Source organism: Ambystoma mexicanum, chromosome 5q (genome assembly GCF_040938575.1).
Source record: "Ambystoma mexicanum isolate Mex_15411 chromosome 5q, UKY_AmexF1_1, whole genome shotgun sequence".
NCBI classification, from domain to species: domain Eukaryota; kingdom Metazoa; phylum Chordata; class Amphibia; order Caudata; family Ambystomatidae; genus Ambystoma; species Ambystoma mexicanum.
In genome coordinates this window covers 50,407,354-51,544,356 of record NC_090933.1, presented here as the reverse complement: position 1 = coordinate 51,544,356, position 1,137,003 = coordinate 50,407,354, and the positions used below count along the sequence as shown (strand labels likewise).

Sequence of the window (1,137,003 nt, the reverse complement as noted above, 5' to 3'; positions counted from 1 at the left end):
GCGCTAAGTGTTTTTGAACAAAAATGGATAAACTGAAGTTGTCACATAAGGAACAATTATAGCTAGTTGTTCTTACCTATTTATAATAGGCCAAAAAAGATGGAGTGTCTTGTATGGCCATAGATGAAAGTGTTCCTGAGATTATTTCGCAAAGTTTGTTCTTGACCTGTCGTGAGATCTGGTCTAAGAAGCAATATTCAGATAAGGAGAAAAGACGCTGTCTTAATGACAAGAATATAGGTATCTGATTGTCGTGTTTATGCATAAGTGAAAACACACTTACAAGTCTTTGGTTGAACAACTGGTCCAATGGTAGAGCTGACCAGTCAAAGGTCACTGGGTATCTTAATCTGGTAAACGGTTAATCAATGAAAACTAATCCAAATGAACTGTTTCCAAGAAGAGTAACCTAAAAAACCAAGGTGGTAGAGGTAAGTAAAGGGGAAACGGGGTATTTTTTAGAAAAGCTGTCACGGACCAAGTAAAGGCTATGTGGCCAGAATGGAAATGGTTAGTCTCTTATTATGATTCTGCATAAAAGTGTTTGGCAGAAGAAAAGCTTTATTCCCCAAAGTACCTGGCATAGAACAAGTTAAGGCTATGTGGCCAGATTGGAAATAGTAACTATCTTATTTCGATTCCACATAACTAAGTGATACCAAAAAAGTGATAAAGTCCAAGTCAACTTACTTCTCTTCCTTTTTTACAGGTCCCAAAATGGAGCAACATCCAGACCGGCGAAGGCTGTGGAGTCGTCTGCCATTTTGTGATGGGACTCGTCTTTATGTACCTTTTCGACAAGCTGACGTCATTCGCGCATGCGCGAGTGACGTCACTGTTGTTTATATATTGAGTGAGTGATGTTGTTCGCGCGTGCAACGTGTAAATAAAGGTGTAGGTAATCAACATGGAATATTAGGCGATCAGGTGCTCCAAGGGGCATGTCGTCTTGTTACAGCTAGAAAATAAGTGGGAAACGATTCCAATGAAGGTGGAAAAGGTGCATGTCACATTACAGGTAATGACTCCAACTTAGTGACGTCAATCGCACATACGCGTTGTACGTCCACCAAGTTAAATCTCTATATGTGTGTTACAAACACTTAGAGGGGAGAATGAAGAAGATAAGCCAGTGATAGGTTTGGTGCAAATGGCTGTATTTTGACTAACGTCCCTTGGAGCACCTGATTGCCTAATATTCCATGTTGATTACATAGACACCTTTATTTACACGTTGCACGCGTGAACAACGTCACTCACTCAATATATAAACAGTGACGTCACTCGCGCATGCGCGGATGACGTCAGCTTGTCCGAAAGGTACATAAAGACGAGTTCCATCACAAAATGGCAGACGACTCCACAGCCTTCGCCGGTCTGGATGTTGCTCCATTTTGGGACCTGTAAAAAAGGAAGAGAAGTAAGTTGGCTTGGACTTTATCACTTTTTTGGTATCACTTAGTTATGTAGAATCGAAATAAGATAGTTACTATTTCCAATCTGGCCACATAGCCTTAACTTGTTCTATGCCAGGTACTTTGGGGAATAAAGCTTTTCTTCTGCCAAACACTTTTATGTAGAATCATAATAAGAGACTAACCATTTCCATTCTGGCCACATAGCCTTTACTTGGTCCGTGACAGCTTTTCCAAAAAATACCCTGTTTCCCCTTTACTTACCTCTACCACCTTGGTTTTTTAGGTTAATCTTTTTGGAAACAGTTGATTTGGATTAGTTTTCATCGATTAACCGTTAACCAGATTAAGATACCCAGTGACCTTTGACTGGTCAGCTCTACCATTGGACCAGTTGTTCAACCAAAGACTTGTAAGTGTGTTTTCACTTATGCATAAACATGACAACCAGATACCTATATTCTTGTCATTAAGACAGCGTCTTTCTCCTTATCTGAATATTGCTTCTTAGACCAGATCTCATGACAGGTCAAGAACAAACTTTGCGAAATCATCTCAGGAACACTTTCATCTATGGCCATACAAGACACTCCATCTTTTTTGGCCTATTATAAATAGGTAAGAACAACTAGCTATAATTGTTCCTTATGTGACAACTTCAGTTTATCCATTTTTGTTCAAAAACACTTAGAGCATTGAATTATTCTCTCCGCGAATAGCATATACAGGCATTTAGCACCAGTAATAACCTGGTTGTACGAAAAAATGTATCTGTTTTGATTCAAATTAAGAGTTTTAAGTTTTTGTCAATTTTTGATAACGGTTTCACTCTAAAGGCTGTTAGACACTCTAAAACAATTAAGTCCATTTGAATTATGCACTGTACACTTTAAGTCCAGGATGTGTGTTGACATGTATCTCAGAGATGTCCTTGAATTGAGGTTGTTTTGAAATTGTTGCTTTCGAAATTGCTTATTGACTAAAAATATTATATTGTTTAAATTTAAAATGTTTCTTTTCTTTATAGAAATGTTATTCTTAAAGAAAAAATGCCCCTGATGAAGAGTTGTTGGCTACTCGAAATGCGTTGGGCCTACCATCTTGTATGAATAATAAATCGTCTTGCTTATGAATTTATCCTTCAAGTTGTCAAAATGTAATTATTTAGTGAAATTTTGAATATATATCTGAAATGCCTTTAAAATACTTTCCATCTTTAACGATTCTCTAATCACCATTAGGCTTTGGCCTTTTAGATAGTGTGCAGGGGGCGAAGCTTTCCTAATAGGAAAACACTCTTTTGTCCTCTATCTCCAGCCTAGGTACCAAGGCTGAGCACCTCTCCCCCGCACCTTTACTTTGTTTAATATCTCTAGATATATATATAAAAATATACAACCTATATGTAATAAGATCGTCCAAATCAAGGTGTGCACAGTGTGTTGTCCACGTTTCTACTGTGCACTATCCACACTGGAGGGGTCCCCAGGCAGATCTGAAAAGAAAAAGGGTAGGTTAAGTTAGTAAGACTGAGTGGGGAAAAGAGCAAGAGAGCTGTTGTGCTATTGGCAGCTTCAGTTCAGTTTACATTGTTTGCTCAGCGTATGTGTGATATATATATATATAATTTTTTCTGGTCGGTAGTTATGTGCTGTTGTCTTTTCCTTCATTGTTGCGGTGTAAGGAGGTGTTTGTGGTTTGTTGTGCAATATACATACCAGCCCTCCTTTAGACGGGAGAGTCCTGCTTTTTTTTTTTAAATTGGAAAATCAGGCTATTTTTATACTGTCGCATGTCTAAAATAATTATAAACCCAATGCACTCCCATGGGGGGGAAAAATAAATTCTTAAGATTGCTGGGGTGAAATCTCCCTTGCAGGAACTCCCAAATGTTGGCATGTTGGAATTATAGGTATAGTTGTGTTTATGATTAGAATTTGAGGTATAAGCAGAGGGTTGATATTTTCAGTGGGTTGTTGGTGGTGATCCATCGTACCTTCTCAGTTTTGGTTTCCTGTGCACTGGTGTAACCCCACACCACATGTCCTGGGAGGGGGCCCCCTTGGACTAATTACCACCCTGCCTTCATAAAGAAATTATTTCCATTATGGTTCCGTCCTTAACGGAATTAATTACTTTAAAGTCGGAGTGATTTCAACATTTCTTTGTGAAGGAATAGGGCTCCCCTGAACCCCATGATGTGTGTAAGGGTGCACACTTAAATGGAATGGGTGTGAATGGACTCAACAAAACTTACGTTTCGCGGGAGGGAGCTAACCCTTCAAATGTTGGAGGAGGTGCTAACTTCACGGGTGATGGGGGAGGGGCACACTTATTTGTGTGGGCATTTATCTTCTTTATGCATTCTAATGAGGCTGTTCTAGTGGAGCTTCAATGTTAAAAGCAGTTTACTCTTTCCTTGAGTCTGAAAGCAACCACTTATGGACTGTTGTGAGAATAAGCCGTCTCCTGTCCCCCTCTCCACCCTTCCAATCACTTCCCTGGCATGCAAGTACTCAACCCACATCAAGATTTCAATTGCCTAAAGAAATATGCATTTGAATGCAGGTACCAACAGTGAAATGTTTTACGTTAGTAATTGCTGAGCTTTTTATTTTTTTATTTTAACAAACCACCAAGTGGACAGGTACTCAGTTCTGTGGGCATATTTAATATGCATTATTGTGTGTTGTGGTTTTTCATGGTTTTGTTCCCTTCCACCTTTACAGTTCGGCTGCACATTATTTCCCAGCCCTCACCTGCACTGCACATCAGCTGTCAGTGCCCGTGGGGGTGTCTCACTGTGTTCATCCCTGCTGGACACGCCCTTATCGGAGGTGAGCATACCCTGTCTTAATGTATTCCAGGTAGAGACCCCCACATTGCGAATGTGTTCCTCTCCTGAGGGCTCTGTGCCACACTGCAGTTTCTGCCAGTGACCATATCTGCAGGTCTGCGCACCAGGCCACCACCCTCGGGCCTTCCACTGCCATTGCTTTCATACGTTTTGTGAGTATGCAAATGAAGTCTTTCATCTAGGCAATGTGTGCATGTTCACCCCTGACCCTTGGGAATAGCCCCAACAGGCAGTGGTCCGGGAAGGGGGTGGGGGGGGCGTACGAGTTTGTTTGGATGCCTCCCATCTCTGCTTTCTCCATCACTGCCCCACAAAATTTCAGAACACGTGCATCATGTGTGCTCACGTCGGGCAGACCTGGGCTCATGTGCAAGGTCATATGCGCTCTGTTATGCACAGTTGGGTAGTTCTAAATCTGGTATTCCTAGAGGCCCGTTTGATTTTATGCAAGCACCCTTCCCTATTCTGCATGTGAATGCCATTCCCATGTCTGTTTGCCATTTAACCCACGCTTTCAGCCTAGTCACGCTCAAGCCTCCCAGGAGCACTTCATACAATCTGGAGACCATGTGCTGCCTCCCCTCTGACACCTCATACATTGTATCAAGTATGTCGTTACCCACACTCTGTGCCTGTGGGTTCTCCCATTTCCCCCTGATCCTTTGGGTCATTCCAGGTACAGCAGGAATTGACCCTTGTAAAAGTCGTGTTCGCTAACTAGGGTGTGGAAGTCAATTTAGTCTTCTTGCAGTAGGTCTCCCACTGTAGCCATCACTTTGTCCTCCCACTGTTGCCTGTCCTGTCCCACCATTCCCTGCCACCCTTCTGTGACTCCTTTCGGGGGGATGTGCACCGAGCAGGGTTCTGGTATTCCTAGGAGCTTCCATACCCTGCACCATATTTCCTTTCCCAGTTTCAGGAGCCCAGAGGGTCTCGTCAAGTGTAAGTCCACCACCCATATCATTTCTTTCAGAAAGTGTTGCTTCTGCATTGGCTGCAGCAACATGGTGTCCTGGGAGGCCTCATCCCCCAGCCAGGTCACTGCAAATTGCAGATGTCCTTCCTACCAGGTAGTAGGGAGATGCAAGGGGTGGGGGGGTTGGGGAACGAGACAGAAATGGGAAGAACTGCAGAGTTTTCCCATGCTTAGACAAAGATGAGAACCTCCCTGTGGGGGGTAGGGGGAATGGAAGCAGGGGGCAATCGGGCAAACAGCATGGAAGTACAGTATTGAGGAGGCTTGGTTTCCAGGACAATATGGACAGTACTGAGGGGGGCATGCAATCTGATGACAATTTTTTTGGGGAGCGAGGATGTCGAAGGGGAGTAGCCCTCACCACTCGTGAGGGCTAAGCCCAGATAGAGGCACAGTGCGGGGAGATAGTAAAGATATTGGGCGGACTGAGAGGAGATCGAGGGGGGGAATGGCTACTGTGTTCTAGAGACTTATCATTCAGCGCAGACAATATCACCCCGTATAGACAGGCTTTGACATCTGTGGCAAAGGAAGAGAGAGATAACTGAGCATTTACCGCCGCAAAGTGGGACTGACCCGGTGCCCATTATTAGAGAAAGGAGGAGGGCGACCTCAATACATACCATGGCAGCAGGAGGACAATTTGAGGTGTAAGCTACCGGCGACTGCTGAAGCTGAGGAGTGGATATATGAGTTGGAGAGACTGACCGCCAGGATGACATTAGCAGTGGGTGATATAAAGAGCTTGCAGCAATTCTTGGGAATGTGGTTATTTTATCATATGGTTATTTATCATATATTGTCAGAGGCTACCTGAACAGGTGCAAAAGCAACCTAAGAAACTGATTGGGATGGAGGCCAAACTGTTGTCTGAGATTCAGCTTACCATAGAACACTATTGTAGGCTAATGCAAGAGAACGTGAACGCGTGAAGACAGTAACAGGAGGAAGCAGAAGTTATCAAAATATACAATGGCAGGGGTGTTGTTGACCAGAGCAGAAGGGAAAGGTGTGCCGCATGCACAGTACAGATCACCACCACCAGTGGGAGGAGGCTTTGCGGGGTGGGGTGAAGTGCACCACAGGTTTAAAGGGAGAGTAGGCGCACCCAGGCGAAGAGGGTATCAGACGAAGCAAGGACCAGAGGGGTATCGGAGACTGATTTGGGGTGGGGGGGGGGGGAACCACCACAGTGTTGGGTGTGCAGGCAGAGGGGGCGCATCTCTCGACTGTGCAGATGCAGGGGGAGGGTGCGATAGAATAGGGGAGTGCAGTACCAATTCACATATCAGAATGAAAAGATCAAACACAGTGGCAGGTGCAAACCCAAGACATGTACACGCAAGCATACCAGCCTAAACGCAGGGGCCTGTACAACCATACTTGCAGCCACCACCTGCACATCCGATGCAAAGCCACATGCAGGCAGCACAACAGAATGTTGGGACACTGACCCATGTAGATTCTGTGGGATCGGCTCCCATTTGTAAGTTGGGAGGCAATCCATTCACAGGGAATGGGATGCCATTATGGCCACAGATAGACCTGACGTGTTCCTTCGATTACGCCCGGCAACGGAACCATGTATAGTTGAGACAATAGTAGACACTATTTCCTCCCTCACGGACACGGTTAACTACATCCTGTATCAGGGAGGGAAGATGCACAATGCCATTAATGTGCAGGGATTCTCTGGGGCGTCAGATTTGGTTCCTTTTACAGATGAACTTGTACTTTCCAGTGGACATTGAATTATTTCAATATGGAGTGGAAGAAATGATAACATGACTTCCAGGGATTCAGGGAAAACGAACATCTTCCCAATGAGTACATATTCGACCAGAAATGACATTGGATGAGCCCAAGGTGAAAGTGATTTCACTAGAGGCAGTGATGGTGGGAGAGGACAGAATAACATTGTATGGTACAGGTGACTTGTCCCAGGAGGATAGCTCAGCAGCAACGTGTTCGCCTTGGAAACAAGATGACACGAAGCAACACAGGTTCGGTCCGCACTTAGAAACCTCTGGGTATTAAACACGTTATAAATACGCAACTAAGACCTATTCCGGTAACAGCGCCCTGATGCCCCGGGGTTGTGTGAGCGCTTTAAAAATGCTAAATAAATAAATGACACAGGACAAGCCTGGAGAACAATAATTGCAGTAGGGGAGTGATGCAGGTTGGTGGATGTAACTGACCAGGTACTGTTTGAGGACTATCGGTCAGATCACAAAATGGTGTTTGAAATTAGCATTACGTATTGCGTAAGAATGTACTACAGAGCATGGTGATGTTGCAGAAAGCACCACCGCCATTTCTCGAGGATTATTTGGCATGGGTACCCGGTGTCTTATGGTTCACATGTCCCTATGATGTAGGACTACTGAAGGGGATTGGGGGCAGTGAAGATAAAATTAAATCGGGAACAATTTTACCACGGGCAAAACAATATCCCTTATCGAGAGAAGCAGCGGAAGGCATCTGTGAGACAATTGCAGCCTTAGTGAAATGGAAGATCCCACATTGATTGTTTTCCCTTTTTGACCTACAAATTGATTACCTTCAAATTTGACCTATTTAACTGAACATGAGGAGTGGGGTGTCCCTTGCTGCTCATGTTCAGGTAAGTAGGTCAAAGGGGGCTTGTGGGGGTGTCCTCTGAATCCTTAACAGAAGCGGGGGACAAACATTGCTTGGACCCTCGTTTTCAATGAACGATCAACATGGGGGGGCCTGTGCAATTTTAGGGGCAGTCTGCCTCGTCAACAAAATGTTTGAGGGCAGAATGTATACATCCAGTGAAACAGGGCATTCTAGTGCCATCAGAATCCCATGTTAATACTATGGTGTACCCTGTCAAAAGGAAGGACGGGGAGTTGTGCTTTTTATATGTGATTTGTGCCATTTAAACCAGATTTTAGAGGTAGAATTTCCTTTTGTTCCAAATCCTGCAAACATTTTGTGTAGCTCTCCCACAGAAGCTACCCACTTCATGGTGATCTATTTGAAGAATGGCTTTTCCATACCACTACACCCAGAGTCACGGAACTTGACTCTGTTTCTATATAGAAATAAAAGGTGGAAACTTACTTGGCTCCCACAGGGGTATTGTGAGTGCCCTTCCATATTCAATAGGGTCCTCCAAATGTACTTTAGGCCGTGTACAATTAGAAAGTGCTATTATACAGTATGTGGATGATATTTTAATATGCAGGAAATCAGAAATGCAGTGCAGAAATGACTCGGTATACATGTTGATAGTATTGGCAGAGAAGGGATACAAGGTAGCCAAGATAAGCTACAATATTGCCAGAAGGAGGTGCTATACATTGGACAGTTTCACAGGAGGAGTCGGAGGGTGACACCGGAGAGGGCAGAGACAATCCACAAGACAGTAAAACCCAAGACAGACAAATGCAACCGTTCTTAGGTTTCAGTAACTATTGCAGAGCTTGGGTATAAACATACACAAAGCCCTTTTAAATGCACTGAAGGAAGTGCAAAGGGGGGGCACACTACAATGGACAGAAGAAATGACAAGTGCATTTGAGGAGCTGAAGATGGCAATATGCATAGATCCTGTGTTCGGGATCCCAACTATCAAGACACATTTTATTTCTCTCACTCCAATGGAGTGGTGATGACTTGCAGTGCTCACACAAAAGACCATGTAAGGATACAAACCCATAGTATACTGTAGTGGGAAATTAGATCCAGTAATGAGGGCAAGTACCCCTGTGAGCACTGGCTGCTGTCGAAGTCAGCAAGTATTATCATGGGTTGCACCAGCACTCTTTTAGCGAAGCATGCTCTCGTTGCATGCTCCTTTGCAATACTCGGAACAGCCCAAGAATACACTGACCACACAGAAGGCCTCTGGGTAGGAGGGGATATTATCGACACCAGCTATAAAGGTAGTGAGATGCAGGACTGTGAACCTGGCGACATTCGTTGCCGAACCGGTAGAGGAAGGAGACTGTCGCTGAACCGGTAAATGAAGGAGACTATGTGCAAGATTACGCTATAAATGTGGAACTGTAGGACTATATTCCAAGCATGAGGGAAAAGCCACATGAGGGGGGAAGAAGTGCTTTACATTGATGGTTCATCAACAATAGACCAGACCACGGGTGAAAGAGCAGAGTTTATGGGTCTTGTATTGGCATTCGAGCAGAGCAGAAACGGGGAGGTGACTGTTTTCAGATTTGACCTACTTGACATCTACAGTCCACTCTGGATTGTCACGCTGGCTAAGGAGGGGATTCCGACTGGCTTATGGCAAGCCAGTACAGCCTGCGTGCCAATTGGGCAGACTCATAGAGGTGCTTCGCCTCCCAATAGGCCTAGCGGTTGTAAAGTGCCAAGCCCACACGAGGGGGGCAGAGCCTGTCTCCAGGGGGAATAAGGAAGCAGTAGCAGAAGCGTACATCATATTTTGTTAACCTTTTAGATTATGGAGTTACAGGAGGGCGCACTGAGGGAAGAAAAACTATGGGTGAAAGGGGGATTTTCGATATCTCCATTAGACGCCTTATGGAAACACGAGAGTACAGGCAAGCTAGTGATGCCATTATCATTATTACAGACCGCACTCGCACAACTTAACTATCTATCAATGGGGGAAGGATGTACTTGCTGCTCACATGGGAGAAGACTGGTTCTGTCCCAATCTAGCGGAACATGGCAGAATTTATGATGCAGTGTATTAAAGTTTTACTGCTGGGCATACATTGGGAGGAGCCATACATTGCCCACTGGGTCCATACCAACACTTTTATGTTGACATGCTCCAAGTATGCCAGGGCTATCGCTACATGACAGTGGTGTGTCCATTTTCTCGATGGATCGAAGCTGGTCATTGTTCGCACCCCGATGCCCTTAGAACGGCACAATTCCTGCTTATGGAGGTTTTCTCACGTTGGGGCGTGTGAGGTCCTGCATTCTGAAAATGGCCCTCACTTCATCATTGAAATCTTTCAAAACATCGCAACCTTATTGGGGATTCAGTACACATTTTTCTGTGCTTATCCACAAGTGAATGGGGTGTGCAAGGACCTCAACAGGTTACTTGAAGAAGAAACTGCAAAAATAAAAACAACCCTGAACATGAGTTGGCTCCATTGTCTGCTCCTAACATTGTTCGTATTACGCAATCATTCTGGGTTCGACCACCACTTAACGCCACATGTTGGTAACTGGATGGTGCATGTGACTTCCCCTGTCTCCTCCTACTGGGTGCATTAACGGATGCAGTGTCTGTGTCTAATGTATTGGGGAAAGAGATGTATGATTTTACCGCTTCCTTGATGGCTAGTGTGTCTTTTATTTTGTGCCAATTGCAGGCACGATGGGAGAGGTCTAAAAGGAACGAAGAGGACAGTGTTACAGGGGCCAATTAAGACTGTCACTGATTTATCCAGGTGACATGGATCTGCGTCAAAATTTTGTCCACACATGGTAAAAACCCAGGTTCACGGGCCCTCATTCTGTAGAGCAGAGGTATTCAAACTGTGGGGTGCAGGCATTGCCCTATTGGCAGTCTAAGGTGGCTCATCCATAATGGGTGACGGGGGCGTCTACCCAGTGGCCCCCTCACCCATTATGGAGGAGCCTGCCCAGTGATAGCTGCTTTTTCCACCGTTTCCCTTTGACAGTTCAGTTCCCCAGCTGTACATGCTCACTGAGCCATGCAAGGCTGGGATGTTTTGCTTTGCCAACCTTCCATAGCTAATTAGAAATGCTGGGGCACTGCTGCATGTCTGTATGTGCGAGGGGGAGCTCCATATGGACAAAGCAACCTGGAGTGGGGCACTTCAGCACCCACGCTCAGGCCCATGCAGAAGGTACGATCATGTTCATTTTTTTTTTAAATTTAAATGTGTATGATGTGTGTATGTTGATGGGTGCTTGTATGAATGATAGAGTGATTGCTGTGGGAGCGTGTGTTTGTTTTTGTCTGTTTGAGCTGATTTTGGCGAGTGGGGGGTGGGGAGGAGGGTTGTACAACAAAGGCATTTTAAAAATGCCCTCGTTGCACAATCCCTCCCCCCTGCCAAACTCAGCTCTCTTGAGGTGCTGTGGAGCCCAAGGGACAGGGTTTTTTTTTTTTTAATCTATCTAAACTGTTTGGCTTTTTATTCCATTTTTTTAAAGTATGCTCTAAAAGGCAACCTTTTAGCCCATTATTCAAACACATTTACAGGGGAAACCAACCCCCCCCCCTCTCCTTATTGATTGGTTGCTATGGCATTTTTGTGGGAAATATTTATGCCCCTCTAATTAAAAAAAATTACCAGCTCCCACTGGCCTTCGGACTGTGTTGGGACTGTGGTGGGAGCAGGATGGACAGGAGCACTGGAATAGTGGTGCGAGCAGGGGGGGGAGAGCCCCAGGGTCTGTGAATGGGAGAGCCCAGGGACTGGATAGGTGTGGGATGAGGGAGCCCAGTGACTGTGATGGGAGCAGGTAGGGGAGCCCAAGCACTATACTGGGAGTAGGATGCTGTGACGGCATGCAGTAGTTCATATATACTGTCCATTTGGCATTTTTTGGGGGGGGGGCAGGCCAGCCCAAATTTCGTTCAGGGGGGCCCATGCCAAAAAGGTTTGAAGACTACTGCTGTAGATGAAGTGACTGACCGAGCTGTGGAAATTTGCACCTTGCCAAGACAACCACAAGCACGTGATTCTCAACCAAGGATTGCATGTTCAAGAGCAAGGGAGATGGGGCATGGACTTCCTACACATCCAGTTTGAGGCACACTGTCTTTTTTACACATAGCTGTTAATTGTGAAAGTGGCAACTGTTATTTCCATGTCCTATGATTTCCCAGGGACCTATGCTTCACACTTTTCAGGGACAATTTTCAATTTGCCAGATGGTCTTGACCAGAGAGAAGACAACCTTGTTTATATTTTCAGGAATTTTTGATTCACTTGGCCCAAACATATTTATGACTTCGGCAAGTAAGTCCTTCTGTCATTGAGCTCCTTGCGACCCTAGAATCCATATTTTTGGGAATTACTATTTTTCATCGCACTCGCAAAATACTATATCCGCGGAGCTTAAGCTAACATATACTAACCACGTAATAACGCAGTTTTGAAGAGTTTCAGGTGTGCTTCTCACACTTGCAGCTACACAAGAGTCTGAAGCGGAGTAAGTGATGGGTACCATTATTAAAAGTGTAATTGTGATGGTTTGTGTTTTCTTTTCTATCTACCCTCATTTTTGTAGGAGATTACTTTTTGTAGATGTACAGGCTATGGCCCCTAATGTAACCCCAGTTCCAGGAGGTACGTCTACCATGTTGGGTTAGGCGATAAGCACTGCCAAACCAGTAAACGGAAGTAGGTGCAGTGCCTAGATTTAGGTGGGGTTGATTCATATAAAACTGGTTCAGCGCAGGTATCTAATAACGTGGTATAAACACATGAACAAAGTAAGTGAGCAAACCATGGGAGAGAGCTGTTATGCCGGCTCTCTCGTCCCCTATGCCATGAGTGCCTCAAGAACATTTGTGGCAACTGCAATGATATGATATTATAACGCACCTGTACACCAGTGTTTAAGACCAGGGGAATTCAGATAGGACAAAATAATGCTCTTACTAGGCCATGTCATTCAGATTGCTCAAGTGTGGGGAAGGAAAGTGGTGGGGATGGGAGGCTGCAGTTAACTCACAAGTGTAGCCAGTGGGTGGCTCATAAGTGCAGAGTGAATGGACTATAGGGTTGCAGATACAGATCCTTTAGTGCTGGGGAGCCTGTAGGCAGTGAGGGCAATCCCAGCAGCAATAGTGCAATGCCTTATGTACCTATCAATGTGCACCATTGGGAAGGGGAAGAGAACGGAAAAGGGCAACCCTGAGATGGATGTCCAAAAAGACGTTTCCTTATGAGGCCAATTATATGAAGCCCTTAGATATGATGGATGATTACTGGAAAAAGATCAGGCCATGGAATACGTAACTGAAGGTCCACAAAAGGGAGAAACAAACAAGGGACATTTAAAGATTCACCCTGTCCCAAAAGGGGGCCAGAAGAGATACGAGAATCAGGATGCTGGGAAAGGCCACACATGCCGCTGTATGTCAAGTATACAAAGCCGATGGCTGGAAAGGAGTGGTGGGAAGCAAGGCACGTGGGCTCCTAACTCAGTCCAAATAGTAAAAGAAGAAAATGACAAATGTTTAAAAGAATGGGAAGCAAGTGGGGAGTTACTAACCTGGGTAGGGAATGCAGCTGGACCAATGCCCATAATTCCAAACAAGGGAGCATTGTGTTTCCAGAATGATGGTCCAGTAAAGGTTGGAGACTACCAAGATTGTAAGCAGACCGTAAAGGTTCCAGGTAGGAAGGTTGGACCAGCAGTATTGATGGATCGTTATTGGGCCTGTGGATCCAAAGCGTACATGAAGCTACCGCCTTGTTGGGGAGGGACATGCTCACTGGTGCATCTAAAATCTGAACACACCAGCCTGGGTAGTACCCCTAAGGACATCAAAGTAGACTGATTCCCCCAAAATGTACTCTAATTGCTTTTTATTTTTTATAACGCACCTAATACTGCACCAGAGTTCGGTTTCTAAACCCGGATCCACGGTTCGAACCTCTGTTGCTTTGCATGGTCTTACTTCCAAGACCAGTGTGTTGCCCCTGTGCTATCCTCTGTTCACTAATGAGAGAAAGGAGAGATCCGTGGAGCTGACCAGAGTAAAGAAGGGCAACTAGGACTCCCTGGACGCAATGCCTCCACAGCATAGACTTTTTAGCAGAACGGAACTATTCTTTGCATCCATCTTTCCAGCAGTACAGGCAAGCACAAATGCAAAATGGCTCCAGATGCATACAATAAATTCAACAGTGAAGGGGTTCAATGCAATCAAAGAAGAGCTCTGAGCAGTGAGGTTGATGGCGCCTCAGAATAGGTATGTTGTGGACCTCCTGATAGCCATGAAGGGAGGAGTTTGTGCCAAAATCGGGTCTTCTTTTTGTACAGTGATTTCATTAAATGACTAAGCACAATGGGTCTGATTCTTCATAGCAGTATTGGAGACAGGTATTCTGTGTAGACTAGCAGCCGATTAAAGATCTGTGGACGACTTCGGAAGGGGCCCGGCATCCCCTTCCTGCATTTGGCCCAGTGAAGCCTTGCTGGACTACCTGATCTGCAAAGTCCCTGAGTGGTGCTTCAAACGTTGGACTGGTGGGACCAACCGTTCTCGATGCATTCACGAGGATTCAGCTGTCCTAAGCCTTTGGACCACCTGGTGGACTGACCAGCTCTCCAGTGGGATACCTTGATGGAATCATCACAGTTCTGTGTTCGTCGCAGGAACTTTGATGTTTACCATTTCGTGCCACAAGTCGCCTTCCTGCCAAGTTTGAGCTTCCCAGCTTCAAGGTATCCTACTCTGGAAGACCTTCTACAACCGTGACTGGAGAGACACCTGCCATTGCCGCTTTCCTGTGGCCTGTGAGGTGTTCAGAAGAGACCTGCATAAATTAATCCTGCTTGTCTGCTTCGTCAGGGGTTGCATTCAGTCCCAGCAGCCGACCGTAGAACTACTCTGACCTGCAACCCTTAGACATCCTGCAGTGGAACAAACAGCAGGAAAACCTACCCCAGGTGACCCGCAGTCAACCCATCTAGTCACCTAGGAAAATCAGAGTCCGCGGGGTAAGTAACTACAGCATTCACCTCCCCCTGTTCTCCTTAGAATAAACCTTGGTTATTCCATTCCATCACTTTTTGATCATCAGATCTAAAAGGTTGTATCTTGTACTGACCTGTAATGTTGTTGAGTATCTTCATCACTGCAAGAGCTCTTCCTACATCAGTCCCCTCTCCTAAGAAGCTTTGTGACTTTTGGCCACAAAACCCCATACATCATTGGGTTTGGATTTATAAGCTACCCATGGGCTCTATGGCAGACAATCCTTCCACAAAGCCGGATGGTGTTCTGGGTACTGTCGTTTTCCACTCTGAATTGGAGGAGTACATTGTGAAGGTGCTCCTGATATCAATCTGGGTGTCCCTGCTGATGTCCAAGTTTCATCTTGTGATAACTTGACACCCAAGAAGATGCTTAAATGTGTACTTTTAAATACCCTTTCTTTGATTAAACATGCAACAGAGGTTGCTAATTACATTGTGGTCAGGGTGGAGGAGTGGCTTTCATATAGGAGGCCTCATTGGTGTTACATGAAGTTAAAGTGATAGGACCTTTGGGCTATCCCTGTGGGTTAAATAGCCCGAATACCACCTTTTTAATTTTATATCCACCGCTCCCTCTACAATGCTAGATTTCCATTCCCAATTATGCAATATGTTAATGCCCTAAATTTCATCAAACTAATTTAGTGGGATTTTAATCTTGGTTTCTCTGATGGTTCAGACCGTATGGCAAGAGTCTGCATTAAACTAATGGGGGCTTTGTTCACCATGTTACTGATCCGACCCATCAAAAAGGTAGGACTCTTGTTTGGATCAGCAGTCATGTTTCCATCAGTAGTATAGATGAGACCCCTTGTCCGTGGTTCAATCACTCTGATCTTTTTTTAAAAATTGTTCATGCTTCACAGTGTAGGAAGTTTAAGTCTGAAAGGTTTCTTATTACTTCCAGAAACGTGCGTGGCCTCTCGGCGGAATTGCTAGCACCCCATTTGCAAACTACTTTTGAATAGGTTGAATACCTATGTGTTTGCATCTGATCTTGCTGAGGTTTATGAGAAGATGTTGCTTGATGCAATGAATGTAGTGGCTCCAGTAAAAACCCGGTCTGTTAAGACAAAGAACACATAAAAATAGCTACATGTAAATATTTTCTGTTGCTGACTAAAACCAATTCAGTAGAAAACAGAAACAAACATAACCTTGCGGCCAAAGCATATAAATCTGCTATTACTCTGGTTAAAAAACTGATGTATGATCAGAGGATTGAAAATGCCAGCTCTGATACTAACGTGTGCTTTAAAATTCTTAGGGAGCTTGAAGATCACGGTCCAGTTACCTCACCTGTCATCAAAGATAAAGGATGGTGTAGCTCCTTCCAGGGTGCAATGATGGACAAAATTAATTGTGTGAGGGGTTGCAACCAAATATTGCCTCTTTGAGCTCTGAGAGTATTGTTCCGGTATTTGAGTTTAGGATGGTTACGGAATCGGAGGTCCTAGTTATCTTGCAACAGCTTAAGCACACTTATTGTAAGGGTGATGGCTGTCCTGGTATTTGTTAAGAGCTGTGCTTCACAACCTATTCCTTTGATTGCGAAAATCATTAATACCTCCTTTAGGGAAGGCTCTGTTCCACCATGTACTAAGCAGGCATGGATATAACCCGTACTTAAAAAACCAACACTTGATCCGAACATCCGTTTGAATTATAGACCCATTACTAACACTGTTTCGGTCAAAAATTCTGGATAGGGTGGCCTATATTCAAATACAGGATTGTCTGTCCAGCAATAAGATCTTGGGCTGATGACAGTCTGGTTTCCGCAGTGCTCATAGTACTGAATCGGCTCTGTTGGATTTGAAGGTGAATATGCTTCAGATATATGAGAGAGCTGGCACTGCACTTCTCATGCTCACTATGCTGCTTTCTGATCTGCTTGATGCTTATGAGGTGTGCTATACTAATTATGCAGATGATGTTCAGTGTCTTATACCATTGACTGGTGATTACCAGTCATCAACTCTATTTTCTCACTCATCCAGAATTGTATGTTTGAAAGTGGCTTAGCCCTCAACAATACCAAACCGAGCTTATGATTACAGGTACAGGAGCCCAACTTCGAAAGCTTGGTCCGGAGTTTGGTGAATTTAAACTGGCTGGTTGTATGATTGCTACACTTCCTAGGGTTACAATCTGGATCAGGAACTTAATTTGAGGGTACATGTGAGCACTCTTGTCTCATTGTCCTCCTATTACCTCAAAACTACTAGCACAGTTGCGACCGTACTTGAGCCGTTATTAATGGGCTACTGTTACTAGAGCTATAGTGGGAGCTAAACTAGATTGTTTAGTCTCCTGAATGGCAGTGGTAAAGGGGAAATTGCTTGACTGCCGACCGTGCCAAATAATGTGGTGCAGGCTGTTGAGGTCCTTCATAGCAGGGATTGCATATCTGAGTTCAGCAAAGCCTTGCATTGGCTTCTGGTAGCCTCAAGAATTACCTTTTGCCTACTTTCTATAATACACAGGTGCTCATATAGCATAAGCACAGCGTACCTGTCTGACAGACTTTGCTGCTACCTGCTGTGAGGGCACTTTAATCTAACAACTCTTCGCTTTTGTCTGTGCCCAAGTTATATTGACTGGTCTCTCAGAGGTTCTTTCCTTATGCTGTGCTAAGGTGTTGGAATGCACTCCTGCTTGATCTGAGAGCATGTTGCTCTTTGGATTACTTAAACGTGGTCTAAAAACTGCTTTGTTTTGTAGACTCTCCCTAGTCTTCTTCGCTGTTCTGGCAATATGAATGGATGTGTTTGTCTTTTCTGTTTTTACCCCTCACATGCATGTGGGCCTATCTTCAGTTCTAGATGAATAAATAAATTAAAAGTCAAGGCATAATTCTTGTGACTGGTTTCCATCGACTGCATCACTACTTACCTTCTTTTAGTTGTCTAAGTTATTGTATGCATTCATACTAACCTAAAGGTGACTCTATATGTGTTTGATAATTGAGTATTGTGGGATATTACTTGGAGCCGGGAAGGCCCGGCTGGGAGGATGACGAATCGCTGAACCACTAACATACAAAACAGCCGGTAGTGGAGTGACACAGACAGCCAACTGGCCAGACCTGCCCAATGTGGAGCAGCATGAATATGTTGCAGAAGTGGAATGATGGGGACCAAACTCCCTGATTCTCTTGAGGACCACCGTCAAGTAAGTAAAGGTATGCGGTTGATCTGGGGAACTGGGAGAGGGGAAGCAAGGGGACGGGGGCCTGAATCAGACCCCAAGATGGGGGGTAAGAGAACACAGACCGTAAGATAGGGTAAGAGGAGGAGGAGGAATCCAAAGTGGGGTGAGAGAATCCAGACTCCAAGGCAGGGTGAGTGAGACAAGACCACAAGATGGGTTGAGAGAAGTTGGCCCCAAGGCAGGGTGAGAGAAATAGACTCCAAAGCAGGTTAAGAGATGAAGATCCCAGCTGGGGTGAGAGAGACAGAAGCCCACAGCAATAGAGCGACACCAGAATCCAAGGTACCATGGTAATCCTTGGACACTGCGTCGGAGGCGGCTGTTGCTCTGTAGCATCCGCGCTACAAAGAAGAAGACAGCTGTCATCAGCATGCAGCAGCGCTGAGAGCGTGCTGGAGCGTGCTGTAAGAAGAAGGGACCATATCGAATGTGGAACGCTGTTCGATCAGTAACAGCTCCTGCTGTTGATGCGCACTGTCTCCCTCCTCCTCCTAATATATATATATATATATATATATATATATATATATATATATATATATATATATACACACTTGATAATTATACTTTAAATAAAGTTACTTACCTTATGCCCAATTGTAACTGTCATCCTTTCATCAGCGGACACTTCATTTGGCGACGAGGAACTGTGTAATCCGCCACCTCCCATACCAGCTGACGGTTACGTGGCCGCTCCTCTCATGCCCGAGCATTGCAGCGGCCCGATACATCAAACGGTACGTTATTTTAGCATTGATACATACACAGGGCATTGTTTTCCATGTGTTTTCGTGAAGTGAGCCGTAACTGATCACAGCATTTCCCCATCGGCTGTCACTTCCCCACTTCCCAGCTCAATTATAACGCATGCATGCTGAAGACGTACTCATCCAGGCTATTTAAAGTGACACACACCATATTTTCATGGACTGCCATTAAAGCTGATACGGTGCTTTGAAAAGTTAAAGTGGCACTCACGCATAATTCTTTTAACTGCCCATCACACACTGAAGGATCAGACATACAAAAGAGGCTGCAACAGTCATTGTAAGACTGATTTAAAGTGACTCATTTGCACATTTGTCCATGAACTGCCTTCTTACATAAAAGGATATAAAGAGGTTGCAGCAGCTATAGTAGTGTATCCAAACACTTCCATGAGCACCTATGGCTGAAATTATATACAAGCAGATGACATAATCCACGTTCAGAGACACCCGTATTAAATATTCTCTAACTGTGGTTTGCTTATTTGCATACCGCCTGGATATTATTGAATTTTCCTTCCAGTTGTGCTGTGATGGCATTCAGCAGTGTTCCTCCTCCAGCATTGTTTATGCCTGATGCAGATGAACCTATTATTCCTTGGAAGAGGTGGATACGGTCCTTTGAACACTATGCGGGAGTTGTATGCGGCCCAAATTGCAGTGCAGACAAGAGGAAGTCATTGTTATTACACTGTTTGGGGCCTGCTGGCCAAGAAAAATATGAATCTTTACCTGAACTTCCACATGATGAAGATATAGATATGAATGAATATGAACGCACTATAAAAAAATGAACAAACATTATGAGAAGAAAGTGAGTATCATCCTTGAGAGATATAAGTTTGGCAAGAGAACTCAAGAGGAGGGAGAGAGTGTTGAAAAATATGTGACCGCTTTACGGAAACTCGCTAAAACATGTAACTTTAATGAACAACTAGATGAAAGATTAAGAGACCAATTTATGTTGGAATGTAGGAGTGCAAAAGTCAGAGAAAAGTTATGGTCTGAAAATGATCCTTCGTTGGACATAGTGCTTAGAGTGGCAAAAGAAGTGGAACACACTGAGGAATGTTTGAAAGAACTTGAGAACAAGATGAAGTCTGTTCAAATAGAGTCACATAATATGAAAACAACGAAGGTGACAGGTGACAACGCTGAAGAAAAAGAATCTATTGCCATGGTGAATAACACCAAAGTCAAGAAGAAAATATTCAGTAAGTCGTATCAATCACCACCAGACAGGGAAGAACAAGTCTAATCAGAAGAATATTTTGGGTAATTACTACAAGAGAGAAACTGCCTTTCCCAACTCAAGAAAGAATCGCCAGGGCAGATGTTACAGATGCGACAGTGTCAATCATTGGGTGGATGATCCTGAATGCCCAGCATTGAAGATTATATGTAGTAAATGTAAAGGAAAAGGACACTATTCAGAGTGCTGCAGATTTCGTAGTATGTCCACCAACTGGATAGGAGGAAATTCAAGTAGTGATCGCAGCGATCAGGATGAAGGTGAAGAATGTGTATTTGTTGTAATGGATGATGAAGATGAAAAAGTATTGGATAGCCCCAAAGCCAAAGTTGAGATTGATGGAGTAGAAATAGACATGATGATTGATACAAGTGCTAAATATACACTTGTGCCACAACAACTATGGGACAGGAAGAAGCATGAATATCTGCATGAGACAGACATCAAACCCAGAGCGTATGGTGGTGTGAGAATAGATACCATTGGTTGGTTCTGGGGCAGTTTGAAGTTTAAAGGAAGAAAAGCCAATGGAAAAATTTACATCACCGACTCTGGTCAAACTCCTCTGTTAAGCTGGACTCATCAAAGCAAACTACAGGTGAAAATAGATTCAATTGCTGAGGAATCTGTGTTTACTGTTTGTGATGGATCTAATAAACAGAAGAATGATCTCAAAGTGGACAGTTGCACTTCTGAGGATGTTATGACAGGAGTGTTTCGTGATGGGATCGGATGTCTTTGTGGGTATGTGCATGAAATAAGACCGAAATCTAATCATACGCCTGTAGCTCAGAAGTTAAGGAGTGTCCCATTATCTATGAGAGATGAAGTCAGGAGAGAGATCAAACTCATGGAAAGTCGAGGCATAATTGAAGGCATAGACGCCAGTGAGTGGGTGTCGCCATTAGTAGTTCTCAGGAAGAAATCAGGCAAGCTACGAATATGCATTGACATGCGAGAATTGAATAAATGTGTTGTACCGGACAGGCATCCTCTTCCTAACATACAAGAGCTGATATCTACTATTGGACCTTCAAGTCATTTTTCCACTCTCGACTTAACATCAGCCTACCATAAAGTCAAATTACACGAGAAGTCGAAACATCTTACTGCCTTTATAACACCAGATGGATTATACCAGTTCAAGAGGATGCCTTTTGGACTGGTGTCGGCAGCATCTGTTTTTCAAAAAAGTATGCATAATCTGTTTGAGAGAGTGCCAGGAGTGATATGTTTCCAAGATGATATATTGATATATGCGGATAGTAAGAGACTTCATCATGAAAGACTGAAATTTGTGTGTGGAAAACTGTATAACGCAGGAATTACCTTAAGCAAAGAGAAATGCAAAATTGATTGTGCGGAAATTGAGTATTTAGGGCATAAGATTTCAGCTGATGCAATATCTCCAAAAGAACAACTGGTTAATGCTATAAAGAAAATGCCCAGGCCATGTACTAAAGAAGAGGTATGCACGTTTTTAGGCATGGCAGAGTATTATTCAAAATTTGTTCGTGATTTTGCCGTACATGCTGTTCCTCTACGTGAAGCCATAAAAAAGAAGAATTTTGCGTGGAATGATGAATGTGAGGAAGAGTTTGAGTTCATAAAAACTGCAATTGATTAAGCTCCTGCTTTAAAGAACTTCACTGGTGACAAGAAAGTCATCATCACCACAGATGCCAGTAATATTGGATTAGGGGCTGTTATCACACAGGAACATAATGGCCGAGAAGTAGTGATTGCATTTGCTTCAAGACTTCTGAAAGTAGCTGAAAAATCTTATGCAGCCATAGAAAAGGAAGCTTTAGCAATAAAGTGGTTGGCAGAAAAGTTCAGAAGTTTTATTTGGGGTGGTGAAGTAGAGTTTCGGACAGACCACAAGCCACTGGTCCATGTTATCATGTCCAAGGGATTGGACAAAGTATCCAATCGGATCAGAAGATGGGTGATACTCCTTCAGGAATACAATTGTACTGTGCAATATGTACCAGGAACTAAGAACATTACTGCCGATTGTTTGTCACGTTTGACTAACATTTCAGAAACTATAGATGAAGATGATAATGCAGAGAATGTTCTCAACATTGAATCCACATCTATTTCAAAGATGGAATGGAGTGATGCTGTAAAAAATGACAGTACAATGAACAGTCTTAAAGAATTGATCCGCAGTCAATGTCCTTGGAATAAAGCTACGTTTGAGAAAGCCAATCTTTCAGAATATTGGCTTATTGCTGATGAATTGCATATACATAATGACATAGTCATGAGAGGTGACAAGATTATTCCACCAAATGGCCTATGACGAAAAGTGATAGAACTAGGTCATGAGGGTCACCAAGGGATGGTGAAAACCAAACAATGCATAAGAAATGACTTCTGGTGGCCAGGATGCGACTTGCAAATAGAAAGACATATCAGAGATTGTATCCTTTGCAACAATAATGATAAGAGTTGTATGGGAGTAAAGCAAACCATGTTTGTGACTGAAATTCCTGATAAAGCATGGAAAGATTTGGGTATGGATGTGTTAGGCCCAGTGTGCAGTGCAGGAATACAAAAATATTGTCTAGTGGTAATTGATCTTCTCACGAGATGGGTCGAAGTACTCATTGCACCTAACATCACAGGTAATATTGTAGTTAAATTTCTATTAGAGATATGTGAGAGAGAAGGTTATCCGGGTAGCATCATGACAGACAATGGTACTCAATTTAGGTCCAAGGAAATGAGGGAATTTTGCAAAAATTATTCCATTGTACACAAAAAGAGTGCCATTTACCACCCACAAACTAATGGTACTGTGGAGCGCTTTAACAAAGTGTTGAAGCAGACCATTAGGTTGGCATGGTCCAACGGCATGGATTGGGAAGCGGCAGTTAAGGAAAGAATTGTGGCACATCGGTTCACACCTCACTCAACTACGGGCCTTCCCCTTTTGAGTTGAGCAGGGGAAGGAAAGCGTGTACCAAATTGGCGCCATTATGGTTAGACAATAAGAACAATGGTGTAAATAAGGACTTTGAGGTGGTGTGTAACAATATCAGAAGTACGCAGTTGAGAAATAAATCTGTATATGATGAGAAGAGACCCATGGGGAGATTTGATAAAGAGACTTTAGTGGGAAAGATGGTAAGAGTCAATTTACCCCCTGTCCTCAGAGAAGGTCCCTGTAAATGGTCCAAACCCATCAGAGTGCTGGAGGCATTTAAACACTCTGTCAGAACGGAGGATGGTAGGATCTGGAATGTTGAAAGAGTGTGGATATGTGGTAATAGTAGACATTCTACTGTCAACAGCGACAGTGAGATGGGGAGACGAGAGAATGAGAGAAAGGAAGGCCAAAGCAAGGTGGATAGTAGGAATGATCAGAGTGGTGTGTGTGGAAGGAAGAACATACGAGAAATAAGATCCATCAAATCTGATGTAATTTCCTTGCCAAATCACATCAGCGAGATGTCTCGCAGTTCCAGATGCGGAAGAGTATATCGCAAGCCAAGAAAGATGGAGGACTTTGTGTGAATATGTAGATAGACATTTGAGTTTTTGTGTGTGTAAATAAAGGAAGGGAGATGTGTAGCATCCGCGCTACAAAGAAGAAGACAGCTGTCATCAGCATGCAGCAGCGCTGAGAGCGTGCTGGAGCGTGCTGTAAGAAGAAGGGACCATATCGAATGTGGAACGCTGTTCGATCAGTAAAACAGCTTCCAGCTCCTGCTGTTGATGCGCACTGTCTCCCTCCTCCTCCTAATATATATATATATATATATACACTTGATAATTATACTTTAAATAAAGTTACTTACCTTATGCCCAATTGTAACTGTCATCCTTTCATCAGCGGACACTTCATGCTCTAGGCACCACTGACGTTCCTTCCAGTTTCTCCTGTTCTAGGTCCTTTCCTCTAACCCCATACGAGGTACGCTGGCTGTTGGAGTTGGCCGCTGGAGCTGCCCTGGTGAGGACTGAAGCCGTGTTTACAGTTGCAGTTACACTGTTGGGCGATACAAGTTCCTCGTCCCTTCCACTGTGAAGCAACGGGGGACAATTCTGTGAGCCTGACTGGATGGCCTTCCACCTTGTCCGTCCTCCCTGAGTTACAGCTGAGTATTGCTCTGTGTGAGTATTGAGTGAGAGAGTGTCCTATTGTCTTTCTCCCTGAGACTTGCCTCCTGCCTTGTCTGTCGGATGCTGAGGGGAATGAAAATCTGCCTAAAACATCTGGGGGAAGCTCCATTACCTGATAAAGGCTTATTGGCCCCTCCGAGACAGGTCCTGGGAAGCTCCCACTAATTAATCCTCTGTCGATCACTTCCCCTGCTGTGGTTGATGCCTGACTATCTGATGCCTCGACAGCTTTACCTAAAGTGATCTATCTTGCACCTTTTGGGGGGGTCGTATCGCAGAGGTTCAGGCTCTAAGCTAACGCAGGTACAACAAAAGCTGCACATGGAGAGGGACCATCTGTCCCCTTATGCAGATGACACTACCCCGCCAAACAAAGGATTTAATGGGGCGACTGTGGTATATTGGACAACCAAAGAGAATCTTAATATTGGAGAACCTCCTCCCTTTATAAGGGTTTCCTGTTCGTCCCCACTGCGCACATTACCTCAAGTGGATTTGGATAGCTCCAGGGTTAAGTCCAAGCCCCTCTGGACTTGAAACCTTCCCTGGGGTTAACTGCTCTGCCCGACGTGGATACAGACTCCCAGATTATTCCAGAAAAATGGGATCTGGTTAAAGCTAAAATTATTGAAGACCTGACTTGTGTAAAAATGTTAGAAATTTCTGCGCCTGGATGGACTCCCTTGACAATTGTGTTGTGAATTACCACCTCATTAAAATGGATAATTCATCCCAAATGAGTCTCTAACGCCTTTAAAGTTGCAGCATTTGTCTGTTTCTGTAAACGCCCTCACTCAGCGGGCTCCTTTATTAACTAGCTCATGCCAAACTGAGCCGGTAACTTTTTCAATGCTGCAGAAACCTCTCGCCGTTGTAAATACCAGTTCCCAGTTGACTCCCCTATTGTAGTAAAGACAGTTCCTGCTAGCAGATTCATAAGGAGATTGATAATCCCCTCTCGGAAGGACATGATGAGCCTGGTCCTTCCTATTCTGTACCTTTTGGACACAGTTAAGCCTAATCAAGGCCCTATTGTGGTTGGTCACCCTGGAGCTGCCATCTATTCCAAAACATTTCCGAGTTATGAAAACACAACCCCCAGTTCCCAAGGATAAACATTTATGTGACTTAGTTGTGGACAAAAGACATTTTGTCATCACTAATATAGAGAAACCGACTGAGCATGAACCTAGAGATGCATCGAGGAACCAAGTCCTGGCTTGGGTCCGCCAGAGAACTGGGCCAGGAGCAGTTGGGAGCTGAGACTTGAAATTGGTTCGAAGATTGCAGGTAGATGAATGGTGCAACCAGGACAACAGGAACTGTGTGCTGGTGGGTTGCGGTACCAGTAATCTCCCCCTCTATTAGAGCAATTGTAAATACTTCCCCAAGGACCTATTGAACCTGAAACTTGTAGTGTAATGGCCTGGATAAGTAATGTCTCTATTTCAAGATGCTATGGCTGTTGTCTTAGGTGATTCTGTGAAAAGACTGTTTTATTGTCCTTGTTCAGATGGCGTTATCTTATGTTTTATGTTGTAAATTGTATTTTGTAGCGCTCTGATGGCTGCAGTCTTTTAGCACTATACAAATATATAAGGGCGGGTGCAAGAAAACAAAATCCAAGACAGGGTATTGTAAGGAACTCATGGTGGCAACAGTAAAGACATACACAAGTGATCACAGTTCAAGGGTGTTTATTAAACATTATAAAGGGTGACATGAACGCTTAATGTAAACCTAAATCTAAGATGAGAGCAGGCTACGCCCATCAAATAATAACCTAGTGGCATCCTGTCAAAATAAAAAGGGCAATACTAAAAAAATAAACTATTGCCAATCCTTACTACTAGTTACAAAAAGAGTGTGGGATAATGTTCACCAGAAAAGAAAAGTGTTCACAACATGATAGGTCAGGATGGTATGGCTGGGTCTCCCTTCCCCACTTTTGAGGCATGGGACCGGATGGGATTCTCGAGCACAGCACGCTCCTGGGCCTCGACAGCACGAGGTTCACAGTTCAGTTCCATGACATCAAAACTCTCTTGCCTTATAAGGTTTACTGATTCAAAGTAACAAACAAAAGTTCTCTCTGTGATCTTGTACCTTGGGCAATTGTTCTTCGCCCGGAATTCACAATGACAAACAAACAAAAGTTCTTTGGGTGATTGCTCTTCGCCCCTGGGATCTCCTTCTGCCAGGCTCTGATCCTCCGTACAAAAACGGGCCTCCCTCTGTCGGGTTCACTACAGCATTTCTTCAACACAGTTCATGAATTGCTCAATTTTATCATAAAGCAGAGTTTCTTTCTCTTCAGCTTTCTTTCGGCATCCCTATGTCGGATTCACACTTGCCAATTATCAAAGTTCACAATCGTAGTGGAAACCGGGGTTCCCTTCGCTTTGCTTTCCTATGTATAAGGGATTTGATGTGACCCATATAGGACCACTCTTATGCCACCCTTTCCTAGGGCCTTCTGGTTGCTGTAGTTTTCAAAAACAGGTCCTGGTCAGAGCCTTTCGAATGAGCGCCGGAAGCCTCTGCACCTGGGCCTAAACTGGGCTTTCTTTAAAGTTCAAACATACACACAAGTCCTTTGTTCTTGCATTCAAAATGTTGCTGCTTGCAACCTTGGACTTAACACAGTTCGGTTTGATATCAGCTTCCTCCACCTCACCGGCTGTGCTGAACCCGTTGGCTTCTTTGTTCTCTGGAGTCAAGGATAGTATCACGGTAGCCAGCTTGCCTCCCTGCCTGCGTTATCAAAGTGGAAGGCACCTCTGTACCATTGACTTCTGTTGCTCCACATGCCAGCTGTAACTCCCGGTCTTACGATTGGTATCACTACATATTATCCCCACCAAAAATATTGCCTTATGTATGGTTGTTTGGAACGCCATAGGCGATAGTTTTGGGGGGGATAACCTTTGGGATTTTTGGGACCGGGAGTTGTGGGGGTGTCCCTTGTTCCTTCAAAAATAATGCAGGGGTTGCAGGGGTGTCCCCCGCAGGTTCCATACCTTAATATCGCTGCAAAAATATGGCAATATTTTTGCGGGAATATTAACATATGGAACCCTTACGATTTCCCTTCTGGAGGCTTCGCGGGTCTGAGCCTTTGCTCTGCCGGGTTGGTGTAGCTGTCTCCTCGTGCGATTGCTGCTGCACGAAGGGTGCTTTCGTGCTGTGCCTTTTATCCCTGTGGGGAAGGTAAAGGGCCGTCGGGTGTGCGTGGATATTGTCAATTTCCTGACCAGAGTTTTGGGACATGTCTGGTAAACGGCTCTTGTGTTAGTCCGTTGTCTGTTACCTTGTAAGAAAGTGTTTGTGCGGGAAAAGGGGGTGGGGGTAGATCTTCTAAATATTTTACAGGGTAGAATGGGGAATAGGTGTTACAGGGAAGGGGATACCCTGTTTCAACCCTCTGTGTTCCACGTCCACTCCCTGAAGACCCCTCACCCAGGTGATCCACCCCCCACTGGTCCACCCCCAGGAACTTGATCCAATAGTGATGGCTGTGTCCTGGTCACCTGGACGACAGATCTCCAGGGACCAGCGGTTGAGACACATTCAGGTTTCTCACCGTACCAGTTAAAAACTGCGCTGGGGGCAGGAACGCTCGGAACCTTCCTGGTAGATAATACCCAAAACGCTCTCCCAGAAAGGGGCTCAGGGGAGGACTAGAATCACATAAAAGCACTCATGGAACTTGACTTACCTGTGCTGGAGAGAGAGCACTTGAAAATACATTCTGATCACTGCATTAACTGTACATCACGGGCAGAGAGACCTATGAAGGACAACATGCCTGAGTGGGGTGTCCGAAACCAGCCACCATTCACGTGCAAGGGCTGAGGCCCTCAGTGTATCTTTGGTTGAGTTAAGTTTCGTTGGAAGTGGTGGGGACAGAATCTAGGTTGACATAGGCTTTCGGACAAAGGACTTTATTGTTTGTAACAACCTCACTGACGAGCACCATTGGACAGTTTATTTTGTAGCATAGGGCAAGATCCTAGTTTTTAGACTCTAATAAAAGAAATGTTGTCACAATGCCACCTTGTCCATCTCCTGATTCTGACCTACCACACTCCCCCTTGGGGAGTGGTGACAAACTCTGTGGATTTGTCACAGTTCTCTTTGGTCGTTTTCAGAATTGCAACTCCAAGAATGCACCTGGGCACAACGAAGAAAACCCAGACTGGAATGAGTAGAGTGGAATTGAAACCAGACATGGAATGATGGACTAGGATTTTACATGGCAAAAAAGGGGTCAAAACAACCAACACCAACCCTCCAATACAAAACCCAGTGGGAATGGTGGGCCAAGAGAAAATGAATTGGGAGGAAGAAGGGATTGCAGAGGAGATGCAGAAATCGTCCCCAAACCCAACTGAAAACAAAACTCTCCAGCATATGAAGAAAACCACAAGGTAAAAGAGCAGGCTGAGCACATGGCTGCCACCCCACAAATAGAGATTGAAAAGGGGCAGGTTTAAATTACTACTTAAAGCCATCCCAGGATAGCTTTGCCAGAGATTGGCCAAGGGGAGCATGTGACCAGGGACAGCAATTGGAGCCAGGAGGAGTCTACACTCCCTTCCTTTAGAAGAGGATAGACAGGACTATAAAAGCATACCCAGCACAGAGGAGATTGAAAGGTGTTTCTGCCCTTACACTCTAACTGAACTAAAGAAAGGGCAGGTCTTCCAACCGTTCTGACTTCCCACTAATGGCCTTCTTTCTCACACGAATAAAATAAGCAGTTCCAAGTCGGTTCTGAGCAGACATTTCACTGATGCTTCAGTATTTCTTGTCCACCCCTAGTTGCCCCACTAGGGTGGCCTGTCAGACTTCAGATTTTCCTTTGGTTGACCAAGGAATGACTCACTCCCCTCTGGTCATTGGTTTACACCGTTGGGGGGGATGTCTCCCTCCCCCCTAACCTTTTCCCCGGTTTCTCTTCACACAGTTCTGACATTTTATTGTACCTTTCCCGAGGTTTAAGATTGTAGTGCAAAATCGGGTGGACTATCCTACCGGACTTGGCTGTATAAGTCAGAATTCCAGGAAATGTCTCTTCCTTTGGCAATGGCATCTCTGCCCCTGGTTTTTGTCCCTTGCACTTTTCCTTCTCTTTCACCTGGTTTACAGATTCCTCTGGGCTGTCTCCAATTCACTATGGGCCCAGGCCGCTGATCTAGATGTTCCCTTGCTCTTGTAGGGGTCTCTGACCTGTATGTCTGGCTGTTGTGAGCCTCGCCCAACTTCATATGTGTCCCAAACCCTGGGACATTGTCTTCGCAGGTTTCCTATGCTTGCTTCAGCTAAGGTCCACCTGAATAGACCTGGCATACTCTCATGCCAGGTACTGTTCCACACAGGATCTCTTATACAGTTTGTTTAAACTTTTATGGTTTCTCGGTATTGACTCCTGCCAAATATAGTTTTGACTTTCTTCTCTTTGGACAATCTCGGGGTCCATGTCCCCCTTAAATCAATTTTGCCTCTATGATTCACTTGGGTGTCAGACCCCTTCGATCTTGTCTTCCAGGATGCTTGGTTCACTCGCCTGCCAAATGTCTGTGGATATGGTAGAGTGATGTGTCCTTATATTTCCATGAGGGTCCTTGACCCATGTCTTAGCTTCCGTTTGAATTGTGTGCCCAACCCTTTCTATTCCTCCTTTGCTCGGTTCCTAGCCCCTCTCATGGACCCAAGCAACACCCGTTCTTTGTGTCTGGGATCCCGCTCCATAGTGTCGGCTTAGACTCTTGGGGCGACCTCTCAATCTTCCTCGCTCCGCTCCCTCTGTCGCGTCTCTGCTTCGGCTTCAGCGAGTCGGGCGGCACGGCTCTCCTTCGGGGGGCGTCCCAAGGCTTCCACGTACTTGGCGTCCCTTCGGCTTCTCATGGTCTGCTGGTTCTTGGCCGTCCCCGACGGGACGGCCAAGAACTGCCACCCCAGTCTGCAGCTTACCTGCGTCTCTCTCTGTCTGCGGCATTTAAACTTTGTTCTCCTTCCTCCAGGACAGGTTTGACCAATAATCTAGTCCTTCTTCTCATTTGTATTGTGAGTAACAAATTGTCATGGTCATGAAGTCAGGGGCACAGTCATGCAGGGGTCGCATGCACAGGAGACCTTGGTGGACACTGTACTGGCGCCTTTGTCGCCATGCTCATGATCAAGAGTAAACAAGAACATCCATTTAACACCAAAAAGCTTTTATTATGGACATAGCACATCAGATGCATTAACCTTGAACATTCCATCCATTAAGCAGGATGCATTAACCTTGAACATCCCATCCATTAAGCAGGGTGTGGCTGGTAAGCCGGCCCTAATGAGCGTGCCCACGATCTCAGCTATATAAGCTGCCCCGATCCTCAAGACAGACGCTTCGCGTTATTCTGCACTTGCAAGCAGCGTAACGCTCACCGTCACCTGAGGTCAGACTTACCTTTTGAAGATCCTGCTTCCTGGACATCCTGCTTCTTGCCAGCATACTTACCAACTGGGGAAGCTGTTCTTACCTGTATATCTCTTCGGCGAACCAAGTATTCATCTTTACACTTTCCAGGAACACCGAAATCTTCATCTTGACACCGCAGCACGACACGCTCCATCGTCGACAGCAGTCCCTTCAAGGAAAAACAGAAGACAAGGTTAGACATAGAAAAAACAGTCAGTTTAAGGTTGCGCTTCGCCATACTTCGTGCTTTTCCCTAAACCATCACTTACCTGCTGTCGAACATTGCGGTAGCATCCATCTTCCATCCGGCCACGTCTCGCGTCTCACAGCTGCATTAAGGGAAGAAAACAGAAGAGAGACATTATTGCGGGCTTAATAGGAGCAACATATAAAGGCATTAAACAGAACAACAGCATCACAAGAGCTCAAGAAAGACTTACCAATCATAAGGAGAAGCATAGTCGCAGCTGGACTGGATCATTAGGGATCAGTGAAGGAACTAGATCCCATTCGACGCACCCCTGCCAGAAGTAGCAGGACGGAGACCTTATCTTCCATAATTCGCAGGTGAGCTTTATGGGCCGGCGTATGCTCACAGAAACCGTACTTTGGGGTGAAGGGTTTGAGAGGTACAACAATCACAGATTGGCGCACTCACACACTGTTATCTCCATGCAGGAGCGGTATCACCACTTACCACCGCTCACAGCTTTTCTACTGAGGGAGAGGCCTGAAGGGGGTGATTCAAGTTCAGGGAGGGTTGCAACTGTGCCCCAATGCCTCCGCAGAGACCAGGTGAGTGTAACACCAATAGGTGGTCTCCGGCCACTAGACTGCGTATTATGGTTCCCATAGACATTCTGTGTTGCTCTATCCTTCCTCCCCGTCAGAGCACTGTACTGATGACCATTATAGATTCTAGTAGTAGTCTTTGTCTCAGCATTTTTTTGGGACGTTGGTTCCCCAACTGTGCACAAATAAACAGAGGTGTGGGGGACCACACTGTCCTGAGTGGTGTGAAATGAGGAATGTGAAGACAGAAATGAAGGAGGGGAATATTACGTTCTCCCAAAGTGATTGTCACTGGCCCCATGAAGGGTTTCCTTCCCCAATGGGATCCACCCGCAGAGTATTACCCCCAGGGGGACTATCGAGTAGAGGCTTCACCTCCCGGGCCTCATGGAAAGGATCATCCTCCATGGACGCAGTGACAATACCCCCAGATTTGTCACATACCCTTCCTTCATGCAGCTTGCTTCTCCATTGGGTAAATGAAATTGAGACAAGAAATCCACATTGCCCTGTTCCTTACCTGTGCGATGTTCACACTAAAACAAAAAAGGTTGCAAATCAATAAACCAGCGCATGATGTGAGGATTCATATTTTGTCTCAAATTATGCCACATAAGGGGCGAGTGGTCTGTGATTAAGGTAAACTTCCTCCAAGTGAGGTAATATTTAAGATGCCCCACTGCCCACTTTTATCGGCAGGGCCTCGAGCTCTATGGTTGCATAGTTTAGTTTCCTGGGAAACCATTTTCTACTAATATACATCACAGGATGCTCTATTTCCTCTTATGTCTCTGAGAGCACTGCTCCTAAGCGCTCCTGAGATGGGTCAGTTTGGAGTATAACTTCTTTATTAAAGTTAGAAACCTTAAGAACGGGCTCACTACACAGTTTGTTTTTAAGACTTCTCAAAACAGCTATGTTCTTCCGTACCCCACTTTCCCTTCTGAGGTTCAGCATTTCTCAATGTATTGGTCAAACAGGATGTGGTGGATGAGAAATTGGTAATAAAGCATATCGTACCAGCCCGAAGAAAGCCCTTAAACAACCCATTGCCTACAAAGAAGCCCAGATACTTCACAGTGGATTGAGCTATGTGACACTTCTTTGGGCTGGCGGTCAAGTTGTAGGGCTTTGGTGATTTTATCCAAGTGTGTTATATGGTCCTCCCAGGTTTTAGTGTGGATGATGATATCATCTATATATATATATGCCCATACAAACTAGAATATGGTCTTCGTACACAGTCCATGAGCCTTTGAAAGACTGCTGGTGCGCATTGTAGGCCAAACAAAGTACCTTGAATTTAAATAATCCCACAGGTGTAGGGAATGCGGTCTTTTCCTTGTCTTCAGGGTTCAGAGGGATGTGCCAATAGCTTTTGGTGAGATCAATTGTGGAAATATAAACGGCTGCGGCCAATCGATAAATCAGATCATCTATCCTGGGCATGGGATAGTTATCGAACTGGGACACAGTGTTAGGTATTTGAAAATCAATACAGAATCTCCATGATTGATCAGGCTTAGCTACCAAGACTATTGGTGAGGACCATGGACTCTGAGATGGCTCTATAATGTCGGCTGCTAATATCCTCTGCACTTCCTTCACGATTACTTCTTTTCTAGCTTCTGAGATCATGTATGGTTTTAGATTCACCATTTTTCCAAGGTGGTTGAAGGGTCAGAAATATGAGGTGGGCAACCTTTAGATGATTTATCAGTAAATGCAATTTTATTAAGTTATAAATGTCAATACACGCTCCCTATTCCTAACTTGGCGAGGATTTCCTGATTGAAATAAACTAAAGGAAACACTTTAACAAAGGATATCGGGCCCTCAGACTTGCACATAAAATACACAAGAACATATATGGCAATTCACAGCAACAATTGTATTTGTAATGTTATCATAGTTATTCTTTATAACGTGGGTGAATTCTCCTTCCCCAGGTTTTAAGTTGGATTTGTTTCCACTGTTCAACGAAAAGAAACATGGACATCTGGGTTTGTAACAAAGTTCCAACAGAGTTCTTTGCACCTTCAACTTGTCAAACGAAAGTTCCAATAATCAACAAAGTAAAGAATCCTCTTCTTCCTTAAATAGATATTTTTAGTCCATTAAATGATATTCTTAGTCAGGATGATTTGCCACAACTTATAAGATTCAATAAAACACAACTTCTTGAGATCAGCTTCTATCAGCTCTCCCTTTAACACCACAAATGAGTTTGTATACCTGTCAGGATAACTTCACAGCACTTCAACTTCCAACTGGTTTACTCTCACACCAGGTCTACTTCTACAAAGATCCACTGCACAGGAAGATCCACTGCACGGGTGTCCAACAGTTTTCCACAACCAACAGTGCTTCTGAAATTCTAGTTCTACTGCCACCAAAAGTTCACAATGGCTTCAGCAGTTTTATGACTTTCAACAACTTTTCAGAAAAGACAAGATTCACATCATTGCTCTTCAACATTTTCATACAAGCAAGGTGCTCTTCTTCTGAACATTCACCTTCCAGAAGGGCAGCCTCTTTGCATCTTCCTGCAATACCAGTAACCATCTACCATTAAGGATATGACTTTGACTGTCCTTCCTTTGGTTTTGGCAATGTGAGTTTTTATGTTAAATGTTAAAGGTATTTATATTGTGCACCGTCGGCAACTGAGTTGGTCCCCAGGCGCTCTGGCAGATCTGTAAACAAGAAGGGGGTGGGGGATTTGGTTAGTCTGGAGAAGAGGAAGTAGGCGAGTGAGAGAGGTGGTCTGCTGTTGGCAGCTTCAGCTCGGTGTACACCGTGCACTGCGCTTTGGTGGTGGTATTGGACCGGGGCGCGACCACGTGTGCTGTTGGTGTTGTTTACGCGTTGTAAGTTTGTTGTTGATACAGTGTGGTTTGCTGGGCGAGAGTAGGTTGTGTGAATTTTTCGGGTGAGTTAGATATGCAGAGATTAGAAGGTAGGGTTAGTGCGTTGATCGTCCTGGTTGTGGCACATCTTGTTCTGTTTAAATTATATTACTACCGGTGGGATTAGTTGTTACTATCCTTTCTTGACCGTCTGGTTGTAGAGGGTTTTAGCGCTGCACACTCCCTATTGTATTCTAATGAACAATGTATAGTGAGATTAGTGTGTCTATTTTTCTCCTAGGGTGTCTGAGCAGGAGTTGTGGTGTCCTCTTTCTCTGTCTATTTGAATTGTCTCCTGGAGCTTTGGATGTGGTACAGGGCCAGGGTGCTATGGAAGAGTCGTCTAAGTGCTCCTGTCTTGGTCTGTTTATGTGTTCAGTCTTTAGTGTCCTCCTCTTGTGGCTATCTCTCATTATGTCTTATGGTGTGTCGTGGAATGCGTTCCTTGGATTCTGTTCGTGTTCGGTTACTTGGTGGGCAGCGGGATCGGTATCTTCCTTCATAGTTGTTTTAGCAGTGTGGGTTTTCCTGGTGGTGGTCTTCTAGTTATGCAGTGAAAAGCCAGGATTTGAGCAGTTTCCTGAATACTAGGTGGTTTCTTGTGTTCCGTATATTCTTTGGTAAGTCATTCCAAGTTTTCAGTGCCTGGTGCAAGAAAGAGGATCCTCTGAGTTTTCTTCTGCTGTAGGGTTTCGGTTCCAGGCGGATGCCGTTGCTTGATCTGGGTGTTCTTGTCGGCTGGTGTAGGTGTAGTTTATCTTTCAGGAATTCTGCACCTTGGTTTTGTATTGCTCTGTGCGTGAGGAACATTGATTTGTATTTTATTTGTTGTTTTATTGGTAGCCAATGTAGTATTTTTAGCGCGGGTGTGATGTGTTCTCTTCGGGGTAGTTTGAGAAGGAGTCTGGCTGCCGCGTTTTGTATGCGTTGTAGTTTTTTTTAGAAGTCGTTCAGGCATACCCAGGTATAGGCTATTGGCATAATCTACTCTGGACATGACCAGAGCGATGATGGTAAGTGTTTTGTTGGTGAATGAATGAAAGGAATGGTAGGATCCTTTTTGCCGCTCGCAGGAGAAAGAAGCATTTCTTGAGTAGAGTGTTTACTTGTGGCTCTAGAGGGAGATTGTTGTCCATCAGGGCCCCCAGGTTTTTATATCAACTTTAATTGTATGGAACATTCATAAATCAACCAGCTTCACCTTTGGAAACATTACATTCGCCCCTTTTCTTCATGTTGGCTATACTCATTTTAATTATATGCCTTGATGTTAGTCTCTTTTTGCTTTGGACAATTCTTGTATCGCACTTGGCTTTGGGCAATGCTTCTATGTTCACTGAAACTCGTCTTCAAATCGGTCAGTTCAGTTTAACTGCTACAATGCTTCTGCTGATTCTAAAGGATTCTGCTTTCACTTTAGAATCACTTTTACGTATGCGCGATAGTATTTAGGCTGTTCGGTATTCAAATAACATCAGGAAAGCAGTTTCACTCATACGCAAGTGTTACTTTTGTTGCACTCTATTGTCTGACAATCAACGGTCAGGTTAACAGCAATTTCACTTGCACGTGAGTGATTCTCTCTTGGTACTGTCCTCTGGGGAATTGGAACGCTCTGTAACACTCACTGGCTTCTTCCTGCGCAGTCTCTGCAATTTGGTTCAGATGAGGGAAAGCCTTCCTTCAGCATGCCTCCTGCTGTGCCACCTCTGTACTTTAGATGTAGTGGGAAAAAAGGACCCTCTCAGAACCGGCAGCTGGACTCTGCCCCTCAGTCATCCCGGCACCCTCTCAATCATCCAACTTCTGCTTGGACTGCCAACACTGTGCCTCCTTCAGCTCCCTTCTGCTGCTGCTGCTAAAGCTACTGCTGCTATTCCTGCAGATGCTTGTGCCAATGGCCCACACCTGAGGGGGCATTTAAGACTCTCTGCCTCCCACAGGTGTGGGTTGTTTGCCTTACAAGCTGACCACTCCTGCAAGATTGCTCTGGAGCCCTCTTCCTCCTCCCAGTACCTGGGAAGAATTATGGGACTTGTAGTCCCCAACAAAAAAATTAGGTTTTCTTGTCATCTTTCTACTTTTGAACTTGAGTTAATTTCTGTTAAGTGTAATTAATGAAACATCACAAGAATTTACTTGGAAATGGGAAGGCAGTTCATTGAAACCATTATTTACAGATTTCCTTTCACTGTACCTCTGGGAGTTAGGATGATTTCTAACTTTGTAAGTCCCAGGTGGGCTTTAATTTCTTAAGATGTTTGGAGATTTCACATTAGCTTTATCCACGTTAAGATGTTTAATTTGTGGATCAAACAAATCACAATGACTATAAGCCATTACATGCTTTGGCATTTGTAAAAGGTTCTTCCCATCGGGAGACAAATACTGTGTCTCATCCCATGGAATCTACTCACCACCCTGAGACTTGTCTCCTCTCAGGTGATCCTCCTGCAGAGCACCACCCCCAAGGTCAGGATCAGGAGGTGTCTGCCTTTCCCAGGCCACCTGGGAGGATACTTTAGGCAGGGGTTTAGTGAAGGATCCATATGATTCATCACATACCCTTCCCATAAAGACCTAACCTCCTGGTCCAGGTTCTTTTTCCTCCCATCAGCCTCCCCCACATTCACAATAGGTTTACATGTTTTCCAGTCCCAGACTGGGTCATCTATGAAAATGTCTTCTTGAGTCCATGAGGGGAATATAAAAGATATTTCTTCCTTTTTCGACTATTGAGACATGTGATAGATTTCAATTTTATCTGTGACACTTGAAAAATCCATTCATCCTTCTAGAGAACCTCACTACCGAAGATTATAGATGTAGGAAGATCAGGCATTACTGCCACTAATACCAATACTTTCTTCCCTAGTTACATCAAGTGTGGTCAAGGGATGTCCTTCTGTGTGACCATGGACACAACGTATTTCCTTTTTACCCATGGGTTCCCAATTGGGTGGAAGAATGTTAGCTTGTATAGCAGATCCTCTACTTCCAGTATCCAACTGAACCCAAATTGTTTTTCCTTGAAATACTACATGGACCCGATAACTATTCTTTTTTCCAGTACAAAACATCACTGGTTGTTTTTCTACCCCTTTTTTAGAATAATTTGTGGAGGTTCTACTTTCCTCAGATGCTTCCTGTTTTTCCTCTTCCCACTCATTTCCTTATTACACCATGGGGAAGTTGTGACACATGTCTATATTGGATGATCAAAACTCTCACACCTTAAACAACCCAATTCAGGAGGAACATTATTTTCTGAAAAATCTAGATCCCTAAAACATGAGGTATTTCTCTGGTGAGCATCTAATGGACATTTGAGATGTATGTTAACCTGGAGATAACACGTTATAGTAATCATCAGATGAAAACATTTTCCTGTCAAGGGAGAGAGATTGAAGATCATGACTTATTATGTCACCAGATCTTTTTTGTTTGCATATTAGGTTTAAGATCTTGATCATCCTCTGAACTCTATGAATTATCCAAGTGTTCTTTGACAATAGGTTTAAGGTTGTGACAAGAACCTTCCCTTTCAAAGCAATATAGCATGTTTTCCCTGATCCCTGTCTACTCAGTCAATTTACAATGACTGTATAGTGTACTCAATTAGAGGATTTAAGGGTTTACCTTTCTCCACATTCCCAGATTCCCAAGCAACAATATGCATTAACCTCCCCACTCTATCTCCTCTATGGATTTCATGAGGGGTGGGTGAAAGATTGAGAATCATGAACTTCAATTCCTTACCTTTCAGAGAAGGGGATATATTTAAGTCTAGGTCCTTGACCTGGTATAATATGGGCAGATGTATATGGGGAAACTTTACTTCTAACATCAAAGAAACCAGAAGTGTATATATCCCAGGTATAGTGTAGTTCTGGGTAAAATGCACATGGTATTTATTCCCTTCTACTGGTTGTCCTTTTGGTATAATAGCTTGTCCCGAGATTGTAAACAATGTTATTCCAACGTTCATCTTAAGAGGCCACTGATTGCAAAGACTCTCTTATTCTCCCGGTTCCTTTGATGGAAAAAGAGTTAGAATTAATTTCCTGCTGTCGCACTCACCTACCCAAGACCAGACATTTGGAACCAGCGTAAAGTGAACTCTGACTGTTTCTCACCATGTCACGTTCAAAATCCAAGGAGGGTCTCCTCAATTGGGGGCAACCTTTCTTTTGAGAGACCGTGCTATACGTAGTATCGACGGGTAGCACAGTGGTTCGAATGAAAGTGCGGGTAGCACATGCCAAGCTAGGAAGAAAGGAAAAATAAGGGGATATAAGGATAAATCGGATGGAAACAGAGTGAGAAAAGTGGTTGAATCACTAACCTTTTATGAATGAGAGTAGGACTCAGGCGTGTAATGACTCCTTTACCAGGGATCCTGAGAAGAAGGTGAAAGTCAACACCGGAAGGGGTCTAGAACGTTAGTGGGGCCTATCCTGAATGGAACGAGGACGCATTAAAGTTCTGTGGATAGCGTCCAAATCCATGGAAAAAGGTCTCTGGCAATGTAATCCAAGTTAATGGGTCTCCAAGTGTGGTAGATGCACCTTCATTGTCACAGATAAGGAACAGGAAATAGGAAATCTAGGGACGTGCTGAGGTCGTAAGGTAAGCAGGGAGCGTTGGAACAGACAAGAAGCAGGCAATTGGGAAGCCGGGGGCATGCTGAAGTCGTAAGGTAATAAGGCAATGTCTAAGCAGACCAGGAGCAGGCAATGGTAATCCGAGGACATCCTGAGGTAGTTAGGCAGGAATTGTAACCATTGAGCAACTGAATACTGGCTGCTCCGTAGGTTTCCGTGGTAAAACATAGGAAAGAATAAAGCGTCTGACCAGAAGAAACGGGAACTCCGGGAATGTTCCAAGAGCAAAGAAGTGAACCAAGGAATATCTAACGTCGATAACACGTGAAACTACTACAATCAGAAGCGCTGTGGTAGAAGTCAGCAAAACAGATATACGCTGAAAAGCGGTCAGGTGACCATGCAGTCCCACATCATTGCCTAGGCAATGGGATGCTCAGCGAGCAAAATACACGCATGTGCCACTTTCAATGCACTCCCATGTCATTGTCTGGACAGGGGGACGCTAGGTGGTCGTCAGCGGCGTACACAGGATTGAAATAAACGCCATGGCAGTTTCCAAGTATGCAGCCGTAACAAGTTCCTACTGAGTGTTCTGTGTCCTGGGGAACGTGACACCTTGCAGACCATGACAGTATCCTCCTGCAAAGGCGAACCAATCCCCCAGAGGCGTGAAAACAGGCAACGAGCCGAGCAGCATGAATGTTCTCACTAGGTTCCCAAGATCTGTCCTCAGTACCGTAACCTTTCCAATCCACCAGGTAATAACGCCTGCCTCTTTGCAGTTTGGTGGCAAGGATAGCGCCCACTTCATATTCATCAGATCCCTGTATGGGGATCGGAACTGAACATGCTGGCAAGCGAGTAGCAGAGGGACAAGGTTTTAGAAGGGACACATGAAATACCGGATGAATACGCCAGTGTGCCAGAAGGTCTAGACTGACGGCCACAGGATTTATGACATGTATGATGTAATAGTGGCTGACATATCGCAGTAGCAATTTCGTTTTCCCAGAATATTTGCAGGTTTTTTGTGGCCAACCACACATTGGCACCAATCTGATAAGGGGGAACAAGAAGACGATGTTGATCAGCAAACTTCTTGGTCCTGTCCCAGGCCTTTAGTAGATGATCCTGGGCATTATATATGGCTGTTAAATCATGGATACAAGCGCTGACTGCTGGAGTATCATCCGGCAACAACTGGTCTAAGGGAATTGATCTAGGATGCTGACCATATAGAGCAAAAACAGGAAAGAGCCAGTGGAGGAATGAATTCGAGTTGTAGATGAATTTGGCCGTTGTCAGGACCGAGAGCCAATCGGTCTGGTACTGCAAACGGGAACAACAAAGGTATTATTCACAGTTGAATTCAGTCTTTCCGTCTGCGCGTCGGTTTGGGGGGTGATAGGCACTTGAGTATCTGCCTTCTATACTGAAGGACGAGGTTAGGGTTTTCCAGAAATGTGAAGTAAATTGAGGACCCCTGTCCGATATAATAATGGTGGGCAAACTAAAGAAACAGGAGATGTTCTTGAGATATAAATCAGCCAGCATCGGTGCTGAAGGGAGATCAGCGCATGGTACAAATATTGCCAGCTTAGTAAAGTAGTCTATAACTACCCAGATGGTGTCAAAGGAAAAAGGCTGTTGGTAGTTCCACAATGAAATCCATTGAGATCATATGCCATGGTTTATGTGGTATAGGAAGAGAACGTAAAACACCCACAGGCCTACCAGGCTGACCTTTACACGGGGCACATACCAAGCAGGTTTTAACGTAGTCTACTACGTCTCGTGACATGTTTGGCCACCAACACCATCTACATAGCAATTCCAAGGTTTTTTGTCTTCCAGGATGTGCAGTGACAAGGGAATCATGACGCCATTGAAGGGCGGACAAACGTGTGTCTTCATTAGGCATATATATATATATACGCTGATGGATATAAGGAATGCCATGGGCTATAGTGAGTTCCAAGTCCTCCAAGAGCTCAGGGTTCCAACTAAACCATTCTTGTAACTTTTCCTTGTGTGATTTGAGGGGTACATGCGTAGACCACCTGCTGTGGCAACAAAACAGTGGTATCATCCGTACTGGAAGGTGCATCGTCACCTAGTCGGGATAGGGCATCAGCTTTCGTGTGTAATATGGCCGGTATATAGGTGAGGGAAAAGTTGAACATAGAGAAAAAGTTGTGCCAACGGGCTTGTCTAGCATTGAGACACTAAAGGGATTTCAAGGCCAGTAAGTTACGGTGGTCGGTGTATACCGTAACCAGATGAAGGGCACCCATTAAGTGGTGTCTCCATTCTAAGAATGCATCTTTAATCGGTAAAAGTTCCCGGTCTGTCACAGAGTAGTTCCTCTCGGCAGGGGTGAGCTTACGTGAGTAATAAGCTACGGGATTCCTCTTGCCCGTGCTAGGGCAATGTTGGGACAAAACAACCCCTAATGCTAAACTAGAGACATTGGCCTCTACCAGAAAGGGTCGCTGAGAGTCAGGATGTTGCAAGACTGGCTCGGTGGTAAAGGCCAGTTTAATGGCATCAAAGGCCTTCTGGGCAGCTTCATTCCAGGCGAACAAGACCTTGGGGCTGGTAAGAGCAGTGAGGGGCGCCACAATGGATAAAAAGGCATGGATAAATCGCTTGTAAAAGGTAGCAAAGCCGATAAAGGACTGCAATGCCTTGACAGAGGTGGGAACCAGGCAATCCAGGACAGCCTTGACCTTAGAGAGGCTCATTTGTATCCCTTTTTTGGTTATGTCATGGCCCAATAACTCCACTCTATTAGCGTGAAACAGCATATTTCTGCTGTAGCATAAAGGTGGTTCTCCCGTAATCTTTGTAGAACCGAACTGACATGTTTTACATGGGATTCGTATGCGTCGGAGTAGATCAATATGTCATCCAAGTATACTACCATATATTGATCAACATGTCTTTGAATATGTCATTCATAAAATGTTGAAAGGTTGCCGGGGCATTACAATGCCCAAAACCCATGACCCTATACTCAAACAAACCATACCTTAGGGGTCATTCCGAGGTTGGAGGTAAATGAAAAATGATGCCAGTAAAGGATTACCGGCATCGCTTACCGCTACGGGCTATTCTGACCAACCAGACCACTATTTACGGCACTGTAAAGTACGATACCGTAAATAGCGGTCTAGGGTCGCGCGCGCGACACGTCATGCCGATATTCGTGGCATGCCGTAAACCGGAGCTCATCCAAGTAATGCGGACATGCAAATAACGGCCCTCTGAAGCCGAAAAGTACCCTACCGGCATGGAGTAAGTACCGGCATCTCCGAGAAGGTGTTAAGAACCCGGAGCAGTGTTTCCAAGAGCCGCAGGTGCACACAATCAGCACAGGTGGAGGCAATGGAGTCTGGGCCAGCACAAAAGGAGCACCCTCCCACACCAAGATGATACCAATAGTAGTAGCATTACTGGAGTTGGAGGCCCTGCTTGCAAGGCAGCAACAACAACAACCACAGCCCCCACCACGGAGGATACACAGGAGGAGAAGGAGAGTGAGACAGGCACAGCATGCCCCACCAGTGAAGCCACCATTACCACGCCGGCAGCCCCCAATCCCTCGCATCAGAGCCACCCCCTTCAACCTAACACCAGAGCAGATCCACACCCTGTACCGGCTTTAATGTGACACCATCACCACCATAGTGGACCTGATGCATGAAGACATAGTGAGCCTCATAGAAATATGCACCGCCATCCCCCCTCTACTGAAGGTAGTGTCTGTGCTCCACTTCCTCGCTACAGGCACCTACCAGCACACAGTGGGGCACATGCATGGCATATCACAACCCTTATTTTCAAGGATACTGAACCAAGTGCTGGATGCCCTCCTCAAGCACACAAGGGACTACGTATCCCTACCACGTACTCCCCAGGAGATATTCAATAGAAAAGTTGACTTCCATGCACTGGCAGGCATGCCAAATGGTATAGTTGCCCTCGACTGCACCCACGTGGAGTTGGTGGTCCTGCATGCCATGAATGTGGCGTATCGCAACCGCAAGCAATACCACTCCATCAACGTGTAGATAGTATGCAACGCCAGCAAGATCATCACACATTGCTGTGCCCGATATCCAGGATGAACTGATGACTCTTTGGTCCAGCGGAACTCCACGCTACCACGCTATATGGAGCGACATGCTGGACGACGTGCCTGACTGCTTGGTGAGTTGGCTGACTGGGCCATGGCAGTGCATCGGGGTTGTGAGGTGGGTGGCTGCATACTCCACCTAGGTGGGAGGGGGGGAGAGCTACATACTCCACCTGGGTGGGAATGTTGACGCCAGTGCACGATGTGCACCTCACCGAATACTGTGCCCCAGAGCAAGTGAAACGGCACATGACTACCAAATCTCACAGAACACAACACATCAATGTTTTCACTCCAACACTGCTGCATGCATGTACGATGCACGTGCAACAAGATGTGAGTGCACACCATAACCCATCTTGAAGAAGCTACCCCCTCCATCATTCCATTGCGCAGGACACATAGCGGGGCCAGGAATGGGGTCACTGCATCCAGGGACATGTGTGTATGGGCAGAAATCAGCTGCTGCCATGTAAGACTAGTACAGATGTCCAACATGAATGTACGGACACTTACCTTCATTCCCCTCTCATGCAGGTGATGGTGGCTATCCTTAGAAGCCGTGGCTCATGACCCCTGTCAGAAACCCACAGAACAGGCACGAGGAGGACTACAATCGTTCCCATACCCGTACACGTGTGGTGATTGAGCAGACCTTTGGCCTGTTGTAGGCACAATTTCGTTGCCTCAGCCGGTCGGGTGGGACACTCATCTACAGCCATGAGAAGGTGTCCAAGATCGCCATGGCATGTGTAATGCTGCACAATATGTGCATCCGTCGGAACGTGCCGCTGCCCCCTAACATGGAACTGCTACCACCTGATGATGATTAAGGGGAGGAGAAGGAAGAAGTGGCAAGACAGCATCACGGTGCAGATGCACAGGAGGGACGTGCCATGCGGCAAACATTGATTGGACAATATTTCTGACACACAAGTCAGCATAGCGTGTGAGGATGTCAGGACATCGGCACTGGGTGTGGGGATACATGTACACTATGCACTGTGCAATATTAAATGACACATGCGCAATGATGAATGTCCACTCTGATTTTTTTAGATGAACAACCGGTGTATTTAAATTGAAAGTTTAAACGTGAATAACAAACCCTCCACAACCTCCCTCCCCCTCCCACCAAAACTCCCAAACACACCCCCACCCCCCACCCCCTCCCACCACAACAACCCCACACTAGTCCCATGAGGACCACATAGGCCACATGTGGATGGCAGTTTTGTCACTGTGCGTTCCCGGAGCCAGGGGGAGGCATGTCCTGGCGGTGCATCGTACGGAGGGACCGACGGAGCGGGCTGGTTTGGGTGGAGGAGCATGCAAAAGGTGTTTCCTCATGCTGGGGCTGTTGTGCAGGATGTCCAGCCTCCAGAGCATCTGCTATCCGGCCAAGGACCTCACAGAGCCGGTTGGTGCTGTCCGTAATGACCTGGCCCAGTGCCCTCAGTTCATCCCACCACTCCTCCCTGGCCTGCCAATTGTCCTGCATGAAGTCACTGATCAGGCCTGTGAGCTGCTCAGCCCGCTCTGCATCAATGGCTTATGTTGTGGCCCTGCTGGGGATTGGGCTCACATGTGTTTCCGGCGCTGACGAAAGGGAACTGGCCACAGGACTGGCATGTCCCTGTGTTGCTCCTTGCCCAGTAAGCTCAGATGTGTCGGTCTCACCCGAGTCACTATGGGAGACCTGGGGGTTGGTTTGGGCATCGGGGGTGAGGACTACTTTGAAGGTGTCCTCCTCAGTCGCTCCGCAGATAGATATGGTTCTGTCGGCAACATCGAGGGGGGCCATGGCTGCCACCTCCCCAGCCACACTCGAATCCTCAGAGCGGAGCGTAGGGCATGTGTCTACCGCCAGTGCAGGGTGGGGTGGGTGAGGTGCACCCTCCATGGGCCTTGCTGGAGCCGGTGGTGTGCCTCCAGGTGTTCTCTTCCTCGCAGGGAGACGGCGGCCCCTGCCTTGCCCCCTGGAGGTGCTGGGCCGTTTGCTCTCCTGCTCCTCGTTGTCATGCTCACTGCCTGTGGGGGTGGAAGAGAGGGACGGCATGAGTGATGATTTGAGAGCCAGCATTTGGACATGGCTACAATAGCACATTCAGATATTTGTGGGCTATCAGCATTTGGGTGGAGAACAGCACAATATTCAATACTTGGGTGGTATATGCATGCATATGTCTGTGTCACTCATGTTGGCCGGGTACTGTGCTGGCTCACATGCTGCACACTGTTTACATCAACTGCTCTGTGCGCTTCACGTGATGGGCCACTTTATGTGGTATGTGTCATATAGGTTACTGCCTCGCACCTGGCTCTAGCCTGGCTCACACTTGCTTCAACATGATTTAAAGGGGGGGGTGTGGCCGACCATGCCACAGCTCTTTGGCCAGACCTTAGCATTGGCATTGGCAGTATTGACTTTGTACACTCACCTCCATCAGCGGATGACGTTGCCCCGCACTCCATTTCTCCAACCCCTTCGATGGCTTCGGGGCCTATCATGGCCACAAATGTCTCCTCCTACGGCATTAATTTCACGGGCGAACCTGGGCCTCCTCCTGTCTCCAAGGCCTGGCTTCTGTTAGCAGAGAGGATGCTCCGCACCCTCAGCCGCAGGTCGTCCAACCTTTTTCTGCAATCCTTTGTGGTGCGGGGGGTGTTGCCCACGGCGCTCACCTTCTGTGCCACTAGAGCCCATATCTCTTTTTTTCGGATCACCGCCAGCCTCTGCATGTCATTGCTGAAAACGGTGTCAGCATGCTCGTGGAGGGTATCCACCAGCATTTGGAGTTCATCAGGGCTGATCTGTTCCTTTCGGAGGCAGGCAGCTCCCTTTTTTGGCTCTTTGGACATTCCTCCTTGATGATGGATTCTTTCCGGTATGTCGGAAGTGTGCCAGGGGTCCTGTCTGTTGAGGATGGCAATGGATTGTGTTTTTAAAGATGGCCGCTGTGCTCCTTCCAGTTCCTGTGCAATGACGCTGTTTCCGGTTCCGCTATTTAACAGTGACTGTAAATAACGGTGATCGCTATTTACGGTCACCGCTAATGCCGTATTGCTCTATGGCGGTAGTGTTCGCTACGGTGTGGTCCATGCTGGTAGGGGATTTTTTCAGCACTTTTGCGGCATGCCGCTATGTTCATTACCGGCATGGTGCAAAGCTTGTGCCCGCGAACTCGTAATGGTGCGCTTTTAGCGGTCTATTACCAGCACAGACACGCTATTTACGCCATGCCGGTAATGGACGGTACTAACCTCCTAACTCGGAATGAGGGCTTGTCTTTAAAACGGTTTTCCACTTGTCCCACTTGCGGATGTGCACTAAGTTGTAAGTGCCTCTTAAATCCAACTTCGTGAAGATAGTGGAGGATCCGAGTTGGTCTAATAGCACTGAAATGAGTGGAAGGGGATATTGGTTCTTAACTGTCACAGCGTTCAGCGCTCTGTAGTCTATACAAGCCCTTAGGTCCCTTTCCTTTTTTGGCACGAAAAACAAAGGTTCAGAGGCCGGCGAGTTAAAGGACTGTATAAAGCTACAAGCTAGAGACTTCTCCAGGTATTCTTTCAGGATCTGGTCCTCTTTCACCGTAAGTGAATATAAACGAGTCGTGGGGATTTGGGACCCAGGAAGTAGGTCAATGGGGCAAGCACCTCTTAAATCCAACTTTGTGAAGATAGTGGAGGATCCGAGTTGGTCTAATAGCACTGAAATGAGTGGAAGGGGATATTGGTTCTTAACTGTCACGGCGTTCAGCGCTCTGTAGTCTATACAAGCCCTTAGATCCCTTTCCTTTTTTGGCACGAAAAACAAAGGTTCAGAGGCCGGCGAGTTAAAGGACTGTATAAAGCTAGAAGCTAGAGACTTCTCCAGGTATTCTTTCAGGATCTGGTCCTCTTTCACCGTAAGTGAATATAAACGAGTCGTGGGGATTTGGGAACCAGGAAGTAGGTCAATGGGGCAGTCGTAGCTGCGGTGTGAGGGTAACTGTTCGGCCTGTTTCTTGTTGAAGACATTGGAAAAGACCAAGGGCCTCATTACAAGTAGCCCGGTAAAAATGGGGTAATTACCGGCATGGCGGAACGAGCGGGTCCGTGCTCGTATGACCCCGCTAATAGCAGGTGATTACGAGTGCGCGAGCATGCACGAACCCCCATGCCGATAATGGCCATACCGGCATTCCCCTAAAGGCCCTCCAACCCCCAGATAGCGGCATCACGGGACCCGCCGATACCGCCACTGCCTAGGAGGAACCCCTAAATACCAACCCGGTATTACCAACATGCTAATACCGGGCCCGGAAAACCGGACCTGGAAATAACGTCATTGCGTCGGAACAGGAAATTGGCCAGCAGTCATCTTTAAAAACACAACCCATTGCAATCCTCCCAAACCACCAGTCGAATCCTGTTGTGCTCTGTGGAAATACCCTGAGGATGTCCAAGGCTACCTGGAAGACCACCTCCCAGCAGCGGAAACAGCGTTTCTCGGACACAGAGCTGAACATGTTGGCAGACACTCTTGCTGCACATGCAGACATCATTAAAGCAAATGACATGAAGCGTGAGGCCCAGCTCAATAAAAAGGAAATCTGGCAGGAGGTTGCCCGTAGGGAGTTGGCGGTGGGCACCACCCCACGCACTGTCCGTGACTGCCGTAAGTGGTGGGACAACCTCCGCTTGATGGTGAGAAACATCATGTCAAGCAACAGGAGGGCAGCCATGGCGACAGGCGGGGGACCCCACTCACCTGCAAAGATGATGCCCTGGGAGGAGACAGCAAGCAGCTTCATTGATCCTGAGTCGATAAAAGGATTCAGGGAGATGGAGATGGGTGCGGCATCATCCCCAGAAGGAGGTAAGTGACCCTGCACATCCCAGTAGGGGAAACCATGACGTAGCACAAGTGATGTGGAGGAGAGACTAGGCAAGGCAATGCATGTCCCTACATCCACATCAACATATCCAAGTCCAGATTGTGGGCCAAACCCTGCGACACAGAAATGAATGCTGAGTGACAATCCCATAACCAACACACAGCCAACACACCTGGACCGTGCCCATGTAACACATCACACAAACCCCAAATCAACGGCATGCCACCTGCCATGCATTGAATGCCAATATGCCCCCTCAGAACACCAAGTGTGGCACACCTGTAAGACATGGATGCATGTATGTATGAATATTGAACAGCACAATTGTATGCCTCTGGCATGTGACACCATCACTGATGATCTGCATCTCTTCTACCCCCCCAGGCACTGGTGAGGAAGATGCCAGTCAGGAGAAGACCGCAAGGGCATCCACATCACAACATAAGAAAAGGGCCACCACCACCACCCAGCCAGATAAGCAGTGTGCCTGACCGGGTAGAAAGACAGCCACCAACACCTGCTGGCAGTGTTCCGGACACAGATCAGGACCAGCAGCACACACCCACACCAGTTGGAGGGGGGGTCCCTTCCTGCGCCACCCACCACCGAGGACATCTTGGGTGCCAATGTGGACCTTGAGGGGGTCACAGTAGTGACTTATACACCCGGAGCCCTCAACCACCTACAGCAGTGATGATCTCTGCCTCCATGACTCTGACCTGAGGGATTCGGACCTGTGCCCCTTCGAGGAGGACAGCACCCAGGATGTAGGCCCTGTGCATGCACCACCCACCACTCCAGCTCCCACCAACACCCTGGAGTCACGCCTGTCGAGGGTGGAGGCCCGACAGGAGGCCATGTTGGATCTCCTGCGGCAGTATATTGCCGATGGTGAGGACACAAGGAGGGGTATTGCAACTGCTATTGCGGGGACCACAGCGGCCATCGCAGCGAACACAGCCGCCGTGAATGCGTCGGCTGTGCTCATGAGGGACTGTCTGGGGCATTAACCCAAGTCCTCACTTCCACCCTGCTCTATATGCAGCAGCCACGCCTTGGAGCAGGCGTGGAACCTGCCTCGGACTCATCCACAGCCACCACACCTGCAACCTCAGTCCCCGTAAGCCCTGTGCGGCCGACCTGGAGGAGTGCACGGCGCTTGGAGATGCCACCCCCGGACAACAAAAAGTCCCGGAAGTAGAGTGCCCACACAATGGGAGTGGGACACATGGTTGTGGGTGAAGGGGACAATTTCATGTAGTACATTTGGGGACTTTTGGGAGTTTGCTGGATGGGTTTGGGAGTGCACTGGGGTTTTTTGGGGTTTGTTCGGTGGGTTTGGGAGTTCACTGAGGGTTGGGGGGGAGTGGTCACATTTTTCTCTGTTAGTACAAATACACCCGTTGTGTGCTAGAAAATTCAATGGCTGGACATTGTTCATTTTGTGTATTTCCATTTAATGTGTGACGGTGTTCAGTGGCCAACTCCCGACAATCCCAGTGTGCATGTCCACATGGACCCAATGTGTCAGTGACACATGTCTATCATAGTCCCTGTGGTTCAGAAGTATTTGTGAATCAGTGCTTGGCGTACTGCATGGCCATCCCGTGCATCACGTACTGGCAGGGGGGCTAGTTCACCTCTGTCTCCATCCTCATCATCCTCACCCGGTGCATGCATGTCAATGTCAGGTGGCAGTGGTACATTTCTCCGGACGCACATGTTGTGCAGCATGACACATGCCATGGTGATCTTTGCCACCTTCTCAGGACTATATAGGAGTGCCCCACCAGACCTGCTTAGGCAGCGGAAACGCGCCTTCAACAGGCCAAAGGTCGGCTCAATCACAACATGGGAACTCCTCTTCATGGCTGTTCTGCGGGTTCCTCACAGGGGTAAGTAGCCACGGCCTCAAGGGATATCTTCCATTACCTGCAAGCAAATACAAATAGGTGTGTATCACTCTGAGCTGCCACCTTTAGGAAGCACAGTCATGGCCGCAGCTATTTGGTGTGGACATGCACATGTCCCTGTACGTATGCAAGATTGTTACGTTGATGCATAATATACTGTTATGAGGTGTGGTAGTCTGGATGGCGTGCAATAGAGGAAGCAGGGTGTAATATGCATGTTGATGTGGATGTACTGTGGTTGTACGACAATGTTGAGCCCCCCGTTCATGCTGTGTATTCTGCACTGTGCATGGTCACACTAGCCACATTGGCACAGTTGAAATCCTGTTCAGTCATGCATTGCTTGTCATACCCATGGTGGCCTGGTCTTGCCTCTTACTTGTTGTCTACGATATACATTAATGGTAAAATGTGTGCCAGTGATGCGTCATGTTCTGTTTGGGAGGTCCAGGTCAGGAGTGTTTAGCTCGTCATGCATTCTACAATCACCGACATATGCCACCCAGGTGGAGTATGCATCCACCCCCTTTCCCACCCACGTGGAGTATGCATCCACCCCCTTTCCCACCCACGTGGAGTATGCATCCACCCCCTTTCCCACCCAGGTGGAGTATGCATCCACCCCCTTTCCCACCCAAGCGGAGTATGCATCCACCCCCTTTCCCACCCAGGTGGAGTATGCATCCCCCCTTTCCCACCCAGGTGGAGTAGGCATCCCCCCCTTTCCCACCCAGGTGGAGTATGCACCTCGCCCCTTTCCTACCCAGGTGGTGTATGCACCCCCCCCCTTTCCCACCTAGGTTAAGTATGCATCCCTACACATCAGTGCCCCAAAGCACTGCCATGGGGCAGTTGGGCAACTCACCAAGCAGCCAGGCACGTGGTCCAGCATGTCGCTCCATGTGACGGGGTAGCGTGGAGTTGCGCAGCACCATGGCATCATGTGTTGATCGGGGAAATCGGGCGCAGCAATGTGTGATGATCTTGCTGGAGTCACATACCATTTGCACACTGATGGAGTGGTATTGCTTGCGATTGCGGTACAACGCCTCTTTGGCATGGGGGACTACCAATTCCACATGGGTGCAGTCCAGGGCACCAACACAATTGGGCATGCCTGCCAGTGCATGGAAGCCTACTTTGGTGTCGGCTATCTCCTGGGCAGTCCGTGGTAGGGATATGTGTGTGCTTGCGTGCTTCAGGAGGGCATCTAGCACTTGGTTCAACATGCGTGAAAAAAGTGGTTGTGAAATGCCATGCAGATGCCCCACTGTGTGTTGATAGGTGCCTGTGGCCAGGAAGTGGAGCACAGACACCACCTTTAGTATCGGGGGGATGGCAGTGCGTATTTCTATGAGGCTGGCAATGTCGTTGTGTATCATGTCCACTATGGTGGTGATGGTGTCCCGGTCCAACCGGTACAGGGTGTGGATCTGCTCAGGGGTTAGGTTGAATGGCCTGGGTCTGATGCGAGGGATTGGTGGCTGCCTACGAGGCACTGCTGGCTGCGCTGGTGGTAATTGCTGGGCCTGTCTCACCCTCCTTCTCCTCCTGCGTCTCCTCTGTGCTGCCTGTTGTTGCTGCTGTAGTTGTTGTAGTAGTTGGTGTTGTTGCTGTAGTTGTAGCAGTATAAGCATGTCCTCCAGCGCCATGATTCTAACAGCTAGTGGTAGCATTTTGGTGTTGGAAGGGGGTGGTGTGTGGGTATGCTCCTTTTATACTGGCCCAGCCTCCATTGACTCCACCTGTGGTGATTGTGTGCACATGTGGCAGTTGGCTTGATTGCTGATTGCTGATTGCTGTTTGCGGGTGGTCCGCGATACCTGTATGGCCGGCATCGTGCAGCCCATGATTTCCAGCTGCTGGATGCCGGTTTTTGCATGTCCGTGTGGGTTGGGATGTCCTCCTATTACTGGCATGCTGGTATTTGCTCCCCGAGGGGGCGCGTGTACGTGCCCATGCTGCTATTAGAGGCACTGTTATTTATGGTGCCGCTAATAGCGGGTTGCCGGGTCATAATACACCGGAGCGGTAAGGATTTTCCATTACCTCCAACCTCGTAATGAGGCCCCAAGTATTCTACAGGGAGTGAGTCCTACAGCAGAATTACTGAAGACTGCCCCAATACTTGGGATTGAATCCAGAATGGCGATGCTAGGAGTCCTAGTAGAACCAGATGCCAGATCGAAGCTGTTGGAATTACAACAGTCAGACATGAAAGTAACCGCCTGGATTATCCAGTCAATATGCGGATTGTGTGTCTTCAACCAGGGTATACCCAATAATAGTTTGTACTGTGGGCCAGAGATTAGATCGAAAGATATCGACTCCGAATGACCGGAGCCAGTGGGCATAGGAACGGACGGTGTCTGTTCCGTTACAAGGCCTGAGAGTAACTCAGTCCCATCAATGGCATTCACTATTTCAGGTTGAGACTTGGGTATGACAGGGGTGCCGATTTGACGGGCATACCCTATGTCCAAGCAGTAACCCGTGGCTCCTGAATCAACCACAGCATTGATCTGTAGCAGGGTATGGGCTGACAGTTGAAGCGAGACCGAGACACGGACTAGAGTATGAGTAACAGCATGGGAATCCAATATTTCATCACTCGACTGTAGGACTCCCTTTACGGTCGAGTTTTGGCATTTCCCTGCTTCCTAATGGGTTTCACTGGGCTATCCCTAAGAAAGTGATCTGGAGAAGCACAATACATACATAGATTGTTTTTCCATCAGTGTTCTCTCTCAGTGCTGGACAAAGGTCCCCTGAGAGCCCCAGTTTGCATAGGCTCTGTACCTGTTATGCTCACCTGGTCTCTGCGGAGGCGTTGGGGCATGGTTGCAGCCCTCCCTCAACTTGAATCACCCCCTTCAGGCCTCTCCCTCAGTAGAAAAGCTGTGAGCAGTGGTACGTGGTGATACTGCTCCTGCGTGGAGATAAGAGTGTGTGAGTGCGCCAATCTGTGATTGTTGTACCTCTCGAACCCTTCACCCCAAAATACGGTTTCTGTGAGCATACGCCGGCCCATAAAGCTCACCTGTGAATTATGGAAGATAAGCTCTCCGTCCTGCTACTTCTGGCAGGGGCGTGTTGAATGGGATCTAGTTCCTTCACTAATCCCCGATAAGGATTAGTCCAGTCTAGCTGCGACTATGCTTCTCCTTATGATTGGTAAGTCTTTCTTGAGCTCTTGTGATGCTGTTCGTTCTGTTTAATGTCTTTATATGTTGCTCCTATTTATGCCCGAAATTACGTCTCTTTTATGTTTTCTTCCCTTAGATGGAAATGCGGCCTCAGTGCAGCTGTGAGACGCAGCCGGATGGAAGATGGATGCTACCACAATGTTCGACAGCAGGTAAGTGATGGTTTAAGGAAAACGCGAAGTATGGCAAAGCGCAACCTTAAACTGACTGTTTTTTCGATGTTTAACCTTGTCTTCTGTTTTTCCTTGCAGGTGCTACTGTCGACGATGGAGCGTGTCATGCTGCGGTGTCAGAGGAAGATTTCGGCGTTCTGGAAAGCGTAAAGATGAATACTTGGTTCGACGAAGAGATGTACAGTAAGCAGGATGTCCAGGAAGTAGGATCTTCAAAGGTAAGTCTGACCTCAGGCGACGGTGAGCGTTACACTGCTTGCAAGTGCAGAATAACGCGAAGCGTCTGTCTTGAGGATCGGGGCAGCTTATATAGCTGAGATCGTGGGCACGCCCATTAGGCCGGCTTACCAGCCACACCTTGCCACTCCTAGAGAGTGAGCACGTCCAAAGGCAATACATTAGCAGCCACACCAAACAATACACTTGGGGCTGCTTAATGGATGGAATGTTCAAGGTTAATGCATCCTGCTTAATGGATGGAATGTCCAAGGTTAATGCATCTGAAGTGCTATGTCCATAATTAAAGCTTTTTGGTGTTAAATGGATGTTCTTGTTTACTTGAGCCTGGCGCCAAAGATGCCAGGACAGTGTCCACCCAGGTCTCCTGTGCATGCGACCCCTGCATGCCTGTGCCCCTGACTTCATGACCATGACAGCACTCCCCCTCAAGGCCCCTCAAGAGTGGTTCTCCTCCCGGTCCTGGTTTGGTGGGATTATTGCGATGTAACTGTCTGATTAAATGCAGAGCATGGACGTGTTCACTGGGTTCCCAAGTTCGGTCTTGAGGTCCGTAACCTTTCCAGTCAATTATGTAATACAATTTTGATCGAACCACCTTGGAGTCCAGGATGGATTTGACTTCATATTCTGGTTCTCCATCTATTACTTTGGCCTCTGGCGGAGAACTAAGCCGTGTGTTGGACTTCATTGGTTTGAGGAGAGAGACATGAAATACGAGGTGAATTTTCATGTGAGATGGTAACTCCAATTTCGTGGTGACAGGATTGATAATGGACTTTATAGTATAGGGGCCCAGGTATCTTGGGCGGAAAGCTCTTGGCCCCTTCAGGGGAATATATTTGGATGCTAACCACACCTTTTCTTCAATCTGGTAGGCGGGAGCTTCCTTCCGATGTCGATCAGCAAACAGTTTTTGTCTTTCCTTAGCCTTGGTCAGATGCTGTGTCACCTCCTTAAGAACCTGAGTGATGGTTTTATGCAAGTTTTCTATGGCTGGCATTTCCAGGGTATCAGGTGGATCAAATACTAATGTCCTTGGATGTCTTCCGTGCACAGTGTAGAATGAAGTTTGCCCTGTGCTTGTGTGAACTGAGTTGTTGTATGCATACTCAGCTATCCAGAGTATATTTTTCCAAGAATCATCGGACTGTTGCAACATACACCTGAGATATTGCTCTAAAGTTTGGTTGGTTTGTTCAGTTTGCCCATCAGTTTGAGGGTGATGGCTTGTGGATAACTGGAGATCGATTTTGGCAATCGTACAACACTTTCTCCAAAAGGCAGAAACAAATTGCGTTCCGCGATCAGATACTAATATTGATGGAAGTCCCTTCAGAGGGATGAAATGGGCCATTTTGGAGAATAAATCCACAACGACTAATATGATGTTGTATCCATTGCAGGGTGGAAGATCCGTGGTGAAGTTCATCGACAGGGTATGCCAAGGTTCTGGCGGTACTGTTAGGGGATGTAGTAAGCCAGCAGGGTTCTGTTTATAAGACTTGTGTAATGCACAGACACCGCAGGTTTCAATAAAGTGGGCAATGTCTTTTTGCCAGGTTGGCCACCAGTAGTTTTGTTTTACCTTAGCCCGAGTTTTGCCTATACCTGGGTATCCTTCCACTAATGAATCGTAGTAATTTGTGATGATTTGCTTTTGCAGTTCTTGGTCTTGGACATTTAATCGTCCTTGGAAATACGGTAGATTGTCTTCGATGGTGTACTGGTCACCTTTTAACAGTCATTCCTGTTGTGTTTAATGATCCATCGGGGATTGCAAACTGGTTCTTTGGTCATCCACACACATGGTGGCAGCTATTCTGGTTTGAATCCTTTCCTCAGGAATTATGGCCACAGGGTGGGATGCTATAAAAGCCTCTTTTTCCTCACTCATGTGTGATAGAGCGTCTGTTTTCCCATTGCATACTCCAGGTCTATAAGTGATAATAAAATCATATTCCGTGAAAAAGAGAGCCCAACGAAGTTGACGCGAGGATTGTGATTTGGCGGTTTTCAAGTATTGCAAGTTACAGTGGACCATGATGACAGTTACCGTATGTCTCGCCCCAAGAAGGTAATGTCTCCAGGCCTTGAATCCTGCTTAATCGCCAGTAATTCCTTATCTGTGATTGCGTAGTTCAACTCGGGGGCTGAAAATCTGCAGGACCAGAATGCAACGGGGTGTAGTTGTCCTGTTTCAAGGTCTCGTTGTGACAATACTGCTCCCATGGCTATTTTTGAAGCATCTGTCTCAACTATGTAAGGTAGGTCTGGTCGTGGGTGTCGAAGGACTGGTGCTGTAGTGAATGCCATTTTCGACTTCTGGAAGGCTTCTTCAGCTTCTGTCGACCAATGGAACTTTGGATTTTTCTTTATTAAGGAGGTAAATGGATGTACAATTTGTGAAAACCCAGGTATAAACCGACAGTAAAAGTTGGTGAATCTGAGCACGCTTTGCACTCCTTTCGTGGATGATGGTGAGGGCCATTGGAGGATTGCATCCACCTTTCGTGTATCCATATGTAAGCCTTGTGGTGTGAGCATGAAACCAAGAAACTCGACCTCGGTTACATGGAAAACATTTTTTTCCAATTTAGCATACAATTGGTGTTGTCGAAGCTTCTCTAAGACTGCCCGGACATGGCCTACATGTTCTTCCATGGAATTTGAGTAGAGAAGAATGTCGTCAATGTAAACAAGAGCGCAAAAGTCCAGTAGTTCACAGAGTACATCATTCATAAAGAATTGGAACGCCACAGGAGCATTGCATAGCTCGAAGGGCATGTCCTTGTATTCAAAGAGGCCGTACTTCGTGCGGAAGGCCGTTTTCCACTCGTCTCCCTCTTTTACTCTTACAAGATGGTATGCTCCTCTTAAATCCAGTTTTGTGTAGATTTGAGCATGTTTCACTTGGTCCAGGAGCTCTGGTATAAGTGGTAAAGGATATCGATTTTTTTTTACTGTGATCTGATTGATGGCTCTATAGTCGATGCAAGTTCTTAAGTCCCCCTCCTTTTTAGGCACGAAGAATAAGGGCGAGGAGGCAGGTGATTTGGACGGGCGAATGAAACCGTTTGCCAGGTACTGATCCAGGTAAGTTCTAAGATGCTGATTTTCCTGTTCTGTCAGAGCGTAAATTCGGCTGCAAGGGATTTGGGCTCCAGGTACAAGATCTATTTGACAATCGTACGGTCTGTGCAGGGGCAGAACGTTGGCTTGCTCTTTTTTGAAGACATCCTGGTAATCTTGGTATTCAAGCGGTAAGGAGCTGATGAGGCCCAACACGATTCCTTTCTTTGGTTTCAGACTGGTGTCATCTTTTTTGTAACATGTGTCGGCACAATTATGGGGAAATGTCAGAACTCGTTTTCGCCAGTCGATCGTAGGATTGTGGGTCTCTAGCCAGGGCATTCCCAATATCATCTGGAACTGAAGAGCACCGATGAGATCGAAAGTAATGTCCTCTTGAAACCCGCCCTGACACAAAAGCTTGACTTTCTCAGTGTATTGTGTCACCGGGCCGGATGATAGCTGAGAACATCCGCAGCAGTGCCTTTTTCCGATTTCTGCTTCTGTTGGAGAGGAAGGCCTATTCGGAGAGCCACATCCTGGTCAATGTAGTTACCCACAGCTCCACAATCAATATATGCCTCCAAGGCATGTATTTTTGATGGTTGCTTGTGATTCACCAAAAGCACAGGAAGGACTAGATATGAGGTCTGTACGGATTTCTTTTTCATGCTCGACAAGCGGACCCCTACACTTGCCGGGCATTGGCATTTCCCGAGTTCTGTTCTTCTTTTCATCAGTTTTGTCTGTTGCCCCAACCGTTTTCTTGGGTGCTTTTTTACTGGGCAGTCACGGAGGAAGTGACCTGCTTGTCCACAATATAAGCAAAGCTGTTGTCTTCTTTTTTCCCTTTCTGCTTTGGTAAGGGGACTTCGTAATCCACCAATTTGCATGGGCTCAGACTGTTCATATGTTTTAGTCTGATTCTCACGAGGTCGTACGTAAACTGACCGTCCCTCTGATCTAGCTCAATCTATATTCCGATTCTGCAACCTATGATCGAGTTGCACCGTCAAGTCTACGTAGTCCGCACACCTCTCAGGGGGATTCACCACTTGCGCCAACACATCCTTAAGTTCTCCACGTAACCCTCGGTTAAAGAGTGTAGTCCTCTTCTCTTCTGGCCAGTTGGTCTGGGCTATGAGACAATTGAAGTTTGCAATATGGGTTAATAGATCTTGACTCCCTTGTCTGAGTGACAACAACTAGTTGTCCAGAGCTTGTCCTTGAGTATGACGGGCAAACAATTTCTCCATCTCATGTTGGAAATTCCCAAAGTTCCGGAGTAAAGGGTCATCTTGATTTACCAAAGGTATAGACCAGTCCGCCGCACTACCTCCTAAATACGAGAGTACAAATGCCACTTTGGCTTGGTCATTAGGAAAGGCTCCTGGTCTGCACAAGAAATGAAGGCGACATTGGTTCATAAATACAGCAAAATTGTTTGGATCGCAGATGAATCATTCGGGAGGGCCTTTCTCTCCCCAGGCCACCCTGTTTCAGCGGCCAACTGGTTTAATTTGGTGAGGAACGTCAAAAGCAGCAGAGAACCCTGCTTTAAACTCAGGAATTCAAGGTCAGAGGCTGCAGGGGAACCCGCAAAATCAGCAGCCCCATGAGGGGGATTCTCATACAAAGTGTCAATCCTATGATGAAGGGCTGTATGATCCTCTGTCATATCGGTCGTGAGATATATTACCAATTGTAGCAGATTGGATAACATGTCGGCGGTGTCCATGGCTTCTGATTCTGTCGTACTTGGAACCAGCGGAGGGTGAACTCTGACTGTTTCCCACCAAGACACGTTCAAAACCCAGAGAGGATCTGCTCAACTGCGGGCGACCTTTCTTTCGAGAGACCGTGCTACACGTAGTATCAACGGGTAGCACATTGGTTCAAATAAAAGATAAAGTGCAGATAGAACATGCCAAGCTAGGAACAAAGAAAAATAAGGGGATATTAGATCAGGATAAATCAGATGGAAACAGAATGAGAAAATGAGAGTAGGACTCGGACATGTAATGACTCCTTTACCAGGGATCCTGAGAGGAAGGTAAAATCCAACACCGGAAGGGGGCTAGAAAGTTAGTAGGTTAGTGGGGCCTATCCCAAAGGGAACAGGGACGTACTAAAGTTCTGTGGAAAAAGGTCCATCCAAAGGCAAGTACTGTATAGCATCCAAATCAGTGGAAAAAGGTCTCTAGCAATCCAATCCGGTAGGTAAGTAGAAATATTCTTCAGGGAGACCTTGGGTAAGGAATTAAAGCACAGTTTAGGTAAGGAAGTGAGGATGTGGTAGGGTCAGGCTGGGAGAGAGAGGAGGAACAGCAAAAGAACAGGTAATGGGTCTCCAAGTGTGGAAGACACACCTTCGTTGTCACAGATAAGGAACAGTCAATAGGAAATCCAGGAACGTGCTGAGGTCGTAAGGTAAGCAGGCAGCGTCGGAACAGTCAAGGAGCAGGCAATTGGGAAGCCGGTTGTGCTGAGGTCACAAGGCAATGTCTAAGCAGACATGGGGCAGCCAACGGGTGATCTGAGGGCATGCCGAGGTCGTTAGGCAGGAATTGTAACAGTCGAGAAACTGGATACTGGCTGCTCCGTAGGTTTCCGTGGTAGAACGTAGGAAAGACTAAAGCATCTGACCAGAAGAAATAGGAACTCTGGGAACGTTCCAAGAGCAAAGACAAGTGAACCGAGGAATATCTAACGTAGATAACACACGGAGCAACTTCAATCAGAAGTGCTGTGGTAGAAGTCAGCACAACAGATATGTTGAAAAGCGGTCAGGTGACCACGCAGTCCCATGTCATTGCCTAGGCAACGGGACGCTTGGCCGCCGACAACAGCGTACACAGGATTGAAATAAACACCATGGTAGCTTCCAAGTATGCAGCTGTAACAAGTTCCTACTGAGCTTTGTATTTCCCGGGGACCGTGACACCTTGCAGACCGTGACACCAGCCAAGTAAGGGAGGTGTCAGGGTGCCATTAGACGTCTCTTTGTCTGATCATAGATCGGTCTCACACAGGAACAAACATTCCCAAATCCCCAGTGGATTGAAGAGTTTACATTCCAAATCGGGATTACCTTTAGCACCACAGAACCATGGTTTGTCTTTGTTTACACGCCCCTTCAGAGAACACTATGGGTTGCCTTGGAGACGCTGGCGCCCTTTGCATTCATGTAGGTGTTCAGGCCTACGGCGCTGTAGTGTGCGTGCGGTGAGCTGACCTGTATTTAAGCCCCGCCCCCGCGGTGCTTCTGAATTTGTAATTTTCAAAGCTGCGCATCTTGTTACCTTGTTTTCTGGCTCCTTGAACCCCTGGTCTGCCTTGTGACTTCCCTTGCCTCGTTCTTGTCAATTGCTTTTGTATTACCTGCTCATTGTCAAACCCGGAACGGCCACAGACTGCTTTTGTCACATCCGCTCCCGCTAGGGGTCAAAGGACGTGGTCCCTATGGCACAAGTGGAGACACGTTACTCGTATTGCTTCTACTAAGTCCAACATGGAGGTCGCAAGGAAAAGCAGTGCTCCAGGCTTCCGAATCAGGAAGTGCCAGGTGACTCCGCCCCCAGCCTCGGAGATGGGATTTCCTTCGGCGGCGTCTTCGAAGCAGCCCGTTGCTACTGCTCATAGAGGCCACGCATAGTAAGTCCGCGAATTTAGACTTGCTCCTTTTTACCTTTAGGGAAAGCTTTCTTGTCAACCCTCTTTCTTACTTCTCCCCTTTTCTATAGCGACAATCCTCATTCCTCATACATCCGCAGAGCCATCATTCTACACTTATCCACAAGAAGCACTAGCTTAACCCAGATCAGTACGTATAGTTCTTCTGCTCCCCGTATCACGTATTCCTTCATTCATTAGCATACTAACTGTTCCCTCCTCCTTTAGCCTCTCCTGCATAGTCTGGGAATCACTTTTTCCAACACACAGTGCAAGCGCAACGGACTACCAACACCGTGCCGTTCGACTTCTATCCCGGCTGCAGACCTTCAGAATTAAAGGTATATTGCACCTTAGGAAACTGCTCTCGCTATCTTCCCAGCCCGTATACTCAATCTGTTCTCCTCCTTTAGGATAGTTCCTGATAGCGAGCAGTCAACTCCAGAAGTTACTCCTTGGGAACAGAAGCAAACAACCCGTGGATCCCGACTTCCCGGCTCACCAGGGTTTTATTCCCCACGAGGGGTTCCCTGCCTTCTTCTCTTTGAGCCGGGTTTCTCAGGCGCAGGGAGAGGAGGGTAGGTGAGTCTTCTATTCTACATTAAGAAATTCTACAGGACCAGGTTAGTGTTGTTTTTGTTGTTGATCTGAGTTCTGCTTTGGTGACTGTGAAAACGTTTAACTTTGGAACTGATTTAAACATAAAATTGTTACAGATAGCAACGCCAAAATTGGGCCAGAAAAGACTCTGGTCTCGCAGTCCTTAATATTAGACTCAGTGGATTCCAATATTATGGAACAACAAATCCAACAATTGGTGGCAGCTGTTCAATCCCTGTCCACCGAGGTCCAACAATTAAAACAAGAGAACGCCAATTTAAGGCAACAGGTAGGACAAGCAGCCCATAGCTCTGAAGTACCTCCAGGCCCATTACCGTCAGGCCGTTTTGATGGTAATCCCCATGCGGTGAAGGAGTTTCTTGAATCCTGCTCAGTGCAATTTGGCTTTAAGGCACCCTTTTTTCCGACAGATCGGGACAAGGTGGGCCATATGATTGCTCAGATGTCGGGAGCTGCATTAGCTTGGGCGACTCCCTTAGTGACCAACAACAATCCCATCCTTGATTCTTACCCTGCCTTTTGTAACAGTGTAAAGAGTATGTTTGGGAGACAGGAGATTACCATAGCCTCTCAGGAAAGGTTATTGGATTATAAACAGGGTAGTCAGGATCTCCTTACGTACATAACCCGCTTTAAACAATTAGATTCTGATACAGCTTGGGCTGACAAAGCTTTGATGACCATATTCAGAAGAGGACTTTCAGAGGATTTAAAAGACGAAGTGTCCAGAGTCCCACGACCACACAACATGGCTGAGTATATTGCTTTGGTCATGCAGTTAGACTATAGATGGCAGGAAAGACAGAAAGAAAGAAGAAAAGGAAAGCGAACCAGACAGACCCCTGAAGGAACAATATCTCCCGCTAGACCTGCTCCTACCGATGAACCGATGCAAATTGGTAGCACTAGAGGTCCTTTATTTATACAAGAACGTACCAGAAGGCGTACTCAGGGACTTTGTATGTACTGTGGGGATAGCTCTCATTCGGTCAAGGAATGTCCACTGACTCTGTTGGAAGGCGGGAAACGCCAGAAACCGGCCGTAAGGGGAACAACGGTGCAGGGTTCCAAGATTATTAGTTCCCTTCAGAACAATCCTAAGGTCCAACAAGGCCAGTCCTCAGAAAACCTGATGATAGTTCTCGGGTCACTATAGCCTGGGGTAATACGAGATTGGTGAATGTGCCTGCACGTATTGATAGCAGAGCAGCAGGCAATTTTCTAGATGACACCTGGGCTACAAGACAGGGGATCCCAAGAGTGCCCAAAACCTTAATGATTCCGGTCAAAAGTATAGATGGCAGCCCTCTTACTTCAGGTCCCATAAAAGACCACACTTCTCCTCTCACTATTACAATAGCAGCACATCAAGAGATCCTGGAATTAGATTTGATCAAAACTGCACATTATCCTGTAATTTTAGGGTTACCATGGTTAAGATTACATAACCCTTATATTAACTGGACAGCAGGAACTCTCTTTCTGGGGTCAGAGCATTGTGTTCACAACTGCCATGAGTTGGCAGTCCCTACACTTAGGAACAATCCTTCTCAAGATTCACGTTGTACCACAAACAGGATGCTTAATGAAGTCACCACTTTTCCTCTAGAATATCAAGAATTCCCCAATGACTTTGCTAAAACAGAATACACTGAATTACCGCCTCATCGTAGGGATGACTGTAGGATTGATCTAATACCGAATAGTCCTCTTCCCTTTGGACGGATGTACATTTTGTCCGCCAAGGAAAAAGAAGCACTGAAAGAATACCTGAAGACAAATCTTGAAAATGGCTTAATAACCGAATCCACATCCCCTGCAGTGGCTTCACTCTTCTTGATTCCAAAGAAGAACACTTCTGAGTTACGTCCTTGCATTGACTTCAGAGGACTAAATAAGATCACAGTCCTGGACAAGTACCCCATGCCGCTTATTCTGGATATCTTGGAGGCACTTAGAGGAGCAAAGATCTATACAAAACTGGACCTACGTGGTGCGTATCATCTCATCCGCATTAGAGAGGAGGATGAATGGAAGACCGGTTTCCGGACACCATTCGGTCACTTCCAGTACAGTGTAATGCCCTTCGGACTAGCCAATGCACCGGCAATATTCCAAAGGTTTATGGACCACATCTTTGCAGATATTGTGCTGCATTTTGTCATTATATATTTAGATGACATTTTGGTGTTTTCATCCACCCATTCGGATCATGTCATCCATGTTAAAGAAGTCTTACGCAGACCACAGAAGAACCATCTCTATTGCAAACTAGAGAAATGCGAGTTTCATAAAGAACGAGTGGCATATCTAGGGTATATCCTTTCCGCTCAGGGTATCTCCATGGATCTATCGAAAGTGTCAGCTATTCTCGCAAGGCCATCACCCAAGTCAGTCAAGGAAATACAGCGGTTTCTTGGCTTCGCAAATTTCTTCAGACGATTTATTCCTCACTTCTCTACTCTTACTCAACCAATCACTCATCTCCTAAAGAAAGGAGTCACCTTTCGATGGACAAATGAAACTCAAAACTCCTTCCAAGAATTAAAAACTCTATTCACTAGAGCCCCTATTTTGGCCATGCCTGACCAACACCGCAGGTTCATTGTGGAATCAGATGCTTCAGACAATTGTATCGGAGCTGTTCTTTTACAACCGGACGAAGATAGTTATGAAAGACCCATCGCTTACCTCTCTAAGACACTGTCTCCGGCGGAAGTCAATTACATAGTTTTGGAAAAAGAATTGTTAGCGATAAAAAGAGCCTTCGAAGAATGGCGCCATTTACTTTTGGGAGCATTGTTTCCCATTGAAATTAGAACCGATCACCACAATCTCGGAGCACTTCAATACCCCCAAACCAACAACAGCAGACAGGCCAGAGGGGCTCACTTCTTTTCACCATTCTGAATTCCGTTTACCTTCATTTCAGGCAAATCCAATCTCAAGGCTGATGCTTTATCCCGCAGTAATCCACGAGAAGGTGCTCCATTTCAGCCAGAACCCATGTTTCCTCACTTGGTCACAGTGCCTGTTATCCACTAATTTCTTCAAAAAATCGCAAATAGAACAAAGATTCTGGAATCTACATAACCCGAGTCCCTTCACAAATTAGACCTTACTCCGAGCCAGGGCCTTCTTTTTAAGGAAGATAAGATGTACATTCCCGATCAAGACCTACAATGAGAGGTTCTTCGGATGTGTCATGACTCCAAGGCAGCTGGGCATAGAGGGAGTTTCAATACCGCAGAACAGATCCAAAGACACTTCTGGTGGCCAACGCTTTGCAAAGATGTACAGGACTATGTTGCTTCTTGTCCAGTTTGTTTACAAACCAAGACTCCTAGAACCCCTCCTATTGGGAAACTAGTTTTGACACAAATTCCTATGAAACCTTGGCAAATAATATCAACGGACTTTATCGTTGATCTACCAAGATCCGAGGGATGTAATACCATAATGGTAACAATAGATTCTTTGACTAAATTGGCACATTTCCTCCCTCTACCTTCTGTTCCATCTGCACCTAGTATGGTAAGAGTTTTCGTGGATCGCATCTTTTCACTCCACAGACTCCTGGAAGTCATTAACTCTGATAGAGGGCCACAATATACTACCTTCTAGGGATCTCAAGAGCACTCAGTTCAGGATATCACCCTCAGACCAATGGTCAGACTGAATGTTTGAATCAAACATTAGAAGCCTATCTAAGATGTTACGTATCAGCTGTACAATACAACTGGAAGACTTTGCTACCAATCACAGAATTTGCATATAATAATGCTGTTCATTCCACCATACGAGTGAGTCCTTTTTTTTGGTACATATGGCTTTCATCTTGCGGTGTATCCATCCGCAGTCCCCACAGCTACTCCTTACTCAGATCTGGACGGGTTAATAGCTTCCATCCAACAAGGGCATCGTAATGCACAGGAAGCTTTGAAGGATGCACATAAGCGCTATAAAGTACAAGCGGACAACCACTGGAGTCTTATACCTTCCATACAGGTGGGAGACAAAGTATGGTTGGCTAGCAAATTTCTTCCTAAGAGTCTGATGCCTTCCAAATTATCTCCAAGATACTTTGGGCCCTTTTTGGTCATGGAAAGTAAGGGACTAGCAGCATTCAAATTACAGCTTCCTTTTTCTTGGAGACGTATACACCCTACCTTCCATGTTTCTCAGTTGAATCCAGATGTACATTCTCGATTTCATCCTCTGAAGAAGGGGACTCCCCCTCCAGTCTTAACTGAAGAGGGGCCAGATTACAAAGTTTCCTCGATCTGCGATTCACGTTATCGGAGAGGTGTATTACAGTTCCTTATTGATTGGAAAGGTTTTTCCCAGGCTGAACGTTCTTGGGAGCCCGCCTCTGCATTTCATGCTCCCCGTTTGATTCACAGGTTCTATCGACTACACCCGGGTAAGCCGGGCTTTGCCGCCCTTCGGAGGGGGCATACCGTCACATCCGCTCCAGCTAGGGGTCGAAGGACGTGGTCTCTATGGCACAAGTGGAGACACGTTACTCGTATTGCTTCTACTACCTCCAACATGGAGGTCGCAAGGAAGCGCAGCACTCCAGGCTTCCGAATCAGGAAGTGCCAGGTGACTCCGCCCCCAGCCTCGGAGATGGGATTTCCTTCGGCGGCGTTTTCGAAGCAGCGTGTTGCTACTGCTCTCAGAGGCCACGCATAGTAAGTCCGCGAATTTAGACTTGCTCCTTTTTACCTTTAGGGAAAGCTTTCTTGTCATCCCTCTTTCTTACTGCTCCCCTTTTCTATAGCGACAGTCCTCTCTTTCCTCATACATCCGCAGAGCCATCAGTCTACACTTATCCACAAGACGCACTAGCTCAACCCAGCTCAGTACGTATAGTTCTTCTGCTCCCCCGTATCACGTATTCCTTCATTCATTAGCATACTAACTGTTCCCTCCTCCTTTAGCCTCTCCTGCATAGTCTGGGAATCACTTTTTCCAACACCCAGTGCGAACGCAACGGACTACCAACACTGTGCCGTTCGACTTCCATCCCGGCTGCAGACCTTCAGAATTAAAGGCATATCGCACCTTAGGAAACTGCTCTCACTATCTTTCCAGCCCGTATACTCAATCTGTTCTCCTCCTTTAGGATAGTTTGTGATAGCGAGCAGTCAACTCCAGAAGTCACTCCTCGGGAACAGAAGTGAACAACCCGTGGATCCCGACTTCCCGGCTCGCCAGGGTTTTATTCCCCACAAGGGTTTCCCTGCCTTCTTCTCTTTGAGCCGGGTTTCTCAGGCGCAGGGAGAGGAGGGTAGGTGAGTCTTCTATTCTACATTAAGAAATTCTACAGGAACAGGTTATTGTTGTTTTTGTTGTTGATCTGAGTTCTGCTTTGGTGACTGTGAAAACATTTAACTTTGGAACTGATTTAAACATAAAATTGTTACAGCTTTCGCCTCATCCCTGCACGTCTTACCTGCTCATTGACAAACCCGGAACGGCCACGGACTGCATTCGCCTCATCCCTGCTCGTCTTACCTGCTCATTGTCAAACTCGGAATGGCCACGGACTGCATTCTCCTCATCCCCCACATCTTACCTGCTTATTGCCATCCTCAGAACGTCCACAGACTGCATTTGTCTCATTCCTCACGTCTTACCTGCTTAATGCCAACTTGGAACGTTGTTGAGACTTGAATGTCGTGTAGGTAGGAGAGTCCTCTGTCCCCAAATGCCACACAGAGAGAACTCAAAGTCACTCCCTGTGCGACCATTGAGGCCACAGGTGGAGATGGTCAACTCCGGAACCGCGACCCTATGGGACCCCAATCTGCTGCAAGAAAATACTGATTAAGTACCAAGCAAATGACAGTAAATGACAGTGCCAAAATAACTTGAAAAGGTCTAACCAGAGGGATCAGGAGAAAGGCAATGAACCTACGAGGTAGGGATCCGGGACTCACATGGGCAGATAGACTGTAGTCCCAAGAATGGCGTGAGCACCACCTGATGACAAGAGTAACTGTGGAGCTTGAAGCAAGAAGTTCCAAAGAAAGCCAGATGCAAAAGGGTAATCTGTGTTGCAGTCCAAAGAGCAGTCCAAGTTCAAACCACAGGGAAATCCAATGTAACAAAGCCAGTAAGATAATCCAAACGAAGTCCAAGTAAACAAGCCGAGGTCAAAAATCCGAAAGAGTCAAGAAATCCAAATGAACGTGTAACGCCAAATAGGTTGCAATGAACAGCTGTGAAGCAGCGAGTACACGGAAAGCCGTGTTTAAATACTTGCAGTTCTGGCATTACTTCCCATCACATGACGTGCTGCCGCATCACGTGAGCATACAGCGCTGGTCACGCGACGCGGAAGCATAGTAGCGTTCCGCCGATAACCTAGGCGCCAAGGAAGCTGCCAATGCAAGAAAGGACGCAACCTGGAGAGCGTTCTGTTGCAGGTGAGGCGTGCATGTGCACGCAAGTCATCAGGGGGCCCACGTGAGTGCCGGAGTGTGAAGGGGGAATGAGATGGGACAGAGGGAGCGGGGTGAGCTATAGTGATTCTAGAGTTTTGGGCATGGTGGGCACGGGCAGGAGTGGCAGTATTGTCAGGTGTGTGTACAAGGGAGTGTGTGACAAATGTCCACGGACTGCATTCGTCTCATTCCTCACGTCTTACCTGTTTTTTGCCAAGACAGAAGTCTATTGGACTACTTCAACTACAACCAGTGTCACGTCTTCACTCTCGTACCGCTCAAAGACTCTCAGGAACTGAAAGGACATCAGCACATCAGCACATCAGCACAAGGATCAAAGGATATTAGCGCAACGGCGCATGGATCAAAAGACACCTTAGGCGTCCTCGTGCCGGTGGGAATAGGAAACAAGACATTCTGCGTTTCCAGTACTACCACTCCATTTCCGTAATTTCATCTTCAGCATCTATCCAGATCACTCATTTGGTAAGCACAAACTGTTTGGTTCTTCCTTTCTCTTCCTATCCTGTACTCCTGGTAATAGATAACTTTCTTGTTTCAGGATACTCACCAATCTAGCTTGGAACTACTCAGTCCCAGTCTGATTTTCTTGCCTGTGAGTATCGGATCATCACATTGTTTTGAGATTTCATTGCCTTAAAGTCCTTTGTTAATACGTGCTTAATTTCTCTTGCAGCCAGCTCTCTGGGTACCAGGGTGTACCATTATTTTCGGGCAATACTCACCTCAATCTGTCCTTTTGTAATCTTGAGGGGTATATTGTCAGAAAGATTCAATTGCATCACGACGTGTCAAGCCACCACGATTGGATTTAGCCCTTGGGCCCTAACAGGAGGCAATAGAACCAGGGGCACTAGGGGAAGTATAGGCTTCACGAAAAGGAGGAGTATGACCATGCCAATCCTCTCCTGACCTAATCTCTGTTTGATCAGAATCTGCCATATACAAAGTGGATCCCCAGTTTGCATCAACTAATTCCGATCCAACTTATGACACCATATGTGAGGGGTCAGAAATGTGAGGTGGACAACCTTTAGATGATTTATCAAAAAATGCCTTTTTAAATTTTTTTATAAATGTCAATAAACGCCTCACTATCCATACTTTGACAAGGATTTCCCTTCCTGAAATAAACTAAAGGAAACCTTAACAAAGGATACCTGGCCCTCACACTTGTACATAAAATACACACAATATATGGCAATTCACAACAACAACAATTGTATTTGTAATGTAATCAGTCTCTCTTTATAACCTGGGTGAATTCCCCTTCCCTAGTTTTTAAGTTGGATTCAGTTCCACAGTTCAACAAAAAGAAACCAGGAACTGTGGGTTTGTAACAAGTTCCGACACAGTTCTTTGCACCTACAACTTGTCAAAAGAAAGTTCCAACAATCCAATGTTCAACAAAGTAAAGATTCCTTTTCTTCCGTCCATCAGATAGCATCAATGATATTCTTGGTCGGGATTATTTGCCACAGTTTATAATATTTAAAGAAACACAGATTCTTAATATCAGCTTCTCTCACAGTTTTCCATCACCAACAGTGCTTCTGAAGTTCTAGATCTACTGACGAGTTAACAGCAGTTTCAGCAGTTTGCAGTTTTATGACTTTCAACAACATTTCAGAAAATACAACATCACATGAGTGATCTTCACCACTTTCATGCAAGCAAGGTACTGTTCTTCTGAACATTCACCTTCCAGAAGGGCAGCTCTTTGCCACTCTTGTCTTCCTGCAACACCAGTAACCAAGTACCATTAAGGATATGACTTTGACTTTCCTCCTTTTGGCTTTAGCAATGTGAGTTTATTAACTTGCATTTTCTGGCACTTTCATAAATGAACAAGCTTCACCTTTGGAAACATTACATTTGCCCCTTTTCTTCCTATTGGTTATACTCATTTAATTATATTCCTTGATGTTGGTCTCTTTTGGCACTGGGCAATGCTTGAATGTTCACGGAATCTCACAATCTTAAAATTCGGTCAACTTGGTTTAACTGTTATGTTTCTGCTGCCTATAAAGGATTCTGCTTTCACTTTAGAATCACTTTAAGGTATGCGCAATTAGTATTAGTACTCAAATAACATCAGCAAAGCAGTTTCACTCCTACACAAGTGTTATTTTTGTTGCACTCCGTTGTCCGACACTCAATCAGTTAACAGCAATTTCACTTGCATGTGAGCGATTCCCTCGTGCTACTGTTGCTTGCCCTTATTACGTGAAAGGGATTGAAACACTCGGTAACGCTCACTGGCTTCTTCCTTCTCTATTCATCGCTTTGCGTGCTGCAGGACTTGCATTGCTCTGACTTCTCCAGAACGGACACACATCCTTCTTGAATTTCCCTTCCTTCTCTCCACGCAGACATGGAGCTTGGCTTGCTCCTGAGACCCCCTGGTGCATACAAGCCATCAGCAGTAGTCTCCTGCACACATCCTGCTGCGCAGTCTCTGCAATTCATTTCACATTATGGAAAGCCATCCTTCTGCACGCTTCCTGCTGCACAACATCTGCACTTCACATTTAGGGGGAAAAGGACCCTCTCAGGACCAGCAGTTGGACTCTGCCCCACAATTGTCCCGGTACCCTCTTTCCTCCAACCTCTGCTTGGACTGCCAACAACCTGCCTCCTTCAGCTTCCTTCTGCTGTTGCTGCCGCAGACTCTTCTGCTCGTGCTAATGGCCTGCACCTGATGAGGCTTTTAAGCCTCTCTGCCTCCCTCAGGTGTGATCGTTTGCTTTACCGAGCTGACCACTCCTGCAACATTGCTCTGGAGCCCTCTTCCTCCTCCCAGTACTTTGGGAATAATGGGATTTGAAGTCCCCAACAACAAAATGAGGCTTTTTGTCAGCTTTCACCTTTTGAACTTAAGTTCCTTTCTGTTAAGTGTATTTAAGGAAACTTCACAAGAATTTACTTCGAAAGGGGCAGGCAGTTCATTTAAGCCATTATTTGCAGATTTTCTTTCACTGTACCTCTGGGAGTTAGGATGATTTTTAACTTTATAAATCTCAGACAGGCTCAAGATGTTTAGGGATTTCACACTAGCTTTATCCACATTAAAATGTTTAATTTGTGGGTCAGACAAAAACAACAATAGGCCATTACATGCCTTGGTATTTGTAAGGTTAATCCCATTGGGAGACAAATACTGTGTCTTATCCCATGAAATCGCTGCACACCCCTAAGCCTTGTCCCCTCCCAAGTGATCCTCCCGCAGAGCACCGGTTTATAGTGATAATGTAGAAAGACAAAATGTAGAAAGTCAAAATGTCGAAAAATAAATGTAGAAAAAAAAAATGTCGAATTTTATTTTATGACGTTTTTTATTCGAAATGGGGGGTTCCCCCCCAACCCCCCTTTTTTTCTTTTTTTTTTTTTTACCTATTTTTTTTTATTCCCGGACCCCAAAATAAATATATAATTTTAAAAAAGGGAATTCGACATTTTTTTTTCTACATTTTTTTTTCGACATTATTGTCATTGTACATTTTATTTTCGACATTTTGACTGACCACCCAGAGCACCACCCCCAAGGTCAGGATCAGACAGTGTCTGCCTTTCCCTGCCTTTTTCTGGGGGTACAGATGCAGTGAAAAAACACAACCCTTCCTGGTTCCTCATTGAAAACATCTGGGAATTGGTTCAAGAGGTCTAGAATGTTATGCTGTTGGGCTACAGGAAGGTCAGATGGTATTAGATTATGTTTCTCCCCTTCCTCGGTTAACAGACGGGCCATCACCACCAAAGAAAACTCTACCAGATCTTCCTTCGATTCTTTTAAGAGGTAAATATGGTAGATTTGGGACTTGAGTCTTCGACTGAGATACTATATAATTTCATGGGCCAGTCTCTTCTAAGACCTTGTATGGACCATACCACCAGGACAAGATTTTATTTTCAGATGTAACGACCAACACTAATATTTTCTGTCCTATGGAAAGAGAGGGCGTAGCCGTTTTCTAGTCATGCACACCCTTTTGATTTTCTTGTTTAAGTGAGAATGGACTAGATCTCTAACAATTTTCATATGTTCCTTTATTTTCTGTTCTGTGCATCTTCCTCCCTCTCTTCCCAGGTCTCTTTAAGCATATCCAGTACGCCCCTTGGTTCACGTCCATATAGAAGTTCAAATAGTTAGAAAACTAGGTACTGGGGAGCTTTTCTTACTGCAAACAGATCCCAAGGGATCATTATATCCCAGTCCCTTTCATCAGTTTACACAAGCTTTCTGAGGACCAGTTTGAGGGTCTTATTAAAACGATCAACTAGTCCCTCCGTCTATGGATGATATACTGACATAAAAATTAGGTTTAAGCCCCACACACTTTAGCCACATGGAGCCACCATGGTTAGCCCATAACAGGTCTGTGAGCTTGGTGCCCAAGTCTGTATCAGGGTTTCCATGGCTGCCATTCTCCCTGATAACCTCTGGAAGATATCGGGCCCCTCTTTCATGTCCCTGGTGGTCTAAGATTGAACACAACTGTCTGTTAGAGCACCCACCTCTAATTAGTGTATGCCCATGTGGGTCCTGCAATGCCGCTCTCTCGTTCCCAGGCCTTTGCTGTCATATTTTCCTACCATGTCAAATTTTCCTACCTCCTGTATTTTGACTTTTTCCAGCAGGTAAGATTTTCTGATAGGTAGTAGAAAACAGCCTGACCCTTGCTGTCAGAATTTCCTACCCTGCCAAATGTTCAATCCTATATTGTTCCCATATTCCTGCAAGTAGGAATTTTTGGATGGGTGTGAAAAAATGACAAGACTTTTGCTGTCAGATTGTTCTTCCCTGTCAAATATTCCTACATCTTATTTTGTACATTACCCAGCAGGTAGGAATTTCTGACGGGTAGAAAAAAATGACAAGACATTTACTGTTAGTTTTCCCCACCCTGTCAAATGTTCCTATCTGTAGGATTTTTGGACAGATGGGAAAATGTGACATTACCAATGCTGTCAGATTTTCCCACCGATAGGAATTTCTGAGAGAACAACGATGTATCTGTGCCCAATGGGTGAGATTGTGAGGGGGAATGCTTGGGTTTGTTAGGCAGAATTGCAGGCAGCACCCTCTGGGAACACCACACACAATTAGGACTACAGGTGTAAGCAAAAAACAACCTTTGGTATAAGTCTATACAACACACATATGGTAGCGAGCTGAGCAGCCAGGCTTATCTCAAGAGGGAATGTGAGCAGTAGAAGAAGTTACACGAAAGTATCACAATCACAGTGGTTCAAGTAGACACTTACACTCAAGGTTTCTTGGTGAAAAATACTTAAACATTTATTCACAGTCATTTAGAAAACCTTCACTAGTAGAAATCAACTCAATATTAAACACCAATATACTACAGTATCAAACTCTAAGTTATAAAGACAGTTTGAGCTCCCCCGAAAAAGGAGCCAAATGGCACTTCGGTACTTTTAAATAGGAATAAAAAGCATAGGTTTGTACAAAGGGTTAGAAAACACTTCTTTTAGATAATGCAAAGGTTCAACGTACCAGAAGGGTCAGTTCAATTCAATAGGCCAGGCCAAAGTCAATAGTCTAGTGTTCTTCGATAGGACAGCACAGTTCTGGTACAAATGGAGAAGTCTTTGTAAAGGTTTTAAGAAGTAGTTCAGATGATAAAGAAAGATATGCTGGGTCACAAGCTGATTAGGCCTGCGAGTTGGGAAAGTTTCACAAACTTTCACCGCGAGAGTTAGGGTCTCTCAACCGGATGGCACAATACCTTAAAGTGGAGCGAAAAGATGCATCTGAAGATGTTGGTTCCTGGCAGGTCCTGCAGGTCTCGCTGTTCCTGAGCCTCAGTCGTGGGAACAAGAGGGAGGACGTCGGGGGACTCCTGCACTGCACGGGATCGTCGTCGGAGCAAACAAAATGGCGTCGCTTCAGCTCAAGTAGCTGTGGCTTCCAAACACAAACGGGTGTTCTTCTCCCTGGTTGACCTTAACCAGCTCCGAGAATGGGGCCGTTTGCTGAGTTGATTGGTCCCACCAACTCAAAGGGAGACGCCATCCTTGAAGGAGCTTCTCTATCGATTGGAGATCTGGCAATTCGGGGTTGCAGCAGGGCTTCACCGGGCAAACCAATGGTCCAGTGGTTGCAGCAGCCGTCCTCTTCCAGCTCCTCTTCGGTTCTTTTGTTCCAGTGGTTGACTCTGCCTTCCAGTCCTGGAGGCTCGCCTTTTAAACTGTTTTCTCCCGTTCATTCCAGCCTAGCTGTCACTCACCCAACAGGGTGGCTGTCTTTGCCAGACAGTCAGCCAGCCAATCATGCCAGAGTGCATTTGAGTCTCCTATGAGACCAAGCACAGGGAGTTTCGGGCATCTCCCTCACTTCCTGCCCACCCCAGACACTCGGACGCCATGGGCGGATTTCAATCCTGAAGCCCGCCAAAGGCTCACGAACAAAGGGACCAAACTTGGTTTGGCACGCAGAGTTGAACACCAGAAGGACCTTTCCACAAAGAAATGGCGAAAAAAGAGGACCGGAGTCTGTTTTTACAGAGGTGTCTTGGGCGCCGTTATGAAAAACATGGCGGCTCCGATTTTTAGCTACCAGTGTTCGCGGTCGGGAAAAATCATGGTAGTTCATTATAAAACCACTTCCACCAGCCATTTCAATAGGAAAGGGTAGCTTTTGACAGCTACAAGAGTGTTTAGACATAGGAGATACTAAGTAACCCCTCCAGCACTCTATAGGAAGATAGTTTGGGCTGGATCTATGGATTTAAAAGACTAGTAAAGTCAATTTAACTTTACATTCTCTGGGGAACAGTAGTTCATCCCAGAGAAGGTATTTACACCTTGGGGAGTCCAAAGAACACACCTGTGCCACTGCACTAAAGGTGCTGTGTGACACAAAAATAAAAAGATGATGCCTATGGGTTATCTAAAACTCCATAACCAAAGAAATAAACACAGAAAACAAACAGAATTGAAAAGTTCAAAGGCCCAAAATATAGCAAAAGAGCTGGAGGGCTCTAAGGTAGAGGGAATTTAGCACTTGGGGGAGAATTCTCCAGGGTTTCAACAACGTTTGTGAAAACATTGCTCCCCTTGTCTAAGGCTCTGAAAACCCAAAAGCCGCCCTTCAGCAACTCATCCACCCATATCCGCAGACACCAGGTGACGCTTCTGCCTGCTGATATCCATCGGCGCAGGCCTGGCTGCTGTTCAAGAAGATGCTGCAGGTTTCTGCAGATTGATGTCTCGGGGGTCATCATGGGGGTTTCTTTCCACATGGTGTGTGGCACCTCTCAAAACTGTGATGCTTTTCTCATCACTTTTTCATGGTCTCGAGTCGCTGTCACCATTCCATGTTCGTTTTCAGTTATGGTCCATGGCTGTGATTTACATGACAGAGCCATCCTCTTTGGCAGGGATCTGTTTTTCACCAACACTGTGTCACCTGATGTAAGGTCACTGGGGTGTGCTCTTCTTGTCAGGCTCTTTCTCGTTTCTGGTTTGCCTGAACCACTCAACTTGCTCATGATTTATGTCCGGAGCTACCCAGTCGAGGTGTACTGGGAGCCACACTTGTATCGGCACCCTGAACATGAGAGCTGCCAGGCTCACTTGTGTCCACGAGTGCAGTGTTTGCTGGTATGTTCAGAGGAACCAGTATATTTCCAGCAACCATGGGACATGTTGGTCCTTTGCGATCTGCACCACTTCATTTAGCAAGGCCATAACTCTCTCTTGGCTTCGGGCCTGCATGGGGTGATCCTTTGGTGGTGTATGTTTAGATTGTGGAGAAATCTGTGTAGATCTCTCCCCTTGAACAGTGCCCCGTTGTCACTTTTGATTTTGTTAGGAAGTCCATGTACAGCAAACATCTTTTCTAGCGATGTTATTACTGACGTCGTGTCAGTGGATTTCACAGGCTCAATGTGACGAATAAACTTCTGGGGCACCAGTGGTCCAGGGATGAATATCGGTTTCTAAACCATCAATCAGCCCCAAAGTTCTAGTACACCAGAAGGGATCCAAAAAGATTGGAAACACAAGCAAATTATAAACCTCCCTGTCCAATTTTGGTAACATGGATGGAACGGCAGGCTTATCTCCGAAAGGTCGTGGATCGTTGGTTAGTTGTAACAAAGCGAAAATCCAGTTATTACCCAATGATAAAAGGGACTGTCCAGTCAAGGTGGTATAAAAATATATACTTTATTATTATAAAAACAGAGTTCTAGCACACTACAAAATACAACCCACCCTGTAAAGGAATGCAGGAGACCGACAGTTTCAAAGAAGGAAAAGGGATGCACTTTGGATACTGACAGGAGGGTAGTCGGTATAGTAAATAACCACATCAGTTCAAGGATAATTGGTTGCAGCACAAAGGGAGCAATGGGTCATAAAATGTCACTAGGGGCCTTCTGGGACGGACCAGAGGGACAGAACCACAATATACCATGTGCTGTAGGAGTTCTTGGTGCTCAAAAGGGTTGAGTTGATTTCAGAGTGCTTTGCAGCCTCTGTGACAGAGTTCAAGAGGGGAGACAGCTGTGGGGTATCAGGCCGCAGTCAGTTCGGCAAGCAAAGCTGCAGGCTGGCCTCTATGGCGGCTCGGGGTCAGGAATCGTTGTCTCAGTGCTGGTCGGTGGTTCTGAAGCACTGGTCGAGGTGTCTCGGACGGCTTAGTAACTGCGCTGTAACAACAGTCAGCGGTGCAGTCGGTTGCAGCTGGCGGAGCGAGGGATTCACAATCGGCTCAGGTGGTTTTTGGTGTTGGGAGGACCTGCACGCTGTGCATGACCCTGCTAATGCCATCACTTTTTGTTGGGTGTTCGGCACCCATACTCTTGATTTCAGGAAGGCTTGCATTTTTGTTATGCCTTTATGGTGTCGGTGGGCTAGCCGGAGCGTACGTTCAAGTCTCGTTGGCAGGAGACTACGACGTCCCTTTAGTATTACTCCTTAAGGGGAGACAGCCAGCTCATGGCGTATTCCAAACAGGCCTTGTAGCAGCTCTTGGGCTGCTGCTGTGCGGTGCATTGTTGCTGTGAGAACATTCTTCCAGTCTCCCGAAGTTATTGATTCTTTCAGCAAGTTGTAGGCACATGTTGTTTCTTTCACTATTCCTTCCAGTTTCATTATTTTTGGTTGCGCGCATGCTATCATGACTTAGATGTGTTCATTCATCTCTTGTGTTGCTTCCTGTTCTGTCGGTGTCACCAGCCGGGGTTGCCCGGACAGACAGATAGATAATCTGCTGGGTTGTCTCCCCCTGCTGCTCTGAATAGTATCTCAATGTCAAATGGCTGCAGCTGTTACATCCATCGTTCCAGTCTTGCTGGGGGATGTGGGCCGACCATCTGAAGATATGTACGAGAGGTTTATGATCAGTGTATGCACGATGTCCAAGGAGGTATATCTGGAAATGTTGGCATCCCCAAAGGGTGGCTAGTGCCACACGTGGTTAATGCCCGACTGGTGAAAGCGATTGGGTGTGTAACACCTTCCTGGTCTGTCTGGGTGAGGACTGCTCCAAACCCGACCGGACTGGCATCCACAAATAGCTGAATCTGCTATGCAGTGGTGAGAAATGCCATTCTTGCGTTCATCGTGAGCGAGTCCTTGATCCTCTGGAATGCCGTGACTTGTTCTTCGCTCCACGTTCATGGCGCCTGCTTCCGGGTGAGCTCCCTTAAGGGTGATGTTACCATGGCTAGGTCTCGTATGAACCAGCCACAATACTTGGCCATGCCTAGGAAGCTCTGGACCTCAGACACCGTTGTGGGGGGCTTTGTGCTCTTTACATCCTCTTACTTGGGTTGCGTCAGGGGATACTCTGCTTGCATTAAAGACATAGCCGAAAAACATCAGCTTGTTCTTTCCAAATTTGCATTTTTTGTCATGTATGGTTAGGCCCGACTCTTCTAATCATTGCAGGACTGCCGCCAGCCATGTGTTGTGTTCTTCCTCCGACATATACTAGGATGTAATCGCTGACATTAGTGGCACCAGGCAGGTCTTGCAGGACCTTGAGCACTTCATTTTGAAACACTTTTGACACCGATGAGATGCCAAAGTTGAGTCTGTAGTATCTTGAGGGCCCCAGGTGAGTTGAAACAGTGGTGATATACCGGACTCTTTGGCCAGCTTGATCTGGTGGTAGCCCGACCGGAGACAGTTGTCCCTGTCAGATATATGATGAGCTTATCAATTGTTGGGGTTATGTGTCACTTTCGACAGATGGCCAGGTTGGGGAGCCACATGTCTATGCATATGCGCACAGCGTTCTGTTGGTTAGGTTTTTTCATGAGGACCATCGGGGACACCCATGAAGTCTGCCCAGGTTTTTTTTCAAGTCTTCAAGTTTTCATAATTCGGCTTCCATTGCAGCTCGCATTTGAAATGGAACTCGTCAGTGGTGTACTGCCTTCAGTTCCACTGTGGTGTCTATGTGAAGTGACGGTCCTGTTCTTCAAGCAGCTGATTCCTCTGAATAACTTGGCATGTTTCTCCAGCAGCTTGTCGATCACTGGCATTTGGACGCTAAACACAAATTGGATGAGTTTCAGCCTCTTACCCATTATGCAGCTTAGCAGTGTTTCTATGCCAGCGTCCATGACGTATATCCGGGTACAACATGTCTCCCCAGTGTAGTATACATCAGCTTTGAAGGACCCTTTTACAGGGAGGGGCCTCTTGCTACCATATGCATAGCCGGTCTGTTTTGTGTTGCAGTCGTGGTCCTGCTTTTATCTTCTGAAATGTATTCAGTAGCATCATGTTCACTGTAGCTCCGGTGTCGATTACCATTTCATTTGGCATGTGGTCTATGAGCATAGTGCATGTTGGCTGGGACTTGTGTTTGGTGCTCCTCTTGGTCTTTGTTGGTTCTATCGCTAAGATAATATACACTCTTTCGCTCCGTCTCTTTCGGTGCCTTGTTCACGCTCTCAGGACGACTCTTCCTCAGACTGTTCGTCTTCACTGTCACTCTTGCTCTGATTATGTTAATGACCAATCGTTCTTGCTTTTCCTTTTCCACTCTTCTGGAGGCTTGTTCTTGTCATTCTGGTCACCTTCGAGTTCGATCTGTGGGGTTCTTGGCAGAACCTGGAGCTCAGGTAGATGGAGGCAAAATGGTTTACTTTGCCACCCTTGCGGCATGTCACTGCTAGGGCTTGGCATGGTTCTTCTTTGTGCTATACTCATCCACATCACTTACATGATTCTTGCGTTCATGCTGTGCACCTGGGTATGTTAGTGTTTTCCTTTCATGTCTCATGGTGGGTTTCTCTGCATCCATCAGCATACGGCTCATGGCTGCCACCTGGGGGGGGAGTCTGTTCTTTCTCTGTGTTGCCCCATCTCCAGGATTCTCTACAGAGGTAGGTTTCTCTCCGATAAAATGGCCCTCTGAAGCTTGTCGGACGAGATGCCATATATTATCTGTTGCCTTACTGCAAACTCCTCGTCAGGGATTTCGCACCTCACGGCCATCTCCCGTATTCTTGAATGGTAATAATCAACTTCCTGAGGGCTGTTGTCTTGCCAGGCTTAGTTGAAACGCTCATGGATTCAGCTGGGGCTTGAACTTATTGTTGTGTGCTATCTTGGCTGCTTAGTAGTCATCTTCCTGGCCCTGATTTGGCAGGACATTGAACAAGGCTAGTGTTCGAAGATTTAGCATGAGGAAGGTGTGTTGCGATCTTCCTAGACTTAATGTGTAGCTCAAATTATCGCTCCCACTGGAGGGCGGCACCTTCGACGTACTGTTCAAATGGCTTCATGAATGAGCCTTGCCCACCCGATGACTCTCCCACAGGCCTGTGTGCTCCTTCACTGGTCGTTTGACATGTTGCCTTATAGGGTAGCGTGCTTTGGGGTGCCCCCTCCACTGCTTGTCGGCAGTGGCTGGTATATGGTGTCCTTTTCTATGATGTTCAGCGCACTTATTGCATGCTGCTGTTGTCCCCAGGGGTGTTGTCTGTCATTCTGTGCTGTGACTTATGACTTTCTTGGGGCAGCGTGACTAAACCCACCTCAGCTGCTGCTCATGGTGCTAAAATAAGCTGCAGCACTTGTTGACCTTGCTGCTTGTCTGCTGAAAATGTCTTGGGTCCCCTGTGCTCTCCAGAAGCCTTCCGGCTTTGTTTTGATGCAGGGGGAGGGGGGACTAACAATCATTTTTTGTGTCCGGCATGCCACGCAGTGACGCTGCTAGTGCAATGTCGCTACAATATCCCCTTTTGTTAACGGGCGTGGATTTAGTCCATAACATAGTCTTTCTACTTGTGATCTTCTCACCATACTGCTTCTCAGGGACCTCCTGTCTTCGCCTCCTCCTCTTGTCTTCTCTGATGTTCTTTTTCTCCCTCCCATTCCACTTCAGCATTGTCTTCTATAGGGTCTTCCTGCATGAATGGTTGTTAACCTACTTGCCCTTGATACTCTCTGGTGGCTCTCCCCTGGTCTCTCAGATCCTGCTCTTTGCTGGTCCTTTCATCAATCGCTTATTTATTAATTTATTTTAAAGCTTGTATTGGGCACCACACACTCCTAGGCCTCAGGGCACAACCAAGAGACTCCCAACAGACTAGAACGGACCAAGAAGCAGCTTAAAACAACCTACATTAATCAATTCATTTATTGAAGAGATACGTCTTCGGATCTTTTTTAAATCTGAGTGGGGAATTAAGATCACAAAGTGATGAAGGAAGCTTGTTCCCGGTCCTAGGTGCCCAGGTATCAAAACTCGTACCCCCAAATTTGTATAGTTTAAAGCGGGGTTGCTAGAGCAGAATACTATTGTTCGAGCTTTATGTTCTCACAGATGTTTTGATTTGCAGGCGATCGATCAAATAACATGGAGCGGAACCCAGGATACTTTTTTTTGGCAAGGACAATACCTTGTGTTGAATCCAATGTTTCACAGGAAGTTAAGGTAGTGAGCGCGCAGTGTGGTTACATGATCAGATTGGCCCAATCCATGGATGACACTAACGGCCACATTCTGCAGGATCTGCAGGTTATCGATATCCTCTTTGGATGTGCCTGCTAACAAGCTATTACATTAGTTAAGCTTTGAATTAATCAAGGCTGTGGCAAGCAATGCTCCATTTTCCATGGTAAGGCAGGGGAGAATCTGGCGCAATAGTTTATTAATGTATGCACAAGAAGAGCTCAAATGGTGCACGTTTTATTTCTCGAGAGACAGTTGAGAGTCAAAATAGACTTGCAAGGTTTTTACAAAAGGGGCAACATTAATAGCACACCCAGTGATAATAAATTGCACATATCTAGATTCCATTTTCTTCAGCCTTGACCAGATCCAACAACAAGTAAATGCCTTATTGTCGTTTAGGGACAATGAACCTCATTACGCGGTAGGAGGTAGCCATGGTGCTATTAGCACCATGGCTACCCTCTTACTGCATTCTGGATCCGGGTCCGGGTTTCCGAAATAGGGATTTACCGGGTCATTCCAACCTTGGAGGACCCAGTAAATCCCCATTCCGGGAACCATTCCCCATTCCCATTTGAGCCCCTATAGGGCTCAATGGGAATGGGGATAGAGCTAATAACTGTACCGCAATTTGCGGTACCGTTATTAGCTCTGAAGTCCCTTAACGGGTCCCGTCCCTAACACCTGGTCAGACCAGGTGTTAAGAAGGGACGCGCTAAGGAACCTCGGAATAGGGTGGTAAGGGATTACCGGTGCCGGTAATCCCTTACCACCTACCGTGTAATGAGGCCCAATGAGTTGGTCGCCATCCATGATTGAACCAGAGAAAATATCTTCTTGATTGCATGAGAGTCATGATCTGTAGTATCATTTATTGTGTTTTGAAGTATAGCGCTTCACTGAATGTGATAGCATTCTATTTTTAATGTGGCACACATATAGCCAGCCCTATGTTGCTAGCATAACATATGGGTATGCAGATGGAGACAGGCTGCAGGTTTAAATGTGCACCAATTTTTTTTATTTTTTTCTTACTTGAAATGCCTCATTCATAGGAGACTACATTAGCTATCTAATTGACTGACTTAATTAACAAATACTAATCACTAGTACTAACTCAGTAACATTATAATGTAATCTCTATGTGAAAATGAGGTGGAAATACATGTTTTGAAATTCGATTTTAAACGTGCATTTTTCTCTGATTTTCTCTGGCTGCGCTAAATGTGAAGGACATGAAGGCAACAGGAAATCACATAGAAACAGTTATTACAGTATGAAGATCCCATTGTTTGTGACACAGGGGTGTCAACCTAATACACTTTCTGCTAATATGATTGGAGGGAAGTATATCTGCAGATAGGCTGCGTAAGAAGCAGAGTTCTGCTGGAAAAAGTCTGACAGAAAAAAGTGGAGATCGCTTTGGCTGAGCTGCCGAGACGGAGGATCTGAGACTGGGCTGTGAGGCATGTCCAGTCTCACTTAGCACCGGCTTGAGAATTCAATGTTCTCGCTGTGCACTTCAAGCTTTCAAGTTTACAAAGACAATCTGGGCCCATTCTGCGGAGGCGAGCAAAGGGAGGTTGCGTGGGGGACAGATAATTGGTAAATATCCAAAGTGAATTGAGGTTACTGCATGCTGCTCTACGAATGACCTAAAGATATCAGGCAGGCAGATTGGAAAAAGGGAATCCCCTGCGTTTAATTGCCACGCTGTAATGTTGCAAAGTCAATGTTGCTCTGTCGCTGTATTTTTTCATTTTTTTTTTGGTTACAAACAATGCCGTAACCCCAATGTACAAAAGGGTAAGAGCTTTACTTTGAAATGCAACTGTTATAATACAAATTATATATGCAGATCGTGTACAGTGTTTTTATTTTTGTCTTTTCTTGGTTCATTTAGAATAATATCTCGGGAAAGGGGGAAGATTTTTAGGTAATACATGTGTCATGTTTCCCATGTAGATGGAATAGATAGAACTAGCAGTGATAAATAGCTGTGCGCGTGTGTTCACTCAGTGCATGGTGTCTGAGTGGAATTTAATACAAAATATAGATTACAGGGGGTCCATGAACCAGTAATACATTTGTAATGAGGCCTATGGAAGCATAGTTCACTGATGTATATACATTAGTGATAATAACACAGGTTATTGAGAATGCTATATGTGAAATTTTAGTGTTTCTGAATGTAGGTCCAAGGCCTCTATAGATCACAAGAACGTTATAAGAATAAGGAAGGTATTGTGTATGTTGGGCCATAAATAAAACAGAAAAATCATTCTGAGCACTAAATTACCAGCAAAAATGTATACCACTAAATGATCCCATATAATGTGATAAGTAATGGTCACTGAAAAGAAATAAGGCCAAACCCAATCTAACTGCAAGGAGTAGTCATCACCAAATTATCATTATTTTTGGCGGTCAGACAATACCGCCAGACCCCAAATGTACACAAAATATCCTACATATTTATGGTGCGTTGCAGGCCGGAAAGTGATCATAGAGCACCTACTCGGCGTGGCAAGTGTTTCTCACACTACCATCTGTACATTTGAGGGAACTCACTTCATAATAGCAGTGTGTCACTAAAAAACGAATTTCAGAATGTCTCAAATAGAGGCCACATTTTCAGAACTAGTGCAATATCTGGTGGCAAAGTTATATGCACATGGGACATGGTCTTCAAATAATGCCACAGAATGGCACAATCGCATTTATGGTGAAGTGCAGAGCGAACCACTAGACAACTATTTTGCAGAAGGCAGCAGGATTCAGGTCTGCCTTCTGAGATTATTAAATGCAGCTGATAAACACGCAGAGAAAGATTGTCTGATACGGCTATGCGCCAAGACCTGGTTTATTTTAAATAGGTCCCTGCGAATGCAAGAAAATGATACTAAGCTGATTAACAGGTTAAAAGCCGACCTAGATGGGGCAAGTAAAAAGGAGGAAATGTTAAGAGCAGAATTAGAAGGATATCAAAAAGACATGCAGTTAAAATGTAGAGATCTTGATATTCAATTGTCCAAAAGCAAAAAACAGTTTGAGGACAGTGAACAAGAATTGGTACATTTAAAAGCGTTGGTAGACCACATTAGACAAGATAAAGGTGAGATTGTTTCTGAAATGCAGATTTTACAAAAAGAACATTATGAAAAAGAAAGTGACCTCCAAAATGCAGAACAGGAAATGGTTAAAATGTTTCAAGAAAGAGACAAGAAAAACAAAGAATTCAATGAATGCCAAATGCAAATGTGCGATATGCAGAAGGTAATTAATAAAATGAGTGATGAAAACAACTATTTGCAAAATGAGGCAGACAGGCTCCTTAAGAAGTGTAAGGATTTGGAACAGCAAATATGCATTCCCAGGTCCCAGGATAGACGGCATGGCACCACATTCAATGGAGTTGAGGTGAATCCTATTTCTAGCCAAAGAGCTAGTGCCCCAGTGATTGGGCCGGTGACTGAACTTGGTTGCAGCGCCCTTGGGGGATTTGATACACCCATTCGGGGCCGCCACCAATCCCATACACCTGGAACCAGGGTTGAATCACCAAGTAGTGCAATTCCATGCATTGCAACAAGTTGCCCCATAAAGATAATGAAATCCATCAAAGCCCTGATCAAACCATTTAAAAAGGGAGGGGACTGCTGCATAGAGGATCACTTAGAAGCGGTTCATGACATTTGTAAAGCCCTCCAGATACCTAAGGAACAGTACAGGTAGTATATTCATTTAACTTTAGATGCTCCGACGGCCAGTATCATAAGAGGATTGAATGAACAGCAGAATATGACATGGGCAGAGTTTGAAAAAGAGATTAGGTGTCATTTTTCTCCTTTCCAGTCATTGCAGGAGGCGAAGAAAGTTGCTTACACAATCACTGCTGGGCCTAATACAAATACATCCCCTCGTCAGTTTTTACAAGACTTAAAAAGAGTGCTTTCCCGCTTTGATGTATCTTTTGACCCCAAGTCTAATGAATTTAAAACTGCCTGCTGTCATGGTGCATGCACCCAAAACCCTGAAACTGGTGAGCCCAACCCTGACTTTGGCTTCCTTGGGGGCTAATCAGGCCCCAGCTAGGCTCACCTGGACTCAGTTCTGGCGCCGCTGGCACCAGGCTCATGGAGGTGTTAGGTACATGGTCCATTAACTTGGCATTGAGAGGCTGAGCCATTCAGTATAGGGTGTGGCTTGGGACTACTTTACCTGAGAGACAGGATACGGTTAAGGGAACTATTTCCCTACTTGCAAGGCTATTTAATCCGCACCCAGCAAACTGAACATGCTTCGCGTTATTCTGCACTCCTGCAGCGTAACGCTCACCGTGTCAGATCAGCTCTTGCTTCCTTCTGCCACGCCAGTCCAGAGTCTTCCATCCATGGGCACCTGCGAACAGAGAAGAACAAGAGTTATTTAAGCATCGAAGGCCTTACCTGCAGTACATCCAGCTCTCGTCTCCTGCTTTTCCACGGATCGCTGCATTTACAGAACAGAACGGAAGGTACCCTCTCGGGTAGCTACTCACCTCGACTGTCTCCAGGAACTCCATCGGGTAGTTCTTCATCATTCTGCAGCGCGCCGAAGCTCTACACCGTCATACGGTTCTTCCATTCTTCTTCCTGGAAATGCGCCGCACCTGCTGAACAGAAAAAGACAAGCAGGTTAGTTGCACATAGCAAAGGAAGGGTAAAAAGCGAACATTTGCGCGCCCTGCACAGCGCTATACGTACCGGCAGGAATCCTGCGCATCATTGTCAGGAGAGTCATCCATCATCCGAAAGTCGCTTAATGCTTCACCTGAAAGACAATAACGAACATTAGTTACCTTGAACAGAAAGACTTAAAGGCAGTTATTCCAAGGAGTTATTGGAATAGAGACTTACCTGCTTACTCCCGGTCCTTCTACTTCAGCAACCTCCATCGGATCAGTGACGTAACTTGATCCAGGAAAGACTGTGTAACCGCGCCCCTGCCAGAGTGCGCAGGACGGAGAGCTCGCCCATTAAAAAACCAAGGTGAGCCAGAAGAGGAGAGAGAAAATCGGAAAGAGGTGAAAACCAATGACCAGCTCCTTTCAGTGGCTAATATCTCGTTTCGACTTGCAGGCGAACATCTCATGAGGCAAGAACTAAGGGAAGATGCGAGCTAGCATCCCCAGTCAAGCAGAGCAGCACCAGTGCAGTCATCATCCTTCGCACACGAGCACGCCCCCGTGGAGACCAGGTGAACGTGACAGAACGCAAAGTCTTACACAAATTCTCTACCTGGGCGTCATGGAAACCTCAGAGACTGATCAGCTAGCTCAGCTTTTGAGGGAACTTAGGGCTGAGGTACATTCGGCTAGACAGGAAACCAATGCCTTACGAAGAGAACTGATTGTAGCCAAGGACTGCACCGACGATCTCGCCAGACAGTTGCTCCAGTCACAGGCGGGGCAGATGCCGGTACCTGGGGTGGGGTCAACGGTACCCACCGCATCAAGCAATCCAGTTCAGGCGGTCCTCCCAAGAGCTGTACCCTTGGTACCCCCAGAACGATTCGCTGGGGATCCGAAAAGGTATGCTGTGTTTATGAACCAGTGCTGTTTACATTTTCTATGCAGGCCAGGAGCCTTTCCAAACGACCAGTCCAAGGTGGCTTTTGTACTTTCATATCTTAGTGGCAGTGCTGCTGACTGGTCGGTACCGCTGGTCAGTCGGGATGATCCCATTTTGTGAGACTTCCAAAGATTCCAATTGGGTATGGAGAAGCTGTTTGCCCGGCGCTGCCAAGGTCAGGCATTGGATAATGAGCTTTTGTCTTTATGTCAGGGCAATCAGGATCTGTTAACATACATTGCGACCTTCAACAGACTGGTTGTGGAAACTGATTGGCCGGACGAGAAGAGAACAATGCTGTTTTACCTTGGTCTGGGAAGGGATTTAAAGGACATTTTAGCTCAAGTGGTTAACCCGCCCAGAGACTGTGCTGAGTACATAGACTTGGTGGTCCAGCTGGATCACAGACTGCAGAACCGTAAGGCAGACCGTGCTAGAATTGATTCTACAGTATTTGTACGCCCCAAGGAAAATGCCTCCAGGACCATCGATGTGTCAAAACCCATGCAAATCGGAGGATTACGAGGGCCGTTAACCAAGGCCGAAAGGGATAGGAGAAGACAACAATAGTTATGTTTATATTGTGGATCAGCCAGCCATTTCCTTCGAGAATGCCCAGTGAAACCACCCAAAAAGGCAGTAGGAGTCGCTGATAAGGCTGAAAAAGAGTCTGAGCCGGAAAACTTCTCTGCCCGGCAGGCGTAGAGGTCCGCTTGCAGAGCGAAAAGAAGGACTCCCAGACCATGCACCTAGTTTTGCCTATGGTCCTTATAAACCACCAGCAACCGTCTCGCATGCATGCAGTCAGAGCATACATCGACAGTGGTGCCATTGGAAATTATATGGATCAAGAATTGGCTTTGAGGATGAACCTTTCCCTTTGTGAAAAGGCAACAACAGACTTAGTTACCACAGTCGACAGAACTGAAATCGCTTCGGGTCCTGTAACACACTCTACGACTGAGATGACTCTTTTGTGCCAAGACGGTCATCGGGAAACCATAGTGTTTGATATAATCAAGGCTCCACAATTTCAGATAATTCTGGGAATGCTATGGTTAGAATCACACAATCCTTGCATAGACTGGCGTGCCAAGAGGCTGACCTTCTCAGTCGACTGTGCTCAAACTTGTTATCCAACTAAAGGACCTTTGGTCACCGGAGCAACAATGATCATGAAACCAACTAACTCTCTACACCTGGTATATCAAGACTGTCAGGATGTATTCCAAAAGGATTAAGCCAACACACTGCCCCCTCACAGGTCGTATGACTGCCAGATCGACCTAGTACCAGGAGCACAGATTCTGTGCGGTCGGATCTATGCTCTCACGGAACCCGAGAACCTGCATTTGAGAAAATATTTAGACCAGTATCTGGCTAACGGTTTCATCCACCGATCTAAGTCCCCGGTGGCTTCACCGCTATTCTTCATGCTTAAAAAAGAAGGTGACCATAGGACTTGCATCGACTACCGCGCATTGAATCAGGTCACTGTTAAAAACTGTTACCCATTGCCTCTGATTCCTGACTTATTGGATCAAGTTAAAGACGCCCATATTTACACCAAGTTAGCCCTCCCCGGAGCGTACCACCTGGTACGGATCAGGAAAGGGGACGAATGGAAGACCGCTTTCCGCACCAAATACGGGCTATTTGAATACCAGGTGATGCCTTTTGGCCTTTGCAACGCCCCAGCGGCGTTCCAATATTTCATGAACGATGTTTTGCGAGAAATTATTGATGTGTGTGTCGTAGTATACATCGACGACTTTCTGATATACTCCCGTTCAGAGCAATAACACGTGAAACATGTCTGAGCAGTTTTGGACAAACTTCGACAACACAAACTATTTGCAAAGTTGGAAAAATGTTTTTTCCATGTTACTAAGGTTGAGTTCCTCGGATTTGTCCTAACCCATCATGGTGTGTGCATGGATTCACGAAAGGTTGATGCCATTCTGAACTGGCCGTCGCCAACCTCGATTAAAGGAATTCAGAGTATGCTTGGATTTGCGAACTTCTATCGTCGCTTCATTCCAGGTTTCTCGCAACTAGTGCACCCCATCACCACTCTGCTGCGCAAAAACAAGCGTTTTCAATGGTCTGAAGAAGCTGAGAGAGCCTTCCAGGAACTAAAACAAAGATTCATCTCAGCCCCGATCCTGAAACACCCTCATCCAGATCTGCCGTATGTGGTCAAAACGGATGCTTCCAGTCTGGCAATGGGAGCAGTCCTTTCACAAAGGGACGCTGAAACGGGTCAACTGCACCCGGTAGCCTTTTGGTCACGGAGGGAATGTACAGCTCCCGAGTTGAACTATGCTATTATGGACAAGGAACTGTTAGCCATCAAGACGGCCTTCAAAGCCTGGCGGCATTACCTCTTAGGAGCAAGGCACACCATCACAGTAATTACCGACCATCGCAATTTACAGTACCTAAAGGTGGCAAAGCCCAATCATCTCGCCAACTCCGATGGGCATTATTTTTGCTGAGTTTGACTTTGTAATTACCTACCGACCTGGCTGTCGAAATGGCAAGGCAGACACACTGTCCCGTATAGGAGTAGACAAGGAAAACGTCACTCCCGACCCAGTGCCCATCATTCCTGGTGAAAAGATTCTTGGAATTACTACGTCTCTAACGTTAGAAGACATTCAAGAGAGTATCTCTCATCTCATGGATTCTAACACCCTAAAGAGTTGGCCGACCAAAAGTCCTCACCATTCAGTCACAAACCAACTACCCTATTTTCGAGGACGTCTCTACCTACCCAGCAGAGAACTTCAGGAAAAGGTTGTGTCACATTACCATGACTCATTAGTAGAAGGTCATCTTGGTATCACAAAAACTGAGGCCAAGGTCAAACAGCATTTTTGGTGGCCGACATAGCGTAAGGACATCAAGCAGTTTGTGCTATCCTGTGGAGTTTGCGCTCAAAACAAGGCCCAAAAAAAAATCACCAGGCCTGCTTCAGCCTTTAGACATCCCGCCAACACCTTGGCATACATTATCTCTTGATTTTATAACAGACCTTCCTCCTTGTAACGGATTCAACACAATTTTAGTAGTGGTGGATTTGTTTTAAAAAATGGCCCATTTCATCCCGTTAAAAGGATTGCCCTCAGCTTCAATTCTGGCTAAAGAATTTCTGGAACAGATTGTCCGAAATTCACAGATTCCCTTCCATCCTGATCTCAGACCGTGGCAGCCAGTTTATCTCACGCTTCTGGAAGATGTGTTGCGAGTTAGCCCAAATCGACGTAAGACTTTCCACCAGTCACCATCCCCAAACCGATGGTCAGACAGAGAGGACAAACCAGACCTTGGAGCAATATATCAGGTGCATGTTACATCAAACTGAAGGCAGCTGGAAGGATGTTTTATGGATCACTGAGTATGCCTATAACAACTCCCTACATTCCAGCACAGGTCAAAGCCCCTTCTATACAATCTACGGGTTACACCCACAAACTTCCAATCTCGACCCACCACAACATTTGGAAATGCCAGCTGTGAAAAGTTTGCACTCTACCATCTCCCAAGCCTTCAAACAAGTGACAGATCATTTAAAGCAGGCTAAGGAAAGGTACAAGAAATCAGCTGACGTGCATAGAAATAAAGCTCCAAGATATCGGGTTGGGGATGAAGTCTGGTTGGCGTCAAAGCACATACCGGTGAAAGGGCCTCGTACCTTCAACCCCAGATATTTAGGTCCGTATACCATTAAGGCCATAATCAATCCAGTAGCTATGAAATTGGATTTACCCCCGCACATGAAAATACATCCAGTGTTCCACGTCTCACTTTTGAAACCGGTGCAACCTGGAACAAGAGTTGTGAAACTACCGAAATCGGTCACAGTCAACGGAGAACCTGAGTTCAAGGTTAAAGAAATTCTGGACTCAAAAATCACCAATAATAGACTGGAAAGGGTACGGACCACATGAAAGATCATGGGAACCTAGCGAGAATGTGCATGCTCCACGGTTATTGAAAAGGTTCCACCGCAATCACCCAAACAAACCAGGACCAATGGGTGAGTCTGCCATTAGGGGGGTCTTGGGGGGAGTGCTGTCATGGTACATGCACCCAAAACTCTGAAACTGGTGAGCCCACCCCTGACTTTGGCTTCCTTGGGGGCTAATCAGGCCCCAGCTAGGCTCACCTGGACTTAGTCCTGGCGCCGCTGGCGCCAGGCTCTTGGAGGTGTTAGCTATATGGTCCATTAACTTGGCTCCGAGAGGCCGAGCCATTCAGTATAGGGTGTGGCTTGGGACTACTTTACCTGAGAGACAGGATACGGTTAAGGGAACTATTTTCCTGGAACTACTTGCAAGGCTATTTAAACCGCGCCCAGCAAACTGAACACGCTTCGCGTTATTCTGCATTCCTGCAGCGTAACGCTCACCGTGTCAGATCAGCTCTTGCTTCCTTCTGCCACTCTCGTCCAGAGTCTTCCATCCATCGGCACCTGCGAACAGAGAAGAACAAGAGTTATTTAAGCATCGAAGGCCTTACCTGCAGTACATCCAGATCTCGTCTCCTGCTTTTCCATGGATCGCCGCATCTGTAGAACAGAACGGAAGGTACCCTCTCGGTAGCTTCTCACCTCGGCCGTCTCCAGGAACTCCATTGAGTAGTTCTTCATCATTCTGCAGCGCGCCGCAGCTCGACACCGTCATAGTCATACGGTTCTTCCATTCTTCTTCCTGGAAATGCGCCACACCTGCTGAACAGAAAAAGACAAGCAGGTTAGTCGCACATGGCAAAAGAAGGTTAAGAAAGCGAACATTTGCACGCCCTGCCCAGAGATATACTTACCGGCAGGAATCCTGCGCATCATTGTCAGGAGAGTCATCCATCATCCGAAAGTCGCTTAATGCTGCACCTGAAAGACAATAACGAACATTAGTTACCTTGAACAGAAAGACTTAAAGGCAGTTATTCCAAGGAGTTATTGGAATAGAGACTTACCTGCTTACTCCCGGTCCTTCTACTTCAGCAAACTCCATCGGATCAGTGACTTAACTTGATCCAGGAAAGACTGTGTAACCGCGCCCCTGCCAGAGTGCGCAGGACGGAGAGCTTGCCCATTAAAAAACCAAGGTGAGCCAGAAGAGGAGAAGGAAAATCGGAAGGAGGTGAAAACTAATGACCAGCTCCTTTCAGTGGCTAATATCTCGTTTTGACTTGCAGGCGAACATCTCATGAGGCAAGAAATAAGGGAAGACGCGAGCAAGCATCCCCAGTCAAGCAGAGCAGCACAAGTGCAGTCATCATCCTTCGCACACGAGCACGCCCCCGTGGAGACCAGGTGAGTGTGACACCTACTTCTATGGGCTACAGAAAGACATCATATCACAGTTGGTCGGTGAATTTGATCGTGACAAGTCCCTTGAATGGATTGTTCTCCAAAGCACAAAACTATCTGAAGTACTCTATTGTCAGGGTAGAGAAAGTGATAAAATGAAAGACGCTAGACCAAAAGCTAAAGAACCCTCAGCAACAGTGATGAAAATCAGGTCATCCAAAATGTCCCTTGAGTCTGCTCAAAGTCCAGGTAAAAATAATTTGACACCTGATGAAAGCGGTAATCAACAAAGTTTGTCACTTCCTGCACCATTGTTTCAATCACATGATCCTAGTAATAGGGAGAGCTACATCAGCCCTAGGTACTTAGGAGATAGGAACTGCAGGCTATCTGCCTGATATGTCAGGTATGAACAATAACCTGAGACAAAATCAGGATCAAAGAAATAATGGTCCCTACCAGACATTGGGGACACAGAGCAGATTTGATCCCAACACCATGATATATGGTAATCAGGATAGACCCCGATATGTGGATCGATTTACTGATAATGGGAATCAACATAGGGGTCAGTACCCACAACATGAGAGACAGGATATGAGACAGAATGTGAATTACGCTCCCCGTCAGTACAATGATTTCCCACCAGGGGACTACAACCAAGGGATTGGTGTGCCCCGCTCTCCTCCATATAAGAATCAAGAGTTCAGGAACAATCCCAATAGAAATCATTCCCCCGAGAGGTATCAGGATAGATCCAATCAGGGGGAAAACAACCAATATTGATCTAGCCCACAGAGAGAGGATTCTAGAGAGATGGAAAAATTCCAGTGTCTCGAGGCCCAAGTGAAAATGTTAGCTGAGCAAATAGGAAAGCTCTGTACAGCACAAAAACATTCATCAAAGGAGGGGGCAGAAGGCCATAGCAATGACCGGGTGGTTTCTGAAAAGTGACAATATATACAACTTATAATACCTGCAGTGCCAAGAAAACAGATTGCTCTGATGTGATTTTCCATAATGACTCTGAGATGTATAAAGATTCAAAAATAAAGATACCGGTAAGGGAACATGTGACAGAAGGTGCAAATACCCTTATGAAAGAAGTTCGGTTTAACCTAGAGCTAAATCAAACATTGGAGATTTGTACAAATGAAAAAGGAATACCTGAAATTCCAAAGGAACAAAGACAGATTTAAGAAAAATGACTCATGCATGGGGAATACCAGTGAACAGGGAGTAAGTGGGGATGCTATAACTCCTTCCTTGGGCAATCAGAGCAATAACCAAACATAGGCAGAAAAAAGAAATACTTAAAAGGAGGTTACATGTCAATCACCTGAAGAATTCTTTGAGCCACATATTTTTGAAGAAGTTAACAAGACTGGTACCATACTAAGTAATTACAAATGCACAGAATTAGACAATGACAAATTGCCAAGTGATGTTGTTATACATGTTCATTTGGAGGATTGTAATGTGACCTCTGATGATACCTGGATGGATGGGCGAACGGTGGCCACACTCCAAAAAACCTCTGAACATGGAGAAATAAATAAAGTCTCTCACACAGAAATGGGCAAAAAGGAGGGAAAAATATCTTTTCATTTACCAATGTGCTTAGCCAAAAGTGAAAAAGGACTGAGAAAGGTGAACCCTGAAATCAGTAGGAATTCACACTTCTTATGTGTGTTAGAAGAAGTTGAAGACAGGTATTATGCCCCCATCACTGTAGAAGAGAAATGCAATACATTTGCAATGATTGACACTGGCGCACAGGCTACAATTATGTCTAAAGAATTGGTAAAGAATATCAATGAAGGGAGATCCCCACAGAATCAGATCACAGTGAAGAAAAATGAAGGTATGGTGCATAATTTTAACGGGAAGGAGGTGCCTATTATAGGTGTTACCGAGGTTGACATAAAGATAGGAAAACAAAGAATGAAACAGGAGGTATTGATCACATCTATTTGTGAAATTCCATTTCTGATGGGAATAGATTGCCTGAAAAGATTGTCTCCGCTCATAGATGGGGTGAATGGAGTACTGTGGTCCTTAACCAAAAAACCATTGAGACCTAAGAAACCAAAATCACAAAACAGCAACATAAATGAATGTCACATCGTTGCCAAAACAAATGATGCAGTAGAAGTTTATCTCCAGAATAGCTGTATACCTAGTGTCACTGTTATCTTGATGTGTCAAGATAAAATGCAGAGTGAAAATGAGAGACAATCTGTACAAATATATTTAGACCCAATGAAAAAATGGCACACTTCCATTGATGAGCACATATTATGTTTTTATTTAAAAGAAAAGACATGCAAACAGAATACTTCTCCTAAAACAGATACAGAAAAACACATCACCACTCTTGCTGAAATACACATGGGAGATGAGCAACCATGGGTTCACATTGGTATAAATGACTATTCTAAAACAATAAAAGCCACTTTAGCGCTTGAACAGGAAAGGAGCTTTATTAATGAGAAATTGTTGCAAAAAATAATGGAAAGGGAGGAGATCCCGACATTTAAAATTAAAAACCAATATGTCTCTGGTTTGGACAGTCCAGACTTTGAAAACCGAATTGCAGGCAGATGCATGCTGAAGATTAGTATTGGACAAAAACAATTCACCATAATGTTTGGATAGTGAGTGGGCCACAAAATGACTTTTACATAGGCAATGATATCATGCACAGAATGTGTATGGTGTTAGATTTCCTTAATCAAAAAATATGGTGACACCTAGGTGGGCCGGCACCTGAATTTGAAGACAAAAGAAGGGCTTATCATTGCGCACAACTGGTCCCATATGCAACTGAATTACAGCTGAGGAAGGATACTATTATCCCTGCATTCATTAAGCAGTTTGCAATAACGCTAAAGTGCAAAAATGGACAGCAGATGAAGGATTCTGATGCATTTCCGTGCTTCAATGAGTCCATAAAACAACAAGGCCTGGATTGTGAACACATTCCATTGATAGATGTTGGTGAAGGGTCTGTAAAAATTATGGTGAATAATAAAAGGTGTAAAGATATTAATTTGGAGGAAAATTCTTCATTAGGAATGGCCATACAAAAATCACATTATACTGCAGATCTAAGTAACATGGTGATTGGAAATATCCCATAAAGGTATGTGGATACCAGGGGTGAGTTGCCAGAATACCTGGATTCTCAGCCCAAAGGAATCTTTAAAATTCATTCTGTGTACCCTTATGATTCAAATGAGAAAGTGTGCTGTCATCAAGAGGATTGTATAACATTTGACTTAAATGAAAATGAAACAGATAATCAGCCCATTGAAGTGGAAGCTGATATACCAAAATATTTAAGTGGCAGCATTACAGAGAGACACAGCCATACAGTTAGAAAAAAGCAGAGATTCCTCCACTGTAAGATTTCCCAGAATTTTCTAAAATGGTAGAGCAGCAGATTTTATCAGCAGATGCATGCGACAGCGATGAGGATAGAAATGAATTGAGAAGAATATTTATGGAGTTTAAAGATGTCTTTGCTAAAGATGCTTATGATGGCGGTCAAACTAATTTACATGTGGCCACGCTACCGGAAGGGTGTAGTAGAAGCCCAGTATTTGTGCACCAATATAGATTACCACTGGCATGTTCAGAGTCATTGGCAGACATAATTAAACATTTGGAGTCTCAGGGAATCATCAGGCCTATTCATAGCACATCCAACACACCTATTTTAGGTGTGTTAAAGACAAATGGTCAATGGCGGCTATGTGCAGATTTGAGGGAATTAAATAAAAGAGTGTCAGTATCCAGATGGCCACTGCCATTCATTGATCAAGGCTTGGCTCAGGTGCATGGCTCAAAAGTGTTCACTACGTTAGATCTCACATCTGGATATTGGTGCATGCCATTGGCAGAGGAGATTCAGAATTTATTTTCATTTTCATTTGATAAGACCCAATACGCATGGGTTAGAGCTCCATTTGCATATGTCAATAGTGGGAGTGAATTTGGAATATTTTTGAGAAAGGCCATGCCTGATGCAGCGGAAAGAGGAACCATAGTTTATGTGGATGATGTCCTGATAAAAAATTAAAGCTTGAAAAGCCATTTTGATGAAATAAGACATGTTCTTGGCCAATTGCAAAAAGCAGGCACCACAGTATCTTTACAAAAAGCACAGTGGTGCAAGAAAAAAGTGAATTTTCTAGGTCATGAAGTGACTGAACATGGACTAAACTCACAAAAGAAGAAAGTAGAGGCCATACAAAAACTAAAAGACCCTAAAAGTGTGAAAGGGGTAAAGAGTTTATTAGGAATGACGGGCTATAACAGGAAGTTCATTGAAAAGTATGCTGAAATTACTCAACCATTGACTAAACTGTTAAAGCTGAATACACCCTGGAAATGGGAAAAAGAGCAGTCTGAGGCAGTGGCTAAATTAAAGGAATGTCTTGTAAAGGCACCATGTTTAGCATACCCCATAAAGGATAGAGATTTCTTTATAGAAATAGGTTTCTCTGAACATTGTATGTCGGCAGTATTATCACAAAAACATGATTTGAATCACAAAACCATTGCCTATGCAAGTAAGGCATTTTCCCAATTTGAAATTAAATTCAATGAATGTGAAAAGGCCCTTTTGACCACTGTGTGGGCGCTACAACATTTCTGCCCCATTGTTCAGGGAGAAAAGGTGATTATTGAGACAAATCATCAACCTTTGCAGTTTTTAGACAGTAAAAGAATTAGGTCAGGTAACCTAGCACAGTCCAGAATCACTTCATGGACGCTGGCATTGCAAGGTTTTCCTGTAGAAGTGAGATATGGCCAAAATAAAAAGAGCCCAGTTGCTCAAGGTTTAGCAGATCTACATGACTGTGCAGCTGAATATGAATCAAACGAAGTAGACGTGGAATCTAGTTTACCGGAATTTGGGCAATCACCACACAAAGCTTTTGATGAAAAGACATGCAAGGATTTGCCAACTGTATATGTTGATGGTTGTGCTTTTCACATTGAAAATGACAGTAATAAACAATTGGTGTCAGGAATAGGAAATGTCTGGTTGAAATGTGAAGGCATCCCCAGTATAGGGATGCGAATTGGGGCTAGGAGCAGTCAAGTAGCGGAATTGGCAGCCATTTATAAAGCAATTACTACTGCAGTTGATAATACATTTAGTGAAATTGTCCTGGTGACTGATTCTGATGATGCACGAAATAGCTTTGTGGAATATTTGCAAGGCTGGAAAGCAAGAGGCATGATTACATACAACAAAAAGCCCCTTAAACATGCAAAAATGATACAAGCCATAGAGAAATTGGTGTCAGAGAATGACAGTATACTGGAGAAAAAAGTGTGGACATTTGAAAACTCCAGGAGAGGATAAGGAGGGAAATGATAAGGCTGATCATGTAGCTAAAATTGGGGCTGTGATGGGAGAGTTGCTACCTATTGAACATTTACTTGGTGAAATACAAATTGATGCAGTAACACACTCTAAAGCGCCAAAAGAGGTGGATCAACCAGTAGTACAATGGAGTTATGATACACCAGATCAATGTCTGATTAAGGCACAAAAGGATGATCCAATTTTGGGAATCTATTATAATTATTTGATAGTTCCTGAACAAAACCCTTTAACAGAAAATGATTGTGTGGGAAAAGAAGAGTTGACGGTGCTATTAAAGAATAAGAAACGAATTAGACTACAGGATGGGCTCATGATTAGAGAGTCCATAACAGGACAAATACAGTGGGTGGTACCCCTTTCATTCAGAGGGCTGATGCTACACCATGCACATGATGCAATAACTGCAGGCCACAGAGGTTCACAAAAAACATTGGAGATACTGGAAGATTATGCTTACTGGCCACATATGTTCCAAGATGTGGAATTATATACTAGAGGATGTCTAGTATGTGCCCAATTTAAACCTGCTTCACCGATGCATAGAGCCCCATTAATGAAAAGAGGCTTAACTCTTCCATGTCAGATTTGCAAATAGACTATGTAGGGGCTGTAAAGAGATCGAGCAGAGAGAACCGGTATATTTTGAGTGTGGTCTGTTTAATGTCAAAATGGATAGAGTGTATTCCTCCACCAGATTGTAGTGCGCAAACAGCGGCTACATTACTGGTGAATCATATAGTTTCAAGATTTGGGTTTCCACAAAGAATAGAATCAGACAGAGGAAATCATTTCACAAGCACTCTGGTGAGTAAGGTATGGCAAATACTGGGAGTGAAAAGAAAATTACATATTGCATATAGACCCGCTTCTTCTGGTGAAGTTGAACGCTGTAATAGGTCTGTTGTGTATATATTAAAGAAGTTTGTAGCAGAGGCAGGTTCCAGCTGGGATTTACGTTTACCTTTGGTTTTGATGGCAATCAGATCAACTCCTGCCAAAGCAACAGGTATTAGCCCTCATAAAGTATTGACAGGTAGGAAAATGGTGTTACCGCAACACCTGCTATACAGAACACATGAGCAGACACACATCTACAGTTCATGAATACATGGATGAGCTGAGGAAGCATTTACAACATGCATTTGCTTTTGTGCAGGGGAATCTAGAAAGGGCTGCTGACAATGCAAAGTCATATTACGATAAAAAGACATCGGTGAAAGAGTATTGTGTGGGGGATCAGGTGTATAAATTTCATTTTGGAAAAGGTAAACAGAAAAATTCTAAATTTCTGGCAGCCTGGCAGGGGCCATTTCAAATTATAGATAAGATATCTCCAGTGGTGTACAAAATTTTGAAAACTGAAGGTGAAACAGTAACAGAACAGTTTGTTCACGTAAATCAAATTAAGCCCTGGCACCCCAAACATGAGGTAAAGAGGCTTGAGTATGTAGAAACAGATAAAGCCCCTTAAATACATGAAAGAGGATACATGCATAGGGCAATGACAGAGAAATAAAAATAGAAGTGATTGTTGTAATAGAATAGATGTAAAAGAAAGACTATATGTAATGATCATTAAAAGAGGGTTGAAACTAGTAATATTATTTTTACAAAGTTGAAATATGTTGAATGATCAATGATGCTTTATGTATGTTTGTTTTCTCTCTAACATGTGCTTAATTTCAGGAGGCGAAAGGAAAAGGGTGAAATGTTTTGCAAAGCACATTGATATATATATATATATTTCTTTGGCAAAAGGGTGAAATTAGTATTGTGCTATATACTTAATTTGTTTCTTTTCTATTTGATTTAGAAAACTAACAAATCTTTGGTCGGAGGGCACAGGACCGGAGGACACGGGAGACAATGGAGTCCTGGAGTCCCCTGGATGAAGATCAAGTGATGTCTGCGTCCGGGTGGAGATGAAGACAAAGTAACCGGGATGCCAAAAGAGATGACTCCTATGGAAAAAGCATCCAAGAGTGCCAGGATGAAAAAGTGCCCCAAATGAACCAGATGATGGGATGTTGCTGATCGGGACGTCTCAGAGGCAGACAACAGTAGAAGAACAATGAACTTGCAGCGTTGTTGGTGCATGAATTCCAATTTATCCTGGAGTAATGGAGTTCCACATCTTTATTGTTTTAATTAATTATTTTAATTTATTATGTTAATTCTTTGTTTTAATTATTTATTTTATTTTATTGTTTTATGATTGACTTCAAGTATAAGAACAAGACACTGGACTATAAACACTTCAATTGGGAAGAAATATGTAAAATATTTTATAAGGACTGAAGGACTCAAAGATGAATTTTGATATTACGGTGGTTGAACAGTGATTTATTGTGAAATGTGTGAATATTCATTTTGTTGAATTGATATGATGAAAAAGGAAAAAGGAGCGCAAGTTGGGTTTCATCCAATGTGGCTTGGACCACTGCCAAATTCTCAGAAAAGGAGGGATAATGTAGTATAATTTATTGTGTTTTGAAGTATAGCGCTTCACTGAATGTGATAGCATTCTATTGCCAGTAATGATGTGGCAAACATATAGCCAGCCCTATGTTGCTAGCATAACATATGGGTATGCAGATGGAGACAGGCTGCAGGTTTAAATGTGCACCAATTTTGTTTTATTTTTCTCTTACTTGAAATGCCTCATTCACAGGAGACTACATTAGCTATCTAATTGACTGACTTAATTAACAAATACTAATCACTAGTACTAACTCAGTAACATTATAATGTAATCTCTATGTGGAATTGAGGTGGAAATACATGTTTTGAAATTCGATTTTAAATGTGCATTTTTCTCTGATTTTCTCTGGCTGCACTGAATGTGAAGGACATGAAGGCAACAGGAAATCAAAAAGAAACAGTTATTACAGTATAAAGATCCCATTGTTTGTGTCACAGGGGTGTCAACCTAATACACTTTCTGCTAATATTATTGGAGGGAAGTATATCTGCAGATAGGCTGCGTAAGCAGCAGAGTTCTGCTGGAAAAAGTCTGACAGAAAAAAGTGGAGATCGCTTTGGCTGAGCTGCTGTGACGGAGGATCTGAGACTGAGCTGTGAGGCATGTCCAGTCTCACTTAGCACCGGCTTGAGAATACCATGTTCTCAAAGTGCACTTCAAGCTTTCAAGATTATAAAGACAACTCTGGGCCCATTCTTCGGAGGTGAGCGAAGGGAGGTCATGTGGGGGACAGATAATTGGTAAATATCCAAAGTGAATTGAGGTTATTGCATGCTGCTGTACGAATGACCTTCTAAAAATATCATGCAGGCAGATTAGAAAAAGGGAATCCCCTGGGTTTAATTGCCACACTGTAATGTTGCAAAGTGAATGTTGTTCTGTCGCTGTATTTTTTCTTTTATTTTGTTACACACCATGCCGTAACCCCAATGTACAAAAGGGTAAAAGCTTTACTTTGAAATGCAACTGTTATAATACAAATGATATACGCAGATCGTGTACAGTGTTTTTATTTTTGTATTTTCTTGGTGCATTTACAATAATATCTCGATAAAGGGGGACGATTTTTAGGTAATACATGTGTCATGTTTCCCATGCAGATGGAATAGATAGAACTAGCAGTGATAAATAGCTGTGTGTGTGTGTTCACTCAGTGCATGGTGTCTGAGTGGAATCTAATACAAAATATATATTACTGGGGGTCCATGAACCAGTAATAAATTTGTAATGAGGCCTATGGAAGCATAGTTCACTGATGTATATAAATTAGTGATAATACCACAGGCTATTGAGAATGCTATATGTGAAATTGTGGTGTTTCCGAATGTAGGTCCAAGGCCTCTATAGATCACAAGAACGTTATAAGAATAAGGAAGGTATTGTGTATGTTGGGGCCATAAATAAAACAGAAAAATCATGCTCCCCACTAAATTACCAGCAATAATGTATACCACTAAATGATCCCATATAATGTGATAAGGAATGGTCACTGAAAGAAAATAAGGCCAAACCCAATCTAAATGCAAGGAGTAGTAATCACCAAATGACCATTATTTTTGGCAGTAAGAAAATACTGCCAGACCCCAAATCTACACAAAATATCCTACAGATAATAATTGCTGGATAGTTCCAAAAGGATTTGTTAGTCATCTCTGTAATTGGTGTTAATTATGCCGTCACTGTCCAACAACTCAAAGAGTAGCCTGGTGTAAATGTTAAATAAAGTCGGGTATAGGCATGAACCTTGAGGGACAGAACAGTCAAGGTTTACCGGACAAACATGGCAATCACCTATGGCCAATCTTACAGAACGAGATCCCAGGAAAGACACATGCCGTGTCCACCTTACAGCTTGCTACTTCAACCAGTCTTTTTGCTAATAATGAGTGGTCAACCAGATCAAAAGCTGCCAATAAGTCAAGCAGCATCAATAAGGCAGAATGGCCACCATCAATGATTTGGACCATATTAGATTTTAAATATAATAAAGCTAATTCAGTGCCATGCTTGCCTCTGAAACCAGATTGACGAACCCCCAGTATGTTGTTTTTCTCAATGAACTCATGCAGTTGCAATTATGAAATTGTATCAATGATGTACATAAAAGAGGGCGCATTGGTAATAGGCCTATATTTGCTGGCAACGGTAGGGTCAAAATATCTTTTTCTTCTTGAGGAGGAGGGTCATCCAGTTTCTTTGAGGCAGGCTGGGACACAAAATTCTGCAAAAGATGCATTAACTATCTGCGCAATTGCAGCGAGAACATCCAGGCATTCCTTTATGGTCTGAGCTGGGTAAACATGACCTAGACAAGCGGTAGGTTTCAAATACATTTCGACAATACGTATCTCATCTATGATTGCTTGTGGGAAGGTAAAACCAGGCTGATCTGTTTGTGTTAAGAACACACTGGAGAGCTAAGTAGAATCAGCTAACTGGTTGTTAAGCAACAATCTATGAGAATTAAATGCATGTTGATGTTTGACGACTTTACTCATGAATTCATTTTGAATCTTTTGGCACCAGTCATCAGAAATATCAACAGAACTCTCCTTCCAGCTCCTTGAGGATAACAAACTGTTCCCTGGCACTGGATTTAGCATTATGTATTCACTGATTATAAACATTCTTTTTAGAAGATAGAATAGTCTGCTATTATCCTTGATGGCCTTTCTATAGACACGCTTAGACTTGATAGAAGGGTTCTTACACCAGGCTCGCTCAGATTGTCTTTTCATTTTCCTATAATGAATAATGTCATTGCTAAACCATGTGTTTTTGCTAGTTTCTGATTTTATGGTTTTGGCTTGCACCGGGCAAGTGGATTAATAGCCTCATGCAGGACCTTCTGAATATTCTCTGCAATACAAAATCAAACAGTAATTGACGTGATGTAGTCAAAACGAAGTTTAGCCAGTAATGCCTCACCACTATCAATGAGCACCAATTTTGAAAGATGTACTTTAAGCGAATTCCGATATATAAGGGCAACATTGCCAAGTCTAGAAGATGATCAGTCAGCCCCCAAGATGTTATAGCCAACAGGAGTGGCCAGGGCTTCTGCATGAGCTGCAGAATCATAGAGCCATGTCTCTAGAAGAGCGAACAGATCCAGGGTGGTTACTGTAATAAGATCTGCCTGCTCCACGGCATGCTGGACCAATGACTGCATATTTAATAGAATAGTTTTCAAAGTAGAATTTTTCATAGTTAAAGATGATTTACTAGAGTGGCAATCAGAGTAGTCGCTTATTATTTGGTCCGAAAAGGACAACAAAGTTGTGGGTATGTGGTATCTAATGTATCATGCATTAGGCTGATGCAATAATGGAGTACAATCATCAGAGGGGATAGCATTGGCAGTATCATCTGAAATACCACAATAGATGATAAGGGGTAGTACAGATTCAATGTTAATTACTGGGTTGGAAGAAAGTGAGGTAGAGCTGGCATCTTCCTTTACAGGAATGGAATGCTGGGTCCACAATATTTGTTATAGATACCATGAGAGCAGACGTATGTGATTCTAGGCCCATCTCTATGCCATCAGACATACTGAGACTTCTAAGTGCTATAATTCAAATAAAGAAGAGCATCTGAGATAGCGTTTCAAAAGGGCACGGTAAGATTTATTTTGCGCATATCATACACTCGAGCGGACTTCAGCTCCATCCACGACCAGTATTTCATAGAGAGTGGAGAAGTGAAGTGTGTGAATGGTTCACTGTGGCACTATTTATAGTGTTGTGGGTGTAGCGACCCGCGCCTCAGCTACTCACCTCCTTTGCCAAGCGAACAGGTGAGTGCACTGCTGCTCGTGCCTCTATTTGCCCAAAATTGTAATTCTAAGCGCATTTGACAAACCCCATGCCCCCCGTGTAGTGATTTTTGCCCAAATTGAATTGTAAGTGCATTAGGTAAACCCCAGGCATCTTGTGTATTGCTTTTGTCCAAATTGAATTTAAAAGCATTTTGTAGGCCCCTGGTGCGCTGGCATCTCCCGATTGCATCCCTTCCTTCTTCCTCCACCTCCCGCCCCCAACCCACCCACTGTTCCTGATTGGCTCTCCACCAAGGTCATAAGTGTCTTCCCTAGGGCAGCCCTCTGCCCGTGCAGCCCCTGTGGCTAAGGGCCCCGAGGCAAAGGGCAGCTCCAACTGAGGTGGCTCCATATCGTGTCTGCAGGTGTCAGCAGGGGAAGCCAGTGGCCAACCGTCAACCAGCAGCTACTAGAACTAGCACAGTAGGAGTGGCCTAGCAGCCCGTCCACCTTCAAACTTACCTACATCAGTACAATAATGCACTTAATACCACTGCCTCCATCCTGCCACTTCACAGAACTCTCAAATAAAGCTGTGTCCTATTTTCAAATTGCATTGTGTTGTTTTCAACTTGCGTTGTTGGCTGTGGGCCTCTCTCCCACTATGCAGGACTCTCCAATCTAGCTGTGTCCTATTTTCAAATTGCATTGTGTTGTTTTCAACTTGCGTTGTTGGCTGTGGGCCTCTCTCCCACCATACAGGACTCCCAAACCTAGCTGTGTCCTGTTTTCAGATTGCATTGTGTTGTATTCAACTTGCATTGTTAGGTGTAGGCCTCTCTCCCACTATGTAGGACTCTCCAATCTAGCTGTGTCCTATTTTCAAATTGCATTGTGTTGTATTCAAGTTGCGTTGTTGGCTGTGGGCCTCTCTCCCACTATACAGGACTCTCAAATCTAGCTGTGTCCTATTAACAAACTGCCCTCTACCTTTAGAGATTAGCACTCATTGACCTGATTCACATCTAGAAGGCTCTATTACAGAATAGCACTTTGTTTACTAGCCTGTGCCCTCTAGAACAGTACCGCGATTAGTAGCTTGCACTCCCCAGGATAGTACTGCGATTATTGCCTCTTCCCTAGCATAATAAAGTAATTGATTGTTAGACTGAGCAAAAACCTTAGATGTTAGCACACATCGACCAATTCACATCTAGAAAGCATCACTATAGAATATTACTGTAATTATTAGCTTGTGCCTCATAAAATAGCACTGTGATTATCAGTTTGCGCCCATTAAGATAATTCTGTAGCTACTAGCTATACACTTTTTCACACCACAAAGTTTGCTTACTGCAGTGAGCCTCTTCCAGGGAGACCCCCATTAGGGACAGCCACCGGAATATCCCAGTGCTATATCACTAATAAACCTCCCCAACAGGACAACCCTAACTCAAGATAGCGACTGAACTACCCCAACAATATCACCTGACTAGACCACCCCAACAGACTAAGCCCAAATTCATACTGGACAATCCCCCACACCCAGTCCAACACCACAAGACAGCCAGACCAAAAGGAAAAAAGACAACTCTGCACCAAAAAAAAAAAAGAAAAAAAAACTACGAAAAACACTAGCTCAAAATGCAGCGCAAACAAATTGGACCAAAGGAAAGACAAAAAGCAGAAAGAACAAACACAACTGAACACCACCGAAGACACACAACCTCAGAACACACTCCCACAGACAGGAGCAACAACAGAACCAGCGCAGAGAGAAGAGAATAACCCCTCTACCGCTCAACAGAATGAATGAACAAACCCAACGTACAAATCAACAACAACCGATAACCAAACACAACCACGCAGAAAAAGAATGAACAAATCTAGAAGGAACCTGATGGAAACAAAAACCCAAGACTGAACCTAGAAGAACTTTTTGATGACAGACACAACAGTACCAACACCTCAACTAGAGATCGACCTGGAAGGAAACCTGAACACCAGTCGGAAGACAGCGCTGACACTAAATCCCAACCCAAACTCCACCTTTAAAATCCACTGCAAACTAATAAACGCAAGATCCATGTCAAAACACTAAACAGAGATCTTTGACCTTCTCTGCGACAACGGCATTGACATCCTATTCATCACAGAAACGTGGCTGGATGAAAACTACAAAATCACACTCCAAAGCTGCCTCCCCACCAACTTCTAATGCCTTCATGTAAACAGGAAAAAAAAGGAGGAGGCCTCACAATAGCATTCAAAGAACACCTGAAAGTAAAAACAGACGAACCTCTTAACATCATCAACTGCGAAACCATGGTCATACACCTAACAGCGAACCCGAAAACAAACATCAAATTCATACTGGTTTACAGACCACCAACATATGATGCAACCTTTGTCGACAACTTCATAGAAGCCATCACCAACATAGCCATCGAGCACGAACATCTAATAATCCTGGGGGACTTCAACATTTGTTTTGAAGAAAAACACGGCAACTCTCAACTCCCTAATTTGTCAGCTAACAACCATGAAATTATAACAACTGGTCAAAGGGGCAACACACTCGGCTGGACACACCCTTGATGCAATCTTTGCCAAGAAAAAAAGGATCAGCACGGCACCACTGATACAAATATTGTGGAGCGACCATCTCATCATCCCATTCGTGATCACACTAGCAACTCAAGACCGCATGCAGCCCCCCAAGCTCACAACCATCACAAAAAGAAACTGGAAAACCATCAAAGCAAGCAACCTAATGGAACCACTGGAGATGACCAAACCTTCAACAACAGAACTGTAGCTGGCAGACCTAGACAGGGAAAGCTGAGCTACTCAACACATGGATTGCTGATACAATTGAAAACATTTCCCTGGAAAAACCATTTACCCCCTCAAGAAAAGGAGCCATAGCTAAATGGTTCACCCCACTACTTAGTACCATGAACAAGAACAACAAGAAGCTGGAACTGGAATGAAGGACATAATTCAGCCAAGACAAGAAAACCCAATTCTAGAAACAAATCTGATCAGACAAGGAGGAAATTCAAAAGGCGAAGAGAAGGCATTATGATGACAGAATCACCAATGCCTACAACACACTAAAAGAAATGTTCAACATCATAAAAGAAATGAGAAACCCACCGTGTTGCGACTACACTCCAACCCCTTCAGAGAAACTATGCAACGACTTGGCAGACCATTTCAAGAACAAAATCAGCGACATTTGACAAATCATACAAAACAGACCAACCAACCCGAACACTCAACAAACCGGACCTGATGAGGAGCCACAGCACAAATACCAAAACTTTCCTAAAATATCAGCAGAGGCATTCGCCAAGCTGGTAAGACAGCAAGAAAGCGGGATCACCCATGGATCCCTGTCCACTGACATCTATATATCAAACCTTGCACAAGGAACGCCATCAGAATACTACCGAAACCTCCTAAATATTTCACTTACAACAGGAACTGTACCACGATTCTTCAAATCAGCATATTTTAAACCGCTTTTAAAAAACACAAGCGGCAACGTGGAAGACCTCTCAAACTACAGACCAATTTCAAACATACCCTACCCGGCAAAAACCCTTGAAATATACATATAAAAATGAATCCAAGAACATGTAGAAAAACACCACTTGCACAACTCGGTTTCAGACCTGCAAGAGGAACAGAATCTGCACTACTATCCATCTGAGACGACCTAAAACCAAATGCAGACTCTAACACAACCTCAGCTCTGATTCTGCTCGACCTCTCCACAGCCTTCGACACAGTAAGCCATGACATCCTAACCAAAAGATTGGAAGATATAGGGATAATGGACATGGCACTACTCTGGATTAAATCACTCCTTGCAGACAGAACAGAAACCGTATGGCTAAAACCCTTCAAATCTACTCCATGAGTTAATGACTGTGGAGTACCACACGGATCCTCACTATGAACACTATACTTCAACATCTACTAGACTCCAGTAATCAGGATCTTCAAAAAGTACAAAATTACATGCTACAACTATGCAGACGACACCCAAATCCTCTTCAAAATAGAAGACACTCAAGCTGATGACTCAACCCTAATAGAATGTCTAAAAGAAGTCTTTAACTGGATGAACGCCAACAACTTGAAAGTCAACCCAGGAAAGACAGAAATCATGATTATATCCAAAAACCAAGAGAACACCACCTACATTCCCTGGCCGATGGAAATGTGAACCGAGCCCACACCATCTAAGGTTGTAAAAAATCTGGGAGTCATGATGGACAACACCCTAACCTCAGAACCACAAATAAATACAATAATCAAGAAATGCTTATTCCTCCTTCACACAATAAGAAGAATCCTACCTTTCCGCTCCTTCACCCACAAAACACTCACAATCGACTATGCAAACAGCCTCTACCTCGGGATGCCAGAATACCTCCTGAAGAAACTTTAACGCATCCAAAGTGCAGCAGCCAGACTCCTCCTCAAACTATCCATTAGGAACCACATCACTCCAGCATTAAAAATACTAAATTGGCTCCCAGTCAAACATCGTATCACCTTCAAAACTATGTGCATAACACACAGGGCAATCAGCAGACAGGGAGCTGAATTCCTACAAAAGAAATTAACAATCTACAAGCCAATGAGACTCCTCAGATCAAGCAATGAAATACACTTGGAACCAAAATCATACGTCAAGAAAGAACTAGGAGGTTCCTCTTTCTCCCACCTGGCCGTAAAAACCTTGACCAACATCCCGAAAGAAGTAAAAAACACCAAAGATCACCTTCAATTTAGAAAACAACTAAAACCCTGGCTCTTCAACACCTCAGAAACAAATTGAAACAACTAAACAATGAAACGGGAAACACAAAGAACAGATTGACAGATTTTAGGATGACAGTCAACACCCAGAACCTACTAAGGGAAACTCCCACAAGAACAAGAGTAGCGACGCTAGGTGGATTAGGACACAAACGACAACCCCACGAGGACAGAATTAGCATACCAGCCCAACACCATCCAACAACCTCACTCATCCCATGAACGTTACCAAGTGCCATACTTGGATAGAATTGCGAGTGTTGGCAGGTGCTGCATTGGACGGATTTGTGAACGTTAACCTGACCCAGACAGAATTGTGGATGCTGGCAAGTGCCGCGCCTGGACAGAATTGCAAATGTTGGCATGTGCCGCGCTTGGATGGGATTGTGAACAGTGGCCTGCGTGAATGGTTGATGGGATTGTGGGTGTCGGCCAGCGCTGAATCTGGTTACAGTAGAGATTGTTGGCCAGCTCCACGTCTGGTCTGCACTGGCAATACTGTCGAGGCCAGATCTGGATACAATTGTGAATAGTGGCTTACCTCACATATAGACAGGATCTTTCAAAGTTGGGCCAGTGCCACATTTGGATACATTTGTGGATATTAATAGGCGTCCTATACGGAAGGGATTGTGAATATCAGCCAGTACCGGATCTAGTTAGAAATGCAGAGATATTCACGCGCCACATCTAGAAAGAATGCAGAAATTTAGCACATCACTTCTAGACAGCGATGCCAATAACCAACCCACTAACAATTTCACCCCTCTGCATACACCTCTCAAACTCTAACCAAACACAACCACAACCCTACAGCACAACAAACAGCACAAACTTCACTACACTGTAACAACGAAACACACATAGACTCGCATAACAGCATATGACAGCTACCGACCGAAAAACACCACAAGCCCAGCGAATAGTGTTAAACGGGCTGAGGCTGCCAACAGCACATCACTGCTCTCTTGCACTTTTCTCGCTTGTTCCCACAAACTCACCCCTTCCCTTTTCAGAGCCGCCAGAGCACCAGGGGTCCACTCCGGTAGTGATAGAGCACGGTACAAATATTCTTTAACATTATACAAAAAACGGTGCCTGCAGAAACATAGGTCATTTGTTATTCATTTGCAGAAGATAATAACGTAAATATGGTTAAACTGCATACACAATAATATGCCTAAACCCAGGAGGGCAGGACACATTGCATTTTCAACAGAGTTTATTTGCTATGTTATGTTATGTTACTTTGCATTTATATAGCGCCTTATGTACCATTGGTATGGTCTCAAGGCGCTGGTAGGTTGAACGCCCTCGGGAACCGAAGTTCAAGTCAGTAGAGAGAATAGAGAGAGTCAAAAGGTGCGTGTGAGCACTGTATATGTGTGCAGCTGGTGTGGCATTCAAGTGATAGCTGCTTCATAGTGGTAGGTGTGGTGGTTGAGAGATCAAGCGTATGTGTTCGTTCTGGCCGGTTGTTATCCAGACCAATTATGGCTGCGTTAGGCCTGAGGAAAACGCCTAGGCTGGAGGGTGTGTAACCAGCAGTGTTTAGTTGTGATGGGAGGTATGGGGCAAGTGACAGTTATACCGAATGGTGTCATAGTATCGCTCTGTTCTAGTTGAGTGGTGGTGTAAAGAAGAGAGTAAGCATGGGGTGTGATATGGTGGTTTACCTTAGGTGGTTGAGATCGCGCCCATTCCGATAGTCCCATGTACTCCATCCGTTCCATGTACTCAGACTGTTCCATGCATTACGACCGTTTCAAGCATTCAAAAACCATTCCTTTCAATGCTCTTTCAAATGTTCCATGCACTCCGAACCATTCCATGTATAGTCACGCCATTCTATGCACTCCGAACCTTTCCATGCACCCAATCCGTTCCATGCACCCAATCCGTTCCATGCACTCCAATCCGTTCCATGCACTCCAATCCGTTCCATGCACTCCAATCCGTTCCATGCACTCCGATCCGTTCCATGCACTCCAATCCATTCCATGCACTCCAATCTGTTCCGTGTACTCCAATTTGTTCCGTGCGCTCCAGTCCGTTCCGTGCACACCCAGTCATTTTATGCACTGCAACCATTTTATGCACTCCAACAATTTTATGTACTGCTCCTTTCATTCGTTCTACCCACTTTATCCTTTCTCCATGCATCATCCATCCACATACGTCATCTCCACACGTTCCACCCACTTCACCGGTTACAAACACATGACATGACCCGTTCATCCACCTACTTCATCCGTTCTACCATTTCAACCGTTCTACCCACTTCACCCATTATACACCCGTTTATCCGTTCCATCCCCATACTTCAGCCATTCCATCCACATACTTCAGCCATTCCATCCACATACTTCATACTTGTCCAGAATCTCTGCTTTCCTTCTTGCTTAACCATCTACTTTATCTCCCAGTTCGTGGACAGTGACATATGTTTGAGGTCTTAAACACAGAATCCACCTGCCCTTCGTTCCAACAATGGTCAACCTATTTGCACAACCTTTTAAAAGATACCTTTCGTGTGGTTAACAAAAGTGGAAGGGCTAAACACTGACTCAGTGTGTAACTAACCTCTGCTTAGTGCAGTCAGTCTTTACATAGCATTTAGCTAAGAGAATGGAACCCTATTGGAACAGCTTTTCTTATTTCACTGAATGGGAGGACCTATCGAGGACTGACAAATGTGACCCCTTTTTGAACATTACTAAGAGAACAGGATTTTGATTGCAAAAAGGGATTCACTTAGAGCTAAGAAAGATGCTGTTAGGGATAATTCTCCAGAATGGCTAATTTCCCTTACCTACTGAGTCCCTCAGCAGCTTTGCTGGATTTCTAGGATTCATTTTTTTCACCTAGTAAGAGTCTGAGCCTTTTTTTCCCCACTCTTTCATGTGTTTTCCTGTGTGTGTTTAACATTTTTGTTTTCATAGACTATGGAGCTTCACCTACTCCATAAGCATCATCTTTTTACTGTGTGCTACACAGCACCTTTATTGCAGTGACACAGGGTTGTCTTTTTCAGACTTCCCACTTTAAACTCAATTTTCTGGGACTGAATACTTTCTCCTACAACATGTAAAGTTGCCATTGACTTTATTGGTCTTTTTAAATTCACAGACCCGGTATAAACTATCTTACATAGAGTTCTGGAAAGGGTTAATAGTTCTCCCTTTTTGTCTGTTTCTCATGGAACATTATTTCGTTCCCCTTTCTTTAAGATTTGGATGGTGGCAGTGGTATCTACCCTATTTTTCTTACCCCGGTCTATTTAAATAGCCTTGGTACTGTTTTATGCGAAGTTAGTAGCCTCAAACTTAAATCCGTTGGACCCCATTCACTTTTATTTGGTTCCGGCTGGGTTTATTCGCCATTTCTTTTTGTAAAGTTCTTTCTCGTGTTTTACTCTGCGCACCAAACCAGGTTTGGTTCCTTTGTTCGCCGTCCTTTGGCGTGCTTCTGCACAGAAGCCTTCCTTAGGCACCTGAATGTCTGAGTGGGACAGGATGTGAGGGAGGGGTTTGAGACTCCCTGCACAGGGTCTCCTTGGAGACCCATGTCACACTCTGTATGATTGGCTGTGGTGACTGTCCAGCCAGGTACCTCAAAAAGCATAATGGTACCCCTTGGGCTACCTGGGTATGTGAATGTTTGAAAAACTTAGATGGTTGGGTTAAGGGTTACAGAGTAAACACTTATGAAGGTATGAGAAATCTTGTTATGTTGGAGTCAATTTATGATGCCTGCTCTCCTGAGCTCAGGCAGCACTTGGCTAATTCTAAGGAGATAGGTCCAAAGAAGTTAGCTAAGGCTGCTGACGTGTGGGTTGCCAACAGGGCCACTCACAAGGATTCTGGGGCAACTCAAAAGAAGGATGAGGGAAAGCAGCCAAAAAAGATAACGAGGAGAATTCCAATACCTCTAATCCAAAAGAGAGCCCCAAATGGCAACATAAGGGTAAACCACAAGGGAAACAGAATCAGTCTAGTGTACCATCTGGACCCAAACCAGATAGAGGTCAGAATAAACCCCCACTCATCAAAACCTTTGGGAAATGTTATGTTTGTGGGTCAACTGATCATGTGAAAGGGGATCCCAGATGTAAGGGTAAACCTTCAGGGGTCCACACTGTCTCCTTAGCCTTCTTCCGAGAGGAAGAAGTACCTATGGCAAGTGGAAACTTTCACCTACTGGCTAATTAACCCATGAGAGTCTCAGCTAGTGTTTCTTTAGTGTCCCTGGGTTTGTGGGAACAACAGAATTTAGATGTCTATAATTTCATCCCAGATAATACTAAAGAGTATTATAAAGATAGTGTTCTTGTGAATGGGCAGGAGACTCCTGCCATCAGAGACACTGGAGCCAGCATACCTGTGGTTGATAAATAATTTTTCAAGGTGGAGGATGTTGCTAAGGCACCCAAATGCCTAACCAAGTTAGCTGGAGGCTCTGTGCAAATGCTTTCCCAGTCACCAGCTCTCACCCAGTGTAATGATATGACTGTCAAAATACCTGTTAGTGTGCAAAGTGAAGTGCCTGGGAGAGTCCTGTTGGGTAATGACCTGAAAACTCTTGGAGTTGTGTCTAGTACCCCCAGGCCTCCCAGTAAAAGGAAACAGGAGATCACCCTGCAAGGGAGAGGACCTTGAGAGGCTCTCCAGAGGAGTTGGTAGAGGAAACTATCATTCCCAGTCCACAGGAGTTGCTCACTGCTATTTATTTAAAGAGAGAGATGCAAAGGGGAAACCCAAGACCTCCAAGAAAAAGACAGATAGCACCCCTGTGCTACCAACTAGGATATCCCCACGGTTGTCCACGGTTTTCCAAAGTCACACCTGTGACTCCTCCACCTGCTGAGGCTGAGTGTGAGGTACTACCCTGTGTGGTCGATCCAGTTTCTGAAGAGTCCGATCTGGAAGAAGACATTGTTTTAGTTGGAGATCTGGACCCTGTTGACCATCCTGAGCTGCAATATTTACTGGCAGAAGGTGGACCCAACAGGGCATACTTCAGCAGACGACAAAGAGAGTGTCCTACTCGTGAAGGTCTTTGCCTACAGGCAGCTTCTCAGCTCGATGGACAAGAGCCTAGGAAGCATAGGTTGCACTGGGAAGATGGCCTCTTCTACAGTGAACTGACTGAGTCTTTCCCTGGGGACTGCAAAATACTTGTAGTGCTCCTTGCAAACAGACTCCAGTTCCTACAATTTGCCCATGAGATAACTTTGGCTGGTCATTTGAGTTTCAAAAAGGCCAAGGAAAGGCTCTCCTTATACTTCTACTGGCCTAAGATGGGTTCAGAAGTTGACAAATTCTGTAGGAGCTGTCACACTTGCCAAACCTCTGCCAAGAGTGGAGCCAAGAATGTGGCACCCCTGGTGCCTCTCCCAGTGGTGGGAGTTACTTTTGAGAGGGTAGGCATTTACATTGTTGGTCCCCTTGACCCTCCCACATCTTCAGGGAACAGGTTTACCCTGGTTGTAGTAGACCATGCTACTAGGTACCCTGAAGCAATACCTATGAGGACTGTTACGGCTCAGGCTGTGGCTAAGGCTCTACTTGGTATTTTTACCAGAGTAGAGTTTCCTAAGGAAGTGATATCCGACAGAGGGTCCAAATGTATGTCCCACTACATGCATACCATGTGGAAAAACTGTGGTGTCACTTACAAGTTCTCTACAACCTACCATCCACAGGCAAATGGACTGGTAGAGAGGTTTAATTGTACTATGAAGAGCATGATAGGTGCTTTAGAGGAACCCCTTAAAAGAAAGTGGGACCTTCTACTGCCATGCATTCTCTTTGCTTATAGAGAAGTCCCTCAGGAGGGAGTTGGTTAGAGTCCCTTTGAACTTCTCTATGGACATCCAGTCTGAGGTCCATTGGCCCTGATTAAGGAGGGGTTGGAGAGTGCTCCTTCCCCCAAGCCAGTCCGAGTGACTCACTATGTTATAGGTCTCCAGAGGAGAATGTCACACATGATGGCAGAAGCTAGTGATAACTTAAAAGCAGGTCAGGCTCTGGTCAAACATTGCCATGACCAGAAGGCCAGCATGGTTGAGTTTACTCAAGACAAGCTTGTACTAGTTATGGTGCCAACAAGGCAGAGTACCTTGCAGGACAAATGAATAGGACCCTTCAAGGTTGTGGGCAAACTTGGAGAGGTTAACTATTTGATGGACTTAGGCAGACCTAAGGAGGCTCCCACAGTCTTTCACACCAACCGTTTAAAGGCTTATGTCTCGAGACCAGAATTGGGAGCTTTGCTTCTAGCTTCAGCTCAAGAGGAGGAGGAGAGTGAACCTTTACCTGACCTACTTGGAGGCCAACCTTTGGATGAGAACATAGGAGTCAATCTCTCTTCTAATCTGACATCTGAACAACAGGAGTCGTCCAAGGTTCTGTTAAGTCAGTTTGCCTCCCTGTTTTTGCTTTCACCAGGCTTGACCCCTTTGGGCCAGCATGATATTCTCACTGGTGACCGTTTACCTGTGAAAAGCAGAGGTTACAGAATGTCAGAACATGTGAGATCCCACATCAAAGGAGAGGTCAACAAGATGCTTGACCTCGGGGTTATAGAGCCCTTTACAAGTCCATGGTCTAATCCAGTTGTTCTAGCACCAAAATCAGGATCCAAGGAGTTGATATTCTGTGTGGACTATAGAGCTCTAAATGCAGTCACTAAGACTGATGCCCATCCTTTGCCAAGAACAGATGAACTGGTGGATAAACGTGGTACAGCCAAGTACCTCAGTACATTTCATCTGATGTCAGGCTATTGGCAAATAGTCCTGACAGACCATGGCAAGGAGAAAACTGCATTCTCAACCCCAGCAGGCCTCTACCAGTTTAAGGTCATGCCTTTTGGATTAAAGAATGCACCTGCTACATTCCAAAGGATGGTCAATCAAGTTCTGAATGGGATGGAGGACTTCTGCATGGCATACTTGGATGACATTGCAGTGTTCAGCCCTACTTGGAAACAACATGTTGATCTCTTAGGATATGTTTTGCAGGCTCTTGAGCAGGCCCATCCAACCATAAAGGCAGGCAAATGTCAAATTGGTCAGAGCAAAGTGGTCTACCTTGGTCATGAGGTAGGAGGAGGTGAAATAAGGCCATTGCCTAGCAAAGTACAAGCTGTACAACACTGTGCCACCCCTACTATTCAAACCTAAGTGAGAGCCTTCCTAGGTCTCACTGGGTACTACAGGAACTTCATTGACAACTATGGATCCATAGCATCTCCTCTCCAAAATTCCCTAAAAAGGTTAGATGGAATGAGGAGTGCACTCAAGCCTTTGAAAACCTGAAGAAAGCCCTTTGTCAAGCTCCAGTCCTAAGAGCTCCCGATTACCACCAACCCTTCATTGTGCAGACATATGCATCCAATACAGGCATAGGTGCAGTACTTAGTCAACTGGATGAGAAAGGTAGGGAGCACCCCATTTGCTTCATCAGTAGGAAACTGAAGGAACCAGGAACAAGGTGGGCAACCATAGCGCGTGAGTGTTTTGCCATTGTGCGGTCTCTGAAGAAGTTTAGACCATACTTGTATGAATCTACTTTTGTGATTCAGACAGACCACCAAGCCTTGAGATGGTTAATGCAAATGAAAGGGGAGAACCCAAAACTTCTAAGATGGTCAATCTGCCTGCAAGGGTTTGATTTCACCATTGAGCACAGGTCAGGATGTCACCACCACAATGCTGATGGTCTCTCTATGATGTTTATAACCGACTAGAGTGAAGAGATTCATCAAGGAGTGGATTAAATCCTCCTGTCCCTTAGTCTAGGGGGGGCGAGTGTTAGGGAGAATTCTCCAGAATGGCTAATTTCCCTCACCTACTGTGTCCCTCAGCAGCTTTGCTGGATTTATAGGATTTATTTTTTTCACCTGGTAAGAGTGTGAGCCATTTTTCCCAGTCTTACATGTGTTTTTCTGTGTGTGTTTAACATGTTTATGTTCATAGACTATGGAGCTTCACCTACTCTATAGGCAACATCTTTTTTACACAGCACCTTTGGTGCAGTGACACAGGGTTGTCTTTTTCAGACTTCCCACTTTAAACTCAATTTTCTGGGACTGACTACAGTCTCCCAGAACATGTAAAGTTGCCATTGACTTTATTAGTCTTTTTAAATTCACAGACCTAGTACAAATTATCTTACATAGAGTTCTGGAAAGGGTTAATAGTTATCCCTTTTTGTCTGTTTCTCATGGAACATTATTTTGTTCCCCTTTCTTTAAGATAAGCTGGTGGCAGTGGTATCTACCCTATTCTTCCTACTGCGGTCTATTTAAATAGCCTTGGTACTGTTTTAGGCGAAGTTAGTAGCCTCAAACTTAAATCCGCTGGACCCCATTTACTTTTATTTGGTTCCGGCTGGGTTTATTTGCCATTTCTTTTTGTAAAGGTCTTTCTCGTGTTTCACTCTATGCGCCAAACCAGGTTTGGTTCCTTTGTTCGCCGTCCTTTGGCAGGCTTCTGCAAAGAAGCCCTCCTTAGGCGCCTGAATGTCTGAAGGGGACAGGATGTGAGGGAGGGGTTTGAGACTCCCTGCACAGGGTCTCCTTGGAGACCCATGTCGCACTCTGTATGATTGGCTGTGGTGACTGTCCAGTCAGGACAGCCACCCTGCTGTGTGATTGACAGCCAGGCTGTGCGAAAGGGTACCTGCATAAAAAGCAGGTCTCTGGGACTGAGAAGGCAGAGTCGCCACTGGATCGAGAGAACCGAAGAGAAGCTGACAGAAGAGGACCTCTACCATGACTTAACCTCCCGGTGAAGCCCTGCTGTGGGTCCGAATCTCCAAACTTCGATGACAGGGAAGATCTGCAAGGAATCTTCTCCCTCCTCTTGTCGAATTTGCTGTGCACAGCTACAGTGAACCGGATAGCCAGGAGGACCGGACCTTGCTTGGGTTTTAAGGAGCGCACCTTTTATTTGTTGCTTTGCTCTGCTGCTGGTTTCTTCGCTGGGCAGTGCAGGACCCTCTATTCTTCCTACTTCATGTCAGTCCGACAGTCGCTTCAGGAACTGTGAGTCTGCAGGACCTGTCTGGAATGTCTGCCTCAGCTACAGCCTTCTTCTTAATTTAAGGTACTGGTGGAAGTGTTTAAAATCTTTCGCCAATCTGAGGGCTTATCCTTCTCTATTCTTTAAAGTAACTTTTCTTCTGACCAACTTTGTTCTGAAATCTTGGGAAAGACTTAACCGTGAACTACTCTGAACTGTGTGATCCTCTGCAAAGACTCTGGTCCACTGACTTTGGCTCAGGCCTCTATTTGATTTCCTCACCGTAGTAGCCTTTTCTAGATTGCCCTGCTTACTTAATTGTTGGTGCTGCTCAACTTTTGTCTAACCTTGTCTTTCCTTCCCTGTTAAATTGCCGGAGTGCCATTTTTCTCACACTTCATTTTGAGCTTAACTTGTCCAGAATCTATTGGGTGGTGTGTAGAATATTAAGAGTGTGCTTTTTCTACTGCTTTACTTTAGCGAATTGTTTTACAACTGATGTGTAAATAAATGTATATTCTTTTACTCAGAAACCTTGAGTCAGTGTTTGTTTCTAACCATAGTAATTGCTGTCCTTTGTGTAACTATTGATACTGCTCGCTTTAGTCTTGAGATTGCGGCTCAGCCATCACTACCACTTTACTGTGTAGTACAGGCTTGTACCAAAGGTGAACTTGTACTGTCATTTGTAGTCTTAATTGTGTGTCGTGTTCCCAAAGGGTACTGCATATGATTCTGCCTAGCAGATGCATATTATTATTATATTCTAACAACAAACCCTCCTTTTAGCCTAAGCTAATTCCTTATCACCTAGATCAGTTAGACTCTCAATACCTGTGTCCATTAAATTCTGAATTTGTATTTCTTCCATCATAATATTAATTCTATGACTATCTTTGCGGAGGGACATCACTCTTTTTACTACACTAACACAGCTCTGAGATATAAAAGAACAACTTACAGGACTGCACTGAAGACAACAACCTACTACTAACACAAACACCATTAACGATATAGACAATAATTTCCATCCCTAATCCTTTAGCAAACTTCAAAGCCATTGGGATCAGCTATTCTCCTGTCCAACCTCATAATTTGCAGCTTCTCCCAATACATTTAATCAATCAATAGCATCAAATATATCTCTAGCGCTATCAGGTGTGTAGGTACAGCAAGAGGAGCCTACTAATTTACAGACCCCTCCTTTCGCGGCCGTGAGAATGTCCAGCAACATCCTATCTTGAAGTGCCACCAATCTAATAGTGTTCTGTTCAATTGTTAGATTCACAAATCTATTTGCAGTCTCGTTCAGCATACTTTTTACCACTCTACTTGGTCTGCAAATGCTTCTGAAGTTAAGGGCAACCTCTAACAATGAGATGCCACCTGTGCACCAGTATCAGTCTTGTCCACTTCTGTTTTCCCTCTCTGTAGTTTTAAACGCTGTTATATAATCTGTGGAGGCCACATACACTCCAGGAAATACAACATATGCCTGTTCACCCTTCTTCAACCATTTCTATGCTTTCCTGTCCCCACAAACATAATACCAATTCCCATAAGGAAAAATGGAATTGGTATAATTGGTATAGTCAACAATTCTATCAAAGGATTACCTATTATATTTATCACTTCATACAGCAAACGGGGGCTCTCCTATCCTATGAGTTACCTCGATAAAGGATATGTAACCTTCATATAAGAGGTATAGGCTCTGCATGGAAGGTTAGACACCATATTAAGACTTGAGCAATTGCTATGAAGGGTCTTATTACATATTTCAGAGTTTTTAATAGTAGTTTTAAGCGTTATCCTTCCAGGAGGGGCTAATGCTCTATCTCACTCGTTTATCAAATTAACTATGAGACAAAGAAAGTACAGCACATCATTTTGATCTATTAACTGGGACTGCATAATAGGGTATCCCTACGCCATCTCCACTCTGTGGAACTGGTGAACAAAGACAACAATTTATTCTATTAATAGCTTTGTGGGCTTTATCCAAAACCTGTACATATGAGTTATCTTTGACACACATCCAAGGGATGAGGAGTATGGGTTAAGACATGAGGGGTAAAAGAGAGCTTGGTAGTGGCTTCAGTGTCATTGGAAAGAAGTTTCTTTAAAAGATGCACAGAATCACGTTCAAGAAACCAGAAAAAGGCAGAAAGTCCCACCACTAAAATCATCCAAAATGTCAATATTACTATTCGGTCTTCCGTTGTTCATAGTTTTTGTGAGCGAGTAGGTAAAGTCACTTCATTGTTTTTCATTTGAATTGGATCACCAAGTGGATGCAACTCCATAATGCAGTTTTTCTTCAGTCCTTACATACCCTGTTACCCCCCGGTGTGCACAGGGATCAGGACACATTGATTCCTCGTAGGTGCAAGGTTGACCCCACTATCAAACCTGCACTTGTAGGCTTCCAGTGGGAATAGGCTGACATCAGTACTAGATCTGCCCTTTGTAGGTTTCTACTGGCAATCCTATTCCTTCCTGGGTCTTAAATTATATCGGGTTACTCCTGGGATAGTATGCTCCTCGAACAAAGTGGGATTCTGTATTGAAGACTTTAGATCAGATTTTGACAGACTCACAGGGGTGCAAGAATCCTTTATTTCAGATAAAGGAGGATGATTTCCATCAGAGGGTGAAGCCAAAGTAACCAATTTGATGTGAGCAGCGTGGATTCAATGCCTTTTCACATCTACTTGAACTGCCGCTTGGGTAGCCAACAACACCTGGTATGGTTCTAGTGCAGTGCTTCGCTGAAAGTTTTTGACCATCACCAGGTCGCACAGGCTTCACCCGATGTCCTTCTCGCAAATTTCTGTCCGGCAAATATCCTTTACCTGCTGGTGGATAGGATTCAATTGTTCAGTCAATCATTTACAATAATCAACAAGCAGTGGGTGTTCAATGTCCTTCAATGATTGGGCTCTAGAAGCACCCCAAATGTTAGCTGGTCTGCCCAGAACAATTTCATAAGGGGATTTGGACGCAACTGTAGTGCTCATAGAGAGTAATGCTAAAGGTAAAGCATCTGGCCATTATAAGTCCTGAGTGCGCACATACTTTAGCCATTTGGTTTTGTAAAATTCCATTGTGACGCTTAATTAACCATGCACTTTGTGGATGGTTAGCTGTGTGAAATTTCTTTTTGATCTGCTATCCATTAGACACATTTCGTATTACTTCTGCAATAAAGTGGAGGCCGTTGTCAGACCAGATTAAATTCAAACCTGGATAAATATTCTTTCAACATGGCTTTCTCAGTGGAGATGGCTGTATTATCTTTCAAGGGAAAGGTCTCTACCGATTTGCTAAAGGCAAAGATCACTACTAGCACATATTTTAAATTATTGCATCTTTCTTATTCAATAATGTAAAAATGCAAAACTTCAAATGGGAAGGTAGGAGGATCACAATTTCCTGCGGAGACTGTAGTGCCTCGGGATACATCATGTTCTAGGCATCATGTTCTAGGCATAGTATACAGTTTCTTACCACATACTCAGCTGTGGCTGTAATCAGTTGGAGTTTTCCCAACTTCACTTAAGCGCTCCCTTCTGCACCCTCTGCTCAAGAAACCCTTTGCCGACCCCTCCATTCCGGCAAACTAGGGTCCTATCTTCATCACTCCTTTTTTGGGCAAAGTCCTGGAGAAGTTGGCTATTGCTCAGCTGACCCTCCACACACAATCTATTGGCTGCTTCCATGACCACCAGTCTGGCTTTAGAGCATCCGAAGGCACGGAAACTCCTCTTGTGAACACCCATTAAGACCTGCTCTCAAATCATGACACTAACACTCCCTCTGTACTCATTCTCCTTGACCTCTCCTCAGCCTTTGACAAGGTTAACAACAACATCCTGATCACACTTCTCTGTGACACCCTGGGAATCACAGGTCAGGCCCTGGCATTCTTAATCTCCTTTTTCTCTGACCACCCATCCCAGGTGAAACTCAGAGCCTTTCTCTCGACTGTTGCTCTCTCAACCTGTGGTGTTCCCCAGGGATCTAACCTCTCCCCCGGGTTCTTCAATGTCCATATGGCTGCTTTGGCACATGTGATTGCCACTTCACCTCTAACTTCCAGTGTTACGTGGATGACACACAACTATCTTTCAGGCTACCCTCAGTCGCCTCCTTGTTCATATCTGACTGTCTGTCCGCTTTTAACTCATGGTGTGCTGCAAATGACCTCTGCCTCAATGCCAGCAAGACTGAGATTGTTTGCATTGGGACCCCTGCTCTCACCTTCCCACTTTCCCTCTGGCCGGGCTCCCTTGGCTCTGCGCCTGCACCCACCTGCGAGGCAAATAACCTCAGGGTCATTTTCAACTCCACTCTCTCTTTCTCCTCTGACATCTCTGACATCTCTAAAAAGTCTCAGACCTACTCTACCTTTTCTCACTTTCCCCCAGTGGCTCACTGTCTCCAGAGCCTTAGTTCTCTCTAGGCTGGACTATTGTAACAGCCTCTTCCTCAATGTCCCTTCTTCTGCCTTGTGCCCTCTGCAACTCATCCAGAACAGAATCGTGAGACTTATCCTTGGCCTCAAGCCCAGGGACCACATCTCTCTGGTGCTGAAATCCCTTCACTGGCTCCCTGTGGCTGCAAGGATCAAGTTCAAGAGCCTCCGTATTGTCCACAAGGCTTTCTGGGGCCTGGAACCTCCTTACCGGCAACATTGCCTACCTAAATACTGTCCCTCATGAGCCCTCTGCTCATCTACCTCCAACCTTCTGCGAGTGAGCCGGTTCCCCAAGCAGAGATTTGGAGGGAGATTCTTATCTTCAGCAGGTGCTTCCCTCTTGAATAGCCTCCCTGCCGCCCTCTATCTTGAGCCTGACCTTCTTAAATTACGGAAACTCCTCAACCTTCCTCTTATCCTCTTCCTTCTCTCTCCCTCTACCCTGCTAACCTAGCGCTCTGCTCTCTCCAGCTCTCACCCCTCTTCCTTACAACTTGCTGACTGGCTGCCTGGTATACCTCAGTCTCAATGGTCCCGGACACCCCCGCCAGTCCTCTCTCGCCCCAGGACCCTACACCCAGTCACCTTCACTGCATTTAGAAATAACCCAAGAGAGTGGTTCTCTCTGCACTTTCCCCAGTCTCTGCCGACTGGATGCACTTGGACCTCCCCCACCCTGTGACTGTCTATGCACTTGCATGATCCAATTACAACATGCCTAAAGATACTCGGTCTGTTCTCCATTGTCTTCTCCCCTTAATCGCACTGGTAAAACTGCAGAATCACCGTCAGGCCCATTTGCGGTGTCTCAACTGTTAAATGTATCTTACGCACTTTCTCTGCCTGTGCAGACTATTATTGTCTCCGAATTTCAAGGGCTCTGAGCGACTGTTTTTTTCCCATGTTCCCACCCTCCTTGAGCACTTTGAAACACTTTCCTGTGTATAGGCGCTATATAAATAAACTATACAATACCAAACCAAACATTCACCAATTGTTTACAAATGGCTTTAGTGTGTATGTGGGCGAGTCTGTGGGTCATACACACAACCTGAGGTACATAGGCATTGGGTAACATCCACTGGTTTTTAGACCCTGCCACCCAACACCCTTCTTCATTCTGTATAGCAAAGCTGTCTTCCCACCCCCTTACTTCCTTTTCACAGGCTATTGCTTGTATCTCTTTAATACTAACAGAGGTTTCCTCCACACATCCTAGATCCTGAGCCCTTCTAATATTCTAAGCATTATACATCCCTGATGTACAATCTAACAATTTTTTTTTAGCTATGGAGTCGGCAAAATCATTTCCTTTATGAATTTCAGTCACTATTTCCTGATGGGCAGCACATTAGCTATTGCTAGTTTCTTTGGTAGTGTTAGAGTTGACAACAGTCACAATATGAAGGAATCATGTTGTATCTTAGTTCCATGTGAGGTCAAGAATCCCCTTTCCACCCATAGTTTTCAGTAATTCTGTGCTACTCTGAAAGCATACAGAAAGGTTTTCTGATAATTCACAAGCATGAGTCAAGGCTATGATTTCTGCTGCTTGTGCTGAATTAAAGGGTATTCCTTTAGTCTCTACTATAGTTTTTAAAGTAGTAACCACATGCACTGCGGTTGTAGTTCCATCAGGCATTTTAAAACATGATCCGCCACAATATAATTTTCATTCTGTCTGCGGAAGGGGGTTATCTCGCACATCAATTTGGCCCTTGGTGTCTTCTTCAGTTGTGAAGATACAATCATGGTGGGCTGCCTCATTGTCCCCGATACCCTGATTTGGTGTGGGTAATAGCTCAGCGGAATTGAGTGGGTTGCAGCATTTAATTTCTATATGTGGTGAAAACAATATCAATTCATATCTGGTAAGTCAGGCCGTAGTCATATATTGGGTCTGAACCCTAGTTAAATGGAAATCGACCGAGTGAGGTACCATCCTGGTTAAAGAGTGACCTAAAATAATACCTTCACATTGATACCTCCTGTCTACAATACTGACATTTCTTCAAAGATGCTTTATGACCATGGCAGGCTAGATGTGACAATAAAAATATAGTTGCATGTTTACAGAGTTCCTCCGTGGGAGCTGCTATAAGCAAATCGTCAATATATTGAATCAATGTAACAGATTCAGGCAATGTCAAGGAATCCAACTGTTCCTTAAGTGCCCTTCTGTATATAGGAAAGAATGGATTGCAACTTCACAGATTGCGCCAGAAAAAATGTAATCAAATGTGTGTCCTAGGTTTCCACATGTTTCGGCCCCTGGCCTTTCTTAAAACCGGACATATACTAATTAAGTGTGTGAAGTGGAACCAATGTGTACGAGGACAGAGACATAGGGGTTGGAGATAGGTAGGATTGATAGATAGCATAAACATGTCAAGGTAGTAGCTAACCGTAAGCATTAATATGAAATTGGATGTAGATATTCCCTCATCAAATGGTTTAGATTTATCATTGGTAGCAGTGGGCACATATACATTTCTTTTTTACAATATTTGGCAGCAGAATGTGTCGGTTTTTTATGTAGCATCCCACTGCACAAACCATTGTGAAAAAGGATAAACACTAGCACGCTCTGGATTCCTATTTTAGGTGTTGGTTGATTTAGTATGAAAGGAGAATCTAAATTGAATCTAACATGAAGAAACTTTGAACAAACATTAGTTTGAATGGATTGTGCCCTCCCGCATATTCCTTATCTTTGATATTTCCAATATCCAGCTTTGCTGCTTCGGAAATCTTTTCTCAGCAGGGGGCGCTGTGAGTCGATGCTTGTCGACTCAATGTCCCTCAGAGGCCTCCCTGTTGATGTCACCGAAGGTATATGTAGCACGCGCAAGGCCTGTTGGCTTCATTTCTGTTTTTCTGCTCTTACGCTTCAGATACGATACGCTTCGTTCCTTGTGAGAGAAAACTTTGAGAATAATCTTCAAGTGAATCTTTCATCTTCGAGTGAATATCGATAGCTATGGCTTCATCGTCGGTGTCTTCCACTCCCAAGTCAGGTTTCAATAAATGCTGTGACTGCGGTGTGAAGATGTCAGTTACGGACCGCGATAGGATTTGTCTGTGGTGTTTGGGATCCACTCATCCGTCATTGGAGTGTGAGGACTGCCTGTCCATGATGTTGAAAGCCCTGAGAGAGCGCAGAGGGAGCTTGTGGCAGGTAGGACCCAAACAATGGTTTCAACTCCATCGAAAAAACAAAAAACTTCAGACGAGACAAGAACTGTTTCTCCTCAATGCAAAAGAACAAACTATCTCGATCATATAGTGGTTCACACCACTCGTCATCGTCTAGGCATGGAAAGAAATGGCGCCAAAGATTGCTATCGTCCTCGTCTTTCAGTTCATCACCAGAACGGGTTGTTTGCCCCACTAAATCTGCCTCACTGGCCCAGTGGGAAGAGTTTAAATGGACAATGTTAAAGGTGTTCGAGAATGTCGCCTTGTCCACCTTGACTACACCAAAAAGACATGCTCCCGTCGAAAGACGTCAAAAGCATAAAAGCAGTGCGTCTTCTGACCCGGCGGGCAAGACTCCTCGAGAGCGATCAAAGGATCCCTCGAGTCAAAGTAAAGGACCTTCGAGGACTGAGTCGTTGACGCCCAACGACTCGACAACGACACCATCATGGTCGAAAGGTGAGTCATTGATGCCGAAAACTTATGAGAAGCCATCTATGCTTCGAGCATCGAGTTCCTCAATGCCACAGGTGTCAAGGCTGTCGACAGTCTCAATGATTTCGGCGCCTTTGACCACTAACATTATGACCACATCTACAATGGAGAAAATATACACTCCTTTGCCCAGGACTGAATATTTTAAGTCTCTAATATTTCAAGTCTTTCTCCTCCATTTATGAGGATACAGAGGAATCGTCTGATGAATCTAGACCTTTTGGTCCACAGTATGGTACACCACCAGTGCTTGAGGCATTCATTTCAGAGGATTCTAGAATTGAACTTATAAGAATGCTTGCATGATGCTAGTGGGTTAGACACCTCATCAGAGGTTGAGTTCGGCAGGGCAGACCCCGGTGACCATGCAGACATTACAGTCTTTGAGCAAGACGATTCAACTGACATTTTGGATAGGGCACCCCCATGAGGACCCAATTGTGCCATTCCATGAAGCCTTGAAAAGCCATGTGCCTCACAACTGGGAGGCACCTGAGGTCATTCCGGCTGTTAACTAGAAGTTGACTTCAAAATACAGAGTTTCAAGCTCTGATCCATTTTACTTGTCAGAATATCCAACACCAGAGAGTCTGGTGGTTCAAGCTGCCACCTCAACCAGTAGACAATGCCTACCATACAATCCCTCCGGATAGGGATGATGAGTGTTATGACGCCCTAGTCAAAAAAGTATTTTTGGCTGGGAGTATGGCCTTGAAATCAGCCAATGCTGCGTGCACTTTGGCAAGGTTTACTCACACACTTTGGGAATGCATTTCCATGGTGGCTGACCATATCCCCGAAGGGGAAGAGCGAGACTGTTTTTTTAAACATAGTCAAGGATGGGAAAGATGCCATGTGCGAATCCCTCCAGACTTGTCTCGACTCTGTTGACCATATCAGCAGAGCTATTGCGGCAAGTACAGTTATGCACAGATTTGCCTGGTTGAGAAAGTGAGGATTTGCCCCAAACGTACAATCCAGACTTCTCAACATGTCCTTTGATGGCAAAGGTTTATTCGGAAGCAAAGCTGATGAGAGTTTGGAGAAGCTGCAAACATCTAAGGCAGTTGCCAAATCACTTGGTGCTGCAAATCAGACAACCTCTAAACCGCCCCACGGGTAAATCCTGGAGGGGTCCTTTTGTCACTACTCCACATTTGGAAAGGGCAGAGGACATCCAGCTCAAAGAGGACAAAGAAGTTTCCCCTGTGGTGGACGGGGAAGAAGTACTAAGACCGCAACAGCAGCGGCTGCCTTACCTTCAGCCACTGTGTCAGCCACCCCAAAACCTCCCTGAGGACTTGCTTCACAAGACTGCAGTGGGAGGCAGACTGTCACAGCATGTGACAGAATGACCTGCTATTACTTCAGAAGCATGGGCATTGGAAACAGTTTCCCAGTGTTACTGCCTACCCTTTCTGCAAAAACCTCTGTCATCCACAGAAACTTCTAGGTTCACTCCTTATGCAGGAGATACTAACCCTGCTAGAGAAAGGTGCTATAGAACCAGTACCTGTAGCGGAGAGGAACAAGGGTTGGTACTCCCTGTACTTTCTAATCCCCAAGAAGGATGGAGGATTTAGACCCATCTTGGACTCTTGAACAAGTTCCTCAGGAAGGACAAGTTCAAGATGGTAACCCTTTCTCAAATCCTTCAGGCCTTCCAGCGTCAGGATTGGATGGTATCATTGGACCTTCAGGATGCTTACTTTCATGTGCCGATCCATCACAAGCACACACAGTACCGTAGGTTCGCCGTTGGCAGTTCTCATGATCAGTTTTGGGTTCTGCCATTGGGGCTGACCTTTGCCCCGAGGGTGTTCACCAAACAGATGGCAGTTGTGGCAGCGAGTTTCAGGAGAGGGGGAATTCCTGTTAACCCCTATCTAGACGACTGGCTGATCAGGGCCAGTTCCCCAGAACAGGCCTCAGAACATCGAAGCTATACCTGTCAATCCTTTCACAGACTGGGCTTCTCCCTCAACTTCAAGAAGTCCCAAATAATATCATCTCGTAGACTCCAATTCATCCGAGCAGTCCTGGATGCATTCCTGGGAAAAGCCTCACCACCAGAGATGAGGGCTCAAGATATTCTGCGGATGGTGACCAAATTGCAAAATGCCCAGCCTCTACCTGCCTTTGATTTTCTGAGGTTGCTCAGCCTCATGGCATCTTGCATTTGTCTGTTGCCTGAGAATGAGATCTCTCCAATGGGCACTAAGGACTCAGTGGTCTCAATTCTCAGGAAAAATGTGTGACATCCTTCAAACCCAGAGCAGAGTCTCACAGGACCTTCGGTGGTGGGCCTGTCGGGAGAACATTTTGAAAGGAGAACTGTTTTGGCAACCATTGCCAGAGATAACAGTAATGCCGTACGCCTCACTCACGGGGTGAGGAGCCCACATCAACGACCTGACAATCAGCAGTCGCTGGTCTCCATTGGAGTCCAAACTACATATCAACCTGTTGGAGCTGAGGCAATCAGATTAGCTCTGAAGGCCTTTCGGCCCTCTGTATGAGGAAAGAATGTCCTGATAACTAGCTCAGGAAGTCCTTCAAGAGATCTTCACCCTTTGGGGAACCCCTAAAGTGGACCTGTTCGCGACTGGTGCCAAACCGGAAGTGTCAGATGTACTGCTCAAGGGAATTTCCCCCAAGAGGAGCTCTGGGAAACGTGTTTGTGGTGAACTGGGAATTTCAACTTCTGTGGGCATTTCCTCTAGTTCCCGTCTCTCCTCACGTAATCAGGAGGTTAAGAAAGTTCAGCAAATCCATGGTCCTAGTTTCCCCGTATTGGGCCAGGAGAGCATGGTACCCGGACCTTCTGAAAATGTCCATCTGCCCTCCGATACGTCTTCCACAAAGAGAGGACTTTCTCTTGTGAGAGGAGAGTCAGGTTCTCCATCCAGATATCGGGACGCTCCGCCTTCACGCATGGTTTCTGAGAGGCTGAGATACAAGGATTGGGACCGCCCCCCCGGACGACGTAATGGAGATTTTACTTTCGGCCAGAAGGGCAGCACCTAAATCTTTGTACCGCGGACGTTGGAATAAATGCTGCAGCTGGTGTATAGATAAGAATGTTGACCAATTTACATGTATTTTATCACATATAAAGTCGACGGGTTAGCACATTCTGTCTCACCCTGCTTAAAGTTATAACACATAACAGACAGAACACATTTATTCAACAAGTTATTCCTCAATCTCAGTTTCCTGTTAATTACTAAATGTCCCTACGGAAACAACTATTTATTCCTCGGTGTATGTAGCTAACCCTGGTGATGCGCTGGTGTGTCACCTCTCAAGGTTAGGGGATAGAAGAGAAAGCAAGCTAGCACTATCCTCTCTCACTTCTTTCCTCATCTACTAAGACTAAGAGCACACATGTTTTGGAAGTCAAATCCTTTGACTTTTATTCCTATTGCTTCCAATTTGTGTGACTTCTCAGATTTCTATGTCAAAAAAGGAAAACATATGGACAATCAACTCTTTCCATGTGTATCTCAATATTTACTTGAACTGTGTGTTAAAATATAGATGTAATTCACCCAGGCTCAGTCTTGTTTCTATGAGTCAGGGGGATCCGGTAATCAACCCGATCTACTGTTCGTCGACCGGTTTCAGCGGACTTGGACCCACTCTGCCCTTTCTTCAGGACTGCGACTGTGGCACGTGTGGTCAAAGTATAGTGTTAAAAAAGGCAATCTTCTGATTTATTGTCTTGCACTCCATTTGTCTTTTTTGGGGAGGGCATCTTGATTATGTTCTGGGACGTCTCAGTTTCCTTTTTTGATCCCTAAAGGGGAATACATACAGAGGAGGACTGTGAGAGCGTATCATCTCTCATGTTACTAGTACTACGACTTCTCCATGTTGTGAGGCTTACCTCTCAAGGTTGTCTTGTATTTGAATAAATAGCATTATCTCTGTGTTTTCAGGGGTCCATTGGTTAGTCTTTCTTGCTTTGTATACCCTGTTGATAAATAGTTCCTAGTTACTGAACCATCATCTCATATATACATTGCAAAACAGTCTAGACGGTGGAGTCTTATTATATTTGTTATCTTGTTTCACTAATCATTATTGGTCTGGTTGGTTATACTCAACCCAGGGGTTGTATTCTTTTGGCTATGTAGATCTCCCAGTTTAGACAAACAGGTAGCCCGCTCTGGTGTTCTGGTGGTAGGTTATACTTCATAAGATAGGTAATGTTAATCTCATTGCGGCCCAATCAATCACCTAATCAGGGAGAGATTGTTGGTAGTAAGTTATTCTGTATGACCTTGCATTTATATGTAGTTTGTATATCATACAGTGATACAAGGGATAATTGTTCTCCCTGGGGTAATCACGTCACGCATTTATGCCATGCGTGCATTCAAATATGTGCTTCGTTAGGTTGTAGTCCATATCCGGGGTCTTAAACGGCATTAACCGTTAAGGGGTTCCATTATACAGTGTGACATTTCCCGTTCGTCCCCTTTAAATGTATGTATCCTTCTATAATGCACCTAGAGGCTGTTTTTAACTAAATAACAACAGCGGACAAGTCTGAAGTCTCTTACCTATTCCGTTGTTGTAACGAAATTCGCGGCCAGCCTCACACACGTACAACGGTGCGGCCGCCATGTTGGAGGGGCATGGGTTTTATATCTTAAGACCCGTGATGTCGTTCTAGCGGTTTAACATAGTTCTATTATTATTGTTACTGGAGCTGGTGCTGTAAGGGAGTTTATGTCATACATTCCATGTATCAACTAGGTGATGACTCCGTCTTCCATGCGTTGCGTTCATTAATTTCATATCTGTCACATGTGCTGATTAATTATATCAGTATCGTAGGATGGTACTAACACCGATACTGTAAAAATTGGTGCGGACATTAGATTGTGATATGTTACAATTCTTTCATATGTCCGACTATTACCTTTATGTCGTTTTGCACGAGGTGTAAATTAATTATAATTATGCGACGTAAGCTGTCAAACACTTGTCCATTTATAAACTTTTTCGTTGCATTCTTACAGCAAGAACTATTGAACACCGGTCCCTTTCGAAATCTATGTGCGCCATTTCTTTTTGAGAATTAGCACTAGGAGCACACTTTTCTGTCACATTATCAATTCTGTGCTCCTATGATCCTTCAGGTTGGTACATTCATCTGGCATACTATTGACTGTCCGCACTATTGTTCCACAAGAATATTATTGGTTAGTGTGGACACACGGAATGAATCAACATTATAAACCTGCAAGCATTTGCCAGCATATTTCCTCATTGAGTCCATCCAGGTGACTCCCAAGCCTAAAGATCCATTGTTGTTCTCTCCTCAATAGGATTGTTCCAATGTTTCCTCCTCGCTTCGGTACCACCACCTTTTCTAGTATGGTCCAGGTGATGTTCTCAGAATGGCTATTTAGTATAAAATGCTCTACACGAGGGGCAGTGAGCGTTTTTCTTCTGATGTTGGATCTATGCTTGCAAATCTTTATTCTGACCGCTATAGTGGTCATTCCAACATAGTTCTTGCCACAAGGGCATTTGATCAAGTATACCACATTGGTGGTATTACAATTTGTCAAATTTCTTTGCTCCCACTGTGTTGTGTTTCCTATATCTATAGTAGTGAACGTTTTGTGAAGGGGCACACCGAGCATCTCCCACATGGTGTGTGTCCTGTGGCTTTAGAGAGTTCCAACAGACGCATTTGGTTGTCCATTTCTTTTTTCACTCCTCTCTGTACGTATATACTAAAGCATCGCTGATGTTTCTCCTTCTTTTTATTGTAAAGAGTGGGACACTCAATTTATTCTCCCTGACATTTAGGAGGTACCACAGTTTTCTGATCTCTTTTTTGATACGGTTGACTACTGGAGAGTGACTAAATGCCACCGTTATTTGATTCTCATCTCTTTTCGTCTTTTCAGATGTTGGATTAGAGTCGTTTCCTTTGGTATGTTCTGAGCTCTTTTTCTGGCGTGTCATACCATTCTCTCTGGGTAGTTTCTCTCTCTCAGTTTTTAACTGAGTTTATCTGCCTGGGCATCAAATTCGTTCCTAGTAGTGCAGTTACGACTGAATCTCATGAATTGCCCGAATGGCAGTTTCTCTCATAGTGTCCTTTGATGAAAGCTGGTGTATTCTAAAAGAAAATGTCTCTCCGTGGTTTTTTGGAATACTGTGGTTTCCACATTAGATCCTCTCCTGGTCAGTTTTAGATCTAAGAAAGTCGCTGTGTCCTTGCTGAATTAATGAGTACATTTTAAGAATGGATTTAGACCATTGAGCCAATTTATGAATTCACATAGGTTGTCCTCCATTCCCTCAAAATGCATAAGGATGTCATCTACATAGCGACACCAGCTTAGGATGTTTTGTGTATAGGGGTTTGATGCATGGTAAATATGGCGCTCCTCAAAGTCAGCTACATAGAGGTTAGCTAACACTGGGCAAAAGTTGCCCCCATCGTGGGGCCTGAAATATGTTCAAAATACCTATCACCAACCATGAAGTAATTTTTAGTTAGCGCCATTTCTGCAAATTGCATGATTAGATTGATGGGCATTTTGATAGGAGGTAGTATGGCTCGTAAAGTTTTATCAATCACTTTAAGTGTCTCCCCTTGTGGGATTTTGCAGTAAAGGGATTCAACGTCCATAGTTACTATGTAGATTTTGTCGCCTGGTAAGTTCAGGGTCTCAAGGTGCACCAAGACCGATGTGGTGTCTTTGGTGTAAGATTTCATTGATATTACCTAATTCTTGAGGAAAAAGTCCACAAATTGGGACAGTGGCTCCAATATGGAGCCTATCCCTGAGACTATTGGATGTCCAGGTTGTGGTGTAGTTCACTTGTGTATTTTAGGTAGTAAATAGAACACAGGACATGTTGAAAATTTGGGGCAGAGGAAGTCTGCTTCCTTGGGGCCAATATATCCTTCTGCCAATGCCTCCTCAATTATAGGTTCAATGAGGTTCTTCAAGGTATTGGTAGGGTCTGCGCCTAGTCTCCTATACGTAGTTCTGTCCTCGACAAGTGCATTGACCATTATTTGGTGATCTATCTTATCCATTACCACTATGGCACCTCCCTTATCGGCGGATATAATAACGATGTCATGGTGATTTTGCAGGTCCTTCAATACCGTGTTCTCAATTTTACTCAAATTGAAAAAGGGGCTGTTGTCTTCTGCCTCTATTTCCTCTATTTTCTTTAGCAACGCTTTCTCAAATGTTATCGATTCCTGTGTGATTGAGTTGGGCGGGGGGTAGAACGTGGATTTGTTGTGAAGGCTGGTGACATCACATGTAGCTCTACATGTGGTGTTAGCAAAATGTTGTTTAAGGCGAATTTTGCGCATCAGCTGCGTAAATTCCATTCTAGCCTGGAAAGGGTCATGTTTGGTGGTGGGGTCAAAAGATAGTCCCCTTTGAAGCACCCCAAGTTCAATCGGGGAGAGTGATGTTTTTGACAGATTCACCACCAAAGATTGTTTAGTCTGGGTACTGCCTTTCTCCCTTTCTCTTTTGCTGTTCAGACACCTGGTGCATTCTGTGTGTACCAGCCCCTGCCGCTGTTGCGTGTGATTTTGGCTGATTGGTCCTGCCACCATCCTCTCGGTCTCCCGCGTCCTTGTGGTTGTTGAAAACCCTGTGTGTTGCCATGCCTGTTCTGTTCCTGGTCCTCAAAACTTACGTTTCTTACTGGTCTGGTTGTTTCCTCATCGGAAGTCCCACTGGAGAAATTCCAGTTATTGGGTTTGGGTCTATTTTTATGTTGGTATTGACGTACTGTTGGTTGTCCTCTATTAGAATTTTGGTTGGCATTTTTCTCATCCTCTTCATAATATTCATCAGTGGTATAAGGGTATTTTTTCTCATGTGAGAATGATGCAATGCCTTTTTTTAGATTAATGATTTTTTTATTTAAATTGAATTCCTTGAATTCTTTAATGGTTGCATCCAGTGCTTCCATGTTTTTCAGATAATTACTGATGATAATTTTTGCTGCCAGGGCGTCTTGTTTCAAAATTATTCAGTTCAGTAACTTTACAGAGACCGATTTTGCAGTGTTTATGATGAGGATCAACCAGTCCCTAGTACATTTATTAGCTAGAAAGCTCCAGTCTTTTCTAAACTGGATCTGATCCAGGAAGATGCGTCGTCCGATTTTAATGATTAACCCATTTGGTGCTATATGTGATCTGAGATACTCAGTCATTATAGATCTATGGAGCTCCATCCTAATAATTTTTTTTACGCTGAACTTCGAGTTCATTGCAATCATCACCTTTTTGTTGTAGATCTGTTTGTTGGTCAACCCGTGGTATAGAGGGATTTGCTAAGATTCCCTCTACTAGCTCCTCCGTATACGCTAAATAGGTAGCTTCTGCCATTCTCTGGTCTTCTACAGTTATCCTTGTTGTAGTATTTCTCTCAATGACACGCAGTGTAATCCCCATTCCAGCACTACATTTTAAAGTGTCCTTAAATAGTACACTGACTCACGGCTATTAACCGCTAGAAAGATATTTTATCACAACTAAAGTCGATGGATTAGCACATTCTGTCTCAACTCACTCAAAGATATAACACATCACAGACAGAACACATTTATTCAACAAGTTATTCCTCATTCTCAGTTTCATGTAAATTACTAAATGTCCCTACAGAAACAACTCTTTATCCCTCAGTGTATGTAGCTAACCCTGGTGATGCGCTGGTGTGTCGCTTGTCAAGCTTAGGGGGATAGAAGAAAAAGCAAGCCCTATCCTCTCTCACTACTTTCCTCATCTACTAACACTAAGAGCACAAATGTTTTGGAAGTCAAATCCTTTGACTTTTATTCCTATTGCTTCTAATTTATGTGACTTATCAGATTTCTCTGTTAAAAATGAAAACATATGGACAATCAACTCTTTCCATATGTATCTCAATATTTATTTTAACTGTGTGTTAAAATATAGATGTAATTCACCCAGGCTCAGTCTTGTTTCTATGAGTCAGGGGAATCAGGTAATTAACCCGATCCACTGTTCGTCAACCGGTTTCAGTGGTCTTGGACCCACTCTCTGCTTTCTTTGGGACTGTGGCACTTGTGGTCACAGTATAGTGTCAAAAAAGACAATCTTCTGATTTATTGTCTTGCACTCCATCTGTCTTGTTTGTGGGTGGGGGCATCTTGATTATGTTGTGGGACGTCTCAGTTTCCTTTTTCGATCCCTAAAGGGGAATACATACAGACGGAGACTGTGAGAGCGCATCATCTCTCATGTTACTAGTACCACGACTTCTCCATGTTGTGAGACTTACCTATCAAGGTCGTCTTGTATTTGTATAAGTAGCGTTATCCCTGTGTTTTCAGGGGTCCATTGGTTACTCTTTCTTGCTTTGTATACCCTGTTGATAAATAGTTCCTAGTTACTGAACCATCATCTCATATATACATTGCAAAACAGTCTAGACGGTGGAGTTTTATTGTATTAGTTATCTTGTTTCATTAATCATTATTGGTCTGGCCTTTTGAAGCATTATAGCTCCATGGAGCTCCGTCCTAATATGTTTTTTACGCAGGACTTTGAGTGTAGGTGCATTATTGATGGAGATACATAAATTTAAAGGGGATGAACGGGAAATGTCACACTGTATAATGGAACCCCTTAACGGTTAATGCCGTATAAGACCCCAGATGCGCACTACAACCTAAAGAAGCACATATCTGATGCAAGCATAGCATAAACACATGACGTGATTACCCTGGGGAGAAAAACTATCCTCACAACATGGAGAAGTCGTAGTACTAGTAACATGAGAGAAGATACGCTCTCACAGTCCCCCCTCTGTATGTATTCCCCTTTAGGGATCGAAAAAGGAAACTGAGACGTCCCACAATATAAACAAGATGCCCTCCCCAAACAAGACAGATGGAGTGCAAGACAATAAATCAGAAGATTGTCTTTTTTAACACTATACTGTGACCACAAGTGCCACAGTTCCAGTCTGAAGAAAGCAGAGAGTGGGTCCAAGTCTGCTGAAACCGGTTGACGAACAGTGGATCGGGTTGATTTCCTGATCCCCCTGCCTCTTAGAAACAAGACTGAGCCTGGGTGAATTACATCTATATTTTAACACACAGCTCAAGTAAATAGTCAGATACATATGGAAAGAGTTGATGGTCCATATATTTTCGTTTTTTAACAGAGAAATCTGATAAGTCACGCAAATTGGAAGCAATGGGAATAAAAGTCAAAGGATTTGACTTCCAAAACATGTGTGCTCTTAGTCTTAGTAGATGAGGAAAGTAGTGAGAGAGGATAGGGTTAGCTTTCTCTTCTATCCACTCACCTTGACAGGCGACACACCAGCATATCACCATGGTTAGCTACATACGCCGAGGGATAAAGTGTTGTTTCTGTAGGGCCATTTACATGTAATACAAAGATGGTGTTGTCCTCCAGATTGGTACCATCAAGGGATATTTGGCAGCGCTTTCTATTTTTAAGTGCAATTCAGAAGAAGTTTCTTACTTTATGATACCTCTAGTTGTACAATTTTTAAAAGGACTGACAAATGTTTTCCCTCCAATCGCTTTTCAAGTCCCAATCTGGGATCTCAATTTAGTGTTGAAGTTTATGATGGGGGCTCCTTTCGAGCCATTACACTCCTACCCTTTGAGGCTACTAACCCTAAAAAATATCTTTTTAGTAGTGATTACATCTGCCCGAAGGGTGAGTGAGCTGAAGGCTTTATCCTGCAAGCCTCCTTATACTGTCTTTTACAAGGATAAAGTGGTGCTGAACGTAAAACCCACCATTTACACCCAAAATTGTCTCCGAGTTTCATCTCACGCAAAAGATAACTTTACCATCATTCTACCCTCCTCCCCATCCTGGAAAGAGGAGAGGCTTCACAGGCTTGACCCCAAAAGTGCACTGAGGTTTTATATATCTAGAATGACAAAGTTAAGAACAGATGAGCAATTATTTGTGGGCTATTCAGGTCACAAATTGGGTATGGCTATTACCAAACAAACACTATCCAGATGGATTATATTGGCAACATCAGAATGCTATAGACTGCTGGGAAAAGATCATCCAGAAGGCCTACGGGCTCATTCGACCAGAGGAATGGCAACGTCCCTTGCTTTACATAGGGGAGTACCTATAACAGATATCTGTGCAGCTGCCACATGGTCATCTGTACACACCTTCACTAAACATTATAGTTTAGACTCTTGCTCAGGTCAGGAAACTGTATTTGGCAATGCAGTGTTGCATTCTGTGCACAAACAACCATGAAACTATTTAAGTGTCATATAAAATTCGGACTCCCTCCTCCAAAAACTATAAACTGCTTTGGGAGTGTATCAAAGATAAGGAATACGTGGGAGGACACAATCCATTCGAAGAACAAGTTACATACCCCTGGTAATGCTCTTTCGACTGGATATTCCTCCCTTATATTCCTTTTCACCCCACCCACCCTACCCTGCAGTAGAATTTCCATTGCAATTACTGTCTGCGCTCTCAGATGGAGTAACCGTTGGGTATAAGATAGATCCTTCACACGTTAAAACGGAACTGAAGCCAACGGGCGCTGCGCATGCTACATATACCTCCGGTGACAACATCGAGACAGAGGCATCCGAGGGACATAGTCGACAGGCATCAACGCACAGCGGCCCCTGCTGGAAAAAGTTTTTCCGAAGCAGCAAAGCTGGATATTGGAAATATCAAAGATAAGGGATACGTGGGAGGAAAATCCAGTCGAAAGAACGGTACCAGGGATAAGTAATGTGTTCTTTTCTATCAGGTAAATTCAGGTTGCAAGGGAACACTTGAATGATTACGATTACATTAAAATATTTTGCTAGCAATGAATATGCATATCTTTATAATACTGGGCAGCAGAATGTCTTGTCTCTATGGAGCACACTGCAGCACCACACTTTGTGTAAAAGAATAAATACCGGCACGCTATGGATATATAATTCAGAATGTGTCTGTTAATTTTGGCATGCAAATTCGTATTGTACGTGAACAATCTTTGAACATATATTATTATGCTTTCTCAGCTAAATCCAAGATGTAAGGGTCACCCCTTGACTTGGTCTGACCTGCGAGGGGGCGTGGCCAAAATTTGCTGTGCCTCCATGAAATGTAAAGCAAAATGGTAGGAGCGTTTGTTCACAACAACGCGGCCACGAGGAGATCTTATCTCTATATATACAGGTAGGCAACTTGTTTGGGATTTTGTTTTGTTTAGTGGCTTACCTTTGACGTTCAGCCCTCAACTATTCAACTACTTTGTATACCTACTAATATGGGCATTGATATGCTACTATACATTTTTGCAATACACAGAACAATTGTGGGAGCCACTGGCTTGTAACTGGATAGATGGAATTACATATAACTTTCAAATTGTTTAGTCAATTTTAAGATGGTTGAGTACTACAATAATAAGGCAGCAATTGGCAGCAGTAGGAGCTCCTGTGACAAGAACATCCTAGTATAACCAAGTGCTACACTGTAAAAAAACACTATTTGTCAAATAATTAGAATATAGCCGTTTGACTGTTCTGGTAGAGATACAACAGCAATTAGTCTAAAAATGTGCAATTAATTTGAGGATGCTATACTCTAACGATAGTATTGTGGTGAGCAAAGGGAATAGGACCTCCTGAGACATATTATTATAAATTAACAATGTGTTAACAAACATGGAACCTTCACGCAGAATATATACAGGGTTGAATGTTACCCAATGGAAGCAGAAGTCGTATGCAGATTATATCCAATGGGAGTAACTAATTGGACAAATAATACAAAATTGGCTGTACCTATTACGCAGCAGGTTTCAATACGCAACATTCATATTCTAGGAACAGGTATTATACCGGCATTCCAGTACTCATCAACACTATTTTCTGCAATCACAAGAAACTATTTCATTGACTGTTAAGGTGAGTAATACCCTGCAATTATCAAAATGCATTAACCATTGACTGTGCGCTATTTGCCACAACATCAGATACAGTTGAACTTGTAAAGATGTGCAAGGTTGATTAACTAATTGGATAACAAATAATTGCTTAACATGTGTATACTATGGGCCTCATCACGACTTTGGCGGTAACCCTTAAATCCGGCAGTAGCGCTATTACCGCTGGATTTAAGGGTCTGCCAAATCAGGACTTTGGCGGATTTCGCCCCAGCTCTTAGCTGGGGGGAAATCTGCAGAAAATTCACGCTCATACCGCCGGCGGGAAATCCGCCGGCGGTATTAGCGCGAAATTTCCCCATTGAGCACAATGGGGAATGGGGCATTCCCGAATGGGCTCAATGGGGAATGGGGATTAACATTACCGCCGAACTCGTGATCTGGCGCTATTAGCACCGGGGAGTTCGGCGGTAGGGCAGATAGCGCCGGCGCCAATAGCGCCGGCGTTACCGCCCAAGTCGTGATGAGGCCCTATGCCTGGTAACAACAGAATTTAGCTGATAGGCAGGTTTCAACATTCAATGCTCATATTTTAGGAACCAGGATTATCCCGGTATCCCAGTACTCATCAAAACTATTTTTCGGCAATTATAAGAAACTGTTGCATCAACTCTTCGGATGAGTAATACCCTACAGTTATGAATATGTATCAACCACTGACTGTGTGATATCTGTCTATTGACACATTTTATGTTTTTTCATTGTTCTTTCATCTCTTTTCACTTCCTATTAATCCTACACATCTCCAAACCTTCTATCTCTGTCCTCACATACTTGTTTCATTTCAAACACTGAATTGGTACATGTCCAGTTTTGAGAATGTCCAGGAGCCGAAACAAGTATAAACCTAAGGACACACATTTGATTACATTTTTTCTGGCGAAATCTGTGAAGTGGCAATCCATTTTTTCCTATCTGAAGAGAGTAGTGGGTCTACTAATAGGCCACTTGCAATGCAACAGGACAACTAACTTGGACAATTGCTATACGATACTAAGGGTTCCATGTCGCAGAAAGATTCACCTTAATAGCCCATACTGCATTCTTACCCCTACTGTATATACTTGGGCTTGCTGTATAACCTTGCGGTATTCTAGCGAAAGTATACGCTCTCCCACTGAGGGAGAAAGCAAATAAAAATCTTCTTTCTGGATGTAATGGTATACCACATTTTTTTTTTTTAAGTCGATCACTGAGAAATATTCTGCAAATGATGTTATCATGGTAAGGATGGTGGTAATGTCTGGAACTATTGGAAATTGGGGTACTACAATCGTGTTGATCGCTCTTAAATCAGTGACAAGACGATATGGTAGGTTCAAGTCCCCCTTTTTTAAAAAGGGTAAAATGGGGCTACTGCACACAATCTGAGTTATTTCTTCTACTAACCCTTGTCTTACTAAGTCAGAGACAATTGTTTCAAGGGCTGAATAACCTTAAGGGGATACTTTGTACTGAGGAATACGTGGATAAATTGCTCCCTGTGGTATTTGTATTTTCACTGGGGCAATATCCATAAGAATGTCATTATCAGATACTGCCCATACGGCATCAGGGATGGTCTCAAACTCGGGTGGCAGAGGTTTTGCTAAAAACTGATTCATTTTTTACGGGCATACTGTAATGTGTACTGCGTCTGGTGTACACTAAAAAGTAGCACACAACTTTTTCAAAAAGTGTAACCCCAACACATTTTTTTCCACGCTGTGTAGTTAATAAGAATGGTATCTCACTAGCGGCTGGTCCTAAAAGGACAGGCACTGCGACTCATACTTTTCTAAATACAGGTGTTCCAGCAAACCCTACTGGAATATTATTATGCCCAGTCAAAGGAATATCTGGAACCTTACCATGATATATAGAGCTCTTTAGCGCTTTTGTGTCTACTAGAAATCGATGCTCCTGTCTCCCAAATCTCATGTGAACGTAGGGTCCTGTCTGATCCACAGGAATGGGGGTTGGTTCCATTTTCATTTCAGGGCTGTCCCATTCTGAGAATTTTATATTGATTAGTGACAAAAGACTTGTTAGGATTATCGAAAACAATGAAGTTAATGGGAAGTGTAGTAGTTGCCGCAGAGCCAGCCGCGGACCCAGGTGGTACCCATCCACCTCTACTTCCTACCTGTCCTCCCCGACGTCTTCTTCCCCTTCTTTGATACATTCCACTTCCCCTATTCAACAAGGCTGCACACTGTGACCTCCAGTGGCCCTCCTATCTGCAATTTACACACTGATTTGGCCATGGCAGTGAAAATGGTACGAATAGACCAACACCTATTCCTCTTGAGCCAATAAATGGCCCTCCCATAGTTCCCTGTTGTACTTGCTGTATTAACACTATTGTCTTAAGATGCACCCACTTCTTTTCTGCTTTCTCTTTCTCCACATTTACTCTATTCTCATAATATTGAACCATATGCAAAATATCTGACAGGGTTTTAGTCTGCCAAGTACTCTCTGAATGCATTATAAGAACGCTAATTTCTGGTAACAATTGCCGGACAAATATATCTACAAATAATTGTTCCCCTTCCGGCATAGTCATTTCGTCCGCGTTCTATTAGCGTGAAGCTGGAAAGTGCTTCCCATGTCCTCCCCATAGTCACAGGATCAGTGATATTTCTAATTGGTGTCCAAATATCTGATGGTAAAATTACTGAGAATAGTGTTTCCAAATCCCTACTAGTAAAGATAGAGATATTCAAAACGGCCTCTAATTCTTAATGAAATCCTGTAGAATTTTTCCTAATATCAGGGATTGTTTTTTTTAATGCATTTAATTTTTGCCTGGAAAAGGGTTCGTGAACACATTGGGTATCATATTTAGTGGGCTGCATAATTTAATTCCCTTAACTATCAAGGACAGGGTCTCCCTGAGCATCAAGCATTGCATGCTGTAATATATAAACGGGCGGCACCTCCCACATAGGGAGCTGCCAACTAAGTGGTTTTCATAATTTTAAAAGTGCCGTTAAGTGAATGAGTTGCTGTGGCATATGCATTATGGATGCATTATTTATTATTAGTTTCAAGTGTTTCAACTGCGCAGAAATCTGTAACTCGCCTTCTTCATTTTGTTACATAATTGCATCCAACATTACTTTCATAGCATGCATCTGCATCTGAGCGGCATACTGACAAAAAGTACTGCAAATGACTGAAAGAGGGGGCCAGAGCGGTACGTGTAATTAACTCTTCATCTGACACACAAGATTCTTTACATGCTGTGATGATAACGGGTTGTTGGACATATTCACATGTATTATATTCAGTTTCTAATTCCAATCAAGCTTTCTCTAGTCCTTTTATTTGATCAAATAGCTCCCAAAGTCCTTTACAATGCGAAAAGGTATCCTTCACTGCATGACAAGAGAAGGCAGCTAAATTTAAATGTTCAATTTCCTAGGAACTGCCGAAGGCAATTTTTGTTCCCACTGCATTTGAATCTCATCACCCGAACATTCTAACAAGATTAGTCGCTGGCTGACTCAATACTAGCCGAAAAGCCTGCTCCCTCAAATTCCTTTGTTGGGTAGGCATTAAAGCAGCTCATGTAGTCCTAATAAAAGGTTCTAATTTCCTTGCCTTTTCTTTAGTCAATGAGCCATGTATATATTCACTGGGAGGATCTATGGTGGCATCTGATAAGTCATCTTCTATTAAGGGGGGCACATTTTGGGGATGGGAAGAGTGTGAGGGATTTTAGGGCCTTTGAGCCCTAACACTAATGGGCTCTGTGGTTGACCATACATAGGAGGAGGTGCAGAGGGAAGGAGATGTTGGCAAGGGTTATTAAGAATCTGTTCTATTACGGCATCTTGGGTAGTAGTAGGTATAATGGAGTACATTTTTTGTAACTGACAATCTGTCTGTCCCTCTAGTTTGCTGATTATAAACTAAAGCTTTATCAGCCTGTGACATAAGTCTTCGAACAATTTTCTGTTCACGTTTGATCTTCTGCTTGGCTTCCTTGCGCCACTTGTGGATAACATCAAAGGCGGAGGTCATAGCCTTATTTTTTAATAATACAGATTCCATTTGTAAATAGAGTATATTAGACGCCTGAGAGATTGTTGAAAAGGGGAATGATTGACAGCCCTGAATGCTGGGTGTGTATACATGAGACTGGTACCTTAGAACACATGCTGTGGGATTGTTCGAAGGTAAGAGGTCTGTGGTTTGAATTTGACAAAATTTGTGAAAAAGTTCTGGACGCAAAGATTTGTATGGACTTCAAGACCATTGTACTGGGCAGTGATGACATGTTGGAAAATTTGGCTACATCACAGAAAAAATTGATCTTTCGCGGTGCAATGGTGGGGAAGAAACTGATTTTAAGACATTGGAAATCATCTGATCCTGTTACTATTGAGATGTGGATAGAAGAGAGGTACATGTTGGCAGGGATTGAAAAGGTATTGTATCGGAGGGAGAAGAAAAACATTTTATTCGAAAAGATCTGGTGTAAATTTCCTTTTGTTATATTAGGCTTGAACAATGATGGTGTAGTGACTCCTTGGGAGGTGGGTATTTTATATATTTCAATGGTTGTTAAAATGGATAATATTGTTTGTTCTTGTTTAAGTTGTTGGATGTATTTTTTTTGTGAGTAAAATAAAAATAAAATAAATAAATAAATAAATAATACAGATTCCAAATGCTGAATTATGGATACGTCAAATGAGCCATTTTCTGGCCATCGCAAGCTAAGTCTATCTTTAGTTTATACCATGAACTGTTGAATACTATCGCTCCCTAACCCATTTTGACATACATTTTGTATGCCGGGGTACCTTCTGGGGGTGCAGGCTGACCAATTTTCGAAGTTGTTCGCAGAGTGAACGCAACAAAATCCGGACCAACTTTTATGAAGCTTACTGGGACCAGGCATCATAAAAACATTCAGATTTTTTCCTGGCAAAAGAAGGTATTTGCAAATATCTTTGGTTTAACCCCACCAACCAAGTCTTACCTGCCAAACAGCTATACTTACTGACAAAGTTCTGTCTCAGTTGCTCTGGTCGAAATATCGCATGCATTTCGAAGGGCCCCAGCCACGAGAGGGTGTCTATGGGGAGAAGTCTGCCGATGGAGGCTAGTGTCAGCTGTAAGTATTTAAATCTCCATGATAGCAGGGATCCCCGAAACCAAGCAGTCCATTCGGCAGGTTACTCTCCATCACGTCTAGCCAAGGTGCCCTCCCTCTCATTGGGGCCCAACATTGGGTGCCATTTTGAGACTTCTAAGTGCTATAATTCAAACAAAGTGGAGCATCTGAGACAGAGTTACAAAATTGTAAGGTAAGATTTATTTTGCGCATATCATGCACTCGAGCAGACTTCAGGTTCATCCAATACCAGTATTTCATGGAGAGTGGAGAAGTGAAGTGACTGAATGGTTTACTGTGGCTCTATTTATACAGAAAATGGTGCCTGCATCAACATAGGTAATTTGTTATTAATTTGCAGAAGATAATGTAAATATGGTTGAACTGCATACACAATAATATGCCTAAACCCAAGAGGGTAATACAAATTGCATTTTCAACAGAGTTTATTTGCTATGTCCAGAATCACTGCTTTGATTATAGCTTAACCATCTACTTTATACCCCAGTTCATGGACAGTGACGATGTTTGAGGTCTTAAACACAGAATCTACCTGCCCTTCGTTCCAACAATGGTCACCCTATTTGCACAACCTTTAAAATATACCTTTTGTGTGGTTAACAAAAGTGGAAGGGCTGAACACTATGGCTCAGTGTGTAACTAACCTCTGCTTAGTGCAGTCAGTCTTTACATAGCATTTGGAGAAGAGAATGGAACCATACTGCAACAGCTTTTTTTACTTTGTTGAATGGGTTGACCTGTCCTTAATGCTGTTTAAACGAAGTTTATCAGAGAAGGCCAGGCGGCTAAAACATGCCATCTACACAGACCCAGTCTTTTCTTGTAATGACTGACAGAAAAAGCCACGAACACATTACCATTTTATTTTTACTCGATGCATGACAAATACAACCCCTTTTCGAACATTACTAACGGAACAGGATTTTGATGCAAAAAGGGATTAGCTTAGAGCTAAGAAAGATGCATATTTTTATATTCTAACATTACTATTTATGCCAAAAGTAGATGCCAAGTCCTCACACACAAGTCAGTGCACAGTGGAGTAACCCTATCCCCAGAGGCATCTACCATCAGCGTATCAGGGACGGTGCCAAAAGGATTGACAGCTAAAGAATCACTAAGGTCCATAACAGAGCAGATGCCACTATGCTGCGCCAAGTCCATAGTATTGGGATGTTTATCAAACGTCGTTAAGTTACTGCCAAAATCCATGTCAAGGTAGCAGGCAAGAATTTTAGCCGCTCATGCCTGGACTCTGTTGGGTGAAGGGAGGGATCATTTTAAGTCGCTAGACAGTGTAATTTAAAAAGCGTACGGATCAAACAAAACAGTAAAGTGGATAAGCCCAGACTGAAGACAGAGCGGCTAAAGCTACTGGCATTGGCTGAATTCAAATATGAACAATACCTGATAGTCTGCATGAACGAAAGTGCATTGAGGTGGCGCGGCATGTCCTACACATAACTAGCACCAACCAGCTTGTTCATGTGAATGCGCTTGCGCTAACACTCCACTAGGCAAATAAATACACTTCCTGAGGCAAAGCTTCACGGAACTTGTAGTTGCCAATCACACAGTATTAATCACAATCATTTAAAAATGCAGTAAGGACTGCATGCCTATAAGTAAGTCAAGTTCAGATTAAAACACTATAAAGGAATGGCTTAATAAAAGAAACTTTAAAAGCTGTGCATCCACACAAAACTTCCTAACATATGTCAAAGCAGAGTAGGACTTATAGGGCTACTTCAGCACCAACCAGCTCGTGTATGTTCTTTTCGGGGTCCTCCTTATCTTCTTTTCTACTGTACAGTGCAATTCTGCCTGTGTTGCATTTCTTTCCAACCGCCATCTGAACGTAATGCTCATGTACCTTTCTTGCTTGTATCGGATCACTGTACCTGGACACTGTCTATTTGTCTTCATGCGTCATTTCTTATCTTCACCCAATCCTTTCACCTGATGTCTAGTCTCTTGACTGCTTTCCTCACATTGTGCCCTTCCTTTTTTCACTCTACTTTTCCTTCTCCCAAGTTCGTCTCCATCGTTCTTTCATTTTCCTTTATCCACTGCGGAGATAGCCTCGTATTTGCTACGCTCTTCCTCATGTAACATGGGGAAACTCCCATGTTACTGTTTGGAGTCATCAGATGTGCTGCTATACGTTTACTCACTTCTTCTGGACAATCCAGTCTTCCTCTGTACACTGCTTGTATTAATCCTTTTACATAACGATTCCATCTGTCCATTTCCTTGATGGTGATTTAACGTGGACTTCCTATCTCTCACAGAATTCTTTGGCAGGTACTCTTTAATTTCCTCTGAGACAAACTGAACTCCATTTACCATGACTTTGGTCTTCGTGTAAACATATCTCCTGAATAGCTCCTCAAAACATGTTACAGCTGACCTTGTCATTATTTCTGCCATGACATGACCCTCTGACCATGTGGATGCATACTCCACTATGACTGTAGCACACTTGTACTCGGCTGGGAGGTGTTCCATCGGCGCTATGAAGTTCATCCCGAGTTGCTCCCACACTTCTTTCAGCCATTCTACTGTACCCCACGGGACTACCCTTGTCACCATTCGCTTGTCTCTTTCCTTACAAAGGGGACAGTTCTTCAGAGTTCTCTCAGTTTCCGTGTCCATTTGAGGCCACCAATATTGTTCCCTTATTCTTCTTTTGGTGAGCGTCATCCCAGTGTGTCCTTCATGACCCAGCCATATTATCCTACCCCTGAGGCTGGTAGGAGGTAACTACGCATTGGTGTCGGCTAGCATCTCCTTTTCGATCACAGAATAATGTTGCTCCATAATCGTCAGTGCATTTGATGCAAATGGTACCATGTATATCTTCACTTGTGCCCATTGCATTAGGGCTGCCCCTATTCCATATGCGCCTTCAGCTACAGCTCTGATCGTTCTGTGTATTGCATCAAATGGCTTGAGGTTTGGTGCCTCTATGATGCCCTTCTTTATATGATTGAATGCCAATCTGCATTGGTCTGTCCATTCATAGGTCTTTCCCTTTCTCAGCAGTCTCCTCAATTCCTTTGTTTTATTGGAGAAATTTTTCCCAAACTTTTTGTACTATTCCACTATCCCCCATGAAGGACTTTAGTTCTATTGTCTGAGGTCTCGGGGCTTGTGCGATCCCTTGCAAAGCCACTCCTTTGGTTCCATACTTGCTGCTGATACTGTGTATCCCCGAAAAGTCTAAGTTCTCTTTGTGCAGCTTGCATTTCTGTCTCTTCATTCGGAATCCTTTCACCTCAGTCTTCCCAGTACTTTTTCCAGTGAACTATTATGCTCTTTTTTCATGTTATCATAGATCAAGCTGTCATCCTGAAAGAACTTGATAGTCTCTATGCCCTGCAATGTTGCGGTCATAATTCTCTGGAAAACTGAAGCAGCTGAGCAGAATCCAAGTGGCATGCGTTTGTACTCGTACGTACCATACAGAGTCACAAACTCTGTCAAATGTCTCGACTTTGGTTATAGTTCTTGGTTATAGTTTGACCTGATGATGTGAACTGGTTATGTCTAATTTTGAAAATATGGCAGCTCTTTGCTAGGACTGCATCATATCAGATATATTTGGCAACAGGAAGTTATCCCTCAAAACTTCTTGATTCAGCTCTCTTAAATCTATGCACATCCTGAGCTGGAATTGGACCTGTTCCTTCAGATTATTACCACCAGAATAAGCCACTCTGTAACTTCTACTGTTTCAATGACGTTTTCTTCCAGCAGTCTCATCAACATCTCTTGCCGTTCTTCTCTTGCCATGACTGGCACTGGTCTCACCTTTTGCCTGACTGGAGTGGCTCTTTCTCTTAAATTGATCTGTTACATGTACCCTTTTAGTGTGCCTTTTGTGCCATCAAATATTTCCGAATATCTTCTAGTATATCAGACTTTAGCCGGGCACAGGACACCTAGATAAGGTCAGACTTTAGCCGGGCACAGGAGACCTAGATTCAACCGTCTCCTCATCTTACATTCTCACAGTGTGTTCTCCATTCCCAATGACATGGGATGCTTTGATTTTCAAGCTGTTGGTCATATGCAAAAATGATGAACCCACATCTCATGTCACTGAGTACAGTTTCTTTTTTATATAGTGAATTTTCAACTATGTATGTTATATGTTATTTCATGAATGGACATCATGGACTGTTATGAAAAGAAATAACTTGAATTTTCTGCACTAAAAATTTTAAAAAAGCTTATAATAGAAAGCTAAATGGAAAATTAAAAATTCGTTTTACATATACTTTTTGAGTCATGTGTTTAGCACCAGCAAGCATGTTGCTTTTCTTAATGGTTGCCCAAAATGACATGTGTTCCCATTAGGGTCAAAGCTACCAGTGTACACTGAATTCTCCCCGTACACCTCTCAGATTCATAGAGGGAAGGACAACACCCTTGTTATAGCATCACTTGCATTTGGCAATCAGATCTAGCTTGATGCGCAATTCGGCTTGGTGTAGCCATCCCAGGAGGGCATCTCCTATATCTGTGACATATACCGTTCCTTTAGTCTTTCTGTCTTTGAACTGTATATCTGTCTTGAAGTATCCAAATATCTTTACTTCTTTGCATATGAGGCGCCTGGCTTCGATGTGGGCCCCTTTTGTGTCTTTTCCACCTCTATTCGTACTGTTCTTGCAAAATTATTGTGAGATCAGATCCTGAGTTGGTCATCATCCTTATGGGCTTGCCTCCTCCTCGCACCTCGCAGTGCGGTTTTTCTTTCTTCCTCTTTTTCTTGATAGCGTTGATGTTCAGTATTTTGACTGGTTTGGGTTTGTGCTCTTTCTCTGAGTGCTCACTTTCTCTCGCTTCTCTTTCCACTTGTTTTATGTTTTTGTTCCTGCACATTCTTGCAATCTTGCAAAATGGTCTATCATTTGACATTTGTGCACTTTCCTCCTCGCACAAGACAGTCTATGTTGTGCATCGCTTGTCTGCGTATACCACACTTGTAGCACTCTCTCGGATTCCTGGGTTCTTCTGTTTTCTGAGATTCTCTCTTTTCGGTGTTCTCTACTCTCCTTGATCTGTTGCTCTTCCACTTCACTTCATAGATGTGCATGACTTCTTTCTCAGAAATCTGTTTTGTTACTTTTGTTTATGCAGCATACTTTCTGCCACACTGTGTGGTAGGTCCAGGATTTCATCGGGAGTGGGTGTTTTGCATTGCATCATTTTATCTTGTATCTTTGAACTCCTGCATCCAACCACTAACAAATCTCTCAACATGGTGTCTAATGTGTGCCCAAAATGGCAGTCTGTCACTAACTCTCTCAGCGCTGTTAGGTTGTCATTTACAAGTTAATTCACTCCTTGGGTCCTTTCATAGTAGTTCTACCTGTACGCCAGTTGATTCGTCCTCTTCTCAAAGCTCTTCTTCAATCTTTCAAGAGCTTCTTCGCAAGGACTCTTTGTATTCGACCCGTCATTTTTTCCTTCTCTACTGGGAGTGTCTGGAATATTCTCTGCCCTTCTATCTATCCCCAAAGCATTTGTCAATATGGCTGCTTTTCTTTTTTCAGTCAGTTCTTGGAGCCCTGATGCCTCAGATTCTGTAACCATTGTTGCCAGGGGATGGTTGGCCTACCTGGATTTTGCAGGAATACTGGCAGAATTGCCAGGTGATTTACTTATCACTCTTTGAGCTTCCTGTATACTTCTTTCATTCCTTTTTTTTCTTCTGCTCCCCTCACACTTGCATTCTTCTCTTTCTATCTATGTGGATAGTTCCTTTCTATTCTTCACCTGCATCCCATCCTCATCTTTAATCAAGTAATGTATAGGTACATGTGCTTTCATGCGCAGACAGTGCTTCCTAGAAGCTGGGTGTGGAGCGTCCATTTCCACCGCTCTCTACGTTCTTCTTGCCAGGCTTCATGCTCCCCAGCACGTCACACACTCGCTGCGTGAATGCCTCGGCATGCCGGCGCGCAGCACAGTGACGTGGCTTTTCTGCATCACTACATACCTTCATTTGCCGACACCAGGCTGCTGCGCAATGCTCATAATTTGTTTGGACCCTGCAGAGATATGTGTTCACGTCTGTCCCCAGCTTCCCTCTCTCTCTCTTGATGCTCTCTGTTGCGCCCTTTCGTCTGAGCGGCCTGCTGTGGTGACGCATATCAGAATGCACAGACGCCATAGGGGCATCACTTCATCATCCCCAATTGCAGGGCCATCTTAGGCTAGATTGCACCCCAGGCGGGAAGCATCATTAGAGCCCCCGTCCCCCAAAAATGACAACACAAATTCATGATACTAGCCCAGTGACCATGTTGTGTCTAGTCCCTCTCACGGAGAATCAGTAAACCGCGGCACTTTCATAGACTGCACCCAGATGCCAGATCCTTTCTTCTGTTCCTACTTTCAGCACAACACACTATCCACACGAGCGCCACTAGCTTCACTGCATTGGAAAAAACAGGTGTTACTGTTACTCGCTGAATGGTACTTGTGTCATTGCTTCTTAATGGTTAAAAGCAGGAACTATCGCCCTAAACAGGTGCACAAAACTCTCTGGAAATCTATATATGTACCTGGTCCCATGGGATGAACCCGCCTAAGTGGCAAAAGCAAATGTTTCCACTTCTGCTGAACAACAGTAATCTACACGCTAAGTAAATGCTCTCAATATGAACATCTAGAGCTTACCATAGCTGGCAATGCAGACAAACCGCTGCCCACTTTTCTTATCTTACATCAATATTTTATTCACTCAAAAATATGCGGAAGCCAAGCTCTAAAATACTGTTCTGTAAGTTGTGGCATTTTTAGTGCGACATTTTCCCTCCCGGTACACACTTTAAATGTTGGGCTGCAATCCAGGAATGGGTGATTATTTCACACTTGATATTGGGCAACTTGAGATCTCTGTAAACTGCCCAGCAGGTCATGACTTAAAGACCCCCCAGAAGAGCTTTTGCGATGAACCCATCTTATTGTCAAACAGTGACTACAAAGGCATGCATTTTTTGTCATGGCTAATGTGCACAACCTTTGCACAACAAGCAATCTGCTTTAACCAGAGCTGAGAGTTTCACAAGGGACACCTCTACACTGTTTAGGTTTACTTCTGAAGCCATTAATTAAGCTGCTGTCCCTTAGAGGGGCATTTTTGGTTACAAAGACTGTGTAAATAAAAACAGGGGTCTGCAGGATTAGTGGTCCCATGGCCAGGAAACTTCTGACCACCTGCAGGGCCATCTGTCCTGTGGCCATGACACATTCTGCTACCAGACGGCCAATGGCTATAGAAGCCCCAGAGACTTATCCAAAATGTCCTGTTTCCCTTCACTGTGGAGCATGTGCGGATGAAAGCTACCCCTTGGTGCCCACCTGTCTCTCTTGCTGGTAGTACTCATGGATTACAATATAACGGTACATTCATATTCATCTGTTACCCAAAGCATCGGCAGCGCCATTCGACCAGCACAAGTGCAGCAGGACGGGACACTCGAGTGATAAGTCATTGACAGCTCTCTGACTCTGACACAGGATTGCCTCTTAACTCGAAAAGATAGAAAAGAGACGGCCCTTTTGTGCCTTTGCTACTATTACCAGCTTGCATGCTCATTATGATCTCATACTTGGTGTACCGCAGTCATGCAGTAAGCATTGTCATTATTACCAAATTCCAAGTTATTCATTTTGTGGGCATGAACAGGGTGAGCGTTCGTGCTGGCCCTGCATGATGTCTAACCTGTGATCCTCAGGCTAGATGCAGAAAACGGCAACACACACCATTGTGTCTTCCGATTTCTCTGAGCTATTTCACTGTGCATTAAAGTAGCCCTCTGCAGTCTCTCTACGTCTCTTGCAGTAGAGACATTAACCCACCAAGCTGTCTTATTGGAATTGGATCCTCACAGCTTGAAAAGAGGAACAGACACAAGGGTCTCATTATGAGTCCGGCGGTAGCCGTGCTGGTAAAAACGACACGGCTGCCGCCGGAGGCATTTTTTTCCTGGCGCCCGGCAATGGGGACTTACCGGAGCATTAAAGCCCTGGTGGTCCCGGTAATTCCTCATTGCCGGGCGCCGACAAATATTGCTACCCATTCCCATTCGAGTCCCATTGGACTCAATGGGAATGGGGAGGTCGGATGCACCGGCACCATTCGTGAATGGTGCCGGTCAGGGCTTTAAGTGGGCCGGGGCCTGCCGGGGCCGGGCCCCGGCAGTCTCCAAAAAGTGGGACTGAGCCGGGGCCCTGCCGGGGCCTCCGTCCCACCACACGCAACATTGGCGGAAAGCATTATCCCGTCGCGGCGGCAGCCGCGACGGGAGATGCGCCTGCCATGAAGTCAGGCGATCTGACAGAAGTGGCAGCCAACCACAGCGATGCTGTGCCTGGCTGCCACTTCTGTAAGTCATAGTAACTGCCTCTGGTGACCTCTCGCGCGAGGGGTCACCAGAGGCAGTTACTGTCCCTTTGTTTCCCCAGGTCGCCGAGGCGTCTTTAACCCTCGGCGAACCTGGGGATTCCTTGACATTTTTCGAGGTTTATGAAAGATGGCTTGAAAAGTACACAATTCAAGCCATCTTTTATAAAGCTTTGCCGACGGACAATTTTGTCCGTAGTCAAAGCTTTATAAAAGGTGGCTTGAATTGTGTACTTTCAAAGCCATCTTTTATAAAATCGAAATGTTTAAAAAAAAATGGCCTGAAAAGTAGGCAAACCGTAAGGTATGCACACACACAAATATATGCATGTTATATATCTGTGTGCGTACCTTACTATGGTTTGTGTACTTTACAAGCCATCTTTTCTAAACATAGAAATACATATTTCTATGTTTAGAAAAGATGGCTTGCAAAGTACACAAACCATAGTAAGGTACGCACACAGATATATAACATGCATATATATGTGGGTGTGCATACCTTACGATTTGCGTACGTTGTAGGCCACGCCCCCCACAAGCCACGCCCCCAAATGAGGGCCCCCCCTCGATTTCTTACCCCACTTAAAGCCCTGGTGCCGGTGCATCCGTCAAGGTCTGCGAGCGGGTACCTTTCCGCCCGCCAGGTGAGACCTGACGGGCGGAAAGGCGTCCGCTCGCAGAACTCGTAGTTTGCCGGTCCGGTAACAATGGTAGCTTACCGGCACCATTGTAACCAGACCGGCAACCTGGTAATGACCCCCAATGGATAGAGTAGCGAAACAGACGCACTGAGAAAGAGTGAGGCACGACCTGTCAGATATCGTGAGATGGAGAAGAAACGACTGGGGAAACAAGGAGTAGATGGGTAAGAAAAAAAATCATTCATTATACAACACGCAGAAATGGTAGAGGCCGAGAAACCTAGGCAACTCTCAAAGGGTGGTGAATTGCAAAAAAGAAAACGCCAAGAGAGGCAGTAAGAGAAACCGTGAAAGAGGAAACCTCAACAAACTTTAAAGATCACTACAATGAGCCACACAGTGAGTTTGCATGGGGAGAGGGGGGACAACCGTAGAAGTATAACTCTGCTCCAGACAGAGGAGGCGAGGAATAGTGAAACCTGAGACGCCAGGCTGGGCACGCAAGAGCGAGAAAGACTGTAAAGGAGTGACAAGTCAAGAGAATGAACCCCCAATGTGAGGAAGGGGGAACAACTTCAGAGAGGGTTAAGAGGGTTAAGAGACAGAGGGAAGGAGGGGCAAAGAGAAGTTGCGAGAGAGAGGGAGGAAAAGACAGAGTGCGGGAGAAGACGGGTTGAGAGTAACAGGGACAAAGAAAGCGTGAGTGGAAACCTTGTAGTTGCAGGGAGGCAGTGGGAGACCGATAAAGGAGTGGGATGGAGACTGTGTGTGGGAGATTAGGAAGCAGAGAGAGATAGTGCCAAGAGGAAACAACTGTGAAACAGAAGCAGAGGAGAGCTGTGCGGTACAGATGGTGGCACTGGCAGTGGAAAAGGGGATGGGAGTGATTGTGTGAATTTGCCTACCAAGAAACCGTTTTCTTCAAATGGAAACCTAAACCCTGGACTTGTGTACATGATGTCCTCTTCCCGCATCTCTGCCCTCCTGGGAATTTACAAATTGCATGCCAGTACCAAGATTGTGGAGCACACCATGGTGTGGGTTCCTCTGTGCTGTGTGACCTACTGGCTGTGCTTTGCCCTGCTACTGGCGGTGCTTTGCTCTGCAGCTTGCCATCCCAATTAACTAGGTTATCAGTGTGCATGTAAATCCTTTTTCAAACAACTCTGGTGAGAGATTTTCTGCCATGCTTTGCTTGGGGGCTTTATTTAACCCCATTCTATACAATGCTGCCTATATGAACAGTTGATGAACGCAGAAGATTCACAGTACAAAAACTTTGAATGGTGCATTTAAACTGAATACATTTGAGGCAGTTAAAATAGGTGTTATCAGGTGCCAAACTTATTGGAAGTCATACACACAAGGGTCAAAAAGCCCTGTCCACGTACCTTTGATCAGCTGTTTGGTTGTTCACTGACCTAATCAATGCAGGCAATCTTCAGCAGGTTGGGTCACCCAGCAATCGATCTTCTACTGACAGGCTGCTAGCAACCAGTTCAGTTGCATGCGGTCGTGGGCTTGGTACAGTGGCTGGCCTGCCCTGCAGCCCCTGGCTGGGCCTTGTTGATCCTCCCAGCTTGATGATGAGGCTGAGTGCTGCTATAGGTATTCTTATCTCTTAGTCCCTGTCCAGCTGAAGTCTGAACTATCACCCACAACTAGACTGTACAGCGCATGTGCAGAGTAGGAGGCACTTGTGATCGGGCCAGGCCTGGGCCTGGGAACTGATATGCGACAAATGTTGCTTTTAAGATCAAATGAAATGTAGGCGCCCAGCATCCGGAGCTTGCAGACCACAGGAGGTGCTGGCATGGCTTTGCCCGCACAGCTGCTGGTATTGTGGAAGTTGAACCGGCGCCCCATAGAAACTGGCACATCAGTTTGCACATTCCCTGATGCAAAGACTGGCCCTGCCCAATTGCATAGCTCTGAACCTTATGGGGCATCAGGTTGGGTGAAAGTAGATGAGTTTGTTTTAGGCGGGTGAAAGCCCACTGAATTAAATGGGCGACTAATGGGCCTGATGAGTTATTGAACTATTTCCAATACGGGGGACACCGGCTCAACCAGAATATGTGTTGACGAGACCATCCTATGTTTTGACCAATATATGCTTTGATGAGGCCATTATATGCTTTGATGTAATTCAGCTGGGTCATTGATGTTATTTGGCCTTTTTCATTCACTTTATATATGTGGCTATGTAGGGAACAAGATCAGTAGCACTAGCATTTTGTGTGTGTCTTTTTGTTTACAATTGGAGTATGTCGGCTGCTGGTGCGCTTTGTGGATGAGTGGATGTTCAAATCATATAGATGTAGTATATAGTCAAGCATGTTTGAGAATCTAAATTAAAAATTGTATATGGTGTATTACATGTATTTGTGTATGTTGTTTTTTCCTACCACTTTATAAAAATTTTTGAACAAACAATAACACAACAGTTCAACAAGTACATAAGTTTTGGGTTGTTATAATTTCAATGTAAACAAAAGGCATTTAATCTAACTAATCACATACCATACATTAAGCAACACAGTTAAAATCTATAATTCTGCTAATAACACAAAACCCAAAAAGTTTAATTTAACAAAGATTAATAGACAAACCACATAGACAACAAGAAAAAAATCACAAAACCAAGACACATCCCCCTACACAATCCCCCCGACTAGACTAACAAATACATATTTGTGTATGTTGTAATGTGTTTTTGATTAATTTTGATGGAATACATTATTTATATTTCTACTCCATTGTTCTTGGATTGGCCAATAGTGGGGAGACGGGGGTTGACTGATGGTTCACAAGTTATACATACTAAATTAAGGTGGTTCCATTGGTCCTCGTTTGACACCATACTTGTGATATTGTGTATATGATGACACCCGCTCAAAGGATGTGAGTTGAGAGCTATGTCATTGTCATTAATAAAGTTCATATTGACTGAACCTCTCAGGAACACGTCTTCTTATTTGTTGTCTTTCTTCTACTGACTGGGTGTGCATTTCTCTTCTCTACCCGTCAGTGTTCTATACACTTCTCCTACTTTCTTCTCCTCTGTCCTGTTTGGTTTCTTCTCCTTAGTTGATACGCTGATATGTTTGTTTGTCCCGCAAGGTGAGTCATTGTGAGTTCTCATTGGTGACCCTGGTCACCTGCTTATAGTCTTTTCATTATCTGGTAGATCGCTACCCTGTCCATGTTCCATTTTCTGCCACCTTTGATTGTTATGGTGTCCTTATATACATTTGTGACAGTCACTAGTTGACTGTTTTTGGACATGGTGTTCTTGTCCTTGTGGGGCATTTGTATTTTCACCATGCCCCCTACATGTCACATTGCACACGCGGAAGGCTTCTCTTTAGTGCTGTTGAGCACTCATCACTGCTCTCATGATCCTTGGAATGTCTGTTGACTGATCATTGTTCTTATGGTACAACCATGCGGGATTCAGTTTTGTGTTGGTCTTTCGTCCTCATCAATTGGAACAGGGTGATTCCTGTACCAGAATTCATTGTTACTCTGTGGGCCGATATGGTTTTCTGGACTCCATCAGGGCAATCAGCACTGCACACTTTGGCCTGCTGGATTGCTTATTTAATGATGCAGTTTGCCCGTTCTACCTGGTCATTTCCTCATTGAGTAGTAAAGAGCCACGCAAATGAGCTTTTGTTACTGAAAGTTTACCATTTCAGCTGAGACAAATTGAACCACACTGAACGGTGCTAGTTCTCCAGGACTTCCTTCTCTCTTGAAAACTGTAGTGAGTGCTTGTATGGTCAATCCGGTGGTTATACATTCCATGAATCCCGCTTCTACCCACTTGGGGGTGTAGTCCACCATCACCAGTGCATATTTATGTTCAGTGGGCATGTGCTCTATTGGTCCAATGAAGCCTGTCCCTACCTGTTGCCATGAATTCCAGCACCACTCTACGAACGTCATGGTTTGGGTGTGGGTAATGGGCTGCTTGTCACCTTCCTTGCATGCTGCACATGCAGTTATGTACCTAGCCATATCGCTGCCCATGCCTGGCCACAAGTAGTACCCTCGTAGTCTTAGTTTTGACAGCCTACGCCCTAGATGCCCTTCACGAGAAAGGTATTATCGCTAGCATATGCTTTTATGGTCTTATGTTGTGTAGGAAAACACAATTTTACCTCGTCTCACCTTACATTAGTGAATTCTCATTTGCTACTAATGACGTTTCAAAGATGGACTTCCCATAGAATACGTAATTTCAGATTTCTAATGCGTACACAGTGCATCGCCTTAAAAAGGACAAACACAAACTTGAATCCAGATGGCTGAAACACCAATCAGAGGAAAATAGATCTGCCTGGAAAGAGGCGGATAGATTATATTAACTCGAAATTGTGGATAACAAAAATAACTTTTTCAACACCATGATCAGCCAATCCGCAAACTGCACTGGAAAACTCTTTGACATCCTAAAATCTTCAGAAAATCCAGAGGCACTTCAAACTACCTTCTTGCCCACAAGGCAGGACTGTTTTAACTATCCAGGCCACCACTTTTGAGGCTAAAATCATTATTGCAAGAGTTAAAATTAAAAGCACTTTGAACATCATCCCTATGTCCAACTTCCGATAAAATGCGGATATTGGGGTACACAAACAAGTCACCTTCTCACTATCACCAATTTTAGATATGCACAATATGCTATCGTCCTTGTGTCCCACTTCATGTCCCGAAAACATTCTCACGTCAAAACTTTTTCTGGAACATAAACTCTGTTATTCAGGTAATCAGAGAAATCACCATTGGCATCTGTTGTGCAGAAAAAGGACACGGGCCCTTTAAGTAAAGGAGAGGGACAGAGGGAAGGGGGGCGGGGCAAGAGGGAGGGGAAGCAGGAAAGTTGGGGGACGGCAGTGAGTATTGAATAAAAGAGATGTAAAGACGTACACCCGTGTCGTTGCGTGATTTGTAGGAAAGAGGTCCCACAACAACTGGCGACGAAGACAGCCGGACCACGCGCATGAAGAAGGCAGCCGGAGTTGCGGAGGGACCCGGTGCCGACAGCGGTCCATGCAGAGAGAACGCGAGGCAAGGAGGAGCCAACGCGCCCGAAGAAGGTATCCGGAGTAGCGGAAGGACCCGGTGCCGACAACAGCCCCGAGGACAGAACGCGAGGTGAGGAGGAGCCAACGCACATGAAGAGAGCAGCCGGAGTCGCGGAGGGACCACGAGGTGAGAACGCGCCGAAAAGAGAAGTCAGAAGGCCTGCGCTAACGCAGGAGCCAAGGAGGAGCCCTGCAGCCCGTGGAGGAAAGGAAAGAAGACGCGCACCAGGAGCCCTGCAGCCCGTGGAGGAAAGGAAAGAAGACGCGCACCCACCGAAAGCAAGGAGGAGCCCAGCGAGTCGCCGAGCAACGCCCAGGAGATCGAGACGTGCCAGGCGCACACGCCGGTACCGAACAGACCCCACATGCCCAGGGGAGGGAGTGAAAGGCACGACAACATACAACGAGCCACTTGAAAGCAAGGAACTTTATGCACGTGCGAGTGCTAGCCACAAACCAAGGAACCGGAGAAAGGTGCGACGGCGCGGAACGGCCCACTTGATAGTGTGAAAAGTGAAACACACGCGAGCACCAACCATAAGCCACTTGAAAACGAGGAGTCACTGGCGCACGCCAGTGCCAACCACATACCACGTGACAGCGAGGAACACTACGTGTACACCCGTGCCAAGCCACAACGAAAGAAAGATCCACACGCGCACACAGGGACACACACCGCACGCAAGTGAAGAACCATAAGAACAACCCACAGGCAACGTGACACCCGATATCAGTGATCATGTCACAATCAGGGAGTGGAGGGAACGCTGCAGTAGACACCACGGCACCTGTCACGCCTGGTGTGACTCCCACCAATCCAGTCTCCTTCCTACGCCGCCCAAACCCATTCACGCTAGAACCACAAGAAAACCAAGGGCAAAGGTGGCAAGAATGGGTGGACGAGTTTGAGGAATTCATGAGGGCAGTAGGAAACCAAGACGCCCCGAACAAACTAGACATGTTCACAAACTTAGTGGGGAAAAACATAAAAAGTGTCATCAAGACCATCCCAGCAGCAGAAAGGAATACATACCAAAGACTCATTGAAGCCATCAACGGTCGCCTGATAGTGGTCCCGAACAGAGACTACGAGCGCTACATCTTTAATCAGTGCACCCAGCTACCCCGAGAAACAATTGGCTATTCATATTGCGCCTACAAAGGAAAATAGCGTACTGTGATTTCACCAACTTCAACGACGACGAGGCCATCCGTCTGAGAGTGATAGAGGGATGCCTGTCATCAATATTCTGCAAACATCTACTGAAAAAACCACTTCCTCTGAAAGAAATAGCTGAACTCGCCAGAGTATACGAAAGAGTGGACGCTCAGGCCGCACACATGGAGAACCCGAGAAAGATAGACTCTGTCGCAGCCGTCACTGCCAATCAAACGGGCCGCCAATACAACAACACATACAGACAGGACCAGTGGAACAATGCAAGACGCCCACCACCCGAAAGACAATGCTACAGGTGCGGGTTTGAATTCCCCCATAGAGGCCAGTGCCCCGCGATTGGCCAAATGTGCATGAGGTGCGGACAAGAGAATCACTTTCAAAGCATGTGCCGGGAGAAGACGCCCCCGCTATCAGCGTATAGACCACACAACCAGCAAACGACCACAAGGAGGTTTGAGCCACGGCCCGAGCCACACAGACCTCCTAACCCAAGACCATACCTGGAACGAGAATACGCCAAGCCCGCCGACAACCCCAGAACACCAAACAATCCTGGATTCATCAAAGCGGTAGAAAACCTACAGGTGGACCAAACCGATGCAACATACGCCAACCAAGAACAAGTATATCACATGCAAGCATACCCTGAAGAGGAACACCAAAGGGAAGATAACACCAGAGACCCATACGAAAACCCACCAGTTGAAGAACACACAATAGAACACATACCCTATGCGGAATACGACCGATACAGCAGGGAATATGTTCGACTTATCTCAGAGGCCTCCGATGACAGCACGGCACCCAAAGTGACGGTACACCTGGGAGGAATAGACACACCATTCCTGGTGGACACGGGCACGACCGTGAATGTCATGAGTCACCTGGCATACGAGCATCTAGCAAACAAGTTTCCCCTACAACCGTGTTACGCCCACATATTCCAGTGGGGCGCAACACAGCCACTGACCTCAAAGGGACAATTCACATGTGATCTTATACACAGGGGCAGGAGAACACTGACCGCGATACACGTCATTCACAGCACGGCAATTGGCAGATGCCTTCTGAGCCTCAACTGCCACGGCTCTATCCCTCATCGACATCCACTACGACAAATCGGAAGTGATCCAGGGCGTACCGCCCAACTCCTACTTTCATACAGGCCATCCACCACAGCACCCCAAACATAGAAAACCTGAAATCTACCTACCCGGCCCTGTTTGAAGGTGTGGGCAAGCTAAAAGACAACGTCATCAAGCTACACATCGACCCGAAGATACAGCCAGTACCACAGCACCCCAGGAGAGTAGGGTTCCACCTACAGGCGAAAGTATCCCAGGAGTTGCAGACGCTACTGGACAATGACATCATAGAAAGGGCAACAGGACCCACGCCGTGGGTTTCCCCACTTGTAGTTGTCCCCAAAGCAGATGGACGTCTCCGCCTCTGCGTGGACATGAGGATCCCCAATACCGCCATCCAACGGGAAAGGCACCCCGGCCCGAACATCGAGGACATGTTGATCAGGCTCAACCAAGCCATGAAAATTCTCAAAATTGGATCTCAACCAGGGGTACCATCAGCTAGTCATTGACCCCGCATCAAGGCCCATCACAACATTTACCACCCACGAGGGCCTGTTCTGTTACAAACGACTCAACTTTGGAATCTCGTCCGCCGCCGAGATATTCCAGGAAACGATTCACAGACTAATTTGCTCCGTCACCACCGCATTCAATTACAGTGATGACATCCTCATTTTTGGAGTCACCCAGGATCAACATGACACAGCCCTACACCAAGTGTGCCGCATTCTACAGAACGCCGGACTGACACTTAACAGCCAGAAATGCGAAATCAACACACGCACCCTATGCTTCTTCGGCCACATTTTCTCGGACCAAGGAATCAAGGCAGACCCGGACAAGATCCGTGCCATAACTAACTTGCCCAGCCCACAGGACGCCTCCGAGCTCCGCTCGTTCCTGGGCATGGCGGGATACTGCGCCCGCTTCCTCCCACAATACGCCTCACTTACATGCCCACTGCGGCAGCTACTGAAAAAAGACCAGCCCTTCCAGTGGACGGACCAATGCCAACAGGCCTTCGCCACAATAAAACGAGAGCTAGCTGCCAATCGCCAACTGGCATACTTCAATCCGAAATGGCAAACAGAAATCATCGCGGACGCCAGCCCAGTGGGGCTTGGTGCAATCCTAGCTCAAACGGATCCACAAGAGAACTCCAACACCCATATCGTGGCATACGCCAGCCGCGCGCTCAACCCCACTGAACAAGCATACTCACAGGCAGAGCGGGAGAGCCTAGCGGCAGTATGGGCGTGCGAAAAATTCCATCATTTTGTCATCGGACAAACGTTCACCCTCGTTACGGACCACCAAGCCCTGCTGGCCCTCTTTGACAACCCGAGAATAAAGATGCCTCCACGTATCGAACGATGGGGCATCCGCCTCCAGGGATATGACTATACCATCATTCACAAACCTGGGGGCGACGCAAACCCAGCAGACTATCTGTCACGACACCCGGAAGAAGCACCCGACACCGCAATGCAAGGAGAAGCCGATGGATACATCGCATACCTATCGCACAACGCCCTTCCCCCAGCCATCACTGCCGAACTATTTGCGGAAAAGAGCAGAGCTGACCCCACCATCAAGGCAGCCGTCCATCTCACCAACACCAACAAGTGGCGACAGGCAGCCAACCAACACTTCGAGCCAGGAGAGGGGGGGGGGAGTCGACAGAAGAGACTTGGCCAGAATGGAAAAAATACACAATGAACTGGCCACAACAAGCCAAGGCACACTGCTCAGAGGGAACCACCTGGTAGCACCCAAAAGCCTTAGAAAGCCACTAGTCATGATCGCACACGAAGGCCATCGAGGTGTGGCGAACACAAAAAAGATACTGAGAAACCAGGTGTGGTTCCCCCACATGGACACCATTGTGGACGACATACTAAGACACTGCAACCCTTGCCAAGTAAAGGCAGCTGGCTCACCACCCTGCCCCCTGCGCATAGTTCCGCTCCCTGATGGAACTTGGCAGCGAGTAGCACTTGACTTCTACGGCCCACTCGAAGAGGGAGGTCACCTGCTGGTGGCCATAGACGAGTACTCCCGATTCCCACTGGTAAAGCACGTACAGTCCACGGCCTTCCACCACGTGGTAGGCACAATAGACAAACTATTTAGCGAATGGGGCATCCCCAAAGTAGTGAAAACGGACAATGGATCCCCATTCCAAGGACAAGAGTTTAGGAAATTTGCGGCACACCTCGGATTCCACCACCAGAAGATCACACCACTATGGCCCCAGGCTAATGGGATGGTGGAGCGATTCATAGCGAACATGAAGTGCACACGCCAAAAAGCAGCAACGGACCAAGCCTCGATGCCACAAGCCATCTCACAAATGCTACGAAGCTACCGACACACCCCCCACGAGGCAACTGGGTACACCCCAGCTGAACTTATGATTAAATACAAACCACTGTCCAGGCTTCCCAAACTCGAGGACTACACGCCGGAGGAGGACGACGAAATACGACAACGAGAAGCGGAGAAAAGACAAAAAGCCAAAGAATGGACTGACCGGAAGCGGAAGGCCAAGGAACCCCTGATCCCCGTAGGAGAAACAGTGCTGGTCAGGCAGGCCCAACGCCGGAAAACGGACTCGAAACATTGGCCCGAGCCCATGATAGTGACGGAAGTGAAAGGACCCATGATCACCGCCCTGGGAGACCAGGGTGAAATAACCCGAAATGCGTCATACTTCAGACGAATGTTCCAAGAAGATGGAACTGAAGACATGCCTCTAGAGGAAGAAGACCCCATGGACCCGCCCGAGGCGCCGTTGCCGGCAGGCCAGGAGGACAGAAGGGAAGAGCGAGCCGAACGACCCCACAGGCTGGCCAGACGGCCCACTCGGCTCATCGAAGAAATGTGAAGACAGACTTCGACGATAAGTAAGGGGGGGGGGTGTAAGGACGTACACCCGTGTCGTTGCGTGATTTGTAGGAAAGAGGCCCCACAACAGCATCTTCCATGCAGGGCCTATCCATTTTGTCCTCTATGTTCGTAAGTGTTTCTGAGCCCCAAAGCCTGCAGGCTGTTGGAGCATTAAAAATAAATAAATAAAAATACAGGTTCATTTGATTGGCAGGTTATTTATAATGCACCTATACACAAGAGTTTCAAGGCGCAATCAGCCAGGGAGGGGAAACGGGGGAGAACAAGACAAACTATCTTACTAGGCATAGTATCATTTAGATTGTGCAAGTCCAAAGACAAGAAGTGCAGGGGAGGGGGAGAAGTGCACACAATGGAATAGTGCCCAGGGTTAAGTGTAAGGGAGGCAGGGCCTCCAAGGGGAACATCTCCTGGAAGTGTAAGGAAGGCCAGGTGGCTGTGCAGGAGGGCTCAAAGGCAAGTGCTAGGAACTTCAGGTGTCCTATATTACTCGGAGGAGCACCAGGCAGCGAGTCAACGTAACTGAGCAGGAGGAAGGGGAGTAAAGTAGAGGGAAGGCAGAGAGAAAAGGAGGTGGGGAAAGGTTAGCAGGGGAGAGGCAGAGAGAAGGAAGAGGAGAAAAGGAAGGTCTTGAGGAGCTTCCAGAACTTAAGGAGGTCTGGCTCAAGGTGCAGAGTGGCAGGGAGGCCATTCCAGGGGGAGGCACCTGCAGAGGAAAGATCTACCATGTAGTCTATGCTTGCAGAAGCAACTCAACCGCAGAGCATTGGAAGTAGACGAGCGGAGGGCTCTGAACGCAAGGTACTTAGGAAGAGAGCGTTGGAGATAGTATCGGCTCCGGCCCCAGAAGGCCTTGTGGACAATGCAGAGGGTCTTCAACTTGATCCGTGCAGTCACTGAGAGCCAGTGGAGGGATTTCAGAGCCAGAGAGATATGGTCCCTGCGCCTGAGGCCAAGGATAAGTCTTGCGGTCCTGTTTTGGATGAGTTGCAGAGGGTGGAGGGTAGAGTTGGGTAGATTGAGAAAGAGGCTGTTGCAATAGTCAAACCAAGAGAGAACCAGGGCTCTGGAGAGAGTGTGCTTCAGGGGAAGATGAGAAAAGGTAGAATACCTCAGAGGAGGTGCAGTTGGAAATTGGGCTTTTTGGAGATGTCTGAGATGTGTGGAGAGAAGGAGAGAGTGGAGTTAAAGATGACCCTGAGGTTTTTGCCTCACAAGACGGTGAGGGCACAGGGCCAAGGGAGGCCAGCTAGAGCAAAAGGGGAAAAGCGGGAGCAGGGGTCCCAATGAGAAGGATCTCTGTATTACTGGCATTAAGGCAGAGAACATTAGAGGCGCACCATGCCTGAATAGCGAAAAGACTGTGCAGGATGAGCGAGGAGGAGGAGGAGGCAGAGGGTAGCCTGAAAGAGAGCTGTGTGTCATCCGCATAACACTAAACATTAGAGGAAAAGGTAGAGATCAGGCAGGGCAAGGGGGCCAGATAGACATTGTAAAAATAGGGGGAGAGGATAGATCCCTTTGGTACACCACATGTTGAGAGTGTGAGGGAGGAGAGGAAGGATCAACCTGGGAATGTCGGTCCAAGAGGAATGAGGATAGCCACGCCAGAGCCTGATTTGTGATGCCCAGGGTTTCTCGGAACGGGTGACCAGTATGTTGTGGTTCAACGTGTCAGATTTGGTACTATTCCTACAAAGTGCTTAAATTACAGCATGAATTCAATCAAGTGGATTTTAGGTTTACCGTGCAAAAAAGTTTTATAAACATCTCTAAAAATACATCATTCCATAAAATTCAGCAGTAAAAATACTGTTTCATTCACTATCTCTTCCAGACTTTCATACATTCTCATCTACTTTTATCCCAACATGTTTCATTCCTTCCATTCTTTCTTTAGGGGAGCGCTGTCTGCCGTTCCACATTTCTATCTCTATACACTTATTTTAAGGTTATCTATATCTGGCACTTTATCTCTTTTATTCAACCTTAAGCGCTTTCCCCATTAATGAGGGTTGTCTTTTTTTATTATTAACACTTTTATCTTGTTCTGTGAGTCACATTGATCAGATTCTCTTGGCACTTCTGTTTTGAATCTCATATTCAGGTATTGTCAGCATACTTGTGTTTCCTGCAACAACATGTTTTAAGGGTTTTAATTCCCATATCTTAATATATATCAATTATATCCACATTTTATTCTATTTTAATTATTTAAATATTTGTTTACGGGTTCTTAATTCCCGCTTCACTTTGCATACTGATATATCGGTGTACTCACAAATTCAACGCAAGGGCATCTCACTTTACTGGCTGGAGGTCAATGCTCATGTCGTTATAACCTTTTGTTTCACGCTGGGCTTAAAATCTTTCTCTGCAAAATGTGGACAGAGAATGGAGGAGGGATAAGCATATTAATGAATTTTCTTCTCGCCTCAACAGCTTAATATGTATTGTTCCGCACGTTGTATGTTTTTTGTTTACCTTTGCCGCTCTGCGCTGATAAATAAAGCAAAGAAACAGAATTTTTTATTTGTTAAATCTTATCTGAGGTGGCTCTTCACTGTCTCTGGTTGGAGCAGTGCTGTTAGCATAGAAAAACAAAGGACAAAATGCCAGCTGTTGTAAATGAAATTAGTTGTTACTCTCCGCCAAGGAGTTGGAGCATGCATGTTCGCTTGCATTTACTCCATTTGTAAGCTTACTGTGTCGATATAAATCTGCTGCCTTTTTAGGATCTTTCTCCCGTGGGGCTGTCTTATGCTCAATTATAGCAGCATGTTCATTCTCCATGGGTGCCCTTATTCATCGGTCCACCCAAGCTGTATTGGGTAGAGGAAACAAATATTTTAGCGGCTCCACGTCTGTCCACTTTTCACAAAATAGGGCTCTATTCTCCTGAGTCAATCATAGTTTGCAAAATATTTCTGCATTTAAACTGGGTTTATTTTCTCCTACCGTCTGAGGTATACTGTTGCATGTTTAACTTCTGTTCCTCTACCGCATTTGCCTGCTTGTTGCCGGCAGTTGCTATAGAAACTCTGCTATTAATACACGTTGTTGGGTACTTTTTTCTAACACTCCTGCTCTGCGGCCATTGTTTATACGGGTTGCTATGGATACCCATTATGTATTTTACACTGATTTTCTATATATTCTCACAATATTCCTCAGGATATTCGCTAAAATATAGCAAGTTTTTATGCGTGAGTTTTTATGGTGAAAAGATTCTGCATAATATGTTGCACCCATGTATCTTCTGTCATAGTGTTGAGGATAAGAGTAGTGTCACCAGCTAAATATTTTCTATAATTAGACCACAATTTACGACTATGTATTTGTTTTTAATAATCTAAATATAAAATTTTAATTTGCGCTATCAAGACTGCTTTTATGATTTCTCAACCAATTATTATATTGGGAATGAAGTCGGGTTATGTTATTAACTCTTCTAAAGAGTAGAATTTATCTTTTGGGATGTCACATATAGCTCGACGAAGTTCTCTTTTCTTTTTGGCAATTAAAATATTGCATACTTTCAAAATTTGATTTTTCAAAAATGATTTCCCACTACCAACACGAACTCGCGCAATCGCAGCATCATCAAAATTACCCATATCCCAATCACAATCCTCAAGCTGAGACTTGATCGGTTCTTTTATGGCTATTATGTACTTCTTTAGTTTTGCCACATAAAAATGCACTCAAAATAAGTCTATTTCCCAGGGAATTTTGGTATTAAATGTAGGCAATCTTTTGCCAGTGGGCAATGTGAGCCACCAGGTAAGAGTGGCATGATCACTAATACCACTATGTTTTACCTTTACAGCAGAGGATTTCCCTATAATAGATGGACTAGTGAAGATGTAATCTAATCGCAAGGGCACTTTCCCATTTGTCCAAGTATATACCATCTTTATCTCGTTTTTATTTTCCATCTCTATTATTGCTATAACATAGAAAGCAAAGGGGTCTACCCACCTATAAAACGTATCCTTCTCTTTACCTTTTGAACAATGTATGATATGATATGGCATTTATAATGTGCCTATACACAAGTGTTTCAAGGTGCGACGAGGCAAGGGATGGGGAACATAGGGAAGACAGACAACGATCCTACTAGGCCAGGTGCCATTCAGATCATGCAAGTGCACGGGAAGGGGGAGAGGAAAGTGCAGTACATGGGATAAAAGAATAAATAACAATAAGTAAAAGTACGGCCAGCAGGTGGCAAGTGCAAGGGTAAGTGCAGACACCAGGTGTCAAGTGCTGGTAGTGGGACTGTAGGGATACAGAAAACAGTCCCCAAGTGTGGGGGTTGCCAGGAAGGCAGTGCAGGTGTGCGACTGGTGGCGGAGGATGACCTTGGCCTGAGATCGGAGGGTGGCGAGGTAACCAGTGCAGTTTCAGTTTCCGCCAGGGAGAGGAAGAGAAAAAGCAGAAGCAAATAGAAAGGTTTTGAGGTGCTTCCAGAACCGAAGATGATTGTCCTCCATCTTCAGGGAGGCAGAGAGGCTGTTCCAGAGGGAGGCCCCAGCCGAAGAAAGAGATCTACCACCAAGTCGTTGCTTGGAGAAAGGACGGACCCTGAGGGAGTTGGAGGCGAATGAGCGAAGAGCTCGAGCCGGAAGATATTTAGGAAGAGAGAGTTGAAGCCTTGTGGACAATGCAGAGGGTTTTGAACTTAATCCTTGCAGCCACTGGGAGCCAGTGCAGGGATTTCAGTCCTGGAGAGATGCGATCACTGGGCATGAGGCCAAAAACAAGTCTCGCAGTCCTGTTCTGGATGAGTTGTAGAGGGAGGAGAGTAGAAGCAGGCAGATTTAGAAAGAGGCTGTTGCAATAGTCCAGCCTGGAGAGAACCAGACCTCTGGAGACAGTGAGCTTCTGGAGGAAGGTGAGGAAAGGAAGAATACCTCTAAGGAGGTGCAGCTGGTAGTGTGACTTCTTAGAGATGTCAGAGATGTGAGGAGAGAAGGAAAGTGTGGAGTCAAAGATGACCCCAAGGTTTTTAGCCTCACAAGTGGGAGCAGGGAGAGGGCCAAGAGAGGCATGCCAGAGAGTGACGGGAAAGGAGGGAGCAGGTGTGCCAATGAGGAGAATCTCGGCCTTACTGGCATTAAGGCAAAGACAATTGGCGGCACACCACTCCAACAATAGCCACTAGAGTTAGGGGATAGTGAATTAGAACTCTTCCCGTTTTCCACATACTCCTTTACCTGTTTAATTATGTCATGGTCATTAAAATCACCCATGACTATGGCATTATTAACTTTATTGTTCTCACACCATCCCATCAACAATGTGGCAACCTTAGACTGAATACTCTTAGTATAATTCCCTCCCGGGGGACATCAAACAAGTTAATTAGCATTTCCCCATCAAGGTGGATAAACCCTCAATCACTGTTGCATGGCACCCCTGCAAGGAGCCATGGTACATTCCACGGTGTTGTGTGGTCACATGGTTACCCATGTGACCAGCCTAATAAAAGGTCCGAGCCGCTTCCGGCTCGGCAGTCACGAGTGAACCTGACTCCGCGTGTGTGTGTTGTGTTGGTGCCGGGGGGGTGCCTCGCCACGTGTGCTGGGCCCAAGGTCGGGGCCCAGCTTGAGGACGGTGCCCCTGCCGGGCAACGCCGTCCCTGTGGGTCCCCCAGCCATGTGAGGCGGGTTGGGGAGGCGACCCCGGCCTGGGTGCCCCCAGAGCCGGGGCCGCGGTAAGCCGGTTGCCTGCCGGCCATGTGTGGCGCTCCGGTGTCCCGGAGCGGGTGGGATGAACCCCCAACCTTCATCACGCGGCGTGATCGCCGCACTGCAGCGTGTGGTGTCGGGCGCTACCCGACCCGAGTGTGGGGCTGCCCGGTGGACCGGGACAGCCCCCAACAATGGCGACGAGGAAGTCGTGCCCCGCGTGCCCCTGAAAATGCATGCGGAGGCGGGCCCATCTCCAACTGGGCCCGCAATGGAGGAGAGGTTGTGGCCTGAGGGAGGCGCGGTGGCTGCTCCCCCCTCTCCCCTGTGTGAAGGAGGATCGGCGGCATCGGCCGCGTGTGCTGCTGCTTCCCCCCCATCTGAGGAAGAGGAATGCTCTGCGGCCTCAGCCGCAACGGGTCCCGCAAGAAGGTACAGGGGGCGGGCCCAATTCCAACTGGGCCCGCAAAGGCATCGGGGTGGGGGCCGCTCCCCACCCGCGTGGAGGGGAAGGAATCTGCGGCGTCTCAGCCGCATTGTGAGAGCGGCGGTGGCCGCGTGCGCTGCCCCTCCCGCATCTGACGGGGAGCTGCCCGCGGCCTCGGCCGCCGTACGCGAGAGTGGGGTGGCGGCCGCAGCCACAAGAGGAGATGGACAGCATCCGCCGAAATGGTGAGGGGGGCTGCCCCTCCCCCGCGACCTGGCCGCAGCGCACGCTGATGAGGAGGCCGGAGAGTGAAATGAGGGGCCGCCGAACAGCTGAGGCGGCCCCGAAGGAGGAACGGCATCGGCCGTGGCACAGGGGCCGCCCAACAGCTGAGGCGGCCCCCAACAGGAGGCGGGCCCAAATTCAACCAGGCCCATCTGAAGAGCGGAGGCAAGCGTGGCCTGCATGGGCCCCGAAAATGGGTCAAGGAAGCGGGCCCACTACCACATGGGCCCGTGTGAAAAGAAAAATGTGTAGAACGAGGATGTCGAGGCCTGGACAGGACAAGGCAGAGCGGTGTAGTGGCCCTTCCAACAGCATGGGCAATGATGGCTGCAGGCATGGAGGAGGGTTGCAGCTCTCATGAGTGCCTGTGCGCCCTTGGCTGGGATGAGCAGCAACCTAAGGGCATTGGCCTGCCATCCGGCCACCAGCCCAGCATCCAGTCAGGGTAATACGATAAGCCCGGGCACCCGCAGGAATGGAAGAGAGCAGGAAGAAAGGAAAGGTGATCCACAGCACCCCGCCAAGAAGAGCTGCAGGAGACATGAGTGGCCAAACACAATGCCACCAGCCCCTATGTGAAAGGGGAAGTGTGTGGAGGGGCCTGTCGTCCGTCACCAGTGCCCTGCCGCGGGTTGCTCCCACACAAGTGGACCTAGCCGATGTGGCCCCTGGGCCTCCCCAGGTGCGGCTTTGCCGGCCCTGTGTGACTTTGGTGAAGGTTGGCGGGGGCTCGGACTGTGTGTACTGCAACTCCACAGGTGTGGAAGATGGACACCACCATCGACATCCCCATGAAGATGGGGGGCCTGCAGACATGGACTTGTTTAAAGTGGGCCAGTATCTGGGCAATGTGATGTTGTGCACACTGGCACGCTCGGAAGGCGTCGGGTGGTGCCAGCACCTCGTAGTTATGTTGTCATAGTAAGACCACTCACCCAGGTTAATAAAGGTGTATTAGTAGAGTGGTCATAGGAGAAATAGTGCGTAGTTAGTGACATATGTTTTGTTTTGTTGTTATGGAAAAGGAGGAGTGTTGCATGGCACCCCTGCAAGGAGCCATGGTACATTCCACGGTGTTGTGTGGTCACATGGTTACCCATGTGACCAGCCTAATAAAAGGTCCGAGCCGCTTCCGGCTCGGCAGTCACGAGTGAACCTGACTCTGCGTGTGTGTGTTGTGTTGGTGCCGGGGGGGTGCCTCGCCACGTGTGCTGGGCCCAAGGTCGGGGCCCAGCTTGAGGACGGTGCCCCTGCCGGGCAACGCCGTCCGGACGGTGCCCCTGCCGGGCAACGCCGTCCCTCTGGGTCCCCCAGCCATGTGAGGCGGGTTGGGGAGGCGACCCCGGCCTGGGTGCCCCCAGAGCCGGGGCCGCGGTAAGCCGGTTGCCTGCCGGCCATGTGTGGCGCTCCGGTGTCCCGGAGCGGGTGGGATGAACCCCCACCCTTCATCACGCGGCGTGATCGCCGCACTGCAGCGTGTGGTGTCGGGCGCTACCCGACCCGAGTGTGGGGCTGCCCGGTGGACCGGGACAGCCCAACAATCACCACACTTAAAACAAAGGAACAGGGCTTGCCTAGGGAAAATGTGGTTACTTTCAAATGAGTTTTCACTCCTATACAAAGGCCCAGCACTGATCTAACCTCTAGCTTATACTATCGTTGGCTGTTGTATAATGTTATAACCCGCAATTAGATTTTTCTTTACTGGAAAGCGTTTCCTGTAACGCAACAATATCAGTTTTAGTGATTGCTTTAAATCCATCCTGATTGCACAAAAAGAACGGTATCCCCTAGTGTTCCATGACAAGAATAATACACATCATGGTTCCAGTTCCACTAACAGTTCCGGAATCCACCATTCCTGTGAAACCACTGTAGAATTTGCCGGTTTTGGCTTCAGACATAATAATAAACCTGAGCGTTCGGTTATGTGCCCTGCTTCCATCTCCAAGTCCCTGTTTGTTTTAGGGCATATAATGTCTGTGGGTGTTAGCTCCTTATATTATTTGCAGCATATTATTTAATTATTAAATGTATTTCTTTGTTAATTTATTAAACCTTTGTTATGTATTATTGTGCAATTTGTGCATAGTAACTCAACAACTAATGGAGATACAAACTCTATAAGGGCCCAATTTTCAACACTTTCAAGTTCAGGTAGTTCCACGTGTTCTATATCGGTGCAATTAATAGACTTTAAAGCTGGGACTGATTTCAATAGTCTCAAAAGCAAACCCCATTCATAAATGGGCTTTCCCTAGTAGGTTGGAGCTCGAATAGCTTGACCCATTTTCCCACCGTTTGCATCACAGGTAGGGAATTAAGTGTATGCCCATTTAGTGTATTTGTAGGTTTTCGTAGACTTAATTTACCACCAATGGACCTTATGGTTGCCTGGTATTATTTGGGAAAAAAATATCACTGACATTATCAATGTTGGAATTGTTACTATTAACATGGCCCTCCTTGAAGTGAACATATTTATCAAGGGTGCCCTCTTTGACTGCTCGTGTGGATGGACTTTCCATTGATACTTCATTGCACGCCGGCAGAGGCTTGCTCTTTTGGTTAGCCTTACCTGCCCTAGGATTATGTGGTTCAACTGAGACTTCAGATGTTGATTTGCTCACACCCATTTCCTTCAGCAGTCGGTTGGACATTTGTTTTTGTAGTTTCCTCCATCTACAAGTCCCATTCTCTGCTTTAGCTTATACTGTTTTCCACTGATATGTTTATGACTGATATTTTTTCGGTTTGAGCCACACTCACCATTTCAGTTGATGTCGGATTTTTCTCTACTAGATGTTGGACGCTAGCGATAGAGCAAGACGTGGAGCAGAGTATCGATTCACATAACCAATATGACATCTACAACACCTGCTAAAATGAATTTGAGTTTGTGTTGCTCAGTTGCCATCGTCGACAATAAAGCAAACACGGATCAGTTGTTGCTGCAATTGCTGTAGTCTTAGTGCTATTATGCAGAGGATTATTATCCGAAGTGTTCTCACTCTCGCTATCAGATAGCGTTGTTTCATTCGTGGTCTCTCAGAGTGCTGTCAAATTTGGCGAGACAGATAAGTTTGTGGCAATTATATCATCATAAATCAAGACTGTTTCTGATACTCGGGCTGACATACCGTCCCCTAGTGAGTCTCTTTGAAGATTCAGGCGCACATTTAATAGAGAATTGTTATTATCTAATAAGGGCAAACTAAATCCATTACAATCATTGTTACTTGAAAAATCCGGCATATTATGATTTTCATTTCCATTCAGTGGGCCTCATTACGACCCAGGCGGTAAGTTACCGCCTGGGTCGTACCTTTACCACCATGGCGTAAACTACGTTTACGCCATGGTGGTTGGCGGACTTACCGCCCCATTCCGAGGTTGGCGGGGCGGTAAGTCCCCAATCCCCATTTACCCTTCCCCATTCCCATTTTTGCCCCATAGGGCATAATGGGAGTGGGGAAGGCGTTAATTACGCCACCGTAAATTACGGTGGTGTAATTAACAACAAGGTCCCTTAGCGCCATGGATTTTAACACCTGCTAAAAGCAGGTGTTAAATCCTCCATGGCGCTAAGGGACCTCCGAATCAGGTGGTAAGGGTCGGCGCTGTTTACGCTGCCGTAAACCCCTTACCGCCTGGGTCGTAATGAGGCCCAGTGTCCTTATCATTGGAGCCAGCGCTGAGGGTGCAAAAAAGTTATTTTAGATTGCGGTTCCTTAATACCTTCAGCAGTGTAAGGAACGCATGGTGGCAATAGTAAAACAGACACAAGTGACCACAGTTCAAGAGGGTTTATTGAACCTTTGCAAGGCTGTGATAAATACCTATGTAAACCTAAATCTACAGATGGGAACAAGCTACGACCATTAAATAATAATAATGCAGTCCTAGTGGAGTCTTGTCAAATTGAAAGGGCTTATACTAAAAAAAACCTATTGTCAATCCTTACCACTAAATTACAAAATAATGTGGGGTAATGTTCATGAAAAAGAAAGAAGTGTTCACAAAATAGTATGTCAGGGTGCTCGGCCCGTTAGCCTCCCTTACGAACGTTTTCAGCACGGGACAATGAGGGTCACTCGGGCAAAGCACACACTCTGGATTCTGCGGCACAAGGATACAGTTCCATTTTCCCAGTTCAGGACCTTCTGTTTCCAAGTCTCTTTACTTCTCACAGGTCCCTTGATGCAGAGGGCCAGCTGTACCAGAAACACATAAATGTTCTCTTCAATAAACAACTTGCGTGTTCAACCTGGATCCCCCTCTGCTGGTTTCAGATCCTTTTCATAAGCAAAAAAAAGTTCTTCATTGGCTCCCCTTCTGCCGGGCACAGATCCCTTTCAAACAAAGTTCAATTAGTTTCCCTTAGCCGGGCTCAGACCAATTTGGATTTACTTTAAACTATCGAAGACTTTCGAATATGCATGGGTTTAGCTTGACCTGTTGCATGACCACTTCGATCTCTCTCACACTCAGCATCAGTTGGATACTTAACAGAGACTTTTGAATCAACACCCACATGGTGCCAGACCACTCTATGTATGGTGTCTTTTCTTGGTTTTCCAAAGTTCAGTTACAAAGTTCAACTATTTCTTTTGGCTGTCAATTCTATTTGCGTTGCTTATCCCAAACGCTTCACACACTGTTCTCTTTATACACTGCTGCCGCTTGCAACCTTGGATCAAAACACAAGCTGGTTTGGTATCAGTCTCTCTGACTCACCGGCTGTGCTTTCATTTTGAACGCCGCTTTGTTGTAGGAGCCAAGGACAGTACCACAGCTGCAATCACTCCTCCCAGCCTTGGTTATTGATGCAGTAGAGCTCTGGGTACCTCTGACACACTGCAGGTTTGATCAGCCTTAACTCCTGGTCTCTGGTTTCTTACTTTACAAGGTTCATGAAAGTAACAGTCTTTATAGGTCAAGGGTGCTTCCCTCCTTGCAACCCTCTCCGGTCTCGCCGTCTTTCTCCTTGTATTAAATGGCCATCTTGGAAGTGCTGTTTCCTCGTGTGTTTTGCCTCGCTCAGAGTGTGCTTTCGTGTTCCGCCTCTTATCTGTGAGGGGAAGTGTGATGGAAGCCAGGTGTGTGCAATGATCTGTAATTGCCTGACCTTGCCTGACCATGGTGTTGGGACATGTCAGGAATATGGCTCTGGTGTTAGTCCGTTGTCGCTCACAGTGAATTGTCCGTGAGAAAGTTTTTGTGTCGGGAAAGGGAGGGTTGAGTTCCTAGGTATCCCTGGTAGGATGGTGTTACAAGGAAAGGGAAGGGATACCGCGTCTCATCCTCCGGTGTCCTACTTTCACTCCCCAAAGACCCCTCATCCAGGAGATCCTCCTGCACTGGTCCACCCCCAGGAACTGGATCTAAAAGTGATGGCAGTGTTCTGGCCAACTGGATGGAATACGGTGTCCCGAAAGGGGCCTTCATTATCCCCCTGCGTGTATAATATTTTCATGGCTCTGTTTTTCACATTGCTGGAACAGGAAGGGATTTTGTTTACCAACTATGCTGATGATACACAGTGTGTCGTCCGCCTGGTGGGATCTTATGATTGTGACGAAGAATAACTGAATAAGGTCTATGCTCTTATTAAAAACTGGATGTTATGGAATGGCCTGGCCCTGAATAGGTCTAAGACCGAACTACTGATTGTTGGCTCGCAGCCCATGCTGTCAAACCTGAGTTCTGCCTATGACGTCTTCTAACTGGGGGATGTCAAGATAACCCCCCCCTCAAGAAAGTTAAAACACTGGGTGTCATCTTCGACCAGCGTCTCACTATGAAGGCCCACGTAGGGAGCCTGGTCTCAGTGGCCACGTATTATATTAAACTTCTTGCTCACCTCTACCTCTTATAACACAGGCCAACTCAGAGACTATAGCAAGAGCTATAGTTGGTGCTAAATTAGATTATTGCTGTAGCCTTTTAGCCAGTCTTAGATCGTGACCATGTTTCGGAGGCTAGAAGAGCTTTGCATTGGCTCCCGGTGGAGGCCCAAATACGTTTTCGCCTCCTAGTGATCACGTTTAAATGCACTCTTGGCATTATGCCCAGTTATCTGCAGGATTTTATTGAGGAAAAGGTCGCTAGTAGATATCTTAGATCTAAGAATCATAAATGATTAATTATCCCTAGATGCAGAACGAGGAATACAGAAAATGGAGCTTTCTCTATCGTTGCTCCAAGGCTTGGAATGATCTTTCCCTTGACCTCAGACTCCAAAACAAGGTAGAACCATTCAAGAGAAAGTTAAAAACATGGTTGTTTGTATAATGTTCTTCTTGGCGTCCCTTTCTATGAGTCTCTCCCCACCAACATGTCGCAAAAACTGACCTTTTTGGGATTTTTTGTTTCAGCACCCTCATGCCTATGGGTCCAAGGCCTGCGCCATATAAATAATTAAAGATCCACGGGGACTAGCGGGTGAGACACCTTCACGTTTCTCACAGCAGTCACCCCTAATTCTTTACTGGTGGATGGAGCCATTTTCTCTGCTTTCCACTCCCCTTGGTTAGGGCTTCTAATTGCCTTGGTATTTCGCTTACTTATTCTGAGCGCCAGCGCTTGCTTTCAGGTTTCATATTGGCAGGAAAGTGGAGATAATGAAGAGCTTACTCACCACTCGGGCACAGATCCAGAGAGTGCTCCTTATACAGGAGGCAAAAGAGTTAAAATTCTCAAGTGGCAAATCAGAATACCAATACCTTTCCTGCCTCCCTGCCTTAACTGTCTCAACTGTCCTTCGCAACCGGACAGTGTATTTGAGTTCTCTCGAACCCTCCTCTACCTCGCCGATTTGCCTGGCCGCCAAAGGGAAGGAGGGACAACCAGTTATTCACACAGCAACTTTTTTAGTTTTCCTGTACTGCATTTTTGTGAAACAGAACTGACAAGCTTCCCTTGCAAAATAAGAACTAAACATGCTCTTATCTTCATTCACAATATGCAGAAAGCATCAGGACATACTGAGCCTCGTCCCCAGAGTGTACCACATGCGCCAAGTGTACTTACAGTTACTGCAAATGCATCTTCTTGGTAACTGGAGAGAAGGTTTTTAACTGTTGAGGGTTTAAGCGTGTCTTTCAGCTCCTGCAGTAAGCAAAAAACGAAATGGAAATGGCGGGTCCGGCTGTGCAGCTCATTCTATGCAATTCATCACTCTTGCAGTTCCATGCCACTCCTTCACTCTATCCACCCCTTAAAAACTTGTGTCATCCAAAACACTGAGATACTACGCACCATTTCAATGTTGATTTGTAAATTGCTGCAGGGCAGGCAGTACACTACTGAAAACCTTGCTCCCTTCTCTGCAGGCTGTAGCACGGCCAGATCTGTATACCCTGCAGTGATGCTACAGAGTCTGAGCAAAAAGCTTCGAGAGAGAGAGTGAGAGAGGGAGAGTGAGAGAATATTGAACTGTCTTTGGAAGTTGGTGTGTTATTGAGGCCATCTGTGACAGCCTAAGTGGACATGAACCAAATTGACATTATGGTGACCGATCATCATCACTATTATGGCTCTAACATTTACCCCTACATGGGACAGAGGTAGCACAACTGCATACATTTAAACATGATATTTAGGTCTGAGGCAGAAATGACAGGTCTTGAGGAATAAGGTTTAGAGTCTTTATTACAGAACACAAAGCATTAACACAAAAGTCAATAAAGTCAAAGGAAAGGTCTCAAAAATAAGCTTCTCTCGGGGTGGAAGTTGAAGCCAGGGGTTCTCTCTACCCATCTCTGTACCACAGGGCCTGTCTACACCTTCAGAGACATTTGCCTGATAGTCCTCTCTGTTCTTTTCTACTCCTGCACTGTTCTGCCTATCAGGGTCTTGTATATCCTTCCTACTTCTTGACCTTTCTCCGGCCAACTTGGCCTCCTTTTTCTTTTCTTATCCTTATGAATTCCACAACACCATCTCCAGCAGTTGCCATCACTTCCAATTCTTCTTCAACACCTCCAGTTGCGACCGTATACATATCTTTGCCTTTATAGTTCCAGGGAGATTGTGCCCAGCGGTACCCTGACTTCTTAGTCCGAGGGATACAGCTCCCATCTAATTTCTTGGCAATTTATGGATATATTGCCCAAATCGCTTCTTGGCAACCTCAGCCATGGGGATATCTCACCTTGTCACCTGCTGCCTTCTTGATACGCTTGCCGGCAACTACTTCTCATCCCTGGCGTTGGCTCAGATATTTATCGACCTCTAGCCTCAGTTCCTCCTCCTGGGCCAATAACAATAACTTTGCCAAGTTCAAGGCAATATCATTCTAAAGAAAAGGGTCTTGTGGGCTCTGTCCTAAAGACAGCATTAAGGTTCATCAAGTCTCAGGGTTACCTTTCCCAAGACTCGACTTAGTAACTTGATTTCATGCTTTCAACTTTTAACACAATTTCTAATCCACTTGAAACCCATCCTGGATTGAATTAACAGTTTGCTTAAATTACTCCTTCTTGGTTTATTTCCACAATATTGTCAAGACTGCTGTCAATGTCAGAATCCTCTTCCCTCCCTTCCTCCTCACCTGTATCTTCCTGGTGGTCTTCCTCTAGGGACTTCTTGTGACGCCGGGGGTTCCGGATTTCCTTTCTCACTTTCTTCCCCTTCTTCTGTAGCAAGTAGGGCCTCTCTCCTCGGGAAGCCACCGTGTCGGCTGGAAAACCCCAACAGAGAGGCCTCCCCAGGAGCCAGACCCAAAATTACAGGGAAAAGCCGACCGGCACAAAAACCCTGTAGCGATCCTTAGAGCTTGATCAGCAACCTTCTGTCTATCTCACAGATGGCTGTTCGGCACCGTACCAAGGTGGGAGCGGTCTGCAATCTGAGGATTGCAAAATCCAAGTGACCGGAAGGCACAGCAGCTGGGGTACGGTAAGGAAGGTAGGACAATGGAGTGGAGTAGGACCGGGAGGCAAAGCAGCACAAGCGTAGAGGGGAGCAGATTGATGGCCGCTGAAAGCCACAGGCAGGAGGAAGGCAACAAGCTGAAAGGCAGAACCAGGTAAGCGGAGGCAGGAGCCGAGCAAGGCGGAGCAGAAGAAAACAACAGGTAAGCCACTAAGAAAAGAATAGCGGCCAGCTGACAGGAGGAAAAGGAAAAAAATAACGCTGGGCCGAAACCCAGTGCAGCGCACGCACGAAGGAAAACAAGTGCAATGCGCGGAACTGCAGGGGGAGAGGATTTTTATGCACGGCGGCAGCCATTGTTGAAACAACTAGACCGTTACCAAAACAAACAGTAGAAGGTAACGGGACTAGTAATCGCGCCGCCATCTTCCCCACAGTTTCCAGCCGGGCATGACAAATGTCTTTGGCTTTCACAATTGAGGGTTCTCCGGTCTAGGCACAGTTGTAAGACCACATGGTCCACCAATTACAAGTCGCACAACCAGGAACCCTAGGCTCTTCAGCCCATACAGGTTCTTCTGTATTTGGCACTGTGTACAATTTACCACTCACTTAGTTTCTTCCTTGACTGCCTCTTGGCTTTATATGAAAGTTCACACTCTTTTGACTTCTCCTGGTTCACCTTTTGGATTTGCCCCATGTGTCAAATACCCACTGCTAGTCTTTGGCCTTGCCGCAATGTATTCATGCACAATGTTCATTGTGTGGTGGTTTTATCTCTTCCCCATCTTTCTGTAATGATCGTTAGCAAAATTCCACACATGCTTTCTTATTTTGTACGTTATTTTCAAAAGGGCACTTTCATATTTATCTTTCATCAGATCGTAGCTACACCCATAATGTTTTCATTCAGTTCGATATTCAATATTCACGAGGATCTGTTTTGCTGCTTAATTCTCACTATACCCATGGCTTTGGGTTTATTTCAACTTGCATATGCCATTTGGCATTCCATTTGTTTCATTCAGCACTTCTCACCGACACGCAGCCCCTAGAAGCACCCGGCTTCAACTCACTGGTTCTCTGCGTTCCCTTCGGGGCAGCTGTGTTGCCTCACTTCTGCTCCATTGGCTGGCTTGCCGGTCACCACAAGCTCTGTTTGCACATCGGATGCTTCTCCCCGCTCGCTGCCAGGTCTGCTTCCCTTCTGTGGATGCGGGTGGCGAGTTTGCTTCAGTCTCCCTTGCTCATAGCACGAGCTGCTCCTTTCCGACCATGGAGGCTCCCACACCTGTGGAATTCTGCCGTCCACAGGTCATCTGCTGGCGTCCTGGCTTCCCTTCTGGCCCCACCACGGCGCCCTCCTTACAAAAAAGCTTCCCTGCTGGTCTCCCCAACACAGGCTTCTCTGTTGGTCTCTGTGGTGCCGGTCTCCTCCCATCTTATACAACTGAAACCACTTGACAGGTTGCAGGTGTGAGTTTTCAATTAGCACTGCCTGACTACAATTAGTGGGACATGCTTGACCTTTGTAGTACTTTGCAGGCATCTTCCTCGTCTCAGTACTAGTGTGGTGAAATGACCCATTGGTGTTCACTACTCCTAGTCGCCTCTTCCTTGTCCCAGTACTGTAGTAGGTTGAATGAGGAAAATTGAGGGGATCTGTTTACAGTAGCCCATAAAGTCTGGGGGAGGGTTAGGTTGGTTTTCGCAGGGGATACCCTGTCTTGTCAAAATTGATTACTGTAATGCTCTCTAGCTAGGGACTAGTCAGTCCAACCTCAATAAATTGCAAACTGTACAAAACAATGCCATAAGGGCAGCCTTAAACATCCCGAGACGATCCCAAATCTCCACCGTCAGATCTGACCTACGATGGCTCCCGGTAAAACAAAGAATTGCCCTGAAAACTCTAGCCTTGACCTACAAATGCCTGAATAACAATGCCCCACCTTACCTCTCCTCTCGCCTTACACTCCACACCTCCTCTCGACCTACTAGATCAGCCCAAATTCACAACCTCACCCTGCCTAGATTCAAACTCCAAAAAGCGGGTGGTATGAGCTTCCCTGTCCTAGCCTCCAAACTTTGGAACACTTGATCAGCAACCTTCTGTCTATCTCACAGATGGCTGTTCGGCACCGTACCAAGGTGGGAGCGGTCTGCAATCTGAGGATTGCAAAATCCAAGTGACCGGAAGGCACAGCAGCTGGGGTACGGTAAGGAAGGTAGGACAATGGAGTGGAGTAGGACCGGGAGGCAAAGCAGCACAAGCGTAGAGGGGAGCAGATTGATGGCCGCAGAAAGCCACAGGCAGGAGGAAGGCAACAAGCTGAAAGGCAGAACCAGGTAAGCGGAGGCAGGAGCCGAGCAAGGCTGAGCAGAAGAAAACAACAGGTAAGCCACTAAGAAAAGAATAGCGGCCAGCTGACAGGAGGAAAAGGAAAAAAATAACGCTGGGCCGAAACCCAGTGCAGCGCACGCACGAAGGTAAACAAGTGCAACGCGCGGAACTGCAGGGGGAGAGGATTTTTATGCACGGCGGCAGCCATTGTTGAAACAACTAGACCGTTACCAAAATAAACAGCAGGAAGGTAACGGGACTAGTAATGGCGCCTCCATCTTCCCCACAGTTTCCAGCCGGGCATGACAAATGTCTTTGGCTTTCACAATTGAGGGTTCTCCGGTCTAGGCACAGTTGTAAGACCACATGGTCCACCAATTACAGGTCGCACAACCAGGAACCTTAGGCTCTTCAGCCCATACAGATTCTTCTGTATTTGGCACTGTGTACAATTTCCCACTCACTTAGTTTCTTCCTTGACTGCCTCTTGGCTTTATATGAAAGTTCACACTCTTTTGACTTCTCCTGGTTCACCTTTTGGATTTGCCCCATGTGTCAAATATCCACTGCTAGTCTTTGGCCTTGCCGCAATGTATTCATGCACAAGGTTCATTGTGTGGTGGTTCTATCTCTTCCCCATCTTTCTGTAATGATCGTTAGCAAAATTCCACACATGCTTTCTTATTTTGTACGTTATTTTCAAAAGGGCACTTTCATATTTATCTTTCATCAGATCGTAGCTACACCCATAATGTTTTCATTCAGTTCGGTATTCAATATTCACGAGGATCTGTTTCGCTGCTTAATTCTCACTATACCCATGGCTTTGGGTTTATTTCAACTTGCATATGCCATTTGGCATTCCATTTGTTTCATTCGGCAGATCTCACCGACACGCAGCCCCTAGAAGCACCCGGCTTCAACTCACTGGTTCTCTGCGTTCCCTTCGGGGCAGCTGTGTTGCCTCACTTCTGCTCCATTGGCTGGCTTGCCGGTCACCACAAGCTCTGTTCGCACGTCGGATGCTTCTCCCCGCTCGCTGCCAGGTCTGCTTCCCTTCTGTGGATGCGGGTGGCGAGTTTGCTTCAGTCTCCCTTGCTCATAGCACGAGCTGCTCCTTTCCGACCCTGGAGGCTCCCACACCTGTGGAATTCTGCCGTCCACAGGTCATCTGCTGGCGTCCTGGCTTCCCTTCTGGCCCCACCACGGCGCCCTCCTTACAAAAAGGCTTCCCTGCTGGTCTCCCCAACACAGGCCTCTCTGTTGGTCTCTGTGGTGCCGGTCTCCTCCCTTCTTATACAACTGAAACCACTTGACAGGTTGCAGGTGTGAGTTTTCAATTAGCACTGCCTGACTACAATTAGTGGGACATGCTTGACCTTTGTAGTACTTTGCAGGCATCTTCCTCGTCTCAGTACTAGTGTGGTGAAATGACCCATTGGTGTTCACTACTCCTAGTCGCCTCTTCCTTGTCCCAGTACTGTAGTAGGTTGAATGAGGAAAATTGAGGGGATCTGTTTACAGTAGCCCATAAAGTCTGGGGGAGGGTTAGGTTGGTTTTCGCAGGGGATACCATGTCTTGTCAAAATTGATTACTGTAATGCTCTCTAGCTAGGGACCAGTCAGTCCAACCTCAATAAATTGCAAACTGTACAAAACAATGCCATAAGGGCAGCCTTAAACATCCCGAGATGATCCCAAATCTCCACCGTCAGATCTGACCTACGATGGCTCCCGGTAAAACAAAGAATTGCCCTGAAAACTCTAGCCTTGACCTACAAATGCCTGAATAACAATGCCCCACCTTACCTCTCCTCTCGCCTTACACTCCACACCTCCTCTCGACCTACTAGATCAGCCCAAATTCACAGCCTCACCCTGCCTAGATTCAAACTCCAAAAAGCGGGTGGTATGAGCTTCCCTGTCCTAGCCTCCAAACTTTGGAACACTTTGCCTACCTCCATCAGAACCGAACCATTGTTCCTAACTTTTAAGAACAACGCCAAATCTTGGCTGTTCTCTCATGACTTATGAGGCCCCTCACCCTATCCTGCCTTCCACGTGTTATATAAGTTATGTGTATATACACCCCATAATGTACTTGTATTATAATCTGTAAATGGTATTTTTTGCTGTTTATTGTGTATATTTGAGTACATTTATTATGTATTTACTGTTACTGTAACCTGTTTTCAAGAGTATGCGCCCGGTTGCCCCTGGGCCTGGTTTGCGCTTTACAAATAAACTAAACTTCAAACTTGCCTGTGGTTACCCTTTTCCCAATCCCAAGGATCCTCCACCCAGGTGATCCTACCTCACCTCTCCACCCCCAGGGTCGGGATCCAAAAGCGATGGTGTCAGGACTGGGGGAAGAAGGGGCAGAAAAACACAGAGAACCACACAAAGAAAGTACATTGCAGCCACTTTATGCAGCAAACATTATGGGCAAGAATATGTCATAAAGCCCAGGCGTAAAACAAAGACATATCCCTTTACAAGAAATCCCGCCTTATAGGAGGCTTCCGTGCGCCCATTGCAGGAAAAAGGCCTATAACACCACAATACCCAGTAGGCCTTAGGCCCAGCACATCAGGCATGCGCGGAAACCAGAGCTGAACGGACATGTTCCTGACCTGCTCCAGCCGTCCAAGTGAATTCGAGGGACCATGCCCCACCGGATCACTTGCCGGCCCCTCGCCTGACACAGATAAGTGTTGCAGCATCTCAGAAGCCTACGGGGAGCAGGGGTTTGTGCAAGGGGTCCAGCCCCACCAAATCACTGGCCCCTGCTAAGCTAAATTGGCATACGCAGCATAGCGAAGCGCATTGGCCAGCGCCGCTCTACTGTGCAAGTTCATAGACAGTCTGTGAATCCCCCAAAAACACTAGAAAGCCTAACCCATTGCTAACTGTGGAACGCCTGCATGTTTGTCACTAATCAAGCCACGTGCTGCCCCATAGTGCATGGACGAGCACGCGTGAATCCACGTGCTATTCCTCCTCGCATGACCAGACCCTACAGCCACATGCGGCTTATGGCCACTTGCAGCATACACATGTGAAGCACCATATGCGGTGGTGCAGATCAGTGCACTACTCTAATACTCTTTTGCAGCATTTGAACTGCTCCTGCAACACAGGACGTCCGGAATGTTCATAGGAGAATACAAGGGGACACTCTAGACGAACTACAACCGAAGCTAAGTGTTGCACACTTTTATTGTTTTCCTGCTATTTGCATGCATATAGGTTTATGCGCTTTCTGCACACTAGTGCTCCTGTTCCTTACTGTATCGTTCAAGACGGTCTATGCACACTACTGCACCTGTTTCTAACTGTACTGTTCATCCCTTACCTATAATCATCACAGTGGTAATGTGTGCAGTGTGTGTGTGTGTGTAAGTCAGGAATTGGTTACACGCTGGAAGCGTGCACAGTGGTCAACACCTATCCTAAACCCCCCTACCTATCCATAACATCTACCTAACCCTCTTTCTGGTTACCCTACTTCCCCCTACGTAGCCAACCAACGCTACCCTAGCTCTCCTTCCCTGCTGGTAGTGCGGAACCCTGTGTAAGCTCTGACTTGCAGGGTCCAAAACCCTGGTGGGGGTGGTTGGTTCATGCCACTCGTACGCCTCAGAGCTGTGGATCCTGTCAGATGGCATTTCCCTGGCCACCTGAGCAGAGGATCCAGGGGGAGTAGGAGTGAGGATACCCTCAGGTTTCTCACAAGCAAATATTTCTCTTTCCCTGTTTAGAGAATATGTCAGGCTGTATTATTGTGGTATTCGCTGGGTGCTTCCCAATTTTTTTATTCATGGGGGCCCTGTTTCAAAAGCGAAGAAAACATCTTAGAAACAATAACACAAGGAAACAGGCTACCTCGCCCTTAATCACGTAGGTATGTGGACTTGCGCTGTGGAAAACACTGAAGTATGTCAATTATCAGTCCTCAGGTCAGAGAAATTTAAGAAAAACAGTTTAATATGGTATATTCCAAAACAAAAATTACGTTGTTACACAAACCATGATGCACAGTACATCAACATACATTTAGGACATTATACACTACTAAAGTATGGCCTAAAAAAACACTCAATTAAGAACCATTAAGAACCAACCTGACAGCTATGTCATAAATGTGGGGTTAGTAAATGTGACAGAGATTCCACAAACAGTCATTATTCGCCCTCTGTGGTCAGTCGCTTCAATTGATGAAAGATAATAATGGGGGAGGCCGACTTGTCACCAGATTGGTCAACCCATTGGTCGACACATTCGGGGTCATTTCGAGTTGGGTGGTAAGGGTTTACAGGCACTGTTAAGGATGCCTATGCCGGTAAACCCTTACCGCCCTATTCCGAGGTCCCTTAGCGGGTCCCAGCAGGAACGGCTGGTCTAAGCACCCGTTCTCTGCGGGTCCCGTTATCAGCGCCTTCCCCATTCCCTTTGAGCCCTATGGGGATTTACCGGGTCCTCCAAGGTCGGAATGACCCGGTAAGTCCCCATTCAGTCAGACCGGACCCGGACCCGGGTTTGGAAGCAGCCCGGCTACCTCCAAACTCGGAATGACCCCCATTGTGTTTCTAGCTCCTTGGGTAAGCTGTGACTAACATCATCAGCCACATTCATTCATCCCAAGAAACCTTTATCAGGACAATAAGCCTGAGCATGATGTAAGTGTGATTCCCGTTTTTAAAATATTCATCCAATTTGTCCACTATAACCAAAAACACACTCTGTTAAAACACTCTAACCTACTTGCACAATACTCATACAAGTCAAACATGAACACCAAACTTAATACTAGTACCCCTCCCCGACAGAAGACCATGATCAAGGGGACACCGATTAATGCCAGGTCCCTTACTGCTGTCAGAGGGGTCTACAATGTCTTCCTCCTCTATAGAAGACTCCGACTCTCCCACCTCCCCTTCCACCTCACCTCTGTATTTCCAGCGGAGCGTTGGCTTCTGACTTCCTTTGGGTCTGGTTCTCTCCTTTTTTTTACGAAGATAGGGGCGACCGTGGAAGGACGCCACCGTGTCACCTTGTAGGTAAACGGTGGCTATCCTCCGCGGCCGCCTGAGGATGGGGAAAAAGCCAAAGGCACAAAAAACCCCAATGTAGTGAAACTCCGGATGAAGAAGTAGAGCTTGGTTGTTCTGTAAGAAGATCCGAGAGCTGTGACGAAAATTTGGCAGTCTGTGGACCGGGGAGCGGAGATTGAATGAAGACTACTCCGAAAGGTCAGTTCCCAATGAGTGTAGCAGCTAGGACTGGAAGGATCTGATGAGGGTATAACACGAAGGCAATCCAGGGACAGGCAAGGTCAAATATAGGAAGGCAGTCCAAGAAAAGAGGTAAGGCAACGGCAATCCAAAAGTGAAAGCCAACACTGGCTGAGTGGGAACACAGGAGGTCAATCCGGGAGGAGAGAAGAAGGAAAACTAGGGAGGAAAGCAAACGGGTAAGAAAATGTACTGAAAGAGCAAGAGAAAACGACAGAAGGCGGGCGGGATACAGAGGGTAGGTAAAGAGGAGAGGATCAGCTAAGAGGGGAGGAAGAGCACAGAAAGGCTGGGATAAACAGTGAAAGAAGGAAAAACAGGGCAACGGGAAGGAAAAAATAGCACAAGGAATACGAGCAAGAAGGGAGGACGCCGGCAACCAGCTGACGCGCAGGAAAACTGGAGCGTTGCAACGCGCTCGACGCCGGTAGTGACGGAAGATAAGTACCGGCGTCGGGTGCGCTGCAAGAAAGACTAGACCTGCACACAGTGCTTGGCAGAACGTGATGGAAACTGCAATGGGGAACGCCGTTTCCATCTGTTCCAAAGGCGCCAGGCACCCCTGGGCATGACAACTGCTCACACGCTCGACATGGCCGACCTGATCATAACACATGACCTTGACTTCATCACCATTACAGAAACTTCGCTCCATGCTGCCTCAGGACCAATTCTATCTCTGGCCATTCCCATAGGATATACCATCATCCGAAACAATCGCAACACTAGCCAAACTAAAGGAGGTTGTATTGCCTTCATTCATAAAAACTCGATTAGCCTCCGTATCTCCCCCACTCAACAGACTCCATCAGCAGAGCTACTTTCTGTGACACTAGCCACATCACCTAACCAAACCATCACACTTCACCTTATTTACAGGCCCCCCCGGTCCTATATCTACATTTGCTGAAGACATATCCTACATTCTTGCCGACAACACCAAAACCAAATCGCAAATGATCATATTAGGTGACTTCACCCTCTGTCTACAAGATCCTAATGATGCCACAGCACTCGATATTACTAATGTACTATCGAACCTAGGCTTTACACAACACATCAGAGAACAAACACACATTAAGGGTAGAACCCTTCACTGGTTAGCAGACTTAAACTGCAAAATCAATATTGAGTCTAACCAACCTTGTGCATGGACTGACCATCACCTAATCACCTTTAGCATCCCAGTAAAAAACGTTCTCTCATGTTCTTCTGCTACGCAGGACATCGCTCCAGCAATGTGCACAAGAAATAAGAGAGACATAATGTGAAAAACTGCTCCCACTTCTCCTCCCAACACTCAACGAACACTCCTCCTTTTGCACTGACCGTACTGCCTGGGTAGACACATTCAATCAGACTATGTTAAAAGCCCTTGACATTATTGCACCTATTAAATCTAGGAAACCTAAACCACGTGCTCACCTCATCTCCTGGTTCACACCGCAGCTGAGAGTTCTTTGTAAAGAAAAACGTAACCTAGAAGCCCACTGGAAAAGCAATCCCTCTGAAATGAACAAAGCTAGTCTCGCTTTAGCCACCCTGAACTACAAAGAGGCTATCCTCCAGGCCAGAAAAGACACTTATAACAAGCAAATCTTACAAGCCAAATCCAACACTAAAGAGTTGTTTAAGATCCTAAAAGAATTGGAATCCCCGGTCACCCCACCTGATACGTGTACTAAAGATAGCACTTGGTGTGCCAATATTCAGAAGGTGCTCCTCTGCAAAATAGCTACCCTCCAAGCTAAAATTAACAACAAAAAACTCTCACTCCACATGGACTCGCAAGACAAGCCCCGGTATGATAGATCTAAACCTAGCATTCACACTCATAAGCCATTCAGCTTCTCGCCCCTCTCTACTACTCAAGTTCAAAATATCATCAACAATCTCAAACCTTTCAACTGCCAGGGTGATCTATATCCAGCCCCTATTATCAAGGAGGCTTCACACAACTTAGCCCCATTCATCACTGCCTTTATAAATTCATCATTTAGCATAGGTACTGTCCCAGATAACTTGAAGGATGTGTGGGTCATCCCACTTCTTAAAAAACCTACATTAGATGCCAGCATACCTACAAATTACAGGCCTATCACCACTGCGCTTTTCCTGTTAAAAATCTTGGATCGGGCAGCCTATCTGCAGATCCAAGACTATTTGGAAAATAAAAACTTTTGGTTTTTAGACAATCTGGCTTGCGCCCCGTCTCGGTACGGAAACCACTCTTATTGACCTCAAAACCCAGATTGAAGACCTAAAAGACAAAGGCAAGCTGGCCCCTCTACTACTCCTCGATCTATCAGCAGCGTTTGACTTGGTAAACCACCAAATCCTCTGTCGCCATCTTAAATTATCTGCCTACTTCTCAGACAAAGCCACTGCCTGGATCAGTTCATTCCTAAATAACAGATCCATGAGGGTCTTCTCCCCTATCGCAGCTGCCGAAACATCACCAGTCCCCTGTGGGGTAGCACAAGGATCGTGCGTTTCCCCTACACTTTACAATGTGTTTACGAAACCACTGTTTGATAGCTTGGATTATCTGGGTGTCACCTACACAAACTACACGAATGACAGCCAGATACTCATCCCCATTACCGGTGACCACATAGCCGACACACTAGCCGTAAACACTATCTACCAAGTAATCCAAGCCTGGATGGCTCAACACGAACTTTGTCTCAATGACAAAAAAACAGAGCTTCTCATCCTGGCTCCCCTCAGAGACTCAACAAATGAAACCCTTCTTTCAAATAATTCCTCATTGATGGTAACATCATTAAAGTTACGAATGACACCAAAACATTAGGTATATATCTCGAATCCACACAATCCCTCTCTAGACAAACTAACGCAGTATCCTCGGCCGCAGCCTACACCTGTAAATTCATCACTGCCTGCCGACCCTTCCTCACACCAGCCAACTGTACTACACTAGCCAGGACCTTGGTTATGTCCAAAATCGATTACTGCAATGCCCTCTACCTAGGCACAAACCAATGTAATCTTAACAAATTACAGATTATCCAAAATAATGCCTCAGAGCCGTGTTAAACGTCCCCAGGAACCATCCCATCTCTGACACCAGGCGGAGCCTTCACTGGCTTCCAGTATCACAAAGAGTTTCACTCAAAACACTTGCCTTGACGCATAAATGCCTCGCCAACCAAGCACCCAATTACCTGGCCTGTAGATTTGCTTACCACACTTACAACAGACCCTTCAGATCTGCCAATCCAACTGCCCGTCCATACCTCGCTTTAAACTACAAAGATCAGATGGGATCAGCTTCCCAGTCCTTGCTGCGAGACTATGGAACTCACTCCCTAACCATCTTAGAGCTGAACCTTCATTCCTTGCCTTCAAAAGCAAGGCCAAAGCATGGCTGTCTGCCCAAGCCCTTTCCCGGCACTAACGTGCCCTTAGCCACCACCCTGCTCTCTGTTTCATTGTATAAAGTTGCTTGTGTATATATATTCTGTAAACTCTCTGCCTACATCCCTACTCTTACATTCTTGATGTTTTGTGATTGGCCCTGCCTATCACCGCTGTTATGACTGTAAATTGTGACTATTTTGTCCTTTACTGTACATTACCCTGTACATTACGCTTTGTTATTCTGCCTTTTAACCTGTATATTATGTTTATGTCAATCTGCCATGTAACCTAAGTGAGGCGCCCGGATGCCCTTGGGCCAGGTGCGCTATATGAATAAATAAAATACAAATACAAATGTATTTCCATAGCTTGCCACTAACCACCTATTTCTTCAGCGCATATGGGGCAGTTCACCTCATATACTTCTTTTCACAGACCCAGTGGTGTGTAATCACTAGAACTCTGAAGACAATAAGAGTACAGCACTATCTGTAACATCTTCTTAAGTTAAATGTCTTGTTATTAAGAATCCAAATTGCTTCAGGGTATATATATTACCTTATTGTGGACCTTATCGCAATGAAATGGGTTCCTAGAAGAGCATCAACAGGAAGGATCTCAGTTTTTCCTTATTTCTCGTTTGCTCTTCTGCGTTATCAGACTGAAAGTGTGCACTTTAGTCCCTAGAATATGAGAAAAATTTCTTGTTGTAAAAAAGTAGTGTACAAAAATCCTGTATAACTCAGTGATTAATGTATTGGGTCCTATAGTGACACCTTGCTAGCACAGATCGGTAGAGCATAAAAAACGCCTTATTGTTATATTTCTCAACTAAGAGGTTATAGATCATGTAGATATTCCTTCAAACATTTACTGTATCACGTGTCGCCAAACCAGTAACCGCATAGGAATCGTGCAACGTGCACCCCATTTACATGCTAAGGCTGCCTCAGCGGGCACCACATTCGAGGAGCGGACAAAACCCCATCAGCACTTGCCATTCTCTTTTTTAGATAGATATGTCAAAATATTGGTAAGTAGACCTTGAGTTTTTTCATTATTTGTATGGAGGATAATAATATTATCAGTCGTTAAGAAGCGTTAAAAAAAGGTTCTGCACGACCAGTGCTTTAGGTTGTTCCTTTGTATACAAAAATACACTGTTTTAAGAAAACAACGCATATGCATAGTTTTTAGCAGACCTTTGATGGAGGGATTAAATATCAAAAGTGCTATCCAACCTAGCTATACTATTGCACCTCTTGAGGGACATTTAATTAGTGTTATACAGGGATAAACTGGCGACAGTTGCATGGGTGGGGGGTGGGGTGGTTGGTGGAGAGACAACTTGCACTTTGCCAGTTTTAAAGAGAGTAAGGCAGGGCTGCATGTTGCACCAACTCTATTTTCCCTTTTCATAAAACCCATTTGCAATAGAGCTCACAGGCCTGGCTGCAGATGCGCCAATACTAAATGGTAATCTGAATAGTAGGCTCCTCTTTGCTGATGACGCTGTTCTGGTTTCGAAGACTCCATGGGTATAAAAAAACAATTGAATCCCTTTTTAGAGATGTGCAATGAGAACGATTTGCATATAAATAAGAGATAAACTAAAGCCATGCTGTCTTTGGACAGGAACAAAATCGGGTACACCCTTTTTAGTTAACACATTTTCTGGATTACTTTTGAAGGTTCCATCTCCAGTGCTGGTGAAGATTGACTTAGGTTCAGGAGGGCATACCGTATTTCGAAAGTGTACAATATGACCCTTGCATATTCCAGACATATTTTTATGCAGATTGTATTCGTATATATTCATTTGTGTAGTGTGCGTATAGAGGTGTGTATATATACATTCTGAGCATATTATATCTGTGTATTGGCTTTACATGTATTTTGCGTGTACTGAATGTGCATGCACATATTTTGAGCATTGTTGTTGCTCATCGTGGGTGTGTGAATGTGCATTTGCAATCTGCAAACGTGCATATTCTTAACACACTGGACCTACAACGCTGACCCAAATGATAGATACCTGCTTGCGACATGCACCAGCTCCGGTGAGGCATACGGGCATGTAATCATGTACGCTACATTCTCACTGTTACAGTTAGTTAAATCTTTCATGTGCCACTTTCCCTGTAATCCAATCTCAACTTCAGTCGTTTCTGTAGTACATTTACACATTACACATTGTCCACATGAAAAATGTCAGATAAAGGGGGTAGGACCCCACACAATTGTCTGTTTTACCACCCCCTGGTGATTTATTGTTATATCATTCCTGACTATAATATTCCTCACATTTTGACTTCTCTTCTAGGCTACAAGGGGAGCAGTCTTTTGGTTGGTATATACTTTTCTCATGATCACTGTTTTGATCTTGTGTGACAGATTAGAAAATGTGTTTTGCTGAATCTTTGACCAATTTCCTTGGGTAACCCTTTATTGTTAAGTTTGTTGTTTGACAAGCTTTGACCAGATTAAACCTTAATTGTTCATTTTTAGTGTCTATTGATGAATTAATACCTTAATGTAGCATTGGTGACTGTGTTCCTTTCTTTTTTGTTTCCTTTTTGTTTAGGGTGCAGTGTTAGAAACTCTTCTCCTTGTCTTTTAGTGGAGAGCATCACACCCAGAAACAAGAATCAAAAGTTCTACAACAGATCTTCAGTGGATAGTCCCTGTTGACTGTCCTAGAGAATTGGTGTTAGGGACAGAAACATGTTGGGCTGATACGGCCAAGATACAACACTAGGAACATGGTAATTTTCTATTGAGTCAGGGCTGGAAATCTGCTCTTGTTGGCCCAGTGACTGGATGATGAAAGAGCCTTTGTAATTTGGATATCTGTGGATTTAGGCGTTAGTTTGGTCTCCTCTTGAGACGTTTACAGGCTAGTAGTCCTGCTAAGGGTTACATTGTTCCCTTCAGGTAGACCTGCAAGATGGTTTTGATAGATTAAACTGAACAGGACCACATATTCATCTGAATTTAAATTATGATTTTAAATGTTCACCCCTAACAGACACACTGCGCACGTAATACAATTCAACACTTAAAATTAATGTTGCGGTCTGGTTTGCTTTGCCCGTTTGAAGAGGGATCCGTATCTGAAGTGGGCAGTTTCAAAGAGTTTATCAGCATGGGAGAGGAACTTATCTGTCCTCCCATCCTGTATGCTGGAGTTGGGGGATGTCTTTGTGAGTTGAAAGGATTGCCATATGTCAGATTTCAGTGCTGTTCCTATTTAAAGTTGGTTTCATTCACAATTGCAACTTTGAATGTGCATATTTTAATAAAACATCACAGTTCATATTGCATTGGCTTATGAAACCCCTATCAACAGTCCATATTGTCAACATCTGAAGGTTTCCTAAGCCTGTCTTTTATTTCTATAGAAGAAAATGAACACACACAGCAAGCAAAATGTGAATCAGTTTTCTTTCTTGATCTTCTGTACTCTTTCTCATCAGGTTAAACAATTCCTCATTTAAACAAAATGTGCAGGTTATTTTCAGGCAGTGGCGTTGCCAGGAATCGAATTTAGGAGGGGCGCTGAGGGAGCCAAAGACAAAAGTAGGGGGGGCTCATATAAAAGTAGGGGGGCTGCCTCTGAAAGGTAATGTGTGACGTCACAGGCACTCCTGCAGAGAGGCTTTTGTGCACACCAACTACCCACACCCCACTGTACTTCCCCGCCCATCAGAATGCATGCACAAAACTATTCAGTGACTAATAGCCCATCATTAGCAGTTTCGTGGCTACATTCTGATGGGAGGGGCTGCAAGCTGCTCGATCACTACTAGCTTTGAGACAAAAAAGAGAATTGCCGTGTGATATGCAGACATTTGCCTCAGTGAGTGTCACAAATAACACCACGCTCAGAGAACATGGTCACTGCTCGCCTTAGGTATGGGGGGGATCCCCCCCTAGCGACACCACTGTTTTCAGGTACTTGAAATGTTCATCTCAGGCATTGTCAGTGAGTTTTGGGTGGTTTCAAAACATTGCACATTTCGTTTGCAAGAGTGTTTCCCAACTGCTGTGCGCATGCTTCAGCTTACATACGTTTTTTACAATGAGGCCTTACTCTGCATTGTTTCTCATGAATCAAACATCCCTACATCGGCTACCCTTGCATTGGCGCAGGAATCCCATATAAATCTATAGAGGGAAAGAGAGGGACCTAAATTAAATGGAAAACTTGATAGTCAGCCAGCCATCCATCGCAAAAGGCCTCCACTCTCATACAGTTAACAACACTTTGGCTACAGGAGCACAACCTGGGGGTAAAGGCAGTCTGTAACAACCACAGAGGATCGGTCAAGAGGAGGGACTAGACATCCCTAAATCCAAAATCAGAACTGGAAGCCATCCTCAAGAGTTAGGGCTCACCAGCCAATCCTTAAAGCAGCTGACTGAAGAGACACACCTGAGCTCCCTTACCGGAGAGAGAGGCTGGAAGGCAGGGCCAGGCTTTGGAGGTCAAAATGAATACTGCCCAAGGGTAGGGATGAGCCAGTCCTAAGGCCCACATCAGGGCTGTAAGCCATCCCCAGGAGCAGAGCCAGACAGCCAGTCCCCATCCCAGCTAACACACCGAGTCACCTTTCAACACAGCGACTGGAAGGCAGAGCCCTATAAAGATCCACCAGCTCAGTCTGGGAGTGTGTGTATATGGAGAAGGAGCTAGAGACTGGAGCGTGGAAACAGGAGTTTGTGTGGAGAAGTTTGGAGCGGGAGCAACAGATTGAACAAAACTCAGAAGACTGGGGGAGGGGTGCAGCAGAATAGGCAATAGTAGAACCTGGGGTAAGGAGAGACCCAGGAGACCAGTCCAAAGATTCAAGAGAGCTGGAGCAGGAGGTATGGAGAGCCAACGTTTTGACCAAGTAAGATGACATTACTGAGAATGAATGCCAGAGGGTGAATAAAATGGGGGAGAACTAGAGACCACTGAGCTGAAAAGTTAAGTGTAAAAGAGTTGTGCCAAAAGGTGTGAATAAGGTGGTACAGATCTAGAAATCCCTGAATTCGAAAGTAGTAAGGTAGAGGGTGGTGCTCAGAAGTGGTGCAAAGGGACGAGGAGGGTAAGAGGAACAAGCTTTTTCCATTCTTGGACTTGTAGTTCAGTTGCCCTAGTGTTAAGTATTATGCACCTACAGTGGGTTAATGCATCTATGTAGAGATCTGTGTGTACCCGAAGGTCATGACTTTTTTTTATTGTGTCTCATGCATGCAAGATGTGGAAACAGTGAATTTGGTTGGCTGAAATAATAGTGACACAAGCACTACTCGGCTACATAAAATCTCAATCTTTGTGAAACAACAATGTGTACAGACAGTCTAATTTGGATCTATGTGATCACTGCGACGGCCGAAAATGCAGACTTTTTCTTTTTTAACCCTTTACACCACATATATATGTGGAGAGAGACCCCCCAAAGCCCCCCCATATTAATATCATACTCTAAACCCCCCCCCCATATATATATATGGTGTAAGGGAGGGGTTAAAAAGAAAAAGAAAAATCGGCATTTTCGGCCGTCAGAGTTGCCAGGTCGACATTTTTGTACGATTCCGTCTGATCTAATTTTGGCCGTTAATGGGCTACATTTTAGATACTATACCCTCAAATCTGTTCTTTGCAATGAATTCTGGTTAAAAACAAGCATTAGCAAAGCCAATAGTGCTGGCTCTTTTATGGGCATTAGATTTGACAGGCACTGCCATCATATGCCCAGACACTGACAGATACTTGCAGAATTCGCCAGATGTTGCTAGGTGATGCCATTATGGCAAGCTTTGGTAAATACCTATCCTATGCCAATACAGAGCACTCAAGTTTGTTTATCAGTTTCGTAAAGCCCTCAAAACGTCTCTCTTTAACTAAAGAGCTCATGTGGCCCTATGGTTCTGCATACTGCCTGTTTTCTGAGCTGGTAAAGCACTTGTTACCATTTCATTTGTTTAACCATCTGTGCCTTTATACTGTTAAGTCCGTTCTGTGCGCATAACAAATGAACAAATCAAATAAGAGCCAACATGGTTCCTTCCTTTTGAAAAGCCCAGGCCACACACACACCCTTTTAGGGTGCCAACTCAGCGGCACAGCAAAATGTCCCCTTGGGTGGTCAATATCCACCCGCTACTACTGAGTTAGAAGTCCTATCTGCTCTTGCTTATGCTGCATCAAGAATTCATAATAATGTGCTTCACTGACCCCAAACATCCGTACTTTAACATGTAGTAAATCAGTAACAATCTTTAATTAGCTCGGATATATCGAGGTTATGCTCTCTACTCACCATATCAACACAATTCTGACCTTGTCCACCAGTAGCGCATGCACACGCACGCAACCACGCACGCAACCACGCATACAACCACACACACACACACACACATGCATGCACACACACACATGCATGAGCCCCCACACACATATCCCGTTGTGCATACACTCTGTTTAAAACAGTTAAGGCAATCTTGACATCAATGATAACTTTATAAGAAAACAAAGGAATGTAAGATGGCGTTGATACTTCCATTTTATTTTTGAAACTGAGCCCAGCCTTCGTTGCATGAACGTACCAGCAAAATGTGATCAGAACACAGAAAAATCAGTAAAATATCAAAGTGCTTAATTTATTTTTTTAGTTAAATAGTACATCCTTCGGAATTATTAATGAAAATAATTGTTGGTTAAAGAAATCAATAAAAAGTACATCTCTATATAAACCCTGGTTATATTTGTAATGCAAAAACAGAAATACATTTATTTACAAGCCGCCTACACAGCAGATTATGATAAGTCGTCTTCGATTCCTACATACTTTACTCTTGCCAGCAGTACACATAAAACAACACATTTTTGTTTCTATTTAGATTCCGTTGATCTTGGGACACAACATTAAAGTGCATAAGCCTATTTTTTTTGTTTTTTGTTTTTTTGCCATTTTGTGTTTAACAATGCCAGATGTTCGCAAGGACACGGTACACTTCAGCAACCCAGTTTTTCATTCGACATTGCAACACTGGTTTTCCGGTTGTGAACATGAAGCCACTCTTTCTAGCCCTATGTTTTCAGTTAACTTGGCAAATTAGGTTTTTCCCACACGAGAGTCATACTCATCGACCCAACCTGTGAGCGGAACACAAACAATAAAGCATTTCAACGATTATGGCTAACAAACAGTACACAATAAATGGCGGCCCTGTTTAGCAAATGTCCATGTACATTTTGTACATCACCTTGCCTACGGAATGGGGCCCAGCGCGCAAAACACTCAACGTGAGCAGTAACAAAACCAACTAAACCAACATTTCCCAGAAAGCACTGTTACAGGTGTTTCCCCCTCCATGATATTTGAAAGTTCCCGGAATTGGCAAAATATGCGGAAATGGTACATTTCAAAAAGCTGTTCTAACTCTGCGACCCGGATGTGCTTGGACTGGGATTTGGTTGAAAGCAAAAAGCACTAAACTAATAGAAGGCAGCGCATTCGGTCATTTACATTTCTGTCCAAGGGGCACGCCTTAGATCCAACGGGCCTTTCTCAATTGTCACGCACAAAAGAAGGGAAAGAATCGTTTAGCATCACAACCTTGACTTGTGTATTGTGAAGTGATATCTGTGTGGTGGCGATAATGCAGAGCCGAAACTCACTAACTGGCTTTAACAAACTAAAGGGTTATAGGCCACCACGCTACTGGTTGGCCAGTCAATTGCGATGCTCCCAGGCAATGAACAAACTTCTTGGCAGGCCCCATGACTCCTGCTGAACACACTTATCAGAAGTCGTATAGCGAGGACCAGAATGTGTAAACTGATGTATGATACAAACAGGGTTTATTGCCGAGCCATAGGTCAACATAATTATCCTCCCCATCAATGGTGTTAGTGGGCTCTGGAAGCCAGAATCTGATGCCAAGAACCCCTTTGAGGGCTTGCACCCAGAACTCGGGAAAGGTTACCTTCACTGATCCCCCAAACACATGCAGCAAGCCAAAAAATACCGGGGCAGGGTAATGTTTCTTATGAGCCTACTTAGTGGCTGTCGTATGCTGGGCTGTCTTGCTTAGCCCACAACGCAACATACCCTGGTAGAAAAAGTGTTGAAGATTGTGTGAATTCAGGAAAACACACTTTTGACAGGTTCACTAAAGATTGTTTGTTTTCTGGGTCCGTGTAAAATAATTGTCTTCCCCATTGACCTTGTGTGAAGCCAGCAGGTAACAATGTACAGAATCGTTCACAACCCAAGAGGCATTGGTGAAGTGGTAAACTGAAGGACAGCTCACCAATCCCAAACAGGAACATGTACAGGTCAAGTAGAAGAGATTTGTCTCTTTTACACTGGCCTCTTGAATCAATATAACATTAGTGTTCAATCTGTACTAAAAGTCATTTTTTAGAAGGAGGATTTTGGTTTTAGATATTGTAAAGGCCAATATCCAATGAGTGAATTATTGGAAGCTAGGAACCAGACAAAAGCAGCTAAGATGTAAGTGGGTCAATTTACTTTCTATCTAGCGGAGAAGTACTAGTAGCAGCAGGGAAGAAGGTGACAAGGACCGCAACAAAAAGACAATTAAGGGCATATTGGAGAAAAAAAAGGGAGTTAGAGACGTGTACCTAATGGGGGAAAAAAAGTTATAAAACGCTGTTCCCCAGCACAATATATCCCCTGGCAAAGCGCAAGCCAAGGAAAGCTCGAAGCGGGCCATCACATGTCATAGTGCGTATGTCTTGGAAAGGGCTCTGTGCCTTGGAAGAGCAGAGCAGCAAGGAAATGACAACAGAACCAAACTATGAAAAAGGAAAAAAGGGGCACGGAGAGCAGGGATTGGATAGTGAGGACAGGAAGGAGTGAGGGCCAGAGTAACCCTCCCAACACTTTCAGGAGCAGCAGAATGTCTGTGTTATGAAGATGGGGACTGGGAGAGAAAAGGCAGCAGGGAGAACACCTATGGTACTTTGACCCCGAACTGCTAAAATCACTTAAACAATTGATCTCTCATCTATTATCCATTTTAAGATCGAGTCCGGCCTCTGACCAATGGAAAGGGTATTCCTCAGAGGATTGGTCTGAGCAGGGGGGAATACTTCTGACATTGCCTGGTTACAGGGTGCAAGTCATACAGGTGCAGTCAAGCCTTATGGAGATGATAAACACCTTTTGTAGGAAATGATACGAGAAGAGTGGATGATATTCAGTGCGCCAACATTCAGTGTTTATTTCTTTCGAGTTACTTTCTGTTTTTATTATTTATTTTTTCTGGAGATTCTATCAAATAGTGTGGCTTAGCATCAGAACCCAGCATTGATTGGTATCCACTAGGGTAGCTGGTCAATTCATCGAATACCAAACCATCTAACACCAATCCATCGAATTATATCCAACGAAATACCATTACATCGAATGGCCATTTCGATGTATATAATTCGATGGAACCATCGAAATGTAATTAATGAACTGAGGCTGTTAGTGTTTTTTCACTGTAACTTTTATTAATGTTTAGACTTTATTGTGTTTTCACTGTAATTTTTGTAAATGTTCTAACTTTAACTTAATATAAATATAGTCCTAAAATAATAAAACTTTTTTGACATTTTTATGTTATATTTTTTAACCACTTTATGGTGTTCTTGGATTAAAGATTTCTTTATTTTTCTAAAGTTTTGGCATTCAAATTGACCGTTATGTCATACGTACAACGTGTACATAATACGTACGTGGACTCCATTATTAAAGTCCTGCTGGATACAGCGGTCAGTTCGTAGGGCTGTTCGTATTTTTCCTGGAAATTATACAAAATTGTAATTTTTTTTTTCCTTTGGATTCTTCCTTTTTCGTTGATTGGATTACAGTTTTACAGATTGGAACTTTTTTGGGATTGGTTTTTTAATCTTTTTTTCGGGTCTCTTTTTTTCCTTGGAATGTTTTTTTGCATTGGATTGTTTAATTTTAATGGATTTTGTTTTAGGATTTGTTGTATGTCGTTATTGGATTAATTGGATGGTTCTGCATCGTAGTTCGTAGAATCCATTGGAGAATCGGTGAGTATATTTTTAATATTTAACACTTGAAGTTGTATGTTATACTTCGAAGGTAGCTTAATGCAGCCATGGTTTTGTATTGATGTACACATGTTTGTAGTCGTTCCTCGTACTACCTGTATTTATTTGTGTATGTTCCATGGACAAGGTTTGTGCAGGTTTCACCTCTTGGGTTGACTGTTCGATTTTTAATTGTTTTAAGAAGTGCCACAGGATTTGAGGTGTTAAAGCTTTTGTTGATTTTGTTGTGCCAACCTTCCATCAAATTGTTAGTGCGTACACGTTGTTCTTTTACTGCTTGGTAACAGTTCCACATATTTATGGTGTACCTGGGACGTCTTTGTGTCCCACTTCTTGTGAGTTGACCCATCCAATTACTTTCTATGTAATCCAGCAATTCTGTAAAACACTGTTAGTTTGTTTTATAATAATCTGTATCGATTAACTTTTCATAATACTGCTCTACACTTTCCGGTTTGACTAGGGCCAGTGCAAAAAGTTGTTCAACATTGTGTTGATAATCTGTGTCTTCAATGTACTTTGTATGCCAAGTTTATGGATTTTCCTCCATATTGCCTGACAAAAATATGGAAAAAACATCCTTCCAGTATGGTGGTTGGGTACATTTCGGTGAATGCCTTTATTTGAGACATTTCATAGTCCATCACCATAGGTTTTTTGGCTGAATGGCTTCTTTCACTGTTTGAAATACCGTTTTGTAAATGTCCTCTATCTTACCAGGCATCAAAATGTATGCTAGCGGTATTAGCGTCTGATGTACCATACAATGTATACTGTAAAACTGTGCGAATGGTCGTGGACATACTTTGAAAGTGGCGTCTCCATGCCACATTGCTGAATTTCTTAGATGCGTAATGTTTTCATTTGTAGCATACATTACTATTTTTTTCTTTTTTTACATTCAGTGTCTTCCAATTAAATTGTTCTCCCTTCTCAGTTTTTTTAAATCCTTCAGGTATCTCTATTTCATCATATGAATTCAGTGCGAGGGGCAGGTTTTCTTTTTTTGTTTCATTCTGTTTAATCTTCTTTGGATAAGTTTAGTTTCTGGCATTTGCGCTGCCACACGTTCTACTAATTACTGAACCACTCGGTTCGGCCGGGTTGTCTTGAGCTCTAGTTCTAATTTCCATTAGAGTTTTCTTAATCATTATGGTAGTACTGTCCGGCATGTGATTATGTTCTCCGTTAGTGACAACATTATCCCCATGTGTTATAGCTCTTCCTACAAATTTATTTACATAATATTTGCTACATTTCCAATATTTTTTGTCTTTTCTTTCCCTTGCTCGGTTGTACGTATATCCTTTGTATACTAATTGTTTTTTTCCCATCTGTGTTGTCACAAATTCTACTTCTTCAGTCATTTTATTTCTGTAATTAGAAATAAAATATTTTAACGCTGTTCTCTTAATCTCTATAGATGTGTTCGTGATACTCCCTCCCTGACACGATTAATGAAGATTACCTTTTTTTTGTTGTTTGTTCTTTTCCTCACAGTTTAGTAATATTTTCGTCGCTCCTATTCACTTTCCGCTCATCTGAAAGACTAACGGTTTGTTTCCAACCATCAGCTGCCTTTGCCCGTAAACCTAAGGTCCTTTACTCCTGTGTTTTTCGTCTAGTGTTAACTCTTTCTGGTGCGGTTGTCATCGTTTAGAGGGTGTTGGGAATGTGAGGTGCTTATGGGTAAGGTGGGGACCCCCCCATAACGTTCAAGTTGCCTACATATTAAATGTTTGTTTTTTTGGTAAATAATGATGTGTTTATTGTCGATGCGTTAGTTTCGACTGAATGGTTGTTTCTTTTTTTCTCTATGGGCTGTCAATGCTTTGGCTTTCGATGCATTGTATTAGATGGTTCGGTTTGTCAATGCTTTTTATTCGATGGAAACACTATAAACCATCCACTAGTCAATCAGTAAGTAATATAAATAAGGTGGGTATGTTAGGTTGCTTGCGCCTAGACTTTCCTTTTCAAGTAAAGCAAACATTTTTACAAGAAAGCTTATGAATAAGTGGTTTATTAGTTTTAAACCAAAGTACGTTTTTTTAAACTGGTTAGAAAAAGTGCCAATGTACTCCAGTCGGTTGCACGTGCAATTGTTTCACCCTTGATAATACCTGACGGTGAGCACAGCAGAATTTTCACCCTAATACACTATAAGTATTGGGATCAAGGTCAAATCATCGCTAACCAGCTTCACAAAATTAGGAATACTATAAGATCATGACCACAGAAGGAAGAATAGATTCCGTTCTGATCTCTATCGAGCTATCAAGCACGCTTATATGAATGTTAGTTGCTCTGAATATGATGCACATTTATGTATAAATTATAAATGCTTTACATGATCACTATGAGACAAATGTCCCCTTTACTTGACCTATGCATTGCGATATGATATGGCATTTATAACACGCCTATACACAAGTGTTTCAAGGCGTGACTGTGTGTAGAATATGTGCAGGATTGTACTCATTGATTCACCTACACACCACTGTATCACATTTATAATTGTACCTGTGCCCTGAGAAAGCACGGGAAAGGATGAAACAATGGCACATGCCTCCGACTGGAATATGTTGGCACTTTTTCTCACTGAATAAAAACTTACTTTAGTTTAACACTAATAAACCCCTTATTTATAAACATTCTTGTAAACAATCTTGCTTTACTTAAAAAGCAAAGGCCAGGCGCAAGCAACTTAACATACCCACATTATTTACATTTTGTAGGAAGCCATGGAGCGAAGACACTGATGATATACATAGAAAAGTGACAGACACCCATATCCGAACCACTCCACAGACCGATTTGCAATATAGTGGAAAATGATGCCCGAACTCCAGCCTTCAAATGGTAAAATTGTAGTGGCGTTGAGAATAGCTTACGCACGGTCGTTACAATAAAAGGAAGGCATTTACCTGCTGAGAAGATATTTGATTGTATGGTTTATGTTGAGATTTATGTTGAGATTTGCACCATGTTTATCAGGGCAACAACTGAGCCAATTTTGAAGGACAGTAGAATTCGTATTTTGGTTTATATAGTGCAAACCTGGCTAGCAATCAACAGAGCACTGCAAGTTATTTGGGGTCACAGTTTACAGCAGTTTGGATATCCTATAATATGGGGGTGATACATATATAAGAGTAGCAGGTCCTAAGTGACGCAGAGAAGTACAGATTTAGAATAGCCATAGAAAACGTCTCAAACTGAAGTAAATAATGCTGACTAGTGTAATATTGTTGTCAAAGGAAATATAGCCACCCAAGGCCAATGTCACAATACTAAAGTGCGCGGGTTTGCACCACGCAGCTCTTGGTTCAGTTTTGGTGGCATGAATAAGAAAAATAGTATCAGGTTTTCATATTGCTCCTCATGCAGGATTTCTCCTGCTTCTAAGCGCTGTAACGACAGCTGCTATTACCAAATGCAATGCTTCTCAATTTATCGACTTTGAAAGGATGAAGTGCTGAGTTGGACATAAAAGGGGCAGCCCTCTTGCAGGCTTCAGTTTTTAAACCTGCTCTTGGCTTGAGGGTGCACGGGAAGATGGAATTAAGGCACCTCATTCCGCAGAAGGTTTCTTCACTGCCCGAGCTGAATGTCCTGTGCGTCAGTTTGTCTCAAAGCCACTGCTACTTTTTACTCATCAATGCTTAAAATGGATGCCTGCCAGTGCAGGCACTCAATATCCCAGAGTTGCTGCAGAGAAATGCTGGAGGTCTACCCTCAGTCCTAATAAATGGAGTGCATTGTACGCATTGTCAGTGAAGGAAGAGTGACTCACAAGGAGGACATACATATTGGCCATGGCTGCCCCACTGTAATAGCAGACAAAGACCTTCAACATTGCATTTACCAAAACAACATCTTGCTTCCAAAGGCAATCACGGACACTATATACAAGGGCAATGCGGTCAACACAGCTTAGAAGTTACGGAAGAAATCGCGGTCTCAAAATCTCTATGGGGTGGTGTTGGTCCTGGTGCCTAAGCTCTGTACGGAGTATACAACGTTCACTATCTGTTACAGAAGTGTGCTGCCACGGACAGGTGGTTCCTTATGCACCCCCCATTCTCATGCATAACCACCTACCACCTTTCTGTTTTGGATGGTTGCTCCCCTGCCCTCTACCTGCCCCCCATGACCCCTCCGGAAATAGATGGCACTCCATATCCCCGGTTTTGTAATGAAAGAGTACGAATGTGAACATTTAAGCCCCATCTGCCCAACATTTCAAACACCATGCAACAACAGGCATCCCTCACTATGAGATCGGCGGTAGCCGTGCCGGTATAATTTTTTTTCCAGCGGCCCGGGAATGGTCAATTACCAGGGCATTACGGCCCGCCGGACCCGGTAGTTGCCCATTCCCGGGCGCTGGAAAAAATGACTCTCCATTCCCATTTGAGTCCCATGACATGGTCTGCTCACGGGTGCCGGTCCGTCTGCCAGGTCAGATCTGGCCGGCGTAAAGGCTCCCGCGAGCAGACCTCGTAGTTTGCCGGTACGGTAACAACAGTACCGGCAAGCTTACCGGTGCTATTGTTATTGTACTGGCAAACTTATAATGAGGCTCTCATCCATTGGGAAGAACGTGCCAAACTGGCCTTCCAAGTTAGCAGACTTCAGGTCGCCATGTTTACACCCTAAATACCCTGGCAATGGGTGATCATGACTGACATGTTGCGAAGCAGTTTGCCGAGTTGTTTGGACAGCACCAGATCGTCATCAACATCATGCATTTTCACGTATTGAGTTGTGGCCCAGGACTTGAACTCCCACTTTCTGCTGGCGTGAATGATTATTTTATTTAATATGGCTCTGAACAATGGTACTTTTCAGAATGTTGCATGCTTGGACGCCAAAAGCAATTGGAAACGGTTATTTAGCCGAAGACACCAATCTCACAGTTTGCCAATGTTTTTTTTCGTAAAAAAAAACATCTTCAACACTTACATGTGACAACACAACAGACACAATTAAGTTCTCTGCTACTAAGCCAAGTGAAAAACCACCATAAGACAACAAACCTATCAATACCGACTGATATGTATCCAGATAGTTCACTCTGGGTCAAGGGAACATTTCTGACACATTTTATGTAAAGGTTACAGCTCCTATACATTTTCAAAATTTATACTGCTGCATGATTTTGCTGATTGTTTTTTTCTCGGTTATTGGCCACCCAGCAGGTTTGAGAAGAAGCCCCGCTTTGCCTTTTTTCCCTGCTCTTCTAGTTCTTTCCCCGGCGTGAGTTCCCGCGCCTCCTCAATTTCCTCCAGCTCCGACTGATCTAAGAGTTCAAAATCATCCACCTCCTCTGTGTCCGAGCACTCGCTTGGGCTGGTATTTGGTTGCGCAGTTGCCTGTTGAGCCATCTGAATTTGGCCTGTGATAGCGGCCGACACAGCAGTGGCAATGAAATCTTCAGCAATGCCGCTGATTAGGCCGAACGTTAGATCATTGGTCAGAGGGAGCGAGAGGTCAGTGGGCAAATGCCTCTCTCTGCTTGACCTGACTGGGTGCCGTTCTTTTCTTTTATTTTGCTGGGTTGGAAGGCCAATGCTAGAGTCATCCGTCCCAGAGCCGGTGCCCATTTCCACATTTGGGAATTCAGAAAGATCTTGTATAAAAGCATCCTCCTGATCACTGGTCCGATCAAAATCTGTAATATAGCATAAAACAGCATTTATCAGTAGAGCAAGAAAAACCAAAGTTGATGCAACATTCAAATATTCAAACATATTTTCTGGTGCTCAATGATAAGGTCTCAAAATAATATACATTTAGCTGCAGAACCCTCAGAGTTTCTCTAAGCAGAAAAAATTGTAACTCCTACGGCCCTTCGAGGGATTTGAATAATCAACTGCTTTCAGGGTTCCGACATGCTATGCTACATCAGGCTAGTTGCAGGAATACACTTATTCTTGATTCAGTCGTTGCCTCTAATCTTAGCAACTCACATTTTGTGCTAGGTGTACTTTTACCTATTTGTGGCAGGTGTGCCCTTTTCACTACCAATATATAAGTTATGTTATTGGGTTTTCCACTGTGCACCCATGCCATTTGCAAGGTCTCTTAGTACTATGGTATTTGCAAGAGCCGTAGGTGGGGTTTGGTTCGTAGGGGCGCAGGCGAAACGTGAGATAATGTATCTGTTATGTTGGTGTATGCGGGTAGAAAGACCCTGGGCTCTGTGTGCAGGTGTGTATTTAGGTGATTCACGTCAAGAGCACCTGGGGTATCTCTGGCCAGAAGGGAGCTTCATTTGCCCACAGAGCGAGGATGAGTTGGTTGGGACTGTGCTTTTGAAGTTGGTAGGAGTGATGTAGAGTTATGATGGTTTTAGTGTGTGCTGGGAGTGGGTGTTCAATTGCAGTGTGCGGGCGGCATAGTCGATATGCGTGATATAAGGTGAAAAGGAGAATTTGAGCAGGTTGGTGGAGGGGCGGTTTTTTGATAGCGGACATGTGGGTCTGACAACTGCTATCTTGGGTTACCAAAGTGCAGGCAGGATTCAGATCTAGAACTCAAATGTAGCATCTGTGCACACGGCTAGCCACATTGTGTTCTGTTTATAGGTCATCCTTGATGTTGTTATCATTCTGTCGTCTTGCAGCCCACCACTAAAATATGTGCAGGGAGCAGAGGTGGTTGGTGGTATTCGGTGAAATAAAGGAGCACTAGACAGTCACTACCAGGAAGTGCTTCTTCACATTAAAGCTTCTCTTTCCATAAGGTTCCCTTTTTTTTGGAAAAATATTTGGAATTGAGCAATATTTCCCAGGAAGGGTGGTAATACTGGCCATGAGGTTCCTGGAAAGCCCAAGTTAATGGCCCACAGCAAAGCAAGGGCCGTTAAGAAGAGCTGCGGCTCACCTAATGGATGGTCTACCAGCCCAAAGGGCTGGTAGACCATGAAAGGGACAGGTCGTAACCCTAGATAATCGGGACACATTTGTTTCTCTTGCTTGCAGTCTGCCAGCTGCATCGCAAAGCCATGGGTACTGGGGTGCGAAGTGGGACGCCGAATGCATGGAGGCTGCCAAGAGAAAGTGTGGGGTGCCAGGCAGAGATAATGCACCACAGTGGGACAGCACAGGTAATACTGAGAGCGGGGAGGGCAAATAATTGCCTGGTTCGTCCGGCTGCCTGGATGCACACATTTTGGGCAACTACCACTTAAGATTGCCCAGAATTCATGCAACCTGATTGGCTAGGACGCACTGAGCATTCCAAGAAGGGTGATCAATAATAACAAACATCATTATAATACTATGTTTTATATAGCATGTATTCACACATTCCTTTGTCTTCTAATCACTGAAATAATAGATGATACTATTAAACAATTAAATAGCCCTCAACTTTTTGACCTAAGAGAGATGAAGGGCTGCATCAGCCCTGATGGGATTCAAACCTGAAACGGCAGGTCAGACAAAGATCTCGGAAAGTTTGGAAGACTAGGAAGCAGCCACAAGTAGATAGCTGGATTGATGACCTCCATATATTCTCAGATCATGAGAAAGTTATGTATAGGAGACACGGTGAGGATGATCTATTTCAACACACGTGGACACTGTTTATCAACTTGCGTGGATCGGATAAGACACGTGAAATATTCCTTACAATGTTTGAAGGCCTCCTTGTCTTTCAGACTATTTTAGTGAAAATGCAAAATAGTAAAAGTAATAAGGAAATCTTATCAGAATTGATAAGTAATGTGGATATGCAAGTACAGTTTTTTCTTTAAATGTTGTGCATTAGATAAGTGAGCAAATTTAACTAATGTTGTGATAATACACTATTTGCTATACACTTGGTTATTTTGTAATAGGATTGTTATATTAGTTGTATGCTTTTTGGAACTTTATGATGCACTAAATACATATTGTACTGGGATCAAATAATACTGTACAATATGAGGCTATTACTCTGTACATGGTACTTATCATTTTGAAAATTATAAATAAAATAACATAAACGAGATCTCTGAGGGGGAACCCTTACCTCACTATCTTAACTGATTACCCACAAATTAAATCCTTGCCAATAAAAATCCATTAGGGCATGTGAGCTGAGATGCTTCTACCAAAAAGAGTTATCGGTCTGATTGCATATTTAGTTGCACACATCCTTGAATCTGTTCTTGATGGGGCACGGCGGACCCCTATAGGTGGGGATAATGCCACACCACCACATAGTGGTCCTCAAGCAAGATCAGGACGAAGTTTGTTTGTTGATGAATAAAGCTTCGCCACACAACAAGAAATCCCTCTTAATGATCTGCCCTCTTTTTGCCTTGCTCCTTGTTTCCCTTCAGGCTCCTTCCCTTTACCTACAGTCCCTGCTTCTTTGAACTCACTCTTCATTTTGCTCACAATTCTGTATTTCCTTTCCATTGATTTGGTTGCTTTTAGATGATGTTTGAAAATATATCTTTTTGGTCTGATCTGATGAACTGCATTTTGATCATTATAAATTGCACAACAAAAACTACTTGACGGAAAACAAAAAAATGGCTAAAAATTCTGGCCATAAGCCATGCGTTGATAGCAGGCGAAGAGGATTAGGAGGGTTTTTGGGAGTTTCTGAAATTATACCTCCAAGGATGAAAATAGCAAATTATAAAAGAATGGATGCTGAGTCGAGGTGCGGGTACTACTAAATCCTTTACAAACCACTACTACATTTTTAAAACATGACGTGCTTCCCACTGGCTCTCTATCACAGTGTGGATTGAGTTCAAAACCCTGACTTTTGCTCACCAATGTGTGTACAATGAGGCACCCCAATACCTCAATCCTTGCATCATTACTAAACCCTATGCACGTTCCCTTTGATCCTCATCTAGACTCGCACTGCTCACTCCCATGTAAAAAAGCAAACAAGCAAGTGGAGGAAGCTTCTGTGTCACAGCGACTACCCAATGGAACACACTTCCTCACCCACATCTGTAATAATTCCCCCTATTCAGCCTTCAGGCAATTTGTGAAGACCTGGCTGTTTGACAAATACGACTAACTTAGTCTGTATTCACCAATTACTTTCCTTACACCTACTATTTCCTCATTAACTAATCTATGTACAAATGATGTGATACTCTTGGGTCTGGGTGTTACACAAATGTATACATAAATAAATGACATTTATGTTATTTTATTTTACAATGACGCTGCGTCTATGAATGTCTCATGGTCCGATCACCATCAGACGTCTTTCCAACTTGTACTTCTAAGCCCAGCAAAGCCACTTCACGAAGACAGAGACCTGCAATTCTCTCACAAAGAAACTCTACCCAGTTTATTTTTTCCGAGGTCTTGGCTCCCTTCAACATTTATATACTCTAATTGAAGGCAGAAGGACTCCTGGACAGGCAGCACTTGTCTTTCACTGAAATAATCAGTTGCCTTCCCTCTCCTAAAACACATTCCTAGAACAAGTGGCTCTTAAACGATCTCTTCTGTATCATAAGTGAATGTCAGCAAGCAATTTACAGAGAAAACAAGACCATATTCTATCATACTGTCTACAATGTGGACAACAACATAGCTACTCCCTTGGAGATCCATACAAATCTCCAACTCACTGTTTAACTTACCCCCCTTGCTGGACTAATATAGTCAAGTACAGGATTCTTCACCTCAAAGATCCAACTCCTTACATTTTAAATATCTATTTCTCTTCTTCAATTTCTTTCCTTTGCCGACAGAAGATATGCCGCACAACAGCAAGTCACTCTCGACACCCTTCATGCCCTTGCCCTTCCTCCATTGCCATACTACTCACCAAACCTTTAACATAAAGTTTGGCAGTCACTCCCTAAGAGTCCTTGCATAGTGACTCCGGTCCTCAAGAAGCCATCTCTCGAGTTTATGCTACTTTCTAACTACTGCCTCATCTGAAATCTCCAACATATTGACACATTCTTGAAGACATAAGCTATTAAGCAACTCCAAAACTGCTTTGAGAGCGGTAACCTCCTCAACATTTCCCGATTTGGGTTTAAGTCCTCAACTAGAATCAGGCCAGTCCACAGCTGGACACCAGTCAACGTCTACTTGAGCAATTGGGCACTGGTCAATCTGATCCTTCTGGATCTGTTGGCAGCTTTTGACACTGTTGAGTACACATCCTCCTCAATTGTTTCCAAGAATGGTTCGCCATCGTAGGCTCGGTTCTGGCTTTAATGGAATCCTTCCTCATCAGAAGATCCCAACAGGTGACACTTGCCCCTTCCCTGGCACCTAGAGGTCACCTAGGCTGCAAGGTACCACAAGGATCATCGTTCTGACCCATTCTTTACAATGTTGACATGGCGCCTCTAGTGCAGATCATCAGTGTCTTGCATCAGGTATTAAAAATGTAGTTTGATTTATAAACATGCACTTTGATTGCACTAAGCTTGTAGTGAGAGCCAGGTAAAGTGCCAACAAACATGCAATGATCACTGTTCATTTCCTTCCCCAGGTGTGTCAAGGCTATAGAAGGATGGATGAACTTTAGTAAACTCACTCTCAACCAGGCAAAATCCGAAATCCTTGAGCCCATACCACCACATGCCTCTTCTCTCCCCCTCTTTAATCTGTCTGGAATTGGCCCTTTTCCCTCTTCTTCCAAATGACTGTAATTTAGGTTTCCTCTTTGGTGATCAACTCACTTTATAGAACCAGATAAATCATCTGGACAAATCCTGCAATCTCCAGTTGAAATTGGCTCATTACATCATGCTACATGTATCAACTGCACACATGGCCTATCTCCTCAGGGCCAATATCCCATAATGGATTGACAATGCCCATTCCTTCTACCTGCCTTCATTTCAAAATGTCAAACTATCCAAACTAAAGCTGCGAGGCTACTCTACAACCAAAAACTGCACAACCACACTTCACCAAGATTCAACCAACTTCATTGTTTCTTCAAGAATCCAGCCTAGGGGAATCCCTGACATTTCCTATCCCACATGAAGCAAACTATGACGTCTCGCGAGGAGCCCTCAAGATTCATCTGTTCTCTCTTCTACTACTTAAAGTTTTGTTGCCCTTGCTAATTCTACTGTAACTCCACCCATCCCATCCATATCCTTTGCGACTCAGTTCAATCACTTTTCCAGCTCTGAAGCAATCACCAGATTGCATCAATTCATTAAAAAAAAATACATTACAATTTAGTATTTTGTACTTTTTTTAATGTTAATTATTTGGTTTGTACTGTTTAAATAAAGTACAATGTGAAATTAGTTGTTTTGACATTTTCGGCATTAGTTTGGTTAATTTACCAATGGGTTATTACATACGAGTGAATAAAGCTGGCATTTTAATGTTACATTTTAGATTCTTTTTGCATTTGGAATATTTGGCCTTCATTAAGAGTTTGCTTGTAACAGTAAAAAGAAATACCACCTTTTCAAACTATCGGTTATGTTATTTATTTTTTACTTTATGGAGTATTCCAAACTAATAACCCATGCCGTAAACTCTGCCAGACTATGAGGTGAAATGCCTCATGTGTTAACCCAAAGCAAACCTCCAACCAAGAGGTGGAGGTAAAACATCTAAAGAATCCCCAGAAGCTATTTTCCCATGAAGGGAAACGAAAGTTCTTCCCTACAATGCAGGAAGAACATTTTCTGGATGGGGACAACCAGGGTGGGCGGGAATGCAGGAAACTCTGATGCCCACCATCTCAAACCCCTTTCCAATGTAATGATATGATATGGCATTTGTAACGCGCCTATACACAAGTGTTTCAAGGCGCGACGAGGCGGGGGGGAAACAAGGGGAGACAGACAACAATCCTACTAGGGCAGGTGTCATTCAGATCGCGCAAGTGCAAGGGTAGAGGGGAAAGGGAGAAGTGCAAAGGGAAGGAAAAGGGGAAATACAGTACAGGGTTAATAGCATACAGGAAAATAACAAGGGCCAGCTCGTGGCAAGTGCGAGTAAGTGCAGACAAGTGCTGGGAAGGGGGGCTGTAGGAATACAGACACAGTCCCGTAGTGCAGGGGGTGCCAGGGAGGCAGTGCAGGGGAGAGTGGCTGGGCCAAGGACCGAGAACGGTGAGTGGCCCAGTTGCAGATTCAATACAGTTTCAGTAACTTTAGCAGGGGAGAGGGGGAGAGAAAGCGAAGGCGAAGAGGAAGGTTTTGAGGTGCTTCCGGAACCGGAGATGGTTCTCCTCAAGTTTCAGAGAGGCAGGAAGGCTATTCCAGAGGGAGGCTCCTGCAGCGCAGAGAGATCTCCCACCAACTTGTTGCTTGGAGAAACGGCTGACCCTGAGGGTGTTGGAGGCGGATGAGTGAAGAGCTCGAGAAGGAAGATATTTAGGAAGAGAGAGTTGAAGGTATTTTGGCCTAAGGCCACAGAAGGCCTTGTGGACAATGCAGAGGGTTTTGAACTTGATCCTCGCAATCACTGGGAGCCAGTGTAGTGATTTCAGTCCTGGAGAGATACGGTCCCTGGGCTTGAGGCCAAGGACAAGTCTCGCAGTCCTGTTCTGGATGAGTTGCAAAGGGCGGAGAGTAGAGGCAGGCAGATTTATATAGAGGCTGTTACAGTAGTCCAGCTTCGAGAGAACCAGGGCTCTAGAGACAGTGAGCTTCTGGGGGAAGGAGAGGAAAGGAAGGATACCTCTGAGGAGGTGTAGCTGGTAGTGTGACTTCTTAGAGATGTCGGATATGTGAGAAGAGAAGGAGAGTGTGGAGTCAAAGATGACCCCGAGGTTTTTTGCCGTGTAGGTAGGAACAGGAAGAGGGCCAAGGGAGGCCGGCCAGAGAGCTGCAGGGAAGGAGGGAGTGGGTGTGCCAATGAGTAGAATCTCAGTCTTACTGGCATTAAGGCAGAGGTCATTGGCGGCACACCAGTCCTGGATAGCAGAAAGACAGTCAGAGATGAAGGAAGGAGAAGAGGAGGCCGAGGGTAGCCTGAAAATGAGCTGGGTATCATCCGCATAACACTGAAAGTTGGGGCAGAGAGCGGCGATGCGGTGGGCGAGAAGTGCCAGATACTGGTTGAATAGCCAGGGGGAGAGGTTAGATCCGTGGGGGACACTACAGGTAGAGAAAAAGATGTCAGAGAGGAAAGACCCAGTTGGACCTGGGAGGGTCGATTGTAGAGGAAAGAGGTCAGCCACGCCAGAGCCAGACCATTGATACCCAGGTTATCACGGAGACGGTTGAGCAGGATGGTATGGTTGACAGTATCAAAGGCAGAAGAGAGATCAAGCAGAATGTGAACACATGGAATTTTAGAATCAAGATTCGAGAGCAAGTCCTCGCGGATGTTCAGGAGAGCAGTTTCCGTGCTTCTGGCAGCTCTGAAGCCAGACTGATGGTCATGAAGACTGCCAACAGATTCAGCATGGAGATTTAGCTGGGAGATGGCCAGTTTCTCCAGTAGCTTGCCCAGGAAGGGAGTGATAGAGATTGGGCGATAGTAAGCTGGGCAGGAGGGGTCGGAAGAGGGTTTCTTAAGAAGGGGGTGCACAAGGGAGTGCTTGAGAGGGGATGGGAAGACTCCAGAGGCGAAAGAGTGATTGCAGAAGTCAGCAAGGGCAGGGGCCAATGCGTCAATGTGGTCCTTGATAGTTTTGGAGGAACAGGGGTGGACCTGTTTTGACGAGACTTTCATAGATCGGACTTGTCTCGAAACCTCGTCAGCAGAAAAAAGGGGAAAGGCAGAGAAGGGGAGAGAAGGGGTGGCTGCAGAAGGGCCAGAGGGAGAGCAGGGAATAGAGGGGGGAGGTGAGAGGAGGAGAGTGAGGACAGGACATCCTGAGTTTTTGAAATGAAGTGAGAGGCCAGTGCTGTGCAGATGGTCTGGGAGGGGACAGGAGAGGTAGAGACTGCTTGGCCAGCTCCTTGCAGATTTTAAAGAGTTCGGCCGAATTGTTAGATGCCACAGAGATGCGAGCTTGGCCAAAAGGATTCTAAAGAATGCTATTTTATGGTACATTAGCAATATGAACCTCCACTGCACCCAATCATTTTCCATTTCCAAAATTATGGCGCAAAGGGACAGGGACACACAATGCTTTGTATCTGAAATAGCACAAGAAGGCAAGGACGGGATTCACTAGTACAGATGAAGGGATCTTCAGCAGGGGGTCAACTGTGGATCCACCAACAAATGATTCAAGATTCCGACCCCCTTTCACACCATAACCTGTTTACCCTGCCTGTAAACCTGTGTAGTGTTACAAGTCGAGCAAACTCAACATAAGGCAAACACAGACGGGTTCAAGATTTGTATGGTTTAGTATGGGTAATTACAGAGGTGGTCACAATAAATGCCTTGTAACCACTTCCCAGATTCCTGGTGAAATTCCCTTAAGTAACTAACAATGGCAATCAAAACGGTGCCCTCTCTGGGGGGGAGGTGGGGGGAACCTCAACAACAAAAATCAGGATGCCTTCTCAGTGGGGTTAAAACAGCGAAGTCTCTGCATCTTATAGTCCTCAGTAAGGGGAGGGGCCTTCCCCAGACATGCTATGACTTCTCAGTCACTAACAGTGTTGTGGATTTACATATCTGCATACTTCTTTCCTGTTTCTTTGTGCTGTGGGACCTGGACAGTGGCAGACGTTAGGGCTGGGTTATAGCGGGATAAGCCCCACAGCTTCCACCAAGAGGCTGGCCACCTAAGTATCTATACAGGGTGGGTTAGGGGGCCTTCTCCACCTCCATGGCTCTAGCACCCGGAAACCCTGTCCTCACCTACAGCCTTGAAAAGCCACCATTGTCGTGTGTCAAAGGGGTCCTTTTCTGCACTCCCTGCCATCTCCCTATCCCACTTCTGCCTCCTCGAGGTTCACCACATCCTTCTATCTCCACATCTCCTCTACTCACATCCCTCAGTGTCTATTCTCTCTCATTTCCCTATGTTCCTCTCCTCCACTATGATAGTTCCCTCCTCCACCTCTCCTTCTCTTCCATCTACCCCCTTAGGCCTCTGCTCCAACTCTCCGCTGAAGCCGTCACCAATCTTTTCTATGATATTGCTCTACTCCACTCTTTCCCCAACCTTCTCCTTTACACACTCAACTTCTTCTGTTGTCGCCTCTGACTTCATCTTGCACAAACTCCTCTACGTTTCCCTTGAAGTGTCCTTAAACCTTCTCCTGAAAACACTAATCTCGCTTGACGTCACATCCAACCATGCTCCTGAAAACACACCTCCTCCTACTTGATGTCACCTCCAACCTCCTCCTGAAACCACTCCTCCTCCTACTTGATGTCACCTCCAACCTCCTCCTGAAACCACTCCTCCTCCTATGTTAGTGTCACCTCGTACCTCTTTCAGAATACAATCCTTCTCTCCTCCCTGGATGCCACCTCCAACCTCCTCTATATTTCATTCTCCTTCCTCAACTCTTCCTCTGGCTACCTCCCTCCTTCTGATGTCCTTCTTCACCACCTTCTCGCTGTTCTCCTCATCTCTCCCATGCTGACCACCTATCTTCAGTGTCCTTCCTACAGTTCCACCTTAATAGCATTGTGCCTTCGCCTCCAACTCTCCCCAAGGCTCTTACTCCACTGTCAATTCTCACACTATTGTCAAGAAGTCAGTGGCTTATATAGTGGACTCGACCCTCCCCCGCGATCACCCTTGCTTAATAACACTCAGGTGTTTGTCTTGGTAATGCTTGAAATCAGATTGGTTCAGATTTGTAAAGCGTGTGGCTTCCCTGCCGCTTCCGTTGCTCCACCCCCTCTGTGTGGGGACGTGGGGTGAGTTTTGGCTGAGTCTGGCTGCCATCTTGAAGTTAAACTTTATTAACACTGGGAGCAGGGCTGCTGCTGCCAAGCTCCACGACCCGTATTCACACAGGGTATTGCTGAGTCACATATGTAAGTCAGTCAAATAAAGATTTCCTGTCGTGCGTTTGCCCCCATACGTTTTTTGAATCCAGGGAGCAGTATTCTTTGAGAGCCTTGTGTGTTTTCCATGTTGTAGCACTTATGATATAGTTTTCTCTTTGCTGCAAGACTTTGTAAACCTTCCTCCCCCAAAACCATCTCATGGTTTATGAACGCCATGCAAACGCTCTTGACTACTGTACGTGACAACGTTTGAGAATTGTTATGCCACGAGTGTGCTTATGGTTTAGATGGATTAACCATGCTTGGAGTTTCTCTTAAAAAGGACAGGGGTTTGAATGTGATGAGCCACTGCCAAAAGACTGGGGCATGGTGGAATAGACTGGGGATCATCCCCGCTGAGCCTCCGGCCAGTGGGTGGCAGCATCTGGTCTATGTGGCCACCCCACTCTCTATCCCAAGGGCTAGGCAGGGAAATCGTCACAGAAGTCCCTCTCTTCATGCCCTTCCTAGTATACTGGTGAGGGATCTTATGACCACAAATTCCTTTGCTGTCTCACCCTGGCTGAAATATATGAAATCATTCTTACATAAGCTTGGTTTTGGACACTTTATTGGAAACGAACTGCGAGCAGGCAATACTGACAGAAGAGAGCTAATAGACATAGGGCCTCATTACGAGTCCAGGGGTATCCGCGGCGGTAAAACCGCCTGGTTACCGCCAGACTCGTATTACCATTCCGCCTCCGTGACTCCCGTAAATACCAGGGCGTTACGACCCTGGTGTCCTGGGAATCCAGGAAACTGAATGGTGTAAATCCCCATTCCCATTGAGTCGCATAGGACTCAATGGGAATAGGGAAGTGGAAACACCGGCACCATCTCGTGATGGTGCTGGTGTTTCCACGTCCGCCTGCAGGCGGGAGGTGTTCAACCCGCCAGGTCAGACCTGGCGGGAAGATCACCTCCCGCCTGCAGGACTCGGGATCGGGTCCGGAATTAACAGTGGCGGTGGGTTTACCGCCACTGTTAATTCCGGACCGCCCGACCTGTAATGAGGCCCATAGTCTCTCCTCATAGAGCGAGAATAAGGAGCAAGAGTGAATTTCAGAAGCAAAGCACACAATTTTATTACTGCAACCTTGCCCCTAAAATTGCAAGCCCAGCCTAGGTCCAGTGGTTTGTCACCCCAAGGAAAAGGGCCATGATCATGGCTTTTATACCAAATCTTTTGTTCACTGGGGAAAGGGTGTTTTTGTCATCAACAAATCGCACTGAGCAGACGAGTTGCCTTTGCGGTAAGACTCATAGGAATGGTTTGCTGCACTTCCTGTTTTTCTGTCCTATTTTAGAAAAACTAAAGAAGGAATTTATAATTCCAGTATTAAGAGCGTCCAAGCTTCGGCACGTGCAATTAGCACTCAGATTTGTATTGTCAGTCTCGGACCTGCTGACAGCCCATAATGTATAATCTATACATTGAGCGCGCTCTAACGTTACGCAAACAATTTTTCGAATGAATTTAGCTTATTTTTTGTAGACCGCAAGATTTTGATTGTATCTAAATTAATTTGAGTGTTAATGTATTTCATTGTGTGTTCTTTGATTTGAATTTTTATTTCCAAATATAGATTTTATCTCTCTCTATACTCGTAATAGTTTACCTTTCTTTTTCTTGTATCCATTTGATTGTGCCCTCTTGCTATTGCTCTGCTTGTACAGCGCTCTGTTTCTTCAGAGTTAGGTATGTGCTATACAAGATTAAGCATTTACATACATACTTTTCCACCCTTAAAGTGAGCATGAACATTAAATTGAAGGTCTTTTAAAATAATGCATACACATTTATTGAGATTTCTGTAAATCTGCATCCGTTATTGCCAGCTCGGCTGCTTTCCCATAATGAGGTGGATTCTTGGAATCGCTGTATGCGGTAATGGTGATAACAACAAAAGATTTGCCAGACTCGTAAATGATTACATTTGTTGACAAGGTTTTTTTTTTTAAACAATTTTTTTAACACCACAAACGACCAAATAATAAAACCATGCCATTTCTTACAATGCAACAATACCATGACTTCCGTTTTTCATATCAGGTCCCCCTCCCCACACCCCCTGAGCTTACACCATATCACCAATTCAACATCTACTCTGAGGGTATAGGTTGTACTTCTCCTGTCGAGGAGTCGCTTTCTCCTGCTCCGGTCTGAGCTGGTTCAAACAGCGTTGCCACTAGATGTCTCCAAGCCATCAACATCTCTCCCTAGTCATCACCACTCTGTTGGCTGCCTTGCCCCCACACTGCCGTCTCGGCCTCCACCCATTTTTGTAGGTCGTACCACCACACCTCTACCATCGGCCTTCTGCTGGTTTTCCAACCCACAGCGATCCTGCGCTTAGCAAGGATATAGGCCAGATCCTTGAGCTTGCATACGTGTTTCAGCTTGTGCGGTCTGGGAAAACCACTTATCATGCATTCCCATATGGATTCTATTTCCAGTTTAATATCTTTCTCCAACAGATAATGCGCCACCACCCGCCAAAACCTTGCTATTTCAGGGCATCCCCAGAACATGTGTATCATTCCTGCATTTACTTCTCCACATTTAGGACATGTCTGTATTCCTGCATCTTTAAATCGTGCAATCTTATGTGGTGTCACATACACCCTGTGGGTTGTATACAACTTAATGTGCTGCAACCTCACATTTCTAGATACTTTTTAAATATTTTTGGGCTCTCACCCATGTCCCATCACTCATAGGTTCCCCCGCGTCCTCCTCCCAGTCTCGTCTTAACTGGAGCACTTCTTTGCCAACCCGGGACATAAGCAGCTCATAAATCCGGGAGATCTCATGACCTCCATCTGATACATCATAGATTGTTTCAATGACTGTGTCGGGCTCACCCTCCAGCACTATATCCACCCATGTGTTTTTAACTATCCATACCAGCCTTGTGTACGTGATGTATTGTCCCTGCTGCAGCCCTGTGATTTGCACAAGCACGTCGAATTCCATCACCTTCCCTTTTTGCCACATGTCCCCGACCGTTGCAATACCGTTCGGCTCCCAATGTCTACGGATTATCTTCTGCAGTTGTTCATCCACTCCCCTCAATGTCACGAGTGGTACCTGTGGGGAGCACAGGGCTGGGTTCTCTATAGCCTGACAAGCTCTCTGCCATATTTTCCCTCCCAGTTCCAACATCCCTGTGCATCCCTTCTGTTGTGCTTTTGGCAACCAAATCACGTTCTTTCCGAAAGAATGGGGCGCATTCTGCCTTTAGTACTCTAGATTCTGGTGTCGGGTCATCTGAGAGCCACCTTGCGACATATTGCAGTTGGCTGGCCAGGTAATAAGTCTCAAAGTTTGGCAACCTGATGCCCCCTCTGTCGTATGTGTTTTACAGTTTCCACAATGCTATCCTATGTCTATTGTTGTGCCATATAAATCCCCTACACAGGCTGTGGAGCTTGACAAAGAATCGCTTGGGTATGATATGGGGTATGTTCCCGAAGAAGTGCAACAACCTCGCCAACACCACCATTTGGGGGAGCTTTGCCCAGAATTTCATGCTGCGTTCAATATTAGCCACCGCCCTCTCCGTATTGTGTTTATGTTCAACCTCCGGTGTATGATATATATCGATCCCCAGGTATCTAAAGGTCTCTGTGGCCCATTGTATTTGGAGTGACGGTAGCTCACCCAGTAGTATTCCTTTATATCTGCCCACAGGGAACATACATTCTTGGGGTTCACAGTTATTCCGGAAAACGATGCATATCTATCCATCACTTCCAATATGTATGCTAGGTTTTCTTCCGGGTATCTCAGGTATAACAATACGTCATCAGCATACATAGAGATCAAATGTAGGCCCCCCTTCGTAGGGATCCCCACTTCCTCGTACTGTTGCCTCAAGTATATCGCTAAGGGTTCCAAAGCCAGGATAAACAGCATCGGGGACCACAGGCATCATTGTCTGGTGCCCCTACCAAGTTGCCAGCACTCAGAGGTGATCACGCCCATCTTGACCCGAGCGAGTGGCGCACTATATAACAGATGCACCCACATCAAATATATTGGTCCCATGTCATAGCTTCTTAGAGCCCCCATCAACCAAGGCCATTTGACAGAGTCAAAGGCCTTCACTGTGTCCAATGATATTATTGCCACCTCTTGTGAGTCCTTCCCAGTTTGTTCTATGATATGATGAAGCCTCCTGAGGTTATCAGATATGTTCCTGTGCCGGACATACCCCATCTGATCAGGGTGTACGAGTTTATTAATAACCGGTCTCAACCTGCTCGCCAGCACTGCAGTTAATATTTTGCTATCTTGGTTCAGCACGGACAATGGTCTGTACGACCCACACTCCTCACTGGGCTTGTTGGTTTTAAGGAGTGGGATAAAGATCGCCTCCCTCAGAGATTCTGGCAACACTCCTCTTTCTAGTGCTTCATTCAACATTGCCAGCATCGGGGGAGCAGTTCCGCCCTGTACATTTTATAAAATTCGCTAGGGAGTCCATCTGCCCCCGGGGCCTTGCTAGTGGGTAAGAGCTTGATCACTGCCTCTAGTTCTTCTAAGGTGATCAGGGCCTCCAAGTCCTCCCTTTCCTGTGTCCCCAGTTTGGGAAGGCCAATATCTTCCAATGTGTCTAATATATCCTCGTCTCCCTCCCCTCTCGTGTCAGCGTACAGTTGCTGATAGAACTCTTTAAAGCCATCGTTCAGTTCTTTTTGGGTGTCCAGTGTATGCCCATTTTTGTCTCTAATCGCTGTGATCGGTTGCCTAGGCGTCTCGTCTTTGTACAACCAGACTAGCAGCCTGCCTGGCTTGACACACCCCGCATGCTGTCTTTCTACGTACTTTCTATAATTTAAGTTACACAACCTTCCCCATAGTCCTTCACAATCTTGTTTTAATCTGCCAATACTCTTAATCTCTTCCGTGGAGTGTTCCCCATTGAGCATGATTCCTTCCAGTTTCTCCTCCACTGCGTGTAGCTCTCTAGTGATCTCATCCTGTAGGCCTTTGGATTTGGATATTGCCACTCCCCTCACAACCACCTTAAATGCCTCCCATAGTGTGCCAGCTGATTCCACACTACTCGTATTCAGTTCAAAGTATTCCATTATCTCTTTTCTCATGCCTTCCCTGAACCTTATATCTTTCAAGGCCTCTTCCCTCAGTTTCCATGTCGGTATCCATGCTCTGGGTGGTGAGTACTGCCACTCCATGATCAATAGTGAATGGTCCGATAATACTCTCGCCGTATACTCTGAACCCATGAACTCTCCTGTCAAGCCCGCAGTAGCAAATATGTAGTCCAGCCGCGTGTGTAGGTTCTGTGGTGCTACGTAATGCGAGTATTGTCTGTCCCTCGGGTGGTGCATCCTCCATATATCCGCTAGACCAAAATCCCTCAATAGGACTCCTATGGCCTTGGCTGCAGGGGCAGGCTTGACCATTTTACCATCTGATCTATCCACATTGGGATCTAGTGTACAGTTAAAGTCTCCTCCCCATATAACGTCTCCTCCCATACAAGGGCCAATCTTACTATACAAGGTATTGAAGTACTCCACCGTATCTTGGTTAGGGGCATATGTATTGATGATGCACACCTCTTTATTTTCTACCAGACCTTTAACCAGTACCATCCTCCCATCAGGCTCTATAGTGTTCTGTAACTGCTTAAAGGGGACATGTGGTGCTATCCATGTGATAACCCCTCTGGCGAACACTGAGTACGTCGCTCCTATGGTAAAGCCTCTCCACTTCCTCCCTACAGTGTTAAGTTTCGGCTCCGTGAGGTGGGTTTCCTGTAGTAGGGCATTATCAACTCTCTGCCGTCTGAAGTACATCATTATTTTATTCTGCTTCAAATAGATATTGAGCCCCCTGACGTTCCAAGTGGTATCCTGTTCCTCCCGCCACCCCCCTTGTCTTCCGTTTCATGTGTAATGGTGTATGTGTGTAAGCCGGTTTCGTTAACACCCTATCCAACTCCACCCCCCCTTTTGTCTCCCCCCACCATACCCAACCCCAACTGTTGCCCTCCCCTGTCCCTCATCCGGCCTCCCAAAACTGTTGCCCAGCTCCATCCCTGGATCTCAGGCTACCCCGCATCTAGCCCTTTCTCGGTATACCGATACTCGGTACTCAGCAGGGGGATACCACCCTAAAAGTATCCTGACTAAACTACCTTATCTAAACTACCTATTGGGGGTGAAGTCGTGCTCCTCAGTGTCGCTCCTGTGATATATTGATTCTTGAGTAAAAGTCCACAAATGTTTGTTGTGCCCAACCCAACCAATGTACCCCCTATTATCCTGATTTATATGGCAATATTTCCGACAACCCTCCTACACCTGTCTTATTATGAGAATGATGCTCAGTATCATCCCAACAGTCTCAACGCCAATCAAGGAGGAAACATCGGTTCATTTATCCGTTTCATCCGATGTCCGACCGTCTGCGCCATCTGGGCAGTTCATCCACATCGTGGCATCCTCCGGAGTTTCGAAGAAAAGTGCTTTGGCCCCGTGTAAGATCTTCAGTGTCGCTGGATAGAGCCGTCTGTACTTCAGGCCAGTGTCCCTCAACCGTTTCTTGATTGCCACAAAACTCAGGTGACTCCTCTGTACCAAGAATGTGTAATCCAGATACGCCGTCACTGTCGCCGACGCTCTCCTGATTGTTCCGCCTTTCCGGAAGTGTTCAAGGATCTTCTCCCTATCCTTGTAGCTTAATATTTTGGCTATGATCGGTCGAGGTGGAGCTCCAGGTGGGGGTTTCCTAGTTAGGGCCGTGTGTGCTCTTTCCACTGTGAACCCCTGGGAGAGCGCCCCCGCACCCATTTCCTGCAATATCATGTTTTCAATGTAGTTCGTGGGGTTGGGGTTTTCTTCTCCTTTCGAAGCTCTACGATGCGGATGTTGTTTCTTCTTGCCCTCCCTTTTGCCTCTTCTGTTCTCTTTTCTAGATTGTCCACTTTCTGCCGTAAGATGTGGAACTCCTTGGCGCTCACCGTGCAGGACTCCGTGTTAGCCTTCACTTCCTTCTCCAGCGTTCCCGTTTGTTCAGCTATAGCCCTGACATCTTGTTTTAGGAGATTAACATCCACACTGACCGCGTCGATCTTAGTTTCGAAAGAAGTTTTCAGTGCCGCTATGGTAGCATCGAGTTTGGATTCCCATGCAGACTTCAGCTCAGCTATCGCTTCCAGGATTTGTAGATCTCCTTGCAGTGTTTCCCCCTTCCCGGATGTGGTCTACTCTGATGGGTTAGCCGCTTCCCCGGTTTGGCTTGGTTTAGTAAAAATGTCTAAGGAGGATTGTTTCACCTTTGATTTGACCACTTTGGGGGACATGTTGCCTTTGTAGATTCTTCGCGCGACACCGCTGTGGGCTACCGTCGGTGCGCTTAGTTATGGTTCGCCACACCTGGGTGTGTGGCCACTCGCTTCACCGCTACAGTATCTTAGTAAGGCGTCTCGATGTAGTCTTGTCGCCCCTTAGCCTGCCTGCTTTCATCCACCAAGTCTTGTCACCTGTAGCTTCCTCCTGGTAGGGCCTCCTGGTACTCGTGCGTGTACCTGGGAAGGACCACTCTCTCTAGTCGTATAGCCTCGCACCCATTGGGCTGTGATGTTCCTTTCTGGGACATAGAGTAGTGTTGACTGAGGCTTGATAATATCTTAGCATTGCTTATCCCATCTGCTAGGTGATATTGACATCTGGTAACCTCCACGCTGGCAGTAGCTCTACTGGCACTCTGATTTAGGTTCTCTGATGCTGATGGGCGTCTTATATCTTAACTGGTTGCCGTTAAGCGTTTGTCCGGCTCGCCTTGTGCACTGCCTGGGTCTGACCCTCTGCGTCGGAGCCTGTGTCTATAATATATGTGACCGTTAGCCCTTGACGGTATGTCCTAATGCACTCCGTTGTGGAGTGTTGCCTCTTCAGATCAAGACTGGTGTTGTGTTCTCATCATCTCCGTCAGCTTTTCCAATGTCCTCCGGTGTCGCTGTGTCCCAGACCTCCGTGATTCCTGGTGACTACCCCTTGTGACACCTTGGATCTTATTGTGCTAGGTTGCACAGGTCTGCGTCACTTATGGCTTAATATCCTCGTGGGCCGCTCCTCTGATCGGTTCAGAGCACTCGCCTGGGTTCTGAAGTCTATGTTAGCCCATACAGTCAACGTGTATGCAATGTGTTATCACTGCTTGCATTATCCATGCTGCCTTGTTACTTGGGGAGCAGCCAACGTCTTTAGAAGCAGCATCCGTTGTGTGTTTTCCTGTCATCCATATATTCTCCATTCCACCGAATGCTTTGACAGAGCTGCTAACGTTATGAAAAGCAGCCTCTACTGCATGTTTTGCACGAATCTCCCAACAACCAATCTTCTTTGTTCTTTATAGGGCCATCAACGATTTTATAAGTGGCCTCCAGCATACGGCATCACCAGTACTTTCAGAGCTGCTCCTACAGTGTCACATACTGCCCAGCAGCCCTTCTCGTGTGCAATCTCAGCTCGTCTGCCCCCACCGAAACCAGCACTCGCATCTGAATGTGCAGAGCAACAATGTATCTTCTGCTGCACTTCAGGGTGAGGGCTGTGATTGCTGCGTATGCGATCTGCCTGCCCAGCGATGTAAGACGTATGTGCGGTGCTGTCCTGCACGGCTTACCCTAGTCAGTGTTTATAATTCGGTTCTGGCAGTCAGCCGGGGTATGAACCGCACCAGTCCTCTTCTGATCAGCCTCGCTTCAGGCAATTACTGTCTGTATCACGATCACTCGGCAACGGGTGCTCACTGCATGTAGGGACCGTGGTGGCACTTTCCGCTGGGTGTACCTCGCACAGTTTCGTTTCCCCGCACCATGGGCTTAATTAAAGATGCTTCCTCAGTAGGGCTCCTTTGTTCTCTTCACTTGTACGCCATTTTAGATCCAGACATCACGGAACTCTGCGATTCCAATTATAGCAAGGGCTGTGTCGCCAGCACTTCTCGTGGGCTCCGGACAGTCCTTAGAGAGGCTCCATATTTTAATGTGCATGCACATTTGCTTTCTTGCGCATCAGGCATCTGCATGTGCACCCTTATGACGTATTAATGCAGGATCGTCCGGAGCTCATCTGGGAACACGTCTCTCTACATGGCCCTGTAGCCACGCCCCCCTTTGTTGACAAGGTTAATTCATTTTATACCGTGGACAGCTATCTTGGCGGGTGAACTAGTTTCAGTCGAAAGAATACTATCATATACAGATATTAACAAAAATGGCTCATTGCGCTTAAATTCAAACCTCCATATGGCAGCAAGTAGCACAACATTCAGTCAAGACTGGTCAATAAGTGGCATGCCTTGCCAGCATTTCTAAATACTCATGATCTAGTGCTGCAAACAGGGCAGAGTGATCAGCCGAAGTAGGCCAGGCTACATCGGATGTTTGCTTGTAACATGGCGCTGGCACAGTGGAAATCCTGGCTCCTGTGATTACAACTCTGCAAGGGTTCCCCGGTTATCAAATTCTATTTCCAATGTTACACTGGTTTGTAAGAGCTGAGCATGGGTGTCTTGATTATTCCTGGACTGCTGCATGGGGTTCCTCTCAACCGCCTCATTCCCCCTTCCTCACAGTGATTTACAGACCATACAATGAAATCTTGGCTTATACAGGACAGTGCCAACAATCGATCAATCAATGCTTATTAAACAGCACATATTGAAATATTCGCTACAGCAGGTCAGCTTTAGCTCATCATTCGTGATATGACAGATGTATCCAAAGCTTTTCAGTTATAGATCCTTAATCGCTAACACACAATCCAGCCATAATGTAAGTGCCATAGCACATTTTTTGTCAATTATCAAAGTATTGCCCAAAAAATCTTTACCTGAAGTTTTAAGTGTCTGAGTCCAAAATCTAAACGTTAGCATAAATGGCATGCCGGATAAACATAATGAATTGTGTATTTCATCAATGATTCATACGCCTAAGCTTTGGGGTGATCAACACCATAGTTTGCTGTGAAGTACTGTTTTGCTTGAGGTATTGCCAGAGTAACTGTGTGTCTTCCATGAGAAAAATGTTCTCTCCCACTGTCCTCTTCTACTCCTGGTATGCAACTAGTGTAAATACTACTTTCAGAACTAGTGTTACAATTCTGTGGGTGGAGTGGGTTTAGATGTCCTCTCTTCATAGTTATTGGGGCTAACAGTAACAATTACCTTGTGTCATGAACAAATTGAATTACCTGTGCTGGACTCTGCTGCAGTCCTTTTCCCTGGTTATGGTTCAGTATTTGTGAGTAGGTCTTTTTCCTCTTTCGTTGCTTGCTGTAAAGCTACTGACTTGTGAAATGACTATCTTTTCGTGTAACTCTTTTGCTACTGTATGTTTGTTTTCATATCTAGCCATGTTTAATATTCTCTCAGAGACAGCTGGTAATGGCTTAGTGAGTTAAGCATGTCTTGCAGAGTTCTGTGAGTAACCTGCAGGTCTCGGGTTCAGAACCTGACAGTGTCAGCTTTGGCTTTTACCCTCACAAGGCTGCAATTTAGGTAACCTTAATTTAAGTGGAGTAAATAATGATAGTCACACTGCTACGACACAGCAAAACGGATGACAAGCAATGTATACAAAGGTTATTCTCATTAAGTGTTGCTGGATTGATCAGTTTCAGAAGGGGTTGTTGCTGGGTTGTGGTGGTGCTCTGATTTGTTTTACCCTTAATTTATGTCATACTGCTGATTGTGTGTCACTCCCATAACTATCTACAAGTCTCATAGCAACAGTCTTCACTCTAGGGCCATCCATGGTTGTGTTTGATCCCTTAAATCAGAGGTCTGCAACATTTGGCTCTCCAGATGTTTTGGACTACATCTCCCATCAGCCCCAACCACCATAGTGACTAGTGCAAGATCATGGGCGTTGTAGTCCAATCCATCTGGGGAGCCACAGGTTGCAGACCCCTGCTTTAGAGTGTGCTGCCAGTCAGCTGTTTTGAGCCTATTTTCCTCTAGAGGAACATTTAATTTTCATGAGACACGTCTTGCCTTCCTAATATTATTTGCTGATACACAGACCTGTCACCATGTTGTACTCATTTGTGCCTCAACTAGTCCCTTTGTTGTGTATTTACAGTGCCTAATATAGTCAGACCATGTACAATAAGGTCCAGTCTTGTTGCATGTCATTAAGTGCATTGATTTGCTGGCAGTGCCCCAAGACCAGTTCCGATTCAAATAGTTGCGACCACTGACCTTCATTTGAACTTGGACAGTGCAAGATTAACGTAATATGCCTCTCCAAACTACTATAGTTCAGGTTCCTTGGAACATGCTATTGTCTGTGGTATTTGTCATCGCTGTGAGATCATCAGACAATGGGCCTCATTACAAGTCCAGCGGTAACCCTACTGCTACAACCGGCACATTTTTTGGAACATCTTTTTGGGCAGATTGATGGACTGGGTAAATGAGTACGACGTGTTGGTTCCAACCTAGTTGAGTTTTCAGGAAGGGGTTGGCACAGCACATTGGATCCCAAACTTAAATATGATCTTATCAAAAATCACGGTTCCTAAAGAAAGAAAAGCTTTATGTAGCTTTTATGGACTTGTCACAAGTGTTTGACTCTGTTGATCTATAGTGGCCTGCAGTTCACTAAAGACCCTATTAGAAGAAACTAACTGCCCGTAAATTGTGTAAGATGTCCGCCTCTCTCGTGTTCGGTCTGGTGGGGAAATCGTGGCACAGGACGAGTTTTTGTGTTTGGAATTTCTGATGTCGAGTGTTGCGCGTGAGCCTGTTTGATCTGTTATGTCTGCTCCATGTCTTTCCCGGCCCATCTGTTATGTCTGCTCCATGTCTTTCCCGGCACGGCTCAGGAAACTATGGGAGGGGGAAGTCCTGAAAATGAAAAAAACGAGAGCGATCTGTCCAGAAAGGAGGCTGCCAGGCATTGTGGAGGTGACGGTGTTACCAATGCCTTTATAATGCATAGAACACTTAGGGGATTTAGGGGCAGGGTGCCCTCTTAACGCCCTCGCACTACCTCTGGGAAAGGTTAGGCTGTCTACGCCAGGGTAAGGGGGTGCTTAGTACCACCTGACAGGGTCATGAACCCGAACCTTTCACACACGTTAATTGTTTGCAAAGCAGGGGACAATACTGTCATTAGCAACTGAATGGGGGCGCGTGTACAGTTCAAAGTTACATTCCATGTAGTGGGACATTCCTACACTGTCTGCTCAAGAGGATGGCTTTCATTATCTTTTCAAGAACAAGTAACACTTTCCACCTGCTAACAATTGCAACCTCTCTAAAAACAGAAAGTATTACCAAGTGGAGTTTTTTCAAATCTGAAAACCACCAGTCGAATTTTCTAAATGTATGTTTATATTTTTGTGGGAATTCAACAAGAGCTCGCATCTTACATAACAATAAATTGCTTGACTATAACAAACAATACACAGGTGACTTTATCACAAAAGTATAATCCAGAAGATGAGAGATTAAATATATCTCAAATTGGTCCATGTTCAGTATGATATGCTGTGCCAGTCCTGAATTTTAGGTCCCCATCACAGTGCGTTCTGATGATTGTAGTCCTGTGGCAATAGCGAGAAAATAAAATTACAGATACTGCACTTCATTATAAATTTGTCGGTCCGAAACAACGGTGCGTTTATTCATGTAGCTTCACTGCCCTCTAGTGGTCTTTGGCGTTTACATGCAAACGATAAGTGAATAGTAATCTATTTGATTACAGTATATGCCGAGTAAAGCAAGAGGTTTTGGGGACAAATAAGGAGTTTAATTAAAGGCAGTTGTGGGAGTGGAGTGTTAATTGGGAGGGTGGTAAAAGGGGCAAGGGGGCTTGTCCACCTTTTTACTGTTGCACATGTATATATTGGCTAAGGCCTTTTTTATGTTCAGAGATTTGGGTAAAATTAGGTGTTATGTATTGGAGGTCAGCATTTAGGTAGGAGATCATTTACAGATCATTTCCAGATGTCTTTTAGGTGACATTATAGTAGGTGATTAAAAGACATAGATCGCTTGCTACATATTTTGTAATACTACAGGGTGAATTGTCCCATAGTTTGCTCATGGAACTTGAATTGATGAGCCATGGTCCTCCCCTAACAGAAAAGTGAAATAAATGATTTACTGCAGCATTTGATAGTCAAGGGGCTTGCCTGCATAGGGAGGCAATCCTGCACAATTTATTTCACTATTTCCTTAATTGGCCTAGCCCCTGAAGCCATAGAGAGTCCACCTGCTCCCAGCTGGCGAGTGGGGAGGCGCGGGGATACACTGATCGTGCTTGCCTAGACCCGAGGCTTGCTACCTGGCACATAGCGATTTCGTTCTTCTCCCTTCTCCTTCCCACCAGCCAGGACAAGGGGTGCCACCTGTGCCTGCTGGGGGGACTGGGAAAAGCTCCTGCAGGGCTTAAACCCCCTAGCAGCTTTGTCTGGCACTATGCTCCTCAACCCCACTCGCCGGGCTCTGTTACTCATTTAAGCAGCCTCAGAAGAATGAAAAGGTAGTCATCTGCATAAGTGTGTTTATGTTCTGTGAGGCTGCATGGACTGGCATGATGCATGTGGAACCTAGTGTGCTGAGAGTTCCTAAAGTGACTGCTGGTCCACTGGGAGAGAGACAGGACAGCCTGAAGGATGCTTACTTTCCACTCTCCTACTTCTGAGCTATACCTGTAACCAAGACTTGATAAAGAAGCACTCCTTGGGCACTATCCTGGTCTGGAGTGGTTCCTGCTGCACCCGTCACTTACCTTACGACCAGGGAATACAGCGGAAATGTTTTTCTGGCTCATTTTGATGACATCATTGTGACCTCCACCTTGCACACAGACCACTGTAAGAGGTGTGTTAAGCAACTAAGATTATCCTACAAATTATATCCAAATGAGCTGCGCAGCCGGATTCTCTAATTAAAGATTGGTAAAAAAGGGTTGGTACATAAAAGATGGAATTCCTTTTGGGAAAGCAGAGTGAAATAAAAAGTAAGGCATTTCATTGGGTCTTGTTTCAGCCATGTGTTCCAGAAGTTGGGTTGGACTGCTCACGTGGGGGGGGGGCAAGACCAAGACTGATTTACATATCACGTTGTGGGAAGGCTGCTCAGAGAAATGCTTTTTGGTTTTAGTTTGTCTCCCAAAGTGTGCGAGTATATGCTCAGATTTGGGTCTCATATTTACAACAAGGGGAATCCAGCTCCTTCTCACTGAGGTCAAGGCTGAAACATATGGGGGGGCTACCTGTGTTCCTGTACCGGGACGCATGCGCCCTAACGATTCTGACTAGATTGGTCCCCTGGCGCCGTGTAAAATGACTATTACATTGGTGCTAGGAGCACGACTGCAATGAAAATGGCTGGCCCCCTTCTGTAATGGTGCAGATGGGCTAAAAGCAATTATGGGATGGAAAGTTGCTCAGGGCAATGCTAGTGGTTCTGATTATTTATAAGCTATGACCCATCCCTTTTTAGTTTTGATGGAAGGGGGAGTGTCACGACAAAGGGTAGTCCTAGTCAGAGTTTCACCTGCAGGTACGTACCTAGGATGCCACCATGACATTGCCCGGGTGAACGGTTGAGCCGCAAGGTTCACCTCCAACCCCCTCCCCCCAGTAAATTAAAAAGTTTGCGCCCCTCACTACACCCAATTCTGAATCCAAATCTTTCATCGGAACAAAATAACATACATATTGCACAGCAGTCTGCAACACTCCTCGATTATATGATTTAAGGTTTTGAGCAAGGGGAGGCTGACTCTACACTTTATGCCTCCGATATAACTTTGTTGAATTACTCTCTGGTGTTTCATCTGTTTTATGAGGTAAAAGTACATTAGAGTTATGTTATGTCAGTGTGGCACTTAACAAATAATGTTACGTTTAAGAAAAAGGGTCAATTTAAAAAAAAAACAAAAACGATTTCAATGAGAAAGAGTAGTCTCAGAAACTGTTCCACCCAGACAAATAAGTATTTTTAGTTGATTAGTTTAGTTTACTTTTACATTTTGTTGTACTATCCAAATAATACTTAAAAGCTCATTAGAACATTATAGTCCAAACATATTTGTTTACCGCCTATAGGCCTCTCTCTCTCTGTGCAAGTTTTTGCTAAATTCTGAAACCTGCCGATAGGACTAACACTACCCCCATCCATAGGAATGTTTTGGTTTATACATCCTGCATCATGTGACATAGTAAAGGGCCGCAGAGGAAGACTCTGCAGAAGAGGCAGTCAACTGCTCCAGCGACATGTAAGACTTGCTGAAGGTGGAGACTGGAAAGTGCCTACGTCGCGGTAGGGGCTCTAGAGGTAGCCATGACAACCATCTGTAGAGTATTATACAAACACAACACCCCAAAGGCCTATGCGGGACTCATTGAATTATTATGCAGTGTGATATATAATATGACACACGGTAAGTCTGAGACAAAGAGAATGACTGTACATTTTAATATTGGCCTACCCACCAAGAGGTGGTTGAGGGTGTATACAAAGACATAAGCATAGTTATCTTTCAGAAAGAATTCCCAGAAAATAGACACAAATCACACCCCAAGAAAGAGGGAACATCTACCCCTCAATGTTTCTGGCCACTGACTCAGACATTCCTCAGGGCCACATGTACCTTATAGGTAACAGCATCGTTCAGCGTTTGTACATATTCAGACATACTAACTCTTTCCAACAATCTCTCCCCACAGTATCCAAAACAATCCAATTACCAAGTTCGACGTGAATCAACTTTGGTAAGGGCGTGCCAGGGCTGGCTCTCACCTGCAGAGGGCACACATTATATCTCAGAGGCTTGCATAAGATGTATGCGATGTCCTTACGTCTTAAAGAGTATAGAGTCACTTGCCATAAAATGATAATAACTATTCCAATGTCTGTAGTTTCAAGAAATTAACATATAAAAAAGCTAATTACAACAAACTGCAAATTATTAGGACTACCGTATTGAATGTGTATACCGCAGAAGTAACCACATGAGTAAAATAAAGTAATGATGCTAACTTGGTAGATGACCAACCAATCCCCTACCAGACCTGTACACAATCAAGAGACAGGGTACAACTGGATTGTGGATTGAGGACATTTGAGACCTTCAATGAAGTAATTTGATCATTCAATTGTGTATCCAATATGTTTTGGCCTGAATGTGTAAATCAGGTTGTAAATCTGGGACCCTCTTTCTTTTTTTGCGATGTATGTCCTTTTTCATTCACTCCTTTCTAAAAGATAACTATGGCAATTTTTATGTGTACAGATTTTCGGGGGTTGGACACTATTAAAATGTATAGTTATTCTCTTTCTCTCAAACTTACCCTGTGTCTTATTTTATTATATATCAGATGACATAATAATAATTAAATTAGACAAGCTTATTCTTTTGGGATTTTGTGTTTCTATGATGTTCTTCACCCAGTGATGCCCATATCCTGGTTCCTCGCAATGGCACAGTATACTGTCTGTAGGAGCCAGAGATTATGTAGGTGCTGAGAATATAATACCCACATCGAGCACCAGCATGACCACGCTGATCACCCTCCAATGCACCCAATGGGGAACGGGGAGTAACGGTTGGTGCCCAACCTGTGATCCGGCGGTAATACTGCCGGATGGGTGGGCGCTAATGCAATAAAGTTGGGCGGTATCCCGACTGGGATCTCGGCCAATTTATGATGAGGTCTGTGTCCCGAGTTATTGTTTACAACGGCCCGCCAACATTCCAATATTATAATGGCTAGCAGGAAACCCATACAACTTTAAATCCTAGTTTCTAGCTTTTATTATCTGTGTCTTTCCCTGGCAACTACTAATCAATGGGAAGCTCAGGTTGAGAAAAGCTTGTGGCTTCTCTGGCAGCTGTGCAAGGCCTACTTAAGTTGTGGGGCAGGGAGGTGGTGTCTGAATGAATGCACTGAGATAAAAGTTCCAATCCTGTCCTTGCTGGTACATGGTGGGGCTGCAAAGGGGGCCAGTGCTGCCACAGGCCAGGTGAAGCTTGACCCGGGGGATAGTGTGTGGAGGATTCATTGCCACCCCCATCATGGGAAGCTGGGGCTTGTTACATTGCCACGATTGCTCCTGGCCCTTTAGGGAAATTAAGTGGGAGCAATAATCCCACAGAGCCTGCCATGCCTGTATGCTAGACACCTCTCACGCAGGTGCACAAACAGATGTAAAACCACAGGTTGAAAGAGCATAATCTGAAACAGCGGATTAAGGCGCGCAATCAAACCGTCACCTTCCAAGGACTCCAAACGCATACACCTGAGAATGGATATGTTACTGGAGTCCACCCAGAAGGCAGTGCTTAGGTGTGGCAGGCAGAGAGAGGACTGCCCAAGGGAAGGGACGAGCTAACAGAAAGTCCCACATTAGGCCCGTAAACTATCACCATGGCCGGGAACTTCAGCTAATCCTCTTCACAACTGCCCAACTTTGAAGCTTGCATATGCAACGTGACAGGCACTTGTGGTAGGCCCCAAGTCGACCTCTTCTTTTCCTCTCACTCAGCATTTTGAATATCATGCTGGGCCACGGGCTGGAACTGCTGATCATTAGCAAGGAATACAAGCTCCTGCAGATTTTCTGTGCTTTCTCGTGACAAGTAGAATATATTACACATTAGCACCCGGCAAGAGGGAGCCAGCCAATCAGGTGGCTAGGAATGCGGGCTTAAACCACTGGTGTAAGCCCGCGTTCCAAGCTGCCTGATGGCCTGCTCATCCCGCCACCATCTTCCTCCCAACCCGTCCCCTTTTTTTTATTTTTAATCACCTCCCTGCCCCCAAATTTACCTTATTGCGACGGCACTCGACGCCGCGGCCGCACCTTCCTTTCTGCTCACAATGGCTGCCATGGAAAGGGAGGAGGGGCTCTGTACAAAGCCCCGCCTTCCCTTTCCATGGTGGCCATGTTGTTAAAGGTTTTTCCTTCCTACAAGGGGACGCCGCGGGCATCCCGTTGTATGAAGGAAGAACTTTGTAACCCGGGGTGCTAGTGGCCTGCCATATCGGGTGTTGCTGTCACATTATCACATTACTTTTCTCAGATGCAGAAAGAACAATACTGTAAAAGGGATGTCTGAAAGCACAAATTCACCTTTAAATACAATAGCCAGCGATTACTTAATAGCTGAAATCCAAAGCTACAATACCAATGCGTAGTAGCATTAGAGCCATATCTCGAACCATACCTTACTAGAACGTCCGAACTCGCTTGGAGCGGGGGAAGTAGGATATCATTGCACTGTTGCACCATTCATAATCCTCCCTCTTCCTTCCGCCAAGTGCAATACTCAGGGAAAACAAGGACCACCAAGTCGAGCACCAGAAAGGGATCAGCTCACCCAGCATTCTATAGTGGGTTGTGGACAGATATCCTGGATTTACACTTCATACAGGCTTGCAAGAAAACAAGACAACAAGAAGCAAAAACAGATGGAGGGCTGGTGGCATCATGTAATTCTAGGCAGGTACCTAGCATCATTTCTGCCCTAAAAACACGAAAGCCGAGCCTATTTCAGCCTGGAAGGATATATATACATCGTGGCTCCTACTCTTCCCACAAGTTGAGTGACATTGTTCGCCATTAACATTCCCATTCACACATTCATTTGTTATCATTATTTATTAACAAGGCAGCTGTGTTAACTGCAGCAGAGGGACACAGAACTACACAACGCCCTACACTTTGTCTGCAGGGAGCCAGGCATGCATTCAGTGGATCCGATTGGAGGACTTCCAAGCCCAGAAGCTCTTGCTTTGTATTGCAATGGCGCTCACGTTGCTGTAGCGCTCTAGTCACATAGATATAACGTACCATCAGAGGTGTCCGTCTGCGGAGTGTAGCCCCCTGACAAGTTGAATGTTCCATTGTCCGTCAGAGAGATTTCGGAGGCTTCTGTGTCAGTCACTGACAGCTCCCTTAAAAGACTCGAACAACTGACCTAAGGGGATAAAACAACACATTGGAGAAACAAAATGACACAGACATTTAGAAAAATGATTGAACAGCCCCATCATGCTTGGAAAGTGTGCCACACAAAATTAGGCTACATTTCTCTTCTTGGTTTTTTCTGATGGTCTATTGCCAGCCACCCTTTGTAGTGATGTCGAGACTTTTGCCTTGGGTAGGGCCAGGCATGGATGAAGTGGGTGTAGGGGATGTGGACACTCCAGGGCACCAGTGAAAACTGACATTGTGATGGGCAGGTTTACATGGCTTCAGGTAAAGGCAGGTAAAGAAGGGAATGTAAAGGACATGCGTTGGTTTCCAACATACAGGTGTCATGAATAGCCGTAGGAAGGGCCTTATGCAAGCTAGGGGGAGGTAAAGGGGATGCAAGAGTTAAATTGATAATAACAACAAAGGGAAAAGAAGGAGGAGACTGTGGAGCAGTGAAAGGGAGAGGCGGGAGGTATTGCAGGTTGCAGCGGTAGAGCAAACAGAAAGAAAGGCTACATATAATACAAGGGCAAGCATTGAGACACCAAGAAAGATTAGTACAGGTGAAAGCAAAGAACCCCCACCAGTGTCAAAAACTCAAGATGGACGATAAAATAATAATTATATTAAGCAGAGCTGGGCCGGGGTGTGTGGGGAATCATGGGGGCAATTTGAAAATAACGCTTTGGTGCCCCCTTGCCTGTAGCTGGGAAACCCTGTCTGAAGCAGCGTTGTGGTGCATACTGTAAAAGATTTATGACACGGCACACTCCAGACCAGGACTCTTTCCACTAGCACAGGATGTGGCGGACAATAAAAACGCTTTTCACTTTATTTATTTTGGATTCTACTTTGAGAAGGCACCCAACCCGTCTCACCCCCCGCACCCCTTTACAAACACCCTGGGTCCAACAGACCATGAACCAGGCCGGTGTGTAAAATGAAACATTTATTTATTTTAAAATTCAAATTCAAAATCAAACAAATCAAATTTAGGGCAGCAATCACCAGTGTGGTGATAATATACAGCAAAATGTTATAATACAATTACTTTAACTTTCTGACATCAGATACATCAAGGTAAATATGAATGGAAGCAAGATCACTTTGTCACACTAATAGATAGAAATTATTTTAGGTACTCCCCCTGCAACACTCCCCCAAACCCCTGCTGACTAAATTCTGTGTGGGTGGAAAGGAGTAGCAAGGAGTCACAAGGAAGAGGGACTTTTCTATTCGACCTACCACCCCAGAATGGGAGGCCAAAAACGAAAATGAAAACCTGGAAAAAGGAGCAAAATAGCACACTCGGAGTTCACTGGATAATTAGGGGTCAGTTTACATGTGCAGGAGGACAGATAGGACAATAATTTGTGTGGCTGTACTGAAGAGGCAAGAAAGCTTACAATGTATTGGGCAAGGTACTAAAACTACATGAATACAGATGAGAAAATAGATTTTGTGAAGGAAAGCAATGCAGCAAGGCAAAATTGCAATTTCTTTTTCTACACGGACTTCAAACAAGCAAACAGCTAAGAAAATAGCCAAAACAGTTAAAATCGGAAATCGGTTTTTGTGATGGGGTAAAAAGGCACTGAACAGATAGGATACTGAAGTGAAAGGGGTGACTCTTTATAGGATGGCAGAATGGGTTTCTCTATGGCAATGAAAATCGGATTTTATAATGAAAGCAATCACACGGGCAAAAATCAGTTTTGTTAACAAAATGATTTGTTCTACTGAGACTGTATTTTAGTGCCTAGATTATTAAAGAAAGACAGTGCACGCAAGGACGTTAATTTGCAATTTTAACCAATTTGCGCTGTGTTCCTCTCTATAGGGGAATTAATTAATTTATCTAAAAAATGATACTAAGGACTTACATAGAAGACTGAAATGATTTGAAAAGAATTACGCTAACACAGAGAGACTAACACAGATTCTTCTAAGGACCGGATAAATAGGATTGCTGACAATTTGGGAAATTACTAGGGTTCCTTTGGGATTTTTATAGGATTTGGACAGAATGCAAGGTAACAGAGCAGTGTATGCAGCTTTTGCCACTGGGGAGGGTGATACTTACAAAGTGCACTTGAGTTGGGTAATTTGGTTAGCCAGCCGGGTCTCTGGACAGCGGAGCAAGGATCTGGTCACTGGGCAGCGCCTGGCCTCTCCTTTATGGGAACAGCGGGGCAACAAGGGTCTAGTCACTGTGGACCGCGGGATGCATCAGCTGGGCAGAGGGTCTAGTTGCTGGATTCTTCCAAAGGGATCAGCAGCCTTGCCTCCTTTCTGACTGAATTATTGGGATTAATCTGGTTCTGGGTAGGTGGTTCTGGATAGGAGGTTCTGGATAGGAGGTTCTAGATATGAGGTTCTAGATAGGAGGTTCTAGATAGGTGGTTCTGGATAGGTGGTTCTGCCTGGATCTGGATCAGCTACCTCTGGAGCTGATTTTGGAGTCTTGCAGGGTGAATCTTGAATGTTGAATCCCCTATCCCTCCCTGCCTAGCTCTTGTATAGGCAGAATGACATCAGAGAATTTACAAGGTGGGCGGAAATAATCTGGGCATACCTCTTTGATTAGGATAGGTCAGGCTATTGCTGTTGCCACCTCCTCTGAGCTGATTGGATTGAAGGAAGTGACCTCCCCTTAGGTGTATGCATTTTATGACTCCTTTTGTCCCACAAGCCTAATTTTTCACAAAAGGGAGTTATGGAATACAACTTTATATTTACAATAGTCACCATCATACAAATCAGATAGGCAGATCCCATATTTTACAAGGAATATGCCGGCCCAAACTCCAAGGCTGTGCGATGCTGCTTTGCCCTTTGGGCACCATTTCGCAGTTTTTCCAGGAGAAACATTTTATCTAAAATTCTACAAATGGCTACACATAAGCCTAATAGTGTCTGGCATATTTTCTCTAAATTTAATATCTTTGCCATTTACGCTTTCCCCATAAATGCCTTTTTAATGCCATTCACGTCCACCACATGCCAGGAAGACACACAGTCTTATTTTGCTTGTCCAAAAATTACATTAAAACTGTCATAATCTCACATTACTGCTTATTAAGATTATTGAAATAAATGTCTTAATGTCAAAAGTTATTTAAAGTCTATTGATGGCATTTGTCACTGTATGGGCGGTCCTTCAAATCTCCACAGCCAACCTGCCCCCTCTCTGTCAGTCTGAACAAAAGGGTTACCATGGCGCCCTTTGATCCTGGGCAGTTGAAGCTGAGGAGAGGTGTCAAAGGAATTCACAGTTCTTTGTGACAGTGCTAGTTCTCCCTGGTCCATTGTCCCTTGCTGTAGAAATGCCGGACAGTCTGACGAGGTAGCACATTTCCACACTTTGGCCTTTTCATATTTTGTGGAGGGGATTCCTTTCCCAGCAAGGTTTGGTACCTTTGAAGTGCCTGCCTAGGCCAAACATATTCTGCTTATTTAAAACATTTTTTTTTCTTTTTCTTTTTTTGTTTCACAAAAACCAAGTCTTTTTGGGAAAAAGTATAACACATTTAAACCACCGCAGCCCCACACATAGAACACTATTTCTGTGCGATTATTGGGATAATTTCACATTTAGATTTGAAAAGAGCAGTTTTCTTGCTTTTGCAAAAACTGATTTACACGTGTTCATTTTCTACATGTTGATTTCACAAGATGCAGTTTTCTTTGCATTTGCTTTTTGAAGGCTTTTTATAGCTCTGGTCAGTTTCTGTACACAGGGATACGCTTGAAAAATTGTTTCTTTGTAACTGACGCATAGCAAGAGAGAGAGAACTTTCTTTTGAAGTACTTTGCGTGGGTTAATTTGTTTCTAAAGTGAACGTTAGCCGTGCGGACTGAAAAGAAACTCTCTGCTCTTCACAGACTTTATTTGGTAAAACAATGCTGTTCTGGGAAGGATGGCCTTATTTGATGGTGTTCAAAATGAAATAGATGGGCATGGCTGTGTTTTACTAGAACAAAACTGTGTGATGTTTAAAAAGGAAAGTAGCACCAGTGCAATGTCGTTTTAAATGCAGGACATTACAGAGCAGCTTTGAGTTTTATTTTTCCTTTTTGAATTGAGAGAACAGCAGCACAGAGCCATTCTGCCTTTGAGATATTTTCTTTGGGTTCACATGAAGAAAACAAAATGCAGCCCATTCATGGGGCGGCTATAATCTCCCCCATATGTCCTTAGCAGACAAAAGCACAGCCATTTTTTTGTAACTGCTAAAATGCAGTTTTGTGATGCTGGGGATTTCTGTTGGAGCTGGTAAATATACCCCACAATAGGTTATAAGGGTGATGTTTCCTAATGAAACCCCAATGGGGGATTTCCCTGGTATTATCATGGGGGTTGCATAACATGAGCCCCACGTTTAAATTAATTAATCTCCAAGTATTTTCACTGTCCCCACACCAAACAGCTGAAAGCAGAGTAAAACATGTCTGTGGTAAGGCAACACTTTTGAAGATGTATACCCCACGTTGCTGCTTCATTCTGTGGCAAAAACCTGGGTAAAGCAGCTGAGTGAGGCAGCGAGCAGCTACGGATTATCATGGGTCAGGGTCATTGGCTTCTGCATAGCAGAACAAAGAAAGGCATCCGGCATGGAGCCGGAACCCTAAATGACCACTTAAAATGGTACTGAGATTTAATTGCCACTCAAATGGCCCCCACAACCTGAGAGGTGAAGACCCAATTAAATGATACATTCAAAAGGCCCTGAAAGTGGGCCTGATAATAAGCTTTTATGCAGCGCTTCTAAGATGAGTCATATGTGTTTATTTACCCTAGAATGATGGGGGTTGAGCTGAGCCATTTGAATCATAACTCCGCTATCTTGCCATCTAAGGTGTAATTCACAGACAATAGTTGAGCCTCGGTGGAACTTCCTCGAAATTATCACAATATTGAAGGAGACAACTAGTTAAGCGAAATTAATATTAAAAGCATGTGAGAGGTTGAACCGTATAAGGGGGGAACATGCGAGATGTTGGGAGACAAAATGTTGGCGCCACAAACCGATCCCACAAGAACGGTTCAAAAATCATTCAATAATGTTATTGTGCTTTAGTTAGGGAAGAGGACAGTGTAACGCCTAGGAGTTATCATGGGTGAGATACTCAAACAAAACATTCTAAATAAACTGTGACCAAGTAGTGGACAAAGCAAGTTCTGAGGTTCCCACATCTTTATGTGCAAGGCCCACAGCCCACCCCTTCAATGGCCACTGGTAAATACATTGCTTCTCTGCCATTTATTTGGCTTTAGAGCCCTTCCTTTCCCTCAGGGGGGCCCCTACCATTTGTTTTGCAGAGTAGTCGTTAGCTATGCTGCGGGACGTGAACTACTTGACCTTGTTTTGTTGGCACAACAAGCCCTGTTGTCTGGCAGCGTCATGGTGTTGCCAAGCATCCACATTTATGTGGCAGGTATGTGGCCATGTCCCACCTACGCTGTCGGGGTCTGGCACAGCATAACAACATGCCAGCATTGCCAACATTCAGTGTTCGATCTTTGCCATGCTCCAATACCTGCTTGCCCTCTGGGGTGTACAACACGTTGGGCTCTGCAGATCTCTTGGCTTCTTTCTGGAGTAATCTTTCAGGGCTGCCTCGCACACTCAGTCAGTGTGGACTTTTCTTTCCTAGGTCGTGTGCCAGCCTTTTTTTTCTCTCTTCCTTCCCCCTTGGTTCTCTGAGGCTACTGTCTCTCCTCTCATTCGGGCACCTTTCTCTCTTCCTTGTTGTTCTGTTGACTGCTTCCTCTTCCGGATTTCCTTAACACCAGTTCTCTGTCTCCTGTTGGCGTTATCCTTCTGGACACACCTGCGATTTATCATTCAGCAGTTCCCGATTTCCTGCCTCTACAACGTTTCCTTCCTTCTACTTTTCTTCCTCTATCTTTCTTCAATGCACCTTCCAGTTGCTTCAACTCCCTCTTCCTTTCTTCTTGGCTGACTTTTTTTTCCTCCAAAATTAAACATTATTGCATTTTCATATAAAGGACAATAAAACCACAAACAACATGAATAAACAACGTAGGCCAAATCCTACTAAACAACATTGTCCTGTTTTCTTGACCCCCCCCCATTAACCTCCCCCCTCTAGGGAGAGTGTACGAAAGTAATAAATGTCCGCCATTCAACACAGACGTCCGACGCTAAGCACGTCAAACAATTCGGGTCATCTCCCGTATTTCTCAAAGAAGGGTACCCGCCACTCTTCTATGCTGCTTTTGGATTCGTCAATCAGACAAGTGAGGGATAGCATAGAGTATAAGTCTCTCACCCTGGGAAGGCCCTCCCGTTTTTGACAGCACTCCTGGCCTCTTCCACTGCTGCAGCACACAGCTTCTAGCCGCTATCAATAAAGTATGAGACATGATTCAGAGCCCCCACCTCTTCCTCATCGTCACTGACTCCAAACAAAACAAACAGGGGCAAAGAAACTCTACGAATCCAGCTCACTAATCCATGCCAGCACCCCATTCAAAACTTCTGAATCGCATCACAAGTCCACCACCTATGCCAGAAATTAGCTTTCCTATGTTTTCATTTCCAGCATGTAGAACTAACTCCTGGGTAAAATGTTGCCTGCGTAAGTGGGGTATAATGCCACCTATGCAGCAGCTTAATAGCCTGCCATCTGCAGAGGCATGCCCATGATGGGGCCTGAAGCTGCTGTAGTTGGGCCCACCTCAGTGAGATTAACATCTGTAACGGCCCACACAGAGATGCTGAGTGGGCATTTACAGATTTTGGGTGCACCTTGCACGTTCAATTCCCACCCTGACTACGCCTCTGGCCATCTGTACTGTAAAGACACGTTGGCACAGGAAACCCCATGGCACATCTTGGACCAAAGCACTTTTGAGATTTTGGTGGCTCAGTGATCAACAGTTCTTAATATAAACTAGCATTAAGGCCCTTGTCCGCCCATCCCTCCCAAATCAAAATTGTTTCAAAGGGCGTTGAACCTCTGAAGAGGTTATATACCCATATAGGGTCTGCGAGTGCTCCCTTCAACTGTATAGCGGAATATTGACAAGTTCACAATCTTAAGGCACTCTCTCAATGGTTCCAGGGATATAAATTGGCCCACATCACACATCTGTCCTGCCTTACCCAGGCCGGCCTCATACCACGTCTGAAAACCCAGGGGCTTCTGAATAACATCCCTCAATGGTGGAGTCCATATGCAACTCAACGGGGAAGGCTACAAAGTAAGCCACCATGTATATCCCCTTTGCCTGCACAAACTCCACATTACCTCCAGCACTGGGTGCAGCAACACCTGTCTAGGGGTTCTCACCTGAGGTACCCAAAGTGATTCACCCACAGACACTGGGGCCAAAACCGAGTTCTCCAAGTCAACCCATTGCTTTGATTTCTGTGGATTTAGATGGTCCTTGATTATTCTGAATTGCCTTGGCTTATAATACGGCAAAAGATCTGGAAATCCCACTCCCCCATCCCTCTGTGGAGTATCAACGTCTCATAAGCAATTCTTGGTCTCAACCCCTTCCATAGGAACTTCAACAAGGCGCTCTGAACCGTGTGGAGCAAGACTACCAGCACCAAACTAGGCACCATCTGAAAGAGGAACAAGAACTTAGACAAGATCATCATTTTAGAACAATTCAATATGGCCATCCACGACAGCTGCGAATTCCCCATCTATCCATATCCTTCCTTACCTTCGTCCAGAGGAGGAGATAATCAAACATCAAATAAGTCCCTCAGGGCCTTCAGAACCTGCACCCTAGGTATCAAGATCCTCCTTCCTCAACCGCAAATGGTAGCGTCGCTAAATATCCCAACTCCACTTTATGCAGAGGACCCGCTGGGAAAACCACTGATTTATTATCAAGATTCATTTTAAAACCTGTTATTCTTCCAAAGGCCTCCAATCCCTGAAGAAGGGGCGGTATCAAATCTCTAGGACTGCCACATACAGCAGAGCGTCATCCACAAAGAGACTCAATTTGTATGCTTTATCCTGGACCAGAATACCCATTATGGGCCGTTCCTCCCTCACCCTTGTGGCCCAAGGCTCCATCACCAGTGCATAGCAGCAGAGAGAGGGGACATCCCTGCTTGGTACCCCTACATAGGTGGAAGGGGTCCGACACACCTCCATTAACCACAACCTTGCTCGAAGGAGCGCTCCCAAATGGCACAGTCAAATCTCACCCAAACCCATCTGCCTGAAGACAGCCTCCATGAAACACCAAATCACCCGATCAAACACCTTCTTGGCATCCAAGGATAGTATCAGGGATACTTCTCTAGCTACTGCCTCAGACATGAAGAGATCCAGCGTCTTCCAAAGGTTATCCAACCCTTCCCTATTCCACACAAATCTGGCCTGGTCAGGATGGACCAACTTCGGGGGGGAACGGCCTCCAACCTAGTCGCAAGTATGCACATAAAGAGTTTAGCGTCAACATTACAGAGCGAAATTGGCCTCTAGGTTGAGCACTGTGTCGTATCCTTACCTTCCTTGGGGATCACTGTGATGAGGGCGCCAAGGAAGGAGGAGGATATATACCCATTATTTCTGACACTGCTATAGACCTTGGCCAGGGCAAGCAACTCTACATACTACTTGTAAAAGGCCGCTGTGAAGCATCCTCACCTGGAGCCTTTCCAGGCTTCAGGTTCTGGATAGCCACTACAACTTCCCCCACCGCGATCTCAGCCTCCAACCCATCACTTTCCTGTGGCTTCAGGGCAGGAAGGGCTTGGCCAGTCAAATAACTCTGTATCTCAGGGTCTGATGCTGCTTATACATAACTGTACAGGCTTTTGTAAAACTCTTCAAAGCGCTGTAGGACTTTTCCTGGCTCGCGAGTTAAAATGCCTCCTGCATCCCTTATCTGTTGCACCCCCTATCCTTTCTCATAGACCGTAATCCATTAGCACGCATGGTCCCCACCCTTTCGCCCTTTTCGTAATACCTCTGCTTTGCGAATTTCACCTTCATATGCACTTCACCAAGAAGAAGTGAATGCAAAGCCTGTCTCTTCTCCCTGATTGATTGCAGCGTTAGTGCAGTATCATCCAGGTCATTTGCAAACTAGCCCAAAGACAAGAAATACCCTCCTTCAGCCTGCCTTCTATCATGCCCATCTCTTTCTTTTTTTCTTGTTCTCGCCAGAATGGGGGGCCCTTGAAACATGGCTTTTGCAGCTTCTCACACATGCACCTGCCAGACCTCACCCTTTCCAAAGTTTCTACAATTAACAATACCTTAAATGCTCCACCTGTGATGGTTTCTAATGTGCATTTCGCCTTCCGACCTATTTCCAACATGGCCGCCACTTCTGCACCAGGAAATCGTCCACACCACAGTCTAGTTGAAACTGATTCCAAGATGGCCGCCGCAGCGGTTACCATCGCTAGCGTACAGTTCAGGCTAGTTGTTAATTCCCAGGAAGCCTCTCAACCTTCCACCATCACTTCCTGTTTACTCTCTTATAATCCAGCGACAACAGAAGGAAGATGTGTTGCTACTCTTTCAGGAGCCGGCACACGCTTCGTACGTTCGCCTCGCTAGGATTACGAAGACTTTTTCTCTCAACCATTCTTGTCTACTTTACTCACCTTCTTGTTCTCCATTCCTCCCTTTTATTTCAGAAGGCATTACGAAACCTTTCATTTTTATTTCCGGGATTGATTCTCATTTTTATTTCCGGGATCGATTCTACTTCTAAGCACGCTTAGACCCGGAACCTCCTCCATACCTCCCTCCAGGGAATCTCTAGGTACTAATCTATTTTCCATCTCACCTCTTCGATCGCCCCCGGCGATCGGACTTCTGTTTCTAACTCCTCATCCTTCCTTTGTAGCAATACCTTGTTGGGAACCTCCAGATTCTCCTCATCCACTCAGGCTGGCTCAAAAAGACTTGGAAGTGAAAGGGTAGGCTTTTCTCCTAGTGCATCCTACTCTTATAGGACTAGATACATCCACCCTAAATCTTACAGGTTTTTTCTTTCCCTCATCATAGTGCCATCTTACTTTTGCAATACGACGGAGATTCCTTACCTCTCCGCACTCTTCATGTTTAACACATGGTAAGCTCTTAGCACCTTCTATAGAAACCTCTCCTTTCCTTACTTTCAGGAATAACTGTGTTCATTTTACCCACTATATTTAGCTCAGTTTCAAAGGCCACTCGTTTTAACAGCCAGAAGAATATCCAGACCAGCTTTCTCACCGGGTCTCCGCAGGAAGACAACGCCCACCAGCAGTTCTTCCAGGGTTTTATTCCCCACGAGGGTTTCCCTCAGAGTTTCACGAAGGACAAGCTCTTGCAGGTCCTTTGAGGAGTTCTCAGGGGGATTTCTCTTACTCTTCGAAGGTTCACGCCGAATTCGAAGAAACACCAGGGTTTCTTCAGACACCGGTTCATCTTATATAACCCCAGGTAGGTGGTCTTTTGTTTCTTCCCAGTGTATTTCGGAACAAATTTGTTGTCTATACAAAACAGTTAACAGTTAGCAACGCCAGAGTGTTATATTTTGTTCCTAGTACTCTGGGTAGAAACATAGGAATCACAAATCATGGATCAGCAACAGCAACAACAAATTCAACAGCTGATTGCTGCTGTTCAATCCCTAACTACTGAAGTACAGCAGTTAAAGCATGAGAATGCCTCCTTAAGACAGCTCCAACAGCCAACGGCCCAACAGGCTGCAGCCCCTCGTATCCCACACTGCTCAGACGTTCCTCCAGGACCCTTACCAGGAGGACAGTTTGATGGTAACCCGCATAAGGTTAAGGAGTTCTTGGACTCCTGCTCTGTGCAATTTGCCTTTAAAGCAGCTTATTTTCATACCGATAGAGATCGTGTGGGATATATGGTCTCACAAATGACTGGACCAGCATTGGCTTGGGCCACACCATTAATCACAAACAATAACCCTATTTTAGACTCTCATACAGCATTTTGCAATAGCATCCGTACCATGTTTGGCCGCCAAGAAATTTGTGTGGCTTCACAAGAACACCTCCTAGATCTAAAACAAGGAAGTTTAGACATTTTGGCTAACATAACCAAATTCAAACAGATGGCAAGCGAAACCACTTGGTCAGATGACGCTCAAGTCACACTCTTCAGAAGAGGTTTATCTGAAGACCTCAAAGACGAGGTGTCTCGGGTCCCACGCCCCTCTACACTAACTGAATTCATTGCTTTGGTAATGCAAATAGATTACCGTATGAAGGAAAGAGTAACAGAGAGAAAAAAGGGAAGGAATACACAAACTACGTTCTCTCCTTCTTCTCGTCCACAGTCCAATGATGAACCGATGCAATTGGGTACAACAGCTTGAGGCCCCTTGACTCCCGAAGAGAGAAACCGGAGGAGGACCATGGGTCTTTGTATTTACTGTGGTTCAAATAACCACACGGTACAAGATTGCCCAATTACACCACCTCGGCGTCCGGGAAACGCCAGCTCCCGGCCGTAAGGGGAACCACGGTACGGGAACCAACACCTAAACAGGGTTCCTCACAAACCTCATACTCCTCCTTCTGTACTAGTCAGACCAATTCTCATATGGTGGTACTCATGGTCTCTTTCTCCTTCGGAGATCGTCTGCTACAGAACATACCGGCACTAGTGGACAGTGGAGCGGCCGGAAATTTCATTGATGATCAATGGGCCATTTCACACAGTATTCCCAGGTCCACTAAGGTAGAACCTATTCCAGTGGAACGTGTGGATGGTAGCCCTTTGGTTTCCGGACCCATCAAGGATCAAACCAATCCAATCTTGATGAACATCTCTGGCCATAAAGAGATTCTCACGTTGGATATCATTCGGGCAGCCCATCATCCAGTAATTCTAGGATTACTGTGGTTAAGGAAACACAACCCGTTCATTAACTGGACAGCTGGATCTTTCTTTCTGGGGTCTGAATACTGCATCACCCATTGTGTCAAAGATCAGCAAAAGGTGATGGTTGACTCTGCTCCAGTCCCCTTGAATCACCAGTGGGTAACCTCCCTTAACCATGTATCTGGGCTTCCAGAACTTTATCATAAATTCCAGGAAGTTTTCTCTGTCTCAGAATACACTCAACTTCCCCCTCACCGTAGGGATGACTGCTCTATAGAGCTGGTTCCTGACCAGCCATTACCATTTGGGCGAATGCATATCTTGTCTGATAACGAAAAGGAGGTCCTACGTGAGTATCTTAGAACCCATCTTAACAATGGACTGATCACCGAATCCACTTCACCCGCGGCTGCCTCTTTGTTTTTTGTTTCTAAGAGAAACTCTACGGAACTCCGCCCGTGCATAGATTTCCGTGGGCTGAACAAAATCACAGTTCCAGACAAATACCCTATGCCATTAATACCCGACATCCTTGAAGCGGTCAAAGGGGCCAACATTTATACCAAATTGGATCTCAAGGGAGCTTATCATCTTATTCGAATAAAACCGGGTGACGAATGGAAGACAGCATTTAGAACTCCGTTTGGACATTTTCAATACAGAGTGATGCCTTTTGGATTGTCCAACGCCCCGGCTATTTTCCCGAGGTTTATGGATCACATCTTTGCAGATCTGCTACTTCATAATATGGTCTTCTATTTAGATGATATCTTGATATTCTCTTTCAATATTCAAGAACATCAGAAACATGTTGAAGAGGTGTTATGGCGGCTCCAACAAAACCATTTGTATTGTAAAATAGAGAAATGCTCCTTCCATCAAACTCAGGTTACCTACCTAGGATATGTCCTTTCGGCCGAAGGAATAGCAATGGACCCTGAAAAGGTGTCCGCAGTCCAAAACTGGCCCACTCCCTCTTCCGGCAAGGACATTCAACGCTTTGTTGGATTAGCTAATTTCTATCGAAGGTTTATTCCCCAATTCTCAAGACTTACCCAACCTTTGATGAATCTACTTAAAAAGGGAAAAAAGTTTTTATGGTCCCTGACCACAGACCAAGCATTTAACAAACTCAAGGAGTTGTTTACCTCAGCTCCTATCCTGTTAACACCGGATCAATCCCGCAGGTTTATTGTTGAAACCGATGCCTCACAGTACGCCCTAGGAGCAGTCCTACTTCAACTAGACAATTCTAATCAAGAACGCCCTGTAGCATATTTATCCAAGACACTTGCTCCTGCCAAACTAAACTATACTGTTCTAGAAAAAGAACTCTTAGCCATCAAGCAAGCCTTTGAGGAGTGGCGTCATTTACTCTTAGGGGCCAAACATCCTGTTGAAGTCAGGACAGATCATCACAACCTCCGGATTCTGCAGTACGCACAAACCTGTAATAGCCGCCAGGCTCGCTGGGCTCATTTCTTCTCTCCATACAGGATCACTTTCTCATTTATTCCCGGAAGGGATAATTCGAAAGCAGATGCTCTTTCACGGAAGGAACACCTTCCTAACAAACTTTTCAAGACAGAACCCATCTTTCCCCTGATGGCTTCAGGTTTACAAACCACATCAGATTTTCTGTCACGACTTAAGGTCCAATCAAGGCACATTACCAAGGACCAACTGTCACTTACCGATAAAATGGCTTTGATCAAGGAAGACAATTGTTATTTTCATGGAAATAAGGCATTCATTCCCACTCGACCACTCCAGACAGAAGTCTTGGACATGTGTCACTCTTCACAGATAGCTGGACACTGTGGATTCCTGTCAACTATGGAATTGATCTCACGTTTTTTTCTGGTGGCCTACAGTCCGGAAGGATGCCAAGGAATACGTTAGATCCTGCCCTGTCTGCCGACAAACCAAGGTTCCTCGAAAAGCACCTCTTGGGGAATTGGTAACGATGCCATTACCCTCTCGCCCTTGGCAGATAATATCAACGGATTTTATCGTTGATCTTCCACCTTCAGGGGGTTGTTCCACCATAATGGTAACTATCGATACCCTTACCAAGATGGCTCACTTCACTCCACTGGTAGGAGTACCATCGGCAGCACGAATGGCCCGCATCTTTATCAGTAACATCTTCACCTTACATGGTTTACCCGAGACTATCATCTCTGACAGGGGTTCACAGTATACCTCACGATATTGGAAGCTTGTCTGTTCACACCTCGGTATTTCTCGGGCTCTCAGTTCAGGCTATCACCCTCAATCTAATGGCCAGACTGAGAGACTCAATCAAACATTGGAAGGATATCTCCGGAGCTATGTTTCTGCAGCCCAAGATAACTGGAAGGAACTCCTGCCCATGTCCGAATTCACATACAATAACTCATACCATTCTGACATTAACACAACTCCCTTTCATTGTACATATGGACTCAATCTCACTTCTTTCCCGATAATGAAGAAATCCGAAACCAGATTTCCAGATGTGGACTCTCTAATGCTCCAGATACGTCACGGACATAGTTCAGCCTTGACCGCATTACAAAATTCACAAGTCAAAAGAAAATATTTTGCAGATCGACACAGAACCCCAGCACCAGTGATCAAGAAAGGGGACTGGGTATGGCTATCTTCTAGATTTCTCCCTCACCATTTAGTACCATCTAAGCTTTCTCCTCGAGTCTTTGGACCTTTTCAGATTATTTCGACGATTGATACCGCAGCTTTTAAACTCTGACTCCCGACCTCCTGGTCCCGGATTCATCCTGTTTTTCACATATCACAATTGAAACCAGACAATCGAAGTATTTTTCACCCTGTGGTCTCGGTTCGTCCTCCCCCAGAGATGTGTGAAACCGGACCAGAATACGAAGTCAAAGAAATGTGTGACTCTCGATAACATCGGGGTCGGTTACAGTATCTTGTGGACTGGAAGGGGTATTCTCCCGCCGACAGCACATGGGAACCTGAAACTGAGATTCATGCTCCTCGTCTTGTTAAGAAATTTCACCTCAAACACCCGTCTAAACCGGGAGGAAGCAGGTCTAAAAAGGGGCATACTGTGATGGTTTCTAATGTGCATTTCACCTTCTGACCTATTTCCAACATGGCCGCCACTTCTGCACCAGGAAATCGTCCACACTACAGTCTAGTTGAAACTGATTCCGAGATGGCCGCCGCAGCGGTTACCATCGCTAGCGTCCAGTTCAGGCTAGTTGTTAATTCCCAGGAAGCCTCTCAACCTTCCACTATCACTTCCTGTTCACACGCTTCGTAAGTTCGCCTCGCTAGGATTACAAAGACTTTTTCTCTCAACCATTCTTGTCTACTTTACTCACCTTCTTGTTCTCCATTCCTCCCTTTTATTTCAGAAGACATTACGGAACCTTTCATTTTTATTTCCGGGATTGATTCTACTTCTAAGCACGCTTAGACCCGGAACCTCCTCCATACCTCCCTCTAGGGAATCTCTAGGTACTAATCTATTTTCCAGCTCACCTCTTCAATCGTCCCCGGCGATCGGACTTCTGTTTCTAACTCCTCATCCTTCCTTTGTAGCAATACCTTGTTGGGAACCTCCAGATTCTCCTCATCCACTCAGGCTGGCTCAAAAAGACTTGGAAGTGTAAGGGCAGGTTTTTCTCCTAGTTCATCCTACTCTTATAGGACTAGATACATCCACCCTAAATCTTAAGGGTTTTTTTCTTTCTCTCATCATAGTGCCATCTTACTTTTGCAAGACGACGGAGATTCCTTACCTCTCCGCACTCTTCATGTTTAACACATGGTAAGCTCTTAGAACCTTCTATAGAAACCTCTCCTTTCCTTACTTTCAGGAATAACTGTGTTCATTTTACCCACTATATTTAGCTCAGTTTCAAAGGCCACTCGTCTTAACAGCCAGAAGAATATCCAGGCCAGCTTTCTCACCGGGTCTCCGCAGGAAGACAACGCCCACCAGCAGCTCTTCCAGGGTTTTATTCCCCACGAGGGTTTCCCTCAGAGTTTCACAAGGGACAAGCTCTCGCAGGTCCTTTGAGGAGTTCTCAGGGGGATTTCTCTTACTCTTCGAAGGTTCACGCCGAATTCGAAGAAACACCAGGGTTTCTTCAGACACCAGTTCATCCTTTATAACCCCAGGTAGGTGGTCTTTTGTTTCTTCCCAGTGTATTTCGGAACAAATTTGTTGTCTATACAAAACAGTTAACACCACCACTCTCAAACTGTAAACAATTCACCACAACCCCATCTTCAATACTCGGACACCACCAACCCCCACATCCAGCAAAGTCACCCCAACACAGCATTTTCACCAGGGCTTCTTTGGCAAGGATGCATTCATTTTTTTCGAAACATCCACCCGAGACACTTTTCCAGGCTGGGCGAAGGACTTTTTAAACGTTTCCCTCATCTGCAGCTCACCCTCTACATCAGGTGGACGATGAAGCCCCTGCAATTCCTGCAGAAGTTGCTCAGCCATGTCTCCCTCATTTACATCATACTGATCACCACAGCCCTTAAAAGATAGTGCAAAGGGGAATCTCCAGCCGTATCAAATGTCTTCAGATTGCAACCAGGATGTCAGCAGTCTGCATTTCTGCCTTTGATCCAGTGTGTGCACTTAAAGGTCCTGGAAAAGCTTAACTGAAGCCCCTTCCCATTCAAAAGTCCCCAGATCTCTCACCTGCCTCAAGATGTCATCCTCGTCCTGGAAATAATGGACCCTAACCACCACCGATCTCAGGCCCGCACTGACCCTGCTCCTGTGTGGATTCGGTTGAACACAATCTTCCTTGAGTCATCCGCTCCGAGGATCGCTTTGAATATGTAGCCCACTCATATCTGCAGGTCCCCCAGAGTCTATGCATCTTTCCGAGGAAGGCCCCATAGCCGTATGTTGTTCCTAGGTTATCTGTTTTCAATATCCTCGACCTTGTTCCACACATCCGATTCCCAAGCTTCCAAATCTTTAATACGTAACTCCAATTTCACCTCAAGAACCTCAACAAAGAGTTGTTTGGTCTTCAGGGCCTCCAACCAGTCTGAAACCTTCTCCAATGTTTCCTTAATCAAAGAAATGGAGGATTGAACTACCACCCTGAATGCCTTCATTTTTGGCAATGCACTGTAGATATCTGACTGCAGGGCCTCCAATCCATCACTATGCTATAGGCTTCCAATATTTAAATGAAAAGGAGGTACCCCCACACTGTGACGTTGACATTAATGGACTTCCAGTAGCAGCAACGGGCACCCCGCTCCCAGGTGTGGCTCAAATGGAAGGAATCCAGGGGACACCATCACTGGGAAGAAGGTGTGAAATCAAACTCTCCTTCTGCTTCTGAGACCCAATCCAAAACTCCACACCAGGCCGTCCAGTCACTAGGTGCACTGTGTTGTGTGAGAGACACCACCTCCTGGTTCTCACCAATCAGCACAGCACCTTAATTGGCATAGGGCACACCGCTTCCCATCCCTGCTTGTAACCCCATTTCAAACTTGAAACCCTTCAACCATCAGGGGCATTGGGGTCTGCATCCTCTGTCCTCCAAGGGAACCTCCCCCCTTCTTCGTGGTGGTACTCGATCACACAGGACCAGCACACCTGGGACTCACCAGCCGCAAACTCTCCTGTTGCTTCACGGCCTCTCACAGGCCTTCATCCAGTCCCACACCATTCAGCAGTTGTCCGTGCTCACAGGCATGCTACATGGCTCAGAGCACCAGAGTCTTCTTGGGGGTCGGCCGTGTCCGATCGGAGGCTATTCACCACCTCTGGGACCGTGATGGAGCTCCATTTACAGCACAGAGCCAGGAGGAGGCAGTTCACACAGCCATCTCTCTCCTAGCGGTCTCCGTGGTCAGACTGTTAACATAGTCTTTCTATTCTGTCATAATCTGTCTTCTCCTTCTTTATATAGTCTGCTGGATCCTTGTCTCTTCTGCCCTTTTGAGGGCCTTTCTCCCCTCTACAGTTTCTTTCCCTCTTTCACCCCTCTGTTTTCTTGCAGGACCTTCACTTCTTTACTTTGCAAATCTTTCCTAGCCCTTCTACACTCCCTTTTGGCTCCTCATCGCTTCTCTGCTTTTCTTTGTCTTCTACCTCGCCTCTCTCTCGGATCCACCTCCTCTGCTCTTCTCCGATTCTCTTCTGTCACCACTCCAACATTTTGCATGGTCACCTTCTCCTCCCTTCTCTGCTTCTCTTTTATTACAATTATTTTTGTTATCAGAGTATTTTCATCTATTATTATTACAGGATTTATTGTTCGTGGATGTAGTTTCGGGAAGCAAGAGAGTGCTTTACAGGTGCAAGTACAATGCGAGTGAAGAAGATCGCAAGGGATCAATTCTAGAGAGTGGGCAGATAACATTTACCAACTCCCCTCCCGCTCAAGATTTCTTCTCTTTGCTTTTCAGTTGTCCCTTCCACGCAAGCTTTCAGTTTCTTAACATCCGCTCCTTATCTCCCCTCTACTTTGCCACTTTGTTGATCATCTCTTTCCCTTTTGTCTCCCCTGCTCTGCATTATCTCTCTTTTGTTGTCTCCAACTTCTCTTTTGTTGCTCTTATTGATACTTCCTTCCTCTCTGATCTCCCTTCTCACCCTGGTTCCCCTTTCCTATTTTCCCAGCTTCAGTCAAACTGCAACAACTTTAGCCTCTTCTTTTTTTAAAGAAATGTTTTAGTGTGACATGGTTATGTATTAATACCTCCACACACATTTAAAACAGTACAGTCATATGTATGTACACATAAAAAGAAAACATAGAATAATATATTAACATAAAATACATTCCTAAATCCCATATGTATGATTCATGGATTATGATTTAGCCTGTGAAAGGCATCATGAAGCAAGACACAGGCAACAGATTCAAAGTTCAAAATAGACGGTTTTATTAAAAGAAATGTCAGGATGGTAAAAAGCCTAACTTGCCCTATGCTAAGGTGGTATTTCCCTACCTGACCAAAACTATGGTACGCTGAGTTCAAGAGTTCAACTTAAGAATCTGTCTGTGTCTGTCTGTGTCCAAAACCTGTCCTTGCCCTCACAACTAAGCTAAACAATGTGTAGGATGAGCTTTACAACTCACAGCTTTCTTTCAGCTCCGTTCCCAAAGTATAAACCAGTTCCAGAAAAAGTCTCAAGGTTACCTTTCTTAAGTTCAAGGTTAAATGGTTCTAAACAATATTCAGGGTTCTGTTCCCCAAATTTTAGGCAACACAATCCAAACATCAAAGGGTCTTGAGACTCTGCTCAAGAAAACAAATGAAGCTCCTTAAGTCTCAAGGCTCATTTCCGCAAGTATTTCATCTTTTATCACAAATAGGTGGGCCTCTTGGCTACTTTCTCTATTTCCTTGGCCCATAATTACTCTGTTGTAAAGTTCTGTTAAGGTTTAAGTTACTTACTTGTAACTATTGTTCGCCAGCATGGGTCTGGCCTGGATTCACATGCTCATGAATATTCCCTTTCGTCAGGCTGGGAATCCTCGGTAAAAGAAAAAACTGTTTCACTTTCACTTAAAAACGGTATTTCTGCTCTAAACCAATCGCTGTCCTCTGGGTCATACTTTCGCCATACAATGACAGTCCTCTCCCTAAACCCCTTCTCTGGCAGCCATCTTCATGATTTAGTAAGCACGTACAGTGGCAGCATGTCCAAGACAGTGCTTGATGTAGCCGGAGAGACACCTTGAAATGGAAGCCTTGGACAAAGCATTCCCATGGTTCATAGGACCAAAGTTCACAAACGTTTGTGAAGACTTCCGAAAACTTTGTGCGTGTCACGTAGAACTTCAGGACACATGCAATGTCCAGCGAGTGCAAGGCCCTTTCCGCCAGCGACAAAGGTTTTGGGGGGAAAACAGGTAACACCAAAGGCTTGTTGAGGTGGAATTCCGACTGAACCTTCGGTATGAAATAGGGGTGCGTACTCAGCACCACCCTCAATTTGTGGAAAGTCAGGTACGGTTGCATGCAGGATAGGGCCTGGATCTCACATACCCTTCTGGCAAAGGTGATGGCCACAAGGAAAGCCATTTTCCACGAGAGAAACTTGAGTGGGGCCTGATGCATAGGCTCGAAGGGTGCCCCCATGAGCCTCGTCAGAACCACGTTGAGTTCTCATGCTGGGGCAGGAGCCTTCACCATAGGGAAAGATCGGAAAAGCTCTGAGAAACTCTTTGAAGAGTCAGTGGGACCAAAGTGAAGATCTTCATGGGGACCTGATGTAGCAGGACGTAGCTGCCCGATGTACCTTGATGGCGGCATGTGCCAGTCCGGCCTTGGCCAAGGATAGCAAGTATGGAAGGATCTGTGGGGCCATGACCATCAGAGGGTAATCTTCTGTGACCGGCAACACGCAGCGAAACGCTTCCACTGGTGACCGTAGCACTTCAAGGTTGACGATGCCCTGGCCTTGGTGAGGACCTCCCTGCAGTCGGCTGGCAACTCATACCCTCCAAACTCTAGGGCTGCAGGAGCCACGCCCTAAGGTTCATCGATCCCGGGTCATGATGCAGGATTGCACCGCCTTCTCTGCTGAGAAGATCCGGAACTACTGGCAGCTTGAACGGAGGCGACGCTGAGAAGGTCGGGATACCAAATCTGCCTTGGCTACGCCAGGGCGATGAGTATCATCTTGCATTGACACTGTCTGAGTGTGTTGATGACTCGTAGCAGGAGAGGGAATGGAGAGGGAATGGAGGAAACACGTACAGAAACAGCCCTACCCACGAGAAGAAGAATGTGTCCCCCAGATTCCTCGGCTACACTCCTGTCAACTCTGGAATTGATCTCACGTTTTTTCTGGTGGCCTACAGTCCGGAAGGATGCCAAAGAATAAGTTAGATCCTGCCCTGTCTGCCTAAAACCAAGGTTCCTCGTAAAGCACCTCTTGGGGAATTGGTAAAGATGCCATTACCCTCTCGCCCTTGGCAGATAATATCAACGGATTTTATCGTTGATCTTCCACCTTCAGGGGGTTGTTCCACCATAATGGTAACTATCGATACCCTTACCAAGATGGCTCACTTCACTCCACCGGTAGGAGTACCATCGGCAGCACGAATGGCCCGCATCTTTATCAGTAACATCTTCACCTTACATGGTTTACCCGAGACTATCATCTCTGACAGGGGTTCACAGTATACCTCACGATATTGGAAGCTTGTCTGTTCACACCTCGGTATTTCTCGGGCTTTCAGTTCAGGCTATCACCCTCAATCTAATGGCCAGACTGAGAGACTTAATCAAACATTAGAAGGATATCTCCAGAGCTATGTTTCTGCAGCCCAAGATAACTGGAAGGAACTCCTGCCCATGGCCGAATTCACATACAATAACTCATACCATTCTGCCATTAACACAACTCCCTTTCATTGTACATATGGATTCAATCCCACTTCTTTCCCGATAATGAAGAAATCCGAAACCAGATTTCCAGATGTGGACTCTCTAATGCTCCAGATACGTCACGGACATAGTTCAGCCTTGACCGCATTACAAAATTCACAATTCAAAAGAAAATATTTTGCAGATCGACACAGAACCCCAGCACCAGTGATCAAGAAAGGGGACTGGGTATGGCTATCTTCTAGATTTCTCCCTCGCCATTTAGTACCATCTAAGCTTTCTCCTCGATTCTTTGGACCTTTTCAGGTTATTTTGACGATAGGTACCGCAGCTTTTAAACTCCGACTCCCGACCTCCTGGTCCCGGATTCATCCTGTTTTTCACATATCACAACTGAAACCAGACAATCGAAGTATTTTTCACCCTGTGGTTTCGGTTTGCCCTCCCCCAGAGATGTGTGAAACCGGACAAGAATACGAAGTCAAAGAAATTTGTGACTCTTGATAACATCGGGGTCGGTTACAGTATCTTGTGGACTGGAAGGGGTATTCTCCTGCCGACCGCACATGGGAACCTGAAACTGAGATTCATGCTCCTCGTCTTGTTAAGAAATTTCACCTCAAACACCCGTCTAAACCGGGAGGAAGCAGGTCTAAAAGGGGGCATACTGTGATGGTTTCTAATGTGCATTTCACCTTCCGACCTATTTCCAACATGGCCGCCACTTCTGCACCAGGAAATCGTCCACACCACAGTCTAGTTGAAACTGATTCCAAGATGGACGCCGCAGCGGTTACCATCGCTAGCGTACAGTTCAGGCTAGTTGTTCATTCCCAGGAAGCCTCTCAACCTTCCACCATCACTTCCTGTTCACTCTCTTATAATCCAGCGACAACAGAAGGAAGATGCGTTGCTACTCTTTCAGGAGCCGGCACACGCTTCGTACGTTCGCCTCGCTAGGATTACGAAGACTTTTTCTCTCAACCATTCTTGTCTACTTTACTCACCTTCTTGTTCTCCATTCCTCCCTTTTATTTCAGAAGGCATTAAGGAACCTTTCATTTTTATTTCCGGGATCGATTCTACTTCTAAGCACGCTTAGACCCAGAACCTCCTCCATACCTCCCTCTACGGAATCTCTAGGTACTAATCTATTTTCCATCTCACCTCTTCGATCGCCCCCGGCGATCAGACTTCTGTTTCTAACTCCTCATCCTTCCTTTGCAGCAATACCTTGTTGGGAACCTCCAGATTCTCCTCATCCACTCAGGCTGGCTCAAAAAGACTTGGAAGTGAAAGGGTAGGCTTTTCTCCTAGTTCATCCTACTCTTATAGGACTAGATACATCCACCCTAAATCTTACAGGTTTTTTTCTTTCCCTCATCATAGTGCCATCTTACTTTTGCAATACGACAGAGATTCCTTACCTCTCCGCACTCTTCATGTTTAACACATGGTAAGCTCTTAGAACCTTCTATAGAAACCTCTCCTTTCCTTACTTTCAGGAATAACTGTGTTCATTTTACCCACTATATTTAGCTCAGTTTCAAAGGCCACTCGTCTTAACAGCCAGAAGAATATCCAGAACTGCTTTCTCACCGGGTCTCCGCAGGAAGACAACGCCCACCAGCAGCTCTTCCAGGGTTTTATTCCCCACAAGGGTTTCCCTCAGAGTTTCACGAAGGACAAGCTCTCGCAGGTCCTTTGAGGAGTTCTCAGGGGGATTTCTCTTACTCTTCGAAGGTTCACGCCGAATTCGAAGAAACACCAGGGTTTCTTCAGACACCAGTTCATCCTTTATAACCCCAGGTAGGTGGTCTTTTGTTTCTTCGCAGTGTATTTCGGAACAAATTTGTTGTCTATACAAAACAGTTAACACCACCACTCTCAAACTGTAAACAATTCACCTCAACCCCATCTTCAATACTCGGACACCACCAACCCCCACATCCAGCAAAATCACCCCAACACAGCATTTTCACCAGGGCTTCTTTGGCAAGGATGCATTCATTTTTTTCGAAACATCCACCCGAGACACTTTTCCAGGCTGGGCGAAGGACTTTTTAAACGTTTCCCTCATCTGCAGCTCACCCTCTACATCAGGTGGACGATGAAGCCCCTGCAATTCCTGCAGAAGTTGCTAAGCCATGTCTCCCTCATTTACATCGTACTGTTCACCACAGACCTTAAAAGATAGTGCAAAGGGGAATCTCCAGCCGTATCAAATGTCTTCAGATTGCAACCAGCATGTCAGCAGTCTGCATTTCTGCCTTTGATCCAGTGTGTGCACTGAAAGGTCCTGGAAAAACTTAACTGAAGCCCCTTCCCATTCAAAAGTCCCCAGATCTCTCACCTGCCTCAAGATGTCATCTTTGTCCTGGAAATAATGGACCCTAACCACCACCGATCTCAGGCCCGCACTGACCCTGCTCCTGTGTGGATTCGGTTGAACACAATCTTCCTTGAGTCATCCGCTCCGAGGATCGCTTTGAACATGTAGCCCACTCATATCTGCAGGTCCCCCGGAGTCTATGCATCTTTCCGAGGAAGGCCCCATAGCCGTATGTTGTTCCTAGGTTCTCTGTTTTCAATATCCTCGACCTTGTTCCACACATCCGATTCCCAAGCTTCCAAATCTTTAATACGTAACTCCAATTTCACCTCAAGAACCTCAACAAAGAGTTGTTTGGTCTTCAGGGCCTCCAACCAGTCTGAAACCTTCTTGAACTACCACCCTGAATGCCTTCATTTTTGGCAATGCACTGTAGATATCTGACTGCAGGGCCTCCAATCCATCAATATGCTATAGGCTTCCAATATTTAAATGAAAAGGAAGTCCCCCCACACTGTGACGTTGACACTAATGGACTTTCAGTAGCAGCAACGGGCACCCCGCTCCCAGGTGTGGCTCAAATGGAAGGAATCCAGGGGACACCATCACTGGGAAAAAGGTGTGAAATCAAACTCTCCTTCTGCTTCTGAGACCCAATCCAAAACTCCACACCAGGCCGTCCAGTCACTAGGTGCACTGTGTTGTGTGAGACACGCCACCTCCTGGTTCTCACCAATCAGCACAGCACCTTAATTGGCATAGGGCACACCGCTTCCCATCCCTGCTTGTAACCCCATTTCAAACTTGAAACCCTTCCACCATCAGGGGCATTGGGGTCTGCATCCTCTGTTCTCCAAGGGAACCTCCCTCCTTCTTCGTGGTGGTACTCGATCACACAGGACCAGCACACCTGGGACTCACCAGCCGCAAACTCTCCTGTTGCTTCACGGCCTCTCACAGGCCTTCATCCAGTCCCACACCATTCAGCAGTTGTCCGTGCTCACAGGCATGCTACATGGCTCAGAGCACCAGAGTCTTCTTGGGGGTCGGCCGTGTCCGATCGGAGGCTATTCACCACCTCTGGGACCGTGATGGAGCTCCATTTACAGCACAGAGCCAGGAGGGGGCAGTTCACACAGCCATCTCTCTCCTAGCGGTCTCCGTGGTCAGACTGTTAACATAGTCTTTCTATTCTGTCATAATCTGTCTTCTCCTTCTTTATATAGTCTGCTGGATCCTTGTCTCTTCTGCCCTTTTGAGGCCCTTTCTCCCCTCTACAGTTTCTTTCCCTCTTTCACCCCTCTGTTTTCTTGCAGGACCTTCACTTCTTTACTTTGCAAATCTTTCCTAGCCCTTCTACACTCCCTTTTGGCTCCTCATCGCTTCTCTGCTTTTCTTTGTCTTCTACCTCGCCTCTCTCTCGGATCCACCTCCTCTGCTCTTCTCCGATTCTCTTCTGTCACCACTCCAACATTTTGCATGGTCACCTTCTCCTCCCTTCTCTGCTTCTCTTTTATTACAATTATTTTTGTTATCAGAGTATTTTCATCTATTATTATTACAGGATTTATTGTTCGTGGATGTAGTTTCGGGAAGCAAGAGAGTGCTTTACAGGTGCAAGTACAATGCGAGTGAAGAAGATCGCAAGGGATCAATTCTAGAGAGTGGGCAGATGACATTTACCAACTCCCCTCCCGCTCACAATTTCTTCTCTTTGCTTTTCAGTTGTCCCTTCCACGCAAGCTTTCAGTTTCTTAACATCCACTCCTTATCTCCCCTCTACTTTGCCACTTTGCTGGTCATCTCTTTCCCTTTTGTCTCCCCTGCTCTGCATTATCTCTCTTTTGTTGTCTCCAACTTCTCTTTTGTTGCTCTTATTGATACTTCCTTCCTCCTGATCTCCCTTCTCACCCTGGTTTCCCTTTCCTATTTTCCCAGCTTCAGTCAAACTGCAACAACTTTAGCCTCTTCTTTTTTTAAAGAAATGTTTTAGTGTGACATGGTTATGTATTAATACCTCCACACACATTTAAAACAGTACAGTCATATGTATGTACACATAAAACGAAAACAGAATAATATATTAACATAAAATACATTCCTAAATCCCATATGTATGATTCATGGATTATGATTTAGCCTGTGAAAGGCATCATGAAGCAAGACACAGGCAACAGATTCAAAGTTCAAAATAGACGGTTTTATTAAAATAAATGTCAGGATGGTAAAATGCCTAACTTGCCCTATGCTAAGGTGGTATTTCCCTACCTGACCAAAACTATGGTACGCTGAGTTCAAGAGTTCAACTTAAGAATCTGTCTGTGTCTGTCTGTATCCAAAACCTGTCCTTGCCCTCACAACAAAGCTAAACAATGAGTAGGATGAGCTTTACAACTCACAGCTTTCTTTCAGCTCCGTTCCCAAAGTATAAACCAGTTCCAGAAAAAGTCTCAAGGTTACCTTTCTTAAGTTCAAGGTTAAATGGTTCTAAACAATATTCAGGGTTCTATTCCCCAAATTTTAGGCAACACAATTCAAACATCAAAGGGTCTTGAGACTCTGTGCTCAAGAAAACAAATGAAGCTCCTTAAGTCTCAAGGCTCATTTCCGCAAGTATTTCATCTTTTATCACAAATAGGTGGGCCTCTTGGCTACTTTCTCTATTTCCTTGGCCCATAATTACTCTGTCGTAAAGTTTTGTTAAGGTTTAAGTTACTTACTTGTAACTATTGTTCGCCAGCATGGGTCTGGCCTGGATTCACATGCTCATGAATATTCCCTTTCGTCAGGCTGGGAATCCTCGGTAATAGAAAAAACTGTTTCACTTTCACTTAAAAACGGTATTTCTGCTCTAAACCAATCGCTGTCCTCTGGGTCATACTTTCGCCATACAATGACAGTCCTCTCCCTAAACCCCTTCTCTGGCAGCCATCTTCATGATTTAGTAAGCACGTACAGTGGCAGTATGTCCAAGACAGTGCATGATTTAGCCGGAGAGAGACCTTGAAATGGAAGCCTTGGACAAAGCATTGCCATGGTTCATAGGACCAAAGTTCACAAACGGTTGTGAAGACTTCCGAAAACTTTGTGCGTGTCACGTAGAACTTCAGGGCACATGCAATGTCCAGCGAGTGCAAGGCCCTTTCCGCCAGCGACAAAGGTTTTGGGGGGAAAACAGGTAACACCAAAGGCTTGTTGAGGTGGATTTCCGACTGAACCTTCGGTATGAAATAGGGGTGCGTACTCAGCACCACCCTCAATTTGTGCAAAGTCAGGTACGGTTGCATGCAGGATAGGGCCTGGATCTCACATACCCTTCTGGCAAAGGTGATGGCCACAAGGAAAGCCATTTTCCACGAGAGAAACTTGAGTGGGGCCTGATGCATAGGCTCGAAGGGGGCCCCCATAAGCCTCGTCAGAACCACGTTGAGTTCTCATGCCGGGGCAGGAGCCTTCACCATAGGGAAAGATCGGAAAAGCTCTGAGAAACTCTTTGAAGAGTCAGTGGGACCAAAGTGAAGATCTTCATGGGGACCTGATGTAGCAGGACATAGCTGCCAGATGTACCTTGATGGCGGCATGTGCCAGTCTGGCCTTGCACAAGGATAGCAAGTATGGAAGGATCTGTGGGGCCATGACCATCAGAGGGTAATCTTCTGTGACCGGCAACACGCAGCGAAACGCTTCCACTGGTGACCGTAGCACTTCAAGGTTGACGATGCCCTGGCCTTGGTGAGGACCTCCCTGCAGTCGGCTGGCAACTCATACCCTCCAAACTCTAGGGCTGCAGGAGCCACGCCCTAAGGTTCATCGATCCCGGGTCATGATGCAGGATTGCACCGCCTTCTCTGCTGAGAAGATCCGGAACTACTGGCAGCTTGAACGGAGGCGACGCTGAGAAGGTCGGGATACCAAATCTGCCTTGGCTACGCCAGGGCGATGAGTATCATCTTGCATTGACACTGTCTGAGTGTGTTGATGACTCGTAGCAGGAGAGGGAATGGAGAGGGAATGGAGGAAACACGTACAGAAACAGCCCTACCCACGAGAAGAAGAACGTGTCCCCCAGATTCCTCGGCTACACTCCTGTCAACTCTGGAATTGATCTCATGTTTTTTCTGGTGGCCTACAGTCCGGAAGGATGCCAAGGAATAAGTTAGATCCTGCCCTGTCTGCCTACAAACCAAGGTTCCTCGTAAAGCACCTCTTGGGGGAATTGGTAAAGATGCCATTACCCTCTCGCCCTTGGCAGATAATATCAACGGATTTTATCGTTGATCTTCCACCTTCAGGGGGGTGTTCCACCATAATGGTAACTATCGATACCCTTACCAAGATGGCTCACTTCACTCCACTGGTAGGAGTACCATCGGCAGCACGAATGGCCCGCATCTTTATCAGTAACATCTTCACCTTACATGGTTTACCCGAGACTATCATCTCTGACAGGGGTTCACAGTATACCTCACGATATTGGAAGCTTGTCTGTTCACACCTCGGTATTTCCCGGGCTTTCAGTTCAGGCTATCACCCTCAATCTAATGGCCAGACTGAGAGACTTAATCAAACATTGGAAGGATATCTCCGGAGCTATGTTTCTGCAGCCCAAGATAACTGGAAGGAACTCCTGCCCATGGCCGAATTCACATACAATAACTCATACCATTCTGCCATTAACACAACTCCTTTCATTGTACATATGGATTCAATCCCACTTCTTTCCCGATAATGAAGAAATCCGAAACCAGATTTCCAGATGTGGACTCTCTAATGCTCCAGATACGTCACGGACATAGTTCAGCCTTGACCGCATTACAAAATTCACAAGTCAAAAGAAAATATTTTGCAGATCGACACAGAACCCCAGCACCAGTGATCAAGAAAGGGGACTGGGTATGGCTATCTTCTAGATTTCTCCCTCGCCATTTAGTACCATCTAAGCTTTCTCCTCGATTCTTTGGACCTTTTCAGGTTATTTCGACGATAGGTACCGCAGCTTTTAAACTCCGACTCCCGACCTCCTGGTCCCGGATTCATCCTGTTTTTCACATATCACAACTGAAACCAGACAATCAAAGTATTTTTCACCCTGTGGTCTCGGTTCGTCCTCCCCCAGAGATGTGTGAAACCGGACGAGAATACGAAGTCAAAGAAATTTGTGACTCTCGATAACATCGGGTCGGTTACAGTATCTTGTGGACTGGAAGGGGTATTCTCCTGCCGACCGCACATGGGAACCTGAAACTGTGATTCATGCTCCTCGTCTTGTTAAGAAATTTCACCTCAAACACCCGTCTAAACCGGGAGGAAGCAGGTCTACAAAGGGGCATACTGTGATGGTTTCTAATGTGCATTTCACCTTCCGACCTATTTCCAACATGGCCGCCACTTCTGCACCAGGAAATCGTCCACACCACAGTCTAGTTGATACTGATTCCAAGATGGCCGCCGCAGCGGTTACCATCGCTAGCGTACAGTTCAGGCTAGTTGTTAATTCCCAGGAAGCCTCTCAACCTTCCACCATCACTTCCTGATCACTCTCTTATAATCGAGCGACAACAGAAGGAAGATGCGTTGCTACTCTTTCAGGAGCCGGCACACGCTTCGTAAGTTCACCTCGCTAGGATTACGAAGACTTTTTCTCTCAACCATTCTTGTCTACTTTACTCACCTTCTTGTTCTCCATTCCTCCCTTTTATTTCAGAAGGCATTACGGAACCTTTCATTTTTATTTCCGGGATTGATTCTACTTCTAAGCACGCTTAGACCCAGAACCTCCTCCATTCCTCCCTCTACGGAATCTCTAGGTACTAATCTATTTTCCATCTCACCTCTTCGATCGCCCCCGGCGATCGGACTTCTGTTTCTAACTCCTCATCCTTCCTTTGCAGCAATACCTTGTTGGGAACCTCCAGATTCTCCTCATCCACTCAGGCTGGCTCAAAAAGACTTGGAAGTGAAAAGGTAGGCTTTTCTCCTAGTTCATCCTACTCTTATAGGACTAGATACATCCACCCTAAATCTTACGGGTTTTTTTCTTTCCCTCATCATAGTGCCATCTTACTTTTGCAATACGACGGAGATTCCTTACCTCTGCGCACTCTTCATGTTTAACACATGGTAAGCGCTTAGAACCTTCTATAGAAACCTCTCCTTTCCTTACTTTCAGGAATAACTGTGTTCATTTTACCCACTATATTTAGCTCAGTTTCAAAGGCCACTCGTCTTAACAGCCAGAAGAATATCCAGACCAGCTTTCTCACCGGGTCTCCGCAGGAAGACAACGCCCACCAGCAGCTCTTCCAGGGTTTTATTCCCCACAAGGGTTTCCCTCAGAGTTTCACAAAGGACAAGCTCTCGCAGCTATAGGCTTCCAATATTTAAATGAAAAGGAGGTCCTCCCACACTGTGACGTTGACACTAATGGACTTCCAGTAGCAGCAACGGGCACCCCGCTCCCAGGTGTGGCTCAAATGGAAGGAATCCAGGGGACACCATCACTGGGAAGAAGGTGTGAAATCAAACTCTCCTTCTGCTTCTGAGACCCAATCCAAAACTCCACACCAGGCCGTCCAGTCACTAGGTGCACTGTGTTGTGTGAGACACGCCACCTCCTGGTTCTCACCAATCAGCACAGCACCTTAATTGGCATAGGGCACACCGCTTCCCATCCCTGCTTGTAACCCCATTTCAAACTTGAAACCCTTCCACCATCAGGGGCATTGGGGTCTGCATCCTCTGTTCTCCAAGGGAACCTCCCTCATTCTTCGTGGTGGTACTCGATCACACAGGACCAGCACACCTGGGACTCACCAGCCGCAAACTCTCCTGTTGCTTCACGGCCTCTCACAGGCCTTCATCCAGTCCCACACCATTCAGCAGTTGTCCGTGCTCACAGGCATGCTACATGGCTCAGAGCACCAGAGTCTTCTTGGGGGTCGGCCGTGTCCGATCAGAGGCTATTCACCACCTCTGGGACCGTGATGGAGCTCCATTTACAGCACAGAGCCAGGAGGGGGCAGTTCACACAGCCATCTCTCTCCTAGCGGTCTCCGTGGTCAGACTGTTAACATAGTCTTTCTATTCTGTCATAATCTGTCTTCTCCTTCTTTATATAGTCTGCTGGATCCTTGTCTCTTCTGCCCTTTTGAGGGCCTTTCTCCCCTCTACAGTTTCTTTCCCTCTTTCACCCCTCTGTTCTCTTGCAGGACCTTCACTGCTTTACTTTGCAAATCTTTCCTAGCCCTTCTACACTCCCTTTTGGCTCCTCCTCGCTTCTCTGCTTTTCTTTGTCTTCTACCTCTCCTCTCTCTCGGATTCACCTCCTCTGCTCTTCTCCGATTCTCTTCTGTCACCTCTCCAACATTTTGCATGGTCACCTTCTCCTCCCTTCTCTGCTTCTCTTTTATTACAATTATTTTTGTTATCAGAGTATTTTCATCTATTATTATTACAGGATTTATTGTTCGTGGATGTAGTTTCGGGAAGCAAGAGAGTGCTTTACAGGTGCAAGTACAATGCGAGTGAAGCAGATCGCAAGGGATCAATTCTAGAGAGTGGGCAGATAACATTTACCAACTCCCCTCCCGCTCACGATTTCTTCTCTTTGCTTTTCAGTTGTCCCTTCCACGCAAGCTTTCAGTTTCTTAACATCCGCTCCTTATCTCCCCTCTACTTTGCCACTTTGTTGATCATCTCTTTCCCTTTTGTCTCCCCTGCTCTGCATTATCTCTCTTTTGTTGTCTCCAACTTCTCTTTTGTTGCTCTTATTGATACTTCCTTCCTCTCTGATCTCCCTTCTCACCCTGGTTTCCCTTTCCTAATTTCCTAGCTTCAGTCAAACTGCAACAACTTTAGCCTCTTCTTTTTTTAAAGAAATGTTTTAGTGTGACATGGTTATGTATTAATACCTCCACACACATTTAAAACAGTACAGTCATATGTATGTACACATAAAAAGAAAACATAGAATAATATATTAACATAAAATACATTCCTAAATCCCATATGTATGATTCATGGATTATGATTTAGCCTGTGAAAGGCATCATGAAGCAAGACACAGGCAACAGATTCAAAGTTCAAAATAGACGGTTTTATTAAAAGAAATGTCAGGATGGTAAAATGCCTAACTTGCCCTATGCTAAGGTGGTATTTCCCTACCTTACCAAAACTATGGTACGCTGAGTTCAAGAGTTCAACTTAAGAATCTGTCTGTGTCTGTCTGTGTCCAAAACCTGTCCTTGCCCTCACAACTAAGCTAAACAATGAGTAGGATGAGCTTTACAAATCACAGCTTTCTTTCAGCTCCGTTCCCAAAGTATAAACCAGTTCCAGAAAAAGTCTCAAGGTTACCTTTCTTAAGTTCAAGGTTAAATGGTTCTAAACAATATTCAGGGTTCTGTTCCCCAAATGTTAGGCAACACAATCCAAACATCAAAGGGTCTTGAGACTCTGTGCTCAAGAAAACAAATGAAGCTCCTTAAGTCTCAAGGCTCATTTCCCCAAGTATTTCATCTTTTATCACAAATAGGTGGGCCTCTTGGCTACTTTCTCTATTTCCTTGGCCCATAATTACTCTGTTGTAAAGTTTTGTTATGGTTTAAGTTACTTACTTGTAACTATTGTTCGCCAGCATGGGTCTAGCCTGGATTCACATGCTCATGAATATTCCCTTTCGTCAGGCTGGGAATCCTCGGTAAAAGATAAAACTGTTTCACTTTCACTTAAAAACGGTATTTCTGCTCTTAACCAATCGCTGTCCTCTGGGTCATACTGCTGCCATACAATGACAGTCCTCTCCCTAAATCCCTTCTCTGGCAGCCATCTTCATGATTTAGTAAGCACGTACATGGGCAGTATGTCCAAGAAGAACCGCAGAGGGGTCAGAGGGAGGGTTTGCATGTGGATCCATGCCAGACCCATGCTGGAGAACAATAGTTAAAGCCAAGGAACTTATACCTTCTCCAGCTTGTGGTCTGGCATGGATTCACATGCTCACGAATAACTAATACATAGCAGTACAACATTACACAACCACGGGAGGTGGCAAGGCTCAACAGACGCAATTCACTCTTACCTCTGGAACAGGCTCACCTAAAGCGAACAGGCTGCGTAGCACTGCTTGGCCGACTCTGGACTCCTCCCTGGAATCCCTGTCGATGCAGTAGAAGGTATGCGTGGACCTCCACGTAGCAGCCCTGCAGATGTCCAGCAGGGGCACACCAGACAGTAACGCTGTCGTTGCAGTGATCAGTCTGGTGGAGTGGGCTCTTGAATGGCCGGGCAGCAGCCGGTTTGCCAACCGATGAAGTGCATGATGTAGCCGGAGAGACACCTTGAAATGGAAGCCTTGGACAAAGCATTCCCATGGTTCATAGGACCAAAGTTCACAAACGGTTGTGAAGATTTCCGAAAACTTGGTGCGTGTCACGTAGAACTTCAGGGCACATGCAATGTCCAGCGAGTGCAAGGCACTTTCCGCCAGCGACAAAGGTTTTGGGGGGAAAACAGGTAACACCAAAGGCTTGTTGAGGTGGAATTCCGACTGAACCTTCGGTATGAAATAGGGGTGCGTACTCAGCACCACCCTCAATTTGTGGAAAGTCAGGTACGGTTGCATGCAGGATAGGGCCTGGATCTCACATACCCTTCTGGCAAAGGTGATGGCCACAAGGAAAGCCATTTTCCACGAGAGAAACTTGAGTGGGGCCTGATGCATAGGCTCAAAGGGGGCCCCCATGAGCCTTGTTAGAACCACGTTGAGTTCTCATGCCGCGGCAGGAGCCTTCACCATATGGAAAGATCGGAAAAGCTCTTTGAGAAACTCTTTGAAGAGTCAGTGGGACCAAAGTGAAGATCTTCATGGGAACCTGATGTAGCAGGACATAGCTGCCAGATGTACCTTGATGGCGGCATGTGCCAGTCCGGCCTTGGCCAAGGATAGCAAGTATGGAAGTATCTGTGGGGCCATGACCGTCAGAGGGTAATCTTCTGTGACCGGCAACACGTAGCGAAACACTTCCACTTGTGACCGTAGCACTTCAAGGTTGACAATGCCCTGGCCTTGGTGAGGACCTCCCTGCAGTCGGCTGACAACTCATACCCTCCAAACTCTAGGGCTGCAGGAGCCACGCCCTAAGGTTTATCGATCCCGGGTCATGATGCAGGATTGCACCGCCTTCTCTGCTGAGAAGATCCGGAACTACTGGCAGCTTGAACGGAGGTGACGCTGAGAAGGTCGGGATACCAAATCTGCCTTGGCTACGCCAGGGCGATGAGTATCATCTTGCATTGACACTGAGTGTGTTGATGACTCGTAGCAGGAGAGGGAATGGAGGAAACACGTACAGAAACAGCCCTACCCACGAGAAGAAGAACGTGTCCCCCAGACTCCTCGGCTGGTGGAATCTGCTGGCAAACTTCTGGCATTTGGAGACGAATCTCCCAATCATGGCAGGAGCGCAGTTCCCTGCTCAGGAAGTCTGCGATGGTGTTCTTGACTCCCGTCAGATGTAGAGGGAGGAGAAACACCCCTGTCTGATGGCCCAGCGCCACAAGTCCTGCGCTTCCTTGGAGAGCGCCGGGGATCGAGTGCCCCCCTGTCGCCTGAGTGACCACCTTGCCTTTCAGCTCAGCGGAAGGAGGAACGACTTGAGGGCCCAGAACACTGCCCGTAGCTCCAGGATGTTGATATGAAGATCCTTCTCCTCCGGCAGCGACAGGCCTCGCCGTGCAGATGTCCGGTGTGCGCTCCCCAACCTTCCAGGGAGGCGTCTATGGCGACCGTCTCCTGGTATGTAGGGATTTGGAATCCCCTCCTTTGGGTGATATTGGAGCGGACGCCCCACCATCCTTTCGTCTGACAGAACTCTTTGTTGAGAGAGATCTTGTCCGCAAAGCTTTTGGACACATGTATCCAGTGGGCATCCAGGAATTCCTGTAGGGGTCGCATCTACAGCCTGCTGAGACGGCCGAGGTATATGAAGGACAACATTATGCCTAGTAACGACTTGATGGCCTGCACCATGGGTTACTTTGTCGACGACAGCTGTTGCACCTTTCCTGGAATGGCTGCTAGCCTCTCCTCCAAGGGCAACGCCAGGCAAGACACTGTATTGAGTCTGGCACCTAGGAACAGCGCGTTCTGCATTGATGTTAAGCAGGACTTTGGATAGTTGACGGAGAATCACAGATCTGTTAATAGCCAGACGGCCGTTTCTGTGTGTCCACCGGCCAGCTCCAGCGAGCGGGTGTGTATCAGCCAGTCATCCAGGTACGGGTATACGTGTATGCCCTGTAGACGTAGATGGGCCGCCACTGGTGCAGGCATTTCGTGAACACTCTGGGGGCCGACTTCAAGCCAAAAGGTAGGACCTTGAACTGGTAGTACTGTTCCTGCACCACGAAACGTAGAAACCTCTGATGTTTCCTGTGAATGAGGGCGTGGAAATAGGCGTCCTCCAGGTCCAACAACATCAAGAAGTCTCTTTTTTCCAGTTGGCGGAGCACGTGTTGCAACGTGACCATCCTGAACTTTTGGAACCTTAGGTATTTGTTCAGATGTCATTGGTCTAGGATGGGCCTCCAGCCCTCTGTCTTCTTTCTGACTGTAAAGTATCTGGAATAGGCTCCAAGCCCAGAGCTGTTGGAAAACCAGCTCTATCACCTCTTTTTGCAGCTTGGCTCGTACCTCTTCCAGAAGCTGAGTGATCTGTTGCTCCTGACGGGGAAGCGGAAGGATCCACAGACACCTACATTGGAACTCCAGGGTGTGTCTTCGGGCGAGAGCAGCACCCATCTGTCGGTGGTGATCTTTCTCCACTCGCTGATGAACATAGTCAGCCGGCCTCCCACCAGGGGTCACAAGTGGGGGCCTGACGTCCCGGCCGGTTCAGGCTTGCTTCGGCACCGGCGTCCTGCCCTGTGGGCGATGCTGTCCTCTGCTACCGTAGGCCTACGAACGACCCCTGTAGGCTTCCTGCATTGAGGATCTGGACGGCTGTCGGTACGACATGGAGAACCCTTTTGACGACCTGCTCGACTTTCCCCTGGAGGAGTGAAAAAAAGACGAGCAGTGCTGCTGGAGGGTGACCAGGGAATGGGCCATATCCATATCCGTCTTGATGGCCTGGAGGGATTCATCGACGGCCTCCCCAAACAGATTCTCTCAGTCGAAGGGCATGTCCAGCACCTTCGCTTGGACCTCCTGACGGAAATTAGTGGCTTTCATCCAACCTTGTAGACAAAGGCAGGCACCGTTCCCCATTTGCCAGAACCTCGTGTCGGCGACGTCCAATGCCACTATGATGGTGTGATCTAATGCCACTATCCCTTCCTGGAAGAGAGCGATGGCCTCCATCTTCTTATCGTCTGTGAGGAACTCCAGGATCGGTCCCAGCTTGTACCACAATTCCCTGTCGTACCTGGTCAGGATCGCCAGGGTGTTGGCCGCCTTCATAGTGGACGCTGCAGTGTAAATCACCTTCTTTCCCATAGCTTCCATCCTTTTCCCCTTGCTGTCCGGAGGGACCGAAGACGACGTGGACGGGTTAGCCGACCGTTTCCTCGTGGCCGGCGATGGCTGCAACCTCAGGCACTTGGGTTCGGAGTCCGGCACCCTATATTTCTTCTCCAGCCTATCCCGTTTGGCTGGAGCCGTGCAAGGGTTCTTCATGAGGGCCAAGCCCTCCTCCCAAACCTCATCCAGAAAAGGCACTGCCATGATCGTCTTCCTCTTTGCCTTGCGCCTTTAATACAAGAAGCCCTTTTTCTTGGTTTCCTCGAGCACCAGCTGGAATAGCTTGGAGGCCCTGGTGATCATGAAGTGGAACAATCCCACCTCATCTGGTGGGGACACCCTATGTGTAGCATACAAATGTGGCGATTCACCGTCCGCTGAAACAATGCCTTCATCATCATCTGTCATTGTGGCCGTATCCATTCCAGTGTCTGGGTCTGCTGGGGGAGAAGGGGCTCAACGTGGTGGAGGAGGTTGATATGGGGGCATCGGATACTGCTTCCTCTTCTTCGCTGGAGACTGATCAGGGACCTGGGGGACCACAGGTACCGGAAGCGGAGGCATCCTCATCTGGATGTCTGGTACAAAGGTGTGTAGAGTCAACAGAATATCAGAGGAAATGCACCTCGGCTGAGAAGGCAGAAAAGGAAAACTAGGCCCTGCACCGTCGTGGCCCTCCTCCTCAACATCCTCATGGACCGTATGAAAGGACTCTTGATCTTTGTCGTCCGTGGACGAGACCTCCATGGTTTGGGCGACAGCCCAGGAGGGCTGTTTCAGGCCTCCCGTGGCTCTCCTTTTTCCCCCCTGAGGGTCTTGAACCGGGGCCTGGGCCGGATTCACCCCTTCTGGCGTGCCTGCAGACTTTGCCAAAGTCACTGCGGTGGTGTTGCGCCTTGGGGACAGGGACACTTTCTGAGCCATGGGAGCTAGCCTCGTAGGATCAGCATCCGGAGCTGTCGTGGCAGTAGTAGTCGTCCTGGGCGAGGCATGACCCTGCTCGGAGCACGGGTCAGAGGTCTTGCCGTTAAGCCATGCCGCCAGCCTACTACGCCTGTCCGGCACTTCTCACAGGCATATCTCACACTCTATCTCCTTGTGGTCCAGGTGCAGGCAGTAGAGGCACTGCAGGTGCTTGTCCTCCACAAACACATTCTGTAGCTCGCATTTGGTGCAGGGCCTGAAGAGGGACCTTCGCTCCTTCTACTCTGTCATGGTCGGAGGGCGCAAAGTAGGCCCAAGAGGCCTTGCAGAATCTTTGATGGATCTTTGACCCTTGAGGGGCGTAGAACTTCACCGACAACGGGTCGCTGGTGTCGCCAGATGAAGAAAAGAGCACACAGGCTTCTTTGAAACAAAAATAGAACTTTTTCCATCGAAAACATAAAAAAAGGTAAAAATAGCTCTGAGAGCAAACTCGAGGACTCCCAACACTGAAGCGTGCAGTAAAAATCTGAAGATGGCTGCCAGAGGAGGGGTTTAGGGAGAGGACGGTCATTGGATGCAAGCAGTATGACCCAGAGGACAGTGATTGGTTTAGAGGAGAAATACACATTTTAAGTGAAAGTGAAAATGTTTTTTCTTTTACTGAGGATTCTCAGCCTGAGGACGGGGAATATTCATGAGCCTGTGAATCCATCCCAGAGCCCATGCTGGAGAATTCAATCTTCCTTAAGTTTGAAAGTTCCAATAAATTCAGAATTCAACATGTAATGGTTTTGCTTAGATTTTAAAGTTCCATTTACTTCGACATTCAGCATGTAGTCATTTTGCTTAATTTTAAAGTTCCCTTCACTTCGGGATTCAACATTGTCCCTACGGTTCGGCCATGTGTTTTTAAGCATAACTCGGTAGATCGTAGAAAACTTTCCTATGGACCTTACCCGACTTTTCGTCCATTAACGCACTCGAAATCAGCCGCCATTTTCTGATAATCCTATCACTTGCCGCATCGCCCTGGCTCACCTGCTTTTGCGGCACTAAATCAAATCCCCCGCCCCTGAAACAGACTTTATCAAAACATTCATATTCCCCGCCTCTATCCGTGACGTGACTGTGCTGCGTAGGCAAACGCGCCCAGGCGTCTTCTACGCGACTCCACACAGAACCCGGAAATCAACACAGATCAGCTCACACAACACAGCGCGCCACAATTCGCAATATGAAACTGTACTTTTAAATCAAACCGCAAGATTATAAATTTGGTAAAGTACATTTATTTGACATCAAATGTTTAGAGAATATTCTGCGATTTTCATTTTTATTTGCTCTCGATCCAAAATAGTTCGTCTTGAGGCAAGCGATGTTCGTGTGCAGTAAACAGGGTGTTGGTTTACGATAAAATAAGCTCTTCGGTCGCACTGATAATCGCATGGCTGTTCCAACAACGAGGCACTAGGCCACCACAACGGTCTGTATGTTGCATCTAGCCGTTAGTACCGCGTAAGGGCATACTTGTACTTGGCGATCGTCCCATCAAATGGTCAGGGTGGTAACGTTGTTCACGCGGAGAAGCAACTGGCGGCTGTAGAAGCCGTCCGCCGGTGTCTGGTACTCGTGACACAGACAGTAGTGAATGATGTACCTAAAAACATAAAAAATGAAATTAGTCTCACCATCAGATCTTTATTAAAATTATTCATTTTATATATTCGGTCGGGAAATTATTTCATAACTAGGACAGTGCAACTGGGTTTTAAACGTCAAGGGGGGGCTGTAGGATACTGAGACAGTCCCTCAGTGCAGGGGTTGACAGGGAGTGCAGGTGGAGAGTGGAAGGGCCCAGGACCGAGATCGCAGACAGTGGACCAGTTGTAGCAGGGGAGAGGGAGAGAGAAAGCAGAAGCAAAGGTTTTGAGGTGCTTCCGTAAAAGTAGACGGTTCTCCCCAAGATAGTGCGCGGTACAAAACAATATGCCACATAGAACGAACAAGTACAACTTAACCCGTCTTTAAAGCTACTGTATAGTAATTAAATTGCGGTATAAACTCATCTAAAGAGTTACTTACATTATATTTGCATTTTCCATTGTGTCTGTGCGTAGGGCAGCCCCGAAATACCACTCCTTCTATGCCGACGTTATTTCTTCTAATGAACGAACATTAAATGGCTTTCGTTTCTGAAATTCTATTCATTATCGTTTCTTACGTGGTCCCGGCCTGTCAAGGTCAAAATACAATAGAACCTTATACTGAGTCGTGGGCCATTCTGGCACCCGAGAAAAAATCAAAGCAGCTGACCTTCACTTTGAACGAGCACACATTCCTAGTTAGATACATTCAGTGTAAGGCATTCTCACAGGACTTGAAATTTACACTCCATCTTTGCATTTTGTCTGCGTGCTTTGCAGCCCCACAGAACCATAAATACGGAGACATTCTATATTTTTTGAAAAATGATTTATATTACTGTTTGGTTTAATTTAATGCGCAAATGAACAAGGTTGGATAGATACACATATTCAATGGGCCTGCGACATGAGGAGACTCGAGAGAACAGACAATCAAATTACAATCATTTAAACCGTGATGTGTATTTCTCAATGAGTTCTTCTTTAGGTGGACATGGAACAGAGGCAATGTTGGGTGGCAATGCAGTTGTCCCCTGCACAGGTTCGTTCACAACTCCATTTATGTGCCTATCTAGGACGTCAACAATAAGTTTCTCAATAAACTCATATTGCATATCCTCAAACACTGGTTTGATCACCCATTGTTTACTTCTTTTAGTGAAGGCCTTATTGTAGCGAAGCGTCCCTAAAGTTCCGGTCGTCCTACTTTGTTGACGGCCAACATTATGGTTATGTGCCAAGACCGCTAAAAGAGTCCGATTTATCATGCCTTCCATGCCAAAATGCAATCGTTTTGGCCTGTACTTGAGGCACATATTGTGGAACACCTCCAAATCTCCTGTGTGGCAGAATTCCGTGAGTCCCCTCAAAGCTTTTGTTATAGTTTTATCAAATACAATCTTTTCAATGGCTTTGTGAGTGGGTGATGAAGGAATCAACCACTTCTTCTTCCGTGCCTCCTCTGTGGACAAATGGCCATGTTCACAATTGTGAAAATGTTGGTTCGTGTTCCATCGGTGAACGTTCGTACAGTGTGGCATTACTGACCGCCATTTTTCCAGTAGAATTTCCAACGACCCTCCACATGTTTTTGAGCTCCACCAAAGATGGTTGCTGATTGACTTGGACCACTGTGAAATACCTTGCAATTCTTTTTTTTTACCTGCAGCCGACAATTTTTTATTGATTGATTTTGCAAGATGCCAAACGTCAAATTGGTGATTTATATTTTTGTACTGTTCTCTCATTGTCTTGGCAATTGAAACGTGTCTGTCCGTGGCTATCAGGTCGATCACCATTCCCCGCGATTGTAGTTCTTGCAATGATGCTACAAAGCCAACTTTCTCCATGGCCACTGAGGATGTACTTTGTGACACCTGCACGACCACCGAACTCACAATTTTCTTACTTTCCATGTCCTGAAAGTGGTAGGTGCAGTACTTGGCTGAAAATCCTGGGCTGTCGCACTGTCCATCACCGGCTAGCCTGAACCGTTTGCCCGCGAATGTACTATCAATAGACATTTTTTCCATTCTCCAAGCTTCGCTAATGGCTGGAAATAGATAATCGGTTTGGTATTTGTAGAACTGAGTTTTCGCAATGAAATGGATTCCCACAAACTGAAAGAAAGACTCTAATTTTTTAAAACTTGAACCACTAAAAAGTGCAGCCGCTGCACAAAGTAGATTGCCTGCTGGCAGTTGTCCCAGCATAGGTTGTGCAGACCATGTGAAAGGATGATATTTTGTACAGGTGGCATGTATTTTAAGGTTAGTGCCTCGAATTGCACGAGTCACATTAATCAATGGCTCCCCACATACTTCCCCACCAACCGAATGCCCACATTTCATCCGAATAATAAGATCAATCAAACAACTATCGAATACAATGAATTTGGCCTCTTTCCTTATACTGTCACTCTGCATCCCAGCTGGTTCGGCCTGTAACGTTGAGGACATGTCACTCACATGAAAGGTAGAATCTCTGATATCGTCTTCCGCTATGTTCAGTGATATTGATGGTGTTTCATTGTCGTCCACTTCATTCTCTTCCATTGCAACATCTGTTCCTTCTCTGGCGATGGGTGAATAAAACAATTTCTTCAACTTTCTCGCGGTCTTAGTTTTTGCGGGTGTGGATTCTGTGAATTGATCTCCGACTGCATCCGAACTACCAGGAGGACATTCACTATCAATGGCTGGTGGTGGTATAGCTCCGTTGTCAATCACTTCATATTCTTCCCATTGGCACGATGCATCTCCAGTCTCAAGTCCCTGCCAAAAGGTTTGACAAGCAACATCTCTCGTTCGCTTCACTGTCTGTGTAGATCTAGTTCGTACACCCACTCGCAACTAGAGGACAGATTGGAAAAGGGATGTTCAGTTTAAACACACGTTACAGTATTGAACTATTAACAGTGAAAAACAACATAATATAGTGACCAGGACACTAACCTTCTTTTGCTTTCTTTTCTTTGAAACTTTCTTGCCTCGAACTTCAACATCAGGACGCTGTTGCTCCGACTCGTGTGTGCATGTCTCCACTTCCTCTTGCGCTGCAACGACTATGTTTTCCTGATAAGCACATCCATCACGCACTGACGCTCCATGGACTCCCTGAAACATAGAACTTTCATTAGTATGTATAATAATATCGAAAACACAAAATGTACTTGGGGACCAATACCCACGTACATCTCAATAGCAAAACACGAATGAGCGCTTTGTGTAGAACATTCAAACGACAATTATTCACGCATTGTTGATCTAGTTAGATGGAACTGTCAAGATCCATACCTCGGGCTCCTCATAGACTTCCATTGATGATATTATTGAAGATGATGCTTCAGTGACTCCCTGAAACACAGTAATTGCATTAGTATGGTTTTCTATTTTGATAAAAAGAACAGAAAGTTTGTGCAGGCGTGAACGGCTCATCTAAATAGACCTGCACAAATGATCAGTTGTCTAAAATAAATAATGGATATCTAAATATGATTCGATTTGCTCGATCGTTGGAAGTGTCACCACCCAGAAATCTGCATCAACTACTAGGGGTGATGTTCTTGTAGAAGAAGCTCCGTCATCTCCCTGAAACATAGTACTTGCGTTAATAAAGAAGGAAGTATAGCGGATGTAATCACGTCATATGATTTCGCTTCATCGAACTGTCAGTATCCATACCTCGAAATGCATAAGAACATCAAGGGACGATGTAACTGCGGTGCACACTTCTGCAAGCTGTTGCGCCGACCCGTAACTGCACGCTCCCCCTTCTTCTTGGACTAATGCTCCATCGACTCCCTGAAACATAGGACTTTCATTAGTAATGAACACAACATTGAAAAAAGAAGACACATAGGAGGGCGACGACAGAAGGACATATCAATGGCTAAAAACGAAAGAAACATTGTGTGTAACAATCACGCTACAAGAATGCAAGATCTGATGATCTCCATCGATGGAACTGTCCTGAAACGTACCTCGAGCATCTGAGTGACATCAACGGTAGTCGTCAATACGTTGGACTCCTCAGCATCTCCCTGAAAGACAGTACTTGAATTATTTTGGATAACAATAATTATAACTGAAAACAAAGACTAGAGGACGAGTACAAGGGTGTACCATTAGGTAAAATAATTACACGATAAATTAAAACTATTGATTTACATGCCTAAAACAAGTCAGTGGCAGAATAGCCAAGTAAGATTACCCGATAGGCGCTTGAAGTGGCTGATGACTGCAATAACGACACGGATGGAGAATCTTCCGCCTTCATATTGAGTGGATACATAAATGGGGAAATTATTGTTAGCTAATGCTACACACTACCGCAAGGCCGAGAGATAAATACGTAAACTTGACTCACCAGTGGAGGGATGTGGACGAATAGAGTGGGAATAGCGGTTGAGAGCAATTTTCGCCTCGCTCGCGGTGTGTTCTTCTTTATTAGCAATGATGTGGAGTACATGTCTGAGCTAAAGTGCCTGCTGCAGATGCGGTATCGATCACCCCTCTTGTCCGCAAAGACTTCTAGGACTCTACTTTCAAGCTCAGACGGTGGATATCCGCAATATCGGACCCATTCTCTTATCTGATCTATTGTCTTAGGGAAAACATGCATTATAGTACCTTCAGATTTATTATGGGTCTTCGAAGGGCAACCGCCAATGGAACAGGCAGGCATTGTGGAAAGTTCTGAAAAGTAAAGATCATGTTAAAAAATTAAATGACACATAAAAGGTCCAATGCAAGGTTCGTTTTGGTTCTTGTAACTATACACGTTATTCACATGCAGATAAGTATTTGAATAACTTTAAAAAAATAGAAAAATAATTTGACTAAACTCAGAACATGTGACTAGTTCCTTGCATGTACTGTCTTGAACGAAAAGAAAACATGGATGCAATTTGATGACTACTAGCAAATCGATATAAATTAAAAAATTGGACGCAAAATGATTAGGGTACATGGCCTTACCTTGACGAACAAACAGTTAGATGCAGGGATCAGAGTAGTTTCTTGTCGTAGAATAGGGAGCAGTTCACAGGTTGCAAACTGACGAGTTTGCTCGAAGTGGTCACGGAAGTTCACAGAGACGAAGAGCAGATAACCAGCACCTTCACGGGTTGACTAGCAAAGCGCAAAGAAGTTCTCATTCGAAATATGAAGTGGGTTATAAAGAATTCGAAACAGGGGTGTGTTTGTGAATGAATGACGTGTATATGTCGTGGCATTATGCGGTTTGCAGGGGGCCGTCCAGCGTGAGGGGGGATGCTTGGCAGGAGACACGGGGTCTGGAGGTAGACATGGGAACAACAACCCATGCTCTATAGACCACTTTGAAGTGTACATGGTCTTTGGCACCTCTTGGCCTTTATCGCTCCCTGACAGCTCCACTTGCCAGCGCAAGTACCCCGGTGCGAACTGCCTTTGATAGGGCGGGGGGTGGATTGGGGCGGTGGTCGTGCAGACAAGACTCGTTTGCCGCAGGGCCTCACCAAGGAGAGGCCATCTAACTGCATGTAAGAGGCAGGCTGAAGGATCTAGTACATGGAAGGCAGGGGGGTGAGTTTATAAATACCTCAGCCTCCCAGGAGAATATATGGGTGCAGTTCACCCTGGAGACCCTGGATGCCTAGGCAGTTAGTCAGCAGCAGGCTGGCCTGTGGTGGCAAGGCGGCACGGGCCAGAGGGGGTCATCTCTGTACCCGGTGCCCAAAAGGATGATTTATTATGATCAACCATATTGATTATTTACCTATAACCATGTTTTGTGTCAATAAAATCCAACGGCCTTCCTTTTATTGCCAACGCTTGAACAAAGTGGTGTGGTAAGTATTTTTGGGGGAGGAGGCAAGGCCGGGAGGCTTGATGCCAACCCGCAAAATAACATATGTATGTCTGCTGCATATGGGTTCAACGGTTATGTGGATTGAAGGTGGGCGGCCAGCGTGAGGGAGGATGCTGGCCGGAGACATGTGGTGTGACAAGACAAGGCACAGGAAGACTATTCAATGGAGACACACTAGATTCATTTAAAAAATCAAAACAACCATTGTTAAAATATATGTTGGGTTTTATTTTAGATCTTAATTTCAATTGAACATAAATAATAAACATTACACATTGTAAAGTTGCGGTTGCAGCACATCCATGGAAAATCCGCGGTATTGTCCACTGTCGCTGGGGAAATGTTGTCTAATGGCAAGTACCGCACAGGCAGGTATTACTCTCCGAACGCGGTGTCCGAGCCTCCCGTGAAGCCACCAAGTGAAGCAACGATAGGCCACCAGCCTGTACCACCTGTGAAAATGAAAGATGCAAACTGTATTAAAATGACAAAACTTTCTTATCACTGTCGATTCAGGTAAAAAATGTCATTCTGCTTTGAAAAAAATTCTATCTAGAAAATGCACAACATGGAACCAATTTACATGCATTCGAATGATGAGACGACCATGAAATAGTAGTGGCATCACTGACATCACAACCAGAGTATACTTACTCGTTACTCGGATTATGCGGACGAACAGTGCCGCAAAGTTCGTGCAAGTTCGTGCATAAGCACCATCATCATCCTCAACACTGTCCGTGAGAGGCAGGCTTCCCTGAACTCTGGCAGCTCGGTGATACATTGCGGACTTGGCTCGCCTTCCGAAATGTAGGCCAAGCACCCGGAATTTTCACGGCAGCAGCAGTTCTCCTCCTCAGTTGGCATTAGCTCGCACCGATTGCACGTGCACCAGGTGGAGACGCCGTCCATGCGACATGGTCCAGGCTCTTCATCCGTTGACTGGTCCTCCCAACTGCCGTCCGAATCCCCATCGTTTTCGCGTGCTTGCCTTTCCAGTAGTTCTTCCTCGGTGTACTCGGGCTCGTACATATACGGCATTATTGTAGCCATTGTGTGGTAAAGAAAGTAAAATAATTTATAGCGGTGGTACTGGTATCTGTTCACACGGGCTACAATCAACGAAGGTAGCTGACCAGAGCACAGAAACGAGTCACAGAATACTCAAAGTAACACACAGAGAGTAATGGAATCGAAAATCTGCTGCTGTGTGTTGTGAAACGGTGTGTTTATACTTATAGAGGAAAGAGGCGTCCTGCCATTTCCATGGCGACACTTCATTAGCTGAGGCGCAGCGATTGTTGACACGAAACGTGCTTTGGCGTTGGGAAATGGGCGGTACGCGTCTGCTGATGTCAGGCTCAGGGGCGGGGGATTTGATTTAGTGCCGCAAAAGCAGGTGAGCCAGGGCGATGGGGGGAAATGATAGGATTATCAGAAAATGGCGGCTGATTTCGAGTGCGTTAATGGACGAAAAGTCGGGTAAGGTCCATAGGAAAGTTTTCTACGATCTACCGAGTTATGCTTGAAAACACATGGCAGAACCGTAGGAACAATAAAAAAAAAGTCCCGGAACTATCCTTTAATGGTTACGTTTTTATTCAGTTCGGTATTCAATGGGTATTGCTTTAGCTTAGAGTTCAGTTTCATTCAGCCCGCTTTATAATATTTGTTTCTTTCACTTTAATTGAAATGCCCAGCACTCTGATACTTTCGAAAATGTTCTTTTTAAGATACGCGACCACCCCGATACAACATTTTCCTCACGCTGCAACATTCAACAACGGAATTGAGCCTGGACCGGAGACCTTTGAAAAAGCCCTACTTAAGAAACGTGACGACTCCGATACAAAGTATTCTGTAACAATGGTAAAGTTCAATCATTTTCGCACAGGGTTTCTCATCAGGTAGAAGCTCACCGGTCTCTGCAATAGTTCTTTCAGGAGCGCGAAGGACACAAACTCCTGCTTCTGTTGTCAGGGGTCCAACTCCTGCCCATGAGGCACTCCTGTGTCAGCTCATTGACACAGGGGATTGAGCACTTCTGATGAAAGGGAAAGGGACAGCCTCTCCGCACAGCTTCCTTCTCTAACTTCAGTCCGCAGCATGGAGCCCCAGCTCCCACGCCACGCTTTCTCAGACTACTTCTCCTTGTATTCACCAACATCACGGTATGCTGAACACAACAGACCGTCCCACAGCAGGTCCCTCCAGTGGCTTGCTTCTCTTCCAACATGGTTCCCTGCTGATCACACAGGCTTCTCTGCTGCGCCTCTGTGTTGCTTTTCCCTGCTACTTGTATACACCTGCAGCCCTCTAACAGGTTGCAGCTGTGTTTTCTCAATTAGCTTTGCCTGACCGTGATGAAGGGGACATGCCTGACCTTCACAACACATTGTAGACATCTTCTTTGTCCCAGTACCAAAGTGGGGAAATAGTGTTCATTACTCTCAGTTGCCTCATCTCAGTACTGTCAAGTGTCACAAGAGGGGAAATGAAGGGAGCTGACTAACAATAACCCATAAAGGTCGTGGGAGGGTTAGGTCAGTCGTTAATAGGAAAAGGGGATACCATGTCTCGCCTGAGGGCACTCCACTCCCAATCCACAAGGACCCTCCACCCAGGCGATCCTCCTTCGCTTCTATGACTCCAGGGTCAGTATCCAAAAGCGATGGCCTTTCCCTGGCCACTGCATAGAGGATCCAAGGGGAGTAGGAGTGAGAATACCCTCAGGTTTCTCAAACCTCTTCTTCTTCTCAACACTGCCTTCTTTCCAGATCTACCTTCCTTGGATCCTCCTTTCATGCTTTCTAGCCTCTCCTTCCTCTGTTTACATTCAGATCACCTATCCACACTAAGACCACCAGCGGCCACTCATTTTCTTGAAACGTCCTACCTTTGATTTCCACCTTTTAACATTTTGCATATGCTTAAAATTCGAGTATTTGGAATGTAATCCACGGCACCGGCGGGCAACAGCTCTTCTTGCTTGTCGACTGGTCACCAACCCTTGATTGTCCTCTGCCGCCCAGGGGAAGGATCAGCCCCATCTCTCTGGATGAGGCTCAGCGGCTGAACATTTCAAAGTTCCCGGTGACCAATTTAGGGTCATACAGCCACAACATGATGACCCTTGACTTTCAATTTGGCCCCCAATCTGATCTGGCACAAGGAGGGTCATGTCTTCCCCACATTCCCACAGGACCTCCAGATCAAACCAACAATGGTGTTTCCAGCTTGCAACATCCTCAACCAACGGGCCTCTCCCCCTGAGTGCCTCCACTATCTCTCAGGCCTGCAACTCACAAGCTAGGTAAGCCAACCCTGTCCCTTTACGCCAGCCCCAAATATTTGCCAAGACCCCTTGAACACCCCACATCCCAAGCAGGTAAGGGAACAAGAAGTGAGAATGCCTTGTAAAGGCCTCCTGCTATGTCTATCTACTTGTTTCCCTGCTCATCCTACACTACAGCCCCAAGGCCTCCAGGCATCTTTGCTGCCCCACTCAAGAAAGGGTATGCATATTTGACATACTGAATCGCGGTTGAATGTAGAAAAGAAGCACGGTAAATGAGCTGAGAGTGGACGAATAGTGTATTTGGAATGAGAAATGCAGAGTATGAAGGCAGACAGGCGGAGGAGGGAAGGAAGAGCTGAACAGAGTAGCTTTAAAGACAGAAGGGAACGGCCATTAGGCAGAAAAGAGATGCAATCGTGATGCAGAACAGACTAAAATAGAGAGTATGCAGAACTCAGTGCTCTGAGTCTGAGTTGATGAGGAGGGTAGGAGAGCCGTATTGTGTATTGGAATTTGGGAAAGAAAAGGAGTGACTTTAGACGTGGAGGTCAAGGTAGGTGTTTAAAATGTCCGGTATGACACATGACTAAGGAGCTGGGAAGAGGGAGCCCAGGGTGTGACCTAAATCAGTAAAACAAGAATCCAAGCAGGGGCGTCCAGTCATGAAAGATATTGTCGAAGTGGGATGGAACAGCCAGAGAAGGAAATTCAATAAAAGGCTAGGTGGATCTGAGGGAAAGGAATGAGAGGTTATTCAGGCTTTAAGATGTAGGATCAAGACCGCTTCAGTGTAAACTTTGGGGGTCATAATGTATAAGGACAAAATAAGCTAGCCCATTAGAACGATAGGCAAGAGGGCCAGGGCTTTGAAAGGAACCCTGTGTTTTGTTGCAGTATAGGGATTTACGTGTAAAGCAAATGGGGGCATCTAGGCCGGCTCACTGTAAGGTAAGGAGGCGTTTAAGAGGGCCAAGAACAGAAAAATAATTGGGTGTAGGCAACGCGGCAGCTAAGCAAGACTGCAGTTAAACAGGGTACACTATTTTTGCACGGCAAACAGTGATGATTATGGATGGGGATACATGGTGGAAGGGAGGAGCAAAGGGAATGGTGTGCAGAGGAACACAGAAGATGCATTGTATAATGTTGCAGGCAAAGCCCTGCAGAAGGGGGGTTAACTCTTTTCTGGACATGTGGTCTGGACTGTAGAGGATCGGGTAATGGGTAGGACTATCTCCCATAGCCCAGCTGCAGTTTGGGGCTAGGGGGTGACTCTGAAAGCTCTAAGTGACCCTTAATGAGAGGACAGTTTTAGGACAAGGAGTTTAAGAATTGTGGGCAAACAGTAGAGGAAGTAGCAGCCCACAGGCGAGGCTAGTAGAATTAGTATTTACACGAGGGCTGCCCGAGATGCTGCCTTCCCCCTTTTGCATGAAGGCCCCACCCTTAACTCGTTCCTTACCATGCACATGGAAGGACTAAAATGAATATGGCAGTGGCCATTTCAAGTAGATGTGCCGATTTAATTTTAAAATGATTGTTCCACGTAGTGTATATGGGTAAGTGCCATGCATCTTCATGTTGCTTGGCTTGTGTTTGTTTGTTTGTTTATTCATTTGTTTTGCGCACCAGACTCATGAGTAAACGGGCGCAGCCATATGAAAATGCAAGGCTTACAAAATTGCAAAAAATACACCGGATACAATAATTACATGTTTACAGAATATACAGAATGTACAAATAAGAGAAAAAACTAAGAAGCTAAAAAGGCCTATGTAATTACAAAGGTAAAACAGTAAACAATGTACAATAATACAGGTTGCGATGGTGATGCCCTGTGTATATCATGATATAGTGATTAACAGTGGTCTGCTAATGGCCAGAGGAGGAACACAGTTACTGTTCGTGTTGGCTTATGACAACAAGGGCACGGTCAGAGGTGTAGACAGGGTAGGGCTTGAGCAGGCAAGGCCCACCCACAATCTGTAAATGCCCACTCAGCAGCACTCTGAGGGCATTTACAGATGTTAATGTCACTGCAGTGGTTCCAAAGGCATTAGCTTCAAGCGCTACTTGTTAGACAATTCTGGCTGCGCCTCTGGGCAGGTTCAGTCAAAAAAGAAAACACATTCACTGAGATTGAACAAATGCATCTGGAGGTACACAAATGCAAAGCCTACATAAGATTCCAAGCACTTTAGGGGCGTCATTTTAAATAAATGCAGCCATTCCTGCAATCCCACTCCACCACCACCACATAATACTCGTTGAACCTCCAATGGTCAGGCTTGCAGCCTGCAGCTAGACCGGGGCCCAACTAACTCTCCCAGACACAGGAGCCAAGGGAATGTAGAATGCTTTGTCTTGTGCGGCTCCTTGAAAGAGGCCGAACACCTTTATGTGTTTCAGCAGAAAGAGCGGTATTTCTAATTGGTGCCTCATTCAAGCAGGAAAAAGGAGATAAGCTCTTCCCTCTCTGGAGCGGGAAGGAGGGAGTGTAGTCCACTGAACACCACCAGCGCCTGTCCCTGCGCACTGTATTTTGGCTACAGCCCCTTTCATTGTCTATGACACATAACATCAAAAGTATATTAATGTTATGGCTAAAAACAGAGCAATTGCCTTTTGAGAAATGTCCAACTATGACCAAGGATCGCACTTCTATTCCATGCATGAACCGAATGCATACTGTTTATTTTATTGGCGTGTCCACATGGTCTAATTTGACATTTAACATGTTTGTGGATCTGAGATAGGCCAACTAAAGCTGCATCTGCATTCACGTCCCTTCTTCGTAGCACAATACTAATACACCATCAGTACACACTGCCCCAAAGCAGGAATGTTGCTAGTGTGTAATTCAAAATGAGCCAAGTACACAGCAGATTACTTAACAGGTTCCCTACAGAAGTTCATTTGTACCTGGTCATCTTGTGTGGCCTGGAACAGGCACTTGTCACGTTTAGGTTTGGCCCGCTAGAGCGTTAGCTCTCTGCAGCAGGGTGACGCAGGGCCCTGGTGTCAATCGGCTACTTTGTGATGCAGAAGGGGCACATCATGGCAAACGTTTGGTTATAGTTTCTGCCATTTTCTAGAAGCTGGAGCAACTGTATGCATTGGGGAGAGAGCGGTTATATGCTGCCTTTAAGGACTTCTTTTTACAATTCCATTCTGCTTGGCGCAATCACTTTTGTGCCCCATTACATTTATTGTTGCAATTGTTGCTGTTATTTCTGCTGCTTGGTTTTAGGTTAACAGAACCTACCTTCAATTTTGCCATGGCTGCCACCATTACTGTGGTTAAATGATATAATAACACTTCAAATCCCCGTCAAGCTGTTTCTCCATGCTGCAGAAAGTGGCTATCATGGGAACACTGTACATTAACTAAAGCATCCATTTCACAGCTGAACTAATGGAATAGTGGGAAACGCCTGCAATGTTTTAGTGTACTTGTGCGCGCGAGCTCCCTGATAATGTTTCTATTTATTGTATATTTTCCTTCTGTGCGCTAACTGTCAACTAAGGTGTGCAACTTAACCATACAATACACTGAATGAATATCCGGTTATATTTTAGGAGAACATTTTTGGGTACAGATTAGAGTTTATTAAGCAAATACAATTGTTTCCATGACATTCTAAACAGCTGCATGGGACAGAGGGTTGATTGTTCAATGCTTTTGAGAGAGTAGCTTGTGGTATATTTTGTCAGGAAGAACACAATCAGTGCCCAGTCTAAAAAAAGAGTGCTTCTAGAGTATGCAAACTAGACCTGGCATATTTCTGGACCATGCATGATTGTTAAGCAAAAATAAGGTGGTAATAGGCAGCTTGGCAATCTGGCAGCCATTATGAAGTGGAAGGATTTTATAAGGTCCTGAGATGTGAACAAGGGGTGGGGTGGGTTTGGTTTCTTTGATATCTAGATTTTTGGTGACTTTGTATATATATATATATTTTTTTTTGTTGTAAATATGTTCCTGTATTGTATGGTGATGTTTTTTGTGTTATGAACTGAAAATACATTTTCAAAAAAAATAAATAATAATTCTCTGTAATGGCAACACTCCACCAGCAAACATTGGTAAAGCCAAAAGGCAAATGCAGAGCATACGCCTTTTTTTCTCTGTTTGGGCATTACACTACAATTTTGCCCTACATATTTACAAAGCCAGAGATATTGGGCCTGATTCACAGAGCGTTATCCAATGGGATTGCGCCATTGTAAAATGTGTCTGTGAATTGAGGCCATTGGCTTTTGCACTGCTTGTTAAATTTGAGAATCAAAACCCAGATTGTCGTCTGTATAAACTGGGTTGTGAAACTTGTCTTTTGAGTTCAAATGGGTGTGCCATATACATATGCTGCTGGTTAGATGCTAGGCTGGGTGTGGAGAAGGCAAAGAAAAAACAGAAGCAGAAAGTACCTCAGGATACAGGGTGGCGATGTCTAGTTCGCGGTCATCTTCACATATCCGCGTGCTGGCCTTCTCTGCAAAAGAAAGCAAGACAAATGCATTCAATGCACTGCACACTCTGAGGTCGGTTCTACATCTGTAAGTCACTGTCACCACTGCCAGCACTCCAGAAGCTTACATTATTGCCACCATTAATTTGTGATGCAGAATTTATCTTTAAAATAAAATGTAGATGCTTGAGATGTTATGCAACCCAATTCAAAAAGGTAACAGCCTACTTTAGCTTGAAACCTATGAAGTGCAGAAGCTCTCAGTTGTCAGAAGATATTCTTCAATTGATGGCCAAATGAGTTGTATGGGCGACTGTAAAACTTAGAGTGACAGGCAGGCCAATGTACCTGGATAGCAGGTAAACCTGAGAGCAGGTGCAACTGTGTTGCAAAGTCAAAGTTAGTTAATAATTATGCTAATTCTCTTCATGTATTTTTCAGGGTTGAGGGGGATATCCAGCTCCTCAGTTCTTATTGGCATGTGGAAATGGGAGACCCTTCCCTGACGTGAATGGGCCAGTTGTAGACCTAAGACAGAGGTATGCACAGTGACCAGAGGACTGGACTCCAAACTAGAGGAAAACACTCGGAAGAATAACCCTCCACTTTGCAGAAGTCCTTTAATCCAAAGAATCACAAAGGCAGGTAGGATCAACACAATTATGTTAATGGATCTTGTACCGCGCACTGTCGCCACTTGCGTGGTCTCTAGGTGCTCTGGAGTATCTGCAATGGAAGGAGGGTTGCAGGGTTTGCTATTGGGGTTGAGAGGGAGAAAAGCAAGAGAGCTTTGATGTGCTGTTGGTAGCTTCAGTTCGGAGAAAACGGTCACTGAGCGTAGGTGCGTTTTCGTTTGATAGCCGTCATGTGGTGTTGGTGTGATTGTGTATGGTTTGTCTTCATGTTGGGTGTTGTGAAGTGCGTGCGGTTTGTGGTGCAGTAGAGGTATGGTTGTGTTTAGCTCGGAGTTTGAGGGTGCGTATGCAGAAAGGTGAGTTTTTCCTACGGTTAGTTAGTGGCAATACTTTTTCCTACATCCACCATTCAGTCTAAATGCAATACATTTCCTACCCCCAACCGTTCATTCTAGTGCAATGCATTTACCACTCCAAGGAATTCATCCAGGTGATAATCATTCCCTGTCCCCAGCATTCAATCCGAGAGCAGCACAGTTTCTGCCCCCAACCAATCCCTCTTAGTGCCATGCATTTCTCACCCCCTACAATTGGGTTAAAAGCAAGGTATAGCTACGTTACACAATTAGGCTAAATGCAAAATATGGCTACCTTGCACAATTAGGCTAAATGCATGTTGGCATATGATATTAGGTAGTAAGAGTGGTGGGGTTTTACTGGAGTACAGTAATGGATGTACTCCCCGCCCACACCACAATTACCTTATCAGTTGCTGTAAGTTGTCTGCGTCAGGCGTCCCAGGCAAACACGGAGTGGAGCTGCTTAGTCGGGAAGCTGCCCTTTGCCTTGTGGCCCTTAGCCGGCTGCCCAGAGATATTCGGCAAACAGAGCCTTTCTGGACTTGTGGGTGCCCGTAAAACCAATCAGAAAAGGGTTAGGCAGGCGGAGGGAATGTGGATGGGCGGGACAAGGGGGGTAAGTGAGCGGACAAAAACACATGGCAGGAAGGCTCGGTAAAGCACAGAAATTGCTAAAATACAACAAAAGTAGGCGGAGAGGCCTACCCTCAGCTGCCCCTGCACTAGAATGCAGATGGAGTGGGGTTCAGTGATTCTTGCAGGGTGATTAGTTCCCTGGAGCCTTTCTGGACATGTAGGTGCCCATAAAACCAATCAGAAAAGGGTAGGGGCGGGCAGAGGGAGCGTGGGTGGGCGAGATGAGTGGGGGGAACAGCGATGAATGCTAAAATACACCAAAAGCAGGTGGCGAGGCTTAGCCTCTCCTGCCCGTGCATACGGATACATATCAGGTTAATGTGATCTTTTCTTTTATTCAGACAAGTTGCCAAGTGCATATAACATAAGACTGTAATCACTGATATAAATCCCCTGAACACTATCTCACTCTGAGTACCTTCCCCAAATACATCAGAGTAGAGTAAGGGATCTCAGCCCTAATAGTTCTTCTGGAAATATTCCAGGATTGGGTAATCAAAATATATGTAGAATAAATTCTCTTGGATTCCAATCAAAAGTCTTTGGATTACATTACCCTTAATCCTGGGAGTCACTGGGGTGTCAGAACACATCACCCCTTTTTATCCATTGGATCATAGGGGATTCTTGTCTCAAGGTCCCATGAGCTGCAGCTCATCAAGCTTAAGTAGCTACCAAAGGCAGGGTTTGATGTCTCCATGTTGACCCCAGAGCTCCCAACAGGCAGTGAGCCACCTGACTAGGGATAGAGACTGGTTTGGTTGATATAATCTGTGAGGAACCAGGAATGAGAGGCGGATACAGAGGACTCATAGTGGTTGCTACAAACTTTTATTTAAATAGTAAAAGGGTTGGAAAATGCCTTGCTGTACTCTAGGAGGTATTTGCCAACATCAAACAAAACTAAGGGTCTATCCTGTGTCAAGAGGTCCAAAGAAAAGATGTCCAGCGTCCACAATCCTATCCTAGCCCTCACATTCTAAAAGTACCAAGTAACTCTAAGGTGCTAAGGGTATTATATTTGGCCTTGAAATTGCACAAAAAGAAAAAGGTAAAACTCCAACAAATGTTCAGAATGGATAATGTTCACAGTTCAAGGAAATGACTCCCTTCCCCAGGTTTCTCTCCACCAAAACAACAGTTCAAAAGAATAGCCAAGTTCTTCATAGCCCAAGAGGATAACTTCCTCCTCTTGGTGTTGCAATCCACTCCTCGGGAAATTACTCTTTTCCCACGTTCAATGTAATTCAAAGTCCTAAGGGCATGGGTCTTCCTTAAGAGTCTCCCTTCAAGATACCACAACTTGGGTGCAGTTCCAGACTCGCAGAACACCTGGTATACTTTCCTGCCAGGTTCCTTTTCGTGCAATTCCCTTCACAGACTTGACTCTGCCTGGTATACTCTCCTGCCAGGACTTTCTTTTGTGGTTCACTTCACACACTTGACTTTGCCTGGTATATTCTCCTGCCAGGGCTTTCCTATGCAGTTCACTTTACACACTTATTTCACTTCACACACTTGACTTTGCCTGGCATACTCTCCTCCCACGGCTTTCTTATGCACTTCACTTTACACACTTGGCTTTGCCTGGTTTACTCTCCTGCCAGGGCTTTCTTATTAATGCACAATCTTTGTATGTCTTGCATTCACACCATTCCAGCATTCTGTATTATTCCTTTTGAAACACTGGTTCTCAAACCCACTTTCGTTCACTTTCTTTATCAAATGCCCCAGTGACTCAACCTCTTTGTTTGGGGTCACATCAGTTCTTGCAACTCATTCTGGTCTGTCCTTGATAGAGCTGCTGACGCACCCCGTTTCCCAGCTTCCCTTCTCAGGACTCACTGGCTTTCTTTGGCGTTCTCTGGAACTTTCGCAGCAAATGTGCATTATCACTCCAGTGTCCCGCCGCCACTTGTTTGTGTGTTTGTTTGCTTGTTAGGCGCTTAAACAATAAGAAAATATTGTTTCAACGTGCCCACAGGGCAAGGAGGGAGCAATAGTGGGAAAGCCATTGAAATACATAAAAAAACAATATTTAAGAGCAGTGGGGGGAAAAGGAAAAGAGGACGAACCTACTATGCCGTGTGAGTATTCAGAACGTGCAAGTGCAGCAAGGAAGAGGGCAGGGGTAAGTGCTGGGGAGTCTGAGCTCATGGGTGAGCCACAGAGGAAGTGCTACGAATGTTGGGTGTTACACAGCTTGGACCTGCGAGGGGTGTAAGTGCGAGCCTCCAGGGCGGAGGGTGTAAGTGCAGAGGATAGACAGGAGCTGGGCTGATTGAGTGCGGGAGGTCAGGTCCCTGAGGATGTATAAGGGCCCAGGACAACAATCGCAGCAACTGTGGGATTAGCAGGGGATAGAAGAAGGGAAGGAGGATGTAAAAAGGAGAGTCTTAAGGAGCTTCTGGAATTTAAGAAGATCCTGCTTGAGGCACCGAGGGAGAGGGAGGATGTTCCATAGGAGGGTGCAAGCTGAGGAAAGCGAACGCCCACCTGCCCCATGTTTAGCAAAATGCTTTACCCACAGAGAGTTGGAGCCAGACGAGCGTAGTGGTCTAGAGGGAGAGTATTTAGTAAGGTAAAGGGATTTGAATTTAATCTGTGCAGCAACCGGGAGTCAGTGAAGACTTTTTAGTGCAGGAGAGATGCAGTCCCTGGGCTTAAGGCCAAGGATAAGTATCGCTGCACTATTCTGGATTCGCTGGAGCGGTCGCAGAGTGGAAGATGGTAGATTCAGGAGGAGGCTATTGCAGTAGTCAAGCCTAGAGAGAAACAAGGATTGGGTAACATTGAGCCTCTGGGGGAAAGTGAGAAAAGGGAGAATTCCTTTGATAAGGAAGAGCTGAAACTGGGACTTCTTGGCAATGTCCTGAGTGTGAGGGAGGAAGGAGAGAGAGGAGTCGAAGAGGGTACAGGGGGAGAGCCCAAAGTGGAAGGCCATAGTGAAGGGAATAAGGAGGGAGCAGGGGTCCCGATGGGAAGGTTCTCCATTTTACAGGCACTGAGGCAGAGATTGTTGGCATTGCACAAGGACTGGATGGCAGATAGGCAGTCAGGGATGATAGAGGGTGCAAGAGGGTCGGCAGGGAGTTTGAAAAAGAGCTGTGTGTCGTCTGAGTAACACTGGAAGTTGGAAGAGAACGAGGAGATGAGGCATGCAAGCAGAGCAAGGTAGATGTTAAAGAGCCAGGGGGAGAGCATAGAATCCTGGGGGACACCACAGGTGGCGAGGGAAGTAGGAGAGAAGGTGCCCAGCATAACTTGGGAAGAGCGGTCAGTAAGGAAGGATGCCAGCCAGTGCAGTGTCTGTTCCGAGATACCAAGTGTCAAAGACAGAGGAGAGATTGAGAAGGATAAGGAAAGCTGGGGAGTTGGAGTCCAGAGAATCAAGCAGTTCTTCACATGTGTTCAGAAGAGCAGTTTCCCTGCCTCTGGTTGTTCAGAATCCAGATTGATGGTCGTGGAGAGCACCAACAAGTTCAGTGTGTGAATTGAATTGGGGCAAAATCAACTTCTCCAGCAGGTTCCCCAGGAAGGGGGTGATGGAAATAGGGCTGTAGTTGGCAGGGCAGGTAGAATCTGATGAAGGTTTTTTTAGGAGTGGGCGCACAAGGGAGTGCTTATGGGAGGGAAAGGATCCTGTGACAAAGAAGTGATTTCAGAAATCAGCGAGAGCAGGGGCAAGAGATTCGATGTTATCCTTTGTGGTCCTGGATGAGCCAGGGGAAACCTGCTTAGAAGAGGCCTTCATGGAGCGGACAACTCTGGTAACTTCCTCAGGGGTGAAGGAGGAGAATGAGGACGGAGGAGGGAGGGAGGGAGGGAGGGTGTAGGTGAGGGGCTGTGGGACAGATTGTGAGGGTGTGTAGCAAGGGTGGTAAGGATGTCCTGGGTTTTGGAAGCAAAGTGTGAGGGCAGTGCATTGCAGAGGGCCTGGGAGGGAGATTGGGAGGAGGAGACGGAGTAGGGGTTGGCTAATTCCATGCAGAGCTTGAAAAGTTCAGCCGTGTTATTTGATGCACCGGAAACACGTGCCTGAATGTGGGCTCTTTTCTTGGCACGGATGGAGTGTCTGTATTGTCTTTGGAGCAGACGGCAGGCCAATTTGTCAGAGGATGAGTCTGAGGTTTGCCACTTCTGTTCTGCTGCCCTGGACAAATGTTTCAGGGCTGCAAGTTCGGTGTCATACAAGTTATTACGCTTATAGGCAGGTTTCAAGTGGATCCTCATGACTGGGACAAGAATGTCAAGCGCATTGGTGATGGAAAGGTGGAGATTGCAGAGGGAAGAGTCAGAGGTAGAGTCAGAGGGACGGGATTGAGGGGGGATGAAGGTGGCGGCGAAGGTAGCCACAGACACTCGTTTCATCGGCAGATGTTAGTGAACGAGGTTGGTGAGACTTTCAGGGGGGCGGTCAAGGGACCAAGTAGGAGGAGAGGAGAGAATGTCAGACCAGGAGAGAGGGGCGACTAGTGAGGGGGAGACAGAGAGGTCAGAGTGTATGCGGGCATCCAGAGTGTGTCTAGCTGAGTGAGTTGGCACAGGAGGGAAAATGGAGAGGGAAACCGAGGTGCAGAGGTCAGTGAATAGAAAGGATGCAGAGCCTGGGGAGTCCAGTTAGATGTTGAAGTTGCCCAGTAGGAGAAGGTTGGATGTGGATGAAAGTAAGGAAGAGCAGAAGTCAGCCCATTCAGAGAGGAACAGGGTGGTGGCGCCTTGAAGGCCGGTAGATGGTGGCAATGGTCAGGGTGGAGATGGGATAGATGACCAAGCTTTCAAAGGAAGAGTAGAGCTGGGTAAGATGGAAGCAGGAACCCACTCAGGGAAGATTAAGGCAACACCCCTGCCAGTGCAGTGAGGTTGAGGCTTGGAGATGATCTTGAAGTCATCAGGGAGGAGGGAGTCAAAGCAGTGACTGAGCTGGCATCGAACCATGTCTCGGTAAGAGCGAGAATGTCGAGGTCAATGTCTTCAAGAGGGAGACAGATGTCAGTGGAGTGCTTGTTGGCTGAGCAGGCGTTAAGAGTTTCCAGGTGGAGGAGGTCTGTGCCTTTGAAAGTTTTCTGAGGTGGTGTACAGGAGAGTGGTACATCAGTCAGAGGGGGAGAGAGAGTCGAAGGTGCAGGTGCAGGAGAGGGAAGGAACTTAATGAGAGAAGGCAGGATCCGGTGAAAGAGAAGCAGGTTGGGTTGTGGACCCTGAACCACGAGTGCAAGTGTGATGGACATTAACGCAGCAATGTGAAGATGAGAAGCCAGGGTTACAGGTTTCACCTGGCACCTTCCATGCCCCTCGCAGCCCCTGCTTCACTTTTCAGCCCTTCCGGCACTCCTTCTCGCTTCCTGTGGTCACCAGGAAGAATCCGCTTCTCTCCCTGCCCTAATACCAGCATGGCGAACCAGCTGCTGAGTCCTTCCTCTCTCGCCGTCTGCACCTGAGCCTCCTTGCTCCATGGTATTCTCTGTGGTTTCTTGGTCGGCACATAGAAAACAAAGCTTCCTTGGACATCGTCTCCTGCCTCCATGCTGATCAGGGGTTTTACATGTCCTGCTATCTATCACACGCTCGTAACAAGTTGAGCACGTCCTGGGCTTCTCAGGTTCACCAATCCTCATTACTCCATTCAGCTTCCTTGTCCCAGTGTTTTTATATACATGGGATTGATAGTCAGCCCTTCTCATCCTATTTACAGGATATTGAAAGATGCCATTAGCAGGTTTTGCGGGTTGTTGACAGGAATTATCACAATAGGCCAGCAAGGCCTGAGGAATGGAGGGCATCTCCCTAAATGGAAAAGAGAGATACCATGTCTCATCTGATGATGCTGTGTCATCCCCCTGAAGGTCGCCTCCCCCCAGGTGGTCGTTCCTCATATAGCCACCTCCACGGTCAGGATCAGGTAGCGACTGCTGTCCCCTGGCCACATGGGGAGAGGTTACCTCCGGGAAAGGAGTGATGACATCTTCAGATTCATCACAAACCTTTCTCCCTCTCTGAGGATCATAATTCCGGGTCTTACCAAACCTTCCATACATGTCTACACAATGCTTGACTCTTGTTCCCCACCCTCAATCTTTTCCCCTGTCTCCTCTCTTCCAACTCTCCAAACTCCAGCTTCTTACTCGTTCAGCCCCTTTCCTGGGCCATAAGACACCACTGCCTTGTTTCTGCTCCGTCTCCAAACTCTGATTTCTGCTATGCTCCTGCAGGCTTTTAAAAGTCATTGATCCCTCCACCAGACCTGTTTTTCCCGTTGGCATATCCATGTATGTATCATAATCACTCAGGGTTCATGATCAGTAACTTGCTAATGTTCGGGTTGCTACAGCTGAGTTACTGGCTGGACCGTGGGGCCACAGGGATGCACAATCTGAGCCTTCAAAGGGCTCGAATGTCATCTTGTTTCTGACATGCACAGCGGCAATGTGTGAGGGGCCGACCTTACAAAGTGCTTCCCCGACTATGGCTCATGGTGTCTTCCTTATGCTGTCAGGTCCAGCTCTGAAAAGTATCTGCTTTGGTAATATGGTGGGGCTAGCTCATAGATCACTTGTGTGTATTATTTACTATTGCGGTAAAAACTTTAACAAACAAGCCATGAGTTTGGGAATCCCTAAAAGGGCCATTGGGCCAAAGGGTTCTCTCCTGATTATTCTGCCGGCTACACTTAGGCAAGTTCGTTTGGCCGACAATACTCCTGGACAGTACTTCACATTTGTTGAGCCAATGCTCCCTTCAAATGGCACAGCAAGGTTAGCCAGAGGAGCTTCCCATTGCCACTTCCACACGCATTTGCCCTTCAGTATGGGTATAGAGAAACGTACTATGCACCAGGGCTCAGAGTGGCTGAATGAGAAGTTGATTTGCTTGTATTAGTATTACTAATTTGCACAGGACATTTCTGATTCAGCAGGGGGGCTTGCCCAGCCTCCAGTCAAGGTTTTATCTCTTCACTAAGCAATCTTCTTCAATCCCACACTTTGTCAGCAAAACCATTAAAGGGTCCAATATCCTCATTATACATAGATATATATGTGTGATGATTGTTCCTGCAACATATGCTTCCCAACACCTCCTCTTTATTAGGATTATAATAAGGGCAAATTAAAGCAATTCCCAAGAATGCGTATACAAGTAGCGCAATAGTGATGGTAAGGTTGTGTGCCAAAGTAAATGTAATCTCGGGATGATTAAAAAAGGACAGAAGCTAAAGTTTTTTCTTTCCTTGTGGGAACTTGTGGGAACTGGGTCCTCATCCTTCCTGAGCACTTAATATAAGAAAAAAAACGATTGTGAGAGTATGTGCCAAGTGTCCCAACTCTAGCAGCTTGACTTCCAGTATATAAACTTCTACGTAAACTGTCTTTCATGATGCTGTTGTTTCAGTCTGTAGTACAATCTCGGTCTCTGGTAATCTCTTTGGCAAAGTTCCTGGGCAGCTAGCAGACAGTGGGGAGCCATCCTCCCAGGTCTCAAATCTGTACTAGAGCCTGATGGCTGCTTCTGTAGTTGGCGACCCCCTGGAGCTGGCCTTTAACAAAAGCCTGAGTCTTAGCTAGACACAAGACCATCCTAAGATCTTTGCAGGGTTCTCCCTAGGCTTCTAATCTTCACTCTCACTCAAGGTCTTGGACCTACAACTTCCCAACCCAAATTCTCTTGCCTCCTCGACATCCCACCATAGGTTTGTATGCAGGCGGCCCGCTGTTGATCCTTCCCTCGCCTTATTTTCATCATTGTGCTTCTCCAGCACCTCCATGGCCCTTCACCTCAGTCTTGTTCATTCCTTCCTTCCTTCCTTCCTTCCTTCCTTCCTTCCTTCCTTCCTTCCTTCCTTCCTTCCTTCCTTCCTTCCTTCCTTCCTTCCTTCCTTCCTTCCTTCCTTCCTTCCTTCCTTCCTTCCTTCATTCCTCCAACAGTCTCAGGTTTCCCTTGCCTCTTCTCCCAGTTTCCTCTTTCTCCTCTTGCCCCTCTCGCCCCCCCCCCATTCTTTTTTTTGATCCTCGTCCTTTTCCACTTCACCTCTCTTTTCTGGCCCCCCTTTTCCTTAATTGTCCCTACACTGCTCGCTGCCTTCTCTTTAGGCTCCTCCACCTCCTAAGAAACCTCTGTATTGAGGGCTGGCTTCTTCACACCCTCCTCTGTGGTTGCTCCCACCATCTCACCTTCATCTTCTTTCACCAGCCTCCTAATGCTCTCTCACCCCAACATCCTGGGTGTTCTACTTTTCCCCAGCTTTCTAGGTCTTCCGCTTCTTAGTATCCAGGGTCTGTCTCTCTCTTTCCGCAGGGTCCTCCATCTCTCTCTCTTTCAGCACCTAGGGGATTCTCTTATTCTCTTGCGGTTCTCTTGGCCCCAGCCTCCAAGGCTGATTTCTCCACAACCTCCCAGATCTCTCTCTCTCTCCAACATCTTGAGTCTCCTGGATCTCTCCCTGCCCCCTGCTTCCTGGGTCTTTCTCTCAACCCAGCCCACTGGGTTTCTCCCACCCCATGGGGTCCCTCTTACTCCAACTGCTTAGGTCTCACTCCCAAGCTTCCCGAGTCTCTTTCCCACACCTCCTCGGTCTTTTGCTCATCAGTTTTCTGGATATTTCTCTCCCCCTCCCCTGCCTTCTTGTGTCTCCAGGGTTTTTCATTCCCCAGGCTCATGATTCTTTCTTTACCGGTGCCCTTGGTCTGTCTGTCCTCAGCCCACTGGGTCCTTTCCTCCATAGGCCATTAGGTCATTCCCACATCAGTCTCCTGGGTGAACCCCCCCTCTAGTTTCTTGGGTCCCTCCTCCAGGCTCCTATTTCTTCCTTACCCTCGCCTCCTGGCTCTTCCTCATGCCAGCCACCTTGGACTATCCCCTGGTCTACTGCCTCCTGCTCTAGCTCCATCCACATTCTTTGCTAGCAACCTCAAAATGAGCTCCTTCTCTATAATCCCACTGTTTTCTTGCACAAGACCTTCCTATTACAAGGACTTTACCTCACCTTCCCTCTGAACTCAGGTGTGTCTCCCTATTCAATGGGTATAAAAATTGGTTGATGGGCCTAAGCCTGGAGATGGCTTTCAGTTTTGATGTGCGACTTCAGATTGGCTAGTCCCTTGCCAAGGATGGTCACCATTAAGCTGGCCACACCCTGTCCCTTCCACAACAGGCTTTAGGTATTGCACAAATAAGAGATACCTACCAGGAATATGAGTTAAAACATTTATCTAGCAGTTATTTCATATGAAATCTATTTAATTGTTACTGGCATCTACTACAGAACAATTACATTATTCTGTACGCTAGTGGTGTCTTGAACCAATCAAGCAGAGCGTTACATTTATATTGAGCAGAAGTCTCAATGTTCAAAAGTGCATAATTTCACACATATTCCAGACAAAGTATAGTCAAACCTACACTAAATGAACGTTAATACCAAAAAATGTAAAAACAAAGTGCTGTCAGAAACCTGACGGTATTCTCACACCTAAGCCCCTTGGTTCCGCTGTGGAGGTGGCCATGGAAAGGCCATCACTATTGGATCCCGACCCAGAGGACGAGAAAGGAGGGAGGATCACCTGGGTAGGGGATCCTTGGGAACTGGGTACCCTTGGGCGAGACATGCTATCTCCCGTTCCCTAATGACAACCGACCCAACCCTCTCCAACTTTCATGGATTATTGTGAGTCAGTTCCCCTTATTTCTTCACACATGACCATTGACAGTACTGGGACGAAGAAGAAACAACTAAGAACAAAGAAGACTACATTTCTACTGCTCCTGTACTGGGACGAGGAAGGTGCCTGCTGAGAGCTGTAAGGGTCAGGCATGTCCCTTTAATTGTGGTCAGACTGGGCTAATTGAACATTCACGCATGCAGCCTGTCAAAGGGCTGCAGGTGTATAAAAGGGGCCCAATTCCTTGTGTGAAGAGGAAAGTGGAAGCAGAGGCAGAGTCGAAGAAGCAGCAACAGTGAGCCCAAGAGAAGCAGCTGGGAACCGTTGTGAAGAGGCAGACTGAGGTCTGCCGAGGAAGAGACGATCTGTGGAAGCGCAGTGTGTGAGCTGAAGCCCCGTGGAGCGCAGCGAGTGCTGAAAAGGGAGCTGTGCCGAGAGGTTGTCCCTTTTCGTAGAAGTTGAAGTGCTTGTTCCCCTATGGTCAGAAGGTGACAGAGGAGTGTCTGAGAAGCAGGACTTGGATCCCTGATGTGTAAAGCTGAAGGCTGAGCGATCCGCGCTGCTGGGAGGTTCTGAAACACAACCAGTGAGTTTCTAGCAAAGGAGAAAAACGGTATGCAAGTGTTTGACCTTCCCAAGGAGAATACATTGTATCGGAGTGGTCACATGTGAGATCAAACGCGTTTTCGAAGGTCTCCGAATATTGGGTATTTCCTTTTAAAGTGAATAAAGAACTATTTCACTTTTGAAGAAGAATACAGGTTATCGGTCTGGTCGCGTGCAAGAAATAACACGTTTTCTTAGGTCTCTGAGCATTGGACATTTTTTTTTGATGTAAATAAAGAAATATTAAATAGCAGGATCAAAAGAATAAAAAGATTTGGACTGCAACTCTCGTTCATTGAACACTGAACTTATGTCACAGCTAAAAAGGGGAGATGTCTGCTGAATGCAACCCGTGTCTAGTAAATTCTAAACCGAACGAAACCTTATCCAATACAATTCCACACATATTGAATACCGAACTGAGCAAATTCTTTGTCAAACTGAACGAAACCATAACAAGTACAATTCTACATGTGTTGAATACCGAACAGAATGAAATCTTCACCAAAGTACTTTAAAATTCCAAATGAAGCTGTAAACAATATATCATAAAGAATTACCTTTTGAAGCATAGCTAATTAAGACTTTGAAGTTGTGTTGAGTATATTTCACACTTTATATCAACTATTAAAAAAAAAGAAGACCTACAAGTGGCAAGGACCTTTTTCAGAGACAAAAGATAATACTTGGTGTTGCTGATCCTAAGTCTTGGGGAAGGAACACTGGAACTATTTATATTTCTTGGGCTGAACTTAAATCTTGGGGCAGGGAACCCCTCAAGATTCATTGGTACTTGGATTTGTGTTACTTGTAACTTGTCAAAGGGAACCCCGAGCCATGGTGAAAACTACATTACTCTAAGTTCAAGAAAGTTAACTTAGAGACTTTTTCTAAAACTGTTTTATACTTGGGGGAGGGAGCTGAAAGGAAGCTGCGAGCCGGAAGAGGCCCGGAACTTTGTGTTGGACACTGTTTCTTTTGGTTGCTGACATCCCTACACATTATATAGATTAGTTGGACACAGACAGATTCTTCAGTTGAACTCCTTTGACTCAGACTTTCCTTAGTTTTATTTAGGTAGGGAAATCCCACCTTAGCATAGGGCAAGTTAGCCCTTTTTCTATCCTGACATTTCCATTAATAAAACTATATGTTTTGAATTCTGAATCTGTTGTCTGTGTACTTCTTCATGATGTCTTCACAGAGCATAAAAATCTGCAAGTGATTTGCGAATAGTCCAGGATCGATGCAGAGTAGCTGCTTTCCGGCGAAAATGAATGACCACCTTCTTCAGGACAGCACACCCTGGTAAATAAAGTAAATACCAATTACCTACTAAAAATAACACCCACTAAAAATGGATGCATCCACAAAATAGTCACTACAAACAAACTCACAAAATGTTCTCAAATCCAAACCGGTATACAGTAAGTATAATTTCTAATCGTTGGTTCTCAATCCCATTCAATTTGTTTCAAGAGTCAAATTCTGTAACATTATTAAAAAACAAGACAAATGAACAATAGGGTTGGATCCTGCATCCTTGCTCTAACAATCAAGAGATAAAAATAAAAAGAAGTAATAGACATACCTCTTATTATGAGTGCGAAAAATAATTCTAGTGGTTTGTTGTAATAAACCTGAAGGTGTAACACTCACCTTGTATCCACAGGGACACCTCTGGACTGGACTGGACACCCCTGGGCTCCCTGCAACTTCCCCGGATTTCGTTCGGCTGGGGATCAGTTCTAGGAAATAGGAGGGGTGTTTAGCGATGGTCCTTGTCTTCCCGAGACCCACCTCCCAGTCTTCCCTTGCGTGCTTTCCCCTTGGGAGTTTGTTCACCTTGGTTTTCGTAATGCAGCACTCTCCGTCCTGGCGAGCTGGGCAGGGGCGCGTCTGTGTTGGCTTGGTCCGCCGAGTTACTTCACTGGCGTTAACCTGGAGTCCAGACCGGCTGCGACTCCCCCTTTTCAGGTAAGTCTTTAAAGTTTTTAGAATAAAGTCTATGTTGAAAATTGTTCGAATAACCTTCTTCTTTTGTCTTGCAGAGGCTGACGGAGAAAGCTGAGGACGCCTACTGAGTTCAAGAAGGTAAGGATGCGCTAGTTGCGGGGCTGAGAGTGTCCTTGTAAGTGAGCTGACCTGTGCTTTGTTTCTTCTCAGGTCGCGAAGAATTCCTGGAAGCGACGATGGAGTGAAGGACAGAACGTCCCAAGAGATGTTCGAAGTGGCGGAGGCCTTCCAGGTGGATGGTAAGAAGTGCCTAATGCTTGCCTCTTTCATCCTGAATAAGTTGCAGAGGAGCGATGGAAAAGTCCTCGAAGGCTTCTACAGGATGGAAGAGCTGGAGCTGAGCAGGTAAGAATAGCAATGTTCTTCAGTAGTTCGCCCGAGTAGGCCAGGATACAGAGTAGCCTCGGTGAACGTCACGCTGCAAGCAGAACAACGCGAAGCGCGTGCCCCGGGCCGGGCGTGGTTTAAATACCCGGCAGGTATCCCAGGTGCCTTAGGGGCGGACCCCACCCTGAAGCTAGCCTGCTTGCTGCAGTTCCTTGATAATCCTTGTGGGGGCAGCCATGATCACCCATTGTCCATTGGAACCATGCTTGCGAGGTGCGCCTGGTGCCAACGGCGCCAGGATTGCGACCAAGGCACCCATGGCGGGCTAGTGTGGATCTTTCTGACCTTGGAACAGTACTGAGGTGGGGGCCATGGTGCCGATGACCCATAGCCTCGGTTCGAGGTCATGACAGAAGGTGTCTCACTCACTAGTCCCCGGGGATCTGTCATCCAGGTGGCCAGGACATGGCCATAGCTATTGGATCCAGTTCCTGGGGGTGGACCAGTGAGGGAGGATCACCTGGACGAAGGTTCTTCGGGGAGTTGAAGTGGGACATCGAAGGGTGAGAAGCTGTACCCCCTTCCTTTTGACACCTTTTCTCCATTCTGCCAAGTCAGATATGTAGAAACTCTACCCCCTTTTCTAACACAAACACTTTCTCACACTGTGAACGACAATGGACTAAGACCAGAGCCATTTGTCTGACATGTCCCAACACAAGGGTCAGGCAGAGTAAGGCAATTGTCAACAACTACACACACCTGACCACCCTTTCCCTTCCCCATAGGGATAAAACGCAGAGCACAAGAGCACACTCTGAGCAAGGCCGAACGCACGAGGAAGGAGCTATTCTAGGAAGGCAGTTCAAACTGAGGAGAAAGCGACGAGACCTGAAAGGACATCAAGGAGGGAGTTGCCCTTGCCCTTTTCAACTAAGGCACGCAAAGCCTCTGATAAAGAAACCATGAGACCGGGAATCGCAGTTGGTGAATAGTCTGACGGTTGTGAGCGGTACATGAAACCCTCCCATACTGATAGAAAATGCAGGGAGACATGGTTGCCATCGTGGTACCGTCCTTGACTCCAGCTGCAAAAGAAACGCCAGCGTGTTCAACACAGCCGGTGAATCGGAAGAACCTGATAGGGGACCAGACTGTGTTAAACTCAAGGTTGCAGTGGTAACATTAAGAAGATAAATAGACAGAGGTCTTTTGTTGTGGACAAACTTGTTACCATGGATAGAGTGGTCTGGGGCCCCCTGGGCGCTCATCGGAAGGCCTATAGCTGGTACCCATCTCCTGAATAAAGAGAATGTGAAAATACAAAGTTATTGAAGAACCACAAGTACCCAGAGGCCATAGAGAAGGCTGGCGTGAGGTGGCAAGGTGGTCATACAAGGGTCAAGCCAAACCCCTTGTGCAATCGAAAGTCCTTGACACATTGCTGAACATTTGATGATTGTCAAATAGTGAATGCAACTGAGAGAATTGTGAAATAGGCGTTTGCGCCCGGCTAAGGGGAACGCTTGTTTTGTTTGTTTTTATTAATTTGTAATGCGCACCAGACCTGGGGGTATCAGGGCGCAGAGGGATACATGAATACTTTCAACTTATAGTTACACAGGTTACAAAAAGGCAAGTACAATAGTTACATATATGAATACTTGGTACATGAATACTTTCAACTTATAGTTACACAGATTACAAAATGCACGTAAAACAGTTCACGGGTAATATACAATTGTGGAGCTGAGTACTAGGTATATGCATACACAGTGGAACAAGGGGTACATCATTACATCATTTACAGAGTTAATTTACAGTATATTTAAGAATTAGCAGAGGCTAAATACAGTTGGATCTGGTGGGGGGTAATGCTATGATACTAGGCAAGGAGGACCAGTCAATAATGTGGGTGGGTGGTCATTAGCTCTGAGCCAGTTAATGGTATTACGTCTGAAGTTAAGGAATGTTTGATCAGCCCTCGGGCGGGGGGAGGGAGTTCCATATCTGCTCCCTCCAGCTTTCGTTAATTTACACCTAGGTACAATTAGGCCATCTGAGTTGGCAGTCCTCGTAGGTCGGTTGGATGTTGATTCTCTCCACAAGGTAATGAGGGGCAGCACTGTTCAGGTATTTGTGGGTTAAGGAGACAGTTTTGAGCAATATTTTGTCACGGATGGACAGCCATTTGTTCTGTCTCCTTACTTTTGAGATATGCTCTCTTCTGGAAATGCCCTGTGCCGATCTTAGAGCATTGTTCTGGAGAATTTGGATTTTGTTAATAATCTGCTTGCTGGCACCCAGGTAGAATGAATTGCAATAGTCCAGCTTGGACAAAATTAGGGCTCGGGCCAGAATGGTGCAACTATCCTTGGAAAGAAAGGGGTTGCCGGATCTGATAAGCTTGCATGTGTATGCAGTGACCAAGGCCATGGTATTAACCTGTTTAGCAAAGGTGAGGGAGGAATCTAGATAGAAATATAGAGTTTTTACCTCTTTAGCGACTTTAATAAGGTTGCCATTTATGTTAAAATATGAGTATTTGGGGCCAAGTTTATTGAGGTTAAATGCCGTCCCAAGGATGAGGAGCTCCGATGTGTCATCATTCCGGCATAGACCGTGGTCGGCCATCCATGCCTGGATGATGACATAGATTGTATTTACTAAGGCCAGATCCTTGTCATATTCTCTGGTAAGCGGTATAAGGATCTGGGTCTCATCTGCATAGTTAGTGTAGGTGACACCCAGACAGTCCAGATCATCGAAAAAGGGCTTAGTAAATATATTGTACATTTTCGGTGAGACGGAGGAACGGGGTCTGCCGCCGCAAATGGCGAGAAGACTCTCATGGTCCTGTTGTTCAGAAAGGATTGTATCCAAGCTATGGCATCCTGTGGATAGTGAGCGGCTGAGTTAAGGTGATTGCATAGTACTTTATAGTCCACCAGATCGAAGGTGGCTGAAAGATCATGGAGAAGTAGCAATGCTGTGTTTACTTTATCTTTCAGTTCATCGATCTGGGTTTTAAGATCGATCAGTGCCGTTTCGCCGATCTGGCTTCAGGCCCCCTGTGTTGGGGCCTGAAGCCAGATCGGCGGATTCACAGGAGCTGATTGGACTCCAAGAACTCCTGAATCTGGAGATAGGCCACCTGGTCTACAATTTTAAGTAGAAATGGCACTTTCATGATGGGCCTGTAGTTGGTAGGGATGGAAGGATCTAGTTATTGTTTTTCGAGGAGGGGAGGGCCCAGGACTCCTTTGAATTGTTGGGGATGATGCCAGATGAAAAAGAGGCATTCATTAGCTTGGTTATGAAAGGTGCGAGGTCTCTTGCAGCATCCTTGATAATTTGGGCTCGGCACTTGTCTCCCTGACAATTAGAAGGTTTTAGAGATAGGATAATTTTCTCAACTTCAATGATAGAAACTCTAGAAAAGCTGAAGGGGTGTGAAGGTTTACTGGGGTGCGTGTGGGTGCTAGCTGGCGTGTCTGCGTTAGGTAGGTTTGCTTTTTTCTCAGCAATTTTATTCTGGAGAAGGGTGATTTTATTCGATAAGGCATTCTGTAAATTAGAACACCAAAGTTTGTCCTTCAGTCTGTCGAGGGAATAGGGGCGTCTAGCTGTGTGAAATGTGTTTTTTGTAAAGCCTGCACTTGCCATAGCAAAACAGAGTAACCTGGCGAAACGTGATCACATTTCGGACGTCTCTGTTTAAAATTGGCACAAGAGCACCAAAACTGTACATTGTGAGATTGTTTAAAAAGACATTGAGACTTCTGAATACTACAAATAAGTTGATTAAGATTGAAAGGGGATAGTGAACCCGACCGAGGGACGTCAAAAGAAAAGTAAAGGGAAATGAATCCCTCTCTGTGAAGAAGTTAAGTAAACTACATTGTGACGACAAGTATGAAACCGACTGAGGGATGTCCACAGTGAGTGGTCGATCTGAGCCCGACTGAGCGAGGCTGACAACTGAGAAGAGGATTTGAGCCCGGCTGAGAGGGATCCAAGGGTGAAGAGTAATCACCCAACATGAAGATCGACTGAAGAAACATTTGTTTAGTTGTTTTTACATATAAGGCCCTCTGAAGCTCTTGCTTCACAGGTCGTCTCTTCCTCTGCAGACCTCACTGTGCCTCTTCACCACGGTTCCCAGGTGCTTCTATGCTGCTGCTTCTTCGACTCTGCCTCTGCTTCCACCTTCCTCTTCACACAAGGAATTGGGACCCTTTTATAGACCTGCATCCCTTTAACAGGCTGCAGGTGTGAATGTTCAATTAGCCCTGTTTGACAACAATTAAAGGGACATGTCTGACCCTTACAACTCTCAGCAGGCATCTTCCTCGTCCCAGTACAAGAGGGGTAAACATGCATATTCTTCATTGTTCTTAGTTGCTTCTTCTTCGTCCGAGTACTGTCAATGGCCATGTGTGAAGAAATAAGGGGAACTTACTCACAATTACCCATGAAGGTTGGAGAGGGGTTTGTTTGGTTGTCATTAGGGGATGGGGATACCCTGTCTCACCCGAAGGCACCCCACTCCCAGTTCCCAAGGATCCCCTACCCAGGTGATTGTAAGGAAGGCATGGTATCAAGAGTATGACAGACAAGTGGCCACAGTTCAAGGGTGTTTATTGAATGCAGTCCAAGTGGAGTTTTGTCAAAATAAAAGGGCCTATAATAAAAAACCTATTGCTAATCCTTATTGCTAATTTGCAAATAGTGTGGAGTAGTGTTCATGAAAAAGAAAGAAGGGTTCACAATATATGTCAGGATGTTTGGGCTGTTGGCCTCCCTTCCTGACGTTTTCAGCACGGGGCAAGGTAGTTCACTCAAGCAAAGCACACACTCTGACTTTGCATGAAAGAGAGTTGGACACAGAAGGTCCTGATATTGAGAAAAGGAACTGTAAGCTCGTGCCAGACAAACCCAGGAGTATGCTGTGCTCAGGAGTCCCGCTTTGTCCCGTGCAAGAAAACGTGAGGAAGGGAGACCCCGGCCATAACATCCTGACTTATCATTTTGTGAACACTCTTTTCTTTTCTTGTGAATATTATCCCACACTCTTTTGTAGAACAGCGGTAAGGATTGGAAATAAGTTTTTTTCTTAGTGCATAGGCCCTTTTATATGAATAGACTTCAATAGAACAGTATTATTATGATTCGATTGCCGTAGCTTGCCTCCATCTTAGATTTAGGTTTAGATTAGGCATTCATCGCACCCACTTTACTATTTAATAAACACCCTTGAACTGTGATCACTTGTGTCTGTTTTACTTTGCTACCATTCCTTCCTTACACAGTGCAACCGCTATTTTGCAACTGAAGCACAAAATTCCCCTTAAATTAATTGCAGTATATTTAACAGAATAATTGAGCAAGTGTTTCATCTGTTAGACGGAGAGAAACAAATATATATCCTCATGGGTAGGTTTACTTTCTTACTAACAGAGTAATTCTAAGAGAGCATGCAATGGTACAGTGTTGCCGCGCACTCGGAGAAGGCAGAGACCGACTGTCAGAAGGCCGCAGTATACATAGCGGTAAGCTAGATCATGACATCACTGCGTCCTACTACATGACAACGCTGCGTCATGTAATCACGAGCGGGCATTCCCTTAGACGGAACACAGGGGGGCTTTCGCTCCCCGTGACATTCAAGTAGGGAAGGATAAGTATGCAATCATGTAATAGCACTCACAGTAAAGAGGTATCTTAGTGCTGTCAATATGATAAGGCAGACTTGAATATATTACAGAAGCGAGCCGCTTCGGATACAATTCACAAAGTAGACATATTTCTATATGCTGGGACCATGTGAGAAGGAGGTGCATCAAATAAAATAAACGCCAAAGGAGTTACAGTATAGTTGAAGAAAGGGTACTTATTCCTCAGTGCAGATTAGTACAGCGAACACAGATATATATGTGAATATACCTTAGATGGTATGGTATTTTCTGGTGGACTGTGGACAAACAAATACAGTTTGGATATCAAATCATAATCTCATTTTCGACAATTGTGAGATGAAACCTCACTACTGTTAACAGTCTTTAGCCATACTAAGAGTAATTAACAGGTATAAATCCTTGCTATCCAAAATTGTGTGAACAGCAACAGCTATGTGCTTAGTCATAGACTGGTACTTCTAGTCTGAGTTATACGTCTTTGAATGATGTGGGCATTTTTAAATAACAAATTGCTCACACAATATACCGTTAATATGTGAAACATCCTATGCATTTAATAGTCAAATGCATCATCTCATTTTTAACAGTTGACATTTTACAATTATTCACATTCTCTTTCTTTTCCTTTTTTGCCATGGTCAAAGTCATTCATGAGTTTAAATCCTAACTTCATGATATTACATATGCAACGGCAGCTGTTAGCTCAACCATAGAGTGGTATTGCTGGTCTTAGTCATGTGTTGGATGCTAAACATCTTTATACTACAAACTGTTCATTCAAACCTTTGATATGTGTATTATTTGTACCCATCCTATGGATCCAACAGGACTCCTTTTGGAGTAGCAGCTGCTCCACATTGTTAGAGGACTTCACATTGTCTACCACCCACCACTTGATGTTGTCAGGCGAGTGTCTGAAGAGTGCAAAGTGTTGGACCAGGGGTGCTGAGGTTACCTTGCATCTAATGCGAGATCTGTGTTCTGACGCTCTAATGTTGGCAGATCTAGCCGTTTGTCCAATGCATCTTAAGTGGCAGGGGCATTCAATACAATAGTCTACTTGTTTTGTCATGCAATTGGTGAAATCCAGTAGTTTCCATTCCTTAGTGCCCGCCATAAATTAAAGTGTTTTTGTTGGAAATCTGAGTGGTGGCCTACTAAGGGGGCAGGTTCCATAGCTGTTTTTAGGGATTTCTTTGACAAAAGCCAAATGTACCAATTTATCCTCGGAGCGTTTTAAGCGCAAACATTGGGATGGCTTCATTAGGCAAAATCAAATTCATAATGGGCCAGTCTGTTTTGAGAATGCCTTTGACTGTAGATGTCATTGGGGAATGAGTGATGGCGCATGTCATTACATTGTCATTTCATTGCTTCTCACGTTTTTTCCCAAAGGTATTCCCTCAGAATTCTGGCTCTGTTCTTTGATATCTTAAGACTTTTTTTTTAGGGTAACTTCTATTAGACAGCCTTTTACCCAGAATGTCGGCATGTTGTTTACAATCTTTTAAATCAGAACAGTTCTGTCTAATCCTGAGGTATTGACCAAATGGGAGGTTGTCCTTAAGGCTCCCAGGGTGTAAAGTAGTGCTGTGTTTCTTTCCCACAGATTTCGAAATAGAGAGCACATGAGAGTACCACCTGTGATACATCAGTTCAAGTCAAGAAAGGTCACGCTCATGCCGCTGCCTTCAAGTGTGAACTTAATATTACCAGGTCTTAAGTGCATGTGTGGAGACCTTTTGAGTGTCTGTCTTAGTTCAGGGCTCATGTTCCACCCCTGCAGTTCTGAATATGATTTCTGCACTCTTAAGAGGGTAAGTGAGCATGCAGGCACTAACAGCTCTGCGGTTTAAATCCTCATAACTGGCTCCCTTAAATAGCGTCTTAAGTGGCAATGTGACAAGCCCCTGCCTCCCATACGTGAAATTGTGGGTAGCCAGGGCATCCTTGCAATGCCGTCTCCGAGCCCAACATCACCTGGCTTATGGTGGCAACTGGCCCCCGTGGAGGCCCCACCAGTAAGGTGAGATAGGGAATTGTTACAGATTCTACTGATTTCACAAACAGCCCATGCCACTCCCCTCTTCACCTTCTAGCATTAACACCCGCAACTGGCTATCTTTGTCTTACTCTATCAAGCATATATTTATACATGATCATTTAGCATTATATACAGTTACAAATAATAAACTACAAACAAAACTACTTATTTTGAAGAGAACATTTGACCAGGCACGTGAATTATACAATACTAGTGGAAACGCCTGTGTACATGGGCTACTGTGCGTAAAGGAAGACATTTTCAGAGTGTAAATATATTATGTGGTGTATTTTAATGTAAATTTATGTTAATCGAAAACATTATTTTTTGTATAGGATTTGTACAGAGGATTTGTACGCTTCATACTGGTTTGACTGATTTCTGGATTGGTTGCACATGTTGTTGGAGTGCGTTGGATAAGTTGAGTGCCATTTTATTGAGGGTCACATCAGGCAACCCTCAGGATGTCAATGTTGTTCACCTGACTAAAAGAGCATGGCTGTGCCTCGTGAAAATGGTGGGGTCTGGTATTTCCTTACGCCAATCATTTGCAGAAACGACACCAATTATTTGCAGAAACCCAGGATGCAAAGGCCGGCCATCACTCAGGAGAATTTCTTGATGCAGTGTTGGCCAAAAATATGAATACTATTGTTGGTAGACCGCTTTGTCAATGAAGAATTATCCTGTGCAGGAGTTTAAAGCTCATGGTGGCTCTCGTCCCCTTCGTATTTTCATGTACTTTTGGATAATGAACACGTTTGGTGACTTCTGGCCTAGTTTTCCCTCGCTGCCCTGTACATTCTTACCTCTGCAACTGTGCAAGACTATGCAAGGTAAAGTTATTCTGCTTTTGACTGCATACAATTCAGTATACTGTGGTAAATCGCCTTCCCTGTGTGGTAAAAAGTCTTGAAATGGGATTTCGTTTGTGACCTTATTGCGGATCTCTGGTCCCTTGTGTGTAGGCAAACTAAGAACATTTCCTTAAACTAACTTTACAAGCTTTTACATTTCAAGTTGTTGCATTGGGTATATCACACACCTTAGGCTTGAACCGACTATTCCATGATGTCTCTGGCAGGTGTGCTCAATGTGATATGACGAGAGCAGACTTTTACACGTAGTGTGGCCTTGCCCACACATTGTCCCTTTATGGGAGGGGGCGGGGGAGGCGTTTGAGATGGATAGTTCAGATGATGGGAAAGTCGGAACCTGATACTATTTTAGTTGGTGTCCCGGGATTTTTTGGGGACCTCCATAGTAGTTTTGCGTGCTTGTTTTTATTATTAATATTATTATTATATATTATATAGCAGGGAGCTAACAGGCAAGGGCAGGGAATTGGCAGCAAGGCATCTACAAGCAACTAGAGGAGCAAACAGTCAGGAGCAGCTCACTGAGTCTCAGCTAGGGTAGAGAATGGAGGGTGTGTGGACCTAGGTGTTAGGGAGGAGCCATTCTTTGAAGGGGAAGGTCTTGAGCTCTTTCTTGTACTGTAGAAGTGATGGGGCGTGTCTGATGTTGATGGGGAGGAGGTTCCAGAGTCTTGGGGCAGAGACAGAGAAGGCATGTCTTCGGGTTCTTTCGTTCCTGCACCAACGGAGTTCAAGTCTGTACATGTCCTTACTACTGGGGGACTGCAGGTTTCTGGAGGTAGCTTGAGGACTTCAGGGTGACAGCCTTATAGATGATGCAACCGGATTTGAAAATGATAGGTGCTTGCTGCGGGAGCCAGTGCAGTTCAATGAGGGTCGGGGTGATGTGGTTGAATTTGCAGAGTACTTTCATGAGTTGTGCTGCTGCATGCAGGACACATCTCAGGGGTGACAGGGTAGTCACCGGGAGACCTTCCAAAAGGGCATTGCCACCATCCAGGTGGGGGAGGACCAAGGCTCCGACAGTGGATTTGAAGGTGTCTCTGGCATGAAGGGATTGATTTTCCGCAGGAGAGCAATTTGGTACCAAGCACTTTTTTGTTATGTGCTGTTTGAAGGTAAGGTGCCTGTCGATGTCCAACCAAGGGACTTGGCATAGGTGGCCACTGGGGTGTGAAGCCCTCAAGGTTCAAAGCAGAGAGCCAGGTCTGTATATCAGGGTGTTTGGTGTTGGTTGGTCAGCAGTAGGAGTTCAGCCTTGGAGGAGTTAAGCTAAAAGTAAGCACAGGATATCCACAACTCGATTAATGTGAGGCAGGCTTTGAGCCTGTGCATGTCTTCGATGGAGGATATCTTGAGGTAGATATGCGTGTCTTATATGTATTGGTGGATGTGGTTTTTGTGTGCGGGACTCCACAGGTGATTGGTAGAGTTGGTGATCTGGAGGAATCCATTTCTATGAGCTGTTGGTGTTTAGCAAGGTAGGATTTTAACCAGCTAAGGATGATCATGTTGATCCCCATGCAATTATGTAGATTTGTCAGTGAGTGTCTGGTGGTCTCCTGTATCAGATGCTGCTGGGAGGTCAAGGAGAACGACAGAGTTTAAGGGAATTGTCTATCATTTTGATGGTAGCTGTTTCTGTGCTGCATCTGGGTCTAATGCAAGATTGGTAGGACTTAGGTGGTTATTAGCTTTGATGTGTTAGAGGAGTTGTGTGTCTGCTGCTTTCTCAATGATCTTAGCTACGAAGGGAAGATGGTGATGGGGCAGTATTTGCTGAGGTCGTCAGGGTCAAGTGTTGATTTCTAGAGAAGCAGGAGGATTTGTCTCGTCTTGAGGGTCGAGGGTAAGGTGTCTTGAGTTAGATAGCTGTTGATAATTGTCAGGTAAGGAAGGGTTTTGAGTACAGAGGCAGGGAGGATGCCGCCCACATATGATGTGGCCTGGAACGATGCTAGGGTGGCACTGAGCTCGCCTACAGTTAGTGTCATGAAAGTTGTCCAGTTAGTTGTGGTTTTGTGAGATGGGATGTGTAGTGTGCTGTCAGTTGTGACAATGGTGTCTATGTGTTGGTGGATCATGCTGATCTTGTGGATGAAGGAAGAGTTCATGGTTGTGGATTTTTTTATGGAGTGCGGTACGGGTGTGTCAGGCAGAGGGTTCACGCAGTGCTTGATGGCTTTGAAGAGGGCTCTGCTTTCATTTTTGTCCTTAGCTATGTTGATTTGGTAGCAGGTGGCGTTGGCAGTGGTGATCAGTTATTTGAGTGTAGCACAGAGTTACTTGAGCAGGTCAGATGCGCTGCAGGATTTCACCAATTCTTTTCATGTTTCTGATGGTCAGTTTGTGGAAGTTCAGTTCTTTAGTTTACCATGGTGCAGAAGGTTTAAGCTTGATGGTGCGTTGTTTCACTGGGGCATGGGGGTTGAAGATGTTTCGGGGGGTTTTGAGTTATGGGAGAAGTGAGTTGCAGTCCTGGTTTGTCAGAGGTAGGTCCCCCCGTTGCAGGTGGAGTTTGGTGAGGTTTTCGTGAGAGCTTCCATTGGGAGGTTTTTGAATGATCTGAAGGCTTGTTTGCTGGGTTTCCAATGGGTTTGTTTGAGAGGTTTGTCGTGACTAATATCAAAGGGGATTCCCAGATGGTTGGACAGTCGAGCAGTAGAGGAGGGCTAGGCAGTGGAGATCTTCCTTCATTGATTTTGTTGCTGGGGTGCTAGGGATGTTGAAGTCTTTGAGGAAGATATTGTTGGCATGCATGAGAGACATGTGGTGACCAAGCAAGTGAAGTTGTCGATGAAGGAGGTGTTGGGCTTGGGTGGACTGTAGATGGAGTGAAAGCTGATTGTCTCTGTTGTTGAGAGCAGAAAGTGGCAGGATAGGTTTGCGAAAGAGCCAATAATGGTGACGTCCAGTTGGATGCATGGACGTGATGCTAGGCTGATCGATCTTGTTTGAACAGTCTTGTAGAAGTTTGTAGCCTTTTGGTATGAGGACATCTAGTATGTGGGTAGGGGTTGATATCATCCAGGTCCCAGTAATGAAGATGGTATCCAAGTCATGTGTGGTGTTGAGGTAGGGAATGTTTGCTAAATGGTTGATTGTTGAGTGGACATTGGCAAGTATCAGTTTGCATGTAGTGGTGGATGATGGAGTGCTCATAGAGTGCATGGTGACGTGGGTGAGGTTGCTGGTGAGCTGCATGGTTGTCAATGAGTGAGGATGGGTTGTTGGGAGAGAGCGGAGAAACACATATTGAAAGGTGTGTTTCAATAAGTAGAGATAAAGTGTGCCAAAACAAGAAGGGACCAACAGATTAACAGTAATTGGCAGGTGGGTGGGGCTTAGGTCATGTGACCTAGATCCACTTGCACCTGCTCACCACCTGCAAAGGAAAAGAGGCTGGAGTGCTGCTTAAGTAGGGCAAAAGGGCAGCAAAACAAGAACGATTGGCCTTTTGGTAGCAAAGAGAAGGATTACCTGGATCCGGTTGCATGATCTCATCTTGTGGGGAATTTTGAAACCTAGTGCCATTTCCTAAGTAAACTGAGAATAGAAAGCCTTTCTAAAAAGGTGCGAGAGGCTCCATTCACAATATTATACATCCTGTTGCATTGAGCATCTTGTTTGCTGCCATAATGAAAAGTATTCTCCTGTAAAATGTGAGATAAATACAAGCCCACCCGGGGACATTTTCAACAGAGTAAAAGTGAATGCCATGAACTGCATCCATTGCTAAAGCCTTTTAATTGAATTTAGAAAGTGGCTCATCAATGCTAATGATAGACCGAGAACCAAAAAGCAACTGTGCTACATGTAAAAGAGAGTGTGTTTGCCACATCCCAGACCACTTATTTTCACAGCCTTGAACCTTAAAAAGACCTTGATTTCTCAGCATATTCCTCTAATTTGGATGCCATGTGCAGATGCAAATAACTGTAATTTTAAAATGTGTTCCTTTCCTTTCAATGATGAAATAACTGGAGAATGCAATTTTAAATGTGTATTTGTATTTTATTGAATTTTTAAAGAGCTTGACGACCAATCGCTGAACAGATAACAGTACAATAACAATTACCATGTCAAAGAAACAAAAACCAGCAGGTCAATGAGAGAGAGGTGAGCTTTAAGGCGGGTCTTAAAAAGACAGAAGGAAGATATGGAACGTAGAGGTACCGGGACAGTCAAGAGACCAAAGGGATTTCAAATGGAGCGAACAGGCTGGGGAGTAGAAAAAGATTAAAGAGAGATAGGGAAGAGCGAGGCCATGAGCCCATAGAGACACTTAAAAATAATGCAAACGAAGTTAAAGAGCTAACGAGTTTCAAAGGAGAGCCAGTGTAGAGAGTGCCAAGCGCAAGTAACATGGGGGAAAGAGTTCAAAGTACGCAGATAGATGAATGACAGATTGAACGAAGAAGAGCAAGGCAAGTTGCCGGGAAGACCAAAAAGAAGAGAAGAGCAATAGAATAGTCTGGAGAACACTAAAGAGGAAATGTAAGGAAACTGCAAGCTCTACAAATATTGAACAGCTGATAGCAGCAGGAAAGGGACATAGAAGAGATACGAGTGAAGAAGGAAAGTGAAGAATCAGGAATGACACGATTACGGGCTGACAGAGCTGAAAAGCAAAAAGGGGCAAAAACAGATTGAGGGGGAGGGGAATGGTAGGAGCAGGGAAGCCAAGATCTTCTGTTTTCAAACAAACAGGTACTCTTGGGAATTCTCATATAAAATTATGCGAAATGTAATGCAGACACAGAGAGCACCTTTAAAGATCCATTTTATTCTGCAATGCATATATTTCACTATGGATAACACTGTTGTATTGTACTTGAAATAAGACATGGTTGAACCTATCTGGATGTAGCTTGTTGATTTCAACTGACTGAATATTCACCTTTCTAAAAGTCCATCCCCAGTTCAAGAATTCACATTACAAGGCATAAGGCCACACAGCACTATTGGGTTCACCGTATTGAAACTGGTTCTGAAGATTAGACAAAGCAATGCCAGATGGCACTGGGCCAGTGAACTTGTCACATTCATCAGTCCAGGCTCCTCATATATTACATTAGATGAAGCAATGTAATACTTTATCCAATCTCCATGCAAAAGCCCAACACCCTTGCCTTTACATATATTCATATCAGGAAGGAGAATGTGCAGGGAATGTATCAATAGTGCCATTTGCAGGACGAAATATGCTTTTATTTGAATTGTAGTTCATGTCAAAATGAAAAAATATCCTTTGTGTGACTTTGAAATCAAAAATGTTATCCTTTGAAAAATTATATCTTTAGAAAGAAAGATCCCATAAACTTAAAACAAATTGCACTTTATTGCTACAAATTACAGCTTCCAACCCCATATAAAATGTGTTTGGTGCATAATGGAATAACATCTGGAAATAGAAGAATTGATTATCTCTGTCAATCTGCATTGCATAGGGACAGGGGGTGCATGTACTTGTGCACACTGATATAGAGAATCTGATGATATTGATTTTTTATTAATGTTGCACATCACATTCACTTCCAGAGTTATTGGACACAAACAAAATGCCTCCTCATAGTCTTAGAGTTGCACCCTTCCTTCAGTGGCACGAGACTGGTTGAATCCACACCTCTGCCACACGATCCAGGGAAGAGTCAAATATATATGATAGCATGCACAGAGAGAGGAGGATTAACATATTAATAAGATATGAAGGATTAACACTGAAGAATATTTCTGCATACCACTCGATAGGAATGGCTGAGGAACAGAACAGAAATAATCTTGATGACTGATTCCTAAGCAGAATGGAGGGATGAGCAGGTCAGGGTTCCAACCAGCCAGTTGAAAAGGACCTTGATGAATGCAGCAACTCCAGATTGAGGATCTAAGTGGATTCCCCACACAATGAGAAGCCACATTTGAAATGTAAGTGAAATCCCAATGTAATTCCAAATTGTCCCTATAGACTGTACATGGTACATCAAGTGTACAGAAGGCTGTAATGGGAATGCTAATATGATAAAGACCCAGATCCAGTGGTAGATAGAATTCCCTGTGTCACTGATTTACATTGAATACCTAGCGAGATGTCATTTCCTTAATATCCAATGCATTTTGATATTGAGAGGCAACATTTAAAACAGGCAGCATTTTGTTGCAACATAAATGCAGAATAGATTTTATAAAATTAAGCAACATTACATAGAATTCTTGGATCATGCCAGTGTGGAATCACACAGGCCATAGCGTAAGTATATATTCGATTATGGAAAGGATTGCTTGAGTGAGAACCAGTAGTGAGAGATTCATGTAGGGGAGGGAGAATTTCGTTTGGTTGACTAAGTGTTTATGTATATATAACATTGCAGTGATTTCCTTGGTGTAAAGCGTGAGACCACTTTGGTTTGAAGTTGATGGCATCCTTTTAAATAACTGACGAGTTTTGAGCAATTACTATTTATTGCCCAGAATTGTTGGGTGAGATTGTACATAGGGAATATTAAACTGTTTGTGTTGTCCTAGCTGAACCTTTAAATTAATTCAAAAACAAATATTTCTACAGTTCCCATCTTTAAGCATAGGTTGTGAAACCTTGCAAACTGCAACTCCATGGAGGAACCCTATTGTGAACTGATTGCATTTGCTTCAAGAACTAAACATAAATGCAGCATGTTTCACTATTTTATTGTGCATCATCTTTAAGATGATGGTGTGAGTGCTGGTCACTTTGGAACTGTTGGGTCACTAGCCACAGTGGTAAGGTCTTGGGTTGAACCAATGGTGGGAGGAGCAACACACATGTGGTGCTGCCCTGAGGAGGGTCAGGGCCAGAGGAGTAGTAGAGAGGTGGTGAAGAGGGTAGAAATCAGGACCCTAGGAAAGGGAAGGCATAAGGCCTTCATTGGACACAAAAACCCATTTGGCTCTGTCCCAACATAGGCAAGAAACAACCTGGAGTTGAGAACCCCATAGACGAGTGGTCTGCAACCTGCGGCTCTATGCATGATTTGAACTACAATTCCCATAATCCCTCACCATTCACTATGCTGGAAAGAGCTGATGGAGCAGTAGATACAAAAGTCCGGAAAGCAAAAGGTTTCAGACCCCCCTGCTATAGAATGGCCAGTGGGTTGGTGCCCCAAAATCTGGTGAATCTTACAAGGAAATATTTCAGAGTGAGAACACTTTTATTATGCCAAACAAGCAGGTCCCCTCATTGCTCCGCTGGCTCTGGCGCTGCCTCCTTTTTACCCTCAGACTGAACCTTCCTAATGTCTATTTGCCATCTTGGATTGCCAGATTGCATGCATGCTATAGAAGTCTGCTGCACAGAAGTGCCACCTCCTGTGACTTCCGCTGCTCTCCTGATCTCTGCAAAACAAGTTGTGTCCATTGTTTTCTGCACATGGAGGTTCACGTACGTAGGGTCTCGCTCTCTCTTTCTCCCTCTCCGAGCTTGGTGCTGTAGCAGTTCTTATGCCGCGGGATAGTTGGATTAATCTCATTAGTGTAACTTCAGTTTATACTGTCACTGGGTTTATTTTGCAGAGTGTTGGGTTACAGGGCAAATGCTCTGTATCAAAGACTTATCTCAAGTGCTCCCCAATGTGAAATGGTGGCAAGCCCATGCCACTCTTGTGTGGCACAGTGGGGCTAGACAAGGAATTCTTTCCATGGTGCCCCTGGGCCACATATTGAAGCCGAGTGTGGGGGCCTCAAACCCTCTGCCCCCTAGCATACCACCAAGGTGGCAGAGCCTAATCACTGAAGCAGCCCCACAGACCAAAACTGGATGAGATCACTAAAGTAATCATGAAGAGGCAACCTGGCTGAACACACAACCGTAGATGCATTAGACATGAAGCACATTCATTCCTGCATAAAGCTATGCAGACACTTAGGCCACATTACTCTTAGGCACAAAGAACATACTTATAACTCAGCTAGTTGCACAAGAACACACATGAACTGCTTGCTGATGCCTAAAAGCAACTAACATTAACACCTATATAAATAAAGATGGAAGCCACAGCTGCATTGCAATGAATGGAAGGCACTGGAAAGGCTCAAAACACAGGACGAGGCCTGACACGCTGATTTCCCTGAGAAACGCAGGGCTGGCAATGCAGTTATTGTACCCAACCTTGCCGAGGATCCCGAAAGAGAGTGTTTCGAGTCAACAGAAAAGATAGAACACCTGCAAATGAAAATGTACGGTCCCTACACACGTGATCTGAACCTGGGAAACAAGGCCCATTTCTTCGAGGCAGGCATAGACCGTTGTTCCCACCAAACTGAAGACAGAAGATACAAAAGGTAACACAGCATGATGTTGGAAGCTAGAATGTCCTTGCTCAGGGCCAGGAGTCGTCAGAAGTGGTACCCTTATTGGGAAAAAGGCAGTACTCTGAGGCCATTCTCCCCACCCTTCATTGTGCTCATGTGCTGGTCATTTTCCCAAGCTGAGAAGGCTCATGCTGGCCTCTTGTAGGTGGTACCAGGCAGAGCTACTCGATATGGCCAGGCCAATTAGATCATCTAACCCCTATAGGATGTAGGTCTGTCCATACTGTTCACCCAATCCCGTCTCATCTAAAGGTTCAGGAATGTATCTTTTGCCTGGGATGTCACTGTGTAATAAAACACCATTCCCAGCCTTTAATGAGTTGAGAGTGCATTGGAATCTGCAGATGTCTGTGTTCCTATCCCTGCTTTTGAAATCTATTATTAAAGCAGTAATTTGTCACATTTCTGGACTCCTCCATTTCTTGGGCATGTGGGATTTCCCTTGAGCCGACCTCTGGTTTTTCACTCTGCTTCAGTATCACACAGCTTGTGGTGGAACCAGTCCCCTTGGGCAACCCCACAATCCACTTCTGTGGTTAGGCTGGAGACTTTATCACAAGTGTCTCCTCTTCCTTGGAGCTTAGGTGGGTTTGCAAGATTTGCAAGGAGTTGGTCTTAGTACAAGGTTGACTCAAGAAATCTCAAAGCTACTCCCAACCCCCTCAGATGCTCGAGGAAAAACATGCTCTTTGATTTCATTTCTTCTTTCTGGTATCTCTGACCTCGCTTGGTTATATAGGCCCTCATTACGAGTTGCCCGGTAAAAGCGGGTTCATTACCGGCATGCCGGAATGAGCGGGTCTGGTCTCGTATGAACCCGCTAACAGCGGGTGATTACGAGTGCGCGAGCATGCGCATTCCCCCATGCCGGTAGTGGCAATACCGCCATGCCGGTAAAGGGCCACCAACCTCCCTATACCGGCATTGCGGGGCCCGCCCATGGCGTTACCGCCTCATACCAACCCCTAAATACCGGCACGGTAATACCAGCACAGTATTACCGTGTTCGCAAAAAACGGACCCGGAAATTACATCATCGCGCAGGAACGGGAAATGGGCCGGCGGGCATCTTTAAAAACACAATCCATTGCCATCCTCCACAACCACCAGTTCTTTTGTGTTGTTCTGTGGCAGATTAGAAGCAGGATGTCCAAGGCTACCAGGAAGGCGACCCCCAGGAAGCGAAAACAGCGTTTTTCAGATGCTGAGCTAAGTATGCTCACTGACACCCTGGCCCAGCATGCGGAGACGATCAGGAGCACCGACATGAAGCATGCGGCCCAAACCAAGAAAAAAGAAGTCTGGCAGGAGGTCGCACAGAGGGTGTCGGCAGTGGGAACCACCCCAAGGAGTGTGCACGACTGTCGGAAGCGGTGGGATGACCTGCGCCTCAGGGTGAGGAAGATCCTGGCGGAGAACAGGAGGGCCGCAATGGGGACAGGCGGCGGCCCACACTCCCCAGTGAAGTTGACGGCATGGGAGGAGACCGCCAGTACCTTTATAGATCCTGAATCCATAGAGGGAATCGGAGACCAGGAGGTGGACGCCGCATCATCCACAGAAGAAGGTGAGTGACCCATCACATCCATGTAGGCCAAACCATGATGTGGCACAAGTGATGTGGAAGTGAGACTAGGCAAGGCAATGCATGTCCCAGGCCCACATGAACATATCCAGTCAAGAATGTGTGCCACACCCTGCAACACACGCATGCTGAGTGCCAATCCCAATACCAACACAAGTGCAACATGGCCCAACCGTGCCCATGGAACTCACCACACAGACACCATACCAATGCCATGCCACCAGCCATGCATTGATTGCCCACATGCCCCCTCAGAACACCAAATGCCACACCCCTGAAATAAATTGATGCATGAATGTATGAACATATCACAGCGCAATACGTTATAGCTGCCATGTGACACCATCACTGATGACCTGCATCTCTTCTATCCCCCAGGCACCGATGAGGAAGATGGAATGCAGGACAGGGGTGCAAGTTCATCCACTGCACAGCAAGGGACCAGGGCCACGCCACCCCCCAGCCCAAGAAACTGCCCAGAGCAACAGGCAGTGTGCCACACCAGGCAGAAACCCTGCAGGAAACACCTACAGCCACAGTCCAGCAGCAGCCACCCACAACAGTGGGAGGCATTTACATTCCCGCTCCGCCAGCCACCGCGGACGTTGTGGATACAGAGGTGGAGAATGAGGGTGACATCATGTCCGGCACACCCACCCCAATACTAGCCTACCCCCGCCCTACAGAGGCCGAGAGCATCGACGATCCCTGCCTCCACGACTCGGACCTTGGAGACTCAGACATAGGCCTCTTTGAGGAGGATTGTGCCATGGTCGTGGGCCCCACGCAGGTGCCATCCACCACCCTGCCAACCACCACCCTGCTGACCACCACCACCCTGCCTACCACCACCCCGGTCACCAGCACTTCTGCAGCCAACGACTCCTTCGAGGCTCGCCTGTCAAGGGTTGAGGCACGACAGGAGTCGATGCTCCAACTGATGCAGCAAGAAATATCAGATGGAAATCACTCCATGAGGGCCATTGCCACAGCCATCGCAGCCAACACTGCTGCTGTTGAGGCATCCACAAGTGCCATGAGGGAGTGTCTGGGGGCACTTACGCAGGCCCAGCTTGCAAATCTGCCTCATATGCAGCACCCACATCTTGGGGCAGACATGGGACTGACCATCGACACCTCCACTGCCACAACCCCTTCTACCTCGGCCCAATTGAGCCCCGTGTGGTTGACGCGGAGGAGTGCACGGCGCTTGACCATGGCACCCCCAGATCCCAAAATAGCAAAGAAATAGAGTGGGCAGACAATGACATTTGGAAAATGTACGTTGGTCAAGGGACCAGTGTTTGTTGTACATATGGGGACATTTGGGGTTTGTAGGGTGGGGGAGGGAGTTTACTTGGGTATTTTTGGGGTTTGTAGGGTGGGTGAGGGAGTTTACTTGGATATTATTGGGGTTTCTAGGGTGGGTGAGGGAGTTCACTAGGGGTTGTGAGGGGATTATGTTCACATTATCACGTGTCTGGAAAACACACCGTTGTGTGCAAGAAAATCATTGGCTGGACATACTTCTTTTTGTGCATGTACACATGATGTGTGATGGTGTACAATGGGGCACTTCTGACAAAACAAGTGTGCATGTCCACATGCAGCCAGTGTGTCACAGGCACATTACTTTCATGGTCCCTGCGTTTCAAAAGTATTCGTCAATTAGTGCTTGGCGTACAGCATGGCCATCCTATGCATCACGTACTGGCAGGGGGGCTCCTTCGCCTCCGTCTCCATCCCCTTCATCCTCACCTGGCCCATGCATGTCAATGTCAGGTGGCAGTGGTACATTCCTTTGGACGCACATGTTGTGCAGCATGACAAAGGCCATGGTGATCTTTGCCACCTTCTCAGGCCGATATAGGAGTGCCCCACCAGACCTGCTTAGGCAGCGGAAACGCGCCTTCAATAGGCCAAAGGTCTGCTCATTCACAACACGGGTATGAGTGTGCACACGATTGTACTCCTCTTCATGGCTGTTCTGCGGGTTCTGCACAGGGGTAAGTAGCCACGGCTTCAAGGGATATCCTCCATCACCTGCAAGCAGATACAAATAGGTGTGTGTCACTCTGAACTGCCACCTTCAGGGAGCACAGTCATGGCAGCAGCTATTTGGTGTGGGCATGCACATGTCCCAGTACGTGTACAAAATAGTCACCTATATGCAATGTATACTGTAAAGCGGTGCGGTACACTGGATGGGGTTCAATAGATGATGCAGGGTGTAATCATGCATGCTGAGGCAGATGTGCTGTGGTAGTGCAACAATGTTTAGCCTACAATTCATGCTGTATATTCTTTAGTATGCATGGTCACACTAGCCGCATTGCCACAGTTGCCATCCTATTCAGTCATGCATTGCTTGCCATCACCATGGTGCCCTGGTTGTGCCACTTACTTGTTGTCATCCATATGCATTATTTGTGATATGTGGCCCAGTAATGTGTCATGTACCGTTTGGCTGGTTCAGGTGAGGTGTGTTTAGATCTGCATGCATTCTCCAATCACTGCCTATTGCCACCCAGGTGCACTATCCCCCCCCTTTCCCAACCGGGTACAGTAGGCCCCCCCCCTTCTGCATCCGCACACATCAGTACCCCACAGCATGGCCATGGGCCTGTTGTGCAACTCACCGAGCAGCCAGGCACGTGGTCCAGCGTGCGTGAGAATAGTGGTTGTGAAATGCCATGCAGCTGGCCCACTATGTGTTGGTAGGTGCCTGTGGCCAGGAAGTGTAGCACAGACAGCACCTTTAGTAGTGGGGGGAGTGCGTATTTCTATGTGGCTGGCAATGTTGTTCTGTATCATGTCCACTATGGTGGTGATGGTGTCACGGTCCAACCGGTACAGGGTGTGGATCTGCTCAGGGGTTAGGTTGAATGGGTTGGGTCTGGTGCGAGGGATTGTTGGCTGCCTACGAGGCACTGGTGGCTGCGCTGGTGGTAATTGCTGGGCCTGTCTCACCCTCCTTCTCCTCCTGCGTCTCATCTGTGCTGCCTGTTGTTGCTGCTGTAGTTGTTGTTGCTGTAGTTGTAACAGTATAGGCATGTCCTCCAGCGCCATGATTGCAACTGCTAGTGGTAGCATTTTGGTGTAGGAAGTGGGGTGGTGTGTAGGTGTGCTCCTTTTGTACTGGGCCACTCAACATAGCCTACACCTGTGGGGGGGTTGTGGTGTGTGGGTGTGCTCAGTTTATACTGGCGCAGCCTCCATTGACTCCACCTGTGGGGATTGTGTGCACCTGTGGCAGCTGCCTTGTATCCTGCTTGCTGTTTGCGAGTGGTCCGCGATGCCTGTATGACCGGCATCGTGCAGCCCGTGATTACCGGCTTCGCGATGCGGGTATTTGCATGTATGCGTGGGTTGGAATTACCCCCTATTACCGGCATGCCAGTATTTGCTCCCTGAAGGGGCGCGTGTACGCGCCTATGCCGCTATTAGCGGCACCGTTATTTAGCGTGCCGCTAATACCTGGTTTGCGGGTCGGAATGCGACAGGACGGTAAATGATGCCAGTATTACTATACCGGCATCGTTTTTGCCTTACCGGCAAACCTCGTAATGATGCCCATAATGTTTTCTCATGACTTCTTTTAAACCAGGTGTGAACGTTTTGAAGGTCAGTGGAAAGGATAATTTCCCCTGGGATTGTGGGCATTAATCCTTTTTAGACCTTGAATGTCCAGACACCTCCTTTAGGGTCAATCTCTCTTTACCCATGCACAAAGGACGCCTGGCCCAACAGTTTGGTGTCTACTGGTTAGGGTATACCAGATCTGTATGTACTGCCATCTGTCAAACTCCTCTAATTGTAGAGGGCTCTTGCTGATTGACGTTTCAGCTAGATGGAGAGATTATGGCTCTGTCCTGTACATCATTGGGAGAGCATGTCTTTCATCTGTATCTTCCTCCAGGTCCACACCTTCCTGGTTCATCCACCAGTCACCATCTACCAGATCGTCTTCCGGTGGAACACAATAGGAGATGTCTATCGGCTGAGGCGTTATAGCAGTGGGGGAAAGTAATTGCCATGTTGCTCAACTTTCTGTAGGTGTTGCAGTTGATGAGCGATTCTTCTGGTCTCATAGCCTTTTTTGCAGACTTCACAGAGAACAGTGACATCTTGGAATGTGGATAGTCAGTGCTCCGCCTGAGTCTGGGAACAGAATCTGCCTTGATTAAAGACTTGAATTACCTCAGACTGATTAGTGATAGGGGTGGTGTAACAGGTTTCTATGGATACGAACAGAGTGAGCTCTTCTTTTCTACTCTTTGGTCTCAAGAACATGGGTACCAAAAGTTCAGTTATTACATGGACCAAGTTATTTCTCAGCAAAAGATACATTATCTCCAGGTCCCCATTCTCTTCAGAACCTTCAAGATTCCACTGTGGAGCACGCCAGGGGTTCCCTACTGTCAGTGTTTGTTCAATGTTGATCTGCATCCACTCACTAAGCTGATTAATTCAGCTGTCGTTTCTTCTTCCAATATCAGAGATCGATTCAGGAATTGCATTCTAGTGGTGGACAGCTGAATGAGGATGAATTAATTTCCTTAAACTAAATACAACTAAGATGGGCATTTTAGTGATTGTGCCTCCTTCTTTTGCAAATGATCCTCTACGGCTCCCCTGCTCGACATCCTCCAAGAATGTAAAGAACCTGCAAGTGCTTTTTGACAGTGAACTTTCCATATCTCCGCTAGCATGTCACGAAGACTGAGATTTACCATTTCACAACATCAAGAAGTAATTCTCATACAATGACACAGCCATGTAGAACCCATGTATTCTGGTTAAGGCCTGATCTCCTCCATTGTTGATCCATTGTTCTAGCCATTTTGAGCTCAGCAAAGTCTTTGTTAAACCATTTGTTAGCCATGTGAGAGTCATAGTTTTATAAGCCCATACATGCTTAAGCTTGTGACGTTTCTTTGCACAAGTTGCTTTGCATTTATTGTTTATTTTCGCATTTATTCTTATTATTAAGTACATGCATATTCTGAACTCAAGAATGCTTGACTTTTTCTTTTTACCAATTACCATTTGAAATTGTTTGATACTTTAGGTTTGTTTATCCATTTTTCATTGTAATTTACTAACACTGAATTTTCATTGCAAATGTTCAACATTGATTTTTTGAAGGTTTTTTGTATCACTGTATTTTATACTGACAAACTGAATAAATTGGGGAATACAAACCCCTCCCCACCCCTTTGTCTTCTGTTGACTGTGCTTCAATTATCAAGGGGTATTTAATAAGGATATCTACAATACCAAATATAAATATGAATTTAATTAAATTCACTTTTCAGGCTGAATTATTTCTCACAGCTTTTTGGACTTGTATGTATTTATACTTGAGACCCCCACCATAGCTGTACCACTATTGGGGCAAACCCTTTTTTGTTATTAATACATACATGCCTCAAGCCAGACTAGTTTTATTCTTCGGAATAACGATTCACTTAAACACAAACCTAGGAGTGGCAACAACAAAAAATCTTCCCATGTGCAAGGAAAAAAGAAGCCCTAGCTATGCAGTCAAAATAATTGTGTACTCATGTATTCCACTATGCAGTGGCCGATGGAAAAGAATTAAGCAGTTGGGCGAGCAGGCCCTTCCAGGCCTCACTATTTTGTATTTGCTGCATGTTCTGATACTGGACACAAAGGAACTCATTTTGCTACTATCCATAATTTGAGGAAAGGGTTTAGTTTACAATCAGGCACAGCCAGGTCCCTGCCGCTAGAATTTCGTCACTTGCATGACAGTGCAAATGTGCCCTGCAAAAGGCAGTGCACAAACTCTGTAATGGCAACAGAGTTGCATAGTCTTTGCACATGCAAAGCATCTACACACATGTGGATTCTTTGCAGATAAAAAGCCAGAGGCTCCCTGACACTCTGCACTGTGCTGTTGTGTATGGGCCAGGGGCTGGGTGGGCTGCAGGGGCATTTCAAAACAAAAATACATGAGAAAAGAACTTGTGTCCCAAGCGCTTATTCAAACAACATCATGTCAACAATTGAGTGTACAGATGAATTTCCACACAAATCGCAGCAGGTAAATGACAAGGTTTGTGTTGTGGGGTGTACTGCTCCAACCCTACCAACAATTAGCATCTACAAACAAGAATGCATTCACACTGCGTGGGCAATGTCTCGAAACACGTGTCAGGCTGCCCCAGCTTACAACCATATATATGCAACTCGGCATTAAAACTCTTGACACACGAGCAGTGTGAATGCATTCTTTTTTGTAGGCACTTCAAAACAGCACTGCAACAGATGCATGCGCAACACTGCATAGGGAATCTTGGAAACCAGAGATGCAGGGACAGTGGTGTCCCAGTCTTCATTGTTAATGTTAAAGGAATTTGCACCGCGCACCGTCACCAAGGGAATTGGTCCCCAGGTACTCAGGCGGATCTGCAAACAAGAAGGCGGGTGTAGGAAAGTGAGAAAGGTGATGTCCTGTTGGCAGCTTCAGTTCGGTTTTCACTGTGTGCTGTTGGTGCGAGTTATGTGTTGTTTGTTTGTTGGTGTGGTGAAGTGCATGCGGTTTACCGTGCGACAAGGTGGTTGTGTGGATCTTTGTGTGAGTTAAGTATGCATAAATGTGAGCTTTTGGGTAAGTGAGTTAAAAGTCTCTTAGTCCTTATAATTCTTGTCCTATGTATCCGGTTGTCCTATGGAGTAGGCATATTCTTTCTCTTTTTATTTCCTGTCCATCTAATTGTTAGGAGTGATGGCATGGCAAGTTCCCAGCTGTTTTATTTCCGACCTTTGTGTACAGGCTGAGGCGTGCATTGTCCCCCACTCTAGTATTGTGGCTTTATTTTTACAATCACCCGCTCCCTTCCTATCTATTTCCTGTCTGTGATGCACTGCTGCCTGTGTTTACATTGTAGGTCAAGGTGTTATTGACATATCATCCTTACCCTTCCATCCCGATTTCTCCATGACCGTTCTTTGGTATGATTCTAGTTTCAATTAGTAGGTTGGTATGCCGTAGATTGTTCTTCCCTTTCTCCAGTTGTTGGGCATTAGCTTAGGGAGATACAGACGATCGGTTTCCTCTCTCTGCATTGCTTCAGCTGTGTATGTGCCCCGATAGGCACTTTTTCTAGTTATGGGGTGAAGAACCAAGATTTTAGGAGTTTTCTGAATGCGAGGTTATCTCTTGTGTTACGTATGTTCTTTGGTAGCTTGTTTGAGGTTTTTGGGGTGAGGTGAGAGAAAGAGGATCCTCCGAATTTTCTTTTCTTGTAAGTTTTTTTTTCCAATTAGATGTCGTTGCTGGATCTCAGTGGCTGTTAGGCGATCCTCTGCACACCGATCCTCTGCACACAGATCCACTGCACACCAGAACACTGCTCACATTTCCCCGACACCTCCCTCCAGGGTTCGAGGCTCATGTGATTCGGTTTACCCAAAGGACCGAAAGCTCCGTACCAGGTACGATTTACGGGCTCGATTGCAGCCCTTCCTGCACTGGCAGTTGCCGTGGAGAACATACAGCAGAAGGGGCGGCGTTACACCTCCATGCCGATCGTTCACTTGCTCACGTGATCCAGAGTGACGTTTCCCACGTGTCCTTGGTGGACGTCACATGACACCGTAACGCACAGTATATAAGGCTTGAGGCACGGAACACTCATTGCTTCTCAGCTGTCTTCAGACCCTGTTTGGCGCTACGTTTGGATAACACTACTGGTTTACCTTGATCTTGGAGCTCTCTCTTGGACTCCTTCGGATTACCCCTTTGTACCTTTGCTTGGAACTGTTTACCTGTTGCTTTATTACTGACACGACCTTAACCTCTCTTCTGATCATCCCTTTGTACCTTGCTGAACTTCTACGCCATTTCCCTTTTGGGATTCAAGTCATGCCTTCAGTCCTACTGGTGGCTTATCCTGCATCCACGCTTATCTGCGGTCCTCATGTTCTAGGGACCACCTCATCTGAGTCTCCAACCTCCCTCCTAGGTTTCCTGGGTTGTTCCAAAACACCAGATAGGTAAGGCTATTCAGATCCTTTCGTTCTTGTGATATATTGTAATTGCCTGGTACTTAACCTCGTTCTTTTTGACAGCAGCATCGGTGTTCCAGAGGTTCCGTGGATCCGGGAAGTAACATTTCCCACCTGTGGCCCCAAAGGTCGCACAGCGGTTTTCTTTTAGTTCCCCTGTGCGGCACTTGAGGACGGAGGTTTCAACGGTCTACACGACACTCAAGTCAGAACAGTGGCCTTCTTGGGCGGTATACGTTTATTTTTTCTTTTAGGAACTCCGTGCCTTGGCGTTGATTGCTCTGTGCATTATGCACATTGATTTGAACTTGATTTGCTGTTTTATTGGCCAGTCTAGCGTTCTCAGCGCTGGTGTGATGTGTTCCGTATGAGGTAGTTTAAGGAGCAGTCTGGCTGCCGCATTTTATATGCGTTGGAGTTATTTTAGAAGTCGTTCTGGCATGCCAGATATAGGCTATTGGCATGACGAGAGTGATGACAGTGAGCGTTTTGTTGGGGAATGACAAAAAGGGTATGATACTTTTTACTGCTCGCAGGAGAAATCAGCATTATCAGCGTTTACTTGTGGCTCAACAGTAAGTTTGTTGTCCATCAGGACTCGCAGTTTTTTACAATCGACAATCGGGCTGAGGTTGTACCAAGTTCTGTTAGCCAGGGGATGTAGTGGTTGTCTCCTTTTTTTGTGATGATCATTATTTCTGTTTTGCCTGTGTTGAGTTTGAGGAAGTTCAAGTTCATCCAGTTGCAGATTTCACAAAGGCAGCTCTCTAATGTTGTGTTTTCTTCTTGTGTGTCTTGTATTTTGTAGACTATTTGTGTGTCATCAGCGTAGTTGTAACAGGTGAGGCTGTGTCTTTTAATGATCTTGATAGGTTGAGACAGATAGATGTTGAATAATAGCGGGGAGAAGATGATCATTATGGTACTCTGGATGAGGATTCTCTTGGGTTGGATTTCAAAGGTTTGATCCATATGGTGCCTGTTCTGTTTGTTAGGAAGGATTTGATCCATAGTAAGGCACGGTCAGTGATTCCAATTTCTTCCAATCTCATGATGAGGATTTTGTGGTTAACTGTGATAGTATTGGAGTGTGGTTGCAGCCAGGTGGGTTTTTTTATTTCGTTTATTATTTTAAAGAGTTCTATTTGGGTGTTTGGTGCTTTGAAGATTCTGTTGTCATAGTATTTCCTTTTTGCTTTTTGTATTTCCTTTTTGTATAAGCGGATATGTTGTTGGAATTAGAATTTCTTTTCACAGTCGTTTTTGATCCTCTATTGTAGTTCAAGTTTTCGGTTTTTCATGGGGCTGAGTAGTGGGGTAGACCATTTTGCTGTTGCTCTATTTCGTGATGGTGTAAAAGGTTTTTCTTTGGCGACCTCGTCTATTGTTGTCGTGATCCAGTTGTGAAGTGGTTCTATTCTTTTGTCCAGGTCAGCTTCGTCCATAGTTATTGCTTGTGGTTTGCTGATTTCCAGTAGTTCAGTTAAGTTGCAGTTTTTGATGGTTCTCCAGTTTCTTTTGATTATGATCAGTGGCTTGTCCTGTTGCTTGATTACTGGTGCGGCCAGTGTGATTACAGAGCGAATGATGAGGTGGTCACTCCAGAGGATCTGAATTGGTGGCGCTGTAGTAATGAGTTTTTTGTTGGCAAAGATTGCGTCTAGTGTATGTCCTGCCGTGTGGGTTGCTCCTTTGACTTGTTGATGTAATTTAATTGCTGCCAATTGGCTGGCTAGAGATTTTTGTGTGGTTGTGGTTTCATCATAGAACCAGATGCTGAAGTCGCAGAGGATAATCAGGTGATTGTGCTCAATGGCTAGGTTGGTGATTGCTTCCGTGAAGGCGTCTATAAAGGTCGCATCATAAGTTTGTGGTCTGTATACCAGTTTGAATTTCAGGTTTGTTCTGTGGTTTGTTGATAGGCGAAGGATTAGAAATTCGCAGTTATCGATGTTTAATGGGTCTTCCGGTTTAATTTCCAGGTGTTCGTTGTGGATTGTTGCCAGTCCGCCACCTCTTTTGGTTTTTTCGGTTTGCTTGGATGCACCTGAAGTTATCAGGCAGGCAGTTGTTGAGTGATCTTGTAGTTGTCATCCAGCCATGTTTCAGTTACGAATAGGATGTCGATACTTCCGTCACATAGGAGGTCATAGATTTCAGTGGCATGTTTGGACATTGACCTTGCATTGATTAAATTGCAGTGGATCTTTTTGGTGTGGTTCGCTTTATTTGTTGTTCCCTGTTTTGATTTGTGGTTGTTCAGTTGGGGTGCTTCTGTGTTGACGCCAGTTGGTTGAGGTTCCGTGGAGGCTGCTTCGTCATTGAATTGGTCTGTTAGATGGATAGTTGGGTTGTTGACTTCTACTGCTTCATCATCTCCTGTGGTTTGATGTGGATATGTGCCCTTCTGTTCTTGTGATATATTGACTAAGGGAATTGGTATCATCCCATTCTCTTCTTGGGTACTCCTGGATTTTATTTCCATTTTTCAGGGGAATTCTTTGCCTGTCTGGAGATGTCAATGTCGTTGAAGTATCGAGGTTCTGCGGTTGTTTTTGTGAGGTACGGTGTAAGGTATAAGGATTTTTCTCTTACGATGTTTGTTCTGTTGATTTTATTATTTGGCTGTGTTATTTCTGTATTCAAGGCAGCTTCTACTGGAGGTGGTTGAGTTTGTCTAACCCTATTAATTGTTCCATGTTCCTGCTCTTGTCGGCATCCAATTGTGCGTCAGGGCATTTTGGGTCCTCAGTGGTAAGCGTTGGTCTGGGTATTGAGTTTACAGGAGCAGATGCCCGCTTGTCATCCCTTGTGCTGGGATAATGTTGAGTTTTATCCACTTATGTTGCGATGCCTGGATGCTCTCCAAGGGTGACTGTCTGCTCAGTTGGTTGGGTTAAGGTGTTCGTCTTTCTATGGGAGGACTGTCCAAGGGAGTAAGGGAGTACTAGGCGTTGGACGTGTGGCGCGGTTGGTTATGGGGCTATGTGGTGCAGGTTAACTAGGGTCGAGATTTTGGTTGTAATTACTAGCTTTTAGTGGCCGCTGGGTGTTCTTGGGTGTGAGGGGGGGGGGCTAGGACTCAATTATGGCAGGAACTGATAGAATACCCAGAGGTTTGAGATGACAAGATAGTGGGGAGCCTAGGTTTCACAGGTGGTTTACAATGAGATAGTACTCTTAGCTTTAGTATATCAGAGGGTGAGAGGGGTATCCATGTTTCGGCGAATGCCAAGCAATAATTAAACAGCTCGATTCCTGACCCCTAGATGAAATGAGAAAGCCCTAGGCTTCACAGAATGACAGGCAGTAATTATAACACCTAGAGCTGGCACACCTGGATAGAGGGAGAAAGTGCCTAATATGGGGGGGACAGCAGTAAATACAATAGCAGTAGGAACAGTAACACAAAGGCAGGTAATAATCAGAAAGACTCTGTTTCAAATTCCTGAATAGTGCTAGTTGGCACAGTCGGGCCAATTCTGATAGACGGCTATCTGTCTCAGTCAGGATGTCTGGGACAGTCAGGCTAGATGTGAGAGGGTGCTATCAGGCACTTGAGGATGGGGTACAATCTACTGAAACCAATGTTTGGATTAGGGCTATCTGAGAACAACATATCTCTAGTTTGGATAGTCTGTCTTAGAGCAATATATGGCTAATAGGTACAGGCTAACTAGATGCAGAATATGGCTATTGTGGGCAAACTACATAAGGCACTATTTGGCTAGGGGTCGAATCTAACTATGATGGGACTCGGCAGGTGGGGGTAGAAAGATTTTTGATGGGTTTGGACAATTTACAGAGGAGCATCAAGGGCTGGTCTGCTACCTTGTCGGTGGCTGCTTATTGAAGGCTGCAGGCACCACAGCCTAACACAGGCTAACACAGGCAAACACAGTCTGGAGCTGTTTCTTTGGGAGCTGCCCTTTGCTTTGGGGCCCTCAGCCGAAAGGGGCTGCACAGGCAGAGGGCTGCCTATGGAGTGTGGTTAAGAGCCTGCTTCCTGGAGGGAGACAGCCAATCACAGACAAGGGGCAGGGGCTAGGTCACACAGGTGCGGCAGAGAAATGGAAAAAAGTCCAGAAGGCAAGTGGAAATGGCTGCCAGGAGCAAGGCAGAGCCACACCTGACTATTCTAACCAATTGCAAGGGGGGAGGGTGGGGACTGGGAGAAATACAGAGACAAACAAAGAACTACACCCCATGGACTTCACACTCTAGATGCAGGCCAGTACAGAAAAACAGGGTGAGAAGCCACAGAAACACAAGAGAAACCCACCAGAACAGCACACACTGGTCAAAAAACGATTGAAAAAACCCTCAAATCCCTCTGCAGGAACACATGAAACAGGCCGAAAATCGATTACAATCAATGTTCAACTACTCACTGAGCATCAACCAGCCCCTAAGGCTGTTTCCCAAGTGGTTTCCCTAGGAGATTGTGTTTATTGTGCCAACAAATCATTCTCTTTGGGGCTCAATGAAGATCTTCACCACTCCATGCCTATCTCTGGCTGGGGGTAAGATTAGAATGCGGACCGCACACCCAGTGCAATCACAACAGAACAAGGAAGCTGGGCCCATATTCTGATTGTGCAGTAGTCATTCCAGAAGGCACAGACACATATGCACATAACATGAGATCACAACAATAATCCAATGAAAATAAATCACAAAATCTGCTATATAAAATAGAAGACGTTTCCAAGGTATATTCACATCTATGAAAGAAGCAACAAGTGCCTCTGTAGTTTGTGTGGTCACTTCTTCACTGTGTTTATCCTTGTTGATAATGTTGTGGTTCCTTGAGGGGAGAGGGTAGGCCACTGTTTTCAGGGTCCCTCCTTTCCTTACACGGGCAAGGTATTCCAGGCAGTAGTTGACATATGATGGCAGCATCTGCAAATGTGGGATTATACCTTAGTGTATGGTAACTGTACCAGGCATATGACTGCATTATTAAGGAATCTGGGTCTTAACTTGATCCTTGTCAGATAAACCCTTGCAGATTTGCCGTCCTGAAAGTGCTTTCCTTTCTTACTCAACACTAACATGTATACGATAAAAACTAGTAAGATTAAGATAAAATACAAGAAAGACTAAATAATAAAGTAATGTAAACATATATTAAATTGAGAGCCATCACTAGGGTTGACCTTAGCCCACAAAGTAGAAAAATATGAATGTATGTGAGCACCCTTATAAGAATGTTGACAGCAGCTCATTCAATCAGGAAGGCAGAATGTCTGACCCTAATCTCCGATATTGCTGAGAATGTCACCCTCCCAGGAACCGGCTGCCCCCAATATTATTGCTTTTCCCATGCCACTCTGTAGATTCATTTTCTTGGCCTTGCCGAATCCCTCTGCTACTCGACCTTAGCCCCCAGGCACTTCTTCTTTTGCATACTTCTAATGTCCATGGGACGCTTACCTGTTGCTCTCTGTGCGATGCCGTTGCCATTTCAGCTTCCTCTCACCATACGATGGAAATGGTACCACTGGATTTCCCTCTCCTTTGTAAAACTGCCAGTTTCACGACTACACCTCTTAGCCTGCAGAGGTTGCTAACAGCTGTAGCACCCCACCAGAGGGTGCAATCGTGTGCTTTAGGTGCGCTTAGCCCCTCTGCTTAATTTGTAAGAAAATATGTAAAGGGCCCAAATAATTTCCAGCACCCCTGTTATACATCGGGGTGGGCAACTGTTATACATCGGGGTGACAAGACCCACGACTGCTCCATACTGTTTAAACATATTTGTGGTTAAAGCTGCAACTCCCACCAGTTAATTGAGGGCGATGGATCCACTGTGCGAATTACAGATATCAATCGACACAAAGTATTAGTTGTGTCTTGAAATAAACTAAATGTTTAAGTATTTCTTTAAAACACATCATCACTAACATTGTGCTCTGTTCTATCGGTGGCAAGTGGAACATGTTAACCATCTGTCCGCATAAAAAAAGAGCAAGCATGATTTCCTCCTACGGTAAATTGATGGACAAATGCAGGCAAAGTCATTGCTTAGCTGATGGACTTGCCTATCCAACACTGCAGCAAGATTGCCTTATACAGGTTGTCACTCATGACAGGAACTCCTGTTTGATATTGTCCTTTTCACGGACCTTGCCTCTGTGTTAGGGCTGCTGGTTGGAGACTTTCCTATTGTTCTCAACCCACTCTGGTGGTTATTAAAGTAGAGAAATTGCAGCAAAGTTATGCAGTCTGGGTAGAGCAGTGTGCCAACATGGCCAGCATCAGTAATTCAGGAACATGGATAAATAGCCCTGCCAACCATGGGTCACCAGGTTCATGAATAAGAATGAGCTAGCCCGTGCAGAGACCCAGGCCAGTGCACACTGCAGGGCTCGAAATTAAGGTTCAATGAACAGGAGCTAAAACTAGCTCCTGGGTGTCAGGCATCACCCAGTAAGCAGGAGTTGCAGCTAGGTAACCAGAAGCAGGCACAGCCACCACACATCTAAGTTCCACATGAGACCCTCAGTAACATTTTGGCTATTATGTATGATCCTTATGTTTAGTTGTGTCCTAGATGTGTCATCATTCTTCTTCATTAACCCAAAGTTAATGTTACAAATGCATGTTTGTAAGGCAACACTTGGGACTGGGGAGCCAAAAGTAGTTTCTGGTAGCTGCTGGTTTCAAAGTACCTAGGCTCTCCTAGGGTACAGGTAGGAGCTAAATAGCTTCCAGCAATTTCGAACCTTGCACTGTTGATATATTACTAAGACTGACTGATTGTCAGTTAAAATAAAGGTTGATTAAATGGGCAAGCGAAGGGCAGCCTTGTAAGGAGGGCTAAGCAGTGCTTAAATTGTGCGGGGGGGCTTGCCAGGGCTCTGCGCTGGTACTTATTTGTGAGCCCCTGCACTTATTGCTGATTCCAGCTTTATTATGTTGTGGTGTTTTGCCAACTTTATTATTTTAACTGACAGTCAGTTAGTCCTACTAATATAACAACAACAGTGCAAGGTTCGACATTTCTGGGAGCTATTTTCCTATGGCATCATAGAATACGACCAACTGGCACACAATTGATAGTTGTTTGATACTTACCAGTGTCACGAATACTAAAGTTGTGAATGTGCTTGCTAACCTATCTCTTTGAGGTCAAATGAAAGCATTGCATCTCTAAGAATATATGCTACTATTTCTTCCCAAAGTCACAATGAACTTGTTTGCCTGCTTTTGACAGTGTTAAATATGGCACTTCTATAAGTAGCAGGTACTTGTGTTGTATGCTTAAGTGACAGGCAATGTAAAATATGCCTCTGAACATCATCAAAACAGAGGGTGCGGAAGAGGTCATGTATTGTAAAACATCAATTATGATCAGACTGTAGCTTGGTAGAGAAGATTTTGCAACTATCATAAAATAATTCTCACTCACCAGCTCTTTCTCTTCGCCATTGACAGAGGAAGCTCCAAACACCGAAGTCCAGCTTCTGCAGAACTGGCTTCAGTTTGCTGAATACTTTCTGCCCACATTCATGGCACTTCAATAGCGGACAGAAAAAGGCACACAGTACTGCAACAAAAGGTTAAAACAGGAAAGCGGTGAGTGTAAAGCACATATTCCAAAAGAGATGGATTTTGAAGTAAATCACTCTGGCATTCAACAGTAGATGGGAGAGCAAAGAGGGTCGAGAGGAGCGATGGTGGCGGGGAGAGAGGTAGTGATAGGTTAGTAAAAAACAGGGCTAAAATAAAATAATACTTTGTTTTACTGTGATACTTTGGAACCTGCACAGATCATTAATAAACTAACCTGACAATGTATACATTGTTGGTTCTATGAGGTTTCATAAACCACACATACCTCGTTGACTTTTAGTTCGACTTCTGTTGGTCGTATTTTTCTTTCAATGGACTGTGATGAAGTCCCCTCACCTAACTCTGGGGGCCGACAGAGGGGTGGTTAAAGGTCGAAGGGAGCCACCCTGATCTAATGAATGCTGGAGAAGGTTTACGGGTGACCTCCCTAACCACGCCCATTGGGTCCCCAAACTAAAGGCAGCGGCAGTCAGAGGATCATTCCTAGTCCCAACAACATCAATGATAACCATGGTAAGGTTTGGGGTACAAACCCATTGAGAATAGCCATAATCATAGCACTTGTAGTCCTAGAGAGCTCTCCCAACCCTCTAGCAAGACCCAAAAATACAGCACAGTCTCCCTTAAGGGGACATAATCGCAACAATCTGAATTCACCAGTGATTGTGGAAAAACATTTCTTTCTCAAGACACTGCTACTGAATAAAGCATTCAACAGGGAGTCAGACTGGTGTACAATACAGGAATCCTGCGAATACAAAGTTCCTCTCCACACGCTTGCATGAAATTAAATGTAATATCCTTATCCGTGTGAGGAACAAACACAACACACATTATTTTCTCACTCCCGCTAGAATCGCAGAGATTACAAAGTTGCCATTTCCCCATGAGTAAGCATGACATTGGGGGTCATTCCGAGGTTGGAGGTAAGGGATTACCGGCGCCTGTAAGGGCACCGATGGCGGTAATCCCTTACCTCCGTATTCCGAGTTCCCTTTGCGGGTCCCTCTTTACCTCCTGCTTTTAGCAGGAGTAAATTACGGGACCCACAAAGTGACCTTGGAGTAAATTACGGCACCGTAATTTACGGTGCCGTAATTACCTCCTTCCCCATTCCCATTGAGCCCTATGGGGGCAGAAATGGGGATGGGGAAGGGCTATGGTGAATGGGGAATTACCGGTCCATCCAACCTTGGAATGGACCGGAAATTACTCCATTCACCATGCCGGTATTCCATGGAGTAAATAGCTCCATGGTTGCCAACCATGGAGCTATTTACTCCATGGTGTAGTCCTAACTCGGAATGAGGGCCATTAACACCAAATAGCCTCTCTTGCTTACCAAAGGCATTGTTGAATTTTGATTTACACGCTGGGGTAATAGAGAGTCCCTAAACTTTTTCATGAGTACATCAGCTGCAAGAAAACATGTTGCTAGCCCCTTAAAGCTTCCAGAGGGTATTCCAAGGTAGAGGGGTAGATGTGTCCAGGTTTCCTGCCTAACTTTGGGGAGCAACTTTGCAGTGGTCAAAGTGGCTGGCGCTGCACTGCCCTATTGGATGCTGTACATGGAGGAGGTACACAGGTGGATCCCCAGACCATGCCCATTGGATTCTTGCACTAGGTCAGGGTGGCATTCACAAGAGCATTCTCATACCCACAGGCCATAGGGTAAGGAGCTTGGGTATAAGCCTATTGAGGATAACCATAATATCCCCTACTAGCAAGACCCAAACACCCAACACAAGAATTCACATCTTTCCCCTAAGGGCACAGACTTGCAACAATGTGAATTCACCAGTAAGTATAGAAATATATGTCTTTCTTTGACATCGCTGCAGAAGGAAACATTCAAGAGAAGGAGCCAGTCTAACACGAACCAAAGGAGTTCTGCAGATACAAAAATCCTCTCAACAAACATAAAATGAAATGTGCGTTCTTTATTGTGTCAGGGACATCTAAAACCAACACTGTTTTCCCGCTCTTGCACAGAGACTTCAAAGTTGCCATTTCCCCACGAGGAACGTGTCCCATTCACACTGAACAGCTTCCCTTGCTTACCATAGGTTTTTCTGACTTTTGATTTAGATGCTGAGAAAAGAAAGACACTCACCACTCGGATATGGGTTGTATGACAGAGGTCAATAAATTTGCAGCGCAATTGCCCGTAGTCGATTTTGCCACAAATCTATTTGACCTTTGGCCATCCAAGCCAAATCCCTGGCCAGTCAGCAGCCCTATATCCATCCCGCTCCCCTACTTACCTTATTGCCGTCCGCCAATGCTTGTCTTACACCCCTGCGATGTAAGTTCCGTCCCTGCAACGCGGGTTGGAACTGACGCTGAAGGGTCCCTTTCTCCGTTTTTTCTTTTTTTTAAAGTCCCCCGCTTTCATTGTCCCGGAAGCGAGAGACACCACCGCAACCCAAGTTCCCTGTTTTTGCTATCATGGAACCGTCTGGCCTAGTTGTACGAATTCTTGGTTGTATGATCATTTCGTACAGCCTAAATTCGGTCAACTAGGCCATACAGTAATTTATTTCCAGTCAAATTGGATAATTCCTCACCATTCAGCAGGTAATATCAGTAGGACTCTAAAATGGAGTAAAGGAGACCTCACATGAGCAGGGCAGTTTTCAAAGCCAAGATGGTGGAAGGTCTCGACATGACTGCAGGCTAACCTCTTTGAATCCACATAACCACAAGAACAGGACCCAGTCCAAGACCCGTCCAATTCACATTACATGGGTACAAACCATGTGCCTAAGACCCACCCGAAGGGAAAAGAGACAAGACTATAAAAGCCTGTTTGCTCATTCAAAGTATGTCGGGTATTTGAGAAGAAGCGAAAGGAAGGTGATTGAAGGAGACTGGCTTGGCAGAGGCATATTGAGCAGAGTGATGGGAGGGGAGCATTGGAGGTTGCATGGAGAAATTGTACCATCTTGAAGGAAAGTTAATGTGGAGGTTGGAGAAGTGTTAAGGAGGCTGAAAGGAGAACTGTTACTATCTGAGACAGTAAATGAGGAGGCCGGGGGAAGAATATTTATCATCTGGACGGGGTGTTATTTGGAGTTTGAAAGGTTTGAGAAGGAGAGAGTCATTACTATCTGGAGAGGAAGAAAAAGAAAAGATAGAGCAGGAGATAGATTTGCAAGACCTGATGAGGTGTGCGTGGAGCAGGCACCTCCACTAGCCATGGGGACCATGGAAGTTCTGGCAGACAAGGCCGGTCCGGGCAGACATTAGAGGTGACAAGAAAAGGGAGATGGTGCAATCTCGCTCAGGAACAGGGAGGCTATGAAAGGGTTAGCAAGAAGGGGAGAGTCATGGGGATTGCAAACAAACATACTAGTGGTCAGGTGGCAGTTTCAGGGGAACACTTGGGAAATTTGCTGAGCAAACAGAGCAGAGCTGAGAAACCCCTACCTCAGTCTCAGACTTCTAGAAGAAAATGTAAGACTCTGCCAAGCCATTGAAGTGGGTCCGGTAAACTCAAATACCTCGAACCCAAATACATAGACCACAGTGTTCCACTGGCTATTGGAGTAGGGCCAGGAGAAGCCCTAGCAGGAACTTTGTAAGAGACCTTTCCTTTATTCACAATTCATTATTGAAAACCCTTCTTCAATTTCTGTTGCACAAATAAACATTACCTTCTTGAGAACTACCTTCTTTTGTGCTTCCTACTCACGTTGCACGTGATAAATGGTGTCAAAATTGGAATACTCCACACACAGCCCAGAAGGGAGTATAAATGCTGCAATTAAGCTGCACTGTTTTTGTGTACAATGCACTTTGGGGAGAGGTATAGTGGGGGGGTTGGCAGGGACTTGGTTGTCTACATTCTGATGTTATATAGTTGCAAACTGGAGTGCTACCCTATACTATGTTGTTGGTATGATTTTTGGAGTTATAATAAAAACAGATTAAATAAACAAAAAGCGGGGGGCAAAAAAAGCTGTTGCAGAGGCACACCTATGCCTGTAAGTTGTCTGTAAAACAAGGATGGCCTGTGTACCCACTAGAGCAACCCTTGACCCAGCTATTCTGCACCTGTATAGTATTGATTACCCAGGGATTCCCCAAGAAGGTTGAGCCATAATCTCCACTCGTATAAGGTTTGCTTTTCCCTGAGAGAACCTACGGAACGATGGGGCCTCAAAGTGAAATTCATGATTGATGTTCATGCCGATGTGGTTGGTCGAGACTACCAGGGCATACTAAAAGCCATTTTAATCAACCATGAGACTGAGAGTTTTACGATGAAGAAAGGAGATACCAATGCTTAGCTGATATGCAAGGTCTCCGTCCCCATAGAGGCCGAGGAAGGTCTGGGGCTGGAAAAGACGGAAAGGGGAGATGCTGGTTCAGGTCTTCATGAATGGGGTCTGAGCTTTCTGAGGGACAAAACGAAATGCCACAGGACCTTTGGCACCACACCAAGGGTAGAATTTGGGCATGCTCAGAGGTAGGACCCTGTACAACAAACAGCTTCTAAGCACACAATTTCACAAGAAGAGGCTCTTTGAAACCCCGATAAAAGGGACACTTTACTGGGTCGACATTGATGTCTGGGAAAAGGGTCACCCACAGTACCAACTATTGGCACCAATAAAATACCGAAAGCCTGTGCTAGACGTAGCACATTCCAATCACTCAGCAAGGCATCATGGAGTAACCAAGATACAAGCACATGTTCTCAGCTAGTTCCTTTGGCCGGGAGAACATCAAGAGATCTATGAGTACTGTCTGCACTGCCTCATATGCCAAAAGAGATCCCAAATGGAAGTCGAAACGTTCCCATTACTACCTCTCCACATTATTAACGTGCCAATCTCTTGTACTCGGGTGGATGTCATTGGCACTCCCTGTCCCCTCCTCCCCCGAGGACATTCTTGTAGGGAATAATAGATAATGGTTATCATCGATTATGTAACAGGATATCCAGAGGCCATCCCCATGCGCTCCAGAAAATGTCAACAATATTTTGCACCACCTCACTCCCTACTTCTCCAGGGCAGGCTCACCGATGAGGGAACACCATTCATGTCCCAGATCATGGTAGACTTTAAGGGCACACTGAATATTGTCACACTGAGAACCTACATCTATCAACCCCAAACAGATGTTAACGTTTGAGCACTTTAATCAAACTCTAAAGAGTTAACTGTTCGATGAAGACACACAGAATTGGAACAAGCTGCTAACCTGTGCTTTGTTCACTGCCAGGACACCACCATAGGCCACAACCTGATATTTACCTTTGAATTTGTGTACGAAAGCAAGCTGCATGAGAGGCTACAGCTGAACCAGTCCTAGGCCCAACAACACTTGAAAGCCAGCCAAGAGAGTGTGATGAGGCTGTAAGGTAAGTGAAGATAATTGATATAATGTACTGAGTGTATCTTTATTGTAGTCCTGCTCCACACCACCACAAATAAACGAACCGCTAAGTGGAAAGGACTGCCAAGGTGATATATGGCTTCAGTGACCACAATTACTGCATTCAGCAGGAACACTGGAGTAAGTGTACTCAGGTCAGTTGATACTGCACTCATGGACAACCTACAGATGGATGAACAACTGTATGGTCCCACCAGGAAGGGCTGATTCTGGAAGCCCTACCACCCCAGGAAGCTCAGGATTCGGAAGCCTTCCACCAACAATGTGCTGATGTTTTCATTGAAACTCCAGGAAGGGCATAAGGGTTTGTGCAATACATTGAGACACTTCAAGGAAGGTTGTCTGCCTTCAGCCCTATCACATGCCAGAAGCACCATGCAAAGCTGTAGAGATTTAGGTACAGGAGATGCTAGATTTGAGACTCATCACTCCCTCAAAGAGCCACTGGTCATCCCTGATCATCTTAGTTCTAAAGTCTAATGGGACTTGAAGGGTCTGCATTGACTTCTGCAAAATTAATGAAATGTCGTTCTTTGATGTGTATCCAATGCTGCTCGTTGGCAAACTGAGAGGATTGGGCCAACCACATTTATAAACACACTCAATGTAATCAAGGGCGATTGGGCGATCCAATTGGCGCACGAGGATCAGAAGAAGACTGTCTCCATAGCCCTGACAAGTCTATTCCAATTTATGGTAGTTCTCTTTTGCCTGGATGGAGCACCAGCCACCCTCCAAAGGCTGATGGATACTATTTACAGCCCCCAGAGCATTACAGTGGTATACTTAGATTACATCTTCATTCACAGCAGGAGGCGTAAAGAATACATGACTCCCCTTTGCACTATAGCTTGGAGCCTCAGGAGTACCGGGTTAACTACAAACCTAGCAAGATGTCATCTGGCATTACCTTCAGTCCACTACCTAGGTTCCAAGTGGGAAGAGGAACCACAAATGGCTGACGCTAACCATATCCAGAGTAGCTCTATACTAAAAACCAAGCCATAACTACAAGCGTTGCTGGGCCTGACCATGTACTATTGCCAGTTTAACCCAATCTCTCCACCATCACTGAACCATTCAATGACCAGATGAAAGGGCCGAAGCATTCCAACATTCAGTGGACCTATAGTATAGAGAAGGGCTTTGGAGAATTAAAGAACTCACTATGTAAACCACCACTCATAATAATGCTCGACATCAATGAACCCTACATAGAAATAAATGTCTTTCCCCTTAATGGGATGAAGTTGCGACAATCGGAATTCTCTGGCGAGTATGTAAATGGAATTCTTTCATTGGCATTGCTGCTAAAGAATGCATACAAGAGAAGGAGGCAAACTAGAGCAGACGTCTGATGTTCAGTGGATACAAAGTTGCGCTTTACAAACAACCATGAAATGAAATATATGTGCGTTATTTGTGTGAGGAACAAACAAAACAAAGCTGTTCTCCAGTTAGTGTCACAAAGATTACAAAGTTCCATTTCCGCACAAGGAGAGCATTACATTCACACCAATTAGATTCTCTTGCTTACCAAAAGTTTTCTGACTTTTGATTTATATGCTGGGGAAACATAGGTAGTCAGTTAACATCAGACAATGTCAGCTGGACTGCAAAGGCAAGGGAAGGAGATCTCACTCATGTTCAGAGCAGTTTTAAAATTGAAGATGGTGGCAGGCCTTGAGTTAAAATCAGGGCAACCCTCTTTCAGCCTAAATGACCACAAGCAAATGGCCCAATCACAGACAAACCCAGCCCACACTGCATAGGTGCAATCATGCCCCCAAGCATTACCCACAATGAGGAGGGATCAGACTATAAAAGCGTGCTCAGTCAAAGAGTGTTGGGTGTTTGAGAAGTAGTTGGAGGAAGGTAATTATTGGAAATTAGTGAGCTAGAGTTCTATTGAGAGGAGAGCTGGAGGGACAGCACTGGCGGTTGGAAGGACACATTTTTATCATTTCGAGGGAGAGCAATTGCAGATGTTGGAGGGAGAGTATTGAGGAGGGTTGAAGAAAACGCATAGCCTTCTAGAGAGGCAATTATTGAGGAGGTTGGAAGGGGAGGTTAATTGGAGAAGGAGTTGCTGAGGTTGGAGAAGAAAAGCATTACCACAGCTTGGGGAGGAGAATGGAGAAAAGCTAGAGGGAGAGATTGAGTTGCAAGACCCGAGGAGATCGGAGCAAGCACATCTCTGAAACCCTGAGAGAATGGACCGATGCTGAGAAAAGTTGGAGTGAAGAAATATATACCACTGTCTCAGACTTCTGGAAGAGAACGCAAGACTCTGCCAAGCATGTGATGTGTTGGCCTCGAAGGGCCCTTATCACTGACACTCTGGAAGTGGGTTTGGGAACCCCAAAAACCCCAAAACCCAAAGACAAAGACCAAGGTGTTCTAATGGACCTTGCAGCGAGTCCAGGTTTATCCCTAGCCGGCAACTTTGTAAGAGACCTTTTATTTGCTCACAATTCATTATTGAAGAATTCTTCTCCCACTTTGGGTTTATGAAAAAAACATTACCTACTTGAGGACTACATCCTTGTGTGAGCCTTTTTGTTCATCTCACTTGAAATGCTTGTAGCAGTATTTAAATACAAAATAAAGACAAATGGTAAAAGAGTTCTTCTGAGCATGGAAGTTTGCCTTCAAGTGCCGTGATCAGCTACTTTCAGTAGGTGTAATGTGTGATGGCTCAAGCTGTAGATTGGTGTTACCCAGACTTGGCATCTGGGGAGAACATTTTGTCAATTTCCGAAACCAGGATAATATGGTCCAATCAAAGCACTGCATTCCATAACAAGTCATCCCTAGGCACATGGAGACTCTGGTGAGGAAATGGGGGGAAGTGGGGAACAGTGTTAAGTAGTGAGTTTTCAATGTTCAGAGGAAATGAAGAAGGTTGGCTAATTTTGTTAGGTAAATATGTTGGCCCTTACCAAGTTGACAGCACAAGTCAGTAATCTCGGTCTCTAAAGGAATAAAAGGTTTCCATGTCATTTTGGCGATGGTTATTACTTTGAAGTGTGGCCGCAACAGAGGAATATGTGATTGAGGCCCTAGTGGCGGAGAAGTCAATGACCGCCGGTTTTTCCAGCAGACGGCCAAAGTGACAAAAACGTCTGGCCCCAAAAACAAGACGGTTTCATAAAAACAACCAATAGACAAATGTGGCACCCACTGCGGTCACCTGTGGCATGATGACGCCTTTTCACTGTAGGTTCCTCTCCTCGAGCTCAAGGGAAGTTTCCATCACAAAGGAGCAGGGGGATGGTTCAGTCAGACAGGTGATCCTTCAAGGTGCACGACTTAAGCAGGCCGCTCCTTCTGAAGTAAGCCATTCAAACAAGCAGCATTATTCTGAAGTTCTTCAGAGGGACTCAGAGTTGGACCAGGCACCTGTGGGTCCAGCGTTGCCTTGCCTGAGCCAACCCCTTTGTCCAAAGGGACCCCTAGCCAACTCGTTTCGTTCCAACGATTTTTCATTGCGGTTCAAGGAGCCAACTACAGGAGCTTGTAAAAACTACAGCGAATCGCAGGTTAACCTTTTGCTATCCAGGTCGGTGATAATTAAGGAACTTTCACCAAGACTCGACAGTCCATTCTTGGACCGCTCTGCTCTCCTGGACAGGTCTATTCCCCTGTTATCTTCAATCTGTACCAGTGACATAGCTCGCATTTAACTCCCTAAAGGGAATGGTGCCGATAACTGGGCTTTAATAGAATTTGCTTGACCAGTGACAGTTTCATTACTCTCCATATGCTCAGGAATTCTATATTCTATGGGGTACAAATACCCAGCGTGTCATAAGCAGCCCATAGAGGCCTACTCTTCTTTGTTACGGCACGTCGGCATCAGTAACCAGGAGATGCCATCTGTGGGGCAACAGTACAAGCTTCATGGACCTCAACTCGAGGCATCTCCCACATGTGCGGAAAGAGCAAATGAAAGAGCCAGCGGGCTACTAATCGCTACAAACAGATCACAGTCCTGAATCCATTTAAACCGGAGGCGACTAAATGACTTGGAGAAGGCCCGAACTCTGGGGCAAGCACCTTGGGGATCAGGTTGCTCTTCTGGAACATAGCAGGGGTGAACAGGCAATTGGAAGACTTTGTATGCACCAGTTTTATCAGAGGTTATAATATAATTGCCCTCCAGGAGACTTGGGCCAATATAAAAACATAATTTACACCAAAAAGACAGATCATCTAAAAGGGAAATGGGAGGGCCTCTATAGAGCCACTGATCTAAAGGATAACGTCTTGTTTTGGAAATTGGCTGCAGACTGTGACCATAAGAGGGACCATCAACCAGCCTGTAGCATTGGGGGGGCAGATGCAGGGCCATTTTTGCGACTTGTATGCTGCAGACCCCTCTCTAATTCATGCTATTGCCCCCCATTTTAGAACAAGCAGTAACTGTCTGTGTCTCACCCTTCAGGAGGTAGAGGATGCATTAGCTTCTACAAAAAATGGTAAAGCGGCAGGTCCGGACCTAATCCCGTCGTAACTCTATAAGGACGAGATATCCTTCTGGGCCCTTATATTGTGCCAGGTGTTAAATGCAATTTTGCATCAGGGCAAGATCCCAGACTCTTGGCACAAAGCAGTGATCATCCAGGTATACAAGAAGGGTGGCTGGGATAGACAGACCAACTTCAGACCAATCTCCCTGTTAGACGGGGCTGGGAAGTTGTTTGGAAAAATAATTCTGAAACATCTCCAATTGTGGGATGACCAAAAAAGGCTGATCAGTGTGATCAGTGTACATCAGGCAGGGTTCCAAAAGGGCCGGGGGACTGCGAATCAGTGTTTTATGTTTTTTCTTGTTATCCCAATACTCTATGTTACTGGAAATGCACTTATATGTACTGTTTGTGGACCTTAGGACAGCATTCGACTCAGAGGTCCGTGAGCAGCTATGACAGGTGCTGGCGAAGCATAAGGTCCCAGAGTATCTGATTAGTATCATAGTTTCACTCTACTCGAACACCACGTCCTGACTCCTGTGTACGCTCTAATATGGCCCATGACCAAACATCATTCTTTGAGGTGGCCCAGGATGTTAGGCAGGGCTGTGCCCTGGCACCCCTTTTATTCAACCTTTACCTACAAGTGATCAGAGACGAGTTAACAAGGGGGTGCCAGGACTGCCCCAAGATGGCTCCAACTAAGTTGCTGGCATTATTCTATGCTGATGATACAGTTTCAAAAGCAACATCACTGCAGGGCTTAAAGCAATCCCTTTCAAGGAAACCGAGGGAGCTGGGTCTCCGAATAAATGCAGTGAAACCCAAGACTATGAATTGAACAAGTTGAAAGCTTTGAATATCTAGGTGTGAGATTTCAGGTGAGACCAGGATGGGCCCTTCAGATAAAAAGCGATGCCGTTACGTGGAATAAATTTAGAAGGGCTATTTTATCCTTTTTTACCAGTCATGGGAGTGGGGCAATTTCGCCTGCATTAGAACTCTATCAGAAGCAGGCGGTTTCAGCTGCTCTTTACGGTTCAGAATTATGGGGCTTTGAAGATGTTGAGATGATTGTCAAAAGGGAAAATAACTTCCTGAAGAGAATGTGATTATTACACCCTAGTGCCCCGACTGCTTTAGTTCATATGGAATATGGCACACTCCACCTAAGCACTGACCTTATGTTTCGGGCAGTTTCCTAATGGGTTTGAGTCTGGACCCAGCCAGCCCTGGAACCGTGTAGGGAGACTCTTGTACACATCATGTCCTTTGAAGGAGCAAGAAGCCTGAAATGGCTTTCCCACATAAAAAAAACTATTATTCTTTTTGAATATGGGTGAGTTTTAGAACCCTGGGAGCCTTTGTGCAACGAGTTGGCGCCGAATTAAGCCCCTTATAAGACTAAAAGCACAGTTTGCTCCGCCTTGAGGCTACAAGGCTAAGGTTGGGCCCGGTCTATCTGACCCGTAGGCATAGAGCTGGATTTAAAGCCTACTTGGACCTGATCAAGCCTGCATATGCAAGATCACTTAATCCAAGGCTAAGATTGGGGATTCTGCCAATAGCTGCCTCCACTTTAAATGAAAAAACTCAGATTCAGCTAACTCTCCAATGTGTGGTGCCACCGATGAGCCACTTGCACATTTCTTTTTATTTTGTAAGCCTACTAAGCGGCTACAGCTGTTGTACTTGAGACCCTTATTGCTGGAAGCAGGTATCACAACATGTGGCCATGCATTCAAATTTTTGACACAACACCTAATCCCCTTAGTGGAAGGCTCCATGATAGAATATCTACACAGAGCATGGTTGCTAAGAAGAAAGATCGTTGCTTATTAATTTGGGCTCCAGACTGCGAGTACTTCTTTCCTTGTTTTCTAAATATTTTATGCATGGCAGCGCCTTTATATCCATTGATATTAATATTTTATTTGTATCGTGCTCGTACACAAGTGTGTCAGAGCGCAACAAGGCAAGGGAGGGGAACAAGGGAGAACAAAAACAACAATCTTACTAGGCCCAGTGACATTGAGAACATGCAAATGAATGGGAGAGGAAGAAGGGGGAAGTGCATGGGAGGCGGCGGGAGGAGGAAAAGATCTGAGCAAGGAAAAAATAAATAAAACATAAATAAATAAATAAGAGCAACAATCAATGGTAGTGCAGCCAGCAAGTGGCAAGTGCTAGGTATAGTGCAGCAGACAGGGTTTGCCAGATAAGTGCAGAATAACTGGTGGAAGGGACTGTAGGGTTACAGATACAGATCCCAGTGCAAGGGATTGCCAGGAGGCAGTGTGGGTGGGTAGCAGGTTGAGCAGGTACCTGAGCCCGAAAGTCAGAGGGTGACCAGGTGCACCATGCCGAGACAGAAAAGATCAGGAGAGGAGGAGAGAAGGCAGAAGCAAAGAGGAAGGTCTTGAGGTGCTTCCGGAACCTGAGATGGTTCTCCTCAAGTTTAAAAGTGGCATGGAGGCTGTTCCACAGCGAGGCCCCAGCCGAAGACAGAGATCTACCCTGAGCTCGTTTCTTAGAAAAACGAATGACCTTGAGGGAGTTAGAGGTGAAGGAGCGAAGAGCTTGGCAGGGAAGGTATTTATGGAGGGAGAACTGGAGGTATTTTGGGCACAGGCCCCAGAAAGCCTTGTGGACAATACAATGGGTCTTGGAGAGATTTCAAAGATGGACAGATACGATCCCAGGGCTTGAGGCCAAGGACAAGTCTTGCACTCCTGTTCTGGATAAGTTGCAAAGGGCGGAGAGTAGACGCAGGTAGATTTAGAAAGAGGCTGTTGCAGTAGTCCAATCTAGAGAGAACCAGGGCTCGAGAGACAGTGAGCTTCTGGGGGCAGGAAAGTAAAGATAGAATACCCCTGAGGAGGTGCAGTAGGAAGTTAGATTTTTTTGAGACATCAGAGATGTGGGCAGAGAAGGAAAGCGTGGAGTCAAAGATGACCCTGAGGTTCTTAGCCTCACAGTTGGGGGTAGGAGGAGGGCCATTGGAGGCCGGCCAAAGAGTAACAGGAAAGGAGGGTGAAGGTGTGCCGATGAGGAGGATCTCCGTCTTGCTGGCATTCAGGCAAAGATAATTGGCGGCACACCAATCCTGAATGGCAGATAGGCAATCAGAGATGAGAGAAAGAGAAGAGGTGGCTGAGGGAAGACTGAAAATGAGTTGAGTGTCATCCACATAGCACTGGAAATTGGAGCAGAAAATGTCAATGCGGTAGGCAAGAGTTGCCAGCTATTGATTGAAAAGCCAGAGTGAGAGGTTAGACCCCTGGGGAACACTGCAGGTAGAAAGGGAGATAGATGCCAGGAAGGACCCAAGTTGGATCTAGGAGGGTTGATCAGAGAGGAAACAGGTCAGCTAGGCCAGAGCCTGATCGGTGATACCCAGGTTGTCACAGAGACGGTTGATTTGGATGGTATGGTTGACCGCATCAAAGGCAGAGTTGATACATAACAATTAAAGCCTTATGCTGCTGTAATATCTCTTTCCAGTGGATCACACCTATTTCCTGCATAAAGTCTTTCTTTATCAGGGTTAACTTAAACTGTGAGCTGCTTTGTATTTTATCCATTGAGCATGGCTGCTAAGGAGAAAGATGGCTGCTTATTAACTTGGGCCCCCAGGCTGCGAATATCCTTCTCCTGGTTTACGAATGGCAGTGCCTTCTTAAGAATTTGTACATGATAACTAAAACTTTACACTGCCGTAACAATTGTTTTTAGTGGATTACACTTGTTTTCTTTTTATCCAAAGAACTTTTAGCAGGGTTATTTTAAAAAGTAAGCTGCTTTGTATTGTATCTACTGTGTAATGTACCTAATCCTGATGACTCTATGTTGAATAAAGGTTTTTGAAAGATGAAAAAAAGGTAATTTCTTTGGAAAATCACTTTGAATTTTGTTTTATTTTAAAATTTGGGCCAGCCCCGAGGCCCCACTTTCCCTACACTAGCACACCTACCCTAAGCCCCTCCCTACCCCTTTTTCGAGAATGGAACTTTATTAGTATTTCCAATAGAACAATAACAGAACAATCTTTTGAATGAGCGCTTTTCCATTACACCACCCTACCCACTCTAACTCCAAACTCATAGACTCAAATGGATGACTTGATCACAGTAACAAACCGGTAATTGCAAAACAGGCAACATCCAAAATTCCAACTTGTTCCCACTGACCCTTCCCCCCTACCCTCTCTCCCCCTACTCCCTCAGAACCCCATACCCCCACATGCACGCCATGCACACTACCCTCCACATGCAAACAGTCTTGAGGCCCTTCCACCATCCCTCAGTCAGGCTATGTTTCACCAAGAGTTGCCCCAATCGAGTCATTCTTGAGGGTGATACTGTCCAGGAATCAAGAGCTACCCGCCATGAAGCTCCTTGGCCGCTCTCCTTGCACCCCAGCACCCCCCACCCTCCACTTTTCAGCACCGATATTTTTCAAAAAGGTGTACCCGTAGGCCCTTAATGTTGGATCAGGACTCGTCAAGCAGGTGCGTGAGGAGCTCCATATCATATATGGCTTGTACCTTAGCCACCCAATGTCTTTCAGCTGGCACCCTCCGACTCTTCAACAAATGGCTGAGGCAGCATCTAGCTGCTACCAACATCACCCTTACCATGTGCCCATCCCCTTTCATCCGCCCCCAGCCTCACCCCAATGAGCAGCAGCCATGGAGAGAGTTCCCTATCAATTCCAGCAACCCCTTTATTCGATGACAAAATGTCCTGCCAATATGTTTGTGCCTTTCCACAGCCCCAACACTTGTGGCCATAGTTCCCCTTTGCACTTCCATGCTTCCAACAGCCCGGATCATCTCCCTTACACACCTTTGCTAACACCGCCGGTGGGTAATGCCACCTATGCAGGACTTTTAGGGCCTGGTGCCGATATTGCAGCGATGCTGTCGAACTGGTAACCCTTCTGCACATCAATGCTCATAGGGCATCGTCGATCTCCGTCCCTAAGTTACTTCCCCATCTAATCCTAGCTGGAGGTGGGTCCCTGGGTTCTGCCATTAATATCCCCTTGTAGAGCCGGGCAATTAGGCCTCGTGTGCCCATTGTTGTGAGGAATTTCTCAAAGTCTGTCAACCCCCTCCGCAAGTTCTCCTCCCATCAACCCTCCACTAGGACTCCCTTCAGCTGCAGGTAGCGTAATATGGATAGTGTGCCTATCTGCAGGCATTCAGCTAACCTCTCTCTCATAATGAAGGCCCCCTCTTCCCACATTTGGCCCGTTCTGCACAACCCCGCTTCGTACCTCAACTGGAACTCAGAGGGGATGGCCATGTGGACAGCCCATATGTCCCCCCACCAGAGAGTCCACTGGACTTCCAGAATCGGGTGATGCAGCACCCTCCTCTGGATAAAAGAACGGGGAACCCATAGCTACTCCCGAAGGGGGACACATACCAGGACCTCGTTATCCAGCTGCACCCATTGCTTTTCGAACACCTGATCTGGATGGCCCACCAACACCCAAAGCTGGGTTGCTTTATAGTAGGTCGGGAGATATTAGAAACCCACACTACCCTCCTTTTTTTGGTGGCAAGATCAGCATTTTATATGCAATCCTATGTTTGGCCCCTGCCCATAAGAGTTCCAACAGGACCCCCTTCACCTCCTCAAAAAAGGACTTCGGGACCACCACCAGGAGCATCTGGAACAGAAACAGAAACTTGGGTAATATCACAATTTTTATGCAATTTAGACATGCGGTCCAAGTAAACCTCAGCCTGCCCCATCGCTCCACATCCTTCTGGAGTGTTTCCCATAATGGCAGATAGCTCCCTGCATACAGATCCCCTGCTTGTTTATACACCTGTATTCCCAGGTACCGAAAGTGTTCTTCCTGCACCTGGAACCGGAGCCTGCTAACGTAATCCCTCTCTGTTCCGGACAATCCAACTACCAACAGGGCCATAGACTTATCAAAATGAACTTTGAATCCTTATAGTTTGCCGTATTGCTCCAGGCCATCCAGAATACGCGGCACCGAATGCATCGGGTCCGTAAGGCATCATCCGCGAAGAAACTCATTTTAGATATTCGCTCTCCAATCATCACCCCCTATATAATTACTGTCGGAAAAAACACAGGATACCGACTAAAAGACTATGGGCCTCATTACGACTCAGGCGGTAAGGGGTTTACGGCGGCGTAAACAGCGCCGACCCTTACCGCCTGATTCCGAGGTCCCTTAGTGCCATGGAGGTTTTAACACCTGCTTTTAGCAGGTGTTAAAATCCATGGCGCTAAGGGACCTTGATGTTAATTACGCCACCGTAATTTACGGTGGCGAAATTAACGCCTTCCCCACTCCCATTATGCCCTATGGGGCAAAAATGGGAATGGGGAAGGGTAAATGGGGATTGGGGACTTACCGCCCCGCCAACCTCGGAATGGGGCGGTAAGTCCGCCAACCACCATGGCGTAAACGTAGTTTACGCCATGGTGGTAAAGGTACGACCCAGGCGGTAACTTACCGCCTGGGTCGTAATGAGGCCCAATGATGCCATGGGCTGGGTCAACTTGGTTTATAACAAAGTATTTTCTTGGCAAGATATTTTGGAGCTATACAATGGACGAATGTCCATACCTTGCAGATAACATTAAGGTTAAGTTTGGCTCAAGAGCTTTTTTTAATAACTCATTTTATTGGTATTTCACACAGGTCTGTAAATGTTACATCACTTCCATGTCCTATTCATTACAACCAACAACTGGGCTACCTGTCCGTCATAGAGCATTACCCAGCCCCATCAATTCAGCGTATATAATCTGTTCATGCATTCCTTCACCTATCCCAGATCTCCTGAAATGAATAGGTCTAACCACGAGAATTATAAACACGTCCACCCACCAGCATACATACATCAATAACAGACACCCATTTAGTATATCTCGATAATTCTTCACTCCCTGAGCATTGCAATGTTACGTTTGGTATTCATAATGGCAGTGGCAAGGAAAATCTTCGATTAGGGGAGGAGTCATACCACACCCCCAACAATACCAATTTCGGATTATCCGGTACTTCATTGCCCACTACTGTTGCCACTTTACAGAGAATCTTGTACTAGTATCGCCTTATCTTAGGACATTGCCAGATACTGTGGAAGAAAGTGCCATCAAAAGATTTGCATCTGAGACAGTATCGATTACATACTCGCCCCATTTAAAAAGCATTGTCCGTGCATAGTTGACTATGGGCTAGAGTTGGCCTAATTTTTAGGATATATGAGATTAATCTCCAGGCATGAGTATGAAGGTGTGTTGTGGAAGTCTTTTAAATGCCATTGCATTGCATTGGTACGTTCAAAATAATAATAATTCAGTCTTAAGCCAGTCGTATTTGGATTTAAGGTCTTGAAAAGGAAATAAGTTCTTATTTTCCACTATATCTCCCAATGCAAGAATGTGTTTTGTGATCCACAAAATAGGCATGCATATCTTATATATTTATGGGAGTTCTGTATTCACCAGAGAGGTTGTGAGAGTGTGATTCTAACCACCCACCCCATACGCTTTGTAACTTCTCTCCTAACCTTAATGACTTGTTGTGTAGCTACAGGAAGTGTATACCTCCCTTTCCCAACATCTGCGAATTGGTACAGTGAGGCACCATTTATCCAGGCACATTCAGCCCTTATGTGGGGTAATGGAGGAATGCTGTGCAGCTATTCATTGGCTGTCGCCAATTGGCTCGCACAAGATTAGGCAGTCCTGCCCCGCCCTACCATACCGAGTTCTGTAGCGTTAGTAGGGCAAGCAGGGTTGGGATCCTTGCCAGAAAAGGTCCCTCAAGATAGCATCCACTTTATCAAATTCTTCTTTAGGTATATCGATGGGGGTATTTTGTAGGATGTATACATATCTGGGAAGCACCCACATCTTGTACAACGTAGCCCTCCCTAGGGGCGTTATTGGTAATGATTTCCAGTGTTTAGCATCCTGCCCGAATCGGGAAGTGAAAGGTTCCAGATTATGTTACATAAACAATTGCTGGTTCTTTTTATTTTATTAACTACAACTTCTGGTTCTTGCACATGTTTATTCCCAGGTATAAAATGTGTCGTGGGCTATATGGTAGGTACAATTCGGGTGGAGAGCTAGAGTATTGATTTATGCCAATTCACTGTAAGCACACTGAGTATTTCACACTCTCTAAGATTTTGGGTCACTTTCAGGAAGGAGCGAGCAAGGGCTTCGAGGAAAAATAGGAGGTCATCAGCATATAGCGCTGCTATCCTCGTGCCGAGAGGGCCACACAGAGCCAGTCCACGTAGGGTAAGGTCTCAGCCAGATTGCTAAAGGTTCAATGGCCAGGGTGAACAGGAGCGGGGAGAGGGGACAGCCTTGTCTAGTCCCTCTTTCCAGTTTAGAAGATGTCCCATTCACGCCCACCTCAGCTATAGGTCAGCCTAAGACCTTTTGAAGTTGGTCACCACAGCAGTCCACCGAGTACAGAGTTTAAGTATTCTGCAGCCGCTGGACTCATTTCTTCAATCTGGTCTTCCCTTTAATGCTGCTAAGCTCCCTTTCAATAGCATGTTATGCACATAGTTGTATGATGCTTTGGGTGTAGGCGAATATGTCCACACGTTTGCCCTCATTACAAGTTTGCTGGTATCCCGCTAGTCTTTCTGGCGAGACAACGGCATACTGACCTACCGCTTCTGCCCCTGATATCCTGGAATTACCGGAATATTACAGTTGGCGGAATGGGTGGTAAATCCCCATTCCACAGAGTCCCAAAGGACTCCCTGCAGGGGATTGCCGGCATTTCTGGCACCAGAAATACCAGCTGTTTTTTGGCTGCAAGTAAATCATTGAACCCTCAACGGCAAACCTGTAGTTTGCCGGTCCGGGAAAACTGCTGGTCACGAAATCACCAGTACTTTTCCCGGACCGGCAAACTTGTAATGAGGGCCTTTGTCTTAAATAAAGAAAAAGGATGCTGTCGGCTGCCACTGATAAAGGATACATGATCGTCTGTCATTGGTAATGATACAATTATAAGTATGTCCAACTGGATAGGAACACTGATGAATGAGCATATATTTACTGCTGACAGTGTTTTGGCATTCACGTACACAGGGCAAGAGATGGAGATTTAAAATTTTGCAGTTAACACTGTTTGAATAGGTTAGCCACATCTGTTTTGTATTAGAGGTTGTGAGTATAAATGTAATGTAATTGTTAAATGTAAATGAAAAAAATAGAAGAATTTGGTGGCTCAGATTGTAAAGCAAAACCATTACAGTTGTCTGGAGCCTTTTCGAGATGCTCACATGCAAATAAAATTCACAAAGATGTGTTCAATGGCATCTTGAAGAAGCGTCAGCTATGGCTCTGTAAGTCTGCTCCAGCGTAAACCTTTGTGGGGGGGGGCCCATTGGGGCGTGATACAGAGAAAGAGAGATAGTGGGGCCAGCACAGAAGATCCCTTGAATGCTGGTGAGGCCTGGTTGTTGGTAGAGAGGCAAGCTGGGCGTGATAAGTAGCGCAGCAAAGGAAGATGGCAGCCAGCACCGAGAGTGGGATACACAGCCGGATTCAGGCCGTTTTCCGTGCATCCTGATTGACCTATACAGGAAAATTGGATGCTAACATTCTTTAAACTAAAGACTTGATGATGTATTGTTAGAGTTGCATAGGAACCTGTTTTATAGGGTTTTCCAAAGCCTCATTACAAGCTCGGCGGTAGCCTTGCCCGTAAAACCGGCAGGCTGCCGCCGAACTTGTCAATTATTCTGGCACCTGGCAATGGGGAAATACAGGGGCATTACAGCCCTGGCAGACCCTGTATTTCCCCATTGCTGGGTGCCGGTAATAATGAATCCCCATTCCCATTTGAGCCCAATGGGGCTCAATGGGAATGGGGAGGCCGGATGTACAGGCACCATTCTGAATGGTGCCGGTGCATCCGACATGGTCTGCTCGCGGATGCAGGTCTGCCCGGCAGGACAGTCCTGGCGGGCGGGAAGGCACCCGCGAGCAGAACTCATAGTTTGCCGGTCTGGTAACAACGGTATCGGCAAGCTTACTGGTACCATTGTTACCGGACCGGCAAACTTGTAATGAGGCGCAGTCTTCACTTTGGATATCAAATGTGATCTCCAGCCATCAACTATTACTTTTAAATTAAATGTGCGGTATTTTTCTGTGAGACTTTCCAGGGCACATTTTATTTGGCCCGGCAGTGAGGTATGAAAGGGGAATGCGGATTTAAGCACCATCTCATACCATAAAACATTGTTAATGAATGCAAAGAAAAAATGGTGTCTGCAGTTCTCCTTTAACCTTACCCCTTCCATGAAAAAATTGTGTGCTATGCTGAGCTAGTGCAAATCAATCAACTGGATCCATGGAGCCAGAGAATTCCAATAAAGTCAGTCTTGAATGATTTTTACGGATATAACAAATAGTGTTTTGCACGACAGGAACTAATGTGAAGGTTATCCGTTGTACTGGATGGCACTGGAAAAGAAATACATTCCCATCCAAAAGGTTCTAGATGCCAAAGAAAGGTATGGAAAGAGCTTCGGTAGAACCCAGAACAGCTGATAGTTTTATGAAATAAGGGATTCATGTGAGATATGACCAAAACCCTTTGACATGGAGGGGGTTTGGGGGACAAGACAGACCAATTGAACTGAACCTTCAGTCGTAGCCTATAATCAGTGCATGTTACAAGAAGTTCAAATATAGATCTAATGTTAAAGGATATTTGTACCGTGCACTATCACCACCGGAGTAGTCCCCTGCCGCTCTGGCGGATCTGAAAAGGGAAGGCGGGGGGTGAGTTTGTGGGAACGAGCGGGAAAAGTGCAAGAGAGCAGTGATGTGCTGTTGGCAGCTTCCGTTCGGTTAACACCGTTCGCTGAGCTTGGGGTTCTTTCCGTCCATAGCCGTTGTGTGCTGTTGTGCGAGGCTATGTGTGGTTTGTTTTGTTGTTGCGATGTAGTGAAGTTTGTGCGGTTTGTTATGCTTTAGGGTTGTGGTTGTGTTTGGTTAGAGTTTGAGAGGTGTGTGCAGAGGGTTGAAATTGTTAGTAGGTAGGTTATTGGCGTAGCTGTCTAGAAGTGATGTACTACATTTCTACGTTCTTTCTAGATGTGGCACAGGAATATCTCTGCATTTCTATCTAGGTCCGGCACAATCCTTTCTATGTATGACGCACATCAATATTCACACAACTATATCCAAATGTGACATTGACCCACCTTCAAAAATCCTGCCTATCTGTGAAGCAGGCTAGCATTCACAAGTCTGTCTAAATCTGGCATCAGTAATATTCCCAATGTAGTCTAGATGTGGCAATGGCTAATAATTGCTGTTCTATTTGGATGTGGCACTGGCCGACATTCACAATCCTATCTAGTTGTGACGCAGGCTATTGTTCACAATCTTATCTAAGTGTGCCACATGCTAACATTTGCAATTCTATCCACATGTGGTACTTGCTAATCTACACAATTCTATCTAAATGTGGCAACTGCTATCATTCACAATGCTATCTAACTGTGACCCTTGCTAACATTCACTATTCCATCTAAGTGTCGCACTTGCTAATCTTCAAAATCCTTTCTAGATGCGACGCAGGCTAATGTTCACAATTCCATCCAGGTGTGGCACATGCTAGCATTCACAATTCCATCTAATTGTGGCACATGCTAACCTTCACAAGCCTATCTAGAAGCGACGGAGGCTATTGTTCACAATTCCATTTAAGTGTGGCACATGCTAACATTCACAAATCTATCTAGATGCGACGCAGGCTAATGTTCACGATTCGATCCAAGTGTGGCACCTGCTAACATTCACAATTCTATCTAAGTGTGGCACACTGTCATGCCCCGTTTGGGTAGACGCGTGTGGGATCGCTGGCGGCTGGTCGGCCATTGCTTGTGCCACCACGTTTACCGGCAGCGCGCTGCAGTGGTCTAGTTGTTGCGACGCTGGCCGCCAGGAGGTACTTGTTTCCCATCCTCCCGGCGGGCAGTGCGTTGCAACCCTAGGCTCAGCGTTTTCGCTTGTCCTCTTTGGGCTGTTACGCTATGATTTATTCTTCTTTCTCGTACACACGGTACGCTTTCTTTCCTTTGTTTTTCCTCCGCGCCTGCGGCTTCGCCTTCCCTTCTCCTCCTGCCCGCACTCGGTCTCCTCTTGTTCTTCCTCCTGCTTTATTGTTACTTGTCCTTTCTTTCTTCTCTCCCCTTTCCGCAGCTGACTCCTTTCTGTGCGGCTTGCTTCTTTCTTTCTACCTTCGCTTGCCCTGTGCCTTTCTTATGCCAGATCCTTGCTCCACCCTCTCCGGTTTATACTTTACCTGCTAGAAGTTACTCACCTGGGTCCTTGGGCTTATCTGGAATCCTGGATACATCATACCTGGCATCCTCTCCTGCTGTCCAGAAGGTCACCTGACTGGCCTGATTCCTCTAAAGGGGATTTTTATGCCTCTGGGCTTTTTCCCCTGTACCGGATGATCCGGAAGGGGGTCACCTGGTTGCTGGCAATAAGCATCCACGGTGGCTTCATTCCGTGGCAGGCCATACCTGCTTACAAAAAAAAGGAGTTTATGGAAAAGGAGACTCCAAAGACCACAACAAGAAGACCCTGATACAGGTGAGGAGGAGGGGGAGCTAACCCATACCGAGGAGGAGGTCGTTGATGCTGACACACACGCGAACATTCACAAATCTATCTAGATGCGACGCAGGCTAATGTTCACGATTCCATCTAAGTGTGGCACATGCTAACATTCACAATCCTATCTAGAAGGGACGGAGGCTAGTGTTCACAATTCCATTTAAGTGTGGTGCAGCTAACATTCACAATCCTATCTAGAAGCGACGGAGGATAGTGTTCACAATTCCATTTAAGTGTGGCACATGCTAACATTCACAAATCTATCTAGATGCAACGCAGGCTAATGTTCACGATTCCAACTAAGTGTGGCACTTGCTAGCATTCACAATTCCATCTAAGTGGGGCACTTGCTAACCTTTGCAATCCTAGCTAGATGCGACGCAGGCTAGCATTCACAGAAGGTAAGTTTATGTTAATTTCTTTTTTATTTAAATATGTGTGTGGATGCATGAATGCTTGTGTTGTGAGTGAGTGTATGGATGCATGTATGCTTGTGTTGTGAGTGTATGGTGCTCGTATGAATGATGGAGTGTGTGTGTGCGTGCGTGTGTGTGCGTGCGTGTGTGCGTGCATGTGCGTGTGTGTGTGTGTTTTGGTCCGTTGAGCTGATTTTGGCAAGTGGGTCGTAGAGGGGGAAAGAGGGTTGTACAAAAAAAGGCATTTTAAAAATGCCTTTGTTGCACAATCCCCCTAGCCACCTGCCAAAATCAGCTCTCCTTCTGAGGCGCTGTGGAGCCCAGGGGACAGGGATGATATATTTTTTTTTACTGGATATCTATCATATATGTCCAGTCAAAAATACCATGCTTCCCCCTTGGCCCCACGGCGCCAATGCAAACTGTTAGGATTTTTACCCATTTTTTTTAAAGTATGCTCTAAAATGCAGCATTTTAACACATCATTAAAAAAAATCATTGGGGGATAACACCCCAAGCCCCCCCTTAAATGGTTCGGGCTCCCTCGCTGTGCTCCGTTGCTATGGCATTTTTGTGGGAAATATTTATGCCCCTCCACTTAAAAAATTCCCCAGCTGCCACTGGCCCTCGGACTGTGTTGTGAACGTGGCTGGGGTGAGTCCAGGGACTGTGGTGGGAGTGGGATGAGGGAGCCCAGCGACTGTGATGGCAGAAGGTTGGGGAGCCCAGGGATTATACTGGGAGTAGGGTGTGGAGATTTGTACATACTATCCATTTGGCATTTGGGGGGGGGGGGCCTGCCCAAATTTTGCTCAGGGGGGGCCAAGGCCAAAAAGGTTTGAAGACCACTGCACTGAGAGGATGTTTCAGAGCTATGTGCATCATGCAACTGCCAACACAAGCAGCATGATTGTGTGCACACGCACTGCTGCTGTACAATTCCTCCATGTAGCGTCTAGTAGGAAGGCGTTCCAGTGTTCATTTAATACCTGCAAGCACTGATAAAAACACAACTGGTACTACGCTTTGCTTTTAAGAGTTTATTTTACTTACTTACAAAATGCCTCCAAACGATGCAGCAAAGACATTGGGCCTCATTATAAGTTTGCCGGTCCGGGAACTAGGGTACCGGTAAGCATGCCAGAACCATAGTTCCCGGACCGGCAAACTACGAGTTGTGCTCGCAGGTGCCTTTCTGCTGCGAGCACAGCATGTAAGATGGTGCCGGTGCATCCGACCTCCCCATTCCCATTCAGCCCTACGGGGCCGAATGGGAATGGGGAGTATCTTTTTTCCTGCGCCCACAAATGGGCAATTACCGGTAATTGCCCATTTGCGGGTGCCGGAAAAAATTGCAAGTTTGGCGGCAGCCTGCCAGTTTTACCGGCAAGGCTACCGCCAAACTTGTAATGAGGCCCATTAACCTCTGGCTGAGCTTAGTTAGATTTGCTTCGGTAAGTCTCCAGCTTTCTGCCCATTTTCGGCGCTATTACAGCAGGCGCTATTACCGCCGGCAGTAACAGCGCAGAAAAACCCCATAGAATCCTATGGACTCATAACAAATGCTGACTAAGAGCGTCACTGCAACTCGGAATCCGGCACAGATTTTGCCGGACCGAGTTGCGGTAATACTAATTGCATTGGGCCGTATCCCGGCACAATTGCCGCTGGGATTACGGCCAACTCATGATGAGGCTCAAAGTCTTGGGCTAGATAAAGGCGCGCCTGATGACAATAGCCCAGTTTGCAGCAGGGAGACATCTCGAAAATATATAGTTTGCGGGGTGCGACATGTATTTGTTTTTGTTCAACCATTTTCAGGGAGGGAGTAATCTGAGATCTCAAGTATTTCCATGCTGGTGGTGATGGTTGGTCCAGCCCTGTGCTCTTTTAGGCATTCTGGTCTGCTTTTTAATTATACATGCAGGGCTAAAGGTCTGCAGGTAAGGGGTCAGGACTGGATGGACAGTTACACCAGACATGGGGCAAATCGATATGTTTGGGGCCATCTGACGATGCCCTTATTCTAGAAGCTAAATTTGGTATAATTTAAAACACCACGGCTAAGCAAGCCTCATTCCCATCGGCCAAGCTACTCAGCATTCATCTTATTCTTGCCTGTAATCAAAAATCATCTTACTGCACTTCTCAGATGTTAATGTTCACTGTATTATTGTGACATCATAAAGCGTCATCATGAAAGGAATGTGGCGGTGGGCAAAGGCATTCATTTCCTAGTCCTCTTTCAAATAAAGTTAATATGTAGCAGGATATAATCCCCTTCCTTACATGAGCAAGAAGCAGCTTCAGCAACATTCTAAGTAATCACTAAGCACATCCAAAGGAGCCTGGTATTTCACTGCTCTGGCATCACCCAAAGCACCTCCCAGTTCCAGAACTCTTGCTCCTAGGAGAGCTCTTGAAGATGGTCTGGTAAATTGCATAGCAGTGATTAAAAAGAATTATGCATGTTACACTTGCAGTACTAAAAGTAAAAAAAATGTGTGAGCACTTTAAAAACATTGTTGTCAGCCAATTTTTAAAAGCCACAAACATGAGCACCATTAAACAATTTTGTATTTTGTTTAAAAACACTACCAAGCCATCACCAGATTTATCACCTTGCTCAGATTTGAGGTTATAAGAAGCTTATTGTTTTGTACTTTACGTTGTCTCTGTATTTCTTAGTCTGTGAGCTGCTGCTGGGGAGCAAAGGGTTAATTTTCTCTTCCTTCCTGTGCAAGCAATGACCTGATTGCATCCCATTGGAATGCTGCTGGGCCTGTAGTCACACGTCCTTGCCTTCAAGGGGCTTGGTCCTGTGCTGGTTCAGGTTATCTAACTTGGGAGGATCCACCTTTGACTGACACATTAGGGGACCGATCACAGGTGTGTTTTTGGACAGTTATGCCTGACAGGCGTTTGCTGTCAATGAGTGGGTTGTTGGTAACTGAAGCCGGGTGTGATGAGACGTTCTGGTAAACGGAGTTCAAGCAATGTGCCAGAACTAGCGGTTTTCGCTTTTAAAACTTCTTGTACACAATCCCATTAGCTGGGAGGAAGGGGATTTAGAAGACACAAATACGGCCACACCAAATACTGTAATTGTCTGGCTTCCTTCAACCTGAGAAGCCTTTCGTGAGGGAAGCTACCTTGGGATAACCTAGGTATAGCTAAGGGGCCCAGGGGCGGAACAGCAGGGTGGGCAAACAGGCAACTGCCCCCATGCTGGATGGGCTGTTGCCTCACGGGTCAGAGTTCCAAAATGTAAAAATAGTAATTGAAAAAGACGAAAGCCTTCAGAATCTAGCCTACCACAATGGAACCTAGTGCTACAAAGCTTACTCCGATTCTGTGTAAATGGGGCAAGGCATTTGTCTTGATTTCAGACATGTTGTAGATCTGCCTGGGGGGGCCTCTGCTGTGAGGGAGAGGAGTCTAGGCTGCAGGGGCATGTTCATACCGCCCAGTGGCAATGTATACATTTAAATAACTGATTCTGTGACCCTGGATGGTAATGTTGGCACCACTGCTCCCCATACACCATTGGTCAGCTTATCATGACTCCTACTTGCCAAGGAAGTAAGGGTCCATATGCTATTAGAGTGTGTCCTCGGTTTGATGCTCTACAAATGTTTCCCCCACGTTCTGGTGTATTTTTGCTCACCAGTGTGTTTATACAAAAAGAGTTCAATTGCAGCCTGAATAGCAACCATGGATGTTACTTATATAGTGGTTATACAAATGGCTGTTGGAATGGCTCTGGTGTTTACTTTTGGACACATTTGAAAAACACACATAGAAAGATGTAATATTCAGGTATTAATTATTAGAAGACTAAAAACTAAGGGGGTCATTTAGTGTTGGGTGGATTTTTGAATACCGCTGAAGAAAGTTATCAGCTCTGCTGGTGCTTGTTGCCGGGATCGCGGCACAAAGAAAGGACGCACACACGGAGGCGTAAAGGAAGCTTCTTTATTCTTCTACTAACTACCCAGTAACTGGCGCCCTACGCGCCTTTTCTCACAAACCCCCACTTCCCCGCTCCCACGTCACACTAACACTCCGCCTCCCCAACGGAGGGGGCCAAGTGCCTTTAACTCGTGGAGTGCTGGGTAACACTACCCCCGAACATTATATCCTGACATCAGCTCAACATTCCTCAACAAGTCTCATTGGTTTCTTGATCACTCGTCGGGGCCTCTCATCGTGAGCTATCGCCTCTAGGACAAGTGGATTGTTCACTCCCTGTCTCGTCCCTCCCGGATCCCCGACCGGAGGGGTCCACAGGTCATCTCTCTGCATGCGAGGTTCTGGGGAAACAGACCTCCTCGGCTCTTCCGAGCCCTCTCTCTTGATATAGTGTCTAAATTGTTGACAGTTCCTGGTGACGGCTCTATTTTGATCTTCAGCCGTCACCATAGTACCTTTTACTGCGACTACCCTCATGGGACTTGGGGCAAACCGCGGATCTGTCTTCCTGGTTATTGGTTGTTGCACAAGGATGTCGTCTCCTACCTGGAAATCTTTTGTTTCAGCGTGGCGCCTCGCATCAGTGTCACGTCTTGCCTTCTCCTTTGCTTCAGCATCACGTTGGAGCGTGTCAGTGTCAAGCGGTTCTTCACTTGACGGGTTGCGTGGGATGCGGGTTCGCACCTCATAGCGAAACATTAGTTCAGCAGGAGTCTTGTTCGTTACTTCATGCGGGGTATTCCTGTAAGCTCTCAGGAGGCGGCACAGTGCTTGATGCGGGTGGACTGCCTCCACCTTGGCTCTTTGTATCGCTTTCTTGATGGAGGCCATGAAGCGTTCCGCCATCCCATTCGCTTGCGGGTGTCGAGGGGTTATCTTCATGTGCTTGAAACCCAAATGCATCGCTAGTTCTCCGAACTCGTGCCCGCAGAATGGTGGTCCATTGTCAGACTTGATGGTTTTGGGAACCCCCCACTCGCTGAATACTTCCTCTAGCACCTCTGCCACCTGGGGAAACGCTGTGGTGGAGACCGACTTGACTATGGGGAACCTTGAATGTTCATCTATTAGCAGCAGGAGGTAGTCGCCAGTCTCGGTCGGTCCGTAGAAGTCCACGGCTACTCGTTCCCAGGGGCGATCTGGTATCTGTGTGTGTTGCAGCGGGGGTGGACGTTCCATTGAGGCGGTGCACTGGCACGCGTGACAGTTTTTCACCCATTCATCGACCGCCACATCTAGGAAGGGAAACCAGACGTAGCATCTCAACTGTTTCTTGGTGTTCTCCGCCCCTCGGTGACCTTCGTGGGCCGTGCGGACCACCTCGTTTCGTAGTGTGGCGGGAATAACAATCCTGCAGCCTCGTAGAAGAATGTTGTTGTCCTTCACAGCCAGTTCACCCTGCACTCTGGCCAGTCTCGCGATTTCCTGTTTGTTGACACCCGGATGGGCTAGCATCGCCCTGTGGTGGTCTTTCCATTTGTTGGTTAAAGTCAAACTGATTGCAAGGGCTGTCGTCGGGTCAGCGGCAGATGCGGCGGCCACCCTTTCGAGGGACAACGCCGGTGGTAGCGATCGATCTGCTATATACTGCACATAGGCCACATCTCCTTTCCGCGTCAGCGGGGGCCCCACAGGGTGTCGTGACAGATAATCGGCTGGGTTTAGCTCACCTCCGGGGCGATGGATGATGTCGTAGTTGTACTCTTGAAGCCGGATGCCCCACCGCTCAATCCTTGGTGGCATCTTGGTGTGCGGGTTCCCGAACAGGGATAGGAGTGCCTGGTGGTCGGTAATCAGCGTGAACTTCTTCCCGATGAGGAAATTGTGGAAGTGTTCACATGTCCATACTGCGGCCAAACTCTCCTTCTCGGCTTGCGAATAAGCCAGCTCCGGCGTGGATAGCGCTCTGCTCGCATAAGCGACCACATGTCTCGGGTTGATGTCCGCCCCACTGGTTTGAGCTAGTATGGCCCCGAGGCCGACTGGGCTTGCGTCCACCACCACCTCGGTGTGCCACGCGGGGTTGAAGTAGGCCAGGCGGTGAGCCTCCGTGAGGGCCTGCTTGATGGCAGTGAATGCCTGCTGGCATGCGGGAGTCCACTCGAACACTGTCTCCTTCTGCAGGAGCCTCCTCAACGGGTCGGTGAGGGAGGCAAAGTGGGGAATGTATCTCGCACAGTACCCCGCCATGCCAAGGAAGGAACGGACGTCTGCAACCTGCAGCGGTTCGCCAAGGCCAGTGATTGTGGCAACTTTGTCGGGATCCGGCATCATCCCTTCCCCGGAGAAGATGTGGCCGAAAAATTTAAGTTTCGTCTTGCTGAATCTGCACTTGGAGATGTTGAGCGTGAGACCAGCAGCTTGAAGGGCTTCACACGTGGCGTGCAGCGCTGTGTCGTGGGACTCCTTGGAGGCGCCGAACACAAGTATGTCGTCGCTGTAATTCAGAGCACCCCTAACGGGTCTGATAATTTGACGTATGGCTTCCTGAAAAATCTCAGCAGCGGACGAGATACCGAAATTCAGTCTGCGGTACCGGAATAGGCCATCATGTGTCGCAAATGTTGTGATGACTCGAGAGTCAGGGTGTAGCTCCAGCTGATGATAGCCCTGAACCAGGTCGAGCTTGGAAAACATCTGGGCGTTGTTCAACTGCACGATCATGTCTTCTATGCACGGACCCGGGTGCCTCTCCCGCTGGATAGCCGTGTTGGCCACCCTCATGTCCACACATAGACGGATTTTTCCACCTTCTTTGGGTACGACCACCAGGGGGGAGACCCATGGGGTTGGGCACGTTGCTGGCTCAATAATGCCGTCGGAGAGCAATTGCTGGAGAGCCTCGGACACTGCCTCTTGGAGGTGAAACCCGACCCGTCTGGGGTGTTGCGGCACTGGGCGTACCAGCGGGTCGATGTGTAGCTTGATGGGAGGGGCTATGAGTTTTCCCAATCCGGTACACAGCTTTGGGAATCTTTCCATTATGTCGTCTTGTGTGATTAGGTTCTGGTTTCGAACGCATGCCATTGTGCTAATTAAGTCCTTCGGGTTGTCTGAAGTTGCGGTAATGGTATCACCTGCTTTCACGTGGATCTCGATCAGACCCAGGCGGGATGCTGTGTGGTAGCTGATAAGGCATCTACTCCTGGTGAGCGAGCGAATGACATGGATGGTGGTGTCCACCTGTCGTCCATTCAGGAGAAACCGTCGAGCGAATTGTCCCACCGTCTGCAAAGGGGTAGCAGCGCCCCACTGGAAGATTCTTGAATGTGACGGGGCAAGCTGTGGTGGGTCTGACATCCTGCCGTAGTCCTGCTCGCCCATGATGTTCACAGTGGCGCCAGAGTCGATCATGAACTGGAATTGGTAATTTCCCATCTTGATCGGGATTTTTGGGGCTTCCCGCGCCTCTTCGTTATCAAGAATGAGATTGACAAACTCGTCCTGGTCATATGGATCATGCGGCGCATTGTAGGCCGCCTCGTGATCTTCATGATAGAATGCCTCAGGCCTTTGTTCTATGGGGGGGTTTTCGTACTCATCCACGAAATGCCTGGGCTGGTCCACCTGGTCTGGTTGCACGTAGTATCCCTGCATTTGGTACTCATCAATTGCTCTGACATATCGTCTCTGGTTTTGCCCTTGTTGGTACTGCCTCGGTTGATTGTATTGTGGGGGTGGCGGCCGAAACGGCGTTCTGGCGGGTGCTTGTGGACGCATCAGGGGAAATGGTATGCCCTCCCTACATACAGAGTGGAAGTGCCCCTCTCTTCCGCAGTTCGTGCACCGTTGGGATAATGCTGGGCACGACCCGGAGTGTGGGAAGGACATCCCGCACCGATAGCACTGTCTTTGTTGGCGCGGGGTTGGTGCCCCTGGTGCTCTTTATTGTTGTGGTCCTCTGTCGCCTTGTCGAGGCGGCTGTATGGCGCCTATGAGTTCATTGGTGTCTTGTTTGGGGTTATTTGTGTTGCTCATGGATGAAGCTTGTGCATCAACTCTCTCGTGTATGCGAGCGAGTTCGCTCACTTCGGGGATGGTGAGAGGCTTTTTCAAAAGTTGTTTCTTGAGCGCAGGAGAGAGACAACCTTCTATCACTCTCAGCCGTATTGCTTCTTCCAGGGAGAAAGCGTCGAACTGGCAGTTAGCACCTTTCACTCTTAGGCGAGTTATGAACTCATCAACAGTCTCGTGTGGCAGCTGGGTGCATTTGTTGAATAGATATCTCTCATAGTCTCAGTTGACTTCGATGATAAGTAGCTTGTCCAGGGCCTTAATCAGGTTGGGGAAAGAGTCTTGTTCTGCCGTCGGGATTGTTTTTATTACCGTCTTGATTTCACCCCCCACGAGGTTGAGAAAAATGTCCCTGATGTTGGGGGAATCACCATCGCCGGACCCCCGCACAAAATGGTGGAAGTCTTCCATCCAGTCAGTCCACCTGGGTCCTTTTGTCGCTTGTGGCGTCATGGTGAATGGCGGGGGCAGCCTCAGCTGTATTGATTTTGCTGCGCGCACAGGCTGGGGGGACCCAGGATTGGATCCCTGGACGCTCATGTCGTCAGGAGATGAGACCTCTGCGATCTTCGGGCGGTGTGTGGTTATGGAGACACTGGCGTGCACCCGCGCACTCACCCAAGCGTGCGAAGGCAGGTCCGGCTATGGACCATTAACGGTGAGAGGTGGCTCACAGACGTCGTCGCTGGCGTGGTCCGTGACAGGGGACTGGAGCAACCGCCTTATGAGAGGGCGGGGTTGCCGGCATGCGTGAACAGTAGGGACTGCCTGGAGTGGAGGATGCGGTTTACGCGCGTCGTTTTAAATAAACGAGAAAAAAAAAATTTTTTTTTTTTTTTCAGCTGCAGCCTTGCATGCGGAGGAGGAGGAGGAGGAGGCGCGGCGGGTCAGCGGCCGCCCGCGCGAGCACTGGCGGGTTTCTGGGCCCAGCGCCACGGAAGGAGGAGCAGGAGGAGGAGGCTCCGCGTGATTCCCTGCACGCGAGCCGGGACGCGGCGGACTGCCGCTGGAGGACTCCGGTGTGCGAGGAACAGCCTCGTCGCCAATGTTGCCGGGATCGCGGCACAAAGAAAGGACGCACACACGGAGGCGTAAAGGAAGCTTCTTTATTCTTCTACTAACTACCCAGTAACTGGCGCCCTACGCGCCTTTTCTCACAAACCCCCACTTCCCCGCTCCCACGTCACACTAACACTCCGCCTCCCCAACGGAGGGGGCCAAGTGCCTTTAACTCGTGGAGTGCTGGGTAACAGTGCTATTTCTGAAAATCCACCGTTCTCAAAGTTTACAACAAGCAAAGGTGGTATTTCTGGAATGCCTACAGTGCTATTTCGATAGAGGTAATGTAAAACATTTTTTTGTAAAAAAAATATTCAGCTATTGTCAACATCAATGTGAAGGGAGAAACTGATTATGTACAGTAGTGGCTAATATCAATACTGTTGATTTGTTTTATGCACAAAAGGTTAAATTGTGGCCCCTTTGTAGATGATGTGGGTGAGGTGGTGAGAGGAGGCTTTTTGAAAACATTTTCTGCCAGTTTGGCTTTTTTAGCTCCAGCCTTGAATGGAGGTAAAAATATGGTGATCTTCTGCAAATATTCCACCTAAGACACCACCACCGGTATTCCCATGGAATACCACTGATGGCATTGGATCAAACCATGAATTGGGTGGTCGGTAAAATCAATGGTATTTGCCAAATGCTGACTTTTTACTGCTGCCACCCAACTCTGAATGACACCCTATGCCTATGATCGTTGTTCATTGCTGTGTCCAGAACACTCTTCTTTTATGTGACCAAAAAAAGACACTCATACAAATCCACACCACATTCAGATATATAAATACAAAGTTACATGAACACATTTTACACTATGTTGTTACTTAATAAATCATTATAATTGTAACCACATACTGGTGAGGAGGCAGGATGACAAGTGAGAGTCTTATGTTTTGGTGATGGATACACAGGGTGCTGGTATGGGTTTTGTGTTATGGGCAAGGATGGCAGGAACTCAGGAATGGGTATTTTGCCATGCCAGAGCCCCTGGTTCGGCAATAGCTCTGCTCTACCAGGGAATTCTGTAGCTTTGCCACCTCTTTAAATTGCTATGAAACTAAAGACAGGATGGGAGGGGAGGAGAAGTAGCCACCTGGCACAATTACAAACAGTAAAACATCGGTGCAAATACCAGATTTCCTATTTCACCAATTATATTATTCTGGTGAAATAATTGTACTATGTTTGGTAAGTGGGAGAATTTCCATGGGTTTGGGTCACTAAGAAACCACAAACATAACTGAAAAATATGTTGCATAAAAGGAAAGTAATGTAATGAATGTATACCTGAGAATGTTTGGGAATGGGAGAGGTTGGGATTGAGTTTACTTGATCTGGAAGTTAAGGCCGCTGCACTGTGGGCTTAAGGCCTTACACTATGGGCCAGAAAGTAAACTTGCCCCCCCCCCCAGGGTAAATGTTGGCATTTCTCCCCTGGCGAGCTTGAACATCTGGGGGTAGCCAACTGCTTGACTGAATGCCCGAATAAGTGCTAGTTTACAGGCTGGGGTTTGTGGTCTAGTTGCTGAAGTAGAGTGAGGAGTGTTTTCTTGTTACAGGATTTGGGGTTTCACAAACCTTAAACCATCCCCTCATTTGTTATATCCTTGCTGCTTTGCATTGTGGGCCTCAGCAAACTCAATACTGCATTGCTGCTGTGGCCAAGGCTTACTTATTCATGGTGTGAGCCCAGTGACTATTCATTTGTGCACCGCACAATCACTACTTTGTCATATAGAGTGTCTCCACAGGTGCTCACCACCTAAAATGATGTTTGTGCCTAAAGTACTACACTATCACTGCGTTGGGGTACTTCCACAGCTACTCTATGCTGAATATTGTGATGTTTCTGGAGAGCTACACTAGTGCAGCTTATGAGGTACCTCCACGGGTCCTTCTGACTGAAAAAATTGAGTTTGTGGACAAAGTGCGATATTAGCGCTGCTTTTGGAGAACTTGTAGCGACGGTTAAGGAGTGCCTCCAACGGTGCTGTGAATTCAAAATGGCTCTGTTGCTGAAGCAAAACAAAAATACTCGTTATAGAGAGCCCTCCACAGGTGCACTTGACTGAAAATGGCGTTTGGCTTCGAAGCTCTATCTAAGCTATCTCTCTTTCTGCAGTACCACAACTATTCTAAGTGAATGAAATAATTGCGTATGAGTGGTAGTGTATTAGTTGACAAATCCCAAGAAAGGCTACTATCCCGCAATTGCTGATTACCTGGGAGATCAACAATATGGTGGCTATTTTTAAATTAAGTGCGGGAGTGGGCAGGCTTCCATGATTCCCTAGGAAAGAAAGTCGAAAAGATACACCCTTGACAATTGAGGAGTTAATAAATTTCCCAAAAATCAGGCACTGTCTAATGTAAGAGTCAAGAGAAAAGGCAGGCCCCTTCCCCCGCCCACGTTTATTGTTGTCTCTATGCAGTAGGTTAAACATTAATGTTGAACCTGCATTTTACTAAATACAATTAGTTAAACTTCTTCTAAAGTTCTTGACTTTTGTGTTGAGTTTTCCCTTTATTATCTTAAGGGAATTGGGCGTATGCCAGCCCCATACAGTCTTGTGCTGAATGGTAGGCGGAGACACACATTGATCACCTCAATGGCTATTGTTATTTCACTTGTGGAAGGGAGATTGGATTTACAACTCATAACTTTGTGTGAACCTACCCTGATTGCCAACGGGGCTAGCACCATTATGTCCATCTCTCTTGAGAGCGCTCCGATTTCATCTCTGCCACACTTCCTCAGAAAGAGGGAAGGGGCTTACACAGAGGGGTCACTTTACACTACATGCTCAACGTGTTCAGTGCATCACCAACGCGTGCACTTGGGTGCTGCTGGTCCCCTGTGTGCAATTTTCTACACTCACAAAGCGGCGTGTAATCGTGAACAGTAAATGAAGGCGAAATCGCCTTAGCGCTTCACTTTTACTCTCCGCTTTCAGGGAAATAAAATGTTTACGCAAAATGAACTTTGCTGGCAGCGTTTTATAATTAATTCCTGTTGGAGCTCATTTTCATCGAGCCGTAACGTAAATGGATGGCGTAAAAGCCCTGCATGTGGCTTTACGGCATCCATTTACGTTCCGGCTCATTTTCATTCATTTTTAGGCAGAGAAGCGGGCCGGAACGCAATTTGCGTTTCCACCCACTCCCTTCCTCTCTAGCATAAAAACCCTCCAGCATTTATGGCTGCATGCATTTTCATGCCAGTGCAAATGCTGGGGATTCCTATGGATTCCGCTGGCTTTTTGCACCAGCAAAAGCAAGCAGACGCTATAGTGATCAATTGTAAATGCTGCCTGCCATGCGTACATGGCAGGCAGTCTTTACTCAATTTGCATGGCCGCTGCCTTTTGCCCTCTCCTTTTGCCCTCTGCCATGCAAATGATGAACATTTGGCTCCACTGAGCCATTTACGTTGAAGTGTTAATGTAACGGCTCCCCATCACCAAATTACAGCAGGTGTAAATGCAAGTTGTATCCTATAGGAATCCTTTGGATTTAAGCTTGCATGAAAATCTTATGCAGGCGTAAAACCGGGTGCTCTTCCAATACGGAGGAGAGCAGTAAAGCTGAGATGCAATCCCTGTTCTTCTGCCCTTATATGCCTTGGAAAGGCGCACAAATGACATGGAGCGCAAACTGAAAACATCAAGGAACTTTTATTTGCACCCCAGAGGACCCTCCAGAAAACAAATACTGAAAACAGGAAAATGAAGACCACTCCTAACGTAACAGGATGCAAAATGTGAAACTTCTACTTACACATAAAGTAGGAGAGTACAACTCCAGGAATGTAGCTTCCCAATATAGCGAAAAAGGTACACAAGCTGCATACGAGAAGGCAGAACTAAAAGGAGAAAACAGAAAACACAGTAAACATCCTTGCTGTACAGGGTGGTTCAGCTTCAAGTTTGTTATCAGCCAAAAGCAAACACAGCAGGAACAACATGACCTCCTCTTGTATTAACAGCACACTGTGTACATAAAATACTAATGTTCAGTATCAAGGGGAATGCTTTTAAGCACACGCTATTGTGCTGAACAGCTCTAACACTGGATAATTGATTGCTATCGCACTCAGGCACTTTAAACAACTTACGGCCTGATTTACAGAAAGCTTTCCTATGGGATTGCGCCATTAAAAAACCCTTCTGTGAATCAGTCCCTATAGTGTCATCGTCAAGGGCACAGTTAATGTTGGAACCTATAAGTGCCAAGGACGAGTATACTCGTCCTTTTTACATAGACTTCAATAATAGCCTGGCACTTAAGGGGTTAGGCTCTCCCACTAACCTCCCAAACCAAAAAAAAAAGAAAAAAAACAGAGAAGCTGAACAAGCATAGAAAATAAGATTCATATTAACCAACAAACAATTGGCCTCATTACGAGTCTGGCGGTAGTCTTGCCAGTAAAACCGGAAGGCTGCCGCCGGACCCTTAGTGATGTACCGGCTCCAGACTTGCTGGAATTACTGGGGCATTACATCCCTGGTGATCCGGTAAATCCCCATTCCCGTGGATTCCCAAAGGGAATGGGGAAGTGGAAACACTGGCAACATGTAATGGCGCCGATGTTTCCACGTCCGTCTGCAGGCGTGTGGCGTTACACCCGCCAGGTCAGACCTGGCGGCCGTCACGCCACCCGCCTGCAGGACTCGTAGTTAGCCGATCCAGAAAACAGTGCCGGTACGGTTTTACCTGCACCGTTAAATCCAGACCGGCTAACTCTGAATGAGGCCCAATGTGTCTACTCATTGGGGGCAGGAGTGATTGTGGCCCTGGTAGTTCATGCACTGAATGCTTAGAGCTTTGGAGTCATGTAGTACGGGGCCTCAAGAAGCTCTCTGTTGACACCAACTGCTGCAAAATCTTGAAACGGATTGTCTTTGTCACGTCGCGACGTGGCAATCCCTGCACCCTCCTGCATCGTTATGTGGGTGGCCTATGTTTTGGAGCAAATTGTTGTGGGAAGGACGTTGGGCTAGGGAGGGCTAGGGAGGGCGCGGGATGGGGGATGGCACAGGGTTTCAGTCAGTATTGATGTAGAGGGAAATAAAGACGGTCCCAAATCCTGCAGCGGTGTGAGTGTCTCCGTTATTGGGGTCTGTGCCTACTTTGTAAGCCGAGTCTCGCCTGGTAATGAGCGTAGTCCACTCAGCCTGACAGTCTTCAACAGGATATTATGCTAGATGGCTTTTATAATGCCCAAATTACAAACATCACAGGACTAGCTTTTCTAAGTGTTGGCATATTGTAGCCCCACACCCTGCCAGGGGTGTCCAGACTATGGTGTATAGAGGAAAAGGAAAAGAGAAAAGAAAGTAGGGAGGGGTAATGGGGCACAGGCTTAAATGAACAGAGAAAGAGGCAACAAGTAATGTTTGTGGGACTTTGGATGTATGTTGGTCCAGCAGTTAGATTAAAGTGAGAGTGAAGAAGGAGTGTGAGTTATACTGTGTTAGTACCTATAAGAGATCTTTCATAAATGGAGTGTGTGTGTGAGTGATAATCTTGCAGTAGTAGAAGTGGTGTGGGGCTGTGCGATGAGCTGGAGATGTGCTTATGCAGACCCCTGCAGTGTGGAGGCAAATTTGTTTGGACTTGCAATCCCTGACCTGAAACAAACCTTGGAATACTTATTTGGAGGACTAGCAAGCCTGGCTGACAAGTGTAGCAGAGTCCAGAGTGGATGGTGTGAAACGAAAACGTGGAAGGAAATATTAGGGTTAAGTTGAGAAGGAATGGAATAGGATTCGGTCCATTTATTTGCTGTGCATGCTTTACAGCATACGTTTGATTGAGCAATAAAGAAAGGTGAGAGAATGTCCAGCCCAGAGGAAATCCTGGAGCCACAAGGTGCCACAACTAAATATACTTGTCTAGCTGATAAAATTGTGTGTAAATGTTTGCATGATTTAGACTTCTATGCGGACCCTTAACCAGTATACAGTTCTCTCTGAATTATTTCCTAATCACAGAAAAATTACTAAAATGAGTTGGAGATGGGATTCAGGGAATAGAAGGAATCACAATGGGGAAAACCCCAGGAGCAAAATCCAATGGGGAGCAGAAATACAGTGGGGTACAAACTAGGAGCAAAATCACAATGGAGCACAACTCAGGGGCAAGTGCAGAGAAGTGGTCAGGTGCAAGATCACAATGGTGGCCAACCCAGGAGCAAGATCATTGAGGGCACAACTGAGGATCAGAGTCACAGAAGGGCATGACCAAGGAGCACCCAATGGTGAGCAGAAACACAACGGGGGTCAACCTAGGGGTACAAAATAATGAGGCACAACATAGTAGTAAGATCACAATAAAACATCCACATCATTAGCACTTATAAGGATATCTCCGAAAAATACCATGAATGAAATAAATATGAAATACTGTAACACAGCAGAAACCTGGGTTCAAGAAGGGTGACAAGACCAAGCTACATGCAAAACCTTTATTCGCGTTGTGTACAGAAATACATTGGAAACACTATGAGAGACCTCCGCACGAGAATCAGAGATCATCTTGGACTAATGAAGTGTCATGCATGCTGGACGTGGTCCTACCTCCTACGCTCGTAGAACAGCTAGACCGTTCTATTCCAAATGGCGGTTGTTCGATACGTTGCCGGGAAAACGACGTTTGCACTTTTCACGTCGCTAACTTCACGTGTATTCTGCTTCGTCACGTGAACTACGGCATTACGTATTTAAGCAGCGTGGAAACTTCACTCGCTGCTTCTGATCGAATCATTTGGCGTTGTGTAGCTGAACCTCCGATCTGCATCCTTGCAGGTTACTACAGCTACTTTTTGGGCCTTCTATAGCGTGTTTTCCGCCACACGCGGATTCCTGGAGCTGTTTGGTTGCGTGTAAATCCACACGCGCACGTTGTCTTCAAACGCGGCTGGCCTGGGCTGCGTGAATCCTGTTTGCGTGCAAATCCACACGGGCACGCTATCTTCAAGCGCTGCTGGCCTGGACTGCGTGAATCCTGCTCGCGTGTAAATCCACACGCGCACGCTATCTTCAAGCGCTGCTGGCCTGGACTGCGTGAATCCTGCTCGCGTGTAAATCCACACGCGCACGCTATCTTCAAGCACGGCTGGCCTGGACTGCGTGAATCCTGCTCGCGTGTAAATCCACACGCGCATGTTGTCTTCAAATGCGGCTGTCCTGGGCTGCGTGAATCCTGTTCGCGTGTAAATCCACACGCATACTTTGTCTTTAAGCGCTGCTGGCCTGGACTGCGTGAATCCTGCTCGCGTGTAAAATCCACACGCGCACGTTGTCTTCAAACGCGGCTGTCCTGGGCTGCGTGAATCCTGTTCGCGTGTAAAATCCACACGCGCACGTTGTCTTCAAACACAGCTGTCCTGGGCTGCATGAATCTTGTTCGCGTGTAAATCCACACGCATTTGTTGTCTTCAAGCGCTGCTGGCCTGGACTGCGTGAATCCTGCTCGCGTGTAAATCCACACGCACACTTTGTCTTCAAGCGCTGTTGGCCTGGACTGCGTGAATCCTAATCGCGTGTAAATCCACACGCACACGCTATTTTCTTCGCGGCTGTACAGAACCGCGTGTACTTTGTTTATACCATAAAAAGAGCGCTATTTCCAACTCCTGCACCTGTGATATTAACAGGGGGATTGATTCATTTCTATACATTACTCTACGTGGGAAAGAAGCTTTTCAAGGATTATTGGAAGGTGACAGTGAACAGTACTTTGGACGCTATCCTGTGGTGCATCAACCTGGTATCTAGCGTGAGCCTCGTTCCGTTCGGGATAAGTCTCCCTTACTAATCTTCCCTTCCTTGTCGTTTGTTCTACCTTGGATTTCCTCAAGAGACTCTGCTGGATTCTTCTGCCCTAGACTCAAGGTCAGTGTGTGCATTCATGTCATTTTCTATTCCATCATACTCAGGTTGGGGCAGTTATTCATGATACTTTATTTTGTTCTAGGCTGACTTCCTATACCTTACCCACGCCCTTTCCAGTGATCCATTGCTCTGCCTGTTTTACCAGTCAGAGAGTTGTATCATTTGGAAGGTCCTAACTTGAATTCACAACTATCAAATCGTGTGAACAGGGATCCGGAAGACCCTACCATCTGTATCCTTTTGAGTACCGTATCCTTTTCAGTTAATACTTTGGTGCTCTCTGACAGAATCAGAAGCCATGGAGGGTACGGATCCTTTAGCTTTTTTGACTCAGTTGATCAGCGATTTGAGAAATGAAATGGTTACGGCACAGGACATGTTACGGCACCGTATGGACGTTATGCAAGACGCCATGCACGGTAGTCCTCAGGGAGCACAGGTTCCAATGGCCACTGCATCTGGATCTGGGACTATGACACCCCCACAGGAAACTATTAATGTGGTTATGCCCACTCAGTTTCCCTTGGCCCCTCCGGAACGGTTCACTGGTGATCCCAAAACCTATAGAACCTTCGTTAATCAGTGCCGACTCCATTTTCTTTGCCGTCCTACATCTTTTCCTGACCTAACCACAAAAGCAGCATTCGTGCTTTCCCATTTAGGGGGCACAGCTGCTGCTTGGGCTAACCCTTTGTCGGAAACAAATAGCCCTTTGTTGTACGACTGTGACGATCTCTTGGCTGCTATGAGTAAAGTCTTTGACATGCGTTATGCTACTCAAGCCATGGATCTGGAGTTACTTAATCTACAACAAGGCAATCAACCTCTTTTGCCTTACATTGCCCGGTTCAATCAACTAACAGCCGAAACTCAATGGCCTGACGGCAAGAAAACGGCTGTTTTCTACAAGGGTCTTTCAGAAGAACTGAAAGATGCCTTATCTACAGTTCCGGTGGTTCCTACGGGATTCACAGAGTTGCTCGATTTGGTTCTACAAATCGATGCCCGAAGGAATGCTCGGAAGGGAGAGAAAAAGCCCTTCATGCAAGCCTCGGGGCGTTCAGAGACACCGGCAGTCCTCTCGAACGACCCCGAACCCATGCAGATTGCCACCGTGAGAGGCCGGTTGTCCAATGCAGAAAGAGAGAACCGAAGAAAGAACCATTTATGTATGTATTGCGGTTCATCCGAGCATTTATTGGCGACATGTCCTAAAAAACCCATCAAGCGTTCGGGAAACGCCAAAACTCGACAATAGCAGGAGTCCCTATGTCGAGTGTTTCATCGGACTCCAGTACCATTCCTAAACACGCACCCGTAATTTTTGAGGTGACGTTACGTTGTGATGAACGAGAATTGGTTTCAAAGGCCATGGTTGATTCCGGAGCCACCAACAATTACATAGACATCACATATGCCAAGAACTGTTCCATACCCCTTGTAATCAAAAACAAACCTGAAACGGTTAATACCGTGGACGGATCTGTTTTGACTTCTGGTATGGTAACCCAGGAGACGGTATCTGTTCAGATGACATTATCGAATAATCATTCGGAAGAAATCATCTTTGATGTCATAGCTGCTCCGCAGTACGAAATCATACTTGGTCTTGCATGGTTAACCCTTCATAATCCCGCCGTTGACTGGGTTTCGGGATTGCTCCAGTATCCTTCGATTCATTGCAATGAACATTGCTTTACCAGTCAGGAGGTGTCAAATAAGCAACACATATTGGCCTCTATGGTGGGAGCTTCAACTATCAGCGTGGTACATCAAAGCGACACTACCATACCATGCGAATACGCTGAGTATGCTGATGTCTTTGATAAAGGCCAGGCAGTACGATTTCCTCCCCATCGACAGTACGACTGTCCTATTGAATTGATTCCTGGTGCCAAAATCCCTACAGGTCGTTTATATTCACTAACCCCAAAAGAAGACGTTGTGTTGAAAGAATATATTGACAAAGCTTTAGCGATGGGTTTCATACGGCCATCACAATCACCTGCTGCGTCTCCTCTATTCTTTGTTCCGAAGAAAGAGGGAGATCTAAGGCCTTGCATTGATTACAGGGCACTTAACGACATCACCATAAAAAACCAATATCCCTTACCACTGATAAAAGTTCTATTGGATCAATTAGGTACTTCCAGTTACTTCACCAAATTGGACTTGCGAGGAGCATACAATTTAGTTCGCATTCGTGAAGGCGACGAATGGAAGACCGCTTTCAAGACACGGTATGGTCTTTACGAGTATTTGGTGATGCCTTTTGGTCTGTGCAACGCTCCCGCCACTTTTCAATTCTTCATGAATGATATATTCAGGGACATAATGGACCAGTTTGTGGTGATTTATCTGGATGACATTCTGATCTATTCATCATCTTTTTCGGAACACGTCAAACACGTTTCTACAGTCCTACAAAGACTCAGGGAGAACCTTCTTTATGTGAAAGCCGAGAAATGCGTCTTTCATTCACAGGAAGTGGAACTCCTGGGTTATGACATTACCAATCTAGGTGCTCGAATGAGCCGTTCCAAGGTGAAGGCCATATTGAATTGGCCGATTCCGCACAATGTCAAGTCATTACAGTCTTTCTTAGGCTTTGCGAATTTTTATCGCAGATTTATTCATTCCTTCTCCAAAACAGTAGCTCCTTTGACGGCTTTAACTAGTTCTAAAGTTCCTTTCTGTTGGAACCAAAATGCCCAAGCATCATTCGAAAAGTTGAAGGAAGCATTTACCACTGCACCCGTGCTTCAACATCCGGATCCAGATCGCCAGTTTATCGTTGAAGCGGATGCATCCAGTGTCGCTACTGGAGCGGTACTGTCACAGGTTTGCACAGAAACCAAGGAGGAGCACCCAGTGGCTTTCTTCTCTCGCAAACTTACCCCATATGAACGAAACTACACCGTCACTGAGCGGGAACTGCTGGCTATCAAGGATGCCTTCCGAGAATGGCGTCATCATCTTCTTGGGGCCAAACATCAGGTGTTGGTGTACTCTGACCATAGAAATCTTCAAGCATTCAAATCCATGAAATGCCTTACGGCCCGACAGGCCAGATGGCATGTCTTTTTTGCCCAATACGATTTCCAGGTCACATATCGTCCTGCCCGAGAACACGTTAAGTCGGACGCGTTGTCCCGTATGAGTGAAGAGGCGAAGGAAGAAGCACAAGTACAGAATCAGTTGTTGGCAGATCATGTAATATGTAGTTGTTCTGTTCAACCATCCTTAAAAACCGAAGTACAAGAGTGGGTGAAAAAACATCCACAAGTTATCCAGGATATGAATCTGGACGTACATAACGGTTTACCATTCACACAAGGAGTGCTCTACCTACCGACGTCTTCAACGCGGAATAAAGCCCTCAAGTGGAATCATGATTCCTTGATCGCAGCCCATCCTGGACGAAAGAAAACACTAGAACTGCTCAAAAGATGGTGCTGGTGGCCATCCATGTCAAAAGATGTCATAGATCATGTATCAACTTGTTCTCTATGCATCCAATGTAAAAACACTCCTGGTAAACCAGTGGGCTTACTCCAGTCCCTACCTGTCCCTAACAAACCATGGGACATGATATCTATGGACTTTGTGGTAGAACTCCCACCAAACCAGGAGTACGATACCATATGGGTTGTAGTGGATTATTTCACTAAATTGGCTCTTTATATTCCCTGTATTGGTTTACCAACCGCTGCTGTTCTGGCTGACCTATTCATCCAACATATATTTCGTTTCTTTGGTCTACCGTCAGTAATCATTACGGACAGGGGCTCACAGTTTGCGTCACGCTTTTGGAGAGCACTAACATCTGCATTACTGATTGATGATAGAATGTCCAGTGCTTATCACCCTCAAACTGATGGACAGACCGAAAGAGTCAACTGCACTATGGAACAATATCTGCGGTGTCTGTGTCTGCAGTACCAATCGGATTGGCTCACGGTCCTGCCGGCAGCTGAATTCCCCTATAACAACTCCTATCATAGTGCCATAGGCACTTCACCGTTCTATGCGCTTTATGGACAACACCCCCGATCAATACCTTTGGATTCCAGCTTGTCTTTGGATACTCCTGCCGCAGGCCGTACTTTTCGTGATCTGAAGAAATTACAGAGGAAAGTGAAGCAGCAATTGGAGCAGGCTAAAAGACGCGACAAGTTCTATGCCGATGCTCATAGAGTACCTGCACCTGTCTACAAGGCTGGTATGAAAGTATGGCTGTCCACTAAGAACTTGAGAATTCCAGGCAAAAAGAAATTATTGCCTAAATACATTGGTCCGTATGTAGTGCTCCAAGTAATTAATCCGGCTGCTGTCCGTCTGGCTTTGCCACAACGATGGCGAGTGCATCCCGTATTCCACGTGTCACTCATTAAGCCATGTTCTGAAGCTACTAGATTGCCTGTACGGCCTGTTGCTATTTCTGTGCGGGGTTCAGATGAATACGAGGTACAGGACATACTGGATATGAGACTACGTTCTGGTAGGCCGTTTTATCTGGTGGACTGGAAGGGCTATGGTCCCGAAGATAGGTCCTGGGAACCTCTTTCTAATATTCATGCTCCTGCTTTATTGAAGCGTTTTCACACGAGAAGGGGAGAGGTTGCCCCTTTGGGGGATGGCACTGTCATGCATGCTGGACGTGGTCCTACCTCCTACGCTTGTAGAACAGCTAGACTGTTCTATTCCAAATGGCGGTTGTTCGATACGTTGCCGGGAAAACGACGTTTGCACTTTTCACGTCGCTAACTTCACGTGTATTCTGCTTCGTCACGTGAACTACGGCATTACGTATTTAAGCAGCGTGGAAACTTCACTCGCTGCTTCTGATCGAATCATTTGGCGTTGTGTAGCTGAACCTCCGATCTGCATCCTTGCAGATTACTACAGCTACTTTTTGGGCCTTCTATAGCGTGTTTTCCGCCACACGCTGATTCCTGGAGCTGTTTGGTTGCGTGCAAATCCACACGCGCACGTTGTCTTCAAACGCGGCTGGCCTGGGCTGCGTGAATCCTGTTCGCGTGCAAATCCACACGGGCACGCTATCTTCAAGCGCTGCTAGCCTGGACTGCGTGAATCCTGCTCGCGTGTAAATCCACACGCGCACGCTATCTTCAAGCGCTGCTGGCCTGGACTGCGTGAATCCTGCTCGCGTGTAAATCCACACGCGCACGCTATCTTCAAGCACGGCTGGCCTGGACTGCGTGAATCCTGCTCGCGTGTAAATCCACACGCGCACGTTGTCTTCAAACGCGGCTGTCCTGGGCTGCGTGAATCCTGTTCGCGTGTAAATCCACACGCATACTTTGTCTTTAAGCGCTGCTGGCCTGGACTGAGTGAATCCTGCTCGCGTGTAAAATCCACACGTGCACGTTGTCTTCAAACGCGGCTGTCCTGGGCTGCGTGAATCCTGTTCGCGTGTAAAATCCACACGCGCACGTTGTCTTCAAACACGGCTGTCCTGGGCTGCGTGAATCTTGTTCGCGTGTAAATCCACACGCATTTGTTGTCTTCAAGCGCTGCTGGCCTGGACTGCGTGAATCCTGCTCGCGTGTAAATCCACACGCACACTTTGTCTTCAAGCGCTGTTGGCCTGGACTGCGTGAATCCTAATCGTGTGTAAATCCACACGCACACGCTATTTTCTTCGCGGCTGTACAGAACCGCGTGTACTTTGTTTATACCATAAAAAGAGCGCTATTTCCAACTCCTGCACCTGTGATATTAACAGGGGGATTGATTCATTTCTATACATTACTCTACGTGGGAAAGAAGCTTTTCAAGGATTATTGGAAGGTGACAGTGAACAGTACTTTGGACGCTATCCTGTGGTGCATCAACCCGGTATCTAGCGTGAGCCTCGTTCCGTTCGGGATAAGTCTCCCTTACTAATCTTCCCTTCCTTGTCGTTTGTTCTACCTTGGATTTCCTCAAGAGACTCTGCTGGATTCTTCTGCCCTAGACTCAAGGTCAGTGTGTGCATTCATGTCATTTTCTATTCCATCATACTCAGGTTGGGGCAGTTATTCATGATACTTTATTTTGTTCTAGGCTGACTTCCTATACCTTACCCACGCCCTTTCCAGTGATCCATCGCTCTGCCTGTTTTACCAGTCAGAGAGTTGTATCATTTGGAAGGTCTTAACTTGACTTCACAACTATCAAATCGTGTGAACAGGGATCCGGAAGACCCTACCACCTGTATCCTTTTGAGTACCGTATCCTTTTCAGTTAATACTTTGGTGCTCTCTGACATGAAGTCACAGGATACAAGGTACCCATTGGCCCAGCACTGGCAGGAGAAACACCAGTTGGAAAGAAAAGAGGATATCAAATTCATTGGGCTGGAACTCATCAAATGAGATCCGAGAGGAGGAGACAGAGAGCTTCGACTTAGACAACGCGAGGCATAATTGATTTGCAAATGCAAAATTGATTTGCAAATACAGGAGTGTGAACACAGGCCTCAACACAGACCATGAACTCAAGTTTTTACTATGAACTTTAACCTCTTTTCCTCTAATCATCTTCCTCCTTCTGACAGCGCCAACTGGCCTTTCGCTCTTAGAGGCCCCCCCTGATATGACTATCATTTTCCATGGTATAAATCCTTGACATGACCATTCTATTCCTGTGACCAGGGGTGATGTCAGGGGTGATGTCTGGTATGAGAACGCCAGGCATCCCTCATTTCTTACAACTGTGCCATCACACGCCATGGCTCTGGGCTTCACAGAACGTTAACGTAGTGCCACTCTTATCACCATGGCAAATATAGCTCTGCAATGGCAGTAACACCGACTCCGGTTAATTGCAACCTTGTCTGGCCCACCACAAATATGATCCTGAGGGGCATGGCTCTACGCACACCACCAGACACACGGCCAACAGGTGCAACAGCACACCCTAATCAGGCCTATTCATGAGGCAACCTCACACACATGTACAATGCCGTCATGGTTAGCATCTCAATGATGGCTCATACAGTAATCATTCACAACCAGACGTACCCAGACAAGGGGCTACCTGGCATTATGTCCAATTAACCCATCATGCTTCCACTGCATACAACCCCATGTAGTGTCACCAGAAGCCAACGGTCTCAGCACTTAACCCCTACTTGCTGTGTCTGCACACAGACACCAGCCATGCCACCTATATGCCGCCACTAATAAGACAAGCAATATACCTACCACCACCATAAGCAGCATCTGCCATTAGAAACTCTCACAGATAGTCATGGTTGGCTATCCTACGCAGACCTGAGGGATAGACCACCACCTTGCGCTCCCCACCACCCCAGAGACAAACCTCGTTATTACCACAGCTCACCAAATGCGTGGGCTCTCTCTATTTTTTTTTTTTTTTTTTAAACGTATTTTATTGATTTTGGTGGAAAAAAAACAGCAATACAACGAGAAATCCAACGGTGGTTCAAACGAAGGAGGGGAGGGTGCAAGGGGAACAAGGGAGGGGATGGAACAAACAAATCAACAATAGTCTTCATGTTACGTCGAACTTACAGTGGATGGGTGGGTTAGGGCCTGTGACCCAGAGTTTCGGGAAGCAGGGGAGGTCGCATATGAGGGCTGTCCCTCCAGTGCTGGCATCAGGGGATAGTGTCAGTATGATGCTGCGAGATTTCAGGGGGGTTTGTAGTCGGCGCTGAAGCGTATGTCTCTGAGGAGGGCCTTCCATGATTCCAGGGTGCCGCATTCGGCTTCGCCGCTTGAAGTGATTCCTTCTTGCCAGGCCCTGGTTTCTGCTACTGTCCATCTCTCGAGTTCCTTGAGCCAACGTTCATGCCTGGGGCCCGACGGCGTCTTCCAGGCCATTGCAATTGTTCTCTTAGCCAGAATACATGAGATGTCCATTAGTCTGACAGCATGCTTGGACTTGCCAGGTCTGGGGTAATTCCCCAGGAGGCACTCGCCAGGGGTCCATTCGTACCTCGTCATTCCAGCATCGATGCAAGTCTGTTTGGCTTTGGACCATAGTGTCATCGCCTTAGTGCAAGTCCAGAACATGTGGATCATGTCCGCTTTATCGTTCCCACACCATGGGCATGCAGGGGAGGATGTCTTATTGAAGGAGGCGACCCTATGAGGGGTCATGTATGTCCTGTACAGGACGTTCAGTTGAATCTGACCAAATCTGGTATTCCTGGACACTTTTTTGGGAAATATTAGCGCTCTCTCCCATTCTTTATCCGTGATCGGGGTCTCAAAATCCGCTTCCCATTTCGCTCTCAGATCTTTGCCTTTAGGGTTAGGTTTGTCGCATAGTCTGCTGTAGAGCCTGGAGACTGGTCTCCAGCCATCCGAGAGGTCATGCATTTCTTGAAGTAGAGGGTCGGGGGAGGGTTCCTCCGGCCAGCCGGTCCACTGTTTCTTGGCAGTCTGTTTAAGGCGGTGGTACCAGAGGAACTGGCCCGGGGGTATTCCTTCGGCAGCCTTAAGAGATTCAAAGTCCCTGAATTCCCCTTCCTCGTACATGTCGCCCCACGTGTATATGCCGGCTTCTTCCCACCTCCTTGCCGTGGAGAGGTCTGCATCCGTTCGGCAAGTGTCTGCTAAGATGGGGTTGTCCGGAGAATATGGGTGTTGTACTTTCCTGATGTAGCAGGACCTGGCCCATATCTTCCTTCCCAGGTCAATCAGTTGTGAGGTGACCAGGGATTGCCGTATAGGATGCCACAGGGTCCCCTTGGGGATCACATCGTTCGAGGATTGCCTCAGTAGTTCCGTCTCAGCAGAGGATTCGTCTGAGAGCCATTTCGTTATGTGACTCAGCTGGGCGGCCAGGTAGTATAACTGGAGATCCGGCAGCTTTATTCCACCCTCTTTATGTGGCAGGGAGAGAACAGAAAGTGACAGTTTGTGCCTGTGGGGGCCCCAAAGGAAGTCCCTGATGATAGCCTCCAGCTTCTTGAAGAAGGGCGGTCGAACGTAATGGCAAATGTTCACGAAGAAGTGTAGGAATCGGGGGAGTACGATCATCTTGACTATCGCTGCCCTGCCCACCATGGCCAGTGGGAGCTTAGACCAGAATTTCATGGAGCGTCGAAGACTCATGATGGCGACCTCCGTATTGTGTTTGTGCGTGAGTAGTGGGGTATGGCTTACGTTGATCCCCAGATAACGGAACCTGACCAGTTGCCAACCTATTCCTATCTCTGGAAGTTCACTTTCTGGAATGTTGCGAAGGCCCGCCAGGGAAAAGGCAGAGGACTTCCTCCTGCTAAATCGGATCCCCGAGTACTTCGCGTAATTATCTAGTACCTCCAGTGCTGTCGGTGCGTTAACCTTGGGAGTGCTTAAGTAGAGGAGGACATCGTCTGCGTATAGAGATATAATGTGGTGTACAGTGCCCACCTTAATACCAGCGTCGAAAAGCTGCTGCCTGAAGTACAATGCAATCGGTTCCAGGCCCAGTATGTACAGCATGGGCGATAGCGGACACCCCTGTCTCGTTCCCCTTTGTATTTCCCAGGCCGCTGATACCGTTCTTCCCGTTTTCACTCTCGCCAATGGGGAATTATAGAGGACCTCGATCCACCTGATGAAGCCCCCTCCGAAGCCAAATCTTCTCAGGGCCTCCCTGATCCATTCCCAGTATATGGAGTCGAAGGCCCTGATAGCATCGAGCGACAACACCACCAGGTCCTCGTCCCTCTCGTATGTTGCAGCCATTACATGCTGTAGCCTCCTGAGGTTAGCAGTGGTGTTGCGCCCAGGCACGAATCCGTTCTGGTCTTCATGGACGATGGATCCCACCACTCTGGCCAGCTTGCGAGCCAATATGGATGTGAGGATCTTGGCATCGTAGTTTAGCATGGCCAGAGGACGGTAGGACTCACAATCAGTGGGCGATTTGTGCGGCTTAAGCATAGGGACGATTATGGTCTCTTTCATGGTGTTGGGGAGAATCCCATTCGTGTATGCCTCCTGGTAGACCTCGTGGAGAACTGGGGCGAGGATGGACTCATAAGCCTTGTAAAACTCAGGTGGGAGGCCGTCACTGCCAGGGGCTTTGTTGTTAGAGAGGGACCTGATCGCCCCTTGTACGTCCTCAAGAGTGATCTACATCTCCAGTTCCTCTCTCTGCTCGAGTGAGATGCGGGGAACTTCTATCTCCTCAAGTGTGTCTATAATGTCTTCAGTAGGAATCTGCGTCTTGTGAGCATACAGTTCGGTGTAAAATTTGGCAAAGGCTTCATTGATCCCCAGCTGGGTCGTGTGGGATGTCCCATCGGCGTCCCGTATCTCCACTGGGAGGTGTTTGGGGTGTTCTCGCTTGCAGAGCCAGGCCAGTAGTCTCCCTGGTTTATCCGATTCTTTGTGGGATCGGGTGGTGTGTGTGGTGAAATCAAATTTCTCTAGTCTTTCCCATGCTTGTTGACATTCTGCGCGGGCTTCCTTCAATTTATTCTCGGCCTCTGTGGAGTTGTCGTGAGCAGATTCTAGCCGGGAGATCTCAGCTTCTCGTGCTTCAAGCGTTCTCTGCAATTGCCTGCGAGTACCACCGGCTCTCGATATAATTTCACCTCTGGTCACCACCTTCATAGCTTCCCATAATGTGTCCCAGGAGGATACCGGCCCCATGTTGATTTCCAGGTAATCTTCCAATTTTTCGGCAAGGTCTTCCCTGAACTCGAGATCTTCAAGTGCTGCAGTCGGCATCCTCCACATGGGGATCGGGGGTCTGGGGCCCCTCAACTGCCATAGCATGGTCAGTGGGGAGTGGTCGGAGATCGTTCGCCCCAGGTACTCTGTAGCTGCAGCATGTGGGGCGAGCTCCTTGTTGATGAACAGGTAGTCAATTCTTGTATGGACTCCGTGAGGGGCCTAGTAGTGGGAGTAAATCCTGTCAGCCGGATGATGTTCCCTCCAGATGTCCACTAGATTGAGCTGCTCCAGAGTTTCACGGGAAGCGAGGTTGGTCGGGTGTGAGGGGGGCAGCGATCTGTCCGCGCTTGCATCAGCAACACAATTGAAGTCCCCTCCCCATATGAAGGTGCGGTCCCGGTGCCGAATCAGCTTTGTAATCATTGTGGCGAGGTACGCCGGTATTCCGTGGTGTGGGAAGTAGGAGTTGACCAGGCAAACTGGGGTCTGTTCCAGTGTGCCCCAAACCACTACGTATCTCCCTTCTTTATCTTGTTCACTCCCCTCCATCTGGAAGGGCACATCCGGGCTTATCCATATGAGCACCCCTCTGGCATATTTGGAGTAGGGGGACCCCCTCATAGTCCCAGCCCATCGGTCTGCAATCTTGGACATGGCCTCCATCGTGAGGTGAGTCTCTTGGAGGAGTGCGAACGAAACTTTCTTCCTCTTGAGATAGGATTGTATACGATTGCGTCTGAGGTATGAGCCCATACCCCTCACATTCCACGTCATCACAGTGAACTGTGCCGCCATCGGGTCTGAGTTTCGGATGTAATGCGGGACTCGGTCTCCGGAGTCCGGCTCTGCTTTAGTCCTCCGTAGGTAGGCTGCGGGGGGAACAACATTAAGTTCCAGTCGTCGGGGTCACGTCCTGGACCCATCTCGGTCTTTGTTGGCGAAAGAAGCATGAAGACTATACAACTAATAAAACTAATAACAGAACTCAAACTGGTGCGCCCAGCGACTATAACATTGTCGTGGTGCTCAGGCGCTCTCGAGCCGTCGGAGCCCATCCCGGAGTCGGGCGCGAGCTAGGTCAGGCGGGTGCCTACACCGGGTGAATTCTACGTTGGGGGTGGGGCGAGGGCCTGGCGGCGGAGCCGAGCGAGGCCGTTTCCGAGTGAAAAACTGAAGTTGGATTACCTCCTGTGGTCCAGCGTCATGTGCGATGATTCTTACTGTTACTTGGGTGTCACTTGTGGGATCAGGGGGGGTTAGGCCTCATTCCGTGAATTGTCCTTGCCATCCGCCAGGTTATTATCCTCTAGCCACATGGTGGCTGCCTCTGGATTATCAAGGAATACCAGCCGCTCTTTGTAGACGACCCTGAGGCGTGATGGATATAGCAATCTGTATTTTAGGTTCAGTTGTCGGAGCCTAGCTTTTATCGGGACAAATGAATTCCGCTCTCTCTGAACCTTCTGCGTGTAGTCCGGGTAGATAGAGATTTTGGAGTCCCCTCTTTCGATGGGGCCCCCTTCCCTGGACAGCCGTAAGATAGTTTCTCTGTCCTGAAAGTTCAGTATCTTAGCGATTATAGGTCTGGGGTGCGATCCAGGGGGAGGGCGCCTCTGGAGGGATCTGTGGGCCCTCTCGACTGAGAATCCCTGGGTCAGTTTGCCAGCCCCTATTTCTTGCAGCAGAAGGGTTTCAACGAAGGATATGGTATTTGCCCCCTCGTTCCCCTCCGGGACACCCAGGATCCTGATGTTGCTCCGTCTGGCCCCGCCTTCGGCGTCCTCCGCCTTTTCCTCCACGAAGGCAACTTTCCTCTTCAGGAGGGCAACTTCTGAATTCATGGCTGTAGTGGCTGTGGATGTTTCCTCCATCGACTGTTCGACGGTCGCAACCCTCTCCGCTAAGTTGCGAGCGTCTTGGCGGATCAGTTGAATTTCAACTTTAAATTCGTCGATCTTAGAGTCAATGTGCGTTTTTTTTTTTTAAAAACTTTATTTTTGTTGCACATCACGGCTGTCACATCATGAGTTACATATATACTTTACAAACACGTTATATTCATCCAGATCCGTTTCAATTGTTACCGATTGGCATCGTGATTTAACAGTTAATGGCCTGGGCGTACATCTATAGGAGTATGTATAGAAAGAAATAGGGCGCCATACAGGGTTAAAACACATTAAAGTTCGTTCACACTGTTATCATCAGAGCTTTCTGAATCCGAGGAATTTTCGGTTAGGTACTTCCTGAGCGGCGCCCAGATGTCCTTTGGTTTGCATGGGGTAGGCAACAGTCCCACATACTTTTCCTCGCATTCATTCACATATACCAGTGTGGAGAGAAACTGCTCCAATGTCGGGGGCTGTGTACTTTTCCACTTCTGTAGGATGCATTTCTTAGCGACTGCACAGGCGACATTGAACAGTCTCCTAATTTTTTCGGGCACCTTTCCGATGTCTCCAAACAGGTATTTCGGGGGGTTAAGATTAGCAGGGATTTGTGTAATGCATTCTAGGGTGGTTGCTACTTCCCGCCAGAATTTTGCTATGAAAGGACATTCCCAGTACATATGGTAGGAGTCTGCGCCGGGGGTGTGGCACTTTGGGCAGGTGTCGGGTACATTGGTGTAGCACTTCGCCATCTTTGCCAGGGTGAAGTGTAGTCTGTTCAGGATCTTGAACTGTATTAGTCTTAAGCCCGCATTTAACGATACCTTTTTGGACAGGAGACAGTATCTGGACCATTTTCCCGCCTCGATGACAGTGCCCATATCTTTTTCCCATGCTGACTTGATGGTACTCAAGGCGTCTTTGTGGGTCTGGACCAAGGTATACAGTTTGGACACCCCTATGCCAGACTGGGAGTGTAAGGATTGAAAACATGCGTGCTCTGGAGGTTCGTCTGGAAATGTGGGCCAGTGCTTCTTGAACGCTGCTTTCATTCTGTGGAACTGCAAGATTTTTAGGGGAGTCTCGCCGACCGATTCTGCAAAATCTTCGGGAGTTACAAATTTACCGTTTGGGAACATGGATTTCATTGTGAACTCATATTCTGGAAGCCAACTTCTTTGAATGCCAGTATCGTACGTGGGTGCGATTCCTGGGAAGTTCCAAAGCGGAGCTTGTGAGTCATACGGGACATCTATGTCCAGTCGCTTGCTGATAGCTTTCCATGCTGTGATCGTGCATGTGGTTGGGTCAAATTTGCAGTCATCTCTGTGTCTTTTCGAGTAGATGACTGAGCGCAAGTCTGTTGGGCGGACTGAGCGGCGTTCTATGGATACATGTGGTGTCGTGTCCAGGGGGTTTTGCCAGAATTTCGCGTATTGGGCTTGGGCTACTTGCCAATATAGTTCGAAGTCCGGAGCCGCGAAGCCCCCCTTATCATAAGGTTCGACCAACTTGGCCCAGCTTATCCTGTTCGCCCCCCCATTCCACACAAAGGTTGTAACCATGGATCTAAGGTTATCGAAAAATGATCTGCCCGGCCAGATGGGGACGTTGCAGAAAATGTAAAGGAGCTTGGGCAGAACGGTCATCTTGAGCACCGCAATACGGCCAGCCAGGGATATGGGGAGCTTAGCCCAGATCTGAAGTTTTGAATGTATGTTTTGTAAAATGGTCTCGTGATTATCTATATACAGGGAGGCGCCGTCACGGGAGACCTGTATTCCCAGATAACGAATGTGTACAGGAGCCCATGCTAGTCCATGTGTGTTTGTGGGACAGTTGGTGGTATCGGTTAACGGGAAGATTTCAGATTTGGTGTTGTTGACTTTGTACCCCGAATGTAGGGTGAAGTCGTTTATTACGGCCAGTATGGGACCCAGGTTTTCCTCAGGTTCTCGAACATATAGCAGAGCATCGTCCGCATACAACGAGATGGCCTGGTATTCTCCTGACATATATATGCCTCGATGTTCCTGTTCTGCCCTCACTGCTGCCGCCACTGGTTCGATTGTTAATGCGAATAGTATGGGAGAGAATGGGCATCCCTGTCTTGTCCCTCTGTGTAGTGAGAATTGATTAGAGAGCGTTTGATTAGTCAGTACCCTGGCTTTAGGAGACGAGTACAGGAGCCTAATACAACTGGTTAAATAGGGGCCAAATCCAAATTTATGGAGAACCTCAAACATATACATCCAGGAGACTGAATCGAACGCTTTTTCTGCGTCCAGGGATATCGCTACTGCCTGTGCTTGAGGTTTGATCTGTGCTAGGATGCAGAACAGTCTGCGCAAGTTTAGCGCAGTGGATCTCGTGGGTATAAATCCACATTGGTCGGGGTGTACCAGTGTGGGCATCTTGGGGAGCAGTCTATTTGCAAGAACTTTTGCGTAGACTTTAGCATCCGTGTTTATCAACGACAGGGGGCGATAAGAGGAGCGATCATATGCTGGACGTCTGGGCTTCGGGAGTACTGTTATAACAGCTTCTGTCATTGAGTCCGGGAGCGAGCCAGTGTTAATGGCTTCCTCGCACACACGAGTGAGGACAGGGACAAGGATCGTTGAGAAGGATTTGTATAGCTCGGCACCTAGCCCATCAGGGCCCGGGGTTTTACCTGAAGCTAGTGTTTTGATGGCTTCGGTTATTTCGTCACTGGTAATAGGCTGCTCAAGGATCTGGTGATCTGCCAGGTTTAATTTAGGAAGGTTAATCCTGCTCAGGTATTTGCGAATTCCTTCTTGTGTACTATTATCACGATTGGAGTATAAGTCAGTATAATAGCGCAAAAATACATCATTTATTTCTTTGTCGCCGTTGACAACTACATCTTCCTCTGTCAAGATGCTCGCGATTGGGGTATGAGAGTGTTCGTTGCGGAGCATACGGGCTAAGAGGCGGCCTGCTCTGTTGCCCTCCCCATATCTGCGTGCTCTGATGGGAATGGCCATGTACTGCTGTTCCTTAGTCGCCAGATCATTGAACGTATGGAGCTGTGTGTTGATGTCAGCTAGGGTGTGTCTGTCATGTGTCATGCTATATTCAGTTTCGAGTATTTGCAGGTGTGATTCTATAGTGTCTAGTTCGTTCCTCACGGCTTTGAGGAGACCAGTCGTTTTGGACATCAATACCCCTCTCACCCACACCTTAAACGCCTCCCACACAGTCGCCCATCTGTCTACGGAGCCATAGTTCAGAAGGAAGAATTCCTCTATATCAGTGTGGAGAGTCTCCACGACATTAGGGTCTTTTAATACGTTGGGGGACATTCTCCATCGTCGTGTTGGGCGGTCTATGCCAGGGAGCAGCGTGGTCAAGGTGATCGGGGAATGGTCTGAAAGCGTGCGGGGAAGGATTTCGCATTGTTCCGTATAGTTAACCAAAGGGGACGAGATAAGCCAATAATCAATTCTAGATTCAGTGTCGTGCACTGAGGAGTAAAATGAGTATTTCCTCTCCGTAGGATGAATACCCCTCCAGGCATCAGACAGGGTGAACTCTTCGAGGGCATGTCGTATAACATTCGCCGCTTTGGTGAGGGCTCTAGGTCTACTGGAGGACCTGTCTAATGTAGTGTCGAGAATGGTGTTTAGATCTCCTCCCCAGAGGATCCAGGCGTTAGTTGTGAGGCCTATCATAGCAAGAAGTTGTACATAAAACTGCGGGTCGTCATTATTCGGGCCATACGTGTTTATCAGGACGAGTTTTACCCCGGCCAGGCTACCCCAGACCACTACGTATCTTCCCTGTGGGTCTGTCTTGCATTTGTCGGTGGAGAACCCCAAGGAGGGGTGTATCAGTGTGATGACCCCTCTACTCTGTGAAGAATATTCCGTATAATGTCTATTACCACCCCATTGCCGAAGTATTTTTTCGTGTGTAGACTTCAGCGCGTGGGTTTCCTGGAGCATTACAATATGCGGATGGTGCCTGTTGATGTAAGCGCCTACCTTACTAGCTTTTGCTCTGTTATTTAACCCCCGAATGTTCCACGTGAGCAGTTTCAGGCGGAGCCCCTGGGGTGTCCTAGTGGTTTGTGCCATTTGTGGTCATGATGATAACATGTAAAGGTGTGAATAGTTCTGTAAGGAGGGACAGCGAGTGAGCCAGTGAGTGCACTTTTAACCAAACGTAACCTATAACAACTAATGTAAGCTTTACATTAAGTGCCCAACAGGGGCATCCGGAGGCCTCAACAATGGCCAACAATACCCATTGGCATCCCATATCGCCATAGCCCACCCCCACCCACATCATCGCACCCAACTTGATGATGATCCCTTTACTTAGTACTAACTTGTGGGAGAACCCAAAGATAGGGGTCGTGTGCCGCAGCAAGACCGGCTACATTCCAGGATTAAGAGCAGAGGTGCGTCTCTGCCCCCCGTAGAGTCCATTGCCATACGAAGTTCACATGTCCGCCAGCTTCTCTGGGTACTCAATGTGAGGTGAATGTTCAGGTTACACCGGCTGTTGCAAGTCATCATGTTCAGCGCCCTGTCTTCCAGGCGGTAGAGGAATCGAAGCCTCCATATAGGATAGGGCGGCCGCAGGGGATTCGAAGAAATGTGCTCTTCCGCCATGTTGTATTCGAAGTTTAGCTGGATAGAGGAGTGCATAGGGGACCTGTCGCAGCCGTAGTTGACGTTTAATTGTTTCGTAGGATCGTCTTTGAGTTTGGACCCCTGCTGAAAAGTCTGGGTAGACGTGGATGCGATCATTTCCAATTTTTAGGGGGCCTTTCTCCCTGGCCAGCCGCAGGATGGTATCCCTGTCTCTGTAGTTTAACAATTTCGCTATGACGGTGCGGGGTGGGGCCCCAGGCCTAGGCGGCGGCGCGAGGGAGCGGTGGGCCCTCTCCACCATAAATTGAGACGAGAAGGCCTCTTCCCCAAGGAGAGATTTCAGCAAGTCCTCAATCCGAAGTTCCATTGGCCCCTTGCAAAACGATTCAGAGAGGCCGACAATACGGATATTGTTCCGCCTGGAGCGAGACTCCAAATCGTCGCACTTACTACGGAGCGTGTCCATCTCCCTTTTCAGAAGGGTGATGTCCTGCGCGTTTCGCCGGGTAGAGTCCTCGTTCGAACCAATTCTGCCCTCTGCTTCAGTGATCCTGGCACTTTCCTTGTCCACTCGGGCCTTCAGTGAGCCTATTGTGGATACGATATCGTCTAGTTTGACGTTTATAGCCAGGAATCCGCTCTGGACCGTGGTGAGCAGGTGGTCGAATTTAGAGTCCTCCGACAGCTGAGATGTGGTGGAGGGTGGTGTGTCAGGGCTAACAGGAGGCGTCTGCGAGCTGGTGAACGAATCCATAGGGCCGGTTCTTCTGCACTTATTCGAGTTCTTACCAGGCATGTTGTGGGGCAAACAGGAGTTTGATGTTCACGGCTCAGGACTGGCGACACTGCCCTGGAGCGGCAGAAGGCTGAGCAATGTGCGTTTTTAATGAGGCTATGGCATCAAGTATCTGCGAGTGGTTATCGGCGGCCACCCCCTCGCTCGTCCGTACGGCTTCAGAGGAGCTGGCCCCGGCCAGAGCGGGGGTCTTCACCTTAGCGGAAACAAAGGAGTCCATGGTGGAGGCTCTGGACTTACTCTTGGCGGCCATCTTGAGGTGATGGTTGCGGATGTCCTAGGCCTCGAAGGATAGATCGCTTACGGAGTTGCTAGTGGGGCCCTCTGCTTAGCCGAATTTCGGGCCGTGAGCTGTGTTTTGCCCCCGTGTCTGGAAGTCCGTCGGGGGAGGGATACCCCTCGTAGGCCCCGCTATGCAGTGTGGGGCGCCATCTTGGATCCGACGAGAGCGGGAGGGGGAAGAGCCGTTTCGGGGCCGCAGCCGCTTCTGGGGGTCCCGTTCGGCGAGCCCAATAGTTATTCAGACGCAGAACCGCTTCCCCCAACCGCACATCCCCCTGCAAGGGCTGGGGCCGCACGTGAGCCGGAGAAAAAGGATCAGGAAACGGCATCTCGGCCGGAGCTCGGCAGATCAGCTACCGCTCGCCATCGGCGCCAAGCCACGCCCCCGCGTGGGCTCTCTCTATACCCAACTGTAGCACACTCTTGCAGGATCCTGGCTGTCATGAAGACGGGCACCCCACGCCTACGGACAAACCAGCCTCGAGCATCTGGCTCTCTATTTGGATACATATCTATCTCATTTTGTATCTTGAGACTCTCGCAGATAGTCACGGTTGGCTATCCTACGCAGACCTGAGGGATAGACCACCACCTTGGCCTCCCCACCACCCCACAGACAAACCTCGTTATTACCACAGATCACCACACGCGTGGGCTCTCTCTATACCCAACTGTAGCACACTCTTGCAGGATCCCTGCTGTCATGAAGGTGGGCACCCCATGATGCCTAAGGACATACCAGCCTCGAGCATCTGGCTTTCTATTTGGATAACTATCCATCTCATTTTATACCTTGGGCCTATTTGGACCTAACCGGCACCTGACGCACCAGACTCTGGCTCCGACAACCAATCCACGTGGAGCTTCTATTGAACTTATAAGCTTTTCGGCTATCGGGATCGCTAACTGACGATCGCCGTGAGCCACTTTCATATCACCTCAGCCCCGCCAGTCTTTTTGGTAAATGAACACGCTGCATTTCCCTGCTGAGACGCACTGCCCCTATGGCCTGCACCCCCAATCCAGACTACAATGAGTCAGAGATATGCCCTTTCACCGCCCCATGGCTCCTCCTATGCAGGGACTCGCACTACCTTGTGCAGCCTTACGATGCACACCCCAACTTGCAGCATCAGAGTCGGAGACACGTACCGGCACTAGTTCATTCCCCACACTGTCTGGCCGCGCCCTCAATGTCAACAGCTGCCACACTTGCCGGCTGCTCTCTCAGCCACCCCGAATCCCTGACACAATGCCACCCCGCCCTACCCAGGCCGTGATCGCTTTGTTGATCATCATCCCCACTGACCACCCACACCAGTGGCCATTTCACTGCCATATTAGCATGCCCTTATCATCCCACACCTTTTCCGACAAAGTCCGCACTGTCCAATGAGCAACGCTGTTCGCCTTGAAGCACCTTGCTTGCGATTCCTCTCCATGATATTAAATATGGGAGCCCCCAGTTCCCTTGAAGCTAACTGGTGCAACTAGCCGACACCCCTGACTCTAATGCCCCAACGCATATGCAAGCCCATCCCCTTGGCATCGGGGTTACCCTTTCCCAATCACCGCTCCCTTCACTGGGACGCCTCTAGTACCGACGTTGAACATAATTCAAACATGTATTACCACTTACATCACACACACACCCCATCTATTTCCCAGTAACTGAACTGTTTCCCCCTCTTTACTATGCAGAAGCTTTTCAGCTACCACTACCAGGACCTACCAGGCCTGCTCATCCACGGTAAGCATCACCCCTTACTACCGCTTATACTACTCCCCAGGCGCTTGCCCCATTACTAACCTCCCTTCTCTTCCACTTTCTCCCCTCCTTGTGCAACCTTCTACTCGCTGTATGATGCTAATACTAAATGTTATTATATGTGATCTTGTCACCACACCACCACTGTTCACTACGCACTTGCAACCCACATGATACCATGAAATGCAATATGAATATATGCAAACACTGCTAACCTTTGTGTCTACCTGAATCAGACTAACCTTTGGCCCTTATCATGCACCTGTAAATATGCTATGTAAAAACACTGTTACAATTGTCAACACCAAACCACGTTTCTCACGGCACTCACACACAGCAATTCCACACACTTTCACTCCCACACACCTGCACAGCCTTGACAAAGACCCTATGTCCAAACACGTGTTTGCTTTTCTTGACATGCAAATGTTTCCAAGGTTGTCTGCCAAACCAGGGCAGCTACTGTGCCCACTTGAACAACTATTAAAACCAACCAGCTTTAACATCTAACTGTGTCCAGCAGTGTTTGTGCGCTTACATGGGTATACCCCTAACACATGGCAACTGCCATATCCAGCACCACTTAAGCAAGGCTTCCAACCACAATGTTTTCAACTTGTACAAAATAGTGAGGAACAACATAGTAGTAAGATCACAATGAAACATACACAGCATTAGCACTTTTAAGGATATCTCCGAAAAATACCAAGAATTAAATAAATATGAAATACTGTAACATAGCAGAAGCCTGGGTTCAAGAAGGGTGACAAGACCAAGTTACATGCAAAACCTTTATTCAGGTTATTTACAGGAATGGGTTAAGGAACAAGTTACTTACCTGTAACTATTGTTCTCCAGCATGGGTCTTGCATGGATTCACATGCTCGTGAATATTCACCGTTGTCAGGCTGGGAATCCTTGTTAAAAAAAGAAAAACAGTTTCACTTTCACTTAAAAACTGTATTTCTCCTCTAAACCAATCACTGTTCTCTGGGTCACACTGCCCCCATCCAATGACAGCCCTTTCTTGAAGCCCCTCCTCTGGCAGCCATCTTCAGATTTGGTAATCACGTAAAGTGGCAGTATGACCAAGAAGAGCCGCAGAGGGGAAGGAGGGAGGGTTTGCATGTGAATCCATGTCAGACCCATGCTGCAAAACAATAGTTACAGCTAAGTAATTTGTTCCTTCTCCAGCATGGGGTCTGGCATGGATTCACATGCTCATGAATAACGAATACACAGCAGTACAACATTTCACAGCCACGGGAGGTGGCAAGGCTCAACAGAAGCAATAAACTTACCTCTGGAACAGACTCACCTCAAGCAAACAGATTGCTTAGCACTGTTTGGCCGACTCTGGAATCCTCCCTGGAACCCCTGTCGAAGCAGTCCTGCAGATGTCCAGCAGGGGCCTAACAGCCAGGAACGCTGTTGTCACAGTGATTGCTCTGGTGCAGTGGGCTCTCGGACAGCTGGGCATCGGCCGGTTCGCCACCTGATGACAGTGCATGATGCAGCCAGCGAGCCACCTTGAGATGGAAGCCTTGGACAGGGCCTTCCCATGGTTCACAGGACCAAAGTTCACGAACAGCTCTGAAGTCTTTCGAAAACTCTTTTTGATTGCCACGTAGAACTTCAGGGCACGAGCAACGTCCAGCGAGTGCCCCTTTCAGCCGGTGACTAAGGTTTTGGGAAAAACACGGGAAACATCAAAGGTTCGTTGAGGTGGAATTCCGACAGAACCTTCCGCATGAAAGAGAGGTGCATCTGCAGCACCACCCTAGATTCGTGGAAAGTCAGATATGACTATTTGCAGGATAGTGCCTGTATTTCACCCACCCTACTGGTGGAGGTGATGGCCACAAGGAAAGCCGTTTTCCATGAGAGGAACTTAAGCGGGGCATTATGCACAGGCTCAAAGGGGGCCCCCCATGAGCCTCGTCAGCACCATGTTGAGTTCCAACACCGGGGCCGGAGCTTTCACCAGCGGGAAAGATCGAAAAAGTCCTTTGAGGAATTCCTTGACGAATCGTTGAGACCAAAGTGAAGACCTTCCTTGTGACCTGGTGTAGTGGGAGATAGCCGCCAGACGTACTTCGATCGAGGCGTGCATCAGTCCTGCCTTGGCCAAGGATAGCGAATATGGAAGAATCTGCAGGGCCGTAACCCTCAGAGGGGTAATTTTCTGCGTCCGGCACCGTGCTGCAAAACATTTCCATTTGTGACCGTAGCACTTCAAAGTCAACAATGCTCTGGCCTTGGCAAGGAACTCACTGTAGTCCGCTGGCAACTCAAACTCCAAACCCTACGGCTGCAGGAGCCAGGGCCTCAGGTTGAGCGATCCTGGTTCGTGATGCAGGGTTGCACCTCCTTCTCTGGCTGACAGACTGAGACAGTCCGGATACCAAATCTGCCTCGGCCACACTAGGGCGAGGAGTAGCATCCTGAACTGACACTGTCTGAGTGTATTAATGACTCGTAGCAAGGAGAGGCAACAGAGGAAACACGTACAGAAACATCCCTTCACACAGGAAGGAGAGCGCATCCCCCAGGCTCCTTGGTTGGTGGAATTTGCTGGCAAATGTCTGGCATTTGGAGTTTGCTGTCGTCGCAAACAATCGATCTGGGGCCTGCCCCACTTGGCGAAGATGTGGTCCACCTGGTCCTGCCTAAGTTCCCACTTGTGGCAGGAGTGCAATTCTCTGCTGAGGAAATCTGCGATGGTGTTCTTGACTCCCGCTAGGTGAAGAGGGACAAGGAACATTTCTTGTCTGATGGCCCAGTGCCATATCTCCTGTGCCCACCCGGTACGCGCTGGGGATCGAATGCCCCCTTGTTTCCTGATGTAGAACATCGTGGTGGTGTTGCCAGTGAAGACCTTAAACATCTTGCTCTTCAAAGAGAGAAGGAATGACTTGAGGGCCCAGAACACTGACCGTAGGTCCAGGATGCTGATATGGAGATCCTTCTCCTCCGGCAGCCACAGGCCTCTGGCGTGCAGACGGCTGGTGTGGGCTCCCCAACCTTCCAGGGAAGCGTCTGTGGTGACTGTTTTCTGGAATGGAGGGATCTGAAACCCCATGCCCCGGGTGATGTTGGAGTGGACGCCCCACCACCTTATGACCCGACGGAACTTGTCGTCCAGACTGATCTTGTCTGCAAAGTTTCTGGACACTTTCACCCAGCGAACGTCCAGGAACTCCTTAAGAGGTTGATTCTATAAGCGGCAGAGCCTAATGAGGTAGATGCAGGATGACAATATGCCGAGCAACGACTTGATGGTCTGCACCGTGGCCGTCTTCATCGACAACAGCTGCTACACCTTCCCCTGAGTGGCTGTGAAGTGGGAAAATGGGAAAACACCCTCCCCCCATACACATCAAAGCAATGGCCCAGGAGCTCAAGACACAAGCACCCCCCACGAGAGGAGTTCGACCCCTTCACTTCATCACCAGACAGAGAGGTCCCCTGTGTCCGTGGCCCACACGCCCGGGGAGCCTGCCAACTACCACGTCCGGGAACTGCCGATGTCAGCCTCATGGACCAACTCGACTAGACAACAGCCACAACCACCACCATCGTTAGAGATGCCATGACGACATAGCCTACAGACAAGAACACACGTGCCACCATGCACCCTGGTCACTCACACACCATCCCACACGAAGAACATACTCCGTGCTATGATGTAGAGGACCGACACACCCACAGACACGCATCGTTGTTAGTTTTCACATAGGCTTTCTCCAGCACTGCAGAAACGCAAGACGCCTGAAGAACTTGATATATATATGTATATACATATGCTTGCAGATGCTTCCTCGCTACCTGTTCCTGTGAAGACGTCACCCTATATATCTACTGCTGCTTGTGATGCTCGATCACCCATAACGACTCCCATACTATGGATCTTGTACCGCCACCCAGAAACTAGGCCAAGGTAGGCCTCAAAACAAGAGTCTCCAGGCAGGAGCCGCTCAACCAAAAATCCTCTCAGACGAAAAAGCAAAGCGCAGATCACACAGAACGAGCCCCAACGAGAGCCCACTTCCAAGGCCGCAATGTAGCCATTCACATGCCGCGCTCCCCGCGCCAAGGTTACACCTGCCAACGGCGAATGCTCCTCAGAGACGAAATACAAATCAAATGCTCATAATTCTGCTCCAGACACGGTCTCTCCACACGTGACGAAGCCGAGCTGACAAGATGCCAAGCCAGCGAGACAGAGAGTCGCCGGAGTCCCACGTCTGGGACACGAGTTGCAACAACGAAGTGACAAGTTGGATACCTACAGCGGTGGGAAAAGACATGCACATAAGCCACTAGCCAGACCTGTCCATTGTCCACCACTAACACATAGTTGCACATTGTTGCCAGCACTAGGTACACCGTGAGCTGGGAACAGCGATGGTCCCAGGCTTGGGGGCTCGCGGATGAACCAATCAAAATACAGGGGGCTCATCACTGACGCCATTCTGGGTAGCCAATAACCAAGTGTCCCCTTGTAACCAATTTCATGTAACAAACTGTTAGGGATGACCCAAGTGTACCACCTGACCTGTCCTTATCTAATAATCCACCCTTCTATAGGCTCCTATACTAACCCTAACACTCTGGGAGCCAACCCGAGGTGGCGTTAGGTTTTTGGGGACAGTTTTCCCAGGTGACGCAAGTAGCGCATCATACTACAGTAAAAAGGGCCTGCGAGCCCCACGAAAGGTGAGAGAGTCTCCCTGGAGGCATACGGGCTGAGAACAATCCCTGCCATTACTATAATAAACAGCAGTAACTCCATTGCTCTTGTGTGTGCCTCCTACTCCTTTTGGGACGCGGAAGGAGTTGGGGCCTCCCCAGTCCCGGAGGTTCACAGCAGCTCTTCCGGCCCCCGGGAAATCACCCCGACAGCCGCTACCCTCTCCTCCGAGGGTGATGCTAGGCAGGGCACTGTATTGAATCTGGCCCCCAGGAACAGAGTGTTCTGTGATGGTGTCAAGCAGGACTTTGGATAATTGATGGAGAATCTCAGATCCGATAGCAGCTTGACGGCTGCGTCCGTGTGTCCAACGGCCAACTCAAGCGAGCGGGTCCCGATGAGCCAGTCGTTGAGGTATCTCCTGTAGAAGCAGATGGATCGCCACCGGTGCCAGGCACTTCGTGAACACTCTGGGGGCCAACTTCAAGCCGAAGGGTAAGGCCTTGAACTGGTAGTGCTGTCCCTGCACTATGAGCCGTAGAAACGTCTAGTGTTTCCTGTGAATAGGGACGTGGAAGTAGGCGTCCTCCAGGTCCAGTGATGTCAGGAAATCCTCTCTTTCCACTTGGCCAAGCACGTGCTGCAATGTGACCATCCTGGATTTCAGAGACTTGAGGTACTTGTTCAGCCTTTGTAGATCTTGAATGGGCCTCCAGCCCCCCGTCTTCTTTCTTACATAGAAAGTATCTGGAATAGACTCCAGAGTCCTAGAGTCACTGGGGAACCAGCTCTGTCGCCCCTTTTCGTAGCATGGCCCGTACCTCCTGCAAGAGCTGAGGGATGTGCTGCTCCTGACGGGCCACTGGAGGGATCTGTGGACACCTGTGCTGAAATTCCAGGGTATGTCCTTGGGCGAGAGCATCCAGCACCCATCTGTCAGTGGTGATCTTTTCCCACTCGCTGACAAACATCGTCAGCCGGCCTCCCACCGGGGTGGATGGGTGGGGGCCCGACGTCTTGGCCGGTCCAGGCTTGCTTAGGCACCTGCACCCTGCAGGTGATGGCGACGCTGTCCTCCTCCACCGTAGGCCTGGGAGCAGCCTCTGTGGGCTTGCTGGGTCGTGGATCTGGAAGGCTGACGGTACGAGGAGGAGAAACCTTTCGAAGACCTGCCTGACTTTCCTCTGGAGGAGCGAAAGGAAGAGCGGTGCTGCTGGAGGGTTTCCAGGGAACGGGCTGTTTCTGTATCTGCCTTGATGGCCTATAGAGACTTGTGGTGACATTCCTGAAAAGGTTATCTCTGTCGAAAGGCATGTCCAGTAGCTTCGTTTGGACCTCCTGGTGGAAATTTGTGGCCTTCATCCAGCCTTGGCGACGAAAGCAGACACCATTCACCCATCTGACGGAACATTGTGTCGGCAACATCCAGCGCCGCTGTGATGGCATGATCCGACGCTACCTCTCCCCCTGGAAGAGGGCAATCGCCTCCATCCTCTTGTCATCCGGGAGGAACTCCAAAATTGGACCCAGCTTGTACCACAGCTCCCTGTCGTACCTGGCTAGGATCGCCGGTGTAAATCACTTTCCTCCCGATAGCGTCCATCTTCCTACCCTCGCTGTCCAGAGGCACGGAAGATGACGAGCATGGGTTGGACGACCGTTTCCTTGCGGCTGCCGAAACCATAGAATCCAGTGATGGTTGCGACCTCAGACACTTGGGTGCGGATTCTGGTACCAGCACTTCTTCTCCAACCTATTTCTTCTTGCAGAGCCGTGCAAGGGTTCTTCAAGAGGGTCAGGCCCTCCTCCCACATGTCGTCCAGGAGGGGCACTGCCAGGATTGTCATCCTCCTGGCCTCACGCCTCTGGTCCAGGAAACTCTCCTTCCTGGTTTCTTTGGGCACAAGCTGGAACAGCTCAGAGGCTCTGGCGATCTTGGAATGGAACAACCCCACCTCGTCCCGTGGGGATGCCCTAGGCTGCGGGGACCCGCTGCCTGCTCCAACAATGTCATCGTCGTCGTCCATCGTTGTGGCCATATCCATCCCTGTACCCGTGTCTGGGTGTAAAGTAGTGAGCCAGAGACAAGAAGGTAAGGTAACCAATAGTATTTTATTCTTACAGCACACCAATGGTTAAATGGTTCGGGTGCAATCGGTCTTCTCCTCAGCCAATTAACTTCAAGTAAAGTTCATAAGGCAAAGCAAATAAAGGGCCTCCCAGGCTGCTCGAAAAAAAAACTCAAGGATTGCAATCTTTCTTGTCTGCAAATGAAGTTCGTAAAGTTCAACTCAAAATTGTATTATTGCAACTAAATGCAGTTCAAAACGTGGAAAACATAGGAATGGCAGCCTTTCTTTGTCCACAAACGGCCGTTTGTACCTTGAAAATCCCTTGAGTAAAATCCTCTTCTTAAAGCATCATGTATTCAGGACTCGAGCGCTTTTACTCCACATGCCTGAATGGTTCAGAGCTTTCTTGTCCAAGCTCTGCTGCAGGTTCCCAGAGCCAGCCGTTCCGCACTGGACTCGGGCTGGAATTCAGAAAAAATAAACTTTCCTTTTCACGCTGTTGTGACTCAGGCGTCTTCATCTGCTCTCCAGTCGGATTTGACTACAGGACCGGTATGGGACACTCCGGTGAGATTTCCTTTTCCCTCTAATACGCCCACCGATATGGGGTACTGGCCTCGTTCAATTCCGAGTCCACTCTGTCAGCCTCCTTCCACTCCTGCAAAACGAGGGACAAGTTGAGCTGTTTTCGGATGCTTTTAACCCCGGTGTGCCTCCCCCCCAGCAATTAGCGTTGGGCATTCCCAGCCCCGGGCTCCTTACACCTGAGGATAATTCACCTCCTCCCAGCTTCAACTTCACGGAGTTAGCCTTTTTTTTAACCCCCAACTGCCCGGAACCCCCATTATATGGAAACGTGGTTTTTCATCTTCCTTGTCTGATTTCTATTCCCATTTTCTGGCTTTTGTTTTGATTATGTATCCATTGGGGCATTCTGGGATATGTAGCTTGTGTCTTTTCTTTTTCCCTCGTGTCTCTTAGATTTGTTTTGTCCGGTGTGATAGTTGATTGGTGGGGCATTCTGGGACATGTAGTCTGGGTTTAATTGTTCCCGCGTGTCTCTTAAACTTGTCATTATATGGTCCGGTGTGATATTAGACTCATACCCCTCCCTCCTGTTTTGTTCCGTAGTGGCCGCTACTGTTTCCCCATCACATACTCCCCCCAAAGACCCATGCCGTTCGGGCATGTTAATGGCTCTGGATAGATAATCCGCCACCAATTGATACCTTCTAGGTTTGTGAACTGTTATGAAGTGGTATGGTTGTAGAGTCAAAAACCACCGTAGGACTCTATGGTTGGAGTCTTTCTGGGTCGCCAACCATTTCAGTGGAGCGTGATCAGTAAAGAGGGTGAACCGCCTTCCCAATAGGTAATACCTTAGTGTCTCTACCGCCCACTTAATTGCTAGGCATTCCTTTTCAAGAGTAGAGTACAGGATCTCATGTGGAAGTAGCATCATGTATTCAGGACTCGAGCGCTTTTACTCCACACGTCTGAATGGATCAGGGCTTTCTTGTCCAAGCTCTGCTGCAGGTTCCCGGAGCCAGCCGTTCCGCAATGGACTCGGGTTGGAATTCAGAAAATAAACAAACTTTCCTTTTCACGCTGTTGTGACTCAGGCGTCTTCATCTGCTGTGCAGTCAGATTTGACTACAGGACCGATATGGGACACTCCGGTGAGATTTTCTTTTCCCTCTAATACGCCCACCGATATGGGATACTGGCCTCGTACCATTCCGAGTCCACTCTGTCAGCCTCCTTCCACTCCTGCAAAATGAGAGACAAGTTGAGCTGTTTTCGGATGCTTTTAACCCCGGTGTGCCTCCTCCCCAGCAATTAGCGTTGGGCGTTCCCAGTCTCAGGCTCCTTACACCTGAGGCTAATTCACCTCCTCCCAACTTCAACTTCACGGAGTTAGCCTTTTTTTAACCCCCAATTGCCGGTTTTTCGTCTTCCTTGTCTGATTTCTATTCCCATTTTCTGGCTTTTGTTTTGATTATGTATCCATTGGGGCATTCTGGGATATGTAGCTTGTGTCTTTTCTTTTTCCCTCGTGTCTCTTAGATTTGTTTTGTCCGGTGTGATAGTTGATTGGTGGGGCATTCTGGGACATGTAGTCTGGGTTTTTAATTGTTCACGCGTGTCTCTTAAACTTGTCATTATATGGTCCGGTGGGATATTAGACTCATACCCCTCCCTCCTGTTTTGTTCCGTAGTGGCCGCTACTGTTTCCCCATCACATACTCCCCCCAAAGACCCATGCCGTTCGGGCATGTTAATGGCTCTGGATAGATAGTCCGCCACCAATTGATACCTTCCAGGTTTGTGAACTGTTATGAAGTGGTATGGTTGTAGAGTCAAAAACCACCGTAGGACTCTATGGTTGGAGTCTTTCTGGGTCGCCAACCATTTCAGTGGAGCGTGATCAGTAAAGAGGGTGAACCGCCTTCCCAATAGGTAATACCTTAGTGTCTCTACCGCCCACTTAATTGCTAGGCATTCCTTTTCAAGAGTAGAGTACGGGATCTCATGTGGAAGTAGCATCATGTATTCAGGACTCGAGCGCTTTTACTTCACACGTCTGAATGGTTCAGGGCTTTCTTGTCCAAGCTCTGCTGCAGGTTCCCGGAGCCAGCCGTTCCGCACTGGACTCGGGCTGGAATTCAGAAAATAAACAAACTTTCCTTTTCACGCTGTTGTGACTCAGACGTCTTCATCTGCTGTGCAGTCAGATTTGACTACAGGACCGGTATGGGACACTCTGGTGAGATTTCCTTTTCCCTGTAATACGCCCACCGATATGGGGTACTGGCCTCGTACCATTCCGAGTCCACTCTGTCAGCCTCCTTCCACTCCTGCAAAATGAGAGACAAGTTGAGCTGTTTTCGGATGCTTTTAACCCCGGTGTGCCTCCTCCCCAGCAATTAGCGTCGGGCGTTCCCAGCCTCAGGCTCCTTACACCTGAGGCTAATTCACCTCCTCCCAGCTTCAACTTCACAGAGTTAGCCTTTTTTTTAACCCCCGACTGCCCGGAACTCCCATTATATGGAAACGTGGTTTTTCATCTTCCTTGTCTGATTTCTATTCCCATTTTCTGGCTTTTGTTTTGATTATGTATCCGTTGGGGCATTCTGGGATATGTAGTTTGTGTCTTTTCTTTTTCCCTCGTGTCTCTTAGATTTGTTTTGTCCGGTGTGATAGTTGATTGGTGGGGCATTCTGGGACATGTAATCTGGGTTTTTAATTGTTCACAAGTGTCTCTTAAACTTGTCATTATATGGTCCGGTGTGATATTAGACTCATACCCCTCCCTCCTGTTTTGTTCCGTAGTGGCCGCTACTGTTTCCCCATCACACTGGGTCTGCTGGGAGAGAGGGGGCCAGGCGCGGATGCTGAAATGGGGGCATCGGATGGCGCTTCCTCTTCTTCATCAGTGGTTGGTCAGGGACCTGGGGGACCATTGGAACAGGCCCTTGCGGCATCCTCTTCTGGATTTCCGACACCAAAGTGTGGAGGGTTGATAGGATGTCCAGAGACTTATCCCTCGGTGGAACTGGCATGATCGGAACACTAGGCCATGCGCCGTCATCATCGTCCTCCTCCTCCTCGTGGATTGTCTGTAGGGACTACAGTTCCTCGTCATCCGTGGATGAAATTTCCATGGCTTGGGCCTGGGACTGATCAGGGGCCTCCTTGCCCCCCCCTTTTTTCCACCCTGAGGGGCTGGAATCAGGTTCTGAGACGGTATCCCATTCTGCGGTGTCCTGGCAGACCTTGTCAAGGTCACCACGGCAGCTTCGCACCTCGGAGGGAGGGATACCTTCAGCGCTGTTGGGGCCTCCTTCTCAGGGTCAGCCCCTTTTGCTTTCCAGAGAGCAGCCGCCACCAGCTCTATCGTCGACAAAGACTTATCCTGTGCTGCCTGGGCCTTCTTGGACAGCTCGGCCTTCTTCTCCTCCATTCGCGGCTTCTCTGGCTTCTCCTGCAGCTTAGCCAGGTTCAACGACATTCTCTACGAGGAGGAGCTTTATTGCCTGCTGGCGGCGGAAGGCGATGTCGATCGTGCACTGTCTGCTGTGGGACCCTATTCCGTGGCGACCCAGGTGGACCCGGATTGCGTTACTTGGCCTTATCTTTGGCCCCCACGGATGAGGTTCCCATACAGGGCTTAGGTCACTTGTCGAGGCATGCCCCTGCTCGGAGAATGGGGCAGAGGCCTTGACGTTCAGCCACATCACCAATCTACTGTGCCTGTTCTTTGTTGTCTTCTTGGAGAAGCCACAGCATATCTCGCAATCTCCTTCCTGAGGTAACGGGCGCTGCTTGAGCCCTTTATACAGCGGATGACATTGACGCTCGACGGCGGCTCTCGAGGGACTACAACTCCACGGCCTCGAACACAGCGCCCTCTGGTGAAAAATGTTTCCGAAGCAGCAGAGCAGGGATACGAATATCATAAGATGAAGAATATGTGGGAGGACACAATCCATTCGAAATACAGTTTGTAAGTGAAAGTGAAACTGTTTTTCTTTTAACTGAGGATTCCCAGCCTGACGACGGGGAATGTTCATGAGCATGTGAATCCATGCCAGACCCCATGTTGGAGAACTTAAAAGTACACCTGGTTTCTTCCCAAAATAAATGACAAAACCAGGATGACTTTCAAATGTCTCTACTTCTCTCTGCCCCACTCTCAATGTGAGTGGGGTTACACCTTCAGATCTTGTAATAACAGTCCCAGTATCTAGGTTCCCCACATTTTAAATTCCAACATTAGAGGGGTAATGTCACTCCTCTCTATAGCTTTGAGCTCAAGGGTGACCCAAAATCTTTTCGTCTTGCTCAGAAGAGCCTAGATTGTGTTTTCCTGGTTTTTGAATCTCTTGACTAGCTGATCTTCTGACCTACTGCACTGCTCTCCAACTCGCCTCAAAGATGGTGTAGAGGTCATCCAGGCGAGAGGTCAGCCAGGATGATTGTTCCCTAGCCCACCTTTAGAGCTTGTCGTTCCTTCCCAATCTCACTCTGAGCTATCACTAAGCTCCCTGTCCCTGGCTGAAACCTCGTCCCATCCCTTGGCCCTGCTTGTGTCCTAACGTGGCCCTCCAGAACCTTTCTGCTCCAACTAACTAGGCATTTCACAAGTCTTCGGGTCAATTAGCAACTCTTCAATGATTGCAAAGAAACTCTCCCACCTCTAATGCTTGCTCCTTCTGCTCCACCTCTTGTCAATAAATCACATTTCCTCTATCTCACTTTATTCCTCCTCTTCCCCATATACCTTGCTGTAAATGTCTTCCTTCTTGCTCTGCAATAGTTCTCTCAAGAACCCTTCACCTGGAAAAACACATCTCCAACTTCTTCTTCAACTCGGTCCTCCTACTCTGTGTCTGTAATTGTTTCTGAACTGCCACGTTGGCCTGTTCTTTTCAGTACTACCTCCACTATACCACCTGAACTGATCTTTTCAGACCTGGATCTGTGGTCCAGGTGGCCAGGACACGGCCATCGCTACTGGATCCATTTCCTGGGGGTGGACTGGTGGGGAGGATCACCTGGGTGAGGGGTCTTCGGGGAGTGGAAGTTGAGATGTGGATCCCCTTCTTTGTAACGCCTTCCCCCTTTCCTACCCTGTAGGATATTCTGAAGATTATACCCGCTCCCCTTTCCTCACAAACACTCTCTTACACAGTAACAGTCAACGGACTAACACCAGAGCACAGGTCAGGCAGAGTCAGGCAATTGACAATAACCAGGCACACCTGATGGCCCTTTACCTTCCCCACTGGGATAAAAGGCGGAGCTCGAAAGCACACGTCAAGCAAGGCCAAACGCACAAGGAGACAGCTACACCAAGCTGGCAGTTCAAGCAGAGGAGAAAGGCGACAAGCTTGGAGGGACGACGATGGAGGGAACTGCCCTTGCCCATTTCAATTCAGACCTGCGAAGCCTCCGAAAGGGAAATCATAAGACAGGGAGTTACAGCTTGCATGCGGAGCAGCAGATGTCAACGGTGCACAGGGGCCTCCCGCATTGATAACACAGGTGGGGGGGGGGGCAAGCTGGCTACCATGGCACTTTCCTTCACTCCAGAGATCAGAGAAGCCAACGGGTTCAGCACAGCCGGTGAGTCAGAGGAAGCTGATAGCAAACCGAACTGTGTTGAACCCAAGGTTGCAAGTAGCAACATTTTTGAATGCAAGAACAAAGAACTTGTGTGTTAATTAACTTTAAAGAAAGCCAGTTAAGGTTCAGGTGCAGAGCGGTCCGGTGTCATGTGTGTGCTCATTCGAAAGACTCTGACCGGGACCTGTTTTGGAACTGCAAGTACCAGAAGGCCCTGGGAGACAGTGGTGTGAGGCGTCAGAGTGGTCCTGCAGGGGTCACATCAAATACCCTGCACAATTGAAAGTATCTGACCATTGCCGAAAGAAAGCTAGGGGAAGGGAATCCCCGCTTTCTGAGAAGAGCATTAGAAAAGAATGAATTGTGTTAAAGATGGCTATTTGAGCCCGACAAAGGGATGCCAAAGGGAAAGCTAAGAAGAGTGAATCCTGCATTGTGTTAAAACTAAAGTGATCTGTGAAATTGGCAATTGTGATCCTTCCGGAGGGATGCCTATGAATTGGGGGTGAAGTCTGACAAACCCAAGAACATTATGTTGATACTAAGAGTGAAAGGCCGTAGTGAACCCGACGGAGGGAGGCCCAAGCTCCAAGAAGGATCTGAGCCCGGCAGCGGGAGATCCAAGGGGCAAAGAACAATCGCTCACGGTACAAGACTACCTAAGGAACTTTTGTTTGTTCGTTATTTTTGTGCAGCAGCTCTTCTAAGGCAAGAGACTTCGTAGAAAAGAATCTTGGCCACTGAAGGTCCTGGTATCGTTGAATGGAACTGTAACCTCGTGCTAGCGAGGCCCAGGAGTGTGCTGTGCTCAGAAGTCCCGCCGTGTCCAGTGTCTAAAATGTGTGGAAGGGAGACCCAGCCAAACCATCCTAACTCATCATTTTGCGAACACTTCTTTCTTTTCTGATTAACATTATCCCACACTCTTTTTTGTAAACGTAGTGGTAAGGATTGGCAATCGTTTTTTTTAGTATAGCCTCTTTTTATTTGACAAGACGCCACTAGGATTGCCTTTTTACTATTTGATGGTTGCTGCTTGCTTCCAGCTTTGATTTAGGTTTAGATTAGGCGTTTATATCACTGTCAAGAGGGTCAGTTATACCACGGAGGGGCTCGAGACCCAGAGACCCACTTGGTTGGGGAATGGTGGGGTCAGGAGATATCTAATCCAGGTGAAGCACAGACTGGGAAAGGTAATATGGAACTCCAGGACGGCTACAAAAGAGTCAGAAGGCAGCCTTTCTGCGAAGTAGCAGAGACGCCGACGTTCGACTCTGGCGGCTGTCTGAAAGACATGGAACCTCCGGGCGGACACACAAGAGTCAGAACGCCGGACTCATGCGAATTAGAAGAGACGCCGACGTTCGACTCTGATAGCCGACAGAGAAGTCAAGGAACCGCGAGCAGGGAGAGGCGGGGCTGCCGCGGCATGGGGAACCTGCGGGTACTCGGCAGTTGTAACCCACATGAGAACCGCGGAGCCACGGATTATGAAAGACAGCGTTGTGACAACATAATAGGGCAGGACAAAAACACGAGACTCCCAGAGACCCACAAAAACCCTTGCAATGCCACAAGGGAAAACAGGGCGGGGCTTGGGAGTTTATATAGACTGGAGGAGGAAGTGAACACTGATTGGCCTATTAAACTCCACCTACATAAAGACAACGCTGGAAGGCGAGAGGGTGTTCATTCTTGGGTTTGTTGCAGATTGAACCAGACAGGACATCAGGAGCTGCTGAAGGCTGGTGGGCGTATGAGGACTAGGAGGAGAAGCCTTGCCAGAAGTCCTTACCACATTCCCTGCAAGGATCAGAGAAAAAGCTAAGCACAGAGAAAGGAAATTGCAGCAAATTTTGATTAAAGCTTATTTTTCTTTTTATCCTTTTTGAAATAGTCTGAATAAAGACCCATTTTAATTTCCATCAAGCCGCCTGGCTGTCTCATTGTCACAAATTTGGTGGCAGCGGTGGGATCCTGAAACACGGTATGGAGAGTATCATCAAGGCCTGAGCAGAAGGACAGCAACAGCTTCAGCAACTGGTGCAGGTGCAGGGACATCAAGCCCAGGCAGATCGACAAGCCATACAACAAGCCCTACAGTTGCAAGCTGCCTCCCAGGATGCCCTGAAGAAAGTGACAGAAGCTGTGGTCGCTCATAGAGGCATGACGCCGGCCCCTTCCAACATTCTACAGAAATTCCAGGCCGGCGAGGATCCAGGTTATTTCTTTATGAATTTCGAACGGGTGGCTAGAAACTCCCAGTGGCCGGTGGAGAAATGGGGGAAATTCATAGCTCCTTTGCTAACTCAATGCAAGGGGCTTACCAGGCGGCAAACCCTAACGGAGAAACAAGTTACGCGGACATAAAAAAACCCATCCTAGAAAGGATGGGGGTGGATGAGGAGGCATATCGTCAGAAACAGGAAACCGAACTCCACAGTAGGGGAAACTCAGAGGCAACTGTACTATCGGGTACACGATTTAACCGAAAAATGGTTAAAACCAGCCAATTGCACTATACCTGAAATCATGGACAAAGTGAAGTTGGAGCAGTTTGTGGATGCACTTCCAAGCAATATGCAATGATGGATCCGCGAACACCATCGACCCACTCTCACTGAAGCCATAGACATTGCCACAGCATTCCAAAAAGCAGGTGGAGCCAGGATAAATCCTGTGGAAGGAGGAAACAAACTATTACTTCCTAGACCCACGAATTTGGGAGATGTAAAGCCAACCAAGGTAGATCCCAGAGGTTCGACATGGCCCATCAGCAGATGGCAACCACAGTGCTATGATTGTGGGGAGTGGGGACATATCGCCCGATTTTGCCCAAGGAAGAACAAACCAGAACCTATGGAGATTGGTTGTATACAGAACCGGGAGTTTGGAAGGAGAAGAGAGCCCTATACAATGGAAGTTCGAGTGGACGGTGTACCACAACAAGGCCTGGTCGACAGTGGAAGCGAGCAAACCGCCATCAGACCAGAAGTAAGTGTCTTGGGAAAAAAGGGGAAGCAAAATATTTCGGTGAAATGTGTGCATGGGGATGTAAAGTCCTACCCTTCCAAAGAAGTAAACAATGGAGGTAGCCATCATGCCTCATATACCTGCTCCTGTGTTAATAGGGACTGACCTGCCCAACTTTGATGACTGTGTTAGAGAAAAGGAATGGTTAAGAAGAGCTCCTTTCTCAGAAACTGATATTGAAGGGAATAGTGAGAGAATACCAAGGAAAACCAGAAGAGAGGTGAGGGAAGAGAAACGGAGATGGGTGGAGAGTTTCAGTGGACTCGTAGATTGGATTCCTGAAGATAAAAGAGTCTCCTTTAGAAGCAAAACACTAACTGACCCATCTTTAAGGCATGTCCTCGAGCAAGCAATGAAAGACCCAGAAAGTACAAGCAGTTATCCGAGGTTTAAAGTACAGCGGGGACTTCTATACCGGGTTACCAAAAAGCCAGATGAAAAGGAGATGGAGCACCTTCTGGTACCCCTGAGTTTCAGAAAGTCTATACTGGGGATGGCTCATGATGACCAGACGGGCGGTCACATGGCCAGAGAGAAAACCTTAGAGAAAATCTTGAAGCGGTTTTACTGGCCAGGGGTTTATAGGGAAGTGGCAAAGTACTGTGATGAATGCCCCACATGCCAAAAATCAAACCCAAACAAACCAAGACGTGCCCCATTAGTACCTATGCCATTAATCAAAGAACCATTGTTTAGGATTGGCATGGATATAGTAGGTCCACTGGAACCCAGTAGTCATGGATACCAATATCTATTAGTAGTGGTGGACTATGCCACAAGATATCCAGAAGCTTTTCCTATGAGAGGAACAAGTACCATCCAAGTATGCAACCAATTGATTCTGTTCTTTGCCAGGGTAGGAATACCATCAGAAATAGTAACGGATCAAGGTCGAAATTTTGTATCAGGAGTGATGAGAAGAGTATGCCAACAGCTTCACATAAAGCAAATCCGTACGTCTGTCTACCATCCACAAACCGATTGTTTAGTAGAGCGTTATAACAAGACCATTAAGCTAATGCTTAAGAAGGTAACGGCACCTACCGGAAAGAATTGGGACAGAGCAGTACCCTGGGTCCTAATGGTATTAAGGGATACTCCACAATCTTCAACAGGTTTTTCACCCTTTGAATTATTGTTTGGACACCAACCGAAAACAATACTGGATACTGCCAAAGAAGAGTGGGAAGGTCAATAGGATCCTGCCACCCTAACAGACTATGTGATCGAACTTCAGGATAATTTAACTAGGATGAGGGAGCTGGCACAAACCAACCTGGGAAGATCCCAGTTGACCCAAGAAAAATATTACAATCGGAAAACCAGAGTCCGACAGTTTAAAATAGGTGACCAGGTGTTAGTATTATTGCCCACAAGCCAGAACAAAATGTTGGCCCAATGGAGGGGGCCATATAAAATAAAGGCAATATTAGGTCCAGTAAATTACTTGGTGGATCAACCCGATCGGAAGGAAAAAACACAGAATTACCACGTAAACTTGCTGAAGGAATGGAAGACCACGGACAAAGCCATACAGGTAGTCACAAGAATGACCCAGGAACCTGCATTCAATTCAGTTCAGTGCGGAAAACAGTTCAAAACAGAAGAGAAAAGAGAATTAAAGGAACACCTTGATCCTTTAAGTAATGTGTTTTTCTTCTACCCAGGAAGAACACACTTGACAGAACACAAAATTGAAACAGAACCAGGACAGACCATAAGGATCCGTCCTTACCGATTGCCTGAGTCAAAAAGGAATGCAGTGCAAGCAGAAGTGGAGGAGATGCTGAGGCTGGGGGTAATTGAACCATCATGTAGCCACTGGTCATCCCCTATTGTTCTGGTCCCAAAACCGGATGGGAGTATACGCTTTTGTATGGACTACAGACAATTGAATTCCATCTCTACATACCAAGCCTACCCCATGCCCCGTATTGATGAACTTATTGAACAGTTAGGCACTGCTAAATACATTAGTACCATCGATCTGACAAAAGGGTTATTGGCAGATTCTGTTAAGGACTGAAGATAAAATCAAAACCGCTTTTTCTACCCCTTCCGGTCTATATGAATTTACAGTACTACCATTTGGTTTACATGGAGCCCCAGCAACTTTTCAATCACTGATGAATCAGGTTCTCGCTCCTCATAAGGGATACAGTGCAGCCTACCTGGATGACAAAGTTGTATACAGTAAAAACTGGAAGGATCATCTGAGTCAACTATCATCCGTAATAAAATCATTGCAATCAGCAGGTCCTAACATAAACCCAAAGAAAACTCTACTGGCTGCCAATCAGACTCGATACCTGGGATATCTGGTCGGGGACGGGGTTATACGACCCCAGTTGAACAAAATTGAAGCAATAGGGAAACTGCCTATGCCCAGCAATAAGAAACAGGTCAGAGCCTTTTTAGGCTTCATTGGATATTATCGGTGCTTCATCCCTTTGTTTTCTTCCATTGCCAGCCCGTTTACGGATGCTCTCAAATCATTCTACAAAGGCGACCTGCTTAAAGATGAAGAAGCCTGTAAAGCCTTTACAGAGCTAAAACAGATAATATCAACACAACCTGTTCTATGGTGTCCCAATTTCCAAGAAAGGTTTTTTGTCCAACCAGACGCATCAGGAATAGGAATAGGGGCCGTACTATCACAAGGTAGTGAAACTGATCTACGGCCAGTGGCCTTTATAAGTCGTAAGCTATTACCACATGAGGTGGTGTATTCTACCATTGAGAAAGAGTGTCTAGCTATCAAATGGGCCATTGAGACACTCAGATATTACCTTGCTGGAAGAAAGTTTACAGTTTTTACAGATCATGCTCCCCTCCAATGGTTGGCCACGCACAAGGACTCAAACCAACGAGTATTGAGATGGTTCTTGACCCTACAGGAATTTTGTTTTGAAACAGTGCACCGACCAGCGGCTTTCCAATTAGTTCCGGATTACCTATCCAGAAATCCTGACCAGCCCGATCGGCTGGATGCTTCGGGGGGTGTCTGTAACAGTCAAGAGGGTCAGTTATACCACGGAGGGGCCCAAGACCCAGAGACCCACTCGGTTGGGGAATGGTGGGGTCAGGAGATATCTAATCCAGGCGAAGCACAGACTGGGAAAGGTAATATGGAACTCCAGGACGGCCACAAAAGAGTTGGAACGCAGCCTTTCTGCGAAGTAGCAGAGACGCCCGACTTTCGACTCTGGCGGCTGTCTGAAAGACATGGAACCTCCGGGCGGACACACGAGAGTCAGAAGACCGCACTCATGCGAATTAGAAGAGACGCTGACTTTCGACTCTGATAGCCGACAGAGAAGTCAAGGAACCGCGAGCAGGGAGAGGCGGGGCTACCGCGGCATGGGGAACCTGCGGGTACTCGGCAGTTGTAACCCACATGAGAACGGCGGAGCCGCGGATTATGAAAGACAGAGTTGTGACAACATAATAGGGCAGGACAAAAACACAAAACTCCCAGAGACCCACAAAAACCCTTCTAGGAAGGAACTAAGAACTTACCTGGTCAGAGATGACTGGGATAGGGAGCGGGTGGAGGTCGAGGTCGAAGACAGCTTGCAATGCCTCAAGGGGAAAGGGGGCGGGGCTTGGGAGAGTTTATATAGACTGGAGGAGGAAGTGAACACTGATTGGCCTGTTAAACTCCACCTATATAAAAGACAACACTGGAAGGCGAGAGGGTGTTCATTCTTGGTTTTGTTGCAGATCGAACCAGACAGGACATCAGGAGCTGCTGAAGGCTAGTGGGCGTATGAGGACTAGGAGGAGAAGCCTTGCCAGAAGTCCTTACCACATTCCCTGCAAGGATCAGAGAAAAAGCCTAAGCACAGAGAAAGGACATTGCAGCAAATTTTGATTAAAGTTTATTTTTCTTTTTATCCTTTTTGAAATAGTCTGAATAAAGACCCATTTTAATTTCCATCAAGCCGCCTGGCTGTCTCATTGTCACAATCACCCATTATGAAGTTCAATAAACACCCTTGAACTGTGATTACTTGTGTCTGTCTTTACTGTTGCCACTATGAGTTCCTCACGGCATACCACAACCACCACCTTCTGTCTGTCTTTACTTAACACCTTTTTCTGCTCTGGTTTTACCACCTACCTAATCACCACCCTCTTCTAATGAGGTGTCACCACCACCTCGCCAACATTTTCTGTGTCCTTTACCACCACTTTCAACCCTGAAACTACTACCAGTTTCTCCTCCTAACCTTAACAGCTCCTTCTCTTCTATAGCTGACATCTCCCCTCCCCTGCTGCCATCTCTCTAGTTTCCACACCTCTTGATTTGCCCCCTTCTCCGTCAGTCTCCAATCTCTAGTCTCTAAAGTATTGCCAGCAAATTGTCTCTGCTAGCCTCCAGCCTTCACCAAGGTCAAGCCTCCTACTCCTAGAACCCACCCTGCAGAACTGAGCCTCCTGGCATATAAAGGGCGATACCCTGGCTCAGGATCTGAAACTGTGCCCCTTGTGGGCTTGCAATTGGTTGTACTTTCTGGATTCCTGTAGGTCACAATGAGGTGGAGGGGGGCAGCCTAAATCTATACAAACCACAACAGCCATTTTGGAATTTCTGTGTGTACAGGGTGCGTCAGCGAGAGCTGTCAGTGCATGTAACAAGCCTGCCTTGGAGTTTTGGCTTTGTAAGTACAATGTGGAATGACTAGGAGTGTTTCCTGGGTTATTCCTGAGCACTGTGTGCAGTTTGCACTTGATTTGGGCAGTGGCAGACATTCACGTGGATCAACAAACCAAAACAGGTTTGCGAAGGCGGTGGGAGAACATGCAAAAAGTGTACTTACAGTGTTCTGTGGCAAAGGGGCAGTCCCATGAAGCTAATACTTTCAGTTTTGGGAAGCTGAAGATGGACTGAGGGTCACTATGTTGGGGTGAGGGCTTGGGGGAGTGGTCTGATGACGATGGAGCGACTGACCGCTGCTAAGTGACACAGACCTGGGAGAGTGACTCAGAGATCCTCCATATTCCCTTCCTGGGCACAACATGTAGTAGCTTGTGGTGGCAGCGGACACCTGAACCACTCCGCAATGCCAGGCATGGGACTTTTTCACAGTTTGTATAAGGTATGCAATAAATATGTGCAGGAGGTGCATTTTGCAAAAGGTACATACAATAAATGTGTTACATTCCTATTAGATTATGAATAAAGGTTATGAAAATATAGTATAAATAAAAACTACCTTCACTAAGGTGTTAATTAGACAAGGTCTTCTGTTCAACATTGAGAGCAGGCCTTCAATTCTAAGTAGAGTGTGTCAAGTGCATTCAAATGGATACGTCACTGATTGACTGATACATTTATAACTCTTCATTATCTCTGAGCGGTCTTTGGGTGCTTGTCACCTACATTAACAGGTGCTACCTAAGAAGGGCTTACATTTCAACAGTGACTTTGCCAAACAATTTGGGGAAGGGGTGAGAGAAGGAGAGGCATTTGTGACAAATCGCAGGATTCAGTCATTACTTTCCAGGTGGAGCCTTTCACTGTGAGGCTAGGAAGCTGAGCCCGCTATGCGATACCCTCCCTAGGGGTTGAGGCAGGTGGGGCCTCGCCAGCGCAAGGCCTCCTGTTTCATATAGGTACTCCATACGTTACTCCCTCACTGCCCACCACCAACAACTTCTATCCAAAGAGGACATGAACAACAAGTTAATGTTTTTTACTGTGGTGTAGAAACCTTAAAATCCACATGAGAAGGAATATGAATGCAATACTGAAAAGAAGCTGCCGAAAGCCAAGAGCAGGCAATGATAGCCCAGGGGAAGCTCACTGGTGTTGCTGAAGACCAGAACCCTTGCGGTTGGGACCGGGAATACATATAGGGTCCCCACAGGCTGTGGTTGTGAGGAAGTGCAGAGCCATCTTCCTTGTCACAGTGGGACCGAACAGAGAGACCAAGAGAGGACATACAGGGTGAGAGAACACCCCAGAGAGATGTAAGGAACTAATGGCGGCAACAGTAAAGACAGACACAAGTGATCACAGTTCAAGGGTGTTTATTAAACTGTAAAGATAATTTGGAAAAATGCCTAATCTAAACCTAAATCTAAGATGGGAGAAAGCTTCGACCATCAAACAATAATAAGGCAGTCCTAGTAGTGGCTTGTCAAATAAAAAGGGCCCATACTAAGAAAAACAAATTGCCAATCCTTACGCTAAATACAAAAAAGTGTGGGATAATGTTCATAAGTAAGAAGGAAGTGTTCACAAATAATAAGTCAGGATGTGGCTCTGAGTCTCCCTTCCCCAAGTTTTAAGCACGGGATATGGTGGGATTCTGGAGCACAGCATACGCTCAAGCTTTCCCAGCAAGAGCCAAACGTTCCACTCTCAGCTATCAGGGCCTTCAGTGGTTAAGTCTCTTTTCTACAAAAAGTCTCTTGGCTCTGAGGACCTGACGTGTTCCAAAACAATAAACAAAAGGTTCATTTCCATATACACGGCGGGTGAACCGTTTTTCACCCCTGTATCCTCCTCCTCTGGGCTCAGACCCTTCTCGAATGTTAGCCTCCCTTCGTCGGATTCAGTACGGCTTTCAATTCTCGAATCTTAATGCCTTTTTAAACAGTTCACTGTGGACATCCCTCTATCGGGTTCACTCTTGTCAACACACTGTATATTGGGATTTTAGACTTTGCCCCCCGTTTATTGGCATCCCTCCTTTGGGTTCACTCTTGTCAACTTTTCCAATTTCTCTTTTCTTAAGCAGTTCTTACGATGCAAGATTCACTTCCCTTAACTTCACCTTAATTTGCTGGTCAAAGACTTTCGACTGTACTGCGGATTTTGCTGAACCCCTGTATGACCACTTTGACCCAAGTCTCTTGCACCATTCCCTTGGCCTTCTGGTAACGGGAGTTTCTACCACAGGGTATTGACCCAGAGTTTCTCAAGCAAGTACTTGTGTGGTGCCCGACTCCCCTGAGGCTTTCCCCTCTCGTATGGAAATAACAGTTCATTGCACTTTTCTTCAATTAGCTGGTTTCGCTACTTTTGTTCAAACACAGTTCCGTTTCTTATTGGTTCTCCCCTGGACTCACCGGTTGTGCTGAACCAATTGGCTTTGCTTTTCTCTGGAGTCAAGGCAGTACCACGATGTCAAGAGTCTCCCCTCGGCTTGGTTGTCAGCGGAGGACGGCCTTGTGTAGCATTGACATCTGCTGCAACACACGCTGGCTATTGTTCACAGCCTCACGTTTCCTTCTGTGTAGGTTTCACGGGTCTGGTTTGGAAAGGGCAAGGTTGCTTCTCTCCTTGTCACCCTCTCGGTTTGCGCTGTCTTTCGCCTCTTCTTGAACTGCTGTGCTGAGTTATTTCTCTCGTTGTGTGGTCTGCCTTGTGTATTGTGTTCTCGTGCTCTACCTGTTATCCCTGTGGGGAAGGGAAAGGGCCATCAGGTGTGTGTGATCCTCGTCAATTGCCCTACTTTGCCTAACCCTGGTATTGGGGCATTTCGGGTAAATGGCTCGGGTGTTAGTCCATCGTCCTTCGTGATATGCGAAAGTGTTCGTGTTAGAAAAGGGAGTGGTTGAGTATCCTACATGATAGGTTGGGGAAAAGGTGTTATAAGAAGGGGGATACCGCATCTCACACGTCGGTGTCCCACTTCCACTCCCTGAGGACCTCCCCATCCTGGTGATCCTCTGTCACTGGTCCACCCCCAGGAAAAGGATACAATAGTGATAGCCATGTCCTGGCCACCTAGAAGACAGATCCCCGGGTACTAGTCAGAGAGACAGCTTCAGGTTTCTCACAGAGACCCGAAGAGAGGCCTGGCAGGATAGTGACTCAAGCCTAATTAAGTGACACTATACAACTGAGAAAGTCTGGGACCTGAACATTGAGAAACATGTGAGACAACCGGGCTTAATTGAGAGACATTACAAAGCTGAGAAAGGGGTCTGGGACCTGAGTACCGAGAAACAAAGAGAGTTATACAGGAAGAGAACACCTGGCAGGATAAATAGTGAACCAGGCTTAATTGAGAGTCATTACAGAACTGACTAGGAAGTTTGGGTCCCACATAATGAGAAGAGAAGACTAGGGGGTGAGAGAGATGCGCTGGTGCAAGTATTAATAAAACCTGGGGAATGAAGACCTACCATTTGGCAAGAAGATATACAAAATTGATGCAATTGAAAAAGAGCCTGAGAAAGGCTTATGGAAGGCAGACACCTTCCCAATCTTGTTTTGGAACTATAAACAAATCACAATATGGAAACAATCTAGTGACGGCTAGGGTAAGAAGGCTATTTCCCCATCATTCATGAACTGCCTAAAACATCCAGAAGAAGGAAGTCATCCTGTTGGAGTCGGGGTGTAGTTTACTTGATAGATTTCTTTTGAAGTGTATGGGACGGAAATAGGTTTGGGACACAGGACAGTGGACTATTTGGTTTTGATGGACATTCTGACGCTATGCTTAGTTTTGTTTGAGGCATGGAAACCCATCTTAGTTATGGGCAGGTAGGGGTCGTCCTTATGTTTTGTTAAATAAAGTTTTGTACCAACAAGCATACCTCATTTGTGTCCCGAGTCTACGCCGGCACCCTTACAATACCTAGATACCTAGACTAAAAACATTTTTTAAGTCAGAGTTAAAAGATTAACTGATTCATCACAACGTAACTAAGGCCAGATGGCATAGGAGACAAACATTTGAGGCTAATATTGAAGATATCTAATGTTCGGACGAGGAAGCAGGTGTTCTACGTTTGTAAAAATCACCAATAATGAGACAGCACTTTATAAAATATTAAGATTTCTTGGGAAAGGTTGGGCAATTTGGCAAAAACACTTAGCTTATATTATTTAAATAACACATATATAGTCAAACTGTTTTATAATATTTTCAATCTGTTGATACACTGATGAATGTTTGTAGTCTTGGAGGGCTTTGACTATTTATATTTCTATATGTTATTATCTGATTTGGCTATTTGTGTGATGGTAGTGATACTTTGTCCAAGGATAATGAACTTTATTATTGTAAACACTGTATGTATTACTTTTTTTTTGTTTTACTCTCTTTGTTACTTTATGCTAATTGCCAATATAAAGCTCATTGATAGATTATCGTATAGGCCTTCCGCCCTCATAGGTGTCCCCCAAGACGTCATTGCTGATCTCTGCTGTGATCTTAAGTATGTGCTCATGAATTGATCAATTATGGGGGGTGAGACTCTAAGTGATTGTTGACACTTCCCATAACCACTGTATTTCCTGGGTTTTGCTGCAATGAAACGTCTTGGGAGGATAGCTCAGGGGCAAGTGCTCGCCTTGGAAGCAAGACGACACGGAGCACCACAGGTTCAATCCCTGGGTTCACGCTTAGAAACCTCTGGGTATTAAGCGTGTTACAAATAACATATCATATCCTCTTAACTATCTCTGAACTAAAGATTCTTCACTGAATTTCAAGGGTGTTATTATGTAATATCTTCTCCAGAGCCCTCTGACCATGTTGTACCAATTAGTCAAAAACGCTGTGACCCACTGATCTGTCGACATGGCCCGTATCACCCTGCCATGTAACTAACCTCATCCCACCAGCTGTGGCCACTGTCCAAATTGCATTAATTAGGAACAAGACCATGGCCCACATCCTCCTTCCAAACAGGAAACATGATCCCACTGGTCATTGCCTTTGGCCAAAGCTTGTGGTGACGGCCGGTCCACATTGCCACAATTAGGCTAAAAAAACAGGCTCTGGCCATGGAATATATATCCCTCATTAGTAAATATATGTCACGGCTGCAGTTCACCAGTGGCACCGTGACTTTGCCTTTGGCGGTGCTATTCCAGCTGGTGAATGGAAAGCAGAGTTCCTGCATGGCTGGCACAGCATGCAGCGGTTGAGCGGTCTCTGTTTATGGGGACCACTATGTTTCCTGTGCAGGTTCTGTAGACCAGCAACAGGGTTCCACACTTGCACATGGCGTACGCTGTTGCCCAGGACAACTTGGAAACAGTGCTGGAGCCTTGATGCCTTGGTCTGAGGCCCGGCAACTACAAGAAGGGCCCAGGAGCTATTGCAATTACTCCTGCTCTATGGAGGTGACGATGGCTTGGTTGGTTGTTCCTGTTGTGTCTTTTTGTCTGTTCCTAGGCCTTCTTTACCCAGTGGGATACTCAGGCCTTCGCCTCCCTGTTCTGGCCAGGCTCCTCTCTGCTGCCTGTTTTCCTGTGTCTGGCTGCACTAGCAATCTCCTCATTGGGCCTGAATCTGCCTTCTACTATCCCATTTTCTTGTGCCTGGCACTTAATACCTTTTCTGGCTTACCTTCCTGTGAGCCATACTTCATCTCTGGCTCCTGGGTCGCTGGCGTTCAGTGTTCACACTGTTTGGCACCAATTAAATACTTGAATGGGCCCTTCATGTGGTGTTGGTAGGTACCTCCCTCTTGCTAGCTGGGGTTTACCTCTCAGACTAGTAACTGGTAGTGGTTTTCCATGCTGCTCACTCTTGGTGCCAGACCGGATGCTAGGACCATCACGCTGCACTAGATTGCCAGAAGACTCGGATAACAGGCACGCAGGAACAATGCAGGGGCACACCTTGACAGATTGTGATGCCTAACTGCCAGCTACCTCTTCAGCAGCCCTTACTGAAAAGATCGTAGGCCAGTCTGATACCCTGAAATATGATGGAGTCCCAAGAAAACTCAGAGAATTTTGCAATCACTATACGATCCAATGTAATGCTCAGTCCGACTTATTTCCAGACAGATAAGCCAAGATCGGTACATTATTAGCCACCTTTCAGGCAACGCTCTTGCCTGAGCTAGCCCTAATGTATCCTTTGTAGCCCATTATTTGAAGACATTGCAGGATTTGAAAACAACGTTTTTGATGTGTTCAAGTCCCCTAACCAGGCAGTGACTGCCCAGAATAAGTTACTGGAAATAAGACAAGGATCCCATGATATGTTTGCAAATATCGGCCGATTCAGGAAACTCGCCATCGATTCCTTGTGGCCCGAAGTAATACAGTTAATGTTATTTTGCCAGGGTATACAATGTGAATACAAGAATAAGCTTGTACACATACCAGAGGCAACATCCTTGTGAACCTGATTGACCAACCCACTTGGGTCGCCCACCATCTGACAAAAAGGCGCACAGAACGTTGGCGCTTCAACTGTTCCAGTCCACGTCCATTCCTTAGCTCCCCCAGTGTTGCACCACCCGTAGGTACTGAAGAAAATATTGTGGAACCAATGCAGATTGGTACATTATGAGGGCCATTAATAGAAACGGAGCGGCGTCACCAGCGGATGAACCGTCTCAGTTTGTATTGTGGTGGAACCGGGCATTTCCTCAGTACTTGTTCGGTAGGTCCTGCAAGAACAGCGGAAAACCCAAGGCCCTACTGTCTGAGGGGAAGCGAAGAATAGTCTCCACCATCTCTGATACCGACCTTCCCAGATGGGTTAATTCCCCAATACATCCATCCTTGTTGTTTGTGCTTGAGGTCCGGCTAACGTAGGGCAGGAAAACTGGTGAGCCTGTCAAAATCCCAACCTTACTCGATTGTGGTACCTATTTCTGTGGACCAAAACGTTGTCCAGATCCACTGTATACCTAGAATCAGCAAGAACCAAGTGGCCCATGTCCAGGTCATCAATGGCACCCCATCATCCTCTGGACCCATTATGCAACAAACTAGCTAGGGTCCTGCAGGTCTCCACAAAACAACATAATGAACAACTGGTGTGATATCATACGCACTCGCTCCTACCCGGAGGTACTTGGTTTACCCTGGCTTACGGTACACAACCTGTACATTAACTGTAAGATGCATGCTTTCATTTTCTCTTCTGATTTTTTTACTTCTCACTGTTGCCAAGAGAAATGCGAAACCACCATTATGGAACCAACTAAGATGGAAGGAAGACAGGATCTGGCTCACTTGCTCACCTGCATCACTGACCCACAGCATCACTGACCGGGCACTGGATTGGTTGACGTCTTTCCTCACTAATCACCCCTCCCAGTTTCAACTGGGCCCTTTCTCCACTACCACCACACGTTCTACCTGTGGCGTCCCCCAGGGCTCTATCCTATTGCCGTGGCTCTTCAATATCTATCTCGCCCCTCTGACTCACCTGATCTCCTCCTTCTCTCCCCATTTCTAGTGTAATGCTGATAACACACAGCTTTCTTTCAAATGTCCCTCTACTACCTCCTCTTCCTCCTCTCTCATCCCTGATTGTCTGTCCGCCATTCAGGGATGGTGTGCAGCTAATGATCTCTTTCTTAATGCCAGTAAGACAGAGATACTTCTCATTGGGACACCTGTGCCCTCCTTTCCTCCTACCCTCTGGCCACCCTCTATGGGCCCTTTACCCCCACCATTCTCTGAGGCCATTAACTTTGGGGTCATCTTCGACTCTGCTCTCTACTTCATCCCTCACATCATGGACCTTACCACAAAGGCCCACTGCCAGCTCCACCTCCTCAGAGGAATTCTGCCTTTCCCCACCTTCCCCCAGAAGCTGGTCTCCAGTGCTTTGGTTCTCTCTAGGCTGGACTACTGCAACAGCCTCTTTCTCAATCTCCCTCCTCCTTGGCTCCTCTTGGCACTTCCCTCCTGGGCCCCCTTCCAGCTCTTGTCCATTCCTTGCCCCCCCACCACCCATCCCTATCACTAGCATTTCTCTGCACTGCACTTGCACGTCTGATTGCCACAAGGCCTGGTAGGACCACAACTATATATTTATTGTTTTGCCAGTGTTATACCTTCCCCTTGTTCCCTTTCCATTTAGTCTTGTGGCGCTTTGAAACACAATTCTGTTGTATAGGTGCCTAACAAATGCTCAATAAAATAAAATGTTACACCCGCAATATCACGAGAATCATGTTTTTTGAGAACCAGAGAAGATCCCCTTACCTTCTAACTGTCTCTTCGATTATGAAATCAACCACACACTTGACCATACGCTACCCAACTATCACATTTACTCCCTGACTGAGAAAGAAAGATATCAGTTGAAGAAATACTTGACAGAATGTTTGGATCATGGGTGCATCACTCCTTCAAAGTCCCCAATGGGCTCCCCCGTTTTTCATGTCCAACAAGGAAGGGACCATTCTGCCTTGCTTCGACTATCGACTTCTAAATTAAATCCCTCTAACGTATAGTTATCCCCGCGCAAAGCCAAAATCTATCCCAAACTAGATAATCGCAGAGCCTATCATTTAGTCAAAATTAGACTATGACACAAATGGATGGTAGCCTTCAAAACACCTTTTGAGCATTTTGAGTATAAAGTAATGCCCTTTGGCCTCAGTAACAACCTGGTTGTTTTCCAACGCTTTATGGATACAACTTCTTCTGATAAAATAGGCCAGACAGTATGGGTATACCTTGATGATATCCTGATCTTTTCTCCATCACAAGAGTCGCACGTATCCAATGTACAAGAGTTACTGGAGCAGCTACAATAACATAATTGATATGCCAAACTGGAGAAAACGCCTGGATATGTCATCAGCCCAGAAGGAGTCCAAAAGTATAAGCCATCATTAACTGAAAGTCTCATGACCTCAAATCAGTCCAGCGTTTCTTAGGCTTTGCAAATGACTACAGGAGCTTTATTGCCAACTACTCTTGAATACCGCAAGACCTGACTCGCTTTTTGAGTACCAAAACAAGCCGTTCGATGGGACACTAAAGCGGAACAAGCCTTAACCAAATCCCCAGTGTTGCAACACCTGGACAACTCACTACCCTTTATCTTGGAAACAGATGCATTGGAACAAGGCCTGGGAGCAATCCTGCTCCAGAAAGACAAGACTTTCATCAGTAGAACACTGATGGACTACTATTCCCGGAAAGTCACTGCTTGCAAACAAAATTATTCAATCACTGAAAACAAGTTACTGGCAAATAAAGAGGCTTTCAAGGAATGGCGTCAGCACCTACAGGACTGGCTTCACAAAGTAGAGGTTCACACGGCTCATCAAAATCCCTGGGCTCGAAAATCCCACCCACTGAAAAGTGCTCCTCTTAGCCCCATAATTACACATGAGCAGTGTAAATTATATTTTTATTGAAAAAACGACCTAAAAAGTGCATTTCGAGCGTTTTTTCTGTGCCTCCATTGGAACACATGAGGTGTTCCTGCTTCAACATGGCCGCCAACCTCCTCCTTGCCAAGAAGGCGACTACATGACATCCAGGAGAGCCCCCATTGGCCAACTGCAACTACAGAAGGCCAATCAGGCGCCGGCAGGCAAACGCCGGCCCCCTCATCCAAAAGATCCTCATCACAAGGAACTTTTCCTGTCTGGAGCCTGTACCAGCATTATTTCAGAGGACCACTGAGGTGCACGAGCCTTCAACACTGCAGGATCAGTGGGCTAGCCCTCCACCAGAGTGCATCCACCCTAAGGCTCCCTGCCTATTTTTAGCCCCCTGGGCTCGAAAATCCCACCCACTGAAAAGTGCTCCTCCTAGCTCCATAATTACACATGAGCAGTGTAAATGATATTTTTATTGAAAAAACAACCTAAAAAGCGCATTTCGAGCGTTTTTTCTGTGCCTCCATTTGAACCCATGAGGTGTTCCTGCTTCAACATGGCCACCAACCTCCTCCTTGCCAAGAAGGCGACCACATGACATCCAGGAGAGCCCCCATTGGCCAACTGCAACTACAGAAGGCCAATCAGGCACCGGCAAGCAAACGCTGGCCCTCTCATCCAAAGGATCCTCATCACAAGGAAATGTTCCTGTCTGGAGCCTGTCTGGAGCCTGTCTGGAGCCTGTCCGGAGGCACCTGAGCCCTGGGCTAAGGATTATGCCCATTTTCTGGTAAGCCTGCCCTGACCCTGCAGCTTGCCCACACCTCCTCAGAACCTAACCTTTCCACCTAATCCCTTCATGCAGTACACTTCATGGGTGCCTCTGTTTTTCACTGACTTTGGACAATTGCTTGCTATCACCTGGTCTATTGTTGATATATAATATCTCACTATACTATTTAGCGTATTTACCCGTATTGTTTATTCGCTTGTACTGTATCCTCTTGTGCAGCCCCCTGCTACCTATTATGCCCTGCCACCATTTAGCCTCTGCCTGCCCCACTTAGAAAATCGAATTTAGGCATTGTATTTTGTTGAATTGCTACCTATTATGCCCTGCCACCATTAAGCCTCTGCCTGCCCCACTTAGAAAATCGAATTTAGGCATTGTATTATGATGAACTGCTGCTTATTATGCCCTGCCTCTGAACTACCTAGCACTAGTCGCACGATCCCCCTGCCATATCTGTCACATACCAGCAGCACACACACACATCCACTCTCCACGATCATGATGCCCAAGAATGCACCTCCCAATCATAGCATAGTTTCAATCTCCCGCACTCTCCCTGCCACACTCCGCTCAGCCAGCCTAACAGCCATCCTTATAGCCCTCACTATAATGGCCTCTACGCCTCCCCACATATTGCCAGCACACCTCACCCAGCGCCCGGCACTAAATTCACATGCCGCACCACCGGACTACAACATCACACAGTCTCGGCCACCTAGCCTAGCCACCAGACTCCGCAATCTCAGAAATCGATCACTTCCTAGGTATTTACTCTGCTCACCCACGCTCCCTACCTGCACATGCCCTCGAGATAAATGATCTACTATCCACACTTAATCTGGACTTACTTTGCATCACCGAATCCTGGCTCAATGATACCTCCTGCCCAGCCATCGCACTAGCCCTACCCACAGGCTACACCATCCTTAGGCAAGATAGATGTGATAAGATTGGAGTGGGAGTCGCCCTTATCCACAAAGACTCACTATCCATCATTTTAGCAGACCATAGTACATGGGGTGGTAATGCTGATATGCTATCAGCCAAGCTTACGCTCTCCCCCAATAATCTAATCAGCATCCACATCCTATACAGACCTCCCGGACTCCCAGCTGACTTCCAAGAGCATCTCTCCCATAGACTCAGCAACAAAATTAAAAAGTCCTCCAAAATCCTTCTATTAGGAGACTTAAATTTAGGATACAATGATTCTAAGGATAATTCTGCCGCAACCCTAGCTAAAGAACTCGCAGACTTAGGTTTCTCCCAAAGAGTCCTCACTCCTACTCACTCCAAAGGCCGCACTCTTGACTGGGTCATGGATCACAACTGTGCATCCAACATTACCTCAAACACAACCCTTCCTTGGACAGACAACACATGCATCGAATTCCTCATCCCCACCAACCCTAAAACTAAGACTCTCACCCACGCACCACCTGCCACAATAAGAAGTTCTAAAAAACTCAAAGCAGACAACTTGTGTCCCCACCTTAAAAGCCCCTGCCTAGCACCACCTTTCTCTCAGGACCCAAATATACTATCAGCTATCTTCAATGATATTCTCACCAATGCCATAAACTCTGTAGCCCCACTTGAAAGCAAGAAGGAAAAAAAATAATTTCACTGCAACTCTTGGTTCTCTGAAGAACTCCAAACCCTCCGAGTTCAAAAGTGCCAGTCGCTTAAAAACTGGCAAACGAATCCGAGTGATCTAAATAAGAGCCTCTTCAAACAAATATCCCTCCAATATGAAAAAGCAATTTTAGCAGCAAAACCCAACTCCTTTCATGATAGGATCTCAAAGGCCAACTCCCAAGCTAAAGAACTATTTGCAATCTTTAATGAATTAGTCACTCCTCCGGCTACCGCTGACGAGATAACTAAAGACAAAGCCTGGTGTGCCAGCATTCAGTCCGCCATGCTCAACAAAATAAAACTCCTCCAGAACAAAATCCAAAACCCCTGCAAAGCCGTCCCAAACCAAAAAACCACCCGCCCTACACAAGACAAGCGTAGTAATCTCAATCACGCTCAATTCTCCTTCAGAAACGTCACTGAACCTGAGGTCCTTTATCTCATCAAAAACCTCAAACCATCCCTCTGCAAAGCAGTCATTTGCCCTCCCAAAATCATCAAGGAATGCGCCAATGACCTAGCACCCCTGATTACTGCCTTCATTAACGCATCTTTCCAAACAGGAACTGTCCCAAACAATGTGAAGGAAGCCTGGGTGCGGCCACTTCTAGAAAAAGGCCCCACACTTGACCCAGCGCAACTCAACAACTACAGACCTATAACGACAGTCCCGTTCCTCCTAAAAATCCTGGACAAAGCAGCTCACATCCAGACCCAATCATACCTAGAAGCTAACTCCATACTAGGCAAAACACAATCTGGCTTTCCGTGTCGGGCATGGAACAGAATCCGCCTTATTAGACCTAAAAAATCAAATCTCACAGATCATGGACACAGGCAAACCTGCCTTGCTCCTTCTCCTTGTTCTATCAGCTGCTTCTGACCTGGTAGATCACCAAACACTCACCACCCACCTCACCCATGCAATCCATTTCTCTAATCAAGCAGCATCCCGGATCTCTTCCTTCTTTGAAGGAAGAGACATGAAGGTCTACTCCGACACAGCTAACGCAGATCCTACCACTATAAACTGCGGTGTCCCCCAAGGATCTTGTACAGCCCCCATCCTCTATGACCTCTTCACAAAACCCCTCTTCAACCTACTTGACTCCATGGGTGTTGCATATACAAACTATGCAGACGACACTCAAGTACTTTTACCCCTATCTGGACTCTATCACCAAGACGCCACGGCCCTTCACAACATCTATGCCACTATCCAAGCTTGGATGTCAATCAATGGCCTCTGTCTTAACGGGGAGAAGACTGAAATTCTCATCCTGGGCCAGACAAACACATTATCGAAACTAAGCCCCCAATACAACAACTTCAACATAGGCAACTCAACTATCTCCGTATCATCCTCTGTCAAGACTCTAGGTGTCACATTGATGCAAATCTATCGATGAACAAACAAGTCAGCGCCATAGCCTCTGCATCAGCGTTCAGCACCAAACTCATCAATGCCATTAAACCCTACTTATCAACCCCCAACCGCTTGAGCAACTATAGGAGCCAAACTCGATTATTGCAACGCCCTTCTAGCTGGCACCTCCGCCAAAAACATTCACAGACTGCAAACCACACAAAACAATGCCCTCAGAGCCGCCATGAGCATCCCTAGAAGAGACCATATATCCCACGCCAGACGTGAAGCATGGAAGCTCCAGGTCAAAGACCGTATTACTCTGAAAATCCTCACCATCACTCACAGGTGCATCAACAAAACCGCTCCAGCATACCTATCTGAAGCAATATCAAGGACCACATCCACTCGCCCCACCAGAGCTCAGTACACCAACCAGCTACACATACCACGCATAAAGAGAGCCACAGCGGGAAATCTAGGCTTCTCCTACATTGCACCGGAACTCTGGAACTCACTCTCTGCCACCCTTAGAGCTGAAACTTCCATCTCTGTCTTCCGCAACAACCTCAAGGACACTCTCCTCAACTAGCAAGTGGAGGACTGCCTCCTCTACTTCTGCCATGTATATTGTAATATAACACAAATGTAATATAACTGTATTGTAACCTGTATATATACTGCTAATGACTATGTAACTATATTGCTAATGACCATGTAACTAAGTAACTAAGCTTTGTACTGTAACAAGTGCCACGATGTCCTCGGGCTGTTGTGCGCTATATAAATATGAATAAAACGAAACAAACAGAAACAAAACAAACTCACTGTATCTTTGGATTCAGCAGTGTCCAAACAGTCGACAAGCCTAATGGAACCCAGAACAAGAAAATCAATGTCTTGTCTCGCTCCCTGCAGGAGACAGAGGACCGCGAATCACCTGTGAACTGGATGGACCCAAGCCGGGCCATATGACTGGGGGTCTCCAAACAGCCCTTTAAGATGAGCAGCAGCACCCTAGAGATAGTTGGGGATGCAGATTCGTACTCATGCACCAAATAATAATGAAAACTCAATAGTTTCGCAAAGTAAGTCTGTTTAATGACAAGTACAAAAAACGGGGAGTTCAATGAATATCAGCAATCGCTCAATCTTCCTTCTCCACTTAATTTCAGAAAAAAACATAATATTTATATAAAAAAAACCATCATCACTGACGTGTAATCTTAAAAACCTAACATGCAACGTGATTGGTTATAGGAAGGTAACTTTAATATAGGTACTATAACTGTATGTGGTAACAGGGAGAGGGAATTGGATAATCAATGTCAGGTGGGGCAACTAAGCCCTTCCATAAAAATGGCCACTGTAAACGTCACTAAAAGTACGATGTCTCATTGGTTCTACTTACTATAGGACCCTAGATTACACGGTCCACTATGATTGGGTTGGCATCAACCCCACTCATACTTTTCCACTCACGTCTAGCAGCATGCAGAAAAACCGGCCAGGTGCAGGGAGTTTGTCTGCACCCCAGCTTCCCTCCAATTATGTTACAATCAATCATCACCTCAGTGGTCATGTGTCAATTACTTCTTTGTAGTTTGGCCTTGAGTCTGCTTCTTGGTCTGAGAAAGTTAAGGGGTATGGGTATGGCAGGGATGCATGCATAGGAGTGAAAGTCTCATCCCTTCCTGCCTGCCTTGTCACGTGATTAAGACACAGTGAAATCGACCTCTTCTTCATGCAATTTCGTGTATTTGATTTAATTCTGCCAGTCTTCCACCATCTGTGGCTTATCTTGACCTTTCTGAACAGGATACTCTGTTCTTTTCTCCTTAATTGTATCCACTGTTAGCTTTTTCTAGCCCGATACGACCTTGGCTTCTTGGCATGGTTACCTTCAGCTGGGTTTCTCTCCGTCTTAATTCTCGATTTGTTTGCTGTAACACTCTCCTCTTGAGACCTTTAGTAACCTCTGTTCAATTCTGCTCATGTGCGTAGTGGATTTTCGCTCATCCATAAAGTGCTTTTGAAGGTATATATATGTATAGTTGGCGCTTGCCGCAATCTATTTTACTACTTAGAATATGCAAGCTTCACGATTTCTTTGCTTCTCACCGTTTCCTGCATCTGTACATGTTTAAACTAACTGAATATCTTCATCGTGCATATGGCATAAGTTTCTTCATTTTGACATCAATTGTTTCACCTAAGGCTCAAGATGTCACTTATCCATGGTATTTCGTCTCTTTGTCAGTATTCTTAGGTCATCATCTTCTATATGTGCGTCAGTCCGATTTCTCATGATGTCACCATTGGTCTTCCTTTAGTATCTTCTTTGCTCCTTCGGGTATTACATTCTGACAACCATCATTTTGTCTTGCTTGTATATATGGTTTTCTCAATGGGTACCTTACTGTCCAAGTTTTCTTAGGTATCGGTACTTCAATAGGTGCTGTTACTCTGATAGGTACTAGGCAGAGCCTGACTGCGGCTCTCTGCTGGTTTATCGGTTCTCCATAAGTCACATATTTTGGCGTGAACATACCTACTACTTCAAAGGGGGTGGCTGAGGAGTAGATGGTGCTTGGCACTTCCTCTTCACTCCCCCCTCTGGGCGATTCATCGACCACTCTCACTTCTTTCTTTGCATTCACTTTACTTTCATCCTCTGGATCTAGACATCTAGGTCTGCAGAAATGTTCCTTTGGGGTCCATATCTTTATGCCTCACTTCAAACATCCTGCTGTTCTTACGTGCTCATCTTTGTTCCATATCATTAGTTGACATTCTCCACTTGGATTGCAATAGATCCATTTCCCCACATATTTTCTATGTTTCTTCGGATACCGAAACTTTGTTCCTTCTGGTGCATAAATGCTGGCTTACAGAAAGTCTCTTATTTCTTCGTCAGTCAGGTCCTTAGGCTTCCACCCAATCACGATTTTCATCCCTATGGCCTTTTTTGCAGTTTTCTGGCACTGAGAGATTATTAGCTTGATAACGCACAATCCAAGCAATATCATCACCAATAGGGCTCCTAGGAACTTGAATTCCTATGTAAGGTCTGGGTACCTTTGTAGGTTTTGTGCGTACATCATAAGGTGGGTGCACGGGGACCTGAACGCTTTGTGCACCAGTGAAAAATGCAGTTCTAATCAATAATGACAGTAAGATGATAATGAATACTATGCATGTATAAATGATACATTTGTATGTTAATTTACAGCATTGCTCCTGGGCCAATATGAATGTCTCTCCTCATGAGGGAGGACAACGTTGCTGCTCTGGTTTCCCATTTCCATACTCTAAAGAAGCAAAACTAACTCTTTAATACATGCTAAACATTGCCACTTTATCTGGATTCTGCTGCTTCTGTTTGCAGGTCACAAGTATCCTCTTTGTCCAAATAATAGACTGCCTCTGGAAACAGTTCTTTTTCTATTGACGAAAGTTCCAAATAAGGCATTAAGTTCAGTATGTTTTTAATTTGCCTGTTCCATATAAACCAATTCCCAGTCTATGCCTCCAACCTGTTTCACTTCAGATGACATGTTGGTTTCTTGTCATCATAAACAAAAGTGTAGTCCTTTGGCAACACCTTCACGATCTGTCCCTCGAAGGAAAGTTTACACTCTTCTCCTGTGATTCTGCTGCTGACTAGAAAGTTTGACCTGCATCACGATTCCATGCAGAAGCATACTCAGCTGTGTTGTGTTTGCTGTGTCTCTGATGAAAGTGAGGACGTCGACATTGGCATGTCTCCCCACAAGTTCTGGAAAGTCTTCAATTAAGCGAAAAAATACATTACTGGCTAGTCTGCTATTCTCTTGTGACAGGCACATTTGTCTTGTCCTCGCTGTACTCCGGAAGTAAAAGACTTTTCTGCAATCACAGTGATCAGCCTCGTTATTGTCTTTTCGTTTTCAGGATCTTGAAGAAACTCTGTTATGCTCGTGAGCCTTCCCACCAACGACGGGTATGACCTCAATACTAACTTGAAATAGATCAGAATGTCTTTAGTGAGGTCACTATTGCGTGACACTATAAGTAAGTCCAAATAGGGATTCTGTGTCGAAAGAATCAAGATACTGTATTCTCTTCCAATTTATGTATCCTCGATCAATATTTGGCATAGCTTTCCTTAGCAAGGCTTCAGTGTGCCTCAGTCCAAAGTTCAAAGTCAACAAGCTATTTCGTGGCTTATACATGCAATTCTTCTTCTTCACCCTGCAACTAAGATGCACAGAGTGTCCATGTTTATATGTCCTTCTTCCCTTATTTTGCTCAAATGAAGTGTTCAGAACTAAGCCCCAACTTTGCACAAAAGTTCTTTGTCTTTTACTTGGCTGGTCATGCGTCCTTCCTCCTCGTCATGGACCTTGTCTGCACGTGCTGTGGTTCTTCCCCGTTGTCTGTAGTCTCTTTGCGGTGGGATGCAGACAGAGGGATTTCTCCGATTTATGGCTTGATGTCACCCAAGAAGATCCAAGCTCTTCTTCCCTGTAGCTGTCACGTCCCTAGGAGTTCCCATTGATCCCGATGTCACTCCCCAGAAACCCAAACCCCATACCTCCACTATGCCCTATCCGCAGGCTAGGATCCGGGACCCACCACTGCCTTCTTCCCGTGTTCCGGGGCGGCAGCGCCAACGGCCAACCCAACACCGCGGACGCCCGCTCCATTGGCATATCCCGTGGCGCCTGCGGGATCGGCCGCGTTTCCTGCTTCCACGTCACGTGGCCAATATCTCCCGTTCACGTGTAACAACAATACGATCACGTGATGCGGGTTCGGACCACGTGATGCGGTTTCGGACCACGTGACCGGAAAACAAACGTAGCGCCATTATTTAAACGCTCGAATACTAGTGTTCAGCGCTTCACAGCTGTTCTAGTGACTACTGTTTGGCGTTACGTTCATCTTTTGCTCTCTTGGAATTCGATCTTGGATCGTTTCACGGACTGTGTTTTGGATTGCCCTGTGTTCTGGATCTTGGATATTGGAACTCTGATTACGAATCACGGACTGCCTTTGGTCTTCCATTTTGATACTCGTCTTGGTTTTGTTTTTCTGGACTTCTTGCTGGATTCCATCAACAGGTGGGACCAGTGCTTTCAAAGGACTCCACCTACCTTCTGTGAAGGAACAATCTGCATCAAAGGCAAGACTCTGGTGGGTCCCGGAACTCCTCACTAGGTTCAACTGAACTACGACCATCAGCCATTGGTTAGACCGTTCCTTTCTTGTTGTTTGGTTTGTGATTATTGTTGTGGCTAGTTACTTAACCAGTGTTTATTTTCAGTGGCCCAGGGGTTCCCAGAAGTCCGTGGCTCCGGAAGACCATCTCCCACCTGTGGCCTCAAGGACTGTACAGAGAGTGACATTTGTAGTCTCCCTGTGCGGCACTTGTGGACGGAGGTATCCTCGTTCTACACGACAGTCAAGGCAAGGCACAACAGTAGCTTGACTGCTGAGGGTGTGACGTCCTCAACTCTAAATGGGCCTTTGAACCTTGGCTCGGCCCACTTTTTTCACGTGCGATTTCTCACCAGGACAGTGTCCCCAGGGAACATTGGAGGAACACGTAGTTCTGGAACTTTTTCTGTTGCGGCATCTCCTTCTGTGTTCTGTACTGCCCTACACCCTTCTTGTCGTCGCTGCAGCTGTCCCGAAATTACAGTAAGACAAGATGTCATGCAATTCAAGTAGTTTTTTTCCAATCCTAACACTTCTCCTGTTGACTGAGCATCACATCTAGCTCTATTTTGAGGTGTTAATGGCGTTCGCATCCTTCTGCCCATCACAATTTCGTGTGATGTGAGATGGTGGTCAGAACCAGGCTGGTTTCTGAGTGCATACAGTGCCAGTGGAAGACATTGCAGCCATCCCTTCTTCAGAGTAAGCTTCAACTTGGCTAGCCTTTCTTTTAACAAGCCATTGAGCTTCTCGCATTTCCCATTCACTTGAGGATGATACGCCAAAGAAAACCTGTGCTTTATACCAAGCAACAAGCTAATGCATCACAAGCCGGTCAAGTGGCACAGCGAGTAGAGCGCTCGCTTTGACATCCGTGCAGAGCCTGCTAATGCAGGTTAAAATCCCGGCGGGGCCAAGCTCAGCCTTTCATCCTTCCGAGGTTGATAAATGAGCACCACACAATGTGGGTAATAATAAGCATTGCTCAGATACATGAGGGTTCGTAGCGCTATATGTGCCAAATTATTATTATTATTATTAATATTATTATTATTAACAAAATGACGACCATTGTCTGACCTCATTACTTTACACACTCCCCATCTGGGAAACACCTCCCTCACCAAAATTTTGGCCGGACATGTAGAGTCTGGGTGTGTACATGGACCTGCTTCTATCCATCTAGAGAATGGACACACCACACCAATTAGATACCTGTTCCCGTTACATACTTGAATCATATCGACATAATCGATATGCAAGTGCTGAAAAGGCCCATTAGGCCTTGGGATAACTCCTCTAATCACACGTGGTGTATGCCCAGCCGCGAACTGCTGACAGATTATACAGTTTACCATAAAAAAAGGAACGTATTCTGTCAAGTTCGGTATAAACCAGTCTTCGGCAATTGTTGCTGCTAGATGTGTGCTGGATAGTGTAACTGTTCCAGCGCTATCTTCAATTAAGGCTATAGGCATCACCGGTTTACCAATGCTGTCTTGTCGCCACAAGCTCTCAGAGGGGTTTAAAAAACACCATCTTTGCTTCCATAGATTCTTCTGTTCCTGTGGTGCTTCTCTTGGGAGCTCCATTAACTGAGTTTTTACCATATTGCTATAGCCTTCCGGCTCACTTCGTGCAACAATCATTCTCTCGTGCACATCAATTATTTCCACACTCATGATTATTTCGTCTTTGGCTGCCACACGCTTGGCTTCAGTGTCTGCTGCTTGATTTCCTCGTGAGATAAAATCTGCCCCTTTCGTGTGGGTGGCGCATTTCACAACCGCTATGCCCATGGGGAGTTGTAGTGCCTTAATGAGCCTGTCCAATAAGGCTGGGTGCTGCACTGGCGTGCCGTCCGCTCTGAGGTAGCCCCTCCTTTTCTAGCATGCTAGGCCTGCATGCACTGTTGACGTCACATAGGCGGAATCGCTGTATACCATCACTTCCTGGTCTGTGTGATTCTCGAGCGCGAGTATCAACGCCAATAATTCTGCAGCTTGTGCTGAATAATATGAGCATAATCATGCACTAACAAGTACTCGAAATTCCCCATTTGCCATGCGTTTCACCACAGTGGCATCTGTATATCTCGGTCCATCATTTTGATCGATCCTCGAAGAGCCACCAACAAAGACGATTTCTCCTTCAGCCAATGCATTTTCTTTTACTCTGGGAATCTCATCATAAAATTCTTCATAGTTCGCGCAATCATGTATTGGCTCTCCTTCAGTGACTGGCTCTGCTATAAACATAGCTGGGTTCACTATTTTGCATCAAACTATTTTAATTGTTGGATTTGATATGACCACTTCATAAGCTGAAGCTCTCTGAGATGTCAATGTGCCTTTTGGTTTCTCTAAAATGGCAACTAATGCGTGCTCGACAAATAATGTCATTGGGCATCCCATCACAATGGTTGTAGCCTTCTCTATGGCAAAAGCTGCGGCAGCCAAATTTCAATCACACGGGAAGTGACCCCTCATCACTGGGTCTAAATTCCCACTGTATTATGCAAGGGGCTTGTACCCCAACATGGTTTTCTGTATGAGTATTGCTGTTGTAACACTGCCATTCATGTGTGAAAACAGGTAAAATTCCTCTGCATAATTGGTGATCCCTAAGACTGGTGCCGTGCAAATGGCTATTTTTAGTTCAACAAACACTTCTTCCATGGTCTCGGTCCACACAATATTTTCTTTCGTTGCCTGTGCTTTCTTTAAGGCTTGTAACAAGGGCCTGGTATAAGAACTGTAGTCAAAGACCCACGCCCTGACATAATTACATAATTGTGGGTGCGATTTCTCGCCGTCACCATAACCAGTACAATGAGGGACCCTGCAATAACTCAGACAGAAAAGAGCCAAGTAAACATTACTTTATTAATGCACAAGCATTCGTGAATGGGCTGCAAGTTCAAACGTCTCGCAAAGCAAGTCGTCGAAGTGCCGCCCCTCCCTCTACACATCATGCTCTTTTATACTTTCCTGTTTACATTGCCTTGCACATAGAACATGTCCACCCCAGGGCGGATCTCCAGTTGGAGTTTATCTGAAGTATCCAGTTGGAGTTTAACGAACAACCATTGCACATTTGCTATCGTGGTTTATCGTGGTTTCCTGTTATCCCGGTCTTCACATTCTTTCATGCCCCTTTGTGCCCGTATCTCTGTGCTCAAGGCCATGCTTACTCATTCCTTCCCCACCCGTAATCTGCAGATAGTTTTAGCAGGCTCAGCATGCTTCGACATACAGTGACCAAACACAATTCTTCTGTTAAAAACAAGTTCTTGCCAGGTCAGCAGGTCTTAAACGCCGCTGTATAAAGAGAAGGCCTCTTCTTTTAACAAAGGGTACATTCTTTTAACACATATGGTGATTAGTACAAACTCCAAGTGTGAGCACAACATTACATATGTATGCGTACCTTCATAATCCTAGAAAACTCTGCATTTGTTTTATCGTGTGTCGTTTGGGTGTTTTTGAGATGGCTTCAGCTCTTTCGGGATTAACCCTTTTTCCCTCATGTGAAATCAGCTGGCCTATGTACAGCACTCCTTGTTGACAATATTGTAACTTCTCTTTGTCAACTTTATATCCTTTCTCAGCCAATATAGTCAATAGCTGAATAGAATTGTGTCTGTAGTTTTCCTCTGTCATGCTGCAAATTAGAATGTCATCCACGTATTGCAAGACAACACTCTCTAATGCAATATTGCTTAAGTCCATCTGCAGGACCCTGTTGAAAATCGAAGGAGATTCACAGTGCCCTTGAGGCAGCCTTGTACTTTTCAGACGAACTTGTCTGAACGTAAACAATGTCAGATCTTGCAAATCTTTGTGCAATGGGATTGTGAAAAATGCATTTTTCAAGTCAATCACTGTGAAATACCTTGCTTCAACAGGTATATTACATAGGATCGTGGATGGGTTCGGTGTCACAGATAGGATAGAACACATCAGGTCTCCTAGTGAGCTGTCCTAGTCCATATATAATCTTGTCCCATTCTGAGTGAATGGATTTCCCCCATCACTTATGACATTTCTTATTCCAGAATTCAGTATCTGTCCTGTACCTGTTGTCTGTGACAGTTGCATTGGGGACTGTTGAGACTGTCCCTGTGGAAAATGTGTTACATTCTGCTGCAGCTGCAAGCTTTGCTGTACTCTTGGCGCTTGCTGCTGCACTGTGTGATTCTGCGCCACTCCATTTCCACCCTGCTGAGAGAACGCAGGTGGATTCACCATCCCAACTCTTGTGAATTGGTAGTTTTGCACCATGCCTTGACTTCTGCATGTACGTGCTAGATGCCCTGTCGTCCCACACGTCCAACATATTGGCAGTGGTCTGATTAATTGCCCATTTTGCATCTCCTGCTTTACGCCTTGCATATTTTGAAATCCTCCCCGATTTCTCCGAAAACCTCCCTGATTACTCTGCCATCCTCTTCCTCTTGGGTAAAACCCATTATTGCTTTGATCAAACTGTCTTTGGCTATTGGCCTGCTGCACGTTCGACCCTTCTGTATTGGTTATCATTGCCCCTTCAATGGCATACTTCGATAATTTTTTCTGCACTAATTTAGGCTCTTCACATTTTCGTGCAGCATCCTTTTTGCAATTCTTTTCTGCAATATTTTGCGCGATGGTCAGCTGTATTTCAGACCATGGCTTAGCTTCAATCCCTACCAATTTCTTGAGCTGCTTCTGTACCTGTTCTGGCAGCCCTTGGCATAATATATGGTAAAACACGGGATTAGATTTCCCCCAAGATTCACGAATTTCCAGCACCCAGGCACCTTGGAAATTCTGAATGTAAAGCAGAGGATCATCTGACTCCTTCATCTTGTATGTCATTATGGCTCCCATATCAGAAATGTCCGGGTATAGCACTCGAAGCGCTTTCTATACCACGGTTCTGCAATTGTTAAACGGCGCTCCGTCATGCGCGGTATTAACTATAGTCACTCCAGGGTAACCTGCATGTGTCCACACATTGTCAGCTCTATCGCCAAGTATGGCGATTAAAAGACCCTTATTATCCCCTATAGCTAACGTGTTCCCTTCTGCCATTTTTTCTAACTCATGTATCCATTTTCCAGCTCCCGATGTCAACATTGGGAGCTTATTTTTCAGGTTTTCTCTATACATCTGTGGCCAAGGTATATATTGTGGCCTCGTTCCTCCTTTTTCTAGTAAGGGGAACTGTGACACATGGCACCCCTTTTCCTCTCTCACCATGTTTCTGTCTACCGCAGGGGTAATATTCCTGCAACGTTGTCTACATGGCAATGTCCTTAACCTGCTTACATAGGGTGGTGGAGACAACCCCCTCTGACTGTATGATACTCCTTCATGACGATCTGATTGTATGGCTAACTCCGATACCTTAGGTGCAGACCCACTAGAATCTGACCATCTTATTCCATTTCCCTTAGAGAAGCGTCTTTCGCATCTCCTCATTTCTATTTAGAGGACAGCTCTCTATTTCTGCTACTTCGGGAGGCGTTTTCAGTATCGTACAACTGAGTGCTCTCAAGACGCTCATCCTCTCCTTCTCTTTGGGGTACCGTTTCTAGCCCCATCTCATTGTATATTTTATTGATCGTCTCTCTGATGCTTCTGGTGTCGAAGTCATCTTCTATATTTGCTCTAGATGTGCCTGGTACTAAATCGTACTCAGGAAATAGTTCTTCTATATCTTCCCAGTCTACTACTGGATCGGGTTTTTTAACCTCCCTTTCCAGACATTCGAGATCCCGTGCTCTCTGTCTTTGCTTGCGTTCTATGTCGTCATCAAACTCTCTACGCTTCCTTGCTTCCTCTCTGGCCCAGTCTTCTTCTTGATTCCTCGCGTCTCTTCGTTCATTTGACCTTTGCATTTCCTCATCTCTGTTACACTCACCTGGTTCCCACAGGGGTGTCAAGCGGAACTGGACAGCCACGGTCTCCACCAACGTGATGCGTAGTGCAGAAATGACTGACTGGACTGGCCCACCTAGCTTCGTCTGCTTGACACGTCAAAGTAGTCTCCTAAAGGCGGAGAAAGGGAATTAGCCACCCGTGGATTTGAGTAATAGCCCCTCACTGCGTCCCCATTTATCACCTCTGATATTCCCGTTCACAAAGCTCACCTTATAGTTTTGAATGATGAGCTCTCCATCCTGCGAGGAACGCAGGAGCGCGTTGATGGCCAGTTACTTCACTGGCTTGAGGATATTGAAAGAGTTTTAGACAAATCTTGGCTCCAAACCTCCTGGCGAAGCACCGTAAGTATATAGTTCTTAAGAGTTAAAAAATGTCTGAATAATCACTCTTGTCCAATTCTTTTGTTTACCTTGCAGCTTAGACCCAAAATAAGATCGTCTTGTGGCAGCTAAAAGCGTTCAGGTAAGAGTCTGTGTTATCCCACACTGTCTGTTAAATGATGCCAAGGTTGAACTCGCTGCTTTCTCTTTCTTACAGGTGCGGCGTAAGAAGATTTGGCGTGCTGGTGAATAATACCTCCGGTGGTAAAATCAGGTAAGTATCTGGTGGCAAAGAGATTGTCCTTGTTTGTTCCCTCGGCTCACCTTGTTGTTTTCTTGTCCCCCTTAGGTGCTGGAATGCGGCAAAATATAAATGGAGACAGCGCCGGATCGTAGAGATGCTGCGAGGAACGGCGAGTATGGCGCGGCGCTGCTGCTGGTGATGCGACACGAGTCTGTTTCAGGTTCAAAGGTGCGATGAATCCGGAATCAGGTAATAAACCCAATAATGTTCTTGCTCTAACCTTTTTTCTTTTTTCCTTTCTTTCTAGGCGCTCTGGCCTCGAGGCCGGCGTGGCAAGATGCTGGATGCTGACTGCAGGCACGTGAGCGTTACGCTGCAGGATGCAGAATAACGCGAAGCGCGTGCTGCTCTTCAAGGCATGGTTTAAATAGCCCCCAAAGTAGTCCCAGGTAAGTATTCCTCCACAACCACAACCGAGTAACAAAATAGTCCCTAAGGTAAAGTAGTCCCTTCCAAGCCTCACATGGGCTTGGATCTCTTGCAGCATGGTCTGCATCAGGTAAGTTTTAACATATGAGCCTAGCGCCTATGGCGCCAGGACTGATGCCCCATATGAGCCTGGCGCCATAGACGCCAGGACTGTACCCATATAGCCCCTAACAGGGGTTGCTGGGCTTTCTCTGGGTAACATGATGCCTGCTTCTGGGGTTGATGGACTTGGTCTGGATGCCCGGGGGTAGGCATCATGACAATCTCTTTGTCTTTTTATTCTCTTCTACTGTATTTTTTGTTCTTCTTCTTCTATTCTCCTTTGTTCTTGACTATCCTGATCATCAGTTGTTCTCTGTTTATGATCGCGTTTTCTTTGTTCCTCCGCATTTTCCTGTTTTCTGACCTGCTCATCGCAATAAAACTGCTCTTGTTTCTGCCTATCTTTTATCTAAGCTCTTCGGCTCTCAATCGTTTTTCCTTTTCCTTCTCTTTCCTTTCCAATTCATCTTTTTCTCCCCTTTGTCTCATATCCTCAATGCCTTTACCATCGAGTTTCAATAAAATCTGGCCTCCCACCCATTCGTTCTGTGTGAATGCCATCTCATCAGTCCTATCCTCGTCTCCTTTCCATCTCTTTACCTCTCTTTCTGTACCTCGAGATGTACTTGCTTGTGCTTGATCTCCTTGTCCTTCGGGACTTTGGAGGTAGTATCCCTTTCTCTGTCCTTCTCTGGGCTTTCGCCACTATTTTGCATAGGCGACTCATATGACGGGTTGCTATATCCCGTGGCTGCTTTAAGTTCCCTTAATGGGTACAATCCTTCGTCTTTACTAGCTTCGCTTTTTATTTCAGACGGGGTGGGTGGCGCAAAAGGCTCTTCACCCCCCTCTGTGCATATATTTAGTATCCAATCTAACGGTGGCTCCTCCTCCTTTTCTTGTTGGTACATCTTCCAAATTTCTAAACTAGCTAGACGTTTGTCTAACTTTTTGCCAGTATACGTGGCGTACAAATATGTCATCATGTGCTGCAGAACCATTTTAGATAGCGATTCGCCCTGTGGCCATGGCATATACATTTTGTCTGTGGTTCCTTTAACCCATTCTGCACTGTACTGTTTAAGCTTGGGTGCATGCTTCGGCAGCTGTTAGCACGTGCATCAGTGGGGTAATGTCTTCCATGCTTAACCTGGTTACCTTATCTTTGTATAACACTTTATTATGCTTTACGTTTCACAAACAAGATCAACAATATGAGCGAGCACCAATTGTCGCAAGCTTCAATCCTGTTTTTCGACAATAATTTCACTTTTACTTTTTGTTAACTACAACCATCAATCCATGCCATGCAACATCATATCATTACACACGTCCAATTTTCATGCTATTTAAAAAAAGGTGTTTTACCTGATATCATATATCTATCTAAACACATAAAACAGACAGACAGACTCCGGCCAGCCACACAGAGTTCATGCCATCTGCTTCCTCTGATGCATCCTGCCCCTAATTTGTTTTCTGACATGGAATTTAAGCCCATTTCTTTCAGATCATCTTCAATTGATCTGGACTTCTACGTCATCCTATCACTTCAGGACCTTAAATTAAGGCTTCTTCTAGCGCTCTTTAAAACCTAGGAAAATGTGCCTATACTCTTATCTTGGTCACTCCCGGTATCTCTCTATATTGCTCGGCCACCCTCGAGTCAATATTTTCCCCTTATACATACATTATACTATTACTCTGGTGCTATTTTTGTCCCACCTCCCTCAGTTACCTTCCCTTTACTTGTTTTTAAAGCATGCCATTTTTTACCAAAGCATTCAGTCTTTTTCACTCACTGTACGCATGTTTTTCCTCTCCGGACGCTCGGGATCACTGCCTTCGTTACCACCTTTCCGTGCCTCTCGTTCGATCAGCTGCTCGTAGGCGTGGGAAGGAGTTCATGGGGGGAAAGCAAAGGTCTCTTCACACCTAACCTGCAGGGTTTTTAATTACTCTAACCACTATCTACGGGGAGCTTCCTGTTCTTTCAGCCGGATGGCAAAGGACTTGTGATATTGCAGAGGACCCAAAGTTACTTATGCCGGCGGTCAATGGGTGTTTTATCTAATCTAACCATCTAATCTCTGCTACCAAATGAACTGGATGGACCCCAGCCGGCCCATATGACAGGGGGTCTCCAAACAGCCCTTTAAGATGAGCAGCAGCACCCTCGAGATAGATGGGGATGCAGATTCGTGCTCTTGCACCAAATAATAATGACAACTCAATAGTTTGGCAAAGGGAGCCCGTTTAATGACAAGTACAAAAAACTGGGAGTTCAATGAATATCAGCAACTGCTCGATCTTCCTTCTCACTTAAACTCCACTTAATTTCAGAAAAAACACATTATTTATATCAAAATCTCATCATCACTGACGCGTAATCTTAAAAACCTAATATGCAACGTGATTTGTTATAGGAAGGTAACTTTAATATAGGTACTATAACTGTATGTGGTAATGGGAGAGGGGATTGGATAATCAATGTCAGGTGGGGCAACTAAGCCCTTTCTTAAAAATGGCCACTGTAAATGTCACTAAAAGTACGACCTCTCATTGGTTCTACTTACTATAGGATACTGGATTACATGGTCCACTATGATTGGGTTGGCATCAACCTCACTCATACTTTTCCACTCACGTCTAGCTGCATGCAGAACAACCAGCCATGTGCAGGGAGCTTGTCTGCACCCCAGCTTCCCTCCAATTATGTTACAATCAATCATCACCTCAGTGGTCATGTGTCAATTACTTCTTTGTAGTTTGGCCTCGAGTCTGCTTCTTGGTCTGAGAAAGTTCAGGAGTATGGGTATGTCAGGGATCCATGCGTAGGTGTGAAAGTCTCATCCCTTTCTGCCTGCCTTGTCACATGATTAAGGTGCTGTGAAATCGCCCTCTTCTTTATGCAATTTCGTGTATTTGATTTAATTCTGCCAGTCTTCCACCATCTATGGCTTATTGCGACCTTTCTGAACACGATACTCTGTTCTTTTCTGCTTAATTGTATCCACTGTTAGCCTTTTCCAGCCCGATACGATCTTGGCTTCTTGGCATGGTTACCTTCAACTGGGTTTCTCTCTGTCTTAATTCTTGATTTGTTTACTGCGACACTCTCCTCTTGAGACCTTTAGTAACCTCTGTTCAATTCTGCTCATGTGCGTAGTGGATTTTCGCTCATCCATAAAGGGCTTTTAAGGTATATATATGTATAGTTGGTACTTGCCGCAATCTATTTTAGCTTCATGATTTCTTTGCTTCTTGCGGTTTCCTGCATCTGAACATGTTTAAACTAACTGAATATCTTCATCATGTATATGGCGTACGTTTCTTCATTTTGACATCAACTGTTTCAACTTAGGCTCAAGATGTCACTTATCCATGGTATTTTGTCTCTTTGTCAGTATTCTTAGGTCATCATATCTTCTATATGTGTGTCAGTCCGATTTCTCATGACATCACCATTCGTCTTCCTTTAGTATCTTCTTGGCTTCTTCGGGTATTACATTCTTACAACCATCATTTCGTCTTGTTTGTATATATGGTTTTCTCAATGGGTACCTTACTGTCCAGGTTTTCTTAGGTGTCGGTACTTCAATAGGTGCTGTACTCTGATGGGCACTGGGCAGAGCCCGACTGCGGCTCTCTGCTGGATTATCTGTTCTCCATAAGTCCCATATTTTGGTGTGAACCTATCTGGTACTTCAAAGGGGGTGGCTGGAGTGTGGATGGTGTTTGGCACTTCCTCTTCACCTGCTTATATCCTTTCTCGTACAACACATTTTTTGGCTGCCTTGTGACCTCTTTTAGAACAAGTTCTACACAATATGGCAAGGGATCCCGCCTTACCCAATCTCCTGTGGGCCTCTGAGAACCGAATGTTAAATGATCTACTATTTCATTAGGAGCGGTTGTAAATCCCTATGACAGAACTCCAACAACAGGCCTTTTCCCATATGCACAATTCCAATTCGGTGGGTCTTTGTGGGTTTCAAGCAACCACAGAATTACTTTGACAGTAGGTTTGGTGGCCTGCAATGAGTTTTCACGCCAAAGACTATGGTCCTCATAAATTGGCAGGTGTGGAATTAATGTGCCGGTATTAACATATAACGGCACGGTTCCACACCAAACCAACTACAAGTTTGCTGGTGAGGTGGAGGAATTACCTCTAGCTAAGAGTTGGAGATAATTCCCTAACCCTACCAGCAAAGCAATGCTGGTATTACAGGCATTGGTAATACCGGAAAATCCCCTATGGAGTCCTGTGAAACTGCATGAATGGGGTTAACTCGGTCAACCCGACACTCATGAATTGCTGCCAGGATACCGGCAAACTTGTAATGAAAGCCATATGTCAACTCCTGTCCTATTTGTGCCCAAACGAAAAAGAGCATAAGAAACGCGTGGTCTCTTGCCATGTACCTAGAGACACTGAAAACATTTTTTTAAAATCGAGCAGCTGGCCAATTTTGAGATATTCACGTTTTAAGACCTACTGCTATATCACGCATGTGGACAATGAACATACATTCTTTTACGCCTGTATATAGGTACGTGTACTGTAAGGAAGGCATGTTATCAATAGTAAGACAGACACAAGTGACCACAGTACAAGGGTGTTTATTGAACTTTAAAAAGGGTTTGAAAAAGATGGGAGCAAGCTACGACTATCAAATAATAATAATGCAGTCCTAGTGGTGTCTTGTCAACATAAAAGGGCCTATACTAAAAACAAAACATTGCCAACCCTTTAATTTACAAATAGTGTAGGGAAATGTTCATGAAAAGAAAAGAAGTGTTCACAAAATGATAAGTCAGGATGTTCAGGCAGTTGGCCTCCCTTGCCCTTGTTTTTAGCATGGGATAAGGTGGTTCACTCGAGCATAGCACACTCTTGGGCGTCTTCTGCACGAGGACACAAGTTCTTTTACCAACATCAGGGTCTTCTGTGCCCAAGTCTCTTACGTTCAAACTATCTTGATTCAGAGTGCCTAATGTACCAAAAACAAAGAAAAAAGTTCCTTTCCAAATATTCAAGTCGGGCGATTCCCTTTCCACCCTGCATCCCCTCAGCCGGGCTCAGATCCTACTTTTATACAATTATCCTCCCTCAGCTGGACTCAGACCAATTTTAGTTTGCAGGCATCCCTCAGTCGGGTTAACATTTGCCACGGCAATAACTTTTCGGCTGACTCACATTCACCCAAGTTCCCCCTCTTCCGGGCTCAGATCACCTTTTTATACAATTAGTCTCGCTCAGCCAGGCTCAGACCAATTTCAGTTCGTAAGTTATCGAAGACTTTTGAATGTGCACAGCATTTAGCTTGATCTGCTGCAGGACCACTTCAATTTCACAGTTCAATGATTCTCAGACGCTCAGTTGAATACCCAACAGAGACCTTTGAGTGAGCACCCACGTGGCGCCGCACCACTCTGTATCTGGTACCTATTTCGTTTTCATAAAGTTCATTCACATACGAGTCATTGTTCCTCATACAATGTTGCCGGTTGCAACCTGAGCATTACACAGTCCGGTCTGCTATCAGTCTCTCCGACTCACCGGCTGTACTGAATTCACTGGTGCTTTGTTGTCAGAGCCAAGGACAGTACCACAGCAGCAATTGCTTCTCCCCGCCTTGGCTATCAATGTGGGAGGGCCGTGTGTACCTTCTACATACACTACACTGTCGTTCAGCAGTAATTCCCGGTCTTATGTTTCTTTTCCTCAAGCCCTCTTGAAAGTCATTGTCCTTCTCCGAAAAGGTCATGGGTAGTTCCCTCCTTACACCCTCACTGGTCTTGCTGTGCTGCCTTTCTCCTTGGTTTAAACTGCCATCTCGGAATTGCTGCTTCCACGTGCGTTTTGCCTTGCTCACAGTGTGCTTTAGTGCTCCGCCTTTTATCCGTGTGAGGAAGTGTGATGGAAGTCAGGTGTGTGTAATTATCAGCAATTGCCCGACTCTGCCTGACCCTTGTGTTGGCCACGAAATGTTTACTGGAGGCCCTTTTGTGTTTTGGGGTTATTCCGTTCAGTCGTTTTTTAAATACCCCCTTCTCCAAAATAGAGAAGCTATATCTCGGGTAAATTGGCAAAACTGGGTGCTTTTAGAAATTAAACAGCCGCCATCTTGTTATTCTCCCGACGCGAGAGATAGCTGCGGCTATAGAAGAGGATATGGAAGAATGAAAAGCAGGGAAAAGGCCATTTGCAGGTCAAAAAGCATGCAAATGCCAGCCGGCTATAGGTGGGGGTGGGGGGGGAGGGTGACGAGAGGGCACCATGTGAAATGTGGGAGTTGTAGGGGTCTAGGGACTGAGTTTGCAACACAAAGCTTTTCTGTAAACTCGGCTATATCCGCGAATAGCCGACACCTCAAAGCAAATTGTGTCACAGAAACAGCATGTGCTGCAGGGGGATAGGGCAAAGGCACGGGAGGTGAAGAGGCCATCTGGGGAATGGGGGGAGCTGGCACAGATGAGGGGGGCACTTGGTGAGGATCTGGGTGGGCAAAAAGCATTTATTTTCCCAGACGTTATTTGCGGATTTAATACTACAGATAGCAGCGGCTATCAAACAGGAGTTGTCCTTTTCTTGATCTGCACGTCACTTCAGACATCAGCGTTAAGAAATGAAAGGAAGGTCTTGGGCTGAGCAGGTGGGAGGGGCATAGGTCACGTAACCTAGATCCACTTGCACCAGCTCAAAATAAAAGAGGCTGGAGGGCTTCTTAAGCCGGAAAAAAGAGCTGCAAAACAAGAAGGCACCAAAAGATTAGCAGTGAGTGACAGGTAGGCGGGGCTTAGGTGATCAAGATAGACTTGCTCCAACTCACCAACTCCAAAAGAAAAGATGATTGAGGGGTGTTTAGGTAGAGAAAAAAAGGGACACCAGGTAGACTCCATGAATGAGTTCAACTCCTTCAAACTCTTAATGTTCCCTTGGCTCTAACAAGCTTCCCAGTTCATACCCAATATTCCCATCTTTCTCCAACTTCAGCTCTTCATCAAACTCACTCACCTCCTCTGCTAACCTTCCACCTTCCTTCTTAACTTCAGCAACTATTCCACCTCCTCCACTAACTTTCTGCCAGCCTCAACCCTAAACTCCCCTAGCGATACAGTGCCCTGCTCACTCATCCCCTCCTTAGACAGCCCCAGAGATATAGTGCTCTGCTCACTCACCTCCTTCTTAAACCCCCACAGAGATATAGGGAGGTCACTACAAGTGTGCCGGTCTGGAAATAAAGTGTTGTTTATTCCGTTTACCAGCACTTACTTCGGACCCAGCAACCCATCCCAGGTAACCAAACCCTGCACAGACAGCATGTCCAGCAGTGGCTGTCACAGGGTGCAGTTGGGCACGGTTCCATGTATTAATGTCCTCGCAAAAATGTCACCTGACAAAAGAAGTCACAATTTTTTGCGGCAACATTATTACATTCAACATGCTCGGGACACCCTTGCAACCCCTGTTTTTTTTTTATGGGAGCAGGGGACATCCCCACAACCCGTCCCCATACATAATGTAACCATATATAAATGTCGCCAATGGGTTTTCCCGGCGGACAATATTACCTGATACCATCAGTCACCTGAGGCTCTGCCAGTCCACAATTCCAAATGCATGTATTGGGCACACAGACAGACAGTCATTGTGAATAGCTCTGTCCAGCCACATGCATGTCATGGCTCATCTCGTGTCCTAGCCCTTGCAGGTGATTCTGGATACCCACGATTGCCATGGTTGATGACCCTCTGAGAGAGCCCCAGATGCAACAGGAAGTGGCCTAAAATCGTGCACTGTGCAAACCTGGACAACTATTGTGCAGACATTCAGGCTATTAAAGCCACGTTTCCGATGCCTACACCAGTCTGGATGTGCACTCATGTACTGGCCAGTGAAGGTGGGTAAGAAAGTCCTGTCTTGTGCAATGGTGCACAATATATGCTCAGACGCAACATTCCCCTGCCCCCGGATACAGACATGCCACCACCAGAAGGTGAAGATGATGAAGATGGGGAGGCAGCTCCAGCCATGCACCGCCACATGTGCATGGATGTCAGGGATGGGCGTGTAGCCCATCAGGAAATAATTGATAACCTCTTGTCTCGGGAGGATAGCTCAGGGGCAACACACTTGTCTTGGAAGCAAGACGATGACGAGCAACACAGGTTCAGTCCCCGGGTCCACCATTAGAAACCTCTGGGTATTAAGCATGTTATAAATGACCAATTCTAATGCTAATTCTTTTGACTCCCCATCCGCTGCACAAGACCCATGCCCCTCAGTGCCTGTGACACGCACAACCAATACATCAGACCACACCCATAAGGAATGTCCAGTCATTGATGATAACGAGATTTTTTTTCAGGTGGAACTATGTACAACCAACACCCTGTGCCCCTCACTCTCCCCAAACACTCCATCCCCAAAAACTCCATCCCCAAAAACTCCATCCCCAAATTCTCTCTCCCCAAACACCCCCCTCACCAAACACCCCCAAAAATAAAAGTGTCATTAATGGTGTGGTTCAAAGTCACCTCCTATTTTTTTTTACGTCATGGGCCTTGGCATGTGCCAGTGATCCTGACAGTGGTTGGGAGCGGCATCTTGAGCAGCCCTGGTGGGAGCTTGCTGGTGTGTTGACACTGGACGGGGTGTCTGGTCCCTGGACGCCCATGAGATCCAGGGCCGCCTGCAGGGTGTGAGTGAGACTCGGTGAGAGCAGACACACCCTTGTTCCCCTCCCGGACCATCCGTGCTAAGACCACCAGGGCAGAGGTTGTGCGGCCCAGGGCACGGGCGCAGCGCCGGCTGCTGGCCTGCTCACCTTCTGGCATCATACGGGACTCTTCAAGTTCCAGCCTGACCATGTCCACCATCTCGTGATGCCTGCCCTCAATTCTGCAGATGCATGCATCCATCTCCCAGATGTTGGGCATTGGAGGTGGAGGGGGGCTATGCATGTCTGAGGGACTGAAGCTCGGCCTGTGGTATGGGGTGTGGTCTGGGGAACTGCCCATGCCTTCCCCTGCTTCAAACACTGCATCATTGTCTGTGGATGTGCCAGGATGTGACGGTGGCCGGTGTTGGGTGGGCACTGGATGTGTTAGCGGGTCCTATGGCTGTGCTGCCGGGGCAGGTGGTTGGGGCACAGGGCCTGATGGCTGTGCTGCCGGGGCAGGTGGTTGGGGCACAGGGCCTGATGGCTGTGCTGCCGGGGCAGGTGGTTGGGGCACAGGGCCTGATGGCTGTGCTGCCGGGGCAGGTGGTTAAGCACCAAGCCCGAGGGCTGCACTGCTGCAGCCAGCATCGGTGTAATGTGGTGCCGCGTGGTGGTGTCCCCTTCCTCTGTGTGCCTGCCAAGGCTCTGGAGGATCCAGAATGGTCACTGTCAGAGGATGTGCCTGTCAGGATGAGATGCTCATGCAGTTATTCACCTGTGTGTCACATCAACAGACTTGCAATACCGAGATGCGTCAGTGTGTATGACTTTGCTTGTCCATGGTGTTTGGTTGTCAGGACTGTCTGATTTGTGCGTGCAAGTGTGTGGTATGGATGCACATTGGTGGTAGTCCTGCCACGCTGCCTTGTACTGGTGTGTGCATCATGTATGTGCTACTTGTCATGTTGTGCCTTTGCGCACATGAACGGTACTCATGTGCCCATATGTGCGTCTGCATGCATTTTGGGTGCAATACCCTGGCCCATGACCTTGGCATCTGTCTGTGCATGGCTCATATTCATGTTGTAGTCATGTATCGTTGGCATGCACTTGGACATGGCTCCATGATGTGTGTGTTGCATTTCACAGGCATCTCATGTTTTGTGTTTTGATGTGGCTTGATGTACTCGCCACCCTCTGCTTGCGTCCCAGCTCCAACCTCTGCCGCTCCTACTCCCTCGATCCCCTTCCTTGTGCAGTACTGTGCTGCATGTCTCCTCCCACATCATCAATTTCAGTGGCAAGGCATTACTTTGGTGTGCCGAGAGTAGGTTCCTCACTTGGAGATGAAGGTCGTCCCACCTTTTATTGCAGTTTCTTGGGGTGCGTGGAGACAGGATCCACTGCTGTGACCTTCTGGGCCACCTCCTCCCATATTGCAGTCTTTCTGTGCTTGCTGGTTCTCTGAGCCAAATAGTTTGTTTGCATTGGCCACTATAGTATCAGTCAATGCAGTTAGTTCAGGCTCCAAAAACCACGGCTTCAGTTGACGGACCTCGGGGACACGTGATTTTGCTGTTCCTGCCATGTTGCCAGTGTTTCTGTGACTGGATGGCTACAGGAAGTGCCTGATTTTAACAGGATTTAATTTTTCAAGATGGCCGGCCGCCAAACTTCCAGGGTTTCGTGTCCCCACGAGGTTGTAATGTGCCGGTGATTCCGTCACTGCGGTTGCCGGAAAAGGTGCTACCGGGATGACTGAATCATAGGCGATTTTATGGCTTACTCGTAATGAGGCCCATAGTGCCCAACTCATTCAGGCAAATAGTGTCCTGCTCACACCCCTTCTCCTTAAACTGCCACAGGCATATATATAGTGCCTAACTCACTCAGGATATAGTGCCCTGATAATTCACCTCCTTCTCGCCCTCTATAAACTCACCAACATCCCTCAACACTCTTGTCCTCTCAGCTCTCTTCAGAAGCCTTCAATTCGGCTCTCCTGCCCTCCTCCAAATGAGCCGGGCCTTTTTATACTGCGCTTTCGGGACTAATGAATGACAGGCTCCCAATAACCATGTGCTTGCTGGGAGCGTATTTCACCGAGATGGACCGTTACACTTATATGTTGTGCTTTGTGCTGAAATGGTTTACATTTGCTGCATTATATAAGAGAATTGAAAAATGTGTTTATTCAGAGCAGTTTTGCAGATTTAGGGCGAAGCGGCGCAAGGACTCCCGTGAATTGCGCGCCCGTGTCATATGTCCGGCACATTAGGGGGTCAGCCACAATCGTGGGGGGCATAAGCGATCCGCGGGATCGCTCGGAAATCGAGTCCCGGTTCTCTCCCTCACAGCGAGGTATATGCACGCCGTGTAGCGACCCCCTCCCTCAGGGAGGCGGAGCCAGCAGTGTGGGAGGAATTGAATCCTCACGGCCCCTACCCTTGCTAGGGCAGGGCCAGCGAGTGCCTAGCTTCCATGTTCGCATTCATTAATTCGACACGGAGCGGAGCACGCGTAAGAGCCGGGCCCGCCGGTGATAACATATGATTAGTATTACGGTTGAGCTACGAGGCAACAGCCTCTTTACAAGAAGCATCCCAGGCATAGAAGCGCGAACTGACACGCGCGCACGACCAGGGAAAGGATCCCGAGACAGCAATCAGCTGGGAAAAAGCCTCACAAGGCTCACGGTGACAGTGCATGAGTCACCTTTAACGTTCCTCTAACAGTGAGGAGTTGAGGAAGACAGCCCATCCCAGGCTCATTTATAAGCTATCTTCCATCCGGAGCAGCCACCATAAAAAAATATATATATATATAATATAAAGGTTATAAAGAAGGGTTGCACATATAAGACCCCGAAGCACCTATAGCGAAAGGGCGTGCAGTGACACCCTCACGGGTACAGCAGGCACACAGCACCCACGCAAGATGTCAGAGTTTAAGTGGAGCGAAGAGGAGCAGACATCAGATCTGGCTGCCAGCTTCAAACAGGTGCTGGGAAGTTTGCTTATAGATGCGGTGGCTCAAGGGGTGAGACCCCTGCAAGATAGGCCAGAGTCCCTAGAGGCAATATTACACCAGCCCTTGGACAGTACCGGACGGAAAGAATGCATGCCCGTTGAACCCTCGGAAGTGGGGTCATTGGAGAGTACTAAGGCACGAAAGAGGAAAGCCCCTCTTGACCCCCAGGGCCTTTCGGATGGGACAAAAGAAAAGGCCCTGGAGGTCGTTGACGCCTTCGCAAAGCTACGTCAAGCATTTTTGCAGCGTCAGACTGTGTGGGACCTCACGACCCCCTCTCCAGGGGACGAAGAATATGGAGAAGAGGACCCAGGCTCGGAAGATGAGCTGGAGGAAGGCGAAACTCCCTCTCAAGAGGAGGAGGAGGAGATAGAAATCAAGTGTTTGAGGAGGGAAGAGAATCCGCAAAGAAAAGCACCTCGAAGAGGTGGAAGAGGACATGTTCGATCCGGACAGCATCCGGAATCCGAGATCCTCGGACTGGCAGCCCTCGCCAAGAGTGGCTCAGTATATGACCAAGAGATTGCGAAAAGTGCTGGACAAGGAAGTCCGCCAGAAGCTCCGAGCGGAACGCCCGCAACCAGATCTCCCAGGGAAGGTGGCCGAAACGCCTGAATTAGATCCTAAAATGCTGACTTTCGTTTCGAAGATTAGTAAAGACCCTCAGAAGGGCATCAATAGGTCTTGGAGGAGTTGCCAGGAAAAGGTATTAAACCTGGCCACACCTCTCGCGAAAATAATGGACCTGGCCGAAAGAGCCAGGGATACCGGGGAGAAAGTGGACCCCGACGCCTTAGCAGGCTGGGCACAGAGAGCAGTATGCCTCCTAGGGAATGCAAACTGCACCATTGCATCAGAGCGCCGCAGAGGGCTCTTATTGAAAATAGATTAAAAGCGGAGTGATTTAGCTCCATACGAAGCCGGCGAAGCGGCGCAAGGACTCCTCTTCGGAGAAACCTTCGGCAAAAAAATGGGTCGCTTCGTGGGCACCTACGCGTCTCTGGAGAAGGCGCAGGCTTCCATTCGGAAGATTTTCCCCAATCGAGTTTTTGGAGGGACCAGTCGCCACAGAGGTCGCTCGACTGGTCGCAACCAAGGCGGAAGAAAACCTCAGAATCCCAGAGCCAAAAACTGGGAGAATAGACAACAGGACTCCTTCTTCCCGTCCAGAGGAAGCTTCCAAAGAGGGCGCAGAGGAAGAGGATCAGGTTGTGGACAAGGGTTCACTCAAGGTGAGAGCAGCATATTATCCTCCGGTGGGGGGAGAACAGGCCTGTTCTTGAGAAACTGGGGCAAGCTTTCCAGCGATGCCTGGGTGTTACAAGCAATTGTGGGCATGCGCCTAGAGTTTGTTCAGCCACCCGTGCAAGAGTGCAGGCCCCATCAGCAGCGTTTAGAGCGCACAGAGCAGAGTCTCCTGGACCAGGAGCTGCGTCTGCTAGCAGCAAAGAACGCCATAGAAAGGTGCCCGGGAGACCCCGCGTTCATAAGCAACATGTTCCTGGTGCACAGGAAAGAGAAGGTGCGACCAGTTATAAACTTAAAGGAGCTGAACAGGTGGATAGTGTACCGCCACTTCAAGATGGAGGGCATCCACCAGCTCTGAGACTCGCTCGGGGAGAAGGATTGGTTAATGAGGCTAGACATGAAGGATGCATACCTGACTATCCCGATAGCAGAAGAGTTCAGAACGTTCCTAGCTTTTCGCTGGAAAGGGCAACTTTGGCGATTCAAGACTATGCCCTTCAGGCTTGCTTCAGCGCCATGGGCCTTCACCAAGGTGATGAAGCCGGTAGCTGTGGCTATAAGGGAGAAAGGAATAAGGATGATGATTTATCTGGGCGATCTCCTGCTACTAGCCGAAGAGCGAGAAACTCTCAGGTACCAGACAAGGTGGGTCATGGACCTGTTATCGTCCCTAGGATTTCTGGTGAACAAGGAGAAATCAGACACCGTACCGGCGCAGAGGCTAGACTTTCTGGGTTTCATCCTGGATACCAGCAAAGCGACTCTCGAGCTACCAGTTCGGAAAATCTGCGACATCAAGAGAGAACTCAGAGGATGTCTGCGGAAACAGATGGTATCTCTCCGGACCCTAGCAAGGATTGTAGGGCTGTTAGCAGCTTCTATTCAGGCCATTTTCCCAGGACTGCTACATTATTGAGCACTGCAGAGACTAAAGATAAGGCATCTGCAGCAAGGCCCGAGATACCACCAATCGGTGCCACTAGTTCGGGAATCCAAGATGGAACTAGAATGGTGGTTACAGAATATGGACGTGCCATTTTCGGAGACAGACCGGACCTAGTCATAGAGTCCGACGTCAGCCGGCTGGGCTGGGGCGCAAGGTGCGGAGACCTGCAGACAGGAGGGAAATGGATCGAGAAGGAACTCCATTTACATATAAATTGCCTAGAATTACTAGCAGGATCCTTTGCGATCAAGGCCTTCACGAAGGGGAGAATGAAATCCTGTGTCCTTCTAAAGTTGGACAACATATCGGCAGTGCGATACATAAATCACCTGGGCAGCACCAAATCCAGGATGCTAGACGAACTAGCGAAGGACTTCTGGCACTTCTGCCTGCAGTCAGAGACGTCTGTCACAGCGGAATACATTCCTGGGACGCTGAACATCATAGCAGACTGGAACTTCTCGATACCTCACGGATTCCAGCAGTTGGAGGCTGGATCCAGCAGTGTTTCAGAGGATGACAGAGAGATGGGGACAAGTACACATAGACCTCTTCGCATCGCTATTGAACGCCCATACAGCAGAATACTTCAGCTGGAGGCTGGACCCGGGAGCTCTAGGGACGGATGCATTCCTGCAAGAGTGGATCGGAGGTCCACACTACGCGTTTCCCCCATTTCTGATGCTGAGCAGAGTTCTAGCGAAGTGTCGGGGGGAGACGGCTGAGTTGCTATTAGTAGCACTGTGCTGGAAGTCGCAAGTGTGGTTCCCGACTCTCATGGAGCTAGTAGTGGATTACCCGAGGTTGCTGGGTCGTATCATCCTCTGAGAGTGGGAGGGGCTCTCCTGCTCGTTGCGTGCAGGATATCAGGAGACACTGGGCGTTGCCAGGCATTTCGTCTCAAGCTGCTCAGCTCATCGCAGAATCCTGGGCTCCGTCCACTAGGAGGAGCTACGACGCGGCTTGGGCTAAGTGGACGAGCTGGTGCAGAGGGAGAAGTGTTCTTCCCGTTTCTGCGCCTGTAGTGAAGATTTAGAACTTTTTAGCTCATTTGTTGCAAAACGGGAAAGCGTTCCGTATGAGGTCTTCAGAAAGCCTCATTTTCAGGTGAAGCGGCCATCAGCAGGGGAACTGTCATGGCGTATTAGTAGCTGAACAGTTGCAGATGGACTCCTGTCTGCGGAGGTCTGGAACGAAAGGGACAACAGGGTATGAGCAGAATCCTGGACCTCCCTTCTCTTTTTATTTCCACTGGTGGCTGCGTCCCTTCTTGCGCTTTCTCTCCCCATAGGCGCTGGGAATTAGCGTACACAACTCCACCCTGACCACCAAACTCCGGCCCCTATTGACACAGCATTTCAGGTCCGGAAAAGTAGAGTGCCCGGTATCCGGTGTGTTTTCGGAAAGTAAGTGCACTCAGATGGAGATAGTGTCTTTCTCGTTGTGCAAGGACACTTAGCAGACATTTGCGAGGTGAACTTTCTTTTCAATATGAAGAAAAAGACCATATAGTATCGCAAAAATACATTCCTAACACATGACCCAATAACTTCACATGTGGCAAACATGCACTGCCACAGTAAAATAACCATTAGAAATATACAGATGTATTTTGTGCTTACCATGCCAGGGTGCTGCTGCTTGAAATGGGACATCTCTTGGAGAAATGCACGGTAGTTTGTCCATGATTCAGCCATGCACTGACCAAGCCACGGCCTGCAGTCTGACTTTGCTGTGATCACTTCCCAACTGTGCATGCAAACAAAATGGGAAGCATGATCGATCGTTTGCTATCTAACAACATTAAAAAGTATATATATTCTAAGACCAATACATGCAGCCAATGTAAATGAAATGCAGCTCAGAATCATCAGAAATAAAATCTTTTAGGCTCCTTTCCACTACTTCAACTACTCTGTCACCCTCCATTGTATGAGAACACAAGCAACAATGAAAGAGTGCACAATAAAAACAGAAGGGTGCACCCAAACACACGAAGGGATCCTTATAGTAAAAGAAACAAAATGACATGTATTTAAAATTGAACTTTCCTTGAGACAGATTTGCATTTTAAATAATTTCAAGTTTCGTATATTTTTTAACAACATTGTTGAAAAGTGAACAAATTGCTTCAGTTATATTTTCAGTCTGTCTACACATTATTTCCATTTTGAAAGAATAGCTTTATCTTTTATCAAATCTTCCAGTACCTTTTTTTTCTGATCTTCCACGAAATCAAGAGTCACTTTTTTGCCTCATTCAAGGATACGAATAAGCACTGCTTTCAGCAAAACTGACATTTCCAGTAAGCTGGGCTCAAGATCACGACTTTCTACGAAGATTTCCTCAGAACAGTACTACTCATGAGAAATTCTGCCCTCTTCCGAGTCTACTGCCAATATTGAAAAACTCCAGCGCAATTTCATACGTTTATGCCCTAGGGTTCCAATAGAGGACTGACAGACCCAGCAAATCCCACATCCCTGACCGTCCCAAATGATATAATCTACCTAGAGACAAATACAGCATAAACATAATCCATCGCTTATTACCAAATCTTCTTTACTTCAACAAACTAAATTGCCATGCCCTCCCTCCCAACACTCTTCCTCAGTTGGACCCCCAGTTCATCAGATCAATCCAACCTCTTTTTCCGGTATCCTCACAATCAGGAGTAGTAGGCTTTCCAGGGAAGCTAACAGTGTAACCTTTTAATCTCTCTCCATAGCTCCTCCACAATATCCAGCGCCTGCATACCATTCACTTGTGTCAATAAATAATTGAACGTACCACATCTATTCCTTTCCCACACTCTTAATTCACAGTAATTCTTTAGAACATCAAACTTGGCCAACGAGTAAACCAACCACACATCCCCAATCCCCATTATTCCAACTCTAACCCAACTCCATCAATACAATTGGTGAATGTTAAACAACGAAGAGGGATTACACCAAAGGGACACCTGCAAGATAACAACAATGTACATAGACAATCTTTCATGCATCATTGGTAGGGGCTTTCATTCTGTTGAGTAGTTATTCCCTAAAGTAGACCACTGAGCCAAAGAAAATAGAGCCATTGTCGTACTATTTTAAAATATCATGGCTATTAACTCCACCACCCACACCCCCCACATCGGCTACTCCACCAAAAAATGTTTTCAGAGACCCCGAATGTCCAAGATTTGTTGCAACTAGTCCTTGTCTGGAAATCTTGTGATAAACATGGGTAGGTGTGCTCAGTGGTGTACACAAGGGCTCATAGGTTGATATCGTCAACATATAAACAGCATATAGAAGGACTGAATTCATTACCCTGATAATGAATAACCGGAATACGTGGATGTTGACACACACTTGCAACTAAATGCCCCATTGTCACCAGAAAAGGAGAAAAAATATATCCTTGCCTTTTTCCTTTCTCTAATAGAAAACCTCCCCAGCTTAGCCCGTTCATCACATTTTACAATGTTCTTTTTATCTTGTGGAACCTTTCATGAAAACCGAATTTCAGTATGGTAAGTTCCCAGTAGTTCCAATTGTACCTATCAAACTCTTTCTCAGCATCCATACATATATTACGGCAGTTGATATGAAACACATTTTAATTAATTATCCACCAGTGTCCATATATTGCTAATATATCAACCCCTTTTTAAGCCAATGGATGGATCGATTTCCCAAACAAAGCCCCAGGATCCATTGAAGTGCATTCAATACAATTTCAAATTGACATTTAGAAGTGAAATCATTCTGCAGTTTGCACAGAGAGTGTGGTCTGTATCTGGCTTTGGAACAAAGTGGTATGGTCTCTTTTTATGGTCTAGCAGTCTCCATCCTGCAAATACACATATTTTATAAGCTAGACAAGCTGGGGGAAGTTCCTCCAGCAATTGCCTATTGATTTCTTCCCTCCTCTAATGTTGGTATACCTCATTCCAGAGGTTCTATCCGAAAATGGCTCCAGACAAAAAGTAGTCATGTTGAAAAGTAGTCAGCAAAAAGTTGATTTAAAAAATGTAGTCATTCAACACATGCAATCCATAATGTGAAAATGTTGCCAGTGATAAGGACTCCGAAAAAGCGATTTTGAAATTCTAAAAAGTACAAAGCTGTAACCCTAACAATGAACCCAAACTTCAAATAAATCATTCACAATTACCCTCACTCCATTTACAACCCTTACCATAACTAACTACAACCATTATTCTACTCTGAATCCTTACCCAACAGTAAACCTTCAGTGCGCTGAAATATTTTATTTGCATGTGACCTAATACAAAATACCAAATAAATAGAAAATGAACCTTGAGCCTAACTCCAACCCAATCACCAGCTCACCTCAAATTACATAGCCCTTGCTCTAACACAAACTCTTGCTCTAATCCTAACCCTTGCCTTACCCTAACCGCAGCTCTAACAATTACCCTAATGCTCTCTCTACTCTAACCACTAGATTTATCCTAACCCCTATCTTACACCAACACCACCAGCCCTCTCCAACCTCACTATCCCTTTCTTTAAACATACCCAAATCATTACTCTATGAGCCCTAGCCTTACCAAAACCCCTACCATAGCACTTACCCTGACACTGAATATATCCAAACCATTAACCAAAACACAACATCACCCACCGTCCCACAACCACCCATACCCTGATTCTAACCAGAATCTATACTCTAACCCTAACCCTTACCTTTAACGTCGACCCCTACTACTCTAACCCTAAACTTGGCAATCAGAAGCCCAGTAAACCCTACTTAACCCTAACACGTACACTAGCAGGACTGAATTTCTGGTGCTTTTCACAACTTTTTGTGTGGCGACTTTTTCACTGCATAGGTATTTCCATCAAAATGGTTTCACTAACTACTTTGATTGTTGGAAGTATAAGAATTCTTAGCTAGGTCGGTCAGGTCTAACATGGCGACATTTTAGTTTCACTTCAAATTATATAAAATAGACAAATGTTTGCTTTCCAAGGTTTTTCTGTAAGGTCGCGTCTCAGACGGTTAGTGGTAAAGCCAAGAAGAAAACCACTCAAAAAAGTATTCAAGAAAAGGAAAAAAGACCGAAAAACGAGACTGCGCCCAGTTTTAAGAAAATAATATTTAATGCGTTGAGGTGCCCTTTGTGATGACACGTGTTTCGGTCCCTTAATAGACCTTTCTCAAATCAGGGCTGATTATAGTGAATATACAGTAATTAAGTGCCAAAAAAAACAAAAAGACATTATGTTAGATCACATATTGTACATTAGCAAAAGAATGAACATAGAACAAAGAAACAAGTCACATATCCAATTCAGATGGATGATAAATCAAAAAGCAAAACAATAATGCAAAAATAAGATGACAGACAAAAATAGGTGGGGGATTGGGAGGGACAGGAAGGGTCAAGAGAAGGGCATAAAAGGCTCAGTTAGTTAATGCGTTGTCCATTATCTCATAATACCTTCTTACAGTGTATGGTGAGTAATAGTTGTATTACCTCTTATTCTTTGAACTGCCCCTATTATTTTAGCTTTTGCAGGGAATATCCGCTTCCATTAACGGGTTAGATCCCTTTGAAGAAATGACATAAATTACAATTAACTAAAGCATTCTGCAGATGCCGCTCGGCATTGTTACTCTAATGTAATAGGCAAAGTTTCAGCCAAGGTAATGCGCATCTTAATCCAGTTTCCTAGTTCCCAGTTAGTATACATAATTAGGTTTCCGTAAGAATTAGTAGATGTTGCCAGTGGCTTTTTAAGAGTCCCGTGTTTAATAGTCGTGTGATCACAATAATGTTTCAGTTATATAGATTAAATCTTAGTATTCCGCCAGACTTGAGCCAGCGTGCTATTTAAAGATGCAGCACACACGGTGCTCGCAGGCTTTCATTACATTGAAATCATAAAGGGAGAAAGAGAAAAACCGCCGCACTTCTGAGACGGTCTCTCACCTGAAACTGCATGAATCGCGTATAATCGCGCGCCGAGTGTCCGAAGGGGCCTCCGAAGGCGTCCCCTTCGTTGTTAAACTAAGAGTGAGTCGCCATGACAACGTACTTCAAGAGTAGTCCGTTCTCTAATTTTGAGGCCCTTGTTATAGTATCTAAAGCGGCGGCCATAACTAAATGGAAGAAGTTATGAGCTTCATGTATTACTCGACCTAGTCCATTTAAAGAACTAGGCCATTTAGGTGCTTGTTAGAGAGTGCTAATTGTTTAGATTCAAATCATCTCAAATTCCACGATCATTTATTTGTTTATAAAAACGATCTGTATATTGTAGTAAGTCAAATAGAAAATTATTTTTAAAAAGTAAACAAACAAAATGGCCACCATGGAAAGGAAGAAGAGACTACATGTAGTGCCTTCTCCATTTCCATGGCAGCCGTTGACCAAATAGAAAAAATTAAACAAAAAAATTGCCACAATGGAAAGGAGAGAAGGGACTACGTGTAATTCCCCCATTTTGAATCTCCTCATTGGCTGGCAGGTTGCCAAACCCGCTGCCCCTTGCAGGTACTAATGTCTTTTAACATAGAACATCTTATGTTGTAGTTGACGCATGAATCATATCATATTAAAGAGAGAGAAAAAACAAAAAAGGGAAAAAACTAAAGAAAACAAAGCAGACTGCTGAGGACATTTTTCCATAGATCACACAGTGTCAGTACTATAACAACAAAAAGGACAACATAACATGAGGTCTGTTATCATGCTGACTTATTGGAAGTGGTTTTAACTGCACGAGTATTAAAAAGAGGCTTTAAGGATCCTCTTCTCAAGTCACCATAGTACGGGCAAAACAAGACAAATTGAACCATGTCCTCAATTTCATCAGTGCAAAAAGGGACATGTAGGCATTACATTACGATTCCACCTGTTCTTAACAGCGGCCATGGGAAGGATGCACAATTGGCTGACCAATTTTTCAAATGTCAACTTAACTTCATATTTCCATTGACTAAACTAGTATCATCACCTACTGCCATAAATAAAACCCTAGTTTTCTGATGCTTCTGCAATCTTTATTTCAACAAATTCACTTCCCTGTTGTCCTACCTTAACCCCAAAACATTGACGGGTATGAAACACCTGCTCTGCCTGGTCATCCTACAACAGATTCAATGTTACCATTATTTCCCTAGTATCCTTCTTATTGTTACAGAGCAACTGATCACTTCCCCCAGTATGGCCACCTTCAGGGTGTCCCAGACAGCACCATAGTCTGATTATCCTTCATTTCTTCCAGGAAACAACCAATTCCATTCTACATTTGCAACATGAACTCGTTCACCTTCAGTTGCTGTAATGGCATGGCAAGCTGAACAGTGATGGTCTGGAATGGTGCCAAGAACCTTTACAGCAGTTATGGTTAACTTAGCACCTTACAACCATTAACCGCCTGTTTTGCTAAAGTCACCACAAGTGGTTTGACCAGACATAGGTCCTGTGCTTACTATGCCCCCAGACCCAAGCTACACCTCACTGATGATGCCCATTGAAGCAGAAACATAACTAGGGCTGCTTCTGGTCTTGTGCAGAAGGGATGTCATCTAGCATTTTGGGATGGGCTACTGCTTCCGGGGTGGGGCCGACCCTAACTTGCATTTGTTCTTTCCCCTTTTTTAATGACATAGCAGGCTGAAAAACAATGGTCTGGAAGGTTGCCCAGAACCATTTCTGAGATTATGGATAATTCATTACTTTTCAGTTATCAACCTTCGTTTTGCAAATATTAAGTTGCCATCAGTATTTGTTTTGATGCTCGCTCTAATACCCATTTCCACCTTCACAAATGCATGATCAGTGATCACAAGTTACCTGATCTTAGTATCAATGGCCACACCCATCAATCAATTCGTCCACATTTTATCCATTCAAATAGTGCCCATAGGATCTATATAATGGGTGTGGCTGGGAGTTTGCTTCATGAATTTACTCTCCATGATAAATTATCTTTTCTTTACAATCACAACTAGCATATACCTTTCTTTTTCGTCACTCCCTAGATATGGCACACTGCAAATGCTTCATCGGAATTAGAGCAACTTGAACTGTCAATATTATACCTTTCATAGGTCATGCGCACCTAAAGAAGTAGGACACCTTTCCCACATAGTGGAACATGTGTTAACATCTCCCTTCAATTTAGAAGGGATATTTACACACCTGACATTAAAAGACATAATAGTAGGTTGTCTATCGTTGAAGGCCAACAAACCATAAATGATATCTAGAGTGGTTCAAATCCATCAGGGCCAAATTCGATCCACAAATTGTTAAGAATCGCCGCTGCGTTCCCCGTCTCCAAACATCTCCAGTTTGGCAACGCTGGAGGTTACCATGGAGATATGGCTTTTCCACTGCCCGTGTTTCGGGTAGTCACATGACACGGCGATTACATGCACTATGCGTAAGGTAATGCCTCCTCCTTTAAATACGATTGCCAAAGGTTTAACGCTGCTTCTAATTAGCATTTGTCATACCATTACTTTGATCCAGATTTCTTCCACTTTTTGAACTCGGAACGTTTCTCGACCTGTCTATCGGATTGCTCCCTCTTCGGTTTTATACCAAGGTTGGGCAACGCCCCGACCAGTCCAGCAACTGGTGAGTAACACAAATATACTTTCTCAAAATGACTGCTAGTGAGGACTCAAACTTGATTCCCCTCCCCATGCTTCTTCTCGTGTCACTGATTCTACTCTGGACCCAGAAGACCCTGAACAATTGCAGCAGCTCTAACAGGAACCTAACAGTAAACAATACTCGGGGTCTAATTAGGCATATGTAAAACCTGTCATATTTTAAATGCCTCCTTTTTAGAAATACCACATAATTATGAGTTGGGATCTCATTCAATATATGCGCGACAGGGTAAGCAGAAGAAATTAGCGGAAGGAGTCACAACCCTGTGCAACAATTTCTTTGATGTATTAATAGCCCCCACATGGCTATTAAGGCACTTCACCTGCTGCCCTCAGATCATAGAAAACCAGTGGCTACTTTGGGGATAAGGAAAACAATCATTAGGGTGAAAGAAAATGCAGCATTTTATATAGATTAATAATGTGCCTGTGCTAGAGATTAACGAGGCTGGCAGGTGTCTCCAATATATATGTAGCCATGAATGAATCACATTAAATGAACTCTGTAAGACAGGAGCGATTTTATTACTAGAATTATTTCAATTTAGGAAAGAAAGCTCCGAATGGCTAGAGACTAACACGCATTAATGCTGCAACACAACCCTCCATGTTTTAAACAAAAGGACAAACTGGAGTACTAGGGGTGGGTTTATGTCTTTCTAAAACGCCGGTTTACCTCGGTCGGCGCAGACTGCTTTTTCCAAGTGGACTAAGGTAACCTATCAGAACGAGAAGTGATTCCTACGAGGGAAATCGTGGAATCAAAGCTCAAGGACTCGGTCGTGAAGCATGTATAGACCTGATGATGGTTTAATACACCGAAATGCATTGGCTCTTTGCAACATTTAGACCAAGAAGTCTGTTCTCCCTAAAGATAAAGCCACCTTTGGCTCATTTAATTATTAATATATATTTTTTTAAATAGTAACAAAGAAATGTGGAAAGGAATTGGTCATGCAATAAACAAAAAACAAAAAAGAAAAAGGACAATTGTAAGAAAGTGATATGAACTAATAGCTCAGGTGCTGAACATTTTGAGACCATCTGGCACTGCTAGGGGGTTACACCTAGTGTTACAGATGCAGCCATATATCAACATGGGATTGCTGGCTTCGCAGCTCCAATGCCAATGCCAAGGAACAAACTCAGCGATGCAGCCAAAAGGCTTGAATGGATGAATCCCTCTGATTGGGCTTGGATTCTCCTCCAAAAAAGGCAATTATTGTTTGCTTGACTTCCTTGAAGACCCCCATAGACCTGATTGGATAACTCTCTGCATGAGGAAGAACCAATGACCTGACAGGAGGATAAGAGGATGCCCTGCTGGTAGTTGCACCCTTTCAAGGCTCATCCGAAGGTCCAACGTGACGTTCCTTCCTACCAAACCCATTCTGGCGCTAACTTCCCCTGAACTGGCAGGACCAGCCTTTTCCGAAACACTTTGCCATCAAGGAACTTGCCTAGTAGTTCCCAAGTTTACACATTGGAATACTATGTCGGCCTCACTGTACAGGCTTGGGGTCTTCTTCAGATGGACTGACAAGCATCTTTACTTAAGGATTTACTTGCCTGTTACTGTATGTATAGCTCACTTTAAGTATGGTGTGGACAAACCTATTATTCGTAGTAATAATTTAATTTTATTTAATGTGATATAGTTTATTTATACACTTTTCACATAATTAAAAGCATAACATATTTGTTATAATAAAGATAAGTTAGATAAGTACAAATGTATTCGTAGTATTAAAGCAATATCCAACAACTTGGTCAACCCGTCGCCCCCCCCCCTGCTAATTGACTGGCCTTGTTTGTATACCACTGCTACCCCTAGGAGAGCAAAGCATAGCTCAAGTGAACTGCTGTCCTGCTATGATGTGTGTCCCACTTGACCCCATACACATTGCTCCAGATAAAGCACCTGACACTGAAGCAACAGCAATTTAACTTTGTAAAGATGTAAAGAATAGGATCAATTTGAGACAATCCCATGCAACTTTATATTTTTTATGATTTCACCCGGAATAAAGTGGCTCTTGCACATCTTTTTTCTACTGACAACTATTAGACTATCTTAAGACAACGTCCAGCAAACCTTTTTAAATACTATATCCAATGAAACTGTTTAGTAATGTACAGCACGTGTGCCAAGAGAAGGGTTGGAAAATGTTTCTGGCCACATCCACAATTGCTTCCTTTAAAGCTGATGCTACTTATTGACAAATAAAGCTAACCAATTGGGTGCAAGCACATATCCCTGGCAGACACCTATATTAACACAGAGTTCAGTTCAGTTGTTTCACTTCAGGGAACACAGCTTGCAGTAGCCCCACAGTTCACGTAGAGGCCTAATAATTAGCAGTATTGTTGTTCCATTTGGCAGCTTGACTGAGGCCATCATTTAAACCAATGTATTGAGTAGGAGATGGCTTTCATGTCAACACAGGACAACGATTTTATTTCATGGTAGCCTATTTCATAATGTGACGGGAGAGGCTGAAGCCCTGATAAAGTGCGCTGAAGTTGTGCTGGAATACTGCCTTCACCAGTTAAGAAGTATTTTCTTTTCCCTAAAACATTTCCTAAAATGTACCTAAAGTAAAAACAATGGAAATTAGAGTGGATCATGGCTCCAGGTAAGGAGTTTACCAGACTATTATATTCCCTAGATGCAGGCCAATAATCAGGCCAACAAATAAATATAGGGAGTAAAGGGTACACGTGTGAGTGCTCCTTTATGCCACCTGAACCGCTTAGGTGCGGTCTTCAGAAAGGTGGCATGAACGGAATCTTCCACAAAAAGGACTTCTTCTGAAGTGCTGCCTGGATATAATGACACATTGTATGTATGACAAAAACAATAGTTTCTTTTACAGGAACGGGTAGTAGAAAGCAGGATAGGATTACAAGAATAATGCCTATTTTTGCCATATAAAATATATTTTTACCTCCCAAAAATATGCTAACCGGAAGTACATTTTTTTTTACTCCCGAAAAAGAATTGTAATACTGCTATCTTCCCTAGTAAGCAATTCGACTTGGGGATCCTTTGATTTAATTTAATACATTTTTTTCTGGCCCTGCTACTGCATTGAATCCCTGCCTTTGTTTTAAATCTTGCTCCCCTCTGAGGTTTTGCTACTGTCTAATCCTGCTGCATAGGAAGTCTCCCATTGTTTTAATATCTTGCTGCCCCCTGAGGTTTTGCCACTGCACAGTATCTCTGCCGTTATTTTAAATCTTGCTGCCCTCTAAGGTTTTGCTTCTGTGTTAAATCTTGCCACTTAGGAAGTCTACCATTGTTTTAATATCTTGCTGCGCTCTGAGTTTTCGCTACTGCATTGAGTCCTTGGCATTGCTTTAAATCTTGCTGCCCTCTGTCGGTTTACCATTGTGCTGAGTGCTGCCACATAAGAAATCTGCCACTGTTTTAAATCATGCTGCACTCTAAGACTGTGCTACTGCATTGATTCCCAGCCATTGTTTAAATCTTGCTGCCTCCCAAGGTTTTGCTACTGTGTTGAATTCTGTCACATAGGAAAACTGCCACGGATTTGAATCTCGCTGTGCTCTGAGGTTTGATATTGTGTTGAACCCTCTAACTTCAGGAGCGCTGCCACCGATTTAAAACTTGCTGCGTTCAGAGGTTTTGCCACCGTACTGAACCTACTGCATAGGAACCCTGTCACCGACTTATATCCCGCTGCGCTCATGAGTTAGAAACTGTGTTGTACTCAGGTGCCACCAAAGTTCAATATATGTTGAAACCCTGCTGCGCACAAACATAGAAACTGAGTTCAGTCCAGGTGCCCACTGAAGGCAGATACCCTCTCTAAATCTTCCTATTCTCTGAAACCAGACACTGCGATTGCCACCGCTTCAAATCCTGCTGCACCTCAAAGTCAGGCATTAAGTAGGACCCAGGTGCCCAATATAACCCCGGATTCAAATCTTGCTGCACTTCACAGGGAATCGTACCATAATGTCAACAGTATTATTACTAAAACTGTGCCTGAGCGTGGGACAAAAATACTGACTTCCATTACTATGCCCAAGCAGAGCGTGGGTTCTCCTTGGGCACAGTAACAGGGGTAGGGGTTTGCGGCAGTGTCCCCCACTTACCATTACGGTAAACGAGGTATAAGACTTTTTTAAAAGGACCCTGCAGCGTCAGCACCGCCCCACGCAAGTGGGAGGCGCTGATGCGCAGGGGTACAAGGAATTTGGTGGCACATACAGGAGTGCACCGCAGTCAAGGTAAGTGGGGGGTTGGGTTTTCGGGACTATGGGCCGGGGCAGAAGTGATCTATCCGATCACTGCACCACGCCGTAATGGCAGTCAACATTTTTGTCGGCGGAATTACAGGCGGTGCAGTGATCACAGATTCCTTCAAAGTCAGACACTGATTGCTGTTTCCTTAAACCTTGCCACACTCAGAAGCTAGACATTGTAATACTCACCTACATTTTACTGCACTGTAAAGTTAGACTTTGTGCTGAAGCCAGATAACATCTGGGGCTATCCACCACTCTGGAGCTTGCCACGTGCCCCATCTCCATAAAGCATAGATATAGCTGCCTGCAGTGACACAACGGTAAGTCACCTTTGCCATACAGCTAAGGTTGCATTTTGAATCTAGAGATAACTGTGTTCCTATAAATGCACACTCTCCATCCACAACAATCAGTAAATCGGGACTCGCATTCATCTGACTTTGTTGTGCCCAGATATACAGCATTGTATGTCAACCCACAGTGCAGTTCTGACATAAGGCTGCCTACATTTCACTCACAACTCTTGTATGGGGCCACCACAGGGAGGTTTTCGCCACAGTTTATTTTTTTATTGTTTAAAACATAGGCCTAGCTTGAGAGCAGAAGAGCGCTGTACATCGTGTGGGTAGTCAGCATTTGGGCTGCCATCTTTTAACAGTAGCACAGTACTATAAAGGTCTGTGCGTCGGTATGTGTGCCCATTGGAATGAGTCCTTAGTCCCTATGAACCCGAGACATGCACAAAATCTAACCACCACAGAGAGGGCATCGCCACTGTCAAGCAGTACCAGGCCACCACAGGGAGACTTCCGCTACTGTGAACCCGATACAAACACAAAATCCAACCACATAGAGAGGCCTTCGCCACTGTGAAGTAGATAATGACACAAGCGCTAGAGCAAAACCATCAGGAGAATAAAAAACAGCCTAAGTAGCTCACCAACACAAGAGGGATCAGGGCCCATAATGGAGAGACTCTGAGACAGAAATACAACCCTCACAGAGAGGCTTCGACACTGAAATCCCAGCATCCCAAGGAGCCCAAGCCCCACGATACTACAAGACTGAACTACCTCAGCGAGGAATACTCCACTGCATAAAAGAAACCACACAGGCCCTCATAAGGAAAAACCAACCCAGTGAGAGAACAGACCCTATCTAAGTCACTGTGCATCAGAGCATACCAATTTAAGGAATTCAGAAAAGTGTCGCAATACACCGATCTAACTGGAGACCAGGAAATAACTGACCCAGCAAGACACTCACCCCTGCACATATACTACAACTGTGAGAAACCTGAGGGTATTCCCACTCCTACTCCCCTGGGATCCTAACGCAGGTGGCCAGGGAAAGGCCATCACTTTTGGATCCTGACCCTGGGGGTGGACAAGTGAGGGAAGGTCCTTGGGGATTGAGATTGGGATGCCTTCAGGAGAGACATGGTATCCCCCTTATGTCGATCAATCTAGGCCCCCAACCTTTATGGCTTAACTCCCCTTCTTTCCTCTCTTTGGACACACCGTCCCCACTCTGGTACTGAGACGTGGAAGAAGCAACTAAGAGTAATGAACACCATTCACTTTCACCACTTAGATACTGGGACAAAGAAAATGCATGAAAGGTATGAAGGTCAGGCAGGGCCTCGTAATCAGAGTCAGGCAAAATTGACTAATGGAATACACCTGCAGCCCATTGAAGGACCACAGGTGCATAAAAGGCCAAGACATGCAGGAGTAATAGAGAGAATCCTGGGGAACTTGGCCGGAGATTATAGTGAAACCCAGGGAATCTGGAGGCAGCCGTGGCGGAACTCAAGACGAGACGTCGACAGACATCCTCGAACTAAGGGAAGCCTCCCTTGTGAAGAAGGAGGCCCACTGCACGAAGTGGGAGAAAAAGGAGCTGCAGCAAGGGCCAAATGTCAGGAACACTGCACCCGGCCTTGTAGAGGCACATAGCTCGCCGAAGCCGACCAAATTCCTGTCCCTACGCGGGAAGATCCTGAAGCCGTGGCCAGAAAGAACCAGGGGAGGAAGAAGCTTACAACCGGTGAGTGCTGGGAAAGCTACCCAGAGACCAGGGTGCTACGGGTGGGCTACACAGGTTGCAAACAGCGCCGAGAGAATAAATACTGGCCTTACAAATGGAACAGTGGTGTTAAATAAAGGAGCGAAAGGCAGCTTGTGGCAAAAAAGCATAAACTGCTAATATTGGATGCTGAATAAATGAAACGAGCAAACCTGCTAATATTGAAAACTAAATTGAATGAAAATAAAAATGCTGTTAATATTCATTACCGTAGGGGCGTGGCTAACCGCCATGTAGGAAGGACGTGTTCGGCGCAGCTCCGCTCGATACGATTATGGATCCGCCACCAACTACCGCTTAAACTTGACTGCAGCCACTTGAAAACAGAATATAGGTCGTGTGAAGGAGTGTTCCGCGTGTTGACGAAGTTTGGGAGCCTCACGACCCTCTGAGGGCCCGCACCATCGAAAAGAAACGGAACGTCGTACGAGGACAGAAAATGGCGGCCATGATGATGCCCAGCCTGACGCTGTAGCGGAGCCCTGTGACCGACCGGGAGGAACCCGCAAGGGGCCAGCCTTTATGGGACTCGATCTGAAGTGGCAGAGATTGCCTAAGCTGAGACTTGTGCTCCTGTGTCCCGAAGAAGAGCAGCGAGGAGACGGAGGGGGGAGTGCCTGATGCGGCCTTAACTACACCCTCACCGGGCCCTGCTGAGCGGCCCACTGGCGTAGCCCGGCGGGCGGCCGACGCACAACCCCCCCCACGAAGTATCCCCAGCACGGCGCCATCGGACACAGACTGTGTAGTGCCTGCCGAGGCCTGACGGACCACGAAGATAGGACATGACCACTAAGGGCGCCCGAAGCAGACACCGCCAAACTACCATGGAGTCCTTCGCGGCCGCTGGAGCGATCGGACCCGCGGAGGCTTCTGCCCCTGTGGGGGTGCCGGGCGCCGCGAGACCCGAGCCAGCTAACTCCCAACTGCTAGAGGCCATCAACACACTCCAGAAAACCATGGAGGACAAGATTGATGCGGTTGCGATCGACCTGAATTTACTGAGGCAGGACGTGCGCTCTATCACCGGCAGAACGGACGCTCTCGAGATCCAAGTCCGAGACAATACCGATGCCAAAACTCAACCTTTAAAGGATGTAGACATTTTGGCGCAGAAAGTGAAGAACCTAGAGGACAGGGCTGAGGAGGCCGAAGGAAGGGCCCGCAGAAACAATATCAGAATTATCGGCCTGCCCGAGGGCATCGAGGGCAACGACCCTACCAACTACGTCGAGAACCTGCTCATACAGGAAATTGGGGCCGGGAAACTGTCGCAGGGCTTCGCTATTGAAAGAGCCCATCGCTCCTTAGCCAGGAGGCCCCCACCGGGGACCCCACCAAGACCCATAATAGCCAAAGTCCTCAACTATAGGGACAGGGAATCCATTTTGGCCTTCACCAGGATGGGCGGATCCATACAGAGGGACGCCGCAAAGATAGCAATCTACCCTGACTACACCCTGCAGGTTCAAAGGAGCAGGGCCCAGTTCCACCACACCAAGGCGAGACTCAAGGAAGCAGGCCTGCGCTATCTACTCCTCTACCCGGCTAGACTCAAGGTCCTGCGCAACAACAAGGCCCACTTATTTGATAACCCAGCAGAGGCCTGCGAATGGATGGACAGAGAACAGATCCCGGACATCGAACGGAAGCAGCGCGGGCCCTAGCCGCCCGCAACAAAGGAACTTCTCCACTCATTGACTGCAGTCGCCGATCGTACATTCATATGACAATAGTCGTGGCGACACTGATGGAACCGGAGCCGCGCCGGTCGTGGCGCACCTCCTGACAACACCTTCGGAGGCAGCCCCTTTCCTATCCCCAGGATACTTTGGGTGAGTTCACCCGCCCGTAGGGCACCGGAAGACCCTGGTCTGATGGGGCAGAAACGGGGATGTCAGAGCAAGGGCAACCTCGCTAGACGTGTTATGTTTGAAGTTGTGTTTTTTGTTAAGTTAGACGTTGTTGTTTGTGGGGGTTCGAACCCCAAGTTGGGATCGCAGTTTGAATTGGACACAAACCGGACCGGGACCAAGCGCAGCGGAATTGCAACCAGGACGACCAAGTTCGTCAAACCCCTCAACCTCACGCTTCCCACAGCTGCACGACCACACACAGACCATGGCTGAGAGGATCAGAGTCATGTCCTGGAACGTCAGGGGGCTAAACAGCTATATCAAACAGCGCCGCATCCACGCCTACATGAAACGCCACAGGGTCGGAATCGCCCTCCTTCAGGAGACCCACTTATGTGGCCCTAAGCTTGCAGCGTTGGCCAAGGTCTGGCGGGGCACCCTAGTGGGCTCCCCCTACTCCACCTACGCCAGAGGCGTCTTGATATGGATCGCCCCCTCTGTCCCAGTCAAGCTGACCCACACCAAAACGGACAATGAAGGTAGGATGGCCCTGGTTCAGGGCACCATAGAGGGGCGGGACGTCCGCCTGATTTGCACCTATGCCCCGAATCATGATGCCACTGTTTTCTTTCGCTCGCTGTACGCTCGGCTGACCCCGAGTAATGAATGCATAACGATATGGGGAGGTGACAACAACTGTACCCTGAACCCTCGCATAGACAGGTCGGATGGTAAACATGGGGACCCCTCCCCACCCGCCAAGATATTGAACGCCCTCACGCAGCAATATGCCCTGAAAGACCTGTGGAGAGTGCAAAACCCCGAAACCAGAGGCTACTCCTTTTACTCCCCCCCACATAAGGTCCATACCAGGATAGAATGCCTGTTCATTAGCGAAGAGCACGTGGCGGGATTTGAGGACACGCAGTACCTAGCCAGGGTACTTTCAGACCACTCCCCTTTGATGACCTCGTGGGTGACCACGACGCCCAGGCCCCCCATCCCCACGTGGAAATTGAGAAGCGAAGCGCTGTTGGACAAAGCCTTCAGCGAACAAATCAGGGAGGGTTCCACACATTACTGGCAGACCAACATTGATAGCGTCAGATACTTAGGCACAGCCTGGGAAGCCTACAAGGTGGTAACTAGGGGGGAAATGATAGCTGCGGCTGGAGGGGCCCTAAAATCCGTCACGTCCCTGCTAGCGCACGCTGAGACTGAACTCCAAGATCTCGAAGCCACCCCGTCCCCTGATCCCGCCCACCTGCAAAAGATGATTGATCTTAAACAAACATGCCTAACACACTGGGAGACGCTGGGGAAGTTGAGCTATACAAAATTCACGGAGAGGAATCATGCCCTGGGCGATAAACCCGGGAAGCTTCTTGCATGGCTTTATAAACGAGAAACCCCCAGATACCCCATTTGCTCCATTCGTAATACAGACGGCCTGACCCTCCACACGCAAGTGGGTATCAACGCAGCGTTCAAACAATATTACCAAACCCTTTACTCCGATCCAGCCCCGCCCCCTGACCACGCGATCGAAGACGCCCTAGACGCCATCTGGCTCCCACGCCTGGAGGACCACTTGGCAGATCCCCTCGGAGCCCCCGTCACCCCCGACGAGGTCACAGCCACCATTAGGTCATTGCCCTCGGGTAAAACGCCGGGACCGGACGGTCTCCCGAGCGAATTTTATAAGGCCTATGAGGACATACTGGCCCCCCTGTTGTCCAAAGTATATAACGAGGCGTATGACATAGGCCACCTCCCCGACTCCATGATTGAAGCCACCATCATCCCCCTACTTAAGACCGACAAGGACAGCTCTGACTGCGGCTCATACCGCCCACTATCCATGTTGAATGTAGACAACAAAATCCTCACCGCATTACTGGCCAGAAGGCTTCGTGCAGCCGTCCCGTACCTCATACACCAGGATCAGACGGGCTACATGCAAGGTCGCTCTATGTCCGAGAACCTGCGAAGGCTACACCACGTGATACACAGCACAAACGGCATGCCCGGTAAATATGCAGTTGTGTCCCTCGACGCCTCTAAGGCCTTTGATTCGGTCCGATGGACATGGCTTTATGCCACCTTAGCAAAGATGGGGATCGGAACGGCTTTTTTGAACTGGGTAAAACTCATTTACACCAACCCCACCGCCAGAGTGCGTACCAACAACACCTTTTCTGAAAAATGGAGCCTGGCCAGGGGCACTCGGCAAGGGTGCCCCCTATCCCCTCTACTTTACATCTTAGCGATTGAACCAGTGGCAGCATACCTTAGGCAAGAATACGGTGACGGGGGAATAACGATAAATGGTGTGAACCACCTTGTCTCCATGTATGCGGATGACATGCTCCTCTACCTGAGGGATCCCGAACACCTTCTCCCCTACATCCTGGAAACCCTAGACGGGTTCCACAGATGTACAGGGGTCCAGATTAACCACAGCAAGTCTTGCTTATTCCCCCTGGCTGCACTTAGTGGAACCAAGGAAGAACACCTCCCCCCTCTGGCCCTTAAATGGGAACCCACTACGTTCAAATATCTGGGCGTCGTGATCCACCGGGACCCTGAGACCGAACATGTTCTGAACACGGGCAGGGCTAAGGAGGGACTGGCTAAATCAATCGACCTATGGTGCAAATTGCCCCTTTCGATGGCTGGTAGGGCGGGACTCCTTAAAATGGTAGCACTCCCCCGTCTCCTACATTTCTTCACCAACGTCCCCTACAACATCCCCCAGCGTTTTTTCAAAGACCTGGCCATGCTATGTAGGAAACTCTTATGGCGGGAGGGGAGGCACAGAGTTGCCCTAGACATTACTCAAAGACCGTACGAGAGGGGAGGCCTGAACACCCCTAACTTTGAGCTCTACTACATAGCGGCCCAGCTTAAGCACGTGATCCAGTGGATGGCTGATGATGCCATGACGGATACACGCCTATTGCAGCCCCCAGACGCACCATGGCTGCTCAGGGACCTCCTCTGGATCGGACCAATGCCCAAAACGCTGGACGCGCACCTCATCCGCCTAGGCACTCAAATTTGGAGTCGGGCCTGCAAGTTGGTCAAGCTGTCCGACCCCTACTCCCCACAGATCCCTATAGCCGCCATCATGTTCACTAGGCCGGAAGACCGGAAGGCGATCCGGAACATATGGGAACCCTCCGGCGTCGCCACTCTGAGCGATCTGGTGGACGACCAGGGCATCCACACATTTCCCGAGCTGCACGAATTGACTGGGGTCCCACCGGGTCAGTTCCTTCTATACGGGGCGGTGCTGGACAGACTTAGGAGGCGATGGCCGGATGCAGAATCCCAATGCGCCGGACACGAGGCCATAGAGAACCTGATAGGTGTGGCAGAAGGGGGACACGAAACCTCCAGGCTTTATGAGATCCTAATTGACAACACCACACATAGCGAACTCACATGCAAGAGCAAATGGGAGGCCGAGCTGAACACACTATTCGGCGACACGGAGTGGGAAACAATAACACACTATCACAAAAAGGTTTCTAGGAATGCCCGATTCCAACTTATCCAATTTTACATCATCCATAGGGCCTACCTTACCCCAGCTGTCATCTCGAGATTCAATGGCGCTGGTGTGGTGCGGTGCCCCAAGTGCCAAGAACCTGCGGCCTCCCTGACCCACATGTTTTGGGCCTGCCCGAACATACGAACCTTCTGGTCGCAAATTCAGACCAAGGTAGCAGAGGAGGACATAACGTTAGACGTGCAATCCCCCAAGGCATGTCTATTGGGCTCGTACCCACGAGGGAAAAAAAACAAACCTCTCAACAGGCTCAAAGACTTGATGTACATCCTCGCAAAAAGGCGCATCGCAATGGCCTGGAAGTGTCCCAGGGCCCCTAAACTTGTAACATGGTGGGAGGACCTTCGCAGATGGACTGTGGCTGAAACCGGGGCCTGGGAGCTGGCGCAAAGACAGCAAAAAATAAATGACTCGGAGGACCTCCTGCAGTGGATTGCCCTCACGACGGCCCTGTTCAGTCCTAAGGAAGCCAGCACCTCAGGCGAGGACCCGGACAGCCCGGGCTCACCCTAATGCCAGCAGCAGACTGCGCAACCCCGGTCCGGGTTCACTTGGGGAGGGAGGGAATGGGAAATTATTGTGGATATTTAATTGATTGTCGTGTTGATGATACTGGTTGTATGTTTTCTTGGAAAAAACAATAAAAATATATTTAAAAAAAAAAAAAAAAATATTCATTACCGAGCTGAATGAAAATAGCAACATCGCTAATATTGAACACAAAATTAAATGAAAACAGCAAACTGCTAATTCTGAATAGCAAATTGTTCGAAAGCAGCAAAACTGCTAATCTCACAGAACAAACTGAATGAAAAAGCAAACCTGACAATATTAAGGTGATCCAAGTACTGAATGAAAACAAGAAACTACAAGTGAATGAAGAACTCTTAACTGCAGAGTTGAAATAAAGTCTGAAATGTATTTGTCTTTGAAGCAGCCTTTAAAAAACCACTTATTTATTGAATATTTAAACTGCTCAGAGGGAAATCAAGATTCCTGGTTGCATGACCTGTAATGGGTGGATCGTGTTGTCCAACAACTGCGCCAAGACCAGAGAATCCCTAATTGATCTGCTACAAAGAGAACTGAAGGCTCCTGGTTGCACGACCTGTAATGGGTGGACTGTGTGGTCCAACAACTGCGTCAAGACCAGAAAACCCTTATTTATTTATTTTATTTATTTATAATGCACCAGTAGCTCGCAAGCCTCGGGGCGCAGAGACAGGAACACAAGGACAAATAAAAAGACGAAGAAGGCACAGGACAGTGGGCGAGGTTGAACGGGGTCTAGCTGGGGCCCTGTAGAGAAGGATTATCTGAAAATGTGGGTTTTCACCAGTTTGCGAAATTGCATGTAGTTGGTTTCCAATCTTATGTAGTTGGGAAGTTTCCCTTGTATGCTAACAAGGAAATGTACTTTTGTGTCAAGAGGAAGATTACTACTGATGCATAAAAGGCTTGGGGAAGGGAGCATTGAGCTGTGAAGAATAGTTGGAATTGAGCTCAAGGCCTCAAGATACTTCTTTTTGCAACATCTGTTAACACTGAACTTAGGGAAGAGAACCTTGAGACTTACTACCAGGAAACTGTATTGAACTTGGGGAAGGGTATCCTGACATTTGAAAAGGTATGGAACTGTATAAACTCAAATCCCAGAGAAGGTGACTTGGATATTGTATTTAAAGAGAAGAAGCTGAAGATTAAGCTTGAGCTGGAAATAGCTCAGATTTTTACTTTTGGAACACTGTTTGATTTATGGTTGACATCCCTACACATTGTTTTGATGTTAGTTATGAGGGCAAACATAGGTTTTCAACACAGACAGACTTCTAAGTTGAATTTACTGACATAGACTATCCTTAGATTCGTTCGGTAGAGTAATCCCACCTTAGCATAGGGCAAGTTGGGCCTTACACCATCCTGACATTTAAGTTAATAACATCTGTTGTCTGTGTCGGCTTCCATGATGCCAACCTCACACAACATATCACAATCCGAACCGGTCCCCGAAACGGAGGCTATTACAAACAGCCACAACGATACAGACACCACTGTACACCACAGTAGAAGGTTCTACTTCTTAATCCAAGTAAAGAAAGACACCCAGGAGGGCACACGCCCCTGCAATACAAGGCAAAATCTACTAAAATAATAAACATAGACCACTAACATGTCACAATACAAAAAAGACAAATAAACAAGAAAGGAAAACAGAAATAGAAATGAAATGCACCCCAGGGGAACAGAAACCAGCCACCAGTATTCACCCAAAAATTCATTTGCAAGGCACCACTGAACGGATTAAGGATACGGGTGAAGAAAAGAACAAACAGAGTACATCTCACTCAACCTCTCCGCCTACAATCCTAACTCAACAGAAAGCAAACAACCAACAAACAGCCCACAAGCAAGGAACCAAGCAAACGTGGACCCCAACAATATGCCCAACCAAACACTCCAACACAGCAACTCAAACAACCACTAAGATAAGACAGCAATAAGAATCAGAGCCAAATTTCAAGCCATAGCCATACACACCCCCTACATAACTTAAGACTGGAAAAAGGCCCACAAGTACAAACAACCAATCAACAAACAGGAACCAGAACAAAGAAACCCTTCTGCCAACTTAATTGAACTCTTTAACGAAGAGAAAGCGGCCCCAACCACAATCTTAGCAAAACAACAGCCTCATCCAAGAGAGAACCTCAGGAAATGAAATCCCAACAAACACCACCCTGGCTGAGACACAAAAAAAGATAGTCAACAACATGCAAAGAAAAACACACACACTGTACTGTAGCATACTCAAGATCCTTGACAAAAAACAAAACAGAAACATATGACCTCCTAAGCAAGGGCAGCACTGACGCACTCTTCTTCACAGAAACGTGGCACAAGACAATCACTCACAAAGCCATACCAAATAATTTCAAACTGATACATGCCAATATAGACAACTGAAGTAGGCGGAATGGCACACAAAGACCACATCTGCACCACATCACTCCCTTCAACATACATAGAAGACTGTGAATCCCTCCTCATCATAATCAAGCTCAACGACCAAACCAACATACTGCTCCTTCTGATCTACAGACCACCATCCTACAACCTGAACTTTGTAACAAAGCTCTCTGACTCCATTGCCAAACCCTCCCCATATCATGATAACTTAATCGTCATGGGGGATTTCAACATCTGGTTCAAAAGAGAAAACAATACCACAGCAAACTCACTCAGCACCCTTCTGGAAACACTCCACTTGAGGCAAATAGTCAACGGATCCACGCACAGTGCTGGACACACTTTGGACTCAATCTTCTGCAGAGATGGACTCTCTACCACCGTCCCACGGATATGGTGTGATCACCACCTGATCCCATTCACCATCAAAATCCCAAGCAGCATACTGCCAAGAAACACAATATTGCACGCTACTAACAAAAGAAACTGGAAGAGTCTTGACCAGAATCCTTGATAGAACTGCTGGAGTCAACTAAACCAAACTTCACCAAGCTAAACAAAATGACTCGGCGGAAAAAAAACTTGATGTCTGGATCACAGAGGCCTTAGACCAATTAGCACCAGCAAAACCTTTGAAAGCCACTACAAAAGACATTGCAGCAATATGGTTCACAGAGGAACTGAGGGAACTCAGAAAAACAAACTGGAAACTGGAAAAACTATGGTGAAACCATTACAATCAATCAGACAAAATAAAATACCAACAACAACTCAGAATGTACAAATCAGTAGTCCTTAAAGGAAGAAAAACACACTATGTCACAAGAATTTAAAACAAACCCACAAAAAGAACTTTAAATCAAAAACCCCAAATCCTGCAAAAAGGCTGTAATACCATCACAATCACTACGTGACAACATCACTAACCACTTAAGAACACAAATAGACACATTCCAACAGACCAACGAAGCAAGACACACACCAATAAACACAATTACAAATATGGAACCACCAACAACCAGCGAGCCAACCAACTGCAACAACACTCGACCTATTTGAACCCATAGATGAAGAGGTTCACCCCACACTAATAAATTACACCAACCCTGCTGGATCCGCAAGCGATCCATGCCCCCAGGCATCTAAGAAGAAATCCTCAACCACAGCGCCCAAGAACCTTACCGGTGGTTGATCAGCCTGTTCCCTAAACACAGGATTAGTACCTAAATCCTTCAAATCACTTACGCCAAGCCACTCTTAAAAAATGAAACAGAAATCACAGAAAATGCCACCAACTACAAACCTATATAGAAACTACCTACCATCGAAGCTACTGGAGAACCACGTATACAAAATCCTACTCAAACACATAGAAACAAATGGAATACTTGACCACTTGCAAGTCAGCTTCAGAACCATGAGAGGATCGGAATCAGCACTTCTATCCATATGGGATAACCTGCAAATAAATTCAGACCACAGAACATGATCTGCCCTAATACTACTGGACACAATCAGACACACAACACAAATTGAGAGACTGAAGGAATGCAGCGTAAAAGACTCTGCTTTACAATGGCTAAAATCTTTCCTCACTAACCAAACTGAAAGATCTTACCTACCACCATTTACTTCTAACACCAAAAAACATCTCCTGGGGTGTACCACAAGGCTCCAGCTTCTCCCCACTCCTCTTCAACATTTACATGTCTCCCTTAATGAAAATCATTCAAAACCACGGTCTGAACGCCTACAGCTACGCAGAGAATACCCAACTCATTGTCAAGATAGCCTGAACCCAAGACCCAAACAACACCCTCAACAAATGCTGCACTGACTTATACAGCTGGATGACCACCAACAGCCTCAAGCTAAACCAGACCAAAACAGAAATAATGATCTCACCACGAGAGGATAATGCAACAGACACAGAACTGAACTGGCCACCGGGAATGGGAACCTAACCAGAAGCATCTGCCATGATAAAAAATCAGGGAATACCCATGGACAACAGACTCTCACTAGAACCACAAGTCAACGCTATAGTAAAGACATGCTTCTACCTCCTGTGACTAATTAGAGGGATCATCCCCGTCTCTCCTTGCCACACAGAACCCTTGCAATCATCTCCTTAGTATTATCAAGAATCAACTACATGAACAGCCTCTACCTTGGAATGCCAGAGTGGCTCACTAAAAATCTCCAATTTATCCAAAATACTGCAGCAAGGATACTCCTGAGACTAAATAGAAGAGACAACATCACTATGGCCCTGAGAAGCCTACACTGGCTCCCAGTAAAAAAATGCATTAACTTCAAAGCCCTCTGTGTCACCCACATATCACTACACTGACAAGGAGCCAAATTCCTCCAAGCCAAGATCAACCGCTACCAACTAGGTAGAAACCTAACATCAAGTGACAACCTCCAAATCGAAACAAAAACCTTTACGGAAAAAGGAAATTCAGAGGAACTGCATTCTCACGTCCAATTGCCAATCTATGAAACTCAATCCAAAGGGAAAAAAAGAATGCCAGAAACCACTTCACCTTCAGAAAATGACTGAAACCTGGCTATTCAACTCACTGTGATTAGACTTAAGCGGGGACTGCCAGCAATATCACCGGGGACCCGAGACAACCAAATGACAGTACGGATTCTGGAACCAACCGTAAAACAAACATGCCGTACTAACCGCTAACCATGCCTGCTCCTCGCTCCTCTCCAGCATACCCACACATACCTCACATGAACTAACGGGCCAGTCCCACCTCACACATACACACAACATAAACATCTGCCTTAAGAACCAACTGCCGCAAACAAACAACCCAGTCACTGGACGTTGCTCTTCTGGACACAATAACCCTACTGACCACAAGCCAAACACACTTAGAAAGTTGACACGCACAGATGCCAGTTTCCCCTGGTTCTAGAAGCACCAAAAGAAGAGCACAACCTCTATCCTATCATCTCTTCCCTCACTAACCTACCCAACCCACTTTCTTACAGGGGCACGTGAGCCCCTAGAAACCATGCAAATGGTAACGGTGCGTGGCATTAGTAGACGTAACATAACGTAGAGTAAAATGCTTACATGTGAAATTCTCACCTGGTGCACTGGAGGTGGTGTTTCCACTACCCTTTCAGAGATCCATATACCCGAGTTGACAATCTGGTTCCATGTGATATTAGCAAATAAACAAATAACGAAAACATTTTTAATGAAACATTTTTACTGAAAAAATACTGCATTTTTTAATTTTTATTTATTTGGGTGGGTCTCCTCCAAAGCTCCCGTTTCTCTTTGTCTATAACCCAACCCCATCCCCCTCCCCACCAGTTTTAACACCTTACCCCAACCCCCATATATCTATTTTTTACAAATTATGTATTTTTTTTGGTAAAAATGATTCATTTAAAAAAGTATTGTTATTTTTTATTGGGTAACATCACTGGGTATCTGGAATCCTTCCTGATAAAAAGGGGACTGTGTTCATTATATTAGTGATTAATGGTGACACCACATCCATACAGGTGAACTTGAATGTATCAGGGCCTGGATATTATAAGGATTTCTGTGGCCATATTTAACATAAGGTAGGTGTTTCTTCGCTTTCCTCAGCAGGCTCACTCGTATGGAGCAGCCTCCCCTCTCTGTGCGCCTTGAGCAGGACTTTCTTAAATTCCAGAAGCTCCTTACAACTTTCCTCTTTACCACCTCCTTCCTATCCACTCTTCTCTGCTAATCCCACAGTTGCTGAGATTGGTGTCCGGGGCCTTTATGCATCCTCAGGGCCCCTAACGTCCCACACCCAATCGGCTCAGCTCCTGTCTACTCTCAGCACTTGCATTGGCACACTCTCCGCCCCGGAGATTCGCACTTACACCTAACGTGGCTCTGGCCGAGTAGCACTTCATCTGTGGTTCTCCCATGAACTCGGACTCCCCAGCACTTACCCCCTCTGCCCTCTTCCTTGCTGCACTTGCACGAGTTGAATAGTCACTCACAGGGCATAGTAGGTTTGTCCTTTTTCCTTCCACTGCTCTTACATATTGTGTTTTGTAATGTATTTCACTTCCTTGTTCCCTCCCTTCGCCCTGTGGGTGCTTTGAAACAGTATCTTACTTGCTGTATAAGCGCCTAACAAGCAAACAATAAAATAAAAAAATGACTACAACCATCAGCTCCTTCAAGGAGAAAGGGTCTGATCAAAGAACTGGTAGTGCATGGGCACACCTACTGTCCGAACTCGGAAATTATTTATCAGTTTTATTTATTTGTAAAACAAAACAAAAACAGGTTTTTTACTTTGAAGTTTGTTCGGGATGGGAAAACCACATCTCTGAACCCCAGTACGACCAATTTCTAAATGCGTTTTTTTAGGTTCTCTAGTCCTCGCACACACTGTTGGCAAAGTCTTTTTTAACTTTTCTTTCCGATTGTGACTTGTCTACGGTCTCAATGATAGATGCCTGCAGCAGAACAAAATCAGTCAGCCACAGCTGAGGGTTCATGTGTGATTAGGTAACCTGCGGGGCTTGCGTCACAGTGAAAAGGCTTTCGCTGATCATGTGTGCAGCAACGTCCGCTCGAGTAATATATGCCAATCTTAAAGCACCCAACGTGTCTCCATGCTGCAGCCTTTGCTCTCGGTTGCGGAATGCTGAACACATTAACATCATTAGAAATTGATCGTGAACAGTTTCACTTCTCCGTTCTAAGTTGCATAAATCACCAGTTGCCCAAGCCTGTAAAGGGCTCATCAATAAAGCTGATCTTTTCTTGCCTTGAATGGAATGCATACATGGCACGAGTCTCAAGTAGAAACGTGTGATTATAGGAAGAAAACCGCGGGGTTGTTGAGCAAAGACAAGAATGCACTTTTAATAGCATTACCCTTCCATGCCATGAACACAGCCATACAAATTCTTTTGGGCCTCCATGATATTATTTCATGTCGGGTAAATGAATCCCGCTTGCCCTGCACAGTCCAAGGGGAAAATTGCAAGATTGGGGTCCTTACTGTACTTGCCTGGGAGCGATGTGTTTTTTGAGAAAAAAAAAAAGTACTGGGTAAGCTGCCACATTCCTGGGACGTGATCTCAAATCACTGCCGCCATTTTGCACGGACCAGTGTAAAAATGTAGGAGGATCCTCATCTGGATGGAGCCACGCCCCTCTTAGCAAGGCAAGCACATTCAGGAAAAAATATATCTCTGCATGTCCATCACTGAAGTCCTGTTAAAAAGAAGCATTGGCAAAGCCAACAGTTTTGGCTCTTGTATAAGTATTAAGCATTTGCCAGGCAATGCTATTAGGTGCCCAGGTACTCGCACCATTTTGCACCTGCTACCATCAATGGCCGGTTAAGACAAATACAGCTGTGCCTGGCAAGCACAGCGGACTGGCCTGTAGGGAACTGTGGAGATTTCCCGGTAGGCCTCTGCATCAAGGGCCTCTTTTGTGTGCTAACCTAATGTATTTCCACATTTTTCGCATAGGAAAAGTGTTGGGCTTGCTGAATATGTGTAATATGGGGCCTCTATGAACATTGTTTCATGGGCCTCTTTTGGTTCCCAGTCCACCCGTGCTGGCAAGCGCCTTTCCCATGCCTACACAAAAGACAAAACGGCTGGCATTGCCAAAGGTTGTTTTAATTTTGCATGTAGGTAGTTTGTGGAGTGTAAACTATCTTGAAAACAGCACTGTGCTGTGCAAGTAGAGGAAGTCGTACCAGTAGAGGTTTGAGCAGAATGAGCAAAGGAAGCAGACATCATCCGCAAGCTGTCATCATCAGTCGCTGTAGTAACCCTTGAAGAGCAGGTTTAGCTGTAGAGTGCCTCAGAGCAAGGCTCCATCACCCATCCTGCAAGTGTAGCAGAGTCATGAGAGGAGATCCAGGTTTCTGCGATAGCAAGAAGTGATAGTTGAATATGAGGTGACTGAGCCTAGGTCTGAACCACTCTACACGTAAACTTGACTGGTGAAGATAGATCAGGGCCCAATTTTGACAAGATGGCAGTGCCCAAAAGGAACAATGGCCCTTTTCTGCTAGCGGAATATTGGCAGCATTGAGGACAGCTAGCATCATTCCATCGGCGTTTTGCAGCAGTCCTCAAAGTTGCCAACATTCTGCTGGCAGAAAAAGGCCACTTTTTCCCTTTGTTCTGCCAAAACACTGGTGGACATCCCCGCTGCTGTTGTTGCAATGCAATTTCTATTGCATTTGGGCAGGGGGTTTCCCCCCTCAAACTCCTTTTTTACACTACCCTCAATCCCGACCTTCTCTAGCTCTACCCCTTGGATTTCCCCACATTCCACACACATTGGGCCCCGCTTCTTCAATGACTGCTCATGCATCCCAGCTCAGCTGCGTTCTGTTGGGATTTCCATGAGTGTGGTACGCTGCCATCTTCTCACTGGTGTACAGACACAATATGCAAAATCTATGCTGTTGGTTTTCAAATGACACAGGCGGCACCCAGCTGCACTTTAAATTACAATAAAGATTTGGTGGCGGGCGGCGGGGTGGGGGGTTTGTAGGGTGACGACGGTTTGGAAGTTGCCTCCTTTATAGTCATGGCAGGATATCTGCAAATCGGGGGGTTCCGGGGATGTCCCCAGGACAGTGCAGGGCATTAGGCGGGGAAGAACTCTCGCTGCACAAAGAACCGAGCACGGCGGGAGTTTCAAAATGGATGCATTTCAGAATAGCTAGATACAATCCGCCTTTTCTGAATTCATATCATATTCATTCAAATAACTAGCCCAAATGTTTTCAGTAGCAGCGTAACAAAATAGTTGACTTTTTATTTACTGCTGTCTACTAAATCCTGCTTTGCAAACATTTCAAAGTATGCATTTAGAACCCAAAAAAAACTACAGATAAAATTCTGAATTGTGAGAGTTTACCCTTTATTTGATCACATTCAGGAAAATAATTTATAGGAGGGTAAAAAGTAATTTCTGTGCGTAACGTGGTATTTTTCAAGATGGGTAAACATATGATAACTTTGAAGCATACACAAAATTCAGGCAAAGTAAAAGTTGCATTTCTACAAAGAGGTTCCTCTGCACAGCAGGCAGCAATACATTGAGAGCTCATTTGGCACTGCTCTACTGGCGCGGCTGATCCCAGAATATCGCTGCAGCTGTGTGGGTGGTAGCAGGGGGCAGATGTTTGTTTTTTGGAATGATAATGACCTGCATTTTTTTTAGTGTGGGTATTTGCCTGTTTTAGGGAGTAAGGGCTGACGCACCATATTTGATCGTGTTTGAAGAATCTTTCTATCGTGGCGTATACCACATGTTCTAATCATTTAAGTGTCTGAGAAGAAGAAGAGCTGCTGTGTTTGGCCCTGAATTGGCCCCTCTGGTGTTGTACATAATAACGTTTTTCTTTCCTCCAGCTGCCTGAAACTTGCTGTCAAGGATATAAATACATACAAGTGAAAAAAACATCCCCTGGCCAGTGACCTGGAGCTAGGAGGTAACTCTAATTTGGAACCGGTTCTCAAAAGAAGGAACAAATGACGCAGCATGACAACATTGCACACCCATATCTGGATGCTAAGTGGACTGGAATAGTAATGGCATCAGTAACGGAAAGGCATGCCCATCCAGTACAAGGATACATTGGTTCAGGCAGATTTATTCCACACTTCTGCAAAAAGCAAAAAAGGCGCATGCGCGGCCAAGCCCAAAGGCGATCAGAAGTTAAAGGTGATAGAAACGAAAACACAGGATGTACTTTATAGCAAGCTTTGGCTTGGGGTTGAGCCCAGGCGAAGCAAAGACTCAGGGATTAGTTAGTAGACAGCCCGGTCTGTTATTAAAGTGCTGGTATTAAAATATACCAGCACTTTACCGGACCGGCCGTCTACAGGTCTGCTGGTGGGGCACCTGAGTTACTGCTGGCTAAAAGCTTCAGAAAAGGCAGGCAAGACACAGCTTTTACCAGCACTGGTATTGCCAGTGCCGGTAATTATGGCAAATCGCCCCATTGAGTCCGATGGGAATCCATGAATGGGCATTTACACCGTCACTCCGGCACTCGTAATCCAGCGGTAATGCCACCGGACCGAGTGCCAGAAACGGTAATAGCATTTGCCAGTATCCTAGCAGATTTACAGCTAGGATGCCGGCACGGTCGTAATAAGGCCCATTGTGCGTTCAAAAATAAGCAGACCTAGCTAAAGATGCATTGATTGACAAAAGTTGAAGGTATGGGTGCCAGTGGGTAAACTCTGCCAGTCCCAATTCTGTGCCAAACACAGATACCAGAGACATTTACATTCCAATAATTGGCAATTCTTTATTCCCAGCTACCCTAAATGGTGTTCCAATAATAAATATTGGGCCAATCTAGGAGTTCGGTGGTGTGGGAAAAAATTGTGTGAAATAGCAGCAATTACAATAGCACTACTTTACTGCGCTGCCAAACCACAGGTTTGGAGCTAAAGTGAAAGAGATGCATACCTCCAGCACAGAAATGAGTAGATTTACCACAGGACAAATTCTCACAAAGATAAATCGGCCAACTCCCCAATAGAGTCTGATGGATTCCAAAAATACATAAACCTATCGGTAAATCCACTGGACCTGAGTTGGCCAGTAGTTCTGTGGAAATAGCATAGGCATTGCATATAACTTGTAATGAGGCCTGTTACTTTATAAAGACTGTTCCCTCGTGTGAAGAAGTTCCATGCCTTGCCTTACTGGCACATGGTAAGGTTGCCAAGGAGGCCAGGTGTTGCCTGACGCTTAGTGACTCGGGGCCTGAAGCCAGCATGACGATGATCCCCCAGCTTACCACTACCATTCTGTCCACAGAAGGCATTGCCCCCCCACATTTTCACCGTAGACACTTGTGCCCCTTCAAGAGAATTTAGAAGTAGTGATCCGTAGACCCGCCCACCCCAGCACGCTCGGCTACACTCGCGCGAGCACAAAAAACTGTTATATAGCCACTGCAGCCAAGAGCAGTTTCTGAATCAGAAGAACACAAAAAATGCCACATAAACCCCCTAAAGGTTCCACACTCATACAGCTATCACTGGCTAGGATGAGGGAATCCAACCTAATTACAGGGCTAGGGCCTAGCAGGCATAGAGTTGACCACCTAAGGTGAGGCACGAGCCAACCCCAAGTCTCACATCAGGGCTGTAAGCCATCCACAGTGGTGAGGCCACAACAAGTTAAAGCCCTTGTGAACCAGCCTAGAGTGCAGGGCAGTCTATACCTAATCCTTTACTGGATCCATCATACCTAACCCAATAGGCACTAATATATCCAAGAGGGAGATAGCTATAACATTCAAGATGGTGGATGTGGTTCTTGAAGTTCCAGTTCAGCACACAGCAGAGACTCACCCAAGCACAGGAAACTACAGCCCACAACTCCAGTGGGAACTCTGAGACTCTAGGGCAGTCTCCTGTCTTCCTGTGGGTCTGATCCTTGCTTGAAGACCTGCTCCATCCCAAACACACCTACAGAGCTCCCCCACAGGCTCTAGTTCAGAACGGACACCTAAGAGGAGGCTTCCTACCGTGAAAGACGGAAGATGGGGGTGGGAATCCCTGAAGCAAGAAGGGAGCTAAACACCCCACAGGCCAAGAAATGAGAATGCAAGGGGAGAATCTCAGAGAGATGGAACTGGAGAACGTTTGTTTGAACACTTTTTGTATTAACCCTTGAGACATTATAACTGGAGATCCTTTGTTTGGACACTTTTGCAACTGCCCAAAAGAAACTGCACACACCTCGAAAGATATTAATCCAGACAACGTTAGTTTAGTTAAGCACATATCTGTTTCATTGTTTTGGTCAGCAATGTAAAATCTCCCTGATTAAATCTTTATTTTGTTTCATTTTAAATCTTTGCCTGGTTGGTCTGCTGAGCCCTGTCACCTATGTGACACCCTATATTCTTTAAATGTAGGTCTGTAACCTCTGCTGACGCCCAGCGTTCCAATGGTGACAGAAGCCAGGCCTGCACTCCATCAAAATAACATTATCAGTATCGGCGAACCAACCCACAGTATTGTCCTTTGCCAAATGGGTTGTAAAATACTTTGCATACAACATTTAATGCCATTGACCAAAAGACTATAAATGATGCTCCTCTGCCCAAGATTTTAACAGTGGAAGCTTTTTACAGGGCACTCTACCTACTCTCAAGGCAAAATCACCCTTTTGAGGGCTAGCAGTGCAGTTTCTAGACAGTTCTTTCCTCAACTTAGAAAGGTCAGCATGCTGCTGCTCAAGGCATAAGAGTTCTAGGCATATTAGTGAACAAATGTCACCTGGATTGTATGGGCTTCCAATGGCTGTGGCCCTACTTCAGTAAGTAGATAAATCGGAGCTTTAGTAGACACAATCACAGACTTAGCACTGATTGCTGGTCATTATTTCTTATTTCTTATTATCTATATTTGGTTGATCAAAACCTTCATGCATTAAATAAAACACTTGCATGAAACAATTGAAAATATATAACAAATCAGTTAACATAGTCTAATTAAAATTCATACATGCTCTATCAATGCTATAGCAATATTGGGGGGTACGTTTTCAAGTTGCAAGCGACCAGCCAGCCATGAAAAGTCACTTGCCACCTCAATTCGATACATAGAGACAGCATACAATGATTACCCGCCAATAGTCAGTTATCACTAGCCAATGGCAAGTGCACATTTTGTGCCGTGCTAGAGTTAGTTCATAAATCGCTTCCAGTTCTAGTAATCAGTTGCCAAAACTGTTCGTCACCAGTAACCAAATATACATCCCCTCCCCTCCAAATGCCCGTCTAAAAAATACACCTTATGTCATTCTTCATATGCAAAGCGCATCAAACACTTAACCCGGTGATCACTCAGGCTGTAGCATTCAAGGTATATATGGCGAAGTGTCGCTATACATTTTAAATTGCATCTATAACAAAGACTATATGATACCTCATCTTTACACCAGGTCCCATCCCCAATCAACACCTGGGTGGGGCGGATGTTATGCGTACATTTCATGAAGAATTGCCTTCAATTGATGACGCTGGAAATGATCCTAGGTATTCTGCAGACATTTCTTTTTCTCCAAATACTTACAATTGGTGGCGGAAAACCAAGTAAAGAATTCAGCATGAGTGGCGTCTGTATATTGACGCCTTTCAGGGCATTCATCGCACTGATTTGTGTTTAAGCCATCAAACCCGTCCAACTGACATAACTCTTTTAGTCATTCAGTGGCTAGTAAGTGGATTCACAGAAATAACATTTCCCAACCCAGTCTCAACGATCACGCCAGGAACCTCTTGCTTCCCTTGCCAACCCAACAACAAACTCGCCCTAAATGAACTATACCATCGCATTTAATCAAAACAATCCTTTCATATCCTATCCTAAATCTGTACCACAAGTACCATAGAGCCCCTTCACACTTTGATTTACTAATGATCGTATCTTTATAAATTAAAAGCAAAGTGTCAAGTAACCATAAACGTTGGCCGTGCTGAAATATTCAAACTTATGGAATTACGTGTATTCCTGTAAAAACAATTGACAAAATAGGTAGGTTCAACAAATGTTGATGGAGGTCATAATTAGTTATGCGTTCCACGAATAGGCTTATAGTCAAGCTCGGCTTGGTGTGTCCAAGCCAATTCTTCTGCTAATTTTTCACACAGGTTCACCAGTGGCAATGCTACATAGGCCAAAGCATTGAGAGGGCAACCCTGGCGACCATCTTCACCTAGCGCTTCCTCCTAAGTGTAGAGGTTGCCATACTGTGGTGATCAATTCTCTTAAAGGGTCAGGCTTGTATTTAGGTATGTCTGGGAGCCATGAAGTATCAAAGTGGGCCAGTACAGGATGTGTATATCCTTGCCAAAAGTCTATGTGCCACTTTTCCTGGTGGTTTACTGCCACCATTAGTTCATTACGAGGGACAGAATTGATAATTATTTCACACTCCTTACGGTTGATTGATGCCAATGTCTCCTTGTTACAGCCATCAGATGTAGTGTTCATTATCATTATTGATCACATCATCATTGATTACATCATTTATTATATCATTCATTATTATTTAGCTTAAAACCAGAACAAGCTAGTTGGCCTTCAAGAAGTGATGGACTGATGGCCTCTTTTGGAGTCTCCATATTACAAGAAAATAAGTGATTGCAAGATTCCAGGATACCTGAAGTTTACCAAAGCAGTTAAAGCTTGGCTATGTCATTCTGTTTCTAAAATCAGTTTTTTCGGTTGTTTAATGGATTTTAGGTCACTTCTGTCTTGAAACGATTTTATTTGCCATGTATTGTTTTAGTGTACTCTATATGTGCCTTACTGTACAGCCCTCTCATGCATTTGTGCCTAGTTCGCACTATATTCAATAATAAAAGTAATAAAGTAATCTTCCCATGACTGGACTATCTGTGAGAGGTGCCTTTGCTGAGTATGAGGAATGCATTCTCCATATATTTCCCACCGGTCATTAGAAGTGCCTATATATAATGGCAGATATTCACTGTGCTCATTAATTGTGGGCTTCCTTAACTTGTACACATTTCCAGGCTTCCTTAAGGATGACTATCTTAACTCTGTTATGCCTTCCTGTTTAGACTTTTTATTTGGGCCTGAGTGGAGGGCACTAAAGCACTTTTGGTGGACAAATCTTTACATCAAGCAAATCTCTACTGGCAGTTTCGCACCACCTTAACCCAATCAGGGATTCATGGTCTAATCCTACAGTCCGGCTGTAGACAGTGACATGCTCTGCGGGTATTGCTGGCGTGTCGCTGGTGTGCCGCTTCAGCACTATTTACGGCTATATACCAAATGCCTTAACGTGTGTGGGCAGACATTTTAAGGGACAGGCACGAATCCAATGGAGCGAGCCACTTTGCAGTCACTGCGTCAATAGTGGGCCGCACACTTAGTAAAGTCCACAGACAACAGTGATTCAATGCAAGGTCACTTAAACTGAGGCCAGGTATTAGCAAAGTAATGGGTCTTTACATCAGACCATGCTCACAATACTGGGCATTTCTGCAGGTGGGGGTGCGAAATGTGTCACCTTAGGTGAACTGTCAGTTCTTCGGGCATGGACACCTACTAAGAGAGTTCAAAATGCTGATGTTTCTTCCCTTTATTTATTTCAACTTATTCTGCACACAACATCAATCTAAAAGAGTAAGTGAGTTCCTCATTGCCCCGCAGACAGAATACGAAAGCACCAGCTCCATGTGCATCAAATGTACATAGTGTTTTGGCAGCTAAACCTCTGGACCAGGTGTACACACAGAGCTCAGCCACCTGCACCAGGTTACAGATTTCAGACACCAGCATCAATATTTGCAGTAGGTAAATGCCAGCAAACCTGCCTGCAGCACGTTTATTGAAACCTTGTGAGAGCAGATCTACCTGCACCAGGTGTGTAGTAACCGTATCAGCGAAGCAGCCCCGCCTGAATCAAGGTCATAGGAACAGTATGGTTACTAACTGCACCAGGTGCACAGAAACAGTTGAACAGCTGGGATATTTACTGGCATTATCTGAACAGAAGCAGCACACCATGGAAATTGACACTTGCAAATGGCAGCCCTTACTGAAACGTTGGTACACAAACAATCTGAAAGCAGCAGTATTGAGGATACAAAAGGGCTGATTTTGTAATATCTGCAAACCGCATGGGGACATTGCCAACGTGTGCACTTACATGCATTGTTGTGCCCGCTGTGCAATTTTCTCCATGACGTAATTTGGCGCTGTGGAGCCGTTTCATGTAGACATACACATAGGTGGCTCCCTGCCGCCAAATTTTGTTCATTGGCACGGTGGAGTGCAAATGAGTAAACGCTACAAGTAAACCCTCTTTAATTGTAATTGTAAACACTGCCTGCCATGCGAGCATTGCAGGTAGTGTGTGCAATGTATCCCTACGGAGTAAGCTTGCTTTATGCTGGTGCATAAAGCCAGTTGGCTCCATAGGGATCCCCAGAATTTGGACCAGCATGCATTTTCATGCCGGCAGAAATGATGGGGCATGTGTATGGCGGAAATGAAGGGAGGCGTTGGAAATGCAAGTTCCGTTCCGCCCCTCCTCTCCACCATGGAAATAAAGGAAAATTAGCTTTGGCATCACAAGCCTTTTACGTCTTCCATTGACGTTACGGATCTAATGAATATGAGCCCGCTTGTTCGAACTACAAAGTGCAATAAATTAACTAAAATCCAGGCAGACCCGGTTTTACATTCATTATTTGCACCTTGTAGCGAAAACGATTGTAATTGTGTCTTGTCAATATCCTTTTACAATGGATTACTTCGGAATCCGCCAGCTTTTAGCAGCTGCTAAAACCTGGCGAATTCCGTAGGAATCTGTCCCTTTTCCAACAGGGGCCAGATTATGAACAAGTTACTTACTTGTAACTGTTGTTCTCCAGCATGGGTCTGGCATGTATTCGCATGCTCATGAATATTTCTCGTCGTCGGGCTGGGAATCCTCGATAAAGAAAAAATCAGTTTCAGTTTCATTTCTGAACTGTCTTTCTCCTAATAACCAATCACTGGTCTCTGGGTCATACTGCCCCCAGCCAATGACTGCCCTCTACCTAAGCCCTTCCTCTGGTAGCCATCTTCAGATTTGGTAGCATGTAAAGTGGCAGTAGGACCAAGAGAAGAGCCACAGAGGGGTAGGCTGGAGGGTTTGCATGTGAATCCATGCCAGACCCATGCTTGCTAGAGAACAACAGTTTCAGTTAAGTAACTTGTTCCTTCTCCAGCATGGGGTCTGGCATGGATTCACACACTCAGGAATAAAAGAATACATGCACAACCATGGGAGTTCGCAAGGCTCAATATTAAGCATTTCAACAACTCAGCATTAAGCATCTCCTACCTCCTCACCAGGCTCACCTTCAAGCGAACAGGTTGCGCAGCACTGCTTGGCCGACTCTAACTCCTCCCTGGAATCCCGGTCTACGCAGTAGAATTTCGTGAAGGTGTGCGTCAACCTCCACGTTGCAGCCCTGCAGATGTCCAGCAGGGGCACACCAGAAAGGAATGCTGTAGTTGCAGCGATCGCTCTGGTCGAATGGGCTATCGGACGGCCAGGCAACAGTCAGTTTGCCAACCGGTGACAATGCGTGATGCAGCCAGAGAGCCACCTGGAGATGGAAGCCTTGGAGAGGACCTTCCCTTGGTTCACAGGGCCAAGGTTCACAAACAGCTGTGACGTCTTCCGAAAACTGGATCTCTCCCACTCGTGGTGCGGAGGTAATGGCCACCAGGAACACTGTCTTCCATGATAGGAATTTCAGCGGTGCCGAATGCAGAGGCTCGAATGGAGGACCCATAAGCCTAGTCAGCACCACATTGAGCTCCCACGCCGGGGCCGGTGCCTTCACCGGCGGGAACGAGCGGAAAAGTCCTTTCATGAACTCCTTAACCGGCGATGTGACCACAACGACGATCGCCCCGGAGTTCTGGTGTAGCGGAAGATAGCCGCCAGATGGATCTTGATAGAAGTGTGTGCCAGCCCCGCCTTGGCCAGCGACAGCACGTACGGCAGCACTTGAGGGGCCGTAATCCGTAGAGGGTTTACCTTCTGTGCACGGCACCAGACGGTGAACCTCTTCCACTTATGTCTGTAGCACTTAAGAGTCAAAGAAGCCCTGGTCTTGGCAAGCACCTCCTTGCAGTCCGCCGGGATCTCGTATCCTCCAAATTCTAGCGCTAAAGGAGCCAGGCCTGCAGGTTCAGCGACCCCGGGTCGTGGTGCAGAATCTCGCCTCCTTCCCTGGCGAGAAGATCTGCGTCCGTTGGAAGCTTGACTGGAGGGGACGCTGACATGTCCAGAAAGTCCGGGTACCAAATCTGCCTCGGCCACGCCAGTGCGACGAGGATCATCCTGCACCGAGACCGCCTGAGTTTACTGAGTCGCAGAAGCAACGGCAGTCGTGGGAACGCGTAGAGAAACAGGCCATCCCAGGGGAATGAGAATGCATCAGCCATGCTCCCCGGCTGGGGAAACCTGCTGGCGAACCTCCGGCACTTGTTGCTGGTCGCCGTCGCAATCAGGTCAATCTGGAGATGACCCCATCGTCGAAACATCATGTCCACCTGATCCTGCCGAAGCTCCCACTCGTGACAAGAGCGCAGCTCCCTGCTGAGTAAGTCGGCAACAGTGTTCTTCATTCCTGCAAGATGAAAGGGTACCAGGAACATCCTCTGGGCGACGGCCCAGTGCAATAGATCCTGCGCTTCCTTGGAGAGAGCCGGGGATCTAGTGCCCCCCTGCTTCCGAATGTAGAACATCGTGGTGGTGTTGTCGGTGAAGACCCGCACCATCTTGCCCTTGAGGGACGGAAGGAATGACTTGAGGGCCCACAACACGGCCCGGAGCTGCAGGACTTTGATGTGTAACAACTTCTCCTCCAGGAGCAAAAGGTCTCTTGCGTGGAGATTTCCGGTGTGTGCGCCCCATCCCTCCAGGGAGGCATCTGTTGTCATTATCTCCTGATGTGCTGGGGTCTGAAAGTACGTGCCCGCCGCTAGATGCGCATGGACCCCCCACCATCGAATCGCTCGACCGAATGTCTCGTTGAGGGCAATCTTGTCCTCAAAGCTTCTGACCGCTTGCATCCAACGGGCATCGAGGAACTCCGGCAGCGGCCGCATCAGCAGCCTGCACAGCCAAACGATGTTGATGCAGGTCTACATCATGCCGAGCAGGGACTTGATGGACCTCACCCTGGCAACCTTCATGGTCAACAGCCATTGTACCTTGCCCAATATGGCCTTTATCCTGTCCTCCGACGGTGAAGCTATGCGCACCACTGTGTTGAGTCTGGTCCCCAGGAAATGAGCATCCTGAGATGGCTCCAAGCAGGACTTTGCATAGTTGATCGAGAACCCCAGTTCCGTGAGCAGGCGGATGGTCCTAGCTGTGTGTTCGACGGCAAGTTCCTTTGACTTCGCTCGGATGAGCCAATCGTCCAGATAGGGGTAGACGTGGATCCCCTGCAGGCACAGCCGCGCCGCCACCAGAGCCTGGCACTTGGTGAAGACCCTTGAGGCCGACTTCAAACCGAAGGGAAGGGCCTTGAAATGGTAGTGCCGCCCTTGGACCACGAAGTGCAGAAACATTCGATGTTCCTTGTGAATGGGGATGTGGAAATAGGCATCCTCCAAGTCCAGCGACAACAGAAAATCGCCTTCCTCCATCTGTCCCAGCATGCGCTGAAGGGTGACCATCTAGAACTTCTGGGATTTTATGTATTTGTTGAGGCGGCGAAGATCTAGAATGGGCTGCCAACCGCCGGTCTTCTTTCGGACAAGGAAGTACGGCGAGTATATTCCAGAGCCCCGGAGCCTCTTTAGAGTTCTATTGCACCCTTTTTCAGCATTGCTCGCACCTCCAGCAGAAGTTGCGGAATGTGGTTTTCTTTCCTGGCCACAGGTGGGAAACGGGGACACTTCTCTTGGAACTCCAGAGTGTGTCTGTGGGCCAGGGCATCCAGCACCCAACGGTCGGTGGAGATTGATTTCCACACGCCGATGAAGTTCGCCAGCCGGCCTCCCACTGGGGTGCTCGGGTGAGGGCCTGACGTCACGGCCGGTTCAGTCTTGCTTCACCAAGGCCTTACCACCCTGGGCCTTTTGGCGATGACAACGATGTCCTCCAGCCTTGCTGCAGCCTCTGTAGGCTTCCTGGGATGAAGAACGGGCCGGTTGACGATATGAAGAAGAGCTGCCGCCGAATCCTTTGGAGGCACCTTAAGATTTGCCTCCGGAAGGCCGAAAGGAAGGCTGTTGTTGATGGAGCGTGCCGAAGGCACGGGTCGTCTCGGTGTCTGCCTTGATGGCCTGCAGTGACTCGTCCACTGCCTTCCCGAACAAATTTTTCCCGTCAAAGGGCATGTCCAGTACCCTCGCCTGTACGTCCTGACGGAAGTCGGTGGCCCTGAGCCAACCACGCCGGGGAAGGTAAACGCTGTTACCTATCTGTCGGAAGCCGGTGTCGAGGATGTCCGTGGCCACCGTGATGGTGTGGTCCGAAGCCACCTCGCCTTCTTGCAAGATTTCAAGTGCCTCCGCCCTCTTGTCATCTGGGAGGAAGTCCAGGAGGGGGGGTGATTTTAAATCACAGCTCCCTAACATAGCGGGGCACAATAGCAAGAGTGTTGGCCGTCTTAATGGTCGGCGCCACCAACGAGATGACCCGACGTCCCATGGTGTCCAGCTTCTTCCCCTCGCCGTCCAGCGGGGAAGTGGAAGTCGATGCCGTCGCCCCTGCAGATTTCTTCTTGGCCGCCGTGGAGACCACTGAGTCCGGGGACAACTGCGCTCTGAGGCACATAGGTGCAGAGTCTGGAACTCGGTACTTCTTCTTGTACCGGTCTCTCTTCGCCGGGGCCGAGGATGGGTTCTTCAGGAGGGACAGCCCTTCGTCCCAGATGTCGTCCAACAGCGGGACCGAAAGCACAGTCTTCCTCTTGGCCTCTTGCTGCTGATAAAGGAATCCCTCCTTCTTCTGCTCTTCGGGGCATAGCTGAAAAAGTTCTGAGACCCTAGCGATCGTGGCGTGAAACGAGCCAATTTCGTCGGGAGGAGGAGCCTGGGGTGGGGGCGACGGGAGATCCGCTCTGTCGCCGTCCCTGTCGTCGCCGTCTCAGTCTCTGTCTCGTCCCTCAGCGGAGGGGATGGAGGTGAAGGGTGGGGGTGGATGGACCTGCCTACGCTTGGATGGAGGGCTTTCTGATGGTCCAGGCACCGCTGGATCATCCGTTGGAGGCAAAGGCATCCTTGTCCTTATTTCTGAGCACAGGGTGTGCAGGACTAGTAAGATGTCCTCCGACCTGTCCATCGTAGGTGGCGGTGGTTGCGACGGGAGCATCAGCAGCAGTGTGTTGTCCGCCAGCTCCTCGTCGACCTGCCGTTCCTCATCGTCCCCCTCATCGCTCTCCACATCCGCCTCGTCGGGGTCCTTCCCATTGGATCTGACCTCGACAAACTTCTTATCAAGAACTGACTTGAGGATCGAAAGCTCGTCCTCAGAGGAGATATCTGAGTCGGTAACTATAGTGCCCCCCTTTCTTCTCTGCCAGGGGCTGCACTGGGGTCTTATTGATGGGCAGGAAAGATGAGTCCCTCTGGGTGTGCAGGGAAACTCTTGGCTTGGGGGCTGTCTCCCCTGGGGCCGCCTCTGCGGTCTTTGCCAGGGACGCTACCACTCCCTCAATCGAAACCTTAGCCTGGTGAATCTTTGCCTTCACGACTTTAGGCACATCTGAGGCCTTCACCGTGGGGGGAGGGCCACCGCCTCGCTCCCACTTGGCTTTCTCTGTCAGAACCGACCGGGCCTTCTCCAGAAGCTTACCCGGGTTGTCCGACTTCCTTTTCGTCGAGCCGAGGTGTCGGCACGTGGTTGATGGCGGCAGCGATGCTGCGCCCCGGCCTGGCAGCCGCAGAGCCCGTACCAGCGGCGCTCCGGGTGCCCACAGACTTGCGGTCCTTTGCCTTAGGTTGGGCTCCCCTCACCGGAGCACCCTCAAAGGTCTTAGAAGACCGCTCAGATTTTCTCTTGGGAGAAGTACGTTGCCGGGGTTCACCTGCCGCCGAGCTCTCTGCCTCCAGCCAGTCAGCAAGTCGCTTGTGACGGCCCTTCATGGTATGGGAGGACATGTCCTTGCAGAACGCACAGGCCTCCTCCACGTGCAATTTGTCTTTGTGCAGGCATTAGAGGCAGCGGGAGTCCCCATCCTCCTTGAAGACATTCTGTAGTCCACATCCTGAGCAGATCCTAAACAGAGGCGTCGAGTCTCCTTTGTCTTTGGCCATGACCACGAGGGGTAGGCCTCAAAGATCTTCTGAAATCCTCCAAGAAGTGAAATTCGATGAAAATTCACCTTGAGGGGCGTAGAGATTTCCGAAACGGGTCCCTGTTAATCAGAAGATGAATCGGTGGAGCTTGAGGCTCAATTTGACTGAAAAAATAAGAGCAAACTCTTTGAAAAAACACAATACACAATAAAAGCTTGAGAGCAAAGCATGAGGACTGCCAACACTTGAACACTTGAACGTGCTGCAAAAATCTTCAGTCATTGGCTGGGGGCAGTATGACCCAGAGACCAGTGATTGGTTATTAGGAGAAAGACAGTTCAGAAACGAAACTTAAACTGATTTCTTTTCCCCAGCCTGACGATGGGGAATATTCATGAGCATGTGAATCCATGCCAGATCCCATGCTGGAGAACATAAACTTTGCACTGGTGCAAGTGCAAAGATTGCACGGTATTAGCACTGGGGCAAAGTTTGCCCTATTTTTAAAACACTTGGACATATTAGAAAACTACTGGAGCATGACAAGTGCAGTTTGTCATGACATAAGCACCAGGGTAAAAATTGCCGTTGGGAAAAAAATTTTCAGTCCATTATTGCACCAGGGCAGAGTTTGCCCTAATACGGAATCATATTAGCACTAGGGCAAACTTTGCCCTGGTGAAAAAACACATCAGCAATAGATCTTTTTGCACAGTGGAATTTTTTGCCCTGGTGCTTATACATTGCCAAACTGCACTTGTCATGGTGAAATAGTTTTCTAATATGTGCAAGTGTTTTTAAAAATAGGGCAAACTTTGCCCTAGTGCTAATACCTTGCAGAATTTGCACTTGCACCGGTGCAAAGTTTCTGTAATCGGGCCGTAGAATGGCAAAATTAGATGCTGGCAGAAGGTATTTGTTTTGAACAGGCAGAGCAGATGGGGATGGTGGAAACAAATACCGTTCTGTAACCCCACTCCTGTGAGAAACCTTAAAATCCCCCACAGTGTGACCTAATGCATACCATCATGTGACATTGACAGTGCTTCCTGTGTCAGATGTATTGAAAGTTTGCCATCTGCAGTACTGCCTAGCTAGGGCATAAAGAAAGTCTCAGGAGATTTGCTGTCTGTTTGAGGGGGGTACAGAAACAGTGCAACATGAGCACCGCTACCGGCACTGATTCAGCTTATAAAGGTGGAGGAATTGGCCCATAACAAGGCAATGGGTTCAAGAAGGCTAAGGATGCCTGTAAGCCCAATAATCGACCAGTAAAGCTGATTATTTCATTTGCTTTGATGACTTCAGATGATAGCTTGGATGTGAATTACATTGGGTGCCAGAGAAGTTCCGGCACTATTCAAGATACCTCAATCCTGGAGGTCCACCATGGTGCTTAGTGTCCCACAAGATGTGGATCAACGTTCCCGGGGAGAGGTCTTAGGTTCCTGAAACAGTTTACCTCCAGGAATGATCAAGCACCTTCTTCTCATTGCGCTGGATGTGCTTCCGTGTTCTTGCTCGGAGGATAGACAACGGCCTTCTGTCCGTGGCTATTTGTTTGAGAATTTGATGATCTTCAGTCTAAAACTCAAAGCCCAAACTCTTTTGATCACAAACTGTCCAAACCTCACACCTTTAAGTGGGATCAACTTTAAATATGTGAAATTTTAAAATGCAATTTTCTAAATTGAAATACCTGTAAGTAGTGGCCCGCATTGTGCTTCTGTAAAGTATGTACGGGCTTCAGAAAGTCTGTATTCATAACAAATCTTGCCCAGAACAACTGGTATTGTACCCATTTTATCAACTTTCGGTCGATGGGTCAAAATCGTAAATGGAGACCTGCAACGCACACGCAAACACTGTCAGCAGGTGAAGTCAGACACTGAGCTAGTATATCAATTGTCATTCACTGTAAAAGTCTGTCTTTGCTGTGCATGGGGCAAGAAAGCAATCTAGGTTTCGTTTGAAAGATTAACAGAAGAGCCAGAAAAGCATGTGGTGATGTGGATGCTATCCAGGCAGATAGATTTCAAGGACAACAGATGGGGCCATGGGGGAAAAGCACTGAGGATCTACAAGCAGGCTGGCAGATTTAAATCCTAAATACTATTACAAATTTCCCACCTGTCCAGCTCCATGAAGCATAGTCCATATTGAGACTTTTTATAGGCACTCCTTTAAGTATTTCCCAATTCGGGGAAATTATCGAATGCGTAGAAAGGAAAGTTTGCAATAACAAATTATCAAAAAGGTGCTGCCCTAGCAGAAGTGGCTTACCCTAGTTGCAGGGGGACTCAAAGACCTTTGGCTTGCCACACACATCCATAACTCATCATTGTCCATTTGGGAATTTCTCCTTCCTCTCACAACGGAGGGGGAGGTAAGGAAGCACAACAGCCAGGTCTCCAGCGGAGTGGCTCATGGGGAGGACTCCAGCTCTGCTTTGGCCAACGAGGGTAGCTTCTTCTGCGGTATGGCTCTCTGTTGCAGCGTTTCTTCCAATGGGGAGGCTCTCTGTATCCTCCCCATTCATGGCATCTCTTCCTGCGAGGCTCTAGGTTCACGCTGGCTGCGGTGGCCCCACAATCACCATATTCCTCTTGTCACAGGTATCTTCACCCTCACAGCTCATCCTTTTATCCTGGTCTCCTCCACTATCTCTCTGGGCACACACACTCTTCTGTTGCATAGCCCTGACTGTGCCATGCCCAGGAACAGCTTTTGATGTTGTAAAGGACTAGTAATTGCTTTGTTTAAGCAGTAACATACATGGTTGGTCTCTAGACTTGCTTTCTCATTGCTTTCAGAGTTAGGGATTGGCTCTGCTCCTCTTTTCCTCCCTCGCTGGCAGGTGTTTCTCCTCCCCTCCCCGGGCTTTCCAGGTGCTGGTCGTCACCTTTGCTCTTACTGGGATTTGCTGGCTTGGTTTTGCTTTCTAGTGCAGACCAAGGGTTCAAAACTAATGTCCGCCATATTGAGATCAGACAGAAGATGGTTCAGAAATGGTGCTGTCGCCTCTGGTAACGGTGTGGGTATTGTTCCTTAACGATCAGGAAGGTGTCTGCATAGACCCTGGGGCCACGTGATACAAAGTGAGTTTTTTTGAAAATGCTCCCCCATCTATGAAGTGGCAATCTTGCACTCACCTGCACAGCACTGGTGTCAATTTGCACTAAACTAACCCTACAGCAGGAAGCATTAGTGCAGAGCTGGAATGGGGTGCTGTTTCTATTCCCTATGCACAGTACATCTGAAGTAAGGGTGACAGCGTGACTTGGCGTAAGCTACTTTTCTAGCTTTGCAAGGCCTCTCAGGAGGGTGGACACTTTCCCCTTGACAACACTGTTCTGGATGAAAGTGGAAACAAAATTCACTACACCACGGGGGTAAAGGGTGGGGGCTGGTCTGTGAGGCCTCGAGTGCGCCATAGGCACTGTTTGATGATGGCGGTGTGCACATAGCAACAGGGATACGCCTGAAAAGGAAATGGCTGCGAGCTGCAGTAGTGATTGTGGGTGGCCTCTAGGGCACGGAGCCGGCCAGAAGATAAGAACAGGGCTGGAGGGTGTGGCAGTGATTGCAGACAGTCCCCCAGGGCATGGGACTACCCAGAGGCTAAGAGGGCCACAGGAGTGGTAGTGAGTGTGACAGGCCCCCAGGTACAGGGACTGCCTAAAGACCGTTTGTGTGTGCAGGGCCATGCAGTGCAATCCGGTGGCCTCACATGGTGAACGCGGCTACCCCGGAAGATCAGACTGGTGGGGAAATGGCCCCTATTTTCATCAGGGTGCTGAACCACCCCATTCACTGCCTTAGACAGCACAAAAGAACAAAGGTATTTACTGTAAAGTGGTAAATGTCTGCAGCAGTCAGCCCTTATGTAATGTGTGTTTTATATGTTGTGTGTGTCTATTTAAATTTAAAATCATAATTATTCTTTTATAACGCGCTTAATACCAGCCAGTGGTTTCTAAGCGAGGGATCGGGATTCAAACCTCTGTTGCGCTGCGTTGTCTTGCTTCCAAGACAAACGCATTTACCCTGAGCTATCCTTCCTTCCCAATAGTATAGATAAGGCTATGTTTATAGAAATAGTTATGTAGTAGGGTAGTCGAGAGAGTCAATGGTAATAGTTAAGTAGCTGAATGTGCATAGAGAGGGGGGATGTTTTGAAAAAGGGGGGGAAGAAAGGTTGATGTGTGTAACCTGGTGCGAGACAGACAAGGTAAGTGGTGGCCTGTCAAAGGCTGCGTAGATAGTGGGACAACCCATTGAGGCCATCCTTTGGTCTCCTTCTACATTTGGCCGTGCCAGACTGCCAGGTATAGGCTGGGGTTCTGTTCTGTTAGGCCGACCCTACAGGTCCCACTCTGATCACTCTAAGGAAGGTAGGCTGATAGGGAAGAACCCATTAGAAAGGACTGTAAAGGAGAGGCAGGGGCACTTTTAGCACCTACCCCAATTGCCAGCAAGAGGGTACTTGGAACCCACCAAAATCCCAGCTGTAAGAACAGATGACTCAACCATAGGGCAAAGTTTATTGTCTTTATTATCAATCAAAATGACAAGAATCACACTAAAACAGCATCTCGTTGCAGAAGTTCTCAACCTCTGAACGTGGGTTATACCGTTTCAAAGGCTAGGGACGTCATAAAAGCACGTTACGGCCCAAAAACCTGTCGGGGATGGGGACTAGTTAGTCGAGGAAAAACATATATGTAATCCATATGGATTAGTCTGGTTATTGGATCGCCATATCTGGTGGCTCCTCCTAGCACCAACTCTAAACATTACAATTACAAAGTAACAGGGACATTACTGGCCACTGTAACATAGTATGCTTAAAGGTGAAAGGTAGCTAAGGATTGGACAGAACAGGTCTTCTCAGCCTTGGGACCCTGGACAGCTACCAGGCTGAGTGAAACTGTTCAAGGCAATGGGACGTTCACAAAGGTGCTGTGTGTTCCCAATAAGTTGCCATCTGCAATCGCCTGAGAGGGTACATTCAGCATTGAACCTGTGTAGTTATTGTATCTTTCCACCTCTGGTTCGATAGGAACAGCTGTCCTCCGTCTGCCTCGAATGAATAGGCACTGTCCTATTTGTCCAGGTCACGTGTGTACGGACCAACAAATGGAACTCTCCTGCTTGTAATTATGAGGATTGTAGGCTATATTCCTTGGAGGTGGCTTATCGCCTTGGTAAACTGGGAACTTTCCATCTATGCTTGTCCTTGGCGAGGATGTGCACCATGTCTCCGCTGGAATCTCTGCCTGTCTTCTATAAGCTGAATCAGACTGTCAGCCTTTCCATGTGCTCAAAGTTCATCTTGCTTTCCCCATTCACTTCAAGGCACCCATGGCTTCCATCTATGTTCTTATGGCCACTCATGTTACTTGCAATTATGCATGAGCAAGTTAATTGTATGTATTCTTAGCATCTTGCTGTTTCCACTTGGCAAAGGATATATATGTAGGTGTGTGCATCAGTCCTCTATCTACACGAGTCATATCATACTATCATACTTATGTGTTTCGTGTCTATCTACAATAAACTACAATGGCCCTCATTACGACCCTGGCGGAAAGGGGTTTACGCCGGCGTAAACCATGGCGCCCCTTTCCGCCTGACTACGAGTTCCCGTAGCGCCATGGTGATTTTTACGCCTGCTTTTTGCAGGCGGAAAAATCCATGGCGCTAAGGGACCTTGTTGTTAATTACGCCACCGTAATTTACGGTGGCGTAATTAACGCCTTCCCCACTCCCATTATACCCTATGGGGCAAAAATGGGAATGGGGAAGGGTAAATGGGGATTGGGGACTTACCGCCCCGCCAAGGTCGGAATGGGGCGGTAAGTCCGCCAACCACCATGGCGGAGTTGGCAGCTTAGCGCCAGGGACCATGGTGCAAATAGCACCATGGATCTCCGCCAAGGTCGTAATGAGGGCCAATGTCTTCGTAACTTCATTCATGGATGCCTATATGCTTCATGTCTAATGCATCTATGTCATGAGGTCAGTGGTGACGTCATCAGCTCTTCGAGGTTATAGTCAGTCAACTTGTTCCATCGATGACAGCTGCATCTGCTCCATATTGTCAGTCAGGTACGGTATGAAGGGCTGCCCAAATGAATAGTGTTTCTCACATCTGCGATACATCGCTGATGGACCTCAATGGTCTAGGAATGATGTACATCTCTAATTTCTCTGCCTTCGGGCTGTGAGTTGGGTGTGGGGTTCACGGGGCCATATTTGGGTCTTTCACTTCAGGACTTGCACCAGGGGAGCTTACAAGGTGATTAGTGTCGGAATATTTAGTAAGAGAGTTTATCCGTTTTTATACATTTTCAGTGGTCCACCTTGCTGTGTGTGTCTCATGCAAGAGTAAGGTAAGGACTTTGGACTTATCCCATCTCCTGTTTAACATGGTTTATAGTCATATAATCGAATGTCAAAATGTCGAAAGTCATAATCTCGAGAAAAAAGATGTCGAAAACAAAAAAGTCAAATTTTTTTATTACGTTTTTTATTCGAAATGGGCGGGTTCCCCCTCAACCCCACTTTTTAAATTTTTTTTTTGTTTTACCCATTTATTTTTATTCCCGGACCCCAAAAAAATATATAAATAAAAAAATTAAAATTCGACATTATTGTTTTCGAGATTATGACTTTCGACATTATTGATTCGATATTTTGACTGCACACCGTTTAACATCCATCTTATTTTGCAGGTGCAGCACCACTCCCTATCTAGCTGACCTGGGGGGCGTGGGGTGGTTGGTTCCCTTGGATCTGTCCCTGGCCTGGGGTGACGGGGGGTGGCCCCTTGTACGGGGCAGGGACAAAGAAAATTGGGGCTACATGTTTATCTGCCACCAGGCTTCTGGGGTACACAATTCTGATGTTATGAACCAGAGGTGCAGGTGGTTAAAAAGCCACTTCTGCCTGTTGTCACTTTTAATTCAAGCAGCTGTTTTGAGGAATGAACAGGTGGCCTCTGCAGGGCAGCTGCTGGGGATGTCAGTAGACTGGCACATGGTTGCTTTTAAGCTTTTGACCTGGAGCCTTAAGAAAGTGTGGTTTGATTAGTAGATCCCACATTCAGATACAGAATTACCAGCATCATTTCTGTTTTTTTTGTTTTTATTGGTAACAGGTTTAACCAAAACACTGCTAATAAGAAAAAAGCATGACTGTAGAAATTCCATTGCTGGGTTTCTTACAGTTAAGGAGACGTTATGGGAGTAAGGGGACCATTAACCAGTGGGAAGAATAGCACAGGGTATGGACACACCTACAAACATGGAGTGGTGGGGTTGTGACAGCCCGGAACCAACCCAGGGAAGGAGATGAGACAAGATGACTGAGATGGGGGAGCTTACAGGAGTGCGAGGTGAGGGAGAAGAGTGGGCCCAAATCAGGACAGGGAATGCAGGTGAGGATGTACCCGGAAACAGCCCAGTGTGGGAAGTAGGTGAGGGGAAAACGAGAACCCAGAATCAGACCTGGGTGGGATGGAAGGATAAGGAGAATGATGGAGGGCTTTTCCAGTCATGCATAAATGCACAGATTGGAGGGGTACATAGTGAGGTAAATTTGAGCCAATGCAGCATGACCAACAGGTTTATATAGAATATCTAGATGGCTAGAGCAAAATCACAGCAGGTCCCCCATGGAGAAAAGAGCACACCAACCTCTGACCACATAAGTTGCCGGGAGAAGTGGAAATGCAAACCAAGATGGCGACCTAAGGTTTTGTAACCTCCATGTCTTCCCCCATGCGATCAGAAGCCAGAGACTGAGAATGCTGCGGAATGATGAGGAGGCAGAGACAGTAAACCAATGAAGCTAGTAAGAACGGTTGATAGGACGCCCCCGTAATGGGGTAAAGACTGGAGCGGTACGAAATGGGGAAGCGCCACAGCAGAAAGGATGAAGCTGTGCAGAGGCGAAACAGAGGTGGGAGATAAAGACGTGTGCGACGGACCTGGCCCAGAGAGTGCAGTGAGGTACTCTGATACTGCTAAGACAGCCCTCATGTGGAGGTCTGCACAGGAGAACCCAAGTAAATGGGGAACAGGGGGTGAGATCCGGAGGCCCAGAGGTCATGCTCCGGAAAATGGCATGGAACACAAGAAAAGAGCAGCCACAAGAGTAAGGGTTGCAGTAAATGCTGCCATGAACACTGCGAGAAGTCCTGTGAGAAGTGGAGAGATGCGGATCTTGTCTGAAGAGCAGAGCAGGGGGCTGCAAGCGGACAACGAGGCTCCATTGTTGGTTGTCCTGGGTGAGCCCGAGGCAGCACGAGAAGGGATATGATGTGCAAGTAAAAGAAAGGGAGGTCGCTGAAGGAACAAGCGCTTGACTGTTGCCTGACAGTGCATTCTGGGTAATGCAGTGAAAGTATCAAAGCTTATAAAAGACACTGAGATTTAAACAAAAACTATGAACCTGCATTTTGGGAACCCCAACACTGCATTTCTTGAAACGGAGCAAAGGTACCCAGTGGTCCAAGAGACATTTTGCAATAAGGAGTGTCCTGAAGTTGTATTCTGGGAAACTATAAAAGGCATTGCGAGCTACGGAGAGCCGCACAAGTGCATCCTGAGGAAGGAAGTACATTGCCCAAAGAATCTCCAAAAGAAGATTGATGGCAAGACGAGCCAGCCACACAACAATAAAGAAATTCTATTTTCACAACTTAAAAATAAATCCTGTACATCAAATCCACCCAAATATTTCTGACCTTTTTTCGGCGATTCAACACCCCAATAAACAGCTACTAATGTATTCCTTAAACGTGACAAACACCAATAGACGTCATACGACCATACATACACGAAGTAACCATGATGAACAACGTGTAAATATGCCTACGCCCTAAAAGCACCTTTGATTGTTGCAATGACTTTGTACCAGCCAGTGTGCATTAGCGCCTGGAACAAAGCCATCCCCATGGGGTTGCTTAGCTATCTATTGTTGACCATCACTCTGACTGATAAAGGAGCACTTAGCATTTCATAACATCATGCACTCGACAGCTACCAATGGCGAAACAGCAAGTAAGAGCTCTTGCCGGCCATCGTAGTGCAAGATGTCAGTACAAGTGAAACAAGTTAAACTCACAATGCAACCTTTCCTAAGTGAATTCACCATACCACATTTCGAAATAAAATTTCTAATGACGAATATCCTGGACCTCAAAAAATGCACTAATCTTTACATCACCCTGGCTCTCTTGGTATTGAGCGGGGCTTACCAGCCATTTTCCTTTGCTTGCCTTTTCAACACGGTATAAGGAGGCATACAACAATCAGAGTTTACATCTCTATGCATGGCTCCTCACACATTTCTTTTTCTGACAAGACCATCATATGATTCGGAGGGAATGCTGACGTTCAGGGCAGAGTATTCTGTGCCCCAATCGCCAGATTGGGAGAATCTAGCTACAATTGCACTACGTTTTTTCAGATGGGGCGGTGCTCAGTGCCTTGGGGCAGAGCTCTAGTTACAGGACTACCTGCTCTGCTTGCAGTGCTGCAGATTGGAACCATGCTGCTTCCAAGAGTGGGCTAAACGCTATACAAACCCAACATACAGAGTGTGGCTGTGTCCAGGCACAATTGGCCTCATTGTAAGTTTGCTGGTCCAGAAAAGAAGTGCCGGTAATAACGTTTACCAGCAATTCTACAGAACAGCAAACTACATGTTTGCTGGATGGGATTACATGACTTACCTCCAGCCAAGAGCCGGAGGTAACTCAGGCCCCCATCGGCATGAAACAGCCTGTTTTTCCAGCACCGGTATTACGGGTACCAGGAATAATGGCAATTCCCATCATGAAGTCCTACAGGACTCCATGGATTGGGGAATTACTGTTAGTTCTGTCACTTGTAATATCCTGGAAATACCAGGATATCATGTGCCGGAAACAGTATTACCGGAAGGATACCACCAGACTTGGAATGACCCCGAATGTGCCTAGCTTGCAAACAACCAGCCGAGTTGTGCAGCAGTCGGCAGGAGCAGAGCTAAATTACTTCCAATTCAACGTCATTCAGAATTGTATGCCTAATGTACATTCTTTGCTTCTTGCTTGTATTAGGCAACCTCCGCTGATGAGCTTTCCAGATAGGATCCCTTACTAGTCAGAGTGATCTTCTCTTTAAAGCCAATTTTGCTTCATTATTTGGCACCCTGAAATCAGGAAAGTGCGGACTGCAAGGTGAGAAAAAGGTGACGCGTGGCACAGAGCGGGAAAAGGGAGGGGAAATAGGTGGGTGTGTCTGCACCCGCTAAGCATGCTAATTATTAAATATTGTTGCCTCTTAAAGCGTGCTGAATGTATAATGTTTATTTACATTAAAAAAGATTTGTCAATTGTCTCTGTTGTGTTTAGTTTGGCTGATTTTGTTTTGTGGCCCACATAATCAGTGGAACCAATATTTGATGGTCCAGACCATGTGCACCATTTACTTTCTTTGTGCTGCATGTGGACATTTTCCAATTACTCAAGAAAGAAAGAAAGAGTTTTTGTTCTCTGGGTAATACATAAAACAAAGAAAACAAAGAAGAGTCTTGATATCTAGTGAATCATTTTAGCTGGGCTCACTTACAGGCCTTCATCTGATTCTCAGAGAGCTGCTTTCCAGACTTGCCCCAGATCGCATATTCCCCCCACCTCTGAATGGCGTTCACAGCGAGTGATGAAACACTGCATTAAAAGAAGGATTGCACAGTGGAAGCATTTCATTATCACAAGAAACACCCAGAATGATGTGTATATGATGCGCGTTACAGCTTATTATTTTAAGTGTCATGAGTTGTTACAGTTTGTAATATTTGGGGTGACCAAATTTGAAAAAATAGCCACTGACTTCATTGGGGCTTGGGGTACATTGGCTTGCACAAAGAGGATAAGCTTGAATTATTTAAACGCTCAGTTGTAAGATTAGGAATCTCTGTATCCAACTGATTGCCATGAGGACACACAGCAATATACTGTGTGGGGGATGGGGAAATAAGTTCTGTGCCTCGCCCACTCTACAAGTCCAGGGGAGCCAATGCGCACATTTCATCTCAGGCCCGGCACGCTGGGTCCCTCAGGTGGGCACTCACAAAGAGATCAAACATCACCCTACAAGTCATATTAGAAATCTGTGGCCTCAATCCTGCATTCCTGGAAAGATCCTTTGGGCTTTTTCCAGCTGATATACATGGACTTCACACCTGTTCGGAGACGTACACTTAAGTATGAAGCGTTGTGAAAAATTGCCAAGAAAGAGGTTGCTCACATGGGATCTAGAAATTATTTTTGGGGAGAAATAATGTTCATTCTAATAATAACAGAACCTATGATAGTTGCTTGAGCAATACGCTGGTTAACCAAGCATTCATTGACACCATTAAGCAAACAGTCAAAACGGGTAACATTGGAGGTTTAGGAGGAAATACTAACAGCAAGATACCACATGGCAATTTTGATAGTGTTATTTGGCAGGATCATACAGTTGTTTATATTTGCTTGATATCATAAGCATATTTAGTGGTATTATTAAAATAAGAAATTGAGTGCTTGGCTTCTTTATAGTTTGGTAATTGTCTGTATAGTCAGAGTTTATGTTCCATTCCTCAAAGTCAGGGGTCTGCAACCTGTAGCTCTTCAAATGTTTTGGGCTATAACCCCATGCTCCCCTCACCATTGAATATGCTGACTAGGGCTGAGCAGACTTGTAGTTAAAAACATCTGGAGAGTTAAAAGTTGTAAACCCTTGTTCTAGCCAAAGTGCTTAATACTGCTGTTTTCATTAAAGCCTGATCCACAGGTTCCACACACAGGTTGAATAACAGCAGAATAACCACTGGTGAAATCATGAGATCAGACAGGGTATACACTGTTTATAACAAAATTAAAATGGAGACAAACTTTTTCAGTGAAACATAACGATAACATTGTTGAATTTTTTATAAAAGTATATGTGGGGTGGAGTAAGGGATTAAAAAGAGTGGGGGGCTTTTAGAGGGATTTAGTAAAGCAGGGAAAACGAAGGGCTGGGGAGAAACATTCGAAATGTCAACGAAAAAGTTTGTCACTTTTTCTTGTCGTTATAAAGTAATGTAACCATCAGACAGTTGTTAACTCACCTTTGCATATACAGAACTTTGACCCCTTTACAAAGCCTTCTCCAAATCTCAATGTTTATAGAAATGGCCATAGCAAGAACTGGCAAAGGGGTAAGATATTTCTTTAAAACACCACAGAACTAAAATGGCTATCACTCTACATTACATTTGCAAAGTCTGACTTATTGACTTTGCCAATGCTTATTTTTTTAAATGTTCACTACAAGTGTATTCCTAATGCTTCCACTTCATAATTCCTTCCAGATTACCCCACTCCCTGTTTACTCTGCACCCTTATTGTGTTGTAAATTCTCTGATAAGCAGTTCTAATATATTCTCTACACATGATTAGGGTTTCATTGACATACTGACGAATTCCTGTTGTATGGATTAGACACTGTTGCTTTCTTCCTGTAAATCATGTTATATTTTCACGTGAGATGGAGAACAAGATGTTGGAAGGAGAGAAAAACAAGTATGGATAGACAGTATTGGAAGAATAAACATTAACACCCTACGTTTGACATCTGTCAGAAATGTTGCTATATGTCATGCCTGCGCCATGGGCGCATCCATTTACGCTCAATTTGGACTATATGTTTATCATTTTTTTACAACAGACTCTTGGATCTATCTATATTTACTTTGGAAACTTTATTTCCCTTTTGCGAGACTTTGCTGCTTAATTATTATTTCCAACAAACTACGCATACCATAATGCACCTGGCTACAAGCATTGATTCCTGGCTGTTCCTATTGGTTATCAATGGAACTACACCCCCCAGAAGCCCTAGAGACTTGCCCTGCTTCCACCAGCCCAGGAACAGAAAGGGAGGTGGCCGATTGCCTGCAGGTGTGTTTAGCCAGGTGCAACCAATTAGCCTGCCTCTGTGCTGGGCTAGGCAGTATAAAGGCTGCTGCCTGCAGTGGCTCAGCCTCTTGCATCTGAGAGTCCTTCCTCCACCTTTTGCATCTTCCTACGGATTTTGTATGCTGCTTACCTTCACTCCTGCTTGGACCCTGCCTTGTTGCTTGCTCCACCCTGCTGCCTCCAGCCATAGCCTTCCAGGCTCCCTGCCTCACAGCCTTGCTCCTCTGGGCTCTCCACACTGCAGCTGATCACGCTCTGCTGCCTTCCAGTCTCCGCCCTTGTCCTACCGGGCTCTCCACATTGCAGCCGATCACGCTCTGCTGCCTTCCAGCCTTCGCCCTTGTCCTACCGGGCTCTCCACATTGCAGCCGATCACGCTCTGCTGCCTTCCAGCCTTCGCCCTTGCCCTGCCGGGCTCTCCACATTGCAGCGGATCACGCTCTGCTGCCTTCCAGCCTTCGCCCTTGCCCTGCCGGGCTCTCCACATTGCAGCCGATCACGCTCTGCTGCCTTCCAGCCTCCGCCCTTGTCCTACCGGGCTCTCCACATTGCAGCCGATCACGCTCGGCTGCCTTCCAGCCTCCGCCCTTGCCCTGCCGGGCTCTCCACATTGCAGCCGATCACGCTCTGCTGCCTTCCAGCCTCCGCCCTTGCCGTGCGTACCCTCTACATTGCAGCTGATCACGCTCTGCTGCTGTCCTGCCTCAGCCCTTGTCCTCTGGGCTCCCTGTCCTGCAGCCTGCCTCACTCCGGCTGCCTTCAGCCCTTGTCCTCTGGGGCTCCCTGCTCTGCAGCCTACCTCTCTCTGGCTACCTACAGCCCTTGTCCTCTGGGCCTTCCTACTTTGCAGCTTATCCCGCTTCGCTGCCTACTACCTACCTTTTCCGCTGGGTTCTCGGCCAAGCAGCTCTCTACAGTCCTCTGCTACCTTCTACGTTCAGCGGCCCTGTCCCTCAGGGTTCACTCCTTACTGCCCGGCCCTTATGGGATCCTTGCCGTGCAGTCTGCTTTACTCTGCTGCCCTAAGCCCTTTTCCTCTGGGCTTTCTACCTTACAGTCCTACTCCTGTGGGCTTACTCATTGCTTTCCTGCTCCTCTGAGCTCTCAACCTTGTTCCTTACTGTCCTCTGCTATCCTATCCTGTTACACGACTTTCCCTTCATTTCCTTCTGCTAGTTTGCTATCACCTCCTTTCCTGGATTTGTCTGTAGTATCTTCTCTTGTACTGTTTGTAGACCCTTTTGTACAGAGCTTGTCTGTTGGTCCCCATCAGTCAACCTCTGCCCCTTCCCTTGTCCTGTTTCTACATTACAGACACCCAGAGCTGCTGTTCCAAGTCATGAGCAATCAGCGTGGGCCTCTGTTATAGCAAACTGTGCAGAAGGCTAGAGTATTTCCAAGGTTCGTGGAATACTCTTTTCCTATATCTGCATACACCCCAAGAGGGTATTCATTCTGTATCTTTTCCTTTGCTACTCTTGCTTACTCTTCGTTCTCTTTCCTTTCCGCTGTGTGTGTTCTTATCTGTCCACTTTATTTGGCACAACCACCCAAACCCTTTCTGGGTGTCCTGTGCCACTCTTCATAGAGTGCCATTCCTGACACTATACCTACCAATTTCTTTTGGAGAAATAGCAAAACATTACCTGTATATCTTAAAGAAGAGTAGTTGAGGCCTATGGTCACCAAAAATAAATGGTATTGGTATGTCCAGCCAAGCTAGAATTTGCCACCGGCACATAGCTCTACACTTTCAAAAGCTGTAATTGTCAGCTTAAAGAAGTGGGGAAGTTTGCAGGAATGGGAATGACTAGGGGCAGCGGTTGATAATGTATACGGAGGAAAGAGCGGGGCAGACTATGTGGAAGCATCCTGCCTGTGCCTAGCGTGCAAGACCCTGATCCTTTAGACTGTGCCCACCCAGTAACCATCTTTGAGCCCACGGGGTGGCTGGGCATCAATATGAGGATGCTGGGAAAGGATCAGCAGCAGCGGCCACACAGGAAGAAAGTCTCCTACTCAGCCTTGTGAGTCATATCATATATGGATAAGATCCCAAGGATGCTCTGCAAACATGCATTCACTTTTCAGTGCTGATGGGTTCGACTTCCTTCTGTTGGTTGCTACACAAGCGCTCTGGATTAACTGTTTGCCCAAGATCTCAAGGCTGAACTTGCATTAATCCCTCTGATCCCTATACTGACTGCTGTGGTGAGTGCTGTCTTCCCCAAGGCTAGAAGACAAGAGCTCAGAAAATACCATCCGTCAAATCTCTCTGGTGACGCTGCATTGCACCCGTCACCGCCATGTGCCGAATCATTGTCTTTCCTCCTCATTACAGACAAGACATCACAATATACTGCTTGACCTTATCACAAGGATGTACGGCAGTTCCAAACGGCATTTTTGTTGCAACAATCAATTGTGAAATCTGAGTGCTGATTTCCCATTTATTTCAACTATTAACATCATTGTTTACACTTTTGGTAGGTTTTATGAATTAGGATTGCATTACGTAACAATTTAAATGAACTTTGGTGTCCCTTACAGCCACATTTGTGCACTCTTTCTTTTTACAATGGAATAATCAAAGTTCTGCTTAATTTAAAAAAAGGCTTTGTGCATTTTGGTTTGGGGATTTTATTTCCTCTCCCACATATGGAAATTACATGTAGAGACTAGTGAAGATGTGTCAACCAGTTACACTTCGTCTTGCTTTGTTTGCCCTCTAATACAAAGAGATCAAGCAACCAGAAGCAGGCCACACTTCATTGCAAGCTCCAGTGACTTAGAAGGCCATACATCATGTCCTGAAGCACTGCACCTGGTCCATGGCCATATGTTGTGCACGATTGAATTACACCCTCTAGCAAAAAAAACCTTTAAGAAATATTTTCCATTACAATTTAGTACCCAGCGAGGGGGCGGAGGGGATGGTGGCCTCCAAGCCAATGGGGAGGCTCAGAATGAGGTCATTACCACATGGTAATCCCACTGCCCTGAGCCTCCTCACGGCCGGCGGCCGCCATCTACCCTTGCTGAGGAATCAGGTAAGTCTACTCCCACCCCCATCGACAGAATTCCCTTATCGCCCTCCCACCTCCACTTACCTTCTTTTTTGTCAATTTCTAGAGCGGACACACTGGGAACACTTCAGTCCCCAGTGCGTCTGCTCCTGATCTGCGATAGGCCGTCATGGAAAGGAAGAAGGGACTACCTGTAGTCCCTTCTCCCTTCCCATGGGGTCCATTTTGTTTGTTCACTTTTTCCTATCTTTTTAATTGTCGCCATGCAAAGGGAAAACGGACTTCGTTCCCTTCCATCTCTTCCTCCCGGCACTCCCTCCGCAAGCCCCGCGATTTTTCTTAGCCATTTGCTCCTTCACTGGAAAGCCTTTTACTTTGGGTTCACCCACTTAAACACATCCATTCCTAAAGCTCTGGCTACAAAAGTTTCCTAGTGGCCAATTATAAACAGAATTGATTTTACCTGCCTTGAACATGCATCATTCAACATACAACATACAAGCCTCGCATATTCTGTACTGCTGGGCATTATAAGTGATTAAAACAAACAAACAAACAAACAAATACACCTACCTCTCCATCGGTATCAACAATAAAGTATTTTAGTTGTAAACATTTCTCTTTATATGCTCCAGAAATGTTACGACGGGTACCGAAAAAGGCATCGAAAGACTTACGAAAGGTTTGTATCCAAGATCTCACCTGAAGTAGTGTGGCTTAACTCTAAAGGGTTTGGAAACTATAAAATGCTGCCAAACCAACAGCTTAAGTAACACAAATGCATGTGGCTCGGCCTGAGTGTAAAGCACTCGACAAGTGAACTGAATAACATTCAATATTTTTATGAAATGTGTTCCCACGTGTTTACTGCCCATGGCCATGCTAATCCCTAGGGCCATTCCCACTGATTACCTTCTCCTCCCGACCCAAACTACAACCTCTTGGGGTCTCTTTGGGCTGGCTCTATCACCCACTAACATCAAAATGTGTGTTGTATAGGGCCTGACAGTGCTATTTGTAAGCAGTCTACTAAGAGTTATTAACTTAATTGAAGCTGTAAATTAGCTCCTGGGGTAATCCAAATGTCTTAACCAAGGGCGCCTTCAGCCACTTAATTTATAAGCAATAGAAATCAAGTGTCCTCACGTATGTTTCTTGCACCGAAACCAAGAGCTGGCAAGGCCAACCGTTTTGGCTTGTGTATAGGTACTAGATAGACATATAGATACTCGCACCATCTTCTCGGTGTTGCCATCTTATCCCCAGCCAATACCATTATGGTGATGCCTGGCAAATGCCTATCCCATGAGAAAATGGCTTTTTGGGGACGATACAGAGCGCTGTTTCCAAAACTGCTAGTAGATGTGTAGGTGTATCTTGACTCAGAGCTAATTAATCTTGAATCAGACTCCTATCTGACTAATTTTAAATAATCAGATGAGTATCTGGCCACGATTTGAATTCCAAAATCGTGAGCAAAGAATGGGTATTGACAGCAACATGCTTGAGAAACCTCTTATTTCTCAAATATACAGCTTGAGCTAGCATATCCTCAATGGCTTTTGTAACACCACTGGCCATGAGATCCTAATTTCAAACTACGTGGGGCTGGGCCTTTATACCTGAGGCCCAGCAGAGCGCATCAGGATGATCGTAGTAGAAGCTGTGCGCAGAAGTCAAGCCGGGGCCCCTGTGAGACAAGGCTCTGCATGGCGATGTTGGCGAGAGGGTTACCAGCCATTGTTGGCCACTTCAATAGCAGGTAGCACCAGTGCTTAGCATGCACAGAAATAAGGGCCAGGGCCCAAATATTTTCTAGCACACCTCTCAGCTCGCTATTGCCATCCCCCACAGCTGCATCCCACAGTGTCAGCATGTTCAGGGTTAAAGCTGCAACCCCAACTGCCTATTGTGGGTGATGGTTGTATAGCAGATGTGCAATTTTCAGATACTAATTCACATTAAAAAACATAACAGACTAGTTTTAGGCAAATGTCAGTGCTTCATTATACACATCATCATTGTCAACATGTTGCTCGGATTCTATAGGCGGGAAGTGGAACATGTTGACCATGGTGTCCAATCATTTGGTCGACTGAAAACTGGTCGAATGACATTTGGTCGACGCAATTTGGTCGAAAACCAAATGGTCGAATTTGTTTTTTAATTATATATTTATTTTTCGGGTTTTTGTTTTTTAAAAAAAGGGTTTTTTATAAAAAAAAAGGGGTTTGGGGGGACCCCCCCCCCCCCAAAAAAAGGGGTGAAAATAAAAATTAAAAAAAATTCGACCATTTGGTTTTCGACCAAATTGGTTCGACCATTTGTCCAGTCGACCAATTTTTTCTACCAAATGCCTGGTAACCGTTGACCATCTATCAACAAAAAAAATCAGCAAACTTGCTTTACTCCTGTGGTAAATTGATTGACAAATGCAGGAAAGGTCATTCTTGAACTGATGAACTTGCCTTCCAAACACTGCAGCAAAATCTTTGTGTACAGGTTGGCACTAATCACAGACACTGCTCTTAGGCGGTGCCCCTTTCTCAGGCTTTGCCCCTTTGTGGGTGCTGCTGGTTAGTGACTGTCCTCTTGTTGTCAAACAGTAGTTGATCTACACCAATGTTTTTTCTTCATAACCAGAGCAGTGTGTGGGTATTACCAGCACAAATACCCAGCACTGTCACTTTCCCACTCATTGTTGCCCATGGAAATAGATAAATAGCACTGTCCGGCCCACCTGGGTCATCACATTTATGAATGACAATGAGCCGGCCTAGGATGAAGGGACTGTGCTCAGTTCACATTGTTGTTGCTTGTTGTAAGACAACTACATAATGGGCCTGATCACGACTTTGGCGGTAACGCCGGCGGTATTACCGCTGGCGGTATTAGCCCTACCGCTGAACTCGCCGGCGCTAATAGTGCCGGATCACGAGTTTGGCGGTAATGTAATTCCTCATTCCCCATTGAGCCCATTCGGGAATGCCCCATTCCCCATTGGGCTCAATGGGGAAAATGTGCGCTCTTACCGCCGGCGGATTTCCCGGCGGCGGTAATAGCGCACATTTTCAGCGGATTTCCCCCAGCCAAGAGCTGGGGCAAAATCCACCGAAGTCCTGATTTGGCAGACCTTTAAATCCCGCGGTAATAGCGCGACCGCCGGATTTAAGGGTTACCGCCAAAGTCGTGATGAGGCCCAATGATATTTAAAATAATAAAGTTGAAAAAACACCACTTTATAATCAGACAAGAGCCTGAGAAAATAACGGCCAGGCCTGAGCCCTGGCAAACATCCCCCAAATTAAGCAATGGGCAGCACTCAGCAGGTTAAAACACTGTCTACTGGTCATCAGAAAAATACTAAGAGATCTTAATAAATGTAAAGTCCAATGCAGTGTGACCTCAGATGGGAGCATTCAAGCTTTCAGAGCTAAATGGAGGTCAGAGTGAAGCTTTGAACCCTGTTGTAATCCGAAACTGACATTAACCAAACCTTTAGATTAGTTCGTTTATAATATTGCAATAGTTTGCAGATGCAAAAAGGCTTTTGCCTCTACCTAGGGAGGCAAGTAAATGCATAAGTAAGTTAAGCTTAAGACAAACAAGCACATCACATCCTCTGGCACAGATGTTAAAGGTATACTAGAAGGATGCTGTCCAACCGTGGACTAGATACGTTGCATCACCTTGTCTCCCTGAAGGCCTACTGATCAATAATTGATCAAACACTGCTTCGGGTTAAGAGGCCATAGGAGTTATAGGATCAATCAGGCACCAAAAGGACTACCCAAGACCCTTACATGATGGTTTGGCAAATATGAACAATTTCGGAGCAGAATAAAACAGCAACCTCTGACCAGGAGCCGTTAGACAAGTCAGACTTCGGGGGCAAAGACGCATCACCTGCAGCAATATACTTCTTACTGTAGATAAACGAGACCAAAGCAGACCTGGAGGGCATAGTACACAGGATAGAGAAGGTGGATACCAGGTTCATAAAGTTAGAGGATAAGTAAATTCACAGGAAAGGGAAACTGATCGCAAGCATTAAAGATATGTCAGATCGCCTGCTCGATGCCGAGTTAAGAGCAGGAACGAATAACATTAAAATCTTTCTGGGTCCCGTAGGGTACCGCAATTGTCAATATAAAACAGCCAGTTATGCAACCGTTGGATATGACACTTTAGATACAGATAAAAGCTGTGGCATAAACAGACACGGAGCAGAGTATCAGACCTCTTTCTAATGCACCAGCGAAGGGTCCCTGCTGTGTGTCTAAGCCAGTGCAGAAATTCGCAAGGATCCATTAATAAGCATTCCCAGCTGATCACATGGGGGTTTCACCTCCTAAAATATGCACTGTGACCAGTCCAGCTAGCCTCGTGGCCCATATATAGAGTTCAATGATCAGTAGTGGAAGCTCCTTTTCGGAGCATCAATCGCCGGCCCTTATCTCTATAAGCTGTTTAACCTACACTCAACTGGACTCTTCCCTCACTTCTTCAAATCTGCAACTGTCCTACTCCTTTTGAGGAAACCCTCTGCTGTCCCAAATGTCCCAGAGAACGATTGCCAAGTTTGCTGCCTTCCCCATTATTCAAAGTTCCTTTAGCAGGATATCTTCAGCTGAATCACTAAATACCTAAAGGAGGGCACAAAATCTGCACTTGCCATTAGCCAGTGATACTTGACTCTTGGTGAGTATGAAACGATGATGTACTGTGTGTATGTAGAGAATTGAGGTGGCGATTGACTTTTTTATGGCTGGCTAGTAGATTGCAACTTACATTTTTGACCCCTGCCTTAAGGATATTTGCCTTGGAGATCCCCTTCAATCTGGCTTCCGTATTAAACACTCCACCTTAACATCACTCCAACTTTCTCTCTGCTGCTCACCACTTCAAGCTCTCTCTATACTCATCCTTTTGGACCTCTCTGACATTTATGACGCTGTCAACCACCCCTTCTTTCTTAATCACTCTCTAAGACCTTGGGTTTCATAAATATTCACTTTCCAACACTGCCCTGTACCTGGGTGGTTCTCCTCTAAAATCTCGCAATTCCATCCTTCACCACAGCCATCTTGGAAAGTATCACCAACTGTCTCACTTCAATCCATCAGTGGATGGCCTTCGGCTGCTTCGTGCTTATCTCTTCAAAACGGGAAGCCAACTTTTTCCCAACTTCCGCCACCTTCCCTCCCCTCTCCTATCCTATCCCCCTTCTACCTGACCCTCTTGCTCCCTCGCTCAAGGTTTGCAACATTTGGGTCCTCTTTTGTAGGTATCTCCAACTGCAACAATTAATCACTTTTTTCAACATTCGGAAAATGTGTCTATTTCGTACTCACCAATCTACAAAAACTCTAATCTTCACCCTCGTGCTCAGCATACCCAAACACTGCTCATGCCTACTCCTTGCCATTCTTCTCTACTCCATCCTCCCTCTAAACGCAGTCCTCAACTTCACTATCTGCACACTGTACAACCTACATAGATCCTTCCCCACTTCTGCAAACCAACACCATGCTGGCTTGCTTTCGATGAACAACTGCTCCCTTTTCACGTTCATTCTCCTAGTCTACAAAGCTACTAAGGATCTTGCTCCTCAGTACCCATGTGGCTTTATCCATGTTTACTCACCATCCTGTTCGCTATGTTCTTGCACTGAGTCTCACTGTCTAATACCACCTCTCACCTTCACTCTTCGGCCCTACTCACCCCGCTCCACTGAAAACAGCTGATCATTACAATCACATCCATTGTGGATATCTGAAACGCTTGTCTTAAACTTCACTTACTTGCCAAAGAGGGAGCACCCTGTACCCTCTACCCTATCCTCCCTACCTGACCCCACATCTCCACTCTAGTTCATTGCTATTTTTGTAAGTCACCTACTTCATATATATTTTTTGTTTGTTTTGTTTCTGGTCTATGCCCTATTTTGTTCACACCCTCATAAACTGGGTCACCACTCGTTTTTGTCACGATCGAAATTGACATCCCTGATCTTCAAATAATTAAAAGTACAAATGGTAGTAGTAATAGTACTTCTACTTATAGTGGCATTAACCATACTTCTGTTACTACTAATGGTAGTACTACTAGTACTAGTGCTACTAGTGGTACTACTACATCTACTGGTGGGTAGTAGTGCCACCACAGCTGCTGATAGTAGTGCTGCTCTGACGGTAACTATAATGGTAAAGATTATACTACTCCAAATACCATTACTTCTGCCAGTTAAAGTAGTAGTAGCAGAATTAATCCTACTATCATCATCAGAAGTAATACTATTACTGCCACCATTAAGTAATACGTAGTCCTATTACTAGTATTATTGGTGGTAGTGTGACTAGTAGTACTGATGGAATTAGTAGTGTCCATAAAAACACCACTACTAGCAATAGTGGTAACACTGCAACGGGTAGTGCTAATTCTGCTGCTGGTGGTAATAGTAGTACTTTGGCAGTAGTCCCATGACCGCTGCTTACAATAGCACTACCACTACTGGGGCTGCTAGTGTTGGCGCTGCAGGGTATGTAGGTAAGTTTACTTGTTGGTGAAAGTAAAATAAAATGCACACATCTACTTTGCTGAGTTGCTGCTGTAATGAATGTGCATGCTGGACTTCCCCTCCTTTGATGTCACTTCCCGTTTCAGGGCTTGAGAGCAACTCACAAAATGGAGGACAACCGTATCAAGAAATATGCTTTCAGAAAAGGTTTAACATGACGTGGATGGAATGTCTTTATCACTGCTGGGAAACATACAGAAGATAAAACATGATGGCAGAACTTGGCTTTCATTGTGAATATATGCTCCACATGTGTCATGAGTTTAACCTTGAACTCATTTCACACGCTGTGATCTTAATGCTTGCAGCACTCTGCCTTCAGTAACTAGCACAGCACTGGAGCCCATGCGCAGGGCCCCCACCCTTTCACCAATCCTGGCCTGCCGCCGCCCTGAGCCAAATTGGTGAGGTGCACTCATGTGTATGAGACAGATATGCGCGGGTTATATTACAAATCCTGCCCTGCATGACTTGGCCACAGGAATGCCAGGCTCTCGATCTGCCCCTATCACGGTATGCTGAGCACCGTGCAGCCATGCATGGAAAGGAAATACACAGTGTGAGGGGCTGACATTGACCAGCGCCCTGAGAAAGCAAACATAAGGTATCCAGTGGTATAATATCCCATTGAACAACCATGAGATGCCATGCTGGTATAAACATAGATAACTACTCAATGGCATGTGGTTGAGCAAGAAAACATGTACGGTCCCTTTACACAGTGGTAGCCAAACCTGTAATGCTGAGTCACACCCCTTGAGTAAATTAGTGTTGCCACCCAACACCCAGTGCCACATCTGCTTATAATTCCTATTGAAAGCAATCACTGTGTTCCCTTTTTAAAAAGCCCTTTGCCTCTTGGGGGAGCCAGCCCCTCAGTTTGAAGAACACTGCTTTAGTGTGTAATACTGTAACTATGAAGTAAGGGCTTGGACTCGTCTACGAGGCAACAGGGTAATAATGCCCTGAGGTACGGCACAACAGGAGCGCAAGAATTTGTTTTGGGCCAATGTGCTGGCTTTATGCATTAGGCAGCCCACATGTTTACTAAAGTTACTTACCAAATGTGCTTTAACCACCCGATTTGGTACATATTTTCCCAGAAAGGCACACCTGGTACTTCTCAGTTCATCACAAAAACTCACAAATCATACTCCTCAACTCTGGGCCACTTTTCATGATGCTGTGCCCTACATCTGGTCCCATTAGGATAACACAGGCAGTCAGGCACTGTCCGCCCCCACCCCTCCAATATATTCCCAATTCCTCTGTAGATTTCTTTGTTTTAATAACTGGGGAAAGACCAAGCTCTTCTTTCTGTGGCAAAACAAGGCTGCAGTTTATTATTAAATATTTACAACCATAAACGAACATTAATTTTTCATAACCCAGACGATCGGCAGCACCTTTTTGTTCAGTCTTCTTCATCATCAGCGCCCCCCTTTTTATCTCTTTCTTCATCTCCAGTCAGATCTCTTTTTTTCCTTATCAACTCTTTACCAAGCATACTTAGATCTCACTCCACAAACCTCCCTGAGCCTCCTGCTCACAGAGTAAATGTGATTTAACACAGGTGTGTGAATCAGACAAGCGGTGTGTCAAAGCATTACCATGTGTGCGCATGCAACTAATAAAGTTGAAGCTGTGGACCTGCAAAGGATGACGCTGGCTACAAATACTCCATTTACAGTGAGAGAGTGGAGAGCAAGAAGTGTTGTGGTGTTTGGGGCATTCTCTGCGAGTCATTATCTCATGGAAGTCTTTCTTCTCTGCCTATAGGTGTAGACCTGCAGAGGAGGACACTGGCTACAAATACTCCATTTACAGTGGAGTGAGCGGACTGCGAGGAGTGTTGTGGTGTTTGGGTGTGTGGGCTCGTGGGGGCGGTAAGTGTTCTCTCGCACTCCCCCTGTGGCCCCGCCCCTTCCCTCACTCTCCCTGCGCTTGAGTCCGGCTTTGTGCCCAACGCTGCTAAAGACTTCTCTGGTAAGGAGCATTCTCCTTTCTTACAACCTCGCCATTTCTGCGGACATAAAGAAACTTTGATTCTGATTTTTTGGTATTGCCGCTTCCTATTCCATGAAGAAGAAGAAGTACACTCTGCGTAGCGAAGCCATGAAGTCTGTTAAACGTACACGCAGTCCAACACGAACGCTCAAGGCTTGGAGTCGAGCGCCACAAGAGAAAAAGGGCGAATTAGATAGCACACCTGGTGTGATTGGTTCAACGCAACAAAAGATTATAGGTCTATGTCATCACACGTTATTGACTGGAGGGTCTATGGTGGCAATCACACAACCCCGCAATTTAGCTGCACAACTGACACAGACTGCCCAGTCATCCAACCTTCTTCACCCGATGGCGGGTTTTTTGGTAGATGTCTTTCTCACTGTTTGACGACCATGGATAATAATGGCTCGCTACTAAAACTGTGTCGCAACCTTAAAAGTGTACCGGCAGTACCCAAAGGTGCGATACCTAATTGTGAAGCTGATCAAAACATTTACGCCACTCCTGACCTGGAAGCGCTTGTTTCTCCTCCGCATGCAGTTTATGAGTGCTGCGAGGATGAAGAAATGTCCATCGCCATTGAACACATTTCTTCTGACAGATGGAAGTCCATACACCTTTCTTATAAGGTATTGGAGGCTAAAATGGAATCTGTGCTGGTCTTGTGTGCAAGTATTGCGGAAGAACAAAGAGGACTTAAACTTTTATTGTCCAAAGTGGTGGGGCCACTTGTAAATGAGGGCCCCATGGTTGTTCCGATGGTTAATGATAGGCCTACCAACATCATCCAATCGATAGGAGGCATATTTGGTTACCGCAAAAAGCTGCCCGAGTTGTCAAATTGTGTTATAAACAAAGAAGCAACTATCCATTCTGATACCCATAACATTGTGGCAGCATCAGAGAGTGATGCTTTGGATGCTCTTTGTAATGAACTATCGAAGATTGAAAGCCCTGAGATTTAAGTGGCTGAGAGCCACAGTAAACACATCCATACTAACAAGAGGGAGAGGAATAAGAAAAGAGCAGACTTTCTGAACTCATCTCTAAGCTGCCCAGTTGAACAACTTGACTCTGTTGTACTGTCATCTCCCTCGGGTGGTGCTCGAATAATAACTAAAGCCCAGGGAGATGGTACTAGTCGCCAAATTGTTCTGCACGTCCTATGGACAAATGGGTATGCCATACTTCCACTAAGGCTGCTACCACCATTAACACGACTTTGACTGCACCAAGAAAAGGGCCTGCAAATGTTTAATTATACACAAGGGATATTGACCGGAATAGGCTGCCCAGACTTTTCCTCTCTCATAAGATCTGACCGAATTTGTTCATTTAAAGGACCCCCATCTACAAGCTGATGCTAATGTCTTTGCCTCAATGGGGCCTATGGTTAAACTGCATGAAATTCACCCAGAAAGAGAGTCCTTTCCTGAATCGTACTACCCTTCTTGCAATACTGAAATCAATTCCATGTTTGGCCACTATTACTAATTATGATATGATATTCTGCAAATTGAACTGCCCAAATGGGATAGCTTGCTCAATTGAGTCCTCATTGAATTTCACTCATCAGTGGTAGTTTCTTTGCTATGGACGTACGCAAAAAATGTGAATGCTAGGGGCTTAAAATGTACTATCTGATGTGAAAAAATATCAATGACCCCTGCATGCTCCCGTTATTAACATGTATTTGAGAGATCAGCTTATTTCATTAGACAAAAGGTTGATAAATACTGTGTCACAATGCATGTGTTCTCAGCATGCCAATAATTATGCAGTGAGTCACAAAGAAAGAGATCTTAGTGCCAAGAGCTCTATTTGACTGGAGCAGCATGATGATGTAATGAATTGGAACACATGCGGTTTTCGTTCCTTTCTTGAACACCCTGTTGGTATTGCATGTATTCGAACCAATGACATATTTATATTACTTGAGACATGGGCTAGGGAGGCATTCTTTGTAGACCAACCCACCCTGTTGGCCCGGCTACCTGATGCTGATATCTCGGGCCAAGTATTTGACTGGTTCCACGCCTTCCTGTCAGACCAACCTCAGTCTGTGTCTTTGCCTCCTTACTGTTCTCAACCTGTTCTCAACCTGGGCTGCTTTTGTGTGGGGTCCCTCAGGGCTCTGCACGCTCTACCATTCTATTCAATACGTGTATTCGCCCACTCCTGCTTCTTATTCTGTCACATGGCTTCAGATATTATTCCTATGCCGACAATACCCAGATTCTGGTCCGGCTGGACCTTTTCAGTGCTGAAACTGCGATCCGGCTTGGGAGATGTCTTGAAGATCTAGGCTCATGGATGGCGGCTAATTGGCTGAAACTCAATGGTTCCAAGACTGAGGTGCTGGTTGTAGGCACCTCCAGTCCTCTTTCCTTCTAGACATCTGAGTTTTGGCCCGACTCGCTGGGACCATGTCCTACGCCCTCGGTCTCAGTAAAAGATCTGGGGGTGACACTTTCATCCTCCCTATCCACGGCACCCCAAGTAGGTGCTGTATGTAAGTCTGGTCATTTTAAATAGCACATACTGCGTAAAGTGCTTCCTTTTGTTCCAATAAAATACCATGCTGACTATTGTAACTCCCTCTATTTGGGCCAGCCACACTATCTTATTAATCGACTTTAGCTGCTTCTGTGCTTTGGCCTCCTTTTCGAACTCGTATGACTCCCCACTGAAAAGAGGACTCTCTTTAAGTCAATGTGTATTGTGCACCGCGCTTTTTATAAGCAGGGTGCAAAATATATCCAGGCCAAGTTTCCATGCTATGTTCTGGCCTGCTCTTTGCGCTCTCAGTCTGCTCTCTTGGTCGCTGTCCCTCTCTTTAAACTCTCTCGCACTGGCGGACGCGCCTTTTTGTTGACTGCCTCAAAAGCCTGGAATAATCTTCCTGTGTCTATTTGTGCAATCGCTGATCATTTGACCTTTCGTTGGCTTCTGAAGACTTTTCTGTTCTAGGCTCCTTCACACTGCTACTCCCTCTTCGCTCTATTCAGCACAATGATGCCCCCGAGCGTACGTGCACTTTAGAAATATATATAACATAACATGGCTATAATATACTATATATGGCAGCTAAATGTGAGGAAAAGGGTTCACGGCGTGGGGGTCTAGCAATTGGTGCCTTGGTTAAACATACACTTGAAGAATACCCCATGGTAAGGCCGTCATCTTATGTTATGGCTGCTACTCTTTCAACTTCTGGGCGCCAAATTCTTATTATTAATATATATGATCTCCCTGGAGGGGTGGAGACGAGGGGTATTGTAGATAATATTGAAAAAACGTGGTTGACCTGGCAAGAAGTTTGTCCTAGGAGAGGGATTATTATTGCTGGAGACTTGAATGCACCTAGTTTACTGCAGGAGTTATCCCAAGTCCATGATGGGCATGACGTTAGTTATGTTGGAGACATGAACGCTGTATCACACACCGATGCTAGGTGGTCGAACTTGGTTATAATCCAGGATTTTATCTGTCTGAATACAATAAAACTAATAGTGGGAGTACTAAAGGTACCTGGTCTAATTGCTCCAGCTACACTAGTTTGGATTATGTTTTTGTGGATAGAGTAAATGCTGAATATTGGGCGTCTCTCATTACCATGTTTAACACTGTTAGTGATCATGCAACCCCCGGGGGTGGACTTATAGAATATCACCTATTAGGTGCCCACAACATATCCAGACCTTGGTTTCGGTAAATTATCAGGGCAATTGAATTGTACTGAATAGTAATAATGGTGTGGCTATCAGTACCGGAAATCAACTCACACTTACGAAGTGGCTTTCCGATAATGGGTGGGACGCATCTAATGTTATGCACTTCCTAAATAAACAACTGCACTGTTACACCTACTATACATTCTATTAAGATACTTCGCAATAATGATTATAGGAAGTTCTGGGCACAGATCAACACTTACAAACTGCACTAGCGGCATGGAGAAAAATCCTATTAATGTGGCATGTTGTACCGACGCCATTCTGGCATTATATAACAAACTTGAGGTCAACTACATCTCAATACCCTATATTGTGACACCAAGTTTTGTAAGGGATTCGAGTGGGATGATATTGTGATTGTCATCAAAGCCTTCAAGGGCTATAGAGCTCCGGGCCCTGACAGGATGGCAAATGTAACATTTGGGCTATGGTATTGGCCAATTTATACTCGCACATTTTTTAATCTGGCCAAATTCCATCCAGTTGGCGTAAATCAACTGTCATCCCGGTACCAAAAATGCTGATTGTACCAATATGCAAGATTATAGGTTATTGGGCATACTCAATATAAGATCAAAATGTTTTTGCAATTATTCTTCAAAAATAAATATCTTGCTGGGCTATAACAAAAAATCTGCTTTCCCCATTTCAAACAGGGTTTCGCAAATTGCATGGCACACTACATAACCTAAATATTTTGCACACTATTATTAACGATTGTCAGGATGATGCTTACGGAAACCGATATGTGTGCTTTGTAGATTTCTCCAAAGCATTTAACACAGTGTCCCATACTCGAAAATGGACTAAGCTGGTTAATTGGGGTATCAACCGCATTCTTCTGTAATTCCTCATTGCCTTGTATACCGACGACACCACTGTGTCGCTCTATGTTAATCAGAATGGAGAGGTCACTGAGGACATTCCAACCAATACAGGTTTGAAACAGGGCTGTGGCTTGGCCCCATTTCTATATGATTTATACGTGCCAGATATGGGCATCTCTATTGAATCAGCACATACATTTCCACCGCATTTTGGCAAAGTCCCAGTAGCGTAGATAGGCTATGCCGACGATGCAATAATACTAGATAGAACTCTCATTGGCCTGCAGTGATCCCTAGATGCGCTGTCCGAATATGCAGTTATAAATCATCTCTGCATTAACAGTGTTAAAATCAAGATACTTATGTTTAGTAAGAAAAAGATGAGCCATAATTTCAATTGGTGCTATCAAGGCACACCGTTTGAAATAGTCGACAAATATTTATATTTAGGAGTTCCTATTTGTAACAACCCGACTCTGCATGTTTGGATATCACATCTAAACCAAAACCATGAAGAAATGGCTTGTACTCAGGAGATTTGTAAGGAGGCAATAACATTGATGATTTGGTTGCAATCTATCATAAAAGTGATACGATATGGGTCTGGGATCCATTCAGACCCAATGGTGAAATAGATGGATATATTAGAAGCGAAACTGTTGAGATCTATATTGGCAGTTCCTTCCTCGTTTCCAGTGGAGGTCCTACGCTGTGAACTTGGTGTTCAATCTACCCATTCCCTTTGGTTATTACAGTGGTGTATTTTTAACGATCTATTACTCCCCTATTGAGGTAGAGAATGTACTTAGCTATTTGGCTGGACTCTATAAAGAGGCACCTCTAATACATTTCTTGTCCAGCTTAGGGAGACTGAAATGGAGCTTCTACATAATATGTGCATGAATGGATGGATTCACCCAATGCCTTTAGTATACTAAAATGAAGAATAATAATTTTGATTTTATAACAAATATTTTGCATCTCAGTAATAAGACTATGTATCATGTATACAGCACACAAGGCTTTCGACGGGATCATCTCCTGACGTAGCTAATTAAATTACTGTCAATGAATATACGCAGGTTTATTATTTACCTGAGATTCAACATACTCCCGACCACGGAGCATACCATACAGCAGGGAGATGCATCAAATTGGCCCTAAATGAAAGAAGCTGCAGATTGTGTAAAGTCTATATTGAGCCATCTTCCTACCCAATGTGAGGCTCTCTCACCTTACTACATTGCTAACTATAGCTGCTTGGTACGTAATATTTGTTCTATACAGGGTGATCAATTTTTGAATGCATCATTCTGGGCAGAGAGTATGGTTATGAGGGCTGCAGCCTACTATGCGTGGAAAGTAGCCATATACCAAATTTTATTATTGAATGTTTAGATCATTTACTAACTATTAATGAAATATAAGGACATTTTAAAATGTTAACAAAAGTTTTTAGATTGTAATTGTTTTCTATGCTGATGTGTTTTCATTCTGGCTTTTTATAATATGACTTTGTATGATATATTTATCTACGGTATTAAATTGGCAAACGGTTTGTTTTATAACCATACGCTAAATAAAACATTTTTTTTAAAGAATAAAAATAAAAAAGATTTAACACTGGAGCCAAAAGTAAGAGAGATGTATATTTCGTTCTTGTGCCAATGACTAGGGTAGGGAGGGATTGCTTTGAGCTGGCAATCCCTGCTTTGCATTAAGGTTATAGAACATTGTGTCAACTTATTGCATGTTATGGTGAGATAGCAATTTAATAGTGCGATAGCAACATGGTCTGGGGTCAGGGGTGGACTGGCCTACAGGGACATCTGGAGAATTCCCAGTAGGCCTATGCACCCTGGGCCTCTTTTGTAAGGTAACCTAATTTATTTGCAAATGTTCTCATAGGAAAAGTGTTTGGCTTGCTGAAAATGTGTGATATGGGGCAAGTTGGAAAATTATTTCTAGGGCCTCTTTGGGTTCCCATTCCACCCCTGCCTGGGGTCTGTTTGGCTACAATGGTTAAAGTGTTAGAAACCTGTTTACCTGGTACCCTCAAACATTTTACCTCACCGAGCCTCTGTTGAATCCACTGCGGTTGGGTCTTGCTTGGAACCTGGGTATACAGTTTAGAATCATGACACACACTGCTAGGACACTTACTGTTGCATTCTTTCGTTCTGTGTGGCTTCTACAGGAAGCCATTAGCAGCCATTTCCCCTTCCGAATATTCTATCTTCTCAGTGTAATCAACTGCTGGGACATCAGAGCAGTGCTAGGCAGTATTTTCTTTCGTATATACTTTTATTCTCCTTTTGGGGTTGGTTTGGGGTGAGGGTAGGAGGAACCTCGTCATTTGTATGCTGTATAATGTTACCTCATGCTTCCTTACTAAACCCCCTGCAATGCTGGTCCATGGGGTCCGTACAGGGGATGGGGAAAGCATGCAGGGGGCTGCAAGCATGCAGGGGTCTGCACACAATATAAAAGCATAGCTGGGCAGCGTTCAACTGCAGGGTACGTTCCACCTGGCAGTTCCGAGTGAAGTCAGAAAACTCAAGCTGCACTCTCGCTGTCTGTCCCTCGGGGGGGCGTGGCGTGTCCCCGTCGTTCATAGCTACCGTCTCTAATTATATATGTTATCGTTTCTCCACTGTTGAAACTGCTGCGACCCTAATGAAGCATCGGCGGCAACACGGAAGGCAGTCGCTGATTGACAGCACTATATATAGAAGGTTAAGTATTTTCCTGGCGCATGGGCAAATCCTTAACTGCCGGGTGAGACAGTGTTTCCAAAGCCCCAATTTACGCGCTAAAGCTTTTCACATTTGGCCCATGTAAAACAAAAGGCAGCGTGCCTTAAAGTGGAATGTCACGCGTTGCATTGCCACTGCTTTGGCAAAAAAAAGTACACTCGGCCACAAACTGTTTTATCAACATAAAAAGCACACTTAAGCTTCTGGACACTTGTTTCTGTGTTCTGTGACCCCATATGCCCGTCATTCACCAAACAAAAATGATCATACACTACGAAGCCTGAATTCAGCAGCTGCATAGTAATAAAATCAGCAGGTTAGCCCGAGAAGCCAGGCCCTGCGACCCCGCCCCCCAATCTCCCCAGGGGAATCGACCTTCTTCCTGGCATCACAATGGAACATCTGACAAAATGGCGGGTGTGAGAACAGCAAGCTGAGTTTATCAGAAGCAGGGCTATTGGCCTCTCTCGTATAGGTACACTGGTTTTCTGCTCCTCTTCTCTTCCATATAAAACACCGGTTTCCCTTTCCTCCATCTCTGCTTTTCCTTCCCTTCCATTTGATGTAAACAATTTAAAAGCTTCCAGTATGTTCTGCCTAACTCTTAACAAATCGTATATGTAAGTTTTGTGTTTAGCTTAATCATTATTTAGGAACACATGTGCGTTAAACTTCACCCTTCAGAAACATTGGGGCAAAATGAAAAAAGTGCTCAGAATATTTTTTTGTTCATGGCTGAAATTCTTATCCTCATTCTCAAAGATGACTTGCATATTTCAAGAGTGGCCGCACAATAGCGCAAGGATGTGCTGTCCAGATACATTACTGTCATGATTTGCGCCTGTTTCTAACAGGGGTTGGGGAATGCTCCTCATTTCTGTGCTTTTAGAAATGCATCCCGTTTCTGAATTTGGGACGCGTGCCTAAATGTGCACAAATGCCCCTTATTTGTGCAAAAGCGCTATGGTGTTAAAAAGGACATCCAAAAGGCGCTCATCCAGATGCCCTTTGTGAAATGGCTGCTCCTTTTTCTGGCGCAAGTGATGAGATGCGCTTCCCAAAATGTTCACGAGAGGACTCAGAGGCCACCAATCTAGGGGTTGGGCTTGCTTGCTACATTCGTGGGAACAGTATAATATTGGGCCACTTTGCAAAGCATTTCTAGGGCCACTTTTGCTTCCCAGTCCACCCATGTAAACAAGGGCAACACTTCCCATGTGATTCTGTAAATAGTGATTGGAAGTACATTTTGGTACATCATTCATGCATGGCAGCATATGACGAAAACGGTGAATAAGATATCTGGTGCTTTTGTAAGGGAATTCCATTGTCATACACCCCAATGATCATGAAAGTACATTTTCAGGTGGCTTAATTATAACAATAAAATATCCAGATGGAACTCTTCTAGGTAGGAAGGTGAATGTTAGCATGTGCCACACTTAGATGGAATTCTTAACTTTGGCCTGTGTCACATCTAGATAGGATTATGAATGTTAGCATGTGCCACACCTAGATGGAATCATGGAACTCTGAACTTTAGCCTGCATCGCATCGAAATGTAAATGTAAATGTTAGCATGCGCCACACATGAATGAAAAACTGTGAATGTTACCAAATGCCACACTAGGATGGCACCATGATCTCTAGCCTACCTCACACCTAGATAGGATATTGAAGGTTAGCAACAGCCACACTCAGATGGAATAGTGAATTATAGCAAGCATCACACCTGGACATAACTGCAAGGACAACACTGCCAATTAACCAATCCACTAACAACTTCACCGCTCTACATACACCTCTCAAACTCTAACCAAACACAACCACAACCCTACAACCCCGCAATCCGCACAAACTTCACTACAATGCAACAACAAAACAAACACATAGACTCGCACAACAGCACACGACGACTACCTACTGTAAAACACCCCAAGCCCAGCCAACGGACCCACCGGGCTGAGGCTGCCAACACCACATCACTGCTCTCTTGCACTTTTCCAACTTACTCCCACTAACTCACTGCCCCATCCCCTTTTTCAGAGCCGCCAGAGTGCCAGGGGACCACTCCGGTGGTGATAGTGTGCGGTACAAATATCCTTTAACATTAACTTTAACACCACCACTACGATCCACAAACTCTGTCCCACTGCTGACATCATTACTGAGGACATCCCCATTAATTTGAAATCCGATTGAGTCAATGAAATAAAACAAACCCATATCTCATCTTTGTACAAGGGGTTTCTTTTATTCCCTCTTATTCCTGAGTCGGGGAGGGGTTATGGTCCGTGTAAACCTAAGTATACATAAAACTCAAACTGGAAAGAAAGCCTTAAACTTGGTAGAAATTGGATGGTAGAAATTGAACGTGTGGGTGTGTCTGGATATTCTTCATGGCATGGCTTCCTATCACAACCACCATTTATATGATTGTTTAGATCCATACACTAGGATTCAGACACATCTGGCACAGTGGGTTTTCCTCACTTAAACACCGATTATTCCAGATGTGCTATTACAGGGGCACATCCATGCTATCAAAGATAATATATTAGCACACACGCCTGACCCCCAATGGATGTGTTGCTGGGCAGAGTTGTGGGAACATTTCTCGTACTATTCCCTGTCAAGCCCCTCCTGCCGCTGAAGTTACTCAGGAGAGTTTACATTCAGCCTACATAAAGGACCGGGGTGGGGGTGGGGGAGAAGATCACCTTGTCTGGAGAACATGGCCACTGGACACATCCTGCCTACTGAACTTAATATGCATGGTCTCCTTCCTCGATAGATCAGACATTTGACGGGCGGGTTTAAAAAAAAATCTCTATTGTTTTAACATGCGGTACATGACAAAGTAACAATGTACCAAACCACCCCATGCTACCCCCCAAACACACGGGGTCAGTTCTACTACACAGTCAGCAGCTACTTATGGTGTTTCAAGCGAGGTAATACAAAACATTTTCAGTAAACAGTTGCAAGAAACGCTACAAGGCTCCAGAACATGCCAACAACAGTAATCAATGCATCCTTGGTTTACGAATACTTCTCCACAGGATGTCAGGAGGGTTCTTTTTTTGTACTTAGCATGGACATTTTCCTGTATCTGGATTATCAATGATCACCTTCTCTACCCATCGACTGAGATGAGCACCCTCTATAGAATGCTGATAGTTGCTAACCCAATCAAGAGACCTAGAATGCCTGTATCAAATGATGTGGCTTGCCAGCCATGACATTCCAAATCTTAATGAGTTAAGTGAAAGTGAGCAGGATATGATGCAGGAAGGGATAGTGTCCTATGTGTCTGCATGAGTGGATTGAGGCTTGGGGACGGGTGTGAATAGCCAATTGCCCACATGCTTCAGGGCATTAATGGCTGCTAATTGCACTTCCCGCTCTTTGTGCATTCTCCAAAGGTAAGCATTTCTTCGATTGATGATTAAATGGCACTTCTCCAGTGGTATTGGTGCATCCGGACCACCCCAACAGTGGGGTGATGAGTATGACCCCCTGCACTCTGTTCTTGCAAAGGTGACACTGTTACACTGTTAGTTGTGACTTGCTTTAAAATTCCTACCTCTAATTTGTTCCATAGCAGGACCTCTTCAAGGAGGCAAATATTTTTTCAGGTGCTCAATCTAAGGCAGCTTTGTTTTAAAAGACTTTGATCTATCTATTTGACAGATCCTGCCTTCTTTGCAGCGGTGGGCTGGCCTATTGTAAACTCTGGATATTTCCCAGTGGCCCTCTGCGCAAAGGGCCTCTTTTGTGTGGGTACTCTGCATATAGTTAGTATTTCCTTAGTTACCGTTCAAGAATTCACAACAGTATATTTGTCAAGATGACTTCACAGTGCTGCTGCTTCCACTTCAACAACTTCACTTCTACATAATTCACTATGAGAACAGTCCCCTTGTCTCAAAGTACTCCACATGTTTAAGCTACTACAATGTTGCATCTACTGTCTACCTGATATAACACCACAGCTTTGGTACTTTGGATTACTACCACAGTTTAAGTGATTTGTACTTCTAGACAGGCTTCGACAAGATACATTTTAGAGTGAACTAGAAACAAGATTATGAACTCTGCCATGGTTGGTACAGGTGAAAACCTCACATTTGTAAAAATAATAAAAAAAAACGTGATGTGATCAGTGACCCCACAGATAACCCCAAAGTTAAAGAGCAAGACTTTGCATTCCAACACATAAATACAACAGGACACATGGAAACTATGAAGAGTATGCACCCTACTTCTTGCATTGGAGATCCTCTCCCTTCCAAGATAATTTTGGAAAATTGAAATATATTCGGTCCGTTTCTTACTCGCTTCATAAACTCCTCTTTCAGACATGAAGAGGTGCCTAAAAATATGAAGCGAGTTACAGTTACCCCTCATCAAAAAAGCTGGCAAAGACCATAATGACATGATAACTAACACTCGTTTCTTTTTGAAAATGTTGGATAAAGTAACCACTAAACAATTCCAGGACTTTCTTGAACATACTAATGTCCCCCATAAAAAAACAGTCAGGTTTTAGGCCTGGCGAGAGTACAGCATTTGATTTAATGGATCACAACACTCTTTTAACATATTTGGACAAAACGGGTAAGTGTTCACCAAACGCTATAAAGTGGATTCACCCCTTCCTATCGAATAGGGTCTCAGCCGTTCAGTGAGGTGAGGCGTTTTAAAACTATGCCCCATTTCTTTCGGAGTACCACAGGGGACCATGTTGGTCTCCAGATTTGTTAAATCTGTATATGAAACCTTTTTGTGATTTGCTGGAGGACACAAATATTTGTTTCACCAACTATGCTGATGATACTCCACTTTTGCTGAGATTGGAGGGCAACTATGAACAGTACTCTGGTATATTGAATGGTACTTTTAAAATTGTAAAACAATGGATGGTTGAGAATTGTATGTACCTCAACAATGCAAAATCAGAAATTCTACTTTTTGGCTCCTCATATCAGAGATCAAACTGGTCCTCAGATACAATTACTTCTTGCTAGACGGATGTGTGATTAAAACCGTGATAAAGATGAAAACCCTGGGCACTTTCTTGGACTGGAATGTCAGCCCTGATGCACAAGTAAATAAGATCATACATAAGACACAATACCATCTAAAACTCTTGAGGAAAATCAAACCGCTGATTTCGGAAAAGAACAGTGAAACATTGGCTAGGGCTACTGTCCTATTAAGAATGGATTATTGTAATGCTCTTTTGGGGTTGCGCTTCAAAAAAGAATATGCACGCCCTTCAAGTAGTGAAAAACAACACGGATCATAAAACAAGTACCACGTGGTGAGCACATCACAGCTCATCGAAAGCCCCTCCATTGGCTCCCTAAAGAGCCAGAATTGAATTCAAAATGGCTATCCTTGTTCATAAGGCAGTCTATGGTCAGCTCCCGAATACCTAAAGAAAAGACTAACTACTTATCAGCCTGCTGAAATGTTACATTCAAGTAACTCTATGTTACTACTTTGCCCACGTCCTAAATGGCTGAAAGCTAATGGAAAATCGTATGCTTACACAGCATCTTTTGCCTGGAATGTTCTTCCTCCCAATTTGCATTTGGAAAGAAATGTGCTCTCTTTTCAAAAAGGTCTGAAACCCTACGTATTCGAGTTGGCATAACATAACCTTCTTACAGTTTACTTTATTAGGGCTAGGTCTTATGTCTTGCTCGTAGTGTCTTGTGTATTTTGTGTTCCACACCCTGATGCCTGCTGAGTTTTTGGCATGTAATAAAACAAAATAAAATAAAAATAAGTACTTCAACACCTTCAAGTAGGCAAGGCACTCTTCCTTTGAATATCTCTTTTCAAAAGGTGCAGCCTCTTTGCCTCTCTTGTCTGTCACAATAAAAACCTGGGTTTGCCTTTAAGACTCACATCTCTCTGTCTTCCACAGTCTTTGGCACTACAGGTTGTGTCAACCTCAAAATAATCTTTACAAGCAGTCAGTTCCCTTCCCCAACTTCACTTTTCTGCCAGCTATCAGCCCAAGTAATTATCCAGAAGGCTTGGTGCCACTCTCCTGGCTTTAGGTGCTTGCACACATGCATCTTAGGCCCGTTGAACTGTTATTAAATTCACAGTAACCGTTATATTGCTTTTTAACTCGGAGAAAGGCTGGTATCACTTTTAATATAGGGAGGTTCTTGGCTTAGGCAATGCTTGTTCTCTTCAATAGTAGATACACTTTAACTATTTACGCATGAAAAGGTATGCCATGTTAAAGTAAATAATAGAGTTTGGTCTTTCTTTTGGAATCACAATTAGGCACATGCAACCACTTCTTAAGGTAGTTTTCAAAGGTAAAAAAATGGTATTGAATTGTATACCCATGTGAAAGTAAAGGATAGAGTTCTGTCTTACATTGGGAATCACAATCCGGGACACGCGACCACTTTTTGATAGAGTTTTCACAAGTTAAAGACTTCAGCAACTGTTTTATCAAGGTTAAGTATTCGGTAATGGTCTTCGCAACATCCACTCTTCTTCATTAGTGAAAGGCAACCACTCCTTCCAGTTGATACAGCCTGTTAAGGCTTTATCAATGGGTTTAAGCAGTGTTTGAGTGAATGGGTGAATAGGGAACTTCTACTGCTTCTGGCTTCTTAGGGGTCCACACCGTTCTTCTCTGAAGGTGTCTCCAGTCCGGCCACACCTTTATGGAGCCCTTGAGACTCACAGCTTAACAACTGCTCCTCGCCTCAGTCTCCAAAGAGTTGCAGAGACTTATCCTGCAAAACCAGGCATGGCAACCACAGCAATCAGGCTCACATGGGGAAACATAGCTCTCCCACACGCCTTCAGCTGCTCAGCCTCTGCACTTCAAAGTTTGGGGGAACAGGACCCTCTCAGTACAAGCAGGTGAAATCTGTTGTCTCCACATTCCGGCGTTCCTCTTGTTCTCCCACTTCTGTTTGGTTTGTCAGACTCTTGTTTTCTACTCTAATACTACTGCTATAGTTCGCATTCCAGTCACAATTCCAGCTCCTTCCAATTGCCTGCACCTGAGGGAGAATTGTATGCCTCACAGGTTCCTTCAGGTATGGGATGTTAGGCTTAATTGCCTGACTACTGCAACTGCATGCCTCTTCAGCCCTCTTCCTTGTCCCACTACTCATTGGATATGGGATGTGTAGTCCCCTTCAACAAAGTTGCTTTTTTACGTTCTGCAGTTTGGCAAACAGCTGTCAATTGTGTGGGATTATGGGGAAAGGTAAACAGGGCTTTCCCAGACTCCCTGGTCTGTTCACCCCACATGTGATCCTCCAGCAGTACACCACCTCCAAGGTCAGGATCAAGCAGCGCCTGCATTTCTCAGGCCAAATGTGCAGGGTCCCAGACCTGGTTTCTGTGAGGAATCATCACTGATTCATCACAAGTTGCTACTCCTTCATTGTCCATCTCAATACTTTTGGCTCCTCTTGAAGCATTTGTTTTACTTTGAGATAGTATAAAGCCTTCACTGAAGGACATTTTCAAATTCATTGTAGATCACAGCAGATGCTGGTCTCTCTGATTGTTGTTTATATTCTCATAGAAGCAATTCTCATAGAAGCAATTCTCAGAGAATTCAGCACAAAAGTGAGTGCTGTTAGAATCGCATGACCAAGCATGTGGTTCTGTTAAGGTGCATCGATCATATGCAATGAAAAAAGTGGGGAAGTGTATGGTGACCTGACAAATTACTCTCTTCAGTTTTGGAGTCATAGAATACATTTGGTGACCGTTTGTGAGATGCAGTGCTTGCCTTCAGGAGATGGAGATCATCCTGTTAAGACTCTGGTCAGCATTTTGTGCGGTCTCCGAAATATTGATTAGTGCTTCCACAATCTCGGCATCTAGTATTTCATGAATGGGTGTAGTAGTATCCCACGAGGTTATAATAGGGGGGGTGATGCCCCGACTGAGCCGTATTAATATTGTATAGTGGCCCTCCCATATTCACTTCAGCAGCTGAGTGAGGTTACAATGGTGTTTTAGCACTTGGGGTGATTTCTTTAAAGAAATAATACATTTTTGGATGAGGTGCCAAAGTATATTGATTTCCCAGTGTGAGAAGAGTTAAAGATTCTTCTCCATTTGGGGTAGTATTTCCACAAGAAGCCAGGGAAGGGGAAGCCGCTGGGGATCATGGCAATGAGGGCAAGGAAGGAGCTGGAGCAGCACTTGGACCTGACAATAACCAGCTTTTTAGAGAAGTAATGTCAGTCACTCAGGTCGCAGCAATAGTACTCACTGTGCATGGTCTGTTGTGGATCCGGATGATCTGACTGATCCCTGAGGAACACGCGTCAGTTGATTATTGAGGATGGCCAAACGCTCAGGGTCAGCGCACCAATGTCGACCTTATGGAGCGGTCAGCAGCAGACTACAGTTAACTGTACTTTCGTGCCGCTTTTCCACACAGCGCTTCATGATGGATGCTGTTCTTGAAGGTGCCCCTGGTCCTCCAGTTGCTCTTGCAAAAACGGACCTCCAGCAACAACGTTTCAGAGAGCAAGTGACCGTGCAGTTGACTACACTTTCCTGCTGCACTTCTACCATTTGCACAATCTAATAGGGAGCCATTTTGGGAAAAAAGGCAGGGCCGCTTTTGGTTGCCATTCCATCCCTGCTCCTTTACCAAGGGGTTGGATCAGGATGTAGCATGTTGGCTGATGTACCTGGTTTTGCAGGATAAGTCTCTTCATGTTTGATCATTATTCCATTTACTGTCTGCTTTGTTAGATGATTAGCTTCTTTTCAGAAATACAAAAGAAACCACTGCATATTTTGAAAAGACTGGGCTGTAAAGACTTGGTGGAGTTTTAGATACTGCTACTTTGAAGGCACCATGAAGCAAGACACAGATAACGGATTCAAAGTTCAAAATAAAATGATTTATTGAATCAAATGTCAGGATGGTAGAAGGCCTAACTTGCCCTATGCTAAGAGGGATTTCCCTACCTGAACGAAACTAAGAAAAGTCTGGGTCAAAGAGTTGAAATTAAAAATCTGTCTGTGTCCAAAATGTATCCTTGCCCTCACAACTAAATCTAACCAATGTGAAGGGATGTCAATAATAAAAGAAATGGTGATTAACACAAAGCTCTGAGCTTCTTCCAGCTCTTAGCCTCCTTTTCAGGTCCCCTTCCCCAAGTTCAAAAAAGTTCAAAAAAAGTCTCAAGATGACCCTTCCAAGTTCAAGGCAATACAGTTCCACACATTCCTCGGGGTTCCCTTCCCCAAGTTTGAAGCAACCGAGTACAAAAGAAAAGGTTCTTGAGGCTTCATTCTCAAGACAACATTTGCAATTCCTTAAGTCTCAGGGTTCTCTTCCCCAAGACTAACTCAGCCACTTGTACTTGTTTCAGTTTTTTCAAAAACTTCAACACAACTCGAGGTCAACCAGACCCTCCTGCTGGATTGCATCATCAGTTCACTTACAGTGCTTCTCCTTGGTTTGTTTCACAATGTCTTTGGTTTTCACAATGTAGGGCTTACTGGTCTTCTGTACTTGCCCCTGTGTACAGAGTCGCATTCACTTAGTTTCTCTTTGTCTGCCTCTTGGCTTTATGTGCAGTTGTCCACTCTTCTGGCTTCTCCTGGTTAGCCTCTTGGCTTTGCCATAACATGTCACAAATCTCTTGACAGTTTTTCGCCTTGCTGCATTGCATCAATTTATAAAGTTCATTTTGTGGTGGTCTCTTTCATGCCCCACCTTTCAATGGCACTCTTTCACACTTGCGCTCTTTTCCATAGGTTGCTTTCACATGGGCACTTTCCCTTTGGCTGTTATCTACCATTTGCTTTGCCCATAATATTTTATTCGATTCAGTATTCAATATGCTTAATTTCAAGTTTTCATTCAGTTTGGTATTCAATATGCATAATTCGGTTTAGTTTCAAGTTTTCATACAGTTTGGTATTCAATATGCCTAATTTTGCTTGGTTGCACATTTTCATACAGTTCGGTATTCAATATGTATAATTCAACTTGGTTTCAAGTTTTCATTCAATTCAGTACTTCGTTGTTTATGCGCAGCCTGCTCGGAGCACCCCAGCTTTTGAGTGGCTTTCCCTGACACTCACCGGTCCTCGGTGTTCCTTTCCGGCGGCTCTTGCTGCTTCCTTTCTGCCTCTCAGGCTGGGGGGCTGGCCTCTGTGAGCCCCCTCGCAGGACGGGTGCTGTCATACACACACCGGCAACTCCACTGCCTTTGCACGGAAGCGGACAGCATTCTCTCTTCTTTCATGCTCTCTCGCAGCTCCAGCTGCTCTTTCTCCAACATGAAGGCACAACTCGCCTGGGGCTCCACACATCCCCTGGAATGTCAGCTGGCGTTCTCGCTCCTCCTCAGGTCCCACTGTGCCTGCCTCCTCACAAAAAGGGCCCCCTGCTGGTCTCTCCCACACAGGCCTCCATGTTGCTCTCTCTGATGTTCTCTGGCTCTCCTTTTATACACCTGCAACCACTTGACAGGTTGCAGGTGTGGATTCTCAATTGTGCTTGCCTGACTATAATTAAAAGGGACATGCCTGATCCTCACAGTACTCTGCAGACATCTTCCTCGTCCCAGTATTAGAGTGGTGAAATGGGTTTTAGTGTTCATTACTCTGTCACCTCTTCCTCGTCCCAGTACTGTCAGTGATCAAATGTAGGAACATGAGGGGAGCTGGCTTACAGTAGCCTATAAAGGCCAGGGAGGGTTAGGTTGGTCTTTAATAACATCTCACTCCCATTCCCCAAGGATCCTCCACCCAGGTGATCCTCCCTCGCTTCTCCACCCCCAGGGTCGGGATCCAAGAGCGATGGCCTTTCCCTGGCCACTTAGGAAGAGGACCCAAGGGGAGTAGATGTGAGGATGCGCTCTGGTTTCTCACACTGCCTTGTCGGGAAAGGAGAAATGGCACCTCTACAAATTGATGTTTCTGCTGCCGGACTTATGCTATTAGTAACATGCTAGAAGTGTATCTCCAAGCTTGCTACCTTTTTTTTGGTGATTTGTTTGCAATGGACAAATGGTTTTAGGCAACCTTATTACAAGGTTGGCGGTAACCCCACTGTTACCGCCGCCTGACTTACTGGTGCCACTGACACATTACAAGTCCCGGTCGCCCGGGAAGTCAGGCGGTGGAAAATGTTAGTCCCCATTCCCGTGGTGTCCTGTAGGATTCCACAGGAATGGGGATTCGGAAGCACTGGCACGGTTGCTAATGGTGCCAGTGATTCCGTGACAACTCTGCTTTCTGGGGCCGTCACGCCAGGCAGGCCAGAACTGCCGAGCGCAATGGCCCGGGTATGCAGAGTTGTAGTTTTCTGGTCCGGAAAGGGTGCCAGTAAGTTGCTACCGGCACCCTTATTTCTGGACCGGCAAACTCAGAATGAGGCCCATTGTCTGCCATAGAGTTAGGCTTTTTGAATTGCATTTAACATATCTGTGGATTCATTATTGTTTGCTCACCTCTTTGCAGGATCTGTGAAGTCACAAACACTGCACAGTCCGTACCTTTAGAGTGTGTATTTGGGAGATGATGTTTACCTGTATTAAACTGCTCCCTAGCTTGGCAGCAGCACAATACAATGTTATTATCAATATTCTTTTGGAGTGGTTAGCTGTGTGTTCTTTTCCCCAGAAGCGTAGGACTGCTTACGTTGGGTGTTACAAGAATATCTAAAGTTTCCATACTCTGATCTTGTGGTGTCCTGAACCTAAAGTTCTGATGGACATTTGTGTTTGGTTCAGTGGGCCTTTTTCGTCCCTGCTACCTAATGTTTCTCAGTGCAGGCTACCTATGTCTGCACTGATAGGGCAAGTTAGGTGCTGTCATCGTAAGAGGATTTGTTTGACTCCAGGAAAGTGTAATTGCTCCTACTCTTGGATTGTTCAGGAGAATTGTATACACATGCCTCTGAGGTTGTTTTGAGGCATGTCATTTCTCTTGTATAAGGTGGATGGTTAATTGTGTAATCAACTTTCATGCCCTGCAGATGCTTGGTTTAATGGATTTCTTGACATTAAAATATGTATTTCATGTACCAAAAGCAAACAACAATAAGATTTGACAAAAGTGCTAAATACAGTAAAAACAAAACCAGTAGCAGAAGCATTGCTGGCAAGCAATTGAACAATCAGGTTATAGTAAGCAGGACAATCATGATGTCAAGGTGTGTGAGAAATGAGAAAATAAAACACATCATAAGTCATAAAACCATGCACATAGCATATACAGTAGGACCCCAATATAAGAACAACACTGCAACCAAAATTACATGGATGAGAACGTATCAGGAAACACATCTCAAAAGCATAACAGCCATATACATCAAGGAATAGTCCCCATATGTCAGTAAATGTATCAGTGTCACCAGTCTGCTTGGAAATAGCCCTCTCGTACGTGGACAAGGTCAACAACTCCTCCACCCAATCATCTATACAGAAGGAATTGGATGATTTCCATGTACGTAAGACCATCCCTTTCGCAGGCATGCAGCTCCGAAGCAGCCAGGTTTTCTTTGAAAAGGGCAGGTCCACCAATAAATACACATCTCCAAGAATCAAAAGGGAAGCTTTCCTGGGAATGGTACAGTTCAGCAACAGGCTCAACCTCTCGCAGACCCCTTTCCTAAGTCTCTGGTCTTGCTGCAAAACCAAAGTGTGTCGCTCATTGTACCCCTTGCCTGCTTACATTTCCAGCATCGGTCACTCTCTGAAAGGTGTCTCTTAAACATTTATTCTGGGGTCCAATACGTTGTAAAGAGAATTTTTGTTTGGGATGCCCTCACACCCCAGTCCATGCTGGCCAAACGGACATTGTTACAGCATCTCTGTCAGCAGCCAGGGTCAATCGTCTCACCCAGTTCGTCAGCCAAGACATTGGCAAACTCAGAATCCCTTTTGCGGTTAGACACAAGAACACTGTACACAGTGGCAGTCGGATTGGCTGCTTGGCCACAAAGTTCTAGCATTGGCCAGGCCAAACTATGCATTGTTAACGGCTGAGCAAGAGCAATCTTTGCTGCAATGATCCCCCTTAACTGTGTGTATTGGACAGCAATGCAATCTCTCCAATCAAATTCTCTTCACAGACGTGTAAAGGGAATTCATGTTCCATTCTCAAACTGGTCTTTTATGTAACGAATACCACCAAGAAACCAGGATGGCCAGAAGAAAACCTTCCCCTGTATAGTCAAAGCCGGGTTCAGCCAAATGGATGCTTCATGGAACAGTAATGGTTCGCTGCCCAGATGTTGTAATATGCAGCACCAGCACTCACGAAATAAAGCTGTAAGAGGACTTAACGACCGAGAGGCCCACGAGATCGTTGACAACAAGGCCTTGGGTTCCAGTTGAGATACACTGTTAGAATCCAATTAGAATTCATCCCACCGGTCCGGATTAATCCTCGCCACATGACACAAATGCCTAGTGGTGAATGCAAGATGATAATCGAGGATAATCAGCAAGGGGATACCTGCCTGGTTCAACAATTTCATCTCTGGGCCAATCCAAACACCCAAGTATTTAATCTTCTCAGGACACCACGTAAGCTCCAGCTGGTCAAACATGTATTGCATGCATGTCCTGTGAGATAAGAAGTATCTCAGACTTGTTGCAATTGACCTTGCGTGAAGCCAGATCTTGCTAGGGCATTGCCCTCTTCCACGGTCATGAATATTTTCATCAATCCTCAGCATCACTGCCAACGGCTCCATTGCCAGAATAAACAACAAGGGGGAAAGCAGACATCCTTGCCTTGTCCCCCCTTTCAGCTGGAAGGAATCGGAAACAAGACCATTAGTGAGCACACTATTGGTGGGGTTTGCGTACAATAGCCCCACCCAACGCATGAAACACTGACCAAATCACATTTTCTTTGGACATTCAAACAGGTGAGGCCACTCAATCATATCAAAAGCGTTCTCTACATCTAGAGAGACTGCCGCCACAGCAAACTACAGCTTACTTCCTTTGTCAATTGTTAGGAGCAGCTTCCTCATGTTATCTGCCAGCAACCTTTCTGGGACGAAGCCTAGCTGGTTCTCGTACACTAACGCTACAACTGACTCCACCCTTTTGGCCAGTATTTTCCCAATAGCTTACAATCCGTATTAATCAGGCTAATCGGCCGATAACTCGCACATTGTGTTGGAGACTTGTCTTTCTTCAACAAGCAGTTGAAGTGCACAGTCTGGCAAGATCCGATAGAACTCAGCCGGCAACACGTCAGTACCAGGCGTATTGCCTCCTCTCAGCATAGAAACTGCAGAACGGATGCCTTCCAGTGATATCAGGGTTTCTAACGAAGCAGCAAGGTCATCTGACGGCCGAGGAACTGGAGTCTGATTAAAAAGAATGTAATTGCGTTGTGCCCACATGTTGACTCAGATTCATAGAGAGGTTCATAAAACCCTTTGAACACCCCATTAATGTCTTTACGAGGCAGCATTACATTATCAGATGCATCTCTCACAGCTGTGATGGTCCGTTCACTCTCTGCCACCTTCAACCTGTGAGCAAGCAGTCTTCCAGCCTTCTCATAATTGTCAAAATAATTAAATTCACTCCCGAACAATGCGTAGTTTACCCTGTCAGAAATCATATTGTTCAGTTCATATTTCTTCTTTCTAAGCTTAGATCTCACTTCTAGGTCATGGACTCCCAAACAGAAGAAATGGCAACCTCATTAGTCCTGTTGATTGAAATAAAGTTTTCAATTTAATTCACAACCTCATCCTTTATATGGTCATTTTGTGGTGGTGTCTGATATGCAGCATGTTTATCTGTCAAGTTCTGGATTTTGTTTCCTGTGCCAAGAGACTTGGTGTTAGCCTTTAGGGATGTTGTTTTACTGAGTAGGACTCCTGTCTCGTCCGAGTATCAATTGCATGGACTTTGGTTGGGTCATCTGCTCTTGGTTGTTTTATCATGGTCACATCTTAAGGTCTTCATGCTCCTTCACTTGTTTGATTTTGCATTTGTCTTCCCTTCTTAGTGTCCTTGTTTTATTGCAAGCAGTGATGCCACAGTTATACCTTATCGGTTCATAGTAATAGTTTTTCTATGGCCATTGATTGATGGTTGTCTTATCAATCCTTTAATTTGCTGGTTTGTCTGTGGAATGTGTGTTTCATAACGGGACACTATTTTTACATGGCTAATGCACAGCTCCTGAGGGTTGTCGGTGAAAGGCACTGGGTCAACAAAATGGGTCTGACAAGGTGGGCGGTTTCGGGTTGTAGATCCTTAGAGATAAGAACTGCTATATGGAAGAGGGATTATGTGGTATTGCTCTGATCGTTATTAAGTGTGAGACCTACTTTTCCTTGTTACAGCTCGTTACAGTCGTGGATCCCCTCCCGCCAACCCTGTGGGAATAATTATGTTATTAGGATTTATACCGTACACCGCTGCCATTTGCATTCTCCAAGCGCTCTGGCGAGTCTGAAAGGGAGTGTTGGGGTTGGTGGGAAGAGAGGGACAATGCAAGGTAATATTCAGAGATGTGGATGGCTGTGTGCAATGTAGCACTTAAGTGAGCTTAGACTGAATAATATTTGCATATTTGTTTCTTATTTGTATTATTCATATTTGGTTTTTTTTATTATTCAATAGAAATGCATATTTATTTTGGTGCACATCAATTGGCCCGTTTATTTTACAGTTGCCTGAAATACGAAATAATGATTTTATTAAAACCAACAAAAAAAATGTCCCTTGTTTATTGTAGATCAATCACCTTCTTTGTTACATATTTTACTTCATTGATCATAGCCGTACATTCATTTTTGTGATTGTACATCTCTCTATGGCCTTGCCCCCTATTACCTTGCTTCTCTTCTCTCATTCTATTCTCCTCCCCGGCCTCTCTGCTCTGCCGGACTCTTCGTACTTACTGTTCTTCGTGCCTCTTGTGCACAATCTTGCTTTCGATCTTTCCAACTGCTTGCTCCTCTCCACTGGAATCTCCTTCCTCTATCTCTCCATTCTATAATCTCCTATTCTGTTTCTCTCCTCCTTAAAAAGTCACTTATATCCGTCACCTGTCTGATTGTTACTGGTTGATCTGGAACACAATTGTTTATGCTGATTTTACTGTACTGTTGATTGTTCATTTGTGAAGCACTTTGGTAAAAAGCGCTATATAAAATATAATAAAATACAAATACAAATACAAAAATACAAATACAAAATTGTACATGTCCACATTTTTCTAATTATCATACATGCCAACATTCTCAGGCACCTTGGAGGGAGATCTTGCCACAGAAATCGGGGGAAATAGAATTTTGCCCTGTGACTGTATTGGAGATCTCATTGTTTTAGTCAGGAGAAAGTAAAAAAAATGCAACAATTTTTACTGGAAAATCGTCAGTCTCCCGCCTAAATGGGGAGGGTTGGCATGTATGAATTATTGTCTATAGATATCCATGAATTAATTTGTTAACTACAAATTTACTTCACAGCTGTTTGTTGTACAGACTAACATTGTGTTCATTTAGTCATAACTGAAAGATTTTCAAATCATGCTCCTTTTCCATAGCTTAATTTATTTTGAGATTTAAATCTTGGAGTGAAAATATGTTCCACAGTGAAGTCTTAAATATATTATACTGTCAATTTGCTTATGATCCTTGTATTGTTGTATGTAGTCCTTTAAAGGATAGCTATGGAAAAAGAGGAGGACTTGAAAATATTTCACTTATGAATAAATTACCAAAATGCAAGTCTGTACAAGTAGTAAATTTAAAGGAGAACGGAGAACCAAAATAATTCATGAGCATCTAAAAACAGTAATTGGAAGGAAAATTGGGAAATGTAATATCACAAAAACGAATGTACATCTAGAATCAATTTAAAATATAATTATTTCATTTTTCAGGCAACTATAAAATAAACATGCTAAATAATGTGCACCAAAATAAATATGCATTTTTTTTTATAATAAAGAAATAAATACGCTACAATTATTCAGTCTAAGATGACTTAGGGGCTACACTGGGCACAATAATCCATACATGAATACAATTTTGATTTGGAAATAATAGCAGATAGTTTCCGGTAGAGTCTAGTGCAGCATACAGCCTATATTTAAATAATATATTCATAAAGTAGCGCATTGAAGAGAATGCATATCTGCTTTTTTAACAGAATAATACAAAGCAAGGTGGATTTGCTGCTGTGTTCATGCATGCAGATCATAAATACCCTGTGCTCTATGTACAGGTCTGTTTCCATATGGCATTTGATGGGAGCATAGAGGCATTTGCGTGCAGACGTGCGCCTTGACTGCCCGTGGTAAGCTAGGATGCATTGGCCGGGATTGTGATGTGTACGTTGATTGTAGAGATGTAGGACTCTGTTTTCTGTTGTCTGTTGAGGGGCATCATAGTGATCGAGATTTACAGGTGGCAACTTTATAAATTTCGTATAAACAAATAAATATTATTCAATTGCTGTGTATAGGTGGCTTAGTTGGTATGATTATAATGTGTTTGAAATTAGAGTTTGCGGGCATTGGTGCATGGAGGTTAGTGAAGTGCCCGTTGGGCAGATCGCAGTAGCCATCCGGTGTGGCGATGGTGACATCATAGAAAATGTGCACCATTGGCGATGCCTCCGTTTCATGCGCCCTTTAGGCAAGGTACTTGAGTAGATATCTTCTGATGTACACTTGAGATGGCAGGTATCTCTGGCAGTGGACAGCAGCTGGTCCCAGTATGAGAGTAGGGAGCATGGGGAAGAGTCAAAGACATAAGGAGCAGACAGCACTGGGTATGAAGTAGACAGCAGGCGAGCATAGTTCACAAGTGAGGTTCATAACAGGTATTCCGGAGTGGCAAGAGTACTGGTGAGGTCAAGATCACAGTGGACACCAGGGAGAAAAATCTTTAGGAGGAGGATATTGCAATGGGAGGCACAGGAGCGCAATTACAGTGGGACACATTGGGGAAAATCCCAGCAGGCAGAATCACAATAGGGCACCTGGGAGCAGTAAAGTAGGAGCTACAAATCAGAATGTTGAGCAGGTTAGCAAGGGATGCAAACAATCAAGCCACATGTACCAAGGGATACCATGCCCTAGCAAGGCATGACAGAGGACTGACCATGAATAAAAAAAGGATTGGAAGTTGTGTCAAAGCATGAAAAAGGCCCAACAAGGCAAAGCAGCCTGGTCCCCTCCCCACACTCCTACCACTGGCTTCTGCAGATAGCGGCCATTTCACTATCTCACTATAAGCCTATCAATGTCTCTCTGTCTCTCTCTCTCTCTCTCCCTCTCTCCCTCACACTATCTCCCAGTCACCCTCTCTTATTCCATCTCCTTTGTCTCTCAAATAGATACATTGTGAACTGTGTAGAACAATGATCTGTGAATTGGCAGATGAGGTGAGGGGGCAGTCTGGTGACTCCACTCATTAACATCAGCAGAGTGCTAAGGGTTATGAGAGGTAGAAACGTTAGGCTCAGGGAATGGGCTGTCTGGGATATGGCAACCCACGTCCCTCAGTTAACCTCCATGTGTATTTTGGCTGTCTGCTGTGTGCCTTCTCAAACCTCGCTCTAACTAGTTCAGGTACTGAGCTCAGTGGACCCTGCAGGGTTGTCTGCCAGTCAGACAATGCAAATCGGAAAGGCTAAGCAATAGTGTTGGGGTGGTGAAGCGTCACCCTAGCAACTTAAATGTTGATGATTAGTATATGAATACTATGTTTCTTCGAGCTATATGTAAATGGTGACGAACAGTCAGCAACTCATGGGGGAGAAGGGCTGTAACACCTAAACCAGCCCTAAAGCCACATCAGAAAAATCACTTCCCCCCAATTCAGTGTGCTCAGTTCTATATATTCATCAATGGACACTTCAGACATAAGTATTCTATTTAGACTGTTTATTAAATCTGTGAACGTGCATTCACTTTTCATAAACTACACGCGGAATGCCGTTGTCAGCCTGAAACAAACAATTTTACTGCGATTCAGGTCTTGTAAGAATTGATTTGATAAGCATCAAAGAAATAATTTAACCGCTTCTGTAGGTGGTTCTCTGAAACAAACTTCTATCCTCTTACATAAATGGAAGCATCTTAACGGAACCCACTGAACAGTGGTCAATATCATTAATACATGACACTAGTGATGGATGCCTCGAGTATGAATAACCAAAGATGTGCAGATTAAGAATCATACTATATCCACAACTGTGTTGGAATACCCTGAGCAGCACAGGCCATTGCAATATTGGAAATCATTTCCAGAGAAGGCTGTCAATTAACAATGTGATTACAACAAAGTAGACCAATTTAAACACTTGTGTATAGGCGCGTTATAAATGCCATATCATATCAATTGTTGGACCACAGTATATATGACACACAACCAAAAGGTTGAATATCAATCAGTGCAATTATTGTGTTACTTACCATCAAGAATTTTTTCTTGAATGTATGAATGGGATTTTATAGATTAGTAACCGTATGCATAGCCTAGATAAAGCCTTGTATGGTAAAGCATTGTACCATGCACCAATGGCTAATGTAGGCACAAATACAAGGGCACGGACACACTATGGTTTATGAAAAGTGAACACACATTCACAGATTTAATGAACAGTCCAAATAGAATACTTGTGTCTGAAGTGTCCATTGATAAATATATAGAACTGAGCGCAATGAATTGGGGAGATGTAAGTGTTTTTTTTTCTGATGGAACAATGCACAGTGTTTGGCAAACACTTTTAGGTGAATGGGGTATGGACCACAATCCCTGGTTGTTTCTCCATGGTCTAACCCAGTGACTCAAAAAAGCCTTCCACCCAAACCCACCCTTGTGCCCCCCCCCCCTCACCAGGTTTTGAGTCAGCTCCATAATTTACATTTCAGAATAATGCTACAACTCTGCAGGGGCGTCTTCAGGGGACGCTTGATGAAATGAGGGATGATAAGATTAAAGGCGAAGTGAGGAATCCTGCAAGAGCCCCACGTTTCTGGGCACACCAATTCTTTCACGTAAAAGGAGTGCGGCGTGTCGTAAGAAGGAGTTGGACACACTTTGGACATTTCTATATTCTTTTAAGGAACCTGTCTCTCTCTCTTTATATCGCTATAGGGATATCCATACCTAACTAAAGCAACTAAAGGTGTCGTCTGCAGTCAGGAAGTCCTAAGTAAATTTCCTCAGTCCAAACTTAACTCTAACTGACCCTACCAATAATATGAACTAAAGTAGGCCAAAAGAATGTCTTTGTCTTCTAGTCCTTTCCCTTTTATCCTTCTCTCTTACAGCTTTCTCTCAGGATTTATCTTGGTCCAGATATATCTTCAACATACAAATGACTCTCTTTTGGAATATCTTTCTTATACTGATCTCCTCTGACAATCTCTTGTGGTTTTATCCAGAAGCTCTTGTGGCTCCTCCCAACTGTACTTGGCTCCTGGTTTCTCAACAATATTATACTTATAACAGTTCTCCTTAAGATATTATCTCACACTGTGGCCTTTTATTTTATGCCTGTCATGTTCTTGAGAGGCCTGTTATGTCTTTATCTGAATTAGGGATCCCCCTCTCCTGGGGGTATCTCTACATGAGTCCCTTTCTTGTGATCTGGTTCACTTTGTAGTCTTAATTTACAACACTTTCTTATGAAGAGTTCTCCGTGATCTTGATGACGAACATTTCAGAATTCGTTTGTGACTATGAATTCAGAAACCCCTCTCCGTGGTCTCTTCTACTGGTTTCTTTCTCTCGTTATTTGATTCACTTGGTAGTCCTAATTCAGATCACTTGTTACACTTTCTTAGTGGGTGTTCTTAAACAACTATTTCTTGTGGCTTTTCCCCGTTCCCAGTATATTTGTTTCCTCTTTCTGTCAGTTTCCCTTCAACCTTATTATTCACGTTCTTTACTTGTTCCTCATGTGTTTAGTGACATTGGTCCACTGTTTGAATGTCGCTCTCGTGGTTTTCCCAAATTCTCCTCTGTATAGCACATTGTCCTGGCAGCCTCCCACTTCTCCCGTTCACCCTGGTACCATTGTTCATCAATGGTGACCTTGCGGTACTCGGCCCTTGCTCTGATAACTTGCTTCGTTTTCTGGCCTCCAGGCTTCGGGCTTCGCATTCGTCTCACTCTCGGCGTGTCTGCATGATATTGCGATCGTTGGACGCTGGCGGTGGGAGCTTTCAGCACTCCCGGCTGCACTGGTCTCAGTATCATTATGCAGGCACCTGGCCCACCACGGCGATACTGCAGTGGTCACACCACCACGTTGGACAGTTCTTCTCACCCTGTCCTATTCCCAACGGTTTCTCTGTTGTCTGCCTTGCTGGGCCTCCAGTGTCTCAGACGTGCGTTCTCTGACCTTCTCTCAGCTCCGCCTCACCAAGGCGTAAATACGTCAGAGGGCTTCCCCAGCGCACCATACTCTCTCTTCATCTGTGATCCACTCGTCCCACTTACATGCAAACCTCTTCTTAAAGAGATATTCCCTTTTCCTGCAGCTGGTGTGTTTGATTCAACATTACCTGAAGCCAAGTAGGAAGAGGACACAGGGTTAATTGTGGAAGGCAGTCCCATATATGCAGATAAGGTGGTCGGCCTAGGGAGTTAATTGTGGGAATGAGAGTCCTTGTCTCCTAAGGGGGAGTCACTCCCATTGAGGTCCCACTTGCTGAGACCCCTAGGGAGGGTCTAGCAAAGGGGGCTCACCCCCCTAGTGTCAAAGGGGACGGCACCCGCTTGTGGAGAAGGGACGAATACCCTTGATTTGTCAGAGGCAGAAGCTGCAGAAAGGAGAATAGAAACAAGCTGGCAGCAAAAGAATGCAGGTTATGGCGTGTAGGTCCGGGCTAGGATGGCAAAGCCTCCACACTCAAGTCTTGTATGTGCAGTAAGGGTGGCCCCTTATTAGGGGATATCTGACAGTTCTCATTGGAAATCTCTGTGCACAAGCTAAAGAATGGAGCAATCAAAAGCCACTAGGATAGAGGGTTTCAATCGTAAATGAGAATAAAATTTGTTAGCCGAGCGGCAAAGAATATGAAGGCTGTCGCATCAGGGGTCAGACTATAACCAAGGCTATAGCAAGTGGTTCTTCAATGAGTGCCCCGGATCAGGGTGCATTGTCTCTTGGACTAGGCATGTTCGAGGACTTACCTTGTAGAAGAGGCCGAAACACATGGTGTAGACAGACATTGTACCCTAAATATGGGAATTAGTTAACATCATCAGATGATATTGTAAACGAGGGGATTTACCACACTAGAAATTGTTGGTTATGAAAACAAGAACCACGTATGGAATTAGTGAGTGCCGATGTGTCTATTGTGAAGTGTCCCATTTAATTATTATATTTTTTTAAATTAAGTTTTGATGGAACAAGAGTATGTTTTTATATGCAGACAAATGTTGATGTGTGCACCATTTTTTTATAAAATTACTTTTCATGAATGAATACGATCATTTTTAGTATGCATTACTTTGTGACCCAATTAATCAGTGTAGAGAACTATGTTGGTGGGAATAAATCACTGAAATTATTGATTTTTTGATGTTTTTCATATTGAAAGTTGTACAGTTCTTGACAATATTTGATGTATTCTTTGATTTTGAAAAAAGAGTAAAATGCAGAATCGGTCGCCTCTTTGCTATTACTTAAACTGTATGCCATATGCACACTCCCTAATGGCATTGAACATTTTGAAGGATCAGTTTCTATGTGGAATGTTATAAATGGTTCGATACTTTTCACAGACAAGCATTTATTATGCTTGTCAATAAAAAACTAAAATGCAACCTTCAGCCCTAAAACTGAAAAAGGGCAAAATAAAAAAACACAGAAAGAATTAAAACAGCTGCATTCATGTTCCCATTTGAATAGGTTAACAGGTTAACTCAGGTCTAGCCATACTCACAGATCTTTTACAGTCCAGGACTTTCTTCTTCCAAACCATTGGGATCAGCTGCCCAAGTACGAATAGTTTTATGTACTGTAAAGGCATCATGAAGCAAGACACGTACAAACAGAAATGATTTATTAACTCCAGTGTCAGGATGGCTGAAGGCCTAACTTGCCCCGTACTAAGGTGAGATTTCCCTACCTAAAGAAACTAAGGATAGTCTGAGTCAGAAAGTTCAACTTAAAATCTGTCTGTGTCCAAAACCAATACTTGCCCTCACAACTACAACTAAAGATAAACAATGTTTAGGGATGTCAGCAATAAAAAAATAGGGGTCCAAATCAAGTTCTGATCCTCTTCCAGGCCTACTTTTCAGATTCCCTTGCCCAAGTTCAAGACAGTTCCACAAAGGTCTCCGGGTTCCCTTGCCCAAGTTCTAGGCAGTACCACAACACCTCAGGGTTCCCTTCCCCAAGTTCAAGACAATTCCACAAGGTCTTGGGGTTCCCTTCCCCAAGTTCAAGGCAGTCAACTTATATTTGTTCTTCAATCTTTCAATGGTCAACAAAAACAGCACAAGATGAACTTCATACTCCTTCTGGTTTCTTAACCGTTCAGTCAGATTGCTTTCCCCTGTTTCACTTCAGCAACCTCTTTGGCTTTCATAAATAGGGGTTCCCCAGTTTAGATGCAGTTGTCGGACCACAGGGTCCACCCATTACAGGTCACGCATCCAAGGAACCCTAGGCTCTTTAGTCCACACAGGTTCTTTTGTATCTGTACCGGTGGGATGGTTCACACTCACTTGACCTTTCCTTGCCAGCCTCTTGTCTTTACCACACTGCGTTATTTCCTTTGCCAGTCTCTTGACTTTGCCACAATGTGTTTTGGCACGCAGCTCACTTTGTGATGTTCTTGTTCCTTCACCACCTTGCTTTCATACTTTCTCGCAATGATTCTTACTTGCTTCCACTATATTTCATATGGTTTGTGCTGTACTTTCAATATGCAGTATGTGTATTTCACACAAGCTTATTATCTGGTCATAGCTTTGCCAACAGTCTTCATTTAGTTCAGTGGTCAACTAACTTCAGTCTTTTACTCTGTTGCTTGCAATTTATACTTGCTTTAATATTTCTCTTAACCCATTGCCTTGGGTTCATTTAATCTTGTGCATACTTTTTCATTCACTCAGCATCTAATTTGGCTTCCCTACAGCCCCCAGGAGCACCTCGGTCCAAATGTGTTTCCCTTTTCACTCACCAGTCCCTGGCATCTCCTCTGGGCTTCTGTTCTCTCAGCTTCTGCTTCACTGATGCTCCTTCTTCCAACCATGAGTCCTGTTCGCACTTCTCCTTCTCTCTGTGTACTACCAGCAGCTCTGCTTTCTCCTTGCGGATGCTGTAAATGCTTGTGTTCCTTGCTTCTGTGTCTGCAGTTTTGCCTGCGGACCACCAACCAGTGAGGCTCCCCCTCCTGTGGCCTTCTCGCGGCCCGCCCGGCCCTTGGTTTGACAGCTTCTTGGGGTTGTCTGCCGACGTCCTGCCCCACCTGCAGGACCCACCTCGGCTGCTGCCTGGAATGCAGGATTCTCCCTCCAGGCCTGCAACGATCGGCCTCGGCTCTCTCCTGCTGGTTGGTCTCCACTTGTTGGCTCCACCTCGTTATGCACCTGCAGCCACTTAGTTGCAGGTGCGAGTCTGTAATTTCAATTACTTGGTCGTGATTAGTGGAGCAGTCGGGACATGTCGGATTTTACAGCAGTCTGTATGCCTCTTCCACTTATCAGTGCTAGAGTGGTGAAATGACTTACTAGTGTTCACTACTCCTAGATGCCTCTTCCTCATCCCAGTACTATAGTAGTTTGAATGAGGGGAAATGGATTGCAACAGCACATAAAGGTAGGGTGAGGTTGGTTCTCATAAGGAAAAGGGGATACCATGTCTCGCCTGTGGATCTCCTCTTCTTCACCCTCCTAGTATTCTCATATTTATGATATCTTCTATTGTTTTTCCGGGCGGAGGGAAAAGGGTAGCAATATTCCATAAATGCAGATGGGACTAAGGGTTCATCATGGAAAGGAAATGGGGGATACCATGTCTCATGTCTCACCCAAAGACATCCCCCTGCCACTCCCCAAGTCTCTCCTACCCAGGTGATTATCCCTCGCTTCTCCACCCCCAGGATTGGGATGGAAGAGTGATGGTCCTTCCCTGGCCACCTGAGCAGAGGATGATGGGGAGATAGAAGTGGGGATGCCCTCAGGTTCCTCATAGTACACAACCCAGATTGCAACTACTGAGAAGGCATTTCTTAGTTAACTAAAAAAAAGCCAGAAATGGAAAAGTAGTAGCCCTGAGACATGGAATCATCTGGTCAATCTTACTGAGAAGCCAAGGGCTAGACAAAATAGATGCAGAAGTGACTGCTGCCTCTTGCAGTTTAATTTAAAGAGAAAGCTAAAGCACAGTGGAGTCGGTCTGCTAGGGAAGCAGACACCTTTGGAAGTGGGATTACCATGGTATGACCTAAACGAAAAACCTAATCAGAAAGTACCGCATTTTCTGGGACTCGTTTTTTTAAAATAATGCAGGGGGAAGCTCCTTAGTCCCCCACTTCACCCTCCCTTCACCTATACCCTTACAGCACCCCACATCTATGTATTATTAAAAATGTACAAAAATACCTAACAAATCTCGACCAAATAAATTCGGTCATTTCTCATTAGGTGTTTTTGGATCCGATCATTTCTGCCGATACCTTGGAAGTGTGCCACTACAAAAGGAGCAGGGAGCTCACGGATGCATCGAATGAAAAGAACCAACAAGTCATCATTTAGACAATGCGAAATCTGAAGTATAAATGCTGCACATGGAGTTTAGGACTGCCTCTGCCTAACCACACCTTCAATGAGCCATGCAAAAACGACTGCTCTCTCAGCCTAAAAGCAGGTGCACCATCTGCAGGTCTGGGACTCAGTTGATACTATATCAGGCTGGTTGTGGAAATCTTTGGATCACAGCTCTTTAGTGTTCAATAGCTCAGTGCAGTTAACCGTGGGAGATGTGGTTTCTGACTCTCTTGTGCCCAGCAGAACACTACAGGGGAGGTCTAAACATGCACATTCAATTTGCAGTTCTTTGTGCAGCTCATCACAATGCACTTTGTGTTTCTAGAGTCATGGTAGTCAGACAAGCAGCAACGATAAGATTGACAAGTGTGGATTGCAGTAGGACTTCCAGTTGCTTAGCACAGTGCATCCTGAGAGATGCACCCCTGGTTGCATAGTATCCTGCAGCACTGCTTCAGAGAGGTGGAACTGTGGAGATTGCCATTCCAGGTTGGCCATTTGCCCAGAAAAATGCAACATATGAGATGCTGAATAAAGCTGCACCTTAATCAGCATCACATAACTCGTAACGTTGAAAAGTGCAGATCCCAAATCTGTGTGCGGCAGTATCTCTGTACTGTGCACTTTAGGAGGTGTTGTTTCCAAGTGCATGGTATCCAGCAATACAACATTAGAAATGTTGAACAGTGCAGATTTTGGTTCCATGTTTTTCAGCTTCTAAGAACAATGCATCTTGGGGAATGTCGTTTCTGACTGTGTGGTATCTAGCCTCACAGCAACATGAACACTGAAAGGTGCCTATTCCGGGTCAAGGTTTTTCCATAGCCCAGCAAAAGGCATTTCTAAAGAATTTGTTTTGGTTCCAATGTACTAACCATCAGGAATGCTAAGGTTCTAAATCTTCCAGTAGCACAGCAAAATGCATCTTGGAAGAAGAGGCATGGTTTCTGCAGCACAGCATCAGAAAGGTTGAAAAGTACATATTCTGGCACCAGGTATTCCCGGGCCCCAGAGCAGAGCATCATGGAAGATCTGGATTGCGACTGCGGCATCATATCATCAGGAAGGTTTAATGGTGCATATTTCAGTTTCAAATGTTCCAGTTAGGAAAGTGCATTGTGGAACATGTCGATTTTGGCTGCAATGCTGCAGTGTATACTGCGTCAGGAAAGTTGAAATGGCGCAAGATGGCGATTGCATGAGTGGTCAACTAGGAGCCAACAACAGCCGCTCAGTCCTCAGATAATGCCGCCATGCAAGATTCACGTGCAAAGTTGGAATGCTGTGGAGATACTGTGACACAATGCCTAATAACCCATGTGTTCTAACAAAACAGAGTTAATGACACAAACCATTCATTGTCAGCAACGGTTGCCTCCTCATGCCCTTCATGCGCAGTGGATGATCGACACAGCAGTCAACACACTCACTGTTAGAGAGATGGTAAAGATGTGGCGTGGGAATAACCTCCAACACTGGGCTTTCTGGACGTTTAGTGCTAGAGACTGCTTCCGTATCCTCCCTTTTTCCGTATCCTCCATTTTGTGGAATAACGATAGCTAACAGTCGGGCACTGGCATGATGACAGAACAAAGGAAGTTGAAGGAGCCCTCAGTGGCATCCTCAGCAGATGATGCTGGAAGCCAATAATTGCCAAAAGCAATATCAGATTTTATGGGGTCCACCGGAATGAGGAAGGGTCACAAGCACGTAACAGAATCTCTTTGCCAGACACTTTCTCTTGGGCTTCGAGAAATCTCAGTCTGGGGCTGCGTTTTGCTGAGGACATACAAAAGGTACATAGAGTTAGGAATTATGTGATCTACAATGTGAAAAGCAAGCGTCATTTTCATTTACTTAATGGCATTTTAAACTAAAGAGAGAACATTCCCTACATAAGCATCCCGTAATTATTGAGGAGATATTAACAGGCCAAAGTGCCTGTTGCAGCCTGTAATGGCTCCTAAGCCCGAGTTGGCAAAAACCAGGACTAAGGGACATTACCAATACGGCCCATGGAACCCAACATTATCGTCAGTTAGCACCCACGCACAAAGTACTAATTGTTTCTTTTTTTGTGTCAGAAAAAGGGTTGGTGCAGACCTAGCTAATATTTTTCCCACTAAACAAATGTACGCACAAGATGGCTGACGAGAAAAATAAGAACAGGAGCTCCTTATGCCGCTGGCATGGCAAGGCAGTGGCACAGGTGGTTGCAGTGACTACAAATATTTTTTTTTATTTGGGTGGATTCTACGGGGGTGGGAAAATGCAGAAATTGGGGCAGCATGCGAGCCAGCCAAAAGAAGCTCGCTAGGAAAGTAGGTCTTTATTGTTGACGTCAGTTTGTGCTCTGGGCAAGTTGATTGGTTGCTTTCGGAATGCTGCATGCTAATGATAAATTAGCTTATTACATGCTGCAAAATTTAGCTTCCAATTATATATTGATTGATTTATATACAGGGGGAAAAATGTTCTTTTGGTCAGAAAAGAATACGATATTAAGAAATCAGATCTGACAGGAAGCAGTGAGCTTCTTACAATGGGGTGGATTTGAGGGACATTCTGACCAGGTTGCGGAGAGGAGTAAATGGAACAATCACTGGAGACAATACATGGGTGGACATACATAGATTAAGGACACCCAGCATTAGACATTTTTAAATTTAGGTAGGCCGTGCAGCCAGATGTGTTAGGGATGTGACCATGATGGATGAGGTGCTAGCGTTGAGGTAAAGAAAGTGAGGTTGGTTAGAGGCAGGGATTTTTTTTCCCGCTAGAAGGCAGGTGAGAGTTAGGTTTAGAGGATAACACAGAGGTGAGGAGGTAGAAGTTTAGTTTGGTTTTTAACAAATCCTTGAGAACTTAGGATAGAGGATAGCTTGGAGTGCTTAGCAGAGGCAATGAAGTTGAAGACATGAGAACAGTTTCTGTGGAGTGATAGGAGCGGAAAGCAGCTTGTAAGAGTTCTCAAAGGTTGTGGATGTCTACAAAATTGGAAAAATCAGAAGGAGAGACACAGGGTGAAAATCAGCTGGTAGGTTTGTTCAGCCTCTTGCTTTTTTAGGAGAGGGATGACCATGGATGTTTTGAAAACAGAGAGAAAGCAAGCTGAGTCGAAGGACAGGTTGAAGAATTCAGAGAGGTTTGAGGACACTAAATGGGCAATACGCTTGATTAGCTGAGAAGCAAGAAGGTCTGATGGGGAAAAAGAGGGGAAAGCCTTAATGAGTAGAGCTAGAACTTTTTCGGTATTAGTCTGAGTAAAGTGGGGGATAGAGGCAGAGTAGGTGGTAGAGTAGGCGGAGTGTCGCATGTAGGTGGAGGGAGTTTGAGTAAGGTCGGGAGGGAAATGTTTGAGGCAATGCATTCAGCTAGGGCATTAGGTGTGAGAGTGGAGTTGATGATCATAGGTTTCAGACCCATGCGACCACTCCGATAAAATGTATACTCTAGATAATTCAGACAGAGACTTTTGAAAACGTGTTCCGCTTCTTTCAAACTCACGCGACCACTCTGATACAATGTGTACTTTGACAATCAATGTTTCCCTCACAGCGCACATGGTCAGTTTCACACTGGGCTTCCTGGTCTCTGAAACTCACCAGCTTCCTCTGCAGGCTTCCTGCATATCATGCTGGCCACAATTCTGCTTTACTGCCTCCAGGGCTTCATTCTCTGTCCCTGAGACACTCCCGTGACCTTGCAGTGTCACAGGAGAATAAGCAATCTGCCTCTTCGATAGAAGGCCGGCCCTGTAGCACGCTGCCTTCTCTTGCCTTGTAGGTGCTCCAGGGAATTCCTGTTCCCACACCATAGCAGTCCGGTCTGTCAGCTTATGCAATCCCTGGTATTCCGGTGCTTGTCACATGGCAGCTCTGCATACGATGGCTCCCAGTAGTGTCTCGCCTTTCTCTCCCCTCCCTACCCTTTTGGCTTCCCATCTTTATTCACCTGTGGCTTGTCAGTGAGCTGCAGGTGTAAGTCCTTTCCTTCAATTGCCTGACTATAGTTAGGCTTATTAGTGAGACATGCCTGGTCTTTGCAGTGGTATTCCTCTGAGGAATCATTACCAGAGTGGTGTAGCTGCATGTTGGTGTGCATAACTCCTAGTCCTCTCTTCCCCGCCCCAGAACTAAAAAGGTGTGACTGAGAGAAAATAAGTGAAGCTTGTTTACAATAATCCATAAAGGTTGGAGAAGGGTTGGGTTGGCTGTCATTAGGGAAAGGGGGATACCATGACTCACCCAATGGCACCCCACGCCCTGTTCCCATGGACCCTCCACCCAGACGATCCTCCCTCGCTTTTCTGCCCTCAGGGTCCGAAACCAAGATCTATGGCCTTTCCGTGGCCACCTGTGCTGAGGATCCAAGTGGTTTAGGAGTGAGAACACCCTCCGGTTTGTCACATTACCCGCTCTTAGATGGTAGCCTGGATTGAGATTTGTAAAGTCAAGAACTTTTAAATCCAAGGAGAAGCCATCCTGTTGATATTGTTGAGCCATTTAAGGTAAATTGAATGAGAATCTCTCCTAGAGTTATTGTTGCGTCTTTTAAGTCAAACTCAAGGAGAAGCCAGCCTGATACTTTTGTTTACCATAGTTTTATGTTTTGTTTCACAATTTATTTTGCCCAATCCTGAAAATATCTCTGGTAAACCCTACTTTAATCATATTCCCCTGCCTGCCTTTTGTGGATCCCACTCAGCTTAAGGACAATGCATAGCCTATGAAGCTATGCATTTACACCAGGCCCCATACCTGGACTAGAAGCTTACACCCTGCAGGGGAAGCAGAGTATCTCTCTTCTTAAAATCCATAAGCAAAGAAGTCTAGGCTGAAAAGCAGATTCTTCATTTAGCATTTAGCATTTTTGGAATAGGTCCCCTATCTCGTATAGCGGACTTCTAATTTCCTATTATACCAGCAAAAGTTGAAGACATTGTGTTTCCTAGGTAATTACTTTATATGGTTTACTCTGTTCTGTAGGTGGTTTGTAATCTGTTTGGGTCATTGGATGGGGTAGGTGTCCTTTAGTTGTAAAATGTATCACGTTGCCTTGCTTTACGTTTTACTATATGCACAGCACTCCGTCAACCATGCCTAGGCAGGGTTTCCTTTTAAAAATAATTCAAACAAAAAATAGAAATAACATGGAAGGTCAAAGGTTCTCCGTTACCTGCTCGGGCTCAAAGATCTACCACATTTATGAAGGTTAAGATAACTCAAACCCCAGGGAATTAACAGAGATGCATTTTGCTAGGATACTGGGCCCTTGCCAAACTATTCTCTGTCAGCTCTGTATGCCCCCCAACCCTTTGTTGAGTAGAGACAATTTGATCAAAATGCGGATCTTCCTTACATGTCTTGACCTCTTCTGCACATTGCTTATGTCACTAAATCGAAAACACCCGTATAGATACAATTCAGTGATTATCAAGTTCCTCCATGATGGAGGCAATGCTAGACACACCCAGCAAACGTCAATAATACCTATAATTAAGAGCTAGTTTGTGCTTCCTGACCTTGAATGTTAAAGTAGGGTAACAAGCGTCAGCATGATTAAAGACATCTGGCAGCCCATTTGGAACTGCTCCCAAATGGTGAACTTTATCCTGCAGTAACCTACAAACCTTTGCTTTTTTAAATAAGGAAAAATGTTTGCTTGAAGATCTTACAAAGTTATGCGCTTAATTGGCGTGGCCTAATGCATTGTCTGGAAATATCTAACTTACAGTATTGTACAAAAGCTACTGATAACCCTTATGCATTCATTGATGTTAGTAATAAGGCTGACAAAATCTGGGCTTCTTAAGGGGAGCATTATATGAGAAAATTGTTTTCGAAAAGTGTCCAGGATTCATGTTAAGTAATTTAGAGTAAAAGCACCCTTCCACTAAAATCTTTTTTTTTATGACTACATCTTAGGACCTTTGTTTTTCTCCTACACTCTTTGTGCCATCTGCAATATTAGAATTTGACCTCAAATTGATTCTGGGGAGGGTTTAAACCAGTAAGTATTACTGGATTACTGTGGCACAAATGAACTGATAGAGTGAATGAACAAATAAGGGGGGAGCTTCCTAGTACACTGCTCTGGGGAAAGAGCTGGCCCTCCCCTCTGGGTGCATGCTTCCTGCTTACAGATGCACTGATTTAAGTGCTGTTGAGAATGTACCTACCGTCAGACAGACGGAGGTGGTATCCGGGCAGGTAAGTCTCTTTCCCCTGATACTGTATTCCTGCTATCAATATGAAACATGTATTTGTCCGATGACTGCAAATCATCATGAAAAGGTTGGCATGATAATGCTCCTGGTATCTGAATACACAAGCAAACTTAACGACATTTGAGATCATATTCAGATTCTCTGAGGAATCCTCCTAAAGCGGATTTGCAATTTGTATATTCATGCTTGCATTACGCATGGCTGGAAAAGGAAAAGCCCTGATAGCTGAGCTGATAGTCAATGGCTTATAGATCTTATCGATGTGTCGGGACATAGAACAGTCCCAGGGTAACTGCAAAAGTTAAGAACACACATGGGGTATTTTAGCCGGATATGTGGCAGTAGACCAGCACATAGCTAGTGATGTTATTTTATTTTTATTTGAGACTGATATAATTGGTAAATGATTATGAGTTTTTAGGTCGCTGCTTCATATTTAATGATTGATGTTTCCCTTCATATCGTTTTGAGGAATTTGTATTATGAGACTTTTTACTTGTTTTGTAATTGTGGTTTCCTTTCAGAGTGCCAAAAAACAGTTTAAGGTTGAAAAATGCACATTTTGATTGCAGGTCTTGCATGAATCCAATTAGCAGCCCCCTGAGTGGGGTCATACAGGCTCCAAGCCAATCCGAGGGCTCGGAAAGCGGGCTTTATCTCATGTTATTGCCTGTGTTCTGTGTCCCCTGCACAGTAGGAGGCTGCCATCTTCCCTGGCGAGCAACAAGTAAGTGGGCCTACACCCCATTCTCCTCCCCCCAAATTCCACCTCCTCAACCGCCATTCCTCCCCCCTCACCCATGCCCAATTTACCAGTAAATGCCACGTCCATCGCTGGTGCCTGCAATGGCCAACATGGAAAGGGAGAAGGGACTGCGTGTAGTTCCCTTCTTTCTTGTCCATCGCTGCCATCTTGTTCTGCAATTTTTTTTAAAGTTGAGAAACTGCAAACACACTGTTTAAAAAACGTTTAGCACGCTGGCAAGCATGCCAGGTGATAATAGCAATAAACCTCTTGATTGTGGTTTGGGGGACATTACTGAGTCTGCTAATGTCCCCTTTATCAGGGTTTATTGCTTAATTATAGCTGAATTTAAGCTTGATGTTTCTCTCCCACTATTCAGCTTTATTGCTATATTTTTCTCTAAGCCAAGATTTACCCAGAACAAGGCTCACTGCAAGGTGCCAAGTACCCTCTCTAAGAGTTTTCTTTAATTTTAACACGTTTTTTCCAGATTCAGACATTTTATAATAGCATCACAGCTCTAGCCCACAAGTCTAGTGTGGGACAATAAAACCTGTCAAAGGGCTGGAATGCCTCAATAATATTACACAGGCAATGTATACTCTGGCAGCCTGTGATCGAGCATAGCATAAGACATTTCTTAAAATGCGGATTACAGATTCAGGTCTTTTAACAGCTTAGCACTGTGCCGCTTGGGAGTTGTAGCTTCAAGCTCGTGTTAAACAGCATCTTGAGGTCAGGAAAGTTTAATGGTACAAATTCCGCTTTCGGGAGTTGAAGTAGGTCAGTGCAGTGCACTGTTGGAGATGTAGTGCCTTTATCCTTTGTGTGATACGGATTGGTGAAAAAGGCTGTTGATCTTAATTGCACCAAGTGGTGAACTGAGAAACCCTGATACCAGATTATTGGATCCGATCCCCCGGCTCATGCATATTATTCAACTGTGCAAGGAAGCAGAAACAAGAAAGATTTGAACAATGACAGAAGTTGCTTCTGGTGCAAAACTGAAGCGTGAAGGATGAAAGGTTTTGAATTAATTAAAACCATTGGCTTTGCACTGGGCAACCTTCCAAACAATTGCTTTACATCACTCTATGCCATTACAGAAGGGACCTTCAGCTGTGCATACAAGTCCCACTTGGGGCGACTTAGGCAAAACTGAAGGTTGATGGATGGAAAGTTTTGAACGAATTATAAACAAAGGAATTGTTATTGGCAACTCTCAAAAACGCTGTTTATCAGCCTGCTGCAGCATTACAAAATGTGGAAAACTATGTACCTAGGTTTGGTCCCACCCCATAAGAGGTATTCAAGTCCCGTCTGCTAGGTCACATCCCTTTGACACAATATGTCAAGGAGTTCCCCCCTTCTCACCTGGGTCCGGTGTTTGCCGGTGTCTTCGATCGCTGCCTTCTTGCGAACGCTCCTGGTCTTGAACAGCGCTGCTCGAGTCTCGTCTGGTTCCAGGTTGCGGGAGGGCGGAGTCCAGGAATCCGGGAGTCTGGGAAAAGCTAGTAATGCTCGAAATCAGGAAGGGGGAAAGGGTCAGGAGCGGGTAATAGCACTGGGATAAAGGAAACAATACCGCGAGATACGAAACACACATCTGAGGCTACTCTGCAATAGCATTAAGACGCGCTGAGCCGCGGAAGGCGTGGTCTATAAATAGATCACGCCGCGTTCAGCGCATGGAGCGACCAAGGCCTTCAGCTCTGGACGGCCATGTTGGAAGTAGTACGGAATGTAAGCCCCGTTGAGACAAGGACCAGGAGGTCCAAAACGGGCGTGATCTGAAGTTCATGACAGCATGCCTCCTCCGAAGGCCTTTTCCCCCAGGTTTGCCCGGGTGTATTAGGTGAAATCTTCTGAGAAACCGAGGAGCCTTGATACTTGAAACAGGTTCCCAGGTCCTTTCGCTAGGAGGATATCCTTTCCATTCCGCTAGGTATTGAAGATGGCCCCGCTTATACCTGTAGTCACAAATCCGGGACACCTTATATTCCAGTTGGTTGTCAACCAGTAGAGGACGAGGTCTACTGGATTTTCGAGAGGATTGGATGTAGGGCTTCAATAGGGATGTGTGAAAAACTGGATTGATTCTTTTCCAGGAGTCAGGTAGCTTGATTCGATATGAGACAGGATTGATAATCTCCTTGATGGGAAATGGACCATAGTAGCGGGGAGCCAGCTTGTTTGGTCGCAAGTGTCGGAGGAGTAGTTTTGATGACAACCACACTTGGTCACCGACCGTATAGGAAGGACCTGGTCTTCTCTTGGAATATGCATACCTCTTGGTCTGTAATCTGGCTTTCTCTAAGTGTTCTTTAACCTCCCGGTGAATGTTGATAAGAGTTTCGATCCAGGAGTCAACAGTAGGTACTGGTGTAGGGTAAGGAAGAACCGAGGGTAAAACCGATGTATGGAACCCCTGACTACAATAAAAAGGGCTGGTCTGTACCGCTGAGTGTTCGGAGTTGTTGTAAGCGAATTCCGCAACGGGTATCAGGAGAAACCAGTCAACCTGGACCTTGGTGGCGAAACATCAGAGATATTGTTCCAGGGTCTGATTTGCACGTTCTGTGGCTCCGTTGGTTTGGGGGTGATATCCTGAAGAGAGGGCACGTTCGATTCCTAGTACCCGACAGAGGTGTTTCCAGAATTGTGAAATGTATTGGGGACCCCGGGCAGATATGATCTTGGAAGGAAGCACATGTAGTCGGAATATGTGTTCCAGAAATATTCCAACTAGCTCTGAAGAGGAGGGTAGTTTAATCAGTGGCGTAAAATGGGCCATATGGGTAAACAAATCTATGGTGACCATGATTGTAGTATATCCTCGGGAAGGTGGTAACTCCACTATGAAGTCTGTAGCGATGATTTCCCATGGTTTAGAGGGTAGAGTGGGCTGCAAAAGAAGACCTGCGGGTCTTTTGTTATGTTTATTTTTGGCACAGGTTATACAAGCCTGAATGTATTGCTGTACGTCAGACTTCATTTTAGTCCACCAGAACTGCCTCTGTATAAAACGGAGGGTGTCGGTGATACCTCGGTGCCCGGAATGGAGTGTGTCATGACAAAGGTTTATTATTTTTTGCTGTAACTTCCGTGTAGGAATGAGTAGTGCATTGTCCTTGAATAAGTAGCCTTCCTTGGCTCTTAATTTCCAGTGATTTCTTGTTGAAATGTCCTTCCATATTTCCGAGGATTGGGTTTGCGATCAGACTTCTTCCAGGAGATCAACTGCTTGGGCTACGAAGATCGTGGGAGAAAACATTTTAGGAAATGCCTTATCTTCAGTGGTCACATAGTCAGGACGGCGAGACAAGGTGTCAGCGATCAGGTTCTGTGATCCAGGGACATGAGTAATGTGGAACTGATACTGGGCAAAAAAGTAGGCCCAACGTGCCCGACGACTGTTCCTGCACTCCAGTGACTGTAGAATCTGAAGGTTTCGATGATCAGTACGGACTTGGAAAGGATGTCTGGCTCCCAGAAGTAGGTGTCGCCATTCAGTGAAGGCTTGGCGAATGGCTAAGAGTTCCTTTTACAGGACGGAGTAGTGTGTTTCACTCGGAGTTAAGGTTCTTGAAAGATAAGCAACGGGGTGTTCCAAATCGTCCTCCATTTTCTGCTTCAACACTGCTCCTATAGCGTAATTAGAGGCATCCGTTTCCACTAAAAAGGGTCGACTTGTATCAGGTTGAGCCTAAATGGGAGCTTGTGTGAACTCGGTCTTCAAACGCTGAAATGCAGTTTCTTGTAATGTTGACCAGACAAATGGAATATCCTTCTTTAGCAGAGCCACTATAGGTTGTACAATCTCGGAAAAGGTGGCTATAAACTTTCGGTAGAAATTGGCTAGTCCTAGGAAGGATTGGATCTGTTTCATGGACGTGGGAGTAGGCCAGGCGAGAATGGCCTTTACTTTTGAAGGGTCCATGCCAATCCCCTCTGGAACAAGGATAAATCCCAGATAGTGCACAGAGGTAACGTGAAACAAACATTTTTCAGGCTTGGCTAAGAGGTGATGTTCCCAGAGTCTTTGTGGAACTGCCTTGACATGTCCTTCATGCTTCAGAGGGTCCTTGGAAAAAATCAATATGTCGTCCAGATAGACAATGACGAAGAGAAACAACATATCAAAGAACACCCTATCCATAAAACGTTGGAATAATGCTGGGGCATCGGCTAGACCAAAGGGCATGACCAGGTACTCGTAGTGGCCAAAGGGTGTTCTAAAGGCGGTCTTCCACTCGTCTCCTTCCCAGATACGGATCAAATGGTAGGCACCCCTGAGATCCAGTTTGGTGAATATTATTGCACCCCTCACTGACTCCAGGATATCCGATATCAAGGGTAGTGGGTATCGGTCCTTAAGAGTGCATTCATTTAGGCCACAATAATCGAGGCAAGGTCTAAGTTCCTGGGTGTCTTTTTTAGGAACAAAGAACAATGATGCGCCTGCTGGTGACTTTGAAGGTCTTATGGTACCGTTTTCAAGGTTTGCATCCAGATATTCTTTGAGGGCCTTTTTCTCAGGTTCGGAAAGGATAAACATTTTACCGAAAGGGATCACTGCCGAGGGTTCCGTTTCAATTGCGCAGTCTTCGGGTCTGTGTGGAGGTAAAGCCTGGACTATGGCGGTGGAAAAGACATCGGCAAATCCTTGGTAGGCCTCCGGAACCTGTATTATATTGGAAACCATGAGTGGGGTTTCTTGCTCCTTAGGTGGTTCCTAAGGCGGTGTTAAAGGAAGTTCCAGGGATAGACAATGAGACATACAAAACTCAGAGCCTAGGAATAATGATCCTGCTGTCCAGTTTATATACGGATTGTATTTTTGGAACCAGGGCATACCCAATACCATGGGGTAGTGGGCAGACTTAATGATATCGAATCTGATTAGCTCTTGATGGTGGTTTATTGAGAGCTGGATTTCCTTGGTCTGTAGGCTTATGGGCCCTGAACTGAGGGGTCTTCCATCGATGGCATGGTGCTTCGTGCCTCATATGGGATTTGATGACTGACAACCCATTCCTGATCTATGAAGATTCCCATAGCTCCACAGTCAACCAAGGCCAGAATGGGGCAGATCTTACTCTTCGAGGGTGAAAGAAATGCCTGGAGAACGACCAGTCTGTTTTGTCCAGGAGAGTTCAAAGATGGAATTGATGTGGAGCAAACATCTCTCTCCCGAATCTCTGCTCCATTTAAGATCGGGAGCTGGCATTTCCCGAACGCCGAGGAGGTGCCAGAGGACATTCCCTGACCAAATGTTTGTCTGAAGCACAATACATACACAAACCCGTATGGATCCTTCTCAACCTTTCTTGAGGTGATATGGGTCCACGAAAGGCTCCGATTTGCATGGGTTCAGGGTCTGGGGCTGGACTTGGGTTTGCGTCCGTTCTGGCTGTGCTCTCAAAGGACGTCTTGGGTGGGTTTCCCCTGGATTTCTTCCTTTCAGCCTTCCTTTACTGGATGCGGAAGTCTACTTGCAAGGCCAGGTCCATTAGTGCTTGGAATGAATTTAGTCGGGCCACCCTGGCCAGTTCACCCTTGATCTCATTGTTCAGACCTCTCCTGAACAGGGTAAAACTAGCCTCACAGGACCAGTCTGCTTCCTTAGCCAATTGTTTAAATCTGGTCACATAAGTGAGCATATCTTGGGAGCTCTCTTGTCTTATCTTGTTGAAAGTCCAGCAAGCGTTCTTGGGCAGTATAGACTTGCTCTGGACGGTCAAACAGGCCTTTAAGGGCCTGTATGAACCCATCATAGTCGTCTAGGAGGGCATCTTCGGAGTTAACAAGGGGTGTTGCCCAAGTTAAGGCGTTGCCAGAAAGGTGGGATATGATGAAACCCACCTTAGCCCTAGGAGTCGAAAAATAATAGGGCTTAAAGGTAAAGTGGACCAGGCATGAATCCAGGAATCCGCAAAGTGTTTTTGCCGAACCATCATACTTGTCAACAGTACCGCCCAACAGGGCACCCTCCTTTGTAGCTGAATCCCAGGAAAAGACCAATTGTTTGAGCGCGGCGTTTTCCCCCTTAAGATTTTGGACCTCGGTTGATAATTCTTGCATGCCTCGCATTAAGTCCTGCACGGCGGCTTCCATCTCGTTTTTAGGTTCGATCGGGTGGCATCTCAAACTGTCAAGGAGTTCCCCCCCTTTTCACCTGGGTCCGGTGTTTGCCGGTGTCTTCGATTGCTGCCTTCTTGCGAATGCTCCTGATCTTGAACAGCGCTGCTCGAGTCTCGTCTGGTTCCAGGTTGCGTTTAGTTCCGGGAGCGCAGAGTCTAGGAATCCGGGAGTCTGGGAAAAGCTAGTAATGCTCGGTATCAGGAAGGGGGAAAGGGTCAGGTGCGGGTAATAGCACTGGGACAAATGAAACAATACCGCGAGCTACGAACACACGTCTGAGGCTACTCTGCAATAGCATTGAGACGCGCGGAGCCGCAGAAGGCGTGATCTATAAATAGATCATGCCGCGTTCAGCGCATGGAGCGAGCAAGGGCTTCAGCTCTGGACGGCCATGTTGGAAGTAGTACAGAATGTAAGCCCCGTTGAGACAAGGACCAGGAGGTCCAAAAGGGGCGTGCTCTGAAGTTCATGACACAATACCACAAGCACCCCAGGCAAGCCTTGTTGGGTGTTATTAGTGAAGTCTAGCTTTGGGCTCTAGTATTCTAACAGAAAGGGATTGCTCTCAATGGGACTATGGTTTGGGGTTTTCCAATGGGACAGATGCAAATGAGGAATTCATAGGAATGCACACAATACCCAGACAAATTCGTTTTTCAGTGTCAAGGAGACTAACTCTGTTAAGGCAATACTTTCATGACTATAGTTGTTAAAGAAAGACACTAGGCAGAAGGGGGTTAATTTCGAATTTTAACCAATTTACACTGTGAATTTCCTTATAAGGGAATTAATTGATTTACTTCAAAATAATGCTAAGGATTTATACAGACACCTAAGAGATTTATCAAAGGAATGCGCTACACCATACACAGGCTAATACAGATTCTTCTATGGAAAGGTGAATGTATTATAATGGCAATTTGGGACTTTCAATGGGATTTTCTATGGGATTTATGTTACAACAGAGAAGGATATGCAATTTGGGACTGGGGTTATTTGCTACTTACATATTAAGCCTTGGTTTGGGATTCTGGAAAGTCAGCTGGATCTCAGTACTCTCTGAGCAGCTATGCAAGGATCTAGTCTCTGCACTCTCTTGGGTGGGATCAGCTAGGCAAGGGTCTGGTCTCTGCACTCTCTTGGATGGGATCAGCTGCCTCCTCTCTGTCCTCTTTCTTTTGTCTCCATGGATTCTTCTGTCTGTGTCTCCTTCTCTAGTACAGTCCCCACTTATATAGCCCATCATTTATTTTACAATCTGGGGGAAGTACCCTACAATTACTCCTACCCGGGGATAGGACAACCCACCATTCTTCTCCCCGCCCGCTGGCATCATTGGTTCAAGGGGAGAGAGCATCATCAGTCTGCTTAGCATGTATGACAGCTCTTAGTTTTCTTGGCCAACCTTTTAGCAAAACTGAGTTATGTATCATAACTTCCAACTTATACTAGACACCGCCATAAGAAATAGATAGGTGCTTACAGGGGCTCATGGGGAATTAAGACAAGCCGATTGCAGACTCTGTGCAAGGTAGCATGGCCCCTTGGCACCTTTTGGTCATTTTCATAAAATGTATAATAGTTATCACTCTGCAAATGGTCAAGCATATTCATAATGTACATCTCCATCTTTCAACCAACTGCCATATTTGTCCCATTTAAAAATCAGTCCGAAACGAGTCTTGACTGGCCATTTCAGTTCACAAAGTCCTACAAACATGCACTAAGTCTCAAAACTCTGCCTGGAAATCACATGAAAAACATTATAAAACAAAATTATTTCTTATTCTGAGTGCTGGGGAACAATTCCTAAAATGCATACTTCCTTTAATATCAATTTGGAGGATCTGTCACATCTGGGAGGGCAGTGCTCCATTCCCCTCAGCCAAATGTCTCAGCTTGCAACCAAGGACTTTTATTGTGCCCTTTGAAATGTGTCAGTTTGTCCTTGGGAGTGGGTGCAAACGGAACTTGCACCTCTTGGTCAAGTACCAGCCACACTGGCTTTGTTTGTCTTTTGTGCCTGTACTGCCTTCTAGTCTGGCAGAGCGGAGGATCATCACACCCTCTGCCACTTCACATGTCATTGCAGAATGGTTCACTTATTAATGTGACTTCCAATGGGAGGCCAGGCTTTCAATTGAACCCCAAACTGCTTTTACTGGTATTCTCAGTCTCAAGGTGATTAAAGTCTTGTGGGGGAGAACATACAGTACATGTGTAGCCAACCCCCCACCCACACTGACATTTCTGTGCAAGCAAAAGCTACCGTCTCACATTGGCTTTCAAATGTAATTTTTCCTTATGTTCTTTCACCCGTGTGCAAGCCGTATTTCATTTAATGTTTGAAATGCGGGTCATGGGATTTTCTTTTAGTTTGTCCTTTTGAATGGGTTTGCAATTACTGTTGTTTCGGGACACGGAGGAATACGGCACAGGGTTCTTTGATGTGACATGAAATGAAAAGGAAAAACCAAACCTTTTTTCCCATTTGCAGTGTTTTGAGCGCCACAGTTTACATGAAAGGGAAAACAAAAGTTGTGTCGGGTTGCATTTTGATGAAAACCTTGCCCCTCATGTGAATTAACAGTTGGACAATGCCTTTTTCTTGATGGAGTGCATACTTTTTGACATTCAGATGAAATAAAGCAGATACAGAGCCATTCTTCAGTGCAGTGCATACCTCTTGTTATGCAGATGAAAGATAAGGAAACGCTCAGATGAAATACTGCAAACGCAGGGTCGTTTTTCAATGCAGGGTTCAAGTGCTCGTCACACATGTGCCAGGGAACAAAGCGTAGCCGTTTTTGGTGGCAACGTTTAATGTTGTTTTTCAGGTGACTGGGATTTCTGTTAGGCCTGTAAATGCATCCCACAGTGAAATTCCAATCGCACATGCAGGGAAACGGGGAGGAGAGAAATGCCAGGGGGTGGGAGGATGGACAAGTGCAGGACAAAGGAATCAACAGGAAACAACAAGTAGTGCTGCCAATGGGTGGCGCGGGTGCTCAGAAGTGCAAACAAGTGTCTTATATGTACAGGAGAGGGGACAGTAGGGTTACAGATACAGACCACAAGTGCAGGGGGTGCCAAGAGGCAGTGCTGGTTTGCAGCTGGACAGGCAGGCCTGAATTCAGAGGTTGGCCAGGTGACCAGTCCATGGATCAGACATGAGATCAGCAGGGGAGAGGAAGAGAGAAAGCAGAAGCAAAGAGGAAGGTCTTGGGGTGCTTCCGGAACCGGAAATGGTTCTGCTCAAGTTTCGGAGAGGCAGGTCAGCTGTTCCAGAGGGAGGCACCAGCTGAAGAAAAAGATCTGCCCCCCAACTCGTTACTTGAAGGAGCGACTGACCCCTGAGGAGTTGCAGGTGGAGGAGCGGGGAGCTCGAGTAGGAAGATATTTCGGTAGAGAGAGTTGGAGTCATTGCGGTCCCTAAACCCAAAAGGTTTTGTAGACGATGCAGAGGGTCTTGAACTTGATCCTTGCTGCCACTGGCAGCCAGTGGAGAGATGTCAGTGCTGGAGAGATACGATTCCTGTGCTTGAGGCGAAGGACAAGTCTCGCAATCCTGTTCTGGATGAGTTGTAGAGGACGGAGAGTAGAGGCAGGTAGATTTTGAAAGAGGCTGTTGCAGTAGTCCAGCCTACAGAGAACCACAGCTCTGGAGACAGTGAGCTTCTGGGGGAAAGTGTGGAAAGGAACAATAGCTCTGAGGAGGTGCAGCTGGTAGTTTGACTTGTAAAAGATGTCAGAGATGTGAGGAGAGAAGGAGTGTGGAGTTGAAGATGACCCTGAGGTTCTTAGTCTCAGAGGTAGGAGTAGTAAGTGGGCCCAAGTGGGCGGCCAGGGAGTGAGAGGAAAGGAAGGTGCTGGTGATCCGATGAGGAGGATCTCCGTCTTACTGGCATTAAGGCAGAGATCATTGATGGCAAACCACTCCTGGATTGCAGACAGACAATCTGAGATGAGAGGGTGAAGAGGCGGCTGAGGGGAGCCTGAAAGAGAGCTGAGTATCATCCACATAGCACTGAAAGTTGGAGCAGAGAGCAGCTATGCAGTGGGCAAGAGGTGCCAGATATTGGTTGAACAGCCAAGGAGAAAGATTAGACCCTGGGGAACACCACAGGTAGAGAGAGAGGAGAGGAAGGATACAAGTATGCACACACATGTGATGGATGACACACTGAACTACAAATGAGAGAAATATGTGAAGTCAAGCACCAAGATACATTGTGCTCTCGTCGCTGACATCATTTGACTGCATTTTGCCCCACAAGAGTTTGTTTTTGCTTCCGATTTCTTAGCATTAACTCTGGCTGAGAGTTCATGCTCACTTCAGGTAGGCCTAAAAGAGCACTATTGAAAGTGGCAGGAAATGAAAATCCCTTTACAAAGTGTTGCTTTTAGTAAACATATGTTGTAATGGCACCCTGTGTACTACTCCCTGCCCACACACATCCCTCTCTACTCCCTGCCAGTTCTACCCTCATTGCAGTCCAAACCTTCCACCATAGCATGCTGCTCTACTGGCCCACCCTACCTCACACCTCTACATCTCCCACCCAACACCCCATTCTACCCCACCAAACCCCTCACCGCCAACCCCACTCCACCTCCACCCACCTTACCTCACCTCACCCTTATCTACCTGCACCCACCCACTGTAGCTTACCCCTCCCTGTCAAACAGCACCAATCCATCCACCCTTGCCTACCGCACTCACCCTTGCTTACCACTGGCTACCTCTTCCAATCCCTAGTCCCACACCCCTAGCTTACCCCTAAAGTCATCATGCTTACTTTAAAATATCCAAACATGTCTGCAAATTACTGTTTGCTGACATGTAACGTTGGTAACATAAATAATTAAAAAACGTCCATGCACAGCACCAAAGAGAAGTGTTTCTGTTTATTACTAATTGTGTGTCTGCAAACCCTAAGTTCCAAATATGTTTGAAAATACTTTGTAAGAAGAGATCAATTGTTTACTGCAATCTTACATGTCAATGTAAAATGCAAAAAAACGTCAACAGCGAAAACGATTGTCTTTGCCAATGCTTGTCATTTCGGTAGTGGTCCAACACTTCCAAAATGTTTGTTTACTGCTGGAGAATATCAATCAGTGAATCTATGCCTATAAAACAACAGCTCCCAGGATTACCAATCATTTGTATTTAAAAACAAACTGAAACCCAATGTTGAAAGCCACGAGAAACTGAACTAGGCACAGAGGGCCACTGCCACAAATCCTAATGCTGCCCCACTGTTTCTGTGAAGGGTTTTCATCTTCAACGTGGCTGACTGGAAGTAAAATAATAATGCGAACGATGATGTTTCCATTGGGAAACCCTTGGTTTTATGAAATCGAGACGATAGCAAGTTACACGCCACTGTCACCTGCCACAAACAGATACTAACTCCGCCCCTCACAAGTGTCACATTTCCTGCGCGCGAGGAGACCGTGATCTTGTGTGCTCCTTGTGCTCGGGTGACACCTGTTAAGGCAAGCCCCTGTCGCCCCTTCTATCCTCACGAGTCTCGCCTGGAAAAGGTCACTGCGTTTCACGTTACTGATTTCAAAATTTGTCGCAGCGAGGTTCTAGAATGTTTCTGCCATGTGAGCCAACCGGTCGTAAACACGAGCCAACAACTGCCGTGACAAAGCAGAACGGGATGCACAGAATGTGGTAACCGGGAGATTATGAAAACAAAGCGGAGGTGGCGGCTCCCAATGTATAATCTCTCGCTGGTTTACCACTGCCTGCTTCTTATGCTTGCTGCTTGGGCGTAGGGCAGCGAGAAATACAGTAAACAAGCTCTGCCCCACCCACCGCTATTGATTGCAGTGTGCAGTGTATGCCCCCTCTTAATCCACGCATTTAGGCGGTTGAAAATGGAATGCGCGCTACCATATTTGTCAAAAAATGAAAATGTTTAATTGTGTTTAGAAATGAGGAGTGCCTTCTTATTAGCTGTATGTCACAACACACTGTTTTAGCAGAGGATTAACCAATGTTCTCTCGTGTAGCCCACTGCCATGTGTGACACAACACCATGAACCCGTCGGGACTTTTTCGTCGATGGCAATTAGCTTCCTGTGAAACAACGTTGCTAATGGCCAACAAGCCCACTATGCATAATGCTAGTGGCTAAAAGGTGGGCCCGGGAGCATAAATAACGGAAAGTCTTGTCAGAGCACAGCTGAGCTGATGCTGGTTTCATTTGAGATCCTTCAGGTGAACAGAGCAGGAGGCCCTGCGCGCCCCTCATATTAAACAACAACAGTTTGTTATAGGAGGCCCAAACAGGTTCTGTTTTAGTAGAATGGGCAGGGATCCTGAGGAATTCCAACTAGTTTGGGCATGGCCATGGTGTGCATTCTGTGTTCGTGGTGGTGGGCATCAGTAGGACATAGGCACCCAATAATGGCGGCGCACTTCGGAGGTGTGTCTAGCAATGGGGTTACAGATCTTGCAGCAGGGCCGGCTCCAGGAATTTTCATCTGGGTGGGCCAGGATTGGGATCAGGGGGGCCCACATTCCATTGGGTGTGGGTCTAGGAGTACCCTAAACAAAGTGGTGGCGTTGATCCAGATTTCCCAGATCCGTGAACCAGCAAAAAATGTCTTCCCAGATCTGCAAAAATACATTTGCACCCCTCTATAAAAAAAACTGTATATAGCAAAGAAGAAGCAAAGAAAAGTGTTCCAAAATCATTCTACCTATCTTCCCTTCCCATCTGCTCTCCCCTTTCTGTTGTATATGATCCTCCTTCACCTTTCACCGTCCAGTCACCTTCCTTCAGCTGCCCTAACCACCGTTCCCATTTACCTAACCTCCCACCGATTTACACCAGCACCCAACATGCCTTTCCTGGACTGGATTGGGAGAATTGAGGGTGATGCCTCCTCCTCCTACTCTGAGAGGGCTGAGCAGTTAGGCCCCCAGTCTTTGTACCATCTCAGATGGTGTCTGCCCAACAATACGTTCCTGAGCACTACGGCTACTCCCAGCAGGCCCATGAGGAGATGCTTGTGGTCCCTCCATCTTGTTGTGAAAGATAGACCCCCCACCCAGAATACTGAAGCAAGGAATAGGAGATTTTGTTTCCTACAAAATTACATTTTTTTTAAACTTCTTTAAATTTCAAGAACAGAACATACTATGTCCAATCAATACAGGTAGCCTTGTTGATATTAATATTTCGAGCACAACAACATATCCTCCAATAACATACACATGTATACAATCCTCCCTCAGCCCCCCTTTCCACAACCCCTCTCCTTTCCAAATGAACCCCAGAGTAGTCCCATTCTGAATGTCTCCCTTCAATGGTTCATGTCCAAAATTACATTTTAAACACAAAATGTTATTTTTTATTGCCTTTTTGCAGCACATTTTAATTGAGTCGAGAGTGTAAGGGAGTGCTAGGGCTGTAAGGGTTGCATCAGGAGGCAGACAGTGCTGGTTGAGGGGTTTGCGGCCTCCTAGTATCGCTCCTGATGCGGGGTGCCCATGTACATCATTGTCTGGTACATACTGTCTACATACTGGTTATAATATGCAATTGTCCATGATGACTCTTTGTTTGATGTGTTTACTTTGATTTGCTATTGAATGACACAATTGTGTTGAATAAATGTAGCCCGGATATATTCAAAGTTAGATGTGTGTGTGTCCTTATCCCTATGCTGCCCATCTATTAAACCATGAGTGAGGCTTTTTGGAATAGCTCATAATAAAAACTGAATCCCGTCTAGGGGCACCTAATTTTAACAGGTAAGGCATAGTGAAATGAAAAAATATGCCTAGGAACACACACTTTGGTCGAGTGGTAAAGCCATCATTTGAGCATAGTCTGAAATGTAGATACTTGACCACACATCTTCTGAGCTGAAGTTGGTACAAATATGTGTTGAAGTTTGGCTTTGAATACCCAAAATCATGCTACATGTTATACAGATTACTTTAAAAATGCTCAAGTCACATGGTAAACCAACCTGACAATGTATTCATCATTGTAGAAACATGTTGATCAAAACATTAAGGGGGCATTTTGTTTTGAATCCTAAATTGCACAGATTGGAATTCTCCTGTTTGCACTTTTTTTTGCAAAAGGGGCCATTCATTCATTTTAATTGTTTCCACCAAGTACTGGAAAAGGAAAGAGTAAAACACAAGCGAAAATCGCCTTTGTTCTTTGATTTACCACTACGTGTCTGGAAAAGTGTAAATCACTTCCACAATTAACTATTGTGGGAGCCATCCACAATGGATTCCTTTGGACTGTGCCCGCTTTTTCCAGTTGTAAAAGTCAGGCAGGTCCCATAGGAATCCCTTGGTTTTCCACCAACGTAAAAATACATGCTTGTGGAATACCAATCGGATTTGGCAGGGGTACCTTGTTAAGTCTGATCTGCTCTTCAACTTCACCTGTCAAATCATGCAAAATCCTGCAGCTCATAAAAAGTGGAGCTACATGCATTTAGCGCCATTTCTTCCACTCCGCTTGACCTGGAAAATGATCCCCTATGACTGTAGCTTTATTTTTCCCATCCTGAATGGAAGCCTACACGCTCCAGCATAGCAATTAATGAGAACTTACAAAACATCTCATACAGACATAAAGTGAAATGAAATGCATGACAGGTTATTGTTTCACACAGCTTGTTCTGTATCCCCTTACTTACTAATGACTCAATAATCACACTTAAAAAGCTTCTTAAAAACCTATATATTCTTTTAAAGTGCCACATCAGTGATCACTGCCTTCTTACCTGTTCTCATCTCTAATCACTTCCTGTTGTAAATAATCTGCCTATGAGACAGTTAAAACAGTAAAAAGATACAATCTCACTGACAGGGCCTGTGCAGCCCTGGCTGTTTGTATTTGAAGGGAGAGAGAGAGCAGGGGTGTGGGGGGGGGGGGGCAGAGTGGGAGGGGAGTGACGGGGTTATTGGCATTTGTCCCAGGTCCAAATGTTAAATCCACAGTGAGTGCACTCTTTGGAAAATATTTAAATACTGCTTTTTAGTTATAAAAGATGTACACTTTTATACTTTGCTCGCAAAATTATAGAAAACGCTCTTCTTTTTTGTTATTTTACGGGTGTTCATGTTTCATTTCCGGCACTGCCTAAACACCCAGCACCCAGGATTTACATAATACTTTCCAAACAAATCCCAACACACACATAACATATTCTGTTTGCATGCAAACTCTGTAAAGTTACTCAAATAGAATGAGGTTATCAAGTCACTTTGAATCATGAAACATTCTGTCAGAGTAGACTAGGCTTCCAAACAAAGATACATTCTATTTAGGTCCGATCCCCACTGGTAAGTATGCATGAGGAGATTTGAAACTGGTCAATACTTACCAACCTAGCCTTATCATTTTCAGTTAGGGCCTTGTTGGACCAGCTCAGTGAGGTGCAGCTTGATACCCTAGGCATAGCTAGCAAGACACCCACATCTGGGCATATACACATTCACTTAGGGTGACAAACGGAAGCCAACATGCATTGGCAAAGCCAACAGCTTCGGCTTTTGATTAGGCATGGATAGGCATTTTCCAGGCACTGCCATAAGGGTACCACCTGGGCATAAAATGGGAATATCTGGAAAATGGTGCCAGTAACTGGGCATATGATGGCATTGCCTGACAAATGTCTGCTAATTCCTATACACAAGCCAAAACTGCTCACTTTGTGATTCCTTGTTTAAGACAGGACTTCAGTGCAAGCCACAATTGCATTGACAAATATATTGCTTATAAAATCAACTGGATGAAGACACACATTATGAGAATTGTACTACACCAGGAGCTTATTTACAGAGGCAATTAAGTAATTAAACACTCAAAAGAATTCTTAGGTATAACACTGGCAGGCCCTATAAAGCAAGACGTTTGGTGTTACTTTGTGATAGAGCTTGCTCAAAGACTTCTAGAAAGGTTAGGTTTTGGTGGTGAGGTATTGACATAGCCATGCCTAGTCGTTAGGTGGGTAAATTACCAGACACACACATAGGATGTGTGTTTCTCCTCACATTTTATTGCCATCCTTTCTGTGTTCCACGGCATGCATTCTGGTTGTACCTAATCGGTAAAAAGTCTCTGAATCAATTAGAACCACCGGCATTGCTCTGGCCAGCCTCCCAAACCATTGTTTACATATCCGCCTTGTCCCTGTCACTAATGTCAGAAGCCCTTCCCAAAATGCTAGACCACAAGGCCTAAAAATTCATATGGTTGCTTGTGTTCCAGTGCAGACGGAATGCGGCCTAGCAACTGAGATTGAACTGTACCTTTTGGTGGCAGCACCAAAAGTCATATGCTAATGGCTTGTCCCCTTCTTTAATCACAAAGACATACTACAGAATTATGGCATGGAATGTTGCGCAGAGTAACGGTAGTGGTAATGTTTAATTCAAAGCCTTGCATTTATCACTTTTTGATTTTACTAGACTCTCCCCTCCAGAATAACATTTTTGTTACTACCAACCTTATCTTTTCACTTATTCTCAAGTAGTTAATGCAGCAGAAAATATACTTTGAATGTCATTCGTAAGGGCCCCCAGTCAGTTGATGCACCTTCTGAAGAAATCTGTGTTCAAGCAACTTAACCTGTCATTCATTGTTTGATATAGTTAACCATTTTATTAAGCACGATGTGAAAAACCATTATAGTCCCACAGAAAATAAACATACCTTAAATTACAGAAACCAAAATTGTGATTTTAGGTTTGAGAAAATAGTTGTAGGCAGCCTCCATCTCCCTGGTCATTTGTACTTTTATGGCTGTGGGGCATAAATCATTGCCTAGGGCAAGAAAACAAATCCTGGCCAGTCCTCCTGCAATTCAGCCTTTGAGGTTGCTGCTGAATGTTTAGAGTGACATCCGCGCCCCACTTCCTCGGTTACCACTGGTGTATAACACCACTGACACGGCCTCCTTTCTAGGGGGGGCCAGAGGCTGGCTCTGGGGGGGCCTGGCCCCCCTGCTGAAGCAAGGCCTGTCTTGCAGGCATCGGTGCCTGTTTGCCGAGTGTCGCACCTATTTGTTTAGAGCAGAATATAAGGCCGCTTTTCTTCCGCTCCCACGCTTGCAGACGAGGGGGCCACACTTGAACGGGTCGTTTGGGCATTGCACGTTTGCCCTAATTGTCAGTGTTAGACTCTCTTTGCCAGGGGCTGGGGGCGTCAGTGTTGGCAGGTTTTCCATGGGGTATATGAGTGGAGGGCAACCAGCTGGGAGTTGGGGGGAGGGCTAGAGTAGGTATGGGGAGTGGGTGATGGGGCAGCAAGTGGGGCATGCCAGGGTGGGTGCCACCCGTGAAGGACCACAGGAGTAATAGACAGTACCCCTAACAGTGTTGTCAGAGGGCTCCGTACATCACTCAAATTTGCCAGTAGGGGTGTGGGATGTTGGCGGGGTGCTATCAACCCAGTGAGCAGCAGCACGGGGGAGGGGCAAAGGCAGTCACCCCTCTTACAGCATTGACAGAATGGGAACAGAACGCTCCTTGGGATAGACGTTACGGCAAGGGGAGATGGCCAGAATGCACTCACCCACAGAGTAGTGGGGAGAGAGTGTGGATCGCTCCCCCAGCAACGGTTGCAGCAGCAATGGGGTGTGCGCCCCACGCTACGACAGTGGATAGCAGTTTCTTCATTTGCTTTTTACAGAAGTGAGGTGGGACAGAGAAAGATGGGGGAGGAGGAGCAGAGTGGAGGAAACAGACGGAAGGGCGCTGCAGTGGGCGATGAGGTGAGCAAAGGTTGAACGGAAGGTGTAATGCCGTTTGGGGAAAGGGAATGTTAAGGTTTTTGTTGAGGTGTACTTTGTGGTTTAAAAGAGGCAAAAAAAAAGAAAGAAGATTAGCTCAAGTTGGAACAGGAGTGGATGGGTTAAATGAAAAAAAATGGCCTTTGGGGAGCTTGAGTGCCAAGAAGGTGGATAAAAGGGGATATAAAAGGGGAGGAGAGAGATTAGGGGGTGAGCGGGAGGGCGGGGGGTCTGTTTAGTTTTGGGTTCTATTTTACAATAAAGACTGGAAAGTAGGTGCAAAGGCGAGGGGTAAGCGAGAGCAGCATGCTGAATTTAGGGAGATATCAGGGGAGGCCTGCTCTAGTGTTGGCATGAGGTATTGGGCCCTGGCCCGGCATAGGGAAAGTAGCAGGGGTGTTTTGGATGCATGTCCCCTTTGGCCCTTGTGGTCTAAGCGCTCGTCAGTTACTGCAGGTCCGGCCCGTGCCTTTTTCTGGGCCTGTTAATTGTCGCCCGACCCTGGACAGGGCGTGGGCGCAGGGCAGGGGGTTTGCAGCAGGAGGCGTAGTGGTTATCTTGTGGAAGGGGCACCAACAAAGCAAGAATATTGGGGGCTAGGCTGATATTGGGTCAAGAAGTTGTTGGGTTTGGGTTTAACAATGGCTTTTTATCTTTATGTTATATCTTCTTTAATGCACATACCTTTGCATTTTTTTTGTGGATTAGTTTTAAACTTCCAAATCAACTTAGAGTCTGACATCACCCCTACTTTTGGGTCAGTTATGAGCCACATTAGAGTGCTTACATAAATATCATCAAATTCACTATTTGTTCAGGACAAAATGAATATCAGAGAATGGATCAATAGCATTGATTCCAACTTAGGAATTTCAAGGATGAACCCTATTCGCCATTGTATTTATACATGCAAATGTTTGTTTTTTGCACTATGAACTTGTTGATATATTCTACTCTGACACACATGTCTTAATTTCTTTTGTATTAATAGAATTTTGAACATTGAATGAATTAACAGCCCCTGATGAAGAGAATCTATCCCGAAATGCGTTCGGCATATCTGTATGCATAATAAATCACCTTCAAGAAAAATTGAAAACCTCTTGTGAAGTTTAACTAATGTCATTTGTTCCAAATGCTTTGTTTTCTAAAAAATGTTTAATGTGATGTGTTCACTATACTCTCATAGAAATTCCATTAGGACCCATAACTTATTGGGCTTATCTAGCCATAGATAGCGTGCAGGGGACGGGAGTTCCCAAATTGGGAACTTATTATGTTTCTTTTGGGTTGAACGGCAACAAAGAATATGTTCTTTGTCATATCTTTTGGGAGGTTTGTGTGTCTTAATTGAAATGTTGGGTGGGTGACAGTTAAGATGGGAAAACACAGGTCAACAAAGCAGTTTAAATTAATGGGAAAGTCAGCTTTCAAGGGATATATGATCCAGCATTTATAACGCGCCTGTACACAAGTGTTTCTGCAAAGGATGTCATTTAACTGGGTAATGATTACTAGGGTGAAGGTAAGGTGAATGGGAGCGGGACAAGCATTGCAGAGGAGTACCAAAGGGAGGGCATAGTAGAGTCAACGGAAGAGGTGGGCAGAAGAGCACTCACTGTTGCCATGAGGGTAGGAGAGGGGACAGGATGAAGGGGGCCAGGTTGTGAAGGGAAGTTATCAGTATGGTGGAGGAAATGGAATAAATAAATGGAGAAAAAAAAGCAAAGGAGGCAAAGGGTGTCCAATAGGGCACTGCGTGGAAGAGGATAGACTAGCACATGGCAAAGAGGCCATACTGCAAGGGAGCGTTGGAAAGGGTGAGAGGGATGACACCCAAGAATGCGAAGGTAACTTGGGGACTAGGTAAAGATTGGGAGGGGAAGTGAGATGGAAAAACAGGGTTTTGGGATGCCAAGGAGCACAGAAGGGCAGCTAAGGAGGGATAAAGGGCAGGTTTGGTGGCAACATGGCTGCGTAACAATGAGTTACCTGGAAGTGCAAAGGGAAGTGCATGGACAGAGGGCATGGAACGGCCCCTGGTGCACTGTGGTGGGGGGTGAGGGTGCAGCACTCTGTTAGGGTCCTGCATGTCAGTTCGCGGGGGTCAAGGGCTGAATTAGGTGAGGGGGCACTGCAGTGACATTTGTCAATGACGCCGGGTGTTGTACATTTCTTGACATAGTAATGAAGGTGCTGGCTTCAAAAGGTAAAGGAAAGGGTTTAAGAATCTTTAGCGAGGGAAGTGTGGTCGGTTGCAGAGGGGGCTATTACAGAGGGTGTGCGCTCTGGTGAAGGGGAGGAAACAGAGACATCCTGGGTGGATGAGGGATGCGGTGGTGCTACGTGAAGTAGCAGGGCATGCTGATTGAACTGCATGGACAGAGGGTGTACAATGGCCCATGGTGCAGTGGTAGAATAGTGATAAACTGGAGCATTGGCATTGGTGAGTCTGGGGGAGCATAGGCAGAGGAGGGATTCAGAGTTACTGCGTGCAATGTGCAGAGGGAATAAACTGCATGTACACAGGGCGCAGGTATGGCCCCTGGTGCCGGGGGGGGGGCAACAGGCTGGGGTGCAGGGCAAAGAGCGGGGGAGCAAGCATTTACAAGGGTGGGTCCAGGGCACATTGGCAAAGGAGGACGGTGTGGAGTTACTGCATGAGGGGTGGAGAGGGAATTAATCTGCATGGACGGAGGATGCAGGTACGGCCCCTGGTGCAGTGGGGGAGCAATAATAAGGGGTGCGTGGCAAAGAGCAGGGGAGCAATTGGTATTGATGGGGTGTTGAACCGAGAACAGGGAAGTACCCATGTAGGAGCATGTTGGGTGGCAGATGTCCCCGAGATGCTGTTGAATGTGCTAGCACCAAGCAAATGCAGCTGGAAAAGTATTGGAGATACAGAGAATTGTAGTGCATTGGCAAGGCAGAAGAGTGGAGACAGGTTATAGTTGAAGTGATGAATTGGCAAAGTACAGAGGATGGACACAGCAACATTTTGTGGGCCATTTGGGGGAAAAGCATACTGTCAGTAGGGTAGCCCTGGGGTGATGTCTTCATTCATGCGTGTTACTTTGTCACCACATTACGATGGAGGGCTCTTATTTGTCTAGGAGTGAAAATGAGTGTCAGGAGCATCGAGGGGGACTCGGGATCGGAATGAATTTGGGTTAGTGACAGTAGAGATCTGGCGGGCAGGCTGTCCCGGGGACACAGGAGCAAATGAGCAAGTGGAATCTGAGGACGGGAGGTTATGCAGGGAAGGAAAGGGATTAGGTAAGGGGGGGCATGCTCAGGTAGTAAGGAGGTGTCCAAGGTGCCAGCAAGGGAGCGAATTTGGGTGTTTTCCAGTTACGCTCAGAGGAAGAGTTTATGCAGGGGGCCAAGTGGATTAGATGGATCAAAAGGAAGTGAGAGGATGGTAAAGGGGGGGGATCAGCCAGAAAGGGGGGTGATGTGGGGGTGAATGAGGTTTAGGGACACAGGAACCAGATGGCCTGTGCATCGTAGCGGGTGTTGGTTCAGGTTTACGATTGTTTAATTGTGGGGATTTTCGGAAGGTGAAGTCAGTGTTGGAAACAAAGAAAAAGGGAAAGGGAGGGGCAGTGTTGTGCCCGTTATGAAGAGATACAATGGGCAAAAACGTGGCGACTAGGTGCTGGTTTATCATATCCGGCGTGGGAGAAAGTGACTTCAGGGACATTTTGTGTGGGGTGGGGTTTATGGGAGCATGAGGGGGCACTGGGAAACTGAGGGTGGTGGTGGGGGAGGCATTTTGTGGCATTTCATTATGGGGGGATTGCCAGGGGGGACTTGGTGTGCAGGGTGGGGGACCGGCATTTAAGTACCAGGAAAGAATGGGGGCGAGAGGGAGTGAGACAATTATAGTAAAGAGCGTTAGGTACAGAAGACGAGGAGTAGCAGAGTGCAGTCAGTGGGCCAGGTTCATTTGCATGTGTTTCTTAATTAATTGGTCTTTTCCTTCACAGATGCGACAGAGTGAGGTGTCCTGAAGAAGTGAATAAGGGACTGGTTGCTTGATGGAAGGTGTCTATTAATATGGGGGTATTAATGTTTTAGTATACAGTAGGTGCAGTTTGGGTACGGTCTGTTTTCTTAGGTTAATTTTGTTTTCTTTCGGGGCGGAAGGGGAACGATGGGTATTATGTATGCGTAAATAGTTAGGGTGTCCATGGCAGGCGGAGGTCAGTGGTCAGGTAAGAAGGTAAAAAGGGGTTTTGTGACAGTGGGGGCGTGGCCTTCAAGGATGGGTTGAGTAGGGACGCTATCAATGGGTAGAAAGAAGGGACATAGGAATGTTTACATTGTGTCTGGGTGTCAGGATTTTGGGTGGGGAGTATATAAAAAAAGAAAAGAAAACAGTGATAGGGAATAATTAAACAAATGAGTAAATACGCAGATAATGGCGGGGGCAGAAGAACACCTCCGGGGAGGGCTTTTCTGAGTGCCATGGACACGGTCAGTTAAATGATGGTTGGTTGAAGCTGAAGGATTATTATCACGTTAAGGAGGAAGGTTAGTACTGTTTGGATGGACAGGCTAGCTCAGGGTTACAAGGGAAGGGAATGGGTGTGGAAAGAAGACAGGTGGCGGCTCGGGGAGAGGACATGGATAAAGTTTTGAAAGATGTTGGGGGGCTGAAGGGTGAAGGAATATTTGAAGAGATGGAATGGGGTTGGAGGGCGGAAGTGGATTTACCTACATGTTTAACGTTTTGTTTAGTCTGTATGGCTGAGGGGCCAGGTTAGCGTAGTTTGTAAGCCAAGGCCTGTCACATTAAAGTGACCTTTTCCACTAATGGCGAGTCTGGGTATTTTGTGCTGTTTAGCCCAAAGCAAGGACCGGTTAGTGGTGCCACCCAAGATATGGGGTCCGTTTCCGGCTGTGCATCAAAAATTCCATTGGCATCTTTAGGCTCTGGAACATGGCAAAGAGAAGTGGGTTTGACATTCGTATGCACCGAAGTTCAAGCCAATTTGTAAAATGTTGTCTTTACTCCACTGAGGAAAGCACACACCGCCTTTCTCACAGGTTTAGCCCAGTGGCAGCCACTCTGACCAATTTCTTATTTAGCACACTGTCAAAGAAATGGTGCAACTATTGATATCCTTCTTTTCCACATTTTAAAATCTCCCACAATACGCACGTCCCACCAGCCCACCCCAAACACCTCCTGCCCCCACCGATGAACAGCAGACATTTTTAGTTTTGGCTCGTTTGTTTAATTATTCCCTATCGCTGTTTTCTTTTCTTTTTGGCTCGTTTAGGTAGCACTTTTGCACCACTTTTATGTTAGTGACAATTAACGCTGTAAAAGGTATAGGTCCTGGGTGTAGTTTGGCTTCACTGTTTTAGTTTCTCCCATTTTAAGGTCATACATTTGCCATTATACAAGCCTATGCTTTTTGGAAGCAGGTCATCTAAGTGAGGCTGTTCGCACATCAGCTATGGCCGGCTTTATTCCCATCAGGCATCACAATGTCTTCTGTAATGTTGTCGCACATGGCACGGAAGTGACATGGCAACTAGCTTGTGGAGACAGACTTGTCAGAGATAAAAGTTATTGCAGGTTGCAAGCGAGGGCGCATGCACGATGAGGGGATACCAGTAAAGCCTGAGCAAGGCCTTCCATTGAGGAGAAGAAGGAACTCCTGAAAGCTGCATCTTCCAGGAACCTACCAGCTGTGGACAAGGAGCAGCAGAATTGCAGGATAGCCACAGGAGAGCACAAGAGAATCAAGATTGGGACACCAGTGGTGGGTTGAGATGGATGCGCAGTAACTGGGTTCTAAAGTGATGGCAGAGTGTATGTGGGGCTTTGCAATGTAGAATCCCTTTATGTCTGTAATGAAGGTCCTGAATTATCTATATATTGAATCAACAGCTGAATGAAGTGGAGCCCCCCACCCCAACTTAAACCTAACCAGAGAAATTCAAAGGGACTTATGTGGTGTTGCAATTATGTGAAAATGTTTTTTTATAATGTTACAACATACTAGTATTCAAAGGCATTTTGTTTATAAAGTCGAAAATGGCATTACTGTGATGTAATATGGTGGCGAGGCACAGAATAGACAATACAATATTCTATACACCGACAGAAAATCGCCTGGGCATTTTAACAAAAATGCATGTACTTAAATTGTAACTAAAAGAAGAAAAAGAAACCGAGTAGCTTTCGAGGACACCATGCCTTCAGAAACTTGACTAATGGACAGAAACCAGACTAAATCGGGCCTGGTCGAAACCCTTATCTGAAAGAATCCAGCAGCACACATTATAATTGAACAGTGCACAGAAAGAAGAGTTAGGAATGCATGCTAGAGCGTATTTCATTTTGAAGGTTTTAGTTCAATTAAAATGAATTGCCCAATGAACTAATGCTAACAATGAGGTTGTCTAAGACTGAGCAGGAGCGGTGGGGGCAGATTGCCTCCTCATATTTGGCTATAAAAATGAGCTCTGGGTAATGCTGGGGGGAGTTCTTTCGAGGCAGGGAACTTGACCACAGCAGATAGGGCTGTGCTCTGTCAGCAGGGAAATGGAATAAGTCTTTATGAACTTAACAGTCTCTTTGCCACATTTTTGAGCTGTCCTTATTGAATTGTGTTGGAGTATGTGAATCCTGCACCCCAACCTCCTCAAGGTGCAGCTATCTTGTTTTACAGGTACTAGAGGGGGTGCTCTGACCTATGGGCCCGTCAGAGGACCCCGCGCCCTCCTGTACATTTGGTAGCGAGGAGGATGGTTTTGACCATCAACTATTGATTAAAATAAGACACCTAATGGCCGTTGACACAAAGTAACTCTAGGTCTTCGCAATATCACGAGTTCTTCGCCATTTCGGGCTGAGTAGACTGTGAAGCTCCCCGCAGACAATGGTAGTAATTAAGACTGGAGTCTGGGCCTGAAGGGACCCGGCATATCTCCTCCCATCTCTACGGGCAGCGGATCAGACGAAAACCTGAAGAAGGCAGTGATCGCAAAGGATCGGCAGCGGGAGAACACAAGGTGAGTGAAAACTGCCATAGCCGATAGAGAGAGAGACAGGGACACGGGAAAAAAGAATAATGGCAGTCAACATTTGGGAACAAACCAAAAACATTAACTCCACTTAAAAATCAATAACAAGAGTAGAATATTAATGAGGGACATGCATGCAGGTGGTCGGGGTTTGTGCCTGACTTTGTTACATGTCATGCTATGTATGTGTCTAAATTGGTATGTTGTGGCTGTTCATGTGGCTCGCTTCGTGGCATAACTGTCTGCTTGCGCAGTTAAAACAGTAGAACTTGTATAAAAATGATACTTTAAGCTGATTAAAAAATTGGCGTCAAGCCAAGGTTTTGAAATTGTAAAAAATTGCATCAAAAGATGTGGTCAGATATTATAGTTTAAAGCACACAAATTCGTGGTGATTGCAGCCCAAAAAGAGTTAGATAACCTGTCAAGAGTGCAAAAATGCTGGTACACTTTAAGCGAACACATTGTGTTTCAAGCCAGCAGCTATGGAGGTCAAGTGTATTTCCTTATAGCAGGCAAGATAACTGATAAATTGTGTTGAGAATGATGGATTTTTGCATTGAAATGGCTGAGTTGTAGTGATTTAGGGAAGTACTGTCCTCGTGCGTTAGGAGCGCGACAAGAGAAATAAAAACATGCTTGCTTTATGGCCCACGAAAGTGAGCAGTGATTTGTCAAGGAAGGAATGTGCAAAGACAGTTTTGAGATAAAACACTGCCCGGCAAATTACCCTGCCTTGCAAAGCTGTATGGAAAAAGAGACAGGCTAACAGCCGATGTAATTGTGAGGTTATTTCAGTGATCTATACAATGTTTGAGTGCATGTGTGTTATACATTGCATTTCATTTTTAAAACAGAGTGCATTGCATGCAGAATGAATGTGCCTCACGGCAGAGCAGCCCCAGCAATTGTAGGAAAAGGGCTTGATTGCATATTAATGAGTCCGGCCTGTTATGGAAAGCACTGCAAGATTCTTTCATTTTAGTACTGGTGAGCGGACATTCCATCTCTTGGGAGCCGGATGACTAAAGCTAGGCCCCATTGTGGAATTTCAAGAATAGGCATACATTATTGGGGTGACCTGGAGGATCTGGGGAACTAACAAGAGTGATTCATTTCGATAAGGATGAATGAGCGCGGACGAAAAGACATCTTTTGCTTGGTGCCAATGAGTTTTGGCAAAGAAATGCATTAGTTTTCTGATAGCCTGTGACTATGTGGCCGTGCAGCATTTAAAACAAGCATTTAAAATGCATAAAATATTAAATGAGATACCTAGGATCACTGTGACATCTGCTGGCATAGCCAGGATACAAGCATGAACACTTTTGCTGCATAGTCTCGAATTTGCATACTTGTTTATCGCTTGGACAGATAGTCTATGCATATCTTTTAAGGGATTGCTTAGGTTTTAAGATGCTCAGCTGAGCAAACTAATTTTAACCCCTATCTGGTGCAGGAGCAGTGCTGCTAATCACACCGCTTGTGCTGCAAACCCAAGTAATTGTGCAGGTATATTTGTGAACTTCAGATTTAAAAACGGTTCAGCCAGCCTCGTCGGGATGTGCCCTTCTGATCCTTCACATGAACACATATCCCTACAATAAGTGCTTACCACACTGAGACAACTTCTGAACCTCTGTGGACGAATATGGATTTCAACCTTGGCTAAGGCACCCGATCAGCAACATTCCCACAGAGGGGAAGTAACGCTACAAAGGTCGTGTTACCCAAACTATGTATTCCACAATGAAAACGAAAGGCATTGCATGTTTTAATTGAACAAGGCAGAATGTACTTGTGAAAATCGACAGGCACTGGGTTTGGAACCACAGCAGCATGCAATCAAATTTTCCTGGCATGTGCTACTCAAGCCTAATGTAAACTGGAATCTTGCTTTAAACCAGGCAGCATTATGGGGGGCCCGGGGCAGCCACCCCATGAACCCTCCAATAAAAACGTCTCTGGGGTCTACTGTCGTGTGGCAAGGAATGAGCGATTCCTAGTAGTATGGAGCATGCTGAAGCCCGTAGGCACTATGGTGCTATTAAAAGGAAGGGGCTTGCAGATTACAGTAAAAGGCATACACCAGGGGCTGCGTGATGAAACATCGTCTGTGGTTATAGGACAAATAGATATATTGTAGTTTTTATGAATGAGCTACATGTTAGGCTCACACTGGATAGAGTATATTAAAGTAAAACACAGCATAGTGGGTAATTTAGCAAAAGGGGGATAAGTACAGACACTGCTGGGGGAACTGATAGAGTTAGGTAACCAAGGCAGGGTTGAGAATTTTGCGAGAAATGAAAGGGGATGGTTCTGCGCCAAGTTCACTAGAAAAAAAGCGTTCCATGATTTGGGGTCAAGGCAGGGGAGCTTAGCCCTGTGGCATTAGCCCCTTTGGTTAATGGGGACAGCAGTGGGTAACAAGGAGTCCATGAACAAGAGCACTGGGGGTTAGCGCAGGATTTAAGAAATGCTTGCATCTCGCATTGCATGTTGGAAAAGCTTCTCACCTAGGTAGGCCCTGCAGCGACGCATGTGTATGTGTTTATGTATTGTTAAGTGCTGCATGGAAACAGAATGCTAGCAGTGGTGGTGAATCTTAACACTAAGGTTGCAGGGTGAGCGCGCCTAACTGGCTTGTTAAAATGGGATTTTATTCCTTGCATGAGGAGGGGGAAATTAACAAGGGGGGGTCCTGGGAGTCCCTCTGCCAGACATTAGTCCTGGTTACGAGAGACTTACCCAGAGTAATGTCTGGCAGAGGGACTCCCAGGACCCCCCTTGTTAATTTGCATATTTAAGTAACTTTGGGTCTCACCCTAAGTTACTAGGGGAATCCAGACGTGGACCCCTTGCTCACTGTTCTTAGAGAGGCACAGATCCACCCTACTGATGAGGTCCAACCAGACCGAAACACGTGTCTGGGGTTTCTGTTGGTACTCTTGTTCAGAGGAGAATTGCCTAGCATTTCGGTGCTGGACTGCCCCAGGGCAGGACAAAGACTGATATGTTTGGGATATTTCTTCTCTGTGAAAGATAGTGAGCTAAAGAATCTGGGTAAGTCTCTCGTAACCAGGACTAATGTCTGGCAGAGGGACTCCCAGGACCCCCCTTGTTAATGAGGAGGGGGAATCCAAGACGGTGTATGACCATCCTGCGCACCCAATAGGGAACCAGTGATGACAATGAAACTGATCTTAGCGCCATTTCTATTTCTTTATATTATGTGGTGGCAAGCAGCCTGATGCACGGAGGCAACCTGACCCTGGCTGAACATCACAGAATATATTGGCTGGGTCATTGGGCCAGCTGTCCTAGTGACGCACACACATGTAGGACTGCCAGCAACTTAGGCAAATGGAATATGGCAGTCAGTGTATGAATGTTGCTTTCTATAGCATGCGTGGCTCTGAAGGAGCTAGAGAATGGAGGTCATAGTCTAATTTAGCTGTCTCCTCGCTCTCAACCCCTTTCTGGGCTAGCAGAGATCCTTTAAAGGGCAGAGTCTGTGTCTGTGCATATCTATGAATGCCACCAGCCTCATACATGTCACTCAATGGTGTGCTGTTTGGACATATGTGGCTTTCAGACACCTTGGCTCAGGTATTGCTTTGTATTTCTCATATGTGGACTTCTAGTTATGTCTATTGTGAATGTGCATTGTATGGCAGAGGCACAGTGTTCCCAGTTTGGTGAACGACCCTTGGGGGTGTTGATAGGTACTTTATTTTAGGAAATTGTATTTGTATGCATTATTTGTTATTGCCTTCACATTAGTGCAGTCCAGATGTCCGTGAGCTGGGAAAAAACCATTGCCGACATTTCAGTGGATTCCAGGCTGTTTAGACTCATAATTAGGCCAGGATTTGTGATGTCATATTTATGTGGGCTTGGACAGTAAATTGCACATCGTGGAAGCCATTTTTCCAAAATGCCTTGCAGAGGGAGAAGCCACCGGTACACTGGTTGGTGTGAGGTGGCCTAGCTCGCTCCCAAATTCCCACCAAGATGTGTACGCCTCACCAACTTCCAAAGTCACCAGCTGCCACTGGGCTGAACTGACCCTAGCAGCAGAATCAGTTAAATATACCAGTGCTGTGTAAGACTTACATTTGTGACTTTAAAAAAGTAGCCTTTCCTCCATGGATAGCCAGTGAGCAGCTCAACTGGCGCAAAGTCATGTGTGTTCGTTAAAAGAATACTGAGAGTTGCATACTGCGGCACTCTGCCCTTTTAGAGCCTGTGAGGATTTTTGTGAGATGCCTGCAAGAATGGCATTGTAGTAATACAATTTAACACTGATAAGGACATGATAAATGAATGAGCAGGTGGTGTAATATTGTATATAGGCATTAGCAAATGAGATAGTGAACGGGAAGTAATGACACAGGGACGTCACTCCACCAAAATGATAGAGGTAGCGGAAGTGACATCTCATGACCCTTGACCTATGATGATACCACTATAGGAAAAGGTTTAACATTTTTAAAATTTCTAGGGTAGCAAAGGGGACCGCGGGGCAACACGAGATACCTCTGGGGGTGCAGCCACAACCCCTGGTGACCCCCAAAATGACGTCCCTGCAATGGCACTGTAACGATAAAGTGCAGCAAACAGAGTGTAGCATGTAACCTGGCATGGTATGAGGAAGGGTTATTTTACAGCTACAAAAGTAGTGTTAGAATTAAAAGAGGTAGTGATAAACTTCATAAGATGAGGGGCAAGTGATTTTATTTGGGGTTTTAAAATCAACGTGCCGACAGGGGCAGGCACTGCCCTGTAGCTGAATGGTCCACTGCCATTCGTGCGTTCTGTCACGTTTGACTTAGAATGCCCCCTGAAATTAAAGGAGGTTACTCGATCATCTGTGACCTACTTTTGGGGAATTTTGGGGATAGCACACATGTAGTGAAGGGGGGTTTTGGGGTGCTCCGAAAGGCTTTTTCTAGGAGCTCCACCGTGACTGGTGGGACAGTCTGCATGGAGTCATACCAGGTGATAGTTTACAATTTTGAGGCCTTGTCAACCGGAGTGGAGAACATTTTTATTGAATGGGAAAAAGAACTTTTGGTTTGAGACGGGTGGTTGAGATTCCGGTATCGTAGGAATTAGATGAATGAAGGAAGACTTGAATGACAAAGCGTGAAAGCCTGATGACAGTGTTGAGGTTACCAAGGAAAGCATGATTATTTAGGGCATGCCTTAGTTAAACACAAGCAATTTTGAAGGCATGAACGCAGCAGAAGACCAATGAGATTGGGTGAGTGAGAAGTAAAAGATTTTAGTATTTTTGCAGCATAATGAATATAGCCAGCGGTATGACCTGGCGGAGAAAGAAGGACATTCTTAGAAATTCAGGCGCAGGCTGCGAATTATGAACATTGGCAGACACAAGGTAGAAACAGATGGCCTCCAGGAAAATAAAAGCAGCCATAAAATAGGGAAATATGGCAAATAAATAAAAGAGCGAGCAGATGAAAAACGTAAGAATACCGGGCGGGGCACCCGAGAGAAAACGTAAGAATTCCGAGGGGGGCACCCGAGAGAAAACATAAGAATTCCGAGGGGGGCACTCGAGAGAAAACGTAAGGATTCGCCTTGTTCCTGCACTTTAAAGAGCGGTCAGAAGGAACGTGAACCCATAGCCCACAGTGGGGGGACAATTAGGCTACGATGATGTTTAAAGACGTCATTAAGGGGGTTCGTTCACATCCCATAACAGGGTATTAATTAGAAGGCAGGTATACGTATGAACAGCTGGTGTTTGTCTAGTCTGTCAATTGTCTGTTATACATGTCCTGTTGTATGTCAAATTTAAGGAATTGTGTCTCCTTGTTGGTTGAAATCAAGTAAAAGTATAATGCGATTCTACAGTTGAGAAGGAATCGCACATAGATTGATGTTTTTGGGTAAATTGGCGGTATAAATAATTTGACGGGAAGGGACTGGATTGGAGCTTGCTGCATTTGATGCTCGCTCATTGTAATGGGAGTTTTGGACTCACATAAGGATAACAACAGAAACAGAGTTAAGCCCGGAAAACATTGCTCCAATTAGAGGAGTGGTTTAAAGGTACCACCCACAAGATGCTTATGCCGCGGCCACAAATCGAGTCTTCATCTAAAGCCATCTTAAAAACGCATGGCAACTTACTTGCATGCCGCTTATACAAGCAAAAAAGTTAGAAAAACGCTATGCTGTTCTCAAATTGTAAAAATATAAGAGCAAGGAAAGGAGGAAGAGCCTCCAGCAGCTTGGGTGCAAACAATATGCACTGAGGGGGGGTAAGACACCTGCAGCAATACCTGCCCCGCCTGAAACAGGAACCGAGGGAAGTAAGCCTGAGGGACTTTGCCCATTAAAGAGAGCTAAAAGCAGCCACGGGTTATAGCAACCCCGCTTTTGAGTCGCCTCCACACAGTCGTAGCAAAAATCAAGGGAAGGTTAAGGACAAGAATCTCACATCCTTAGCCAAGGGACAAGGGGAGATGCGATGATGCGTTAATAAAGGAGGGGATCAGGCACAGACACAAGTGCATCTCTCGACAAGGGGAGGGAAAGAAGAGGAAAGAAAGTGAAGACAGAACTGATGAGATAGCATTTACAAAGGACGAATGGATGGGAGGACAAATTTCGTTGAAACCCATTGCGAAAGGCAGTGGTGATGGGAGGCCTAAAGAGAAGTTAGATGAGGCACAGAGGAGGAAGAAAGAAGGATTTAAGTGACGGAAGGATAAGAAGGAAAGTTAGGCTAAGGCGAGAACAGCTTTATCGCGAAGAGCAAGGAAAGCAGCTTGATCGCAAACTAGAGAGCAGCCTATGAACGTGACAGACAGAAACAGCAAAGGTTAGAAGAAAAGCAAAAGGTACGTGAAAGAAGGGATGAGGAAGTTCAAATGGAAAATGAACGTAGAGATAAAGAGAAAAGGAAGAAGATAGGGTCAGAGAAGAGGCGAGGAAGCACAAAAGGATTGGTCACAGAAATAAATAAACACATAAATAAATAAATCAGGAAATACTGAAAATGAGTGGTCATCTTGAATAAAAACTGAATAAAAGGATAGGGGATACACTCAAAAGCATAATGAAAAAAAGAGCAGAAGGTGGAAAACAAATAGCACTTATGAGGTTTCCTGGCTAACAGACAAAAGGAGCATTGGGCAATAAAAAACATCAGCAGACCATGAAGACCAAGAAAAGGAGTATGGCTGATAAAATTGGGTCAATTAAATGAAGGAAACTCGCACAAGCCATTTTAAGTAAATATGGTGAAGTAAGCAAAACAACTTGTGAATGCCAGTAATAATTTTGATTTGTTTTGCAGACAAGCTATGGACCTCTTGCATGAAAGCACAATAAATTGTCTGCAAGGCCTTAAATTAGGGAGAAAAGAGAAAAAGGTAAGTACTGATTCACGCCAAAAGGGTGTGAACACGCAATTGATCAACACTAAAGGTAAGAGGATCCAGGTGAGTAACAGGAAAAGGTAGCAAGAGACACAAGGGGCCTCATTACAACCTTGGTGCTAAGTGCACCAACTTTACCACCATGGTGTAAACTCCGTTTACACCATGGTGGATGGCGGATTTACCGCCCCATTCCAAGGTGAGTGGGGCGGTAAATCCCCATTTCCCATTTTCCCTTCCCCATTCCCATTTTTGCCCCATAGGGCATAATGGGAGTGGGGAAGGCGCTAATTACGCCGCCGTAAATTACGGCGGCGTAATTAGCACCATGGCAGGTTAGCGCCATGGATTTTAACGCCTGCTAAAAGCAGGCGTTAAAATCAGAATCAGGCGTTAAGCGTTAACGGTGGCGTTAACCCTTAACGCCTGAGTTGTAATGAGGCCCAAGGTCTTCACAAGGTAGCTGTTTTCCCAAGATAGGTATAATCAGGTGCGGAAAGAGTAGAGAAATAGATAAACAGCATGGCCATTCCAGACAACCACAGAAAACAGAATTAAAATTGAAGGTGAGTAATTATTTTTATGTTCATAATGTCAAAAGGATTGTTATGATAGAGGTATGCAAGCATTAGAATACGCAAAACATTAATGGGAACAATAAAGATGGAGGCACGTAGTAAGAATTGGTGCCATAGTCTTAGAAGACAGGGGTAGGCTAGATCAAGGTAGACAGGGACGGTGTGCAGCGAAACGCCTCTGTTTTATCTCCTTAGGGTGAACACAAAGCGCAAACAGAGACCATGGTCCAACTAACGAAGAAAAAAGAATAGGAAGAATTTGCTGCTAAACTGAAGAAGTATGTGCAGCTAACCAGGAAGAATTTACTGCTAAGCCGAGGAAGTATGTGCAGCTAACCAGGAAGAGTTTACTGCTAACCTGGAAGAATACAGCTGAGCTGAGCAAAGAATCAAGCTGAAATTAAGTATCCCTGCGGGGTAGTTGGGAATTAGTTGTTTATGTGCACCAACGAAAAGGAGAGAATGACCCAGAGTATTTTTTGATAGCAGAAAGGGAGGAAGGGGGCTAATGTCGGGAAGAAAACCTGACCCCTTGCATAAACCCGAATGACTTCTGCCTTTATCGTGACTTTCTGCAGACCACGGGGATCCCCCAAGGACGTTTCTGTCATCTACTTCAGACGACCAGGAAAGAAGACGACATCTTTCTTTAATTGTTTTGTCTCCTTAGGGTTGCATGTGGCACCCGGAAGGGGAAAATGTGTCCCATGAAGGACATGATGTATTGAGTGTTATTGAAAACAAAAATCATTGCCTAAGCCAGCTGACACAGTGCTAGGAATGGGGGGGATTTTAGTTATGGTGTAAAAATGACCCACAAAAGGGAAATGGTTGAAAAGAAATGTTGTGTAGCTTGTCTAGGAGGCAGGGGTGTCAAATAAGAGAATGTCTCAATTCTAGGGAATAAGCTATAATAGCCAATGCGAAAAGAGGTTTTAAGGAAATGGGTTGGTAGGAAATGTGTTAGATAAATAGAGACCTGTTTATTTTACAAAAGAAACTCATTCCGTTTTATATTACCGGTATACGGCGAGGGACCTGTATGCCTTGGAAAATTAACATTGAACTGCGTGAGGAGAGAGTGAGGTCGTAGAGAAACCCAGTGAGAGCCCGACGTTGAATTATGTCTGCAAAAGACTCCCCCAACCCTGCATCCCGACGCTGAACTGTCCCATCTTATGGACCTATTGGACAATGAACCTTTTCGAAAGAGAAACACTCTGAAAAAAAAAGTGAACTTCTTGTGAAAAGGAAAAGACAATGGACTTCTGGTCTTAGCATCTAAAGAACCTGGGAGACCAACTGTGAAAACAGCACAATGAAAAGGAAAAGGCGACAGGAGGCAGACGGTCCACTAACGCCAAACTCATGACAACTACAACGGAAGATACAGAAAAGGAAAGAGTGTGGACAAGAGGGAAGGACGAAGTGAAATGATATTCATGGGCAGGAGAAGATGCTCAAGGAGAGATTGTACTTTGTTGGGGTGGGAGTTGCAGACAAGGCATGACATACAAAGAGACAATGGGCTAATGGGTTACCTCAAAGCTTGACCAAAACCTCTTGAGTCTCACAATGGCTGTGAATTGGCCAAGGCATACAGTTAGATTAAAGGCACACAATTACAGGAAGTAGGGCTTACATGGAAGGAGATGACACACACATGTTGTTTTAAGAATGACAAGACGTTAGTATATACCAAATTATAAGATGTGTTTAGATGAATATTAAGGATAATGGACATCAAATATGGTTTGAAGTTGTTGTTTTTACAAACAACTGAACTTTTAAAACAGGGGAGTGTAATGAAGGTCCTGAATGATATATATATTGAATCAACAGCTGAATGAAGTGGAGCCCCCTTGCCCCACTTAAACCTAACAAGAGAAATTCAAAGGGACTTATGTGGTGTTGCAATTATGCAAAAATGTTTTTTTATTATGTTACAACATACAAGTATTCAAAGGCATTGTGTTTATAAAGTCAAAAATGGCATACCGTGATGTAATATGGTGGCGAGGCACAGAATAGACAATAAGATATTCTATACACAGACAGAAAATCGCCTGGGCTAAATGCCTTTAACAAAAATGCATGTACTTAAATTGTAACTAAAAGAAGAAGAAATTGAGTAGTGTTCAAAGTGTGTAATGATGAGATCATTTTAAAGTTGAGACGTTCGAGGACACCATCCCTTCAGAAACTTGACTAATGGACAGAAACCAGACTAAATCGGGCCTGGTCGAAACCCTTATCTGAAAGAATCCAGCTGCACAAATTACAATTGAACAGTGCACCGAAAGAAGAGTTAGGAATGCATGCTAGAGCGTATTTCATTTTGAAGGTTTTAGTCCAATTAAAATTAATTGCCCAATGAGTTAATGCTAACAATGAGGTTGTCTAAGACTGAGCAGGAGTGGTGGGGGCGGATTGCCTCCTCACATTTGGCTATAAAAATGAGCTCTGGGTAATGCTGGGGGGAGTTCTTTCGAGGCAGGGAACTTGACCACAGCAGATAGGGCTGTGCTCTGTCAGCAGGGAAATGGAATAAGTCTTTATGAACTTAACAGTCTCTTTGCCACATTTTTGAGCTGTCCTTATTGAATTGTGTTGGAGTATGTGAATCCTGCACCCAACCTCCTCAAGGTGCAGCTATCTTGTTTTACAGGTACTAGAGGGGGTGCTCTGACCTATGGGCCCGTCAGAGGACCCCGCACCCCCCTGTACATGTCCATGATTTTGGGACCGCAGGGAATGCGAGAACTGTTACCCACGTGTTGCATGTATTCTCGCTTGCTCAGTGGTGTGTCAGTGGCTCCTTCCCATTCTATTCAAATATCTCACATGCAGCGTGCGTGGTTGCACCAGGGGCCTGTAACTTGTGGCTCCTAACATGCTCTGCACTAGAGCTTTCATGATCCCTCTTGCCATTGGCTATGCAGGCTAGTACTGATGGAAACTGTAGTCCAAAGCCTCTGGAGAGCCAAAGGTTGAAGACTCCGGGTCCATACGAAACCCAAAACCTGTGACTTTGCTGATGCTTGTTAGAAGCTCTTAAAGATTTTTGGGGGAAATGCCAACATTTCACAGAGGTGACCGTCAAGTATGCCCTTACGAGCACTTTGGTATCCTCCATTCAATTTTCCTCTTTTGCAGTACGACGTGCAAAATACGTCAGACTAGGTGCAAATAGGTTCACGTGTCTTTAAAATAGGTTGACAAGTCTGTTTGCACTTCATAGTATATATCCTTCACAGAGCAGAAAATGTTCCTTTCAAGCCTGCTCTACTGGCAACTCCTGTCAGACTCCCTATGATGCCTCAAAACGTTTCCTCATACTCTCAGCCCTCATTCTCATGGCTGAGGACAACTGTCTGTGGAGGGTTCCACGTGGTTTTGCCAGATAAAATTACTTCGAAGAAATATCACTTAGATGTTTTCTTATTGTAATTTAGTGGGGTCGCCCCATACCTCCCATTCCCTTCACTATTACCTCACCCTAAACTCCATCCCTACTCCCTTTTTACCCCTTACCCCACAGCTACACATATATTTCGAAGTGATTTCAAAGTGAAATGCATCGAAATAATTTCACACGTTGAAACCATGGGTAGTGGTCACTATTGTGACTGTCGGATAGCTCTTTGATGAGCTAATTACACCCATCACTTTTCCCTGTCATCATAACGTGTCTATGCATTCTTCATGATCTGATCCCAGAGTGGCGGGACTCAGCATGGGCCAGACTTTCAGTGACATCCCCTTTGAGGGTCTGTCTGGGCGGGTCATCCCAAAAGGCAGTATTTTAAGGGTTACATGTCTTTATAACTACACATTTTATAACGAATGCACATATAACAAACATTTTATAACGACAAAACATAACACTTTTTTAAAATATTTATGGGCGGGTTTCCCCAACCCCTGTTTCCCACTGCTAAAAAACCACCCCAACCGTTTCCCCACAAGATTTAACCCTTTATCCCACCCCACATACATTTTCGTTATAAAAAGTTCGTTACATGTGCATTCTACATAACATTTTCGTTAGAAAGACTGTATACCCAATTTAAGGCATACTGAGGAATGTCGGGACCTAGGTACGGTAATAGAGCACCAAGAACAGGCAAGTACAGATGGGCTGGGGATTTTATTTGTGTATGATAGCTTTAAATCTACTAAAGGGGGCCATGTCAGCCAATGGGGAACGTGCAGGTGTTGTGCACGACATGTTCTGATGCCGCCACCACTCAAAAGGCATTTGAGTTCCGATTGCAGACTGATAGGGCATCAGTGGCGAGGTGCTGCAAGCAATAGATGCGCCAGGTTGCTAGTAGGGGGGCCTCGTTCTTCTACCTCCATCTTGTTGTGAATGTGTGGTGTATTCTTATCCTGTTGTGGCGGGTGTCCGCCGTGTGACTGTATAATATGCTACATTATAATTGCGTAAATTAGAGTTCTATTAAATTGCGTAATGTTGACAGCTGTTGTTACCGTGTAGACGTGGAAGGAATCCAGCAATAAGCAATGCCTAAAACATGAAATGATTAGTTATTCTTTTTAGGCTTATCTCCTGCTTGTTAGGTAAACAGATTTGGCACAAAATTGTCTTTTTTGTTTAATGTGCTTCTCTCCATTTGAAAAAGGGGCATGCTATTATGGCGCGAAGAGACTGCTTATGCAATACCCATGTATTCAAATCCTATCCTTTGCTCTCTTTTTCCAGAACGTTCAGAAGTAGTTTAGCAAATAATTTGCCTCAAGTAGCCATAATGGTATTAAGACAACTGACCGCCCGCCATGCATTTTATATGGATAACTAATAGTATGCCACGACTAGCAGCCACCATGGACCACCATGTCGTTTCCTTGGTTTCTTTGCGTGCAACAAGCTAATCCATCAACAATGTGTGGCCTTAAAGATTGGATTTCAAAGCACAGATTAAAAAAATACACCCACGTAGCTTGATAGGCAATTGCTAAGCAATCCATTTGAGCCAAGTCACACATGCCTCAACACCACCTACTAGCCATTGCTGGAACTTCACCTCCAGTTCAGAGCCACATCAGCAAGGCATTGTGGGTATGCCACATCAGCAAGGCATTGTGGGTATGCAAATTAGCCCAAATGGAAGCCTTTTGCTTCAGAAAATGTCCTGTGGTTAGGAACAAAAATCCATAAAGAATCAGGAAAGGAAAGCAGACAAGAGCATCTAGTATGGGAAAACAGTAAGTGAAGCAAAAGAATCACCGCGCACAGGAATCAGATTTCCTTCACACGAAACAGCAATCTTACCCTAGGGGCACATTTCTCTATAAAATGGCATTTTAGTCTCGGCCCATCACTCCCAAATAGCAGTCTGTAGGGCATGAGGCAGGTAAGCAGATTGGTCTCTTATCAAATTTTATATAACCTCAAGGCTTTAATTGGGCTGGGACTAGCCAAGGCAGAGTCCCAGCAGTCTCCAAAAACTGTTGCAAAACCAGGGTACCATCTACCCTCCATAACCATCCAATGCAATGTTGCCTGTGTGAGTAGGGTGACTCTGTGTTTCAGGAACCCACAGTAAGCAAAGGGGCTGAACAACTGACATACAACCTCTGTGAAATGCTCGTTGTCCTACACTCAAGCGGTGCAGCCCAAGCCTCACATCCTTAAATGAACACTGTCCAAATGAGTATACATGGCTTGTGGTTTGCAGATATTTTTTCTGTTAGGGTGAGTGTTGTGATAAGTGAAAGGAGCAGGGAGCCCAATGTGAATTACATGCTCTAAAGGGTGTCATACTTGAATCACAAAGACATATTTAAGATATAAAATGTTGTGGTCATTCTGATGTTCCCAAAATGCTTTTTGATTTCATGCAAATTGCCAGGAAACAATATTGGTGCTAATGTTAGGGAGGAAAGGTCTTTTCAGACCCCCCTTAGATTCCCACGTAAAATGGACCTTGTGTTTACCCAGATGGTGGGAGATGTACCCATGTTTGTTTGCCTGTTCTAATGATTCGGCCTAACATAACCACAAAAAAGACGGTAAACAAAGCCATCTGGTGAGACGCAAAGACTCCATTTTGTGCCACCCTAGAACGCCATCTTTTCCTAGGCCTCACCATGATTTCAAAAAAGCCATTTCTCCCTCTGTCCAGCACAGCGCACAGAAAGCCCAGCCTCCCCCCCACCTCCTGCAAGCTCCGCACGAACCCATTTTTCACGGATGCGCTTGGCCATGTATTTTTGCAAATATTCAGTATCCTTTTTCTGTGCCCATCCGTCTCCACAAACCTGCCTGTGCCTTCTCAACCTCCACCTATAGAAGTTACAGTTTACAGAGCTTTTGCCCTCCACTTACTTTGAATGTAACTGCCAGAAGACCCTTCCCCCGGGCCACCCTAAATTGCCCGCCATCTACCGAACCCTGTGTGATCATATAACCTCCTATAACTAACATCTATCCATCTATTTGTCTGAATCGTGAGGCCCCAGGGAGAAAAAATCACAGCTCAAACCCTGCAGATAAGGCACCTGGGAGAAGGGCTAAATGTACCCTTGCCACCATAAAGGCATGGGTTGGAATGTGCATATATCTGTCCACATTTTATAGCAAACTCCTTCCAAGTAATGGTTTTATGTCTGACATTATTCTTTGCACGTCAATAATCATTGTGTAGTTTAGATTGGTTAGGATTGTAACACTTTGTGAAATAAGCCTGACCTCAGCCTGCGAATATGAGCCCAGCTGACCCACGTGCCAACTGACCGCCCTAGCCGCAGCAACCAATTGGAGTCTGACATCACCTATGAAACATACTCTGCCATGTGGGCCAACCAATTGAAACTGTTTTTTTGTACTGTATGTCATTACATCCCTCATGACGCTTTTTGGGTTCATAATGTGCTGCCTGTGTATTGTTTAGCAGAGCGCTCTCAGGGCAGCAGAGTTCTCTGCATGAATATCTTTACCAATATAAAACTTTGTTCAACTTGCAATCCATCGCCTGGTCTCATTCGCTAGCGGGGTGCGTCCTTTTATTTGGTATCATCTTGGGACCAGGCGCCTTCACTATTCCCCCCTTTTTCACATAGGAGATTTATTTACAGAATTAGGGGGATTTACTCACAGACTGAATTGTTTATACACTGAGTGACAGGGTGATTCCTTTACAAACCCCATAGAAATTAATTTACAATATGCAGACTGGAGGCATGGTGTTTTGCTTGGGTCGGGCGGTGCCCCCTGTAGGCCACGCATAACACTAATCAGGCCTTTGCCCAACATGCAGGCCACAGCCCATTAGAACCCCCATCTATTTTGCACCCCACTGAAAGCACAGTATAACCTCAATATGAAAATGAGTTTAGAAGGTACGTACCGTTTTTGCAGAAATTAAATATGTTGTTCCTGAACCTTTTGTTTTATTTTCTACCTATTTTTCACAGAAAAAACTTTCCATCTATTTTGTGATCAACATTTTTGTAGGAATTGTTTATGCTACGGTTGTCCTACATTTTGTGAGCTGCTTTTAATTCAAGTTAAGAGGAAGCGACATCATAGCAGGAGAGGAAGTGCATTCTATAGATCAGTTTAACAGCAAATGAGCAAAATAAAAGGTTGCAGTTTCTTTTGCTTTATACCATCCAGTTTACTTGTCACTAATCCTGGCCCACCAATGGTAGTAGTAGTATTGAAAGTAGTAGTGCTCTCATTAGTGGTTTGCAATAGTACTACTAACAAAAGAATTGCACTATTTCAGGCAGTAGTAGAACCTCTACCAGCAGCTTTAATGATACTTCAGCTACCAATAGCAGTACATTTAGCAACAATAGTATTACTATCAGAACTACTGGTAGTTGTGGTAGCAGTAGAACTACTACCAATATTAGTGGCAGCACTGATATCAGTAGCAAAAGCAGCAGCAGTAGCACTACTACCAACAGTAGTAGTAGTAGGAATGTTAATAATACTGGTAGCATTATAGCATTACTAATACTACAACTACCAGGGCCAGTTTCACTACTACCATTATCAGTAGTAGTACTACTATTAGTACTACTATGACAACAACCACAGTTCTAGTAGAAGCAGTACTAGCAGTATTGTTTGCACTATTACTACTTCCAGATTGAAAGACTCCACAGAGCCGGAGGCCCGGCTGGGAGCCCCAGATTCATCTTGGTACATTTGCACAACTATCCTGATAGGCTTAGAATCCTCGAAAAGGCCAAGACAAAGGGGACATTGATGTTGGGGACGGCACGGATTACCATCTTCCAGGACCTGTCGTCCCTTACCCTTGCTAAGAGGCGCCTATGTCAACCACTGACCAAATGGCTAAGAGAAAAAGTGGTCCATTACAGATGGGGCTACCCGTTCTCACTTACCTTTGAACTAGAAGGACAGAACCGTAAACTCGTGACGGAGTCGGAAATCAAGGATACCTCTAGGGAGCTACTAGGCATTGGGGAAAATGAAACAAAGTCCGCCAGTGGACCATGAAGGCGCAGGTTGGCAAGTCAAAGGGACAAGGAGGAGAAGGATACCTGGATCCAGGAAATTTATGAAACTCAACGCAACCTCACCAAAGGCGCCACAAAGGAGAACGCTGTCATGATTCGCCGTTCCAGCCCCTTCTTGACTACTTGGTCCATAAGGCATTGCTACACCCCTTCTAGGGCACACCCAACATGGCCGACGCTAGTGCGCGAGTACCGCGCTAGCGTTTCCAGGAGTTCGCCAGTTCCTTGAAAAGAGACACGCCCCCGTGGCGCCTCGCGTCTCAACGCTAGTCTTTCCGAACTTCGGCAAGTGCGCTCGTATTTTCCCGTGCTATTACTGCCCTTGTTCAGGACCTTCCCTTCCTAGCCCTTGTGCTCCCCCTTATCCTGGACCTTCGCCCGTTGCACCGCTTCTCCCATTCCTTCTCCTGGTTCCATCCTGGTTCCTTCCTTCCAGGACTTTCACTATTCCACTCCTTCCTGGAAATTGAACGCATACTCGCTCAGACTACTCAACACGCTGGCGATAGAGGATACGCGCCCGAGTCTTTACAAGTCCCGAGCTGTTCGGAAAAAGGAGAAGAACCAGCCCAAGACTTCAAAGGACAAACAGGTGAGATTTCAAGCAAAGTGTGACAAACGGCAAGGTCATTGACACGTCGACACCAGACGACGGGGACACGGACGATGGTGCGGCTGATCTGCTGGTCGCAATTAGGGAAGTATCCCATGAACCATGGGAGCACGATCTGCTCGGTCATCACACCAGAGACCGTGGGATTCAAGGGGGAATCTGGTCAAGTTGAAAAATGTTACAACCTGTTGGAAGTGTTATAGTTATGTGTGGTATGAAGAAAGAGAGGCAACGGGGAGGGGGCACCCAACATAGTGGAGCAAAAGGCAGGGGTCAGGGATAAGGACCACGCTGGTGGCTCAGACTGACCTGGTAATGTTCTCTGGGGGAGACCGGGCGCCTCAGTGGGAGGGAGGGACACAGGGGAGGGCAGGGGGGTTGCTCAAAGGGGAGCCTCATAGAAAACAAGGTTCAAGAAACAATATCCACTCTGAATAACAACACTTAATTTAAGGGACTGATCCGACACAGGAGAAATACTCGAAAATATAAGTCTCATACATGGCGGCGCTAAGAGGATCACACGTAGGTAGCAGACTCCGAATAGGTATATTGAATGTTAAGGGACTGAATTCCCCTACAAAAAGGTCTTTGGTGGCTAGAGAATTCAAAAGGTCCGGAACTGATGTTATGTTCCTACAAGAGACCAGATATCAAAAAGGGGAAGAGCGCAGAATACCAGGTGGCCACATTGGGAGCACATACTGGAGCTGGTGGGTCCTCAAGGAAGCAGGGGTGGGAATTCTAATACGGAAGAGATTGCGATTGGAGGTCAAAAAAATATGGGGGGACAAAGAAGTAAGAGCATTATTAATAACGGACCACGTACAAAACACCATGGTGACCTTTGCAACAGTCTCTGCACCACACCCAGGTCTGAAAAGATTCTTGCAGAGAAACACTGAAAAGATAATTGGTGAAACATAGGGGCACCTTATACTGGGTGGGGATTTTAACACATGGATGGATATATCCGTGGATAGACAGACCAAGGACGCCACGAATTGTGACCCGCAAACCAATTGGGGAACTGAATTTAATACAGCCATGAAGATGCATGGATTAAGGGATAGCTGTAGGTTTCTTCACCCACGGGAAAAGGGCTTTACTTTTTACTCCGCTCCACATGGCACACTCTCTCAAATTGATTACCTATATATCTCGAAGGAATTACTGACAGCGTTAAGTGACTCCCACATCCAACCAGTCTCATGGTCTGACCACGACATGGCGACCACTGACATACTCTGGGAAGGTTTACGCCCCGGGAACTCGAAATGGAGGTGTAATGATTCGCTATGGAGGGACCCTGTTTTTAGAGAGGAAATGGAGAGTGAGATCCAACAGTTCTTCACTTTCAATGACATGGGGGAGGTGGCTAAGTGCACAGTTTGGGACGTGGCTAAAGACACTTGGACAGGGAGTCCTTATAAGGGAAGGGGGCCAGAAGAAGAGGGAACGTGACTAGTCATCCCGTTTACAGACTGCAGACTCACTGCACATCTGCATACACTCTATGCACATGTGCAAAGAATAGTGGTCGATGCATCTCCTCAATGGTTATAAACCAAGACCACACTCGGTCCCCGGCACCCAACCGGACGAGACCGTGAAATCCACCACAGACCGCAAGAACAGGTACGTCATACCTCAGAGGCCGGTGCCACATGATATCGTTCACAACCCCAGGGGCTTCCCTGGAGTCCACAACAGGGACGCCCCCCAAGGGGAAATCCTCACCCCTGGCACTCAATATTTATTATTATCTCCCCCCAACTGTATGGGTCACTGCACCTTTATATGACAACTCACAGGCACCCCCACTGGCTGCAAGGCCCCCCCCACACACAATCTAGATTCAAATTGCACTGTAACAAGACCAAGAGGATGCAATTCAACCCGATCCCACACAAATCGCTGCACAACCAACCACTCGGTCACCGGCCCACAGACCATGCATGCAGTAACCCTCTAGACACTAGAAACACAGAGGGAGCAACCCCCTAGACACCTAGAGCACTGCACTTAACCAGCAGTCCCTCATCACCAGCTCAAATGCCACACAATTTGCACAGACTGAAAAGGCACTAGATTTATAATTGTCTAGCAATGAAGCTCGGAATCTAATCCTCCTGCTACTGCTCTCTCCACTGACTATAGCCCATGCGGGCCACTGCAAATTCTTACAGGCCACAGTCGAACGACCTGGCCTCAAGCTCTTAACACTCTATGTAAGGCAACTTACAGCAAATACTGTTAGAAGGTATAATTTACTCATTAAAGAACCCACTTCAGACAACAATCAAGCTAACTCTTGATCAACTCTTCCTTCTCGTTCCTTCCTCGGGCTTGTCCAACTGCAATGTTACTCCGCTCTGTTTTTAAACAAAATGTTAAGCATCCAAATAATGACTATGCATATTCAAACAAATGTGTATTAATCACGTTCACAGTTATTACATTCAGATGTATGTTACACTATCTCACTCATTCACAAAACACACGTCGGCTGACCACCCAAGAACTGAATAAACCTCACTGTATGAATCAAGTGTGAAAATGTGACATCTATTCATGTCAGCGCAAGGTATCTGGGTACAACCAATAGCAATTCACATGAGAGGTGGGGGCAGCACCTCCACAACCCTGTGACCATGCAGCCTATAAACCAGAGACAAGCAAACAACTGTAAAGAATGAGTGAAGCGCATGTGGAGTCTAATATCTAGTGCCCAAACACACTCACGTGCTGCTATTAATGGTTGGAGTAACACTACAATGGGTAGTGTTACTACTAACGGTAGTACTATTACTATGACTGCTGATGGCAGTAGTACTATTACTACTTGTACCACTTTCCTTAGGAGTTCTGATAACAATACAATTTTATTGAAAGTCCTACTACTGTAGTAGCAGTAACATACCTGCTACTGCTAGAAGTATTCCTACTGCTGGTAACTGTTTGGGGGTGGTACTATTACAAGTAGTAATGGTAGCACAACTGCCTATGTCACTAGTATTCCAGTAGTGGGCCAGGTTTGGCAGGTAAGCAAACTTGTTGGTGTGAAGTAAAAGAAAATGCAAGCACGTGCTGCTGTAATGGTTTCTGCAGACAGAGCGTCCTTCCCAGCCCAATGTGTCTTCCTCCTTAAAGGCTTGAAAACAGCACACACCAAAATGAAGGATAGCCATCGCAAGACAAATGGATACAGAAGGCTGAAAATAAGGTACATGGAGATGATGTTCATTGGAAAATAGGCAGGAGCTAAAACATTAACAGTTGGGGACATTATATAATTTGGTAAAAACGGTATTCCCTGTTCAGCAAGGAATGAGATGTTAGCCATTTATGTTTCCTGAATCATATCAAATGGGAAATATATAGCCAAGCGACTTTCATAGCTATGTTACCAAGTAAAGCTATTTCCACTTTCTATAGTCACCAGACTACCAGCTCTTTTCCCTTTCTCCCCAAAGCGCCTTGATATCATTCTTTGATGATTTTGTAAGAAATATGTGCACCCTGTGTATGGAGCACCTATGTCTTGCCCTCTCTTGTAGTAGGGGCGTGCCTTCGGTTTCAGCACACACACGCAATCGATGACATCAATGATTAATTGCGTCAGTCAGCTCTTCACTCACTCACTCACTCACAATGACAGGAAATCTGAGGTGCACTTAACCTTTTCTCATGTAATCAAACACTAAACTATTGACATATCTTTGCAAATGTGTCAAATATTATTACGGAATGATAATGTAGCCTGCTAATTTAGACGTTTGCATTCTGTTCAGTCGGCCGTGCCTCGTCGGCCAACTATGAGTAAAACCCAGGCAAATTTTCCAAGATATTTACAATGTGCATGAAAATACTTCACAAATAAGGAACTTCAATGGAGAATGTTTGTATATCTGTTGGCTACTTAGAAACCCTGTCCTTAATTTTATTTTACTGTCGCGGGGTTAGAAGATGCCACTAATTCTAGGACCGTACCATGTAATTTTCATCTGAAGGGTTTCCTGCCGGTATGCAGCATTCATTTAGATGGTGGCACCAGGAATCAAAAGCTGAAATATTTTTCTAAATAAGACCAATCGTACCGTCCTTCGTGTCCAGTGCTTGCTGGCCTTCAGGTGCTTTGTGCAAGCTTTGCAGATGACGGTGGGAAGGTCTAGTGATGGGACATATTTTAGAGCGGAGTATAGCCTGCCGGGGTCCTGTGATGTCACTGCACTTCTTGTTTATGAAACCCATATTCAACCATCCATCAATCCTAAGATGCTGCAGTAGCTCACTGAAACCATTATTGTACCCTTCTTGGAGCGCTGGCAACAGCTAAGTCACCCGCTCATACAATCTTTCGGGTTGTTTGCAGGCGTACTGTGACAAAGTGACCTCTAAAGATCACTCCTAGCAAATGGCTTCAGGGAGAGATTTGCCAGTCGAAGAAGAAATTGAGAGTACCCGAAGAGTACGGGGAAGAGTCAGCACCAAGGAATGCTGAGAGGTAGGATAGGGGTACAAGCAACGGGCACATGTCAGATGTCAGATACTGAGCCTTGGACGTTCAGTTACGCTGAGTTATGCTACACCGAGTAAGCTACCAGCACCATTCTTACTGGACTGGCATACTCCGAGTTCTGTGAGCGGTTGCCTTTCCGCCCGCCAGGTCTGACCTGGCAGGCGGAAAGGCACCCGCTCGCAGAGTTTGACGGATGCACCGGCACTGTTGCACACAGTGCTGGTGCATCCGTCCTCCACATTCCCATTGAGTCCTATGGGACTGAATGGGAATGGGGAGTAATTTTTTCCAGGGCCTGGCTATGGGGAATTACCGGGACCACCGAGGCTGTAATGCCCCGGTAATTCCTCATTGCCAGATGCCGGGAAAAAAACGACTCCGGCAGCAGCCATGCACAGTGCTGGTGCATCCGTCCTCCCCATTCCCATTGAGTCCTATGGGACTGAATGGGAATGGGGAGTAATTTTTTCCAGCGCCTGGCTATGGGGAATTACCGGGACCGCCGAGGCTGTAATGCCCTGGTAATTCCTCATTGCCAGGTTCCAGGAAAAAACGACTCCGTCAGCAGCCGTGCCGTTTTTACCAGCACGGCTACCACCAGGATCGTAATGTAGTCTTTTCACCCTTTCCATGGTGGCTATTGGTGCAGCGTAGATGCACCAGGAACACAGAGTGTTCACGGTGATGGTGAGGGAAAAGGGAGTTCAAAGTAAGTGGAGTGGGAGTGGATGTTGAAATTGGAGTTTGGGGTAGGTGGAGGGAGGGAAAGGGGAGCAAGAGTCTGAGGCGCACTGACCTTCATTCTTGGTGGTGAAGGTGGCAGCCTTCGGCTTCCGAGGAGGCGTGGAGTGGGGGCTTTATCATGAGGTAATAACCCCATTCTGAGCCTCCTGATTGGCTGTGAGGCTGCCACCCCTCCGACCCCCGGGTGCTAATAAGATGTATAAGATGTATGTGATTACTGCGACCCCCATAATTGCGACGGCCAAAAATGCTGACTTTTTTAACCCCCTTTACATCACATAGATATGTGGGGGGAGACCCATATTACTATAATATCACATACCCCCCAATATATATGTGTTAGAAGTGGGGTGTTAAAAAAAAAAGTCAGAAATGTCGGCCGTCGCAATTATAAGGGCGACATTTTGGCCCATTACCGTGCTAATATAGTGAATAGTCAGGTATAAGTGGGCTTTCATCCTGTGTGCATTTTCTGTATACTAATATCTTGATGAGCATTTGCTCAATATTTAAAACTCAAGAAATTGAACAAAAAACAAAAAGGTGTGGCAATTAGTGAAGGAGCGCCCTCTGCAGTACTCATTTGAAGGGGTAGTAAAAGAAAGCACGTACAATACACAAAAGGAAATATTACAAAATAGAGCATAATAGCATGAATACAAACCTGAGCAATATGAGTGAATTTAAAATAAACAACCCATAAGAGTAGAGGGAAGGATATTTCTCTAACAGAGGGACAGCAAAGGATTCTAAGCTGTCGTGCTGGAATTGGGATGCAGTCTAACCAGGTGGAACGGGGATCACTGCTTCCAAATATCAAGTCCAGAACCCAATCCAGAAGGAAGATGTAGGTAAACAGGCAAAGGCAATTATATGGGTACCTGCAGAAGAGGGAAAGGAATGAGGAAGGAACCAAGTGGCCATCATCGTTTAAGTGAATCTATAGAGCCTACAGGTCAAGAATATGATAAATGAGGCTAAGATCCAAAAACCAACAACGTTCCACTGAGTCAAGGGAACTCATTGTGGAACAGTGATGGAAAATATCCTGCTATAAAAATATTCTCCATGGCAAAATGGCCACCGTGGATGTGCTGGTCACCAGAGGGTTAATGGGAGTTGTGGTTCAGTCCTAGCAAAATGTGTTCAGGGTGACCCATGCATAGATGGAATGACAGCCCCATTCCGGATGAAGTGAATACCTCAGAGTTAGGGGTCTGGACTGCGAGTACGCTGGTAAGAAAATGGGAGTGGGAACATTGTGGGACCCACAGGACGGAGTAACCACAATTACGGTATTAACAACAGATGGGGACAACACCAGCAGGTACTGAAAATGAGGGATTAATGATACAAAATAATAGAGTCATCCTTGTTTGGCTGAATTTAAACTGCTAGGAACACTGAACTCTCACTCGCAGAAGAAATACTTCTGAACATGTTTACAACCCCACTAAACGCCCCTATGGACACCAGCCTTCTACACAATCCCTCAAAAGTTCTTTAACTTTTTGAGGGCGGAAAGAGGAAATAGAATTTCTACAGTTATTATCTTCGGATGTATGCCTTTACTTTGCCAGCATTCACTTCGCCAGACATTTGCTTTGTCAATGCAGGGGGAATCCCCCTTTTGCCTGCTTGTTTTGTACCCCATATTCTTCCCCTCTGCTATCCCTTGACCCCCGAACCTAACCATGCGCGATTCCGAATCACATACATTACCATCTTCATAATGTGACGTTACAGACAACGTAAATGCATGACAAAGTCAATGACAAATTCAATGTTTGGTGAAGTGAATGTAAGACAAAGTAAGTGTATGTGGCGACGTAAAAGGGGGATACCATTATCTTCCAGGGGGAGATCAACAGTTTGAAGAAATAAATTGTGAAGGGTGCAGGGAGGAGAAAATCATTATAATCGCCAAAAATGTCAGTGAGTTGTCCTCTTGAAGGGAGTATATATTTTCAAGTCCAAGGGCATATTTTTTTTTTTACACAAGTGTTTCAAGGCGCGACAAGGCAATGGAGGGGAACAGAGGGAAGACGAGATAACGATCCTACTAGGCCAGGTGACATTCAGATCGCGCAAGTGCATGGGAAGGGGGGTAAGGGTAAGAGCGGGGGGCAAGGGGTACGGGACAGTGCAGTCAATGGGATAAATAGAATAAATAACAAGAATAAACAACAATAAGTAAAAGTACGGCCGCCGGTGGCAAGTGCAAGGGTAAGTGCAGACATCAAGAGTCAGGTGCTGGTAGTGGGACTGTAGGGATACAGAAAGATTCTGTTAATTTTGCCTCAAAATCACGAATGCAAAACTCGTGATTTAGAACATCAGAACTATCTGAGATAACTACAAAGGTGGGAATAATTCCTATTGTGAGGTACAGGTGCTGTATCCTCCGATGCATGTTTATCAGTTCCATTATAATTATTATTTTCATGAAGATATATGAAATGCACAAAAAGGAATGAAAGTGCACTGCCCTACACTTTGCGGTGCCATCCCACATTAATGTGGGCAACACACTCTGTGCCAGCCTTTCCAATAATGCACACAATCTCCCAATGCGTTCTACATGCGGCTACTTGCTTGGCTTTTTCTCATAAGAAATCCGACCACTTCAGCCATCTGGCATGACTCCAGACAAGGCTACCATCTAGACTAGATGTGCATATGGGAGTGAAGATATGCTGTATCACCAGCCGTACGCTTTAGCGCCAACAACCCTTATTTCTGTCACATAAACTCAAGAGAGTGACAATAGGGTGAAGATCACCATGTTTTCTAACATATCTGCATGGCACCCCATTAATGACTTTCTGGCAAATCTCAAAAAAAAAAACTGTCCCCATAGAACAGGGTTGTCCAACTCTGGGCCTCGAGAGCCAGAATCCTGACAGGTTTTCAGGATATCCCTAATTAATATTCATGAGGAAAAATGTACATACATTTAGAATCATTGTATGCAAATTTATCTCATGAATATTAATGAGGGGTATCCTGAAAACCCAACATGGATCCCGCCCTCAAGGCCCGGAGTTGGACAACCCTGCCATAGAAGCTCACCTCTCAGTTAAGTCTAACACTTTAAGTCTCCAACCTCACTGCGTCTTGACCATCCCCAATCTCCCAGATAAGAATACAGTTTGTGTTGTTCTCTTATCCTATGTATTGTTGGATATGGCCACCCCTGCTCATAGCCAATCATAACACATATGCACAGAGATCACAAGCCGCACCCTCTGGCTTGCCTTCACTGTAATGTATTCAGTACATTAGTTCGTGTGAGCAGCTTCGGCCCATCCAGTGAGGCAACCATACAAGAACCTAACCAACTTCAGATAAGCCGGTGCCATCAGGTCCTTCAACAAGTACAGGTTTTGACCTAGCTTGTTTCAGCAACAACACAGCACACTCACAGATTGTTGCAAGGTAGGTTGATGGGTAACCCAACAGCCTGTCAACGGCCAAAGAGGATCGCCTGGGGCCAGCTGGCTCATAGGTAGGGGATTGGCAGAGGTCCATGACATCACAACAATGAGCAAATATCTGTGTAGCAATGCTGCGATGACAGAAACCTTATCTGGCAGTGTAATGGGAGAGATGCCCATATGGCCTGGTGCCACCTTGCCCTGACAAAGGCCCCAGCAGCCTGCGCCAATGGGTCGTTCTTAGTCTCGTGAAGCGGACCACTACTCTTATGCAGGGCTCAAGTCAAGGGAGCACGCAAGTGGACGGAGTACTCCCACTTTTTTCAAAGGGCACCTTTATATATTAATTTCTGCCAATGCCATATTCAATTGGTATGTTAGTGAGTCCCCCCGCTTTTTTTTAGGACTTGACCCCTGCTCCTGTGTCTAGGTAAGTGCTGTAAAAGAAACCCTTTATTTTGTTATATTGTATGGTTGAAGGTAATTTAGCACCCGACTTGATGATCTGCAAAAAAACCAGGAAGGAATGGGCACTTAATGGTTTACGTAAGGCCCAGAGACTTTCCAACACTGAAGAATAAATGCCCTTGTTTTGCTAGACGCTGTATGATTATGTGTATTGTGCAGATGCTGATCAATGAGAAGGGAGGCAGGTGGAATCGGGGATAATCAAGCCTGCATGAACGTTTGTTTCCTTAGGATGAGGCTGGACAAGAGCCTCGGGTCTAGAGCAAACCACTGATACCAAAAAGGGGACTTCTTCTAAACCGTATCAGAAGTCGGTCAACACTTCATGAGGGCTTTGAGCGGTTCCCTAAAACTTCGAAAGCAATCCCAAAACCAATGGATCCAGAAACCTAATCTTAAGCAGTCCTTGTCCCTCCAGGAGCAGCCTACACCATGCAAAACAAACGAAAAGAATGGTGCGTGAGTCCGGTTTTTTTGCAGGGGGAGGGTGCAGCGAGACCTGGGGTCGAAGGGGGGTCTCTCACCCCCCCCCATGCTCCCTCAAACGAGAGCCTTGGCCAAAGGAAAAAGGAAAGCACACGCATCACGGCAAAGACGTGTGTGCAGGAGACCTGTACACTAAAGATATGGACGCCATCTTGGGCGCAGGGATGAATGGACATGTGAAAGGCCTTGATTGTTACTCCATATGGATGTTAAATAACGTGGGGGACAGGACAGAAACCCAGTGGTGCACCATCCACCACTGGCTGGAAATCTGACCTGGAGAATTCCATCTGAAGATTCCAACCAGTAAGAAAGCAAGTAACCCACTCCAATACATGGAGCCCCCGTTCCCTCAAGGCGTGAGAAGAACGCTCCATAGTGGCGTTGCTAGGGGAGGACCCAGCGGGGCCCGAGCTACTCCTCTGAAATCCTGGCCCACCCCTTGGGGGGGCCCACCGCCACACCCCCCTTAAGTCAGCTGGGCTACTCATTCTGCACTCTCTGCAGTTCTGGGTTCGCCTGCAAGGCACACACACAGGGCCGCAATCAACAATGAAGAGCTGTTAAGTTCCCTCTGCCGTCAAGACCAGCCCCTCCAATCAGAACGTAGCTCACAAAACTGTGAATGATGGGTCATTAGTGACTTAATGGTCTTGTGCCTATATTCTGATGTGAGGGGAGGTGCAGTGGGGTTTGCTAGTTTGGGTGCACAAAAGCTTCTCTGCAGGAGTGCTTGTGACATCACATTCCCTTTCATAGGCGGTACCCCTACTTTTGTCTTTGGTCACCTCTGTGCCCCCGCCTAAATTGTATTCCTGACGATGCCACTGGCTCCGTGGTCAGATGGAGGAGGCAAACAGCCAGCATGCTTGGCCCCACATCAGCATTGGTGACTGGTAGGTGGCTTTGTGGCATAGCAAGAGGGAACCCCAGATTGATAGGTTCACAAAGGGCATTTCCAAGTAAGGCGATGCATAAGTCAATAGCAGCACGATTCGAGAAGGTCGAAAATAAACGTTACAGCCGTAATATGCCCGAAAGAAGACCAAGGCAGTGTTACCGGAAACAACACACGATAGTATAGACATATGATTGTATGGCGACTACTTCTATACAGGAAGTCATGAAAGTGAGAGCCCAAGAATCACAGAATCGATGTATAAATGCATTGTTAACATTCGTACTGTTGTACATTAGTCTAGAAAAGCACATTACCTCCACGTCCACTCTTCCTCGTCCCAGTACTTACTTCATGAGGCCCCTGCCTCCGACACAGGACCTTCTTCTATTTCTTTAAATTCCTATAACTCCTCCCCCACATCCACGTCACTCAGTTTAATTTTTCCTGCCTCCGGCAGGTTGGACTTTTTCTTCCCGGTGCGGGGCACTGGGGAGCACCGATTGCTGGCCCCCTGGGGGGGGGCTGTGTGGCGGGGCCCTCGGCTCCCTCAGGTGCGGCGCTGCTCCTGGGCCACATGCGGGGCTTGGGGTCACAGTTGAGCGGGATTGCCTCGCTCGGTTCTTTGCTGGGCTCCGGACCGCAGCGTGAGCATTGTGTCCCGGGTCCTGCATGGCCCGGGGGAAGGTAAGGAGAGGGGAGGACTGGGCTTGATGTTTTCCCCCCTCCTCCTGTTTTGGCCATCTTGATTCGACAGGCCTTTTCCTCGTGCTCTGTGTACACATCTTTATTGGAAATGATGGCAAGCACTTGGCAGTATGGGCTAGCCTTCCCTTTTGTTGTGTGGCCTCTCTGCTTCTTGTCGTGGGGTGACAGTGGCAGAGAGTCTTTGAAAGTGCGGGGGCTCTGTTCTGTCGCAGGCATGTCACATACCACCCGCTCCTCAGACACACACAGCACAGGATGCACCGGATGTTAGCTGCATTCTCTGGGGGAAGGTAAGGAGAGGGGAGGACTGTGCTTGATATTTTTCCCCTCTCCTGCTGGTATGGCCATCTTGACTCCTTCAACATGCCGTTTCCTCGTGCTTTGTGTACACATCTTTGTTGGAAATGATGGCAAGCACTTGGCAGTATGGGCTAGCCTTCCCTTTTGTTGTGTGGCCTCTCTGCTTCTTGTCATGGGGTGACAGTGGCAGAGAGTCTTTGAAAGTGCGGGGGCTCTGTTCTGTCGCAGGCATGTCACATACCACCCGCTCCTCAGACACACACAGCACAGGATGCACCGGATGTTAGCTGCATTCTCTGGGGGAAGGTAAGGAGAGGGGAGGACTGTGCTTGATATTTTTCCCCTCTCCTGCTGGTATGGCCATCTTGACTCCTTCAACATGCCGTTTCCTCGTGCTCTGTATACACATCTTTATTGGAAATAATGGCAAGCACTTGGCAGTATGGCCTAGCCTTCCCTTTTTGTTGTGAGGCCTCTCTGCTTCTTGTCGTGGGGTGACAGTGGCAGAGAGTTTTTGAAAGTGCTGGGGCTCTGTTCTGTCACAGGCATGTCACATACTACCCGCTCCTCAGACACATGCAGCCCAGGATGCACCGGATGTTGGCTGCATTCTTTGCGTGCAGCCTGTGAAACGGCGCAGATTTGGACGCGTCTGCAACGGCCTGAAGGGTACCGGCCTGGCATAGTCTACACTTTGGGTTCGAGTCTCTGCGGTGCTGACTCAGCATTTCATCCTTCCTAGACGGATGCATTGGAACGATTTAGAGCTTGGGGCTACCAGCTACTGGATACAGGGCTCAAGCCACCTCTCAGTAATGTGGCGAGTTAGTGGTGTGTTTGGGTCTGTGCTAGCTATGGACGCAGACTCCTTGTCCTGTCCTCTTCCTCTGAACTGCACGAGGGAAGGTCAAAGGAGATGATTTTCTTTTCCCTTGTCCGGCATGAAATTATAGAAAATGCATCATGGAAGTAATGGCCATTCAGACGGTTCCCAGTGTCTCTTCTTTTAGGGCCTAGGTCCTCCGGTGCTGACGTGTTGCTTTCACGCCTCCTCTCAGACTTGTGGGAAGTGATATGGCACATGGTGGCACATGTCTGTGCTTAGAGGGGTTCTCAGAGCCCCTGGTGCCGGTGGAGGGGGATGTCACTTCAGTGGGTTTTTCCAGTGTAGGAATACCACAGGTGGGGGGTTGCCTTTGATGTCTGCTATCCGGGATGGATTGCTTTGCCCTGCTTTGTGACAGTACTCTGCCCTTTTGACACCAGCCTGGTGGCTCCTCTGTCGGCTGGAGGGGGCCCTGGTCTGCTGGACTTCTGGGCTGTCCTGTATCTTCCTTTTGATAAGTCGGATCTTTTTGTGGGCTGACAAGCATGCTGTTATATTGTGGCGCAGGCATGCTTCAACGTCCTGTGATTTTCCTCTGGTGCAAGTGCAGTCACTGGCGGTTTTCCCTGGCTCCTCGTCTCTATCTTCTCTGAGGTGTATGGGACCGGTGGGGTTCGGCTTCCTGGGTAATGGGCTCCTTCCGGAGGGGGGAATCGGTTGCAGTTCTTGTCTCCTCCTGTCCAGGTTTGCATGGTTAGGACTTTGGTACCCAGCTCACGGTCCAAGTAGTTACCGTCTTGCCCGTTCCTCTCCCTGTTCAGGGTCAAGTTTTCTACTTGCGGGTGTTCCTGGTCCCTATGCCTTCTAGGATGTGTCAACTGCTTATGGGTCTCAAGACCCTGCACTGCTTGTCCGGACGTCTGGGGAGAGTGTACTCTGGATGTTGTGCAGGGGGGGCGCTTGCTGGCTGGTCTGCGCTGGGTTCTCAGAAGGCAGTGTGTCTCGGCTCGCCTGTTGCTGAAGTTACGGGGCACGTGGCGTCTTGCGTTTTTCGGTTCCTTGAGCCTGTCTTCGGTTATGTCCCCTGGTGTCTTATACTCTCTCCCACTGGTTTCCGACGTCTCGGCTTTCGTAGTTGTGTTTTCGATGTCCCCAGCGCTGCGAGTCTCCCCGCTGTGGTAGCGGGGGGTTTCAGGTCTACAGGCTGAGGTGTGCATGGTCCATCCTCCTGTGGCCTCTCTTACTACCAACGCCAGCAGAAAGGGTCTACATTGGGGGTCCTCTCAGCTCAAGGGTTGTGTGATCTGGGGAGAGCCGGCGATCATCCAATTGGCAAGAGTTGTGCCATTGTCCAAGCTCTGGTGTACTACAAGGAGTTGCTGGACGGTCGGCGGTTTTGATCTGATCGGACAATACGACGGCCTTGGCATATGTCAACTGCAAAAGGGGTTCCAGCTGTTCCTTGCATGCTCTGGCAGCGCTGATAGGCACCTGGGAGAAATCTCATCTGGTGTCTCTGGTGGCCTCACGTATCAGAAGGGTGGACAATGTTCAAGCGGATCTTCTCAGATGCTGGTTTTCACTCCTCAGCGGAACTGGTCCTGTTGGCCCAGGTCTTTGCAGTGACTTGTGTCAGATTAGGGTCCCCGGTTCTAGACCTGTTTGCATCCCCGGCCTCAGCAGAAGTTTGCCTCTTCTGCTCTCGGTTTCAGGCCGGGGGGATTGGGGAATGGACGCCCTCTCTGTACAGTGCCCTTGGGGTTTTCCTTTATGCCTTTCCACCTATTCCCCTTCTGCCCCGCATGGTTTGGCGCATCAGAGTGTCCAGGGTGACTGTGTTGTCGTTAGCTCAGTTCTGGTCCCGCCGGAGTCGGCTCCCCTCTCTGTTGGAGCTTCGGTCCTAGGAACCTTGGCTGATTCTGAGGTGGCCGTGTCCCCTTCAAGGGGATCTGCGGTTGGAATTCCACTGGATGCAATGGGCAGTGTGGCTATTGCTCAGTGTAGGTTGATATCTCGGGGGTTCTCAGATCCTGTAGTTGAGTACATAATGGATGCTCTTAGACCCTCCACTCTGAAGGTGTTCTGATAAAGGGCTTCCCCCTTGGGATCTCCCTCTTGTATTACGGTTCATTCAAGGGCCTTCCGAGATTGATATCAAACATCTTACACTGAAATCTGCTTTTCTTATTGCCTTCGCTTCTGCCCGTAGGCTTGGGGAGATTGGGGCTCTCTTATGTCACCCTCCTTTCCTGAGGGTGCTGCCAGACTCGGTGCTGCTGAGGTGTGGCCCGAAGTTCCTCCCTTAAATTGTATCTTGGTTTTCATACCTCTCAGGATCTGGTTCTCCCTGACTTCTTTCATGATCCGAGAATGCATGAGGAGGTGGCTTGGCTTAACATTATGTCCGGCGGGACGTGTTGGAGTATTTGGCTAGGTTTGCTTTTTCCCACCAATCTGATAGTCTTCCGATTGCTTGTGGTCCGGCTGGGGCTGGGCAAAACGCATCTGTGGTTTTCCATTTTCCGATGGTTCCGGGTTGTGATCCCAGTGCCTATATGGCTTTTGGCCTGCCTGTGCCTGCGCACGATCAGGGGCGGTCCGCCAGCGGTTTGGCGGCTTCCTGGGCCGATGCAAGGAGGGTTTTTCTCTGCAAGAGATTTGTATGGCTGCCGCCTTGGCTGGTCTAGGGATTTCCATCAACCGCTATGGGTTGAGTTCCTCCCACTCGGGGGGGGGGGGGGGTTGGTTCCTTCGTGGTTGGAGTTTTATCTGTGGGGATGTGAATTAAGAGTTATTGTGGGTGTGTTTGCTGCACTGTTTTTAGCTCTGTTTCTCATTGGGACCTTTTCCCCGTTGCTGCTTTGGTATACCTCATGAAGTAAGTACTGGGACGAGGAAGAGTGGACGTGGAGGTAATGCTCTGATTACTTACCGGTAATCTTCATTACTCCTAGTCCTACTCTTCCTCGTCACAGTACTGACGACCCTCCTCACCCTCCCTGCGGGGAAGGTCCCATGCTCTGGCTTGGTAATATGAAACTGAGTGACGTGGATGTGGGGGAGGAGTTATAGGAATTTAAAGAAATAGAAGAAGGTCCTGTGTCGGAGGCAGGGGCCTCATGAAGTAAGTACTGTGACGAGGAAGAGTAGGACTAGGAGTAATGAAGATTACCGGTAAGTAATCAGAGCATGACTATGGATGTGTGAAGTAAAAGGCGGAATATGTTTACGCTATATCCGAAGACACACTGTAGCAGGAGTCTGCATATGTTATCCATTCATTGGCCACTGAGAAATGTTACGTAAATGAGCACTGGCGTATATGCCCCATCATTGACAAGGTCGCGTTTTCCCTTACACGTCACCGCGCAAAGAGATGCAGGTGTGTCTGCCACTCCCTGTCCTCGTGACTCGGCAGGCCCATTGGCGACTGGCTCGCAAGAGGGGTAACGTATGTGGATGCTGCAATTACTCAGGGATGCACTGAATTAAAAGCTGGCAAGAAGAAGAACAGGTTTTAATTACCAGAGAGTCTATTATAATGGGCACCCCCGCGTCTACTCGTCTGTGCCTTTGCAAGGCAGGCTGCCAATTTACGCTTTTCAGGCGGCCAGTCGGGACGGTGTGCACGCAGGCTGGTATGGTCTTAAGCGTGTGCTGTTCGGTCTCTGACGAGGTTCCCTTGGTGGGATACGGGGGTGCCTTGGAGGATGACTGTAAAGCCCCCCAGATCACCTCCGCTGCACCCCCTCCTCAGAGCAGGAAAGTGTCACGTGCCTCCCCTGTCAGTAACCACTCCAACTGGGTGAATCCTCTTCTTAAGTAACTATGGGAAAGTTGGGACAATACCACTACGAATCCCAGAATTCCCCATTCCGTCAAAGGCAGGATCTGGAATAGACTCGGGAAAATGACTGAGAATTTTGAAGGGACATTCCTTGGTGACTACCCAGCTCACTTGCTGGAATACAAGAGAACATGTCCTCGACACAGGACATCCCAGTGATGTCCATAAAACAAAAGCAGGAGGACTACATTTCCCATAATCCCCCTGAGGATTAAAGGAAAACCCAGACCTGACTACAAAACCGCAATCACTGCCATGTGGACAGGAGAGCTGGAGTTGGGGCGACCAGGCCACCACACACAGGCTGCCCTTAAAACTCAGGAAACGCAGCATAGTACAACCCACAACCCATGCCCACAAGATGCGTAAAAGCGCAACTCCTCCCATTTTCAGTGGCATAGAAGAGAAACCAAAATGACAGTATCTCTCTCTCTCTCTCCAATCAAAAAACAAGAATGCTGCAACGATCGTATTTTTAGTCACATTTCTGCAGGATTGTTGCACTTTAAAATAAAGAAAAACAGATGGGTTTTTATCAAAATTCCACTAAAAACATTCGTTGTTTTGGGCTTTGATTTGTATTCGGTAATTTAACGTAGACCTTAGTTTCACATTGGGAGGTAACTGCAGACCACAAAAAGGCAGGGAGATGCACGGCAGCCAAATGAGATCCAAAATGGCCGCCCCACCTCTTATAGCCTCTGTTCCATCAAACACCCACCCCCAAGAGAGCTGCAGGAAGGAATTGGCCACCACCAATCACAGACTAGCCCTCCTCAAAGGCCACAGGTGTAAAACCATCAGCCTGGAAGCCAACCTAGTGCAGGAGCAAAACAACTATAGGAAGACGAACCACTAAAGTCAGTTTGTTGGCTGTTGGAGTGGAGAAAGGACAGTTTGTGGAGCTGGAAGAAGGAATGTGGAGCAGGAGCAAAGACGCAGCTGGAGAGAGGGTCAGGAGAAGTGGGGTGAATAAGAGATAAGATCAGGAGGGGGGGAAATTATATAAATGAGGTGAACGTATAATCTGAAGAAAGGGGGGGAGATAACATTATAGAAGATGGCTCATTGGAGGGGATTGGTGAAGGGAAGAGTTTTAGATTTGATAACAGTGAATTGTACAAAGTGAGGAGGAAGTAACATCTGAGGAGGACGGAGGGGAAACAACCGAGGAAGAGGGGTGAAAGGTTTGAACTACCTGGTCCAGGAGGGAAGGGAAGAGGAAGCTAAAGGGATGATTTGGCAGGAGAGGTATTAAGTTGGCACACTGAATTGGTATATGGGAAACTGACCTGGGTGAACAGGGCCCCATATACCTAGGAGGTGGGCATGGCGCCATATCCATGGGTGAAACAGAAGCAGGGAGAACAAGGTGAGAAGTGAGGACGTGCTGCTTGAACCAACAGGAGTTCAGAGCGAGAAGTGATCAGATGGGGATCAGTACAAAACATTGTTTATGGAGATTGATGGTAATAGTCTCTATTTCCATGTAGTCGTTCTGCAAATCAATTTAATGGAACTCTGTCTATTGACCACAAGAGGGCAACAGTTCAATCAGGGTCAGGAATTCAAACTTGTGACATGCAGCGTGGGTGACATATCACAGCAACTGGTGTTTGATGCCCCCAGCTACACTGCATGCTTTAATGATGGCAGCTGCTGTCAACGAAGCTAAAGATATTTGGTTTGTTGAACTGGGACAGATGAAAGGCTTAAGGATGCCAGCATGCTCTCAACATTGGGACACGTCCAGATCTCTGCAGCATGCCCATTAATTTTATTTTAAGATCGTAGGATCGCAGCAGCCGGCATTATCAAAACATGCTCCTTCATTTTTCCCAAAAAATCACAGGAAAAGCGAACTGCAAAAATACGCGTCACATGGCCCCACCAACACACCCACAGTGTCCTCTCCTGCCATCACCTGCCTCTGCAGTGCTCTCACGCTTCCCCGTTCCTTCATGCAATTACCACGTGTTCACATCTTGTATATCCGATTCAAGTGTTTAAAATCTATATGGTTTTATTCAACTAAATAAAAGTGTTCTTAGACATAGGGGAATAGCACTACAGACCTTTTCCAAATGTGTAAAAATATATGTACCTTTTTCAGATGTGTAAAAATATGATTCAACTGAGGCTTGCCCAAGAGTGGCGAAAGCTTTGCCAGCAGAAGCACAATGAGGAGTGGCAGAGTAGGAAGTGCAGGTTCACCAGCAGCGCGCGAGGCAGGTGGCATCAATGGTAACCACGTCCGTAATGGTTCCAGTTTTAAAATAAGCAGCAAGAAAGAGCAAACACCTGTCTTGCAGTGTGCGTGCGTGCGTGCGTGTGTCACGCCAGCGGGGGTTGAATGCTGATTGTCATTGACATCTTGTTCGAATGCGGTAAACGGGACGCCTACACATTTATAACTTGTGAGAGCATTTCTGATGCGATTGCATATGTCAGTCAGCCTTGATTGCAGACTTGTGTGAACAACATTAGTGAGATTCGGTGCGAAAAGATAGCATTGTCCGGTCCGAAAATGTGTGAGTTATCCTAATTTGCATATGTGGGACCATCACTGCACGTGACATCACAGAAAAGGACCCAATAAGAAGTGGCATTGTACTCTTTGATACTCAGGACATCATGGACATTGACATTACAATCTATCCTTAGATAGCTTCGAGTCTAATTCGGAAAGGTTCACACTTGAGAACATGGGGATATTCTCTTCTGATCCTCTGAGATTTGCACCTGTTACCAGCCTCCCAAACCCTGAAAGTCAAGTCCATTTTGAAATGCCTGGAACATCGCGAAAATGCCCTTGTGCAAATCTTTGTGATTCACATTTGCACACAAGCTCTCAGGCAGCTTCAGATGTTCTCAGGTTTTGGTTTTGTGAATCGTGTCCAATGAAGCGGGTGCAAATCCGAGGTGTTTCTGGGCATATACCCATTTGCTCTGATGGATCTCTTTGTGAATCGGGCCCCCCATGTGTACGTGGCCACATGGAACGAGTCTGCTGTGTCAGAGCAACAAGAACCACGTGACTAAAGAGGAGTGCTTAATCTTAGGTTTACTTCTTCACATATGCTATGGATGCGACAAAGAACTAGCATTCAGCAATTAAGGGTTTGTCCACAACAGAAGAATACCTGGTCTATGCAAACAGTGTCGGAACGGTGCAAAATAAAGTGTCTAGATTCCTAATCTAATAGGGATAATGGTCTGCCTCAAGTTCCTCACTCTATTGCGTACTCTCAACGATATAACGCCCAGCATGCCCAGTCGCGATCTGAAACACTTGTGTACGAGCGCAATACAAATAAAATATCATATCATGCTTCTTGGCTACAGCTCACAGGAAGGAGTTGGGCTAAACGTCTACATGGCAAAGGATCCATCTACAGCAAAAACTGGACTGCCTCTTTGGGATTGGTTGAAATGTGGGAGCCGCAATCACTGGCTTTCCAGGTGCTTTGGACTACAACTCCCATCAGTGCCAGTCAGCATAGTCAATAGGGGAGGATCATGGGAGTCATAGTCTAAACTATTCGGAGGGCCACAGGTTGCAGACTGCTGGTCTAAATCAACACTGTCGGAAATGGCTCAAACCCCAGCTTATTTAACTTTAAGTGGCAAGGACGAGGTATCTCGTCCTTGGGATTACCTCCCCAGTGCCAAGGACGAGATAGCTCGTCCTTGGCACTTAAAGGGTTAATGAAGGAGAAAATGTTAGAAGGCTTTGCATGGTGAAATACTGAAATCACCAAAAAAGGCCTTGGCACTGGGGGAGGGGGGAAACCCACGGCAGTTTAAGTTTTTTTTTACTTAGAGTCTTAGTTTAGCTGCTTCTTGGCTTAATTTGCAGTCCCAGAGATACAGCACCCAGCCACTTCTTTACAAAAGGTACTCTTCAAAGAGAATACCCTATGTGCGCTATCTGTAATCCACATCAGGAGAGTGTCTGGCACATTGCTTCCTGATCCAGGGCAATAGTGCCCCAGTTTACTGCCAGACGAGGAGGTGTCCTTTCCTAGCTTACCATGTGTACTTCTGGATCTCCCATCTTTCCCTCTCTTCAGGCGTCCCGTGTCCTTCCCACTCTCAGGCTTGCATAACCCCTCATTGCTCTAAAGGTTAAAGTGCCCTTCTCATTCAGGAATAATATGCTGCCCTTCACACCGCAAGTGCAGTCGAGGTTTTAGGATGTCAAGGGCCCAGACTCCTCAGGGGTCTCCTCCGATTTCCTCACACTTGCAAAGTTATCCTTCCCAATGACTCCAGGAGCCACCTCCACACCAGCCTCTATGCCTTCTGGATGCTCCAGGCTTCTGCTCCCCTGGCTCCATGTTGTGGCTGTCTCTCCTACTTCCTGCTCTGCCGCTGTCACAACCCCCCCATTTTGAGATGGTCTTCTCCTTTCATGAGTCCTGACCTTAGCCCTTGTTTTCTTTTCTCTTTTCTTTCCTTCTCACAGGGTGTTATGATTTTCCAGCCAACTCTGCCATCTGAACCTGAGGGTTGCCAAAACAACAGCAGACAGGCCCCCAGTCGCATAATGATTGTTCCTCAAGCCCATCCTGTTTTGCTTTGCTTCTTCTCCAGCCTACATGTATGTATTGCGATACAGGAGAAAGAGATGAAGCCACATCCTACATTAAAGTAGAAGTGGTTTACTGTGAACACCAGTGCACTTCCGCAAAAGTTCACGATATGAACCTTGTTGAGTTGTGACCACAAACTAAGTGTGAGATACTGTCCCTAGAAGGAATAACTGGATCCTAAGAGATGTACTTATCACTCCGATCCACCTGGGGCCGGAAGAGGCTGTGCCGCATCCTCCATGAAGCACACAGCACTGTATGCTTTGTCGGTGGCTACCGTGGACTGCACAGTCCCCTTTTGAGTCGATGATGAAGGAGGTGGTGCGACTGTCACACCACTTAATTATCAGCAATACATTTTTTTTCTCCTCTGTTATACAATCTGAAACCCATTAATGGTGGTAATGTAAAGAAACTAAACCAGAGCCCACGTTTGCCACTTAACAGCACTTACTTGTTGACTAACCACAGAAACAGAGCCTTTGAGTTATGATCTGTGATTCATGTCATTTCAATCAGGTCATAGCCATAAATGTGTACTATGTGAAGCACATTCTCCCAGCCATAAATGGAAGGCTACAAGTCCCAGAATGACAAGTGATATGATCGTAAAGAAGCTCTTCGAGTTTAACTACTGTACTTTCAAGACCTGCCACCAAAGAACATGTGTGATGAGGTAACCTGCTTGTTAAAATGATTTGACACTTCATGGAGCTTCTTGTGATGGAAATGTGAAGTTCCACAAAAAAGAAATCCTTGTATTGTTCATGTCTCACAACTTCATGCAGATGAACTTGGTGGTGTTTACTGTGATTCGGTTTGCTGCAGTGGCAGATTTAATATATATAGCCTGGGTCTGTGGGGAAGCTTTGCCATGCAGCTGGACTCAGTATGGTCAGACTCACTAAAACATCAACATGTATTGGGAGGACGATCCGCTCAGAACCAAGATCTGTCCAAAAAAAAGACTTGCCAGCTAGCAGGAGGCGATGCTGGGGGTGCGATGTTCGAGACCTTATCAGGGCTGCAGTAACCAAGGTATGTAGTGGCACAGGGAGTTGCAAGCCCCCATGGGCCTGGACCCAGTTCTGCCGCACAGGCCCCCATGCCATTTCCCAAACCTCAGTATAGTGGTTGGAGTGCCTGCTACAGCGATTGTACTATCGACCACACCGCTTACGGTCTCAGGAGGATAGCTCAGGAGCAACGCACCCACCTTGGAAGCAAGACGACGCTGAGCAACACAGGTTTGATTCCAAGGTCCGCGCTTAGAAACCTACACTTAGACTAATCTAAATTAAAGATGAATAACACGAACATTATTCACTTGAGTTACAATAACAACTAATATTTAAGCACCCGCCGCCAATCATTGTGTAGTATGTGCTACTTACATGATTAAATAAAGTATTAACGGCGCTAAATGAATAGTGTGTGGCTCTTGATGGGTTACACGTGTAACTTGAAGTTTTAGATTTAAAAAAAATGTGTGCTTTGACATAACTTTTCAGGGGCTATCTAGCAAACATGCATGTTTACAGTTCTCTTCGCCCATCCCTGAAACATTAGTCATACGGATTGTAGAGGGCAAGCTGCTTGATGATGAAGGCACAGACAGCAGAGGCTCGCGGGTCGGGGCAGGGACTACAAACAATGCATTAGGGAAATGGGCAGTTGTGGAGTTTAGAAGTCTCCTGCCCACTAAAGGACGGCTCCGCCCTGCTATCCCAAACTCCCCATCTCTAACCCCACCCCATCAAGTTTGACCCTCTCAACCACTCTCCATAAGACACAAGCCATTTCGCTATTGAAAGGCACCTAACTAAGCAGTTGTGTGTGTTTTGTAAGGTTTGTTTTTGATTGTTAATTAATTGCCTGACGTTTATCAGCTGACTTGCACACATGTATGGCAATGATATTCGTTGGCTTAGAATCAATTAAAATGTGTGCAGCAGATGGGTATGCAGTGATACAATCGCGGCAAAAATGTGGCCAGTACAAAAAAAAATCACAGCAAAAATGCTGTGGTCTGACCCGTTAAAGGTGTACCCCATTACACCATTTAAGAGGTGCGGGGGTGTCCCCCACATCCTTTAAATGGATTGCGGCGGCAAAACCACTGCCTTTTCACCACGATATTTTGTGTCCACGGCCATTTCTGCCACAATTTTAACACATGGAACCAGCAGATGGTACCTTTCATTGAGTGAGGGAAAGGATGACGCTAACACACTGCCCTGCCCAGTCAGCATCTTGCATTGTGCATCCAGCAGTGTGCTGGGTGTAGGGCCATAGACACGATTTTAATTTCAGTGACAGACTGACTAGGAAAGTATACAGGCCATATTGTGGTACACCCGCAAAGTCTTTTTGATAGTGGCTGTTTAGCCAATTTAAAGCCTTGGGGAATAGTGCACACAAAACCACAGTGTTAGGTCTGATGTCCCGAAGGCCTTCAACTAATTATACAACACATGCTTTATTTGAATTTAACCCTATTGCTACTTCCGCAAAATTATTTGAACCCATTATAGGCTTTCTATTTTTTTGCTAGTATCGTTTTCATCAGGTTGAAGCACATTACAAATTAACTGTTTCCACTCTAAATTCTGTATGAGCGAAATAGCCCCTCCGCCTAAATCTGTGGTCTTCAAACTGGGAGGCTGGCCCAAAGGGTGTCCAAGGGGAGGCCCCAGACATGGGCGTAATTTTAGGGGGGTGACAGGGGTGTTTGTCCAACTTTCATGGCACACCATTTTGTCCCCATTCATTTGGCTGGGGCACCTTTTTTTTCAGATGTCATGTCCCCCCCCACAACATGTTCAGCAAAGTTACTCCACTGGCCCCAGACTCTTTAAAAGGGATTAAGACGCCGGTTTTGAATATAAAAAAAGGATTAAGGTGACTGATTTTAATGGAAAATATAAGCAGTAGAACATCTGCATATTTTAAAGAGCCTTGGGCCCCTGGACATCCTTTGAGCCGGGGGTTGGGAGGGGATCGGGAGGGCCCGTAGGTGGGGTGCCTAGGAAGAATATTTGTACTCCTGGGGGGGGCTTGAGAAGAAAAAGTTTGAAGACCACTGGTCTAGATTGACTGTACACAGGTGTGCAGAAAGGGGATGTACAGCTTACAGGGCAGCGGGTAGTGCTTAATTTAGTGAAATCTATGATGGACAAAATCTGCAAGAGTGTCATGGTTTGCCTTCAGAGCAAGACGGGCAACCTATTTGTGGGGATTGGCTGTCAATGAATTTCTCTCTGGAAGACCAACTCGGAAGTCGCTGTTATTTTAAGTTTAAAGTAGCCTCGTCCGCCGCAACATTCCAGTTATATAAAGTAGTTTGCTTGGCTTGGCACGCAGCTGGGTTTGATGCAACAGACTTTATATACCGCTTGTTTAGAACTGGGGCAGCCATCTTGAACGTGGAGTTAGGCCTGGCACTCCAGAGTAGCCAAGAGCACCCAGCTGTTAAGAGCGCTATGTCCGTCCTGTAGTGAATTTCTAGTGATTGCCCAAATCTCTTAATTGCAATACTGTAGATGGAAGTCATCTAGCTTTCTTTGTTTTCGTCCATCGTAGGAGCATGGCTTCCCCTCAGATCCGCAGAAAAGTCTGTATTGTAGACATGCGTTCATTAAGAGAGGCTACTCTGGGCCAGTGAAAAGTAATTTTGTGGGTGATGCTGGTGGAGTGGCCTATATTGGTGCATTGCATGAATAGTCCCGCCAAGGCAGTTTTTTTGCTGCTGTAGTGTTCCACATGGATTTCGATTGAGGGGACCAAGTTTTTAATAGCTGAACTTTTAGCATCTGCCAAGATAGTTTTACAGGAGGACACTAGGCATGCGAGGAAGTACCATTAACCAGTCAAAAAGGTAGAGCTGCGTTGGTGGTCCTTGTCAGAATTTTGTATTCACTTTTTTCTGCTCTTAGTTACTGACCGTGGTGTTTAGATGCTGATCTAAGTGTGATTCAGGCCCACACGCAATGGCTCTGGTTCAAGAGGTTTGTGGGGGCCATCTGGCGACCATGGGCTCAAAGAGCAACATTGTTTGTGGGGTTAGAACCGCTCTGTGCGCTTTAACAGATGCAGAAACAAATGGTCTATAGAATCTTGCAGTCATTTTAAAGATTTTGGGTGAATTATTTATCGTTTTTGTTTAAAATATTTGCAATTTTTTGTGTAATTGTCGAATTTTGATTTCCTCTTTTCTGCAAACACTAAGTGCAAGATGGTGATTGAAAATAAATGCTGACAATGACTAAGACATTATTGTTCCTCGCTTCTGGAGAACAACTGCTCTGCATGTACTGTCCTACGTCAAAAACAAAGCCGCCATCTTCCCATCTCACCTCCCATAGGCTCTGTGCACGGATCTTTCTTCTTCTTAATGTACTTTTAGTGAGCATAGACTTTGGGACCTGGGCTTTACACTACTAGAGATGTCATGTATTTCATGAGCCTGCCTTTATGAACGACCTCTACTACATCCAATATTTGGTCCTTAAAATATCGGTCATGTACCTAGTGAGTCTCCACCATGCCTAATCATTCCAAGATTGTTCTGGATTTCTCCCCAAAGGTATCCATTGTTCCCTTAGTCTACGCTATTTTTTTCTTGTAGAAAGCAACTTGAGTTAGAACATTTACAAAAACTCTCCTCCCTTCTTCGTCAATGTCAAACTTCCGGTGTCATAAAGTTACTGAACACGTGCTGTGCTGTTCTCACATATGCTGCCAACTCCTCTGTCCTGTAGAAAACCCTTGGCCATGCCAATAGTCCAAGAGGGCGACCTGTTTCATCGTTCAATTTGAAGTCAACTGTTCCTTCAGCTATTGTAAAGAGAGATGACATCAATGCACCCTAATAAGGCCTATCAGATCGGGGCAGAATCGCTTAAAATGACCACTTCAAAACTCGATCCGTAGAAGGATCTTTCAAGACGTTGGCCCTTCGGCTATGGAATTAAATTCCAGTGTAATTTAGAGAAATGCATCAATTAATTGGCCTTAAAAAGAAACTAAAAAAATATCCATTTATCCTACACTTTGAGCCTGAATCCATTGGACCGAACAATGTGACATTCTGGCTCAGCAGGCAACCAAACTTGTAGTACCAAGAACCCCCTTGACAAATTCCTGTGGATGACTTGATGGATGTATGTTAAAAGAACGCATCCCCAAAGATCGAATTACAAAATTACGGAGCATATTTTGTAATTTAATCTTTTGGGATTTTGCCCGTTTGTCCCCTTGCACTGCCTTTAATGTATGTGGGGGACACTTCCACAAACCCTGCAGCCCATAATACCGAACAGGGTGAGCGGGGGACACCCCTGCAACCTCCACTCCCCTGTTCTATATTATGAGCTTCAATCTCATCTACTATGCCGAATGCACACTAAACGTGCATTCAGCATTTTAGAATCATTATTTTATTCCATTCCCGACATGACATAACAGAATTAGTCCATTTTGTTTCTTTGGCATTTAGTGTCTCTTGTTCTATATTTCGAGGGTATATTTCATAGTATTTTGATGGTTTTATAACAACACAGAGAATGGCCATTAAAGGTCATTTGGACAGACCTTCTGGTGGCTTGATGATTGGAGTGATATCTGATTTCCAACTTAAAGAATATGTACCTCTGTAGCGAGATAATGTGCTTGCTGTAACTATCTAAGGGCTTGGAATGAAACAACAATTTAAGAGGTTATTGATTAATTTGTGTAACCCTCCTGGTGGTTTCAGAATCAAAAATCTGCAAAAATATATAGACACTGTCTTAAGCTATTGGCTTAATAGGAGGCAGTATCATATGATCGCTGGGAACTTTAACTCTGTCATGAGATCGATGGGAATTATTCTGATTAACCTGCAAATGAATTTGATAAGTGGCATTGGTCCATTTTTCTTTATGGATGATGGCATATAACATTTCTGAGTCGAAAAGTGAACTCGAATAAAGCGTATATTTACACTTGGAGAAGGAATAATCAAAAATCACGAATCAATTACATCTTTGTGTCTCATTCTTTTAAGGACATATTGAATTAATATATGCCATTATGTTCAATCATTAGTGATCATGCCATGCTTAGATGTTTGTTCAAGATTTATAAAGAGAACTTTCTATTGGGAGAGGTTGATTTGAATATGCAAATGAATATCTTAGTTGGTCTGGGAAAAACAGAGTTGTTTAAAGGATTACTATACCAATATTTTGAGAGTAACTGCGGGTATGGTAATGATTGGAATAATCAGAATATATGTACTTGGGAAGCTATCATGAAAGAGATGCATGATCTGAAGGGGGTAATGCGTTTTAAATCCACAAGATTTGTCACTCCATGTAACAAGGTTAATGAAGTGTATGATAATGTACAAATAATCAAAAAATGAACTCTCATTGTGCTGCTATGAGAAAAATTAAGACAAATGTTGTACATGATGAACTATCCTTAAGGAAAGCTGCAGCTAATTTCAGAACCAAATATAGAAATCTCCTTGGCACGAGGGATGGACACCAAACTTAATTTTGCCCTTGTGAAATTTATGGAAATCACCCTGAAAAGACTGAGAGACTCAGAAGTTTGGTGCATGAGTTGTCTTTACTACACATTAGTACATATTCTTTTTGTTCCCGCCTTGTGACTTGATCTCAGGTCTTAGTCTACCTCTTTGGATTTTCTCCTGTGTACCTCAGGTCTTCCCTTTTCCTCCTTCTTTCTAAACCTCCTACGTTGCTGTAAATTGGACCCTGTGCACTTTTACGTTTTTACCACTAGACCGGATCTGTTGTTGGGTTGCATGAAACAATTTGACAAAAGTTTAAATTAACTAAATGCCTAATCATTTTTTTTAAAAGATATAAATTGGATGAGAGTTTTTTTTAAAACTGTCTCAATGTAATGCTCATTGGTCGACTATTCATACAGTTTTGACTCTAAAAGATTATAATAAAATGTTGGCATTATGTAAATAAATATATGAAAAATGACCACGATATGATGGTCACCCCTTTTTCTGAGGAAATGTGGGTGTGTTATATCAAGGACCTCTATTATAGGGATGAGCAACATGATGTGAAGCCAACAGATGTAGCGACCACAAGGATTAAAAAACATTCTAATGATTGCAATTGTTTTTCATTTGACATTGAGGATATCCTCATAATAATAATGAAATCTAAATCGTCCAGGGCACATGGGACAGATAATATACCAAATGTTGTAATTAAGGACCAACCTGTTATATGGGCCCAGATGTTGCATAGTCTATTTTTAGACATTGCTAAATCTGGTTCAGTTCCTCCATCTTGGAAAAAGCTAATATAGGGCCTAAGTGCCTATCTTTCAACAAGGTATACGTACAGACCCTGCTAATTAATCGGTTGTTGGCTCTTTCAGATAGTATATCAAAAAAAGAATTGGACGTGCTTACTGGAGCGACTCAGCTTATGGGCTGATTCAAATGAGCTGTTACCTTATCAACAGACAGGATTTCGAAAAGGGATGGGGACTATATATAACATATTTACCTTGTTATATTTGATTACATCTACTATGGAGCTTAAGGGCAGCACATAATATATTTGCTTTATTGATAATAGTAAAGTGTTTGTCTCCATATCTCGCAAATTGTTATGGCAAAAACTGCTGTGACTTTTCAATACTAGAAATGGTTAAGCAATTATGTTTTGGAACTTCCTTCAATATTAGACTAGATGGAAAAGGTGCTATTTCATCTGATACTGTAACTAATCATGTTGTTAAACAGGGGTGTGCTCTTTATTTGTCTCAGACATGCAATTAAGTTAGAAGGAGAGTAACCATTTGCCTCCTAAATTGGGACATAGACCTTTAGCATGGCTTTCCAATGCTCACACCACTTGCTTGTTGTCTAGGACTTTGGTAGGTTTACAGCGAAGTATGCAGGCCCTTCGCAAGATTAAATGGTCTGATTATAAATCTTCATAAAACTGAAATAATGATTATTGATCGGAATAAAAAGATTGAATGTTAATTTATTTGGTGATTAGATGATTCTCGCATTGAGGTTGTCCAGGAATATACTTATTTAGGAATGCCTATGTCTTCCCGACTAAATGCTGTTTTGCAAAAAGTTTGTTGAGACAAAGAATTTTAAGAAAATACATCTGATTAAGTATTTTGTTACATATAAAGGTGTGTACTCAATAACTGGTCTAATTAAACTGTATAACGCTGCATTGCTTTGGGCATTGCATATGGCCTTGAATCCTTTATGAAAAGAGAAGTATCGTGGCTACATGTGCTCAAAGAAAACATTTGCAAATACTTCCTTTGACTACCTAAGTGTGCTCCGATTTAAGTTATTAATTGAGAGTTGGGAGCTAGCCTCTCAACAATTTGGAAATTAAACAGTGGGTATTTTATCTTGAATTGAGTGTTTTCAAATATGTTTGCTTTAAGGCTAAGGGAATGATGACTAAATCAAAAATGTTGAAAGATTTTGCAAATTGAAGTTTGTACGTTTTATAATGAAATTGGTTTTGGATTGGAATATTTATTTATTTTATCTATAGCTATTGGGAAATTTAAAAATAAAACAAAATGATGGGATAGAAGTCAACTTATACGGCATTTGGCATCCAAATAAAAATGTTCATGGTATGTGAAACAAGGGTTTTATTTTCCTCATCCATTTAACTATCTTGTCAAATGTAAAAAATAAAAAGATTGAGAATAAATCAGCTACCTATCAAAGGGATATTGGGAGCTTGGAAGGATATATATCACTGTGCAGCTACACTTTGTAGAGTATGTGGAATTGATGTTGAAACCATTTGTCACATTCTCACTAAGTGCCCCTTACTTTTAGAGAGTGAGTCTGACCAATTTTGGGAAACAGGGTCCTCCCGAGAATCTATGAAAAGGACCACGACAGCATTTTATATTTGGCAATTGTTTCTAAAGAGAATTGAGGGTTCATGATGTAATATTTTTACATATTTAACAGGAATATTTTTCTTTTTCATTATAAGTGTATATGTATTCATTTGTTTTTAAATATGTATGATAATGTTAATGGATATTTATACTGTGCACTATCACCACCAGAGTGGTCCAATGGCACTCTTATGATGGTGGGTCTTTACTGTTAATATTGGTATAATTGTATATCGAATCATATAAGTGGTGTATTTATGTAGTGTAATTTATGTGTTAAAGGATTGTAAGAAACTATAATTACACAATATATATTTCTTTTTAAATCATAGTATCTTCCCTGAGTAGGCTAATCTGACCATCTTCCCTCCAACATAGGTTTCCACACACTCTCACTGCTCCAGCATGACCCCTAGGCCTCCATTCCGTACCCTGTCGACCATGCGTTACCCCTATGTTTACCTGTTTCAGACCAGTAAGATAGGTGAAAACAGAACAAGGTGGAGAGGTGCAAAAGGGGAGCCGGGGGGACGTGAAGCATTTCCCACCGGGGTATTTTTAGGCACTGCACAGGCCAGCGAGCTGACCTACGTGCAGAGCGCATCAGGGAGTATATAGGGGGGCAGGGAAGGTTCGGGAGCAAGCGACAGTTGGGACAAGCATTTGTCGTATGTCCTGGTCGCTGCAGTGGGCCTGTCATTTAGCAGCAGTGCGGTAGGGTGGAACGTAGGGTTATAAGTTAGTGGCCGGGCGGGATTATAGTACATAGAAGCAGCTGGGGGATAGATAACGTCGGGTGGGGGATGGCGGATACACATTTATTTTAAAAACATTCAAAGCTCTGTAGAAAAAGACTATGCATACCTGTGGGCTGTCCGTGGCCTTGTTATAGCCAACTCCGTTTTGCAGGGGGTCCACTGGTGGCGCCTTTATTGTTGTTCCCAGGAGCACTTTTGGGGCGTGTGACGTGAGGGGATCCGTCTGGGGCGGGTAGGGGATTGGGAGAGTTTTTGGGGACGTGGGCAAAAGGGGTTATCTTTCGGGTGCACAGGAGGCCGAGGTAAAGCGTGTTTTGTTTTGGCTGGCCGCATCTCCATTTATGGAGTGCGGTGCCCGCTCTGCTCAGCCAGGGGGCAGTGTGGCCGCATTAAAGGGCCGGCACGCTAGTGAACAGTAGCTGATTAATTTATAATTTAAAAGGGCTAGTGCGGGGGTGGCTACAAGTAATCTCGCAGCTTTAGGCTCGCAGAGATCCCCCCCCCTTTACCCAGACACACTGCGGTGCCGCGGAACACAGCCAGAGGGCGGCAGAGGGGCCTAGTGAGCAGCGCATTGTGCCCTCCGAGTGGCAGGCAGCATATAAGGGACATTTTTTTAAAATAATAGAAATTGATACAGTATAGTATTTAGTTAGATTGTGCATTTTATAGGGTTTCAATTGAGTGTACTGGGGGAATTATTTAGGTTTCAATTAGAAGCCTGGTACCCCCCACCATTTTCTAGGGCAGCCTCGTGGGGAGGCATCTGGCTCGGTGGGCTGTGTATATTTGGGAGAGCAGAAAGGGGCAGTGGCACACAGTGAAGCTGTGCTGGTGCAACAGGATGTCGGGGAAGCGGTCAACGAAAAAGGGTTGTGTTGATGCCCAGGCTCTGAGGGAGGCATTGGATATTATTAGCAGGGCATCCAAAGCCCAGCTTGATGGGGCGGTGGGTGGAGTTACGGGGGAAAAGGTGGCTGGTGGGGGGAGGCCACAGCGGAGAGCGGCGGCAGACGGGGCGCTCGCTGCTGTGGTGGCATGTAGCCCTGCGGCCGGTAGAGAGGAGGTTTGTGATAAAGGGGTTAGGAGGAGCAGGAAGGAGATTCCCAGGAGAGCGGCTAAAGGGGGAATGGAAGTGGGGGAACAGTCGGGTACTGTGGTGGAAGACAATGAGGTCAGGGAGGTCACGGTTGGAAGGTGTTTGCAAGTGGGTGCAAAGAAGTTTGGGGGCAAGGCTAGTGGTACAGGGGACCAGAGAGGGGTGGAGGGGCGTAGGGCAGAGGAGGGAAATACCTGCAAAAGAGTGTAGGCAGGAGGAGAAGGGATTAGTCGCCTAGGAGTACCGAGGAAAGGGAGAGGTGTAGAATGGCCTCCCCAGCTAGGAGGACTTCGGGCAGAGGGTATAGTACGGCCCGCACAGTTCCGGAGGAGCAGTTAGGGGAGGGTTTAAGAACGGCCCCTCTGGAGGATTTACGATGAGACTAGAGGGCACAGCACGGCACATAGCACGGAGGACCAAAGGGTGGAGGAGAGGACCACTCACCCGAGAAGGGACGACCAGGCAGGGGTTTTTACAGCCCCGCCGAGAAGACGCAGACGGAGTGGCGGGGCAGACGAGGAGGAGCTGCTCGGCCTGAGCATGTGCTTGCAACAACCATGGTAATGCATCGGGGATGATGAAGGGGAGGAGGAGTATGTGGGACAGTGGGAGGATGAGGGGTACAGTGGTAGTAAGCAGAGGGAAAGGGTGAGAGGAGGTTTAAGGTGGGAAGGGGAAGGGCAAGAGCGGGAGGGTGCAGGAGGATGGCAGGGAAACTGGGTAGATGAGACTGCTGATATGTTTTGCCCCTGCAACTTGAGCCCGGTGAGGAAGGAGATGAGGAGTGTTGGAGTGGAGTCCAGGTTAGACAGACCCTGAAGGAGAAGGCTGCGGAAGGTACAGGGAAGGGTAAAAGGTTGCCATATATGGGCATTACGAAGACATTGGGCATGCATTTGATGGGGTCAACAAAGGATAAGATATGGGCAGGGGAATTTGTGGACGTTTTTAAGCTCCTGCATAGGGAAGTAAGAGCGAAGGAGGGGTCTAAGGAAGGGGAGAAGGAGTTGGCCTCTTGTCCAAAGGTACCGGTAACAATTGAGAATTAGACGTCAGCTTTCATTATTTACGTGAGCGTTTACTGTGAGAAGTTTCCAGAGAGGTGCGTAGCACTGTTGAAATACATGGATGTGATAAGGAAGGCATTCACAAGTTTTAGGGGCTTCGCGTGGGTACGATATGATGAGGAGTTCAGGGCGAGGATGGTAGAGGACAGGCAGGCGGTGTGGGGGTGAGATCGGCATGGATCTCTGGCTCCAATGGATGGCGTTGACAAGGCCAGTTCCAACGTTACACACAGTGAGCGGTTTACCCGTTCCTTACCAGCCCTTTCTTGGTCGCCTCCCCCTCACCCTGCAAAGGGGGTAGGGGATGGAGGCAGAGGTCAGCCCTCAGCAGCATGTGGGGCCTTCAATAAAGAAGGCTGCACGAGGACGATGTGCAAAGTTAAGCACGAGTGCAGCAGATGCGCGGGTCGGCATCAGATTACGCAATGCTTTCAAGCAGGGGACAGAGGAGAGGGAAAGGGCGAGGAGCAGGGCAAGGTTTTGGGGAGGGAGGCCTGTACGCCAGTTAAAGTTGTGGTTCTGGAGGGTGCATCGGTTTACCAGAAAGGGTGGGGGAGACCAAAGGTTGGGGAAAGGTTTCGTGTGGGTTTTTAAGTAAGTTATCAAGGTACAGGCGCTAGAGGGATGCAGTTCATAGGTCAAAGTTATGTGGACAAAGTGTTCCCTAAGGGCTGGGCATTTATTCCAGGTGCATGGTTGCACATTTTGGCTTTGGGGGTGCAACAAGGTTTTACTGGCAGTTTGGGCTATGTAGGAGGGGGGTCATTAGCGGGACAATCCCAAGGGTGCGGGCGAGAACAGGAATTGGGAAGAGGTTGACAGACATTAAGGCAGGAAGGGGGAGTGCCGTGGCGGGGGATATAACGGAAGAGCTGTTAGGGGGTGTTGGCCGGTACAGGGAGGGAGTTGAAGGCTGTGGCAGGACCGTCGCACTTGCCACACTACAAGGTGAGCAGGCTTGTGGGGATGGCTTGAGAGGGTGTTAGCAGCACAGAAATAATACAGAGAGACTGACCGAGGTTAAGTGGGTATTGCATTTTGAGTGTCCGGTATTGGCCACGGTTCGCATGTGGGTAGAAGACGGGGCGCACGCTATGGTGGGATCTCGGTACACATCACAAGATGAAGTTGGCAGGTGCGGTCAAGGAAATTGCAAGTTTGGCTTGGATTATTTGAAGTATTTGCTGGGGGCAAAACAGGGTTATATCAGAGTTTGTGCTCGAGGTAGGAGCAGAAGAAGAGAGGCACTCAAGGGGATAAATGTGCCTAGAGGCTACGTGAAGGGGCAGGTTATGTGGATTGAACTGCATGGACGGGGGTGCTTGTTTGGCCCCTGGTGCAGTGGGCAGTGGCGAAGAGAAATTAATAATTTTCTTTTTCAGATGGGGGCATGAAGGAGTGGTGAGTTGCCGCAGATATGGAATTTTGGCCATCAAATTGTTAAGGGGCAGGGAATGGGGGGAGAAAACAGGTTGTTGGGACACAACTGGGATGCAGTTACAACAGTGCTTTATGGAGATAGGAGGCTTAGGTGGGTCTAATTGCTGCCCATGTTAGCAGAAGGAAGGGAGCAGCATGGGGTTCCGGAAGGATAATAGGACAGACAGGGGGGAATGGCGTAGTAAATGAAACGGGAGCAGCATTGTTAAAGAAAATAATAGGGGACCTAGCTGGTTTTGGAAGATATGGCTCAAGGTAAGGTGGTTTGGACAAAGTTGTTGCTGAGTAGGGTTTGAAGGGGGGCGGTGAATGAAGGGGCAGTGGGAAAGACTAGGAAGAAGTTTAGCAGGTAGATGGGGAAGTTTTGTAGTGCGGTGGGGGCGCAGCGCTGGAGCACAGGGAAATAACTTTTGAGGATTTTCGGTTTCGAGAGGATGGAGTGCATCTATCGGTATATAGAAACAGTAATTAATTTGCTCTAGGTCTTTGCATCCACTGTGCTAGTACCTAATCATCTGTGCCTCTGCCGATTTCAGCTGCCCGTGCACACACTGCATGATCCAGTTGTCTCTGCTTATTTTATAACTAGCCAGTACCGCTCCCAGTCATCTATGCCTTGCTCACTGCCTGCGCCTCTGTTGATTTCGTTGCTTGTTCAGTACTCTCTTCAGTACCCATGTTCATCCTAATTGCCTATGCATATATTGCACCTAGTTACCACTGCTCCCAGTCATTTATGCCTTGCTGATCTCACTGCCTGCACCTCGGTTGATTTTGCTGCTTGTGCACTGTTAACCAGCACTGCGCCACTCTTCAGTACTTATGTTGATCCTAATGGCCTATGCATACATTGCACCTAGCTACTACTGTTCCTAGTCATTTATGCCTGTTGATCTCACCACCTGTGCCTTTGGTGATCTTGCTGCTTGATCAGTACTCTCTTCCGAACCTATGTTGATCCTAATTGCCTATGCATATACTGTACCTGGCCAGCACTGTTCCTAGTCATTTATGCTTTGCCAATCTTATTTGATGGTGATTACCTAGCCAGTACCACTCCCAGCCTATGTAGATCTCAGTTGCGTAGATCTTAGTTGCCTATGTTTATACTGCAATCAGTCACTACATTTATTCTGAGCCCAACTATACGACTCCCACGACCACTGTGACAGCACTATTTATTCTGAGCCCAGCCTGGTGACCATTGCGCCAGTACTACCTCTAGTCATCTGTGCTCATCCTATTCGTGTCAGTAGCGCATATCCTGAATCTAGCGACCCCATCCAGCCTGACCTTTGTTGACATACCTTAACCAACCTTATATGTCACACATACCAGTAGCTAACCACCCACATACAAACCATGTATATGCCTGCAATTTACACTGTCCTACTGAGGACTATCCTATACTTATTTAATACACTAGACCTCATCATGCTACATACTCCGCTTCCACCAGTGCACGCGACCACCCTTAACGTACCTACCAACCAATACGACTTGGTCACAAGGCCATGCAACCTCTCCCAAAGAAACCTGAAACTTTGTGCCAGACTTCCTAAAATGTACGAATCTCTAGCCAAATCCTTTCATCCCATCTCCAATAACGCTCCCAGAAACTCAAGAGGCCCCCAGCCTATTACCACAACCTCTTTTCGCAAAATAACTAACACCCAGCATCCACTCCAGCTCAACAGCCGACTCACTCGAGACCCTTCTACTCACCCACCCAAGACACCACCATAACTCCTTAGTACCTCCAATGGTGGCTACACAAACTGGTATAAAAGGAGCTTTAATAAATGCCCGCTCCATGGTGGCACACGCTACAGAAATAGCCGACCTATTCCTAACAGAAAGAATTGACCTCCTCGCCATTACCGAATCCTGGCTTCACTCAGCAGGTGGCCCAGCGATTATGCTAGCCATTCCTGAGGACTACACCCTCTTAAGAGCAGACCGCACCACATCCCGAGGCGCCGGCCTTGCCATAATTGCTAAAACCTGCCTAGCATTGAGACTCACGCCTCCATTAAATGTAGACTCTTGCGAAGCCCTGACTGCTAAACTGACCATCTCGGACACCCAGACCATATCTTTCCACCTCATTTACAGACCCTCAGGTCCTCTAGGTTCCTTTGAAGAAGATATCACCAATATCTCATCTAACAACCTTAAAAATGCCACACCATGCCTTCTCCTAGGAGACCTTAACCTAGGCTTCAAAGACCCGTTGGATCCTAACGCCACGCAGATCAACGACTCCCTTGAGGAATTAGGGTAAGGGTTTACCCAAAAGGTAACTGGCGCCACCCACACCAAAGGTAGAACCCTTGACTGTATAGCGGAGCACAACTGCCAGACTTCCATTACCTCTATAATACCCGTGCCTTGGTCTGAACACCATCTGATCTCCTTCTCCTTAGAAGCCACAACCCCCCAACTCGCCGACAGTCTAGCTCCTGCCATTCCCACTAGAGTTTAAAAGAACATTACAGCTGGCAAACTCATTCCATTAATCCTTCCTACCCTTCACTCTCTCCCTGCCCTCACAGACCCATTCATATTGATGGAAGAGTATAACAAAGTAATGCTATCTGCTCTTGACACTATAGCACCTTTGAAAACTAGAAAGTGAAAACAGAAGAAACGTGAATACATGGTTCTCTCCTCACCTAAAAGCTATTAGACTAGAGAAACGCAAATGCGAACAAATTTGGAGACTAGATCCATCCGATTCAAACAAAAATAACCTCATTAAATTAGCCTCAGTCTACAAAAAAGAAGTAATCCTTGCCAAACAAGAATCCTACAACCTACGTATCTCCCAAGCCAACTCTAACACCAAAAAACTGTTTACTATTCTTAAAGAAATAGAAACACCCATCCAAGCTCCTGACACTTGCCTTAAAGACAAAAACTGGTGCACGAGCATTCAGAGCTCCCTAGCCAACAAGATAACGACCCTCCAGGCAAAGGTTAACAATAAAAAAGACTCTCTCCTCCATGCTTCTAATCCTAATATAATCACTGCCTCTATGCCCCTGACCCCTCACCTCCCGCCCCTCCCATGCCATCCACACCCCGCTTCAACTTCAAGAAAGTATCCACTATAGAAGTTGAAAAGGTTATCTTAACTCTTAAACCGTCCAACTGCCATGGCGACCGTTGCCCAGCACAAATCATAAAGGATGCGGCACGGGACCTCTCCCCTTTCATCGCCATGCTTATAAATGCCTCTTTGTCCACTGGCATCATTCCCAACAATCTGAAACAGTCGTGGGTCCTCTCACATCTAAAAAAAAAAACAACACTTGATCCATCCATACCTACTAACTATCGTCCCATTACCACAGTTCCGTTCCTGTTGAAAATTCTAGACAAGGTGGCATATCTACAAATCCAACAATATTTGGAATGTAACCACCTTCTAAGAGTATGCCAATCAGGCTTTAGACCTCAACATGGAACGGAAACTGCACTGATCGATCTCAAAGCACAAATAGACACCCTGAGAGACAATGGTAAAACAGCACTTTTACTGTTACTTGATCTCTCAGCGGCGTTTGACCTGGTCGACCACAAGATTCTCTGCCACCACTTAGACTCTGCCACAAACTTCTCACAAGAAGCTACAGGATGGATTCAATCTTTCCTCAACAACAGAACTATGCGGTCTTCTCACCCTCAGAAGCTGCCGACCCGATACCCATTACTTGCGGTGTGCCCCAGGGTTCCTGCGTCTCGCCCACTCTGTACAACATCTTTACAAAGCCCCTTTTTGATGATTTAGATGGCCTGGGCATCTCCTACACTAATTATGCGGATGATACACAGGTCCTCATCCCGCTGACTGGAGACTACAAGGATTTGGCCTTTGTGAATAGAGTGGATCTCATCATCCAGGCATGGGTGGCATCTCATGGTCTATGCCTGAATGATGACAAAACGGAACTCCTCATTGTCGGCACCACGGCTAACCTTAACAAACTGGGCCAACTCTACTCGAATTTCATAATAGACGATAACAACATCACAGTAGCCACAGAAGTGAAAACCCTTGGATTCTACTTAGATTCTACTCACCTTCAAAAAAACAGGTAAACTCCATGGCATCAGCTACTGCTTATACCTGTATTCTAATTAGAGCAGCCAAGCCCTTCCTTTCACCTAACAACTGTATTACCCTAGCAAGAGCCCTTGTTCTATCTAACTTGGACTATTGCAATGCCCTATATGTAGGGAGCAATCAATACATCACCAATAAGATACAGCTCTTACATAACAATGCCCTGAGAGCAGCCCTAAACACTCCCAAGAAAGCCCACATAGCTGACCTTAGAAGATCCTTCAACTGGCTCTCCATAAAAGACAAAATATTCCTCAAAACAGCTTTCCTGACACACAAATGCCTACACCAGGCCGCCCCACAATACGTTACATCCATATTCTTGAAACAATCCTCCAAACACCCTTCAAGAACAGCCACCGCCAACCTTCTTATAGTGCCCAAATTCAAACGCATAAAAACAGGCAGAAGTAGTTTCGCGGTCAAAGCCGCCCAGAATTGGAACTCACTCCCACCTACCTGAAGGGAAGACTTACCCTACCCACGCTTTAGATCCAACCTCATCCATTGGATCAAGGAAAACGACATCTGACCCTGACCATACCCGGCCCACACCACTTGCCACTGACTGTATGACATGCATTACTTATCGTAAAAGCATTTCTGATGATTGTTTCACATGCTGTGCATATGGTCCGACATCCAGTGGTAACCGCGGAGTATTGCATCTTGTCTTTCGGGGACTGAAAGGGGACGTCGGCATAGGCGTGTCTGAAACACTATCCCTATCGTGACGTGTGTAGTACCCAAAATCCCTCACGTGCCGAGGTCCCTCCGATTGTATTTTTTCTGCCATGAGGGAGCCCAAGGCTATAGTGAGTGAGTACATGAAGAGAGAAAGTAGTAAGAAGTCTATGTTCCTTCCACCCCAAGCAGGGAGGCAGGGAGGGCGCATGTGAATCTAAGCAGATACAATCATCAGAAATGCTTTTACGGTAAGTAATGCATGTCTTCTGATGCTTGTTAATCTGCTTAGAATCACATGCTGTGCATAGACTAGAGAGCAGTACCCGGAGTTGGAGGTGGGTTGTGAGAAGGAACAGTAGAGAAAAGATGTCTTAATACTGCTTGTCCCACCTGGGAATCAGATCTAGAATGGGTATCTAGACAGTAGTGTATTGTAAAGGTGTGTACAGAACGCCAGGTTGCCGCTTTGCCAATGGACTCAAGAGGGCTATTTGCAATGAATACTATGGAAGCCCCAGTGCCTCGAGTAGAATGTGCTCTAGGCTTGAAGGGCAGTTCTCTCTTTGCAAGAGTGTAACATAGTGTGATGCATTTGACAATCCACCTTGATATTGCTGATTTAGAGACCGGGTCCCCTTCTCTACCAGCTGCCACTGAAGCAAAACATTGTTTAGTTTTCCTCAGTGGTTTAGTTCTATCCATGTAGAACATGACTGCCCTGCGCACATCTAGTGTGTGCAGGCTTCTTTCGGCCATGTTAGTAGGTCTCTGGAAGAACGTGGGTAGTTCGATTGATTGGTTCACATGGAACTTCGAAATAAATTTCGGCGCAAATCTGGGATGAGTGCGCAGAACTACTTTATCTTTGTGGACTGTAACAAAGTGGTCCAAGACCGAGAGGGCCTGTAGTTCGCTAACTCTTCTGATAGAAGTGATAGCTACTAGAAAGGCTGTCTTGTAAGTTAGGTCTTTCAGACTGGCTTTATGCATAGGCTCAAAAGGGGGTCCCATGAGCCTAGTTAAAACCACATTTAGATCCCACCCAGGGGCTGGGTGAGTGATGGCGGGGATACATTATTTTAACCCCTTCCATAAAGGCTTTAATCACAGGTATTTTCCACCACAACACCTTCTGCTGTGACGTGGTGTAGGCTGACAATGCCGCAAGGTGAACCTTTAAGGAATTGAAGACTAACCCAGAGTCCAACAGATGGGTTAGATATAACACAATGTGTGAAGGCGAACAATCGGTGGGATTGACGCCTTTGGAACTGCACCAAATGACAAAACGTTTCCATTTGCTGGCATAGCAATAACGTGTATTAGGCTTTCTTGCCTCCCTCAGTATGTCGATGCACCTTTGAGGGAGTTGCAGATGTCCAAACTCTATGACTTCAGGAGCCAGGCTGCTAAGTTCAGAGTTTGTGGGCATGGGTGCAGAGTCTCCCCCCTGTCCTGAGACAACATGTTGTATGGGCAGGGCAGCTTGACTGGTGGGGAGAGGGACATTTCCATCAGGTGCGCGAACCAGGGTTGGCGGGCCCACATGGGAGCCACCAGAATCATGGTGACTGGTTCCTGGTGCATCTTGTGCACTATCTTGTTCAGAAGGGGAGTCGGAGGGGGGGGGGGGGGAGAAAGCGTAAACAAATTTCCCCGACCAAGTTATCCAGAGACCGTTCCCCTTGGATCGGTTCTGGGGGGTACCTGGAGGCGTAATCTGGGCATTGGGCGTTCTCCTGAGTAGCGAACAAGTCGATCTCTGGAAACCCCCATTCTGCGATGACGTTGGATACAATGTCTTCGTGCAGACGCCATTCGTATTCTTCTGGCAGAGGAAAATCTCTGCTGAGTACGTCTGGCAGAAGATTGAGTTCCCCTGGGAACATGTTGGGATATCGGGAACATCTTGTGTTTGAGAGCCCATATCCAGATGTTTTGGGACAGCTTGGATAGCCCTGGAGAGTGAGTGCCCCCCTGCTTGTTCAGATAATACATTGCTGTTGTGCTGTCGGTTAGGACCAGCACTGTCTTCCCTTGCAGTTGCTCCTGAAAGGCCTTCAATAATTTGAACACTGCTAGTAGCTCCAGTAGGTTTATATGGTTGGACGCTACCTGAGGGGACCACACTCCGTGCGCTGTCTGTTGAAGCAGGTGAGCCCCCCACCCTGTGGGTGATGCGTCTGTCATGAGAGTGGCTTCCACTGCAGGGGTGGTGAAGGTTTTCCCTTTCAAGAGGTTCTCCCTCGACCACCACTGCAGAGAGAGAACGAGGGCTGGTGAGACAGCTAACAGATCTTCCCATTGTCCGCTGGCCTGACCCCACTGGCTGTTGAGCAACTCCTGCATGGGACGCATGCGCAGCCGCGCGTGGGGGACCAAGTATATGCATGACGCCATCATCCCTAGCAAACGCATAGCTTTGCGTACCGTCACCTTCTGACTGACTACATACTGAGGAACTTGAGAGAGCATGTTCTGAAACCTCTCGCTGGAAGGGAATACTAGACCGTCTTCCGTGCGAATTAGAGCCCCCAGGAGCTGTTTTACTTGGCTGGGTACTAAGCTGGATTTCTTTTTGTTGATAGAAAATCCCAGGCTGAACAGTAGGTCTACTGTCTTTTGGGTGTTCGAAAAACAAACGTCGAACGAGTCCCCCGTGATGAGCCAATCGTCGAGGTAAGGGTAAACTGGAACTGAAAGTCTGCGCAGGTGTGCTGCTGCCACTGACAGGACCTTGGTAAACACCCGTGGCGCCGAGGCTATGCCGAAGGGGAGTACCTTGAACTGGTAGTGTTTGTCCTGAATCACGAACCTTAGGAATTTTCTGTGCGCTGGCAGCATTGAAATATGAAAGTATGCATCTTTCATATCCAATGTCATGAAGTCCCCTCTTGGGGGATCACCTCTTGAAGTGTTACCATGCGAAACTTCTGGGGCTTTATGAACTTGTTCGCTGGGCGCAGGTCTAGAACAGGACGCATGGTGAGATCCTTTTTGGGTACAAGGAAGTATATTGAATAAATACCCTCGTTTACCTGAAGAATCGGGATGGCTTCTATGGCGTCCTTTCCCAGCAGCGCCTCCACCTCTTGGACCAGGATCTGCAGATGTTCCGGTGAAAGGTGTCGATGTTTCGGCAGTCTGAACTGTGGGGGTCGGGCGAATTCCACGCAATAACCTTGGGCGACCGTCTTTAATACCCACTGGTCTGAAGTTATCCCCTCCCATGCCTTGAGGAAAGATGTTACTCGCCCCCCGACCGGGGAGACATGGGAGGGGACCTGAACTTGGTGGTCATTTCTGACCCGAGGTTGACGCACCTCTGGAATTGGAGCCTCTGCCTCTATTTTTTCCACGCTTCTGACCCCTCTGGGGGTAGTAAGTGGGGCTTGCAGCCGGTTGACTTGCGTTGAAGTTGCCCGTGACGAAATTATTTTGAGCGGCGCAAGCTTGTCCTCGAAAGGACCGCCGAGAATTGCTGCCCCTCTGTGAAGAGGGTTTTTGGGAAATTTGGTGCAGCGACTTAATAATCTCATGCTCCTTCTTGGCTGTCTCCAACGCATCGTCTACCGCCTTCCCGAAGAGGTTGGCCTCTTCTATGGGTTTATTGATGATGGATGCCTGGGTCTCAGGCCTGAAACCCGACGTGCGCAGCCACGCGTGTCTCTTTAGGAGAGTATCCTGTGCGAGAGACCTGCCTGCTGTCTCTGCCGAGTCCAGGCTATTCTTTACAACATTTTGATTGGCAAGTTTACCCTCCGAGATAATGGCGAGAAGCTTGGCTCTGGTTGGTTCCGGAACCTCCTGGAGTAGGTTCAATTGGGCGTCAACGTAGCTTGCCAGTAACGTTGTGTTATTGGAAATCCGGACGGTATAAGCAGTCGCCGACTTGACCCGTTTGCCTAAGGCATACAACCTTTTGGACTCCTTGTCCGGGGGTGACTCTCCCATGGCAAGGGGAACCCCTGCTCTCTTGCGAGTGTTGGTCACCACCAGCGAGTCTGGGATTGCGTGCCCTTTGATGTAAAGCAGGTCGGTGGGGGAGGGCCGGAAGAGTTTTTCGACCCTTGGGTTCACAGCCCTCGTCTGAGCAGGTGTGAGTAAAGAAGGGGCCAGCCGTCTCTTTACAGAGCTTAAGAGAGGGATAGACTGGCTAGCCGGGGGCTTGTCATTAATAATGTTTTCCGCGAAATCCTGTTCAGGCAATGCCTCAATCGTGGCAATTTTAAAGAATTCCGCTGCTTTTTTCAATGTGTTGTTGAAAGTCATTTGATCATCCACTAGGGGAGCCTGCCTAACCAGTGTGGATGGGGGAGAGTCGAGGCAAACGATATCAGAATTGTGATCGTCCTGCTGGGTGTCCTCCCAGTTGTCCGTTGTGCCTTGATCTTCCCCATAATTGTCCAAAAAAGAAGTCTCCTCTTCTTCTGTATAGATGTCTATATACGTGTCCTTCTGGACATCTTCTTGATAATCAACATGGTGTTGAACATCTAGGTGTTGGGCAACTTGTGTATGAGGGTTAGGGTCTACCCGAGCTTTTTTCGGCGGAGGTTGATCAGAAGCACCGAAAATCTGCTGCAGCCGATCCATATACCCCTCAAATTGCTCCGTGGTCCACTTGGATGACCCAAATGGACCCAGCTGAGCAGGAACCGGGTCCTCCGCCCCAAGGCGTTCAGAGGATCTCCTCAGGGTGCTTGAGAGGGATACCTGGCTCTCTTAGTAAGAGTCCTCAGGATCGTCTTCCAAAACCGTGGAAAACCTTTCGGCGGATTGGCCCATAACTGTGGGCGAAACCGGTACTAGGCCCACCGCCGTAGCAATCCTGTTGATGCTCTTACTGATAGTAACCGAATCTTCGGGGGACAACGCCTCCGATGATGGCTACCTGGGTAGACGCCTAGTTAGAGGCATAATCGTAGTTTTTGGGCCTGCACGGGCCTGGGAAACCTTGAAAGTCGTCGAAGTTTCTTGTTCAGAAACTTCGGCGTGTGTAGTTTGGGGATTAGCGCCTCGGTTAAGTTTATTAAGCCCAGTCGTCATGCGGATGCGGGGAAGGCTTCGGATCAGATCGATCCGATGGCGCTTGCGCCTTCTTCGTCGTCGAGGAGGGCGCTTGGGTTGTGTGTTTTGTGTGTTGCGATTATACGCCCCCATCACCGGGTGTGATCCCTGTAGCAAGACCGGAGTCGAGCCTGGAAGAGTCAGGGACGGGCGTGGCGGCTCTAGAATCGTCCGCCTCAAGGTCTACAATGTCCGCGTTGGACGTTTGGTCATCCGATGTACCCCCGTCACTCTCGGCTGGTGTCACGGCAGGGGAGGGAGGCTCCACGCGTGACATACCGTATGCGGCCCACCGCTTCAACCGGCGCTCCTTAAGGGATTAGGTTTAGGAGTTTATACGCCGAACACTGCTTTACTGCTCTAGGGGGAGACAAGCGTACACGAAGTGTGCTCGTCTTTCCACGGATATCTGACCCTTCACAGAGGGCAGAATCTAAATGTAGTCCTTTCCATAGCAGATGGGAAGGGTGACCAGACCAAAAAGGAAAAAAGTGGAAAAGAGGAAAGACCTCATAGCAGTATGGCAAACCCCGAGCCCATTCTCCCTACTGTGTAGGCCGGCCAGAAGGCCCGGCCACGTGGAGGTCCGAACGCTGGATCTTAGGTGCCGGAATCCACAGCCATAGATGGTTCCCCCGTAGTCTTCGTCGAAGATGTTCATGATAGACAAAATGACTCAACGGGGATTAAACCGACAATTCGGTAAGGTAAACAATGTCTCATGAAGAGCTCCGCTATAGGGCAACCAGTTATCTGGGTGGAAAAAAACAATCTGAGGGACCTCGGCGCGTGAGGGATTTTGGGTACTACACACGTCACGATAGGGATAGTGTTTCAGACACGCCTATGCCGACGTCCCCTTTCGGTCCCCCGAAAGACAAGATGCAATACTCTGCAGTTACCACTGGATGTCAGACCATATGCACAGCATGTGATTCTAAGCAGATTAACAAGCATCAGAAATAATGTTCTTGATGCTTTTTGCTTAAATATGTTTAAACTGCATGACGCTACACAGTATTGTATTCTAACGTATTGTAATGTAATGTATTTTAACATATACTTTTACAGCATTGTAACCTAAGCTGAACAACCCTCTTTATGCTTTCTGCGCCCTAATACCTACGGGTCTGGCACGCATTATAAATAAAATAAACAAACAAGTGGATGCAACGTTTGCAGTGCAGGACATAAAAATTGGAAATAGAGGGAAGGTTAGGTTAGGTGGGGCAGAAAGAGCACCTCAGGGGAGGGTTTTCTGGTGCCGTGGACATGGCCCTTTGGAGGAGGGGTTGGCGAAGTACAATGGGGCACTAGCGCGGTAAAGGAAGGGGGTGGTGCTGTTTGCACGAACGGGCTACCCCGGGAGGTACAAAGAGGGGGAACAGGTATTGAAGAAGGAGGTACGTGGCCCTGGGGAGAAAGCGGGAATGAAGGTTGAGAGGATTTTAAGGAGATGGAAGGGAGCAAGGGATAGGAAGGGAGGACTTTGAAATGCGTTAACTATTTAATTGTGGGGGAATGGAAATTGTTTATTGAATTCTTTGGCAATTGTTAAAACGGTTAGTCTGTAAAACCAGGGAGCCAGGGTAGCGTTTCTTTGTGAGCTGTGGCCTGTCACATTAAAGCAACCTTTTCCACTTTAAAGCGAGTCTGGGTATTTTTTTGCAGTAAGCCCAAAAGATGAAGGAAATTATTCGACTACATGGAAAGTGGAACAGAATTAATGTTTATAAAAGATGATCAGTTTATTGCAGAATATTTAGATAGTAAGAGGATCTGTCGAGGTCATAAACCACTCAATACAACACTTGATGCTGAAGTGAAAAATGTCACCAACCCTGGACGGCCTAACACCTTGTTAGTTGCAGTTGTCCAGACAGTAGCTAATTATATACGGCCATTTCATGATCAGGGCTCTCGCAGCAATAAGCCATGCCAGTGAGAAGGCCTCCCTCTATGAGTCAGCACCACGTTCAGTGCCCGCCCCGCTTTTGACAAAAACGGTCTCACCTCCAGAGACAAGTATAGAGTGGAACAAGCATTTGGAAAGGAGCAGCACTACCGTCGTGTTTGTGGCCTGCATCTAGGAACATGGAATATATTTTCTCCAGGGCAAGGCAGTAGCTTTTGCTGATATTGCCAGACCTTACAATTTTTGGCTGTACGCCATATGTACCAACATGTGAAAATGAAAATAGGGAAAGTTTTCTAGAAAGCACTGGTTTGTTAAGAGAACGTCGGGTGCTCAAAACAGGGCGTCCTTGGGGCACGAAGGTATAGAGTTACCCCAACTGTGGGCTATTGATTTGACAGCCTCACAGCGGGCGGTCTCCGCATGGGTTAGATCGAGGGCAAGTAATCTTGTGCAAAAGAATAGGGGAAGCAAGCTTGCTAAACAGAAGGCACGGCAAGAAAATTCTGTGTCACTCCTTGCCTGAGTACTTGCACTCAGCAGCAAGCAGGCCCAGCCTGAACTACGAAGCCCCCCCAGCATCTACCAGCGTACAGCGCCGTGCACACCCAGCAAAAGTGCAAGGAATATTATACAAAAGCAACGCGTGGGGTGCACCCATCGTCATAACGGCGATCATTCACCAAATGTAATAGTAGGATGAGTGTTGAACAGAGCTCATCTACGAGAGAGAGCGAGAGAGAGATTAATGTTCTACAGCAAAACGATAATAAGGGGGTTGCTTGTCCGTAACACAACGGAACCGCGAATTACTGACCCATAACTCAATTCCACAGAACACTAATCAATGAAACCTATACATTATGGCACGCAGCAATAGCAAGTAATACAAGTACTCGCAGGCGATGGCCAGATGACCATTAGTGTCATTATCTCCCCCCTCCCCCCGCCTTTCCCACCGGGCAGTCCCGTTCTTGGCCATGCTGCATGGCCCCAGAGTGACATGACATCTCACACGACTGCGGCTCAGATGGTATTCTGCTACATCTGTGATCGCGGGCACCTGAAACTCCTTCCTACCAGCCCGCATTATTTGTCTGCCACCTCTGGTAACAATGACACACCAGCACTAGTTCCCACGAGAATACAGAGCTATCAAAGAGGCGCCCTACCTTTCTGCCGGTCCAAATTCTTCGCCGTCAGGCATCTCAGCCTCTGTTGGTTAGTATCCCACAGAAGACCCGACAAAGTAGTCCAGGCAGAAGAATCGCTTTGTAAAAGTAATCTTTGGCGAGTGTTTCAAATGCAGGGAGCACCTGGGGCTGTGCACTGTGTGTGGAGTGCCGCCGCTGCACACAGTCTGTGTTTACAAACCTGCGGAGAGCCTTTTCGGCTTGAATGGAGCTCTCACTGCGTTATTTTGATTGGCTGCTGCTAAAAATATAAAAAGGTCACATTTTACTTCAGGCACTCTGACAAGTGCTGCTGGGACAGGCGACTGCATGGAGACTGCCAGGCATTCCGCCGCGGTCACGTGAGCAGGAAACGCCCAGCATCTACCTCTCTGTGTTAGCAAATGGGATCAGGCCCGCCTCACCATACAGATTATTTATTATGTGAGCTGTGAAAGGGAGTCCTCTACACTTATAAGCGACACGCTGTACTTTCAAAGGGACATCACAAACAAAAGCGGGCATCACGAGTCGGCGTGCGCATACACTGCTTCGCCTCCAGCCTACCACAAGCACTGCTAAAAGCCATAGCAACTGCGACACCTAAATAGTAACGGGCCAAGCGTTCCATCGACCGGCGGGCACGGTGGTGTCAGGCGGGGTGAGGAAGCGGCCCTCTACCGCGGCGACGTGGCACCTACTGGACCTATTCTCTGCTTGTCACATTTCAACCATGCTGTTGGGCACAACTAGTTGGGCTGTCACATTTAATGATTCACTTTGAAACCCGGAACAAACTGGCGTGCGTTTATTTTGCTCCCTGTATTCACCTTGCAATGCAGTTTCTGGTGTGCGCGCGCCTATGTGAGCGTTTGTTCCTCTATGTAAAGGGAGGATAGCTCGGCGGCAAAGCGCTCGCCTTGGAAACAAGTCGATACGAAGCAACACAGAACCGATCCCCGGGTCCGCGCTTAGAAACTTCTAGCTATTAACCGCGTTATAACTGCGCAACTAAGGCATATTCCTGTAACAGCGCCTCAATGCCCACAGGCTGGGTGAGCGCGTTAATAAAAAATAAATAAACATGTGTATTATAATTAGTAACATTCTTTCTGCTTCCGCACACAGGGACGCTACCAATTGTGCCTCACTCGCCATGGCAGGCTCAATAATACCCTTCTCCTTCAATTTGCAATTAAGAGTTTGGCGATGGCTGCTTAAGTCTGGGGCGTAAGGATGAGCGAGCGCTTACTTTACATTACACATTTTAGAAAAGTTGGGTAAAGAAAGCCATATAATTAGCTGCGTTGGAGAATCGTATAAAACACAACTAGATAGCAGGTGACCAAGAGCGTAAGCACACGCACAGGGTTTGCTACATGACCTGCTGCTGTACCCAAAGAAAAGTTTGCCTCAACACCACCTGCCAGAATTGCACTATAAAACCTAATTTCCAAAACATATAGGCCAGCGGTGCTCTGCAAAACACATTTTCATGCTGCCAGTGCCTAACAATATATGCCAGCGGTGACAATGTAAAACACATTTTCACGTTGTCAGTGCTCAACAATATATGTCAGCACTTGCACTGGGCCCAAAGCAGTTCATGAGGTCTGTCCGTAGGAGTGGTGCAAGTGTAGAAAAAGAACTAGTTGTAATCTCGCTTCATCTAAATAGGAGAGAGTGGGATGATGGGCGGAGGGGTGAGAGGCAGGGGAGGGGCAGTACGAGGAAAGACAGTGTTTGACCTTTGGTTTGCAATGCTCATTGGCTGTTGTTGCATTGGGACTTGACTGGGCACTGCCAGGATTAATAAAAAACGGAATTAGATTAATCTGCAACAAATATCCATAACATATATTATTATATAGGCATTGCAAATTACATTTTACCAAATGTTTTTAAATTGCGGCAAACTGACAGTGTTTCACGGTTTGCTGCTGTGCCAAAATAGTTCCAACTCAGACACTACATACTTCCAACATTAATTGCACTGTCTATTAGTCTTTCAATATCTCCAATTCCTCAGATTTATGAACATGCCAAAATCATACCTTTGATCATAACCTAAGTTATGTACATCACACACATTTTGTGTTTACATGGTCCCAACTGGCTTAGAATGAACCCGGGGTGGGCTCAATAGGAAACGCAATGCTCTTTTTATTTAGGGAAATGGGTTCAATGTTTAATCAATGGCACTGCATGTTATGAGCAGTAGTTTCATTTCTAGTTCAAGTTTCAATTTCTCCTGAAGCATGTGACCAGCCTTCTGCTCAAACCAATGTTCCTCTTAACCTTTCCCCCTGAGCTTTAAAGGGTCTTTGTTCAGAGCTAATGCACTTTTAATGTGAAATCTGACCTAAAAGGTAATTTCTGCTGGTCATATCTGTCAGTCCCATACTTTCAATCTATCTACTTCTTTGTATATCTTAGCGTTTAAATTGACACCAGACCTGTTTCCTCGGTGGGCCCAGCCCCAAAGGTCTTGGGGTCAAAGTTTCAGCTCAGAGAAAAAACAATTTGAAGTTCGCAATTCTGAAAGGCTAGCATATTGCATCATTTACCCACCGTGTACATGTAACTTTCAATACTGCACCAGGACCTGTTCACAATATAATCTTTCTTTATATACTGTATAAACAGAAATAAGTTCACTTATAAATGTTGTCATTTTTATGTGTTGAATTAAGTCTTTTATTCCTCATGAAGGCAATTTGTCATTCGATTTTCTTTTTCAAAGGTAAGGCATCATTCCTCCTTTTTAGCTTCCAGATGCACATGATTTCAAATGTCTTATTTCCATGTGCACTGTTGCAGTTTTGAATCTGTCAAAGTGGGCATTTACATGACGTCAACATCTGCAATGCCCCATGTACTTGGAATCCATTGGCCGCTTTTAACAATATTCCAGTTCTAAGTCTCACTCTTTTCGGGCTCAATGCCTGTACATTGTAACAAAATGGAGGTAGGCCCATTCTCGCTCATTCACTAGGCCTCATGATGAAATCACTGTTTTGTACTGGCTTTTATATTTCAACTGGAACTCCACACTTAGCGAACTTCAGTCCCAAGTGAAGCAAACTTTACTTCTCAAGTAAGAAAATACATGCAAGACGCGCATTGTGAGCCTTTCAATCAAATCACTATCTTTTATTCATTGCAAGGCATAAGCATCCATCACAATATATACACAAAGACATTGCACTGAAATCAGAACAGTTTCCCATAAAATGAGAAATATACAATAAAAACATCCTTAAAATCAAAATGTCAAAACAAGCATTGGAAAATCAATAAATACAATAACATCCTAAAACTCACTCTGTAAACCTTTCTTCCACACGGTCCCTGACCTCCACACAAAATGTGCTATGGCAAAAGTAACAGAATCTACGTCAGTGCATAATAGGGCCAACCTCACACTCCTTATTCCTTTAGCAATTAATAGAGGTTTAATCCATTTAGCCCCCCAATAACCTATACACATGGCCTAAAAAAGGAAATGAATCAGAGTCTCCTGTGAGGTTCTGTCACAGCTACAAGGCAACTCATTGGGGAGACCTCCCCTCCACTGTTCCGTGATCAAATTCAGCGGCAAGATCTTCAACCTCAGTTTGAGATACTTCCAAAAGTCAATGCTTTCCAATTATAGAATGCCAAACTCTGCGTCTCATTCCGCAGCCATTCCATGAAATTCCGCTCCATGGATCTCAGATTTTCCAGACAGCTATCGTCAGAATTCCAGAGATCTTGTTGTCCAACATAACGAGTTAATCCTTAATGTAACTCCACCTCTGTAAAAGAAAGAATCGCCCCCTGTACTTCCTCCAGACCTATTGGAACCCACCTCTCCAAACAGAAAATCATCCCTACTTTCAAAAGATCTAAAGCGGGTGGTGCCAGCTTCCAATATCTAGCTCCAAAGCATTGGAATGCACTCCCCACAGCATTAAGAAATGAAAAATCCTACACTCTGTTCAGAAAAATGCTTAAAACAAAACTGTTTAATTGAATACTCTGCTTCTGCAAATGTACTTAAGCTGTATTCTGACCGATATCAACTGTCACCTTCTAATTAACCTGTAACTTGCCTCTTACGTCTGCACCACTATGTAAGCAGACTAAGAACACTGTATGCAACCAATTGCCGTAATTATCAAGTACTCTGTAACAAGCGCTACGATGCGCGAGGGCCACTCAGCGCTATACAAAACTAAATAAATAAAGTTCTCAACTATTGCAAATGTTCCTGGTAAATGGAGGGCTCATCCTTTGCCCAGATTCTAAGCCAGAAGCTAAGGATTCGCACAGAGCCTGTGAACATATGGAATGCACCCCTAGCCCTACACCCAAAAGCACAGGTGGGTTCCCTGAGGCAGAGAAAAGATGTACTTGAAGTTATTTTCAGCTACTTCTAGCTGACTCAGATTTGAACAACCACAACACTCACTGCCATACAAAGCGATTGCGGCAGCCATGGCCTGATGCGCAGTGCCGGTGGGTGGATGGAGATCCAGCACCAATCTTTCTGGTAAATCTCTAACGGTCTGAAGACGCAGAGAGCCTGAGGAAGAAACTTCTCCCAGAGATAACCTAATTCGGAGCCCACCTTAACCCTCTCCACAGAGAGAAATACCTGAAGGGTAAGTGGCCTCTCTCTACTCCAGGCCATCACATTTCTTTTCGAGAAGCTATTAATTACTCTTAGTCTTACAGAAACATTTAAAAGCTCCCAGCAGTCCCATGATTAGGGTGACCAGACGTCCCGGTTTTCCCGGGACAGTCCGGGGAAACCACCCTCCGTCCCGGGGTCTTGGAAGTCCGGGTTTTGCTGGGACCCGATTTTGAAATCCCGAAATCTGGTCCTGGCGCAACTCTTCCTGTGCGAATGAGGGCATGCTGCTTTTCACCCCCCATTTACTCCCCCTTCCCCTCCCAGGCTCTCTCCTCCAATGAGAGGAGTGTGCCTGCAAGCACACTCCCTCCCTGCCCCCCCCAACCCCCGCAACATGCCAGCAACATAGAAGTAGGACTAACATTTTATTTGTATTTACTGTAGTCCCACTTCTATGACCTGTCCCATATTTAGTTTTTTTTTTTTTAAATCTGGTCACCCTACACATGATGCAATGCTACTCTTGCCAAGAGAACTCTATCAATTGCAAAAATCTCGACTGGTGCCTCCCTAGAGCCAATCTTTGGGACATCGGCCCCAGCATCCAAAAATCACCCCTCCATATTTTTAATGAAGATGTTGAACAAAGTTGGGTCAAGGACACAACCCTGCTGAATGCCATTCTCAAATCTGGAAGCAGCGAGCCAACTCGCCTGTATGTCCAAACCTTATTCTGCACTTAGTGACAGCTTGAGGTGCCTGACAAAGGTCAATAAAATCTGGTTCTAGCTCCCCATCTTTTATAGCTTTCGACAAGAGACTCCAGTCGACTGTATCTAAAGCGACCAAGGCCATATAAAAACAGCCCCACCTGAGGTCAACATATTTCATGCCCAAAAGCAATAGACTTAAACATTGCTAAATTTTCATTTTAATATTCCCCTGCATCTCAGAAATATCCTTAGCTTCACCCAAAGAAACGACACACCTTTTGTAACATTTTAAAAAAGCTTACATATTATACACATAAGAGAATGCATTTTTTTGGCAGGGAGTCCTTGTTTCTATTCCAATACATTGGGACAAGTTCTGAGAGAAGCCATTGGTTGGGGATCGGACCTCACATCAAAACTGAGTTAAAGTAGCAACATAAAAAAGGTTGGCCAGAAAAACAGCACAGCTAGAAACACCTAAGAATATTGTCCACTGCCAGAGTCTTACCTTACCCCTTTATAAGCTGATAAACAACATTTTAAGCTCCCACAAATCACAAATAACTAAAACTCAACTTCCATTTCAAGGGTTAGCTGGAACGCACTCAGCATCCCTTAGTGAGCCATACAGTACAGTACAACTCTTCCTTCATACTGCACACACGATGTTGCTACTCACTTCAGCGACAAACCCATTTACCCCCGAATTGAACAATGCCCTTGCATCCTTCTGGCCAATTGCCCTCTGGAGGGCCTCTCGGGCATGCTCCTGTGCTTCATGCTTTTTTCAAATGTGATCAGCTGCTTGTAGTTAGCACATTGCTTTCTAAGAGTTGTCCAACCGCCTCTTATGAAGCCCTACTTGCACCACAGGTCAATTGGCGCGTGGATGCAAAGGAAACCTTCAAACAAACCCGAGTGGAGCAACCCACCCACTCTGCTTCCGTCTTTCAGGGACTACTCAATCTTCTTAGAACACAGTCCCTTATTATTAAGCTGTTTGGCAGAAACAATCAGGTCACCAACCACCCTTACCTTCCAAGCAGCCCTAGAATCTCATCCTTAGCTTGCAGGTGTGACTTAGCCAATGCATCTTCCCTAAATATAATCCACAACGGTGGGAGAATGTTCAAATATTTGCTTGTAAGGGATATTTGCATTTACATCTTACACAACTGTAAACATCAGCCATTTCCGCAGTGGTTTATCAACACAAAATCTCAGCTCTGCCTCACATTTATGCTATCAGTCTGCAACAGTATATGTTGGCATTGCGCTGTAAAAATATTTTTAATGCTGCTGGCACTACTCTACGTTTTTCATGCTACCTGTGACCTAATAATATGTTCCAGCATTACTCTGTAAAACAAACTTACATGATGCCAGCACCCACAAATATATGCCAGACTTCCCACTGTAAAGACCCATTTTTCACAAAACATGTACCGAAAGTAGATCTTCAGGATTGCCAATACAATATGCCAGTGCTGCCCACTTCCATGCTGCAAGTACCCAACAATATCAGCCAGCATTTCCCTGTAAAAAATGTTTTCATGTTGCCATTGCCCAGTAATATACAACAGTATTGCCATACAAAACATGTTTCCTGCTGAACATGCCTTAGCAATATATAGGAGCATTGCCGTTGTAAGCACAACTTCATGCTGTCAATGCTAAACAATGCATGATAACATTGCCACTGTAAAAACACATTTTAATATTGCCTGTGCCCAAAGCATATAATGAGACGTGTACAACATTATGCCAGTGCTGCTCCACCTCTATGCTGTCAGTTACCACAAATATATGTTAGCATGCCACAGTAATTTTCTTTCAGGCCCCCAATGTTGAAAAATGTAAACCATCATTGCCATTGTAAACATATTTCAATGCTGCCAGTGACCAAACAATGTATGCCAGGATTGCTCCATAAAACATATTTTCATGCTGCAATTGCTCAAAAATCAATACCACAATTGCCCTGTAAAACATGTTTTCCTGCTATCGGTGCATAAACAATATAAGGCAGCATTGATCTGTAAAACATATTTACACACTGAAAAAGCCCAATAACATTGCTCAAGGTTGCTCTGTGAATAGAGTTTTATGTTGCCAGTGTTCAAACAATATATGCAAGAATTGCCACTCTAATCATTACCATGCTGCCAGTGCCCAAAATACAATGTGTGTTGGCACTGCTCTGTAAACAGCGAGTTCCCAATAGCCTATGCCAGCATTACTCTGAAAACATATTCTCTTGTTGTGTAAGGGCTCAGAAATAAGAGACCTACACAAGGGTGGCATTTTGATAATCATAAACCTTTATTCAACGTAAGAAGGGCTGGAAAATGCCTCACTAGCCCTAAAACTAAGAGGGGTATTCTCTGCCTCAACAAAATGTTCTAATGGGTCAGTCAGGATGTCGGAAGCAAATAAGTCCACTGTTGTGTCAAAACCCCATCTATAACCCTCACTCTCCTAACTGAAACTAAAGTGCAGGAGGTGGTCTTCTTCTTCTTCTTCTTCTTCATAGTTTAAAGTTCCACTTTAGCTCAAAACACAAAGTTTTCAAAAGGTGCAAAACAAGTTCCAAAAGGATAGACAACCTTGGTCCTGAAGGCTGTCAGCTCCTGGTATTGCCAGGAGAGGGTTCCCTTCCTCGTGGCGGGCAACACTATCTACTTTCCTTCAAGGGATTTGGTTCCTTCCCCTTTCCTCTGCTACTCTCACAGTCTATCGGTTCACTAGTCTACCAGACACTGTGGATTTGAAGATTAGGTTAGGCGCAAGCATTCTAGCTAAGCTCACATTCCTCAAGATTGGTTTCAGCATTCTTGATCTTATGTCTCTCACAGTCTCAGCCAACCGGGTACACTAACCTGCCAGGTACTGTGGCTCGGGATATTACTCTGGATGCAATTTTTTGTATGTGGGGTCCCAGACCCTTATTTCTCTTCCGTGCTCCTGTCTGACACTTGGTGCATTCACCTTCCAGATACTGCCACGAGGAAGATTGACTTGGATGAAAGCTTCATATGGGTATGTGTCCCAGACTCGCCTTTCTTCTGTCTCCCACAATATGGGACTGATTCTTTGTCCTTCAGGGTCCAGGTAACCTCTACTACTGCTTCTTGTCTCTCTTTCCTGTACCTGTAGCAGCCCTAGCATCTTCACCTCCCAGGTACTGCCACATTGAAGATTGCCTTAGATGCAATCTTCATGTGGGTGCGTGTCCCAGACTCACCTTTCTTCTGTTTCCCACGCTGCCAGACTTTCTTGTAGTCCACCATGGTCCCTGACCCTGTATTTGCAGTCTCTCCCCATATCAGGTATCTTGTCCTACTGCTGCTTGGGGGCCCTACATCTACCCAATAGCCAGCGTACCTTGTTTCTTTGTCCGCAATGGCTGTGGGTCTCTCGTGACGCCAGCAGTCTGCTATTGGGTCGTTCTGCGTTCGCCGTAATTCAGCGTTACTCTGTGGACCGGCAGTGGTAAATGAGGCTTCAGGGATGTGACTTTGTTTTCTTGCGTCTCCCTGTGACCAGGCACACAAGGCTCTTCTGATTCCTTGGGTCACGAGCAGTCTCTTTCCTTGGGGTCGGCTTCTCTCCTTCTTGCTCCTTTCTCATTGTCCCACTGAGGTTGCCTTCCGAACTTCCTCTAGCACCGCTTGCAACTGTGGTTCAAGTCTTTCCTCTATCTTTATACATTGATTACACTGCGCTGCTGCTGCTTGTGCGGTATTCAGCATTCTTCCACGCTTCTTCCTCATCCATGTTGTTTTGCTCAGATATTAATCTGGCTAGTTCTTCTTCTTTGTCTCAGTACATGGTGTGACCTTCATCTAATATACCCTAAAGCATAGCATGCAGGTGATTACACTACCCTGTGGGGTCCAAAGGGTATGGGGGTTTGGTAAGGGGTATTTATAAACTGCATTCTCCTTCCATGTCATCCCTCGTCAGATAACGGAAATCCCTCCCCATGTGATCCTCCTGCTGCGTTCCACCCCAGGGGGATTATTGGACTGTGGTTGCACCACCCTGGCCACACGATAAGGTTTCTCCCGCATGGAAAGAGGGATGACTTCTAGGGATTCGTCACAGTTGTCAGTGCCCAACAATATATGGCAGCATTGCCACTGTAAACTTGTTTCCATGCTGCCAGTGTCCAGGCAATATGTGCCAGCATTGCCCTGTATAAATGGCACTCATGCTGCAAGTACCCAATAACATGCCAGAATTGCTCTGTGGACACATTTTCATGTTGCCAAAATCTAATGAAGATATGTCAGCATTGCTCTGTAAAACAAGTCTTGATGAATCTGTGTCCAATAATACGTGCCAGGATTGCTTTGTAAAATATAGTATCACACTCTCAGTGCCCAACAATATATGCCCGCATTGCCATGTACAGCTCATCTTAATGCTGTCCCGTGCTATTGCCACTAACTTTGCTGTAAAACTGTGGCCTAATCTTATAATCACCCTCACCATGTCACACACACACGAACACAAACACACTCATAACTACACAAACACACACAAGCTTACACATGCAAGTTCACCCATTCCAACTCATACACACCCACACATATAAACACAAAGATACATTCAAAGACTGCACAGTCTGCAACTCCATTTGCCTTATGCAGCAAGTGAAAGACAATAAATCCATAATGCAGTTTGATTTGTGAGTGACCCAGAGGGCCCTGAAATGAGTAGGGGTGGTATTTAGGCAGCCATAACACACCAGCTACCACTGGCAGAGTTCCACAAAATAGGGGCACTGTGCAATCCTGGTTATCATTGTCTCATTAGTGGCATGCAGGTCAACATATAGTGGCCTACATGACTGAGATGGGTAACAATCTCTCAAATGCAAGTAAAAGACATGTTTTAAAATAAAAGGTAGCCTGGATTACACTCTTCTGCCACTTTTAGCTAGAGATAAGCCTAGCACTGTCTACGTTGGACTGGTCATAAACAGCATGCATAGAGCATGTTTTCTGAGTGGTGGGGGGGTGTGCCTTTTTGTGAACTACTGGCAGCAATCGACTGGAACAAAAAATATTCCAGGCATTAAAAGTCTTCCACATTGGAAGACGGATGTCACTCCATATGATACAATGTTCTATGAACCCTAGAACTGGTCCATTTGGCCGGCACTTCTGCATTACCCTACTGCCATGCACATGGAGATAAGAAGAAAGAAACACAGTACAAAAAAGGAGCTCTGGAAAGTGCGACAGGAATGGCAGTCAGGCAACCTGGGGATAAAGATATGCTAGAATATACAGCACTGCACAAAGGAAACTATCCAAGATGGCTGCCGGAAACTACATGTTACCATAGAACTAGGAAAGAGTAGTGAAGCACTTCTGGGTCAATTATGTACTAACGCTGAAATAGTCGGAGGCACGCAAACTACACTGGTTAGCAGTGAATCACCAAGCTTCATGGTTTCATGTTTGAGATTTCTCCCAGAGTGCAGGAGCTACCAGTGTTTTGAGAAACATTCTGCTCACTTCACATCCCCCTTTACGCAATTCAGAGTTCTTCCCCCTCTTTGTTTTTCTTTCCAGTGCTGTTTTATTTTCTTGATTTTTGATTTTAGAAATCCATCAAGTCAAAGGCTTTTCTGCCCATTCACTACCGTTTTTTTTTTTATATGCCCTTCAGTGCTAAAGATGGCACCACCTACACAGATCCTGGCAAAGTTGCACCTCCCTGAGGTTGGGTAGTGTAGGGTAAAATGAACACTATCATCTTTGAATTTTTTTTTGTTGACAAGCTGAACTGTTCTAGTATAATTCTATCCATTCTAACTGTTGTGTGCAAGCTTCGGTCTTGCCTTTTGTTTCAGATTTTCCCCTTTGTGTGGCTTAATTCAGCTCAGCAATTTCCGTGGGACCTCTTAAGGGAGTCCGACCCTGTGTCTTTCTAGCATTTTGTAAATGAGATCTTCCACAAATACATAGACTGGTCCTCAGATGTTTTGCCTGATGATATCCTGATCTATTCTGAGTCATTTGAACAGCACGACGACCTTGTATTTTTTTGCACGCCAACTGGTTGTATACAAAGCTGGGAAAACTTGCCTTCCACACCACTATCGCATTTTTGGATATGTGATGCTATACAGCCATGGACCCGCACAAGACGAAAGTCATCGCAGAATGGCGCCTACCCACCTGTTGGTAAAGGGAGACTAGGAATGTATTGAATTTATTAACTTCTAAATCGCTGATTAAACCAATATCTGGTTAGTGTAAGCTTGTCGTGGGCTAACGTCCGGCATGGGTAAGTTGCTTATATCTTGATTAAAGAATCTGGAATTTTGACTGTTTTTTATATTATGCTAAGAATCATGTTATACTACTTAAAAATGCTTCTATGTTTTGATAAGCCGATTTTGATTGTATGTATAGTTTTATGAATAAGATGAAGATAATTAATGTCTTTTTTTGTAAAATGGAAAGAAAAGCTAATATTTGAAAGGCTGTTCTAATTCAACCATATCAAATAAAAAGAAATACAAAAAATAACTTATTGCAATGATTTAACAAGGACCATTCACTGATGATCTCCCTGCTGACTTCATTGGCCAAAAAGGGCGTCAGTTTTGAAGGTACAGGAGAAAGCACTTCAGGCTTCAGCTATCTAAAACAGGCTTTTGTTTGGGCCACTTTCTGTAACAAACAAACCCTGACTTGCATTTTATGGTTTAAGCGGATGCCTCCGGGTTCTTTCACTAGTAGTGCACTGCACATGGTGGACTATTAATCCAGACACCTTACGAGTGTAGAAAAGAATGATACCATCAAAGAGAGGGAGTTCCTGGCGATCCACCCTGCCTTTTATATAGGCTAAATTACCTACAAGGCTATTGTAACCGGGTTACCATAGTAACAGACAAGAACGTGTTGATCATAGTTACTCTGAAATTCCTGACTACCTGGCAATCTAGGGGGCATTTATTCTTTTCATCTCTTTTATTTCTTAGTGTCATTTTGGCCCAGATCCAAGCATGGCAAGATGGATGTCTTATCCCATCTTCAATCCAACTTTGAATCAGTGATGCCACCCTCTTCACCAGCATCTGTGCTTCCCAAAACATGTGTTCTGAATGTTTTATCCACACCTGGGGATTCAGTGAGCAGGAACACTAGCTCTCAGGACTACTATTTATAAACACAATAGAAATACGTGAATCAGTTTAAAGATAGACAAGTTATATTTCCATGAAAATTTCAAGGCCAGTGAAGAAATGTAATTATCACACTCTTCACTTAGAGTCTTTTTGTAACACACGTCACCAAAGGTCTATACATCTAATTCACCCTGAGTGCACATGCACAATGGATTGAATATATGAGGGTCCAGGAGGAATCTTTCACTTGTGAAAAACTACAAGTTAGTTGAATGTATCACTACCTATCCAATTCTCTCTGCTTCCCCTTTATGCAAAATACCACCCCCCCCTTTCTCAATAGACATGTCAGAATTTCAAAAGCATTTTAAAAACTCAATTGCAACACACTTCTGGACCTCCCTGTATGCAAATGTCTTCTAGAAAAGACAATGGCCCTCATTTGGCTCCATGGCTGCCTTCCATACCTGTACCGCCTCCGATGTTGTTCAATGGGGACTTACCGGTCCATTCTGACCCTGAAGGGACCGGTAAGTCCCCATTAAACAAACCATTCCCCATTCCCATTTGAGCCCCCGTAGGGCTCAAATGGGAATGGGGAGGGCGCAAATAACGGGCTCGCGAATGGCAAGCCCGTTATTTGCGCCCTGGTCCCCTAACGGGATCCGTAAGGGACGTGTGGTCCGACCACACGTCCCCTACCGCCCGACTCGGTTAGAGGGCCAAAGTATGTTCAACATGCTAGATTGCCTTCTGTGATGTGTGTATTTAATTATTGTGTAAAAGCGCACCTCTCACTTTCAATTGGCACCTTAAATGTAAAAACGCATAGCAAATAATCACCTTCTCTCTCTTATCTTGAGCAACTCAGCATTAATAACAGCATTCTGCTTGATGGCTTATCCAGGACGTGACTTAATCTACTTTATTTGTCTAGGTATGCACACGGCGAGATACCATATGCTCATCTGTGCTTGTGCACTGCCAAAATAGGAGTCAAGGGATCTCCCTGTATACACGCCATTGGATCTTTTTAATCATAATTCCAGATCATATACGCTTATGAAATATTTATTTCCCAGGATGTACAGTTGACTTATGTGCCACCATTCCTCAGTACTTACAAATAACAGTGACCAGGATCTAATCTAATTCCCTTTATAGTATCACTTCCCTCAGGATTATTTCCCCGTTAGATCATACTCACATACACATTTCTTTTGGCTTTATCACAGACAGGTGGGCACCCTCTTAAGGACTGGTTCAATTCTCCCCCTCCTATGGACAGGAGGGCTTCTGTCAGCAAGATGGGATCAGCTTTCCTCCGCAGTCTGTCTGCTGTCCCTCCCTCTGAATAAGGCCTGGGACTTTATCTCCTACTATTACTCACTTTCAGGGCACTCGTAATCATCTAAAATGGGTCCTAAAGGGGAGTAATCTATTCCTTCTGTGAGAAACCTGAAGGCGTCACACCCGCTAGTCTCTGGAGATCTGTCATCCAGGTGGCCAGGACACGGCCATCATTTTTGGATCGAGTTCTTGGGAGTGGGCCAGTGCGGGAGGATAACCTGGATGAGGGGTCCTCGGGGAGTGGAAGTGAGACACTGGAGGGTGAGACCCTTATCAATAACAGCTTTTCCCTCTCCTACAAGGTAGGATACCTAGGAATTCAACCCCACTCCCCTTTTCCGACACAAACACTTTCTCACGGACAGTTCACCGTGAGCGACAACGGACTAACACCAGTGATGTATACCTGACATGTCTCGACATCATGGACAGGCAAGGTCAGGTAACTACGGATTATTACACACACCTGACTTCCATCACACTTCCCCACACGGATAAAAGGCAGAGCACGAAAACACACTCTGTGAGAGGCAAACCACATGAGGAAGCAGCAATTCCAAGATGGCAGTTTAATACTAGGAGAAAGATGGCGAGACCAGAGCGAGTCACAAGGAGGGAAGTACCCGTGACCTCTAAAGACTGTTACTTGGATAGTAAGAATCAGAAGACCAGGAACTAAGGGTGATCAAACCTGCACAGTGTGTCAGAGGTACCCGGGGATCTCCTGCATCGATAACCAAGGCGGCAAGTTCGATTGCCACAATGGTACTGTTCTTACAACAACGCCTCATCAGAAAAGACAGCACAGCCGGTGAGTCTGAGAGACTGATACCAAACCAGCTTGTGTTTTGAAACAAGGTTGCAAGCAGCATTGTACAACGATAACAGTGTATGATGTGTTGCAAAGAGTGACACTGATATAATTGGAAACCAAAAGGAGTAGTTGAAATTTATAATTGAACTAATTCGAAAGTCTTCGATAGTTTAAAGTACAACACAATTGGCCCGAGCCCAGCTGAGGGAGACTAATTTAGTGAAAGAAAGGGATCTGAGCCCGGATGAGGGGGATCCAACATTGAACTTTTTATTTTGAAAAGGATCTGGGCCTGGCTGAGGGGGATACAGGGTGAACACGCAAATTGAGTGTTGGAAAAGGAAAAGATTGTTTTCGTGTTGTTTTTGTATACCAGGCCCTCTGAGTCAAGAGACTTGCAAGAAGTAAAGAGGATTGGACACGGAAGGTCTTGAACTGTGAAAATGGAACTATATCCTTGTGCCGCAGAAGCCAGAGTGTGTTCTTTGCTCGAGTGAACCGCCTTGTCCTGTGCTGAAAATGTGGGCAAGGGAGGCCAACGGCCCGAACATCCTGACTTATCATTTTGTGAACACTTCATTCTTTTTCATGAACATCACTCCACCTTATTTTGTAAATTAGTAGTAACGATTGGCAATAGTTATTTTTAAGTATAGGCCCTTTTAATTTGACAAGACTCCACTAGTACTGCATTGTTATTATTTGATGGTCGTAGCTTGCTCCCATCTGTAGATTTAGGTTCAGATAGGCATTTATCTCACCCTTGTGAAAGTTCAACAAACACCCTTGAACTGTGGTCACTTGTGTTTGTCTTACTGTTGATACCATGCCTTCCTTACACTTCTCCTTCCTGTTGTAATCAATTCTTCTTTCTCTCCTCACCATCAGTGAGTGAGTCTGTCAATGTGTATCCTGAATGAAGTGCGTGTTGAATCTTATTTAGAACAGTAACCCCACCTTTTGAAGTGTGTATACTTTCCCCAAACTAATTGGTCAATGTATGTGATGGGAAAATATTCTAAGAGTGACATCACAGTAGACCCACCCATCCACAGTCATTGGGCATTGTAATGAAGGAGAATTCAGGTGGGAGTACCTTCTAAACTCGGTTTCCCTCCCATCTAATGTGATGTCATTTCAGGAATTTCTTACATTAAATATTGTCACATTCTGAGTTTGTAATTTTCCCCACATATAACAACTTTACTAATCGGCTCACCAGATTTCTAGCGCAACTCAAACAGCACAATTTTCATCAAGATATCACAAATGATTACCAAGTTACACATTTTTCCATTTAACTCGCTTCTATTTTTATATTAACATTATTTTCCCATCTCAAAGCGACAGCTTGTCGCTATGGATGCTATGAGATGTAATTCACTGCTGTGCATCATTTCTGCACCACACAATACAAATGTGCCCAATTTGCATAATTAAAAATCACATTAGAACAATCATTTGTGTACCATTAAATACAGCATCTGAAGCTGCACCCTTTACAAAAAGAATTATTTTCCTGCAACATTCTGTTCCAGAATACTGAATGAAATGTCAAGTCCCTATGTAACTTTAAAAATACATTTTATTTTCTTTATCCATATTCCAGTCAATAACAGCATCTTGTATCTTTACTTCTTTAGCTGCCAGTTCAGGCATAAATGTATTTATGAGCAGCCTGGCAGTGGTGCAGTCTTCGAAGCTTGAAGTCCTCAGGGTTTAGGACTTTTGTTCCTTCCCCCCCTTCGACCAGTTCCTGGATCAATTAGATTTTTAGATAAACTTTGTTTTCCATGTATCAATGTTCCGCCTGGGAGATTGAAATTTCAGATTAGGCAACATAAATCCGCTGGTCAAGCTGAACTCCTATTATCTGTTCATCATCTTAAGCCCACCATACACATGTGAAGCCCATAAAAATGCTGCCTTAGAATTAATTGCTATTCCGGCTTGCTGTGAACTAGTTGCAGGCAGTCATTATGCCCATTGCTGAGCATAAAATGAATTCCAACTCCTTGACAGTGCAAAGCAGATCAGTTATGTTGTTTATTTACTGAGGTGGTGAATTGAACAGAAAAGCAGCTGTCGGAGTTCATACCTATAGCTGCCACTTGATTCTGGTTGGTTTCTCCCAAATGTCACTTTTTAAAGTTACATTTTTCTGTGCCCCTAGATTTTGTATTTTTAGCAAAAACAAAGCAGTTAATCAATTTTAATAAGTGTTGCAAGATATTTTCTTTTAGTTGTGATGTTTATCTCGGGATCTTGTCACTATATTCTGATGTGAGGGGACTTGAAAATATTGCACATGTGTTTTTGCAACTGCTGTGCGCAGGCTGGAGCTTATATGTTTGTTTTGAACACCACCAGCTTGGATTTGATTGTTGAACAACCTCCAGTGAAAGGTTTGGCTACTGTGATGAATCCTGTTGAGTCGTCATTGATCCCCAGCCTAAAGTCTCCTTGCATGTGTCCAGGGGAAGGTAGCTGCTACCTGATCCTGACCCTGGGCGTGGTATTATGAAGGAGGATCAAATGGGAGGAGATGGCTGTCGGGGAGATGTAGTGACCCCATCGGGAGGGATGCAGCATTCTTACCTTCCAGGTGAAGAAGACCCTATCATTCCTAAATTCCTCATGACCTGTTGTCATTATACAAATGCTTCAGTAGTAAAAACCTAAAACTCCTTCTTGCCAAACACCCTAGGCAGGATATAATTACACATAATGCTCACTCAACACCTACTATTTCTGACAGTTTTGATTCAAACAATTATTCAAAGAAATGCAGTGCAAAAAGGTTTAAAACTCCTATGGACTCCAACTCCCATAAAACCTTTAGTACTGGGACATGGAAGAAGAGAAAGGAGTTCAGGTGGAGCAGAAGAAACACCAAGCTCAATGTGCAGACTAGTTGTTATAATGTCAATGAGCTGTGCAGGACATTGAAAAATGGTGTGCCTTTTGAAGTGAAAGGTGAAGAAGCAGAAGGAGAAGAGAGATGCAGAGAGGGTGCAGCGGGAAGCAGAACCAAAGGCAGACACATCGGAGAGGACTGTGTGGAACGAGGGAGGCGCTTCCTACCGGGAAGACAAGAGACCAGGAGGAGCACAGCCAGTGCTGCAGGAGAACAGCCGAGGAGATGGTAGTGTTGTCGAGGCTATCAAGGACGCAGTCATAGTGAAGAGCAGCCGTTCCACCAGCGAAGTAAGGAGAAGCCGGTGGGAGCGCCGCAGGAGGTTCTACAAAGCGGGAAATGGTTTCCCGAGGCACAGACTTCATTGGAGCTATATGCCACGGGTCGGGAATGCAAGCAAACACCGGTGAGTCTACCCAGAAGCTTTGCGAGCCCGAGGGCATGCCGACAGGTATATAAACAATTGGGAACATATTCTGAATATCAACCCAATTGTACAGAAAGAATGAATGTACACAATTCTCCATATATGAGATATCATGAGAAAAACTGGGGTAAATGTTGCCATAAGCAAATTAACTTTAATGAAGCAATTGAAAGACACGATCTGTACAAATCTCCATATATGAGAAGTCGATTTGGGGATGATTGCTACAAGTATTGCCACAAGCCAATGAACACTAACAAACAAAACTTGAACAAGTCTCCAAATATGAGATGCCAATGTGGGGAAAGTTTGAACAAGTATTAGCTGGAGCCAAGAAAAGTATTAACAGTGAAGGAGTACAACTGAATTATACTTAAAGAGAACTGAAAGATAAAGAAAAGATTGTAAGAAGACCTGGTGAAAGAAGGGCATCAGGCAGTAAGCCTTTGGGTAAAAGATCCATGACAGGAGAGTATACCAGGGGATCTACCAAGCCCAGAGGGGGATTCCTGGCAGAGGAGTACACCAGGTAATCCTTTTTCGTATGTGAAACGAAAAGACATTGTAAAACGGTTCCTTGCAGGAGAGTATATCAGAAGACCAATTTGTATAATTGTTTGAAAGAGACACTATGGAAGGGTTTCTGGCAGGAGGGTATACCAGGAGACCTTCCTTATTAAGTTGATATTAGGCTCCAATTTCTGGGGGCCCTACTTGCACTCTACATCCAAAGTTTTGCATATTAGTCTTTGGAGTAGGCTCATGATTGGTACTCATACATCGATCATCTTGACTTTGTCAACGTTTTTGCGTTTTTGGTATTGATTTGTGAGGACCTGCAGGTAGTAATCGAGCATGGCCATTCTCTTCTAGTCTTGTAGAATGTGAAAGTAGGGTGTTTTACTTTTTAATACAAAATGGATTATGTATTTTTATGGTATTATGTGAAATATCTACTTTTGATAACTTGGCAAATTGAAATTTAGATTTTGAATGTTGATTATTTTATTGGAGAATATTATGTCATTGTTGTTTCTTTCTTTTTTATTTACTATTTGTGTATGGTACTCTGTGAACTAAAAATACAACAAAAAAACAAAAATAAAAAATAAGTTGCTATGTGGAAAAGACACTTTTGCCATCCTTAAACACCATTACTTGGAAAAGACCTTTCATCATTTTTAAAGTGTTCTGGGAAAGAGACATTTCTACTCCTAAAGTATTGTGTGAAAGACTATTCTTAAAGAACATTTGTTTGGAAAAGACAATTTTCTCATCCTTAAAATATTAAAACATCAGTACTTAAGTTGTTTAGAGACTATCATTTTTTGGAAAAGCAATTTTTCATCATCTTTAAGAAGTGTTAGACGAAAGAGACATTTCTACTACTCCTAAGGAACCACTGTTTGAACAGAACAATTTCAATATTCTACCTGAAATCGTTCAGGGGAAGTGAATCATCCCCTGGATACAAGGATTGTTTTTGTGGATTTACATACCTAGTTTTTACACACATTTTGTTGAGTTTAAAATGGAGACATTTGCCTTGCACCTTTTGTTGTACATTTTTAGTGTGAGGGTCAGATATGTTTTGGACACAAGGACAGTTCGCCTAATTTTGATGACGAGACATAGATTGATCTTTAGTTTTGATCTCATAGGCAGGGAAACTCTCTTTAGGATAGGGATAGAAAATCCTTTATCCAAACCCTTTTATTTTAATAAAATGTCTAATGTTGAAGACATTAGAACTTTACTTTGAGAGCAATTACAGCCAAATGGAACACTAATCCAAATCTGTCTATTAAGTACTGCTCTGAATGAGAACTTTTATGTCCTGCTTAACACTCAATTAGAAACAACACTATGTCACTGTTTGTGCGAGAAATAAGAATTACCCAATCTTAGCATTATCTATTGATGGTCGGTTCACACGTCGTGGGATTAGCTTTATTATTCTACCTCAGAGTTGTATTGAAAATACGAACTACTATAGCACATACACTTTTTTAAAAAGAAAATGTATTTTTATTTGCATTTCTTAAACATTAACATTGGGACTCGTAATTTTGTCCCACCTCTCTCCCCTCCATCCCCCTCCCTTTTCCCACTGGTTATTGTCTTCGATAAGGATGTTCTTAATCCTTCAGAGTCCTTCATGTGAACATGTCCAATATTCTTATTTTGTGCGGGCACCACTGTAACATGTAGTCACTTTGTAAATATTCTAGCGTCATCCCCCAGTCTGTTATGAAGTTTTGGTGGGCCCCTTGAATATTATAGGTTATAAGCTCCATTGCTATATGTTTCCATACCCTCAGTAGCCATTCTAGGTTGGATGGAGGTGTCTTCTGTTTCCATTTTTTGGCAATGGCTAGCCATGTGGTCGCTAGAAGTCCCATAAAGTTTCTCTTTTGCTTTTTTGTCATCGTTTTATCCCGGGGGTCCCACATGCCGCACATCGAGACCCCTTCTCCTAGGTTTTCTGATCCTTTAAATATTTCCTGCATTTGGGCTTTTACTTCTGACCAGAAGTCCTGAAGTTTTGGGCAGTCCCACCATATGTCTCTCCAGTTGCCTTCTGCATCATAGCCTCTCCAGCATTTGATTTGTGTAGTGTTGAACATTCTGTGCAGTCTTTCCGTTCATTGTATCATTATTTTTATCCATGCTTCTCTTGACTGGATCGCCCGTGTCCATTTGGGTATTTGTCATACACATGTCCATTGTTCTCTCGAGATCTCCCTTCCCAGTGTTTGTCCCATCTCTTCATTTATTGCCATTTTGTCTCTTCCTTCTGGGTATTTAAAAATCTGTACATAGTTGAGACAAATTTCCTATCTCCTGGTTGTGACAAGATGTATGATTCGAATGGGGTTAGCTCTCAAGTTGTTGCCTGTGTTTTTCTTCGGGATGATAGCCAGTGGTGGAGTTGTTTGTACTTATACTTATCTATTTCCGTGAAGCCGAGGAGTTCCTTGCATTCTGCAAACGTTCTGATTTGTTGGTCTTCAAACATGTCTCCTACTTTTGTGCACGCCGCTTTTATCCATTTCTGATATGCCCCTTTTTCTGTGCCCGGTTGAAATTCGAGGTTCTCAAACATCGGCATGAAGGGAGCCGGATCTATTGTTAATGTTCTGTTTTTTTTGTTGCCCTGTTCCCGATTTCTAGTGTTGTGTTCATGATCTCGCTTATGCGTACATTTGGGTGTCTATGTTCCGGTTTTACCCATAGCAGATGTCGTAGGTTTGTCTTCGCCACTGCCCTATCTTGTGCTTCCCATAGCTTCTCGGATCTGTTTGGGATCCATTCTCTTACGACCCACATCTGGGCCGCCTCATAGTATTTTCTAAAGTGTGGTAGTGCCATGCCTCCCGTTGCCTTTGGGGCTGTGAGTGCAATATTGGAGCATCTCAGGGTTTTGTTTTGCCATATGTATTTGGATATCATCTTGGAGAGTGCTTTGAAAAAAGGAGGGTGGGATTCGTATGGGGAGTGCCTGGAAATAGTACAGTAGTCTGGGAAGTATCGTCATTTTTATGACTGTAATTCTGCCTCACCATGTTATTGAAAGTGGGTTCCATCTTTCCAAATATTTTCTCACTTGTTCCAGGAGGATTAGATAGTTCCATGCATACAGCCCGTTAATTGTATCGGTCAGTGTGGCGCCCAGGTATTTCACCCCTTCTTTCGTCACTTGCAGGTTGAGTTCTCTTGCTCGCTTGTGGATTTCTTGTTCATCTCCCTTTAGAGCCATTACCTCTGACTTTTGTTTGTTGATCTTCAATCCGGAAATTGTTCCATATTAGTCTATTGTTTGTATGAGACGAGTCCGTGTTTCCACCGGGTCCGCTAGAACCACCATCATGTCGTCTGCGTATGCAACTGTTTTATGGGAGATCCCACCCATCGTTATGCCTTTGATGTCGGGTGTTTCTCTTATTTTCACCAGTAGTGGTTCTAGAAATATTGCGTAGAGTAACGGGGAGAGAGGGCATCCCTGTTTTGTGCCCCTTCCTATCTTGATCGTATTTGATAGTTCTCCATTCACCGCTACTCTAACCAAGGGTGTGTTGTAGTTGGCGTGTATCATTTTTATATATGTTTCACCCATACCAATTTTCTCTAGGATTTGAAACAATAAGGACCACTCTATTCGGTCGAACGCTTTTTCTGCATCTAGCGCCAGTATTGCTGCTGGAATTTTGGTGATTTCCACTTTCTCTATCAGGTGGATGACCCACCTTATGTTATCATGTGTCGTTCTGTTTGTGAAAAATCTGGATTAGTCCTGGTGTATCAGTTTAGGGAGGAGCAGTGCGAGTCTGTTGGCTAATATTTACGTGTACAGTTTGGCGTCCAAGTTTATCAAGGCTATGGGATGATACAAGCTCGGTTTCTCCTGGTTTTCCCTTTTTTTTTTTTTTTTTTTTTTTTTTTCTTTTTTTTTTTAAGTATTTTTGCTTTTTCATGGTGTTGGTGATGTTAGCTGTATCTTTTGAAGGTGTTATATAGATCTTTTAGGATCGGCGTGAGGACTTCGGCATATGTTTTGTAAAATGCTGCTGTGACGCCGTACTACCCTGGGAGTTCTCCAATTGCATTGGTTACTTCTTCGATCGTGATTGGGTCGTCCAGAAGCTGTTTCTCCTCTGGTGATATTCTTGGGAGCGATAAATCCTTCAGATAGTTTGCTTGGTCCTCTTCTTTTGGTTTATCTGTCGTATACAGACTTTGGTAGTATTCGTTGAATATTTCTTTTATGTCCTTTGACTGCATTTTCCTCTGATTGTTCCCGTCCCTCAAGACCCTCACCATCTGGCTTTGTTGTTTGCCTTTTATTTGTCTTGCCAGGAGTTTATCTTCTTTGTTTGCTTTCATTGCATACCAATGTTTCAGATGTTAAAGTTGGTTCTCTGCTCTTTTCGTTCGTATGGATTCTAGCTGCCTCTGAATATGTCTGTTAGCTCTCTTTAATTTTAGGGTATGGTTGTTTGACATTTCTTCTCTTATTTTCGCTTAAGTTTTCTTCCCGTTTTTTTTCCCATTTCCAGGATTGCCTGTCCTTCTGCACCTTGAGTGTGATCATCTGTCCTCAATGCTTCCCAAATTGTGGATTTTGTCACTTCTGGTGCGTTGTTTTGTTTGAAATAGTCGGTTATTTGTTCTCTGATCATCTCTTGCATTACTGGGTCTTGTATAACTTTCCGTGGTAGCATCCATCGCCATAAGCCTCATTGTTTGCGACATGTGGGAAGTGTTAGCCTCAGAGGTGCATGGTCTGATAATGATATGGGGCCCTTCTCTATATCCTGAATCTCCCCAACCAGGCTCGCCGAGGCCCACATATAGTCGATCCTTGAACTTGTGCCATGTACATGGGAGTGATATGTGAACACCGCCAAGCATCTTCTAGCGCCAGTTTCCCTATAGTGTTCTTCAGTGATGCGTTGGGGTTCCCTGATGTGAGAGTTTTGGGTTTGATCGATCTAGGCTGAGGTGTCATGCTAGATTGAAGTCTCGGCTAGTATAATCTCTCCTTTTGTAAAATGATACAATTTTTTCAGCGTGTCCTTTATGAACCCGTCCTGGCCCATATTTGGAGCGTAGAGTGTTATGAGTATAAGCCGGCGGTTTTAAATCTGGATTTTTGCAAACAAGAATCTTGCCTGTTTGTCCACTTGTGTTTCTTGAATTTGCACGCTGAGAGAGTTTGCAAATGCTATTCGGTCCCCCTTTTTTTTTCTCCCCATCAATAGCTTGTATTATCTGATTGTAGCCATTCAGGTGGAGTTTCCCTTTCTCCTTTTTTTATGTGCGTCTCTTGGAGCATTATTATATCACATTTACTTTATGTAGATAGTGTTCCACTTTTTTCCTCTTTACTGGGGAATTTAATCCTCTAATTTTATATGTTACAATTTTCAGCCCCATCATGCTATGTGTGGTTCCTTTCTCTTTTGGCTTTGTCGGGTAGAATATTCGTAGTGACAATCTGTGCCGGTGGTTTCCCCTGGTCCCTTTTTTAACCGTCCCTTAACTTCCCCTACTTCCCCCCCTGTTCTTAACTCCCCTCCCTGTAATTCCCCAACTTTTCCCCAATTCCCCTCCTATAACTTCCCTGAGGAGGGCTCTGGGCCCTATGATCGCTTGGGCGTGTCACCCTACGCACCATGCCCTCTCTGACTCGGGGGTAAATATGGCGCGGGAAGTCCTAAACCCCACTTAGTCTCTCTTGGGCTTTCCGAACAGTCCCAGCTCGCCACCGCTGAATGACTGCCCGTGGTCACTCCAAGTCTTCAGTGCTTTTGTCGGAGTTAGACGATCGCTATATTCTTGTTCTTCTGACTGAGGTTGACGTACCTTATTTAGTATCTTGAGGTTTCGGGGGGTGTCTGGATTTTGGGTTTGAGTTCCATCCACTTGGGGCCGTTTTCCCTTGTGTATTCTCTCGTACTCTGACTTGTGCTCCGTCCCTTTCTTGTATATTCATGATCCGTTCCCCTTCCTCACACGTAGTCACTCTGTTGTTTGCCCTCCCAGGTGAAAACCAGACCAAAGGGGAATGTCCATTTGTAGTGGATGTGTTTCGCCATTAATTCTTTTGTTATTGGGGACATCTCTCGCCATTTCTGGAGGGTTGATTGTGCTAATTCTTGGTATAGTTGTATGTCTTTTCCATTCACCTTGATATGGTCCATTGTCCGTGCTTTCCGCAGAATCTGCTCTTTTTGTGGGTGCGAGGCCATTGCCACTAGAACATCTCTGGGCCGAGCTCCGGGTTCTCCCGTGCGGCGTGGTCCTACCATGTGTATACTTTCTATCTGTATTTCTGTTGCTTCTTCGTCCTCTATTATGTTGTAGAAGACTTGTTGCACCGCCTGTTTGATATCCTTGTCCTCCACTGATTCCGCCAGATTTTTGATTCATATGTTGGACCGGCGAGATCAGTTTTCCAGATCCTCACATTGGATTTCTAGATTATGGGATATCGTGGCTAACCTCTCCTGTGTTTCCGCATATTGTTGTGTCTCGTCGTCCAGGTTCTGTACTGACTTTTCCAAAGTATCTGTTCTCTCCTCTAGCTTCCCTATGTCTGTTTTCAATTCCTGAACTGCTTGTTTGATTTCTCCCTTCATAGATTCAAATTGGCTGTGCGTGGAGTTCATGAATTGTTCCTGGAACTCTTTAAACCATTCTTTCATGTCCTGCTGGTTAGTCATGTCTGCATTCTCCTCTTCTCCTTGATCGTGCTCCCCCTTTGCTTTATGTGCCGTATTCTTCTGGGGTGCCGGTGTGTTCGATCCCCAAAGTCTATCCAGGTTTTGGTCTTGTTTTGGCTTGACGCTTGTGGCCTTTGTTTGCTTGCCCCTGAATTTGGACATGCGTGCCCCCGCTATCTGTACGTCGTTCAGTCATTTTGTTTCTTTTGTGTCTTCTTGTTGTATCCCTTTTTATTTTGGAGGTGGTGGTGTACCCCCTCTAATTTTGGTTATCTTTCTGGGGGTATGCGGCTTCTCTTCCTTCTGGTGATTTTGCCCTCTCTTGGCCTTGTGCTTCTCTTACGTTCCTTCCCATGTTAACTTGTCCTGCAGCCCCACTTTGTTTCTTCTGGTACGCAATTTTATGTTTGGGGTAGGATCGCCCCATGGGACCCTTTAGCCTTTATGGGTGTTGTACTCAGGGTGGAGGGGGTGGACGGGTCCCCCGGTTTTGATCTACCTATTTCCGGGGCCCCGGATTCCTGATCTGATCTGTGGGGGTCTCCCCATTCTGCATTTGTTTCCTTATGAGTCCCTTTGATACCCCCTCCTCACCTTATTGCTCCTCCCATGCGGGGTCTCTGTGTTGCTGCTTGGTTGCTTCTGTTGCTCCCTCTGTCCTATTCTGTGCTCATCTATTCTCCCATGGCTTACCTGCTGTATGTTCCGGGTCTGCTGGCCTTCCAGTGTCTCTTTTCCAGAGTTGGTGCATGCACTGTGGCTGGGAGGATGTATGCGCTGGTCCTGGTGCCCGACTGACTGGATCCCCCTCTCTCTCGCTGGCTGCCTCTCTTCTCACCGTGTACTGATATCACCTGTCTCTTGGGGTCTTCGCCTCATTGTAGGTTGTGCTCTGGAGGTTCCCCCTTCTTCCGTCTGTCACTGGGTAGCCTCACTGTCTTCCACCTTCACCCGGGTTCGTCAGTTCCTGTCCTCGCCTCTTGCTGGGGTCCTATGGCGACGCTTGTTAGAGGTCTCGTCTCCCGTGCTGCGGGGGCTCTTCCTGCTGCGTGTCACTGCCGGCGAGCTGGTGGTCTCCGTCGCTCTGTGCCCCCGTGCATTGCTTCTTACAGATTCGATGCGCCTTGTCTGTGTTCCGGCTACCCTGCTGCTGGGCGGGCGGACATGCTGTTTGACTCCGCTCCCCCTGGGCAGCTCCTCGTCGTCTCGATAAGCTGTTTCCTGGTAGTTATTCGCTCGGCCTCCGACTCCTCAAGCTTTCGGGGCTGCTGACTACCATTCTTTATTACTGCGGCCTTGAGCTGGAAGACTGAGCACCGCTCACGCACGTCTATCCAGCTCGGCCGCCATCTTGGATCCAGCACATACACTTTAATTGATCTTTTTTAAGATTGATGTGTTTTAATATAAGCATTTACTTCAACCTTCTTAGATGCTATTTTTCCATGATGTTCTTTTTTACATGTTGTGATATGATTAGTTAATGATTTGATTTTGATTTTATTTGTATACATTTGCACAGAATCTGTTTCCTCCTTTGCATGGAATATGTGTTTTTGTGATGGATTTTTCATTTTTCAACAGTTTTATGGAATATGTATTCCGAAATAAACAATTGATGGTGGATATGGTATTTGTGCTAGTAAACTCCCTGTCAAAGATGCCTCATTCCTCCCTTGCCGCCATGCTAGCAGACATGTTTTTACACACCATATTCTGCATTCATGGTCTCTTCAATCCCGAAGAAGCTGTACAAGTTACTTCACATGTTCCTTTGGGCATAACCTCATGAAGCTACAAAACCAAGACATCCATCAGTTACCATGCCAGACTGATGGCCAGATAGAGACTAATAAAACAATGCCCCTGCTGCTTCTGCTTCCGAACTAGGAATCCTGGCTTTTCCTTTTGTATACTGTATAATTGGCCTACCACAACTGGGTGAATGCCTCTACCGGCATTTATCCCTATTTTCCACATTTGTGTACCATCCTCGCATGGTTCCTGAACCCATGCCTGTACTCAACCAGGTCCTGATAGCTAATTTTCACTTGCTTCCTCTCTGGGCTACATATGATGCCATACTCGCTCATCTGCAGGTACCCAATGATGTGTTTTAGCACAGGTAAACCAGCAGGAAAGGCTACCCCGTTGTTGTCCATCACATCTAAAGACTGGGCTATTACCAAGTATTTACACCCTCATAGGCATTGCAAACTACTGCCCCACTGTATGGATCCGTACAAGGTTCTTCAATGCGTGAATCCAGCAGCCTGTCGTATAATTTTTTCCAAGTGGTTGCACATTCATCAAGTATTTCATCATTCCTTGCGGAACCCTTGTCTCTAATATACTAGACTGGTTACTCTTCCTGCCGCTAGAGGGGTATTGGGCGCAAAGGAGTAGGAGGTGCGTAGGATCCTTCACTAGTACATCTCCTGTAGTTTTCTCCAGCCTTGTCAATTGGAAGAGTACAGTCTGGAAAACGCACTTGAAAACCCGCCAACTACATCCACGCACCTAATCTAATGGCCCGTTTCCAGACTTATCACCTTCGCCGCACAGGCAGTGGTGGTATTCTTCTGAGGTGGGAGTAGTGTCAGAAACTCGCTGCTATCGTACCCTCCATGGTGCATTCATCAGTGTCTGTGGGCCTCACTGTCCCCACTGCGCATTTGGCTGTTCTGCTCCTAGTTGCAAAATGCTGGGACCCATAGAGACCCATGTGTGTTTGGGCGATGGAGGTAATACCAGTACAGTAAGTCATCCAGAAACCAGGGAGCACAGTTCTCGACGGACATGCACGGCTGTCATCTTAGGTTTTCATTTGTCTTGTTCTGCCTCATTGAAACAGGGTTCTATGAATTAGGACAATGACTTTTTAGCGCTGCCCGACAACCTTACTCTTAGTCTAGCACCTATCTTGTTGTCTAATCACCAAGTTAATGACTTTGAACAGTCTTAAGTCTTCCTTTGGGTCCTCACATTAATTGGGTATCAGAAAAAGTTGCAAAAGCACTTCTTAGGGAAGGAGACTAAGCTTTCTTAACTATGTGGGTGCCCTGAATAAGAAAATCAGTCAAAGCAATCGGGATAAGCAAAAATAAAAAAGAGGGGAAGCGGTGGATGCTAATGCACAGCACTGAGTTCCTCGTGCTAAGGGCACTATTCTAGAAGGCATAAATGTATGCATATGTGTTGGGATTTATATAGAGTGAACTTAGCCAGGGAGTACTTTATGACAAGGGGAAAAAAGTAGAAGAACACAATAATATGGATACATTTGGAAGAACAGGTTTTCTTTTTTCATTGTGTCACGGTTTACATAAACCTTCAACAAAGGAATCGAAGAAGGAACAAAGGGGGGAAAAAAGAAAAAGCGGAAAGAAAAACATGAATCATATATCGTACAAATAACGTACTTCTAATTTCTTTCTAACATTTAATATAATAATTTATAGCAGAAATAGACAGCGAAGCGTGACTCCCACTTAAAATACAACTCCATAAATTGATTATCGACATATTTCTAAAATTATCTCTAAAACGGGAATAGTGTAGTAAGCGCTTTTCAAATGGTTTAGGACAATTCCTGAATAAATGCTCCAGCGTTTAGAGCTACAATTTATCTTCACAGCATCTACATGTTTTAAGCACGTTTGATTATTAGATCGAATACTCATCCTTTCATGAGTGGGGTGCACATTTCTTAAAGTCTCAATCTCCTACTTGGTGATTTCCTTAAATACAATGCAATGTCGCCCAAACCTCTTTCTGTGATGTGGGAACATTTAAACAGTTTGTAGGTCATTGTTTGATACCTAGTTTCTATTGAGTCCCTTAACTGTAATTTCTTTTTTACTCTGATGGAGTTTTGTAATAGATTGTGTAAGAGATATCTAAATTTTTATCTTTGAACTCCAACTATTTAAGACCAAGGATGAATGCCTCTTCATCATTTCATGCAACTTTTCAAACAATTAACTCTGCAGAGGCTTCAAGATTTGCCCAGGGTGTGACGCGACCTGTGATTTGTTGCTGAGTTGGGGGTGAGGGGGAGGCTGGTGTCCTCAGCGTGGCTCGCAGGCGGGCCCCCAAATTGTGTGTTATGCCACAGCTCCCAGGAGAGGAGAGGCAAGATGTTCAACCCTCCGCGTTGGTAGGTTAAAATGTAGGAAGCCCAACTAGGGGGATAGTTTAGAGATACTATCACCTTGTCTCTTCCTGGTATCCAAATATATTCAGGGCAGAAAAGGTGATAGGCATTGCCCTCTACACTCTTCCTGACTGACAGAATGGCATGGGGTAGAAGGAATCGAAAAAAACTATTTGCATTCTATATTGGGTGTGTGGGAAGGACTCCTCGTTAGTCAAGGAGGTGGTTCTTGGAAAGGTTGCAACACATGGAAGAAGCACTGGGGTTCTTAATTCTTCCTCCTGCTACTTGGATCAGCAAAAACCAAACACTGATTATCCCCCTCTCTGTCCAGAAAAGTTGCAGATATTGATGTCATAAAATAATCTGAAAGGGGTGGTAACAGAGACCTGCTACTAGCAAAAAGTGAACAACGTTGTATTTACAAGTTAAATACAGTTAAGCACGGATTAAATTCCACAGTTGAGTGGAATATTTTGATCTAATAGTGTGGACATGATGCATACTTAGAATGACAAGACCACTCAAAAATGTTTCCAATACATCCTTAAAACATCAAAGTAGTTCCAAACATTCTGCACTGTGTAGATATCCACTGCGTGTGAATTTACAGTACGATGGATATGAGTGTGTCTTTACGGCCCATTACAGCTTGGCTACTCTTAATGCCCAAGGAAAAACTATTTTTTGAAGTAAGAAGGGTACGGTTTTTCCTATTCTCCTAAAAAAATCATATTGTGGTTTAAATGGGTTAAAAAACAAGTTTGGCTCCAAAAACTAAGTGGATCGGCTTAAAGTTGGCACATTGTTTATAAAAAGGTTGTTGGAATTTCCTTTTGCATGCAGAAAGAGTGCACCATTGTTTCACTGATGCATCATTTGATGTGGTGTTTTACCAATATTCCTAACGAGACAGAAGGCCGCCATGTGAATTATATAGCAGGCGGTCCCCTTAGGAGAAGTAGACCCTTTGGGGTCATGCTGCATTATAGTAAGATCTTTTCGACTGCATACAAAAATCATAGAGCAACCACGCAAAGATTGAAGAAACAGAAGCGTAAAACAATGTAAAAAGACAGCACTGCCTCAAGATGGCCATTGGGTATGTTTATACTTTTAGAGAATAACGGAAAAAGGGCTGCGGTAGTATGTCACTACAGGACACTAAGACGATGTAAATCAACTTTGCTGCTTAAAGATGGCCGGAAAAACAAATACGGGTAGAACGAGAATGGTGGAAATCATGCGGTAATTCGATCAATCACACGATGAATGGAACGTTGAAAAAGACTCACCCAAACGAGGTTCGTTTGGTTACCAGAACCTGAGCTTCACAGAAAGGAATCATAGGCGAGAGGGAGAATACACGGTAAGCATATTAATAGGAGAGAACTGCATCTGCCGTGACAAATAGTTCCAAGACACATTGCACACTGGCATCGTTCGGGTGCTTTTAAAGCTATTCTGACTGAACACCTTTAGATGAGCAATAATCGTGTGTTCAGAACTTTAAAATGTACGTATCGCTCTTTTTGCTGTGTAAATTGAGCGCTCGCAAAGGAAAACCCGCTGGGGTTCTTGCGTACAAGAGAAAAACTGCGCAAAATTAAATCGGTGTAATTTACATACCAAAGGCGACCCTCAAGCATCGCGTTTTGGAAGTAAGTTCATACTTAAGGCAGGGATTTTTTTTTACTTTCCCCTTGTTTTTTTTTCCTTTCCCCTGGATTTGTATAGATTTGGGAAAGTAGAGCAAGGTCATGGCTATTCCATCAATGCTATAGACAATGAGGCTAAAGTTCTTTTGCCCACAAGGATTGTATGAGGATGGCAAAGGGCTTTTGAAAGCTAGCCGCTAGAACGTCTATATGTGACATTGGAAAGGACACATTGTGAGTTACATACATCCTGTATTTATATATTTCTTGCAGTGGTCAAAGTCTGTGCAAGGGATTACAAAACACCCCGCACCCCGCCCCTCTGCAAAGCAGCTGGAAGGATAATATCCCCGGGTTCCTGGAATTTTAACAACGTGTTATAAGAAATTGAAAAGGTAAATGCCAAATAAATAAGTGGTTGAAAACATTGCAATAAGCGCTTGATTGAGGTCTAATTGAGCCAATTTGTTATGGAAAATAAGGAACTAGTTTTGAGCTGAATATACAAATAGTGCTAGATCGATGACAGCACAGGACTTTTTCCTTTTGAATAATTAATCCCTCCTGTCCTTGATCTTCTTTTTAAATGCAGAATTTATGTTTGGTACATGACTTGCCCCTAAACAAGGCATGTATGGCAATGATTTAAATAACACATTTTTTTTAAAAACTGTTGAAATGTGGTAACATCAAGTCCCGCCATGAATCGTTAAGGTGTCCGTTTCTGTTTTTTCATGTAGTACGTTTCACCACATACCATGGGGGTATAGAAGATTAATACAAATACTAAAGAAATGTCCTAGCAATCCTACTTATGGCCACCTTTGAGCAGAGGTTTCTGCTCAATCAAACCAACAGGTGGTGGAGTAATATTAAACAATGGCGTCGGTACATAGACAACGTGATATCCCTATGGGAGGGCACAGAGGAATCACTTAAAGATTTCTTTGCGTGGCTGAACACGTGCAGCCCTGACATTCAATTTACCATGGAATACAGCAATTCAACAATTCATTTTCCAGATCTCACAATTGGACACAACCAAGGCAAACTAACTTGCAACACTTTCCGTAAACCCACTGATCGTAACACCTTACTGCACTTTGATAGTGATCACCCTCAACACATCAAAGAGAATTTACCATATGGACAGTTCTTAAGGATCCAAAGAAACTGCACCTCTCTAGATAACTTCTACCATGCCGCGAGTCTTTTAAGCAATAGATTGCGGGAAAGAGGCTATCCTAAGAAACCAGTGTCAAGATCACTGAAGAGAGCACGCTTTACTTACCGTGACTCACTCCTTAACCCCAAAATATCCAACGTAGAGGAAGACATGATCACATGTGTGTTAACACATGGTCAACATGCTTTTAAAATTAAAAAGACCATTCACAAATACTGGCCCATAGTTACACAGCGTCTACCTGATCAACAACAACCCAGATTTGCATTCAAGAGGGCTCCGAATCTTAGAGAACATTTGGTACACTCGATGTATATCAAAAAATCAACCCAGGGCAGCCTTTGGAATCTTCAACCTCTCAAAGGACAATTACCCCTGTGGCTCATGGTCGGTTTGTCAATTCGCCCTCAAAATATAATTCCACTTTGGAGCAAAAACATGGACTCTTAATGATGCCTCTAATTGCAAAACCAGTCAGGTTGTGTACTGCATTGAGTGCCCCTGCGATCTGCGGTATGTTGGACAAACAATGCCAATGTTGGTACACGTATCTCCGAACACAGGTCACGGATCCGCTGTAAGAATATTACATCTCCTCTAGTACAGCACTATACAGAAAACAAACACAGCCCGCAAGACATCAAATGGTGGGTTATTGAACGGGTCCGTAGTGGTCCCAATATCCAAGGACGACTGTTAGACCTGGAATGCAGGTGGATACACAGAAGGGACTCAGTAGCCCATGGGCTTAATGAACGACAACTCTTTCCACATCATTAACTTATGTGGGCAGACTTGTTGCACATAGGGAGGCCTCACAGCTACAAGGCCCCTCATAGGTTCACCTGCACTACACAGATAGCATGTGCGCCCCATGACTTCCCACTCCACTCCACTCTACGTGATCTAAAGTAATACAGCACAGGGAACTCCATCATGGTACATTGAATACACAGTGTACAGCTGCTTTCCCATTCCCTTCTTTATAATCAGAAGGGATACAGTACAAGGAGTCCTATCGTGGCACACTGTATGCACTGTGTACAGTTGTCTTCCATTCCATGGCTCATCTCCCTTCAATCACAGATGTGAGGCACGTGTGGAGCCCTTGAGTATTGTGCAGTACGAGCGGACACCTGCGATCGAGTGGTGCAGTACTGAGGTCACATTGGTACTGCATACGAGAGTATTGCTCACACCAGGAACCCACAGCGGTCACGAGCACATGTAGCCTTGGATGCATGGTTGAACATATCGAAATTATTTTTTTACAAACATTTCTTAAATACCTCATCTTTCCTATACAGGAGGACTCAATAAAGCGAGGGGATGAATGCAGACCAGTGATCCCGATGCAGTTTCACTATTTGCATATTCCTGTGTGCCCAGACCGAGGTAGTATGGACCTACTTCCGGGTCTGGACCGGGCCAGCCAATCGCAGCCGCAGAAGCATAGAACTACCATTGGACGCTGGACCACACACCCCCGTTGGGCCCGTCCAGCGCAGGAGCATTTTCGTCCGTATTCAGCACGTCGGGTCCAATCAGCACAATGGGTTTTTCCAGGATCCTGATTGGACGGCTGACAGACACCCACACACTCGGCCAAGGGTTACCGCACCGCATTTGCCTCTAGCACCGCCGGTGGACGCCGCACAGCCGCGTCGGCATCGCCTCCCTGACCCCAGTTGAGCACAGAGACCCACAAGGCTGACTTTTCATTCAGGACCACCTCGGTGAAGTAAGCGGCTCTCGCGCCAGCCTAGAATCAGGACTGGTAAGACACATTTTTTTTTTCCAGTCACCACACCAGCAAGCTGAGCCCGACATTTCAAGCACGCTCTATCTTTAGCTATGCTCTACCCACTATTGAATCTTCCCTTTTTTACTACTAGGAAGCACAATAAGCCTTCCATGACGAGGGACCCGGCAATTCTTTGCACATGGACATGAGGTGTGCCACAGTCCCAGCCCACCGTAGGAGGACTGCACTGGATACTATATGCACACAGACCTGCTCCAGGTATCTCATTTAGATTTCTATCCATTTTCATGGCTTCTATTCACTGATAGAGGCTAAGATTGGAAGACAAATCAGGCTGAGGGTTCTGCTCATGCCTGGGCTGAACAGGGAGGTTGCAATATGAACTTATAATTCCTCTCTTTCATACATTTCTCCTTAGAGACAGATGGCCTTGGATGCATCGTTCTTTCGCTCTTTTTTTCACTGCCTACAAGCGCACACTTCTTTCACTGGTTTGGGCAAACGGCCCTGCTACCTGCAACTCTCCGGCGAGGAGCGTACCCTACGAAGAGATTTCTAACAAGCTATCTGTGGTGAGACATCCACTATTTATGCTCATCCCAGCATGTTGGAGGCAGAATCAATTTTATATTACCCGAACTTCCCACTAGCCCACTCCGACTAATGCATTGTTTAATTACTCCTTGCTTTTTTGCATTTAATGCACTTTCTTTTTTTCTAAATTTGCCTAGAAATGTCCAGAAAGGAAACACATTTCAACCAAAAGGACACCATACTTTATCTTTTCCTCACTTGGTTTTTCTGTTACAGGGGCCATTTAATCACCCTGATGAAGGCAGCTACTATGGATAAATGGAAATCCCTCTGACTCAATCGCAAGATGGATGTGACCGCCGCCGAAATGTCCATTTTTTACAAGGGGGAACAATAAGCCTATTGTCATGGTTTTTTGGACTGATATTTCATGAGATTCAAGCACATTTGGTGGCTCGTTCACATGTTTAACCCCCTGTGACGATGGCATAAGATTACCAGAATGATCTCCTTTTCTTTTTTTTTTCCTGCACAACTCACCAGGCAGATGTATGATCATTAGAACTTTTCTCGTTATTTGAATAATTCATGATCAAGCATGTAAGTTAAGAGAACTCTACAGACCAGATATTTAGAATCTGGTTATTTCTTACAATTTGAGGTTTTTCGCCCCATTCAGGTGCAAAACCATAGGTGTATTTATTAGATATGCTGTTTTCACATTTCATGTTGTGTTTTAGAAAACATGTCCTTACAATCACAATAATTTCAAGATTCGAATTTGCTTTGTGCTGTTCTGTTTGACACATATATATGTTTTTGTCTCTAGAAATGTGTTGTATATGTAAAGTGTATATAAGAGAATTTATTTTTGTCTCAATACAATCAAGTATATTCATAATGAAGCCCCTCTTGTGTGTTTTTCTTCCTTGACAATTTCATGGGCAATTAACTTTGGGATATATTCCATTAGCAAAAGCAGAAAAGCTCCCCAACACTACTAAATTGCTTTGCTTCTACTAAGAAGGTAGTTGAGTTGAGTGTATCAGTAGCAGTACTAATTCCTTTGTGTTTCTCGTCCTGAAGAAGGCCAGCAGAATAATGTAAAAAGCCACTAGAGATAGTGTCTTATTGCTGAAGTGGTCGAAACATGTCGACTATCTAAAAAGACCATACCAAATATTGCAGGTTTTTGTTTTTGTTTGTGTGTCTAAACAGTAATCGTAGTTTAGCGCTTGTTATACCCTTGGGTGTTGAATAATACTTTTGATGTAATGTTCAGCTGACCAAAGTGTTAGGTCAGTACCAAAGAGTGTCTAAGAGTTTCATCAATCCTCTTATAGCTCCTTTCAGACCGTATGTAGAAGGCTTTGATAATAAGAAGCTATCAAGCAATGGATATCCCATTGTTTCTAGTCTTGCCCCATTTAATGTTTTTTTATCCCCTTTTGCTATGTATATTGTGTGTTCATTTTGTAACACTTGATCAAGATTGTGTCATGTAAGTGTAAGATTTTTTTAATGAGTGTTAATTGACATCAAACTTGCTGTGCGGAAAATAAAATGTTTAAGTGTTTTTGAATAAAATGTAATTATATTGATGAAAACATATGAGCTATGTGATGTTTCATGGCAGTGATCTCTAAAATGATTACGTGGTGAATCGTGTGTGAAGTACCAATATCTGCAACTTTTCTGGACAGAGAGGGGGGTAATCAGTGTTTGTTTTTTGCTGTTGCTTTGAACCTTTCCCGTTTAAATACTGATCCCCGTCAACAAAAATTAGGGAATATACCCAATTTATATCTCGTCCTGTTACTTGGGCCATGAATAATGGGCTTTGAATTTGAAGTAACAAGACCCAGATCGGGGTTAAGAGAGTCAGAATACCACGTAGAGGCTTCTGGGGCTTCTTCTTCCTCTCTTATTATCCCATGGGTTTACTGTGCCGCTCCTTGGGCACCCCATGAATATAACCCCGGACTTCCCTGGCCACCTGAATAGAGGGATCCCGGGATTTACATGGGAGAATACCCCAAGGTTTCTCATACAAGATATACAAATACAACTTGTGCAGAATAGTGGACCATGATTGTTGTATTATCTTTAAATACCGCTAACTGTATACCATCTGGTCCCGCTGCACGAGAAGGGTTGGCTTTCATTATAATCTGATAAATATCATCTTCCTCGAACAGACCAATGAGAGTTTTTAGAAGTATTTAGGGCCGCAGCTTTACAAGTCGGCAATGCATCTAACTTTGGGAAATAAGCATACCATGCAGATTCTGAAATAGGGTTCAACTGTGTTTTAAGCTGAAAGATTTCAGCATTGTTAATCAGGAGCTAGAAACCTTTTATATTTATTGGGGTTTAAAGCCTTTAGCATAAGTTCAGCATCTATCTGATACAAAATATTCTTATGCGATTTAAGCCAGTTCTTCTAAGCTTGTTTTAGACTTTTTCAACTAGCTAAGGAGATTTCATCCTTATGGGCTTGTAATAAACGCATGTTGCACCTCGATTCCTTTTTTTAGCATCAACTTCACGATCGAGTCCTAAAAGGTTTCCCAGAGGGCAACTTCCCATTTTCCTTTAAAATAAGCTCTCTTGTAGAAGTTTAACACTTCAAAAGTCTACCAGTTTCACTATGTTTTTTGAAAATCGTTGTTACATAGATTTCCAAACTTTGAATTAAATTGTGATCCATGAGAGCAAGGAAAAGGCATGGTGCTATCCTAAGGGTTCTTCAAGTATCATGTAGGATTGATGTAATCAATTGCCATTTTTTTGGTGTCACAAAGTTTTTGTGTAGAGGAGCAAACATTCCTAACTGATCTCTTCAGCTCCGGTTGACTTCTATCGAGATGAATTTGTAGGATCTCATTTGTAGTAGATTAATTCTTTGAAGACCTACAAACAGGCAGAATTAAATGAGTATACTGGACATCCTCACAAGGGAACTAAACACTGTAGCCCACAGAAAGGAAGGAGTGAACCTCTTCTAATAATAAGGAAATGGTCAGCCTGGAAAGCAACTTGATGGTTACTGCATTTTTGGTTGATGTAAATTTGACCTGTTTAATGTCACTAGATGCAGGGTTTGAAATTGAGGCAACGTGGGAGCTATTTAGCTGCCGCTTCTAGCATAGCAGAGCCTGGTTAGCTTGAAACAAACAGTTACCAGGAGCTACTTTTGTCTACTAGGGCCAACTGGTGCCTTCGAAACATGCAAATGTGACATTAACTTTGAGTATTTGCGAATGTTAATAAAGAAGAATTAGAACACATTTAAACTCAATGGTTCATACAAAAAGTTAAAGGAGTATCTCTGGTAGCTTCTGGTTCCCCTGCAGTAACTCCCTACCTACAGGGTGATGCCTGACACCCAGGAGCTGGGTTTAGCCCCTGCTCATCAAATCTCAATTTCGCACCCTGCGAAGCTATCATTTGCAATCTGGGAATGTCCTGAAAAAGACATAATATGATTAGTCTTTTTAAGATCACTGGGAAATCAGAATGGTATAAACGTTACAGGCATACACATTGGGAATTGTTTTGAACCCCAAGGTCACTCTCATAGAATGTCCTGCATTTGTTGATTACAGCTTTGGTAATAAAAGAAAAGAAGGCCCCTGATTAATAAGGCCCTCCGAAGTAGATAATCCACGCAAACTTAGGTTAGGCAGAGGGGCATTCAACCCATAACAGAAGGATTCCTTCTGTTGAGTACTTTTCTCAGGAATTGGGGTCAAATAATATTTTTTAGAGGCTTTGGAAGTACCACATTCCTTTTAATGTAATCATTAGAGATAGCACAACGAATGGAATCGCTTGAGTGTTCAACCCTCTATTCCAATAATTGCGCAGATGATTTCCCTCCCCCTTTGAACTTTTTCATAGCTCGGGGACTTTGGTTGCATTTCTTGTATTGAGTTTCTTACTTTCCGAAGACATTTTCTAGATGTAGTGTTTTTCAGAGGTGGTGGAGTCTTCACATTTTTTGATTTTTCTTTGGATTTGTTTCAACAGGTTTAGACTGCCCTCTTCGCTCCTTTATTGTGACGTTCTGCAATTCTGTTGAGGTAGAAACATCATTGGCTAATACAAGGAGTCTCGCAACATGACCAGAGATGCCTTTTTTGAACGTGCGACGAGTCCGAGACCCCTATGGAAGTAATGTGTTGTTCACAGCAAACTTTAAGAGGCACTTCAGAACAAAATGGTGGAGGTTCTTCAGATTTTTAAATGTTTTCGTTGCATTTGTTTCAACAAATTTAGACTGGCCTACCGCCCCTTTTAAGGTGGTGGTCTGCAATTCTGTGGAAGCATCATTTGTTATTACAGTATGCATCTCACGGGTACCAACCGGGATGACTTTGTTTAAGCATATGACAGACCCATGGCCCCTGGAAAAGTAGTGATGTCTTCAAAGCTAGCTTTAGAGGGTAACGCAGAGAAGATTTAGCACAAATAAAGCCATCCAGATAGCAAACATTTGAATTGATGGTGGTCATGATTGTTTTTGTTCTTTCAATTCTTTGGGTATGTTTTCATATACCTTGACTAAGAAATTCAGGCCGAAGTTTAATGCCACCAAAATTGAATGACCCATCATATTCTGTGATTCTGCAGGGCCAATTAGCTGCAGTGAATGTAGCCGTGGTGGAGACGGTTCATAGGAAAATCTAAAAATTGTTCAAAAGACCTGGAGATATTTAAATTATTTTGAACATATTGGGAGAGTGTGAAAGATAAATGGGTGATACAGAATTGTAATCCTTATTCCGCCAAGTTGGAGTTGGGAGCCAATGTCAAAAACTCAGTAGGCAGACTCTCCAGGGCTCGGGAGATGTTATTGCTAGCAGGAGAAGAATCTGACGTCTAGGCACGAATTGGTGGTAAATGAGACAGGTGGAGGGAGCTCTTCTGTCAAAGATTCTAGTATTGATAGGACCCCAACATGAGGAGGGTAAGCTGTTATTTTGCCCTGAATGGTGCGTCCTGTTGGTTTCTTTTTTGCCGCAAGGACCGAGGGTCTAGGTTACAGCCCAACTGGTTGATCTTCTTCTGTACGTAAAGAAGGGTCTAAATTCAACTTTGAAAGCAGGTTAGTGTCAGGAAAAGAAACCCATAACCCCTGGGGCAGGTGTTTTACTGTGGATCATAATCCTTCAACGCCCAACTAAAGTATGAATGGGTATCCGGGAGAAGTAATAAGGTGAAGAAAAGACTTAAACTTGCTTTGGCCTTTATAACATAACAGGAGAATCTGTCAGTAGGCACTGCCTCAGCCCCATACAGGCCGCCAAAACCCACACTCTTCTGGACTGTGTCCTTAACTTTTCTGTTAATGTGGTATAGTCGGCTGTATTAAGCTCCACTACTTTGACTCTTTGTCATGAGCAGTAAAGCATCATGGAGTATAAAAGGGCCTAAGTGAGCAGGGTGTGCAAAAAAGCTGAGGTTAGTCAATTTATCTACTAGACGCAAACCAAACGGGCCAGACTTGCTTCCCCCACGACACCACAATGTTCCAAGGAGACTAGTCTCACTAACTTCTTTTTTTAGTTTTCCTATCTAGCCGCCAAGTGAACGAGGCAGAGCTGGGCAGGGCCACAAAGAGCCACACAGTCTCCTGTTCTCCTGAACCCAGTTGCAGCTGCAGCTAATACTGTGCAGAGCTCTCGTACTAGCTAGAAGAGAGGACCCATCAGTGTATGCACAGGCAGAGACGAGCAGACACTCCAGTGAATGCTGCATCAAGCCGCATTGACAGCGACCTCCCCGTCAGTCGCACACGACGCAAGCAAAAAGCTGGTTATTAAACAGTAATGGGGACAGTGGTCACAAAGTATTACGGCCAGGAAGATGTTAGCATCATGCACCAATTGCCATCAACATTTGTAGTATTGTCTGACACAGAATGTAAAACCTTTCCCAATACGAGACATTTTGTGTCAGACAGTGATTTATGGTGAATTTCTTTTATTTATTTTTCCAATCACCGAAAGTTATGGAAACTAACAGCACCTCTGGACTAAACGGAAACATCGCTGCACATGGGCAAAGCTGTGTCCAAGCTGCTACAGACTAAGAGGTTACAAGGTAGCAGTGCGGCAGTTAGGATGCTCGCCTCCGAAAAATGAGCACTAGTGGAAGCTGGGTTTGAAGCTCCCTTCCTTGATTTGCCGTTATTTTTATTTGATGTTTTTGTTTTCGTTAACCAGATGGCAAACAGTACAAACACATACAGGGACAATAGGGGGTTGAATCAGAAGTATGCTTGGGGCAGCAGTTACAGGATCAGCAGCAGCCTCTGCAACAAAGCTCGAGAACTGGAAGAAATCAGTCCATGCATCAAAGTGCACAGGTTTGGAGCCCCTTGACGTTCAATGTAGTTTTTCAGTTTCTGCAATTAGGTTACACTGACAGTTATATTTCTTTCATTTGAATTCGGTGTTGGGTTTAGATCACAGTAACACTATTACAACTTTCCCAGCACGTTGTTCTTCAGACTATTCTAATGGTGTCTATTGAAGTTTGCAACTGCTGGGGCAGCCTTTTCTAAATGTCTTTTGTTTTAATTTTGGGAAGGGTCGCTGTGGGGTGATGCAGAGAGATGTTAACCTCATATAGAGTACCCAACAGTGCCTCTGGCGTCTTAACATGTTTTTTGCATGGAACATTTCTGAGTACTTGGGATGAAAAATGTCAACAGGCCAAGCACTGATGCTTGTAATTAAGGCAGTACTCTATTAAACAATGAAATGGCAGATTTTGAAAATTCCTTGTGTACTCCCCCCCCGACCCCCCCCAATTCGGCCCCATTTAAAGATACATGACAACTACTCCCAATTTTTGGTTTCTCCTTATTCTTTCCCTCCTAAACATCACTCCACCCACTGCAAGTCAATGATAGTTGCATTTGGTCCACCCTGTTTCCACACTGAAAATCTCCAAAAACGTTTACATGCTTCTTAACACCTACCTTCCTGTACATACATTTTCCGCTGCATTTGTAGGCGTCAGTTTGAGATCATTGACTCCTTGATTAACGAATATGGCAGCAAAGCAAGACTCAGTTCAAATCTCCGCCTTCCTCATCACAGGGTCAAATGTACAGAGTCGCCTACCGTGCTCGGTGACCTCTCAGTTGGACTTCGATGTGAGTGAGACTTTACAGTTGTTCCAGGCTGAGGGATTTGGCAGTGGGATATTTTTTTGACAAGTAATTCTACAGACCACATTCTGTACTGAACTCACCAACACGATGCACACATTCCAATCGGTAGGTGCTTATCCAGTCCTGCTTTTTGCTTTATATTTTGGCATCTATACTCCGGAAGAACTACAAGACCCAGAATGAGAAGAAGAAAAAATGGGACCTAACATTTATAGTACCACCCATCAAAAAGTTGTAACCTGGGTGGATGGGGTTGTGACGTGAGGGGGTAAGAAAAGCAGCTTACATTGCTGCAAATGGTGTGTGTGCAGACTGCAGTAATTGGGTATCGGGCAATAATATCGCGGCAAAAATGTTGCAGTAAACAAATATCGCTGTTTGACCCAAAAAAGTGTGCCCCATTATACCATCTAAGGGGAGCAGGGGTTGCGGGGGTGTCCCCCGCTCCCCTTAAATGGTATAATGGGTCAGGGAGTTGCGGGGGTGTCCCCCGCATGTTTAACATGGATTGCGGTGCAAAAATGGCGGCATTTTTGCCGCGATATTTTGTTACCACAGCATTTTTTGCCACGATTTTATCACATGGAACCAGTAATTGTGGGTTCCTGTTCCGTTCTGGCCTGTCACCGATAATCTGTGACATTAACAACGAGAAGCAGGTGCTAGTGAATGCTGGACACGAAGGAGGGATGCAGGGCATCCCCAGAACACCACTAGTGGCACCCCAAATCAGGGCATTGGCTAGTCACAAGAGCACTCACATCCTTACCACCCCTGCAGATGCAGGGGCAAAAAGGGCAAAAAGAGTAAGTGTCACGCCACTTCGGGGGAGACCGAGGTCCAGGGCGATCGCTCTCCCTTCTCCTTCCTGGCGGCTCTACCCGCGCTTTCGCGTCTGGGGAGCCGCCGGGAGGAGAGCGTCAGGAACCGCTGTTGGTGGGCTACGGCGCATGCGTGGGAGACCACTGTCTCAGTCCGGCGCATGCGCCGTAGATCAGGCGTGTACATCGGGAAGGGCTCGCCTTCCAAGCCTCGTTTTGGGTCCGCCGGCGCTCGGGGGTGAAACGGCTTGCGTTTCAGGCCTCGCGGGCGCCGGCGGCCCATAAAAGGAAGCGGCAACAGAAGCCAATCGCGTCTCAACGCGGAAGCTTCGTTCGTGTTGCCCGCTCCTGGTTTTCCTGTGAAACCAGCTTCCCGCTATCCTGCCCTGCCTACAGCCTGTCTGGGAATCCTCATCTACTTGCCCAGCCTACTACCTGCTGCCAGCCTGGGTACCCTGTCCTACTTGCCCTGCCTGACTACTTGCCCAGCCTACTACCTACTGCCAGCCTGGGTACCCTGTCCTACTTGCCCTGCCTGACTACTTGCCCTGCCTGTCTTACTTGCCCTGCCTGGACTACTTGCCCTGTCTGTCCTACTTGCCCTGCCTACAACCCTCCTGGGTATCCTGTCCTACTTGTCCTGCTGGGTACTCTGTTTCACTTAGGGCCCTGTTGCTTACTTACCCTTTTGTCTGCTTGAGGGGTCCAGTTAGCTCTAGGTCTTTTGGGTCTCTCTGGTCCCTATTTCTGTACCTCGGTTCCTTGTTCTGCCCTGCGTCTTGCAGGTTCAAGGGTTCCCCCTTATTCCCCTGAGACCCTTAGCTCGTTCCCAATCTGGTTCCCCTTTTCCAGTCTGTCTCAGCCTGGTGCTTGGTGCTCCTTCTTCTTACCAGCTATCCGAAGTCAGCCTGCAGCTTGGTGCATCGACCTTCAACTTGGACCTCGCCTTGTTACGACACTTCAGACTGATCGTAGCCTCTCCTGTCTGTGCTTGCACAGTCCCATCGCCACGTTAATCGGGAGAGTGCTTTCCGTGGCGCTGGGAGTCTGCCCATCCTCCACCCTGTGCCATTTGGGTGGTGGAGAGGCGGGTTCCCCGAGTCACACACTCATCGTTCAGAAGACTGCAGTCTGGCGGCCTCAAGATCCACATCAAGGAAAACAGGTACACAATCATCACGAACATCTCAGCTTGACAGATTGAGACGCCTGCCTTCAGACCTTGAGATGGAAGATTCGCAAGAAGTGCGGAATGAGTTACAAGCACTCAGGGCAGAGATGATCGCCTTACGCCAGGAGAACCAGACCCTACGCCAAATGATAACCCAAGGGGTTCCAAGTACCTCACAGGTGGAAGGATCTTTGACACACACAACGCCTATCAAGTTCGACGGAGACCCACGACGAGTAGCAGAATTCTGTAATCATTGTCGAATCCATTTTCTTTTTAGATCGACGCATTTCAATAACGACAAGGCCAAGATCGGTTATATATTGGGTAATTTGACGGGCAATGCTCTGGCCTGGGCAACTCCGTTTGTGGTTACCAATAGCCCAATCCTGAACGACTTTGCAGCTTTCGAAAAAGCATTTCTTGAGGTCTTTCAGACCCCCAACCTGGCCTCCGCTGCGCAGAACCAGTTGATGGATCTAAAACAGGGGAATGTCGACGTAATAACATACATCAGTCGATTCCGTCTGCTGGCAACCGATTCTCAATGGCCGGAAATCACACAAAAGACACTGTTTCGCCGTGGGCTGAGGGAAGAGTTTAAGGACGAGTTACTCCATATACCCGAACCCGAGACTCTTCAACTACTAATTGAGCAGGTGCTCCGTATTGATCAGAGACTGGCGGAACGGAAGGCAGAGAGACGTCGGTTCGAGAGGGGCAGTTCCAGGATAACCGGTTTACCAGCCGGATCCTTCGGGTCTACTGAATCTGGACCAGAACCTATGCAACTAGGGGCTATGAGGGGTCCTTTATCAGAGGAAGAGAGAAGACGGAGAAGAACTTTACGTCTATGTCTCTATTGTGGAGCTGCTGGGCATTTCCTGGGTACATGCCCTCTACGGTCTCAGAAGAAAAAGGCGGAAAACTAGAGGACCTGTCGTGTGTTGGGAAGGCAGCGACAGGTCCCTCTCTCTCTTCAGTCCTTTCCGCGTTTTGTTCGGTTCTACATCCTATGCAACCTGCGGTACTACAGACTCTGAAGATTCGAATCAAGCTACCCGGCAGAAGTGTGGAGGTGTTTGCTCTGCTGGATAGCGGGGCTTCCGGCAATTACATAGATGAAACTTTTGCTTCTGTGAATCAGATTCCACTCCTGTCCAGAGCCACTGCTCTGTCTGTGCAAGTCATCGACGGAAATCCTCTGTCCTCTGGCCCGGTCCTGCAATCCACAGTGGGTCTATCTCTTCGGATCGCCAACCATCTTGAGGAACTCGCTTTGGACGTCATAAAGTCTCCCACCTACAAGGTGGTTTTGGGATTACCTTGGCTACAATACCATAACCCGGTAATCGATTGGAGAAAGCACACTCTGACCTTTTCCTCTGCTGTTTGCACTCAGAAATGCTGTGTGTCTACGCCCACTCGGGCTCCATCGACCCCCTTGAATCCTAACGGAAACGGGGTCCGTGTGTGTTCTGTCTCTCATGTTCCTCAGGACTACGCCGAGTTTGGCCACGTGTTTTCTGAACCAGGCGATATACCCCTACCACCGCATCGCCCGTTTGATTGTTCTATCGAGTTGTTACCTGACTGCGTGGTACCTCATGGGAAACTATACGCTTTAACACGGGAGGAGAAACAAGTGCTACGGGACTACTTATCGGATTGCTTACGAAAAGGGTACATCGTTCCGTCTAAGTCTCCTGCGGGGTTTCCTTTATTTTTTGTGAAGAAGAAAGAAGGTACCTTGAGACCTTGTGTTGATTATCGTGAACTCAACGAAATAACAGCTAAAGATCGGTATCCTCTCCCTTTGATACGCACTATCCTGGATACTTTACATACTGCCCGGATCTTCACTTAACTGGATTTACGCGGAGCGTACCATCTGGTACGTATCAAGAACGGGGACGAATGGAAAACGGCTTTCAAGACGACATTTGGCCATTTCGAGTATAAAGTCATGCCGTTCGGTCTGTGCAACGCCCCGGCCGTTTTTCAACGATTAATGGACAACATCTTTAGTGATCTCATTGGTTTGTCGGTCTGGGTATATCTGGACGATATCTTGGTTTTTTCCAGATCCATTGAAGACCATGTAGGACATGTTCGTGAGGTCCTTCAACGCTTATCTTCCAATCACCTATTCGCAAAGGCTGAGAAATGCAGTTTTCACTTGTCCAGCATTGAGTTTTTGGGATTTGTGATCAATCAGGATGGGATTGAAATGGACCCCAAGAAATTACAAGCCATACAAGAGTGGACTCAACCCCATGATATAAAATCTCTGCAACGCTTTTTGGGATTTGCAAATTTTTACAGGCGCTTTATACCACTGTTCTCTCAAATCTCAGCGCCCCTTACCCGTCTGACCAGCAGTAAGATCACTTTCAGGTGGGATTCTCTCGCTTCCCAGGCATTCGACACCTTGAAGTCGGCCTTTATGGTCGCCCCCATTCTGCGCCATCCTCAGGATGATCTACCTTTCATCGTAGAAGCGGACGCATCGAACTTTGCTGTGGGTGCAGTCCTTCTGCAGAAAGATCCTGAAACCTCAGTTGAACATCCGGTGGCCTACTTCTCGCGCAAGCTAAGTCCCAGTGAAAGAAACTATGCCGTTATCGAGTTAGAACTGTTGGCTATAAAAACCGCGTTCGAGGAATGGAGGCATCATCTGCTCGGAGCCCGTTTTTCGGTGGAAGTACGTACCGATCATCGCAATTTGCAGTATCTACGCTCCCTGCAATGCCGAACACCCCGACAGGCTAGGTGGGCCTTCTTTTTCTCCCCTTTCGTATTTCACGTCACTTACATTCCGGGAACAGCCAATCTGAAAGCGGATGCTCTATCACGATCCCTGGAGAAAGGGGAAGAAACGCCTAGTTTGGATCAGCCTCTGCTTTCCCCCCAACATTTCTTATTGACCTTGTCCTCTCACCTACAAGCCATCGCTGACGCCACCAGGACGGATCCTGAAAGACCGGTCCTTCTTCGGCGCAAGTTCGTATCGGAACATGATGGACTCCTGTTTTTTCGGAAGAGGCTTTACATTCCCGAGGGTTCGGTTCGTGAAGACATATTACATGGGTTACATGGCTCTCCCATTGGTGGGCATCGAGGGGTGAAAGCAACATGTGAACTGATTTCTCGACAATACTGGTGGCCTAGGTGGGCTACCGAGGTTAAGGGATTCATCGAGAGTTGTCCCGTCTGTGCTCAATGTAAAGTCCCAAGGAGACGACCTCTGGGTTTACTGGTACCCACTGAATTGGCACCATACCCGTGGCATACTATCGCCACTGATTTCGTGGTTGAACTACCTCCCTCTGACGGGTACACTTGCATCATGGTTGTGGTCGACAGTTTCACTAAATATGCCCACTTCATTCCATTCCACAAGATCCCTACGGCTGCTCAGATGGCTTCCGTCTTTCTCCACGAAATCTATCGATTACATGGTCTTCCAGAAAAGATAATCTCGGATCGTGGTTCTCAATACCTTTCTGCCTTTTGGAACAAGGTGTGTAATCATCTGGGTGTACGTAGAGCGTTGAGTTCTGGTTATCATCCACAGACCAACGGTCTTACCGAAAGGACTAATCAGACCTTGGAGGAGTACCTCCGTTGTTTTTCCAACGCCACTCAGTCCAACTGGAAGGCATGCTTGGATCTCGCTGAAGTATCCTACAACAACACTATTCATGCTTCCATCGGAATCAGTCCGTTCTTTTGTTCTACTGGTCAACATCCCAAATTGGTGCCGTTCCATCCTGTACCCACTAGTACCGTACCATCTGCTGATGCCTTGGTCTCCAATATACGACGACAACAAGAATTGGCATGTGATATCCTGAAGAGAGCGAAGGAACGGATGAAGGCCCAGGCTGACAGGAAAAGGAGTCCGGAACCAGATTTACTAGTAGGGCATAAGGTGTGGCTGTCCTCCAAAAATCTGCCTTTACGCAATTTACCGGTTAAACTGGCCCCCCGGTATTTTGGTCCATTCACGATAACCGAACGGCTATCCTCTGTGGCCTTCCGTCTTCAGCTACCTCCCTCTTGGCATGTACACCCTGTTTTTCATGTCTCCCTTTTGAAACCCTATGTAGCAGATCCCTATGGTCGGTCCTGTCCTCGCCCTGCCTCTGTCATAGTCCAAGGGATTCCAGAATTTGAGGTACAAGAGATTTGCGATGCCCGCTATTTTAGGGGGGTGCTCCATTTCTTGGTGGATTGGAAGGGGTATCCAGCTTGTGATCGCACTTGGGAGCCTCATCAGCATGTGCATGCCTCCCGCTTGGTGCGGAAGTTCTATGATCGGTTTCCTTGGAAACCCGGGGCTCCGGGTCTTCCTGGGAGGGAACATAGTGTCACGCCACTTTGGGGGAGACCGAGGTCCAGGGCGATCGCTCTCCCTTCTCCTTCCTGGCGGCTCTACCCGCGCTTTCGCGTCTGGGGAGCCGCCGGGAGGAGAGCGTCAGGAACCGCTGTTGGTGGGCTACGGCGCATGCGCGGGAGACCACTGTCTCAGTCCCGCGCATGCGCCGTAGATCAGGCATGTACATCGGGAAGGGCTCGCCTTCCAAGCCTCGTTTTGGGTCCGCCGGCGCTCGGGGGTGAAACGGCTTGCGTTTCAGGCCTCGCGGGCGCCGGCGGCCCATAAAAGGAAGCGGCAACAGAAGCCAATCGCGTCTCAACGCTGAAGCTTCGTTCGTGTTGCCCGCTCCTGGTTTTCCTGTGAAACCAGCTTCCCGCTATCCTGCCCTGCCTACAGCCTGTCTGGGAATCCTCATCTACTTGCCCAGCCTACTACCTGCTGCCAGCCTGGGTACCCTGTCCTACTTGCCCTGCCTGACTACTTGCCCAGCCTACTACCTACTGCCAGCCTGGGTACCCTGTCCTACTTGCCCTGCCTGTCCTACTTGCCCTGCCTGTCTTACTTGCCCTGCCTGTCTTACTTGCCCTGCCTGGACTACTTGCCCTGTCTGTCCTACTTGCCCTGCCTACAACCCTCCTGGGTATCCTGTCCTACTTGTCCTGCTGGGTACTCTGTTTCACTTAGGGCCCTGTTGCTTACTTACCCTTTTGTCTGCTTGAGGGGTCCAGTTAGCTCTAGGTCTTTTGGGTCTCTCTGGTCCCTATTTCTGTACCTCGGTTCCTTGTTCTGCCCTGCGTCTTGCAGGTTCAAGGGTTCCCCCTTATTCCCCTGAGACCCTTAGCTCGTTCCCAATCTGGTTCCCCTTTTCCAGTCTGTCTCAGCCTGGTGCTTGGTGCTCCTTCTTCTTACCAGCTATCCGAAGTCAGCCTGCAGCTTGGTGCATCGACCTTCAACTTGGACCTCGCCTTGTTACGACACTTCAGACTGATCGTAGCCTCTCCTGTCTGTGCTTGCACAGTCCCATCGCCACGTTAATCGGGAGAGTGCTTTCCGTGGCGCTGGGAGTCTGCCCATCCTCCACCCTGTGCCATTTGGGTGGTGGAGAGGCGGGTTCCCCGAGTCACACACTCATCGTTCAGAAGACTGCAGTCTGGCGGCCTCAACAAGATCCACATCAAGGAAAACAGGTACACAATCATCACGAACATCTCAGCTTGACAGTAAGACACAGATAATTAAAGATATCCTCTCCCAAAGGCTAACCTAACTAGAGAGCCATGCCAGCTCCCTGACCAGACCCAAACACAGAGGGCAAAAGTTCCAGTTGCAAGCTACTAGCCAGCCATCAAAAAGTTACTTTCCACCTCAATTCAATAGATACACACATCCCACCATTTCTTACTCGCCAAGGGTAAAATAATACTAACCAATGTCTAGTGGCAAGGGTATTAGACTACTTGTTCAAAAAACATTTGACCTTTTTACTTTTAACTGAATTTTTTTAATCGTTCTTTTGGTCGGAATTCGGTCAAATGTAATTAAATATATATCTGGGGTGGGGTAAGGCAATAGGGAGGTGTTGCAGGGGTCTCCCCTGCATTTTTGAACAAAAAACGAGCAAATTAAAATTTGGTCAAATGTGAAAAGGTCAAATATTTTTGACCAAGTACACCTAAACCGTGGCAAGCGCACATTTTACACCCTGCCAAACACATTACATAGAAAAAACAACCATTGCCTTTAGAGGAAACAGGTGGCGACATTTCAACATAGCTCACAAGCAAAGAAACACATTTCTACCTTCAACACTAACTCTGCAGGAAACCCTCTCTATTGTGACTCAGGCAGAGTCCTGGGACGCGCTCCGAAAACAAACTTGTTGGTAGAGATAGCGACACTGACACGTGTTCTATCCGAGAAGAGGAAAGTAAACAAGGCCCATTCTACTGCTCTGGTGAACATCGCAAGAGTTGTAAAATTGTAAAGATACCGCCATGAAGGATTTACAGACATACTAGACAGCTACACAGGTTTGCAAGAGACATTTCTGACATATAAAGGACATGCCAAGAAGCCAGTGGCAGACAGGATGAAGCAGGCAGAGGGAGCCAAGATCCAAGAAGAAGGGAAGGTGAACTCATGTCCAGAGCAAGTGTGTATTCCAGGGCTTAATGTAAGCTTAGCCCAACTCCCTTGTTGACCTCACAACCATATGAACATTACCCAATCACAGACAGCTCAGCGCACACAAGGTAGGTGCAATCAAAGTTCTTAGGCACAACTGAGGGGAAGGTAAGCTACCCTATAAAAGGCGGCTACTTCAGTCTGGCAGCATGCAGCATTTGCAAAGGAGCTGGTAAAGGGCATTTAGTGGGGAATGGCAAGTGACAGAACTATTGACGTCAAACCAACAGAGACCGAGATGGAGAGTTGGAGGGGGAAGTATTGAGAAGACAGGATGAAGTGGAGAGTTGGAGGTTTAGCGAAAACATTGAGGAGATTGGTAACGACCTACCAAAAAGCAATTCTAGACGCTTTTTGAGCTAGTGCAGTCTCTTTCCATGCCAACTAATTCTGGCCCTTCGATCAAGCCCTCACAAGCTCTGTGTGAATCTCTTTTCTCTTTCTTCCATTCCAAAATCGCAACTATATGTGAAGACATCAAAGTTAACTTGGATGTCACGGCTAATAAGCAATCTTTCCCTGATCTTCCTATTCCTAGTGCCTCATGGGCCTCTTTTCCTGTGGTCTCTGAGCAGAATATTCTGAAAGCCATCCATGGGCTCAAGTCAGCATCTCCTGCTGACGCCATCCCTCTAGACGTGCTCAAAGCTATCTCTCCTGATATGATCACTGAAATTACAACAGCTATTAATGTATCTTTTCAAAAGGGGTTGATACCAGAGTCCCTGAAACACGCTTGGGTGCTTCCACTCTTGAAGAAGCTCTCTCTGGACCCTGCTGTCCTAGCAAACTTCTGTCCCATCTCCCTTCTTCCGTCCCTGATGAAAACTTTGGAGTTGTTGGTTTCTCCCCTTCTGTCATCCTTCAGGGAATCTTCAGGTTATTTTGATATTTTCCAATCGGGAATCCGCCCCGGGAGAGGCAACGAATCAGTTCTCAATTCTGTATTCGATGACCTCACCCGCCTAGTTGATCAGGATGGTGTGGGAGCTTTGCTCTTACTGGACCTCTCAGCCGCGTTCGACACGGTTGATCATTCTACATGGATATCCCGTTTGTCGGACGCGTGCTTGGGGGGCCAGGTGTTGAGCTGGTTCGCAGATTTCTTGACCGATCGGTCTCAATCTGTTTTCCTGCCTCCCTACTCCTTGGAATCAGTCACACTGTTCTGTGGAGTACCACAGGGGTCTGCTCTGTCCCCCATTCTTTTTAATATCTACATCCGTCCTCTGCTCCTTATTCTATCTGACAGTTTTCGATTCTATTCTTACGCAGATGATACGCAGATCCTGGTACACCTGGATCTCACTCGGTCTGACACTGCGGCTCGTTTTAGGAACTGCCTTGAAGACTTAGGTGCCTGGATGACCAGGCGTGAAAAGCGGGACCCGCTGCAGACCTCGTAATCTGGTGGCCCGGAATGAACAGTGCCAGTGCCGTACTGGCACCGTTCATTCCGCGGCCGCCAGCCTTGTAATGAGGTCCCCAGTGTGCGCTACTTCTTCTAGTTCCTCGCTTCAAACGCGCTCGAACTGGCGGCCGCGCTTTCTCGGTAGCAGCAGCCAAAGCTTGGAACCAACTTCCTCTGGCTCTTCATGCTACCGCTAATCATCTGGCCTTCAGACATGCTCTGAAGACTAGTCTCTTCTAGTACTCTTATATCACCTGCTACCCTCTAGCGCCAAGATGCCTTTGGCGTATGCTGCGCTTTATACATTTACATAACATAACAGGAATTCATAACATCTGGAGAGAGAGGCCTTACAGGGATGGAAGGAGAACAGTAAGCTGGTGAAGGAAAGGCATTGAGGTTTAAGGAACATAGACCCAAGGCAGTCTGGGCAGGAGAATGGAAGAAAGCTAAAGGCAGAGGTATACCCATTCATCCTAAGGGGGGATGAGATCAGGTGACCCAAAATAGATAAAAAGCAGGAAGGTTCTGGCAGACCAGGTAGGTCCAGAGAAGATTTCGGAGGCAGAAGGAGGTACGAAATGGTGCACCCTCACCAAGAGAGAGGGTGCTTACAACATGGACCAGCAAGAGAGGAACTTTTTTATTGCACAGCAGGGTTTTATTCTGTAAGATTGGCCATGAAATAAGCTTAGTTGTATATCTTTCATGGCAAAACAAATGCGTCTCTAAATAAAAAGAATTCAAAAAGTACAGTTTACCCTGCATACTTGAAACTTCGAAGGCCTCTTCACTGGTTTCAGTATCTGGATTATAACGGTTGGATTTGTGTGTTTTCACAGTTCTTTTAGTATGACAGCACAATGAAGCTTTATCGCAAGATTTTAATGTTTGTGGGTGTGCAAACTCTGCAGGCACCTTTGGCTAGAACCGGGTACAAGTGAGAGAGAGAGAGATCACATAGTGGTAGTTTCTGTTCCTTTACCTTGGTCAATATTTCAGATAGGTATTATTCACTCAGGAAGATGATCATGTGATGCAACTCAAAGGTATAAGAACAATGGAGGCAATCATTTGGAAGTCTAATGATTAGGCCACAACAAAAACCCTATGGCCCGAATTAACATCATGTACTCTTTGTAAGCGTCCCAAAGCATACAGTAATCAGTGTTGGATTGAGGTGCACGCACACTTTCTGTATCCACAAACATCGAGGTCTTTTTTCAGGCAAAGAGAGCCTGAATAGCGCACGGTGATGATGCCGGCCCATAATACACAATTGCAGCATTAACAAGACACACAAAAGAGGTGATATAGCATCAAGCTGCTTTCAGACAAAAATAACCGCAATGACGAGTCATTCGAAACCTCACATATGCAGGGTAGGCTGAACTTCTATTTGTTCTTTATTTAGTGAGTGCAATACATGTTGGCATGAATAATATAAAACTATCTCATGCTCAGTTTTACAGATTAGAATCCTGCTACACAGTAAAAAGCTGAAAGCGAAGTTAAGAAAGGAAATTGAAATATAGTTAGTCAAAGGAAACAAGTTATGCATTAGGTAAGATATCCATCTATCCTCATTTATGCTACTCCAGCGCTGTGAGTTCAAAGAGGCTGAAAGATGTTTCATTATATATTTACATCCATAATGTCAGCCACACGTTCAATGCAGAAGCTATAATCAAAAGCATGCTACTAAGCAACCTTACAAGAGAGAAGTAAATTAAGGTAATCTTGGCATCTACTTTTTTCTCGCACATATTTTGGTCCAGAGCCTTAAGAATCAAAAGTTACATTTGATCTCGGTTGATACAGTTATAAGAATTAGCAGGCCTTAGACTAAACTAATAAATACATTCACAAATGTCGCTCGTTACAGTTTAGTTGCAATTCTTAATTTAATATCAGTGGGTGGTATAATCCTAATACATTAAAGTGCCCCATCACATCCCGGGGCATCATTCTACGAAAACCCAAGGTATTAGAACAGTGGAATTTCCAAATGAGGAGTGTACAGATAAAGTAAATATTCACTTACACTCAAATGGAGTTAAAACATGTTTACTGGAAACTGCCAACCTTCTTTTGCCTTTGGGGTTCGTGCTACAGGAGGAAGCATGAAAGAGCTTGTTGGATTCAAGCCTACCAATTAAAAGAAAGCATATTTTGCGCAATGGAATGTCGAGGGGCGAGAACGAAACAAAATCAGTTCATCAACAGCGTGTAGCACAAATATCCAGAAGAAAAAAATGCCCAGCAAATCTTTCCAGTCAGGACGATAGGGAAATAGACATGAGACTACTTCAACCACTAAGAATAACTCATTTGTAAAACCAATGAGGCTAGACCAGAGAAAGAATTTGTGAAAATATAAGGTGACGCAAACAAGGGATTTTGGAAGCTACGATCAGTTAAACAAATTGACGAACAGAGCAAATAGCTTACTAACTCAGATGGGAGGGATCTGCTAACAATGATCTCTTGGAACACAAAGGATTTCGGCATCTGTAGAATGCTAACGAAATGAACTTAAAAACACATGATATCTTGTGTCTACAAGAGACTTGGATCACAACTCCCCCAATTCTGCATTGTTACACCGTGTACCAGAAGCCTGCATACAAGGGCAAAAAAGGAGACCCTCATCTGGCCTGCTAACCGTTGTTAAATCAGGAAGTGGCATAGGGATCATTTCAATCCCTTTATACAAGCGACCCTTTTGTTACTATATAAAAACTCAGAAATGCACCAACAAAGAATCCTAATACTCAACTTATATAGGAACTCGGATGCCATACAAGCAAAGACATGTATGGAAAGCATCACAGGTAGCCTGGATGAATATATCGCCCTACCAAACCCCCCACAAATATTAATTTGGAGAGATCTTAACATTTCTTGTTTGGATGAGAGGGTGAATTCCATAATACATTTTGATAGCACAACTAACAATGCTGAGGCAAGAGCAGCATCTTGGTCAAAGGCCATGGAACTTAGGAATCTCCAAATGTTAAATGGACAAACAACTGGGGACTCTCCAGGGAGACCCACGTGGTCAAACAGAACTCTAGACTACCTCTTTGTTTAACAGGACACCATCAATATTTTAAAACAGTGTGAAGTAATTAAAACGACAAAAAGAGATCATTCACTTTTGAAATTGACAATGGATACAAAATTGACACAAACAGTAAAATGTTCCCTTCATGGGGACATAGTAATATCTGAAGTAAGAAATCAAATTTATATTCCTTGAATGATGCTGACAAACGTCTCCCTAAAATATATTATGGAGAGTGAGCAGCAGCGTGGAGTAAACTACCTGCCCTTACTGCTAGATTTTAAGGTTTCATCTGATATATCTGGCAAAATCAAAATAACACATAAGCATATATAGGATGAGGCCATCGCCGAAAAGAAATCTCTATTAAGATCGGATCTGTGGAAAATCCTATCTATAGACTCGGAGTGGAAAAGAGAGGCTTTGAGAAAAAGAAAGCAAAAGTATAAAAATGGGCAAATCGCACAAAAAAAGCTATTAAATCCGACTGATCAGAGTCGATGCTCAGAGCTATGGGTGTCAAGAAATATCAGTGCCTTGCTGTTTTCCCTGACCAAAGTCTCCCATGTAAGTAGATCTCCCAAAGCTATCAATTGTGTGGGGAGCAGACAACAGGCCTCACGCGCCAAGAAACGAACTACTCGGGCACAATGATAATGGCAAAAGAGTCGTATACCTTCGAAGATTGGTGGAGAACCATAGTTATGGGAGAAGATTTTAAATTAATTTACACCTTGACAAACTTCCTGAAGGAGGTCCTTTTAATTGAGGAAAAAAACGAGATTTTGGGGGTATGAGCAATGCAGTATGGAGCTAATAATGGAAACCTGTTCTTAATACCTTGGAAGGCCCTGATGCATTGTCTACTACTGCAGCCCGGACTCTAAATGTGTTGCTTCTTCCCTATCCTTCTTTTACTTGATCTATGTTTGTTTATTTATAAGGAATGACAATTGTGGACAGATGAGGGTTTCTTTTATACAAACCATATTTCTTAATAAAAAACAAAAAAGGGTTGCTCACGTCTGTACATACAGTCAAAGGAAAGCAGGAGCACGGCTATAAGTGGCTTGCAGTCCTTTTAGGGATTAGGCCAGAGGGGATGGGGTTGGCTGCTTCTAGATGGAGTATCGCAATGATTTTACATGGCCCTCTGCGGGTAGTCTAATCTATTAGAAGGCTGGCCCGCCATTTTGAATTCCACTTTCCCAATTTATGGTGTCCCTGTGCCCCCAAAGGTGTCCTGGCATATTGTATTACTGGTTGCAGCATTAATCGGTATGGGGAGGCGAGAAGAAACATCGTCTAGTCTGCCACTTTGTCTGTGTCCAGCGCTCTCACATAGCAAGGGCTGCTGGGAGAGACACGCTGTTCAGGTCTTGTCAGCAGAGTTCCTGTCAGCCCCACAGAGCACTTAATGCCTCTGATGTTCACGTGAACTGACTCAGTGATACATGCCGAAAAAATCAAAAAGCTCCTGATCTGGATGGACTGCTGTTCCACGTGGTTGAAGAATTTAACCACTCCATCAGTGTTTTCTTGATAATTGGGGCTCCGCCCCATTAAAGAGAACAAGTTACTACACTGGTTACTTCTCCAAATGGAGGAAGTGTGTTTGTTAGAAGACAGGAGATATGTGTTAGTGGTGTTTTCTTGCATCTTCAATAGTCCCTTTTCATATTTGTTGTTTCCTTGAAGGAAGAGTTAACAGATCTCTATGTCTTCAACCAAGAGGCAGCCTTCCTCTTTGTGAACATGGAGAGTGTGGGGTACATTTAAAGGCCCCAAACAGAAGTCCCTATCACATGAATAGCAGCCCTTTAAACACTGCAGCCAAAAACGGCTTTGCTTTTGCTTTCCCTGTCACATGAATGGCACGTATTTAAACATTGCAACAAAAACGGCCTGGCTTTTTCTTTTGTTTCATGACCCAAGAAGGAAGAATCAAAGAATCCTGTGACATGGAAAACAGGATTTTTAAACATTGAAGCAAAAAAGGCCTGCACATGTGTTTGCAAATAAAAACGGCTTTAAAAAGCCACAATGGAAAAAGATATCACTGCTCATAGAAAAATGTTTGGAAAGCAAAACATGATGTGTGGGGTGACCAGACCAAATGTATATTATGTTTCAACCTCAAAACCCCAGTGACAATGAAAGAGACACTTACTTCAGGAAAAAGCTGTTTCTGGCTGGGAGCAAAAACCTCACAATGAAAAGCCCCACTTCAGCTGGATGTCGCACCTCCCAGCTAACAACCTCGCAATAAATTTGATGCTGCTGAAGGCGTAAAAATTCCCTATTCTGCAGACTGGCTGGCAGGAAAGCAGGGATTTCAAAGAAAGCCATCCGTGGCTGAAGCATGACAAAAAGGTGTGAGCCCATGTTGCACCCACTTCAAAAGAGCCCACACTCACTTCAAAGAGACTCATAAAAAACTCTGGTTACAGGTGAGCCCAGGGAGATAGATGGCTTTGGGGGATGAAGCAGCCTCCCATTTGTTGAACAGGAGACACTCCCAATGAATTTAAAACACTATTTTCGTTTTAGGCATTTTGAACAGCAATCAGATTTAGGATTCATTTTGTTTTTATGCCATTTTGCATGTAATTTCCAGGCAGTTTTAGGGGTATAAAATGCTTGTCCCTGGGACACTGGGAACTGTAATGGCCAGTTAGATTAGGTTTCTGGCTGATCAGAACATGAGACAATTATGAGAGTTGATGAAAAGATGGAAAATTAAACTAGGAATATGCTTGATAACTTACATATTCATAACTGTTGTACATTTTTATGAAAACGCTACATCGTACAGATTTGGCGGTCGAGTTATCTAATTCCCCATGATCAGCTCAAACAGAATATATGGCAGTTGCTAGTACAATTATGAAGTTATGATACATAACTAGTTTTTGCAAAAAAGTTGTAAGGAGAACAAAGGATGATGACAAATGGATAAAGACAGATGGTGCCCCCCCTGAACCAATCATGACTGGGTGCAGAGAGAGGGATGGTAACTGTCCAATCCTAGCGGCAAGGAAAATTACATGGTACTTCCCCTAGATTGTAAAGGTAGTGATGTCATTTCTGCTATATAAGGGGGACTGTACTGGGACAGGGGGAGACAACAACGGGGGAAGACAGAAAAAGGAGGATGGAGAGAAGGCGGCTGAAACTTACCATCTTTGAGAGTGCAGTGACCAGACCCTTGCCCTATTTTCCAGGGTGTCCTGAGATGCAGTTGGCTTTCCTGTATCTTAAACAAAGGCTTGCTATGTAAGTAGCAATAACCCTAGTCATAAATTACATAAGCCCTTCATTTTTGCAGCAGTGCATCCAATATTTCCCATTGAAAACCCCAATTGCCTGTGTAGTTCAGTCATATCCCCATAGAAGAATCCCTTGTTTGCCTGTGTATGTTGGCATATCCCCATTGAACAACCCTTCATTTGTCTGTGTAAATGCTTAGTATTTTTGTAAGTAAATCAATTAATTCCCCCATTGAATTTCACGGATCGAGATTGTTGAAATTCGAAACCAACAATCTTTGTCCCAGTGTTTTTATAATTGGTATAGTCATTAACGTGTTGCCCCAAAAGAAGTAATCCCCTTGTAAGCAGAAAAACGAATGTGTATGTATATTGTGTACGTTACCAAACAAATTCCTATTTGCATCTGTCAGTATAATCCCCAACTGGTTTCAAAAGTGTGAGCAATCCCTTTGCCCAGAAGTCTACCTGTTATGTGTCTCTGTCATTGTAACTGAAAACCGATTTTCTTATTATAAATTGCCCCTTTCCCAGAGCCTACCTGTTATTATAAGCCTCAGTGTAAACAAATTTCCATTTGCCACTCTATTTTCCCTTTGCATTTTCTTTCTCCCAAAAAATGATTTTCCTTCTCTTTCCATTTCCCCTGGTGTGCTGATTAGTATTAAAAGTTTGCTTATCTCCTAAATGTAAGCAGTACGAATGATCTATTCTATTACATAGCAGTTGTGAGAAATAGTAAAAACTCATTCTTCCACTTTGCTCCAAAAACGGGGTTTCCCTTTCTTTGCTGGCTTCCCATCTTGTGGTGGTGGGCTTCGCCACAAAACAGATTTTCCCTCTATATTCCTACTCCTTGCCACTGCCTTCCTTTCAAAGAAATCAAGACCAAATTGAGGTCTGGGGTGAGTGTTGCAGGGGGGAGTGCTTAACCGTAGGGCTATCATTGTGGTAAATTGTCCTTTTTCTGTTCTGCCATTACAAAACCGGAATTAACTCAAATAGTATATCTTAACCAGGTTGTTTTGTAGAGTTTATTGCAATTTATGTTACCACAACATTGGTGGCTGTGTAGTTGGTTGATTTTCCTTTTTCATTATATAATAAATTAATAAATATCCTATTGATACACACAGGCCTGGTTCGTAGTCCATTGTGGCACAGGGTGTTTGTGGAGGTTGATTGTGAGATGGGTTGGAGGCCTACTCAAAAGAATCCGTAGTATATTTTTTAAAAAAGCGTTTTATTGCGCTCCACATTCAGTGTAGGGGAAGGAGTTCCCTGGTTGGCGTGTGCTGTGTAATAAACCATAACAAGAGCCAGCCGTTGGCTATTAACCAGTGAACTGCCTCTCTCGGTGGGTTGTGTAGCTTGAATACAAGAATATTAGTGTTGCCTGAAGCTACAGTGGATCTACTGTCGGGATCTTTCTGCGACGACTGGGCTTGGTGATAGATTTGTTTGAAAGGACTTTTTTGGGTGAAAGACCCAGGTTTATCTAGGGCCACGCCCAGGGGATAAAGGTTGATGTGGGCAGTCATTGTCCCCTATCCAATGAATGGGTGGTGAGTGAGGGTGACCAGAGGATCCTCCCCATAGCACCCCTTGTGCAATAGCAGACTTCCTGAACTTGAGCTGTAGGAATGCTATAGTTTTGTCACTGCCATTAGTGGGGAAGTTCCAGACTGCGCAGAACATGGCTGGTCGTAGTCTGAGGTGTTTCCATTGCATGAAACCCATTACTACCACACTTTGCAATCTCAGTTTCAGATCCCTCCCACAAATCCTTCTTCACAGTTGTGGGAATGAAAACATCTGCAGGGTGAGTTGCTAAGCACGGGTTCCTTGCCCCAGTCAGCTTTCAAAGGCGGAGACATTCTTCACCTGGCCACACTTAATGCCTGCTCGGCCAACAAACACTCCGCCAACATCTGCCTCCTTCTTGAAGACATTGACCTTGACATTCTCCCTCTCACCGAGACATGGTTTAATGCCAGCTCAGTCACTGCTTTTGACTCCCTGTGTCCCTGATGGCTACAAGATTATTTCCAAGCCACGACCTAAACGTGCTGGCGGTGGGGTTGGCTTAGTCTTCTCTGAGTGGGTTCCTTCCTCCCTCATATCCCACTCTGCTTTACTCTTCCTTTGAGAGCCTGGTGTGACAGTTGGTCATTTTTCCCTCCTCCTCGATGACCATCACCACCATCATCTACAGGCCGCCTGGCACTACCACCCTGTTCCTCTATGAATGGGCTGCTTTCTGCTCCTCTCTCCTCTCAACCACCTCTAAACTCCTTATCTTGGGTGACTTTAACATCCACATGGACTCATCTGTCACAGCATCTACTCTCTTCCTTGACCTCTGTAACTCACTCTACCTCTCCATTCTCCCTTCTGGTCCAACACAATCGGCTGGACACACTCTTGACGCCCTCATCCACTCTGATCTTTCACTCCCCCACCCCCACTAATCAGCCCTCTCTCCTGGTCAGACCCATCTCTCCTCTTCTCTTATCTAGGCCCCCTCGGCTCTCTGACCGCATCTCCTCCAGCCCTGCCAACCTTGTTCACATACATCCGCCTGATGAAACAGGTGTCAGCAGCTGCTTTCACATCCATCATCCATCATCCACCGTCTCCGCCCTCCCCAGACTCTACCTCTGACTCTGCTCTCAGCAACCTCCATCCATTACTAACACTCTCGACATTCTTTCCCCTCTCATGAGGATCCACCTGAAACCTGCTTCTAAGTGCAATACCTGGTACGACTCCGAACCTACAGCCCTGACACTCAAGTACAGAGCTGCGGAACATAAGTGGCAATCCTCAGGCTCACCCTCTGACAAACTGGCCCGCCGCGTGCTCCAAAGGCAATACAGACTCTCCATCCATTCCAGGAAAAGGGCCCACATCCAGGCATGGGTATCTGGTGCATCTAACAACACGGCTGAACTCTTTCAAATCTGTAGGGAACTAGCCAACCCTTCCGCAGTCTCCTCCTCCACTCTTCCATCCCAGGCCTTCTGCAATGCACTGGCCACACACTTCACCACAAAAACTCTGGACATTCTGAGCACCCTTGCTACCCTCTCCCCCACCCCCTTGCCTCCTATGGCCTCACTCCCTCCTCCTTCCTCTCTCTCTCCTCCTTCTCCTCTGTCACACCTGATGAGGTCACCAGAGTTGACCATTCTATGAAGGTCTCCTCCAAACAGGTTTCCCCTTGCTCCTCCAGAACCATCAAGGGCAACATTGTCTCTCTTACCCCCGCTCTTGCTGATTTCTGCAACCACTCTTTTGCTACTGGATCTTTCCCCTCCTCCCTCAAGCACTCACTTGTGCGCCTCCTCCTGAAAAAAACCTTCAGCAGACCCTACTTGTCCAGCTAAATACTGCCCTATTTCTATTACCCTCTTTTTTGGGAAACTCCTGGAGAAGTTGGCCTTACCCAACTTACCACACACTGAACTTGTTGGCATTCTCTGGGACCATAAATCTGGATTCCGAGCATCCAGAGGCACGGAAACTGCTTTTCTGAACATCCGTGAAGAACTGCTTGAATCTCTGGACTCTAACTCTCCAGCTGTCCTCAATTTACTTGATCTCTCCCCACTCCATCCTCATAAAACGGCTCCATGATACCCTGGGTAACTCAAAGCGGGCACCGGACATGCTGACCTCCTTCCTAACTGACCATCCGTCCCAGGTTATTCTGGGCACCTTCTCCTCTCCTACCTCCTTCTCCACCTGTGGTGTCCCCCAGGGCTCCAACCTCTCCCCCTTGTTCTTTCACTTACCTTGCTTTGCTGGCACGCATCATTTCCTCCTTCTCCCTCAACTTCCAGTGCTACACAGATGACACTCAACTCTTCTTCAAACTTCCTGCTGACCCCCTTGCTTCTTCTATCATCCCGGGCTGCCTATCTGCTATCCAGTCCTAGTGCACTTCCAATGATCTCTGCTTCAATGACATCAAGACCGAGATCCTTCCTATTGGTATCCTTCCCCCTCTTTCTTCCCCTAACTTTGGCCATCCTCTTTGGGCTCTCCCTCTTCTCCTTCATTCAAAGCCAAAAACCTTGGAGTCATCTTCGACTCCTCTCTCTCCTTCCTCCCTCACATTCAGGACATTGCCAAGATGTCCAACTTTCAACTCACTTCCCCCAGAAGCTCTGTTACCACAGCTCTGGTTCTCTCTAGGTTTGACTACTGCAATAGTCTGCTCTTGAATCTACCCTCTTCCTCTCTACGACCCCTCCAGCTAATCCAGAATAGGGCAGCAAGACTTATCCTTGTCTCAAGCCCAGGGACCGAATCTCTCCTGACCTAAAACCTCTCCACTGGCTCCTGGTTCCTGCACGGATTAAATTCAAATCCCTCTGCATCACACACAAGGCTGTCTGGGGCTGGGGACCACGCTATCTGAAATGTGCTATCACTAAATATTCTCCTTCTAGACCTCTGTGTTCTTCTGGTACCAACTCTGTGTGTGTGAAGCATTTTGCTAAACAGAGGACCAGAGGCTGATCTCTTGCGGAACAGCCTCCCCCTTCCTCTTGAGCCAGACCTCCTCAAATTCCGGAAGCTCCTCAAGACTTTCCTTTTCAGTTCCTCCTTTACTTCTTCCCTGCTCTGCTAACCTCACAGTCGCTATGATTGGTGACCAGAGCCCTTATGGATCCTCGCGGCCCTGGCCTCCCACGCCCAATCGCCTCAGCTTCTGCCTTCACACAGCACTTGCCTCGGCACCCACTGTGAAAGTTCAATGGGGTACTGAGCAAGTCATCAGCCCCTTGATCGTGGTCATCTTACAGGCTGTCCCCTTCTGTGTTCAGATCCTCTCGCTGGACATCATCAGGGTGTATGTCGTCAGCCCTAGTGTTCTTTGATGGAGATTTCTTTGCCCCACGTGGCCCTTTCTGTTTCTTTTTGCCTGCCTCTAATTGGCATGTCTAGATTACCCGTGGCCTGCATGGTGCTGGGTATCTAGCCATGGAAGTGGCACTATATTTAGTCATGACATGTCATGCCCTTGTATTTGTTCTTTTCCTCACAATCACTTTCGTCATCCTCTTGGTTTCGTTTAGGAAAGTGGACTCTTCCCTTTTCTGGTTGTGTGTTGAGCTACATAGGTCCTGATTCACAGAATGTTTTCCTATGGGAGTGCGCCATTATAAAACACTTCCATGAATCAGGACCTTAGTGTCTACTCGGTCTGTGTGTAGGTCTGTGGTATTTTCTCTAACAAGTGGAAGTGAAAATGAATGGCGCTGATGTATGACCTGAAGAAACCAGTGTAGAAATCGGTGCTGCATGTGCGTCCTTCTCCTTAGGTGCGCATTTTTCGGAGCTGTGAGCCTAGTTGTGGAGGGCACGTGTAAGCAGGTTCTCTGGAATAACACGTTTCTCCAGGCCATACCGGAAGCATGCCTTCTAACGTCCTTACTCTACATTGATGCGTTTTCCTCCATGGAGAGCTCTGGAGCGATGTTCACCAGCACTGGATATTTCGAAGCTTCGTTTGTCGTTCCATGTGTCTTGGGCTTCATACCACACAATCATGACTACACAAAACTTTGGTATGAAATGGAAAAAAGACTGAAATTACTTCTGTTTAAAAGTACATTATTGGTTGGTTTATTGTAAATAAGGCTTTGAAAGGTTGTGAAAGAACGTTGTTAAAGGGGCGTTATGGTTGCAACTCAAATCAACAAAATCCCACAAATTCATCAGTTACGGCTCCTGAAGCAGCCATAACTCGGGATACGTAGTGCAACCATAACTGGGCCAGGGTGATGCACGGCTTATGATGCCACACGCCAAGCGGCCACCAACAGTTTGAACAGAGCATGAGGACCAAAAAGAGTTTAGTAAAAACATGAGTACCCCTACTGGTTAGGATCCCTTACAATTTGATTTGATGGCTAATACAAAATAAAGCCCTAATCAACAAGACCCGGTTTTCTATGTCAATCAGCACAACTAGAATAGTCACAAGAAGTGCATGGCAGCGGCCGAGCAATGGTTGCTACCGTTGCTGTACGATGGTGGTGCTAAAGTTATGGTTGCTTTAGGGACTATAAATGTAGAATTTGGGGGGTTTTGGCATGTAGAGCTTCAACCAAAATGTCTGTTTAAGCACGTTTTTTCCAGTGAATTTCAAAGGTTTTTTAAAGGTAAAATAACCATACCATTCCATTAACAAAGTGTTTTAATCGAAGATGCACACATGCGCGTGTTCGCGCCCACACCACACATGACTTAAGTTTCTTTTTGGGGGTATTTCAAACATTGAAAAGGTTGATTTTATGGAAAATACTACAGTTTAGTTTAGTTTATTATTTGTAGAGTGCACCTAACCCTGAGGTATCTGGGCACTTAAGCATAGGTAGTTATTACAAATACAGAAACATTGAAACAATTGACAAAATGGCTCGTTGATGTGTTACAAATTGGTCAGGTTGCCGACATCAGGAATAAATGCAGAGAGGCTGCAATGGGCAGGGACGTCATTTAGGTTGTTTTTTTATTTTATTTTATTAAATCGAGGGTCCTGGGCTGTGGCCAGCAGCATGAGGCTCTTTGTTTCTGGAGTGGCTGATTTTCTGATAGCTATTACCATTAACATAGCTACGTGGGTTGAGCGCTCGCTGCTGCAGTGTGTGTGTGATCTGCAGGAACGACTCCCAGCAACGTCGACTCAGCCTCATCCTGCTGAGGTTGATAAATAAGTACCAACACAGGTTGGGTGATACTGTATGTATATGTGTTATATATGAAGCGCTTAAGTGTAAGTGCTATATAATAACACATCATTATCGTTTGGCCGTGGACGTCTGCTTGCATTCACAGTAATATTGTAATATGGGCCGATACGCGCTGATATTAATGATACATATGGTGATACATTCTTGTACAAATGTATATCACTTTACAGTGAGATCATAACCATATATTTTGTAGTGTACTTAGAAACAATGCTATGTGATGCCACTGTTTTGTCAGAGGGTGAAAGGTCGTGTTCCATCGATTCCCGTAATGTCCCTTTGTGGTGGGGTCAAAAAACATCACTTCCTGTGATGTCATCAGAGGTCAAAGGTCGTGTGATGTCACTTACGCAACCCCTGGTATTTTGGTGAAATTATGTCCCTGTTCTGAGGCTGCAAATGTGTGCAGGCAATTATGTATATTTGAACCTCTGGAAGGTGCTGTGCATGTGCATTAAAGGATCTGAACATTTTACAGGATACAACATTTTAATGTAATACTCTGCAACAGAACACTGTAGATACATATTCAATTTGTAAGCTCTGGTAAGGTTTAAAAAGCACGTTGAAGGCGCATTCGTCTGAGTGCATCTCCCGCCATTTTACTTTTTAGAGTGGCTCTTATTATGGGGATCAAACCACCTGCTCTGAGGAAGTTTGGGGATGAACCACACAACGTTATGCAGGTAGCAGCATCTCACTGATGCACTGTCAAGCTGCTCTTTAAACCTCCGCCTCGTTGTGAATTTCTTCTGCCTTTAATAAATAATACGACATGTTCTTCTGTAACTGAAATAGTGCAGAACCAACTAACAAGCCGCTTGCAGTCATCTGAAATTAAATACATTCCCGCCCTGACGCCTAAATTGGCGCAGTGGAATGGACATGGTTTAATTAAGGCTCTTCATCGCCCACGTGAGCCTGGCTATGTGCCGGCTGCATCTCGTCCAGAGCCTTGGAGCCTCGTGACTCGTCTCCAGAGGCTTCTGAGTGTTGTCAAAAGACTCTTGGCAGGGAGCACTCTGGCGCGTGGGCAGTGGGCAGTTTTCGCAAGCTCTACCATGTGAAGGCAATCTTGGCAGACCAGCCTGCACATTCTTGTTTACAGTCTGTCATGTGAGAGCGTCTGTCCGTCAAATTTAAGAGTACGGGCCTATCTCAACCAATGGTCATCCTGAGTGTGTGCCACAAACAACTGAATACACCCACAATATATTTGAATATATCACAGCGCCGGAGGGAAGTGAAACAGTGTTTATAATGTACGTCAATGCCAGACGTGTTTTGTGTGGCCTAGCTGCTCTTGTTATGGTTTTGTAGCTCTGTAGCCTTGTCTAAAAGTGCATTTGAATCACAAGTCAGGCGAGCATCAGACCGGAGCCATGATGCACGGCGCCCCGATGTATATCGGCTGCATCTGGGGACTTTGAGGTTTAGGCGATATGGTGAAAGGGGTGCTCTGAAGTGACGCTGCAGGCTTGTCACCAGGGGTGGACTGGGAACCAAATGTGGTCCTGGAAGTGTTTTTCAAAGTGGCCCCATAGCACACCATGCCAGCAAGCTCAAGCCACCTCAGCAGAGTTTGCAGGTTCAAATGTGGAATTTGAGTGCTCCTTTTCCCTTACATATGGATTAAAAAGCAGTAAAACATAACAGAATATGCACATACATTTGTGAAGCATGAAGAATAACATACTGGTATATTTTTTTTTAACAAATTCTGTACTACAGAGCGATGTGGGAAATGAAGAAAGATGGAAGGAGGGGTTGGTGGAAGAGATGGAACTGGGGTACCCACACAAAAGAAGCCCCTGATGCAGAGGTCCACCAGGAAATCCTCTGATTGTCACTGGAGCTAGTTTGTGGCAAGGTAGGATGTTAGCCGAGTAGTGCATGCCGTTAATGTTGCGGTGCTGGTCAGGGCTCCGGTATTAGGATTTTTACACTGTCCCTTGCGATGAATGATTCCACAGATGTGCTAAGCACATTCAGCGTCACAATAGATTTATGCGTTCAAACCATGCACAGTGGCCACTGTTGCAATTGCAGAGAGTCAGGGTTAGTTGGAGTCACCTAATGTTACACGTCAGCGGGCCATAAATATACAATTGCATTGCAAAATTAAGAAACAGCCACATTAATCAATGGATAATAGCGATATGGAATGTGTGGGTTATGGCATGATGCACGTGGCGAGTGTTGTTTGACTGAGAGTTTTGGAATGCTCAAAAGGCACAGTGAGATCAAATGTTGCAGCGCAAGAGAATGAGCCTGGCAGGCAAGAGAACTGGTTGGTTTGCAAATGATGGACTCTGTCTTTCTTTAAATACAGTAAGCACAGTATGCAGTTGTACAGCGGTTGTTATGACATGTTTTTTTATATAGGAGTCACATTGCATGCCAGTTGGAAGAGAAGCTCTGGTTTCCGGTTTGACATATGTGGCATTTCTAATACACATTTTACCACTGAAACAACTGAAATGTGTGGGTATTTAGTGTCTGTCTCTACACCATCCGCACCACGGACAGAAAGGCCACCAATCAGCATCTTGAGCATTGCACCAGGGTGGTGCTTCTAGTCCTCTCTCCCAATCCAGCCATCCGTGGACTCGACCACATCCCCATGTGACAAGCAAGTTTATGCCAACTCCTCCCTTATTCTTTAGTCGACAATTCGATATTCTTATCTCTTTGCTTTTGCAGTAGATATTTTACAGACTATATTTCTGGATACCATTTAATACACTGCATGCATATATGACTAAATATAATGGGGAGAAATATGGCCCCTGAATGCCAGAAATAAAGAGGCCAGAGTGATTTGTGAAATCCCATTGAAGTAAAGGGCCAGCACAGAAATGGTGATGTCAGACATGAGGCCTATTGAACCAACATAGGCCTAAATCCAAAGGAAAGAAAGTGGGCTTAAGTCCCAAAAGTGCAAAGATATGCACAATGCATTTCAGCAAGGAAAAGAAAGACATGTGGCTGACAATGCTGTTTTACTAAATCCATGGAGAGCTACACTTTTTACTTAAAGAGACAGACAGCAGAGTGTACAATATCTTAATGCAAAATGAGACTTTGGTCCCGAAATCTTAGTTGAAACCAAGCTTCTTGCTATTATAAGAAATAAAAGAACTTCCCTTTGCCCTCATCCAAATGACAGTATGCTAAGAGAAGTGCTCACTAGACTTTCAGAGCTTGCAGATGGTTTTCTCATAAAACTGCCCTATACATATTGGCAATCCTGAAGTGATTCTTATGTATTTTGCAACTGTGAGATTAAAGAAGTACATTACATATGGATATAAGGCCCAGGTGCTAATGCATAAAATGTCAGGTGAAATGCATTGTGTGCGAGTTTAAAAGCCATTGTTTGCAGAATCTTACATGCAGCCGGTCATTTCTCCTAAAGATGAAACTTAACCTCCAAGACCTTTACTCTGCTGTCTTGGAGAGGGAGGGCTGGTTGTCAACCCTCAATCGGGGCCATTGCTTAAAAATATAGAAAGAAATACACTACTTAGTTTTAAACCACACCGGAAACAGATAAGGCTATGCCTGTTCTTTCAGCAGAAGTGACCATGAGGTCACAATTCCCATAAAATGTCCATTAGTGTTGCAGCCAGGGCCATTACAAGGCCAAGAAGAGAAGGGCGAGCCAGCCTCTGGTTGATCACATGCTTAGCAACTTAAGCGAACAAAGGAAAAGGCTGGAGTTTAGTTAATAGAAAATACAAATTATTGCATAAAAAGGGCAGCGTGTATGCCACATCTGTCATTCCAGACTTTTATTAAAGGTGACAGTAAACTCATTTGAACCATGCCAAACCGATTTTGGTGTGATAAACATAACTAAAGTTATTAATAAAAATTTGATTTGGGCCTACCCTTGATTCCAAGACATTTGAAAGTTGGTGTGATGGTGAAGGATAAAATTGACGTGGGAACTATGGAGTGGAATATTTTTCACTGATACGACTCCCAAGTAAATGAAGAAAAAATGTATCACTAAATAGGAAGGGTGTGCTGAATTCAAACTAGCATCATCTGATTTCCCTTAAAATGTAGTTCTTAAAAATATATATATACATGTAAAGATTTGAAAAATGAGGGTACTTGGCATGTTGATAGATTTTTAGAGTTGAAACATGCCAAGCCCACGTGTCAGTTTGAGATGACAAAGCTTTCTCCTCCCACGGCTTTCCTAACCCACACCCCGCATCTTCTTGTCCTATTAGCACACAGGTGGGAGGTGGGTAGAGAAACCCAACCAATCCCTTTTGCGGGAATCATGACAAGTGTGTGATGACATTTGCTCTATAAGTATACCAGTTTGCATTAGAACTGGGCTTTTTCACTTATTCCGGGAGGTAACCTGCTGCTGAACTCTTGCGTAAAGCATCCAAGAAGAGAGCCCCCAAATCTTGCATTGGAGACAGGAACCAGGAGACATAGAAGCTGACTTGACCTTGGAGGAGCCAGAGGAGACTATCCTCGACTGACACCCTTGCTGTCCCATAGGTGCCCTGCTGTTCCCTGATGCTCATTACCATGCCTCTCCTGTAAGTAAAACTATCCCCAAAGCCATAGATTGCGTAGGCCCTGTATTTTCAAGTATTGTTTGTTATTTCACCACGGCAAAATATCCTGTTTGTCTGTGTAGATCCTTAGCATATTTAATTAAAGTAAATCAATGAATTCCCCTATAGCAATCACGGGGTGTGTTCTATTGGCATTCAAAACTAAAAAGCTCTTCCTAGTGTGTTTTGAGCCGGTATAGAAATAAAGATTTGCCAAAAGAATAAATCCCAAAACCCTGTTTCCACTTGAGTGTGCAGGGTGCAAAACAAAATTGCCCCTTTGTTCCCTGCTGTGCTCTTACCAAAACCACAAAGCCCTGCCTGTTCTTTTGAGGTGTGGCAAAACAAATGTTCCCAGTGCTTTTCTTTTCCTCATATTGCATCTGTGGTAATAAGTAAAAAAAAAAGAAAACGATTTTGCCCTTTGAAACCCTTTTTCCAAAAAGTGCATTTTATCAAAATCCCAAATTCCCCCTCTCTGCCACTGGCCTTCAACTCAGAGGGGTCAAGTTTAATTGATGTTTGGAGGGTGGGGGTTGCTGGGTGAAAAAGTACTATAACCAAATCAGCAATAACGGTGTGTCTGGAATTGTTCTTTTTCTGTATTGGCGGGTGATTTGAAAAGAAAAGTGCAGGAAATTGTGACTGCATATCTCAGTATTATCTCTGTGTTGGTGCCATTACGGAAGTCAGTTTGGTTCTTGTGTTGCCACAACACTGGTGGTTGATGTTATTCTGTTTGTCAAATTTGGCTTAAAAAATTAATACATCTATATTCTTACTACACACCGGCTTGGTTCCTAGTCCATTCTGGCACCAGGTATTTGTTGGGGTTGGGTAAGAGACGCGTTGAAGGACTTACCAAATAGAATCTGAATCAAAATCATAGTGATTTGTTGTGCATCACATTCATTGGGCGGGAAAGGAACTCCCTGAGTTGAGTGTAACCGCGTAATAAACCACAACAAAACAATGAAGTACCTTGCCTCTTCCCAAGAAGCAATTTTTTTCACTTGCAGTGAACTATTTGTGATCAAAACGGTTACTGCACAGCTTGCATTTTCCTCCTGACGTTCGAAGAAAATAAGGTATGAGATAAGGTATGAGACCAACATTCAGGCAACAGATATAGCACTTTAGCACCAGGCCTGGACTGGCCTATAGGGCAATAGGCCCATGGCCGAACCAAAAACACAAAATGCTGCAGTGGGCCAGTTGTTTTGGTCAAAGTGGGCCACTTTCTTTCCCAATGTGGGCCAGTTTGATGAGTTACTTCACTATGTGGCTAGTAGTTTTGACCACTGCTTCTGAATAAATATTCTCTGAAATGCACAATTTGCATCACATTTTATCAAAAAACTCCCTCTTGGGTACTATTCAAACAGTGTCACAAAAGGAATGAATAGCCATTTTCAACTGTGGCCCACTTTTTCATTGGTGCCCGAGACAATTTTATGGCTGAGTCTGACCCTGTTTAGCAGAACACCATAAAACATCCTGGCATGCTTTGTAAATAATGGGCATTGACTTCTTTAAAGCTGGCAGCCATGTGTGGGCACCCGGGTCATGAGCCCCTTTTGCCCTCGCATAAAGGGGTCCCTGCTTTCCCCACATCTCATTCAGCCACGCCACCTCCCCTGCTGTCACCTGCTTATACTAATCTTCACATCCTGTCCTGAAAAATGTTGTAACTTCTGATTTACCTCCCACGTTTTGAGACTTTGAACAATGTAAGGCACTGGGGTCAGTGGTGGAGAAACATTCAAATGCAATGAATAATAAATAGCATCAAGCACATGGCTGCAATTGGGGCCAGGCGGCCACCTGGTCCTAACTGGAGAAGATCTTGCAGCGCTATTTGGCGGCTTTGTTAAATGGAGAATCTCCTATACTCTTCCATCCCCAATTAGAGATAGATACGGCGTATAAAGAATGCAACAGAAGATCAGTGGATGAGGAGACATCTGCGGCTCCAAAAATGGTATCTCTTACTAACCCCCGGTTAGGGAACATCTATTGAGGGCTAGAGTGAAAGTAAAGCAGAAACAGTCTGAGTGGGAGTGTTACACCTCTCTTCTCAGATTAGAGAAGGCGACCCCTCCATACAGCTGTTGGAAATCAGGATAGCGCTAACAGAGAGGGGAGGTCTGCCTGCGACACTAGGTTGAATAAAGTTCCTAAGAGGGGGAAAAAAAATATTTATATTCACTGAAGTCATAGTTTCAACATTTTTTTAGGAGTGTCTATGAGAGAAATTAAGATGGAATTCATGACTGAAATCAGATAGGTTGGTCCACATGGCAAATGATTGCGCTCCTCTGAATCAGCCCGATGCTCCAGCCAGGGAGCCACAGGTCTACAGAGACTGCTGTGGATGTGGAAAACGTGGCATCTATTCACGTATGTCGGGGTGTAGGCTATTGCCCCGGTTATTCTGCCCCACCCCTCCCCAATTACCTCTCCTCACAGGAGGGGAGGGGTCATGATGTGACTGACTTAGTGTTCACATCTCTCTAGGCGATAAAGCAAAATAGTATGCAGTTATTCTGAGGCGGGAAATGGGAAACTAATGATGCTGGAACGATGTATGTATATTGGTTTAAGTGCATTTGCTCCCTTTCTTCATTCTCAAAATACAACAAAAAAAATAACGCACAAGGCCATGTACTGTAATTTTTGTGTTAAGAACAAATGAAGCTAATCCATTTTGCACAAATTAAGGTACATGGCTCAAAGAAACTTTATTCAAGGACCACACTACCCAGCGATGTTGCATTGTGCTTTCTTGACTAATATTCAGCTTCTATAATAAGGTACCGCACAGACTGATGTTTACCACTGCTAAATCAGATGTCTCAAAATTTGAAAGTGCAGAAAAATTACTTTGCAAATGACATATAAAATGATAAAATGTAGGGTATTTTTTTCTCAAGAGCAAAAAAAGTATGGGGTATGTTTTGGAGCAAAACATATTTGCTACATTCCCATTCATGCCATCATAAAAATGCGCAAAGAGCAGTAGCTCAATTTCTTTAAAAAGTACAAAAGTGATGGGCAGATTACGCCATTACCCCTTTCCTCCAAACTTGTCACAGCCATTATAGATTGAAGGCGATTCACCTTCCTGAGAACCACATCCAATTCCCAAATTCAGAATTTGTATCTAGTCCCTAACTGGGCCTACATGTCATTTCCTCGCCGAAATTCACCTGTTTGATCCTTCGAAGGACAGCCGATACGTGGGACTGGGAAAGGCAGACGGGATGTAAGGACTGTGACGAGTCGGGAGGCCTAGGAGGAATAATGATTACCATAGGTAATCTGGCCATTACCTTCCATCCCCACTTCCTCATCAAAGCCCTTAATGATTGAAGATCTAACAAGCAGAACCATATACCATCGGCTGACCTATGATAGACAAAATGTGCAGGAACACATAAGAAGGCTTGAAGAGATTATTTTGTTTAAAAAATACTATAATTCTAGAGCCAAAGTCTGATGACAAGTCCCCTCCCATGGACAAATAATAGAACCTGACAAAGGGGTGAGGCGAGTACCCTAAACTTTGTTGAAGATTTCCCATAAAGAAACACCCTGGGCATGGGCCCAAGATGCAGCTAGATCTTTGTGGCTTTGTGGGAGGAAAGGCAGAGAGAACACATTATGAGGCTATGCCACCAATACGGCTGACCGGACCAATTTGCTTAACGTGAAGGATGCCTGCTTCAGACCGCTGAAACTGATGCCAAAAAGTGACAAAGCGAGAACCTAGGAATGGCGAATAAGGGCAGTCTTATTACTGTAAAATTCCATGGCAAAGAGACCTATGTGTGAAAGGCTCGGGTGATCCCCAATCAGCCGAGGTTCATGGGAATCCACACAGTACTCGACTGATAATGGGAAACTCCTGCTTAAACACAGGGCTGCAGGTTCTTACTCGCTAGGTAGGTAGCTCAGTGATTCCCCAGGTAAACATCTGCCCAATTAAAGATGCATTGAGGTGTGATGATCTTCTGCTCACTCTGATGATTGAAATATGTCTTGGCAACCTCATTTTTTGTCCTGACCAACATTTGTCAGCCGGCTTGTCTGTCTGACACTGGGATTGAGAGTGACTGCTCGAAGTTCACTGAACCCAGGGACCAGTGTGGGAGAATGCTGCAGACTATTGGTTTCAGATGAAAACAGAACCAAGACACCATGGCTGTGCAGGCTACCATGCCCCCTGTAGCCTCAACCCAGACCCTTGCCGCCAGGATGGTAGGCAGGTGTTACAGATGTTGCTGAAGTTTGGTAGCACTTATCAGAGAAAGAAAATCAGTCTGAAGGTCCATAAGGAAGCACACCCAGATGAGGCACAGGTCCTGTCTAAGGAGTGTGCGTGGCTTCCTTAAGTTGATCCTAAAACCTTGTGGCTGGCGAACGAAGCACTCCCTGGACATGTGCTGAACAAACAATTACTTTGAAGGAACCTGCATCGACCAATCCTCCAGTTAAGTGTGAATGATAATCACCTCCATGTGCAAGAGACCCACAGTAGGTTCCAGGAACTTGGTGCAAGCCTGGGGGGGGGGGGGCTACGACATTCCTTTAAGTACGTGGTGGTAAGCATCCCCTAGATCCATAGCCATACGCCAGTCTCCCTGATGGATGGCTGTGATGACAGGCAGGGTAATCTGCATGCAGAAATAATTCCAAGCAATGAAACAATTCAGTGCCTTGAGGTCTAGGGCTTGAAGATAATCTGGTTTCTTCACTACAAAAAGTATCAAATAAAATCGTGTTTTGACTGTCTCTGTACACTAGCACATAGCGCTCTTCACTAGTATGGCCTTCATCCCATTGAGGAGTGCCAGTTGCCACTACATCTTGCACAGGGGAGTCCTTCTTACACTGGTGCATGGAGGTATCATCCTGAAGTCCAACAAGTATCCCCAACTCGCAGCCTCTTGTCTTGTGCCCAGGCAGCCTCAAGATTCCACCAGGCTTCCCTGAAGGGGAGCAGGTGCTCCCTCTCCCCCACTAGAAATAGGTCGGCCCAGTAGTGCTTTGGGGTGAGCCTGGGTGGCTGGAGTCAAAGAACTTGTTGGTAGTCAACTGTTAGAGGAACCTCTGCTTCGCCCACCAACCTCTGGAGACCAAGGCAGATGGCACGTTTGAGCCTCTGTAAGGGAGGGTGTATTTGTTGTCATTGAAAGATAGCTCTAAAAGGAATCCAATTGTGGACCAAAGAGCAAGAGACCAACAAAGGGAAGCCAGGTCAATGATGCTTTCCTCGCTACGTCCGTCTTCTAATTACAGAGCACAAATGCTATCTCACTGCAATCCATGAGCTTGCTCCAGATACAGCTGACCCCAGAATGTCATAGTTAATGTCTGAAGGGTATTGTACTTGCCCTTGCATGACCCCCAGAAGACATGCAATATATATTCCATCCTAATAGGCCTCATTTAGGGCATAAAAGTCAGTGATTGGGGTGCCTAAACCCCATAAGTGCCTTCTGGTGATAATGAGTGTGATGGCCGAATCGGTCTGGTTGAGGGCTCATCCATCAGATCTATGTCAATATTGCCTCATTTGAAGAGCAAGATAGCGGAAGGCCGCAATCAGAAAACCCCCTCGCCCGTACCAACTGTGTGGGGCCTACTGCTACTCCCTCCTGCCCCCCTCCCTATGTGTCCCCTCCTACTGTACCCACTTACTGGCCCCTGTCTGCAGACCCTGTTTCCACTTTGGAATCCTCTAGACCAAAGCATGATGCATTATTATACGACAGCCCATGGAAAACTATTTTTGTGCCTCGTTATTCTCCTTCGAGATCTGTGGACCACAAGCACATTCATCTTATTTATTTATTTCATTGTTTTTTTATAATGCGCCTAATACCGTACCTGAGTTCGGTTTCTAAGCACGGATCTGGGATTCGAACCTCTGTTGCTCTGCGTGGTCTTACTCCGTTCACCTTATCCACTGGTCTCCTTGAGGTGAAGCTGCTCTGCCGAATGAACCCCACCACCCACAGCCGAACAAATGGCTTGATGTTCCCAGGTTCTTGCTGTCAAAGTCCATCAAGGGGTAAAGTTTAAACTGCGTAGAAAGGAAGACCGCCAAGTGTCCTTCCACTCCTTTTAGGAGGACATTCTCGTTGTCTTAATGAAATGAGAATGAAGCAGATTCTTTAATGGCTTGAAAAGCTTATTCTCAGCGATCTGTGATGTTACAGGGACCTCCAGGTGAACCCTCATGGGTCGCAGATTCCTAAACTCCTCCATCTTAACCACATTCTGTTCAATAACTAGATGTGCTGGACCGACATCGAGTGGAGCCTCCTCAAATACAAGAGAAACTGCTGAATCAGCCACTATTGGGGTGCTGTTGATGCAGAGGCTAACGCGGGCATAGGAGCCGGAGGGAGACTGCTGTGCTACCTAAATGCCTCAGCCACAGAGCCCTTAACCACTTGAATGATCTGCACCTCTGACGCTTGTGGTGCCTTGACCTTTTTCACATAGGCCCTTGAAGGAGAATGAGAGGTGTGCTATCTCAGGTCACCTGCACCCTGACATGGGAGCAACAACACAGACATGCAACCTAATGGCAGCTATGTCACATTTAAATAGGCACAGCTAGCCAATCGCCAAAACATCCAAAAGTGCAAGGGGTTTTGAGGTCTATCCGGAGTGTTGCCATTGGCTTTGGAACTCCAATGGCCCTGCCGCCCCACACCTTTTCAGGTACACTGCCCCTCATTTCAAAGCAGAGAGCCTGCTGGATTCAGAAGCAAAAGCCGAGCACCCACCCTGACCAGCGCTGCCGCGTGCATAATGCAAGCTGATTAGTTTACCTTACAATGGCGGTAGTGTTCCCGGGTTCCACCGCTTCCTTCGCCACTCAAGAACGCTGACAACTTCGACAGCACTCAGTCCCTGGATCTTCACCTGAGCCTGCAACAGCACACACAGCCCAGCAAGATGATGGAGCGCAGGAGGGTTATAAGGCCTGCAACAGCAAGACTTTGACTTCTTTTTTTCATAGGGGGTGGGAGATGAGACCCACAACAGCGCGGCCCCAGGGACCCTTTACCCCACTGACTGGAGGATAGATCTGCCCATCAGGCAGAAAACAATTGGATTTGGGGGCGTGAAAGCACTTCATAGCCCCAGTTAGAAATTAGCCTACAATTCTCAATTGGGGAAATGGAGGTGGCTGTCTGAGAGACGGGTCGCTTTCAATCTATAAGGACGTGACGAGGAAGGGGGACAGGTGGCAATGGGTTATGCAAGCACCCGAAAAAAAAAGCACCTAATGGACAACATCTGTATTACTGCTTCAGATTCCCGCGTCCCCCCGTGCAAAGTTGCACAAGGCAAAGTCCACATCCAGAAACAGGGTGCTCTTTTAAATACGCCAAAGAACAAACACATTCGACTTAGCGCATTTTAGGGACGTTTCTGACCGATTCAGTGGGAAAACGGCACCCCTGCCGCGTCCATCAAAAATCATTTTTGGAGATTTCGTACAAGAATTGCTTTATGATACTGGGAAGCAGGGATGTCTGCGACCCCTGAAGCCTTCCTTGCTACCACTAAAAAAAAGTTACTTTTCTTTTTAAAAAAAATCAATAAACGGAGCCTCTTGGGCTGTGGCCAGCAGCATGCAGCTCTTTGTTTCTGGAGTGGCTGCATTTCTAATAGCTCAGTGGGTTCAGAGCTTGATGTTGCAAAGAGTGTGTTTGATCTTAAAGGTTGCAGGTTCGACTCCCGGCGGGGTCAACTCAGCCTATCATCCTGCTGAGGTTGATAAATTAGTGCCAACACAGGTTGGGTGATATTTTATGTATATTTGTTCTATATGAAGTGCTTAAGCTGAATGCTACACAAAAACACATCATTATCGTTGGGCCTTTGATGTCTGCTTGCACTGACAGTAATTTGGTAATATGAGCCTATATTAATGATACAAATGGTGATCCATTCTGGTATAAATGTATAGCACTTTACTGTAATAACGTAACCATATTTTTCAAAGTGTACTTACAAACATAGATGTGTAATCCCACTTCCTGTTTTGTCAACGGGTGAAAGGTTGTGTTCCATGGCTTCCTCTGATGTCACTTAAGGGTGGGTCAAATGACATCACTTCCTGTGATGTCATCGGAGGTCAAGGATTTGAAGCAACATTTGAACAGAGAAAACGCCAAACAAGTAGGTGTTTGTTTTCTAAGTCCCCACGAGAGTAAAACGTGAGTCTAGAATCAAAGTGTAATAATAATATTCATGCCAAAACGGGCCTAAACGTTTCACTGTACACATGAAAAACGAAGCAAAATGATGTCTGCGTGAAGTGGTTAAATCACGCAGATTAAACGTGCAAATTCAATGCATAGTGTTTAGACTTCTGAAATGTGCCCAGTGGAATAACACAGTGCCATTACACCTGTTTTAGCACCTACCTTTACACATATAGATACCACCAAGAGGCCCAAACCAGCTAAATCCATGCTAGCACCTGAAGCAAGGCACACACGATACAAGCTAGCAGTTAGGAGGTTGGCACAGCATATAAAGCACAGATACAACACAGACTCCCCTTTCCAGCAGCATGGCATGTAAGGAGCAGTACCTGATGCGCTCAGACTGAGGCAGCTACAGCAAATCCTGGCATAGGCACTGTTGGGACAGCAGCAGCACCCCCAGCCGTGAACACATCAGACTGCACCCCAATTCCTTCCAGGCAGACCATCAATATGCCCCCCAAACCCCAGCCAGCCCATCAGCAGGCACTGAGCCCCAGTCCTGCCCCTACCCCACACAGCAGTCCATCAGCCTAAAACCCAGCACCCTCCCCAGCCAGCCCATCAGCATGCACTGAGCCCCAGTCCTGCCCCTACCCCACACAGCAGTCCATCAGCCTAAAACCCAGCACCCTCCCCAGCCAGCTCATCTGCCTGCACCCCGAGGGAGTCCATCAGCCTGCACCCCAGTCTGACCAGGCAGCCCATCACCCTGCCCTGCAGCACCCAGGCGTGCAGGAGTACCAGGACAGGATGATGGGTATGAGAGTTTCAACACCCTACAAACCTAGAGTGTACAGGCCCAGGCTTTCCCGCCAGACCTCACTGACCAGCAGGCTCTTGGCACCTACCGCCTGAACTACTCCCCCACCTTCACCGTCCTGGCAGAAATAGAGTATACAATTGATCCTGTTTTATTTATTTTATTGTACATTTGGTTAATATTAAAAACTTTCACACAGATCACCAGTACAAATCATTTCATATATACACAGTACACATAATATACAATTACACATAATATAGAGAATTAAATTATAATAAAATTCATTTTTAGTTCAAAATTCTTTCTAAAAATTCAAAAATTGCAATGAGTAAACTTGTTTCATTCAGATTTAAAATACGAGTCCACAACTGGTCCTCAGTTGTAGCCACAATGTTAGAAATCCACCTACCCAACTACTCATAATATCGGAGGTGGTCGGTAGAGGGCACTCCACACAAGTGTCTTAATGGCTCCTGTACCTTATGGCAAAAGTGACATACTCTAAGGCTGGGTCCAGACCATCGCACGAACCATGAACCTCCCTTGTTGGATAGAGATTGAATCTGAATCTTAAGGCCTTTGTTCGAAATACCCTAGAGGGATGCTTTTTGTAGTAGAAGGACAAAGTATTAAAGCTTTTTATGTTATATGCGAAATGATCATTAATACATAGATAAGTTCATCGGAGCCGTCCTGTTCTTTAGCCATTTGTTCGTTTGTAGCTTGAGTTTTACTTTGGTCGGATTGCTTACGAGTTCCACTGCTGAGGATCCAATCCTAGGCAATATTTCCTCACAATTGTTCTTCCAGGCCCCAAGGGTTTGCAATTGGATTTGTTGAGTTCTTGGCCCAGTTTGATGTGTATTGATGCATGCATAGGGGCCAAAATTGAAGCATATATTTGCAACACTTTTCATTCTACTAATGAGCCAAGGGGCAACAATCCCAATTCATGCCTTATTATACCTGCCATGGGAAGTGAATTGGGGAGATGAAGAACCCTTCTCCACAGAAGGGCCTCTAGTGATGACCAGTCTATGGTAACTCCCAGGTTTTCAAAACCAGCGACACATTTTGGAAGTATGTTTTGCCACTATCTTTTCAATATGGGCAAAACTCAAAAACGACCAAACTTATTGTCAAACAATGGCAGCTGGGAGGCCGAATCCAGAAAGGAGGATCTATATTTCCTATAAGTTTCCGCTTTACATTTATTAGACGTCATCATACTACCCAGATATTTAAACTCCTCCACCACTCCCAGAGGGTGCCCTTGGATCGACCATTTGAAGGATCTTAATTTAGCTTTTGCTGCAATTAGAATCAGGATCTTTGATTTAATAACATTTCATTTAAGGTCCAGGTTTTCCAAATGGAGATTTAATTTGACTAGTGCCTGTTGTAATCCTCCTATTGGTGTCTTATCAAATATGATATCAGCATAATTTAAATATTGAATCGTGGTCTGGCCTACGGGGGGGGGGGTACGAACGGCATCCCAACATAAATCCATGCCCATTATGTAGAAATTGATCATTACGTGCGCCCTGCCACTGCCCTTTTTGTAAGTTTCACAGTGCTCCACTTCTGCACCACAGGAGCATTTTGCAAACAATAGCATGGAACTAAATTAATGTTTTGACCTACCCCTCCACTTTGTATGTCAAAATCGAATGCATTTACAGCAGTGTGTGTTAGTGCCTGGAGACCATCAAAATGGCAGCAGTGCGCGGTATGAATCAACTTAACATAACATTTATAGTAGAGTGTGATTTCCATGCTGGAGTAAATGCACTGGATGCCTATGGAGTCCACAAGCTTTTAAGCAGCTGCTAAAATGCTGGTGGCACCATGGTAAGCCATGTGGAATTCCTTATGCCATGCGTACATGCCAAGGGCATTTACACTTCTTTGCACTTCGAAGTACCAATGTTGCATGTAAACACGAAGGTAAGAAAGTAACAACAAGAGTTGATTGAATGAAAAGCAATTCATATGAACTGTGGAAATTGCCAAGAGAGCAAAAGTAAAGAGGACATGAACTTTAAACTGCCAAGAAGGCAAAACGAAAACTACAAATAACAAGAGGCGTTGGTGTTGTGTGTGAACGTTGAGAGATGCCATGAGGGCAAAAATAAGACTGTAAGTACCAAGAATTATTGGTGTGGTGTGTGAACTTTAAAATATGCCACAAGGGTACAAGGAAAGAAAATAGTAAAAATACAAGCACCAAGGAGCATTGGTTTTGTGAAGAAAGTTGACTGCATCAATTGTTTGAGAGGAGGTCAAAGTGGTCATGCAGACCAAACTGACTTAAACAAGATCATCTTCAAACAGATAGCTCTCCAAAACAAAAAACAATTATCACAGCTCAAGCTAACTCTTTTAACGATAGGATCTCCAAGTCCAACTCACAAGTCAAAGAGATATTCACAATTTTCAAAGAAATGGTCACACCTCCAGTTAGCACAGACGAGATAATCAAAGACAAAACCTGGTGCGCAGGCATCCAGTTTGCAACGCTTAACAAAATAGAGCTCCTACAAAAAAAAAAATTCTAAACCACTGCAAAGCCCTCCCCAACCAAAATAACAACTGGTTCACACAAGCCAAGCAGAGAGACCCCCACCACGCCCAATTCAGCTTTAGAAACACTACCAAATCTGAGGTCCTTGATCTCATCAAACGCCTCAAACCATCACTCTCCAAAGGAGACATATGCCCCCCTAAAATTATCAAGGAATGTGCCAAGGAACTAGCACCACTGGTAACTGCATTAATTATTGCTTCATTCAAAACAGGCTCTGTACCTGATAGTCTCAAAGAAGCGTGGGTACAGCCCTTCTAAAAAAAAAAATAACTTTAGACCCAGCTCAGCCAAACAACTACTGGCCTATAACGACACTATCGTTTCTTCTAAAAATCTTGGACAAGGCAGCTCACAACCAGATCCAACTATGCATAGAATCCAACTCCATATTGGGAAAAAGACAATCTGGGTTCCGCGCAGGACATGGAACAGAATCTGCTTTATTAGACCAAACAAATATCACAGATCATTGACAAAAGTAAACCGGCCCTGCTCCTCCTTCTCGATCTCTCGGCAGCATTTGATCGGGTCGACCATAAAACCCTAACCACCCATCTCACCCAGGCAGCCCACTTTTCCACGCAAGCAGCTTCATCGATTACATCCTTCCTGGAACGCAGAGCCATGAAGGTATTCTCTAACATAGCAAATGCTGACCACACAACTATACACTGCGGAGTCCCCCAAGGCTCATGTACAGTCCCCACCCTCTATAACCTCTTCACTAAACCCCTCTTCGACCTACTTGATTCCATGTGTATAGCATATACTAACTATGCTGATGATACCCAAGTACTCCTACCACTATCAGGCTCCTACCACCAAGACACCACTGCCTTACATGATATCTATACCACAATCCAAGCATGGATGGCTGTTAATGGCTTGTGTCTTAACAGGGATAAGACTGAAATCCTTATCCTTGGGCAGAAATCCACAATAGCTAAACTAAGTACCCAATACGACAACTTTAACATCGATAATTCTACCATCACGGTTTCTTCCTCAGTCAAGACACTAGGGGGCCGATTCATGGAACAAATGTGCGCCGAAAATCTCAGCGCAGGCAGGCGCAAGGTGGCGCAAGCGTGAAAAAGCAAGCGCATGAGTGCGATTCAAGAAAGGGCCTGCGTGTGTTTTCCCTAGGATGTGCGCCAAATCCGTGCATGGCGCACACAGGCGCACACATCATTGCAACATCCTGAACGCCGTGTGAGACGCGCACAGGGAAAGCACACATTGTCGGCGCACACACCAAAAAGGGGGCGGGAGACGGGGCGTAACACGCGGAATGGGGAACAACGCGTGAAAAAGAAGGCATAACTGGGGAAGTAATGCAGGGAAATACACGGAACGCCCACACGCACGCGAACAACACGTATTCATGGAATCGAACACGGGAAACCCGCGCATGCCAAAAGACGCGCATAGGCGTCAACACGTCCGCCACACGAAGGCAGGTGGAAGTGTCCCCCGCACAGTATAAAAGTGCGTGCAAACAACAAACACGTATATGCCCCATTTGTCGCAGCACTGATCGTGGGACACCACAGGAGAATAGCCAGGGCCCGCATTTTTATTCCCCGGACTAGCCTTTTTGGGATGCCTGACAACCAGGTCTATGGCAGGTATAGGTTTACACCCTCTATCATCCTAGACCTGGCCAAGGAGTGGGAAGATGACCTTACATCACCCACCCTGTGCTCCCAAGCATTGAGCCCCTTGGAGAAGGAGCTCAATGTCCTGCATTTTTTGGCCACTGGGTCATTTCAGCGGACAGCTGCCATAGTGGGGCGGGGTCTCTCAGGCCACGCAGCCACGCTGCCTACACCAGGTGTTGGCAATCATCACTGCGCGCCCCTCAGTTCGCAGGCACATATACATGCCCAGAACACCCGCAGAAAGGCGGGCCATGGTCCAGGAATTTTACAGGGTGGCACACTTCCCCAAAGTGCTTGGTGCCATAGATTGCACCCATGTGGCCCTACGTCCAGCTAGGGCCACTGAGCACATCTATCGAAACCGCAAGCACTGGCATTCCATCAACGTGCAGGTCATATGCGATGCAAAGGGAATCATCATCTCTGTCTATGCAAACTACCCTGGCTCTACCCATGACAGTTTCATATACAGAATTTCCGCCCTGAGCCGGGCCCAGGAAGATGGGCAGAATGGCGACACATGGCTCCTAGGTGAGTACAAATGCCTGTGCACATGCATGCATGTCACACACAGCCAAATACACAACCCCAATAATCACAACCATTATCACCTCTCCAGGCGACAGTGCCTACCCTCTGAGCAACCACATGATGACGCCAATCCGGAACCCCACCACCCCACCCCAGGTAAGATACAACGCTGCCCATATTGCAACCAGGGGCATAGTGGAGCGCACATTCAGAGTGCTCAAGTCACGCTTCCGCTCCCTTGACCGCTCTGGCGGCCAGCTACTATGCTGTCATGATGCCTACCCCCAGGCATCCGGACCAAGTCCATCAGCCCCGGGAGCAGGCATCTAGACATTTAGTAAAACCTCAGCAGCCCCGGCTAGGGGCTATCTGGGTTCAGTCCTGGCGCCTTAGGTGCCAGGCTCATAGTAGGAATCAGGCCTGGTGCCTAAGGCGCCAATCTCATAGTCATTACTTACCTCAGGCAGACCATGCTACAAATGACTCCAATCCAACATGAAGCCTGAAAGGGACTATTTTTCTACAGGGATTCTTTTTTACTCGGGTGTGGTTCTAGGGACTTCTTACCTGCGACTACTTTTGAGGCTATTTAAACCACACCCGACCAGCAACACACGCTTTGCGTTATTCTGCATCCAGCAGCGTTACACTCACCGTGCCTGCAGCCTGCATGCAGTCTTCTGCCACGCCCGCCTCGATTCCAGAGCTCCTGAAACAAAGAGGAAAGAAAGGGACAAGGTTAGAAAACAAACTTATTTCTATTCCACACCTGATTCTGGATCCATCTTGTCTCCGGACCTGTAAAGAACATCATTTCTGCACGCGCCGCACCTCCAGCTGCAGCGCCGCGCCATACTCACCAGTCTTCACAGCATACTTCGGGTCGGCGCTGCCTCCATCATTTCTTCGCCGAACTTCGGCACCTAGGAGACAAAAGAAAACCACAAGATGAGCCGAGGGAACCAACAAATATAATTCTTACCACCATAGACTTACCTGATTTACCACCGGAGGCATCCTTTTGTGACTCTCCATATTTTCACGTGCCGCATCTGTAGAGAGACATAACAACACGTTTTCCTCGTGCAACATTTACCGGACAGCGCCGGGTAATACAGACTCTTACCTGAGTGCCACCAGCTGCCACAAGAGCATCTTTTCACGAGCCAGCTGCAAGACAAGAAAGGAAGGGGGGAACAACAGTGAACATCGGACATATTGAACTCTATGAACTTAATACTTACTGGTCCTCACCAGGAACCTCAGAGTCAATACACTCTGGAACTCTCCCGAGCCTTCAAACCAGTGAAGTAACTGGAATCGACGCGCCCCTGCAAATCCACGCAGGATGGAGAGCTCATCTTTCAAGAATATAAAGTGAGATTGCTGTGAGGGCATTTCGGAGATGATTAGTTGGGGAGCACTGTGGGGGTGCCATCACTTGAATCCACAAGTGGCTAAATCCATCTCTCCACTTGCAGGAGAATATTTCTACGGGTTAAGCAGACAAGATTAGGAGGGCAGATCCAGTCAGTCATCGCTGCACTACGCATCACGTGGGTGGAGACCGCAGCTGTCCGGGTCCTACCGACGCCCCTGTGGGAGCCAGGTGAGCGTAACATATATGCACCCCCAGTAGTGTGCAGGATCATTGTGGCAGCATGTGTCCTGCACAATGTTGCAACACAGCGGGACGTACCGGTGGACATGGTGGTGCCCCCACATCCCCAACCACAGGCGCTGCCAATGGGAGGGGAAAGGGCACGTGGCGAGGCAGCCCGGACCCAGCTTGTGGCCACATTTTTCACCTAAATTCCCACCCCTGCGGAGTGCACACAGGCCTGGCACATACCAGGTGACAATCGATGATGACAAAGAGACAGTCAACTGTCACAACCTTAGCAACCTGAGAATGTTGCCACGGAAGTGCTACATTGTGTGCATCCCTAGCTACTTAAACATAACCAATCCTGTGTGACCAAAAGGAACACATGCAAGGTGTGTATCACCCCCTCTGCCCGCAAAACAGGCCATCACAATCCCTGGTATGTCACCCAAACCCTCCCAACCCACATTACCCTTGTCTGCCACACCATGACATGGCATGCAATAGCAAAAGGCCAACACATGACCAATAAGATACAAAGTGACATGTCATAAATGAAAACAGGCACGAGACAATGATGCCTGACATGGAATCAGATGAAATGACTGACCAACAACCTCCCACACATACAAAGTCAGACACAAATGCTTTCCACCAGTCGTAGCATGAACACAACACTGAATGCCTGTTCACATGCACATTGGGCACGGCAAAATCCCTACTCCCAAACCTGTGTGCTGTGTGTGTCTCCTGCAACACACTGCTCAGCACACAGCACATTGAGCTGCCATTGTGACGCAGATAAACCTTGAGCATCACATGAAAATGACAAATCAAATCAATATCCAAATGACGCATGTACAGGATACCCAACTCCTGTACATGCGTGGTCATAGATCATGTGCAGCAGGGACACAGCGGGCCCGAGAATGCAATCTGTGTGCACCTGTGGCCATGGAAGGGTGGTTGTACGTGTGGTGGATCATTGTGCAACTGTGTGTGTCATTATGGACATGCACTCTATATAAGCATGTGAAATAAAGTGACCCTCGGTGTCCTGTACACATCACATGTGAACATTGCCCATGTGAACACCCAAGCATGTCAAACCACACCAATCCCCTGACACCTGAAAATTAAAGACAACACAGGAACAGGCACTGACCAGCACAACACATCATGTATATAGTACCCCACTATTACAATGTCAGAGTGCCCAAAACACTGTAGCCCAAGCCAACTGTCCAACAACAAAAGGCCCTCCCTCATTCACACATCACTGTGACCTTCTGAACAACAGTGTCGGTGGTATGCAGCCTTCTTCCTTCAACTCTACCTACTTACAGGATCAGCCTACCCATTGGTCTCCATGTTCCAGCTTGCATGTAAATAGGGCCCAGCCCCCTCAGAGGCCACCTTGACTGGTAAAAATACCAAATCGCAGAGAACTCCAAGGAGCCAAACCCACAAACCAGGGAAAAAGCCAGTAGGCACCAAAAAACCCAGGAAGAGTCTCCAGTAGATGACTTGAAGTAGCAGGAAATGTCAAAGCACATGTACAAGCACAATGATAGAACAACCAAGGTAGCACAGTTGAACAATGGTCCTACAGGATGGGTACCACTTACGGTACATAACATACAATGAGGATGCAATAACTGATGGGTAGTGTCACAGCTCAGGAGTGGCACGGACCAACCACCCCCTCCGTGGTCTGGGCGTCTGCAAGGTCAAACTTACAGGCCTCTGGGACCCCGGCGGGGAAGGAGGGTCAGGGATATGTTGTTTGGACAGATATTGGTGTGCAGGATAACCGGAAAGAGAGGCAGGAGAGGGGAGTTGGATTGGCAAGGGAAAGTTGTCAAAATACAAAAAACTACCATTCACAATAACACATACTCAATCTGAGAAAACATGTCATCATGCACATTGTACCAAATGCAAGCCAAAGAGTGACTTATCTCTGGGGTGAGTGCTGGCCTCCTGCGTGCGCACTCTCAGGTCTGGTAACCGGAGCAGTTCAATGCTGCAAAGAGAGCGTGAGTTACTAATCTGAATGTGTGTTTACAACACATACACACAACACCATCCATGCCCCAAAGTAAGTGACTCCTCCACAAGCAAACACTCCTGCCTGCTGCTTTGTACCCATACGTTAGCTTGGCCCCCTCATGGTTCATACACTGTCAATGCAGTAATGCAGGCGAATGTGGGTGCGCGGGAACTGGAAGACCAATGCGTCAAGAATCACACATGATACAAGGTCCCTGGGTGAGCTGCTACACGCGTATAGCGAGGTGCAACTTCAGTTCAAGTTGTGTCCTGGCAGCCGCGGATTACAATAGGTAGTGCAGGTGGTAACTTGCACATGCAAATGAAATGCACTGCACACAAGTCTGTGCCTCGCAGGGTGTCCCTGTGTGCTGTATCAGTTCCTGGCTAGGAACGCTACTGCCCTAATAACTCTGCTTCAATGGAGGAGGGGGTACTCGAGGATATGTTCGATAGCCCCTGCGTGTGCCCCTGACAACTTGTAAAGCCACTTAGCATTTGCCCCTCAACGCATGTCAGCTGTACTGTGTGCTTCTCCAACAATGCCTAGCAAAGCTCCCCAGCACTGGTGATACTTAGCATGCATGTGCAAGTGGCCTGGTGGAAGGTTGGCTGCGGTGTGGGCCCTTGTGCTGCTCACCTTGCCTGGAGCTCCTGGAAACACGTCTGCTTCTGTTGGACGTCTGCGCACAAGCCCTGTGCTTCTGCTCGCACACACATGCACATGTCTGCTCCACCGAACGTGGCCAGTCATCAGGATTACTTGTCCCTGTGTCTGCTGATAAAGGTAGTGTGGAGGCTCCTTTCCCTGCAGAAAGGGCAAAAAAGATATTAATAAGGCTTGAAAGTTCCCTGTGTGGGTCTCCATGCTGGTTGTCACTGGGCCAGGTCCCAGACCTACATCCAAACTCCTCCGACCATCAGTGTGACTTTGGCAGGCCAAGGGTGCAGGCTACTGTCTACAGCATGAAGGGCATCAAGCACATATACAGGCAAGAAAATAACATACATCACAATCCACATCAATTAATGGAGACATCAATCACGTACTCATCCAAATTGATTACAGACATGGGGTGGATATAACGCTACAAATCCCCACTAGGGGGTGTCAGCACAAGTAGTACAGCAGCAGATAGGCCACAGTTATGACGAAAGTCCAAATCCCTTGTGTCAAAGTTTGTTACACCGAACCATCCTAGCAAGCCCATGGATAAGGGAAGCAGGAGTGGCATATGTGAGTCAGGACCCCAAGCTGTAAACACATGCACGAGACAAGCTTGAAGGGCCTAGCTGGAGCAGACAGTGGATGCTTTCAAAAGCCACAGCACCACACCGTCACATGAATGCACAATAGACAAACAATATTAAACTATATTAACTAATTAAACTAGCAATGAACAACCTACATAACCTAATTAAAACAACTATCAAATAGTCAATATTAACTAACTAAACTAAAATCAAAAATGGCCTCATACGACCCGGGGGGGGCACCCAGGAGGGGGGGAGATACAGGGTGCACCTCAACACCCGCATGCGATGTTGTTGAGACAAAAAAAAAATCCTCCATGGGCTCAACACCTGCACAGCCCGATCTGTGTGGGAGATATCTCGTCGTCCGAGTCTGGCTCATCCTGTAAAGGAGGACGTGGCACAGGAGCATGACCATGCCTAGCCGCAGCTTGCCCCTCGTCGGCAGCAAGTCTGCCGGACGGGTGAGCCTGGTTCTGTGCGGTGATGACACGTAGGTCTGCATACAGAACATCCTGTGATACGCGTGCTTCCTCTTGCAAGGTAACACATGTAACGCAGAGTTCTTCCTGCAAGTCTGGCTGGACAACTGATGCACCTCCCGGCAAGCACGTAGCTCAGCCGAGATGGTACGCTGAAGCTGTTCAAACCTCTCCTCTGACTGCGCCCTCTGGGACATCAAGAGGACACCCAGAGTGGATCTGAGGGACTCATACTCAGCCCTCAGGGCTTCCATGTGTGCCTCTGCGTGAGAAGCAATTGCTTGATGCAAAGACAACATTTCAGCCTGGCGTGCCCTGTCTGAGGCTGCCATGCCCAGCCTGAGCGAGCGGGCCGTGGACTGTGCCACCCACTGCTGGAGAAGCACCTGCCTAGCAGGGGTGAGCACGGATTGGGCCACACGCTCCATGCTCACAGCGATGTTTTCCATTGCTGCCCCCTGGCGTTCTGAATTGGCAGTCATGTCTTGTTCCCACTCGGTATACCTCGGAGGCGCGCGGCCACTGCGTTGCTGGGCTTGACACCTGCGGGACCCAAGGACCGGCCGTCCTCGTTAGGTTGGCACCGCCCGCCGCTGCACGACTACATGCCCCCGTCGATGTGATGGCCCAGGCACATCACCGACTGGTGTGGAGGGTGACTCTGCGTCCCGATCCACTCCAGGAGGAGGTCCCACCACTGTCTGGCCCCTCAGTGCAGGGGTCGCGGACAGAGGAGTGTCCACATCAGAATTACTCACCCCTGATGTATGGACCTGATGTACATCCAACTCGACATGGACGTCACAGTGGTCATCTGGGCTGGACTCATTGCCAGCCAAAGACAAGATGGGTGGTCTACCACCCCACGACCCCCACTTGTGCCGGGTTGCTGGTGTGATAGCAACCCTGTGCCTGGCATGACAACACCATCCTCTGGCTCCATTGCATCATCATCTGAAGAGTTGAGAGAAAAAAAAAGATTAGTACACATGTTAGAAGCACACAACACACACATAGACATCACACAGACAACCAACACATGAAGCAGACATGTCACACACAAGAGAACCTGCCATGCATGCCAGGTCAACTTGACATTGCTTCATTGAGTAGGCATGTAGAAGGGTGTTATACGGCTCAGAAGTGGGTCGATGCAGTGCAGAACATGTGTACGTTACTCCCTAGCTACATGTACAAGTACTTCATGATGTGTATCAAAAAACGTGAAGGCAGTGCAAGGTCAAGTTCATGCATCACGTGCAATGTGCATGCAATGGGTTGCGTGGCTACAAGCAAACCACGCCTCCCCCTAAGTGGAAATGCAGGGATGTCTTGTATGGTATCAAAAGGATGACAAGAGACCTGTGTATTGGTAGACAGTGTTGACTAGCATCAATTGCATCATCTGAGTCAACTGACAACACAGCAGATGATGATGATGATGATGGGACAGTAAGCAGGACACATAATGAACCCTCAGTAGTACACCCATGTGTGCAGAAGACACTACACCAGTTGGACAGAGCCAGTGGGCCTGAAACAGGGTGAGGTCTGTGACCCACACAGACTGTCACACCCTAAACCTGTGTGGAAGCAGCACTGAGCCACAGTGGGCATGGGAAGGCTGATGAAATGCCATGAAATGTAGGTCACCCTGGACATGTACTACAATGATCATCCAGTCAAGGACACATAGGGGCATGCATGGAATGCACATGGAGCATGAATGGGCACACATGTCCCTGCGGAGCATCTGCCATCTACACAGTCCAAGTGAGACACCCTGCATCAAGGACAAAGGATGTACCCCACTGCATGTGTCTGGCAGGTTGGCTGGTGGAAGTTGGCATGTACACAGGAGGCATGACAGGCCATTGCATTATGGCAAAATCATGCACACCAGTGCAAAGGTGAAATTGGGGTGCAGGGGGGTGGAGGGGCAAGGGAGCATGCCTACATGGAGTACCTGCATGCAGGCAGAGGACACAAGCACGTCAGTCATGCTATGACATGGTCCCAGTGCTGAGAGGAAGGACACCCCAGGCTACATGCAGAAGGGCCAGTGAACTGGAACATGGACCAGAGGGGCATCCAGGTGACCAGCATGTGAGCAGGGTGCAAATGTGGTGATGAGGACAGTCCCCGTCTGCTCCACATGTCCACCATCCAGCAGAGCAGCCATGCATCAGTGAAGCATTGCATTACTTGCACATCTGAACCATGTACACATGACATGTAGCGCCAGTCATGCACAACATATCATACAAGTAAAACACACATGGCCTCGACAAACACGCAGCAACACTCACTGGACTGGGCATCAAAGTCCTACATCTCTCCCACTCCTTCGACCAATTCTGGTGGTATGAACTCCGCAACGAGTGACTTGTGCGGAGTGAGGTCTTCCTCCTCAGGTGCCGGCCCACTGCCAGTCACCAGAGTCATGTTGTAATTTGAACACGCTTCGCCGTAGCGCTGCGTTTGAGGTCATTCCAACGCTTTTTGCACTCTTGCGCCGTGCGCACCTCATGGCCGAATGCACTCACATGTTCCGCAACTTGCTTCCAGTGGGTATCACGATGGGCAGCCATAGTTTGACAATTAGGCCCCACTAGCATGTCACGGTTGTGGTCCCGCACATAGTCCACGAGGAAGTCCAGTTCCTGCGCACAGAAAGGCTTCTTCCTCGACGTGCAGGACGTCGTGGCTGTGTGTGGGGTCCCAGCCTGTGCTGCAGGTGCAACCTTCCTTCTCTTGGACGCTGGTCCGGACTCTGGCTGGCAGATGCCACCCTGATCAGTATGGGCAGTGGCGCTGGTGGAATGAGCCGAGTGAGTGGCAGGTGGAACATGGAGTGAAGCCCCGACTTGCGTCAGTGGCTGCTGGGTGCCCTGGAATGGACCCTGCGCAGCAACATCCGCTGTGCCAGGGTCATTGACCGCGACTGTCCTGGTTGGTAGGCTCACAACCGGGGTGTTGTTGGCTGCATCTGCCCCTGCACTTGCCGACACCCGGCTTGTCGGGGCATCAGATGACATTACTGCCCCAGGGACACGTGCCTCGGTCAGGGCAGCCCTGTGTGCACCTACGGTGCTCCTACTGACCGCCTGGAAATCATCCATGGACTCCTCATGTGCCAACGCAGCCTGTGCTGGCAGACCCTGAGCCTGGGTGGTGGTGTCCACAGCTGCACCTGCAGCTACCACTACCCTTGGGCCCGTGGCAGTCGAAACGGACTGCCAGGTCACATGGGCACCAGTGCCAGATGCAATAACTGCATCTCCCGGAGCAGCAGGGGGTGGTGGCATGACTGCACCAACACGTGGCACAACATCGCCCTGAGCTGGCACACCCCTGCCTCTTCCCCCTCTGCAGCCACCCTGGACACCCTGGAGTCCCCTTACTCCCTGGTCACCCCGGCCACGTCCCTGACCACACCAAGTATGAGGAGTACGCCCAGCGGAGGCGGTCCTCACCTTACGTGGCTTCCCAACCATGGCACAGATGGAGTAGTGCCAGCACAGATGGAGTAGTGCCAATGGGAGGTGTACACGACAATTGTCCTGGGCAATTGGGGTGAAGGTGGTGGGATACAAGATGTTAAAAGCACCCCTGCACCTGCAAGGCTGTATGTGACCCGGTGATGAAGTGACGGGTCACGCAATGCTCAGGCACCCCAAAACTGCAGTAAAACCGTGCACGCAACCCCCGGTAGCCCACGTGCGTGGAATTAACCTCCCGCAGTACGCGGTGGCACCCATAGACACGAAAAACATGTACACGTGGGACACGCAGGCTACTATGACCTCAAAAATGGGTACGCGATACACAGGGGCACCCGCAGGGGGAAAAATAGTGTGCGCGACTTACCGTCAGACTAGCGTGATAATGAAAAACACGCGTAGCCAATACCCCCGCCAAAAGAAGAGATACGTCCTTGATCTGCTGTGAAGTTGTGATGGTGCGCGAAACAACACGAAGTAGCAACACACACGTCGGTCTCCACGAAAGGCACATACAGCGAACTGCTGGCCCCGCTCACCTTTAACCTGTGCTGAGGGAAACGCCCGCGCGCCTCATGTCACTTACACCCTTAGGCCCTTTCCTCGGATTACAGCCATTAACACACGGCCGTGCTGTTTCTTCACGTGCTGAATCACTATGCACCCGTCATGAGGGAAACGCCCGTGCGTGTAACGTCACAGACGCGCTTACGCGCTAAGGGCCTTTCCTCGAATTACACGCTGACGTGCAGTTTTTTCACGTGCCAAATCACTCCGTATCAAGCTGGCCACGTGACAACACACAGAAGACCATGCTCCTGCCCAAAAGGCCATTTACCTGCACCCCCAGAGCCCCAAGCACGCTCCCACCTGCCATCTGCTGCTGCCTGCCTGCTGCCCACGTGCCTTGCTATTTGGTGCCTGCACGTCAGCCATCTGCAGGGGTCCAATTGCTGTGTCCACCCCTTCTGGAACAGAAGACTCCCGACTGGGATACCATCGCTCCACAGCCCAGCCCCAGGACGCAGTTGCCCACCCACACCTGCCTCTGGGGTTGCCATGTCGGGGCAAACACCATCCGAGACCACTGGCGACTCCCAGGCAGAGGGCTACCAGCTTCACCGATAAGTTGGTATCCTGGTGGAGCAAGTTCTGGGGCATTATGATGCCCTCTTCACACCATCGTGTGCCAACAAGGAAGGACGGGGGAGGATCTGGGAGGACGCAGTGGTTGTCATCAACGAGGAGGGGGTGGCAACCTGTGACATCAAGTACGTCCGGAAGCGCTGGGGAGGACTTCAGGTCCAGGACCCTCAGCAAGGCCCGGCACCTCTTGAAGGCAGAGGATGCAGAGGGGTGCCGGGTCAGCCTGAGCAACATCCAGATGAGGGTCCTGTAGCGCATAAACCCAGTGCTCCACGTCCAGATCCTACAGAGGCAGACCCGTCTGTAGTTGAGCGGTAAGTGGCCATGCATTGCTGTGTGAAAAAGGGCATGTTGCAGTGTGCTGGTAGTCAGCTACTTGCCTGTATGTGTGACATAGGCCATGTATGGTTGTGATGTGTGTGTGCAGGGACATCATGGTAAAGACATGCGTGAGCCACATGGATGGTGCATGTGTTCCAATGCAACATGGGGAGCAGCATGCGGAATGCACACATGAATGCATGCCTGTCTCTGTTCTTGGACATGGATGGGGTGTGAGAGATGGGTGCTGCTCTCATGTACATGTATGGTGTACATGTCTGTGTGTCTGAGTAGCGTGTGTGTCACTTTGAAACGCTATGGATGCATGACACATGACCGTGTAGATGTGTTGACTCACTTTTGCAGTCTAGTCATCCTTGTATCCACTTTGTCTGTGGTGTACGAGCCCTGACGCATGACCCTCCGGTGACTTGTGTTCATGGGATCAGTATGAGCCATGATGCATGTGAGTTTGAAGCCAACATTTATGTAAATAGAGGCCCTTGTACATGCATGCTGATGTTGATTGCATGTGCCGTGCCTGTTTCTGCATGTGTGCTGCCTGCATTGACCCATGTGTTGTAGAGGGACAGGATGGAAGTGACGTTTCCCAGTGCCACACATGTGTTATGCTTCCTGTCTAGGGGACTATTGTACAGTACCCTGATGTTTGTGTTCTATGTCTCCCTCTACGCAGCGTCGAGTGAAGAAGAGGGTGGAGTCGGCGGTGTGGAGCAAAGCGGTGGGAATGCCTCCACCGGGCGGCGACGCAAAGCCCAGCCACCCTCCCAGGAATTGCCATCATTCCGGAGCGAGGGGACTGGTGCCGCGTCTGCCACTACAGCTGCAGCAGAAGGGCCGGATGAGCCCCCACAGGGGCTTGCAATGGCGGAAGACGGTGCAGATCCATCCAGGTTAGTGGTCTCCACAGAGGAGGAGGAGGCTTCTACTGAGCCGCACATGGGGCCTGGTGGGGGTAGTACCACTGGTGCAAGTGGTGCAGTCCAGGGCCAGGGGCAGGAGGCAACACAGGTCGTTGCGGAGGGGCCTGTGCATATCACTGTCCCTGACCCTGTGACTGCACCACCATGCACCAGCAGGGATGCCCCGTCCCAGGCAAGTCCGCAGGTAGGGTGGAGGCCCACGTCATCTGGCACTCCACTACCTGTGGACGAGGAGACCCATGACCATATGAGGTCCGTCCTGATTGGTGTCATGTTGCGCACGCGTGTCATTCATGATGACGTGCGTGCTTCCTAGGGGGACTACGCACGCCATCATGAAGAGCTGCGTGGCAATGTGGCACAGTTGGAAGGGGCCCTGGTCGGAGGGTTCCTACATGTGTTGAGCACTCTGGCGGCCCTCTCCTCCTCTGTGGAGACTATGCGCCAGTCATTCTCCCTGCCGTCTTCCGGCCCAGATTCCACCAGGGCCCCCTGTGGACCTGGCCCGACCAACACAGCCAGCTTGGTGGAGATCACATCCCTGCCACAGTCGGGAGTCGGAGGTCCAGCAGGGGTGGACACCCCACCAACTGGAGACCAGCAGATGGAGGATGTGCCGGCATCATCGGGCAGGGCACATGGACAGCAGCAGCAGGCTCAAGGTGGGAGCGATGATGGCTCGGGGCCATCAACATCAGAGGGGCAGGCATCGGCCGGGGGCAGGAGGACCCTGGAATGGGAGTGTCTTCCACGTGGCAGCGGTTGAGCCAGCAGATAGATGCGGAGCGGCGGCGGGGGGAAGAGGCACGACTCACCATGGTCAGGGCGGAGTTCTCCATGCGCAGGGCGTTGAGGCGGGCTGAGTGCCTCAAGGCAACTCGCAGGGAGTTGGAACAGGCCATGACTGCATCCCTGCGAGACCTCAGGGCCAGGCCAGAGGCCCGCCTCCTGGACATCGACATGGAGTTCAATGATGCCTTGGCCCGGGACATCACAGAGTGAGCCGTAGGACTTGCCCGCCGCCATTGTATATAGTTAGTTAGTGTTAGGTTTCCTTTCTGTTTTTATTTCTGTTGGGGTGCTTGGACAATGCCCCACCTTTTTGTGTATAGTTCTTCATTAGGTAGTGTTTTTTTTGTAGTTTTCATTTCAATGGTTGGGCTCATGGACCCTGGATTTGTACTTTGTAAATAGTTCTTCACTGGATTTAACTTCTTATTTTTTATTTTTCCATGGAGCAATGGTTTTATCTTCTTTTTTCACTTTGGATTTGTTTTGCCGGACTGACACTTTAGACACGTGCTTTTGGATTGATTTGGATTTTGCTTTCCTACATTTTTATTTTATATTTTGGACATGAAGCTTTTCAATCATTATTTGCATTCTTATGTGTTTCATTTCATTCCCTTGCTTTTGTGTTTAATACATTTTTATTTCCTACTTCAATGTGTGGTATTCTCTTTTTGGTTTCATGCATGTCACAATGTGTGTTTTCTCAATCACATGCATCCATTGTGTGGTTGTGACGGAAATGTGTTGATGTGCATACTTGCCATTTGGGATGTATCATGTGATGGGGATTTCATTGTGGGGTGGATGTAATACCTTGTTGTGTGTTTGGACTGGGGTGGCGTGGGGTGTGATTTGGGTGGCCATAAAGCCCATGATTGTGGATCGCCATGAGGTGTTGGGGGGGGGGGGGGGACATGAGTCGGGGCCTGCTGGCAGGTGCCTGTCACTGCTTGGGGGGGGGGGGGGGGGGACAATATTCAGGGCCTGCTGGCAGGTGCCTGTCACTGCTGGGTGCGTGGGTGGGTGAGTCGGTGGGGGGACATGAGTCAGGGCCTGCTGGCAGGTGCCTGTCACTGCTGGGTGGGTGAGTGGGTGGGGGACATGAGTCGGGACCTGCTGGCAGGTGCCTGTCACTGCTGGGTGGGTGAGTGGGTAGGGGGGGGTCATGAGTCCGGGCCTGCTGGCAGGTGCCTGTCACTGCTGGGTGGGTGGGTCCAGGTGGACATGTGTCGGTGCTCACTTGTGCATGGTGACATGTGGGCTGGCTGGGGGGCATGGCCAGGGTGGATGGACTGCCTGCGGGGCATGGCCAGGGGTCCCCTGTGTTGTGGGCTGCCTGCAGGGCCTGGGGAGGGGGAGAGGGCACACCTGGGAGGACACACACTGCCAATTTGCATTGGGGCACACCAGGAATACACGCAACCCTCCCGTGGCAGCGAAAACGCGTGTAAAATTCCCCACGCACCCCCTGAAGTACACGTACCCCACTCGCACAAGGCCTATCGCGAATGATACTTCACGCGCACCCCCGAAATACACGCACCCTGCTCGCACAAGGGCCATCGCGTGTGATGCTCCCCACATACCCCCGAAATACACATACCCCGCTAGCACAAGGCCTATCGTGTGTGATTCTCCCCGCGCACACCCGAAATACACGTACCCCACTCGCACAAGGCCTATTGCGTGTGATTCTCCCCGCGCACCCTGGTAATAGATGTACCCCGCTCGCACAAGGCCTATCACGTGTGATTCTCCCCGCGTACCCCCGAAATACACGTACCCCGCTAGCACAAGGCCTATCGCGTGTGATACTTCACGCGCACCCCCGAAATACACTTACCCCACTTGCACAAGGCCTATCGCGTGTGATTCTACCCGCGCAGCCCTCGGAATACTCGTACCCCGCTCGCACAAGGCCTATCGCGTGTGATTCTCCCCGCCCACCCCTCGGAATACACGTAGCCCAAGCCCTATCGCGTGTGATACTTCACGCGCACCCCCGAAATACACTTACCCCACTTGCACAAGGCCTATCGCGTGTGATTCTACCCGCGCAGCCCTCGGAATACTCGTACCCTGCTCGCACAAGGCCTATCGCGTGTGATTCTCCCTGCACACCCTTCGGAATACACGTACCCCGCTCGCACAAGGCCTATCGCGTGTGATTCTCCCCGCGCACCCCTCGGTATACACGTACCCCGCTTGCACAACGCCTATCGCGTGTGAAACTTCCCGCGCACCCCCCAAATGCACTGTCCCGGCCCTGTGAACTGGTGCAGGGTTAGCGCGGCCCTTTGCGTTGCATGGGGGATTTCAATGCCTTATCCTTGCGCAAGGCGAGTTCTTGGGGGCGTAACTGCTGTTGCGGGATGATCTGTGTGCCAGCGCTCAAAATGGCTTTGATATTCCATGAATACGCGGTGCGCCAGAATGCTGTTTAGCGCACTCGGATGGGCTGGCACACGCTAGCTCTCTGCGCTGCTCGCGTGCGCTAACTCTGCGCTGAAATCTATGAATTACCCTGTTTGTGTCCACATCGATGCTAACCTATCTATGAATAAACAAGTTAGCGCTATAGCCTCTGCGGCAGCATATAGCACCAAACTTATTAATGCCATTAAACCCTACCTATCTGCACCCAACTGCCTTGCAATAGCCAGAGCAACTATAGGAGCCAAACTGTCAAGATGTGCGTCCCGTGGACGCTGCGTACCTGTATTTCCTGAAGGCTTGCGTGCCGGGGTCGCCAGGACGTTGATTGTAGAACGAAAGATGACAGGGTAACGCCAAGAACCGGCCCAGGTCCCGTCCTGATTTGCAGGATTGAAAATGGGTCCGATTCCTGATGCCACGGATGGACACTTCCCTGTATTTACGTGGCGCCAGAACAGTGCAAGCACTGACAGGGAAGGTCGGTAGATGTTAACAGAAAGCTTGAGTGCGTTGCTTGTTGATTCTGCAGAAGACCCTCTCGAAGATGGTGGAAGAAGGCAGCCGAGACGGTAGAAATGGCAGCAACTGCAGGCAGCAGAGAAGGCAGAGTAGAGGCACCGTAGAGGCACTGGCACCCAAGCACAAGGCAGTGAATTAATTCAGGCAAGGAAAGGAGGGCAGGCAGGAGAGGGGTAGGGCGGCAAGGAAGGGACAAGAGGAGACCAGGACCAGACTAAGCCCAACCCAGGGAAGCCAGACCCCCAACCAAAGGAACCAGACCGACAGGACAGGACAGGACAGGACAGGGCAGGGCAGGGCCAACAGGAAGGGAACAAAGGAAGGAAAGCGGAGTCACCAAGAAAGGACAAAGTATTCCAGAAGCGAGCGGGAGGTCAGGACCAAACCGCGTTGAGACGCGGCGAGTACAAGACCAGGAAGCTCTTTATAGTGACTTGGCATGGAAGCGAGGCTTGACCCGCAATCCGAGTTGGCGCATACGCGGAGTCGAGGCATTCATGGAAACGAGGCTTGAACCACAAGCCCGTTCCCTGCCGTTTCCGCGTATGAACGCATGCACCCCGACTCGCCCGGAGCTGGCACGCACCCCAAGTAAGCGAGGACCTCAGAGAATGCACCTTCGGCCAAGACGATACCGCGGGTACAGCCGCCAGGCATCTCCTCGCCCGCGAGGATACGGACGTCCCTGTTCCCGGGTGAGTGTCCTAACACCATGCTCCCTCCCAGAAAGACCCAGGGCCCCCGGTTTACAAGGATGGCGTAAATAGAACTCACGCACTAAACGAGGAGCATGGACATTCCCAAAAGGTTCCCAAGTGCGGTCACAAGCTGAATACCCCTCCCAATCCACCAAGAACTGCAATTGACCTCGATGGAAACGAGAATCACAGATTTCCCGGACCTCATATTCAGGAACCCCCTGCACCTCAATGGCCGCAGGACGGGAGCCCGAGCGCCCATAGGGGTCATCCAGGTAAGGCTTAAACAAGGAGACATGAAAAACGGGATGCATCCGCCAGGATGGGGGCAAATCCAGTTTGAATGCCACTGGGGAAATCCGTCTGGTAATTCGAAAGGGCCCTGGGAAGCGGGGAGCAAGTTTCGTAGGTAAGTTGCGAACAGGTAAGTTCTTGGAGGAAAGCCATACCTTCCCTCCCACGCAAAATGTGGGTTCAGGGGTACGCTTCCTATCTGCCTGTGCCTTCATGTCCTCACGTGCTTTAACCAGGGTACCAGTCGCCTGAGCATGCAGTCTTCGGATCTCTTGAATCAGCTGGTCAGCAGAGGGAACCGTGCTTGGTCGTACAGGAGCAAACAGAAAAAGTCTAGGATTGAATCCAAAGGAACAAAGAAAGGGGCTTAATCCTGTAGCAGAATGGATCGAGTTGTTATAAGCCACCTCAGCTAAGTCCAAATGCAATGCCCAGTTGGTCTGAGAGGCGTTGGAAAAACAGCGCAGATACTGTTCCAACGTCTGATTGGTCCTCTCCATCTGTCCGTTGGATTGTGGATGATGGCCTGAACTAAGCGCCTGTTTTATGCCCAGGTGACGACACAGCTGTTTCCAAAAAGATGATATGAACTGGGAACCACGGTCCGAGATGATCTTATCGGGTAGTCCATGTAACCGGTAAATGTTCTGCAGAAATGCTTGAGCCATAGAACTAGCAGAGGAAACTTTAACAAAGGGGATAAAATGAGCCATCTTGGAAAAACAGTCAACTACTACCATTATACATGTGAAGCCCTCGGAAGGTGGTAGTTCCACTATGAAATCAGTAGCTATGGATATGGCGGTGTCTCGATTGGTTGGAGTAGACCGAGTGGCTTCCTTCTGGGTATCTTTACTTGGGCACACACTGGACAACATTCCACGTATTGTTTAATCTGTTTAGCGAATCCTGGCCACCAAAACTGTCTGGCGACAAGTTCTTGAGTTGCACATATGCCCAGATGGCCCCCAATTTTCGAGTCGTGAAATGCTTACAAAACGACAATCCGAAGGGAGTCGGTAGGTACATACAATCTCCCACTGAAGAAGAGCAACCCCTCGTTCTCACTAACCTGGGGTAATTTCAATAGTTCCGTTCTGTAGGGGTCTGCCAATGTTTCTTGTAAGAATGTGTCCAGACAATGAGACACGGTAAACAAAAAATGTTCTGGGGCTAGCAATAGCTGATTCTGACTGTCTTGCTTGATGTCTTCCAAGGAGCGAGACAATGCATCTGCTTTCAGATTCCGAGCATTGGGTATGTAAGTGATTGTGAAATCGTAATGTGAAAAGAAAAACGCCCAACGGGCCTGGCGGGAAGTGCGACATTGAAGAGATCGTAGGTACTGTAAATTTCTATGGTCGGTACGGACCTCAACAGGGAACCGGCCTCCCCGAAGGTGATGGCGTCATTCTTCAAAAGCTAATTTGATAGCTAAAAGTTCTTTCTCGATCACAGCATAATTCCGTTCGCTTGATGTTAATTTTCGGGAAAAATAAGCCACTGGGAATTCAACATCTGACTGCGGGTCCTTCTGTAGCAGAACAGATCCAACGGCGAAATTCGACGCATCTGCTTCCACAATGAATGGTCTACTCTCGTCGGGATGATGTAGGATTGGAGAAGTGCTGAAGGCTTTCTTGAGATGTTCAAACACATTAGTAGCTTCTTCATTCCACACAAACGACGTCTTACTGCTGGTTAAACTGGTTAAAGGTGCTGTTAGAGTCGAGAAACTTGGTATAAAGCGCCTATAGAAATTGGTGAATCCAAGGAATCGCTGAAGGGCCTTCACATCATTAGGTAGTCGCCATTCCTGAATTGCCCGTAACTTAGTTGGGTCCATCTGTATGCCAGAACGGCCAATCACGTACCCAAGAAACTCAATCTTGTCTTGATTGAGGAGACATTTCTCAGCTTTAGCGTATAAGTGGTTCTGATGTAAACAGCTGAGAACTTCTTTAACATGTAAAATGTGTTCCTTCTTATCTCTTGAAAAAATCAGTACATCATCTAGATATACCCACACAGATATTCCGAATAAATCTGAAAATAAGTCATCCATCAAACGCTGGAAAACGGCTGGGGCATTGCATAGTCCGAAAGGCATTACACGATATTCATAATGCCCCAAGGGTGTCTTAAAAGCCGTTTTCCACTCATCACCAGTCTTAATTCGTACCAGATGATATGCCCCTCTTAAATCCAATTTAGAAAATATACAGGCAGAGTGCAAGGATTCCAGGATGTCACGTATTGGAGGCAACGGATATCTATCCTTCCGAGTAAGATCATTTAACTGCCGATAATCCACACAGGGACGTAAAGTGCCCTCCTTTTTCTTAACGAAAAACAGCGGAAATCCTGGAGGAGACTTGGAAGGGGTGATATACCCTTTCTGGAGACAGTCGTTTAGATATTCTTGTAAGGCTGTTCTTTCTTGTGGGGATAAGGAGTACACTCGTCCATGTGGAATCACAGAATCTGGCAACAGATCTATGGCACAATCAAAACTTCTATGAGGAGGCAAAGGATTGTCCCCTGGTTCCGAAAACACAGAAGAGTAGTCTGCATATTCAGATGGTACAGCAGATATCTGGCATACATGAGATATTCCATTCACCTCTGTCTGTGTGGCAGTTGTGGATATCCCAACGGATAACCTTGAGGAGGAACAATCCAGTAAACAACGATCTGAATGAAATGTCAAAGTACGGGTTACCCAATTAATTTTAGGGTTGTTATACAACAACCAGGTTAAACCCAACACAATCGGATAAGACGGTGACTTAATCACATCCAAAGAAATCTTTTCCTGATGTTCATTGATCCACAACTGCAGAACTCCAGTGTGGTGTTGAATGGGACCAAAAGACAAAGGTGTACCATCAATGACCTCAATCGGTGTAGCTTGATTCTTCTTAAGTAGAGGTATCTGGTTCTTCTTAACAAACTCAACATCGATATAATTACCAGATGCTCCACAATCCAGAAGACCCATGATTTCAGTTGACTTGTCCTGCCACAGTACTTTAATTCGAAGTACCAAGAGGGCTGCGGGTGTCATGGGCTGTAAGAAACCATCGGAATCCGGAAGGGCTGGTTTAAACGATGGGCCTGTCACTGCCTTCCCCATACATGACAGGCCTATTAGTTTTCCGACTTCCTGAGTGGTCGTAACAGACAAGTACCCAAATAGTGCCCGGCGGCACCACAATACAGGCATAAGTGCAAGTCCCTTCTTCGTTTCCTCTCCATCGCGGACAAAGGTCCTCTGAGTGCCCCCAATTGCATGGGTTCCGGACCCGTCTCTGATGTACTTGAAGCACCAGCTGGTAACGGAAAAGACCTGGAGTATGTCTTCTCCAACTGACGTCTTTCTCCCTTCCGTTCAGCCAAACGGTGATCGATTCGAAGAACCTGTTCCTGAAGTACCTGTAAAGTATCCGGTTCTGGTATATGGAGAAGTTCATCCTTGTACTCCTCTCTCAGGCCTCGCCGAAAAAGCGTCTTTTGTGTTACTTCCGGCCATTGAGAATCCGCCGCCAATTGACGGAACCGTCCGATGTATGTGATCAGATCGCTTGAACCCTGCTTTAAATCCATCAATTGATTTTGTGCAGTGGCGGCCAAGTTAGGGGACTGGAACACTTCCAGGAACGCTTTCTCAAAGGCGGCAAAATCACTCAGAATTAGACTGTTTGAGGACACTAAAGGAGCTGCCCATGCCAGAGCATTTCTGGTTAGATTCCTAGAATATACCCAATCTTCGCCTTCTCGTCGGTGAAATGGGAGGCCCGAAACAAAAAATGAATCCTGCAATGATTACAAAATTCGGCAACTCTTCTAGAATCCCCATCAAACTTCATGGGTGTCGTCTGTGCCATGGCAGAATCAGCCTGAGTTGTGGTGCTAGTCCTATGCACCACCATCTGACGTAGTGTCTCATTTTCTAGACGAAGCGCTGTCATTTCAGCCCTTAAAGATCTGATCTCATCTCTGAGATCAGAGGATTCCTCCATCTCTGGGTCCGAATCGGAGGTTAGGCGTCTCAATCTGTCAAGATGTGCGTCCCGTGGACGCTGCGTACCTGTATTTCCTGAAGGCTTGCGTGCCGGGGTCGCCAGGACGTTGATTGTAGAACGAAAGATGACAGGGTAACGCCAAGAACCGGCCCAGGTCCCGTCCTGATTTGCAGGATTGAAAATGGGTCCGATTCCTGACGCCACGGATGGACACTTCCCTGTATTTACGTGGCGCAAGAACAGTGCAAGCACTGACAGGGAAGGTCGGTAGATGTTAACAGAAAGCTTGAGTGCGTTGCTTGTTGATTCTGCAGAAGACCCTCTCGAAGATGGTGGAAGAAGGCAGCCGAGACGGTAGAAATGGCAGCAACTGCAGGCAGCAGAGAAGGCAGAGTAGAGGCACCGTAGAGGCACTGGCACCCAAGCACAAGGCAGTGAATTAATTCAGGCAAGGAAAGGAGGGCAGGCAGGAGAGGGGTAGGGCGGCAAGGAAGGGACAAGAGGAGCCCCGGACCAGACTAAGCCCAACCCAGGGAAGCCAGACCCCCAACCAAAGGAACCAGACCAACAGGACAGGACAGGACAGGATAGGGCAGGGCAGGGCAGGGCCAACAGGAAGGGAACAAAGGAAGGCAAGCGGAGTCACCAAGAAAGGACAAAGTATTCCAGAAGCGAGCGGGAGGTCAGGACCAAACCACGTTGAGACGCGGCGAGTACAAGACCAGGAAGCTCTTTATAGTGACTCGGCATGGAAGCGAGGCTTGACCCGCAATCCGAGTCGGCGCATGCGCGGAGTCAAGGCATTCATGGAAATGAGGCTTGAACCACAAGCCCGTTCCCTGCCGTTTCCACGTATGAATGCATGCACCCCGACTTGCCCGGAGCTGGCACGCACCCCAAGTAAGCGAGGACCTCGAAGAATGCACCTTCGGCCAAGACGATACCGCGGGTACAGCCGCCAGGCATCGCCTCGCCCGCGAGGATACGGACGTCCCTGTTCCCGGGTGAGTGTCCTAACACAAACTCGATTATTGCAATGCACTTATGGCTGGCACATCTTCCAAACACATACACAGACTACAAATTATACAAAACAATGCTCTACGAGCCGCCCTGAGCATTCCCAAGAGAGACCACATATCCCTAGCCAGACAAGCAGTGCGGTGGCTCCAGGTCAAAGACCGCATTACACTCAAAGTCCTCACTATTACACATAGATGCCTCAACAACATAGCTCCCACATACCTTTCAGAAGCTTTATCTAGACCTACCTCAAGACGCCCTACCAGAACTCAGCACACCAACCAGCTACACATCCCCCGCATACGGAGTGCTAAAGCTGGAGGGCTAGGCTTCTCATACATTGCACCTAAACTATGGAACTCACTCCCTGCCCTCCTCAGGGCTGAACCGTCCATTCATGTTTTCCGTAAAAATCTAAAGACCACTTTCCAGAACGAACTCAGTAAGCAACGCACGTCTTCGTAATGTATATTGTATTATAAATGTAATTGAAACACTATGTAACTATGTACATATCTCTCATATCCAACATTCACATGAAAAATGTACATATATGCATCCAATTATGTTCGCTCTATGTAATTAATGCCACGTTATAACCCTGCAACTAAGTATATTTATGTAACAAGTGCCACAATGTCTTTGGGCTGCCGCGCGCTATACAAATATGAATAAATAAATAAATAAATAGAGGTCTATGTAGAATGCTTGCAGTTTCAAAAGTCTTCAACATAAAAAGTAGGAAAAAATAAAACGTGGGTAAGGAGACCCCCAAAAAAAGAAAGGCAGGCTTGAGCCCATGCTTAACATTGGTAAAGTAAAGTATTGAATGAGAAAGGAGAGACAGGCTCGGCCCGGCGGAGGGAAGCCTGTGTTGAATAACGGCAAAGTAAAAGCCAAGAGAAGAACTGTGTATTTGTGGTTAGGCGTACGACACCTGTAGAATTGATTAGATTGTTAAAGCTTGAAGCCCAAACCTGAAACTGTTGAATTGGACCAGCAAGCCAGAGTGTGCAAGACTGACAGAACTGTGGCATCCACATATACTTTCTTTTTAAGAAACTCTCGGACCCTGTGCCTCTGAACGTGCGGAAGGGAGTTGTTACCTTAGCCATTCTGACATTTCTGTTAAGACGCTATTATTTCTTTTATGTATTCCCTTTACACTTTTGTCATTTGAGAAGGAGGACAAGGTTAGGTTTTCTTAGTATAGGCCTTTATTTTGACTAGACTGACTTGGACTTGTTTATTTTATGGTCGAGACTATGCACATTTTAGAGTTAGGGCCCGTTAGGAATTTAACTAACCCCAGTAAACTACAAAATAAAGGTGTTTGAACGTGCCTCTATTGTGTCTGTGTCTACTGTTGATACCATGACTTTCTTACAGTAACAAGTGGTGTGGGCAAAGACGGAGGTAAAATGGTCAGGCGGGGAGTGGGCCAAAAAATCTAGCCAAAAGAACAGGGCATTGGTAGATGGACTGAGGTTTGTGTGGTGGGGGAGACTGAGGATGGGGAGGAAGCAATCCAAGGGGGAAGCCGAGGATGTTATACACCACAGGGGTGGATGGTGGTGCCAGGAGAATGAGGGCAGCATTAGTGAGAGAGCAGGCAAGAGCGAGGAGAAGAGGGCAGGATGCCAAAAAGGGTTCAAGGCAGGGAAAGAGGGCATAGTAGTCAGGAGGTAAAAGAGAAATTGGGGCACTATCTGCCAACAGCTAGGGGGGTGTAAGAACAGTAAGGGGGGGGGAGAGAGTTGCAGAAGTAAGGTTTCTTTTAGCAGGGGGTCGCAGTAATAGAAAGTGGGCACAGGGGCCAGGAGGGGTCTAGGGGCTGGTATAGGAGTTTCAGTATTACAAACCGTGTATTTTGTAGTGTTAGTGGGTGGAGGATTCTCTGGGTGGTTTGGGGGACTCTTGGAGCACAAACGTCCTTCCTACTGACTGTTAGGCAGGAGCAATACGTTTGATCCGCACCAGGCTGGGTTTGTTTTTGTATGCAGCTCTGGAAGAGGAAATGTCTCTATGCTATCCATCCCTGCATTCATTATGCTTAAAGGGCTGCATCATTTTTTGTGCAATGTGGTTTTCTTTGGAATACTATGTTGGGCGTTCATGAATGAAAATCAGGCATATACGCTATTCATAGGACCAGTTGGATACAGTAGCAGTTTCCAGAGCACTTTTAATGCAATCTAGAATATGACCACCATTATGTTAAATGGGAAGGACATATGAGTAGGAGAGAGAGGGTGCTAGATTTGCATGAAATCACCATAAATGAGTTGGCTTGGAAGCACTGCCAATGATGTCACATGTTTTGTTTTCTGGTGCCCCTTTACCCCACTTGTTCCTTATCCTTCCTGCTTACCGTGATCCCTTTTTCCCTCCCTCCCGTCCCCCCCCCCCCCAGCCGCCACAACACTGTGATTGGTCTGTGTGCCATCCCTGCTAGGCTCCAGCAGCCTGCGGCGGTTCCTCGATCGCCATTTCCAGCTGGCGGAGCGGGCGACCGCTGTTACACCTGGTCTTCGGCTGGTGAGAGCCCCTTGGGGCCTGCTTTACCATATTTGGTAAATTGTTTTGTTTTCTGGTGCCCCTTTGCCCCGCTTGTTCCTTTTCCTTCCTGCTTACCATGGTCCCTTTTTCCCTCCCTCCCTCCAGCCTCCCAGCCCGCCCAACAACGTGATTGACCATCCCATTGTTCTCACTGACTCTCTCCGGGCAGCCCTCTTCCCGGCAGCTCCTGCAGCAAAGGGCAGCTCCAACAGAGGCGGCTCCTATTTGTGTCTGCAGGTGTCCGCAGGGGAAGCCAGTCGCCAGCCATCCACCAGGGTTGTCCCGCACGCTACCCTGTATACCCCCTGTCCACCTAGCAGAATCCCAGACTTAGGTGTTTTTTCTTCCTGTTCTTGAAATTGCACTGTGGAATTATTTTAAAAAGTTGCATTGTGGAACCTAGGCTTTTTCCTTCCATTCAGGACTCTCAAACTTGGGTGTTTTTTCTTCCCGTTCTTAAAATTGCATTGTGATATTCTTCTGAGTGTATGACATCTTGTCCAACTGTTCAACTTGTTCTCGCCTCTTTCTGTCTCGTCTGCTTGCCACCTGCCCTGTGTCCTTCCCTAGTGTTCTCCCCTTCTTTCTCCTATCCGCTTCTCACCTCTCCCTACCTACTCTATGGTGCTCTCTGTCTCTCCTATCTTCTCTTAACTGCTTCTCTATTGGCTATCCTGCTCTCCTCACTAAATCTGGTATGAAGAAGTTTAAAAAGGACATCCTGGTCTCCAACCCAGGCCTCCCTATCGCTGATACCTATACCAGTGCCTCCTCTAGGCAAACTTTCACCAACATCCTCTTTATCGTTCCCTCGCCAGAACTATGGATGCTACATATAGTCTCTGTGCTCTCTCCCTTGTATTCCTCTCCCACTAATGGTGGCACCTGGTGGGAGGCCCTCCTGGCTTCCTTCCACTCTTCTAAGATCATCATTAATGTTTACTTGAATGGCACCGTCTTGGTCAAGGCCCTCAGGCCAACCTTCTCATCTTCGATATACGCTTGCTGCACCTCATCAATTTCCTTTCTTCTCCTGCTGTTCCCCATCCCCCTTCCACAGCCTCCTCACCCCGCCCCTGCTGCCTTCCCACGGGCTACCTTGCCCTCCTCTCCTTCCCTTTCTGCCCCCCCCCGGGCACACCCCTGTAGGGTGTAACTCTGATTTGTACCCCTCCTCGGCAGTCTTTCAAGGATGGCAACCTTCTCCATAATGCCACTCTTAACTCTTGCTCAGCTGTCAAACACTCCTCTGACATCTGCCGCCTTCTGGAGGAACTTGACCTCAAAGTCCTCGGTCTCACCGAGACATGGTACACGGCCAGCTCTGTCACAAGCTTTGACACTCTCCTCCCTGACGCCTACAAGATCCTCTCTGCCCCAAGGTCCAACCGTTCTGGAAGGGGTGTAGCCCTGATCTTCCCAGAGTGGATTCCTGCCTCTGTCATCCCCACGCAGGCCTACTCCTCTTTCGAATTCCTTGTCTGCAGGCTCGCTCTCTCTCTCTCCTTGCCATTCCCTTACTGTGGCTACTATCTATCACCCACCTGGTCAGATCTCCTCCTTCCTCTGCGAGTGGGCAGACCTGTCCTCTTCCCTCCTGGTTTCCACCACTCAACTCCTCCTTCTTGGAGACTTCAACATCCACCTGGATGCTTCCTGCCATTTCTCTGGACTCTTTCACGACCTTTGTGACTCTCTCTCACTCTATTCTCCACTCTGGCCTGACTCACTCTGCAGGGCACACTGGATGTTCTGATCTCCTCAGACCTTCCACTTTCTATCCCTCTCACTACTCCCCTCTCCTGGAGTGATCACTTTCTCCTTTCCTCCCAGCTCACCCCCTCAGGCCAAGCCAACTCCACCTCGGTCATCCGACCCATGAAAAGTGTGTCAGTTGAGGCTTTCGCTGCCACTTTCTCACCCCCCAACACCCCCTCTGGCTGACTCGCACCCTGACACAGCCCTTTCCATGCTGTACTTTGCAATTTCTGACACTCTTGATGTTCTTGCCCCTGTCATGAGGATTCGCCTGAGGCCCAAAGCCAAGTGCAACTCCTGGTATGACTCTGACCTCATCACCCTAAAACGCAAGTGCAAGGTGGCTGAGAGGAAATGGTGTGCTTCATGTGCATCCTCTGACAAACTGGCCTGCCGCCTGCTCCAAAGGCAATACCGGCTCTCTGTCCTCACCAAGAAGAGAGCTCACATCGAAGCCTGCAACTCTGAAACTTCTAACAACTCGGCTGAACTCTTTAAAATCTGCAAGGAACTGGCCAATCCAGCTGCAGTCCCAACCTCTCCTGTCCCTTCCCAGGCCCTCTGCACAGCACTGGCTTCTCATTTAATCTCTAAAACCCATGACATCCTGTCCTCTCTTTCCTCCTCTCCCCTTGCCCCCTCTACTCCTGCTCCTCCTCTGGCCCTTCTTCGGCCACCTCTACTCCCTCCTCCTCTTCCTTTCCCCTGTTCACCCCTAACGAGGTTTCTAGACAGGTCTGATCTATGAAAGTCTCGTCAAAACAGGTTCATTCCTGTTCCTCCAAACCCATCAAGGACCACATTGACTCCCTGGCTCCTGCCTTGGCCGATTTCTGCAACCACTCCTTCGCCACTGGAGTCTTCCTCTTCCCCCTGAAGTACTCCCTTGTGCACCGTCTTCTTAAGAAACCCTCTGCCGACCCGTCATGCCCAGCTAACTATCTCCCAATCTCCATCACTCCTTTCCTTGGCAAACTCTTGGAAAAGCTGGCCATTTTACAGCTCAATATTCACACTGAATCTGTTGGTTGTCTCCATGATCATCAGTCTGGCTTCAGAGCCGCCAGAAGCACGGAAATGACTCTATTGAACATCCGTGAAGACCTGCTCTCCAACCTTAACTCCAACACCCCTTGTGTCCTCATTTTACTTGATTTCTCTCCTGCCTTTGACACAGTGTCATGAACCGTCGCACGCGCCCCTTTTGGACTTCCTGGTCCCTGACACATCGGGGCTTACATTCTGCTGTACTTCCAACATGGCCTTTAAACACAGAACGCTGTCTACCAGCTTTCACGTCAGACGTAGCACGTTCTATAAAGAGACTACGCCCCCGCGGCCCCGTGCGTCTCAGCGCTACTGATTGCTGTGGCTAGACGTGTGCTCTGTAGTTCGCGTTCGCTGAACTCTGTTGCTTCCTGGTTCCCGGACCCTGGCTTCCTCCTCTTATCTTCCCTTCCTCCTTATCCTGTATCACGGAATCCGTGTACCCGCCTCCGAGTACTCGTCCTTCGTTCCTGGACTTCCTGGAGTTTCCTATCGGCCCTGGACGAAGAACGCTGAACGAACGCTGGAACCCGAAGATGCGCGTACGGGGTTGTACAAAACTCGAACCGTACGCAAGAAGACTCCTTCCAAGAAATCCAGCTAGCATCAAGCACAGGTGAGAAAGCGGGAAACCTGTGACAGATTGAGACGCCACCGAACTGAAGTCAACACGGACATGGAGGCGGCCGTTCAAGATATTATGCGCGGCATGCAAGAACTAACGACCGAAGTACAAAATCTAAAGGCAGAAAATGCTGCATTAAAACAATTAGTCTTGCCCCGTGACTCCGCTACGAAAGAAAGCATACTATTGGGCGGCATTGTTGACAAATACGATGGGTCTGCAAAAGACCATTGTGGATTCCTTGACTCCTGTTTAGTCCACTTTACTTTCAAGCCCTATTATTTCTCTACTCCCAGGGCTAAGGTGGGCTTTATTATTTCGCACCTCTCTGGGAATGCATTAACCTGGACCACACCTTTAGTTAATGCCGGAGATGCCCTCCTGGATGACTATGACGGATTCATTCAGGCTCTTAAGACCATGTTTGACCACCCAGAACAGGTTTATAGTGCTCAGGAACGTCTCCTCGATTTCCAGCAAGGCTCTCAGGACATGCTTACGTATGTAACTTGCTTTAAACAATTGGCTAAAGAAGCGGATTGGTCCTCAGAAGCCTGATTCACTCTTTTTCGAAGAGGGCTAAATGAAGACATCAAGGATGAACTAGCCAGAGTGGCTCGACGAAGTTCATTCCAAGCCCTTATGGATCTCGCTCTGCAGATCGACTTTCGCATTCAGGAAAAGAAGGCAGGGAAAAGGAAGACCAAGATGCCCATCCAGAAAATCCCTGTAGAGCCCTCCTCAGAGCCCGATTCTATTCCTGCCCCTAGTAACGAACCCAAACCCATGCAACAAGGGGCTTTCCGTGGACCCATATCTCCCCAAGAAAGAATGCGAAGGATCCATACGAGGTTATGTATGTATTGTGCCTCGGACAAACATTTAGTGAGAGAGTGTCCCTTAGCCCCTCCACAGTGTTCGGGAAACACCAGATACCGATCCTAGATGGAGCACAGTTTCGGGAGAGAGAGGTTTGCTCCACATCTATTCCATCCTTGAACTCTCCTGGACAAAACAATCTGGTAATATTACAGGCCTTTCTATCGCCATCCAAGAAGGAAACCTACCCCATTTTGGCATTGGTGGATTGTGGAGCCATGGGGATATTCATAGATCAAGATTGGGTCTTTAAACACCACATTCCATATGAAACCTGAGATGTCATGCAACCCCTAGAAGCAATCGATGGAAGACCCCTTTCTTCAGGACCCATAACCCTTCAAACCAAGGAAATTGAGCTTGCAATAAACTACCATTGAGAGAAGATAAAGTTTGACGTCATAAAGTCCGTCCATTACCCAGTGGTTTTGGGTATGCCCTGGCTACAAAAACACAAACGATACATCAATTGGGCAGCAGGTTCCTTGTTCCTGGGTTCCGAACATTGCATTTCTCATTGCTTACTCCTGGATTCCACCCCAACACCTTCGGAAGGAATCCTCGGCAGACCATCAAGGCCTGCTCACAGTCTCAAATATCATCCAAGTTCCTAAAGTCTATCAGGAATACGCCGATGTGTTCTCTTCTGCCATAGTTCAAGCCTTACCTCCTCATAGACCCAAATACTGTGCTATTGATACTGAACCTTCAGCTGTTATTCCCTTTGGAAGGATGTTCATCTTATCCGAACCTGAGAAAAGGGCCCTCCGTGAATACTTACATGCTAACCTTGAAAATGGCACCATACGACCATCCAAATCTCCAGCCGGAGCCTCGCTGTTTTTTGTTCCGAAAAAGGATACCAATGAGCTCAGACCTTGTCTTGATTATCGTGGCTTAAATCAGTGCACCCTTAAAGATCTCAATCCATTGCCCTTGATCTCAGACATCCTGGAAGCAGTAAGAGGAGACGTAATCTTCACTAAATTGGATCTCAGAGGTGCCTACCATCTGATTCGTATTAGAGAAGGAAACGAATGGAAGACAGCCTTTAGAACACCCTTTGGTCACTTTGAGTACTTGGTCATGCCCTTCGGACTTGCAAATGCCCCAGTGGTCTTCCAACGCTTCATGGATCGGGTGTTTTCCGATATGTTGTTCCTCTTCTTCGTCATAGCGTATCTGGACGATATCTTAATATTCTCTAAGGACCATCTTAAGCATGAGGAGCATGTTAAGGCAGTGTTACAACGGCTACGTGAACACAAGCTCCTGGCTAAACCCGAGAAGTGTCTTTTCCATGTCTCTACTGTTCACTATCTAGGATTTGTCCTTAGCCCAGAAGGTATTGGAATGGATCACTCCAAGGTAAGAGCCAGACTATCCTGGGCTGTTCCGACTACAGTGAAACAAATCCAATCCTTCCTGGGGCTTGCTAACTTTTACCGGAAATTCATACCTTCCTTTTCCGATCATTGCCTTGTTGAAAAAAGATACTCCCTTTCTTTGGACAACAGCCCAAGAGGAGGCATTCCAACGGTTGAAGACAGAGTTTACTCAAGCTCCCATCCTGGCTAAACCTGACATCAATCGACCTTTCCTAGTGGAAACAGACGCCTCTAACTACGCCATTGGAGCAGTTCTAAAACAGGAGTTCGAGGACAGCCTGGAACATCCCATTGCGTATTGTTCACGGACACTGACTCCCAGTGAAACCCATTATTCTGTTTTGGAAAAGGAACAGTTAGCCATCCGTCAAGCCTTCACAGAGTGGCGTCATCTACTTCTAGGAGCAAAACATCCTGTCCAGGTCCGCACGGACCATCGGAATCTTCAAGTTTCACAGGCTCTGGAATGTAGAAATAGCCGTCAAGCCCGTTGGTCCGCCTTCTTTGCCCAGTACCAGTTCCAAATCCATCATGTCCTTGGAACACAGAATATAATTGCTGACGCCTTATCCCGACGTCCCGACTACGAAACTCTTGAAGACCGGTCATTCCCTAATATGTTTCCCCATATGATATTTGTAGCTCAAGCAATCAGCCTCCTTGACGATGTTCGGATACAAACCCAGTCCTCTGAGCTATGGAAGGAATATTCAGGAAAGAATCGATGGAATCTGCAAACAAAGGACGGATATCTCTTCAAGGACAAGAGTCTAGTCTTCCCCTCACAAACTACAGCAAAGGATAATAACCCTCTGCCACGATACCCTTCACTCTGGACATCGTGGCATCACAAACACCCTCCGTCTAATTCAAAGACAATTTTGGGGGCCGAGAATGAAGACTGACTTACGATTGTACATCCAAGCTTGTGCAGTCTGCAGTCAAAACAAACATGATTACAAAAGACCGGCGGGTCTCCTACTTCAGCCCACACTACCAACAAGGCCCTGGGAGATTATTGCCACAGACTTCATTGTGGAATTACCACCTTCCACGGGGTACACGACTATCATGGTCACCATAGATTTGTTCACTCATATGGCTCATTTTACACCATTACATAAACTACCATCTTCCTCAGAACTTGCTGGAATCTTCCTGGAACACATATTCCGACTTCATGGACTCCCTTCCAAGATCATATCAGACAGAGGGCCTCAATACATCTCTCAATTTTGGAAACACCTTTGCCGGATACTGGGAATCCAACGTGCCCTCTCTTCAGGGTATCAACCACAGACTAATGGGGCCACTGAACGTGTGAATCAAACCCTGGAACAATATCTTCGTTGCTTCACTGCCAAGGTCCAGGACGATTGGTCACTTCTAATACCCGTGGCGGAATTTGCCTACAACAATTCTGATCATTCGGCTGTCAAGACCAGCCCCTTTTTTTGCAGCCAAGGATTTCACCCTTCGGTGCTACCTTCCGTCCTCCCACATCCTACACCTGTTCCTACAGTTGATTCCTGGATCGTATCTCTCATCAATGTACAGAAGGAAGCGGAAGAGCACTTAGAAAGGGCCCAAACTCATGCCAAGCATTATGCGGATTCCAAAAGAAGACCAGGTCCCTCGTACGCAGTAGGAGATAAGGTCTGGCTGTCCTCGAAACTACTGCCCCGACATCTACGACCGAATAAACTGGCTCCCCGGTACTATGGGCCCTTTTCCATAAAAGAAATCATTAACCCAGTGGCCTACCGACTCAAATTACCAGACTCCTGGAAGAAAATTCACCCCGTTTTTCATACGTCTCTAATGAAACCATACATCCAGTCCTCCCGGACTACCCTCCGGCCCAATCCTGTACTTGTCAATGACCAACTTGAATATGAAGTTTCCAGAATATGTGACTCCCGATACAAACGTGGTCAGCTTCAGTACCTGGTTGAATGGAAAGGACACCCTCCCAGTGAACGCACTTGGGAGCCAATCTCGAACCTAAACACCCCCAGATTACTCAGAAGGTACCATCTCATTCACCCGGGCAAACCCGGTGGGACAGGTTTTCGGAGGAGGCATGCTGTCATGAACCGTCGGACGCACCCCTTTTGGACTTCCTGGTCCCTGACACATCGGGGCTTACACTCTGCTGTACTTCCATCATGGCCTTTAAACACTGAACGCTGTCTACCAGCTTTCACATCAGACGTAGCACGTTCTATAAAGAGGCCACGCCCCCGCGGCCCCACGCATCTCAACGCTATTGACTGCTATGGCTAGACGTGTGCTCCGTAGTTCGCCTTCGCTGAACTCTGTTGCTTCCTGGTTCCCGGACCCTCGCTTCCTCCTCCTATCTTCCCTTCCTCCTTAGCCTGTATCTCGGAATCCGTGTACCCACCTCCGAGTACCCCTCCTTCGTTCCTGGACTTCCTGGAGTTTCCTATCGGCCCTGGACGAAGGACGCTGAACGAACGCTGAAACCCAAAGACGCGCGTACGGGGTTGTACAAAACCCGAACTGTACGCAAGAAGACTCCTTCCAAGAAATCCAGCAATCATCAAACACAGGTGAGAAAGGGGGAAACCTGTGACACACAGTTAACTATGCAATCCTGCTCAACCGTCTTCGTGATAACCTGGGTTTCACCGGTCAGGCCCTGGCATGGCTGACTTCTTTCCTCTCTGATCGCCCCTCCCAGGTTCAACTTGGGTCCTTCCTCTCCTCTATCTCCATCTCTACCAGTGGTATTACCCAGGGTTCTCACCTCTCTCCCTGGCTGTTCAACCTATACCTGGTACTTCTTGGCCACCGAACTGCCGAGCTCTGCCCCAACTTCCAGTCCTATGCAGATGACACTCAGCTCATTTTCAGGCTACCCTCAGCCACCTCCTCTCCCTCTCTCATCTCGGACTGTCCATCCGCCATCCAGGAGTGGTGTGCCGCCAATGATCTCTGCCTCAATGCCAGTAAGACTGAGATTCTCTTCATCGTCACACCCGCTCCTTCCTTTCCTGTCACTCTCTGGCCGGCCTTCCTTGGACCCCCCCCCCCTGCTCCCACCTGTGAGGCCAAAAACCTCTGGGTCATCTGTGACTCCACACTCTCCTTCACTCCTCACATCTCTGACCTCTCTAAGAAGTCTCACTACCAGCTTCACTTCCTCAGAGGTATTCTTCCCTTCTTCTCCTTCCCCCAGAACCTCACTGTCTCCAGAGCTATGGTTCTCTCTAGGCTTGACTATTGCAACAGCCTCTTTCTAAATCTGCCTCTTCTACTCTCTGCCCTTTGCAACTTATCCAGAACAGGACTGCGAGACTTATCCTTGACCTCAAGCTCAGGGATTGTATCTCTCCAGGACTGAAATCCCTCCATTGGCTTCTCAGTGGCTGCGAGGATTAAGTTCAAAACCCTCTGCATTGTCCAAAAGGCCTTCTGGGGCCTCATTACCTCCAACTCTCTCTTCCTAAATACCTGCCTTCTCGAGCTCTTCGCTCATCCGCCTCCAACTCTCTCAGGGTCAGTAGCATCTCCAAGCAACGACTTGGAGGTATCTCTTTCTTTGGCTGGGGCCACCCTCTGGAACTGTCATGCCGCCGGCATCTAGTCGCCGGTGGGGGCTATGGAACGCCTGGCGTTGGCGGCGCCGTTAGGTCGTCCATTGTTTTTCCTGTCCATTTCCGGGTTTTGTCGCTCTAGTCTTTCTCTGTCTCCCTAGTTTTGCTACTTAAGCACCGCCCACTTCCGGGTTCGGTGCGTTGCAACTTTGTTTCTTTCCCTTGTTGCTTGCTCTGTGTGCTTTTTCCTCCGTGCTTTCCTTGCTTACCCTTGGGCCTCCAGTCGGCGTCTCTTCGCCGTTCTTTCTCTCCTTTTTTCTCGCCCGCGGCGCTCCTTCGCCGCTCTGGTTCTACTGTCTTTCTTTCCTTTTCTCTCTTTGCCACTTGCCCTCTCCGGCTGATTTTTCCACGTCCTCCTCTCCTGGAAACTTCTAAGGACTTACCTCGCCTTCCGACTCTTGCCCAGGATCCTTGCTTCAGTCGTCCTTCTTCTGACATCGGATCTGCAGATTTTCATCACTTCACTCTCCAGACCTGCTGGACTGTTATCTTGTTCACCGAGGGTTTTTTTAAGCATCCGCTTTTTTCCCTCGTCTATTCGGTCCCTGCGGGAAGGAAGCCTCTTGCTTCCCTGCTTGGCAGGGAATCAGGGTGGCTTCCCACCGCGGACGGCCCTACCTCTTCTCAAAGAAGAAGAAGATTGGAAAAAAGGCTAACCGCCGCGACACTTCTCCAGAGGACTCAGGGGAGGAGGTAGTGGATATAACTGATACGCCTTCTAAAGCTGCAGAGGTTGACAGTTTGCAACGCCCACAGTTAAGAACCATGGTCTCTCCTGAGTAGGTGCAAGAACTGCTAACAGCTGTCCATAATCTCACTCAAGAGTTACAGGTAGTAAAGACGGAAAACACTACCCTTAGACAAAGGTTGGACCGCTTCGAGCAGTCCCGCAGTGACCTTACTCCTATGCCATTATCCTGCGGCAAATACGACGGATCACCTAACAAATTTAAGGAATTCATGGAGGCTTGCGTGATTTATTTCACATTTAGACCTCAGTCTTACGCTACAGACCAAGCCCGCATAGGGTTCCTCATCTCTAATTTGACCGGAAATGCCCTGTCTTGGGCAGCCCCTTTGGTAACCAGTGCCAGTCCTCTCCTTCAGGATTATGCTGGGTTCACCGCCCAGTTCAAACTGGCGTTTGAACAACAAGAGACTACATTAGTAGCCAGTGAACAGCTTCTAGATATCCGTCAGGGAAGCATGGACCTTTTGTCCTATATCTCCCGCTTTAAAAGGGTGGCCGCTGATGCGGGTTGGCAAGAGAACGCTCAGTACACTATTTTTCGTCGAGGTCTGAGAGAAGACCTTAAGGATGAACTTGCTAGGGTTAGCCGCCCTTCCACACTCTCGGAGCTCTGGGCTACTGTCCTCCAGCTCGATTTTCGGTTATCCGAAAGACGGTCTGAGCGGCGGAGACAACGTGGGTTCCCCATTTCCGCTAACCCAGCTCCGTCCTGCTCCGTTCCCTCGGGCTCAGCTAAAGACGAGCCCATGCAGATCGGAACCACCAGGGGACCTCTTACCCCCGAAGAACGGAAGCGGCGCAGAGATCTCAATCTATGCATGTACTGCGGTTCCAACACCCATGTCTTAAGGGACTGTCCAGACGTACTTCCCCGCAGGTCGGGAAACGCCATACCTCAGAACTAGTAGGGACCAGTTACCGAGGGGGCTATTCCGGTCCCTACGTCTCTCTGTCTATCACACCTACCATCAACCCCTCCGAAGACCATCGTCTCATGGTTATTGCAGTCCAGTTGAACCACTTACATCAGACATTCGAAGTCCTAGCGCTACTGGACTGCTGGGCAGCTGGATGCTTTATGGACGTCTGGGCTGACAAGACTGGCATTAGTCGTCTGGAGAAGGAGGAAGACCAAAAGGTTGAGGGCGTTGATGGTACACCCCTAAGCTCTGGTTTCATCACTCAGGCTACCTCTCCCATGATCATGAAGGTTCTCCATCATACTGAGACCATCCAATTCGACTTGATCCGAGCAGCTCATTTTCCCGTCATCCTAGGGGTTTCCTGGCTCCGGAAGCATAACCCTACTATTGATTGGACCAAGAACCAACTGTCTTTTTCTTCTAGTTTTTACAAGAAGTTCTGCTCAATACAACCCTTGGCTGCAACGATCCATACCCTTCCGGATCCTCATACCCTGACGGATGTTCTATCCGTGAACAATATTCCTAAGGAGTGTCTTCGTTATCAGGAAGTTTTTCAGGGTGAAGGTCCTCAAGAACTACCTCCACATCGGCCTGAGGATTGCCATATCACCCTGGTGCCCAATGCGGTGGTACCGTTTGGCCGTATGTTTTCTCTTTCCCTCAAGGAGAAGAGAGTTCTCGAGGACTACCTGAACTCCAATTTACAACACGGTCTCATCCAACATTCCCACTCTCCTGCAGGGGCATCTCTGTTTTTTGTTCCGAAAAAAGGTTCGGATGAATTAAGACCGTGCATTGACTACCGGGGCCTCAATCAAGTGACAGTAAGAGACCGTTACCCTATGCCTCTCATGAAGGATATCCTAGAGGCGGTGCAGGGAGCACGTATCTTTTCAAAGATCGACCTTCGAAGAGCCTACCATCTTCTACGCATCCATCCTGGGGACGAATGGAAGACTGCGTTCCGGACTCCGTTCGGTCATTACGAGTACTGCGTAATGCCGTTCGGCTTGGTCAATACACCGTCTATCTTCCAGCGCTTTATGGACAGAACATTCTCTGATCTTCTCTTTCATTGTGTCATAATCTACCTCGACGATATCTTGATATACTCGAAAACTGCACAGATTCATAGTACTCATCTCATCCAAGTTCTCAAAAGGCTACAGGACCACCATCTCAAGGCCAATGTAGAGAAGTGTGTCTTTGGAGTTTCTCAAGTAACCTACCTTGGTTTTATCCTTTCCGCGGAAGGCATCCGCATGGACTCAGATAAGACCGAAGCCATTTTACATTGGCCTACTCCGGAATCAGTTAAGGATATCCAAAGGTTCCTTGGGCTTGCAAATTTTTATCGCAAATTCATTCAGGGATTCTCGGAGACGGTTCTCCCTATCACCAGGCTAATCAAGAAGACTTCCAATCCTTTTCCCTGGACTCAAGAAGCTGATCTAGCCTTCTTACTGTTAAAGAAGAAGTTTTGCTCTGCCCACATCCTCCGGCAACCGGACCAAGGATTAAGATTCATTGTGGAGACCGATGCCTCGTCAGCTGCTTTGGGTGCAGTTCTCTTACAGGAACATGCTGGACTCGAATACCCAATAGCCTATCTTTCCAAGATCTTGAATGTCAGTCAATCACATTACTCCATCATCGAGAAGGAGCTTCTGGCCATGAAGACTGCTTGTGAAGAATGGCGACATCTTCTGCAGGGGGGCATTCACCCATTTGAGATAAGAACGGATCACAAGAACCTCAAGGTCCTGCAGAATATGGAGTGCGTCAATTCACGCCAGGCCCGGTGGGCCCATTTTTTCTCTCAATACGACTTTCTCCTGACCTATCTACCGGGATCTAAGAATATCCTAGCAGATGCCCTTTCTCGAAGGCCATGTTCCGGTGGCGTGACCAGAGAACTTCCCAGTTTGCTTCTAACGGACGTAAAATTCATATACACTGTAGATGCCTTTTTGGAGAGGGTACGTAAAGGCACACAGTCTGAGGGAATTCCCCATACCGTTCTCCACTCAGATGACATCACCATACAGAATGGCCTGGGATTCAAGCAACAACGTCTCTACCTACCCGATTCCCAGACTCGACGCACCGCACTAAGATGGTGTCACGACGATCTTGTGGCTGGTCACAGGGGGGCGAAGAATACTTTGGAACTTCTTCGACAGAGTTTTTGGTGGCCAGAAATGTCTAAAGAGGTGGATTTGTATGTTCGCTCCTGCCCTGTATACTGTAGATCTAAGCATTCTACCCAACGACCCATTGGTTACCTACAGCAGAGTGAGGTACCAAAGAGACCCTGGAGTATTATCTCGATGGACTTCATCGTGGAACTGCCTGCTTCAGAGGGATGTTCCTGTATTATGGTCACGGTTGACTGTTTCTCTAAAATGACCCATTTTTCACACTTGGCTGGGTTACCCACGGCAGCGAAGACGGCAACCGTGTTTGCCAGAGAGATCTTCCGCCTACATGGCACTCCCAGTAGAATAATCTCGGACAGGGGTTCACAATATACGTCACGCTTCTGGAGGGAACTTTGTAAGAGGCTGGGCATTGATTGTGCCTTAGCGTCAGGTTTCCATCCCCAAACCAATGGACAAACAGAAAGGACAAATGCCACTCTTGAGCAATATATACGTTGCTTCATCAACAACCAGCAGGACAATTGGGTTAGCCTTCTCCCGACTGCGGAGGTTGCCTACAATAATTCTGTTCAAAGTGCCACTGGTCTTAGTCCTTTCTACTGCTCTTATGGGTATCATCCCAGCTTTACTCCTTCCTTGTCTCTTGCTCCTTCTACTGTTCCTTCTGTGGACTCTCTTCTCCTCACTTTGCAAGAGGCCCATAAGACTGCCATCGATAGTCTACGGACTAGTAGCCAGCGCTATTGTAATCAGACTAACCCCAAGCGCTTGCCCTCCCCCACTTGGCAGAAGGGGACTAAAGTATGGTTATCCACCAAATACCTCCCGCGTTGGCTTCACCCCTCTAAGTTGTCTCCCAGATTCCTGGGACCTTTTCCCATACTGCGCAGGATCAACCCTGTTGCCTATCGGCTTTCTTTGCCCAAACACATGCACTGCTTGCACCCTGTTTTTGATTCCTCTCTTTTGAGGGAGTTTAGGCCTGATCCCTATCACCGCTCCATTCCGGCTGTACCGCCCCCGGTTGCTTTGCCCCCGGAGGAGTATGAGGTGGCCTCCATTTTGGACTCCCGCTTGCGGGGTGGTCGCCTGGAATATCTTATCCATTGGAAGGGGTACCCTCACTCTGAGGACTCCCGGGAACCTGTCTCCCATGTTCATGCCCTGTCTTTGGTTCAGAGGTTTCATCGTCTCTTTCCGGGCAAGCCGGGGGGGTTCTCCATTGGAAGGGGGCATACTGTCATGCCGCCGGCGTCTAGTCGCTGGTGCGGGCTATGGAACGCCTGGCGTTGGCGGCGCCGTTAGGTCGTCCATTGTTTTTCCTGTCCATTTCCGGGTTTTGCCGCTCTAGTCTTTCTCTGTCTCCCTAGTTTCGCTACTTAAGCACCGCCCACTTCCAGGTTTGGTGCGTTGCAACTTTGTTTCTTTCCCTTGTTGCTTGCTCCGTGTGCTTTTTCCTCCGTGCTTTCCTTGCTTACCCTTGGGCCTTCAGTCGGCGTCTCTTCGCCATTCTTTCTCTCCTTTTTTCTCGCCCGTGGCGCTCCTTCGCCGCTCTGGTTCTCCTGTCTTTCTTTCCTTTTCTCTCTTTGCCACTTGCCCTCTCCGGCTGATTTTTCCACGTCCTCCTCTCCTGGAAACCTCTAAGGACTTACCTCGCCTTCCGACTCCTGCCCAGGATCCTTGCTTCAGTCGTCCTTCTGACATCGGATCTGCAGATTTTCATCACTTCACTCTCCGGACCTGCTGGACTGTTATCTTGTTCACCAAGGGTTTTTTTAAGCATCCACTTTTTTTCCCTCGTCTATTCGGTCCCTTAGGGAAGGAAGCCTCTTACTTTCCTGCTTGGCAGGGAATCAGGGTGGCTTCCCACCGCGGACGGCCCTACCTCTTCTCAAAGAAGAAGAAGATTGGAAAAAAGGCTAACCGCCGCGACACTTCTCCAGAGGACTCAGGTGAGGAGGAAGGGGAGGAGGTAGTGGATATAACTGATACGCCTTCTAAAGCTGCGGAGGTTGACAGGAACAGCCTCCCTGAAACACGAGGAGAACCATCACCGGTTCCGGAAACACCTCAAAACGTTTGTTTGCTTCTGCTTTTTCTCCTCTTCCCTGCTGACTTCCTGGCTGAAATTTCACTGGCTGAAATTGCACTGGTTACCTGGCCACCCTCTGATCTCGGGCCCTGGTTCCCTCCCCCACCAGTTTGCACACCTGCACTGCCTTCCTGGTAACCCCCGCTCATACTGGCTGTTTCTGTATCCCTACAGTCCGACCACCAGCACGCGACACCTGATGTCTGTATTCTATTTATTGCGTATTTATTCGAATATACCATGTACTGCACTGTCTCCTCCCCCTGCCTCACCCATCCGCACGCTCACTTTTTTGTCCCTTGCCATGCACTTGCGCGATCTTAATGACACCTTGCCTAGTAGGATCGTTGTCTGTCTTCCCTCTGATCCCCCTCCCTTGCCTCATCGCGCCCTGAAACACTTGTGTATGGGTGTGGTATAAATGCCTTAACATATCATATCATGTGTTAGTTGAAGCCCAAGGTGTTCAAATAATGTGCACACGATTTCACAATGCTGTTACTTGGGGAAGCTGCTATCCATGGCTACATTTCAGAGATCCAGTCAGGCTCTTACCCGCTAGAGGTTGTCCGAGGGCCGGATCTGTGCCGAGTTTTAAGGATACCCGTCATCAATATTCATGAGATACATTTGCATGCAATGATTCTAAATGTTTGCCAATCTTTCCTCATGAATATTAATGAGGGATATCCTGAAAACCCATGAGGATTCTGGCCTTGACGGCCGGGAGTTGGCCAACCATCTTCTTTTCAGCATTTCCCTCAAAATGCAGATACTCAGATTGACACACACAGGTGCAGCTTCAACCGAGGCACAGAGTCATGCAACTTCCACAAATACACACTCAGACACACGTGTGAACAAATAAGAACAAAATATGCACTGATTGCTTACACACACACACAAATCGCATACAAGCAGGCAGGCATGTATTGTGTTACATAAACGCACACAATCCCTGCTATACAGAAAGCAACATGAACAAAGATACACACAAAGTTCGTTCAAGGTTGTAGCACTGCAGCAGATGGTGAGGCAAGACGAGTGTCTCTCAATTTGCACGGCCCAGAAGGCATAAATATGTTATTCTTCAACTCAGTTCACATGCTGCGATAAGATTACTGCCAGTTGGCACCCCTGGAAACTCGGTAACGAATCAGATGCTCTCCTGAGAAGCACACCCCCGACGTCATCGCAGCCCGCCCGGATGTTTGCTCTCACTGGCCGTCGTTAAATTGTTGCTACACGATATTTTTCTCTGGCACATTTTGTATTTGAACATATGCCTGCAGTGAGCAAATAGTCGAATACACGCAAGGGAATTAATTTCTGTTCTGTCTTTGTTTTATTTTATTTTTTGGAGAAAGCGCTAGACATAGAGCATTTTTACTTAATAGAAATCCTGAGAAATACAATCATTTACAAAACCAATAGCTCTGACTTTTGCTCAGTAAACAATGCTTATGTGAAAGCATGAACGGAATGCTCAAGTAGAGGGGGGGGGAGAGAAGAGGAATAAGGCAAGTATTTCTGGATAATAATGATATGTGGGTATTTAGTAACAGGCCAGTGTCGTCAGTGGTGGGGGCATCTTTTGGGGCTGACATTCTACAATGGTTTAATGGTATGGCGGCTTAACATTTTCAAGGGAGGGGACATTCATATTTTCCCCAAATTACCATGAGCAACCCGCGAGTCCTTATTCAGGTATGGTTTGCGGGAATTTTCCCCCTGAGAATTTTTTTTAAATAATGGGTTGAAATGGTGCATTTATCAGTAATTTGTTTTAGCAAGATGCAGTAAACAAGCCATACAGTTTTTGATTTGATTGGTCCTTCAGGGTACCACATGAAAAAAATACAATAGATGGCAGGTTGCAAACAGTAAACAAAAGCATTTTACAACATCTTCATGATGTTTGTGACCACAATAGATGGCAGCATTGTTACTGTAAATCCCTTTCAAGATGCAGTGACCATAATGTATGCTAACACATGCTACCATTGCCGCTGAAAATAACTTTCATGAAGCTGCACCCACAATATATAACATCGCCACTGTAAATCACGTTCATGATGCTGCACCGACAATATATGCCAGCATTGTTACTGTAAATCCCTTTCAAGATGCAGTGACCATAATGTATGCTAACACATGCTACCATTGCCGCTGAAAATAACTTTCATGAAGCTGCACCCACAATATATAACATCGCCACTGTAAATCACGTTCATGATGCTGCACCGACAATATATGCCAGCATTCATAATGTAAATAAGAGATGTCACAGCCAGAATATCTGCCAGCATTGTCAGTGTAAATCACTTCAATGAAGCTGCGGCCACAATACATGCCAGTATTCATAGTGTAAATCATTTGGATTATGTCACACTCAAAATATGTGCCAGTATAGCCACTGTACATCTCCCCGATTCTTTGATGATGCTGTACCCTCAAAATGCCAGCATCTGAATTATAAATCGCTTTCATAATGTTGCACACATAATACACCCCAGCACTGGCTCTGTAAAATCCCTTTCACATTAGGTACTGCCAAACAAATACAACACATGCACACATCACGCTTGCAGACACACATACACACAGAAAACACACACTCAGACGCATGCATATTCACAGGTTCAATCAGAGGCATGTACACTCCTTCAAACTTGAACACGAACACAGAGCAAAACATTCCAAATATAGGCATGCATGCATTCTACATCTTGTCTGTTTTTAAGCGTACCTTTACACAGCATAGGTTTCTCACTATAGGTAGCAGAGGGAACATGTGGGATATCCTGACTGGGTGCATATCACCTTAGTTGCAGACCAAGCTGCATGCAGCACCAACGGCGCCAATTCCTGACAACGTGGCATTAGCTCAGCTTACTCCTGCCCATAATTATATTATTAAATGAACTGCTAGAGCGCCAGCACATCAAGGGCAAACAATGGGGCATGGAGGAAGCTTTCCTTCGTGCCATTGAAAAGCTGGGGGAATATGCAGTCACGGATGAGGTAGGCTTGTCATTTATCATTCTGAATGTGGTTACATGATTAAAAAGTTAGGTTGATTCAATATTAATGGCACCGCTGAAAATCTGGTTAGGCTGGAGCGTAACCCTTCACAATTTGGATGTGCCTACTCAATCTGTGTTTTGTAATATTAAACTGAGAGAACCATGATACATAGGAACCTCTAGGGAAAAGTCAGCAAATTGTCAGTTGTGCCCGACTTATCATATTAGCCATCCAATAAAGAGTTTAGTTTAAATGCATTATATTACAATGGAGAGGCTTCATATAGGGCTGGGATGTATAAAAGGCTGATGGGGCTCAGACAAAGTCAGATGTGCCTAGCTCAGCCTTTCAACTTCTACATCTTAGGGAGGTGAAATAATAACAGGAGCAGATCATGACAAGCCAAGGCCTTCAAAAGACCATTATGGCTGCACAGTGAGGCTCATGGCAACAGTGTCTGACTTTGCCTTTCAACTATCTGAGCGTGATCAAATGAACAGCACTGACATAAAGAATGCTACAATATGCAGATTTCAGGAAAGCCCAGCAGAACAGGGCCAGTGTCAGTTGTATTTCAAATGTACCTGATTAAACATTCAACTTCTCGGGGCTATAAAACAAATACCACTCGGGCATTATATGAATTAGGAAGACATGATCACAAGCTGGAACTGCTGGTGCATAGCCTGTGACATGGCCTCAGTCAAACTTTCATCATTCTGAGAGTGACAAAATGGGCACCGCTAATGAGCGCTATATGAAATGAGTCATTACCATTACAGACAAGTACATCAGAGAGACTGGCACAGCTGGAGCAGTCATTAATTTATCAGATGTGCGTCAGTCATTCATCCTTCGAAGGGTGATAAAAGGAGTACAACTGAGATGGATAATATGAAACCAGCGGAAATCACAATGGTCTGGGAACCTCAGAGAGGTTAGTAGAGCTGGGGCGAAGCTCATGTTCCATTTTTACATTGTGGCATAATGTGAAAGGAAGGTGTAAAAGTCTGGAGAGTGAGGCTTTAACGCCTTCCATTCCAACCACGCCACATTTACGCTAATTTGTTGGGTGGATAGGAGGGGCAAAATGCAACTTGCATTTCCACCACCTTCTTTCCTCGATGCCATACAAATGCTCCAGCATTTGCTTCGGCATCCATTTTCATGCCGGTGCAAAGGCTGGAGAACCCTATGGGGTCCGCTGGCTTTATCCACCATGATAAAGCAGGCGAACCCCATAGGGACTTGTGTAAGGAAGGATTCCACAGCGAGCTACCTATTGATGTCGCACACCAGGTTGAAGACTTAGCCAAACAGAAGATGGATGTATACAGTCATCTTTTTCAACAAATATAAAAAGATCGAGGGATCGGAATTACAAAACACATCAAATTTTATTTCATAACATATCATAAAAAGTTTTTGGACCCATTGGTCATGTATCTAAAAAAACACATCATCATAAAACCTAATAAAGAAAACTGGTTATATGACAATAGTATCCTGTGTTTCTATCTCAATATATCACAGATATATACCAAAACTAGAGTGATGTTAGTAGCCTAAAGGTGACTTCACATCAATACAGTTCATATTTAATTTTGAAACAGTCCCCATCAATGTTGTGTCAACAGAAATGAGTCTGTTTCCAGCCTTATTCTTGAACACACGTTTTGACTTTCAGTTCTTACAAGGACATTTAGCCATTCGTGTAAGGCTTTCTTCAGGACAAATTAGCCCGGACTAGTAAGGGTAGTGGATGTCCTTTATCTACGTCCTATATCTTACGCGTATCTACGAATAAAAACACAATATATATATATATGTATTACCAACCAAGTCATAGTGTTTCACATTATTATTTCATCAAACAATAGATGAGGCAAGTCTATCAACCTAACCATGAGTCTCAAAGCGCATCATATTTAATTTGTTAAAAGAAAAGGAAGAAGTTTGGGACCAAATTATTTACCCCTGTGATATTGCTGTCTAGTCAAATCACTGCATCTGTTTATATATAATGCATTGTTTAGCCCGGAAACAAAGCCTTGTTATCAGTAAGTTATTTGACTGAGAAAGAAAAAGGAAAAATGGGGGGAGAAGGGAAAGGGAGAGAAAAAAAGAAAATGAAGAAAGGAGTGGGCAATCATTTATTTCATTGACTACCCGCAAATGTATACCTCTCGCAGAATTCGGTGATGAATGCCGATTCTTTTGACACCGACAACAGCTACGTTATGTCTTCTAGTAATGAAGCTGTAACAACAAGGTTAACAGACGTCATATTACTCTGTCGACATTAGGTGTGTCTAAATTACTTAGTGTCTTGTTTAGTGAACGCCTACTTGAGCCAGCACACGGGTTAGCGTAATATGAAATGGCAGGAATCGGGCGTGTTTTTTCTCTGCCTTCTATGTTAGGTCAGTTGTTTCATGATACAAAGATGCTTCCAGATCGCACTCAGCTACGTGGAGCATTGAAAGAATAAACAAAGAAAAGACTTGTTTCATTTACTGTGCACCTATTTAAAATAAGGCAAAAGTGGAATACGTTCAATTTCAACTTACTTGAACTCAGAGGGCTTTCTCCCTGAGCGGTGTGCGGGGGCGTAGTTCTTTAATTTGACTTACTCCGCCTTATTTGTTTGATCAATGACTCTGTGATTCAAACCGATGCCAGACCGCATTTAGCTAAGTTGGGCGCGGAGCAAAGAAAGGAGAAAAAACATATCGGTTTGTTTTTCCGAGCGCATGTTATATATCCAAAAGCAAAACCAAGTGCTGGTTGGATTATGACTTACTTGTGCACGGAAAGTTTTTCTGCTACCGATGTCTGAGTGCAGTGCTCAAATGCTGCTCAGCGACCTACAGACGCTGTATGGTCATGTGGTGTGCCTCGCCTGAGGCTGGACAATGCTGCGTGATGATGTATATGGCAGACTAGTCCGTAAACATGCTTTCAATTGAAATTTATTGTCGTAATGGCGTCACCATATTGAGGCCATGTATACAAATGTCATATTCCTCGAACTCCTGCTATTTGCGCAGGGTTTTGTATTTTTTGTTTATTTCAACAGTGAAATCCCAAATTTATAGATACGAGTCATCGGGTGCTGTTATCAGGTGCAATAGAAGTGTAATGTGCACCAACATAGCTCCTACCGCATATATAGGGGCAAATCAAATATCAAAAATGCGTGTGCTGAGAACAACTAATGGGTGGACAAAATGGAGCTGCACTTTTTACACGAGAATAGATTCCATTCAATATAGAGGTTCAATCCATTTTTTACAGAGTCCAAATTGTATATCCATTTTTGCTCCAGCCTGCAGAGTTTTAGATCTGTCACCTAAGCGTGGATGTGGGTTCAGAGTTTGAAGAACACACCAGAACATATCGTCATGTGAATGCTTCATTTTCTTGTAGTGTTTGACAAGGGGTTTATCTGCAGTCCCATTTTTTAAGCAAGAACGGTGTTCACCAATTCATATCCTAAGGGATCTTTTCGTTTTGCCAATGTATAGGAGCCCACATGGGCACCTAATACAATAGATTGCCCACTTAGTGTTGCAATTAGTGAAAGATTTTAACTGCCAATTCTTTCCTTTCAGATCGATGGATTTTATGTTTTTGTAAAATTACACATGGTGCATTTGCCACACTTGAAATCAACAATACAACATCAACCAGACAAATTGGAAAGGTCCATCATTTAACAAACCTCAAAAGCACAAAAGGCTTGTTACTTTTTCAAACTCGTCCAACAGCAGTGATTCTGACACTACTCTCAATGCTCCCAACACTACCGGGACAATCCCACCCCAGAGGGGCCTTTTTTTTCAACGGCAAGGGAACCGCAGAAAAGACAGACAATGGGGCAACCATGCGATGCGCACCTGACAATGGATTCCCCCCCAAACGTGGTAAACCCAATTTTCAATCGAAGCACACATGTGCTTACGTCAGATGAAGAATCCATTCTTACCAAAGGTCTTTCATTTGTTCCAGTTTGTAAGGCTGACCCCTTCCAGACGGAAATTGAAATGCAAAATTTCTTTAGAATAGTCAGGCTAAAGTATTTCTTCCATCATAAAGATGACACAAATAAGGTGGATGATAATCGATCAGGCAAAACACTGCCTTCAACTTTCACACCTTTACACTCTACGGTATCCCTAAGATTCTGGCCTTCGAAAACAAAATTTTGAGAGATATGAAATTCCTATGTGCCAAGAAAAATAGACAAAGATAACCTCTCTAAATCAGAACGTCTTGCACTAAAAAATCTAGAGAAAAAGCCTCTTTTTGTTATAAAACTGGCCGATAAAGGGGGTGGAATTGTTTTATGGGACTGTTTGTACAAAACAGAAGTGGAAAAACAACTTTCTGACATCTTGGTGTACAAACGAATCCCTTTTGATCCCACCAGCAAAATCATGGAAGAAATAGTTAGTCTTATGATACACGCTGTAGACCAAGGGTGGATCAATGACGATGAAAAAATGTTTTTGATTAACAGAGAACCAGTTACACCGGCATTCTATTGTCTTCCCAAGATACATAAAAATCAAACCTCTCCTCCAGGACGTCCGATTGTGTCAGCAATAGGTTCATTGCTAGAGCCACTGTCAGTTTATGCAGACGTGTTCTTGACACCTTTCGTTAACAAAATGAAGGCATTTATGCAAGATTCTACATCCATGATAAAAATTCTAAATACACTAACGGTAGAGACCCAGGACATCTTTGTCACGCTGGATGTCATATCATTATATACTAATATACCGCAAATGAAATGTATCTCTGTAATGCTTCAACTCTTAGAAACACGTGAGGACAAACGCCCTCCATCTGCTTTTATAGCTGAGTGTATCCACCTAGCACGCACTAAAAATTACTTCATATATGACAGTTCTTTTTTCCAACAACTACACGGCACAAGCATGGGGGCTACTTTTGCCCCCGATTTGGCCAACTTATACATGGACGATTTTGAAAAAAACATGTATACGCTGACACAAACCCATACTCGGGTAGCATCCGAGCCTCGTATCGTTCTATAGACTATATTCTTATGATCTGGCGAGGGAGTAGAGAAGAACTAGACTCTTAATACTTGGCTTAATACGCGGGAAGCTTCCATCAATTTCACTTGTGATGCGAATAAAGAAAAAATTGCCTTTCTGGACCTTCTTATTTACCGTATGCCCAATAACAAAATCGGGACAAGCCTTTTCAAAAAGCCCATCCAAAAAAAACACTCTTACAATTGAAAAGTTTCCATCCTCAATAATTGAGAGAGAATCTACCGTTTGGCCAGTTCTTGCGCATTAGGCACAACTGTACGGATAAACAAGACTTTAAACAATATAGTGAGACATTGAAATACAACCTAAGAGCTAGAGGCTATCCCCCGCATATAATAAGAAGATCCTATAAAAGGGCAGCTAACATTTCTAGGATTGAACGTCTTTCGAAACAAACTAAGACAACACTAGACAAAATTACATGTGTATCATCTTTCACCCCCATAAGTAATGATTTAAGAAAATCAATACTAAAAAACTGGAAGATGATCAATACAGAGGATTTCAAGATCCCTCCCCCGCGTTTTGCGTTTAAATGCCTGCAAAATCTGAGTGATAAATTGGTTCATAATTATCCCCAAAAAATCCCAGTGATCCAAAACAGACCACACTGTGGCAGCTGCCACCTGTCTCGGGGCATTTCAAGTGTGGTAAATGCAGCAGGTGTAATTTTACAAAAAACCTAAAATCCATCGATCTGAAAGGAAAAAATTGGCAGCTAAAATCTTTCACTAATTGCAACACTAAGTGGGCAATCTATTGTATTAGGTGCCCATGTGGGCTCCTATACATTGGCAAAACTAAAAGAGCCATTAGAATACGAATTGGTGAAGACCGTTCTTGCTTAAAAAATGGGACTGCAGATGTCGAACACTACAAGAAAATGAAGCATTCACATGACGATATTTTCTGGTGTGTTCTTCAAACTTTGAACCCACATCCATGCGGAGGTGAAAGAGATCTAAAACTCTGCAGGCTGGAGCAAAAATGGATATACAATTTGGACTCTGTAAAAAATGGTTTGAACCTCTATATTGAATGGAATCTATTCTTGCGTAAATAACACGGCTCCATTATGTCCACCCATTAGTTGTTCTCAGCACACACATTTTTGATATTTGATTTGCCCCTATATATGCGGTAGCAACTATGTTGGTGCACATTACACTTCTATTGCACCTGATAACAGCACCCGATGACTCTTATCTATAAGTCTGGGATTTCACTGTTGAAATAAACAAAAAATACAAAACCCTGTGCAAATAGCAGGAGTTCGAGGAATATTACATCTGCATACTTGGCCTCAATATGGTGACGTCATTTTGACAATAAATTTCGATTGAAAGCATATTTACGGACTAGTTTGCCGTATACGTCAGCAAGCAGCATTGTCGGGCCTCAGGCGAGGCACACCACATGACCATACGGCGTCTGTAGGTCGGTGAGCAGCATTTGGGCACTGCGCTCTGAGACATCGGTTGCAGACAAACTTCTCCTTGCACAAGTAAGTCATAATCCAACCAGCACTTGATTTTGCTTTCGGATATATAACATGCGCTCGGAAAAACAAACGGATATATTTTTTCTCCTTTCTTTTCTCAGCGCCTGACTTAGCTAAATGAGGTCTGGCATCGGTTTGAATCACAAAGCCATTGATCAAACAAATAAGGTGGAGTAAGTCAAATTAAAGAACTACGCCCACGCACACCGCTCAGGAAGAAAGACCTCTGGGTTCAAGTAAGTTGAAATTGAACTTATTCCTCTTTTGCCTTATTTTAAATAGGTGCACCTTAAATGAACCGAGTCTTTTCTTTGTTTATTCTTTCCATGATCCACGTAGCTGAGTGCGATCTGGAAGCATCTTTGTATTATGAAACAACTGACCTAACATAGAAGGCAGAGAAAAAACACGCCTGATTCCTGCCATTTCATATTACGCTAACCTGTGTGCTGGCTCAGGTAGGCATTCACTAAACAAGACACTAAGAATATTAGACACACCTAATGTCGACAGAGTAATATGACGTCTGTTAACCTTGTTGTTACAGCTTAATTACTAGAAGACATAACGTGGCTGTTGTCGCCGGTGTCAAAGGAATCTGTATTCATCACTGAATTCTGCGAGAGGTATACATTTGCCTGGCTCCTTTATGCAAGGAAAAAAAGGGGGGTAGTCAATGAAATAAATGATTGGCCACTCCTTTCTTCCTTTTCTTTTCTTTTCTCCCTTTCCCTTCTCCCCCCATTTTTCCTTTTTCTTTCTCTGTCAAATAACTTACTGATAACAAGACTTTGTTTCCGGGCTAAAACAATGCATTAAATATAAACAGATGCAGTGATTTGACTAGACAGCAATATCACAGGGGTAAAGAATTTGGTCCCAAACATCTTCCTTTTCTTTTAACAAATTACATATGATGCGCTTTGAGACTCATGGTTAGGTTGACTTGTCTCATCTATTGTTTGATGAAATAATAATGTGAAACACTATGACTTGGTTGGTAATACATATATATATATTTTGGGTTTTTATTCGTAGATACGCTGGGAAAGAATGCAATAGGATTTCCTATAAATGACATCCACTACCCTTACTACTCCGGGCTAATGTGTCCTGAAGAAAGCTTACACGAATGGCTAAATGTCCTTGTAAGAACTGACAAAGTCAAAACGTGTGTTCAAGAATAAGGCTGGAAACAGACTAATTTCTGTCGACACAACATTGATGGGGACTCTTTCAAAATTAAATATGAACTGTATTGATTTGAAGTCACCTTTAGGCTACTAACATCACTCTAGTTTTGGTATATATCTGTGATATATTGAGATAGAAACACAGGATACTATTGTCATATAACCAGTTTTCTTTATTATGTTTTATGATGATGTGTTTTTTTTAGATACATGACCAATGGGTCCAAAAACTTTTTATATGTTATGAAATAAAATTTGATGTTTTGTAATTCCTATCCCTTCATCTTTTTATATTTGTTGAAAAAGATGACTGTATAAATCCATCTACTGTTTGGCTAAGTCTTCAACCTGGTGTGCGACATCAATAGGTAGCTCGCTGTGGAATCCTTCCTTACAGAAGTTTCATAGTCCTCTCCCAACAAGCCCCTGTATAAAAAAACGAGGACATCTTAGATTCAGCTCACTGAATATCGAACCCCATAGGGAGCTAAAGCACAAGCTGCCTGCCATACTTAAATTGCAGGCAATGTGTACGATTACAAGTAAACATTGCCGGGCATGTCGAGCAGCGTTTACTTGTAATCAGTGCTTAAAGTGGGCCGGGGCCTGCCGGGGCCAGGCCCCGGCAGTCTCCAAAAAGTGGGACTGAGCTGGGGCCCTGCCGGGGCCCCCGTCCAACCGCAACATTGGCGGAATGCATTATCCCGTCGCGGCCGCAGCCGCGACGGGAGATGCGCCTGCCATGAAGTCAGGCGAGCCGACAGAAGTGGCAGCCAGCCACAGCGACGCTGTGACTGGCTGCCACTTCTGTCAGTCATAGTAACTGCCTTTGGTGACCCCTCGCGCGAGAGGTCACCAGAGGCAGTTACTGTCCCTTTGTTTCCCCAGGTCGCCGAGGCGTCTTTAACCCTCGGCGAACCTCGGGATTCCTCGACGTTTATAAAAGATGGCTTTGAAAGTACACATTTCAAGCCATCTTTTATAAAGCTTTGTCGACCGACAATTTTGTCCGTAGTCAAAGCTTTATAAAAGATGGCTTGAATTGTGTACTTTCAAAGCCATCTTTTATAAACCCAAAATCTTTAAAAAAAAAAGATGGCCTGAAAACTAGGCAAACCGTAGGGTATGCACACAAATATATTTTAATGTTATATATTTGTGTGCGTACCTTACTATGGTTTGTGTACTTTGCAAGCCATCTTTTATAAACGTAGAAATATGTTACATATCTCTGTTTAGAAAAGATGGCTTGCATAGTACACAAACCATAGTAAGGTACGCACACAAATATATAACATTTATATATATTTGTGTGTATACCCTACGATTTGCGTACTTTTTAGGCCACGCCCCTCCCACAAGCCACGCCCCCGAATGAGGGCCCCCCTCGATTTCTTACCCCACTTAAAGCCCTGCTTGTAATTGTACACATCGCCTGACATACAAGCATGGCAAGCAGAGTTCACAAGTAAAATTAAATGCTGTCCGACATGAGAGCTTGTCAGGAAGCATTTAATTGTAATTGAACATGCCGCCTACCATGCAAGCATGGCAAGCAGTGGTCGCAAATAAAATTAAATACTGCCTGACATGTGAACATGGCAAGTAGTGTTTACAAGTAAAATTAAATGCTGCCTGCCATGCGCATTTGACAGCAGGAACTTGGCTATGCCTGAGTGCAAGCATAACTGGTGCCCACTGTCAATTTATGAAAAGGAGCAACATGAGCTCCTATTTGTCCCTGACTAAGCCTTTTATCCATCGGAGTGCAATCTAATAGTATTCAATGGGGAGGACATGTGTGGAATGCTGTGAATTTTGAAAGGCTTGTTGTGCTGGGGCCAACTCAATGTGCCTGATTCAGCCAATTATCTTTCCCAGGGCAATACTATTGCGCTGTCACGTAATGCTTACTGCTGATTGCCATCCAATTCTAAACACAAAAATAATAGATTGTGCTATTACCCAGTGACAAAATAAGGGCCCATGCTTGCCTTAACAGGTTTGAAATCGACCACAAATGTCAGAAACAAGCACTTAACTCACTGAGCTCTCTTACCTGCCATTTATAGTGTATACATGTATAACATTAATAGGACAAAAATGTGCACTTCCCATTAGCCGTTGGCGATTGATAATTGACTCTTGGCAGGTAAGAAATGGTATTGTGCGCATGGGGAGAATTGAGGTGGCGAGTGACTTTTTATGACAGCCTTTTAGCTTGCAACTTGAAATGTTTACCTCTGACATTAAAATGCAGAGACGGTTAGCAATATGAAAGGTGCGCCTGGAACAGCCTTTCACCTTCCTGAGGAGCACAGTTGAGGTGGGTAACATTAAATGGGGAGATTTAGTGCCTGATTCATGGAATTGTTTGTACGGTGTTAAGTGACTTATAACTCGTGCAAAGTGACTTTTCGTTGCAAAAATACACTTCACACTGCTCCATGAATCACAGTTTTCATCTTTCTGCAGGCACACTGGTACCTCTGCTAGGCTGCTTGGGTTGGAAGAGAAACAGTCACACCTTTTAGTGTTTCCTACTTCTGAGGGCAAAGCACTGAGTGCAATTGTCTTTGATAATGATAAATGGGTTATTATGAAATAGATTTGCCCCTGAAAATCTAGTAAATCTGGTTGAGGGTTACATGCCAGTTGTGACCAACTCAGCCTATTCATCCTCTGTACAACTCAATAGGATAGTACCATGTGCAGAGTTCCCCGGAAAGGCTAGTACAGAGGGGCGGCAGCAGGGAGTCATAGTTCAGGTCTCCCTGACTCAGCCAATTATCCTTCTCAGTGAAATGTATGAGCAGTATGTGGTAATGAATATGATTAAGGTATAGCCTATTGAATGGTAAGATTATATAACAGGGTGATATCTATTAAAGGCTGGCCACGATGGAAATGTATCAGTGACACTGTGAAAATGTCTGTCTCAGCCTTTTAATTGTATGATAACATGGGAGAACAGTTCAGGTGGGTGATATTAACAAACCTTATTAAAACCTTTAACATACACTTCTGTTTGTGCCGTGAACCCTTCCTTGTTTTAATTAACTTGAAATGTGTATTTTTAGGTGGCAACATAAATCTCTTGAGACCCTTATGACTTGATGTGACCTCTTTTCATCCCGCGGATGTGGAAACACTGCCTCCCATTGGATTCAAAGGGCAAATCGCAGCTACAGTATGTGCCTGATTAATTAAGCAATAACTACCAGCTGCCTAGGCTGTACCAAGTGGTAACAGCCTGGTGCTCGTAGTTAATAGGCCCAAGATTAGCGTTGGCAGAGTTAGGCAAGGTCCCAACGAGATAGAGGGGTTCATGTTGCATGCACCATATTTGTGACTAGAGTTTCGGCAAAGTTAGCGCATGGGTGCAATTTTATATATGTTTCCAGTGTAGTTCAATGTGAATGGGGTGTGTTACTTTAAGTGTTACTTTGTGTTCAAGTTGATACATATCAGATTTGCACACACTTAGCAAGATAAATGTAAAAATTGCTAAATGAAATATAAACTCGATCCAGAAATAGTGTGCTATGAAGTGCCTAGAAGCCGGGCAACAAGAAGTTTCATAATGCACATGTAAGGAAGGGTACTGGTCATAGAGAACCCACTATGAAGAAAACATAACATTTGCAAGATGAATGTTAAGTGACTTGGACAAACTGGTTTTGCAGAGCTTCAGAGGTCAGAGGAAGGTTACTTGAGTAACTATGACCTTACCAGATGGTCAGCTAAGTTAACAAACCAGCCAGGCTTTTTATGCCCTGGTAGTATGATGAAGGCAGATGTAATCTGTTTTAAGTGCATGGTGGCTTGCAGACAGATCCGGACATTTGCTTTTGACCAACAATAAACGTGGAGTGAAGGGCGCCTGAGGGCAGGGTTGACCGATACTCTGTGTTTTGATTGTTTTCAGGATGTGCCATGCATGTTGAACTGGTCATCGTTAGATTAGAATGTTACAATGAAGCCAGTAAGCAGGGGTGAATGAGATGGTTACCGACAGTTCAAAGGAAACCTGTTTATTCTGCTCTCATGTCATTTGAAGTATCCATGTAAACAATGTGCAAATTACATTTAGGATTTAAAGGTCTCAGACAAGCTGAGACTTGTAATGAATTATGTTTGTATTTGAATTTATAAGTGTATGTTGATGTCATGATCTTCCACTGATGAATCCTAAAAAGAGGTGTGTTCTACACATGACCCTGAAAAGGGTAGGTAAGATAACGGCCATCAATGAGAATGGGGGAATTGGAGAAAGATGGGATTTCTCTGTATAGGTTTTAACCAATCACATGTGGGGGGTGGTTTGTAATAAAATATATGGACATGTTTTAACTATTGCAGAAATGTATATAATGTATCAACTTGTGTGGTTCTGAGAGACTTGTGTTAGTTTGACTCCATAGGATCATCTAGCCTCTCCCAGCCTTTTGTACAATAAACTTGCTTTATGGACAAAACGTGCACTCGCTTCTTAAGAAGTGGGCCTCCTCTGGGTTAAGGTGATTGGAGGCCCCCCAACATTTTTGGGGCCCATAAAGGGAACCCAGGGTTTTTGAGACATTGGGGGTCTCCTGTCCGCGCAACTCAGCTGTGGCACCCAGTCTTCTGTGCACTGTGAAAAAGAGAGGTTTACAGGTGCCATTTTGGTTAAAGGCCTGTGTGCTCCACGGAGGTTTGGTACTGTGGTCCAGCTGTGCAGGATGAATTGACAGGGCACCAAAACAGAGTGCTTCAGGTTCACGTGAGTGCACTTTTGCGGGGTAAAGCAAGAGGGGAAATAGGGGAAAAGGCGGGGTTTTCTTGTATTTAAGGGGTTTGTTAGGGGTAGAATCGGAGCGTGTGTGTGGAGTTAGCCGAGGTTACAGGGAATGAAAGGGTGAATGTTTTTAAGGAGTGAGTGAACTGCTTTACTTTGTAAATCCTTTGTATAGATGTGTACTTAGTTTGTTATTTTAGAGAGGTGAGGTTGTATCTTGCCCGAGAATGTCCATTGTGAGTAGTGTCCTAAAACCCTTCAGTTTGCTTGTCTGGTTGACTAGAGCACTCACCTAGAGCTGAGGTGGCATCTTTTGGTAAGTCCACCCCACCCGTAGATACCACCTTGAAGTATACCTTTGGCACCCTTCATTTTCTATTGACTGTGCGGACGGAGCCCTCAGCTCGCTTTTCTTGGTTAGTCGAAGTAGTGAAGGGAATCTTCCTGTAGTCAGGAAAAGATGGTATTTTGGTAGAGGATACCGTACTAGTGATAAAGAGAATGAGAGCAGCGGTGTTGTAGTGGAAAACATTGCGCTCCTTCTATGCTCGAGTGAAGGAGATATTGGCGGGCGTGTTTTTACTTTGTATAAGATGCTATCCTTTTTGTAAGAGTGAGAAGTATAACTAAAGTAAATAACTAAGTGAGGTGATTGCGGTGAAAGCGCGTAAGGTGACTGATTGAGGGGGAAGACTAAGAAACCCGACAAGGGTTAAAAGGAGTTTCCTTTGTGCCGCAGGTTCGGCTTTGGTGTTATTGTTTGTAAAATGTATTTGAGTAAATTGGGTTGGAGTATGGAGATTCATCTGAAACATTTGTGTCAGGTACCTCCTGGGTATAAGGTGAAGATTTTAAAAATACCATTGGGAATGGGTGTGGGAAACTAAGGGTAAAATGCTCAATTCTAAAAGTAGGTGCAACTCAGTTTCCGTTGCTCCAGAAGGGTCTGGGAAAAACATATTATGTCCTGTGGCCACATGTAGTCTGGAATAATTTGATGAAGACACTTCCTTCGCTCACTGCAGGGTCAAAGAAGTGGATTTATGCATTAAAGAAACAAATCGTCTGTGTCATGTTTGCCATAGGGGATATGAAAAGCTTATTCATGGCTCTGATTGAGGAACGGTCAGACAAGCTTTGGAGGAGCAGAGTACCCATGAGATCAGTTGGATTCAAATGCTCACAATGGAGCAGTTTTAATAATTGCATGGTGCAGGTATGGGGGGCTCTGCGGATTATGTATCCCAATGCACCAGATATAAATTCTATTTTAGCTAAAACTATGAAGTTGGATGATGATCCTGCCACACACATCCAGTTAAATCATTAGATGTAGAGGGCAGAGATGGGAGAAGCGGGGGATAAGAATGTGGTGAGTTTCTTTACCACATGCTAAAGAAGGCACGTCCATCATGATCTAGATAAAGTGGTAGGGATGGAGGCCAAGAGTTGGCCAGAAATTCAGGCACACATTGAACATTTTTGTAAGAGGAGGCAAGAGAAGGGAAAGGAGAGTATAGAACAGGCACAAAAGGCAGAGGGCAAACTTGTTCAGAAAAAGTTAGCGAAAATCTGTTTGAAAGGGGCAATGATTACTAGTTTCATTGAGGGACTGCAGGGGCAATTGGGATAACAGGGACATGGTGAATCAGGTATGACACAAGGGTGGATAGACAGGTATTCTCCCGGTCCAAGGAATGAGAGGGTTTCCAAGGTGTAAGGGAGGATTTTCATGAGGAAGTGCGTCATTTCGTGAGTTCTGAGGAATGGGGCCCCGATTTAACGGGGCAATGGGAAATATATGTAGAGTTGTATAGGATTCAGTTTTGGTCATGCAGAAAGATGGGACATGTGTCACGAGAGTGTTGAGACAGGTTATAGTATTTTAATGTGAGAGCTTAGCAGATGCAACCCCCCGACCATGCCATATCCCCCAGGATCTGTGCAATCGAGCACGGACGGGTTGAAAAGAACCCAGCGACTAGCGCTGCACAGACTCATGGGATCCCACCGACCATGCAAGCACAGCCACTGGTACAGATATGGAAGAAAAATACTTTACCCCAAGGAACGGTAAGTCATCACACTGGAGCAAGTGTTTTGGAGGGAATCTCTTTTTGCCCCCCAGTGCTAATATAGAGTGCCTGAACACTGCCCTTGGCTGGTAGCAGTGTGTGGGATAAATCAACATAGCATAACATAACATAATATGTACCAGGAGTAGGACAGCCCCCAGAGATCTCTGATGTGTCCAGTCCTGTCCGTTAACACCACCCCGGATAGGTGTGTAGGTAGGTGACCGAACGTTTTCATTCATAGTCAATACAGGGTCTACAAAATCTTGCATCAAGGAAAATGAGTTTCCTTTGTCAGGCAAAACAATGGACACATTGGGATTCTCTGGGGCTATTGTAAAGGCATCATGAAGGAGGACAGATAACAGAGTCCAGATTCAAAACAAGCAACTTTATAAACTTAAATGCCAGGATGGAAAAATGCCTAACTTGCCCTATGCTAAGGTCGGATTTCCCTAACTAAATAAAACAAATGAAAGTCTGAATCAAACAGTTCAAATTAGGAATCTGCCTGAGTCCAAAACCAATGCTTGCCCTCACAACTAATCTATAGAATGTGTAGGGATGTCAGCAACCAAAGGAAAACAGTGTTTAACATAAAGCTCTGAGCTTGTTCCAGCTTGCAGCTTCCTTTCATCTCCCTTCCCCAAGTATAAAACAGTTCCACAAAAAAGACTCAAAGTTCCTTTTTTTAACAAATGTAGGATGCAATAGTCTTATTCAAGTGTCTGGGTTTCCTTTCCCCAAGTTCCAAGTCACACAATTCAAACATCCTTGAAATGGAATGTTCCTGATTAGAACTCAGGGTTTCCTTCCGCAAATTTCAAGTGATATAGTTCAAACAACCATGAAATGAAATGCTCCTGCTTAGGACTCAGGGTTCCCTTCCCTAAATTTGAAGTGATACAGTTCATAAGAAACACAAAATATCCTTGTCTCCACAGTTCAGTTAATGTTGGTTTAAAAAGGTGGTCAGAACATTTTTCAGCTTGCATACAGGTTGAAAATTCCACTGTTAATCTGGATTTAAGCAAATTATTGTTTGTTTCGAGTTGTATTCCTTTTAACACTTCAACATATAATGGTTTGTTGGTAATAGTCCTTTGACCCATCAACATATAATGGTTTACTTGGATTTAAAGTTATTTCCCCCTGCCACCTTTGGGTTCCAAAAGTTGTAATTCTGTTTGGTAGCAAGGTTTTAAGGTCATTTCAGTATTCAATAATTGACGTCTTGCTTATGGTCCATTTTTACCTTATTTATAGTTCAGTATTTTTTTGCTTTGCTTTAATTGCATTGTTCAGAGACCTTCAGAAATGTGTGTTCCGTCACATGCGACCACTCAGCTACAAAGTATTCCCATCTCTTTGCTAGTTGATGATGAAAGGGATTGGAGACTTTCGAAAACATACCATTCCGAAGCACGGGACCACTCCAAAACACAGTATTCAAGAAATAAACCGGTCACACACGTGCACCGGGTGTCTCAATCACTAGAAACTCACTGGTCGCTTTTAGGAGTTTGTGCTGCAGCGTGGATCACACAGTCTTCTTCCTTTAGGGTTGGGTTCCAGTTACTGCCCCTCGGACATTCCTGGGTTGGCCCTCCAACACAGGGGAAACAAGCACGTTTGAATAGAAAAGAAAGGGGCAGCCTTCCTGCACGGCTCCCTTCATATTTCCGAGTCTGCTCCAGGGAGTCACAACTCCCACACCACCACCAGCCACACAAATAGACACAGCGCATCACTCCTAGGTAGCCTCCGACAGGCCCACCCCAATTACATGTCAGGAACAACCCGGAATTGAACATCACCATTTCACTTCTCACCGCACCATCAATGGATCAGCAACCACTTTTGAAAGGACTGCATTCACCAAATGCCACTGCATGCATGCTATGAGATGTATTGGCCTTGGCCAAAAGAAAAGCCATTGGAGGCTTAAACTGGTATATATTTTTCTCTTTTTCCTTCTACCCACTAACCCATCCATTTTCTGTTCCCCCTGTATGTTGACTGTAACACATTAACATGTTTAGAATCCCATGTTAGGCCATTAAATGAATATACCTCCTCTGAAACCAGACACCTTGGAGACATCTTCGACTCCTCTTTCTTTCCTTCCTCACATACTGGCCCACTTCCGACTCCACTTCCTCACAGGTATCCTCCATTTCCTCACTTTTCCCTAGAAGCTCACTGTCTCTAGAGCTCTGGTACTCTCCAGGCTGGACTATTGCAACAGCCTCTTTCTTAATCTACCCTCCTCCCTCTACGCCTGCTCCAGCTAATCCAGAATATGGCTGTGAGATATATCCTTGGCCTCAAGCCCAGGGACCATATCTCTCCAGCCCTAAAATCTCTCCATTGGCTACTGGTCGCTGCAAGGATCAAATTCAAGTCCCTCTGCATCATCCATAAGGCTGTCTGCAACTGGCTCTCTGGCACTTCCCCCTCAGTGGAAATTCCAGCACTTACCTGCCCTCCCCTGTCCTTTGTCCTCTCTGCACTTGCACGTTCTTAAGGTTCACAAGGCGTAGTAGCACCGCCTCTGCCTTTTGTTCATCATTGTTAATTCAGTTCATTTTCTTGTTTTGTTCCCTTGTTCCCTCCCCTTTGCCCTCTGGGCGCTTAGAAACATAATTCCTTGATATATAAACGCCTTACAAATGCACAATTAATAAATAAAATGACTCCAAAAAAAATTCCAATTTGATATGTCACTAACTTACCTTGACAAAAACCGGACGGGTGAAAGAGTTGGCCATGCAGTTGGCAATCATTTTCATTTATTGCCAAAAACAGTAGTCAGTAGCAACAGCACATGTTGATATGAAATCTGTGAGAATCTGTTTAAGTCACCTACTAACAAACATCACTGATAACTCTGTAAGTAGTGGCGAAAAATCACATGGAACTGATTTTGGTTTAGGGCTAAAATACAATAAAGACCACAACAAAACGCCTTGCATATATCTCATTTTCTGAAGCGCATGCATAGGGATGAACCTCCTAAAACTCATACCACTGTTAAAATTGTTTCTCTCTGGAGCCTCTATTTCATATGTGATGCTTGGGACAAATCTCAGGAGATCTGTAAAAGGGCTTTGTGTCTGCTACTATCTGAGGATCACTTGGCAAACATGGCTGAATCTTTTGGCCCTGATGCCTTCATTCTGGGAGGGGGTCCTGCCCCACGATCCGTCTTGAAATTTAGGAATGGGTGACGGGAAAGAAGCATGCAGAATTCATTATGGTTTATAGAGCATCCCAGTAATCTAACCGCAATCAAGTAAAGAACAGATAAAGCATCAGACATCTTTGAAAGGCAGCCTTGGGTTCTCTCTGGCTGGAGGGCAGAAAGGCGCCCAATGGGGGAGCAGGCAACCTTGATATAATTGCATGAGTGAAGCTAAATGTTAGGTAAACAAAATGTAGACTATTCAAGAAACTCTAGGCACTTCCTTTGAATAGGTATTGCTCTAGCAGAGGGTCTGTGGGATGCGGAATACATTTTAAATTGTTTAACATAGTGCTTTCAAAGGAGGTGTGTGAGCATTCCACATAACAAATTTGTAATATTAGCAGAGAACAAATATTAAAAAATGTAATCCTGTGTGGAAATAACCACTAAAACAATGAATAGATTCCAACCACTTTCAGGGTTTTTATTATCTTCACACCACGTTCTCCATCCAGGTAATTAACTTTCCCACAAGCCACCTTCGCCATCCTGTCCCTGTGCATCAGTCTCCGTACAAAACAGGCAAAATTGATTGGGTGGCAGGCACACCCGCTATTTTGAGATTAGTAATGTGGTGAGTTGAGTGAATTCCCATGTTACTATTTGATCGGGAGAGCAACTAGGACTGGGTTGGTCTAGGGAGGGGCAACCCGTTGTGCTTCCCAGAATGTGAAAGAGTGGCATCCCTTAGGCTCGCCACCCTCACCACACCATGGGATTCCACCATCAAGGGTGTTTAAGACCCTGCTCCACCAAGCAAGTGACACCCAGAACCCTATCATCAGTATGATTCCACTTTTCAAAAACCCTGTTAGCAGGCACCATGAAAGCCGCATTCTTACAAGCCTGGGAGTATACCACCCACACTATCGAACTCCCAAATAGCACAGGTATATAAAAGAAAACCTCTGAAACCTTGGATTTAGAGAAAATCCTAACAATGTTATTAATCTGTAAGCATAAATCAAAAACAGCCCATGTTTAACAATGCAAATGTGGAGTTTATGGGTGGAAAAGATAAATGTTCCCTAAGTTACTTGCCGTTCGAAGCAAGGGAATAGAGTGACCCAGGCTGTCTGCAGCAGATACTGTGGAACAATCTACGGCAACTGTGAAACCCTGCTAACAGGTGAATATCCCCCGGGATAACTTCAAAAGTGGCAGCGATGTCTCAGGTCTCCTATGAAACTCAGGGTCAAACCGGTTATTAGAGACATTTAAAAATCTGTTAGGAAATACCCAAAACCCCGAAACCAGGAAACAATGCTTTAATGAGCCCAACCAATCAGCAGGGCTGACACAAAAAAGGAAAATTGGTAAATCATATTAAAGTGGCTGGAAAAGCTTACTGACGGCAGCATCTGCAGTAGATTTTTGAAGGAGCAGGGAGAACGCTGCTTGGAGAAGTTTGGTGACTTTGCCAGAGGAATTGGTGACTATCCAAGCCCTGACACAAGGATGTGAAGCCTACCTAAGGTCCAGGAAGAGACCTGCCAAAGTAGCAGCTGATGCGCCAGGTTGCAGCGAGATCTGGCCATGTGCTGCTGATACCTCAGGTAGTGGTGAGACCTGGCAAAGTGCTCCTGGACACCCCAGGTTGTGATGAGACCTGGCCAAGTGCTGCTGAAATCCCAGGATGTGGTGAGAATAGGCCAATTATAGCTGGAGATTCAGGTCATGGGGAGAGCTCTGCAAGTGTTTTTGAGAACCCAGGTTGTGCCAACATCTGCCTAAGTGAATGCTGATAGTCCAGATCAAGCAGAGACCTGCCCAAGCGTTATTGAAAACCCAGGTCATGAAGAAACCTGCCCGAAATGAATGCTGATAGCCAAGGATGAGGTGAGACCTGGACCTTTGGTACTCTGAGGTCTGAGGAGCAGAGGCATGTATGCAATATAAAGGTCTAGAAGAAACATACTTGGTTAAGTGAAATGCCAAAGTTTAAAACCAATACAATAGTACAGCGAGCGATTCTGATCATTTGAGCTAAGAAGACTTACAGGCACAGGTGGAGCCTGAAAAAGAGCCTTGGAACATATGAACATTGAGAGGTTTGAGAAGACAGGAGTGAAAGCACGAAGGCCAAGGAGGGTCAAGACTGGGTAGACCCTGAAAGAGCCTTCGCAGGATATGTTTCTTTCTTTTGTGTTTGAAACTAGGAATTTTAGGCAAGACTTGGAACATTTATGTTTTAGATTAGGCACTAGCCAGGAGGCTGGTGACTTGTTAAAGTATAGGTTTGGAACTTTCATTTGGCCACATCTGACATTGTGCTTTAGAATAAGGAATTCCTGGAGAGGCAAGGACTGCAATCATTTTCTGACACTGGGCCTCAGAACGAGTTTGGCAGTGTGGTAAAAGAGTGGAGGCAATTTCGATTACCACCACATTTTTTGTGGTTGGCAAATGCGGAGGTAAATCGTCCACTTTACCTACAAAATTCTGCAGATTTTCAGTGTGGTATTACTGCTCGCTGTAACCTGCCAAAAATCACCATGAGTCCCAGGGACTTCCAACATGAGAATTGTAAGGGTGCAGAAATGAGGCCTGTACACAATGGTGGCATGTTCTTTGGGTATACACCTTTATTAATCAAGAAAGGCTGGAAAAATGCCTCTCTTTCCTTACAGCTAAGAGATGTTTCCTTCCCTCAAAGAAAACCAGTCAAATTGTCAGGAAGTCCGAAACTAAAAAGTCTGTCACTGTCGTGTCCTAAAACCTACTTCTGTCCCTTACACTGATAATCTAAAGCAACTGTGCAAGGATGATCTCTTCTCCAAGTAACACATTTTCTCTGTGTTTTCAACCAACAGAAACATTTCCAGTCTCTCTGGTAATAAAGCTGATGAAATAAACAATGTTCACTGGACAATACACAGGGATATGTTTCTTAGATTCACATTTCTATATCTTATCAACTTGATATAGTTCGTTATAAAATGTAGGATTACTTTTGATCAATTCCAGGGTACTTCACCCTCTCATTTTCTCACATGGGTGCGGGTCGCAGACTTGCAATATAGCTTAGGTCACTCTCCAGCCAAACTAATATCCTCTCAAGGCTCATGTGAGTGTGGGTCCCAGACTCGCATTATAGCTTCGCTCACTCTGCTGCCAAGCTAGTGTCCTCTCATGGACTGTCTCACTTTCACGTGGGTCCTAGACACTCTTATTCCTGCTTATATTAGGTGCTTGCCTTTCACATAGGTGCAGGTCCCAGACTTGCAGTTCCTTATCATATGTGTTTGGTACACTTTCCTGCCAAACATATGACAACTCTGTCTTGCTTGCTTTTGGGTGAAAAACCTAGTCAACAGGTCCCAAACAAGGGAAAAATGGTCAGACCCAGAAAAAACCCTCGTGTTGGCTTCTCCTGAAGCTTGATGGTGAGTTGTAGAAGTGCACTGGAACCAGCTACTCTGAAATGAAGAGTTTCGGAAAACTTCCAGTTGAAGTAGGACTTCAGAAGAGCAAGGGGAAACAACTGAAGCAACTTCCAGAGTGGAAGGGACTAGGGAGGAGCAAGGAATGACTGCAGAAGGGAATTAAGGTAGGAATGCAGGGGTCAGGAGGATAACTGAGGACAAGACTAGGATTTAAGAAAGTAAGAAGGCAGGAAGGGAAGCAGAAACAAAGCGTCTTAGGATCAGGAATACTTGAGTTGAGACGCGGCGCTCCGAACTTTGCACAATAAATTATACGCTGGAAAACGCTGATGCACAAGATGCCAGCAGCCATCTTGGGAAAGACTAGACCACGCAAAAGCTAGCAGCGAAGCCATAATGGCACAACACCACGTGCTCGGCACCAGCAATCCCAGGGAGTCTGAGTTCTGAAAGCATGCCCCGTCCCAAGGAACACTGGACCAGGTTTCCACAGGTGTAGATGATGAAAGCGTTGGAGGAGAGCAGGAGCCTGGATGTTGGAGACCGGTACCCAAGACCGTTCATAAATGTCATAGCCTTCCCAATCGACCAGGTATTGAAGATGTCACCTAAAACACACAGATGCGATGAACAGCATATTCAGGTGATCCATCCACAATCAAGGGCGGAGGAGCCGGCCTTCTTCTCCTCGGAGTGGATGCAAACAAATACTGTTTCAACAGGGAAGAGTGGAAAACTGGGTGAATCCATTTCCATGAGACCGGTAAGGCCAACTTGACAGCAACCGGGTTGATGACTTGTGAAACACGAAAGGAGCCCAAGTACAATGGAGAGAATTTGGACAGAGACAACCTCTTGGGTAGAAATCTGGAGGGCAACCACACCATATCCCCTTCTGATACGTAGGTTGTTTAGAACGATGTTTATCAGCGTAAGATTTGATCTGTTCTTCGGTATGTTTCAGATATTCCAGGGCACACTGTTGTCCTTCACAAATGTTGGTAAGGTGAAGGGCCACAGATGGAACAGTAGCAGGATGAGGGAGATGTAGCGGAAAGGCAGAAGGATGAAATCTATAGGCACAATGAAATGGTGTAGTGCAGATCGCAGAATGATAAGAGTTGTAGGCAAATTCTGCGGTAGGGAGTCGGGAAGTCCAATCTCCTTGTGGTGAAGTGGAAAAGCACTGTACATACTGCTCCATGGTCCTTTCAGTGAGTCCATTTGTTTGGGGATGATACCCCGAGGAGAGAGAACGTTTGATTCCAAGGTTGGCACAAAGAAGAGACCATAATTTGCGGGTATATGGTGATCCTTTATCTGAGATAATGGATGTGGGTAGCCCATTAAGCCTAAGGATATCCTTTAAAAAGACCAAAGCCATTTCAGCAGCAGAAGGGAGCTTGGGAAGGGGGTTGAAATGTGCTTGCCTACTGAAGGCATCCACAGTTACCATTATGGCAGTACAAGCTTACGCTGATGGTAGGTCGACAACAAAATCTGTGGCAATGGTTTCCCAAAGACAAGAATGCAGAGAGGGCTGTTGTAATTTCCCAAACACAGCTTGACTGACCTTTTAATTTTTCGCTCAGGTGGAACAGGTTTTCACATATAGTTTCACATCTTTTCTAATGGAGTGCCATCAAAACGATCTTTCTATTAAATGGATTGTAGGTAAGATACCACTGTGTCCTGTGTCTCCTTGTGACATAAGGAGAGGATTTGTTCCAGTACAGTAGAATCGGGTATAAAGATTTAATGCTGCTTACATAGTAGACCGTCTTTTAATGACACCTCAGGTTCCGGAATTGTATGAGGGTTTTCCTTTAGAAAAATAGAGGTGCTTTCCTGGAGTCTCTGGATAAGAGTATTGATATGATACAAGAAAATGTTAGATCCCAGAATCTTTTCTCGTAATTGTCGATTGGTCATCGCGCTGCCGTCCTTCCTTGATAAGGCATCAGCTACAAGATTACCTGAACCCGGTATGTAGGTGAGAAAGAAGTCGTATTGAGTAAAGAAATACACCCAGCGGGCCTGCCGACTATTCCTGCACTTGAAATTTTGTAAGGTGCTTAGGTTTTTGTGATCTGTTCTGATATCTACTGGATGCTGGGCCCCTAAAAGAAGATGTCTCCATTCAGTGAATGCTGTTTTGATGACGATGAGTTCCTTTTCAAGGGCTGTGTAATTTTTCTCGTGATGAGGGTATGGGATGAATATGCTAGGGGATGTTCTATGTCATCCGACTGTCCTTGTAGGAGCACTGCTCCTAGGGCATTATCAGAGGTTTCAGCCTCCACAATGAAAGGCTTGGAGGGATCCCGTTGTTTAAGGATGGGAGCTGTGGTGAAGGCAATCTTTAGGTGAACAAAAGCTCTGTCTGCCGCTGAAGACCAGAGAAAGGAGACGTCTTTCTTTAGCAAGTTAGGGAGAACAATAGAGGCATAGTTGTGAATGATTTCCTGGTAGAAATTGGAGGGACCAAGGGACTTCTGAATGTCCTTCACTGAGGTAGGGGTAGGCCAATTCTGAATGGCATGGATTTTACGTTGGTCCATTTGAACTCCTTTGCTGGATAATATGAAACCAAGATAGGGCACACTTGTAACTCCGAACAGACAGTTATCTGGTTTCACCAGGAGATGCTTGTTCCGCAGTCTAGCCAGCACTTCTTTAACATGGAAAGCGTGGTCCTTGGGGTTCCAAGAGTAGATCAAGATATCGCCCAGATATATGATAATAGTATGGAATAAAAGATCTGAGAAGATATGATGAACAAACCGTTGAAATATTGCAGGCGCATTGGTCATGACCTTACACTCGATGTGGCGTGAGGAAGGCGGTCTTCCACTCGTCACCTTCCCTGATTCTCAGTAAATGATAAGCCTGTCTGAGGTCAAGTTTGAGAAAAATGACTGTGCATGGAACTGCCGCCAGAATGTCATGTATGAGGGGGAGAGGATATCTATCCTTAATGGAGACACTGTTAAGGCCCATATAGTCGAAAACATGGGCAAAGTTCTTTACCATCTTTTTTGGGTACAAAGAATAACGATGCTCCGCATGGTGGCTTGGATTTGGTAATGAGACTGTTCTGTAGATGGATGTGTAAGTAGTCCAGGAGGGCTTCCTTTTCAGATTCTGAGAGTACTAACATGCCACCAAACTGAACTATTGATCCCAGAACAAGATCAATGGTGCAGTCGTACTCCCAATGAGGTGATAGGGTCTTCGCAGTTTGTTCTCTAACGATATCAAGAAAATCATGGTATTCCTCTGGTACCAGTTGAATGTTACTGATGGGTGTTATCGCTGAATCTTCTTTTTGGCTCAAGGCAACGGGTTGAGTAGATATAGAGGAAGGGAAGCAGTGTTCCTTACAGAAGGGAGTTGAGAGATGCACTAAATGACCCTTCCAATCTATGGAGGGATTATGAAGCTAGAGCCATGGCATGCCTAAGACTGGAGGGTAGCGTGCGGCTTTGATTAAATAGAACCCAAGGAATTCCTGATGATTGGTGATCTTTAGGAGAGTGGATAGAGTGTGTTTTGTTATCGGTCCAGAACGTAAGGGTTGGCTTTCTATTCCTTCCACTGGTTGTGCTTCGTTCTTTAATTCCCATGGAATGTTGTTCCTCTGTGCCCATTCAATATCCATGAAGCAACCTGCGGCTCCACAGTCTAAGTGCAGATGTTTCTATAGTATGATCATTAATAACCAAAGACACCCGTAACACGATCAAAGATGTGGCATGGTTGGTGGATGAGTATAATGACTTGAAGGGACTTAGTGAGACATTCTCCCATTCAAATGTCGCTATTTTGGACAGGGATATTCATTTCCCGAACGTCTCGCTGGAACCGCGGGACAGTCTTTTAGCAGATGTGATTCAGCTCCACAATACATACATAAACTCATATCTCTACTTCTCTTTCATTCCTTATCTGACAGGGGTCCTCGAGCAGTGCCCAATTGCATAGGTTCAGGTTCCAAGGTTCTCGATTCCGTTGCTGTGGTAGATCTAAGAGAATAACAACCTTTTCTGCTTTCAGTCTTATGCTCTTGCATGCGAAAATCCAACTGCATGACTAATGTCAAAAGCTCAAGAAAGGAATACGGGTGGGGTACCCTTGCTAATTCATTCTTCAATTCCTCATGTAACCCACGCCAGAATAATGCAAATTGTGCTGATTCTGGCCACCTTGTTTCCACAGCAACCTATTTAAAATGGTTAATGTAAGACATCAAATCCCCTGAGCCTTGGGAAATGTCCAACAGTGTCTCTTGAGCAGAATACGTTAATTGAGGATGGTCAAACATTTCTTTCAGTGAGCAAAGAAAGGTAGGATAGTCCCTCATCGCAGGATTGTCTAACGTAACCAGGGTAGTAGCCCAGGCCAATGCATTCTTAGTAAGGTTGGCGACCATGAAGCCATCCTTGCCCTATCAGATGAAAAAGGCAGTGGTCGAAATGAGAAGTACACTGAACATGCATTGACAAACTCAGCTTCTTTGGACTACCATCAAACTTGTCCGTATTAGGTGAGGCTGTGTGGGGTTCAACCCCCAAGGTTTCACGTGTGGCCATCAATGGCCGTAGAGTGGTATTTTCTGCTTTTAAGGATTGAACCTCATGGGATAATGACTGGACAGTGTTCATTAATTCTTGCAACTGTGACATTTATTTTTTTTGTCCGGTGTCTCAAACTGTGAGAATCAAGCTCACTTAACGTCTGAGCAGGGTAACTGGACCGCCTGGAGGTATATGAACCAAGCTGCCTGTTTCCTTCACCTGACCACCCGGACCGTAACAGGCGTGCAGGGAAGAACCCAGTGGACAAGTCCCAAATGAGGGAGAGAGGGTCAGACCCAGAAAAACTCCTGTGTTGGCTTCTCCTGAAGCTTGATTCTGAGTTGAAGAAGTGCACTGGAAACAGCTAATCCGAAATGAAGAGTGTCGGGAGACTTCCAGTTGAAGAAGGACTTCAGAAGAGCAAGGGGAAACAACTGTAGCAACTTCCAGAGTGGAAGGGACTCCAGAGGAGCAAGGAATTACTGCAGCAGGGAATTAGGAGACTTGGGCAATGGCATGGAGGCAGGAGGATAACGGAGGACAAGAAAGTTGAGGAACATACAGGGGGGGAAACGACTTTCTAAACGGAAAAAGGTCTCTTGAAGAGCAGCAGTGACCACTTTGGTTGCAGACTTTTCACCGGACAAAGTTTGGGAAAATACGGACACTCTTATGAGTTTAGACCCTGTTTTGTTATTGCGCGGCACATACAACGCAATGCCAGTGGATGACAACACCCCTTCTTTTCAATGCAGACACTGTGAACCCCTTATGAGTGTGATCAAACACATTGGCATAACTAGCCCGGCAGACAAACCCTGGAGGGATTATTCGGCATCGGCCAGCCAATGCGACGAAAAAAGGGCCCTAACCAATCCTGCGATCCTCCCAGTAACAAAAGCAACAGCCAGCCACCACAATGCACATACTGGAAGGAAACCGGGATGTGACACGGCAGGCAGAACTCCCAACATTCTTTTGCCAGGTCTGACAGTGCCCTGAACTTGTTCCCTCCCTACAGTCGAGTGGGCCCACCCGCAGGTGAATAGTTGCAATGGACTCAACCTTTCAATAAGCTTTGAACTACAAAGGGTCCTGCAACATGTGATGTGCAACTAAGACTCCTGATGAGACCACCTCCAAGCAGCTGGCGAAAAAACGCATTGCGCCCCAAACCAGAAGGCATGCATCTGATTCCGTGGGCACGTCTGGGGCAGATCCAAAAATGGCTTTGCCATTCTTAGCCTTCATAAAGTGGAGCAAGCACATTAACTCTCCCTAAATTACATTTAGCAAAAGTACAACCTAGTCAGCATAATCAGCCCCCACATTTTGAGCCGTTGGTGGGCCATGTAAAGAAGATGCTGTAAAATGCAAAACATCACACAAACAGAAGCAGAGGGGAGGCCTATCGCTCTAATGAGATGACTCAAAGACACCCCTCGGGAGGCTACAATTATTCCTAATTTCTTTTGTATGGCTTTTTCAGTCCACACAATTGAACAGGGATCCTGAAAACTCTATTTTATGACAGGACCGTGGTAACTGTTCTTTGTCTAATGTATGATCACCCCCAAACTCTGCAGCAAGCTTATTGCCATTCCCAGATCCCTATTTGCTTTTTTAGGGTTGGAAGGCCTAAGCAGAATATGCTGATGCCACTTGCGCTCCGGAACCCAGCCACTGGACCAAGGGGCTTCCTAAAGCACCGCAGTGCCCAAGAAAGACAGAAAGATAAGGAAGACAATTGAAAATTCTGATTCTGATGCCACTGAAAACAAATAAAATGACCAGGGGTTGAAACATTGGAGCTGTGAATTAGGCATTCTTAAGAGCCAAGCATACAAACCAATGGCCTCATTAAGGCTTGTAACAGTGCAATCAAAAAATGGTTCAGCTCCCTCACTTGATGGAAGGCCTGGTCCTTTTCTTTGACCATAAAATACTGCAGTAAATGGTTTGTGGAAAACTGTCAGCACCTTCAATCACCTTTTCACTACCATTATCTCCTGAGACACCAAAACCCCTTGCAAAGGAAAAGGATGTGTCATTTAGAATAAGATTTGAGGCAAACTCTTCACAAAAATCCAGAAGTGAGCCTAGACCCAGAAATCCTGATAAAGAATAACACATAATTCCCCTCATTTGATAAGAACCTTGTAGCAAACAGGCCTCTTCTGGTTCCCGGGACCTTTAGTTGCCATCCTCTCTGGAGGAAGAAAAACACCTTTGCTCATGTATGGTATGACATGGGATTCTGTGGATTGTGTTTGTAAAAGGCGCAGAACTTGCTTAGAAAACATTGTATAAATCAGAGTTTCGGGGTGCCTGGCAGAATGACCTTTGCTGCAACCCACCCTGGAGGACTCCCAAAGGGTAAAATGTTTTCTAAGCGAGGTCTGTGCTTTATACAAAGACATACAAGTAGAGATATAGTACCTCGCCTTTTTATCTGTTGGTTTAAATTCCTTTGGTAACACACTCAAATGTGGGTTATTTTAAAAAGAAATACTGTTCCTTCTCTACTGACCACTAAGGGAGGAGTATGCATCTCCCACAAAACGAAGCATGCTGCAGCCACCCACTGAAAACGTCTGGCTATAAAGGTTCATTAGCCTAGGCTTTTTCTGATGCATCCAACATCTTGATTAATGGACCAGTAACATTCAATAGCCTCTCCTCACAGTTGGCCCATCTATCAATTCTGATAGCAATATTGTCCCCATACTGAGAAAAATACTGTAATTTTGAGGTCTTATTCTAGTATGAGATGATTGTTGCTCTGTAAGGAGGGTCTGCGCCTTCACACTATTCCTGGCCACTGAATTCACTCTATTCCTTAAAAAGGGTTTCCTAAGAAACTACTCTCCTGTATTTGTTGTGATAATTGAAAGAAATTAGACATAGGGTTGCCAAATGATCCACTGCCTTGGATGGTCCAAGGCTAGACACATCCAGGTTGACATAAGCACAAATTATTAATGGGTCGAGAGATTTGAGCAAAGGCCTCTCATCTGTGGAACAACCAAAAGAGAATGTGTTCCACCAATCAATTTCTGACAGCAAGCTCAGAGAAATAGATATTCATGCTCCCTTAGCTGAATGCTGGCCCTCTCCTCGGCCTGAGGGTGTATACGGTGCTAAAGAGTCACCTCTCAGTCATGGGGTGCCTGGCCTGCAAATGAAAATCCCTGCACCTTTAGCTAGTGCTTTTTAGTGGTTTATTTTTCTGCTTGTGATTAAAATAGGCATTTGAACACCTCACATTGGGCCTCATCACGTGTTTGGCGGTAACCCTTAAAATCAGCGGTAACGATATATGCGCTGATTTTAAGGGTACTTCGGATCACGAGTCCAAATACCGCCGGCGCCATTACAGCCGGCTCAAGTACAGCCGGATGTACAAGCGTCTGCTGTAAAAGCGCCAGTAAGCATTCGCGCTAAAACATTAGTAATCACGAGTCCGGCGTAGGCGCAATTAGTGCCAGAAAAGCGGCGGATAAACCTCCGAAAGTACCCCCAGCAAAAATCTGGAGGTAAAAGAACACAGGCCACAGCAATAAGGGCTCAGGTGAAACCAATGCTATTCTGAGACCTACAAAGGACTCACCCATGCACAACACACCCTCTCCAACACCATTACACCAGTAGGAGCAGGGAGGAGACAGCAATAAGGGCCCAGGTGAAACCAATGCAATTCAGAGGCCTACAAAGGACCCACCCATGCACAACACACCCTCCCCAACACCATGCTGCCATTTGGAGCCGGGAGCCTTGATGTGGACTTCTACCTGCTGCGCTTTGAGCTACAGAGGCCAGCCAACCAGGCCAGGGCCCTGGGAGCGCAGGGGGTGGTGGAGATGAGGAGAAGGAGGAGGAGAGCAGCACCAGCAAGGCGGCCAGCCATCCCCAGGGTCAGGCCAACACCCTGGGCCCTGACTGATGGCCAGTTGGTGACTGAATATCGGATGGACAGGGCAACCATCACCCAGTTGCTGGACACAATCCAGGCCGACATTGGCAGCCGCATAGCCATCAGCACAGCAGTACCTCCGCTAGTGAAGCTCGTGTCTGTGCTACAATTCCTTGGGACTGGCAGCTACCAACACACCATTGCCATGATGCATGGAATGGTCCAGTCCACATTCAGTGCCATGCTGGGACAGGTGCTGGATGCACTGTTGAATCATGTGAATGAGCACATCGCATTGCCAGCCACACAGACACAGGTGAACCAGCTGAATTGTCAATTCTATGCCATTGCCTAAGTCCCAAATGTAATAGCAGCCCTGGACTGCACACATGTAGCACTCGTACCACCCCAGGCACATGAGGCAGCCTACAGAAACCAGAAACAGTACCAATCCCTTAATGTGCAAATGACATGTGGGCCTGACCTCACCTTCAGCCACTGCTGTGCCCGCTACCCAGGGTCCACCCACGACTCCATGGTCCTGCGCAACAGTACCCTGCCAGCGTACATGGAAAGGCACCGAGGGCAAAACACATGGCTGTTGGGCGAGTAGAAATGTATACCATAATGCATGTTAATCCACAACTGATGGGGCTGGTCACACACAATGAAATCCATGAATCTCAATAGGCAGCACCATTACTGCAGCATTCCCATTCAAGCACCTTGCACAAGAAAACTTGGACATGTCCAACACAGCAGAACACACCCATTCAGGATGTAAAAAACATGTGGCAGCACAGTGACATGTGGAAGGCCTACCACCATAAAGCCTCCTGTGTGAGTAGCACTATGGCTCCCAACACTGACACAGTACAGACATCCCACCCTGCCCACCCGCCAGTCATGCAAATGTAACACATAAGTCGCCACATCCACAAATGCACCACACATAAGCAGACTGAGTAATGGCAATGTACATCCCACAAACACTGTCCCCAGAATGGCCAAGCAAATGCATGGAGAACAGTACAGAATAGTGACAACCAGCAAATGCAACTGCAGCCAAAGGGAATGGCAATGACACATGAGGCAGCCACTTCTCTCATGCAGAAGTAGATGGAAGGGCCCCCTTACCCAGTGACAAGTGAATGAGTACAGTTACATTCTGAAATAGAGGTGTGCCAAGTTGAGAGTACCTCATTGATTCAATTCTGCTCGTAGCACAGCACACTCCACAATGTTGTTGACCTAATGACAAGTATGGCAAAATGACACTGATGACTGAGCTCTGTACACCCACTGGATTTACCTTGTCCCCATACTGGCTTTCTCTCCCTTGCAGGTGATTCTGGATATCCCCAGTACATGTGGCTCATGACCCCTGTGCGTCATCCACACACGGCAGCAGAGCGGGCATACAACCTTGCTCATGCTCGTACACGGATCTGCGTGGAGAGGGCATTTGGACTGCTGAAGGCATGCTTCCGGTGCCTCGACCGCACGGGAGGGGCATTGATGTATGCACCAGAAAAAGTTGGCAAAATTGTACTGCACTGTGCCGTGCTAAAAAAACACATGTTGGACCACAATGGATCATGTGTTTGCCACTTTCTAGATGAATAGAAACAGAATTTTAATGGATTTTCTCTATTAAGCAGGTGCAGAATGTTTATTTAGAGACATGTTGCTCTTTCAAAACTTTTACTCTAACAAAGAAACTGTGTGTTTCTTAGGTGTGAACATTGAACTGGGCAATCCCAAAACGGTCCTCGTTAAATATACGGCAAAATTGTACTGACATGTGCCATGCTGCACAACATCTGCTGTTGCAGAAATGTGCCACTGCCCCCTGATGCTCATGTGCAGCCACCTGAGGATGGGAGTGAGGGTGATGACGTGCCTGAAGGTGTTGTGCACAACGGGTTGGGCTGAGGGAAGGGAGGTTGGCCAGAAAGGGATTGATTGATGTATTTTTCTAACACGGGTGATGGGTAAATTGAACAGATGTCACTTCAACATTAAATATAATTTTTCCACAATCACTACTCTCCATGCTTTGTGATTTTTGAAACGTGGTTTATTCTAAGTGCAACAAACTCCCCTTCCCCAGTGAACACCCAGCACACAATCCCCCCTCCGCCCTGTGAACACCCAGCACAATATCCCACTTCCCCCCAGTGAACTCCCCACAACTGTGCAGATAGGTGCATGTGTTTTATCAGGGCACCAACAACGATGCCATGTATGACTAGGATGGTTGTGGGCGCTTTCCTTGTCCGGGCCCCTCTGGTGTGTCCGACCTCAGGTGTCGCATAGACCGGCGCCTAGGAGATGGCTCAAGGGATCCCTCCGTGGGTGTGGTTGAGGTTGAAGGGACTGACCCGGTTGCCTGCATGTGCTGTCGGATGAGGTTGTTTCCCTCCCTTGTTTGCTCAGCAAGTGCTGACACTGCCTCGCACAACTCCCTCACCCTTTGTCCAAACCCTGTCAGGGCAGCGGTACATTGCTCTACAACTCTGCGTGTGCGCGCATTGTCACGCACTATGTACTTGCATCCATGGCATATGGATGCACTGATAGCCTTGATGTGCACCTTGGCCATTGATTCTACCTTGGCCTGTTTGGCCTCAATCACGTCCAGTCGGCCCATCACTGCTGCCCCTGTGATGAAGGGCACCCCTGGTGTGGCATGTGCCGGCCTGCCACTTGTGCGCTGTTGGGGCGGGGGTGCATGGGGACATGGCGCCTGCTTGGATTGGGCTGCCAGGCTCTGAGTGCCGGTCTTCAGGGCTGCCATATGATGGCGTGTCCTCGTCCGGCTGTGGTGTGCGGACACGACGCACATGCACATGTGGGCTTTGTGCTTGCTGTGTGCCTGGTCTTGGGGTTCCCTGTGGTGTGACCATCCCTTCTGCATCACTGCTTCCGGGTGAATGCAGTCCTCCTGCATGATGGGCAAGTGGAGGTCACTGCCACGTCGGGCTCCGATCCGCAGGTCAGTCCCTCTGCATCAGGGCTGTGTCTGGTGGCTTGGGGCGAGCTGGCGGTGGCCTCCCTCGGTGCTGCAGCGGTCTAGTAGGGCTGCGTTGTGGTGAATTGGGGGGTGGCCTGGGTCGGCTCCCTTCCGTGTGGCCTCTTTGTGGGGTGGTGGTGCTGGTGGAGGCTTGCTGCCATGGGCGCCGTGATGGTGTGGCCTCCTCCCCATCATCTTCGTCCCATTGGGTTTGACGTGTGCCTGTGGGGTACATAGGGTGTGGTTTCAGTTCAGTGCTACCTACATTAGTGTAATGCAGTTCATGCTAACAAGTGGGATTGAAGACAGTATCAATCATGCATTCAACTTGCATTTTGTTCAGTCGCCATGTGGTGCTTGGTGTGAGTGAGTATGGAGGTACACTGCATGGGAATGTTTGAGTGACAAGATTGCATGCGTGGTTGGGGTGCACTGCGCTCAGGGTCTTGGGGGTGTATTCCTGCACACTCAAACTCTACGTAGCTGTCCCATGGATATGGATGTCTATCCCCTGCCCCTAACATTGATACACTGCAAGTGCAGGGTCGTCTAGGCGGCACTACGGTTCAATGGATGTAGGGCTCACTTATGGGTGTCTGCAGTTCCTCACACACATTTCTTCACATTCATTCACTCAGGGTCTGCATGTGTGGTACTTTCAGTTGCATGCATTCGGGGTGGGACTCACCTGCAGTTGGATCGATGCCAGTGCCTGCCTCCGCTCCACCAATTCCCTCGATGGTGCCAATATCAATCAGGGCACTCATCTTCTCCTCCCAAGGTGTGAGTTCCGGTTGGGGTGGTGGTGGCCCTCCTCCACTGCCCCTGCTTGCAATCCTGTGCTGTGAGAGGATGCCGCCGACTCGCACACACAGGTCGTTGAGGCACTTGCGGCAATCCTCCCCATCCCGGGGCACGCGCCCCACAGCAGTGACCCTTTGGCTGATGGGGCGCCAAATCTGTGCTCTGCGCTGGCCACTGGTTTTGCGCTGCTGCAGCTCCTAATGATGTGTCTCAGCCTCCTCCACCAGTACAGCCAGCTCCTGATAGCTGAATTTGGGCTTTCTCACCCTGTGCAGGGCAGTCTTACCCCTAGTGCGCTCCTGTGACATGTTTTGGTGGTAGATGGGGTGGATGGCTTCCAGGGGCTGTGATATCCGACGGATTGTGATTTCCAAGATGGCCGCCACTTTGTTTCCCGTTCCGGCGGTGACGTATTTCCCACTCGCTAATAGCGCACGCTCATGGCGTGCGCTATTAGCGCGATATGGCGGTAGCGCACGGTGCGCCGAATTTAAGGGTTCTACCCGTTGCACGCTATTTGTGCTAACGCCATGTCCCGGTGCGCGTGCACGAAAACTCGTGATTTGGCAGATTATCCGCCGGTGGCCTTCGCGTTAGCGCTATTTACATCCGATGGGAAAACCGCTGCATTACCGCCGAACTCGTGATGAGGCCCATTTGTGTTTTTCTCTTGCTCTAATGGATTGAGAGTTGCCATGCACAGAAGGTTTCTGGCGGGAAAACCTTTTGAAATGGTGACAGCTACAAATTGGCCAAATCCCGCTCAAACAATAGACATGAAAGACTGCCTTTGGCTGCAGTCTGAGAATCATAATTATCTACAAACCCGGCAAGGTTTTTCCTTCATGATTCACCTTCCTCTAGTCTAGTTCCTCAGTACTGCTCCATTACACATTCACTGGGAACCTAGGCTCCTTTCCTGCACTGTCTATAATAACGCGCTCCTATCCTGCAGCAACCTACACAGATCAACTTTGCTATCAATGAAGAGTCAGTATACAAGACTCACTGCCTGGATGGGACCCGCATACTGACTCTCCATTTGCAATGTCACCAAAGTGAAAGACATCGATCCCAATGCTGACCGCTCCTTGCAGCACTGGTCCTAAACATGCCCGCTGCCCCCTGTTACCTACCAGTTTTGCCTGAAGAATGGACCCAGCGGATCTTTAGCATGCGTGCACCTGGAAAAAGATTGCTCTGCACTGTTTGAGTTGTGCCAGGCGCTGCCTTTTTCAAAGGCACAGCGAAAAAACAGTAAGCTTATCTCAGTTGTGATAACTAAATTATATAATAACAAAAAACAGCTCAACTGGGTGCAGCAAGAAAAGAGGCACTGGAATCATGGGTCTGCAACCTTTGGCTCCCCAGATGGACTAAACTCCCATCAGCCATAGCCAAAATAGTTTGTGTTGAGAGGTCATGGGAGTCCTAGTCCAAAATATCTGGAGAGCCACATATGTCAGAACCCTGGTGTAGGCAGTGCAGGGATCGAAATAAGGATTAGTTTAGCAGGAGCTAAAAGCAGCTCCTGTGTATCTGGCATCACCCAGTAAGCAGGAGCTACCTCTGGAAACCAGGAGCTCTAAGATGGCGTGCCACAAATGTAACTCCCACATGAGATGCAAACTATTGGCAATTGCATATCACGCTAGGCTTTAAACGGCTTCTGAATGTGCCCTTGTGCTCACTCCTAAATGCACTGGGGTTAATGTCATATGGATATATTTGTTTGGCACTAATTGGCCTGTTGAACTAAATGTAAGTACTGGTAGCTGTTGGTTTCAAGCCTGCCAGGCTCATCCGGGCTACAACCAGGAGCTAAATGGCTCCCAGCTCCCCTCAATTTCGTACCCTGCAGTGCCGGTAGTAGTTATTTCTTGCTGTTATAAATACATTTGGAAAAAAGAATGCATAATAAGAAGCTTCAATGTCATGCCACAAAATATCACGAAACTACCTTTGCTCGTTATCGGAGGTGTAACGTTATGTTACCTTTCTTTAAATAGTGCTCAGCCCTGAAGCTACTTTGATAGTCAGATGACCCAAGAGGGAATACCCTGAATGAAAAAAATCTTTCAGTCTGAACATAAACAACACCCTTAATGGCAGAGGAGGAAACAGAAACGCGAAGTCACTGTGTGGACTAAAGTGCCCTGGCCAAATGAATCCCGCCCATGCTGCAATCTGTTTACACACAAGTCATATGATACTACAAGCCATCTGTTTGCATTTCGAGGAAAAAGATGACACTACCTTTGAATGACCATGGACGGTGCGGGCAGTCAAAACCGGAACTTGCTGCATTGCTGACAGGTCAGCACAGGTGTGTTTCTTGGTAATGGTGCACAAGGCAGTCAGTACCTTAATTCTGTGGACATACGTGCTATGTTTGCTCACCCAGCGATACGTGTTTTTTTCCAGTCAGTAACTGAGCTACTTTTGTCGGAATGATGGATGGGGGAACCTCTGGAACATTTCACTCAGCACAGTTGCGCAGTTATATATTCTGGAACCTTCGACCATCGTTCTGGCAGTAACGAAAGACTGTCGTGTGCCTAAATGGAAATCGTATTGACGTATTATGAAGCAACTAAAAACAAGCAACGGAAAACACAACAGGGGCTCCAAGTTCTGCTGCAGAGGGATAAAGTAGCAAAAGCAGTAAACACGCAGTAGAGGTGTCCCTGTACGCCCCCAAAAGCCAGCCCCCCCTAACCCCTGCCGGGCTGCCTTTCACAGTGGTACAGAGGAAGAGGAGGGCAGGGCTCAGAGACTGCAAGGATGTTGGAGTGCCGCAACAAGGACACTAAAGGTAATTTTAAATGCCGTGGAGTGAAAAGGTAAGGCGTAAAAGCAAGGTTTTAGCAAGTTACACCTTTTACACTCCAGCTAATTTTCACGTCCATCCAAGGCACAGAAGCGGAGTAAAGCGTAGTTTGCCTTTCCACTTTCCTATCCTCCTCCGTCTTGGAAAGCGCACCAGGTTTTACGCCTGATAGAATTCCTAAGTCACAGAAATGGCTACAGAAGTGTTCAACCTGATGTTACACCATTTGATCGCAGGGCTCCTCAGACTTTGGTTACAAGTGATCAATTGATCAATACAGCATTTCGATCACTCTTCTCATCGAGGACGCCATATGACTCTCAGGGATCGACATTGAGGGGAGCTGGGAGCTATTTAGCTACTGCTTGTAACATTGAAGAGCCTGGTTAGCTTGACACCAACAGCTTTGAGGAGCTACTTTTGTCTTCCCAGACCAACCAATGTCGCACAAACACACCTATCTGAATTTAGCTCTCTGCCTTTGAGACTATCTATAAACAAACCTTATGTAACATTTATACAACATTTAAAGCATAAAGGATCATAAATAATTGACAATTGTCCATTTTATATGGAAGCATGTTTCCCAGTGGTAGCTTCTGGTCACTTATTAATGTTGGATACCCAGGAGCTGCTTTTAGCTCCTGCTTATCCAACCTTAATTTTGAGCCCTGGACTCATGTGTGTGCACCCATCCCTGCTGTCTACAAATCAGAGATTATTCCAACAGCCTTTCCCCTATATTTATTTTAACAGTCTAAAGACCTAATTCACAGAAGCGTTTTATAATGGCAAAACCCCATTGGAAAACGCTCGGTGAATTAGCCCTTACATCTGCAACTCACTAAGTGGCAAACTAGGACCTGTGTTTATACCAACTCCCCTTTTGATTTGTGTTAATGTCCCTCCTATGTACATATAATTCCATAACGGCATACTGATACATAGATTACTCTTTCAGAAAGGTACATCAAGGCTTATTAGTTTCTTAAGATCATTGCTCCACAAGTCCTATATTTTAAAACAATGTATTATACATTTAAGATATTCTTGGCAATCATTCAGCCAATCCCGAGAATTGTTTTCAGCCCGCCCATCACCTCCATGATTGTTGGCCTAAGGCTTCTTTTGTGACTCTGACAAATCAGTCCTGTGAATGCGAACAAAAGGAACTTACAGGACTGGTTTATTTAATTGTTTTTTAATAATACGCCTAACACCAAACCTGAGTTTTATTTCTAAGCACAGATCCAGGATTCAAACCTCTGTTGCTCTGCATGGTTTTGCTTCCAAGACCAGCGCGTTGCCCCGTTGCTATCCTCCGTTCACGCATTATGGTTTTTCCTGCCCTGTGCCTTTTTCTTTAGTTACTGGTCTGTCCCCTGTGGTTTTGTGCCTACCTTTGTGTTTGTTCTAAATGCGGTATTGGGGGAAGGATGACCCATTTCTTTGTACCAATATGGATTGTGTGGAAAAAACTACGCATTTATTTTTTTCATGTATTTGTATACATAGAGGAGACAAGCTCTTATGGATGGTCACAAAGGAGCGTACAAAAGGTGATATAGCAGACATACAGGAGGTTGTGGGCCTTTTATAATGGGAAGAGTTTGAGTGGCGTGATGACCAGGTTTGAGAAGGGGTATATTGGACAGATAAAGGGAACAATATGGGGAACAAACTTAGAAAAGGTATATGTCAGCAGGTAGGCCATCTAGCCAGCTAAGCATGAACTGTGAACTCAAATCATTAAGTGCTAGTGTAGTGGGGAAAAGAGAGGGAAGAGTCCAGTTAGAAGTGAGGAAAGGTGTAACCAGTAAGGCTGGAGAGGTGAGTCAAGAGGATAGATCAGAAGGGAAGAGGTGGGCTTTCAATTTGCTTTTGAATACATTGATGTGGGCCGTGTTTCAAATTGTTAAGGGGAGGGAGTTCCAAGTAAGTGGAGCAGGAAGAGTGAAAGAGAGGAAGCGGGAGAAAGCACGGGGTGAATGATATGCCACAAGGGTGGAGGAAGAGGCAGAGTGAAAGCTACGAGAGAGTTTGTAGGGGTTGATAGAAGAGGATAGACACAGAAATGCCTTACTGTGAATCGCTTTATGCACTAGAAGGAGACATTTGAATTTGGCTGTGTTTTGCATAGTTAGCCAGCCAGCCTGCTGACGATAGGAGGGAGTAGGGGTGAAGCGAGGGAGTTCAAAGAGAGCCCTGGTAGCAAAGTTAATGATCTTGTGAAGGGGACAGAATGCAAAGTTTGCAAGACTAAAGAGGATACTGGCAAAGTAGTCCAGTTTAGGGAAGACAAGAGTGGTTAGGAGATGCTTTGAAGGTAAGGAGGTGCTTGATATTACTGATATTTAGGAGGTTGGGGCAAGACACCGTTGCAGTTTTAGAGATGAAGGTAGAGAATGTGTGTGAAAGGTGGTAGAATTCACCAAGGTTTCTAGTTGAAGAGGAGTAGGGAGGAGCGTTGGGTGAGAACTGGATAGGCCGGGGAGGAGAAGAGAGTGAGGTTTTGGCAGGATAGAAAAGCACCTCTGTTTTGGAGGAGTTCAACATAAGAGAGTGTGCGGCCCTCCAGGATTTAATAGCAGAGAGGTAGTTGGAGATTTTGGTAGATAGGTCAGTGGAGAGTTTAGGAAAGGAGAAAAAGATTTGGGTGTTATCTGCAAAGAGTTGGTACGGACACCCAAAGAAGGAGATAAGTGCCCAGAGCGCAGAAGTGTACAGTGTGAACAGGAGGGGATTCAAGACAGATCCTTGCAGAACACCAACAGTAAGAGCAGTGAGCTGAGAGGTGCTGTTGTTCCAGGAAATTAAGAATTGCCGACATACCAGGTAGGAATCAATCCAGCCAAGTGCTGGATCATGAATCCCAAGCAAAGAGAGAGTATTGAAGAGATCAGTGTGATTGACGGTATGGAAGGTAGGCGATAAGTCGAGGAGGATTAGGATACAGGATAGGTTGGAATGTTTAGCGCAGGCGATAAAGTTGGAGAGGTTCATGAGAGCAGTTTCAGTGGAGTGGAGGAAACCAGCTTGGAGGGGGTCGTGATGGTTGTGCATGTCAAAAAAGTTAATAAGTTGCTTTTTCAAGAGGGGGGTGAGGATGACCATTTTGAAAGCAGTGCGAAAGCAGGCGGTGTTGAAGGACAAGTTGAAGAGATTAGCGAGGTTAGAGGCCACTAGCAGGGCAATAGGTTTGAGAAGATAAGCACAAGAGGGTCTGATAGGGCAACAGAGGGGTTAGCTTTCATCAGCAGAGCAAGGACTTCCTCAGTGTCGGTATGACTGAAGTGTGGGAAATTGGCAGTGAAAGATGTGGAGTGAATAAAGTATCAGATGGGAATACGAGGAGGGTGAGAAGAGATTCCCTGATTTTGTAGATTTTGGAAGCAAAGCATTCAAGGTCACTAGCTGAAAGAGTATAGTTAATAGCTGTGGGTTTAGGAGGAGTAAGGAGTGCGTTTAGGGTGCCTTCAAGCTGGCAAAGAAGGTTGGGAGTGCGTGAGCAAAAGGAGGAAATTCCTTTTTACACTACCAATAGACTACTTGAGAGAGTCAAGGGCAGAGGGTTATAGTTACAGGCACTCATGTGAGTAGGAGCGCCTCCCATCTACGCAGGAGTCATCACATGTCACTGCGTAGACCGCGTATGAATGGGGAGATCCAAGGTTGAGGGCGCTGGGATTTAGGGGTGCAATTTAGCAGTGGGAACTGAGAAGAGAAGGGGTCATGAAGTAGGGACTGAAATGTGGAGAACAAAGTGTCGGTGGGAGAAGGATCTGCAGATAAAGAGGAGAGTGAGTTGAAGGTCCGAGAGTAATCGAGGACTAGCAGAGGGTTTACATTTTCACTTGGAAATAGGAGTGGTAGTTGGGGAGGAAAGGATAGAGGGAGGAAAGTTAATGGTGACGGATACAATGGAGTGGTCCTAAAAAGATGGCGTGACAGTAGTGTTCGTTGCTGAGAGAGTTTTAGATGAACTGGAGGTCAAGACAGTTGCCCAAAGAGTGAGTGGGTAGGTTATGAATAGACTGGATAGCATGCTCATTGAAGAAAGATTGAAGGTCCTACTTTTGTTCGGAGAAGGAAGGTTAAGGTCACTTAACAGGATGAGGTGATGTGACAGGTGAGATAATCAAGAAGCAGCCAAGTTCATCGAAGAATAGTCCAGTAGGGCCAGGAGGTCAATAGGTAGAAATTAAGTGAGTAAAGTAATGAATAGCAATAGTTCAGAGTGTACATTCTAAGAAGGTAGCACATGATGTGGCACTGGGAGGTTGTGAGATGTTAAGGTGGAAATAAAATAGGTGACTCACACCACTACCTTTGGTCGTCAGAAGAGGCGAGTGAGAGAAGAAAAGTTTGGAGTCATGAAAGGCTGCCAGGGTGGCAATGTCCGGTTTGAGTGATAGCAAGGAAACCAAGGGGGTGAAAGTAGACATTGATGAAGGAAGTCTTTTTGCAAACAGACTGAGCGTTTCAGAGTGCAATGTCCAGTTGATGCGTTGGGGGAGGAGTAAAGGAGTTTAGTTTCAGGGCAGGGGAGGTTGGCTGGGTAGGTGATAGGAGGGGATCAGTCTAGCTGGGGTAGTTTGTTAGAAGGGGTGGTGGTATGCAGATGATGTACTGAGATTGGCGGGTTGTACGTTTTATGATAGGGATAGGAAAGGTGGGGGATGTACCATGATTGGAGAGAGCATAAGGAGAGAATAGCAGGATTAGGATGAGGAGAATGAAAGAATGCATTTTAGTTCAGCAGTAGTCCATGGGAGCTGGCAATGTACTAGGTGGATTTTAGGTGTTACAAGGTGGAGGAGAAGATGTGGTATAAACGCTCCCAGGCAAAGAGGCTGGGAGTAAAGGCTGAGAGATTACCCTTAGCCGTTCGACCTTTGCTTGGGTCGCACCAGCAGATAGGGAGCAGGCCTGAGCTTGATGTTGCTCCCAGCCCAGTGAAGCCCCTCCGGAGGGTGGAAAGACCATTCAGAGATGGCGGTTTTGGTGTCAGACGCCACCTGATCAGCCCGGAGATCGTCACTGGATGTTGTCATAGGTCTCCTGAACTCTGCAGGCAGCTAAAACGAGTGCCTCTGGTTGTGTTGTGCTGAGCTCGATGTTGCTCTCAGCCCAGTTGAAGTCACTCACCGTTCCTGGCAGAGGGCTTCACTATCCCACTGTGCAATGAATTCCCTAGGCATACACATCAGCTGGAGGTTTTAATCAAAAAACGATTGCAGAATAGCTAATAGTTTCTTTCGGGGATACTCGCATTCAGTGATTCCATGTTAAATTTGACAAGAAGACCATTAAAAAGAATGGCATCAGCATTATTTTGGTGCCTAATGCCAAGTCATTCGGCTTTACCTTGGACTCTGCACTGAAATCATGATCCCATATAAGGAATGTATACAAGGGATTCTAGTCCAAAACATCTGGAGAGCCAAAGGTTGCAGACCCCTGGCTTAGAATTTCGTTTCGTTCAATTCACTAGGCAGCATATGTTTTTAAATACACAATTTGTTTCACTTGCCTAATATGATAGGTTAAGGAAATAATCACAAGATCCAGATTAAAAAATCTGCCCAAACTCCTCTGCTCCTCTGACGAGCGGGACAGTATAAGGCACAGCTGGCCAGTTGAGACAAAAGGAAGGCCCTGGCTCTTTCTGTTTGACAAATTTAGCATTGAAAATAGCCTACTTTTTTCTGCCGGTTCAATTGGATCTAGACACCAGATAGCCAGGTGTGGCTGTTTAATAAGATCGCCGGTGTCTAATTCCTTTCCTGGGTACGCTTGTCACTTTTATGCAGTTTCTTTCTTTGATCCTAAAGGAAGATCTTCCCCCAAGCGATCATGAAGAATGCTCTTGCAAGGTTAACTATTTTGTACACGCGCCTTCAGAAAACAGAACTAAGGGGTCTGATGAGGACATGTTACACCCAGTAAGTCAGGTAGCTAGGCAGGGTTATGTAAAGAGACAGGATCTGTTTTTGGCACCCTGATATCCGCTTGTTTTTCACTTCTAAGCACTGCACATAATGAAGTATACAGTTGTAAAATTGTAAAATGTAGTGTAAAAAGTGTAAAATGCACTTTGCAATTGTGGTCATCATGTAAGTATACATTTGCAGTACAGCAGATAAACAATGCCCTTCATTGTGCTATTAAATCTGGAACGCAAACCAATAGTGGGGATCCTTCATATTGAAGAGCATACATTTCAATGTCCTTATCTCTTCCAGAGCAGCCCCTCGTTACATTTGGAAACATTAATTGTAAGGTGAATGTCCAAGAAGTATTGGCTTCATTGATTTCAAGGAATGTCCCAAGGTGAAATGAATACAGCTCCAAAAGGCAACACTTCTGTGTGTTAGATTTCCATGATTCGGTAGTGAAGAAAAATTATCTTACAATGTTGCCTTAGGGAGGAGCGTTCCCTCCTCAAAGGCACATGCGGATTACCCTCACAGGATTTCCTGCAATAGGTAGCTGTCATTTATAACTGCTTTCTAGGTCCGGAACATTTGTTCCATCAACCTCTCGGTTTCCCTCCTTTTCTCAGGATCGAGCGACCCACAAACACTTGCCCTAGAAAGATCTTGACATATGCAAACACTACAAGAGTGAGCATGCTGGCATTGCGCAGCAGATTAGGCACCAAATCAATGCAAGGCCAAAGGCGCAGCACGATTTTTGGCTTCCGCGCTGGACGACAGGGGATGAAAAGTGAAGGGCCTGGGGATTTAAAGTGCCTTGAAGTGTTATTCAAATTGCACTTTGGTATTCAGATTGCACAGGCTGTGGGTCTTCAATATCTGCCATCTTATCACTTTGGTCAGACACCACAGGGCAACTTGCCCAGGGTGCGTACATTCAAGTTGTAAGCAGACAGCCAGGCTTCATTCACTGCCATTAGTGACTGCGTCACATGTAACAGGTGGCAGACAAAGGGCCTCATTCCGAGTTGGGCGCAAAGGGATTACCGGCACCGGTAAGGACACCGGTGCCGGTAAACCCTTTGCGCCCTATTCTGAGGTCCCTTAGCGGGTCCCTCCTTTAACGCCTGGTCTTACCAGGCGTTATGGACGGGACCCGTTAAGGGACTTCAGAGCTAAAAACGGTACCGCAAATTGCGGTACCGTTATTAGCTACTTTCCCATTGAGCCCTATCAGGGCTCAATGGGAATGGGGAATGGATTTTTCAATGGGGACTTACCGGTCCCGCAAAGGTCAGACTACACCGGTAAGTCCCCATTGAACTAAGTCGGAGTCGGTACCGGTATTGGAGGTAGTCATGGCGCAAATAGCGCCATGACTACCTCCATACTCGGAATGAGGGTCAAAGTCCCACGTAAAAAAAACTCCAATTTATAACATATATAGGGCTTGATTAATAGAATGAGTGCCTATCTCAAATTTCAGCAGAACCACCTAAGGTTCTGGAAGCAACTCAAGACCTTCCTTTTCGCTCTCCCTTGCTGATGTCCCTGTCTGCTGCACAGACTGGTTGCCTTGCCACCCACTGAAGTTCCTGCACAACTGTTTGCCCTTGCACTGCCTCCGGGCCTCCCACCCACTTAAGGGACTGTATCTGCAACCCTACAGTCCCCTGTCTCTATGCACTTATGAGCCACCTCCTGGCAGCACTTACTAGTCCTATTTAGTTATTTATTTATTTGGATTTGTATAGCGCACATCTGCCCTTGGGCATCGTGGTGCTGAAAGCAGTCTTACTTGTTACAGGCATACATGGTGTATTTAGATAAAATGCAGAGCATATTTGCATACAGTTGTGCTTATTTACATACAGTTGTGAAAATACATTAGGATAAGTAGGGTGGGGTGGAGGCGTTAGTTAAACAACGTGGTTTTGAGTAGTCTGCGGAAGGCATGGCATGATTTTTCGTTCCTTAAGGCGGTAGGGAGTGCGTTCCAGTTTTTGGGTGCTAGGTGTTGAAAACTGGACCCTCCGGCTTTGCTTCTTTTGAATGTGGGTACATAGGTCTGGCTAGTAATGTGTGACCTGGTGGGTCTAGTGGATGTATTAAGGGTGATTCTTTCAGAAAGATAGGGCAGAGCATTGGCGGAGAGGCATCTGTGGGTGAGGGCCATGGATTTGAATAATATACGTTCTTTTATTGGTAACCAGTGGGCTTCTTTTCTGGCTTGGGAGATGTGCTCCCTTTTAGGGATGCCTAGGGCTGCTCTTAGAGCATTGTTTTGTGTGACTTGCATTTTTTTTTAGGTTTTGTGCAGACGTGCCCAAGAAGAGGGCATTGCAGTAGTCCAATTTGGTACCTACTGTGGCTCTGGCTATGGCCAGGCAGTTTTTAGAGGATAGGAAGGGTTTAACGGCATTAATTACCTTAGTGGTAAATGCAGCAGAGGAATCTATGGCATTGACTTGCTGTGTCATGGAGAGAGTGGAGTCAAGGTGTACTCGTAGCATTTTTACTGCAGTGGAGACTGTGATGGTGGAGTTATCTATGTTAAAGGATTTGTACTGCAGCGGGAGTTTTAGTGTTTCTTTGGTGCCAACTAGTAGGATCTCTGTTTTGTCCCCGTTTAAGCAGAGGCCGTTGGCTGCCATCCAGGTTTGGATGGCTGTATATATCTTGGTTAATGCTGCGGCGTCTTGTTCATAGACACCTGTGAGAGGGAGCAGGACTTGTGTGTCGTCACACACTTACACTCTTCCCTCCTCTCTTCCCCCCCTGGCACTTATCCCCTCCCTCCCTGCACTTGCCCTATCGGAATGACACAAGGCCTAGTAAGATCGCTAATTTGTCCTCCTTTTCTCCTCCCTTCCTTGTCTTGTTGCGCATAGAAACACTTGAGTACAGGCGCGTTATAAAGGACATCATGCAGTGGGGAAAGAAATTGAGGGGGGCTCATTTGGGGGCGTGGCTTGCCTGATGGGCATGGCCTAAAACTTGAAGGCGTGGCCTAAAGGAGAGCATGTAAAAATGAACATGGGTGGTCTCGTCTACATAACTAAGCGCATACTGCAACACTGCTGATACAACCAAAACGTGTGGTCCTGGGCAAATCATTTAACTTTTTAATGAAGGCTGAAAATGTATGTGAACTTTTTTCTGAATTTTCTGTATCCAATTTGTGTCAAAAAATGCTCACATCAGTACAATAAAACAAAAACGTACAGATTCAATTGTTTGCACAGATACCTGCAATGTATTTTACGTCGAGCATTGAAAACATGTGCAAAAACTTTCAAGAAAATAGCATTAATATCCTGGAAGGGGGAAGGGTGGGTTCTGCCCTGAACCTGCTCGCTGGACATAAAGAACTGAGAACAAGCATGATTCGGAATGACTAATGCACTTTTTCACAAATAGCCTAGAAGCAGCCATGGGCGTTCTGCCATTGCGCAAACACGAATCCCCTGTTTGCCCTGATGATCTGGTAGAGCACCTAACGACAGACTTTAGAGATCGCGTTTGTGAAAGCCTCGGACCATAAGCTCTTTTTGGTAACCTTTACTTGGCTAAATGTTTAAAATCTGATGTCACCACACACCTATAGAAACAGCAGGCAGGCACAGACACGTTTCACTTAGTCCCCCAAGAGAAAACAGTGAGATGCTAAGAGCAGTTGCATACGGAGAGAGGTAATTTGCCAAGAGAACAGAAATTAAGGTTCAGAAAAGGGCATGAAACCACACCGGCTTCGTTCAGAACAGAGACAACCTACTCGAGGTGGTAAACAATAAACAGACCACTCTAAAAATGCTGTGGGGTCGGTGTCCTCTATATACCCTTTACCACTCGTTTCTCAAGGACAGTCTTGGGAAGGAGGCTTAGGGTAGTTGACAAAGTATATGACTGGTATTTGAGTACAGCACCACCTAATAGCCAAAACTATTCAGTCGGAGTACAGATTGCAGGGCGATGGGATATGTGGAGGAGGAGCCAGAATGAGGGCATTTTGGGGCTTTTTACCCACCCAATGACTGCCCATGGCCATACTAGTCCCTATGGCTTTTACCACCCAACCACCACTCAAAACACATCATCCTGGCATCTCTTTGGGCAAGCTCTGTCAAGCAGTAACATCAAATGTTATGCTGTATAGGACCCCTATCAGTGTTGTTTCAAAGCAGTCTTCTGGCAGTTAATGGCTTAAATGCAGCTGTAAGAGTGTTTCCAGGGTAGTAAAAAATGCCTGAGCCAAGTGTGCCTTCAGGCACTTGAGTCATAAGCTATATATGTGCCATTGCATCTGCTCCTTGCACTAAAGTCCTGTTAAAACAATATTTGGCAACTTGAGGAAAGCAGTGATGCAGGGCGTCTTGGTAGAAAGATTTGAAATGTTAACTAGCGGAGGTACACAGGCAAATGTTTTCCACTGCATGTTGCTCTTTGCCGAAGATCGAGCAAAGTAAAAACAATGACCTGAAAAACCTCTGCTGATGGTATCCAACACCATCCCGTCTTGCCCATTATAATCCTAATTGGACGACAGGTGCGGGAGGATTTGTGGCCGAAAATGGACTATGTATGACATCATTTGGTCCTGCCCTAAACTGAAAGATTATTAGTTGGAAGAGTGAGACCAACATCCAATGTCCTGGTCACAAGGTAGCCAATTACTGTCACGAGTAGTACCTGCAAAGAAGTCCATGAGAGCTTTATGGAAGAAGGGGACTCTCCGCCCCCTTCTGTCCTGCTGTGATTATGTCTTTAGTTATTTCAGCACTATGAGACCTATGGGTGTGTAGCGCCATATAAACAATACATTATTATTAGTGGTTATCCAAGGTCTGCATACGCTAGCGATGGAAAAGATTATGGCATAGCTCGGGGATAGTAAGTAGGAGGCAATTCCTGCACATGTGGTCCCCATTTTTAGATATGCGAAAAGAGATCTGTGTATTTCAACTTACTCGGAGAGCATTTAATATGTCTGACAATGATATACAACAGCCAATGAGGCTATGTTTTGAAATGCTATCCTTTTACTGTGAACCGATTGTCAGGTTTTGGTAGGGTGCCTTTCTGTTCTTAGTATTTTGGATGATGTTGGTGATTGGGCAATGCAGCTGGAGGGTGGGTCAAATTTGTTATAGGGAAGAAGCAATGAAAATAGGTTGGGCTTTTCTGATGTTTAAAGTTGATGTTGGTTTGCAATCTGCATTAACGCAGCTCGACTAATAATATTTTTTGAAAACATGAACACAAACTGGTGGATGTATATGTATTAGATAAGCATTTGCCAGGCAAAGTACTCACGCCGATTTTCAGCTGCTGCCATCTTATAGTCAGCTAGTACAATTATGGCAGTACTTGGCAGATGAGTATGCAATAGCTTCACAAAAGCTAAAACTGTTGGCATTACCAATGCTTGTCTCTTGTATCACTGACAGAAAATCACCTGTATCGTGTAGTGGCTTCACAATCATTTTGGTATTGAATAACATAATGAAAACTCATAGATGAAATGCAGTGTGGCTTGTGTCACAGTACGTGAGAGAAGTGATAGATCTGCTTACCAGATGGGTGGAAGTTTTGATCAGACCTAATGTGACCACTTTTTGGAAGAGGAGTGTGGCCATAAGGGATATCCTAGGGTCATAGTGACTGACAATGGGTCGCAGTTAAGGTCAAAGGAGATGGAGGAATATTGTCGAAAACATTCCATTGAGCACTGTAAGAGTGCCATATATCACCTCCAAACCAACGGGTTGGTAGAACTTTTTAACAAGGTGTTGAAAGAAGTGATCAGATCAGCAGGGGGAGGAAGGATAACACCAAACGACTGCCTGCCTGGATGGGTAGAGCTCCTGTAGCAGAGAATAAATTGGGTAGTGTGGTGGAAAATTTCAGGAAAGGCCAATTGTGGAACAAGTGGGCACGTGTTGGCATTGGTGGGGGTTAGGAACAACGTACTTCCCACTGTGGGGGATGTGCTAAGGGTAAAATGACCTCCCGCTCTCAGGGATGGATGTTGTAGGTGGTCAAAGCCAAACCAGGTGAGAGAAGTTTTCAAGCATGTGGTTAGGTTGGAAGATCGGAGTGTCTTTGATGAGAAGCGGAGAAGGAGAGAGGAGTGAATCTGGCGAGAGTGATCGGGATGCCAGGCTGAGTGTTTTTTCCTTGCCTAGTTGTACAGCTGGGAAACCCGTCTGTTCCTAAAGCTGCATCCTTTGCAATAATAGTAACAAAGTGTGTGTGGGTCCCAGGCATCCCATGGGGATCACTGATGTCCCGGAACAGCCTTTGGGCAAGTGTGGGATGTATGTTCAGGGTCCTGTTTGAATTGATGGAGTACAGTAGTTTTGTCTGGTGATGATAGACCTGCTTACCAGATAGGTGGAAGTTTTGATCAGACCTAACGTGACCACGAAAAGTGTGATCTAGTTTTTGGAAGAGACTTGTGACTGTGAGGGATATCCTAGTGTCATAGTGCAAGGTTGAGAGTGTTTACCTTGCCTAGTTGTACAGCTCGGAAACACTTCTGTTCGAGGACTAACAGGTGCTATCAAAAGCCTAAGTACCTCAGAAAATATGTGTAAAAGAAGAGGACCCCAAGGCTCCTTAACATGGATAGTGATGCTTTGTGAGGAGAAGAGGATGTGCAGTGTGGCTTGTGTCCAGAGGGCCACACAGATGTACCAAGTGACCACAGGGATGCTATGTGGACTCGAAAAGCAGCAGCAATGCTGAGTCAAAGACCCCTTTACCAGTTTAGCTAAAACCAAAATAAAACAATATTGCAATAAAAAGAATGCATATGCCAAGATGGGGAAGAATACAAGTTTTAAGTCTGAAGGGTGCAGTATATTTTTAAACCAACCATTAATATGGAGGTCGACTCCAATGCAATCATAAAAACCAGCTACTTATTGCTTAAGTCTCACTTCACAGCCACTGCTTCAAAAACACTGCCATTGCCACAGAAACAAGCAGGGCCCTTTATGATCAATTACTGCACCTCACAATCCATTGGGGTCCTGGAACAATCCAAGGGTACAGTAGAGGAAATCGTTAAGCAGGGCACACGCTTCTCCTATTAATAGGGAGCAGCACTGGCTGGAGTTCAAGCAAGAATGATATTTAAAAGCCTTGTGCTTGTGTAGTGGGTTGATTAAGAGCCAAGCCCTAGATCCTTTGAATAGTTAGTTGAACGCGTTTTACCCAAACACCCACAAAGTATCGTTTCGAAAATAGACCACTGACAAGGGCCTTGCGTAATCCAAGTTTCACAGTGCTGCAACACCCCCTTTTTCCATTTGTAATGCTACCAAGTTGGGTATAACTAGCAGGCATCCCCATCACACAATGGCATCTTTCTGTCAACCCCAATTGACCCAGAGAATGTTTTATTTTATTTTTATTTTATTTGGCATCAATAAGACACACTGTACAACAAAAAGTGTTTCTAGGTGCCACAAGGTAACAAGGGGGTGGAGGGGTGGAACAGGGCATATAAAACAGTAACAGTCCTACTAGGCCTTGTGACATTCGGATCGTGCAAGTGCAGGAAGAAGTGCTGGGGGGTGGAGGAGTGGTGGGGGGAGGGGAGGGAATAATGCAAAGGAATAGGTGAAGGGGGAGGGATGGGCCTGGGCCAGACAAGTGCTCGGGGGTGGGGGGGCTTGGAAGGGAAATCATCTAAGTGTGAGTGAGGGGGGTGGTCAACAAACCAGGCTGGTCAGGGAATAGACCAGGGGAGGGCAGTGCTGGTTAGAGGGTACTGGTGGAGACTGGTAAGGGAGGGCCTGGTTCACTGTGTGACTCATAAGTGCACTAGGTCAGCAGTCTCAGAGGCTGGCGGGGGCATTCAGCAAGGAGGGGGAAGGAGGTGGAGGAGAGTAGAGTATTGAGAAGCTTCTGGAACTTAAGGAGGTCCGGCTTCAGTCTGAAAAGGGCAGGGAGGCCATTCCAGAGGAAAGTGCCTGCGGAAGAGAGAGAGATCTACCCCTACTCTCTGCTTGTAAAAACATCTGATCTGCAGAGTGTTGGAGCTAGATGACAGTACTCTAGCAGGGAGGTACTTGAGCGAGAGTTGGATGTAGCGGGGTCCCAGGCCCCAGAAGGTCTTGTGGATGATGCAGAAGGTCTTGAATTTGATCATTGCAGCAACCGGGAGCCAGTGCAGAGATTTAACGGCTGTAGAGATGTGGTCCCTGGGCTTGAGGCCAAGGATAAATCTTGCAGTCCTATTCTGTATATGTTGAAAGGGGCGAAGAGTGGAAAGAGGTAGATTGTGGAAGAGGCTGTTGCAGTAGTCCAGCCTAGCGAGAACCAGAGCTCTGGAGACATTGAGTTTCTGGGGGAATGTAATGAAGGGGAGAATACCTCTGAGGAGGTGAAGCTGAAAGTGGGCCTTCTTGGCAAGGTCCATAATGTAGGGGGAGAGCAGAGTCAAAGATGACACCAAGATTTTTTGCCTCACTAGATTCTGAGTGGAGAGGATCCAAAGAGGGTGGCCACAGAGCGGGGGAAGCAGGGGACCCTGTTCCAATGAGAAGGGTCTTAATGGCATTAAGACAGAGATCATTAGTCGAGCACCATGCCTGAAAAGCAGTCAGAGAGTGTGTCAGGGAACTCTCCCGCATGCCACTTGCATTGTTGTGAGTATCCAAGAAAGAACTGGCTACAAGACTGAGGGTTATGGTGCTGCCAGATTCTCTGTGGTAGTATCTGCCACTGAATGGAGTCAGTTTCTACTGCAATCATGTAATGTAAAATGTGAACGTCAACTCATTATTGAATTCATCACCATCATCTTATACAACAGTTTCTTCGGGTACCATCGCAGATTTAAATGCTCAGGTCTCCGGAACCTCCATGAGGTCTGCGATGGCCCCTGTCAATGCGAACATTTTCATGCATGCCTTTGAATAATTGCATGTACTAGACAAAACAGAGTGGTGCCACAAGATCATTGTTTGGAAGAGATATATAGATGATATCTTTGGCATCTGGTGTGGGTCCAAAGATGAATTTAAGGCTTTCTTCTGTTACTTGAACAGCGTGTAGCCACGCATTAAATTTACACTAGACATTGGAGAACCCACTTTGCACTTTCTGGATGTTCAGCTGACCATAGTGAATACTCAAATTAAGACAACTCTATATCACAAACCCACTGACGTGAACAATCTTTTGCATTTTGCAAGTTTCCACCCTAAAGCTATGATGGAGCTTACCCTACAGCCAAATCGTACGTTTAAAAAGAATGATCTCAGATCCAGAAGATTTCACAAATGAATGCACAACACTATCTCCAATAGAGGCTATCCGGAGAGGGTAATACAAGAAGCCCATGCGAGAGCTGCTCTAATTCCCAAGGAACAACTCCTCATCGTGAAACCCCAAAAAGATGTGAGCTCCATTCTACACATCTCGAAATACTCTAGACAGAGATACCAGAGTAAGAAGATTATCCACAAAAATTGGTCCATTCTTCATCATGACCCTACCCATTTGAAGCTATTTCCTAAACCACCCAGGACGGTGTACAAACGCGGTCCGAATCTTCGAGACGGATTGGTTAAAGCCGAAAGGGCAATTAGACAAGACCAATTAGTATTGACTTCCAAAAAAAAGGGGACATTCCCCTGCTTGTCATGCAGTCATTGCAACAATGTTGCCAAAGGTAACTACATTTTGCATCCACAAACCGGCAAAAAGATTCAGTTGAGGGACTATGCCACATGCAGAACAACAGGTGTTATATATAGCATCAAATGTCACTGTGGGCTTTTATATATGGACAAACAGCACGGTCTGCCCATGAACGCTGGACCGAACACAAATCATACATACGTTGCAATAATGCTAAAAACCCAGTTGCTAGACACTTTACATCTTTATGACATTCCATAGCCCAAATACAGTTCTGCATTCTAGAAGTGGTGAGAAGGCTACCGTGAGGTGGCGACTACAATACACTACTCTCACAAAGGGAGATGCATTGGATTGGCCTATTCAACACTGTCCATCCTAAAGGTCTTAATGAGGACTTTTCATTAAATTGTTTTATTTCATTTCTCCCCCCATTTCCCTGCAAGCCACCTCGATGCCTTAGCATTACCAGTAGTCGTCTATGATTACTAATTCTTGACCATTTTGTGTCTCTGGTCCTTGGCACTCAGAGTCTTTAACCAAGTGATCATCTCCATCAGCGTTCCTTATTTAAACAGGCTGTCTGTGACTTCATATTTCATATATTTCACAGAGACTGCTGTAACAATTACGAGAATACATGTGTCATCAAACTTGGCCTCTTCCTTGCATCATTTTGAGACATCATGGGATGAGTTCTTATTTAACCAATATGATTATTCCTAGTTGGACTTCCTATATATTTCAAACTTCCCAGAACTGATTTGTGTGTAGCTTTTAACACCGTTTGGACACTTGTGGGATTTAGGTGTGCACGTTGGGTATTCCGGGATCAGTGTCTTTAATTACAGTGAGTTTCCCTTAGTCTAACATCAATCCCTAACAATCAGAGCATGTCACATGATTATTCACGTGACACGCAAGTTTTTTCTTGACATCCGCAGCGGTTTTTCCATTTACAGTAGCACAGAACGGTTTTCCCCACCACGGTACACGTGCAACGTTCTAGTTGTTGACGATAAGTGGGAGGCCAGCTTTGTACATATAGAGGATGACGTGCATTATCACGTGATATGCCATTTCAATCCGAACAATTTCAGCATGAACTTCCGTCACATCGGCTGCCGGCGTGTAGATTCCTATCTGCAAGTAAGCTTGTACTTTTGACAATAGACAGCATTAATAGGTCTGTCTTACTTTACTTCAGCCCAATTAAATGCTGTCTCTTCACACGGTGCCACTGAGATATGATCCTAACTGCATACAGTGTTCCATTTAGTTTAGCAAATAGCAGAAATCCTCTCACCCTGATCAATACGTTATGTTTAGAATTAACTTGTTCTGAGATTACTACTTAGATATCGATCATAACAGATTTTTATACTTCACAGAGGTGCTCTACGGATATCTAACAGACGTACCTGACTAAAGACGAGGCTGGTTATTTATCTTTTTTCGGACATTGTCCTGACATCCATCGAAATTTTTCTACCCACCTGGGCTGCAACTGGTTTGATATTCCGATAGCACTGGTCGCACTTTCAGTTTGTTGCCTATAATAATGGAATCTCAGTGTTTCTCCATAAGAGTGACGTCATTTGCTTGAAACCTCAGAAGGGTAATGGACAAAAGAATTGAGGGAGCACCGAGTTGGAGCCCCCTTGATGAGCATAGATCACCAGGATTGTCAACTAATAGTGATAGGAAACTGCTTCTGGCACAGTGGACATGAACATGACAATGGACACATTTGAATACAGGTACCTTATGTAGTATGAGGGGAATAGATCTGCAAACCTAATCAGATACACAGCCAGGTTTCTTTAGCTACATTCTGAGCAAGGGGTATCACTGGAATAAAGGGAGTCCATAGAGAGACATACAAGGTTATTCATTGTGGTCAACTGACTTAGAATCATTTATCCGTATGTCTAGATGAACGATGACATGTGATTAATTGGGCCTAATTTAGATTATGCTTTCTGTTCTTTGATTGAAGGAGTTTGAACTTACACAGCTCAAGACTTTTGATTTAACATTGTGATGTCTGCAAAGTGAACAGAACACTGACTGGTTTCTCTTATATGTATCTCTCACCCGAGTGTCTAAATTAACAATGACATGTGATTAACTAGGCTCAACCTATATTTTGCTATATTATGCTTACTGTTCTTTGATTGAAGCGCTTTGAATCAACATAGCCCTAGACTCTGCTTGGAAATTTGTTTAATACAGAACTGTTATTCATATACCTCTGACACCTTTCTTTACATTATTTTTACATTGTGATATCTGCGAAGTCAATAGAGCCCTGACTGTTTTTTTTGTATGTATTTTTACAGAATTATTTGCTCCTGAAGAAGGGGTACATACCCCGAAATGCGTTGAGCTTGAAAAATGGTTGAATCAAGATTTAAGCCCGCGAGTTGTAGGGCTTTTCTTATTTTGTATATTTTTGGTATATGATTTACTACTGTTGAAACTGGAATGAAATTGTAACATATGAATACTATTCATGGAATTTGAATATGTGAAGAAAAAAACAAGTAAATACCCAATACTTGTCATAAATTGTTTGATTGTTTTATTCAGTATATATGGTGTGCAGGGGACGGGAGTGTCTCAAGTCTTAGACACTTTCATTTCACTTTTTGTATCCCAGACTCCGTGTCAGAGTCTGTATTCCTCCTCTGCACCCGAAGGTTTTCGTACACTTTAGTAAATCCATTTAACCCATTTATACATTGGTGTGCGCACATAGATTTTTTTAGTGTTTAGGACCGTCACATTCTGTCAACCCGGCTGACTCAACTAGGGATACGAGGTACCGTCCCAGCCTGCATAGACCCTTTCATAGTGGGAAGATTTCAGATGGTCTCAGTTTCGCCTTTCACCTTCTTATTCAAAGAGCTAACCTGCGATGTCCCCCAGTGTTCTACACTCTTCCCACTTCTTTTTAATGTTTACATTTCCCTCCTGATCAAGCTAATTAAGCCAAGCGGTTTCCCTTCTTCAAACTAGGCAGAAGATATACAAACCTTTGTGAGTGTCTCCGGTTGTTTCAGAGACAGAAATTACTCCGAAGTAGTTTACTTCGAAGCGATTACTTTGATTTACTTCGAAATCCATATATGTAGTAGTGGGTTAATGGGTAAAAAGAGGGCAGGGAAGGATTTGGGATATGCTTGGTGGGGAAGGGGGAAATGAGAAGGACCCCCACATTTTTTTAAAACATTCGAAGGCCAATTTCAAAGTTATCACTTCGAAGTACATTGCAACAAAGTCCCCCCCCCCCAAAAATAACATGAAACCTTTCTGAGTTCACTGGTGATCAGAACCTCATTACCACCAGTCTAAAGGACCCCTTGTTATGTTATGTTACTTTGTTTATAACGCGCCAAAGCCCGTAAGCATCCATAACTTCAATAAAAACCTGCATGTTCAGAAACAACCTTACAATGAAGCCAGCAAAGACTGGGGTTTTGTTAATCAATAACACATTCAATCGGCGAAGCCCCGAATCCCGCCTAAGCAGTGCGGTCCCTGTCCAGATACAGAGCATGGCATCTGGGCACCCCCCTGATGAGTAACAAGCTGGCACTCACAGCAAGCAGTGATTCGTACCTGTTTCTTCCACGTAACATTTAAGCCACGTCCATTCCATTGTAAAAGCGTTCATATCTTCAAGGCTTTACTTCTGGAGTAGCAACTATCTTGGTCTTGAAGCCAGCCTCATGACACAACTGCAATGGGAGAAAACATGACAACCGCAATGCTATCAGGTCTGAGGAGGTTTGATCACGTGTCTCCAGCTCATGCCGCCTTGCACTTGCTGCCTTTTCCTAAGTACGTTGCATTGAACTCTCAAACTAAAACTGAAGGTTGATGCCACCAGTTTTCAATCTGACATGCCATTACAGTAGTGGGAAGACAATATGCAAATCAGGCTTTGTCCCACACAAAAATGAGCAGTCCAGCTCGAACTGCTTGGTCAGCTACTTCCAGGGCAGACCACAAGCAGCCCCAGACATGTTTCGGCTCATTGGGCTTCATAAGTGCAGTGTTGCTTAGGCTGCTATGAACAGCACGCTTGAGACCCGAGTCTCGGTATTCACGTCCCGCTTGGGGGACATTTGCAAAGTGGAGATTTTAAGTGGCTCTCCTATAAGCCCAGTGTGATGTATGTAGCAATTAACAACAAACACACACCAACAGCAATAATAAATACGGGGTAGCATACCCGAGATCATTAACTGTAATGTCACGTGTGTCATGTGCATAATATAATGCTTGTTTTCATGGGCTTAATGATGGGATCACAATGAGGAAAGTGAAAATCTCAACTTCTGACCATCCTGCAGCAATGCAAATGGAGACAGAAACTGCCCACTGGCGGGAAATGTCAAGAACCGTCTAGCAACTGGCATTCTCTGCAGTTAAAATCTGTAAAAGCTTGCAGTAGTGTCCCATGGAGAAATCAAATTAAGCATGCTTTTGGAACTGGGCACAGAGGGCTCAAGTCGAGGGTACACGTGAGTGGACGCAGTCCATCCACTTTTTTCAGAGGGTGGATTGAGTCCCCTCCAGCTAAAGTGAGAAACACTGAATGTCCTCTTTGAATTTATGAATAAAAGTCGACCTCGGGATCGAACCGCAGTCTCCAAATTTGCAGACCCGACACTTCACCACTGCACTATAACCCTATGAAAAATAAACAACTAAAGGTGAAATGCCCGATTTCGGTACTGCAAGTTCCAGGGAAAACATTTGTATTGGTTTTTGGAGTTTAAAACATGCACACCTTTTAACATTTCCAAAACAGTCGAAGAAAACATCCTCTCTTGGTTTTCTGCGTAAGTAGATTTTATGAAAGGCAAATGCCATTCGTCCTGTACAGATTTGGAGATGGAGGGAACAACGGCATCACGACGAGTGTGATTCAGCACACATCTGATGCTTCAATGTCTAACTCCCCTTTTTCAATGCCCCATTCCCCCACTCCTCTGACGAATTTGATTGGTAAAGGTGATGCTATGTCGGAAAGTGTGACTCAACCACCTAGGACTGATGCCTCAGATCCGTTGGGTGAGGGGGATGCATTACACTTTGAGGGAGATTGACGAGCGAATTTGTTTAACCCACCCAACGGTTTCCGCTCTGAACATGGTACTGAGCTTGTTCGTCAACCTCTATGACAATATTTGGCATGAACTGAAAGAGCATTGTTCGATATTGGTGCAGCTGGGTGAGAAGATGGAAAACAACTAGAATTAAATTGTCAACAGGGGAGGAGCCTATGTTGATGGGGGCGGATATGCTACATACTCATAGGGAGGACTCCCCTCTTATGATGAGGGAGGAAATATTGCTTCTTCCAAAGAGGGTCTGTTAATATGAACCGGGAGGAGTGGAAGAAACAAAAAGAATTGTGTAGTCAAAATTGACCACAGACTTTATACCAAAGGCTGCATTTGGGTGTTGGACAACTATTGGATAAGCTATATAAATGTACCCCCCAAACTAATGAGTTACAGAGGTTGCCGGTACAGTGCTCCAAAATCTATGGTATACTTAGAAATGCTAAGGATGCTGCAGGTAAATATAGAAGTACGGAATCCAGGGACTGGTTGGGGGCTAACATTAGGGACCTGTCTAAGGAGAGGGATGAGGGGTATATGAACGGGCAACATAAAGTTTGTATGTCCAGCATCCTGGGGCCCTCAACCCAGGCATGTTTAAACAGGGGCAATGTGTTGACTATTTTAGTGGAAATCGCAAATCTTAAATTAGTTTCATCTACTGACATAGTTCGGGTTGCTTTCCCAAACCGGGCAGATACCAATTGCTGCCACCTTTACTTTTCGTCTAGAGTGGTCAAAGAATTAGTTCTAGCAGAAGTGAGGAACTTTAAGGAATTGGGCTTTACTCTCCATCTAGTGGGGAGAAGGATCAGTTGCCTATCAAGCAATGGGGTGATGGGGCCCTCTGCATGTCCCTAAATTCGGGAAATAGGGTTATATCTGCAAGTAAAAAGATCGATTTACAAGCAGAGGTGGAGGGCCTGAATTGGGGGCGAGTGACATCCACTCCGTGGTAAATGAATTATCGGTAGCTTGCCCAAACTGAGTATAGAGAAAGGTGAACACTCTAATTTGAGGTTTGTTTCTTAGAATTCTCCTGGTAGTTCTAATTTATATAGTAACATGGAAGTAATGAACATACTGAGGTGGGGTAATGTTATCCTAATCCAGGAATCATGGTTATTACAATCTTTGGTACTGGATGGTTATCAGGTCTTTACACAGAGTGCACACCCGAGTAAAGGGGCAGGGCTTCGGGGGGCTTGATCATGGCAGTGAGCTCTGCCTTGGGCTTGAGGGCGACTCTTCTCCCTAGCCTCCCTTTTGGGGTTATGGCTACTTGATATTCTTCTTTGGATGCACAATTTAATTTGCTGATTACGAACATCTATTGGCATAAGGGAGTGGCCAACCTGCAGGATTTTCTACTGGGTATCTCGGTTTTCCCGGAAGGAAGGATTTTGGTGGGTGGGGATTTAAACTTGAACTGCATTATTACAGAGCAAGTGCAGGATAATTGGTAGGTTATTGGAGAAAATCTGCGTAATGAAACAAAAATCCAAAATGGATTCAGGTGGCGGTTAATGATGGAGGCATTGGGTTGGAGTCTTATTAACATGATGACAGTAGTAGAAGGGAAGGTGTTACCAACTTGGGGTCGAGGGACTCACTTTTTTACTCTAGACTACATATTTGTGGACGTGGTCCTATGTTGTGCCTAAGTGAGTTTTAAAGCCCAACATAATAATTTTAGTAACCACTCAATTCTGATGGCTGAATTTGCCTCACAGACAATCGGGCAACCTATGGAGCAAATGGGTTGTGTGGAAGTAACTGCGTCTGCGAATGCAATCCGATGGTCTGATCAGAATATTGCAATTTTAAATGAGGAGCTTGATTGTGTTATTAGAGGATGTCCCCTCAAATGGAAGTTAAGGGTATTTCACTCACAGGTCTTTGATGACTTTATGGGGGGTTTGATTGGCAGAGACAGGCAGCACTCAAAATTCTCGAGTAGGCGAAGGGGTAAAACTCTGCATGTTTATAATGCTGCCTTGGTTGAAGCTAAGAGGAAGCTTCATTGCGAAACTAGGGCGGTGAAGAGGGAAGGCAAGAACGGTATGGACCTTAAATCCAACTTGAAGAAATGAAAACAAAAATATAAAAATGTCTGCAAGTCCATCAAATTTTCTATGCTGCAGTTGGATGCAGAGCGCATGCTTCGTGTTTTGGTAAAGCATGATTCTGGTGCATTTGGCTTTTGGTTAACAATTTGGACCCGCCGATTGAGGCTTCTGTTATAAATGCAGTGTCTGAGACTCAATGGGTGAAGTTCTTTACTGAGATTTATGGCAGGGGGGGCACTTGATATTGTTTCTGACCTGGCTATTATTGAATGCTTTACGGAATCTACATGGGCTATTAGGATACATTTCGATGACATTGTATCACTAATTAAGAGGTACAAGAACTTGCGAGCCTCAGGCCCAAATGGCCTTAGTAATCTTGCACTAAAATCAGATCCAATCAACTAGTCTAAGGTTCGTTTTGTTCTTTCTGAAAGTATTATTGACTCTGGTATTCTCCCTGTATCTTGGCGAACTGCGAATGTGGTCCCTATTTTTAAGCGAGGCTTAAGGTCTGAACATAAAATGATTGCATAATCTCGTCAATAGATGCTGCCTGTAACATTTTTTTTCAGCTTTTCTCCTAATTCATGTGTAGGAATGGGCTTAGGCTGCAGGGCGCTTAAGTAAATTTCAAACTGGCTTTCGTAAGGGGTTATTCCACCAACCTCAATGGTTTACTGGTAAAGGCACTTCGAGTATCAGCATGGAACAAGGCGATGGGATGTACCTATGTGGTATCCAACGACCTGTCCATGGCCTTCGACAATGTAATTAGGAATAGACTATGGAGTAAACTTGCTCAATGGGGAATGCCAGGGGGCTTTCTGAGACTCTTGCTGGCCCTTTATGAGGACTCCGGATATGTGTAAGATTAAACAATGAAGGAGAGTTATCAGTACGTATTAAAACTGTTATGGGCCTCAGACAAGGCTGTAATCTTGCACCCTGTCTGTTTAATGTGTATGTATCAGATGTGGTGAACTACTTGGCGGGCGCATGCTTGATTCCGCCAACTATTGTTTCAATGACCGTGCAATGGTTAGCTTACGCAGACAATTTTTTTATTATTTGATAACTCGTGGACTGGCCTACAAAGTTTGCCGACCAAATTGTATGCGTTCACTATTGATAAAGGTCTTACAATTAATCCTAGCAAGACCAAAATCCTAACCATTTCACGGGCCAAAAAAAGGAAAGGAAGGGTCTGGTCTTTGAAAAATAAAGGGATTGGAACTGTGGACACATTGGTCTATTTAGGTTTCCAAATTAGTGCGCTGCCAGGGTTTAGAAATGTTAGAGAGACTCTTTTAAATAAATGGAAACTCCTATCTATTTAGGCCGTGGAAATTGATAGGAAGTATGAACGATTCTCTATAAAAACCAGCCCTTGCATTCTGTGGAGGTAAGATCATCCCAAAACTTATTTATGATTTGGACTTGGTTGTCTCTGGTATTTCTAAGGTTCTATACAGTATCGGAGCAAAATTCGGCACAAAATTCTGAGTATCCCTAATGCAATACCTCTTGTAGCTATTAGATTCGAATTGGGGTTGGTTTAAAATGAAGGCACGGGTGGAATGGAAAGTACTTGCATTGTATGCCAAACTATTTGATCCAATTCCAGCATCTCTATATGATCTACTGGGAAAGTAATTATCTGTGTTAAAGAAGAAAACAAATTCTCATTCTCAGTTTGAAGAGAGAGCCCTTTTGATTTTGAAGTTTGGCCATGGATAGTGCGCACCTGTTACCTAATACAATGTGAGTGAAGAAAGCCCTTTTTGATTACGACTGGGTTTGTACTTCGGACTCTCTTCACTCATATCCTTCGATGCATAATCTGGTACTGGACCATAGATGGCGGGATGCCCCAACATAGATTCTGCTAGAGTTTCCAAACAAATGTTATCATAATAGTTTGCTCCGATTAAGGTGGAATCTTCTTTTGACTAAGGAGGTCTGGTAAGAAGGGATAGGCTACAATCCATGGACATTAACTGCAAATTTTGTAAATCTGACCAGATTGAGACCCCCGACAATTGGTATTGGATTGTGCAGTTCTAAATTCAGTAAGGTGGAAGCATTTTTTTAATTAAAAGAACTGAAATGAAATTATATTTTATTTATATTGCGCTTGTACACAAGTGTTTCAATGCAACGAGTCAAGCAGGTCATTGCTGTTCGATTAACTGCGACTGCATTTGGAATAGACCTGTTAAAATCAATTCCACCAAGGAGACTTTGGCAGTGGCAGGATTTATTAAAGTCCTGAACCTGACAAAGCCTCTCTAATGAATTGGCGAAGTCTTTTTTCTGAAACATCATGGTGGTTTTGGTGCTCATCTTCCTTTGTCTTATATTGTACTGATGAATGTTGAAGTTTTATTGATTTGTATTGGAAGGTTCTGTGAATCTTTTTTGATGAATTAGTGAATGGCAATTTTAATGTTTTTTTAATGATGTAACTGTTGTATAATTTTGTTTTTTTAATAACATGTGTGCTCAAAATGTATGCATTTTGAATTTTTTTATGGACAGGTTTGTCCATAAAATGTAGTGTGGTGTGGTGATGTGGATGTGGTGATTTGCTTTTTGTTTTTCTAAAGGTTTGTTGTAAACCAATTGCAAATAAATAAATAATTCGTCCTGTGCAATTTGGGTGGTTATGCAAAGCAAATTTCATGAAATGTTAATATTTCACCTTGATATGCTAATTTCCGGCGACGTCACATCTCCTTGCGTTTGTTGAGGAGTCCCCCCACTTTAATTTTAACATTCAGAGGAAGCATGCCCTTATTAATAACGAACATTTTCTTTTAAGATGTTCTTTTACTCGTGTCCTGTGGGTGGCGGTAGACTTCCAGAAATAAGGAACGCATTGAAAAATGCAGGCATACTTAGTACTTTGACCCGTAGTTAAAGTGTGTATATATTAAACATTTATGACATAAAAATAATACAAAAAGTTATATAATTGGTGTAAGAAAAGCTAAGAATTGTACAACGACGGAAAAAAACAAGATTACATTGAAAAGGGACAGTTACAAGTAATTTTTCGCGTACACGAGCTGACAATGTGTTTCAAACACAACATCAGGAAATTAAGAAAAGTTCCCAAAAATACAGAGGATGTTCTCTTTATTCAAATTGCACATGGAAGAAATGCTTTCACCCTTAATGTTGGTTATGACTCACAAGTATTGTAATTGATGTATTCTCATAATCATTCAATTTAAATAAAATAAGTTGCAAAAAAAGACATTTAAATGTTGTCATTGATTAAAGGCAATTCATTCAGTTACGATTTAAAAACACACAAGGACTCCCATCACTTGCCTTGAAAATGAAGAATTAAAGAGAATCACGCGAGGCAGAGATGGGGGTACAGAAAAGACTGAAGTAATCCCCCGCCCTTAGCGGCTGAGAGTGCGTGGTTACACTTTTTGGGTTCCAACGCTAAATATAGCCACAAACCAAAACATATTTTAGAAAGTATCTTATCCTACCTGAAACTGACGCTTCTCCAGACTGGTAAACCTGAAATAATAATGAATATAGTCATTAAAGATGGCTCTGAAGACGGGACAAATTACATTTTTTGCATGCAGACGTGTTTGAATAATGAAACGTTTATTGCATAATGATAGATCGGTGTTACGCGAAAATGTCTCGTCTTACGGGGACATCGCTCCCAAACTCGGAAAGTAAAAGGATGTTTTGTCCAAGTGAGAGAGAACTTCTGATCGAAACAGAGTGGTTAACATTAGGCCCCAAATTCAGGACTGGGAATTCTCTTGCTAATCCTGTCTCCAGGATATCGCCCAGGCTCGGACTGGCCTACAAGGCAATGCCATAAGTGCCAGCTCATGATACTAGGACGGTCTAATTTGTTTGACAGAATGGCCACTTTTTTGGGCCAGACAGACTGAGCCAGTTTCTTTTTTCTTTTTTTTTCTTTAAAATGTAATTCTTTACAGTTTAAAACAAACTTTTACAATACGTGATATACACAATTATAAACTTACAAATATCAATCATAAAATCATTTCTTACAAAAACATAAAATAACCATCTCTCACAGGAATATAGCCCCTAATACCAAGCTACATATAGGACTTGCTCATATCAACCACCTAATTGACAATCTGTGATACTGTACATTAATGTGAAATGACAGACCCGACACCTATGAGGGGCATCACTCCCAATCCATGATGCCAATATATACAGTTTACCGTATACCGCAATGTAATACTACCAATAGATAAATAACAAACTTTCACATTCTTATAAGGGCACATTTTATCAAATGACAAGTGCATTCCACATCACATTTTAAAGTGAACAGGTCACAAAGTAAACCTTCACCGTGGACCTTCACCACCTGTTTGTTTATAATGCGTAAAGCTTCCTCAATTTCAAGAAATAGTCTAGTTAAGCTACAACAAAGCTAACATTGTCTCCCCGCATGCATCGTTCCCAAAAGCTCATTCATGCAAGATCAGTTGCTTGAGTATAATATTTACCGATGTGTTGACATCTAATATCTCCAAAAGCTGCGCAGTAAACAACCAAGTGTTTCAAAGATTCCAGGTCTAAGTTATTTTTGCAAAATCGACAGATTGTCATCATTCTCCCAGACGAGATGTTGAACCAATATTTGGTGTGTTCTATGGTATGGTATTGGTTCAGCTAACATCTGGAATAAACAGATCTGGCTTTTTGGCAAGGGAATTTTATAATTTAGAGAGATCTGGATTCACGCTTTCTCACAAATAGCGCATATTCAGAGAATGCTTTATATGTGCTGTTGGAATGGATTGTTTTTATCCAATCATACATATATAATTTGCTTGTGACATTCGGTAAGCCTAAACATAGGTCCTCAATTGTGGAATTAATCATTGCCAAAATTGCATTCATTTTATTAGTGAATGTAACCATCGCTGGTAAATTGTCTTTGTACATCATAACCTTAAAATCAACGAACAATGAGTTATTTGGTGGTACCAATATTTTTGCGTACCTGGCCAGTTTACGCCAGGTCCATCTAGCTGCCAACGAGGATAGGCCTAATTCATGAAGAATGCTGGTATTTGGAATTGCTGCCGCTAGACCGAGTGTGCATTTCCACATCTGGGCCTGTAAGCTGTTCAAGATGTCATCGCACTCGAGCAAGCATAAGTCCAATCCATATAGTAGAGTAGGTTTTACCTTCATCATAAAGAAATCGATGAGTGGAAGTAGAGAGAACTTACAATGCTTTCTATATATGATTTTCATCATTGAGATCAATGGCTGAGCCTTTTCCTTGAGGCCTATAGCACATGCGTTTTTGAAATTCACGACAGATAAGGTACCCGAGATAGCATAGACTTAGTATCCTCTCAATACGTGTGTCACCTATTTTCCAATAATATGATGTTATCCTTTTCTTATTACAAAAATTGATAACTTTGGATTTACCAGAATTAGGCTTCAAATTATGATTGTTTGCATACACGTAGGATTTGTCTAACTTCAATTGTAAACCGTGCAGAGTTCTGTCCATCAAAATTAAATCATCCGCAAAACATCACCAATATATTTCAGTCCCACCTAGTCTCACTGGATACATTGATGCATCCTGCCACAACTTGTCCATATCCCAAATGTATAAATTGAACAGTGTTGCGGCAAGGTTACAACCTTGTTTCAGTCCTATGCTCTTTCGGAATACAGGGCGTCAACCCACCGTCCTGTGTGACTATTACTTGAAAGGTTGTGTCAGAATGTAACTTAGCAATTCATTGTACGAGTCTTGGAGGAAAACCCATAGATAAAAGTTTCGACCAGAGTAATTCCCGAATAACGGTATCGAAGGCACACGATAATTCTAGTGCCGCTAAGTAGACCTGACCAGAATTTGTTATTTTTGAATGGGCATGAATAAGTGCAACCAAAAAAAGCATTTAATGAGGATCCCATATTTTTTTCCGGAAACCTACTTGATGTTTGGAATATATATTACGATCTTCAATAAAAAGGTTCAAATGCGTCAACAATAAAGTTGCAAATACCTTCACTGCAATATCCATTAGAGGTATAGGTCGAATATTTCATGGGTCTAAGGGGTCTCCTTTTTTATAAATAAGCATAATAATCGCATTCAACCAAGATTTGGGAATCGTGTTGGAACGAATGATAAAATCAAATTTTGACAGCAGAACCGTCACCCAAAAATAAGGGTCAGACTTAAGAATACAGGCTGGGATCCCATCGGGCCCAGCAGCTTTATAAAAGTTTAAATTCTGTATTGCCAAAAGGATCTCCTCAAAGGAGAATGCTACTAGATGAAGGCATACCTTATGTGATACGCCAGAGTCTAAGGCACTGAATCGTCTCGGAAGAATAAACTTAGAACCAATATATAGTTCCCAACAATTAGAAGAGATAAAAGCTGCCAAATTACATTGGTTTACTTGGTTTTTGTCCTTCAAAATTGACCATATGGTTCGCGTATCGTGTTAAACAAGTAGTGACAATATCTGTTGGTTTCGCCGTAAGTGAGTTTGGTGATTAATAACTTTCATTTGATTCCAAAAGGTTTGTCGGATCTTATGTTTGCCCACTATATACTCTACAGGATTCAATTTACTATGAACGATTTGTGTACGAGAACGATTTTTAGTTCTTTTGATGCAGCTATGTGAGAATTAAATGAAGGCCCATGACGTGGTCGTGCAAGCTGAGCCTGTTTCTTTAATTGTAGGATATGTGTTTGAATAATCTGATAGTTCCATGCCTCCCTCACGGATGCAATTATACAATGCAGACTGGTTGTGAGGTGCTCGCCAGATATCTCTATTAACCAGGTATGCTAATTGTCTGCACAGGGTAGGATTCCAATTGACCGATATCAAGGGACGATCAACCTGTACTAAAGTCAACTTTGGATCTGGGGCAAGGCATGCAATCTCATAGAATACCTGTACCAAGATGGGGGCATGATAACTTAATGGACAGGCCAGAATAGTTACTGGTTTTACCATATTGATTAGTCCTTTTGTAATAAAAAAAATAGTCAATAAAGGAGGAAACGGATCCTCTACCCTAGGTGCCTTGTATTATAGATGGCTCAAACTTTTGCAGATAGATATTCCATTGTAACAAATAATGAATCCAACGTTGACCCCTTTTTAATAATTGGACACGCCGTTTGAGGTCAAAGTGACTCGTTGTCTTAGACGGCGTGTTAACACACACTGAATTTAAATCTCCTCACCGATTAATAAACAGCTCTGGATTATTAAGCAACATATTTTCAAAGACACCATCTAAAAGATGAAAGACCTCATCCAATTTTGCAGATGCAGGATTATAGTATGCAGAAATTAATAGGAGCGATACAGCAGAGTTCTCCATGAATGAGCACTCAACAACTAATTGAAGAATGGGAGAGGGTGAACAGCTTGTTTCTTTTGATTTTGAATAGATTAGTATCTGTTGAGTATGCTTTTAGATTTTACTTCAAAGGGTGCAGCCCATTATACCGTGTCACCGTGTGGGACACTGGTTATGTGCTGAAAGAGAAAGGACCTATGCTTATTAGCCTTCGGTGTGGGCTGCACACCTAAATTCCCCCAATAGGGTTAGAACATTTGTTTTTAGAATATAAATGACAGTAAAGCCATCTTTGATAAAGTTGCTTCAAAGTGCTTTTATTCTGCAAATTGCAATTCAATTCGATTTCTCAGTTAGTTAACGAATGGTTAAACTTTACTAATTCGTTTTGTGCTGATACAATGGCAAAGAAAAATAACCTAGGGCTAATGCATTTCGGAATGGTAACATTCCTTCCTCAGAGCCAGGTTAAATGTACACGAGCATACAAAAAAATCTTTCTGTTAGAATATTTTGAAAAACATGAAATATATATGCATTCAGGAGAACAGGGTACCCACAATTGACAAACACGTATATGTAGACAGAGAAAAGAGAAGAGAACATTGTCAGTGATTTGTAAACATTACATTGCATTAATGCGTTCTTTAAAAGACTATTATCATCCGACATTCAAATTGCACTTCCGTCAAGGTTTACATTAGATCTATTACTAAGTGTCTTCTGGTCAAGTATTCTGGGGGATAAGGCAGGACATTTTCATGTTATCACTGACCTGAAACGGGTGGCTTCAGTACATGCCGTTCAAACGTTCCTTCTCAGAACGCTGCAAAATGAAATAGTATGCTGCATTTAGTCACGATCACTCGTGGTTGCTTCTAATACGTGCCCGTCTGTGTGAAAGCAGAGCGCTTACCTTGTGAGTGTGTAGCTCGCTCGAGCGAAGTAACCTCCGACTGCGGGTAGCAAGAAGGCTCTGCTTGCGTCTGCGTGTATATGTGTAATGTTGTCATGGTGATGTAAATCTCAAAATGGCGGATGGCGGGTGCATGAAGTAGCCATACTAGAGTGGGCAATTAAAAGCAGTGTTAATGCTGGTGTATGGTAACTCGATTGCATAAACACGCTGGATTGCACAAATGATCCTAATAGAACCGCGATGCCCTCTGTTCTGATTGGTGAAGTAAATAAAATATAGTGCTGTGCGTTACATGAGGTAGTCAGGGGTCAAATTATGTTTTTGTGTGTGGTTTATAATAATGGGTGGATACTGTGTTCCCAGGTGTTTACATTCTCAAGAGTGACATGTCTAAAACACAGGTAAGTTCAATGTGTTGTAAAAACAGATACAATTATAGAAAACAGTTAAGATCGAACTCATCGTTCATTCCTCGAGGTGACAATGATTCCAGTCTATCAATCCAAAAGGATTCTCTTTGTTGTCTCTTCTTCTTAGTGTCCGTGCCGGTATTTACAATGACTTCTAATACCTGAAATTTGATCTGGGAGATATTGTGCTTCTTTTCATTGAAGTGTTTAGCTACTGCTGAGTTGATGTTCTTATTGCGAATGCATGACTTGTGTTCATTCAGGCGGATGCGTACTTTTCGTCCTGTTTCTCCTACATAGTACTGTCCACAGGGACAACGTATGCAGTATATACAGTTCTCCGTGTTACATGTGGCGTGGCATTTTATTGCAATTTTTTCCCCAGTGTGCGGATGCAAGACAAAAGCTCCTTTTATGATATTGTTGCAATTACTGCAATTCAGGCATGGGTACGTGCCGAATCTTTTGGTTGGACTTCTTCTTGGTTTATGGTCGCGTGTGTTGACGAGTAGGTCCCTTAGATTATTGGATCTTTGATAAGCAAATGTAGGTGGATCGGCGAACAATTCTTTGGTTCTTTCATCTTTAGTCAGGATTTGCCAATGCTTATTAATACACCTTTTGATTTGCATGCTCTGGCTGGAAAATTTGGACACATATACCAAAGATGGTGATGTCTTGGTAACTTTAGGAGTCAGGGTGCTTTCTCTTGTTTTAGTTGCTACCTTCTCTGCTGCCATCTTAATATCCTCCTCCGGATATCCACGGTCTTCCAACCTCTTACTTAGTTTAACTAGTTCTTGCTCAAACTCTCTCTGGTCGCTTATAATTCTCTTGAGGTGAAGCATTTGTCCATAGGGTAAATTTCGTAAGGTTTTTTGAGGGTGAAAGCTCATCCTGTGCAATAAATTGTTTCTGTCTGTAGGTTTAGAAAATAGAGTGGTGGTGATCTGCTGGTTGTGTACTTTGACTTGAATGTCCAGATAATGTATCCCAGGGTTCCCTATCTCAGAGGTAAATTGTATCCGGTGGTCAATACTATTAATGTATTGTAGAAATGTGTTTAATGTTTCTCTTGTGTCCTGCCATATACCGAAGATATCATCGATATACCGTACCCACACAGTCTATTTAAGAATCGAACATGATCCAACCAAAGATATCAACAATAACTTGTCAATCCTTTTAGACAAGGCAGAAGAGAGGGAAATCATTACAAAGAAAACAAGAGCATTTCTACAGACATCCAGTCCAACCATCCCACACTTTTATCTTTTACCAAAGATTCATAAAGGATTGACAAACCCGCCAGGGAGACAATAGTGGCGGCCACAGGAGGCATATTACAACCGCTAGGAACTTATATCGATTACTTTCTCAATCCCCTAATACAAAAAACACAAACTTATGTCAAGGATAGTACACACTTCCTTAATGTTCTGGAAAGGACACAACTATCTGAGCAAGACATCCTATTCACCGTCGATGTGGCAAGTCTTTATACGAGCATTCCCCATAACATGGGTCAAGAAGCGGTCGAATGGCTCCTTCTACAAGAAGACGACATAGGGGCGGCTAAAGAATTTATTATGTCACTCCTGATTTTCATCTCCACGAATTCTTACTTTAGATACAAGAACGACTACTACATCCAAACTTCTGGCACAGCCCTGGGCGCAACCATGGCACCATCGTATGCCAATGCTTTCATGTATCGCTTTGAAATGACAAACATCTTAGAAAAAGCAGAGTGGAAAGACAAGCTCAAAGTGTGGGTATGGTATATCGATGATATCTTCGGTATATGGCAGGACACAAGAGAAACATTAAACGAATTTCTACAATACATTAATAGTAGTGACCACCGGATACAATTTACCTCTGAGATAGGGAACCCTGGGATACATTATCTGGACATTCAAGTCAAAGTACACAACCAGCAGATCACCACCACTCTATTTTCTAAACCTACAGACAGAAACAATTTATTGCACAGGATAAGCTTTCACCCTCAAAAAACCTTATGAAATTTACCCTATGGACAAATGCTTCACCTCAAGAGAATTATAGGCGACCAGAGAGAGTTTGAGCAAGAACTAGTTAAACTAAGTAAGAGGTTGGAAGACCGTGGATATCCGGAGGAGGATATTAAGATGGCAGCAGAGAAGGTAGCAACTAAAACAAGAGAAAGCACCCTGACTCCTAAAGTTACCAAGACATCACCATCTTTGGTATACGTGTCCAAATTTTCCAGCCAGAGCATGCAAATCAAAAGGTGTATTAATAAGCATTGGCAAATCCTGACTAAAGATGAAAGAACCAAAGAATTGTTCGCCGATCCACCTACATTTGCTTATCAAAGATCCAATAATCTAAGGGACCTACTCGTCAACACACGCGACCATAAACCAAGAAGAAGTCCAACCAAAAGATTCGGCACGTACCCATGCCTGAATTGCAGTAATTGCAACAATATCATAAAAGGAGCTTTTGTGTTGCATCCGCACACAGGGGAAAAAATTGCAATAAAATGCCACGCCACATGTAACACGGAGAACTGTATATACTGCATACGTTGTCCCTGTGGACAGTACTATGTAGGAGAAACAGGACGAAAAGTACGCATCCGCCTGAATGAACACAAGTCATGCATTCGCAATAAGAATATCAACTCAGCAGTAGCTAAACACTTCAATGAAAAGAAGCACAATATCTCCCAGATTAAATTTCAGGTATTAGAAGTCATTGTAAATACCGGCACGGACACTAAGAAGAAGAGACAACAAAGAGAATCCTTTTGAATTGATAGACTGGAATCATTGTCACCTCGAGGAATGAACGATGAGTTCAATCTTAACTGTTTTCTATAATTGTATCTGTTTTTACAACACATTGAACTTACCTGTGTTTTAGACATGTCACTCTTGAGAATGTAAACACCTGGGAACACAGTATCCACCCATTATTATAAACCACACACAAAAACATAATTTGACCCCTGACTACCTCATGTAACGCACAGCACTATATTTTATTTACTTCAGCAATCAGAACAGAGGGCATCGCGGTTCTATTAGGATCATTTGTGCAATCCAGCGTGTTTATGCAATCGAGTTACCATACACCAGCATTAACACTGCTTTTAATTGCCCACTCTAGTATGGCTACTTCATGCACCCGCCATCCGCCATTTTGAGATTTACATCACCATGACAACATTACACATATACACGCAGACGCAAGCAGAGCCTTCTTGCTACCCGCAGTCGGAGGTTACTTCGCTCGAGCGAGCAACACACTCACAAGGTAAGCGCTCTGCTTTCACACAGACAGGCACGTATTAGAAGCAACCACGAGTGATCGTGACTAAATGCAGCATACTATTTCATTTTGCAGCGTTCTGAGAAGGAACGTTTGAACGGCATGTACTGAAGCCACCCGTTTCAGGTCAGTGATAACATGAAAATGTCCTGCCTTATCCCCCAGAATACTTGACCAGAAGACACTTAGTAATAGATCTAATGTAAACCTTGACGGAAGTGCAATTTGAATGTCGGATGATAATAGTCTTTTAAAGAACGCATTAATGCAATGTAATGTTTACAAATCACTGAGAATGTTCTCTTCTCTTCTCTCTGTCTACATGTACGTGTTTGTCAATTGTGGGTACCCTGTTCTCCTGAATGCATATATATTTGATGTTTTTCAAAATATTTTAACAGAAAGATTTTTTTGTATGCTCGTGTACATTTAACCTGGCTCTGAGGAAGGAATGTTACCATTCCGAAATGCATCAGCCCTAGGTTATTTTTCTTTGCCATTGTATCAGCACAAAACGAATTGGTGAAGTTTAACCATTCGTTAACTAAATGAGAAATCGAATTGAATTGCAATTTGCAGAATAAAAGCACTTTGAAGCAACTTTATCAAAGATGGCTTTACTGTCATTTATATTCTAAAAACAAATGTTCTAACCCTATTGGGGGAATTTAGGTGTGCAGCCCACACCGAAGGCTAATAAGCCTAGATCCTTTCTCTTTCATCACTCAACAACTAATGCCTGGTTTGATGAGAGAATAGCTCGAGATTGATGGTTAAAGGCATTGTTAATCAAAATCGCGGTCCCTCCAGATGGTTTGCCCATCTGGCCTTGGACATCAGGAACACAATAAGAAGTAAAGCCATAACATACAATTTGTTTGGCACACATTGTTTCTTGCAAAAAAAGTACATGTGGGTAGTCGCCAGAGTGGGTAGAGTCTAGCCAAGTCGAGAAATTTCTGAGGCCACAGCAGTTCCAGGAAATAATATTAATAGAGGCTTTATTCAGTTTGTTTAGAAACTTTGGACATTTCTATGATTGATGATAGCCGGGGGTTAACCAAGTAACATTGGATCCCACCCCCACCAAAGCAAGAAAATTGCGATACTAAATCCGCTTGTTGTACTGTACCAGCATTGGAATTATTACCAAATTGTAAATTAGAGCTGACAGTTGGAAGTTGAGCCTCTACAAAATCTGTGGCCTTGCCGATTGAACGGAATAGCTTAAGCTCTAACCCACGCATAGCAAAATCTTCTGTGTTTCCACATAGTTAAAGAATAATAACTGATTGAGGAGCACAAATCATTCTACAATTATTGTGGTCCGCCAACCTAATCCATTCGATATCATCTGAGTGGAGTGTGTGAAGTTGGGGACTTCCTTTAAAGATGTTAAATAAGAATGAACTGTTGATTCACTGTGGCCCATAATGCTTAGGATCACTGCACCAACCCAAAATATAAGGGGTGTCCCATGAAAACTCATGTCCTTCTGGTTCGCTTGTGGCAAAAACACCAGCCTCTTCCTTCTGTGGGCTATGGGTTGGTTGAGCTTCCACTTTTATGGACGTGGGTATATTCTCCCTTTGAAGATTTGGGGTATCTATAACATGCAAATTGTTAGCATTAGTAATGCCACAGTTGGTCACAGCGTTGTCGCTTGCCATGACAATATTTTGGGCATTTTTAGAGGCGTTGTCATTTATTAAAGGCCCTTCGGGAGTAGACCGGCACGGCTTTGGGTCAGACACAGAAGTTGCCAGATCCCTTGATGACCCTTCTCCGGACATTGGCAGGTTTTTATGATTCCCAAGGGATTTACCGGAAATGTTCTTTGTAGTCATGGGATAGTATTGTGACCTCAGATGAGGGGCCGCTATAGTACCCTTCACATGAGTTAGAACTCGAGATGCCAAAACACAGTCTTCCCGTGGAGCAACGTGAGCGCCCCGTGAGTCCAAGTTCAGTACCAATTTGGATTCCTCATTTAATTGGTTGAGGTTGATAATGGCATCATTATTTTAGATATTGACTAAATAATTAACATTTGAGTTAACACTAACTTTCTTATCAACGCTGATTTTTTTCTTTTTTCCTTTTCTTGTGTATTAGTGTTTGATTAATTTGACGCAGAATTAATTTTGTTTTTTTAATTATTATTTCGTTTAAGAGCTCTTGCATGAGGACGCCTCATTTTTCATGAACAGAGCAGAGTATTTAGATCATTGGAGTGCTTTTCTGTAAAGGTTTTATTTGGTGCCCCCATGTCAGGTGTGCCATTAACTTGTGGAGCAGCAACAATCAGGTTAGTCACTGGATTACCACTTTCGGCTTGTTCCATGGCCTCAATCAATGGAGATGGACTATTTGGATGCTCATCCAGGATATCCGATGCTAACACAGCTGTAGGGGGCTTGACTTGGTTCATACCATTAGAATTACCTTTTTGTGAAATTAAATATGGAAAAACGTCATCCAATTTGAGGTAGTTTAGGTAGATGGCCTCTAATAACGTGTGTGGACCATCGTCGGGGGCTGGAATTGTAGACGTCACCCCCTCAGAGACAACATTAGCATAGGTCGGGATTAGAGAGACAACTGTGGCGTTCTCCACGCCTGTTTATGTAGAAATGGAGGCCGTCGTTGAGCCCTTAGCCATCACATATTTCGTAATCATAAAGTCATGCATACCCATTTTCTCATTCTGATGAAGCATGTGAGCAGTCATGAAGCCTTCTAATTTGCTGAGTTTACTGTATAGCTCCCCTATCATTGATTTTAGGTTATCTAAATGTACATGTGTTAACTCATGACATTTATCTAGTAAATTTAAGATCCTGGTAATTAGATGATAGGATGGAGCATCTTTGTCAGATTGGGGGAAGGAGTTGTTAGCGTCATTTGCAATACAGTAGTGCTCTCGCCCGTTGCTTCGATCAGAAACATATCATTTTTTGGGAGCATGCTCTAGGGATTCTCTGAAATGAAAATACTTCTTTAGTGTGGGTCGAGGGGAAAATTGCAGAGGGTTGCTGGTGATCCCTTGATGTGGTATGAATGCATATATTCTCCATTTCAGGTGGGAGAAATAATGCTGGAGATGTAGGATCAAGCGAAATTCTACATCTTTTCCCCCATTCATTTAGCAATCTCGGAGCTAGGATGGAGACATCCGTGATGCAATTGCTATACGATTCACACATGGACTGATTTAGGTGTGTCGTAAAACTACAACCCTGCACTACTCCTGTCAAGAAGGGGAAAAGCTGTTTTGTAGGCTGCGCAATATCCCAGCTCGCAGTGTGCGTGCCTGGGCACCTGATGGTAAATTGAGCACATTTAGGCAGTCATTAGGTTCAACAGCCAACGATTGTCGGCTGAACGGAATCGTGGTAGTGTCCATTTGGCGTTCACATAATTCCTCTTCTTGGGGCATGCACATAGCGGACTCTTGACATGAGTCATGTAACTGGATGGGGACGGTGAACTCAATCCCTGAGACTTTTTGGTATTCGCAATATGCTTTCCACTATGTAAACTGCAAACCATTGTGTTCACACAGTTACCACACTCCTATCCCCAACCAATTTACAATATATTCACAAGAAAAGGTGGCTACAATGTAAGACGTAATCCCCCGCGCTTTATAACCAGGGTTTCTATTTTGGAATTACAATTGGCAGCTGTGAGTGTCAGCAGTTTAAATTCAAACAATCACTTCAGACACGTCATGTGAGCTTTTAGAGCTGATGCTAAACAATGACAATAACTAACACCACTGCTAATGGTGTGCAAAATCGGCTCTCAACGACTTTCTGTCCCTGACACCCGTCACCTACCCGCCTAACAGCCCAACAGCCACACTTCCCATGCACTTCAGATGCGCGCGCGAGATGCAGGTGCACCTGTGCTTTTAAGGGAATGGCTGAGCGGGCTCAGAGGAGGAGCTGCAAAACTAGCAAAAATGAGTTTTTAGCGCGAGTTGGAAATGCGCGTCTATGTTTACACACAAGACATACACATGACCGGTGGCAACACCCGCGGTCTTGACACAAAATAATGTTAAAAGTTAGTTTTTGATGATGCAGGCCTGATGATCAGCGTTTCGACGTGACAAAGGCTTCCTCTTGGGGACGACACCTTCTTCACAGCATTCAAGTATACAGCAAACAGGGGCAATCATGCAGCGTTCTCAGCCCAACAGCCACACTTCCCATGCACTTCGGATGTGCGCGCGCACCTGTGCTTTTAAGGGAATGACTGATAGTTGGTAGGCAAGCTCAGAGGAGGAGTTTTTGATGATGCAGGCACGCTAATCAGCGTTTCGACGTGACAAAGGCTTCCTCTTGGGGATGACACCTTCTTCACAGAATTAAAGTATACAGCAAACAGGGGCTAACGGGCAGCATTCTCAGCGTTCTCAGCCCAACAGCCACACTTCCCATGCACTTCGGATGCTTGCCGGTTTCGGATGGGCCAGTTTCACAAGCTACTACAATAGTTTTAACGAATGTTAGTAAGCAAAGATGTTTTCAAATTAATTTGCAACACATTTGAACATAAACAACCCCTTCGATAGTACTCAGTCTGTTCTAGTTAGTAATGAATTGTAATGCGTGATTGTGACCCACTTTTCCTTTTCATTGGTGCCAGGACTGCTTTTACGCCCCAAGCCCTACCATGTTTCTCCTTCCTTCCTGATTTTAGTGTCTGTGTGCGCCTTGGACAACCCATGTAACTTTGGCAAGTTTCTGCATCTCTAATGGTTTTCACCCCACGTCGGTCGGCAGACATGGCCGGTAACAGCCAGCCAGTCCGAGACTCTCTGCAAAGGCTGGGGGCCGTTACCGGTCATGTCCTCCTGCCAACATGACAGGGGGAGGGGAAAAGCCATTTGCAACCTCGGGTGCAAATGGCTTATTGCGCAGCGCCAATCTCCCCAGGAAAAATTCAAAAAGATGACCACCGCCATGTGGAAAAGGGAGCTGGAGGAACGGCAGGTAAGTGAGGAGGGAGGGATGGGGTGGGGAATTGGTGTGGTTTGTTTTGGGGCTGTGGGGAGTTGGAGTGTCAACAGAAAGGAGCTCCCTGTTGCCTCCCCACATAAAAAAAGATGGCACCACCTGAGGAAGGGCCTACGGTGGTTGGAAAGAGCTGGCACAGAATGTGTATTCTCGCCTGCTGTTCCAGCTACCTGATTGGCTGAGCGCCCTTCCCGAGGTGCGAATGCGGCACAACCCACTGATCTATCTATGCATTTACGTCTTGCCACATAATGATTCCCAAAGAAGTGGTCTGAATGCCCTTTACCACATTAGAGGAGATCAGGAGGGGATGCCTTATTGCTATTTGGGCTTTGACGGGCCTGTAAAGCAATAGTTTGAGGGCAGTGGTGGCTGAAGTACATCATTGCAATGTAAGGTACTTACCGCACCTGGCCTCGCCATCTGCCTGAGATGCTAAAAGTAGTATAGGGATGTGCCGCAGGACTGGCAAAAGGAGAGGTTAGTGGGCAACAAAGCATCTTTCTATTCCATGATGAGCATGCCGCTTCGGGGGCATGCACTGCTCCAGGTGAAAAATTTGCAATCAATTTTGTAGGATACTTCATTAAAAATCCAATAGATGCAAGTCAGCAAGTCACTAACAGTACACATGAACATTTCCCAATTCATTATAATACCTTTCCCGGCAATATATGCCAGAATAAAAATTATCTTCATGCTGGCTCTCCCCATACATTTCCATGCTCCCCATCCCTTTCACAGAGAAGAAATATCCCCGCATATCAGTCTTTGTCCTGCCCATGGGCAGTCCAGCACCGAAATGCTGGGCAATTCTCCTCTGAACAAGAGTACCAACAGCAATTCCATACATGTGTTTCAGCCTTGTTGGGCATCATCAGTAAAGTGAAGCTGTGCCTCTCTAAGAACAGTGAGCAAGTGGTCCACGTCTGGATCGCCCTGGTAACTTAGGGTGAGACCCTAAGTTAATTTATGCAAAACAAAGGGGTGAAAGGGACAGTGAGCTAAAGACTTGGTAGAGTCTCTCCCAGGGGTTATTCACCCAAGAACCGGTCATTGGGCTGTGTTCGTGCTGGTAGAGAGATTCCCAGACCCCCCCTTGTTTTGCATGAATTAACTTTGGGCCTCACCCTAAGTTAACAGGGAGAGGCCCTAAGCTCACTGTCTAAGCTCACTGTTCTTAGACAGGCACAGCTTCACCTCACTGTAAAGGTGCCACATTCTTGGAGCCAACCTTAACAGAGGTCTGGCAGGTGTGGCAGCTCCTGCAGTGTTTTTCTACTTCGGCCCCCATCTTTGGCCAATAAAAGTAGAGAGAGAGCCTTTCCTTAGTCTTCTTGAAACTCAAGTGACCAGCCAAAGGAATCTCGTGGGCTAACTGCAAGAACTGTTGTCTGTTCTCTTGGGGTACTACAAGTCGTTTCTAGTCTCCAGGTTCAGACTCTGTCGGTTCACTGTAGAAGAGGCCATCTTCCCAGTGCAACCTGTATTTCCCAGGCTCTTGCCCTTCAGCCTGAGCTTCTGCCTGGTGGCGAAGACCATCCAGAGTTGGACATTCTCTCTGTCCATTACTGAAGTCTGCCCTGTTGGGTCCACCTTCTGCCAGTAAAGACTGCAGCTCAGGATGGTCAACAGGATCCAGATCTCCAATGAGTTCCTGGCCTTCCATTAGCTCTTCCTCAGAGTCTAATTCTACCACACAGGGTTGTACCACCCTCTCAGCCTCAGCTGGAGGGGGAGTTACTGGTGTAACTTTGGACAACCAAGGGGAAGTCCTTGTTGGCTGCACTGAAGTGCTGGCTGCTGGTTTCTGTTTAGAAGTTTTAGGTTTCCCTTTTGCTTCTGATTTCCTTGAGACAGCAGCTGACAAATCCAGTGGAGCAGGAGTGATATCCTTCTTCATCATCTCCTTGGGAGTACCTCTCATGGTTCTCTCCCTTGCAGGTCTGGTTAGCTCCTGTAACCGTTTACTAGGAGGTCTGGGGGTATGAGACACAACTCCAAGAGTTTTTAAATCGTTACCCAACAGAACTCGTCCTGGTACCTCACTTTGTATGCTGACAGGTATCTTCACAGTCATGTCATTACACTGGATGAGAACTGGTAATTGGGGAAGCATCTGCACAGGCCCTCCAGCTAACTTGGTGAGGCGTTTGGGTGCCTTAGCAACATCCTCAGCCTGAAAAAAGATTTATCCACCACAGTTATGCTGGCCCCAGTGTCCCTAATGGCAGGAGTCTCCTGACCATTCACCTGGACACTGTCCTTATAAAACTCGTTAGTATTATCTGGGATAGAATTATAGACATCTAAATTCTGTTGTTCCCACAAACCCAGAGACACTAAAGAAACACTGGCTGAGACTCCAATGGGTTCATCAGCCAGCAGTAGAAAGTTTCCACTTGCCATTTGGACTTCCTCCTCTGGAGCGAAGGCTAAGGAGACAAGCTGGACCCCTGAAGGTTTACCCTTGCATCTGGGATCTCCTTTCACATGGTCAGTAGAGCCACAAACAAAGCATTTACCAAATGCTTTCTGGAATGGTCGCTTGTTCTGGCCTCCCTCTGGTTTGGCACCAGAAGATACACTATTCTGCTGTGATTTTCCTTGTGGCTTACCCTTATGGTTTTGTTTGGGGCCATCTTTGGAATTTGAGTTATTAGAATTCTCTTTTGAGTCTTTTTTAGGCTGTTTTCCCTCATCCTTTTTCTGAGTTGCCCCAGAATCCTTATGAGTAGCCCGGTTGGCAACCCACAAGTCAGCAGCCTTAGCTAGCTTCCTGGAATCCAATTCCTTTGAATCAGCCAAGCGCTGCCTGAGCTCAGGAGAACAGGCATCATAAATTGACTCCAACATAAAAAGATTCTTCATACCCTCATAAGTGTTCACCTTGTAACCCTTAATCCATCCCTCTAGGTCTTTCAACCCTTCACTCACCCAGGTATCCCAAGGGGTACCATCATGCTTTTTGAGGGATCTAAACCTCTTAAGATACTGGGAAGGGGTCTTCCCAAATCTAGCTATCAGAGCTAGTTTCACACTTTCATACTCTTTCCTATCCTCCTCCCCCAACTCCATTACCGCATCAGTTGCAACAGGGGGGAGCCTAGAGAACAACCAGGCAAGTAACTCATTACCTGTGATGTTCTGGAGCCCATGATTATACTCCAACAAACTCAGCCAATCCAACACATCCAACTTTGGTTCATACATACCAATTAATTCCTTAGGCATCCGGGGTCTTTTGGGACTGGGACTTCTAGAGGAGCCAGAGACAGAAGCAGTTTCAACAGACAACCTTTTCATTTCCAACTCATGCTTGAGCTCCATTTCTCTGAGCCTAAGAATTTGTTGCATTTCTTGGTGTTTCTGTTCAGTTTGAGCAGTAATCCTTCTGAATTCCAAATCTATTTTCATTTGTTCTAGTTCAAGGACTTGAGGACTTAGTGTGGGACCTGCTAGAGGCCCAGTAGGTACAGCTGGTAAGGCAGACAGAGGGGTAGGTGAGACAGTTTCATTAGCCTCTCCTTCCTCTTCAGCCTCTTCATCACTATCATCAGAACTTTGATTTAGATCAACACCATTACTGTCATCTACATTTGCTGGAGAAGTTGGTTCCTCTGAACCAGTACCCAGACTTTGGTTTTCCAGCAATCTTGCTATCAGTTCTATTTTCTTGCCTTTTACAGAAAGATTCTCTTGTCTACAGAGAGCTCTCAAACTCTCAGTATTTTCACCTGACAAGGACTCTTGACTGTAAACTTCCATAGTAGACATGTTTTTTGAAAGTTGCTTTTTAGTGCTAAGCTTTGTGGTTAGTTATCCTAAAGTGTTGAAAAGCACTCTAAACTGTATACTCGATACAAATCCCACCGCTGTACACCAGTGTTAGGCAGAAACCTGGGCAGTTCTCTCTGGGACCACTGCAAAAAGTTTAAGACTACAGGAGTTAGCAGTAAACCCAATTGGTAGCAGTCTGCACCACCCAGATTTACCTGCTAGCTGTGGCTGAGCAGTCCGACTTCTCTAAAGATGATTTAGGCAGTATATAGAGTATACAAGATAGGGCAATTTACACAGTAGAACAAGCAGACACTGATCAGAGCTTGGGTGTAAAGATATATAATTATTTATTTAAAAACACATCTATGAAAAACACACTGGCACTAATATGGCAAACAACTTCCATCACAGTTACTATAAGTATATATCAACCCCATAACAATATTTCGACAAGTCTAGGTTCAAAGACACCACTTATTTGCAGACAGAGGTGAGTGCTTAACCTAGATGGCACTCTAGTATTCGTTAGGAAGGGAGAGAAAAAGGCAGGGTATGAAACCAACTCAGTACCAACTCTTTTACGAAGCAAATGAAAGGAAAGCCAGGCAGGGTCCACTGTAGATCACAAAGTTCAGAGGCCAGGCCCACTCGGAGAGAGGCAAGGCGGTATGTCCCAAAAATACCACAGTGGAAATGCACTTCAAGTCTTTGTAGCAAAATGTCACAGAAAGATTGGACCAGTTTTAGAACAAAAGTTAAGAAGGTCTGGAGGCGACCCAGTGGAAAGGTAAGGATTTAAGACACCTCACGCTAACCGTGACAAGGGAAGCCAGGTGGACACAGTACCTTGAAAGTGGAGAGACAGCTCCGGCGGGGGCAGTTGTTCCTGGTGGTGGATGCAAGTCTGGGCTTTGCCAGAAGAAGAGATGATCTCGTCGTAGAGGAAAGTTGAAGATCGTTACACCACCAGGGAAGAGACCAGCCGCGGAGTGCTCAGTCACAAGGCACCACCTTTTGGTCGTGGTACAGTGGTTAGTGGCTATCCGGTTGCCGGGGTGCTCATCACGGGCAATTCGACCACTAGACGTCCTGGAAGCGAAGAAAAAGCAAGGGACTGGTTGTTCCCACCGGTCAAATGGAGGAAGACTCTCCAGCAGGGAGATCTCCTCTGTCGTTGGGAAGTGGTGAGTCGGTTCAGCAGGGATCCACCGGTGGTGTCGTCGTTGCAGGTCGGCTCAGCTTCTCCCTCGTCGGATTCTTAAGGCCTGTGGCGACTTCTGAAGTTCCAGTCCCCAAAGCCCTGCTTTTATGCAGAAAACCCCCATTCATTCAGCCTAGCTGTCAATCACACATGCTAAGTGCTGAGCGGGGCGGCTCACCACTTGGCCCAATCACACCAGAGTGCGACTTGAGTTGGCAAGGCAACTCAGTCCAGGGTGCCTAAACCCCCTCCCACACCACCTGTGGTACCCAGACAGAATGGCACCACTCTGGAAGGCTTCTGTGCAGAAGCCTGCCAAAAGTGGAACAAAGGGCTCAACCTTTGGTTTGGAGTTACAGAGGCGAACACATACGCCATTTACAAACCGAGTTCTGGCAGAAAATACCAACCAGTGAATTTATTTTAATTTAATAAACCGGCGGTATGACCGAGGCTATATAGAAAAAGTATTAGCCTCGAACAATGGGAAAATCCCATAGGAATATATTCTCGGTCGAATATAAAAAGTAGTATCTACTGCCACCAGCCAAAACTCGATGAGGGGCGAGGGGACAGTGCCCCCTCGAACAACAGATCCATGGGTAATCAAATTACCCCTACCAGTACGTCCACAATAGGATGGTTTGTACTGGTTCTGTTAGTAAATTTAGGTCTAGTAAAGCCAATGGTGACTTTACATGCCCTGAGAGACAGTAGTCAGTCCCAGGGTATGGAGTCTATGGTGGGGGTCACCTAGGACACCCCAGTGTTAGGGCACGGAGGGTGCGGTGTAACACACATAGCAAAAAACATGAGACCCTATGGAGTAAAAGACCCCATAGCCCATAGAACACATTAACATTCAAAGAAATACCACAAATCATGTCCAAGAGTGGGAGAAAAAGAGTCTCACTCTTGGCAGGATGAAAAAAACAAACTCCAGAAATCCAGCAAAGCTGCTGGGGGACTCACTAGGTTAGGAAATTCAGCCTAAACAGAGAATTCTCCCTAACACTCGCCCCTCCCCCCCAGACAAAGGGACAGGAGGATTTAATCCACTCCTGGATGAATCTCATACCTCTAGTCGATGACATACATCCTAGAGAGACCATCAGCATTTTGGTGGTGACGCCCTGACCTGTGCTCAATGGTGAAATCAAACCCTTGCAAGCAGATTGACCATCTCAGTAGTTTTGGGTTTTCCCCTTTCATTTGCATTAACCATCTCAAGGGTTGGTGGTCAGTCTGAATGACAAAAGTAGAACCATACAAGTATGGCCTAAACTTCTTCAGAGCCCACACAATAGCAAAGCACTCTCTTTCGATTGTTGCCCACCTTGTTTCAGGATCCTTCAGCTTGCGGCTGATGAAGCAAACGGGGTGCTCCCTACCTTTCCCATCCAGTTGACTGAGTACTGCACCTATTCCTACATTTGAAGCATCTGTCTGCACAATGAAAGTTTGGTGGTAATCAGGAGCTCTGAGTACTGGGGCTTGCCAAAGAGCCTTTTTTCAGGTTTTCAAAGGCCTGATTGCACTCCTCATTCCATCTAACCTTCTTAGGGAATTTTGGAGAGGAGATGACATTCAGAGGAGAAGCTATGGTCCCATAGTTATCAATGAAATTCCTGTAATACCCAGTGAGACCTAAGAAGGCTCTCACCTGGGTCTGAGTAGTAGGTGTTGTCCAATTTTGCACAGCTTCAATCTAACTGAGCAAAGGCCTTATTTCTCCACCTCCTACCTCATGTCCAAGATAGACTACCTTACTCTGTCCAATTTGGCATTTACTCGCCTTTATGGTCAGATTGGCTTGTCCAAGAGCCTGCAAAACATATCTTAGGTCGTCTACATGTTCTTCCCAGGAATTGCTGAACACTGCTATGTCATCCAAGTATGCCATGCAGAAGTCCTCCATCCCATTCAGAACCTGGTTTACCATCCGTTGAAATGTAGCAGGTGCATTTTTCAATCCAAAAGGCATTACCTTAAACTGGTATAAGCCAACTGGGGTAGAAAATGCAGTTTTCTCCTTGGCATGGTCTGTCAGGGCTATTTGCCAATAGCCTGACGTCAAGTCAAATGTGCTGAGGAACTTGGCTGAACCAAGTCTATCCACCAACTCATCTGTTCTTGGCAAAGGGTGGGCATCAGTCTTGGTGACTGCATTAAGAGCTCTATAGTCCACACAGAATCTAAGTTCTTTAGATCCTGCCTTTGGTACTAACACAACTGGGCTAGACCATGGACTAGTAGAGGGCTCTATTACCCCGAGATCAAGCATCTTGCTGACCTTACATTTTCTGACATTCTGTATCCTCTGCTTTTGACTGTCAGACAGTCACCAGTGAGTATGTCATGCTGGCCCCAAGGGGTCAAGCCTGGTGAAAGTGAGAACAGAGAGGCAAACTGATTCAACATAGATTTGCACTCTTCTCGTTGCTCAGGTGTCAGATTTGAAGAGAGATTTACTCCTTCAATCTTTTCGTCTAAAGGTAAGCCTCTGAGGAGATCAGGAAGAGCTTCACTCTCTTCTTCTTCCTCTGATGATGCTAGAAGCAACGCTCCTACATCAGGTCTTGAGACATACGCTTTGAGTCTGTTGGTGTGGAAGACTGTTGGAGCCTCCTTGGGATTGCCCAAGTCCACCAGATAGTTGACCTCTCCAAGTTTACCCACAACTCTGAAGGGTCCCATCCATTTGTCTTGCAAGGCCTTCTGCCTTGTTGGGATCATAACGAGAACAAGCTGGTCTTGAGTGAACTCAACCATGTTAGCCTTTTGATCATGCCAGTGCTTGACCAATGCTTGTCCAGCTTTCAAGTTATCACTTGCTTCTGCTATCATGTGTGACATTCTCCTCTGGAGACCTATCACGTAGTCAGTCACTCTGACTGGCTTGGGGGAAGGAGCACTCTCCAACCCCTCCTTAATCAGGGCCAATGGACCTCTGACGGGATGACCATAGAGAAGCTCAAAGGGAGAATAACCTACTCCCTCCTGAGGGACTTCTCTATAAGCAAAGAGAAGGCATGGCAGTAGAAGAACCCACTTTCGTTTAAGGGGGTCCTCTAAAGCACCTATCATGCTCTTCATGGTTCGGTTGAACCTTTCAACCAACTCATTGGTTTGTGGGTGGTAAGCTGTTGAGAACTTGTAAGTAACTCCACAGGTTTTCCACATGGCTTTCATGTAGTGGGTGTAAGCGGATTCAATTCAACAATACAGCTAAGTCAATGCCTAGTCTGGGATGCTGAGGGAAACCCTTATTGATATATTTTTATGTCCAGTTCGTTTACTCTGGATGACAACCCTTATATAACACCCCTCTCTTAGAATCCCCCTGACCCCACTGAGCCAAGAAGTAGGTTTGTTTTGCAAATTAAAAGGTTTATTTGAAAATTAAACAATATATATCTATCACACTTTTATAGTAAATTAATATTTGATAGCACACTTGTGAGGATGATGGTGATCAACAATGGATAATGTTACAGTGGTATACTCTTTTTGATGGCTTAGAAGTGATACAGAGAGGATAAAGTAGCTGTGAATGCTTTTATGGCTTCAAGGACAATGTAATGATGAATGAAAATGCAGTACAGGAAATAAACTTGATATGACTTCAACAAAAGACAATGTAATCACTTTTCTTTGACAATTCACCCCTCCCCCTTTTTGCAAGGTAAAGAGATGGAAGGAAAGCACACAGTTCTCAGGAATCCAATCAAGTATAATTCAGTTCCCCCCTAGCAAGCTTAGAGGAAAACAGGTAGGAGTTTTAAACACAGGCAATATACTTTGATGTGGTATGCAAAGAAGTGAGAAATATGCGAAAAATGCTTTTAATTCCCTATAGGGGGTTCAGGTTAGTTGATAGATACTTTGAATCAGTTCAGGATCACTTTAGCAATGCTCTATGAATGATTGTCAGGTTGCAAACGAATTTCAGCAAGGAAAGCAAGGACAAATATTTTACACGTGGCTGAAATTAAGCAAAATGTCAAATTGCGGCAATTTAGTCGTGTGCGTCGAGCGCAATTACGGAGGCACTATAAGGAGTAGGAAGTCGGTTCTAGGCTCTTTGGAAAGCTTAGAATCTTAGCTTTAAGATGATAAAACTCGCTCCTAGCACAAACGGTTCTGGAGATACGGCCGATTTAGTAAAGGTAGTTTTTCGGATTTTAAATTTTAAAGCTCAGAATGACAGATGACAGTTTCAGTTTTAAAGATGGCAGGATGACACAATTCTAGGAAGCAGTTCTAATAGGCTAAAATAGTTTGGATTAGATTATTTTAAACTAAGAGATTGGGTTTTTCACAGTCCTGATTGGGTACTCACACTATGAACTTAGACAGGAATGCGGCTTCGTCACCGATCGGGTCAGGATTGGCTAGACTTCTGCTAGCGGTTCTTCACAGCGGTCTGGTCTCTGGTTCTGCTCTCAGCACTGCACAGTTCAGGTCTCTCTGGATCTCTGGTCTCTCTGGTCTCTGGAGATTGATGGATTTGAAGTCTGGAGTCTCCCTGCAAAGCGTCCCACAAGAAAGTGGAAAGTGAATCCCTACCTGGGTTCCAGTGGCTCTTTTTATGTGTTTTGAAAATGGGTATGTGCCTGGGCCTAGCTAAGCCTGCCCCTCTCACTTATCATTGGCCAAGCTTTCCTCTCTCCCTTGATTGGGGGAAAGAAATGGAGTGTCAGAGTGATGCTGTAGGTTTTATGGTCAGAGGAACCTCCCCTTGTCAAATTGCACACAAATCTATTTCTGACCCAAATACATATTTATCTATGTACCATTTTTCTAATATTATAGGTCCAGTTAACATATTTTCTGTAGCACCAAACCATCCGATCCCTGTCTTTGTAAGATGTTGTGTTCACTTATGACAGAATTCTCCCCTTTTCATCCAGATAACGACCTCTAAACCTTTCCAGATTTTACACAAATGTGCACCAGGGATATGGGTTTCAGATGATAAAGTGTCAGATTTTTAACATGCATACATTTGGAGTAACAACCTTTTTTTCCGCTACTATCCCCAAGAACATACCACAGGGTCCTAACACCTCTTAAAATGTGCACAGAAAAATCACAAGAATGATGATGTTATTTATATAATTTTGACAAGTCCGCACTGTGAATTATCCATCTTTTTAAAATCATGCTCTGGCCCCAAAGGGGTGTGGTTTTCCAAAGCACATGGTGGAATTTCTGGTTTATCCACTTCCCCCAAGCTCAGCTTGCTCTCACAGGCACTGCCCCTCCCAGTTTCTCCCAAGAGGAAGCCATTTACGACCCCCCTAATATAGCATTTGCCTGAGCCAGGGACAGTGCTTTGTTTAGTTTCCTGTAGTCCCCAGGTGCCACTCCCCTTATTCAATCAGAGAGGTGTCATCTCCTTTTGGCAGGGGCAGCAGGATGCAGCCAGGCCTGGGAACACAGCTGCTGAATTCCCTCTCCTGTCGGGGATAGTTGTCAGGCAGAATCCACTCTCTTCAAGCCAGGCTTCAGCTAAATGTCACTTGAGTTCCCAGTTTTCTACATTCAAATCATACTGACAATTTTTACACATGCAGCTAGAACGCTGATTCTAAGTTCAAAACTATGACATTTCAACAGTTGCAAACTATGTTACACTCAAAAGTAGGTCACTCATTTATTTTAAACATTTCGATTTTAGTGGCTTTCTGTCCATTTAACTTAAGCTGCTGACATCCACAGCTCAGCCAGTTTTGTTATAAACATTGTTTTGGGCTCTTCATCTTTCCAGATTTAGTATGCACGCAAGAATACATTCTGCCAAATGTCTGCTGGTGTTCATTGAGATTTTTGAATATCTTGTGATGTTTAAAATAGGCATTTTGAGCTTGCATTCAGGGAAACAAAGGTGATTTTAAAGCACTTTTTTTTTAGCCAACCAGCACTGCTGTTTTTCCTTTGGCACACATTTCACTCATGGCACTCCTGGCCCATCATGCTTGCACTGGTGGGTGGCAGGTTAGGCAACCATTTTGGTGTGCGCACAAACTGCGCGGTTTTCCCGGATTCTGGCGCAACTGTGGGCTTTTCCGCCATCTTGGATTTTCTAAGCCCACAGCACCAAATGTTGCATCTTAATAGTCCAAACGTGGGTCAGGACACCCAACAAGCCCCCCGCCCGACTGCACTTTGATTTCTAGTCGAGAGGGAGTCGGGTGCAAAGGATGTTTTGATCCACGTGCTGGTATGTCCGCATCATCTTCTTCCAATTCCGTAGATGGCACAGTTCAGCATCTTTTCCTCCATCCGGTTGGATCGATCGGTTCTCCTCGCCTGTCCTGATGGGAATATTGGGCGGTGCCCGGGCCCCTCGGATCTTTGCTCCCGGTCTCCGGGTTGTTCTCCTTGGTCAGTCTCCGTGGTTTCATCTCTCCTAGGATGATAAAGCAAAAGCGGCAATACCTATTTGTAGACACTTCTCCACCACTATTAATGGTGTGGTGAACACATACATTTTATACATCCGGTTACATTTTTCAGTCTTGTTTTAAAAACAAGATATAACAGGAAACATTTTCCTACCAGAATCATGATATTTTAGAGACTATCTGTGGGATATTTTAGGGTTGGAACTGAATTACTCTGGGGTGGCCCCCTCTGGGATTCCAGAGGATTCCTCCAGTTGTTGCAGAGTGTGCCTGGGATGGCAACACTTTAGCTGATTAATATGGACCCACTTGTCTTCCCCTTCCGCCAGACTACCTTTGGGGATGTGGATCTTATAGGCTACAGGGGAGATTTTGTCTATAATTTCAAACGGTCCCTTCCACGTAGGCAAACATTTTTGCTGTTTGGCCTGGTTTCTTTGGAAATTGTATAGATAGACCCGGTCCCCCACCTCGTATACTTTCCTGATGGTTTTCAGATCGTAGTGGGTTTTCATGCTATCAGCTGATCTTTCTAGATTCCGCTGAGCATAGGCAAAAGCATGTTGAAGGTGTTTCCTTAAATTCTCCACATACTCATGAGTTGTAGAGGCATTTATCAACGTCTGCTCTTGGGTCCTGTAGAGCAAATGCTGGGGAAGCACCATCTTGCGTCCGGTCATCAACTCAAATGGTGACATTTTAGTTGCAGATAAAGGGGTAGATCTGATGGCCATTACGACCAGAAGTAGTCGGATATCCCAACTTGGCAAAGAATCTGCCACAAACTTTTTTAAGATGCTCACAATGGTTCGGTTGTAGCGTTCTACTGCCCCAGAAGAAGCTGGCCGGTAAGCAATATGTAACTTCCTTTTGGCCCCCAGTATCTCCCACATCTTTGTCATTACCTCGCTGGTGAAATGGCTACCTCTGTCTGACTCAATCCTTTGAGGTAGACCAAAACGGGAAAAGATGTGGATAATCATCAGGGCAGCTGCTGTTTCTGCCTTGCAGTTTGGGGCCGGGAGACATTCCACCCACTTGGTAAACAAGCATGTAACGGTCAACATGTACTTGTTTCCTCTTGACGAGTGAATTACAGGGCCTACAAAGTCGATTTGCAAATCTGACCATGGCAGCGTCATCCCCCTCTTTTGGAGAGGCGCACGGTGTGTGAGGGATGATGGCTGAAATTGTGCATACACAAGACACCCCTTCAAGTATTGGTCGAGGTCCTGCCCCATGTGTGGCCAGTATGCAACCTCTCTTAAGATTTCCAGTGTTGTGTGAAACCCCCTATGACCGGCGGTGGCCGCATCATGGGCGTGACTTAACATCAGGCTTCGGAATGAGGTAGGGACCACCCACTGATCCTGGCCAGCTTGGGATTTCCTTACCAACAAACCGTCTTGGACTCGGAACCTTTTTGGACATTTCATCAACACTCTTAGGTCCTCTTTCCCAATGTAATCGGTATCCGTCAGGGGAAAGTTCTCAGGGTCCTCAATGTGTTGGTAAAACTTACCAATTATTGGATCCCCCTTCTGAGCTGAAATCAAATCAGCATCAGGGGTCTCCTTACTCCATTGTGCAGTTGAAAGATCATTGTGAGCATTTGTCTGGGATCTAGTGATAGCGGTGACCTGGATTTCCCCCAACAGGGACTCTATTTCTATTAGATCCCCTTGTATGGCCCCGGTTTTGGCCAGCTGATCAGCTAAGTCATTTCCAGTTTTGTCTGGTCCCTCTACTTTGGAATGACCCTTGATCTTTTTCCAGTAGATGGTCATCCCATTCGAGGTGACCAGATCATCAATGTTTTGGATTAACTTCCCATGTTTCAAGGGTTTGTTATTAGCACATAACATGCCTCTGGTTTTCCAATTAACTAGGTGCTCCACGAACCCGTTCCGTACATAATCCGAAACTGTGATTATGACCAGTTTGTGGAGTTGATGTTGGACAGCAGTGAGGAAGGCTTGATGCACAGCCATCAATTCTGCCACCTGACTACTTTGGGGACCAATTTTGTATCCAGCAGAGGGTTCTGGGGACTCATTCACCCATGCGTTCCCTACGCCGGCCACCAGTTCTTTTTCCTCGTTGTACTCAACATGGTAAGAGCATCCATCCACATAGACAGTGGGCATTCCCTCACACTCAGACTTTGTGGGGGGAATTAAGGTATGCCTCCATGTTGTCCTTGATTTTTAGACTTTCGTCCTCAAGACAGTTTTCTCTGGCACAACCATGCAAGTCAGCCAGACCTTGCGCGAGGGGACTCTTCTTGTTTTGGCCATATCTGACCTCCACAGGAAAGCCTTGCATTGACAGAATCCAGGAAGTAATTCAGGAATTACTCACATTTCTGGCCCGTATTCTGTCACTTTGGAGATATTGCAGAGGCTGGCGTGGAGTCTCCACTATGATGTGTTCCCCCTGGATAAATGGGCAGTAATTCTTCAATGCCCACACCGTTGCCAGGAGTGCCTTCTCACAATCGTTGAATTGTTCCTCCACAGAGGATAAAGTTTTGCTCGCATAGGAGATTACTTTATTGACCTTGTCATGCTTTTGGTATAATACTGCCGTCAAGCACGTATTCGAGAACCCTGTCTCCAGGAAGAACTCCTTGTTTCTGACAGGGTAAGCTAGGCAAGGCGCTTGTGAGAGGATTCTTTTGAGTTGTCTTACTGCCTCGGATTGTTCTGGACCCCATTCCCACTTGACCCCCCCCCCCTTCAAGAGATGAATCAGGGGTCTGGTGGTCTCTGCGTAGCCCTCAATGAACTTTCTGCTGTAATTAGTCAGTCCACGTAGGCTCCTTAGTTCCCGCAGAGTTGTGGGATCCTTCAGTTTCTGAAGTGCTTCCACTTTCTTTTCTTGGGGACAGAGACCCTGAGGAGTAATCTCATGCCCCAAGAAATTAACACGGGTTCTACACCACTGTGCTTTCTGAAAGGAAAGTTTTGCTCCGGAGGCCCTCAACTGTGTCAGAACATAACGGATCTCCGCTATGTGTTCTTCCACAGATGAACTTTTGATGAGGACATCATCTACTTAAGCCAGGTTACCCCTCGCACCCAGGTCGGGCATGGCCTTATGTAGGAAAATGTTGAATTAATTGCCGGAGTTGAGGTATCCGAAAGGAGTTCGGGTCCATGTGTACTGCTGGCCCCCAAAGGTAAAAGCCAGTTTGTATTGGTCCTCCCTACTGACAGGCACGGTCCAGTATCCATTGGTAAGGTCTATTGCAGTGAATACCTGTGACCCCAGTATCTGGGCCAGCCCTTGGTCATTGTAGGGCAGAGGCTATCGGGAAGTATGGACCCGTTTGTTGAGCTCCCTAAGGTCGGCACAGAGTCTCCACTGGCCGTTTGGTTTCAATATTCCCAGCACCGGATTATTGAAGGTGCTGTGTACTGGACGGATTATTCCCCGGGACTCAAGGTTCTTAATTATTTCAGTAAGGGACTCCATGGATGCGAGAGGCAAGCGATATTGCTTCACAAACACTGGAGTCATGCCAGGGTCCGTGGGAATTGTTGTTGTGTGGATATCGGTGCGACCACAGTCATGAGTCTACCGCAAAGAGATCTTGGAAATCCAAGAAAACTTGTTTCAACTTTTGCTTCTGTTCCAGAGTCACGCAGGCATCAGCTAGGTTGACTCTCTCTTCCACCATCTGCCTGAAGCCTGGAAAGACTTCTGGTTTTGCTATCTCAGTGGCCTCCTCCAGCTGGGTGGAGAAGTCCCTGGTCAGAGTGCTGATTTGGACTGGAGGCTTCAGGTGGGAAAGGCAGCCCTCATGGACCTGGAAAATCACCTCATCCCTCCTGAAGTCACAAGTCACATCTTCCTTACCAAAAGGGCAAGAAGTGTACACCAGGAAGTTCCCCCCATGCCGGGTAAAGATCCTGTATGGTGTTGTATTGTCATCACTGTCACTGTCAAAACAGTCCTTGGGGATTGGTCCTAACAGTTCATTTCCTAAATCAATGGAGAAATGTCGGTCATCAACCGCCATTCCAATAATGGTGCCTGCGGCTAGAGTAATACTCTGTAAGTCGCTGTTATCCACCTCTATTGGAATGGTGTCATGTTCTATGTTGACTAATGGTGTTGGGTTTACCCCTAACCCTTGCTGTTTGAGAGAAGCATTTAGATGAATATAAGCATCAGGGTTTTTCAAGTTTTGTCCTCTTTTAACTTTCACTTCCAGGGAGAATTGTCGGGTCCTTTCTGGGATGTGACTTCCTCTTTAAGCTGAATTTCAACTGCATAAGGTAGCAATTGAGCTGACCTAAATGCTTTTTCTTGATCATCAAAGCCCATGGGATTATCCGCTAATCGGGACCAAGCTTTGAAGTTTATTAGGTCCAAACTAATGGCGAAGGGATTGAGAATGTCACTGCCTAAGTAAAAGGTGGCAGTGACATCTCGCACGACCCAACAATTATGGACTATGCTCTTGTTGCCAATGGAGATTTTGAGCATACACCTGCTTGGCAGGAGATGTTTGGAATTGGGTGTTTCCAGATCCATTTCCCATTTGTCTATCAGTTTGAATGTGGGAATGGCTGGATCTTTTGGGAGTTGGCGGAACATGGCTTCGCTGATGAAGCTCTTACCGTTGTTCACACACTATAGCGAGAACAGAGTCCTTCCCATCATTTAACTGAACAGGGATGAACAACTGCTCTCCAATGTGCTGAATATCAGCCAGGCTCTGAGCTGATTTCACATCTTTCTGGACTATAGGAGTGGGAGTGTCTGATTGTGGATTGGTAAAGAATTTCAGAGTATTTCCTTCCAGTGTAGAATACCACCTTAAACTGGAAGGAAGGTTGATATTCAGAAATAGAGAGGACCCCCCATCACCAGTCTGTTGTCCTACTGCTATTACTGTCATGTCTGGAATTTGGTTGTTCTGGAAGTGAAATTCTACTTGGTCAGATTTTTGTTCAACCATGTGGCAGGTGCCGTTTAAACTAACATGGTTGACACTCTGTTTTAATTTTATTGGTCGGCTAGTCTGAGTCCAGAGGACCTTATTTACACAATCTATTAGGGATGACAACCTTCTCAGGAGGTCATTCCCTAGTAAACAAGGGGTGCCCTCTGGAGTCACTACTATGACCTGGTGTTTCACCTTGTGTCGCCCAATTTTGATGTCCAAATCTGCAGTCCCCTCGACAGGAATTTCCTTCCCATCAAAGTTCTGCAGTTGTCCAGGAAGAGAGGTGAGAGGAATACGGTAATTCTCCCCCCTTCCTACATTTAGTGCATCAAAGGCCCTTCTGGACAGAAGGGTAGCTTGGGATCCAGTGTCCACCAGTGCTGAAATTGTACCCTGCCCCTGTACTTGTACCGGGGCATAGTATCTTCCCTCCTTCTCCTCAAGGGGGCACAGATAATGCACATGTTTGGACAACTGGTGGGCTAACTTTCTGGTTTTGGACAAAGAGAGAGAAGAGATTTGGGCAGAATTCTGTGGAGAGCCTGGGGAATCTGAAAGAAAAAGTTGGCAACTGGAAATGGTTTCGGGTTCTGGGCAGCCCCCCCCCTTTTTGGAGGCAGTCATCAGGATGGGTTTTACCCATGGGATTTTGGTATTGTTGGTTCTGGGATAGAATAATGGGCGGCGACAGCTCAATCCCCACATCTACCCAGTCTGTTGATTCGGTTTTAGGTTCCCCTGGTTCCGGTTCTGGGCCGCCCCTGCCTTTTTGGAGGCAGTCACCAGGATGGGTTTGAACCAGGGAAGTTTGGTTTTATTGGTTCTGGGATAGGATGATGAGCGGCGACAGCTCAATCCCCACATCCACCCAGTCTGGATTGGAATCTCTAGGAACCCATTTGTCCTTGGGAGGAGTTCCCCCATCTCTGAAGGAGACGATCCTTTTCCCAGCATCCTCTGAGGATCCCTCTCCCTCAAATTGGAAGACATGTACCTCCTCCACAAAGTGGGTCTGTTTGGGTCCTTTGTTTCTCCTACCTCCTCTTTGCTCCTTGGGTGGCAGACTTTCAGGGGTAGGAGATTTTGTTTCCGGTTCCTGGTTTTCCAGGGGCTGTTTACAGGTTGGGAAGGAAGCTTCCTCCAAGGCATTACACCCCCCTTCCCCTTGTGCCTCCTCCCTCGGACCAGTGGGTTATCGGGGTGCTGCCCCCGTCATTGTTCTGGAGCACCAGGTCCAGAGTTTGGGGCATTCTGCGGTGGCATGCTCATCTGAGGGTTCTGTTGAGCCCTCAGTATGTGACCCAGATCCCGTGCCATATTTTGGACCTGGCGCTCAAGTTGGGAAACCCGCTCAGGTTGATACGGGGTTCTGTTTTCTCCCCTGGGCTGATCCCGGCAAGGGTAGCTATCCCTTCTCTGGTAATACCCTGGGTTGGGAAGATTTGGGTACCCCTCCACCCTTGGCCTCCCCTCTCCCGGATTAGGTTGTCTGGGCTCAGGGAATTGAGGAAAGAAGGATGGATGGTTTTGGGGTTGGAAACCTTGTGGATACCTGGGGAAAACGTTCGGCCCAGGGTTTGGTGAATTTCTGCCCTCCTGTGGGAAGTTTGGAGGGAAGTTCTCTGGGTTAGGTGCTTGACTGGATCCCCCCCCTTGGGCTGGAGGAGTCCACCCATAACCCAGGATGGGTCGGTTTCCCTTGTAGCGGGGACTTACATAGTCAGGGGAGCGGGGGACCCCATTTGTGGGACTACCTCCTCGACTCCCTGTCTGTGACTGGCCCGAGGGCCTTCTGGGCTGTGAATTATTTGGTGCAGGCAGGTTTTTAGGCCCCCCCCATCTCCAAATCTAAAACGGGGGCAACCTTTACCTCTGCCACCTTGGCAGCAGCAGGGGTGCTGTTGGTTTTGGGGTTTTTCTGCGCATTACTTTTATTTTCTATGGGCTTCTGCACCTCATAGATCCGGGTGGCTTGCTCAATGACCTAGTCTAAAGATCTTTTCTCGTGAAAATCTCTCACGAGCTGGGTCATTATGTACTTGGGAAGAGCATGGAAAAATGTGTTGATGAATTCTCTGCTGTCCGTGGGCACCCTTCTGGTGGTCTGCGCAAAGGCACGCTTCAATTTTTGCACGAATTCTTGTGGGGCCTGATCCTCCCCACATTGCAAATTGTAGGCTGCCTTGCGAGCCTCTTGGGGATTTCTATGTACAGAAAAATGTTTCAAGATGGCCGCCCTATACGTGGACCATCTTGAATGGTTTTGGTCCTCCAGCCCCGCAAAGAAACTGGAGTATTCAGGGGAGAATGTCCATTTGACGTACTGGATGCAGCTACTGCTGTCCTTCAAATGGAAAGTCTCCATCATTTGCTCATAGAGCTCCAAGTGTTCCCAAACAGAATACTTGGCGTTCTTATGATAAGGCGTGATGACACTCCTGATTGCCTTAATCTGTTTTAAGGGGTCCTTAAGCAAGGCCCTTTTCACCTTATTGGCCTTTTTGGTTCGGGCAACCCTGGTCCATTCATCCTCTGATTCAGAAGCACTGCTCCCAGAGGTGCCCGTCTGATCTTCCAGGTTTTCCTGGATTCTGCGAGCCTGGGAATAGCTGGCAGAATGTGGGGACCTGGTCTCCTGTGTCCTGTGACGCTCAGAGGAGTCTTCAGATCCCTCCATGCTACCAGGATTTGATGGGTACCCCCCCACTGACCTAACTGGGCAGAGGTTTTCAGGATGCCCTTAGTGGGCCTACTCTCCTGGGGTTCCCCACTAAATTGCACTGTACTTAGGTGCCCATACCCGGATGCCCGCCCATCCATTCCTGGGTGGTACTGGCCTATGAGCCCCATACTTTTGGCTGGATAGTAATCTGCCATCCCTGTGGCCCTGTGCTCATGTGCGCCAGGGGACATGGGGGTGGCAGAGTCCAGGGACTGGGAGAGATGAAGGCCTCTGGTACTAGGGCTCCTGAGGTTATGCTCAGGCGTTTCCCTTTCCCAGCAAACTTCATCTCTGTCAGCCCCTGCTCCCTGTTGCAATGCAAGAGCCTGCGCTTTCAGCTCCTCAGTTAAGGCCTTACTAGTCTCCATCAGTCTCTCCTGCATGGCTACCTGTTGCTGGAGCCTATCATTGTGCTGACAGAGAGCCTCATTTTCTCTGTCCCTCCTGATTGGTCCTGGAGTACTGGGCCAGTCTCTGCTGCAGGAGGGTTACCTCCTGAGTCCCATCCCTACTGGCCTGCTCCTTTCTTGCCAGAGCCTCCTCCACCCTCCTGGTGTGATCTAGCAAGCCCTGATGCTCTTTTTGGAGGTCACCCAGCCCCTGGAGGGCCAAGTGATTTTCTTCAATTTTTCTTTTTAAATGGCAAACTTCCTGGCCTAAGGTATCCCTTTCCTGACCAAGAGCCTGCATTTGTGACGCCAGGTCGTCCCTCTGCCTTTGAAAGGCACCAGCTTTCTGGCGTTCTTCATCAAACTCTGCCTGGATATCCAGGTCTTTCAAAATCAATTTATTGCTTTCCTCTTTCTCTCTGTCTAGTTGGATTTGCAGGGTGGCTACCTGCTCTGTGCATGCCCTGTTGAAATTGATCTGTTGCTCCAGCTTTTTCTGGCTCAGCAGTAAGGAGTCCAAACTGTCTTGTTCTGTTCTGGTATCCTGGTCTGTCTTTTCCTGTTGCAGTATATCCATGTCCTCTTTTATTTTAATGATATACTGCCTACTATCATTTTCTGACTCCTGGCTCCTCTGCAGCCTCTGCTCAGAAGAGGCCAGGTCAGATTGGGCCTTCTCTAATGATAACAGTTGCCATCTTGGCCTTCCGCACATTTGTCCTGCATGGCTCCCATATATAGATACAACTATGCCGCTATCCTAACTATCTTCTCGTGTTCATCTTTAGCTTTAGGAGCCATGTATAGTTCCCTCAGGGCCACATGTAAGGGACCCTGATCTCTCCAGATATCTAACCCAGTTGCAGTGACCTGTTGTGTGATTGCCTGCAACCACGCATCCTGGCCCTGCTCAGTCCATTCACCTCTCACAAATAGCTTATGTAAGAAGTGCTCTCTGGCTATTTTGATGTCTACCAGTGTCATCATTCTGGAATTCGAGTTCCTTCCTGACTTCCAGAAGTTTGTATTTTATTTTGCAAAACAGACCCTTTCCTTAGAGCGTTCCTTTGAGGAGTGCTTTCACAGTGTAAAACAGCGTGGTGATCTAACCGGATGTGTGTATCCGGTCAGGTGGCACACTGTATTAAGCTGCACAAGTGGTAAATTTAACCCAGAATATCCCGGCTCCGAGCCCCCACTTTGTAAACGGATTCAATTCAACACTACAGCTAAGTCAATGCCTAGTCTTGGATGCTGAGGGAAACCCTTATTGATATATTTTTATGTCCAGTTCGTTTACTCTGGATGACAACCCTTATATAACACCCCTCTCTTAGAATCCCCCTGACCCCACTGAGCCAAGAAGTAAGTTTGTTTTGCAAATTAAAAGGTTTATTTGAAAATGAAACTATATATATCTATCACACTTTTATAGTAAATTAATATTTGATAGCACACTTGTGAGGATGATAGTGATCAACAATGGATAATGTTACAGTGGTACACTCTTTTTGATGGCTTAGAAGTGATACAGAGAGGATAAAGTAGCTGTGAATGCTTTTATCGCTTCAAGGACAATGCAATGATGAATGAAAATGCAGTACAGGAAATAAACTTGATATGACTTCAACAAAAGACAATGTAATCACTTTTCTTTGACAATTCACCCCCCCTTTATGCAAGGTAAAGAGATGGAAGGAAAGCACACAGTTCTCAGGAATGCAATCAAGTATAATTCAGTTAACCCCTAGCAAGCTTAGAGGAAAACAGGTAGGAGTTTTAAACACAGGCAATATACTTTGATGTGGTATGCAAAGAAGTGAGAAATATGCGAAAAAATGCTTTAAATTCCCTATAGGGGGTTCAGGGTAGTTGATAGATACTTTGAATCAGTTCAGGATCACTTTAGCAATGCTCTATGAATGATTGTCAGGTTGCAAACGAATTTCAGCAAGGAAAGCAAGGACAAATATTTTTACACGTGGCTGAAATTAAGCAAAATGTCAAATCGCGGCAATTTAATCATGTGCGTCGAGCGCAATTACGGAGGCACTATCAGGAGTAGGAAGTCAGTTCTAGGCTCGTTGGAAAGCTTAAAATCTTAGCTTTAAGATGATAGTTAAAACTCGCTCCTAGCACAAACGGTTCCGGAGATACGGCCGATTTAGTAAAGGTAGTTTTTCGGATTTGAAATTTTAAAGCTCAGAATGACAGATGACAGTTTCACTTTTAAAGATGACAGAATCGCACGGTTCTAGGAGGCAGTTCTAATAGGCTAAAATAGTTTAGATTAGATTATTTTAAACTAAGAGATTGGGTTTTTCACAGTCCTGACTGGGTACTCACACTATGAACTTAGACAGGAATGCGGCTTCGTCACCGATCGGGTCAGGATTGGCTGGACTTCTGCTAGCGGTTCTTCACAGCGGTCTGGTCTCTGGTTCTGCTCTCAGCACTGCACAGTTCTGGTCTCTCTGGATCTCTGGTCTCTGGATCTCTGGTCTCTGGAGATTGATGGATTTGAAGTCTGGAGTCTCCCGGCAAAGCGTCCCGCAAGAAAGTGGAAAGTGAATCCCTACCTGGGTTCCAGTGGCTCTTTTTATGTGTTTTGAAAATGGGTGTGTGCCTGGGCCTAGCTAAACCTGCCCCTCTCACTTATCATTGGCCAAGATTTCCTCTCTCCCTTGTTTGGGGAAAAGAAATGGAGTGTCAGAGTGATGCTGTAAGTTTTATGGTCAGAGGAACCTCCCCTTGTCAAATTGCACACAGATCTATTTCTGACCCAAATACATATTTATCTATGTACCATTTTTCTAAAATTATAGGTCCAGTTAACATATTTTCTGTAGCACCAAACCATCCGATCCCTGTCTTTGTAAGATGTCGTGTCCACTTATGACAGAATTCTCCCCTTTTAATCCAGATAACGACCTCTAAACCTTTCCAGATTTTACACAAATGTGCACCAGAGATATGAGTTTCAGATGATAAAGTGTCAGATTTTTAACATGCATACATTTGGAGTAACAACCTTTTTTTCCCGCTACTATCACCAAGAACATACAACAGGGTCCTAACACCTCTTAAAATGTGCACAGAAAAATCACAAGAATGATGATGTTATTTATATAATTTTGACAAGTCCGCACTGTGAATTATCCATCTTTTTAAAATCATGCTCTGGCCCCAAAGGGGTGTGGTTTTCCAAAGCACATGGTGGAATTTCTGGTTTATCCACTTCCCCCAAGCTCAGCTTGCTCTCACAGGCACTGCCCCTCCCAGTTTCTCCCAAGAGGAAGCCATTTACGACCCCCCTAATATAACATTTGCCCGAGCCAGGGACATCGCTTTTAGTTTCCTGTAGTCCCCAGGTGCCACTCCCCTAATTCAATCAGAGAGGTGTCATCTCCTTTTGGCAGGGGCAGCAGGGTGCAGCCAGGCCTGGGAACACAGCTGCTGAATTCCCTCTCCTGTCGGGGGTAGTTGTCAGGCAGAATCCACTCTCTTCAAGCCAGGCTTCAGCTAAATGTCGCTTGAGTTCCCAGTTTTCTACATTCAAATCACACTGACAATTTTTACACATGCAGCTAGAACGCTGATTCTAAGTTCAAAACTATGACATTTCAACAGTTGCAAACTATGTTACACTCAAAAGTAGGTCACTCATTTATTTTAAACATTTCGATTTTAGTGGCTTTCTGTCCATTTAACTTAAGCTGCTGACATCCACAGCTCAGCCAGTTTTGTTATAAACATTGTTTTGGGCTCTTCATCTTTCCAGATTTAGTATGCACGCAAGAATACATTCTGCCAAATGTCTGCTGGTGTTCATTGAGATTTTTGAATATCTTGTGATGTTTAAAATAGGCATTTTGAGCTTGCATTCAGGGAAACAAAGGTGATTTTAAAGCACTTTTTTTTTAGCCAACCGGCACTGCTGTTTTTCCTTTGGCACACATTTCACTCATGACACTCCTGGCCCATCATGCTTGCACTGGTGGGTGGCAGGTTAGGCAACCATTTTGGTGTGCGCACAAACTGCGCGGTTTTCCCGGATTCTGGCGCAACTGTGGGCTTTTCCGCCATCTTGGATTTTCTAAGCCCACAGCACCAAATGTTGCAGCTTAATAGTAAAAACGTGGGTCAGGATACCCAACATGGGACATAAAGTTTGACCCCCTGTCAGAGATTACTTCCTTAGGAAACCCAACCCTGGTAAAAATACCAAGGAGGGCCTTAGCCACAGCCGGAGCTGTAACAGTCCTCATAGCAATGGCCTCAGGATACCTAGTAGCATGGTCTACTACAACAAGTATAAATCTGTTGCCTGAGGAGGTTGGAGGATCAAGGGGACCAACAATGTCAATCCCTACTCTCTCAGAGGTCTGGCAGGTGTGGCAGCTCCTGCAGTGTTTTTCTACTTCGGCCCCCATCTTTGGCCAATAAAAGTAGAGAGAGCCTTTCCTTAGTCTTCTTGAAAGTCAAGTGACCAGCCAAAGGAATCTTGTTGTAATGATTTTGCACTAACCTGTCTCGTGCAGCAGTTTACGAGGCAATTGGGGAGTCCCCTGAGGACCCTAACACCTCCCTCCTCCCTAATTAGGGAACCGAAGGGGTGTGCAAGGGATCCCAGGGAAACCCTCCTGGGGGAAAAAACCCTGCTGGAACGGATGAGAAGCTGGATCGGTCGTGTCTCCGCTGGCCGCTGCTCCTCACGAATTGCGGGATTAACCGGGTCTGGTCACTGTACCTCGGTGAAGTCCTGATTGAAAATAAGTGAACGAGAGTTGAGAGAAGGAACTAGGTTCAAGAGGAATCAATATCTTGATTGGGTAAGTACCTATGTTGTCTGGAAGATGGGAACTATCTGTGGGCGGCGGAACAGGAAGGCTAGGCAGAATGGTAAGGCTGTAGGAAAGAGTAGAAAAGAAAGGTAAGTATAGGTATGAGGTATAGAATAGTAACTCCCTAGTTGCGAACTCACGTAGCGTCTGTAGAGAGTAGCGACGCTCTGGGCTTCGGCTCTGCTGGACCATATCCGGAATCCATGAGAAAACGCGATGACGTCAGAGGACATCTGACTCGCGAACGTGAAAACACTGCACCGTAACCCAGAGGAGGAGAGGCCATCTTGGAAGAGGGAAAAGCGGCGAGTGCCCGCAATCTCCAGCGTTGCCACAGGGAACGCCGGTGCCAGCTAGCCGTGACAGTATGCCCCCTTCCGAGGGCAACACCACCAGGTTTGCCCGGATGATACTTGTGAAAACGGCGAACCAGTAAGGGGGCGTGAACTGACGAAGCCGGTTCCCACGTACGGTCGGCTACCGAGTAACCCTTCCAGTGGATCAAATATTGAAGTCGACCGCGATGATAACGGGAATCACAAATGCCCGAGACTTCGAACTCCGGACCTTCCGTAGTAGCCACTGGAGGCGGGTCGGACCTTGTAGATCGGCCAAAGCGATCCGATATGTGAAGTTTGAATTGCGAAACATGAAAAACTGGGTAAATCCTGGACCAAGAAGGTGGGAGCCGCAACTCAAAAGCCAAAGGGCCTTTAGCTCTTAAAACTGTAAAAGGTCCAAAATATTTCGGAGACAATTTAGAGGGAACCAGATGTCTGGGCAGAAACTTTGCTGAGAGCCAGACCAAACTCCCCGGAACAATCACAGGAGCCGATGAACGATGCAAGTCAGCAAAACGTTTAGAATGCTCTTGAGCTTCTAGTAATGCAGTTCTAGCCAAAAGATGACCCTGTTGAATATCGCCCATTAGGGCGTCCACATCTGGAAAGGCCGAAGCCCTGAGAAGAGACGATGAATAGCAAGAAGGATCGTACCCATAGGTACAATGAAAGGGACTGGTCTTGATAGATGCATGAGGAGCATTATTGTAGGCAAACTCTGCCAAGGGTAACAACTCCTTCCAATTGTCCTGTGCCGCTGATACAAAACAGAGCAGATACGTCTCCAGAGTCTGATTTAAACGTTCCGTCTGCCCATTAGTCTGAGGATGGTATCCCGAACTCAAGGCTCTCTTTATGCCTAAAGCAGAGCAGACCTGCTGCCAATATCGTGAAATATATTGGGAACCTCGATCTGACACTATGCTGTCAGGAAGACCATGCCGGGAAAAGATGGAGTCTATGAACTGTCTTGCCATCTGTGGTGCTGTTGGTACTGAGGGTAGGGATTGGAAATGAGCCAATTTGGTGAAATAATCCACTGTCACCATAATGGTTGTATGACCTTCAGACACAGGTAAGTCAACTATAAAATCTGTGGAAATCAATTGCCAAGGACGAGTAGGTATTTGGACTAGAGCCAGCTTTCCCAATGGTTTACTGCGAGGAACCTTGACTTGCAAACAGACTACACAGGAAGAGACGTAATCAGACACGTCCCTTCTTAAGGTTTCCCACCAAAAATGTCTCAGTATGAGTTCTTGGGTACTGGCTATTCCACGATGTCCAGCCACCATAGAATCGTGGCACATGTGCATGACCTCCGTTCGGAGCTGGAGTGAGGGAATGTACACCAGATGACCCCGGTAGAAGCATCCGTCTTCGAGACTTAGTCCCCATTTGTCTGCCTGACCTCTAATGGAGTCCATTAAGACTAGAGTTTGGGCTGCTACAGAGTGAAGAAAGTCCTGAACCATAGATATGAACGTAGCATGAGGAAACAATCTCTCGGTCTGAAAACCAGATTTGCAATCAGGATCTCTACGTGATAGAGCATCCGCTTGAAGATTGATTTTACCAGGAATAATAGTGAAAGTGATATTGTAGGGAGAGAAAAAGTGGGCCCATCTTGCTTGCCGGCTGTTACGTGTCTCCGCGTACTGTAAACTCTTGAGATTCTGGTGGTCGGTGCGGACCTCAATGGGATGTTGGGAACCCAACAGGAGATGTCTCCATTCCTGGAAGGCCCGTTTTATAGCCAGCAACTCTTTCTCTAACACCGTGTAATTGATCTCAGAGGGAGAAAAAGTCTTGGACAGAAAAGCCACAGGGTGTTCTGATCCTTGAGTAAAAGCTTGTTTAAGCACCGCACCCAATGCAAAATGGGAGGCATCAGTTTCTACTATAAACGGTAAGTTTTGATCCGGGATTCGTAAGAGAGGAGCAGAAGTAAAGAGTGTCTTTAAAGTATCAAAGGCTGACTGGGCGTCCTCTGTCCAACAAAAGGGCTTTCCTTTCTTGAGTAGTCTTGTAAGGGGCAGAACGATTGATGAGAATCCAGCTATAAATTTCCTATAGAAATTCGAAAACCCCAGAAATCTCTGTAGTTCCTTGACAGAACTAGGGGAGGACCATTCCAGAATAGCGGTCACCTTACGAGGATCCATGGATATTCCAGTAGGGGACAAAATGAACCCCAGGTAAGTGACTGTAGTCTGATGGAAAATACACTTTTCAGGCTTGCAATAGAGGTGGTTACTCCGTAATCGGTGTAATACCTGACATACGTGTCGGTGATGTTCTTTTGGATTCCTGGAAAATACCAATATGTCGTCAAGGTACACCACTACTGTATGAAGAAGGAGGTCTGAGAATATATGATCAATGAACCTTTGAAACACTGCCGGGGCATTCGCGAGTCCGAAGGGCATTACTCGGTATTCGAAATGTCCAAAAGGGGTTCGAAATGCGGTCTTCCACTCATCCCCTTCCTTAATTCTAATGAGGTGATATGCCCCTCTGAGGTCCAACTTTGTGTAAATAGTTGCCCCTTTTACTGCTTCTAGGATGTCCGGTATCAAAGGCATCGGGTATCGATCGGGAATCGTGATCTTGTTAAGTCCCCTATAATCAATGCACGGACGTAATTCATCTGTGTCCTTCTTAGCTATGAAGAATAACGATGCGCCTGCAGGGGAAGTCGATTCCGTAATCAAACCGTTTCTGAGGTGGGTATCGAAATACTGCCGTAGGACTAACTTTTCCTTCTCGGAAAGGATGTACATCTTTCCAAAGGGGAGTGGTTGAGAGGAGTCTAGCCGGATGCAACAATCATCACTCCGATGAGGCGGAAGTTCAGAAAATTGGGAAGAGGAGAAAATGTCCTGAAACTCTTCGTATTCAGGAGGAACAAGAGTAAGTAAGTCTACGATCCTTTGAGAGGCCACAGGGTTCGATGAAGGAGCACAAAATCCCACTGACCCTTCAGTAAGACAGTGTCGGGTACAATATTCTGATCCCAAAAAAATTGAACCGGCTGCCCAATTTATGTATGGGTTATGTAGTTTTAACCAGGGCAAGCCCAGAATGACAGGGTAGTGAGCTGCTTTTATTATATCAAATACGGCTTCCTCCCTATGTGAACCAAGGAGCATCGTCAAAGTGCGAGTCTGTTCTCGGATAGGTCCCGATATTAGTGGGGTTCCGTCTACGCCCTCAACTGGTATCGCGATAGCTTTGGGAGTACGGGGAATATTCAGTTTCCTTGCCCAAAAATCGTCCATGAACAAACCAGCTGCTCCACAGTCGACCAAGGCTGGGACAGAAACAATGTTTTCATCTGGCAAAGAAAAAGATACGCGCAAGACTACCATGTCCAGCGAAGGAGACAACTTTGTAGGAGATTGGGAACCGGTATCAGTTACCCCGACCGTAGGTCCCCTTACGGTTGAGGTCTGGCGTTTCCCGAACGAAATGGTTTTCTGAGAGGAGCGACTGGGCACTCGTGCACAATATGGTCAGAAGAACCACAATACATACAGAGTCCTCGGGATCTTCTACGGGCGCGTTCCTCTTGAGTCAGAGGACCCCGTGTGGTGCCTAACTGCATAGGTTCGTCTGCAGTAACTGTTTTGGAGAAGGATACTAATTCAGGCGCAGGGCGATGGCTTCTCCCTTTCGTCTTATCTGCGTGCCTTTCTTGCAGTCTATAGTCCAGCTGCATAGTCAATGAGACAAGTTCAGCTAAGGTGTTTGGTCTCGGAACTCGAGCCAATTCATCCTTCAACTCCTCGTTAACCCCTCTCCTAAATAATGTTATAAGTGCATCATCAGCCCAGGATGTGCCTAGGGCCATTTGTTTAAAGCGGGTAACATATTCTAAGACTCCTAAAGATCCTTGCTTGAAATCTAGGAGTTTCTCTTGAGAGGAGACATTGTATTCTCTCCGTGAAAACATAGCTTTTAGACTTGCCGTAAAAGCAGGCACCGAATCCAATATGGCATTATTGGAAGTGACAATAGGGGTGGCCCATGCCAGCGCGGGGCCCGTGAGATGAGTAATCATGTATCCCACTCTATCTCTGTCTGAGGGAAAGAATGACGTCTTAAAGGCAAATTGCACCGTACAAGCATCCAAGAATTCCCTTAAAGAATGCGGGTTTCCGTCATATTTCCCGCCTGGCAGAGGACCAGGAGGAATTTCTGAACTAGTGGGGGCTTTATTTAGCATTTGCTGTTTAAGGATTGCATTTTCATGCTTTAAGGCTTGTACCTCGTGGGACAATCCTTGTACTGCGGTCGTCAACTGCTGCACTTGATCTAAGGCAGCTTGCAAAGTTGCCATGATGTATATATATGTATTCCTCTTTTTTTGGCGTCGCTAGCTGTAATGATTTTGCACTAACCTGTCTCGTGCAGCAGTTTACGAGGCAATTGGGGAGTCCCCTGAGGACCCTAACACCTCCCTCCTCCCTAATTAGGGAACCGAAGGGGTGTGCAAGGGATCCCAGGGAAACCCTCCTGGGGGAAAAAACCCTGCTGGAACGGATGAGAAGCTGGATCGGTCGTGTCTCCGCTGGCCGCTGCTCCTCACGAATTGCGGGATTAACCGGGTCTGGTCACTGTACCTCGGTGAAGTCCTGATTGAAAATAAGTGAACGAGAGTTGAGAGAAGGAACTAGGTTCAAGAGGAATCAATATCTTGATTGGGTAAGTACCTATGTTGTCTGGAAGATGGGAACTATCTGTGGGCGGCGGAACAGGAAGGCTAGGCAGAATGGTAAGGCTGTAGGAAAGAGTAGAAAAGAAAGGTAAGTATAGGTATGAGGTATAGAATAGTAACTCCCTAGTTGCGAACTCACGTAGCGTCTGTAGAGAGTAGCGACGCTCTGGGCTTCGGCTCTGCTGGACCATATCCGGAATCCATGAGAAAACGCGATGACGTCAGAGGACATCTGACTCGCGAACGTGAAAACACTGCACCGTAACCCAGAGGAGGAGAGGCCATCTTGGAAGAGGGAAAAGCGGCGAGTGCCCGCAATCTCCAGCGTTGCCACAGGGAACGCCGGTGCCAGCTAGCCGTGACACTTGTGGGCTAACTGCAAGAACTGTTGTCTGTTCTCTTGGGGTACTACAAGTCGTTTCTAGTCTCCAGGTTCAGACTCTGTCAGTTCACTGTAGAAGAGGCTATCTTCCCAGTGCAACCTGTATTTCCCAGGCTTTTGCCCTTCAGCCTGAGCTTCTGCCTGGTGGCGAAGACCTTCCAGAGTTGGACATTCTCTCTGTCCCTTACTGAAGTCTGCCCTGTTGGGTCCACCTTCTGCCAGTAACGACTGCAGCTCAGGATGGTCAACAGGATCCAGATCTCCAATGAGTTCCTGTCCTTCCATTAGCTCTTCCTCAGAGTCTAATTCTACCACACAGGGTTGTACCACCCTCTCAGCCTCAGCTGGAGGGGGAGTTACTGGTGTAACTTTGGACAACCGAGGGGAAGTCCTTGTTGGCTGCACTGAAGTGCTGGCTGCTGGTTTCTGTTTAGAAGTTTTAGGTTTCCCTTTTGCTTCTGATTTCCTTGAGACAGCAGCTGACAAATCCAGTGGAGCAGGAGAGATATCCTTCTTCATCATCTCCTTAGGAGTACCTCTCATGGTTCTCTCCCTTGCAGGTCTGGTTAGCTCCTGTAACCATTTACTAGGAGGTCTGGGGGTATGAGACACAACTCCAAGAGTTTTTAAATCGTTACCCAACAGAACTCGTCCTGGTACCTCACTTTGTATGCTGACAGGTATCTTCACAGTCATGTCATTACACTGGATGAGAACTGGTAATTGGGGAAGCATCTGCACAGGCCCTCCAGCTAACTTGGTGAGGCGTTTGAGTGCCTTAGCAATATCCTCAGCCTGAAGAAAAGATTTATCCACCACAGTTGTGCTGGCCCCAGTGTCCCTAATGGCAGGAGTCTCCTGACCATTCACCTGGACACTGTCCTTATAATACTCTTTAGTATTATCTGGGATAGAATTATAGACATCTAAATTCTGTTGTTCCCACAAACCCAGAGACACTAAAGAAACACTGGCTGAGACTCCAATGGGTTCATCAGCCAGCAGTAGAAAGTTTCCACTTGCCATTTGGACTTCCTCCTCTGGAGCGAAGGCTAAGGAGACAAGCTGGGCCCCTAAAGATTTACCCTTGCATCTGGGATCTCCTTTCACATGGTCAGCAGAGCCACAAACAAAGCATTTACCAAATGCTTTCTGGAATGGTGGCTTGTTCTGGCCTCCCTCTGGTTTGGCACCAGAAGGTACACTATTCTGCTGTGGTTTTCCTTGTGGCTTACCCTTATGGTTTTGTCTGGGGCCATCTTTGGAATTTGAGTTATTAGAATTCTCCTTTGAGTCTTTTTTAGGCTGTTTTCCCTCATCCCTTTTTTGAGTTGCCCCAGAATCCTTATGAGTAGCCCGGTTGGCAACCCACAAGTCAGCAGCCTTAGCTAGCTTCCTGGAATCCAATTCCTTTGAATCAGCCAAGTGCTGTCTGAGCTCAGGAGAACAGGCATCATAAATTGACTCCAACATAAAAAGATTCTTCATACCCTCATAAGTGTTCACCTTGTAACCCTTAATCCATCCCTCTAGGTCTTTCAACCCTTCACTCACCCAGGTATCCCAAGGGGTACCATCATGCTTTTTGAGGGATCTAAACCTCTTAAGATACTGGGAAGGGGTCTTCCCAAATCTAGCTATCAGAGCTAGTTTCACACTTTCATACTCTTTCCTATCCTCCTCCCACAACTCCATTACCGCATCAATTGCAACAGGGGGGAGCCTAGAGAACAACCAGGTAAGTAACTCATTACCTGTGATGTTCTGGAGCCCATGATTATACTCAAACAAACTCAGCCAACCCAACACATCCAACTTTGGTTCATACATACCAATTAATTCCTTAGGCATCCGGGGTCTTTTGGGACTGGAACTTCTAGAGGAGCCAGAGACAGAAGCAGTTTCAACAGACAACCTTTTCATTTCCAACTCATGCTTGAGCTCCATTTCTCTAAGCCTAAGAATTTGTTGCATTTCTTGGTGTTTCTGTTCAGTTTGAGCAGTAATCCTTCTGAATTCCAAATCTATTTTCATTTTTTCTAGTTCAAGGACTTGAGGACTTAGTGTGGGACTTGCTAGAGGCCCAGTAGGTACAGCTGGTAAGGCAGACAGAGTGGTAGGGGAGACAGTTTCATTAGCCTCTCCTTCCTCTTCAGCCTCTTCATCACTATCATCAGAACTTTGATTTAGATCAACACCATTACTGTCATCTACATTTGCTGGAGAAGTTGGTTCCTCTGAACCAGTACCCAGACTTTGGTTTTCCAGCAATCTTGCTATCAGTTCTATTTTCTTGCCTTTTACAGAAAGATTCTCTTGTCTACAGAGAGCTCTCAAACTCTCAGTATTTTCACCTGACAAGGACTCTTGACTGTAAACTTCCATAGTATGTTTTTTGAAAGTTGCTTTTTAGTGCTAAGCTTTGTGGTTAGTTATCCTAAAGTGTTGAAAAGCACTCTAAACTGTATACTCGATACAAATCCCACCGCTGTACACCAGTGTTAGACAGAAACCTGTGCAGTTCCCTCTGGGACCACTGCAAAAAGTTAAAGACTACAGGAGTTAGCAGTAAACCCAATTGGTAGCAGTCTGCACCACACAGATTTACCTGGTAGCTGTGGCTGAGCAGTCAGGCTTCTCTCAAGACGAGTTAGGCAGTATATAGAGTATACAAGATAGGGCAATTTACACAGTAGAACAAGCAGACACTGATCAGAGCTTGGGTGTAAAGATATATAATTATTTATTTAAAAACACATCTATGAAAAACACACTGGCACTAATATGGCAAACAACTTCCATCACAGTTACTATAAGTATATATCAATCCCATAACAATATTTCTACAAGTCTAGGTTCAAAGACACCACTTATTTGCAGACAGAGGTGAGTGCTTAACCTAGATGGCACTCTAGTATTCGTTAGGAAGGGAGAGAAAAAGGCAGGGTATGAAACCAACTCAGTACCAACTCTTTTACGAAGCAAATGCAAGGAAAGCCAGGCAGGGTCTCCTGTAGATCACAAAGTTCAGAGGGCAGGCCCACTCGGAGAGAGGCAAGGCGGTATGTCCCAAAAATACCACAGTGGAAATGCACTTCAAGTCTTTGTAGCAAAATGTCACAGAAAGGTTGGACCAGTTTTAGAACAAAAGTTAAGAAGGTCTGGAGGCGACCCAGTGGAAAGGTAAGGAATTAAGACACCTCACGCTAACCGTGACCAGGGAAGCCAGGCGGACACAGTACCTTAAAAGTGGAGAGACAGCTCCGGCGGGGGCAGTTGTTCCTGGTGGTGGATGCAAGTCGGGGCTTTGCCAGAAGAAGAGATGATCTCGTCATAGAGGAAAGTTGAAGATCGTTGCACCACCAGGGAAGAGACCAGCCGCGGAGTGCTCAGTCACAAGGCACCACCTTTTGGTCACGGTACAGTGGTTAGTGGCTATCCGGTTGCCAGGGTGCTCAGCACGGGCAATTCGATCACTAGACGTCCTGGAAGCGAAGAAAAAGCAAGGGACTGGTTGTTCCCACCAGTCAAATGGAAGAAGACTCTCCAGCAGGGAGATCTCCTCTGTCGTTGGGAAGTGGTGAGTCGGTTCAGCAGGGCTCCACCGGTGGTGTCGTCGTTGCAGGTCGGCTCAGCTTCTCCCTCATCAGATTCTTAGGTCCTGTTGCGACTTCTGAAGTTCCAGTCCCCAAAGCCCTGCTTTTATGCAGAAAACCCCCATTCATTCAGCCTAGCTGTCAATCAAACATGCTAAGTGGTGAGCGGGGCGGCTCACCACTTGGGCCAATCACACCAGAGTGCGACTTGAGTTGGCAAGGCAACTCAGTCCAGGGTGCCTAAACCCCCTCCCACACCCCCTGTGGTACCCAGACAGAATGGCACCACTTTGGAGGGCTTCAGTGCAGACGTCCGCCAAAAGTGGAACAAAGGGCTCAACCTTTGGTTTGGAGTTACAGAGGCGAACACATACGCCATTTACAAACCGAGTTCTGGCAGAAAATACCAACCGGTGAATTTATTTTAATTTAATAAACCGGCGGTATGACCGAGGCTATATAGAAAAAGTATTAGCCTCGAACAATGGGAAAATCCCATAGGAATATATTCGCGGTCGAATATAAAAAGTAGTATCCACTGCCACCAGCCAAAACTCGACGAGGGGGGAGGGGACAGTGCCCCCTCGAACAACAGATCCAGGGGTAATCGAATTACCCCTACCAGTACATCCACAATAGGATGGTTTGTACTGGTACTGTTAGTAAATTTAGGTCTAGTAAAGCCAATGGTGACTTTACATGCCCTGGGAGACAGTAGTCAGTCCCAGGGTATGGAGTCTATGGTGGGGGTCACCTAGGACACCCCAGTGTTACGGCACGGAGGGTGCTGCGTAACACACATAGCAAAAAACATGAGACCCTATGGAGTAAAAGACCCCATAGCCCATAGAACACATTAACATTCAAAGAAATACCACAAATCATGTCCAATAGTGGGAGAAAAAGAGTCTCACTCTTGGCAGGATGAAAAAAACAAACTCCAGAAATCCAGCAAAGCTGCTGGGGGACTCACTAGGTTCGGAAATTCCGCCTAAACAGAGAATGCTCCCTAACATCCGTTAAGAGGAACCTAGGAAGAGGGTGTTGCAATAATCGAGCTTGGAGAGTACTAGGGCCCTAGCTAAGGAAATGCAGTTGTTAGGTGACAGAAATGATTTGCAAGTGTTAATCAGCTTGTTGGTGTAGGCTGTAGTGGAGGCAATGACACTTACTTGCTTCTTGAGTGATAGGGTGGAGTTTATGTATACTCCCAAGATTTTAATTTCCTTGGCCACTTTGATCAGATTCCCATCAATGTTGAAGGACGTGTATCGTGGGTCTAATTTGTTTAAGCGTATTTGAGATCCGATGATAAAAAGCTCAGTCTTCTCATCGTTGAGACATAGGCTATGGTCTGCCATCCATGGAAACTGCTCTCCTGAACATCCGTGAAGATCTGCTCTCCAACCTTGACTCCAACATTCCCTCTGTCCTCATCCTCCCCGGTCTCTCTTCTGCCTTCGACACGGTCAACCATACCATCCTGCTCAACCGTCTCCGTGAAAACCTGGGTATCACTGATCAGGCTCTTGCCTGGCTGACCTCTTTCCTCTCAGATCGACCCTCCCAGGTCCAACTTGGGGTCCTTCCTTTCATTTATCTTCCTCTCTACCTGTGGTGTTCCCCAGGGGTCTAACCTCTCGCCCTGGCTTTTCAACCAATACCTGGCAACTCTCACCCACTGCATTGGCACTTTCTGCTCAAATTACCTGTGCTACGCTGGCGACACTCAACTCATTTTCAGGCTGCCTTCTGCCACCTCCTCTCCGTCTCTCATCTCTGATTGCCTAACTGCCATTCAAGATTGGTGTGCCGCTAATGATCTTTGTCTGAATGCCAGCAAGACGGAGATCCTCCTCATCGGCACACTTTCACGATCCTTTTCCCCTCACTCTCTGGCCGGCCTCCCTTGGCCCTCCTCCTACCCCCACCTGCGAGGCTAAGAACCTCGGGGTCATCTTTGACTCCACCCTTTCCTTCTTCGCCCACATCTCTGAGGTCTCTAAAAAGTCAAATTTCCGACTGCACCTCCTCAGAGGTACTCTGCCTTTCCTCTCCTTCCCCCAGAAGCTCATGGTATCCCAAGTTCTGGTTCTCTCTAGCTTGGACTATTGTAACAGCCTCTTTCTAAATCTACCTGCCTCTACTCTCCGCCCTCTGCAACTAATCCAGAACAGGACTGCAAGACTTGTCCTTGGCCTCAAGCCCTGGGATCGTATCTCTCCAGCTCTGAAATCTCTCCACTGACTCCCAGTGGATGCAAGGATTACATTCGAAACCCTCTGCATTGTCCACAAGGCTTTCTGGGGCCTGGGTCCAAAATACCTTCAGCTGTCCTTCCGCAAATACCTCCCCTCTCGAACTCTTCGCTCTTCTACCTCCAACTCCCTCAGGGTCAGTCATTTTTCAAAGAAACAAGCTAGGGGAAGATCTCTGTCTTCAGCTGGGGCCTCCCTCGGGAACAGCCTCCCTGCCACTCTAAAACTTGAGGAGAATCATCTCCGGTTCCGGAAGCACCTCAAGACCTTCCTCTTTCCTTCTGCCTTCGCTCCCCCTCTCCCCTGCTGATCGGTTCTCTCTTGGCACTGTGCACCTGGCCACCCTCTGTCCTTCGGGCCCAGGTACCTGCTCACCCTGCCACCCTCCTGCACTGCCTCCGGGCCACCCCTTGCACTGGGGTCTGTATCTGTACCCATACAGCCCCCCCTTTTTCTTCCTGCACTTATCAGACCTACCCTGTCTGCTGCCTTAAACCTAGCACTTGCAAATTGCTGGCTGCATTACCACTATTTGTTGCCTTTATTATTTATTTATTGTTATTCATCTGTTTCTCCTCTGCTTCGCACTTTCCACTTCTCCCCCCTTCCATGCACTTTTCCCCTCCCCCCTCTCCCATGCACTTGCGCGTTCTCAATGTCACTGGGCCTAGTAAGATCGCTGTTTTGTTCTCCCCCGTTCCCCTCCCTTGCCTTGCCTTGTTGCGCTCTGAAACGCTTGTGTACGAGCACAATAGAAATAAAATATCAATCAATCAATGCCTGAATCTCCAAATATATGTCATTAATCAGTTTAGGTGCACAAAAAACTTTTTGTTCCTTCAAAATGGTAGTCATGCTCCCTTATATTGCGAGAAAAAGCAGACAATTGACCCTTCTTCTCCTTATTCTGTGCGAAATTTGACTTTTATTTTTGCATATTGAGTATATCTTATGGTGCCCTTTATGATAACACGTGTTTCTACGTTCTCAACTTCCTTCTCAAATCAGGGCTAATGTTGTTGATTCATAGATGAATGACTGGTGTGCCAAAATACAGAAAGCTCTCGCCGACAAAATCACACTGCTTCAAACCAAAATTGAAATAAAAAAGAACAGCTTGGTCAAGAGCTCCAACTCTTCCCTTCTACCTGATTACCCCACCCGCTTTGCCCACCTTCCTCCTTCTCCCCAGTGTCACCCAAAGACGTCAAAAACATCATCAAAGGTCTAAAACCTTTGAGATGCCAAGGAGATCTCTGCCCTGTCACAATCATCCAGGAAGGCTCCAAGGACTTGGCCCCCTTTATTGCTACCCTGATCAACTACTCGTTCAAAAATAGTTCAGTCCCCAACAAACTCAAGGAGGCCTGGGTTAATTACAAGCCTATCACCACTGTCCCCTACCTCTTGAAGTTACTAGATAGAGTGGCCTATCTACAAATCCAGAAACATCTGCAGGACAACAACTTACTTGGCCTCAGGCAATCAGGATTCAGGCCAAGACACGGCACAGAAGCAGCCCTCTTGGACCTCAAAATCCAAATGGACGAGGCCAAGGATAATGGTAACCTGGCCAACATCTCCTTGGCATCTCAAAGGTTTTAGGCCTTTGATGATGTTTTCGACTTCTTTGGGTGACACTGGGGAGAAGGAGGAAGGTGGGAAAAGCGGGTGGGGTGATCAGGTAGAAGGGAAGAGTTGGAGCTCTTGACCAAGCTGTTCTTTTTTATTTCAATTTTGGTTTGAAGCAGTGTGATTTTGTCGGCGAGAGCTTTCTGTATTTTGGCACACCAGTCATCGTCTTTCACACAAGCTTCGGTAGGTGGGACTGGAGACTCCAGTTCCCTTAGGATGCTGAAGAGCTCCTTGGTCCTGGATTTGGCGTTGATGGTTCTATTGTTATAGGACTCCTTTTTTGTGTTATGAATGGCAGATTTATAAGTGGAGGCAGCGGAAGTGAATAGCGCCTTGTTTAGAGTGGTAGGAGATTTTCTCCATGTAGACTGCTCTTTTGGCATTCCGGAGGATCTTTAGTTCAGGAGTGAACCATTTGTTGAGATGGGCCATAAGTTTGGCTTTTTTTACTTGGATAAGGGCAATGATATTAATGGCAGAGTCAAGTGTGTCGTTGTAGAGGTCTACTATATTGTCTGGATCTAGGTCTTTGTAGTTAGATGAGTCCAAGATGTTATTGATCAGTGGGCGTAAGTTCTGGAGTGTTATGCTCCGGTTGTTTCTGGTGAGAATTTGAGGGGCGGTGGTAGGATTTAGTGCATTCCCCTGAATGGCAAAGAGATGCAGTGATGGTCAGACCATGCGGAGGGCTCATTCTTGTTATATGGTCTCTTTTTTTGCCGGGACCTGATTTCGAAATCCTGAAATCGGATCCCGGCGCAAATCTTTTTGCGCGAATGGGGGCGTGAAATGCAAGGCCCGTTGACTAAAGAAAAGTCACGTAATTAGAACCATTTATTAGGAATACACAAGCTGCTTCAATGCCTACCCAACGCAAGACATTAAGGGAGGTTAGCATTGAGCAGAATCAGACGGAATGTGGTTGAGGAAGTTCTTGAGACCCAAGGTCCTGAGCGACTTATTTTGTTAGAATGTCTCGGTGATGAGATTTGAATCCAGTCGGAACAAAGATTACCTTCGGCAGTTCCTAGGGAATTTTCAAGATTTAAATTTAGCTGCCTTCTCTTGTCATACGGAGAAGGGTGCCTTTTCGTGCGTCAAAGGGAGATGTTGGATGAAATGAAAGGATTAGAGAAAGCTCGAATTGGTTTAGAAACTGAAACTAATACTTCTGAATATGTCCAACAGCCTATAATTACCACAGGATGTAAGGAATCTTGTGTGCCAGATGAAGAATTACAGTTAATTACACGTACCGCTCTTAGATGGGCCACCACTTTGACCCCTCTTTCAGTCATTTGCAGTACCTTTTGTCAGTATGTTCTCCAGATACAGATGCATGCTATGAAAGTAATGTTGGATGCGATTATACAAAAGAATGAGGAAGATGAGTTAGAAAAATCTGCAGAGTTGCAACACTTGAAATTTATAATAGATAATGCAACCATACTGAGTATTCCAGAGCAACTCATTCACTTAACAGCACTTTTAAAATTACGAAAACTACCTAGTTGCCAGCTCTGTATGCGAGAGGTTCCGCCTGTTTATATACCACAGCAGGCTATGCTTGATGCTCAAGGAAGTCCTGTCCTTTATAATCAAGGGAAGCCAATCATGCAGCCTGCTAAATATGATACCCAATTTGTTCACATACCCTTTTCTAGGCAAGAATTAAATGCATTAAAACAGACCATCCCTGATATTAGGAAAACTCCTACAAGGTTTTATAAAGAATTAGAGGCCGTTTTAAATACCTCTGTCTTCACTAGTAGGGATTTAGAAACTTTGTTCTCAGTAATTTTGCCATCAGATATTTGGACACCAATTAGAAATGTCACTGACTCTGCAACTTTGGGGAGGACATGGAACACACTTTTTCAGCTTGATGCTGACAGGACAGCTGGCGAAAGGCCCGCTCCTGCAGTACTTAACCTTCCCACTATGATAGTTGCACAACTTAAAAGGGTGGTACCTGTGAAAAAGATTAATTAGGATTATCTGGCCGCATGTGTCCAGAAAAAACTGAAGTGGTAACTGAATACTTTAATAAGTTTGAGCAAGTATTTATTGATTTTTCAGGACAAGAAATGGCTATGCCGGCGGGGAAACAATTATTTGTAGATACATTTGTCCGACAATTGTTACCTGAAATTAGCGTTCTTATAATGCAATCTGACAGTGCTTGGCAGACTAAGACCCTGTCAGACATTTTCCATATGGCTCAATATTATGAGAATGGAGTAAATGTGGAGAAGGAGAAAGCAGAAAAGAAGAGAGTGGATCTTAAAACAAGAATGTTAATACAGCAAGAACAACAGGGAACGAGGGGAGGGCCGCTTATTGGCTCAAGAGGAAGAGGTGTTGGTCCATTTGTACCATTTTCACCACCAGAGCCTAATCACTGTGCATATTGCAGACAGGAGGGCCACTGGAGGGGGTAAGTGTCCAGCCTTGTTGAATAGGTGAAGCAGAATGTATCAAATAAGGGGAAGAGGACGTCAGGGAGGATAGGTAGGAAGTATGGGTGGAAGGGTACAACCAGGGCCGGAAATTGGCCCTGCGCCAACTACTATGGTCCCTATTAACTCCAATGTTTTCAATAATCCAAGCAGGTCTTTTGTCACTAATCAATACAATATTGAGGAGAGGCTTTCTCTTGGGATTTCTCAGAATAGGTCAGCCCTCAAATGAAAATGGAAACAATCCGCATTCCTGTGGATCAGTCAGGACCCTATGTTCACATGAGAGCTGGGAGACAGGAGCATCGATTTCTAGTAGATACAGGGGCGCAAAAGAGCACCTTAGATCATGCTAAGGTTCCAGATATTCCTTTGAGTGGTCATACTAATATTTCTGTAGGGTTTGCTGGAACACCAGTAGTTTGTAAAGTATCGGCCATAGTGCCTGTCCTTTTAGGACCAGCAGCTAGTGAGAACCATTCTTATTAACTACACAGTGTGGAGAAAATGTGTTGGGGTTAAATTTGTTGAAAGAAATGTGTGCTACTATTTATTGTACACCAGATGGAGTGCACATCACAGTATGACTGTCGAAAATTAATGTAACGGTTTATTGAGAAACCACCCTCAACACTGGGAGTTCCTTCCCTCCCCACTCAAGTGGTTATGCAACACACTATTTAACAGATTTTTTTTTTAGCCTCATCTCAGACACATATCATGCCCCTTGGATCCCTCTCCCCTGAGCTAACAATGAGCCAAGAACCAGGCCGGTGTATGGAAAATATATTGGTATTTATTTAAATTAACAGCAATAAAAATTTGAACGAAAATATCAAAAACATCACTTTATCCGTGGCACAACACAATCAACTTCTCTCAGCATAAATACATCACAAAAGTGAGTTAAAAAGAACACACACACAATTCTTACTTTCTGCAAATTTCACTTCACAAAATAATTACACTGACCAATAACAAAGGCACTCATGTAATGGTGTGCGATTTAGGTTTTCAGGCTTAAAAGAATAGCAGTGGTAAAAATACATATGGCAATTATAATGTTGCCCACACTTCTGGTTTAAAATAAACACAGGGTGATTTATCGCTTTGTTTTGCAGACCTCCCTTGCTTTTGTCTAGGTTGGGAAGTCAGACAGAAAAATTGGAATGCTTTGGGGATTTTGGATTTCCGACCCCACCCTTACTGAAAGGCCTGTGTTGGGGAAGCTGGATAAAAAGGATGGACCGATTTAAGAACAAAGACCCCCGTCTTCCTTAAAGAAGTCTGGGTCAGCTGGACAACAAAGATTACCCAATTAAAATTATAGGTTATAGTTTTCAGCACACAGTGGGAAGTGAGCTTTGTTAATTTCTAATTTTAACAAAATTCACTGCATAGTGTTCTGCCAAATGGGGAATTAATAAAATTAATATGTTTGTTTATATAGGCTAAGGATCTACACAGTTTTGCCGCCACACCCACTATAAAGTGAAAGGATTCAAGGCAAGCAGACTCCCCCACCTTTTGGTTTCCCAGTGCTCAGTTCTACTTACATAGCAAGCCTCTGTTTAAGGTTCAGGGAAGACAGCTGCATCTCAGGACATTCTGGAAAGATAGGGCAGGGGTCTGGTCGCTCCACTCTCAAAGATGGCCTCCCACTCTCCACCATATGACCCAGTCAGCTTCGAGGCCTTCCTAGAAATAGACAGCTCCACCCATATGCACTCACAGCAATCTCCTCTGGTGTGTCCTTACAGCTGTCAGCTGGTAAGTTTCAGCAGCCTTCCTGATGGTCTGTCTGTTCCTCTCTTTCTCCTTTTTTGTGTGTGTCCTGTCCTAGTGCAGTTCCCCTTATATAGCAGCAATGACACCACCAATTTTTCAAACTTGGGGAAGTACCCTGCAATAATCCCTGCCACTAGGACTGGCCAGTTCCCCTTCTCTCTACTCCAAAACCCAGCCTCCAAGTCAGGATTGGTTTAGTGGTCTGGAGCAACATATGGCCATTCCCATTTGTCATCATCCTTTGTTCTCCTTTCAACTTTTAGGCACCAAACTAGTTATGTATCACTTCATAATTTTACATGCAAATGCCATACTAAACATATTTTCTGTCTTTGCTAATCATGAGGAATTAGATAAGCTGATCGGCAAATCTGTAGTATGTAGCACGGTCATGTGGCACCTTTCTGCCGTTTCCATAAAAAAGCACAACAGTTTTGAATATGTAAGTTATTAAGCATATCTCTAATTTCAATTTCCACCCGCTCACCAACTCTCACATTTGGAACATGTTCAGATCAGCCAGAAACCTAGTTTAACTGGCCCTTACAGTTCCCAGAGACACAGGAAGATGCATTTTATATCCCCAAAATTGTCTGGAAATTATATTAAAAATGGTATATAGATGAAATCCATTCTCCTTATGATGGCTGAGAAAAAGGCCTAAATAATAATAGCCCTTTTAAATAAATTGTGAATCTTTATGTTTGACAAATGGTCCTGGTCCTGCTTCCGGCCATTTGTTTTGACTGGGTCAACCTATGGCTTTATCAGTCTCCTTTATGTTGGAAGCTTGCTCTTTGAAGTTGGTGCCCCCATTTTCACACATTAGTCCTGCATCAGGCAAGGATGACTTTTCTTGAAGTCCATGCTTTCAGAGCCAGCAGATCTGGAGACCACTGAATTTCGACGCATTTAGTAGGACCTTTCAATTGCGGTTGGTCATTAGATGAGAGATATGACACCCAGAATGGAAGTGGGAGATGTACTTGTGAAGTATTGCCCACAGCCAGCAAAAGGGACTGCCTTTGGCCGACATTTTTCTGTGACTACAAAGTGGCTCTTCAAATGTCACAGAGTTTTGTAGGTGAAACATAATATACATTGATCCTTGTCAACCCACCCATCATGTTTTGTTTTCCTGACATTTTTCTGTAAGCAGTGATATTTTTTCACTTTTACTTTCTTTAAAACCATTTATTTGCACACACATGTGCAGGCCGTTTTTGTTTTCAATGTTTAAAAATCCTGTTTTCCATGTGACAGGGACTTCTGTTTCCTCCTTCTATAAATTAAAATGCTGCTTATCCATTGGTAATGACAGCTAGGCCCCTTTACACATGACTCTTTAATTTTACTTGAAAAACAAAAACAAATGTCAGGCCGTTTTTTGTTTCAGTGTTTAAATCCCTGCCATTCATTTGAAAGGGACTTCTATTTGGAGCCTTTAAATGCACCCCACATATATACCCCCTGTTCTTCCATGACTCTGTTGGGGAAGAGCAGGGCAGAGTGGGGTTTCATTAGGCGTAATTTCCTTCATCAGGGAGTGGGCACTCCTGTCCCCCCTTCCATCTCTGGGTTGGGGGGTATGGCATTGCACCCCCTTTTCTTCCTTCTTTTGGAAGTGGGCTCTCCAGCCTCCCCTTCCATCTTTGGGTTGTAGGGCGTGGCACTGCACCACCTTTCTTCCTTCCTTTCCGGGTCCCAGGGATTCTAACAGGACTCCACTCTCACCTCCAGGCTGGAAGTTAAGGAGGTTAGTTCTCTAATAAAAGATAGAAAAAGAGTTTCAGTACTTTTTACACACATTTCTCCCCCCCGAGAAGATTTACATAGAATTTACAACAACATACAATTACAACATGACATTTCCATTTCACAAAATACATTTTATTTATTTTCTTCATTTGTATAACACCACCAAGTAAATTACTCCCTGATATATATATATATATATATATATATATATATATATATATATATATATATATATATCTCCATCCATCCTATTTCTCATCCTTCCTTTTCATTCTTCAGATGGTTCCTCTGCTCGACTTTCATTTGGCTTATCAATCAGTCGTCAGTCGTAAAGCGTGTCTGGGATGACAGCTTTTTAACTGATTGATGTGGACCCATTTTTCTTCTGTCTGTTCTCCTATTGAGATGTGGATCTTGTAAGCAAAAGGTGATATTTGATCTACAATTTCAAAGGCACCACGCCAAGATGGGAGGAATTTCTGCTCCTTGGCCTGATTCTTTTGAACATTGTACAGGTAAACCTCGTCACCTATTTCATAATCTTTCTTGGTGGTCTTTAGATCATAGTAGGTCTTCATTCCTTCAGCCAACTTTTCTAAATTGCGCTGAGCATAAGCAAAGGCATGCTGGAGGTGCTTTGTTACGTTTTCATTGTACTCATGAGTAGTGGACGCATTTTTCAGTGTCTGCTCCTGAGTCCTATAGAGCAGATCCTGTGGTAACACCATTTTTCGTCCGATCATGAGCTCAAACTGAGACATCTTTGTTGCAGAAGATATAGACCTAATAGCCATCAGGACAAGCGGCAATTGGATGTCCCAATTGGGTGCCGAGCCTGCCACAAACTTCTTTAAGATGCTCACAATTGTTTTGTTGTATCTCTCCACCCCCCGCTTGAGGCCGGCAGGCAACATGGAGTTTTCTTTTTACCCCTAGAATCTCCCACATCTTCGCCATCACCTCACTGGTAAAATGGCTTCCTTGGACCGACTCAATCCTTTGCGTTAGGCCAAAACGAGAAAAGATGTGGTTGATCATTAGTGCAGCAGCTGTCTCTGCCTTACAATTCGGGGCTGGAAGACATTCTACCCACTTCATGAACAAGCATGTCACAGTCAACATGTACTTGTTTCCTCTAGAGGAGCGAATCACTGGCCCGATTAAATCGACTTGCAAATCTGACCAAGGTAGTGTCATTCCCCTTTTTTGTAGGGGAGCTCTGTGTGTGAATGAACTGGGTTGGAATTGAGCACATACAAGACACCCCTTTAGGTAAGTGTGGAGGTCCTGGCCCATGTGTGGCCAGGAGGCAACCTCGCACAAGATTTCTAATGTTGTATGAAACCCCCTATGACTGGCAGTGGCTGTGTCATGGGTGTGGTTCAACATCAGGCTTTGGAATGAGGTAGGTACCACCCACTGGTCACAGGCAGATAGGGCTATCCTTACCAACAAACCGTCTTGGATCCGGAACATCTTGGAAAACTTCAGCAACACCCGGAGATCCTCTTTACTGCTATAATCTGACTCTTTTAGAGGAAAGCATCCAGGATCTTCAATGTGTCGTTAACATTTCCCAATGATCGGGTCCTCTTTCTGTGCAGTGATCAAATCTGCATCTGGGGTATCTTTACTCCACTGGGCTGTTGAGTGTTCACTGTTAGCCCGAGTTTGTGAACTGGTGACAGCTGCCATTTAGATTTCACCCAGCAGGGATTCAATTTCTATGAAATCCCCCTGCAGAGCTCTGGTTTTAGCCAGCTGGTCAGCCAGTCATTCCCAGTCTTATCTGGCCCTTTTATCTTGGAATTACCTCTTATCTTCTTCTAATAGATGGTCATCTCATTGGAAGTCACCAGATCGTTGATTGACTGGATCTGGTTGGCATGCTTTAGGGGTTTGTTGGCACAAAGCATGCCTCAATTCTTCCAGTTAATCAGGTGCTCCACAAACCCATTCCTGACATAATCAGAGTAAGTGATTATAACCAGTTCATTGAGTTGGCGGTGCACTGCAGTGAGTACAGCTTGATAAACAGCCATCAACTCTGCAACCTGACTACTTCAGGGTCCTATTTTATAACCAGCAGAGGGTTCTGGGGTATCATTCCCCCAAGCATTCCCAATGCCAGCCACCAGTTCTTTCCCCCTGTTGCTATCAACATAGTAGGAGCACCCACCCACATAAACTGTGTGTATCCCTTGACACGTATCTTCTTCGTAGACCTTGTGTGGGGTAGTTAAGTACGCCGCCATGTTGTTGTTGGTCCTTAGACATTCGTCCTCGAGCCCACTCATGCAAGTCTGCCGACCCTTGGACTAGTGAACTCTTCTTGTTTTGGCCATGTCTGACCTCCACAGGAAAGCCTTGCATAGACAGAATCCAGGAAGTAATTCTGGAATTACTAATGTTCCCCGCCCGGCTTCTGTCACTTTGTAGATATTGCAAGGGCTAATGAGGAGTTTCGACAATGATATGCTACCCCTGTATGAATGGGTGGTAATTTTTCAGTGCCCACACCATTGCCAGGAGTGCCTTCTCGTGGTCACTGAATCTTTCCTCCACAAAGGACCAAGTCTTGCTCGCATGTGAAATGATCCTGTTGACCTGGTCATGCTTTTGGTACAATATCGCTGTTAGGCAAGTATCTGAGAACCCCATCTCCCAGAAGAACTTGTTCTTTATGGGGTAAGCCAAACAAGGGGCCTGGAAAAGGCATCCTTTCAGTTGTTTAACTTCCTCGCATTGTTCTGGACCCCACTCCCACTTGACTCCGGCCTTTAATAAATGCACCACGCGTCGAGTGACCTCTGCGTAGTCTTCAATGAACTTACGACTATAATTAGTAAGTGCAAGAAGGCTTCTTAATTCTCGCATGGGTGGTAAGGTCTTTTAATTTTAATAAGGGTTCTACCTTCTTCGTCTGGGATTAAGACCCTGAGGTGTGATCTCGTGCCCTAAGAAGTTCACTCTGGTCTTACACTACTGTGCCTTCTGAGAGGACAGTTTTGATCCAGCCTTCTGCAACTGGGTTAGAACATAGCGGAGCCAATTGTGTTTCCAGTAGGCGTAGAATGTTTATATTATGATTTTTGCTGTAGTTTGTTATTAGCCGAATTCTATTTTGATTGGTAAAGCCGCGTATGTTCCATGACGTTAACAACAGTACCCTGATCTGTGTCTTCCCCCAGCTCAGGTGTTCCCATGATGCGGGCAATAATAAGAGATGTCTGGGGCATTAATTACTACATGTTTGGACTGTATTCTATGGGCCATGGTTCCTACATAGGTGGACCGTACTCTGGTCCATGGTTGGTGCGCTTGCCTGGTATGTTGTGTGGATTGGATCCCTCTTTCTTGCGCTGATCTCGGAGCCCTCCCGTTATCCCCAATATAAACTAACTTGAATTAACTCTTACTATCCCAAGCCATAGTACCATCCCCATCCCACCCACGCCAGAAACATAAACCTACCAACTCCCATTCTCCCCCCCCCCCCAAACAATTCCCATTAACAATTCCTCAACAGTGCCAGCAGTGCCTGCGGATATCAGGGTGCCTCGGGCGGCCTGATTACTCCTCCTGGCAACAAGCACATCTTTCAATTCTGTGTTCCCATTAGTCACACCTGCATTCCCCCACTTGTGCTATCTAGTCAGCTGTGTGGTAGTTCAAAGTAAAGGAGAAATGTAAGATCACGGGGAGTGCCGAGGCGATCTCCCAGAATCTGGGAGATTCAATGCAAAGCGCTCAGCTGCTTCCAGGAGGTAAAGAGCTTGGACATGGAGTACTGAACCCCTTTCTTCGCAGAGTGTTTTTGACGGCCTGGAAGGTTTTACGTTGTTCCTGGACTGATAGACTAAAGTCAATGAAGAAGTCGATTGTGACGGACCCCCACCGCAGTTCCTCCTTGTCCCTGGCGGAGCGGAGCAGGGCATCCCTGTCACGATAGCTGAACATTCTAGCAATGAGGGGACGCTCCAGGGCCCATGGGGGAGGGGGGGCCTTGCCGCCAGCGATCGATGTGCACGCTCCACCATGTACATGAGCAGTGGGGTTCCCCAGTACCTCCACAAACTTCTCCATGTTGTCAATCAGTGTGGATTCCGGTATTCTCATGATGCGGATATTGTTTCACCTGGAGCAGCCCTCCATGTCCTCATTCGTCGCCACCACTTTTTGACTACTTGTTTAAGGTCGACAACCTCCCGCTGTAGGATTGTCACTTTGTTTTTTACCCTCACTTATCCTTTGGTCTGCCTCAGTCATTCGACTACAAAGCTTATCGATTTGTATGGCCGAGACATCGCCATTACAGGTAAGGGCATCAATCTTTGCCCCCAAATTATCTGTGCTACTCTTCAAGACCAGCAGGGTCTGATTTAAGGCTGTCATATACACCTGGGCTGGGCCTGTATCTGATCCAGGGGTGCGGGGGAGGGGGCTGTGGTTGGTCCAGCCTGGCGAATTGGTCCATCTTGGCCTGTTTTTTGGGGTTGACCATTGTGCAGTTCTCACCGTGGTCTGCCCCTTGTCCAGAGCCCTGTATTGAATTGCCGCAACACACTGGTATGGCGGGTTGCCAGGAGGTCACGGTGAGCAGGGAGCGGGTCTCAATCTCAATGAACAGTTCTGTTGCAGGATTGTGGGTGGAAGTTCACTCCGAGTGTCAGTCCTTGTTGCTTACGTATGAGGAAGTGAGTACAGGGCTTTGCTGAGTCCAGTCCGGAGGCGCCCCTCGTCCAGGGAGATGGGATTCACTGTGGGCCTACACAGGAGATTTGCAGAGCTATCCACCGGGGTGGTGTCGCCCTTGTCATTAGTAGTATCCACTCAGGGGGGTCGTCTGTATGGTGGTGTAGGTTCAGGTATAGCCCAGGATTTCACTGTTTTTCCGTCTTCCACAGTGGGTGGGGGTGCAGCGACCATCCGCCATTCAGTGTCAGGCCACTAACGTAGTTAAGTGAGGCTGACAGGATATGCTCTTTTGGCCTTACATCATTAATCACTTATGACCTCTTTCCCTCTCCCCCCAGCAGCAGACTGTCTCATTCAACATGTATTATAATATGCGTATTTATATAATGTTTGAGCCGAGGGATTATGCACTCCTCATAGGACAGAGAGCATGAGGAAACACCTGTGTTGGCAGCGTGGGAAACTCTGAGGCCCGCAATGGTCCAGATCTCAGCCCCAGTACTCAGCCAGCACACAGGCTGGGTCCGACCCCCCCCCCCCGCAGCACGGCAGGACTCTTCCAGGGTCTCAGAGCAGTCACCCTCCAAGGTGGCACCCAGCCGGATGTGCGCCATTGTATATGGAGCGGCCCCCCAACCCACTCCTCCACGGGGGTCGGATGGAGTTCCTTCCCCAAACTGCTGTCTCTGGGCATTGGTACAGCAGGGGGGTCTCACTTGGGATGCCGTCTGCTGGGCATCATCTTCCCCAGGGCACCCCAGGCACAGTTGGGGGGGCCGCACCAGTGGAGGTCTCCGGTGTCCTCCACTCCAGGCTCTCCAGCTGACACTGCGGAGAGGGGCATGGCACAGCACCACGATCACCTAGAGGAAGAGAGGCTGAAACATGGTGGACTCAGGGTGGCCTCAGCACACCGCGCCAGAGCTGGCAGCCGACCGCCGCCACAGGATGTTGTCGCCCCAAGCAGGCACCAGTCTAATTAACCACACAGCGCGGCCAGCTCCTCGGGTGCCAGGATTCCAACCCAGAACCGTGTCACCCTCGGCACGTCTCTTCAGGGGATTATTTTTGATCAGTACCCCGATCTGGCGCTGCTCCAAGCATTCATGATTTAAAGCTGTGAGCTCCAGGGGAAAGATAGGAACCAAATCCAGGCAGGATATTAATAAAGGATTTCAGGTTGTTGCCGGAGCGTTTCAGGCAGCGGCCATGCTCTTAGCCACGCAACAGCACCCCCCCTGGACTGGCAGATTTGGAAAGGAGGAAAGCAGGGAGTTGGCCAAGTTCAGAGTTACTATGACCTTGTTTAATAGTGGTGGACGGTCCAGTGTTAGTCAAGCGGGTAGGAGGGGCAGGAGTCAAAAGAAGATGGCTGCATGGTCTGTCCATATGAGTGGTCGAGGAGAGTGGAGATAAAGCTGGACAAGTTGAATATTGCATCTAGGGTATGTCCTGCAGTGTGCATTGCACCTGATACCAGTTGTGTAATGAAAACGCTAGTCTTTAATATTGCTAACATGTAGAACAATAAGTACACCAATAAAGAAAGTATCACCGACCTGTTCCGATGCCCACTTTGTGATGGTAGTGGAATCCCCTGATACACTCCTTCCTCTTCTGAGGCAACTAAAGGGCCAGAACGAAAGAAGAGTTACAGGGAAACCCTCTGGGGAAAAAAAACCCTGTCAGGTCCGGAATATTCTTCAGATCAGTCACACCTGGTCAGGTCCGGAAGGATCTTCAAACTACTTCATAATTCATCTCCAGATTCACGGAATGTGTCTTCTACGTGGAATGTAACAAGAAAGGGAGATGAGTAAACCAGGGTAATGTGCGATTTGAGTCAGGTCTGAATTAAGAGAAGGTTTAGGAAAATACCCACTGTATGGAAGTCCCGGTAGAACTGTATTGAAGTGCGAAGTTCTGATAAACTAGTGGAGTAATCTATACGAATCGAGAGAGTAATCAAAGTAAGAAGGGAATACTTGTAGTATGATAGAACTCCTGTTGAATATTAGCAAATAGAAAGTGCACCTGATGCCGTATCGCCCTTTGCTGCAGAGGTGAAACAAGATTAACCGTAATTCTGCTGCCGACTAAATACAGCTGAGCAAAGAAAACTAAGATTAGTCAGTTCGCAAAGGTTTGCTTGTTTGTTTGTTTTTTTGTTTATTTGGTATAGCGCAAAACCAAACCCGCAGGGTAGCTGGGCGCAGACAATACAAGGATACTTGAGAACTTGGTTACAGGAAAATACAGTTATACAGTTCACATTAGTAACAAAGGTGCATGTACAAGCAAATGCGAAAATACAGTTAAAGCTAGTTAACCAGAAACCAATTAATCTAGTTACAGTCATCAGGGGTCTCTAGAGCAGGTGGCAATGGGAAGGTCGAGCTAAGTGTCATTGGAACGTATCCAGGTGAGGACTTTCCGCCTGAAGCTAGGGTAGGGTTGGTCCATTCTGAGATCCAGAGGGAGTCTGTTCCAAGTTTGCGCAGCTATGACCGGAAAACTGGAGCTGCCAGCTGTACTCTTTTTGTATCTAGGCACCACTAAAGTATAGGCATTAGTCGTTCTAGTGGGACGGTTTGAGATTCTCTTGTTGACTCTGTTTACCAGGTAGGGGGGAGCTATGTTGTTAAGACATTTAGAGGTGAGGGAGAGGGTTTTGAGGACAATCCTGTCTTTGATTTTTAGCCAGTGGATATTTTTCCTAGAGGTGGAGATATGAGCTCTATTAGGAATATTTAAAGCTACTCTAATAGCGTTACTTTAGAGAGTTTGGAGTTTATCAAGGATATACTTGTTAGATCCTGCATATAGAGCATTACAGTAATCCAACTTGGATATGATGAGTGCATTAGCTAGTGTAATGCAGCTAGTCTCAGTTAGAAATGGTGTACATGCTCGGATCAATTTACAAGTATATGCAGTGGAAGATGCTAGTGAGTTAGTTTGTTTCTTGAATGTGAGCGCTGAGTCGAGATAGACCCAGAGGGTTTTGACTGCAGGCATCACTTTGATGACATTATTGTCGATGTTGAATGAGGCATAGTTCGGGTCAAGTTTTTTGATGGCCAACTCTGAGCCGAGGATCAGTAACTCAGTTTTGTCGTCATTCAGGCAGAGGCCGTGAGATGCCATCCATGCCTGAATGAGGAGATATATCTTATTTTGAAGTTAGAAGGTAAGAACAGAAAAAGATAATCACATACTCGAGCCTTAATCGTCTTGTTGTATGTAAAGATCTGAAAGGATTCTGGAAAAAAGATATGCGTCGGAACGGCAGCTTGAAAAGAAGCTAACGAGGCTTGAGAGAGGCGGCGGTTCGCTTTTACCAAGCAGAATGGACAACCGTTAGATGCCGTTGTGATAGATGACACCGGGGGCTGTAATGTAAGAACAGGATATGTTTAAGTGATAAAGGAGGGTTAGAGAAACAAGTTTCAAGTAACCCTAGGAGCGAACTTACGCATCGTTGTGAGCTAACAGTAGCAACGCGTCCGAGTGCTGTTCCGGGAGAAACATAAACCGAGCCTTGGAGAGGGGGCAGAGCCACACAGCCAACCACGCTATGCGAGACTGGAGCACAGCAGGCACATGTGCGCTCCATCTTAGAAGGATAGATGGACGCCACCTGCACACGGGACCAACGGCGCCACAAAGTCCAACGTCTCCTATGGGACATTACAAGTTGAGTCATATTGAGGGCTTCCAGGTTGTCCAGGAGAGGTTGTGACATGGGGTTGTGCGGGGGCATCAAACCATATGTTGAAATCGCCTAGCATGGTAAGGGGGGAGTGGGTGACCAGGATTGCTGCTAGGTGGTCGCTAAGAGGATTAGCAAAGTGTCTGTTGCAGTCAGGAAATCTGTATATGAGTAAGAAGCTGTGGGCCGGAGGGGATCAAGAGAAATTTCAGTAGGAGTGTGAGATGGAGAAGTGTGATTTATGGAGGATGGTGATCCCGCCTGCTCTGCTAGTTCTGTTGTGCGCAATAAGTGTGAAGCCTGGGCGAAATGCCTTGTGTGCGATGGGTCGGAAGTCATCAGAGAACAAGGTTTCTGTGATGAAAAGGATGACAGGGATTTCCGGGGAAAAAGTGTTGAATATGTTGTGTCCGTTTTTGGTGACGGATCTGACATTAATCATGATGCTTGAGAGCTGGATGGAAGGGCACGGGTTGTTGACCCCCAGAGAGGTGAGCGGAGGAGGTAAGGAGGATGAGGGAGGTCCTATTGGGGGTTGCAGTGTGAATAAGGGGGAGGGTAGGGAGGGCAAAGAGGTGGGGAGGTAGAATGGGAGTGGTAGATAAGGGAAGCTAGGATGGGAGTGGTAGATAGGGGAAGGCAAGGTGTCTCAGTTGTTAGGGATGCTCATGATGTACGGCTCCTAGGGGGAGGTCTGGTGTGGTGGAGAGGAGGGAAGGTGTGAGAGGGAATTGCTAGTGTGGAGTCAGGGGAGGGTGGGGGCTTGGGAAGATGCAGGGTGATGACTGGGGTCGCGGAGGGGGGATAGTGATGAATGGAAGTGGAAAGAAGGGGAGAGTGTAAAATTGGAGATGACGCCAGGTTGCTGATTTAGAGGGGGAGTGTCGAAGGGGATGAAGGAGGTTAATGCCACGGGTGTTGATGGCAGTGTTGAAGAGAGATTTTACTAGGTTAGGAGAGTTGGGGGATGTCGTAATGGTGTGAGGGGTGCGTGCAGAGATCTGGGGGAGGATCGGGGGAGTTCTCTAGAGATGAGGGTCCCGGTGTTGTGGATTCAGTGTTTAAGGGGGTCCATGGGTACCTGTGGGGGGGTGGGTGTGTGTGTGTGTGTGTGTGTGTGTGTGAGGGTTGGCAGGGTGGTCGAGGAAGGGTTAGCAGGGTGGTCGAGAAAGGGGTGTTGGCGAGGGAAGCCCGAGCAGCGCTAAGGGATGTTAAGACTGAGGAGGGATGGTGTCGAGAGTTGGGAGGGTGCAAAGGTGGGATCAAAGGTGTGGGCTAGGTCTGTAGGGTTGGGGGGAGGTGTCTGAGGGGAGGAGTACTCCCCCTGAGGGCTCAACATGTGGATGGTGCAGGGAAAAGAGGGAGTATACAGAGGGGTTGCCCGTGTTTCTGGTGCACCATAGTGCTCCTCTGGTCTTGGAGTTGGTTGGAATGATGGGTAGTCTGTTGCGTCTGCTCTGGTAGCTGGATTGGTTAATGGGGGCTTGCCACACTATCAGTGCACTCAGAATGAAGCTTGATTGAAGGAGAAGTGTTCGAGGTGCAGCTGGAATCAAGCCTGAGGCTACAGTGAGATTCAATGCAATGGCTACACTCAGAATGCAGCTAGGTTTAACACATAGGCAAATTTCGAAGTGCTGCTAGTGTTAGAGCGGTAGTAAAGTTAGAATTAAACAGTGGCTACACTCAGAATGGAGCTAGGTTCAACGCAGTTCAAAATGTAACTATGTTTAACACAGTGTCAGAGATCAAGTGTCGCTGGAATAAAACAGTGGCTACACTCAAAATGCAGCTAGATTCAATGCAGGGGCTACACTCAGAGAGCAAAGAGAATGAATGAAGTGGCAAGTTCAAAGCACAGCTGAGTTCCACACAGTGGCTATAGTCAGAATGTAGCTACATTTTAACGCGGTGGCAAAATTTAAAAGTGCAGGCAAATTCCACAGTGGTTATACTCAAATGCAGTTAAGATTAACATTGTGGCTAGATTGAAAGGGGGTGAATTCAAAGCGTGGCTCAATTCTACTATACTCAGAAATGCAGTGGCTATACTCAGAAATGCAGCTAAATCTAACACAATGGCTATACTCACAAAGCAGCTGAATTTAACACAGCTACATTTAATACCGTTGCTATGCTCAAAATCCAGCTAAATTGAACACAATGGCTATACTAAGAGAGCAGCAAAATGTAATGCAGTGGCAAATTTCAAAGCGCAGCTTAATTCTACACAGTGGCTATACTAAAAAAGCAGCTTTTAATACAGTGGCTATGCTCACAATGCAGCTAAAATAACACTATGGCAAAATTTGAGCACAGCTAAATATAATACAATGGCTATGCTCAAAATGCAGCTACATTTATCAGTGGCTATACTCAAGGAGCAGCTGAAATTGACACAGCTAAATTTAATACAGTGGTTATATGCAAACGCAGCTACACTGGCTATACTCAGACAGCTGCTAAGTCTAACTCAGTGGCAAGATTCAAAGCACAGCTAAATTCTAAACAGTGACTATACTCAAAAAGTAGCTAAATTGAACACACTAGCTATACTCCAAAATGCAGCTACATTTAACCCAATTGCTATACACAAAAAGCAGCTGAATCTTTGAAAAAAGTTGCTATACTCAAAATGCAGCTAAATTGAGCAAACTGGCTGTATTCAGAAAGCAGCTAAATCTGACGCAGTGGCAAGATTCAAAGCGCAGCTAAATTATATACAGTGGCTATACTCATAAAAGCAACTAAAATTAACACAATCGGCCTCATTACGACCATGGCGGCCACGGTATGAATGGTGCCAGTAAGGTACCAGCACCGTTCATATCGGGCCGCCACATTACGAGTTTGCTCGCAGGTGGCGGTATGCACGTCTGGTCTGGCCAGACGTGCATACCGGCACCCGCGAGCAGACCAGGATGCTAACAACGGACCCGTCATTAATTGGTCCGTTGTTAGCATCCTCCCCATTCCCATTGAGCCCTATGGGGATCAAATGTGAATGGGGACGTACCGGGTCCGGGTGCAGAAAATGGGATTTACCAGGCCCGCAAATGTTGGAATGGCTCGGTAAATCCCATTTTTTGGGACCCGGACCTGAGTTTGGGGGTAGCCATGCTACTAAAAACGGCATGGCTACCTCCAAACTAGTAATGAGGTCCAATGACTTTACTCAAAAAGCAGCTAAATTGAACACACTGGCTATACTCAAAATGCAGCTGAAATTGACATCTTAATTTAATACAGTGGAAATGCTCAAAATACAGCTAAAATAACACAGTAGCAAAAGTCATTCGCAGCTATCTTTTATACAATGGCTATGCTGAAAATGCAGCTAAATTTAACACACTGGCTATGCTCAAATTCCAGCTGGGTTTAACACACTGGCTGTGCTCAGAATGCTGCTAAATCTAACGAGTGGCTACTGATATCAAATGTCGGTTATTTAATAACAGTGGTGAATTCCCACAATGACGTTAATAGAAATACTTACATTACAGTGCCAACTGATTTCTTTGATAAACTATAGCTGAAAACAAAAAAATGTTATAAAGAAATGCAAAACGCTCTGGGCCTCATTACGAGGCAGGCGCTCCCGTAGGGACCGGCACTGTTTATTACGGGATGCCTGATTACGAGGTCCCCTAGCGGGACCAGGAAAAGACGTCTGGTAAAACCAGACGTCCTTTCTGGGTCCCGCCAGGGTACCAAAGAGCTAGGAACGGTTATTAGCTCCATCCCCATTCCCATTGAGCCCTATGGGGGCTCAAGTGGGAATGGGGAATGGTTTTGTGCATGAGGAATTACCGGGTCTTCCAAGGTCGGAATGACCCAGTAATTCCTCATTCACAGAACCCGGTACTGGAACCCGGTATGGAGGCAGCCATGCCCTTATTAAGGGCATGGCTGCCTCCATACTCGTAATGTGTGAATGCACTGCGATCCAGAGCATCCACTACATTTCCATGATGACAGACGATTGCGGAAATGCATTGAGGGTATGTTTACCTTTGGCGGACTCATTCATCACAATCCTGTTTATGTGTTACCGTTTGTGCTGCGAGATCATTCAAACTTAATTCACACGAGTGTGACTTTCTGTCACCATAAGATGGCGTGAACATTACTGGGTTGAAGGGAAACAGGCATGGAAGTGTAAGCGGTACTCCATAAAAAACGTAGTTGGAATATATCCCTGTGAGGTGTGAGCAGGGGTATGGACGATTAGCCGAGAAACAGTGGAGGGGTGACCATTCCTTCAACTCCACAGCGTACTTTGAGAAACAGTGTGTTTATAAAGTGCTCACTTAAGCCCTTGTGTGCTCGTGTTCATTGTTTTCTGATTGCACTTAAAGTAAGCACCAAGCTCTTCATATCCTTTGCAGTGTTCATTCAGCTAATTTGAATTTGGATGCAGTCCAAATCAGTGATAAAAGTGTACCAAACAAGTAGTGGAAATGTGACTTTGGAGGGAGATAGGGTAGGAAGGAAATGAGCGACGTGCAACACATTTTTCAATGGTTGCAGTCATGCTGGTTGACAGGCAATTGAGTTTAAATAGATTTCATTTTAGCTGTAACTGATATTAGGTGGTAAAGTGGAGAAGTGTGTTTTAACTTCATAAACAATAGTTCCGGAATGGTGAAAATGGTTGCAAAAATTAGTGGAGCTGTTCAAAATAAAAAATAAAAGTAGTGGAACACTGCTCCCGACTGTTCCCGCTCACTTCGACCACTGGTGCAAATGCAGTTTGAAGTTGGTATCTCTGAAATCACCAAAATTACATCACAGAGTGTATCTGACCTGAATTGAATTTGACCAGGAGTAGGAACAATATCATCACAGAGGGAAGGCAACTTTTGATGTGCTAATTCCTCTTGGGGTGATTATTGGTCTGGGTGGGCCCCACATGTGCTTCTTCTCCCTCACCTGGTTTCAGGTGGGCCGTTTTCAGGGACCTTTATTTTATTAGGGGATGAATGACTTGATCTACAGCTCTTTTGTCGAATTTAATCAGTCTTCATGGCCTAGTCTCTATTGATTCTTCGAATTAGTTTCTGACATGGCTTCTGATGCATTGCTCCCAAATTTAGCAAATGATCGAAAAATGGGGAAATAAAGTCTTTTGCCCAACATCAAAGACTTTAGGTCAAGTGGGGAAGCTGGAATGATGAGATTGAGTTTCCGATTCCAAAGTCTGCAACTTCAATGCTGGGCTGCAGCTACCCCCCTTTCGATATAATAAATTGATTGAGCTCATTTGTAAAGTACACACTACAAACTGAACCACATCTTGGTGCTGATTATCACAGCAAAAACCAGCGGTTAATAAAGCCAACAGTTCTGGTTTTGCTAAAGGTAATCTTTCTCCTGCATGTGCCTCTGCCCTGGAAGCAGGCAAAAAAGATAGGGAGGTGACCTGTATGGTCAAAGAATTACAGCAGTGGTAGAAGAAGGCAGCATCTCTGTAGTCTGTCTGCCCCATTCTCCCTCTGCTCCCATAGATATCCCTGGTTCCAGTGTCTTACAATGTGCACAGTTTTTTCCAAACTACAATATGCTTTGGTCCCTTTTTTGTGGGTGCTATAGCGCCACCCAGCAGCCAAAAGTAATAGAGTTGTTAAAGCCCCATCTATGAGTGTTAGGAAAGACTTCTCTTTAGGCAACTTTCCAGCATATTCTACGGACCCCCACACATGTTGCTGTTATTTTTTAACCTGTCCGGGACTTTTTATCTGGAATTGAAGCCTCTAGCTTCACTCCCCTGTCCTTTTGTTCATTTTGTTATGGGGAAACTGGTAAGTCCTTCAGACTATCAGTACTGGGAAACTGTTTCCTTTTTGTCTTTTTACCTTTTGGTACCTTTTCAACAGTGCAAACAGCACCTTAGAATGCAGTGTTGGGCGGATACTATTGTATCACACTAGTCTATTAACACAAGGGATGTTTGGATACTTTTATATGTGCCTAAAGAGAAGCTGGTGGCTGCAAGTACCTTTTTTGCATCATTTTTAGTGTGCACAGTCACATTTACTACGCATGGCTACTAAACGTAGCTAGTTCCCTAAAATGGCTGTGCCATGAGATTTTTGCTTGTTCTTTGGCTATATTGTTGTTTGGCCTTCTTCCTGCCATCTCAGGTCAGGAAATCCCATATAGGGTTGTGCACTTGCCGAGGAAGGCTGCTGATTTTGCACCCTAGTGATGCCTTTCTGTGTGCTTGGCCCAGGAAGAGGTGGCACTGTCTGGTCCGACTCCACATCTGTGGTGCCACAAAGTCTGAGGGTGGGACACGGGTGAAAAACACAGTGGTCACTGATTGAACCACTGCTGGCTGTTTGAATGGTGCAGATACTTACCATTGGTGGGCTTGGACTTGCTTCCAGTCAGGAGTTAGGCTAAGAGGAGGACTCCCACAAAAAGAGAGGGCACCCTCCTGAAAGGTCTAAAGTAAGACCTGTATAAGAGGGGTCAAACCCACACATAAACAGAAAAAAACAGGTCCCAAAATTCAAAACAATCAATGCAAGTACGCATTAGAAACAATTCACAAATTATACTACAGGGTAAAATTGCCATATTCAATGTTACATAAACATAAAATACAAATAACATAAAAAACACACATGAAAAGCACAGAACAACACTGTGCCTGTGAAAAAAAACAGAAAAGGAAGGGGGTGAGGGGGGCAGAAGGGTAAGCCATCAACCAACAAGTAGAAGGAATTGCAGGGAACAGCCATGAGAAGTGTTCAAAGTGTAAAAACCTGCAGATATTATGTACACCTTGAGCCACACTTGTGTGTTGGCTCCACACAAAACCTGCTTCACACTGTCACAAGCGTATTAGAAGGAAGCCAAGAGAGCCGAGTCCGTAAAAAAGAAACTAGATGAACAGTATCAACTCAAGTTTCGGCTAAGCATGACCAGGTTTATTTTGAGGCCCTAGCCTTCATCAGGGCGGACAAGGGTACAGATGGAGTACAGCCAGGCATTTGGGACATCTGGATAAATAACCAATTTGCATGGGAACATATCTTCAAAATGTTTTTCTTGTTTGGAGATCAATCCCGGAAACAGGGGACCCACTAGAATCCGAGCAGGATCTTAAGCAAAGGTTTAAGGACAAAGCCATCATTTATTCATTTGTCCTTCACGGGGAACATCGGCCCAGGAAGATTACATCTGCAGATTGCGAGAGCCGATGTGGGCTGCATGCAGGGTAGAAGTCATTGGAAAACCGTAGCCTGCAGAAAGAGAGAGAGAGAGAGAGAGAGACAGGGCTCCTGCAGCCATTTCTTCAGATCAGCATTGGAGCCAAGTATCCTGTGTAGAAGAGCAGCAAACTGAATATCTGTGGACGAATCCCAAAGAGGCCCGGTATCAATTCCTGTGTTTGGCCTGGTGAAGCCCTGCTGGACTACCTGATCTGGGAAGGCCCTGAGTGGGGCTTCAACCCTTAAACTGGTGGGACCAACCAGTCTCTGTGCATTCCCAAGGATCCTGCTGCTGTCCTGAGCCACTGGATGTGTCCCTGGACAATACAGGGGACTGACCTGCTCTCCAAAGGGCTACATCAGTGGAATCGTCACTGTTCCTTAATCGTCGCCGGAACTTCGGTGGTCGCCAGCCCATGGTATAAGTCGCTTTCCAGATGAATTTCAGACTCCCAGCTTCAAAGGATCCTGCTCTGGAAGGTCTTCAACCGTGACTGGACGACCCCTGATGTCACCTGTGTGCAGTAGCTGTCGGAACTCGCCTAATCATCTTAACAATGAGCTAGAATTTAGTAGCCTTAGTGGGTGGCACTGAAGCACCATTTACAAACCAAACTAATGGTGGCACTAAAGCATGATTATTTAGCCACTTTGGGAGATCAAACTCACTCGGGTCGCTCTTCCTGTGACCTTGCAAACTGAATAGGACTAATACTGTCATAAACATGCAAATGGTCATTAAAGAAAGCCTCAGTCCAGGTTTATGTGAACTTGGGCTCATTCTGATTGATCTCCTGGCACCCTTTTATCCAAAAGAGGGAAGAAGAAACCTTGGAAACATAGGCCACAACCAAATGCTCACATACCAGATGAACCACTTAGATGTCAATAGGCCTCTACCCACATAGAATTACACTGACACTCCCAATTTGGGTGCTTCCGGCCTGCAAGCTTCAATAGCGCAGGAGTTGCACTTGCTTTTCTTTCTATGCCCTGACAACTGCACCCTCCCTCTTTCCCTGCAGACCCATGCACAGCAATGCCACCAAAATGGCAGAGGCACACTGCAGAAGGCCACTTTACATTACAGTTTAAGGCACCAAAGTATAACATTCAAGGAAAAACTATGAATATTCAAATGTTTGCCTCATGACAGCAAATTAAAGTGCCACCTCTGAGTCAAAACTAAACATTGTGTGACAAAATTAGTGTATTTTAATACATATAAACTGTTGGATGCCCTGTTTTTTTTTACCACGTTGAGGTTTATTCTACTTGATATAAAGAAAATGCATACTTTTCCTCCGGCATTCATTGTCTGCCTTGCGTAAAATATATCTCTCGTTTGCAGATAAAGTAATCTATATACAGGAATACCATGGCAAACTCAAAGAGTAGGTGGTGCTTGGGGAACACTGTTCATTAACCATTGCAAACGCCCACGCTTGTATTTTTGAAAAAATATTTTTATTTATTGAATGTTGTAGTTTATTGACAAACTTTTTCACACAAAGAACATATTTCTGACAAAATTTACACAGTTAAAAAAAAAGGAAAAGAAAAAGAAAAAACAAGAGAAGGGAAAAAAATCCTAAAGGTCGACGGAGTTGTTGGTGTTGAGCATGTATCCTTCGATAAGACAGTTCATTTTCAAAGTTCTGACCTTACTTCGCATCGGTTCTTATGATTCAATGTTCAGTAGTTCCCAGAATCGTATGATCATAATTGTTAATTTCTTGTCCTTTCCACTCAGGATTAGCGCCCATCTTTCAGCTGAGTCTAGTGGGGGGGGGAGGAGCCAACCATTTTGCCCTGAGCAGGTTTCTTTGTTCTTGGAGTGCAATACACTCCATGATCAGATGATATAATGTTTCTGGTTGCGTGGAGTCTTTGCAGAATCAGCAAAATGTTAGTTCATTGGATATTTTCTTGATGATTCCTAGGCGCTGGCCGGTTGGCAAGAGATTGAGTCGTAGCCTCAGAAAGGTATCTCTAATCTTGCGGTCTGGGAATTGGCAGAGGTATGCCGGAAGTTGATGATAAGCTCTATGGTCAATATTGTGAGTCAGGAACAATTTGTAGGTAGCATTTATTGCAATGGTTCTCAACAAATCATTTCTTTGCAGCTTCATTTTCACTTTTTGGGGTCGGTTTACTAGCATCTCTAGTTGGATCTCCTCTTTTACTAGTAGTGTGGTGCAATGTAGTTTCCAGCGTTCTAGGGCCTTTACTTTGATTGGTTGCGATCGAGGACGGAATATATCTATAGAAGGAATTTTAGTTTGCATGTGAAGCTTTCTATATAGTGTCAACACCTTCCAGTTTCTTATCGCTTCCAGGGAAAGTCATTCTAGTTCATGGCGGATTCTGAGGGTGGGGAATGCTGCAGGCAAGGCTACGATTTTTCTCCATATAAATCCTTCTAATGTTATCCAGATGTCATTGGGGGCATTGAGCATCGTTTCTGCTCCATGGCTTAATATTGCCATAATTTTCTGTGTGTAAAACACGATAACAGGTTGCAAGGAGTAACCCCCATATTTCCTGTGGATTATTTTACCTTGACGCACCAGACAGCAAGCCTTCGCTTTTATATTCTCTATCCATGGAGCTTCGGTTTCAGATTGATTGATCTTCATACCTAGGTATGTGTATTCCGTTACGGCTTCAAGTTTGGTTCCATCTAGGTAAATCGACTGGGCGTAAGTCCTACCCTTTTGCGTAAGGCTCATCGTTTTTGTTTTTTTAAGTTTTATTTTCAGGTCATTTTGTTGAATGTAGATCATGAGATGGTCAATTGCTCTTTGGAGGCCAATTTTTGTTTGGTCGAGGCAAACCAGATCGTCAGCAAATAGGATGTGAGCAACTTTGGACTGGTTGAGAATAGGTGGATTCCAAAGGATCATAGCTTGATGTTCTGGTAAATCTGAAGTGTAAAGACTGAAAAGGGTCGCTGCTAACGGGCATCCTTGTTTCAGACCATTTATTGTTCCAATTTTAGATGTTAAATTGCCCTGTTGGGTTAGTCTTACTTTAATTGATGTATTTGTGTAAAGCGCTATGATGGGTTGTAGGATATTCTCCGGGCAGTTCCATGTTTTTCGTTTTTTCCAGAGTTTACCTCTGTTTATGGCATCAAAGGCAAGCTCTAGGTCGAAGAAGACAGCAAAGGTTGTTGTTTGCGCATGTGCTGCTTCCAGCTTGAGAAGGTTTAATATGAGCAAATTAATGCTGGTCCCAGTGTTCTTGACGAAGCCCGTTTGTCTCGGGTCTAGTCGCCCCACGTCATTTGTCCATTTTACCAGATCATGGAGGATCACTGATGCATACACTTTGCCCAATGGGTCCAAAAGTGCTATAGGGCAATAATTCATTGCCAGGTGTCTATCACCTTGTTTGTATATGGGTATCATGATAGCCTTGTTCCATGATACCGGGATCATCTTATGTTTTTCTATATGTTTAAAGATTTCCAGACATATTTTGTACCAGCTTTCTGGATGGTCTTTCAAATGGGTGCTGGACAGCCCATCAGGCCCCGGGACTTGGGATGGGTTCAGCTTTTTTATTTGATGTAATATATCAGTATAGTCCCATGACAATGTCCAATTTATCAGGTCATTCACTTCTGGAACCTCTTCAGATTTTTGGTAGAGGTTGGTGAAATGGGTGATCCAAGTTAATTCAGAGACATTCTGGATAAGGGCGATCGGCTGGGAGATTTGATCATTCAGCAGAGACCATACATTTCTAGTGTTGGAATGCTTCAGAGCTTTAAGCATAGTTTCTGCATCGTCCTGGCTGATGACATTTCTTATCGATTTTATCCAATTGGAATATTGTTGTTTCCTCTTTTTTATCATGTTAGATACATCTCTGGAAGATTGTTTTCTTAACTGACTCAGATCTTTATTCAGTAGTTTTGTTTCTCAAGAGATTTCGATGTTATAGGCATGGGTATGTATTTGATGCTGGTTGTTACGGTTCTTTGTTGTGAATATAAATGGTTTTAGGGTCTCCATATAATCCAGAATTTCCATTGATTGTCATAGTGAATATTTGAATTGATCTGCCAGAGCTGGGAGTTGAGCTCTTGGTATTTTCAATCGGTTCATGGCTCCATTGAGCATACGTTCTGGTAGTTCTATTCTCTCGTTGGCACACACCTTGTCATTCCATGTAATCGAAAGTATATTATGATCACTAAAACACCTGGGATTGTTCATGTAGTTGGTTAGTTTTTTTTGTGTATCTTCCAATGTATAGATGTAGTCTAAAAAGGCTTCAGACACATTACCTTTCCATGTTTGTTTAGGAGGAAGGTTATAAAGTGTGGACTCATTAAGCAGGTGTAAGTCTCGTTTTGACATTTCCTTAGACCTGAGTTGAGCTTTAGAAGTTTTTTGGTGGTTTTCCAGGGAACGCCCCTGATTGTCGTATAGGTGAACATTAAGATTGCTGCATACAACAAATTCAGCTTTTGGATATTTGAGTCTCAGTTCATCGATGGTTGTGAAGATCGTGTCGATAAATGTTGAGGTTCCTGAAGCAATGGAGTTCCAATAGATGTTCACAATTATCAGTAGATTAGTGAGATCGTGACCAAGTGTAGAGTGACTATCATATTGGATCACAGTGAACTGAGACCAGGGATTCAGGTTTGTAGACTTTTTTATCTCATAGGCCCCATTTGCTTTAATTAAAGTAAGGAGGCCTGCAGCTGGTCTTCCTTTAGGTCTTCTTATTGCCGGGTTGATGTAAACAAGGTAGCCTTCACATATTGGAGGTATAGAGAGCCAGATTTCTTGTAGACAAATGAAGTGATAATTTTGAAGATTAGCATGCTCTAAGTGGAGCATGTGTCCCAACCCTCTAGTATTCCAGAAGCAAAGGGAAAGGGTTTCCAGGTCGTTCTGTTTTGATTGTTATTCGTAATCACTGGAGCCTTCCTCTGAGACACTTTCTGAGTAATCATATTGCTGTGTAAAGGGATATGTTTGAAAGCTTAGTTCTTTCGAATCAAGAGTTTGTTTCTGATGTGTTCCTGGGGCATTTTCTTTGTAATCGGACAAATGTGTTCTCTCATTTCTGATGGATTTGTTGGTTTTTCCATCACATTTGAATCCGAGATTTTGCAAGTGTAGTGCATTGTCCAAGACCCGCGTGTACACTCTCTCAGTTGCAGGGTGGATGAATACCTGGCCTGTTTTCTCATGATGGACCAATTCAACTGGATTTATATCTGCTGTGGAAATTCTTAGTAGCTGGGGAATTGCTCGAAGCAGGCGTAGTATATTTGTTCTATTTAGGATCAATCCGTCAGGTGAAGGAACTATTCGTTCAATGTATAAAACTTTTTCTTGAGCAAACTTTCTTGGATCAACAAAAGATGGAAGTGATAGCCTTGTCTTTGGGATGGTTTGACCCAAGATTTTGTTACTATGGGATTGATCGCTGTCAGTTATTTGATCATGAACAGGTTCGTCTGAGATGAAACTATAATCATTGTCGTAGCGTGTCCAATCTTCATCAGATATGGTTTCTCCTAGCTTGGAGTCGTTGGGGGTATCATCAGATACTGTTAGGTTGTATTCATCTAGAATGATTATGGAGCATTTTCCTTGGAACGAGATGTCTTGGATATGAGGAGAATTAACTTTCTGAGATTCAAGCATATTCGATAATCGCTGTGAGAGAGGTGGGGGTCTGTGGTTGAGCCATATGTACGGACATATCCATTATCTCATTAAAGACAGCTTGTTCTTCATCTGTATCGATTATTTCCCGAGGCTGATTGCCTGATCCAGATGCTTTCATATGTTCATTTACTGCAGGGGGCTTAGGATGTTTTTGCTGTTGTACTTTTGGTTGTTTCTCTGGGATTGAGAGGGTCCTCAGGAATGCTCGCAAACTCCTTTTGGCAGCCTTTGACTTTTTATTTTGGCTGGTTCGGAGGGTTCTTTTGGTTTTCTTTTTTTTTGATTTTCTGTTGCAGTAGGGCCATGCTTCTCTCTATTGAAGATTGCAAACTCTTGGGGTGTTTTCAACGTTCCAGCATCATCAGGTAATTGGGAATTTGTTCCAGTCGTTGTCGTTCGAGATGGGGGCTTGTTGTTTTGTACTGATGATGCTGGGATGCTAATTGGCTGAGATTGGATGGATTGGGAAACCGGTTTTGGCGTAAGAGTTTATCCTTTGTTCCGTCTAGTGAGTGGATACCCTCGACTGCACCAGAATGTTGATCAGATCGAGTGGGGGCTTGAAGTTCCTCATTAGTTGGTTGAATTATTGGTGTCTTTTTGCGTTGCTTATCGGCTAGTATATCCATCATTGTAGCTGTAAGGAGGGCTTTTTCAGCCCTTTCCTTGCTTGCAATGTCAAATAGTCTTGTCTGCCATTGATGGGATACTTCTGATTAATAATCTAGTCGCTCCTGTACTTTGGCGATTAGCATCTCCATAGTGTTCAACTTAATCTGAATCATTGCTAGGAGGGTAGCCTGATCTCTAATGTTTCCTGCAATTGTTTCGTATATTTTTAAGAAAGGTAGGATTACGTGAGTTGACGCTGTTGTCATTAGGTTTTGCAGTTCCCACATTGAAGCTGGAAGAGCCTCACGCGGGCACTCACTAGGGTTGGTGCATCTGCATTTGGAAATCGGTGGTTGGTGTAGGTTCTCCACTTCGCCTGGTACTTGTTCTTTGGGGTGGGAGGTGAACACTTCTTGTTTGATCAGTGCGAGGGATGAGGTTAGTAGCGGGCAGCTTATCCTTGTGTCACTGAGGGGAGTGGAAGTCATTTCTGATGGAATGTGAGATTGTCTAGTCTCAGAGAGGTCAAATATTAGGGCTCTCTTTTCTTGATTTCCCATTAAATATTAGATTTCCTTTAAATCGAGAGATAGTCTTTCAACTCTTTTTGATTCATTCATTTAAACTGAGTGTCTTGATTTCTTCATATTTCGTCATCAATCTCAATTTCGCCCGTGCTGCTCTTAGTTTTTGGGCAGTGTTCTTTGATGTATTGTCTGTCTCGGAGAAGCTTGAAGTGGATTTTCTTTGATGTAATTGGAATTTGTTTATTGAAAGGTCTGAGGGTGATGAAAAAGGCGATCAGTGGGTAGATTGCAAAAGATCATCAGACTGTTCAATATCGACAGGTCCTTTTTTTGGCTTTGGAAGCATGTTGTCGAGAGCTTGATCTAGAGGAAGCATTAAGTTCATGGGTCGTAGATCAAGATTTGCTGATGATACAGAGGGTGGTTCGGGATCAGATTTGAGGGGGCTGGATGCTAGGAGTGTGAGAGCTTTTTGGACCTTAGGTGGTTCCGGCAACACTAAAAAGGTTGTATCAGCGACAAAGTTGGAGCCTATGTAGTCCTCTCTGGGACAGATGTCAGTTGATGGAACTGGTCCCATGTTGGATGTTGATGGAGCGAGGAGAGCCTCGGCTTGAATTGGGACTGTAAGGTTATGTGGTAACATACAAGCTAAGGTGGTTTTGGTGGCCGATCTTGTTGACGGTCTCGGAATTCAGGAAGGACTCAGAACAATCATGGTCGCATATCTTTGTTGCGCAACCTAATTTGAGATGAAAAAAATTATATTTTTTGTTTTTTGTGTTGGCTCCCGGTCTATTCGGATTTAAACTAATCAAAGTTTGTTGTTGTCAATCAGGGCCCAAAGAGGAAGAGACCTCTGCAGTCGCACTGAGTTTTTAGCTGTTTTCTAGTGTTGAAAATGATGAAATTCCGTTGATACCAATCAGGGCTCAAGGAGTAAAAGACCTCTGCAGTCCTGAGGTTTTAGGTGGTTTTGTAGTGTGGAACGTAGTGAGGATCCGTAGTTACAAGGCAAGGCTCAAAGAGGGAAATGTCTCCACAGTCGCCCTTTAAGTTTTAATGGTAGCGTAGTAGTAAAGATACATTGTGTGTTATAGTTTTAGAGAAAAGAAAAATAAAGTGACGACAGCCCCGAAAGTTAGAGAACAGGTCAGTATGCCTGCCGGTGTAGGGGCGTCGTCTAATTATGATAGGTGCAGTTTCCTGTGTAATGTCACTGAGTTCACATGTGGTACAGGGAGGCAGGTTTGCACTTACTGTGTGCAAGGTCTTGGATAAACGGGGTGTCCGTGTCTGGAGATTGCTCTACTCACATCCACTCCGCCAAACACTAGCAAACACTTTTGCTGCACCTCGTAGCCCAGCTCAACTCAGGTAGGTCGCTCTGCTCCACTCTACTCTGAGACTCTCAGGCTCCTGGGCTCCCAGACTCGGGAAAATCGCGGGACTCAGAGACGAGCGTAACTTGGAAAAAGTCCAAAATTACAAAGGCTTCAAAAGCGGAAAAGAGCTCTCTTTTTTCTCTGTTTTGAAAATGCTCAAAAATTCTCCAAAAGCACCAATAGCTCGACACACTGAACGCACAGGCTCGAAGTCAGCAGACACCTCCGTTGCCTACCGGAAGTGATTCAATACGCTTGTATTTCATTATGCATGGTTACCAGTGACAACCCTGAGTTTCCTGGTCTGGGTCAAGAGAACAGATACTTTTGCACAGGGCCAGAAATGCAACAGGACAATTCCAGGTGGGGTGCAACCAGTAGAAAAGGTGGGGGCAAAATAGCTGCTTGGCTGGGCAGGGGACGAAGTGGACAAAAACGCCCTTTGCCCGGGTGGCATATTTTGCGCTGGCCTTACTTGCATCCCTAAACTTCCCAAAAGAATGTATGCATTTAATGTTCATTAGCACCTGGCACGGGGGAACCGGCCAATCAGGTGGCTAGGAACACATGCTGAAACCTACAATCTCAGCCTGTGTTCGAAGCCCCCTGGCCGCCATCTTCCCCCTTCCCCTTATTTTTATTTTTTTGACAAATTTCCAACCCCCTCCCCAATCCTCTTTATCTGTGTGTCGCGGAGGCACAGGCTGCCACTGCCATAGAAGCTTCCCAGCTTCTCTGGCCACTATGGAAAGAGAAGAGGGGGTCCGTACGGAGCCATGCCTTCCCTTTCCATGGCAGCCATTTTAGCACAGTGTTTTCAGTCATTGAACGGGAAGCACGAGGTATCTTGTTCAAAGACTCAAATACATTTTTTAGCATCCCGGGTTACCGCTTTAGTAACCCGGCCTGTTAATGGTGTTAAGCCCCCATTCCAAGGGCTGAAACAGGGGTAATATCCCAGAGCCCTCGTTAATGGCCCTTGCGAAGGGCTGCCGGCCATTACCACCCGTTCCAGCTCTTGGAACGGGGGCTTAATGCTACAAAATTTGTAATTAATGGTAGGGATGCATTTATTGGCATTCTGTTTTAATAATAATTCTGTGTTTGTTATTGTCAAAGTGTATGTTTCAGAGAGCCCACAGTGAAAAGAAAAAAAACAGTGGTGCAGTTGGAATAAAATATTGTTTTTAATTGCACAGGTTGCCTTCTGAGAATAAGCACTGCAAATTAAAAAACTTCCCATACCCCCTTAGGTTAAGACAAAGAAATATATTCTGGTATACACTCTCTGATGTTGAATGGTCTCGTATATGTGCTGGTCCCTGCAGATTCAAGATTGACTTGGATTTACGCTTCATGAAACAAAGGATCAATCACTACAGCTACTGGTCCCCAGGGAAGTTGTTGTCCTGTAAGGTGAGTCTGGATGGGTTATATTGGAATTGTAAAAGTGTTGCGGGTACTACTTTACACATGTTCAGGTCTTGACGAAAAGTCCAGTCATTCTCGGGTGATGTTCACCAGAATATAGACGTTGTGCTGGGCCTTTCCCTCCCCCGCAGGGAGGGTTATTTCCGGCTGCCATTTATTTGCCAGTTGGCAAACTCTCTGGAGTTTACAGAACTCTTGTGGTGGCTGAGAAACCTATTTTGTTGCATTGGAAGACTGATGTTAGGCCTACTGTTGACAACTGGATTCATAGCTTGTCGCTCCTCTCCAACAGGGACAGAGTGGCCTTCCAGCGTAAGCAACGACTTGACAAGTACACAGCCATTTGGATTGCTTTTGATGATTTGCACATTTAGCCCTCCCTTTCCTCCTGCCCCCCTTTTCATTTTTTTTTTTTATGTATTTTATTTTTCATCCTGTTGGGCTTGTGACTTTGGGCTTTAGATGTGTTTAATGTACTTACTTATTATGTGATTATATTTCTATCAAATCAATAAAATATTTGAGAAACAAATATATTTTTATTTAGAGGATTTGCACTAGCTATGTCTATCAACAGCAATCGGTCATATACCAACCCTTGTTGGCCCTCTTTTGTAAATATACTTTAACCAGGTGACACAAGTGTGAGATGCCTGAGGCTTTAAGCCTTATTTGAAATCATAATGTTATATGGCTTTTTTGTATAGCGCCTAATGCACAAAGCAAATACCAAAACTCCAAGACTGTAGTTATTAACAGACCGAACAATAATGATACTGCGTGTTGTATCGGCCACTCTTTTGTTAGAATTTTCCCTCTTCAAAATGATGTAATAATATTGTTGTATCAGACCGAGGGTGAAACCAATGTTGTGCGATAATGACCCGCCACCAAGTCGGGCAAGGGTCACTCACCCTCCAGAGGTCTGTAAAACCATTAGTGGTAGCAGCAAATCATGTTTTGGTAGTGAGGTAAAACATTTTCGTTTAATAAAGAGAAAGTAAATCTACAAACTCAGTAAATGAAATGTGGTTTGATTCTGTAGTATTTCAACAACAAGGTTGTCTTCATAGATTAAACATTTCCTTTGCCAACTTCATTAAACTAAAGAGGGTTTAACTTGAGCAGGAATTAGGGGTCATATAAAAATAAACTGTTTCTCGATAAGAAAGTTAAAGCATTTTCCTGTGATTTCGATTTCTCTTTGGTGTGTGAGAGCTCTGGATGTTTCACCGAAAAAAACAGGTCTTCCTTGAGAGGAAGTGTCTTATTGAAAGACATCTCACCTGAAAATTGCATTATTGTTTCTCTGTCTGCTTTTGAAGTCAGAATGTTTAGAAGCTGTCAATACCAGTAAACAGTGACTTCTCTCTGAACATTGCGATTGGCTGAGAGGAGGTCAGTAAGGATTTCCATGTGCTGATAGGTGTTATCACACAAGTAAATGGTACTCCCTCAATGTATCAACTGGAATGTATGAAAGGTTGAGTCCGCCCTGCCTGTGTTCAACTTCTACTATGTGATTGTCACCAGCATACAGAACTCTGAACACAGTGCTAGGGCCTAAGGTGTTAACATGCTATTCTCCCTTACCGGCTGCATAAAGATAGCCATTGTACCAGAAGCATACAGCAATGGCTTTATAGTTTAGTCACATATGATCCAAAACAAACTGGCGTTACAACTGGTTTCACTTCCTGTCACTGTCGTGAGGAAGACGTATTTTTGACGAGGAGCGGATGTCGGTTGTTTTCTTGTGAATAGAGTGGTTTTGTGTGACTGCTCTAGCAGATGGTTGAACGTTACTGGAGGAGTGGCTGCAACTCAGCAACGCCTGCGCACGCCTGGAAGCCTTACTCCTGTCTTGATGTTACAGCGATGTCCCTTCAACCATCCAATGATATTGCACGTGCTGTAGGCAATGAGAAATCTGACCTCATTCAAGGTATATGAAGGGCACTTCAAGAAGCCAACCAAACCGTGACTACACTTTACACCAGAGAAACTGGAGTAATGGGGCTCAGCTTCTGTATCCAAAACTCCATTGCCAGATTAAAACTGTCAGCAAGATAAAGAATGAGAACTGGGGATGGGGGCGGGGGGGGGGGGGGGCAGCTTACTGAGAGGTTTTCGTGGGGCATGGCTGCAGGTCAACCTGATGAAGATATGCAGTCACTGCTGCCAGGTTCCGAAACACACAAACGCAGCACTGCTCCTGCGTCATCTCTTACTAACGGCGATGCATGTTTGGCAGTACTGGATTATCCATTAGGCCACGTAGGCGCCGTCCTATGGGTCCCACTCCTTGTATGGGTCCTGCGACAACAGACCAAATAAAGCAGGGCATAAAATCAAAAACGTATTAGGAGACAATTTGAATTTGCGAGGGGTGCCCGGGGCCTCAAAAAGGGTTTAATCCGCCACTGGTGGTTGGGGAGTTAGAGATGTCCTAAACCTGCAGCACATAAGCAACATTGTATACAGTAATACCATTTTGCTCTGCCTCGGCTGCTGCTGGTAGGAGCAGGGGCGACGCTGCATGGGGAGGCGGAGGCAGGTGGGTGTATGGGGGTGTTCTGCCCCTCCCATGTCCAACCACCATTCTGATTAAGAGTGCCCAGTGGGGTCTGAAGGAGTGTGTTGCGACCAAAGCAGTCAAAGGGCTGCCTGCAAGGCTATCAATTAGCGCTTCGGTCTGTGGTGTTCCTTTGGACTGTGATTTGCAGCCTGGGGCCGCCAGCACTTACTGGCAAAAGGGGTTTCAGGGCAAGATCATCTTCTTCAGTGACCCTTTCATGTGCAACATTCCGAATCCTCATGTAAAGGGCTCATGTGTGCGCGTGATGACAGTGATCGGCCATCTCGGCATTAAAGACAAGTCCCTCTGACCGCAGCTCATGCAGGGGCTCACTGGTTAAATTGCCAAAGAAAAGGGGAACCAAAATGTTTTAACAATAACCACACCTGCAAATTGTATTCACATGATGCAAAACAACATGCTGTCTGCCTGCTCCAAAAAACCAAAAAAAACAAAAAAGATCATCATTGAAAATACAACCAACCCACGGGCACGTGTAAAGTCATCTCACCATATCCCAGTGCCACCAGTGGCGTGTCGCGCGTGTACAGTCCTCTGACGATATCCCAGTGCCACCAGTGGCGTGTCGCGCGTGTACAGTCATCTCACGGTATCCCAGTGCCACCAGTGGCGTGTCGCGCGTGTACAGTCATCTCACGGTATCCCAGTGCCACCAGTGGCGTGTCGCGCGTGTACAGTCATCTCACGGTATCCCAGTGCCACCAGTGGCGTGTCGCGCGTGTACAGTCATCTCACGGTATCCCAGTGCCACCAGTGGCGTGTCGCGCGTGTACAGTCATCTCACGGTATCCCAGTGCCACCAGTGGCGTGTCCAGGCTCTTGACTGGGGTGAGGCACTGACTTGTGATGGCATGAAGTACGAGCGCGACACACATAGTTCAAGATAATGGGGTGGCACCTGGGTGGTCAATCAGATTCCAGGAGTGGCACGTCACGTGCCACCACATGCCACCCCCTGGACACGCCACCGAATGTCACATGTCAATGGGACATTGAGAATGGCATTCTTTTCTTGCATTCGGTCACTTGAAGCTCCACATTTGCAATGAAAGTGCAAGCAATACTGTGAATTTCAGAGCACAGAGAAGCACGCAGCAGAGGATGCGCCCCTCACACCCAAAATGGGGCATATTAAGTAGATCCCTGGTTTAGGCCTCTTGACGCTCTGAAGCCATTGTCATTTCCTGAACAACCGAAAACAAATCCAATAAAAAAAAAATATATAATAAACCTGCTGCACACACCTTCATTTCAATGGTGCTCCGCACCTAGAAATGCACACATTACAGACAATCCAATGTCCCGCGTGAGCAGTCGATCTAGTCCCGAATTTCTGTTTTCTTGCATCATGGCACCTATACTTCTGAACTTAGAATGGACAAATCACACAGTAAAGGTGCGAGAATGTAAAGACACAAACAAGACAGGGACGTGGAATGGGGAATTATATGTCTCTGCTCCACAGCCACGGTGTAGAGTAAGCGGCCTGTGCAATTCTGGCAAGTGCTGTTCACTTAGCAGGGCAGGGATGGGTGGAGCTGGGGCCTCTTCAGCAATGCTCAAAGCTTCACTGGGATGTAGTTCCCTCTTTGTAGATCTATTAGGCTGCCAATGTCAAGTGTTACTTACTCCACCGGTGTGTTGTCCTCCAGTCACACATCACCGTGCAACTCTGCTACTCGTAGATCAGCTCTTATAGTGGACACATTAAAATGTACTATTGTGTACAAATGCGTTCCCTACTTTTTTGTAGAAATTAGTGTCAATGAAGGAGTGATGTTCAATGCCAGAAAGGGCCATTAGTTTGTCACCATTACTGGTCTTGAAATTGTTCTCAATGGGAAGTTATTTTTCATGTAGACTACTATTAGGAAGCAACAAAACCCAAGTTATACCACTTCCCATATTGCTAGCGGGAAATCTCCTCACAATTCGGTAGGATTGTCACAAGGCCAGTATAACCGTTTTGTTGTTCTACATTCATTATTCCCTTGTTCCTCCCCGCCAACCCCCATAGAACCCCCTTAGTAGACTGGGGTCTGCTTTTCCTTGTTTCCCCAAAAGGAAAGGAGATTGGATCTAGTAGATGGCAGCTTGAGGTAAGCACGCTTTTTGCAGGATCATGGTGCCAGAATGTGTGCCCATTATAAAAAGGCCAACATGTTTTTATTCTCTCAGTATTTCATTAAAAGGTGTTATGATCATTGAACATGATCATTGCTTTATTGACCTAGGAACAATGGAACTCTCTCTCTCTCTCTCTCTCTCTCTCTCTCTCTCTCTCTCTCTCTCTCTCTCTCTCTCTCTCTCTCTCTCTCTCTCTCTCTGCAATAGTGAGCTGTGTTGCCATCGTTGTCTTCCATGGTAAGGTATAAGGTGTTGTTTGTATCTGAACATAAACCAAGCATGTCAACTTCGCAACACTTGCAGAGTGAACCATGCATTTTCATTGTCCAAAAAATCTGTTTAATTTTCCATGTGATTTGGTGCTTTGCAAGTCAGCTTTAACGAACACCTAGCACTCGTGCAGTTTCTGAAAGACGACAATGCAGAAAGCTTTGAGCGTTGGTGTAGAACCAAAGATGGGATGGGAGGAGATGTAGTCTGCTGACTAATTTACATAATGTTGACCCTGGACATTTTGGGCCAATGGGAGGTAATTATGGAGGATTGTATGGGAACCAGTGTTGGTCGTGCGGGAGAATGGGATACGTGTCACGAGACTGTCGGGGTAGGCCACAGTATTTTAATCTATGTGCTCAGCAAATGCAATCCCCAACCATGCCATGTGTCCCAGACTCTGTGCAATCACAGCAGGTACAGTCTGGATAGAACCTGGCGCCTGACACTGCACAGACCTACACATTTCAGACAACTGTGCCAGCACAGGCACCGTTACAGTCATGAGAAAAGAATCCTCTGTTCCAAAGAGCGGTTACTCATTTTACCAGAGCAAGTGTTTTAGGAGGGAATCCTTTCCCGCTCCCAGGTACTAACATGTATCCGGATTAGGACAGCCCACAGAGATCTCTAATGTGCCCAGTGCTGTCTGTTTCTGCCGATCCGGAAGAGGAACTCCAGATAGGTGTAAAGGTAGGTGATCAAACATTTTCCTTCATTGTCGATACAGGGGCTTCGAAATCTTGCATTAAGGAAGGTAAGTTTCCCTTGTCAGGCAAAACAATGGACACAAAGGGATTCTCTTGAGCTACTGTGAAAAATCCTATAGATCCTTCACTGAAACCCTACCTAAAGTCTCCTCCCAGGTGGTCAGGGGAAGGCAGTCGCTTCCTGATCCCAATCCTGGGGGTGGTGTACTGCGCGGGAGGATCACCCAGGAGGATACAAGGTCAGGGGTGGGGACGAGAGTCCCTGGGATAAGGCAAGATATTTGTCCTCTGATAGGAGGGCTCTTCCCAATGTACCTAAATAGGTAATTACTTATTATTGTTGTAATGTGCCTGACTCCTATATTAAAGCAAGAAATGTGGACACAAAACTTATGAAAAACGAAACAAGCCTTAGCAAAGGAAACATCGCATTCCCACAAGTGTGCCCGTTGCCGCAATTCGGTACGAATTGGGGCTTCAATCGCTGCGATCAATTGCACTATGGAAATCGCTGTCATTGTTGCTGAAAGCGTCCATGTCATCATCTGCCAAACTTGATCATTTACTGGGTCAAGACTCAACCAGAAAGTATACAGGACTTCTAAACACATGGTACAAGATATGTTTAGAACAACTTGAGTATTTGGACATTCCAGTAGAAACTCTAAGAGAGAACCCCTGCGCCGCCAAAAGGAAGTTAATACACGGAGACTGTATAGCTGGGTGAAGCTCGCGCAGTAAAAACCACTATGAAATATTTGGTGAGATTCCCAAGTAGACATCACTGAGACCAATTTCTACGTCTCAGATTTAACTTATATCTAACAAAATAAATTCAATATATGAGACATGTAAGGAAAATTAGGGACAATCGCTGTCGATTCTGCAAAGACGAGTAGAATCAGGAAGACATCTGGTAACAGGGTGTCTGAAAGGAAATGAAATATGTCTCTACTTGGGGAAATACGCAGTAATGCGTCTCGAAATGGATGAATGGTGGCAGCAAATCTTGCAGGGAGATAGTAACATGTGCACTTGTGTGGCAGTTGACTTTATGGATGCAGTGTTAAAACAGGAAGACAAGCTAAACGAGGAAATAACTCATTGAAAAAGATGGAGAAATTACAATATCAGCAAAGGAGGGAAGGGGTGAGTGTGTGGTGTAAGGATGTAAGGCCCATTAAAAGATGCACCATTATCAGTAACTGGAGGTCCTGAAGTCGAAGACTAATTATACTGGGATGATACATCTGAACTGCCAAACAAACCTTGGAGGTGGGATGGAGATATCATTTTAATTGTGTAAAGGAAAGATGAGTTGTATTTAGAAATGGAAATGTAATTTAATGAAATGTAATAAAAGGTTTGTAATAAACTTAAAACATTTTTTAAAAAAGGAAACATCGTTTTTGGAATCCCAAATCAAACACCCTCCTTATTCCCAAGCGTACATTGTACAGGAATCTGGAAATATTGTCTTAAATAAATTAGCTTCCTCTATAAAAAAAAAACAATTCTAACAGTCCTTCTCTTAAAGAGTTCAGGGAAATTAAAACTACCCGTAAAAAGAACTCCATTATGAGAAGAACTAATTTTGTTGAAGGGGACTACAAGTCCCACAATCCCAGAGGTACTGGGACGAGGAAGATGGCTGAAGAGGCATGCAGATGTAGGAGTCAGGCAATTAGGCCTAGTGGCCATTGCAGTAGTCAGGCAATTGAGCTTAACAGCCCACACCTGAAAACTGGTAATGAACCTGGGGCGCATAAAAGGCCCCCTCAGGAAAGGAGGAGTAGAAGGAGCTGGAATGAGAGCTGGAAGGCAGGCTGTTGTGGCAGAATTAGAGAAGAAACACAAGGCTCGCAAATCATGAAGATGTGGGAGCACAATAGGGACGCTGGAACGTGGAGACAGCAGATTTCACCTGCAAGTTCTGAGAGAGAGTCCAGTTCTCCCAAAATTTGAAGTGCAGAGGCTGCACAGTGGAAGACGTGCAGGAGACTACGTTTTCCCCATGTGAGCCTTATTGCCGTAATTGCATAGCTGAGAACATGCAGGAGACTGAGGCCAGAAGCAAGAGGCAAACCGAGGGTCTTGGGAGGAAAAGGAACTCCCAATTTCAGTGGCCGGACCAGAGGCACCCATGCAGGACAAGGGTGTGGGTTCCCAGTAGGCCAGAAGCAGTGTAACCCGCAAAGCAAGTGTCTGAGAAGCCAGAGAGTGAAGCACGACATTTGAACACTTTGCGCAAGGCTTGCCGGTAACTGTTTCCAACTCCTTATTGAGTCGCGTATGATTTTAGGCGAGCAGAAGCGGTTTGTTACATTCAAAGTACTGTTCACAATGAAAATGAGGAATTCGCGTATACTGTGAAGCACCTAAAATTCGCGTGAGAGCTCAAGTCATTGAAATCCATTGTTGAACTACTTAAATGTTGAGTCTAACGGAGTGGTCGTGTGTCCCTAATTAAGAAGCGGGAACGCTCTCTAAACCATTACTGAATACCTACCTTGACAATACCTGAGTTAAAAGGTATAAAGTCTGAAAACTACATCAAAAGGAGGTTGCGTGTACCCTTATTGTGATTCCCAAAGGAAGTCAGAACTTTATCCTTTGCTGTTACACGGGAATACTATTTTCTCTTCATCGTTAAACCTTGAAATCAACTTTAAAGAAAGGTTGCATTTTGCCTAATTTTGTTTTCAAGTGAGAGACTGAGGGCCTCATTACACGGTAGGCGGTAAGGGTTTACCGCTACCGGTAAACCCTTACCGCCTTACTACGAGTTCCCTTTGCGGGACCCGACCTTAACGGCTGGTTTTACCAGCCGTTAAAGTAGGGTGCCACAAAGGGACCTTGGTGCTAATTACGGCACCGCAATTTGCGGTACCGTAATTAGCGCCTTCCCCATTCCTATTATGCCCTATGGGGGCAACAATGGGAATGGGGAAGTGCCTTGGTGAGTGGGGAATTACCGCCCCCGCTCACCTTGGAGTAGGGCGGTAATTCCGCCATCAACCAAGGAGGACACGGTAAAATACCGGCGGCAACCATGGCGCTTATAGCGCCATGGTTACCGCCTACCGTGTAATGAGGCCCTGAGTCTTATATTGTACCCAGAAGTGATATTCTTTCCATTTCTATGGAGTATAAAGTTTAAATTATTGAAGAGAAGAACAAGCATTGCCCAAGCCCAGAGGCGTATACTGAAACCAACCTTTCTAAGAGTTAAAGAGACTTACAACTGCACTGTGAAGTTGTTAAAATACAAGTGTACCGAGGGGGCGTGGTCTGGAGCGCCAGCAATGCGGCTGCTTCCCCGAGGGCCTCCGCCCGAGACCCGCGGCATTTAGCATTTAATCAACCCCTAGCGAATGGATCGAATCGACTGATGGAGCTATGGCAAGCTGATATGCTGGGGCACTCGCCGATGTGCAGTAAGGCTCCATTATTCCCGATTAAGCACTGAAATGGATCGAACTCCCACGCGCTCGCAGTCCGGCAGCGACGTTTTCAAGATGGCGGACCTGACCTGCTGAGGAGGTGGAGCTGTGAGGAGAGATTCCTCGCCCCGTCACCGGCGGCTCGCTCCTAAGATTTCCAGGGTACTGACACGGACAGAGCCGTGAAAACGAAGGGCTCCCCTCTCCGTGGCTGACCAGCGAGCAGCGTCGGAGCCAGATCCGAACCGAGGACTGGAAGAACTGCGGCATCTGAGAGCGGCGACAAAAGAGAGCTGAGCCCATCCCCCATAAGCATTGGCCCTGCGGAGTGATCGAAGCGCTCAGCACCCGAGTCACTCACTAATTGAGGGCCCTGAGGCCTTGTTCTAAACTCTGCCCAACGGGGGTGAATCACTTGAGTCTCTGATAAGTAGCTGAACTCCAGCTTCCCCTCCCCCAACACCATTCCAGCTACGACAGAGGAACCCGGACACGCGGCCATAGAAGCATGAGCCTCGATCCTCCGCTGGCTCAGCCACCTGGCGAATTCCTGGGGCGCCCCTGCCCACCGTCACCCTGATATCCTGGATCTCAGCCCTATGTAGAGCCTGAAACAGCAGCTCTCTGGCGGGCAGTCCCCTACCCTTTGCGACCCATTCGGAAAAGAAACCCCAGGGTCATTGTACTGGCAAGATGTCGAAGCCTGCTAAAACACCCAAGTCCTCGGACATTTTCACCATGCTCCTAGAGCCGGATAAGGCAAAGAAGCCGGACCTTCCCCCTAGGCTCACCCCACAGAAGGCCCCGGAAGAACAAGCTAAACTGGCCACCAAAGATGACATGGTGGCCTTCATGCGGGACATCAAAGCTGAGTTTAGGTCCTGCATGACCGAGCTCACCACACGTCTAGAACAGACAGACCAACGACTCACAGAAGCCGAACAGAGGCTAGGAGAAGTCGAGGACTTAACCCAGAGCCATGATGCAACGCTAATAGAAATGCGACGCGAGATTCAAGAACTCCAGACTAGAAGCGAAGTGCTTGAATTTAAGCAGGAGGACCTGGAGAATAGGGCACGACGGAATAACCTGCGCATCCGAGGGGTCCCGTTGTCTGTCCAAGACAGAGAACTACCAGAATATATAAGCAATTTTTTCCAGGCCCTTCTCCCGCTCACGGACAAAGCTCAACTCGTCCTGGACCGAGCCCACAGACTGCGCCCGAGGCGAGGAGTAGACTCAGATGGCCCCCCGGATGTACTCACTAGAGTCCATTTCTACACCACCAAAGAGGCCATCTCGGCGATAAGCCGCACCAAGGACGAGCTCTCATTCATGGGTACCCCACTTCAGATTTTCCAGGATCTCTCCCTGATGACCCTTCAGAAAAGAAGAGCCCTCAAGCCCTTGACCCTGTTCCTCCAAAGCCAGCAGATCCGCTACCGATAGCTGTTCCCATCCACTGTCCAATTCACATACCAGGGAACCCTGCGCAAAATCAGCCATCTTGAGGACGCGAAATCCATCTTGCATCCAAACTCCCCGGAGGCCTCGCTCTCCTCCAGTCCTCATCTCCCGCCAGAAGAACCGGACCAATCACCCCAAAGACAGCAACAACAATCCTGGTCTAAAGCACAGAGATGCTGGAGGATACGATGATCCAGTCATACCCCTCCATCGTGATCTAGCCGATCCCGAAACTAAAGCGGAACATAACTATGCCGCGGGCCCCGAGCGGCCCACACCCCACTCAGAGGAGTATGTCACCAACTCACCCTTGGAGGCGAACCAAGTCCAATGGTTCTACCCCGGCCCTGTTGGTGGGGAAAACAGTTTTGGCCCTGTTGGCCGTGGAGAAGGCCGCACAGAAAACCCGCCCCCCCACACACATCCATGTTCACCCTCCCGTTTCAGTTTGCCCTCCCGTTGGAGAGGTTATAAAACAAGACCACCAGAGAACCGCATTGTGACCAAGCTCTTGGATGATGCCTGAAACTCATAACTCTCCCCCACAGAGTCCACCCGAGCCGTCGTGGAAAGCCCACGATGACCCTCAACCACACCTGAAAGGGAAGTTCCTAACCCTCAACGTCAGAGGCTTAAACGGGCCGCAGAAGAGGAAATCTATGCTACGGCGTCTACAGAACGAAGAGGCCTAAGTCGTATTCCTTCAAGAAACTCACCTGATTCCAGCAGATTTCACTAGGCTCCGCGACAGACAATTCCCGTTACAATTCCTGGCATCGAACGGCACCAAAAAAGGTGGAGCGGCTTTACTCATCGCTAAGACACTTAGACCACAAATTTTAGACACTGTGCTTTGCCCAGATGGCCGCTTCGTAGCAATTAAATGCCAGATCTACTTCCAGCTATACTCCCTTATCTCAATCTACGCCCCGAATGATAAACAGGAAGAGTTTTACTCAGCTCTGGAAGATGCCCTCCGGCCATTCGTGGAGGGTCAAACGATAATAGGGGGAGACTTCAACGGAGCCCCTGACCCAATCAAAGATAAATCTCCCCCCCTGCTCGTAAAGACTTCAGTGTGGCAACAGCTCTGCTTAAACTTTTCCGCACCTTGGATGTGGTCGACACATGGAGAGTCTTACACCCAGAGGTCCGCGACTACTCATTCTATTCTTATGTACACAGAACTTACTCTCGCATCGACCTGCTGCTGGCTTCCCCCCAAGTCCTGGCTTACACCGATGAGGTGACCATAGGTCCCAGAATCTTATCGGATCATGCCCCGGTCATGCTAACATTGAGAGCCCATGACCCTGACCCGCTCCCAAAACGCAAGTGGTCCCTATACGACCCGGTCTTGAATGACATGTCATTAAGGGATGTCGTAGCGAAAGCCATCAAGGACTACTTCAAAGAAAATAAGAGCAAGGCCACCTTACCGGCCAACATGTGGGACTCAATGAAAGCGGTTGTGAGGGGGGTCCTAATCGCCCAAGGAGCGGCCTACCACAAAAAGAAGTGCCAGACTCGCCAGATCTTACAGGAGGACGTAGAGAGAGCAGAAGCTATATGTAAAGCAAAAAACTGGATGACCAGAACCCATCGAGCCCTGCAGATAGCTCGAAAGAAGCTAGAAGCACATTACGCTGAGGACACTGCTCAGATTCTTGCCAGAACTAAGCAGAGCTACTACGCTAAAGGGAACAAGGCCAACAAATTTCTGGTGGAAAAACTGGCGAAGACCAGAAAGAGAAATTCCATCCTAGGCCTCCGCGATTCCCAGGGCAGAGTCCAGTTCGCAGAGGGAGACAAGCAACACATCGCAGTCACTCACCTCACAGACACGATGACAGCCTCCCCGAGATCACCTGAAGAGCAGCTCTCGTACCTGCGAGACGCAGCGCTTCGCCGGATCACCCCTACGGAGCGAGACGAGCTGGAGACACCGATCACGAGCGAAGAGGTCGACAAAGTCATCAAAAGTCTCAAACCAAGGGCCCCGGGTCCAGACGGATTCTCGACCCGCTTTTACAAAGTCTTTCGCTCGCAGCTGGTGACCCCCCTCACATCGCTCTTTAACTCCTTCGCTACCTCGGGGTCCATCACCTCATCCATGCAGGAATCGATCACGGTTCTCGCCCTGAAGCCGGGAAAAGACCCCAGGGACATCACAGCGTATAGACCTATCTCTCTACTAAACCTGGGCGCTAACATTTACTCAAAGGTCTTGGCCAACCGATTAGCGAGAGTGCTCCTGGACATCATCGACCCAGACCAGACAGGATTCGTACTGAATAGATCCGCTGCAGACAACGTCCGCAGGGTCCTAAACCTGGTTGAAGTCACTCAACGAGATGCACGTAAATTGGCTGTGCTAGCTTTAGTTGCGACTAAAGCCTTTGACAAAGTAGATTGGTCATTCCTCCGATTCACCCTAGAGTCCTTTCACTTTGGACCCACATTTCAGAAACTCGTCTTAGCAAACTACCAATCATTGAAGACCTTGCTCCGCGTTAACAGCTTCCTATCTAACGCGATCCCCTTATGCGGCACCAGACAAGGATGCCCCTTTTCTCCCCTGCTCTTCGCCCTGGTTATGGAGCCACTGGCCCAAAGGATCCGACTGAACCCCAGAATCAAAGGCCTCCAAGTAGGCCCCACTCAACATAAAATAGCACTATATGCGGATGATGTGTTATTAACCATATCGGACACCACCCAATCGCTGAGGTCCTCCCTGGCAGAAATTCACCGCTTTGGTAAAGTTTCAGGATTTGCGATAAACTTCGCAAAATCATCGGCCCTGGGGGTGAGACTGGAGCAGGAAGATAAGGATTCTTTCAGAGCCCTCTGCCCGATCCAGCTCAGCGAAAAGTCCATCCCCTACCTAGGAGTACAGATCACAGCCCGACCGGAGGATACCTACCAAGCGAACTTTCAACCACTGTTCAAGATCTTGGAGGAGGACCTCGCAGGAGATCTCACTACTGGGCCGCATAGCAGCATGTAAAATGAACCTCCTTCCACGCCTGCTTTACACCTCTTCGGCCATTCCAGTTTAGTTTTGATCCCCCGATCCCAACTATTGCGCCTCCAAAGGAAGGTACTATGCTTCATCTGGAAAGGTAAAAAGTCAAGGATCCCGCTCAAGACGATGCTGAACAATCCAAACTTGGGAGGCCTAGGAGTCCCAGACCTCCAGAAATTCCAGATCGCAGCCCAGCTGGCTCACACTGTGGGCTGGACGATAACCTTGAACAGACCTATATGGGTCGAGATTGAACAATCCCGCTTACCCCTCCCTCTCCGCTTCCTCCTGCACCTTTCCCCCGTCCTCCGAAAAACGTGGCCAAACATCCTCTCTTCCACTAGGCAGACTGTGAAAGCTTGGGAATGGACTTGTAAACAGAGGGGAATCCCTAGAGGCCTAGGCCCAGCTTCCCCGGTATTTCATAACCCAGCGTTCTCCCCAGGAACCCACCTAGTGAACTTTAAGAACTGGATCGCCGGCGGCCTCAGCTCCCTAAACCAGCTCTTTGAGAGGAATCAGCCACTCACTTTTGAACAATGCAAAAACACATTTGACCTGGCGGAAACAGACAGATTCACATACGTGCAACTGCGGCATTGGTGTTCCCATCCAACAACGCACGAGGCAGCGACCCGAGATCTAGACCCTACAGAGCTGACAATCGCAGATCCCCCACACCGAGGGCGCATCTCAGCGATGTACAAGCTGTTGCAGACAAATCTCCTGGTCGCTAGAGCAACCAACATGAACCAATGGGAAACAGACCTAGGATACCCAATAGAAGACCAGGTCTGGTCAGACATTTGGTCTCGCACGCGGGCCTCCTCCTTCTGAATCACTAATCGGGAGTGTGCCCATAAACTACTTCTAAGATGGTACTAGCCGCCACTTAGACTATACCATTTCAACCCAGCCTTGGACCCTCGATGCTGGCGTCGATGCGGCCTACAGGGATCGTTCATCCATATGTGGTGGGTCCTGCCCACTGGTTGCAAACTTCTGGGCCCAATGCATCGCCACCATAGCAGACATAACTGGGATAAAGCTGCCCTTGGAGCCAGAATCAATCCTACTAGGAGCCCCGCTTCCAGGCATATACCCAAGGTCGGGTAGAAGTGCCACCCTCCTCACTCACCTCCTTCTGGCCGCTAAAATCACAGTGGAACGAACCTGGAAATCGCCGGAGGGACCCCTGATGATCCTATGGTGGCTGAAACTTTGGGACATCTTTGTCGCAGAAAAGATCATGGCAGCAAACAGAGGCCTCCTTCACCGCTTCACGAACATCTGGTCCCCTGTAATAGACTATGACCAGAGCTATCCAGCATTAACTATTAAGCCACGAGCGGTAACAAACGATCCAACGGCAAGGAGCACGGAGATGATACAACGGACAGAAGAGCAAGATTTGGACGTTAACTAAGGGGGGACGGGACTGGGGTTGATGGGGGAGGAGATGATCAATGAGCTGCACAGAGTGTCATGAAAGAATATGTTGTAATGTACTTTTCTCTGGTGTGTCGATCAAAAATAAACATGTTTAAAAAAAATACAAGTGTACCATTATTACCTGAAGCTGAGAGAGTGGCCCCAAGGCTTTTGGGTAATTACTTGGGGCTGATAACTAACAGAAAGGTGTGAGTAAAGCAGGGTAAGTGGAATTAATTGCTTGTGAAGAATATTCTGAACATAGACACAACCTGGTTCCATGTGTTAATATCCCTGAAAAAATGTTGCCAAACAAGAATGGCGCTGTTTTTGTTGCGGCAATATTAACCCATGGAACCTGCAGGGGACACCCCCGCAACCCATGTATTTTTTTAAAGGGAAGGGGGGACACCCCTACAATCCCCGCTCCCATTTAGCCCATAAATTATCCCCATAAATAATGTTGCCTATGCCGTTTCCCGGCGACCATATATATGGTGACATTATTCATGGGGATAATATTACCTGATACCCACAACCTGTGGTGCCAAAGACTGCGGAAGCCAGAGAGAAGTGAATCTTGTGGGCAGAACCAGGTTGTTGTGGCAGACAGACAGCAAAGGCAAAGAGGCTGCCCCTTTGGAAAGTCATTGAAATGAAGTGTGCCTTGTCTACCTGAAGAGGTGAAGAGTTTTGTCAAAACCTGCCTAACAATTGCCGAATGTAGTGAGCTGAGGTAGTAGTACTTAAACTGTGTTGACGTAACTTTGAAACAGTTACGTACTGTGGGACAAAGGTGACTATTTTCATAGTATCAACTATAGAAGTATGGTTGTTGAAGTGGAAGCAGCAGCCCAAAGAAAACATCCCAAGAAATACACCAATGTAAAGTTGCAAACACCGGAGTCCTAACTGTTTATTAAGAACTGTGTGTCGTTGGCACAGAAGGGGGACATTACACCTTCTTTTGAACTGTGGCAAACTATTTGGAGGAAGAGACAATTTATCATAACCAGTATTACCATTGGTGCTATTTCTTTTCTGCAAGATGTAGTGTATCTTTCATTCAGCAACAAAGATTTGTTACCAGTGGATTTTGTTTAATGAAAATGTTTCTTTGGCTTGGAACTATCAAGAGCTGGTTCAAAACCTTTCTTTTTCTTTTGTTGAACATTTTTAGTTGACTTTGAATCCTGGGGAATGGAGCTTGACCAGGACAGGAGAAGGCCATTCAGACATTTTATTAATATTGTTTACTATATTGTGTTGCTATATATTTTCTGTATATGTTTGTTGTTTAGTTTGAGGGCCAGTTATCACCTGGTAGAGAATGTTCCCTTAGCTATTAGACTAGGCAGGGTATTCTTCTGTACAGTAGGGCAGCAAGGTATATTCTTTATATAATTTCCTTAATATAATGGCATATTTTGAGAAATATACAAGCAGTTGTATGCCTCACATTCCTGACCCCTCACACTATCCTGTTGGTTCCTTATACAGAGGATCTATGTATTAAGGTAGGTACACAAAATGTATCTGCTCCTTTGTTGTACTGTACAGATACCCAGGCAAATCTCTTGTGCAGATTTCCTAAGTGAGCTGAACATGACAATTGCTTTCACGGAGGAAGGTATAGTATGCTTGACTCCAGATTTGTATCCAGTGAGAGAACCAGTGCTTTTTCATGCATGTTATAATGGCAGTGTGGAAAGGGGTGTCTGTACATTCAGCCTTATTCCTTTATGGAGTAATGGTTGTGTTAGGTTTGGTCCCTGGGATCAGAGATCGGACATGGAGGGTGCCAATTGAATTTCTGTTTCGACCTGCTGAGTCACAGGACGTAGCACCAGGCCCTATTGTCACAATTCCTCTGGAAGCAGTCGTCATTAAAAGGACAGGGTTGCTTTGTCAGGCACCAATGAGGAAGGCGGAGAGTGGCACACCGTCTTGTGCATCGATCTAACCTTATCGCTAAGGTACATGTCCGGCAAACAATTGTTTGTGAAAGCTGAAGACACAGGCAAGATGGTTTTTGAGATTAGGGTACCTTGCCAGATAATGATAGAGCAAAGGGAAGTACCGCAGACCATGGTGATTGTTTGAAATACATCACATTATTGGAAAGAGGCTTGGAGAAGGTGCCAGACCATTTGTGGGCCAGCGATCCTCATGATGTGGGGTTGTTAAAGAGTGTTGGAGCAGTACAGATATAATATAAACCTGGTGCAATATTGCCACATGTGAGGCAGTACCCCATGTCTAGTGAGGCTGACAAAGGGATTTATGAGACCATTATGGCATTGTTGAAGCAAGGCATACTACAACTTCTGTGTCCCCATATTACATGGGCATCTACCCTGTGAAGAAAGCAAAGGGATCCAGTTGGAGGATGGTTCAGGATTTGCACCCTCTGAATAATATTGTTGAGGCGGAGTTTCCAGTGGTGCCAAATCCTGCCACCATTCTCTGTAACATCCCTTCTGGGTGGACCCACTTCACTGTAATTGATAAAAAAAAAAAAAATTCTCTGTCCCCTTACAATCTCGATTCTCAGTGCCCTATGGCGTTTATGTATCATGGCCAGAGATTTGAGCACACTAGGTTACTCCAGGGGTACTGTGAATCTCCAAGGGTTTCAATAGGGTGGTTGAAATAGATTTGGGGAATTTACATGTGTCCATCAGTATGCAGACGATTTAATACTGGTCTGTAGCGATTTCAGAACAGCAGTGTCGAGGAGACTCAATAACACTCCTCACACTGCTTGCGGGGAAGGGTTACAAAGTGTACAAAGAAAAATTGCAATGCTGCCACACAGAGATAGTATATTTGGGGCAAGTGATAGCGCCCCCAGGAAGGAAGGTAATGCCTGAGCGAGCCACTGCAGTTCAGAATACACCTTAGCTAGTTACTGTGATACAGATGAAGCAGTTTTTGGGACTCTAACTATTGTAGATCGTGGATATTTGACTACTCTAGTTACATGAGGCCCTTACTGCAGTGGAGCGCAGAAGGTGAAAGGTCTGATTGAATGATCAGATGAGATGGTGACTTTTTTTTCGAGAGCTCAAGGCTGCGATCTGCAATGCGCCAGTCTTGGTGACCCTGGATTACAATAAGCCTTTTTTTTACTCTCACATTCGGATGGGTAGGTGATGACAGCGGCCATGGCCCAGAAAACATCACTAGGCCATAAACCCATGGCTTACTAAAACAGACTCCTACACCCAGTTTTGCAGGACCAGTTTACATGTGAACAAGCTCTAGCAGCAGGGGCTTTTGTGATACAAAAGTCTTCCAACATTAATATGGGTTGCCGTTGCCTAGTGATATTATATGTGGAGCATGTGTGTTTTTGTGAATTTGGAGTCCAAAATCGATTTTGACAAACTAAAAGGTTTCCGGGTATGAAGTTATTCTATCAAATGCTTCCCTACATTCAGTAAGGTGTCACCTAGACAATGCCACAACATTTGTAGCAGAACCAGTGAAACCTGAAAACGTGTCCATTACTGTGCGACTTATGGGGGAGAAGAGGAAGAGAGGACGAATGTTAAGGAAGGTGCCTTAGATGGAAGTGATGTACTCTTTGTTGACAGTATACTTCGACAATTGATCAAGACACTGGTGAGAGGCATACGGGTGCAGCCGTTGTGGGCCCTGTGGATGGGGAATACCAGGTCAGGATGACGAAACGGTTGCCTTCACATTAGGCTGCACAAGCGACAGAACTAGTGGAACTCAAAGAGGGGTTGGAAATGAGTAAAGGGAAGCAAGTCACTATTTATTCTGACTCCATGTATGTAACCTCCATGGTACATTCAGGCTTGGCCACATGGTGAAGGAGAGGGTTTAGGAGATCTGACGGGACCCCTGTCCAGTATACTGCTCTCTTATCCAGACTAATCGAAGCGCTAATACTGTCAACAGAGGTGGAAATAGTTAAATGCGCTGCACATACTACCCATACTGGATCAATAGTACTTGGAAATGATGCCACAGACAGAACAGCAAAAGAGGCCGTTTATTTTCCCATTCCCAGATCCCTGAAAATAGAAACCGTGTCCCAACAGGTACAGTTGCCAGTCCCATATACTGTGATCCCTTTGCTCCATACTGTAGAAATGCAGAAAAGAGCAGTAAAAGATGAGTAGGTGCTCTGGGCAAAGAGAGGAGGTGCCCTCTCGCCCGCACATTTTCTGTGGCGACAGGAGCTTTCAGGAAAGGTAGTGATGCCTGTAGAGCTGCTTCTTGTGGCTCTAGAGCAATTACATTATCCGTCACACACTTCTCAAGAGACAAATTGCAGCAGCGCTACAGGAGGAATGGTTTATACCAAAGCTTCAAGATGAGGTGAGTACATTTGTAGGGAACTGTTTAGTTTGCAGAGAATTAAATCCTGGAAAAACAATGACAACGGTAAGAGGAATTTTGCCTCGACCTTCTGAGCCTTTTCGTGAACTCAACATAGATTTTGTGTGTTTGATACAAGATGTCATAATTTCCGGTAACTCATTGTGGTGGTTTACCTATTTTCCTGATGGCATGAGGTTGGTCCCTACATACACCCTGATGCTAAGCCTGCCGCAACCGTTTTGGTGATTGGTGTATTTCCACAGTGGGGAATTTGTGACGTCCTGAAATTCGCCAATGGGATCTGCTTCTTTAATGCCTTGTTTTTGTAGAGAAACCACTCAACGCTCACACCAGAAAAAAATGCAACCTAGGGAAAAGGGCCCAGCAAACCTCTTGCAAGGATAACAAGATTTATTTCCACAAAAATAAAAATGTGCCAGCAAACTACTCTGATGCCACGGAACGTTCTGGCAAAATAAGTACTAGCAACACTTTATAAAGGCATACAGTGTCATCAGTGACGTAAATTATACAAAGTACAAATCCAAATGGCTGGGTGGTTGAGACCCTGTACATAGGCTACCTATTCCATAAAGGATGCCAGGACATTGGTCCCAGGCCCTTCTGTCCATCTTCTTCCACGTGGGCTCCTTATACGTTATTAGGCATGAAGCTACAATGAATTAGTGATTATGTAAAGAAAAACAATGTAGTCTCTATCTCTAACCCGATGTGCACCTGGTACAGCAGTCAAGGGATAAGAGGATACTTAGAGGCCATTTCATCTAAGAGACTACAGCTAGATTCCAGACACGTCGGCGCCCATCCAAATCTCCTCACTCTCATTTTGGCTATGTTATTTTACTCGTCCCGGCACCTCGCAGCACAAATCACGTGACCTATGGTGAAGGCAACTGGTCCCTGCTTTCTGATCTTTCTTGATCGATTAGGGGTTTAACAGTTTTATGGTCGGTGGTCTGGGACTGACTGGTACCTTGGAATGCTGGAGGTATTGGGATGGGGCATCTGAGTGCTATTACTTAGAGCTTGGATGTGGTAGGTTGGATGCTCATGCCCTCCTTTTCGTGGGATTGCTTTCGCAGAGAGCTCAAAACCCCCCTTGCGGCCTTGCAGGGCGAATTACTCCTGGAATACGAATGCTAGCAACATAAGACAATGATAGGTCTATGAATCTCTGTAGCCCTGGCCTTTCTCATGAGTGCCCACACTACAATCTATTCCCTAATCTCATATGCAAACATGTATTTCCATGTGCATGCAGCTTGAGCCACGACCCTGGCTGCAGTGCAAAACTAGGCCTCAATTTCAATATGGCTGCTACTATCTAATATGGCGTTTGGTTCCCCATGTATACTAGAGCAAAACCATACGCCACCCTCACCGCACTATAGCACATGTCAATGCCCCTCCTGCCCCCTGTAGCCTCCCCAAGTCCCTACTGCACACTTCCAGGCCTCTGCCTCATCCAAAAGCGATGGGGGGCCTGGGACAATCGTCCCCCATTCCCAAAATTTTCTGAAAATCACTTCGCTACCACATGTTGTGTTTGGTGTGCGACCCTCAGGCCAACGGAATATTGTATCTTTTGAATGGAATTATTAAAGTTTGATTACCAAGGATTTGCGTGGATCTAAGGAAGAGTTGGCTGTGTTGTTTACCACTAGCCTTGTTTTATCTAAAAAATCAGCCACGGAAGGAACACCATCTCAGTCCTGATGAGATACTGTCAGGGCACAGATTACACACACCGCTTTCACCCACATGCACAGCATCATTTGCCCACAAGTCAGCAGAGAATCTTGGTGAGGAGTTTAGGGAATACCTTAGGGCTTTAGCCAAGAGTTTAACACAGTGCTAGCATGAATTATGTATGTTTACTTGGATGATTACGCTGGTGCTTCGCTGCCGCGAGCGCGCTGTTAGCGTTGACATGGTGACCTGACTTGAAATGACATAATCTAAACAGGTGAACAGTCCGAGAGCTATTTGCTTACTGATGGGGAAGATCTCTATGGGGCAGGCACATTTATTTGTGGTTAGCTAGAATTATGCATGTTTATCTTGACTAGCGTTCCGACCCTAATGAACGCTTGTGCCTAATTTAACCCTTAGTGGGGGGAATACTTGGGACGACAATCCTTGTCATCAGGTCTCATTTCTCATATGTCGGTGATGGTGGCACACAACATAAGAGCACTTGAGTGACACATTTCTTTCTCTCAATACTACAGAGAGTTGGAGTTTTATCCTCCTGTGGAGGAGTGAAAACATATGAGTAACTAGTGTGACTGCACACCTGGGAACTGGGTGAGTGTCTCATTATGATTTAACACAGGAATGTGGTGAATATTTACACAGTAGCTAGACGTTATTAGTCTAGGAATAGTTCTTATTTGGTTACAGGTCACACTTGAACACAGAGATCTGTGGAAAATAAGAGGTTAGTCTTACTAGCTTTGTAGCTAACTGAATAGTGTAATACAAAATATTAAAATACATATATGTTAATAACAGTATACTACATATTGTAGGTAGATGGAAGAAAATGTAAGTTAACACTTCAGCAACGAAGGACAGTTCAAAGCCCTGAAGATGGATACGTTGGCATTTAAGGAAAATCATTTGTGTTGATTTGCACCATGCTGTACCAATTGTTTAAGTTGTAACTCAAATGAAGCACTGAAAGATGTTATGATTATTGAATATCTGTTTTTGTTTTTAAAGAAGGTTTTACTTTGTATACATCACTTGTTATTGCTCACGGACTGATCTATTAAGTGATTACAATTTTGGAACATGCAATTAAAATTTGTTTTGTAATTAGGAATATTGGGCCTCATTATGAGGTTGGTTATAACCCGGGTTGCCGCCAACCCCGTAACACCGAATCCGGCGCCTGTCTTCCCGGTGCCACCGGGACATTACAAGTCCCGGTGGCGCGGGAAGTCGGGCGCCAGATTTTGTAAGTCCCCATTCCCATGGAGTCCATTAGGACTCCATGGGAGTGGGGAGGCAGAAGCAATGGAACCGTTGCTAACGGTGCCGGTGCTTCCATGGTGAATCTGCCCACTGGGAGCCGCTGCGCCTGCCAGGGTCAGACCCGTCGGGCGCAGCGGCCCCGGCAGGCAGACTCGTAGTGTGGTGGTCCAGAAATAAGGGTGCCGGTGAGCTTACCGGCACCCTTGTTTCCAGACCGCCACCCTTGTAATGAGGCACCATTAGCAATAGCAATAAGAGTGCAAGTGGGTTACCTGTTGGTAACAACATACCTTTTCTGGTTTGCTACATAGTGTCTCCATAGGACTGGGGGCAATACCCATATGCACCTGAAGTTAAGAAGTAATTTCAGAAGCAATAGCATATCCACCTCATTCCATCCCTGCTGTATAATCTTTTGTTAGACCAACCTAGAGGTCCACGCAACACTTACATAACAGAATATTCCCGAACCCGTAATTTGCAAAGATAGATACAACAACAAATCATGCAGCAGTACTCCGCTTCAGTGAGGTTGAGGCAAGCAGAATCCTGAGACTGAACAAGTCCACAGGTGTGACAAAGTGGTTTCTTCTGACAAACCTGAGGCCTTGTTAAAACAACTTGAGTGGTCAATACGCAGAGAGATTAATCTCAAATTACAGACAACAATACATGCACAATATAATACCACAAGGTTTGAGGGTTTCTTTAGAACTGACCATTTGCAAGGATAATCCTACCTTTGTCAAACGTTGACAACAGATTCTGAACAAGTGTTCCTTAGATTTATTATTACTAACAATAGAGGAACTTGCACATAACATTAGAACTCTCGACGAAGAGATCAACAGTATTAAAGTGACTTTGAGTGGTAACCTCTCCCAAGAGCAAATTCTTCTCATCCTACAAGAGACTAACCAAAAATTAGATAAATATAAAAAAGAATGAGAAGCCAAAAAATAAAGGATATTCAGGAGAGACAATATAAACTAGACATTGCCTATAGTAGGCAGGAGTGCTACCAACAAAGGGCTCCCACCTATAATCACCCAGCTGTACCAAAACCTAGAGTACCTAACGTAGAAACAATGTCCTCTGAGACATCCAGTACAGAGTTGGAGATAACTCCTGAGTTGGGGGCTGACACTCCAGCTGCGACATCGAGTTAAACCGTTACCTGTCAGGTCTCTTTTTTAGAAAGGGACAGACCCGAAAGAGGGAAAAAGAAAAAATCCACAAAGAAAGACGACGATAACAAAAAGGACCTAGTGGTGAACATCTCAATACAACAGTTGTCTAAATTTGAACTTAGTGTTCTACAGAAACGCCTGTCTTTTGTGTTGCAATATAGCAGTACTCGATTACGTAAGAAAATCGATTTCTTTAAATTAATGAGGAAACTTAAGCTCAAAGTGTTTTTTTATTCTCTAGAACAACAGAGTGGTAGTGAAGAAGGTTCTGGATATTTGGAAATGGCACCAAAGAACACTTTCTATCCACCAGTACAAAACACGATCCTGACTGCTTTTGAGAAACCGGTATTGCAGGGTCTTAATAAGATACAGTTCCAACCTAAGAAACATGGGCATTTTACACAGAGCGAGAGACAGGCTCTCAAAGGGTTCTTAGACAATCAAAGTTACATTTTAAGCCAGCTGATAAGGGTGGGGCAATTATCCTGATGGACAAGGTGGAATATCTTAAAGAAGAAGGGAGACAATTTAATGATGGGGAAACATACCAGGAAATGGTATACTATTCGACACAGTAGGTGAGGGCACTCATCAAGGAAGTCTTAGATGAGAATGATAATAGGGAAGTGATCCGTGAATGTACAAGAACGTTTTTAGAAATAACTCATCTGGTATGCCGTTTTCTTTTTTTATATTACCCAAGATATACAAGAGTCTAGTCAACCCACCAGGGTGCCTGATCATTGCAGCAATGAGCAGTTTACTCGAACCACTTGCAAAATATCTAGATAAAGCCATTCAATCGCTAATACAGGGCAGTGCTACATATATTAAGGACACCACCCACGTTTTATCTGAACTAAATACAATAGTTTGTATAGTGTTGCAACATCCTCTTCACCATGGACGTCACAGCCCTGTACACAAATATAGTGCATGAGGCGGGATTAGAGGTCATGAAGTGGCTTTTACTAATATCTGTCTCCTGTATTGCTGACAGGGTCTTTCACCTTACTCTACTTAAGCTGGTGTTGATGAATAACTTATTTGAGTTTGAGAAGAGGTATTTTATACAGGTATGTGGCACAAGCATGGGAGCGGCCATGGCACCCAGCCATGCAAACACCTATATGCTTTACCTAGAGACATAACGTGTTCTGAACTCGACAAGGTGGATGCAACATCTTTCCATGTTTGTGAGATATATTGATGATGTTTTTGACATCTGGGCTGGACCAATCAGTGAACTAAATAATTGTTTTACATTTATGAGCCAGATGCACCCTCGGATCAAATTCACCACACAATATAGTGAGACCAAGATCCACTTCCCTGATGTTGAGATATACTATGAGAATGGTGCACTCAACACCAGGATTTTTACCAAACCAACAGATCGAAATGGCCTACTACTAGTGACTAGTTTCCATCCCAAAGGTACAATTGACAGTGTACCGTTAAGTCAATTTTTGAGGTACAGGTGAAATATATCTAACTTGGAGGAATAGAAAAGACAGGCTCAAGAGTTACAGGATATGTTCCTGGAGAGGAGATACAATAAAGATTTGATTAAAGACATATAATTAAAAGTGCAGAGTACATCGAGAGAGGCTTTATTTACATATAAACTGCCCAAGACCAGTCCATATTTGGTTCATGTAACAACACACTCTACACAGAGTGCTAGAATCAAGAAGGTGATGAAGCAACACTGGCCCATGATGCAAATGGACCAACCATACAGAGACTTTTCCCAGAATTACCGACCTTCGCTTATAGGAACAGCCAGGCTCTTCGGAACACACGTGCGGGAGCGGAATTTGCACTACCTAAAAGATCTGACACACGTTACATTGGAACACAACCTTGTTGTAATTGTTAGCATTGCGGAAACATCATTAAAGGGAATAAGATCACACATCCACACTCGGGTAAATAAATCTAATTAAGACACTCCTGTACGTGTGACTTTACCCTCTTCATTAATCATTAGCACTACTTTTACACTTTTTGTTATATTACACTTCTGACCATAGGTCGGTGCCCTGAACATTCTACAGGTGATCATCCCCTTACACAAGTGTTTAATTGAAGACCAATATCCCAAGGCATAACTACAGCGAACTACGTGATGAAACATTGTTCCATGCAGTGCGTATTAGCATTGGAATACCTAATACAGATTTCTGAATTTCTCATTAGTTTCCTTGAACTAGTATTCTGACCTGGTATCATGTACTTGTTTGTAAATTTGGGAAGGTCTGAGCTTGAAACACAACAACCACTTTAAAGCAAGAAATACCGCTCCTCACGAAGGGATTGTTATCCCAAAACGCGGTGAGCTTATGTTGATTTTGTATAATTTGACATGACCATTATTTTTATTGTAATTGTAAACACAAAAATTAGTTTTTGAATTGTACATATGACATTAAAAACTTAGTATACTCAGTGCAACCTCTAAGTGTACTGTATATATCATATTAAACGCTACATGTAAATCTAAATTAATCCTAAATTCTGACTGGGGTTTCCACAGTTAAATCGGTGTGCATGGGATGAGAGTGTCCTTGAATTCTGGACACTACTTTCTTTTCTCATTAGTCAATGGTGACTTTCTGAGCCAGACACGCTTTTTTCTCGCATGCACCCTCAAACTAGTTAAACACTGAACATTGTTTTCAATTGTCCTTTAAACCAGTGTGCTTCCCAGCCAGCCATATACTGTTTTAAAATCTTAGATTGTGAGCAGGGTCAACCAGATAGGAAGGAGTGGAATTACGTGCATTGTTGGCCTTTAGAGTGATCGGCTCTCGAGCCAGATATAGATTATTACTGAGAGGATTGAGGCATCTAAACAAAATGTTGAGATTGTGAGCAGGGTTGCCCTGTGAGGCTTGACCTGGCAGCACTGACATGGCAGTCAACCTGACAGAGGGATTACCATGGTGCCTTAAGAGTTCATTAGAATGTGAGTGGGGTTTACCCACAGGTTTTGCAGGCTTGTATCCTATTAGATTAATGTATGAGCATTAAAACCTGCAAAGCACACAGCACTATAATTCTTACATGTTGCATATTTTAATTACGGAATGAGATCTAGGAGCCTCATACATCGGATAGGAATTCCCACACGGTGCTAGCATGAATTATGTATGTTTAATTGGATGATTCTGCTGGTGCTTTGCTCCGCGAGCGCGCTGGTAGCGTTGTCTGGGCACCTGACTTGAAATGATATAATCTAAGAAGGTGAACAGCCCGAGAGCTATTTGCTTACTGAAGGGAGAGATCTCTATGGGGCAGGCCCATTTATATGTGGTTTGCTAGAATTATCCATGTTTATCTTGACTAGTGTTCCGACCTTAATGAACGCGTGTGTCTAATTTAACCGTTAGTGGAGGGAATACTTGTGATTAGAACCCTTGCCATCCGGTCTAATTTTTTTGATGTGGGTGATGTTGGCACACAACATCAGGCCACTTGAGTGACAAATGTATTTCTCTCAATACTCCAGAGAGTCAGAGTTGTATCCTCCTGTGGAGGAGTGAAAACATATGAGTAACCAGTGTGACTACAACCTGGGAACTGGCTGAGTGTCTCTTTAAGATTTGACACAGGAATGTGGTGAATATTTACATAGTAGCTAGACGTTATTAGTCTACTAATAGTTTGTATTTTGTTACAGGTCACAAATGAACACAGATAGCTGTGGAAAATAAGAGCTTAGTCTTACTATCTTTGTAGCTAACCTAATAGTGTGATACAAAATATTCAAATACTTATATGTTCATAACAGTATACTACTTATTGTAGGTAGACGGAAGAAAATGTAAATGAACACTTCAACAGAGACGCGCAGTTTAAAGCCCTGAAGATGGTTACTCTGATGTATCCGAAACTAGTTGGCATTTAAGGAAAATCATTTGAGTAGATTTGTACCATTTAGCTGTACTAATTGTTTAAATTGTAACTCGAATGAGGCACTGAAAGATGTTATGATTATTGAATACCTGTTTTTGTTTTTGAAAAATGTTCTACTTTGTATGCAACACTTGTTATCTCTCAGGGACTGAGCTATTATGTGATTACAATTTGTGAACATGTAATTAAAGTTTGTTTTGGTATTAGGAATATTGACTTTGTTAATAAGGCTCAGACATTGTATTGAAGGACTAAGTCTGGTAAGAGTGCAAGTGGGTTACCTGTTGGTAAGAACATGCTTTTAGCTCTTTAACAAAAGAGTGTCAGACTTGTTTCTTCACAGGTTGTGTTTTCTCATCAGCAGTCAACAGGAGGAAACATCCTAGGATCTGAAGATCCACAACAGTCGCATTTGCTCCCCTGGATCCTAGTTTTCATCCATTCCTTCGTACGACGCTGGAATGAGAGGTGTTTCCATGGCCACACTGAGTGATTTTTCACAACTCCGACTGTTGTGAAGGTGGAGGGCAACAAGAGGTGGATTCATATCGGTGACATGTGGAGGGATACCGGTGCCCCTCCCCCAGCACAGGAGCAGGTTCAAAGTTAAGTATGCCCTAAGATTTGCAGTTTGTTCCAGTCGAGAAGGGGGTATCAATAAAGCCAGGAACTTATTGTAAATACGTAGAAGACATTTGGATTTACAATGAATGTTAGGATGTTTAATTGTATGGTTCTCTCATTTTTCTTGTTATTCTGTTCAGCCATGGCAAACAATATAAATGTGACTATTTTTAACTTGTCTAGTGATGTAGGATTTGACAAAGTATTATTTAGTCCACAAAGAAGTATCGATTCCGACCTCATGTAAGATTATGACAATGTAAATATAGATCTAGTAGTGGATGCACATAGCTTTGCAGCTGATTTTGGTATCAGCATATGAGGAGGATGGTGAGAGAGAGAGAGATTGATAGGGTCTTGCTACATATGCTCTATTATCCCCCATGCTTCTGGTGCCCCTATATTGTTTATTCTTGATGAGCTAGAGTTAGCAGATGCACTGTGCCTGGTGTACCTAGCCTTGTGCAGAGTTTGAGGGAAGCTTCAAGGGCAATCAGTTACAGCTTCTGTCCTTGCCATTGACAAGGAGTGTTCAAGCAAAGATCATAAAGAGCAGAAGAATGTACGCTATACGCAAAGACTCCAGTTGAATTTGGAAGGTCCTATTGTTGTAAATAATCGATGGGAGCAAGGGGTGAAGAGTTGCAGAGCTGGAGGAATGAGGGGATTTTCAGAAAACGGGGTGGCACATATCAACAAGGACTGTGGAAATGTCTAGAATAAATGTCTCAAATGTTTAATGTGGCTCAGGGAGCCAGATAAACCTGTTCAGATCCAGTTACTTTTTCTCTGTGTTTTAAGGGTGATGGCATGGTGCTTGCTGGCACAAATGGGAACTGCAGGCATACGCTTCGCATTACAGATCTGGCTGGTGGTACAGCAGCACTTCTTGACGTATTTTGGTCTTGTGGACAGTTTTTGTATCAACAATTACCTCCAGTGTGGCGAGGTGTGTGCAGTCTCACCACATTGCAGGTGCCTGTTCTTATTGTTCCTCAGAAACATTTGACATTTGCCAGCCCATCGCCTAAAGCCACATCTGTGCCCATTTTGTCCTCTGTGCCCCTTGAGTCCCTTTGTTTCATTAGACACAGACACCCTATTGACTTAGCCTGAACGTGAAGAAGCAAAATCATTGAATCAGACTAAAAGCTCTAATTATATATCTCCAACGTCCACATGAGCCCTAATGAACATTCCTGAGCAGTATAGATTGTTCAGCAGAAGTGAGATGGTCTTTGCTTCTCTTTTGGTCCCTGGCGTTCAAGCTATTGCGAACACAAAGTGGCTTCAGGTCAGCCGCTATGAGCTTTTACTGTTTGTTAATTCTTCCAAATCAGCTTTCAGTGAAATAAAAGAACTACTGCAGGCCTTGAGGCCCATGGCCCTACAAAACAGGTACACCCTCGACCTCCTGACAGTTATGGAGGGTAGGCAAAAGATAGGGTGCACATGCTGCACTTTCATACCTAATGATTCCGAAAATGGAACTCTGACACCGAAAATCACTACACTGCATAAGCTTAGGGTCATCATAGAGAAAGAGGCAGGCATAACGAATGACCCTTGGTTGGACTCTCTTTTCTCTTGGGTACCTTCTTGGATGAGCGTAACTGTGAAGATCCTCATGCAGATTCTTTTCTTTTTTCTTATTATCTTTTGTACCTGTCAGATGCACCTTACGATGCTGTTCTGATAAAATACTGAGAGCAGCTGCCATGATGACTGTGAGACTGTCCAAGGCTAGGACCACTATCATTTCATATCACATGGGTACCAAGACTGAATTAGACATGGATGCAGGGTTGGTTAGAATTTCAGATGCTGTCCTAAGTCCTCCACCAAATTGTGATGATTTTCTGGAACAGCGGGTAGATTACTGAAATGGTGGGGGGATGAGTTGGGTTTATTCAGCGGTGGAGTATGCCCATAGTGGTGCTATCATGACAGATGTTTGTAGGGTCTTGTTTCCCCAAGAAGATGGTTTAAAAGAACAAGGAATTGGTTTATTAGTTAATGAATTAACTAAAGGGTTGAATGTTGGTGTGATCTATAATGGTTTCAATGGGAAAGAAGGGTTCACGTTGCACGTGCCATTTTCGTGACTGGGGGTAGATGCAATGTTAGCGAAATGCTGCGATTTAGTATGTATCTAGTGTAGTTAATGGTTAATGGAATGAGTGTTACTATTAGTGTTATTTTGTGCATAGTGATACTTTTCAGATTCACACACGTGTAGCAACATAATGACAAGTTTGTTGATACAATGTGAACACAATGTAGTTGTCTGGTGTGCCACTTAGCACCTAAAGATGGGAAGCAAAGAGCTTTATATGCGCATGCGAGAAAGGAGATTTGCGGATGGAGACGCAGTAGTCTTGAACAAACATGCAGACATATATACACTGAGGTTTACAGGGAAATGTGTTTGTGACAGTTGGGGAACAATGGGTACATGGCGAATACACAAATCTGTATACCGCGGGTCCGTCACAGTTGGGGTTTGTGTAAACCACAGAAACCTGGCTTGCCGAGATAAACTTTGGGGACCTGGGAGGCTGGTTGATGGAGGATGAAGGAAGAAGGCTAACTGTGTTCAGGCAGCTGCAATACTAGATGGTCAGTTGCGGCCAGGTGTGGGTTTACAACTTGGTTCTATTGTGAAGAGGAGATGTAATCTTCGTGAGTACATGGGAGTTTTTGTTATTCAGTGACCAGGGAAGTCCGACCACCTGCTAGGGTCGATTTGGGGCCAGGTAATAAACCTGCTGCAAGGGTTAAAGGTAGGGTTGACAAATGTATTATGGGTTTCAATCAGGTTCTCAGAAATTACCAGGATGTGGCCAGAGGCCATGCGTGCGGAAATGGTAGTCATTATAGATTAACGTGAAATGGAAGATCGCAGGGACACCAGCAAATCTGGGCGGATAAGATGTCTATCATCGGTTCAAATGGAACTGGTTTGTTTCTCTCCCTCCTCATACTGTTGAAGCGTCCTTGCAAAGCCATGTGGATCACGACCGGGGTTAGAGGTCCCTGACCAGATGGAACCTGTAATACATTAGGATTGTTGTACGTGAATTTGTAACCATGTGATGATGTCACGATCGACTATGGAATGATCTCGAAAAGGCGTGTGCTGTAAATTTGAGCTAATGCAAATGTATGTTGAAAGGGGTTGATGATTAAGTGAATGTAACCAATGAGAGTGTGGGAACTTGGGGGTGATTAGATTTCCTTGTATAGGGATAGCTAATCATTTTTTGGGGGGGATGAATTTGTAAAGAAATATGTGGGAATGTTTTAAATGTTGTGATAATGTATATAATGTGTAACTTTTGTGTGGTTTGGGGAGAATCTGGTTAGTTCGGTCTCTAAAGAGTCGTCTCGCCCTCCCAGCCATTTGTATCCAATAAACTTGCTTTACGGACAAACGTACACTCACTTCTTAAGAGGGGGTTCTATTTTGGGTAAGGAGATCAGCAGTCCACCCCTACATCATTTATTATAATTATTGGATTATCATCTCAAGCCTTAAACAAAAATGATATGGTGATAGTGAGGACCTTTCCAATATTTCTTTTTAAAAAAGGGGTGTTTGAATACAGAGAGATGTTGAGATTCTACAAAACAACACTTGTACTTAGTTCATGGGATGTCGGTTGTCAAGAGAGATGATCATAATACACAAAATTCGAAGGAGTTTCTTTTGAAGGGCCTCAGGAGGAAAGCAACTATTATGTCATGGGCAGCTTGGTTTGGGGGAACGAGGACAGACAATTAAATGAATTTCACATTAGAACAGTCAGATGGCTATTTATTTATACACAGGAGTAACAGTGCTCTTTTGATCACAAAAGAATGTACAATAGCTAAGAAATCTGATTTGATGGAAAGCGGTGAGGATCTTACAATGGGGTGAGTTTGAGGCACATTCTGACCAGGTTACGTAGGAGTGTAAATGGAAGTCACGGCGGACAATACATAAGTAGACATAAATAGATTAAGGACAACAAACACTTTTAAGTGCAGGTAGGCAGTAGGGACAGCTGTGCTCGGGATGTGACCATGGTGGGTGGAGTGCTGGAGTGGAGGCAAAGGAAGTGAGACACAGAGGAAGGTTAGAGGCGAGGGAAGAATGTTAGCTAGCAGACAGATGAGAGGTAGGTTAAGAGGGTAACTTGGACACGAGGAGGTAGGCTTTAAGTTTGGTTTTGAACAAATCTGTGTGGACTGTTTCTCTTATGTCCGGGCAAAGTGAATTCCATGCAAATGGAGCAAGAAGAGAGAGGAAGCACAGGGAGAGCGAACAACCACAAGGGTAGCCGAGGAGGCAAAGCAGAGATTATGAAAAGGCTTGTAGAATTGGATATAGGAGGATCAATACAATGGTACCTTAGCGTGGATAGATTTGTGAACCAGAAGAATACATTTAAATCTGGCCCTGTTTTGCATCGTCAGCATTCCAGCCTGGTGACGGTACGAGGAAGTAGGCGAGAATTCAGCGAGTTCAAAGACAGTCCTGGTAGCAAAACTAATGATCTTGTCAAGAGGACAGAAAGCATAGTTGGGAGACCAAAGAGGATGGTGGCACAGTAGTCCAGTTAAAAGAAGACAAATGTGGTTAAGAGATGCTTGGCAGTGTTGAAAGAAAGGAAGTGCCTGATTTTCCCAATATTTAGGAAGTTGAGGCGAGCTGCTGTTTCAATATTGGAGATGAAAGTCGTGATGTGAGATGGATCATATATTACGGACAGGTTTCTAGCTGAAGAAGAGTGTTAGGTGGGAACTAGGCAGATGAAGAGATGAGAGAGAGCATTTGGCAGGGAAGAAGAGCACCTCTGTTTTGGTTTAACATCAGAAAGTACAAAGCCAGCCAATATTTAATGGCAGAGAGACAGTTTGAAATTTTGATAAAGAGATCAGAGGAGAGTTCAGGAAAGGAGAACAAGATTTTGGTGTTGTCCACAAAGAGTTGGTAGGGTTAGGCTGGGGTTTTGATTGAAAGGAGCAGGCAGGGATGGAGATGGGATGAGCTTTCTAGCAGATTTCAATACCAAAGTAAAGGACAGGTAGTGTGACCTGTTGGACGCTTTGAGATAACTCTGCCTGGTGTCTGTGGTAGAGGTGAATATGGATCAGAGAAATATAAACAGGTTGAATGAGGGCTTTTTAGTGGGGTGCAAGAAATACTAAGAATGGCCCCTTGAGGAGACAGATGTATCAGTTGGCTTTCAAGTGAGATAAAACTAAAAATTCATTTGTTGGTGAAACCCGACAGGCATGCAGTATGACACAAAGTATGATCAGGAGAACACAAAAATAAAACAACAAAATCAGGCTTAAAGCAGGGTCTTACCTTTCATTCTGGACAGTACCATATCCACAATTAGCTGCAGCAAGAGAAGTACTATGATGAAGACAGGCAGCAAGCTGTATACTCTCATAGTACTCAGTGCCAGAAACCTAGGATTTAAATAATGAAAGATTCACTGAAATGTTGTCAACCTTTTAAAAAAGATGTAAACTTCACTTTAAGAACAGTACAAGAAAGAGGAGAAAATAGAATAATGTCTCATATGTCCAGCTATATTGAACTTATGTCCTGGGATAGCATTGCATATTCAAATATTGTCATCATATTTCAGATGCAGCCAGTGACCTGACACTGCTATTATATCTCTGTTAAAGCCAAATATGTCCATCTGCAACCATGATATGCCAAGATCAGAGCCTTACTTAAGAAACATGTCTCACTACATGTTGAGGTCGCACACAGTACTGCTAAATGGTGTTAAAGAAAAGGACCAGGGGACACATGGTAAAATATGTACAGTAATACAAGATATCACCACGTTAACACAGGCCCATTGACATCATATACTTAACTGTAAAGAAGGAGAAGCATCCATATTCCCATTAGATCTTAGGTAGAAAATCCCAATAACTGCTTAGTCAAGTACTTTATAGGAAGGTCGAATACTATCTTTATGGTATTCGATCATGCGGTCGGGCATCCCTTCCCAAATGCACACACTAATTGGAATGTCTGTAGCCACCGTCTAGGTGTCAGTGATGCACCCGGCAAATCCCAATTAGCTGGAAGACAATTCTGGCAGTCTGCCTTTCAAGGCTGTGGAGAAGGCTAAAGGCAGTGGGCTCTGTAGCTTGGAGGCAGATGTGCACTGAAAACCAAGGAGTCGGCCTGTTTGGGAGTTGACCTGCTTCTGCTTTCTCTAAAAAGGGGCCCAGAGGAGTGCTCAGTGACACTTGGAAGTAGTTAGCACAACAAAGTATCAATGTGGCCTACAACTGAAATGCTAAAATTGGAGCCTGTTATGTGATGCATGTCAGGGTCATGACCCTGTAAGAAAATTAAGATCTTAAATTACACCAGTCTGCCCATTATGTGGCACAGCCAGGGTCATAACCCTCTAAGTGGGGGCTGAGCACAATCTCAGAGTACCTCAAGTGCCGTCTATGTTGATCATGGTGTCACCTTTTGTCGCAAAATTCCTCCCGGCCGTTTTCTGGCCAGTGTTCTTTTTCTTCTTTTTTAGATTCACGACTCCCAGAAGACATCTGGGAGCAGCCAAGAAACCCCAGACCGTAACCAAACGAGGAGGAAATCTGAAACACCACAACTCCAAGGATTTTGGAAACACAAACGACTCACTGCAACAACATGGAAATGGCTTCTAAGACAACCGCATGCCAAGAAGAGCATAGAACCACGATTACAGATGGTTTCCAAAACTGTGCTGGAAAAAAGGGAAGTGGTTTAGAGGGGGGTTTTGAAGCCTTTCCTGTGGATAAACTAGACTGTGGGGAAAAGACAGATAGAGATTGGTTCCCGAGTGAGGTGAGCACTGCAGCCAATAGAAGGGGGAGGGGAGCCAATGGAAGGGGGAACCTGCGGGACCACATAAAAAACAGAGACAGAAGGAGAGGTAGACTGTGGATTGCAGGGGTGAGGTCAGGAGGTATGAAGGTGAACTGAGTAACCAGTTGTAGGATGGCCAAAGCAGCGGTGTGCTGGAGAGGCAGTGCTAGAATTGTTGCAGATTGCAGATGCAGAATTTGTGAGAGAGTGGTAGCAGTTGTGTGTGCAGCGTGAGGAGTGGGGCTGTGTAATAGGTGAGTGAGAAAGAAATAGAGAGGGAGAGGTGTAGGCGGTATTAGAGAGAGAGGGAGAGAGAGAGAGAAAGAGAGCGTATGGAGTAGGCAGTGGTTGGAGAGAGTGCAAGATGATAATGGGATTAACGATGAGGGCAAAGTGAAGCAGGAGGGGTGAGGCTAGTGCCAAGAGATAGGCTGAGAGAGTGTGGTATGGCATGGATAGAGAAGAGGGGTGTAGTGAGGAGAGGGGTGGAGTGAGAGTTGAGAAGAGAGGTGCAGTTAGAGGTAAGGAGAGGGGTTTAGTGAGAGATGAGTAGTGGGTTTTAGTGAGGGATGAGAGGGGTGTGCAGTAGGAGGTTAGGAGAATTCTGTAGTGGCAGGTAAGAAGATGGCGGGAGAAGAAATGAGAGAAGCAGAGGGTGTGTGGAAGACCGGATGGAGTAAGAAGTGAGATGAGATGGTGGGTGAAAGGAAGGCGGTAGTAAGATCAGGGAGTGGAGTGAAATGGAGCAACTGGAGGCGAGACTGTACTAGAGCTTGGCACTTTTCACACCTATCCACTATCACAGATGTCCTAATGAACACAGTAGCTCCCAGAGATGGTTCAAGGGTTTTTATTCATTTTTTTGAAATATCGCTAATGGCTGTCCATCCCTGGCTCGACAAATGTACGCAGTTTCCACTTTAACGTAGGCGTTCCTGCTTGCTAGGTTAACATGTAGCACTTATTGACCCCAACTGTCTAAATACTACCTTGCTGTTAGTGAGGGTCTAAACGCAATTGCCTTATCTGACAGGGGCTCCCTAGGATATGCCTAACCTATCGTTCAGGTTAGTTCTGGGGAATTGTAGGGCTGTTCCTTACAGACACTCGAGCCCCTGTTGAACCTCTTCCTTTCAAGCCCTGGTGCTCCTCTCCCTATGTCCCTGTTCTCTTTACCCCTCATGCTCTTTTCCCTCCAACTCCTACCGCCTGCTCTGCTTTTCTCATCCTATGTCTTTCTCCTATGTCCCTGTTGTCTTTCTATCCCTTACACAAACTACCTCCACTCTCCCTCCAATGCTAATCCCTCCACTCTCTCCTAACACTCTCCCCTCTACTACTACTCTCCCCTTTACAAAATTACTACTCTCCCCTCTCCATTCCACTACTACTTTCAGCTTTCCATTCCACTACTACTCTCCCCACTCCACTTCACTATAATCTCACTCACCCACCTTGTGCACAAACTCACAGCACAGTACCACTTGCTCTCACCAACCAATACCTCACATTTTCTCTAAAGCATCTCCGTACTCCAGTCCACCGCCCTTCCTCCTGCTGGTTTCTTGCTCTGCCAAATCCTCTTCCTCTGACCTCACATGAATAACTCACACGCTCCAGCTTCCAGTCCCCATTCTTATACTCCCTTCTTCTAGTATTGAACTTCTAGCTCTAGACAATCTGTTCCTGACTTCCACACCTGGGGCCTACAATGTTCAGCGTTTACAAAAAGAGGGCTCAGACCTGCCCCCTTATTCCATGCGCGATTGCTGTTCTGCAAGAATGGTGGCCCGCATTGCTGAGTGTGCCAGTTCATGTTAGGGGGCCACTTTGCAGTGAAATCCAAGGTACTTGGGAATTGTTAGGTCTTGCAGAAAACCGCTCTGCAGCCCAACTCTACAAGTCTCTCTGAGGGGGCTCCATGACTGTTGAAGGAGTGTGGCATGTGCTGCTGTGGTTTAGTGCTGCACTGCATTCCTCGTAGTGGTGCAGCTCCTCCGGCTCTCTTCTTGGCGGGTCTGTGTCATTCTGTTATCTGGAGAACTCTAACTGCAATGGTCCCTTTGAAGGCTCTATTGGGTTATGCGCTTTTGGGCAGTCCGCCCCAACTTCTAGAGTCTGTGGTTGCCTGCAATTGCAGAAAAAGACCTGGGAAGCAGTTGTTTGCAGAGGTATGGGGTGATGCAAAGTGGTACCATTCATGTACATACAAGCACTCGGGGAGGGCAAAGGAATTGGGGCCCTCTCAACTGGCAGGGTCCTTCTCTGGGGTAGGACTGGTTCTGGCTTCCACCCTGGTAAGATTCGCACCCCAAGCTGGGAGGCGTTCCGATCCCCTCTTGACACGGTCAGATTGCAGACCTTGTTACAGCCACATTGAAAACCCTGGTGAGTGTTATAATAGGGCATCTCTAAAAAAATCCTTGAAGGGTGCCTAATAGATATGGCTGTTGCAATTAGATCCTCATTACTAGCTGGCATTTGATAGTATTTGTTAAAGATTGCTATAGGGGACACCTTGGATTCAGGGACACCTGGGCTAGGGAGGGAAAGCCCAGGGGAGATGAAATGGGGATGCCCATTAGTGTACCCCCCTTTTTCCAGAACTGTAAAATATATTTAACAATCCAAAAATTGAACAATATGCTCACATTCAGATTATAAGAGCAAGAAATCAGAGCAGGAACGTGTAAGATACTTCAACGATGGGAGGAGAAAAACAATCAACGCCTTGACTGGGCAGGTTGCTCCCAGGACATCCTCATCCGCAACCCAGGAAAAGTAAAGACCCGAGTGATGGAAAGAGACTGGATACAAACAATAGACGAAGTACAATTAATAAAATCCCTGAAGAATGGCCCGGACAACCCAGGAAAAGTCAACGGAATCAGAGCCTATCTACTGAAGTGCCCATCGAAGAAGCTTCGTGAAAATTTCATGCGCATCCGCCTGAATATCTTATATACAAATGAGATATTAGCCAGGCGGAAACAAGCAAACACCAGCCTCTGTCCATTTTGTCACCAACCAGACGCAATTGAAACACTGAAACCACCTGCTGCTCACTTGTAGAGGAGTGGATGAGGCCTGCACCCTCTACTTGGGACCCTGATTTGTCAAATTTGACTACCTTGACGAAGAGGAGAGATGGAATAATTTGATGAGTGGAGTAAACACCAAATGGACCATAGCAGTGGCAGGCTTTTACGAAAGCATTGGGCTACTGAAACGCCCAGAACCTGACAAAATAGACCTCACGATTTGAGATGACCAAACTCTCCCTCCTCTTCCTCCTTCTTCTCCTCAAATAGCAGAGGCTGGTACGATGGGGAATTTTCTCTTTCTCTTTTTCCTTTCTCGACTCTAGACTGAAAGACGGGTTCTCTTTTAAGGAGCAATCTTGTAAAAATGGTTTCTTTTTAAACAATTAAATCAAGTAATAAAAAAATAATAATAATTAGAAAATCTGCATATCTCAACTGGGTAAAGAAAAAGAAAAACCCTTGAGCTGTCTCCCATTTTCCATGCATTAAGACCATCTGCCAAATATGGTGTCAAAATTGGCCCATTCAGGCCCTGATACATAGACCACCCACAGGATAGATACCAGCTAAACTACTTGGAGAGAGAATTGAGAATATGGGGGCACAAAAGCATAAGCCAGTACTAGATGTTAGCCATAGCAAAGTACTATCAGAGAAGAAGAGAATCCCGGGTCAGAGCTTCCATGCACTGACTGATCAGGCATGCCCAGCCATTTGACGATCCCCATGGAAAAATTCTTCCGTTGTTCACAGTGCCTACAACTCCTGAGTCCACGCAAATTGGAAGATCATGGTTGAGATATAACTAAGGGTAGACCTGCCCATGAACAGGTTTGGATATTTCGCTCCAGACCGGAACATACCATCCTACCAGTTATTTACTGTGGTCAACCCAGCCAAGCACTACATTTACCTCATGGCTTTGCTGATGAACTCCAACTTGTTAAGACTGTATGGTGAAACTCTGACAACCATCTAATTTCAGGTGTCACCGAGTTTAGTGGTTAATGACTGAGTACCACCAGAGTGAGACTGACTGACACCCCTTTTAGGGATTATCGGAATTGGCAGAGATTGAATGGCAATTTGCTTTGTGTTAGGCTACAGTTCATGAGGATAGTGGTACAATAAATAATATATCTTCTGGCTATACATAGGAGGATGGAGAATAACCATTAGTGGCAGTTGTTACTAATTAGTCGGGATGCCCCAACTGCTGATGGTTATAAAGCTGTATGTATTGTCAGTAATGGTTAATCCCCCTCACTATCGTGAGAGGGGGTTTAGATTCTATTAAAGACAAGGAGGCAAGTGTTATGCATTACAATCTTTACTTCTGACACCACAGCAGCAAAGAAAAGTTACATTAAATTAACTGAAAAAACAGCATTTCAGTTGTAACAAATGGAGGAATCCCCAATCCAAGACGAAGGGCAGGTCATGCCCTGTTAACAACCAATAGGCAGAGACCCTCCCCCATATAAGTCCTTTCTTCTAGTGACATATCCTCTTCTGTAGCTGCACAACATCAGACGCATCCTTGAAGATTAGACACCGTAGCGCGGACAACCCAATCCATGACCAGCTCTGTGTCCTTCTCATGCCGCACCATCCTGGGGCACTCAAGAAACCTCCTTGACTGGATCACTTCACCCCGAAGCTGCATGTAAAACAAACATAATATTAGTCTCCTTGTCTTTAATAGAATCTAAACCCCCTCTCATGTTAGTGAGGGGTGATTAATCATTCTATGCCAAGGCAGGGGACTTCATATTATGCAAGTTTAAAGCCCTTGCATCACATTAAGTGCAACATGATCAATACGCTCATGATAAAATGTCTTGAATGTGGACTCTCTGGACCAATTAGCTGCTTTCAAAATCTGGTCCAGACCTCCCCCCAGGAAGGCGGCTTTAGAAGCCATAGCACCCCTTACCGAGTGTTCCCCAAAGGAAGAAATGTCAATAACTGCTTCCTTCATGACCCATCTGACCCCCTTGGCTAAAGTGGCCGGGGACACCGGTATATAGGGTTTTCTGTAAGAAATAAGCAGATGAAAGGTACCTGGGGCCCTAAGCCCTTGTGTCATTAACTCAAAACATTTTAAACATTGCCCCACATACAGTTTGAGGTCTTCCGGAAATGCTGGGTAAGAAATAAATAATGCATTTAATTCCCCTAGAAACAAAGAAGGGAAAACACTTTATTATCAACATCCAAAGCTCTGATATCTGAAACCCTTTTGATGGAGAAGGGACACAGTAGCATGGCCAACTTAGAGAAAAGTTGTTGCAAACATAAGTCGTCATTATGGGGCCAAGACCGAAACAAATCCAAGACCATATTGACATCCCAAAGGAAGTACTACCTAGCTTTAGGCGGCACCTTAATGCAAATAGACTTAAGGGCCTTATGCACCAAGATGTGCCTGCCCACTGGTTCTCCTTTGACGAGCACATGGCCAGTCGACATGGCTGACCTGAATCCATTGATAGTTCTATAAGCCTTTCCGTCTTTGAACAATTCAACAAAAAAATTCACCACCTCTATAGGAGGGGCATAAAGGGGATCAAGGTGCTGAGGTGCCGAGCCACACACCAGCCCATCCAGCGGCTCCATGCTGAGGAGTAGCCTGACTTAGTAGAAGCTGCCCAGGAATCCTTGATGATACAGATAGAGTCCTGCAAAAGACCCTAGAAGCACCAGGAAGAGCTGAACTCTCCCAAGCCATAAGGGAGAAATGCCCCCCGAAGGACCAGCTCGTGAGGGAGACCCGTTGTGTCCATTAGGATCCATGGGTGGAGAGGGAGAATACGAGGAATATCCACTGCCAGCCGTAAGAGGGCTGGAAACCACACCTGAGTGTCCTGATCCCTAGCAGAACACAGGCACATAGTGTGGGTCAGGCCTAGACTCTAAGGGTTGCTGGCTGGCGTATGTTGCAGATTGCAAATAGTGGCAGCCAAACAAAAGCAGCAGCCTCCACTAAGATGGCCCCCACAGCAGGATGCCATACAAAGACCAAGATGGCCCCAGCCAATCCATGCTACACAAATCCTTGGTGGTCTAGTGGTGCTGGGTGCAGCCCAGGGCTATATAAGCCCCGCCCTGGGCCACACCCAGTGCTTAGCATTTTCTCTGCCTGAAGCTGCAAGCAGCGTAACGATTGCTTTACAGAGCGGACTCCACGTGCCATGCGGCTCAACTCATGCAGTTACTCCTGCTTACCTGATTTGGATTCCGGATACTCACAGTGGTTGTTCCCTGAAGGGCCCTTGTCACCTCAGCGATCCAGCTCCTAGGAGACAAAAGCAACAGAAAGTAATCAACAGTGTTCGGAGCGTTTTCCAGCACGCCCCCTCAATCTTCACCCGATCGGCTTACCGCTGACTGTAGTCTGGCAGCATTCGACCTCAATCCAGGCGTTCTACACATTGTAGGGTTCTTTCAGTGCAGGAAGCAACCAGGAAACATTTTGCTGCCGAAACAAGGCAAAAGACACGTTAACAGAGCTCTGCAAAGGAGCGTTTACAAACAAGAGAGAGATAGACTTTGAAACTACAAGAGAACATATTTCACAACGTGCTTTGCGCAGCATCATCTCTTCAGGCTCAAGGATATTGTTGCAGCAGGAGAGGACATTGCTAATGCAGGAGCACTAAACAAACGCACGCTAATACCGCATCGTAGTGCGCAAAGAAGGAACACTTACCTACAGGCATCGGATGTGCTGCAGCAGGACGGGCCACCATTCACAGTGATGCAACTGGGAGACAGATGCCAGCTTGACGTCCTGAACACTGCTTTTGAGTACAAAGGTGAGCAGATTCCCTGCACTGCCAGCCAGCATACCATGGGGGGAGTTCGGTGGTGGGGGGCCAGGGGGAGAGCAGAAGACACGGTAGCTTACCCTCTCCTTATTTGTCTACCTATAGGCTCACCCTGAGGACCCAGCACCAAAACCATCACACTGAGAACCTCCAAACCACTCCCAACCGCTTCGTATGCTGGGCAATTAGCCTTTCAGCAGAGCACTGGGAAGGCAGTGGTTTGGGTTAAGCAGCATACCACCAAGGACCATACGTCTGGCGATCCGGACCAGGCACCCAAGGTAAGCGTTACAGAACACTAAGCCCACGTGCAAACGCCCTGCCCGAGTGTCATGGCGTCGCAGGTCGATCAGTTAGCAGCATTACTAGGTGAGTTGTGCGCAGAGGTACATGCTCCCCACTCAGAAAATAATGCTATGAGGAAGGAATAAGTAGTCAATAGAGAGAGAACAGAAGAACTAGCAAAATGCCTGACTAGAACCCAAGCAGATGAGGTCCCTTTACCTGGCCCACCCAATGGCGCTGCAGCAGTGCCACCTCAGATGCAAGTAACCGCCCCCGTCACTGTCCCCTAGCTTCCCCTGAAAGATTCCTGGGGGATCCACAAAAGTATGCTGTGTTTATGAACCAGTGCTGGCTTCATTTCCTGTGCCGACCAGGGGCATTCCCGACCGACCAAACCAAGGGGGCTTTTGTCCTGTCCTAACTGGGAGGGCACACATCCAGTTGGTCAGTGCCACTGGTGCACTGAAATTACCCCATTTTGTACAGCTTTGCGGGTTTTCAGAGTTAGATAAGCTATTCGCCCTCCGAAACCAGGGGCATGCTATAGATGGGGAGTTGCTGGCCCTTCGACAGGGATCCCAGGACCTGTTAGTTTACATCACCACTTTTAATATGCTGGTAGCCGAGACCAAATGGCCAGAAGATAAGAGAACCACTCCATTTTACCGGGGTCTTCATAGCGAATTGAAAGATGTTCTGGCACAGGTCATGAATCCACCTGAATGTTGTGCAGAATACATAGATATAGAGGTGCAGCTTGATCACCGGCTACATAAAAGGCGGACCAGACCAGTCTCGTATTGAGGGCCGTCCCTTGTATGTACGTCCTCAGGAGGTCCCATACCGAACCACAGAGAATACGCCTGAGCCCATGCAGCTGTGCAGTGTAAGGGGTCCTTAAACCAAAGAGGAGAGTGACGCAGGCGGCAACAACTCTGTTTGTACTGTGGCAAGGCAGGACATTTCTTAAAGGATTTCCTGAGTAAAACACCCCGGAATCCACTGGGAGCTATTGATATAGGCACAATAAAACCGAAGGAGCCATCGAAAAACTGTATGGCTCGACAAGAATAGAGATCGACTTGTCGGGGAAAGGAGAAGACGTCAACGGTCTCGCTTCTTACAACACCGGTAATCCTACTTTGCCCCGAACAGCCTCAATGAATGCATGCCCTGGAAGCATATATTGAATGTGGAGCAGTAGGAAACTACATGGACATCACTGTGGCCCTACGGATAGGAGTTCCCATTCAGAAGAGGGAAAAGTCTGACAACATCATTTCAGAAGATGGAACGCAGCTGTCATCCGGGCCAGTGACCCAGTGCACCAGGAAGGTTGTACCATTATGCCACGATGGTCATCGGGAACACATTGTTTTTGACCTAATTAATGCACTCCAGCTCCAGTTCATATTGGGAATGCCATGGTTGGAGTGTCATAAACCAGCTATAGACTGGCGGACCCATACGTTGACCTTCTCCGCCGAATGTGTTCAGACTTGTTACCCAGCCACAGCCGTCGACACTCAGGTGCCAAAATCTGGATCCCAAAACAAGAAACACAAGGTGATCGGTATCATGGGACAATTGCCTCCAGAGTACAAGGCAGACCAGGACATCTTTCAGAAGGACCAAGCCAACATCCTGCCACCCCACAGACCCTATGACTGCCAAATTGACAGGATCCCGGGAGCCAAAGCACCATGCAGTCACATAAATGCACTTACGGAAAAGGAGAACCAACATCTTCGCAGTTACTTAGATCAATACTTGGCATATGGGATTATTCGACCATCTATGTCACCTGCCTCCTCAGCTCTTTTCTTCGTCCCCAAGAAGAAGAGGGACCTCAGGACCTGTATAAATTAAAGAGGGCACAACAAGATTACCATCAAAAACCAGTACCCTGTGCCGCTGATTCCGGTACTACCAGACCAAATGAAAGATGCTTATAACTATACGAAGCTTGACCTTTGGGGGGCATACCATCTGGGTCGCGTAAAGGCTGGAGACGAGTGGAAGACGGCCTTCTGCACAAAGATTGGGTTGTTCGGGCTGTGCAACGCGCCAGCGGCCTTCCAATTTTTTATGAATGATGTCTTGGGGGAATTACTGGATGTATGTGCTATGGTATACATTGATGACATTCTGATTTACTGTGCGACACTGGAAGAGCACATACACCATGTGAAGGCAGTCTTGGAAAAATTACGCAAGCACCATTTGTATGCAAAACTCGAGAAGTGCACCTTCCATGTAACCAAGGTAGAGTTCTTAGGATTCATCCTGACTCCACAAGCGATCCAGATGGACAACCACAAGGTGGAAGCAATACTACAGTGGCCTTCACCTACCTCAGTTAAGGCAGTTCAGAGTTTCCTGTGGTTCGTGATTTTTTTGCGGTGGTTTATCGCAGACTTTTCGGACATAGTCCATCCCAACACTTCATTACTCCGAAAAAAAACAAACTTTCAACTAGACCGCCAGAGCTGAACAAGCCTTTGCGAAAACTTAAAACCAGTTTACCACTGCTCCAATACTCAAGCATCCAGATCCTGAACTCCCATATCTGGTCGAGACCGATGCATCTAGCGTTGCTATGGGGGCGGTCCTGTCTCAAGGAGATCCTGAAACCCACCAATTACATCCGGTAGCATTCTGGTCCATGAAATTCAATCCAGCTGAGTTAAATCATGCCGTGACTGATAAAGAGTTGCTCGCCATCAAGGACGCCTTCAAGGAGAGGCGTCACCATCTCCTTCGAGCAGGTCACACAGTAACGGTGCTCACCGATCACTGCAACTTGCAATTCTTACGGACAGTCAAGGCGCAATCTCCTCGCCATCTACGGTGGGCTCAGTTCTTTACGGAGTACGATTTCACTGTGACTTACCGCCCTGGTGTAAGAAGTGGAAAAGTGGATGCGCTTTCTCGAATAGGCTGGGATACCGAAGGGGAAGATGTATATGCAAAACCTGAGACCGTACCAATCATACCTGAAGAAATGTTATTGAGTTATTGGGAGCCGTTAGCATCAGTTCACCCTCTGTTGCTGTGTTACAGGGCGAAGTCAGAGGGACCATGAAACCAGACCAAGTATGAGCATTGGTTTCTCGGGGGACTCAACGAACGGAGGAGAACGATCTTCCATATTACCAGAACGCTTGTATCTACCAAGTCCCACAATGCATAACCAAATTCTCAATACCTACCACGACACACTTAAAGCAGGACACCCGGAGTATGGCAAACATCTGGCAGAATTTTTGATGGCCTACGTGGCGGAAATACGTTATACAATATATACAATACGCAAAGTTCTGTGATATCTGCACCAGAAACAAGATGACTAGAAGCAAGCTGCAGGGGTTCAATTCCACCAGCCACTTGGCACACAATCTCTTTGGACTTCATTACGGACTTGCTGCCCTGCAATGGTTACAATACGATATTGGTTGTCGTTGATCTTCTAACTAAAGTGTCACATTTCATCGCTTTAAAAGGGTTACCAAGTGCAGGGGTCCTGGAACAGACCTTTATAACAAATGTCTTCAAGCTACACGGTTTTCTATCAGTGGTCGTATCCGACCGGGGAAGTCAATTTGTTCCCAAGTTCTGGAGAAGCTGCTGTGCCAAAGCCCAGATTGAGGTCAGTTTATCCACCAGTCACCACCCACAGACAGACGGCCAGACCGAAAGGACAAATCAAACTCTTGAACAATACCTGCGATGCATGCTTACTCAAGTAGACTCAAGTTGGGTAGAACTCCTGTGGGCTGCAGAGTATGCGTACAATAATAGCATCCATAGCTCTACAGGGTTTTTGCCTTTTTTGTTCCTACATGGGAGAGAGTCAAGCACCACAGCACTTGACCCACCTGGACCCCTAGAAATGCCTGCTATCAGTACCTTACACACAAGCATTAAGGAAACCCTGAAAAAGGCCACCCAGACCCTCCATGAATCAAAAGCAGCTCACAAGCATTTCGGAGATAAAAAGAGAACTGAGGTACCAAATAGGGGATAAGGTGTGGCTTGCCACAAAACACATCTAACTGAAAGGTCCCAGGAAATTTCACCCAAGGTATACCGGCCCATACCCCATAGAGACCATCATTAACCCTGTGGCAGTAGAACTAGACTTGCCTTCCATGCACCGCATACACCCAGTCTTTCACGTATCACTGCTGAAACCTATGTATCCAGGTACTCGGAATTCCCTAAAGCAGCACCCTCCAGATGACATACAGGGAGAAGAGGCCGGATACAAGGTCAGGGACATTCTAGATTCCAAATTAGTACGACGAAAACTCTACTATCTTATTGACTGGAAGGGTTATAGCGTGTTAGATGGAACATGGGAACCAGCAGAGAACATGCATGCTCCACGCCTACCAGCTCGCTACCACCACAATCACACGGTGCGGCCAGGACCTGGTATAGCTCTCCTTGGGGGGGCTTTGGAGGGGAGTGCTGTCAAGATCCCTAGTAGAACACAGGCACATCGTGTGGGCCAGGTCTGGACTCTATGGGTTGTTGGCTGGTATAGGCTGCAGACTGCAAATAGTGGCAGCCAAACAATAGCAGCAGCCTCCACTAAGATGGCCCCCAGAGCAGGATGCCATACAAAACCCAAGATGGCCCCAGGCAATCCATGCTACAAGAATCCTTGGTGCTCTAGTGGTACTGGGAGCAGCCATGAGCTATATAAGCCCCGCCCTGGGCCACACCTAGTGCTTAGCATTTTCTCTGGCTGAAGCTGCAAACAGCGTAACGCTTGCCTAACAGTGCAGACTCCACGTGCCACGTGCCTCAACTCATGCAGTTACTCCCGCTTATCTGATTTGGATTCCAGAGCCGTCCAACATCAAGATACTCACTGTGGTTGGTCCCTGAAGGGCATGTGTCACCGCAGCGATCCGCAGCTCCTAGAAGACAAAAGCAACAGAAAGTAAGCAATCAACAGTGTTCGAAGCGATTTCCAGAACGCCCCCTCATTCTTCACCCGATCAGCTTACCGCTGACTGTAGTCTGGCAGCATGTGCCATCAATCCAGGTGTTCTACGCATTTGGAGGGTTCTTTCAGTGCAGGCATCAACCAGGAAACAATGTGCTGCAGAAACAAGGGAAAAGACACGTTAACAGCGCTCTGCAAAGGAGCGTTTACAAACAAGAGAGACACAGACACTTTAAAACTACAAGAGGACACATTTCACAACGCGCTTTGCGCAACATCATCTCTTCAGGCTCAAGGTCATTGTTGCAGCAGGAGGACATTGCTAGTGCAGGAGCACCAAACAAACGCATGCAAACACTCATCGTAGTGCGCAAAGAAGGAACACTTACCTACAGGCATCACGTGCGCCGCAGCAGGACTGGTCCACCATTCTCAGTGAAGCAACTGGGAGACAGATGCCAGCTTGATGTCCTGAACACTGCTTTTGAGTACAAAGGTGAGCAGATTCACTGCACTGCCAGCCAGCATACCGTTGGGGGAGTTGGGTGGCGGGTGGAGAGCAGAACACACGTTAGCTTACCCTTTCCTCATTTGTCTACCTATAAGTTCACCCTGAGGACCCAGCACCAAAACCATCACACTGAGAACCTCCAATCCACTCCCAACCGCACTGTACGCTGGGCAATTAGCCTTTCAGCAGAGCAGTGGGAAGGGAGTGGTTTGGGTTAAGCAGCATACTACCAAGGACTACACTTCTGGCAATCCAGACCAGGCACTCCCGCAGGGCACCAGAGGTAAGCGTTACACTGAGAGGATCAAAAGGGAGTTATTATTACCAAAGTTGCAGATTGTCTGCGCGCTTGTACCAGAACTCTGGCGATCATGGTGAACGGCATAGGACAGGTGACCCAACCAATCCTGGAGAAAGGCGTTAATCGTTAACACCAAGGGGTCGGGCCGCCAACTGAAAAAGAGAGGCACCTGACAGTTGAGTCTTGAGGCAAAGAGGTCTACTTGAATCGGACCACAGAGAGACAGTATCCTGGCAAAGAGGGTTTTGTCCAGCATCCAATCATTCCTGTCCTGAAGATGTCTGGAATTCCAATCTGCTAGAGTATTGCTGACCCCTGGGAGGTACTTTGCTAGATCCGCTAGGGCTTTGGAGCGGGTCAGCCACAGATAAATTATATAACTCACTGCCGAGATATTGTCCATCCGAAGAAGGACACATCAATTTCCCTAATCCTTGAGGAGGCTCTTGACTGCAAAGGAGCCTGCCCAACAGCTCCAGACAGTTTATATGCAGAGATTTCTCTTGAACTGATCATTTCCCTCCAGTAGAAACCTGCCCTATCCTGGCCCACCAACCTGCCCTGCTGGCAGCGAATTCTAGAACAACGTCTGGAGATGGACCAAAGATTGCCTTGCCATTCCATGCAGTCATATGATTGAGCCACCAGAAGAGCTCCAACATGGCGTCGGGAGACAAGAGCACCATCTGTGAATATGATAGATTCTTGAGGAGCTGTCTACCCATGAGGCGTTGTAGGGCTCTGTAACATAAGGGGGCTGGAAAGATAGCCTGAATGGAGCCGGAGAGCATCCCCACAACCCTGGCTAACTGCCTGAGAGAGACCATCCCCTTTCTTAGGAGAAGGAGAATTTCCTTCCGAATTCTGGAGAGGCTGCTGTTTGGCAGCAGAAGGATGCACTGCTTGGAATCTATATTGAAGCCAAGAAACTGGATGCATTGTGTAGGCAGGAAGATGGACTTTTATGACAAAGCCGAGGACTTGCAACAGGGAGATTGTTAGATGCAGGTGATCTTGGAGAATATGGAAATTCTGTGCCAAAAGGAGCATGTCGTCCAGATAAATGATTATTCAAATCCCCTTCAACCTGAGGAGAGCCATCGCCGGCTTCATTAGCTTGGTGAAGCACCACAGGGTTGAAGAGAGGCCGAATGGGAGAGAGACAAACGGCCAAATGCGAACCCGCCCCATTGGAATTGGAGAAACTCCTGATGAAGGGTGGAGACCAGGACTATCAGGTACGCATCCTTGAGGTCTATTTTGACCATCCATCTCATAGATTTATGACAGGGCAAAACCCCTCCTTGGGTTGTGAGACTAGAAAAATCGTGCTGACGAACTGGGAGGCTTTGCAGGTGGCCGGGACTACTCCACCCTTGAATATGTGATCCTTGACCTCTGCATCCACTAACTTCTGTTTGGCCTTGTAGAACAAGAGGGAAAGGAGAAGAGTGAGCTGACAGGGAGGGGAATAAAACTCTATTTGAAACCCCTCTACTGTTTCTAATACCCAAGGGTCTGAAGTGAGCCCCTCCCACTGATGAAATAACCTTGCCAACCTGCCCCCCAAATCTTTGCAGGAAGAAACATTTAAAATGCATGGTAATACCTGGAGCTGTCCTTGTGCTCTACCTGCACTGCTGCCGGCACGCCCTCTCCATTGAAACCACCTCTGGGGGTAGAATGCAGTCTGGGCTCCTCGAGCAGAGGAGGAATGATGTGCACCTCTGGAAGCCTATTGGTTAGGATGGGTAGAACCCCGGGAGAAATGGCCAGAAGAGCGGGGCAAAAACATCCCTAATGCTGGCTGGGCCTTATCCATGGCAGTGAAAGTGTGCATGTATGCAGATAGGTCTTTTATAAACCTATCACCGAACAGGTTGCCATGGGCTTTAGGGCCTGCTTCCCCTTCTGCCATATCTTGTAATTTGCAATCAATGTGCATAAGTAGGGACTTGTGCCTTTCCTTGGAAATAGCGGCGTTGGTATTGCCAAGCAGGCAGACCGTCCTTTGCACCCACCCTCGAAGAGCTTGAACATCAACTGGGGTATAAGAGGGGGCAGCTTCCTCCGCTAACTCAAAAATGTGTGTTAAGGGACCCAAAATATCTAGCAACTTATCCTGGCAACTGCACAGGGCTTTGTCAACACCCTTCTTGGGGTCCTTTCCTTTCTGGGATAAGGAAGACACCACAGGTTGGTGAATATCAGGGGTACCTGCCACCTTATCAGGTGTGACCGGCCTAGGGCATTCAGAACATAGCTTGTTCCTGTCTTCCTTGGGTAAAAGCCTCCTGACTCAATGATGTAAAAAACGTAGAGACAGCATTAGACGGGTGCCACTCTGCAGCCCTTGGGTGTTGGACAACCTTTCACTTTTCTTTGAAGGCCTAACCTGGGTACTGGTATCAGCTGAAGGAGGGCCCTTCAATCCCTTGGTTGCAACCAAAATTAAATAGAAATAAATGTGGCCACTTTATGTGAACAACAAACTCATGTAACTCAACTGCCCCTTAGTACAGCGTAACAGCTGTGAAACACTGAGGTAACATGTCACAGTGCCATAGAAAGGAAAACGCTGAGCAGGCGGTGCCCAAATGTACCTCCTGGTGCAGGCTATGGGCAGGAAACTTTGCGTGCACCTTTTCGTTTAAATAGGCAAAGGCCAAGCAAAGCCTGGAGGCCAAGCAGCTCGAAGAAAAGAAACAGCAGGAAACTTTGAGTACAGATTGTGCTTTTAAATAGACAATGGCCAGGTGTAGCTTGGAAGCTAAGCAGGCTGGGGAAAAAAACACACAGTGTTACAAATACCAGGCGGGCCTGGAAACCAAGCAGGCCACACTCAGACGAAGCACGTCTGATAATGAGAGGGGGCGGGCTGCCTCTCACACACACACACACGCATGCCGAACAGGCGAGCGTGAAGCTCTGAAGGTCTTGAACAAACACAGCGCTTGGGCCTTGAATAAACAGAACGCTCGTGTCAGGTGTCTGATAATAAGGGGAGCACGGCTGCCTCCCACACACACGTACGCTTGCCGAGCAGGCGAGCGTAAAACTATGAAGGCCCTGAGCAAAGAGAGCGCTCATACCTTGCATAAACAGGACACTGTAGTCGGGCATCTGTGCGAGTGCGACCGCTGCAGTGTGAATAAATTAACACAGCCGTCGCCTACGCACTTGCAAATGTAAATAAACGCTTGACAGGAATTGAGGGACAACGGGCCTGCAACCATTTAATGACACACGCTTGTGTGTATAGCAACAACGTTTATAACAGAAGAAACTAACGTTTCTCTTTCAAAGACACCATTAGCAACAAAGTACACGAGTGAATACAAATGTACTTAGCTTGTGACGTCAACAGCAAAGAAAGAGGATATTATACTAGAGGAAAGGACTTATATGGGGGAGGGTCTCTGCCTATTGGTTGCTAACAGGGCATGACCTGCCCTTCATCTTGGGTTGGAGATTCCTCCCTTTGTTACCACTGAAATGCTGTTTTCTCAGTTAATTTAATGAAACTTGTTTTGTTTTAAAAGTTTTATTTGCTGCTGTGGTGTCAGAAGTAAAGATAAGGCATAATATGAAGCCTCCTGTCTTGACACAGAATATGCAAGCACACATACTTTGTGTAATGGACGGTCTAGGGTACATGCATTGGATTAAGGTTACTGTAATGGGTAGTCTTGAGCACATGAATTGGAGCAAGTTGACTGTTAACGGATTGATGTTGGTGGCATTACATACAGTATTGTGTGTAAGGAAGTGAAATAATGATTAAACAAACCACCCCTACATGGCTTCTACATGTACGTGCTATTCTATATTCTACATATATTAGTCACACATGAATCTGTCAGGTCACATAGGTGCTCCTGCAGTTCCGTACAGTTATTTGCATATAAGCATCTACAAGCTTTACTCAGGGTCTCTGGCATATTGTGGTTTCTGTGTTGGTGCGTTTTAGCTAATGATAAAATAATAAAGGCAAAGGCAGTATGTATATGTATCCGTCCTCTAACTCATAGAACTGAAAGCTGTGTTCTTCATGTATTCGAGTGCGTGTTTGTCCCGATGTGCGGATGGCACGTTTGCTTCCTGTCTAACGCTGCTATGTCGTGGTGTCTCCAACAACGTCAGTAACGTGGCTTCTTGGCGCTTTAATCAATACTGTCAATTGAAATCTCTTTAGTAGCAGCCTGAGGCTCTTCGTCCCCTCTGGGTAGGGTGTGTACTGCTCCTAGTCTGTAGGGCTGGCTGAGTGGGTACCTTTCGACATAATGATAGATCATTGGAGCACTAGGAATCGGTCCGAAATAGTATGGGCGATCACATTATCTCCTGGTCTTCTTCCGTGTCATGTACCTAATAGGGGGAGGGGGTGGGAGTGAATTTGTCCATCCCTCTTCAGAATACTGACATATTCTTTGTCAACACTTTCTTCTTTTTTGTGAACATTATCCCATACTTCTTTTGTGTTTAGCGCAGGGATTGGCAATATGTTTTTCTTAGTATAGGCCTTTTTATTTGACAAGATGCCACTAGGACTGCCTTATTATTGTTTGATGGTCGAAGCTTGCTCCCATCTTAGATTTAGGTTTAGATTAGGTATTTTTACAACCTACATTTACAATTTAATAAACACCCTTGAACTGTGATCACTTGTGTCTGTCTTTACTGTTGCCACCATGAGTTCCTTACATCTGTGAAGAAAAAACACAATCCAATCTTATTTGAAGGTGCATGCTTTCTTGCATCCCATCCTGTATACTTCTGCTAGAGCTACATTCTCCCAGCCTTCTCTTAAGCCCTGGCCATATTATGTCCTGGTCGAGGACTCCCAGAACCTTGCTTTGAACTTTAAAACCATGCTAACCTCTCCAGCGCAGACTGACAACAAGGGGAAGGATGAGTTGAAAGAGGAATATGAATCTGGGGTAGGACACCATTGTGGAGGAAACATTTAAGAACTGGAATGTTTATGTACTCCCCTAGCATATTACCACTGCATGCTGTTGTGCACCCACTGTGTACTGCCATGTTTAAACCACTGCTTCTAGCTTGTGTGAAGCGAGGCAGTAGATTGTACTTCGCTTGTCTTTGCCATGAAAGCCCTTTGCCTAGTATGTAGAAATTCTCACCTTCACAGGTCTTGCTTCTGATGCATTTCCCTTTTGGCATATGCAAGCGCGTTTTATGTTCTCGCTTCCTTTTAACAAGTGGCATTAAAAGGCAGATGACATCACATTGCAAGTTCTCTCGCCTGCCGCAGAGCATGTGTGAATCTTACCGTGACTAAAAGTATTACGCTATGCTATACTCCCTGGTAACACTAACTAGCATGGCAGACTACAGCGGGCAGCAAAGGCATGTGTAATGAGGGTTTGTTCTCTGTCAGCAACAATGTTTCAAGGTGGGAGCTTGCGCGTTGGGACCACCCCTTCCATTGAAACACGTGTCCTTTTGGGTATTAGAGCGAGGTGCTCGGACGGAGGGGGGTTAACTTGCGAAGGAGTCTCGTGCTGCTGTGGGTCATGTTCTGATACTGCTTCATTAATAAACTGTTTTTTTTTATTTTTTTATTTTTATTGGTTTATACAAAACCTTTAAAAGAAAAAAAAAACAAAAAAAAACACAAGTCATCCATTTCCGCGTTCAGAAACATACATGAGATCACGTTTCAAGATACAGACATGAGAAAGCAGGAGTCCACAGCAAGGGCCAAGGGAACCTTGACATATGACACCGGTTGAGCTTTATTTGATAACAAGCCGTACGAGCCTGTACCGTCAAACTTCCTCTTCGGTATTCACCGAATCAATGATCTCTTCAATTTCCTGCAAAAACACGGTTAGCACCCTTGTCAGTTTTGTGTTGGAACCAGAAAACATCAGCTGCCACCATTCTTCTGCATTCCTTATTGCGTGCTCAGAAACTATTTGTCCCAGATGTTTAGTTCTTTGTGGTTTAAAGAATGGGCAGAATAAGACAAGGTGCTTGAGTGATTCGTCGCAGATTTTGCAATACCTACATACGGTGTTCGAATCAACTTTTCCTATCCAGTTCTTTGTCCGATCTTTAGTTCTGAATAGGTTTAGGCGAAATCTCATGTATGTGGCCCTTTTTGCGTTGTCCGGGAACAAGACTACGTAGTTTTGTAGTATGTTAAATGCTCGTGCCTCAGCTGGGGCATCCTTCATTGCTTTAGTCCTTCTTCTGTCTTCACTAGTTTGAATCCAGTCTGCTTCCCAGATCTTTTTCTTCACTAGGTCTGGATTGGCCTGAAGAGTTTTGATATTCGTTCCATAAGTGGTTAACAGTTCTTGGCATCTTTTGTACCACAAGGCTAGGAGACAGTCTGGCTTGGCATTGCCAGGATTGCTTAGTATTTTAAATTGAGGTGGTGTTGCAGGCATCACAGTTTTCCTGAATAGGGCCAAGGTGTTCCACAGGATCCGAGCTTCAAGCGAGATCATGCCTAACTCGTAGCGTATGCAGGATGTGGGGGTGCTGTTCGGAAGATGTAGAATTTTTACCCAAAAAATGTGTTCTAGGGTTGACCAGAATTCAGCCGAGCATCCAAAGGCATTCTCTGCACCGTATATCAAGGCTGGAACAACCTTCTGCTGATAGAAGGCTATCACTGGCTTGAGTGAAAACTTTCCATATTTTTTGTTTAGTATAGATGCTTGGGAAGCTAATTGTCGACATTTCGTCTTCGTGATCTCCATCCAGGGGCTATCATTTATGTTTGTGTTAATTTGCATCCCAAGATATCTGGTGCTTTCCACCGTAGTAAGTGTTTCCTTTCCCAGGTGCCATCTGAATTTGTTATTTTTCCGGTGGCATCCAGTTTGCAAATTCTGTAGTGTTAGTTTTTCGCTTTTTAAGTTGTTAATGAGCAATCCGTTGTTTTCCACATAACGTTCAACTGCATTTATTTTGCGCTGGAGGCCGATTGGGGTAGAATCCAACAAGATCAAATCATCGGCATACAACATCCAGCCTAATGCAGAGCCGTGTAACATGGGGGAGAAGGATCGTGGCTCATTAATTGCGAAGCCAATGACCGAGAGAAAAAGGTTGAAAATGATCGCTGCCAAAGGACAACCTTGCTTGACACCACAAAAAGTATTAATTTCTTCTGTGAGCAGTCCACCTTGGTCAAGGCGTACTCTGATGGTGGTGGCAGAGTGGATTTCTTTGATGGCGGCTAACAGACTCTCAGGACACCCCCAGTTAGACATTTTTGTCCAAAGTAGTTCTCGATCGATGGAGTCAAACGCATGGGAAAAGTCTATCAGAGCAAGATAGACCTTTCTCCCAGCTCTAATGGCTTCCATTTTCAACAAATTTATCAGCAGAAGGTTAAGACCACAGCCGACCCCCTTTACAAAGCCTGTTTGTCTTTCATCAAGGTGACCACTGTCAACAATCCATTGTGAAAGTTTTCGTTGCAGCATGGTTGCATACACTTTGCCCAATACATCTAAAAGAGCTATTGGTCGATAGTTTTTTGGCTCGAGCCGATTTCCTTTTTTAAAGATGGGCACAATTATTGCTTTCTTCCAAGACTTTGGAGATTCCCGTCTTCTACAGATTCGAGTGAAGAGTTCCTCACAAAAGTCCACCCATAGCTCTGGATTTTGTTTTAGGGTAAAGTTAGTCAGACCATCAGGGCCAGGAGCCCTTGAGGCACTGGCATTCTTAATTATCTGTAGTATGTCAGCTTTAGAGAAGGTCAGGTCCCATTTGATTAAAATTGGTGTTATAGGGGCCTGACAGGTACCTTTTTTGCTGTACAAGTTTTTGAAATGTGATGACCACCTTGCTGCTGTTACCATATTTGACATCAATGCGGATTGAGGAGCCCCTTCGTTGTTTAGAAGTCTCCAGAACTCTGCCGAATTTTTGTTGTTCATTTTTTGCATCATTAATTCTGCATCGTTTTGGAACATAAGGGCTTTGTGCGATCTTATCCAATTTTTGTATTTCTGTTTTGCGACACGTTTTTCTCGCGCTGAGTCTATAGAATCTCTGAATCTCAGGAGTCTGATAGAGGCGCGTAATTCTCTCTTTCTTCTCATGATCTCAACATCGAATTTATGTTTGTTAGCAAAGCCATGGTTTCTCAGTCCCTGTTTTTTTTCCACAAACAGATGTAATAAATGTGCGTATTCGACTCCACAATCCAGTTTGATGAAAGTTTCTGAAATTGTGGAGACTTCAGCAGAGAGCAGTGTTAGCCTCAGTCTGTTTGGCTCAGCCAATATCCGATGTTCCCATCGTTCTTGGGGCGGTTGATTTACGGCTGACAAGGTGAGAATTACCATGTCGTAATCGCTTTGAGTCATCGGTATTACCTCAAGCGACTTGATGTATTGTTGGATCTTTTCTGAGGCGAAGAAGTAGTCCAAGATGGAATTCTGATCTGCTCGTCGCCACGTAGGTTTAGCTGGTATATCGCCGACAGAATTTCCATTGAGCATTGCTAAATTTCTAGCTTCCATTTCCCCCATCCATTTTGAAGCCACGTTGTTAGATACGTACACGACTTCGTTGTTTTTCATTCTTGTTGCCAGACAGTTGATATTCAAGTCTCCACAAATTATTATGTTTGTTGACTCATTCTCAAGTAAGAGATCGTCGATTTTAGATGAGACTAGATCTATGAAGGAAGTTGACCCGGCCTGAGTGTGATTCCAGTATATATTAAATATATGGAAAAGAGTCGATTTGTCAGTTCGGGACCCATCCGAAGCTATCGTTGACAGTAGTATAAAGGGTGATAGGTTTAGAGAGTTTGTGATACGACAACCCGAGCTCTTTTTTACAATTGTCAACAGACCTGCCATTGGTCTTCCTCTAGTTTTTTTAAAGGCTGAGTTGAAGGCCACTTCATAGGCATCCACAGTTGGGCAACTCGTCATCCACGTCTCTTGAAGGCAGACCACATCTAGCGCGTCCGGCCAGGGTTCTACAAATAGGTGGGAGAAGCCCCTGGTGTTCCAGGATCCGATCTTAAATTCCCGTGGCTCCTCTAAAACTTGGCGTTATCGTTTTGAGGATCTGCCTAATGCTTCAGCCAGCCAGGACCAATCCTTTTGTGTTCCACTTTGGACTTGTGGGCTTTGCGAGTCACCAAGACTCGGATCCTTCGTGCCAGCTCCTTTAATGGTGATTTTGATGGTATCCTCTGTGGGGAGTTTCCCTGGTACAGTCTCAGGGGAGCTACTGGCCATTGTCTTTTTCATGCTTTCAGAACCAGGATGCAGATCACGTTCTAACAACGATTCCACGTTTCGGGGAAGCTCATTTTCCGCGGTTTTGTTAGAAAACAGTGGTTCCTGATAGAACGAGTCGCGTTTAGTTTTTTGAGAGTCTGCTCTGTGATCGAATTCAGCTTGCTCAGACACTTCTGAGATGTCGAAGCCCATAGACATAAGAGCGGAGCCCGCATCCAGTACAATGTTCAGAACAATTCTGGATCTAAAGTGGAGGATGATTTTATCATCTTGGTCCTCATTTTTGAATTCCACCGTCTTGATGTCCTCAGATCGTATCGTTCTGAGAGAAGGCACGTGTTGAAAGAGGCATAGAACGTTTGTGCGATTTAAGATGAGTTTCTCTCCATTTTCTATACGTTCTAGCCTCACCTTGTGGGAAGTTTGACTTTTGTCGCCAGCGTTTTTATCCGTCCTGTTCGTTTTGCGCCATTCCATTCTCTCACGGCCAGGCCGTGTGTCGAGGATCTCGTTTCTAGCCAGTCCTACTCTGTTTACGTCGTCTTTGTTGTAAACAAGGCCATCCGAGAATGTATCTTTTGATTTATAATGAGGCCACAGGCCCTCTTTCAGAGCATGCTTCCTTTCTAACGATGGTTTAGACAGCGTCTGAGATTGAGCAAGGGCTTTTCGCCTTTCTTCCAATGTTTTAAATATGGGACTTGAGGGAGTTATGTGAGGCTCATCTTGTTTAGGCTTCTTTTCGAAAAGAGTACATGTTCTTGCAGCGCCAGCTGGTATCCGGATAAGCACTGAGTCATTTCCGTCACTTGGAACTACCGGCTGTGCATCCGCAAGTGACGCATCCTCAGCACCCATCTCAGAAACCTTATCCTCTGATTCCAAGTCTTCATACACAGACAGGTTGATTAAGTCGATGGATTGATCCTCGGTAGGTTCAGGGAGAGGGACAGATTCTACAGGCTTTGCAGAAGTGTTTGCAATGGTAAGGTCTTTTTTCTTTGTTGGATCTCTGTCATCTGTCCGAGTGTTATTAACAGTTACATTGACAGTTTTTAGATTCCGAAGGAATTTTCTTGAGTTGTTGCCAATTCTTTGGTTTTTAGTTCTTTGATTTTTAGTTTTTTTCAGCGGTCCTGGTTTGGGCCCCTTGTGATCTGCTTTCTGGGGTACAGTTCCCTTGAATATATCAAATATTTGATTTTTGGGCTCCGTTGTTTCTGGAATTAGTATCACCTCAGGTATGCGAGGGGCGCCCGTGTCAATCAAGGTTGCCAAAGAGGAGGGTTTTTGAGGATCCAGTGTCGCCAGATTTTTAGGACCCTTACTGCTTTCCAGGACACTAGCAAAGCTCATTTGAAGAAATGCTTCGGTTCTTGTTCTTTCATGGCTGGGGCCCAAGCTCTCGTTCATAGGTTTTTCAGGCTCAGGTTTTGAGCCTTGAATACCCCGAGTATCAGGCACTGAGGGAGCCGGCGAACATTTTTCGCTACTCGGGTTGTTGGCCTCCCGACAATTCTGAGTTATTGGTGCAGTTTTTAGTGCTTCTGTGGTTTCTCTAGGATTGTTGATAGTGTCCAGTACCCCCATGGTAGAGTGGAGCACCAGCGAGCCAGTGTCTGTGTCGGAATTTCTCATTGAGGTGTAGGCGGGAGGTTCCATGGAAATTAGCCCCTTGTCGGTTTGTTGACCAGCTGGGTGCTCCCGGCTAGGTTGCCGATTTGAATCCTGTGTCGTCGTGTGACGATACCTTAGCACGCTTAGAGCTTCTTTCACAACCTCTGCAAGGAGCTTTTTATCCAATTTGTTGTTTTCTTTCTGTTCTGTGAGTGTTTGCAAGGCAGAGGTCAAGTTTGTTTTTATTGCTCCATTGTCCTTTCTTTCAGCGCGCAAATCTTTTTCCATATTGATTATCTTTGAATTCATAAGCGCCACTAAGGTTGTCAGGTCCTTCACATTATCATTTAGTTGCTCGTAGAGCTTTAGAAATGGAGCAAGCGAAATTCCAGTTGCTGACATTAAGACCGATTGTAGGTCTTTGGTGAAGTTCGCATCAAGCCTGACTTCTGAGTTGCGATCTTTTTTATGTGATTGAATTTTGGATCTCCTGACTTTTGGAAAGTCACGTTCTATGATTGAAGAGGCAGTTGAACAAATTTCAGAAGAGGATGAGGTGGAAGCGTGAGAGTCACACTCACAGGTGTTGTATGCAAGATTTTGTTTAGCACTTCCGAAGTCAATTGGGCGTGTTGTCGCATTTGCCTGTCTTTGAGGGGCACGAGCCTGAGGACAGGCTATACGGGGTGAAGCCGGACAAACAACATTTTCTTCATTTTGCAGAGCAATTTTCCAATTACGCAGAGCATCAGAATTTGTGATAGACCAGTCTGCCCCTGGCTGAGTCTCATGGTTGGTCGCCATAGGCGTCCGCTGGTTCTGCTGGTTAGTTATGCTACGGTCTCCTCTAGATGTAAAATTGCAGGCTTTGTTTATTTGGGAAAAATCTTGCAAAGTTTTGTTTACAACTTCTGTCGAGTCTCTTCTGTTTTTAGGGTGTGCTGGAGAAACGCGTCCCTTGTTTAGAACAGATAAGTGCTTGTCGAGGGGGCAAAATACTTCGTCTTCCAACACAGTGTTGGGCTTGACAGGGTCCAGTTCATCCATTCCGTGTATAGAGTGGCCGTATGGTTTCTTGGTGGGCGGGAGTGATGAGGTGCGCAGCTCTGACAGAAAGGCCTCTTTCCAGATTGGGTCCGGGCTGTCATCACAGCTACCGTTATTTGTGCATCCTCTCATAGTATGTGCCACGCCAAAACCATCAATTTAGGTAGTTTGTTTGAAGAAGAGTTTATGGAGTGGGCATCAGTAAGGAGCGCAGCGTTCAGAGAACTTGGGCACGGCCTTGCCGCAACCTCAGTCTCTGTGTTACAGGCGTCAACCTCGGTCGGCACAACAAGCGTGACGACGGGCACACGAAAATCCACTCCGCGTCTTACCTCTCTCTCAGAGCACACGGAGCTGGCAGTTGGATCGGGCGCCGTCAAGCTGGCAAGAGAGGCAATCGAAGGCTCGGGGTGGGAGGGTCCGCTCCGAGGATCGCCCGCAGGCGAAGAGGCCCCGACCCCCGCCAGAACTGACCCACCATTTCCCAGGTGGGAGGGGATCCCCAATCCCACGCGGTCATCCATGAAGCCACCACCCCCACGGCCGCCAGGCGCACACTCCCTCTCACCCCGCTCGGCTCTCCCATCACTCGCCGAGCATAGTGACGTCACACTCGGTGTGAACTTGCTCGCATCGATGGCAGTTTGTGTAACACGGGGGGAGACAGGTAAGGGGGATCGAGGGGTGAGACGGGCCCTGCTAGGTGATTGTCAGTATTATCAGTATTTGACGAGTCCACCTGCAGGGTAATGGAGGCTATTGGAAATATAGAGGATGTAGAAGGTATAGAGGCTATCATTGGAGTGGCGGCATATATTGCGTTTCTCCTTGCACTTTTATTCTTCAAACACATCAATGACGATCCCACATCTTCAGGTTCTCCCACAAAAGTTCTGGTACACTCACTTACGGTGTCGTTATGTCTAATCAGTTTTGTACTTACTCATTGGCCAATGCTCGCGTCAGTCAGATTAGATGCTGAGGCGGAGGCGGAGTTCCAACGTCGCAGTTGCAGCCTTGTATGGGGTGGGGAAGGCAAGCGGTCTCCGCAGGTGCCTGTTTTCCCGCGTTTGTGCGAGGATCCATCCATTACGGCAGGCCCGCAGGCCCTCGCCCTCGCCCGAACACCAAAACACACTGCGCACACCGCGCGCTCCGCGTGTGCTAGGGGTTTTATGCTACTTCCTCCTGGAAGCAGTAGTGGAAATAGAAAACAGACTTCCAAGTGTCCCAGAAGCAGCAGCAGCAGAAAGAGCCTGGGCAGTCTCAGACTCACCAAAACACACTGCGCACACCGCGCGCTCCGTGTGTGCTAGGGGTTTTACGCTACTTCCTCCTGGAAGCAGTAGTGGAAATAGAAAACAGACTTCCAAGTGTCCCAGAAGCAGCAGCAGCAGAAAGAGCCTGGGCAGTCTCAGGCTCACCAAAACACACTGCGCACACCGCGCGCTCCGCGTGTGCTAGGGGTTTTATGTTACTTCCTCCTGGAAGCAGTAGTGGAAATAGAAAACAGACTTCCAAGTGTCCCAGAAGCAGCAGCAGCAGAAAGAGCCTGGGCAGTCTCAGGCTCACCAAAACACACTGCGCACACCGCGCGCTCCGCGTGTGCTAGGGGTTTTATGCTACTTCCTCCTGGAAGCAGTAGTGGAAATAGAAAACAGACTTCCAAGTGTCCCAGAAGCAGCAGCAGCAGAAAGAGCCTGGGCAGTCTCAGGCTCACCAAAACACACTGCGCACACCGCGCGCTCCGCGTGTGCTAGGGGTTTTATGCTACTTCCTCCTGGAAGCAGTAGTGGAAATAGAAAACAGACTTCCAAGTGTCCCAGAAGCAGCAGCAGCGGAAAGAGCCTGGGCAGTCTCAGGCTCACCAAAACACACTGCGCACACCGCGCGCTCCGCGTGTGCTAGGGGTTTTATGCTACTTCCTCCTGGAAGCAGTAGTGGAAATAGAAAACAGACTTCCAAGTGTCCCAGAAGCAGCAGCAGCAGAAAGATCCTGGGCAGTCTCAGGCTCACCAAAACACACTGCGCACCTATTGATTTTGGCTGTTCACCAATCCACCGTAATCATGAGTGGTCATTTCTCCACCACACCATCAATACTTTCCCCAAGAGGATAATCATGATCAGACCACCATACCTAGATTGTGGACTGGCAGTCTGCTTCAAAAAGGGTCCCGGGATCATCTATGGTCCAGATGTTGCACTACTCTAGATCAAAAGACCAACGCCCACTAAAGCAATGACTGGACACTATAAGGGTATCATGAAGAAAGACACAGACAACAGATTTTAAAGTTCAAAGTACAATATTTTTATTAAATCAAATGTCAGGATGGTTGAAGGCCTAACTTTCCCTATACTAAGGTGGGATTTCCCTACCTGCATGAAACTAAGGAAAGTCTGCATCAAAGAGTTCAACTTAAACGTCTGTCTCTGTCCAAAACCTATTCTTGCCCTTACAACTAAAACTAACCAACGTGTAGGGATGTAAAAGACAACGTTTTCAACTCAGAGCTCTCAGCTTCTAGCTTGCAGCTTCCTTTCAGCTCCACTTCCCCAAGTATAAGAAAGACCAATGCATCTTAAGATTACCTTTCCCCAGTCCACAGTAATACAGTTCAATAAAGTTAAAAAACAATCCTCTGTGTTCCCTTCCCCAGGTTTCAAGAACCACAGTTCACCAAGAAACGAAAGGTCTTGAGGCTTTGTTCTCAAGACCACACAATGTAGCTCCTCAAGTCTCATGGTTCCCTTCCCAAAAACATTCACTTCTACAACACAATGTCTTTGGATTTTTAACCTTTAGGGCTCACTGGTCTAGGTGCAGTTGTCAGACCAAACGGTCCACCCATCACAGGTCATGCAACCAGGATCCTCGACTTTCGGCCTCTTGGCTTTGATATGTAACTTTACAATCTTTTGGCTTTTCCTTCTCAGCCTCTTGGTTCAGCTGTTAAAATGGATTTCTGAACTCTGACCTGGTGGGCAGAGGTTCAGAAGGCCAGCCTAGTTTCTTGGAACAGGGTAACCTTCTGGACAAGCCAGACCAATTAAGGTAGCATTAGCGGCGGTCAAGACTAGGTCTCAGGAGGGGTGAGGGTGACTGAAAGACCTCAATGAGCACACAGAGTAAAGGACACTTACAAATCACTCTCAGTCAGGTGTGTATATATTAAAAATACAAAGATTTATTCAAGGCCTTTGAGTTTCAACACAATAGTTATTAACAGTAACACTTTTAAACCAACACAATCCTACTCAAATACATATATACAAAACCAAGAGTCCTAAAGGGTTAATGCACGAAATGGGTCCTCAACCTAGAAAAGGGAAGGAAGCAGCTAGTGCGAAGAGTCTTTAGGCAGTTCTGCAGTAATCACAATCCTAACTGAAAGGCAGTCCAGTCCCTAAGTGGAGGGGAGCCTATTGCTCAAATGTACTTGCAATGCTGGCGCACGCGGTAGTGCAGATGGGTGAAAACGGGGTTTCTTGTGGGGTCTGTAGCAGCTCAGGGGGGTGGGTGAGGTGATGCAGAATAGGTTTCCACTATTCGTGGAGGGTCTCCCTGTGAGGGCAGAGTAGGTTCCAGGAGTTGTGAATAGTTCGATAGTTCAGGCTATCTATGTAAAGGCGAGGGGCCCTCGGGGGCCACTTGTGTGTAAAAATTGATGGCTGCGCCAGGGGCCACTGGTAAGGGTTGCAATTACTCACTGACCCCCAGCGCACTCCGGACCAACATTCAGCTGTCAAGTCCAATTCGGTTGCAGGTTCAAATGCGGCAATCTCGGAGCTCTGCGGCTTTCAGGGACAGAGTTACATTGTTGATTTCCAAACGGGACAGTGGCGATTTCTCCGCTCCTGGTGGATGGACCAGGCCAGTTTCACTGTAGCAGGCTTCAGGGCACAGAGGGGCACAGCTGCAATGCACTTGCAAGGTTTGTCACCACAGCTGGGCGACACGGTAACCGCGTGTACTCTGGTTCGGGTGCTCTCTCTTTACTCCAGACTTAAGAACGCCAAGTGTACGAAATTCAGTGTGAGAGTGCCATGAACACAGAGCCTACGATGTACCAAGTTTCAAGGGCCTCCTCTAAACGGCGGTGATATCAGAGCAAAGGTCCTGCGCAAGCTGGCTTGCCCACTGTTTGGCTCGAGACACTTCCGAGAAGGCTTACATGCAGGGTTTGATGAAGGTGCCGAGGATAGTTAGTCCCACTATTCCAATGGGTCGTTTCGCCTTCGCAGACCTTCTAGTTCGATCAGATGCAGAGGGGTCCAGCGGAATGAGAGTGGGCTCACCATGCCAAACCTTCCAGTGGGTCATCAGCAGTTCCTCGACTCTGCTTCTTAGTTTCTGTGTACTTGGATCCTATACTTCGTTCAGTGAGAACTCAAGAGAACAACATGGTATGGGTGTTTGGAGCCTTCTCTTATCCAGAATCTCCTTCGCGCCAAAACGAAGAGGACGCAATGGAAGATCTCCTCACATACAGGCATACCATACATGGACCAATCGTGGACGACGGTGGTCCCAGGCGTTCACAGCACACCAGACTCTCTGGCACCCAGGATGTGTATTGGAACCAGACAGTCCAACCCACACCCTGGAAGCACACACACAAGGCATGCAGAAGCCAGCGAAAGCTTGGCGTTTCACGGGAGAATGCATGCCCAAATAAGGACTGACCCGGGTCAGCTCGACCTGGGAAAGGTGAAGGGGCAAGATGGCCAAAAGACAGGACAAAGAACCTCGTGGCATGGCCATTTGGGAGCCAGGCCGCCTATTTGTGCCAAACGCGGTAAATGCGGTTTACCTGGCAGGGAAGGGTTCTCAATACATGAAAAGATAAGCTGCCACCAGCCCTGTCCAAGGCACATCTGCACTTCTCCTAAAAATTCCTTCGAGATTATCTAGGGACTTTAGACATGACAGGAAGATCCAAGGAAGGTACATTGTGCACTTGCAACATGTTGCAGAAAAGTTGAAATACTGACAAGGACTAAGGGAAACACAGTCTCCCAGTACTGACTTTCTCTAAGGGCATGTCAGTTTCCCCATAATAAAGTGAGCGAAAAGCCCCGGGGAGTGCAGCTGAACGCTGTGGTCCTCTGGCAAAGTCAGACTATGGTGTATAACAGCAGCAAAACGTTTGGGGGTACACAACTGGATGGGAAATTACACATGAAATGGAAATCTTTCCTAACATCGGCCATCACTTGTCACACATCCTTTCCAATCTTTCAGGCCTTGTCATTCGGCGTTCATTCATACATGTTCAGTTGAGGGTGTTTTACTCCACCCATCTTCTTAGGCTTCTCTGTCACCCTGAATCCGCCTTTTGTAACTGTTTTCACCTGGACATTTGGGTTATTCACTTTAATTGCTTGGTTTGATTCCATTACACATTCAGAATACTTAATTTCAGTGTTTCATTCAATTAAGGGTTTGATAAACATTTATGCTACTAAATTATAAAGTTCCCTTTTGTGCAGTATTTAATATGCATTGGTTTCAATTTAGTTCGAGATTCAATAAGCATTGTTTCGTGTAATTTTTAAAGTTCCATTTATGTAGGTATTCATAACCATTGAAGGAGCACCCCAGCGTTCATACTTCTACCCCTGACACTGACCGCCTTATGGTGTCACTTTCTGTCGTGCTCCGCTTGCCTGCCGTGTTTCATTCTTTGCATGCCGGCACCTTGTATGCTGCTTTCTGGACGCGGACATCATCCCTTCTTCTTGGAGCTCACCTGCAGCTCCTGCTTCTGAGCACGGTTCACAGAGGCTCCCAGACTGCAAATACTTACACGGTCCCCTGGCTACAGGCTGTGTAAGTCTTCTGGGATGTTTTCCGGCGTCCTGGCCCCTCGTACCGTCCTACCACTGATGCCTCTTCCAAAGCACGGTCCCCTGCTGGCTTCCTCCGCACAAGCCTCCTTCTTGCACTCTGCTTTGCGGCACTGGTCTCTTTTCATACCCCTGATGCCCCTTGACAGGTTAAAGGTGTGTATCTATAATGAGACCTGCCTGACCATAGTTAAAGGGACATGCCTAACCCTCATAGCTCCCTGCAGACATCTTCCTCGTACCAGTACTAAAGTGGTGAAAGGGTATGATCTTCATTACTCTTAGTTGCTTCTCCTTCGTCTCATTACAAAAAGGTTGAAAGGGTATAGTCTTCATTACTCTTAGTTGCTTCTTCTTTGTCCCAGTGCTGTCAGGTATCATATATGGGGAAATGAGGGGAACAGCTTTACAATAACCCATAAAGGTTGGGGAGGGTTTTGGTTGAGTCTCAATAGGATAAGGGTATATCATGTCTCTCCTAATGGTGCCCCACTCCCAGTCCCCAAGGACCCTCTACCCAGGTGATCCTACCTCGCTTTTCCACCCCCATAGTCGGGATCCAAGAGTGATGGCTTTTCCCTGGCCACCTGAGAAGTCGTTCCAGGGGTCTTTGGCGTGAGAAGACCCTCAGGATTCTCACAGCACCCTAGTAACATATTAGCTCACCAAGTGCTCCTGTGGCACAAATATCCACCTCACAAGGGATGTTGGGCAAAAAGCATGGACAACAGAAGGACAACAATATGGGGACATAAAGTGGTAGAACATCAGCCCAAAGAGATCTGCCTCCTTTATTCCACCCCCTAGTATATTGTGTTACCCAAGTGCACCCTTTAGTGTGAAGAGCGTGGTCCCTCATCTCCAACGTTCACCTGTGGAGTAGGTATTGGTTTACACAAAGCCATCGTGTTACACATATTGGCTGTTGGACCCTTTGGCACCGTAGCCGCTTATGCGGATTGATCAGATTGTGCACATCCAAGATGGAGGACCGCTGTACTACCTGGGCGGAGAGCAACAGTACAGTCTCTGCACGTCTGCCAGAGACGCCGGGGATCGCTCACGTGATTCCTTATATGGAACCGAGATTGGGTTTCCTTCTCGTCGCTACTGTTGTTGCAGGCGCTCCGTTCTATCTGCAGGTTCTCCCATTCGCCCATGCTCCTCGACTACTCACTCCAGATTACTGCGTTCCCTTTCTTTCCGCTAGTTCAGCTTCGTCCCTCCAGGGATCCTGTTTTCTATTGACTCCAGTTCAGGGAAGCTGGTAACAACCCCCTGATTCTTAAGTAATGCCGCGCTAGAAGGTGAGGGACTCCTTTCCTAATTGCACTATTATTTAGCCCTATTTTTCCTTTCTCTCTTAAGAAAGCTCTTTTAAACCCTTTGTTTCTCTGTTACTAGAGGAAGCCTTCCTGCATCCAGTACCATTCCAGGCTTTGGTGAGAATCATCGGCACGGCTATCCATTCACCAGTACTCAGATTCATCCAGGGTTTTCTTCCCCAGAGAGTTTCCCTGACAGTTGTGCCTTTCCCCCTGGGTTTTTTCCTCCTAGTAGGGAGGGACAGGTCAGTTGGGGGAGCTTTCACTTACGGCATTGGCTCTTCCATCGCATATTCAGCTGTCTACCAAGGTGAGATTGTGTTTGCTTCTACTACTGTATAGTTACAATCGTATTGAGAAGTGAACAGTAATAGTCTAACACTATCAGTTTAACAGTTAGCGACGCCATTTAAGTAATTGGCAGACAGTGATACCATGGAACAGCAAATGCAGCAGCTCATGGCTGCCATGCAACCGATGTCATTGGAAATGCAGTCCCTCAAACAGGATAATGCCCAATTGCGACAACAAGTTGCCCGGGCATTTTCAGATTCACCCCCATCTACATTACATACGGGCAAGGTTGACAGTGACCCACATAAACTCAAGGAATTTCTAGACAGTTGCACCGTTCAGTTTACATTTAAATCCCGCTTCTTTCCAACTGACAAGGATAAAGTGGGTTTTCTGATATCCCATTTTAATGGACCCGCTTTAGCCTGGGCTACCCCATTAGTGACATCAAACAATGCTATTCTAGATTGCTACCCAGCCTTTACAAATAGTTTAAAGTCAATGTTTAGCAGACAAGAGACTTCCGTAGCAACCCAAGAGAGGCTTCTCGACCTTAAACAAGGCAGTAAGGATCTTTTGGCATACATTACACAATTCAAACAGTTGTCCTCCGAGACGGGTTGGCTGGATGATGGACTTCTTACTTTTTTAAGTCTCTAAAGTCCCTCGTCCTGCTAATCTAGCAGACATGATTACCCTTACCATGCAAATAGAATATCGAATACAAGAACGATCTCATGAAAGAAGAAAACATAAAGGTATTCGAATGCATATCGAACATCCTCCAATCCCTAGTAAACAGGCCCTAGCCGAAGAATCTATGCAGATAGTTTCAGTGAGAGGACCTCTGTCCGCTAATGAGAGAGAGAGACGAAAATCACTGGGCCTGTGCATGTATTGTGGATCCTCTTCCCACATATTGCGGGATTACCCTATTGTTCCTCCCCGTCGTACTTAAGTTTCAAGTTCGGGAAACTCCAAAACCCTACCGTAGGGGGAACAGCCGTAGGAGTTTATCAATCAGGTTCCCCACATAAAATGAGCTTGACCCTAGAGACCTCTTCAACCACTCAGACCCTGGTTATCGTATCTTTGACTATAATGTTACCAGACCAAGTTCTACAAGGAATACCCGTGTTAATTGATTGCAAAGCCGCAGGAAATTTCCTAGATGATAAATGGGCCACAGAACGTGGGATAGCCTGTATACCTAAGAAAATTGTTACGTCAATCCAGGGAGTTGACTCAGGTCCCATACGAGAACAGAGTGAACCAGTCACTTGCATGATTGCTGCGCACAAGGAGATCATAGTTTTTGACCTCATAAAAGCCGCCCACTTTCCGGTAATTCTGGGTCTTACTTGGTTAAGGGTTCAAAGCCCCTTTATAAACTGGACAGCTGGGACTCCTTTTCTAGGGTCTGAATATTGTGTACACCATTGCCTATCCCATGAGTCAGTAGGCATCCATATTCCAACAGAAGTTTCCAACTCCCCAACTGTACCTACCATTAACCAGCTAGAAATCATTCCTGAATGCCATAGGAAATTTCAATCGGTATTCGCAACACCTGAATTTCCTACTCTACCTCCACACAGGAGAGACGACTGTCATATTGATCTACTTCCTGACCATCCTATTCCTTTCGGATTGATGTATGTTCTCTCCCAACGAGAAAAGGCTGCTCTAAAGGAATACCTCCAATCCAATCTCTGTAATGGACTCATTACAGAATCTGTTTCTCCAGCGGGTGCTTTTTTTTTTTTATTCCTAAGAAAGACTCTGATGAACTCCGACCATGCATTGATTATCGGGGCCTTAATAGGATCACTACAGCATACAAGTATCCTATGCCTTTAATACCTGACATCCTCGAAGCAGTTAGGGGGCTGCTTTCTATACTGAACTGGATCTCCGAGGGGCATATCATCTCATTTGTATCGCCCCAGTGGATGAGTGGAAAACAGCCTTTCGGACGCCTTTTGGACATTACGAATACCACGTAATGCCATTTGGATTGGTAAATGCACCAGCGGTTTTCCAACGATTTATGGACCATCTGTTTGCGGACATTCTGTTTCATTTCGTCATCATCTACCTAGACAATATTCTAGTTTATTCATCTAACAGAGAAGACCACATTAGACATGTGAACATCGTTCTTGAACGTCTCCAGTCCAACCATCTATACTGTAAGGCGTCTAAGTGTGAATTTCACCAAAATCAAGTGACTTATTTAGGGTTTGTCTTGTCGGCTCAGGGCATATCCATGGATCCAAAAAAAAGTATCAGCTGTATTAGTATGGCCTGCTCCATCTAGTGTAAAAGAAATCCAACGATTCTTGGGGTTCGCAAATTTTTATAGAAAATTCCTTCCCTGCTTCTCGGAGATCATTTTACCCCTAACCCGACTCCTGAAAAAAGGGGTTCCATATTCCTGGGATGAACCGGCACAAGAAACATTCCAGACCTTGAAGACAATGTTTACATCTGCATCCATCTTGACTACTCCAAACCAGTCCAGGCAATTCATTGTGGAGACTGATGCTTCCCAACACGCATTAGGCGCGGTGTTACTACAACTCTCGGGCCAGGCAGATGAAAGACCAGTGGCGTATCTTTCTAAAACCTTCAATGCTTCGGAACAGAACTATTCAGTTCTTGAGAAAGAACTGCTAGCTATAAAAAGAGCTTTAGAAGAATGGAGGGATTTGTTATTGGGATCACCGTTCCCGGGGGAAGTCCGCACAGACCACCAAAATCTTAGAGTACTGCAACATGCTCATACTAACAATAGTCGACAAGCCCGCTGGGCATATTTTTTCCTTCCGTTCCAGATAGCATTCACCTTCCTCCCCGGAAAACACAACTTAAGAGCGGATGCCCTTTCTCGCATAGACTCTCCTACTACTCCATTTTGTCCAGAAAAATTGTTTCCCAATGCAAGCTTTATCGCCGTTGTTACTGATTTCCTACAAGAGCTGAAATCCGCTACCTACCAAACTACTTTGCGAAAGAATCCCTTCTACCCATCATCTTACCCAGGAGAACGAATATTATTTTCACGGACTTCAGGTCTTTGTTCCAACATCTTTGTTATAGCAAGAAGTGTTGTGTATGTGCCACGACTCCCGAGCGGCAGGTCACGGGGCTTTCAATCTACTTTGCAGCTAATTCAAGAGCATTTCTGGTGGCCGGATATCAGATCAGACATTCAAGACTATGTAGCAGCATGTGCCGTGTGTTCACAATTCAAGATTCCAGGAGTACCACCCTTGGGATTATTAACACGGATGCCTATTCCAGAAAGACCTTGGCAAATTATCTCTACAGATTTTATAGTGGATCTTCCCCCTTCTGGTAACAAAACCACCATAATGGTCACTATAGACTACTTCACTAAATTGGCTCATTTTACTCCCTTACTCAAACTGCCTGGAGCTGCACAGATGGCCAAGATCTTTTCCTCTGAAATCTTTTCCCGACATGGCCACCCGGATACTAGTGTATCGGACAGGGGTTCTCAATACACTTCACTCTTCTGGCAAAAGGTCTGTCATACTTTAGGGATTAAACAAGCCCTCGGCTCGGGATACCATCCCCAGACTAACGGGCAAACTGAACGACTTTATCAAACCCTGGAGGGTTACTTGCGATGCTCTGTGTCGGCTGCTCAAGAGAATTGGGTGGAACTACTACCATTTGCAGAGTTTGCCTATAATAATGCCAAACGCTCTGCTCTGCAAACCAGTCCCTTTCATTGTTCATATGGTTATCACCCATCATTTGTTCCCTCAGTCACTACTTCTCCTTCTAACTGTCCGGGGGTGGACACCCTTATCTCAGACATACAAGAAGGTCATAAATTCGCCAAACTGTCACTGCAAACAGCTCAAGACCGGGCCAAGAAGTATGCAGATCGTCATCGCCAGGACGCTCCGGCCCTAACAGTGGGAGATTCAGTTTGGTTGGCATCCCGGTTCCTACCCCGTCATTTGGTTCCATCTAAACTGTCTCCTAGATTTTTCTGACCTTTTAAGGTGATATCCTTGGTGGGCTCAGCAGCCGTTAAACTCGCACTACCCTCTTCATGGTCACATATACATCCTGTGTTCCATCTATCACAGGTCAAATTGGCAGTCAAGACAGTTTTCATCGGTTGTGCAAAGTTCCACCACCTCCGGTCTCGACTGACACAGGTCCTGAATTTGAGGTAGCCAGCATCTATGATTCACGTTATCGCAGGGGTCGATTGCAATTCCTCGTGGATTGGAAAGGGTATTCTCCAGCTGAAAGGACCTGGGAACCTGCTTCTGGGGTTCACGCACCCCGGTTGGTACAATGTTTTTTGCGGCTACATCCGGGGAAGCCGGGATCGCCCCGCAGGAGCAGGGGGCATACTGTTTCACATATTGGCCGTTGGTCCCTTTGGCACCGTAGCCGCTTATGCGGACTGATCAGATTGTGCACATCCAAGATGGACGACCGCTATAATACCTGGGCGGAGAGCAACGGTTCAGTCTCTGCACGTCTGCCAGAGACGCCGAGGATCGCTCACGTGATTCCTGATACGGAACCGAGATCGGGTTTCCTTTGCGTTGCTACTGTTGTTGCAGAAGCTCTGTTCTATCTGCAGGTTCTCCCGTTCGCCCAAGCTCCTCGACTACTCACTCCAGATTACCGCGTTCCCTTTCTTTCAGCTAGTTCAGCTTCGTCCCTCCAGGGATCCTGTTTTCTATTGACTCCAGTTCAGGGACGCTGATTCTTAAGTAATGCCGCGGTAGAAGGTAAGGGACTCCTTTCCTAATTGCACTATTATTTAGCCCTATTTTTCCTTTCTCTCTTAAGAAAGCTCTTTCAAACCCTTTGTTTCTCTGTTACTAGAGGAAGCCTTCCCGCATCCAGTACCATTCCAGGCTTTGGTGAGAATCATCGGCACGGCTATCCATTCACCAGTACTCAGACTCGTCCAGGGTTTTCTTCCCCAGAGGGTTTCCCTGACGGTCGTGTCCTTTCCCCCTGGGTTTTTTCCTCCGAGTAGGGAGGGACAGGTCAGTCGGGGGAGCTTTCACTTACGGCATTGGCTCTTCCATCGCATATTCAGCTGTTTGCCAAGGTGAGATCGTATTTTCTTCTACTACTGTATAGTTACAGTTGTATTGAGAAGTGAACAGTAATAGTCTAACACTATCATTTTAACACATGGACAAGGGTGAAGCTCAAAGGCGAATGCCCTTGACTGCCTCTTAGTGGAAAGGTTGCAATGACTTCAGACTTGGAGTTCTGCATCATTAATTTCCTATCTACAAGACACAAAGGCCAGAGGGCGAGTATCAATAGGTTCTGGTGTACATGCCAGAACAAGCTTCTAGACTTGGTGGGTCCAAAATCAAAGTTTGTAGACATCTTTGAGAGTTCACTTGATACAGGTGAGCCAGTCGAGTCCAGAAGACCATTTGCCCATTGGGCAATGCAAACTGGACCATTTCCACTGAGCACCACCACTTGGTCCTAATGAAATTGGACCCCAAGCATGGGAGCTCGCCTTCCGAAATGCTATGGCAATTCTCTTCTGAACAAGAGTACCAAAAGAAACCTCATTGATGAGGCCCAACAAGGCTGAAGCACGTGTCTGGGGTTGCTGTTGGTACTCTTGTCCAAAAGAGAATTACCATAACATTTTGTGGCTGGACTGCCAATGTGGGCGGGAACAAGACGGATATCCAAAAGGATATTTCCCTTCTGTGAAAGGTACAGTGAGGTTGCGGACTCTCAAGTGGGCACCTTCCCAAAGAACAGGTCAATTGGCCTTGTTTGTTCTCGTAGAGTGGCACCTATGGCTATTTATTTAGTTCTATTTCAAGCCTGTCGGGGGAGGGAGGTGCTTCATTGGTACAAGCACAATAATCGCCTCTGTATCAAGACATAGAATATAAATTGCCTTTACTTGTTAGTACAAGGGAATTTTAATTAGATTAAGAATATTAAAGTGAGTATTATCCCTTCCATTACCGGCAAACTATGTTGTATGTTCTGTAATTAACATTGCAATGTTTCTATCAGGGGGGTGCTTAACAATTTTGGTCCCATCCGCAGTGCTCAAGATAAGATTTGGAAGTGTGAGTATTTCACTCCCTATTTTTTAAAGTTGGGAGTAAAATTATTTTTAGGGAGTAAAAATGTAAATCCAATTCCCAATGGGAGTATTTTATATGTGAATAAAAATGTTTTTAACTGGAAAAGTGAAATATTTTTGTAATCAGGATTTCTTTGCACCTAAGTATTCATACACATTAAAAGATAGATGTTTACTTCTTCTGAACAGACCGTAATAATACTAGTTTCTTCCTGTGGTACTACGTGCACTTCTGTCCAAGCAAATCCATTGAGCTGTGTGGGTGAAAGCAGGGGCATAAGTTTCTACATGTGTGTTTCCCATTTTTTGGTGGGAGTATTCTTAGTCCCTATTTATATTTTTTGAGAGTATTTGCCTATTCTTAGGCAGTAAAAGTGGCTGGTACACCCCTTACCTGTAGAGCTGCCTATCCGCTAGTAATACTGTATTGGTGTTTCAGGAACTAAAGTAAAATTGCAGAGCTGTAGACGCTCTGAGACCAATTAGATGTTCTGTACTATAAAAGCTGTTTCTTGAATGTCCTGGTATTTCCTTTTGTCTCTTTCATTTATGATGAATGATCATTGTCAACAGCTGTTCAAGTTCTAGTGTTGGACTGATCGTTGAATTTGCAACAAAGAAAGAGAAGGGAACAAGGACAGGAAGTGAGGTATAAGGGCTGATAAAGACTGGATTGTAAGAGTGGATCACACGGTTTTTAACTTTCAAAACATTTAAAACATGCAGAAAGTGCCCAGTGCTTCTACAAAATGGAGTTAATTACTTAAATATGTTCATGCTGCTGAAAGAATAATAAAAGATGAAGCACAATTACAGTCTCCATATCCTTAATACAATAAGAATTGTGCCTAACATTAGACCTGTACCAGCGGTAAAACATAAGATTCAAGTATGTATTTCCGCTCCCTTGTTCGTATTTCCTAAAAAGCATCTTTTTGTTAATTTTCCCTTTTTCTTTCTTGCCATCTGCCCCTTCCGATGGTATTTTCTCCCTTTCCACTGTTTCTTTCTTTATGCTTGCGCCCTTTCTTTATGTTTACATTTAATCGTTTGTCCACTTTGTTTCACTCTACAATCTTTTCATTTTTTATCATCTTTTGCCTTTCATTTTCATTACCACTAGTGCTACCTTTTTATTTCTCTCCTTCCTTTCTTTTCTTTATCAGAACCTTTATTATTTCTTCTTGTCCTGTTGTTTTAACATTCTCTCTCTCTTTTCTGCCATTCTCGTCTGTTGCCCACAGCCCTCTTCCACCACCACACTAAGGGCCTAATTCACAGAAGCGTTTTACAATGGCAAAACGCCATTGGAAAACTCTCTGTTAATAAGGGTCCTAATTGTGATAGGGAATTTTCTCTCCGTACCAGGTCAACTTCCCACATGTAACATTCGAGGTTCAATTATTCTGTGGAAGACACCTCACCTAATGTATTATGCAGCATTCACAATGTGCAGCAGGTCTAGTTGCAACAACTCACGAAACAGCAAAGATGCCACGAAAGAGGGGAACAAGAAGACAGAGGAAAAAACGGGGTCTGTGTCCCTCCCACTAGTGTTAACTAGACAAAATAAACATACAATATAAGAAACAAAACAGTTACAAAGGCATAAAATAAGCAGTGTCACATTGCAATTTGCTATGCAGTTCTGTAGGTTTGCTAATTAAATTGACACTTTTTTAGCAAAGTTAGCTATTTAAGTTATCGTGTTTAATGAGAGCACAGATCACCCTGCATTCCTCTCTTGCCCTCATGGCTCTTGCCACACTCTTTTCACAGCAGGTTTACAGGGGATAATGGAGAGAGAGTGCAGCTTTAGGTGTATTTGTCATTTATATAGCACCACTTCCCCATTTGTATGGCCTCAATGTGCTTTGTGGTTGGAACGCCCTCAGGGACCGAAATCCAGGTATGGGAAGATTCTAAGAGTTAACTTTAAGATGCGTGTGTGCATTCTGCAAGGTTAGGGCTTACGAGGTCTGGCTAGGCTCCAGTAAGCAGCCTGCAGGTCAGGCACGTGGGCACGTGGGCGGGTGGTGTTGGTGGTTTAGGATAGAGTGCTAGTGCAGGAGTCTCAATGTGTGCCCAGCTAGACCAACATGTTAGGGCTTACGAGGACTGGCTAGGCTCCAGTAAACAGCCTGCAGGTCAGGCACGTGGGCACGTGGGCGGGTGGTGTTGGTGGTTTAGGATAGAGTGCTAGTGCAGGAGTCTCAATGTGTGCCCAGCTAGACCAACATTTTTCGTAGGTTGTCGCTGTAGACTAATGGCAGAGATGTTGAGGCACAGCGGGTCTTTCACTGTGGATGGCTATGCGAACTGCTAGACCGGATGTGTATAGCCATAGCTGCATTCTATAGTGTCTGGATGGGCGGCCGTGTCTGTGGCAAGTGTCCGTAGATGTGGTGCAAGTTAAACATACCTTAAACTCAGAGGGAGTTCATCTTTGATGTTATTTTCGTAATTCCAACGTGATTGGCTGGTCTCGCCAGCTGAGGACTCCCTAGATTGAGAGCCTGGGCAGTGGTAGGGGGCCTGGAGGGACGGGGGAGTGATGCACGATCGTCTGGGGGTTGAAAGGGTACGGGGGCTGAGTTTATCACACTGTGCCTTTGGGAATCCTGCCGGAATCTGCGGTAGATTGCGGGCTAGATGTGTTGTCAGGAGTTTGGGCCAGTGCTTCAGTGCACGGTTTTGAGGACCTTTCTGAATGCCAGGTGATTGTCAATGTGGCAGATGTGGAGGGGCAGAGGGTTCCAGATGGTCGGAGCTTGGACAGAGAAGGAGGATCGGCCCAGTCTGGTGCAGTTGTAATGGGGGACAACTAGGAGAGATGCTGTGCTGGATAAGAGTGTCCTGGAGGGGTGGTAGCAAGTGAGTTTGTCTTGGAGGAATTCCAGGTTAGTGTTATAGATGGCACCGTGAGTGAATCAAATGGCTTTAAAGGTAGTTCGTCAACCAATAGGCATCCAGCGGAGGACTCTTAGTATAGGGCTGATGTGTTCTCTGGGAGGGAGGCCAATGTGCAGGTGTGCCGCAGTGTTTTGGATTCTTTGCAGTTTCCTTAGCTAGGATGCCAGTGTGCTTAGATAAAGGCAGTTTGCATAGTCTCCACGGAAGAGGATGATGGAGATGATGGCAGAGAATCGGTGAAGATAGGTGAGGTATGGGAATATACGCCTGAGGATGCGTAGGTTGAAGAAACAGGTTCTGGATACAGAGTTGATGTGTTGGGTGAGGGATAAATCAGTGTCCAGTGTGCATCTGAGTTTTTTCACCGTGGTGGAGGTTGCCAGTGGGGGGCCAAGAAAGTGAGGCCAGGGGAAAGCTTGGGGAAGGAGCACAGTTTTCCTGCAGAATAGGATTTCTGTTTTCCCAGGGTTGAGGATGAGGTGATTGGTCGTCATGCAGTGGTCAATACCCGAGAGGCATGATGACAGATCTGGGTGGCTGGAGCCCAGTGATTTGGGGATTTTAAGGATGATCTGGGTATCGTCTGCATAGTTGTAGCAAGTGAGATTGTGGGAGTGGATAAGTGTGGAGAGAGGGTTCAAATAGATATTGAAGAAAAGGGGACATAGGGATTCTCCCTGTCAGACCCCTTTAGGTACTGGCTAGATGCAGAGGTGAAAGGGTGGAGGAGCATAAAATGCGAGCTATTAGAGATAAAGGAGGAGATCCAAGTGAGGGCAGCATCTTTGATTCCTAAAGAGTGTAGTTTGTCTAGGAGAATGGTGTGGTAAATGGTATTGAATGCGGCAGAGAGGTCAAGGAGAATGAGTACAGCGCATCCTTCAGTGTCCGCTGTTCTTTTTAGGTCATCCCAAACGGACACCAGGGTGGACTGCGTTCCTCAAACAGGTCTGAAGCCAGATTGGGCAGGGTCAAGGAGGTTGTTGGCTTCAGTGAAGCATCTGAGTTTCTTGTATGCTGTGCGGTCCATGAGTTTGGCCATGAAAAGGGTGTTGGAAATGGGGCGGTAGTTCTGGGGAAAGAGAGGGTCGAGTGTAGGTTTTTTGAGGAGGGGTTTGATGCAGGATGTTTTTAAGGCTTCTGGGAAGATTCCCGGTGTTAGGGAGTGGTTGAGGATTGAGTGTGCGATACTGCCTGTGCAGGTTGAGGTTAGGATGTTTTTGAGGTGGGCAGGCAGGCAAGGATCCTCAGGGGATCCTAACGAGCGGCTTTGTGCTGAGAGCGAGAGGTACTCCTGGTGTGAGATTGAATAGAAAGAGGCAAAGACTTGCAGCAGGAGTGAGTTTGGACGGGGGAGCAAGGTGGGCGGGGAACGGGTGGGGGCATTGTTTCTACTTTAGAGAAGATGGCAGAATGTCTGTCGATAGCGATGTGAAAATGTTCTGATAAGTCATTGCGTAGGGATTGGGCATTGGGTGGAGGGGCGGTCGAGCAACCTGCCGATTTGAATTCGGGGATGATTGTATGCAGTTCCTTGCTTGGGTTGCAAGAGTTCAAGATTCTGTTCCCATAGCATGCTTTTTTTATTTTTAGGATTTCCGATCTGTAGGCCTTTGTTAGTCTTGTTAGGGCAATTTTGTTTTGAGCTGTAGGGTTGGTTCTCCAGGTCCATTGCAGATGGTGCTTGAGGGTTTTTAGAGCTTTAAGGTTGGTGGTGTACCACCTGGGTGTGCTGGCTGATCTCTGAGGGGTCTGTTTCATTGGGGTGAGGGTGCTGGAGAGCCAGTGTTTCAAGAGTTTGATGGTAGGGGGGGCCTCCCTGGAGGGAGAATGCCGGGAGTGAGTCGAGGAACGAGTTTGCTAGGTCAAGGGTGATAACTACTTTGTTCCAGAGTGGGGTGAGAGGTGTGGCAGTTGGTGGTGCCCAGTGGCGGCCTTGGGAAGGGGTCGCAGTTGAAAGTGGTACGGAGAAGAAGATTGCTGAGTTATCTGAACATGATAGGGGGCGTGGAGGCAGTATGAATATGATGTTTGTGGTGCTGAAGACTGTGTTGAGGGCGTGGCCTGCAGTGTGGGTGTGCAGAGAATGCGTTGTCAGGTTGAAGGCTACTAGGTTATCTGTCGGGGAGCGGGTCATAAGGTTTTAGGGAGAGTCAAACCAGATGTTGAAATCACCTAGGATGGTGAGTGCTGGATATAGGTTGAAGGTAGTAATCAGAGCGTCACTGGGTGTGTCTGCAAAGTTTCTCTTGTAGCCAGGCAGTCTGTAAATCAGTAGGAAACTGTGGGAAGTGGAGGATGAGAGTTGGAGTTTTATGAGATGGGATTCATGATCTGAGGTGCTGGCTGAGGTATCCTTGATAAGCAGAGTGAATTGGTGTTTTTGTAGGATTGCTAGTCCCCCACCTCTTCTTGATCTATTCCGAGCAGTCAGGTTGTAGCTGGGCAGAGGTGGGGGTGAGGGGAGTGGAGTACTTCTGTGCAATGGGTTCATAGTCATCAGCAAACCATGTCTCTGTGGTGAAAAGGATGTCTGGGTTTTCGTCCGAGATGAGGTCCAATATGTTAGCATTGTTTAGAGACTGACCTGGCATTGATGAGAATGCAAAAGATTTGGTGGTGTTTGGCGAGAAGTGCTGGAAGGTGTGAGCTTGCACGGGTCAAAGTGGGGATTGTTGAAGGAGAGGGAGTGGTGACGACGGGATGAGGGAGAAGTTCGCCAATGGGGGCATGTAGAAGGAGTGGAATAGTGCTAAAACCGGGTTGGGAACTGGAGGGGGGTTTAGGTGCTAAAATGAGGGGGCAAGGATTGGGATCTGGGGTTGAGCACGAGAGATGCTAAGTGGGGCCCAAGGTGGCTGAGGCGTGGGCCTTTTCTTGTCTTTTGGGCTGCCCATGGGGTGTAGATGAGAGTGGGGGGCTGTTAAGATCGTTTTTTTTGGCCAAGGCTGCCCTTGCTGCACTAAACGAAGGGAAGTGGGAGTTGGGGGCGGGGGCCATGTTGATGTTGTTCGGGAGAGGTGAGTCATACAGGCCTAGGTGAGGAAGTAGCGAGTACAGAGTAGGAGTTGGCTTGATTGATTAGGAGGGCGGTGCAGGATTCTCAGGGGGTCAATGTTTTCAACTCTCACACTCCAATTTGCCACTGCGTGGAGGTTGGAGCAGGGGGGGGGAGTGGGGGCTGTGCAAGAGTGGAGGTAGGGTGTTTACCTCTGTGTTTTGGAGGGTGAGAGAGGCACTGCATGACGAGGTAGGTGTTGGGCTGTGCGTGGGAGAGGATTGGGGTTGGGTGTGGTGGATATCGTTAGGCATATTGGCACACCAGCATGCAGCTCTGATTTAATATCTATTTTGTGGGTAGGATGCACCCTTAATTGAGAGATTACACACATATGGACGGTGCAGCTGGGATCGTGAGGGAGCATGGGGGTCTGAGCCCAAGACAGGGACACAACAGTAAATGTAGAAATACCCAGATGTGAGGTACCTGGGTAGAAGGAGAAGCCTAAAATGGGGACACACCAGCAAATGCAGAAACACCTAGATTTCTGATACTTTGTTAGGGGAAGAAACGCCTAAATTGGGGATACACCAGCAAATGCAGAAACACCTACATTGGTGATACCTGCATAGGGGAAGAAACGCCTAAATTGGGGACATGCTGTCACAACCCTCACCCAAAACCCCCTCTGGCAAACCCATTGGCCAGGTGGAGTCAGGACTCGGGCCTCTAGAGCCTGGCATCCTCTTCAAAAGCCCTCATGGGGCCAGTCCTGGCGCCTATGGCGCCAGGCTCAAACACCATGAAAAACAATGTGCTTGGGAACTACTTTATTGTATTGTCAGCCAACATGGAGGCATCCACATAGCTTGGTTCCTAAGAACCAAGCTATGCGGTCTAGTGTTTTGGGTGTGGTAGCCTAGGGTCTATTTTACCTGGACTATTTTGTTGGGGCTATTTAAACCACACCCGAGCAAGACAATGCGCTTCACGTTACTTTGCAGCTTGCAACGTGACGCTCCCCATGTCCAGCTATTCCCTCGAACCTCGGAGAAGCAGAACCTGCAAGGAGACAAAAGGAACATCATTAGCAGCAGCATCTTACCTGCAGTCTTCATCTTTAAATACTTGCAGCTACTGAGAACAGGTTCCTCGAATCTGCACGCCTCCCGGACAGAATGACCTAAAAGAGGAAGATAGAGGCAACATTAAAGAAAGCAGTAGAGACATTTACAAATTTCGAACTGCTCAAAAGGCTTACCTGGCTGGTCGTCTATCGGCTGGCACCACTCCAGACATTCCACTCGTGCTGAAGAACACCACGACCTACAAGGAAGGAAAACACAGGTTAGCAAAGGCAAGAATTCGCAGCGCTGCGCATAGTGCTTACCGCATCATAACGCTCTTAATGCTCCATCATTTACCAGCGGGGCACAACCAAGCCAGTTCGCCGCGCTGAAGCTCCGCATACTTAAGGGAGAAAAAAGAGACATTTTAAACAAAGAAAGGCATGCAGGATAGCAACAAAACTAAAGAACAGCAATAAAACCTACCTGAACAATATCAAACGGGCCAGCGTCAGTGAAGTAACTGGACCGCACTCGCCCAAGAAAGACAACGCGCCCCTGCAAAGAAGGCAGGACGGAGAGCACGCCTAATTCTACCACAAGGTGAGGAGAGGGCGCCAGAGGGACTGAAATCTTACGGGGGTGGAGGGAGGATACTTACCCCAGTCGGTCAGTCTTGAACACAGTCCTCCTGTATTTTCAGGCATAACCTTCCCCGCAGACCACATCAGGGCAAAGCTGAGAAGCATACCAGCGAGTAACCCGGCTGGGTGGCGTCCCTGTGAATACCGTTGAGCATAACAGAACGCGAAGCCTACCACAACAAATTCACCTGGGCGCCATGGAGACATCAGAAATTGACCAATTGGCCCAATTACTAGGAGAGCTTCGTGCTGAGGTTCATACTGCCAGACAAGAGACTAATGCCTCCGGAGGGACCTAATAGTGACCAAAGAACGCACTGAAGAGATTAGCAGGCAATACTTGCAATCACAGGCAGGACAGACGCCTCTACCTGGAAGCAATCCAACGATGCAAAACCCCGCCATACCACCCACTCCGGTACAGATCATGTTACCTGGAACAGTGCCCCTGGCACCACCAGAAAGGTTCTCAGGCGACCCACGGAAGTATGCGGCATTCATCAATCAGTGCCGCCTTCATTTTCTTTGTAGGCCTGGAGCATTTCCAAACGACCACGCTCGGGTAGCTTATGTCTTATCATACCTGAGTGGTAGTGCAGCAGATTGGTCGGTGTCGTTGGTAACCCATGACGATCCTCTATTACATGACTTTGGGGGGTTCCATAGAGAAATGGAAAAACTTTTTGCTCGCCATACCCAGGAACAAGTAGTAGACAATGAACTCTTGTCCCTCCAACAGGGGAATCAGGACTTGTTAATGTACATTGCCACCTTCAACAGACTGGTTGCCGAAGCTAGGTGGCCAGAAAACAAAAGAACCACGTTATTCCATCGAGGCTTACAAGGCGAATTAAAGGACATCTTAGCCCAGGTGGTTGATCCACCCAGACACTGTGCAGAATTCATAAATCTGGTTGTTCAGCTAGACCACCGGTTGCAGGACCGAAAGGCAGACCGGTCTAAGACGGACCCTCGGACCGTGTAAGAGAAAACACACCCCGCGTACCTGAAAATACTGTAGAACCCATGCAGATTGGAGGGATACGGCCTCCATTAACAAAACAAGAGCGGGACAAAAGAAGACAACAATAGCTTTGTTTGTATTGTGGGAAACCAGGACATTTCCTGAAGGACTGTCCAGTAAAACCCCCAAGAAGAACAGTCGGGCCACAGAGACGTCTGTATCCCCAGGACTCCCGGAGAGACAGTATCAACCCTGGGAGCAACTAATACCTTGCCAAGTGAATACCATGATTTCCAGGATGTATTCCAAAAGTACCAAGCCAATACATTGCCATCACACAGGCCCTATGACTGTCAGATCAACCTTGTTCCTGGTCCACAAATCCCTTGCTGCAGGATCTACGCCATTACAGAACCAGAAAACCTTCATTTGAAATCCTATTTAGACCAGTACCTTGCAAACGGATTTATCCATCCTTCGAAGTCCCCCGTAGCCAGTCCTTTGTTCTTCGTACCGAAAAAGGAAGGAGACTTGAGAACCTGTATTGACTACCGCGCATTGAACCAGGTCACCGTGAAGAACCGCTACACCTTGCCACTTATCCCTGAAATGCTAGACCAAGTTAAAGATGCCCAGATTTATACCAAATTGGACCTTCAAGGAGCGTACCACCTGGTCCGAGTCAGAAAAGGAGATGAATGGAAAACCGCCTTCTGTACTAAGTACGGTTTATTTGAATATCAAGTCATGCCCTTCGGGTTATGCAACGCTCCTGCGGCATTCCAGTATTTCATGAATGACGTTTTAAGGGAGTTAATTGATCTATGCGCCTTAGTGTACATAGACGACACCTTAGTATACTCAGCCTCAGAACAAGATCATGTCAGGCATGTTTGTTCAGTCCTCACCAAGCTCCGTCAACATTGCTTGTTTGCAAAGCTTGAAAAATGCTTTTTTACGTCACCGAAGTAGAATTTCTTGGTTTTATCCTTACTCCAGCAGGCATCAGAATGGACGTGCACAAGGTAGATGCCATTCTGAAATGGCCTTTACCGACGTCTCTGAAAGGGGTACAAAGCATGCTGGGCTTTGTGAACTTCTACCGCCGGTTCATCCCAGACTTCTCTCAGGTTGTGCACCCAATCACAGTACTATTACGAAAAAACAAAAAGTTTGCTTGGACCGAAGAAGCAGAAGAAGCCTTTCAGGAACTTAAACAAAGGTTTACCTCCGCTCCAATCCTGCGACATCCTCGTCCAGACCTCCCTTATGTCGTTGAAAATGATGCGTCCAGTCTCGTAATGGGGGCTGTCCTTTCACAGAGAGACCCGGAAACCGGCCAGCTACATCCTGTGGCCTTCTGGTCGAAAAGGTTCTCACCTCCAGAGATTAATTATGCCATCACGGACAAGGAACTCCTGGCTATCAAATCCGCCTTTAAAGCCTGGAGGCTCTACCTTCTGGGGGCCAGACACACCATTACAGTCATCACAGACCACCGGAACCTGCAATATCTCAAAACAGCCAAGGCCCAGTCCTCGCGCCAATTACGGTGGTCCCTTTTCTTCGCCGAATATGATTATGTAATCACATCTTGACCAGGAGACGGAAAGGCGGATGCCTTATCTCACATGGGCATAGATGAAATAGTATATACAACTCCAGACCCAGTACCTATTATACCTGAAGACAAACTCTTGGGTATCACGACAGCCTTAACACAAGCAGAACTACGAAAAGAAATCCAACGGACAATGAATACTGATGCCTACCTCGCATGGCAAACTCAAGGTGAACAATATACCATTAAGGACCATGTACCCTTTTTTAGGAATCGCCTATATGTACCCAAGAAGGAATTACAACAGCATATTATTTCAAACTATCACGATTCATTGATCGAAGGGCATCCTGGGATCGCCAAAACCCTAGCTAAGGTGAAAGAGAACTTTTGGTGGCCCACCTGGTGTAAGGACATCATTCAGTATATTCAGTCCTGCGGTGTCTGCGCACAAAATAAATCACAGAAACAAAAACCATCTGGTCTCCTACAACAATTGGACATTACTCCAATTCCATGGCACACTCTTTCCCTTGACTTCATCACTGATCTACTTCCAAGCCAAGGGTTCAACACCATACTTGTAGTTGTTGACTTATTCTCGAAGATGGCCCATTTTATTCCTCTCAAAGGTATCCCAGACGCAGCCACTTTAGCAAAAGTGTTCCTGGAGGGCGTGGTTAAGCTACATGGCTTCCCTTCGGTTCTTGTCTCTGATCGAGGTAGCCAGTTTGTTTCAAACTTCTGGAAAAAATGTTGTGCAATGGCGCAGATCGACGTTCGGCTATCTACCAGTCACCATCCCCAAACAGACGGCCAAACCGAGAGAACCAATCAGACACTCGAGCAATATTTACGGTGCATGCTGCACCACAAACAAAGGAATTGGAAAGACCTACTATGGATAGCCGAATATGCATATAACAATTCTTTGCATTCAAGCATGGGACAAACGGCCTTCTATACCCTTTATGGCAGAAATCCACGTACCTCTGAACTACACCTTCCAGCCAGCTTGGAAATGCCAGCGGTAAAGACTCTACACACAACCATTACTCAGGCTTTCAAAAGGGCAAAGGAACACCTTATTCATGCCAAAGAAAAACAAAAGACATTCGCCGACCAACACTGGAAAAAGGCCCCTGATTATCAAGTAGGAGACAAAGTTTGGTTAGCTGCTAAATTCGTACCCATCAAGGGAATCTGGACCTTTCATCCCAGATTCTTAGGACCCTATACCATTAAGGCAATTATCAACCCAGCAGCCATGAAACTGGATATACCTCCTAATCTACACATCCACCCGGTATTCCATGTGTCCCTCCTGAAACCAATGCAACCCGGCACATGGATTGGGACTCCACCTAAGCCTATTCTTGTTGACGGAGAACCAGAATTCGAAGACAAAGATATCTTGGACTTTAAATACTCTAGGACCAAGCTATATTATCTTGTTGATTGCAAAGGATTTGGACCACAAGATAGATCCTGGGAGCCCAGTGAGAATATCCATGCACCACGTCTAATAAGGAAATTCCATCGGAACTTCCCAACCAAAGCTGGGCCAGACAGAAGGAACAGCATGGGAGGGGCCTTAGGGGGGAGTGCTGTCACGATCCTCACCCAAAACCCCCTCTGGCAAACCCATTGGCCAGGTGGAGTCAGGACTCGGGCCTCTAGAGCCTGGCATCCTCTTCAAAAGCCCTCATGGGGCCAGTCCTGGCGCCTACGGCGCCAGGCTCATACCCCATGAAAAACAATGAGCTTGGAAACTACTTTATTGTATTGTCAGCCAACATGGAGGCATCCACATAGCTTGGTTCCTAAGAACCAAGCTATGCGATCTAGTGTTTTGGGTGTGGTAGCCTAAGGACTACTTTACCTGGACTATTTTGTTGGGGCTATTTAAACCACACCCGAGCAAGACAACACGCTTCGCGTTACTTTGCAGCTTGCAACGTGACGCTCACCGTGTCCAGCTATTCCCTCGAACCTCGGAGAAGCAGAACCTGCAAGGAGACAAAAGGAACATCATTAGCAGCAGCATCTTACCTGCAGTCTTCATCTTTAAACACTCGCAGCTACTGAGAACAGCTTCCTCGAATCTGCACGCCTCCTGGACAGAACGACCTAAAAGCGGAAGATAGAGGCAAGATTAAAGAAAGCAGTAGAGACATTTACAAATTACGAACTGCTCAAAAGGCTTACCTGGCTGGTCGCCTCTCGGCTGGTACCACTCCGGACTTTCCACTCACGCTAAAGAACACTGTGACCTACAAGGAAGGAAAACACAGGTTAGCAAAGGCAAGACTTTGCAGCGCTGCGCATAGCGCTTACCGCATCATAGCGCTCTTAATGCTCCATCATTTACCAGCGGGGCTCAACCAAGCCAGTTCGCCGCGCTGAAGCGCCGCATACCTAAGGGAGAAAAAAAGAGACATTTTAAACAAAGAAAGGCATGCAGGATTGCAACAAAACGAAAGAACAGCAATAAGACCTACCTGAAAAATATCAAACAGGCCGGCGTCAGTGAAGTAACTGGACCGCACTCGCCCAAGAAAGACAACGCGCTCCTGCAAAGAAGGCAGGACGGAGAGCATGCCTAATTCTACCACACGGTGAGGAGAGGGCGCCAGAGGGACTGAAATCACACGGGGGCAGAAGGAGGATACTTACCCCAGTCGGTCAGTCTTGAACACAGTCCTCCTGTATTTTCAGGCATAACCTTCCCCGCAGACCACAACAGGGCAAAGCTGAGAAGCATACCAGCGAGTAACCGGGCTAGGTGGCATCCCTGTGGATACCAGGTGAGCGTAACACACACCCGCAAATGCAGAAACCCCTAGATTTGAGATACCTGGATAGAGGAGGGAAACGCCTAAAATGGGGACACAACAGCAAATGCAGAAACACCTAGATTTGGGATACCTGGGTATGGGAAGAAACACCTAAATTGGGGACACACCAGCAAATGCAGAAACACCTAGATTTCAGATACCTGGATAGAGGAGGGAAACGCCTAAAATGGGGACACAACAGCAAATGCAGAAATACCACGATTTTTGATACCTGGATTGTGGATGAAAAAATATAAAGTGGGAACACAACAGGAAAAGCAGAGCAGAAGTGGGGAGTGAAGTAGTTCCTGGTGGTCTGGTCATATGAGTCTTTTTTCACCCTCTGTCCTGAGGAGCAGGAGCCCTTGTCTGCAAAGACCTATAAAATCACCATTGCTGCGCAGAACGCGGTGCAGAAGAGAAGTGGGGAGTGAATTGTTACCTGGTGGTCTGCTGGTCTGAGTCTTTTTTCACCCTCTGTCCTAAGGGGGTGGGAGCCTTTGTGAACTGTTTCCTGCAAAGACCTATAAAATCCCCATTGCTCCGTGAAGCGCTGCACGGCACAAAGGAGAAGTGGGGAGTGAAGTGGTTCCTGATGGTCTGGGTCTCTTTTCATCCTCTGTCCTGAGGAGGAGGAGCGCTTGTGAACTGTTTCCTGCAAAGACCTATAAAATCCCCATTGCCGCGCTGAGCACGGCGCGGAGGAGAAGTGGGGAGTGAAGTGGTTCCTGGTGGTCTGGTGGTCGGAGTCTTTTTTCACCCTGTGTCGTGAGAAGAAGGAGCCTCAGTTAACTGTTTCCTGAAAAGATCTTTAAAATCCCGATTGCTGTGTGGAGCGCAGTGTAGAGGAGTAGTGGGGAGTGAAGTGGTTCCTGCTGGTCTGAGTCTTTTTTCACCCTCTGTCCTAAGGAGGAGGAGCCCCTGTGAACTGTTTCCTGCAAAGACCTATACAATCTGCATAGTTACGTGGAGCGCAGTGCGGTGCAAAGGAGATGTGGGGAGTGAAGTGGTTCCTGCTGGTCTGAGTCTTTTTTCATCCTCTGTCCTGAGGAGGAGGAGCCCTTGTGAACTGGTTCCTGCAAAGACCTATAAAATCCCCAACTGCAGCACAGAGTGCCACTCGGAGAAGTGGGGAGTGAAGTGGTTCCTGGTGGGTCGCGGTGGGGCGGCAGTGGCAGAAAGGAAGTTTTAGCCTTATAGGCATAATTACTATCGGTTAGTCAACTTGGGATTCCCGCATCCCCACTCGCTCACCCCACTGTTTGTATTGGTATCCCGTGTTGCTACCTGCCTCTTCAAACAAGCAAAACATGTTGTACTTTGTTACCTTTCGAAAGGCTGTCACAGGACTGCGCCCACTTAGCCACAGTGCCTAATGCTTACTGTTCCTTTGGTGCTGCGTCTGTAGCCTGGCGTTTGCAGTCCTTCGCCGGGCTCGGGAGCTCCACTCAGCTGAGCTGAGCAATAAGCGAAAGGCTATCTCAAGGGGCGGTCCTTTGTCCTTTGCCCTTTGTCCGTACGGAGTCCTACAGCAATATCAGGAGTCAGGCTGGAAGAGATGGACTAAGACAGCTCCCTGAGCTGTCGGGCGTTCCTGAACTGATATGACAATGATATGACAATGCTTTAACATTGAACACAGAGTCCACAGGAATGCACAGGAACCCTGACAAGAGGAAACTGGCCATTCCTTTTTTGTTTCTCTATGTACTTTGGCTGCCAACATTTGCCCTTGCTCTGCACGACTCTGCACCTGGACTATTCCGCTTGGGAAAGGGGGAAACTCCCTTCTCCTCGCTTTTCTCTTTTAGGGAAAATCTCAGCTTTTATCTATCCAATCAGCAAAAGGCAAATGTCTAATGGACAGTTCTTACCCTTTTAAAAGTGTATCCATAGTGTCTTTGTGTCACTGTTCACTGTTCTTTTATTGCAGAGTTTTGAAGCTTTCATATATATATATATATATATATATATATATATATATACATATATATATATATATATATATATATATATATATATATAGAGAGAGAGAGAGAGAGAGATATATATATTGGATGAGACTGTTTTCCTACAGTCAGAATGGGAGGCATCCCCCGTTCAACAGAGAATCACCAGGAAACTTGTTTTACTGCAGACAAAATATCTTCTTTATTATGCAGACTATGACTGTAAATAACAACCACAAAATACGTGGTGCTTCATACTTAATGGCACAAAAATGACGGGTTTCGCGGTTACCTCACCGCTTGCTCACAAGTGATACACAAACACCATACTGTTGAAATACCTCATGTGACAGGAAGTTTGACATAAAAGATGGACTGAGCAGGTAACTGTAAACCTATCGGCCATTTTGGAACAGATGAAATAACATAGTAGTTTTAATACGTAACACTTTCAATTTCTTTAACACACCCCCACTAGAATGTAAAAATGTAGATAAAATATATACAAAATTGTATAAAAGGAAACATACATAGTTCAACATATTATCACATGCTTTGTAAAGTGCCTTGTGCATACATTTCGCTCAAAGTGTCTAGTGCAACTCGTGCAAAATACAGCAACATTACAGTGCAATGTGCCAGCATTAAAGTGCATAGTGCTCATTATTATTTAAAATGCTTAATGCATCTATGTTTTCTTTGTTGTCACATGTATGCTCCGTATGTCTCTTGTGGGTGCGTTGAATCTCCGTGGACTCACCCTAATCGTTATCTTTAAAATTCCTATGTTAGTGGCCCAATCTCTTCTATTTTAAACTTACCAGTCTCTTTTGGAATTATCAAAGGAAAATATCAGGTAGATATATGGCAACTGTCCAAACATAGTGTATACAATGGCTAAAGTCGCTATAACTCCCTGAACAGTGGCATTGGACAGTCCGTAATGCCTGTATGTTCATATGTCTATTTCACAGAGAAGACTATCAACTTAGACATTACCGGTTCAATATAGATTAGCAAACAATTTTGAAAACATATATATATATATCTATATGTCTGTATGGAAATAACACATTACTAGCCCCAAAGTTGGTGTGTTACTATCTCGCTATCACTAGAAGCTGATGTTCAAAACAGAATTGGTTCATATATGAAGGGCATACTATATCATACAAATCTATCTCTGACTTAGAAAATACAACTTTCCACTGTCAAAAGAAATTGCTGTAACAATGCCATAGTTTCTTATTTAAAAAAAAAAACATCACATGTCTCACCGTTAAAACAACAAGATCACCTTAAGTGCATAAAAGAGAAAAAAAATGGAGAACCCAATAACTGTCCCCACACCAGGGTACAACCTCATCCTTATAGATACCGGATAAAAGAGAGAAACAGAGAAAGAGAGAAATGAAAAGAAAAATTTGAATGAATAGAGAGGCAGAGACATAGGAAGAGAGGAAATAGGAACCGAGATAGTTACCAATCTCATAGTATATAGGCATGAACATTATCCATCTATGTTAAAGTTAGAAAATGAAAGATGGATTAATAGAAATTGTCTATGGCAAGTCATGTAGAGCAGGAAGGTAAAAAGTGAAAAAATTGAAAATAAGTGAACAAAAGTGAAGGAACCCAGAGATGAAAAGACAAAAAAACAGAATATGCATTCACAAAGTCTGAAATTACTGTCACAAGAAGGTATACAGTTCCTCGTCCACATTATGGCCTATTGGATGTTTTGTTTCAAAGTCCAAAATGCAGCAGGTCTCTTTTTGGCGGAGTCTTTTTTCTTGGTCGCCTCCTCTCGGTTCTTTATCAATTTTGTGAATGCCAAAAAAGTAAAAACTTTGCAGGTTGCTGTCATGATGTTCGCTGAAATGTTTGGCCATTGGGTAGTTCGGGTCTTGGTTTCGAATTACCCTTAAATGTTGCTGAATCCGTATTTTAAGCTTGCATTTAGTGCTGCCTATATACCATTTCTGGCAGGCGCATCCTAATGCATACACAACATATTCGGTTTCACATGTAATTGTGTCCAGGATTTTAATAGTGTTGCCTAAAATTGGATGTTCATAGGTTGCACAATTTTTGGCATATTTGCAAATATTGCATTTTGTGCATTTGAAAAAACCCAATCTCGGTGTTGTTAGCCACATTCCTTTGTTTGATGTTGCTTCATTTTTCATGAAACTTTGAACCAAGGTATCTTTCAAGGAACAGTTGCATCTTAAGCTTACTTCTGGGTACAGTTTCAGATTTTTTGCAAGGTCTTTGTCAGCCATTAGGATCTTCCAATGTCTTCTTAGTATCTGTTTTATCTTAGATGTTTCATTGTCAAAGGTTAGAATCAGTCTTGTTGTATCTTTTTCTTTTTCATTCTGTGTTCTGGCTAGGGTTCGGGATCCTGTGAGAAGGCTCGATCTTTCCTGTTTCCTTGCTTTAATGTAAAGTTTTGCAATAATCTTTTTCGGATAGCATTGTTCAGAAAACCCCTTTGCTGCGATTTTACTATCTTGGTCGTATGCCTTCAAAGTTGAGCTGTTGCACCGAATTCTTATAAATTCCTATAGGGTATGCTCCAGATTAAGGTTTTTGAATGGCCACTGGTCGCATGCAAAGGTGTATTGGTTCCAGTTGGTTTCCTGTGTAGTTCAGTTGTTAGTGTCTGATCTACAATTCTAATGTTCACATCCAGAAAAGTTAGGAAAGTACGGCTATGTGTCTCTGTGAACCTGAGATTGTATTCATTATCATTGAGTAGTTTCACAAAGTCGATCCATGCCTTCTCAGATCCCTTCCAGATTATAAAAAGATCATCAATATATTTTAGCCAGATTACAACATTTTCTGTTGACGTAAGATTCTGATCAGACCAGACATCGGAAGCTTCCCAGGCTCCCATTGTAAGATTGGCGTACGGTGGGGCAAAGGTTGTGCCCATTGCAGTGCCTTGCAGTTGTCTGAAGAATTCATTACTGAAGATAAAAACATTATTTGTCAGACACATGTCAATCATCTCCAAAACCATTTGTGTGTGTTCCAGATAGTTCAACGATCCTGTATTTAAAAACCTTTCGCATGCCTGCTTGCCATATTCATGCCCGATGGAAGTGTACAATGACACAACATCCATTGTTGCCATGATGTAATTCTGTTCCCATTGCATATTGTCAATATGTTTTAAAAAATCTGTAGTATCTTTAATGTATATATATTTATGATACATTACTCACCGTAATCGTATTTCTGATGCTTGTATCCGCTTAGATTCACATGCTGTGCATAGGCGGACATCTAGTGGAAACTACGGAGTATTACAGTTGGTTTTTCGAAACTCGAAAATGGGCATCGACATAGGGCGTGCCAGTAATACTATCCCTAGTGTGACGTCCACTGTACCCATGATACCTCATGCATGTAGGGCTCTCAGATTGTATTTTTTCTGACATGAGGTAGCATGAGGAGTAGCGTGAGTACAGATTATCCAAGCAGATAGATAGATAAGACTACAAGCATCCATGCGCCTTCTCTGAGAGGGGAAGAAGGGCGGGCGTATGTGAATCTAAGCAGGTACAAGCATCTGAAATATGATTACGGTGAGTAATGTATCCCTTCTGAGGCTTGTGGAATCTGCTTGGATCACATGTGTGCATAGATTAGTGAGCAGTGTTAGAAGAAGGAGGTGGGATGTGAGAAGGGTCATGAGCGAACAGATGTCTTAGAACCGCTTGTCCCACTTGAGTATCTGTCTTGGAGTGTCAATGCAGCAGTGCTGAGTAAAAGTGCGAATAGAGCTCCATGTAGCTGCTTTGCAAATGGTGTCAAGGGGTACATTTGCAATGAAAGCCAGATTGGCCCCAGTGCCTCTTGTGGAGTGGGCTCTTGGTGTAAAAGGCAGAGTCTTTTCAGAAAGGGAGTAACACAGCTGTATACATTTGACTATCCATTTTGAGATGGCACCTTTAGAGACGCGATCTCCCTCTCTGCCTGTAGCTACGGAAACAAACATTTGGTCTATCTTTCTTAGCGGTCTGGTCTTGCCTACATAGTAGAGAACCGCTCTTCGCTCATCTAGAGTGTGTAGTTTCACCTCAGCAGAGCTTTTGGGTTCTTGGAAGAAGGCCGGTAGCTCAATGGACTGGTTAACGTGGAATTTAAAAATGAACTTAGGTGAGAACCTAGGATGAGTTCGTAGAACCAGTTTATCCTTATGAACAGTAAAGAAAGGATCCTGCACTGACAGAGCCTGAATTTCACTGACCCTTCTTATGGATGTAATGGCTACTAAGAAGGCAGTCTTATAGGTCAGGTGTTTGAGACTAGCTTTATGCATGGGTTCAAATGGGGGCCCCATGAGTTTAGCAAGCACCACATTAAGGTCCCATCCTGGTGGTGGGTTAGAAATTGGAGGGTGTAGTCTCTTAACCCCTTCCATGAATGCTTTAACCACTAGCACTTTCCACCACAACACCTAGTTATGGGAGGTCGTGTAGGCTGATAGCGCCGCCAGGTGTACCTTGAGTGAATTAAATAACAACCCTGAGTCTAGCAGGTGGAGCATGTAGGTGACGATATTGGAAGGAGTACAATCAACTGGGTTGATGTGTTTATTCTGGCACCAAATAACAAATTGTTTCCATTTATCAAAGTAACAGTGTCTTGTGTTTGGTTTCCTAGATTCTCTCAGGATATCCATGCATCTCTGTAGTGGATTCAGATGGCCAAACTCTATGACTTCAGGTGCCATGCTGCCAAGTTCATTGAGCTGGATTGAGGATGCACTGTTTGTCCTCCCTGCTGGGATAGTAGGCTGTGCCAGCACGAAAGTTTGATGGGTTTGCACACTACCAGTCTGCGCAGGTGTGGGAACCACGGTTGTCTCGCCCATATGGGAGCAACTAGGATGAGCGTCATCGATTCCCTGTGCATCTTGTTGACCAACTTCCTCATCAGAGGAGTGGGTGGAAAAGCGTAGGCAAACATCCGTGACCAGTTCATCCACAGGACGTTCCCCTTGGAGCCTGGCTGGGGGAACCTGGATGCAAATACTTGGCATTGTCTGTTTTCGCTTGTGGAGAATAGGTCTATAGTGGGGAAACCCCGCTGTGAGAAGAGGTCTCCTATGACTTCTTCGTGTAGACACCACTCGTGTTCTTCTGGGATGGGATCTCTGCTCAAGGCGTCCACTAGTGAATTGAGATCCCATGGAACATGTTGAGATGACAGGTAAATGTTCCATCTGAGTGCCAATTTCCAAATTTTCTGGGCAAGCTTAGACAGATTTGGCGAACAAGTCCCTCCTTGTTTATGTAAAACATAGCTGTTGTGCTGTCTGTTAAGATCTGCACTGACAGGTTCAACAGGTGGGGTTTGAACGCTCAAAGCGCTCTGAAGACTGCCAGAAGCTCTAGCAGGTTTATGTGATTCTTGGCCACTGTGTGAGACCAGAGACCCTGAGCTGTGTGGTGAAGGAGGTGTGCTCCCCACCCCGACAGGGACGCGTCTGTAGTGACCACGGTCTGTATCTCTGGGTCGTAAAAGGGTTTCCCTTTTGACAGGTTCTCTCTTGTCCACCAGTGAAGACTTTGTATTAATGTTGACGAAACGACCACTAGATCGTCCCACTGACCACTTGCCCGAGACCACTGTTTCGCCAACCATTCCTGCATGGGTCGCATGCGCAGGCGCGGGGGGAACCAGGTAAATACATGACGCCATCATGCCTAGCAAACACATCGCTTTAGGCACCCTTATCTGGCGACCGGGCTGATATTGAGGAATTTACAGTAGTAGATTCCGAATTCTTTCCTCTGATGGAAAGGCCAACCCCTCTTGAGTGTTTAGGACAGCTCCTAGGAACTGTTTGGAGGTGGTTGGCACCAGGCTTGACTTTCGTTGATTGAGAAACCCAAATCGAAGAGGAGGTTGATCGTTCTTTGGATGTTGGAACTGCAAATTACTGGGGTCTCCCCTGTGATGAGCCAGTCGTCCAGGTAAGGGTACACTGGGATTGCCTCCCTGCGTAGGCGTGCTACCACCACCGCCAGTACCTTGGTGAATACCCTTGGAGCCGAGGCTATACCGAAGGGCAGCACCTTGAACTGGTGGTGCTGACTGTCCACCTTGAAGCGCAAGAATCTTCTGTGCACTGGGAACATGGAAATATGAAAATAGGCATGTTTCATGTCCAATGTCGCCATGTAATCTCCCTTTTTTAGGAGGGGGATTACCTCTAGGAGCGTACTCATGTGAAATTTTTGGGGCTTGACATACTTGTTTGCAGGGCAGGGCGTAAGTCTAATACTGGGCGCATTGTCAAATCTTTTTTTGGCACAAGGAAGTAAGTTGAATAAATACCCTTGTTTACCTGGATGCCCAGGACGAGTTCTATCGCGTCCTTTGCGAGAGAAGATTGACGATTTCCTCGGGGAGGATCTTTTGGTGGTCCAGGTAGTGTATTTTTTGTCTTGGAGGGTGTTTGTGGGGGCGCTCCAGCAGTTCAATTCAGTATCCTGCGGACACCGTGGACAGCACCCATTTGTCCGAGGTGATCCCTTCCCATGCTTGGGTGAAGTTGGAAATGCGCACCCCTACCGGGGATGCATGGGAAGGGACCCTGACAGAGCGTCACTGTTTGCTGGGATGCGTACCGCCTCTGCCTGGGCTGCCTCTCTCTCTACCGCGGCCCCTTTTGTTACCTCTACCGTAACTTTGGGTACTTTGTTGGTTGCCACCCCACGATGTATCCTGACCCTGTGAGTAATTGGAACCCCTCTGGGAATTTTGTCCGCGTGAGCGAAGAAAATTATTATTCCCTCTTTGGTTCATGGGTTTGTTTGTCAATTGTCCCAAGGACTTTAGGGTATCGTATTCATTCTTGGCAGTTTTGAGTGTCTCCTCTACCGCTTTGCCAAACAAGACATTCGGTTCCACCAGCATGTCGATAAGAGAAGCCTGTGTCTCGGGTTTAAACCCTGACTGTCTGAGCCCAGCGTGTCTCTTGATGACAGTGCTCTCTGCGATGAGCCGGCCTGCATTATCTGCGGTGTCAAAGGTCGCCTTTAGAATGCACCCGGACACCGATCTACCCTCCGACGCAATCTGGGCTAACTGGCCCTTTTAGCGGTTCAGGTGCGGAGGCAATGAGGGCAGCTACCTACTCCCACTGGTGGCAATTATAGCTTGCCAGAAGAGTGGTGGCATTGGCGATTCTTGCCTGGTAAGCGGAAGTGGAGGCCACTTTCCTTCCTAACCCATAAATCCTCTTGCTCTCCTTGTCTGGGGGAGCTTCAGATGATGATAGAGGTGTCCCCGCTCTTTTCCTGGTGTTAGTGACTACCAACGAGTCGGGCTTAAGTTGCCCCTTATATAAAGTGGATCTGACTGGGCGGCTCTGAACAATTTTTCAATTCTGGGGTTGACCGCCCTAGTGAGATTAGGGGTGAGGAGGGAAGGGTCAATTCTGCGCTGGATGGACTTCAGAATTGGTATGGCTTGTGCAATGGGTTTCTTATCCCCATGATCTCTTCTGCAAAGTCCCTCTCTTCTTGAGCCCCTTGAGTGTCTATGTGAAAGTGCTCTGCAGCTCTAACTAAGACCTCATTCAGTAGAGGCTTATTATCTACAGGCGAGTCAGTGACCGGTGGTTCTTTGTTAACAGGTGAGTCTAGATTATAGACCTCTGCCTCATCTTCCTCCTCCTCATCCTGGTCCTCGTTGTCTCTGTAATAATCGACTCCCGCTTGGTCGTCCAGCATTTGTATGTCTGGGTCTTCAGCATGGTGATAAGGTTGAACAGAGAATGGGTCTGAAATCAGTCCCTGAGCTGGAGTTTCATCACGAGGTCTTTTACTGAGAGGCTGAGGGTCTTTGGACCCCAAAGGAGTAGAGTTGTCACGGGTACTCTGATAGCTCAGAAAATAATCAGGGTTTTTTTCATAGAAATTAGCCAATTAAGACATTTTTCTCATCCCCCTGTCGATGTCATCAGAGCTCCATTCCCTGGAACTGGGGATGACCACCTCCTGCTGAGGTTCCTCTCCTATTCCCTACTGTAGAGTGGGAGGGATAACTTTAGGCTTGGTGACAGGGTCAGGGGTCCTAGATTTAACTTTATCTGAGGAGCCATGTTTGTCCTTGTGGACCTGGGGTGCAGAAGTTGTGTGTGACGACTTCTTCTGTTGTTTGTCCCCTTTACCATGAGTAGAGGAGTGTTTCCCTGATGGTCTGGCCTTCTCTGAATCTTTCGACGCCTGGCGCCGAGGTTCGGGGGTGTGTAGGCTAGCTTCTGTATCTTTAGAGTGTGAACATCGTTCCTCGGAGGCAGACGTGGAACGAGCTGCCGGAGTCGACCCTAAGCGTGCTGCTTGGGGGTGGAGGTCGGATTAGTCTTCTGACGACCATACCTCAGTGACTTTGGGGAGCGAGGCACTCTTGGCAACTGTGGACGGTTGCCGTGTGTCATGAGGCGATCTCGACCTGGAATGCCCAGAGGACACTGAGTCTATGGACTGCTCTCCATGTGCCTCCTTCTTCCGAGCACTCGACATGCATGTCGAATCTCGGCTGGGGTTAGTGTGTTTAGGTGTAGTAGTATGGGTAGCGCTCGTGTCGCTGGGTGTGTTCCCCATAACTGCCCCACCGGACAATCCTCTGAGGTCGTGGACTAGCGCTTGGGTGTCTTTCGACGCCCCTGTGCCCTCGCCGTCCAAAACAGTGGCGTTGCTGCCATCACTGAAGGATCCCAACGCCTCCATGGCCTCGAGCTGCCTGGCGTGATGAGCCCAACCTTTAGTGGAGCGGTCCTTTAGTGTTTTAGCCTTAAAGAGCTTACACGCTCTGTAGTTAGCCTCTGGGTGGTCCCTTGGCATACAGATTACAGGTGGTATGTTTGTCAACCCAAGGGAACTTGCGGTTGCACTTGGGGCAACATTGAAATGGAGTACTCTCCATATGTCACCTAATGGCAGCGGGCGAGTGTATGTAGGAATTAAAGCGAGTGTGATTATGTCCACCCCCCCACTCTTCCTACTTGCAGGGGCGAGGCCAGAGGCCTTCCGAGACCCAGATTCCGTCGTGCAGTCTCAACGGTTGTTCGTTCTTTGGACCGGCGTCGATCTTCGATCTCTCGACGTGGGATTGTAAGAACAAGGATTTTTAGATAAATTATGAATAAATGGCTGAAAGCCAGGGAACTCCGCAACAATGCTTCCAACAAGTATGGCGGAAAAAAACAATCTGAGGGTCCTACACGCGTGAGGGCTCATGGGTACAGTGGACGTCACACTAGGGATAGTATTACTGGCACGCCCTATGTCGACGCCCATTTTCGAGTTTTGAAAAACAAACTGTAATACTCTGCAGCATCCACTAGATGTCGGCCTATGCACAGCATGTGATCTAAGCAGATTCCACAAGCCTCAGAAATTATATATATATAGTTATGGTTAAGTTGGTGTTTCCATAGGGAGAGCACTTTTTGGGTGGCTTATAACTTCGCTCCCCCTGGACGAATCCTCACCAAAATTTGCAATGAAAGTATATGGCCCACTCAGAATTTATTTGCAGTTTGGAGAGGATTCGTCTAGGGGGGGCAAAGTTATAGGGGGAGTCCCAAAACGTTTTTTTGTCCCATAGACTGAATGGGGAAAAAACTTTGCTCGCGCCTACAGCCCAAACCGCTGGATGGATTTTCACCAAATTTGGACCAGGAGTAGCGGCTTAGTCCCGAAAGCGTGTTTTTGCAGATTTGGTGAAAATCCGTCCAGTAGTTTTTTTAAAATGACCAAAAAGTAGGTGATAAAAAATTAGTGATATCTGTGTTCGGTCCGCGGACAGTGTCCTAATTGGCCAATCAGTTTGGTGGTGTCCGCGGACAGGCGACGTGTTCGCTGATTGGACGGTGTGGAGCATGAAGCACGTCAGATTTTCGGTAGGGCCCGCCATCTTGGATTCGCGGACGTCCGCGGACAGCGCAGTGAAACTTGGTTCAAAATTTGTATTTAGTAGAGTGTTGGTGTATAGGAGTGTTTGGGGAGGGTGGGAGAGTATGACATGGTTGAGAGTTGTGTTTTTTTATGTGGTAGACGTTCTTGTTGTGTTCGATTTGTCTGCGGACATCACAGGTGTTCTCAAATGTTCTAAATAAACTGAAAGGGGGGTGTTCTTAGGACTCAATATGTGTCAGTTTTGTTTGCAAGCAAGCTGAAACTGTTCTAAGAACACTCGCAGTGTTCTGAAATGTCCGTAAATAAACAAAATGGGGGTGTCCTGAGGACGCTAACCGTATTGTTCGTTGTCAAGTTGAAAGTGTTCTAAGAACTCTTGCAGTGTCCTGAAATGTTCGTAGGGGGTGTCCTGAAGACGCTGTCCGTATTGTTCGTTGTCAAGTTGAAAGTGTTCTAAAAACTCTTGCGGTGTCCTGAAATGTTCGTAAATAAAGAAAATGGGGGTGTTCTGTGTTCTAAGAACACTTGCGGTGTCCTGAAATGTTCGTAAATAAACAAAATGGGGGTGTTCTGAGGATGGTGTCCGTATTGTTCGTTGTCAAGTTGAAAGTGTTCTAAGAACTCTTGCGGTGTCCTGAAATGTTCGTAGTGGGTGTCCTGAAGACGCTGTCCGTATTGTTCGTTGTCAAGTTGAAAATGTTCTAAGAACTCTTGCGGTGTCCTGAAATGTTCGTAAATAAACAAAATGGGGGTTTTCTGAGGACGCTGTCCGTATTATGTTCGTAAATAAACAAAATGGGGGTGTCCTGATGACGCTGTCCGTATTGTTCGATGGCAAGTTGAATGTGTTCTAAGAACACTCGCGGTGTCCTGAAATGTCCGTAAATTAACAAAATGGGGGTGTTCTGAGGACGCTGTCCGTATTGTTCGATGGCAAGTTGAAAGTGTTCTAAGAACTCTCGCGTTGTCCTGAAATGTTCGTAAATAAACAAAATGGGGGTGTCCTGAGGACGCTGACCCTATTGTTCTCTGGCAAGTTGAATGTGTTCTAAGAACACTCGCTGTGTCCTGAAATGTTCGTAAATAAACAAAATGGGGGTGTTCTGAGGAGGCTGTCCCTATTGTTCGTTGTCAAGTTGAATGTGTTCTAAGAACTCTCGCGGTGTCCTGAAATGTTGGTAAATAAAGAAAATGGGGGAGTTCTGTGTTCTAAGAACTCTCGCAGAGTCCTGAAATGTTCGTAAATAAAGAAAATGGGGGTGTTCAAAGGATGCTGTCCGTATTGTTCGTTGTCAAGTTGAAAGTGTTCTAAGAACTCTTGCGTTGTCCTGAAATGTTCGTAGGGTGTGTCCTGAAGACGCTGTCCGTATTGTTCGCTGGCAAGTTGAATGTGTTCTAAGAACACTTGCGGTGTCCTGAAATGTTCGCAAATAAACAAAATGGGGGTGTTCTGAGGACGCTGTCTGTATTGTTCGTTGTCAAGTTGAAAGTGTTCTTAGAACTCTCGCGTTGTCCTGAAATGTTCGTAGGGGGTGTCCTGAAGATGCTGTCCGTATTGTTCACTGGCAAGTTGAAAGTGTTCTAAGAACACTCATAATGTCAGCGGACATTAAGTTTCCATAGGCCATAGTTGATATATTTGACTCTATGGGTGTGATATGCTGCGGTGGTTGTGGCCAGGGCATAGAGTGTTGGGTGCATGACCATTTGGCCATGCACCCAACACTCTATGCCCTGGCCACAACCCCAGCAGCATATCACACTTATAGTTGCTTATAACTTCGGGTCAAAAACAAATTTATAAGGAACAAAGTTATAAGATACCATGGGTGTGATATGCTGCGATGGTTGTGGCCAGGGCATAGAGTGTATAATATAGTTACTGTTTGGTTTAGTAACTGGAGTACATGTATTTCTTGTTCATTTCTGTGATAAAAGAAAATAGCATGTTAGTATTAGTATTTTGTAATGACATTGTATAATCAACATTTTTTTTTACCCTCATATTTAGTAGATTACAAACCAGAGTACTGTGCAATTTGCTCAGTTTCTGTGTTCGTTGCTAAAATCACTGGGTCTGTGGGAGAAAAAAAAATCCATGTTAGATTAAAATAAAACCCTTTTTCTGTTATGCTACATTTTATTTGTTTGTTTGTTTTCAGTGTTCACTTGTTTCTGGCTAATGCTCTATACATTGGCTTGTTGCATTTTTTTGGAGCATTAATATATTATTTATTTGTTTGGATATTGTAAAATTTTGAGATACCAGTAGACGTATTCTAACTGTCTATTTTTTGATAGATTTTAGTGGTATTGATTTATCTGTTTGGATATTGTTAAATTTGGGGACAGTTAGATACTAATTGGCGTATTCTAACTGATTATTTTTTGCTCTAATTTGGTGGTATTCATTTATCTGATTAGTTGTTGTCAAATCTTTGGGCAGTTAGATAGCTTTTGGAATATTCTAACAGTTTATATTTTGTTACTAGAAGTTTACTTAAGGTTTAAGTACAGTTTAGTTATCACATTTTGGTTTTAAGAACATTAAATAAGCGTTTGTAAGATTTGCTGGTAATCCCTGCTTTAGAGTAATGGTATTATCATTACATTCAAACCATCCACTTTTTTTTATATATGCAGTGTAGTGCCCTGAATTAGTTGTGGCTCCTGCGTGGTAGATTATACCTATTGTTGTGAAGGTTTTCTTACCAAGTGATATTTGACCATGTGTGAATCCAGTCAGCTTGCAGTTGTTTTTGGTACCATCTGCATTGTAACGTAGAAGCATTAGTATTATGTATTTACTATGTGTTTGTATTACTAACGTGGAGCTATTATCTGAATTGCAGGTAGAACATAATCTACCATGGTTTGCATTTTGTACAAGTTGCTGAAATGGAATGGATTCACAATTAGGTATGGATATATATACAAAGCGTTCATTGGGGATTTGTTCTTGTGTCACATTGTTGCAGAGAGTGCATGTATGTTTCCACATGTATGAAATGTGGAAGATTTCATTTATAGGTATGTTTTTGTTTTCCAGTACTTGTAGTAAGTACATTAGACATTCTCGTGGATCTTCCTGTGAGTTTATAGTGAATTTCACCATTCCAGCACAGTAGTCCAATTGTTGTCTTATTCCATAAACACTATATGTGTTGTCAGGATTGTTTGTTGCGTTTCTATGAAGTACTAACATTTGCAAACACAATGGGTCTGTACTGTGTAAGTAAATGTTGTCAACAATTGGTGGTAATTGAAATAGAATATTAATTGCTACATTTGCGTAGCAACTTACACCAACTATATTTGAGAGTTTAAATGGACCAGGTAGTTCTGTATCTGACTGCTTTTTTTTGGAGTTTGTCTTCCTTCTTTGAAGAAGTACCTGGTTTACTTTCCCTAATTGATTCTTTTTTGCTTGTGGCACTTGAAGAAGTATTAGTTTCTTTTACTCTCTTTGGAGGATTTGCAGTGACATCCTGTTGCATTTCTGTTTGATTTATTTTTCTTTTATAACGTTTTACATTTTGTGGAACAGAATATGTGTTTAGATGGGGGTGTATAGTGAGCGAAGTCTATTGTATTCTAAAATGCAAGGAATATCAGTGTTTACTTTACTTGCATCAAAGTTGATTAGAAATAGACCATCAAGTGTACGAAAGCGTGATAGTGCTACGTAGCTCATGCCTTCTTTAAAGACTGTGTTGCCAATATCTATCATTGCTTTGTCTAGGATAAGACCTTGTGATTTATGAATCGTGACTGCGTATGCAAGAGTTAGAGAAAATTGTTCTCTGCGTACAAACATGTCTTTGAAGAGAAGGAATCGAGCTGTTGAGCGTCCTATCCTTTTTACTTCTGAAAGTTTGTCAAAGAGAACATTGACAAACTGAATTTTGTTGTCACGTGGGTATGTTTGAAAGCCAATAACTGTACCCAGTGCTCCATTAACTAGTCCTTGGTCCACGTCAAGGTTACGTTTAAGCATTACTCTGCAATTTAAGGATAATTTTAATATCTTTTCTAAGCCAGCTTGCAAGAGTTGGCATTAAGGCCATACAATTGACATTTTTGTGGGCTAATTGTTCCATAACATCTGTAGCACATGCATTACACCGGCCGATCGGATGTATGCGGCCACCCTGGATGTCTGTCAGAAATCAATCATTAAGAATCTTAGACCTTCATGGTCCCGACTAACCTGGCAACTGCGGTTGATACCATTGTATTAGAAGAGTTTTCTTCATAATACGATCGAGACTTTTGCATTGATTGAAAAGAGGTTGACCACTTTACTGAGACAGGTATCAAGTTGCCATTACTCTTGTACTGAACACAGGTTGAGACTGCTCCTTCTAATAAACTAATGAATGGACGCCGGTTGACTCCGCGGTGACGCAATGTTCCCATCGGTATGAAATTGTGAATCACCCTTGTTTGGGCACTCCCATTATAAAATTACAGAATACGGAATGTGTACTCTGTTGGTGTATTCTACAAAATTCCTTCTTTTCTATGTACAATTCATCTGACTCCGCTGGACCCTATTACCCCTGAAGAATTTCTGTCTACTGGATGATAAACAGAAAGAAACATGTCGGGTTGGGGATATACTGTTATTTATTAGCAAAATTAGAAATCTAATCCACCCGAGCCAAGAAAGTCCATAATAACATGGTATAGGCTCTTAGGTGTCATATTAATGGTTCGTACTAATAAGTGAATAGATGCGGTATAATGATGTTTTATACTTGAGATTTTATTGAGGACAAATTGTTTTATTATCATATGGATTATGATTGATTGGATTATGATTGAGTTTTTGTATGATTAGTGTATGTATGTATGTATGTGGTATGGTTGTAGTGTAGTTGGATGTGATTTATGTATGAGAACGGTGTATCAGATCAGTCCATTAATGAATTGTAGGGACTGGTCCACATGAAATATTGTCGATACTAATGTTGGTGTATGTTTTTATTAAAATGTGACTTTTTCTAGTGATTTATTCAATAAATGTCAATAAATAACAAATATTTAATTGATTGAGCGTCTACTGGGTTGAATTTAATTGTTTCACCTCATAAGAATTGTTAAATGATAGGCGTATGCACCTCATGGTTGTTGTATGTACTCAGAATTTAGTATGAGTCTTTAGGTTTTGTTGCTATACCAACATAGGCTACCAGAACACTTTACTACTGTGACCTTTTTTGTTAATTTTACGCTTGTTCTTTCCAGGCCAGGTCACAGTAATTGGATATTCCTGGTATCCCCTGTTACTCTAGTTTTTGGCACATGCATTATCGCCATAAAGTGCATGAATGTGCCAGGTTTTCAATATTGCTTCTGCTTCTTTAGAAAGTATACCAACTCTGATACTTTTTACGATGTTGGCATAAGTGAGATCGGCAGATTGCTGCATGTTTTCTGTTAATTCTCTGTATTGGAAATGTTGCCAAAGGTTGACATTTCCAAAGCTGCCAACAGTTTTACGGCAGAGTTTGTGTCCTAATGTTTTAAAAATAGGCTCACCTTTTACTGGTGTCAATTGAAGATCACCGAAAACAATAATGTGTTTTCCTGCAAAGAGCACTTCATAGTTTGTTTTGAGTACTTCTTGTAATATGAGGTGAATCAAAGCCAACATTAGGTTGGAGACCAGGATCACTTCATTTATTAGTAGCATTTTCATTTGTTTCAATACTCTGCGTAGTTCCATTGCAGCTTCTGCAGAAAGTTTGTAATAGTCTAATTTGTTTTGGTGTTCTACTGTCAATAGTAGTAATCGGTGTAACATGACACCACCTATGTTGTAGGCAGCTAAACCAGTGGGGGCAGTGACAACAGCTGACAGTTTGTTGTTTGTCAATTGTTGAAGGAACTTACTGATGATTTTGATTAGGAATGTTTTGCCAGAACCAGCTTCACCACTGACGTACAGTAGTGTAGGTTTATAATTATGGCAGGAACATTCTTTATTTTCATGTTGTACACCATGTGCAATTTGTTTTGTTACTTCTTGAAAAATGCTACGTTGCTCATTGTTTAGTTTTGATTGTAGTATAGTTACGTCTTCTTTATCTTCATACTGACACATGGTGTTTTCTACTTCTATCATAGCTAATTCTGCCTCATGTATTTTTAGTGGTTCCCCCAGTGGTTCTTGGCTTCCTGTTACAGAAGGTTGACTACTGTCAGGAGTTTCTTTATCTAGTTGGGCCTGGAGTTCTTCGTGTTGCTGTTCATTGTGCAACATTGTTTTGTACTGTGTAAAGTTTACATCAGTTATAGTGCTTTCATTTGCTTTGAAAGCATCTTCATATGAGTCATAGTTATCTAGTATTTCCTCTTCTTTTCTCCATGGTTTAAAGAGTTGTAGCAGGGACATGTAATATACTTCTTTATGTTGAGGAGTCTTTAATGACAATTTGATATGATTAATTAAATTTGCTTTGGTGAGTTTAACTAAGCTGCCTTCAGTTTGTCACTCTGTATTTACCTTTTTTTCATCAGGTTTTATATTATTTTTGTATGTGTAGTTTTGGGCTATGTGGTATAGACACATGGTTTCCAAAGTATTACTTCTGTTTGGGTAGTATGTGTCCAATAAATTGTTTTTTAAAATGTCTTGGCTGTTGGGATCACGTTTGGCTATTGTTTCTATATCTCTGTATGATTTTAGAACTCTTTTTCTAGATTTAGCTGGACCAAGACTTAGCCATACTATATTTTCAGATTTACCATACAATGCAGTACCAGTTAAATGATCAGCTGCTTCATATGATCCACATTCTCTATGGGAGAGCATTTTTATGCCCAAGCTGTATAATTTCTGAGACACTGTTTTATCTGATGACAGGTCATTCCAGAGGTCTTGGAGCTCTGTCTTTTCTGCTTTGGTTAAGTATGCTGTGACATATCATGCAACTGCAGTAGAATTGTCTGCAATGTACTGCACATCTATGTTTGCATTCCATAAGTGAGCAATGATTGCATTATAATCATTGATATATTTTTCTTCTTCTTTTCTTTTTATGTAATATGTATTTTAGGTGACTTACCTTTAACACTATGTCTAACTGAAGACATGAGATTGTTCACTTGACCTGTATTTGTAACTGGTCTAGGGAAACCAAATTGGCATTTGGTGTAGTATTTCCCTTTGTTTTAGTATTTGCGACGACAATATTTTCCACATTTGTGTCTTTGAAATTGTAACATTTGTGCATGAAGATCACTATTTGTTGCTTCCAATGGAATTTCACAAATGACATATTTTTCAATAAACTGTAAAACAGTTACATCACTGTCTTGAGCATATTTAGGAGCCTCTTTAATCCATAAAAGCATGTGGCTATGTGGTGCTCCTCTGGCTTGGTATTCTTTTCTCCAAAAGAAGTGTTGCACTTCTCCAAGGGGAGGAACAGTTTTATTACAAATAAAATGTAGCATAGCAATGAAGCGATGGTGAAAATATCTTGAAACATTAACAGGATCCAAAGAACAAAGTTCTCCAGTTGTTAGTATATCTATGTTTGATATGCGTAGGAAATCATGTAAATCTTCCCATGTATATTCTGCACAACTTAATGTAACAAACCAAGTGGGTGGGCCAAGGTTTCTGATCATACAACGTACATCTCCATGACGTCGAAACCAGTACTCTTTAGTACCACGCATATTTGCTAATAGATTTGTAATATTTGATTGTAAAACCTCATCCTTTTGTTGCACTTTTTGTAATAATTGTGTAGCTATCATATTTTGAAAGTGTGATCCTGATTTTAATATGTGTGCAACTCCGTAACATAAAGTTGCTAGTTCACTTTCAAAGAGTAGGTGGAATATGTATTCCACATTTTGTCTAAATCTGGGATCTTCAGAATACATCCGTAATGAGCGGTATTCTGATGCTGAAATTTGAATAGGTCTATTATCGTACCTTCCTCCTTTGCCAGTAGGCAAGAGTAGAGGAAAAGCACCTGCTTCTATACTTTTTTCCCATATGCTGATTGGTGATCCTTTTGTTTGACGCATTTGGTATGTTTCCAGTGCATCTTCTATGGTGTCATTAGAGTGCAAAGGATGGATTGTATAATGGTCTAAAGTATTTGATATTGTAGAAGGATCTAGGAGCTCAAATTGACCAGTTTCTTGTGTTTCTTGAATTATTTCAGTTGTATCCTTCAAGTAGTTTTCTTCAATATTAATTTCATTGTAATATTCATATTCATTATTCTCTTTAAGATATTGCAAGGCGTGTCTAACTTTATGTAAATCTACCAGCTGTTGCCATATTTTTTTGTCTTTTGTAGGTACTCCATTTACTAAGATAATTAAAGATTGCTGCATTGGACGTTGCACTCCTAGAGTAGGCACATTTTCTTTTAGATCTAATGGTAAATAAACTACTTTTCCACGAATGCCTTTTACCAATTCGGAGGGAGGTAATTTTGCTGTTTTTGGTTGAAGGTGTATTATTGCTTGAAATGGGTGCACTGTTTGAATTATGATGCTCTCATATAAATTAAGTTGTTGTAGGGGTTTTGGTAGTGGGTATAATTCCAAATTATTTGTGATAGCACGTGCAGGAGTTTGGTTGTTGTCAAGTTTTGTAGTGCAGTAACTGCAAAGTATTAAGGGGTCAGTTATTTCGTATTTGTTTTCTGCTACAAGGTAGAGAGCTAATTCGAACCATTTAGAATCTTCATTGTCTTCTATTTTGTATGATAGGTCTACAGTTTTCGTGTTACTTTTATAAAAAGTTCTACGGCAACATACACACACATGGTTTGGTACTTCAGCTGATGTACTTTTAAATTGTATTATTTCTTTTTTGTATGTGTTTAGTAAAAGGTTGCCATGTGTAGAATTGCTGCTAATTTGGTTTAAAGCTATTTCATTCTGTAAGTGGCTTTAACTTCCAAAATATTTTTTCTGGATATAGTCAATTTCTTCAAGTAGGTCTTTTGCTGTACCATTTAGAAGAAAGTTATTTAAATTTGCTAGTGCTAAAGCAGGACTTTTAGCATAGTACAGTTTATAGACTAGATTTCTTATAGTTGAATGATGTATTGATATCCTTTTGCTATCATGGAAGGTGGTTTTACAAGTAGGTCCTGTAATGCAGGCCAATGAATGTCCTTGTAGTCCTGTGTACTTGCGCACTGGACAGGTATCCATATTTTGCAGTAGTTTAATTTTGATTTTGTCTTTGCTTTTTACATATTGATTGAGGAATTGGCGTAAAGACTTGAACATTTTTTGGGGAATGTTACACATTGACGTGCATGGCCATTTGTACACTAGATGTTCTGATTCAGTTGAATGCAGGGGTAATTCTAAGTTTTCAGGGCATATTTTTGTAAGGAGTACTTCTTGTTCCATTATGGTATTATTCACTTTTTCATAACCTCGACCACTGCTATGTATGGCAATTGTATTTGTTTGCTTTTGTTTGTACGCTTCTTCATTAAAGTATGGTTCTATGCTCGTAGTGTGATTCCATTCACCTCCGCAGATACTTAAGAAGTTCTTTCTGTTGACATTTCATTTATTGAGAAGTCTTTTTTGTAATTTAGTTATTAGTTTTGTTAGTGGTTTCATTTTGTTTAACACTAAAATAAATAACTTTCTTTTGAGAAGAATTGCACTGTCTATCAACGCTTCTAAGATTAATTTCCTACGATAGGTTTTAAGCATTGAACCTGATTTCTCTCCTGTTTTTATAAGATTTTGATGGACTTTGTGATGGTACATTTTGGCTAAAATACTTTTCTTGGTATGCTTACTTTGCACTATATCAAAATTTAAAGAAGCAGTTTTATCTGTAGTGATAGCTGATTTTCTGTTAATTGTTTTTTGGTTTGTTTTACATTTTGATAGAGGAGGCAAAGTTTCTGTACTTGAAACTGCTTGTGTTTCACTAAATGACTATTAGCTGTTTTGTTTCAAATCTTTTTACAAATTCTGCTAGAGATGGATGCTTATGTTGGACACTTATTTTCATTTGCTCTACTTCTGCGTTGCTTTCTACGGATTTGACTTTTGGTAGGCATTCTTTAAGGGCTGTTGAAAAATAAAGAAGGTATGGGTTGGGGTGTTCTGCAATGTATGTGTGCTGTGTGCATGAGTGTTTGAGTAAGATGATAAAGATGTATGTAATGGTGTGTGATTGTGCATTGGGAACTACAACTAGTAGGGATGGGTATTCTTGAATTTATGTGCTACTAAACTGGGGTTCAGATTACAGAAAAAAGTAAGCTAGTGGTGTGGAGAAGTACAAATAGTAAATCTGATGTATACAATTAAAACAGTTGTTTGTTCTATAATATCAAAATTCTAGCGGTTGAGTTAGTTGTGTCCAAAAATAGGAATTTGTGGGCCATTCTGGCTGTAAATCGCTGTTTAAGACATGGGGATTTTTGGACAGAATGGTGCACAATCTCTATTTTTAGGCACAGAAATAGCATGAATTAACTTTACAGTGTGTTTGAGTAATAATACAAATATTATGGTGATATTCTACTTACTTTTTTTCTAAAATGAACAGGTTACTTCTTAGTTCTTCTTTGTTCTTCAAATTTGGCAGCTTCTTTTCAGGAGAATGGTCTTCACTGCAATTGTAAAAGAAACAAATTAGTAATTTTGTTTGTATATAACACTGTTTTTAATTTAGACATTGATTTTTTTAATTTAAATCCTCAGCGCCTTCCTCAAAACCATCTTGTTTACATAAGATACGTCGCACCAGTTCAATACATATGATATTTTCTTAATGACCAAATTGTATTGCAATGACTAACTGTAGCAAAAAAAATATCTTTACTATGTCTTGTGAAATTCATAATGTACCACTGAATATCACTATTTCTGTAACTAAGCTCTTCCAGGTAATAGTGCCTCAATGTCATGCTTAAATTAAAGTAATTAAAAAATAAAGAAATTTAAAAAATTATGTAATTGTATAAGTATTATTTTTTGAGATTTGAACATAGAGTGTGCATACATGCAATTTTGTTTGAATATATGTAGTCTATATATTTCATTTAAAAAATGTTAGTTTAACATGATTTGAGTGTTTGTGTGTATAAAGAAAGTAAATAGTATAAAGGTTTATAAGTGACAGTTGATTTTAGGAGATTGAAAAAAAGACAGTAGATTCATTTTACAGATTACACAAGCTAAAAGTCAGTTTGAAAATGTGTTCATGTACTGTACAGAAAATATGCATACCTGTAGTTTGTCTTCATGTATATGGATATGCATGGAGCTGCAAGTAGAAATCTTGGAGACTTATACAGTATTTCTTGTAGATGCTGCTTGCCAATGATATGACACTTGTACTCAGAGAGATTCACAGTGCATTTGCAGTGCTGATCTATGATGATGCAGTTAGATGTAGAGGTCTTGAATGTGATTGGTGGATAGTCATGTGACTTCTTAGCTACATCCAATGAGGGAATGGCGCAGACAGTGACGTGGAAATGGTAGAAGGGCTGTTCATGTTACGATATGTCCGCGGACATGGCGGTAGTTCGCGGACATCGGGTGTTACATCCGGGGATTTTTGGGTTCAGAAGTCATGCAAATGAGAATGAGCACTGAAAGGGATTGGTCAGGAAAGTTTAGTGGGTGTGTTGTGCCAGGAGAGAGTTTCTCAGATACTCTTTTTGCTGAGAGAACAACAGATAGCTATGGATGTGTGTTTCAGAAAACATATTGATACATTGGTTGAAGGTGCATGCAGAAAGCTGTGGAGTAGCTGTAGATCTTGGGTTTCCACATGTGGAAGTACACTGGCATGGAGTACGTGGAATGAAGTGGTTGGACTTGCTACCTCTCTGTGCTACTTTGGAGACAGAGCAACATCCAGACATAATTGTGATTCATTGTGGAGGGAACAGTTTAGGACATGTGTCTGGAATTTCTTTGCAATTTGCTATGAAAGAAGGACTTGGGAAGGTCATGGACATGTTTCCTAATTCTCAAGTAATATTTTCACGTATTGCGCAGAGACAAATGTGGCTTTGTTCTTCTTCATTTGGTCCACAAATGGAAAAAGCATGGTGCAATGTTAATAAGGCTGTTTGTGCCTTTCTAAGAGATTTTGGCATGTCCTCTTTTCACAATGAAAATATTATGTTTCGTAGTACATACATTTTTCGCAGAGATGGAGTCTATCTTACTTATGCTGGCAATCAGATTTTTCTGAGAAATGTACAAAATGCATTGCGGCCTTTTTGAGAATTACAGCATCCATTATGAAGTAGGTGTTGAGTATTTATAATTTTTGACATACAAACACCTCCCAAAGGCTCTTTTCACAGCCACCACTTCCTCCCAGAGCAAATTGCAATGGTTATGATAGGGTAGCACCCCAGATTTTTAGATGTCCGCGGACTTCTAAAAAATACAAAGGGCCCTGCTTCATTTATTTTCACTTCTATTTTTTAACTGTGAAAGGCGGCTCTGAAAAGAGCCTTATTTTTTGTTATTTTTGTTCTTTTGTATTTTTTTGGGTTTTTTATACACGACACAATAGGAGAGGAGGGGAAAGGAGGGTAAAAGGGGAACACCAACCACAGGGATAAGAAAGGGCGAGCTGAGAGAGGAAGATGTAGAGTGGGTTTTATTTGGGTAGTGAGCAGGTCTTCTCATGCTCTGAGACGATAGTCTCAAAAGCACTGCAAAGTCGCTCCCCCCTGCAGAGTACTGTGTCGCAGTACATGCATACAACTGTGACCCTCGAAAGGTAAGGGTCATCAGAATTCTGTATGGCCTGTGAGGCAGCTTGAGGAAGACGCTGTCCCACAGAGGTGGTCCTTGTGTTGACAGGATCAGAAACCGGGGATGAAGTAGAGGAAATCAACCTACTACGCTCCTCGCAAGGTACAACCATGCGAATGGCCCCAGAGTGAAATGACCTTAGGTGTTGCTTCATGGTAGTGATCCCAAAGCTGTACGAACCATGCCTCCCGCGACTGAGTACCATTTTGCACTCATTGCAGGTGACACGGTTCGCACGAGCCTTAGGACCATTCCCATGAATGGTAAACAACCGCCACACCCAAGACTCACGCCTAGTGCGGGAAGTAGGGATTTCCTCTACCTCATTCTCGTCATCCTCTTCTTTCTCCTCTGCATCTTCACTCCTGTTCCCCTCTTCAGGCCCTTGGGAAGGTGGTGGTGGTGGAGGGGGTGGGGGTGGTGCTGAAGCAGGTGAAGAACCAGGTGGCAGTAGTGCAGCCATGGATGCCATCTCGATGATGGTGTAATCTGCAAGTTGCAGGAAAAATAGCTGTGCTCTGAAGAATAGCCAGAAACACAATGATAATAAGCTCTAGGGCGTGGTCTTTTATAGGGGTGCTTGTACGCAGTTCACGGACATGCACGCTGTCCGCAGACAGATCGAACACAAAAAAAGGTTCAAAAACTTTCAAAAGTATGTAGAAACTCAGGATTAGTATGTGGGACTTGTGCTATGGTGAGTTTTTATTGAGAAATATTGTGTATTACTTGAAAATGTACTTTTAAATTGTTCGGGGACACGAACAGTGTCCGCATTCAGAACACGCGATCAGCATGGGCGCGGTCACATGATCGATTCTCAAACATGTTCGCGAAGGAAGCGGCTGTCAGCAGGACACCAAATGCACGGACATTGGTTTGCGCATGCGCGTTGATGTTCAACGGACACTGTTCGGGTCCTGAAGTAATTAAAAGTGCGTCACACGTCAAATGAACATTTCTGGACACCGCATGTGTTCTAGAACAGTTTGAAGTTGATAGCGAACAGTACGGACAGGTAGAGTGTTCTTCAGGACACCTCCATTTTCGTTTATTTAAGAACATTTCAGGACACTACTTGTGTTCTTAGAACAGTTTCAACTTGCCAGCGAACAGTACGGACAGGTATAGTGTTCTTCAGGACACCTCCATTTTTGTTTATTTACGAACATTTCAGGACACCCGCGCTGTCCGCGGACACCTACATTGTTTTTTTTTTTAAATGGAAACTAATTACAACACAATATAAAAATGTAACTTTATTTAACATATATTAATAATTTATGATAGAGAAGGTGAGGCAGAAACGGAAACCAAAACAGGAGAATTAAGGGTTTCAACATGATTGGTATCAGGTGAAGAAGGGATGAAAGTCTCATCAAAACGTGTTGGGTTATGGAGAGGGTTTGGGGATAATTGACTGGGATATGGTGAGGGGGGACAAGTACATGTGGGACAATGGTATGTGGTTTTTGTTTTTAAATGATCTTCAACAAAAGTTTTATGCCGTCAAGAGGGTTATCCATAACAGTTTCTTCAGAGGTATTTTCTATTTTGGTATGCTTTGTACAAAAAAATCTATATATGTTAAATGTATATAAAATAATAATAATTAAATGGTTTATATTGTAAAGTGTTTACCATTAGTTTCACTATCTTCTGACATTTCCTCATGTGGGAAATGCTCCTCTAGCCATTCCAGAGTACTAGACATTTCTGTGAGAAAAAAAAAGATAATATATTTTTTTTATCTAATACAGAAAGTTTATAAATACATGAGTAAAATGAAGTACACTTACTATTTCATGTAAAATATGTTCTAAGTACTCTGTAGGTCTGGTCTTGCTCTTGGTTCTGTAGTGTCTGTGAGGTACTTATGTTGGAAGCCAATTTATCTTCTTTTGGTATATTCCATTTTAGAACATATTGTATTTAAATGAATGGTTAGTGTGTTACATATATGGGTTACATTTCTTATGTATTACTACATATAATGTGTATGTGTGCTGCTTTTTGAATTTGTTAAATGTTCCTATGTTATGATATAACAATCAAACATACCCCCCCGCCCAGAGTTTTTAGGTAGTGGTACAGTTCTCCGAACATGTCCGCGGACATTAAAAGAGTTTGCGGACATCAGGTTCAGTAGAAGGGGTTCAGCATGTTCCATATTACATGTGCATAAAGTCAAAGTTAATATTGTTAAGTTGCGCTACTAAAAACCTATGAAATTAAGTGAAAAAACTTTGTTAAAGGGACGTTATGGTTAAGTTGCACTATTAAAAACCTATGAAATTCAGTAAAAAAACTTTGTTAAAGGGATGTTATGGTTAAGTTGCGCTACTAAAAACCTATGAAATTCAGTGAAAAAACGTTGTTAAAGGGACGTTATGGTTCCAAGTAAAACCAAAAAACCCTTGACCTTGAAATTCGCCAGTTATGGTAAGCTAAGTGACCATAACTCGCGCCACCACCGTGCACTGCTAGGCCTAACACCCAGGACATCAAAGATGACATCACAAATGTCATTGATGACATCACTGATGACATCACATGTTCATTTACCTTTCATGAAAAGTCTGTACAAGGGATTCTTAGTGTAATGTTAATAAAAACAGTGTCAAGGATTATTGGAATAAATATCAAGTGCTAATCAGTGCATTAAGCTATGCATTGATATAAATAGCATTCTATTATTAATTTCAATCCAGTATACTAAGATACTCATGTAGAAACATAGGCATTGTGTGCAGCCTACATGATGGAGAAGCAATATTCATAAACTTGCCATGTTGAAAAGTGAAATGATAACTATTTTCATGTTAGAGTTTTGCGTACAGTGAAACTTGTGATAAGTAGGTAATAAAACCCACTTAATACATAATTGCATTATTATAGACAAATCACAAAGAGACAACACCACATACAAATATGAATATATACAAGGGCATTGAAGTAAGAAAAAAAAACAATAGTAGCAGAAAGTGTTCATAACCTAACTGATTACCTTTATGCAGAGAAATGATTGCTCTGTTTCAAAGCTGTTACTTGCCCTATCTATATATATCACATGATGTGTTTGGACCCTAAGGAAAATAGTGTGAGTACAACATATAAAAATATGAGCATATACAGGGAAAGTAAAGTAATAAAAAAACATCAAAACTATCAGAAAGTGCTGGGAAATCTACTGATAATTTTAATGCACAAAAAGGATTGCTGTCTTTCAACGTTGTGTCTTCCCCTATGTATATGTTTCATATGATATGACTGGACCATAAGGGAATTATTGTAAGAACATACTTGAAGGATAAGGCTACAAATATAGTACATTTACAATTTTTAGTTCCTCACTGTTACTGAAGAAAATCATGTGGCCTAGATATGTCAGGAAAGGAAAAAAGGGAGAGTCAGACGTGATGTCATCAGTGATGTCATCAATGACATTTGTGATGTCATCTTTGATGTCCTGGGTGTTAGGCTTAGCAGTGCACGGTGGTGGCGTGAGTTATGGCTGCTTAGCTTACCATAACTGGCGAATTTCAAGGGTTTTTCGGTTTTACTTGGAACCATATCGTCCCTTTAACAAAGTTTTTTCACTGAATATATATATATATATATATATATATATATATATATATATATATATATATATATTTATATATTACATGGCCACAGTAGCACACGCTGTAATATATGTAAATTTGCAATTGACAGCGACACTTTTAAACATCCAGTGACAGGACACAAAACAGAGATCAAACAACGGATCACCTGTGAAACAGACTATGTAGTCTATGCCCTCACCTGTGCATGCCACAAATACTATATTGGCAGCACAAAATGCAAGTTAAAAATTCGAATACAACAGCATGTGCGAGCCATCACACATAATGATGTGAACTACCCTATGGCTAAACATTTTTATGAATGTCATAACAAAGAAATAGACAGTTTCAAATTCTTTGGTGTGTATAAAATAGAGTTGGGCCCCCGGGGAGGTGACAAGGAGAAGCAGCTGAGACAAAAAGAAACAAGGTGTATACTAGATTTTGAGAGTAAACAGCCCAACGGGCATAACATTGATGAAGAGTTATACACCTTTCTAGGCAGCTAAAGGAATGCTTTTGTCCCTTATTTGCACATCCCCATAGAAACAGTAACTATATGTTTACTTTGCTTACTTTATGTTATGCAAAATTAGTATTCATATTCCCTTCACGGTTTCTAAAGAATGAATAGGTACTCAGAAATGATATACGATATCAAATAGTTGGTTTTAAAGTTTTTGTATTTTGAAAACAGTTTTTGTATTTTAAATAATCTCCAATGGTGTTGGTAATTTTTTGTGTCTGCTTTTGAGCACATTTGTTGCTCTGCACTATTTTCTCTATATATGGGAATGGGGGAGGAGAGAGGGGGAGAAGGAGAGCAAGTAGAGGCTAATTGGGAAGTAAACTTAACCAGAAAAATATAGTCTGCAAACCGGATATCAACCCACTAATGTTGTGTTGTATTTGGGGACAATTTTCCATTCATGGCCAGATATATTGAGTACGTTATCTCGATTTCAATTATTATGTTGGAATTGGGATCTCTCTTGCACTAAGTATTTTATTAAATAAATAGACAAACAGGGGCCCGAGCAGAGATCTAATATTATAAACGATTGGATCCCGGACACTATTATTATAATGAAATAAGACCTAACAGATTAGGGGTGAGCCATAGAGACCCATAATTCGGGGTTTTAGATATTCGTTTATATCCTATTAAGGGAGTTAAAGATGGTTTTAACTATGCATTAGTCATTTTAAAATTTAAAATTGAAAAACAATTTAGGCTGTGAATGTTCCATGCTTTTTTAAATCTTTCTCTCTTTTTGCCCAGTACGATCGATATATGTTTGAAGTAAAAGACAAAGAGGCAATCAGAGTCAATGGGTTGAAGGAATGCCATTTAGGACATAGATATTTCGTTTCAGCTGCTAATGCACAATGCACTTTAAATTTACCTCTAGTAATAAAATGCTCATTCGAATGAATGTATGCCTGTTAGGCAAATACACTAGGCAAAGATGTCTGCCATGGATTTGGTACGTAATGCAGATCACTAAATGTGGCCTTTTTTGATCTCTGTGTTGGCTGCTTGCCCACCCCCTCCCTTCCCTCTCTCCTCCTCCTAGTCTCATGTTTTAAAATGGTGTATGGTGGAGAGGGTTTTTGTTGTGAAAAAGCGGCGAGTTAGCCGCGAAACGCGTCACGCCTCGAGTGTTGCACTTGGGAGGACCCACCCTGGGGTCACACTTTCTATTTTTGGAAATGGATTTCCATGGTTTTTAAATGCTTTTTTTCCCGTGTGGATCAATAAAAGAAGAAAATCAGCAAAACGAAAAACGGGTGGTGTGGAGTTTCATTCCCCCCCCCCCCCCCGACCTTCGTTTGCTGTTTGGTGGAAACTGGGCAAGCATGGTTTTGTGGAGAGTGCAGCTCGACTTGGCTACTTGAAGGTAGATTTGACAATATATATATATATATATATATATATATATATATATATATATATATATATATATATATATATATATATATATATTACATGGCCACAGTAGTGGTGGCCATGTAGTTATGGTTAAGTTGCTGTTTCCATAGGAAGAGCACTTTTTGGGCGGCTTATAACTTATATATATATATATATTCATAGATAAGGAATCTTTGCAGCATAGCAGTATTGAAACATGCTTATATGTGGTTATATGTATATACATATAATTTATTTGACCCCAAAAATATTTTTCTTATATAGGTTTTATTAGACACTTACCACATTTTTAAAGTGTTGAAGACATTTAATAGATTATTTTTATAAAACTTTTGTAGGTTTTATCTAACGGGTTTTAACTTATGTTTACTTAAGTTTTATACTCCGCTTTCTTTTTTAAACTAGGTACATTGGGTATATAGTGGCCTTGTAACCTTTTTATTGATATACTCTGGCACTGTTTTCCGGACCCCAGTCACCATGGTAAAAAGAAAATCCAGGGAAGAAGGTGGTTTGGGGAAAATGGCCACTAGTGCAAAAAAATCAAAACAATCCAGAGCACCGACACCTACAGTTAGGATAGTAAGGGCTAAATGGCCAACTTTCCAGCTCTCCCTGGATTTGTATCTAAAGAATATTGCAGGAAACCTGGAAGACAGGATCCAGGTCACTGAAAAAGCAATATGGGAAGCAGCCTCCTGTATTGGGGGGGGGGGGTTAAATGAGAGGGGCCTAGGTGGTGGTCTGCCTGTAGCCCGAAATGTCAGTGATGCAAGTAATAAGGATATCTGTCCGGATGGAGAAGTTTGTCCCGAGATGATATCCCTTAGTATGGGGATACCATTGCCAGGCCCCAATGTGGATCCAGCAGAATCTATCTTTCCTCGGGTTGGTGCATTTGGCACGGGTGTAGCAGTGGTTGATGGGGTAGGAGAGGAGGATGTTGAGGGGGTGGAGTTGGGAAAGGGAGAGCCAAGGGATAAATCCACATTAATTAATGCTTTGTTGGAGTCTACCTTGATGGAGTATGATAAGGCATGGATGGAGTCCCTTTTGGATGGGAAACTTAAGCCATTATACCAGCTTCTGGCCTCCAAGCAGGGTACAGCTAAAGAGAAAGAGAGGGACATAGCCCATGAGGTGAAATGGGAGAAAGAAATAGAGGCCATTTTGCCCTACTCCAATCCTTTAAGAGAGGGGTCATGAATACACTGGCTATCCTTGATGACTCAGTTAAAGCAAAACGTGGAGGAACTCAGCCAGGAAAGAGAAAATGGGCCGACTAGGGAAGCACCGGGGTGTACCTCTGCATTGATCCCTAGTAGGGAGGGAGTGGGGTGCAGGGAAGAACAGGAAATAGGGGGTATTACTGGCAATGATGGATGGAACATTCAGAGTGAAAGGGTGAGCAGCTCATGGACACTGGTTGGAGGCAGGACTAGGACTACGCCGGGAACGTATGGGACAGTTAGGCCACGTGAAGTTAATATGGCCCAAGGGGAGAGCAGTGGTGTGCTAAAACTTCCCCCGGAGGTTGCCCTGCTGGTGGGGGTAATAACAGGAGTAACGGGATTGTCCAAGGGTGTGTATGAATCAACGTGTTCCCTGATGAATAAGGCAACACACTGGATCAACACCAGCCTGATGGGTCCGAGCATAGATCCCAACCATGTTCTGATGGCCAGAAGAGTGGGGTGGGTGGCACCCGAAGGTGACTGCACTGTTGTCTCATTTTCAAATCCACAAATTGTTAGGCATATGGTCACCTCTAACCTGACAAGAGGGTTAAGGGCTAATGGATCTAGATTGGACAAGAGGATGGTCGGGTTGGACTTGGATGTGGCCCTCAGATATGGCCAAAGGGAGATGGTTGGAACTGGGGTTAAGAGTACGGTGCAGGGGGGTGCCAGTTTTGCGCATGCCTCCATGCGAGCACCCTTGGATCCAAAATGGAAAAAGTGGAATATTGAGGCAAAGAAGGGACGATGCCACCTTGGGTCTGCTGTCCCAAAACAGATTCGACCCTATTTCATCCATAGATGAGTAGGACTGACATAAGGCTATCCTGTCACAGAGAGTAGAGGCGGTAATAGAGAGTGGTGCCCTGTTTGGTCCGGAGATTGAGGGAGGGAGGTCTGGACAGGAGAAGGTCCGTCCAGTGGTGAGGGTGGCTTCATGGAACATAGCGTGAACCAGGGGGAAATTGGAATGGACTGATACTCTGGATCTCCTGAGGAATCATGAAATAATCCTTCTACAGGAAACCTGGGCCCTAGAGATCCTGTTACTGGATGGCTATGTCTCTTACGGCATGCCTGCCAAAACAAATCAGAGGGGCAGGTGTTACAGGGGAATGGTCTTCATGGTAAAGGTGTCTATAAACTGTGGAGTCAAGGTTGTGGAGACGCAGATGGATTTCCTACAGTTTTTGATGTTCAAAACGCCTGGACGGGACAAAGTTGCCTTCTTAAACTTCTACAATAGCCCCCTCTGAAGTGAACAGACTGGAGAAGGTTGAGGAGTTTGTAGATAAGTACCAGGTGACCAGAAGGGGTACTCATATTAGGTTTGTTTGGGAAGGCGATTTCAACCTCAGAATGGGTAGTGGAATCTCTAAAGACCACTATGACCCGCTGGAGGACTTACTTATGAATGTTAAGGAACCAGAACTGGAGGATACCATGGTGTGTGTGAGGTGCTTACAGTTGAGTGCATGGATGATCGAATGGGGAATGAGATCGGTCAATGGTCGCATTGAGCCTGATAACCAGGGGAAACAAACCTTTCATAACCATCTTGACTATTTTTGTTTTCCCTAGATTTGTGGAGAGACATAGTGAGCTTTGAAGTGGCGGCAGATGGCAACAGTGACCATAATCCTTTGGTTCTTCAACTAAGAGGGCTGTTCGAAATGGGTGGGGGGATTTCCACAAGATAGTATAATCTGCCAAGTGGAAACTGAAGCTGTCTCAAAAAGAGTAAATTGGGGGAGAATCCGGGATTCAGCCTTGCATTTGAATATAGTGGCAGGGTTGACCCAGGAAATCCATGAAATTCTGGAGAACCTGCCTAAATCAGTGGTGGTGGTGGAGCTTTTCGGGGGCATCCTGGGGGCCTTTACGGGGGTTTTTGTGGTACAGCACAAATCCAAAGGGAACATTGAGGGGCGGGGATGGTTTGACCAGGACTGCGGGACTGCAAAACAAGCCCTACTGAATGCACTGAAATCTCCAGCAATTGCTAGAGGTAAGATAATTCAAGCAAGAGCCCAATACCGCAAGGCGATTGAGAAGAGAAAAATAGAGCTTGAGGAACGGGCATACACAAACCAAGGTGGTCACCTTGCAAAGAGCCCCTTTGTGGGTGCACACAAAGGCCATAGAACTCCGGGGAAAAGAAAATAAGTTCCTTAAACTGCTTTTGGGACTCCCGGGCTCAGCCCCCTGTGCGTCTGTTCACAGGGAATTAGTGATGCGGTACTAGGAGGACGAATTGGCAGCCGCCCTGGTTGTTTTTGGCTACAACCTTGGGCTAATTAGCATGCAAACTTATGCCACTTTATTATTAGATGCACCATGAGTAGGGATAATGGGTGCAAAATCCAATGGTTGGCATAATTATTTATTTATTTGTATACAGTACTTAAACTTTTACAAATTCATTTTTCACAGTAAATCATAATAAAACACACTAAATACCTACTTTCAACATACATTTACAGTGTACTGTATCAAATACACCTTTAAAATCAAGAGAAATGTTTTAAAATTGGACTGCAATACAATTAAAAAAGTGTCAGCTTTCCGGTTTATACAATTGACATTAATCTCAAATTCAAAAATTCCCAATATCCATATAATATAGTTCCAACTGGAAAAGCAACTGAACAACCAACCAGACTTAAAATCCAGTGCCATTGGGGGTAATGAAGAGCTCACACCCTACATCCATGTCAGAGGGGTTATCAAAGGTGGTATGCCCCTGTCATTCCCATTCCAATAACAGATAAGTATTACCTGTTCCAATAGACATAACACAATTTAATAATTTTATTTAATATAATAAACAATAAAACAGCAGACAAGTCTGCATATTAAGATCAAGCCTAAACATTCACTTGGATGGAACGGATTAACAAGGGCAGACTTCCCCACAGACACATTCAGCCCTTATTTACCCCAATTCCTATCACCCGAGGACTGTCGCGCATTAGAATATTTTTAATCTAACACCACACTCTAAACGGGGCAAAATAGACCTATTGCCAATCCTTACCTCTAAATACAAATATTGTGGGAAACAATGTTATGCAAAAGAAAAGTGTTCAAGAAATCATATGTCAGGATATTCAAGCCGTAGGCTTCCCTTACCCACGTTTTCAGCATGGGCAAGGCGGCACACTCGAGCTTAGCACAGTCTCTGGCTTCTCTAGCAAGAGAGTGCAGTTCAAAACTTCAACATCATGGCCTTCTATGCCAAAGTCTCTTTGCCATTCAAAGTCTTTTCTTTTAGAGGGCCTGAAGCAACAAACAAACAATAAAGTTCCTTTCCTTTGAGTATTTGGCATGTAGATAAGTTTCTTAGAATGTTCACCATTCACCTCGTATCCCCCTCTGCTGGGCTGAGATCCACGTTAACATACACGTGTTCTAACACAAAGCTTTCAATTGATCTCCCTCTGTTGGATTCGGACCAACTTTATCTACTTTGCCATACATTTTCTTTACTGTATCAACATTGAAGACTTTCGATTGTGCACAGGATTTTGCTTGACCTGTCGCAGGACCACTTCGATTCACAATTCTTTGCCTCTCTTTCACTTTTGCCACCTCCAGCATGAATACCTTACAGTTTCAGATGTGCCTTCGTCTGAGCCAGTAGACTCAGTCTCAAAGTCCCCCTCGTTCTCCTCACCTGAAGAACTGGGCTACAGAGATGGTATCTTCTTCTTTCTCCTGATTGGTATTGCCTTTTTTTTAAAGAAGATATGGTCTGCCATGGAAGGAAGCCACTGGGGGCGCGAGGTATCAGCAGGCCAGTGACCACGCTTCCGGGACATCCTCGCGGTAGGGGAAAAAGCCTCCTGGCATAAGAAAACCTAGTAGATTCCAAGATATGAGGATCCCAGGTACACGGAAGTAAGCCAGACAGACTGTAGACAGAGCCAGTAAACATCCAGTAAGAATATCCCAATAGGGAAAAGAGCCTCCTAAGAGTGAGGTTGGAGAAAACAATATACAGGCTAGTATAGAGTACAGAAGCCACAGTAAACAGTCCAGTAGGAAACCAGCAAGGAGGCAAACCGGGGATAGGAACCCAGCGAACGCACCGGAGCGATGCAGGAGAAAACCAGCAGAGGAGCCAGGTAGGCGACTGGATAAACAGGCAGGGGAAAGACGGAGCAGCCTACGTGGCGGCCGAAGAGGAAACAGGGGAGAGAGAGTGAAAAAGACCATGAGGAACTCGGGCACAGAGAGATTTGTCGCAGAAGCAAAAAGCAGAGCAAGAGAGAGAGTAAGGTCAGAGGACCAAATGGATAGAATGCTAAGCGCCTGCAAAGAGAAAACACGAAGCGTGAACAACTCACAGAGGAATCCTAGAAAGTTGCAATGTGCCAGCCGCCGGGAGAGAATGGATAATGAACCTCACGGCGACGGCCATGTTGCAAAACAACTAGACAGCGTGGAAAGGTGCGGCTAGTAACATGAAGGGACAATCAATGGAGTTGCTGACTCCAATGATTCCAAAGTCGCAATCCCCTGGATTCGTGACATACAAGACCTTCAAATGAGCACACACGCGGTGCCAGACCACTCTGTCAAATGTATCGTATCTTGGTTTCAAAGTTCAATCACTCATCTGCAGCTCAGTTTTACCCGCGCTTCTTACCACATGCGTTTTTAACAATGTTCGCTCCAGCGCTCGCCATACAATGTTGCCACTTGCAACCTTCGCTTCAACACAGAGCGGTCTTGTATTGGTCTCCCCAACTCACTGGTTGTGTTGATTTCGCTGTGGTGTTGCTTTGTTCTTGGAGCCAAGGACAGTACCACAGCAGCTGTGAATTCTCCCCGTCTTGATTACCTATGCGGGAGCGCCCCGGGTACCTCTGTGACAATGCAGGATTCTTCAGCCTGGTTTCTTGGTCTTATGCTTTCTATTCTTGAAGTTTCACAAAAGTGACGGTTCCTTGTCGAAAAGGTCAAGGGGACTCCCCATCGTGCGACCCCCTTCTGTCATGCCGTCTTCTCTCATTAAACTGCCATCTTGGAACTGCTGTTTCCTTGTGTGCTTTGCCTCTCTCAGAGTGTGCTCTCGTGCTCCGCCTTTTATCTGTGTGGGGAAGTGTAATGGAAGTCAGGTGTGTGTGATGATCAGTAATTGCCGGACCATTGTATAGGGACACGTCAGGTTTACTGCTCGGGTGTTAGTCCGTTTTCCCTCAGAGCGGGCTGTCTGCAAGAAAGTGTTTGTGTTGTAAAAGGGGCAGAGGGTAAGTTCCTAAGAATCCTAACTGGTAAGATAGGGTAAAGGTGTTGTACGTAAGGGGATACTGTGTCTCACCATCCGGTGTCCCACTCCCCGAAGACCCCACCCCCAGGTAATCCTCCCGCACTGGTCCACCCCCAAGAACTGAACCCAAAAGCGATGGCCATGTCCTGGCCACCTGGATGACAGATCGCCGGGGACTAGCGAGTGAGGCACCTTCTGGTTTCTCACAGGACACAACAGCAAATGCCGAAGCACCTCGATTTCAGATACCTGGATAGAGGTAGAAATGCCTAAAATGGGGACACCAGCAAATTCGGAAACACCTAGATTTGAGATATCTGGATAGATGGAGAAATGCCTAAATTGGGGACACACAGCAAATGCAGAAAGACCTAGATTTGAGATACCTGAATAGGGGAGAAACACCTAAAATGGGGACAGGCCATTAATCAAACGTTACTTAAAGGTTGGTGAACAACAGTAATAGAACTACTACTTACTAGCTGGCAAACATTGGTATGCTATGTAACATAGGCGAGAGGCGTGGTAGGGCTTCCCGGAATGCAGTAATTGCTGTGCTCCCCAACCAGACCTAAATCTCAGTGTCAATATATTTAATTTTGTTGGTAAAGATGCATCATTTTCATGAGTGAACACATTTGAAAATGTACAGGATCTCACTGCCAAATGCTTTTCATGGCAAACCTAGTTCTGTAAACTGCTGGTTGCATACATTTATGCAACTGGTGCTCAACCCATGAGTTGATGCCAAACTCTTTCCCATTCTATCTGATCACCCTGTTGTTTTATACAAGCTACCCTGAAAGTAAGAGGGCCGCAAACTACAATATTGTCCCTAGTTTGCACAGTTCTCTGCTTGCTAAGCCTCTACTCTGCTTTTTCTCTTACTTTGTTTCCTCTTACATAATGAATACACAAAGCTAACTAGATTACCCAAAGTAGTTATCAATAGTTTAATCCAGTCTGTACATCTACAGATCTACTGCACTACCATACACTGCAGTTAGCCTCCAGAGGTTGCGTTGCCCTATGATTATGATTGCATTATATATATGCATCTGCAGGAGAGACCTGTATTCAGAGCCGAGACGAGTAGATTTCATGAATGGCAAGTACCATTCGCAGGGGATGTTTGAAACTTTCACTGTGCATGGCTGGCCTCTGGATGGCAGCAGTGTGCCAAACAAAGTGGGTTTGTTGGTTACATGAGCCATTTTACAGAAAGCACATTTGAATTTGTCATCACCCATTGCGATGGGTCGAGTGCAGTGCTCCAGAGACGATTTTGAAGTAGATATATTTTACTCCCTATTTTTGAAAGTTGGGAGTAAAATGATGTTTTAGGTAGTAAAAACATAAGTCCTGTTCCCAATGGGAATATTTTATAAACGAGTAAAAATATGTTAAACTGCTAAGCAGAAATGTTTTTGTGAGAAATACTTTATTGCAATACGTTATTCATGCACATTAAAAGATATATTTGACCTCTTCTGTAATGATAGTACTTTATTCCTTTGGAACTACATGCACTACTGGCCAAAACACATCCATAGAGCGGTTTGCATGAAAGCAGGAGCACAAGCTCTTATGTGTCAATTTCCCAATTTTTTATTGAGATCATTTTGACTCCCTATTTTCATTTATGGGGAGTATTTGCCTATTTTTAGGGAGTAAAAGTGGCCAGTACACCCCTTATCTGTAGGGCTGGTCAAGTGCATTTCTCTTAGGTCGAGTAAGTAAACTTAGTTACAGTAAAGTTCAGGTCTAGCACAATTTTTTTAAATTGGTAAGTCCCAATGTCTTACTTCAGCGGTACACAAATCTGCTGTATTTTTGCTCATTTTATGTCTCGGGTATGTCTTGGGTACAAATAACTTCTGATGACTACAAATATTAGTACAAAATTGCTAACCAAATGGGTTTGTTTGCTAATCAAGAACATTTTAATTAGCAAACTCTGCTAATCAATATTTGAAAACTAATTTATGCCTTCAGTTACTTCCCGGTGGATTCCCATGCAGAAAAGAAATCCCTTCCTGGCCATGTAGGGATATCAGCAAGTGGCACGCATCCAACAACCCCCCCAACAACAGAACCGGCGTACTCGCTGTTCTCATCCTGTTCCAGCGTTGTCCTTGTTGTGGGGGCGTGTTGGTCGGTCTCTCTCCTTCATTCCTGCTCCATGTCATGGTGGGAGCGCTAGCCTCTCACAGAGGTTACGTTGTTGGCGGTTTCAGCCGTGGCTTCGCTGGTGGTTGCCTTGGTGACTGAGCAATATTCAAAGAAGGCTTACCTCCGATCACGTGACACACAAGACATCATGTGATCGATTACCATGGCAACAAGCATAAATGAACGCTCAGCGCAGTGCTCAGTGCTTCTCAGCTGTGTTCCCGTCCGGCATTTAGCATTCCTCGTTGCATTTTTCTACGTTTGTCTTCCTGGTATCTGACCTTGGCTACACTCATTTGGATTGCTTTTTGGACTTCCTTGAACTTGCTTATGCTGTTATTTACTCCTTGGATTGCTTCAAGTGTTTTTGACCTTGGACCACATATTGGACTGTCTTGGATTTTCCCTTTTGTGCCTCGAATTGAACTGCTTTCTGGTTTGCTCCTGAATCCTTCTGAATACTTACGTGGATCCTTTGGTGGGGCTTCTCCTGGCGTTCTTCCCACTGGACATACAGTACTGGTGGCTGGACCTGACCTGTAGGTAACACGGCACCACACCGAGTAGGGGGAATTGTCTCCTGTGAACCAGGAGTTCTGCTCCCTCCCCTACTGCTATGCCTTTCTACAGCTCCCCAACTGGTAGGTGAACTTCCTAGCATTGCATGCCTGTGCTTACCCACCATATTGTCCCTAATCTGTGCTGTTTCCTTTGCAGCTACCTGGGGACCCAGTGCTGTTGTTCCTGCCACCTGTGGCCCCAATAACCGGTCAGTGAGTATCAACTCCTATCTCCCTGACTGGTGCTTGGGGACGGAGGTACTTTAGTCCACGCGGAAGCCTATGTCTTGACAGAAAGCCTGTATCTCTGCTGTTGGTGTCAGGGGTCACAGACAAAGAAATAAGGCTTCCATGCTTCAATGAGACATGGGGTAGCTTAAATCTGGGAGTGCTTCAGCTACACTAAAGGTCTGCAACCTTTGGCTCTACAGATGTTTTGCAGTACAGCTCCCATCAGCCCATATAAGTATAGTCAGTGGTGCAGTGTTATGTGAGCTATAGTCCAAAACATCTAGCGAGCCAAGGATTGCATAGCCCGGAGCTACTCCATGGGACTAGCGTCTCATCAACCTTTTCTTAAAAAGGAATTACTTTTGCATCCAATCCTGCATTCACTAACACCTTCGACTGCACAGATATAGGTAGGGGGGCACGCCAACCACAACTGCAGCCCAATTATCGGAATCTGCCTTTGCCTCCAATATTCCACAAACTTCCATGTATGTTACACAAGGTATTTTATCGAAATGGGTCAACTATTCCCTGGCTTCTCTTAAGTGTTCTGTTCTTGCCCAAATTGGCTAGCTTGTTCCCTACATCCATGTAATCACAAGATCCCTCAGAATCAAACTTTGAAGAACGGATGCATGTGATTTCAAGGCATAAAATAAGCAGTGTCGCTGAGCAATTTGCTATGCAATACCAGTTCTTTTCCATCCAGGTACCAATTCCTTCTAAACACTTACCAAGGCAAGGGCTTCCTCCACATCGTCAAGCCTGATATAGAGCTGGTCGTCATCAGCATACAAGTGAAATCTCGAGGATATTCATAAGGGCACGGAGATAAATGTTAAAAAGGAGTGATGAAAGTGATGAAAGTGCTGATCCCTGTGGTACTGCACAGCACTGGAGAAGAATATCAGAAATAAAGCCACCAACCTTGACACGTTGTTGCCGGCCAGTAAGAAAGGATGTGAACCATTGTAGCGCACAAGGGTCCACCTTCACCAGGTGCTTTACAGTGAAGTTTATCTAAATCTCAGTGCCAACTAGATTTCATTTTGTTGTGGAAGATATATCATATTAACGAGTGGACCCTTTTGAAAATGTACATAATCACGCGGCCAAATGCTTTGACGGCAAACCCAGTCCTGTGGCCTGCTGGTTACATACAGCTTGCAACTGGTGCTCAACCCATGAGCTTATATTGTACTTCTTGACATTCTATCTTGCCATGTTGGTTTACACCCGCTACTCTGAAAGTGAGATGGCTACAAACTACAATATTCTGCCTAGTTTGCCCAGTTCTCTGCCTGCTATGCCATCCACTCTGCTTAGTCTTTTACATAATTAATACACAAAGCGAACTTGATATTTACTTAAAGTAGCGATCAATAGTTTCATCCAGTCTGGACATCTACAGACCTACTGCAAAACTGTACAATGTAGTTGGCCTCCAGTGCTCACTTTGCTCTATGATTATGATTGCAATATATATATGCACCTGTAGTAGTAGAGAGAGCTGCCCAAACTGTTTTAAGAGCCTTTTCATCAAATCTATTTATTTGTGTCCATTCATGCAGCTAACCTTTTTACAGACACTTATCCAGGGCTCGCAAAGTATTTTCGCCTACTCGCATAGTCGAGTAGATTTTAAGAAGGCGCAGTACCATTTGCAGGGGATGTTGGAAACTTTTATCTAAACTTTACTTTGTTTGCAGTAAATGTCAGATAAAAGTTTCACTGTGCATGGCTGGCCTCTGGGTGGCAGCAGTGTGCCAAACTAAAGTGGGTCTGTGGTGTCATGCACCATTTTACAGAAGGAATTTGCAAGACCTGACTTCTCTCACTAATGTCTTACTTCATTTTACATCTTCGGTACAATTATCTTCTGGTGGCATTAAAAACATTAGTACAAAATTGCTAATCAAGTGGGATTATTGCTAATCAAGAAAAATTTAATTAGCAGACTCTGCTAATCAATTTTGAAAACTAATTTATGCCTTGGATTTGGCCGTGGCAGAATTCTTTGCGGCGGAATTGACTGTGGTCAATTTTGCTGCAAAATGCAATTTTGCAGCAAAGGCAATTTTGCTGCGGCCGAATCCAGCAAAACTTTAACCCCCGACGCACCCCAATATATCCCCCCCATTTACCTTTTGGACATCCAATTTTCTTCTGACCCTGCGGAGTCAGTGCCGCCCCTCCTACGCAGGTGTGATCCGACACCGCAGGATCTGCTTTTCTTCCTTTTTTATCCCCCGTCCCCTGCCTCCAATCTTCCGGAACACCCCCGCAAACCCTGCTCCCCATGTTTGGTAGTGATTAACCAATTTGATTGATTGTCCCCTCCAAAACCTTGAGTTCAAACTCTTCAAGGTTGTATCCCTAGCCTGTCTCGCTGACTGCTCAGCTGTGCCCTCCATTTTGGAATCACCAAGATCCATAACTGGCACTATGATATATTTAAAGAAATCCTTGGGTCATTCCTTCCAAAAATAAAAACGGAGCTCATTGCCGAAACTCACAAACTCCAAAGTTCACTGTCAACTTGATTCTCCCAGACACCATTTTGTCTGAAAATATTGCAAGCCGTTTACAGCAGAGAATTGGTACACGCCATTCTCCCCAAAAAATACCCTGATATACAAAATAGAATATGTTAAGACATTACCAAATCCCTACATTTACTACAACGCTCAAGTGACGCTGCTGCCCGCTGCATTCTTCCTAGCAATGCGTGAGCCGAGGCGCATACACAAAATGGGTCACTGCAGCCCTTAGCAACCCCACTGCTTTTGTCCCTCGCCCCTCAATCGCCAAAACTAAAATCTCAACAATATCATCCAAATGGCAAATACCCACACAGCTTTAAAACATTTAAACATAATACCTAAAAACAAAAATTCAAAGGCTGCAACCAACATGGCTGGCTGGGCAAGACCAAAGACACGCCAGTGCTGCATTCAAACACAGTTAAAACCCTTCATCTCTCCTTCAAAAACTCACCACATCCTTTAAAAAGCTGCGCATCTCACTCAGGGCAAAGCTCACACCCTTCCTTCCTCTCACTTTCTCACAGAACAAAGAAAGGTGCTTTCCTAGAAGAGACTTTGGGGCCTTGCTGAATGTAAGGTGCAAATTCGCTAAATAGCGCTGTGTTTTGGAGATAAACATGGCAAACAAAGGAGCATAATCTGTACAGTGTCCCCTACGTGTCTTGCCACAAAGGTAGGGGATTGAAAGTCCCCTTGAAGTATAGTGAATGCTTAGTGCTACATAAAGACAAAAACAAACGCACTGTACAAATATGTCCACAATTACCGCGTCCTAGCGTAATTTCCACAGTGCGCTAGCACTCCGCCAAAGACAGTCTCCAGACAGTCTCCAACATTTCTCCCATTCCTAGCGACAGCTCAGTGACCGCGAATGCTGAGGCGGTCTAACTCCAAAATAAAACAAAGACACTCCGCATAGCAACATACCTACTCGATAACTTGCAAAGTCCTGGGTATGGAGGGCTGGCAGTACCTTTATCCAAAATATTAATTTCATGCTCATAAAGTGCATTGCTCAATAGAGATTATTGTTTAACTCCTAGCACGTAATTAGACTTAGAAACAAAGGGATACAAATAATGTCGTATTCTGAGTATAGTGACTGCGTATATAAAAATAAGTTAGCATTTATAGAGGACTACAAACCCTCAAGCATCTGAGCACTGCTTATTATTACCCACAGTGTGTGGTGCTCATTTATCGACCTCAGAGGCGCATGTTGTATCCCCACCCCCTGCACATCTGCTGCAGATAGCATAAGCTGAGGAGCAGCTATGCTCCCTAGGGGCCTATTGTTGTTCTCCTTCCTTAGCCCAGGCTTGCTGGGTTGTTCCCTAAGAACTACGGAGACAACAGGGGTTAGTGTTGGCAATAAAAGGCAGTGGTTTTTATTGCACATTTACACATTTCACAATAAAGAAATGTTATTCATTACATTTGTATAAGAACAAATAAAAAGTCCTTTTGGGCACGTGGGCCAGAGCATGTGCCCCTGGCCCGTGTCGCCTTCTTATCCCATGACGTTCTCCTTTTTGTGTTGGTCTCTTGTGGGTTGGGTGAAAAAAAGGAGTCTTCTGCATTCACAGAAAGGCTCCTTTGCGCTCCATGAGGAGAGCTGTGTGAACTGGGGACCGTTGTGTTGCGGGAGGAAAAGGGACGCAGGCTCTTTAAGACAAAGAGAGAGTGGAAAGGGGGAGGGGCGTGGCGGGAAGGAGGGGAGACGGGAAACGAAAGGAAGTTAGTTACTAAAGAATAAAGTTGGAGTTAAGACGTACCCTGGGCTCCGTGCGTTATTTCATGGCCCCACACCCCACAACAACTGGCAACAAACACAGAGGGATCCCATGCCTGAGGGAGCAGCCGGAGTCGCAGAGGGACCCGGCGCCGACGGCAGAGCAGGGGATTGATGCCGGTGAGGAGGATCCGGCGACACAAGCAGGAAGCAGTGAAGGGAAGACTGAGACGTGTGCGGAGCTGCAGAGTCGCGGAGGGACTCAGCAGTGCCACCCGAAGGCTGGAGAGGAGATCCAGCAGACAGAGGTGAGCGGCAAGGCTGGAGAGGAGATCCAGCAGAAGGAGGTGAATGGCAGAGTTGGAGGGAGGCCCAGTGCCGCCCGTGACACGCCAGCGCCGGAGTGAAGGCCCAGTGCGCCGGCCGCGGAGAAAACAGCAGAGGACACGCGCCAAGACGCCGGAGGCGAGGAGGAGCCCCAGCGAGACACCGCGCAACGCCATCCCAGGAGACCCGGAGGTGCCGCGCGCACACGCAGGTACAGAACGAAAGAAGGGAAAATAACCGCCCGCACATCATACGCTCCAGGGAAGGGAGGCAAAGGCACGCCAGAGAATGATATAAGCTACTTGAAAGCGAGGACTCATAGGCACACGCCAGTGCCAGTCATAAGCCACTTGAAAGTGAGGAATCGTAGGCACACGCCAGTGCCAGCCATAAGCCACTTGAAAGCGAGGAGTCACAGGCACTCACCAGTGCCAAGCCACTTGAAAGCGAGGAGTCATAGGCACACACCAGTGTCAGGCCACTTGAAAGCGAGGAGTCATAGGCACACACCAGTGCCAGGCCACTTGAAAGCGAGGAGTCATAGGCACACACCAGTGCCAGGCCACTTGAAAGCGAGGAGTCATACGCACACACCAGTGCCAGGCCACTTGAAAGCGAGGAATCACACGTGCACACCAGTGCCAGGCCACTTGAAAGCGAGGAGTCATACGCACACACCAGTGCCAAGCCACTTGAAAGCGAGGAATCACACGTGCACACCAGTGCCATCCCACACGCAAACGAGGTATCATAGGCACAAGTTGACACCACACACAAGCAACATGGAAACGAGCATCAGTGACCATGTGACAGTCTGGGAGTGCAGCAGTAGACACCACAGCGCCCGCCACACCTGGTGTGACGCCCACCAACCCAGTCTCTTTCCTACGCTGCCCAAATTCGTTCTCACTAGAACTTCAAGAGAACAAGGGACAAAGATGGCAAGAATGGATAGACGAGTTCGAAGAATTCATGAGGGCAGTAGGCAACCAAGACACCCGAACAAGCTAGACATATTCACAAATCTAGTCGGAAAAGACATAAAGAGTGTCATCAAGACCATTCCGGCAGCCGAAAGGACAACATACCAAAAACTCATCAAAGCCATCAACAGTTGCCTAGTAGTCGTCCCAAATAGAGACTATGAGCGCTACATTTTCAATCATTGCAACCAGTCCCCCAAGGAGACGATCAGACAGTTCATACTACGCCTACAGAGGAAGATCACGTATTGCGACTTCGCCAACTTTAACAAAGATGAGGCCATTCGACTGAGGGTCATAGAAGGATGCCTGTCATCAATATTTCGCAAACACTTACTGAAGAAACCGCTACCTCTTAAAGAGATAGCTGAACTGGCCAGAGTATATGAAAGAGTAGACATCCAGGCTGCTCACATAGAGAACCCGAAAAAGGTAGACTCCATCGCGGCCATCACCACAAGTCAATCAAGCTGCCAATACAACAACACATACAGACAAGATCAGTGGAACAATGCGAGACGCCCACCACCAGAAAGGCAATGCTACCGGTGCGGGTTTGAATTTCCACACAAGGGCCAATGCCCAGCAATAGGACAAATGTGTATGAGACGGTGCCAAGAAAACCACTTTCAGAGCATGTGCCGAGAGAAAACCCCCCCACTACCAGCATACCGGCCACCCAACCAACAGACAACTCAAGGAGATTTGAGGCGCCAAGACCCTTCAACCCGCGATCATACCCGGAACGAGAGTATTCCAAGCCTGCCACCAACCCCAGGTCCGCAACCAATGCCGGATTCATCAGAGCGGTAGAGAACCTGCAGGTGGACCAGGCAGACGAGACATACGCCAACCAAGAACAAATTTACCACATGCAGGCATATCCCGAAGAAGAACGCCAGAGGGACAGTGTCACCAGAGACCCCTACGAAACCCCACCCATTGAAGAACTCCCAACAGAACAGGTACAATATGCAGAATATGACCGCTACAGCAGGGAGTACGTCCACCTCATCTCAGAAGCCTCTGACAACAGCACGGCACCCAGAGTGACAGTACGCCTAGGAGGGATAGACACACCATTCCTGGTAGATACAGGCGCAACAGCCAATGGGCCTCATCATGAGTTGGGCTGTATTCCCGTCTGTTATGCCGCTGACTGTAATAGCCCTAGCATCGACCGGTCCGGCTGTATTACCGCCGGATCACGAGTTGGGTGTTAACGGTAAATCCCCATTCCCAATCGGGTCCATTGGATTCAATGGGGTATTTTCAGAGCTAATTATGTGGGCTAATACAGCCGGCGGTAATACAGCCGAAAACAGGGGATTTTCACCTCCAGAGAAAGGCTGAAGGTAAAACAGCCCATTTAGCGCCCAACTCGTGATAGGGCCAGCCCTTAAATGCGGCTGTAATACCATTTCCGCCGCATTTAAGGGCTACAGCCCAACTCGTGATGAGGCCCAATGTCATGAGCCACCTCACATATGAACACTTAGCAGACAAGTTCCCACTGCAACCATCGCATGCCCACATATTCCAATGGGGCGCAACACAGCCGCTGACTTCAAAAGGACAATTCGCTTGTGACCTCATCCACAGAGGTAAAAGGGCTCAGACGAGGATACACGTCATCCACAGTCCTGCGACAGGAAGATGCCTTCTCAGCCACAAAACCGCTGTCGCCTTATGCCTCATCGACATCCACTACGACGAATCGGAAGCAATTCAAAGGACACTGCATGACTTTCAACTCATAGAGGCCATCCACCACAAAGCCCTGGACATTGCAGACCGGAATTCCATCTATCCAGCCCTGTTCGAAGGGGTGGGCATGCTAAAGAATACTGTCATCAAGCTACACATCGACCCGAAGGTACAGCCAGTACCACAACACCCCAGGTGGGTAGGGTTTCATCTACAAGCAAAAGTCACCCACGAGCTGCAGACACTATTGAACAATGACATCATAGAAAGAGCGACAGGGCCCACACCATGGGTGTCCCCACTTGTAGTCGTCCCCAAAGCAGACGGACGCCTCCGCCTCTGCGTGGACATGAGGATCCCCAATACGGCCATCAACGGGAGAGACACCCAGGCCCAAACATCGAGGACATGTTGATAAGGCTCAACCAAGCCACTAAATTCTCAAAATTGGATCTCAACCAGGGGTACCACCAGCTTGTCATTGACCCTGCATCAAGACCCATCACCACATTCACCACCCATGAGGGCCTATTTCGCTACAAAAGGCTTAATTTCGGAATCTCATCCGCTGCTGAACTCTTTCAGGAAACAATTCACAGACTAATCAGCCCAGTCACCAACGCATTCAATTACAGTGATGATATCCTCATATTTGGAGTCACCCAAGGCCAGCATGACACAGCCTTACACCAGGTCTGCCATATCCTCCAAGACACTGGACTCACACTCAATAGCCAGAAATGCGAAGTCAACACACACATCCTATGCTTCTTTGGCCAAATTTTTTCGGACCAAGGCATCAAGACCGACCCAGACAAGATCTGCACTGTAACGAACTTACCCAGCCCAAAGGACATCTCTGAACTACGCTCATTCCTGGCCATGGCAGGGTACTGCGCTTGCTACCTACCACAATATGCCTCACTCACATGCCCGATACGACAGCTACTAAAAAAGTATCAACCCTTCCAGTGGACGGATCAATGCCAACAAGCATTCTCCACCATCAAACGAGAGCTGGCTGCCAACCGTCAGCTAGCATACTTTAACCCAAATTGGCAGACTGAAATAACCGTTGACGCCTGTCCTGTAGGACTAGGCGCAATCCTGGCCCAAACCGATCCACAGAACAACGCCAAAACCCACATTGTGCATACGCCAGCCGCGCGCTCAATACCACCGAACAAGCATACTCACAGACAGAGCGCAAGAGCCTGGCAGCCGTATGGGCATGTGAGAAGTTCCACCATTTCGTCATCGGACAAACATTCACGCTCATAACAGATCACTAGGCCCTGCTGGCCCTCTTTTCGGCAACCCAAAAATCAAGAAGCCTCCGCGCATCGAACGATGGGGCATCCGCCTCCAGGAAAATGACTATACCATCATTCACAAACCTGGGGGCGATGCGAACCCAGCGGACTATCTGCCACGACACCCGGGAGAGGCGTCCGACACCACAATGCAGGGAGAAGCCGATGGATACATCGCATATCTGTCACAGAACGCCCTTCCCCCAGCCATCACGGCACAACTATTTGCGGAAAGGAGCAGGGCTGACCCCACCATCAAGGCAGCGGTACACCTCACCAACACGAACAAGTGGCGACAGGCAGCCAACGAACACTTTGAGCCAGGCGAGGGGGGGAAGTCGACAGAAGAGACTTAGCCAGAATGGAGAGAATACACAAAGAACTAGCCACAACAAGCCATGGCACGCTACTCAGAGGGAACCGCCTGGTAGCACCCAAAAGCCTAAGGAAGCCACTGGTCATGATCGCACACAAGGGACATCGAGGCGTGACCAATACAAAAAAGATTTTGCGAAACCAGGTGTGGTTTCCCCATATGGACACCATTGTGGACGACATACTAAAACACTGCAACTCGTGCCAAGTAAATGCAGCCAGCTCACCACCCTGCCCCCTGCAGATAGTTCCACTTCCAGATGAACCTTGGCAGCGCTTAGCGCTCGACTTCTACGGCCCACTGGAAGAGGGAGGCCACCTTCTAGTGGCCATAGACGAATACTCCCGATTCCCACTGGTGAAGGACGTACAGTCCACGGCCTTCCACCACGTGGTAGGTACAATAGATGAACTGTTCAGCGAGTGGGGCATCCCCAACACAGTGAAAACGGACAATGGATCCACATTCCAAGGACAGGAATTTAAGAAATTCGCGGCACACCTTGGATTTCACCACCAAAAGATCACACCACTATGGCCCCAGGCCAACGGGATGGTGGAACGCTTCATGGCGAATATCAAGCGCACATGCCAGAAAGTGGCGACAGACCAAGCCTCAATGCCACAAGCCATCTCACAGATGTTACAGAGTTATCGGCACACCCCACATGAGGCGACCGGGCATGCTCCTGTCGAACTCATGATCAAGTACAAACCACAGTCCCGACTTCCCCAACTCGAGGACGATACTCCAGAGGAGGACGATGAGATACGGCAGCGAGAAGCAGAGAAAAGACAAAAGGCCAAAGAATGGACCGACAGGAAAAGTAAAGCCAGAGAACCCCTGATCCCAATAGGCGAGACTGTGCTCGTCAGGCAAGCCCAATGCCGAAAGCCAGACTCGAGGCATCGGCCCAGGCCTATGATAGTGACTGAAGTAAAAGGACCCATGGTCACTGCTGTAGGAGACCAAGGCGAAATAACCCGAAACGCATCATACTTCAGGCGAATGTTCCAGGAAGATGAAACCGAGAACATGCCTCTAGAGGAGGAAGATCCCATGGACCCTGATCCTCCCCCAGACCCGCCTGAGGCGCCCTTGCAAACAGGTCAGGAAGATGACCAGATTGAGCAAGCCGAACAACCTCACAGGTCAGCCCAGAGGCCCACCCGGCTCATTGAAGAAATGTAATCACGGACTCAGTTGATAAGTAAGGGGGGGTGTTGCGGGAGGAAAAGGGACACGGGCTCTTTAAGACAAAGAGAGAGTGGAAAGGGGAGAGGGCAGGGCGGGAAAGAGGGGAGGCGGGAAACGAAAGGAAGTTAGTTACTAAAGAATAAAGTTGGAGTTAAGACGTACCCTAGGCTCTGTGTGTTATTTCAGGGCCCCACAACACGTTGCTCGCAGGGACTCCTCATATTCGCTTTCTGTGGCCTCATGCCATTCATTTGGTGGCAGGCTTGCAGCCCTGCTGGCCGGCTGGTGCCGACAAAATCTACATAGGGTGTGTGTGCCCTGTCTTCCCTTGGAATCCCCCAATTCCTTTCCTTTCTGGTTTCTTGCAGGCTCACACGACATCCGTTTGGCACCTAGGTGCTCCATCCTACATTGCCCCTTTGGGTCACCAACTGGTTCTCCCGTTGTAGCCTGGCTGCAGGGGAGGAGGAAGGAGAGGAGAAGGAGCTGGTGGGTGAGGGGTGACAGGCGCATTTTGCATTGCACACCTGTTTGCTGTCGCTATTATTATTGTACAGCTTCTGTAAAGCTGTGTGTACCTTTCGCGATCCCGCTGCCCCTGCTTATTCCCCCACGCCCTTTAGCTCCACATTGTGCCCTATTACGTGGGCGGTGATGGCGCATTTCCACAGAGGAGTTATTTACGAGTGCTACGAAAATGCAAAAATACGGTGGCAGTACGCACTGTACAAAAAACACAAGATATATACGGTGTGAGGCAGTGTCTCTGGTGTCCCTGCTTATCTGCAGTTTGTTTTGCCAGAACGCTGTACTGTGGAGAAGTCTACTTACTATGTAGACGCTGCGGGCCCGATTCATGGAATATTTGCCCGGTTCAAAGTGAATTTGCACTGCTGAAAAGTGACTTTGCACTGCCGACATGTATGTTTTTGTACTACATTGCGCTACAAAACAAAACGCTTTAGAGAGCTAACGGCAAAACATGAGATTAAAGCTGAGCAACCAAGGACAAGCTCATACAGTCACAAACTGAGACAACAGAAAGGTTTCTAGCTGCTTTTTAAAACAAATAATGGCTAACAATGATTAGGCTCTTAGAGGTTCCAAAGGGCTTTTGTAAATCAGGGATCCCTGCAGGGAGGAACTTTTCCCGCCCTTGGGTAGCAGGTTAAATCTAGGAGGAATGGTGTCACTTTGGAGGAGCAGAGATATAGGGCTGGAATGCAAGAAGATAGCCTGGCTGCCAAGTGTTTAGGAGTAGTCTTGTACACACATATTTGAGTCAATACCACATCATCAAACCTTACTCTGGCTTCCAAAGCCAGCCAGTGAAGATAGCACAAAATCGGGTTGGCCTAATACCTGTAGGGTGAATAAGTAATGATTCTAGCAACATCATTTTAAGGGGTGTGAAGCCTCCAAGTTCATCTCTATGGGGGCCCATATAAAATGCATTGCGACAATTAAGCTTAACACCTACTGTGGCCCTAGCAATGGTTCCCGGATGGAATTCACTGGAAAAAGGGTGAATTGGCTTCAAAAGAGGTGTATGTAATTTCAGGTGCTGCGTACAACCGAGGGAACCTTGGATATCATGTGCAACACTACGAATCAAAAAATGGCACCCTGTGTTGTCACCTTTGAAAGTACTGGTAGGGGCAAAGTGTTGAGTGGCAGAGATAGAGGGAGATGGAGCACATTCCGGAAATAACTAGCAGGATTGATGCATTCACGCTCCTGTTACAAGACTCTGTCCCTTTAAGGGAGACAGAGACCACGTGAGGGATGACATGGTAGCGGGGAGGAGTAAATGGGAAAAGTTTCAGTTTGTAATTAATGTTTGAATAAAGAAGACGTTCCAATTGCCTACGGTGTTGCGTCCTCATTCCTTTAGGCCATCCGGCCCAACAACTGGCGACGAGGCGATTTTCCCACGGCCCAGAGTCCTCCATCCAAGCTGACAGGTGATTTTACCACGCCAGCTGCTCTTCCAGCGTCCCGTTACACTGCGATGCACGGGGGCATTCCATTCCGTGTGCCTTCGAACCCGAGGTGCACAAACGGATGAAGACACTCAACCCCAGGATATGCTGAGAGGGGCAGTCCAGACACTCCCCACAGTGTGTTATGCGCACACTAATTTCAACACCATGCCGCACAGCAGTCCGCCAGTGGCCATCCTCCTGTGCACGTGCTGGGACACAAGTACTCGTGTGGAGCCTCCAGGTGGGTGTTTCCTACTTCCTCCGTTACTGGGTTCTTCCCGCCAAGATCAGTGATACGTCCGCACAGGCCACTGCGGCCCACATTCCACCACTCCATCCTCCACGAGCACTTCCCCCTTCAAAGGACGTTGGTGCACGTCAAGAACCCACGTGTCACCCTGCGGCACACCACCTACCCAAGACCCCAGGGACAGCTACAGAGCGCTATGAGCCACACTCCCCAGGCTGTGTGCCACACTCCTCAGGGCCCACAGCACACCAGTAGCAACGCCCACACAAGATCCGGCGCACAGGCGGCATGTGCGTCAGACGTCCAGCTACCACTGAGAAGCCCAAAACAGCAGGCATATATATACCTCAACGGCCACACCCGTCACAATGAGTGACCCGGCGCCACCACCCACCCCTACCTGGTCTACATCGACCGCATGGCACATGCCGTCCCCGTTCTCCATGACCCCACAAACGGCCAAAAGGCCCGAGGTCGGCCGAATGGATGGATGACTTCAACAACTTCATAAAAGCAGCCGGCGAAGAACAGTCACCAAACCTACAAAACATGTTCATTAACATCGTCGGCACTGAAATCAAGATGCTCGTCAAGACAATTCCCCAGGAAGAACAAGCAGATTTCGCCTCACTGATAACCGCCTTAAATAAGAAACCCGTTATTGAACCCAATCGCAACTACGAGCTATATATGTTCAATCATTGGACACAAAGGGGTGAGGAGACAGTGGATGAATTCATCACTCGCCTGAGAGTCAAAGGCGCACACTGTCAATTCCATGCCTTTTCACTGGATATAGCAATACTGCTACAGGTGATAGAGGGGTGCCTATCGCAAACCTCAAAGAAGCAACTATTGAAAAAGCCTCTCAATAGACGAAGTAAGCGAGCTGGCAAGGATTTTCGAAAGGGTGGACGCACAAGTGGCGTCGATGTCTGGGAACCCCAGCACCAAACAAGACAAGAACAAGCTCATAGCAGCAGTCCACCCGGCCAACCATCTCCCCGAAGACAGGAACCGCACCGTATGGAGGGGGCAACCAAAAAGGGGCTAGAAACCACAAAGACAGTGCTATCACTGCGGGATGGCATTCCCTCACTCGGGGACATGCCCCGCGCCCCCTCAAAGATGCAGCAACTGTGGCAGAGAAGGACATTTTCACTGCGTCTGCAGAAAGGGCAGACCATTTCCCACCCTGCAAATGCTGCCACAACCACAGAACAGAATGTACGGTCGGGCTCCTCCAAACCCAGCATACCAGACAAGACCCTACCAACAAGGAACAAGGCGCTACATAACAGCTGTGGAAGAGCACCAACCCAAGGACTACTCCCAAGACTTTGAATAATATGATCAAGGCCCACATCTCGTTGACGAATACGATGGACCGCCACAACCATATCACGGTCACAACCCGCAACTACAATATGGACTCCCGTATGGAGGTGAAGACTATGACCAATACTCTCAGGACGAGTACGTAAATCTCATCCCAAATGACAGAGAAGTGAGGGAGGCACCCAGGATAGACGTCAACATTGGCGAGAGACAGTTCTGCTTCCTGGTCGATTCTGGCACCAACGTCAACATTATGGGGGAACAAGAGTTCCTGCAAATCCCAGAAAGACCGACACTCGGCAAGACAAAGTCGAAGATCTTCCAGTGGGGCGCAAACCATCCCCTTCACTCCATTGGACACTTCAAGCGACAGCTCATACATAAAGGACTTACCACAGCCAAAGTTATTCACGTAATCCGGAGCCCCACAAAAGGGCAATGCCTTTTGAGGTACCACACCGCATCCTGCTTAGGACTCATCGATATCCATTTCCACAAAGTGGACATGATACAAACAGTTGCACCATCACGTGGCATGAGAGAGAACATTAGCATGATGACAGAAGAACTCGCGCCAAAAACCCTCATCACAAAGGAGACGATCCTGAAGAAAGTAAAGGGTTGGGGAAACTGAAAGGACCCCCTATCAAACTACATATCTACAACATGGTCCGATCCGTCCCTCAACATCCTAGGAGGGTAGGGTTCCACCTGCAAGAAGCAGTCTCAAATGAGCTTAGTCAGCTACTCAACAATGGTATAACCGGCAACAGGACCGGCCCCGTGGGTTTCGCCTCTGGTCATTGTGTCTAAAGAAGGAGGTTGTTTGAGACTATGTGTAGACATGAGGCTATCCAACACCGCCATCCAGAGGGAACGACACCCAGGACCCCAAAGAGAAGGCATGATTGTCCATCTGAATAAGTCCATACTATTCTCCAAACTGGACCTCAACCAGGGGTACCACCAGATAGAGCTACACCCGAGTCACGGGGCATCACCACCTTTGCCACCCACGATGGCCTATTTCAATACAGACGCTTCAACTTTGGCATTTCATCAGCTGCTGAAATCTTCCAAGAGGCCATCTGGCAAGTCATCAGATCAGTACGAGAGGCCCTGAACTACAGTGATGACATCCTTGTCTTTGGCAAAACCCGAGAAGAGCATGACACCGCACTGCTGGCGCCTGTACTGCCGTCCAAGAAGGGGGTCTGACTCTTAACACCGAAAAAAGTGCTGTTTCAGTAAGACCTACTTAAAATTCTTCAGACACATTTTTTCTGCGGACGGCATGACGCCAGACCCCGACATGGTCAACACCATTGCCAACCTACGTGAACCGACACAAGTAGCTGACATTCGTTCATTTCTAGGGATGGCAGGTTACTGCACTCGTTATATCACCCCACTATGCATCCATCACAGAACCACTACGACGTCTGTTCCAGAAAGACACCGTGTTCACCTAGTCGTCTGAGTATCAAGAGGCATTCAACACCATAAAAACAGCTCTGGTGAAAGCCCGCCGTCTGGCGTACTTCGACCCCGACTGGCACACAGAAATCGTCGTGGATGCAAGCCCTGTAGGGTTAGATGCAATACTCGCCCAAATGAATGGGGTTGATACCCAGCCTAGGCACACCGTTTCTTATACAAGCAGAGCTCTAGCTCCACCTGAATCCGCTTATTCACAAGCAGAAAAAGAGAGCCTAGCGGCAGTATGGGCATGTACACATTTTCACAACTTTATCATAGGAAAAATGTTCACACTCATCATTGACCATCAGGTCCTGTTGTCCCTATTCGGAAATCCCCATAACAAGATGACCCCCAGAATAGAACGATGGGGCATCAGACTTCAAGAATATGATTTTGACATCATCCACAGGTCCGGGGGTGAAAACAACCCAGCAGACTACCTGTCACGCCACCCAGCTTGGCAGGCCTATCTCCAGAGCTCGCGACATCGAATATATAAATTACGTGGCCTTCAACGCACTCCCACCAGCAATTTCTCTAGAGATGGTCGCAGCTGCATCCCCCGCGGACCCGTCCATGGCTTTAGCGATCAGCCTAACAGAGAACAACAACTGGAAGGACTACCGACGTGCCGTTCGAAACCACCCGGGGATGTGCAGGGACGAGATGGAAAGGCTTGCAAGGATACACACGGAACTGGCCGTGAAGGACCATGCAATGCCGCTGAGAGGGTGCCGGCTGGTCATTCCTGCGACACTCAGAGCAGAAGTAATCAAGACGGCCCACAAGGGACACAGAGGGGCCAACAACACGAAGCAGCAGCTCCGGTGTCATGTGTGGTTCCCTTTCCTAGACTCGATGGTTAACAGATGGGTGAAGAACTGCCTAGCATGCCAATGCACAGCCAGGGCGGAGGCCCCAGTCCCACTCCAAGCTACGCACATCCCGGAGAAACAATGGGAGAGAGTAGCAGTTGACTTTTATGGACCATGGAATCAGGAGAATATCTCCTGCTATTCATAGACTAACACTCAAGGTTCCCAATCGTCAAGAAGGTAGCGACCACTGCATTTGCACACATAGCAGCGACGTTTGATTAAGTTTTGAGTGAATGGGGAATCCCCGGCACGATCGAATCCGACAACGGGCCGCCATTCAGTGGTCACGAGTTCACATCCTTTGCGAAGCAAATGGGGTTCACTCACCAGAAGATTACCCCCAGATGGCCTCAATCCAATGGAATGGCTGAACGGTTCATGGCCTCCATAAAGAAAACGATGCAGAGAGCGTACATCGAATGCGCTGAACCCCATCAGGCGCTGTATCGGTTACTCCGCAACTACCGAAACACTCCCCACGAAGCTATCAACAAAGCCCCTTGCAGAACTTATGATGCGATACGAAGTCCGCACCCGCATCGTCAGACATCCAATGACCCCACAGGATGGAGATCCCGAAGTCATAAGAAGGGATGCCGAGCGGAAAGACAAAATTCGGACAGACATAGACATGAGGAGAAGGGCAGCGCCCAAGGAGTTCCAAGTGGGCGATGAAGTCCTGGTGCAGCAAGCAACCTCCATGAAGACCGATGCTTGGTTTGCAAAAAAGCTGCTCAGTGTCACAGCCATCAAGGGCACCATGGTGACGGCTGAGAACGCCGACAAAGAAGTTCCAAGAAACAGTTCCCAATTTAAACACTTTGTTAAGAGAGAAGGTGAAAGACTTCCACCGCCTGATCCTTACCCTGAGCCTTCAGAACCTAGAGACGACCCGTGGATTCACCAGGTGACGGAACCACCGAAAGTGACAGGGCCACTCCTGGGCAATGAGGGGGAGTGAAAGACCCCATCCGATCATCAGAAGACCACCTCGTCTAGTTGAAAAGTCCTAGGCGGATATCAGGACATTCGTCCGGGTGTGATGTTACACGACTCTGTCCCTTTAAGGGAGACAGAGACCATGTGAGGGATGACATGGGAGCGGGGGGGTGTAAGAAGGAAAGGTTTCAGTTCGTAATTAATGCTTGAATAAAGAAGATGTTCCAATTGCCTCTGGTGTCACAACCTCATTCCTTTAGGCCATCCGCCCTAACAGCTCCCTTTTATAACTATTTAGACTCAGACATTCTTAATAGTTTTGGATGGTAATCTCCCACCCCAAAAACAATTGTGAAAATCCAGAGGCAAAAACACCAAACTGTAAAAATCGAGTGAATGCAGGATTGTTTCACTTTAAAAATAAATAAATAGATGGTTGTTTTGCGTTAGGGTATGTAAAAAGGTAGGCGGGTGTTTCGGGGCCTACACGGGGGACCCCCTCAATTAACAAAAATTCAAAAAAGACTAATTCTTTTTCGAAATTCGATTGTTTTAAATTTGGTGTTTTGGCCCTTGTTTTTTTTATTTGTTATTTCAACGTAGAACCTTCTGGTTAACAGCAACGTTATGGCTGAGACATTTACTCTTGAGAACCAAGTCACCAGAGAGTTTACAAAGTAACCGTCAATCATCAGTTTAGCAGTGGAATAGTACACCCACAGTGCACAAGAAACCATGGAGCGGTTTAATGCATACATTCAACAAGAAGGGAGCTAATGCTGATGCTGATCCTTGAGGCATCCCAAATGGTGAGGTTGTTGCCTCAGTAATTCTTCTCCCTAGACTCAGATCTCTAGTTTGATGTCCCAAAAAAAACAAATAATTTCAGAGCTGTGTTCGATAACCTGCCGCAGAACACAACATATGTAGGATGGTTCCATTGCTGAGGGTGTCAAAAGCTGCAAAAAGTTCCAGCATCACAATGAGGGAAACCTGATGGTCGTCCAAGTTCCACAGTAGTTGCTCTCTAAAGTCAACAAGGACCGTTTTAATGCCAGAGCCAGCCTGGATCTTGTTGGACGTTCACCCAGGAGCCTGTGAGAGTTACTGAACATCTGCAGTTGTGAGGCCACAAACCTTTCAAGAATCTCGGTAGGAATGATGAGCTATCTCACTGAATTATAAGACTTACCCTGTTCCTTGGAGTGCTGCTCAAGAATAGAGAACTAAGATTAAGGGTAACCGGAATCATACCTATGGGTAGTGATTTATTCACAAAGGTCTTCATAGAAGGCAGTATGTCACTGATAACCACGGGTTTCTGGGGCATGAGGTTGGTTTCATATTGGCAACTAGTGAGCCATGACTTCCTGGAAATCAAAAGATGGTGCTAAAGGATTGATTTGAACTCAGCTTGGGATGAGGGATGACAGACTTACATGAGTTCATTTTCTGTATACCGAATATGAGCTTGTTTTCTTTTTCTGCAAAACAGAGTGGACAACTGTATTTGTTTCCTGCCTTGTTCAAAATAAACATTTTTTTAAAAAAACAGTGGACTTCTTGTAGACAGGCTTGCTTATGCTTTTTTAAACCTACCTTTACACTGACAGTGTGTCCTGTACAACCCAGAATGGGTCCTTTCAGCTAAAACCCGGCACCGCTCCTCCCAGTAGCCATCCCTTGAAGTTCACTCCCAGTTCAGTCCGTGAGCAATTCATTGTAGGTATGCAAATTAGCTCAAAAGAATGCTTATTGCTCCAGAAAACTGCCTTTGCCTTTCAGAGCAACTGTATTTTATACATAGCTTTTTTATCAACCCAAGAAATACATATCGCAAGGATGCAGAGAACCACATCCGCATTTCACTCATTATAGATCATCAGTGCGGTATATTATGACAACCTTGTGGTTGTAGCATTGGGGCATGTTTATCAAACAATATTAGTGGCTCTGAAATGGAGGTGAACTATCCGAGATGGCTTGTGTTGCCTTATAAGACAAATACAATTTTCAGGAGCAAAAAGCACACTTTTTAGATAATTTGCATACCCACAATGCATTATTGTTTAGTAGCTCTGAACTGGAAGTGAACATTCAGGGATGGCTACTGCAAGGTGTGATGGCTTTTGTGGCTTAGCTGAAATGACCTATTTCACTCTCCTATTCAATTTAAGCCCATCAAAATATTGATGGTGTTCGCAATGTATGAACTTTTGTGCAGTTTGACGAATCTGCACAAGACTTTCCAAAATAAATATAGACCGTGCTCTGATTTTTTGGGAAAATTGAATGTGGTTTAATGAAGATCAGGCTGATGTTAGAGGGCGCCTAACCTTAGTGAAATTCTGAATGGCTTGTGTTAAAAAAAAAATGAGTGTTTTACTTGCAGCTCAAATCTATGGATAGATTATCATCAAAATTACGCAAGGCGCAGCAGCCTAATCAAGACAGGTAGCTTTCACAAATTTGGTGTTAAACCAGCCAGTGTTTTTTTTCAAAATTGCAAAAAAGTAGGTACACAATAACAGTGATATCACTTTGATGTATGAGGCACAGCGAAAGGTACCACTGGACCCAGCTGCAGGTGGGCTCAGTGTCTACTGTGGGTTGCTTGGCAGGGCTTGAAACATGGCAGAAGCCAATGCGCTAGGGATTGTGGCCACTGGCCATGGCAGCAAGCCATGGCCAGTGGCCCACGGTCCCACTATAGGGGTATAATGGACACAGGGTCAGGAGGCAGGCCAGGTCCAGTGGTGATTGTGGGTGGCTCGGTGAAGCCTGCGGCATAGCCAACACTAATGACCTGGACATTCAGCCATAACTTGCATCCTAGCATACGCTGCTCAAAGTGACACAGATCAATGTGTGCGGCAAAAAAATATATGTCGGTTAAGGAAACCTTATACTTCTTTTATATATGTTAAAAGAGTTTTTTCTGATAACTTACATACAATGCTGGAACAGCATGAAATATCTTCAGTTATAAAACCCGTTGAAATTCACAGAAAAAACGTTGCTAAAAGGGGCATTATGGTTATGTTGCTCTGCCCATTGTCTACTGTGGGTTGCTTGGCAGGGCCTACATACAACATGGCTGAAGACCATGACGCACGAATTGTATTCATAAGTCATGACAACAAACCATGGACCCACTGTCCTATTATAGGGGTATAGTGAACACTGGGGCCAGACCATAGCCCAGGTCCAGGGGGTGGCTTGGTAGGGACTGGGTCATGGCCGAACCTCATGCCTCAGGCAATTTGGCCATAACTTGCATCTCCAGAAAGCACTGTTCATAATTACATCAATATGTGCTGAAAACAATATGTTTAAGGAAAGTTAAAGTTATTTCATATATGTTAAAAGAGGAATTTTTAATAACTTACTCACAGTGTAGGAACATCTTCAATTATAAAACCATTGAAATCCAGTGGAAAAGACGTTGTTAAAGGGACGTTATGGCTATGCTTAGTAACAAGGTTTGTTAAAGTGATGTTATGGTTAAATTGCCCTAATAAAAACCTCTTAAATTCAGTGAAGAAAAAGTTATTGAAGCGATGTTATGGCTGCAGTGACAGAGCTAGATAAATGTTATGTTAAGTTATGTTATGTTACTTTGCATTTATATAGCGCCTTATATACCATTGGTATGATCTGAAGGCACTGGTAGGTTGAACGCCCTTGGGAACCAAAGTTGAAGTCAGTAGAGAGAGTAGAGAGAGTCAAAGGTGCGTGTGAGCACCGGATATGTGTGCAGCTGGTGTGGCATTCGTGTAATAGCTTCTTCTTAGAGGTAGGTGTGGTGATTGAGAGATCAAGAGTATGTGTTCGTTCTGGCTGGATTTATCCAGACCGATTGTGGCTGCGTGAGGCCTGAGGAGAACACCTGGCTGGGGTGTGTGTAACCAGCAGTGTTTAGTTAGAGTGATGGGGAGTATGTGGCAGATGTTGGTATGAGAACAGCTATACCGAATGTTGTCATAGTATCTCTGTGCTCTAGTTGAATGGTGGTGTAAAGAAGAGAGTAAGCGTGCTGATGTGATTTGATGGGTTACATGCTCTTTCAAACATTCCATGCACTCCAAACCATTCCATGTAAGTCGCGCAATTCTATGCGCTCCAATCCGTTCCATGCGCTCCAGTCCGCTCCATGCGCTCCAGTCCAGTCCGCTCCACGCACTCCAGTCTGCTCCATGCACTTGAATCCGTTCCATGTACTCCGATCCGTTCCGTGTATTCTAAGTTGTTTTATGCACTCCATACACGTATTTCACCCGTGCCATCCACATACTTCCCGGTACCTTTCACATATTACACCAATACCTTCCACATACTTCATCCATTCCATCCACATATTTCACCCGTTCCATCCACATATTTCACCCGTTCCATCCACATACGTCACCCGTTTCATCCACATATGTCACCTGTTCTATTCACATACATCACTCGTTCTATCCATATACGTCACCCATTCCATCCACATACTTCACACGTTCCGTCCGCTCTAGGCACTCATCCGCTCTAGGCACTCATCCGCTCTACATGCCCTACGCACTCATCCGCCCTAGGCGCTCATCCGCCCTAGGCGCTCGTCCGCCCTAGGCACTCGTCCGCCCTAGGCACTCGTCTGCTCCAGGCACTCGTCCGCTCCAGGCACACATTTGCTTTATGCCCATGCACGCTCTATGCATTCACCCGCTCTACTCACTCACCCGCTCTACGCACTCACCCGCTCTACGCACTCACCCGCTCTACGCACTCACCCGCTCTACACACTCACCCGCTCTTACGCACTCACCTGCTCTTACGCACCCCCCACTCTTACGCACCCCTCCGCTCTTACGCACCCCTCTGCTCTTACGCACTCATCCTCTCAACATACTCATCCGTTCTAGACACTCATCTGATCAACGCATTCATCCGCTCAGCGCACTCATCCGTTCCACGTGCTTCATCCATTCTAATGATTTCATCCGCTCTATTCACTTCGTTCATTCATCATGCATTATCGATTCAGGCCATGTCACTTGTCATACGTACTGGATCCGTTCCGTGCTCTCTATCTGTTTCATGCACTACACCCGTCTCATGTACTTGAATCGTATATTCTGTACTTTTCATTTATGCCATGCACTCATACAGTCGGTGTCATCTGTCTGTGTACTCATCAGTCTCTTGTATTCATCTTTCCATCCTCTTCTCTTTATTCATTTCACCCATTTTGTTCATTTTGTCCATTGCACTCATTACATCCATATCATTAATTTAAACCTCATTACTGTTTTTGTACGATTTTTTTTTCTCCACTTCAGTGCTTTGATCTACTTTACTTGTTCTATTCCGTTTGTCCTTTTAGTTTACATTAGCAGTTTTTAGTTGTCAATTTCTCACATAGGTCTTGATGTTGTATTGTTATTTGTCTTATTGCTATTCAAGATCTAGTAGTTTGTTGGGTTGGTGTCATTGAGATGCTGTTATTCAGTTTGGGTTAGTTTGCATACGGGGTTGGTTTTAGGGGAAGAGCCAAGTTTTCAGTAGTTTGCGGAAAGACATTAGATCTTCAGTTAGGCAGATGTGGGGTGGGAGTGTGTTCCACAGCGTGGGGGCCAAGGCTGAGAATGATGATCTGCCTAACCTGACTGAGTTTGTTTTAGGTATGACAAGGAGGCTGGCTGAGCTTGATCTTAGAGTACGTGGAGGGTGATAGGGTTTTAGCTTGTCTTGAAGATATTGAGGTCCGGTTTTATGCGATGCTCGATGAGAAATGCATAAGGTTTTGAAAGTCACCCTTTGAGCCACTGGAAGCCAGTGCAGAGTTTTAAGGGCTGGGGAGATGTGGTCTCTCGGGCCGAGCGCTAATAGCAGTTTGGCTGCAGGGTTTTGTGCTCTTTGAAGTTTATTCAGTTGGTAAGCGTGGACTCCGAGGTAGAGGGGGTTAGCGTAGTCCAATCTTGATATAACAACTGATTGGGCAGCGGTGAGTCTGTTGGGAAAGGAGAGATATGGAAAGATGTGCCTAAGAGTTTTGAGTTGGTAGTGGCAGGACTTTGAGACATTGTTGACTTGGCGCAAGAGTGTTAGGTCAGAGTCAAGGATGCATCCAAGGTTTTTTACTGAGTTAGAGGGAGTCGGTGAGTTGCCCATGGCAGATGGCCAGGGTAGTGGTTGTGGAAGAAGTTTGGAGTTGCCACATACCATGATTTCAGTTTTGGAGGGGGTTAACAAGAGGTAGCTTTGGGTCATCCAGAGCTCTATGTCGAGAAGGCAGGAAGCGAGGTCAGGTCGGCAGTTGGGTTTTGAGTTCAGGAGTTTTAGAATTAGTTGAGTGTCATCAGCGTAGTTGTAACACAGGATGTTGTGTGAACGAATTATTGGTGGGAGGGTGATCAAGTAGAGATTGAACAGGAGGGCAGATAGGCATGCTCCTTGTGGAACTCCCGTGTCGACCGGTTGGGCTTGGGAGGAATAGTTGGAGAGCAGCGTTATTTGGTACCTATCTTTGAGGAATGAAGCTATCCATTTGAGAGCGGTTCCACGAATTCCTAGGGAGTGGAGGCAGTCAAGGAGGATGGAGTGATTGATTGTGACGAAGGTGGCGGATAGGTCAAGAAGGATTAATGCGGCGCATCCCGTGGAGTCTGCCGTGATTTTAAGGTCATCCCATATTGAGGTTAGGGGGGTTTCAGTTCCGTGTTGGGCTCTGAAACCCAATTGTGCGGGGTTTAGGAGATTGTTGGCTTCGACAAAGGCATTTAGTTGGGAGTAGGCGGTTCGGTCAATGAGTTTGGCAAGGAACCTGGTGTTTGAAATGGGGCAGTAGTTTTTGGGCTCGAGAGGGTTGAGGGAAGGTTTTTTTATTAGAGGTTTGACATGAACCATTTTGAATGCGTTGGGAAAAATACCTGAGGAAAGGGAGTCATTTATGATGAATCTTGCGTGTTCACCTGCACAGGTAGAAGCGAAAATTTCTTTGAGGGTTGTGGCCGGGCAAGGGTCTAGCGGAGAGCCGGATGGTTTGCGGGCAGAGAGAAGTTTGAGAAATTGGTCGGGTGATATTGGACTAAAGGAGTCGAACGTTGGTTGTGTAGTGGTCGCAGGCGGTGGGTTGACCGGTACGGGGAGAGGGTTACCTGGTGGATGTAAGAGAGCCAGTTTGGTGGTTAGAGCATTTGTTCTTTCGAGAGCCGAGGTGTAAAAGTGGACAGAGAGTGAGTCGCACAGTGATTGTGAGGGGGTCGGGACGGTGGTAGTGCATGCTGGTTTGGTGAATTCAGTGATGTTTTCGTGAAGTTCTTTGCTGGGGTTTTTGCAGTTTAGGATTCGGGAGTTGTAATGGGCTTTTTTTGCTTTCCGGATTTGGGCCTTGTACTGACAGAGGTGTCGGGCCAATGTAGCTCTGCTCTCTTGGGTTTTGTCTTTCTGCCATTTGCGTTCTAGGTATTTATATACTTGTTTAATGGTCTTCAAATCAGGTGTGAACCATCTAGGGAACAGGCCACGGCGGGCTGATGGTTTGCAAGAGGGTATGAGCCGCATTAGTGAGGTGTTGAGCCATGAGTCAATGGCATCGGGGGTTCGTTGTTTATTGAGTTGGCAGGTAGGTGGAAGAGACTGGAGGAGTGCGTCGGCTAGGTCAGGAACGATTATTAGTTTTTTCCAGCATTTGCGTAGATTCGGAGGTTCAGGTTTGAGTACGGGAAGTGGGTCGGGTCAGGGAATGGCGAAAGAAACAATGAAGTGATTGGACCAGATGATAGGGGTGGGGGGATTTAGCTGTATCCAGTTGTGGGAGCTAAAGATGGCATCAAGAGTGTGTCCTTTATAGTGAGTCGGGCCGTTTATGTGCGGTTGGAGGTTAATCGCGTCTAGACCGTCAACCAGAGAGTGTGTCATAGGGTTGGTGGGTATGTCGAGCCATATGTTGAAATCTCCAAGAAGGGTGAGGTTGGGATGGTTTAGTTGAAGGGTGGCAATAGAGTCGCACAGGTTGTTTGAGAATTGTCTATCGTGGCCAGGGGGTCTGTAGATTATTAGGAAGCTGTATGAGAACGACAGGGAGAGGGATAGTTTAACGAGCAGAGATTTGCAGGAAGGAATGGAAGGTTGATTGTCGATGATTGAGGCGTGGAAGAGAGACTTGAAGACGAATGCTATTCCCCCTCCTCTAGAGGGACGGTTCAGTGGGATGAGGGAGTAGTCAGGGGGGAAGGCTTCATTGGCGATTGGGGCGAAGTCGTCAGACAACCAAGTTTCGGTGATGAAAACCAGGTCTGGTTTGTCAGAGGTGAGGAGGTCAAAGATGCTGTGTCTGTTTTTTGCGACGAATCGGGCATTAAATAGGATGCAATTCACTTCGGTAGGTGAGGTTGGTGTCAGAGCTGCAGCCGAGGGGGGTGGGAGGGGAGGGTGGAAACTGGAGAGGGAGCTAGGAGGGGTGGTTGATGTTCAATGGTAAAAGTGGGCGAGTAGAAAAGTTGGCGGGTTTCAGGTGGGAGTGGTTGGATGCGTGTGTTAGGGTGATTGGGTTTGGCACGGAGGATTTGAAGGTGGGGTGTGGGCGGTTAGGAGTTTCAGCTGCGGTCGGTGAGAAATCGAGGGAGAGGGGTTTCAGGAAGGGTGAAGCAAGGGGGGATGGTGGTGATTGGGGGAATGAGATGGTGGGTCGAGACAGGGGAGGCGATGAGTGCTGAGAGATTGAGGGGGACAGGTCCGTTTCCCCTTTAGTGTCTTTGTTGCGATTGGTGTGTGCAAGAGGGTAGGGGGGTTAGAGGGGGAGAGGGATGAGGCTTCTGTTCTTGCTAGGGCTAAGCGTGTGGTTTTTGGGGAGGGGAAGGGGTGTGGTCGGGGGAGATGATGGTGGGGGTTAGTGGGAAAAGCGGGGGGTGGATGATTGCAGGGCAGGGTGTGCCCGGTATGATAGTGAGGGGAGCGGGCATGATCAAGGTAGGCTGGTCGGTGGTGGGGCTCGGGGGAGCAGTGGTCTTAGGGTGGTTGGCTCCCCGTTGTGCCCCACTGGATTGGTGTTTGGAAAGGGGATGGGTAGGGGATGTGAAGGAGGATGGGATGATTTGGGAAGGGGGGGACAAGGCTGACCGGAGAGTGGAGGCGGTCCACGGTGGTTGTTTCCGGGCGACCCTAGTTGTTTGGGTGCCCTCATGGTTAGTATGTGCTATTAGGTGTAGTTTCCGGTGCAACTTACACTTTATATTGGACATTATAAATTCAGTAATATCACTGGGTGAGATTGGTCTTGGTTTCTGGGATCCACTAAGCAGGGTGATATTATTCACTTAATCTAGATTTTAGTGTACTAATTGTAACTAGGCTGCAGATATTAGGCCGTTTTGAAGTGTAGATGGATCTTAGGATATGCTGTTAGGCGGCCTATTTAGTTGCAACTACAGCACAGATACGCTGTTGAATAGACTTTCTTCTAGCAAGCTGGAATACAGGTAAGCTATTAGGGAGAAATTTGAATGAAACAACGCCACAGAAATGCTTTTAGGTGGACTTTTAAGTGCAATTTAGGAGGACTTTCTAATTGTAGTTCTAAATTCAATCGGGGCACGCTATTAGGCACACTTCTAGATTCAAGCAAGGGGCGCTATTAGGCCCACTTATAAATTTGAGTTTTGTACCGATAGGGTATTAGGGATGCTTCTTTATTCAACTAATAACTCAAAGCTAATGGGCACACTTTTGCACAGAGAGGGATATTATGTACACATAACTCATACAATCCATGTGTGTGGGTATAGATTACCCTTACAGAATGGATGCAGGCACATCTGATGCACAGACAGTTAACATCTGGTAATGAGAAAACAAATATTATGACCAGAGCATGAAACTAAGATTAGAGTCAGTCATCATAGATATAAAAGTATACAAATGGCATTATCTGTCTGGGGCTTGCTATTGTTCCATGTCTATGCACCATGAGCTACCTTGCACACATTCCACAAGTATAAGGCCTGCATCTATTGCACCTTTGAGTACCTTTGTCATGCTTTCAATGCAATACCACTGGGTAAAGTCTGCTGCTTACCGTCACTTAACAAAAAGATAATTCCAGGATAAGACTTGTCATCCGTGATGGCATTGATGATGTAATTTGTAATGTCACCTGTGATGCCAAGTGTGTACGTATGAGCAGTGGATGGCAGGGGGGATCGAATTATGGTTGCGTAGCTTACTGTAACTGGAGAATTTCTTTGGCTTTTAGATTTTGCGCTGGAAGAACATCATCCCTTTGGCAAGGTTATTTCACTAAATATATTACAGGGCCTGCGGTAGCAGCCATGTAGTTATTGGTTAAGTTGCTGAACTCATAGAAAGAGCACTTTTTGGGCAGCTTATAACTTTGCTTCCCCTGGACGAATCCTCACCAAACTTTGCAAAAAGGTATATGGCCCCCTCAGAATGATTCTGAAAAGGTTGCTGTGGTTTCATCCAGGGGGGCAAAGTTATGAGGGGTCCCAAAATGTGTGGAAATCCCCATAGACGCAAAGGAAAACATTATCTGCTCACACCTACAGCCCAAACCGCTGGACGGATTTTTACCAGATTTGCACCAGCAATGCCGGCTTGGTCCTGGTAGCGTGCTTTTGTAAATTTGGTGTAAATCTGTCCTGTATTTCTTTTTAAAACAGACAAAAAGTAGGTAATACAAATGACTGATATCTTGGTCCGGTCCGCAGACCCACTACCTGATTCGGGGTCAGCGGACACATCTAGGCCAATCAGGGGGTGGCGTGATGTCTGCGGATATCGAATGCGCCCGCTGATTGGATGCTCAAAAGCATGAGTTGTGTCATTTTTTTTTTAAACGGTTGCCATGTTGGATCCACGGACAGTGGCCCGTGCCGAAGATAGTGCGGCGTGGGAAAAAGTCTGGAAAACATATTTGGGGTTATTTGGTGGTTGAAAGAGGAGCTGGAAAGGGTCAGGTGGAATATAGTTGAATATGGAGTTGTGTTTATAGGTGAAAAAAGTGGGTGCCCGTGATGCCCAGTCCGCGGAGACCGCGGTAGTCTGCGGACAACGCAGTGAACAAACATTTTGGAAAATACATTTGGGGTTATTTGATGGCCGAAAGAGGGCCAGGAAAGGGTGGGAGAGTGGAATAAAGATGCTATGGAGCTGTTTTTATAGGTGCAAAGGGGGTTTGCAGGTGCCGCCGAGTTCGTGGTCAATTCTTACTGTCCGCTGACATTATATGGATGGCAGGGGGGTTCTGGGTGAGTTTTGTTATTTGAAGGTGTATTGTACATACTTTTTATATGGTTTAATTCAATTTTGGTAATTGTGGCCAGTGGCCATATTCTTGGGGTCATGGTCATAGGCCATGCCCCCAAAGATCTGGCCACTGGCAACACATAGTATAGTTATATGAGTATAGTAATTATAAGTACTGTATTGGGAGTATACAGTATTTATAATATGGTGGAATTATATAATTAAAGTGTATATGGTATTAATGATTGTAGTACAATTGAGGATAGTGATTCTTGACGTGTCCTCCGCCTTTCACACGGTCAACCATTGCATCCTCATTATAGGGTTACACAATACCTTTAGCATTATGGACTGGGCATTGGACTGGCTGATCTGTTTTCCTCACTAAAGGCCCTTACCAGCTGCAACTGGGCTGTTTGTACTCCACCACTTCACTGTGTACCTGCAAAGTATCCCAGGGTTTTAGCCTATTATTGTGGCTCTGCCATATCTATTTTGTTCCTCTGGCTGACTTGATGTTCTTCTTCTTTTCTCATTTATAGTGCAGACCCAATGGGGGTTTCCCTTTAAGAACTTAGCGCATTGACATTAGTATGTTATGTTAAGGAAAATGTCACAGCCTCCAGCCGTACACATGGAAACTCTTTGTTGCACTAACATTGGTATGCTACATTAATAAAAATACCACGGCCTCCAGCCGCACACAAGGACATTCACCGTTTTTCAAGCTGTCTTCACCTTCAGAAGACAGGCAATCGGTCTAAGATATTGTACTTTGAAATGGAAATTGTACCTTACAAAATGTCCACATTGTGACTCTGATGTTATAACCGCTGAATTGTTTTGCTTTGATTTAATCGCAAACAACTGTTTTGATTAAGCAGGGCTCTTGCAACCTGTCCTTTCCTGTTCTTGTACTTTATGAGACCATCTTTTAGGTCACTCACACTGTCTCTACACTAGGTTTTGTCTATCCACTCATTATATATTTTTTTGCTTAAGTGTGAGACTATTTCTTTGCTCAAGTGTGGTCTATTTACATTGTTTATATATATCAACATTTCCAAAGTATGACATAAGGTTTTGTTTTTCTTCCCTTCTACCCTTTGACTTTGGACCGATTAAGAATTTGTGTTTTTTAGTATGGATCACGTTATGTTCTATATTTACTACTATATATTATTTTGATGTGGAATAATAATATATTTTTGATATCAATGCAGGGTTTGTCTGTGTTCATTTGGCATATAATACATGTTTAGTTTGGGATTTGGTGTTGCTCAAACCCAGAGGTTGATACCTTGCAACTTTGCAGTTAAACAATAGTTGAGGTATCCTTTAATCCTATCTCTGAAACCATCAAATTGTCGAGGTGATAACTGCCCTGCTCAGATAATAAAAGACGCTGCCAGAGACCTATCCCCATTCATTACTAAACTTATCAACTCTTCATTCTCTTTAGGCACTATACCAAGTAACCTTAAGGAATCTTGGTTCCTGCCGCTCCTTAAGAAGCAAACACTAGACCCAGCGATACCAACAAATTACAGCCCCATCAATACGGTTGCCTTTCTACTAAAGATTCTAGATAGAGTGTCCTATTTACAGATCCAAAAATTCTTGGGGATGCACCATCTCCTAGGTACTAGGCAATCTGGATTCAGACCACAACACAGTACTGAAACAGCACTTATCGATCTCAAAGCCCAAGTTGAGGAGCTGAGAGACCAAGGAAAAACTGCCTTACTCCTCATCTTGGATCTCTCAGCAGCATTCGACCTGGTGGATCACAAAGTGCTCTGCAACCATCTAAAATCAGCAGCTCACTTCTCGCCACAAGCCACAGCTTGGATTAAATCATTCTTAAGTGAAAGAACAATGAGGGTCTTCTCCACTTCAGCAGCTGCCGACCCTGTGCCCATCACATGCGGTGTGCACCAGGGATCTTGTGTCTCCCCCTCTATGTATAACATTTTTACTAAGCCCCTGTTTGATGATTTAGACCATCTGGGCCTCACCTACACTAACTATGCAGATGACACCCAGATTCTCATCCCACTTTCTGGGGATTAAAAACAGGATTTGGCCTTGGTGAACAAGATGTACCTCATCATCCAGGCATGGATGGCCCGTCATGGCCTATACCTGAATGATGACAAAACGGAACTCATCATACTGCGGTCTACACACAACATCAAGAAACTCAGTCAAGACTACACAACCTTCGTCATAGACGGCCACATAATCAAAGTTGCCAAGGAGGTAAAAACACTAGGTTTTTACCTCGATGCCAGTTTAACTTTAGCAAAACAAGTGAACGCTATGGCCTCATCCACAGCCTACAATTGTAAGTTAATCCGGTCAGCTAAACCCTACCTCTCTACAACTAGTTGCACCACACTGGCACGAGCACTTGTGCTGTCCAAACTGGATTATTGCAACGCTCTCTATCTAGGTGCGAATAAATACATCACGCAGAAAATCCAAATTCTGCAAAACAACGCCCTTAGAGCGGCACTAGGAATCTCCAAAAGAGAACATATCTCAATAATCAGCAGGGAATCTAATTGGCTATACATGACAAACAAAATTAAACTTAAAACGGCATCCCTAACATTCAAATGTCTCAATAATTTAGCACCCAGCTACCTCTCAGAGAGGTTCAAAAGAAGAATCACATCTAGACCCATGAGAACTGCCTATACGAACTGCCTCGCAGTTCCCCCTTTCAAAATGACCACAATTGGAGGGAACAGCTTCCCGGTCAAAGCTGCTCAATTGTGGAACTCCCTCCCGCCGACCTTAAGACTTGACCAAACATACCCACACTTCAGATCAAACTGCATCAAGTGGCTCAAGGAAAACAAGCTATAGGTGAGCTCACCAACCAACTGACCAATAGCCAAACCGACCTTTCCACTGAATCTATCTGCTATGTAAATGTATTACCTGCTATATTGTCAATGATCTGCACATTTTTGTCATTGATCTACACGGTTTGTCAATGATCTGTACATTTTTTGTGATTGTGTAACCTTGTAACTTGTAAGCCTAAAGTATTCTTATCTTCGTGCCCTGATACCTTTGGGTCCAGCGCGCGTTACAAATATAGAAACAAACAAACAAAAAAACAAACAGCAGCATTGTTTCTCCTTCTGACACATGTTAATGACACACAGCTTTCCTTAAACTTCCCTGAACGTATTTCTTCTCCTCGTTTTATATCCCTGATTGTCTGACTGCTATCAAGGTATTGTGTGCGGGTAACAATCTCTGTCTCAATGCCAGTAAGACAGAGATATTTCTTATTGTAACACCTGTGCACTGTTGTTCTCCTTCCCTCTGGCTGCTGTCGTTGGGCCCTCTACTATCACAAACCTGTGAGGCAAAAAACCTTGGGGTAATTTTTAAGTCCTCTCTCTGTATTACTCCTTACATTTTCGAGCTTGTAAAGAAAGCGCATGCTTTTACCTTGACCTCCTTACAGGCATTGTATCGTTTCTCACCTTCACCCAGATGTTAAGTCTGTAGAGCCCTGGTCCTGTATAGTCTGGACTACTGCGACAGCCTCTTCCTTAACCTCCCCCTTTGTTGCTTATGCTCCTTTTGGCTAATCTAGAATTGGGATGCAAGACTTATCCTTGGCGTTAAGCCCAGGGATCGTATCACTGCAGCCCTACAATGTGTACATTGACTTCTGCTAATTGCAAGGATGAAATTTGAGATCCTTTTTTATAATTAACAAGGTTTTCTGGGACCTGGGACAACCTGTCGAAATTTGTTTCCCTAAATACTGCCCTGCTAGAGCTCTCTGCGGCTGTAACTCCAATACTCTGCTTGTCAAATGCTTTTTGAAACAGAGAGCGGGAGGCATGTTTCTCTTTGGCCGGTGCCTCTGTTTGGGACCGCCTTCCTGCTCCTCTTATACTTGAGCTGGACTTAAGTTCCTGAAACTTCTGAAAACTCTGCTTTTGTGTTCCTGTTTGACTTAGTCCCTTCCCTGCTAACTTATACCACTGCCACTAATACTTGTGGCCTGGTCCCTCATGACCTTCACAGGTTCCAGGCCCTATATATAGTCGACACTAGTACAAACCCTCTCCCCTTTCAGCACTGCCCTTGCGGTTCTACCGCCTGGCTGCTGTGTACCACAACTTTGGGACTCCTCTGCCACAGCAGGTAGCTAGTGGTGTCCCACCTTGGCATGTGTTGGCACTTTACTTCTTGGCTATCAGCACGTGGTAATCTGTACTCCTTTTTCTATTCATGCACTTGTTTTATTGCACAATACATATGGTTATTTATAGCAACAGTGTGTAAAATATTTTGGGATAAGCAAGGGAAATGCATATGCAAAGGATTTGTAGAACATTTCTAAGTGGCTGTTGGTGTGTGGAAGTTTAATATATTGGTAGGGTATATGTAGAGTTTTTTTTTTAACTGATTGGTGAATTTATGTGTGACTGTAAGCAGGCAATGAGGGAGCTTTACAAACATAACAGTAAAAAGGGTAGAAGGGCTGTCTTCTGTGATGGTGTATATGTGCAATCCATGTTTTTTGATAATGCATGGCGTGGAGTGGGAAGTGCTGAAACCGTTGATAGTCCTAAAAGTCCATGGATTATGGTCCTTATTGTATGCTAGAGAAAAGTGTTTGGGACAGAATATTGCTTCTGTGCTCTTTTCTTTTTCTCTAGTATATAATTGTCCATTATTTCCATTATCACAGTATAAAATGCTAATTGAAATGTTGAGTATAACTACTTTACTCAAAAATTGAGTCTATAAGCTTATTATTTTACTTCTATTTTTCAAAACCCTTTTTTTGACATATTTCACCCTATCCTCACCACCCCACACGTACTCAGAGTTTCGCTCATATGTAAGACAAGCGCAACATTGAGTTTTTGAATATTTTCTTACATGTTGGTCGTGGACTATGGAGCTAGTTTGTGAATCCATCATTGCATTCGTTTCAACTTTTTTTGACATTTTCAAGTGTTTTCGTTGAATTTCAAATGTTTTGTTATGCTATATCTTATCCTTGGCCCACTGGTCAAGGCCTTTGGCTGTGCCCACTGTACGATATGACACGAGGATAAAAGACTGTGGCCCACTGGCCATGGCCCAATATTCACATCACTAGTAAATAACCAGATACTACCAGCCATGGCCTTTGCCCTTGGCCACAGTCAATGGTGCCACCATTAGGCTAAAAGTCCATGGCAACCTGCCCCACCCTTCCCCCCCTCTTCTATTTGCACGATAGATTTCCAAAAACAATCTCCCCAGAAGAACAAATTACTTACCCCTGGTAATGTTCTTTCGAATTGGATGTTCCTCCAACATATTCCTCATCTTTGATAATCTCCTTCTAGCATCAGCTGCTTCGGAACAAGGTTTCTCGCTAGAGGACGCAGTTCGTCATCGGCTCAATGTCCCACAACAGCCTATGTCCGCTCTCGAGCATGGCGTCACTGACAGTATATATAACACACACCGCGCCCATTACTTCAGTTCTCGTTTTTTTCCCTCCGGTTTCAGAGCACAGGCATGTCGCAAGGTCAAAAGACCAGGAACTTAAGAGAGAAGGGTGAAATACACAGAAATTCTACTGTGGGTTAGAATGGGAGGGGCGATGAAGAGTACGTGGGAGGCACATCCAATCGATAGAACATTACCAAGGGTAAGTAATTTGTTCTTCGAATGGATTGTGTCTTCCCACGTGTTCCCCATCCTTTGATACACTCCCAAAGCAGTATTGTGTTGGAGGTGGGAGTAAGAAATGTACTTGTCATTAATGCTGTGAAGCACAGCCTTCCCGAATCTTGCTTCTTGTCCAGACAGTCATATTTTGTGAAAGTATGTAAGAATGACCAAGTGGCTGCCGCACAAATATCAGGTACTGGCACCCCTCTCTGCAAAGCCGATGAAGTGGACACACCCCTTGTAGAATGTGCCCGCAAACTTACAGGAACGTCCTTTCCTGCTAAATTATAGTATTCAGTGATGCAAAGAATAATCCAGCTGGATAATGTTTGTTTAGCCACCGCCAGCCCTAGTTTGTGTCCAGTATAACCAATAAACAACTGGTCGTCTAGTCTCAGATTTGCCATTCGAGAGATTTAAAAACTGGAAGCCCTATTGGGTTCAAGACGATGAAGCCTTTCCTCCTGTTTACTAGGATTAGGTGGAGGCTAAAAAGTAGGTAGGACTATTTTCTGAGAAAGGTGACATTCTAATACTGCCTTTGGGAGAAAGTTGAGATGGACCCTCAAGACGACTGCCTCCTTGAAGAAGGTGGTTAATGGCTGCTTGCATGAAAGAGCCTGCAATTCGCTGACTTTGCGTGCCAATGTAATGGCAGTGAGGAAAACCGTCTTCAAAATTAACATCCTTAAATGACATGCATGAAGCAGCTGAAAAGGAGCGCACATGAGATATTTCAGTAGCAGGTTCAAGTCACAAACAGGGACAACAAAGGGGACTGGAGAGAACACATTAGTGAGCCCATTAAGGAATTGTACAACAATAGCAATTTTGAAATATGATAAAGGCTCTGACATGCGCTTAAAAAATGGATAGTGCTGCCAAGTATTCTTTCACAGTACCAAACTGGAGTACCTGGTTGACTGGATGCAGCAAAAAGGATAACAACTTAAATAGGAAGGAAACCCGGTATACGGTTGACTGAAATAGGTTAGCAACGTATACTCTGTCTAAGTCCGGGAGGACAAAGATCCGTATTTAAAGAGGAGACAGAGCTATAATGTAGATGCCACACATATAAAGGACTCCCATATTAGGGGAACCACAAAGGGACCAGTCGTGGTTAAAATGATAAACATCAGATTTAATAGAATTAAGACCCAAAAAGTGATTAAATAGTGCGGTCCACAATACATACAATTCATAAACATTTTAACACAAAACAAACAGTCGTTACGTGATAAGCTAGGATTAGCTGATTGACAGTGTATCAAAACAGGGACACACTCAACATAAAGAGGTACGCGTTACAAATAGTGCAACGTACCCTACAGTAATTAGAATTAGTATGTCAACAAATTGGTAACTCTGGTGACAGTACAGAGTATTAGCTCGACATGTTTCAGTTCCTACAGTTATTATGGAACATTCATCAGGAGGTATACAGGTGACCACGTAACCAAGACAACATTCAAAAGAAAAATAATGACATTTGAGGTATTCGTAGCATCTGCAAAGTAAAAGACAAAAAAAGCGCAAAACATAAGCTTAAAATTAGCCATTATTGTTGCATGTTCAAAATACATGAACCAAGGTATCTAAATAGAGGGGAATAAATACCTCCACTGATACCTGTGGGTGCTCTCTACTCGAAAGGTAGTAGGCGGTAAGGGACCGAAGGTCGTCCCTACCTAGGATATAGAAAAAACATCCAAATGAGCGCTGAGTAGTAGCTCACTACAAAAGCAGGATCTGTGCTTGGGCTTAGTAACTAGTGAGACTAGTGTAGCATGAAAAACCATATGAAGAGGAGTCAGGGTGAAGGAAGCCCAGTGCTGAGAGACGAAACGAAATATCCACAGTGTGCCCCATATATTGCCAGAAGCTAAGATAAAGTCGGTGACTAAAACCTAAAGAGGTTATTCGTGGCATAGTCTCTAGTCTCGTGCGTCCCCAGAAACAAGATACCCCAGTGTAGAGGGATCTCAAAAACCGAGAGACGAGGTGACCAAAGTATGTAGCTACACGGAACAAAGCGTACCGTCCATAGACGCCGGCCAGTGACACTCAACAGTAAACAACTGATCATCAGGCAATACCTTCGATTTGGTAGTAAGAGCGTCGGTCGTGACCGAATCCAACGGATAGCCCCAGGATATGATCCTGTCACCAGCGCTAATGCTGTGTAGTCCGTACGGAGAGCGCCGTCTGCTATGGAGGCAGCAATGCAGCAGGACTGGACGACCGATGCGCGAATGGTAGTCAAGGAAATCCAGTAGTCCTACAACTATGTCGGGTGAGAAAAGAGATGTAGAACAATATGGTTCGACACGGCAGCCATCATGGAATGGCTCAAACCGAACAAGAAATTGATAATAAACCACTGGGAAAAGATAAGTTCTGAAACAAGCTAACAGAGGAGACACAAAAGCTGTGACAGTAGGATCGGTACTCCTCGTGTAGATCAGGAACCATATAAAACGTAAAAAAATATTTTAAATTGAAACGTAAAAAGATATACGTAAAAAAATACAAACTAAGTAGCACACAGAATACACAAACCGATGGTAAGGAATCAGGTGAGTGTGGGCGATTAGATGTTGTACCATTCAATAGAGTCATTAAGACCCCTGATGTCACTCTGCAGAGTATGTATCATCTTTTGTTCCATATAAAGCAATTTTTTCTCCCGGGTGGCATAATTAGATCCTTTAAGTGATAACAGTATTGTCCATTTGAAATCTTCGTGATGATGCTTCTGAAGATTGAAATGTTTCACCATGGGGGCATTTTCAGTTCTGTTCTTGAGACAGCTCCGGTGTTCCATGATACGAGTTTTGGCTTTGCGGGTTGTTTTCCCTACATAGTGCAGTCCACATTTACAAGTGATCAGGTACACCACAAATTCGGTGTTACAATTAGTCAGATTTTTCTGTGTCCAGAGCTTTGAAAGACCAACATCTACATTTTTAGTTATAGAGGTCAATTTACAGACCCCGCACGAGCCACAAGGATAGTGACCGGTAGGTTCAGGTAGACCCCATAAGGTGGTTAATCTGGGTTCCTGGGTAGAAATAGGTTTAAGTTTGCTGTTGCTAACCCTATTGCCTATCGTCGTGCTCCTTTTATAAGCAAAAATCGGCACATTCATAGTAGGAGAGGTAGTTTGAAAGATTTTCCAATTCTTCTTGATGATGTTGGTGATATCAAAGCTCTGGTTAGAAAAGGTATTCACACACACAATACGTTCATCTTTAGGTTTAACCGGTTTTGGTTCCAATAGTGCTTCTCGATTGTTGTTGAAAGCCCCTTTGGCTGATTTTTTCACCAATTTTTTAGGGTACCCTCTCTGTCTCAGTTTTTTCACGAGAATGTTAGCCTCAGCCTCGTATATTTCTTTCGTAGAACTATTCCTTTTAAGGCGTAGAAACTGGCCAAAGGGAAGGTTATCACGAAGATGTTTATTGTGATGGCTGGAGTAATCCAGAAGGGAATTTTTATCGGTGGGTTTATAAGGCTTAATTTTCAGGACTCCATTGGTTGCAAAAATGGTTAGGTCAAGAAAATTAATGAACTCATTGCTAGACGTCATTGTGAACTGAAGGTGAGGATTAAGATTGTTAAGCCAGTTGAAAAAATTGTTAGCTTCAGTCAAAGTGCCTCTCCATATGACCAAGATGTCGTCAATGTAACGACTCCACTTCACGATGTTATTACTGTAGGGATTGCGGTTGCTATAGATGTTACTTTTCTCAAAGGTCTCTACGTACAAGTTAGCAACACTCGGAGCCATAGTGGCGCCCATAGCGGTCCCTTCAATTTGTTGGAAAATCTTGCCGTTGAACTCAAAGTAGTTGCGTTTTAATGCCAGTTCAGCGCACCACAGGATAAACGAGGTGGGGACCGGATCATTATCAACGCGGCCCAGAAGTATTTCTTCAATCGCATCAAGGGATGCTTGTTGGGGAATATTGGTGTAGAGGGATACAATGTCAAAACCCAGTAGCAACTGGGTATTTGTATCGAAGGCCAAGTTTTCGTGACTGTTAATAACATCTCGAGAGTCTTTTAAATAGGATAGCATTTTTTGCACAAATCCTTTCAAGTAATGGTCCGCAAAAGTAGAGAGGGGTTCAAGAACAGAATTAATCCCTGCCACAATGGGTCGTCCTGGAGGGTTAACCAAGGTTTTATGCACCTTGGGTAAGGTGTAGAACGTAGGGATGCTAGGTTTTTTTATTGATGAGGAAATCAGCCTCTTGTTTCGAGATCCACTCTCGGTCTTTAGCTTTGGAAACTTTATCTGTAACGATTGCCATAAGTTTGGGTGTCGGGTCCAGAGTGAGAGGACGATAATAGTGGTTATCACTAAGTTGTCTTTCGCATTCCGTAATATAATCGGTGCGATTAAGAACCACAATACCTCCACCTTTATCCGCTTTCTTGATGACAATTTGAGAGTTTTTGGACAGGGAGTCGAGTGCTTGAAGTTCTAAGTTAGAGAGATTATGGAAAGGTCTCGAAGGTTTATTTTCCAGGGCTTTTACTTCCGCGATCACTTTCTTTTCAAAGACCAGCGATTCAGGAGAGAAACTCTGAGAGGGAGGGTAGAAAGTGGAAGGTTTACAGAGTCCCGTGCAGTTAGAAGGTCCTTCCGAGGTATTAACGGTGTCAGCAGAGAAGAATTCTTTCAGGTGGATTTTCCTCATTAGTTTTTTTAAATCAATTAAAAATTCAAAAGGATCATGTAGTTTAGTCATCACGAATCCCAAACCTTTATTAAGGACTTGTTGTTCTATATCTGTGAGAGTATAATCAGATAGATTAATCAAAAGCGATTCCCGCTTCTGGTTTGTTTTGTTCCGTCGTCCCAACTGCTTCTGTTTGGGGCCTGGTATAAAAAACGGCCCTGATTGCCTCTTCTTCCTCCATTATTTTGTCGTTGAGATGGTTGACCTCTTACTCTTCGGTTGGGAGTCTTGTTCCCAGAGGAGGTTCCTTCACCTGCATCGTCAGGGTCACTACTATCATGACTGGTACTGTATGAGGTGTTACGAAACCGGTCTCGTCTATTATATCTAGTTGGACCATTAGTTTGTAAGGTTTTGTTGATGTAATCTTCTTTAACATAAGGAAAAGCTCTCTCATGTGAGAAACGGGCCAAATCTTTTTTTATACGTTGGATTCTTTCGTTGGTGTTTATGCTTTTAAATTCCTTCATCTCTTTCTCAATTTCTTCAAGGCGTCTCTTATAATTGTCCAGGGGTAATAGTTTCTTTATATTTTCTTCAATTTTCAGAAGTTCGATTTCAATTTTAGTAGATGTTTCTTTAGCTGTGTCTATGATCAAAATTAACCAATCACGGCCACACCGATTAGCTATATAGCTCCATTGTACTCGAAACTTCTCGTTATCAAGAAAGAGTCTAGGTTCATTCTGGACTGTCAGTCCTTGTGGTAGTGCTTTGTTCTTGAGGTATTCGAGCATAATTGCTCCATGGAGTTCTGTCCTCGTGAGTCTTTTCTTTAGCTGTATGAGTTCATTCCATTCATCTTTCTCTTTCATCACATCCACCGTGTCTTCGTGGTTCAGAATAGAAATAGCGTTCATAAGGGCTGCAGCATAATCATCGCTGTAAGCTAATGTCCTGTTATCTGCCATCATAAAGGTAGATGGAAGTACAGGGTTAAAAAGAAAAGTTTTTTTAAATAGTGAGATGGTAGAAGAGAAGTTCTCAGAAGGGTGCTAAGCAAAGGCACAATCTCCAACCCACTTATAGGTAGTTTCCTGTGACTAATCAGCCACTATGAACAACTTAAATAGGAAGGAAACCCGGTATACGGTTGACTGAAATAGGTTAGCAAAGTATACTCTGTCTAAGTCCGGGAGGACAAAGATCCGTATTTAAAGAGGAGACAGAGCTATAATGTAGATGCCACACATATAAAGGACTCCCATAGTAGGGGAACCACAAAGGATACGTTGCTAACCTATTTCAGTCAACCGTATACCGGGTTTCCTTCCTATTTAAGTTGTTCATAGTGGCTGATTAGTCAGGAAACTACCTATAAGTGGGTTGGAGATTGTGCCTTTGCTTAGCACCCTTCTGAGAACTTCTCTTCTACCATCTCACTATTTAAAAAAACTTTTCTTTTTAACCCTGTACTTCCATCTACCTTTATGATGGCAGATAACAGGACATTAGCTTACAGCTATGATTATGCTGCAGCCCTTATGAACGCTATTTCTATTCTGAACCACGAAGACACGGTGGATGTGATGAAAGATAAAGATGAATGGAATGAACTCATACAGCTAAAGAAAAGACTCACGAGGACAGAACTCCATGGAGCAATTATGCTCGAATACCTCAAGAACAAAGCACTACCACAAGGACTGACAGTCCAGAATGAACCTAGACTCTTTCTTGAAAACGAGAAGTTTCGAGTACAATGGAGCTATATAGCTAATCGGTGTGGCCGTGATTGGTTAATTTTGATCATAGACACAGCTAAAGAAACATCTACTAAAATTGAAATCGAACTTCTGAAAATTGAAGAAAATATAAAGAAACTATTACCCCTGGACAATTATAAGAGACGGCTTGAAGAAATTGAGAAAGAGATGAAGGAATTTAAAAGCATAAACACCAACGAAAGAATCCAACGTATGAAAAAAGATTTGGCCCGTTTCTCACATGAGAGAGCTTTTCCTTATGTTAAAGAAGATTACATCAACAAAACCTTACAAACTAATGGTCCAACTAGATATAATAGACGAGTCCGGTTTCATAACACCTCATACAGTACCAGTCATGATAGTAGTGACCCTGACGATGCAGGTTAAGGAACCTCCTCTGGGAACAAGACTCCCAACCGAAGAGTAAGAGGTCAACCATCTCGACGACAAAATAATGGAGGAAGAAGAGGCAATCAGGGCCGTTTTTTATACCAGGCCCCAAACAGAAGCAGTTGGGACGACGGAACAAAACAAACCAGAAGCGGGAATCGCTTTTGATTAATCTATCTGATTATACTCTCACAGATATAGAACAACAAGTCCTCAATAAAGGTTTGGGATTCGTGATGACTAAACTACATGATCCTTTTGAATTTTTAATTGATTTCAAAAAACTAATGAGGAAATTCCACCTGAAAGAATTCTTCTCTGCTGACACCGTTAATACCTCGGAAGGACCTTCTAACTGCACGGGACTCCGTAAACCTTCCACTTTCTACCCTCCCTCTCAGAGTTTCTCTCCTGAATCGCTGGTCTTTGAAAAGAAAGTGATCGCGGAAGTAAAAGCCCTGGAAAATAAACCTTCGAGACCTTTCCATAATCTCTCTAACTTAGAACTTCAAGCACTCGACTCCCTGTCCAAAAACTCTCAAATTGTCATCAAGAAAGCGGATAAAGGTGGAGGTATTGTGGTTCTTAATCGCACCGATTATATTACGGAATGCGAAAGACAACTTAGTGATAACCACTATTATCGTCCTCTCACTCTGGACCCGACACCTGAACTTATGGCACTCGTTACAGATAAAGTTTCCAAAGCTAAAGACCGAGAGTGGATCGCGAAACAAGAGGCTGATTTCCTCATCAATAAAAAACCTAGCATCCCCACTTTCTACACCTTACCCAAGGTGCATAAAACCTTGGATAACCCTCCAGGACGACCCATTGTGGCAGGGATTAATTATGTTCTTGAACCCCTCTCTACTTTTGCGGACCATTACTTGAAAGGATTTGTGCAAAAAATGCTATCCTATTTAAAAGACTCTTGAGATGTTATTAACAGTCACGAAAACTTGGCCTTCGATACAAATACCCAGTTGCTACTGGGTTTTGACATCGTATCCCTCTACACCAATATTCCCCAACAAGCATCCCTTGATGCGATTGAAGAAATACTTCTGGGCCGCGTTGATGATGATCCGGTCCCCACCTCGTTTATCCTGTGGTGCGCTGAACTGGCATTAAAACGCAACTACTTTGAGTTCAACGGCAAGATTTTCCAACAAATTGAAGGGACCGCTATGGGCGCCACTATGGCTCTGAGTGTTGCTAACTTGTACGTAGAGACCTTTGAGAAAAGTAACATCTATAGCAACCGCAATCCCTACAGTAATAACATCGTGAAGTGGAGTCGTTACATTGACGACATCTTGGTCATATGGAGAGGCACTTTGACTGAAGCTAACAATTTTTTCAACTGGCTTAACAATCTTAATCCTCACCTTCAGTTCACAATGACGTCTAGCAATGAGTTCATTAATTTTCTTGACCTAACCATTTTTGCAACCAATGGAGTCCTGAAAATTAAGCCTTATCATAAACCCACCGATAAAAATTCCCTTCTGGATTACTCCAGCCATCACATTAAACATCTTCGTGATAACCTTCCCTTTGGCCAGTTTCTACGCCTTAAAAGGAATAGTTCTACGAAAGAAATATACGAGGCTGAGGCTAACATTCTCGTGAAAAAACTGAGACAGAGAGGGTACCCTAAAAAATTGGTGAAAAAATCAGCCAAAAGGGCTTTCAACAACAATCGAGAAGCACTATTGGAACCAAAACCGGTTAAACCTAAAGATGAACGTATTGTGTGTGTGAATACCTTTTCTAACCAGAGCTTTGATATCACCAACATCATCAAGAAGAATTGGAAAATCTTTCAAACTACCTCTCCTACTATGAATGTGCCGATTTTTGCTTATAAAAGGAGCACGACAATAGGCAATAGGGTTAGCAACAGCAAACTTAAACCTATTTCTACCCAGGAACCCAGATTAACCACCTTATGGGGTCTACCTGAACCTACCGGTCACTATCCTTGTGGCTCGTGCGGGGTCTGTAAATTGACCTCTATAACTAAAAATGTAGATGTTGGCCTTTCAAAGCTCTGGACACAGAAAAATCTGACTAATTGTAACACCGAATTTGTGGTGTACCTGATCACTTGTAAATGTGGACTGCACTATGTAGGGAAAACAACCCGCAAAGCCAAAACTCGTATCATGGAACACCGGAGCTGTCTCAAGAACAGAACTGAAAATGCCCCCATGGTGAAACATTTCAATCTTCAGAAGCATCATCACGAAGATTTCAAATGGACAATACTGTTATCACTTAAAGGATCTAATTATGCCACCCGGGAGAAAAAATTGCTTTATATGGAACAAAAGATGATACATACTCTGCAGAGTGACATCAGGGGTCTTAATGACTCTATTGAATGGTACAACATCTAATCGCCCACACTCACCTGATTCCTTACCATCGGTTTGTGTATTCTGTGTGCTACTTAGTTTGTATTTTTTTACGTATATCTTTTTACGTTTCAATTTAAAATATTTTTTTACGTTTTATATGGTTCCTGATCTACACGAGGAGTACCGATCCTACTGTCACAGCTTTTGTGTCTCCTCTGTTAGCTTGTTTCAGAACTTATCTTTTCCCAGTGGTTTATTATCAATTTCTTGTTCGGTTTGAGCCATTCCATGATGGCTGCCGTGTCGAACCATTTTGTTCTACATCTCTTTTCTCACCCGACATAGTTGTAGGACTACTGGATTTCCTTGACTACCATTCGCGCATCGGTCGTCCAGTCCTGCTGCATTGCTGCCTCCGTAGCAGACGGCGCTCTCCGTACGGACTACACAGCATTAGCGCTGGTGACAGGATCATATCCTGGGGCTATCCGTTGGATTCGGTCACGACCGACGCTCTTACTACCAAATCGAAGGTATTGCCTGATGATCAGTTGTTTACTGTTGAGTGTCACTGGCCGGCGTCTATGGACGGTACGCTTTGTTCCGTGTAGCTACATACATTGGTCACCTCGTCTCTCGGTTTTTGAGATCCCTCTACACTGGGGTATCTTGTTTCTGGGGACGCACGAGACTAGAGACTATGCCACGAATAACCTCTTTAGGTTTTAGTCACCGACTTTATCTTAGCTTCTGGAAATATATGGGGCACACTGTGGATATTTCGTTTCGTCTCTCAGCACTGGGCTTCCTTCACCCTGACTCCTCTTCATATGGTTTTTCATGCTACACTAGTCTCACTAGTTACTAAGCCCAAGCACAGATCCTGCTTTTGTAGTGAGCTACTACTCAGCGCTCATTTGGATGTTTTTTCTATATCCTAGGTAGGGACGACCTTCGGTCCCTTACCGCCTACTACCTTTCGAGTAGAGAGCACCCACAGGCATCAGTGGAGGTATTTATTCCCCTCTATTTAGATACCTTGGTTCATGTATTTTGAACATGCAACAATAATGGCTAATTTTAAGCTTATGTTTTGCGCTTTTTTTGTCTTTTACTTTGCAGATGCTACGAATACCTCAAATGTCATTATTTTTCTTTTGAATGTTGTCTTGGTTACGTAGTCACCTGTATACCTCCTGATGAATGTTCCATAATAACTGTAGGAACTGAAACATGTCGAGCTAATACTCTGTACTGTCACCAGAGTTACCAATTTGTTGACATACTAATTCTAATTACTGTAGGGTACGTTGCACTATTTGTAAAGCGTACCTCTTTATGTTGAGTGTGTCCCTGTTTTGATACACTGTCAATCAGCTAATCCTAGCTTATCACGTAACGACTGTTTGTTTTGTGTTAAAATGTTTATGAATTGTATGTATTGTGGACCGCACTATTTAATCACTTTTTAGGTCTTAATTCTATTAAATCTGATGTTTATCATTTTAACCACGACTGGTCCCTTTGTGGTTCCCCTACTAGGGGAGTCCTTTATATGTGTGGCATCTACATTATAGCTCTGTCTCCTCTTTAAATACGCAAAAAGGATAACACCATAGGTGTGTCACACAGAAAATGATCTACATTCTTATCTCTGCACCAGCTGCATAACCTCTTCCAACGGCAGCAGTACAGAGACTTTGTTGCTGGTCTTCTGGCTGAAAGCAACACCTTCATTACATCCTCCAGGTGGTCCCAATCCTTATATCTCCACCTCTCAGAAACCATGCGTGAAGGTTGAGAGTCTTGGCTTCTGGATGAGGAACCCAACCCCCTCTTGCAAGAGACAGTCCTCTCTTTGCGGAAGATGAATTGGTGGGCAGATGGACATGTCCAAAAGGTCCGGGTACCACATCCTCCTGGAACAATCAGTATCATGGATTTGCCGAACTTCCTCAACCTCATGATGACGTGAGAAATGACAGGGACTGGAGGAAATGCATACAGGAGTGGAAACTCCCAGTCCACTATGAACGCATCCCCTAGAGCTCCTCTCAGAGGAAATTCCCTGGAGCAGAACAGTTTGCGCTTTCTGTTGACACTGAATGTGAACAGGTCTAACTGAGGGGTTCCCAAAAGAGTAAAGATATCTTAAAGGACTTCCTGAGCTAGTTCCCACTCGTGGCGACTGTGCTCTGTCTGCTCAGAGCATCTGCCGCCGTATTCTAGTCTCTGGATAGGTGAACTGCAGATAGGGAGATTCCTTCTTGTAGTGCCCAGACCCAGAGCTGCATTGCATCTCTGCAGAGTGGAAGTGACCCTACCCTACAGCCCCTCTCTTGTTGAGGTAGTACATGGACACTGTGTTGTCCGTCATTATCAAGACATTCTTTTCCCATACAGAGGGTAGAAAGGCCATCAGCGCTAATCTGATTGCCTCAGCTCCAAAAGGCTGATGTCTAGTTTGGACTCATATGGAGACCAACAACCGCTGATGGTCAGATCGTTGGCGTGGGCTCCCCAACCCATGAGGGAGTGGTCCGTAAGTACAGTTATCTCTAACCCTGGTTGCCAGAAAGGTTCCCCTTTTAGCCCATTCTCCTCGCAGGCCCACCACAGGAGATCCTGTGCGACATTTCTCAAGACCTGAAGCAGGTCCGTCATTCTGCCAGAGAACTGAGACCACTGGGACCTGAGGGCTCATTGAAGAGACCTCTTCCTCAGACGGGCCTCAGGCACCAGTAAAATGCAGGATGCTATAAAGCCGAGCAACCTCAAAAAATCAAAGGCAGGCAATTGGGCATTCTGGAACTTGATGACCATCTGCTGAATGTGTTGAGCCCTCACTTCGGTTGGTGAGGCTTTCCTCGTAGAAGCATCAAGGACAGCTCTGAGTAATTGGAGCTTCTGAGATGGTATCATGTGGGACTTCTTGAAATTGAGAGAGAAGCCCAGTTTGTGGAGTAAGTGGCAGGTGACGGTGTGATGTTGCAAGACCTTGGGAGAACGGGCCCTGGTCAGCCAATTGTACAGGTGGGGGTAGATTTGAATCCCTCCCCTCCTGAGACTTGCTTCCACTACCGCCATCAACTTGGTGAAAACCATCAGGCGGAAGTGAGCCCGAAAGACAGAACCTGTTACTGATAGTGAGAACTGCCAATGGCAAACCTGAGATACTTCCTGTGCTTGCAATGAATAAGCACATGAAAGTAAGCATCCTGAAGGTCCAATGATACCATCCAATCCGGGAGCTGGAGGATCTGAAGGATCTGAGAAAGAGTGACCATTTTGAACTTTCCTTCTTGGGGATCAAAAAGTAAAGGAAGCACCACACCCGGTTCCTATCTGTCCCAGGTCCGTCTATGGCACCTTTCTTCAGCAGGATGGACACCTCCTGCAGAATAAACAGATCTGGAACTTTGAGGGAGTGGCTCTGTGGTGGATGATCCGGAGGCTTTTTTAAGAAAGGGAGACAGTAACCCTGGGCTATTGTTTGCAAGGCCCAAGCTTCGGTAGTAATGCCCTGTCATTCTTCCAAATGCTGCCTGAGCCTGCCTCCCACCACAGTCCTGTGGACTAAGGCCTCAGAGAGGTTTTGTGGCAACTGTGGTAGCAGCCGAAGGCACGGTAGATGCTAATTTGACATACTTCGCACCTCAACCTCGTCCACCTCAAGGAAACTTCCTTTGGCCTCTGATTGCCATGACCCCTCACCCCTCCAAAGGAAGTGTAGTAGTGAAAGGGCCGACCCCTCCATCTCTGAGACATCGGATGGGAAGATTGCGGCTGTCTTATTGCGGCACTCAATGACTTGGCTGCCGCTTTGGAAATCTGAGGTTTTTCTAGACTTTCATCAGCCTTATTCCCAAAGAGGTGTGCACCATCAAAAGGCATGCTGAGAAGCCTGGATTGAGCGTCCAGTGCAAAACCACATTTTTGTAACCACGCAAACGTGCATGTTACCGCACTAGCCTCCATGGCTCTACTGACGCTATCACAGAATCAAGTCCTGACTGTGGGGACCCATACATTGCGTCCTTGCCATGCTTAATTATATTAAGGAAGCCATCTCTTTCCTCACCCTCTGGAATATGGTCAGCTGCCATATCTATACAATCCCACGATGTAGTTGTGAATTTGACCAAAGCGCATGTAGTATTTATCGACTTAAGGGCCATGCTGCTGGCCGAAAAGACTCTTTTCGCCAGGGTATCAAAATGCTTCTCATACCTATCAAGAGGGATAGTAGGATAAGCCGCTGCTCTGGATGTGGACGTGGCAGCTTGTACAACCAAACTCTCAGGAGTCGGGTGTGTTGACAGAAAGTCTGGATCCTAACTAGAAGGCATATATTTCCTTGTAAACGTTTTTTTGACAGCTGGGTTAGTATCTGGATACTCACAGTTTGACATAACCCTCCTGTGCTAGGCAGAATGGAAAGGCAAGATTGGATCCTTTTGTGGACCTTTCTCTTATATATCAGTGAAGACGTCCTGCAGGTAAACCGGAGCAGGTTTCCCCCATCCTAGAATGTTTTTACTAACCTGCTTCGACTCCCGCTGCGCCTGTAACTATGCAGCCCAGTCACTCGTATGTTGTATATACCTGTACCATGTTAAGAATCCTCCTTGGGCGGCATTCATGTAACCCAGAATCAAGCCTTCATTAGTTATTTTAGCGCCTCGATGCCCGTGGGATACAGTGCGCTTTACAAATCTTAATAAATAAATAAATAGGTATTCTGTGACTCTATTCATCAGTTGTCTATATGATGCCTCAGCATGCTCAGCTGGGTCAGGTGTAGCAAAATCTACCTCAGGAGAGGTGTCAAGATCACTTGCCCTTTTCAAGTTGTCAGAGGTTTTCCATTCTGGATTCTTCAGACACCAGAGCCTCTGGAAAATTTGGTGTCCGATATTCAAGGCCAAATGGTGGTGTGTCGTGATCAGAAGTCTCTGCTTCCTCAAAAATAGATGCTTGAGACTTTGAAAAGTCTTTTTTAAGCAAGCGTTTAAAGCTCTTCAATTTCCTTTGAAAGTGTCAACCTTCAACGGACACGACCCATGAGTCGACGGAGTCGCTGAGGGAAGAGGTGCAGGTCTCTCCTCGACTCGAGGCTTCGAAGGCTCTCGAGGGGTCGCCGGTTTTCGGCTCGGACTCTTTAGCGCAGAGGCGGCTGGTTAATTATTTAACTGGAGGGGTGTAAATATATGTCCCAGATATGCCACAGCAATCAAGCATAGTGTGGGAGCCTACACCAATAAAAGGTGATTCGGGGGGGATGTCCCCCTGAGGATTTTTGACAATAATGGGTTCAAATGGTGCATTTTAGAGCACACCTTTTTAGAAAAATTGGGTAAAAAGCCAAACAGTTTGCAATTGGTTTTGTAGAGTAACTCATGAAAAAATCCAACAAATGCAAGTCACCAAAAGTGCACAGAAGCATGCCTTTTCGCACAATATATGTGCCAGTATAAAACATGTTCACACTGGCAGTGCCCATACATTTCCATGCTGACTGCAACATTATACCCTAGTTTTCCCATGTTAGAACATACTCATGTTTGCTTTGCGCATAATGCCAGTAATGATACTATAAGAAAGCATGTCCATGTATGTTCTTCCAATATATGGCAGTATCCCCACGCAAGAAAATACTCCAGTTGGCTTTACCATTAAAAATGCATGCCAAAGTATGAAAACATGTCCAAACTGGCTGTACTAAAATGCGCCTCCTTGCACATACAGACATGCAGTTCCCCAGCCAGCATTTCCAATGAGCCATGCAAGGCCGGGGAAGCAAAACGCCCACAGCTTTGCATGACTCATTGAGCTTGCATGGCTAGGGAACTGTAACTGTCAAATAGAAGCAGTGTTTCCCTTTGATGGTTAAGAGTGCTCCCTCAGCTGAAAAAACTGCTGAGTGTGCTTATATTTCACTGGGCCTGCTCCTCCATAATGGGTGAGAGGGGGGCCAAGACCCGGTGGGTCGATGCCTCCTTCCCCATTATGGACAAGCCGCACATGTTTAGATACCTTATCGGCCTTGGTAGACTCAGGGTTGTGGCCTCTCATCGGTTCTCTAGAAGGGGCTGGACCTGCCTTTTCAAATATTTTCAACATCTGAAGATGAAACTTCTCCCACTCAGCCTTAGAGGCTGGCCTACCAAGGAAGGACACCTTGTGGTCGGGAGAGGAATCAGAGGAGGAACTGCACCTGTGGTGCTTCTTCTTAGATCTTTTTCGGGACGCTGAAGAAGATGAGCGATGGGAGCTGCTATCAGAATAAGAGCACTTTTTTAAATGCTTTTACTCGGAGGTGACTCTCCTCTCAAGCTCTGCTCATCAGAAGATATTCTCTTTGTGTCATGACCCACAGGACGCGCCCCTTTTGGTCTTCCTGGTCCTTATTGCAACAGGCCTTGCATTCCCACGCACTCCCAACATGGCCGTCCAGCGTGACACGCCTTCCGCTGTCTATACGTTGGATGTAACGTATTCTACTAATAGACTGCACCCCAGCGGCTCCGCGCGTCTCAATGCTATTGCCAAGTAGCGATCAGACGTGTGCTCCGTACTTCGCTGTATTGCTTTCCTGGTTCCTAGCTTTTCTACTTCCATTCCTTGCCCCTTTCCCTTTCCTCTTGCTTCCTGGACTCGTGCGCCATCAGCACGTCTTCTTCGTTTCCCGGATCCCCGGATTGCTGCATCCCGGAATCTTAAACGCACGCTGGAGTCGGAAGAGACTCGCTCAGCCTTATTCAAGTCCAGGTCTGTCCGCAAGAAGACACCGCCCACTGAGTCCAGAAGGATCGGTCTCAGGTAAGAAGGGGGGAACTCTGTGACACTTTGATGGAGTCGAAGTGGACTTATGGGGCGGCCTACCCACAGCGAGTTTCCCCTTCCTCTCCTTCAGTGCCTTAACTGTCATTGACTGACAAGAACCGCAATCTGCCGTCTTGTGGTCGAGCCCGAGACACCAAAGGCAAATGTGGTGTGGGTCTTTGATCGACATCTTGGCCCCACAATCCACATATTTTTTAAATCCTGTCTTAGGGGTTGACATTTTATTGAAAGAACAGTAACGGGCGTGGGGCGTGCTGTATATACTATTGGTGACGTCATGCTCGAGAGCGGATGGAGGACATTGAGGGACATCAAGTCGACGACGCATGGTGCCCTCTACTGAGAATTTATTTTTCGGAATTAGCTGACACTGGAAGGAGATTATCAAAAGATGAGAAATACATGGGACGACACAATCCATTCGAAACATATCTGTGATTACCATGTTACCACCTTGTATTGCCACCATAATCATTCTGCAGCAATGCAAAGTTTTCTGATTACTTCGGTAATGGGCAAACGCCACTTTTTTTCCTTAAAGTCTACCCGCCACGCCCTGGCCACTGCCATTCTTTATGTGCACCTCTACTCCTTTTTAGGTACCCCCTACTACGTCACTTTGTATACTCCTATTATCCTCTTCCCCCGCTCTTTCGCATGATGATTTTTTTGCCTGTGTTGGGACACGTTCAGATCGCAACCCCTCCCAAACGATTTAGACTGCGGAAAATATACAAATACACAGGAAACTAACATGAGCGGGTACAGGGGTTTGGGGGAGTCCTGTGGGCATAGGTGAGTAGTCCGAGGTGCATTGATTCTAGAAACCTATATAGGTTTAAGGTAAACTTAATATAGCCCTACAGAGTGTTAGTTAGACATACTTTGTGCATATATCACGTAGGGTACAAGTTCCCCACCCAATGACGAGAAACATAGAAGAGTCACCATATACGAAGTTAGGCCTGGGTCCTCGCAGGCTGTGTTGAGAACACAGAACAAGGCCTTATGTTAGAATATTTCATCACGACCCCAGGCGAGGTAGGGTACATGTAAACACACGCGCGCAAAAGTATCCTGTTAGGGCCTTGCAAAATTAGAAAGGAATGTGAGTGGCCTAATACGAGTAGAGCGGCAACCGGTTGTGAAGGACAAACCCATGGGAGCCAGGGCAGAGGTCTTGAGCTGCCAAAAGACCCAATGAGATTTAGGGCACCAGTGCCCTCCAGGATAATGGCCATTCCATTTGAACTACCAGATGTCTGTAAGCAAACAACCTAAATCCTTCACAAATTAGACTGATTAGTGGGACCTGCAGGAAAACCAGGCCTGACCCCCTCCTCCCCAAGTGGAGTGGCTGATGAGGGAGGAGCAGAGGACAACTTGGCCTGTGTGTCTGGGAGAGCAAAGGGTGAGGCCAACGCATACAAGACTGCGAAAGGGAATGAATGGTTGGGCGCCTGTGTGTCTGGGATGAGAAAAGAGTTGCTTTATTCGCAAGGACCAGACTGACCTCAAAGTTATCCACTGAGCTCATGTTGACGGCCACGTGCACATCACGTGATTAGGCCTTAGGGCAGGGCAGTGATTTCAGTGAAATCACCAATCACCTAACAGCAACCCAAGGTGAAGAGATCGAAACCCACGTGTGGAGAATTTGGAGGCGAAGAAGATGTGGCCAATGAATTGGGGGTTCATATTTAATCAGTAGTATATACATAGGTGGTAGCCAATGAGGGTGGGTGTTGAACACTGTATATCATGTGCATCACAGATGACGATTTTTGCAGTTATAACGTGCTGTGTGCTTTGAGGAAGAGAGAGAGCTCTGCGGCAGAGGACTTATAATAGCCTGACACCATTTCCTTTTTGTATACAAATAAAGCTCCTGTTCTTCTTACAAAAGGGTGCACTGAGCTTTTTTCCTTAGAGCATTGTCATTATCTGTCTGGTTGTTGGAGGTTGACCCTAAACCTGTTCACTTCTTGAGATCTTTTCCCGGGAATCTCACTGGATTCCTGCGATAAGACGTAAATTGTTCAAATCGGGCTCTCAAACCTTCCCAGAGTGCCCATCTAACTATATGGTCTTCTATCACCTACTCCTACCCTAATGTAAAATCGCCCCTTTAACTACTCCAAATATAATTTTGAAACTTTTTTTTCACAGACTTTGGTGGCATTACCACAGAAATCACTTGCATTGAACAAACAAGCATTGGCAATACCAAAAGTTTGGGCTTTTGTGTAGGGTATGGGAAAGGCACTTGCCAGGCACTGCTATAATGGTGTTACATTTTTATTACACCAGAAGCGCGTTAGCAGCCTCAATTAAGGGTACTATGTGAAAATGTCCACATGAAAATGGAGTCATGTAAAAACGTAGTCCGCAAAAAGTAATTTAAAAACATGTAGTAATATAAGCAATGCAAAGTGTGAAAATGTTTCCAGTTATAAAGTCGCCAGAAAAGATATTTTTAAATACACAAAAGTACAAGGCTGCAACCATAATATGACCCAGGCCTCTAACGAAACCTTCACAATCACCCTAACTGCATTCCTAAAGCTTGCCCTAACACTTATTACAACCCTTATCCTACCCTGAACTTTCACAGAACACAAAACCCTTCTGTGCCCTAAATGTATTTTTTTTGCATATTACTGAATGCAAAATAAATAGGAAATTAACAGTGAATCTTTCTACAACCCTGTCACCAGCTCGACACAAATTACATAGCCCTTGGCCTACCCCAAGCCCTTGCTGTAATAATAACCTTACCCTAACTGCAACTCTAATACTTACCCTAACCAATGGGTTTATCATAACCACTGTCCTGCGACAACATCACCCGCCCTTTCCAACCTCTGTATCCCTTTCTTTAACACCTACCCAAACAAGTACCCTAACACGTACCCTAACACTTACCCTGACACTTAATCTACCCTAGCCACTAACCAAACCCCAACATATTTACCTTATACCCTATCCTTATCCAAAACTCTGTCCTAACTCTAAAGCAGGCAATTATAAGCCCAATAAACCCTCCTTAGCCCTAACAATTACCCTATCAGCACTACATTTTTGGCTAATTTTCTGCTGCATTTTTGACTACTTTTTGCTTGGCAACTTTTATCACTGCAGAGGTATTTCCACCACGACTTTTTTCTTATTTATTTATTGTAATGTGATACAGATTAAAAAAATTAAAACTTTATACATTTAACACAAATTCTCAAGAAAGAACAAGATATTAATTACAATACTTACTTAGTAATCATTACATCAATTGATCAAATGACAAATAATCAGTTCATCAACCTTTCTCGTATAAATACAAATACTTCATGTATACATTGACATATAAATAAAAACATTAATAGAACATTGATAAACAAATCACCCAAACGGGGGGAGGAGGGGTATGCAAGAATGAAGGAATGTCCCAAGTTTACCTGATCTTAGGTCAGATTGTTAGGATCAGAACGAAGAATAATACCTCCTACTGGCCACAACTACTCATTTGTTTTTCAGCAATACACCAAATGTTAAATAGTGCAATATGGAGCCTAGAGTTAAGTGTGTTAATGCAATAGTGCCGAAACTCATTAGTTCCCAAATGGTCCATTTTGTGTACATAGGTTCTCAGATACTTGGAATAATGATGAATCATCGATGGGCACTGTGTTAACACATGCTTTTCAGTTTCAGGATTAGACAGAGTACCACATATTCTGCAATTTCTTATTGATTCTCGAGACGCATCATCCCAGGGTCTATTCACTAATGTGGGTAGATAGTTAATGCGCATCAGCAGAATAAAATGTCTCAGCGCAGGGGAGGGACAGAGATTGAGATACGGTTGACTCTTCTTAAAAGTATAGAGGACATAAGTCACAAAACTATAACTTCTTAAAGTAGCCAAATGCCTGTAATTCTCCTGCCAGTCCCAAAGCACAATAGACTTCTGAAGAAAATAAAACATCTTTTGGTTATCTTGGCCCCAACACGGGGACCAGCCGCTTGCCTCACTCAACATCAACATATCTTGCTCCAATTTAGCCTGTTTACTACCTCCCATGGCATCTTTTACACACTTCAATAAGGGGTTAGTTGGGTTGTTCTTAATCTTAATGTATAGCTCGGCTCTCTTGCGTAATACTACGGATTTAAGGGAAAGAAGCCCCAATTCTAGTCGCAATATTTGCTACAGGGAATGCATTGGGGGAGACCTAATATACGTCTCCAGAATTTCCCCCCAAGAGCTGAAGCCAGTCTAAATTCATGTTAATCAATGATTCTAGGCCATAGGTGACCATGGGTATAAAGCACTGGACATAAAGTTGTCTTGCATCCCAAATTGAATAACCACTCTGATCATGGACAAACCTACATATTAGAGCTGTAGGTTGGGCTGCTTTTACCTTTCTTGCCTGGATACAGAGTGTATAGTTCCCTCTATTGTCAAACTCTACTCCTAGATATTTGTAGGAGTGCGTGTAATTAATTTCAAGAGTACCAACACACATAGAAGGGCGTGCTACTTTACCCGCTGTATACTGGACTCCTTTGGTTTTATTTTGATTGATGGTCAATTCATTCGCCTCTGCGTATTGCCACAACCTTACCGCTGATCTCTGAAGTCCGCTGAAAGTGTGATCAAGTATCAAAACATCGTCGGCGAATGCCAGGATCATACACTGAGTCTTACCAATTTTAGGGGGGCAGTTCCATATGCCCCGAAGGTATTCGGGTATGTCTGAGACAAAGAGGTTATAGAGCAGGGGAGCAGTAACGCAGCCCTGCTTAACACCCCTTAGCTGTATAACTGGGCATGTTAGATTGCCCGCGTTATCTAGACGTAGCTGTACCAAGGTGTTTGTGTGTAATAACTCTAAATAGTAGATAAGAGCAGGAGGGCAGGACCAACTTTTGAGTTTGTGCCAGAGTAAAGCTCTGTTAACTGTGTTGAAGGCTGCCCTAACGTCGACATAAAGAGCATATAGAGGTGGATTATTGGGCAGCAATGCCTTGTTCCTAAATGAGTCCATGACCAGCAAGTTATGTGACGTTGAATAACCTGCCTAAAGCGACTCTGGAAGTGGTCTGAAATCCGTTTTTTCCACCCATGCTTGCAGAATTTTTAATAGGAAGGAAGCAAATAGTTTTCCAGTACTATCTAACATTGAAAGGAGTCGGTAGTTAGAAGGGTCCAGTCTGTTACCCTTTTTGAAAACTGGTATCAGAATGGCCCTTAGCCATGTGGTCGGAACTCTACCGTCTGCTATTACTTTCTCAAACAGTATCTTCATTAAATTTGCCCAGAATAAAGGATTACTATTTAAGACTGCGTTGGAAAGCCCGTTAGGGCCCGGTGCACAAGATGCTTTTAGGTTCTTGATATTACTTAATAGATCATGAATAGTGACTGTAAAGTGGGGGGTAGGAGGGAGATATAACCAGTTGACTCTTCAATACCAAGACCACTACCATTGCGATTTTCAAGGAAGGAAATCCATTCCTGGCCACCTATCGGGTTCAACATTGGGATTCTCCCTTTGCTCTATGCTCCCATTAGGATTGCCCAAATATTACAGGAATTCCTGGAGCAAAGTACACTCACTGTTTTACACCAGTTGCCCAATTTAAGATTTTTTTAATAGTATTTTAACTACGTGTAGTATTTGTTTTTTAATTTTCTGGTGGTGAGGGCAATTAAATTAAGAGAATGGTTAGTAATTCTGAGTTTACGTATATCTCCCCTACGTTTGCATTTCGCATTGCGGATTAACTTATCAAATGGTGGACTAGAGGACATTTCCTTCAACGCCAGGGGGTGTCTGCACATAGCATGCTCCCCCTCGAAACAGGCCATCCAGTTTTCGATTTCATCGAGCGACATGACACCTAACTTTGTTTCAAAATCTAAGTTCCACTGGCCAGTTACCCTAGAAGCCTTAAGAATATTATTATCAGACCAGATGATTCGGTTTGCTGGATAATTTACAGTTAATTTTCCCCTATGGCTATTCTCAGGGGTGGGGAGAGTAGCGTGTATGGTCAAAATAAGTGGGTTATGATCACTCCATGGGCTCTGGGTAACTGCCATAACGAGGACCATAGATGCCACTTCAGCCTGGTATAGATATAATCGATTGTACTCTGGAACAGTCCCTGATGCCAGGTGCTCTTTCCTGGTCTGTCACTCTGGGTTCGACCATTCATTATTTCTAAGTCCCAGCATTTAAAGAATAGACGCCAGCATTTGCCTTCAACATCCTCTAATACGGTCTCCATTCTGCTGTATTGGTGTAGACAATTATTATTAGCTGTTCCCCCTTCCCCAACTATATGGCAGTTCAAGTCACCGGCAAGGATAATGAAGTTAGACCCAGTGGCCATTCTCCATTTGCAATTAAATTGTGTAGTGCTTCTTGTATTAGTTCTCGATGTTTAGCACCAGGGGGGTTGTAAACATTGATTATAAGCACTTTTACCGCTGAGGCATCCATCCCTACTACAGCTTCTATTGCACAGATGTAATCCTCATAGGTTGTGTTTATCCTGGTACTAGGGATGGTATTCTTCACTCCAATCAATAGTCCACCATAAGGGCGACCCCTGGGTCCTTTCTTGGCTGGACAGTAGTATATAGAATAACCATCCATAAGAAGTGGTGACATGAGCCAAGTCTCCTGGAGTAGAAAAAAGTCTTGAGTATCAATAAGCGGAAGAGAACCCTGTGAGGTAAGAAGATGAGTGAAGCCTCGAGTATTCCAAGACAAAAGAGAACAAGTTCATTGCTTCTGAAGGACCATAGGGAGTGAGTCAGCCAGCCATTTCAGGGTGTTCTGAATATCGCTCAGTTGTACCTTCTTACCAGTGGGGAGATTAGGTATTATGGTCTGGCTGATCTTCCTGGTCTTATCTGTGCTTGGGATTAATGGATCCTCTTCTTCTTTATTTACATCGACCCCCAGTCCCACTTGTGATAGACTGGATTTATGAGCACGAATTAGCTCAATCGTATCCTGTACCTCACAGTGTAATGCAGTAACATTGGGATTGGGTACTTTCAGAGGCTGCACAAAGGAAAAATCTTCAGACTGTATAACCCGCAATTGTGGGATTAAATGAAGTTTAGCCAGCACTTGAGGTCTAGTCAACCATTTATCTGCATTCCTTTGATTCAGATTTTTGATGAAACATATTTTCGGTTGGGTACAGTTAAGTTTGTCGTTTTCATTCAAGGCTGATGAAGATTTCTGTGGATGTTTATCTTTCCTTCGTGGGGTGGATTATGCATTGGATTCTTCCTCTGAATAGATTGGTGATCCTGGATCTTGATCATTGCTGCTGACATACGAAATCTCATTAGGTTTGTCAGGTAGTATCCAACTAGTTCGTTTACCTGCTTGTGTACTCAGGCGCTTCTTTGATCTGCGCGCTCTTTTCCATGCTTTCCTAGATTTTATTGGCACGGGTGCTGTTGCTGGGAGTGGGGAGGCTATAATCACAGGGTGTAATACGTAAAGTTTCCGTAAATGATGTAAACAACTGAATGGTTACCTCAAGGGATCACCGATCGCTCTTCGTCCTTATCTCTTCAATTCCTTGTCCCGAAAAAGGGTCCGACAGGGGGTGAATGCGAATGCCTCCCCGAGACCCTTTCTCCGCCTTCTGGTCAAGAATAGAGGAGGGGAAAGGCCTCAGGGAAACCCTCTGGGGAAGAAAACCCTGCGTCGACAGCCTCTGGATTTATGTCGTCTGGGCGGAGAAGATTCAGGAAACCGCAGGTCGAGAGCCGTCTAATGGGAAAGGAAGAAGAGTATGGTGAGTATGAGATGGGTAAGTAGAAGGTAGAGTATCAACAGCGGATGGCAAGGAATTACCTGAAAAAGGGGGTGTCGGCCTAACCAGCTGGATAGGAAGTTCCCCGGTAAGAACCTGATGGAATCAGACTCGAGGATGTATAAGGAAGTAAGATGTTATCAAACCCCAATAGAGCGGGCTGGACATCGGGACTCGCGGATCCTAAAGATTGTGATAAATTGGAAATGTCAATTTTAATTCTCTCTCTCTCTCTGGGGACTTTATGGAATGTCTGACTATTCTATCTAACGTACCGAACGTTAGGGGGGAGTATCTCTTTAGCGGACTGTTCCGCGAGATCCGACTCGTAGCGGGTGAGTGTAAGAGCACCGGCTCGAGTCCCCTGTATCTGGAAGGAGTTGGGAAAGAAGGTCGAGCCTGAATGAGGGAAATGGGAGGACAGGGTTAGACAGAAGGAATACAAGGAGCCGACAGAATTAGCAACAAGAATCCTAGAAACAAACTCACGTAGCGTTGTTGTAGAAGAGTAGCAACGCGTGTGCGTTTTTCTTGCAGGAACAGATGTACTGAATCCCGAGCAGGAGGGCGGTCCTTCTTCGGCGCTGGGTTGTTCAATGTCTAGACCCACACCTTCCATAGCGGCGGCCATCTTGGTAGTAAAAATGGCCGAAATCCATCTATGGGACCACCGATGCCACAATGAGCACGGTCTCCGGAGAGGCGTGACAGTATGCCCCCTCCGAAGGGCAGGGGCTCCCGGCTTACCCGGATGGTTCCGGAAGAACCGGCGAATCAGAGCCGGGGCATGCACGGCCGAGGCAGGTTCCCAGGAACGGTCAGCTGGTGAATAACCTCGCCAATCAATCAAAAACTGAAGGCGACCTCGAAAAATACGAGAGTCACAAATGTCCGCTACTTCATATTCTGGTCCCGACGAAGTGGAAATAGGAGGAGGGTGAGTATTTCGAAACCTAGAAAACTGATCCATCACATCCTTCTTTAGTTGGGACACATGAAACACCGGATGCATCCTGGAACATGAAGGGGGAAGCTTGAGTTTGAAGGCAGATGAACCCAGCTTCGGCAGAATGGGAAAGGGACCGAAATATCTAGGAGACAATTGGATGGGACCAAGTGCCGGGGTAAAAACCGGGAGGCCAGCCACACCGAATCACCCGGCATCAAGGGTGGCGCCGGAGAGCGGCATTTGTCTGCAAACCGTTTGACGCTACTTTGAGCCTCTAGAAGTGAAGTCTTGGCCGCCAAATGTCCCGTCTGAATACTTCTGAGCAGATTGTCCACATCTGGAAACCGGGATGAAGAAGGGGTAGGAAAACAGGAAGGGTGAAATCCATATGAACAAAAGAAAGGACTGGAACCCAGAGCGGAGTGATGAGAGTTATTGTAAGCAAGTTCTGCCAATGGCAATAGAGAACACCAGTTATCCTGTGAAGCGGAGATGTAACAGCGCAAGTAGCCCTCCAACGTCTGGTTCAGCCGTTCTGTCTGGTCGTTAGTTTGTGGATGAAAGCCAGAACTTAATGCTCTGGAGATGTTAAGGCTCTTGCATACTTGTTGCCAATAACGTGACGTATACTGGGAACCACGGTCTGAGATGATTGTTTCCGGGAGCCCATGGAGCGTAAATATCCGTGAAAGGAAGATTTTCACCATCTGTGCTGCTGTGGGAATACGGGGTAGAGGAACAAAGTGTGCCATTTTAGTGAAGTAGTCTACTGTTACCATGATCACCGTACAACCATCAGAGATAGGAAGTTCTACTATGGAATCTGTCGAAATCATTTGCCAGGGACGATCAGGAACAGGCATCACAGATAGAAGACCCAATGGGGCCGACCGAGGGGATTTGGTTTGTAAACATGTGGCACATGCTGAAACATAATCTTGAATATCGCGGCCTATCTTTGGCCACCAGAAATGGCGTTGGATCAATTCGTTGGTATTAGATATTCCTCGATGACCAGCCATTTGAGAATCATGACAGAGTTGGAGTACAGTTCTTCTTAAATCTTCGGAGGGAATAAACAATTGTTTGTTCCTATAGAAGCATCCTTGAGAGGAGACCAGCTTCCAGATTGCCACAAACCGGGGATTGATTCATAGAAATTGAGAGGTTGCAATAGCCACCAACTGAAGAAAGGTTGTGATTTCCTGCAAAACTTTCGCTCTGGGAAACAAGGGTTCGGAGCGGAAAGGGGTTGTAGAGTTATAATCCTTTCTGGACAGTGCATCTGCCTTAAGGTTCACTCTTCCTGGTATAAAGGAGAAGACGATCTCATAGTGTGAAAAGAAATGTGCCCAGCGGGCCTGGCGGCTATTCCGAGTTTGTGAGTATTGCAGGGCTCGAAGATTGCTGTGATCGGTTCGTACTTCGATCGCATGTTTGGCTCCTAGTAGCAGGTGCCGCCACTCCTCAAAGGCTCTCTTCATCGCCAGTAGTTCTTTTTCGAGAACCGAATAATTGATTTCTGAAGGTGTGAGTGTCTTGGAGAGATAGGCCACGGGACATTCTTCTCCTTGTCCATTTTCTTGAAGTAGAACGGCCCCCACAGCATGGTGCGAAGCATCAGATTCTACAATGAATCTTTTGGTTTGGTCAGGGGTAAGGAGTATGGGTTCTGTGGTGAAGCGTTTCTTGAGTCTCTCAAAGGCTTGTTGAGCCTCTTCTGACCAATGGAATCTTGCATTCTTCTTAAGGAGTACCATCATAGGAAGGATTTTCTCGGAATAGTGGGAGATGAAGCGCCTATAAAAATTGGCAAATCCTAAGAATCTCTGCAGATCCTTTACACACAATGGAACTGGCCATTCCATGATAGCCGAGATCTTTTTGGGATCCATGGCGATTCCCTCGGCTGATAGGATGTATCCTAAATAAGCCACTTTATCCTTATGTTATTCACATTTTTCCAGCTTGCAAAAGAGATGGTTTTCCCCCAGTCTCTGCAGGACTTCTTTCACGTGCTGGATATGGTCCGTTATGGACCCTGAGAAGACCAATATGTCGTCTAAATAGACGATGACTGTATGCAGAAGAATATCCGAGAATATGTGGTCCATAAAACGCTGGAAAACAGCTGGGGCATTGGAAAGCCGAATGGCATCACCCTGTATTCGTAATGGCCCAGGGGGGTACGAAAGGCTGTTTTCCACTCGTCCCCCACGCGGATTCGGATAAGATGGTAAGCTCCGTGGAGGTCCAGTTTTGTAAAGATCTTAGCCCCCTTTACTGCCTCAAGAATTTCAGGTATCAAGGGCATCGGGTAACGATCAGGGGTCGTGATCTTGTTCAACCCCCGATAGTCAATACACGGTCGAAGTTCCGTTTAATCCTTCTTGGGGATGAAGAACGACGCCCCGGCTGGAGATGTGGATTCCTGAATAAGCCCATTGCGTAAGTTCTTTTGGAGATATTCTTTTAGGACTTCTCGTTCACGTGTAGACAATATATACATGCGTCCAAAAGGAATTGGAGCATCAGGATCAAGTTCTAAGGCGCAATTGTCTCTTCGATGAGGAGGTAATTCTGCGAATTCGGAATCGGAAAAACTGCTTGGAAATCTCGGTAGTCAGTGGGGATTTCCTGGATGTTATTTAACACCGAAGTGGTGCACTTGTTTTCTTGCACGGAGATTGTAGAACGGAAACCCAGTGCTCCATCAGAAAGGCAATGAGTCAAACAATGTTCTGACCTTAGAAAAATCGTGCCGGCCTTCCAATTGATATATGGATTATGGGCTCGAAGCCAGGGTAGCCCTAATATCAAGGGATAATGTGCTGTACGGATGACATCGAATACGATAGTCTCTTGATGGGAAGCGAACTTCATCTGAATAGGTCTTGCTGTTCTTTGATGGGACCGGAAACCAGTGGACTACTGTCCACTGATTCTACCGGGATCGCTATAGACTTGGTGGAGCATGGTAATCTTTCATCATCCTTCCAGTGGGTGTCTACAAAATTTCCGGCAGCTCCGCAATCAATCAAAGCAGGAACTAAGATGGAGTCTGAGACACCCCACTCTAGCATAACCTGTATTACTATCATAGGGAGATTGCGTATATCTGTGACTTGCGAAGGTAAAGGCATGGTTGAGGAACCTGTTATTGACTCCCTAGCCGCGGTTCCCCGTGCGGTTGGGAAGAAGTGTTTCCCTGCCTCGTGGTAGGGGTGATTGGGCAGTCTTGGACTACATGGTCCTTGGATCCGCAATACATACACAAGCCCTTTACTCTACGTCGGTTGCATTCTTCCGAGGTGAGTCTACCTCTGGTGATTCCTACCTGCATAGGTTTGTCCGTCTGGGCTTTCATTGGACTGGGAGGATGCGTAGTCAAGGGTTTCATAGAACGATTCCTGCGTCGTTCTCTGAGTCTTTCTTGTAGACGGTAATCCATCTGCATTACTATCATAATCATTTCTGTGAGGTTTGGAGGTCGAGAAACTCTGGACACCTCATCTTTCAGTTCCTCATTTAATCCTCTACGGAATAGTGTTATCAGCGCATCATCAGCCCAAGAGGTTCCAGCTGCTAACTGTTTAAAAGTGGTGATGTATGATAATAGATCTTGCGATCCTTGTTTAAAGTCCAACAATTGCTCTTGGGCAGAAACTGTGATCTCCTGTCTACTAAACATAGATCTAAGACTGTTCAAGAAGGCGGGATAAGAATCTAGTAGAGCGTTGTTTGTGACAACCAGTGGCGTCGCCCAGGCCAATGCTGGTCTAGTTAAGTGAGCTATCATGTGTCCCACCTTGTCTCGGTCACTCTGAAAGAATGCCGTTTTGAATGAAAACTGGACTGTGCATGCCTCAATAAAGGCCTTAATTTGTGGGGATTCCCATCATATAAAACCCCCGGAATCGGACCTGGAGGGAATTCGGAACAGCTAGGAACTCTTCCGACCTGTTCCCTCAAAAAGGCATGTTCATGTTTTAATGCCTGCACTTCCGCAGTCAAGGATTGGACTGCCGTAAATAACTGTTGTTGTTGGGCTGGGTCCATGGTACCCCAAAGAAGCTACCGTGGCCTTGAGGTGACCGTTCAGCGCCTGGGTATACCTAGTTTCCAAATGGTGTTGCTAACTGTAATACGTAAAGTTTCCGTAAATGATGTAAACAACTGAATGGTTACCTCAAGGGATCACCGATCACGCTTCTTCCTTATCTCTTCACTTCCTTGTCCCGAAAAAGGGTCCGACAGGGGGTGAATGCGAATGCCTCCCCGAGACCCTTCCTCCGCCTTCTGGTCAAGAATAGAGGAGGGGAAAGGCCTCAGGGAAACCCTCTGGGGAAGAAAACCCTGCGTCGACAGCCTCTGGATTGATGTCGTCTGGGCGGAGAAGATTCAGGTAACCGCAGGTCGAGAGCCGTCTAATGGGAAAGGAAGAAGAGTATGGTGAGTATGAGATGGGTAAGTAGAAGTTAGAGTATCAACAGCGGATGGCAAGGAATTACGTGAAAAAGGGGGTGTTGGCCTATCAAGCTGGATAGGAAGTTCCCTGGTAAGAACCTGATGGAATCAGACTTGAGGATGTATAAGGAAGTAAGATGTTATCAAACCCCAATAGAGCGGGCTGGACCGTGGGACTTGCGGCTCCTAAAGATTGTGATAACTTGGAAATGTAAATTTTAATTCTCTCTCTCTCTGGGGACTTTATGGAATGTCTGACTATTGTATCTAACGTACCGAACGTTAGGGGGAGTATCTCTTTAGCGGACTGTTCCCCGAGATCTGGCTCGTAGCGGGTGAGTGTAAGAGCGCCAGCTCGAGTCCCCTGAATCGGGAAGGAGTTGGGAAAGAAGGTCGAGCCTGAATGAGGGAAATGGGAGGACAGGGTTAGACAGAAGGAATACAAGGAGCGGACAGAATTAGCAACAAGAATCCTAGAAACGAACTCACGTAGCGTTGTTGTAGAAGAGTAGCAACGCGTCCGCGCGTTTCTGGCAGGAACAGATGTACTGAATCCTGAGCAGGAGGGCGGTCCTTCCTCGGCGCTGGGTTGTTCAATGTCTAGACCCACACCTTCCATAGCGGCGGCCACCTTGGTAGTGAAAATGGCCGAAATCCGTCTATGGGACCACCGATGCTACAATGACCAGGGTCTCCGGAGCGGCGTGACACAGGGACTTTTTGGTTCTCTAACCGTCTGGTCAGTCTCTGTTGCTTCCTGGATATAGGGGCCACCTCATCTTCCATTAATGCAGATTCAATTTCTTCGTTGGTAGAAAGAGCTTCAGTTACAGGAATTTCTCCAGAGCCTGCAAGCTCCGGATGGGGGATATCTTGCAGTATTCTGGGGTCTGGTAGACCCAAGTGGAGGACCGTGTTGACATGGATTCTGCCACAAAGTTTGAGTAGAATTTTTAAAGAGAATTGCATGGTGCCCATCGAAGCCTGGAGTTCAGCAATTGATGCTGCTTGGGTATGAGAGATATAATTTCCCCTAGTATCATCTACCGCAGCTGACCCTTCCAGGTCCATATACAGATTGGGTGAAGCCGAGAGGCATTCCCTTTCCGAGGTAGCTGGTGAAATATCGGGGAGGGGTGGTTGTGAGTCTCCAGATCTGGTGGGAAGAGTGCATCCAGTTGTTACTTGGTCTTGAGGCTCAGCAAATGATGCTGCCAAAGTATCAGCAGCACGTAAGACCTGAGCTTCAACTATCTGACCACCATTGATAGCTGAATTACCACCCCCTGGAAGAGGGGTCATGGATTTTTGGATGGACAGACAGAGATTAAGCAGCGAGTTATTGTCAATATCTTCGTAGAAACATCCAATGCCTGACTCCCATTGGGATTGGAATCATGGGGATCTCCTAGAGGTTCAGTAGCCAGTTTATTAATTTTAGGAATTACTTTTTGGAATAACGCAGGTATGGTGCCTTTATCAGGCTTCTCCCCCTCATGAACAGTCTTACTGTCTTTTGCAATGGTTGCGGGGTCTTCCTTTGTACTGTTACCCCTCCTTAAGCTATAGCGAGTTTTGGAGGTTTTGGGTTTCACCATTTTAAGAAAATTAAACGTTTAAAACTGACCAGGATCAAAGAAGGTATTATCACCTCCGCAGTCTCCTGATTGCAGTAAAATAAACACATACGTGTATTGGCTTACCCTTCAATGTTTCGTGATAAACGTTCAGCTCTGCAGCCAAACGCCAGGTTTGCATCAGTAGAGTGGGTCTTAAACAGCCCTTAGTTCCTCTAGGTTTATAATGGCTCACTCGCTATGAAACAGCTCTCAGGTCTCTTGGGGTTTTGCACGTTTCTCCTCTGCTGTATAGGACCAGATGTAGATTAGTTAAGTTGCCGTGCACCCCAGCACCAAACAGTCACAAAACAGTCTGCGTCCTTGACACCGTCGGGCTTAACGCTGCAAGTTAATGCCGGAGGAAGGTCACGTGATCTGTCACGTGGCCGCAACAAAGCCCGCCTCCTCCAGGAAGCGTGCGCAATTCAGCAAGAGCCCACACAGCTCGCAGTGCTGCAGCGATATGAAGCAGGCAAACAAACGTTCCACAGGCCACGCGGTCCTTCTGAGCTTAGCAAAACACCTTTTCCACGACTTTTTCACTGGCTACATTTTTGTTGGATACATTTTTACTGGATACCCAATGACGTAATTAACCCCCAGAAGATTGCTTAGAAAAAACATTGGCAGGCACTTTACATGCAAAGTTTGATGGTAAGGCGTGTATAAAAGCGAGCTCAAAGAGTTCCCATGACAAGGTGTTTTGGGCAGTGAGGGGCAGTGACTGAATGGGAATGGCAATAGGGATTAGCATGGGCAGTCAATGGGTGGGTAAATAACCAAACAACACCTACAAGCTTTGTGTCCCTCCTCAAATGCCATTTCTCCATAAAGACATGTGTAGAGGCCACGACCATAGGCCGTGGCCACTTAGTGGGTCCAAAACAAAGTAGGGGAATATGTACAGTTGACACAGCAAAAGGCTGTGGCAACTGGCCATAGCTAGTGCCCCAGTAGTGTTTTAAAATATACAGTGGGCAAGGCCGAATACCGTTCTCACTGGCCAGGACCGAAGGCCCTGGCTAGCGGGCCCAAAAGTGATGTGGCCACGGCCAAAGACTGCGGCCTCCTAGTGGGTCCAAAAGAAACATACTGGGAGAACATGTATAGTGGACAGGGCCGAAGGCCATGGCTAGTGGGCCTGAAAGACATGTATAGTGTCCACGGCCAAAGGCTGTGGCCACCTACTGGGTCCAAAAGAAACATATGGGGGGAACATGTACAGTGGACATGGCCGAAGGCCACGGCCACCGGTCATGGCTGAAGGCCAGGGCTAGTGTGGCCTGTAAAAAAAACTATAGTATAACAAAAAATGTGAAAGTCACTGCAACAAATGTAGTTACGATACAGTTAATTTGCACAGATTTTACACAACAAAACCCTTGAAATTCAATGCATGTGGTAAGTCATGACTAGCTTAACTCGGCCTGTTCCTGTTGCAAAGCCCATGAGCACATACATATTCTAAGAGAAGGGTTTCACGATGACATACAAAATGGCATTATGTGGGACATAGCATTTTGGGGGACATCAACAGGGGCATGCCGATTTAAGCTGGTCATGACTTCCCACATCAGCTGAATTTCAAGGGGTTTTGTTGCATTAAATCTCCACAGCTTAACTGCACCTTAACTAAGGTTTTTTCAGTGAAAAAAGAAATATATACACAAACACATACAATTAAATTGGGACATCAAACAGGCTGCGCACAGGAAAGAAGGTGTGCATGAACTACAAAGGGATGCAGGGTTAAAGCAAACAGGCTTGTCATGGGAGGGAGGGCTGCCAGCCAGCAGCCACCTGTTGTGTTGTTATGCTCTCTCATTTCCTCATTACTGGGACGAGCCCGAGCCCCTGGGGTTCGAATGAAGGCGTCTTGAGAAATCACAAAGGGCCCGGTGGGACCAGCAGCCTGGAAGTGATACTAAACGCCATTTAAGCTGGCCTTGAGCACTGCTTCTTGTGGGTGGAAATTACCTGTTGTTTATTATGTAGTGCTTGGTTTGGGATCGGTGTCCATTCTGTTTCTAAATGCTTCCAATTTCAGACGATAGGTGACACCCAGGACCCCGGGATTTTTTGTACCTGAGGTCCCCGCATTATGGGGGGCGGAGGGAGGGGGCCCAGACAGAAGTTAGCAGCTCTGGTTTAACCTTAAGGAACAACTCTGCCGCTGGACCATATGTTCTCTGCAGACACAGATTCATTCCGACATGTGAACTCCGATCAGAGGGACAAGTGGCAGTGATGTAATTTGGGGACTAACGTGCAATATTAAAACAGATCTCAGATTAGCACAACGATGAGGTTAATAAGGGGATTCAAAGTACAAATGAGGGCAAGTGTGTGAATATTTAAGAAAGCGTCGAAAACAACCACTAAAGCGTAATGGCTGGGAGTGAACAGACGTTTTCAAAGAGACATATTCCAAATGTGTCGAAAGCGCAGAATGCATCTTTGTAAACAGGGCAGATGGTCAAAGCACACAGCCACACACTGCAGGGCGCTCTGGGGAACGCTCTTCGCACAGGTGCGTCTTCTCTTTGAAGGCATGCCAAGGAGGAGCAGCTCCCTTGCCGTCGCCCGTCTGAAAGCAGACTCATGGGCGCTTCAGTGATGCCACCTGCCGTTGTTTTTCCTGGACATACCCTGCAAGGCCCCTAGGTTGCTAACCACGGGTGGACGTCAACCAAACACCCGGCGCTAAAAGTGGTCACCTGGTTTTTACCAGTCCAGAGTTTCAGAAATGTCACCCATTCCACCTCATTGCAGGCGACATTTTTCACAATATGTTTTGGCGGATGTATTTGGAATGAAAAAGACACAAGGTCTAAGACACATAGGCTAAATGTACAGGCAGAGTGAAGAACATTATTTTATCTGGACGGTATTATTTCTCTGTATGTATGACGTATATACCGCGCAATGGGCCTACATACTCGCGAATTTTATGTGTGTATAAATAGCTATATGTATATATAACCATGTAAAGTACAAATGAACGTGCGTGCGTGTTTTGGATGAATGCATGAGGTGAATGTAGGTAGTTGTGTGCAATATACATGTCAAACTTCTGTGCTATGAGTGTAGTTGAGGATGTGTCTGTAGCATGTTGCAGGTGGGTGTGTGCGTTTAGGAGTATATATGTGAAGATGTATGTACACCTATGTCCGTGTGCATGTGCAGCGTGTTCGTAGGTGCATGCATTGCATGTGTGTGTGTGTATTCACAGAGGCTCATCTACAATTACGGGCGAGTTATTTTGTGCGCATCTATGTACCCCCGCAGTATTTCGGTGTAGCCGCGACGCCCACATTTGCATGCACATGACATAATGCAGGTGTGCATTGGTGTGTTTACAAAATTCACATTGCTGCTGCACTCACCAGAAAATCGCGTTGGCACACAGGAAGGTGGCCAGGGTGCACAGGGGCCTGTGCCAGCCGGAGCTTGAGAGCCAGACGCTGCGCGTCCAGCGTTCACAAGCTGGTCCATCCTCCGCTTTCTGGTCCTCGGCCGTGCCCCCGCCAGGCTCCCCACCCCGGCCTGTGGCCGGCCCCTGCGCCTCCCCGTCGTCCTGCATAGCCGCCCGCTGCTGCCCCCAGGGCGTTCCCGCCCAGCTCAGCCCGCAGCCACGGCCTTTTCCACGGGCCCGTGACTCGCGCCCGCCGCTTGTCCGTCCCTGCGTCAGAGCCCGCCCTCGGGCTACCCCGCGCAGCTGAGATGCAAGGGAGGTGGCGGAGGTGGCGGCGGCGGGCGGGAGGGGCGCGCCTTGCTGACTCGCTGCCGGGAGTCACCGGGGCCCTGCTGCAGCTAGTGTCACAAAGGGAGGTCCAGGTACAGCGTCTAAGCAGTGCTCTCGGGAGCACCAGCTGTCAACAGCCCGAAAACGAACATAAGCTCATCGCAGTTGCAGTTTCGATTCGGAATTTTGTATTTCGTTTTTCCTTGAAATCAAATATTCATGCCCATAATTACTTCAATAAATCAAAAGCTATACAAAATACAAACAATTCACTTCAGAAAAGAAAGTAAATACAGTCGTCATGTTACAAGGATTGTATACCGCCCTCCGCTGCCATTTGCATAGTCTGCTTAAATGAATCCTGTTTATTCATGCCGAGTATTCATTGAGAAGAAAAAAAACAAGCATTGGCTAAGCCAACGTTGTTGGCTTTTGTGTAGGCATGGGGAAGTACTACACAACCATATGACTACAACAGCTGGAAAAGTGTGTGAGTACCGGAGCATATGGTAGCTGTGCATGGCAAATGCCTATAACCAAGGCAAAACTGGTTGTGTAGCCAATGCTTGCTTTTAACAGGACTTCAGATGTAAGGATACACATACTGCTCATAAATCAAGTGGCTGACGGCGCTCTTGGTTAAGAAATTTCTATTATACTAGTAGCATATTGATAGAGGGAATATAGCCATTAACTCTCAGAAGACTTTTTTGAAACAACACCATCTATAAAAGCAACACAAAAAAGTTCTTACTGCAATGTCATACGATGTGGCAGCAGAACAATCGACTCATGCACAGCACCACTTAGAGGCCATCACTCGAACCTCACATACAGATCAGAGCCACACAGCAATACATATGGGAATTTAAATGATCTGGAAAGCTTGCTTTTTGTTCCATGTGTAAGATATTATTGTCTTATAGGGCAGTGCTATTTGAAAAATAGCTTTGTCAACCCAACACTGGCAGCTCGCAAAGGACGCAGCAACCCACCACATAACCTTGGCAAGCCCTTAGAAGAACAAACTGCCCGATTTATGGAATAATCTGCCCATAAAAAGCATACATTTACCGATTCATGGAACACAATGCGTGTGGCTTACCTGAGACGTGCGCGGAATCGGCACAGGCTCAACACGTCACAGTGACACTGCGAACGCCTTGCGCAAGACACCCAGCAAAGGTGCATACCACCTAGCGCAGTTTAAACAACAAGCGTAAATGTGGGCGTTACGTGAGAAGTACCACAGTAAAATACTCGCAACGCCGACATGCGCGCTTACAACATGTATTCATGGAATCAAACAGGGCTCACTAGCGCGTGGGAAAAGACACGCTAATCCGGAAACACGTCTGCCAAGCGAAAGGTGGCGTAAGCATCATCACACACTAATTAAATGCATAAATAGACACGCAACACAAACGCGTGTATACAGCTACAATGAATGTGCCATTTCTCGCAGCAGTGATCGTGGGACACTGCAGGAGGAGGAGGATAGCCAGGGCACACATTTCTTTACCCAGGACCAGCCTTGTTGGGATCCCGGATGACCAGGTCAATGGCAGACATAGGTTTCCACCCCATATCATCCTAGACCTGGTCAGGGAGTGGGAAGATGACCTCACATCACCCACCCTGTGCTCTCAAGCACTGAGCCCCTCGGAAAAGGTGCTCAATGTACTGCATTTTTTTGCCGCTGGGTCATTTCAGCTGACAACTGCCATTGTGGGGGGCATTTCATAGGCCACACAGTCACGCTGCCAACACCGTGTTGGCAATCATGGCTGCATGCCCCTCAGTCCGCAGGCACATATACACGCCCAGAACACCTGCAGAAAGGCAGGCCATGGTCCGGGACTTTTACGGGGTGGCACACTTCCCTAAAGTGCTTGGTGCCATTGATTGCACACATGTGGCACTACGTCCACCTAAGGCCACTGAGCACATCTATCGGAATAGCAAGCACTGGCATTCCATCAACGTGCAAGTTGTATGTGATGGCAAGGGAATCATCACCTCTGTATATGCTAACTATCCAGGGTCGACCCACAATAGTTACATATACAAAATGCCACCCCTACACCGGGCCCTAGAAGCGGGGAGGCTTGGCAACACATGGCTGATTGTTGAGTACAAATGGCCCTGCAAATGAATGCATGTCTCACACACCTACATGATGACGCCAATACAGAACCCCACCACACCACCCTAGGTAAGATACGATGCAGCACATTCGGAGTGCTAAAGTCACGCTTCCACTCCCTTGACCACTCTGGTGGAGAGCTACTATATTCACCACCAGTAGTGTGCAGGATCATTGTGGCAGCATGTGTTCTGCACAACGTTGCAACACGGCAGGGCATACCGGTGGACATGGTGGTGCCCCCACATCCCCAACCACATGCACGGCCACTGCGCATGGGAGGGGAGAAGGCATGTGGCGAGGCTGCCCGTATCCAGCTTGTGGCACAATTTTTCACCTAAAATACAACCCCTGCGGAGCGCACTGGCCTGGCACATTCCAGGTGGCAATCGATGATGACAAAGGGACAATCATCTGTCACAACCTTACCACCCTGAGAACCTGTCCTTGAAAGTACTACATCGTGTGCATCCTTTACAACTAAAACAAAACCAAACTTGTGTGCACAAAAGGCACACATGGAAGATGCAGTATGCCACCAACTTCATGGAAAAATACACATCCAAATGATGGTATGTCGCCTAAAGCCTCCCAAACCTCATGTCACCTGGTTGGCACGCCATGCCATGCAACGTCAATAGTGGCACATAAATGGCCAACGCGTAACAGTACTTTCAAAAAGCGCTGAACGCTAAACTGAACCAGTACTGAAATAATTCAATCTCACACATCAAAACAATCATGTACACAGGAACATCAATTGGCCATTATGACATGCCACAAACACAGGACAAAACAGTGAATACGACTGACAGTAAACAATCAGAATACCACAAGTGCCTCAATGTGCCCTAACTAACACATGGCACCCTTCAATTAGTAGTGTTGGCCTGCCAAATGTAAGGTGGTATGGAAGCGCACACATCAGGACGTGCAACAACAATGGAGAGGGGCAAGCAAATACATGAAGAAGCAACATGAACAAAGGATGTATCTCAATGTCAAAACAAAAACATGAATGCCAACCATGCACTGGACAAACAATCATGAATCCCACTATGGGTGTATACACAGGTCGGACTTGAGACTGCCCACAGATGAAACAGAACCCCAATGCCTCTGTGTAACTTTCACACGCTGCACTCCTTGCAAGCCCATGGAAAGGGGAAGCAGGAGTCGCATGTGTCTGGACCCTAATGCACAAACAAGGAGTGTACCAACACGAGACAAACCTGTATGGGCCCAGCCGGAACCTACAGTGGATGCCCTTGGATGCCACACAAAGCAACACACTGTCACATAAATGCACAATAGACAAAAAAAAAAAATGCCCATGGTGGACCGGGGGGAGGGGAGTACCACCTAGGAGGGTGGAGGTGCAAGGTGCACCTCAACACCCACATTTGTTGATGTTTTTAAAAAAAAAAACATCAGTTCGTGGCCCGCACGACCATCATGGATTGGGAGAGCTGGCGCTGCTGTCACCATCCTCTGGTGTAGCAATAGAAGGTGGCTCTGGTAAGGGAGGCAAACCACATGTAGCCTGGCCTGCTCCTGCATGGCAGCATCCATGCAGGACTGGGATGTGCTCATCTGTAACATGATGGCACGGAGGTCTGCATGCAACACCTCACGGGATACATGCAGCCCTGCTTGCAACAGCTGACGAGTTGCTCGCATTTCCTCAGAGATGGTACGTGTCAACTGTTGCATGTGCTCTTCTGCACGTCTACTGCGTGCTGCCTCGAGTGCAGTCATTGTAAGTCACAGTGACCTAGCCTCATCCAACAGGGCAGCCCTGCGGGCCTCATCCTCTGCCACCATGGCTGAACACAGAGACCACATTTCTGCCCTTCGGCACCTGTTGCTGGCCTCCATGTGGAGCCTATGTGAGCGCCATTGGGACCGCAATGCCTGCAGCCAGAGATCAATCTGTCTCTCAGGGAGGAAAATGGAATTGGCCACCCGATCTGTACACTGAGCCAACATCTCATATGCAGCCCCCTGCTGTTGTGCAACAGAATACATGGACTGCTCCCACACATTATCGCCTGTTGGCACACGGCCACCACATTGGCGGGCACCACGCATGCTTGGCCGAGGAAACCTGGACCTTGATGTGCTAGTGCTGTCTGTGGTAGCAGGACTGCATCCCTCCCTTGAGAAGCTGTCCCAGGAGCCAATACTGTGGAGTGTGGCCTTGCACCAGGAACCACCACAGACCGATGTTCCAGCACTGACTGGCCTTGTGAGAGCTCTTCCCCACTACAGCTGTTTGAGATAGGATAGCACCCACAGTTGAATCACTCACCTGCGACAGTTCCAAGGAATCCATGTCTGATTCGCCACCAGAGCCATACGCTTCCGCAGAGGCAGAGTAAGTAATGCCCAGGATGGACTGTAGCACCAGTGGATCTTCCTGGGCGACTGTCATGCATGGCAGATCTGGACCTGTTACTCACTCTTCGAAAAGGATCTGGTTATGCCCATAGAACTGCAAAACCCTTCTATTCGAGATGGAGGCTGTTTGATACCTTGCCAGGAAAACGATATTTGCATTATACACATCGTTAGGATCACGTGATTAGGAATTGTCACGTCTTTTCCACCGTATGTTCATAAGTAGCGTTGGGACGTTGCTCGCTGTTTCTGATTGAACAAACATGGAGTCTTGTAGCTGAAACTTTGTTCTGCGTCCCAGCAACTCTTCAGCAACTTCCTCTCTGCGTGTTTATTCCACGCGCAAACTCTTGTAGCCGCTTTCAAGAAGAAACGGGCGGCTTTCCTTGTCCGTGTGTATTATTCTACACGCTACTTTCTGTTGCAGTTTCCAAGAAGACCAACGTCTGGCTTGCAAACTCTGGCAGTCCCGGCCGCGTGTACCTTGGCGGCGTGTAAATACACATGCGGTTTCCTGAACTCTTAACGTGTGGCTTTCCCAGCTGCATGTACGTTTGTCACGTGTAATTTCACACGCGGGTTCCTGAACTCTGAAGGTGCGGCTTTCCCGGCTGCGTGCAAGTTTGTTGCGTGTAAAACCACACGCAGTTGTCGGAACTCTTAACGTTCGGCTTTCCTGGCTGCGTGTAAGTTTGTTGCATGTATAATCAGGCAAGGCAAGCTTGTACTGGTCTTCCCTTCTCACTGGTACTGTCCAGTAACCATTGGTCAGGTCATTGGCGGTATACACCCTTGACCCTTGAATCTGGGCTAGTCATTGATCGATGTAGGGAAGGGGCCATCTTGACATGTGGACCCGTTTATTTAACTCCCTAAGGTCTGTGCAAAGTCTCCATTGGCCATTGTGTTTGAGTATCCCCAGTACCGGGTTATTAAAGGTACTGTGGACTGGATGAATTATCCCACGGGATTCTAGGTTTTTTATAATCTACGTTGAGTGACTCCATAGACGCGAGAGGCAACCAATATTGCTTCACAAATATGGGAGCCATCTCAGGGTCCATTGGTATGGAGGTTCAATGTATCTCTGTGTGACCACAGTCGTACGAGTCCACGGCAAAGATCTCCTGAAAATCAGATTTCAGCTTCTGCTTTTGCTCCTCGGTCTCACGGGCATCAGCGAGGTTGATTCTTTCCTCAACCATCTGCTTAAAGCCTGGAAATACCTCGAGTTTTGCAATGTCAGCTGTATCCTCCAGTTGAGTGGAGAGATCTCTTGTTATGGTGTTGGTCTGGTCATGAGGTTTCAAGGAGGGGAGGAAGTCACTGTTGACTTGAAATACCACCTCATCCTTCCTGATGTTGCAGGTTACCTCTTCCCCACCGTAAGGGCAGGAGGAGTACACCAAGAAATTCCCCCCTTGCCAGGTGAAAATCTTTTCCAGAGAGATATTGCGTCACAATTGTAACAGTCATTTGGAATTGGTCCCATGATCTCATTACCTAAGTCAAAAGAATAATGTTGGGCATTAACCGCCATTCCAATAAAGGTGTCCACACCCAGAGTGATACATCTAGGGTCGCTGTTATCCACCAATATTCAAATGGTGTCATGTTCTAGGTCAACTAGTGGTGTCGGATGTAAATACAAACCTTGCTGTTGGAGGTGATAATTCAAATTAATATAAGCGTCCTTTTGAGGTTCTGTCCTCGCTTAATTTTTAGGGGAATTGTGAATTGTCGTACCTCTCCTGGGATGGTGACCTCTTCTCCCGTTTGAACTTCAACTGCATACGGCAGCAATTGAGCTGACCGAAATGGTTTCTCAGTTTTGCCAAACCCATAGGGATACCCCCAGGTCGGGACCAGGCTTTGTAACGAATTAGGTCCAACTTAATTGCAAATCAATTGAGAATGTCACTGCCTAAGTAAAAGGCGGAGGGGACATCTTTCACAACCCAACAATTATGTCCTATGCTTTTGCCGCCAATGGAAATTTTTAGCATGCACCTGCTAAGCGGGTGATGTTTGGAACTTGAGTTTCCAGGCCCATTTCCCACTTACCAAGCAACTTAAATGTGGGAATGGTCTGATCTTTTGGAGGTTTCCTGAATAATGTTTCACTGTTTACGCTTTTTCCATTATTCAGGCATACTCTGGCGAGGACAGGCTCCCCCCTCATTTAGCTGAATGTGGAAAAACAGCTGCTCAGCCTTTTTATGGATGTCGGTCAAGCTTCGAGCTGGTTTTTCATCATCTTTTGTCATGGGATTTGGATTTTCCTCAGATTGTGGATCGGTATAACATTTCAGAGTATTCCCTTCCAGTGTGGAATGCCACTTTAAACTCGGAGGAAGTGTAATTTTCAAAAATGTAGGTAGTTTTCCATCATCAGTTTGATCTCCTACCGAGATGACAGTGATGTCTGGGACTTGATTGTTCCTAAAGTGAAACTCTATTTGGCCAGAACTTTGTTCAATAATGTGGCATGTGCCATTTAAACTCAAATAATTGGTACTTTGTTTTCATTTGATTGGCTGATTAGTCTGAGTCCAGAGGACCTTGTTCATGCAGTCAATCAGGGGTGATAACCTCTTGAGGAGGTCATTCCCCAGTAGACAAGGTGTGCCTTCTGGAGTGACGACTATCACCGAGCGTTTCACCCTATGTCACCCAATTTTGATCTCCAGATTTGCAGTCCCTTTGTGTCATGCCTGCTGGTTCACGGGGTCTCCCACAAGCAGAGCGTTTACCATCTGCTTTCAGAACAGCTGCCAGACCATTCTATATGCAGTGGCAAATGTCAAGCAGGTTGCCTTGGCTACGTTGTGGTTCTTGAAGATGCCAGTCAACTATGGTTTCCACACTTCCACAGCGTCACGTGACAATGTAGCGTCTCGCTCTAGTGCCATGACCTGCTTCAACTCTATTTAAGTCATTTCAGTATAAGAGTCGAGTGCATCTGATTGTGGTTTATAACTACTGAACTCCGGTTGTTGTTAACCGCTTCTTAGTGATTCCTGGAGTTCTTCTTTCATAACGACCAGGCAACGTTCTACATTGGCCTGTATTCGTGTTTGCTACCGGCTACTAACGACTCGGCTTACGACACAGACTTCTTCTGGCTCCATCCATGTTCCAGGTCTGCTACAGGCTCCTGACGACTCAGCTTTGTATAATGGATTGGCACGGTATTACCCGCATAATGCGGTTCCTTTGATATAACGGAGTCAAGGCTACGCCTCTTTTTCATACCTGGTTTCCGACCCGGGGTTCCTTTTTGATCATTCCTTTGCTTCAGAACCCCTGGGGCTCTCATGTTACTCTGAATACACAAACCATTTGCTTTCGCTTCAAATAAGGCACATTCTACATTGTGCACAGATTCAAAGCAAGGCATTTTTCACACATAATAAGACTAAGATCCAAATTGTACTTTCACACCCAATCATCCTCTTCTGCTCCATTTACTTACTCAGTGCACTGGACTGTGTGGATGCTCTGCTGTTTATGTGCACCACCCCGGCTCTAGAAGCGGCCCTCGTGCCGTCTGGGTTAGAAACCCATACTAACCTTGCCTTCCTTTCTTGCTACGTTTTTCTACTACTACCTTACCCGGAACAAGTATATTGAATTATCAGCTGATTCTCTCTACGGTAAGAGATATCAACAGGGGGGTAATTCATGGAGAAGAGAAAGGGGGTAGGGAATTGTTTTCAAGCTTTTGTTTACTCCTCTTCTTGCTTTCCTAGGGGAAGTCAAGGAGGAGACATATTGCACCTCGGAAGGTCTCATCCCTACTAGCAAGCCGGTGTGCTTCCTGTCCTGTGGAACCTCGCCCTTTCAAGTGATTTACTCCTCTAACTTTATTTGCTTAACAGCTGGTGCGGTACATCATTGGGAAGGTCTCTTGACATGTGAGTTGCAGATATTTCCAAATTTTCCGATCTGAGTCACCACAGCCCAACAGGACGATTTCCCAGATGGTTTTGTCCTTGGCTTTGGTAAGTCATTCTTGTTCCAATTGGGTTACTGCAAAGTTAGTGACAAATTGTGACAGAATCAGGAGCCAAAAGATTTAACAGAAATGGAAATCACAGAGACCTTAGCACAGTTAATGCAGTTGGTCACCGACTTGAGGAATGACATGACTATGGCACATGACTCAATGCATCACAGCATAGATGTCTTGCAGGATGCAGTGCAAACGTCATCTCAGAGTGACACCTTTTCCAGTGCTACTGCAACTGTTTCTGGGTTCCCGCTTCCCAGAAAAGACCCCGTACCCGTACTCATGTCTTTCCAGTTCCCTTTGGCACCTCCTGAGCAGGTTAATGGTGACCCTAAGGCATATACAACCTTTGTAAATCAGTGTAGGCTCCATTTTCTCTATCGTCCTGTGTATTTCCCTGATTCAACTACTAATGCAGCTTTTGTGTTGTCTTTTCTTGGGGGAATGGCGGCTGCTTGGGCCAATCCACTGCTCGAGACTAACAGCTACCTTCTTTATGATTGTGACGCTCTCCTTACAGCCATGAGTAAGGTTTTCGACATGAGCTACAAGACGCAAGCAACAGACATGCAGCTACTCAACCTGCAGCAGGGTAACCTTTCCCTATTGTCATATGTGGCCAGATTCAATCAGCTGGCAGCTGAAACGGACTGGCCTGAAGACAAGAAGGCAGCCATGTTCTATAAAGAGCTGTCTGAGGAATTAAAAGAAACCCTTGCCACTGTACCTATTGTCCCCACTGTGTTCGCAGAGCTTGTAGATTTAATCCTTCTAATCGATGCTCACAGGACAGAAAGAAAGGTAGAAAAGAAAGGACAATCGCTGCCTCTTTTGCATATTGACAATCCTGTTTCTACGCCTTCTGACCCAGAATCGATGCAGATCAGGGCGGTTCGTGGGCAACTGTTTACCGCCGAGAGGGAAAATCACAGAAAAAAATGATCTATATGTGTACTGTGGCTCCGCCAACCATCTCTTGAATACCTGTCCAAAAAAACCTCCAAGAAACCTGGGAAACACCAGGGCCCAGTAATAGTAGGGGTCCCTTTGCTGGGCTTGAGTTCAGACTCCAGTTTATCATTATCACATGCACCTGTTGTGCTTCCGGTGTCCCTGGTATTGGATACCAGAACAATCCGAGCCAATGCTGTTATTGATTCAGGAGCAACCAATAACTACATGGATGTCCAATATGCCAAGGCTTCCGGTATTCCTGTAACAATTAAGGTAATTATGGAATCTGTGAACGCAGTTGACGGCACAGCTTTGTCTTCAGGTATGGTAACTGAACAAACTATTCCTATGCAAATGTGTACTGAAGAGGGACATATTGAAGAGGTGACTTTTGATATCATTGCCCCTCCTCAGTTCAAAGTCATACTCGGACGACTTGGTTGTCATTACATTGTCATTAGTTTCCTTCATCATATTGCAATGATCACTGTTTTCAGTCCTGTGGGGCTGTACGGGGTTCTCCTTGTCTAGCGTTCATTGATCTAGCCCCATCCATTGGGTCTGTTTCAACAGAACCAAATCCTGTACCTTCAGAATATGCTGCTTTCTCTGATGTGTTTGACAAGGGCATGGTCGAACAGTTACCACCTCACAGGCCATATGACTGGCCCATTGAGCTCATTCCAGGGTCTAAGGTCGCTACTGGTTGGGTTTATTCTTTGAACCATCAGGAGGACCTAGTCCTCAAGAACTACATTGACAAGGCTCTACAGCTGGGATTCATATGCCTGTCACATTCACAGCAGTTTCGCCAGTGTTCTTTGTCTGAAAAAAAGAAAGGGGACTTGAGACCATGTATTGATTACAGGGCTCTCAATGCAATCATCATTAAAAACCAGTATCCTCAGCCTTTGATATCGATGCTCCTTGACCAGTTTGGTTTGTCTGTGGTATTTACCAAATTAAACTTACGGGGAGCATAAATCTTGTCCGTATCAGAGAGGGCGACGAATGGAAGACTGCCTTCAAGACGCAATATGGGCTCTTTGAGTATCTTCTAATGCCATTTGGCTTATGTAACGCCCCTGCAACTTTCCAGTTCTTCATGAACGATATCTTAAGCAACATTTTGGATCAATATATAGTCATTTATCTGGGTGACATTTTGATTTACTCACCATCATACCAGGAACACGTAAAACACGTGTCTTCAGTCCTGCAGCAATTGCGTGAACATCATTTATACGTGTCTTTAACACCACTGAGGTCGAGTTCCTGGGTTATGTTATTACCAATCACGGGGTTCGGATGAATCGCTCGAATGTAAAAGCTATATTGAATTGGCCGACACCGGTTTCGACTAAAGCACTCCAGTCATTTCTCGGTTTCGCCAATTTCTACCGCGGATTCATTCGTTCTTTCTCTTCTGTGGGTTCACCTCTCACTTCTTTGACCAGCTCTAAGGTTCCTTTTGCTTGGAATGCAGCCGCACAGTCGGCTTTTGAGTTCCTCAAGAAGGCTTTCACAACAGCACCGGTTTTACAACACCCGGACCCTGAGCTCCCATTCATTGTAGAGGCAGACGCCTCTAGTATCGCTGTGGGTGCCATCCTTTCCCAGGAATGTCCCGAAAATGGTGTGGTTCACCCGGTGGCGTTTTTCTCACAGAAATTGGCACCTTACGAGTAAAACTATACTGTCACGGAGAGGGATTTGGCAGTAAAAGATGCCTTTATGGAAAGGTGATACCACCTCCTGGGGCCTAAACATCCCATTACTGTGTTTTCTGATAATCGCAACCTGCAGGTGTTTAAGACGATGAAGTGTTTAACAGCACTACCGGTGGCATGCCTTTTTCACACAATTTGACTTCCATATCACTTATCGACCTGCCCATCAGATCGCCATGGCTGATGTACTGTCTCGCCTTGACGATGGTGCAGTTTCTTTTCATTCTGAACAACTCAAGCTGCTTGCAGATCATGTGATTTGCAGTTGTACAGTGCAACCACAGTTGAAAAGATTACTGCAGTACTGGGTGGCGCAGAAACCCAGGGAAGTACATGAATTTAACCTAAACATTCATAACGTTATTCCATTCATCCAGGGGAGGATGTACCTGCCCACTGAAGAAACCCGCATCAAAGTATTGCAGTGGGGCCATGACTCATTGGTAGCGGCTCACCCGAGCACGAAGACGACTTTGGAACTCCTCTGCATATGGTGCTGGTGGCCATCCATGCGACGAGATGTGCTGGATTACGTTTCAATCGTGCTCTGTGTGTGCACAATGTAAGTCGACGCCTGGTAAATCTGTGGGTCCGTTACGTCCTCTCCCTGTGCCTCACAAACCGTGGCGCATGGTGTCCATGGATTTTATTGTCGAACTTCCTACGGTTCAGGGTTTCAACACCATTTGGGTTATTGTAGACTACTTTACCAAGGTTGCTTGGTTTGTTCCATGCACCGGAGTACCGACAGCTCCTGTACTTGCAGATCTTTTCATGTGACAGGTCTTTCGCTTCTTTGGTCTGCCGTCCATCATCATCGCTGACAGGGGCTCCCAATTCACCTCTCACTTCTGGAAGGCGTTAAGTGCTGCATTTCTTATCAATTATAGGTTTTCCAGTTCTTATAATCCACATACCGATGACCAGACTGAGCATACTAATAGCACGTTAGAACAATATCTCTGGTGCTTGTGTTTGCAATACCAGTCATCGTGGTTATCTGTGTTGCTTTCTGCTGAATTTGCGTACAACAATTCATTACATTCTTTCATTGGTGTCAGTATTTTGCCTTGTACGGCCAGCATCCTAGGTCCGTTCCTTTGGATCCATCATTGTTCCTGAACAATCTGACTTCTTTCTGTGTGGGCCCGTGATCTTACTGGTAACATGGTTACTTTTATGTAACGGAGTCAAGGCTACGCCTCTTTTTCATACCTCGTTTCCAACCCGGGGTTCCTTTTTGATCATTCCTTTGCCTCGGAACTCCCGGGACTCTTGTAGTACTTTGAATACACAAACCATTTGCTTTCGCTTCAAGTAAGGGACATTCTACATTGTGCACAGATTCAAAGCAAGGCATTTTTCACACATAATAAGACTAGGATATTTTATTTATTTATTTGCATTTATAAAGCACAGCAGCGGCCCTGGGGCATCGTGGCGCTGTTACAGAGAATTCAACTTGACGAAACAAACATGTGTAACAATGAGCAGGCAGGCAGTACTACCTGTACTTGTACATGAGGTTACAGTTGAACAGACGTAGTTACACATATTGGTTTGGATCTAACAGAATAGTGAGGTTTTAAGCATTTTGCAGAATACATTGTAGGATCTCCCATTTCTTACATTGTACTTTCACACCCAATCAACCTCTTCTGCTTCATTTACTTACTCAGTGCACTGGTTTGTGTGGACGCTCTACTGTTTACGTGCACCACCCCGGCTCTAGAAGTGACCCTCGTGCCCTCCGGGTTAGAATCCTGTCATGACCCTTGCCCCTGGCCCTCACTGGCTAGTCAGCCTTCCAGTTAGGGCCAGGTCAAAGGCCTTAAAACCTCATCCAAGACTCTCTTGAAGTCAGTCCTGGCGCCTTTGGCGCCAGGCTCATAAACATCATGAAGACCAACATTAGAATGGGACTATTTACTTGGGACTATTTAACTTGGGGGGGTTCAGGCAACATGGAGGCACACACATAGCTCAGTTACAAGGAACTGAGCTATGCGGTCTAGTCTTTTGGGTGTGGCAGGCCTGGGACTATTTTATCTGGACTACTATACCTGAGACTATTTAAACCACACCCAAACAGCAGAACATGCTTTGCGTTATTCTGCTGTGGGCAGCGCCACGCTCACCGTGTCCAGTTCTTTGTTACCAGTTTACCTGAAACCAAGGACCTGCAGAGAGAGAAAGAACACTACGAAACTTACCTGGAACAGTATCCTGTCTTCAATCCATCGCTGACTTCAGTTCCACTCACCTGAAGGTACGAACTCCATCATCCGGCACCGTATGCATCCTGGAATACCATAACCTGGAAAGAGGAGAAAGAAAGCATTAGTAAGCGTTTACTCACGTTTCCTCCCGAATGAAGAAATCCACACAATTCTTACCTGGGTAGTCATCTCCTGGTCAGTATCATTGCTGGAAACTTACGGCACTCAGCGAGGAACATCGCAACCTGCAAGGAGTGTCATGAACCGTCGTCTACGTTCTTTCTGGACCTCCTGGTACCTGACTCGCAGGGGATTGCATGCAGTTATCCTTCCAACATGGCTGCCCGGAACAGAATACTCAAGATCGGTCTATGCGTTCCACGCTGCTCATCCTACAAAAGGGACACGCCCCGCGGCTCTGCACGTCTCAACGCTACCGCTACCTGTAGTCAGACGTGCTTAGCCGGAGTTCGATCGGGGCTCTCGCTTGATTCCTTGTTCCCAGTCCCTTGAATTCCATCCTGTTCCCTTTCCTCCCCAATCTCCTGGAAAACCTTCCGCGCTCGATTCACAGTCTTCCGTGCCTCCGAGCGTACCTTAATTACTTCCTGGAATTACCCTGGACTTGTAGAACGCTCCTGGAAACTGAACCGCTACTCTCACGCCGGAAGCCGAAGACCGGCGTTCGGGACTATACAAATCCCAGACCGTAAAGAAGAAGAAATCCAGAAGGTCGCAATTACACAACAGAAACAGGTGAGAAGGGGAGAGACTTGTGACAAGGAGAGAAAAGACACAGGTTAGCAATATAAAAGGCGAAACAGAGCCGCGCATCGCGCATTACTCAGCGGACAGCATCGCGCACACCGCGCTTTCGCCTACCGGCCCATGCTCATCTTCAAACTGCATGACGACACCAAAATACCTTTCCATACATAAAAGGAAAGAAGAAAGACATTATTATTCGAACTAAACGGAACATAAGAAATGCATATAAAGGCTGTAAAGTAGCAAACCTATGGAGCCGCAGCAGGCCTGCATTCCCACAGGGGGGCTTGCACTAGTGAAGTAACTTGCTCACTGCTCACCCACACATCTACGCGCCCCTGCCACGAGGAGCAAGATGGAGAATCCACCTTTTACAATATTAAGGTGAGGAGAAGGCCCAAGGGGGAGGAAGGAGTTGAGGCCAAGGGAGGTGGGAAAACAAAGACAATTTGGTATTGAATCCAGTTATCCTATATTGCAGACCCATCTTTAACCAGAGGCATTACCAAGGGACCGGGAGAGGGTTTGAGAGTGCAAATCATCCAACCAGGGCTGGGTGGCGTCCCCATGGATACCAGGTGAGCGTAACAGAACGCAAAGCCTCAATAATATTATCCACCTGGGCGCCATGGAGACTTCCGAGACTGACCAGTTAGTTCAGTTGTTGGGACAATTACGCGCTCAAGTACATTCAGCCAGGCAAGAAACCAACGCTGTTAGGAGGGATTTGATTGTTACTAAGGATCGTACGGATGAAATAAGTAGACAATTGCTCCAATCACAGGCAGGACAGACCCCATTGCCTGGTAACATTCCGCCAGCACCTGTACCAACTTCTTCCACCAATCCAGTACAAATAACCCTTCCTGGGGCAGTTCCTTTAGCTCCACCTGAACGATTTACAGCAGACCCCAAGAAGTACGCAACATTCATGAACCTGTGTCGTCTTCATTTCCTTTTCAGACCTGGGGCTTTTCCTAATGACCAAGCGTGGGTTGCTTTTGTCTTGTCATATTTGGGTGGCAGTGCTGCGGATTGGTCGGTACCATTGGTAAGTCAGGATAACCCGTTGTTACATGACTTTGGGGGTTTCCAGATAGAAATGGAAAAACTCTTTCTCGTCATACCCAAGGCCAAGCATTAGACAACAAACTTTTGTCACTCCATCAAGGAAGTCAAGACTTGCTTACATATATAGCAACATTTAACAGACTAGTCGATGAAGCTGGGTGGCCTGAGGAAAAAAGGGCCACACTATTTCATCAGGGTCTACGAGGGGAACTAAAGGATGTCCTTGCTCAAGTGGTTAACCCACCTAAAGACTGTGGAGAATTCATCAACCTTGTGGAGCAATTAGTTCACAGATTACAAGACCGAAAATCAGACCGGATAAGGTTAGACACTTGAGCTGTGTATGTCCGGTCAAAGGATAATGCTCCATGTACATTGGAAAACACGGTAGAACCCATGCAAATCGGAGGTGCACGGCCCCCTTTAACTAAAACTGAAAGAGACAAGAGAAGGCAACAGCAATTATGCTTATATTGCGGAAGATCAGGCCACTTCCTCAAAGAATGTCCAGTGAAACCACCAAGGAGAACTGTTGGAGCCACAGAGAAGGAAGATAATAACAAGGAGTCAGAAAACTACCAAGCCCAGCAAGTGTAGAGGTCCACTTGTCGAGCGAGAAGGATGAGCCACAGACCTCACACTTTGCATTACCAGTAATTTTGATCAATCACCAACAACCGTCTCGGATGCATGCTGTCGAAGCATACATAGACAGTGGAGCAGTTGGGAATTATGTAGACCAAGATCTGGCAGCAGAGATGGGGCTTCCCTTATGCTCCAAGTCGACTACTGAAAAAGTTACTACTGTTGATGGGACAGAAATAGCTTCCGGACCAGTAACCCAATGTACAGCAGCACTAACCCTACTGTTCCTGGATGGACACCGAGAATCTATTGCATTCGATCTCATCAAAGCTCCTCAGTTTCGACTAATCTTAGGGATGCCATGGTTGGTAGCTCACAACCCTCTAATAGATTGGCGTCCCAAGAAGTTTGTCTTTTCCGATGATTGTGTTTGCACCTGTTATTACCAAGAAAAGGGGAAAACAGACTTATGTACATCTGCTACTCCCAGTACGGCGGCAATTGTACTAGGTGTGACTAGTACTCTACCAAATGAATACCAAGATTTTCAAGACGTGTTCCTGAAAGAACAAGCCAATGCTCTACCACCGCACAGGCCCTACGATTGTCAGATCGACCTCATCCCTGGTGCGCAAATTCCTTGTGGTCAAATCTATGCACTTACTGAACCAGAAAACCTCCATTTGAAATCTTATCTTGATCAGTACCTGGCAAATGGATTTATCTGCCCATTTAAATCACCGCAGCCAGTCCCTTATTCTTCGTATCAAAGAAGGAAGGAGATTTGAGGACTTGCATCAACTATCATGCATTATACCATATCACAGATAAAAAAAACGTTATCCACTGCCCCTTATTCCCGAATTATTGGATCGAATCAAAGTCACCCAAATCTATACCAAACTGGACCTTAGAGGGGCGTACCATCTTGTTCGAGTTAAGAAAGGAGACGAATGGAAAACCACCTTTCGTACCAAATACGACTTATATGAATACCAGGTAATGCCTTTTGGACTTTGCAACGCTCCTGCTGCATTCCAGTACTTTATGAATGATGTTTTGCAGGAGTTAATCGACGTTTGCGCCCTTATTTACATTGATGACATCTTAGTGTATTCTGCTACAAAAGAAGACCATGTCAGGCATGTCGGCTCCATCCTTACTAAACTCTGCCAACATAAACTGTATACTAAACTTGAAAACTGCTCTTTTCATGTCACCGAAGTGGAGTTCCTCAGTTTTATCCTCACACCAAAAGGTATCAGAATGGATTGGCACAAGGTAGATGCCATTCTTAACTGGCCATCACCAACTTCATTTAAAGGAATCCAGAGTATGTTGGGCTTTGCAAACTTTTACCGCAGATTCATCCCAGATTTTTCCCAAATAGTGCATCCAATTACATCACTATTGAGAAAAAACAATAAAAAGTTCCATTGGACCGAAGAAGCAGAGAAGGCCTTTGAAGAACTTAAGAAAAAATTCACTTCTGCTCCAGTTCTATGGCATCCTCGCCCAGACCTCCCTTATATAGTTGAAACAGATGCCTCTAACATGGCTATGGGAGCTGTTCTCTCACAAAGGGACCCAGGAACTGGCCAGTTACATCCCGTAGCCTTCTGGTCACGAAAATTCTCACCTCCCGAACTCAACTATGCTATCACAGACAAAGAACTCTTGGCTATAAAATCAGCTTTCAATGCATGGTGACACTATCTCCTTGGTGCTAGACATACTGTCATGGTCATAACTGATCATCGAAACCTGCAATACCTAAAAACAGCAAAGGTTCAATCCTCCCGTCAACTGCGGTGGGCTCTTTTCTTCGCTGAATATGACTATGTGATCACCTACCGGCCAGGAGTCTGAAGCAGAAAGGCTGACGCCTTGTCCCTCGTGGGTGTTGATGAAAAGGTATACATAACTCCAGATCCAGTAGCTATCATTCCAGAAGAAAAACTCCTGTGTCTTATAACAATGTTGACACAGGGTGAACTCCAAAACAAGATCCAACTCTTAATGGATCCCACTTTCTCACAAGAGTGGTGTGCTCAAGGAGAACATTACACCATTAAAGACCAGTTAGCATATTTTAGGAACCGTCTATACTTGCCAAGTAAAGATTTACAAGAGCAGGTTATTTCGGGTTATCACGACTCCCTGATTGAAGGTCATCCTGGAATTGCCAAAACTCTAGCTAAAGTAAAACAAAACTATTGGTGGCCCACATGGCGTAAAGACATCATGCAATTTATTCAATCTTGCGGTGTGTGTGCATAAAACAAGTCCCAAAAGAAGAAACCAGCTAGTCTTCTCCAACAGTTGGAAATTCCTCCCGCACCATGGCACACACTGTCCCTTGATTTCATTGCATCTCTACCTCCCAGTCAAGAATTCAACACCATCTTAGTAGTCGTAGACTTGTTCTCTAAAATGGCACACACTATTCCTTTTAAGGGTCTTCCAAATACATCCACTTTCGCAAAGGTATTCTTAGAGGAAATCGTACGGCTACATGGCTTTCCATCGGTCTTGATCTCAGATCGAGGTAGTCAGTTCGTATCCAACTTCTAGAGGAAATGCTGTTCAATGGCACAAATTGACATTCGACTGTCCACAAGTCACCATCCTCAAACAGATGGCCAAACAGAAAGAACAAACCAAACCCTCGAGCAATACTTACGTTGCATGTTACATCAAGTGGAAAGAAATTGGAAGGACTTGTTATGGATAGCTGAATATGCCTATAATAATTGATTACACACCAGCACTGGACAAACCCCTTTCTACACTATATATGGTAGACATCCACGTACTTCAGAATTGGATCTCCCAACCCCTTTGGAAATGCCATTGGTTAAAACCCTACATACGACTATTTCCCAGGCCTTCAAAGAAGCAGCAGAACATTTACTCCAAGCCAAGAACAGACAAAAGAAATTTGCTGACCAACATCGTAGTAAAGCCCCCGACTATCAAATTGGAGACAAGGTCTGGTTAGCATCAAAATATGTGCCCATAAAAGGGACTCGGACCTTTTGTCACCAATATCTGGGACCTCATTCTATTGAATCCATAACAAATCCAGTGGCAGTTAAATTAGCCCTACCTGTCACGCCCCTTGGGAAGCGCTGGTGCCTGTGGTGCCATTGGGTCCATAGGTATGCAGCGTCCATTTTTACACCTAAGATGGCAGCCACTGCTGTCTGTTGCAGTCTAGCTGCTCTGTTCCCAAACGGCAACTCGACTCCGCCCTCTCGGCCAAGCACGGCATATCTGTCTCTTTCTACAACAAGCAGGCGCGTTGCTATTCCTTCAAACAAATGCTATGTACGTTCGGACCTAGGCTTTGTCTATCTGTCCCTATTACGACATTGTGTGTATTTACCTTCTACTTTCTGTTTCCAGTATCAGCGCTCATTACTCCCCAGCCATAAAACCGCAACCGGAGTATTCCCACAAACAGTACGAACTCTCACGTTCTCAAGGGAAACTTCCGGGTTGCCTCGGTACTTCAAACTAATTCATCCCTCGGTCACATCCGAGGTACGAAGGCAGGGCCGGCTCTTTCTTTTTTCCCTCATACGGTGAGAATTGTCCTAACATTGTTCCCTTCCCTCTCTCACCCAATCTTATATTTCTGCCACTCTCGACAAACAGCGCACTACCTATTTGAACCACTGTTCAGCGGCCAGTCCGTTCCTTATCACAGGTACTCCTTCTCATCAGATGTACAAATACTTTTTCTCTCTCTCTCAGCCCGATTTAACTCCTTCCTTCTATCATAGCGAAGTCTCCCGAAAGTAGTCTCCTGATTCCTGTACCATCTCTTTCCAGTCCGCTACAAGGTGTTAAACCCGTCCTGTTTCCTTTTCTCGATTTAACACTGTCCGAATCTAAACCTAGTAATATTTACTGTGTCTTATCCATTTTCTGATATGAGACAGTACGATGTAAACCGGCGTTGAAGTGCAACTGCTAGAAGACACCGGAAGCAGACGAATCGACAGACCCGCAGGGTTTTCTTCCCCCTTGAGGGTTTCCCTGGGATCTCTCTCCTTCTCTGGGGCTTTTGCCACGGGGGAGGAAGGAGAGTTCAGGGGAATTCATATCAGCTTCAGCTTACCTGAAATCCGGTCACAAGTGGGTCCAAGAATTCTTCTCTGTTGGTGAGTTGTTACGTTTTCCACGACACGCCCTGTCCCTGCCAGACAACCCAGAGGTACACGTACTAACCCCTCTACACTTCAAAACAAGGGTATCCCACGCACACATTCCGGCATACGGAGGCAGCGGCCTCTCACCCGTTATGCCAGAACATTGTTTTTTGGATCAGGTGTTTACCGGCCTTCGCATCGCTGGCGTCTACAATGGAAACATCTGCTGGCCCGCAACGTTCCATATTGTCCACGAAGATCTACACGTCACGTGATCGGGCCAAACGTCACGTGACGACAACACCTCACGTGACTGCATCACCTGACGCACGTCATATGACCATTCCAGCATCATGTGACCTTCCTTATTGGCTCAAAAGGCGTCCTGAAATCGATAGCGTTGCTTCACAGCTGTTTACCTTCAGGACTTTACGGCGCTTGTTTGCATGCTTGAATCTCATTACTACGACCTTGGATATTGTCTACTGGATTGCCTTGTCTACTCCTTGCTTCTTACACGTTACTAGACCTCGGACTCTGTTTACTGGATTGTTCTGTCAACCCCTGGCATTTGTTACCCAACCTTGGTTTTTGGAATTGGACTGTCTTATGGATTTCGTTTTTTGGATTCAGTGACTTTGGCCATTGGCCTTCTGCTAGGCGTTTGCCTGACCTACATTACCACAAGCCTCTTGTGTGCCGCTATACAGGGTTTGGATACCAGACACCCACCT

General features: G+C 45.7%; 1 protein-coding gene across 1 annotated transcript; it reads right to left on the bottom strand.

Annotated features, from left to right (window-relative positions):
* Positions 1–195,372: 195,372 nt before the first annotated feature.
* On the bottom strand, positions 195,373–1,116,363 carry RETREG1 (reticulophagy regulator 1). The gene is made up of 9 exons (XM_069620500.1): positions 1,115,869–1,116,363; positions 954,856–954,962; positions 839,244–839,274; positions 455,906–456,032; positions 370,252–370,336; positions 334,292–334,429; positions 286,013–286,077; positions 233,655–233,781; positions 195,373–204,600 (listed from the first exon to the last, which is right to left on the bottom strand). The coding sequence occupies exons 1-9, from the start codon at positions 1,116,063–1,116,065 to the stop codon at positions 204,110–204,112; spliced, it is 1,368 nt and encodes a 455-aa protein (XP_069476601.1). The 5' UTR covers positions 1,116,066–1,116,363; the 3' UTR covers positions 195,373–204,109.
* Positions 1,116,364–1,137,003: the final 20,640 nt, after the last annotated feature.

Excerpts from the sequence above, each read along its gene's own strand:
- RETREG1 (XM_069620500.1), bottom strand. The coding sequence starts at position 1,116,065 with ATGCAGGACGACGGGGAGGCGCAGGGGCCGGCCACAGGCCGGGGTGGG. Across the intron at positions 370,337-455,905 it reads AGCAGCAGCACCCTGGCATG|TTCTGCCTTCTCGTATGCAG; the intron begins GTAAGCACAAAA and ends TTCTCCTTTTAG. Across the intron at positions 204,601-233,654 it reads GCAGACGGACACCTCTGATG|ATTTTGATCGGACCAGTGAT; the intron begins GTACGTTATATC and ends GCTATATTACAG.